General features: G+C 40.7%; 3 protein-coding genes and 1 long non-coding RNA gene across 7 annotated transcripts; 1 reads left to right on the top strand and 3 right to left on the bottom strand.

Annotated features, from left to right (window-relative positions):
* Positions 1–8,864: 8,864 nt before the first annotated feature.
* LOC141920315 (uncharacterized) lies at positions 8,865–9,993 on the bottom strand. The gene is made up of 2 exons (XR_012622289.1): positions 9,274–9,993; positions 8,865–9,161 (listed from the first exon to the last, which is right to left on the bottom strand). It is a non-coding gene; the product is annotated as an uncharacterized LOC141920315 (long non-coding RNA).
* Positions 9,994–12,008: 2,015 nt separating this feature from the next.
* NARS2 (asparaginyl-tRNA synthetase 2, mitochondrial) lies at positions 12,009–66,071 on the bottom strand. 4 transcript variants are annotated; one of them, XM_074816411.1, is made up of 14 exons: positions 65,889–66,071; positions 62,689–62,798; positions 61,693–61,813; positions 60,859–60,999; positions 57,231–57,311; positions 47,669–47,769; positions 33,888–34,020; positions 26,330–26,428; positions 25,847–25,884; positions 24,072–24,138; positions 22,465–22,602; positions 21,225–21,322; positions 18,959–18,985; positions 12,009–12,818 (listed from the first exon to the last, which is right to left on the bottom strand). In XM_074816411.1, exons 1-14 carry the CDS (start codon positions 66,018–66,020, stop codon positions 12,674–12,676), a joined length of 1,431 nt encoding a protein of 476 aa, XP_074672512.1. In that variant the 5' UTR covers positions 66,021–66,071; the 3' UTR covers positions 12,009–12,673. The 4 variants fall into 4 exon arrangements, with proteins under 4 accessions (XP_074672512.1, XP_074672511.1, XP_074672515.1 ...); XM_074816410.1 differs by having other exon boundaries at positions 25,847–25,891; positions 26,331–26,428; XM_074816414.1 differs by lacking the exons at positions 33,888–34,020; positions 47,669–47,769.
* A 5,588-nt stretch (positions 66,072–71,659) lies between these two features.
* LOC141920059 (HLA class II histocompatibility antigen, DQ beta 1 chain-like) lies at positions 71,660–74,024 on the top strand. The gene is given in 6 exon segments (XM_074816745.1): positions 71,660–71,705; positions 71,792–71,811; positions 71,813–72,056; positions 72,674–72,997; positions 73,101–73,211; positions 73,954–74,024. Coding segments are annotated over 6 exon segments (816 nt in total).
* Positions 74,025–136,761: 62,737 nt separating this feature from the next.
* Positions 136,762–645,636, bottom strand: TENM4 (teneurin transmembrane protein 4). Its single transcript, XM_074816409.1, has 31 exons — positions 645,577–645,636; positions 542,003–542,100; positions 489,240–489,528; positions 484,613–484,882; positions 402,193–402,402; positions 353,245–353,497; positions 345,596–345,831; positions 324,125–324,295; positions 318,966–319,180; positions 312,595–312,805; positions 294,812–294,913; positions 290,112–290,306; positions 285,690–285,890; positions 266,792–266,977; positions 252,731–252,877; positions 237,126–237,342; positions 223,370–223,489; positions 215,920–216,181; positions 209,963–210,230; positions 207,661–207,804; positions 206,392–206,641; positions 203,732–203,752; positions 196,371–196,603; positions 186,266–186,420; positions 181,697–182,574; positions 170,693–170,865; positions 166,404–166,639; positions 159,526–159,822; positions 156,707–158,321; positions 150,282–150,424; positions 136,762–138,226 (listed from the first exon to the last, which is right to left on the bottom strand). The coding sequence occupies exons 3-31, from the start codon at positions 489,460–489,462 to the stop codon at positions 137,468–137,470; spliced, it is 8,391 nt and encodes a 2,796-aa protein (XP_074672510.1). The 5' UTR covers positions 489,463–489,528; positions 542,003–542,100; positions 645,577–645,636; the 3' UTR covers positions 136,762–137,467.
* Positions 645,637–1,080,150: the final 434,514 nt, after the last annotated feature.

The following is a 1,080,150-nucleotide window of genomic DNA, read 5'->3' as shown; positions in this document are numbered from 1 at the left end:
GAGGGGCTGCCCGCCCCCCCGCAGCCTCCCCGCCGTCCGGGTGGGGCTCCTCTCATTCCTCCCCCCTCCCCAGCACTCATACAGGACCTATACAGAAACTTCATACAGAGCGCAGCAGGTGATCTGCAGCAAATCAAAGTACCCCCCCACCCCACTCCCACCCCATCCACTGTAAGGTTTAATCACCCAGGACCCTTCCCCTCTCTCGAAAAGGTCCTTCGCACCCCAGAAAGGACAGGCTGGCTTTGGCCCCTCTGCGCTCCGGGGCTTGTGTGTGAGATGAAGGTGCCATAGGAAGACAAAGAGGTTGAGCAAGAAACAGCCAAACACCAGCAATAGCAAAAACCCTCCTGGAGTGGGGGGGAAAAAAAAAAAAAAAGAAAAAAAAAATTGAGGAGAATCGATAAAAGCTTCATATTTTATTATTGATTTTTAAATAATGGAGCAGTGCCCACTGAAAGGGGATTTGACTGCCACTGGAGTCTCATGCAGACAAGCTGGGTTTCTATTACAGCGTATTATACCCCGGCTGAGATTAACTATCATCTTCCAGATCTAGAAACACTGTACATTTAAAAGTCTGATCCTCTCCACAGCTCAGGCAGCAATAAAATTTCCCTCCATAGCCCTAAGAGTGGGATTATGCTCTAACCCTCCTTTCACTGCACCCTTAAAAGCAAAAACCTGGGCATAGCACCCATAAAAGCTGAGTTCTCGTAGCCCACGACATGCTCACGTTGCCCACTTATTAGGAAAATACAATTCGGGTTTGTTTGATGGGGATGGATTTCCAAGACCTGTCTCTATATGGCAGCTCTGCCCCAAACCTGCTCGGGCACATTCAGTCATCCCTGCCTCAACTTCCCTGCCTGTCCAACCTCTGTGGGCAGGGACGGTCCCTCCTTAGGTGTTTGTGCTGTCGCTGGTGCAATAACAACTCCGTGCTGGCTGGATGCTCTACTGTATGTCAAACAACAACAATCTTTATATAATGCTGCTCGTGTGGGGATCTTGCATCACTTGAGAGTAGTAATTACAAGTCGCAGTGCCTCTGGGAGGTAGGCATGACACCTCTTTTCAAGATGGGGACAGCACGGTTCAGCCATATGTTGTTTATCATCTTTATGAATACATAAAGGAGGGGAATAACCCCTTAAAGAACAAGTATGTCATTTGTTGGGAATGTATTTTCTCAACAGCTTTTTCTTTTTCTGCCAGTGAAACGTAAAGGCTAAAAAAAGGTTTTTCTACCTTCTCACTGCCCAAAGGAAGGGCTTGATCCTATTTAAGCGCTGGGCAACCTCTGTGCAGACGCCGGCTATGGACAGATCAGCTCGCCCATCTCTGCCAGTGCGGCGTGTGTGAGGGAGCTGAGAGGAGGGGGGGACGGAGAGGCCAGTTCTGTGCTGGCACCAGCCAGCGTTGCCTTATTCAGTGCACTGGAGCTGTATCAATTTACACTGCATGAGAGCGAGAGCCTCGCCCGCAGACTCTCCTGGGTTAGAGGCACTTTGCGCATTGGCAGGGAAAACTGCGTCCTGGTGACCTGCACTTGAGAGATCTTCCCAAAACCCAGGGCAATTTCAGGGAGGCCGGTGACCTACTGGGGATTTATAATGACTCAATCGAGAGCAGACAATCATGATTAATACGCAGGTATCGTGCAAAGCCATTCCATGGTGTATGTTAATGATTCACAGGTTAGGAATTCGCTCATACTGACACCAATGCAAAGTGGTATCAGTTTGAAAACCAGTTGGAGAGAACCCCGTCCGCATTTTTATGTTAACAACTTTCACCAGGCGGAGTTGAAACGCTTCATTTGGGCGATGGATGTTTAAAGAAATGCTCCATAATTAACATTGTGTGAATTGGAATGAATTATTCTACATATTCTGTGACAGCCTGTGGTTCATTACCCTGCTCCCTTGCTGTACTGTCCTTTCTCTTCGCTTATTCCCTATTCTGGATCACATTTACTGACTTGGTTATATCACAAGATATATCTGAATGGTGTCCAAAACATGAAGTACCCCTGTGAATTCTTTTTTTCATGCATTTGGTGATGCCTGACACACGTACGTCAGATTGCTGGGACTTTCAGATGGGAAACGGGTTGCATTTTCTGTACACTTAAACATGCTGCCATCTCAAATGTGAAATATAACCTCTGCGCAGAAAAATGCTCAAAACAAAGATGCTCCACGTGAACGTGCCTCCCCAATTCCACTGTGGCTGTATGCAGAGTGGGAACAGTGAGTTAATTCTGGCATCGGGCTGCCAGATTACATATGATCCAATGCATGTAATGTTACAATGCCTTATAATGCTGGCTCTACTTAAAGCATTTGGCCACGAAGACAACTATTACCCCCAATGCCTCTAGGAGTTAAAGAAGATGTCATGAACGCAGCTCCGATTTGGCAGCGCTTGCACGTTCGTAACAGTTTTACCAACTTCAAGCTGTTCCTCCAACCGGTGGCGGAGACTGAACTCAGGCTGGCCCCAGCTGACTGCGTAAATCTCCGGAGTCTGAGCTAACAGCCAGCAGCCTTGGCGGAAAACTGTGAAAACCACATCCCTGTGTTGGAAAAACGCAGTGAGGGAGTTATACAAAGCCATCGAGAATCCATCTCTGCCAGCAAGAGCAACTGAAGAGGGAACAGCAGAATTAGTAGGCATGGCAAGGGAGAAATTAAGAGATGCCATGTAAGAAATCATATTCCTCACACAAGGGTAGAGCAGAAAGAAAAACATTTTTTCAAGAAAAAGCCCTTGTGCCACGTGTTTAATGTGACAGGGTGCACAGAACAGTTACACTTTCTCCTGCAGAAACCTCAGGGGTTTTTAATCATAACCTTTAGCGTGCTTTCTTGTTCTTGTCTGAAACTGAAAGCTATGAAAAATCAGAACTTCTAAGAAAGAAACCACAATGCCCACCGCTTCTCCTGCCTGCTCCAAATTTATTTAAATAAGCTGTGCCATCTACTGGCAGAAGGGAAAGGTGCAGGCAGAGCAATTCCCCCCTAGCTCCGGGTCGCTGCTGTAAGCAGTAGGGATGGATGGAGACACAGGGCATTTCCTGTGAATTAGGGACCAGCTGGCTGAAATGCTTTGGGCTACTTACCCCAGCCAGGCACTAATCCCCTGGAAATGCCCTATAACTGAGGTTAATATAAACTGAAACATGCTGGGAGGCGGGGGGGAAAGGCTTTAAAAATCTGCTGTGCTGCTTGGTGCTACATGTCTGCTTTACAATTCTGAGCGAACGCTCGGTCTCATGAGATCCAGCTCCACAACAATACAACCTGACTTTATCTTCACGCAACAGTTCCTGCAGCAGAGCTAGATGGAAGCAGCTTTTTTTATTTCATCAAGAATTTTCAAGGTTAAAAAAAATTAATCGCCTCTTTCAAGAATTCGAGTCTTTTCAAGCTTTCCACCCTCTGTAAAAGAACACAGCAAGCCCCCCAGAACTACCGCAATCGAAGCCAAACCACAAGACGGTCCTTTCCTTCGCGTGATAGACAGCAGCTCCAGCAGCACTGGCTGCTTTCCATGAGCTGGGGAGGAATAGTAGCACAGGATGCTTTGATCAGATAATGAGACAGTTTCAAGCATCATCACTACAGTGTTCTGGCAAAGGCAGGGGCATCAGAGCTCTGATGCCTTAATAAAGAGTCAAAAAAGAGAGAAGGGAAGCGTTCAGCAGTGCTCAAGGTGCACACACTCCCTTGGATTTGATAACCCAGTTGCTAGTGGTGGTGATGGGAAAACAACGGATTAAGCAGGCTTTGTCCTCTCTCTGTTGGAGATCCTGGCAAAAACCAGCACATCCCATCAAGAATGGATGCAGACTGCTGGGCAGTATGGGGAAGGGGCTGGTGTGCTGAGCTGGATGGTGTCTGTGGATGCAGCCAGAGGACACTTCCAGTCCTTGCACCTGAAGTAATTATATGGGTTTTCCTATTCAGGAACCACAGTCCAAGCTGAAGCCCAGTCCTGCTTCCCTCAGTAAACTGGACAGTTAGAAATAATTTTGCCTGGAGCTGAGCTGGGACAGAACACTACTGAAATCTTTCTCAGTTTTGGGCCCAGGTAGAGCTTCTTCATGCTTTCCTTCCTTCAAGGATGGAGGAGTTCCTCATGCAAACTCTCCTGCCTGGATCCAGATGCATTTTTGGCAGCTATGTTTACCCTTTTCTTTTTCCACTTATGCTGCTTCTCCCATGGAAGAGAAGGAAAATAGGAGTTTTCCCATGTTTTTCTCACCTTCCCAAGACAGAAAACCATCGTAGCACTGCTTGGTGGAAAGAGTACCAGGCAGTGCTCCAGACACGGACACTGTTCTGATTTAAGCATAAAGGCTACTTCATCCTTGTTTTTTCCTGATGAGACCAGAAGCTCTCTATGGAAAGGACTCCCTGTACGGCCACTATTTGGCACAATGGGGCTTTGACCGCAGCTGGGCCCAGGGCAAGCAACCATAAAACAAATGATAATAAAACAAGCAGGGAGAAATCTTCGCCGGGCTCCCCTGGCTGTTTACCCAACCCTGGTATACTCTCACATCCTTAGGCATTACTTCAAGAGCAGATGGTGCTCTGTGGTAGAGCAAACGAGCAATTATCCTCCTGACACCCCGCAAGGCCTCCCCACATGCGATCGCAAGAAGTTACTTCACCCCAAGCTAAGAGCTGTTGTCTGGCTTTTCAGCATAATTGGATGTAATCAAGTTTAATTTGGTTGGTGCAGTAACTCTGAAGACTTTTGTAACTGGATTACTGCTGGCTCAACGGTCATGTGCCATTATATTTGCTGGTCAAAACAGAAGCCAGAATAAAAACAGATGCTTTCCCCTACTCCTCCTTCCAATGACACCCCTTCAGGATATGGGCTTGCACTGTACGGTCAATATAATGAACTAAAAATTCTATTAGAAGAAGGAAGTCATTGCTGTCATATTACATTCAGGCCTCTCCTAGAAAGTGTAAATTATCTATAGTATGTATCTCTACATTTGTTTACAAGTGCAGACCACACACAGCTTAGAGCTAAAACTACTGGAGCATGGACCTATGATGCACATGAGCTTTGAGACATATAAATCTTATTATCCTTACTGTACAAACAGAGAAGCTGAGACCACAAGTGGGAGTGAATGGCTGATGAGGAAGGAGTTCTTCAGGTCCCATCTTCTGCTGTACATCACCAGCTGAGAACAAGGAATATACAAAATGTTGTGCTTATAGCAGACACAGCTCTATAGGTGAGAGAGTGGCACCTGGTAAACGTAACAAAGCATAAAGACCTTATTTTCAGCCCTGCCCCAGCTCCTACCAGTACTAAGGCACTGACGGAGCATGTAAAAGCTTGTTCCCATCATACTTTAGGGCAAGTTTTGAAAATTCAAGAACCTGTGGTCTTTTCTAATGACCCCGAAATGCTGAGAGTTAAGACACACTGAGATTCTCCTGCCAGATGCAAACGGAGACTGAAATATGGCACTTTTTAAACTGTGAAAATAATTACTGGAGTAACGCATGAAGGTGATATGCTCTTGTGGTTTCAAAGCAATTTAGGCCATTTGGAAGCATAGAAAGCATATTATATTCCTGGCTGAAATGTTGATTGCATTTTAGACAGACGCCTCCTAAAATTCAGCTCGATTTTGAATTGCAGATCAACCGTAAAAAGACCAAAGTGCGAAGAGACTTCCCTAAGAGCAGCAGCAAAGGATGCTCTCCGGCTCCCAGTCCCCAAAGCTACGGAGCAGCCACCCTCACAGCTGAATGCTGTTAAGCCATAGATGCAGGCATATGCATCTCTGGTTTTGGCCAGATGGCTATTTTGAGTTTCTAATGATCTGGGAAATGAACACTTCATAATGTTCTATCTCAGAGGGTTTAGCATAAACTTTCTTCCTTTTTTCCATACCAGCAAGCACTGTTACAGATGGTACTAGATCTCAATCAGGGACTGGAGTAACACGGTGCTAAAAACACCATGTTTTAGCACATACTCCGAGGAGACGGCAATGTAATCCTGCCTGGCAAGCCATCCATCAAGTTCGTTAACAAATAGGCTCAGGAAATTTGTTAAATACTTGAACCCTATACTTCCTAAATCACCATAAATGCTAATAATTTATTAATGCCATTAGTAATAATGAAATCTGAAAGACTGTTTGAAGCCACTGTATAAACCAGGCCCTTGGATTTGATTTCCATGGTTATTCGTGTTTTGCAGGTAGCAGAGTTCAGACGTGTAGGGGGATACGGAAAAGCACCACCCATGCTTGTTTACAGACAGGCACCCAAAGCACACCCTGCCCAGCACTTGAGCTGCTGAGCAGAGCCCCTTCTTGGTGGCGACGATGCTGTGTACCTGCTGTTGGGCAGGCCTGAACACACATGGCGATTTATTTATATTAAACAACTGCAGAGGTCATTTCAAGTGCTTCACGGAGATGCCATCGCGTGACTCCAACCTGCCAGAACAAGGACTCACCAGTTACAGCGAGGCCAGAATCTCTGCAGTAGGTAAGTTCTTGCAGCTGGATCTCCTGCAGCTGCAAACAGGCTACCAGCTGAGCACTGATTTTTCATAAAAATGTTCTCCGCTCAGGCAGGGGAGCCTGGAAACCTAACCCTGATCCTAACTCTTGCTTCCCTCCACAGCCTCTGGCAAGTCCCTTCATCTGTCCCTGGCTTTTCTGCACTCACCTGGAGCATCACAGCTGCGTGAACTGCCCTGGTAGCACCGACACAGATTGGTCAGTAAGCCCTGAAGTTGCCTAGGGCAGGTGTCTAGCTGTCTCCTGCATGGACAGGCAGCCCGTGGCCATGCAGAGCAGCAGCAAAGCTGAGGGACAAGCAAACAATGGCAGACCTGTGTCTCAGAAAAATATGGATCCCAAGCCTGCTTCACAAGGCTTCATCACAGTACTGAGTACTTAGAGTCCAGGATCTTCAAAGGGCAACAAAGACAGTGCTGAATCCATGCTCACTTTGGAGGTAAAGAGACCATAGAAGTATTATCACAAAGCCATTGTGTCCAGGAACTGTAATTATTGTCCCCTGTGGCTGGAAATCTAGCAACTTTTGGAAGGCGTGGCAGATAGTACAGAATAGTCCAACAGAGAAACTTATGTGTTCACATGATTTATCAAGGCCACCACCCAGAACACGCTATGATTTTTTTCTGAGCAGTTTGTACATTTTTTTGCCAGCAACCCATATGATCGGTGACTTCTGAAAATTTAGACCTCCATTTTTACCTCACATACAAGTATCAGTGCATTAACCTGCTGAAGGCAGTAGGATATACAGCTACTGGTGAAGAGCAAAAAGCAAGATCAAGCTTTGCAAAGAAAATTAAAAATGTACTCTCTGTTGGCTGCCTCAAATTATTCAGAAAAAATCAATTGTGAGAGTAATAAAAATAAACAGCAGGATTGCTATCTTTGAAAGGCCTTGGGACATACACAGATAGATAAAAATCACTGAAGCACAGTCTAGGATCTTAGAAATGCCAAAAATGCATTTGAAACCGGATCAGCTGCAAACATCCTGCCTTGCTTCTGGTGTGGCAGCACACCCAAAGGCAAACAGAAGGAAGTTTCGTGGGGAGCCGCTGAGCAAGGATTTGGTTGATTTGGGTCAGTTCCATGGTTCTGCCACACATCTTCCATAACCTTGGGCAAGCATCTTAATTGCTCCATGCCTCAATCTCCCGCAGTAAAATAGTGTCAACAATAAGAGCAACAAGGATTCTGAAGTAATTTCATCCACATTTCACCCATAATCGAGCCTCCAATTTCTGATGGAGCTAGTATATGACTTTTAAATGGCCACACAGTCTTGGCCCTCTCTTGCCCTTTATGTGAAATCTCTCCCTTTACAGCATCTTTGCTGAATACCTTGTGCAGCGGACACAGACACAGCTGTAGGACAGATAATAATACATTTCACAGCAGCAATAAAACAACGGGAGCCATAATTTCTTTGAACTGTGGGTCAACCTTGTTGTTAGCCAAGTCTGTAAGAACTCGTATAGTAAATTACATACGTCTCTTTACCAGCAGGATCATAAAATAAAACTTTACAATTCTTCCAAAGGTCACGGCTCTGCAACAAACAGTAAGACAAAACAATAAATTTACCCCCAAGACCACCATTTTTGTGGCTTCGGCTTGGTTAGATCTGAGGAAATTAGAACTTTGACAATCTTTATATAAAGTCTTTCTTATTTCTCCTTTGGACCCATCTCCCAATTCTCCCTAAGCATAAGGCAGAGGGTAAAACAACAGTAATAATGGCTGTTACTGGTTTCAGCAGCAGCAAAGCCACATTTATCTCTATACACACATTTAACGGAAACAATGAGCAAAGTGTTTCTTGGCAAATTAGTCCCCTTCTCCCCCCGAAGAAAAACACATCTATAAGTGATTTCCAAAACAATCAATATTAGTCCAGCAAGCGAAACTGTACGTTACATTTCCCATCAAAGTCTTGGCATTCCCTCAGACAAGTGATGCTTTATAAATTACGACTACTACCAAACAAACTGGAGAGAGGACTGCTGAGCTGGGCATGTTGCTGCTTTTCCCTCAGGTCTGGGGGCCTGAATGCAGGTAATTCAGCTCAAATCCCTGCACCGGTCTGCTGCTTTTTAAACATTTGGCCCAGCGATGTATCTTTTCGTCTATGCTTGTACAGAAGGTAGTACAACAGTCCAAGATCTAGACACTGCCACAGCATCACAACATAAATCATAAGGGAGAGAACAGCAATCTCTACTACTGGCTTCAGAGCATGCATTTGCTCTCCTGTGGATTTAAAAACGAGAAGACTGAGACATGGTGTTAGTTCTGCAGGTATTATTTTTTTTTAATTAAAATGGAGTACTTTGGGATACTTTGATCCCGCACATAAAAATCTTAAGTGAAGGGATTATCTGATATTCATGAAGTGAAAACAAAGGTTTTCCTCTAAACACTCTTCTGAGAGGCTGGCATTTGGTTATGCAAAGTTTATGGCATTGCTCTTTCATTCCCAGCGGTGTTGCTCTCCCATCACTCTGTCCTAATGTTGCAAAGCCACAGTTACAGTAATCAATGACCCTGATTCTTTCTTCCGAAGCTCAAAGCGAGGACAGACCTGAAAAGAGGCAGTGCTGGCTACTGAGGAACTGAAACTTCAAGAAATACTTACTGAAACGATGCTAGCAGAGACTGAGCTGGCCACCTGGGCTTGAGAGCTGACTGCTTACCACAGTGAAGACACTCCCATGTAAGCTACTGCACCCCATGTTCAGGCTAAGAGATGATTCCTGTGTGCAAAGAATAAGAGTTTTTCATTTGAAGAGCTGTCACAGGTTTTATCTGGCTTCAGCCATTGCCAGAATGCAGACTCTAAGCAAAGATGTAGCAAGGAAAACGGCTTAAATCTAAGAAATTCTCGGTGCGTTTCCCTGCCTACATGTCCAAGAGGAATGACCTCCCTGTCCTCCAGATTAACTTCCGTTTCATTCTGGGAGAGGAGATTCGAAGGAAATACATGACATTCCACATGGAAATCCCAAGGAAAACATGTTGCATTCCTTGGCAATACCAGCCCATGTTATATATACATAGCACGAGGTGAACAATGCCAGCCTGGAGGGAGAGAGCGGCTCCCACCCTTGCTGGGTACCCGTAAGTCAAGCTTCCCACAAGAACGCCAGTCTCAGTATTAACCCTAAGCAGTATCATCATGCACACGGGCCTCAGCCTCTACCTTCCCCTCTCTCCCACCGCTAGGAAAAACAGCACATGTTGAAGGCTGTTTCCAAGACTGGTCAACCCTTTCTTCTCCCTTCTGAGCCTGAATGTTCATCTGGTTAGTTCTGTTGGGAACAACCCTGCTCTCCTCCTGCTTCTTCTGCCAGATTATTGGAGGTAGCTTTTTGGATGAGCTTTTAGACCCAAGGGCAATGCCCTCTTGGCTCAACCCTGTGGATCTCCAACTCACAGAGTACCTTTAAATGAAACAGAAATACATGTAGAAGACGGGGAGACTGCTCCTCTTGGACACCTAGCTGGAAACACATGAAGAACCACTCATGGTACATCCTTATTACCTCCTTCTTACCATAAACCTTCATATACCTACCCATTTACAAATCAAAGGTTCAACCTTTCCCTTCTGTCCTGCAACAACCTCTTACCAAGGCAAACAATGAAGGGTGGATCACACCAGTTCTTGGTTCTTGCAAGCTGTCACCTCCTACAAGGCCCTAACAGCCACTCTGCAAGCCTGTTCGAAACAGTCCTGCTCTCCTTCCCTGTAACGTGTGACTTATGCCACATCATCCTACCACTTTTTGGCACTTTCCATTGTCTTCTTCTCTATACCTTGTTTTTCACCTGTCGCTTTTTAGCCCCATCAGATCTGGCATCTCACAGCACGATCAACCACCTCCCGCTGACAACAGCCCACTGATGCCAAAAACAACACAGCCAGCCCAGAGCTGCTGCAGGGACGAGAGCAGAGTGGACGGGAGATGGTTTTGCCATCCACCCACTCTGTTTTCAGCAGATGGGCTTCCAGTTCAAGCACTCTCATTTACAGCAACTGTGACAGAACCAGTGACTAAGGATCTCAATAAGGACACCTGCTCATCGCAAGTTATTTAGGAACATGGTATAGATGGAGCTGTTTGGCAGCTGTTCTCTTTCCACATCTTTCTGCTGAGAGAAGTAATTCCAAAACATAAAGGCCAGCAGTAACATTTAAGACAACGCATTAAAAGGAGAGACGGTCCAAATGCAGGAAGATACTCGGGCATCTGATGTAGGAACTTCTCAGTGGTATCAAAGTCAAGGCAGGTGCTTGAACCGATTTGTGGAACCAGACTTATCAACTCAAGGCTGGACTGGGAAATGCAAACCAGCAAACGCACAGTTAACACCTGCCTAATCAAGCAGACAAAAGAGATATGAAAAAAAAAAAATCTCGATATGCAGGGGATGTCTCAGTGCACGCAACAAACCCCCCAAAGTAATGACCTTGTGATGATGTTGTTTGCATGATCATAGCACGTAAAAGCCCCAGCCGTGGACCAAACTGAAACAAGGCAGGTGCCACATGACATAAATATGTATTTTTAGATGCTGCAGGTGCAGTATTATACAGCCCTACCCAAGAGAACTGTGACTGCAATATTACCAGTGCAATGCTAGTTGATAACTATTTTTCAATCTCTTTCATCTACTTGGAAAAGAAGTCTCAGGGCTGTTCTGCAGCCACTTCATGTTGTATGTGCCAATTTACACAGGGTTCATTAGCAATAAGGTTGTTACTTTGCTTTTTCTCTTTATATATGTTGTTTACACTGCAGCCGTCTTGGGCTCCAGAGTAGTAAGCACTATGCAAATAACCATTTGCTGGATTGTGATAATTTGGAAGGGAAGAAGGATGCTGGAAACCCTCAGTTCAGTCTCAAATAAACCACTGGTTTCCAATTGCCTTAGGCAAGTCACTTGATCTTCCCATAATCCTGCCTTCAAAACAGAAATGAGTATTTCTTTACCTGGCAGAGAAGCTGAGAGCATAAACCCATTGAAGACTGCAAGCAGTTCAGATCCTATAGTGATAAGCAATTACTTAATACATATGCAGTGCTTGGGAGATAGGTTTGTTGTTTCAAAATATGGACAAAACTGCTTGGTCTGATGAGCACATGAGAGATTTTCTCACTAACAACAACAAAAAAGCAAAGCAACAACAAAAAACCACCAACAAACTGCAAGTTGACTCTGGAGAGATGAATGAACTCTCATCTAACTGAACATTTCTTCCTGCTATGAACATGTGCTCTCTTGGAGACAGAAAACAGATATCTCCCACAGAAGTTGTGCAACTAATTTGGGCATACAGAAAAGGAAACATCTACCAAAGACACTGAAGGAAACACTATGATGCTGAGTGCTACAGTTTTATAACAGAAGAAGAAACCAAACAGAGTTACAAAACAACCCAGTGCACATCTTTATTGATGATTCACAAAATCAAACATCATTCACCTAATTCACTCCAGCAGTTCCAGTATGACATTTTTCCTTGGCTGATTTTTCCAAGGTAAACAGTATTTGCTTTTAACTTGAGGTGGGGAGAATCATGCTTTACAGTTGCTATTTTGTAAGAGCAAATGCATCACAGCCATGACAATACTTCGCAATTTTATAACACTCAATCTTCAAAGCACTGTTCAGGCATTTAATTAAAGTCTATTAAGCCTCACAGCAGTCCTGGCTCCCAGTCCATTTTAGGTCACACCTCCTTATTAATATCTCACATAAAACCCCCACTACCTCCCAGCAATGCTTATTCAGTACTTCTATGGCTTGCACTAGTCTCACCAGAATCTTAACCCTTTAGTTAAGTGGGATTTAATACTGCTGAAGCACACCGAAGACATGAACTCCTATCAAATTAACTGCCAGTATGCTTCCATAATCTTACCAGAACATATATTATTTTCGATAAACCGGTATTAAATTTACCAAAAGTTTCACTTTTCATATAAAAATTATCTTGATTTGCCACTAAGACACATTTAGTCATATCCTAGTATGTTATATACATACAGTCACACTCGCAGCTTTCTCCACATCGAGTCAGCTGCTGAGCTACAGTAGACAGGAGTGAGAAAACCTGGGGAAAGGAATAACATCTTTGATATTGTCAACTCCCAAGATGTACTGCAGGTAGCGTTCAAACCCCATTCCGAAGCCTCCATGAGGAACTGAGCCGAATTTTCGGAGGTCTAGATACCTGTAATTTAAACAGACAGTTACATTTGCAGCACGGTTATGCTGATGTAATTACAGAAAGCTTTTTATCTAGGGTTTTGCTTTCCATCTTAATTACTTCCCTTTGACCCTAACCACTGTGGATTTGTGCCAACACAGCCGGTGTTGGTCAGAGGTGTGAAGAGGCGCGGCTCCCTGACAGGCAGAATCGTATTAGCAGAAACCCCAAGTGCAAACGCATTTAAACCAGCGTGGCCATGCCTTGCCAATACGCTAGAGCCTGTTTTGTTTAGGAGCAAGAACTCATTTGGGTACAAAGAACAGCTTGAATATCACAGCTCTGCTCATATTGAGAGCATCTCTGTAAGTTCTAGTATCTAAAATTTTCCTACCAGAGGCACAAACCCAGGTTCCTACAGAATCACAAAGATTTCTGCTGTCAGAGGTGGAGTTGCCTGCTTGGGTTTGTTTAGCCCTTGCCATACTGGTGCTGAAATCTGCCCTATAATAAATTCTTTCATTTTCTGTCTTCTTTTCAATAGTCTAAGTCATGTCATTTCCAGTAATTTCTTCAGAAGCCTCAATAGGTCTTGCTGTCTGATGAATATTCCTTCACGTTATTTTTTTTTCTTTTAAGGTAATTACAATGGCTTTTTGTTACTTTTTCCCCAATCACTTTTACAGACTGATTCATTTATTTCCACAGTAAGTCAGCAAAAAATCTTGGACATACCTTCTCCAAAAATGAGATCTGGAACAAGACATTTCATTTTGGAGAAAAGCACTTGTTGTGCGCAGGAAACTCAGAAAACATTTGGAAGCAGATATTCCAAATTTACAGGTGTCAATGAGATTATGATGGTTCTTCTTTAGAATTCCCCATTTCCCATCTGGACTGTAGCTGACGTGATACACAGAATTATATTTGCAGCTATAAATTGTCACCAACAGTTTTATTTTAACAGGAATGAAAAACATCTCAGTGGTTCTATTGATTTATAGGGCCACTTCTGAGCTTGCCGAGGCCACAAAGTTATTCTTCTTTGTATGAATGCACTAGTAAGGGATTGAGTGATTCCAGATGTATTACATGCTTCTAATCTTTGTGTATGAATATTTTATCATCCCAGTTTAAATAAAAAAATCAAGTACACTTAAATATAAATGTGTATGTATGTTTTACTACTTAGGCAGTGGAGCAGAGGGGGAAAAACACTGTGGAAAAAAAAAAAATGAAGACTGGGTTGGTTGTAATAAATGACTTCCCAACTTTTAACTACTGTTAACAAACTGCAAGGAAAAAGTATATTTCTGTGTATATATATTTTTTCATATATAGTAATGTGTAAAATATACATTATAAATACATACATATTTAAGCAAGTACGCTTAAATATGTAAATGTATGTGTGCTTGCTTGGACTTCAGAATTTTGTTGGCTTGAAGACTACATTTTAACAGAGTGAAGCCAAAGCAATGCCCCTGATCACCTCTACTTGCAAAATAAAAATACTCTCCAACAAATTCTACAGCTGCAAGAGATCACCTGGCAGACTCAGTTTGACAGTATGCCTTTTATACCATGAAATACTATTTTTCCTTGCAGTTTGCTAATAGTAGTTAAAATTTGAGAGGCCATTTATTACACTCAATCCAATCTTCAGGTGTTTTCCCCCCAGTGTTTTTTCCCCTCCACTGCCCAAGTCGTAAAACCAGAAGCAGAACTTCACAGGATTACAGAACTTCTTGCCCCTTCCTACTAGCCTTGAGACACGAAGCACAGTTACGCCTATCCTGCAAGCTGAACAGCAGGCTCAGGAGTGGGACATACATTTTCTGATGCCTGGGACCCACATGCTTTCCATCTGTGCTGCTGGGTGTTAGCTTGGCTTGCTAAGGCTCAGTTGTAGCCACCCCACACCCTGTGATGAAGATTATGCTTAGGATATGACCACGTAGGCTGTGCAACAGCATGGTGGTCTTCATCTCTACCCACTTCATACAGATTAAGAAGAACTTGAGTTTCTGCTAATACATTGGGAACTGCCCCCGGGGAGCTCCACTTAGCAGCTTTTTAAGGCTTTGCAAAGGAAGATGATGGGCAGATCTGATGCTGAGAGTGGTGACTTGTGAAAAATAAGACAGACCTTGTAAATGTGAGGGATATGGGTGCTGGCCGTGGAAGATCGATCTGTACCAGCTCAGTAGTTCTGAGCAGAACTGGCAAACCAGCTGGTGACAACTCTAGCTGCAACTAGTAATATAAATAACAGAACAAACATTTCTGATGACGTCTATAAGCATATCTCAGCCTGTGCAAAGACAGTTGAGACTAAGCCTAGCATATTTTCTCCCCTTCTGCTGGCAACAGAGTTTATAAAATCATTGTAAGGAGATGAAATAACTCAGCTTCTTCCAGATGAACAATAATAATAAATTCTACCCTTGCTTATCCAGGACTTTCATCTGTAGATCTCAAAGCACTTTGAGAAGACATTTTGGCAAAAGGAGCGAAACAAAACCCATTAAAGTTAATGGAAAAAGTCCATTGAATTAAACATGCCGAGGATCAAGACTGTGAATCCTTTCTGATGACTGTGCTTAGAAGCAGCAAAGGAATTGAGAAATGTTCCATTCTTCCCAGATGAAAGAAAAAGTAACTGCCTGCAGATGAAGAGAAAATTCCCTTTAGGCCAGAAAATGCTCCCTGAGGTTTTCCTTCATTCAATAGTCTCCAGACATTGGATGTTTCTCACCTAAAAAACAGTCAGGAACTAGTCTAGCTATTTCTCCTAGTAGTTCATACTTAAGAGGAGAGCTGAGCTCTCCATTGACAGCTGGGGGACTGTGCAACATTATTCCATGGGGGAAATAAGTTTCTGCGACCCCAGCTAGTCCCAGCATTCATGTTCTGGACCTGGAGGACTGGTAGTCCTTCAGAGATTTGAATCTTACTAAAGTATGTACTGCAACAACGTCCCCCGGCAATGAATTCCAGGAGCTTGTTACGTGCCAAGTTAGAAGAGCATTTCCTTTCATCCTTTTAAAAATCTATATCCTTTTATCAACATCACGAGCCCCTGTGTTGCATGGCAAGGCACTATGGAGCTCAGTGCTCTCTTAGTGACCATTCATAAGCAGAATGTATTCTTTTCAGTTTCCTTTCAAAACAAATATAATCTTTATCTTTTATGTAACCCCCTTGTTATACTGAAGCCTCTGCAGCTAGCTTGAAAAACGTAAGGCTGAAAGCACAAAGATATTGCAGTCCATGAAGCTGAATATTCTACAAGAAAAAAAAAAGGAAAAAAATTAGGGAAATAAAAAACTACTAGTGAAATGACATTTGAAAGACCATTCTGTTGAATGTTTCAGGAAATAAACATGCAAAGCATCCCCAGGTTCTGATGCTGGGTAAAACTCTGTCTTTGGTTTCAGGCTGCTTCTGCTCTGCTACAACTTTTTGGGAATCCACAAGAAAAGCTTTCAGGGAGGTCAACCTAAAACACTGCCATTGCCACCAGTGGGGTTTGGGCACAGTTTGGCTGGCTTTAGCACTGACGTTCTGCCTGCTTCCATATGGCCCAGCACAGCGCTCGGGTTTCTCCCCAAAGCAGGAGTAATAGGACCAGGCGGCTACCAAGGAGAGCGATGGGCTACCTGTCACTGGGCTCTGAAGGAGGTTAAAGGATGATACGAATGCCATCATTGGCTATGGATTGCAAGTGGCTCACCAGTGCTGCTGTTCCTCAACTCCAACTCCTCCTTTCTACCTTGACACACAACAGAACACACTGGCATTCAAGCTTCCAAGGAAATTAGAAATTAAAGAGCCCAACACAGCTCAATCTTCATCTAGAACAGGAGCAAGGCCAAGACAACATAGTAATATCCATCCTAAGACAGCAGATAACACTGCTCTGCCACTGTTTACTTTCACCATCATTCCACCAGAAGATCAGAAAGGTACCTGGACTGTAGAGGTTTCAGTGTGAGGCCATCTTCTCCGCTGATGAGCACAATGATGATCAGAGTGAGGAAATGGGTGCCTTACATATAGAAAGACTGCCTGAAATGCTGCTCAAGCTGATGGTTGTGGGGACACGTCATTCATTACAAAGTACCTGTTTTGTTATTGCTCGCGCTAAGCTGGCACCTGGAGGCTGCAAACAGGGTCAGGTCCCCTGTTTACAAGGCAATATACTCAATACTCACTGGCCACAAAGAAAGCAAGTGACTTCCCAGAGTAAACTCTGATCGCTCGATTTTCCCACCTCACTTCCACAAAGCTCTCCAAGTCTAGCCAAGATCAGCATCTACAGCACTGAGCTCTTTTCTATCTACAGTTCAAAGGAAGGAGTGTGAAAATAAGATAAAATAACTCTGAAAAATCATGCCAAATACTTTTGCAACTCATATTCTTTATGGAAAGAAACCTGCACAACAGGAAAGATGTAGTGAACTGAAGAAGACTCAGAGAACTTTGACCACGTCCCTTTATCTACTTTTTTTGGAAAAGCTTTCTGAAAGGTAGGAATGGGCAGAAGCACAACAGTATTTCAGATCATCAGTTGCCTCTTCGCCCAACGATTCTCCCACAAACAAGGCACTCCTGAAGTTGTCCTGGAAGTAGTGACCCTCACAATATCCTCATGCTTAGTGGGAGAAGAAAACAGGTAGAAACAGAGATATGGCAATATATAAGGAATTTCAAAAGGGACCACATCTCACACAGCTGCCCATTCTAAAGTCAGCAAATATATTTAAAAAGGAATGACTCAACTGTTGTTCAAGGAGTTTATGAGCCAGCTTTGGAGACTAAATTCAATCACTAAATTGGAGAAGATTAATTACAGTCTCTCCTGCCACCTCCACTGAAAAGATGGATGCTGGCAAACCACATACCTGTTTTCTGGCAGATTCTGGACTGTAGTCCAGAAGCATCCAGGATTGCTCCTATCCTGCACCTTCCTAGGACACCAGACCCTGCTATGGTAGGGGGTAACAACAGTTTTAATCTTCTCTGGGAAGTTACATCATCTATGATGGGGCGGCGAGAACAGAGGAGGAAAGAGCCTCCAAAACGAGATCACAGGAGGAAAGAATTTCCAGAATGTGATTGCTACATATCACATGAAAATGCAAATGGCTGACAGGCAACGTCTTAATCTTCTCTTAAGGGAAGCATGAGGCAGGGCTGAAGGCTCTTAGTAGTGCTGAAAGGCTCTGTCACTGAACAGCAGACTTCCTCAGGCTATATCTCAGCATCTAACCACAAAACTGATCATCCTTGGTCAGGATAATCCTTCCCTCAGATGAAGTGATATGGTGTATTCTGGCCTATAAATGCAAACAATAAAGGAAGACATTTAATTCACCCAGTTTGCAAATGGATGACGCAAAGGTCTGCCATGCACTGGGCTGAGTTCCTGAGTGATTTCATATTGTGGGAAGAGGAAGGTGAACAATCCTACACTTACTCTGGTTTTTTTCAAGGCAGCCTCCCTAATGATCAACCCAAATACTGCAGGATATTTGAATATACTCTTCTAAATTTAAAATTCTCTGCACTATCACCCTCTCAGTAGTTGTGACAAAGTACATATCAAGAAACACTTGTCAAGAGGAACACTAAGATCCTTCTGTCGTTTTAATAGGTTAAACCATTAATTCAAAGGTTGATCTGTCTCCTCAGCAGGACAGTTTTAATTGCTTCAACCGCTTTGTTAGGGAAGATTTTTCGACCCAATTGCCCTGTCACTTGCAAAGGGAGTTATTCATAGAGCTGTTAAAGGTCACAAATTGCTTGTGGTTCTGTAACCTGTTTATCTCATGCAATGGCAGTCAGAATCTATTCAACTTTGAACACAGCCTAATGATTTAATATCAAAAATCATTATGGGTTGTAAATTAATCCACTTCATGCAATCCTGAAAGGAATGACCTGTGCTGTGAGTGGACAAATTGGGAAGGTAAACTAAGTAGCATTAGATTAAACTTTGTTTAAATGAACTGGCTGTTCCATCTAGACTGGCAGTGACTGCAGGGCAACTGGGCCAAGAAATGTCCCCTCAAGAACAGGATCAAAAAAAAAAAAAGAAATAATTGTTTAAAGAGTGCCAAAAGAAGAAATAGAGCTTGCAGACCAAGATAGTGTCTTACCATTGGTAGGCATCTGCGAGTCCTAATCTGTGGAACAAAAAGAAAACCCCTTGTAAGTAAAGGAACTGAGGAGATCCGCACAAGCAGCACTTGCCGCCTGAAGAGAATGCTACAAGAAAAGGGAGGGTCTGATGACTAAACTCGATCCAAAAAGGAAAGGCAGGAAATTAAGGGAAGACATGATCAGTGGTTGTCAGTTGTGGTAATTGGCAGACAATCTTGAACAGATTCCCAACATGCTTCTTAAAATGCAAAGTTTGTTTTGTCAACATGCAGGGTTTATCCCAGCTTCATGCAAAGACTTGTGCATATTCTTAACTTTAAGCATATCGGTAACCTCTACTTGTGAATGTTTGGAGAGTACAGGCCTGAATATTAAATTTACAATGACAGGCAGCCAACCTCGTTTATGAGTGAGTCAAACTCTCTTCACGTGTGTGGCTACATGGTTCCCCTTTCACAGCGCACAAAACCACGGAACACCCGTAGCTTTATCAATGTGTGTCAACTTCTGAAAAACTACTAAATAAAATACTTCTTTTTCTAATTGTCACCAGTGCACCCTCTCTTCTTTTCCTGTCCTGGCAGAACTAGAGCAAATTTATCGTTTTTTTTTTCCATTTCTCTGAACACAAACAGAAAGCTCTGTAGGCAATGAGAGACCACTTCTCTCATCTTCAGTGCACTGCAGCTAGCCCTGACTGGGACTTGGAAAGCTACGGTATGAAGTGTGTATGAAGAGACAATAATCCTGTTCTTTATCTCTCTTAGGTATGCTGGGTCGGCAGGAAGTAGAATTTAAAAGCCGTAACAAAGTATTTGGGCTCAGCAGATCAGATCCCAACTACTCAAAATTGAGAAAAACACATGAAAAGAGCTGTTATTTTTCCAGGCCATCTTCAATGCAGAGCTGTACTCGAAAGTCACTGAGGACACACCCCACTTGTAGCTTGAAATAATTCCTATGACTTTCCTGACAAACAAGAAAGTCTGGCTTCAACCTCCACATGGACCCCTCCTCCAACCCCACACCTTGAGGGCTGTGGACTCTAGATTTTACTGGCAAAAATTTCAAGTGAAAAAGTACAGCAGGCAACAACGTACTTTGCTTCAGCTGAAGAGAGTTCACAGGGAAAGCAGCAGGAAGCACAGGGAGTAATATCATCCTACACCACAAATTGAGAACCAATGTTCTGGTGATTTTAATTGCCCTATGCCTTTTGGATCCATTATGTTGAAATGGATTTTGCTCTTCTCCACTGACTAGATATATCTCTGTGAGCATGTGGCTGATTTAAGCAACAAATTTATTCCCAATGTGCAAATGGTGTTACTCTGGGATTAATGCTCATCCAGAATTGCTTTGCACAAGTGTATGACTGGCCCATATGGAAGGGTTCAAGACCAGGTTGAACGGGGCTTTGAGCCTGGTGGAAGGTGTCCCTGCCTGTGGCAGGGGGGCTGGACTAGATGAGCTTTAAAGGTCCCTTCCACCCAAAAGCATCCTGTGATTCTATGAAAGCTTCTTTTGAGCAATCAGACAGGATCCAGGGAGTAATTGTCTATGGAGAATTACCCCATCTATAACGTCAATTATTTTTAACTAAGCAGCAGCTTTGATATTCTGACACTGAATTTAGCCTGAAATTACTCAAAGTCACACGATCCAGAACAAAGCAGCAGAAAAAGAGTCCATATGACAGTTCAAATCCTGGGCACTTCCAGTGAAGCTTCCCACCAAACTGTTAACAAAGAACCATATTCTCTGAAATTATGCCACTGAGGCCAGCTGCATCACAGCTAGCAAAGCTTCTGCCCAAAACTGCAGTTCCTCAGTTACACAATGTGAGGAGAAATATCTTTAAGCTCTGTCTACGTGACAACTTCAATCTTTGCAATCCACTCTCAGCCACAAAAGCTGTGAAGAAAAGGCTCAAGGATGCAGTGCCTCACATCAGACCCTGTTCCAGACAGTCCCAGCAGAGCTGAGGCATTCTGCTGCCCTGGCCTCCTTGCATAAAACAAACTCTTCTTCTTTGATGAGCTAAAACAGAGAGGCAGTTTGTACACCTATTTATCTGAATAGGTGACTGCAAACTGGTAAAGAAGTTCTTGTGCTTCTGTTGTAGGTATCTCTAAGACAAAAATAGGCTTCTATTAAACACCATTAGTTGCCCTTCCACTCCTCTGTCTCGCCAACCACTGAGGATTGCTGAAACACTATCTCGGTCAGGTTAGTCTCCTGGCACCTGTGGGTCTTCCCTACCTCTGTAAGCGGGATTCAAGGAAGGGCAGTCGCTCCTCTCTCAAGCTGCCTCCACACAACTCCCCTATTCCTGGCACGAGGAGATCAACAGCTGCAACCTTAAGAGAAAGAAAGCTAATTAAAGTCATGCACATAGCATACAGAGTACAGCAGAAGATTGTATGGTTGTTTGTAAAAAGCTACTGTAATTCTTCCAGAGTCCAGGACACTTAGGTAAGTATTTGCACATGCTTGAAATGTCTCTGGTTGATAGGAGAAGGCTGGGAGGGAACTTTACATTGATAACCATCAGTTAAGTCTACAGAAAACTTGAAGAAGTGCAGTGATGTTCCAGTCTGAGGACATCTACAGCAGGTGGTGTGAACTGAATCCCACCAGGTTACTCTGGTGACAACCTGTGCCTGTAGGCAAGCCTGTGCAGGGTATAAAGAACCCAACAGCAGCTCACAAGGAAGCAAAGACACACAGGCAAGTTTTCTGAAGACCTGATTCCCTTAGAGTTTAAGCTGCTCTGATGCCGTAACTTGTGTTTGCCCCCTATCTGCCCCCACTCCTTGAGCCAGCTGTAGTGGTAATGACACCAGTGGATCAACAGCACTCATGCTGGATCCATGTCTTAGGATCCCAGTGTTACCACTTACGCTGTTAGGTTTGGCTGTCTCTTGGGTTTTGTTTTCTAGGGTTACTTTTCATATCCCACATCTGAACTGTTGCTAGAATTAAAGCCACTGAAGTGACAGTGGTACATGGTGGGGTAGCTGTTCTTTTTAGCAGAAGCAATGCTTTAGGTTCTCAGTTCAATTGTGAAATCACACCTTCAAAGCATGAGACTTGTGGAAAAAGAGCTTACTTCTTGTGCCCATCTGCTGTCTGGGGATTACATGGGTGCTACATTTGGATGACAACAGAATCATGGACTGCTGGGAGCCGTGCAATTCTAGGCATTTCATCTAGTAGTACAGAAGTTTACCAGGAAAACAAATAAACTATGGTAAACTTAAGGGACTTAAGCAAAAACTTAATGCTATCCAACTCCTTAATCATCCTCCTCCTGTTGTTCCTGCTCTGGGGATTTCTTCTCTATAACAGGAAAAAGGCTGGACAGGATCAGCTGATGGTCATGTCTTATCCCGGACTTCTTGAGTGGAGGCCTAGCAGAGGACTATGCTCATCTGTTTATCAGTAGGCTAAGACACATGCCTAGCCAAAAAAGCAGTGGAAGTGTGACCCATGGACTCACTGTGTGTTGAGGCCCATCTTCATTGTCCCGCATGTAGAAAGGTTTGAGGTCGTATGGGTAGTTAATCACAAACACGGGCACCTCACCACAGTGCTTCACCAGGTACTTTTCATGTTCTGTTTGGAGGTCACAGCCCCACTGTAAAGACAGCAAAAGGGACCTGGGATCCTGCTTTGGTGTATCTTGCCTGTGGCAAGAGACACAACAAAATCCCTGTGTAGGAGAGACGTGCAGCTTTGAATAACATGAAACCAAGCACAGCAACTTCTCACGCAGACCACCGGGAAAATCTGCTAAGCAGACAGAGTTTCACGAGTTTTAAGGCAGGGCAAAGCAGTGAAAATAGTATGGTTTAACTTTCACAAATCACGGTCAGATCATCCCTGCATCAAGTCCAAGCATCTGGTATCAAATCAGAAAAAACCCGAAACAAACCAAAACAAAACCCCAAAACCACACTCTGCATAGCTTAAGGGAAATAGGAACCTATCCAAAATCAGCTTACTCAGCCCAGCAAACCAGCCTTATTTCAGTATTACCTTCTGTATACAGGAATCAGCTTTGCTAGGCTGACCACTCTCTTCCCTGCTGTGTCCTGTAACATGCTACATTAATTCTCGCTTAAGCGTCCTATTAACCAATTCTTTGTTATCAGAAACCTTGGACTTCTGCAATGCCCTTCACTTCTCCTTTCTCCCAGTGCTGTTATAAATTCTGTGGCTTTTGACTAGAGACCTCCAGTCCATAATATGATGGGCAAAGAATACTGGGGCAGTGGAAAGGGAAGGGGGAAACAGATATTCTGCCGACTCTCCTCATCTGAAAATATTCTGAGTTTGCCATCTCAGATCAAGGTAGTACAGGCACAGGATTTGAGATTCTACACTCACTTGTACACAGAGACAAGACAATTACCCAACTAGCTACAAAGCTGGCTTCAAAGCATCAGAATGAAATAAAGATTAATCAGTATACACATGAGGAGAGCACCACCACAAATGCCCTCCCTATTAGTGTGTGTATGTTTGAAATTGGGAAAAATATGATTTTTAGAAAATCATAATCTAACAGTGTTAGGAGGACTGGCATGTGATTCTTTTTCCCCATCAACACCTATGCTTTGGAAAGACAAGGGATTCCCTTTACCTACATCTAGACTACACGATATTTTGACAAGGTTTTGGCTTATTAGTCCTTGTCAAACTTTTGGTGCTTTTCTAATATCATTCCTTTGTTTGAGGAGTATTGCAGCAACTCTCCTTAGATGACTGCTACTGAATCCACAACACACTCAGCACCACTCGCATAGAGGAAAGAGAAGTGCCTGTGCTAAATCCTTGGTCCTTTAACAGCAAACTCATCACTTCCTTCCCTGCAAACATTACAGTTCTTCTGCTACAGATCTCACTCCTTATATTGTTCCCATTTCAACCCGGAAGGGCAAAAGTTATACCTGAGTTACAACTGAGCAAACACCCCAGGAAGCAGATAACCTGTGCAAAGTAATGACTCTCCTGGTATCAGAAAAACAGAAAGGAGATCTACAAAGTTCAGGCTGGCTGTGCACATGAACAGGCACAGGGACAAGCCACCAGGCATCTACCTACCTCTGGCTTGAAAGTGAAAGTTTGAGAAGCTTGCCTCAAAATTTCCACTGCTTCACTGTAGGAAATTCTGCAAGAGGAAAAAAAAAAAGTCTCTAAGATAACTATGAAAGGAATAACAAAGTTTTCTGGCTAAGTGCCACACTGGAAAATTAAGGAGGCATTTCCCCACCACCATGCCAACTTGTGCTGTGATGTCAGACTTCCCAGCAATGCTTCTTTGGACAGAATCCAAAAACCATTTTATATGGCAAGAACCGTGTTTGCTTGTGCTTCAGCTACATGCAGAGCAGGAAGTGCTAAGCTCTCAAGATACTCTGCATTATTGCAATGTTGCATTTCAGTCAGAAGTGAGCTCTGCGGAGAGTTGCTTCATAGAAATTTGTGGATTTTTTTAAGAAAACAATGTGCCCTCATCGGCATAGCTCCAACAATATAGCTCTACCGTTCAGGATGGTGTTAGGCAAAAACAAGAGCCCAGAGTGCAAAGGGCTTGTAGCTCAAACATTTTAATTTTGCTTTGCAAAAACGGTGAGATTTATTTGTAACAATGGTTCTCTACTCCTCTGACAGATGTGAGAGCAGATTTTCCACCAACTTCCACCAGTAAAAAAGAACAGCATCATGGCAGAGAAAACATAAAAAATAGTGAAAGATGCTGCAGGTTTGATAATTGGAAATCAAGATTCAGTGGAAGATACTTCTGCTGACAAGTTTTCCACATACCAAGAAAATGTTGTGGACAGAGAGAAGAAAGAGTAACCTGATCACAATAATTTCATCTCTCTGTATCACTGGCTAAATCCAATTATAAACCAAATTCCCTAAAGAGCGTGAGCTCTTTACACACAGCTACAAGTTTTCACTAATACAGGAAGGCTTCTAGAGGAAATACCTCAAGGAAGAATACATTGCTCCATGTGTTTGGGTTATATGAGGCCACGGTCCAAATGAGGTATATCACTGGCACAGGTTCAATGTATGTAACTGATGTGTGTAAGCCAGGAATGACACAGATCTGCCAGCAGCTGATGAAGAGAGAGAGATGGGCTGACTCACTCTCTTTTTCCTTGGACCATGCAAGAAGCTGAATACAACTCTGTCTTCTCAGGAATATCAGTTAGGTTCAAGGAGAGAAGGGCTGAAATGGGGCGGCAGTGACTTCACTGAGGACTCCCATGGTGCTCATGCAGGCACGAGGCACAGGGAGGATCTATCATGATCCTGTTGCCCAAGCATGGCTGCACCTGATTAACAGGAAAAGCAGTGCTTTTTGAAGTGATTATTTGAAGAGACAGGCAAGAGGAGATATTCTTAGGGGCCAAGGAGGGAAATCAAAACCCTTCAGTTCTTTAGCACACAGAAAACCGGGAAAAGAAGTCGCACAAGCAGTTGGATACAGAAAAACAACTGGGATTTTAAAATATCAAAAAATAGTTTCGTAACAAGAGAGCCATTGAAGTGTGAAGGAAGGCAGAGCACCAAAGCCAAAACCAAGCAAGACAGTAAACAAACCAGTGCGCAGGTACGTGCTGGAAGGAGGATGCCTTTATAGAAAGAGGATCTTGTCTAGGGAAGCAAAAGCCAGCAGATTCAGATGCCTGTCTCGTGAAGAGATGAAAAGGCAACTGGTGAACAGTACAAAGGGAACTGCAGTTCACGCTCTTTTGGAGACATTATGCTAATGCAGGAGACATTGAGTTGGGAAAGAAAAAGAACATACACAAAATAGGAACTTTCCCAAAAGCCCTCTTCCAGATTGAAACGTAAGTACTTACGTCACAAATTTGTTCTTCAGCATCTGTTCCAACCTGCCCTTGGTCAAAACAAACAAACAAACAAAAAGTAAAAATGTAAAGCTACTCTTAAGGGTTCAGGGTCTCAGAGGAAACTCAGAAAAGCTACTTCCCTCTAAGTTTTAATTTGTAGGTCTGCATTATGATCTACATATGGGTCAAAATCTACTCCCGGCCATTCAGTGCTGAAAGGGTACCCGATTACTGGAGCTGATGATTCAGAGGCTGCTAGAAGATGTGACAGCTACAGTTCTACCACACTTGCCAGCAGCTACAGAAAGTTGTGTGTCCTCTCTCTGTTGGCCTGAACAATCACTTCAGCTCAGACTGACTTTTAGCTCTTCACAGTTTGTTAACACAGGGCAACATAGTAAAAAAGAATAATAAAAAAATTAAGCCTCTCTATAGCCAAGAGCTCCCAAAATGCATAACAGAATTGCAACTCTTTCCTGTCACATTTATTACCTTCTGGGCAGGAGCTATGTATTTATGAAAAAGCTCAACATCACAGGGACATTTGGAGAGCACAGTGCTTGTTGCTGTCTTGAAAAGATCTTCCATAACCTAACAGAGAAAACAGGAGTGCATGAAAAATTAACATTGCTTAAATGTCTCAAACTATAAATAAAACACGGTACACATCAGCCAAAGGGTACAGAAGGAGCTTCTGTCCTCCTGCATGGTCAGACTGCCTGAGAGGGTACCAGCTTGCTAATGCTCCTAATTAGCAGTCTTGCTCAGTAGCTGAAGAGGACTGGAACCTCTTTCTACTATGGGTTTAGGGCTTCAGTGTCTGCTGGTGGCCTCGGTATCTCAAGTCAGGTATCTCTAGTGAAAAAAGCACAGCTAAAATATTCAAGCAGCAGCCCTGGTCAGCCACAAACATACACATCACAACCATTTGTGGTGACTGGTCTCAGATTAATTAGTGAGGTGTCTGTCCTGTAATGAGCAATTCTGGTTTTCTGCTTTGTTGTTAGAAGAGGAAGAACCAAAGGAGAGGAAGATAAATGTGTACTGTGTAGAGCCAGCCCATCAAACAGATCCCAGATAGAAAGACTCTGCAGCAAGAGCAAAGCAAAGAGAACATGTAGAGAGATGAGTAGAGAGCTAAAGTGGAGGACACATCAATGCAGGGATGTTTGAGAAACTAAAAAAAGATGTGGTTTAATTTCCATAAACTAATGTGGATTAACTAAATGACATTATCATCCAATTTGGATATACTTATCCAGTAAAATGGGCTTCACCCATGAAGAAATTAAAATGCCATTTTGGTTCTAAACAAAAAAAGCCCCCACGTGGGATGCCACTGCATTTTGATCAACCCATTTTTAAGAGTAATTTTCTCTTTCAGTTAAGCAAAGCAGACCAAGACACTTGCTGTTGTGCAGATTAAGAGTTCCCATGACTCCTTGTAGTCTTACACCTGCACAAAGCAGGTAACCGATACCTGTGTAGTACTGATGATCCCAACTCTTCTTCAAAATCACCTTTCTTATTCTCATCTCCTTTGTAAGGAACAGAGCAATGCAGTTGGGCTGCACGTATCTCCCATCAGCCTGGGATGGGACCAGGTTTTTCCCAACAAAAAGGACCTCTGAAAGTCCTGGCACGTTCCTGTTTTTTTCTGTGAGCATAATAACTGCTTCACTAACTGCAGAGTGGAGAGAAGAAAAGTATCCACCAATGATATCTAGGTGAGTAGCAGTCCCTAGACACCGCAAAGCCCAGGGGAGACTAAGTGTGAAAAGGTGAACCTGAAGCTCAGTCAGCAGATCAGAGGAAGAAGCAGGTCTCTGCTTTGCGAGGAACCCAATCTTGCAGGATAAGAGGAAGAAAAGGCACAGAAAAGAAGCAGTTGGGCTACTGACATAGCCAAGACAAGATTTCAGGCACGTTGTTCAAACTCTCATGTTTAGAAGAACATTCTTCATCACTTGTCCCAAACTGCTGAAACACTGCTCTGTGCTGATGAACCACCTCTGCATCCCACCAGCCTAGAGAAGCTGGTAAATCAATCTATTTTGACTCCTCTGGAGCCAGCCTCCAGACTCCTGCATCAATCTGAGCCCTCTCTTTAAAAAAGGGAAGATCCAAATAAAGGAACGGCATTATCATATGCAGATGAACAGTTTTACCCCTACTGGTACTCACACACAGAGGAAATGAAAAGCTAGCATTCCTGCTGCTGAGTGGCAAATAAGCAAACAGTCAGCTTTGAACTTTCTTCAAAGTAGCTAGAAAAAGGCTTATGCAAATGAAATTAGAAAACTTCTTGGCAATTCATCTGGTTTCACCAAGCAGAGACGAAGGGATTTTACATTAAGCTTCCTCTTTCTAGAAAATGAAAGTATCATCTGGTTTCAGAAAAGCATGTTGTTTAATTAGCACATTTTTTCCTCACTGTGCGATAAAGTAACAATTAGGTTCCCACAGCATTCAACATAAGCAGCTTCCTCTTGTGGAAAAAAGATGTGGGTGGTATGGGAAAAACAATCTGAGAAATATTTCCAGGTTTGAGACTGAGGTTTTATCCTGGCAAGAAAGACAGACACGTGGGTCATGCATTGGCCTCCTCACTGCTCTTATTCTTATTTATGCCAAATGGGTACTAGGCATGAAGAGTGGAGGGAAAAAAGGGGAAAAAAAAGCTCTGAGAAGTTAGGCTTTAAGCAGATAATATAATGAAGGACTGGAAAGTAGGCTATATGAAAAATGAGTGGAGAATCATAACCACTGGCTTGCTGGTTTGAGGGAACACGTGAGCTGGAGATACAAGTGATTGGTTTGAACATATCTATCCTGAAAGAAACATGTTTGATAGGAGACTTACACACGGAAAAAGCCATTGGAATCACAGCAAGTAGCTCATCTTGGAAGTAGGACTCCTGATGTCCAAAAGCCCATTAATTTGGTTGCTTCATAATGGAAATGTAGAAATTGTGCTGGTAGGAGGGCAGGCAACGAGGACAGTGGTAAAAATTTTCCCTTTTCCCTCTTCCCTCCCAGTCTTTCTCTCGTTTTTCACCTTTCAAAGAAGTTCAGCAGTATCAATCTTTGCCTTCCCCAATGTTGCTTTGGAACTTAATGGTTAACTGTCCAATTTTGAGTAGGAACAGCTCCCAACTGTATTGTTTAATTTTAACTTGGATCTTTTGATACTGCAACTTATCCTCTTCCAAATAAAATTATGATCAGAGTTGAAACAGAGGAAATCATCAACAAAACAGCAGTAAATGTCAGCAGCAGCAACTGAAGGTGCTGTGCACTACAAGAAGGGTTCAAATCATCATCTTTATGACATAAGACACTTTCAGAAAAATCACAAGAACTGCCAGTAGGACCTTTGTTTATGCATTTACCTGTGGCATGCATGTGGATGCAGTGTAGATCACAGGGTATTTACATATGAAACATTCACCAAGTGGACCATTACTTCTTGCCTTCATGCTGGCTCTCACACACGGAACATGTGTGCACACACACCCAGAGGGGAGATTCACATCTGATCTTGGTCATAAAGTCTTCTCTCTCAGCTATATAACCGACAGCTCAGGACCCACTCTGGAGAGACACTGTTGTTATGAAAGGAAGGAGACTCTGTCAGACCACTGCCTCACTGGCCCTCGAAGCTGAACAATAAATGCTGAAGGAAGTTAGGAAACAGAGTCTCAGCTATGGCAGCTGGATGCCCCTTCAGAGAAGGAACCTATAGCCCTGCAGGTACCCCAATGTCCCTAAAGCAGGCTGCACAAGATACAGGGAACAAACCCTTCCCATGTGATTACCAGTGTTTGTTCCCTTGAGCCTGCAGTTAGATTTGCCCAACTGTCTTAGCCTTGACACTGAAGACAAAAAGTACTGTTGAGTGCAAACTATTCTGGAAATCAAACAACACCCATGTTTCAGATCTAAGGTCCCTGAAACTAACACCCCAAATCAGTGCTACTGTTGATTTCATTTCATGCCTGAATTCCCTTCTGTAAAATGGAGGTAATAATGCTCCATGTCACTGGGCTGCAATAACAGAAAATTAATTTTGATGAAGTACATAACCAGTGGAAGACAATACTTCTGCCCTCAGGACAGAGCTCAAATCCTATGTGTTAAATTGTATTCTTCATCTTAAAGAAGTGTATTCTTCATCTCTTAAAGAGACAGTGTTGCTAGCATGTCATCTTGTTAAAGGAAGACTAACACTATGCATAAACTCCCCAAAATGCCCTCAGGAAAACTTCCTTCTGGCATTTCCCAACTTTACAGCCTAAATAATGGGTTTTTTTAGCATGGTTTTGTATGCGTGCTTGATGAAATTCAGTGACGACTGTATCATATGGCCTCTTTGAGATCCCATTAGTGTCATGAGTGAAGTTGGATCCTTTAAATCCACTGCACTGCCACAACAGTGGAAGGCAAAATAGAAGATAATGACCTACAAATATGGCTACATGACATAGCACTGAAGAGAGAGGGAGAGGGTGGCAGCAGGCATCTCGGAGGACAGATGAGACTGGAAACCTTGGACCTCCAACTCAGGGACTGGATGGGCGATGGCCCTAGTGAGACGAGACACTTCCAACAAATTGGACTCCCTCCACTGTCTTACCTGACCTTCTTCTAACTCCATCTCTTTCTCATCCAATTTGGAGGAAGAGTGCCTTGGGGCAACTTGACTCAACTTCTTGATTAGACTGTTATGGAAAGAGACCACAGAGTCTCTCCTTAGATACACTTACATACACCCTGTACACTAGTGTGGTAATACTATCTATCACCCAGCCATGCAGCGTGGAGTATTGCACTGAGCACGTGGGACTTTCCACAGAAAGTATTGTGAAACCAGTATGGTGAGAGTTTAAGCTTCTTTGTAGCACTAAAACACGTTTTGGCACAGAACAGAAATTTAGATTGCATGATCAAGACACATGAGACTTCACAAGAACTAATGTGCTACTAATTTAGGAATAACTGAGAACTATCCTGTGCAATTACAGTGGGGAAAAAAGGCTGCTGCTCTAAGGTTTCAGGCCTTTGTTCCAAATACGTGTAACTTTGTTATTAAATCTTCTTTTGCCTTTTATTTTGTAAGGAAAGCTATGTTTCTTTTGGAGCTCTGGCTGAGAGAAAGATCTCAAGCCTCATCAGTGAATGGTAAACATGCACATCTTTGTAGCAAGGCTCTTCTTTAATGGTGTATAAGCAAATACTTCAAGATGTCCCTGAAGAAGCTGAGCGTTCCCAGCACACTAACTTGCTGAAGTTAGAGGTATTCAGACCAAATGTTGAATACCAATTTTAAAAATAAATTTTAAACAATCCAGCTCTTTATGTGAGGACAAAGTTCAGATGCTAAGCCTGGCCAAGAGCCCCCAAGGCATTCAACTGAGCATTTTGCACCAAACAAAGAACTTGCAGATGACGACAAACAGACAAACTGCCCAACGGGCAGATACATGAGAGAACACTGAATTTAGGTCAGTTATGTGGGGAAAAAGAAACTGAACTTCAGCTTTAGAGCAGCTGTCAGTTTTGGGTTGGTTTTTTTTTTTTTTTTAAAGAGAGATTGCCCAATGATTCAAAAATAAACAAAACGGGAACTCCACTTCTGCAAATGAGAACATCACAAAAGCAAGCATGTTGCAATGGAGACTTGCTATGAAGAATGCAAAACGATGGCTGCCAGCACACTTTCTGTTATAGGGAAAGATGCTTGTCAAAGAGTTTGGGACAGAGGGAAGAAGTGAAAGAGGAGAGCACAAGCTGAGACTTCACAAGATGTTTAGCAACAACAAAAGCCAAGCCAAGGGGGGGAAGTTCCTCCTTTCTGTACAAGTAAGAGCCCTACATGTTCCAGAACAGTTCTCAAATCTAATTCTCTGAATTGGCTGAACTGGCTGTCTATACTTCAAAAGCCAAGAAATTAGGGTTTTCAGTACAAGACTGCAGATATGTTCATGCTGTGTTCAAGGGCTCAAACACCACTTAACAGGAGATCCTGCTTACTATACTAGATAAAAGCAGTGAAAATTTCAATCAGCTCCTGATTACCCAGAGAAACAGGGGGCTCAGGAAGTAAGACGTAAACATATACATATGCTGTGCTCTAAGAATACACAAAGTTGTCCTGGAGAAAAGGAGAGAGAAATGAAAGAGCGGGATGCTGTTAAGGATGGAGCACAGAGACTCCCAATGGGTCAGTCCACACAGCCCAGTGCCATCCAGACATCCAAGATGCAGAAGCAGCACACACAAGAGACAGAGTAGGTCTGCTCTGCTGTCAGGCCATACTGACTCAGCAGACTGTATATGATCCAGGCTGAAGAAACCACCACCTGGATGTTATTTTATAAATCTGTAGCCAGTGCCTCAGGACTTTTTCTTTTTAAGGCTATTTCTTCAATAGCTTTCCAAGGAGCTTATCTGATATGTGACAGCGTGTGGATGTTTACTCACATGTCCTGCTGGGCATAAGCTGGCTTATGCTGAGACTAGTAAAATGCATAAGCATCCATCATGTGGTTAAACTGCAACCAAGAGGTCAATCCTGAAAAATCAAAAGCTAGCTGACTAAGGATTTCTTTCAGTCTTCTGCTAAAGCCACAGTAAAGAGTGTATGCCAGGAACTGTTGTTTCTACTTGAGATTTCAGTGCAGGATTCGAGCAGCTCTTTACAGAGCACACCAAGGAACATATTGCATAAATACTGCTCAGACTCACTAGAGAGATGCTGAAGATTTTGAAAGGGAGAGTGCCACTTTCATTACAGAATCACAGAATCGTCTAGGTTGGAAAAGACCTTGAAGATCACCTAGTCCAACCATCAACCCAACATTAACAGTTCCCAACTACACCATATCCCTCAGCGCTATGTCAACCCTACTCTTAAACCCCTCCAGGGATGGGGACTCCACCCCTGCCCTGGGCAGCCCATTCCAACGCCTAACAATCCATTCTGTAAAGAAATACTTCCTAATATCTAGTCTAAACCTTCCCTGGTGCAACTTGAGGCCATTACCTCTTGTCCTATCGCTTATTACTTGGTTAAAGAGGCTCATCCCCAGTTCTCTGCAACCTCCTTTCAGGTAGCTGTAGAGGGCGATGAGGTCTCCCCTCAGCCTCCTCTTCTCCAGACTAAACAGCCCCAGTTCCCTCAGCCACTCCTCGTAGGACATGTGCTCCAGACCCTGCACCAGCTCCGTTGCCCTTCTCTGGACACGCTCGAGTCATTCAATGTCCTTTTTGTAGTGAGGGGCCCAAAACTGAACACAGTAATCGAGGTGTGGCCTCACCAGTGCCGAGTAAGATCCCTTCCCTGTCCCTGCTGGCCACGCTATTGCTGATGCAAGCCAGGATGCCATTGGCCTTCTTGGCCACCTGGGCACACTGCTGGCTCCTGTTCAGCCGGCTGTCAATCAACACTCACTCCCATTGGTAGCTCCATCTCTCCCATTGGCAGCTTTCCAGTCACTCCTCCCCAAGCCTGTAGCACTGCTGGGGGTTGTGGCCCAAATGCAGCACCCGGCATTTGGCCTTAGTGAAACTCCTCCAGTTGGCCTCAGCCCATCACTCCAGCCTGTCCAGATCTCTCTGCAGAGCCTCCCTACCCTTGAGCAGATCAACTCTCCCACCCAACTTGGTGTCATCTGCAAACTTACTGAGGGTGCACTCGATCCCCTCATCTAGATCACCAATAAAGATCAGGAGTGGCCCCAAAACCGAGCCCTGGGGGACACCACACAAGCACCAGTCAAGCACATTTACACATTTCCTGGCAATACAGAAACTGTGCAGCCTCCCATTCAGATGAGGGCTGTGTTTGCACTTATATCTTCCCTTCCAATGCCCTCTGTGTCTTCACTTCTGCTGAGAAAACCCTGATCCTTGGGAAGACCCTGCGCAACCCCTATCCGGCTCTCACAGGGCAAGAGGAACTGCAATCTCAGTTGAGGGCAGGGAGCACAGCTCAGTGAGGAGGAAGAAGCTCTGGCACCAGTCACGCATGGACATTTGGAGCGCCCACCTGCATGATGTCTTGGAGGCTTTCAGTAAAGGACAGCTCAGCCTCCACCATGTAGAACTCCGCCAGGTGCCGGCGACTCTGTGAGTTTTCCGCTCGAAATGTTGGGCCGAAGGTGAACACATGGGTAAAAGCCCTGCAAGGTGACAAGAAACAGGTAGATCAGGCCTGGCACACAAGTGAGTCTCTTAAAGTGCCCACTATTCTCCCAGGATCTAGAAGTACTTCATTTCATCTTTGACCAGTTTAACAGCGCTGCTGGGTACTCTGCTGTTACATTCCTTCATCCAGGCCTGGAGAGAGGTTATTCACACCTCTCCATGACTCAGGGAGATTCCACAAACCCTATTCAGCTTTCACTCAACACCATTCATGCTCAAGATGCTTTTTGGAGCTGTGTGGGAATAAAAAATGACATTCTGCAGAAACAGATGACTGGAAAAGCACCTGGACATCGCACCAGTCAGGCTTCCCTCGTCCACGTCCCTTCGCGTTTGTTTGGCTGCAAGGTTTGACCTTTATGGGTGCTGTGACACCCCAGAGCTCAACAGAGCGGAGAGGGACCTGTTGCTAAAGTTGCTGGGCTGGTGTAAGCCCCGAGAGGTGGCTGGTGAAGCCTGGCAGGATGGATGTACAGTGTATGGCTTGCAGTCCCCCTCTAGTGGCAAGACCAAAGTTTATTGCCAAAAGAGCCTTCGACATAAAGAACTGGGATCCTTCCACACAGTTAAAAATGGTTCAGCTGAAAGGGGTCCCTACTGCAGAGAACACATCTGGGATATCATTTTATGCAACCAATACACTTCCTATTACGAAGCTATTCCTCCAGCAACCTCCTGGGGAGTCTATTTAAACACATCCTCTCTTGTTCTGCAGTCACGTCCTGCTGCATTACACGGGACACAAAAGCCTTCTTGATTCTCCACTTCCTTCACAAGAAGCCTTCCTATCAAACAGCAACACACCTGTAAAGTTTTATTTTTCTGTGGGGAAGCTGCAGTCCAAGCAATACCTTTTACGCTGTGGGCTATGAGCACTTGGGCTCCTGGACATCCTCAAGCCAGTGAGAACTTCCCGAACAGATGCCGTGACAGCTGTGTTTCCTCTAGTGCTGCATGGGAAGCAAACCATGATGGGGAGAGAGCGAGCTGCTTCAGAAAAAACATGGCCTGGGCAGCTGCTATCTTTGGTACATCTTTCATTTGACATTATTTTTAGCTGTAGACAGTGTGTAGGAGAGAAAGAACCTGATCAGTGGAAATTAAGCACAGTTTGACACTCATGCAGGGATGTGCGCTAATTGCTGCGGTTGGCATTTGACTTGCATTTTGCTCTGACAGCTTTCAACTTAAAGAGGATGTTCGCTGAAGTTTCTGTACAGGCTAATTTTGTTAAACTGAAGTTTAAATAAACAACACTACAAAACCCAGCATTTTTCCTTTGCCCCTTATGGAGGCATCTGCACTGCAAATGAAGGAACACACACGTTCTGCTTTACTCATCTGTTCCCTCATGTCACATGATGGTTAAAGGTTATGATCCAAAGAAACAGCACTTTCTTCTTCCTTGAGTTTCTAATAGTAAACACACCAGAAGAAAGTTTCAGGTCAAGACTCTGAATACGTAGCCCGCCTGTAGGTTTCTTTTCCCCACTGGCTCTGCTTTCCCTGCTCCAACAAACACGCTTTCTGTCCCTACTTTGCTCCCATACCTTCACTCCCATACATGACCACAGCATCTATGATGCTAACCAGATTTTGCAGCAAACATCTTTTCTCAAGCATCATTTTCACCATGCCTCTTTTCTCCTTGCTGCCTTTCTCGCTTGCTGCAATGTTACTGTAAACTTCTGCTGTCACTTGATCATCCTTCTTCAAACTGCCCTTTCCTAAAATGTCTATAAAACCTCAGCAGTATTTAGATAAGTGATGTACCAAGACTATTACTCACTGCACAGGTCAGTATTATCTCACCAGTTCCTGTGCTCCCCCATCTGTAGCCATCTGTTGTCTTGGGTTATACAGAAATGCATGTTCTTCCTCATAAGGCCTTTTTGTTTTGTGTTTTGTTTTTTTTTCCACAGCACCTGGCACAACAAGGTCTTGGATCCAAAGCTTAAGAGCCTCAACTGCTATAGCAATACAAACAACAAATATAAAACAGTGAGTCACTCAGCCAAAATTTTTCAATGTTTAAAGCAGAACTGGTCAAAAACTTTTGCTTGCCAGGCCATGGACTTGGGCCTGCAATGAGAAACAGAAGACCCAGGTTCTTGTGCTACCTATGCCCACGTTTCAGGCTTTTGCTAAACTATTTCAATTTGGGGCTCTTCAGTTAAAGAATTTTCCCTAAATGAGTTTAGTCACAAGTTGAGATTGTGACTGGGCCAGGACTGGACACAAGACAAAAATATTTTGAAAAGCTTGCAATTGCTGAGGTACCCACTCAGGTTTGCTCAGTTTGATGTGCAGGTCTCTAATTTCTCGCTGACATTAAGTCCTCAGAGTAACACTTAAAACTAAAGCGTGATACCAGCTGGCTAGCAGGAGATCCTGCCCCACAGGGCAACAGTCCAGCTTCAGTGAGAGCCACATTCCTCAGCGGCTGTCCAGGCACAGGCACCAACACTTCAGTTACTGTAGGTAGTGGTGGCAGATGACAGTCTCCAGCAATGCAGGCTACTATGAGCACTTTGAACTGTATTTATTTCCTACTGAATAGCAGCCCAAGTGTGACAACTAGTTACTTATCTTCCAAGGGGCTTACTGGCTGCAAGACACCTAGAAATAAAAAAACACCCAACCCTTATTGCTCTGAGATGTCAATCATGGCCAAACACTTCACAGTCACAGATCAATTTTGTGCTGCCATCTCTGTGCCCAAGACAGAGCTTTTGGGAAGAAGTGCAGAACAACTCCCACAGGAACAGATTTCAGTCTTTTCTCAGCTCTAGGCATCCTGCCGGGACGAATCTTACCTAACTTGTACACTGAGCACTATCTACGTTTACAAAATGAACCACTAGCACTACAGCTTCATGGACTACCCCAAGGTGCTCAACAACAGCAGGGTAAAGGCTTTGTGACAGCCTGTAGAGAGCCTAACATCACCAGTGTAGGGCTGAATTTGCCTGCCTGCCCCTTGGAAGAAGGAAAAAAAACCCAAAACCTAAACCCACATCTGCAGGGAGGGGAGGAATCATTCATTTCTCAGGCTAACTGTAAAGGGAAAGGATAGATACAAATAACTGTGAGAACTTCACCACAATCCTGGGACCCTGGCAAAGGGAAACTCGCCAGATGTCATGCTGGCAAAGTGATCAAAGGAGCACAGTAAATGCAAGTCATCTGGTAATGGCAACGCAGCACTGACCAGAGGCCTGGACTTAACAGAGAAACACATCTAAAAATACATATAGTCACTGTTGTCAACTCCAAGCATGAACAACTATTATCCAGACATTCATATACTGTTTACTGTGCTCTGCCATTAAAGACATTAAACAAATGCACACTACACAAATCTGACCTTTATTTGTACTTCATCTGCTATTAAAAAAACATATGTGTGATTTGGTACACTGCTGTATCACACTGAGCATATATAGATATATTAGAAAAGAGGGATGGGAGCTGACTCCGCTCCAATTTCATGGTACCAAGGGCAAAACTGGTCATTTTGTTCTGTGTGCATTCAGCACCTAGCACAATGGAGCCTCAGTCCAGGGCTGTGACTCCTATGCTCTACGATGCAAATAATCAATCATTTAACATTCCCAGACCTCTGCAAGACTTCCAGCATTTAAAAATAACTTGAAAATTCTGGCTAAGTATCCAAAAGCGCCTAGGTCACTTGGGGTTGTGGGCACTCAAGAGTCTTTCAAAAAAATCAGTAGTGCTAATTCCTCATCTCTAACAAAAGCACACACACAGGAGGTAAAAAAAAAAGCAAACCCAATAATCTGTCGAGCCCCTTTCCTTACCCATTACAGGCAGAGCAGTAATGTCTGTAACACTGTCCTTGTACGTGCTACTGAAGAACACAAGAGAGGCTTTGAAATGAGTCCCTTTACAGTCAGCTTCACCCAGATCAGAGCTCTGGACAGCAAGCCCAAGTGCATTTGTGCAGATCACAGGCACTGCCGGGGTCGACACCAGAAGAAGGCACAGAGCCGCTTAATTAATTGCTCCCTTTCTGGGACTGTATTTCACTCTGCCCAGTTCTCTGGGAAAATCTGAGAGCTTAATGTGGAGGCCAAGAAAATACCCACAGCACTCCCTCTGACACACTGAAACGCTGCAAAAGCCAGGGCCCTATCCTGCAAAGCGCCAAGCTTGCTTGTCCCAGCCCAGAGAAGGGCTTAGCCACCTTCTAGGTACAGGCTCACAAGAGTCCCTTTGGACACAGACAGCAGAGCTTGGATGTGTTGCTGGAGCACAGCCATCCTCCACACAGACCATCACTTGGTGGAGGCTCATTCCTGCACAGGCTGCATTTGTGATCTCCACCCTACAAACACCCAGGAAGGGCAAAACTTTCGCTTTTTCACCCTTATTTTACATGCTACTAAAATCCTCTTCAGAAGCAGCTACCTCTCCCCCTTCGAGAGCTTTATGCCACGCAGAATAAAAGCTCATTTCATTTGAACTCGACAATTCATTACTGAGGCAGTGATAGAAACCAATAGAGAAGTATAAAGTATCTGTGCCCAAAGCTGCTTAAAATCACCCTTTTAATTGAACTCACACAATGTTTGTAGGCCTGAGCATCTCTGCTTTACTGTCAATTTTTACACTGCAGTCCAAATAAAGTTAATTGTGCTGATGGTTCCCAAGCCAGGAATGGATTGTGCTCCTTTTCTGAGCCAGGACTCCAACGCTGCTACCGGGGTAATAAAGACTTATTTGTGCTGTCGAACCAAGGGGCTATAACTCTGAGCAAGGCTATAAATCAAGAAGATGCAATCCCTGTACAATCAGCTTACAGCCTATGCCAAGGTCACACCACACAGTAGTGACACAGCTGGAGGCAGAAGCTGGTTGCTGTGACTCAGGGCTAAGCACTAAACCACACCAGTACACACAGCTGTTCATTGTACAGTGTCCTTGTTCCCACCCCAAAATACTACAGGTGTCTGCACAAACACACACACAGTGACTACTCCGATAAGGTCTGCAGTGAAGAGTAAGCTGAAAGGTGATTTGTGCTAAATCTTACCTTTGGGCATGTTAAATGAACACAGCATGTGACTCTTCAACACAGTATGTTCCCCTGCACCATCATCCACCAGCCACCCCTAAAATCCAGATTGCAAGAAAAATCTTCTTCTAACTCAAGGACAAAACATCATGTGATGTCAGCAGAGGAAGAAAGGAGAGGAAGGTGACTGTAAAGCCCAGGAGCTTAGCTTTGTCAGCCAACCTGTCCTTTCCCTTAGGAAGGGAAGAAATTATCAAAGTAAGCCATCTGATTTAATTCCACTCTGTTCCGGCATGACCATATTCATTTTGAGCATGGAGAACCTGTCTGCTCCATCGAAACAAGCAGATGACTTTGCTCAGCTGCCAGGAGACACCAACTGGCTGCAGTGCTTGACCCAAGCACGACTGGGATTGTTCAGGTGTGCTGAAATTTGTACTTTGGAAGATGTTTTGGCCCAGCGCAAGAAACCACATGCATGCAGACACCCATTCAAACATACTGATCCAGTGCCTCCAGGGTCTAGTTTCTGGAGGAGCTGGAAACCCTGGGCTCCTTGTGATGCTAGTGAGGGTCGGATGTCCAGCAGTTTGGAGAAGAGGGAGAATATTTTACATCCTTGAGCTGGGTAGACTGCGTTAAAATAAAACCTCAGAGTTGGATGGACAGAAATGGTTGGGTTTTAACCTTAAAGTAAAGATAACACTCCCATTACTATTGTTTGGTGGTTTGGATTTTGCACAATGAAAATGCACATTTCTGCTGAAAAGGGGGCATGGGTAGGGCTGAATTTTACCCAGAAAAAAAGCAGAAAAAGGAGTTTTAAAAGATTCCTCCTAGAACATGCCACTTCTGTCTGCCCTCTGAGGAAGCTGCATCTTGACAAGGGCTTGTATAGCAGTACATGAGGCTTAAGCCTGGGCAGCAGAACCGGTGTGCTGAGTGCTAAGGTTTCAATTCATGCTGCAACGAGATGGGACTGTACTTCCTTTTGTAAGCAGCCAAAAATAAATACATAAATTAACAAAAAAAAAAAAAGCTGTCTAAGTTCCCAGACAGGGACTGGGAAGTGCCAAACTTCCCCCCCAGCCAGTCATACTGAAGCAGCGCAGCATTTTCCCTCACTGCAAAGGGCAGAGTCCCACCATGCCCGCAAGGTCACGTGCACAGCAGCACCCTCCTGTCACACTCCAGGATCAGCTCTCCCCCTGCCATGTCCTCTGCTCTGGTTTCAGTGGCAAGAAGATGGGACAAGGATCCTCCCAGGTCTTGCTGGGATCAACCTCTGCTTGAAAATGATCCAGGCACACTTGAGTAATTAACAACAATGTGACTCATATACCCTAATTATTTGGCAAAGCACCCTGCATTTTGTTTATTAAACTTCACAGCACACCTAGACACTGTATTGTTATTTTACAGATGGCAGGGGAATAGGGGAAAATCGAGACAAAGGAAACAAGAGTTACTCAGAGCCATACAATGTCTCCTGCTCCAGGCTCAAAGATCTCATCAGCCTGGGTCCTCCACCCTTTTATGTGACACTGCTCTACTTTATTCTCAGTGGAGTCTTGTTTTGTCCTAGTTTTGATATTATTACTTCTAATTAAAGTCAGTAAAACAACCGATTAGCAATGATAACTCAAGCTGGGCTGATGAAAGCCACGAGAGTAGTTAAGCATTTATTCAAATAACCATTTCCCATGCCCTCGCAAACATAGATCTTCTGCAAATGAGTGATATAAAACGTTTCAAAGATTTAAATAAAACAAGGAGCAAAGATGTTTTGAAAAACTTAATCATTCCAGTGACTCCTACTCTAAGCCACAAAAATACATTACCAGCATGGTGGGGGGGGAGCAACTGGGTTAAATCATTTTCCTTTCAGAGTGGAAAAAACACATGTTCTCCAGAAACTGCATTATAATAGCTATGAAGAGGATTTATTTTTTTTAAAATCAACTTTTTGTTTTCAGATGGACACTGGTTCCATGAACTCTGCAAATATGAATCTCAGCAAGAAACTGCATTGGTGGGTTCATTACTGCACAAAGAGTGTCATGGTTCAGGTCATATTTCAAAGTCTGGGTGTAGCTATTTAAAATCTCCAAGGCCTCAAATTCTACAGTAACTAAACAAAGTAAATAACTGTACTAAAAAAAATTACTAAAAGCTATATTAAATGCAACATGTTCCAGCTAACTATGACATGTATCTATATCCATATTCTACTTCAGTGCAATGACAGCAAACCCTTGGAGAAATTCAGGGCACACACGCTATTGGATTTGCACACCTATTTTAAGGAAAGTTGTGGAAGCAAGTAAGGATGAAGCTGCCTGCCTTAATATCTCATACTGGAGCCAATTCTTGGGGCACAGAGGCTCCCTGAGAGCTGCAGCCTGAGCACAAGGCACATTCATGCTCTTGTAAGCTCTCAAGTTTGCCACAGCGTCATAAGCCACTGATGGTCAGCTGAGCTGCAGGAACAGACCGCCCGCGGGCTGCTAGCTTGCCTCAGTCATAAAATAAAACAAGTTCGCAGAAGCCACCATGAAAGTGGCTACTATGGCACTGGGAACATGAGGGCAGAGGGTTATAACAGCCCTATTGTAACTCACAAAGCCACAGTTTCTTAACCCCTTGCAGCCCTCATGGTTTTGTCTGGGCACACGTGTGAAGCTGAGCTGCGGGGCCCTACACAAACCTGGATGCTGAGGTCTTCTGACACTGAGCCCACGGCACCTACAACTGCTTTGAATTGGGATGACACGACGTTCAGAGAACGAAAAGGGACCGTGCACTGGATTCAAGAGAGAAACATAATGGTTTATCTTAGCTTACTTGTAAAAGGAGGACCAAGAAATTCACCTAATGACACATTTCACCAGATGAGCGTAAAACCTGTTTTCTGTTGCTACCTGCACTTGATATTACGCTCAGGAGATAAAATAAAGAGCACATAGTCCAAGATGCTGTTTGGACTGCACTCAGTCCTCCATGCATGGATCCCAGAGACGTGGCTGAACTGTAGCTGCTCTCAGCACACTCACCATGCTTCTTACAAGGGAATTACCTGCTTCCCCTCCCAAAAAAGTGGAGAGGGAGAAAGGACCAACAGCATACCCATGCAGACTGTAAAGCTCCAACCAGCTAAGTGACCCCAGGTTCACTGTTGTACCTACGAAGTTCATGCAATTGGCCTCCCAGTAATACAAAGTCATTAACAATCCCCGCAGCAGTCATGAACCAGACTGAAGCATGTGGTAATTGATTAAAACCAGACATGTCATAGTTGCTTTTTATAGCTCCAATTAAGTGTCAGCCTAATTAATGGAAGTTAGTGTGCTAATTATAAGAGTCTGCGTTGTGAGTCAGACTCAAACAAACATTGTGCAAGAAATGTCAGAGATTTTTTTCAGGCATCCAAGATAAATAATTACACTTATTTTTGTTACTTCTTAGCAACAGGAATGTTATACAACTGGACATCATTCCTGCAGCTGCATTCAAAAGTATTTAAAAATTGTACAGCAAATATTTGCTTGAAGACAATGCAATCTGTTTCATCATTAAGCAAGTCATTTTGGATCAAATTTTAAGGCTGCATTTGCCAGACTGCTGAAAACGAAGCCTCTTTTATGGGAAGCAGCCTCAAACACTCCTCTCTTCAGCTCTACAGTGCTTTCTTGAACACCAACCCAAAGAGACAGCCATCTCTCTCCATCTCTTCCATGCTTGGAAAAGCAGTGAAGTACCAGCACTTTAAAAGTGAAATCAGTGTGATCTCAGTATCTTCTGAAATCAACAGGAAATCCACTGCATTCAGCTCTCTGCAAACTCAGGCAGACACAGCCAAAATCATCTGGATGTCTAAGATTTTTTTAGAGTCTCTCTGCAATGAGAAAAACCAGTTGCAGGACTGCAGAGAATATCTGGACTAGGCAGAACAGTAGCAAAATCCATGTTGGTTTAGAAATCAAGGGGTCGTGTTTGAGGAGAGAGGAGAGGGATTAATTATGTTTCAACTAAACTGAGTTTGATAGCTAGACATTAACAGGCAGATGTCAGTATAAAAGGCTGAGATTTTAAGTTAGGAAGAAAAACACAGGTCCTGGGAAGAGATGTTGAACTGAAAGTGAACTAGAGAGATAGTTCACTGAGATGGTCTTGTGGACAAGATTGGTAGAAACGAACATGAGAATGAAGCCAAGAATAAACTTAGAAGGACAGGATAATTCAGGCTGGAAGGGACCTCAGTAGGTCACTGGTCCAGTCTTCACTCAAAGCAGGGTCAGCGAGAAGGCCAGACCAGGCTGCTCAAGGCTTTATCTAGCTGGGTCTCAAAAACCTCTAAGGATGAAGAGTGCACAGTTTCTCTCAGCAATCTTTTCCAATGCTTGAGTGATCTCTTAATGATTTTATCCACTCAGAACTTCTCTTGTTTCAACTTATCCTGGTTGTCTCTTGTCCTCTTGTTGCTCACCATTGCAAAGAGTGGGTTTGTCTTCTGGATAACCTCCTTGCAGGTCCTAGAGGTTGCTATTAGGTTGCCCCTGATCCTTTTACTCATTTGCAAGGAACTTCAAGAGAACATGAGATGAATGAGAGGAGAAACCTACTGAAAGCCTGGTAAGTGAAAAGAAACCGAGCTAGGGAGAGCAAGGAACGAGGTGATACCTCATTCTGTGATTTGGGGAGGGGATAGCCCCCAGAGCTTTTAGGAAGAGGAGTTTTAGCCAAGCTCATAACGCAAAAGGCAGAACAAACAGTGCCTGGGATGAAACGTGGCACAAGGAAAATCAATGCAAAAGAATGATGGAGCAGGTAGAACTTGTGGGAAGTGCAGATGGGTGAGAAGAAAAAAAAAAAAAAAAAAAGAGTAAATACAGCCAGTGAGTTGTACTTCTTGGCTGTCTCCAGTATGCCTCTGAATCATCTTCAGCTGTCACAGACCCTCCGGCCTAGTTCAGGTCTCCAAAGGGGCCTTTATCCTCACCGGAGGATCATGGGGCAAGGAAATACCACAAGGACTTCACAGCAAACCAATGACCTTTAAAACCAGTTATCGGGGGACACACAGTCCTACAAATTTCTACCACATACATTGGTTACTGACTCATCTGAGATTGAGAAGACTAAAGAGGAGAGCTGTATTACTGAATGAAGACTTTTCTGGAGACCTTAAAGAGCCTATAGATTTACAGCAGCTGACAATGATTCAGACACCCTGAGCAGTCAACCTAAATGCTGTCACTGCAAAGATGAAGTACAATGAAATGAAAAGTTGTGCCAACTAGGCCGTCCGTGTCATATTGAGAGACAAGATGAACTTCTCTGACCTTGCCTTCAATAACAAGCATACACAGCACAGCAGACAATCGATAAATACAGGAACATGTCTCTCCCCACTTTTCCTCAAAGAAAAAGATTAAAAACCTCACAAATTATAAATGGCTCACTGCTCTCTTTTGTTATCGGGAATAGCACCAAGCAGCTGTGCCATAAAACGGAGCCCTGAGCCCCGGACAACATGCAGGCATGGGTACTCAGATGATACCCTCTGGGCTGCAGAGGAACTCTCAGCAAGGACAGCAGAAGACTTGGTTCCAGACACATCTGGTAAGTCTTTCCCATACCTCCCCTGCCCAGATTTTTCCAACCACAGTTTGGAGGTTGCTCATGAGCTCTGTAAAGCTAAAAGCTAACTCCAAACAGACATGACTGCCTAGCTGACTCCGTCCCCTACTACATAATCCCCATGGACAAATTCCTCCCTGCCTCTCATACCTATCCTGCTCCACCCCTGGTTTCTAATGTACTCTGCAGGATCTCTCTCTGTATTCCCACAGCAAGTCACAACAGGATGAGAGCCTGCATGGGGAAGGGTCACCCAAGCATTCCTACCTTTGTCTCCTCCCACAAATTCTCAGGGACCAGTTGTTCCTGAAAGCAGCAAGTCAACATTTTATTTAAGCTAAAGGGCATTTTTGAAGAATACTTCCTTTTCTGGGCATGAAAAATTTAGTCTGGCTAAAACAAAGGCTAAATTTCACAGGATCAAATCCAAAACACATAAATCTTTACTGTTTCGGCTGCTTTGTTTATTGGGAATATTGGAATATTTCCATTTTGGGGGAAGAAGGACTCCCACTTTTTACAACTCTGAAAGCATCATCACAACACATTCATTTGCCATGCAGCCCTGGTTACTATTATGCAAAGATCATGTAGGAGTCCCATTCACAGAGTAAGACCCGACTTGATAACCACAGATAAAACCTCCACAGTATCTAGAGGGTTAATACTGTGATGCATCACTATGGTGCTTCTGCATCTACAAGAGCTTGATCTATTTTTGAAGACTGAAGGGATTCAACACCACTTGAGCTGTAGGCCTCAAAAACTTGCTGTACTTCAATAAAAGGAGCAGGTTCACTGAACAGCTATGCCCCATTATGAATAAACACAGCTTATCTAAATTTAGATGGCACTGGATCCATTTAAAATGACTGTAAGAACAACATGCTACTGTAAAATAGGAACATGAAGCTGTAATGTACTGCACGCTGAAGAGCATTGATTTTTTTACCCATCCTCAGAGAGCAAGGTGCACTTGAGTGATATCAATGGAAAAAATGTTTAGCAGACAGGTCTTGCATCTGCCCAGTTCAGCTTTCTGCTCCATCCCAGAGCAGGCTGTGTACTATTTAAAGAGAACAGACCAATGGAAGAGAGTGAGATTGTATTTCAAGTTAATCATTACAATCCACACTTTTTCTTCGGACTTATCTGATTTGTGGAATTACATCTTTCAATAAAGGTCACTACGCATGACGGTCAATTAAGTCTAACACGTACTAATGCCTGTCATCCCATCTTATTTCAGGGATGCAAAAACTCCATCACCCCTACAGTTAAACAGACCTCTTCCTCATTAAATTTCCCCAGCTAATGTCTAAGATGACGCATCAGCCTTTGGCTGCCAAGTGACCTGCGCTTCAGTCGCAGCAGCCAGGGCACCACATGAGAAACATCCTGTCCATCGAGAACCTTTAGCTTGAGTACTGCAGCAGACCACCACCGTCTAGGTGGTGTGAGCAGAGACTGTCTCAGAGAGAACAAGCCAAGCAGAAAACAGCTTTCTGAAGAAAGTTATACCTTTATTATTTATACACAGAACTTGCTCTTTGAACAATTCCACTGCAGCTATTTACTAGCAGCCCATTAAATTGTGCAACAGCAATTAAATAAAAAACATTGGCTCTCAAGATTGGATACGAGGCATGGACAGCAAGTGCTAAGACTATTAGAAATACTCAGAACCTCCACATGAAAAGGCAGATCTTCCAAGTTCACATTTTCTAAAGCTAGGACTTTATCCCTCTCATCTTCAGGAGATTTCCAGTGAACAGTAACTAATCACTTTAAAAGCGATTTTAAAGTCACTATAAGTGCATGACAAATCCCCTTGGCAAGCGGCAAACAACTGCAGTGCTACCTGCCTGAGATCTGGTCTCTGAGAAGCTTTATCAGCCATTCAGCTGGCAAGCAGTGATTTGGCTGAAGTACCATGTCTGAGGAGAAACCACATTGCAAGCACTCAGAAAACCGTGCCTTCAAATAAGGGACTCTGCTGATTTGACTCCATCTGTTTAATGTACTAATTTAGTTAATTTATTGGGAAAATTCAGTGTAGATGAGGACCAAACCCCCTAATCAAAGGGAACTTTGACAGACTGACACTTTCACCCCTAAAAATCTCAGTGAAATATTAACATTAAAAGCTTAAGGATAATTTGTTTTTAATCAAAGTCAGTTTTAACTATTTGACTGGGATCACTTTATGGCTAGAATGAACAAAGACTAGATTTCAGGAAGAAGTTTTTTATGATGAGAGTGGTGAAACACTGGCACAGGTTGCCCAGAGAGGTGGTAGATGCCCCATCCCTGGAAACATTCAAGATAGGCTGGACGGGGCTCTGAGCAACCTCATCTAGTGGAAGATGTCCTGGCTTTTGCAGGGGGGCTGGATTAGATGACCTCGGAAAGGTCCCTTTCAACCCAAACCATTCTGATTCTATTCTATGATAAAGCATCAAGTGTGAAAGAAATGAAACAGGAGAAATGAGAATTGGCAGAAGGAAGAAACATAACAGGAAGAATGAAGGAGACAGAAAAAGGAAGCTTGAGAAAAAATGAGAAGAGAGGAAAGGAATGTGATATCTAAAATGAAAAAGATTTTCTTGCTGAGACATGCCAGCTGTGAACAACAAAAAGTCATTTAAGGTATTAATTATTAGCAACATCCTACAGTCATTCCCATAATGATTAGGTCTCCATCCAATATTCCCAATCCATGGCAAGCAGGAGACTCCTAGTATTTAAAACTAGTTCATAGACCAGAATTTAAAAGCAGTCTAATTTTCCCCTGCCTAGTCTGGTCTCTCGCATCATCATCCAGCCACTGCTGCTCAGTTAGTTTCTGGCACACACGTGGCAGATATCTAGTGGATACCAAGGGGGCAAAATTACTGACCAAGAAGATCCCACAGATCAAGACAAAAACTCCTCATTTTGCTCACCCTGACATCACTTCCAAATGGAGCTGGCCAGAAACTGTCAAGAAGGCAGGCACATTGAAGAAATGGGTCTTTTCTGCAGATTCCCTTGCCTCATTTGATGTCTGTAAGTCAAAAAATGAGCAAGAAGTCAGACTATCGGTGTTTGCATAAAAAGCACAGCTCCCAGCTTATTCTCCCTTTTTTCTCTTAAGAAATTCCAAGAGATTCAACCGAAACACTGCCAAGATGGACTCCAACAGTGTGGTAAGTCATAACACAATGCTCCCCATCTTTGCTCTGACTGCTAACGGGCTCCAAAACCTATTCAAGCAAAACACATTAAGAAAAAAACCCACAACATAAAGCATTCTTGGGGACTTCCCTTTCTAGAGGTCCAATGCAAATAATATGTCCGTGTAGTGAAAAGCCATACTTTAAGTGGAAAACACCGCAACTCCCCGCCTCCACTTTCAGTGACTTATGAGGATATGGGTTATAAGTATCACAACAACTTGCAGAAGAAGTTTGTGAACTGTGGCACATACCCCATGCCACCAGCAAAGCTTGGACACATCAGCACAGAGGAAGGATATGCAGTTCTTTTAACATTTCTCAAACTAACAGAAATTGTAAATTGGATCCCCAGCAATTAGTTATATATCAGCTCAGTGGAGTGGGAAGTAACTTAAGATGACACAGCTTCATGGAGTTTGTTTGCCCAAAATGTTGTGGGCAGCACAGAGTCCATACAAAGCTAAAAATAAGCAGCTCTTCACTACTCACCTCTTGCTTTTGTATGTGGCTATGTCAGGAGCTCTAAATTTTACTCAAAGAACTGTGTAACTTACATGTTTAAACACGGATCAGCTGAGTTAGGAATGACAGTGTAGAAAGGAAGGAAGTAACAACATGAAAATTAGAACATCAGGAAGGACATACTCACCATTTTACAAGCAAGTCTGAGAACAAGAGTAGTAGAAATACAGATTTTTCTAGAGTAGCCTCTGATTTTCGGATTCCCAGTAAAGTAACACGTATATAGCTAAGGGCTCTGTCTACCTAGGAGTTTGGGAACAGGTGGAGAAACCACATCCCATGTTTTTGGGAAATAGAGACATACAAGATGAAAATTCTTTTGGAACATCTGCTGAAGAACATTTTGCCCAGCAACATAAGAAAGAAAGATGCCAGCCTAATCAACCCAGACTCCAAATATAAGTATTGATTTTCACTCTTTCCTACCAAGATGAACAGTGAGGGGGAAGGGAAGAATCTCTATCATTTGGAAGTTTGAAACTTCACACAGCATTGCCTTCAAATTTCAATTTCAAGTCCGATGAGAAAATGGAGGATAATTTTCTGTGTCAGGTGCACTGACTTTTAGCAAAGACTTTTAAAAAATAGCATTATTTTCTTTTCATGGGCAAATGAATTTGTTTCCATTGCAAAAAGACAAACAGTAATCAAAAAAAAAAAAGGAATGCAATATCCTCTTAAAACTTGTTATTCAGTCTTCAAAAAAAGCAGAACTGAAACAATATGGAGTTGGAAACGTCACAGCTTACACATATATAGGCACTGAAAAACAAACTATGCCTTATTTCAGCTTTTGCATATTTTTTCAGGTCAATGGATATTTTAAGCATAAAAAACTACGAGTAATGGAAAATTTAGCAAGTTCAGTGTTTCATTATAAAAAACACTCTAAAAAAAGGCCCATTAGAGTGATGGTATCTTTTTGTTTTTTAATTTACAGGCACACAAGAAAAATTAAAAGACCTCTGTGTCAAGCACTTCAGAAGTCATTTGAGCTTATGTTGTTTTGAGCTGGGGTTGTTTTGTTTGGAGGAGGCTGAGGGGAGACCTCATCGCCCTCTACAACTCCCTGAAAGGAGGTTGCAGAGAGCTGGGGATGAGTCTCTTTAACCAAGTAATAAGCGATAGGACAAGAGGGAATGGCCTCAAGTTGCACCAGGGAAGGTTTAGACTAGATATTAGGAAGTATTTCTTTACAGAACGGGTTGTTAGGTGTTGGAATGGGCTGCCCAGGGAGGTGGTGGAGTCCCCATCCCTGGAGGGGTTTAAGAGTAGGATTGACATAGCGCTTAGGGATATGGTGTAGTTGGGATCTGTCAGTTCTAGGTTAACGGTTGGACTGGATGATCTTCAAGGTCCTTTCCAACTGAGATGATTCTGTGATAAGGACTGTGCTTCACCATTTCCCTGGCAGACACCAAGCTGACCCTAAGAGAGCAAGGAGCCCTCACGGCAAAGAAAGTCACCAGCCTGCTGGGCTGTGTCAGGCAGAGCATTGCTGGCAGGTCCAGGGAGGGGATCCCTTGACTGTGGGTGAAGCGCCCGCTTTCCCAGTACAAGAGAGACATGAACATACTGGAGTGAGCCCAGCAAAGGGCCACAAAGATGATTAATAGACTGCAGCATCTCTCATATGAGGAGAGGCTGAAAGACCTGGGACTGTCCAGAGTGGAGAAGGCTCAGGGGGGATCTTATCCTTGTGTATAAATACCTGATGGAAGGGAATGAAGAAGGAACCAGACTCATCTCAGCTGCACTCACGGAGAGTTCAAGAGGCAATGGGCACAGATTTTAAAAAAGACACTCAAAATTTCATCTGAAAACAAGAATAAACTTTTTATTTACTGTGAGTGGTCAAACACTAGAACACGTTGCCCAAAGAGGCTGTGAAGTTTCCATCTGGGGAGATATTCAAAACTCAGCAGAACAGTGACCTGGGCAACTTGCTCTAGCTGACGCCGTTTGAGCACGCCGAGATGGATTAGATGATCTCTAGAGGTCACAATTCTGTGACTTTTTTTAAAAAAAAAAACAACCCATGAAGATAAATGAGATTTTTGTTTTAGCATTTTCAATATTTCAATGTCATCCCTAAACTTTGGAAGAGTCAAAGGTTCAGGAAAAAGAAACTTTGAAGCTAATCTGAGGTTCGGCTGATCTACATTCACTTCCAAACAAATACTTTCTTCTGAGATAAGTTTGAAATAGCCACTTTTCAAAGCGTAGTTCCTAGAAGTTATGCTAAGTGTTGCTAGCTCAGCTAAGTATGTCACTGCCTTCAGCCACCCTACTCCCCAGCTTGCTTTGTCACAGGGAGGTTGCTAGGCTCAGGCTTATTTGCCAGCCTTTGATATTCCACAACCTGCCATTTTTCTCAGTGAGTTGGAAGATGTTGCTTTTGTTCGCAAAAAGCTCTGCTGCTCATCGCAAAGATAAAACAGAGACTGCCAAAGACCTCAGATCACAAGGCAGTTTTATCTCTTCACAGCATCACACTAAAGAGAAGAGCAAGCTTGCCTTGCACCATAGAGATCAATGAAAATATGACAATTTGTGGCTGTAACCCCAGGATGGCTTCCTTTGTTTCATAGGTTTTGCAGTTCTAAAAAAAACCAAACAACAAAACCCAAGGATGCAGAAGTAGGCCCCTATTGTTTTCTTCAAATAAACCCAGAGTATTTGCTCAAAAACAATAAGGATATTAATAAACATACAAACATCCACATACCACAGCCCCAGAGCCACGGCCAGAACACTACAGAGAAGAGCCACATACCACTCCAGTTTCTCCTACTGCAAGCTTAGTTCAGCTACATTCCTTGTTCCACCAGTGAAAAAAAATCCCACCTAATCCTGTAGGATGCAACTTCTAAACAACAGAAAGAGACAGACTGGAAGCAGGAAAAGAACAGAAGACATCAGCCATGAAATCTCAACACTTCCCTCCAAATCCACAAACAGGATACAGCTGTCTCAGGAGCTGGAGCTTGGTTTATTTATAACAACTTTGTGTCATTTTTCATTCTCCAGATCAGATGTAATCTCAGGGAGGCAAAGGGAAAATAGACACAACAGTAAGTGACTGGAGGAAGAGTGTGAGAAAGTCTACAGCTCAACTGGACTTATTAAAACCCGCAACCAGCTTGAGGGGCCACGGAGAGATCCCGAGACGTGTGTCTGCATTGTGAGCAGCTCCTGGACAGCTTCCAACAGAAGGTGAAGACTGAACATTGCAATATTTAGACAAAATTTTACTCCCCCATCACCATCCGATCACCTCGCCTCTCCACAGCTGCCCACTTCCTCTCCCTCATTTTGAGACACAAAGCTTGACGAATGCTTGTTGTGAGCTGCAAAAAAAAATAAAATCAATCCACTTGCTACGCAGGGAAAACTAAATGCCTCCCTCTTCCATCAGAAGGGACCCCTTTAGCAAGGAGGTATCCTGTAATTAGCAACTTTTCACATGTACAAACACTGACTAACCCGCTAGAGGTGGTTTCTCCACTTTACACATTCAGGCTAATGTTTTCAAGTGTCTGTGCCCCAGATTTATGCTCAGCCTTTTAGATCAAGCTTGCTTCCTTATAATAAACAACCACAGCCACTGGTAGAAGACAAATAATAAATAGTAGGTGATGCTATCCCTTCACTGCTGACGCTGAGAGATAGTTTTGCACATCCATGACCAGCAAAATGAAGCGAAAACATTCTTGTGCTTTTATTTCAATTAGATGAAGTTTTCTCCCACTTCCCAATCCCAATATACCCACTTGATAAAAGATTAGGGGGGGAAAATATTGTGTTTTCTTTCAAGTTCTCTCTAGTTGAAAAGTACCCAAATTACAATGGGGAAAGAGAGAGAGGGAATCTCCAAGAAACATCTTGGTGTCTCAGAGTAAACGTGCTATAAACATACTAGGATTCAACGTCAACATCAAAGGCTTTTTATTCTCATTCCAAATACGAGAACAACTGGATTTAGTACCTGTTTTGTTCTCCATCTCCTCAAATGTCTAATGATTTAATTTAAAATTATTCTCTTTGATGTCAGTCTTGTCTTAACTTTTACTTGAGGCAATTAGCTTCAGGAGTGTATAAACCGTTTGATTCTGTCTTTCACTCTATGCAAGCCAAAATGCATGAAGGGATCAGAGAAGACTTTAAAAGCTCATAGAAATCACTTCTCTAGCCCAGGCTCACAACACCATCCTGCTGAAGTTTCATAGCACCACATCTTTAATCTGGACCTGCCCTCTGTGATGTCCCATTATAAAGATGATTGGGTTTTCCTTTTTAGACAACCACTGCAAAATTCAGGACTTCCAAGAAGTCCTCCTCGTAATTCCAGTCCTAATTCTGATCAGCTGGACTTGCATTGGGCAATAGCAGCTGGTTCTGCTGAGACAAACAGCTCATAAACACGGACAGGAATTACAGGCAGAGATGAACCAGGTAGGAACAAGCAGAGACTGGGAGAGTTAGAAAATGCAAGAGCAAGCCCTCCCTCCACTCAGTTCCAGCTTACCCCAATCCCTGCTGAGCACCTCTCTGAAGTCCCAGTCTCCCAGGGACTGGCTGCCTCCCAGACTGTGACACATCTCTAAAGGGGAAAACACCTGACAGACACTAATTCTGTAGCATTTAACTGTGATTCTCCCCAGCAGATCCCAGCCTTCCTTGGTGCTGACAAGATCATTTTTCAGCAGTACCAAAGGAACAGTAGGAGTAAGCTTCTGGATTTTCAGCAGGAGGCACGTATTTCTGGAGCCACAGTAGGTACAGCCATGAACCTCCACCCTTCCAGGGTGGAACTTCTACATTTACTCCTGTGAATGGGTAGCAAGAAAAGCCAAACACCATACAATCTCTGGATACATTTTAGAGAAGAACAATTCCTGGATGGTTCTTCAGGTTTACAGTTAAGGGTCCTTTCAAATAATGAAACAGCCTGATCCAGATCCTGGGTTCAGTCAACCACCACTCAGATGCAATGAGGTATGTGTGTGGGAAGAGACAAGCCTGATACAGAGCACATATCACCTCTGCTGGAGCCAACAGGTAGACTGCAGCACTCTTTACACCTAGAGCAAGGTCCCCAGGAAGGAATAAGGCCACAGGCAATACAAACCACACAGAAGTTCTACTTTAAAGAGCTGTGAATGCCAATACAGCTGTTGTGCTTTGTTAACTCACTGCATGCTGAGTTCTTTTAAAAGGCTGCAGCTGGGCAGCAGGGAAAGTGGCTGTCCAGGGCCTCACCATACCAGCTGGAGTGTCCTGGGCTGGAAAGACTCTTCCAGAGCATAGAGGAGCCTCCACCTTCTCACAGCAGCTGAGGACAGTCAAACAAGGAAACTTTCCAGGGAGCAAAGTGGAAAAAAACAGAGCAAGAGACCCAGAAAGCAGGGAGCCTTCAACACTGCAGACAGAGTGGGAGGCTACTGAAAATAGCAGGGAACAGACATGCAGCCGGGTCACAAAGACAAAAGAAAGGCATATTTCCTAGGAAGCAGCCCCAGAAGGGGACTGGGTAAAGCGTCCTGCAACATACAAAGCTGCTAAAGAATTTTAGACTTCAGAAGAAAAAAAAAAAAAAAGAAAAAAACAGGAGAGGATCTGCCCTGAAGTGCTAAGACTGCTGGTACAGAGGAATTATTCTCAGATTAAATTAAAAAGGGCCATCTCACCCTGCTGATCTGTGTTCCCCCTATTTCAAGAATTACCTCGCTCTACTTTGCGTTCTACTAAAACGCAGCTTTCAATATTCAAAGCTCTTTTGGTGTTTTCAGTAAATTTACTTTAAAGGCGGCAGCACGAGCAAAACGCTTCCCCCCTTCAGGGTTCCACCAAAGGCAGACACTGTTAAAGGTGAAGAAATCCACAAGTTGGTGTGGCTGATGTTCTCCATGTGGGTTAGGGTCTGCCTGGCTGTTTTCACACTTCTGGCAGTTTCTCTTCAAATTTCTCCTCAAAACTACACTTTTCAGGTGTAGAAAGTCTCAATTGGAAAAGATTTCTCTGGAATTCTTACCATCTTGTAATTTATTTATTTTTTAAAATCTCCTCTGCTTACCACCCTCTTTTCACTGTTATGGTACTTCATTTTAAAAATTTTCAGCTGAACCAATTTGTCCTGCAGAGAGGGAAGGGATTCTCCCACATCCCAAGTCCTAGTATGAGAACATCCCAGGCAAAGCTATGTACAGGCTAATCAGTATGCCCAAAACCAAACAAAGATAATGAGGCAGCTGAACATATAAACAAACATGAATCCTACAGGATTAAGAGGTCTAGGAATCAAAGAACATATGCCTTCAAAAAGCCTTTTCCTGCTAACTCAAGATACATTTTTCCCCATCTCCTCAAGTCTCATGTAAAAACAGATTCCTACTCTCTTCACTTTCCACCATTTCCAAAGAATGCACATGCCTCAGCAGCCATCAGACATTAGTCAGAGGATTAAAATTGTGTCAGTCAGGAGAAGACAGCTATTAAAAGGCAATGGTTCACAGTGGGCTCAAAACCAGCCTCTGCTCAGGTCCTAAAGGCTACTCGACCAAAGTTTTCAACTTATTCCACCCACAGCAGGACAGCTAAACTGATGAGTTCCAAGAGAGCTAAAAATAAATAAGGCAGGGAAAAATAAAACCCTGTAAGCAGCAGGTGTATTGTATCTACTACAAATTCAGGGGTAATAGGACACCAATTTATGTTCTGGTCACAACTGGAAAATAGGTCTTAAAGTTTTAAGTACAGGATTTAAACATCTTTTAAATCGAAGAATCTAATTTGCAGGTTGCTTTCATTGATTCCCATCACCATAATTCTTGGCAACTGCTCAAATATAAGAGGAACAGGAATTTATTTTCTCCCTTGGCTTGTGCAAGCAGTGAATTAAGGGCTAGTTTAACAAGTGACTGAACACAGCAGTGTCTTGATGGTTGGTTTGATTAAAAGCACAGAGAAATTTTAAGCTTTGCTGCAAATACCACACCCTTATTTTTATGTCCAACATCCTTCTGTCACCCTTATTTTTATGTCTGACAGCCTTGCATGCATGGCCCAAGGCAGGCTTAACCTTCCCCAGATTTCCACTGTCAAGAAACAGTGTCACTGCTCCAGTGAAGTGGTCACAGCAGGATAGCAAGTGGTCTTGGATCTCTGCTAGCCAAGACCAACTCTGAACAGAGCTTTGCAGAAACAAAACCAAGTCCTAAATTAGGCCAGACAATGAGGCGGTACACAAAGAAGAAACAGGAAATCAGGGAGAACTTCCCACTTCCCAGCAGCAAGTGGGTTTCTGAAGCCCTTTCTCTATGGCACAGGCCATTTAATGGGATCTGACTCCACACTTACTCCACACCTTTCAAGCACCGCTGGCACAACATTTCTCCAAGACAGGTATTATTTACACCTAAGCAATCACACTGGCGAGAGAGAGCAAGAGGTTTGCCTTGAGCTATGCATTTAGTTAAGATCCAGTTTATACAAGTTTCAGACTCACAATTTAGCACCTCAGTCAACATTTGCATCAGTGCTTCTGTTACTACCAGCCACCTACGCTGTAGTCCTGCATCCTCTACAGCTTTCAAGTGGATACAATTTGTACCAAAGACGTAATACACTGTACAGCTGCAAACTGTATAATGCTCTCATCATTAAGTGTCACTTGTTTTCACATCTTAATTTGCATGCAACAGCCTGGAACGAACCTTTGGTAGCATTAAGGGATCTCAATTAAACAGGAACAATTTAGTCTAGCTAATCAGCTCTATTGTCCCAGCAAGTAAAAAGCTGAGCTGCATGTACTGGTCTGGAAGGGAATCACTAGTAGCACAGGTTAGACCCCGAGATCCTGAAGAACCAGCACACGGAGGCTTTTTATCATCAGGCTGGGCAGAGAGTGGAAGACACGATCCCACAGCAAGCAACTGCTACCTCAACAATTTTTCTTTTGCCTACAGATGATTCACCAGCAAGGCTAGAGTCAATAAGCATAAGTGGCAATAGATGTAATTGTTTGAGACAGAAGAGTGAATTTCAAGTACAGAAGTATAAAAGGCAGATGGAATTTCTTGTAATTCATGGATATGGGGGTTAGGAATCATGAGAAGATCTTAGGGGTTATAGCTGTATTTAAGTTTCGTAGGAGGTTTTGATCCAAGACGTGAAGTACTTCCTATAATGATAGATTGTGGCAGTAATTTGGTGGAGGGATGGGGAGACTTCGTAATATTGGGGGAGACTTCTGACATACAATAGGAGTAGCTTGTAGGAAGGAATATATACACGGGTGAAAAGCAGTTTTAGGTATTGGTGACTTTCTTTTAAGGAGTTCTCTCATAGTGAATTATATTTTTCATTTCAAAGCTAAGAAATATTTACATGTAGTAGGCTGTCCTGAATGTTGCATCCCATCTCTTGGGCTCTTATGACCACATCTTTCCATTTACTAAGATGTTCCACCTCCCTCTGTTTTTTTTTGTAAACTCTTCCACAGCATCAGGGATAGAAAAACCTCATCAGTACAAAAGGTGCTGATTAATGCACAAAACAGCAATAAAAAAAAAAGTAATGAATCTGTTTAACTCTGCCTAAATTATTAGTTGAAGCCAAGGACTGCTATATTAAAAAAAATTATCACAGAAGTACATAAAGGAAAGGTTTTGTAAAGCCAAACATTTCCTCTAACCTTCAATGACTCCAGAATTGCTCTGCAAGCAAAAAAAAAAAATCAAAACAAACTGTACGCAACCCAACTTACCTCAATTTGAAAGAGTTCCCCAGCACCTTCACAGTCATTTGATGTAATTATGGGGGTATGAATATGCACGTAGCCATTATCCTGGAACAGACAGAACACTAAAGTTAACTAGCTAAAGATATCAAATGTCAACTTCAAGGATGACATCACCCAGCATACATCATAACTCAGCTATTAGCCCCCAACCAGGACAGCATATGGACTCTTTTAGGCAACTTCTGCCTTACATGGACAAAGACAGAGGACTAACTAAATGCTAGCACGATCTACAAATCAGTGTTTACTACTTGTGGTTTTTTCTCCATGTTTCATAAGGAAATGAGATTTATGTCATTACTATGGGTTTTTGCAACTGCCCATTTCCACACCATTCCCTTTTTTTCCCCACCTCCTCCAGTATTTTTATATTTTGGGGCAGTTTCAGTCAAATTCAGCCCTACAGCCTCAACACTGCAGTTTCTTCCAGCTTTTGGAAAACGGTGTTAGGCAGAGGACACACTCAGTGTTCTCTACTAAGAGAAATGATCAAGTGTGTTAGACAACAGAAATCACACCCTGCATGGGAGACAAGCCTTAAAAATACCCAACCACCACAAAAATGTCAGTCACACCTTGCATCTTCCGAGATATTGAAGTCAAAATGACTTTAAGAGACAGGGTATACCCTGGCTTGGTCATGTTCTAGGGACCTGGAGCCATTCATGCACTAGCTCACAGATCCAGCAGAAGCCTCCAAAACCAGGAAGGCTGTATGAAGAAAGGGCCCCTATTCTCTGGGTTTCTCTGCAGTGCAGCCATAGGCTTTTAAACCAGCTGCAACCCGATTTTCAGTGGATGGGTATATCTCACAGAGCTCAGACAATCACATACAGCATGTTAGAGGCAAACAGAACTCTACTGACCATCACCTTCCTAACTTAAGTCTTGCTACAGAGATCACTGGTGCAGCACAGAGATCATACCTGCGCATGTCAAGGCAAACAAGAACCTGGAACCAGCTGATTTCAGCTGTGAACAAAAGATTTCTTTTCTCTTGCATCACTGTAATGTCTAGCATAAAGGGAACCCCTTTAAAATCAGGGTGTGCCAGCATTACCATGATACAGGCAGTGATGCAGCATAACCCGTTGTCTACTCACACAAAAGACTAATAAAAAAAGATAAAGTAAATGATTCTAAAAGCTTGGTTTCACAGCTTTTACCAGAATAATCCAATTCACATGACAAGTCCTGGTCCTTATCACCAGCTAGTTAAAAGGCTAGGAAGACAGGAGCAGGATTTACTGCCCATCCTGAGAATGGCAGAAAAATTAATTTGGACCAAAGAGTTTGTACAGACATGCAATGCATTTTGTGGAAGTACTTTAACAGGACCAAAAAGAAGCAAAGTCCCTGCAGTCAGGTCTAGGCTACCTTGGTTACAGGTGCAAAGACCTTGGCTTGCTGAGTGCCTGGCAGGAGCTCCTCACTGAGATCCAGTTACTACACAGAAAGAAGTTTTGGAGCCCAAATGACTTGCTTTGCCTGGCAAGGGTAGTTTCAGCCTACCAATATAAAATGCAGGTCTCTGCCACAGTCCCATGCATACTCCAGAGACCTGCTGGTCACGTGGCCTCCCAAACCTACACGAGATTTTGGAAAATTGCCTAAATTCCTCATATAGTGGTAGCAGTTGCTGTAAAGAAGCACATTTCACACAGAAGACCCCTTACATGCTTTGCAAAGGAATGTGAACTGCACAGGTCTGAAAGATGAGAATGCCATTAAAATCTCTTGGATAGTTCCCCTTATAAAAGCTCCTAAAATACTTCAAGTGACATTAGTGGCTCTGACAAACCTGGAAGTTAATGTGCAAAATGAAGGCTGTCATTCATATTATGACTATTTTACTGTGTCTCGAACAGTGTTCCTATCCCACATGGACCACAATACTCAGGAGAAGATTAAAGATGACATTTTAGCCTTCAACATCCAAACCAAGGGCATCTGCCATTAGTCATTCACTGCTGGAAATGAATAGGCTAAAAAAAAGTTTTTAAAATTACAGAGAGTTTAGATAATTTCGAGTGCGTGTTCAAAAAACCCCACATTTCCTTTCACTGTTAAGCTCTTTACAGCTTTGCACAGTGAAAACACTCTGGTTATACTTTCTAGTTATGGTATATTCTGACATTGTCAAGTCAGAAATTGCAACATCCTTGGGATGATGTAGGTGGCAATTTAAGAAGACTGCTTTCCTTCCATCAGACACGGAGCAAACCACAGACGTTCGTGGTGCCAGGAGAGGTGCGACTTAAGCATTTGCAAATATCAGGTCTGGGAGCAGATTTTCCTTATCCCTTCAAAAATCACTTCAGTGTAGCTGCTGCTGCTAAATTAATATTTTGTATTTTTTTAACACTGCTCAGCTCTTCAGCATTTTAAACTGGAAGCTGTGTCAGAGTCTGAGCTGGAGTTAATTTGGAGAAGTAAAGCCTTTGTTAAAATAAGATGCTTTTTTGTATCTCGGTTGGCTTCCTTGTCCACGTTTGCAATCACAAACTGCTGTCGGCAATGCCATCTAGTGGTTCCACACCAGAAAAAACTGATTCCCGACAGAGCTGGGTTCTGTCTTACCACCTGGGACAATGCTGACGCCACCAGCAGCTTTACCTGACACAGTATTTCTATTAGGCTCTTAAAAAATAAAAAAAGTCTTCTAAATACTGTGCAATTCCACACAGATAACTGCTAGAGCAAGCAAGCCTTCTTTGCCACTGCAGGTGACAAATAACCAGCGTGCTTGGGACCAGAAATTCAATCTCAACAATTCTGACCTGTTCTTTGGGCCATACTAAGTACTACATATGAATTTTGTAATCAGAATGCTCTGAATATGATCCTACTCAAACTAAAGCCCGTTTATCTAAACTAAAACGTGTTTATTTCAATGAACAGCTTTAAAACAAAAGGCTCAGGTGCACTAGAGGACTTACTTGCTACCTTTATCTACTCACACAAAGAATTGCACGGTCTCTGTATGGCACCTAGCATCAGAGTTAATTCACTGCCCCCACCACCTGCACAAAGCCTGGACCATGCCCACAGCTTAAGAGCGACACATTCATAAAACACAGGTGTCTCTCACCCATCAGTTTGAAATGCATCCAAACAGGAGTCTCCTAGTCTCAGCTAACAGCATCCACACAGACTCGTAAGGCAGTAATAGAAAGGTTAAGAACTGAGAAGAATAACATGAAGCTCTGCGTCAGTTTGTCGGTAGCCTTCCTGCACCACAGATTTCTCCGTGTGGGAGGAGGCTTCCATCCAAGGACCATAAGGTCACTGCTCCATATTACATTGTGTTCCACAGACCACACACACTCACAGGCAATAATATTGCAACAATTATATTGAAAGGGATAAAATAACTAACAGGAAATGGGTGGAGACACACTAACATGACCACCTGATCATAAGCAACAGTCTGGCCAAGGCCTCAGCCAGGCCCAGGCCTGGAAAGAGAACCACCGTGTCCAAAATCCACACCCTGCAGCCAAGACGTTCCACTCCCTCCCTCCCAGCATGCTCCCGTGAAGCCAAACTGGGGGAGTGTTTCACACATAAGGCTCGGTACAGAAGGGACTACCTGGAAGAATGAGTGGATGGCTGCAGTGGCTTCACTGCGGATTCGCAAGAGGGAGCCAAGTGTGTTGTTTCTGCATCGCAGGTGAGGGAACTGCCGGACATACTCCAGTGGGTGCCTCTCCTTCATTTTCAGGGGAAACGACTAAAAACAACAAGAAAAGTAAGAGGGTGAGAACTTGAAGTCAATATAGTTCTACGGCTATTCATGGAATACCGTCTCTGCCTACTAAAACTCCATCATCATTAGAGAGCAGAGGAGAATAACATGCTTTTGCCTATCTTTTCTAGTTAGTTTGTGGATTTTATAACACTTATGGCGGAGCAAGAGCCATGAACACAAGAGAAGGCAATAGCGCTCTGAAATGCTCCACTTTTTGGATGTTGAGTCCCCTTGAAAGCCAGCTGTTCATCTCACTGCTGCAACAGCGAGGCGGTTCCAAATGTGCCTGTGGCAGAAACGGTTCTTCCACCTGCACAATCTGAAGTGTTTTGCCAGTTCACTGATTCTCCAATTCATATCCCAGCCAGACTTACCAGGTAAGCCACCCGGCACAGGTAAGTGCTTCAGGGTGGGACAAATGCACACTCTTAGGTGCCAGTACGTTCACCAGTTTCCACACAGAAACAGCTCTGCCCCAGAAGAGAGAGCTTTCACAGTGATCCCATGTTTCCCCTTTGACATACCCCAAGGCACCGCTGACAAATCAAAGCCAGCAGGACCACTCAGACTTAAAGAAAATAAGAGTTTGAAGCATGCTTTGCTGGACACCTGGAATTTTTAAAATTAATTTCCAAAGCGGTCCTACCAGTTGGCATTCCTGCTGCAGTGACATACCCAAGTATCACAAGGTCCCACCACACGGATTGTTTCGGCTTTCAGCTCCATGTTTTGCATCTTATGAGGACTTTTAACCAGTTTCCCTTGTACTTCCACTGCGCTTCCAAAAGTCAGGTCTCTAAGAAACCAAGAAAAAACAACAGCTTAACTAGGCGCTGATATCAAGTCAACTACATTCAGAAGAGTGATTCCTGTTAATTTAGCTGGACCACTTGAGATCACAAGAGATACTGTAGCCATAGGGCTTAATTGATGAAATGAGGAATTATTAAATGTATAAGTGGGAACATGAATAGATCCACAAAGCTATAGAATAATTTAGGACAAGGTAGGAATGTTGGACAAGTGAGGGGAAAAGAGACAGCCTGTTATTAGAAGTGGCTCTTGGTGGGGACAAACCAGGCTTATAAAAAAAAATGTAAGAAAAAATGTAAAAATCAAGTTACACACAGAAGGTTCCTGGATCATCCCGAAAGTCCCAACCCTAGCCCAAACAACAAACAAAACTCCTGTTTGAGAGCAACAAACAAAATGAAGCTGTAAAACAGTATTATAATAGAATAGTCATGCTTATCCAGGGGGTATGCCCACCAAGCCAGCCTTGAAGTTATTACAGGAAAAGCAACAGCACTCTCCAAAACCTGGGGGACAGTTATCCCCAGCTACGTTGTGTGATTTCCAAGCAAGTCCAAGAGCAGCCCAGAATGCCCACACTGCTACAGCTATTAAGAAAATTAGCTTCAAATTGGTCTTACAGGACAAGCAACTGCACCACAAAGGCCTTAGCTAAGTGGAGACAGAGTAGTTGGACACTCTCCATCCTTAAAACTCCTCCAGAGACGCCAGCCTGCAGCAGTGCCTTTCCTGTGCTCAGGTGCCAGCTGCTGGTGAGCCACTGGCACAGGCCAGGAGGCCTGAGCAGACACCTCCCCCCCCCCCGCCCCCAGCACTGATCAGCACAGATGTTTCTCCAGGTATCTCAAACTGACCAACCTGTTTTCCAGGCTGGGATCAGCAACCACCTGGAGGTTTTCCAGAGAACTCCCATCGTTTATATGCAGGAACAAAACTTCCTTCTGGGATCGGACTGAGCGGACCCAGCCCTAGAGGTAAAGGAAAAAGAAATTTGTTATTTCTTGGCATGGACTTTGTGTAGTCATGCTCTTCTAGCTGAGCTGGACATGCTACTTCAAGCTTATTTCAACTTCTTACTGAAATCAAAGTAAGTATTTCTTTAGGGACAACAAAAATTAAAAAAAAAAAAAGTAGTCAGTGTCAGTTTTTCTACTGACTTCAAAGCAAAGAGTAACAAATCCTTAAGCAGAGACATCAACTCTCCTCCTGGGTACAGCAGGGTACTAAGATCTACCTGCATCTCTGGGAAGCTGAGAACACAGAAAGTGGCAAAGCACTGTGAAGATGAAAAGCATTTTAACAAAGCACATATTCTTATTAGTGATGCCCCTTCAAAACACTTCTTACTGAAACAGGAGACGTCAGTAATGCACAGTTCTTTATGATAACACACTCAAGACTGTTTTGATGATTTAGTACTAATTTTTGTGGCTGTATCACCTGTAGGAAGGTTCCAACCGAAATTTGTTCGCTGGCTGTTTACGTGCCCTAAGCCATTAGACTGCTAAAACGATGCTGCAGCCAATAAATTCAGGTGAAAAAAATACATATTCGTGCAAAAGAAAAATAAAAATTAATGCCTTGGATGTTCCTCCTTACACCTCAAAATCAAGACTGCTACAGTGTCCCCATGGGGAAAAGAAAAAAAAAGAAAAAAATCTAGAAGCATTCTTGTCCAGTTTGACTAAAAGAATTAAAATAGCACAGCAGTTCTTTGTAACAGCAAAACAGTAGAGCTGACCACATACATGTCAGGCTAGAGTTTTTCAATGAAGAGTAACGTTTCCCTTAAAAAGAAATTAAAATTTAAGTCAGTACCAAGGCACCAAGCAAAAGTAATAGCATCCAAAATACAACTCCCTTAGTTGCTCTCCAGCTCACAACAGTTGACACAAAGCTGCCCTTAAAAGAAAAACTATCTGCTGGGGAGCTTCCAGCTCATGCTATAATAATACCGTAGAGAACAACCAAGAGCAGTGCTGATTAAACAACCAAACTGACTCTTTTCCAATCAGTTTTGTCTTTTGCTTAACTGTAAGCGCCCAAGCAGTTCCAATGACTTCAAAACTGTGCCAAGTGCTTTAGGGATATCTACCAGACAAATTAAAGCAAATCCATCAAATTCTGTTGTTTAGACTGAACAAACTTTGAGAATTAAACATTACCAAAAGTAAAGCATCCTTAAAACTACAACATGAGTAACAGACAAGGCATTAGACAGGGTTGTATAACAGCGAGAGGACAACTGCATACAAGACTTATGGAAGATTTTAAAGCCATGAACCTAATGATTAACAAAACTTCAGCTTTTGCTCCAGCCTCACAATTTCACACAGGTGTTTACCTAAACGACCTCTGCAGGGTGTTCCACTTGAGACAAGAACTAATGCAAGAAATGAGTCTAAAACTAAAGTCTGATCATTTGAGCATCCTCATATTCTTATGGCTAAAGCAACAGGTGTTTAAAAGGTATTTCACATGCCTGAAGCTTTTGTGTTTATCCTTTGTATTCCAGCAAATCCCCAGAATACATCACATCTACTTGATGCATAATGTTTAACATGTAATGGCAGATGTTTTTCTTAGTTTCTTTCCTCCTAAGCTCTCCTTAACAAAACACACAAAATCCCTGAACAAAGAAACATTCTGAAGAGCTTTTTTGCAACCTCATCGGGCTGTTCTGGGATCTGTTAAACAAAAAGAGTCTTGCATCCTGCAATAGGAAATGAGAGCACATCCACAGGCTTGCACTGCAGCAGCAGAGGATGAGGCAGCACTTCACACCTTACCAGAAGCAATGTGTAGGGATGATCCCAACTCAGACCAGACTGCACATTACAATAACCTGGCCATAATAAGGTTGTTTTTCAGCCAGACCAGTTCCCCAACCCAGTTTAATATAAAAAAATATTTTTGCCAGCACAGCAGAAGAGCAACAAAGCAACAAGGACATGGGGTAAAAAAAAACATGATACCACCAATTTTAGCCTCAGTTTATTCCAGCTTGCATTATTCATAAAACAACAGCTGAAAAGCACCTATACTGGATGAGCTTCTTCCTGCCCTATTGGGCTTCATCTATGTGTGCAGGAATACCAGTGTGCTACAAAATGGTTTTTGGGTCAGTAGAATCACAGGATGGTTTGAGTTGGAAGGGACATTTAAAGTTCATCTAGTCCAACCCCCCTGCCACAGGCAGGGACACCTTCCACTAGCCCAGGTTGCCCAAAGCCCCGTCCAACCTGGCCTTGAACCCTTCCAGAGAGGGGGCAGCCACTACTCTGGACAACCTGTGCTAGGGCCTCACCACCCTCATTGTAAAGAATTTCTTCCTTATATCTAATCTAAGTCTACTGTCTTTCAGTTTAGTTTAAAACTGTTAGCAAGTATCCCAGCCATTTACAGATTCATCCAGAAATACTGACAACTGCACAGTTCTAGCCATGGGCCTTGCACTAAAACAGGGACCAGGTGTCTGCAACCACTGCTCTGTCAGTCAGGAACACCAGAATACAGGGGGGGACACAACCCTGTGCTGAGAAACAGGAAAGAGCTCCATTGCTAAAAAGTCCATTTATCTCTGCCTACCTTGGTTCACAAGAAGAGCTGGACACGAATATCAATGAAACTGTTAGTTGGCTCTACCTGACACTGCTATAAACCCAGACGTGGGACAAGACCTAAAGCAGATCTTTAACAACATCAGCACAGAGGCGATAGCTCACTCTCCCAAACCAAACAAGTGATAAAACCAAAACTGGACAGAGCATGTCTCAGTGTAACCCACCACGGTAACAGCCTTTCCCTGCACTGAGTAACTTCAAAGCTGTGACAACTGCTCTGACAACACCAAACTGAACAGACACAGCCAGAGCTGCCTCTAGAGACTGCAAAGGAGAGCTGTAAGTTTAGTAAAACGCGCTGCACAGGTTCTAGCTCTTCTCCCTGAAGCAGAGGCAGTGAAACCGGCGTGAGCCACGCCACTGCAGCTCCTCTCCTCCCGCTCAGGCTCCGGGTTGGGCCGTTACCCGGCACACCCCGACCTCCCGGCCACACACCTGCACTTGAACCGCGTCAGCCGGCTCCAGGGCCCCCAGCGCCTCGCGGACCCGTAGCCGCACCGCCCGCCGCGCCCGAGGCAGGGAGGCGCAGCGGCGGAGGGCCTGCCAGCCGCCCCGGGCCCGCAGCATGGCGGAGACCCAACGGGCCTACTCGGCCCGGCCCGCTCCCACACGGCTCCCGCCAGGCCACGCGCCTCCCGCCGCCTCATGTGACCGTCTTACCCAATGGCGGCTGGGGGCTGCCCCAGGGAGCCAATCGGAACGGGAGATCTCCCCGCCCCGGGGACGCCTCTTCCGCCGCCTGAGCACAAAGGCCTCTGGGAAATGTAGTTCATGGCGGATGGGCTGGAGGGATGCGGGTGGTGGGGTTGTGGGGTTGTGGCGGGGGTGAGGGGTCCTGCTGCTTTCTGGCACCTCGGCGGCGCTGTCGCTGCCTCCTCTGCCTCAGGAGCTGGGCTCCCATCGCCTCCATTGCGCGAGGGGATGGGGACGGGCCAGGCCGAAGCCTCTGGGGAAATAAACCGATGCCAGCTGGGCTCAGTCAGGCCAGGCTGCATCCCTGCTCCTCACCTGGCCTTGGGAGCGCTTGTGGGAGCAGGCTGAAGGGAGAGGCCCCCCCTTCTCAGCAGCAGCACGGTCTAGGGACAGTGTGCTGTGGATTTTGGGTCCATCTGCCCCTCTCCTGCCCTCCTGGGTCCCCCTCTGAGGGGATAAGCCCCATGTCAGCCTGTGCTTTTCCTAATCAGGGACGCAGGTTTTGGTTTTTCTCTGCAAGCCTTGCTGGGGGACAAGACCCTTCTCCTGTTCGTTTTTCAGCCTCTTCCAGCTCTGGCTGGCAGGTGAGAAGCAGCTGTCAAGGCGAGTGTCAACAGCCCTGGGGAGAAGGACTTGGGGGTACTGGTGGATGAAAAGCTGGATGTGAGTCAGCAGTGTGCACTCACAGCTCAGAAAGCCAACCATATCCTGGGCTGCATCAAGAAAAGTGTGGCCAGCAGGTCGAGGGAGGAGGTTCTGCCACTCTACTCTGCTCTTGTGAGACCCCACCTGCAGTGCTGGGTCCAGCTCTGGGCCCCCAACATAAGAAGAACATGGATCTGCTTGAGTGGGTCCAAAGGAGGCCATGAAGATGCTCGGGGGGCTGGAGCACCTCCCCTATGAGGACAGGCTGAGAGAGTTGGGGGTGTTCAGCTGGAGAAGAGAAGACTCTGGGGAGACCATAGAGCGGCCTCCCAGGACTGAAAGGGGGCCTATGGGAAAGACAGAGACTTTTTACTAAGACCTGTAGTGACAGGGTAGGGGACAACAGCTTTAAACTGACAGAGGGTAGATTTAGATTAGACACAAGGAAGAAATTCTTCCCTGTGAGGGTGGTGAGGCCCTGGCACAGGTTGCCCAGAGAAGCTGTGGCTGCCCCCTCCCTGGAAGGGTTCAAGGCCAGGTTGGACAGGGCTTTGGGCAACCTGGGCTAGTGGAAGGTGTCCCTGCCTGTGGCAGGGGGGTTGGAACTGGATGAGCTTTAAGGTCCCTTCCAACCCAAACCATTCTGTGATTCTATGAAAAAGAGGTAAAGTAGATGCTACTTCCCCATGTAGCTCGGGTTTTGCTGCTTTTCTGCAAAGTCATGCTGCAGGAAGGCAGCGACCAAACATACCTGCTGTGCTTGTGGTCAGGGATTGTCTCATTCTGTGCACTGATCTTTGGAGTGTGGTGGGTGAAACAAGAGACAGCAGCAGCGTGATGCCCCAGGGCCAGGAGGTGCTGAGAGGCAGCTTTGGTAGTGACACTGCTTGTAGGGAGACAAATCCCTGCCTCACTGAAAAGTCTCAGGTAAGAAAAGAATTGCTGGCCAGAGATGTCATTTAAAAGAAACAAGCTGGGCTCATGGGAGAGAGAAGAGGAGAGCTTTGCAGATGCCTGGTTTCAACTTTCCCCTGTGGTGCTTTTCATCTGTGCATGAAAAGCTTCTTGTCCTCACAGTCCCCATGCTGCTTGCCAGGGCCTTCCTCCACCTCTGCCTTTGCTCCCTGTAAAGTGATGTCCCCACCCATGGCTCTCAGTCTAGACTTGAGCTCCGAGCTGCCTTGAAAGGCTGTCCTGAGGAATTAGAGTTGTGGAGCAGGGGCAAAAACATAACTGGGTGGGTGAGAAAGACATTCAGAAGAAGGACAGGAGACCACAGGGAGGGGTGCAGGGAGGGTAGGTGAAAACTGGGCTAGAAGTGCATCCTCAGCCAACAAGGATAACTTGTCCAACATCCATCCTCTGTGCCACTGCAAAGAATCGGGCAGACTGCCCGGACACACGCAGGTTATTGCCTCAGTGCTGGATGGAAACACAGGGACACACTTGTCTTGGTGCTCCTGAATGAGCAAAATTCATTTAGTTCTAATGCCAGTCACCATCCTCTCCTGTAAGGGCCAGCATTGAGCTTTACTGTGTGTTGGTACAGTGTTGTGATGTGGTTTCTTAGAGAATCACAGCGCAGGAAGGAGCTGGTACTGCTGCAGTGTCAGGCAGAGATACAGGATGTAAATTGGTGGGAAATTAGGACTCTATCGTTCAGGGAACTCCTGGCTTAATGTGAGAATTAAACGAGTGTGTAATGACTGTTCAGCGTACGTTACGTGTTCTCTCTGCCCTGTTACAGATGGTGCATTTATTACTGCTCTCAGCTATAGGTTTTTCCTCTCTCATTTGGCCCATACTGCCCAGAATATTTTTTCCAGGGTTGTTTGACTCATAAAACCCTCTCCAGGCCTTTTAATAGACAATTAATTTAGGGAATACTTAGGGAGTAACACCAATGACAGTGTCTAAATACACCAGGAAAGGGGCTAAGGTCCTTCCCTCAGACCCATCTGCTCCAGGGTCAGCTGTGGGTCTTTGGAGGGAAGGGAGTAACACAGGGAAGTCTGACCTCAAATTTATAGGACTGGACTTGAACTTTTCCCATCCAGCTGCATATCCTTCCTTCTAAAGACCAAATGGTAATCACTGGAGAGGGCAGGAATTCAGTCCATCAGTCCCCAAAAGAAAATGACAAAGCAGTAGCAGCGCGCAAAGCTAATGGTCTCTCAGACGGCTTTTCTGCCCGTGGAGCTCAGCCCTACATCAGCTGCTGCTCCACACACCCTGATCTGCTCCATACTCCCTTCTGCTGAGTCCCTCACCTGGGGCTGATGGGGCCGAGATTTACTGACGTTGCTGTGAGCTGTTCTAGGCTCCTGGACTGCAGGCAGTGTTCATGTGCTGACAGGCACAGTCACCAGCAATATTTTTTAGGATGCCAGAGGGTTTACTGTGTTCCCAGAGTTCTCCAACAATGATTTGTTTCCAGCAGAGCTGACCATCTTCTTTCACTTCTGGTTGCTGTCCTCACTGGCCAGCAGTTTGGCAATGTCACTACCCTGAACCATAGCCCGTAGATGACCCCAGATCTCAGGTTGCTTCAGTAGGTCCATATGGGTCCATGCAGTGCCAGAGCTAACTCATAGCTCTGTTCCCTCTCTGGTACGTGAACTGGGTGTTTTGGATCCGTTTCAGGTGTCTGCAGAGACATGGCACTGTCTGACTGTATGTTCTGTTTCTTTCCCTGCAGAGCAGAGCTCTTCTAAAAGCTCTCCAGAGGGCACTGGTGCTGTTTGTGCATCAGATTAGTAATGTAAGTCTGGGCTGGGAGGCAGGAAGCTGGTTGTCAGGGTGTCTCAGGGAGGGAGGTTTAAAGGATGGTGAGAAATAATGATTCTCCGCTACTCCCAGCTGAGTGTAGGGGCTGCACTGGTGGGAAAGGGCTTCAAAACAGGCACTGTCAGTTTTTGGGTGGGAGTGGAGAAACAGCGTTATGCTTGTAGGGCATCATGTTCTTGGCAGCATCGATATAGCAATGCCCAGCCTTCACCTGGCAGGAGAAGTGAAATGCCTCCTCTGTGGATGTTTCAGCCTGGTGCTTTAGCTCCAGACTGTCACCATATGGAGCCTCCTTACCCATGCCCTCTACGTCTTTCTGTTCCTTCACTTCGTCCTTTCTGGCAGGTGGAGGAGGAAGAGCTCCACACAGTTCTGCTTTTGAAGTCAATCTGTACTTGTTCTCTTCTGATTCTGAGGCTTTAAGCCTCAGATCCCTCAGATCTGGCCGAGGAGTGGGGCTGCTAAGAAAGGCAAGGAACAGGGTGGGAGTGGTATGAAGCAAGAAATCAAACCTTGCCTCCTCCAAGATGACTCTTATCTGTCTGGTGTCTGATGACATGAGCCTGGTTTGTCCACATAGTTTGGAATTGGAGATGCAGTTACAGAAAAACTCTCCCCTTGGGTCTGGGCATGTGGAAATCTTTTCCATCTCTCCTTCTGAGAGCTCTGAATTTCCCAGCAGTGACATCTCATTCTGATTTTGAGGGGTCTTTCAGTGAGGGCTTTTATCAGCAGCAGTGCCTACTGTTCATGGACCTCTGATCTGGAGTCCTGAGCATCCCCAGAAAGTCCAGCATCCTTTTGAGTGCATTGCCAGGAGATCAACTTGTCTTCTACTTGAAGCTCGACATAGTGCTTTCTGGGCAGGTAAAGGACTATGCATGCAGGACGTGAGCACCTCCTCCCAAAAGAAGGAGAGTGAGGCAGATAAATCCTTGTTAACCTGTGGATAATATGCAGTTCTTCAATCTGACAGACTCCACACAATTTTGAAGTCTTCTCACTGTATCACTGGATACCCTTTGATATCCTTAAAGGTCCTAGTTTGAAACTTAGATGCACAAGATAGTCAACGTCTTGCTGTGCCTTAGATGTAGGAATGGGGACACTGAGATTAGAAAGTGCTGGCCTTTTTTTCAGTGATATCTTGGTAACCTGAGATGGAGAACATTTGTCTTTATTCTAAAGTAAAGAATTTATATTTCTGTGTTTCACACCAGTAACTTTCCAATGAAATGAGATACAGAATGTAACACATTCCTTCCAATAAAGTTGATTTTCCCTAAGCAAATCACTGGTTTAGATATTTCATTCTTTCTATCTCAACTTCCAGGTTTGTTTTCTAAACCCTTCACTGAAAACAAAACCAAAGCAGATGCAAAAACTGCTTCTTACCATGTCCTTCAAATGTTTCTTTGTTTCCCGGCAGACAAAGAAAAGGGGACACCCTGTCCTTCTGTCAGAGGGTAACACGTGACTTGGCCTGGCTGACTTGAGGTTTCACAACAAGGCCAGCTTCGTGGTGCCACCCTTTGCCCAGGTTGATGGGTGAGTAGACACAATGCCCAGAGTGCTCTAAGCTTGCTCTACCGGGACTAGGCTGTATTCACAGTCCTTTGAGAGCACCCCTGGGTGCCAGGAAGGAGCCAGCCTAGAGAGAACACCCCAAGGATGGAGCCCTGGGAGTTGCACAGCAGTGTCTGAGCTGCTCTGTTGGCTGTTCTGCTCTAACAGCACTCATTTGTGGTGTCTGCTGATGAAATCCTTATTCTGTCTTCCTCCAGAAAAGATTCTAGTGAGAGGCAGGAACTGAGCCCTTTCCTGCCTGGTTACCAGTGATGTTGCTCAGTTCTGGTATGGAGTGGATCTGTAGGGATGGGGCTGTCCAGTCCCCTCAGCATTCAGGAACGTCCTCAAGTTCCTCCACTCAGAGCTTTGCAGAGAAGTTCCTACTTTGACCTGAGATGTGGTTGTTAGTGGTCTATCTCTCTCTTCAAACTTTTTTTCCCCTCAACTGAGCAACAGTGGCCTTTCTGGTGATTCCTGGGTTCAAAACCTCCTGATTTGTGGCTCTGGCTGTGATGATCAGGATGAAGAGCAACATGGCTCTTCATACAGACCCTCCAGGTGAGAAGAGATCCTGAATATTCAGGGACAAGGGAAAGAAGCAGCAAGATGTCCATCCTGACCTTGTCCCACGTGTCTCCACCCAGAGCATTTCCTGCTGCATCGAAAAAAAGGAGTGTGACTACACAAATGGCACACAGCAGGTGAGGCACCTGGACAGGTTCATCTGGGACCGGCAGGAGATCTGTTCCTACGACAGTGAGGTGGGTTTCTACATGGCCCGCATAAAGCTGGGACAGGCAATTGCTGAGTATTGGAAAAGGCTGCAGTGGTTTAGCTACCTGTGAGCTTCAAGGGAGAAATACTGCTGCTGTAACTGGAGGAGGACTCAGAGTGTGATGGACAGGAGAAGTGCATCTTTGGAGGGGAGGAGAAGAGGGGAGTGGCATGGGGATACTTGGCTTCCCTAGCCTGGGACCACATTTACCCCCCTCTGTCACCTCCCTGTTTGGCAACACTGGATGTCATAGGGGCTTGGTGGATGGTGGGAGATAGTTCTGAGTTCAGAGGGGCAGGAGGAGAAGGAGTGCTGTGGACCGGAGGAGTTGGCATCTTTATTATGAGTCTAAGACTGAAGGAAGTGACTTGCTGGAACCCTCCAGAAAAGCAGGGGACAGGACTCCCAAGCCTAACAAATGCACCTTCGCTCCTGCCAATTCCTGGAGCAATGGACCCACCTGAGAGGTTGTAGAAGACATGAAATGCTCCTAGTAGGTATTTCTGGTAGAAGCAGAGTTCATATTCTGTGATGGTCCTTCAGTAAGGGAAGAAAGAAAGAGGATTAAAGGTGAATGTGGCTGGGAGACATGTAATGCAAGGTCATGTTGAAGGCAGTGGGTCTGGACCAAAGGATATGTTGACAAATGGGTTTGGAGGAGAAATCTGTATGATGTCCATAGGTCCTGTTGCTAGGAATGATTCCTGAGGAGAACTGGGCAGCAATCTTCATCACTCTTTCTCATTTTCAGTTAAATGCAGAGTGATTATTTCTCCCATGCAAACAGAGCCGTGGAGCTATCCTAACTAGCTGGTTTGTTCTGGAACAAGGTTTTATCCTTCTGAAATGCAGATCAAGTGGTTCAAAAATGGGCAGGAGGAGATGGACAAAGTTGTGTGCAAGGACCTCCTCCTAAACAGAGATTAGTTTGTCCAGATCCTGGTCATTTTGGAAATCACACCTAAGCAAGGGGATATCTATGCTTGCCAGGTGGAGCACGTCAGCCTGCCAGTGCCCATGACCATGGCTTGGGATAAGCAACTGGAAATGGGGAGATCAGAAAGCCTTGAGAAGAGTTGCTTCTAGCTCTATGAGGACAGCAGGAAAATAGAAAAGGTATTTTTGGGGAAAGCAATGTATAATCTGGGCCATTACTCTCTGAACTGCTCTTCCAACAGGAACATGCCCTGGATCTGCTGTGAGCAAGAAGGTGGCTGGAATACTGGGCTTTGTGGTGGTTTTAGGATTCATCATAGTGGGACTCATCATCTATCAGAAGACAAAGAAAGGTGAATTATTCAATAGCCAAGTAGAAACCCATTCTTAATGGGGCTGCAGAGAGATGTTTTAAAGCCTGTAAGGCTTCACTAGAATTTAGATTTACCATGATAATTTCCTTGGGTTCCCAGCATTCAAGTGGGTTTTATATGGTCTAATCCAATATCTGCAGAAGCCAGTGATAGCTTTTAATTTATTTTAACTGATGTTAGATTGGGCTTTCAGTGATGAGAAGCCATTTTAGAACTATCATCAGCTGCTGAAAGGTCAGTCCAGTCCTCTGAGATACAGTCCTAGGCTACGGTTATGGTTTCTTATGAGTATCAAATTAGCTACTTCATTCCCAAATGTCTCCACATTACTTTGTTGCAGATATATTTTGTAGACTCTAGAAACAAATACATTCATACTTATTTATAGAAGGATTAAATACCTTTCTTCTGAAACTGTACAGGGGAAAAAAAAATGAGAACATTATCTTCCAGAAAGATGCATTTTTGTTCTCAAAATCTTGGTTTGCTGAGTAACAGCATCTTATCCCAGCCTTTGCTTTCTCCTTTCTAGTAATTTAAGATTATTAGAATCACAAACAAGTACTGGGTAAGTCATTGTTTTGTGATATCTTTCATGGTGCAACAAGGAATATCCCTGAGCTTAATCCTGTACTGTTATTTTTTCCTAAGTGAACCCCCTTAAGCAAGCCACATCCAATGTAGCCCTTTGCTCCCATTAATTCTCAGCCTATGGGTTTAGGTCACCAGCATCAGGAGGAGCTGAAGTCCTTGCCTACCATCACAGCTAGGGAAGAGAAGGCTCGGTGCTGAAAATGCTCAAACCCCCTTCCTTAGACCCAAACATCAGTTTTCCAGTGAAGTACCATGAGAACGGCATGCAGATTTGACTCTGTGGGAACCAGTTTTCCAGCTTGCACCTGTGTTGTTCAGGGCCCTGTTGTTATCCAAGTTATAAATGCTTTGGGTAGGTCTCCAATGTCATCTCAGAAACTGGATTCCCCTGCCATAAATAAATCCCATTCCAGAACAGCCTCTGTGAGGGCTGCCATGGGCTCTCTGAGCTCAGCTGACTCCGTGGATCTTAACAGCTCTGTGTGGTGGGTTAGCACAAGACCACCATGCGCTTGGAGATGATGGGGGGAAGGAGCGGGCTGGCAGCTGCAGAGCAGAGAGTATCCATGGATCGTTAGGATGAACATGGAAACCACAAGCAAATCAGTCAGGGAAGCAAACACGGGTGTCTCTGCTAACAGGAGCCTGGAGGAGCTTTCCCTATCCCTCAGGCTAGCTGTCACGGTGACTGGCAATGCTCCAAAGCCTGTGTGAGAAGTTCCTCCACTCATTTCTGCTCTTTTTTCCTGCAGGGCTGCCATGCCTGTCTGCTGCAGCCACAGAGGAAGGTGACATGGAAAGGGACATGCTGCTGGGTGACTAAGTCCACAGCAAACCTCTGAATCCGTTTCTGTCCCTCAGAGTGAAGAGGAGCTGTTGCTCCCTGCTTTTTTCCAACACTATTCCCTTTCCTCCTACTGTTGCTCATGTTAGCAGGGTACTGCCTCTTCCCCTCTCAGAAGAACTGTGAATTTGCAAATTGGCAGGCTTGCAAATTCAAGGGTAATCTCAGGGACTGCTGCCGGGCCACTGAGGCTGGGATGGACTCTGCTCCTGCATGAAGCTGCAGGAGGAAAGCTGGAGCTTCCCAGCCCTGCACCCATCTGGAGAGAGAGAAGGGGAATAAATAATAGCATTTCTGGGGAATGTTTTGTACTTTGAGCGTTTTATCTAAGGGTCTGAAAGGATTTAATAACTGGGAGCTAATTAAATGTACTAATTAACCCAGTGTTTAATCTCGTCTCTTCGCTAGCTTTCTGTGCTGCTGAAGCAGAGATGTAGTCCCATATATCATGACACCCAGCCACTTTGCTTAATTGTGATTCCTCTGCACATGGTGCAGGCACTCAGCCGCTAAGGTGATGAGAGGAACACGAAAGCCCACGTACAGGAGAAAATTAGAGGGGTGAAGCCAGCCCTGTGTGACTAACAACCTGTGAGATTATTTCCATGAGGAGGATAGTGACAGTCTAATTTGTTTCCCCTCCCCATTATCACTGGTTTGTTCTCATTGACGCCACTCTTTTGCTAAGGGGGATGGGAACAATCTGCTTCTGGGCACATGATGACAAAATGGCCATGTTATTCCTTGGTCCCATCCTTGTCACCATGGCTCCAAACTCCATGGCTACAACCAGGAGGAGGAGGAGGTTACTCACTTTCTCTTCTCACCATACTTCCCCATGGACTTGCTTTTCTGTGAGGGTTTATATTGGTGCTTCTGGTACTATTTTAGTTTACAGCCCACAGAGACAACTCTCAGATCTCCATGAGCTGTTTCTGCAGTGCCACAGATGAAGGGACATCTGAAGTGACTGCTCAGAGACAGCTCGATCCAGCAGTAGATCAGCAGCAAAGTGACTTTCCTGCTTCCAGAGCTAAATAGTTCCTCCTGTCTCTGGAGCTGTGGGAGATCCTGAATCAGGTTGGTGGGTTCATGGATCATGATGGGCCCAGGAGAAGCTGTGCTCCACAGGAGAACCAGAGACAGAGGACTCACAAGATCGAAAATCCTGGCACATCATGAAGGCCATCATCCTGAGACTCACTCCTTGTGGATGCAGTATTTAGTAGGGAAGATCTGAAATCCTGTCATTGCTGCTTCTTACAGCTGGCATGGAAACCATGCCTGGGAAGCTACCAAGAACCACAGACTGTCCACCCTAGAGCAGAATAATTGTCCTCAACAGCACTATCTAAGCCAGCAGCTTCAGTTTGTTCCCAGCTGTAACTCCATCTATGTTTATTACTGCTAATATAAACATGGGATGGGATGAGCTTCTCTCAGGCTCATGACCTCAGCTTAGGGTCGTGACTCCTTCTTTAGGAGTTACTAATTTAAATGTGGTTGGAAATGAGTCTGTGAGAGCACAGGGTCATTAAATTAGCTGGGGAAACAGGCTGCAGTGGGGGGATGTGGCAGTCACCTTCATTGGAAATCATCAAGGGAAAGCCAGGCACAGATCTCTCTGGGATGTCTTAGGAGAAAAAATCAGACCTGCCAGGATGTGGGGAGAGGGAGGAGACGGCCCACCGGGGGCTTTTTTTCTGAACTGAACAAGCAAACCATTTTACGAAACCGGCAATCCCCCAGTGTCTCCTTGCGCAGGCCTATGCAGCCAGCAGAGGAAATTGGTAACTGTACCCAGCAAGCCTGTTTTTAATTAACAAATAATTATCTACAAATTGCTGTAATTATTGCCTTGGATTCCAGAGGATGGGGACGTTAGCGCGAGATGAGCACAGTTTCCTTGCGAGTGAAATATTTTCCCTGCCTTATCTCCAGCGCCCTGCTGCTGTGAGGTTTGGGGACTCGGCAGCACTTTCCTTTCAAGAAAGTGATAAAACAACTCGGGCTGCCTGGAAGGGGAAGCGTGGTGGAAAAGGCACCGAAGGGAGGGCAGGTTCTTGTGTTTATCAGGTTGTCTACCCTCATGCTGGAGTGGTTTGGGTGATGCCAATTAAGACATAAATCCCGGCACTGAATGCCAGGAGGAGGGTGCTGGCACGCCGGTGAGCTGGCAGAGCAAAACGAGTGTCCTGCTTTGCGATCTTTCAATGAGAAGGGGATAAAACCAAGTTTGGGAAAAGGGGGTTAGTGTTAGTTCAGATCAAATGGAGAGCATGGAGCTGCCCTGAGCCTTCAGCACTGAGGGATGCTGGTCTGGAGTGGGTGCAGCACCAGCCATGACCTTCTGGACCATGTTCCAGAGGGAGGGTGGTGTGTGCAGAGTCCTTCCACCACTTTTCCTTCATGCTCTGCTTCCAGATCTCCTGGTGGATATCCACAACTACCACCTTTTCTGGTTGCAAAGTGTCTCCCCCATGGTAGCCTAAGTACTAACACACAGGGGTATTTATTGTCCTGAGGGCTTATAACATTTCAATAGGTCTAACAGGGGAAAATCCACCCCAGTTTGCAGGGAAGGCACTGAAAGACTGCAACATGTCCCAGACTGGATGGGCAACCTGCTGAAGAGGTCCCAAGCCCAAACTTCAGCCTTGCTCAGCATGTTTAGTCTCTGAATCCTGCCACCTCCCAAGAAATGATGCCCTTTTTTCTGTCACTCCTAAGCGATTCCCCTAAATGATGCCACTTGCTGCCAGGGTTTCCATGACAGCCTCCACTTCAAGCAACCAGGGTGCTTTTTATTATTAATTTGTGGCATATTTACCTGAGGTGAGCTGCCTGTACCATGTGCTGCTGTGAAATGTTGCCTTTGTTTACCACGTACTACGTCTTTCCACTTCTCCATGCAGACATTAACCATTTTGGGTTGGGGGGCCCTGCAGCCCATTCCAAAGCGATGTGGGGTGCCTTGCTGACTCTCACAGCATCCCTTCAGCTGTAAGAAAACCCCTTCTCGGTGAGGTGTTGTGGCTTCTTGCTGCAGAGGAGCGTAAAGTACAGGACAAGCTGAGACCTTGGTCCTGCCCTCACCTTCAACTTGCCTTTACCGGCAGGATAGCATAATCCTGCTCAGAAATAACCCACTTATCCTGAAAATATAGGCATGGCAGCTGATTTTCTGCTACTTTCAGGGATAGCAGGAGGACTTTGTTTGGATGCATGAACCTGTGTCACTGCTGATGTCCAATGTGGTCCCCAGCATTGGCTGGTCTTGAGGAGCTTCATGCTCTTCAAGACCCCCTGAGGTTTAAGCTCCCGACATGAACTCATCCTTTCAGAGCTCACATCGGGACCTCAGCAGGCACAGAAAGGCATTTCTCAATAGTTTTAGGGCTTAATGTTGAGCTTAACTTGCCGATTGTGTGAGCGAAAAATTACCTGCTGTGAAAGTCGAGTCTTTGCCCTTAGCATGGTGCCCTAGATGCTGCTGGGACCTTGTTGAGCATCTGTAATGCTCCTGCCTTATTCAAGGTATGGATGTGCCTCAAATATGTGACTCTATCAGGAAAACAAAGAAAATTAGACCATGCTTCAGTGTTAGGATCAAAAAATGGCTTTTTTTCTTTTTTAATACCTACCTCTCTCCCACGCACTGTGGCCTTTAAATAGATGGTTTGTAATGAATGGAAATAGTTCATGGACAAAGAAGCTGTCAAGAGAAATGATTGATTGTGCTTAATATTTTATTTTCAAGACTTAAAAGGAAAACTCTGAAATATCCTTTGGCAGGTGTGTGAACCTAATGAAGTGATTCATTGAAATACAGAAGGAACCAAGGGCCTGTTACCAGCAGAGCAGGACAGTGCTGGTAGTGTTTCCTACCCTCTTTTGCAACACAGCTAAAGAATACTGTGGGGGAAAGGCAAACAAAGGCAAAATTCAGATTCAGTTGCTTCAGCCCTGCTGACAAGAGAACAACTAAGCCCTTCCAACCACTGTGCACCCATAGTATTTAAAAAATAAAGAGAGGAAACCAGCTCTGTCGGTGAAACCTGGATTTTCTTTGATATTGGAGTATCTTCAGGCTGCTGTGCCCAGCATCACTGTGGTGTTTTATGCCATCAAGCTTTAATGCCTTTGGAGAGTTCCCATGGGAAACCAGTATCCTGTTGTGCTACTGGGCTACACTGGTGAAACAACTTGTCCTAAATCACACAAAAGGTCAAGGTCACGCACGGGATTTGAACTCTGACCTTCTGATGTCTCGTCCTGTGCACGCACCATCAGCTCTTGTTTTTCTCATGCCTCATTTCACTCCGGATAGCTTCTGCTGCCTTCAACCTCTTCCAGATGCCAGTGATGCTCTTTGCTGCCTCCGGTGTGTCCCCACAGGGGACATGTCCCTGTACAAATCACGTTCCCAAAGGGCTGGAGTTGCTCCTTGCTCCGTGTGAAAGCAGAAGCAGCCTCGTTGTCAGCTGCTTTGTGGGATGGCCAGTTTGAGTTTTTCCCCTGCAAAATCAGCAGAAATGAGGATAGGGATAACAAGATTTCAAGGAGAAATTCTGACTTGTTCTCCAGGTAAGTGTCACTTTCCAGTTAAGGGACAGCAACCAGCTCACCTAACTCTAGATCACTGCCACGCAGGTGTCTACATCTGAGCTGTTGTTCACACTCCCTTTATAGATGACGGAGACAAATAAAAGCTCCTCCAGGGAGCAAGATGTCCCATCCTGGAGTAGACATCTAAAATAGCCGAGGTGCACGCTCACAGGAGTTCCTGTGATGGCAATTTCAGATGGCGAAGCCTCCATAGCGAGGAGAGAAATACTCATTTGAGATATGGTGGCTGTAGGCAGTGCTTGAGGAGTTAGAGCAATCCTGCAATGAGGCGGGGGGGGAAGAATGTCTTAAAAAAACATCTCAACTGGCTCTGCGTGTACAGGTGAGACCTCACTGCTGCTAGTGAGCTACAGGTGTTCAAAATACACTGTTTTCTGCTTCCCCCATCACAACCTGCACTGACATTTCTTTCATCCCAAGATTTTCCTTTTTTTCCTGGCTACTTCTTCCCTTTTGTCGCTAGATGACAGCAGAGGTCTCATAACATCACACCAAGGACTGCTCTGAACCCAGGGCAGCTACCACTTCTGTACCAGGCAGTTCATGGCTGGGACAGCCTGCTGGGTGCCTCAAATCATCCTGACACCTTTCAACGACTCTTTATCTGCTTATTTATCTGGTAGATTATGTACAAATGCAATATTTGTCAAGACTCCCGCTTTTTGTGTGGAGCTACTTGTGTGCATTTTCCTGCTTCATCACCTCCATCATCCCCATCCTATTTTTAAGAATTTCTCTCACACCTACTCGACGCCTTTTGTTTTAAACTAGGCTTGTGCTCTCCAAAGATGGACACTATCCACCTTATTTAATCCAACAGAAGCGCTCACAGATGCAGGCAGCTGGAACACCCTCCAGCCCAGTACAACCTGCTCCTATACAACACCTGCAGACACAGAGCTGAGCTCCCAAGGAATAGGTGGCTCCTGTGGGGAGGATTTCTCTGCTAATTGGGAATTGGCATCTAAACATGAGCATAAATACTTTAGACGAGATGGATGGATGGATCCATGGATGTGATCAGTAATTTCTTCTTCTCGGTGGAACATAGGCCAGATAATTGAAAGAATTAGATAAGGGGTGGAATGGGGGATTTTTTAAAAAATAATCATTTAATTGTAAATGATTCTGTTATCAGTAATACCTTTACCAGGTGCAGATAACAAGGAAGAAAAGGCTAGGGTTTTTGACACGAGTCAATCAAATGGGTGATTTCTGTACCTGGGATGCTATGAAGGGGGCTGATTCAGGCCGTGGTCTAGCAGAGAGTGCATGGACCTTGTCTAATGATTAACTGAACCAGGTGTCTGATCTGTACAAAGGTATTCTGTGGGGAGGGTATGATCTATGCTCTTAGGAGAGGCCAGGACACTTTAGGAGACATTCTGTGTGATTTATTTATAGATTCATAGGAGATTCTGGGACAATATTTCATAAGGAGGATTTTCATTACAAAATTCTCAAACCTAAATCCCCAACAGCAATCTTCAGTGCCTGCGGCTCTTGGGCATGGTCCAGGATTTTGTCCTTGTCAAAACCAGAGAAAAGGAGATACCGAGACTGCTTGAATCTTTCAGATATTGCAAAATTAGAAAATGTATTTCAAGCTTTTTGTCAGTGACTAGAAGAAGCTTCCATGTTGTTTCCTATAGGCTGTGGTTGTTTCCTTTGTTTTCCCTGCAGTATAATTTTTACTCTCAAAGGCAGAGATAACCTACAGATACTGGTAGCCCTTCACAATCAGTCCTTGGCCCTCTGCTCCTATAGACTTGAACCGTGCAGGATCACAGTCCTAAAGAGCTGTTGTAGTGCATCTTGATGGAAAACTAAAACAGCATTTTAATTTCTGATCACTCAGTCTCCAGTCCACATCTAGATGAAGGAGAGAAGATGATATTGTTTCTTTGGTGTCATGCTCTAGTTGTTCCTGGTGATGGAGATGGAGTTTTCTAGGGAATGAAGCTTCCCAGTTCATTGTAGCCATCTAAGTATCAGGCAGTCAGACTAAGCTGGCAGTATAGGATCCCCATATGACAAAACAGGGGGGTAGATAACTCCCCAAAATGGTTCTGCTCTTCCCAAGATGAATATTTAAAATAGGTGTTAGGGGACATCAAGAGAAGCTTGTGTCTCTCAGTTGGCCATGAAGGGAAAGCTTAGATGAGTCACTTAGACTAATTGCTGACACTCGGATGAGATGAATCCCATCCCTGGGAAGGAAGAGCTCAGTCACTGTTTGCTGTGTGTCCTGAGCAGCCCAGTGTGTTCACCTGAATCCTGTGGAATAGGTCAGGGTAGGGGAGGAGAGAAGAGCATGGCATAGACAGACTGAGAAAGATATTTAAGCTCCTGCAGCTATAGGTAGACGGAATATTCATAAACAACTGCGCAGATACCTCATTCTCACTGAAGTCACTGATTACGCTTCTTCCCCCGATGTCACATGTTTCATCCTCAAATTTGGAAGCTGCCCTGTCCCTAGGAGACATGGCTCAGGTGGTGGCTGATGGATCATGGGGAGAGCCTGGCTGTGTTTGGGAGCTGGACCAGAGGACCTTGAACGTTGCTTGACATGTCTCAGAGCATGAAGCTGTTCCTATGTGAGCCAGCTAGGATCTGTCCATCTGTTTCATGTCCTGTTTTAGAAACTGTGAATCAAGGTAAAATCCAGCCTGGAGGTGACAAGTATCTAGGTCACCCTGGCCATGTCCACAGCTGGCAGAGTGGTGAAGGGAGGGGAGAAGGGTGATGCTTGCTGATGAATCAAAGCTGAAAGCAGACCTTTAGAGACACTGGTACAGCCTGAATGTTATAGATCAGCTGCTGCTGACCTAAAACATTCACCTTGAGGTTCAAAGGATGACTTCTAAGCCTTGTTACTGCAGTTTTGGGACTAAAAGGGGTCCTGAGAAGCCCCCACAGGCTGAGTCCCAGGAGAAACAGCCTGCAGTGAGGCAGCTACGTGTCTGTGGTACCAATCGAGCTTTTAAATCTGGAAGCATCTGCCCCAGCAGTGATTTGATTTTATGCAATGTGTCTCATGCTACCGTATTGCTAAGCATGTCACTAAATCCTTGCACATCAGAGGAACAAAGTAAATCAAGCAAAACTGCATAAGCCACATTACAATTCAGTTTTGGCAAAAGGTGCTTAGACAACCCTGAAGGCTGCAGTCCCCTAGCTAGCAGCAAAACTCACATAAGCCCAGAAGCAGTGCAGTTTTTCCTGTGCCACCAGGCAAAAGGCTTGCAGCTGAGGTTGCATTAGGAACTGGCCTGGAGTCAAGTGGTCCAGATATCTAGTCTTGAGTCTGATCATCATTTTCAAGGTGGGTTGACGCATTATACTCAACCTTTTTGTGCTTCCATCTCCTGGTCCATAATCTTCCATGAGGGAGATGAGGATTAATTAGATAAGGCTGTTTAGTGGAGACCAAAAAGCTTTGCAATTGTTAAAGACTCAGGTTTACCCTTTGCTAGGCCAGCTCGCTTATGTTCCTGAGAGTCAGTATTGCCATGCAGAGTTTGACCACAATATTACTGTTCATATTCACTATTTGTACTCCTGATCATACGAGGACTGATGCCTTTTGCTGCTTTGCCGGCGCTGGTAGGAAAAGGAAATGGTACTTTAGAAGCCCAGCAGCTACCTCACTCCCTGGGGCCACGTTCCAACAGGAGAGCTGTCATTCTCTGTCACACACTGAGATAGAAGTCCCTGGGACAGGTTACTCATTTGGGTCTGATGGGGGACAAGTGTGGACCAACTGCCTGAAGCCTGGGTAGGGGCCACCATGGGCCATAGTGGAGAGGATGCTGTGTTGGCTGTGTTGGAGAAGATGCAGTGCAGAAGGTGGTGTGGCTGAGTGATGCGGTGATGGGGTGAACATCTCACCACTCCCGCCGCTGATGATGGAGGGGGTGGGCTTAGACTAGATGCCCACTTCATGATTTGCATTAAGTCAGTGGAGTTCTAAGGCTCATTGCATTGCCTAGGTGGAAGCTCTTAGTGCAATACAGAGGCCATGGGTACCTGGGACATCTGAAAGAGGGCTGATAGGTCTGACACAGAATCTATGAGACACTTGTGCGCTCCTGGATTAGCAACTGGAGACCAGGTAGACACCAGAGCATCTCAGATGCACTGAACATGTATGTGTGGGCAGCTAAACTGAGCTGCTAGTCAACATACTCCATAGAGACTGGGGAGCCATTCAGCCTGTATGGGAGCAGACACCTACATCTGCATGGCCCAGTTGCTCTCCCAACTCCACAAATGCCCTGACCAGCTCTTCACGTACTTCAGCAGGAACTCATACATGTGGCTAATGTAGACACCCGCTCATAGACACCTACATGCAGAGCTGAACGCAACCTCTGGGTTCCTTCTAATTCAGTTCCTCTCAATGCTGAGATCTTCCACAGAAGAAAAGACTGACCATATTTCCCACAGCAAAAGGAGGTAGGGGCAGGGTTCTCAGGGGTTTGTTCTTGCCCCCACATAGGTTCCCATTTGAGACTTTCCAGGTCAGGAGGGTTAGGGAATGCTCAATCCCTCCTGCCCAGAGTCCTTTGTACTGTAATTCCCTAGATCTCTTCCTATCTGAAGGCCTCTCCATCACAAATCTAACACAAAAAACTCAATGCCTCTGTTCCAGATATACCAAGACCTCTTGTCCCATACCAACTCTCTACTCTTCTTTTTGCCGTAACACACTGATAATCATGTCTGTCCCATGATAAATGGACTACAGTCACCAGTGTCATTTAACATGGGTAAGTCAAACCCGCTTACAATGACTTTTGGTCACTCCTGGACTAGAACATGTTGACGTTTATAAACCACCATCCCCATACAGAACATTACACAAGAAACAAATGCAATGTGTCTCCCAGGGATCTTTTTCTCTAGAGAATCCAGATGCTTTCCAGGCGCCTGGTAACAGTACAAAATAGTCTGCTATTAAAATTCAAAAGCAAATAAAATAGCCCTTCCCTGCAGGCTTTCTTTCTATGAGGCATTTCTGATGAGAATCCAGAGTCTCTGCAGAGGCCTGGCATACGAAATCCAAATTATATAGCTAGCATTCCCCTCTTTAGAAGTGGCTGTGTGAAGCACAAAATCCCTTCACAATTCCCTCTGGTGATGAGAGGCAGCTCCTTATGTTCAGACTGCTCCTCTCAGCATGACTCGGGCTGAAGGCCTGCAAGGCTTGTAGTCCAAGAGCTTCCTCCTCTTCCCGTGTTTGTCCCAGCTCAGGGGAGAGCCGATCTCCTACATCCTCAAAGTACAGTGCCGGGTCCACAGGCAGAACCACCCACTTGCTTTCTCCAGCCCCCTGGAAACACCCCAGGACTGCATCTGTCCTCCCATCCCCATCTCTGGAGTGTCCCGCTGACATCTGAAAGGGCACGTCTACAACTACACATTTTGGGCTATTGTGCTATGGGGATAGGTTAAAAATGAGTCATGGTCATTTTCATGAATTACTCGCACAGCGGAGTTTTTCCACACAGTGAGCCATTATGAACCCATAGGTGGAAAAGATAATTATGACTGGTGTAAAGCTGTGCCTAATTTCCCAGTCCATAAAGGGGAGACAATAACTCCCTTTCCTCATGGAGGTATGTGACGATTTAATCACAAGGGGAGCCCTGTATTTATAGATTTTAAAGACACCACTATGATTATATAGTCCCACCTTCTGCATAACAAAGCACAAAGAACATCAGCCATTAACATCTGTGTCAAATTCATAATTTTTGCTTGAGTTTGTAGCACATCTCTTGGAAAGATATTCATGTCACCCGTCTGAATATATGTGTGTCAAGTTATGAACCCCAGTTTCTATGTTGACTTACACACAGCATTGTAATTTCCATTTATAAATTCAGCTTGGGAGTAAAATATCCATTTTGTGTTATCTGTTGATTTTATATTTACACCCCGTTCACTGCAAGGTCGGAGTAATGTCAGCCAGTCAGTGCCTTGATCAAAGAGAGTCTGCCACATCCCTGAGAGATCATCACAGAGAAATTGTGAATATAGCCATGTATGGCCCTGGCACCAGCTGAATGATACCACAGAAAGCATTCTTCCTTGGGCTGTGAATGACATCAGGAACTATTACTCTTTGTAACTGGATGGGTTTATGGGTTTAGCCCATCTAATTCATCATTTGCTTTACGTTCATGTACCAGTTTACAAAGGACAAAGGTTTTACTTTGTATTGTTCCTAAAAAAGTGAAGATAATCTTTATGTGATGACCTCATGAATGAGCATAATACTGATTGAGATATCTTTGTAGGAATGTATATGGATGGGCCAAACCCAATTTTATAGGAAAGATACGCCCAAGCGGCTGTGAGTCCAGTTTAACAGACCGTAAGAATCCAGTTGGTGAAAGAGCTGTCTCTTGAATTAAAATGGTTTCCACATGGTGAAGAAACTCCTTATTTTGAGAAGTAAGTTTAATCTGCTCTGTTCCAAAGGAGGTTCAGTTTTGTTGCTTGACAACGTGACAGGCAGTACTGTGTTGTCCCCTATCACAGGATTTTGTTCTTGCAAAAGCTTTGACTAGCAAGAACTAACATAGCCTGAAGTTATTTTTCTTATTCTATGGGATGCGAGATCACCGTCATAAATTTGAGGACGTTTTACTTCCCTACTCTACATGAGAGGAAGGGATGTGCTTCCTCATGGGACACATGGAGAAAATGAACCTGTGACTAGCTGTGAGAGGATATAGGGCTCTGAAGATAAGTTTATCCTTCATCACATGCAAGAAAGCTAATCTGAAGACAGAGATGCTGTGATTGACCTCTAAAATGCCAAGAAGGTCTGGCCCAGGGGGACAACATCTTCTAAAGCCTTCAGTTATTTTGTGAAGATTGTAGATGTCTAGTGCTTTCTAAAAGTGACATGACAAAATCAAAAAACTTCACATGCCAAATGTTTTTTTTTCTTTCTCTTGCTGATCATTGTGTCCTCTAAGGAGTGAAACTAGGAGCAGATAGGCTCAGAGGGGTGGGAGTCAGGGGAAAGATGTGGAGACTGAATGCGGAGTCCTATGCTTGGAGGAAAGACGGAGATGAAAGGGCTGTGCTTGAGCATCTTGCCCCAGGGACCCAGAGCCAGGAGGACCAGCTCGAATCCAGAACAAAGGTGCCATGAGGGGACTTACGATCATTTTTTGCGGGATTTCATTTTTGTGTCTAATTTTGGTGACTTTCCTGAACTCACCAACACATACCAACTCATGATTTAAAGACTCCAAGTTTTGGAGAAGCTGTTGTATTCCTAGGTAGGTCATTTCCCAGGAAACCCCTAGGAAAATCACTCCATATTTCCATCTGAACTTTGTGGTTTGACTGCAGCGTCCAAGAACCAGATGTCGTTGCTCCTTTCCCCCAGGCGTGAAAGCTGAATTGAACATAATCAAACAGGGGCACTCTGTTAATGCTAATCACAAAATACACATTCAGTAGCTGTTTGTGGTCCCCAGCTATTTTCCACCGGTAGTCAATTAGAGGACAATATTACCTGCAGGACATCCCAGGACTGATAACAGCAAGGTCTATACCTGGAAGAAAAAGGATGTACTCCCTAGAAAACCAGTGCGCGGTAATAGGTGGAGTAATAAAACCAATAAGGTCACTGAAGCAAAGAGCAAAGAGAGGTTTATGAGACAGCTGAACATTTTTATGGAGAAAAATGGAATTAAGGGACACGGTGACAAATCAGAGAGGTGGGGCTGAGGCCCACAGAAACCAGAGAGGCAGAGGAGAGGGAAAATAGCTTTTTCTTGTTCAGTAGTTCCCTACCTCCCTCTTAATGCACAGGAGAAAATGTTCCTCATGGGAAAGTGTTTTACACAACTTCATGGAGGAGCCTGAGATAGCTGCAGCTTCGGCTTGTAGGTGTGGGCATGGCTGCTGCTTGAAATGCTTCGCTCTGCTGTCCCGTCTCTTGGCCAAGAGTATGACACCGTTGCTGTGCCTCTGGGCTGTGGGATGATCACTTGGCAATCGAAAAGTCCTCTTTCTGCTTTTCCCTTCACTCATCAGCATCCTTAAGCAACTCAGGCTTCCTCCCTCAGCTCCAGCCCCCTCCCATACCTTAATGTCTTCTTGAAAACACATGGCACCAATTTGAAAGAAATGTTGAAAATCAAGAGCAATGCTTTTAGCTTTTCATAAGGATCTAGAACGTTTGACCTATTTTCTTCCCACTTGGTTACTTCTCTCCTTTTAATAAATCAAATAAAACTGTAGGAGCACTGCATTTCATCTTGTCTGGACTGTTACATTTAATCTCCTGAGAGGGTGGAGGTAGGTGTGTGTGGAGGGGAATGGCTCAGAAGCCTGAAAACATGAGAGATGACTCTCTTAAGCTCTTCTGATTTCATGGAAAGTTGCCAGGTAGGACCTTAATTAGGGCCTATCAAAACCAATCAGGAAAAGAAAAAGGTTTGTCAAGTTGTTAGCTGCCTCTAAGCTTTTTAGAGTTTGTAGGGTTTTTTTTTTTTTGCGTTGTGCACAAATTTATTCATCCTAACGATTTTACAGCTGTGCTCCCTTGCTTACAGTGCATCTCTCTGCATGAGAAACCTCTTCTATCATCTTTGCTGCTTGCTCAATTGGTAATTTTCCTGCTGGGATGGGCAGGAGCACTCAGGCATTGCCAGGGCGGATTTTCACTTTGCACCTTTTTTCCAGTGCTAAGAACATTTTACTCATGTGCTGATAACGGCATTATTTCTATTTCATCTGCAAAGTAAGTTTGGAAGTCAACAGTCCTCAGTATTCACTTAGCAATGTAAAACACAAACATGATAAATAATCATATTATGTAGCCTGTCAGGGAAAAAAGGGGAAGCCAGCACAATTTAAGAAGGAAAATTAGAACGTTTTCTTTAGCAGATTTTAGTGGAAAAGTTTTTTCCCCCCATTTTTAATTCCACAGTGTGGTTCACATTACCTGTGGAATTCTCTGCTCTGTTTGTTGGGTTTTTAGAGATTTCAGTCAATAGGGAGCAATTCAAATATTGAAAGTTAGGATCATCTTGAAGTGTTTTGCCAGATCAGAGCTTTCATTATCAAGATACTGGCCACACCAGCTCTGACATCCAGGAATATTTCTTGTTCAAAAAGCATAATTTAAAATAAAATTGTTAACTTACGTGTCTAATAGAGCCACCGAAGGAAAATATATGACAACTGGAGGCTATAAAAACAGAGTGGGATCACTGCACACATCTGGAAATACTTTAATTACTGCATATTAAACTTTGAACTACTTGGTTCCTATGTAAACATAAGACTAGTAATTAAAGTACAAGATTTAGCTTGTGTGGATTGCCATCTTTTGACTACTGATTTGGAGAAGGGAGGGGAAAGAGAAGGGGTAATTTTACATTTGTAGATTTTAAGGCCAAAAGAACTGTTAGATGTGAATGGATGTATAACAGACTGGTGAATTCCACCCCATCACTCCTCTTTTGAGCCCAAAATCTGGTGTTGACTGAAGCATATTTTCCTGAAATACACTTAATCTTAGTAGGAGAACATCAGGTAATGACATTCCAGCTTGGAGAGTGGAGGGAATACTTATTTGATAATAAAAAGCCATTCAAGTCCTTTTTTGAAACAGTCTAAGGATGTACAACATTTTAATTTGATTTGCAATAAACCAGTTGCAAAGAGCCATGGTTTTATCTGTAATTAATTATATATTTAATTTAAGGTGTGCTAATAAAAAATAGTGGAGGTTTAAAGGATATACAGTCAAAAATCAGTTGACTTGGTAAATTATTCTGAGGAATTCAAATAAGTTTGAATTTGCTGACTTGCCATGAAACCTTGCACAGCTGGCTCAAAGAAGATCAATTAACAGCACTGTAAAACGGCTTTAAATTTCTTTTTGTTGCATTAAGGAAGATGCATGGAGAGATGAGTATTTTTTTGCACAATATTAGGGAGTGCCTCATCTGCTGGCCACCGTTTTGGGTCAGCAAGTCCTTTTTGTCTACTGGTGGCTAGGCGGTCTGTGTGAAGGCAGCCACAGACCTCTCCCCAGTGCATGCTTCAGCCCTCAGCAGACCACCGCTGGGCAGAGTGAAACCAGCGCCAAACTGCAGATGATGTTATTGCAGAGCACCGACTTGAAATGCTGCACACTTCGGCTCTTCTGGATTTGTTTCTGTGCTCAAAGGATATCTCTGTGCTGTGCTGGTGGAAGCTATATGAGATGCCTTCAACTGATTCACCAGGATACTCATGAAGTAGCTTGGCTGAAGAAAGCTCTGTGAGTGCTTACGATGGGACTGATCCCTCCTCTAAATGTTTCTTCTCTGCTCGCTGTGGAAGATGCCCAAGTAGCTAACTATGACCATCTGACTGAGTTTTTGATGGTTAAAATTACATGAGTGAAATCATATTGTTATGGCTGACATTACCTACATAGATATGGAGGCACCACAGCACAGCTAGTCCACCTATGGCTAAAACGAAGGCAAACTCAGGGTGGACAAAGCCAAACGGGCATTCTAGGCATAAAAGCAACAAGACTTTTATGAGTCAGATTGTTCTTGGAAAGCCAGGACTGAAGATGCCAAAGAACCTGGACTGATATCCCAGTGCTGCAGTATTGCCAGTAGAGATGGAAAAATCTGTAAAAAGCCTGACTTCTGCAGTTTCTCCTCCACCTGCCTTTTTTTACCTTCTGAAGTCTAATGTAGAAAACTTGAAAATTTGGGGAAATGCAGAAAAAACACTTTATGTGGAATATAAGTTTCAGAATAAAACCTGGAAATTTTTGGAGTAACTATTTTGATGTTATGGCTACTGCACTTCTACTTTTTACTAATAAATATTCCCAGTGATGTCAGTGTATATCAAATGGTATAATATTAATGATTTTTACAGATTTTAGACTTTACTACTGGTACTTCACAGTACTTTGTTATAGTGAATTATACTGAATATATATATATAACAGTGCCATTTTTCCCAAGCTTTCCTCTTGAACGATGAAGATTTTCTTCGCTATTTGCATGACAATATGAGAGGATGTAATCTTTCTTTTTTTTTGCAAGCCAACAATATTGATGCTTTTTATTTTCAAGTTTGTAATTTCCCTACCTATTTTATCAGTATTTATAAAGATAAAACATATACAAGCACTTTAGTATACAGCACTATTGTATGTGTGGGGTGCATTTGTCATTACTGGAAAGTAAAGAATTGAACTGAATAGCTCCATCAAAATGTTTATGTGGTATATAATGATAAAGGATATATTGTTTATTATAAGCAAAATTAATAAAGATTAGTTTCAGTAAAGTAAGTATCACTACATATTTATTTGTTTGAAATTTCAAGGAAATGTTTAAAAAATAAATGAATGGATATTTGGAATCTAAATTTTTGCTCAAATGTCCTGCTGCAATCATGAGCTAAAAAACTGAGCAGTCATTTGCCACAAGGTTATGGAACCCATCAAGATGGTTGTACACAACCTGAGTGTGGGTTACAGCAAGGAGCAAAAGGGACATTAGAGAAAGGACTAACTAAAGTACAAACAATAGTGAGCTGCAAAAGGAGCGAAGAGGGATGGTGAGAGGGTAGAAAGGGCTTGGTCCCCATTTCTACAGACACTTGGTGCAGGAGACACAAACAACAGGAGATGTTCCGTGATGTTCATGGGTAGATCTCCCTCTGCAGCTGGAAAGACTTTACCTTTCAGAGCGTAATCTTACCCTACAGGATTTCTCAAAGTAAAAATATGGGACTGCTCAGGAGTACCAGCCTCTCCCCGCAAGCTCCCAATGGTGGCAGATCCATCTGATCATCAGTGTTACCAGGAAAGGGTTTTCATATTGCGAACTGGAGAAGGGTCTGCAGCAAGGCCTCTCGCCAAAGTCCACCCATCAGCTGGAGAGCGGAGAAGTTTTTGCAGCTCCTCTTATATTGTGTCTCATGTCTGTCTTGAGAAGGTCTCTCCAGCTTGCATGGTACAATATTGTTGCAAAAATGTGAGATCATAAAATGATGAATGGAACAAAACCAGTCATAATTGTACATATACGGTGATAGGCTCTGGGCTGACTGTCACCTCTCAGGGCTGAAATGGTAATAAAAATTTCTAGAGAAAGCACCACCTCAGTGCACAAGAGCTGCCCAAAAAAAAAGCAAATTGAATCCTAGGAACTGTTAGGAAAACAATACAGATCAAACCAGAAGATATCATCGTGCTGTTGTGCAAAACCCTCTGAAATACCATGTGTGGTTCCGCTTCCCTTGTCTCAAAACCGATTTACTGGAAGTGGAAAAGGCAGAAAAGAGAACAGCGAGGATAATGAAAGATATGGCATGGTTTCTGTATGAACAACTGAGAAGGATACAGGAGTCTATAAAATTACGAGTGACAAGGAGAAGCTAAATAAGGAATAGCTAATTGTGGTTTCCAATGCAAGAATCGTTACATTGGCATAATGGGAGTATTTTGCTGTTTAACATGTAATGAAATAGAGCCAGGTTCCCAATGTACAAGACTTTATTTCTTCCCGCAGCAAGGAGGTGAAGTGCCAAAGTGCTTGCCGCTTTGCACTGTTGGTGCAAAAAGTTTGGAGTTCAAAAAGGTATTTCTTACATGACCTTTGGAATGCGGTGAAAAATTCGTATGTATTTGGACTTACTGGACTGGAATGTCGCTGTGCAAGCGTGTCTGGTACTGGGACTTCAGATGAGAAATTTTACGTATTGATTCACAGGTTGTGGCAAAAACCTGACTCTGGATACCTTATATCCACAGCACCAAAGGGACTGACTGGTATCTCTCCCATAATATAGAGATTGCAGTTCCAATGTCAGTTGTAGGATGTGAAGTAGAGAATAAACCAAGAAAACAACTATTGATAGTAGATATACTCCTGAGAGTATTTGATGAGGCTGTACTTGAAACTGATACAGGGAACAGTATAACACATGCATGTTTGATCAGAAAGAATTATCCAGTTTCATAACCAAGATGGAATAAATTTACAGAAGTTACAGCAGAGGGTGAGACATCACTGAAAGCCATCATGGTTGTGATTGTGCACTGACCAGGGAATCACACACCTAACCGATATTTTCAGTTCCAACTGAAGCTTTGTGGCAGTTCATGGCAAACTATCTGAAGATAACCACATTGGCTTCAGAGGTGCTGTGTTCTTTGAAATGCTTCAGAAAAATACAGGAAGGCTAAGTGGATGTACCTAGAGTAGCCTAAAGAAGAGCCTGAAATGAACTATTCAGGCCAAAAAATGTGACGTGAGCATAGAGGAAATCTTGAAATATGTGAAATTTGCTGAAAACTGCAGTGCAGACAAGAACTTGTGCTGATAAATTAGGAATTCTTGAAACCATGGTCCACACATGCATAATACAACAGTGACTATTTCTTAGTTTTGGCTTATTCACTCTCCCCTAGGTTTGCTTTAGTGGAAAATCTAATACCAAACCCATCATCGCTCATGTTAGTCTGATATTTGCCAGACATAGGACCCCAGCAATAATTACAACAGATAACAACCTTCTGGTTCAGTGGACAAGATTTCAAACAATTTGTAGTTGCACATGGATTTGAGTTCCTCTGTGTCCAAAACCATGCAGAAAACCTAGTGGAGAACATCTGCAAAGGTAGATGTCTGCACTGTGGACCCCAAAATCTGGTGAGAAGGACCCAGGGGTTCAAGACCCTGCAGTTGGTGGACATGTTGGTACTGCAGAGGCTCAGCTGATTGCAGAGGATTAGGGACATACAAACTCCTGAGTAAGATTTGTGGAAGAATCAGAGTGCACTCGCAAGCTATTCTGAGTAAGAGGAATAGGGTTATGAAACGTGCAGAAACAGCCCTAAAAGTAAAGAAAAAAATGAGAACTTTGCAGAGCTGTAAAGGAATGAGCAGAGGAACAGAGATGGATGGGCCTCTTAGAAGAGCAGCCAGCACACACAGTGCTTCTGGGAGCTCCTGAGAGACTTACTGAGTGCTGTTAAAACAGTTAAAGTGGAGCTGAATGTGTTTTTTTTTTCCTAAGTGCTGTAATACAAATTGCAATCTGAGCTAATTTGCCGCTGAAAAACAGACAGTTGTGTTATGAGGATATTGACTATTTCCAGAACAAGAAACAAGGTGATACTGTCCAGAGATGCCCAAAAAGCAGCTGGGAGGCTTCTGGAGTCAGGTAAATGTTTCAACTCTAACTTGACTTTTCCACTGCAAGTTTAGCACCAGGCTACCTTCCTGATGGGACCCTTAGTCAGTGCCTTGGTTCTTCCTCCATCACAACAGTGGCCCAAAACTTTCTCTTTGAGCATCCCAGGCTGGTGACAGATCAGGACATGGCCTTTGGCATCCTGTCTTCTGGCTGCAAGTCACGTAACCCAAATTTAGGTGTCTAGAGTGGAAGTGTTAACAGTTGCTTTAGCTTACCTTTATAATCAGAGAATAGAAATATGCTGCTCCGGTGGTGTCTCCTGGTACATCTTGCTGCCATGGCTTGATGCTGAGCTACAGGGTGACAAGAAGATTTCCCAAGGATTTGTGCTGGGGCTAGATGTAACATGGGGGAATGAACATGGGTATGGACAAGATGAGACCCACAAGACACAAATTATGAGTTCTTGAAATAGGATAATATCTTGTTAAGTAGGAGAAGTTGTCTTCAGCTCAGCTGGGTGAGCTCAGCCTGTCTGAGATCCACCATCTGTGGATCTTCACTTACCTACAGCCGTAGGTGGTAAGATGCTCAGATGTTATTCACCTCCTTGTTATTCACTTCTTGGCAATGTGTATGTGCTCTTCAACTGCAAAAACACACACCTCACTCAAGGAAGAAGCCCAGGTATCCTCATCTATGCACCTTCCAACCTCAGATTACTGTTGGGCAGTTTAGCACACTCCATGTGCCATTAGATGTGCATTGATTATCCAGCTTTAGCACCATCAATACTCAGTCCACCAATGTGCAAATGCTACTCTGGGAAATAAATATCCATAAATCATTTTGCTAAAACTCCCAACCAAAATAAGGGCAGATGGTGCTACTAACTGAACTGTACAACTGATTGGAAGTAAGAGCTTTTGAAATAGCTTCTTGATTGAGTATATATGTCTCATTAATCTTTTAAACAGAACAGCGTGAGCTGAGCACAAAAAGATAATGGAGCCCCTAGCAGCATCCTTGGCCTTGCCCTTAGGACAAGGGCTGCAGTGCTTAGGCCTGATTAAAGAAGTTACTTAGGTGAAGGTGTCATTTCTTGAAGGTGCTTAAAATGCCACAGGCTATGTTCACGGAAGGGCATTACTGCCCTGCAGGCAACCAGATGCAAAATGGACATCCTCCTCCTGTCCTGCTTGGTTGCTTCTCTTTCTCAGGTGGCTGTGTTCTTCACAAATTTTTTGCTACGTAACCTCCCCTAACATGCCAAACCTGTCCCTGGCCTAAAGATCTCCAGTATGAGGGGTAGTGAGTTTGAGCTGGGGTTGAGTGATGATGTGGACCTTGTGTATCTGGCTTGTGCTGTTTTACTCCACACTGAGCAGGGCTGGAGGACTAGAGGATCCCTACCTCCACCATGCGGTGGTTGGGGCACCTCTCCAGAAAGAGTGATACTCACATTTGATTCCTATTCCAGTGGGTTTTGTGTTTGCATTCATGTCTGTCATCATCCATTGTCCCAGGGTTAGTGGTGTCAGCAACTCTCACTGAAGTTGTCCCATGAGACATGGAGGCATCGTGTCATCTGGTCTGAGCAAAAATGTGGATCAGTCTGTAGCCCTGCACCAAGGGAGCTCCTGGCAAGAGGAGGAGCCCAGAGCCTGGACTCTGTTTCGGCAAACATTTCTCTTTTGCATTGTCTTTACAGCAGAGGCCACAACCCAGTCATCCCTCTTGAGGTGATTCTGGATTCTTGATAACTCCTGGCTTTCTGTGTTTCAGCTGATGCAGTTGTTCCTCACCAGGTAAAATTAGGAGAAGTGAGATTAGCTCCAGCTGCATAACATCCAAAAAACAAGCATCTAGAGAAGTCATCAAGGCACCCAGATTTTGACTGAGTCAGAGCAGAAGCTGCGTTACCCACAGCTTGGATGAATGCTACCACCATTTTGTCACTGCTATAAGATGGACATGGCATCCTCCCAGAGTGTAAATACAAGCAGGACTTGGCGACTGTCCTGGGAATGTTTAATTCCCTGGTGTAGGTAATGCTTTAGAGATGTTTGGTGTTTTTATGCTCCCTCCTTATCCGATTATAAGGCCAGAAGCCTTTCTGAACCTCTTGGTCATCTTGTGAATGTGTAGCACTCTCCTTTGGCTGTAACATCCAGTGGAGACACTGCCAATAGCTCACAGGAGTCTTGGCAAACCAGAAGACCTGCCTTTCATTCCCATTTACACCAGTGAGTCATGTTATCTTTGGCTGGTTGGATAACTTTGATGTTCCTCCATTTCCTCAGGTCCTTCAACTCTATAGCCCAAATGTGGTATATACATGAAATTATTAACTGCTGCGCTTGCTTGTCCTTAACATGAATTCAGACATGAACACTTTACAAATTAGTACAGAGCAAACAAAGCCAGATTAGAAGAATAGCTGAAGCTTTTCCTCTCTTATTTTTTTGAAGTGTGGTTTAGCAAAATCAATTCTAATCTCTTTTTAAAACATGATGCCAATAGCAAAGTCCTTCTGAACTTTAATGAGTATTTCCCAAATATGACTGGGAAACTCCTGCTATTTTCACTTGAATAGGGAGTTTGGCAGAAGGCTTTTGTGAAAATAGATGAAATATTCTGATCATAAACAGCAAGGGATAAAATAAGGATCTTCTAAAACATACTGAAAACTGACTGCTCTGCAGTGCAGCCAAGAGGCTAATGTTTGATGAAGGTTGCCTGCAGTGAAAGTCTGTCAGGCTATCATTTCTTAAATCATAGTGGTTTGCTCGATTTTCTTTTGAGGGAAGAGAAGGGAATGCGTAAAATTAATGTCAGCAGACCCCTAGTCTCTACAAGCAGAATGGGTTGTAAAGTGCATCTTTGCCATTCTCCATCTTCCCTCTGGAAATGGAGGATATTCTTCTCCCTTTATTGGGTTGCTGGAAAGCCAGTTTATTTTGCAATTCATCACCAGATCTTTTTTCTCCCTTTCCTTTTATTTTTATCGGCCTGTGATGTCACGTTGCAAAACCATAACATGGTCTCTTCAAGTCACTGTGGGGAAAATCTAAGCGACCCATGGGTATTTGTACATATAGACATGTTTGCTATTCTGCAGGGCTCTGCTCGTTACCACCATAAAACATTTGACCCAACACCATTTCTTTCTTAAAATGGCCTCTTACAGTATTTCAGTCCCAAATGTGGCTCTGAATTTGCTGATGCTATCAATTACAGTTATAGATTGGGCCACACTTCGAGTTCATTGCTCCTCTGTGAGCCCTTAAAGAGCCCAGGAGCGACTGGACAGCGCGATGTGCCCGGTAGATAAATTTAACTGTGATGGAGGACCTTTGTTCAGTCATACTGCGGCACAGGGTGATGAGCTTGAATGGAAAGGAAGAAAGCAGAGACCAGACAGAAACACTGGATCAAATCATGCAGGTGATGAAGATTTACATCCATTGTGTGCCCAGCTCAACCCAGGCAGAGGAGCGTGTGGTTCTGCATCAGAGTCAAGACGTCATCTGGGGTGCTCAGGGGTTTCTCCGCTAATTTCAGTGGATTTTAGATCATCATGGCATTAAAATTGCATCCTCTCCACTTCTGATGGAGCTCACCTGTAGCCTCCTAATGTGCTCCTTGGGGAAGATATCTTCCTTCCTCTTTCATTTTCACTCATGCCCTTCCCAGCTTTCTGCCCTACTCCTCTTCCCCAGGCTGGGGATGTCAATGTGCAGGGGAAGGCAAGCTCATGGCACTTCAGCCTGCTATAGAATTGGCTGAAACTTGCCAGATTCAGGAAGAACATTCATGGATGTTTCTCACTAAAGCCACAATCAGTGAAGCAATCAAAAAAGTCCCTGCAAATGTTTTACCATTTTTTCACCAGTTGTGAAGCCACTTACACTTTAGGAGTTCTCATCAGAAATTCCAAATGCTATGAAAAAAGGAAAAAAAAAAAAGGGCCTGTAACTTTTGGGGGTTGTTCTCCTGCCTCTGTACCTCCTGTTGTCTTGAGATCTTTGTTCCCCTCCCTGCTTTGAGGGGAGATCTCAGCCCCAGCTCAACGGCATCGGAAAGACTCTTACACTGGAGGAAAGCCACGCTCAGGAATGGGTCATAAAAGCAAGGAGAGGGACTGCAGGTTGGTCTTGTTACAGTTCATCCCCTCCCTTGTAAAAGCCTCATTTCTACTCCTTTCATTATTTTTAAATCTTGTGGTTTGCTGGATGTTCAGGTGTTGCAGGAGAGGATCTGATGAGGACCTGCAGACTCCATCTGACATTGTCCTTGACCTTCTGTGAGACCTCCTGCTGCACACCCCCTCCTCCTCCACCTTGCCCAAGCTAGTTAGACAAAATACCCAGCACAACAGGATTTGAAAGGCCACTGTAATAACAGCAACAACATAATTGCCTTTGTTTATCATAAATTTCCTTTTAGCTAGTTTTATTAAGGCTCTTGGGCTTAGGTGCTGATAAATTAACATAAATTGCCATCTTATTAATGGCTCCCACTTTAATCTTTCTTGTGATAAGAAAGATTGGGGTGAAAATTCTCAGCAGAACTTGCATTTTCTGGCAGGTTGTTTTATTATTATTATTATTGGGTGGTTGGGATTTTTTTTTTCTTCTGTCTAATTGTAATTAACTAACAGTTGAGAAAGTCAGCCTTGCTGTGTCACCTGCAATTGCTAGGGTCCAAGCTGCAGCTGTAATTTAGAGGGATGGAATAATCACATAATTACTCTGCAGTGATTACAGGAGACTTGCATGGTCAGTGGATAAGAGAGATTAAATGGCAGTGGGAAAAAAGATGCAGACATATGTTGCTAGTTAAGTTAACTGCTTTATATTAATCCTGGCCCACACAGGGAAAGTGCCATGCTTCTGCCAGAGAACTGGATGCACAAAATCCTTACCCAGGCTGCGGGGAGCATAAAGCCCTGGTGCCCTGGTTCCAGTGAGTGGGAAGATTAGTTTTAAAAGAGGAAAATATGAAGTAGGAAGATTAAGTCCTGGAGGTAATCTGCTTTTCTTTGCTCTGGCATTGCTAAGGCAGCTTTACACACATTTTCCTTGGGATGGCAACCCAGATCTCATGGGCTGCAGGAGGAATTGAGTCACACCTGCCTGAAGCAAGGTCTGGTGCAGCATTTGATGTCACTTGGACACTTTGAGGTGTCCCTAGGAGACAGTCTGATGACCAAATCATGTTGCTCTTCTTTGTTGTAACAAGATATTTTAAATCAGTTTTGAATGCTTGACAAGGCAGGTTGGAGGAGCTTGAGTCACGTGGGGTTTTCCCAGCTTGTTTCCCATGCAAAGGAAGAAACGTGATTTTATGACTGTTACTGATTAAAAGAAAGTCTGCAAATTGTGGTCATTTTAATGAAAGAGGGAAACTGGAGAGATTGTAAAGGGGTGCTGCAGCCCTCCCTTTTCATATAAAAAACTGTTAGAGGCATGTTTGTTCCCACCCCAGCTGGGCAAATGGGACCAGCAGAGCAAGGAGCGGTGTGGGCTCACCGTTTCCCTTTACTCATGGGTCTGATCCTGCACAGAAACATATGTCTGAGCTGAATGGGTGTGTGGCAAGTTTTAGATTCAAAGCAGCCTTGGGCTTCAAAAGACATTTATGGGCACAATTTTGGAGCTGTATTCTCCAGGCATCCTTGGGTGCTGCAGGATGACATAGAATAGAATAGACTATTTCAACTGGAAGGGACCTATAATGATCATCTAGTCCAACTGCCTGACCACTTCAGGGCTGGCCAAACGTTAAAGCATGTTACTAAGGGCAGTGTCCAAATGCCTCTTAAATACTGACAAGCTTCTGTAGGAAGCCTGAAAACCTGAAACATCCCCTCCCTGCTCCCAGCCCTGTCCTGACTCCTGTGCTTGTGAGATATTTTCAGGAGGGTAAATCCACTCATGGAATAGAACTCGCTGGAGCTGCCATGAGGGATGACCTGGGAAAGCTGATGAGGGTGACAGGGCTTAGCTGAGAATGGGATGTTCCAGCCACCACACAGAGGTGACCGCTGGAGACGTTGGCAAAGACCATGTTTCCTGGGGGTGGGGTGGTGACTTGCTTTATTTCCCTAAAAGTTTAGGGCAAAAAAACCTTCCAGTGAGATAGAAAACCTGCTTTAAAATGTTGTTGGATGGGCTCCCTTGGTGGGGAAGAGGGGACTGTCTGAAATCTGCTTCCCAAACACTGCTCTGTTATCAGTTCCACAGGTACAGTGTACACGAGGTTAATGAAGACAGGATAGGAGGGGATTAGTAGCACATTGCAAACAAGTTCGTGCTAAGTGGCTTAGAGTTCATCCTGTCCCGCTTCTAAATACTGATTTCTGCTGTTTTCACCTTCCAAAACACATAAACTGTTGATTTTGATTAGTAAATGAATTTATACAGATAAGCTTTAGCCATCTGCTAACAGCAAGACGTGCCCCACCACCTTGTCCTTTGACATTCAGAACTGAACTTGTGGGTTTTTGGTGCAGGGTGTCCATGCTGACGTGCATCTGAACGGCCATCACAGCCCCATTCCTGGGTATCCCATCCACGGTACGAGAGCGTATAGCACGTTCCCCTCTGCTTAAAATCTGTCCCAAGTCCTATAACTCATTCTTGTAAGCCTTGACAACCAACGTAGTACTACTGTGCAGAAAAGGATGGAGAGAACTGAAGAGCTCCTTAGTTCCCGCTGCCTTGTCTCTCTGCAGATCCTCTGCAACTGTTTAGGACTGGAGTAGCTAATAATAGAAGAATAACTATATATAACTATTCTAGAAGGATAGAAGAAGTAACTAATAACAGAAGTCAATTAATGTGCTGGCACAGTTTGTATGGAGGAAAACACTATTTCTTCAGGCTGAGTCTAGTTCTTGGCTTTGACTTTGAGTGAGTTTCTTACTACTGTTTTCAATGAGAAAGGGCAGTTGCATCACATCTAATATTCAAGGGGAAGCTTGGAAATATTCTTAATCTATATCACCCTTCTGCATGCCCTGGGCCCTGCTTGATTTGATTATCCAAATCTACCAAAACTCTCAGCCACACACTGGATTCAGAAGCAATTTAAGAGCTCATTACCTCTAATTTGTTTTTAATTCTTCTCTCTGAAACCCAGAGAGCTGCTGGCAGTTTCAGAGTGATTATGGGGGTCTGCTTCTGGTAAGTAAAACTCTTTGGAAGGAGGCAGAAGCTTATCTGCAGAGTGTGGGGGTCATTTCCTGCTACAGCTTCCAGGTTGACTCCTTGCAGCATCTCATTCAGGTTGTGCCTGTGCAAGACAGTCTGGAAGCAGTCAACAGCCTACAAGTGAGCAATTCAGGCATTTCCCAACTTTATTAGGCCATTTGGGGCCTATGAGCTTTTCTGTCCTTTGCAGCAAGGGATGTGGTTGCTTTTGACCTCTTAACACAGGTTTTCAGCACCTTCATCTACAATGTGTGGGAAGGAAATGTGCCTGTGACATACAGGAGAGGGGTCTACTTGACCAAAAGATCCTCTCTGGTCTTGAACTTGGGTATCCTCCACTCCCAAGGACTCTGCTCCTGCACTAAACCGATGCCTTTATGCTCCTAAACAGGTCAGCATCCAGGTTGCCCTCTTCCAAGGGTAATACCACCATCCCAGACACAGAGCTTGCCAGTTGCACAGGACCATGGCAAGAGGCCCCAGCCTGGTCTCATCCCTGTGAACAATGGCTGGAGCCAACCTCCTCCTTCAGCCCAGAGATGTTCTGACCCACGTAGGTGGAGTCAGGGTGTCCAGAGAACAACACAAGATACGTGGTCCTGGCAGGTAACAAGGCATCACCTCTCTTCCCTCCTACAGACCATTGCTCACCCAGCAAAACCTTGCTGTACCCTTGATATCCACCTTTGTGGTGCCAGCAGGAGGCTCTGGTGGAAGGCACAAGCAGATGTCACTGAAAACGCTCTGGTGGGGCCATGGAGGGGGGGGGCGTTGCAATAAAAGAGCAGCAGCTGCAATAAATGGGGAAACGTGTAACTTGCCTGATGAAATGCAGCATGCCCTGGTTCCCCACGTTGCTGCTTCTAGTGCTAACAGGCATGTCCACCCTCTCTGCTCCCCACCTGCGTGTTTAAACTCTGAACTCACCTCTTAGAACACCTCTCCACTCTCTGTAAAGGCTGGAGATGGAGGCATCCATTTTCCCTCCCCACCAGGTGATTATTTCTGGGGTTAAAATACCAAATCCAACCCAATCTCTGGTGGATGCCCTGGCACTGGGGCTGCCCACCCCAGGAGGTGGCAGCCTTGCACAACGCAGGGCTCTCGGGTGCTCGGCTGATCCCACCCAGCTATTCGGAAAGAGCATAAAATATTTATCTGCAGATATATTTGGATCTGATTTTTTTTTTCTTCCCCTCTTTGTATCTGAACGATCTCTTTCTAGCCTTGCCGGCACAGCGGTTTTCCAGAAAAATGAGACCTTGCAATCTTGTCTACTTTCTGACTTAAAGCCTTCAGGGTTGTGGGTTTTTTTGTTGTTTCACGGTGGAAAAAAAAAAAAAAAAGAAAGAAAATAAATTACTGCTAAATGCTTTAAAGCTAATCTGAGGTTCCTGGTAAATAGAAATCATTAAAATCCAGCATGTTTTACAACAGAAAAGGTGAAGTGAATTTGCAGAGTGCGTATTTTCCCTTCCCTGTGCTCATATTAAGGCTTGCTCATAATATTGAACGAGCCTCTTGGCCAGAGACATGCCGAGCCTTGCCCCTGTTGATCAACAGGGATTAAAAAAGACGCCTGGGACTGCTCACGCCGAGGTAATGAAACAGGAATCCGAGGGCTCTGGAGAGCAATTTGGAAGTTTCCTTTCTTATTGCTAAGGCTGGGGCAGGCTTTTCCCCAAATTTAGTATTCTGTCTGGGAGAATATAAAATAATGAGACTCCTGCTGCTTCCCAGGGGAGACTCTGGAATTGCCTTAGAGATATCACTGTCAGCCTGAGGTTTTTTCCTGTCTAAAGCTGACCTGAAAAAAGGGGTGAAAAAGAAAGCAGAGGGAACATGTGCCTGTTTCGATGCCTTCTGGTGGGCAAAAATAACTTTTATCGTTTATTTCGGAGGGGAGAGGAGTTGTTTGTTCATTCATTTTGTGTGAGAAACACCAGGATTATGGAGTTCACTACTGAAAGCCTTTCTCTTTAGAAAATGAGAGAAGAGAAACAGGGGATTGCTCACAGCCTCCTCTGAAGGCCTCTGAAATCGATGGGGAAGGGATGCTATGAGGCTGGAAAAGTGCAGGGTATTTCACAGTTGTGCATTGAAGGGAACAAAAGCTGGCATGATAAAAAAAAAAAAAAAAAGAGAGAGCAGCTGCTGGAGCAGTCAGGGGAGGAGAGGCTGGCTGCGAGATGCTGGGGTTTATGACGGGGTGGTGTTAGGGCATGAGGAATGCAAATGCCAAGGAGGTGCTAGGAAAAGCCACACCAACTCATTGCAAGTCAGGAGGAGGAAAACCGAAGTTCCCCATACAGAGAGCTGGCAAAAGCTGCTAAGGAGGCAAGCGGGTGCTGGCAGGCTCTGGATGGGGTTTTCCAGGATAAGTTATTGCTGCTAGCCAGGGAGAGGAGAGAACTGAGCATAAAGAGCAGAAGTCAATAAGGAGAGATCCAGCACTGTATTAGTTTGCTTGCCTCTAGAGCTGCCCCAGTGCTGAACACGGACCTCTTGTGTGTCCGACATTGCACCTTGGGCTTGCACCACTGGCTGCGATCACCGATGGTCCCCCAGGAAAGCCCTTATTTCACACATTTATGGCACATCAGAGGCCGCTCTGCAGAGCAGAGCTCTGCCTGGCTGCAGCTGGGCTTGCAGACAAGGTGGGAAGGACAGATGTGCCTTCGCGGTGGCCTTTTAATGGGGTCCTGTGTGCAAATTAACCCTGCCACACAGCCACCGGCCCCCCAGCCATGAAGAAGAAATGTGAGAGGTTTAGCAACCATGTCTGCTGACAAGTTAAGTGATATGGGCAAATCATAGAATGGTTTGGGTTGGAAGGGACTTTTAAAGGCTATCTAGTCCAATCCCCCTGCAATGAGCAGGGACATCTTCAACCAGACCAGGTTGCTCAGAGCCCCGTCCAACCTGGCCTTGAATGTTTCCAGGGATGGGCCATCTACCACCTCTCTGGGCAACCTGTGCCAGTGGTTCACCACCCTCATTGTAAAAAACTGCTTCCTTAAAATAATGGCCCAACTTGTTGCATAAATTGCTGCTGGTCATGTGGGTGGTGGTGCCTGGAGATTGCTCATCATTCACCTTGGATGGGCCTGGAGGTTCAGGCACTTGCAGCTGTAGCTGTAGGAAATGCCACCCAAACCTGGCTGCTTTTGGGAAGATGGTCCCTGAGATTTGGGGTGGGAGAAAGTATGCTGAAGGCACTGGTCAGCTGTGGGACACCAGAAATAAGTGGTGACTTCAATGTGGGTTTGGAAATTGGATCACAGCAGACACAGGGGTGAGCCAACAGAGGGTGGGAAAAGTTAAGAACAGAGTTTGCAAACAGTGCTGGGGATTCAGTGAAAGGTAATGTGAGGATAAATCCCCAGTGAGAGCTGCTTCCCACTGTCTCTATCCTTCTGGATACAGGTGAACCTAGCCTACTTTTATCCCATTGGGATGCTCTTAGGAGCAAAACCTGCTATGCAGCTTGTGGAGGATGTGCCAGCTTTCTGCTGGATATCCGTCTTTGTTAGGGTTGGCACAGAGCTGGCACGTCTCTCTCATCACCCTGGACCATTCATTTCTGAGCTGCTCTTTTGTTTGCTGGAGCAAAAAGCAGGTCTCATGTGAGGAGCAGGGCAGCTGGGGCCACCATCTGAAAATAAAAGGCCCAAGGGATAAAGGAGAGCTCGCGCAGCCCTGTTTCACACAAAAGGGAATAAACATATGGAATAGGTTAACAAGTGAGGTGGCTGAAGCCACGCTATAAATAAGACTATAAATAAGTTCAAGAAGCATGTCGACAGGCTGCTGGGGAGAAAAAAAAAAAGCCAGTGGGGAGGAAGGGATTGAGAATATTAGGATGGGGGTGGACGGACCCAAAAGACGAGGTTATGATAAAGGGAAAATAAGACAGAGAAGCAGTCTGGTCTCTTCTTGTTCCAGCTGTGCAGTGAGTTGGAGGAGAGAGCTGTTTCTGACCGACGTGTCTGAACCAGCAGTGATCTGTCTGTTCAGCATAAGGCAGGTTTTGCCCCTGAAACTGGGGGGTGTTGAAGAGAGTTGGCAGCATGGTGTATGAAATGTGGTGTTACATGCCTCTGGCTTTGGAGCTGCTCTAAAAGGGGTGGGTGTGGGGGTTTGGAGGCTTGTATGATTGGAAATACATCTGGAGGGTGGGGATCTCTCCTGCACAGCATCCTGCTGAGATGAGGGTGAGGGTACACGGGGAAGGACCTTGGCTCCTGGAGAGCACCTCAGTGAGGAGCAGTGGCAAAGTGTAGAGAGGCCTCCATAAAACCCTCCTCTGCAATGAAGCGTGAACAAATCATGTCGTGATGGAGTGAGGTCTCGTGTCAGGAGAGGAACTGCACCATGGTGGTGCCTGGGGGCTGGTGGAGCCACGGAGGTGCAACTCTGGTGTGAGAAAGATCAGAGCCAACTCCTGCCTCAGCCTCCCAAAACATTAATTTCTCTCTCTGTTTACAGGGATAAGCAATCAACAGGATTGACGAAAAGGGAGACATGCATTCAAGTAAACCACTTTGATGTAGCAGATGATTTTTGGGGCTGCTTTGGCCAACCAGCTGTTCAGGAATGAAAGTATGACTGAAGTCCACCAGTCTCCCAGATTTTAAGTAATCTTTTTTGCTGCATAACACACCTCTTTAATAACTCTGCACTGGAAAATCCCAGTGCTTAAGTCAAACAGAAGATGAGTCCTGAGCTTTGTAAAGGAGGATTTTTCTAAAATCCTCACATGGACAAGCATCCCTTGGCAAAGTGGAGAAAACATCCTACGCTGTGATACTTGCAGATCCAGCCAAACTGATTTTATCAGCTATAGCAGCCACTATTTTGGCTGCCATGGTGGGAAATGAGCTGGGAATCTCCAGAGTGAGAAGCCAAGGTTTGTTAAACTGGGATTTTAAGTCATGCTAGTGGTGGGTTGCACTTACAGGAAATGCAGCTGATGGGTTTTAGGGGATTTCTGATGCTTGTCCTGACAACAAACTCTTGATATCTGCTCTGACTGCCTGGAGCCTGGCTTCATTCACAACAAAAAGGAGACATTAGATCCCCCGAATTGCTTGCTTTGAAAACGAAGTGATCTCACTACCTGAATGAACACTATAGAGATCTGTCTGTCTTGGAAAGGTGATAGTTCATCTTTTCTTCAGCTAGGTTGGGACTTCTCTTCCTTCCTTGTCCATAACAGGCCTTTCTGAGCATTTAGGCAAAAGAAAGCCTGGTTTGAGGATGCTATTGCAAATACTAATAGCTACAAGGGGCAACATATCTCTGGTGAAACTTGCTGGTGAATATTTAGGCACTGAAGGAACATTTATGGCAATGACTCTGGTGCGTCTGAATGTTGAGATGCCTGGGCAGGTAGATGTGTTTTCTGTGAGTCGCTGTATTTTGTGACTTCCAAAATTCCAGCTCAGCTGAAATGCAGGCACATAAGTCCCTTTGCTGATTGGGGCCTTGGCGCAAATGTTTCAGTTTAAAGTTTTCTCTATACATGTCCAGAAAATAACCTATTGTGATGTTAGCCTGTAGATATCACAGCCCAGTGAAAGCATCATCAGATGGTTCCTCAGAGCTAATTCATCCATTCATTATTAATGCGTGCCTGGAATTTCAATTTACTCTCATTAAAATGTGATTGATGGTAAAGATACAGCACATTACAGTCACACCGCACCGGCTCTTTCCTTGCACTCAGCAGAACAAGCCAAGTGCTGCTTTATGGGCAAAATCAGGCCTTTTGCTTTGCTTTCTGTGCAAAAGTGGGACTTTGCTGGTCTCTCTGTAGTAACTGCTTTTCTGTTGCCTCTTCAAACTAAAAATTGCTACTACTTCATTGCCATGCTGCAAATTGACAAAAAATTGAAGGAAATGCAGAGAAAACATATGAAATGTCACCACTGGGCTTGCAGTTTTAATGCAGGCACAGTAAAGAGATGATGAAGGGGGTGACGCTGGTGCCCCAATGCCCAAAGCTGGCAATGAGGACTTCTCCACTGCTAAACGGAGCAGTCTGCCCGTGCCGCACGGTCACTACCACCCTCCTCCTCCTCCAAACGTGGGCGGTGATTTCCCGCGTAGCCTGGCCAGGCTCCAAGCTATGCTCTGAGCCAAACCCTGGCCTGTAGTTATACAGGAGTTAAGGCCTCATTAGTTTCTTATTCCCACATCAGCAGGCTGTTAGCAGGCTCTGAACTAGCCAACCGGTTTCTGGAGGTGAGCCAGCCAGCAGCAGTGTGGGGTTTGGTCCCCTGCAGTAGATGCTGGTGCTGTTGGAAAGATGCATTTCACATGCATCCCATGATACTGGTCCCAGCTCTTCTTCACCCAGGGGATCCTGCTTGAGTTAAGTTTCATAGTGGAGGGTCCCAGGAGCTCCATGCCAGAATCCACTGTTGATCCAGGCTCCTGGGGAGATATTTCTCCACCAGCTACTTTTCTCTTTGCCTGTCCTCTGTTCTCGAATTCCCAGGTGTCCTGATGCAGAATAAGCTCTTCTTGATTGCTTGGCTCCCCCGAGAGCTGTCTGTAGTCCTGCACACTGTGGTGGATGGTGCTCTCCTCTGTGAAGCAAACATCTAAAGAGTTGGCTACCCTTTCATCTCTCAAGCCAAATTTTCAATGCTAAGTCGGAGTCAGCAGGGTCTAACCTGGTCTTCAGATCTGCTTCTGGGCAGCTCCAGCCTCAGCCTGCAAAGAGCCACTCTTTTCATCTGGCACTAGATGCAAAATCCACTGGCAAGAGTTTTTCTTTCCTTACATGTGGATGGGGGAGGCACCGTTGCAAATCATGCTTAAAATTCAAGCTGGCAGGAAAGCTCTGAAATGCCTTTGAAAAGCTGAGCAAAACATTTATGTAAGGCTGTGAGGCCCATCCCTGGAGAAAGGAGAACTGCTGGTGTCCCAACATGATTGGGTTTTTTCACCTGTTCCGTCTTGATCTCATTCATGCCTTTCTTTTTTTTCTTTTTTCTGTCCTTAGATCTCCTCAGTAATATGGTCCATATGTTTATTATCCTTCTAGTGAAAGTGACACCATCATTCACATTGCACGCTTCTACCTTGCAATGTTTTCCCAGCATGCAGCAGTTTGCTAGGAAGAATTTCAAGCTTTTTCACAATTTCCAAAGGTGGCAATTAGATCACTGCCTCCCAGCTGCCTCTTGCAGTGAAAATAAACTCCCATTTCCTTTACTCTCCCTCATACCAATACCCAGGAATTTCCAAATGCTTTGTGTCATTCTCCAAAGCTCTGTCCTTCCAGGGTAGTTGCAGAGTATCTGAGTCAGGGTCACAGATCACATATACAGTTCTCTAGGTGAGATGTAACCATTCCTTTGCAAAACAAAACCTCTTGTTGGCCCTGATTTACACAATATTCCCCTTGCAGCTCAACACCATCTCAATTGCTTTCTTTTCTGCAGCGTTACAGATGGGGAAGGAGGTTTTCTGCCCTGGGAAATGAACTGCTTTAGATGCCACGTGAAGAACATGGATGTCTGGATCCTTTACTTCCCTCTTTCTCTTTCATCATTCTATTTCTCTGTGGTTAAGCAGGAGATATGATTGCTAAGCACCGTCTGGTCCTCTGTGTACATCTTGTGTGGCAAGGTGGTGGTGGGCTTGTTAAGGATGTGAAATCATGGAGTCAGAAATGGAGGGGCATTTTCCAGGCTGACTTTGGTGTCATCGAGGACCATTTACTGAACTGTACCAAGTCCCTCATTCAGGTAAAATTCTAGCTCAGGACAGCAAGTTTTTACAGACTCAAATTTTACCTTGTCCCACTTCTTTTTAAGGTATGGACTCTGCAATGGTGTGAGCTTACAAGAGTGTTTCTGAGTGTCTCAAGTCATTCAGTGCCACTTTCTGAAAAGCTACAAAAGCTCAGAAGAGATTACATCCAACTTACCTCCAGGAAAATAAAAAATACAAAGACTGTAGGAGCTAAGCAGTTAGACAGGAGGAGAGAATCCAAAGAGCCTGTTTATGAAGAAGCTTTGCAAATCCCTGTTAGAAAAGCCCAGTAATATTTTGGGGTAGGTGAAACAGAGACTTAAAAGGAAGAAAATATCCCACATACTGTAGAGGAACTATTCCTAGCCAGAAGTCTTCAGCAGAGGGGATCAAGTACAGCATTTCTTTCACAGAATTGCTGTTGAAAGCAAAGATATCAACAGTCTGTTTGAGTAGCCCTACAGATTGCTGTTCCTTCGTGCTAATAACTTCAAACAAAGAGAGTTCAACAGAAATTTCACCAGCAAGTGCCACTTCTTCCAGACCTGTGCTGTCTGGCAGGAAGCTCAATATAGATTTGAGATGTTTGGCATCTGAAACTTGAGTAATACAGAAGACCTAATGGCCTTCCCCATCAGATTCTCTAGATTACAAAATTCAAATATTCTCGCTACTGGCTGTGACCTCAGGTATGTCAAAATTTTATTAACTGTTTCTTCAGGCTTTTTATGTGAGTTATCACAGTCTGAGAAGGGAACATTATCTCAATTCCTTCATTTTGAAGAGCTGACATTTCTTTCTTTAACAAAAGAAGAGGATGCAAAGTTGGGAACATGATGAGCCCTGTGATTAGGGGCAATTTCTGTTGTGGTTCAGGAGGTGTTCGGTGGCTGTATTGTGCTCTCAAATTTTTTACAGGTGGATACTAAATGTACAGTTTTCTGCTTCCTTGTTGAATGTAGGAACTCTGAGATCAGCATAAATGGCTTTCAATTTCTTGATAAGATGCTTTCTTTTAGGTATGATAATGAACTTTCTCCTCATAAAAATGGAGGCCACATAACCAAAAATGTGTGATGGATTTCCTTCTCCTCAAGTGATGACAGTCAATGAACCAAACTTGTTTTGGGTATAGCACAGCACTGAAAAATACATGCAATGGCATTGACTAGTTTGCTATTTCAATAACAATTCTGGTTTAAGCCCTTAGAAGGTCTCCACCTTTCCTCCCATGTCCATACTGTCCAACAGTAACGTATCTGTACCATTTCCATGGTAAGGAAGGCTCTCCTAAGGTAGAACCAAACTCTTTGGGCAGTGAGATAGTGAGGAATCCTACTTAGCATTTATTTTATACTATATCACTCTTGAGCATTTGTTTAAATCATCACGCAAAAGGAGGCTTGTCTAACTTGAAGAAAATATCTAGAGAAAGGCGAGTTTTTGTGTTTCAGGTGGTTTCTGCAGTTGATTAAAAAATATTTGCTGACCTCAAGAAAAAGGAGCCCTTTTGCATTGCAGTGACTTTGCAAGCCAAGTGGCAGAGGAAGTGGGGAGATGTGGCGTGCGCTGTCAGGAGGGAACCACAGAGTAACCACCAGATTCAGTTTAAGTCTCCAGATGACCCATTTATTGGAACTGATTTCTCAAAGAGTGGGCTCTTCTCTGAATTACATAGATATCTCCTAAGCTTGCACCTTCACTTCCCAAAGGAGTCTGGAAAGATCCCATTTTCTAAAGGTACTGATGGAAGCACTGGATGCCTAGTCCTGTACCTGATTTTATGCTCAAGGAATATTTTATACTCCTCATGGACATTATATATTAATGGAGAGTTTTCTGCGATATAGGTCTAGGTGAATATTGATTTTGTAGTGCTTGCTGGAAAGTTTCATTTCTCCTGCACTTCGGAGAGGAAAAGTCTCAGATTAAAGTTGCTACAAGAAACTTCAGCTGTGCAACCCTGTGCATATGGACTTGTATAGATTATGACCATGCTTTATGTCCTGAATTAAAGCTTTCTTCCCTGGCATGAGAGATGGCTGCAAAGGAGACACACAGAAGCATATGTGAATGCACACTCACAGTCAACTTGTTTTGTTGCTGTCTCACCTTAGTTCATTCTGCCTTCAAATACAAGGCTGTGTCTGTGTGTAGAAAAATTCAGCTGGCAAGGGAGGAAAATCCAACCCGGCATAAAGACTTAAATGCTTCCTTGGAGCATGCCAGCTCCAAGCAAGCTGGCAAGGCTGCCCTCTAATTTTGGACTTTGGCGTGCAAAGAGACATCTCATTCCCAGCAAGTGAAGAAGCTCTCCTTAGGTCTAGGTGTTAGTGGCATGGGAATGGATACACTGGATTTCTGTTTCCATTCGCCTGGAGACGTGGATGAAAATCTGAAACAACACCTGCTGACTGTCAAATCTGAATGAACTTGCTGGGTGTGGAAAAAAAGTGGGGGAGAAGAAATCTACTGCTGCATTTGCCCATATTTTACCTTTGGCACTCATCTATTTGGTAAAATCATCAGCTGTCTGGGAGTCTGCCTGTTGCTTAGCAGCAGAACAGCTCTCCTGATGCTCTGGAGGACTCTATCTAGGGATGTCTCAGAGGAAAGGATTGGGCCATTATTGCTCTCAAACAGCAGATTTCTTTTTTTCTTTATCCATGAATTATAGCAGCAAGTAATTTACAGAGAAAATACCTTGTTCCTCAGTAATTCAGTTTAAGAATGTATAGAAAGAGTCTTGATGTCTTATTTAGAGCACTGTTATTCACAAAATTTATCTGGGTCTTCGTGCTGCCAATGCTATCATGGGCAAATGTTTGCACATTGAATAAGACATATGTATCATTCTGGTTTGTTGATAGCCTCATGGATCAATAGCTGTCAGTGGATTATAGATAATCTGTGCCTTGCATTATTGCTTCTGGGGTGTGTGTGTGTGTGTTCAGAAATTCAGATAACACAATAAATAAGTAGGCCTGTGGGTATTTGTTTTGTTCTGCGCTGACATCCAGCTAAGCCAGAGGTGCCACTTTATGGTTTTCTGTGCAGCACTGGATGGCTGGCTGTGAGGGTGGCACAGAAGAAACAGTACAGAGGTGCATGCTGGCTCAGCGCAGTGCTCCAAAGTCACTTACACTGTCGTCCTGTTCCTGAGCACCCCAGAACAGACACGTGTGCTTAACTAATCATAAATTCCTTTCTGTCTCTTCACAGTCCTGGTTGGCCAAGCCCCATTTTGGAAGGTATATAAGCTTTCACCCAGCACAGCTGGATCCAGCAGTGCAGCAGCTGAAGTAGCTGATGCTTGAGCAGATGATGAATGGGTGAATAGTTCCGAGAAGACACATGACAGCATGGGACTGGATTGGAACAGAAATTCAGCCTCTGCACAAGTGGCCAAATCCTTACAAACAGCGCTGAAATCACATCCTGTGTACTCTACTCTGCTCTACCACCTCCTTGGAAAACTTCATCCAAGTTGTCCAGTCCAGTGCAGCTGCTGCACCTTCTGCATGCACATTCCTGTTGGCTGATCTCAATGTAAGAGATGCTCTTCCATAAGGTCCTGTGCCACCACAGCTCTGAGCATACCACCCCTGACTCCTGTTGGGGCTGAGCACTGCACTGGCCCACGGTGTCTTCTTGCAGCTCAGCCTCCTCCTGCTGCAGTTCAGTGCCAGAAGAATTAGAAAATCCAGTGACTTCCCAACAGGCCTTCAACCCTGTCCCACAGCTTAGTTGGGAAGGTTGTCAACACATTTACCTCAGGGACCAAAGGCTGCAGAGAGTCCTGGTCTAGGCCCAGCTCCTCCTCTGCATTGCAGCCCCATTGCAAGCAGCCAAAATCTGCCTCTCAGGTTCCCTGCTGTCTCCCATGCCTGTTTCCTATCTCCTCTCTGCATGTGATGTTTCTCACTTGGAGCAGACCTTCATGGGCTCTCTCCCTGTGATCCCACCACTAATCCAGGATCCAGTGCCAGCCCTGTGCTCCAAGTCACATCAGTCCCAAAGTACCTTCTGTTGCCTTTCCTTGGAAGAAGAGCCCACAACCTTCTTTCTTCCACTTGGCTTTTTGAACGCATGCCCCAAACTCATAATTTTTTTTGGCTCTGATGGCCAGCACACACCATGTTGGCGCTAGTGCAGCAGAGCAGACAGGGGATGAATTTAGACCTGGCATGCAGCAAACAGGGTGGACAGACATCAGCTTTCTTACCCAGTTACTTTGGGGTGTTTTGGCATCTGTTCAAGCTATTTCTTGCTCAACCTGGAAATTCCTATCTGCTGCTGTAAAGGTAATGGGTAATGTTACACAGCACTGAGGATAAATTCAAGACCCAAATGATTCCCGTGTTGTAAAGAGGTATTTTGAACTTCTGGCGTTAGATTTGACTGATGGCGCCCGTTTGAATCGAGCATGTTGCTATATACCAAAGCTCACCTCTTCCAGCTGGCACAGGGAGATCTGGCTGTGTTTCGTCTGCTTTGCACCTCATCAGCAACGAGGATGATGCTGGAACCAATTTAGGTGGTGATGTGGTAGACAGCGCGTAAGGCAGAGCAGGATGTTGGGAGTGGCTCTGCATCTGTCTCCCATCACGGGGTCTGGCTGGGATTTTTCATCTGGCTGTGAGAAGAGCAAAGCTTAGTGAGCGAGGAGCACATGCGCCCGCAGTGCACAGTGACACCTGGGATTGCAACTGACGTTTAATGAGCGAGGTTATGTAATGAGGTTGGGTGTTGCAAGAGCTGAGCTCTTCTGCTGGGTCTGTGTCACTCATTTGTGAGATTTGGATTTGTCGCTTCAGCCCAGCAGAGCCTTAATCTCTTTCTGCAGTTGTTAAAATGCACAAAAGGGTCTTGATGGGCTGTGGTGCAGCTTAGTGTTGGGAAAGAAGTGTAAGACTAGTTTATTGGTGAAAGGAGCCTTAGAAAAGCCAAAGCATTATTATAACCTTAATTTGTAGAGTAATTGAGGTTGGAAGGGACTTCTGGAGGTCACCTGTCCACCCCCTCACAGTCAAATCAGGGTAATGCTTGCTTGTTGTACTGCTAGCTTGCAGCACTTTCTTTACCAGTTGTGCATAGCTAAGTGAATTTTGAATTTTTGAATATTGTTTCCTTCCAAAGTTCCTCCCATTGCTTGTCTGGTCTGCGTATCTTCTGAGTCTGAGAGTGCTGTTTGGGCTGAATTGTTCCAAACTGCAGAGTGGAGCCCTTCCTCTGCACATCCTCTGCTCCATGAACAAATACTTGGAAAACAGTCTGATTCAGAGTAGATTTCAAGCCTGTAGATCCTCAGAGGGACACGGTTTATATCTGGGGGCTCTGGTGCATAAGGGGAGATGGCACTGCATGCACAGATATGGCTGAGCCACACGAGGGCCAGCTCCTAAACCGGAGCAGATGCCACCCCTTTGGCTTTGCCATGAAACTGTGCTATCAGCAGCTCTTCATTGAGCACATGGGCCCCGAGCGGCTTTGCTGTCCCAGCAGGAAGACAGAGGCAAGTAGCTGGAGGAGGTAACACCAACAGCCATAACTCTGCCCACCACCACCAGGTCTCCAACGCGACTGCAAGCCTTAGCTCTTAATGAGACTGCTCAGGAGTGCCCTTGATTTGAGAGGGTCCTCTTGGACTGTCTAGGCCGAGAAGGTTGGGGCAAGTCTTTACCCTCTTCTTCAGATCTGCATTTCCTGGGCTTTGGAAATTTTTCCTCCAACCCACACCCCTCTTAGAAGCCTTCGGCCATTTCTTCACCCCTGATTTAAATAATAATGCAACCTTTTTGGTAGTTATCTGTCTCCTACCCAGCCCTCATCAACAGGGCATAGAGCTTATGTCTGCTTCACGTGGGCAGGCACCCTTTTTATTTTTCAATCTATGAAAGGCTAACAGAAGAAAGCTGGTTGCTATCTGTGCTGTTGCTTAATCCTCAGTCTCCAATTCCCACTATCAGCACTATCAGCGAGACTTTTCTCTCTGCCACCATGTTGCAGAACAGCAGATAACATAATCCTAAATCCCAGGTACAGTTTTGACCCTTCCGCCATACTGAGCTTATTTTTGAAAGCAAAGTCTCTTGCATCAGATGAATCACAGCTGGTAATATTCTCCTTCATCCTATATTTCCTTAGTATCAAACCAAGCCCCCTGTGCTTTCTGCTGTCTTATTTTCTGAAACTATTTTCAGTTTTCATTTGAAAATGTCTTTTAATGTGGCCATGTGTGTAAGACTTTCTGGTAAGAGGAATCAAAAAAATTCCATGATGCATCTTTCCCTCCTAAAGAGCTTTGATTTATGACTAAGAAGAATTATTCTTGCTGCCCATAAAGTAATTTTTCCAGCATGTTGGTTACACACAGGGTAAGATTAGTTCCAAATCCAGATAGCTGTGGATTTATCAAGCCATCTAAAATGCACATACACATACACACATATGCTTAAAAAAGATGCAGTGGGCCAATTTTTTCTGTTACATAGAGTAAATTCAATCAAATTCATTAAAATGCCTTGGCTTATTACCAACAGAGTTGAAACTGGGATATGGCCCAGGGGCTGCATCTGTGTAGGTATTACCATGATCACCTGTGCTCATCTTAGACCGGACTTTTTCTCTGTGTGCCAATTACCAAACAATAGTAATATTATATGGTTTATTTTATATCAACATATTTGGTTTATTTTATAGTAACATACTCTCACAAACATATTGTCTGCTTTACTTACAAACAATAGAGTCTTATAGGAACATACTTTCATCCTTAACTGCATTACAATAACATCACATGATTCATGATGGCATTTTTTGGAAAAGCCCGAGTGACCTTGGTTTAAGCTGTATGGCACTCTCATGAGTGCTCATGACATGTCTATTCAGGGAAAGACTGTGGCTGAACTTCGCGGGTTAATGCATTAAGTAGAAGGAATATGAGGAGGCTTTTTTCCAGGGAAGGAGCAGCTGCAGCACTGGATTTTCATGGAAGCAGTTGTGACCCTGCCATCTCCAGTCATGTAGCCTGGCTTGGAAATCACAAACGTTATTGGTTTGTATGCGCATGAAGGTGTAAAACCTTTCCCCCCACGTCCTTAGAGTGTGTTTAATTCTCTTCCAAGGTAGGAAAATATTTTTTTTTGTCCCAGCATCTCCAAGTTATGATGTCTTCTTGACAGTGTGATTCCAGAGGCAGGAGCTGGAGGAAGATCCACACACATCACAAGCTTGGGAGTAAGGATCCTGCAACCACGCTGTTCCCTCTGAACCTCCCTGGTCTGCTGCTGCTCCTTAAACAGTTTGTGCCACCTGTGCCTGTGCCACTGGCACACTGGGGGCTGCAAGGAGCTCAGCAGATCCTGGCTGCTATGGTTAATCTCGGAGAAGCATTAATGATGCTGAAGATTTGGTGTTACGCCAGTGGTACCCTCCAGTTCAATACCTGATCTGTGTGATAAGTGCTGTACAAAAAAAAAAAAAAAGTCAGGGCTGGCGGGAAACCTCCTAAGCAGCCCAGTCCTTTCCTAAATGATCTTGGATCTCTGTGCAGTAGAGTTTGCTTGTAATTTAGTAATTTAGAGAAAAAATTATCTCTTTATTCCTTAAAGCAGTCCCATGTTGCTAATGGGGTGTTGTGCCCTGTGCATGCCGCAGGGCCTGATGGCACTTCGTGCTCCTGCAGCTGCCCAGCACCAACGGCTGCTGGAAACCTTGTCTGAGCCTTGAGCCAGCTCCATAAAATGGGAGCAAAATTTGGCTACTTTAGAAAAGCCACTCAAAATGGCTTCTGCATCCCTAGTATCTCTCCTTTTTAATGGGAAATTATTATTTACATGGTTTGAAGGCATCGTTTGAGTCAAGACAAATAAAGCACCAGCAGTAACGATAGCCAGGATTTTCTGAAGTTTTTTGGGTATTGCTGGTTTTGGGTACCTGGCCTGCGATCTCCTCATGGACCAAAAGCCTATGCTCTGCTCCCTTGGGTGTGTGTCAGGTAGCTCACATGAAGACCCCTCAAACTTTCCAGTGACTATCAGATCTTACTGCCTGCTTCTCTTTGTAAAAATAGTTTGTCAGCAAATGCATAATACATGACTATAAAACCCCCACCTTCTGTTTCGGTTCTCTCAGGTTGGAATTAAAACAAACCACACACAACAGCGTCTCTTTGGGACTTCATACTTCAACATTATTATCTTCCCCTGTGGCAGCAGAAGAAGAGGCAGCAGTAACTGATGGCAGAGGAATTTGAGCAGCTGGAACATGGTAAAATCCAAGAAAACAGTGAAGCTCTGGTAGATTTTCTCCCCGCCCTGGAGTCTGAATGGTTTTTCCATCCCACAAAAACACTCATGGAAGGGAGGTGCATTTCTCTTCTCCCTGTTTAACTGTAACAAGGAGCATGCTGTGAATAAAAGGTGCTTCCAAAAGCATCTGGAAATATTTCCCACCCCGAGCAGAGACTGGTGACTCCTGCTGTGAACACTTTGCAGCATCCAAAAAAAGAGAAAAATGTAGGGGAAAAGAAACTCAGCTAGGACGTTTTCATGGGTGGGGTGGCAGCAGGTGGACAAAACAAGGTCTGGATGTTGGGGAGCCCCACGGTGACACTGGTGTATTCTGCTGTGAATGCTGATCCTGAGCAGCTGCTTGACCCTGTGATGGGTCACACAGGGTTTGTTTCCACCTGTCCTTGCGCCTTTTGCAATGGGAACAGCCTGGTTAAGAGTGAAGCTTGGTCTGTGGAACCTCTTGCAATGGGGGACAATTCCCACCTGGGTGGTGGGTGTCCTGGCTGGCAGTGGAGGGAACCCTCCAGGTTTTTATTTGCTAATTAATTTCATTTGCTGGGGTGACATTTCTGTGGTGCTCATTTGTTGGCAATACCTGACTGTGGCCAAATCACAAAATGGACAACACTGTTGAAATGATGGTGAGGATCACTGTGGTGTGTCTGATAGTTGGGCTCATGCCCTTCTCTATCCAAACCATCTCTGCCATGGGCAAGTGCCCCTTACAACTGGAGATGCAGTGAGATCGTGGGACTGTGCTGCTTCTCCCAGGGAGTTCAGGAGGGGCTCTATCTCTCACCTGACTCCCTCTTATTTTGAGGAGTGAAAGGTTTTGGAGACAATGTGTGAAACTACATGAACTTGGTGTTCAGTTGCCATGCTCTGACACAGATTTGCTGTATGACCTTGGTCCAGTTACTTGATCTCTCAGTGTTTCAGTTTCCTATGGGACTATTAAGGCTTCCTTTAATTTGAGGACATGCTCCTTATTGTCTGTGAGGGGCGAGGGGATCGTGGGAGATGGATGTTACATGACTTGGCACCTATGTGTGCTATAAACAGCTCTCAGCAAGATGCTTCTCCCTTTCATTTCTGCAAGCACGTACCTCACTAGTGAAGCTTGTTGTTCAGCCAGTCCTGCTTGCAATATTTTTTTAAGAGCTAGTAAATATGGCCATCTAATGATGCCACTTTTACAGAACAAGATTGCCTTCAGAAGATGCATAACCTGACCGCAGGCTCATCAGTGGGTCACAAATCTTGTCCGTGAGGGCACGGTTAATTTACCCCAGCTGCTAGAAGTGCTCCAATATCATCATGTGTTCCAATTCTTTCACTTGCTGCCCCTCTAACCAGGGCGTGTTGGGTATATTACTCTTTTCTGGACAATGTCAACTGAAGATCAGAGATTTTTTTTTATGACTTGCTTCATGAAAGCCTGAGATTTTCTGAGCCGAAGACAGAATAGCTTCTGTAACGTAACGGAGGCTGTTCAGCACAGGCTGTTCACTTTTGCTGGCTTCCCAGTGGCAAACTCCCAGCAAAAACCTCAGAGAGTGATATGTGGAGAATAGATAAAGACATAATATGGCAGAGAAGAAAATCTGAAAGTTTTCTCATGCGTGTGTCTGTCTGTTGAGATGTATTTATTATCAGTTTCATATAATTTTATATTTTCCAACGTATTTCAGATATATGGTATGATATAAAAATATGGACTCTCACGACAGTGTTATAAATGATTGGAAATTACCAGCTGGGAAGTTTGTCATCTGCAATATATAACACAATGGAAGCATGTTGTATTAAAAAAATCTATATTTCAAAAATAAAATAATAAAAAAGAAACCCTTGTCAGAAGCAATCTGTTTTCCAGGAATATTCTGGATGTAAAGTGGAGATTTATAAACCCTGCAGTGTATGCACAGAAAATGGATGAAAACATGAGCTGCTGGTTGGTGTTAAACTGCAGTGGCATTCCTGCAGCTCTCTGCATCCAAGCCATGTGTACAGCATGGACCGCTTCCAGCCACGGATCCAGCAGCACTGCCTTCCTCCTCTCCAAAACTTTAGAAGAATGAACTTCCCTGGTGGGGTTTGCACGAGTACAGGACAGATGTTTGCTAGTCAGCAATTGGCCCTGCTAAACTTTGGATGTGATTTTGGACCTTTTTTTTTCTCTTTTTTCCCCCAGAGATTAGGAAATGAATGGACTTCATTCAGATGAGGATGTGAAGAGCTGCGGTTCATCACGAAAGAAGTAGATGTTTGCATCTATATGAAGGTAACTAGATTTTTGACTAACACATATTTCAACACAATTGTGCATCCATGGGAATACAATTCACATTTTTATGCCAAATAACCATACATCTGTCAATTGAAATAAAACTGAGTGCATTTGACTTAATAAGTAGCAGGCTGTTGTTGCTAGGACTTGCCACCCAGAGAAGCTGTGGCAAATCCTATGCATTTGGCTATTGATAACTGTTGATTTATGTGCCAATAGCAATAATAAAGCTAACCAAACTGGCTCACGGAAAGATGAAAAACCCTCAGACTTTCATCCCAGGTTTGGAAACAGAGAGTATCTACCATTCTCACGTTAGCCAGCACACAGAGGGATGTGGAATGAGCGTATAAAGGGCCAGAAGTGATGAAAAACATATTTCACACTGCATTTCTATGAAAAATAACCTACGGGAGAGTGGTAGTGGGAGAAATCAGCTCACTGACCTGACCACTAAAGACTCACATGAATAGCAGCCAGGGACTTGGCTGGGGCAGGGATATAAACCTGCTTGTCTTGGCCTGAACGGATCAGTGCTGGTGAATCCCATTCACAGAAAAAGGGATACCTAATATTTTAATTCAATGGATAGTCTGATGTAGGAGTCCTTCGATTTTATGGCATCTTTGAAATGCCCATTTTCCCCAGTCTCTTAACCATCTGCTAGTCATTAATATCCCTTTGGAAAGCCAGGAATTTCTTTTCCCCCCAAAGACCCATAAGTTTCCATGCTTTCTTGACTCTTCACAGAGCCTCCAAGAAAATTTCTCCCAGCTACTTGCTAAAAACTATTTTTAGTGAATAGATTTACTGCTGAAGAATAATTCAAGTTTTTCCTTCCATGCAGACACCTTCCGTGAGGCCGTGGCACCAGTCTGTTCACTTGGGTGGGATAAGTGCACATGGCCAAGGTTCACCTCCAGGAGTTGTTGGTGAGGGTGAGACTTATGGCAGCCAATGACAACCACCATCTGAGCTCAGCTTCAGCTTCCTTTAGAGCCAGTGAAGAGAAATAGTCACTTCTGGACTGTGAGGCATCTGCCCTAATGTAGCCATCTGTCTTAGGATGAGATGGATCATGGGCCGGTTGTTCTTGATTGACTATAGCGGGAGAGCAGTGCAATTAGTTGAATGGATGGTGATACTTCAGGAGCCTAATGGTGGACAGGATGGACACCTCCTTTGATCACTTCTGCTGGAGAAGTTGCTATGTCTACTGTATGTGTCAGGTCTGAAAAGGATCAGTGAGAGCTTTGGGTTGAAGTGTGCATGAAACTTTATCTGTGCTTCTGGATGGCTGGTGGAACAGTGACCTCAAGGCTGGAACAAAATCCTGATGCAAAATAAATACCTGAAAATGGACAGAGAAGTGCTTATGGGGATGAGGGTGGATTCATTCAGTCCTTTTCAAGTATTCTAAAAATAAGCACAATCACTAATGGCCTCTTCAATGGTTGGAGAGATATTATCATTAATGGATGTCTATCCTTACTGTCCGCTCTCTGCCTAAAATTTGTTTGGTGTCATTGGCCAAAGTCAGACAATATTGCCTAGGCTAATTCTGTCTGAGGGAGTTAATGAACAACACGGGCACTCCTCTAGGGATTTCAGGTGGCAGAGCTGTAAAATATTTAGTGAGATAAGCACTGATGGTGTTTCAGAATAATCCAGAGCAACACATCAAAACCAATTTTTGAAATGCCAGAACAATGTTCCCTCACACCAGTGTATTTTCTGCCCCCTCTCCTTTTTTTTTTTTTTCTTTTTTTTTACAGAAATAGCCCGGGGGGGGGGGGGGGGGGGGGGAAGGGTAAAAACCTCACTAAAGACAAAAGGGGGAGTATTTGATAGCTCTATATGAACCCTGCATTTATTCTATTTCAGCTCCTCCTTTTTATGGAGGTGGAAAATTTTGTTCTTGAAATTTAAAATCTTGCAATATTACTTTTGCACAAAACTGGGGAAGGTGGAGGGAAGGTGGGGAACGCATTTCTGGTAATATCTAGCTGCGTTTATTAGATCATAGGCTAATTCCCAATCTTTGTATTACGCAACCTTATTTACATTACATTATCATTTCATTTATGGGCCCCTAGGAGCTCTCAATCACTTTGGGGACCTCTCTAAATTTGCCTTTCATCACATATTAATGAAGTGTTAATAGCTCACCCAAGCCATTTTTGAGCAAATACCACGTGATGTGTTTGTTTTGTGCAAACAGCCCATGTGCTTTGCTAATATATGACCGGTGGGGACAAGGCATACGCCACCTTACTGCTAATTTCTTCTTCCATTGTTTGCTTTGCTTGCATGTGATGTCCCAGCCTTTTGGAGGCCAGTGTGGGCCTCTCTGCAGCAAACTGAACTCCTGAAGCTCCATGCACCACGTCTGGTGGCCAGAGGGCAGGAGAATGGGGCAGAGTCATTGAAAATTGGGCAATTTCTGGAGGCTGGTCCAAGGCAGGAGATCTGCTAGATTTGCATACACCTGGCAGATGGCTTGCTGGGTGTCCAGAAATCAGGTAGACCATTGCCTGGAGGAGCAGGGGTGCTGAATTACCTCTTGCTGCCCAAATTACTAGGTCTGGAGGTCTGAGTCTGTGACACACTCTTCAGCGTGCTCAGGGATTTGGGGATTTTGACTTGCCTGTTACTGCCTGTCCTCTAGCAGTTAATTCTGTCAGTGTGTTTGCTTCTGGTTATTGATTTCTGGTGTGTTCTTCCACCCAGACCAAGAGCAAATTTATTTATTTATTTTTTTTTTTAAAAGACCCTGGTGAATGAATTGGGCTGGGTAAAAGAGGAAGATTTTGTATTCATGGGCAACTTCATTCTTCTTTGCTATTTTTTATTTTTCCCCCAAAATGAGCAAGTTCCAAATGCAGAGGGAGAAATCCAAATCTTTTATTTTTTGCCAGTTCCCACTATGAGGGAGTGTTTCATCACTTTTTTTACCCCGGTAGTCAGGAAACATATATTTTCTATATTCCCTTCCACATTGCCTGTTGTGCAGTTCCCAGTTCAGGTTGGTTTGCTGAAAATGAGCAAGAGGGTGAGAAAGGAATAAGAAACTATGTAAAATGTGTTACATTTGCCTACCTTCCCTTTTCTTTATATTCAGCTGCTGCCTGATGCCTTCCACCCTGACCTGGCAGTGCTTTGGATTAGTGCTTCTGCAACACAGAGAAGAATAAACTCTGGGGGATATTCTGGGCATCACGCTGACCAAATAAGCTGTTGCAGGATCAGGCTGTTGCGCTCATGCAAGTGATGGGAAAAGGCATGGTGATGTATCTTAAAAACACTTTCAGGAAGAGCTTATTGACAGGTCCTTAATAAATGCTCTGAGCACATTTCAGACATCAGTGCTGTGTGAGAGAGAGGGTGATAAGGCTTCTGCACAAGGTTTTACTGTCCCTAAAACAACCCTCCCTGAGCAATCCCCAGCATCCTCTGGCTGCCAAGGCAGTGGGACAGGGCAGCAGGGAAGCTGTGGTGGGAATAATGGACACTCTTGATCTGTAAAATGGGCACTGATCACTTTGAAGGACTTGGAGACACCACGTCTTCCTGAGGAGCAGACCTCGTTACTAATTCAGCGTTCCCGTTAGCGAGGAATGGCGTTTCCAGCACCCTGCAAAGGGCAGGGATGTGTTTCTCACAGCCTTTGCGGCCCCACCTGGACCAGACTGTGTTGCAAGATCCATTGCAGAGCTCAGTTGAAGGGATGTTGTAGCATTTAAACATACTCAAGAAGCATGGTGCCTCCTTTTTTTAATGCACCTCCCATGAATTCTCTAGGATATGTGACAGGATGCGACCCTCTTACAGCTGACCTTTTAATAACAATAAAATCACTCAGTGGTGCACTTTATTTTGATTTATCATTGCACAACATAAAGGGATTATATATCAAAGGAGGCAGTAAAATGATAAGACTAATAAGAAGAGACCAAAGGAAGATGGGGAATAACTGGAAGAAGTTTATTGGTATTTTCAGTCAAAAGAGATAGGAAACCATGGCTTATCTTGAATGGCCCTGGGAAGGATTTTTTTTTTCTCCTTCCCGACAGCTGAAAATGTGGAGATCATGTCAAAATAAACTCATATTCAAAAAAAATGTACAGGTTATGTAGAATTTATCTCCAATAATTGGAGTACTGGACATTTTCTGCAGGCTTCAGCTGTGTTATTTTTTGCATTTATATTATTTTCAAAAAGGAGATTTATCCAGAGCCTTCATATATTTTGATTTTATTTCTTTGCTATTATCAGGACACTTTGATCCATTGGCATAGCAAATACCAAAAGTTAGACCGACAAACAAAGATTTTCTTTTAAGAGAAGTTATGAAAGGGGCAATCATTGCTCAAGAGCTGGTATTTCATATCCCTTCCAAACGCTGGGGAGAAGTGTTGGGGGGAGAAGTGTATTTTCATGCCTCCACAAGTGATTTGTACAGAATTTACTTCTGGGGAGAAATTCCCAGCTGAGATGGAGCAATTGCCGTTGTCTTCAGTATTGCAGCAGTGCCTGAGGACCCCGATCGTGACTGGATGCTGCACAGTGGTACATGGCCTCTGCAGTGGATCTTGCCATGGAGCACAACCTGTCTGTTCTGGTGGGGTAGTTGTCCATCTCAGCACCAGCACATCCACCGTTGAGTCTTTGGGCATGTTATGGAGCAGCCACAGAGTGCCAAGGAGAGATACTAGAAGAAAACTGTTGACATAGTGCTTAGGGATATGGTGTAGTTGAGAACGGTCAGTGTGAGCTTAATGGTTGGACTAGATGATCTTCGAGGTCTTTTCCAACCTAGATGATTCTGGGATTCTGTGAAAACATCAAGGTAAACCCTGAGGTTTAGCCTGAAGGGAAGCTTGCTGGTGTCCAACATTTGTTCTGTGCTCTCAAAGTGTGTGGCATTGCATACAGAGAGCGCAGCCATTGAGCCAGACCTGGCAACCAGAGGTACCCCAGCAAGTCCCCCGGCTTCACTGCGTGTGGTGCTGAGCCAGGGCCAGGAGCAGAGCTGGTCCCAAAGGTGGACCTGCAAGAGCCATGCACTCTGCCAGCCTCCTTTTGCAGGTAAGAGACTGAAGCCAACAGGTAACAACCACGGTGTTTGGACCAAGAATACGCTTTACAAAGTGATGTGCATGTCAACCAAAATGATTTGTGAATTTGAGTTACGTTTGAATAGATTCAGTAAAAGATGCTGGAAAAACTTCGGAAATGTCAAAACATGACTTTTTTTTTTTCCTTTGCTGATTGATGAAAGTGAATATTTTGTATTTTTAAGTGATGTTTAAAGAAATCCTCATTCCATAACAGCATTTGGGTTACAAAGATTGACTGGTAGTGAAAGAAGAATAATTTTAAAAACATGACCCGATCATTCTGTATGAAACTAAAGGTTTGGAGTGGGCTTTTTGCCATTGTTCATCCAAGAAGCAGTACAAATTCTCCCTTTCAGTTTTACCTGACCTCCATTCTCCCCCATTTTTTTCAGCAGAGCAACCACTGCACCAGGAAAGGTCTGCTACCCCGAGACTAAAATTCAGCTCATCAACGTAGACGCAGGAGGTCAACTAGTCCAGCTTCTTTCTTCTACTATAAGTCTTAGAAATTACCAAACATTAACATTTCATCAGTTAAGGGATTTGGATGGCAGCTCGCAGAGTAGCCATCTAAAAGCAATACTGGCTGCGCTGCAAGTCAGACTTTCTGAGGGCATTTTGAGTGCAGCTGCTGTGGTTAATTCAGATGCTGGTTGTGACTCTATGACCATGTAGCCTGACCAGTCCACCAATGTCACAACTGGACTGCAGTCCACTGCTTGCCTAGAAAGGTGTAAATCCGCTGGAGACTGTGAAAAGGAGCAAAACAGACAAGAATGAGGTCTGAAAACACAAGGAAGAAGGTCTTGTAACGAAAGAGAATAAATATTTCTAAATAAGGGGATGGCATGTTATTTCATGGGCATGCTGTTTCATTAAATAAGGAGATGGCCTGTTATTTCATTTATTTGAGAAATTCACAGACAAGTGTGAAATGAGTGTTAATGGGGCACTGGGAGATCACAGACACTGGGATGAGGGGGAAGAGGTAAGACAGCAGCCAGAGCTGGAGAAATGACCCAGATATGAGCAAGTGAAACAAGTGTCTGAGCAAGTATTGGTGGGACTCTGATGCTTGTTGTAGTCCCAGCTGAAATGGATACTTCAGCAAATTCCTGAATGAGGACCTTCGTGAAAAGCATTTTTGGCTTTGCAATTTTATGCTGTTGTCTAGTTTAGTTTGTCTAGTCTGAGCTCCTCAGTGAGTCTTTCTCACTATGAGGCTGGGGAGCATTTAATTTCTTATTCCAGGACGGGAAAATAAAAGACGAAGAGGAAATGACTGAGTTTAAAAGGTTGTGTTGGGTTTTCCCCATCAAGTTCAGCTGACTTCATCTTACTGTAGAGCCAGTTCATCCACTTACCTGAGGTGCCTGCCTGAGGAGGACAGTCCCATGGACAGAGAGATGGCCAGAAGACTCAACCAGGCACTAGCCCACCTAAGACTTCAATCACTTGTTCTCTGTTGGCTGTAGAGGAGTGTGCAGCAGTGGACTCTTCCTCTATGTGTTTCAGCTAGAAATCTAAATTTAAGTGGAAGAATTTGGCCATCTCTAAGTAGTTTTATGTTGCAAAATGTAAAAACAGGACTGCTTTTATACCTTCCCAAGGGTTTTCATAGAGTCTGCTTTTCCCTGCTTGATCATAGAAAATATTAAAAACATCCTTGGACCTGGATCACTCTCTTGCACAGGTTCACGGCCAGAGACAGAGCTTGTGCCAGCACAGATGGCGTTGTTAGACATGTGAGGGGAATATAAAAAAAAAAAAAGACAAGAAGAAAAGTGCATTTCAAGAGTCGTCAGCCCTCCAACTTTGAAGTGCCAGGGCATGTTTGCTGCAGTCGTTTCTCAAGGTCCCCACAGAATTGCTGAGAGGAAGAAAGCCGTGTTTAGAAAAGCTGCCAGATGACAAGACCTGGGGATGTAGGGCACTGAGCAATCACACGGTGCTTTGCTTGCTCAAAGTGCACCTGCAGGGAGGAGAGCAGGGATGGGGGGGATATTTCTTTGTGAGTGTAGAGGGAGAGCAGGAAGGGGTGGAAGATTCTCCTGAATGCTTACAAATACCTGAAAATCCATCTTGTGGCTGCTCCTTTTAAATGTACACACATTTTTATATATACATATATTTCTATGTGAATATAAAGCTCCTTTTCAGCAGTGGGCCGTGAGCAGCCCACTGAGCTCATGCAGCTTGGTGTGCCTGTGTGCCGTGTAGGTGTGAAACCCTGAGTTTCCCAAAGCCGTGGGTTGCAGGTGACCTTCCTTGGTGCTGTCTCACCAAATGCTGGAGGTGTCTTTTCCTGGTGTGACTTCCAGAGGTATGCGAGCCTTTGGGGGGGCAGCCTGAAGGTGTGAAGGAGAGGCAGAGCGATGCCAGTGTGCAGTATCCTCTTGCCACGACCATTTGCCCTGAAGCAGAGCTGGCACAAGCAAGGACTTACGCTATGAACAGAAGAGGACCCCAGCGCAGAACATGTCCAGAAGGAGAGAAAATAAGCTCTCAAGGGGACTAACCACTTAGGGCTGCTTTTTTAGGCTCCTGGACCAAAACTCAGACATTACTGAGATCCACCAGTTAACAATAAAATGTAGGCGTTGTATTTACAGGTGAAAAAACCTCCTGTATCTTGATGCCACCCACCCGTTGGGCCCTGAAGGTCTCAGCAGCAAGTACCTCAAGGTAGTTGAACCTTTGGGCCACCCTTGGGACCTGCTCCTGAACTGTTGTCAAGGTTTAGTGTACTTTCTTCCTGCCCCGGGGATGATTATCTTGGGCAGTATAAATACAGAAGCTTTTTAGGTGTAGAAATAGGTAACTCCTGACTGACCCTTACTGATCTTTTTGCTCCAGTGTCTCCTGCCGTGAGCTTGTCTGTGGCTGGTTCATGTCCACATGCTGATGCGGACTGCCATGCACTGGATTTGGACATCTAAAATAATGTGCTAATCAAGCATCTTCTGAAGTTGTCTGAAAACCAGAAACTCCAGATTATTGCTGATTATGAATCTTTTGCTCCCGTTTATAAAGAAGCTCCATCCTACAGCAAAAATTACACGTAGGAAACCAAAATCAGCCAGTCCTTCCCCAAAAACTAGAGGCAATTCTGAAATGCAGAAAACCCTGGTTTTCAGTCCCACCCTGGTGTGAAGAAGACCCTGCTCACTTTCAGTGATGAGAGACCTGGCCAGCCCAACGGCAGGCAGCAGTACCATTCCCAAATGTTCTTTGATCCTCATAATCTGACATCAGACCCTTTTAAATACTACTTTATTACAGGGGTGTGGGAGCAGCTTTAATTAAAAATGCTATGACTCAGATAGCAAAGTAACGAGAGACAATGAGAAGAAAACTCATCCCAGAAGAAGTCACGCCAGTGAGTGAGTGGCACAGGGCCTTTGAGTCATGGCTTTTTCATTATTTATCCCCCAACCATGTGATTTCAGGCCAAACATTTAACCTCAGTGCCTTACTTGTCCTGCTTGTAAAACGGAGGTAATATTTTCTGTAGCTTGAAGGAGATTTCTAATGGGAAACACAGCACAGGTATGAAGCACAGCTATTGCAAAGTCCTTATTTCTTTACATGCTTCATTTGCAAATCATTTTTAGTCCACTTTTTCATTAAAATCTGGGACCACAGATTACATGGAGGAAGATTTGTAGAAGCGATTTCATGAATGCCTTTCTGGCTGCATCGTGGGGTGTATTGCACAATCTTTCACCAGCCCGTGACCTGCCGTGGCTTATTACCCCTCTGCCTTGATTATCTCTGTGCTGCTGATGAGCAGTCCTGCTTGTTAAGGATGCTTTTCTGCCAGGCTTGTCACACTACAGCTTCAAGTTTAGGCCTTGAGGGTTTTGAAGCTCAGATTGATGGTGGATGATGAGGTCTGGTTATGTAAAACTCCTGGAAGACACAAGTATCTCCCAGATGGAAAATAGCAGCATAATGATGAGCTAACGGAGCCCTCTCATCTCCTGCTTTTGGAGGCAGAAATCAAAGCCATTGCGCGGTCCCGCTGGCTTGCAGCATCTCACTTGCGGGACCGGCTTTGCTGAACAAGCTCACTCTAATGATCTGGCCGCCGACTTCCCCTGCTCAAGAAACCCCAGGGTAAGAAAACATTTTCTGAACTTGAGGTTAAAAAACTCTGCTCTGTGACTCAAGAGGTGGACTTGGAGCCGCCCAAGTGGCCTAAGCAACGTGACGGGTCAAAGTCCAAACTCAGAGCTGTGTTTTGGCTGTGCTTCTGTTTTCTTTAATTCCGGGAGTGGGAGATGAGCTGGTTTTAAGCCTGAGCATGCTGGGTCATTAACTGCAAGGACTCGGTGCTTACCCTGTTCCTATATTCTTCCCCAGCCTTTGCTGAGCAAATCCTGACAAGGATGTGCTGGCAGGGCTTTGGAAGGCTTGTGTTTTTACAAACAACACTCTGGAGGAGAATGAGGTGCTAGGGCTTGTGATTTATGTAGTGGGCTGGTGGTTGGAACAGTTTTGCAGGCAGAACCCAAGAAATGCTTTTAAAACATCCAACATCACAAGAACTCATGTGATTCCCTTGCCCAGACTGCCACTGTTTCAGCAGGCTGCATTCAAGGGAGCTCCTCTCACCCTGGAAATTTCTCTACAAATGATCACCATGTAAAAACAACTGGTCCAAAGGAGAACTGACATGTTTTGACAGTTGCTTCAAAGGGACACAGTAATGACCAGATAATTTTTTTAAGCAGGTCACTCTTTTCAAAGGAGTCTCTGTCCCTGCTCTCAGCAGCAGCTCAACTTTTATGTGTCTTGAACTTACATCTTTCTGGAGGAGAGCTGAAGGGAGCATTAGATTGCAACCCTGGGATTTCCCCAGCCCTCAGGTGCAGCATTGCCCCATCCACACTGTGCCGTGGAGGGATGGGAGAGTGCTGCACTTGATATTTACCTACCCCGGGCTGTTGCATCGCATTGCTGCATGGACACATACACCATCTCAAGACACACATCAACCAAACTAAAAAGTCCTCGAGGGACCAATATTTCAGGTGGGCTGTGTGATGAGCTGTGCCAGGCAGCGGCCCTGGTTTTGGCACTGGGAAGGGCCATCATGCTGGAGCACTTGCACCTATGGGGAGGACCCACCTGAAGGCGTATCACTGTGTTCTCCATGTGTCCATTTCTCCTGTCTGAATATAATCAACCATTCTTTGTTTAAGTACTTTCCAACTATATATGAGATGTGGTCTATGGTTGAGGCTTTAGTTGCTTTCTATGAGCAATGCCGAAGAGGACAAATTTTTCTTTGCTCCCAGCTTAAAAGCAAGGAGAGTCTCCTTGCAGTCTCCTGAAAGATAATCCAGAGGCCTCTGGCTATAGCCCCTATTAAAACCACAATGTGATAAGTCTACTCTGGCTTATTGAACTGGCATGGCAGGGCTGCTGTCCCGAAAGCACTTGATTTACTACCATAATATTTTGATTAAAATATTAGTTTTTATCTGGCATGACCACATGAGGCAGAGCCAAACCTGGTTCACCGACAACTTAAAATGTTGCTGTTTCCTTGACTACCCTCTGGGTTTAGTCCTTGGTCCAATGCATTTCAATATAGCTATCAATGATTTAAAGCAGGGTCTTTTCCGATGATATACCGCAGGTGGCATGACAAGTGATGGACGGTGGGTACCAGCGAGGGCAGGTCACTGTCACAGAGTGATCTGAACCCTCTGACTAAGCACAGCCCAAGAAAATGCACATGAATAACAGCCCGACACAAACTAATGCATCTGCTTCGGAGCAAAGGCTGAAAATCAGACACTCAGGAGGAGGGGACAGGGGGCTCAGGGGAGGACTTAAAGGTCACTGTTTTCTCAATAGGCACTTTCTAGGGCAAGAAAGAAGGGGCAAATGCATTCCTTGGAGATAGAAATCTCCCACGAGTGTGGGAGCAAGACCCTGCCTTTATGCACAAGTGAAACTCTCCTGCTGAAGAAAGGTGGCCAAACATGCCAGAGAATGGAAAAATTAAAAATATCCAGCAGCTGAAACTTTGTGTCATGAGGCTGAAGGAGTTTATCCTGCTTGGGGTAACAAAGGGACAGCAAAGAGGGGACTTGGCTGGTGGCAGGGGGGACATCTGCTTTGTGGGATGGCTGGAGAAGTTGCACCAGGTCTGGTGGCTGGAAGTTGAAGTTGAGAAACTTGGCCCTGAAATAAAAGTCGTATTGCTGGTGAAGAGAATTGCCCAAAATGGGTCAAAACCTTGTACATACTAATGTCCACCAGCAGTTGGACTCTTCTTACCTAACTTAAGACATGTGTACCGAGAGGTCTCAACTGGGCCCTCTGGCTCTGTTCAGTGCCAAAGGACAAAGAGAGATGCCATTTATTTGCCCTATCACAGACATCTACCTTCAGAAGAGGGCAATTACACCCAGCAATGCTTGACTCTACTTTTTGTCCTAAAAGATGCAATTTCACCTGGTTTTGGAGAGCAGAGCCGTGCCCAGGCAGTAAATCTGGATGGCCACAGAGGGGCTCCCCGCCCCTCCTCCAGTAACTGACACATGGTCCTATTCTTCATCTTCCCATTAGGTTGTCTCCAAGAGCCATGCAAGAATATTTTCCTCAATACACATCTACCCATGTTTTCTGGTTATTCTCAGTCTTTTCCTGAAACATCAGAACAAGCCACCAGTGGGGCTGGACCAGGCAGTATCAAGGATCACACAAGGGTTTCCCTGGATCACTGTGGCAAGTGCTGCAGTGGCTTTTCTTCTCTCTCTGGATGAACAAGGGTCAGATGCACATCTCCACTGGACATATCACAAAATCTAATGCTATCTTGATTTTTTTACTTTTTTTGGGGGTGATAACTTGATTTTTCTTGTGCACAATGTAATTTCCCCAGTTTGCTTACATTTCTGCTAGGATGGGGGCTTCCCCAGTACCTCAAGGATGTTCCGAATCCCTGTCATTACCTCCCAGATCAGCAAAGCCCTGGGGGCACCTGCCATCCTGCACCCCGTGTACAGGTGGGGAATGCTCCTGAAGATGCAAATTCGAGGAGTGGAGGGTTATTTTGGTCAACTCCTGAGCCACATCCATCTCCCATGTAAGGACCAAGCAGCTGAAGTGAAGTAATTCAAAATTTTCACAGAAAAAAAAGCACGATTTAAACACAAAATATTCTTTTATTTGTCACCGAAGGCTACACACGGTCACTTCTGTCTGTTTGCTTTTTTTTTTTTTTTCTAGAAGGTATCTACATCTGCACTTATTTACAGCCTGATTGTATTTACACGGTCAAGAATACAGTATTAGAAACACAAAGTGTTGAGAAAAAAAATTTCTCAAAAAATTAGTTCCAGACTTCAGGAAAATTATTACACAGGGTAATGACAAGAGTCTCAGTGCTGGGCTTACAGATGCAGCTTTGATACAAATCCTCTTCTCGACTGGAGCTGCATTAGAAGTCCTCACACAAAATAAACATTTTTTTTTAATAGAAAAGTGTGATTCATTGATTGGTTATTTGAACAACATCCACAAACTGTCCAAAAGCTTTAATTTTCTTTTTGGAAAGTTCTATTGTTTGCTTGAACAGTTTCCAGCTCTGAGGAAAAAAAAATATATATATATATGTATATATATTTTTAGTTAATTTTCACTTGTGGTTTTCTATGCTCCCCTGCCCAGAAAGCATTGACCTCTGGGAGGGGAGTTAACAGTTGAGCCATGTAATACTTTGTCAGGAACACGAAGTTTTATGGTAATTAAAGGAAAGCAGGCAAGAGACACAAAAGGTTTCCCTCGGGTGGGCCGGGTTGTTTTCGGTTTGGGTAGCAGAGGATGGAAAAGCGCCGTGGGAAATGGCCCCTGGGACATGCAATGGCCCTTCATCTGGGAGCAAGATGGGGGGTCCTGGACAGGGCCCTGCATGTCCCTGCGGTGTCTGTTTAAAGTTTGCTCTACAGTCGCAAGTAATTTTATTTAAATATACCCTAGAGATGAAAAAAAAGCCACAATAAAGCTTGGGTTTTTTTGTAATTTTTTTTTATAAAACTCATGAAAATTCTTCAGTATAATGGAGGGGGATTCAAATATCTAACTATTTAGTAACTGTAATAAAAAATGTGATTATAATAAAAAAAGATGCTGAAAAACTTGCTGTCCTGTGGAGGACTGTAACAACAGGAGTAAAAACGGGAGTAAAAATGGGATGGAGGATGCTGCCGGCCAAATGGGAGCCAGATTTTATCCCAGCAAAGCCCGACATGGAGGCACGGCATCCATATTTCCCAGTTTTGGCAGTGTCACCAGAGCGAGGAGATAAAGTGAATAAGGTTTAACAAGCAGAGCCATCTTTTTAGCTCCATTATTAACATGATAGGTGCTTATTTCTACTCCCCATTTAAAAAGCGGCCGTAGGACTAACTGAGATCCCTGGCCCTGGTTTCAATTACATGGAGATTGAATCAAAACAGACTGCTGTGCCGTAAATACGACGGGGGCCCTCTCTGTAAATTGTAAAATTGAATTCTAAAATTTCATGTTAAGAGCCTTGTCTTTGCATAATGGATTGCACTGCCATCTATCACGGTGACACTTATAAGTCACAGCTGAAAAAGTACTTTATTAGATTTTTTTTTTTAAAAACAATTTTGATTTATTCTGGTTATGCTGTCTGTATAATAGACTGAGCAGAATCTCACGCCAATCCCTACGCTCAATAAAGCAACTACAGATATATTACAGAAATCTCTCACTGTTTCTAAGTTACAGCCAAATGGCGTCTCAGGGACCGCTCCCAATCATCTGTGTCTTTTAAACCTGAATCAAGCGTCGGGGCTCTTAACGACCTTCGTCTCATCGGCTCTTGCCTGGTGTTGTTTAGAGTTGGTCCATTTTCATCGTGGCTCTGATCAATAGCTGTGATGACAAAGATATGATGAGCGGCGTGATTCCCTCTGGTCACCGCTGCTTAATGATTTTTCCAAGTTCCAAGCTTCAGTTGAAAGGGAAAAAAATAAAATAAAGAACTCAGAAGAAACAAACACTGTGCTGTTTCTCACGATGCCAAACTAGTCTTGTTCCTCTCCCCTCACGCTGAGCACACAAGACGTTTTTCAGCTGCAGAGCCCTCATGGCACTGGTTCGTGTCTGGACGTCACAGCAAGTTGGTCCCATCACTGTTGTTCCTTCAAATATTTTGGTACCAGCACCAGCTATTGAGGGCTTGAGCTGTTGGTCCTTACCCACCGCACACACCGGAGGCTGCAGCCCCTGCTCCAGACTGCTGGACCTTCTCCTCTGAGTTGCGAGCCTTGGCCATGATCCTTCCCACCACCCCTCAGACTGGAGACAAGCTCAGGAGTTCAAAGTAATTTATGCTACTCCTTTGCACTTTGAAGGGAAACTCCTTTTTGAAAGGAAACTCCTTTTGGTGGAGGAGTAAGCCCTCTTTTTGGGAGTTAAGAAAATAGTGATGTTATCGGTTGGAGGTGGTCTGGCATGCAACTGGCCTTTCAAAGAGCATCTGGAGCAATGGGATATGGGGGTTAGTGCTGTGGGATTTGCACCCAGGACCTCTAAATCTTACAGAGCAAGGATCTGCTACGCCCCTGCCCACAAACAAAGCAAGAAGGGTCAGGCAACCACGGCACAGCCCCATGGGGGGGCAGATGGGGCAACACAAAGGCCAGGAAGGGGCTATTGGGGCCATCAGTCGAGTGGAAATGCTTGTGGGTAGTGGAGTGCAGTCCCTCGAGGAGTTGCCTATTCCTGCACCTTCCATGGGAATGCACTTAGAGATCCTGTAGAAAAAGCATTTTTCACTAACAAAGGGAGAAATTTAGGGCTTCGGGATTGAAAATGCTTGTTTCTTGTTTTACCATCTAGATAAAGTGGAAAGCTTTCACAGAGGCTGAGGATTCAGGAATATAGTAGCTGTCTTTGGACAGGTTTGTCCCCAACACTAAACAGCCATCCCTTTTAATTTTTTTGGTTAAAGATTTTGATAAAGAGAAGAGCAACACATACATATATATACTTTTACATATATATTTTTTTTCCTTTTTTGACATAATGTCCATAGTTTCCACGCTGGGTGCAGGTCCAGGAGAAGACCCTCATGGACCCAGCAGGCAGACGGGCGCAGTCGCATCCCACCACTTCTTGAGGATGCTGAAATATACAACCCGAGCTGCCTTTGCCGTGGCGCAGAGCGGGATGGCTCCCGGGTCTAGGCATACCGTATGTGTGCGGCCGGACCATAAGACTCTTGAAAAATGGGTGAGCTCCTCAAAGTCATTAGCTCATGTAATAACCTGAAGAGTCTGTGTAAGGCTGTAGAGGTGCCATCTCAGGCTGGCAGGGTTCCAGTAGGAATATTTCACACTCGAATCCCTCTCCTTGGCTGCCTGGAAAGGTGGCCCATTTACTCTTGTGCTACTCCTCTTAGCATTGTTAACACATGGATGGGGATGGATATAGAAGCACCACTTCTCTTCGGAGCCGCTCGGAGGGGAGTAGTGTAAATGGGATGCACATCGAGCTCTCTGCACTGCAGGTCTTCAGCAGGGGTTTATGCCTTTCGACCCAGCTTCCTGCAGGTCTTTTTTGCTCCATGCATGCTGTTTTAAACACTCAAAGCCATCACAAGGTTGAGGTTCTGGGAGGGATTTGTCCCTGGTTTGACTCAGGTCAGGGAAAGCAGGGAGCTGGGTAGCCCTGGGAAGAAGGCGCTGACTCCTTCAAGTAGGTGGCAACTGCTGGTTTGGCTAACACTGCCCTTAATCCCCACCAGTGCATCCTCAGGCCAACCAAGGCTTGCCAAGAGTTTGATGCCAGCAAGGCAGGCGCTAATGCCATGGCCTTTTAACCATCCCTGGCAGGCAGCTGCCCAAAGCAACTGCACCCTTGCCAAAGCCTAGAGCTGGCCTGGCCAACGCATCTCCTCATCTCCTCCCAGCCGGCTCTGCTGGAGCTGGATACCCTTTCTAGCCCAGCTGCCTGCAATTCACTCCTGCCAAAGTAATAAAGGTTGAGTGCTGCATAGGGTGGTTCTGAGTACAGCACCGGGACACAGTACCAGCATCATCAGCCCTGCTGCAAGCAGGAGGAACCACCAGAAAATCAGGACCATACTGGTGAGTATGGCCACACAGCCAAAGGTAGGGACTGGGAACTGGAGGGGAAACAGTCTGTTGGGGGAATTTCCATCCCATCACCTTCCTCCTGGCAAGCACCCGGGAACCGACAGGCAAGGCAGACAGAGCTGGCAGCCGGCATCTATGGGGAAACTACGATAGCACTGGGGCTGCCAACGTTTCGCTGCTCGAGGAGTGCGCGCCCAACATACGTCCCTGCTTTATCTTGGGGGCTGGAGCCTGCGGAGGAGTATCAGGCTGTGTTGGAGGATGTCAGTGGTGGTGGCACAAGTGCAGAAGAGCTGGCTCTGGGGACACGGGTGCATTGTAGGGCTCCGATTAAGAAAACAGCCTTGGCATGGATTTGCACATCTCGCGTTATCTCTCTGCAGAACCAGGAAGCAAAAAACGAAGTGGATGGAATAAAAAAAAATAAATCAGGACTGAGATGTTCCCAGAGAGACACGGTGAGAGCTCTTAGAGTCAGGATACATGCAGGTGTCAGTGTGCTAGAGACGTCTATTTGGGACCAGGGTTGGCCATCTCCAGCCGGAGCTCCAGCGAGAGGTGGGCTAACACCTCTGCCTGCAGGAATGGCCCTTGCTAACACAGGACTGTTTCAGGCAGGGAAGAGGAGGCTAAGCTCATCTCCTTGTTCCCTTGAATTTCAAGGACTCTTGCAAATACCAGAGCACAGAGGTTATGTGAATACAAATTACATTAGCATGCCGAGTAACTTTGTCAGCAGTTTCTTATTAAAGCACTTGGTCTCCTCTGTAGTGGGCACTTCCATTCAACCTCTCCCTTCTTCACCGCTAACAGTCAACTGGGCTCTCCGTTTAATTTGAGCTCATGTAAGAAACAGTGAGAGGGTTGATTCCAATATTCTCCTCCTTGTCCCACAACACACAAGCTGTTGCTACTTATTAAACATTTTAAAATCCCTGCTGCCAAAGTCCCCAGGAGACACTTATCTCCCATAGTCATAAACGACTTGCCAGCATGCTACTCAAAACTGCATTTCCCAGCCAATAAATACAAGCTCCAGAATCAGGAAAAGCAGGGTTTGGCTTGCTCTAATTTTCAGTGGTATGTCACTGGGATACTATAACTACTTTTAAATTTAAATCAGCTTCCTAAAAATTAACTGGTTTTATCAGATACAGCACAGTGGACTGTTAAACACGTAGCCTCGTGTACTGAAACACTATACATTTAATGAAGTTATGCCATTAGCAAATGTACAACATGGGTGCATTAAATCCACCTATAGAACAGCTCTACGTATGAGAGAGAGGATTTATTTTAGCTTTTCTCAATAGAGCAGGAGTCCCTTTCTTGGCTTTTGCTAGGTTTTGTAACTAAAACCAGGATTTGCGCACACACAAAAAAACCCAATAAGTATCTACTCTCATAATGAAAAAAGACTGATTTTTTTTCTTTTTTTATTCCAGTTCAGGAAGGAAGAGAATCATCTTGCAAGTTAATATAATCAGCTCCTTTGCCTCTATAATCTACTTCTGCTCAGCAGGAGCCCCCAAAAAACCACTTTATGTCCCAAGTGAAACGTGAAAACTACTTGTAAGGTCTCTTTTGAGGCACATGATTCGGACGGTCACTTTCGGAGTATCGGAATCAGCGTTGTCTTCCATCTCCTTTCTTCCCGGGAAGAGCTCTCCAGCATGCCGCGGGCTTCCCGTGTTTCGGGTGGAAGGCTATCTGTCCCTGCCCCAAATCAGAAAGGGTTAGGATGACACAAGTTAGCACAGACACCCATTTCGCACTTCACACCTAAGGACGTACGTTGACGACTCCCCACTTCAAATTCCTCACAAAGGGGGGGAAAAAAAACCCAAAAATAAAAGGACAAGAGACAGTAAATTTCACTGTGATCACACTACGGCAAAATATACCTTCTGTTCATTGCAAAAAACGTGTGAAGGCCAAATTAAAGAGAAAAAAAAAAAAGTATGTTGCATGAGTTACAGTGCAACCGTATTATTCCTTCTCTTTCTATTTTCCTCCCCCCCCGCCTTGTTCAGTTTAGAAAAAGGATTGAGTACAACACAGTCAGGTAAGTGGCCACAAAAGAGTAGCTGTCTTTGGCAAGAAGTCACCGCATCGACCCTCTCTGTCACCTTCTGCCCATTTCGCTCTGTCTCATGAAGTGGATGTTGTTGGCGCTGTCTGAAAGTTCGGGGTACTGCTCCACTGAGATCACAAAATAGCCGTCGTAGCCCTGTACCCGGCCCGTGTTTAGCACTTGTTGCTTCTCCCCTTCTGTCCACGAGCGAATACCCTCCTCCCCATCCCGCAGTCTCTGCTGTTCCCGGGACCAAGCTTGAGTGACAGCGCGCTGTCGGGCCAGCTCCAGGACGCGGGCCTTCTCCTCGTCCAAGGTGGTCCCGTAGCGAGTGTTTAGACACAGCGCACCGTACTGGAGCTGGATGTCTGTGTAACGTCTAGTCCTTCCACTTAGCACTGTGTTGATCTGTGACACTGTCACGTTCACGCCGTTCTCCAGGGTCCTCCGTCCACCGCTGAGGCCCAAGATGGACAGGTCACCCTCCGATGGCCCTTGCTTAATGAAATAGTGCGTGTCCACCCCGTCGATGGTGAAGTGCAAGTTCTCCAGGTAATGGGCGTTGTTCAGGATGGCCGCAATCCTCCGCCCATCCTCGTTGGCCACACTGATAATGTCGGTGGCCACGCGCCCGTCTTTCATGGCGAACTTGACGCCTTTGCCGAAGATGGAGCCTCCAGAGGCAAAGTTCTTGTTCTTCTTGACCTGCCGGCACCCGGCGATGCTGGAGCTGTAGATCCGTTCAAAGCGCTCAAGAGTGACAAAGGCCTTCAGCTGCTTCTGCACTTCACATTGGACCCCCAAAATGGACTGAGCAGGGAGAGAAAGAAGAGAAAGACATATTAGAAAGAAGCCTGATGACCCAAAGGCATTATTAGCATGCTGGAGACCAGTAGAACATCCTGGAAACATGTAATGAGGAGGTCAATTTCTTTTTCCTTTATCACCTTTTTTCAGATTTTAAATTATTTTTAATGGAAGAGACAGGTTATCTGGTTATTACCCCTAATGCTCATTGTTACAATAAACTGAACTGTATTTAATTTCACACATTGAAGGATGTGGAGGTAGAAAAGGATTTTTTGCCTCAGTGGTGTGAGAATCTAGTTTGGACACACAATTATTTTATGTTTCAGTGTTCACCTACACATAAGAAGTCATTCCTCTTGTGGCCATGATGCTTTATAAAATGATTTCGTATTATCTGTGAAAAAAGCGTGGAAATATTTGTAAAAGTTCCCTCTATTTTAACTTCACTTTGTAACTCCTTGTGCTACTGTCAAAATCCCTGCATCACAGGTAGGACCCTCAAAGTGGCCATAACGCCTCTATATCCCATTTCAACCTGGCCAAAGAAGGTTGTTCAAAACTCAAGGAAAGCCCTAAATCTGACTCCTGTTTCCTGCAAACCCTCTACAATGTGCCAGGCTCTCTGAGCTAAGGCCAGCCACACCCGATGCTCAAGTTCTGTCTTATACTGAAGCAAAACTGCTGAGAGACAACAGCCTGGATCATTTGCAGTCAGATACAATACAAAGTCACTTTTGCTGTTAGCATATAATGGAACAAGCACACAGCAAGTCAGCAGCTCATCATTACTACAAAATGTCTTTGGAAATGCTCTCATCAATTCATGGCAGCGCAGGCTTCTTACAGACCCCTGTTCATGAACAATTATTTGCTCAAATTTCACAAAAGCAAGAGGATGCTATGACAAAACTCTCCTGGCACTGCCAATGGCTCAGTTCAATAATGTAATGACATCCAGGATTAAAAATAGGCTACAAAGAAAAGTTTGCTGCACTCCAATTATTCTGAGGAAATTTAACATCCGTGAAGGATATTGCCTTAAACCCTCCAGAAGCTAAAGGCTCACATCCTTCCCTGGGTGCGAGAAGACAATTCAGACAATGCAGGCATTTTGGTGTAGACATCTCAACCAAGACTTGTAACATGGTGAGGGAAGGGAAATAAACTCTCATTTCCATGGTGGCCATTTCCAGGGGAGGGTCTCAAAGCATTGAAGAAATAAAATAAAGGATTTAGCATTGCAACTTACTCAGAGGTTATGAGCAGTTTTGATCTATTAAGGAGAAAACTGTAAGGGAAGAGGTACACAAGTTCAAGAGCATGTTTTAGGTGGTAAAACATTAAAATACCCGGGACTGACTTTTATTCAAAGTGCCAAGCGGGGTGGTGTAGCTCCTCCTTTTACCCTTTTGATTAACAGCATAGCTGGAGCAGGAACCAGTCACCTATGAAAGAGGAGCTTGTTCTGGTTCTCCCCATACTGCCTGTGGGGGATCTCGCACACAGCCTCGAGAGCGATATAATTAACAGACTGCCAGGAAGCCCAGTCTACCTCCCCTGCCAACTGCACAAGTGCTCTAATTATGCAAAAAAATGGATGTAATTAATGTAGATGTCACCGATGAGGACATGGAGCAATTAGGTTTCTAGGCTCCATGAAACAATGACTGTTCTAAATAAGTGTATACTGCACAGCCTTGGTTAGCTATTTCCTCTTCAAAGAGGTTTAAATGGGGAGGTATTCTTCTCAGGTGCATCTTCTATGGATTGATTCTAGGGGGTCCCACTACCCAATTGACAAATTGCTCTTCCAACTCGCCTCAGTAACTTTCACAAGTGATGGGAAAAGGCATCTCTCATTACTCACGCTGAATCATCATTTGGTCTGAGCTCCTTCCCTCAAGGATGTAAATCAGGTCTTCTGTGCTATATTGCTATGTCCTGTGGTCAATTACATATCACCATCTATATCATCTATATATCACCTAAAGGGGGGCCTACAAGAAAGCTGGAGAGAGACACCCTTCTCTAACAAAGAGAGGGGTTAGTAAAACTGCCACCTTAGACTTCCAGAGGGCAAACTTTGACCTGTTCAAAAGACTGATTAACAAAATCCCTTCAGAGGCTGCCTTGAAGGATATGGGAGTCCAGGAAGGCTGGACATACTTCAAGAGAGAAGTCTTAAAGGCACAGGAGCAGGCTGTTCCCGTGTGCTGAAAAACAAGCAGGCAGGGAAGGAGACCGGCCTGGCTAAACAGGGACCTTTGGCTGGATCTCAAGAACAAAAGGAGAATCTATTGCCTTTGGAAGAGGGGCCAGGTCTCTCATGAAGACTATAAAGATGTAGTGAAGTTATGCAGGGAGAACATTAGGAGAGCCAAAGTGCAGCTAGAGCTCAACTTGGCTATAGCTGTTAAGGATAACAAAAAATGTTTCTATAAATTCGTTAACAGCAAAAGGAGGATTAGGGAAAATCTCCCTCCTTTACTGGATGCAGAGGGAAACATGGTAACTAAGGATGAGGAAAAGGCTGAGGTGCTCAACACCTACTTTGCCTCAGTCTTTAGCAGTGGAACTGGCTGTTTCCTGGACACCAGCCTCATGAGCTGGGAGATGGGGAGGGGAAGCAGACTGAAGTCAGCACAGTTGAAGAGGAGGTGGTCAGAGACCTGCTACACCACTTGGATGCACACAAGTCTGTGGGACCGGACGGGTTACACCCAAGGGTGCTGAAAGAGTTGGCAGATGTGCTCGCCAAGCCGCTGTCCATGATTTACCTGAAGTCACGGCTAAGGGGAGGTCCCATTGGACTGGAGGGTGGCAAATGTGACACCCATCTACAAGAAAGGCAGAAAGGACAATCCAGGAAACTATAGACCTGTCAGTCTGACCTTGGTGCCAGGGAAGGTCATGGAGCAGGTCATCTCAAGTGCCATTAAAAGTCATATAATGGACAACCAGGGGATCAGGCCCAGTCAGCATGGGTTTATGAAAGGCAGGTCCTGCCTGACAAACCTGAGCTCCTTCTATGACAAGATGATCCGACGATTGGACGAAGGAAAAGCTGTCAATATTATCTACCTGGATTTTCAAAAAGCATTCGACACAGTTCCCCATAGAATCCTCATAGAAAAACTGGCTGCCCACGGCCTGGACGAGCGAACGGTCTGCTGGGTCAAGCACTGGCTGATGGACGGTCCCAGAGAGTGGTGGTCAATGGAGCTAAATCCAGCTGGCGGCTGGTCACAAGTGGTGTTCCTCAGGGCTCGGGGTTGGGACCATTTCTGTTCAACATCTTTACTGATGATCTCGATAAGGACATAGAGTGTATCATCAGTAAGTTCGCAGATGACACCAAGTTAAGCAGGAGTGTCGATCTGCATGAGGATAGGGAGGCTCTACAGAGAGACTTGGATAGGTTGGATCAGTGGCCAATGTTAACGGGATGAGTTTCAACAAGGCCAAATGCCAGGTCCTGCACTTGGGCCACAACAACGCCCTGCATGGCTACAGGCTTGGGGAGGTGTGGCTGGAGCTGTCTGGAAGAAAACAATCTGGGGGTTCTAATTGACAAGCAGCTGAACATGAGCCGGCAGTGTGCCCAGGTGGCCAAGAAAGCCAATGGCATCCTGGCTTGGATTAGAAATAGTGTGACCAGCAGAAGTAGAGAGGTGATAGTCCCCCTGTGCTCTGCACTGGTGAGGCCACACCTGGAGTATTCTGTCCAGTTTTGGGCACCTCAATACGAGAGGGATCTCGAGGTGCTGGAGCGAGTGCAGAGGAGGGCAATGAAGCTAGTGAAGGGTCTGGAGAACAAATCCTATGAGGAGAGATTGAAGGAGCTGGGACTGTTCACTTTGAGGAAGAGGAGGCTGAGGGGAGACCTCATCACTCTCTACAGCTCCCTGAAAGGACATTGTAGAGAGGTTGGTGCTGGTCTCTTCTCACAGGGAATTAGTGACAGAACAAGAGGGAACGGCTTTAAACTGCAACAGGGGAGGTTCAGACTGGACATTAGGAAAAAATGTTTCCCAGAAAGAGTGGTCAGACAGTGGAATAGGCTGCCCAGGGAGGGGGTGGAGTCACCATCCCTGGATGTGTTTAAGGGTTGTTTAGATGAGATGCTGGGGGATATGGTGTAGGGGAGAACTTTGTAGAGTAGGGCTGATGGTTGGACTCGATGATCCCAAGGGTCTTTTCCAACCTGAATGATTCTATGATTCTATGACTTTTTACAATGTAGTGATAGGACAAGGGGTAATGGCTTTAAACTGAAAGAGGGCAGATTTAGATTAGATCTAAGGAAGAAATTCTTCCCTGTGAGGGTGGTGAGACACTGGCACAGGTTGCCCAGAGAAGCTGTGGCTGCCCCCTCCCTGGAAGGGTTCAAGGCCAGGTTGGATGGGGCTTTGGGCAACCTGGGCTAGTGGAAGATGTCCCTGTCCATGGCAGGGGGGTTGGAACTAGATGAGCTCTAAGGTCCCTTCCAACCCGAACCATTCTGTGATTCTGTGATCTCTATATACATGACCATGTTTAACAGCAGTTGAGTGATAAGGAGTCCCTGGAATTAATTGCATCATCTACTGATTATCACCTTGGAGAAGGGAGCTCTGGGAGGTCAGACAGCACTGGGCATGGGAGAACTATTTCTGTCAGAAATCTCCCCCATTCTCCTTCTATTTTGTCTTCATCACCGAGCTGCAGGAACTCTATTGCCTTTTCAGTTCTGAGCAAATTATTCCATATAGATCCCCTGTGAGTGCCTTCAACTTAAGTTACTCCAAAAATCCAGGGGGTCTAGACACCGCTCCCTTGAATGAAAATGTGAAAAGTGAGTTTGCAACAAGCTCTGAAAACCTGTTGACACTGCAAGATAGACACTGTGATATGGCAATCTACTGTGCTTTGGACAAGCGGGACACATGGTTCATAACCATATGTTCATACTGCTAAATATAAAATATTTTATAAATAATATAATTTTATAAAATTTTAAATGTAAATACTGCTAAAGAGAGTGAGACATTGTATTGCACTGTATTACACTAGATAATTTTAACTCCTGGTTTGGTTTTGGACCCCTCCAACTGCTTTCTCCAAGACATGTTTCCTAACTCTCTAGGTCACTTCTATCTAGCCTCAGGGCCAGTGATTGGTCTTAGACTTCTTTTACTTAATTGTAGAGACATACTGTAAAATGAGATTAGGGAGTCTTGTGAGGTCAACAGTTGTACAGCAAAGTTTAAGGGTGGATGGTGTCCTTGGGATTGCCATTAATTCAGGATGGATGGTAGCCTGGCTGGCACATGCTGTGATACAACAGGTATCACAGCCAACAGCTGTGCCATGATATACCTTCCTCAAGCTCCATAACCCATTACCTGGGACGTTCTGGCCTGAGGTAATGTTCAGTTTTCCATTTTACAGTCAAATTCTCCATAGCTTTGGTTTTCAGATTTTCATTATAAAGTTTGGTATTTTTTGAGTTTTTTTTTTTTTTACAATTTATGACCCAATAATAGGATACTGGATCTTTCCTTAATCCTGTTGCATACTGCCTTCGTGATATTCTACGAAATCATACAATTTCCACAGCTCCACTGTTCATCTAGATGCCATTTAGAAAGAAAATAAGCAGCACCCACCCTGTTACTGGCAGGACTCGGGGGTTTAAGCGATTACACATGATTAACAGCAGCGGCACTCTCATTTCCTGCCTAAGGACACCCACATAGGATACCAGGCCAACTGCCTGGTGGTGTCCTTTTGGTGTCCATCCAGGACATCTCCTCCTCTCTACTGTGAAAGCATTTCTCATGTTGCACATGCAACTGTAGGACTGTCACTGGGACTGTTCCTGGTGGCTAAAACAGAGATAAAATGGCTGACCAAAGCCACAGAATTAGGAATCTCTTGACCTCCAGTCGTGTGCCCAGTTAGAGACTGTAGGTGGGAAGTTTGTGAAGCTGGGGGCTTGAACCACCTTAATTGGCAAAGAAACTCAACAGTTTCCTGTCAATCTGTGGCTGTCCCAGCCTTGTAGGCACCTGTTTCTCATGTACATCACAGTCACTGTTGACTGTAGGACTGCCCATACACGGATGTCTAGCGAGATGCCCCAGAATGCCCTCAGCATCTGCACAGGGCAGTAAGAAACAGAAGAAGCTCTGGGGGATACCTGCCCTTCTGGAGTAGCACTTGGATGCCACTTTGCTTACTTGGCCCCTGCATGGGCAACTCAATCAAATTCCCACTTTGCACAGTCAATGGAGCCTACAGTGCGTTCAGCTTGGTCTAAAATTAATGCCTAGCAGGTGGACAGCCCTTTAGGTGAGCTCCACTGCCTGTATGAAGTAGATGTTGACAGACTACAGTGTGTGCACACATGGAGACACCTACATCTGCATGTCTTAGTCTTGAATTCAATCCTAGCTCCTAGCAGCTGATCATGTGAACTGTCCTCTGGGCTCCACTGACAAGTCACCCAAATGGGTGGTGTTGAACATCAGTTTTGATGCTGGGCCACCAGTTGTTGCTTTAGAAGGGTGCAGGTAAACCATGCTGTAGACATGGGGAAGTCCAGGAGACTCTAGGGTATCTCAAATGGCACTAGCAACCGAGTTAATTGTAGACATCTACTGTCTATAGTGGAAGCTTGGATACCAAGTTCACAGGTAGAGATCTACATTTCTGTGTCTTAATTAAGAACAAAATCACATCCAAAGGGTTTTCCACTGGGAACTGGTTACAGGCCTTCTGGGCTCTCTCCATCTTTTGTCATGTAGCGAAGTATGAGATCAGACACATGCAAAGCTGTAATGATGAACATCACCATCACTTAACTATTACAATAACTAAACACATCTTTGTTATTTTGAGAATGAGCTCAGGATGACTTTGAAATGACTTTCTGAGTGCATTTCTTTCATAGAAGAGTGTATTTGGGAACAGCACTTTTTTAAAGGAAAAGCAAACACATCCAACAGAAAAAAAACCCCAACAAATTCATGCAAACCAGAGTATAACTAGCTTGTATGCTGTGCTGTGAATATAAAGGGGGTGGAGGCAAACAGATTATATGTAGTTCAAAGAGGCAGTGTATTCCTGACTTTGAAATTACCATTTCTGTTTCATCTTAGAACTCATTTTAATGAACTGGCAAGGACGAGAAACAGAAAATTTCCATCCAAGGCTGCAGTGGCATGTGGTATTCTCTATGCTGCTGCTTTTAGCAACTGTAAACCAAAGTATCTATAAAACCAGTTTCACGGAATAAAGAAGGGAATTCATAGTTATTTTATTTCAATATTTGTTGCTAGATGTGAGTGACAAATATGCTGGGTTTGTTTTTGCTCACAGTCTTTTTTAATCAGATGTCCTTAGGTGACATTTCACTTTATCTAGTAACAACTGATTGGAGAGAAAAGAACGACCTTCATCATTTGTTCGCTGCTGCACAGAGCTCAAGAGAACAGCACATTACAGAGATCTCTGAATAGCCTCTTGCATTTTGCCAGCACCTCTTGAGGATTCGAAATATCATAGCCAGATACTATCATCTGTTGTTTTTAAATACCGCCTTCCAGTGTGAGACTGAAAGCTTTAATTTCCCATCAAGGATCCAAGATGTGAAATACGTGAACATGTTTCCAAGTTTCTCTATATCCTTGTGCCATTATACACAGATAGGTGTTTCTCTTACCACCATATGGCTTACAATGCAGAAAGTCACTCTTCTAAAAGGCTTGGAAGTTAGAACTTCTCTCAAATATTCTTCATCGTTAACTCCTTCCAATTTACCTCCTAGCTCTCTATTAACAAAACCATTCTTCAGAAATCAGCCTCTTCCCTTCATTCCACCTGGCCATCACCTGAAGACAAGTCTCCATTTGGATGTCCCCCACCAACTCCCAGCTGGTGGAGGTGCAGGAGGAGCCCATCAACCACAACAGCCTATTGGGCACCTACCCATCAGCACGGCTGCACTGCATGCTGCTTGGCTGAGCGGCAATGTGCCTGCTTAGCAGCCTGCCAACCCCAAATGCACGTGGGACAAGGGAGGTGAGCAATTGGCCAGCAAGCCCAGTGCTATAGATGGCAATTGGTTAGCAATACTCGAGTGAAACACAAGTGCTAACTCTTGGGTTTAGAGGACAGGTCTCCTCTCCACCCTGTCAGTGTACACAGCTGCAGAGGGATAACGAAGTTGAGCTCATCAAGCAGATTTCCATCTGTGGGGAAATAAGAAGATTTTCCTCCTTCTCTTGCTCATCTATTTTCATAAAGCTTCAAGAGATTAATATCTTTGAGCCCTCAACTCCTTTCCCCACATCAGATCCAGTGAAAACTGGCCGCTACTTTTGCAAAACATAACTAAGGGCTGATGGACAGACATGCAGTGAGTATGATGGCCCAAGCCCAGGACAAAGCGCCTGCCATTTGAGGATGCCCTCCCTGAATGATGAACACTGGCAGAGCCAGTCCCTCAAACAGATTGTCCTTGGGAGAAGCTGTGCCAGAAAGCACAGCCCTACAGCTCACTCTCTGGCTGAGCATCCCACAGCAGCCCTTGCCTCCAAAATGCTGCTTCATAAGGGATGCCAAAAGTTGCTCCCCCAGCACAGCCTGTAATGGGGCACTGCAGAAAACAGGACCTTTCCTGGAGGCACAGTGCTCATGGGTTGGAGAGAAGGGTAGTTAGTAATATGATGTAGTTAACAATATAAGCGCCGACTCCAAAACACCCCTCCCTGCAAATAGAGTTGTTCTGGCTCCAGCAATTACCTGACAGTTCAACAAGACAAAAGGGAAAAAAAAAAAAAAAAAAAAAAAGAAATTGGATTCAGGTGCAGCAGCTCCACAATATGCCAGAGGTCACCCAGAGTCCCCTGGTGGCCAATAACACTGAACTTGTTCAACAAACAATTTAGTGACAGCCTCACGATTGCAGGGAGGAGGGGGGGAAAGTGCTGCACAACGGAGTATTGGATTTTAAATGTCACTCCAGAGCTGCAGGGGGTTAGTGCGAGGTTTATGACATACTGGCTGTTTCTGAGCTGGTGGATGCTCGAAGTCAGAGTTATCTCTCCCATCTTCCAGCCCTGCAAGGCAAGTACCAACAATGTTTTGGAAGGAGATGCTAGGGCCCTCCGGTTATGCACTTCGAAGAGGCATGAAGCAACCATTTATGTGTAGTTGCTTTGCTGTTGTGTTCCTGTTATTCATTCCTCTCTGATAAAAGAACTGACTCAATCTGCTGGGCAACAGCTTTGATCATCGAAGCCAGTGGACTAACTCAAAATTACTTTGGTCTCTCGCAAGGAGGTATGTGACCCAGAGAAACCAGGGATCGGAAGACATGGAGATGAGACATCCGTGGGTACATCACTCAGGGAACATCCCTGGACTGCAAGCAGGATGGGCATCGCCCAGTGCCTTGCCCAGGCTACTTCTAAATGACAAAAGATGGTGTAGATGGGAACTGGCAGTGTTAGGTTAATGGTTGGACTAGATGATCTTCAAGGTCCTTTCCAACCTAGTTGATTCTGTGATTCTGTGAAGATCTGGAGCTTACTCCACATGCTAGGGAAGACCATTTCACAGTTTGATCAGTCTTCTTATCTGAAAATATTTCCTGTGCTTCCATTTAACTTTGTTTAATTCTGTCATTTGCTATGTGAAATTTTCAAAAGTTTATACTTTCTTCCACAGGCTTCATCAATAAATACGGAGACAACCAGTAGGAAGGAGGGCTGGATTGTGTCTGGGAGCGTGTATGTGTGGCTGGGAGGGTTGTGAGTAAACAGAACTACATGTGAAACATCAGTGTTGGATGCATGGATAGGCTTAGGAGAAAACGGATCATGTGTTCAGGTATCATATGTGAATGAATCTATTTTATGAAAATATATGCCTACAATATGCTGAGTGTGACAAAAAGGAAGGGAATCCTGCTCTATAGCATTTGAGAGCCACTCGCTATCACAGCATGATCCTGCAACTGTAGACTAAAATAAAAATGCTCATGTTTTGTTGCTGTCATAACACAGGGGAAGAATATGAAACAGCCTGCAGTGGTTAAATTCCACTTTCAACACTTGAGTGTAAAGTGACTCATCTGGAAGCACGACGGCTGCATAAAGCCGTCTTTTACCAAGCAGGTCCCTGCACAGTCCTCACGGCAGCTTCTTGCTTTAAAAACCTGAAGAGGACATGGAGATTTTCTTATATTCTTATTGCTCATTCAGGCACATTCACCTAAAATGGGTGGATGGAAGGGAGCGCTCCTTGGTTTTATTTCCAGCTCAGATGCCTATATGAGCAAATGTCAGTCTTCATCTCAAGCTGTCACTCAAGTTACTTGGCTATTCAATAAGTCTAATAATAATAATAATAATGAACTAACGATAAAATAATGATATAATAATAATACCACCAATAATAATACTTTCTACTGTGGTTCTGTGAGAGTTATCTACTGCACATAACACTTCAGAGACAATCTTTTGTGCAGTCTCTGAATAAGCCTTCCCTGTTTGCCTTCTGCTGTACAGCTTTGCCTAGGGAGACTGTGTCACATCAGAGAGGAGGAAAAATCCTGGGGCTATTTCTCATTACAGAAATCATCTCCATTAGCATTTTATTGTTTAATCCAAGGAAGTGAGAAACAAAAAAGGAGTCTCTGAGCTCCAAAACACAACTGAGTTACTGTGGCATAATGGTTTTCAAGCATCAACTCAGCCATGGTAGCAAAAAGCATAGCTCTTTTGGTCCCCCTCTATTATAAAGTGATACATCTTAATATAAATCTCTTATTGAAGTTGAAGCTGGTACATTTTAGCTTGTCTTCACCATGGCTATGAAGCTGAGTACCAAGGATGGGCTGACACATGACTATTTTATTAATGCACAGTACCTTGTTCATACTTCTGAGTGATACCTTTTGTGGTTCGGGAAATGTGACACTGTATTTTACCTCCTGGGTTAATATGTGTACAGCACCTCAAGAATCTGCTGCAGGACAGTGAGATTTCAGTGAACTCATAGATAAAGAGGCTAGGAGGGCAGCTGGAATCAATTCCACTTCCTCCTGTTATCATTTTATTAGCAGAAATGTTAAGAGCATATCCTAATCTCCCCAAGCACATTGGTGCCTCACTGCTCTTGCGATGTTTGACTACACAGCAATAGCAAGCAGGAATTCAAACTAAAGAGGATTCAGACTAAACAGATGAAAGCAACCCCAGAATAAAATCAGGCTAGGAGATGAAAGAGTATCCTGAGAGGTAAATGACTCTTCCAAGGTCATACAACCAAGAAGCAGTAGGGCTGGGAGTAACCCAGGGCTCTCGGATCCTGACCTAGTGTGCTAACCTTTAACAGTGCTGCCTCCATCTTTCAGCTGAATAATTCCCAACAGGATGAGAAGGGGAAATGATTGGGCTGTAAAAGCTTTTTTCTTGCCAATTTCATCATTGAATTTTGTGCCAGCATCTACCAAAATGGCTTGTGATGCAGGCCTGTTTTTAAAAGGACACCGTGACTTGGGATTAAACCCAGTCAGGTAGAACAAAAGTTAACTATCATCTAAAACTTCTTTCTCCTGAGACCCACTGCAATGCAGAACAGTTTCCTAGGGAAGTACTGGGACTTGTTTAAGACATTTTAAACTAGACTGGATAAGTTTGTAGAAAAAACTCTGTAGAAACTGGTTCTGTATCGAGATTTGCTTTTTTTCACTTCCAAGAATCCTTAGTGCAAAGACCTTGAACTTAGCCTGCAATAGGTGATAACACAGCATCTTGTGGGAGAAAGAAACAGTAACACATCGTTTCATTGAGCAACCACCAGAAAATATCACAGGAAAGAGCACTGTGGCAGTAAGGAACTTAAGATGTGATTATTCAGTCAGATTTCATTACTGTAATGGGGACTGACTCGCCCTTACTCCCCCCTAGTATCTGGGAGAACATGCTGACAGAGGGGTTTTTTTAATAAACTGGATAGTTTGCTGATAAGGGTGTGAGATACAGTATGGAGTTGCATGGATCACCTTGCTATTGTCCCATTCTTGGGTTTTCATCTGTGTGTGGATTAGCTCATAGGACGGCTCCATTGCATCCATGTCTGGCTTGGGGTAGCCGGGGATGACGTTGTGTAGCTGGAACCCAAAGGTGAGAAGCCAACTGTTGACATCTGGAAGGGAAGAGAAGCATAAATCAGATTATCTGATCTCTCAAGCAGGATTGCCCAGGAGAAGGCACACAGGAGGACTCTATGGTGCCTGGCACTGCAGCAGTCTGGCCAAAATGATGTGTCTATTTTATGTGAAAAGCACAAATCTTGATGGTCCTTGAAATGACCATGTGCCAAAGCTGGGCTTTGCACCTCTAACCATAGTCTAATTCTGCACTTTCCCAGCTCTGAAACAAAAGCGTTGGCAATGACCAAATGGTCCAAATCAAAGCCAACTCCATGCCTGCCCTTCATCAGCAGGAACCAGGCACTGCTTTAAGATATGCAGGAGAAGCACAGGAACAACAACACACTAATGGAGGCTGAGCTTCTCCAGCTGAATCAGAAGTGTTGCCAGTCCTACAGTCAGCTCTGAACATCTCAGCCACAATACTTCTCTTTCTGAGGATTCTCAAAGGGCCTGCAGGCTGAAGACTAAATTTAGAGCTATGTGAGCCAGAATACCAGGACATCCCAGGATGAACAGCACGGTCATTTAGCAGGTGCTCATGGAAGAGGCTCTAGATGTATCTTCTGCTTTTTCCATGGCATTTTGACCTCAGTCCCGAGTTCTTGGCATTTTTCATAAGAAGGTGTAGTTTGAATATTAAACCAGTGTAAAGTCACATCATCTTTTATAGTGACATTTAAAATCAGCCTCCACACTACCTGCAAGGTACATTATAGTGAAAATAAACGTACAGATACAAGACTACACCGCTTGGGTACTTTTCACAAACCTCTTAGAAGTCCATGAATCATGAGAAAACTGCTGGCTACAAGTGATAAACTATTGTCCTATGCAAAAGGAGGACCACTGGCAGTAAAGTGGATATGATGGAAAACCCAGGCATTTGGGACATCATAGAATCATAGAATGGTTTGGGTTGGAAGGGACCTTTAAAGGTCATCTAGTCCAAACATCATTCATGTATTCACTTGACAGTACAGACTACAAAGTCTTCCCTGATTTTTGATTGCACAGCTATTAGGAATAGCAGCTGAATGTTAATCTGCTGGAGGAAATAATGATGAGGCTGTCTAACTCCTAGATCTGCTTGGGATCAGCATCGCTTCCCCCCTTAACTTCAGAGCATTTGATGATCTCACCTTGTTTGCGTTTACTGAACTCTAGAGAAGGACACACCTGCTACAGTCCCCAAGCAATATGGTGTGCATTTGGCACGCAAATAGCAATTACAAGAAAAAGAAAGGTATGAAGGTAAAGTTTAACTAATATCAGCTCCCAGGGGTCTTAAGTGTTTTGGATATGACTGGGATTGTGTTGGTGATTGCTCTGCTTCAAGCTGGATGTGCAAGGGGCTTGATTTTCATTTTGCTAAACTCAATAAACGTTGTTGAAACAATCTGAAAAAGGGATCGATTTAAATAATCAAATACGCATCTTTGAATATTTTTTCTCTATTCCCCATGAGCCTAAATGAGTATTTTGAAGAGCTGGTCGGAAAAGAAATTATGGATGCAAGCGGCAAATAAGGCACTTCCAGATGACTGGAGAACCAGGAGCCAAACAAACACACTATCTGTTGCTTGTTTTCTTACAGGCCAAAATGTTGAGATTGGGCAGATGTCCAAAAAGCCCTTTCGACAATCCATGTGGAAGGGGGAGGATTTCTGTAATAAAAACACTTCTGTTCACTCAATGTACAGATTGTTTTTGGAGTGTCTTTGAAACAGAGAGATTGGAGGGAGGGAAAGAAATTAAAAGGCTCATTTGATTATTTTTTTTTGCTTAGCGCTAAGCCAGCCTGCTTCCAAATCCTTCTCATGTGAAATGAAGACCTTTGATGTACATATTGTGGACCAGGTGGTCAAGAGAACAAAGTAAAACAGTGAAGGTCGGCATTGGTGCAGGAACCATTTTCCAGCACTTCACAAATGTTAAAAAGGATACAGAGCAGGGATGCTGAACAGCAGAAAAATATGTAACATGTCTGGAAAGATTCAAGACAGGCTTTTTTTGCTACTTCTCAGAAAAGTGACTTTCAAAACATTTGCAAACAGGAGTTTGTTCTTTTTGGGAAGAGGTGTTGGAATACCCAGAACAAAAAAAGAAAACAAAAACCACCCAAAAAACATAGGAGGAAGGTGTGGAGCTGAGAAAACAGAGGGGAAAATATTAATTTGCCAAGAGGCAGTGACAACTTTTTTGACAGAAAAGTACATTTCACATCACAGAGTTTTTTTCAGCTACAGTAACCCTGCCAACACATTTCACAGTAAATTCATTTGAGGGCAAAGAAAAAGAGTGCTTAATGCAGACACATGTAATGGAAATGTCAGTTCAATCCATCAGGATTGCTGAAGCTGGCAGCAAAGCACTGCACCATGAAGTGTACAATCTCTAAAATATTCATGTTTAACAATGGGTCTCTCAAAACGTAAATACCTGTTTCTCTTGCTCTCCCCTCCACATGCCTCCAATTTGTACCCACGAGCTCAGAAACCTCATCATTAGAAGCCAAAGCACGTGTTGTTTGCCCATGTCCTGAGCTCCCCTCAGGACAGCCGGTCCCAGGCTGGGGATGAAGGGACAGAAAGTGGTTCCCTGTGCCCAAATCTGGGCAGATTTGTTTGTGATGACAAGGACACTCTCATCATGGGACCTATCCACGACATGTCTGAAAGCTTCAGCAGACAGAAATGCCAGAGCAGCAGCCTTGCATCACAGCACTCATCCCATTACATGACCTGTTTCTTCCATGCACTGGGAGGGGAGAAACTTAAAAAATGTATTTGGTCCTTCTTGAAGGACTAAAAATAGAACTTTTAAGACAGTGGAAAAAGTTATCTGGTGCATATAAAACATTAAAGTACCAGATTTGGACATCTTGATGTTATCATCAGAGCTGGGGGGGAAACTGGTTCGCCCGTTCCAAGACAGGATTGGAAATTTTGTCCTGTCTTAACTTGAGCAGGAAAACAAAAATCTGTTAATAAGTCACAAAGCAACTGTTCAAAAACTAGAGCAGTTCTAGACAACAATTTCAAATTAAGATCTTCCATTCCAGTTTTTACTTCATAATTTTTCTTTTCCGGTTTTCAATCATTAGTTTACACTTAACTTGAAAAGGCTGAAAACCAAAAAGGAATTTTTCTTTTTAGGCTAGTTTTGAATTTGTCATTTCGACAATTTTGAGAGCTGTTTACAACATTTCTGCTGAGAAATCTCTCAAGCTCTACCCTCTCCCATAAACAAATTCAGATTTGACAAATGAGCATTTTCTGATAGGAAAAGTTATCTCAAAGTATTCCCTGCCAGCCTTAATTATCAGAGTGAGGCCAACACACAGGATCTTAGTCTGCATCTTTTGGCATATTTTACTTCCCTCATGGCATCATCTTCTCAGCTCTGGAGAAAACAGCTTTTCATTAAAAGAAATACAATCTAATACTTATGATTATTGCAGAAGAACCTGAAAGCATGAATCCTAATGGCTAGAAAAACAAGTGGAATAGAACAACCCAGGATTTTTATTTTGTAACATTTTTTTGCTATTAAACCAACCTCATCACTTAGGGGAATGCAAATATTGTTCATATGGGAAAGTTATGATAGACGCAGCAGGAACATTTAAAAATTAATTATATCTCCTTAAGAAGGAGATTTCTGATTGTGTCACCTGGTTTTCCAATGGGAAGTATATAGAAGAGTCCTACTGAAACAGTCCTCTTGAACATTACTACCAGTGTTGAACAAAGTATGAATACAGGAAGGACATTTAACCTGCAGAATGATTTTCTGTGTAAAAAACATACATAGAGCTCATGTTACTGCCATTTTACAAAGCCTGGGGGAAGCAGTTCAGAGGTTATGTCAAGCTGTGGGGTAGGTATGCCCTAAAATCTGGCCTTTAAGTCTAATGCACCTGCTTTTATTGACTCTTAGTAGAAACTGTTAATTCTGTGGGGCAGATTAACTTTGAACTACATGGTTAGTGTAGAATCATAGAATCATTTAGGTTGGAAAAGACCTTTAAGATCATCAAGTCCAACCATTAACCTCACACTGCCACATCCACCACTAAACCATGTCCCTAAGCACCACATCTACACATCTTTTAAATACCTCCAAGGATGATGACTCAACCCCTTTTCTGGGCAGCCTGTTCCAGTGCTTGACAACCCTTTTGGGGAAGGAATTTTTCCTGATATCCAATCTAAACCTCCCCTGGCGCAATTTGAGGCCATTTCCTCTTGTCCTATCATTTGTTACCTGGGAGAAGAGACCAACCCCCACCTCGCTCCAACCTCCTTTCAGGTGGTTGTAGAGAGTGATAAGGTCTCCCCTCAGCCTCCTTTTCTCCAGGCTAAACAACCTCAGTTCTGGTCCTCGTAAGACTTGTGCTCCAGACCCTTCACCAGCCTCATTGCCCTTCTTTGGACATGCTCCAGCACTTCAATGTCTTTACTGGAGTGAGGGGCCCAAAACTGAACCCAGTATTGGAGGTGCGGCCTCTCCAGTGACAAGTACGGGGGGATGATCCCTTCCCTCATCCTGCTGGCCACACTATTTCCGACACAAGCCAGAATGCTGTTGGCCTTCTTGGCCACCTGGGCACACTGCTGGCTCATATTCACCTGGCTGTCGACCAACACCCCCAGGTCCTTTTCCTCCAGGCAGCTTTCCAGCCACTCTTCCCCAAGACTGTAGCATTGCAGGGGGTTGTTGTGACCCAAGTGCAGGACCTGGACTGAGACTTGTATAATTTGTCTCAGCCCATTGATCCAGCCTGTCCAGATCCCTCTGTAGAGCCTTTCTACCCCCAAGGAGATCAACACTCCCACCCCACGTGGTGTCATCAGCAAACTTGCTGACGGAGCACTTGATCCCCTCACCCAGGTCGTTGATGAAGATATTGAACAGAACTGGACCCAATACCGAGCCCTGGGGAACACCACTTGTGACTGGCTGCCAGCTGGATTTAACTCTATTTACCACAACTCTTTGGGCACAGCCATTCAGCTGGTTTTTAACTCAGACAAAGAGTACACCTGTCCAAGCCATGAGCAGCCAGTTTCTCCAGGAGAATGATGTGGGAAATGGTGTCAAAGACTTTACTAATGTCTAGGTAGACAACATCCACAGCCTTTCCCTCATCCACTAAGTGGGTCACCTTGTCATAGAAGGAGATCAGATTAGTCAAGAAGGACCTGACTTTCATAAACCGATGATGACTGGGCCTGATCACCTGGTTGTCCTGTATGTGCTGTGTGATGGCACTCAAGATGATCTGCTCCATAACCTCCCCTGGCATCGATGTCAGACTGACAGGCCTGTAGTTCCCCAGATCCTTCTTCTGTCCCTTCTTGTAGATGGGCGTCACATTTGCTAACCACCAGTCAACTTGGAGCTCCCTGGCTAGCCAGGACTGCTGATAAATGATTGAGAGTGGCTTGGTGAGCACTTCTGCCAGCTCCCTCAATATCCTTGGGTGGATCCCATCTGGCCCCATAGACTTGTGTGTGTCTAAGTGGTGTAGCAGGTCGCTAACCATTTCCCCTCGGATTATGGGGGCTTCATTCTGCTCCCTGTCCCTGTCTTCTAGCTCAGGGGGCTGGGTACCCAGAGAACAACTGGTCTTACTATTAAAGACCAAGGCAAAGAAGGCATAAAGTACCTCAGCCTTTTCCTCATCCTTTGTCACTATGTTTCCCCCTGAATCCAATAAAGGATAGAGATTCTCCTTAGCCCTCCTTTTGTTGCTAATGTATTTATGGAAACATTTTTTATTGTCTTTTATGGCAGTAGCTAGATTAAGTTCTAGTTGGGCTTTGGCCTGTGCTCTGAAATGGCTGACTGTAATAAAAGATTTAAGTTGCTGTTGCCATTCTGCTAAAACAAATCTGCATGCCATTTGTTGAGCTGCAAATAAATCTCTAGGCAAAACTGTGTAAACAGCTGCCCCTCTATGAAGAGAAAGGTTATCAGGACATTAATTGGTAGCTATATTTAGGATATCTGCGGGAATGAAAAACTGGAAGAAAAATAAAGAGAACAAACACCAAGGCAGAGAAAAGGAAACAGGTTTGGGAATTACAATCTCCATCTATGCTAATGAATTAAACATGCCCTGGACAGAGGGGTCAACTGGCAAAGAAAAGCTTGTGGCCATTATATTAAACCCTGGAAAACCTCATGGTGACCAGGATACTGAGAGAGAGGAAACCTATTCACTGATGGCAAGCGTGTGAATATGTTAATTAATTTAAATGTCTTACCTGTCATGTAACATTTGATATCCTGAGAGTTGCTAATGGGATTGTTGTTTTTGAACATATACAGGTTGAAAGGCATTATGTTATTGCTACTCAGGTGCTTCCACATATCATGGTCTGGACTTGTCCACCGACCCGCTAGCACATCATAGTCTCTCCGTCCCATATGGATAAGCTTTGTGAGGGGGTCATACAGTCCTCCGTGGTAGCCAATGATGATCTGGAAGTTGGGATTGGTGTCCATATAGATCTCCCCATATGCTGTGTACAGTATCTGCTTAATCATTAAGCCAGTCCCACTGAAGACAGCCAAAGGAGTGCCAATGTTATCGCAGGCTATGTAGAATTCATCACCGCTGCTGAGCTCCATTGCAAAGAGGTGGCCTTGGAGGTCATAGTAGAGGGAGGTGATCTCGGAGCTTGAGTGGTTGTATAAATGGGTGACCTTGGTTGGGTTGGTCAGGTCTGCGTAGAAGAACTGCAAGTGATGGCCATGGCTGGTTTTGCTAGAGACTCTCCTTCCTAGGCCATCATAGCGGTATTTCACGCTCCACCCACTAGCTTTATTGTAAGCTTTGATGAGCAGGCCAGCTGAATTGTACTCAAAAATATCATTGCCTCTTTGCTTCAGGAAGCCATCTTCATCCATTTTGTACTGCACATCCCCCAGTCTAGTAATCCTATCCCTGAGGTCGTACCTGAGCGGTGTAAGGCGGGCACTATTCCCCGGACTCAACAAATGGAGGTTCCCATTTAGGTCATAGCTGTAACGCCAGAGTGGTTTGTCATTGATAGACACTGTCTGCAACTGGCCGTCAGCATCATATTCATATGAGTACCTAGTTGTGTTTGCATAAGGGCCAACCTTCAGCTCTTTCTTAACTACTCTCCCCATGTTGTCATACTGCACAGTCATCCAGTACATGAGAGACCGGAATATCTCATACTGGACCTCCTTCATCCTGCCATAGGCATCAAAATGTTTAGTGTGAGTCATGACAGCAGTGGTGATAATCTGGTTGATATCGTAGTAAATGACTCCGAATTTACCAAATTGCTCAGTTTTGCCTGACACATCATCGTACCTGTAGAGATCAATGGGTAAAGGTGTCTCATTGATGACTGCTTGCATGCTAGTCACCCGAAAGCTGTTGTCATAATTATAGTCAAAGCGTGCATTCACCATGCCTTCTTCAGTGAAGCGGAAAATCTGTCGATCAATGAGGGGTCCTATCTGTCTGTATCTGATGGTACATGTGAACCCTTCATTCTGCAAGTTTATGGTCTTCAACATGCCAGCAGTTTCGTCATAAGTGAAACTGATCTTTGTGGTGTCGTAGAGCATCTCAGCTAACTTGGACAGTTTTCCATACTTGTAGATGACACGTCTCCCTGTGCCCAAGTACAAAGTGTTGAGGAGCTGCTCATCCTCTGTGAAATCCTGAATTACTGAGGCATTGCCTTCTGGTGGCCGGTAGATGTTTCTGTAGTAACCAATGGAACGAATTGTTTCTAAAGTCTGACGGGCAACGTTGGGCATGGTCACCGATGACAACCGGTCGTTCTTATCAAACTCAAAGATGTACTGTCTTTGGCTGTGAAGGAGCAGCACCATGGACTGGATGGGAAGGAGAAAAATGGAGATTATAGTCCTGGTTTTCAGGCAAAATTATATTCAACTCTCACAAAACCTGCAAGATTCTCCAGTCCAAAGAGCAGTGAGATAAACCTCTGCACCCATAGGATTAAATGGTGAGAGGTATGCAGCTGCATGGCACATCGAGTATCCCCAAGTAGGACTGGGTCAGAGGAAGAAGCGGTTAATGCAGTGAGGAAGGTCTAAGTTTAGAATGCTCAGTTGATTGAATCAATACCCTATAGCTAGCTCTCTTTACTCAAATTCCCCATGCCAACAGCTTTTACAGACTAAATAAATAAAATTGATAGAGCTACTTAAACCATGCTTGAAAAAGCATCCCCTGACACTGTCCAATGCCCAATTAATTAATTGTGTCTCTGTATCTTCTATTACTCTCTTACTGCAAACTTCTGCCTGCATGCTTACTTGTTCTGTGATATTTTTTTGCACGTAACAAACAATCCACACATATTGTATAATACAAGGAGCAAGTCATACTTTTTGCTTTTTGAAAGGTATGTTATTGTAGTTTCCTTAACCTGTTGTAGGGATAGGCTCTATACAAAACTCAGGAATAAAAAATTCCAGCCCCAGGTATGCAGCATATGGTTCTATAGGACACTGGGTAGTGTAATATGAATGGTAATATCCAGAAGAATTTAAGTCCCATGTCAGTCTGTGGAGTGCAGACTACAGAAAACACTGCGAAGTGTGCTACAACAGTCTGGCTGGATTCATGCCTCAAACTTTTTAATTACGTGGATTTTCTATGAAGCAGGAATGGGCCAATTGAAGAAGGCAGGATGTCAGACTGTATGGGTTGTTTTCACAAGGAAAATCCTACTGGGAATTCCTACTGTTCACTCCTCTGACTGAAGATATTTTATATTGCAGCTATCTCAGCAAAGGAGTGTTGTGCTTAAAAAATCAAATGCCAAAGCTTCATAGCATTAAGACATGCCCTCAGTGTGACTGGGAAGAAACTTCTTAGGCTATTTTCGACTGCTCTTTGGTGGCCTGGCATCAAAATTACTATGTGCACCTTAGTGTAGGCAGAATAGGAGTATTGAACCATAAGGAACATAAATCAGCTGACGTGGAGGACTGCAGCTGTACTGAAGTCAAAGGAGTAAAGCCCATTTGCACCAAATGCACCATCTCTGAGCGACAAGAGGATTCGTACCTTCTCCAAGTAAGTGTAGCTCCATGACTTGCCATCAGCAAAGATCCTGGATGTAATTCTGCCAGACTGATCATACTCCATCCTTTCTGACATTGTGCCCCTCTGAATCCCTGCAATGTGTCCTCCTGGGGAATAGGTGACATTGACCCCGTTCAGTCTGCTGCTGGGTGACCAGAGACTGGGCCTCCCTGCCTGGTCGTAGAGGATGCGGAGCGTGAACTTGCGGTGGTCATCATAGATTTTCTCTGTCCTTGTCACACGATCAAAGTCGAGGGACAGCAGGTTTCTGTTGTGAACCTACAGGAAAGAGATGGAGAATTAGGAAGCTGGAAACAGTGTAAGTTACAAAGACTAGCCTTGTTTCACCAAACACCTCTTTAGGTCGCACTGGAGAGCATCCAGCTGTTCATTGCCATGATAAGAGGCATTTTTCAAAACAAAGATTTGTCTTAACGTTGCTTCTGTTGACTTCAGTGAGGAGAGAGGCAGAAAACCAGGGTACTTTTGAAACATCACCACGGTAAAGGAATATTGCCCATACTCCAAACCTAGGCTTAGGACTGCTACAGCAGATATGATTATAGACCTACAGAAGATGTAATGACAACTTGTTGCAAGGAATATTTGCAAGGTACTCTGCTTATCAAACCTGGGATAGATAGACATTTGCTTTCACACACATCAAAAAATAATAGTTGTCAAAAGAAAGATGGATGTTGTGTCAACATAGTGGAAAAAAGAGTTTTTCTCTGAGTTTACTGAATATACTGCAGGCATTGGAGGTTAATCCTTTCCCCTGAGATATGGAGGCCCTGACCACTGTAGATGTTACACAGAGCAGGAACTTTTCTGTGGGAGCTGGAGTTTTAACTTCATTGTCCTGGGGTTATTCGGTGTTGCATAATTACACCCCTGTTACCTTCACTGCCTCTGTATTTCCAAAGATCAAAGGTATCTACTTCAAAGGTAGGAGCAGAAATACATTTTGATGCAAGGATTGTAGTGCACAGCAATACAAAAAGGAGCTGATAATACAACTCATGTTTAGTCACGTGTGCAAAGAGACTTACAGAGCCACATCATCACAGTAGCAAAGTACTCAGCAAGGACAAAACCCCCCACATTCCCAGTATGCCAGTGAAGTCAGCTCTTTCCCCATCCCACCAGTTCTGAACCTCTTTCGGCTGGTGAACCCCTCTTTCCTAGAAAGGTGCAGATTCTTCTCGGATGAATTTCAAACTCCAGACAGCTGAGTTGATTTTCAGTTCTCTTTGCATCTCTTCAGCTGCAGTCAATAAACCAGGGTTTGCAGGTTACTGCAAGGTCTTCAGACTGTAAGTTCCTTTTCCTTGCCCAGGTAAAGCCTTTTCTTTCTCTGAGTAAAGCTGACACTCCTGACCTGAGCAATGTTCTCAGCCCTGGTCCAGCTTTGATCTTGACCATTACTTTAGGGTGTGTGATTGAATTTCCACTATATTTTGAGGGATGTGGGAGTATCTGAGAGCTAAACAACAAGAGAAAGGATGTGATAGAGCCAATGGAAAAAGGGCTCCTCAGCCCTGGAGGCACAGGAGAGGGAAGGGCAGGACCACTGCAGTGTTTTTGTGCTGTGTGGGCAGGAGTCTGTGCTGAAACCTGGAGAATGGGGACACTGCAAAATCAGAATTCAGAAGAAGGCATCTTAGGAGCTGGGGTTGGAAGAGACAAAAGAACAGCTGAGAAAACCTGGAAGTGAGCTGAGGGTGTGCACAGCCAGCTGAGAGAGAAGGAATCGGTGCCTTGATGTAAGTGGGAAGATGATGTAAGAGGAGGCAAGTGCAAAAATTATTTTCAACTTATGAGTAATGATGATAAAAGGCAGGTACGACTTGAGGAAAGAAACAGCGTGGCAAGGTAGATAATGCTCCAATTAAATGTGTGTAAAATAGAATGTAAATGGGCAGTGGGAGAAAGAGGGAATCAGCCAACATCTCACTGTAACAGGCAAGCTGGGAAATAATTAAAAAGGTATCAAAACTCTAAGTACAGATGTACACATGTAACTAACAGAGCAATTTGATATCTCATAGGTGCTTGCTGCTATAAATAGAGAAACAGAAGTAGCAATTGCTTGCAAAAATAAAAAAAGCAAAGAAGGAAGGAATAGCATCTCTGCTTTCCATCTATCCACAGAGCCGCTCCAGCCTGGCAGCTGCAGCTTCTTCTGCTACTGGACTCTGCCAAGAGAGCTGGAAAGAGCTCTTCCAGGGCTGGGACAGTAATTCAGGCTGAAAGTGGCCTCCCTGATCCATACGCCAGCAGCAGTGCAGTTCACTGTGCTGGAAGGACCAAATAACAGGTCCCAAGATAGCTCTTAAGCTCTGTCCAAATCTCTGTATCCCATAACTGGTGCCCTAAGTAATTCCACTCTCCCCATGCGCTGACAAGCAATTTCTGTGGGACTAGTTGGAACCGGTCTCCCTTTTCATGATTTTTTTTTTTTTTTAATGATTTGTTTTCTCGTGCGCTCTCGGTGTAATGTCTCTTCTCTCTGAGAACTGTGGCAGTGCCAACAGCCACCCCTCAAGGTGACGGGCAAAGTGAACCCTATCCTTCCAGGTAGCCTCTGAACAGGGCCTAAATCTTTTTGATCCTTGTTCAAGGGCATGCCTTGAATAGAAGTGAATTTTCTGCAGAAGAACTGACAGGGCTGCAGGCTTCAGTCCAATAACCGTGTTTTATGGTGAGCAGCTAAATAAGGTGACATCCTACATCCTGGAGTCCTTATCCTGGAACAGGGTCTGAAAAGCTCCTGCAAAAAGCTTTTGCCCCTCAGAGCATTCGACAAGGCTTGTGATCAGCACAGGATTGAGACAGGGTAAGTTTAAATCCACAATTCACAGTGTATTTGACGTCCCCTCCATAATGTGTGAGAGACTAAATTTAACCCCGACCTCATGTTCCACATTACTTTATTCAATCCCTTAGCTTGCTCTGGAAAAGCATGAGAATAAACACGCCACCATCTCTGATTTCTCCAGTGCTTCCTATGGAGCTCCTTTACTTAAATTATAATTAAACAACATGCATTGATTTTCCCGGGAGCACAAGAGCACAAAAAGGGAAGATTTCTCATGAAAACACTCTGGCAACCTTCAGCAGAGCAGGGCAAACAATTCTTCTGCAATGAGAACTCCAGGAGCCAACAATATCCATGTGATAAATGGCTGCCTACAAAGCAATTTCCCCAGCGAATTGCTAAAACCATTGTGGTGGCCGTATCCAGACCTCGACACCTTGCAGAAATTGTGGAGATGATGTCGGACTGTCCTCATTAGTCAACACACCAGGAATGGTTAGCAGCATATCCCAAGAGACCTCTCCAGTCCCCTCGGTTCTGGCGACCGTCTGGGACACTAGGTCTTGATGCCACCATTAACCTGCTGCCAAGGTCTTGGGAAAAACAAAGTGAGTTACAATGGGAGTTTCCATGGTTAAATAAATAAAAGAGCTGAGCCAGCAGCTCTGTCTCTTTTGGCTGTTTCTATTTGCTCCGCTGTCAGAGATTATTTTACATCCTTTATTGAAAAACTCAAGTTTGGTTAAAAAAAAAAAAAAAAGGCAAACGCCAAGAAGGAGCTCTGTTCCTTGGAGCAGAGTTTACCTAACACTCTCACTGCAGATGGATTCCGTGTTGCTGTAGGCCAATGATGGGTTGAATTTGTAGCCAGCCAATTTGTGGAGCTATTTCACTGCTGGGTGGATGGATCAGAGCATCATAACTTTCCATGGGATGTGTGGAACAGGAGAAGGGAAAGGGGCTGCTTTAACAAAGTAATAAGTGATAGGACAAGAGGTAATGGACTCAAGTTGCACCAGGGAAGGTTTAGACTAGATATTAGGAAGTATTTCTTTACAGAACGGGTAGTCAGGCGTTGGAATGGGCTGCCCAGGGCAGTGGTGGAGTCCCCGTCCCTGGAGGTGTTTAAGAGTCGGGTTGACATAGCACTTAGGGATATGGTGTAGTTGGGAACTGTCAGTGCTAGGTTAACGGTTGGACTAGATGACCTTCAAGGTCTTTTCCAACCTAGACGATTCTGTGATTCTGTGATTTCTGTTGCTTTACTGCTGCCTGGCCAAGTGCAGAGCCAGGTCAGGGTTGGTGGGACTGGGAAAAAGGCATCAGGGCTGGCCCCTTTCCTTTCATCCACGCAGAAGTCCCTGCCCTGTGCCTTAGCCCTGCAATAAAGAAACATATGCATTTTATTATTTCCTAGGGAGGGTCAAGGAGACAGCTCTGAAACTGGCCTCGTTGTGCTGGGAGCTGGTTGAGCTCATGGCAACAGGTTGTCAGTCCCCAAGGACACCCTGGAACGATGGGACAAAGGGCCACAAGTCATAAAATGTGGATGCATGCAATGGCAGCAGAAAGGATGCTGGTTTCAGGGGAACTCCCTCTTTTAAAGTGGCCAGATCCTGTTCTCCTTGTCTCAAGGGCTTCATGGAGTGATGCTGCAGCCTCTCTGGGCATGATCTTTCCTCATGGAGCACCATGTCTTTGCTGCTGTCTCATGCAAGCAGTGGGGTGAGGGGAGAGTGAAAGTAGTGATTTATGCACATGTGGCAGAAAATTATAACATTTCCCAAAATGAACAAAACCATTTTGAACTTAACTTGACTCAGCTTCTCCCTTGCCAGGGAAAGCAGCAATTACTGGTATGAGGGAAGAGGAGAACATGACACAGAGAGTATGTTAAATGCCGGACAATCCCCAGGGAGGCAATTAGCACCTTGCAGGTTTATGTCTTAGGGGTGCAGATGCTGCCATGCAGGTACAGACAAACAGCTTAAAGCGTCTGGTACACCCACAGCTACTTTGAACCCCTGAACAGAGCCATAAATGAGTCCTTCCACCATGTAAGATTCTCTTCTGCTTCACTAGAAGGGCCCTGATAGGCTCAAAATGTGAGTAAATGCTGGCAGATTTATAGGGACACAAGTAACCAGCCTGAAAACTCATTTTGCAAGTGTTTTTCCAACTGCAGTACAATATAAAACAAAGACACATTCTGCGTTTGAATCTACTGTTAAAATTTTGGAAGATAAAACTGACACGAGCAGCTGAGCTGCGGCTAAATGATTGGAAACTGCTTTGAACACCAAATAGCTGTGACACAGCTGCAGATTTCAGAAGGCTCTCTCCTTTCAGAAAAAGACCTGTCTGATAATTTCATTGGTTATTAAAATAAAATAAAATAAAACCCCCAGGACAAACCAAACAAGAAGGGTGATGCCAACTTATCTGCAGACATACAGCAGTTTTCAGTGAAGGAGCAGCTTCAGCTTTCACTACTGTTTGCAGTTTTTCTCCTGATAACAAAATATGAGGCAATTGACACAAGGGGAAAAGAACAGAGGCTGGGTTGGGGAGGGTGAAGAACAATACTTGACAAGTGTGAGTGAGGAGAGACGGGAGGAATCACACCAAGGTGGCAGGGGTCACACAGCAGGGAACAGGGAGAGGTGAACAGCAAGGACTGGGAAACACATATCCTTAAACCAGAGCATTAATATTTACTGCAAAGCTTAAGTGCGAATAAATAGCTGCAGTCCTTTTGCTGTGGTGGCATTACACAACATTAAACGTTTTTCTCAGGGGGTCTGAATTTGCCAGGTGCTGAGCAGCTTCCCAAGAACCACTCATCAGCCCACGACTCTGAGACTAGCAAGGAACAGGGTGAGTGCACAGGACTTGCTATTACAAGTTACCAGCCTTGCCAGCGGTTAGCAGAGGAATTACAGGTTTATTGGGCATGATCTTTAAACAGCCCTGACAAGTCTGTGGTGTGTTGTGCAGAACAATGTTTTCAAAACACGTCAGTCTCAAGCACAGAAAGGACCGTGCGCTCCTGGAGGAGACAGTACCATCAGGCTGGAGCTGTTTATAACACTTCACTTCGGGGAACAATGGCAATTGTGACGCAATGCCCCGCGAGCCCAGCTCTTCAACAGCTTCAATGGACTAGCAAGTTTCAGGAATCTAGAGATTTTTCTGAGGCTGTCCAGTTAATAATCATAGAATCATAGAACAGTTTGGGTTGGAAGGGACCTTCAAACATCATCTAGTTCCAGCCCCCCTGCCACAGGCAGGGACACCTTCCAATAGCCCAGGTTGCCCAAAGCCCCGTCCAAGCTGGCCTTGAACCCTTCCAGGGAGGGGGCAGCCACAGCTTCTCTGGGCAACCTGTGCCAGGGCCTCACCACCCTCACAGGGAAGAATTTCTTCCTTATATCTAATCTAAATCTCCCCTCTTTCAGTTTAAAACCATTACTTCTCATCCTATCCCTACACACCTGATAAAGAGTCCCTCCCCCCTTTCCTGTAGCCCCTTTAAGTACTGAGAGGCCGCTCTAAGGTCTCCCCGGAACCTTCTTGTCTTCAGGCTGAACACCCCCAATTCTCTCAGCCTGTCCTCATATACTTGGAAAGCTTTCAGTGCTCAGGTCTATTACTGCCAGCAGCACAGGTAGAAAATACCTACACTAATTGGTGCAGTATTTTATAGTTATGATCATCCCTTGCTTGCTTAAACAGCCTGACATGATGGTTAAACCTGCGGTGTCTGATGGGAGGTCACGCATTCCCAGTGATGCAGAGGACTTGTAGGCAAATCAGCAATACTACCTGTGATGGCTAAGAGAATGTCAGCACATAAGGGGACATAAGGATATATTCAAGTCATAAAGGTTGTGTCACTGAGGGTGAACAGCTAGTTCCCTGTCCTGCAGCCTCATCCCTATTGCAGACAATACAAATCAGCCCTGTCCCTTTCTGTTGTGAGACCGGGCACTGATGAGATGGGAAGTGGAGTCCAAAACTCCTCATGCTTCTCACTCACTCTCAGCCGACGTCCAAAGACGGTGACCTGCCCTCTCGCTTGCTCCTTCCTCTGTCTCCACTCCACAAGATTGAGGCCGTTGTCGATGGGCAGGGTGACATTCCTCTTCCCCACCGTGGGGTTGACGGTGCCAGCCAGCAGATGTGGCTCGGTTTGCAGGGCCACCTCCATGCCGTTAGCGAGCATCAGTCTGAGAGAGCCATCAGCGCCGATGTAGTAGCTGTTTCGGACTTGGTCTGAAGACAGAAAAGAGATCTTTTCAAACCCAGTGATATAGCTCCAGCTTTTTGTTTGCTCCCTCACCCAGGCTTCATCAGTATTTCTGATGGTTGCACTCTGTCACTCACCTGTCCCACTCACAGGGAGCAAAACATTGGTTTCATCAGTGAAAGTAAAGACGGACAATCTCTTTTTCATTCTGATGAGGTTCTGCACCTCAAATTATTGCAGAAAAGTCTTACACAGGTTAAAAAAGGCACCAGCAGAAAAGCTGTGTAATAGCCTAGTAAAGGACATGGGTTCAAACCTCTTCCTCTAGGCTAAAACACTGGGTGGTGAGATATTCGTTTTAAATCGCAGTCTGGCTGAAACCTTGCCATGCTTTTATATCCTAAAGATCCCAATTTCACTACAATATATGAAAAAGTGGGGCCACCTACTTTCTCCAGCTTATTCACCGTCTCTCACAAGTGACAGGAAATTGCACAGCAAGTTAATGCTAACCAGTTCCCCAAACAACAGCCAAACCCCTTCACTTGGGAAGCTTTCAGGAGGCAACCGAAGTCCTCATGTCTGGAGAGAAAGAAGAGGCACTAAGCTCCCACACATCTCTGTACATCTGGCCTCTACTAGCTCCTGAAAGATCAGCAGATTTTGAGGTCAGGATTTGGGAGTTCGGGAGTAGAAGAGAAGAACAATATCCCTTCCACATCCTTCAGGAACTAGGCAGGCTGAAACCCTGTCCTTTGAGTCTCCAGCTGTCATTGCTCTCTGCAGAGAGGAGCTCATGAAGAGTAAGAAATTATGAGACTTGCTCAGTGCAGAATGGCTTTAAAAGCACATTATACAAAGACTGCCTTAACTGAAGCTCCTCAAAAGCTGGAAAATATTACAATTTCTGTCTCCCAGGCTGCCATAAATACCTAATTGTGAATAAAAACACCCATTAAAAATGCATGTCAATTGTTTTTCCATTCTGAGGCAAGTTGGGTTTTGTTCACTAGTTGCTCTGCCATAGCTCAGCAGGAAACAAGGTCACAGCGTAATTATCTTCTCTCGTCTGGATGAAATAGATCAGCAAAGAGCACAGTTTGGTATAATTAGGAAAGGAAACCTGACACCAGTTGGTCTTTTTTATTGTGAGTCTGATCCTGCTCCTGTAGTAGCCAGCTGGAGTCTTGCCATACTGATCTCAGCAGGACCACAACTCAACTTACTGTACGCAGTAGTGATGGTGTGAAACTGCTGTGGCACTGGATTTTGCCATTATAAATGTACAGCAGTGACCCACGGTGTAGATCCAAGTATTTTAGCTGTACCACTGCGTACTTAAGTTGATGGTCTTTTGACATAGACTCCAGCAGGATCAAACCCACTCCATGCTTGATTCTGCAAATGGAGAGAAGGGGGGCAGTTGGCTGTCACGCTTTTGTTCTTAGATGCTGGGTTTGGTGAGGAAGTGGCAGGAGACGTGCTTTAAATCAAACCAGTGAAATATCTCTGTAGAGCTAATATATTCCTCCTTCCTTTATCCTTCACCAGGAAGCAGGGGAAAGCTTGAAGCTCTCCATGAAGTTCACTGGACATTGTGATGTTCCCTTCATGTCACATAGCATCACGGAGGGGTTATGGTGGATTGTCACCAGCAGTGTGGTACAATGTGGGTAATGTAAATCCTCCACTTTCAACATTTTCCCAAAAGAATACTCTTCCCTGGCTTTGAAAGTAATTTCTCAAAGGCTGCATGAAATCCAGGGGCCATTGGATGCTGTATTTTATGCTGCTTTGGCTCTAGGGCACTAGTGCCCTATTTTGGCTTTGAACAAATGCTCACTTTGTCATTAATCCAGAGGACAAAATCCCACAGAGGTGCTGAGGTGCCTGTTAGCTGTAGAGGCTCCTAAATCCATCCTAGAATCTGTAACCTCCTGGAAATGTCTTCTCAGATTTCACCTGTTCACAGTGTGATCCAGGTTTCCTGAAAGGTTCACTAAGAATTTGTGAAAGCTGGCCAGAGCTGTGAGTCCAGAAGGAAAATGCATGAGCACCTATCATCATGCAAAGGGGATCTGCAATATGCATTTTCCCTGAAGAACAATGGAGCGGGCAAGACACTCACAGACCTTGAGAACGGCTCCAGCTCCGTATGCTGGAGAAGCACTTGGAATCATAGAATCATAGAATGGTTTGGGTTGGGAGAGACCTTAAAGATCATCTCGTTCCACCCTCCTGCCACGGGCAGGGACACCTTCCACTAGATGAGGTTGCTCAAAACCCCGTCCAACCTGGCCTTGAACCCTTCCAGGGAGGAGGCAGACACAGCTTCTCTGGGCAACCTGTGCCAGGGCCTCACCACCCTCACAGATGACTCACATTTCAGCTGTGCTCAATACATCCCTGGGCAACTCCCATGGTCCTTGTTTCAGTTTCTACAGCGCTCCAGGAACAAACAGCTATCCCAGTCTGGGAATTCACAGTCCCTAATGCCTGTGGGAAAGCCACCCTCAGCAGGTCTCAGGCCACCTCTGCCGCAACGTTATCCAGATCTTCATTTTAAGATAAGTGCATTTCTTCAGATCCAAACAGTTTTGTAATTTTATATGTCTGAAGATGGTTAAACTGTTTGTAATACTGCATGTCCTAATGGCAAGAGTGCCCCTGTGCTGGAGGGCAGTACAATGAGATAATTGACCATGGCACCATTATGTAACTGTGCCTTCAGCTCTGGGTGTATAAATCACATCATGGTCAATTATCTCACTAAAGGGCCCCCAACAGCGGGCTCTATTGCTTAATTAGGCTCTTGAGGTGAAGCCAACCTTGTGTCTGTGCAGTTGCCAGACGTCTTAATGCGAGTGGATGGGATGGGGCGGGGTAGGTTGGATCTGCTTTGCAGGCTGAAGTAAAGAGTAAGAAAGTCATTGTGTTCCCCTACATGAATAGTGAGGATGGCTTGAAGGGGCTGGCACCTTCTCAGTTGCCCTCTCCAAAGTCAGGAAAAGCAGTGTTCAGGCATAGCAGGCACTTTGCTTTAGGAAAGCTTGCTGTAATTATAGGGAGGGGCAGGGAAATGTGTGTCCCAGAGATGTGGGAACAAATGTGATCTGGAACATGTTGGTCTCACTTGGAGCACTTTGTTCCTCACAAGTGGAAATTATGTTTGACGCCCCATTCCCATCGGGCAGAGACTACGAGTGAATGAGAGCTGGGCAGTGAAAAAAGCAGAGTCTGATGGTCCTTTTCCTTCCTCCAAGCCCCAGGGAACAGGAGTGATGGGTCACCCTGACCCTAAGGAGGCTTCAGCTTTCAGAACTTGGAGATCCAGGTTGGCATGGTTTGTGCTCTACAACTTCTGCCCCTATCAGTATGTCAGCACAGTGCTCCCCTGATATTTATTCCTCTTTTCTTTCCCACTTCATCACCTTTTTCTCCACCTCATCAATCCTCTACTTCCCCACCTTACCACCTCCAGCAGAACTATGGTCATTTCCAACAGCCACAAACCAGTCCCACAGGTCCTACCCTCGCTGCCCACCTCTCTGTCCTCCTTTGAGCTGCTCCACACCAGCCCTTTAGCTCAAACACAGACCTTTTGGGGACAGGGATGGTCATTTTTCTGGATGCTGCCTTGTGAATGTATGAACAGCCAGTGAACAAAGAATCAGAGAAATCTCCAGCAACCAGGTGGAAGCCTGTTCCAGGAGAGTAACTGTTAAGTTAGAAGCCATTAAGAATGAAGCAAAGGGGTCAGCTGGAAGCATGGCTAGATTTATGCAACCCTTTTTGTTATAACAATAATGGTAATGATGATGGAGGAGTGTACCGCATGGGGACTGCACGGCGAGGGGACTGGATGAGAATGAAGCAGAAAACAGCTGCAGAGCAACCATGGTGCTGGGGAATGTGGTTAAGTAGGTGTGAGTGTGCGTCTGTACCAGCATGTGGGGAGCTCTGGGGCGCAGAGGATGCAGGTGATTTTTGGTGCTGGGATTATCAAGATGATGCCTGTTTCCTGATGGATAATCCATTGTGTGCAGCTTGGCTGGGAGAAGGACAGTGGCCCAACTCACCTTGGAGCAGAGTGTAGAAGGCTCCCGATGCCGACAAATTGGTTGTTATCGTAACATCATCCTTGCTGGAGGTTTCCACCTGGACATGCACGGAGCTGTCGGTATCACTGCGGAAACTGCTCACTTGGCCAGTAGGGAAGGTCACGTTGGTCAGGCGGCCAAAGCTGTCGTACCTGAAAGGGAGGATGGAGTGAAGTCAAAAGCATCAACAGAGGAGTGGGATACAGGAATCATCCTATAAAGCAGGGACCAAGTCGTTAAGTCTTTACCCAGATTCTTCACAGAGAAAAATGCATTGTCACTCTGTCAGACTGTCTTGACTTTTTTGGCTTCATGAGAAGAAAATCACAGCTTTTAGCTGAAGAAAATCAAGCAAAGAACAGAAAATTACTGAGTAAGTATTAGCCTGCATTTTAACAACATTTTTCCGATACTTATCATCTTCACTATGCTTCTTGTTTACAAGAGTAACTTTATTTCCCATCCACTGTGCTGTGACTTAATGGAAAAGCACTGGCCCGTGCATCCTGTCTAGTAGAACTAGGAGCTTCTGAAGGCCACCAACTATATTCTCTGGTTGTGTCCTAAGCTCTTCAGCACTTTTTTTCTTTTTTCGTATTTTTTTTTTTTTTCTATCTTATTTTAAAAGCTAGTGTTAAGGTAGCAGCAAGGACCTGTTAGATTGGCCACACTGGGTAGAGAACTGTCCTTTGTGAATATGGTGTAGAGCCCTGAGCACAGCTGAGACCCCTATGTCTATCTTTCACTGTTCCTAGGACCATCTGGAAGGACTGATTTAAAAGTATACAAAAACAGTTCAGTTTTCACCCCTAGTGAGTCCTTGGCTTTTCCACTGAAGGAGTCGACATAAGCACCATGGGGGAAGGTTTCTGTGATGTGGACACCTGTGTACCAGGACCCAGATGAAATAAGCTACATACATGCAGGTCCCACAGCAGTTTACAAGCTGGGGGGATATTTTTTCATGAAAAAGAAGCAGACACCTGTGCCTAGACACCTCCTGAGTTGATGGAGCAAACACACCATCCTGCCTTTCATCTGTGGCATTGCAAAACCCTTGGGTCACAGACTGAGCTAAGAGCAGAAGGTTGGCAAGGGACCTTTGCAGTGAGGCTACTGTAGACTGAAATGGAGAGCAGCCAAAAGCTCTACTGGCTTATCTCTGGCGAAGTGTTGGACCTTCTGATAAGACAGACCTTCAGGGAAGGGATATTTAACCAGTCAGGTAGAAACAGTAGAAAAATTCCAGCAAAAGCAATCAGTGACAACATTGGACTTTTTTCAAGTCCTGCCCATATATCATTTAAGAATGATTTATATGATATATAAGAAGATCATGTCAAGAAAACTTATCACTTGGGGATGGAAAGCAAATGGTAGGTGAGCAGAGAGGACTCATTCTCCTGCAATAGCCAGTGGTGAGCCTCTGATGGAGCATGGAATGATAAAGTAATGTAAACGATACATTAAGGATAACAAACTAAGAAAACATGACCTAAGAGGCAAAGCCAAAAGAAATGAGCTGATTTAGAAGAAAGGAAACAAGGAAGTGGGAAGATGCCACCATGACAATGGTTGTTGTGAAGAGAATTGTAATTAATTGTTCGTCATGTCTACTGAGGGTGTGACAAAAAATTAATCAGCTTGAATGGAAACACAGAAGATTCAGGTCAGAAGCTGGAGAACATTTTCCAGACCCATGGTTGCTCCAAGCAGAGGAACAGATGGAGCGCTGGAAATCCCATTGCCCAATGCTTTTAAGAATAGGTGAGAGAAATGTGTTAGAGAGGGTCTGGATGCAGTTGATCAGACCTTGGAGGGAGCAGATGGTTGAGGAGCTCTTGATCCTCCTCTTCAGGATTACTCAGCTGGGGAGTAAGACAACAGACCCCATCTAATAACAAAAAAAACCCCAAACAAACAAAAAAAGTAAAGAAAAAAAAGAAAAACTACTCTTTAACTGAAACCCATGAGAAACCCAGAAGCAGCCACTGGACTAGCTCTGCACTATACAGAAAAAGAAATTTGTCTCCTCTTCCATTCCCTTTTTTTCAGATTTGTACACAGTGCTGGTACGTCGCTTCTGACAGTATGCGGGCACTGACTTAGTGTGAGGAAGGGCTGGCTGAAAAGGTGATTTTTGCCCAAGTTTAATATTTAGTGTATAGTGGCTAAGCGGGTGAGCTCATTGCAAGTCTCTCCAGCCCTCGGGTTTGAAGACATCGTCACGTGAGCCTTTTCTTGCCCACTGGGCAGAGGGGCAGGTAGGAAGGCAGAAGAAAGCATCTGGCCCTCCACAGTGTCAGTCTATCAGTCATGAGATTATCCACGCATGGAGGACGGAGCAGCCTTGCCCTTTCCCTCCAAAATCTTGGCGATCGATCAGCCACTTGTGAAATGGAAAAGAAGAAAGGAAAAAAAAAAAAAAAGGAAGGGATGAATTCAGGACTGCATTGCAGGAGTTTGGCAGAGACCAGTTAAAGCTTTTCCAAGCAGCTAGCAGAGCACAGCTTGGATCTAAACTGAATCTCCACACAACAGCCAGAACTTAAGTGCTCTCAGTACCAAGCGCTTTGCTCCATGTTTGTGGCTGTCCTGTTTGCACTGAGACGGTATGCGTTTTGACTGTGCTTTCTGCACAATCATCTGCACTTCTTCTAAACCAGTATGTGAGTCTTAAACTGAAAACATTACAGGCTATATCTTTACCTCATCTGCTGAGACACGACACAAGGGACATTATTTAGTCTTTACCTTGAGCAGAGAAAACATTGTTATTGCTAAAGGTGTGTTGTGTAACACCCTAAATTCTTTCTACCTCGACATCAATAGCCCTGTATTATAAACCATAAGGGGAGACTCAGATCCCAAATGCTCCAAAATTTATGGAAGATGGATATGAATTTAACACCTCTGACTTGGTGGTATTAGCAACTGTGAGATTTATTTACATTGCTCTATTTACATTTTTAAAAATGAGTTGCTCCTAAAATTGAGCCTGATTCACCTAAAAATAATGGCACAAATCTAGACGTGCTACACTGAAGTCTAAGGGGTGAGTTTGGTGTAATATAGGTGTGAGTGTGAAGGGAAGGTCTGCAGATTAGGGAAAAAAGGAGAGCAAAAGCCAGGATGGGGGCAGGGAGCTTGTTCATGTGATAGCTGCTATTTCCTTTAAGTGCTGAGTCAATGTCCTGTGAGTCATGTGGTTTATCCTAATTGAATGACACTCAGCACCATGGTGAGAGTCAGCACAAAACATATATTTCATGCAGACCCTACTTATGTGCTCCAAAGAAAGCCTCAAAAACTTGTGGTTACTCAGTTTAACAACCCCAAGTAGCAGCAGACAACCAGTTCATTAAATTCTATTGCAGGACATCCAGCTGTCAGCACCCTCACAAATGGTCATCCAGCTCTCTACTGAGCAAATATGCAACCTCTGCCTGTGCAAAATGGGTTAGAACAGCGTGAAAAAAAGAGCATTAAAGTATATGATGGCATCTAGACATCTGTGCACACGTTTTTAAGTCAAAATGAGAAGTACAATATGCGTAATTTACACAGTTACATTTTTACGGCTGTAGAAAACTCACACTACAGAGGACAACTTCACCAAGAGCAAGGACTTCCATTTGGGAGTTTGGGTCCTGAGAAGCAAGGCTCGTTTTGGGCCAGAACAGTCTGGAATGGTGTGCTGGAGTTGGTTTAAGATGTCTGCACATGCAAATTAGGCTTTAGGCACCTCCTTAGTCACCCCATTAGCTTCTGTCAGAAGTAACCTGGATCATCTGTGTTTTCTGCATTTGCAGGAGCTGCTGCACCTCTGCCCAGGAGTGAGACAGGGACCTTCCCAGCTCTCACTTTGGGGGTGACAGCTCACCTATTTGCAGCTGCAAGGAGGTCATGCCTTACAAAGGAAGAAATGCGAGAAGGTAACACAATTAGATTGTTCCCATTGTTGTTATTATTTTTAATTGGTGGCAGATGAAGTGTAAGACACTCATGTCCAGACAAAAACTCCTTTTAGCACCGCGGTGGCAATGCAAAAGGAGGTGAGGGAAGCCAGTTAGCATGGACACACACAGCATTTTCCTCTTGGCAAACAGTTCCTTTTCTCTTTTCTGTTTTGCTCAGGACTGGAGCATTTTCCCCTTTTCCCTTGATTTAGATCACACTGCACCTACCCGATATCATATATCACATACCCACAGTCTCCCAGGTTGCATGAGCTTGAAGGCTTGCACATCCCAGATAATGTGCTTAATGAGTTAAACGAGTCAGTTCCTTCTACCTCTGCTTTCAGCCCTATAAAGGCATTTATAGGGCACGTCAACTTGGAGAGGAAGGCCAAGTGACTGGCTCTTATGTAGCTGCAGGTGTGCCCTGGTATTTGCAGTAAGATAAATCTCTCCTAGTCACCTCATTTTGCAGCTAAGCTGCCTAGGCCTGTTTCCACAGCCTTGGGATTTAGGGGTGGGCCAGTTTTCATCATAGCCTAAGACTTCTGTGTTCTCCAAATGCTCTGAAAGCACCAGAATTAAGGAAATACTGAAACATGGGAGCGCACACAGCAGCCACGCCGAGCAATGTATTCATCACCTGCTAACACAGCTGCTGCCTCCCATACAAACCTGCTGCAAAGACTCAGCACTTACAATTACAGTGACAATTATTAGGCCAGCAAAGGAAGCTGTTGCCATCCATTCCCAATTGGAAATGTATTTAGCTAAGGTTCAATGCACAGAATTAAAATGGTATTTGGTGCTTATGAGGCCTAATTGTTAGCTTGTAAACATTCAGAGCTTTCATTTATCACATTACCATTGTGTAGAGACCTGGGCCTTGGGAATTAAGGAGAGCATCCTAAGTACCGTCTATTCAGAAATCAATTCCTTGCCTGAGTCTCTGGGTTTCCTCATTTCAGCTTTTCCACATTTCATCAGCCTTTTAAAACTACAAGTCAAATAGATCGGAAAAAATTCACTATAATAATATTGCATTTAGTGCCAAAGTGTCCTAATGTACTTTGCAAACTATATTTTGTGTGCGATTATACAGACATGCACCCGCTGCCTCTGTACAAGCTCGCTTCTTCACAATTTTTTAAACAACATTAAACACAACATTAAAAATAAATCTATAACAGGCAAACCAATACTTCTCAAATATGTATGAAGGCAAGTCCTCTCCCTAATGACACAAGGCCAGGTTGCAGCCACTGTCTGCAGAATTTTCTGACTGCCCAAATGAGAAGAGGAAGATCTCTCTCTCTCTCTAGATTTTATACTTATAATTCCCTTGGGTCTCAACTAAACTCTGACATCAGGCATTCATTTCAGGCCAGGCCAATGGCTCAGAACATGACCTCACAACTTACTGAGAGTACTGGAGAAGTACTATTTTATCATGGCACTTACCAGAGTTTCACTGTAACTTCTTCAGAGGAACAATGATGAGAATCTTATTATTGTATCATGAAGAAATTGTGGAGCAAAGAAATCTCACTAAAAGCGGAGGGAGAGCAAAAGCTAAAGCTGTTTCTCATACCCCAGTCTGCTGCAGGAGCAGAAAGAAACCCTCACTTGAACTACTCTAAACCAAGGATGCCAGCAAATCCCATAAAACTCAATGTATGACCTGAGATATCATGTTATTAATGCAGTAAGCTAGCTTTTCTCTGAGTCAAGAGGTGGCTGCTCCTCTAAAGGTAATAAGTGTTATTTATCTCTGGTTTTGACTAAGAGAGAAAAAATTGCAAAGCCTTTATGCCAACTACAAGGCAGATTGTGTCTGGGGTAGATGCTGACCACGATGCCCAGTTCTGGTACCCCAGTTGCTCAGACCGGAGCATTGGCTGGGGCACCAAACACTGCTGGGGCAGGACCTCTGCGGAGTCCTGGGGGTCGCTGGGAAGCCATCCAAGGTCCCCCTGCCTGCTCAGTCCAGCTGGCTCCTACCTTCCGCCCATTACAGTGTGTGAGGTTTGGCAGAGTTTGGTTCTCTGTGAAACAGTATCCTATGCTATGGGTCAAAGCTCCCCTTACTGCCCATCTGAAGATCTGGCTCCACAAGACCCTTTGCCCTCCAGGAAGCTGTGAGCCACTTCTTGGGCAGTCCATGAAAAGGTTTGAATTTCTGAGCTTGGCTGCAGTGATGTGTAAGTATTTCTTTCTGTATGGGAGGAGGTGACCTTTGAAACTAATTGGGCACACAAAGGACCTAAGCGAAAGAGCGTCATCTGGGCTAAATAATGCATAGAAGGTTTGACATTGGCTCAGGGGGAAATTGAATTAATGTACAGTGATACCATCTCAATGAGCTAATCAAGATAATTGCTGTATTCTTGATTTAAACAAATACATTAATGAGAATTTCCGGATTCTGAAGCAGATAAACAGCAAGTGCTAAGAAACTTTGTAAAGGCTGGTAGCAATTTTTTCAGGTCAAGTGAAAAAGCAGCAACAACAAAGAAGCAAGTAGTTACACAGCATCCTTTGTCTTTGACTTAAGGAGTTGAACAACAAGAAGCCGTTCCCCTGGCAGAGTTTCCAGATCAACTTCCTTTACTGCTGATTATCACTGCCACAGGTTCAACGGAAAGGCAAGTAAGTCTTTAATCCAGTTACTGGACAAGCTGAGCTGCATTGCATTAATTGACAGTGAATGTCAAGCCCTCTGCAGAGGCAGAGAAAGTCTGCGTAATGCTAAAACCCTCAAAGAAGTCCTAGATAGGCCTTTGGGAACAGGCTAATTACTGCAGGGAGCTAAGTTTCACTCTCAAAGGAAAAGGAAACTGCACACCATTATATACTGAACCTTACTCAGCGCTAAACCCAATAAAGCAGGATTGTTACAGCAGGCTTTGGTGTAGGATGTGTGAAAGAAGGAGCTGTAAGTGCTGTGAGCAAGTCTGCCACCGCCTGAAGACAGCACCTGTCTCCTTCCCCTCAGAAATGGAGAGCCAACGTGCCAGCCCAGCCCGAAGCGTGGGAGGACCTGGATTCCCTGGTGTGCTCTGGAGACAGACCCCCAATACTGTGTCAACGTACCCCACCTCCCTCTCTCCAGAGTCACATCAACTCGCCCACGTGTCACAGCTCTTTGCAGCCTTTTGATAAAGACTGAGAAATGCCCTGGTAAGAGCAACAACTGAAGAAGAACCAGAGATGCTGGACATGCACACATGTAGTGTTGCCACCCTTGCAACACCAGTGTTTTTTTATGTTGGGTGTCTGGTTTATGGGCCTCTGCAGACAGTCAGGTAAAGGTAAATCTTCATGGGGCCACTGCTGCAGTGTAAACTTGCCAGCTGAATTTATGTTTAGTCTTAACTTTTTAAACAGTGGTGTCCAGCCTGGCCTAGCCCATAAACAACTATTATGTGCTGTGAGAAACATCAAGCTTTTCCTCAGAGTCAGATTTGATGTCTTTACTTCCTTGGCCATGAGCAAAACAGAAATAAGAGCTTTACCTTTCCCCTCAACCAGGACTGAAAACTACTCAGAGCACCTTCCAGCTGCTCACGATCACAGGGTTTATCTAAATCACTTAAACTTCCACAATGTAAATTTCCTGATGTTCTGATACAGAAACCAATAACCTGAAGGTATTGAATGCTGATTTGGTTTAAACCATCTTCTTTGGCTTCCTGGATATCAAAGAACTTAGATTTCATCCTGCCATGCCTGCACTCATCCCTGCAGTTTGTGTTTGACTCATGCAAATCTGTCTGGTGAGAATCTATCTTAAGAAAGGCAGCCAGAGTCATGATCTAAGATACCAAGAAATGGAGAATATACTGCTTCTCATGGTTGGTCACTCTACCGGTTAGATAATCTCAGCCTTAAAAAAATCATGCCTTCCTCTCAACCTGAATGTGTCTAGCTTTGCTTTCCAGCCCCTTACCCTTCTCAAGCCATTCTCTGCTAAATTAACAGTTCCTCTGTAGGTGATACTTTTGTGCTGACATGCTGTGATCTGGACACTTCCCAGTCTTCTTCATGTTAAGATAAATAGATCAAGTCTTCTTAGTTATCCGGCATAAAGCACCTTCTCCCCACAAATAAATTTTTCTAGTGTTTTTCTGCACAGCCTTCAATTTTCACTGTCCTTCATAAACTGCAAACATCAGAACTGACAGGATTAGTCTCATCAATGCTGTACTGGGATAAAACCAACTTCCTACTACCCACTACAAGTAGAGTGGGATGAGTAAGTATATTTATTTTGTTTGTCCATCCAGGCGACAAGTTAGACAGATTTGGCATAGAATTATGCTGAGGATCACACTTGATGCTTTTCTCACCACAGCCTCCGAGAGTCAATGCTCAGGCAAGTTCTTTAGACATTTGCATGTGTACCCTGGCGTTAGACTGTGTAAGAATGTATCTCATTTAAACAAAACCTACTTTATCAAGCAATCTAAGCATCATCTCACCTTTATTTTTGAACCTCACTTTATCAATTCTGATTTTATATTTTCTCCCAGATTATGCATGCCAAACCTAGGTAGAATCAATCTCTGCCAATTCACCCAAAACAACCCCATTGGGTGATTCCCTATTGCTGATTTTCCTTTGAGAGCTATCACAGAGCAAGTTCTTGAGCTGTTTGATATGTACTTTTCACAGCTTGGAAGAAGAGCAGATGATCTGCTTCCCAAGGCCCTGGTGGACAGGATAGGATAGGATAGGATAGGATAGGATAGGATAGGATAGGATAGGATAGGATAGGATAGGATAGGGATGAAGTGTGACAGTCTCCAAGCAAGGAAGATTTAGACTGAGCATATAAAAAAGCTTTCTAGCAATAAGAAGATAGGTAAATACATTGTTATCACTAGCAATATTTATGAATAACTTAGATGACTTTGATAGGATCCATTTGACCAAACTGTAGACATCTGCAGTGTAAATGTCTGTATCTGAGCTAATCATTCTGGACTACCTTTACAGAGAGAAACTTTCAGAATACGGCTCGTCTCATCTCATTCTAAAGCAGATACCTGACATAACTCATAAGAAACTCACCTTGAAAGTGCCTGTTTCTCTCCATTGCCTATAAAGGGAGGCTGAGGTAACTAATTCAGATATAGACTTTTACCCTGTAGTTCTATAAAGTTGCATCAGAATCTGTCAGGAACAGTTAAATAGAGATAGCTGATCACAGGTTTGGATGAGATATCTCTGAAGACACATTCCCAATTCTATTTTCAGTGATGCTGTGCTATCATATAGTGCTGACTTGCTCTAGTCAAGGTTTCCATAGTCTAACCACTGGAGAATACTGTCTTCCATTTAGCTCTAAAAAGCTTTCTTATGACTCTTCTGAAGTGCATAAAAGGACCAGAATTATGACTTTCACAAATGCTCTATTTTGTTGGATAGCAAGAAATAATGGATCACTGTTATAAATATATCCACAGAGTAAGTTGGATTTTAGTTTCTGTCTCATTTTATCTTCTTTATATTTTCAGTCACACTTTTAAATAAAAGATTATGTTCGAGGTATAAATCTGACCATTATTAGCTGTAATGTTTAGTTTGCTTCACTGTCCATGGCTACATCTGTTTTCAAGCACAGAAACTATTGGGTTCTTTGCAAAAAAGAAAATATCTCCTTGATTTAGCACAATGGTCCTGACAATATAGCGGGCTTCCACTCCTATAGAGAAAAGCACCCTATCTTTCCTCCCTAAAGCCTCCCTCAAGCAAATTCAATGTAAGAGATGGAAGGGCATTAACTTTGATTCACTGTGGAATATTGCTACAGTAATTGCAAGCAGAACATTGATGGAATGCAAATAACCTTTCAAAAGATTCATCACAGAGTTTCCATCAGTTCTTTTCAAGGCAGGAGCTGTAATAGCGAGTATTAAGCAAAGAAATTTGAAACTGGGCCTGGAACATTTTAAAGAAAGAACCAAAGCAACTGCATGTCTAACACATGAATATGTGGGTTTAGCCAGCTTTCCTTTCCTGAGTCTCTTTTTTTTTTTTTTACAGTTTTTTTCTTTGTAATCTTGGGAACTGTCTATTCTAGCCAAATTGGACTCTTACAATGGCTCTATTATTATGGTAGCTGAACAATTCCACGTAACCATTCAAACATATGGGAAATTATGCACTAAAAGGAGCATTTCAAAGAGGCTAGACTTGAAAAATAAAAATAAAACTAAGGAAGAGGGAGGGGAAAAGGCTCTCAACAGAGGGATGAATTTGTAGGCCATCCTTCTAGATGTCCTTCATTCAGTTATCTACCTTTTTCCTTTTTGATATCAGAAGCGTGTTGTCCTCATGGTATTTATAAGCAGGGAATTGCTAACAGTAATACAAAAAAGAAGTACAAATCTTCAAGTCACAGCCATCTCTGGAGTTTTCAATGCATCCTGTCTTCTCCTTGCTCAAAATCTTTTTGGGGCTTGCCTTGAACAGTCCTTAGACTATTTTTACTGCTTAGTGAGGCCAATTACAACAATAGAACCCAAGCAGTCTATTAATTACAGAATTGTTTTCTAAGCAAGCTGTCATTAGTCATTGTCAGTTGTCATTCTACATCAGCCATTTCAAACAAGCTCAAAAAAGACACTGCAGCATAGGAAGTAGGTGAAAAGCTGTGAAAAAGAGGATCTGATGGAACTTTCACACTTTCAAGGCTTTCAAAGCCAAGAAAAATTCTCTGACATGCAACCTAAATCCCCAGTCCCCACTACAGTTAAGGAGAACCAGGTGTCCAAATTACTTAGCTGATTTAGAAAAACTCAGCAGAAACTCAGTCTGACTCTTGACTTGGTAGAGGGAGCTTATTCAAACTCTAATGCACTTAATTCCAGTATTCGGTGTTTCTGTCAGATATAATATTCTCTGTTCTGGCCATTTTATTTGGACAATAGTTCTGTCCAGGGAATTAAATTCTGTCAACCTTGCATGGTTCAGAGAACACAGAATGAAGTCAGCAGCACAATATTCATAATATACTTACTCATAAAACGTTGTCCAACCATTTTCATTGCTTTTAGTGGCAAGGAGACCGGAGTTGCCGTGGTACGTCATCATGGCCACTTCATGCCCCTGTGTTGTTACACTCTTGAGTGCGCTGTTCGTACCAATTGTCACCCAGTAGACTTGGCCATCAGGCACCACCAGCCAGAGGGGCATCCCCGTGGAATCTCTTCGGATATTGACTAAGTTGCCATTATTGTCAGTGATCAGGGTTATATCTCCATCTCCGGAATAAGTAAAATTGTAAAGATAATCACCAGTGGTAAGGCTCTGAGTATAAAGGTGCTTACCACTGGTGTCAAACAAGTAGAGTTCCTGGTCTATGGGTGAGGATAATTCATATAGATTTTGAGTGTTGAGGAATGGTTTGTTTTTCCGAATAAAGCGGATTCGGATATTTCCAAGATCAGCAACATACAGCTCCCCATCTGCACACACCGCAAGGGAGGACGGCGCGTTGAGTTTGGCATCCTTGGCATAGCCATCATCCCCTGAGAAGCAGTCACAGTTAGCATCGTTCTTGCAGTCACAGCTGCTTGGTGCACCGGCAACGAGAGAAATCTCTCCATTGGTGGTGACCTGCCTGATGCGGTTGATCTTCTTCTCATCAGTCTCAGCAATATACAGGACCCCGTTATGTGAGACGGCCAGGGCGGTAGCAGACTCCAGCGTGGCATGGATTGCCACCTTGCTAAGGAGAAAGTGATCCATGCCTGGCACCTGGCAATGCATGGGCCTCCCCGCCACGATGCGCACTTGGTGGTTCTCAGATATCTGTAACACAACGTTATTGTCGAGGACGTAGAGCGAATTATCCATCGGATTGACTGCCAGATCTGTGGGCCATTCTAGACGAACCTTAATGGTAAAACAACACAAGGAAATTATTATAGCAAAACCTTTTTTTCATTGCATGATTGGTATAAATCAATCGCAGTGAGGATGTTTCAACATGGATTAAAGGGAGAAAGGGTAAAAGAAACACAAGTAAATATTACTGCTTGGTATGGTGGCCATAGAGGACACAACCCTGGTGTGAGTGAGGGGGCTTAGCTGCTGGTCACATGAAGTAGACACATGTGAAGACCCACGCTCTGCACAGCAGCAGTGGTGGGAGCAGGGTGATGGGCAGAGGCAGACCCTCTTCAGCTCTTGCTCTAGACCATGGCTTCTCTCTGCTTCTCTACTTTGGTGTGAGGTGTCAGGGGCTGTGGGAAAGGGCATCAGTGCCCAGGGAATGCAGGAGTAAACAGGAAGATCCAGAGATTCTGCTTGCCAAACAATCCTATACTTTTTGAATTGATGGAGCCCGGACCTGATAGCAGAGACCTGGGACTGGGAATTTTATTGTGTGAAGTGCTATGAAACCAGTCAAACAATGATCCTTTTAGTAAAGGATTTTCCAGACAAGTGGCTGAGCTCCTCTGGGTAAATGACAAGGAGGGATAGACACAAAACTGGCAGCTGTGTCAGCATGTGTGTATGTCTAAGCTATATCCACCAATTTTCTGCCTGATGCTGCAAAAATGCAAAATAGCAATTCACAAGAAATTCAGGCAATTTCAATCCGTGGAATAAAATACTTGGGTCTTTAGAGTGGTTTTCACTTTTTTTTTAGCATAACGGAAGAATGGGTTCAAGGAATAGTGACACATCACAGTTCTAGACTCATAATCCATATACACAAATAAACTGAAAAAGTGACTGGTAACACCACAAGTGAGCAAGCACTACAAGGTCTATATTTCTAGCTCTACTTCTGCAAGTCCTTTCAAGTGAGCTTACTCTTTTAGCTGCCAAATCTAAGAAACTTGCCAAATAATTTTTTTTTTTTATTAAGAGTTGTCAGGTGTGCATTTTTTAAAATTATTTTATTTCACTTCAGGTTTATATAGGAAAAAAAAAGTCAACATTGTGCTGATGGGAACCAATTAATGCTTAAATGTTTTCCAAATGGTGCATCTTCCCCATAGTAGTGGTGTAAAGGGTGATTGGAAACGAACAACTGTGAAAAATGCTCTTGGGCACCTCCAGCCAGGTTTTTAAATAGATTTTCAACTAGTTAGAAAGAATAGCTGTTCTGGTTGTATGATCCCTTTCAGTCAGCCAAGCAACTCTAAGTCAGAGCAGATGGACTTGATATCTAGCGGTTAACTGAGAAGCTGGTCACTTTGTGCCATCCTCCCTGCACCCGTGTGTTTTTTCTCTGTACCCAACAGCATGATGTGCTGCCATGCAGAGCTCTGGGATCTGGGCACACTCAAGGCTGTGCAGTTCCAGGATCTCCCCATTTCTTTGTTTCAAACCTTGCTCTCCCATCATCCATCTCAGTTGCTGCTTTTTCTCATTCATTTGAGGTGACCAAGTTTGGGGTGGTATTTTGCACCTGTAAGGTGGCAACCTTATTGGAAGGAAGAGGAGTACATGCCAGCTGGCTCAAGTCCAGCAAACAATCTCTCCCTGTGATTTTATTTAAAACCAAGAACAAGAAGAGACCAGGTAAGAACTAGAAGCACACAGGGGATTCCTATTTCTAAAGCCTGTAGTTGAACGTCTCTGCCACAGCCCTGCTTTACTTTTGGTGCTTCTATTCATGTTTAAATCCTTTTTCACATTTTTTTTTTTCTTTTAAAGAGAATCAGATGCAACATATTTAGTTCATTGTGCCTTCTAATGACTGGGCTTGTGAAGCTCATTTTCATGGCTAAGCAGTGTGCTGAGCTCTGTCTACTCTGGTTCTCTCTCTTTTTGTAAAATCTCCTTCCTTTTCTCAGCTCCTGGCCTATTTTAACCCTTCCTGTAGTAAAACATTATAGCCTGTGGTTTCCTCTTTAATAATGCATGCCTCCATCCCTTCCAGTGGTCTTTAAGCTCTGCAGCCTTGAGTTAGCATCAAGAGCGGAGTTTATTCTGAACTGACAAGGGAATTTTCAATTTCTTAAAAAGCATTCCTTGTCAACATTGGCAGCTAAATATTTCATGTCCTCATGTCCCAGGGAGCCTCAGGGACCTGACAGAAAAGACCCTTCTAGCCACTGTAAATGATGAAAAGCTACTTCCCAAGCTGGGTTTTCTTTGCTTGGTTTGGGTTTTTTTTGTTGTGGTTTTTTTGTTTTTGTTTTTGGGGTTTTTTTTTGTATTTTTAAATTAAAGCTGTCTTTGGTGTTTCTGTCCAAACCAGTACTGGTTAATCTGTCCATCACAGTACAGGTTAATCTAAAAATGGCTCCTGTCATTTTATGAAGGGAAAGAGTCTTCAATTGATACTTTTTAGCTCATTTCAGAAGTGTTTAAATATGACTTCGGTATACATACAAGCCACATAACCTGTGAGAAAATGATTTTTAAAGCCTGAATCCACAACGGTCTTGTGGTAACCGCCTCTGAAATTCAGATAAAGAAAAAACAGCCTGTAAGATGAGAAACATACTACAAGATGGCCTTTAACCAGCAAAATTTGCTTCTACAGAAGGCATGAGAGCTTTTAAACTCATAATTTCAGCTTGTTCATAAATTGAAGACAGTGGGAACCAGTTGCAAAGAAGCAAGAATAATCTTTTCAAATTAGAGTGAAAAACAAGAAGAACAGATTCCATATGGGAGCACGGAAATTATCTAGGTAGTTACAAAAAGGAAACCCCATTGACATCTATTGTGGCTGAATAACAGTACTTAGCCCTCCAGCTATGATCTATATTTTCATAGGAGAGGGCAACATTCCTGTAGCCAGGCAAACAACAAGTGGCACAAAGGTTTCAAAGGACACTATCTCTAAACTGGCACAATTTGACAGGTTGGCCAGTGCCCCACAAAATTGAGTGCTGAGCTGTAACAGATTTCTCTTCTGCACCATCCAGAAGTAAGGCAATCATCAAACTGAGATTTCTTTTTCTCCCCCACTTTTTTTTTTTGTCTCTCCACCTTTAGGCAGCAGGACTTAAAAGCCCAGCATGATGGTAGCTGCAACCAATTTGCAATCTGATGCAATTCAAGATTCTTGTTTTCCTGCTGTTGCTAATTTTGGCACCACAGCCTCCAATCAGTATTTCCTAGATGTTAATTTGATTCAGGTCTAAAACTGCGCTGGGCCAAATTAGGATGGGGGAAGCAAAGAGAAAAACCCATGGTTAGCTAAGTTCTTATAACAGAGCATGGCATATAGCCCTACTAAAATGAGTAAGGCTGACTGGTCTTTTTAGTTTAAAGCAACTAGTTTCTTGAGAAATGAGCCAAATGAAACCTGGCTTCCTAGGCATCTGTGTCTCCCAGCTGATTGAGAGTTCTGAAAGAAGTCTCTTCTGTGGCTGGGACATCTCTAAAATCTCTCTCCCCATAGATCTCCGAGTTAGGTCCATTACGTCTTTCCTTCAGTTTTTTTTCTTCTGGCTCTTTCTTTTTGACCCAGTCATTTTCATACCACAAAATACAGACATGTAATTTTCCTTAAGCCTTTACCTCTTCGTCAAACCCGGGGTGGCACACAGACATGCAGATAGGCTGAAGGCATAGGCTTCTATTCTGTAAAAGCCCAACCAAAACATTGTCTTACCTGAGAAATGTCCATGACAGAATCACAGCTGAGAGGGCGAGCAGATGTCAAGTCATTGGAACCCAACACTGTTGAGATGATTCCATTCTGATCAATCCGCCTGATCATAGTGCCATCTACAAAGTAAATCAGCCCAAACTTGTCCACGGTGATGCCTGAGGAGGAAAAAAGCAAGACAGTCAGAAAATAATGGCAAACTGACAATGATGAGATTAATAGAAGACAGTGTCTGGTTTGACACTCATGAAAGAGTAAGACTGCTGGTTTGGTTGGGAGCAATATATTTTACGGCATTCAATATGAGAGTTGGATATGTGGGAGTCCTGGTTATCAGGAGCTTTGACCTGGCACCATTCCACAGAAAGCACTTCTAACTGGCATATTTTATTGGGTTTGCGTGGCAAGGTTTTGGTAGCAGGGAGGCTACAGGGGTGGCTTCTGTGAGAAGCTGCTAGAGGCTTCCCCCGTGTCTGACAGAGCCAATGCCAGCCGGCTCCAAGATGGACCCACCGTTTGCCAAGACCAAGACCATCAGTGACGGTGGTAGCGCTTCTGGGATAACGTATTTAAGAAGGCGGAAAAAAACCACTCAGCAGCAGCCAGAAATGAGGAGTGAGAATGTGTGAGAGAAACAACTCTGCAGCCACCAAGGTCAGTGAAGAAGGAGGGGCAGGAGGTGCTCCAGGAGCCAGAGCAGAGGTTCCCCTGCAGCCCGTGGTGCAGCCCATGGTGAGGCAGCTGTGTCCTGCACCCATGGAGGTCCATGGGGGAGCAGAGACCCACCTGCAGCCTGGGGAGGACCCCACGCTGGAGCAGGTGGGTACCCGAAGGAGTCTGTGACCCTGTGGGAAGCCCAGGCTGGAGCAGGTTTGCTGGCAGGACTTGTGACCCCGTGCGGGACTCACACTGAAGCAGCCTGTTCCTGAAGGACTGCACCCCATGGGAGGGACCCACGCTGGAGCAGTTCATGAAGAGCTGCCTCCCGTGGGAAGGACTCACATTGGAGAAGTTCATGATGGACTGCCTCCCGTGGGAGGGACCCCACGCTGGAGCAGGGAAAGAGTGTGAGGAATCCTCCCCCTGAGGAGGAAGGAGCGACAGAGACGGTGTGTAATGAACTGACCACAACCCCCATTCCCACCCCCCTGCGCTGCTGGCAGGGAGAAGGTAGAGAAAATTGGGAGTAGAGTTAAGCCCAAGAAGAAGGGATGGGGGAAAGGTGGTTTTTAAGATTTGTTTTTATTTCTCATTATCGTACTCTGATTTGATTGATAATAAATTAAATTATTTTTTTCCCCAAGTCCAGCTTGTTTTGGCTGTGATGGTAATTGCTGTGTGATCTCTCCCTGTCCTTATCTCGACCCATGAGCCTTTCGTTATATATTCTCTCCCCTGCCCAGCTGAGGAGGGGAGTGATAGGCTGGCTTTGGTGGGCACCTGGCATCCAGCCAGGGTCAACCCACCACACACATGATGCAATTTAGAAACTCCCGTTTGCTTCTGGAAAAGGGCATGACATTCGGTGGACTGCTGAAAGGGAAAGGTTTTCTAATATCACGTTTTGCATGTTCAGAAACATGGTGTTATTGCTCATGGTATGAATATGAAGCCATGCACATGAAAATGTTACACTGATGAATCTTTCAGAAATGGTGGTGAAAAAGGCTGCAAAAGATCCACCAGATCAATCAAATTCCTGGTGGATAAATGTGGAAGGGCTTTTCCTAGGATTAATCCTACTAATCTAGAGTATTTCACCTGTTTCTGAACTCTGCTAGCTGATTTATTTCATCATGCAAACCTCCTTTGTAGACATACTCCTGTCAGTGAATTTGAGGTCTGCCGACAACAGTTACAGACTGCTGATTCTCGTTTCCTCACCTGCAGATGTGTGCCGTTTTACTTCCCCCTAAGCATCATTTCTCAAGTATTTGTTATGTTAGCACAACCTCCTTTAATCCTCTTTATCCCAAGTTAGCTATACTCTGCATCTTCCATCAGAGGATTTCATGGTACTTTACACTTACTAATTAGACCTCATAGCAGACTGTGAGTGTGATCATCCTAATTTTACATATCGGGAAAATAACAGATAAAGCAATTTTCACAAGGTCACAGAGAAAGTCCATGACTAAGGCAGGAATAAGAAGTTAAGGGCCCCATTCACCTCTCTTTTATGCTAGTATAAATTAAAAATAACTCCACAGATACTAATAGAGTCATCCATCTCATCTACCCTACGGTGGCAGAATGCCGCTCAGCATAATATTTGAGTGTCTTAAAGACACTAAAAGAATGTAAAGAAACAGTAAAAGAATGTAGAAGCCTGTAACACCTTTTTTTTTTATGCAAGCGAAAATTCTGCTTGGAATATATGAATATTAGGATCTTCCTGTTCGGTTTCTTTTGCTAGCAGGGTAGCAATCACTTGGCAAAAAGCAGAAATCTGCATTGTGCATCCAAGCAAGTATCTGGAGCTTTTCCAATCATTTGAGAGAAATACCTACTTCTAGAGTGTGATCATATCACCCTAAAGCAGCTATCTGTAAGAGATTATATGAATCCTTCTAGAAACACCTTTTCCTCCCCATTGACTATAGGAGACTACAGGAAATATCTCCAAAGGAAACATTTGTACTGCAGACAGATAAAGTCGGTGAGATGAATCCTCACTATCGTGTTTTTTTGGCTGTCATCATGGTGACAGAAATGATGGAAAATCTGTTTCAGATAGAAAGCTTTGAGAATGTTTCTGAGAAGAAATCAGATCTTGTGTTTCTCCAAAATGCTGTTTTACAGCCAGATCCCCTTGTTTGAAACATTTACCCTCAGTCTTCATCCACTGTGAGCTATGCTGTGAAGTACAGATGCAGCAGTTCTCAGATCAAAAATTTTAGACTTTCATGTGGCAGGGACTAATCCCCTGATTGCTCTGGCAATTAAAATCATGGCCTTCAGCCAGCACTGTAACTATTGCATAGGTTGGAAGCCACAAAGGTGGATGATACGTGGAAAAATCATATCATATGTGGTCATACAGAACTCCACAGAAGATAATCTAGCCTGGAAGGAATGGCAAGAAAGGGACAAGGACTAAGTCATTGTTGAACAGAAAGAACAAACTCCGTTCAGCTGAGGTAAAGGAAGGGATTCAGACACGGTTGCAACCTGTTGATTCAAAGTCAGTTATGAGTCAGGGAACTGATGTGTCAGATCACTGAGTTGAATGGGAGCTGTGTATTTTTTCGGGGAGGTGAAAACAGCATTTTCCTTAATTCTTCGCAGCATCTTCTTGTCTGAAGGGCATCATTTTGACCTGGATTGGGTATTTGACCATCAGAGCAGTGAGGTTTCAGAATAGCCTCTAGGGGAGTAAGGAAAAAAAATGACTTGCTGCTTTTAAGATGAAGTTCATTAATTTTGGAGGGGATTATATGACAGGATTGCTGAGATAACGGATGACAGGAATAAATGACCCAAAAGATTGCTTCTAGTCCTACATTCCAATCCCTGTGTTTAATTCATGCCAAGATAGGACTGATCTTTGCAGGATCATGAAACAAGAACCTCGAAGAGGAGCAGCAGGTACCTGTTGCACATCTTAACACTATGGGAGAAGCCACAGCAGTGGTGGCCATTCATTCTCGCTCTACAATATAAACACATCAGTTGTACCTTAGCACTTTGTCAAAAGCTTGCAGAGGGATCTGGCCGTATAAGCATCGATATCTCACTGGCATCCATGGCTTTTGGGAAGTTGTCTCTACCTGCTGTGAGATCTGTCAGCATTGTGCCCCATTTGGTGCCCTGTTCAATGAGTCCCCCAGGGTACTGGCACATGTCACCTGTCACCGGCATCTGCCGTTGAAAGTTACTGCTCCTCTAATTATTTTGCCCACCGAATGGCAAGTTCTTGAATATTTGTTGGTGTTTGCTTGACAATCAGGTTGTCTTTAAGCTCTTTAAGCAATACAGTAGATGTGCTTTTTTGGAAGAGGCACGTTAGAACGTTTAGTTGATCTTAATTGGCTTTTGTCAAACACAAGACGCTCTTATCCATTCCTAGGCTCACAATGAGTATTTTTCAGGGCACCTGTCCATTACTCTGTGTGACAGGCCAAAAGCCAGTGAAGGGTGGCAGGCTGGATAATGTGATTTTAAATGAGGCAGAATTTTCTCTCTTAGCTAGTTCCATATGTATTGGATTGGACTTATCAGCAGTGTATGCTGACAGTCGCTCACGGTGTTCAATGCTGAGGTCTGATGGCTGGTCTGATTAACCAGTTACAGTAATAATAACCTGTATGTACTTTGGCTCTCAAGCCAGCTCTGATCAGTTGATAGAGCACAACTTTATTTTGCATTCCAGCTTAGACAAAAAGCTTGCACACCCGAGTAAGTTAAAGTGGGATAGCAAAGTTACCACTTATCATGCTGCTCCAGGGCAATGGCATGTGCATGTGTTCTTATCACAGAGCACTTTTCTGCTTATCCCTCTTTCACGGAGGCTAAGCAATCTCAATTGCCTTGCATTTCCTATGATGTTCTGCAGGGTAACAGAGTTTTCAGTCTGTCAAAGCCCTAAATTCCCATTTGCACATGCTCCTTACACGGCAACTGCTCCAATCCCTTCCTGACTTTAGCTGATTTTCTTAGAATCAAATCTAATTATGGAGAGGAGCCCTGCTCTCCCACAGACAAGTCTCTTTGGATGGATGACTTCTGCAGAGAGGGAAAGAAGCATCTCACAGTTTCTTTGCAGCAGATTGTAGAGGTTAGATTGGACCTTTCTGTATTTCCTTTCCGATAATGGCACACTTCCAGTGCTGGGAGCTGGCTCCTGCAAATGGGCACAGAGATGGGTAATTCACATGTTACGCATGTAAAGCCAAAGGCCTTGGCTTGCTTTGGCAGAAGACTCCTCTCATGTTTCCATAGGAACATAAGGGAATTAAAGATTTTTCAGCATACAGCTTGAAGTTCAATCTCACAGTTAGTGAGAGAAAACATCTGCTGCCACTACCCAGGTAGCGTTGCAGATCCAAACTTTAAGCTCTGAGATATGAAATACATACGTTATGAAATCATGCTGGCTCCTCTTGGATAGTTGGAGATCCCATAAGAAACAAGGGCTTGTAGCACCACGTGCATCACACCAGTGAGTTGTGCTGATAGAAAAGTTGTGATGCGATGACATTTGCTTGAAATGTCAGGACCTTGTAGCGTGAGGAGGTGACACCACGTTACGCTGCAAATAGCTACTGGGACACGGTGGGTTTGTTCTAGAAGATGAACCGCTAAAAGTGATTGCATTGCACATGTAGGTCTACTTAGGAAAAAAAAAAAAAGGAGGGAAAAAACTCTTTTAAGTAAAAAAGTAGGTGCTAAAGGAATCCAAATTTGGAGCTTTTTTGTCTGGCTGGATGCTGAATGACTGAGTGATAAAATGGCAGATGAAAATCAATGTCAATAAGTACAGAGGAATTCACAGGGGAAGGAGTAAGCCTAACTACCCATATGCAATGACAAGCTGTAAAATAGCTCACAGGAAAAAGATTTCAGAATTCCTGTGAAAAGTTTTCTGCAGAGATCAGCTTTGTGCTCGGCAGTGGTCAAGGAGGAGGTTAGAAGACAGGAATGATTAGAAAAGGCACAGAGAGAACAGAAAACAATGATCTGGCCTCAAAAAGACCACACTTTTTCATGATATGGCTAAAAAAAATTGTGAAATTATTAGCACAGAATGTCTGGGAAAAAAAAACCCCAAGTGTTCAGGGAGGTTTCTTGACAAATTGATGGTGGCATGTAAGCACAGATCCAGGTGCAACCTCTTCAGAAAGTTCCCTGAATGTCTATGACTAGAATCTGGAGTGTTAGCAGGGAAAGGCCACTCTGTCATTGCCCTTCTCCCTATGTGTCTTTTCTGGCTACAGTAAGAGACAAGATATCTCGTTCAGTCAGCCTCTGGTCTTCCCTGGAACAGCCCCTACATTATTATTTGACAATAAAAATGTTAACAGATTGTGGAGGGTTGAGTTTCTTCTTTTAATTCTGTCGAACTCATGAACATTTAGTGAACAACTGAGATTTTGTTTACACATTCAGCAGGACACAGTGAAGGAAGCAATCTGTCCCCAAATTAATTACTTCATTTTGCATTGTTTTTGTGGTGCTAAATGAATGAGATGCCCCCCCGTCCCCTGTCCCCCCCATCCCTTCTGAAACCTTCTTCCTATTGTGTCAGACTTGTCACTGCAATCTCTCTTAATTGCAGGCTCCTTGGTAATTTCTCTGCCACAACATTTTCCCGAGGAGAACCACTGGTGAGTACTCAGATGAAAACAAATGCTCTGACAAGCTGGAGTTTTAATTTTTCTTTAGATTGCTTGTAGAAGAGGATCATTATTAGCAGATGATAATTAGAAAGTGGTAACACTTTAATTTGCAAGGATATATTGAAATTCATTAGCATCTGAAAGCTTTGCTGTGCTCTGTGGCAAATGAATTGGAAGCATCAGACTGGTTCCTAATAGCTATGATAAATACCCTGACCAAACAATTGCCACCAGTACTGCATCTGTTGATCTACCTGTCCTGTATTTGTACAGCCTACCTTTATCAGAGAAGCCAAAGACAGGGGAAGGGCGAAATTCCTGGGGTAGGTTTTATCCCTCCTGTCTTGTCTAAGCGGATCATCTAAAGGGAGTTCTCTCTCCTTCAATAGAGAGACAAGAACCTTTATCCAGAAGGTACTTCAGAGAAACAGGACAAGGTATAACAGTTTTGATCTGAAAGAGGGTAGGTTTAGATTGGATATAAGGAGGTATTTTTTTGTGACAGGAGTGGTGAGACACTGGCACAGGTTGCCCAGGGAAGCTGTGGCTGCCCCCTCCCTGGAAGGGTTCAAGGCCAGGTTGGACGGGGCTTTGGGCAACCTGGGCTAGTGGAAGGTGTCCCTGCCTGTGGCAGGGGGGTGGAACTAGATGGTCTTTGAAGGTCCCTTCCAACCCAAACCATTCTGTGATTCTATGATTTTATGAAATTATCCCCTCTGAACTCATGGGAGGTGAGGTGGGAACTGGAAGAAGTGATCAAAACTGTGGGGAAAAGGCTGCTGCTCAGGAAGTGGAGAACCACACTGACTGGTGTTATCTGGGGTGGGGACTTCATCCTTCAGGCTATCATCTCCAGGAGGAGATCAGCACTCCCAGAACATGTTTCATCCTACCTTGGACATGTGCACTGGCATAGAACAAACCACCTTCAGGGTACTAGTTTCTTTCCACTGAGAAGAGAGCCAAAAAATCTACTTAGAGCAGATGCTTGACTAGTCCAAGAGGCTAAAGGTAGATGCAAAAATATATGCTATCACCTCTGACTGACTCTCCATCTTTATGAACTGCTGTTTTTCATCTGGCAGGAGTGTATTCCCTTGTGTTTTCCAGTAAGTTGCAAATATCAACTAATTAAAACATCATGAAAGTGCAGACAAGGCCTTGTTTCCTTACAATTTTTGAACAGCAAATTGTTCCCTAAAATACACAAAGGATTTGCATGAAGGAATTACCTTCAGTCAAAAAAAAAAAAAGCTTTGGCCTTAAAAAGTAGAGCCCCACGAAGAATGGTGATTCTTGAAGAACTGACCTTTCTAAGCCCTTCCCTGGCTCTATAGCTACAGAATCGTTTTCTAATTTCCTCTGACCATACACTTATGAGTCTTTATTCCCCTGCCAAGACAGGGAAGCAGAGGGTAACCTGAAGACTACTGGTTACTTGTACAAGAAATCATCTTTATTTTGAACTATTATGAAATACAGTCACATGAAGGAAGAGCATTTGCTGGATTTTTCTGCTAGGATCAACCTCTGTGAAGGTATAAACAATGCTGACATTACATTGTCAGTGTGAGTTTTCCCTGTTAATCATTTATTGAGGTGAATGGGAAGTAAGTCACACCTGCCAAAGCTATTGCCTCAGCAGACTTTGCAAACTCGGGCTAGAACCAGATCAGGGAACACTGTTTACAAACTTTTCACTGGCAGTGTGGGCTTTTTGGATTATTATTTTCTTGTTGCCATTTTGCTTCGTGTCATTTCCTCTTTCACCCTCAATTTACTTCTATTTTGTGAAATTTCAGAGCTGTGAGGAATGAATGCATGCATTTTGTCGTTATATGATTGAGGTGGAAGAACAGCCTCCTGAGAGCTTGAATTGCCAACAAGAAGGATTTCAGTGCTGAAAGCTTTGAACTCCAGAGCTCTGTTTCCCATAGCAAAGCAGAAACATAAGTCATCTAAACCTTGCAACATCCACCCATGTAGGGAAATGAATAATATTCCTCTTATCTTGTACAAGGGAGAATGGATGTCCAACAAAAGTTGTGGAGGTTTTTTTGCACTGGTTGAACATCAAAGTGGTGCAGAAAATTGGATTACAGATTTCTGGATTCCCTGATCTCATGACTCATCTGTTGGACTGCCTGAATCTCTCTGCCCAAGTCACTTAATTTTCTTTTCATTCAGCCCTCTCATTTCAGTGAGACAATTTCTACGCTGCAACCAGACCACAGGTAGCTGTTCCCTTTCTCTACCTGTGCCTCTGGCAATACTTTATCCCAATATAATGGTCACCTCATGGGACTCTGGAGTGCTTGGAAACCATGCTGGGCCCTTTGAAAATTACGAGGGCGGCAGTTTGGCTTTCAGTGTTTTTTGGCAAAAAACAGGTCCCCCAAAGTATATTTTTCTGTGTCCTGCCAGGAAACAACTAGCCAGCATGTAACAAAAAAAAAATCACAAGAGCTGACACAAAAGGTCACTAAATCAGTTTGGGTTTCTTGGATTCAGTAACAATAATGTCATCTCTATGTCAAGAAAAATAACTTCCTGAGAAGTCTAGCCAAGAAGAGAAACAACAGCTCAGCTGTCTTCATCTTGCCTGCTCTTTGTGAAATAACTTGTTAAAGGAACCCCAGGTTTGGCTGAGGGGTTGCTTTGCAAAGATGTTGGGATAGGCTTGGAAATTGCCGTGGTGAGGAAGAAGGGAACTACCATTCCCAGATTGAAGGAAAAAGGGAACCTGCAGCACATTGATATTGAAGCCAAGAAGTTATAAATAACTCCTCGCAATCCTAACAACTGGGCAAGAATGATTAACAGTGAAAACTCACACTGACAATGTAATGTTAGCATTGTCACATTTCTAAAAGCATTCCTGCATGGGCTTCCTTCTTGCCCCTCTTCAAAAACACTGCAGAAGTTGTGTATACCAACAGTATCTTCCACCTCATCTCTATACCCTCCGTGTGTTTTTTTCTGAGGAGCTGTGGACAGCTGGGAGGAGCGACATCCTCCATATGCAGAGCTTGTTACCTTGAGACTGCCAGACTGAAGTCTTGGCTACACACGGGACTGCATATGTTTGGCTAAACCTGTTTTGAACAATTTAGTTCACAGTCATGAAGGCTGTGTGATGCTTTTATTCTGATTTGACTGCTTTCATCACATTTAAGTAAGCTAATCAGGAACCAGGTGAAGTCACACTGAATGAGACCATTCCCATATCAAAATTAGTATCCACCTCCCATAGGATTTAAGCTGGATGCCATGATATATAATCTATAAACCTCAGCTTATGTATCTCTGGGCTGTATGCTGGTTTTGTTGCTATTTTATATATATAGCAATACTTATAGAGCTTTTTATTTTTTTAATGCCAAGAAAGCCTCAGTAAAGTGAACATAAGTGAATCCAGTCCAGGCTGGAAAGGACCCAAGTTATTTGGTATGGAGGAGTAGTGGCTAAGTGGGTATAAAATTGATGGGTGGATTTATTCTATTACCCTTTGGACATGTACCCATCACTAGACCCCTCTGGTCTGGCACTCCTCCCAGTCTCCTCAACAAGAAGAACTGGCTGAGGGTGAGACACACCCCCTTATTTCCAGAAGCAAGCCTTTAGGATGTGTTTGTGGGTTGACTGGGGAAGGCTTGCAAAATCCAAGGGCATTTTCTGAATTGGAGAGGAGACCAATCTCCAGCGTGACTGAACAAGCCCCTTTCAAAAAGACCCCTTTAAAAAACCCTGTGGAGAAGAAGCAGTCTCACCCCTGGGATTTGTAAGGGTAGCATCAGTGCCTTTGCCTCCATCTCCGCAGCGGGTATCATCGAACGGGAGGCACTGATCCCCAGTTCCAGCCAAGACCTCTGAATTCTTCACGATGTCTTTCACTGATGTGGTTGACTTGATTTTATAGATACGTCGGCTGTTGGTGTCGGATAGGTAGATGGAGCCGGTGATTGGATCTGTGGTCAAGTAATACTTATGAGCTGGGCTGTGGCTGAAAAACAAGGGTATGACATTATTATTTTTTTGGATGATTTGTTTTCTTAAGTCAACAGGCAATGCAAGCACTGTAGAGAATAAAAATGCACAGGGCAGACAGACTGGGAAAGTGAAGCAGTGCTGTATTTGACAATGTTAGTACACGGTGTGTTACAGCACAGGATCCTGAGCTATATCTGTTACCAGTCGCTGTGCCTGGGTGCTCTCTTGCATGGAGAGCAGCTACCCAAGGAAAGGACTTGCTGGCCTGAGCCAAAATCATGCCAGGAACTACTACAGACTGAGTCCCAGGGCCTGAGTTTGCTTAATTTACTTGATATAGACATAGTCCTGAAACTGGTGTTAGTGCAGTGCCAGAAAGTGAAGGGAAAGCATAGTACGCTAGGGGCAGAAAACAAAGCACAAAAAAAAAAAAAAAATCTGCCCTCCCAAGAAAGACCTCAATACAAAACCCAAAAGCAGAGTCCCAAGTATAAATCACTTGAAGATACACTCTTCAAGATCACTGCATCAAGGCTTATCTGGTGCTATTGCTGACTCCACCAAAGACTCTTAGAATCCTGTTCTGTCCTTGTGGAGATTAGGGGAAGTCCTGCCACTGAATTCAGCTGGACCTCAATGAATAGAGAAACAAAATGATCCTTGGAGTGACATGTTTTGCCCTAAGTAAAACATGAACTAGGTGGAGGGCTGAGGAACCTGAACATCAGTCCCCTCTTAAAAACCCCATTCACTCACTGCTTCTTTAAAACAAGAAAAGGTGGCTGAGTGAGCAGACAGAAAGATAATGTTTTTAGCTCCATGACTGCACCACTAAATGAGCCCAAGACTGAAGAAATTAATAAATTAGCATCCACTTTATGGAAAGCATTCAAAGGGACTGGCCAGAAAAAACAACTGGATGAGTTTTAAAAAATTGTCTTTCAAGGATTCTATCTATAGTTTAAAATAGATACTAAACTTATTAACTTTTTTAAAAATTAAAATAAAGTGTTTACTACTAGTGTGTATTGAGCTGCATCTGTTCTAATCCTGAATCCAACAGATTAAACTGTAACACCTGTCGCCTGAATACAGGTCTTCTTCCTTCTAAGAAAGGCTAAGTAGTAATTAGAACAAGTATGAAAAAGTCTCTGCTTCTCTCCAGAACACCTTCAAGCTGTCCAAACTCATCAGGTCCAAGAATTCATAATAAACGTATAGGCCATAGTTCACAATTTTGCACTTAGTGGAACTGTTCCAGGAGAAGCTGGTTAGAAACCTGAGTGTCGATCACAGTTGACTCTATGCCTCATAATAAGAAATTTCCTCTCTCCTTCAACCTTTATGTTAGGGAAATCAACCCTTCTTCAGACACATAAAAACTACTGAATTACTCTCTGCTTTAAAAAGCTGTAAGTTGATTCTTCATTCAAATTACTTAATACTTTGGGAAAAAAAAAAAAAAAGCCCTTCTGATTTATTCTGGAATATCCCTTGTGATTTATCCTATTAAAGTCTGAACAGATTTCATCTCCACAAATGACACTGATTCTTGCTAAATAAAATGCTCTGACCTTCAAGACAGCTCCAGCCTGACAGTTCGGTCTACATCTGTATTCCTTTCCAATGACAGCAGGCTGGTAGGGTATTATTTCATTTACCTGCATGTCACTCACACTAAGCAAGTGGCTTCAACCCTGGTGGAAGAAGTTCCCTGTGGGAATCCATCATCCATTTTGATCAGGACCTTGCATTTTCTGCTGACTGTCCTAACAAAGCCCAGCTGAATGTCAGTCAGCTTTTGAGTGTTCATAATCTCTATTTTGCATGAGAGGTGGACAAGAGGAGGACATTTTTAGTGGCACTTTGCAATTCTTTAGCATCTTCGCCTGGAAAGCACAGATAGCTTTCACTGAGTCTTACAGCAGGCCATTTGCAGATGGGCAAAGGCAAATGTCTTTCCCAAAGGTGGAGAAAAACGGTAGCAGAACTGGAGGTTTCTGCTCCCCTCTCTCAGCACTATCACTGTAATTTATTTTTGGATTTCATACCCTCACTCTGGTGGATTTTATTATTGATTACAACCTTGTTTGGAAGACAGAGATCTTAAAACTATTTTCTAATTCCAGCTCCTGTGTAGAATGGACACTGAAATGCTGGTTACTTTTAACCATGGATCAGAGAACCAGGTAAAAGCAAAACATGCATCCAGCAGAAAAGCTGAATGGTACTTCCCCCCTAAATTTACTAAGTAAAAACCTGTCATATAATACTTTGAGTAGCTGCTGGTAGCCCAAGTTTAGTTTTATTAATGAGGTCCTGAATACAGACGCTGCAAAAAAGTAGGGGTGAGTCCAAAGTTCATAATCATTAAAAAATTAGCTCTGACTGGTTAAACTTTTAATCCTCTGCATAGCTGGATGCTGTAGAGGCATACACACCTTTACTAGGAAATGTGCTTTGGAAGAGGTAGAGGTAGAAACTTATGTTGGTTAAACTACCCAGGGGACGGTAATAATCTTGGGTCACTTAAAATCTTTTGTCACTTGGGTCTGGATTTCACCTGGTGAGATGATAGTGAAATTCCTAAGACATACAATTATCTTTCTAAATCTAATGCTATTAATGGTATGGGCACCCCAACACAAACTATCTTTCCTGCTGCATGGCTCTGTGTGAGTGATAGAAGTGCTATTTCATTTTTATTGGCTAGACTTATTTTTGCAAGCATGGCTTATCATGGTCTCCTACACCCCGCTCCATGCACAGGGCTTTTGTGGGTGGAAGGCCCCTGGGTTGGCTTGGGCAATGGAGTATTTAACCTGGGATGCCTTGGAACAGGGAAGGTAAAATACAAACTATTAAAAATGGTTAAACTGGATTTTACCCCTCTGGCCTCTGCCAACAACTTTCAACACGGTATTGGGAAGGTGTCATTCTCTGCCCTTGCATGAATTGCACAGCCTTATACACTGGAGCTTTTGTTTAACACTTTGAGAACCTTCAGGATGAGAGATGCTAAATAAGCACACGTTAGTAATATAAAAGTTCCCAAGCTGCTTCCCTTCATCTGTGATAATACATGAGCACTGGAGCTGGGAACACTGGGGCTTTGCTTTTTATTTAAAGCCACAATCAATAGACAAATCCAAGTGGTAAATTGGACTGAACCGAACAACAACTGAAATAAATCTGCTTGGGGTGAAGCAGAGATTTTTTTTTTCCTTTTATCCTCTCATTGCTGAGATAACAGACCAAAGCAAAAGTCAAGACTTTTTACTATGCAGAAGACTTAATCAGTTACAGTATTTGTAGTTTTAGAATATTTATCCCCCATACTGACATTGCCACCACTAGAAAAGGGCTGTGGGTTAAGAATTGATTTCCCATTCAGATCGTTCCTTTTGCTATTAAGGTTTTTTAGAAGAAACCCTGAGCACTGCATTGATATTTTAAGTCCCTAAAGCAAGAAGCCAAAGTTGCAGGGATGGGTGGGCTGGTCCCTAGCCAAGAACAGACACTTTAGTGGGTATTAGTGGGCATGACAGTGTAGTCACTGGAAATGAGGACAGTTTCATAAGCAGAAGTTCTGCAGGCCAAAGTGAAATGGAGGTGATACTGCTTCCTTGAACGCTTGTGATACAGTGATATGCTGGGAAAGCACAGGGAAATATTCCCAAGTTCAGAGTGATCCCAGTTGTTTGGGGTTGCATATAGGCTCTCCCATACATCTGCCTTGTCCCTTTCCTTTTTTCATTCTCATTATTTGAACAGGACAGTGCCAGCACCATTTGGGGAGCTCTGCAAGTATGTTAAGATATTCAACTTCATTTTAAAGTGCTTATGCTTTACATGACTCCTTACACACAGGCATGAGGAATGAAAGTGATAAAAAGTTGGGTGAATAGGCAGATAGTTGGGACTCATGTGAATTGCTTCTGTAGTACTGTAATAGATGCACAGACTTTAAGCAAAGGTTGGTATTATCCCCTTGGGTCCAGAGCCCATGTTTTGGAGGAGTCTGTCCTGCTCCAGAGTGGGAAGCCAGTTGCTAAGGAATAAAGATGAGAAAAGGCAGATGGTCCCTGATTTCAGCAGGTTACCTATAATGCAGCAGCACAGCAGACTGCACCTTGCCATCAGCTTCTGTTCAAAGCCAGGGGATTTATCTCACCAAGCTTTAGATGGTTACAAGGTGGATGCTTACAGCTCAACTGGCTGCCTTAACTCTCTTTACAGGCAGTGGGGAGAAATAGCATCTTTTGGGGTATGAATTGTCTGAGTTATTTTCAACATTTATTTTGCAAAATGAACTGCATCTTAGTTTCTCAAATGCAAGGGCATCTACGACTTTCTCTAAAGGGCAGCTTCTGTTAATGGTAACGGAATGGCTCTGGCTCCCAGTATGGTCAACAGACAGGAGCAGTCACACCACCAGAAAGTTAGCTGAATAAACCCCTGGGGCTTCTTTGGATCTGATGTCTCTGTTTAAGGACATGAAACGACCTCTGTAAAACTTTCTGTGCTAGCTGCCCTCTTCCCCTCTGAGCCTTTCTGGCCACATGCATTTGCTGGTGACTAAAGAACTACCAAATTCCTGCAGCCAAGCATTTTTTGTTCGACGGGGCTGTGTTTCCATGGCTCCATGCTAAGCACCCTGCAGCTCACAAACAGAGGATTTTATTATAGCTTGTGTGAGGTACTGGTCTTTTTTTTCCCTGGGTGACATTCAATAGATTAATACATAAGGAGGCCACACAGTGCAGTGAGCTGAATTTACACTTGGCCTTTTAGTGTTTCCAGTTTGTGTGCGATGCCCAAAGCTCTTCTAGTGTCACAGGCTGGATAATAAAACTTCACAGCAATGCCATAAGCCAACCCAGGGACTGCAAAGGACTTTTGATCCAATCCTAGGGCAGTTTTCTGAGATACCTCTCTTTGTCACTACTTGTAGATCTGTCTCTCTAAGAGACAAATGAAATGAATGGAAACAAGAAAGGAAGAATGTATTTAAGTGTGGCCACTTTTTGCGTATTTGTAAGACAGAAATGTCTCACCACCCTTCAGAGGTTTCTGCAGAGAAAAATTAATGATAATTAACTGCAAATTATTATTGCCATGCTTGGAAAAAGTCATTAGCTTCTATAAGGCCATCAAGACAGGTCCATACAGAGATATACTGGCATAAGTTCCTATTAATCTAGTACTGAATGACAGATGGGTGGAAACTTGGGAGGCATCACAATTTGGTGATGCTTTTTGGCTTAGCTAACATCCCTCAGGTAGACACACAGTCATTTTGGGTGTTGCAGAGTTAGACCTTGATTACCTATGCTGTGCTGCAGCCAAGCCTCTTAGCTGGTAACTCCAGAGCCTCTGAAGATCAAGTTCACCACAGGCTACATAGCGGGGAGGAATCCCTTTCCCTGAAGTGAAGAAGCTTTTGCATAGGGATTGCAGCTTTTCCAAACCACTAAGATTCAGTCCTGTGGATCTCACCCTTTGCCTGTCAGTTGTGTCAAGCTTAGGACCTTCTAGAGCTCAAAGCACTGGAGCTTTAGCTAAGACTACACCCACTCATTTCCCTGTGGCTCGGGAACAAAGAGGCTTCCTAACAAGAAGTATTATGGCAAATGACACAGAACAGATGCTAACTCACATGGATGACTCCCTTAATGTAGTCATAGATGGGAATATTTCATCTAGAGCTCCTCACCTCCTTCCTCCCTCACTGGTGCACTTTGGACTGCACTGAAGCAGGCACGTCTTGGTTTTCTTTCATTTCTCAGTTTTCAGGAATTGCCTAAAGGCTGAAGCCCTGCCAACTTTGTAAGGTTCTGGTAGCATCCACAGCATTTGTGGCCAGTCCGTATATCTTCACTCAGTTATTGCCTTCATATATAAAAACTCTTCTTGTAACAGGTATTCAGCTGCTGCCCTTCACTGTCAAAGCATGTGCACTTTAGTGGCTGTGTATTTCTAGGGCATTAAGGATACAACCTGGCTGTTCCAAAGAGAAATTAGTTTTTCTGTTGCCTTCAAATGATGTGAAAGAGGAGCTGTGGGGCTGGAACTCAGCCCGATGAAGACCGTCAGTGCAGAGGTCTTGTGTACCAACCTCCCAGCCCTGATAATAGACACTTCGGGCCAGCGCATTATATGGTGGAAGCTCACCCCTTCATTAATGTTCTGGCAATAAGACAAAAAAAGCGTTTCTGCTCCATTGCATTTCTAGGCATGCAGATAAAATGAACATTTCTGGTTTTGCACACCCTCTATGAAGTCAAAGAAACAGTAAATAAAAAGCATGTAGCAAGAAAAATCGCCAATCCCAAATGCAAAGGAAAACCAAACAACAACAACAAAAAAAACAACTCCACACTCCAAGCTTCTAATTTAGAAAGCAGCCAGGGAGAAGGATGGGAAACTTGTCAGAGCCAGAGAAGTCCTTGCAAACACAGACAGTGACAGGAGGTTGACATCTTCCTGAATGCAACTGATTGGATCAAACCCACTGAAACTCCAGTGAACCCAAGTGACAAATATTCTTAGTGACAAAGCTCCAATTTAGAAGTCTCTCTTTCATCTTGTTTTCTTGTCATTACTCTTTCTCTTTTTTATTGTATTTCCTGGCTAAGGTTCTGAGTTGTACTACCTCCTATCTGAGCCTCACATCCGAAGGTTCTCTATGAAGAACTCAGACTGACAGAGTTACAAAAACTTACTTCCCTAGGTGGCCCTTCATTATACCTGTTACACTCCCCAAAACTCAAAAAGAAGACATTTTACCATATGAGAATTATTTTTCCATCACAGCTATTCCAGTTACCCGTATCCTGATGTTGTCCCCATTTTACAGTTAATTCCCACCCAGTTTCCCTTCCACCCTCCTCCTCTTGTTACCCTGCCTCTCATGTCTGTACTTCCCCTGTCTACAGCTATAACAGCTCAGGCAGAAGTCTGCGTGACTCTGCTCTGTGATTAATGGCTCCCAGTTCTGATGACTGATTGCCTACGCCAGTTTTAATCACGCCAGCTTCATTTGCTATTGAATCATCTGGAAATGGCACTTGTGGCTCACTGTGTAACAACATGCAACAAGACAGGGAGCGGCATAAGAATTCTCCACTGGTTGGCTTACCTATGTCTGAAATCTTTATTTCTGACAGAAGACAGGAAAGCAGGGAATAGAAGAAAGAATGAGGTGTTAGCAGCTCAGTTCGATGCATTATTTGCAGATTGAAAACTTGACAGTAACTGTATCATACAATGCAATAATAAATAAAGACTTAGCTGGAATGACACTGATATATTTTATATTGGATATTACTTGGCAGTGAGCTCACTTATGTACCACTGCATATCACAGAGGAAGTGTGATCTCACCTGCTTGGAGTTATTCACTTATGTAAGAGATAGGACCAGGCAGACTTTATCACTCAGAGCAGTACTGAGCTAAATATTTGTAAATGCAGATATCTTTACAGTTTTTTCACTCTCAGTCAAATCAATACCTTGTGATTTACAAAGGTAACTTAACAGTTGCACAGTTATGGGTGGCAGTTCATTGCCATAACCTCGTGAACTCTAGCCCAGAGGACTGAAATTATGCTGAGCTGGACATTTTTCATGGGTCTAGTTACATACCCAGCTGCAGTTATCTGCAACCCACAATGCGTTTGCTTTCCTCTCCACAACAGAACACTACACTCAACAGACATCCCCTCAACCAAAACCCAAAAGCCATATAGTGAGGGTGTTAATCTCCAAGGAGATGCTGATTTGAGAAGACACAAGCAAACTTCATTTAGTCCAAAAGCAATGGCTTTCCTCCATAGCTTTTAGTCAGCCGGCATCTGAACCCACTTACTTTATAGCACACCAGAGTGAAGAAATGTTTATTAGATCCAGTAACCTAAGTGTTTGCACAGATGAAGCAGCAATCGTTCCAGCAGATTTAACTCTGGAGTAAATTTAACTCTGTGGCTCTACACAAAAGCCAGCAAGGCCACTCTGTCAAGGCTTCCAATTTTCTCTTTTCCAATCAGGAAATACTCTGCAAAACCTCCGCTGGGTCTGGTATTTCCACTGACAATGAAACAGGGATCGGGTTTTCAAAATTGTACTTCTGGGAATGAGATATTAATCCCACTCAGTTGCAATGGGATTTGGGCCCCAAATCACCTAGGCTCTTCTGGAAATCTCACCTTTGGTTGTTAAAATAACTTTCTGGCACTGGAAGAATATTACATTCTTTAACATGGACCGGGTCTGAAGATTTATCCTGGCTTCCCACCTTACAAACATGAGAGATATGTTCTTGTGTATCACGTAACAGAACAGCAAGAATCAGTTTTTTGCTTATTTACTCAAAAGATGCCCCAGCCCTCTGAGATGTGACTGTAAACATCCCATTGTGGGCTTCCTAATTCAGTGATTCCTCCTGATTTCCTTGTCACCCTGTGAGCATACCAAGACAGCTATCCTGTTAAGTGCCAGCCTTGTGATGGCTGTCCGGATTTTTTTTTTCTCATACACCACGAACTATGACAGTAGTTCTGCATGCCAAATCAGACCTTCAGTAAGGTCTGATGACTGTGTTGTGTTTGTAAATGAGGGACTAATGGGATCTTGCACCAGTTTTGCTGCAGATAAGCTCTTTCGTTTTTACCTGTGGCCTTGTGGAGCAAAGCAATGGTGTATGGGGCCCTGCTGCTCTAGGAAGCTGTCTAGTAAGCTTCCACATGGCAGCCCTTGTAGAAATGGAGCCTTATTTTTCTCCTCAGCAGCCAGGATGTTAAATCTGAGTAGAGCAGGGAAGTTCTTACTTTCTGGAAGATTCTCATTTCCAGGTCAGATCCTGTGAGAGGTAAATGGGAATGTGAACCTCCCTACCATGCTAACTTCACACTGACCTCTCAGGACCTTAGGTCAGGCCCTTCAAGCAGAGAAGGGCATTCAGAAACTTTCATTTAACTCTACTGACTCTCCTGGAGTGAGTCTTGTCGGGCCACACAGAGTCCAGAATCAGGCCCTGGTGCTTTGAAGTGGGTAATTATATTTGTTGTGGAAATTCTATATAGGAAAAGTATCTCCAGTGAGGTCAATTTGAACTTTTGATTCAGTCACAATCTATTTAATTTTCTCAGAACTTATGACAAATCTATACTTCTCCCTCTCCTTCCTTGTTTTTAAAGGATGTTCCTTCCCCATACTCCCTAATTTTTTAAATAATTTTTTTCCTTTGTTATTTGGGATTAAAAGGAAACAGTTCACTTACTTTCAGATGATCCATCTATATGTTCACCCTAACGCTGCTGTTCAATTGGGAACTGAAACATTTGTCTCCAATAAAACCAACTAGAAAAACCCAGTCTGTGACTACCTAGAGTGATCATCCTGTCTTAATTATGAATGATCATCTGTCCTGATTAACCTCTACATATCATCAGTGCTGTGTCCTTCCAAGTTTAGGTTATCTCAGAGGCTGATTGTTCATTTTAAGAATTCCCACTGGTCTCTAACTACATGAAAAGGCAGACATCAACACAATCTGATTTAGCAGCACAGAAATGTGTCAGTATTTTTGGTGTTGATTCAATCGTGGAAGAACTTGTTAGGCCTGTGTTTCTCTGGTGTAAATCAAAGTCAACAGAGTTGCCGAAGAGGCAAATCTGGACAGCTTTTTTTCTGTTTTGCTGTGGGATTTTTTAAGAGTTTTTCTCATTTTCCTTTTTGCTACATAAGATTTCTGCAGAACTTAAGGGCATAATTATAATGGCCACATTCAGCAGAGTGTACCTCAGCTCCAGAATGTTGGTGACATTGCCAGAGGGAAAGATCCTTCGGATGTAGTTGAAATCTCCAACATAAAGACTTCCATCAGACCCACATGTTAGGGCAACAGGAGCCAGGAGTTTGTTCCCATCTGCAAGACCATTGCAGCTTGGACAAGAAATGCTACGTCTGCGGCCGTTGCCCATAATGCTTCCAATTACAGGCGGCTGCTGGGAAATAAACTGGTTTTCCCCATTTCCTTTATGCAAGATGCCTAGAGAGAGAAAACAGTAATAAGTAAATTAAAGAGAGACAGGAAAACTGAGACCAAAGTGAACACCAACTGGCAGTGCTGGATGCCAGGTGGGGAAATTGTCAAGTAGCAAGGAGGTTTATCATCTTTCACACTATTGTTTTGTGATGGTTTCAAATGAGGAGCCCCTTATCCGAAGTAAGCATTTTTTATAGACCCATTACATTCTGCAGAAGAAAACTATGTAGGGAGAACAATACCGTCTACTTTTGAATGAAATACACTTTTCAGCATCTCATGAATTTTCACCTGCCCTTTCTGTTCCTCCTTGCCCTGTAATTTGCAGTCTACCAGGTAAAAAAAGGAATCACATAGCTCATGGAAAGATAAGGGGCAGGAAGACCACGGTGCATTCTCTAGAATAATGTTTCATCTGCAAAGCTTTAGAGGAGCTCTGCTTATGCTCCCTATAAGAGCATTGTTTTCAGCAGTGATGTGAGCTGAATTAGATGTTTGCTCCCATACCACTGCTATCATCCAGAGGGACACAGCGCTTCCACCTTTGGAACGTGTTCTGATCAGCTTTCAAGCCTCCCTGCTGCAGTCCTGAGTGGCCTTCAAGGACTCTGGCACTTTCAATTTTCCCTTATGACCCATGAAGCCTCTCGTTTCTGCAAATACACTTGCATATTGGAGGATGTGTCTGGGTGGATTTATGCTCAGTGGTGGGCCCAATCTGACCAGGCTCCCCTTTGTTATTTTAGGAGTATTTTCCTTGCTAATATCCTTCTTGTAAGACACTACAAAGTTAAGACATGATGACATTCAACTACTTCAGGATGGCCAGCTTCTTTAGCATTTACACACACCAAATTGCTTCTGAATCTAGGTTAGTAGAAATAATTTGTTAGTAAAATACGTGAGAGAGTACAAGTGTTAGTCAGGTTTGCTTCCTTCCCTTTACTGGAATTCTTAGCGATAAGAAGCAACTGAGCCTTGCAACACTGCATTATTCTTGTTATGTGTTACAGACAACCTACCACTTTGTATGTTGAGGGCATGGTGTTTGTCCAGAGACCATCCTCCAAGTTTGGAAGCATCAATTTCATAACCCTGAAGCACAGCTGTCCTCTTCTCCCACAGGATCAAGTCAGGACAGGATTCATACTCATAACCCACTGAAACTATGAACAAGAGAGAAACAAAAGACCCCCCAGATTAGTAACCCAGAAACACACAGTCAGCACACAGAGTTTCAGCTGAGCAGGGGTAAGAGCATTTCTACAGGCAACTGCCAATTTCATTTGAAATGTCATCATCATAATACAGAGTCCTAATATTTTTCTCTTTAAGGGCCATCCTGCATTTAAAAAGATCAACACAGTTGTAGATGTTGGGCAAATGTGCTAGATATTTAAAAGGCACTGTTTTAAAGACATATATTAAAACAGTGAGTATTTGAGAGGGTAAAACACTGCCAGACTCCTAAATAGGAGCATTTTAACTCCTATCTACTATCTTTGATCAAAGACTGCGTGTCAGGAACTTGCTAAAAATCAAGGCCTTTCTTGGAAAGTAAAGACTCACACAAATGAGGCATGGGGCAGCAAGTCCCTCTGAGACGGCAGTCTTAGATCAGGACTTGTGGTCATTGTTAAATTCAAAAGGGTTTGCTTGCCATATTGTCTAATCAGAGCCTTTCAGGAGTAACTCTGCTGAACACACTGGAGTTGCTTAAGAGTAAAATGATGTCAGTAGAAGGAAAATCATGGTTTTGACAGAATAATGACTCCTTTACAGTTCTCTCAGAAGCAGGACCTGTTTCACTGATCTGCTTTTCTTCTGCCCTACCTGATCTTTTCAGTGCTAGCAGCTGAAGCAAAGCAGAACTGTAAGTTCTACACAAATGAAAAGTAATTACATAGCTCGTTATTTTTTTACTAGATAAAAATAAAGGTCTGATCTTACAAGTCTCCCAGCCTCCTTGAAAAGTGCTGGGCACTGAGAGAACTCAGGATCCCCTGTCAAATATAGCCTTTTGCAGAATCACACAGTATGAGAGGAAGATGTAATTTAGGAAATGAAGGCTTGATATTTTCCACTGTTCTAGAGGTGGGAATCACTGAAAGCCTGAATGTTGATGTCCTCAAACCTGCTTGAGTACTCTGGGGCTGCAAAGCTACATCATGGAGCACTCCAAGACCCACTGCTGATCTAGCACCTTAAAGAGCATGTAAACATAGTCTTTTAGGATATGCTACCAGGACACGTTTCTAAGTGTGGACTCCAAACTGTGTAAGGCTCAAGCCTTATCACTCAGCCTGCTCAAGGCAGCTGAGCCTGAGTGAGAGGAAGGCACCCATTCTTCCTCCTAGCAAACAAGGCACCCTACAGCTTCTCTAAAGAGACTTCAGTTGGGCTACCAGGTGTCAGTGAACCACCCTTCTGTCAGCAAGAGCTCTATTTGCTATCTCTCCTGTTTGGCTGTTATAATTTCCTTGGCAACCTGAAAGGTCTAGTCTGGACTCTATCGAAGACCTGTAACTTACTGTCTTCTGGTTGTCGATCAGATGGGGAGCAATCACTGCAGAGCTGCATCACCTTTGCTCACTATACACCCAAAGTACCCCCTTCCTTCCAGCACCATTGCACAGGGCTCACTGGGTGAGGTCTGAGATGGCAGCAGGAGGAGGAATGAAGTGTGTCTCTGACTACATCCACAGCACAGCTTCCTGCCCCACTGTGGGCTTCAGCTTCTGCCCCTGCAGAATGGGTGGCATGGGCCACAATGCTTGGTGCTGGGGATGCGGCATGTTGAGTACACAAAGACTTAATATTCTCTGCCTTGCAGCTTCTGACAGTCTTTTGCAGATATAAATGAATGCACAGGGTAGAAGAGAGAACACCATCATGCCCCAGTTCGGGATGGTGTTCTTGAATGGGAAGCTAAGATTAGAGCAGTCCTGAAGATCAGGCACAAGGAGGAGTGGAGATCAGGGCTCAGTTCTAGGGATTTCTTTCAAAGCAGTGCTGACAGCTTTTGGCTATAGGTGAGAGGTAGCCAAACGCCTCTAGTCCCAGTTCATTCCTTCTGTACAAATATGATTGTAGCAGCTCAGGATGTATGTGCTGGGCCATGAGCCAGGGAACAGATAATTATTCATCTGTTGGGGAAATGTGCTCTGTCTGAACAGCTGGGCCCAATCCTCTCCAGGGAACCAGCAGTGAACCAGCAGGAACCATTTTATGTGTTAGCAGTCGGACCATACCCATCTAGGACAAGGTCTGTGCATTGCCACTTAGCTGCCTCTAAGAAGAGACACAAGCCCTGGGGCCACTTACCGAAGGCTTCTGAAAGCCCATACACTTTCTGGCTGTAGACATCTGTCTTATCCCAGATAAAATAATAGGACAGGTCTGGAGCAGCTGCAAACCACTTTCTGAAGAGGCGTCCCTCGACAGCCACCATGAGGTGGACTTTCATGAGGTTGAAGGGGATGGTGGGGTGGGTCATGCTGATCCTCAGGACTGATTTGTAGCCAGCTGTGCGACTGCTCAGGTAACTCACTTTTATTTTACTACCGGAAACGTTAATCTCCTCCTGTAGAGCCTGTGGAAAAGCAATCCAGGAGGTGTTAAATCAGCAGTGAGCAGACAGGAAAAGGCAGTGAAGCTGTAATTTATCAAACACACCTTTATAAAAGCTCTGGTAGACATGTCTAAAAAAGCACACCTAGTAGGCATCAAGTATGAAATCATATATGTAATTTATAGGGTTAGTTGTGGAAGCCATGGAATGTCCCCCTCTTTCTTCATCTCCGTTACATGGGAGGAGACCAAAGTATCACATTTAAGTCAGTATTTATAATGGGACTCACCAGGACCCATGGTGAAAGGAGCCTGGGCTCTGAGATTACTCCAGCTCATCAGTTAACTTCCATTTTGTGTCTTCTCTCTTGGTAGGTTTCTATGGCTGCTAATTTTTGTCTCCTAGCTTCTTTTTCCCAGTAAAATATCAAGTCCTAACTGGCCTGTGTCCTTACAGATGTTCTGCAGCCCCAATCATAACCTGCCATTCTCTCCATGTCATTAGGGAATCCTGCTTCCACCCTCCCTCCTCTGACTTACCCATCTCTCCTTCTTTGAAGCTGCTCCTCTCCTGCCTCATCTCTGACCCCCTTTGCAAGCCTTTTTTTTTTTTTTTTTTTTTCCCTGTGTCCTGGCCCTCATTTCTGACCTCATTTGTTCCTGGTCCTTGCTCAAAATTCTCCACCCCCCCCCCCCCCAGGTGTGTGATGAAGCTCTTGGCCTGACCTACCACCATCAACCCCTTTCCCTTTCCTTGCATTCTCCCTTCCCCTCCTTTTTGAAATTCCTCTGCATTCTAAGTGAGTTGCTTCTTTTTCTCCTCCAGCCATGAGTGTGGGTATTTCTGACTGACTGGGACAGTTATCTCACAGGTCTCCATTCCAGTACAAAATTTCATAAAAGACTGGAAAAATATCAAGGAAAGTTTTGTCTGCCCCTGTTCTGCTTTGAGAACAGAGAAGTTTCAGTAAATATAGGATTTTCAGCTAACTTACCTGCTAAAGTATAACCAGATATTAAGATTTCCTTTTTTTTTTTTTTTTAGTTGGAGAAATGCAGGGAAATTTTCCAGAAAGTGATACAATGTACATCCCCAATGCCATGCTGGTTCTCCCATGCAAAATACTGATAAAAAAGGGTATTTATTTCTTAAGTCTTAGGAGCAAAAAAATTAGTTGTCACTTTCCAGAAAATTTCACTCTTAGGTAAGCACCCAACATGGACGCGTTCAGCACAAGCTGGCAACCCGTGACAAAGTTTGAAAGATGAAGTTAGAAGCTTAGCAGTGAGCTGGAAAACTTGGTCTGATAATGGGACGTGTCAGAAGGTCACAGCAGGCACTGTTTTCTCCTGTGCCACTTCTGAAATACTTCGCTGTGCTGGACCTTAAATGAGCTGTGAAAATACTTCCCTAGCAATAATCAGCTTTCGTAATATTAAGGGCACGGAGGCTGGAAGGCAGGTGGGTCAAGAGAAGGCTTTTTACCCATCAGGAAGGGGTCACAGCCATCCTGGGGTCCTCCAAGCTACGTGGCTCCTAGAGTCAACTCCTGTGTGGGAGCAGCAAACTCCCCTGGCGTGACAAGTTGCTCATCTCTTACAGGTTTTCTGGTTAGTGTTATCTATAATGACAAATCTTATAATCTGCCCCCTGAAAAGACCTCTTCTAAGCTATTATCCAAGGCCCAACACTTTTTCAAGTAATAACTTACAGCCTCTGAGTGTTGCAGCACTTGACAAACGGACATATCCAGAAGTTAAAGCACCGTTCCACTGTGCTCATAAATATTTACTTTCTCTAATGCAGCCTTTTCAATTTACATATCTCAGTGCTTAGGAGGCTGAAAAATGACAGAACTGGGAAAACCCAGGAATTTAAAATATATTTTATGAGCTCAGCAACAAGCTGGGCTGGGAGCAGGCTTCAACCAGAGACCAGCTGAGCCAAGCTGCAGTAAAGGTGGTCCCTTGTATCAAATCTGTCTTCATATGTAACCCCTCTAGGAAAAAGCCAGGCAGAAATAATTGTCACGGAGGTACTATTTGCAATGTCTGGTTCAAATCCCTGTCAGAAATAATTATTTCTCTCTGTCATGATCTGTCTCTGCTGTCTACCATTCCAGAGAAAGGGTCAGCACAGCGGTATCAAGGCACTGAGCAGCACAGGGGGCTGTGTTTAAAGGCGCCTGCTTGAAGACAGGGTTCAAATGGTAATTCGGATTATCCGAAACACATTTGTAGTTTGTAAGTAGTGATAAACTAGCAACAAAGCAGGGCGTTAGTGGGGGGAGTATAACCCAGTAGGACACTGGTGAGAGAAGAGAGGAAAAATAAGTTTTAAAAGACTCTGAATGCACCAAAAGTAATGACAGGTGAATTGTGCCCTTATTTCTATTTGATAATTGCTGTTTGGCCCAGATAAATTCTGTGTCTGGGGTCCTTGTGAAAGACTAGGGCTCTTAATGTTTACCACAGCCTAACCAATATAACCTGCTCTTTAAAAGCAGTCCAGCCACCAGGCTGGTCAGGCAGAAGAGCTGGTTCTTCAGGCTTACTAGGGATTTTCACAATTTAACAATTTTCACTGCTGTGTTCCCTTTGCTCCTGGGTGTTAATCTATGCTTGTGTTAGTAGCAATTCTTCTACTCTTCGCATGAGACGATGTAGAAAATCTTGTTTCTGTGTGCTGGGTTACACATTTCTCTTACAGCTACTGTTCACTCTGCCAGCAGACAATCAATCTTCTTTTTTAATATGATGCTCAGAAGGAATTTTGAGAAAGAAAAGCGTTTAGGGTCTGATTCAGGGGCCTTAACACAGGCATTTAGTGCTTTTGAGTTGTTATGTGGTATCCAAAACCTCTGCAAGGGGATGACAGATCTGACATGGACCTTGAGATCTCTGCCTTTCTGAAGCTACAGCTGGAGGCCTGAAGGAACACTTCAGGGCCTCTTAAATGGCACCAAATGTCTGTCTTTAGGCACCTGAGTCACACACTTAAAATGTATTATTTGGTCTTTTGAATGCATCCAGGTAGAGGACTCTGCATTTATTTGTTGGAGCTCATGAGGTTCCTATCTGCCCACTTGTCAAAATCTCTTTCCCAGCCCTGCCATCCACTTGTCACCTCCTCCCAGCTATGTGCTCACACCTTTTATATTTAACATTTCTCTACTGAGAACTGCATATTATAAAATGCAGCTGCAGAAACTGACAGCTAGGGTATTTTTTATTGTATGTATATCCAGTATAGGAGTGAAAAGTACTTAATTTATGAACTGAGTGCAGTCAGGACTCTACTGTAAAACCAGATTCTTTTGTATACTCCTGCATTACAAACTCTGTTAACCCTCATTAGTCAATATTTGAGGAGGAATACAGTTTTACAGGTTTTAGTTCAATCATTTGGCACATGGGAAAAGAACTGCTCATCATGTATGGGATACATCTTATTTAAACTTAGGAACCTAAAAGCTAGGAGTTTCCTCTGAACTACTTTTCTAGGTCTCTTCATGGCCAATGGGCACAGACAGGCTCTTTAGAAGGTTGTTCTTGCCACAGTAAGCTTAAGAGTGGGATTCAATTTCAGTTTAAGGTATCTAAATCCAGATGTGGACATATAAGCGTGTGCATGTGAGGTAGGCATGTAAGCATCAATTATAGTCAGTGGTGATCTAACTGATACTGTCAGCGGGAACCAGATACCTTCAAGATGGTCAGCTTAATTGATCTGTAGGCTCCACTGATGGTACTGATTAGATTTCTGTCAGCTTTAATGGGAGCGCAGACATCCAGCACACATCCAGACAACTGTGTGTGAACACCTTCTTTAGGTGACATAATCTCAAAATGAATCCCACTTAGGATTTAACTAGATTCCATAACTACAGGTGTCTAGTGAGATTTGGGATGTCCAAGTTATCTGTGACATTCACAAGGGGTTGGCAGATATAGTGCAGGACACTGATAGGGGGATCATTTTGGATTGGCAGTTGGAGGCCAAGCAGGATATCTGCAGGACATTTCAAATGGCACTAAACATCTACAGTGAGGGTGGTGAAAAGCTGGCACAGGTTGCCCAGAGAGGTGGTAGATGCCCCATCCCTGGAAACATTCAAGGCCAGGTTGGACGGGGCTCTGAGCAACCTGATCTAGTTGGAAATGTCTCTGCCCATGGCAGGGGGGTGGGACTAGATGGCCTTTAATGGTCTCTTCCAACCAAACCGTTCTATGATTCTGTGATCTGTAGTCAACAAACTATCAAACCATTGCTTCTGATCTACATCCCTGGCTGCTTTCACAGACAATAGACAGGCACACACTCTTATTGAAGAGGAATTTTAGAATGTTTTAGTTCATAGATAACACAATCTAATGAGTATCCTATCAAATAATGAGTGAGGTTATGATTATAGTTGCACTGTATCAGGTATTTGCTTCCTTCCCAGCCAGTGCCGAACATTACCCTTCATGGTGTTTGTTGGTTTAGGAAAAAAGAGATGTGAAAACTGAATCAAGAATTTTCAATCTGATGGACTTTACAAGATATGGGACTTAATTAGTAATTATGCTGGGACAAACCCGGTGACTGTAATTGGAAATTAGTGTGAGAAAGGATCACAGGATTTGGTCCAGAGGGAAAGGTAGAGAGACCACAAGCTTTATTTGTTGCTGGGTTTAGTACCTGGTGTATTAAAATTAGAAGATATAAGTGACTTCTTTCCTCTTTAATGCTACCGCAACCCCAATGGAGTCAAGCAGGAAGCACACGATTTGTTGCCACACTTATTATTATTTCTACCTTGGCAGACTATTACTGTTCACTAAAAGCAATACCCAAGACATGCCAAATGCTGGCATTTAAAACCCAGGGAACAACATGCCCAGGAAAGGAAAGCTTGAATGTTGCTACATCCATGTATTTCAACATGGTGAGTATTTTTAAGGAAGATGGATAATTCAGTTATTTAGACAATTAATTTTAAAACCCATCTTTCCATTCGGCAAAATACTTTGAATCCACAGCAGGTTGTTGAACTACTTTATCTGACTCACACTTCCTTAGAAAACAGGGGTGAGAAATTAAAAGTAACCCTCTCACTTTGCTCACCTATCCCAAATGCCATGAAATGCAATAAAACCCAGGTGCTCTGCAGGCTGGCCATTTGCCAGCTGTCTGCTGGCTGACTGACATCTCAGCAGCTTTGTAGAGCGAGGGCTACACCTTCAAACACTGAGAAAGTTCACACTCAACACTCCTCCACTGAGGTCTGTAATGCCCAGTGGGTGAAACTTGCTCCTGAACAGAAGAAAGGCCTTGGAGCATAAGTTGTCTGTCAGCCTCGTGCTGGGCATATTGAATGCCAAAGGGCTACCCGAAGGTGCCCGAAGGCTTGTTGTGGGTCACATGAGGCTCCCAGCCCACCTCCTGCAGATAAGAGGTGAAAGCAAAGCAAAGCCAATGTAGGTTTTTGCTGTTGGCCACAAGTGCTTTGCCTCCATCTCTCAGGGATAAGGGAAAAGAAAACTTCTGGCAAAGTGCTTGCTAGTGAGAAAGAGATCCTGGCAAACGTCTGAAAAATGGTGCAACAAGCGGGGAACGCTTGTTTTTAGGAGAGCATGGGAATAGTTGCATTCATGTTGCTTAAAGCAGGCAAAAGCAGCATAGAAAGGAGATGAATTATTTTCTTCTCAGCTCAGATGGTTCATACCTGGATTTCAGGAACAATAGGACCCTTCTCCGAGCAGGAACTTGCAAAAGCTGTCAGTGGGGATGGGGAAACCACAGGGTTGGGCCGGGCAAAGTTACTGAGGTCACAACTTGGGATCTCATTCTCTTCGTGCCTCATGACTATGGTTTCCATCACGAAGAAGCGATCCCACGGCAACCACAGCGTGTGCTCTTGGGTGATGAAGGGAGCCCGCTCAAAGTGCAGGATAATGGAGATTCCACCAATGGTAACGAGATCAAAGCTGTTTTAAGAGATGGAATACAAAGTTAGTGCAAGCACCACCCTGCCTGTTTGTAACAATTCCCTAGCAAGGACTTCCAGAAAAATAATTGCAAGAAATACCATCAGCCACATTTTACAAGACTAAAACCTACAGCCCAAAGAGGCTTTAGCTAACTAAGAGCAAGTGGCAGAGGCAGGAGTACAAACTCAGCTTCTTTGCATGTTGTCCTCATGTATATTAAAACCATACCCATCCCTTTTTTTTGTGAAAAATGTTTATCTTTGTTACTGCTTTTCTAGTGTTATTCGATTATACATACTCATTTTCATTGCTTTTAAAAAAAAGTATTTATCATCCAAATGCAATCACAGATTGGATCAATTCACATGATGAAATAAACTATTTGGAAAGTGGTTTCTCTGACACACTACCATATAAACTGTCTTGGCATCACTGCTAACCTGACTAATACCTAATGCAACCCAGGGAACATGTGGAGCCCAGTCACGGACTGAGCCTAGTGTACTAGGCACAGGGAAGAAATGAATGCCATGCAGGCAGCCTCTCAGCACATAGTTTTTTTAACTCTTAATCATTTAGAGCAAGGCAGATAACTGGCTGCCTGTGGTCTGCAACGTCACCCTATGCTACCTCCAGACAAGCGGCTTTTCTGCCTGTGTTAGTGTTGGATAATATGAAGTCAGCTAACAGCCCTCCAGAGCTGTGTGAAAGGATGTTACCTCAATAAGAAAAATATTCGTCCCCTGGATGTAAAGATGTTGGGATAGGGTTTTGGGGTTTTTCTTAGATTTGTATCAAGTCTTGTCAGAGATGGAGATATTATGAAGTACCGTAGGATGTATCTACTATGTATAGACTCAAAACAGAGGTGTTAACTGAGAAAGGAAGGAATTTCAACACAATTTGAAGATCTCTCGTTTTTGCTTCTTTGTTTTTTTTCTCAGTATCTATTCAGCTGCAATGCCAAATGTGTGTTTCAGGCAAGGAAAGTTTTCTCATCCCTGTTTCTCACTTTCCATGTTTGGCGCTAGTGTAGGACAGTCTCACGCAGATTTTCAAGCATCTGAATAGGCTCACTGGCTTCAGCAGAGCTGCTCATGTGTTTAAGAGCCATGTGGTCAAGTCCTTCTCTGTGCATGAGAACTAAGATCTGAAAGCTCTCCGACAGCCCAAAGCCAGACTTGATGCACTTCGTAATTACAAGGTAAGAAAGAAGATGAAAAAAGTATTTTAAATTAATTTTTAAATGAATTATGAGGCTTCCAGATTGGCTACAAAAATCCCAGAGGAGCAACAACAAGTGTGAACTACTTCTAAAAAAAAAACCCACTTTGGCAAGCAATCATTCAGGAGAACCATTTTTATTTTAATAGCCGTTAAGACTGAGGTGCCATTTAGTAAATATAATTATGAAAAGAAAGTTATTCAGGAAAGAATGTTAAATTGAGTCCATGGGAGGGAGTGGAAAGCATTTAAGAAAGCTAAAGACATGTTTATTCTACCACTCAAGTGGGGCCATCAGTTTCCCAGACCTATGGAGCTTGGCTTGCAACAGCCTGACGAGTAACTTGCTGGCCCTTGCCAGCAAAGCTGCGCAGCATTTGTACTTTGATGAGAACATTTTTAACAGTCAATTAGCATTTGGCAAGCCCTTCAGCTAGGAGGGAGAAGCTTGCTCTGCATGAATTCGGGCACTGAAAGGGGCAACGGGACGAAAGAAACAAACATTACAAATGATGCTCAACAAGTTTTTAGGCAAGTGGGAAGAGTTTTTATTTGGAAGCACCTCCGTTTCACTCCTTGTGAGCGGTTCTTGGCTTCATTGAGCCTGGGTCAAGGATGGTAACCTGCTGGGGGGAAACACCCTTGTCTCTCCTGCATCCCCAAAACAGGATGCAGAAGGGAAAGCACCACCTCCATGTCAGGCTCCAGCAGCTGTAAAAACAGAGACAGGCAGTATTTTTTAGCAGGAGCCGTTGCTCATGAGCTGGTTTTCCCAGAGTCACAGGGTGCAGCTTTGAAGTTACCTTGATGAACTGAACAAAAGCTAAAACCAAAACCAAACAGAAAAACCCAAAATGAAAACACCTTCTTCCCAGCTTCCCTTAGTGAAATTAAATTTAACAAGAGCGAAACCATCTTGGGATTGAAGGAACAAGATAATTTTATTTCTGGTTTTTCTGCTGATCTCTGATGTCTTTTTTATCACTCTAAAAAAATCATACTTGTTGTACAGTCGTATTGCTCTGTTTTTCTTAAAAGACTCTGGAGAGACAGGCCAAAGGATTAAATTCTCTATTTATCCACAAAGCAAGCTTAAAAAAAAACCCACAGAAAAGTGTAACCCTTTCTCATCTCTTTGCTCTGAAAGTCCATGTATTTGGTCCTTCTGAGATAGCCATGCGAAAGTTGCTGAATGTGATGGCATGTACACAATACTGAAGAAATACTGCTGTTTTATTAACACTGTGTCTATAACCATGGGATACTGAGGACCTGCAGCCTTTATAAACTACTAGTGTAATCAAATTTAAAGCTTTATTTAAAAATGTGGTTTATAATCCAGTATCGATACTTTGACCTATCTATTAACTTTGCTTTACAGAGAAATGCATACAACAGTGGTTTGAGAGTTGTCATTTTATCTCCATGCCTTGTTATCTGAAAAAATCTGTGTCCCAATAATTAGGCTAAAAACACATGCAAGCCTTGAAGTTATCAAAGCTTTGCTCAGATTAAGTAATGTGACTTAAATAGGACCAGGATTTCACTTATTAGAGGCTTTATCTGAGTACTGTAATAGGAGGAAACCTGGAATACAGTCAACCCACTTACAGGGGTGAAAAATTCAGTTCACCAGAATTCTAAAACTGAAATTTTACTTATGATACTCATTTTGAAACTTGGCCATGCCAAAAAAAACCCAACCCGAAAACCCAAATCTGAAGCAACAAAATCCACTTAGGAACCAATCTAGCTAAATTGATGCAATTCTGTCTTTAAACTCCCTTACTTTAAAACCACAGCTATTGCCCTGCTATCAGTAAACTGATTTGCTAAATCAATTTAAGGCAACTCAATGCACATCTTCAAGAATAGATATTCCTGTGGTGAATATGCCAAATAATAAAGCCAGTGAGTTTTATGCAGTTATCTCATAACCCTTGGAACAAGGTAACTGCTTGCGTGTGTGCTCCCATTTTTCTCCGAAGCAGAATGACACTGAAGATGGTCCAGATGACCCCATACGACTGGGCACTGCTATGGACTCGGAATGCATGCAGTCTGCTACTGTAGTTCAGGAGAAACTACTTCTTGCTTAAGAGCATCAACTTCTTAAAGTGACTCAATCACACGAAAACAGCACTGTGAACAAGCTGATGAGAAGTCACGTCATGCTCTATTCAGAAAATTACTGAAAACCATCAAAACAGATAATAGAAACTGTAATAGCAATGATTTTTTACATGATTTTGGAAGTGCTTTACAAATAGTATTTAATAAATGCTATAACAGTCAGTAAAGAAGGCAAGGAAATGTTATCTCCCTTTCACAGGCTGGTTGGCTGGCCTAGGAAGGTTAAGAGATGCATCTAATGCTACCCACTAAATCAGTAATGAGACTAGGATTAGAAATAAGGGATGGCTGACATTGTTTTCTGCCCTGACAAGTTTAGTCTGAATGCTCTTAAATACTTCAAGGTAATTTTTAGAAGACCTCACCACTGAGGAAGCCACTGGATTTTGGTGTTCTTTAAGAGAAGGGCTTTCACTTGTCTATTTATTACCTCCCGAGTACACAGATGCACTGCTGTGCCCGTTCATTTGAGAAAATATCTGCATGTATGCCTCAGCCAATTTTGGAAGGTATTTTTATGATTCCAGAGACTTGGTACTGCCACTGAACAATTTGTTGAATGTTGGTTGTGCACCAGACGTGCACAAGGTTTCTGTAGAAGCAGACTGATTTGAGAGGAAGGTGAAGAAAGTGAAATCAGAAGACCTGACACCATGCAGTCTGGGGTTAGACTGATCACCAGCAGCTGCCAACAGAAATCCCAGCTTCAGGATGAATTTCACGTGGTCACAGATTCCCTGCTCTGAGACAGCTGATCTCTGTCATTTTTATCATTTGGAGCTGAGTATCTCTTGGGGGCTGAGTCAGCAAACTGTAGCACTGAGCTCCTTGAAACTAATTTAACTTCTGGAGGCTGGCAGCCAGCCCCGAGGAACCAGCAGTCCACTGAAGACTGGTGGAGCATACTGATGCTCCAGCTGCATTGCTTTCTGCTCTGGGTCCCCTGCTCAGCTGGAGGTTGGGAAGGACGTGTGAAAGGAACGTCCCTGGCTTGAACTGCTAGTGGAAGTAGGTTTATAGCAGAGGGGATCTGCCTTTCAATACCCAGGAATTGGAAAGAAAGAGTTACTCAAATATTACAAAAGTCTGGAGCTCGGGTAGCAGCGCTCACCTCTGTGCTCTGTCCCTGTTTAGCTTACTGGTATGTTTGCTGCCTAGAGGTGCAGTTTAAGATAAAGCTCCTCAGTGCTAGGTACAGCACAATTGCAAAGCAAAGAGATGGTCCCTTCCTCAGAGTAGTTGTAATCTAAATGAAAGATTACACATAGTAGCTTGGTATTGTATATAGGACATGAAAACAGATAAAAAAAAGATTATGGAAGGCAATATTTTCCAGGAATTTTGCAGGCATACAGAATCACAGAATCATCTCGGTTGGAAAGGACCTTGAAGATCATCTAGTCCAACCGTTAACCTAGCACTGACAGTTCCCAACTACACCATATCCCTAAGTGCTATGTCGACCCGACTCTTAAACACCTCCAGGGATGGGGACTCCACCACCTCCCTGGGCAGCCCATTCCAACACCTAACTACCCGTTCTGTAAAGAAATACTTCCTAATATCCAGTCTAAACCTTCTCTGGTGCAACTTGAGGCCATTCCCTCTTGTCTTATCGCTCATTACTTGGTTAAAGAGACTCATCCCCAGCTCTCTGCAACCTCCTTTCAGGTATCTGTAGAGGGCAATGAGGTCTCCCCTCAGCCTCCTCTTCTCCAGACTAAACCCCCCCAGTTCCCTCAGCCGTTCCTCATACGACATGTGCTCCAGACCCTTCACCAGCTTCGTTGCCCTTCTCTGGACACGCTCGAGTAAGTCAATGTCCTTTTTGTCTGCTCTATGTCCATATTTATCTGCTCTAATAGACACAGATTTTGTGCTGGTCTATACACGGCAATCTGATCTTGAAAGTGCAGTTTGGATCTCACTTTCACGCAAAGTAGGTTCAGTAAGGTTGGCAGAGATACTCAGAGCATAAATGTTCAAGACTTTCTCCTTTTTGCAGTTATGCCTAAGCTACAGGCAATACAAGGGCACCAACTCCAGAGGCACTTTTTTCCAAAGAAGACAACTAGTTTTCCTGGGATGCCTCTTTATTACCCGGATTTTATTGTCATGTCACCCAAGAGGTGGAGCATCACTTGGAAAGCCTCCTAGTCACCATCAGTGTTACAGTAGGTGCAAACTCCCCCGAGCATCCATAAGGCAGCATTAGGCACATGTTGCTAGCACATGTTCCTCTCTTTCATTCTAATTCTACCAGCTTCTCCGGCCAAGTTAAACCTTTAATGAAAGTCATGGATTGGAGAGGTGCTAAAATCTGTAAATCCTCTCCCAAGTGCTAGTGGTTAGTAGTCAATACATAGAGCATGTGCAGCTGGAACCCCTTATGTTTCATTTTTGTTCTTAAAAGAAAGGGAGCCAATTAGCACTGACAGACAAAAGATAAGATGAAAGACTTTCCCAATTTGCAATGCTTTTGTTTTGGTTGAGTGTGATTGCTCAGATTTTAAGCACTTGCCTCTAACACAACCGTAATCTTAATGACTTCTTCCTGATCATTTCAATGTGAATTAGATAGAATAGAGCTGTTGGGAGCAGGAGGCATCTTTTCTTTACATGCATGGACACTGCGTTGCCCAATTGTTGGCTAAAGATTCTAGGTGATATCTCAAATTTAATAATAATAAATAATAAGAATAGAATAGAATAGTTTCAGTTGAAAGAGACATACAACAATCTTCTAGTCCAATTGCCTGACCACTTCAGGGCTGACCAAGCAAAAGTGTGTTATTAAGGCAGTGTCCAAATGCCTCTTAATCACTGGCAGGCTCTCTAGGGAGCCCGTTCCAGTGTTTGAGCATCCTCTCAGTAAAGAAATGCTTCCTAATGTCCAGTCTAAACCTCTCCTGGCACGGCTCTGAACCATTCCCATGTGTCCTATCACTGGATACCAGGGAGAAGAGCTCAGAACTTCCCTCTCACCTTCCCCTCCTCAGGGAGCTGTATAGAGCAATGAGGTCACACCTCAGCCTCCTTTTCTCCAAACTAGACAAGCCCAAAGCCCTTAACTGCTCCTCATAGGACATTCCTTTCAGTCCTTTCACCAGATTTGTTGTCCTCCTCTGGATGCATTCAAGGACCTTTGCAACCTTCTTAAATTGTGGGGCCCAGAACTGCACACAGCACTCAGGGGAGGCTGCACCAGTGCTGAATACAGCAGGATAATCACCTCTTTTGACCAGCTTGTTACGCTGTGTTTGATGCACCCCAGGGTGCAGTTTGCCCTCTTGGGTGCCAGGGCACACTGTGGGCTCATATTGAGCCTGCTGCCAACCAGCACCCCCAGATCCCTTCCTGCAGGGATGCTCTCCAGCCACTCCTCTCCCAATTTATACTTGTGCCCAGTGTTACTCCATCCCGGTGCAGAATCCGGCATTTTGACTTGTTAAATTTCATCCCATTAATCATTGCCCAATGCTCCTATCTATCTAGATCCCTCTGCAAGGCCTCTTATCCCTCAAGAGAGTCAACAGCACCTCCCAGTTTGGTATCATCAGCAAACTTGCTATGGTGCATTCAACTCCTGCATCCAGATCATTGATAAATACTTTGAACAGGACTGGCCCTAGAATTGAACCCCGAGGACACCACTGGTGACCCGGTCACCAGCCAGATGCTGCCCCATAACAACTAAGAATAATACATCAACATCTTCAAAATGCATCAGCAATAAATGTGCTCTTGGAAGGAATTTCTCTTTAGTATTGATGGTAATAATGGTGTAACTGCTGCTTGAACACTGTAAATCCTATAAAGACATCCTACCTGCCATCTTGTCTGCTGATTGTGTATCCAAAAAGAGGATTGTTGACAAAGCTGATGTTCACTCCAACTAGAGGGGTCCCATCTGCCGTCATCACCTGGCCTCGAATCACACATGCGTGTCTGCAAGAAGGAGAACAATGATAAGAAATAGTAAGGCTTTTGACAAATTTAGGTTTTTCCTCTGCTTCCGTGGCTGGGAATTCCTATGGATTAGAAAGCCTAGGCCCTTAAAGCACATTTTAAAATCAAAGAGGACAGAAACCTACCAAGCACTGCACAGACATATTCAAGGCACAAAAGCCACAGGAGCACCCCGACCAAGGCTTGATGGCTCATTTCTTCCACAACAGATAATTTGCTAGGTTTAGCTAGCTTCCCTAAAAACTGCTTGGGGGACTGAGCATGCTAACAGGACGGGCTTTTTCTTCCCATCTTTTTCTTTGCAAGTTTGGTAGATTGCACTATTTTATAGGCTACATCTATTCCAATTACTCTATGCTCTGTAATGTGCTCTTTTATCTAAGGATTTCAAGGATCTTTACAAACATTGATTAATACTGCAAGATAGGTATTTTACAGAGAGAGGAAATAAAGCACAGAGTGATTTTCAGTTGTCCAAGGTCAGTCAGAAAATCTGCAGTAAAGCCAAAGACAGATTTTCTAAGTTCTTATTCCAAAGTCTGTTTCCAGACCTCTAAGTCATTACTACATTGCTACCTTCGGAGCTTCCTATAAAGACAAAGCATCACATGTCTGTGAGAGTGTCTGAACCCAATTTTTGGCTGAAGGTAACTATTTTTCTGAGCAGCAACAGCAAATTGTGGTGTCAGTGTGCTAACGTGACCCAGTGAGTGATTTTCCTAACTGCTGTCCTGCTGGAGAGCAGAGATTGAAAGCCAATGTTTCTACAGGTGCAGGACCAGATCTCAGTTAGAGTAAATCATCTCAGCTGCACTTGCTATCTACCCACTTCAACTGAGAAATGTCGCTTTGCTGGTTCACTGAGGCAAAGGATGATATCCGCAACGTTTTGTAAAAATGATTTTATAAACATGGATCATCAGGGAAAGATCAAGTTATCTTCTTACAGTCCACCTAAAAATCTGAAATTCTATAACACAAAGAGATAAAGTATAATTTCTATTTAAGAAGGGCTGCACTATTTGTATATTCCACAGTACAGACAACAGACCATTTGCCAGGGAGTCTTAAACAAAACTCCTACTGATCTAAATGAAGAGCTCCAACAAAAATTCTCAAAGTGTTACCAGAATGTGTTAGCAATCTAAAATGTGACCAGATTCATATACAATTTTGGAACAGGCCACAGGAAAATGAGATAATGGAAATGATTTTTCTGTCACTGAGTTTTCTCTGATATATCATCACTGACTAGTTAGAAGTCATGTAGGAAAAGACTTGGACCCAGCTTGGACCTAATATTCTTAATACTTCCATTGCTTCTCACACTGAAGTCTCTAACTCAGCTTCCCATATACAACAAATTTAAAACAATATTCCAGTACAGTATTATGCACATCACTCTCTAACACACAGAGTTAGATCACAATACCATGGAATATGCTTGGAAAAATGTCACTGCTCGGAATTGCTGAAGTCAACAGGTCACCACCAACTGTAGCGGAATTTTTGCACAAAGTGAATGTGTCTGATCACGTCTGAGCTAAGAGCAGAAGCTAGGCCTTCTCTTCCCACATTTTTCCTTGATCCCTTCCACTCTGCCCCATCTTCTTTTTCATCCTTTAGAGAGACCTGAGGAAGAGTTTGAAACTGTTTTCTCTCAGCTTCTCATCAAATGGCTGCACATTTTGTGAGAGGCAAGGAATTGCTACAGACTGTTGCTTGAAGACTAAGACCTGAGCATGAGGGACTTGGTATTCTGAATTACTGGCAGCATATTCAAGCCAACACTGGGACTACAGATATCTTAAAATACTTGAGAGACAAGATCATACATTTCTGTGAACCCAGAAAGAACACTTCCACCTGTTGTTTTTTCCTTCCAAGAGTTAAAAGCAAGCAAAGGAAAAAATACAACATGTTGCAGATGTCTCTCCTGCTGTCCTACACAAAACACATGTCCAAGCAGTTGCAAACTTCTAAGTAATATTGCAAGCTCATTGGCCTAGATCCTCAGCTCATGTTAATGGAGGGATGTGCTTATACCAGCAAGCATCTGGTCCATTACATATCACTGACAACTATTTCTACAACAACAAGCACCAGCACAACATGGACAAATAAAGATCTTCCTCTTGCCTTGGCAGCTGTAACAAATCATCTGAACTCCCACCTTCCAGGAAGAGACTCAGTTCCCATTCTAGACGATGCTTCGCAGCACTCCAACTCTGCTAGCACATCTACGTGCTGACTAACTCGGACGACGCTGGCATCTCTTCTCAGAGAAGCAGCTTGTCAGCAAGCCCAGCTGCATCCACCATTCTCCTGAGGACTATAACAATAGCTTTATTTACATGCCATAAGGAAAGATGTTCCCACAAAGGGGACATCTTTCCCAAACCACAGTGATAAATAGAATCTGGAGCAACATGTACAAATCTGAATTCAGTTAAAAGCAGGAGGGATGGAAACTGGAAGAAAACCAAAGCCCAGACTCTGCCTGATTAGAGTCTCAAATCTTCTCCTTCCCTGGGTGACAAAATTTGCCCCACTTGGGAAAAACAGTTAATACAGTGTGTTGGAAGCAGCTGGCTTTTCTAGTGTCAACATGTCCTTTCTGGAGGCAAGATCGACTACCCACAACGCACCGAGCCCCCCAGGAACCTGGTTAATGCTAATTTAGTCAGCCATTTCCTTCAGAAGACCTTGGTCTAAATGCAATTACACTACAAACAAGTTAAGTGGGACTGCTAAGACTCTCAGCTCTGCTAGAAGGTCTCCCAATATATTTACATAAAATTATCTCTCATGTTAATAGAAGAGATTTATTCCATCAGTCTGGGCCTGCCAGTTCAGTGTTTTCTGCAGTGGAACAAAACTGAATTTCTCATAGCTGGAGCCTCATCTTCCCCTTGAATTATTAACAAATTCCACCCATTGCCTCTGTTTTCTGGCTTTTGTGTTTTGTTTTGTTTCCTCCACTACTTTTACATGAGGCTGTATGGATTCTTGTTTTACGATGAAAAGCAGTTTGGTTTTTTCCTCTTCTTTAATTAGACTTTTCCTTCCTCTTTTTTTTTTTTTTTTTTTTTAATTTGTCCATAAAAGCTTCTCTAAAAGACCATCATTGTTGAAAGGCTATCTAGAACGCCAGATGGTGTATCAGACAATTTACATCATCACTTTGTGAAGTCATTCTTTATCCTTAGAAAATTAAATTAAGTCTTCCTGGTAAGATCTGGGCCACAGTGACAAAATAGACAGGGGTGCGCTCACGCCTTTACGTTCCCATTGCTCAGATAGGAAGAAAGTTTGACAGGCTCTCAACAGAATTCAAGCAGAGAAAACCAGCTTTGGAACAAGCCAGAAAAGTAAATTCCCAAAAAGCCATTTCACATTATGGGAGCACATTGAAGATTTGTCTTTAATACTGACTCTGATCCAGTGTCTCATAACTTAGACATTGGCCATTCCAATACTTCTTATTTGTAGATGTTTTCTGCTGGCACTGCACTTGGCACTGGGAAATAGACAAAAATACTCATTCTGCTAAACATTTTTCATTAGGAAAGGAAAATTCCATGTATCCTAAATCCCTCTTTCCTGCAAGAAATGAATGTTCTTTCCTTGACTGAAGATAAGCACCATGGGAAATCTCACCCCAATGAATTTCTGCAGCTCCTCAAAATACTTCCACTGTAACTCATTGTGCCTTCTCCTTTAAAGGTTTCAGATGTGTGGAGATGGTTATCATGACTGCTTAGCCATCCTCAGCCAAACTATTAATAATATTTTAATTTGCCACTATAAATCTCTTCATCTCTTTGAATGAACTTACCACTTCCACATTTTATTGGTGTGTATATATATATATATATATTTATGGGATTTATCCTTCTGCTCTGGATGAAACTTCAACAGAGCACCATAGAGTGAAAATCTAGAAAGTTATCACTCAGTGGGAGGACCGTTATTAATGAAATTAAGTGATCTCAGTTCTATTTCTTCCTCTGCTACAGACTTTCTGTGTGACACTGGTCATGTCAGCTAGTCTGTATGTGTCTTTGTACTCAACCTGCAAAATAACAATCGAGGCACATCCCCTCCTTACGCAGACATTAGAAGGATAATTGTAGCAATCAGCTAATCTCTTGCATAGGGATTTTTACATTCTCATGGCACTTCATCTGTGATATGCTTCTGAGCATACCTTGCTGATAAGTGCCTATAAATACAGTCATTTGTTACAAACACAATCTCATGGCTTTAGCCACCATGACATTTCTGCTTGATAATAACACAGGATGAAGCAAAATGTACCTCGTCCATTTTGGGTTGAATGCACCTGTCTCATGTTAAACAACCTCAGGGCAGTCTAGTCTAGGATAGATAGAAAAATTGGTAGAATGCCAGGTTAAAGCTAAGGGCATCATGCTCAAACACATGGACAGAAAGAAAATGCCTGAGCTGGCAGATGAAGGACGAAAGAAGAAGAGGAAACAGCAGAACATACAGACCTTCAAGTTCATTTCTTCTTGGCAGCATTTCCTTCAAAAGCTGTCTGTAAAAAAAAGCCCTGCCCACTTGCCTCTTAACTGTGCAGAAAAAACGTGTGATAGTCTTTTCTTGAACTGAGTCAATCTCTGTCTGGTTTCTTCAGTTCAGTTTAGCTGTAGGAAAAGCTTAAACTTGAAACCTACCTACTGATCTTAGCTGCCATCTGAATGAAGGTATTAAGGTTAGGAAATAGAATAGAAAAGATCCTGCTGAATGGTTCCTTTTTAAACAAGAAAGGCACACTTATATGAAAAAATGAAAATTAAAGAATAGACATCCAGAAAAATCCCACCACCACCACATATAGCACAAGTGAGTTTCTAAAAGGGTTTGGCACATGTCGGGCAGCTGGGATACAAATTGTTAATTAGGCTCAGCTGAGAAGGTTGCCAATACGGGAAGCACCAGAATGCTGGTGTCAATCTGACAAAGGACTAAATGCACTGACATTCGACCAACTCCCAAACAGGGACTTGCTAAAGTGGCACTGACAGACTTGGTTTGCAACAGATCCTGCCACTCAATTTTCTGAGCAGCTGATGGAGTGGGAAACCCAGAATAAAAAGAGTGGGTGATGAAGAATAAAGTTTATAAGAGCTCTGCCCAGGCTCAATAAAAGAAAGTCAATTCTAAGTTGTTTGCAGTGAGAAACAGTATCTGTTCTGTTTGTTTAATGTATTTAGAGAAGCTATTTATAAGGTCCCAGCACTGAAGGGTCAAGAGATGCTGATGATTCTTTATGAGGGTATGGTCCTCAGCTGTTAACCTTTTGCAAGAAGCCTTCTACAGTCTTTTAGATGTTCTATGAAACATACAGTAAAGCCAACTGAATGAAATGCTTCAATGAAAACCCATTTCTTAAATTGTCTGAAGAAGGACACGGGAAAAAGCAACATAATGCTTGGATACTTTTATGAATGTGGCTAATGAAGGTGGTATTTGAAGTCCAAGAGGAAAGTGCTTATTAATCAGGATTTACAATAACACCTCTAGATGCAGATTTTAGTCTTGTTGTCTCTTTAGATCTGGTCTAACCTGACAGTACCAAAACAGTGGGCCTTCTTCATCTGATATTTTTAATATCCACAAGAGGGCTTGGTTTTGTGACCAGCCATTGCCCAGCTTCTCAAGTTCCCCACTGCATGCATCTGACTCTGTTCTGCTCTGTGAAGACTTACAAACTGATAGTTCTCAAAAACCTCCTTTGGCATCATCTTTTTTAGCACTATTAGTGACTGCTAGCTGTAGCTCCTCCAAAAGGAAAAGAAGGTATTTTTATTTCATGACAGTTTAGTCACAAAATGTATTATCTTTTGAGGACCACCTACCACTTCCAAAAAACCCACGATCGAATGATCATTGGTCTCAAAACAATTCCCTGTTGGCTCCATTCCTGAAAGATTCAGGCCCCTATTGCTTTGAAAACTTCTCCTAAGATTTGGACCTTATTCACCTACTCAATGTGTGTCCTTTTTCTCTTTATGAAAGCACAATCTTCTTCTCTGATCTGCCAGGCAATCTGGCCACTGTTGGAAAGAGATGCCACTTCTGCCATCCAAAACATCTTGGGTCTCTATGCCTCATTGACTCACTATTTTTGCATCCCCGGATTTCTCAGTTGCGCTATAATGGGAAAATGGGAGGATAAGGGATTCAGGAAGGCTGCTCAACAAATAGGAAATAAAGAGGAAAAGACACTGATGTTGGTCTCTGAAATTATAAAACTGGCTCCAACCATACTATTTAAGTGAAAGTATTTTATAACAGTTTTATAGGAAATGCAATGCATAATAAAGTTGGGCTGTGCTTTACTGCAAAGTTTCAACGAAGAATCCTTTTGTTCACAATGTGGTTGACTAAGTAATGCTTTAAAAGTTGATGATTCTCTCCTTTACTCCAGTACAACCAAAGAAACACTCTTGCTTTGCACGAGATCTCAAAGAAACAGAATCCCACTCCTGTTTTTTTAGGTCTGTAAAATCTAAGTCAAGCGTTCAGTAGCTTGTGAGGCACAAGATAATTTTTCCACCTAATACTGAATTACGCTCATTTTGTAATTTTTCAGAAGTGATCCTGTAACCACTATTTCTATGAGAGGTAAAGACTTTATAGTGCAATAACTTTCAGAGATGAATAAAGTATTCATGCCAAGTCTTCACAAAAAATGCCTGCAGAACTTAGTTCTGTATTTTTATAGTATTTTACATCTGGTATTTATTTTGTAAGCTGTGGCCACATATTCAGCTCTGCAGAAGACCCAAAATAAAAGCAATTCCTTCCATTGAATTTGAGACACCATGAAAGCAAAATTGAGCAGAACGGCAGGAAAAATACATTATTTCGAGGTTAATTATAAAATGAGCTCTCTTTTTGATGATCATAGGGAAAGTTCTTTAACTACATATAAGCTGTCTGATAGCTTTGTAATGAGCCAAAGGAATTAGGAAAAAAAATGGTTCAATAAAATATATAAGATTTTATGATTAGGATTTTAAAACTGCTTTGTTATGTAGGAGGTTTTAACCAATTTAGCAAGTAAATGTCACACTCAAAGGACAGACTCTTCCTGATATATTGAAATGATTGAAAGCCATACTTGGACTCAGCTGTTAGCATCCAACAGCTAGAGGCGACTGCCCCAAAGCTGATCTTGCAAGGCAGAACTTTGCCGCATCAGTGCAAAGCCAACAGGATCAGCTCACATGAGTCTCCCCTGCAATTTAAAATGAGAAAGGAGGTTTTGCAGAGCTGGCTGAGGGATGCTGAAGCTCTCCAGTCTGGTCTGGGGTCAGCAAACCTCTGCAGAGGTGAGGCAGCAATGAGCTTGGGGCAGAAAGCTCCAGCTTTTCGCGGAATGAACATGCCAGTGACCCACATGAGAATCGTTACAACAGTGAGCTGGTATTTAATTTGAAGAAGCCTTATGCAGTAATGAAATAATCAAATCTTTCCATTGAACAGGATATGCAGTTTCTGGTGATGTTATTATATTGAATGCAGCAACTGACTCAGCTCACAGCTATCACGCCAGACATGTCCATCAACATGTAATGTAAAACAATGGGCATGTGGGCTGCTCTTTTTTCAGAGGAACGTACCTTGAATATTGAATATTAATCAAATATCTGCATGCCAGATCCAAGAGAATGCATCAGCATCTACACCACAGTTTAGACTCCTAAAACCAAATGTACACACCAGTACCTGTGTAATCCAGGAGGTACTTAACTCATTAGGAGTTCTGGTTTTCTGCTTGTGAGTTTGAAGGCTTGAGTTTTACTTTCTGCACGCTCCAAGAGCTCCTGGGTACACAGGTATCGCCTGAGACCTTTTAATCCCAGGTCCAGGATGGTGCAGCATTTCTATCAGATGCCTTGCCTGATTCTAGAATCATGCCCAAATCACACTAGGAAGATCCTACTCAAGAGTTTGTGCCTGGTAATAAACATCCAATTTTTTTTAATATTGGTTAAAAACTGCACCTCAGTTTCTCTAATGATTGTACGCAGGACTTCCTTCTACTTGTGAAAGGGGAATGCAATTACATTATGATTACATTATCTATGTTATGGAAAGAAACATAAAAATGGATAGGAACTTTGCTTTCATAGAGTGCTGTGGGTACAAATTCCACAAAGTGGAAGTAAGTAGCTGCATATATTGCATTAGTTTATTATATGAAAATAATGCCATGCTCAACTCAAAATCACTTTAAGCTGAAATAATGCCATACTATGTAATTTAAAGTCAAAAGAAAAAGGCAAGCATTGAAAAATAATATATATACACTCTGTACACCAAAAAGGTAAGTTTTAAAAGTATGCTTCCTTGTGCTTAAAAGGAATAATTACTACGTCACTGAAAATTCCTTGTTACTCTCCTATATTTCAAAAATCTATGATTTGTAGCTAAAAAGTAGTTCATTTAAGAAGAAAGCAACAAAAGCAGAATGATGTCTTTGGAAGACAGTAATGCTGGGAGGAAAGCGTTTAAGAGGTGCTGTGTTAGCTTGGTTTAAGATATGGAAAAATATGACCCCCTTCCCATTAATGTAGGTGCCATGAGGGCTCGCTCTCAGGAACGCTGGATAGTGTCTAATATCTATGACATAGTCTCAAACAGATGCAGCGTTTATCTTTCAAAGCTGTCCTAACCCGTGGAGCTGCTGTGCTCCCCAAGCTCCTGCATTGCCCCTGGGGTGCCTGCTGTTCCGTGGGTGCATCTCACCCCCCGCATTTTGGTGCCAGCCCAACAGAGCTGCATCCTGCTGGAGCTGGGCCAGAGCCACGGGCTGGCCCAGCCATCTTGGGAGAAATCATCTGCAGAAAGCCACACCTGAAGAGTTTGGGTTTTTTGACTTCAAACTTTGTCTTTGGCTAGAAAAGAAGTGTTTCTTACTTTGCTGTATCAAAATCACACTTTTCTCGAGGGAAGAGTACAGAACAGACAGAACACTTTGGCTTCCCTGTGAAGAAACCTCAGGAAGATCTGCTGTGGTGAACCCACAGCTCAGGTGTGGGAAGAAATGTGTGAAAGGAAAAGAGAAGGTGTTTTGAACATCTTCCTTCAAGGATACGGAGATATCATTGTAATATTCTTCAAAATCACTCAGAACTGAGCCAGATGGACGACCAAAACAGTTTGAAAGCCATTTTGATCCTCCCCTGTTCTCTTAGTTGTTTTTTGGCCATGATCAATACTCACAATTCTGGTTTTGATGGGGCTTGGGATCAATGCAGTTTAACTCTGACAATAAAAACCATCCATTTATTTATTTATAGAAAAATAGTGCACACATACATTTACAGCATACCTGTCTATCTTAGCATCTAGCGGTGCTTGCGTAACCCTCCCCAGCTGGATCAGTAAGGTACATTGTACAGCCTGGCAGACAGTGAGGGACCCAAGGAGGTGGAGTGACATGTTTATACACCTTGTGACTCAGTAGTGGAAAAAGAAATGTGCAAATTTAATTCTGATCAGAATTTTAAACCATGAAAACTAACAACTTTTTGTACTTAGACTACTGACCTGAGGGCAATAAGGGACTAACTAACTACCCTTGCAGCTGATACCAGATCCTGCTCTCTGATGCATCTTTATAACTCAGCTGGTTATTTCTAGCTGCCCATGTAATTGGGATGTGTTAATATTGCTGGCAGCAAGTAGATATATACGACCTGTCCCAAAAAAGGAGGGCTATAAAACACACCTATTTAAAAATCATCTGATTTATTTTCAAATATTCTTTACAAAAAATGCCAATTCTGCGCATGGTTTTCTGAGGTACTTTAATCCTATGACAACACTTAACATAAAAGACTCTGTGGATCAGGACTTTAGCCCGTTCTTGCAATTTTCTGACACTGTCCCTCAAGAGAGAACAAATATATCAGGTGTCCTACTTGAAAGTCAACAACTTGACACCACTGCATCTTGTGCTGCTCCTTATGGTGATGGACAACTAAGAACGGCTTAAAAATACAAAGCAAACAGCAAGAGTAAGTGGTTTCAAAATCAATACAAGAACGATCAAGTAGCAGAAGAGTACTTGTTATCTGTTCATCAAAATGATGTGAAAAGACATTCTGTGCATTCAGAATTTAATTTAGCTACTTGCTTTATCATCATAAACACTCATTTCAATATAGGCAATAATTATTTTTTCTTCCCAAACATGAATAATATATAATTGCTGGTATTTTGGAGGAGACAAGGTCTTTACCTTTATCCATCAGGGTAATTTATCATTGTCTTTCCTTTTTCTTTTGCAGTGGTGAGAGAGCTTGTCAGCTCAGCTTGTTCTTAAAAAGCTGGAGTGTAATTCAATAATAAATTCACTCAAAGGCTAGCTGTCACGAGGCATTCATTTATTTGTATCCATTAGGTGATCTGCACTGCTGTTCTCTCTAAAGGGTAGCTAAGCTGCGTTTCTGAAACCCAGGAAATATCTTGCATGGATATTCAGTCATCTCCTTCACACTGCTGCCACTTCTGCACAGGCCATAGAGGAATGCAAATGTGTTGTAGTTCCCCCAGGGGTGATAATCAGCCGGCCATGACCTGGTAAAGCCCTGAGGAGTAGCCTGTGGTTCCTGATCTGAATGATGAGAGTGCTCTGCAGGACATCAGACACGCAGGACACAGAGGTCCACATCACCTCTGTGTTGCCTGCTCATGGGGAGCTGCTCGCAGCACGTGGCATGGACCCACCTCCAATCCTATCCCATGATGATGATGGAGCCGGGACATAAGGATGTAGGATGTTCCATGCCCAGCAATCTACAGTCCTGATCTACACCAAGAAGGAGACAGCTTCATGAATCACAGCAGCAGCAATTGAAGGAGAGGGCTGTCCTGAGTCAGGATGCTGGAGCCCTCCATCAGAACAGAAAGGTTTCCCGCCCTCCCTCCTGTTGGACAAGCTATTAAGCCAGCGGCTGGAAGGAGAGATGAAAATGCTTCATCTTGCCCCCCAGCTGCTGCTGTGATCTTCACGGAGACACTGAGCAGTTCCATGGATAAGAGGGATATTATCACCTGTCTGTCGTAAAAGCAACTGGAGGAGATTCAACAGCGAGAAAGGGCACATCCACACAGTCAGTCTCATTTGCCCAGACTAATTGGGTCCCAGACAGTCCCAGCCCACACTCCTCCGCGGAGCGGTCGCTGTCTGACCACTGCTGAAGCACTGCCATTACCAGGGTGACAAGAGACAGCTATTTAAAGGTTCAGCTATCTAGGCGGTGAAAACAGACAATCGAAACTACGAAGAGAAGCCAAGTGAGCAGAAAACACTTGCAATGGTTGAGTTTATCCAGAACTATAGGATCTTTAAGAACTAACAGGAACGCATGATGTCTTTTAAGATCCCAAAAGAGTAATGGCATTTTTAGCAACCCAACAGACCGATAAGCCTGGACTGTGTGCTGTGGTGCTGTCTCAGGGGAAAATATGCCTTCTGTTGAGGTCCTTCACTGTTACTTGAAACCGCTCTTGTGATGAGTCAAGATATTTAACTTGAGAGATGCAATACAATCACAGCTTGAGGTGACATATCTGTAGACCATATTTAGTGATACACACCCTGTGCTGATATTTTAAGAATGGCAACCTCATAAATCATTGCTATCTCTGCATAATTCTTTGTGTTAACTTAAACGGAACAAGGAGCCCCATTTATTAGTTCCACTGCAGTTAATGAAAAGCAATCATTAAAACCCTCCCTATTGATTTGAATCTTTGCATTCCCTCACTCTAGTAATCTATACGCCAGATAAACATTTCTGTTAGCAGGTGCTCCTTTTGAATCCCAAATCTTTCTTTAGCAGGACGTCTACAGATGGTTAGTAATTCCTTCCTACATAGAGATCTGTCATCAGATCTGTGGAACGCGTGTAGCTCTTGTAGGAGTTTATGTGACCCCAAATGACACAGTCTTTCTGTTGGTCCTCTACTGGCACTCCCAGAAGCAAATGCACTGTATAAATGAGAAATTACCATTATTTTCCCCCACCTCTGTATGCTGCTGAATGCAAGCAGCCTTTAAAGAGAAGTTTCAATTTTTTTAACTCACACATGTATGAAGACTCCTGGAATTCTTCATTGTATGGAAAAGTTCGTTAAACATGGACACGTGTCTAACAAAACTCTCTGCCTATCAGAATGGATACACATGGACCTGATACCAGAGTCCTCTGTGGAAAGGCTTCTGACTGTGAGCTCAGTTGAGGAATTGCAACCCTAAATATATCAGAAGAATGAAATTGTGCATATAATCTATTTTATATTCCGAAGACTGATTTTACAGCAACAAATCACAACAACTGACAGCAGAGCATTCGCTGTGCTAACTGCTCTGTATCCAGAACCTGAAATCTTCAGAATGCTGATGAAGTATAACAGTTTGTGACATAATGAGTATTTGGCCTTAATCTGAATCACTCCTGTCAGCTTTCTGGGCAGCAAGGCAAATCAGGGAAACTATCACATCAGGCCAACTCCTTGACACTGGTGTGCTTCTAAGTGGTTCATGTCTGAGGTCAGCCTGTAGACCACCGGAGATGGCAATACATGGGAGGTGGTACCCAAGGAATGTTGGCAATGTCCATCCATGGAAAAGCATTAGGTCAGACCCAGAAGGGCCTGAGGGGCCTGCTGAGATGCAAGTGCTGAAATAAAATACTCGCACAAACACGAGAGTTTTAGTGCAAACCTATTCACTGCTGTGTGTGGGAAAGCTGAAAGTAAACAGTTAATGACTGGGTGGAATTCAACAGAGTCCAAACCTAAGTGCTGAGAACCACCTCCTGGCTCAGGGTCACCACCTCTGAAAGGCAACATTCAGGGCAGACACTGAATGATCTAAGAATCTGACATGCCAGGATATGTATTATGGTGTCCTGCTATAAGCACATGATTTTAAAGGGATGACCTCCCCTGACAGCCAGGAATGTACTTAAACAAATGGCTGAGATGCAGTCACAGAAGTGAACTGTATAATATTTCTTTGCCAGTTCCTGTTTCTTGATGATTGCAGTGATAAAGAATGTCTCAGTATTAAAACCAACCTATATTCAAGTGACCGTTCATATCGGAAATCACTCTAATAGCTCTCCCTAGGCTGTAAGATTTTCTTCAGTGCTTTTGAGGTCTCTGATAGTCACACTGTAGATTGCAAATACCATTCTAGCTTCCCTCTCTTTTGGCTCTGTCACTGGAAGAAAGTCTGCCATTGCTGTTTACAAGGTACTTCTGGAAAATGTCAGTCACTTGAACTAGAAGAGCCCTGCTGAATGGGTGGCTTTCATTCCTGGAAATAAGAGAAGGCAGGAAAGATGCAACAGCCCATGAGCATTGGGAGAGAAGCATCTTGTCTTACTGCTTGGCAGGACATTGCAAATGAGGAGACAGTCAGCAGAATTACATCAGTCACAAAATTCATTAGATATTTACTTCCCTTAGACAATTTCCATGTTCTGCATCTTGCTGTCATTCAATGTCTTAAGATGGGCAAGTGGCTTACGCTTTACCTCTTACGGAATCAAAATTCACTTACCCTCCTTCAAAAGGATTGTCTCCTGGGATGACATGAGTGCTGTCCTTGCCGATCAGGAACTTGATCCGATCGTAGAACGAATGCAAGCTCTGCTGGGAGACGGGGGCTTGCGTCTCCTGGATGATATCCAAGGGGTCCGGGGAGCCCAGGCACAGCGCATTGATGTGGCACAGGGGCTGCAAGCAGCAGTCTGGGTCCATGCAATCCACCAGGCCATCTGCAGAAGGGTAAGGAAGATTTTAGAGCAATGGTAATATGTAGGGTTGTAGACTTCAGAGTGCAAGAACTCTTTCCAGTGCACACAACAGAGAAATGTGAATTTACACCTGCACAGAATAAGGCATGTTCCCTTAAAGCCACAGTAAAGAACCACAAATATGCATTAGTAGTAACATTAATATGCATTAATATGTAATATATGAAACCACACACATACATGTGAGATTAGACCCTAAAAAAAAAGCATCTTTGAGGTTAATTCTGGGATATGCCATTTCACATCTCAGTCACTCAGATAACTCCAGAGCCCCAAAAGGTGTTTTTTTTCCTGTCAGTATACAAATGATTTCTGTACACTGGTCCTGTTCCCTGTATAAATCATGGGCACATTGCATCGTACCAAAGCTATCAGGGTTGCTTTCAGCAGGAGTAAACAGTGAATAAAGCCATGGTATCTACCATGGGTACAGAGAGATCTGTACATGCAACCCACTCAAGATTCTGGCTAGAGAGATGAGATAGTGAGGAAGATGTTGCTGGGAGGGTTCGGTCTCTTTTGGTCTTTGTCACTTTTATTCCATGCAGACACAGAGTAACAGATGACCTTAAACTCTCAGGATATAAATCTTGTACTTTCAGCACTGCTAAATTAGTAGTAACAACAATAAAAGCAGTGGACAGAGATGAGAAAAGCTTGCCAGGTGTGCTCTAGTAAAATGAGGGTTTGCATATCTGTCAAGTCATCAAACGCACAGACAATACTACTTCCCCTCCCACCGCCATAGCAGCATTACCCTAGTTCATTTTGAGATGCCACTGTTCATTGCAAACAGCTTAGTAAAAAGCGGTGACAGGAAAGGAAATACAAAAAAAGCTCAGAAGAGGTTTGATGAAGCATCACATTTAGAAATAAAAGTTGTTAGCATGTAGTAGAGATGGATCTTTAAATCAGATAAGGGAACTGGATGTTTTTGTTCTGGGGTAATGGGATACAGAGCCCTTCACTTCCAACTCATCAGTTCAAGCAAGACAGTTTGATAGCGAATGAAAATTGTTACCATGTGATGGCTGTTCAAAGACCTATGTGAAATGAGTGGTTGGTCTCAGTGTAGTTGCTGGGAGCTCTATATATCAGAGAAACACCTTTACAGCTAGCATCCTACTAACGATTTCAGGCAAGAAATGGATGTGCTTGGAGAGTAACACTGTCCTGAGAGGTAGGTCTCTCCTGAAGGGGGATGAGATTTGGAGTTGTCACGATAATGTATTTTTTATTTCAAAGAAACAGTAAATTAAAACAAGACAGTTTGTCATTATTACAGATTGTGAGCTTCAGTTTCATCCCAGTTATACCAGTATGAATTAGAAGTCCTTTCACTAATGTTATTGGCATAACTTTGAGTTTACTGTAATATAAATAGGATGAGAATCTGATCTGTTATTATTGCTCTAGTACTTACGATGGCTTACATGTCATGGACTTGGATTCTTTTGAGTTATACCTGTTCCATTCTCAGAAGACTCTAGTGCCATAAAACATCACTGTCAACATCATTTCATGTGGTTACCCATACACAGAAAACTGAACAAAAAGCCTGTTCAATGTTCCCAGAGCTTCCAGTCTATGTGTGGGTCAAAGTGCAATGAATATCTGCTCCATGTAGACGTGCACACACACACACAATGAGTCATTTTCACAAGTGCTCTGCACCTGCCATTAATGATAATGGGAGCAGTGTCAGATTAGCAAAAGTGCTTTTGAAAATCCCATCCATTATCCTTACCTCTGTCTGTTCTGATATCTCTACATCTTTATAACTCCTTGCAAAATTGCCACAAAAATTTATCAGCTCAGGCACAAAACCTACCCATCTGCCTTTTCTCTTGATGACTAGTGATAATGAAAAAGAACTAATTACGTTTTATTTGCCCATTAAAAAAATGACTTGCTGCAGACGATTAGGCCAGTAGGATTCTGGAAGGTCAAATCTCAGATGGAGTTTGAGAGACCGTTCACAGAGTGAAGACCTGCATAGATGCAATATGCTTATCCATAGCTACCTGAGAGAAAAAAAAAATGGAAAAGACAGACAAAAACCAACAAACCAGCATTGTTACTGTATCGACTACAGTTTCAAGCAAGATAAAATGTTGTCATTTTCTCCCACACATTAATAATGTTTTCTAAGGCTACAGACACTCTGCTGAGAGGACAGCAAACCAGCTGTACCATACCTCTTCATTACCCTGTCTTTATTCCAGGCATCAGAAATGTGTTTTGGGACCTGAAACTGCAAGATAGCAAGGAAATTTTTTTTTTTTTTTTTTTTTTGAAACCGTAGATAAATGTTTGATGAACAGATGCACAGGACAATGTTTTGTACAGGTGGGAATGCTGAGGCCTCATCTGCAGATATGACTTTCAACTAATGTGTTCCAGTCCTGTACAGAATAAGCTGGGGGTAATTACACCAGAGAGGTTGTCTTAAAGTCATTAAGGTCTTCAAGAGCTGAAATGGGGTTTAGCTACTCAAGTCCCTCCAGTATCAACAGCAGTCTCAGGGCAAAGCATTTCTTTCACTTAGAAAATGTAAAGGACATTTTTGTCTGAGCCATGGAGAACAGCAAGAGTTAAGGTACAAACCAGATCATAAACAGTGACACCTCCACATGAATATTGTTTTCTGGTTGTTTTTTATTGTACAGTCTACAAGTGATCCAAGTGGTGCCCTACAGTGAATTGTAAGAAGATATAATGAAACTGTACACAGCTATGACTTCTCATGCCCTGAGATCTCTCACTGGATCCATCAGAAGAGTGAGAATAAAGTGACATTTGCCAGAAGCCCCCTACCCATGAAGAGCAAGGCGTTCAGGGAGCTGCATGGATTAATAGAAAATAAAATCAGAGCAAAATAAAACTTATGCTTTAATGGTCCAAATAATCAAACAGAAAAATAATGTGGGAAGCCAGCACCAGCAGCAAAGGAAAATATAGCAAGGTGTGACCTCACAGAACAATACGAAGTCATAATACAAAACACCTTTGAAATTTATAAAGGTGAACCTTCCTTAGAACTTTCTGCAAAATTTTCAAAGAGAGGTAACAGAAGGAGATGATCATGGGACCAGTGGCTTCTGCACCCCAAGTTTTGCAGCAGCAAAGCCACAGAGACCCATGATCTGTGCATGGATTCTTAACTCTGGTAGCTCCCAGAGCACAGCAAGTTTGCAGCTATGGCCATGCTTATACAACTCTTGGTTTTAAAAAGTGGCGCCTCCCTTACTCTACATATAGCCATAACATGACCATGGCACTTCAGACCTGAGACCAAAGATGTTACTGAATTATCTCCATGCAAGGTTGAAAGAGGGATTACAATAATTCATGTGCTTTAAGGTCAAAGAAATTACTATGATCAGCTTGTCTGACCTCTTATATACACAGATTGTTCCCTTTTTTCCCCCCCAGAACTGGATTAAAGCCTGTCTTTTAGAAAGATATCTCATATATCAAAGACAGATGATTACAGTGAGTCCACCACTTCCTCCGGTAAGCCATACAAATGCTTAATTACTGCCAGGAAACTGCATCTTATTTCAAGGTTGAATTTGTCTAACTCTGATACCCCACCACTGGAACTTGTTTTGCCTTTGTCTGCAAGGTTACCAATATTTCCTTCTGCCCTGCATGCTCTGATGTCTTTTCCAAGCGCAAGTCCCTCCACACAGAGCAACAATCCATTCCAAACCTTTTCTCTGAACAGCTCAGGCATAAGGTTTATTTTCCAGCCACTGGATTTTTTTTTTTGTGTGTGTGGCATTCTTTGATCTCTTTCCAGTAATTTCACATCTTCTGTTATGTGTGGGCACCAACACTGGACACAGAACTGTGGCAGAAATATTGGCTACAGAAGAGAGACCACTTCCCAAGTTTTGAGTTTTCATACTTCTAAGGTTCACAGTAGCCTTTTAGCAACGGCCTTGTACTGAGAACTCATGTTGAGACAATTATCTCCAGTGACCTCTAAATCCTGTTCTGAGTCATTGCTTTTCAAGAGTCTCCCAACCTGTAAGTATAACATGCTTTCTTTGTTCCCAGGCATATTATCTTGCAATTTGCTGCCTTAAGACACATTTTGCTTGAGTGTGACATTGTAGCGATGCGAGTCAGATCACTCTGTATCAAAATGATCTGGGTATGCTATTTACCACCATATCAAGCTTTAGGTGACCGGAAGATTTTACCAGGAGAGATTTAAACTGCATTCTAAGACAATGATGAAAATGCTGAATAGGGTTGGATACAACATCCAGTTCCAAGGGATCCCTTCAGAAACAGCTTCAATCATAGATGCCTTTCGATTAACAAATTAATTCGGAGATCTGTCACTGAGCCGTATTTTAAGCCATCTCTTGTGTTACTTATTATTTCCATGTAATGAGAGTTTTTACATCTTTGAGACATTTTATGCCTCCTATATGGATGCACGTGTCCTTTTGGCAGTCCTTCCAAAAATAAAACTCTTTCGTCACACCTCCTTTGTATAAAGCCATGAAATAAATACCCTTTACAATCTTAGTGAATCAAATCACTGCCTTTGTGAAAAGGGAGCCATTGGCAAGACATTGCCACATGTGGTAAATAATGGGATCAGTGATTTGCATCTTCCACTAAGTCTCATGTAATCATAGAATAAGTAAGACTGGATAGGACCTCTGGAGGTCATCTGGTGAGCCCTGTCTCATTTCCTTCAGAGAGGGACAGACAGGAAGGAGAATGAACTGGGTTCAGCAGAAAACCTTCATTTTCTGCCACTGAGAATAAAGCAGCTGTGATTTATTCAGCTGGCATTACTGTCTAGGGGACCAAGTCCACTTTGATCAGACAATCTGCGCTCCGTATATCACTAGATTAGTTTTACTTTGGGATTACTGCATCTAGCTTGTATCTGGTGGGTAGAGTTGGAACACTGCTTTTAGAAAGATGCTCTGCCTTCATTATAAAGATTGCAAATCCACCAATCCCATTAGTGAGCTCTTCCAAACACTACCTTAGACTTTAAACTCTCTGGGAGCAGAGACTGTCTTTTTACTTTCTGTTCACAAAACATCTGTTCCAGTCCCAAAGGGCTCTGAAGTGCCAGCATAACTCAGTGAAACCACAATTCTCATTAAAGATTTGTATCTGCAATGTATTTTCAGCCTGTTCTCCATGCAAGCATTGCTTCATGGAAGGAACTAAATGCTAAAGCTATCTGTGTCTTCTTGGAGCAGAACCTTGGCCTAACAAGCATGACACTTGCTTAATACCATCTGGAAAACACCTGATATTAACTGACTTTAAACACTCTCACTGTAGCAACTGGGACAGCTACATTAGATAATGACAATAGACCTGAATGCTGACCTTACTCAGGAGTTTCACGAGACAGTCAGTATCGTAACTGCCTTCCACAAATAGCCACCTGGATGCCAAATTTAAGATGACCTAAAACTACTTGGCTTTCAAACAGTACTTGTGACCCATCACTTTCTGAAACTCATGCACTTTATGATGTTTAAATAGCATACAAAAAAATACAGCCACCCAAACCAAGCAGAAGTTTTGAAAATCTGGAGCTACTGGGGTCAGTGTGGAGGACAGGCTGACAGAGTCGGGATTGTTCAGCTGGAGAAGAGAAGGCTCCAGGGAGACCTTAGAGCAGCCTTCCAGTGCTTAAAGGGGGCTACAGGACAGGTGGGGAGGGACAGTTTCTCAGGGAGCGTAGTGACAGGACGAGGAGTAACGGTTTTAAACTGGAAGAGGGTAGATTTAGATTAGATATAAGGAAGAAATCCTTCACTGTGACGGTGGTGAGACACTGGCACAGGTTTCCCAGAGAAGATGTGGCTGCCCCCTCCCTGGAAGGGTTTAAGGCCAGGTTGGACGGGGCTTTGAGCAACCTGGGCTAGTGGAAGGTGTCCCTGCCCATGGCAGGGGGGTTGGAACTGGATGAGCTTTCAGGTCCCTTCCAACCCAAACCAGTCTGTGATTCTATGACTCAGGGCTGTGTCTTGTTTACTCTGCCCACCGGAGCTTTAGCTGGGCTGGAGGATCACCATTTCTCATCTCTCTGGTATTTATCACATAAGAAGCAGCAGGATCCAAGCCAGAAGTAATTTTCTTCTCAAGAAAACAGTAAATAAACTGAACCTGTTCCAGGTGCATTATGACAGAAACAAGGCTGATATGGCACCACATCTGCCAGGTGGTTGGTTAAATGGGACATGCTCCTTCCCACCCGAGTACGCAGGACGAGGCAGGCGCTGAGTAACTAAAAGGGTTTTGTGACTGTCTTCCTTGCCCATAAGCCTTCATGTTGAGACTCTCCAGCTCCTGAAAGCCTCCTTTGCTAGGAATGGATTAAGATCCTAAAGCACACAACCAGCTGCTAACTGATAGGAAAAGCTGTGTGCCTATTGAACACCACTGCTTATTAGGAGAGGCGGATCTTTTGGCTTACTTCTAAACTACGATGAGATGAGCATGACATATTCCCTCCCCAGAACAAAAACTAATTGTCACATTCAGAGCCACTACTATTCTGCAAAATAATTACTCTCCAGCAGCAATGGGGCTACTGTCCCTGAACTCTTTGGGTTGCTGCTGCACTTGCTGGCTGCAAAATGCTCACAAATCCCACAGCAGTCTCGTTCCTCTTTCAAGCCTCATGCAGTCTAGCTTCCAAGTCCCACATCCACCACCACACAGTGCCAACAAGGTGTCAAGGATTAGAGTTTTGTACAGAAGCAAAGGGCTGGTTTTGAGAGACTGCTTTTGCAGTAAACAAGATCAGCCGAGAGCTAATAAAATTTCAAATTAGCTGTGACTTTTCATGGCCCCACAATTGTGTTGGCTGATTTAATGGGCAGCATCTTAGCTCGCTGAGATTGAATAACTGAGCATTTCTACAGTTAGGGATGCTGCAACAAAAATCCGTCATGCTGACATCAACAACAGAATGCAAATAACCTTCAGCCAGAGGTGTTATTATCTGTTTAAGCAGATTCTGACAGGTGCTGCATGTCAAGTGTCAGGCTGGAACAGGCAGGCCACAGGTAGGGATGGACATGTTTGGACACAGAGAGCATCCTGTGGACTATGACACACAGACAGTCAGAAGGAGATGAGCCTAATGAGCGTTATTGGGGTAAATCTGGGAAAGCATACATGACAAACTCAAGGATTGCTCCTGCTAAAGATTATGAGACTTTGCTACTGACTGCAGTGGGAAGAGCCTCTGTGAGAAACTGTACCAGGAAAAGCAAAACCAGAAAGAAAAATTATAAAAAGTCATTGCCAATGAAAGCATAAAATGTACTGATTATACAAATAATTGTGTCTCTCACGTCATCCAGTTTTTATCTTTCACCTTCCTTTCTGTGCCATTCACCAGGCAACATTATCACTTTCTGTGGGACACTGTCATGTCCTGTGATGCTTTTGGATGTATTACTGAAAGAGTTTGGATGGGGAGGGTTTAAAATGCAGATGCTCAAAGGTGAAGCTAACAAAGTGTTAGTCTTGCCCTTGAGCAAATCAGGTTTTACCCGTCTAGATCTAGTCTGAACTCTGGTGAAACAGAGACTAAAGGAATGGCTCAGTACTTCTGCACAAAACACAAGTTATTGTTCACGTGAATGCTTGTGCTGATGAAGGTTTACAGGGGTAATAATGTTCTGCCCTGAGCTGAGGACTGACACTCAATTTAGTTCAGTTGGATTTAGGAGATAAGTAGGTTTTACTCCAGTGCTTTGCAGAGAACAATTTTACCTATTCAACAAAAGAGTTGTAGCTTTTGGCCCCACTGTAAGGAATCAAAAGGAAACAAAACAAAACCATAAGGAACAGCAGCAATGTGACTGTCAACCCCTGTGATCATGTTAGCTATTAATGTTCTCTTTGCTCTTTCTATCCCACCTACTCTGTTTTGATTTTGCCTGAATAAAGTTCTCACTGGTTGTATCCTGGCTGAATTAGAGTGCTGGCTGCCTGGGAAAGGAATTGCCCTCACATCTTTCTCTAAGTGCTCAGCACATGTTTGCAAGTTCAAAATAATATAGCCACGTGTAATAGTAATCATGTATTTGAATTACAGGACTCCTTGGGCTCTAGTGCAGACGCAGAGCTCTGCAATGCTAGTCACTACAGAAACACTCTGCAAAAACTTCATCCTAATCCAGAGCTACATTCTTCTTTAAAAAAAATCTGAAAAGAAAAAGAAGGGAAGTGGAAGGAGGAAATGACAGAAAAACACATGATAATCACCACTAGCTGGGCATAAACCAGAGCTATAATAATGTGTTTAGAGTCTACAAGTTCACAGCATCCCCCAGCTCATCATTGCTCTGGAGAATACAGTTGTTGCAGCTGGCTTCAAGGGTTTCTTCCTTTCTCCAGGCAGGCTTTTAACAAAGGCACTTACACATTGCACAACCAGCAAAGCAGCGCAGAAACCAGGCAATCTATATTTTGAGTGAAATTCATGAAGTTGAGCAAGGCTTGTGAGGGCCCTTCCCAGCAGAGGAGAGACTAGCGTTCAGAGAGGGCAGTGAGTGTAGGTTGCTTAACCTGATCCATGGTCATGCAGTACCGTACCTGAAACTGCTTCCTTCAGGAGCCAAAGGGACTTAGAGCTTAGAAATTTTTTGTGGGAGCCATGGGTTCACACCCTCAGGAGCTGAGATATCCTTGTCACCAAGGTCTCTCGCTTTCCTGGTAAGTGCTGCAAGTGTTCAGCTACTGCTGAAAAGTTCAACCTAACACATTTTGTTGACTGAATCCAAGGCAATTCAAGCAATCATCTGAGCACGGCTTGGAAAGTGGCCTCAGACAACTTAGATATAGGCATGTTTCTCAAATCCTGGTGAAGGGGAAAGTAGCCATGCGCTCTATGCACACTGAGCACACTCAGGACAAAATCTTAGGTTTTTAAGGGGACTTTCTGCCCCAGAGGAGGCAAGAGTTTGCTTCAGGTGCTAAAGCAGGTCTGCTAAAGCTTTCCTGAATTTCTCCTTTGAGCACTGGTGCCCAAACTCTGTTTAAGCATCTTTTCAGGTGCAGAAATGCTTTGTGAAATGTGTGTCCAAGCCTGTCTTTTCTGAAGATGGTTCATGTTGCATCTGATATACCATCAGTGCCTCCTTCCCATGAGTAACTTCCCTGATTTCAGCAGACAACGGTAGGTTTCTTTTGACACAGAGGACACCTTCCTGGTTTCTTTCTGAATCTATTAATCAAAGGCATTTCATTAAGGATGATCAAAAGTACCAGGAACTCTCCCAAGCTGTCAAGGCAACCCACAGCCACTCCTAGACCCTCAGTTCACAACACATCATCCTCTGTAATGGCACAACCAACACCTGCTTCTGGATGCTGTAACGCATGGGTTCACACCGCCCTCCTGACAGCACCAGTGCCAATAACCGTCAGCCCGTGATACCCAAGTGTCCAATACAGAATCAGCAAAGAGCTGAAACCTGAAAATGTGAACCGGTCATTTTGTTCTCTTACTTGAGGAAAGGTTGATTAACAGTCATCATAAAATAGAGGAAGAAAAGCTGGGTGATTTATAACAAATTATACCAGCTAGCCAATCTTTTCAGGTACAGCAGACTTTCTCATCTTTTTAGCAGTGCTTTGTGGTTCCTCCAAGATGACCCTGTTGTTGGACTGGATCTATATGTGACGGTAAATGCTAATTTATGGTGGCTGTTTTCCCAGGTGCGTTCAGTTCTCAACACTTCCCTTCGTAAATGTAGCTAGCATATTAATGCATCATTTTTTATGGTTTTGAGGAAGCAGACAGCTCCCACACCATGCCTAGGAGACAATCTTCTCATGCTATAAAAGCCTTGCAGGCATGAAGTAAAGGTTCACAATAGTGTGCAAAAAGAAAGAGAAAATATCAGAAAGTACCCCATCACCTTGTCTGCAGCTCAAGCATTTGCGAAGACAAAGGTTTATGTTCTGGGGTTCTCCTGGATTCTTTACAATTCCCTTTACAACCCTGCTGCTACCTTCAGGTGTATCCCTGTGTACTGGTAAAGAGCACTGCAGACTCCTGCCAGCTCTCTAACACATTATTTGGCATGTGGTGGACAGATGGTGGACACATGGGTGTTAAGAAGGCCAGTGTGCAGTGCCAAAATTTCTCTTGCCAAAGAATTTGAAATGCTGCTGTCCCAAAGCATTATGTGAGTCTCCACCTTACTACAAGCACTACCTGATCTTTGAATAGGGCAAGCAAGACACGAAGCATAACTCTGTGGAGTTGCACCAATGGGCTATGGTACAGTTAAACAAACAGCATTGATTTGTCTCAGAGAACACATTCCTGAATTACGTCGTCCCTGAAGTGAGAGTTGGTTTCTAGTGGCAGCAATAACTAATACTCAGGGCTGCAAGGAAAGGCGAAAATCCTGTGTGCAGTAGCCTGGTGGCTCTGACCTGCTCACTGCTCCAGGGTTGGAAGACTAAGGCAACTTTTAGTTGTTCTGGCCCAGGAGGATAGAGAGAAGGAAAGCATAAGGATTGCTCCACCTGCTAGCTCTGGGGTAGCATCTGGTGGAGCACAGACTGAACTTGCAAAGGCGAAATGGAGCCACATGTACATTGGAACCCTGTGTTCGTGCTAGGCTAAATGCATTGCATGTAGCTGTCACAAATGAGACATAAAGTGAGGGGCAGAAGGTTCGCTACTACAATTCTTGCAGAAAAATAGAACAGGATGGTTTATTTTCTTCACTCCCAAAGGAAGATCATTGACCAGGTGATGTAAGAAAAATGAAGTTGCTATACTTCCATGTAATGGTGTGCAATATACATCAGGATAGGCCAGCTTTATACGACCGGGAAGTTTATCTATCTATCTATCTATCTATCTATCTATCTATCTATCTATCTATCTATCTATCTATCTAATCTGTCTAGCTATCTGTTTAAATTATCCTGCAGTAATCACTAACACAAGCATTTGAATGTGTTTAGACTGGGAAGAGGCAGCAGATAACACAGACAACTGAACATCAACCTCTAATGAATATGAGTGGTTAGATAATATTAGGAACATTTATATTCCAGACATACTTTTCATCTGAGAAAGACTCTTGCCTTTCACAAGTAAAGTAGATTCACTTTGAGCACAGTTCAGCAGCTGTTTAGCAACTGGAATGTTCACAGCAGGAAATGAAGGATGTGGTCAATTCCACTTCCCGGAGAAACAGCAAGCTTTACCCTCTCTGGAAGACTTGGCTACTCTGGAAAAGCCCAAAACAATAACAAAGGCCCTCAAGTGAAGTTACTGTGTTGATTGGACAGAACTTTTAGACCAAAAGAGCAATTTAGTTTAATATCTGTAATTCTCTCATGGTTCCAGGACAGTGTGGTGTATCCAGACAGGTAAATGGAAAAATGGCCAACTCTCTGGTTCTCAATATGGAGGGAGTCATATATTTAGATGATTTCTCCAGAGCAAAGATCGTTAACACAGCTTTGCTGCCCAATAGCATATCTGTGAGACTGTGAAGAATATCCTCTCCTCTCCCCCTCCATTTTTCCTGTATATTCTGTTCCTAACAGAGGAGTCTACAAATGCAATGGAGCCCATATTTAGCCTATGGAATATCAGCCTCTTCTCAAGGCTTTGTCAAATGCCATTAAGTCCACTTCTAGGACTTGTCACAGAAGATAATTTTCTTGGTATTTTAAACTTTCAAACTTCTTATTCTTCAAGCACATGACAAAGCACTCAGTGTGGGGTTAGACAGGACTACTCTCAGGTATTGAGTGTTTGCAGCCATGAATTACAGAGGTTATTTTCTGCCAAAGAGAGGCAACAACCACTTTTCTCAGCTTGTTTTAAGGAAACACCTCCCATTTGTTGTGATACAGGTGGCCTCTTAGGTCAAATGTGCGAAATCCTAGCCTTTTACCCAGATTGTTAAAGCTCTCTCACTGCACTGTTTTCCCTTGACTGATACTGGATGATCACCTGCTCTCGGTTACTTACTACAGCTCCTTTCAAGTTGATAGGCTTTGTGTTTAAAAGTGTAAATAAAGTGGACTTGGGTGTGAAACCTAAGTGCTAGCTTTGACAGATGACACTTGGTGTGGACAGGGGACTGCTCTCCAAGACACCTTTTTTCTAGCCTGAATGGAGATTACATTTCACTGAGTCTTTCTCTGAGGGACTTCTGCTTAGCTTGTTATTGTTTATCTGAACAGCCTCCAGATTTAAGAGGCAAACACACCCTGTAATTTGGTACCCGTCTCCCTCAGGGTATGATTAGGCTGGGATATGATGAAAAAGATTCTGACTTCAGCTCCCATTATCCCAAGGAATTTCCGGCTGCAGGGATCTTGATTAGCAGACATCCGATACCACAGTGTGGGAACCAGCTTCCGCTGAGCTCAGGCAGAGTGAAACCCTCGCAGAGTGAACAGCCCTACCGTGGTGTCTCAGCTTCAAGAGATGCTGCTCTGAGCAGAAAGTGACTCGAAGGGCAGCAGTGACCAACCAAAAGTAGCCAAAAGTAGGTACCTATGAGGTGATATCTGAAATAGCTCAAGGAGATGATGCCCTAAATCTATTTCTCTCCGCTGATGGTACCCGCGGTGACTAGCTCATATGTTTGACTTCTAAAGCTTCATGAAAGGACTACCATCTCCATTACCTACATTCATGTCTACATGAAGATAGATTCAGCAATTGCCCTGAAATCCTTTATGGTGAACCAAAACAAACCCCGTTTCTCCAGCCCTGAGCATGTATCACTCCAGAGACTGTTATAGGATCCCAAAAGAGGGAGAAACCATAGTGCTCATACACATACTACACACTCTTTCAAGAGGCTGTTCAGGCCTACATCTCTTCAGTGCTCTTCAAAGCGCAGCAGTTTTCCAAGGTATAATGTTTGTGGTGACAAAGTGTCTGCGTCGAATATGGTCTCAATTGTGCTTCTAAACACAGGTGCTTAGTGTCATTTGAGTTGCCTTTGGATATATGAGAAATCCAAAGGCAGCTGTCACACATGAAGCATATACATTTGCTCTACTAGAGATCCAAGCTATTGTGAACGGGAAGCCAGAAGCCAGCTGGGGTACTCTAGGATGTCTCAGATGGTGCTGGACAAAAGGCAACAGACGTTAAGCTGGAACATGGAAAATTATGATTAGATATTAGGAGAAAAAAGTTTACTATAAAGATGGTGATATACTGGAGCAGGTTGCCCAGAGAGGTGGAATCTCCCTCCATCCTTGGAGGTGTTCGAGAGTTGAAAGGACACAGCCTTGAGCAACCTGATGTAATTAGAACTGCTTTGAGCAGGGAGTTGAACTAGAAATCTGCTGGAGGTCCCTTCCAACCTAAATTATTCCATAGAATTCTACAAATGTCTTCAGCTGTCTTGCTACAGAAATCATCATAAAAACTAGGAAATAGGTCCAGAATCATCCTTTCTTCATGAATCCATGTAACTATATTTGAATCCCTGTGCTAAACAAGGAACTCAGGCTTCAAAGCAGAAATGCTGCACCGCTGCTGATGCTCCTACATCTCAGGGGTTGAAATTCTAGATTTGAGCCTACAAATACAAATGATCCATAAAAATGTATAAAAATCAAGTCAAGAAGGTAAACGTATTCCACTGTTCCACTTCCCAGCTAAGAAGAGTCCTTAGCAGTAATGGAGCAAAATCACAGGAATAGCATAGTGTATGACACGGATTATCTGTAAACTGTAATGCACACCAGGTACATGTATTTTTTTTTAGTGTACCAAGAGTAAAGTCAACACTCATTTGTGGGCTCTGACACATGAGTAAGCTGTCACAAGGCAGTATGTTACAACCTATCAGTTGCTTTGCTCTACCTGTGTACACCACTGCTCCACACAAGTTCACCAAATGCATGTTAGCAGTTGATGTGCACTAACTTGTAAACATGTCGGTGCCTATTGTCTCTCCCGTCTACATCTGCTGTCCTGCAGGCTAGCAAGGCGACAAACGGCTCGTTTCAAGGTGAGGGTAACCCAGTTACAACATTAGCACCTTGAACCAGGAGATACGAGGAGACGGTGTTCCACCAACCTTCTCAGAGTCTGGTCATGCTCTTTTTGATGTAATACAGATGTGGTCTACATTGTATGTTAGGCTGAATTACTCCTTCTTCCCTCTCTCTCTTTCTAAAAACTTCACAGCGTTTTTGTTGGTTATTTTTTTCCATGGAAACTGGGATTATCCTTGGCTCTATTTACCATATTTTTACACATCTGATGTGATGAACTTTATTGCTGTTCTGTGTCAGCTGTAAATAGGAAAGACGAGTACAGTGATACTCAATTTCATGTGAGGCAAAAAGCAACCTTTGTTTTATAGTGTGTACTCTTTGTACGGTTCTCCAATTTTTTCCGTCTTTTCTAAAGGGATAATTTGGTCCATTTGCCATGCCAGATGTGCAGAAGTATTTTAAATATTCAATCAGAATCCCAGTTGCTCTGAAGCAGATAATCACAGTCTTGGCTTGGCTTTTTTTTTTTTTTTTTTTTTAACTGTACTGTTCTTGTGAATATGATAAAACAGAGGCTTGCAAAATGCAGTCTCCACTTCACGGTCTGGGTCCTGGCCCAGACTTGTGGTTTACAAAGCCTTTTGCTGAGTGACAACAAAACAAATTATGCAGTCTCCCTTATGCCTTAAATTTAATATCTCATCTCCTGCCCTCTAATTCAAACCTTCACACTGCACCAGGGTTTCCTTTGTAATGAGATAACTCTGAATATTAAGTTTGCATTACACAGAGCTATTATTCACATGCCTGACATCATTACATATGGAACTGTAATCAATAAAACACGGTTCAAGAGGGATTGGATGGCTTGTGGGCATGGGGATCAGTCACTGAAGCCTCTAAGTTTCTGCAAAACATCCACCCCAAGTCAGTAGTGACCTACCAGAGAGCCTTGATGAAAACCTCCGGCAGCGAGGCCAAAGTTCGAACAGTCGGGGCGTTTGCTGTCTGAGGTGGTCCCATCGTGTCACTGCTGAGCAGCCTGGCTGGGGTGGAGGGACAGGACGAGTGCATAGCCTCTGCCTGCTCTCTGGTATATGGACTTGATTTGAGGATAAACAAATGTCCCTCTTCAGCCCTGGCACCCCAAGCCCAAATCCATTTTATTTGAATTCAGATCCACTCTGGCTGAGTCAGCCTGGCAGACTTTGCTGTCTGTTCTCCACCAGCTGTCAAAAAACAATCTGCCCTGCAGAATCAAGCCCAGCTGACTGTTCACTGTGCAAGGTTTATAGGCTCTGCAAAGCCTGACATATCACATGTGCTCATGTCCTACCTCCGTCGTTGTCTTTCCCATCGCCGCATGCTGTCTCCATGGAAGTATCGCAGCCCGCTCCTCTCCAGCCCAGCTGGCAGACACAGTGCCAGCCGTTCATGTCCAGAGTGCATCTGCCGTTGCCGTTACACAAGCCAGGGCATCCCTCTGCAAGGCAAACAGCCACACATTCAAATGCACTGCAAAGACAAAGCAACGCAGCCTGGAAAGGGGCTAATTAAACAGCTTTTCCCCTTTGCCTTCAGTTTATTTCTCCACTCCCACTTGGTGTCTTCCCACCTGGAGTGAACTGTCCCAGTTTGGTATGAGGATGGTGGTGACCACTCAGTGGGCTGCTGTCTCCCAGGAGGTCCTCACAGCACAGCCTCACTAATTGGATCGAGGGAATGGTGAGCTTCAGGGAGGCAATGAGATTTTCCTGCTTCGCTGGTTGTAAAACCCACCCTGCCCTCTGAAGTCTCTCAAAGCCTTTGCTTTGTAAGACCAAGATTTGGGGTTATCTAAATAGCAGGTAGGGTTAAAGTTCCTAACACCCAGCGGGATAAAGCAGCTGGCTTTTAGCAATACCAAGACCTCAGACTGGTAATCAGTCAAAGCTGGCTGGAAAGGGAAGACATTTCCTATGTTAGAAAATATTTGGAGAACACCCAATTTCTCTACTGTAGTAATTTTGGGTGGGATTCATCTCATCCGGTTACAATTCATCTATAACGCAGATACCTTCAATTCTCTGTAGTCAGCAGAGACAGACTGTCCCATGGCATAAATCCCCTCGTGTGTGTTAGATGCCCATACTGATGAGCTCTGGGAACACCCGTTTCTCCCCAGTGACTAGAGAGAACTCGGCACAGAGGCAGGTATTTCTTTTATAGGCAATAAAACTTAGGGGGGACAAACACCAAGCTCCCCATCTGCTCACTAGGGTTGGATTTTCTCATCAGATGACCTCCTGCTGAGACTTCCGTCCCTTTCTTTCCCCCCAAGAAAATAACAGAGTAATTTCCACAGTAAGCAGTGGTGTGAGGGAGGCTGCTTAGCTTATACAATTCTGGGGGCTTTTTACCTGCAGAGCTCAAAAATCTTTACCAAGAAGCCATCAGGAATGTAAGACACATTTTACAGTTTAGGAAACTGAAGTACGAGGGACTGAAGTGACTGTCAAGGTCACTCAGCAGGACTGATGATACCAGGAACACAATTCAGTCTTCCTGAGCCCTGTTTTAAGGCCCTCTCTATTTATACGTGTGCTGTGCAATCCTGCCACATAGTTTGAGTTTCTTCAGGCCCTCAGCTTTGCCAGACAGGTTTGTGAAACTGTGCAAACAACACAGACTTATCCTGTCTTAAAGGGTCACAACATGATGGTGAAGAGTACTGAAAGGGACGTGTCGTTGCAACGTCTGGCTGACCACATGATGCATGGAGGGTCTGCCCCAGAAGTGCTGAGACAGCATGTAGAGCACACCACGTCATCGTGCATCCTGAGCTAGGGAAAGGTAGTTCAGAAATGCCTTTTAAATAAAGAATTGTTTCTGGTGGACTTAACATCTTTTCTAGGATTGTTTTTTTAATAAGTGACAGATTTACAGGGAGCAAATGGAGAAAGGAACAAAGATAGTAAGGAAAAAGTCCTTTAAAAGGATCTTAAATAATTTTTTCATTTACAAACATATTTGTTGCATTTCCGTGTTTTAAAATGTGTGTTCTGGGGGGGAATATAACATGTGTGTGTATGTGTGAACATTCTTGTGTGTGTGTATTTTGGTATTTATACACTATATTAGTATTTCTATACTACAGAAGAGCTATTTATAGGCGAGGCTTCTTAAAATTCTCCATTTTAATATCCTGCCTTCAGTTACTTACAACAGTGCCAAACTTTTAACCATTTAATCTGATTTTTTTTTCCCATGCTAGAGCTAATTTATGTATTTGTTCTTTTTACTTACTTTCAGTATAAGCTGAAAGCATTCAGCTGTTGTGGAGAATGAGAGAGGAAGAAGTGTATTACTTGTTAAAACAACCTGCTAAAATTACTTAGCTAGGTAGATAATCCCACTTTGGATGGATGGGACCATCCTGATGGTAGCGATAGGACTTTTTTCCTCTTTTTATAAATCTGCCTAAGTTTATCTAGATGAAAAACCTCAGAAGAAACCTTACTTTATGTGTATTCTGCATGGCTCCATTAGACCTTGACTGGTGCATCATCACTGAGCACACCTCATGCTTTTACTCCTTGAACTCTTATAACCCATCCTAAAAAGTTCTCTTCTATCCTGCAGTTGCAGAGGCTAAGCAGGAAACTCCTGGCAAAGGTGCTGTGGTGTTGACCTGGACAGGAGTGTGGTGAGAACCAAAAAGAGCTGGGTGATGAGAAGTTGAAGACACCACTGCAGAAGGATGAGAGAAGAGGGATTGGATACCACCAGGTTTTTAAGACAACAAGTAGTGTTTAAACCCTGGAGCAGACTCTTATTTTCTGCAGTGGGAAGAAGATAGGTTTTTACTGGGAGCTAAAGACAAAAAGTCTCCTGGGTTTGGTTCCAAGACATGTAGGAACAGATGCGAATCCTGGAAACGGTTTAAGTTAGGCCTATAAGGTTTCATATAATAAAAATTCAGAGGGAGAAGAGGGATTCCATTTTATTGCTTTTATTTCAATTATATTTTGCATTTCATAATCTTTGGAACAAAGATCACAAACGCAAAGATCTAACATTATTAAATGGAAAGGATACTGAAGTGATTGATCACTTGCTCTGAGGCTGACAAAAGCAAAAGATCTGCAAATGTCTCATGTGAAGTGTCCAGCAAGTATAAGTAAAAACTAATATAACTGTAAAAATTAGGAGCTCATATGGAACTGCATGTGCTCTACTCTCCCAGGCTTAGGAAAGGGGGAATTTGAAGTGGTAGAAAACAGCTGGTATAATTTGGATGAGGCACCTTCTGCATCTGAGGAAATGAGAAGAGCTTGGTTTGTCTACTCTAGCACAGCCAAGGCTGAAAAGACTATGATTGTTTTTCACAAATTCATGGAACAGATAAACAGTGAGAAGGGAAAACAGCTATTTAAGCTAAAGAGACTAATGCTGGCATAAGAACAAATGGACATAAACCAAGCATGAATAAATTCTGGCTGGAAATTAGAAAGAAAAAAAAAAATCATTTTCCACGATCAAAGGAATAAAGTTTTGGAGTAGCCTCCCAGTAGGAGTATTAAGGAGAAGAAGCCTCACATCTATCCATAGAACTTGGTAAATGCACAGAAGTTTCACACAATGTGGCTGCCCTTGACAGCAGAAGCCTGGACTCTAACAGAGGAGACCCCTTTCAGTCCTATGCCTTTGAATTCTGTGTGCAATTCACTGCCTATATGGAATGTGTTTGAGAGTATTTCAATGGACTTTCAGGATTTCCTCTGAGTCTTCTTGATCTGGACCCAGAGGAACTAAGTCAAGCATCTCAGAAAGCAGACAGAGGAAAACCATCAGTCAGGAGAGGAGAGAGTATCTCATGAGATTATGCCTTCCCAAAGTATCTGTTCCTCTTCTTGACTATTAAGGGAATCCAGGATGACTAGATGAGATATAAGCATCTGTGCTGTAGATATCTGAAGTAGGATAACTCCCACCTGTAATTTCATACTCCACTGTCTTGGCATCTTTCAAGTCTACAAAGTGAGTTTGCCCCTTCCCACCAAGGAGAGAGTCATCTCTGGTTCCTAGTGAGATAAATCTTTTCCAAGAAGTCAGAGGGAACTGTTTCCTCATGAGATAAACTCTTCTTCACAGTTTCATGAACATAAAAGTTTTCAGATATTAACCATTACATTACAAGGTACAGCAAAGTATCAGTGCTGTGAGGATTATATTGTATCTCTCCTGTGTCATGGGTTTGGTAGGAGGACAGACAGTTTTCAGAAGTAATGAGAAAGGCAACCATTAATAGAAAACAACACAACTAAACAGCAGCTGTCAGAGGACTCATACCTTCAGAAAGGTAGAAGAGAACATGAATGTGTAGGCCAATATATTTGGGAGAATGGACCTATAAGTACTACCATTTCTGAACTGGTTCACTGCATAAAGACTTGGCCATCACTGACACTACAGAGATAGGAACGTACAGTTTTCCCCATTCCACAAGCAGTGCATCTCAAAGCACTTGACTAAAAGATGATACAAATAAACTTTATCCTCTCCTTTCCCCCATGCTGGGGAATAAAGCAAGAAGATCATCTTGTCTCCGAAGTGCTTCTGAATATCAACACAGCGGGATGGCTTAATCCTCACAGATTTACACCACCATAACCTTGCAGTTCTGATTTCTCATAGCTAGAGTCACTAACGATCCATCATTCCTGTTTGTGTTTCTTAACTGTATTTGGGTGACTAAGAGAATTGAATACATGAGTAGGGCTTTCTGAGGCGATGACAGGGGGATGACCCTTTATGTGAGTTTCCAACTGACGCACATGAACGTGCTGCTGAAGGATGATGATACTGTGGGACATTGAACAAAGATGTCAGGTCTGCCATGCAAGAGACAGTACAGCCCAGGGAAGCAATATAAAAAGTGGACTAATTTTGAACTAGACAAGAGAGTATCAGAGTCAAAGAAGACTGTCACCAGGGTAAGAAATTATCCTGCCATTTTAAGACTGTTGGTAAAATAATCTGCTCTTAATGATCTGTACAGTTAAGGCCTTCTCTAATTAGTCCAATTATAAACAATGTACAATGGGATCTTTCTTCAAGCCAAGCCTCATTGCCACTTGAAATTGGACTTAAAAGATAAGGCTATTATCTTTCCTCCATTGTCAGTAAGAAAGCACTGATGGATGTTCTAGCAAGTCCTGATAGACAGTGGTTGGGCTCTTAAATATACAGGACATGGCTGAATGCAACATGTGAGGATGCAAACACCTGGATCTTGAGAGAACAACAACCAGTAAGTGACCTGCAGGAGTTCTGTAGGACCGAAGGGGAGGAGCAAAGCATCAGGTGATCCCTGCAAATTATGAGAAACCTGGTAAATTGTCCTGAAAAACACTCAACTCAAACTACCCCCATGATATTTTGCAATGGTGGGAATCCAGAAACACTTAATCAGATGCATCCTGTAAAATGAAGATTAAAAAGTTACTTGCCAGATCTCCTATTTCTTATAACTGTGCAAATGAGGGAATTGCCTGTGGTCAGGCCTTGGGTTCTCACTGCTTCTCAGACTTCAGGAGCAGCCCAAAGAAGTCACCTTGCAGCCATCCCTGAATTCAAATGTTGTTCAACATCTTTACATTTTAGAATAGCTGTTTATATGCCTCACTACAGTGTTACTGTGGTTATTTAAGAGCAAGAATTGATAACCAACAATAGAAATTAATTACACTGATGTACCATGAGCTCCAATGGTATTCTGGATGAACAAGCTCTCTCTAAAATCAGCATCTCTTTAATAGTAGGCACCTCTTTTCATTTTAAGTATTACCAGTGTTAATTAGGCCTTAGTTTAAAAGACTCCACTCTAATTCTAGCTGCTGCTTTAATCATGCTGATGTTTGCTATTGAAACTTGCCGTCCTATTTAGAAACAATTCTGCATCTTCTCTGACTTACTGATTTACTGTAAAGCTGTAGGAAAGATTCAGCAGTAAATCAGGCTCACCCTTGACAACACAGGATTACTGGGAAGGATTTCAACCAGAAAGAGGTTAATAATTAAGAAAGCCAAAAGGGCATGAGTAATTTAGTTTTGAAAAATGCACACCATGCAGTTAGCCAAGTAAGAAACATGTACTTTTAATGTTTCTGCTATTGCTAATCTTTCCAAAAGATGCCATGCGTGGTAAGAGAAAATCTTTTATTTTTAATATGTTGCTTAACCTGTTACCCACTGAAATACTCACTAAATATAATGTGTTCTTATTCTTGGGCATAATGGTGAGTCGAAAGGCTATCCAGAGGAAAAATGAAAGCTACAGAAGACTTATTAAAAAAACCCTGGGCCACTGAATGGGCAAATCAGTACTGAAGGTCCCTGGACCCAGGCTCTGCAGGTTGATTTCTCATCTTTTTTATTCCCTTGGTGCTTATCTGCTACCTTTTGATCCAACCTTCTCTAATACCTGTTGAGATGAAAAGGAGGAGTCCTGGGGTTTTGAAATGCAAGCCACTGTGATGTGGAACATTAACAGGAGCTTCTGATTGCACTCCCTAGTAACAGCCCATACCTTCCTCTGAGGATGCCACCACTATTTCTTCATAAGGGCACAACAAATGACCCTCTTTCCTTGACCTAAGAAGGAGAATATACTTTTTTCTCCTAATTTAAATAAAGTCAAGCATGTTTTACTGATGTTAACCAACGAGAAAAAACTACCACTGAACAATCCACTGATCTATAAACAGGGGTCCAAGGACAGCTACTAGTTGCTGCATTGCACTGAAGACAAGTCTTCTTATTTAAAGTCTGGACATTTCCTTATCATTAATATTTGTTTGTCTGTTCAAAGTTTTTCCCTATTTTCTTTCCCTGATTGTACCTGAACCTGCCTTTAAACCTCAATGGAAACAAGAAACATTAGATTGTAAATTCATGCAGAGAAGTGAAGTCAAGTAGGGCAACCGTGTTTCTTGTCACACCACAAGAGCCCTATATGGCAGAGACTTCATTTTCACTGTTCACCGGACAAATATTTTGTCATATCTGTCCTTCTTCATCAGCCTCTCGCAGCTGCTGTTTCTGATTGCTCACAACCTGAAAAGGAGGGTAATGCTATGGAAGAAACTGATTTGTTCAACCTGATTTTTTGGTTTGTTTAACCAGCAAACATATGATGCTGTGTGGTGTCAGCACTGTGTTGCTGTTAGTGTCAAATCAGCCATGTAGAAAGGTATTTGTGTCCAACTCAATCATATTTATTGTTAGATTGTTGTATTTAACTAGATGTGTGCTATTTCAATATTTTTAGAAAGCTAAGTGCATTGTGGAACTGTCTATTTCTATTTAAAAGTCCTAAATTAACTTAGCTCATTGTTCTGATTAATAAACAGCTAAGATTTTTTTTAAGATTACGCCTATTCTGTAACAGTTCAATTTCTTTTCTTCTTCACTGAAGAAACACCTGGGTCCTAGACTTGCTTTACATTTACAAATAGGAACATAGGGGCGGATTTTGTTGTAGTGTACATTAACACAACATCACTAATTTCAATAGATTTTTGCGGATTTATACAACCAGAGGCTTTCAGGTCATAACATATTTGCATTAAGAAAAAAAATATAATTTCATTACTCAAAGTTCCCATGTAAGACTCTGCAGTCATGGATCAAAAACATGAAGACTCCACACAGAAAGTGCACTCACCTGCTTGTTACAAAATGGATCATAGACACTTAAATAAAACACATCACTGTACAAGGGCTCCTGCTGTATTCACAGACAGTTTTGTTTCCTCCTGACTTGCCTTACCTGGGTAGGAGGGGTGAGGATGAGAGATGATTTGGAGAGGAGGGCAGGGACAAGGGGACAGGTAGGAACACTGATACGATGTTAACACAGGATCACAGCACTTACGGAGGTATTTCCTACCAAAATGACTGGAAAGTTCACCCTTCCAGACATTAGGGAGCACTTTGGTGACAATGAGGAAGGGATGCAACCTCAACACAGCATGTTCACGGTGCATTTTTTAAAAAGAAACACAAAGACAATAGGAAAAATAGGAAGGAAGAGCATACCTTTCACTACCTTATCCAGATAGTGAGCTTGGGAGATAAAAGACAGGACATTTAAGGTAGGATTGAATAAGTGCATTGCGGCTTACTACGAGACTGTGCAGGTGCTAGAAAGGCAAAGGAGAGTTTGCTGTGATATGAAAAGAAAAACCTTGATTATGAGGAGAGAAAAAAGGAAGAAGGGTGGAGCACAGCCCTCCTCAGTCAAAGAGCTCAAGAAGGCTGTGTTTAGGCATCCAGTCATCTTTGCTCATTAAGATCAGGAAGAGAAACAGGAAAGTTGTTTATATATATTTATGTGTTTTTATATATATATATATATATGTATAAATATATATATGGCAGAATATTGTAATGCTCTGCTAATTTGCAACAGTCTACCTCTGTTTTACTGACTGCTTTTCTTTTCATCAGGAAAACCAGAGTCATTTGAAAGTTCTCCTCCTCACCTGATTGCCTTATATTTTTCCGCACAAAGAGGCACAGTTCTGTGACCTTACCAGACTGGGAGAGGCTTTTCCCTGGATCTTCTTAATGGTAATATATTGCATTTACACAGTATCCTCTAGCCCCAGATCAAATTATTTTACAAATATTAAATTAACCTCATGGCAGCTCTACCAGATAGGTAAGTATTAATATACTCATTCCAAGGAGGGCTAAAGAAAAAGAAAGAAAGTTATAGATGTAGTGGGACCAGTCACGTGTCTAATTCCCATGTAACATTAATTTGGAAAACCACCTTCTAATTGATTTTCCGGGGTCAAACAGAAAGTTGGTGGCAAAGACACAAGCAGAAGCCAGGAGTCCTGCCTCGGAGAGCCCTTGCACATGCCAGCAGGCGGCACTCTCTGTCCTAACAGCAGCTGGTCTTTATTAATAAATAAGAGGCTCCGAGTCTTGCATTTCTCCCTTTCATTACCTGCTTAAACGTTATTTCCCTTGTTCTCATGTCAGCTGCCTGCAATCTCTCTCTCAGTTGTGTCCTGGTACCCTTTTGAAGAGGTTTTTGGTTCAGGTTCATTCACACGGACTGCCCGCCTGAGAGGTCGCAGCCCTTGTAGTAATTTTATTTCTGTCCTGTGAATCTAAAGGATCTGTTGAAGCACTATCGTAAGTAAGCGGAGAGGGCTGGGAGGATCAGAGCTAATCTAGTGTGGGGCAGTTTCAAGGCTTGGGAAGGAGATTAACTAATCACCCCAGTGTAGTGTGGTGGTAGCGATGCAGGAAGCATGGCATCGCCATCCGCTTGGACGGTGGCTGAAGCCTGGGAATGTGTCTCTTGGATTTTGACTTCCAGAGCAGCTCAACCTGCAAACTTGGGCAGCAGCCATTGTGCAGATGATGGCAGTGGAGGCAGTTGCCAACGCCAAGCATATATCAGTTATGTGCCAATATTATCTGGTAATTTGAAAAACAATGGGGGTTTTCTATGGGAATATTTCATGGTAGCATGAATCTTTCTTCTCTAAACCTGTATAGCCTCATTCCTATGCTATACTTCTGGCATTAAAATATCATCTTATCATCTGCAGATATTTCTTTGGAAACCCTGTGGGCATGTGGGATGTGCTGAGGAACTATGTAGGGGCTCAGAAGAAAAGATACTTTTCTAAGCTGTCCTCTGCACCCAAAGGCACCGCACTCAGCTCCATGTCACCACCCCCCTCCTGGAAGCCACCGGCCCTTCAGATCTGCTACGGGGGCAGCTCGTGTGAGCGTTTGTCAGTTTGAAAGTCCTCTCATTTCACCAGCCTGAGCTAACATAGTTTGATTTGTTTGAAACACACGGGGAAGGGTCATGAGAATTTCTCTTCATTCATAGAGAGAGAAGAGAGAAGTGAGAGATGCTGAGGGCAGGTCCTTGGGCAGGACGTCTTCCCCAGCACACTCTCCTCCTTCATTTTCTAAATATCCTTTTTCCTTTTATCTTCCCTGTGGGGTGAAGTAGGCAGAGCCTCAGTGAAATCACTGGAGTTAAACTGGGATCATACAAATTTGAAGGAGAGGAGAAAGTAGCTGTTCATTGCTGAACCAGTGATGGCACAAGTTTATGCCACGGGGGCAGGGAAAAAGACTGTCTTTGAAGTTCATCTGTGCTTAATATTTACTGTCAAATATGCTGCCAAACTACTTAAGGCTAGATTACCTTCAGCTTGATGCAAAATCATGTCAGAACAAAGCAGCAAGCACATATTTTCCACTGCCTGCTATAACCATGGCCTCCTCTTGCCCAAAGGGACCCATCCCAGCCAAGCAGGGTGGGTGCCAGAGGGTCAAACGCAGCTCAGGCCCTGCTGCAGATAAGCCCGAGCGCTGCAGAGAGCTGACTATCTGCTCTCTTGGGCTGAGGGTAGCAAGAACCTTCACCAGACACTGGTGGGCTTTTTTTATATTGGGCTGCGCATGGACTGAGCTGCTTTATGGATTATAAATGGCACAAGTGATGTGTTAGAAAGTTGTGGAAAAGAGACCAGGATCCACCTGTAACGTGCCTTGTCTGGATTCCAGCTGCTCCAGCAGAAACTGAGAGGCACTCATTACAACCCCGGCTATTCAGAACATGTGTGATTATTTATGCAAGAAAGCCGATGAAAGGCAAACTTAAAGGGGCAGATTTCTCAAAAATCAGAGTTTTGCTAAGTAAAACAAAAACCATCCTGATGGCGCCATAAGCAGAAGCCCGTGTGGGATGGCTGTCTGCCTGTCTGTCCAGGCACTTGTTATTACATACATCACCAGTGTGAGCCACGACCAGACTTTCAAAAGGAGTTAAGCACGTAGCTTTTGCAGAGATCAATGGGAATTAGGCACTGAGGTGATTTGAAAATCCTGCTAGGTAGGCTGCTGTGCGTTCAGAGAGCTAACTGCTGGTCCCTCAGCGCTCCAGAGACCCTGTAGTATTCAGGTGCAGCAACTGAACTTCAAGGGATGGCTCTGGCCTTGTGTCCACACTGTTCAAGGATGATGAATGTCCCAACTCCACCGCACAGGGAAGCCCTCTCTGATGTCATTTTTCTAAACAACCCTAATGAATCAAGTGATTAAGGCTTGTTGCTGGTAAAATATTATACAGAGAGATTCACGTATCAGATGCGATGTCAGTGCAAGGCCCAGGTAGGCAGAGGAAGTCTCCCTTTGCATCTCTGAGGTGGTTGCACAGCACCTGGGGCACTATCCAGGCCATAGCACCAACTGTATCAAATTTGAGGCCAGGCTGTTGTGGCCCTGGGAAATTTCTAGAGTTGTTTATTAAACCCAGGAAATTTTCTGTGGTGCCACCAGCGAATCAATCCCATAGAGTAGCCTACCATAGAGCTGACTTGTAATTTGGCCTTTCAGAACCTGCAGTAAAAGGGTTTATTTCATCTTTAAACTCAACGCTCCTAAAACCCACCACACTCCCTGTATGTGATTGAGCCAGAATAGAAGAAAGTTGAATTCCTGCAATGTTAGAGGGGAAATTTGGAATATTCTGAAGAGCCCATTATAGGAGTTTTGCACTGTAGCTGTTGTCATTTTTTTTTTCCTTTAAGAAATTAGACTAAATTGACTGAACCATTCTGCTGGGTTTCAGGATTCCTGCAGTTATATAATCAACTTTCTGTTCTACTCTTTTGCATGGATGTGCTAAATTTGCTGAATTACGATGATGAATGCAAGCTTCTGCATCAATTTCCTGGTTGGGAATTAACTGGGGTTCCTCTAATGAAATCTCTGAATGTGAGCAATCAAGCTAGTATATTTGGTAACACGACTCTTTGTATGAGCAAACAAAATTAATCCACTGGGATCAGAGTTCCCTTGAACACCGTAAGAAAGAGCCTCCTACGACCTACAAAACAAAAGGATTTCTTACTCTCAGACATGCTCAACAGGAAATGGAAGAAGTGTCCTTTACTTGTATCATCCATTTCTACCATGTCACCTGCACACATGGCAATATTGTTAAAGCATCACTTCAGCAATGGGGTTTTATGCTTGTCAGTGCTAAAGCAAACCGGGCCATGACACAGACATATAAGGAATTACTGTCAACAGAACAAGTTGCCATGCAGGGAAGTTACACAAGGACAAGGGGAATGCTTTCCACATACTTAATGTAATTCCAAGTCAATGTCCTTTCATCTGTGCCAATATAACTAGCTTATTACTCCTTCTAAAGCTATTCAATTTTCTTGGATATTTATGACTTTGCCAAATCTCCTTTACATTCTACACAATTATCAATGAAATATTCTGTGGGAAATACTGTTTACAGCTTCATAGGCATGAGACTATGTACGAATTTGTTGCTAAATCACCATGCAAAAAGATGAGGAGGGGGGGAAGTGAAAAGAAACAGAATTGCTCCAGCACTTTAAGTACTAAAGAATGATTCCTAAAGCAAGGCAGCACTGCAATAGGAAGGTAGCACCACACAAAATGATAGTGTGCACCAGTAAAATCTCAATGCTGACTGCATTGCGGTGCTGGCCTTTCCCATGATAACAAGGATTCTTTACACTTAGAGTGAGGAATACTACAAATAATGGGGTAAATTTAATTACCATGAAAGAGAAAAGCTCGTTGTTCGAAAACAGTCTGGGCATATCAGCTGTGTGGAGAAATATCATATACCGAACTAGTGGCATTTTGGTTTTGCAGCAGAACTAATAAAATGGCACCGAGGGTATGAATCAGGCTTTTTTTGTGCATAAATGACTTTCATATAAGATCATCCCTTGGATTTGGGGCCTTTTGCTGAACTATTTTTTTCTTTTTTGCATTTAAAACCCTTTCATGAATCTGTGTTGCTTTCCAAAACAAAGTACTTGAACACAAGGCTATAAAATAATATTATAGAAACACAGGATTCCAATTAACACAGGACTGCTCTCTTTTAATTTTAAAGTCACTGAAGAGAGGGGGTTTTTTAATCCCTTCCTCATGAAAAGAAATGAAAGCTTCTAGGGACATAGAAAAAAATGCAAAATGTAATGTCTAATGAGACAGAGGAAGTTTTAAGAGCTAGGTATTTTTCATTAGGGGATGCATGTGGAGACCATAACGTGGTAGGGTGACATTAGCATAAATAAATGATAAGTAGAATTGCACCACATATATGGTTTGTACCATTACCCTAATACTGAAATTAAAATATTGTGATCAGGCTTCATTTCCTGTTTGTCTTTGTGTGTGCAAACTTACCTGGTGTTCAAGCTCAGAAAGTGATGTCTACATACAACTAAGTTGATAATCCACACGGATAACTATGCTGACATTTTCACAGGTATTGCTAGTGGGTAATTTTGATGTAGTGTGATTTATATGTATCATGGCATAATGAAAGTAACATAGAGGTAAATTTTCTTGTCTTTAAAAGAAGCTGATTAAAACAAAATGACTGGAGGAGAATTCTAACTCTGGATTTTTTTCAGGTCCACACAGGCATTATTGAGAGCAGAACTGGATTCACTAATTTAGTTTTCCATTAATGTATAATAAATGGTACCTGGGGAGTTTTAATGCATGACTACGGAATGGGGAGTAAAGTGGTTGAATGCATGACAGTCAGAAAAAAGGAAGAATGGAAAATGCATCAAGGAGTTAAGTGAGATGAAGGAGGAAGGTAAAGCCAAGCCAGTTCATTAATGATGCTGCAAATTGCTTAATGTGAGAACTGCGCCTCTTTGCATGATTTCAGCATATTGGTGGCATCTTGTTAATAATAGCAATAGACATGACACTGAGAGCTCAAGGTAAGTGCCAGGTGCATGAGGCATACAGAACCAAAGAGAGAGGGAAACGAAATGGTTAGAAAGGTAGCAGAGCAGACAAGGGATAAGCAAGACAGAGTTAAATACCAGCCAGAAGTCATCTGACTGCAGTTTCCTTTTTATACTGGCAAGCAAAGTGGCAGTGCAAACAATGGAGCAAATAAAAGGGAAGAAAACTTTAAATCAGATGCATGTTTCTGAAAATGCTGTCGCCATAGTAGAGAGAAGTCTTGGAGGCCACAGAAAGACCTTTTGAGAGAGGCAAAGTGGGATGTTTTTAAAAGCATGTAGCTGACATTTGACGGCTTGTCTCTGAGATCAAACACCACATAGGTGTACTTCACATCTGATAATAAAAAATATATATAGCCATGTTATCAGCAAATGAAAGGACATTTTATCTTGTTTCACATGAAAATGTATGATGTCAGAACTTGAAATCCAAGAACAAAGGTGCTCATGCTACACTAAGTCACACATATTCAATTAAGCATGCGCCTTTTCTCCTCCCTGATCATCAATTATTCTTTTAAAAGTAGTCGTTTTTTCTTTCTCCCTACCAATAGTGCAGTGCTCTCCGTTCCAGCCCGGGCTGCATTCACACTTGCCATCCCGGCATGTCCCGTGCTCATTGCAGCGTGGGTGACACGCTCGCTGATCACAGGCTGTGCCCATCCATCCCTCCTCACAGCGGCAGGTGCCTCCGACACAAATGCCATGTCCTCCGCAGTCCGCTGCACAAATCTCTGTGGGAGAGGAGAGAAGAGAGAGGAGGGGATATAGGTGGAGAGAAGGGAGAGGGGGGGAAATCCAGAGTGTTATTGTTAAGAAAAGCAGCCACACTTCACTACCTCGCCTTACGGGGCAATGAAAGGAATTCCTGGAGCTCATAACACTAATCCTTCCTGACAATAAGAATCTAATAAGTATATTACAAAAAAGAGATGGACATGGATTGCAGAGGTCTGCTGTGATTGATCCTCCTATTTGCTTTCTAATTCTCTTGCACTCCTCAAGCTTTTGTGACCACCAGATCCGAAGGGGAAGGCTCTTCCAATAAGCAGAACAAAAGCCACATTTAATTATAATCTGGTTAAGTGTGGAAACAATGTGCTGATAAACTACTGATGCTACAGTTAAGTGCTGGCAAAGCCTGTCTATGGCTTGTTAAGTCACAGTTCTGGGGATGGGATTCATTAAAACTCTTATCTCTTTAAAACTAATATAGAGTATTTCTGTTTTGACTGAGTCTGCACATCTGCTATGTCCCTGTTCTCCCACCACCCCATTAAAAATCCCCTCTCAGGCATTTGGAGGTACCAACACGCTCTTTTTGTGAGCTACAAGCACTGGAGTTGAAAGGATGGTGCTTGTTCCCAAGTCTTAATAAAGTTAATGGAAGCATGGAGTCACGGCTGGATATTCCAGTACTTACCTCCAAAAAAGAGAACAGCTAAAGGACATTGGCTTTTCAGGGGTGCTGGCCTTCCCACCCTCCGTGAGCCCCAGTGGGCATGAGGACACAGATATGCCTAATATTTTTGCCCAGTACTAGGTTTTTGGCTAAAACCTGGCATGCCCTTGGCATGAATTTGGGAAACTTCATGTTTTCATATGCCCTGTATTTGTCTGGAAAAATTGGGACTTGGTGGAGAACAGGCACCCATGAGTCAGGTGTTAAAGTGCCTGTTACCACCATTACTATACAGGACTGGTTTCAACAAAAAAAATAAAACTGAATACTGATGTGGTGTCATACCGTAGATGAAATGAAATGAATCTATTTCTACTTCTTCAGGCTCATCACCTGACTGCTCACTTTCGATCTCTCATAAACCATGACTGCACTCTCCTCAATCAGATGAGAGGCAATTCAGACTGTATTTCAGACTGTCGGGTCTTTCCCCTTCTCTCTGACTCCTGCCTGGTGCTTCTAAATTGGATCGAACTTTTCCAAATGTTTCAGATTCAAGCCTTCTGCTTGACTGAGCCATTTTATGGATTTTACAAGGTAGGGACACAGTTCCCTCTGGGGAGAGTGGAGAGAAGAGGAGAACAGAAGAAATGCTGAGCAGGGCTGGGCTGGAAGCCCAGAAAGGGGTTCCAGGGTACTCTGCAGAGCACCTTCTTTCTCTGTTCTCCCAGATATGTACCCCAGAAAGAATACCTCAGCCACCAGCCCATCTCCAGTGCCTCTCTTTGTGCCTCTGAACATATTAAGTGCAGGATTCAGGCCTCGAGGCTTGTGGTGGAGGGGCGACTGGTATTATACAAGACATTTACTCTGGGTCACTGGCTGCACATAAAATATTCAGAACTACTCAGCCTGCATTAACATCACACCTGACTGAAATTCAGCCTTACTTAAGTTGCCTTTAGACTTTTGCTAATTAATACTGCCAGTAACAGGAAGCTTGGGCTGCTCAGGGACTTCTGACATGCTCCTGATATGTGGCTGGAACATCCACTTCAACTCCAGGAGGAAAGTTTTGCACCACAGGAGAGAGCTGCAATGTCCTCAGTCCCTTACGCTGAAATGGACTCTTGTCTCCAAGGATCAGAGAGTTCTTTAGACAGTGGTAACTATGATGGTAATAATAGCAATGCTTTGCACGTCTAGAAAACACCTCATTTTCCAAATGTGACATAACCACAACATCTAGTTCCTGCTTACTATACAGCTCAGGGTGGTGGGACAGTTTCCAGTTGAATTCCCTTTTGCTGCAGTGTCTTGGATGTCTCCAAATCCTCTCAAACATTTAGTCCTATATATCTAAATCTCTAATGAAAGAACTTTGGAGTGCAAGTGTGCTTAAGATACTCAGGAACTTGTCTGTCCTTTTTAGAGTCAAACTTGCAAAAGGATTTGGGCACCTTGGGTGTTAAAGCAAGGATGTGCACATACCACTTGCTGCCGAAATATAACAGAATCTAATGTAAGCTTTATTGGAAGTCAGTAGAAATTACACTATCACTTAAGACACGGCTGAGGAAGGACGTTTGAGTGGCTGTCAGAAGTTTTTACTTTGCATCTGGCATCGAGACACAGATTTTCACAGCTCCTAGATGCGAGGGAGGTAATATCATACTACAGTGCCCGTTATGAACATAAGGGATGGGCAATTATCGACTTGCTAAAGGGCTGGAGCCCAGCCGTGTGTGTTTTCTACTCCTTTCCCCAACTGTCAGACAGCACTGCAACGGAGCGTGGGCCGGTCAGGATGGTATGTGAACACACAGGACCTGCAAGTTAGCTATTGTAGCAATAAAGCTGCACTAAAAAAAAAAAAAAAAAAAAAAAAAAAATTGGCTCTCCTTGGCTGACCTGATGAACAAAGTCTGGGGGAGGATAAAGGAAACAGCAGATAAAAAATAAAAAGCTAGATTTATGGTACTAAAATTTCAGCAAGCTGAGAAAAAAATGCCTTGAGAAAGTGCAAAGTCTGAGACTGCTGGTATTTAAGCCCAAACTAGAAAAGTATTGTTGTAGCCTCTGGTGCTTACCAGCAGTCTTTCACCATAGGGCTACTCTAGTGTTGGACTGAAACCACTCCTCTGGTGACTGCTTTACATTCTTTATTCACACGTGTTGAACTCTACACCTCTGAATACTAAATAGCATATAATTTTCCTTGCTCCCACTTTACCAAGCAATCCAGAGAATGCCAGCTCGGTTACTTCACATCTTCATTATGTCCCATTCCCCAGCTTTGACCTTCAGGGTCCCACCTCTAAAATGGGGATACCACTGATAAGCTCAAGCCAGCGATGTGCACTGCAAATAACCTCCTCTGCTGCCACCTGTGAAGCTCTTAAATTTTCCAAAGAGACATGCATCTCCAGAGAAGGACAAGAAAATTGGCATCTTGGAGGACTCAGCCCCTTGTGACTCCAAAGTCCATGTGAACATTTTAAGGACTTTACTATTATTTACTTAATATTTTATCTTTGGTTTGAGAATGCTAATGAGTTTGACTGAGTACTAGTAGTTATTTTTTGACATTAAGATGTTATTTCTGTTTTCAGAGATCATAGAATCATAGAATAGTTTGGGTTGGAAAGGACCATTAAAGGTCATCTAGTTCAATCCCTCTGCCAAGGGCAGGGACATCTTCAACTAGATCAGGGTGCTCAAAACCCCATTCAACCTGGCCTTGAATATTTCCAGGGATGGGGCATCTACCACCTCTCTGGGCAACCTGTGCCAGTGTTTCACCACCCTCATTGTAAAAAAGTTCTTCCTTATATCTAGTTTGAATCTACCCTCTTTTAGTTTAAAACCATTATCCCTTGTCCTATCACTGCAGGCCCTACTAAAATGTTAGTCCCCATCTTTCCTGTAGTCCCCTTTAAGTACTATAAGGTCTCCCTGGAGCCTTCTCTTCTCCAGGCTGAACAACCCCAACTCTCTCAGCCTGTCCTCACAGGGGAGGTGCTTCCTTCTCTGGCCATTTTTGTGACCTCCTCTGGATCCGCTCCAACAGGTCCATGTCCTTCTTGTGCTGAGGGCCCCAGAGCTGGGCACAGCACTGCAGGGGGTTCTCAAAAGAGTGGAGTACAGGGGCAGAATCCCCTCCCTTGACCTGCTGGCCACACTTCTCTTGATGCAGCCCAGGATACAGTTGGTTTTCTGGGCTGTGAGGGCACATTGCTGGCTCATGTCCAGCTTTTCATCCACCAGCACCCCAAGTCCTTCTCTGCAGGGCTGCTCTCAATCCCTTCATCCTCCAATCTGTATTGATACCAGGGGTTGTCCTGACCCAGGTGCAGGACCTTGCAGATAAAGTAGACAAGGCATAAAGAAGTAAAATCTTTAGGTCTAGAAGTCTATGTGAACTTTGTGACAGGCAGAGGACCTCCTAGATGTCCTGATATCCAGTCTTGTGTCCTGTTGGTAAGACAGGGAAATGTAGCTCATAGTAGGTCAGATATATACAGGCTGGTGGTGGAGTTAAAAAAAAGCAGAGACAAAAGGAAGCTATTTGGAGTGACAGTCAGATGCCTTCTTGGAGTCATTTAAAGGTGTGAAACTAGGATAATGGAGTGACATTAAAAAATGGTGAAGAGAGGGAAAAAAAAGCACTTTCTGAAAGGCAGAGTCATTCCTATGAAAAGGGATGGAAAACCCACTGGGACATTTATATCTCAACTGAAATATTTCTCAGACAACATGCTGCCAAGGAACAATTTTGCACATGCGGGCCAGGGACACGCACTGCATGATCTAAACCAAACAGATCTTAGGCTAACTCAGAATGGGAACGCTAGGAACATTTGGGGGTTTCATCTCCCAGCCAGCTGAGACCCCAGCCATACCATCACCCACACATGCAAGAGAGTGCAAGCTCCAGGTTGTGAATGTAATTCATATATAATAGATATATAAGGTGGTTTGGATTCCCAGGCCCCAAGAGTTGTAATAAAGACCCTCAGCTGTGAAAAACACTAGTCAAGCAAACTACTTACGACAGTCTCCCTAAAATGTAGTTTAATTATTTCTGACAGGGAACCAGGAGCCAGGAACTCTCAAATCTAAATCTTCCATTTAGCTGCCAGTTTAAAGATAGATGGGAACCATACAATTTAAATAGCCTTACACACACATCCTGCTGTATGCCCTGGCCCTTCATAACATGGCACTCTTAAATGCTCACAGGTTTCTAATGGCTGATTAAATAGTCAGAGAAGCTTTTACTTTTCTGGTGGCACTCAAAAGAAATGATCAAAATGGATTTCAGATTAAGTTTCCACTTAAATACAGGTCTTTTCGGGCAGCTCAAGACGACTAAGGCTGATTTACAGAAAAGGGCAGGTGAATCATTTCTTCGTCATTCAGTCCCAGGGACAGAATTTGCCACCTCTGTTCTTAATACAAGCTGCATTTTTTTTGGTACATTTCCCAATTCTGTTGTTAAAATTAGAGGACATGATTAGCTACCATCTGAGCTGCGTGAGCAAATGAGAAGGAAAGCTTTTAATTCTATTACAGTATTCACAGACTGGCCAGCTGCACTACATTGTTCCTGCCTATTTAAGCTTAGTTAGAACACTGTGCTTGTGCATAAAAGACCTGCCTGTTAAATATTTTCACACCAGCTGTTCCCAAAAGGTGACTAAATATTTCCTTTCATCTTTAATCTCTTCCACTGTTTGTATGAACAGCTTAGCCATTCCTTATCCCTTCCTAGAGGTGCATTGTGTTTTACTTCATTTTGCCATGCAGCTCTCAAAGCTGCCTGTAGTTCCTTGAAGGAAGGGGATCTTCTGAGCAAATCTGGTGCCCAGTTCTAAGAGCAAATATGAGGTTTTTTGTCCTCAAAAGGTACAATCAGCCCATGCACCTCTGTGGGAAATACCTGGACTTCAGTAATACCCTGTATTTTGCTCCCTGACACTTGCACTTACCAGAGGGAACTGATGGATGTTAACTCATTCATGGATGCAGGGTTTCATCTAAGGAATCAAGCTCATTCCTACTCTACCATCTGGGTTTTTGCCATGTTACTGCCTAGGATTGGTGTCTTCCATTGCCTGGATTTCACCTCACTTTATGTCGCACTCTTACCTGAAGAACTAAATTGAGCCTAGCTGCCCTCTGTGGGTCAAAGAGGAAAGGCTGGTAACTCCAGAGGATGATTCACCTGAAACTTCTTTCATGGAGGACTTATGGAACAGACTGTGATCAAGGCACTATTGAGTTTTGGATGGTTCACCCAGGGGTTTCAGGTGCATCAGAAACATTATCGTTAGAAAATGATAATGCCATTCCAACAGGATTCTGGTTATTTTTCATGCAAATCGTCAAAAAAGAAATTATTCATCTTCAGTTTCAGGACCTGCTCTATTCCATCACTGCTTATCCCTGTGCAGAACCAGCCCATAAGGCCAGCCTCAACTGCCTGCTGGCTAGCTTTTGGACAAATGGCTTCTTTTTCTCATTATCCTCTCATGACTGGGGGAGAGATTTCCCTCTGGTCTGTAAAAGCTGCCTCAGAATTCCTCAAGGCTCTCTTAAAAATCATAATCCACCTTGAAACCTCCCCAAAATCTTGATAGTGGCTGCTGTTGTGCCTTAACTTCTCCATATTGCACTGACGAAAATTGTACTGTAATTTTATTCCACTTCCATCAGCATCTCTGTGTGTTGTTGTTCACTTAAGTTTAAGAATCTCAGCCATCTGAGGCCAAGATTATCCTTTTGTTCTGCATCTGCACTGTGCCAGGTGTAATGAGGTCACAGTGCATAAACAGCACTTCAGAAGTAAGAATACTAAAGCAATTACTCATACAAATAAAAGCCTTGTACCTGATTCTTTCTTTTTTTTTTCTGCATATCCCGCTAAACACTGACCCAAATCTGTCCCCTTAAGAATAAAAAGTCTGCTATGTTGTCTTTGATATTTCAAAAAAGAAGTGGGAAAAGAAACCTATCAAACACTAGCCACCAGTGTAATGCTTTGTTCATGGTCCTTTTTAATTGATATAACAGACACGGTAGCTTCCAACACAGGAAGTGGCATAATCCAGAATTTCATATTATTTTCACATTACGTTAAAGAATTGGGTTGGGAAAGGGATAATGATGTCAATTTGTGCTTCATTTATGGCAAATCCATTTTTACATGTTTACCCCTATCCCCCCAAAATCCTAAAATTGGCTTGACAACAGTTTAAAGCTTTCCAGCTTAGAGAAGATCAATGCAGATGAAAATTTTTCTTTAGCATTCATGTGATGCAGAATCAGAGATTTAGCTGCTTCTGACCTGCCTGCTAAATCCTTTAATAAATATGGATTTATTTAGTGCTAAAATATAAGATCAGGTGAAATTGCTTAGAGCTTCCTGAAAACTAGGGCAGTTCAACTGACCTTCAACATATTAATAGAAAGTTTAATAATTAAAAATCTGTCTTAACTGGGATTTTCCCGTTTCAAGTTGGCTCATCTGAGGCAATTTCCAGCCTCAAATTTTTCTAGAAAAGAAGCACAGAAGAGAGGCAATGCACAGAGCTAAGAGGCTGAGTTTGCTGAGGAGCTAAGCCTTGTTTTCACAACCTGCATTTGCTTTAGAAGGCAAGTTATGGGGAATATCTGGGAAAAGCATCTAATATAAAGATATGGATGGAAAAACCAGGAGGTTCATGACTGGCTTGATTTAGAGAGCTGTGAAGTGCTAAATACATTCTTCATAATGAAATGTGTTTTGCAGTGTTATAAAACTCTCATTTATGTGATTTGATAATTCTGTAGTGACATATGAAGTCCTCTGCTGGAACTGAAGAAGACATAAAGCTCATTAGCTTTTAAAACGATCCTTTTTACAAATGTTATAAGGAAAGGTTCAAACTATGGAGCAAGACAAAACCTGAAAGCAGAGGTCTGAATTTTCTGTCCTTGCCAGTAACAAACCTGTAGCACAAAACCTCTGAAAACCATCCTGTTTCAGCAGCGACTGGGGAACGGTTGTGAAACTTATGTCAATGTCACTAACTGAAGGTCGTGTGTTTTTTCCTTCAGAGATCATGTCCTAAAAGCAATGTCTGCATAATTTAATGTCTTTATGCAAATAATCTGCTTACCTATTTTTAAAACATACATCTATTATGTAAATATTACTAATGTAGAAATAATAATTACTTATGTCAATAAATATAAAACCTGTTTGCTTTTATGAGTGTAATTAAACTTCTGGTACTGAGACAACTGTCCACTCCACTGAAAGATCTCAATGCATTTTACACAGCTCAGCAAACTGAATATATCTGAAAGGTAACAATTATTTATTTTCTTTCCATGCATGAGGAAATCAAGATTAAAGGATGCTCTCCAGAGACTGAAAATTAATCCATCAGCTTCACTATCATCCCTCATCAGGAAGAACACTGACCTTCAGCAACGGTTTTGAAATGTGACTCAGGACACCTGAGTTTTCACCTACTGAACCTGAAGCCCTGAGGAGCATCCTGGAGTGCCTGCACTGGGGAAGGCATATCCTGCGTTACAGCGTGACCCTGAGCATGATACCTGAGTTGGCCTAAATGCTGATTCTTGCTAGACTCTGAAGAAGAAGGACTGAGTACAGGTCTTCAATACATATGCAGAAGGGACAACTCTGCACTTGCAGAAAAGACTGGGTATGCACAAAACATGTGCATGACAGAAGAGGAGAGTTTTTACTCTAAGCAGTTGAGCTGGCTTAGCTCTCTATCTCTAGAAGGGTTGGTGGAAATCCCTAATAAAAGAAAGCACCCATCTCTGGCCCTCAGCTAGACACAAAAGATTAACCTCACTTCAGCCCTTTCCCCCATTTTCTTCCTGGTATTTAATACTTTGCTTGCATAAGCAGCTTTGTGTTTAACTGCAAGCCTTCTGCAAATCCTCTTCCAGGTTTCGTCTCTCTCTGGAGACTCAGATCAGGAATCTAGGTGGCTCTGAGCTGCCTAACTTGGAGATGAAGAGTCCACAGAGTAGCTGCTCACATGGTGCTGAGCAGATCCAGGAGATCTGTCCCATAACTGTCCTGGAACCCACCTTCCACCTCTAAAATGAGTAATGAATGAGTTTGGTATAATAATATATTTCAACTGACGTATGTCTGTCCTCCAAGACTGAACCTCTTACTCTGTAAATATACAGCACCTAGCACAATGGGACTTTTAGGAGTTCTTGCAAGAAATAGTAACAGTAAGAACAGGAGCCGTCATTAGCAGTCCCTGTGCTAATGGGTCACAGCTCTTACCCAATCTGTGCAGCTGCACAATGTACAGGGGTACAGTTGGGATGCCTGTTAAAAAAAAATCTCACTTCTAAGTGCAATTTCAGCTTGCTTCATATTTGCATAAAGGTTTTCCAGCTCCTGTCTGAAAAGCTATAACTCTGTGAGATGAAATTCCATTAAACTGGTCTGCTGCCTTTTATCAGTCTCTAGTTTCTACAATATTTATACCCTATTTTCATCCTCGCCTTAAATGCTAGGGACTGACCATCACATTGTGTCTAAAGCATCTCCTCTATAGCTGTGATTTACTTTTGTACTCGTGTCAATCTTCCCTTTATTTATTATTCTGAACTTTATTTTAAACTGTCTCTTGCTGCTGAATAGCAGGACATGAAATGCCAGATATTGATGGACTTCAGTCTTGGAGCTGAGATTTGTTGAATACAAATAAATATCCCAAAGTGCAGGATTATGTTTTTCTCTTTGATGCTTAATTGGATCTCTATTCTTTCTGGGATGCAAGTTAAAACTTCCCAGAGAAGAAACAATTCCTAATGTATTAAATGAAGTTCTTAACAAGGATTCTTCTCTGGACTAATTTTAATTTCCTCTCTGTGTCCATAAGGAGATAATTTGAGTGTAGAAAAGCTTTTTGCTCATGCTTACAGTCATTAAAAAAACCTAATTTCTTTTCCAATTCTGTACAGTTTGGTTTTGTCTAAAATGAATTCAACAGAGCATTTACAAATGTGTTGAAGCAATCACAAGCTAGATTTGCTTGGGATTCCCTTATTCAGAGCTTGGCACTACTATATGGACAGTCCCAACATGGTTTACTTCTTCTTTAGACAACATTGCACTAAGGAACTTTTACTGTTATTAATCTTTTTCAAAAGGAGACACAGAACATGTATGAAACGTGCTGAGCTGACATATCCAGAGGTTAGATGTCTGTCTATCCACACCAACGGGTTGCAGCAGCAGCTGCTCCAAAAGCTTTGTGTCTGCTGTTCTGTCCATATGCCCCAACACCCGTCTGGCAGGATCACCTTTACAGAAAAGAAGCAAAACTCTCTCCAAAGCCTTTTCAACCTTTCATCTGTCAAGATCATTAGAAAGGTGCTCATTAGTGCAAACTGTGATCATAGCTTTTAGAGTATGAACACCTTGCAGCTTGGAAGGGGGCAGAGAGGTTACACTAAATCCAGCGCATCCACTTCAGACAACTTACTAGATTGTGGATTACTGTCCTTCAATAGACACCAATCCACCACATGACAATCACTGGTCTTATGTTATTTTTGCTTGGTCATTTTTTATGTTATTCTGTTTTCCTGACTCCTAGATTATTTTCCCTATTATTTAATCTCAGCCATTCTAAATTGGAATGAAACATGATTTGATGACGCTGAAAACATCCAATAAACCTTTGCAGAATCTCTGATCATGATGAGCTCCAGCTTGATTGAATGAAAGTGGAGAAGCCATGGCATGGAACGCACACCCACCATTGCTAAGCCAAATGGATGAGGTATGAGAGGACAGTCTTGATCCAGCCTAATCAAGGTAGATCACAGGCAGAGCCTGACTATACACAAGTAGCCACTCTGATGATGTTCCAGCAGTATTCTGGTTAAAAGAGGGAATAGTCAGAAGCAGAGGTCTAGACTCACAAAACTAAGAGGATGTCTACATGGTCTTCTCTGAATTGGTTACAGACTGATTGGCCAAACTTATTGAACCTCATGTATCTTCAGTTCAAAAGCTGCATAACTGCCATAGAGCAATTCTAAGCCTGCAGAAATATACACTGATTCTTATGGTTTTACGAGCATGACCTATTCCATGCAGTGACTATGACGTTTCAGATTCTCAGCTGGCTTGATCAGCTGGTTTTATCTCCAAGAGAACTTGAGGAACCACTTCACATCACTCTTGCAGGACAGTAGTTTTTTCCTCAGTGACAGCTGAATTACTCTGTCAAAGAAGTGACTTAATATTGTTTAAAAAAGCAGCAATGTCATGACACATGTTCTATTTCAGGGAAGAGGCTACATTATGACCAGCCCCCATGTTGGCATTATGTAAGTCCAGAAACTGTAAGGGCTCTAAGGCTCCTCCTTTCAAAAGCAAAGTCAAAGAATAAGCCAAAATTTGGCCACCTGAGACTTAGAATCTGTTTTCAGTGATAGAAGCAAACATGCTAATTGCTTAGTCATCCTCAAAACACGCTATTTCAACAGTAGCCTGTTTTAACCATGGAATTTAACAGCTTGTTGTGGTGCTGTGAAACATCCATTCTTCTAATTAGCCAAGTTAACATGAACCCCACAGAGTCCAGTACATCACTGCTGTTTTCAGTCACAAAAGTCCACAACACAAAGCACAATTGATCCAAACAAAAAGAACTTTTGAGCTCATGGTGTGACTGCTGAGGTCACATTTGGAGATAGGGAAGAATGCTGAACTAAAATTGGCATGCTGGGAATTAGCCCTGATTGTTGTAGAAAACAAATAGGGAATGGAATAGTCTACCCATTGCCCTTTGAGGGGGTCCATAAATTTGCACTGATGCTGGCACAGCTGATGTGAGAGAAAGAAGCTTTACTCATCACAGTATGCCTAAGGTCAGTGAAGACCAGGGGTTGCTTGTAACACCACTGGACACACACTATTCTCAGCCTGAGACATGACCTAATCAGACCAAATGTTTTGTGATCTAATGGTCAGAGCCAGACTGATGATATCACCATTTCCACTGGTTTTGGCCAAGTTTGAAATGACAGCTAGAACGCATGTCTTCAGTTCCTTCAATGTCTCCCTTGGACATTGTATCTGACCAAGACTGCATGGACTGCTGCATACAGGAAGTGGCGATAAGTCAGTTCCTAAACACATCCCGAAGCTGATAGAAGTTTTATGGATCTTTGGCTGGCCAGGGAAATGTGATAAGACAATTCCTCAACTATGAGACTGTAAGTAGGAATCCATATTTGAAGCATAAATTATATTTTCTGTCTTATGGGGAGTTTTTTCCCTCCCTTTAGTATGTCCTTTTCATCTGCTGACCATAAAGATATTTGGACTTTTGAAGAACTGGACTCTCTACAAAAATAACTACAGTCCATGTCAACTACTATCTTTTTTCCTACCACATCAGTGTCTTCTTATACACATTTTCAATAAACAAAGTGAAAGGGAGTAAAAGGGTATTAAAATGAAAGCCTTCCTGAATATTTTTATTTCAAATGTTTTGGCTGTTTTTAGTATTTTATTACATTTTTTAATAAAAATCTTAGAAGACTTTAAAGGATAAGTTCATCTTGGCAATGGGTAGGCTAAAATCTGTACTCATAATCCCAACTACATAAAAAACTTTATGTTTTGTACAGCCATAGTTCTTGTTAACACTGTTGATCCTCTGGATTCACTTATTCCCTCACAATTCACAAAGCAGATATCTGCCAGGCAGAGCCTGATAGCCTTGTGTAACAGCGCTGGGCTGCACATACTTTATTCCCTCAGAGAGAAAACTTACTTCTCTCCACACAAATAAAATGGGGAAGATCACAAGTTCACAAATCAGCATGTTATGATTCTTCAAGGCTGAGGATGAAATCCCTGCTGGTACAAACCATTTCCTGGCCTGGAATGACTGTAAAGGACGGAGTTAAGGCCTTCATGAGTAGGTTTGCAATTTTAGTATTAAGCCAGAACAGATTTTGATGTTATCTTCTGAAGCCAAGCTTTGAAGACCCTGTGCTCCCATAATTTCAATTGCCCCAGACTAACATTTCTCACTACACTGCAAGGCTAGTGAGACAAACAAGTTACAAGCTGAAGGAAGAACATTCAAAGTGGATTTTGATTACATAGCTGTGCCAGATAACTTTTTCTTAATTCGTTAAGATCTAAAATATATGGATGTTTAACAATTTCAGGTGTTGTAGCCTGAGGTTTAGTTCTCTGGTTCTTCCTGATGTGTTTTAAAGCTAAGAAAAAGACAAATCAGCGATTTCTTAGGCATTAAAGGAGGCCCTCGTCTGTAGTAAGGTACAAGCCTGTATCATGTGACAGCTGATATAATATCTATCTTTTACAGAGACATTTTTACCCCTTAATGAAGAAAATGATGGTTTAAAGGAAGAACTATATGAACATTTTCCAAGGATGGATTTTTATCTTGGTGGCCCTGGGCATGACAAGAATTTAACATGTTTTTTAAGGCTGACACCAATAAGCCCAAGGAAAGCAATTTTTATCACACATGTTGCGTTAACCCTGGTGCTGTGTGACCAATAGGATATGACGTCGCCTGGCAAGATATATGAGAACTGCGTTTCTGTGTGTCTGTATGCGTATGTGCATGTGTGCAATAATCTCCCGCACAATTCCCGATGAAAAAAGAAAATTGGAAAGTAAAGGTGCATTTGCTCTAGCTTTCCTCTTTAAAAGTTCATTCTTCTTGGTCTCCTTATCTACTAATTGGAATACAGAAAATATACCTATTTCAATGAACTGTACAACTTTGTGGTAAGGAACTCTGTTGGGTGCTATCTGTAAGACTTTCTCCATTGTTAATTTATACAACTAAATTGGTACTAAAAAATTCAGTCATTACCATTAGCTGATACAGAATCTTAAATCTAATCATTGTTTACGAACGGACTTGAATTGACCTATACTCCTGCAAAGTAAACAGAAGCTTTTCCATTGACTCCAATGTGCTGTGCAATAATTTATAAGAAAATGGCTACCCTGCAATCAGAGATGTGGATACACACACCACGCTAGTTTTATTTTAAATTCAGCTTCTCAGCCTATCAAAAGCAGTAAAGCCATGGAGGACTGTTTTACAAATGGTGAGTAAATACCTGGTCTTCTGCTAGCCCTATGGATACTCACGCTACTTCCCCACTGTGTGTGGAGGTCAGGTTTATCCAGGTATATCTGCAAGTACTGTGATTACTACATGGAAGTCTGAAGCCCCTCCTAAGCTGTTTTTAGCTGATCACACAGGCTAAGAGGGGGTTTCCTATTTTTTATGTTAAATGCCACAGTTCTGTAATTGCTTCTTTCCTGAGGAATATGCGATCATGGTGCCTGCTGAGCCTTCTACAGTTATTTGGCAGAACTGAGGATCTCTCAAAAGCTGAAACCCAGACTGTTCTAAAGTAACATGAAGTACCCAAATAAGAAGGCAGCTGAATCAATGAGGAATCAATTAAGCTCTCTTTCAAGGATTTCCACTTCACTAAAATCTGAACAGCCCTCTGCAGAGGTTTATCCTCTCTAGAACAACTATCCCACTAAATTGGTAATGTCATGGGAAGCCTAAAAGCAGGAGGGGATGGCATGGAACTGGGCATGAATCCAAAACTTTTTTTTTTTTTTCTTTTTGTCCCCTAAAGACATTTATAACATTTCTAGTCACAGTAAGTGTGGCCAGGAGGAGTGCTGCAGTGCTGGAAATCATGAGGAGATGGATGGTCTGCAACTCTGTTCCTGTCCCGGATGACAGGCACTCACTCTGCTTTAGAACAACACCCAGCTGACATTAAGGTTCAGGGCATAACCCCTGTCCTCAACTTTGGCATCCCTTTGGATCAGCCCAGCCAGTTCATTCTTTTCTTTGAGATGGTTCCTTGTAGCATCTGCATTGCCCTGGTAGGTGGGATACTGTCCCAAGAAGTGAGAGGGCACATAAAATGCTTTCTCAGACTGAGGAGACACTTCCTCCCTGTCACAGAGGGGAAAAAGAGCAGTCATAAAGTCAAATGACATATCCTCAGAAAACACTGTTAGCAGCAGAAGTGATGAGAGAAGCTATGAATAGGAACAAACTACCAGATTTCATGAGATATGGTCATGCAAGCTCAGCCTCCGTCTCTGGTCAGGCATGCTCTCTTAGCCTTTTCAAAATGTGAAGTAAAACATCATAACTTCTAACTTCTTTATTGAGTCCCAGCTTCCAGTTCTCAACTCTTGCCATTAAATGTACAGCCCATGATTTTATGTCTCCACTGCCAATTTAGGACCACCATATACAAAGTACTGTTCCTATTACTGCTCTTCTCCAGTGTACTTTTAAGGGTCGGAAGTACTGCACTGGATGTCAACCGTGCAGAAAGTGAGTCATTACGAATGAGTGATTGAGAAGGAATCCTTATCTGTATGCAGGTCAATGTACATCCACTGTCAACGGCCCAGAAAAAGTCAGTACACTTATTACACACAGAACATAATTTCTATTGCTGCTTTGTATAATCAACTTTCCGATGATTCTAGTGAATATCGTGCATGTCAAGATGTCAACTACCAAACAGAGAACAGTGTGAAAATCACTGATTTAAATTGGAGGAGAATGAAGAACACCACTAGATAACTTAATTACTTTAAGAATGATTTTGCATCCAGGCATAATACTGGTTTGATGGGCCTGGGATTATACTGATGTATCAGTGAGATCTCTGTGGGAAATTGTGTGTTCCCCAAATGCAGATAACCTGACTCACCTACTCATTTCACTGCACTCAGCAAATATGTCTTATGGTATGTGGTTTGTTGCCTCTTGATTAGGCAGAAATACTTGGTCCAGTTTAAATAGGTCAAGAGTGAGACTATACCACATGTTAAGTTCTGTTTCACGTTGCAGCACAGGTCTTCTTCCCACTGTACTCAGACAATAAGAGGTTAAGAGAGCTGCCTTATAATGGCTTCATTAGTGGCCAGAATTTGGGGAATGAAGTCCTTTGCTAGAGCTCATTAAGAGGTGAAGGGGAATAGCATGCCAAGGGCCTGGGATATAGAGGATCTGTGATGGCAGACTCTGGAGAAAATGGGTTAGGATGAGTGGTTCCTTAATTATCTTTCTTGTATTAAGCATTGCCTTGGACTTTTTAGCTGAACTAAGTTATAAAGGACCTTTTTGTATGTGCTTGTGCAACAGTACTAAGACGCAAAAGGGAAGGGATTTAGTTCTCCCATGGAGAAATCAAAATGCCACTTTTACTGCTCAGTACAGGTTACCTCTGGACTTATCTCTGCACCTTTCTCTAAAAGACTTTTTCAATATTTGGGAATCTACCAAAAAATAAGTGCATACTGAGGGAAAGGGGATCCTAAGAAACTCTCCCTTGCATGAAAGGGTGAAGCATGTTTAAGAAGCATTTTTCCAGAGTTAACAATCTGAGGTAGTGTGGCAACAGCCCTATCTCAAGGTATACTGGCAACAGGCACACATATAAAGCAAAAAAAACCCCCGTATCATTACTTCTTCTTACAATGCAATGCAGAGTAGAATTCACAAGAAATTGAATTGCACAGATTGCCTATGAAGACGCAGGCTAAGTGGAATGAAAAAAACATAATATAAACAGGAAACAGAAATCTCTGTAATATTATTTTGGGAAAAATTAAGGGTTTTATCTAGCAATCTGTACTCCTCTAAGACTCCTGCTAGTGATTCACCTGCAGGTGAAATCTACCTACTTAGCTGAAAGTCTGAGTCTAAGGTTCAAAGAGAGTCTAGTTTTACTTTCTACATATGACAGCCCACAGACTTCCACCTACCTGCTTCCTTATTGACTGATACCTTCTAAATGGATACAGCATGCAGCATTTCAGATAAATATTACTATTGACTTCAAGGTGTTAAGAGCTGGAAAACACACTGTGCTTCCAGATTTTTTGTTTGGTATTTCCAGATGATTGCCCTGTTCTCAGGGTCTGCTTCTCGATGTGGTTTACGAAAGGGGCTGTCCTTGGCCCTAGCCCACGTAGGCACAGTCCTATAGATTTCACTGGGATGAACACAGTCTGTAACTGTGTCTGTAACTGTAACTGCTTTGCTGAGCTGAGGTTGATTTATGCAAGTACTTGATTCTTTCACTTAATTCTTCTGCTCTGTTCGGTCCTGTTTTATAGGACAATAAAAACCTGTCCCCCTTAGTCCCTTCTACAGAACCTCCACCCCACTGGGTTGGGCAGTGTGTTGTTATGTGTACTAACATGCTTGCTCACTCTATTTTAATCATGCAAGAAGAGTACCATGAACCTGTGAGTAAATCTGTCTTTCAAATCAAGTCATCAATTCAGTGGAAAGGTCCGGGTTAGACATGGAAGTTTACAAATCACCTTAGCTGTGATTTTAGCCATGAGGCACAATAACCTGAATGTTACAAGCAGCTCGGTGAGGAAAAAGGTCTTGGAATGATGCTCAAGTTTGTCTCAAATAACCTCACACTGCCAAAGAAAGTTTGCACTAGATGCATTTATAAAAGCAGTATAAGGAAAGCTTATAAATCATCTGTACATGACCCTGCAGGTTAACAAAAGGAAAGTGAATTCTGTTTGCGGGTAGAAATGAACATTTTTCTAAATCCATCCCTGCAATCCCCAAACCTCCATATAAACTCAGAATAATGACTCAATCATGAACTATGCTACAAAATCACTAGAAATACACTACTACCTTTCCCCTTACGGTGGTCTTATAAATGAACTCATAGAGCATGGAATTGAAGATGTTAATATGGGAAAAGGAAAAGCCTGACACCAAATTTATCCTCCTATCAATGCAGGATAGCTTCCCTCCCTACACCTGGAAAAGTTTTGATCAACCTAGTTTTAGCCCCAGGCTAGTAGGCCTCCTCTTTCGCTTGTTCTTCAGCCCAATCAATTTTACTTTATGACAAGCTTCCTAACACCTAACCTAAATGATGATTGTCAAAAAGGTTTTCTTTTTATATCCCTTGTACCAGTTTATTCAGTTTGCCCCATCTTTGGAAGTTGGTCTCTTAAAATACTTACTGAAAATTCATTTCATTTCATTGCCTATACTGAGCTGCCCTGGATTTTTGGCCTAGTTCCACCTCAGCTGTGCAAGGTAAAGAAGCTGTTGTTGCTGTGGTCTCTTGTTTGTGAGCACAATATACAGCACAAAAGCCAAAAGACTAATGTTCCATAGGTTCTGACTATTTAATGTACTATAGCATTTCACAGTGTGGCATCTAAAAGCTAACTGCATTTGGAAGAAAAGGCTCCTGAATAGTTTATCTTTAGCCTTTATTTCAGATACCTGATGCAGATTTTGAGCAAGATGCCCATTCAGCTGAGGAATGAAGGAAGGTCACAGTCCCAGACCTTTACACAAAACTGCCCATAAAAATCTGTCTTCTTGGTAGGTGCCTGTACTATTAAATACTTCTACTCAGTTAACTTACTTTTTACTTGATAGAGGACAGTGTTTACAGTCTTTCAATATGAACCTCATGAGATACTCATCCTCCTTTAGCCGAGCCTACAAAAGCACAACCTTTAAATTCAGAAGGGAGAGGAGACCTGAAGGATTGCCACCTCTTCCTTCTTGTTTACAGCCACCTAAAGAATATTTAGTCATCTCCTAAAAATCAAAATAGACCCTTTGGTGGCTACTGGGATTCATCAAGAATGAACACCAGAACAAGCAGTTATATGTAGACCATCAATTACATTCATAGCAATATAATGAACAATAGCAAGCCTAGGTGGCTTTAATGGGGTTATTTATTATATTACTCTATGCTCAGCAATAGAAGCAGAATTATTTATGTAGTTGAGCTATGGCATTTCTGCTTCCAGTCATGCCCTACATGTGCTTTACTGGAACACATCTGTAGTACTCTTTCTGCAGATCTAAGTCTGAATATTTTACAAAGTTTAAATAAAATAAAAACCAACAGTAAGTCACCGCTGACGTTACCGATTGAGCAATCATGTCCAGTCCAGTTGGGATCGCAGCTGCAGAGTCCAGTATCTGGGAGGAAGGTCCCATGACCAGAACATTGGTCGAGACAAGTGGCTCTTGGGGTCTCACAGTTTGTTCCTCCCCAGCCAACCGAACAGTGACATTCTCCTCGCACACACACGCCTCGTCCCGAGCAGGTCGGATCCATGCAGTCCACTACATGTGAGAAGGAAGAGGAAACAGACAGGGAAAGCAAATGGGAATTTCAGAAAAAAAGCTATCAGACTGCCATCTACACAAACATATTTATATAGTATCTCAAGGTTCCAACCAGAAAGCAAAGTCCTGTTGTGCACAAAACAGATGCTTTACACAAGATACTGTCCCAAAGAGGCAGTGAGACCTAAAACACTTACATGAAAAACAGCAAAAAATTTAATGATGAAATCCATTCTTTTATCCAGGCCTACACTAACAAATGATCTTTCTAGTAAGAACAGTCTAATATCAATTAAGAATAGAACAAGAATAATATTCTCTTGCGCAGACACTGTGCTTCCATTTATTCTATTAGAATAACCTAAATTACTATTACTAATGAATTCAAAGCTGAGCTCTAGTTTTCTGAGAAAGAATTTTACATAAAGATTCAGCAGAAGTTGATGTCCTTATTCAGCAAAATACATGCTTAAATTGAAGAATGTGCTGAAATCTATACAGGTTTCACAGACACATAAATTTCACGTTAAACATAATATTAGACAGTTTTCTGGAGTGAGGATTAAAAGAGAATCATGTATTTTTTGATACTGGTGTTCTTCTGGTTTTATTTTTGATCAATTAATATTCTTTTTAAAATGTTATGGTTTTTTTTTTTTCCCCCCAAAGAGGCACTTTCTTAACAAGATTGGAAACCATTCAGTTAGGTGCATGGTATAGCAGTGTGCACCAAAAGACCAAATGTACTGCTGCCTGATTCCTGAGTTATGTGTTTTGTAGGCAACTGTCACCTCCTCTGCCCACGGGGAAATTTCACTCAGCAATCAAAAAATATGAAACGCACCAGACACCCTCCCAAAAAAGGACTGGAGGAGTCGATCATTTATTTATAAATAAACGCTTATAGGACAGCCTAGAGAAATTCTTCCCATCTCTTGAAACGGTGTGTGGCAGTGCCCTGGGGATCAGTGACAAGTGTCAGTCTGGCTAAGCAGTAAGGAGAAAGCTGCCCAGCTCCTGGCTCTAAAACAGAAGAGCAGAACACGGCCACTGCACACACAGCAGGTTTGCAGTTCGTTTCCTCCCCCCCTGTAAAAGCTAATAAGAATCCCAATGACCTGTTTAAGATCCAGAAACCTTAAAAAGAAACACAACAGCTGCTCTGATAATTCCCCGGATTCTCAAAACCCTCTCAGTCTGACAAGTAATGGCTCAGCAATTACTATCCCAAGGCATGTGAGAGCATTTTCTGTTTTGATTCCTGGAGCCCTGCTCGTAGCTGGAACAATCCTCAAAAATTGTAAGAGGCTGGAAAGGATGAGTCTATAAATCTCCTTCACTGTTAGCGAGCTGGGAGCTAGGGTGCCAATTTTAGCATGAGACCCTTGAAGACCTGGCCCTGTTCTTTCTCAGCAGTAATAAGTACGAAAAGGACTAAGAAACGGACTAGCAGCCTCGTACGTTCTCAGCAGATGGTTTGAACATAGAGAACAAAGATCACAGCCTAACTGACAAGAGGCTACCTCCAGGCAATTAATCATCCCCTCTGAAGGTCAATTGGGAAAAAGGTGAGTTTTACAGGGGGCTCCATCACAGGAGGCAGACAATCTGCTATCTCAGCTCCAACACAGACGATTATAGGAGGGGAATGTGCATGTCAGAACCCCCCATTTATCATAATCCCAAGGCCATTTTTCATGTTGAAATGAGCCCTTTCACAAAATGTCACACACAATGGCTACTTTAATCTCAGCCTCACTAGCTGTATCTCTTTAGGCTTTCTGCACCATCGGAAGAGCCCTGGGACAGGATTACGGGCTTCTGCTTTCTTCTTAATCAATTGCTTAGTGGATTTGGAGTACAATGGTATATTTTTAGGGAGTTCTGCTTGACAAATTTAGCTGCTCAGCTCTGGGAGAAGCAGAGATGGGGAGCAGGGCAGGCGGGAAGAGCTGACAAAATCTAGTATACTTGGAAAAAGGAAAAAAAAAAAAGAGAATTTTGCATATATCTGTGTTGCTGCTTGGAAAGTGTCCCAGATGGTCTAATTCCTGGTTGGAAAATGCCCCATTTATAGTTCAGCCTTGTGCAGAGCCTTTGCCAGGGAGATAAATCATGTAGCAAGCAAGGTTAGTGCCTCTTCTACACTTTTCCCCAATATGCTTCATGCTTCATTGGTCACACAAGTTATTAGGCTTATTCGGTACCCAAAGAGTAACTTCTCATTTTTCACTGCTTAAATTTGCTCCCCTCCCTTTAATGTCTCGCTGGCTTAGCCCATGCCTTATAAAATATGGGCCACTAAACTAAGGAAGGAGAAAAGAAAAACTCATGTAAGATTGTTGGCTGATGTTTTATAAACATTGCTGAACTTCTATGGGGGGAAAAAGAAAAGACAGAAGAAACCCTGGAATGAAAACCTATTATAAACACGGACTAAGCAGTGAAGCTACGAGAACTGAGAAATAATAAAAAATAATCAATACCAGATGGTCCTTCTTAGAAGAGAAATTAAAAAGTAAAAGCAATTTAAAAAATAGTATAAATCAACTTTTTTACTAGATCTAAATATATATATATGTCCTCAAGATTTCCCACATGGCATATTTCTGAGTTACTCCCCCCCCTCAAAACACAATGCAAATTATGCCTTGAATATGAAAACCAAATGCATACTTGGAAACATACTAAACGGCTCATAAGGAAAATCATGTTCTCTTTGTTCTTCATTCTTTTTCAAGTTTTTACCTAGTGGGACTGACACTGTCCCCTGCTACAGTGATAACATAAAATAACTGAGTAGTGTCTGGCTTTTCTGCTTTAAACGTGACCAGGGAAAAAAAGGTTCCTGTTAGAAGAAGGGCAAATCTTACTCTGATTTACACACATTAAACACGTCTGGCTAGAGGCAAAATCAGGATCTTTTCATTTCTGTTTATCCAGTAAAGTTATGAACTAGTAAATACGAGGTCTATGGAGACACTTTAAAGATACTTCAGTAGTCACCATCTTTGGGTTTTGCATGCCCTATGGCTTCATTGAATTGTGCTTTCTTAAGGCAAAATGAAGCTTTCTCAAGAGATGGATTTATTGTTATAGAGCTGATACTGTCTTGAACTCTAACATTTACTGACACTGAAGCCATGTTACGTCAGAGATGTCCCACTCCAATACGTTTAACGCATCAAAAGAATTGCTAGATGAGATGCCATTTGAACGTCTGAATCCAATTCAGCCTGTTTTCATTATCCGTAAAATAAAGCCATTCCAGATAAATCTTTATCCTGCACACATGAAGACAACCATAAATTAATTGAAGCCATTGTGATTCTTACACATGTATCAAATGGATGTCTTAAATCTATCAGGTGGTGCAGTATGTATTTGTAGAAGCGTAATTTAAACATAATTAATTATCAGGTCATCTGCATGGAATTTTGAGAATAGCTTTCAAAAGTGTTGAACATCATTCTTTAAACCAGGCACTTTTGGATGTATTTTTATAACTGTCCAAAAGATTTGTACACTTACAAAACTGTCCACTTTTTTATTTAGTAATAAGAAGCAGTCACAGACTTGGGAGGATAAAGGTTTATGGTGGCAGGTGAATTCCTACAGAAAAAGGTAAGATTAAAGGTAAGTGCTAAAAGGCACCATATTTCTGAGCCACAAATCTAAACGTAAATGAAAAATGTTTGGGTGCTAATGTGAGAAAAAGATATGGAAGAGGCATTAAAATAGTATCTGATTTGGAAACAGAATTTAATGAAAGGCCTGAGCATTTCGAAGCTTTTAAAGCTGACAAGAATCAGGGAATTTCTCTCACAGGCCACCATTTTGTGTATGCAAGCAACTGAAATCACTTGGCATAGCACAGCAGAGAACAAAGCACTGTAAAAGTAATTATACATCTAGATGTGTAAATGGAAATGATGCTTTAATAAGAACATTTGAACATATGATTAGATGTTCTGGTCTTTCAACTAGATTTGTCTATCTGAAGTATTTGATGGCTTTTCATCCAATTATTAAACAAATATGATAGCTAACGACAAGTTATTACAACATATCATTTTTATGTTGCATCCAACTATTGTATCTCTAAGGTGCCTATTACTGTTCTGTTTAAGTGCCAGTCCTATTCTGAATTGCCTCCATCCATGTAATTACATAACGACAAGCAAAGCAAAAGGGTAATTGAATGTATCTTGCAAATACCTTCTTCACAGCTCTCGCCTTTGTATCCTGGGTTGCAGATACAGGTCCCCATGATGCACGTGCCATGGTTGTTGCAGGAGACATCAATGCACTGGTTTGTCGGGACATCACATTCTGCTCCTTTCCAGCCACTATGGCACAAGCACCTCCCCTTCATGTACTGCCCATTTCCACTGCACAGCACTGGGCAGGACGCTGGGGACAGATAATGGAAATCACATTACAACACAACTGTACATGGCTCTCACTTCAAAAAAGAGCACAAGACTCCAGCATGGGATTTATATTCTTCATGCACAGTCTTCAGTGGGGTATGTTGTTCTTTTCTTTGCCAAAACGAATTCTTTTACGTGGATGACACCCAGCTGTTAACTACTTCTCCTATGACTGTTTAAAACAAACACACAGTGCTCCTGAGTTAGAATTATCTCCTTGCTTTGTGTCTCTGATACTTTTTTTCACTAACTAACTCAGAATTTTCTCGTATTCTGACTTTTCAATGTGCTGGTGTCTTCCTTCAGCAGCACTATTGACCTTAGATTGCTCACCACTATCCCTGACCTGCTGCCAGACTTCGTACTTTCCTTGACACTGCCTCTGCTGTGGACCTTAGCTGTACACAAATCACTCCCCTGTTTTCCTGCTGTAATTCTCATCTTTATGGGTTTCAGTCGCTTTGCTCAGAGTCCAGAATGCCACGTTGAGACTGTTTGCTTGATTTAGCTCATGTCATACCATCAACTGAATCTCCAGCCCCCTTTTTCGGTTATCACCTCTGCTGGACTCCATTTGTCATCAGACACAATGCAAAGCTGGCCTCTAGTCTTCCCAAGCTCCCAGTAAGAAAAGTTCTCCAAATCTATCCTCTGACCTTTGATCAGTTTATAAAGAATTCTTAAATTGTCCTTGTTTCTGGCAAAGTCGGATGATTCTCAAGGCCAACCAGATACAGGATTTCTTCCCTATGATAAAGGGGATAAGAGGAAGATGAAAAGCTCAAGCTGTGGCATGATGGATCCCATGATTAAGTGTTTTCTGAGCTAAATTTGGAAAATGGCAGGCAGAGTGGGATGGGATGAACTGAAGGATACAGAGCAGGCTCCCCAGGGAAGGAGAGGGCATCCAGGACCGGATCCCAGCCTCCATGACCAAAGCTTTGGTAATCGCTGCTCTCTAAGCTTCCTTCAGCTCCTCTCTGATGATACCTTCTTCCTTTTCCATTCTCCACACCTGCCCCCTTAGGCTCCTTTTGTCCCCTGTTCTGATTTTTCCAAGGAAGCTGCTGATTTCTGTCCCTCAGAATCAATAGCCTTCCCCTGTACATTATCCCTTGAAACTTCTTGCTTAAGCCCTGTCTCTTCCATTTCATTTTGCTGAAGCTCAGATGCAAGGACATATTTTCAACACAGACTTCTCTGGTTCACTGTTGCACATCATTCTTAGGTGAGAGCAGCTGGGCTTCTCATCTGCCCCTCAGAAAGGCAATTTATGAACATTTTTAAGCAGGACAAACGTGAAAGGAATATTCCAGTCTGCTGCTTCATTCAACTGCATTAGGAGTGTGATGAATACAACGTACCTCTTTTGCTTCATTCCTGACTCCGATTATACGCAGGAAGAGGTATTAACAGATAGTAATCGCACAACGTGCATCCTGTGTTGTTTCCACGTGTCCTTATAGTCAAGTTGGTTTGAGTGTTACAGAATTATAGCAATCTCAATAAAATACAAAGCATTGCCAGCTCTGACTGTTAAGCCAGTTTGATAAGCAGTGAACTATATTTGCCTGACCAAGATAAAAGAGGTTTAGGAAAGAAAGGAATTTGGCAACTGTTATTACTAAAGAGCCCTCTGTTCACTTTAAAGGAAGCACATTGCGGTGCTGCGTTTCAAGTGCATCATTTGCAAGGAGATATCTACCTATACAATAAAAGACATAAATTGTTTAAGATACACTGTGTTGTGTACATGGTTCACAGCAAACGCACTCTGTAATTTCACTTTTCAGCTAGGCTGATGAAATTTTCCGCCCCCCCATCTCAAATTTCAAATGCTCAGTAATGGAACCTGTTCTTTCAAGGCACTGGAAGAAGATAGTCTGCAGCTCTTTTCAACAAGAAGAAAGAATAATTGCCTTTAACCAGTGAGAGGTTGCTGAGAAAGACTTAAATGTTTTCTGACAAGACAGCTGATCACTCAGTACAAGATCAGATAAATTACTGGCCATCTGCAATAACACTGTTACTTTACAGAGCCCTCTATGGAGAACACCTTCAGCATAACCTGGAAAGTGCTGCTGCAAATAGTAATGGCAAGAACAAGACCTCCTTTGTAGCATACCATAATGCATAAAGACAAAAAAGGTTTCTGGATTTTTTCCATTGCTACTTGTGTAACTCTTTTCCATATATAAAGATACATAATTATTGTTTGATCATTTAGATTCCAACAAACAAGCTGAAATTATAGTAATTCTCTAGTTATGGTAGCAACAATCCAAATGCACACCACTTTTCTTGTAAAGTTTAGCATCAGAGAGTAAGATCATTCGTTTGTTTACTTTATACAGGACTTCAAACCACCATCTCCCATGTTCAAGCAGGCCTTCAAAAGGCCCAACAAATCACCCACTGGTGATTTGTTCTCATTTACTTGGTTTAAAATAATTGGTTAATAATACATTAATAATCAACCATTATTAAAACCAGAAGGGCTTTCTGCTCCACAGTTTCCCACTCATTTGGAGGTGAATTACAAGGCTGAATTGAAACAAAGGAACACCCAGGAAATCTATGACCTAGAAATCTTCACATGGGCAGAGACCTGCTTATTCAAGGATTACTGCTACAGGGACTGATACAGGGCTGCAGACGGATACTGTAGCAGCCTTACACATGCCACAGTTGCTGCCCGCTGAGGGATTTATAGGTCAAAAGCAGCATCTTAGATTACCCTGAAAACCAACAGGAAGCCAATGCTGGGGCCCTTGTATCTGACGCTCATGGCAAGATGATCCATTTAACAAGCCCACGAGGTGGAAATGCATACACAAATATCATTTTGACGCTCCAGGTATTAATCTGTCTTCCTAAAGGCAGAGACTAATCTGTGATCTGAACCCAGATGATTCTGAACCAAAAGACAGAGTCGAATAAAAGGTGTTCATATCAGCCAGAGTAAGCACTGTCCTGAAATGGAAGATACTCACGTGGCTCAACTGAAGTGTCTGAGAAAGCTCAGTGTATAACCCATGATGTGAGGTAAGCTCCTTTGAAAGGGGATTCAGAACAAAAGTTTAAATATTCTGACTCACAGTGAAGGAGCTTCTCCTTCACTGACTCTACAGGGAGCCTTCTGGGGAACAAACCCTGAACTTCTGCCCCTACCTAAAGTTAGGAGGTGTGAGCAGGAATATGCTATGGGAGATGGAAAAAAACCCTCCTTTTGTCTCCAGCTCTACAGATCTGAAAAGGAGCTTTGGAAATGCAAACCAAGTGTAAGGAAATGCAAACCAAGTGTAACCTGAGTCAGCAAGAAGTTTGACATAACAGCTCTCAGGGATGCAGATTGCCACATCCATCTTACTGGGCTGTGAACTCTGAAACACCTCTGGGGTTTTAGCCTGGACCACACTGCCTCAGCAGAGAGCTCCCCGCAGGTGGGGTGTGCGGCCCTCCTTATCTCTTGGCTGGGCCACAGTGATGTGACCCCAGCTCAGCTGGAGGGGGAGACAACATGGGGTTGGACAGAGTTTAGCTCTCTCTCCTGGGAAGGAGCCAGACTGCTTTCCAAAGAAGCAATGGGCTGGGGTGAAGGCCTGACCTGTTGCCTTAGCAAAGCTCCTTGTGTGGGCACTAACTTTTTACACTACCTCCCTCCCCAGATTTATAAATCTGCACTTAGTTTGTTGGACTGTGAGAGCCAAAAAAGGCCTTGAAAAGGTTGATGCACAGCATTCTGGCATTTCCCACATGCAACATTTTGATTTCTCGGTCTGAAACGTGTTCTCACTAAATGTACTTCAGTTTGTTTTTCAAATGTTTAAATAACCTACAAATTTCAGGTCAAATGAAAATCCTTCCAAAACCATTTATTAAAAATACTTATCACTTGAGCAGAAAAAATGTATTGCATTGTTTGCTGGGGTAAGCCTCCTTCTCAGTCATCCCAATGTTTTCACTTTTGGCCAGAACATCCAGTTCTTCCTGCCGTTACTCCACTCCTAGCCTTACTGTAACCCTGCCCCACTCCCCACAGCCAGGCTGTCAGCAATCATTCATGCTCAGGCAGACTTGCAAGGCCTGCAGCAATGAAAAAGGCACTTAATTTTTGTATAATCAGCATCTTAAAAGAAAGTATCATTATAGGGACGTGCCACACAATGATAGAGTGCTCTGCTAAACAAACAGTAATGCCACATTTATACATCATGTTTTCTAAAGTTGCTTCCAGAAAGAAAATTCCCCATGTGACATTTTGCCTGTCTGTATGCAGCTAGGGGGTTGTGTTGTTGCTAAGGTCACGGCAATCATGACTAGTAGCAAACAAATCCACAGATCCAACACTTTTCCATTCTACTGCAGTGTCCCCAAGCTGGGTGAGGTGTATTTTGCAAAAGGCACAGGCAGGAATATAACTTCCACAAGAAAAATGTTAACCGAAGGGGAGAGGGGAAGAGTTAATCAAGTATAAATTCCTACCTCTGCCACAGTCAGGGCCCAGAAAGCCAAGGAAGCAATGGCAAGTCCCAGACACGCAGTCTCCGTTCCCATAGCAATTACTGGGACAATTATCCACTGATTCTGGAAAACAAAAGAGAATTCAGATACTTTTTTAGGCAAGAAAACACCTCTGAGTTTGGGAGGTCTCCGGATGGCAAGACAGCTGAAACTTCAAAGCAATCACTGCACTTGGGGCTGAAAGCATTAGTCTGAGCTCCACTAAACGGTGCTCATGCACTTACACCAATGGATAGTTCAACTGTAACACATTAGTGCAGAGTGACTGCAAATCCTATGATTAAATCGCAGCTGCTCAGCACCCACCACACTTTGGCCTCACTCAGTACCTGAAAACTTCCAAATGTCTTTTCTTCCTGCTTATTTTTCCAACCATTTTTCCTCTTTGAATTTATTGGGGAGAAGCAACACACTGTTCTCACAGCAACACACTCACCTTTGGTCCAATTTTGTTGACTCGGGTAAGTGAACTTGGGGCATTTATTTGTGCCAAACAGTAGAAATGTTCCCCTACAAAGTTACTGAACACAGGCCCTCAGTTCATCCTGTCTGCCTGCTGAAGGATTATTTCTAACCAAATGCCTTCTGGTTTGTTCTGCAATATTATACAAACAGCCTCAAGTGCTGGGGCTAATATTGTATCTTGGTGGAACAGGGATGGGACTATTCCACACTTTGTTCTGTTTCTAGTTATCATCTTAAATTCCCTGACTTTGGCAAAAACACCGGCTATTCATTTTTCAAAGAAAGTTAACAGGTAAGCAAAATGTTATCTGGCACTTTTATTTTGAAGACAGTTCAGAATATTTGGGCTAAAAATTATCTTTCATAAAAGAACACAAGCTGGTAAACATTACATATCAAAAAGAGAATGAAAATAATTTTATTTTTTTGATTAAACTGTGAGTGAAGACTGAGTAAATGTGAGTGGGACTTGCAAAGATGATGGAATACCATGGTTCATTCCACACTATTATTTCACATTTTCTCTGAGGGAGATGTGTATCAGATTAAAACTGCATTCAGTTATACAGGAGGGGCACCGGTGGTACATCTGTCATGGAGTAGAGTGGAAATCTCAGCCATGTGAATAATGACTGCGCTTTCATAGATGTACTTCACGTACTTCACGAGGCCTTGTGGTAGCAAAGATATTTGTAAACTTCCTATCGGTGCAATTGAAGAGAAACAGCTGCAGCAGAGATGTGCAGATTAGTTTCTAATCACAAATGAAAGGAAGCCTGTTTCTGGATGGGTGTTCTCCAAACAACAGAGGTTTCTGAAGGACATTTTAAAGGACATGATGTAATTTAATCATTCATAAAGGGCAACAGCAGTTTTAAATAATAAAAACAGCTTCAAGCATTTATGTTCTAAATCTTGGCATCAGACATCTCATAATCAGACAGCTCCATGCAGCAAGGAAGGTACAAGGAAGTGCTGTCAGTTTTCTAACACTTAAGCTCTATAGTTAAGCAGATATTCACTTTACAGTGTATGGAAATACAATCACAGCATGTAGTCAACACTTCGGGCTTGATCTGCCATCTTTATTCCAATCAAATAGCAGACATGCTTCCTAGAATAAAGAAAGAGCAACTTTTACATTTATACTGATATTTAGGTATACTAACTCTCACTTAATAGCATGTATGAACACAAATCTATCCTGTAAATGAAAAGTTAATATTAGCCTGTATGTATATAATCTTCAGAACTTTGTGATGCTTTAATTTCACTGCTGAATACAAAAATAATTTTGCTTTATGCATTTTTTCTCTATGCTTTTTTTTACAGTGTTTATATCCTTCTTGTCTTCAAGAAACATATGCAGGAATTTAGAAAAGAAAAGCAATTTATTTATGCACATACACATACTTACACATATGAAGAACATAAAGAGTGTGAGTACTGTGAAACAAGATAATGAGACGGGCAAGGAGATTTAACAGCTCCTGTTGCTGAAAGGGTCAGTTCTTTCCTCCTAATCCTCTCATCCTAGGTACAAGTCTAAGGTCCCTCTTCTTGTGCTGGTTCTGGCACTTGTCAGACCCTTCAACAAGTTGGTTAAGCTCAAAAGGTGGCAAAAATACTTATGCAGCAGAGAAAAAAATAAGTGAATTGTTTTCTACTGCCCCAAAACTGGGAGTAGGAGTAGGGACATGTCTCATGAAAGCTCACCATCACAGTGTCGTTCTGGGTCGGGGTCTGCAAGCTGTAGCAACACTGCGTAGAGGTTACGTATGCCTGACCTTTGAAGTCAGGGGGAATACCTATGTCAGTGCTCAATGCAGGACAGACTCTCAGAGTTATGACAACATCTATGGTATATTAAAAGCTTTTTTAAAAGCTTTTTCCAAGGTTTTGCTTTAAAGGACTAAACTGAGTCCTCGAAAAGGAATAAAATATCCATACAACTTTCTTGTTATGTTTATGAATATAATAAATAATATTTATGCAAAATAATAAAAAATGAAAGTAACAACTAAAAAGCAACAAAGCATCAGGCATGGCAGCTGTTCGAAAGTGTGACAATGCACCGCACCAGCTAAAGGGTAATCTTTGTTACTGGAAGTACTATTTTGCATGTATAGTGTGGCTCAGCTGGTGTACCCGTGATGCCTAGGACAAGACAGGCAATACTCAGTACACCAATTAGATGTCGACTGTAGGTTAAAACTAATGACTTTCATCCACTATACTGACTATAATGAGATCTAGCAGTTCAGAGTGACCACAGATATGCAGCATACCTGTGTTTAGGTAACAAACTTTCCTGAATCTTAGGGTGAATCCATTTAATGAACTTTACTCCAGTAGTGCTTTCTTTCCTCCTCTGTCTAGTTCAAATGTAGATATCGTTATCAGACACCTATAATTGGCCAGATCCCATCCACAGTGACCAACATTAACGCATGTCAAAAAAATATTCATGTGTATTTTGTGGTTCATCTACAGATCTGGTATTTTACTTTGCAAAAATGCAGCAATATGCACACAGATCACTTCATATATCACCATCTCCTCAATCCTTGATTTCCCAGACTCTTCTTTGCAAGTGTGCCCTAACTGCATCATACCATATTGTGGCCAACACAAAAGCAATAAAAAAACAGGTGAATGAAACCCATTCTATCTTCTTCACTGAAGCACCTCAGTAACTCTTAATTGTGGCCTGAATAGCCTATGCTACTAATACTAGAGTAGGCCCTTAAAAATTCCTTCATCCTACTTCATTGTTTTCTCTGATGCTCCTTGTTTTTCTAATTTAGCCAAAAGCAACATTTGTAACGTTCTCCTTTTACACTAGCTCACTTTGCCCTGGAATAACCTGCCTGATAGAGATGAGACGAAGTGAAAATAAACTCTTCCCCCTCAGTGACTGGTGCCACTTGGCATTTTTTAGCAGTTAAGGAAACAAACTTGCCTGGTGTGACTTAGGGCAATTAAGGTCTCTGCACACTCCCAAAAGTTCTTCACTACTGAGAATCAACTCTGAAAAGCGATGAAGATTCGCGCAGTACACCTTTGTCTCAAAAGCTGCTCCCAAACACCTCAAAAAGTATTTCCATAAAGGAAGCATTGAATGAATCTGCTTTTTTCTCGTGAACTCCAGAGCTAATGAGAACAAACTAGGCTTGTGACTTAGGCTTGTGAGCAACAAGTCTGAGAGTTGTGTGTGCTATACTGAGCATGGTCCTATTCATATTCTTATATCACAAACTGGAAGTTCTTTTTACTTTGAAGATTGCAGGCATTAGCAAGTCGTACTCACTTAAGACTTCTGATAAAAACCTTTGTCTTCATCCCAGTACTGAATTTCATTTCAGCGGTTACAGACTGTGCCAGCTGGACAGCTGAGTTGATTTTCTGGCCCTTCTGAAATGTACACATGACGTGTACACACATCCATGCACACTGCTCTACCACCCAAATTTCAAACTAAACAGGAAGAGGCAGGTGACTTGGCATAAGAAATTAGGGAGTCATAATGGGGTAACTCTAGAAAGAATGAAGAGTCAAATGGACACATTTTCAGAAGCTAGAACTTAGCCATGTTATTATCTAACAGGGCGTAGATGATAGAAGAGAGTAAACTCTTTCATATTCAGGGAACCCTTAAGTTAGTGGCACAAAGCAACTGTCTTTTAAGTATGTCCACAGTGAACACTCCTACAGAGCTGACAAACTGTCAATCAATAAATAAAAACAGGTCACTGCAGTTATGGCTAGGTTCTAGTCTCCATTCTACAGCTTGTTCTGTAAGCTGTTTACATAATTATAAGGATATTTCCAATATATACAGAATTCCATATGGTGTTTTAAGAATAGTGCCATGGGAACTGCTTTAGAGAATCACAACAATGTTTTGTTTTGTTTTATTTAATTATTAAAGTTCACTGTGAGACCATGGACAATTCTTTTTTAGAAAGAGATATATGTTCTCTGTTTTCAGTCTGACTCCCACAGCTTTCTCTTGGCTTCCAAATCTCTGAAATGATCGGACTGACACCAGCTGGTAATTGCAAAAATTATTAATTGGGGGGTCAGCCAATGGATGATGCATGGTGCTTTCATATAGTTTTGCTATTGTGTCCAAAGAGAACATTGAAAATGCAGTTCCCGTGCCACCTTTCAACAACCAATGGCAGCAGGAACAAACCTCCTGAAAGCAAACAACTCACACTGGGGACAGACCAGCAAAGCTTAAGGTGGTGTGGCTTCTAATGGGGACTGCAGAAGCTTGCGTATGGAAGCAATTGTTCTGCCAGCTTCAAAATGTAATTAGCAACTGAAAAAAAAAAGTAATTTCCTGAATATTGTGAACATCCAGATCTCCTCTGAGAGAAGGAGTAAATGACATAAGGAGATGCACGGTCTGCAGATCGACACTGTCTCGTTTTGGAGAATGGTACAGAAACGCTTTGTCTGAGGCAGCAGGTATTCCCTAACCTAGTCCATCCTAGCTCAGTCGGGAGAAGAACGATGTACAAAAATGCTTCTAGATTCATAAAAATGAGAGGACGAAAACACTGATTAAATGTGAAAGCCTAGACTTCTCCAAGAGCCAAACTCTTCTTCTGAAGTACTCTTTAAGGTCCTTCCCGCTCAAGAGCTTTAATTATCAAAGCAGAGAAAGAAACAAACGAAAAATCATGGTCTGGAGCAAAACAGCTTTACTTCATGCACCACGTTGACTTACAGCTGCTGAGGATACTTTGGGACTTTTGCCATTTGCCTCACGGGACTTTTTTCAGTACGAGTAGTCTCACAGCTGGCAGATTTTGAGGGAAACTTGGCTGAAACCTTTATCCCATTGCTTGTTTTCCCACCGCAATCACTCCTTACCCTGAGAGAAGCTATAAACTGGCATGGTCGTGCCCATACACATAATCAGACTTCACACTACACTATCTTTCATTTAAGGGTATCAACGAGTTCAAAAGGAAATTGCTAATTGTTACCATTCCCATTTTTTTTAGGCTGGTAATCTGAGGCATAGACAAATACAACGTTTGCTTCATATCATAAACTGACTCATGTGACAGCAAAAAAGCTCCCAGGCTAATGGTCTGCTCAGGGGACCACTTTGCTGCTGACAAAAAGCCCCGTGAAAGCCAACTCTACTGTGGTGAGCTCTATAAAGATCTGTCAGCCTGGCTTACAATTACCTACATGAATTACCTTTATCCAGATGAAATACAATAAACATATTAAGGAGGCAGACAAATTGTTAGGCTCTTGATGGACTTCTTTTTTATATACTCACCATGTTTGTTGGTCAGTGGTATAGCTACTTTAATAGTATTTCCGCCTTATTTATTTACTATGCAACATTCAACTTAATAGCTTGTTTCTATATCTTTGGGCCAGAGGCCAAGGCAGATGTTTGCCTGACACCAAATCCTATTAGAGGCTGCAGTAACATAATTGTGTGTTAAAGATAAATATTTTATAGCCTACACTTGCCACCAAGCATCATCATTCCCTAGGCACTTAGAGGCAACTATCTATTGGCAAAGAAAAAATAGTTATCTAGCTGGCAACTGAAGGTAGTAGCTTTCCTGGGAGCTAATAAGCACCGGGGCTGCTTTCTAAGAACTGATTAAATGCCATTCAGTGCAGTGTGGCTGTATGAATTCAAATGTAACTATTTCATTCGATAACCTCAAAGAGTCATTCTGGAACTGGCAGTGTTTGGTGTCAGAAGCATGTAGGAATAGCACGGAGGTAGAATAATTATACTTTAATGAATCAATGCAAATCTCAGTTTCTGGAATGAAGGTTCGAAGAAAATGAAACTTGTTTTGCCAATGAGAATATTAAATATTAGAAGTGAGATGCAAAGAAAGAAACAGGGTTTTTTTTAGGTAACCTCACTGTCTGGCCTCTTCACCTAGTAGTCTACTCCACCTCTACACAAGAAATGGCCTCAAAATCTTTTGCTCTGTGCTGGTGAGAAGATATATGAAGATGCTGAGCCTGAAATAAAATGCCATATCTTCCAATCTAGCAACCCAGTAAGATACAGTATATATACTGATTGGTGTAATAAAAGGTTCTACCCTTTTCTTATAAATGTCAACCCTTTGTATACACTGATGCATTAATTTTTTTAAAAAAAGTAAGTAAATTAAAACAAATTTCTGGAATAAAACAAATATTTAGAGGAGAATTGTTTACTGTATCAAATAAATACATACATTTATTGTTGCACAGACAGAAATTGTTCCTGACTGCCCACTGACTTCTTTTCTGCCTAGTCATGTCCCTCTGACTAAAGAAGATATTTTGCTGGGAGGGAGGGAGCACACATGGAGCAGGGCAGCAGGTAGTTCCATTCCATGGTTCATATCTAACCTTGAAATCCTCTGTGTGAGCCACATCAATGCAAAAGGGCCATAAGGAGTGCACAGCAGCCCTCTCACGCTACAGTGAATTACATCCCATGGGAGAGTGAAGGGACACCACATTATTTCACCTTATTCTCTGCTGCTGCACCAGAGTAACCCTCGCAAGCCACATATTCTTTCTCCTAGACCTGATTGTCCAGGATAAAGCTGTCACCTACAAGCTCATTGCAATAACATCTCTCTTTCACAAAAATGCTCCCTGTCACTGCCCCGACTACGTTAGCAATAATTTTAATAGGAAGTCAGGCAGTATAACATGAAAGGCAAAGAAGATTCTGAAGCTCTGTGAACACATTTAATTTACCTCACAGTTGCAGAGCTTGCAGTCTTGTTTATTTTTCAAAGAAATGATGCTACTCGATTGAATTTCACTGCAGGGTAGGTAGGATTCTAAGCCTAGAGAACTGTCACCTGCCCTTGTAATTGTGATAACAATGCCAAGGGAGACGTGGAGGTGAGAGGGGATAAACCAGGTTTCAGATACCTCAAAACATCGGACCTGACATTAGGGGCCAAAAAAAAAAAAAAAAAAGGGAAAAACCCCACCCTGGGAACAAAGGAAATGTGGAAATGTTTGGTCTGGTATTCTCTTGCTCCTCTTCTTCCTTCCTCAGCTGAAGTTTGAAAAGACCGGTTCCTTCTTACGGTACATCCTCACCTGCTGAGATTTCGATTTTTCTGCTTCATTTGTATTTTATAAGGCTTTTACATTTCTAGCTCAAGTAATCCACACCTGGCAGCCAGGGATGTGAAAGTCTTGACAGCATCATGGAAACTCAGTCATTATTTCCGAGTGCTCTTTCACAGTTTCCTCTTCTGTAGGGCACCTAGTGTGATGCTGATACTGCTAATGCCACTTGATGTTGTGCCAGATTTTGATTTTTTTTCTTTTTCTGAAGGCTGGGAGTTCTGTTTTAATTAAAGATCTATGCATATAACCCTGTTTTGCTCTCATATCCCAGTGGAACTGTAACCTTCACATGCAGGTATAAGGATGCTAAATTAGGAAAAGGGCAACAGGCCTGCAGTCCTTTAAACAACTCCTTAAATCACTCCTGATTCTGGAAAGTCAGAGTGAAGTACAGTAACCACAGTATCCAATTGCATGTCATTCTTCCTCCACTCTTTTGTTGTAAGAACTTTTTAAAAAAAGCAATTTGCAATGGCAGATACCCCACATCTCCATCAGTGTACTGACAGCAAATACCCGCTCCAGTCAGCAGTGACTCTAGAGGCTGGGCGATTTTAAAAGGTGATGGTAAAGCATAAAAGGTTTGGTGTTCAGGATCAGTTTGGGTTGCTTACTGAAACCATCAAAGGCTGCTGAGTTTGCCAAATTTGACCGTACATCATGTGAACACATTTTCCCTTGAGATGTCTGTACTTTTGCTTCTAGGCCTGGCTTGAGATATCTGTCCAGGTACTCGAATGTCTCTCACCACAATAATGTCAGTCTTTCTCATAATATTTCAAGCACATTCGACTCTGGGCCCAGCTGGAAATACTACAAAACCAGCTTTTTTTGTGCACTGTTTTTGAACTTCTGTTCTACAGAAACAGGGACCAAGTGGGAATAGTTTGGGGAGTAAATAAAGACGAGAACAAGCCCAACTGTTTCAGAAGCCTGTGCCACATTTGGTCTGAATTTGGTTTGCCCTTTGAGAGAGAGCTTTATCTCACTGATTCATTCCTTTCTCTTACTGCTTTCTTTTTAAGAAGAAATCTTTCCAGTGCAGAATGCCTCATAATCGAAAGCTATCAGATGGTTGAAAGCATAAGGTGTAATGGGATTTCAAAAGCACTTGGGCACTTGTCTATGTATACTACCATTTAAGTTAATGGTAAAATGTCCTTTGGCTTCACCAACTTTTAGAAAATCCTGCTAATGTATTTCTGCTGTTCATAGGGATATACAGGGAACACTGTTTTCTTCTGTGAGAATGTAAGCAATGCTAAAAGCATGAAAGGGTCTGTGAAATGCAGCTCCTAAGGAATTGTACATTGACCATATGAAAAAACCCTCTGTTCTAAAACACTTGAAATGTGATCACAGTTTAGAAGTTAGCTGGAAAAAAAAAAATCAGTGAATGATTTTAAACAAAAGTAGCTGTTAGGCTGAAGCCTTCTTCTTCCTTCTACAATGCAGCTTCTATGCACAATAACATTTTAGTCCCATACTTGTAACATACATATGACAAGGCTGTGGAGATCTAGAAAGACACCTTGCAAACATTTCTTTTCTTCCTAGTTTTCCTTTTTTGCAGCTGGAATATTTTTAAACCTGAATTTCGCTCCAGTAAATGAAACTCTATTATTCCCAATTTGCCCAAGGGATTACAAAGAATTTTTTTTTTCTTCCTTCCCACTCTCATAAATTGTTACAAACTAATACAGGAAACAACAATTATTCTGCCTTCAGGGTTCAACTTCTGGAGCTGCACTAGCAAGCGGGAAGTTACTTCATGTTCAGTACATTACAATTTCTGCTCCTGTAGCTCAGGGCAAGGCTAAAGCCGGCTTTGAGTTTCCTTTTAAATGATGTTGTAAGTTCATGTATTCCAGGGGAAAAAAGGTAAACCATTCTTGCATACACACAGAGAGGACCTCAAAAGTGATCTCATTTGGTCAAACAAATGCCATGAAAGCTTGGCAATGATATAATTTTGGGTGCATTAAAGATTAAGTTGCATTTTACATAAAGTCTTTAGCAAATACATCCAGCCTGAAAAATAAGGATGTTCTGGCTGGAATGATTGATGTCTGAGGTTCAATTAAGTAGGCGCCTGGTGCTAGGAACATGCTCTCAATTATGATGCCTGGTCTCCAGACACTGCTACAGAAGGGCCTGAGTCTCCTCTAGCTGTTACGTCAGACCTGCCCCCCTGCAGAGATGCCCTCCATTCCCTGGGGCATCTCAGGTGCCGCTAGATGCCTGTGCTCAGGCAACTGCATTGAGCTCTCAGTGGTCTTTGCCCAGGGCGAGAGAAAAAGCAGAATTCATGGCTCTGTTTCTGCCTCTAGCAGACTCACTGCACAATCTTGGCCAAATCATGTTCCTTCTCAGAGCCTCCAGCAAGCCCTCTAGAAATCAGTTTAACATAATTTATGTAACTTTTTCTGAGACTGTTGTAGCACTTAGATAAAGAAAGCAGTCACACATCTAATACACAGACCAGGTGTTATCATTTAAAAAGTCAACATATGACAGAAGTTACTGTACAGACTACGTCCTTATCCCACTCAGCCCCCGTGCAAAAGGAGAGATTGGTCTGGTAACTCCTGAGGTGCCGACGTCGTTGGCTTCTGTGGTCAATTAAATGCATGCAAGTACATACACTTTAATGTAGCCTTTGGAAAATTAAGTCTTTAAAAAGTCTGTTGTTCTAGTACAGAAAGGGTTCTCCTTTTGTTTGCCTAAGTGGACGAGTAACTCCCACAACCTTATTTCCATGCTTTAGCAGGGGAGCATTCATGGAAAGAAAAGTCTGCACAGAGCTGTTCTAGCAGCTCGGTAATACGACACAGGAATAAAACAAGCTGTGCTTACATTAGCCTGCAGTCTGGGGTGCATGGAAAGAGCTATATACAAAAGTGTAAAAACGAAAACCATATGCACTGTTTTACACATTTTTCCAGAAACCCTCAGATAGCACTATATGCCATGTTATTAAGGCAGAATTCTGCTGTTCTGAAAAAAAATTGAATTGAAAAAAAGGGACAGAAATAACAGAAAGAAAGAAAAGGCTTTAACTTCGGTATTAAATAAACCTTTTCTTGACCCTAAAACTAAAGTAATTACCCCAATCAATAAACCTTTTGTACAAGCTCTGTCAGATCAAGAGAACTTGCCTGCCTGCAAACAGTGCACTGACAAGCAAGTTCAAGGCTACCAGCCCATGTAGTACAGATGTAGGCAAAGGTTTTCAAAACGACAAATCTACCTTCGCTTTTCTACCACTTTAAAGCATGATCAAAAGCAGACAAAATCTGGATCATTGAAGACATTCAGACGTCTACCTTCTACTGAGATGAATACTTATTAGCATCCAAGCAATCTTTACAAACATGGCTTAGTTTCTTTTGTGCAATATAAATGAAAATATGTGTCTGCTTGTCTGTTTTTCCCACCCAAATTATCACTTGTAATCATAAGATCTATTGAAAGAGGAGTGTACGTATACAAAATAAACAAAAAACCAAGAAAAAGCTCAAGTGTAACATTAAATAAATTATTGCATCTCTGCTTTAAAGTTAAGCTAGCTTTACATGCTGCAATTTTCTACTGCTAGCTTTTACTCATAGAGCATCAATGAAGAGATACACTCTGTATGGAAAGAGCAGCTGTGGAAGTTTTTACAGCCAAGTATCTGACCTTTACAGGCTTCTTATTATTTAATTATCTTTGAGATGTGTCCCTAATTTCCCCTTTATTAGAGATGCCTTGCGTCTTCAAAAGAAAAATCCTGAAATAATAATTTTGCCTGCCATTATGGCTTGGGAAGCAGGGTTATTATGTAAAAATTGTTTCAGACACTTGCAGAGAGAAAAAAGGTCATCACAAATAACATCTAGATTTGAAACAACTGGTCTGACTTCAGGTTTCTTGGAAGTGCTGCAGCTCCAGCAGAAGCAGGCAGAAAGCTGGAGGTAGCATTTAGGGAACGGTGTGCCATAGGATCACGTACAAACGTTTCTGAGGCTGAAGGGGGTTTAAGAACTGGGAGCAATGCTTGATCTGTTAGGAGTCACCTGAAAAGGCAGAGAGATAAACTCCCAACACTGGGACATGCTCATCCCCTTTGCTCACTTCGCTCGGAAATGAGACTGTTCATCAACTTTGGGAGAAAGGTCAGAAGATTAACGGGGGTACTGATAAACCTACCGTTGACTTCTTGCTGCTGATGTTTTAAGGGCCGTATCATTAGCCATCTAAAAACATCAACACTGCTTTACTGAGAACAGTAAACGAAAATCCTCTGGGCACGGGGAGTGCAAACTAATGTGAAAAGTTTCACCTCCACACAGCCCTCCTTCCATTTCCAGATCCAGGCTCAGGCTATGTTTGCTTTTTATTAAGCTCTATAAAGCAAACAGATTAGATTTACACATAGGCTGGATGAAAAAGTGAAATCTCACCAAGCACACTACTACACCTGCTTGGAGAGGGGAATTCTTGCAGCTCATAGAAAGCTCAGACAGAGGGAGGTCACCCCCCATTTCTGGCTCTCCAGGTGATACCCCACCTATCAGACTGGGCTGGATTTGACTAGGATAGAGATGACAATCTCCTGTCTTCTCGCCATCCTTCTGCATGGACTAATCAGTTCTCACCAAAGGACCTTAAGTCCTGTGGCCAGCTGGATGTTTAGTGGACGACACCTTGCAGTGCTGCAGCATAACCTTAGGATAAGCCTAAGTTTTCAATCAAGCAGACCTGTCAACCTAACATCACTCATGAGACCAAATTCACAAGGGAAAAAAAAAAAAAACAACACAGCCTGACAGGAACTCATAAATGCTCTTTTTGCCTCCTACCTGAATTGAGTGGCTGTGTCTTTTCTAAATACTACCTGACTGAGACCTACAAGCTCTACCACACTCAGAGAAGCTAGGTAAGAGCTGAAAGTAGGAAACAAAACACCAAAAAAGGGGTGGCAGCAACAAGAGGGTAATCAAAAAAGGCACTGACAATCTGATAGAGTGTCTGTCAAGCAAAGGCTTGTAATGGGACGCACAAAGCTGAAGGCAAAAAACTATTTGCAGAGCATGCAAAGCTCTGCTGTTATTTTGCAGGAGGGAGATCAATAACATCAAAAATGAAGTTGTGACTTTCCTCCCTGCCATAGTTCTCATATGCCACTATATTTCTTTTTCTCTGCAGAGCAAGAAAAGAGTTTTGAATCTGGGAAGGAACAGGCTACTAATTATTTATCTGTAGAGGGTTACCACAGGGTGGAAGTGATCAAAAGTCCCTCCGTGAAACAGGGGAAGGGCTAAGATGACCACACTCACGCGATAGGGAAGAACACCACTTGTAGTAACTGAGCACTTCCATGGAACAGCTGGAGTCTCAACAGTTAAAGGGTCCTGATTCAGCAAAGTACTTGCTAAACTTTCAGCCTTTTTTTTCTGTATGTAGCCTAAGAAGAAGTTCAGAAGAGGGTAGCTGGGACAATAAACCCACTTCTCCTCATTCAGAGTCCTAAAGATCTAATTGTACATGGAGGAGTTTTAAGTCAAGTAACTCAGGCATTAAGGAACTAAAAGGAAGTGTAAGCCAGAACAGCTCACAGCCCATGTTAGTCTGCAGAGGCTCCGAACTCCTCAATATTTACATGAAACCATTTTAGACTTTTCCAGACATTAGCAAAGCAAGTGCAAGTAACATGAATGGCTTTGAGACTGTAAGTGCATCACACTTCTGCATCCCCTCTGAATTGGAAACTAGTAGAGTTTAAGTTAGGCTACACAAGGGCAGCAAAAATAAGGGAAGAAAATCTGAGTTACTCAGGCTCTTTCTTTTCCCTTTGCTAAGAACAAGCTAAACACAAAGGCATTTTCACTCAGAGCTAAGGAAGAGTCATTCTTGTCACCTCTCACACAAGGAGGGTTCCCAGACCCATGCTCGTCTCTGTGCCCTATAATTTCTTCTCTCTGAGCTCAGTCCTACTGTGAAGTGCTCCTCTCAGTATCCTTCTCGTGTGTGAACTGCTGTCCTAGGGACTGTATGGGGGTGGGTGGGTTATATTTTAGGCTATTGCAGGAAGGGAGTTTGCCTTTTGATGTATATTGCAAAGTGCTGTATGTGCTGGCAGCCCCTTATAAATAACACTGCCGACTCGCTTTGCACTTTGATGAAGAAAGTACTTACAGTAGTTTTCTTTACGGATAGCAGGGGGGGCAGGAGGAACAACGGTCCTTTTCTTAAACTTAAGTGTTGTCTCTTGTGCAAGATAAAAGTGAGATAAAACCTATCGCAGGTGTTCTACATGTGTTTCCTGTTGCTTGTTGGGTGACATGCTGGTAAACAGAGATGCTCTCCTCTCACAGACAGCTGATTTTGCTTTTCCTTTTGATTTCTCTGTGGCCCTGCACAGTTGAGCTTGCCCGAGCTCAGCAGTAACAGCTGCTGGAAGACACTTTCTCTCTGACTCCGTAGGTGCTGTTTTTAGGCTCTCAGATGTTTCTTGCTTCTACTGAGCAGATTTTTGGCCAACATCTCTGTCTCAGATGTGTTGATTCCAGCTGATTCCTCAGCCTACTATTTTGCTCTACTTATACAAGATTGCTCTGAATAAATCACCACTATCAGGCAGGGGTGAATCCACAAGGCGCTTTTCAGAGAAGTGTTTCTATTAGAAATTTCAGAAAGTGCCACCAATGTCATTTACAAAAAGGTTAATGTATTATTGAGAGACCTTGATTGTCCATTCCTTTATAATGTCTTGCATTGTAATTCAGAGGAATGGGATATAAAGAAGCTATTAAAAGCTGAAAACTTCCCCAGCATAATCTTTTTTTCCCTCCACCTGAATTGCCTGTATTATGCAGAAGTAGAAGCTCTGACAGGCATTATGATGCTGTATTCTCCCCAGGCTTACATGCGGTGGCATGTAACAGGCACACATTTTGACACCACCTAACTCTTTAGTGATGATGACTCCACATCCTTTTAGAAAACAGGCTAAACTGCCATCTCCTGCCCTCAAAATCAGTGCTAATGCTCCTGAGTGGATTTAGTTATATCTGATTCCAAAACTGTATGATGGACAGCCTCACAATTTATGAAATTAACTCTGTGTTATCAAACTGGGAATACAGATGCTTTTTTCCAGTTTTCTCCAGTTTTCTCTAGAATAATGGAGGCCAAATCATTCCAGACAAGCACTGCACAGTAATTGCAGTTGGTATTGTCATACAGAGCCTGCAATGATTTTACTGGCTCAGAAAAGTTCAGTCTGTTGGAACATAGCAGGTATACTTGGAAAATCAGCACCCTTTCCATTCAACATTTTTATTGCTGAAGTAAAAGCTATGGTCCTTTACTCAGGTGAGTCCTCACTCGCAGGGGAGGTTTGCCTGAAGGAATGACTGCACTGTTTGGCTTTATGAACTTACCATTATGATCACCATTACCAATTTTGTGCGTTCTACGATTATCCATGATTATTAATTAATGCTCAGTGCATTTCCTAGCAGCTCTATCACCCTCTCAGCATCTCTGGGGAAACTCTCCTCAGTTTTACATGGCGAGCAGATGATGTGTGAGCCTAGGCTGGGTCAGAATTAGCACATCAATCAGAATTCAGGAGTTCCAGGCTGCTGGTCCTCTTGCCAGATCACTGGATCCTACTTCTTCCTCCATCACAGCTGTACTTTTCAAACACACTCTCACTGTAAGCCCTATGTCAGTGCAATAATAAAGGGAGATTTTTTTGTGTGCTCCTGCCACAGAAATCAAATTAAAAGGCAGCTTGCCTCTGACAGTCAGCACAACTCCTCTGCAGGTTCCTCACCCCACACAGATAGATCTAAGGCTCCCATTACGTGTGACTTCGTTTATTTGTTTGGCATTGCAATTTTACACCCTGGTTCATAAACACTGTGTCAGGTTGCTGTATCCTCTTTACTCTGGCACTGACAAAAATTATAACACTACGGTTCTATAGTATTTATAGACTTAAAATCTGCAACCATCTCTTGCCAGACCTCATGAATACACTAGAAAGGTTCTGAAGCATTACAGTACATTTACACAAAACACCTGCCTTGATTTCTTTTTAAAACAAGCTGTTGAAATCTAGACTAAGAAGAAAGGTACCACCTTGTTAAAGCTATTACATTTTTTTATGGTACTTATAAAAATGCTGCACTTCTCTGGCCAAATTCTAGCCAAGAAGCCACATCTTCCTATCTAAAATTTTTACTTATCTCAAGCGAGTTTCAGAGTGCATAGCTTGTATCTAAACAATTTTTCTTGTACACTATAGTTTCGTGCTGATATACAGCTGCCAGTGGGCAAAGTGATTCCCATGTATAGGGGAAAGCTCTCTCTTGTATAGCAACAGAAAACTTCTTTGTACTGAGACACAGAATGATACAAGGTCAACAGGGGATATATAGAATATATCATGGACTATAGGTCATGGCCTGTTCTGATTATCATGTGGTCATGAAGGTACAGCAGCGTATAAACAAAAAAAATAAGATTGCCTTAAAGACAGTCTGACATGCTTCTCACCCATACCGTTCCCCTACTGTTCAAAGGCAAATTAACAGTGTTTTATTGTTTTGGGGCTTTTTGTTTTTTTTTTTTTTTTTCTTCCCCCCTATGTTATTGTAATGACACCAAGAGAAAAGTCTGGCTAGAACACTTAGCATCACTTTGAAAACAACAACAACTAGTGACTGTGCTTTAAAAGTGTTTTCTGCTGTGAGAGCCTTACCAATTTTCCTGTGATGAGAAATTTGAAATTGAAGAAATTCTTAGACAAGGAAAAAAAAAGTTGCTTTCAGAAGAATACCTGGAGGTTCTTCTGGGCAGAAGGTGGTCAGAGTAAGTAAAAACTCAGATTGTTAAAGTAAACTAAATGAAAGTAAATCTGCATTCTATAGAGCAAGACTTCGATTTCATAATCTAATATGCAACTATTTCTGGTGTTGCTTAACTGTGAACACGATTGAACATGTGCATTTCCAGGTTTTAAATTTAACAGAGTATTATAGCAGTGTTTCCACTTCTGCATTAGATAAACTTTAGTGCTAAAATGGAATATTGGGATCTTAATGACTTTTCTTTAACAAGACCTAAACTTTTAATTAACCTGCCAAGACAAATTACAGCCCATACCTCTTAGGTAACTATTGCAGACAGCTGAGACTCAACACCAATGCCTCTTCTGGGAGAGGGATTAATGGCAGCTTTGGAATGAGTCTGTTTTTTCAGCAAAGAAAAAAAGTCCATTAAACAATCACTGTGGCTAGACGAAAGCTGAGTGCTAGTTTTATGGAGCAATCTTTAAATTACAACCAAATGAATTTGGGTATATGAACAGTTTCAGCAGGTCAGTCAAATTGAAAATTAAATATTATTGAATCAGAAACAGATTCTGATATTTACAGGGTGGAGGAAGAATAGCCAGTGTGCTAAGCTGTCAGGCAGCCCACAGGCAGCATCCTTTCCTCCTTAGACAGCAACAAATCAGTGTCTGTGTCCTGAACTGGCAGGGCACTTTACTGCCAGAGAAACTGAGAGACCTTATTTAGTTAATTTGTTCTTCTTAAGAAATCTCAGCTTCTTTCTGTTAGCAAGGAGAAACAAAGAATCCTGTTATTGTGACTCCTACAACCAAGCCTTGCAGTGATCTTTATTGGAGTTTTAACCCCAGTACTGTGCCTGAACTCCAGCTTGAGTAATTTTGACAGTGCTCAAAGGCAGGACTGTCTGTCACACAAAACTGTTGCATAGTGCTGCTGTGTGCTCTTCAATCATGCCTATATCTCTGCTCCACAAAGACAAAAAAAACAAACAACCAACCAAAAAAAACCCTAAATAAAAAGATCAAAGGAAGAAAATGAAGCAGGGAATTTCAAGCTTGTAATCCATCTTTGGCACTGGGTAGAATCTCGTTACGGATATAATTACTAAAAAGGCCTACAAAATACTTACGAGATATTTAGGGCCTAACAGTATTCAGCCTGATGCTAAATACATCCCCTACAAGCATTCTCACTGAACCACACAAAGCTACCATGCAATTTGAGTATGTGCATTAATACCTGGCCTCCAGACATATTTAGGAGTTTAGGAATAATACAGGAAATCCTTACCTATAGCAGTAGTAAGAAAAGAAACCACTTCCGATTCCTTGCCATCATTGTAGAAGGCTAAATGCCATATTCCTGAATCTAAATACTGGATAAACCCTGTCTCATGGCTGGACAAGGGCACAAAAGCTCTGTGTTGTCGCTGAGGTCCTTCTAAGCTTCTCGCCTCCTGTGTCAGTAGACGTCTTCCATCAAGGAGCTCGACAAAGTCAAACTGAAACATAAAAAAAGAGTGATGTTTGTGTGTATTTCGGGCTTCCTTAAGCTTAGTCTCTTGTGCTGGGTCTGTCTTATGAGGGACACAGATATACTTCACATTGAGTATTAGAAAAGTACATCTACAGAAGCATCATAAAAAAGGATTTTCTCTGGTAACTCAGGTATGTTCTTGGACTACCTGCAAGTAACCATTTTGGAAATAGCTAGTATACGAATGTATTTTTCTGTAATTACGTGAATCAAGAAATCATCTTCATTTGGAATGTGACTCGGGGCATATTGGCCCAACCGATGAGTTATCATTCTGTAGAAACATAGGCAGGGAAACATGAGGTCCAGGGACCATGTCTAAATTGCACTGTAAGTATGATGATAAGAAGCTTATTTGTTAGCTTGCTTGTGCCTTGGCTAATACGGAAAATAGACAGAAAAATGTATCTAGCCTAACCGGGTTGTTTGCCAGAATTGCTATGGGTCACCAAGGAAAAGTTAAAAAGTATTTGTACATAAATTCTAGTAGAGGTTTTACAGAATTATTTTGCTTAACCAGCAAGGGTTTTATCTTAAAGCAATAGCAAAAGTGGTTAAATGATTGCAGAAGGTGAAGATGCAAAAGAGATAAAATAATATATAAAAGTCCCATTTAGGGGGTGGCTTTTGGAAGTTTTCTCAAAAGGATGTATTTAATTTTTGCCATGGTAACTTCAGCTGAACAACCGCTTTGATTTTGCTACTAGTATTACAACTACCTTTAGTTCCCTATTTGAATAACTTTCCACTGACTTTCTGCAATACTTGTATTTTGTCTGGTAATATATTAATGGGAAGAGTCAGATACAAGCCTAGCAGACATAACAAGTGTTAAGTGAACCTTATCTAATCTGACTTTTATCATATGCTTAGGTGAACAGGACATCTTGCAAGCAGAATCCAGCAGCTGAGGCACAGCTTAGCTTTTCTATTCCCTGACTTTACTTGGTTTTCCCTCTCTCATCCAGCTGGTCAAATAAACTTGTAGTTTTTGGCAGAAAAGCAGAAAAAAGGCAGAAAGAAACACCACCACTTATTTTTGTACTAGTAAATGTTGCTGCACTGAACGGTTGCTGAGTGTTGGCTGAGTGTGGAAGCAATATTTAGGCTTCTTATCCCTTTTGACTTTACTGTAGCAAAATCTGGGTGCTTTTGTTATATTATTAAGTTGTCTGGTATGGCCTCCAAAGTCAACCAAGATAAGGACTTGATGACATGTTCTTTCCTCTGCAGTCATTGTTAAGTTAAAAAAAAAAAAAGTTGATTTCCAACAACATTTTGAGAAATAAGCTATATATGACGTAGCTTGCACATGAAATGACAAAATCTGTCCCTAGAGTAATTTAAGTACTGTGTTTTTAATTATTTATTTACATGAAATAAGTTTTGAGCCTTGCTTTAGTTTTTTTGCTATATTTCAGTATATAGATCTCTTAAATTTGGTGCTGAAGTGTCTTGAGAATGTAAAAGCTGGCACAGCTGCAAAGGGCATTCCTTTTGGGTGTCTATCCAAGTTAGCTTTGTCAGAGATAGAGTTTCTGTTTCAAAAAATAATATAACGTAAATACAAATTATAAAAATATACAATATAAAAATATAAATGTAAAAATATAATGTAAATATAAAATCTAAAAATATATAATAAAAAATGTAAGTTTCTATTTTGAAAAAAATATATTCACAGAATCACAGAATCATCTAGGTTGAAAAAGACCTTGAAGATCATCCAGTCCAACCATTGACCTAACACTGACAGATCCCAACTACACCATATCCCTAAGCACTAAGTCAACTTTACTCTTAAACCCCTCCAGGGATGGGGACTCCACCACTTCCCTGGGCAGCCCATTCCAACGCCTAACTACCCGTTCTGTAAAGAAATGCTTCCTAATATCCAGTCTAAACCTTCCCTGGCACAATTTGAGGCCATTCCCTCTTGTCCTATCGCTTGTTACTTGGTTAAAGAGGCTCATCCCCAGCTCTCTGCAACCTCCTTTCAGGTAGTTGTAGAGGGCAATGAGGTCTCCCCTCAGCCTCCTCTTCTCCAGACTAAACAACCCCAGTTCCCTCAGCCACTCCTCGTACGACATGTGCTCTAGACCCTGCACCAGCTTCACTGCCCTTCTCTGGACACGCTCGAGTCATTCAATGTCCTTTTTGTAGTGAGGGGCCCAAAACTGAACCCAAGAATCGAGGTGTGGCCTCACCAGTGCCGAGTACAGGGGCAAGATCACTTCCCTGTCCCTGCTGGCCACGCTATTTCTGATACAGGCCAGGATGCCATTGGCCTTTTTGGCCACCTGATTTAGTGGTTTTAAGTTTAAGAGGACACGAGTGAGATGTTGGCTTGAATGACACTTTGTGAGCCAGGTATTTGTAGCCACTCTGAGGACAAGCTATTGCCGAGGCCGATTCCTCACCAGGTCTGAGTGTGGCTGTGACTGACAGCTGAGAAGGGCAGTGACAGAGGACATCACGGTGCTGTCTGGTTGCTGGGAATGTCTCAGTGGAGTTGAGCTTGACTGAGGAACACATTGGCCAGGTGTACTGAAGAAGTTAAGACCAGTAACAGAAAAACCTACATATTTCCATTTCCATTTTAGAGCATGATGGAACAGATTGCTTAGATTTTTAAAAGGTAACTGCAGACACAGTAGGAAAAGTTCATCTCACCAAGTGCTGACATCTCCGTGGCAGCTTGAATTAGTTTTCTAGAACCACTGGATTGCAGTCAGAGACACTTCTAGAATGCAATCTGCCTCATACTAAAGTTGACATCTCAGAAATGTTTCATGGATTGTGCCTTAGATCATCCATTTCTTGCTACATACTAGATGTAGATGTTTAAAGCTTAGTGAGAAGAAAACAATTTCAAGGCACCCAGCTCCAGTGAACTGCTGTTGTTAGAGCTCAGTCTGGGTTACGCTTACCTGGGGCTTCCTGCCAAAAGTAAAAGTTTATTTATATAAATATTTGCAAGATGCTGCTTGCGGATGTTGATGACTTTGCAAAGTTACTAGTTACAAGTTGTAAATATTAACTGAACCACAAATGGGTTGTGCTTTATTGCATTTTAATACATTCAGAGATTTTTAATATGCAATTAAAGTTATTGCAAGCAAGGAAATTGTAGATAAAATACCATGTTAATCAATTCAAATTGTACAAATGAAAAAATGCCTCCCACAAGCTGTGATGGCCAATCCCTAAAATTTATGATTTAACAAAATTTGGCCTAGGTTAAAAAGAGTTTAACAAATGATTTGATCTAGGAAGATTAAATCTAATAGACCATAATAAAATTGTGTGACTTTTATTACGATTTGTTGAGAAGAATGAGAAGAAATGCCTTTAGTTAACAGTAAACTATTTCGGGCTTCTGCAGGCTCTATTTCTAAGACTACAGAAATTTGGAGCTTGCATTTTCTTCTTACTTATTAGTGTCCTTGGTTGTTGGCAACCTTGACCAGAAGACAGATCACCACAGGCACAGAAAGTTTCCCAAGGAGAATCTGGAATAGTTTGTTGGTTTAGCATGGATAAATATGACTTTTAACATTTTACCAAATTCAGGAATATATTCTAAAGGGTCTACAGTCTTGGGATCAATTCAAAGATACTGAAAGAGTATAGACTATGTTAAGGCTCCCACTACAGAATAAGGATTATCTAAACAGGAGAAATATGTAATTATCTAACACAGAAGAAAACCTGATTATAAGCTAGAATTTTACTACTCCCATCAACTAGATAAACTGGGGAAAACATAGTTGATCTTTTATTAAATTTGTCCAGGGGAGACTGTATCACTGCTCTAAGCATACACTTTGCCAAAGTCTTGTTTATGAAATTCCTTACAAAATTTGGAAATATAAAATTCATTGGGTAGATTTATGGGGTGCAGCAGATGCTCTGGATTATGCAAAAGAAAAGCTGAGATTTGTGTAATATGTATTAACTATGAGAGACAGGTTTACAATTTCAGCACAGAAAACAGGTTACCTATTTAATGACTCCTAAGACTCCTAAAACTGATGAACTATAGTGAGATTAAACATCATATAAAAATATACTGGAGAACAATGTTTTAATTGACAGTAGGTTTATGAAATAATAAAGCTAGGAAAAGGGATAATTTAAAAACTAAATTAAATATTAACAAATAATAAATCAATATTGATTCAATATCTACAGCTTCATTAAGTTACTTCTTCAGAACAGGGTGGGGTTTCTCTTAGTGTACCATGATTATTATTGCTTGGATAAAAATGTCCTTCTGGTCATTCTTTGTGATGTTTTGGTCCAGACGATGATGATTTTTTTATATACTTGGCAGCTCTCAATTAGTGGCTACACAAAAAGCAGCACTTACAAGGATTCTGAGCAAGTGCATTGGCTCCTCAAGCACGTAATATTGACAAACATGTGCCACATCCAACATTCAACATCTCATTCTCAGCTGAGGCTTCAACTGATACACAAAAATGCTGTTTTAAATGGAAAGGGGTCCTGACACTGACAAATAACTGAGAATATGCCAGCAAAAAGGAGGTTAAAGAAAAAATAATCAGTGGTGAAGTTGGTGTGGACTTCTTAATTGCTTAAAACATTACTATGGTTGAGTATAGTGCCCTGCTACACTTCAAGATTTTGCTTGAAGTTCACTAGACTTGAGGTTTAGGTGTAAAATTTTACATTTGTTCTTTAAGCAATTGAAACTATTCATGCAATAACTCCTGTTCCATAACAGAAATTAATAATGACAATAAACAAGTAAAATCAATACAGGCTTCTGATCTACAGTTAGCTTTATGTGACCATGACTTGAGTTGCCATTTAAATAATACAGGAGTTTTAAGTTTTAAATGTTTGAATCTCCCTGTAAAAAGAGACTGATTAAAAATGGGCAATAACAGCACTACTGTGTCACTGAATTTATGACCTGCTGATCCTACTGAAATATTTTAATTCTGCAGAAAAGTACGCAGAGAAAGTGTAGATTTATGACACCTCTTTGACATAAATAAGTTGCAGGTGTGTTAATATGTAGAAAATACCCTATTAGCCAGAAAGATTGTAATAAACATATTTGTTTGCTCAAAAAGAAAATAAGGGCAGGGTATTTCTATAAATCTCAAATAGCTGTGTTGGATGCTAGGCTTTTCAGTTAACAGTGGAGGGCAAGGCTAAGTTACAACATTAACAGAAACCTGGTAATACTTTGATAACTTGCTGATGCAAGTGGGAGTAAGATGCTTTGCATTGCCAATGAGAGTTATGCCCTAATGTTTTAATCAATCTGGTTAAGAGCAGCTTAGAAACTGAAATGGAAAGTAGAGAAAATGACGTACAAAATCCTTATTTAAGGGGATGGTTCTTCAGAGCTTTTCCCAGAAAGTGATTTCTTGTCATGGCTTTTGCCAAGGTGTGTCAAGTAAAGCAACTGCTTTCATTTTAGTCCTACAAAATAATAACTATAGCTTGATTCCTGCCTAAGTAAGCTCGTACCTTTCTGTAAAAGCTTGATTTTATTATACACCAGTTACTGGGCCCTGACCAATCTCAGTCTAATCTGACAGTCAACATGCATAATGTGAAGAGGTGGCTCAAGGCATTTCAGCACAGAAGACAAAAGTGAATTCTGCTCCCTTGAGGGTGAGCGACTGGAGGCTTGCTGCTCTTACCCTGAGAGGGGAAAGGCAGAGGCTGAAAGACAGAGACAGACCTGAGATACACGAGACTGCTTAAGAGATTATTCTTTTCGATGTAGTTTGATGTGGCGGCCGCTGCTGCGAGGCACACTGGATGGAGAAGGTGGTTATCTAATGCTGCTAGGAGCAACCAGCTGATACCCTCAGTGACCACCAGCCCACTAAACCCTTTTCCTCCTCTGGCAGCTTGCTGCCTTAGGCAACTGCCTGATTTGCCTGTGCCTCCAGCCCAGACCAGGTTAACGTGTGGAAATTTTGTAAGCGTCACTTGATTATATTTCTCTGGATAGATGACTTTTAATAACTTGCAAGCATGCAACAAATTCTTGAAAGAAATAGCTGAAATAAAACAATAAGCCACAAGAACATACAATTTAAGACAACTATTATTGAATTGAAATGAGGTCTCATTACCTGTGTATGTGAAGGTGGGAGGCCTTTTCTGCCATAGATGCCAACCAGAGCAGCCTTTCCTAAAGACACATTGAATTTCAGATGCACTGGGTGGTCGATGAACACCTGAGATCTCCAAAAGATACCAGGAGGGATCTTCTGTGTGGCTCGTCTGCCAACATCAATTTCTCCAGAGTCTATAAAACTGTCGTCTGGAAAGAAACTACTGGGCTTTCCTGCCAAAACACAGGAACAAAAAGCTTGGATTAGTCTTAGATCCTAAAAGTAATCCAATCATACTGGTATCTCTGACACTGATCTTGAGAAACAGTCTATTAGTGTCCTGAGGTCTTCAGAGTACTTTGTCTAGCCAATCCATACGATTATGGGAGGAAAACTGGCAGGGTTATTCCTGGCTTCAGTAACTGTTTTGTTTGAAAACATGAACATGGGAAGAGCAACCTGGAGAAAAATGGCCTTTTGTTTAAATGGTAACATCAGAGAGTATGTAATTACATTCTGAAGATAAGAATAAATCACCTGACATTGTATCTTAAACGAGCATAAGTTCACGGATGGAGAAGTCATCATTAAATTAGAAAGAGAAGTGTAGTGAGAGTGAGGCAGATGTGTCACAGAAAAGAATGGTAGTGTGGAGAACAGCAGCATGAACGATGCCTAAGTGGGGAAAGGAAAATGTTTCTCTATTAAATTAATTCTTGACAGTGCTAACAGTCTTTGAATTTTGTTCAACAGTCCAAAAAAAGCTAAAGAAAAAAAAAAGGACTGAGAAAAATGAAGGAAATCATACCCTGCACTTGAGCAATATCTACTAAGAAACACGAGAGGTTTTAACTGGGTTTCAATACAATCTGTAAAGTGTGTTACGATTATCCATCTTCTTTCAGAAGACAAGCAAATGGAGGCATCTGTTTCTTAAAGCGACCACCAGGTTGAAGAGCCAGATGCCAATCAGTACATGCCACAACGTCCAAGGGAGTCAGCAGGGAGCTGGGCATCCCTGGAAAACACATCTGAGAAATTGCAGGTTAGAAATTCATACACTCACAGTTCTCAAAACTGGTGGCTGCTTCAAAAAATCTGGACCCAAAGGAAGCCCAGAGAATGAGGGGCAGAATGAAAAATAAAATGCCAGAATGTTGCCTTTTCAGCCTTTGCTACAACCAGTGGCCACAGCATTAACTGCACTGCAGAAAGACAATGAAGAAGGCAACTGTTTAGCAAAGAGCCTTTATTTAAGGACACTTCTAGTTGAAAAGTATGCAGTAGTGTCACCTGAATGACTTTGGCTTTAGTAAGGAGAGCATCATGTCACCAACAGGGTCTAATTCTTAATTTTAGAAATTCAAATAAATCTGTTATCTCTGTGCCATTACAGCACGCTGCTCTGTTTCACAGATCAAGCAATTCTAAGAAAATGAGAAGGAATCTTTCAGGTACATACAACCTTTTGTAGGAAAATCACATTGTGAGATTTTGGGTTTTTTCTTCCAGAACGTACATCTGGGAAATGGGAAACAAAAACATCTTTTCCTGCCCATCATGAATTCAAGTCACATAGTCTTAGAATTTACTTGTCGTGTTGAAAAGATGTTTGGTAGAACAACTTTTAATTTTATTGTTTCAAATTATAATATTTCTTATAATATTATACAATATTATTTATAATATTTCCTTTAACTGCTTCATACACCATCCCAAGATAAACTCTTCAGGAGAAACAGATGTAAATTGTTAGTTGTGTCTGAAAATCCATATAGAAATTACATGCACATTAACTGTTAACAAAAGAAGTCTCTGAAGGTGTTTCTTGTAGGATGGAGAATTTTTCTCTTTTTTTTTTTTTTTTTTTTTAAATTATGTAAAAGTTTTTAGCAGAACTATTGATTCCAATAAGTCTAACCCCTGATTTAAAGTTAGCAACCGCTTAAGTACACTGTTGGAGCAGGACTTGATGGCATGCTATCTTGTGGCAGAAGTTTTATGCATACCAGCACAGTCTAGAAAGCAAAGGGTGTACGCACATTCATAGAAAAAAAGCTCCTGGTAATTTTATAAGATCCTAGTTTATCTCTGTTCATTGCATTCAATTAAATACAGGGGGGAAATCTGCTAATGTTTTATCCCTTTTTAGTCAAAATGTATATTAATAGAGATAATCGGAAGCAGCTTAGGTAAATGGACATTCTTTCCAAATCATTTTGTGATGATAAGAGTACAATTGTATAATGAAAATCAACTAGCTTGATTCCGAAGGGCATTACTTTATCAACTGGATTGTTAATATTTATTTGGAATACTAAAAATTCCTTTTCACACTGTCAGGATTAAGGGAAACAGTTCCCATGTTTTCATGCAAAGTTTCATATTCCATTATTGTAAGATGAAAAGATTCAATTAAAAAAGAGCAAAAGACATCACATGTTTTTGTTCAAATGAAGGATATATTTTTCTGATCACTACTGACATGTTTTACAGATTCTTAGAAACTCATATGAAAACCTGAAGTATTTGATATGCACCCTGATTGTTCATTAATAAAGACTGTACATCAGAGTGAATCAGGGAAGGTGAGAATTTAATAGGACAGATGTTGCTGTGCAAGAGATAGCCTGGAGAAGATGAGCACGGTATGTATTCCGCCTGTACAAGGAGCAGCAGTTGCTCGTGCGAGCAAAAATGCTTCTGTGATTGCAAAAGACAATTTCACAGAAATAACTGTTTGTACACGCAGTTACAAAGTTTATGTCTCCTCTTTGTGGACAGTTGTATGTCTAGGAAGCTGATACCCTACGAGCTGTTATATCGTGTTGCCAGCAGTTGACATTTATCCTGATATGGAAGTCCAAAGAAAAGCTCTCTTCACCAGGCTGAACTCAGTCCCTGAAATCCATCTGTGTTTCATCAGTTTTAGCCTACACTAAGATCAGGCCCTATGGACTGCATACTTCATAAAGAAAGTACAATGAAAGAAAGCCATTTCAGCTTCTAATCAGAAATTAGGTTTTAATCAGAGTATCTGACTCCTTAAAATTAACTTCAGGTCCGAATTCTTAATTGGGCTGTCAATTACTTCGCTCTTTCCACACAATACCTTGAACTTTTTAGTTGCCGTAGCAACTATTGCTAATTTATTTGGATATCAAAATGAACTATTTCATTTCAGGCCTTGCTGAATCTGCTTGTATTTTTGACAGCAAGGTACCCTGACTCATCAAAACACTTAAGAACACAAATTTCTCTGACTTCAATCGCGGTTAATTACATGCTTAAATGTAAGCATGTGATTAAGTGCTTTGCTAAACAGGGATGGGCTTAAACACAGGTAAATGCTGTGTTGGAGCACGGCCACAGATGAGAAGGAATTACTGAGAACTGGCAAGACATCGGTAATGATTCATTCAGATCAGCTGTAAGGATATTCTAAAAGATTCCAGCCTATTTTATTGTCATCAAGAAGACTTTCAAATATATTTCAATCCATTTTTTAATAAAAGTCAATCACATACTTTCTGGTTTAGAATAGCAGCCATTCAATGCTGCTAGGCCAGAACTAGTTGCGTAGTCACCTGATGGGGAGAGAGATGCACTTTAATGCTGGGCAGTGTTACTCCTGCAATAAAGATGTCCTGAAGTGGTTTTTCGTCAGGACAAGATATTCTCCTTTAAAGCCTACAGACTTCCTAAGATCTACACGAAGCACTAACTTGAGGGGTCTTCTAATGGCATAACTAGGGTATTACCCAGATTTTCTCTTTTAGCAGAGCTTTTTGGCAGCAATTAAAACTTCTGCTGATGTCACTGTAAGCATGGCTGGAAAAAAAATGAAGTGGAGGTCTTTGATTTGGACGGCAACTTTGGATACATCCATTTATTTTCATTTTGTCTTTCAAAAGGAAACGGACCGATCAAAACTAGATATTTCAAAAAGAAAACATATGGCAAGTTAGAGGGAAAAAAAAAGGATCTGTCATGAAGTATTTTTGAATACAACAGCAGGGACATTTGCAGCTTGCTGTACTGTCTAGTAAGGTTTGCCGAGAATAACTCGCTTAGCTGATTTTTCCTTGTAGCAACTTGATGTCAGCCATCAGTTGCTAGTAAATACACTGTTTTAAGGAACACACATAATTATGGCCTTTATTTGGACTAATAAAGACAGATAAGCTCTTAAAGGAAAAAAAAGCTACAATTAATTTAAATTAAAGATGTAAACATAGGCTCTCAGCCAAAGTCTAGGGAACTCTGTGGAAACTTTTGAGTTCAATCAGTTGCCAGAACAGTAGCACACTTCTTATCTCTTACCCACAAAACTTCCTTCCCCAAAATAACTACCAAAAATAGCCAATGGCTTCAATTTTACTGGAATCTGTTAACGTCCTATGAAGAAGCTTGACATATAAACAAAACAGCTTTCTGAAAATTTGAATTTCTCATTTCTCCAGCTAAGTCTTGGGAGGGATAAAACACCTCACCTTTGCACAGATTACAGGTCCTTTTGGCAGTGCTGCCTCTATACAAAGCACGGTAAGATGTAAAGCTGCCGGATAATGCACTGCTGAACTGACAAGCCATCAGTTGCTTCTATTTTCAGTTAAAATTGCAAGCTGTTGACATTGTGATACTTTGTGGAGCCTAGGCCTTTTATCTGGCTACTTTGGCAAAGAGATGTCCAACTGTGGAGTGCCAAAACTCACACTATAATAGTAAATATTTTGGTCCTCAACGCATTGGGTATAGGTGCCAATGAGTAGGCAAACCCAAACATTTTTGTACTCTTGTCGAGAAAGATTGATCCAATGCTGCTGAAATCATTTAATTTTCAAGACACCTTTATTTTCCATGAAAACAGCCACTCGAGACAGGGTTTTCATGATGGTCTTCCGTAGCCTGTCAGAGATGGCACAGAGGCTTCCACTTTGAGAATGCCTTAGATGTGTGGTGAGGGTTGCACACAGTTTTAGCACATTAGTGGACATCAGAAGGGTGTGAAACTTAGAAACATATGGAAACAAGACCGATGACTACTAGTGCTAGATGTGAAAGACCGGAAAAAGCACCTGATGATGGCAGCATTGAGGGTAATGGAACATGAGATTGGATGGCTGGAGTTCAGAGGCAGACAGAAGACTCACAACATGGACACACACCAACCGTACCTTCACTGGTTCCTTTGCCTTTCCTGTCAGGTAACTCTAACCCTGTGCCCCCCGAAGGATATAAGGAGACGTCCGTTGGCACTGGCCAACTGCTGGCTGTGTCTTCCGTGATTTCATACATCTGCCCTTCCATCGGCTGCAGGTGCCAGTTTAGGCCAAACAGGTGCATGGCTGTGGTGAGCAATGAGAAAAGTCATCTTTTTCTGTTTGGGAGAGTTTCAGAACTACAGGGGCACTTTCTAGATCCTCACTTCACTGCCTTATTAGTGGTCATTGCTTTAGGACAAGAACGGGATTAATGTAATTAGACAGCCCCTGTTGCTTCTACCATACCAACTCCCTAGGTCTTTCCACATACTTAAACTTGTTTTGGATCACCTGTACCAATCTACTCTGCTTCTTCCAGCAGAACCACTCCTGATTCGTGGTCTGTGTGAGAGAATAACCAGGCACAGTTTTTCAGAAAGCTCCCAAGGCTGGAGTGGCAATGTGGTGAACACAGAAATACAAGGAGTATTATTCATCAACATACCAGTAAAACCCAGGAAACTGAACTCCGGTTTGTTTTGCTGTATTCATAGTGTATTATATAAATTCTTTCTTTTTGTTTTTGTTGGTTTTTTTTTACCCACCAATTACACACAGAAGTTCTTATAGACATCTCTGACAGTTTTTCCTGAATAAGACCAAGTGAAAACTAAGGCAATTTAAGATCCATTTGGCAGACATGCCTTTGTGCTCAGCACCAGGAATGCGAGCAACTATGACTGAGCACTCCTTAGCACAACTCAGCTTCTCCTATTCAGATCAAAGACACATCCTCAAGATTTGAAAACAAGCAGCACCATTTAGATTTGTGTGATATCAGTGCATAGCTCTCTGTGGGTTTCTGTGCTGTGCAGTCATCCAGTGCACACATGAATCTATTTCAAGGCATTACATAAAGACAAGTGAACTTAAGGAACAAGACAGAATACTTAAAAAGCAAACACATGTATGAGGAGTATGGAAAATCATATGCTTATACAACTAATACTTGCCCCTTGAAAAGATAAAGCAAAAGAACGTGACTTCCCATATCGGTTCTTCCATCCCCAACACAAACATTCATACTCAATCAGTCCCACTTTAGCTTCAGGCTCTACACAGTTAAATGATCTGGTATTTGCTACACTTGACATTTCTTTTTTAAGGGAATGCCTTGATATTTTACACTATAATTTCTCCAAGAAACTGTACAATGGCACTAGCATCACAGCCATTTAACATAAAAAAAAAAAGAGAAAGTAAACAAATAGAGCATTTTCATTGCCTATAGTTCTCATTTTATACACAAAGATACATCTGAGCCTGGCAAACAATGTCAGGGACAAGTGTTTAGTTTATTTAAACCTGTGCATCAGGAACAATCTTTTCAAGAGGATTGGAAAGTAATCTGAGTAGTTCTCCAAAACCAGCATGTTTAGGCAATTTAGCAAAATCAGTGATTTTTTTCCACTTCAGTCTCAATTAGGTCATCTACCATTTACTAACATGAATAAGCTTGTCTTTGCACTACCACAACATCGCAAAACATAATGAAAGCAAAACTCTCCTTTTACCATGTAAGCAGGGACTGGGTTTGTTTACAAAGTCTTAACCATTAATTAAAAAATACTCTCCTAAAAATCCCAAACACCAAGGAAGCACAGCAAGGACGTCTCCCGAGGACCTGTTCAAAACTCAAACATTTTTATACAGGTACACGTACCAAGAAGGAATGTTACCAATACAAGTGGTAATTCAACCAGGATACTTTAGGCAGAGGGTCCTGTATTTTCATGTGAAAGGAGTGTATTTACTTGGCAGAGAAACTGTTCGAGGGAAGAGAGGAAATCAGATTGGGAGCAAGGAATTTGCATCAAGCATTTGGCATTGCTATGCTTGCATAATATCTTTGTGTTTATACAGCCCTCATCATCAGAGTGCCTGGGCACTTCATAGCTATTAACCTCATAAAACCTCATCAGGTAGGAATCTATTATTTCTACTTCACAGAAAGGAAAAAGAGAACTACAGCAGATTAAAGGACTGACTCAATTCACTTGTTTGGGCATTAAAATGCAATTGGGTGTTAATTCACTTAATCTACCCTATGCTCACAGGTTCACAAGCCCTAACAGGCATTTCATGCACCCCTCTGCCAGCAGATTTTGTGCTAAACTTAGTACTGGATGCTGCCTGAGAATGCCATCCAGGCTGGACCTCTCCATGTTACAGAGCTCAGGGGCTTAGGTGCTCTGAGCATGTGCAAGTTCCCATGTTTAACCACACGGAAACTTGTAGTTCCAAACCAAATGAAGACTGTACTCATCTACATAGGTCCAGATTCCTCTGCTGACCCTAAATGCTTAATCCCAACTCCACCTACCAGATGACTCCATATTACAATGACTTGCATGAGCTTTTACTGGGCATCACTGGCTCAGGCAGGAAACAAGCCTGCGGAATTTTTTTTCACTACACCATTTGACTTGCCCTGTCTTTTGAGTATCACAGTCTAAGTGCCACACAAACACTCAGGAACACATTGAAAGGCTATTGTTTCCCCCAAAGGACACTGTTTCCCCTTCTCTCCTTAGGACATATTTGTTGCCTGTAGGTCAGTATTTACTGCAAGAAAATGAAGGGAAAGAACTCAGCATTGTTTTGGGTGTAGTGGGAAAGCTATGAGAATTTCTTCCAGGCATGTAAAATGCATTTAAAAACACCTGAGAGGAAACGTCTTATGAAGGGAAGTTCTTGCTTCAGTGTAACAAAAGAATGGGTATCCTGGAAGTGCAATGGTTTTTTTGCACGTTATCCATCCCCTTGAGCAAGTGAATCAACCATTCCACGTCACGATTCATTCCTAAACATTTGCAAAATGTCTTACCATGTCCCAACACAGAAAATATGATAGAATTATCTGTAACATAGATACGGTGTTATCACACAGATATAAAATGCTTGCATTAATATGTTAATTTTTGTCTTTGGTAAATAGATTTTGTCTAAAGCAAAAAGCTTCTTGTGTGCATTGATCCCATCATCACATAGATCATAGAATCAAAGAATCACAGAATGGTTTGGGTTGGAAAGGACCTTAAAGATCATCTAGTTCCAACCCCCCTGCCATGGAGAGGGACATCTTGCACTAGACCAGGTTGCTCAAAGCCCCGTCCAACCTGGTCTTGAACACCTTCAGGGCATCCACAACTTCTACGGGCAACCTGTTCCAGTGTTTCACCACCATCATAGTAAAGAGTTCCTTATATCAAATCTAAATCTACCCTCTTTTCATTTAAAACCACTACCCCTTGTCCTGTCACTACAGGCCCTGGTAAAAAGTCTCTCTTCATCTTCCTTATAAGCCCCCTTTAAGTACTGAAAGGCTTGTAAGAAGGTCTCCAATGATGACCCATAAGAATGAGATCTATGCACACCAGGCATACAAAAGCACAAAAATCTGAGAAACAGAGAATTATTTGAAAATCATTTCTCTTACAAAGCGGCTTAAAAAGAATACAGAAAATGGAGTGCAAACTTTGGAGCTAGTGCTCTATTCAGGGTTTCTGATTTAATGTTTCTAAGCACAAAATAAAAACCTACAAATATTCCCACCTATCATGAAATTTCTGCTGCAGGTAGGTAACCACAAAAAGGTAACCACAAAAGCCTTTCTGAAACCAGAACAAAGAGTCTGATTTACTTTGGAAACACAGTCTGGTAGCAGGTATGCTATTAGGAAATCACCTGATTGTTTATCATTACTATCTTCCAAATACCAATAATGTTTGATTGGCAAGCTGGTGGAAGATTCCTTCTTCTGTTTGCTCCCCCTAACTGCCATACTCATGTTAAAAAGTCAAGTAGTAACAGCAGTGGATGTTTTGGGTCTCTACATGTCAGTGGGATGTTGATGCACACGGTTGTTTAAAGGTTTTAGGAGAGGCACAAATAAACCTTGTTCTGTGCTAAACTGATGCAAAGTTCCTTCTTGTGGAAAAAAAAAAGAAAACCATAATCAGGGAAAAACCCTGGAACCATGGATGAGAGGCAAAGTCATATACTTTGAAGTGTTAATGTTCCTAAAAGCAAAGTGAAGCTGTAAAAATAGTTTGAGATTCCTGATGTTCTCAGTCTCCAGGTCAATGGAACCCACTGTTGACATTTTCTCTGGCTTTTTTTTTCCCCCTCTGCTCAGCTAGATGTAAGATGTGTCTCACAAAGAGCAAATGTTCTCCTAAAAGGCCCCATGTCCTTCTCCCTCTCCCTCCCCAACATGATGCTTAGTAGATATTCAGATATTGAAGGCTCCCCATGTATTAAAAGAGCACACTGCAATTAACAATCATTAAAGTGTACCCTTTTGTAAAATACCATGTAGCTTTCACTGCCTAGGAAGCCTCATGACATGCTCTTTGCAGAAGCTTTGGTTTTATTTCCCATGGCTAATAAAACTCTTTTGTCTGCCTTCTCTTGGAATGGAAACAACACTTAGTGGAAACCCTGCATGTGTCCTCTCTGGGCTGTTTCAGCACCAACAACTTAGATGATACAAAGGCATCTGGGGCCTCTGGCCCATTATGCTCATGTTTTGACATCAAATCTTTGACTTGCACAACTTTTTAACTGTAGCTAAGTGCTTAGCAAAAAGTGCCCTGAAACTTGCTGAGTGGGTAACAATATTTTCTGTGACAGAATAAACCACCTTATCCTCAGCCCCAAGTCACCTCTGGCCTTCCTCTTGGTGGGAAAAAGAAGGAAGCTGAACTCCAGTCCTTTCAGGGTTTAATTACTTTGCTGAGTTCAGCATTTCAGCCGTGGCAGTGTGATGTGGCTATTCATTTGCTGGACTCAGACTCACTTTAGCAAAGCAAATTTACAAACAGTTTAGCATCAGCTAAGTTATTTAACCATCCAAATAAATCAAAGTTCATATTGGTGGAACCAAGTATTCAGGATCATGATTCTTTAGATTTTAACACATTATCTCTTCCTGTATTGCATTATTCCTATTCCATAGCTGTTTGTGGAGGCCATAAGCAACATTAGCTGATATTATTAAGCCAAATAAAGAGAAACATTGTTTCCAAGTTTGTTTTGAAGAGACCCAGGCTTTTGGGTATCTTTGTGTTACTGCCACTTGCTTATGACACAGCAAAACACTAAAGTCAAAACAACTTACTCAGCAGAGCAGAGAACAGAGAAACTGGTACAGCATTCAGGATGAAAAAGGACAAACAAAGATAATAATTCACATGGTCAACAAAATGGACATCTCTTGGGACAGGTTGATGGAGCGAAGGAGTTAGCAGAGAGAGGCAGATGATTGTGATAGATCACAGGGAGAAGAAAAGACAAGACATGCTTACTGGAGCATATGAGACCCCCAGAAACCACACCAGTCAGCAAAAAATTGAAAAACACAGTGCTGGCCCTTTATTAGCTTGTTGCTTTTCCCAAAGCAGCAAGCTAAGTCTAATAAATAACCAAACCAATCAATTGTGATGCTTGAAACGAAGGCTATGGCTGAAGCCACCAGCTGCTTCAACAGTGTTTGTTAAATGCATTGTCACAGAGGCTCACGGGCTCTGCTGCTGCCCAGAGCCAAGTCCTGCAGGTTCTGCTGCCGGCCTGGGGATTCCTCACCCAGGCAAAGCTCCTGGAGAAGCTAAGGAATGAATAAAATAACAACTGCTTTACAGTTAATAACTGATCTTGCCCTGAACAATGAATAAAGAGTTTCTCAGAATGGAAGCTCAACAAAACAACGAGTTAATCATCACCACCATGAGCGTGGTGCACAGTCTGGATTTACAGCAAGCGCAGAGCATAAACAGCACGCAGGCACAACAGAAAGCCTGCTGGGCTTCTCATCTGAAAAACCTACCCGGTCTCTTCACGCTAAGAATGCTCCATGTTTTGACTCCATATTTATCTAAGGATGTCAGTATATTTTGCATAAATAACACAGGGGAGTGCATAAGCTTTGGAAAAGCCAGGCTTCTCTGCACAGCCACTCCCCCCTCCGCAGCTCAGCTGTACTAACACTGGGCTTGATCTGGAGAAGAGTTTGGCTCCACTACTCCACTTCTACAAGCACCTCACTGCACTGGTGACAGCAAAGCCAAAGCCAACACAAGCCAAAGGGCCACTCCTGGTACAGAGAATGGTTTTCCAGTAGAATGGTTTTCCAAAGCTCCTCAGTGTGGCATGGGGCAAAGGAGAAAGTGGGAAAAGACAGCGTGAGAAGGAACAGCTAGGAGGCACTGATGCCATAACAAACAGGAATAAAAACGAGAAAGAAAGGGGAGGAAGGTGAGAAAAATACAGAATGGGAGGAACTGAGAAAAAGAAGAAGGTTAAGAGCGAGCTAAGGAAAGCTAAGAAAAGAAGTAAAAGGGACTTGGAATAGGAAAAACAGCTGGAGCTCAGTCAGTGGTTGAGAAGACATTTATATAGCTTGTTTCTTTGAGCTCCCCTCTTTTTGTGGAATCAAGCATAAGATATGTAGTGGTTACATATTCCTCTTTAATCTTCAGGTTTGACAGTCAGACTTATAGCAACACACTCTCTAAAATGAGACCTGAGGTTTGCTTTTTCTCCTAATTGAAAAAAAGCTGAATTCCACCACTGAATTACTCAGGGCTAATTTTGACTCAAGTAAATGTATTGCTTTCACTCCTGTCTCCAGAATAAACTTGACTGTAATTATCTGGATAACTGTCTCTCTCTACACTGAAATTACATGATTTCTGTAGAAGTGGAAGAATTGACTGTTGCAGAATTAATCATATTTTTGTGACATTCAATGTTATGAAAAGGAGCCTTTCAGCATGAAATAATCACTGGTTTGTCAATCTTCAATAAATCAAGGAAGAGGCATACAAGATTAAGGAGAATAGAAAGAGTAAAACAAACATTAAAAAAATAAATCAACCAGTTTGTTTTACTCTTACACTGCTGTACCATTTCAGAGCTGGACAAGGCTTCTGTGTCCCAGCATGGCAGAACATACCAACACAGGGAGAGTCGAGGATTGAAGTGGTTCTATGGCCCTACTGGTGTTGGAAGAGGGTAAAAGCAGCAAACCTGGATTTGTACCCACTCTCCTTGTTTGTAAGGTCAAGTCCTGGATCAGACAGATCCAAGTTGTTGTTCATCTAAGGGCATGGGACACTTTGAGGGTTGCAGTTATTTAATACCCAAATACCTAACAGGTTCTAAGGGCTGGAGTTGAAATCCAGGATCCTGATTAAAGATCCCCATGGTTCATAGTATCATGAATTCAAATAATTTACACATACATACCAGGGTCACTGAGCCAGTCATTGCGGGGCAAGGAGACAGGGATTCCTGCAAGGCCAGTTCTTGCATGGACTTTGGCAGTTGCCTTGCAACCAAAAACTCTGCACAGCGCTCTGTGATGTTTCTAGCATCTGAAATTATTTTCCCATTCCCTCAGTGGCTTAAAGCTTTTACTCAAGGAATGGAAAACCTGACTTCAGAAATCATCCTCTGCCTGAATGAATGGGAGCTTGCACACCAGGACAGGACTGCAGCCATGTGGGAACAGAGAATCCTGCACACAGTGCCCTCCAAAACCTAGCTGGATTGGGGCTGCTGTGCAGTTAGAAATGTTAAATTAATAGGTCACAAAGGAACGGAGACCAAAAGGCAGCTTGATTACATGTTGTTTAAGTGAAGACTTTCAGGTTGTGGCTGGGAGGTCCCATGGCTCTGCTTCCTGGCCTGTTGATTTATTTGACACAAGACAATAGTTAAGAAAAATAGAAAAGGCAGAAGGAGGGACATTGAGGGTATTGCTCACTATTGTAAATTCCCCATCTGCCCTCCTTCCTGACTGCTCAGTGATCCACCTTCAATGAGAAAAAAAGGGTTTACAAGCCTCCTTCACAGACTGGGGATGAAGACACTCTGACAGGCTGGGCTGCTAGTACTTTGTACTGAGAACTGGAGAACCTGTGTTCACCCATCCCTGGGTGAAGGGATTAGGATGAAGGATTTAGATGATAAAAGTGAGAGAGAGTTGTGTTGTGTTTGTTTGCAGGTTTTTTTTTCAGACCTCAAATGTCCTAGAGTAAGAGGTAGGTGCTTTCACAGACAGCTCAGTATAGACACGTGCTATGGGATACAGCCAGTGCTACCTGGGACCCTGCCTGCTGCCTGACCATTCCTCCACGTTCAGAGCTCAAACTATGCAAGTACCAGGAGCAGTTCTTTCAGAGATAATTCAGGTTTCCTCCTTCCCTCAATCAGAATCACCATGTGCAAAGGAGGAATTCAAATGATGGAGAGCTTCCTACCTTTTAAAATTTTGCCACCAGAGTGGGAACTGCCTCTCGGGGAAACAAAGCATTGTGGTAATCACCTAAAGTCCTGGGTGCAAGTGCATTTACTTGCTTTGATTTGACATAAACCAATTATTCTTTGACCCCTCCTGACTGAAGAGCTGTATCAAAGATTTCCAAGATAGAAGCAGATAGTCTACCAAATAGTATTAGTTCCTTCTTAGGAGAACACTTCATATTTTAATTTAGTTCCCAATTGCTCTTAATAGGGAAGAGAAAAAGCTTCCAGCTGAAGCAACACATTTCTTTGAAACCTTCAAGGAAGTGACTAGAAAGACATGTTATAAAATGAAGCAGTTAAACTCAATGTTGTTCAATGCAAAGAGTCAGCACTTCCTATTCAATGTCTTCCTAATTACCCCTGGGGATCAAAGACTTTCAAGTGATTGCCTGTCCATTCAAACCACTAATAGATGATCACTGGCCCCTCCACAGCTTGCTGGATGCTTGTAATTTCCTTCAGGAAAGGGAAAATGCAGTTTTAAATAGGTGTATTTAAATATTTTTATGGGTATTTTAAGGAGGGTTTTTTAAAGTGTCAACCTATCGAAAAAAATAGACATAAAAATGGTGTGGCTTATCCAAGGAGCTGTCTGCTTAAATACAACCTGTAATTTCCTTCACCATCTACACCACTGTGAAAGTAGAATAGGAAGTTGAAAGATGGACCTCAGCAACACTTTGCTGCTATTAGGCGGCTTACTGCACCGAAGAAAATTATTTCAGCCCCCACAGCTCTAGTAAATTTGGTGTTACACATGCTCAGTCCTTTCTCAGTAAAATAACATTTTCCTGTCTAGATACCCTTTCTGGCAGAGACCATATTACTATAAATATTACTAGAGATATTTCTTCAAGATCAAAGTCAATTATAAGATGGTCCCACTGTACCTCTAAATGGAGTTTTAATTTGTGTATATAATATTAGAAATAATGGTTTTCCCATTGGGGTACTCACTTCAATTAGAGAAATGAGGACAGGCAGCCCTACCAGAGGGCCTCCTACCTTGCTTTGCAATTACTGAAATTCTGAGCTAGCCTGTTGTGGACAGTATAATTTTACAAATGCCGTTTCATTACACACATATAAACTGTGAGATCCTTATTAAAAGGGTGTAATTTACATAGGTAAATCAGCAACCTCTCACGTTTCCTTCCTTATTATCTCTACCATATATTGTCAGAAAACCCTGCTTTCCCAAATTAATATAATAGGTTGCTTAAAGTCTAAAAAACACAGTTTGCTGTGTAAAAGCCACAGACAATACCTGTCGTCTATCAGCCCAGCACAACAGAGGTGCGATCAGAGTTTAAATCTAGTATCCCAGTTTAAGGGTTAAGATCTAAATATTGCTGGAAAATTTGATGCGTGAGCTGATCTCTCAGATGGCTGTCTGCTCATCTATCCTTCTGAACACGAACATGATTTTATTATAAAGACAAGTAAATGATTTGAGAGCACTGCTTGTGGTTTAATCCTAAAATCAGCTGAAAACTGCATTAGTGTTATTAGTCACCATGCACATTCTAATAGCACTGGAGTCCCAATTGGGCTGTGCTAGTTGATGTAAGAAAAAATAACAAAATTACAAGCTCAGAATCCCTTAATGTCCAAAGCAGAGGTTTAACTTGAGCTTTACTTAGCTGGAGTAAATCTAGTGACTTTAAGAGCATGATGGAAGTGCTTCAAACTCAGAACAAATTTCCACATTTTGTAGATCAGGGCCAGAGCGCTCATCAGCATCATCAAAACTGAGCTCCAATGCAGAATCCTATTGGCTTGGTGACTTTTTGAAGAGTCTGAGAAAATTTAATCTCCACATGTATTCAGGAGCATCTCACTGTTTTAACTTCTTCAGGTGACAAATGGATAGGAATGTTTAAAGCAGGCTAAGAAGGTTTTAATTTATTTTCTAACTTTTCTTTACATAAACTTGAAAAACAAGCAGATTGTTCCAACAGTTCATTTGGAGAGGGGAAAATTCTTTTTTTTAATCCTGTACAAAAGCTCAGCAAATGGATACAAATGTACAGTCTGGGAAAGCTGATAAAGTGGGTGACACAGCACAATTAATGACACTAGAATTTTTTTCCGTCCCCAGACCATGAGCAAAATCCAGCACAGTACTTTCAGGTACTATAAATCTAAGTGAATGGTTCAGATCAGTGTGAAAAGCTCTTGCAATAACGAAACTTAACACAACCTGATGATTTGTTCCCTTGGACTCAGAACTAAATCCAGCACATAGATTAAGGCAAGTGCTGGCAAGTGCAACCCACAGTGTTCTCTTAAAAGACCCACAGCCATCTCTATATTTAATTACACCTAAAAAAAGCATTTGCTAAAGAAACTCAAAGTTCGCCAAGTCAAGCACTCAAAAGTGAGCAAAGAACAGAATTAAGATTGCTTGTGTGATTTTAGATCAGTCCCTGTATGCATATGTACTCTGTAATAGTCTTTAATTCCCTCATCACAGGCTATTTTTTTTTCCACTGGCCCAATGCTGAGCAGAACAATTGCACCGAAATTGCCACTCAACCCTGGCAACTCCAGCATTGTAGCATGTTCAATTGCTTTCTAGGGATGCCATATGTGCAGCCTGGTTGGTAGCAGTAGGAGGGGGTTGGAAAGGGAAGGCATACACTCAGTGCAGACAATTTTGCTACTGCATTCTAAATAGGTCCCTACTGAGCATGTGTGAACTCAGATTTTCTAGTTTTGTGGCAGCCAACTCTGGGTGGATCAGGGATATGATAAAGCACACACTATTGTTTGTTCTTCCTAATAGAAGTGTCACGATTCTCCATTATCTCCTTGCTTCCGAAATATGAATATAAAGTAATAGTAGATCCAACAGCAAAGTTTTGCATATCTAAATGACTACATTGGCAGTAGGAATTCAGACCCTTACTCTCACGAGTCTATTTAGGGTATGTTCACCTGTGATTACTTAGGCCATGATGATTTTCTTTCATCATTAAATATGAATGTATCAAAGCGCTTGCTCAGGGACATAGTACACTGCCTCGTCCCTTCATCCCCAAAGACTATGTTGCTAGTAGTGAATTAAACAGTACTAAGCAGTGTAACTTTAGATAGTCTATACCATTTATTTGTTGGAAGGGACTCTGCCACATGATTTTGGCTCTGGTCAGCCAATATCTTCTGAATTCCTGTGCACAGTTCAGCTAGCAAGGACCAGAGATCATTCTCAACAAAGAGTTTGGGTATGACCATCCATAAGAGTTTAACAGTATAGAAATGCACCCATTCTAGACCAGCTGGATGCCCAGAATGGTCCCACATGCATGTTTCACAACCTGGAGTAGCCCATGATCCAGTTTGACTGAAGAAGGTATACTAATATAAATAAATTGTTACTGACCACTTGGATTAATACTGTTTGGAATATCATTATGTTTAGACTGTGGGATTTTTTTCACCGAAAGCCTCAGGAAGCCCTTTTGATACTTGATTTCATTATCATTTCTGCCATAATTAAATGAGATTCTGCTCCACTGATAGTCCAATTAGAGTATCTTTTGAAATACTTAGTGTAAGCATAGCCATCATCTCTGCTAACTGCCTCATTCTGCTTTGCTTTTTAAAGAGTCTCTTTGCATAATGAAGTGATGCTACAGTTGTACTAGGCAAGCAAGGTGCGATGCTGCTGCTGTGTTATGTGCTACCATATTTGAAAACAGCTAACATATGCTGTTCTCATCATCACTCTAGGCAAAAGCTTTTGACTGCAATAAGGAGAGGCTTGGAAGTTAAGGTATGATAAAATCAAATAAAGAAGAAGATTGGAAAAGCTGGTGATGGTGGGAGAGTTTATTAGTTTTTCATTTAAACACAGAGATTCAACAACCTCTAACTACCTATCTATTGAGCATCAGATTCTGATATCTCAAAGTGAACTGTATAAGTGGTCCTTTTGGAGCTTTTACGTTTCAGCATAAACAGTGGTGTTGAAGTCTTGTCACAGAGGGAAAGAGTGGATTAGACTTTTTGTTCTTTATCTTACAGGTCATCTAGTATGTTACCTAGGCAGTATACTTAACAACACCACTTCACTTAACACTATAAAGATGTATATCTACTATATAGCTCAACTTTAACTACAGGTAAAAAACCTTAGAGAATGCATCGTTGCACATATCCAATAGAAATGTGTGACCTGGCTGCAAATCAGGCTTTGAAGCCATCTTCTAATTTATGCTACAAAAGGACAGGAGAGAAACACTAAACTATAACTGATGAATATTTTTCACTGTCAGTGACATCCCTAACTGAGCTTACTCTTACGACTAGTTACCCACGAAAATGTATGACAAACACTGAAAGCAAGCCCATTATGGGAAACATTTATTTCTGTCTCCACTTAACTGCAATTAAATTATGTTATTTCACACTAATTTGTATGAAACAAAAACATGGACTCGAGAAGAACTCCTTCCAGTAGATATTAAGATCTGTAAAATTGATTCCTTTTCAGCGTCTGCGTGCAAAGGTCAATCTAAGCCGTGAAATGAAGATTATAGCAGCACATCTGTGCCACTGTCATAAAGGCAAGGCCAGCACTCTTGGTGTCAGCACGCTGTTATTTTCTTTTCTGGGGCCTTATAGCAACTATAAAAACTCACTAAAAGCAACTGATAAAAGCTTATAAAAGCTGAGAGCCCATATCTTACCATTTAGCAAAAGCAGATGGAATTAAACTCATCCCTCCTTGTATTAAAGATTCTTAAATTTAAGAAAGGATCAGGCATCCAAAGGGCTAACTGGGATGTTATGTGACTGATGGCTGGTTTCATGGCGTACTGATGCAAACTCCAAGATCAGATGGAGCCCTCTGGATATACAGCCCCAACCTCCTTTCGACCAGTTAAAGAATCGGTCATATTGGTGGTCTGCTTCTAAATGGAAGTCATTCTTCCAGTGATCCCACAGTGATGAAAGGGGATCAGACTTTGACAAAAGGACCTCTTCATTCAGTGTCAAAATAAAACAATAAGCAGAAATAAAAAAAGTAATATATAAAACCCCAGAACAATAGGGAAACAGAGAGTAATCCATATAAATCTAAGACCATGCAGAGAGTTCATAAAGGAAGATGAGGACATAAAGAAAAAAATGCATGGCTTGAAAACACCAAAGAACAATAGAACATTTTTTAAGTGTATTGAAACCTAGTAAACTGAGCAACAATATAGCTATTTACTTGATGGAAAGGGGGAAATTGATAATAGTGTTATAGTAAAGGCTAAAGTGTTCAGTAAGAATTTTTGTTCTGGTTTTTGAAAATAAATACGATAATGCAATTACTTCACAGGAAATAAGTTTTTTTCCAGTCCATTAATAACCAAGAATTATATTAAACTACATCTATACAAGGACAAACATTTTTAAATCTGCAGGCTCATTTAACTTGTACCCAGTAAATGAGATAGCAGAAGAGGAATCTGACTCACTGATTAATACTGAACCAGCTACCAAGAGATTAGAACAGGGTTAATGCTGTACAAATATTTGAGAAGGGAAAAGATGAGGATGCAAGTCACTTCGATCAGGTAACCTGACATGTACTACAGACAAAATAAGGGAAAACACAGAATTCAACTGATGAAGAATAAAGAAAGTGAGTGTATGGTAACTCAGGCCAACCATATTGCTTTTCTGAAAAACAGATCTTAAGAAACAAACAGTTACTAATTTTTTGACAAGATTACAGTTTGGTAAGACATTTGATTTAATTTGGTATGACTTTCGATTACAGAAACAAGCACTTTCCAGTGGTAAAAAGCAACGTATACATGCGCTTAAAAATTAAATGAAAGACCTTAAAATCATCACTGCTGGTGAATAACCATCAAATGTGAAAATTTCCTGTGAAATTCCACAACTGATAGCTGGCCTGAAATTATCCAACATTTACTTCAATGTTACACAAGTAAATATTACATCATGCATGACTAAACATGCAGATGACTCAAAGACTATTCAAGTGAAAAATACAATAACGAGGACAGAACAGATAAATAGAAGAGCTGGACAGCTACTAAATTTGAATGATTCAAACCAAATGTGCTTAAGGTTCAAACAAAATGTGTCAAAGGCCAGCTTATACACTTAGGATCATGGATCGCAAGTTGTGTCCATGAAATGGGACACTGGCAACTGGAAAGCAGAGAGTGAAAATTACTTGAGGAGTAAGCACAAGAAGATGCTGTGTAACAATATCCTGATGTAATTTTTATAGCCAAAAAGAACTAATGAGATCCTTACGTGTATAAGTTGGGAAAAAGTGAGCTGAAGTAGGTATGTGACTTAACTGTGTAAAAATAGTAGAGTAAGTAGCTGGAGTTTACTAGCCTTCAGTGTCCTAAGAGGTCAGCCTACATGATCTAATAGTGTTTGTGGCTTTTAAGATTGAATATTAAGAAAAGAGTTTTAAATGAAAATGATAGGAATCTTCCTACTTCTTCCTGCTTTCAACAAACACTGAATTAGTTCCTAAAAGGTGCAGTACTTGACCATGCTCTTTACCAGACTTTGAAGAAGTGTTAACTGCTTTGCAAAGCAGAAATTTTGCCGCTGAGTTCAGGACACGTTGCCATCAAATGGAATACTTACATTTTAATACATCCCAGTTTGCCCAGATTGGGCAACTCTAACGAAATTAGCAGGTTTATATTATCTTCTACTATCCTTTTCCAGTAATATTTTCTGGCAGTGTCTGTCTTTCAATAGCACATACATCATCATCTATTTCTCCTAACCCTGTCAGGTTACAGATCTTATTTAGGTTGAAACAGTGAATGTTCTTTAATGGAGTTTCTATGATGAGTTTTTTAACACCCACCCGAATGAATTGATCTTCACAAGAATAGCTTTAAAGTGGGATCTTGTACCTTTAGCACCTTTATTTTAAAGCTGCGGTTAAATCACTTGCACTTCCTTTGCTCTAAACCATGAAGCTAATTGTAGCTGCTATCCAAACATACAGCGCAAAATCCAAACCAAAAAAAAAAAGATGCACACAATTCTTTAATAATACAAACAGCTCTTTCTGACTTTGCAGGTGATGGAAAATAAGATCTGAGTTATAATTCATACAACCATGCACCTAAACCTGCAACGAAAGACAACAAAACTGGGAAATATAAGACTAAATAGAGCCCGTCTTGGTTTAATTTTGTGTCTTTCACTTCTCTGATGATTACTATCTTGTGTACAGGTACCACGCTAACAACCAAACACTTTTTCTTGGTCATTTTGGTCAAAATGTATACTTAACATTCCTTAATGTAGCTATACTGAGCTGTACTTTGAGGATCTATCTGTGCTTGGAACAACACTGTGCGTGCATGTGGAGAGGAGTATACAGGAATGTCAGTAAAGTGGCTGGGGCTGAAGCATTTGAGTGATTTACTATTTCATTGTGGATCTGACCAGGGAAAGTTTCTTTTGCCTGATTCCCGCAGGCAGCTTTCCTGAGCTTGGTGCTACTCAACCAGCCTCTTGTAAACTTTACACACAGCAGCTGCCCTCAGTTGTTCCTTAACAAGAGTGAAGGGTGATTGAAGCTAACACAAAGTCCTGCGACCTTCCCATCTCTCTGCTACGGAACAAACAATGCAAAAAGATTCCTGCAACACCATGCACTTTTGAATGATCAGATGGAAGCTCATGTTGATGGCATCTCTTCATGGGGCTGAGACTATTTGCACGTCTTAGCTTTCCCGAGATAATTTACAGGGGCAAAATTTGGAGCTCAACAACAAAGATGACAAGAAGATCACTCAAAATTGGATTGAAGGGTCAACATCTGTCTTGATGTATATTCTGCCTTTAGTCAGGTCAATCTCCAGAATCAGAAATATATAAAAACTTCTCCAGGGCTGGTCCAGCTCCCGTTGCAGACACTGGGACCAATGCCACTGACTCTGACTACATTTGAATCAATGCTAAAGTAAATGGAGTTGCTGCAGTTTAACAGGAGCAGGTGCACGAGAAGAATAAGGCCTGTATTTCCCAAATGACACTGGGAATGAAAGAAACAGCTAGATGCCATTTAAACTGTACGACTTAGTAAGGGAGTGGCACTAACCATGCTTGTAAGCATTTGGTACAATAAGAGCCAGCTTTAACAGAAAAATCCCACATGTTCAAGTTCTACTATAAAAGATAAAAATGGTAGCGCTGGGTCGTGATGATGGTCCCTCTCAACCAGTATCCTGAAATGTTACGTTTCACAAACATCTATAGTACATAAAATAAATTACTGGTAATACTATAGCACCTTTCAGACTGGATCCAACAGTTTTATAGATTAAGGGCAAAACGAAGTAAATGAGACCCAAAGTTACTGAGTGAACTGTGTGCAGTAATTTTGTGAAGATGTGAAAGAACCAAGAAAGGACCTCACAACTCCTCTTTAGGTAACAGATTGACTTCATAACGTAAAGGCTTTGCTAGAACAGATTGTTTAGCTACCATTTCTGCATTTTATCTAAAATAAGATGGAAATAGAAAACATTGAAAGATCCTTTTAAATCAAAAGAACAAATGGCAACAGTAGCAAAATAGAACTTAATCTGGGATCAGAAAAGAAATATTAAAGCAGAAAATGAAAGAAATTTGTTGACAGGGTAATAAATTGGTTTATATCTTAACTTGAATAAAAAACTTAATATCAAAGTATAAATGCAGAATTAATAGATATAGCTCAAGTTTAATAATTAGGCATTAGCGACTTTTCTTATTGATCTCAAGTGGCACGTAAACACCATGGTAATCGGTATACTATACATCCATAGCTAACTAGTTAGAGAGCTAAGAACTTTGGAGAGCTGCTTTAAATTGGGTTTATTACATAGCATCAAAGAATCATGGACCAACTGAGCTAAAGTTAGCTTTCAGGGTGATTTTTAGACAATAAAAAGAAAGACACTTTATAAACACATCATAGTCCTAGCACAGTTTTACTGTCAAAGCATTTTTGCCTGTAGCAAGCAACACTGCTCTTTAAGTGAAGCTGCATCTGTACAGAGTTCAAACGAACACAGAGCTGAAAAGTAGAGAGCGCTCTGACTCCAATCAAATGAATGACTGTTTTGGCTTCATAATATGTTTTCCAGCCTTAACTTTAATCTAAATCAAATGCCCATCTTTCTTGCTGTTCATGCAATGCGACCGCAGCACATGCTTAAGTATAGGAAAATTGCAAGTGCCTAACTACATCAAATTGTACTTCCATCTAGTCTGGAATCTACATCAGGCAGAGGATAATACCTTCTGTTTCAGAAGAAAGAAACTATTCTCCATCACTAATTCACTTAGAAACTGTTCCACAGATCTAGCCAAACAGCTGCTGGGCATGAGATCTGGACAATCAAACAGGTCTTTTCTGTTTCTAAACTCAGAAATCTTCCTTCCAAGCAGTACAGCAATGTCAGAGATTCTTTACAGGGCTATGCTAGCAGGTCTGGCATCTACCAGGTACAGAAACTCTTCTGACAAAGTACTTGGATAACAACATACCTCATGGTATTATCTCTGCCATAACAATCTCGCTATAAATTAGCCCTCCAAGGCAGAGCTCCCTGGCATACAGACCCCATCACATCCCAGCAAAAGCCGTGAAAATTTTCCTTGTTTAGCTGTCAATTGAATGGACAGTCCTAAAATGGGGAATTTAATTTTAAAGTGGTGTCTCTTCACAACCTCCTGGAACAGCAAATTTGCAGGTCAGTTACAAGCTGCTTAAAAGAGGCCTTTCATTTCAGTGGTTCCAGCAGTGCCGTTCCTGCCATTTTAATGTTACAGCCCCGATCTGCCACTGCTTTTCTCTTTGGTGTTCTCACCCCATGCGACAAGCTTCTGTGGAGCTCATGAGATTTGCATAAGCTCTGTGTGTGCAAAACTTTGATGTGCATTGTTGCCACTGCCTTAGTGTGTGTCTCTGAATATTTGAAAAGGTGGCAACAAGTCAATCAAAAGCTGGTTAATTCAAATGAAAACCAGCTTCTCGTGTTTAATACACTCTGTTATATTTTGTTTGTCATTATCTCTCCAGACCAGTGACTCAGCCCTGTAAAACCTTCAACTAGATCACAGTGTTGACACATGATACCAGTCGTTCAGCTTCCATGGACTTCTATTTATGCCTCCTCTCTTCTTTGAAAAAACCCAGCAAGATAAATGAACCTCAGACTATTAAAAACCATAAAGACTTTCATAAAATAGTGGAAACTCTGCCTTTTAGCTTTAAACAAATGATTTAGCAAGTGCTTCAGATGAATTTAAAAAATAAACTGGCTTCAGCAAAGAACTTCAGAAATGACCCAATGCCTCATTGTTTCCATGCAGCTCTGCCTGCCTCAGATGGTTGCCCATCGCAGTTGTGTCTGAGCATCTGTCACACAAAAAGTATTGCCAGTAGCAGAGTCCTTCATGTATCTCCTGATGTCTCTAGCTCCACACACTTGTACAGGTAGGTAAGGCCTGCCTGTAGTTTTTAATATTATTTAAAGAAAGGACTGTGATGTGCCTGATACTGTGAAGAGCATCCTGAACCCCTGGATATTACTCTGAAGTATTTCCATTAACTGATCAGTGTACAAAAAAATAGAGTAAATGCCAAACCACTGCCATGGGACTCAATCCAAAGCCCATTCACTTAACTGGGAGTCTTTCCAATGACCTCAGTTTGCTTCGGAGGATGAAAATGGTCATTAAAAAGATAATTTCTATGGTTGTTTTAACTAACAAGAGCAGCTGGAAAGTAGCCAAATTCCCAACACTCATGAACTGTTATATAGATTAGACCTTCTTACTCATGATTAAGTTATACCTTACCACTCAAATAGTCCCCATGGCACTGAAAAGAGCAAGATACTGCTTAAATGAGGAAAGGTATCTGTAAGAAAATCCAACTACGCAAATATAGGGGGAAAAACCCCCAAACTGGAGGAAAAACAGTAATTTGTTTTGCAAACAGACCAGGTTATTTAAAAGATTGAACCAGTTCCTGTTAAGAACTGCACAGTTTTTATCAGAATGCAAAATATCTCACCTTAACTTAGTGAAAGTACCAACATTTTGACTCCCTGATTCATTTTTTTCTTTTGGGTTAGGTGATACAATTCTCGTCTGCAACTTGACAGGATGTAGAAAATAATTACAAATGAAAAGGTTATTCATAATTTTTAAATGAGTTAATTAGTAAACCCCGCCAGAGTCACTCATTACTGTAATTAATAATTGATTATACTTGAAATTAAACACAATTTTTCATCAAAATCTAATTAAATATCTGCCTTTTTGCTTGTTGATTAGAACACTGGGTCTGGTAGTGACAATCTTTGCTAAATATGTTTATGCTGAACTGAACCATCGAATTTGATTTTTAATAATTGATAGTTCCTTTAGAAATTAGTAATTATGACCCATAATTACAGCAGTTCAACCTGATCAGCATTTCTGGCACCTTGCCAGCCATCCGTGGAGCCTGGCAAATGCCAGAGATTTCATCTGAATGGAGAAAAAAGGATGGGAGAGCACTCAATGGACCTACCTTTTAACCACATTAACTGTGACTTTAAACAGGATCCTGATCTTTTCAGAACTCTGAAAAAGGGGTTTGAGTTGGAGAATACCGAGTGGTAAACCGAACTCTTCTCAATCTATCAAACGGCACACACCTCCTCTGTCAGAATTAACAGGCACTGCTATTCTGAGTTATAACGATACTCCTCTGACACACTGAGATAATGTCCAAAGGAACCATGTTCAGGGCATAAGGAGAATACCAGACAAATGAGAAAGTCGAGTCCAAATGTACATAGCAAATGATGAAAATTGACTGCATATTTCATCAAACTGCTGCTGATTTAATGCTGGTTAATTAATCATTCCTGCTCTTCTTACAGGAGACATAAAAGTGACCAGAGTATGATGCAAGGCAGAAGTGGAAAAGTATCAGTCATTAAAGCAGTGTACATAAAAGGAACACAGTAAAAGCAATCCTTTGTGGTAGTGCTAATTATACTCATGTGAAATGAAAGCAAAAATCTTTCGATCCAGGCTAAGATTTGTAATTCTAACCACAACCTTTTATAGATCATTAGTGTACAGGAAGTCACAGCGAAATCAAAAAGACTCATTTGTGCCATGAGAAATGGGCTTTTTTACCCATGATCACATCTGTAAGTCTCTGACAACTAGAGTTTGCACCACTGAGAGTTTAAAATAGAAGTCTAGGAACGGACCTATGTAAGACATTTATAACACAAATATCAAATCTAACTGAAGAAAAAGTAATGGTAACACCCCAGCTTTACAGGCTGAAAAATACAATTTTCACTTCTAACAGTTCAATTACTTTTGCAACAAACACTAAGAATGTTTTTTTTGCAATGAACACTGACAACCCTTATAAACCAAAGAAATTCAGATCGTGCACTGCTCAAGAAAAATCCACTGCTTTGGCACCCAAGTAGCAAATTTCCCCGACTCCCTCTACTCAAAAAAGGCCCTGCTGGACCACAACCAGTCCTCCATCCTCCCGGTCACCCTGTCAACTTCAATATAGTTAGTTAAATAGCTAGGATGTGCCACCAAAAGATAGAATAAAACCTCATTTTTGCGTATCAGGATCTTGGTTCTGACCCTGTCCCATCAAAGTCAACGGCAGAGCACTCCCACAGACCTGGATGTGACTGTGATTGGTACATGGGCCTCGCTGTCTGTTTTAATGGGCTGCTTTGAGAAAACTTGGTGGGTTTGTCTCACTCCAGGTACACCTTCCTCTGCAGAATGTAAACACTCTGTGCAACATATGGAAGGGAGCACAACATATGACTCATGTTTTACTAAGCTCTCCTGGCTCTATGTCATGTGTTAGGCTCCCTACCACAGCACTGCAACCACAATTAAGTCAATAGAGGCCTTATTTCCCCATCACTTGGTACCACGATCTTGACCCGCTGCTTCCCAAACATTAGCATTATGGGTGGGTTTGTAGAGAAATGAAAGAAAAGCAGAAAAAAACCCCAGAAATAAGCTTACCTATGAAATACGCCAGCAGGATCACCAGCGTGACTGAGATGACAATGGCACTCAGAGCAGCACATTTCCAGTTACAGTACTTATAGGGTTTCTTCAGGTTAAAGGCAGGCCTAGAGAAGGTACTTCTGGGAAGGGGCCTAGGGGGAGGTGAGTACACAGTGCTGGACGTCAAGGGATATCCTGGCGATGTTGTACAAAAAAGGGGAGAAGTGCCTCCAGGTTTGAACAGGAAGTGCCTGAGGGAAGAAAGACCAACAGCAAGTGACTCCTCACACAAATCGAAGCCGAGGGAGACGTGGGGTGGGAGGATGGTGACTGCTGCTGGGACGAGGAAAGCAGCTCCACACAACGCTGGCTACGGACATGGATGGCATGCACGAAAGAGAAGAATAAAAATCAAAGGCAAGTCACACAGAGTAAAGGAAAACAGAACAAAACAAAACCACAAAGCCAACAATGCCACAGAGAACTCTTGAAGGGCAGGAGTCCCCTCTGTGGAAGAGCTGGCACCAGAGTGAGATGAATACCCCAAGCACAGCTACGACAGACTGGTGGCACGGGCAGCACCGGGGGCCTGCTCACGCTCCCACAGAAATGCCCTACGGAGACTGAAGAGGAGCGTAGGTCGGATTAAAGAGGGGAGGGCGTTTACCAATTCATTGATCACTGCATGAGAGCGTTTTTTGTATGGCATCGGTGAATGGAGATGGGGAAAGAGAGCTTAAGCCATTCCATAGCACCCAAATTGTCACAGAGGGGAATATTCACACTGTCCCCACATGGCAAATTTAAGCGTCAGACAACGGCATGGCCAAAAGCATCAAAGCCCAGAATTCAAGTCCTGTGTATCGCCAGTGGGGAGAGGCACCTGCTTCCAGAAAGCAGTCAAGAGCACCTTAGTTTGATGCCTACCTTTAAAAAGTGTGAATTACTGTCAAAGGCAACAGCTTTTCCTGTCCAGTGACACATTGGGAAGCACCGTATTTTGCCCATTACTACAAACGCAGCCTGAGCGCCAGCCTATGAGGACCTTGTGTGAGACTCAGGAAAGTCAGCACAAAAAGGACCCACTGCAGTCCATGAGTTCCTGAAATGAAATGTCCCAATGGGAGTTCTCTCCATGGGAATCTTAAATGAAAAACAATTTCAGTGGGACATCATGAAGTACAAGCCATTCAAATTCCGGGAATGAAACTTGGGAAACAGATCTGACTCGTCTGTCACCGTGCTGATGTAAAACAAAAATCCAGCTTGTGAGGACTGAGAAACAGCCCCAGTGCAGTTTGCACCTTCTGCCATGGTTTATGGGCCTGGATTTGCAGCCAGTATAAATGCAATCAGCATGGATCCATGGGAGTCAGTCAAGCCAGTGGATTATACCTGATGAAGACGTGACTCTATTTTCCCCTTGAATTCACTTGTGCAGTCACAGGGGGAAATGTCACATGCAGAAACATCACCATGCAGAAAAGTCACTGATTTGTGCAGTGTAAAGTAACACATAATTCTCCAAAATAGGTGTTTGTAGTGTTACAGCCATGGTTCTACTGGTACTGTAAGCATGACTGCTGAGCATTAGAGAAAGGGTCATTATTTCTACTAATGCTCTACATCAAAACATTAATTTTAACAAAGAGTCAGATACTATCCTGTGTTTTGGAAAGTATTTATTTAGACACAGATGCATCTGTTCTGAGCAAAGAGGTACCTGCAGTGTTCAAGTACACCAATTAGATCTTCAGTTAATGATGGCTACCAAATTAGAAACGGCCACACAAGGTCAATAGTTTTGGCACTAAGTGTCAAGTTAAAAGCTGTTTAGAACTTGAAAGTTAAGTGATCAAAAGTTAGGTAAAGATGCCAAAATAGTGGTTAAGTCAAAATCAAAGGCTTGGCTTACATACACCACTAGCAGACACTTGTAAGATAAGGTATGTGGAAAGTATCAGCTTAACAAGAAAGTATCAGGCTGCCAGCACAATAATGGTTTAAGATTTTTATGAAAATTAAATTAATCTTAGTTTACATGGGACTCAAAATTGCTGTAGGTACTTCTTACTAATGAAATTACTTTCAAAACAACAAGGGGAAAAAAGCAAACAGCATGCTGTGGCTCACTAGCATATTAATGAGTCTGTCATTAATATGTACAGGACGCAGTGCTCCAAGCCCCAGAACCTCATTTTTTTAAAGCCATCTTGGAAGAGGCCAGCAATGGTGTTGCCCTTAAACATCATTGATATGACCAAATGCTTTCATGCAAGGATCATAATGACTGTACAGTAAACAGGAAGACCACGGAAGTGTCACATACCCATCATTGTAAGCACCGTCATGTCGGGAGGAGGTGAGAATGTCCATCTCAATGAGGTTGTCCTGCAATGTCTCTAGGAATGTCTGCTTTGCTATGTTTCTACATACATATGGAAACATGAATGAAGCCAGTGAGTCATGCATATATGAAGTGTGATCTTATAAACCACAATGGTTATAGTGCAGTTGTGCATGGAATTAGAATGATGGACCATATATTTATATGTATAAGATGCTACACATATACATATATAGCTTTTAAGAATGTTCACTTCTCTATATATACACTATATATATGCATTTACACACATATAAGCACACACGCCCATGTGCATGTATAAAAAAAAGTTGATGTCTTTGTTCATTTCACATTATTTATTGCCAGTGACACATGAAACCTTCTGAACTGCTGGATCCAAGAGACTGGATTTCAGTCCAGCACAGCTGTAACCCTGTAATACTCCTGCATCTGTGTTATTGTTACTCTGACAAGGCACAGCACAGTATCTATATCCCACTGTGGCCAACACCTTGGTAGCACACTTCCACCTAACGTCCTCATGGATTTCCAGCGGAAATCTGCCACTCCTTTGCTTACATTTCAGTTTTGCATTTGAGAACTTTTTAATTACTAATTTGATTAATTTGCTTTCCTTTGTGGAGCAATAAATTGCTATTTAGAAGTTTCAAAATGCAAGTTTGGCTCAATATGAGTATTCCAAATAAAAGCCTCTCAGTGATAAGCAGATAGAGGCTGGAAAAAGGTTATGCTGTAACCCAAATTCCAATACCAGAGCACCAGCTGTAATCTGGATAATACAGGCAATAGGCAATATACTTAGGGCCTGCACGTGAAAAAGCCTGGTTTAGGCTTTGCAATAGTGGCATTTTGCAATATCTGGCCTCCCTGGCATGTACTTTGATGAGTCACATTTTGACCTACGTATGCTAACCTGCTTTGTATTTTTTGAGGAGAATAGCAGGAACGTAAAGAATTAAGTCAGAGGCACAGCTGGGAACAGACTGTGTCTTTCTCACCTTCAGGCTTGTTTCTCAAGCCTTGGCAAAAGAACATTCTTCCCATCTTTTTTAAAACAAAAACCAGTCCTGATTTTGCCCATGTCTGTTTTCAGCATCAAAACTGAATCTAAGCCTGAATGTGAATAAATTCCCTGGCCACAACTAGCAAAAGGAACATAAAAGCATTGTGACACTTTATCACTTATGCAGGATTAAGCGCTTAGAGGATATAAGTGACATGATGTGAACTCAGACGAGAACTCCTCTGTCAAAGAAACGGGATTCAGGTAACATGCTATACCAAGAGAAACCAGCCCTGTCATATTATACAAACCTTGATACTGTCTCTTCTAAAATGTCCTCAACCTTAATTTTCATTTCTACTTCCTCCTCTTCCTGCTGCTAATGCCAGCACTTGTTTCACTCAACTCACTGCTTTTGGGGGCCTCTGGGCTGTTTTGACAGAACAGATCTACTCCTTGATCTGAATGAAAGTAAAGCGACTCCTATTCATAGCTTTGGAGTAAAGTGGATCGACATGCATGAGCTGTGTGCCATTGCACTTGAGACATCAATCCATCCCAAAGTGTTAGCGGCTTCCTCACATTCCCTGGGAATGCAGGAAAGGTTGGATGTTGAATTCAATGCAAAAAGAAGCAACATATGGGCATGCACTGAGCATTTAATGGGTAAGAGGCAAGGCATCTAGCAACACACCAATCAATAAAAGTTCATCAGTAGTTAAAATCCATGTCAAATTGGTTCCATGAATTTCAGTTGTGGATTGTCAATAAAACAGAAGAGGGGAGGGTTATATAATCTTGTAATGTATGTATTTGTAACAGAGAGGTCGCTGGGTCACCGAGGTGACTAATGCACGACTGTCCTCACTGAAGGCTGGACAGAGTCTGCTCCCTTGGAGATTACCTGTGAATAGCTGGCTAGTTACAAAACACTCTCCCTTCTCATTATGAGTTGTGGTGGCAGAATCTGACCTTACATGATTACCACATGAAATTTCCTGGGAATGGAAGTCTCCTGAAAACTGTTGGTTTGTCAAGTGAGCGTCCATCTAGTCGGCATTTATTTGCTCCCACAGGTCAAATGTAAAGGAACAGAAAGGAGGCCACAGAAGAAGGAAGAGTGAGGAATAAATATGGGGGGAACTGACTTACCTGTCGGGAGTGACTGCTGAGCAAAGATCTTCTCATCACAACCTTGATAATATATTGCTTTTAAAGCAACAAAAAAGGGAGCAGACAGGAAAAGAGAGAGGAAAAAGGAGAAACAGAGAAAAGGGAGTAAAGGGAAACTAATGAAAAGGAGGGCGAGAAGAGGAGGGGCTCTTCCTCTTGCAACATATAAAGTTCTCAGATGCAGAATCTGCTTGTCGTGTCAGTGCTACACATCTCTGCTTGCCTTTGCATTACAGTATGGAAAATTCCAGGCAGTGACAAACCATCCTAAATTCCCAGTTCTGAATACTGCCTGGAGTCCCCAGCAGTCAAAATCAAGCCTCTTCAAACTCTGGGGTGCTCAAAATCTACAACTGTAGGCACGTTTCACAGCCTGTGACAATCCCTGTTTAAAAGACGTAGCTTTTCCTTCATGTTTTCTCTCTCTGTTGACTAATATGGGATTTAAAAAAAAAACGGATATTCAACAGAAATACAATTCCATTTTTGACATGAGATTACTATAATCTCCTATTGCTATACTTCAAAGGCCTTAATTCTTGGATTAATGTCTCTTGTCTAGGATTTTTTTTTTTTACATATTGGACATTTTATTCTCTTATGTGGTGGTCTTTTTTTGGTTCTGAAAATCTTTGTAGTGCAGAAGACTGACTTCATGGAAGAGGTGGAATTGGGCATCCAAGTTTGCTCAACAGCTCTGAAGCCTGGTCTTTTATGTCTACAGAATTTTCACTGAAGGGAATGGAAGATCTCTGCATGTTGGAAAAGCAGACTATTAGAGTGGAGATTTGGCACAGATTTACTGATCATCTATGCAGCACAGCCTCTTTGCATTATGACACCATTATAACACATTTTGTTTTCTTAATGTTGTTTGGTGAAGGAAAAAAAGCCTGTCAGTTGTGCTTTGTGTATGTGCTCATTTGCTGTTTGACATAAAATTATCAATTCTTTTCCAACATGTTTGTTGTCTGAAGAGACACGGGGCAAAATTATGTCATTCCAACCAGCGTGTCGAAAGCCACATCATCAGTCTTGAAATGACCTGGTTTTTACCTAATTAATAAAAAGGTTAAATTGAGGATCAATTAGAAATGTGACTGTTTTGTGAAGCAAGTGAAATCATCAAATGATGCAGAAAGACCTCTTCATGCAGGTAGACCTCCAATTTCCAGTCTGGTTGACAGCAACTATATGACCAACTCAACTTGCAGAAAGAAAAGTCTGCTTCAGATCTTGAAAAATTTTCATCCACAATGATTTCATGCAGAAGAAATGAGAGCAGTCTTCAAGGATGTACGCATTTACAATTTAACAGGAACAGTCCAGGACTAGCCAGATAATTGTTCTATGAACTCCTGCATTTATTAAGATGTGGTAGGGTTGTCCCTCCATCTCCCCCGCTCATTGCCACCCGAATTGGACAAATGGGGGCAGGATGCTTTCAGCAAAAAGCTTTTATCTCTGATATTCCTCCACTGATCCAGCAGCAAGGACATTCCTTCTCAGTTGTAAGGCGGTGGGTTCTGAGAGACTCCAGTCAGATGTGAGGATGTGAGGATTTCTTGGTACTATTAAAACAGTATATTATCTCTTCGCTAAAGAATTCACAACTTGATTTAGAAAAAGGCACGGGGCTTCCTCCAGAATTACAGAGGATTATTCGCAAAAGGACTGCAGGAGTGGGGCCTAAGTATTTTTTAATGTTGTTTTTTTTTTTTTTCCCCAAAGAAATAATACATAAAAGTCAATGCTTGGGTATATATGCTCAAGAATTAGTAACACTATATAATTACTGCAACTGTTGCCAAATCACACTTGCAGTACTTGCGTATAATTTTGTTTTAATCTTTTGGATCCAGCTTCTTAGTTGGGTCTTTTTAATCAAGCAGTCGCGGAGAAATTAATTATCCTTAAATGCCATAAAATGTGATATTGAGGTCTGTTTTGGAAGTTTCAGAGGGCCGGCAGACATAACTCATTCTCAAAAAGATCGACAGACACACTCAATTTTAAAAAACATTTTCTTAGCAGAAGCTGGCAAAACTGGGTACATTTTGTTCCAGGATACAGACACAGCTACCACTGAACTCAGTGAGATTCCCACAGGCAGTGATGTGACAAGTTTGGCCCCTGGCTCAGTTTTCAGTTAGTTTGTTTTTTGCTGTCTAAAATCTTTCTTGATGGTTTGAGAAGGTAAGACAAATGAGGGAAAAAAGGCATCTAAGTAAATGCACCACATTAGGCCTGGAAGACTTCTCTCCAGACTGAACAAGATACCATGTGTGGGGGCTAATGACTCCAGCATCTCCAGTGGCTTCCCAGTCGCAAAGGAAATGGCGAAGCAAAACCTCTGGAGAATGCAATAACTGAGTTTCAGGTGGACAGCAAGAAGTAGATGCACTCACCATCAGATGGGAGGACTGAGGCTGAGGGAGTATGACAACTCCCTTTTCCAGAACCCACAGAGAACCTCAACAAAGCTAGAAACTAGAACAACTCGGTGCACCCTTGTCACACCCTTTGTGTGTTGCATAGGTGGAAAAGAATTTAAATGCTAAATGGAAACATCATTAATTGACTGATGCCCTGCTATTCAGTGTTTCATGCTTGCTGGAGCAGTGTTGTAGGACAGTAAAATGCTGCAGCCGACCTCTCCTCATCAGGTAAATCAAGATCAACCTTTCCTGAATGATGTACTACAAAGTATCTGCTTTACGAGGCACAGATAGAAGGCTAAATCTTTTCAATATATTGACTGATTTCAGTTTCTTAAATAGGATATTGATTTATCCTACCACATATGAAGAAAAAAACATTAAAGGAAAATAAAAGAAAGAAGATGAAGAACATTTTAATCTGTCATCCTGATTCCAATTTTAAATGAGGAAAATAACCTTATGAGCAGCTGTTAAAGACAGTATTTTTAGTTTATGAAAGAAGAGCAATTTCCTGTTCTCCTAGTCCAAATAAAAAGACACAAGGAATAATGAATACAACTCAAAATACTTAAGCCAAACACCAGCTCACAAACTGAACGGCTAGCTATACAGATGTGTGTATTTTCCATAACAGCACAGAGAGTCAGAACATAGTAAAGTACTAAAGAAAACGACCTACCTAGTCTCCAGTGGGATGTTACTGTTAAGTAACCAGTTGTCCTGAGCATGGGCTGGCTCTTGAGCACTGGCTGGTTGTTCTCCAGAAAGAGAGTGGTCTGTAGGAGCTGGGCTGGGGTTGCTGCGTGGAGTGAAGTTCCCTCTGTTTAGGGAATTGATGGAGGCCGCGTGGTGTTGATTTGGGGTGTGAGCGTGTGATATTGGAGGTGGTGGAGTTCTAAGTCTTGAATGATTTTGAAGATTTGGAGGATGATCTATAACAGAAGTAAAGTATTTTTAAGGTTCATGATTTGAGTTGTTTCATACTGCGCTCATTTCTGTGCAGGCACTCCTAAGAAGTATGAAGGCCGGAATGCCACATATCCTAAATCAAACTCAAAAGGGTAACATAGCCTCGTTCCATATGCTCTAATGACACATGCATTGATCCCCCAGCCAGCTAGAAAAATAGTTCAGTTTCATGCACAAAAGTTATGAAAGCTTAAAGCACTGCAAAAAGGCTGTCCTGACAGCCAAGTTAACTCCAATGAACAACTGCAGGTTGCAAACTGCAATCTGTCTGTGACACTGATTTGTGATAGAGCATGAAAAATACAACCAGCCTGGATAGATAACACTTTAGAGCAATTTTATGATGGATATACAGCTCCCAGTGAAGTTTGTTCTGCCTGTTTTGCCAGAGAACTTTCAATAGCTAAGTCAACAAGAAAACTGAGAATACATTTAATCATAGACTGAGTTTAGGGAAAGCCATAAAACTGTGTCAGATTTATACAATTTAACAAAATCCAATAGTTTGTATTGTTAGAGACGTACTCAAAGCGAGTGAAAAAACGCATGTGCATCAAAACTGAGGTGTCAGGAAAATGAAACAACATACGGTGAAGAAAGATGTAAATATCAGTGATATGTCTACTTTGAGTAAAACTCAAAGTATTTGTTAGCCAACAGTCTGAGGGAGGTAAACTGAGGAAGGCAAACATTTAGGAAAGACTAACCTAGTGCTGACTTTTAGTTTTTTGATTAAGTATCAAGGATTTTTTTCACATGTCTTCTGGAAATGAAGAAAAACTAAAATATTTGATGGAACAGGAGGAAGACTGACAGTTCAGCATGCTGATGTGGGATACAGGAAACTTATTACTTTCTGATTTTAGTAGATTTATGCTTGTAAGTCATTAATGCACAACACTTATCTGATGCCTTATCTGAAAAAAAATGTATATGGTATCAATCTAATACTTACCAGACAGACTTCTGTATCATGAAAAACTAACACTTAACATACTCTCTAATTAGAGAGCTCAGAACTGAATGAACTGTACACAGTGCTGAATTACAATGAATGGTATCAAAAATCACCATGACATTTAATGACACTTTTGAAATCTGGATTAGGACTTGGTTTCAGGAGAGGAACAGGGAAAGCATTTACAATATCTCTGTAGATTCCTGAATATCTAGACACATAAGATAAAATATAAAGATGTGTGAGATAACACATCCCTTCCCTCCTCACCCTGTACGGACTCACACTACCTTACCATTAGCTATGGCTGATCATACCAAAGCCCTAGGTGGTTGAGGTGGTCTAGCAAAAAAATAGGAGGTGTTAATTACAAAGGTGCCATTATGCTGTTCTGGCTTTGTTAGGTCAGACATGGGACTAGGGGTATATATTCCATGGGGAGAACTGAGCGCTTTTAGGTCCCCAATCCGTTTCACACTATACTTTGAGAAAGGTCAGAGGAACACCTTAAAAGTGCTGTTCTCTCTATTGTATATCAGTACAATAGAGAATAACAAGCTCAAAAAAAGAGATCCGTGCTGGTCATCTACACTTGGACAAATAGATTATTCCCAGGAACCTAATGGAGTGTTCAGAAGTCTCACTTAGCAATGCTCATCCAAAATTAATAATGCCATACTGGACTCTGATCTAACACTTGTTAGTCCTTAAAAGTTCTGTACATCAGCCAGCAAACTAAAGGGAAGGACAGAGCAATGACCATGGACTGTACGGATGAGGAATATCAGAACTAAATCAGGTCTGACCTCAGCTCTGCAGCATCCAACTATCCTCAGACTGGATATTATCGGGAACTGTCGCTTAACTGAAGCCCTGACCATGGAGGTAATAAAAACAACAGTGGAAGAATCCTACTGCTGGCTTAGTTAAACTGGTGACTCATTTTCCCACTCAACGGACAGCAGCCATGACTGCTTGGCTTAGGCCCCCTTTGCTGAGAGGCAGAAGGGAGAGGCAGAAGATAGGCACAGTACGCACCAAAACCTGCTGCCTTGGGCACATGTCTGCTTGCAGACAAAGACAGGAACAGTGCATTAATGCCAGGCTGAGGGAGATGAATGTAAATAGAGGATTTCCAGTTTTTAGGGCTGTCAATCTATCACCGTGCACAAGAACTTAATTCATCCCAGAGAAAATTACTTGCATAATCAGGAGCGACATACCAAAGGTCTCCAAGACCAGTTATTTGAGTTTTTATTACAACAGATGCCTGAGACGAATACTCTGCACAAACAGGAAAGGGGGGCAAATGGGTGAATCCTGGAATATTCAATAGGTGTTTTGTGAAGTTCTCCTGCTATTGGTTGACTTTCCCTATTGGAGACACCATTTTCAGGCTGTGAGTCAGAGCCTGTTTCCAGTGATCTGTTATGTAAATTCCAATTTACACCCTATTATTGCAGACACATTGCAGATGCTATTATGGATAATGCTTTCGAATCAAGTAAAAATGTGTCATTTTCATTCTCTATTTGCATACCCTCTGTGATTTCTTTGCTAAGTAAAGACAGCACATCTATCTTACTCTGGTCTATGTGATTTTTCACAGGATTTTATAGCTTGTATTTCTTTTTTCTGACATTTAGGTAGCTTCTCCTCCCAGAATATTTTTAATTTCATTCATATACAAATTCTGAACACTTATGTCACGTCTGAGCATTACCAAATTTAATATACCTTGACTAGGATTAGCAACTATTTCCCTTGCCTTACGACCCCTTTTTTTCCCTTATTCTCAAGTTAAGAAACATTAGAAAAAAGGTGTAGATGAAAGCACAAGCTATGAAATCTTCCTACTGAAAATTACTGCAGCTGTGCAGGATTTTCTTGATGCGACAAAACTGTTGAGATTCTTACCCTCTGTGGTCACCAAAGATCCTACAGGATTTGCAAAGGATAAGGGAAGCCCACAAAGTGAATTTCTTCTTGATATCCTAAAATTTCAACTGTCCCCTTATTTGAACATGCTCTTTTTAACTAGTTCTACAATGTCTCTGAGCGATATAAAGTGTGTGGTTATACTTCCTCACAGGAAGGAGAACCTTAGTGCTGGCCGCAGTGACTCTCTTACATCACGTATGTGTGTGAATCTTATACAGTGGGAAGATGCTGATTATCCTGCTATATATTATACATAAATGCTGTATATTTATAGATGCTTAGGCAGCACTGAATTCTAACCCACATAGGTGGGATAGAGGGGAGGTCAGATACAGCTTTCTACATCAAACAGCAAGCCTTTATTAGGACAACAACACCACAGGAATTCAGAAGATTTATAGAGGAGCAGGACATCGTGGCCTCTGCAATAATTGTACTAGGTTCCCCAAGACCTTTCTTAAGCAACTATAAGATGGCTAACTGTGACTATTGGTAAGTTATCTTGGCTTACTCAAAAAGAGATAATTTTCAACATTTTCCTGCTCGCGGTTTTCCTCTTTGGTTTCCAAACAGACATGGAGTTTATCATTCCCCCTCTACTTGCTGAAATGAAAAACCTGACATCTGGTATTCAGAAGGACCAGCTAAGCTAACAAAGTACAAAGGAATAAAACAAACAGCTTGTAAAACACCTTCCCCCCACCCCTCTAAATTTCTAATAGTCTCCAGAGTCAAGTAACACAGTTTATGGGATGATTTTTACCTTGAAGGGACAGCAAAAGAGATCTGTTGATAGCAAAGGAACCCTCCCAGTCTTAAATGCCAGATGCCAATGAAACAAGAGTCTCAGAGATAAAGTTCAACATTTCTAGAAGATAGGCTGGCACTGCGGAAGTCTAAATAGCTCAGAACTTAATGAATATCCCTGTGAGCCTCATTTTCTCTAAGGGGTCTCCAAAATGTGTCAAACATGAAATATGTCTGTATTCCAATGTAATGAAACATTGGAAATCTGATTGCGAAAAACAGCAATAGAAATCAAGTTGCCTTTGTGTTGCCTTTTTTTTTAACATTAAAATGTCATTGACTGACACTGGCTAGATAACCACAGATAAAGCAGAGTTGGAATATAACTCAGTTAATGAAGCCTGTACTTGGCACATATTAGAGAGCCTTGATAGAATCCTGTGAATGAAGAATTGAATATATGTGAACCACAAAAAATTACAAATGAGGAGCTAATATGACAAAATTTGAATAAAAGGTCTGAACCCCATGTTCCTTTTCTTTCCCTTAACCTTTAATGAGTAGTACTGTTTTGAAATTACTCTATGTAACAATTACACTTTCTGATTCATTAGGTTTTGGGATTGTGTTCAGGGCAAATGTGCTAACCTCAGAGTGAAAAATACGTTCTCATCTTTTTTTCCCAGCTTCTCCTGTTCCTCCACACATTTGTCATTTGTGTGTCTGCTCATATTCAGACAGCCTGATGCCTGACTGGTGTCTGGGTTAGGTACAGGAAATATTTCTCTTTACTCACTGTATATAGTGCCAGGTGGAATGAATCACTCATTGCTCCCTTGAACTTAAACTCCACAGTAGCTGTGATGACTAACTTGGTAGTGTGACTTTGGGCAGTCATGCCTATACCCATACACAGAAAAATTCCCCCCCGTTGCAGAGGAAACAATCTTTTTTTAAAAATAATGAACTCTGCATTCAACTGAAAGAGCGAAGAGCCTTGTTTCAGCTCCAGGACCACGTTTCAATCTGCTGCAGATGTACACTTGCAGCACTCACACCACCCTGCAGCTGAAATTACCTTCATAGGCTCCCTGTCCCTTTGGGTGCCACGGGGTATGGAAGCTGGGGTGCCTGCACTCATTAATCTAATGAGCCACCTAAGGCCAGGTGGACTATGAAAGACTGAACTGGGTCTTCCCCATCACCCTTGTAGAAGGCACAGAGAGTTTGCTGTTAAAAGTGAGACAGCTTGCCAGAAACAGGTTCCCTATCAGACACATGGCAAAGCCAATGATGGCATCTGCAAAATGAAAAGCAAGCAGAATATTTAACCCCCAAGTTGGCAGATAATGGAAAAATATGAGGAGAAAAATCAGAATGGGAGACACTGCTCAGATGGTGCCTTGGTGGCTTCTGGTGACAGCCAGGATCAACTACAGACCAAGTTTTTGTCCCATTTGCATAGAATTCAGCTGAATGTGCAACATCTGGACTGAGCTGAAGCAACGTGCAAAGATGGCACCTCTGCTGTACCAAGCACGTCCATCTCTGGGCTGTTATTGATATTCTGCAATCTAGAGGACAATTTCCTCCTTCAAGGAATGTCTTACAACAGGCTCTGTCTACATGGGACAGCTGGGTAGCATAATGAGGAAGCCAGTCCACAGGATGGTGATAGAAATGGAGTGAAACAGGTCACTTGGTATTCAGATCATTAATCTGCTCAGAGATGTCTGTTCTCCCTTGCTAACACTGAAAAACTGGAATTAGTGATACAATTTGAGTGACTGAAGCTCTCCTTAAGAAGCATATTGGCTGAATTTGACTTAAGACTAGCTGCTTCTACCGTCAAGAGGAGTGTTTGCACCATGCTGTGAAATACATATTTTTTCTGTAGTAACGTCTTGTGCTGCTGGTTTTCAAAATGCTAAGCCACAAAATGACACTGAATCATAAAAGAAAACAGAGAACTAATGTATAATCTCCATTAAGTAACAAAACAATACGAAAGCTACCTTGATGTTTTTTTCTCTATTATATTTTAAGTAATAGCATAATAGGGAGCTGCCGTCCCATCCAGGACTCTCACTAGAGAAGAGCGTAGTCCTCACCATGCAGTTAAAATCAGCAGTGTGAGTGTCCTGGTTCTAGAGAGTATTCTGGTTCAGAGTCTTCTTGAAGTTGAGCCTTGTATCTCACTGATACTTTGTAAATGCTATATGCAGAGACATCCAACCAACTATGTTTTATGGATGGTTAAAGCCTAATAAAAACCTTCCTGTGCACACCTGTATTGTAAATTTGGTGCAGTTTTTCGTTCAGAAAAATCCTACAAGCATTGGAAACTATTTAATAGAAGAAAATGGTTATACAGATGTAAATAGTTTTGACTGTTCCTCTAAACGCGCAACTTGGACACTGAATTTGCAATAACCAGTGCTACAATAAGTGGATACCAAAAGAGTTGCAGAACATAAAAAGTGTAGTGAATTTTCATGATAACACTACTTACAGTGTCCCTGTGAATGTCTCCAGCCACTATCCAGAGATATTTTAGACATTGTTGGTAAAGCTATATACCAGGACTAGTGAAAAAAGACTGTAACTATCAAAATCTAAACTTGACCTCAGCAGTGTACAATGTGTACAAAAAGCAATCATTCTTCATCTTGAACAGACTGTAACCAGTAGCAAGTGGAAATGGAGAACCTAGAAACCAGACAGCAGATAAAATGGCACCTTGTTACTAATTGACAAGTCTCGGCTTTATAAACTATGAGGACTTCATTCTGAAACATTTCCAGGTTATACCTATACCTAAGCAACTTCATTTGTTTACATGAGTTCATCAAAAATCAGGCCCGCCTGGATGGTGCATGTGCACATGTAAAAGTAGTTGAAGCTCCTTTCTGGCTTCGCAGATTAACACTTCATTGGTTTTACTGTTTAGAGGAAACAACAGGTGGACCAAATCAAGTCCAAACAAGCCATCTCCTCTGTATTTTCCTCGTCAAATGTGTACATTACATGCAAACTTTCATCTCAAGTGCCAAAGTGCCTTTGCAAAAGCAAAATATTGACTTTTGGGTTTGAAATCAATTTTTTTCTTGATGCTAGGCTGTCAAGCTTTGGCTGTACACAGTCAACGAGAGCTCTGGGTGGTTGTTTTTTCATCAGTATGCATCTGATTGAATTGAACGTCCTACAAGTAATGCTTTTAAAAAGGTCTGGGTCACTGTCAAAGGATGATATGCAGACTTTTAACCCGTGGTGTTCATTATTTAACTTAATAAAAGGGAATCACAGACTAATAAAATCAAGGCAGAGTATTGCTATTTAGACTCTGACAGTTTATGAAGAATCATTGCCTTAAACACAGAGGAAAGTGGAAAAAAACCCAGAATACTGGCAGAGTGTAAATGAGTTACTTAAATTTAAATAACATATTTAAGTTCTTAAATAAATTACTGGAAACATGGGAAAGTAGCCTCTACAGTGCCCAACTAAGCAAATTTTCTTGCAGCCCTGGAGACTGGATTTTCTGCAGGACTTACTGAAAAGGAACATCTTTAACTACCCTGATACCATACACGGGAGGCAATGGGAGCTTTGAAGGCTCAAGCTGTTGAACTGCTGGCTTTTCTGGCCTAGGCATATAAAGAAACAAATAAACATATATTTCTATATATAACAATGCATTGTTATAGCTCCTTCCCTCTCAGAAATGCCACAAACATAAATACTGACTGTAAGCCTCGCCACTGGTGAGATACTGCAGTCATCCTCATTGTGCCTTCAGCCCCTCAGATCTGGGTTCTCATGTCTGGAAACCCGTAATTACAACTCTTTTAATTTTCAGGAGGATGCTCAGAGCACTTTACTGTGCCATTTTGACAGCACTGATGGCTTCCACATGCTCCCTTCCAGCTAAGTGACTGAGGATAACCCATCTCCACTGCATCTTCATGGGGGACAGCACCCTAACGTGAGGCAAGAAAATCCACTGGCTTGAGTGAAGGATGGCTCATCCGTGCTCTGATTTTGAGTTGCTACAAATCACATTCATCGAGTGTTTCTAAACACGTGTGCCTAAAACTGCAACCTACCTCGAGAAGAACTGGGAGCCTGCAGCGCTCTCTCTTCTAAGAGATGCAGGAAGTCAGTACTTCTGAAAAGTGTCAAAAGGTGTGTTCAGTTCCCCATGTTTTATATTTTGCAATGTATGCTATATAAACCCTAAAACTCATCTGCAGTCAGCAGGGATAACCCAGTGGCTGAGGATTAGGCAATGTCTATGCCACTTGGATGATTACCCTTCACAAGCCTCCTTTCAGTGGTGTCCATCTTGAACAGGCTCAGCACAAGCAGCTGGATGCCATCCCTCAAAAGGCCTGAAAAATGGAAATATCTCTCAGATTTCCTGCTCCCTGCCCCGCACATTTAAGAAACACTTTTATTACACCTACGATTACTCCTTGACAGAAATGTGGTGCATTTCTCTGATGTCTGCAGTTTATTGACTTGAGGCACTGATGAACTCTTTTGTACAGAGAGAGTTTAACTGGTTTTCCTACATACGCTGTCTCCTGTGTCTGTTGTGTGGTTCTTTCATACAGTAATATACAGAGACAAATATATAAACAAACAGAAAACCACTCAGTTCAGCCTCCTCCAAACCAGACATGATTAGCTCGTATGGTTACACTGGCAAATTTCTGAACTGTTTGTGTAAAGCAGTTCCCCAAACTAAAGTACATCTGCAAAAGGTGCCTTTGGCTGCTGTAATAGCAAATAAACTCAGGATTTTGCCAGCACAGTCCTGTCAAATATTGTTCGTGCTTTTTTTCATATACCTATATTGGAAAAGCTTTGAAATATAGATCTGATCTTTGCCTGTTTCTCCCTAAAAATAAAATGAACAAACAGTCTCTATTTTGCTTACGCCCTTCAAAAATCTTATCTAAACTGCAGCGCTGCTGTGACTTAGCTGTACACAAACAGGACTGACAGATCCCCAGCTCAATCAGCAAAGTTGACTATTTATAGTAGCTGAGGAAATAGTCTGTTTTATATAATTTTTACAATGTTGTTTGCAGTGACGATCCAGAGACCGTCCTTTTGCAAACATGAAGCAATACAACTTCCACGCAGTTCGACTGCATGACAGGACCAGGTATGCATTCTTAGTGGTCAGGGTGAAAGATTAATATGCTGCAAAAACATTTTAAAGATTTACTGTATTCAGTGTTAACTTGCAAGCTTTGGGGTCTGGATTCCGACCTCTGAGGAGCATGTAATTCCCAGAGCCACCAGGGAGTTGCACAGCACAGACATGTGAAGGAGGATTTTGTCCCTTTCTCTTTTGTTTGTACATGTTCCAGGCTTGCGAGTGAATCAGTCTCTGAAAACGCACAATTCCATTATTTCACAGCAAAGTGCTTATGGAATGTGACATGATGTGGTGTAGCACAATGCCAACAAGCACTAATGATTTTAATTATTTACTCTAGAGAAAGAAATAGGGAAATTTCATGTTGGCAGCAACTGAAATAAACTATTTTGAGTCTCTGCTGGCAAATGCAGATAATTTCATGACTTTGGATCAACTTCTGTACGTGCTGCCACCCAGGTGCCACCAAACAGAGGCACTGCACAGTACAGAACTAGTTTGTCAGTTTTTCCTTTGTTACCTCCTCCTCACCCCCATCCTCCTTTTAATTTATTTTTTTTTTTGCTGCCTTTAAAGTTTTAACAAAGCCATTTCTGTTAAATACCTCCAAAGCCCAACATAAGCTGGTGACAATTCCATCCGACAGCTGTGACTGACATGACGTCTGTCACAGTGATTAATACCTACATCCCCCGCCCCATCCACTGCGCCTACAAAAGCTGACTGATTTCCTTTGGTGAAAACCATGGGTGCAGTTAAGTGTAAAATCTCTCTGCACAGGTGGAAAACCTTATTCCCTTTGGCACAGGAATCTGATTTGTGAGAGCTGGTCTCCATGACCTTTCCCTTCAGGTTCTATTTGACATTCTCGGAAGCACAATGGCAGAAGGCTGCACTCCAAGTAATTCTGAAACAGACATAAAACTTTAATATTTTTATTAACACTTGAAGAGGCCACTAAAAGAAAATCAAAACTATGAATCTGTCAAGATACCCCTCAGCAATGCTGCACTTTTTGTTCACAAAAGTACCATGACTGAAGAGCAGTGTAGTTTATTCGGTGTGTATGTTTGTCTGTCTGTTCATAACACCTCCACCCTTAAATATCTCAGTACTAATTAATACAGTCCCTCTGGCAACAGACTTCTGAGAGGAAATATTCATGATGAGCCTCATTTATGGTTAGCCTCATTTATCACATTCTTTTTTTTTCTTTTACATTTTATGATACAAATCTCTAGCATGTAACAAACACCAACAAAACTATAAATACACACAGTCCTAAATATTAATAGATCATAAAGACATTTCTACATGTTCTGATGTTAATTTTTACTCTATTATTCTGAATGTACCTTCGTATATCTCTCTGCCTTGTTACAGATAGACAGGTGTGTACAAATGTATACAGTCCTATAGAGACAGAAAAACCATATTATAGTTAAAAGATTTTGATCTTTTCTTAACTCCTGCTCTTCACTTTTTTGTCCCCTACCTGGATGGGAACAGGTATTGCCTTTACTGGCATCATACATTAAAGTGATGCTTGCTGCCCATCAACTTTCATCTTGGAAAATGGGTTAATTTAAAAGGAATAAATAAATGAATGAATGAATAAAAATTTTCCGGTAGAACAAAAAGACTGCCGTAGCTTTTCTGCCAAAAAAAAAATGCAAAAAAGTTGTATCAACAGAATTATTCTTTATTATCCTAGTGCTTATTGGGATTTTCTTCTGAAACTGAGAAAAACCACTGCAGCGGGCTATACAGCAATTATTGTCAATTGTCAAGACAGAAAAAGTTTGAAAGAGGCACATCTATTTCTGCAAGTCATACTTGATAGACACAAGCCTACAAACTGCCCATGTGTGAAACTGCCACTGGGTTACTGACAGCTCTAAGTATGCCAACAGGGAGATTTTCAGAGGCACAAACAGAAGTGAGGTACCATTTCCCGTTTACGCCCGTGGCACTGTGCCACTCAGTGACATCTGTGACCTTGAAAAAATCACCACGAAAAATTTGAAATCAAGCCTGAATCAACGATATTCGTGCAGACCGCTGAAGCCAGGTGCTTAGCTTGTTTAATAATGCACTTTGGAAATATATAGTCCTAGCACTAACTGAAGCCAATATTAGCTGATGATTCCCTTAGCATGGGGCTGTTCAAGAGAGTGACAATGCACTCAGATAACACTTTGGCATGAAGCGTGTGACTTTAAAGCTCAGTCAGATTATCACAAAAGATGAATTTTCTAAGGTTCTTTTCATTACTTTCTGTAAGTGCTCTTGACATTCTCCGGAGCAGTTTAGGAGAGCTTCCTAGGAAAAATGTCAAAATAAAGTAATAATTTTCTTATAAAATTGTTCAACAATATGTGAGTACGGCATGATTTAGAAATTAAGATCAACAACTTATGAAGATGGTGCACGTATGCACACACCTATATACTATCAAGGGCTTCAGTGTGATCAAAACAATAAACAATAATTTCATACGTGCATTGTCAAAGAGGTAGAACAACTGGTTGGTGTAGAAAGGGGATTTTATATGACCTTCAGGTATCCTGACAATATAAATTTCAACTATATATGAAACTTCTGTTACAAACATTCGTAATTATTCACTGAGCAAAACAATTTACACTGGCTTCATACTGGAAGCATTTCAATAAAATTTATACCGCTTCTAACTCTTTTTAAACAGAACAAATCAAGTTCAGTATGGAGTCATATTAAAATACTGCCTTGTTTTTTAGGGACAATCTTGTTAAAATTAGTTTACTATCTGCCACAGGCACCAACTGGCACAACTCTGTGCAGGTGACAAAATTTTTTGGTTTAATTAAAGACATAATCATAAAGATATATTTTATTATCTGTAACTCAAGAACTACGTGTGATAAAGGTTTGGTTTTTTTTTTTTTTTCCCTTCATAGTCCCAGAGCCTCCCCTACACCCTAGCTGAATGATGTATGGTCTGGAACAGACCCATCATAAACCACAGGCTGTAAATTAAACAGTGGGATGAATAACTGGCTGGAGGGTTTTAGGAATGCTAACGTAACACAGGTCATTCAGTCTACTGTGAGGGGACTTCTTTCAAAAAATACATTTCTGAAGTAGAAGTACAACTACTTAATAATGTGATTTAAATGAATAGTGACTGGATATTTTTCACTATAAGGCTTAAATTTCACAGAATATGTTTATGCATAGAACTTTGGATTACTTACTTTTATCCTAAAGGTTGTTAAAGCAGTTCACATATTTACCCAATTGATACCCAAATTATAGGAAAGAATCATTTAACTCATCACTGGAAGGCCATCACGCCTGCCAAAGAACAATACAGTTGCTGCACGAAGGATGAAGGCCTGACTCCGCTGAAGACAACTGCAAAACTCTGAAAGACTTTAGTAAGGTTGGAATTTTACAACTCATCTGAAAAAAAAAAACCAGCTTAACACTTGAGGGGAACTTTACTAGTGGAAACCAGGCAGGACTTTCTTTATTCTTCAGTTCCAGTGATCAAACCATGACAGGGACAGATCTGTGTTTGCTGTTATGAATCTAGTAGCCTACCTCCCTGTCAGTGTAACCGTTTGGAAAGAAATGAGCAGAAACTCCCACAGAGATATACCGCCCTTGATCTGCAGCAAAACTCCTATATTGTCAATACTCGCCTTGATCTGCAAGGTAACTCTTGATGTCAGCGGCAGTTTTGTGCACAGTGTGGGCAGTATGTGGCTCCTAAGGAAAGTTTTAGAAGCTGGGGATGCATTGAGATTAGTCAGCATTTGATGCCTTACTGGAGAAAAACAAATAAGTCAGGTTTGTGGATACAGTCAGTGAGGAACATGCAACTGCAGCCAGAAAAACCCATCACACTGAAAAATTATAAATGAAGCCAGAGAAAGAGTGAGGCAGGGGGAGGTTAGCCTTGAAGAAAGGATCGACAGAAGGACCAGGTTGTCTTCATCTCTTTTACAGTTTTTCTTCTGAACTATCAATTTTTTCCGGTCCATCCCTGATCTTCCCCCATCAGTCAAATCTGAACTCCCCAAGTCTTGACAAACAGTCCTTAAATCCAGATATCCTAAGCCATATATACCAGGGGGGTTGGAAGTAGATTCTCAAATTCCTCTGCACCTCTCTTCTACCCAATCCAGTCTGTTATCTACTGGAAGATTCATAGGCAAACCACCAGACTGCTCCCTGAAGTGAACCCATAGACCCAACTCTGACAGGATCTTCTGGGCCAAGAGATGGCCTGACCTCATAAAAAAACTCTGGGCACAGGGAATTTACACTCTTCATTTCTTGAAATTCATGGTAGTAAAGCTGTCAGTTACAAACCCCAAAAGCTTCTGTGTAATTGCAGTGTCTAGTGGAGGAGTAAACTGATATTCTCCCTATATGGGACATGATGCTTTTCAAATAATCTATCTGGCATACACTGAGAGCCAGAATCATCAATAATATTTTTTATTGCATAGCAACTTTCACCCTAGATTCTCCAAGTAATTTACAGCATTAATTAGTTAAGAGCATCTGATAACAGGACTCCATATTAAGATGATTACAACTATAATTAAAGATAATGAAATGATGAAAGGGCCTGTGCTCGATTTGTACATTAAAATAGTGAACTCTGAAATAACAAAAACAAAGTTGAGCACAAAGATTTGTGACTAAGTACACATGAACTTATGTATTTCATTTCTCTAGGCCAATCCTGCCTCTAGCTAGGAATATGTGTGTGTGAGATCTGAAAGATTTGGTAAAAGCTTTGCTGTCCTACAGAGATTAACACCAGAAGAGCAGCAAAAAAACCAGACTAGTAAGACATGCAGGGTTCTGTGGTGGCAATTAAAATTGGATGACTGAGCTCAAATGTTTCAGGCTTTCAAAAGGAAACAGTTTGGATGGCAGTAATGGGAATTCTTCAAGGTCTGTTGTCCATTTTGATTCCATTCTTGATGGACACATATTGCATGCATTCAGGATCATTATCTTTTGGACAGATATATTTCCTGAGACCAAGGATGCACCTTGAATAAGCTTTTATTTCTATATGTAAGGCACAACGGGCAGTGGGGACCAGCAGTTGTGTAGTCCCTCTGTAACTGCAGAACCCAAATACAACATGGTGCTGCTGTGGCAGGGCAGAAAGGCTGGCCAAGAGACAGCTTTCTACAAAGGTCAAGAGTCCTTCAAATGGAATAAGGAGAGAAAGCACAGTACTACAGAGAATATCTGACCAAGATTATGGCACACATATTTTGGCTGACCTGCAGGCTGCTGACAAAAAGAATGACAAAAATTCTCCTTGTTCTTTCTTCCACCAAGGCACCAATTTCTACAAAACTTGTATGTATTTGGTATATTTGAGACTTCTGCTCCCCCATCAAACAGGCGAAACTGGCCAACAGTTTAAAAAAATATGTGCAGGGTGTCAAGCAGACAGGCAATACAGTCATTTAGGCCTTATTTTTTTGGGAAACACAGTTAAAAAAGAAGGTGATTGCATCGGGAGGACAAATATAGATTGCTATATGAATTATGAAACATTCTTTAACAAACATGCCAAAATTACTGCTTTACTTTAAGTCACTACATGTGCGGACAGTACATGTACCTTCTTTAGGTAAAACGCTGCCTTCATCTTGAAGAATTCAAGATTTTATGGGGAGAAAAAAAAGTGGTGACGATCATCTTTCTGTCTTAATGGAGGAAGCTCCATTATTTTTAGAAATCAGTATAAAAGCTCTAGTGAAGTGACTCATCACCTAAATTGTCTTTCAGACACTTAGAAGAACCTTCTTTTTCTTCTTCCTTCTAAAAGACAGGATCCACATGAGATCATCCACAGAAGACAGCATACAGCTTATGATGAGGGACTTTTCTAGTCAAATGGCCTTCTCGTAATGATGAAAGATGTCAAAATTGTGGATGAAACACTGGGAGTCATCCAAATTGCATGGAGGGGATGCATTCTCTATATGCATCCTAGTCACCAAAGTTTGTCGTCACTCTAAACTTCCCTCTGCAGTCCAGTGGGAATCAACGGATTCTGAGAATTTATGTTAATTAAAAGTTTGCATCACACCACTGATGTCTGATAATTAGCCATTTAGAATTGAAGACTGGCAGATTAATAACACTTGTATCCAAATAAATCAAGAAACTTTGATTCATCCTCTGCAGAAGCTGTCTCTGGCTGTCGCTGCTGGCATCCTTCATTAGAGACCACCATCTCTAGCACATCAGGCAAGGATCCACGCACCAGTTTCAACAGTATTTCCATCTCTTAGGTGACTTGGAATTACTGATAAATATTCTGCTGACTCCAAAAGGGGTTCTACCTACAAAGAGTGTCAAATGAACAGGTATGGAAGCAGAAATAAAGCTCTGGTTCATGTCGAACAGTGTTGTGGCTTGAACAGTTTATCTGCAGATGAAGGCAACTTGGCCGTTAGAGCTGTATGAGCTATGGAAGGCTGTCCTGAAACTCAGCGACCAGCACAAGAAAGAGACCAGAGTGGTTTTCTAGGGAAAATTAGCAAAGAATCCAGCTCACTAGTAATCTGAACAGCCTTTCATAACCTTTGATATGCTGTAACTTTCTGATACAGGAACACACCGTGCCCTAAGCTGTGGTGTGCAAGTGTACAGCCTGCCCGATCTGTCTGATCTGCATACGCTCACCTGGGCAAAAGAGATTGCTACCGAAGGGGTCAGTGCTGGGGCAGCTGCCATAGCAGTGTTTGATGATGTGGTATGATACCAGGCTAGTATCTACCACTCAGATCTCAGTACCAGAAGCAACTGGGTTTTAATTTTGAGCCAGGGTCAGAGTTATGCCAATGGGATTCCTCACAGCTCTGGTAAAACACAGCTTGAGCCACAGGGACCTTTGATGAGCAGCAAGAAGAAGAATTCTGACTCTTTAGATAGAAAAATCCCAGGGGGGGGCACTTTTTTTTTTTTCCCCTTGTAGCTGTGAAGGCCACTCTATGCATGTACATACCATGTTCTTATGCTTTTCCCTAATCATTTGATCCCAAGCATTTCTGAAGACCTGCCCAGATACTGCTCTGATACAACTTATAGAGGCAATACTCAAGGCTGGACAAGTTAAGACTGGAAAGAGGACTCCAGCAAGATGTAAAGGGGGAGGAAAAGAAAGTGGGTGGAGTACTCCAAAACTGCCAGGCATCCAGAGCAATGTATTCTGCACTAGTACGAGTACGTAAAATCATCAGGCAAAATCTGCGAAATTGTGTTAAGATATTACTGGTCAAACATTTGCTTCTATATCAACATCCAGAAAAGATGCAGCTGAGGAGCAGTCCAAACAGAATTGTGGGGTTTGGTGGTTTTTTTTCATTTCAGATGCTGATTTATGCTATGCCTACTCCCACTAGCTCAAGTTTACGAAACAAAAAGCCTGACTGGTGGAGAAACTTAAACACGTTGAGTAGTCATGTTCTCATCTTTTGGCTACTATTATTTCCTTTTTCTAATTTATGTTACTAAGTTGTCAAGAAGAGAGTGCTCTCTTGGCAAATCAGAATGAATGCAAAGGAGCAGTCAACAACATATATAGCACACAAATCTTTGTACCTAGCCTCCCAGGGACTGGAAGCAAGTTCAGATTTAGATAGAATATCCCCAAGGATTTACACTTATAAATATATGTAATAAACTCAGTAAAAACATGAAGTGTGAAGTAAGCACTTCATCACAGGCTTATTTTGGTTTTCAACAAATAAGAAAATTAAAACTCCTGCTGCCCACATGAGTCTGTGTGTCTGGATCTTTCCTGATAGATAAAATTATTCATGGCATATTAAAGCCTGTCAGTATGTTCAAGCAGGAAAAAAAAAGACATATCATTCCTAGAGGAGATCTAAACAACTTCATTATAAAAGCTGTGAGGGAGTCACAATACATTAGGAAGAACAAATGTAGTCTGCAGTGGTTTTTCTGTTCTTTCTACACCATTGACTTACGAGAGGAAAGTACTACTAATTACACCTACTTGCATTGATTATTTTTTTTCTTTGGGATGGATTACCTTGTCTTCCCCTGAATCTAATGTTTTAAATTAGAATGAAACCACAATCTGATGGAGGTTGGAAGTTACCCTTGAAAGAAAGACATCAAACATGACATTAAAAAAAATTCTCTTTCCCTATTAACTGCCCTTCTAAAACAGGCTGACTAAGTTTCAAGTGATGTAATAAGTGATGCAAATACTATGGTGACATAATATACCACACATTACAGGAAATGCCAGATATATTTCTTGTGGCCGAATAAGGTTCAGTGATCCAGATCTGGATCAGATATGATCCTGTTTACACCAATGTAAATCCAAACTAAATTCCATTGAAGCCAAGGTATCAGTTAGATCAGGATCTAGTTCACTAAATTGTAAATTATTACATTCTTAGGCATTCTCTTCTTATCTGTCTCCTCCTTTTCCCCCAGTTTTGCTGCCAGGACCATGAGGATGATCTAAATGAAACTCATATGGTCTGGGTCATAGAATGTCTCCCAATCATTTCTACATCAAACCCAGTCATTTGCAGTTGTGGTAGAAAAGATCAAACATGTCTGCCGATTTTTTGTTTGTTTTTCATTTGTACTATTCCTGTGAGAACTCAGTAATTAAGAGACAATGGCCAAGGTAACATATTATGCCCAAACCTGATCATAAGTAAATCAGTGGCAAAATTTCTATCAGATTGTAATTAGCAGTCAACCTCTCCCTCTACTCATACAAGATTGTATCTTACCCGCCAGTCTGGGACTTTTGTCTGACCTGCTTGTTGTGAGGTCAAGCTGAGAGATGGATCTAAAAGAAAATTTCCTGACTATTAGTCAGATTATGTGCTTCATCATTTATAGGCTATTACAGCAATTACGACTCTCCTTTTTGTTTTCCATCCCCCTCCTCTTCATACCCTCTCTCTAAGTAATCACAGATAATTCTGTGCCACCCTTGCCATTTTATAATCAACAACAAAATACTTCTTAATTCCTGGCTCTGTATTCTCTGCACAGACAGTTACAGTGCATACTTTCCCATGCAGCAGCTACTATTAATCCATTAAAATCTGAAAACTTTACAACTTCTCATTCAGTTACAGTGCAGGTGCACACACAATCAAAAATCCCATGAAAAACAAGGACACTACAACGAATAGTCCAATGTGGATTTAAAGCAACTGATTCAGTGGGTTCTCATATTGTAACCTGACACAAAACAGGCAGCGTCAGAGGTCTTGGCAGCATATTGAAGAATTTAGGGGGAGGAGGGGGAAAACACTATGAAAGCTTATCTGGATATTGCATAGAACATATATAAAATGACAAGAAAGAGATCTGATAGTCAATACACAGCACAGGAATCGATATACGCCAAGGAAACAAATGACTGTAACTCCGAGATGCCCAAGTGTGCTGAATCCTACGTACAGTTCGGCAAGCACATACATTAACCTCAGGTTGGCGTGGAGCTAATGTCACTGCCTGCATAAACACACATTCAAGCACCTTTTTCTTTGGTGTTATCATAGAATCATAAAATGTGGTTTTAGATTTGTTTTTATTTCTCTTTATCATACTCTGCTAAATTGGCAATAAAGTAAATTAATTGCCCCAAGTCGAGTCCGTTTTGCTGTGATGGTAATTGCTGAGTGATATCCCTGTCCTTATCTCAACCCATGAGCTTTTAATTGTATTTTCCCCCTGCTGTCCTGTTGAGGAGGGGAGTATAGAGCAGCTTGGTAGGCACCTGATGGCCAGCCAAGGTCAGCCCACCACACCATCAAACCCGCATCTTTTCAATTTAGTGACAAGGATGTTTTGTGGGACCATGTCAAAGGAATTACAGAAGTCAAGATAGATGACATCAGTTGCTCTCCATTACCCACCAACACCGTCACTCCACCACAGAAGGCCACCAGATCAGTCAGGCAGGATTTGCCCTTTGTGAAGCCATGTTGGCTGTCTCTAATCACTTCCCTTTCATCCCTATGCCTTGACATAGCTTCCAGGAGGATTGGTTCCATGATCTTACCAGGCACAGAACTATCTGACTGGTCAATAGTTCCCAGGATCCTCCTTTTGACCCTGTTTAAAAATGGGTGTGATATTTCCCTTTTTCTAGTCACTGGGGACTTCGCCTGACAGTCATGAGTTTTTTAAATATGACAAAGAGCGGCTTAGCAACTACATCTGCCAGTTCCCTGTTATGTGTAAGTCATTATCATATGAATAATAATGCTCAATATTATCCTATGGGATGAAGGAAAACATGAGAAGGTCCAGGCACTGAAGACCAGAGGCAGCCTTGACCTTACAAGTGCTATTTGCCTTGACTGACTTCATATATATTTTTTGCTTTCTTTTTCCTATATTTCTGTTTGGTTTTTTTTTTGGGTTTTTTTTTTTTTTTTTCGTAGCCCACACTAGCTTAGGCATTATATAACTGCTGCTTTGAAAGCTAGGAGAAATACAGGCTCCTGAAATTTCTTTCCCTGTAGATTATTTTCTTCATCTGCATGATCTTAGTGACATGTGTAAAACTCATGCCCTAGATTTTAATGATGGTGACCTTTGAGAGTTACAGTTGAGTCAATGCCATTTTAAACATGAGCCTGTTACTGTATTATATCTCTGCAGCTGTAGCCAAGTGAGAGGGTGACAAGTGTAATTACCAGTTCTTTCTGTGAAGACTCCTGGTCAGAGAAAATGCAAGAATTTTTACAAAATGAGTGCATGGATGTGCCATGACTTTGTGTCACTAGCACAAGTGGAAGTATTTTATTTCTCGCCAGTTTCAGTCAGATGCATTTGGTGTAGAAAAAAGAAGTATACAATACATAGCTAAGAAAATGAAAATGTATTGCATTATACACTATTCCATATGTTTGTGTTCTCTTGAAATTGGAAATGCTTTCATAGATTTGCTTTAAATTGCTATTTTGGAATACTTGCAACAGTGTTCAGGCAGAAAGTAATACTGTGCTTATAGTTTCACATCAAACATGCCCAGTTTACAAGATTAACTTTACAAACCAGTTGATATAACCTGGACAGTGAGAGCTAAACTGGCTTGTTTGAACCTCAGATATTATTGACAGTAAAACATCTGAAGCCAAATTGACCATTTATTGATTTTACTGGGTCTACCTAAGTGTATGTGATTGGAATTTGGTAAATTATTCTACCGAGGCACCCCAAGACAGTCTGCAGAAGCCTTGAGATACTATTCCTTCCCTCTTGATCTTCTTCACCTTTTCTTCCACCAGCTGGTGGTGGCCCTGAGGCACCTAAATTATAGCATTGAAGTTGCTCTCAGAATCTCAAAATCCTACTCCTGTGTCTGTGGGAGGTACTGGTTTGCACAGGAATAACTGAGAAGAAAATTTAAGATTTCCATCTAAACTTAAACAAAGTGTTTGAGAACATATCAAGGTTTGAAAAGTTTCAATAATGAGGACTGCTATGTATATCAGCAATATTAGAACATAAAAAATTATCTCTATGGCTCTAAATATTTTAATCAACTTTTGATCCAGCACTCCAAGTCTCTAACGACAATGACAGGATTATTTTTAGCATTCACTGAAAGACATGTTAAAAGGTAGGCCCTTGAGCAACAGTGTTTCTTAAAAAAACTAGTATAGCAGGCACGCACAGGGGAAACTACAGCTGAAAAGGAATCTGACAAGTGCTGCTGCAAGGTATTTCTCAGAGATGTTAAATGTCTCCGTTCCTGCAGTGTTTGGATTTTGTTTCAACATCCTTTTGCTATTCAGTGTCAATGCACAGACTAATTGTATGTTACTGCAGCAATTTTCACTGTGGAGCTATTTCACATACTGCACCATATTTTACAGTACTTGCATAGTTATTACTGGGTCTGACCAGAGGAGAACTTGATGGAATAATGAATTCTGTATGAGAGAGAATCTGATCTGTGGTACACTTAATGTTAGTCTAGAATAAATCAGTTAACTCCAGCAGACTCGCACTGGTATAATTCAGATGTGAGTTAGATTCACACTGTGTATTCATAAAACCACTCGCTGCTGGAGAGAATCAGACCCGCTCATTACGTGTCGCAGAGCCTACCCCGGTAGCAGTCCTGTTGCCAGCACTGTCCTGTCTCTGCCAGCTAGTGGGAAGATAAAACATACTCATGTGAGGTGCTCAGAGACTACTTCGCTGATAGGGACCACAAAACTACCCAGGTAGCAAGCAAGAGGCTCGGCCATCCTGGTGACACTGGGCTATACTCGCTCGTATCTCAAGTGCACAGTGGTTACAGTTAATCGCGGTTCCTCAGGCCGCAAAGACTAAGTTGATGCGATGCTCTTGAGTGAGCTCCAGGTTCCCTTTGCTTGCAAAGCAATGAGAAGGTACACAGGGTGCACTTCCTCGAGGGCTGCTGCAAGTCACAATAAATTCAAAGCTGAGGGCCTACAGAACTTTTAGTTAAATTTTAAGTAAAAGGATTACTAATCGAAAAGCCAAGGAACAGCCACGGTGACATTAATATAGTCAAATGACTATGTCAGTGCTAGCCGCTTACAGACCTGCCCTCTAGTCTCAGGCAGTTCTCTAGGCTCCTGCTACAGACGGTGGAGAGACCCAAACATTATTAGATGCTTTATAAAATGACATGAACTACCTTGCGCTTTTTGACTACATAAATGGCTTCCAACCCATAAACTCGGTGTTTATGAGGTTTTTACTTGGACAAGGGGATAAACTACCTACTTGGGGACAGATGGCTGAAATTGTTTTTTCAGCAAGGATGTGAAGGAGGTGGGTTAGTTACCTGGGCTGGTAGCCTGAAGCCATCCAAGGACAGGAGAAGGTGCACTGCAGCTGGCACTACTGCCAGACAGGAAGGCTTACAGGGAACAAGGTAAAGGACTAGGCTCTGGGCGATACTTTGGGGCTTGAAAAGCAAGCAAATGAAAGCCAGTGGAAGGAGTTAATGAAGAGATGGTGATAAACAGTATCAGCCACAAAGCTCTCAGAAGGCAAAAGGGAATTCTCTGTGAGTTGAGGAGCCCAAACAAAAGAAGGCTAGAAGAAAACAGAAAAGGAAAAAAAGGAATGTGAGTAAAGCAAAGCAGCATAGACTGGAAAACCCAGATGGTGCATTTGGTCACAGGCACTGAAGAGTTCATGAAAGCTGTGCACATGTAACCGCAGGCAACCATCAGCCCTGACATCTGCATTGCCAGATTCCCACACTTTTGGAAGATAAATAACTTATTTTGAAGGGAACACTTCAAATAATAGTATAGACATTGCTGTAAATCATGATCTTATTCCTCAGCTGTATTTCATCAACTTTACGTTATGTACCATCTTTCTATCATATGCCAGACACAATGTTCCTCTATCCTATTACCTGCTAACAGCCACTCCTAAATTCAGTATTTCACAGTCCTCTAATTCTGCTGTCTTTTAACCCATCTGTAAATGTCCAGTTCTACAGGCTAGTGGTAATATTTCTAGAATTGTCCCCAGCAGGTCTCAATGCCAATGGAAGGATGAATAGAGTGAAAAAGCCTCGCTGTATCTTGAACAGGCTTTCAATTCTTTGTAGCCATCAAACTAAATCACCATTCTTATTTCATATTTTTGATGTAGGTAACTCTCTTAATGCTTCAATAGCTAGAAGAGTGTCATCAAAACATTTTTTGTGACTGCCTGCCCAGTTTGCTCTTGAGTGAAGGAAATATTTACTATATTTATTAAAGCTCAGTGGCACAAGATCACAAACTGACGTACAACCCCAGTTTAATTACATGACTGAGCCTCTCCCACGCTGGGTCTCTTATACTGAAACACAGGAGAAGACAGCTTCTGTTGAAATTTCTGAGAAACAGGGGTGTTGATCAGCTCTGAAAATCAGGCTTTTCTGTGTCAGAAAACCTTGATGGGAGAGGACTTGGGCTCAAGTACAAAACAGAAAGAAAGATACAAAGTGTATTTATGAGGCATTTCTAATTGGCATTTTAATAGGCATTTCCTGACCTGAAATGTCATTTTCATACTTATTCACTTCTTACTCCATATCTACATAGTAAATACAGATAAGCATTCTGAAATGTGTTCTAGCTGGTCATAAATGCAGCATTCCTTTTTCCAGACTTATTTCAAAACTGCAAGACTTGCATGAGCTCTGCTTGAATTTTAGAAAACTTTGGTCCTTCAGCAATCCACCTTCTTACCATGTAAATCCATTATAGTATTTGGACTAATCCTTTTGTCAAACGAATTCCTAGGAATACCAAGAGGCAACTATTTTTATTATGTTCTTATTCTAGGCAGTGCCTGAAAACTGGATGTGTGGCTATTAAGAAAGTAAAATTCACTCCAAGAGAGCTCCAAATAAAGAATAATCTCCCACATAATCATTTCTGCAAGTCTGCAGGAGTAGGTCTAAGGTTCAGTAGGTGTCCTAGAGCTTACAACCATGCCTCTTTGTTTCCCTTGCTTGAATAAACATTTGATAAAAGAAAGATGAAGAGACATGTTAATCCTGAATTTGTATCTCAAGACATGCAGGGGTGAAAGAGTGAGAGAGAGACAGAGATCTGGCTAGATTTTCTTACAAGGTTATAAGAAAAATAAATCCAAAGATACTAATCAGGGGAATTATCTCTCCTCTTATCTAAACAGCTACTTTAATGCAAAGTCAAGAAATAATTGGTCTTCCAGGAAGACTTATGTTTGCATAAAAAGGAAGATACACAGGCCTACACAGCTGAAAAAACCCCCAACAACAGTGAAGAATAGGGACAGCTTCAGAAATGTATGGAGTTTGGGGACAAATCATGGAAGGGGTTGAACGGCTCCAGAGATTTCTCCAGCAAATTTCCCAGTCAAAAAAGGTCTAAACATAAAACAGGACAGCATGAGTCCTCATCTCACTCTGACTATCCTTGTAGTCTAAGGCAAGCTATTTAACCCATATAAATCTTCCCATCTGTGCAATAGGTTAATAATATTTAACTATGCACGTCTTTGGGATTAAAACATTATTTTCAAAGTACTTTGAAGATGAATCATGCTATGTGATTGTTAAATATTATTATTACTAAAAATGTGACATATTGTTTGAGTTAAAGAAAATAGTATATCTTTATCTTAAGAAGCTTGTCGGTGCATAATGAACTGAAATTGTGATTGCTTAATATAGTTACCGCAATTTCTAGTCTGAATGTTCTGTATTTCTTGTTTGCATTGCACTGACGTATATTAAATTAACAAGATTATACCGTATGATTGCTCTCCCCTTGAGACCCTTAGGAAATGAGGCTGTCCTAGGGAGCACAGTGTTTAAATAAATATTATTTTATGTATTAGTTTATAAGCATGGCCTATCGTTTTTCTACATCTTCAGATGTGTTTTTAATGTTATCTAATTCCACATTATGTTTAAAGGAAACTTCATTGCTTTGAACATTAAAAACAAGAGTACAAAGTATATAAAAATGGACTGCAGGAAGCAATCCTGTAATGGGAGCTGAAGGGACCGATCGTTCTATGTCATATTTTCTTTTGTGAATGTCTGTTCTCTGCTGTACCTTTCCTACCTTATACGCAAATAATACAGAGCAGGGAAGACAACGTTCTCACTCACTTGTGCATTCACAAAAGCATTTCCTATTCTTTCGATATCACTGAAAGAAGTACATGTTAGAAATCCATCTCCCAGTCCAGCTTTAACCAATACGATGTCTGATTCTGCACAGTCGCTGGCACACCGCTCCTGTTAGTGGGTTCGATGACAGCACCAGCATTTTCTGCCATCGTTTTGGCCACACATGACTCAAGAGCTATCAGAGCCCAGGAGCAATGCCCAATGGCCTGTGCACACGCAGCCACCCTGTTTTCAAGGCTAACTGATTTACTTGCATGGATGCAAGTTGTTCTCAACACCCAGCCTCATTTCCCAGGAAAGTTTCAGTTCCAAGTACAGACATAACCAGACTGGAACCACTGGAGAGTGCTGCATGAACATACTGATGGCAGCTGTGGCTCTCTGAATACAGACAACACCATTTAGTCACAGCCAGCACTGAGTTAAATACAGTTGGAGTCAAATACTCTTATTTCCTGGCAATAACAACGCTGTTACCATATCCCTGAATTTGTCAGAGAGTGTGGAATCATTATTCAAAGTGTCAGTGGCTTCCATACACCTTCTGGGGCATATTCCACAGCTTTTTATTCGTGTTGAATAGAATTTGCTTACCCATATACTCCCAAATGAGTACCACATATGCTCTACTCAAAGCAAAGGTTAGAGGAGCTGGTCCTCAGTATATAAATACAGAAGCCTCACACCTCCACTCTTCTGTGAACTTCAAACTATGTTTTGCTCTTGTTTTAGAAGCTTCTAAGGCTGCAAATAAATCTAGACCACCCCGACACGGCTCCCACTGCACAAGCCATTCATCTAGAATAAATCCAGCTGTCATTTAAAGTTGAACTAGATTGGACAAAGAAGCAGCAATCAAGCCATTTCCATGTGAGGAAGGTAATTACAGAATCCGTTAAATTATAGTGATTAGACGCTCCTAAGAAGAAGCCCCAAGAAATCTCAAGCAACTTTTCAAAGGGGGAAAAAGTTTAATTAAACAGCTGCAGGCCTCTTGCAATTGATTTGATTTTTCCTTCCCCCCCCCTCCCCTCCCCTTATAAAAAGCAAGCAGGTTAACAAGAGACAAAAGGCAGATAAGGGAGTGTAAGTGGATCACCGGGAGCCTTGGGAAATCCTCAAACAATACGTCTGAATGTGGCATTAAATGGTTCATTTGGTGGTAAGTGATTAAATGGGAGAGGACTTTCTTTATCATGGAAATTGGTCCTCTGTACTATTGGACCTATGCTAATGATCTGAAACTCAGAGAAAAGGATGACTGTGTTATAATGGTTTATAATACACTATTTCATGTTGGACTATGAGGAACATTTGCATGAATACAGTCATGCAAGGAATCCGAACAGCAATAGATTTCTGTTTGGCAGGAATTACTCTCACTGGTGTCAAAAGTTCACAACCTAGAAAACGCTGGCTGGCTATACATCACCTTAGAGCAAAATGTGCCATTTTTAGTCACAACAATCAGAAAACAAAGGCCCTTCATGGGATCTTATTTTACTGAGAACTCTCCATTTCCAAGTCTAATTAAAATTAGCCTGGCAATGGGAAAAACTATACTGCAATCATTGGGGGAACTGCAAACCTGTATTTAAAGCATTTAAATCCTTTAGAGTCCTAATTTATATTTTACAATATAAGCTATGTCAACAGTGATATTCCTTCAAAGAAGGAAGGCCGACTTGCTCAGCACATCAGCTAAGAGTTTCAGAGTGATCAGAGGTCCTGTTTCCAAATTCATTTACTAATTCCCTTGCCACTATAAGTGACTTTAAATTAAGCTCTCACTGTATTACCTCAAATGACTTGATATATTCATGCAAAATCTGTGAAGGAGGGCTGAAATGCCTTTAAAATCTCATTGATGCAATAACAAAAATACTTCAAACTTTCAAGTGAAAAAAAGGCAGTTTCATACAGTAGTATGACCAGAACCTTGTATGGAACCAAAAATAGCAACACATTCAAACCCTTAAAAAGCCGGAAAGCATCATTAAAAGGTCATCTCTTTCTGCCTTGGCTTCCTAGACGCCAGTGGAAGAATAACAAATGGTTATGGTTTCATTTTACAGTGTAGCAAGGAGGATTCGAGAATCCGCAGGGCCTCATCTGCTGTTTCTTAAGCAAACATCTAATGTAATTTTAAATTTCACTTCATCATTGCGATAGCTTCAAGCAAGCCTCTCCTGTGTGCCAACCTTGTCTTTCAATGGCATACAGTCAGTGTTACAGAACTGACAGAAACAGCTCCCTGTAAATTATCAGCTCCCCTATGGCTGTGATTTGTGACACAAGGTACACTCGTAGGGACATAGCTCCTCATTCTTTTTCATTTGCTTTTAAGCAGCGCTTTGTAGTTTGCGTGTACAAAGTGCTGAAGCTCGTTATTGTCACAGTGGTAAATTATAAGGTTTAATGGGGTGCAGGGCTGAGTTTACAAAGATATTTAGGTGTGTGAAAGTGCAAGAGATAAATGATGAGGTCAATACTTTTGAAAGCGTTGGAGATGTATTTTCCAGAAAGCCTTAGGCCCCAGTTAGGCTTCATTTTCAAAAGTGGTCCACGCATTTCAGCATCTAAGTGTTCCCAAAAGTTGCCATGCCTTAGGCTCATACATCACTTGGGCACTTCTGAAAAGCACCTTTAGTAAAATGTGTAAAAGTGTCTGTACCAGTGAGGTACCTCTCTTCAAGTGGCAGGAGAGTGAGGCTGCTGGCCTGTTAGGTACTTTTTATAAATCCCCTGGGAATCCTTCTGCATTTTTATGCGTGTAAAGAAATCTCACCTTGTCCTCTAGTGTCCTTTAAAAGCAACAGGACAACTCACACAAGGCCACTGTGTGAGTATTGATAAATCACTGATAATCAAATCTCCCAGCAATTACTGATAGGGACCTGCTGCTAAGGCTGGAGCAATGCCAGCTCAAACACAGCCTACCAGCCCCAACAGCTCAATTTGACCTACAGGTGTTAAAGCACGGGCACGGACATCTAGAAGATGATCTGCAAAGATGAGAAGAGCTCTGCTAACAGAGACACACCTGGCCAGCCTGATGGCTCTTGCCATTGCAATGACCATATTCCTCTTGATGTTCAATGAATGCACAGTGAATAAGGCCGTAAGCACTAACTGTCGCTCTTGGTGCCCAAGAAGGTCTTAAGATGTACTTTTCTGGTCACTGAGCTGGAGAAGTAAAGGCACCATGAGGACATAATTTCTCTGGTACTGGCATCCCCACCACAAAAAAAAAAACCCAGCCCTGTGCCTTCAGTCTTCCTGAGATTTCCATTCCTCTACAGCCACAATGAACTGGCCAGAAACTCCCTCCCCCCTTAACTCTGACTGTAACTGATGGCAGTTTTTGGAACACAGGATTGTTGCCTCTACACTAAATCTTACTAAAGAGAAAGGAATAAAGTTCTGAACGCTGAAAAGAAAATGTTAAGTTTCAACAACCCAGGAAAATTCTTTGCTTGTCACTTGCCAACTACATATCAGCAAGCCATGCTTGCTATTTCTTCAGCAAATGAGGGTTTACAGTCTCTGCATAGTCTAGAGAAGATGGAGTAGATAAAGGAGGGGGGAAAAACCTCACACATGCCCCATCAGTTCTCCCTTAACAGAAAAAGTACCCAGCTAAGGCCTAGTTGGCCCCGGGGGTCTTTTTCTGGGTTATCTGACACCTAAGTATGTGGCTCCAAGCAGCAAATGTGGAGGTCGAGAAAACTCCTGAGATGACTTGCAGCCTAAAATTCCAGTATGATGTTTGCTCAAAACTGACAAGCAAAGTCCCAGCCTCCTCTCCGTTTCCCTGGTATTCACTTAAACAAACAGATAACGCAAGTCAATGTGCTGGGCAAAGCCAGGGTTGGCTGTGCCCAGGAAGCGCCATTCAGTTATCAGAGGTTTATTGAAAATAATCATCACCTTTTTTTTATGGAATAGCTGGTGCTGGCTCCAGTTCTGGGGGTGGAGGGGGAAGGATCTCTAGATTAAATTCACATGATGCACTCTTGTTTATTCACATGGTTATATAAACTGCCCACTGGCAGAAAGGAGGGCATTTGTAAATAAAAAGGAGAAAATCATGCCATCTTAGTACAAATATGTTTTGCTGATGAAGACTATTTATGGTAAAGATAAATAAATAATAAAGTCGATAACATGATGGGGCAGGGCTTCAACTAAACCCTTGTGGAATTTCATCTCTGGTTTCATCGGAGTATCCAGTGCTTTAACAACATAGCTGGGGCATATTGTCCTGCATAAAGGAGTATGAAAACAGAATGTAATGAGTAACTTCTTAATTACATGGTCTATCAGATGCAATGTTTTCCCCAGCAGCAAAATGTCCATTGACTTTTACAAGTAATGGCTGGACAGAGACAAAATTATAGCAATAAATCTGCCCTAACTCACTGAGGGAAACGTCTTTGTTCTCTGATTACCCAAACTTTGGGCCTTGTCCATTCTTAATGAAGACAATAGGAATTTTGCTTTTGGCCTAAACATGACCCTCCACAACAGCAAGCACTGGACACATTTTGATGTAGTCATATACAGGTCTCGGACAACAGCAGGTCTCATGGGTGGGTGTCCTGGGCTGAGCTCAGCCTTAGGAGTACTACCCAAATCCTCACCATTTCCTAGCAACAAGGTTCAAACCCTTCATGACTCAAAAGCTATGAAATAAAGCAAAAAAAAAAAATCACAGAATAGAAGCTAAGTCTAAATGCTGCATGCTATTTTCCACATAATGTTGGCAGGCTATAGGTTACCCCTTTAACTGTGAGAGGAAGCATTTGGGGCGTAGCACGTATGAACACAAATACCCCAAACACAGGCAGTGGGATGATAAGTAGGAGCCTATTATGGAGAATTTGCGATTCACCAACTCAGGCTCCATATGACCGCTGCAGGATATGCACTACAATCTGATCTCAGTGTTTGTCACTTGTCAAAAAATTGAGAACAAAGAGCCAATTAGCTGTGGTTTGTTTTCTTTTATTTTGCTGGAAATAAAAGCTGAGCTATGATACAAAAAGAATTCCTGGTGTGTGTACGAGGCAGGGAGAGGGAAAAAAAACAATAAACAAACATTTCCACAAAAACTCAAATCATTGGACTTGCAAAACAAGGACAGCTGGGATGCATAATCAAGAGCATTAGAAAGATTTTATTTTATGCAACAGAAACTTTCCTATTCTGGCATTTGCTCTCTCAATATACAATACAACCACTAACTTCTACTGAAAATCTGCAAGGATTTTAAAGACAGCCTAGCTGCAGTAAGTGAGAAAGGTTCTGGAGGCTATGTGAAAAGCAGTGACAGGCATATAGTGACCAGGTGCTTTTCAACCATTAAGATAACACTGCTTTGCATTTGGTTAGAAATGATGATCTTAGTCTGTTCTGTGACAATTTAGTTCACTGCCTCTCCCCACCCTGTTCTGCAGCAGGTGAAGAGACACTGGAGACACGTCACTAGCACTGGAGTGCCTCTGCAGTGAAACACATCACAGCTACCTAAGACCATGAAACAGCACCACATGGATTTGTAGGTTTTAAGATTAAAAAGGACCACCTGATTTTCTGACCTCATCTCCTGGGTAACCCAGTCCACTATGTTTCACTCCACTGAACAGTAAACCAAAAGTTTTGAATACAAATGGGGGGAAAAAAATCAACAAACTACTTCAGCCAATTGCAAAGACAGGGAAAATCTGGAGGGGTGGAATAGAATTACTGAGATTAGAATGTAACTAAACAGAGGAGTCAATACCTAAGTATTACAAAGATGACAAGAGATCTTTAAGGAACCAGAGAGAAGTGGTTGAGATTTTGGTTTCGTGTCTCAATTAAAGAGAACTCCTGATACTGTCCCAGAGTATTGGCTCAGCACTGACTGGTAACGAAAACTGATAGTTCGGGAAGTACCAGGAACAATTCAAGCAAGATCAGCAAGCGTTCCTGTGAGGTTTCCCATTCAAGGATGGATCCAGTCCAACATGTGATAGTATCAAAGAAGATAATCCACAACTAGTCTATTAGGACAACCTGGTGTAACTCAAAAAATATATCAACAGTGCTGCTTGTGGTGAAGGAGGTAGCATGCAATTTGCTAAACACTCTACACAAAAAAGCAAATAGTAAATTAATTTTCATCCCTATCTGGCATCTAGCAATAATAAGAAATATATTTTTGTCTTGCTTTGTTTTGTGTAAGGAATTGGCCAGTAAATCCTTCCATAACAATACGACTTTCCCCATTCTTACTGATAGTGATGGGACTACTTTATAACTGACAAGCGCAGTGAGTCTTCTCATTCTTTTTTTAGGCTCTATATTGAATGAGGATAACCTCCTGCTTTTTCTACCATCACAGCTTACTGTCTTTCAGTGTGCTGTTCATGAACTACTGAAGCTTATTATGTTTAAATAATAAAATAACGCAAACCAAGAGAGTGATTCTGTACAAACACAGATTAAAGTTCTTTACCTAAAGCTGTGCTTAGGTCACTCCTAAGGGAGGCTGAAGGGAACAGCCCGTGTGCATAGGGGAAAACTCACTTCATGGTTAAGGACAACTGCCTTTCACACCGCTGCTGCCTTTTAAGCAGCAATGGGAATCAAGCAATGCTGGTTTCTAAGAAAAAAAAAAATCCAAATTTGCTTTCGAGCACAAACAGAGATAATTAAAGTACTTGCTCTAACAGGAAGCTGCATTAGAAAACAACTTTGCACTTTTGAGGACGCACACTGTGTTTCTTGTTATGCCAATTTATTTTAATTAATCGGAAAAACATTTGTTTGAGGTATTAGCAATGCTAGTGCTTAGGCTGTCATTTTGCCTCCCCTCTAAATACCCAGAATGGCAATTCTGAAGCAGAGCACATCTGGCACAAGGAGGAATCTCTCCTTCTGGCACATCGCTAAAAAGGAGCAGTATAAATTCAATGGGCCAAATCTTTGTCCTTCCACTCCCCTGGAGTAGAGCTAAGCTACGCTTCATAACGTGATGGGGTTCAGCACTGCGCAGGAATATGATTTAACCCTTAATGGAGTGTGAAGTGGTGCTCACGGCATTGCAGGAGCAAGTTCATGATTTCTAGGGAGGAAGACTGTGCAGCTGACAAACCACACCACCTCCCGAGAGGCAACCTGTGCCTCGGATTTAACCCTGGAGTGTCACATATGCTGGCAGTTGGCCCAAAGTCCCCCTCAGAGACAGAAGGGAAGCTGACAGTATGGCGGGGCTGGAAGGACTAAATAAGTTAGACTGCACCCAGGTGATACTCCTGGAATACAGAGGGAAGATTAAAATCTTCCAAGGCATTTAAAGACAAAATGGAACCAGATGACTTATTCTCCTTTCTTGCTTCCCTACTCCATCTCCCATTTCTGAAATCACCACTAAGTTTTATAATATCTGCATAAGCAGCTGCTCCTCTCCAACAGTATGTGGAAGATGGAAATGAAAAATGCCATCTTTCATGTTCCTCTTTGCATGTTTCATTCAAATAATGAGACTAATTGACTTGCCCTCACCAGCTGTTGTCCCTCACCTTGTCTACCCAACCCAAAAGAGTTGGGTAAACCTCCTCCAGAAAGAGGTGGGCCCCCAAAAAACATGTGATTGACATGACTTCTTAAAAATTTCTATTTCTGAAGTTTTAAGTATGTAATTAAATTTGTTAGTCTCTCAATATTTTTCATTATTAAAATTATTATTAAAATGTATTTTAATAACATATTTTGTATTTTATTCCTCTTCAGTTTGAATGTCTGTAGCTGTCCCATGTTTAAACCTGTTTAAATAAAATAAAGACCACTAGAAAATTTATTTTACTCTTCTTTTAGTTGGACTGAAGTTACTGGATAATTGGAAAATTCCAGGGGATGGCATACCAAAAAAAAGCACCAAACATCTCTAGAGATAGCAAAATCAAATGCAAGATTTGCCCTGACACATGCAAGGAAAAAATGCTGCTAGTATCACCATAATATTGCCTAACTGGAACTACTTGTCTTACCAGAAACACTAACAAGCTGGGGAAAAAAAGCAGTTTTGACAGTTGCATAGCAACCAGAAAAAGGCAAGGTGGACATTCCCTGAGGATGAGTGTGGCACAAACGGGGGGCAGACAGTAACTTGGCTCCAGCTGAGGTTGCTGGGTGGTGCCAGCCTGACCTTAGACCAGCTACAATCCAGCAGGCACCGATTCCTCCAGCATGACTCTGCCAGCTCTCTGCCAGTGCCTCTTGCATGCGATCAGGCCAGCTATTAGCATCCGAATGGTATGAAAGCTCTCAGAATAAATAAGCAAGAAGACCAAGTCAAACAGCATGTGTGAAATGGCATTGTGAAGCAAGAAGTTCTCCAGCCGAGGCAGTTCTGGCACTCAAATGGTTCTGCAGTACAGCATGTAAGGAGCTGCTGTGTGCTACAGAGTCAGAGCAAGAAGTCATCCATCCCGAACTCACAATGTGACAGCCCACAAAATCATCAGGGGGAAAGCCAGCCTTTCCATGAGTCACTTAAAAAAGGACCTGAAAATACCTGAGCTTGCACATTTTGCTCCCCTTAAACTCCTGCTAAAGTCATTGAGATCAAGCCCTACGTCACATTCAATTGCTGATTTACTCAGTGAAGTATCCTCCTGTTAGCACATGAAAAACTGTGACTTGTAACCTCCACAACTATCCCATGCTGCTGTGACAGTGCCTACACTGCCTCGTAGGTTTGATATACTATAATCATTATCAATAAGGATAATTTATCATTTTAACAGAAGAAAGAAAAAAAGCCTGTTAAAACTAATGAAGAACAAGCTTGTATTTTAATTACAAACCAATGAATACCAAGTGACCAGAGAAGTTCAACCAAGGAGAAAAATTTGCCCCTAATCTTTCATCCTCTTGCACAATAATCTTAATTTTTTCCCTTCGATTTTTAACCTTCTCTGTCACCACCAGCACTAAAAGCTGCTTTTTTCCCCCCTTTCGCTGGAAGAACAAACAAACAGTTGCCATTTCAGTCAAAGCAATGTTATTCTTTGGCTGGCTGGCACTGGTTTCAGCTCACAGGGCGGTCAGTTCCTTTGGCTCCCATCCAGCACTCTGAATAAACCATTCTGGCAGTAAGTGCAACTCTGTTTGGGCTCAGAAATCAGTGCTTCAGACCTGTTTCCAACCTGAGCGCTCCCAATTTACAGCACTCCAACGCCACAGGAAGTACACCAGGCCAATATGAAACTCAAATATATTTGAAACAAAGCTTTCTTCCATGCTCTTAGGTCTTTTTCTACCCTCTTCTTCCTCCTCTCTTTAATGTTTGCAGGTTGGAATTTAATGCTCTTTTTTTCTGCCAGAAGTTTGGCTTTTGCAACAAGTACTTCATCCAAGTGAGCCATTTCCTCCAAAATGCACAGCAGTGGCAGAAATCACAGACAGATCCTTATAATCTTTCCTCTTTTTCTCACTTCCCACCTTTTGTATGGAGCACTCTGAGACTCAAGAAGAATTTTCCTGAAATTACAAAACTCATGTTTTTATAGACATGCAGTCACCCAGCGCAAGACCTTGGACTCTCACAGTGCAAAATGGAAAACACAAGAAAACTTGTAATACAAGAGAAACTATGGTTCAGTAAGTGCAAAGGCTAGCTGGAAGGATTAAAACTGCAGGACTAGGCACTTAAGACTTCACTTATGCTCCGTTTTCTGACAGAGTAACACTAACAGCAGAATTCCACTTTACTGGGATAAGGGACGGGGCGAGGAGATGCTTGTGAAAAGGGCAGCAGATGTGAGTGCAAAGTTTGAGAAATTGTATTGAGTGCTGTGTTTCAGTGCTCAGGTTATTATTTTCGCCTTCCTCCCCTCATTTTTCACACCATTAAAATTCCACCTCAGACCCCAGACTCAAAATGAACAAACAAACATGCATTGTTCAGTATCAAAATCCACTGGCGCTCATGCGGCTGCTACTGAAGCTGCAGCGACACTTGAGCTGGGCCAGCAGAAACCACTCAGGCGGTTCACGGAGGGAATGCCAGAGTGACAGATGAAGTACAAAAGTAATCCACACATTGTGTTTCTAGTGCACAGGTGTGTTCAGAGATTATCTTTCTGCCACGCAAGTCACTTATGCCAATCTCTAAAGACCCCTTCTCTTTCCTTCAGTACCTCAGTCTATCTGAAAAAAGCTTTCCATGGCTGCTGTGCTGAAAAACTTCTAAGGAAATTAATTCTGTAAAACTTCAAACGTTATCATTACCTCTCGTACACAATAATTTATCAGTCATTGTAGCATGCAAACATCCTACTCTCTTAGCATCTGAGCAGATGAAAGTTATCCACGTTCTTTGAAGGGACCTTAAATATTAGCCCCTTCCAGTGCCCTGCAAAGAACAATTTGGGAAAAAAAGTAAAAATGAAAGCTTTAAGACCACCTCTAAATCCTGCACATAAATATTACGCTAAGCCAAGATGGAGACAAATAGTAAAAAAGATGCAAGAGCCCTGAGACGTGTTTGAAGTTGTCAGATAAAAGTTAGCACATGCAAACTCCCATTTAGAAGCAGAAGTAATTTGAACAGGTTCTACTTAATGGATAGCACAGCAAATATGGGTTCTGGTTTCCAACAAAAAGTGACATGCAGTAAAATATTTAGGCGATCTTTTGAGAACTCTGTAGCATTCCATAAATTAAAGGGCTTTAGTCAGCTTTCCATATGACAGCAACCAACCCACAGGTCAGTCAGAGGAAAACTGTTTGTGTTTTATCCCAAGATGGATTGGAAGAACTTCTGGCATGGACTGACACTGACAGAAACTGCTCAAGAGTTTTGATGGAGAAGAAATCAAAGACAACGCAAACTGTTTTAAATAGAAGCTACCACAGTATTCAGCACAAGACTAAATTCCCTGTTCAGAAATTCACGTGACTCAATTTTCAAACAGGTAGTTAAGGTGCCTTTGCAAATTTCACATCAATATTTGAAAATAATTTATTTCTCATTCTATTTGCAAACAGGATATTTTATGCAGATCTAGATAGATGTAGTACTTGGGACGTCTGTCCATATTTGTGTATTTTATATGAATTCCATGCATGAACAATGTGGTTGTCTGTAAACCGGGGAAGACTCCTGATCATACCAAGCCATTTTCAGCAGGAGATATCAGGTCTAGGAAGTGACTCGCAGACTGTTAGAAATCAATTGCACCGAAGCGCTCAATTGTGTTAAGTGTCTCTGTGTAGCTTTTGGGAGAGAACACAGTGTAGTGGTTGTTACAGAAACGGGAGAATAAGGGGAGATGAATCCTGCCGTGATGGTATCGCAGAATGCCTGGGTGACCTTGGGCTAGTCACTTGTGACCTCTGTAAAATGGAGATAATCACACTTATCTGATTCGAGGAGGTACCAGGAGACCTACTGTTTCCTAATTGCTTAGAGATATACACAGGAAAGACACAATATAACTACTTCTGCTATTAAAAACAGTTACATGGGTTAGGTTTCTGGAAATATCTAGTGGTGACACAATAGATTTTACCCATCTGTGTAAAAGTGTCAAGTACTGCTATTATTTTGACCTCATTGATAAAGAAAGGATGGGTGGTCTGGTAGACTGAAGCACATTTTGGCTGGAAGCTATTACCCTTTGAGATGACCTCTTGTTTCAAGTTTCATTGGAGTATCAGAAAAGTTACAGGCAGCAACAGTAGGGATTTCTGTAACTCATTCTACAAAACCACTAAAATCTGCTTTATCTCTTCTGACTTGCTACTCCTCTATACTAGTCCTAATGATATTTTTCTTAATCAAGCATACATTAATGGCTGCAAGCAATGTCACTCCCTTCTGTTTTCACCTGACCTGTCTTTCTCTGGGTACTAATTGCATACGTGAAGCTATACCAACCTCAGCTGGCCCACACGATTAGAGAGGTGTAGAAAAACTGACTGCAGTACAAAGAAGGGCAGCAAAAATGATGGCAATTTAAGAGGAAGAATGAATTTTAAAATAAGATGCCTGAATGAGGAACTATATGGTTTGAGGTAGAACAGAGATCCATGTGATAGTCTCTTGTAGCCAATCGGTTTTAGGGAGAGAAGTTGTTTAAGGTGATTTGGGCAGGATTTATGTAAACTGAGTAGCAAGGAAAAGAGCTGATTTACATTAAAACATAGCACGAGCAACCATCAAGTGGTAGTAGTTTTACTGTTGAAATGTGACTCTGGAGAATTTTTACTAAATCTCCACATTTGGCCAGGCAGGGTAAGGCAAGGAAGAGGTCAGTGTGTAAGTATTAGTTTTAACTTGGAGTAATCCATGCTGATTTTCATTTCACTAGAACAATTTTATACCAGAAATACCTATACAGAATCCAAATATCGGCACATCTGTCTAAAGTGCTCATTTACTACAAAGTATCCTTGTTTTACTCAGTGTGTTTGCCAGGATGAAGCACTCTGTCATTTATATCAGTAATGCAATCCCCACCCACACGTCCTTCCACACAAGACTCGACTAATGCATGAATCTTTATGCCGCGCTCCTTATGAAGTGCTGTGTCCTATCACGTTGCCACGATACTGCCGCTAGATTTATAGCTATAACTAAATCATCCGATCATACCACTTCTGTGCTGTGCTTCTTCCATTACCACCTAATGTATCAAAAGCATCGATTTTACACTTGCGAGCCTACTGAAGCACAAGGTCTTGCAGCGCTTTTGATAGCCCAAGCCCACTCCCATAGCTGTCATGCTAATGAGGCATGTGTCGCTACTTTAATTTTTCCGAAGCAGGTCACAAAGCTCAACTCTCCCTTCATGTGGGAGAACCTGGAGTCCAATTCCTGAGCTGTCATGGCTGGCTGATTCTGAATAGTCCATATGATGACACAGACTCTCACCTTACTGGCCTGGCCACCACAACACCACTTCCCCCCAAACGCTGGAAAGAAATATGGCCACTTATGGTTTCAGAACGCTTTTCCCTATTTTCAGCATGTTGTACTTATCGAACGTCTAATATCCGAGGTGTCCAAAATGCTGAAATTATAACCTGCTTAACCTCAATAATTCTGAGACGCAGGTTTTTGTCTCTACAATACAGGTCTTATTTAGACAGAAAGAAAGTGAAGCACATCAAGATTAAGAGACTAAATTGGCAGGACATCTGGAAATACCCTGAAAACCTACAGAAATTTAACATAACAGAAAAAAACTCTGATCATCCAGAAAGGAGCAATATGTTTTAAGACAAGGGGTAAAAATTGCCAGTAATTTACTGCCCGGCCAGAGCATCTTGAGTTAGGACAGGTAAGAAAGACAAGAAGTGACAACAGTCATTTTTAGGCTACTTTGAAAGGCATCCCAAACACCGCGGCTGTATTTTGTGGAGTTAATTTCTGAGTAATACTGATGTCCTACGAACTGAAAGGTTAGGAACAATTAAGAGGCAATTAATGAGTGCCAGTCCAGCCTTCTTATTTTGACCACTCTTACCAATAAGACTACTTGCTGTTTGAGACAGTTGATGAGTAAAGGGGGCAGATTCGGGCTTCAGTAGTTCAGGTCACATGGAGTCACTGGTCTTCCGCCCCATCATCACTGCCTTTAGTGAAGGGCTGTATATTTTCATGCTACTTTGACATGTCAACATCAGCTGACCTCTTGGAAGCAGAAATGTGATAGACTCTATGTCTGAATTTTATCAGCTTCCATCATACAATCTTATGATTTGAACCATTTTGTCTTTTTACTACACTTTATCTGCTTTATATGGCAAAGGCTTTCATTGAGTAGGCTTCCATTAATAGGCCTAATTATTACACGGAAAGAGAAAAAAGATCTAGTAAATCTTCTGTGTTAAAAGTCAGGGCAGACTTTAAAGACATGTTACAAAGAGTGCCTAAACTTTGCGGCATCACCATCCCTTACCTACAAAGATGTGAGCACATGTTAAAAGCCAGCAGTAAAGCCCCACGATGCTGTGGAGTTATCAGCAGAATGGAGTGGGAGCACAGCAACAGATTTTCTCATTTCACTCAAGAATCTCAAAATCTCCAAAGCTTGCAAGAATCGAACAATGATCATTATCCTCCATTTTATTTACGGAAGAGACAGGCACCAGCATTCAGGTCACTTGGGCAAAGTCACAAACTGTCACCAGTCACCAGTCTTCTGACTCTTGTTTCCAGGCATTACTACCAAATACTGACCTGGTAGTCGCAGACTTTGAGCTAATGCAAATCATGCATTTAAAACACTGTACAAGCTATTCCATCTGTATTTGGGGTTTTTGTCTCAACTCACATGGTAGGAATTAAAAATCAACAAAACTTTTAACCCTTCAAATTCTGGTGTTTTACAAACTGCCAGCAAAATTCATTCTTATGTGGGATGCGTATACTGGGGCTTGTAGTCCTCAAAGGCTTAACCCAATTGACTCTTAAGGAACTGTGACAGTCTTTCATATAAATCCTTCCAAGATCAAAGGCTTCTTCTGTGCCATAACTGTCTATCACATCAGCTTTACTACCAAGCATGGGCACTAAGGGCTTGGTCCTGCTGCTAAGACACACGGTTAAGGATTGCCTTCTCTTGAACAAAACAACCCTACTGCTTTGCACCCAAGTACACATGGGAAGTAACTTCAAAGGATACACCGTGGTTCATACACACACAGCAAGAAGCTGCGCTATCCCCTCATGTCGTGTTCCAAATATCATTTTTCAGAAAACTTGCGCTGTATCCACAGAAGGCACTTTCTCCTCTGAGTTACTGCCTCAGATGTTTTAACCCGATCCTTTCCCTTCTACTCAGAGCCTCAAAGCTTCCACCCAGAATACCTAAAGCTATCACCGCTTTAGTTGAAGAATTTGTTGGGGTCACATGATGGTTTGAAAGCTGTGGTTGAGGTTAATAGTGTGTTACAATAAACACAGTGAATAATGCAAAGCACAGAAACGATGGAGGAGGAAGTGGGGGGAGACATCTTCTGAGGCTATGCAGTTACTGGATGTTTAGTTTGAAAGAACACATAGGTCAGAGCGAGACTTCTGGCATCTTCTCCCTTACAAGTTAATCACTGGTTCACAGTGGCCAGCAAATTTCAGCTTATAAATAAAGTTCAAAGCCCCCAGGTCCTCATTTTGAAATGGAGACATATGATTTGAAAACAGCTAATACAACAAGCCTTCCCAAAGTTTGAGCTCATTCCCAACTGAGAGATCCATTTTCACAGTAATAACACAACACAGCCATGAGTACATGAGCATCAGACTTCCTTCCTATATTTTATAATACTTTGCACTTCCACGCCAGCTTTTATCTGGTGAATGGAAAAAGTTCTGATGAACATCAGCTATGACTTTTCAAAGTGTAGAGGACACACAACCCTGCAGGAATTGAGAGCACACACAGATCCTCAGCCATACGGACATCAGGTCAGAGATGATACATACCCAGAAATTACAGGTTCAATGCTGTGCACCCAGACATCTGAAAAGATTTAGAGAAATGGTTACCCTACTCTCTGAAACCTGATGTCTGCAAGTATGGAGCCATGGATCCCTTCTTGTCTACTCGTTATACCCATAGTGTAAACCATGGCTAGCTCCAGTAATATCATACAGATGAGGAAATAGTTGGGAAGGATACTGAAGCCAACAGCTTGCTATATCCTCCATTTACAATGGAGAAAACTGAGGTTAAGTTTTTCAGCTGAGAAGCCTGTGGCAGAAACCAGAGGGCTGAATTCCTAGTACTTGCTCCAGTTTCTGGACAACTCTGCCTTCAGTGTTTTGTTCTTCTAAATCTGCCCAGAAGCATTTTTTTCACACAGAATCTGCTCCTCTGGGGGCTTTGTTTCATGTTAGTCACAAATCTTTCAGTATAACCTGAGGTAGACCAAAACACTGGCAGTCCTGCAGTGAAAAAGCATCTAATGGGCCATAAATTAATGTTTCATTTCCTTTAATAGTGTAATGATGAGTTCCTTCTTCAGAGCAAGATTTTGTTGCACATTTGATAGTTGCACTATAAAGAAAGAAACGGGGTTTTTTAACATCGAAAAGTATCAAAGCCAGAATGCTATTTTTGTTTGTGCTCTTGCAGCTTGACTCTTCAAACAGATTTTTCTCCCCAATTTTCTAAAGAAAAAGGTAAAAAAAAAAATCCATCTCAGATGAGACCTTGCACAGCTTGTCAAGTTTCAACCCACAGTGAATTTTTACTGCAAATATAAACCTCTGAAAAGTAGGGGTTTCTAATGGAAATGCTGACATAACCTTAACTATACCAATGCTGCTGTAATGCTCAGGTTACCAGGAATATTTCTGCTGCCAATTCAGTTTAACAAGTCTGAATGCATATAATTTGTTCCAGTTGTCTTTCCTGAGAGTGAGGCTCCTTTGTGCACACTTTCCAATGTGGCTTGCATTAAAAGAAAGAAAAAAACCTTACTCCTATGTAAATTCATATACACACTGATACGGTTTTATCACAGCTAAAAAGCTATAAATCTGCTTTAACTGATTCAGTGTGTTCCCTGCTGGCCTGGAAAGGTGACTCATTTCATTGCTGCCCTTCACTGAACGTGACAATCATAACTTTGCTTTGTTCTCTTTGGGATATTTATTCTTTGCAAAAAAACCCCTGACTCTTTGTGTATTCATATTATCCACTCCTGACCAAACCTCCCCCCATTTGAGCCAAAAGGATTTCAGTTGGGTCAGGATTTGACCCTCGTTATGCTAGGAATCTAATCCAAATGCCTCCCGCTGATATCAGCGATAAGAATCTAGTCCTACGGCAAATGATTTGCTTCTCACCTTTGGCTCATCCCGAAGCCAAACAACTGCCAGGTTAAACAAATACTTTCAGGATGCAAAGTGAATCCATAGGACAAGAACTGAAGTGACAGCAAGGTAAGTGGGCACTTCTAGAGCTTCACATCCTCTGAAAGATCTGCTGCTTGCACATTGAAATCTTTCTGATCCTTCCTCCTGGTAGGAAGAGTGAAACAGGAGGAACAAAAACTCAACAGGATGGCTCCACCACTCAGTGAACAGGAGCAGGAATAATTCATGACCTGATCCTCCTCACATCTGCCAGTTTACAACTTTTTACTTGATCTTCCAGGCTCTAAGAGGCAATGGCTGACGCTTGAGAATTCAAAACCTGAACCTTGTTGTCATCTTTACAACAGAGATAAATTTGGAGGCATGATGTAAGGACAAATTTTCAAATATGCCAGTGAATTTTGGGATGGTTTCAGTGAGTTCAAATAGATGACAACTGTGAAAATCAAGCCAAAATGACCAGACTGAGGCTCCAAACAAACTTCTCAGGCTCCTACGGACTCACAGTCAGACACAGCTCTTTCCACAATGAGAGGAAAAAGAGGAAACTCCTCAGGATGATTCAGACCCTGATGGCCTATAATGTCTCTAACTAAATTGAAAGCTTATGATTAATATGTCTCTTGTTTAGTTTTCTGACTAAAATGAAAAGGGAGGAATTTAGGTCATGGTTTCTCAGGCTGAACTCTGAACGTGTTCCCAAATAAGAGTATAAATTTGGTGAAAAATTATGTAAAACTGGTTTTCAAAATACTTTTTTCCAAGCACCTCTCCTACCACCTTTTGTTTTTTTCAATCATCACCACTGTTCTAAAAAAATGTTCTTTTATTAAAGAATTTTTTAAAACTATTGCTAAACTAAACTTCTTTTTAAACCTTTCCTCTCCTTAAGATGTTTTTTCATGAACTTCTGAAATGTTGTGGGGGAGGGTGGTGGTATTAAAAAAGTTTTAATAGGGAACACAATAATTCAAAGACTATTTTTAAGTTTTTTAAAATACACTGGGAAAACAATTGGCTGTATCTTCCTATTCCTCAGTTTCCCTTCTGTAATTATAAATTATCATTATAAGTAACACTGACTGCTAATGGACTGCACAAATCTCTGATAAAGGATGCAGAGATTAATTATTATTATTCTTACTTAACACGCTTACTTGAGTAGTGAAGAAGCAACAGAAGGCACTGTGCAACGACAAAATACAGCAAGAGACCCTCCGTACACAAGCCTTTTTGAAATGAAAAGAAAAAATAGCCTTACATAAAAGAAAATTGAATTTAATTGGGATTTATTATTATTAGATGAGAAAAATATCAATTATTAAGATTACATTATCAAAGTTTCTTTTGCTCTCCTCTGTCAGATCCCTGAAAACTCTCCACTTCTAAGAAGCCTTACATGATTCTTTCTTTGAAATGCTTTAATATTCTGTCTTCTGGGCTCCCTGCTGCAGTTTGATTTCTCTGTGACCGTCTCTTCCATCCCAGTGTTGTAAACACCTAACCCTGTGCTTGAGCAGGACTCCTACAGGACAGACAACTCATGTGTCTGAAGTCGGACCTGAAGATCAGAGGAGTGATGCCTGATGCAAAGCAGGCTGATGCTCAGTTCAGACTTTCAGCTGGTCACACTGGGCTGCAGAATGAGTCTGAAAACAGCAGTCTCTGTAGCAGACTATGCAGCCCCAAACACATCAAGAATATTAGAGAAATAAACACTGAACACATACATGGATAGATTAAAAACTTTCAGCAGAAAGTGCCCTGTATTTCTGGAAGATGATTTCCTTTTAGATCCTGAAGAAATCCAGCCACAGCAGCAGTAGAGGCAGATGATCTGGTCAGTTACTCTACAGTGCCAGAAATGCACAATTTATATCAAATTAAACTATTTGACAAAACACAGCTAAGGCTATAGTAGTCCTCATCAGCCTTTTTGTGAAGGATTTATTTTTATAAATCTGGGCCAAATAATTTAATAAAAAGGTAGAAAGTTCTTTCTGAAGGATAGGAAAGGGAGGTAAATTACAAATGGTGATTGTCTTCAACAGCTTAAGGCTGATCATTAAAGGTAAAAAAAATCCTAAACAGAAAATAGGACACATCCTTTAGGTTACAAATTAGGAGGTCTAGACTGGTCCAATTTAGTTAGAAATGAGAAGGAAGATCTTAGGGGAATTTACTGCTTCAAATTGTCCAGCACTCTAAACAAAGAAAAAATGGCAAAGGCAGTACACAAAACTGCATTAACTCCAACCATGGATTTTGTTGGCCAAGTAGCTTGTTCATGCAGATCCCACTAAGTAGAAGCAGCATGTTGTGTTTTTTTTTCAGCTTCTGGGGTCAAACTGATCCTGATTTGGCCTTTTTTTTCACTGAAATCAGAGATCCTATGTAAGTTGCACTCATCTCCTAGGATCTAACCCTGGAATATTTATGTACGTACTCAACACGTTTTTCCCTCCTCCCGACCACTGACAACGCAATCTGTGCCTGAGGTGAGGGCTGCATTGTCCATGCTTCGCACAACGCTGAACACTCCTCTTGAAATTCAAAGTCTAATAACACCGTGAATCATGCCTACCTCCTGCCTCTCTCTCTCCAGAAGCCGCGTCACTTTGAGTGACTGGCAGTGTGACCCTCCACTGCTGATTTTTTCGTGAATAAAAGCCCTTAGTGGCAGAAAAGGAACAGGACTGATTAATCAGTGGGGAGTAACAGGAGTTGTTGGAATAGGGATGTATTTGAGGGAGAAGCCAAAGAAATTGGGGTACATATATTCAGAAGTGGGTGATAAGACTCCACACTGTACTAGTTCCTTCCTACAGAGACTTTAGTAGATGTTACACTGTAACTCCTAGGACTGGAGAGTCAGTTTTAGATATTCTTACAACTTCCTGGTATTGCCTTACTTCTGCTAGAATTAAATAAAATCCATGCCTTGGTCTCTGAAATTGTGTTTGAGAATATTAAAATGCCCAAAACAAGAGGTGATTTTGGATTTTGTGGCTCCCATCTGCAGAGATTGTTTCAAATGTCTGCATCCAGCCTTCCTGTTTGCCTGATACGAGCAACTTAGAGAAATAACCCGACCCCACAAAATGACAGAAGCACAGTTCACATTGAATGCTTGCTCACTGATGAAAGAGCTGGAAGAAGTCATGCACTTCGGCTTTGACTACAAGGCAACATGGTCAGCATTCTCAAAGGAATTTAGAGGCCAGCTTTCCACAGATTTCATATATTTTTCAAAATCTGTTCTTTGTCACTCTGCACATCAGCTCCCCATGGGGATGACAGTCATTTCCCTACCTCACAGCTGTCCTAAGCAGAGATATACCTGCTAACATCCCCAAGTGTCACAGCTGTGGATACTGAGGGAAGTGCACAGCAATGGTCAGGCTGATGTGCTCTTCCTAAACACCATTCCCTAAAGACACTCAATTTTTTTTTTTTTTTTATTTTTCATGTTATTTACTGGTTAAAATGGAAGAGAGCTGCTGCTGCCGAGCCAAACACCAACATCTACATCCCTCTCCTTGGCTGATGCTCAACCTTTTCCAGCCAGTCAGCATCATCCCTACAACCCCACTGGCTCGTGCTTCTCCTCCCATACCACTGTCACAGACAACAGGGACCGATGTTCTGATCCGACAGAGCATTTGTTAGTTTCTTAAAACAATCAGATTAAAGATTGGATGTCTTCAGATAGTTCTGGCCTCTCATCAGTCATATACATCTATACCTACACACCAGTACATACATATACTGACTGATGAGAAACCTGAAGAACTAATTAGTGTTTCTGAATGTCTACTAAGATACCCCAAGGCAGCCTGCTTTTTAAATAGTGCTGAAATCCTCAAATCAGGAAATTTTAAGGTTTCTGAAAGAAAACATCCTGAGATGTTTGAGAGAGTTGGGGCTGTTTAGCCTGGCAAAGGGAAGGCTCTGTGTGGCTGTTCAATACTTAAAGGAGGCTCATAAGGAAATGGAGAGAGACTTTTTACGAGGTCCTGTAGTGATAAGACAAGGGGTAACGGTTTTAAACTAAAAGAGGATCAATTTAGATTTGGTATAAGGAAGAAATTATTTACTGCGAGAGTGGTGAGACACTGGCACAGGTTGCCCAGAGATGCTGTGGCTGCCCCCTCCCTGGGAGGGTTCAAGGCCAGGTTGGACAGGGCTTTGGGCAACCTGGGCTAGTGGAAGGTGTCCCTGCCTGTGGCAGGGGGTTGGAACTAGATGGTCTTTAAAGGTCCCTTCCAACCCAAACCAGTCTGTGATTCTATGAAATGCAGATATTCACATCCTAGTTATTTTGAGTAATTTTAGGTAAAAGAAAAAGTCTTCTGGAGTTGACATACATAAAACCAAAACTGAAAATATCCAAGTCTGAAAAATCTTTTTTTCCTTAAAATTAAGTACCTGCTGGCAGTATAAGTACAATAAAAATTGGGGATTTTTAATGTTTTAAATTTTACCTTACAAGTAAAAAGAATCAAACAATGGCTCTTAATACATCCAATACAAAATTAAAAGCCGTATAAGATCCCTGCATGTTTATATACTTCTTAGTTTGTTCCAGCCTTCATCTGAAAGTTTAGTTGGACATTTTCCTGGAAGTGTAGAAATAATATTATGGGCATTATTACCTTTCTGGAATGAAAGGAACTTAGATAAAGAATAGCCTACTGTATCTTCAAAAAGTAGCATGTTTCTTAAGTTCCATGTGCATTATATTTGCAATTTACATGGGGATTTGTAACAGCAGTGCTGTTCCCTGGGTGTTAGTTACTTTGGATGGACTTCTCTGAGGCTGAGTTTACACAGCTGTGGTAAGAAAACCTAGCCACAATCAATTAAAAAGTGCAACACAAATCCTTTGGACAGCATTCTCAGGCTGTCCTGCTGTTGAGACAGCTACTATTCTCCAAGAATGAGTGCTCTAACTGTATTAAACTTAGTCCTAACCAAAATAAGCTTTTACTAATTTTCACCATTTAAGGAACATAAAGACCTGCCTTTGTCATTCAAAGTTTAAGCTGACTAAGCCTCATAGAAACAGAACGTTAAGGAACTAAAGCAATTAAATCCATTTACAGAGGTCAGAAGAGTCTCTGGGTTTTAGACATGATGGGCTTGTATGGTCTGTGCTTCTTATTCATGTGAACTCTCAGATTATGGGTTGATAGGTGGCATAATAAGTCTCCTTTGTTTTTCTCCTGGTAGCAGAGTGACGCTGAGCTGATCCTAACAGGTCACCAGTGTGCTGGCACTACCTGCACTTGTGATTACCGAACAACTAGAATAAGCACGCAAATGAGACCCCAGACGCCCTGTCTTTGTGTGCGATATATTTATTACCAACCTGCTGAATCCTACACACAAAGAAGGCCTCAGGGAATGTAGTATGTCTACAAGCCGATGCAAAAAGCACTGAGAAAAAAAAAGAGGATAAATAAGCAGGAAGCTGAAAAGCCTAAAGTCTAACTAACTCACCAGCACATCAATAATACAATAATGTCGTCAACCCACCATGGACTCTGAACAATGCTTTTTCTGTTGTTCAGCTAATTAGTAAAAGAAGAGATTAAGGTCTTTAATCTCGCTTTCTCTTTCTTCCCTTTTTTTTTTTACCTGGAGGGTGTGTGTGTATGTGTACATATATATTCCCTCAATGAACAAAGAGAAAGTACATACATAATGATGTTGAAAACATGAGGTGAAGTGTGAGTTTGGCTTTATTTCCAACAAGAGGGTCATCTACATGATTTCAGATTTCAATGTACTGCAACTGCAAGGAGTCAGATGTGTATGTGTGTGTGTGTGTTACAGGGTGGGAGGGGAGGGGGGAAGCTGAACAGAGGATATGAATTTTAAGCAGTTTCCTGAATGAATACGACACTGTATTTCCCCCTACTCTCCTTAGGATGACAATTCAGACGAGATAACCTTCTCCTTTGAAAAACCCTGAAAGGAAAGTTTGTTTTTACCATAACAAATGCAACAAAAGAAAAGAAGAGGGAAGCTGGGGAAGAGGGGCGGGGGAAGGCACACACAAATTAAATGTCAAACTTTCTCTCCTTACTTGGAGATAACAGCATACTAGGAAACCTTCTTAGAAGCTTAACATAAATGCAGTTAAGCTGTTGCCAGCTGCAGTAAACCTCTCTCTCACCTTTCTTTCTCTCTTTCAAGATATCTTTGAATGCCTTCTCCTTCATCATAAATCAGACCTGTGAGCAATTATCACTCAAGCCGGATGGCAGCGGCCTGAGTGGCCACTGCTATTCCACTGCTGTAATCTGCACTTCGTCAGGTTACACTACCCTTGATGAAATTTCACATTTCTTTGCCAACGAGCGTTACCTCTCCGTTTATGACTCATTGTCTTTGCAGCATAGCGCTGTGAATCTCATTCCTCTTCTTGAAGTTTAAGCAGCACGGTTCATCCGGCTGTGCTGAGCACCCTCAGCTCCCATCGGGAGTCTCGGAGCATCCCAGAAGCAGGAGGTTGTGCTGCCGCCTCAAATACTTACCCTGAGGGCATCTCCCAGCGCCTCCGAGGGAGATGTGGATGCAGACACCCTCCTCTGGCCTCTGAGGCTGAGCACACAGTGCAGATGCCACTGTCACAACTCACGAGGAAACTGAGTTTTTTTGGCATTCCCTTTTCCACCCATGCAGCCTTTTGGTGACAGGTTTCTGACAGCGGCGGGAGCCTCCGGGCTGCTCTCAGCTGCTCAGGGCCGGCAGTGGCGGGAGCCCACCTGGGCACCCTCCCCTCAGCCCTGCCAGCCCCCAGCCTGCACCTTGCTGCCCTCACAGAGATGAGGGTTTCTTTGGTGAGTTTTTCTAATTAAAAAAAAAAAAAAAAAAAGGCCAAACAAACCCAAAATCCACCCCAAAAAGGAGAGGGCTCCAACCTTCAACTCATGTGAAGTTTCTGAGCTCTGCCCAGGTACCACAGTGGGTGGCTCATCCCTCACCACAGCCACCCAGCCACACGCACAGCAGCCAGCACGAACCTTTCCAATGCTGCATGCTTCAACCTTTACGAAGTGATGTGATTCCCCCCCCCCCGCCCTTTTATCCCCCTCCTCAACTCATTTATTTATTTAATTTTAAAAACAACATCCCCCCCCCCCCCCCCCCAACCAACCCAAAGGGCACAGCCGCGTCCCCAGCCAACCTCCATCCCCGCGCACGGCTGTCAGACGAGCAAGGAAAGTAGGTAGAGTCACTCACCGTTGGCGGCGACACAGAGGTTTCCAGAGCCACTTTTAACTAAGAATGAATTAGGGACAAACTCTTCCTCAGAGTCAGAGTCCGCGGCCGGCTGGGCCGCGCCGTTGCCCAGCAACCGCCCCGGGCCCTCATTGGCCGGCGGCGAGGGGGGAGGGGAGGGGGACTGCTCGGGGGGGGTGGAGGAGGCGGACGAACAACGCAGGGGAGGACCTGCGGGCCACAAACACACACACACACAGAGAAAAGGGGGGAGAAAAAAAAAAAAAAAAAACAAACACAAAAATAAAATAAACGAAAAAACGACAAAACACAGACAGAGAGACAAAAAAGTTGAGCTGGGGCACGAGGGAAGGCCGCCCCTCCACACCGCCCCCCGCCCCCCGACGCCTGCCCCGCCGGGGCAGCAGTCCCTGAGGGGCGGCCGACTGCACATAGCTGCCCGCTGGCTCTGAGGGGACCGCCGCTGTCCCTGGGGTGGTAACCGTCCCTTAAAACTCGTATCCATCGGGGTTTTTAAGATGTTGGCATTGGAGGGAGCCGCCGGTGCGAGATACGCTTTGTGCCACGAAGCAGGCACATGCTGCCGACGAGGCCAAGTGTCAACACCGGGCTGCGTTGTACTAAAGGAGTTTTGCCCAACGTATTGTGAGGTAAATTATTTCAGATTTCATGTTGAAAGAATAAAGTCCTTTTGAGGATTGGGTTTAACCATTCCCTCATCGAGTTTATAAGGCAAGCAGGCTGAAATCTCCCTCACAGGGGCAGAAAGTGGAGGGCAGAGCCAGGCATTGCTATGGGGTGCTAAAGCATGTCAGCAAACCAACACACTGAGACAGCACAGAAGCAAAGCTCAGTACAGTGTCATTTCATTGATTAAATCATGAGAAATGCAGCAAATTAGGTTCTTGGATAATATTTTACATAAAGCTGCCCCTCATGAAGGACGAGCTTCACCTGACTGCAAGGAAATTGGATCAGGTACATGGAGGTTAAGTAGATCCAATTTGAAAAGCATACTGTAAATAATTAATGGTTATCAGGGTCTTAGTCCAATCAGATTTTTAAACAACTGGGAAATCAGAACCCCCAAATTGGTGAAAAAACTACCAGGCAAACGTGGAGGTCAGATATGTGCAGTACATCAATAAAAACATGGGGAATATGAACACAGACATATAATAGGTTAAAATACAGGACAATGCATTTAAACATGAGCTTTTCCCCTTGGTACATTTGATCTGAAAGTCATAATGATTAATCTCCCACATTTTCCCAAATACTGAAACATTATCATGCAAAATCCATCAAAATAAAAGAATAACAGCACAAGAAAACCAGCAAACTTAAAGAATGATCTGTTTCTTAAAAAAACACATTTTGAACATAACATAGCACACAACACAGGTGTACAATATTCCTTCCTAAACACAACATGAACACTTTAGAAAAGGACACAAACCCAAAACAATAAAGTGGGTTTAACATTTAAATCCCCCAAAGCTGGTTCTGCTGAGTTTCTTTCTGCCTTGGTCATCAGTTTTTCTCAAGGTAAGCCCTTGGATGTCACCTCCCTGGCATATGCAGGTCTTATAAATTGCTTATAAATTGTGTTAACTACTGGTAGGAGCTGGAGAGAGACAGCTAAAAAGGGAGCACGTGCAAGTGGATAAGCATTGCTTTCCCAGTCACAGACCCTGACACGCAAATGGCGGTTCAGCTCTAACTCTGATGTGCTCTTGAAGGAGCAAAGTCTACTCTGCGTCATCCTCTTCGTTGCAATGGAGATCTGATGAGCCCTGACATGTATTAAAGTTTAAATCATGACTTTGATTTGCTATGCATTTGTTACAAAACAGGATGATACGTATTTCTGATACTGTGTAGTCGGAGCCTGAATTCTAGTGTGATAATGAGTGAAATGGAAAGAAAGTGTTAAACCTATGTCTTCCTATAGACCCATACAGTTTTTCAGTGTACCTTGTAACTGGAGGACACATCTTTCCAGCCATTGAGAGAGAGACAAGCTAGATGAAAAAAATTATTTCAAGCCTCTGACTCATTTACCCAAAGACCAGTAAAAGCGCATAAAAAGGAGGCTAATGGTATGGCTACCGCTGGCAAAAAAATGTGTGTGGTAGATGACAGTAGACCCCCAGTGCTCTCCCTGTGTTTTGGTCAGACAGCACGCTTGGCTTATTGGCATATGAACTCAGTAGTCTGGACCTAAAGAGCAGGAGCAGAATGAGCTGAATTTGGAATCGTAACCCTAAAAGCAAAATGTCAGTGCTTTTGTCAGCCCACATCAGAAACCTTCTGCCATTTCCACATGGTTGCAGGTTGGGTTTTTCGGTACAGGCTTTTCCCATATCCCAGTATTGCTGTTTTGGCAAGGATAAAAGAAAAATTATGAAAAAAAAAAAGAAACAACAAGACTAAAACCTCTTTAATTAAAACTTTGGATTTTTCATCAACTGCACCATTTCAGAGTGCCCATGAGAAGTTCCCGTGGGCTTTCACAGTCGTTACACGCACCTCCAGCAGCGCATGAGCTGACCTTTACAGGGGAAGGGTGCTTCGGAACCGTGCATGCTAACCACGATTCTGCGGGCTGCGCTGCTGGAAAGAGCGCTGGCACGTACCACCCTGTTCCCTGGAAAATTCCCTTTTGGGCATGCAATATTGGGGTGGACACAACAGGAGACTTTACAGGCTGCTGGCTGGAAGGTGTGTGCTGCTCAGCTGTGCTGACAACATGCAGTTAAAATGCATGGGGAGCAAAGCGGTACCTTCCTTTTTAACCTGTCAGCAACTCTGTAAGGCAAGGGTGTGTTAAGTTGTGGATCCTTTAAGAGAATTGCCTCCTTTTCTCTGCTTGGACAGAAAACCAAAAATTAAATCTGACCTTTTCACAAAAAATAAACCGAGAGATGAAAGATACAAGTTCTTATCCTTCTCAGACAAGTATCTCACTGAATTTACTGCGACTGCAGGTCCAAGTAAAACAAGCAGGATTCGGCCCATAAACTTTCATTCCAGCTGCCAGAGCAAAATTTCTAATTGATTAGTACAAAATGAATTCGCAGCAATACTGGGTTGCTATGGAACCTGAGCAAGTAGGCCAAGTCACTTTGCGGTATGTGCTGTTTCTCCTTCAAAAATACAAAACAGAAGGACTAGATAACACATTCATTATGCACACTCTTGCAATTTGGAAGCTAACTCAAAGAAAAACAAAACGGATTCCAAGTATGGGCCCCTTGGCATCAATTTGTAACAATCTTATATATCCGCTTGCAGTGAACAGTCAAAATTATGTTCTTTGGACTTGGGGCAGGAATAATAGAAGTTGAATGTCTCTATATGAATGATATGTTACTTGCACATATTCAGAGGAAAACAGAACATAAACTTCTATTTTAGCTATGTGCCAGCTTTTCAGATTGAGATTAAAAAAAACCTGGGAAGATATGTTACAGTCTGCGGTAGATTTATGAAAGTACTTAAGAAACACAAACTTTGGAAATAGGTTAACGCAAAGAATCTGTTTCCCAACTTAACTAAGGAACTCTGCAAAATTCAGGCAACCGCTTTAAATTTAGGGAAGAGACAACCGGAGCAGACTCTAAACAGTTAGGGGAAAGTAAGACAAACAATAAACATGCCTTCAGTTTATGCTACACATTTGGCTGTAATATTTCAGAATACTGTGTGTCTCTAGAATTACTCTGTCTCGCAGGATTTGGCCTTCAGAGATCAAGAGCTGATTTAAAACGGGTGTGTTCATGGTAGTGTGAATAGAAGGGCTGCCGGGAATACAGAACACTCAAGGAGATACTTTTAAATGAAGGACAGTAAATTGTTTCATAGACTACATTCAGTGGATTATACCCATATGTTTACAATTTGTCCCAAAAGAGGTGAAAAAGTGTGGATGTACAAATGCTGACTTTTCACAGAACTGATACCACAAGGCAACAGGATTTAATAGTGTTCAGTATACTGAGAATGGTATTATCTGCAATCAACAAATCATTAATATCAGCTTTTTTCCCCATGGTACTTTCTTCTATGAAGCTTCAACAAAGAATCTTCCAGAACTTTACAAGCACTGAGTATGTAAGCTTTGAAATACCGTTATCAGATCTGTTGGGATCTGTTATCAGATTGGCAGCAAAAATCAGATTGTCTGGGGAGCACACTTATACTTCTGACAGAGAAGGAAACTGAGACAGAGAGAACTGAAGTAATTTGGGTCAAAATGCCATTGTTTCCTGTATCTGGATACTGTATCTCTAGCCACTGAAATATTCTAAAAGGCTGTTTGTCACACTCAAAATATTTTAAATTCGCAGAATTCCCACCATGCAGGAAGGACAGGGGAAGGAGGGGCAGAAGTTCTGTCATCGTGACTACCTCAGTACAGCAACTACAGTAGTTCTCACGTAAGAACTTTTGCATTAAGTTATACTGCTGAAAATGCTTAGCCTCTATACAAATGTAAAATATGAAAGTTTCTAGCAATGGTACTGGTGCACCAGTCCCAGTAAGCACCATTACAAACAAGACATCACAACACAGCTCTGGCCTTTAAGCTGTAAGGCACTGGTATGTGCCGTGTGTTTGTAGGAGGGCTGTGTAAATGACAGCAGTGTTTTCTGTAGTGTGCTGGCTGGCTGTATTGTCCTGTCAAAAGAAAGAGAGTGTAAGCAGATGCACTTCTTTTTTTTGTCTTCCTCTCACTTTGCGCAGTGGTTTTGCGTGATTTTTATTGACATTGAAACTAAGTCTGACTGATCTGTATTAAAACTGTAGCTAGTCTTGTGCTGGAGAAAACCATGACCTGCACACACAACAGAAACACTTAGGTACCTCTGCCTGACAAAATTAATTAATAAATAAATCTAAAACTCAGGCAATTTCATCCCACACCATATCTGACTGATTAAAACCCCACAAGCATGAAGCAGCGCTGCAGGGCTGAGATCTTCTTACGAGAAAGAGCCACATTTGAAAGGTGCCAGGCAGTGGGCACCAGGACATCCCAGGCAGCACCTCTGAGATGGATTGCTGACAGCACACGGGACAAGGTGGGGAGGGTAGTGCTCTGCCTGCGTGGTGGTGTTCACTTCCCTGCAGAATATAGAAGGCAGCGATTCGCTCGACTGGTATTTCAGGGCACCAGAGATCCTGCTGCGATGGGGAGGGGAGTGGGAGAATATCTGGCGTTTTGCTTTTCAAGGTGAAGGGGAACATATTATTTGAAGACGAGTCCTGATTGTCACATGGTAAAAGACTGTTTTAGTATCCAGGAGCCTCGCTCCCTCAGAGATGGAGAAAAAGGGATTTTCCTAAGGGACAAAGAGCATTCACGCCTTTCTCAAGGCAGCGTATCATGCCTTTCCCGCGGACAGCATTAAACACCTCTGGAAAAAGAGCAAGCTGAACTAGCTGTCTGGCAAAACATGTCAGTGAATCATAGGAGTAAGGAATTGTTGCGCAGATTTATTGCTGTTCTTTAACAATAGGTGGTCACAACATTCTTAGTTCAACAGGGAATATATATCTTGTGTTTAGAATTGATTAAAAAAGCAGCCTTGGAAAAATACTCAGTTATTTATATTTCCTGAACTTATATCACCTGCACTTATGTTGATTTTATTTAATTTAATTTGGTGTATTTGATTTATAACTACGGAGCCAGAGGGGAAAATAAATGAAATAAAGGGGACAAATGAATATTATCTTAACAAGAAAAACCTGGGCAGCTGCCATGTCACCAAAATTAAGAAATGAGTAGTTGGGCCTCGAAAATGAGAAATAATCAGATGCCCTGTATGAAGACTGGCATATTGGAAAAAAGGGCCATGCGAGGTTAAGAAGGAATGAATAAATTCACTTGGACTGAAGTGGAGTATGAAGAACATATGTTACATGGACTTCACCTGCTTTGTGGGTGATTTGTGTGATTTGTGTTACTCTTCCAAATTGTGTTTTTTTCCTCCCCTATGCTGTGAAGACAGGCAACGATTTTCTTTATCCATTTGCCAGGATGGTGCATTCTCTATCAAGGAAGTCACAAAGTCATTGTCAGCAGGAACTCAGGAACATTGTTGTTCCTACAGGTCAGACCGTGGGTCAGCCTTCCTTTGGGTGGAAAATGTTTAGAATGGCGGCAGCTCTGTGAGGGACGATGTGACGCTGAGATATATAAAAGCACAACTCTATGCCTGTTATCTGCCGCTGTCCCAGCACAGGTCATGGACTGAGCCTTTGGGCCTTATCCAATTATTCCTCAAATGAAGCAGAAGGTAGAAAGGGACAAGAAATTACCCAGACCTCAGATCTCCTTTCCTCCCGCTCCTGAGGTTACTAACCTGACCCAAAACAGCAGAAAACAATTATCCATTGAGCAAGATGGAGAGGAGCAGGGAGGAAATTGTTCCCTTCTGAAATGCAGTTCCTCCAGGGCTTGGGGTGCTCTGGAGCAGCACAGCCACACTTATAATTTTTTGCCAACACAAGAAAATAATACGGCGGATTTTCGAAAATTACACGGGCAATTGCCTGAGCCGGATACTCAGCTTGCTCATTTGTAGGCACAACAGTAGAAACAGATTGTGTAAGTTAGCTACACCATTTTCTGAAACATCAGTCTCCAAGGCTGAGATTGTGCTGTTATTCAAAAGCACAAACAGGTAATGTAATTTCCAAATATATGGGAGATTGCTTGTATCTCTTTCAAAATCAAAGAAATAAGGATCAAGAAAGAAAGAATGTCTTCTGATAGAGACAGTATAAACAATCCTAATTATGGATCAGCATTACAAAAGCTTGTGCAGCTTTCCTCGAACCCAACTTGTAAAAGAATAATGTAATCAGTAGGAAGGCTGATGAGCTGCCCGTGAAATGGCCTCTCTCAATCTGACACTAATGCTCTATCTGATCCAGAACACCCAATATAAAGGATGAAGTTCTCTGCAAATGATTACATGCAAATCTCCCAAAAGGTCCATTTTCCTTTATTTGAACACCAAACTGTAGGCTTTGTAGTAATTGCTTCCTCTAAGCTTCATGCTAACAAAAAGGTTTACACTAGTCTTGCAAAACTTTTCCTGATATGCTCGGTCAGGGCAAAGCACCCTTTCACATTCCTGTTACCCTAGCAGCGAAGAGTTATTATACGTGGACCATTGCAAGACATTTTCACCTGCTCCAGCAAATAGCATTTACACAAATATCTTGCAGGGTCGTTGGCACTAATTTTCTAAAATTAACTTCTGAAGTAATGCCAGAGGAGTCAAAACTGTGAAACACTGGAAACCAAGCAAAATTGCATGACATTACAGCCCACCCACCAGGGAGCAAAACTAATTCATCTTATAGCCAAAGCTCAAAAAAATCTGTAAGTACAGCTCATGATCAGTGATGCACTTTGGGACCTTCCTGGCCGGTGAGGATGGGTTTTGCATCGTACATAAAACCATACATGGTGAGGCAAACTATGATGTTAAGGTATAAAATGTGTATTCCCCCTGTCAACTAGGCAATCACAACTGAGCATCTCTTGAAAGGAATGAAGGTTGCAGTTGTCAAGAGAAATCCGTGAGTTGTTTGGGGAAATGGAAGGACAGTGTGACGTTGTGCAGCATCGTCACTATAGGGTCTCCCTGCAGTCTGGGGAAGCACAGCCTTATCTTCCAGAGGCCACTTATCCTGTGGCCAGTTTGAGTTGGAGTGTCTTATTTCTCTTCATTGATTATACAGGAAGCCTGGGGTGATCCTAACTCAGGTGTGTACGTGAAAGTGGCACGAACCCTGGGCTTAATGTCTAGAATTTGCCTGAAGACCCAGCAATCTCACCAAGCCGTTTTTGGCAGTGGCATTTCAGTTGGCTCCGTAATACCTAAGGCCCTGTCATATGTGCAGACTTAAAACTTCCCTTCCACGCTCATAGACAGAGGGGCTGTATAGTAACGATGGAAGTGGAGACTAAACACACAGGCAGCTGGAGATAAAAGTTGCAGTGAAGGAGAACTTTGAAGCAATGATATTTTATGCTTCTCTTGGGAAGAAACATGGTCTGCCTGAGTAAGTACAGTCCAAGGAAAACATACGGCTGCGGACTTCTGGAGCGTGACAGAGGGGTATCAAAGTTATACTGCAGTGAGAATCCAGCCCGTCTATCTGTAAGCTCTCTGGGGAGGGAATTTGGGGTGAGAGGAATGTTGTCTGCGTAAAGAGATTATATCCGTTCCTATTTTCATTAAAATTACTGTTGGCTTTGGATTTCTGCACTGCATAAAGCTAATGAACTTATTTGTTTAGCTTCTTACACTTACTGGGACAATTTCCTCCTGATCCCCCTCTTTACCCCCATTAGGGTTGGATGCTTGCATCCCTAAAATTGTATGGAAGTCATTTGCCAGTGACTGTTATTTCTTACATTCTAGGCAATCTCCCTTAATTTTGGGAAGACTTTTTTCCAGTGCACAATTTCAAACAAAGCAAACAGCCTCCCTTCAACAGCTAAGAGTCATGGTTCAGCAGATCATTCTCTTTCTTCAGCTGAGAAAAGAGATCAAGACAATCTAGTGCTACAAGACTCTTCTTAAATGGGCTTCTAAAGGGATCTGATTAAGAAGAAAGGCTGTTTTCCATAGCAAGTTCTCTCTGTGAGCTGGCCCTGGGGCTCTGGACTTGAAAACAGTAGAAGGTGTGAGGCTCCTGCAGAAGGGGAAGCAGGATGGCTGCACCAGCGTGATGCTGAGCCCCAGTCAGTGTGCTGTGGACACAAGCAGCAGGGCATGGTGCCGTGCTAGAGGGGTGCCCCACCAAGCTAGCACCTCTGCACAGCGCTGTGCTGCGGGTCTGCCGGCCCGCAGGGCCCCCGGGGCTGTCTCTCTGCGGCCGGGTTGATGGTGGGTGCAATTCCTTTCCCTTTGACTCTGAGACCTGCTGCGTGACCTAGGGAAGAACTCTTCAGACCTGTCTGGTCCGATCCTTCTACACTGGACTCTTGTTTGGCAGTCACCTCATGCTGCCCCAGGAATGCATCTGAATCTTGCACACACCCTGTGCCTGGCACACCTCATTAAAAAATCTGACCTGTCCTGTGTATTCTAGTAATTTCGATCTTCTTTTTCTATTTATTCCTCAGGCTGTTTGAGACACGGGCTGCTTCTCCTCGTGTGCATGTGAAGCTAGCAAAACAGCAGGACCTTGATCTTGTGTTTGGCCATTAGGTGTTCTTGCAGTGCAAGCTGTAAGAGTAGGAAGTTGTTTGTGCTCGAGTAGCTGTAATTATTGTGGAGGAGAGCTGTTCACAATGTTCTGCAGGCAGTGAGAGGCTGAGAGTGTCCCTCTGCTACAGTCTAAAGGCAGGACAAGTGCTGCATTTCCAGGGAGGTCAAAGTGAAGACCACATACTTAGTGAAAAAGCTGCAAAGAAGATGTGCAGCCCTCATTGCTCTAATCCAAAGTTTCCTCTTATAACCCTGCACTTCAGTTTCGTTTTCCCAGAAAACTTCCAGAATTCTTGCTAAGGCAAAGAGCCAAAGTATAGCTATGCTTCTGTAGGTGATGCTTTGCTCTCCTGGGAAAGATTGCCAGGGAATGGTATTGCCCAAGAAGGTAATGCAGGAATATGACAATATTTTGCCAGAAAAAAATGGTGTTCGAACAAAAATTCTGATTTGCTTTATGTTTATTTCACGCCTAGAATAACATTAGCAAGTAAAGAGCAACAGTCACCTGCAAGATAAAAGGAAATCAGTAGAGACAGTTTCAGGTTACTGAATGGCACTTCCAGTCCTAAAATGGAAACAATTATTTGTCCTTCAGAATGACTGTATGTCTTTCAGCAGACAACAAACCAACTTGCAAATGCAGTAGCAAGACTTCAGAAAATTTCAGACATCATTGATGTTATTGGTTTTTTTCTCCAAAGCCTTGATTGAGATCTTTAAAGCTGCAATTTGAATACCTTAAACATTGCTCTACTGAATTCTGCCCTATAAGAAAAATAATCTTTACCTTCACTTTTGTTCAGTTCCCTGCTCAATGAAAAACCTGAAATTCTTCAAGGCACTATACAAAGAAAGGTCCCAAATAAGAGAGATTTTCTGGAAAGAGGGAAGGTAGTGATAATTCAAAACATATAAAAGGCACATGAGCATTATTTGTAAAAAAAATAATATCCTCATAGTTTGGATATGGATTCAGAGGAGTGTGGGCTGTAAGCAATAGAGCTAAATATGGAAAAGCGTACGCACGGTCTCGTTCACTTAACAGTCTCTGTGTCTCTCATTCCCCCAGCCTCTGTCTGTTTTTCTGAGGGATAGTTAAAGGAATTGGTTATCTTCAAGAAAAAGCAATTTTAGAAAGATGACAGCAGTATTAGAAAAGAATTCAGCGCTTAGAAATACAGCACCTGAACCTGTGTGAAAACGTGCTGCAGGTTTTGCCAGAACAGAACAAACTACTGGTCCACCTGATTTACTCTCCTTTCCCCATCACTGGCTAATTCCATCAGTGCAGTGCTCCCATAAGGCAGTTAATAATCCCTAGGGTAGAGGGAGAAATCCCTTTCTGATACTACATGGTAATCAAAGTTATGCAATAAAGCAAGATGACTAATACCCTTTATTTTTTTTCCTGACTGTTGAAAGAGTATGAGCTATGTGTACAACTGATAGGTAATTATTTTTCTCGGTCTAAGGTGTTTGCCCCAAAATTAACACCTAACACATAGTTTCACATACTAGCCATTAAATATTCCCTGCTTTCCTTTTTTAAAGGTAATGGTTTTGATCATGATAAAATGCTAACAGGAGCAGAGAATCCTTATGTTTTGAGTTACAAACAGCCCTTGTTGGTTATCTTGTCTATCTCTGAGGTAGTTATTCACTGTGGCATAGGAGTCCCTTCTGTAACAAGTCTAATTTTAAATTCCTGATCAGTTAGGCTGGGCAGCCTGTTCCAGTCTTAGAGGTCTAACAACACCCACTCTCAGATGTGTTTATGTTATGCTGTGCTGAACACTCTTCACTAGGCTGGTGAACAGACTAAGTAACATAGTGGTCTCTTTTATCTCTAATTTTGATGATTACCTGCCTGACCTCTTTCACAGGCTTGACCTTCTGTACACTAGTCAATATTTTATACAGCTATTTTCTTTCTTACAATTCTTTTCAAACTAAAGGCCCTGATCTGCAAGCACCATGCAGACACAGCTGCCTTTCATCAGGTTGCTACACAGTCCACATGTGTGTCGGCCAAATGACTATAGAGTGGAGAAGCTCTTGCTAAACAGCCCTCAAGGCACTTCTGCAGACGTTGCAGCGGTTCCACCATGCTTTAATGAGCAACTCTGGCTTCAGTTTTTCCCTAATTTTTACCTTTTGGCTATCTGCACACATTCGTATGAGCTATGTTTTCCCCATACTCTTTTAAATTTTGATGGCGCAGCACCCACATGCACAGAGGAGGCTCTTTTTCTCTCCTGGACAATTTTTCAAGTGATGCTTTTCATTTAAGAAAAAAACCAAAAAACAACCAAAAACCAGGTTAATCTAAAACCCAGTTTTCCACAAAGCTGTATTATAATTCTCAGGAGAATTACATGCAAACAATCTTGTACATATGAAACTTCCCAGCAGTATTACTGTGTTTTCTTGTCCTATGTACAGAAAAATACAGTAGCCATGTTATTTCTCTGGGCTGTTTCTTCAGCTTACAGTGTACTTCCTTCCTGATGTCACATCCTGTATAGTGATCCTATTAGTGAAGAGTATAAACTTAGCTCCTACTTGAACTCCTAAAGTGTCCCTTTATCACAGCCTTATGAAAATGCTTAGAAAATTCATTTACCAACCAGTTCTGAAACATTTTGATGAATTACCTAGAAAAATTCAAAGCCTGACTGGAAGGAAGTGCTAAAAATTATTTGGAAAAATTTAAACAAGCATAACAGCTACTGCTTATCAGCGAGAAGAAAGATGAAATAAGCAAGGATTTTTGTGTTAGGATAATTACTCAGACCTTCAATTTCCTCACTTAGTATATTTATTTAGGCACTGTAATTAAGCCATTTAATTGCTCAATATCCTCTAAGAACTGACCTTGATGTGTAAAGTAAAATGGTATTAGAACAAGATACAAAAGAATAACTAAAATGAACCTGAAAAGTCTAGAAGCGGCAAAAGCTTTTCAAAATGTATGACTTTTTGGTTCTATATACGATCAGTTGTCTTTTGCTCATAAAGTATTAAAAATCACAGGAGACAGCAAAATGAATGTATATGATGCTGGGGAGATCCCTGAAATCCTGGGCCATCAGCAAACTTCATGACACCTAGGGGCTACCCAGGTGTGTAGGTTTTTGTGCTCCTTAAGTGTCTTCCTACTTCACCTGCTGGTTCCCTGATTTTTTTACCATTAACAAAAAGTATTATCAGAGAGAGATACCTGTCTCTTGTCCAACCTTGCTGGAACGTACACTGAGATGAAAAGCCCTCTTAAATCCTCAAAAGGCCTAAAAGTAACTACTCCCACCCAAACTGAGTGGGGCCTAGAATCAAGGTTTCCCACTTCTCAGGGAAAGGCTCCAATTGCTTTATTATTTCAGAAGAGGTGGGTGTTGTCATCACACACCCATCCTCAGAAGATGGCTGGAAAGACTGGCCCCCAAAGGCTTCCTATTAGTTTCACTGGAAGACTCATGTAGGAAAACACATAAGAGACACCCAAGCTTCCTGTGCTGTCAAGGTGGCAAGGGATTCTGTGATAGGTTTGACTAGAACTTTCTCTGCTTATCTTCAGGGAAAAAGATAATATTATCTTTCATGGAAGTATGAAAAGCAATATTGAGATGTCTTTTCCATATAGACTGGATTGGTCCCCAATCTCTTTGGGACCAAATGTCCCAAATCTCACCAGGTTTCTTAGACTCCTAAATTATGTGTGATGGAGTATAGGTAAAAGTCACAATTTGCAGACTTCAATCCTTTGGGCAAAGAACCAAAATTCACCTTTCTTTACTTAAACTGAAATGCTGAAGTCATCAGCTGTTGAGGCCCAGACAGCAAGCAGATCAGGATTTTTTGGTTATGTTGGAGTTTCATTTTCTCATAGATGCAGAGAACCCAGGGCTCATGGTGAAGAGAGCAAGTGGATTTTGGTATGCGTCTGTTTATATAATCAATCAAACAAACACACAGAGTTAAGCTTAAGAGCCAATGCTTGAAATTGCTAACTCACATAATTGTAAACATGGGTTATTTCCAAATATATCTTAAATGGTCAAGAGTTGCCTGCCCACAGACTTTGTACAGAAAGAATGAGCTGTATTTTTAGTCTTATTGCTGAAAAAAGCTGCTGTCTATCCCTGTGCCTTTGGGTATAAACTGACCCACCACATGCCCACGGGAGAACAACACACATTTGGAGATGCTGCCGTAAAACTCATTTATGTTTGGGATTATGTCAATGGACAGGTAAAGGTGCTGTTGACAAACTGGTTTGTGTCTGAAGGTTCCTGGAGGCTTCCTTATCTAAGGCTTTTTCAAAGGCAGTTCTGGTTGGATCTGTCTGCTGTTCCACAATAACTGTGCTGTCCTCTGTTTTTTCTTTTTTTTTTTTTCCTTTTCTTTTTCCTTTTTCTTTTCATTTTCTTTTATGCTGAAGCTGATGCAAAGATAGATGTGAAAAGGCATGACATTTCCTTTTTGTAACATGCTTGTGATTTTTATTATGCATGTCCCTGAGGTAGCTAAACCAGCACCTGGCACTATTTGAGTATTCTGGCCTTCCAGTCAATGAAAGCAGAGGCTCTGGAGTCTGGGAGCAATAGAGCTACTTCATAATCAAAGTGGTCATTCTGGTGTGAACATTAAAAGTCCTGACACACACACAAAAAAGGGTTCTGGTAGCCATTATTCCATGCCATTTACCCTGCAAAAATATATACACTCGTACAAGCTGTGTTATAAACTCTAAGCAATTTCTCTAAACTTGCACTTAGCTGTGAAGTCTGCTGCTTCTATTTCAGATCTGAAGAAAGCTTGTCTACTTTTTCCGAGTATATCACTTCTAATAAAAGATACTACCTGTGCCTATAAGTGTTTTCTTGACTAACTCCTCAGATTATCACACCTACAAAAATATGCCAGTAGGCTGATATTTCAGGTTCTCAAATAGCATACAGATGCTTGCTGGCTCATTTTGAGAAATAGTTTTCTACTACAATACAGGTTTTATAACTGTATTGGTAACAGTTATAATCATTTAAAGCTCTTCAGGTAGCAAAGCAGCAAACAGATTTCTCTACATCCTCCCTGTTCTGGTGGGGGGAACACTCACATCCAGGAATAAGAAGATGTGAAAACCTGATGTGAATGACATGAAATAACCCTATTATTTAAAATATAAGAAAATCTACCCCAGGTCTTAAACAGCACAGATAAAAAAGAGAAGGTCAGCAACCTGAACGTGTCCATGGAACAATCTATACTTTGTACACAGATTTAATTTTCGACCTTTGTTGTACTGTATCACTGGTGCCATCCATGTGAGCGTGTAAACAGGCAACAGAAGCAGAGGCCATTTGGACTACTTCGAACAAATGGGGAACTGAAGGCTGAAAACACGAAGAGCACAGTGGCACTAGAAGTTAAATCTGCTGTGAACAGAGAGGGGAAAACCACCAGGAGCTGCTCGGGAAAGCTTGCAAGATATGGGGAAGACACAAAAAGATGGGAGAGTTTTCTATGGCATGGAAAAATATGATGTACAGAAAAGGGATTGATGAAATAATGATGATGAACTTGGCCGTTGGACTCACAGGATAGGAAAGTATAGCATGTGCAAATGATTTTCCATCTGGTTTACTCAGTAAAACATATGTATGTTCAGAAAATGTATCACGGGGAAAAAAACCTTCAGCTGCTGTAACTTGTGAGGATAAGTCAGGTAGAAGAATAGAGATTGGTCTGTGACTCAAAATCTCCACAGCAACAGGCATATCTGCTGCTTTTGTTAATGCTAGTTGGAAAATGGAAGGGGCAACATTTTATTTAGAGAAAGCAGTTGTGTCTGATTATACAGTAATACTAGTTTAAAGCTCAAACAGGCAGGGATTTTCCCTAACTGTGGAAACAACTCTTTAAGTCATTAACTTCTGCGGTTCCTCAAGAAACAGGTGTATTTAAAATAATTTCAAACCTGCATGGCCAGCCATTGTAAAAATTATTGCTGATTTTTGTAAAATAAAAATAATTCAGGGTCTGCTTTTGCTGTGGGCAAAGGCCAGTTGGAGAAACGGGGAAGGTTTTACGGTGTATTCCATTCTTATTTCTTACTTGCTGTTGCTGTAATGCTATGGAATCAGCCAAGAGGTGGATCAATGAATATCTTCTCTACACTTCCCATTTTATCCTTCTCAATGATACGAAGTGGCTGTTAAACCATGTAGTGGAAAACTGGACTGAAAGAGTGATTTCTGTACCTATCACTGACGGAACTGGGATTATAGTTCTTGGAGCAGTACTTCTCAAACCATTACATTTTCCTAATCTCATTTGTTCATTAATTCAGTAGTCTCTTTCACCGCGGCCAGAACTGAAATCCATACAGAAATGATCCATCTAGCAAATCGCACATTGCTGTTCAGGCAGGAATTACTCCCTTCTGATCTCTGGCAGGTGATAAGCACATGCCCTTGAGCATGAGTTTTTTCACAAATCCCTGTTGCATTATGCAAATCCCTAGAACCGATGAGAACATTTTCTGAATAACAGCATCTTCTTCTGCCACCTGTTCACCAAGGCCTTAGGAGGCACTGGAAGAAACTCAAATTCCAACCTCAATTTCCAAAGCTGTCCCAGCAGAACGGTGCTTAATGTTTTACAGATTACGTTTTATCTGACAAACTGTTTGGCAGAAGCAAGTTTGCTTCATAGAGAGAAAATGGATGGGCAGTAAAGCTACCAGGCCAACATGCTTCAGTGGATCAGATAAGAGCACAACACATCCCTCGATTGCCACCACAGGGCACTTGATCATCCCATTTGCCTAAGAAACTTTAGTGTTATTAGAAAGAGTGGGATTGAGACTGAAAAGAAAGCAAATGAAACCAATCTGCCCCTCACCCCTTGGTGTTTAATGGGAATCTGTAATGAATAGGTGTGTTTTGTGAAAGGTCTGTTCTAAGAAAACCTGCCTTCATCTCAAAAGAAACTAGAACTAGAGTGAAATGAACACTAATAATACCAGCTTATCGGCCATTCTGTAAAATCCTATTTATAAGCCTATGGATGCTAATTAACTGTCGCAACGTCAAGCAGAATTGTACATTACTCCCCAATGAAAGAGCATGGAAAGTGTTAAAGAAGACACTACATTGATTAATGTCTAAGCCAGGTGTTTTGTATACCCAGACTCTTCCTGTCTGACGACTTTTTCCCATTATTTTGCTTTTATATATAAGGCTCCTGTGAACTCTCTCAACAGCCATTTTTGTCCTTTCTTAGACTGCAACCTGGCAGTAGCATAGCGAGCCTCTAAGGTTGTCCCAGCATCTGAACTTGCCAGAAATCAAGCAAAAGCCGTTATGAATAATAAAGTAGAATGAGTAACTTTATAATTGACTTTTGAAAAAAGATACTATCTGCTAACAGCAGTAAAAAAAAATCTGGCCTTTATGAAAAGACTTGTACGTAGAAAAGTTCGCTATAAGAAATACATATCTCTATAAGTAGCGTGACACAAATGTGTAGCTACAATGTAAGATTGATGGAGTATGCTTAGAAATGGTCTGTGAGACACTCAGAAGGAGATGGAGACACACACAGCTGGCTTCAGACAGGTCAGCTCTGGAAATGATACGGGATACTAATGAGATGCTGCCTCGTAGCCACCTTCCCATGGCATGTCCCCGAGCTAAAAAGCAATTCTTGGCTCTTTAGGATTGCCAAGGACTAAAGAGATGCACCAGCGCAGACTACTGCCATCGCAAAACCCTGATGCACCCTCGCATGACGCATACAAGCCCTGAGGCTTTTCATGTCTCTAGAGAAGTACAGACCAGGCTGAGATTCAGATCCTTCCAAGTGTGCCAATGTACTTTGCTGGAGAAAGGCTTGGGAGGGAGGTGGATTTCTGAAATTCTCAGTTCGAGGTCCACCACTGACAAATGCGAGCATCTGAGCTTTGCCTACCATGTCCAAAATCTGGATCGTGTCTCGACAGATCTGACTACGTAGGGTCATTTTCCACATTGACCAATCTTACTGATTTTAATTGGATTAATAATAGCATAAGGCACTGTTTAATGAGACCCAGGGAAAGAAGGGGTTGGAAATCACTGTATCCCTGATCCTGTTGGTTGTGTTGATGCAGAGGTACATTTATTCAGTGAACAACCCCACTGAAATCAATGTGCATCCCTGTAGAATAACTTTTTGCCCAGTCTGATTAAGAAGAAAAAAAACCTGGCGTCTTTGGATGAGAAAAGGCATTATTTTTATACCCTTTCTTATTAATATATTAAACCCCACATCATTCTTCAGGGGAGATGAAGCACACCAGTGCTCAACACGACTGCAGGTTACAATCACCCATGTCATTCTCTCAGATAGATGGCTTTTACATGGTGTATCCTAGATGGCCAAAATGTCAAGAGGGTAATTTGTCTCTAAATTATGGCTGCTAGTAATTAATCATCTTTTGCTCTGGACTTGAGTGACCTTTATAAAGAAGCAGTCTAAACTAAAAAAGAAAAAAAAAAAAAAAGAAAAGAAAACTAAAAAAAAAGAAAAAAGAAGGGAAAGAAATGAACCATCCCTCCACAAACAAATATGCTTTTGTCTTAAACTTGCAGTAAGAACTGCAAAAAGACTCAAAAAAACTACAGCACACTCAAAATATAACCCAGAAGATGTATACCAACCAACTTCTACTATATTTGAGGATAAAAAACTTTCCTGTAGTGGCAGCAGGAAGCCTGTGACCTATCTAAGGCTTGCCAAAGCCAGGTCATCTCAGTGATAAACTGCTCAGTCCTGCATTTCCATCTTGAAAAGTTTCCTGATGAAGTGAGAAGGAAAATGTCCGGCCTCTGTAGATATGGTGTTTCTTAAAACCTTGATCAAAATCAAATGTCTCCCTCCCTTTATTAGGAACGTTAAACAGAAGCAGCTGTGCTAGGGACATGTACGCTGTCAGCGTGACCTTCAGAACTGGTACCTGCTCGCTGGTAATTACACAGCTATAACTGTTGATCATATAGAAAGTGAATCCAACACCTTGTAGGAAATACCTTTGAGGAAACAGAGTCATGATGAAATGCTGCCCTGCTTTATTTTTGTGAGTGAATGCTAGCATTCATAAAAATAAACGACTACCATGACAGATAAGAAACAGACATTGTTTTTGTACAGACTTTGTGCAGACTGTTTCGGGTGAGACATCTCTGCCTGTTTGTGTGATTGTCTTACTTGCACATTTTTGGCTTGGACCCTTCCTTTTGTTAAAAAAGAGAGGAGACACCTTTCTGAAACTGTCCCAAATGTGTGGAGAAGGGCAACCTGTTAATTTAGTTTGTAAAAAAAAGACATAGGAGAATAAGCAGAATGATTCCTGGTGAAACCATCTCTGTGCCTGAGCTACCTAATTTTTTTTTAGTGGTAGGCAGTTTGGGTAAGTAAACAAGGCAAAGATCAGGGGTCTCGTGAATCTGGCTGGGAAGGTTAAGTAGGGAAAACCCTTTTTTGCAATATTTATTTTTTCTCATCTGAAAATCTGGGAGCTTATCTAAAGAACAGTGGCGACTTCTCTTTCAGATACAGCAATCTCTTCCGTCTCAGATTCGTTATATGGGATTTTAAGCTCTGTCTAATTGAGACTGCCTTATCTATGTTATTCTTAGAAACTAGAAGTTAATTTACAAGAGCTACAAATTTATCTTTCTCCTTTCTAGCTACATCTCAACTCAAAAAAGCCCATGCCATCATCCTGTGTTGCCTCATTTATCTAAATAATATGGCAGCTAATCCTTCCGGAAGAACATAATGTGAGATATGCAGGGCAGGACTCCCACATCCCAGGGCTCTTTCTGAGAGTGGGGGGCTGGGTGCCCTCACTATGTCCCTGTGGTGCCTAGGAGGGTTTGGTTGGGTGGTTTGGGACAACGGAATGTTAATGCAATATGATGGGAGAGGTAACAGCCTGGTAGGACCTGAACCCCCTCCAGATCCCCTTCTGAAGGCCTGGGTCTAGGGAGGATGACCAGAAATGATCGCCTCTCTATGGGGACTCAAAAGACTCAGATCCATCACTATCTCATCATACTCTATCCCGTTTTGTGAATTAATGCAAATCATCAGAGTCATCAGCTCAGCACCAGTTCCCAGGCCTGCATTACTGCACAGAAAAGCCCTTCCTGCTTCTCTCCCAACACCCAGCATATTCAAACCTGAGTCAAACATCCACGCGGTAAATGATTATATTAGGTTCCCTTGGAGAACTGAGACCTGTGTATATTTGCAGAACAGGTGAGGTCTGCTGTTAGGGTTAAATGAGGGAATGGGTTGTTTGCAGGAAAATGTTTAAATAGTTCTGGTTCAATGAGTGCAGATTCCTACTAAGGACTGTAACAGAGATGGATAAAGGGTGCTGGAAAGTTAACTGCCTGGCCAGGTTTAGGCACAACTTTAACCCTCTTTAATGATTGCTTTCTTAAGCAATTGTTTGGCTTTCTGAGTATAAATATGGAGTGAAGCAAGTTTCCCACTTGCTTGAAGAGAATGGTCACTTCTGAATTTTCTCATACAGACTTTTGGGGGTTTTTTTGGTCATGATGAAGCAACAAAACCAAACAGCTCACAGGGGTGTGAATAGATACACCTAATGCATCCAAAGCTTAGATCAAGTCTCCAAATATGAAAGGACTAATTCAAATATCTCAAACCAATTTATTCCCAGCACTCAGGGTTTTGCAATTCGATTATGTCACAGAACATGATGTTTTAGTCTTCAGCCAAACCTATCAAAATAGTGGTGGCCCATTGAAGGAGTGGAGACATCTAGAGAAATGGTTAAAAAGCATGCGTCAGAGAAACCGCTCTATTGGCATGGTGGGGAATATGTGAACTTCAGTGTAAGCCAAGTCCTGAAGCACAAAAACTGCTTTGAGATCAGTGAGCCGGACAATGTTGTTGATCCCTGGAGCAAAGAGGAAAGATTCGAAAGAGCAACAATTATATGAACGGCCCAAACATGAATACTTAGTTGATGGTTCACAGAATCAGAGACATTAGGAATGGAAAAGACCTACAGGGTGAACCATGTTTATTCTGCTTCAGTGCTCTGTGTTTCAAACTGGACACAGACTTCTCTGACCCAAATGTAGATTTTGATATGTGCCTTGTATAATGAGTTTGATTTAGGGTCCTGAGTCAATCTCTTGTAGAGGGAATATTGAACTGCAAAGCATGAACAGGGATTTAAATATCAAGAAGAGTTTTTTGGTTTGTTTTTTATTTGCTTGTTGCCCCTTCCCTTCCCTCTTTTATTTTTTCTTTTTAATAAGTTTTAAACACCAGCATGCATTAAACTATCTGCAAGGCCAAACAAATATCGTTTTTCGGAAGGGAAACATTTTCTTTCCACAGTGTTTGGAACAAGTACGTACAATGCAGCGATTCACAGCAAACAAAAATCTGCTAAACAAAACTAGCTGTTTCACCAGCTGAATGCAGAGTGCAGATCCTTTCCCCCAGGACATGGTTTTTAGTGGTAGAAATAGCAAGGTATGTAGAAAAAAGGTGAGATCTTACAAGAACAGGAAATTGCTCCAAGTCATCCTTATGGAATCAGGGATGGAGAGGAGGAAGGAAGTGCAGGAGCATGTGAAGACAATTTCAGAGAAATTTCAGGTTGTGGCCACGTGTGGCACTCATAAGCTCAATATGTGGCTATATTATATGTACTGATTTACACAACCTGCAGGAGAACTTATGTATGAAACAGGGCAGGAGAGCAATGCCCATCCCAACATTTTCTTTATGGCATTTCAAGACAACCAATTTGCACAATTAGAGAAAAATTTCAAGATAAGTCATAAGAGCCATGGCTATACATGAAACAGCGCTAGCAATTTAGTCACAAGGTCCAGTGTTGTTTCTGTTGCCTTTCAGAAATCCCATGAATCCCCTGTCATTTTGATTCTGGAGACTGACCTCTGATCAAAGTTTCCCTCAGCTTTGCTCCTTTTTGACAAGAGCCCAATGTCTGCATGCTGGGCTTCAACCTTTCTTCCAACTCTATTACTTCATGTAAAAGTTTGCAGACAGCAGGAAGAAGGCAAGCTGCAGTTTTCTTGACTGGCAGCAGTTCAACCGTCTCAGAAGTGAAGGTGCAAGACAGGAGCATAAGTACAATGCTAGAGAGTCAGCCTAAATGAAGAACCATCCTAGCTGCAAACTTGAAGCAGAAAGAAATGAAATAGAATCCAGTAACGGAACACACAAAGTTTTTACAATGAGGGTGGTGAAATACTGGCACAGGTTGCCCAGAGAGGTGGTAGATGCCCCATCCCTGGAAACATTCAAGGCCAGGTTGGACGGGGCTCTGAGCAACCTGATCTGGTTGAAGATGTCCCTGCCCATGACAGAGGGGTTGGACTAGATGACCTTTAATGGTCTCTTCCAATGCAAACGATTCTATTATTCTATGATTTCCACATTTCTTAAGATCCTGACTGTGTTATGGTAGTGGCATTCTTCCTGCCAGCTGTGCTTTCTTTCCTTCTTAGCCTGGCTTAAACCCGCATTGCTTCCTAAACAGGCTGATTTTGCTAGTGGATCCTAAGGCTCAGTACTTTTCATGTTCTCAGAGTCTCGGGCTAAATATGTCAATAAATATATTGACGTAGTCTTTACATTAAGACCTGGACTTGGTGTGCCCATGCACCAAACCCGTCAGAAGCAGTTTAATAATGGACTTCTCTTTTACTGTGGTTTAACTGGTTTGCCTCAGCACTGCAGTACATGGCTGCATGACTTTAAGGTTTACAACAGACGTGCATGGGGCTGGCAAAGAACGGGGGTTGCATGAGTTTATGCAACACCCAGTGGAATGTATTTACTATCTCTGAACCTGTTTAGATTTTCTTTGGATGGGAGCCCTTTGAGTGGGAGAGAGACTTGGAAAAGATACTAATTAGAAACTTACTAAACAACCTACAGATGACAAATATCTCCAGCACTGAAACTGGAGGTGAAAAAGACCATTTGCATCTTGTTTACCTCTTCATACCTAAGATCCCCTGTGACTCTATCCTCATATATTTTCACGTACTTTACTCTAATAGGCTTTAAATTACTCAAGTGATAAGGTCTATACACCATGCAAGATGCTGTACAGTAATTGCAGTATTTTTTGAATGAACATTTATATTCTAGATAGACTGACAATAAGACTATTAGTGATGAGGGGGTGGAAGGGTGATGAGGGCTGAGGGGGTGGAACACCACTCACTTTTTATCAGGCTGGCCTTTAGTCGGATGGAACTGTAATTCTCATTAACAAAAGCAACAGAATGCTGTACACAAGGTACTTAAATAGTACTGTAAAAGAAAGCATCTATCCAAATGCTCCTGAATTGTATACCAAAAGATGTTTCTGTCACCGTGGTTAATTTCTAACAAAGGCTGGACTGATTGCTGAAGAAGTTCACCTCGCCTTGAAAATCACTTGCATAAAAAGTCAAGCTTCAGGGGAGCAGCAGAAGAGATTGCATCGGAAGTATTAAAAAATAGGAATGAGGTCTATCCAAGTATTTTCTTCTGTGTGCTAAAGATATTTCAGCAGTATTCACATTGCAGCCATCCTGGCCATCCAGTAGAGCTTTTTGCAGAAAGTTGATGTTCTTTGATACTGTGATGAGAATCATAAAAATGACTTTAACATAATTCAGGCTTCAAAACTTTTCTGAGAACTTGCTCTAATTCTGGTGACCAAGTGCTGCAGGCTACTGCCATCCATAAAGTAGGCAGTTATATCTGAGGGGGAATCAACCCAAAAAAACCAAATCCAGGTTACCCTGTGTCTTCAGGCAAGCTGCATAATATTCAATCCATACCACTGAAAGTGCTCTTCCAACTTTCTAATTTCAGGTATTTGACACTCAGCCTGAACTCATGCCAGTGATTATTTGCATCACTTTCCAACCTGCAGCACTCTGTGTCTGTTATCTGAGTTACTGTCACTACCTCTGTGAACAGCACCGAGACCCATATGGCTGGATTTACTGCTTGATGAAATTAAATAAGCAGCACAACATCCACAAAATCGCTCTTTTTCAGAAAGATCTTAATGATTCTCATGCACTTCATATCCAGTCCAACTGATCCAGACTTCCCTCCCTGTTAAGCAGTTTTCCCATTACTGAATATATTCTGCACGTACAGAGCCTTTTTCCTTAGCAGATCTCTGAGCTGATCCCCGTGCAGCCTAACCCCTAGAATATGTCCTGTGTGCTTACTGAATTTTTCATGAATCCCACATTAAATCTGCAGGCTTTGAGGTGCACTGGGGAGCTGACATATTTACCCTTCCAGATCAGCACCACCGTTATCTTTCCTAAGGAAGCACAGGAGCACCTTTGTTTTCCAAAATACGTGTGGGCAAAGGAAAGACCACGGTCCTCACCAGTCACTCAGCTGCCACATCATCATTCTCCCCAAGTGCATTCCTTATGCCATTTATTAGCATTGCTAATACCAAGCACCTCATTTTTATGCTGCTAGCAGCGATTGTGAAAGCCATACTGAACTTTCTAATCCATTTATCTATTAATTTATTATCTCATTAAGGCTCACAATGACAGTGCTATTTGTTTAAAAATGCCCTCAAACTAAACCAATACAAAACACACATGCATTCAAATCAATTAAAATGGTACTTGCTAATGTTTTCCTTAATCAGTTGGTAACTGTTCCACTACCATTTAAAGGAAGGCAAAATTCATTTTAACTTCATCATAATCGTGTGACCTACTTGCACAGTGCCAAACTGATACAAATGGATGTTACTGTCATGTCATAAGGGCATGGAATAGTACCAGCCATGAATTTTGCAAGAGCCATCCTAGGAATAAGGCTCTTTTGCATAAAAGGGCCCTAGAACATTAGTTTAAATGCAATCACTGAAAGGCAAACAAGCAAAATGGAGATTTCTGAAGAGTTTATTAAAGTTTACAGCATACTTCGTGCTGCATCTTTGTGATTTTTTCTCCCAAGAGTTGTGTCTTCTGCACAACAGCAGCAGAGTCTAGTGCCACATGCCTAATGCTTCTTGATCATTGCAGGAAAAAAATACACCGGTCTTCCTACGCTGCTTAAACAAAGCCTGACCTCATTCTTTAGCTACTGAGCTGTGTCAGAGAGCCTTTGCACCGCGGCATCCACACACAGAGAAGTCCTGCATAATACCTTAATGCCATTTGTTTTGGCCACTGACTTCAAAAGCTGTTGTCCATCTTCTTTGGATGCAAAATGTGCAGGCACTGCACATCCAAACCAGGTGCAGATGTTACACCGTGATCTACCTTCCCGATACTGTGAAAGATCAAACCTGATGTTAATTGCTTGCTGTTGCAGAGGGTTTCTGGGGCACAGATGGAAGAGAGTTCTGCTCCCTTACCTCCTTCCCTGCCCCCAAAGCTTGCGGTAGTAAGAGCACAGATTATCACGCTGGAGAGAGTTGCTCTGTTTGGTTATTTAGAAACATTTTAAGAGCATCTTTCAAAGCCCACAGTAATGCACACTGACACCAAGGTCTGAAACGCAAATCCCTGTGGACTCAGTCTATCCTGTTCAGCCTGGAAATGCATGAAGGGACATTCATTCATTCTCCAGATTTGTGTTTGAACATGATTAAGGACAACCACTGCTGTTTTCCCCCTCCTGCATGAAGCATCACTTTCCCTTCTGCTCATTATTTATAGTACCGCATAAGATATTTTTAAGATAAGGAAAGGCAGAAAAAGCCAGATTGAAGATACATATAGCTGTAGTTTCTTTAACTAAGAATGACTAAATAACATTTCTCAAGCAATTTACTTCTTGAAAGATTTTTTTCTCTTTTCTTTTTAATGCTAAACAAGTAGCCAAAAGAAAATGAAATGCAATAAACAGGATATTTGTACACACTACAAGTCAACACTCGTATTAGCGGAGTTTTAAAACTCCAGCTCTGCAGTAACTGAAATGACACAGGGATGGAAATCACTCACTTTGCCTGAATTTTACGCAACCCTTTTAAAAAGTGAAGAAATAAACCTGAAGAGACTACTTTTCCTTTGCAAGGGAAAACAAGGTAGCAGGAGAGAGCTCTCAGGATCTGACCTTGCTCCTTCTGAAGTCCAGAGGAGACTGTATCTGTGAGCTTCAAACCCTCGCTGCCTTCCAGCACAAGTGTCAGCCCACAGGCTTGCAAGCTGGTTTTCAAGCGACAGCTAAGCCACCTGAAGAGTTGCTCTGCTTTATCAGTTCAGTGGGGATTTGTTTGATCAGGTTTACCGGATGATGTCTTCCTGAGTGACAGCCGTGGGTCTGAGTAGCAGATGTGTGTTCAATAAAGCACGTTCCACTCCCAGAGCTTATTTCTTTCCTTTTGTGCTTTATTTACATTGGCTGACATTATGACACTCAATTAGTCTTAATATTGGAAATGTTTTCTGGATTAGAGATTTCTGTTTAATAAAGCCTGGGAGGAAGTGCTAGGTCTGATTAGTGATGCCTGACTCAAAGGAAAATAAACTGCCACAACAGCCTACTGACAGCTAACTCCCGATCCTGAATAAGGCTGGAGAGGAAACCAGAACTGCAAAGGACTGGGACCTATCCCCGTCGAATACCCTTGGTGACCAGAATGAGCAGTGACCACGTGAGAAACCTCTTACTCACGTGGTGAGTGATGGCTCACACGAGCAGCCTGAAGGTGAAGCTGCACCGTATGGTTTCGGCAGCAGCAGACGCTGTGCCAAGACATGGCCGAGCTCTCCCTGGGTCCTGTTTATGCATCATGGTTCAGCCTCTGTTGGTTGCAGCAAGGATTCTCTCTGTGGGATGGTGCTGCTCAATGCATTACTGAAATAGGTCAGCTCAAAATCAGGCAAAAAATAATCATTTAACTATTATCCTGTCCCTTAGGATCTTTTCTACCAAAGGGAACTTAGCAGCAGCATTGCTGCCCTCAGCAGAGAGAAGATGTCTGCTAAAGGAAGAGGAGGAATTACTGCTGGTCTGGAAGGCAGGGGCTGGCAACACCACTGTGAGCAGAGAGGGCAGGACAAAGTGCTAGGAGAGCAGCTCACGATGAGGACAGTGGCTGGAACCTTGACTGAAGGGATGGCTGGAGAAAAGCCTGGGGTAAATGATGATGGAGAGCTCATGCTAGAAAGGGAAGGGTCTCCCCATGAAAGGAAGGGTCTTCAGGAGGTCAGACACCAGGACCTGACCTTTTTTGGGAACTCAGAAGTGGACCTTGTGGGTGCTGTTACAACTCAGTCATGCCACGGTACAGTCAACAGCACTGGCCTGTCTGGCTACCAATCACAGCTAAAATCCAGAAGGCAAGTGGGGGCAGAGAGCAGAGTCCTCTCCACCACATAGCCACATTCCCTTGGCTCGTGCTGCTCTGATCCCGTGATAACACTCTATGGGGAGGTTCCTCACAGGTACCAAACACAAATGCATGTGTCTATACTGCAATTAAGCGCTGGCGAGCAGAGGGCAGAGAGCATGCCAGCATCCTGTAAACCCAAAAGGGAGACTTGTGCCAGGCCCGCGGCTGTGCTTGCAGGTTTGCTGTCAGTACAGCGTGCAGGTTTACTCTTGAGGGCAGCCTCAGGGATTAGAGGTATTTCATGTCCAGCTCTGAATATATTTTTGCAGAAACTTAGCAGTAGCAGAGTGAAAACATACTTGGGGAAGAGGAATATGGAGAGTCACATTCTGCTCTCCAATGTACTACGGTCAAACAAGTTTACACCAATGTTTAAATGTAAAAATAATATATTAATACTTCAATAATATGCTGGGAAAAGGATTGGTTGAAGATTTGCAAGTAAATAATTGCAGCAGCACATCCCGCCTATATTATGATCATTCTGAAAATCTATCATTACAAATACCACATGTATCGATACACAGTTACCACAGCTAGATCAATATCTTCCTGTATCAATATATGGGGTGAGGCAAGTGTGAGAGAATCCCTTTCTAATATTGCTGTGGGGTAAATGGTGACAAAGAAATCACTGACATTTAAATGGAGTTTCTACACTGCAGATAATTCCAGGAATGAGCTATAAGAAAAGTAAAGATCTCCTGTTGTTCAGTTTTCGATTTTCAATTAATTTTATAGTACAAGTGATGCTGTGCTCTAGAGAAGCTGACATAAAAACAGGTTATTATGGAAAGTTCCTACAAAATGTTCAGCTAGTATTGTTAATTCTGTTTTAAAACACCTATCTCCCTATGCAATTATATTTCAATAAGCAAAAGGTTATCTCTGTTGTAAAGACGCATAATGGAGAAAACACTCAAACTGTTGCAATATTATCACTGAAATTTATCCTCCAGCGTGACTATGTTCTCAATTACAGCAGAACAAGTGTATTAAATATCAGTCAGATAGGAGCATCATCCAGTAGCTGTATATTTCTGAAAAGTTTTTAGATCCCAAGGAAAGAAGACTTTTTTCACCTACATTATGCTCAGTTTAGGAAAAAAAAATTGAAACCAAATAGAAACAGATGAGAAAGAATAGGAAAAATCTCCTGCTGTGACCCAGGAGGGCAACCCAGGATTTCTATTTACTAGAATTATTATTGGTATTGTTACAGTATCATCCACGGCACACCAAAACCCTTACAGCGTGAACTTGTGCAAGTCACCAGTCACCCATGATTCATTTGCCTCATCTATAAAGTGGAAATAAATGTCCTTCCCACAGCTGGGTCTTATAAAGACACATTTGCAGGATTGGAACGCCAGTATAAACTGGTTTCTTATTCAGGGCTTTATAAACTGTAATGAAAAAAGGCTGAGTAATCACCAACAATGTTGATGTCTTATCTGAGATTCCCCCTGAGATCCTTCTATTCACGGGAAAGCGACAAATTATTTTTCTTGTGTTTCTAATAGAGTCAAAATGAGCGTGGCTCTTTGTAATAGTCAGTTCCTTAACAAGCTCTTAAACTTTCATTATGTCTTGATCTGCTGAAATATTTTTGCTGCAGAACCAGACATCAAAGATATAATGTAGCTCTGGACACTGAGGCTACTTCACCAACTGCTGCTCTTAGGTTATCTATAAGAGAGCAACATATTGTTTGGTTTTTATGAGATCCTGTAAAAGGAAAGCTGGTACTTAGAAAAAATTAAATGCTGCAAGCAATATATTGGCTGGATTAAGTTCACCTCCAATACTTATAATTTCAAGGAATCTCTACCAAGTTGCAGTATAAACACATTGTGGCTGTGCTCACATGGAAAGTAGAAGAGGGTGCAAGCTCCAGTTCACATGGATTTCCTGCTTAATGTTGCTGTGGCTTGGGCTCACAGTGGTCGTGGTTTGACCCCACTGGGTCAGCCCAGCTCCCAGGGCTGTGTCCGGGGCCAAATCCATCCTCCTTCATCCATGCAGCTTTCCAGGAGAAGTTTCCTTACTTATTTACCGATGCTCAGAGTGTGCCCGCTTGTTTACAATGAAGTAAAAATATTTGTTGGTTCTGAACCATCTGAAAAAATACCTGCTGATAGGCAACGTTTTTCTGAAAGTTGGTAGCACTGCCTTGTTAACAAAAGGCAAGCACGCACCATCCCTAAAGCAATTTTCACCAAACAACTGCTTGATTGCTCTTGTGCAGGGAACAGAGTACAGTACTCAGTTTTGCTTAGTTTAGAATCAGAGGAAAAATTAAAACCTGCCGGCTATTGCCTTTTGTGAGGATGCATTCAGAAACACTGTTCTGTCAAACAAGTGTCTCCATGAAATGGAAGGAAAATGGATTGATAAGTATCTCATCTCACACCCCACTAACACTGCAGATGGTCACTGAGCAGCAGTGCAAGAGGGGGACTGGGAAGTGACAGCGACATGCATTTCCTTGGAGCAGAGAATCAATAACAGGTAGGAAAAAAAGCAGCAAAGAAGGAGAGAAAGAAAAGAAAGAAAAGGAAAGAAAACCACAGTTGATGTAATTCGACTTCTGGGAGGATAGCCTGATTTGAAAAGTTATGTGAGATTAATAGGAAGCAGGTTTGTACTTTGATAATAAATCTCAGTTATTAAGTTTTGGTCCATGCACCCACTATTTATTTTTTGTTTTGGTACATTTGGAGAGGGTGGAGGGAAGGAGAAGATTATGGGATCTTCAACACAGAACGAGACAAAGCGTTAATGGGAAAGATTACTGCCGTATAATCCTTAGCAAATGGCATAAAAGCATTAGATACTTGCACTGCTACTACGCCTGCCTGCAGAGATATGTCACTGCCAGAAATTTAGTCGCTCTTTCTATGGCCTCTGTAGTGGCAAGAAAAATTCAAACTGAAGCTGTTATTCTGTAAGGTCTCCTTGCAAATCCATTGGATTTTGCTCACAGGACCATAAAAATTGGCATGCTGGGTCAGATCAATGGTCCATATAATCCAGTATTCTTTCTCTGACAGTGACTAATACTATATGTTTTGGTACATCACAGGAAAATGTAAGAAACCTTTCATGACCAATTATGGAACAGCCTTCCCATAGAGGAAGGCTCATCCTAACCTCTGGCAGAAAATAGAGCTTTTTTGCTTAAAGTCTGAAGGATTTCTATTAGCTCCTGTCTAACCTGACCTGGGTTATATTCACTATTCATATAAATACCTGCTCCTTTTTCAAATCTGATTAAGTTTTCGCTTAGCAATATCATGCTGCCGTGAATTTTACAGGTTAAATTGTCTTTAGAAGTATGTCTTTTATCACTTCTAATCTTACTGCCCTTCAGTTGCACTGGATGGTTCTTGTTTTGATTTTATGAGTGGGAGTAAATAAGGCTGCCAATTTACCTTCTCTGTAGTACTCAGGATGTAATATACTTCCATGAAATACCTTTTTTATTCACCTTTTCTTTAAACTAACTGTTCCTTGCTCTTTTCTGTCTCTCTCTCGCCTTTGCATTCTTCCTAACATTTTCTGTGCTGTGGGAGACTTCTTCCACCCTGAAATCCTTCTATTTCTTCAAATATAAAATGGGTTATTTATTTAGATCTGGTTTATTCTGCTCTTTTTAATTTAAAAACTATAATGACTTCGGCACTGAAATCTGATTTCTGAAGGTCTGATTCAAAATGCCCTGAACCAGTTGCCGTATTCCTACCAACTGCCTGCCACTATGGCCAGGTGTGCTATCAGGCCATTTGTGGTATTATTCTTAAAATCCAGTTTTAATATTCTAGCAATTATTTATTTTCATAAATGCAGTTCTGCACTGAGTGCAGGATTTCCCTGAACTGTTGTTCACAGTGACCAACCAATTCTCCCCTAAAATCCTCCAGAATCTAGGAATGCGCTTGACCCTCCAGCCTGTGTATTTTCACCTCTGATTTTCCCATCTGCATTTCCCTGAACGATGGTTCAGTTATTCCCTTGCGTCGGGAGATGGCTCTGGATTTCCTCCTTAGCCTGCTCTAGCCCTGTCACTGCTTTTGTGCCATCTGCCAGTGTTGCTCCTTCCCTCTTCACTGCTTTTCCAAGTCAGTAAGGGGCATATTAAGTAGAGTCCATCCATACTCCTTTTCCTGAATAGTCTGAAAAGGCTAGCAGACTTGAAAAGCATGTTTACATCTGTTCCATCATATACATATGGCTTATTTATAATCTTTTATAACACTATTATAACACTATTTCCCATTCTAGCAAACAGAATCAGGTTCATTGGTCCATCATTCAGAGATCCCAGTTTCTTTGTTAAAGAAACAAACAGAAGATGTTCAGCTCTGCAGTCCCCTAAGCCCAAGTAAGTATCTTCCCTTTCTGTGACCGACATCAGCTCCATTTCCAATAGCAGTCAGAGAATGAGCACCTCTGTTATGAGAGACATCCAGTGCACTTGACTTTAGCTGTCTAGTCTCAGCAGCAAGGCACTGTCTGTAATAATAAGAATAGAAATCCTGTAGCACCTTTGGAGTGTGAGTTGTTCCCTGAGGCACTTGTTTTGGTGGCATCAATCACCCTCTAGAAATACTGATCTCTTTCTGCTGAATACCAGAACTGCCTAGAGGATCAGCTTGGATCTGATGTCTCAGTTCTGCCTAAGTCAAGCTGCCTGAGATAGATCCTACTCTAAGTGACTTAAGAATCGTTAACGTAATGCCTTTTTTATGGTCTTCTCTGGAATTCAAATTCAACTCTGATGCTATTTTTACATGTGTGAAGAACTCCAGGGCTCAGAAGACTGACAATAGGCTATGAAAGCTGTTAAGAAAGGAAACACTTTTTTTACTGGGAGACTGACCAAGTGCTGGAACAGGTTGTCCAGAGAGTTTGTGGAGTCTCCATCCTTGAGATATTCAAAATCCATCTGGATATGGTCGTGGGCAACTGGCTCTAGGTGGCCCTGCTTGAGCAGGGTCCTTGGACCAGATAATCTGCAGAGGTCTCTTCCAACCTCAGCCATTCTGTGATTCTATGATTTTGAATTAAACTCTGTTTGGGATTGCCTGAGCACATTACATCGGTTTGTGGACTAGTTTGTCAATCCCACAGTAGAAAGAAATGAGTTAAGAACCTGTCAGCTTAACTCCAGATCTCAGAGCCTTGTTGGCAAAGGTTTTTCAAGTCCTGAGGTCTGTTCTCATCCTCCCAAAAATGCTGTCCAGCTTGCTATGGAAGGGCAAAGGTTTTAAAAGTACCATGCCCTACTTTACACGATACATAGTCAATCAGAGAACTTCCCTCCAGGAGTCTCTGCTGGATGCTTTTCAGAACATTTAGGACACATTTTCTTTAAAGAACAGTAATTGAATAATGGTGTTTTCTATATAGATGTGTGTGTGTGTCTCTATGATGGCTATACATCACCACATCAGCTGTATATATGCCTGTATGAATACTTCGAAGGCATTTGCTTTCCTTTCTCTGTAAAAAAAAAAAAAAAAAACAAAAAACTTAGGAAGGTGTTTCATTGACTGTGAATATTAAGTCCCAGTAGTTAGAAACATAGCAAGGAAAATGTGTTATGTGATGGGATGAGAAAAAACCCTAAGCTGTAAGTCTCAGGAGAAATCAATGCACTGTGTCTTTTAATGTCATAAAAAATACCTCCCAACAAGATGTATTCAGAGTAGTATTAGCAGAAAAGTGAGCTTCTAATGGCCTTTATTGATTAAGGTAGAAACAGCAGACAATTCTGAGGATACTGCTGTTGTACGAAACAATTGGAAGTACCATTGCCTTACTGTACTCTAAGCAGATTTAGTGAGGATGCCCCAAACTCAATATCCGCAGAGCTGCCATCAGAGTAACCACAGCCTTTTGCTTCAGTGAGAAAGTGATTTGCGGAGCTTGAAAGAAGCTTCCCCATCACCTTCTCTGAGATACTCCTTCATTTCTTCCAAATTTTGCTTTTTTCTTGAGTGCAAACCCTCCTTTGTCCTTCTCAAAGACTTCCTTAACCATCCTGTTCCCCTTCTTAGCATCCTTCAGAAGTTTGCACAGGGGAATGAGGACAAGAGTCCCCTTGAGGGACAGCAGCCCTAATGACTTATGCCATTCATAAAGAAAAAATGACTGCTTTGGGGAACGAAACCACAGTGACTGTAGGACTGTCTCTAGGAAAGGACACACAGTCAAATGCAGCTGAGTTATGGAGGCCTAATAGCATGCCATCAGCTGAGGCGTTGTAGCTCAGAAGGGTAGGTGCAGGTCCTGTGTGTCTGGAGGGGACAGTGTCATATGATGCAAAGTGCACTGCATGTTGGCTGATGCTGAGAGGGACAGAAATGCACTCGTGATATCTGCCTCTCTGGTAAATCTGCTCCTGTCTAGAGGCACGCTCCTAATTGTGAGATGGAAAATGTTGCTTTGCAATTCTTTCCTTATGCTAAATTCCTCTACTTTACAGGGAGTGAGCTAATATAACGGTGCCTCAGCTGCACGGTGGTAACTCGTCAAACTGTAGCGATTCAGTGAGGTTTGACTGTGTGCCCATGTCCTCCAAAAAACCTCAGGATCTTCACAGACCGTGTCGGCGGCCTCTTGACTCGCCGCTCTGCTGCATTATTGAGATGAGAGCTGCTGAGAGCCATGGCCAACAGCATTAAGGGCCCTGCAGCGCGTCTGAACGCCGGCCACACAATGCTGTAAACGGGCCAGGACGGACATTTTGGATAGGGGCCAGATCACCGTAAACTCCAGCCAAGGAAACCGGTTTGCAACTAGCCCCTTGGTGAATGCACATTTATTCAGTGCAAGATTAATATACCTAAAGTAAACAGAGAGAAAAACAGAGAGACTCTGGAGCGGTGTGAAGAGGTGACAATAAATAGGGATGATAAAGAGCATAAAAAAGAAATCTGCAGCCAGCCATAAAAATTCCCACTCCCCAATGGCTATTTTACAGAGAGCTGGTTTTCTCTTGCAAACAGTAAATAACGAAGGCAGGTTTTGTAGCAGGGTGAAGGGCACTGAAGCAGTGTTGGGGGCTGATCAGAAAGAGTAAGGTGCTAAGCATCGCACGGGGTATGCAGACTGGAAGCAGAGAGCATCGCTGCTCTTCTGCTGTTAAAAACACTGGAAGCACCCCAAGCGATTGAGCCCTTGCCAAGTAATTCACCGCTCTGTGGACAGACTCTGCTTCTTGTTCGTGTTTGCTGATCTGATGCAATTCCTAGTGCTTAGTGGTTTAACAGAACTCTTCGGGAGACACTCGATTTATCACTGATAAATCACTGATGAAATCTAAAGTTCAGTTATAAAGTGAGGGCTCAGCCACAGCTGTATAAAAGGCTTTCCCCTGGCTTAGAAATACACCAGTGAAGATACTTAATATGATAACCCTGCACAGCGCCTGCGCCGTTCAAGTCTTTGTTTCAGGCTTGTGGTTTTAAGGCATAATTATTGTTTCTATCTAGTGAGTGAAAAGATCTGTACATTCATACCATGCACGACCAGCCTCATCCTGTCCTCCACCAACTCTCTGCTCCTTTATACACACAGCAAAGCAACTAAACTCAGCAAAGAGCTTCTTTGTTTTAATGGGAGCATTCTGTGTTTTCAACACTGCTGGTGCCATGGCTGGGTGCTGGATAGGTGACTGTCTTGGGATGTTTCAGGAGTCCCTTCTATTTGTTGTTCAAGCAGTGCCCCAAAAGCAGTGAATTTTCTGTTCAAAACCTTGTCAAGCCCCCTCATCTCCCTGTACAGTATGCTTCAGGTACAGAGATGGTGATGACTTCCTTTCCTTGCACGTGGGGGCTGAGGATAAAGCCCACAGAAAATTGTGAAGCATTCAGAAGTATTCCGGATCTGCCTTTGAACCAGGATCTCCACCTATTTGCTTTTAAGATGGTCAAATAACAGGTGACACAAACAACAGCTCTGCAAGCTCTTTTTTGAGCTGCACTAGATATGCAACTAGAACATGGAAACATCGCAGAATAGAGAAGAGGACCACACTGCAAATCTTTCTTTTCCCCCACACCTGCAGTGTTCATCATACAGCCTTTTGAAATCTGCCTTAGACATCTCCCTGCACATCAGACTCAAATCTCTCACCCAACACATTTACCTGGACACCACTTGAAGAGCAGGTTTTGCCCTTTGATCCGAATATGAGCTGAAACCAGTAAGAGATCTGCAGGGCAAAGCACTGCCTGATTATGCCTTTGTATGTATCTGTTATTTCCCAATAATAGATACGGTGCTGCTGCTCTGGATCCTGACCTCCATTATACTGATACAATGCAGCAGCCCCACCGACTTTCTTATTTGTGTCGTCCAGAAAGGTGCTGCAGTATGAAACGCAGCCCCGCTATACATTCCTCTTTCATTTCCATGCATTCCTTGCCTGATACTGGAGTGGAAATAACACCAGCACAGTTCAGCCTTCACCTCTTCTTGGCATGATTTATGTGCCTCATACAGCAGTTCTAGGAGAGATTATTCTTATTTATACTATGCTCCAGCATATTTTGTCCTCAAACTAAACTAGCTCGATACCTCTAAATAGAAGCAACATCTGAGCAGAGAAATGAAATGAGAGTTGAAGCAGTGGGAAACAAAGTGCCTGGGCACCACTGCATTAAAAGAAAATCCCACACTAAGCCCATTTCCACTGTGATCTCTGTAAAGGGTACAGACACTCCGTCTGTGGGATCTCATTGCACTGACATCAGTATACATGGTTTCTGATTAAAAAAAATGGAAGTGTATGGATGTTGTTTATGGCTTGTATAGTGGTGCTGGGAATCGGGTTGGATTGAAGGTTGGTTTGAAATGGGACATAACCATGAACCTAACCTTCTTTAGTCACCTATGTGCGAAAACTTGAAGAGACGTGCTGGTTTGTCTTCCTCCCACGCTCTTTGTTTTAACACTTAATAGGCTGTCTGTTGTTATAGGAAAGGGGTATTTTAATTGCAATTAGTATGTTAGGGGTATTTTAATTGTATTTTAATTGCAATGTAGTGGGGAGTACTACCTCTAGAATACAGTTTCATCAGTGTGGTGTTACTTGAATGACAAATGGGTCGCTTATTCTGATTTAGGTAAATTTGCTCCTAAACAAAGAAAAGTAAATGACAATAAAGCACTCCTAAACAAACAAACAAACAAACAAGCAAACAAAAACCCAAGGAAGAGAACTACCTGTTAAGCTAACTATCTTTCCCTAATATAGGAAAATGAAGGCAGACAGGGAATATGCAATATTTCAAGCAGGTAAACACTGGCAAGAGAGAAAAACAGACGAGCTAAAAGAGATTTTTGGCACTGGAGTAAATTAGAATGAAATGGTATGAATAATTTGAGGCTGCAAATGAGAAGAACGTTTCTAAGCATCTGAAGAATGAAGCAACTGTTTCCAGTAAAAGCGATGGGAGTGAGGCACTGATTTGGCTTCAAGACAAAGAGTTTATTCCTGTCTATAGTGTGAGTCTGGATTTGGTGAGCCAGTAGGTATCTTTGGGTCTCAGGAATGACAGGGCATGGTTCTCGAAGATTTGGCTAATTTCCTTTCTGTAGTGTTATCATCAAGATAATTTTCAAAGAGGAAAAATTTAAAAAGGGAAGAAGAAGGGGAGGAAAGAGAAAGAGAGAGGAAAAGAGAGAGAAGGGAAGGAAGGAAGGAAGGAAGGAAGGAAGGAAGGAAGGAAGGAAGGAAGGAAGGAAGGAAGGAAGGAAGGAAGGAAGGAAGGAAGGAAGGAAGGAGAAAGAAAGAAAGAAAGAAAGAAAGAAAGAAAGAAAGAAAGAAAGAAAGAAAGAAAGAAAGAAAGAAAGAAAGAAAGAAAGAAAGAAAGAAAGAAAGAAAGAGAAAAAATAAAGAAAAAGAAGTTAAAAGAAAGTGAAAGAAAAACTTAAAGAGAAAAGAGAGAAGGAGAGAAAGAGGAAGAAGAAGAAAAAGAAAAAAATTAGAAAATGAAAGAAAAAGAAAGAGGGAAAGAGCAAGAAAAGGAAGGAAGGAAGGAAGGAAGGAAGGAAGGAAGGAAGGAAGGAAGGAAGAAAGAAAGAAAGAAAGAAAGAAAGAAAGAAAGAAAGAAAGAAAGAAAGAAAGAAAGAAAGAAAGAAAGAAAGAAAGAAGGAAAAAGTGTAATAACCTTTTAAACCAAAACCAGCTACACCTAAAGCCCAGATGACTTCAGAGAAGCTGATTTACTAAAGCTTTCTAACGTTTCACATAATCAATTGCATCTCACCATTGCTTGACTATTGTTTAACATACAAGAGCAATATAGTTCCAGACCTTGCTTGGGGCAGGTAATGATGGTGTGTTTGTGTGGGATGGAGTAGTAATTCATTTCAGACACGGAGGTAATTCATTGCAGACACTCTTTAAGAGACTTGAGGGAGAAAATAAAATGACAGATGATTTTACAATAGTTCAGGATATTTTTTTTTTTTTTTAACTGCTGACCCTGGAACTGGTAATAGCAGGAAATGGAAAGATTAGCATAAAGAATGGTCATTGATACTTGGGGTCTGATAGCCATTTTTGCTGAGCCTCTGTACTTATTTTGAAAGGAATGAAGCATTAAAAACAGCCAGGGTTTTCTTTCTTGCACATATACAGTATTACAGCTCTTATGGAAAGCGTAAAATGGGTGAACAGGAATTATGCCAAAGGGTTTCACAGGAATAAATCTGAACTCACATAAAACACGACAGAGAATTAGATCTCTTTTTGTTCTAAATTGAGTAAGACTTCTCATAAACCTATAGAGAAGCCATCATTTTCCATTAAATTCTTATTTTTCCATATGAGAAGAAAGGATGGATTTTGTTTACTTTTTGCTTAGTAGCAGAAAGTGGTTCTGTGCAGTAAATGAGAAGAGTGGATATTCATATCCAGACAAATAGTCTAAATATTAGGAATATAGAAAAGAGGTTATCCTAGGGAAGTCATAAATGGAGGTTATGGGGGGGTACAGGGAATCCACTTTAAACATGGTAAGAATCAAGATGACCCTTTACGATGTGTCCTCAGAACTTCTTTACTTTATGAACAAGTGATCGTTAAAGGATATTGTAGGGATCATGATTTATTAAGTCAGGTTCAGCTTTGCAGTGCAAAAGTGTCTGTCCAGGCAGCAGTTCCACCAGAATTACTCTGTATTAAAGATGAACAGAAGTGGATTAGACTCATTCACACCTCATCTGCTCAGCTGAGCCAGCAGATTTGCCTCCCCCCTCAACAGACACTCCTGCAGCTTAACCTGGAGTCTGAAAACATAGCTGTGCCTTTTCCCCATCACCGTTCTGAACTTACTGGGCATTGTTAGTGACTCAACAGTTAATCCACTGTTTACATACCTTTGCATGTTAAATATACAAAATGGGTGATGTGACTTGAAAGATGTCTTAAGTAACCTAATTTCCCCTTTTCTAACCACAGGAGCCTGGTGTGAAAAATACTCAAGGAAAGATGGATGTGCCTTAATTTGGGGGGAATATCATCAGTGGATGACACAAGCTAGATAAGTGTTAACAGTTGCATTGAACCAAGCAGTTAAGAAAACTGATGTGATTAATAATAATAATAGACAACTACTTGTGTGACTTGGGATCTTTAGTGCTCTGAGTTCCTAGAAGAGCCCAGGTGAGGAGATACTAGAGAAGGAAATGGGAACTGCTGAAAATGGCCATTTTTCTTTTCCTAATATCAAGTCTAGGAAAACCCTGCAGCATTCTCATCATAATGTGAAAAATAAAGAGGTCAGATGTCATACTGCCGTCTTAATTGTGGTAATCATGCATTTTTCCCAGACACAAAGAAGAAGGATGCTGCTGCTTCTACGTTAAAAGGAGAGTGAGTTTTATGAGTCATAAAAGAGGAGGAAATACAGTAACGTTAGTTCACCAGTCATAAAAAAAAAAAAAAAAAAAAAAAAAGAGAAAAAGATGTGAAGACTTTTAGGGCTTATCCTGAATTACATGGAAGCTAAAAGTGTTCAGCAGTCTCTGGATCAGGATTTTTGTCAGAGAGTAGCAGTGATGAGAAAACACTTTGAGATGAAGATTCATCCCAGCATCCCTAGATATGAGGAACAGAGGCGTTCCTGCACCAGGGCTAACTAGGACACCACTGTACCTCTGCAGCAGCCAAGGCATAACACATCTCCCAAGAAATGTACAAAAACATGTGTGCACAGGAAATTTCTTCCTTTTCTCATATGCTGTTCACTTTAAAGCCTGTTTCTACAAACACTTGCTACTTGACTTGCTTCCTGACACCACGAGGAGTCCCATTTAATTAACCTGGCAGCCTACAGTGGTGAAAATAGATTGGGGCTTGTAAGTGTGGAGATTGACAGTCTCTGCAAGCTGCCTTGGTTTGCTTAGCTACAGAAGTTATTGTTTCTCAATTATTTTGATCTTATGATTCCAGGCTGTACATCCAGTGGCTGGCTGCAGCTGCAACAGTAGTTGAGGATGGGGAGGGAGAGGGAATGGGATTGTTTGCCATGGAGCATCAGCAGTTCATTCCCCCACGACTGTATTATATTGGGCATTGAATTGCCTCTGGCTAATCACAAGCCTTCTTAACATTTTCCACTGAGAAAACAGATGATCAAATGCAAGAAAGCCTACTCATTAAAACAAGTACTGCGAAGGTTTTGTTCTTTTCAGACCCATCCCTGTGTTTGAGTACCTAGAGAACCAAGTACTATTAGCTGAATAGCATCTGTTTACCATCAGCTTTGTCTGAAACTTTTCCTTTTTTTCAAGTTAATAAAAATGGAGTTTGAAAACTGGTTCTGATTAGGCAGGTCAAATAGTGAAAATATTCTCTAAGGCCAGAGTATTCCTGAGGATCCCATCACAGAGCTAAACAGCACATAGAAATCACCAGAAGAGTAGCAGATCAAGGCAGACAGTAGTAGCCTACTGGGTGCTACTGGATTTGGAGAAGCTGCCATGGTGCTGCAAATGGAGGTGCAAAAACTGTGGGTGAGATTCAGCCACCTGCATTTCCACATTAGGTACCAAGGCAGTAGTAGCATTACAGAATCACAGAATCACAGAACCATCTAGGTTGGAAAGGACCTTGAAGATCATCTAGTCCAACCTTTAACCTAGCATTGGCAGTTTCCAACTACACCATATCCCTAAGTGCTATGTTGACCCGACTCTTAAACGCCTCCAGGGATGGGGACTCCACCACCTCCCTGGGCAGCCCATTCCAACACCTAACTACCCGTTCTGTAAAGAAATGCTTCCTAATATCCAGTCTAAACCTTCCCTGGCGCAACTTGAGGCCATTCCCTCTTGTCCTATCGCTTATTACTTGGTTAAAGAGGCTCATCCCCAGCTCTCTGCAACTTCCTTTCAGGTAGTTGTAGAGGGCAATGAGGTCTCCCCTCAGCCTCCTCTTCTCCAGACTAAACAACCCCAGTTCCCTCAGCCGCTCCCCATCAGACCTGTGCTCCAGACCCTTCACCAGCTTCGTTGCCCTTCTCTGGACACGCTTGAGTAATTCAATGTCCTTTTCGTAGTGAGGGGCCCAAAACTGAACACAGTAATCAAGGTGCGGCCTTACCAGTGCCGAGTACAGGGGCAAGATCACTTCCCTGTCCCTGCTGGCCACGCTAGTGCTGATACAGGCCAGGATGCCGTTGGCCTTCTTGGCCACCTGGCACACTGCTGGCTCATGTTAGGGCCTGGGGAGGGCAAACGTAAAGGAAGAATAAAAAAGGCCCTCCCTTTTTCTTTAAGGAAATATTGTATGGTGCACAAGAGTCATGGTGACCCCAGCAAAACTTTATTTTCTGCATTGCTTTCTGCCTGCTTCTCTTGTTGGGGCTGCATCGTGCTCCTGTCTCCTCAAATGAATGCGACGCTGCTGTTTTAAATGATACTTACAGCAATCAAATCCTCTTGCTAACCTTATCAGCAGCTGAGACAGAGTGATGGGGACACAGGCAATTGCTATACACCACTTCCACTAGAGTATTTTCTTTCACACTATTATTAAGAGAAATTGCCTATTACCAAAGTAGCTCTAAGGAAGAAAAAAAAAAGTTTATTTTCCATCACAATGCAGTTAGGTTGCGTTGTAATTGGCAGCACGGTGGGTATGTCACTCCCACCAAGTCCCTTGCCCAGCTGATTGAGTCTGTTCTTTGTGTGAGATGCTGCTATTTGTGTTGGTTCGTGTGACTTTCTCTTTTAGCGGGGCTGTCTTTCCTTTCATTGTAGGAGATGGACAGCCAGGGGGAGGAAAGGCAGTTGTCTCCATTTACTGAAGTTAGTACTGCTGCAGTAAATGTGATTCCTTCTTATATGGTTGTGCACTTTTGTGGGTGCTGCAGGGTGAAACTGTAAATTCTAGTTATAAAAATAAAACATGATGCACAGGCAAAGCAGGTGAGACAGAACGAGCTGTTAAATGCTAGTATTTGGATGGTTGGGTGGGTGCCCATGTTACACAAGCTTGTCAGAGATGTGGACAGCTTGCAGCTCCTACTTTGGGGGACAGGGGAAGCATGCAGCATTTCTGATGTCTGGAGTCCTGAGCAAAATTATATCTATTTCAGTTGACACCAGATTGCAACTGGCTTGTCTTTCTGTTACACTCCAGGGAGGGGTGCCTGTATCCTGGTGCCAGCTGATATGGACTGGCCCATATCTTGGCTTCTCATGATCATCTGGGACAGGCAGCTTGGCCACCCCAGAGAAGACCTGCATGGCTCACCATGAGCATACCCACACCTTTGCACCTCCTTGCCACATTGCCAGCCAAGTCTTGTCATGATTGTATCTCATTCTTACTGCTCTTAACATCTTAAAAAGTACGGGCAGCAATGCTAGGGATTGTGTTTGAATCCCTCATGTAGGTGGCCAGGAGTGTGAATTCCTCCCCTCTCTGTACATCTGGGATAGCTCAAGGTACACTGCTACAAGGGTCCACACTTCCTCTTAGCTCCTTGTGGTCTTTCCTTGGGCCTTGGACAGTTAAACAATTTTTATCAAGTTTTTAAAGAATTTATATCTCTTTAGAGCATGCCCAAGAGGGCTGCCCCATAGCCAGCATATCAGTGATGATGGACTGACTGTCTTATCCATATTCCCACTGCAGCTGTCCTTGAAACAGTCTAGTCACTGAAAGTCTTTGGATGCTCTACTCCAAATGGTCTCCTGTGTGCAGTCGGTGCAGACCCTGCGGTGAAACAGACCTCAGACCAACACCATAGACCCACCCTGTGAGCCATTTTCAGAGACAATGAGTGTGTGGCTCTCCTGGCTCCCAGATTCACATCAAAACCACAGGCTGCCCCTTTTACATTAAGTAGCCTGGAAGAGCTGCTCTCTCCAGCATGCTGAAAGTTGCTTTCAAAGAAATACTTGAAATAAAAGCTTCTTTCTCAGTATATAATATAGTGCAGATTTCTTCACCGAGTTTGTCTGCGAGGAGCCTGGGGTCCCAGAATCTTTCATCCACATCCAACCAGAGCCAGAATTTGGAAATGCCGTGACAAGACTAAAACATGGCTTTGAGAAATCATAAGATGTCTGTGCCAAGTTTTACGGAGAAATCTAATTCTCAGATTTAAGTATAAAAACTGGGTTTAATCCATTACTGGCATAGACTTAAAACCAGTATAACACTTTCTATATTGCTGTACCTCCAGCACACGCACATAGATTATGCCACTTTATAAGTGCAGTATATTTGAGATTGGAAGCTACAGAAAAATGCAGAGGTTTATCTACCATAAAAATGCGATCAGCATTTCCATGCATCTTTTGGGATTTAAAAGGAATTTCTGCTTAAAATTAGTGTTGCTACTTAGGAACTAGTTTTCGTTGCATCCATAGAGAGATTTAGAGTCACCAGGAAGAATTAGTTTATTGTGACACGCAAGGCAAGATGTACAGTGGCTGTGAGGTTAGATTACATAATTTATATTTGGTAGTGTAAGTGCTAGCGTAAGATGGGGATACGTATGGGCAAATCAAATTCAATATAAAGTGTCTAACAGTACCAGAGAAGAGAGCTGCATGACTCATGCAATGCAAGGACTTTCTTTAACAATAATAATGTTAACCAGTTCATTAAGTAAACAGAAGTGAATGGAGTATTTGAGGTAATATATTAAATATGATTGGAAAAAAATCTCATAAAGTGGATTAAAATAAGCACAAACTAAGAGCAAGGATAGTTCAGTATACTGCATGCACAGATTTCTGTTTAGTGATCTCTTGATTGTGTCCAACACAAAGTAGGTTAACAAGAATTAACCCTTATTGCAAAGAGTTATTTCTACATGCAGAGGCATAGAAGCTGGTGGCATTGCTTTGATCCGTGTCTATATTTGTGTCTAGGTGATCAGGTGTATGTATGTCCTTCACTGTAACTCAGAAATATGATTTTTTTTTTTTTTAAATTAAACCTGCCACTCACCAGAGTAAAGACCCAAAATCCCAAGGGAAAAAGAGCAATCTTTGTAACATGTCACAATATAGGAAAATACACTCATTTTCATTCCAGAGAGATGTCATGAGCCCACAGAAAAATAAGAAGGGCTAAATTCAAGATCTATAGAAGTCCATGGAAAAAAATGAAACTTCGCTGCAAAGGGTATGAAATCTTATAGGGCCACAAACAATACAAACTCCTCTTTTTCCCTTCTCCAACCGCTTAAAATCTCTTTAATGTATTTTTCTAGCGTACTAACAAACCTAATAAGCTTATCTCACATGGGGAAAAAAAAAAAAAAGACATAAACACTGCTATACCCATGGGTAAAAGTGCTCTCTCAATCTGCTGTGGTCAATTGCCAGCCTCTGCACCCCATGCTGGCAAGAAAACAGCTATGGGAAAGAAACCCCTTATGCACTAAGGGAGAGTGTGCTGAAGGGTCTGCATCTCCCTCTCTGCAAAGTGAAAATCATCGTAGGAGGCTCTCATTATCCTGCAGCAAATTAAATGGCAAAAGCAGCGTGAGCCTCTAAGACTCTCTGTCGTAGAGTGGAGTTTCTGGTGGGGTTTTTGTTGTTTTGTTTTTATGTTCCGGCTTAATGCACAGCTCATCATTACCAGACACTTGGGTTTAGCCTGTGCATTGCTGTCCGGGTCAGGATCACATGGATGGGATCGATATATTTCACGTTGAAAGCATGGGAGAAGCAGTGTTTTTTCCTAGGCAAAACAAACAAGTGATGGAAAGAAAAGTTCCATAAAACTGTAAGAATTAAGCTGAATTATCCTCTCTCGGCACCTTGGTTTGAGATTGGCCAAGGAGTAAAATGTCATGCAGCAAACTGATGGACTGCAATGATGAAGCTGGGAGTTTACCAAACCATCTAGCACACGCTTGCAATTTGCTTCTCTTCATTGTTCGCAAAATCCACAGAAAGTCAGAATCAAATATAGCAGTGAGTTATCTGATCAGGAGACACAAAACATCAGCAGTTTGGCTCTGTGCTTGGCAGTTGGGTTGTCTTCTCTTCAAGGCTTCGCAATCCCTTCAGTATACGAGCTACCTGCGTTGCCTGAACTGTTAATGCAAACTGTCAAGGATTGAATAAATACCTTGTCTACAAGACTTAACTTTTTATAATAATAAAACATGATCCAAACAATGAGCTTCAGAACTAACAGAAACAGAAAGGTTTTCATGTGTATGTCAAGGTACAATTTCATATCTATCTTTAGCTGTAAATGTAAATACAGTGTGATACCCTGGCAGCTTGAGCTGCACAGAAGCACAGCAGCTTCGTGCAGGGTCCTGCTCTGAGCCTCCTGGCATCAGTGGGTTTCACCTCATAGGAAGCAGGATTGGGCCCTGGTATGTAAGAACAAGATAATGATACTGGCCAGTTTGGCTTCTGTAATGCTGAGAAACTGGTAATTCCAAATATGAAACACCATCGAAAAGAGCAATTGGCATTCAGGGAGTCTGACCTGGAGGGGAGATGGGCATGTGTAACCTTAGCTACTGAGCCAAACCTCCACTTGATGTAAATCAATATATACAGTCAGACACTTAAAATAAAAAGCGTGTGCTTGCATGTATACACCCAAACACACATACATGTGTTTTTTCCTACTAAGGGAATTTGAGCCTTTTAACCTTATTTGGTATTTTATATCCAACATTGGCTTTAGCTCATGCTTTTAGGGTAGGCAGACAAAATTTCTCCCTTCCTCTCCCATCAGTTTCCTAATGGTCCACTATTAAAAGGATTCATTTCTCCACGTTTGCTGGGCACCTTATAACTAGCACCATGTCGGTATTTGCCAGCTGTAACACAGAAGAGTCATTTCTGGCAGCTAATTCATCTCTGCTACGTGCCCCAGTCACTCTCCTCATGCTCCAGGACAGCTCCTTATGCACAAGATAAGACAGCGCTGTAAACTTCACAGCTGTGCTAAAAATCTTGGTCTAGGCAATGATTTCTTAGAACTTTGGCACTTCCCTCAGTTGCCTGACTTTGTAAGGGTTTTTTGCTGGTTTACAGGAGAAAGCCAGAAAATGCATGCTTGGGAAGCTCAAAAATCACAAGGTAAAGGGAAAGAGGCAATCTGTATTCTCATTATGTGAAAGTCTCATGATTATAAAGTGACTTTCATGACTTTTTAAAGGAAATTTCAGGTCTTTGAGTGCTCGTCTTTGGCAATGAAGAAAACAGTCATTTTAACCACTTGTTTGTGAAATAAAAGCAACTTTCCCACCAGAATTTTCAACCTGTGGGTGGCAAAATTTCTTCTGTTTGAGGAGTTATGAGCTTCTAAGTTACTTCCAATCTATACAATAGACAATAAAGTAAATCCAATAACGCCTACCACTGTCTTCACTGCTCTGATCCTCTTCCCTTGCAGCGCATAATTTAACATAAAGCTCCATCTCCTATACGATGTAATCTGGCATGCCAGGAAAGTGCAATGTAGGATGGCAGTTATATCAAATAGTGAAGGCTGAGAGAAGTATTTTTTTTCCCCCACAGGGTTCATGACACTGTTTTTATTTATTTTTCTGCAATGCTTCAAGAAGTTTTCTTCTGTGGAATGAGAGGCTGCAATTTGTCTTCCCTAAAGCCAAGGGCTGCACTTCCCAAGATGCCATACAAGCTGTCTGGAGTGGAGGGAGAAAAATGACCCCAGTAGTTCTCCTCACCTACCTCTGGTCAGCTGGCAATGACTCTTGGAAACAAAACACTGATCAGAAATGATGCAGTGTGCCTTTTCCTTACAATGGCCAAATTGTTTTGCAAAGTCATGCTTTTCCAATGGCACAAACTGTTCTCGTCTCACTAGAAGTGTAGCCACAGGACCCAGCATCAGATGAGGATGTGGCCACTTGTCCTACCAGCCTTGGTATTGGTTAGGTCTCACCTTTCTCCCCTTTCTATCCTTAAATGTGAATTTCACCAAAATTTCTTTATCTTGAGTTAAAATTCACGGCTACATAGTGACCGCTCAGAGTAATTGCTCATGAGATTTGGGAAGTGTCACCTCTAACAGGAGGTTCAGGTGCAGAAGGTTTGGTGGGTCAGGACAGAGCTATCAAATACCCAGTGACTAAAAGTGGTGATTTCTGGCTTTTCACCCACTTTTCTCTTGTGGTGTTGCAACAATCAAGACTGAACCACAAACATCCATTTAAAGCCTGATTTTGATGTTGACAGAGCAGATTTCCATTTCAAAGCAAAACAGAATGGAAACATCCTCTTGATCTGAAATCTGTAGAAACAAAGAAAAAGCCATGGGCTAACAATGCATCTGTGTGCTCCTGAGTGCTTGATTCCTTGTTAAGTGCACAGGTAGAGGCAGGTAATGATGAATTCTGAATTTTGGCTGCTGAGGATGCAAAAGCAACTAGGATGGGAGGGAGGAGGAGAGAAGAAGCAATGAGAAACCCTCCACAAGAAGCAGGCTCAAAATCCCAGGACAGAATGGAAATTGGTGGGAAGATGTCCTTGTTGTGATTTTTCTGGTCTAAAGAGGAGGTGGATGTATTTTATGCCACTATGTGTGTGCTTCCTCCCCTCTCCAACTTGCTGCAACCTTTTAACAGTGAGATATTCTCAACAGTGTGTATATATATATATGTATACATATATATATCTTAGCATTGATCTACAGATTCTGAGGTAATTTGGGAAGTGCAATAAATATTCTTATGTGGAATATAAATTAATTCTTCTGACTCAGAAAAGTTAGTAACATATGGTTTGAAAAAGACTGCACACCGTTAAGAAAAGTAAGTTCTCTGCGCCAAACCTCCCACATATCTTGCATGTAGAAATAGGGAAGAAGATGTAGTGACCCAAAGACCCTAAACTGGTCCTCTGAGGTCAGTGACAAAAGTTCTCTTAATGTTCATACAGAACTCAAATATAATATAGTTTAACATATATTTAAATCACTCAAATATAATATAGTTTAACATATATTTAAATCAAGACCTATATTTTATTTGTTTCTGCGCTTGTTGGCATCACCAGGATGCCTGGGCTCAGCTCGTCTGATGTTGGCACCTATTAAAAACCACACTTTAAAGAAAGGTGGTTGAATAGCTTTATAAATAAAATGCTGGGCTGGCATCATTGACATATGATATGTGAACAAGAAAAGTACACAAAGCCCCAGAGTAGGTAGGATCAAATCACAGACAGCATATTGTCTCTGTTTTCAAGTGTTTTGAAAGGGGCAAACCAACCAGGATGCTGGGATAAGACTTTGATCCTCTCTTTGTAACAGTGCTATGCTTTTAAGTCTTTTTTTGAGTGGCAAACCACTCATGAGTTAAGAAAACACCATGGCACAGTCCAGCTTGAAAAAAAACCCACACACCCCACAACAAGATATAAATAATTCACTGCTGCAGAGAAAGGCTGCAGCGTTACAGGGTAAAGTTGATTAGAGAATTCAGTGATAGCCTTTATAAATGTGGGCATGAAGGTTTTATTCGATAGTAACAGTGGTGCTAACAAGAGGGAGTGCCTCTGTGTGTGTTTCATGAGGCTAGAAAAGACTGTAAAAGGCTCTACAGAGACCCGCATGTTTTCTTTAGAAATCCCAGAATACAGCCCAGGAAATCTGGCCTCTTGGAATAAAGACATGTTAGATGAGAAGAGCTCCTGAGCCACACACGAGACAAAGGGGAACACATTCCAGCGGCATTTTTTTCAAGGTATAACGAGGACCTTGAAAAGTTGATGAGTAGACAAAGAAAATATGGTGAAGGCCAGTGGTAGCTCTTTAACCTTCATGTTAGACTTGACTGTAAGAGAAGAAAAGCTCTAACGCAGAAGGATCTCTAAGAACTCATCCTCACAGTATCTGATGAGTTTTGTCTGGATGACTGTGCTTGCATCTCCTTGCAAACCAGATAGGAAACCAAGGCACAGTGCCACCAAAAGGCCTCATAGAGGGACAACTGTGAAGTTAATGGCAGAACCCGGAACAAATTTCACTTGTCCTGGGTTTTCGTCACAAGACCTTATTTTCTTTCCTCTTTCATGGACAAAAGTAGATGTACATTTTTCCAAGGCACTTAGTCACATCAATGGCTAAAGACCAAAAAAACCCAAACCCATCCCAGAACCAACAGTGAGGCTAAGGTGAGCCTCATGGATTGTCAACACTGTATGGCCCAGATATCTTCCCTGTTCCCAGAAATGCTGGGAGCTGGAGCATCAGAAAAGTGTAGCGTCCTTATTTGCCACAACATATTTAATGATATGGGCATTTTTGGAAGTTTTCTTCTGTGGCACAAGCCATTGAGCACGTCTCCATCAGCCCAGCAATGTACAGAATGCAACTCTTTTAATCAAACTAAGATCATGGCTAATTGACTTGATGAACGGGAATAAAAGAATCTCGCTATTTTTTTGTTTGTTTAATGATACTTTCTCTGAAGGCTGGATTTTGCAACTAGAGAACATACTCTCCGGGTTATGGATTGCCCTTTCTAACCAAGTGTATCACACTCTGCACAGTGGGATCCTGATAATTGCTTGAGGGCTTGAGGTGTTACTGAAGTAAAAGCCATCACTGAAGTGCCAAGCACAACAATTAACATTTGAATTATTTACAGACTACAGGTGGGCTATCCATATGCATCCATCTATACACTTATAATCTGCTTGGTATGAAATTCTTAAAGGTAGCTTTTTGGAAGTGGAAACACTGCATCCATGGAATAGGTTCCCATGTGAGCCAAAATGGAGTTTTAAATTTGAAATGGAATTAACACTCAAGGAAATTAGGGACTGGCATTTAGGGTCACATCACCACTGTTAAGGCAGGAAATGATACACCCTCTCCCTGCAATGAGAGCAAAGAGAATCCCTCTATCCCACAGGCTGAAAGCCTTGATCCAGCATCTCTGTATCCAGCCTCTCACTTCTGAGCAAGAAGACAAAACTGCAAGCAAAAGAGCAAAGGTGGGAACAGAAGGAAGGACCAACAAATTTGTAATCAAAGCGGTGTGTTGCCATTTTTAAAACCCTAACAAACAAAATGTAGTACAGCAAAAAAAAAAGTAATTGTGGTTCAGGGTAATTGTGCAGTGAAAAGCATTCAGCTGTTTACATTTCAAGGGCTGTTAATCTGGGGGAGCAGCACAAGTGGTATTTTCACCCTAATTGATAGTCTAGCGATATTGCAATCTTTTGAGTATTAGAAGTGTAGAGAGAAGCAAGGTCTATATGTCTGTGTTTGCAACACACGTCCATCATCCATCTGTGGTTTTATCAGGCATCAATCACCATAGTAACCCCACAAATCCCCTAACACTCCCTTGAAACCATCCAGATCTGCAAAAAAACAAAGGGCACAACCATCGCTTCCCAGCTCAGCTCATAGAGCCCTGCATCATTAACTGTCAGGTAATGACCAAGGCGTAACTGCTTCCCCCCCTTAAGTATATGAAGGTTGTTTCAAACAGCTAAATACAGTGCTTGGAAACAACCACCCCACTGAAATGGCCTGTTAATGAATGATTTATTAGAGTGGCGGCAGCAGCTTTCGCTGGGATCATTTCTTAATTAACAACCACTGACTAGTTGATGTCTGTGTAAAAAAGAAAAAGAAAAAAAGATCTAAATATGTTGCTTTTCTGTGTTTTGCTTTTTCTGCCCCCCCAAGATTTTAGAAGTCTGTTGATGTTCCTTCCCCCTTCTGCTTCCATACTGGAGCCATCCCAACCCCAATCTGCCTGGAGAACATGAGAAATGACCTGTGTTGCTTTCTCTATCCATATTTTGTTCATTGCCATCCCCGTCCAGCCACAGGGCAGGAAATCACATCTAGATTTCTGGCAAAGAGGCAGGATCCAGACTTCAACTGGCAGGTTTTGCCCATGTAAGCAGCACCGGCACTTAAATTGCCACTGAATAAGGAGGAGGAAAGAGAAGAGTAGCAGGAAAGATGCTCCACTGCCTCAGGTTCAAGGCCTGAATCCTGCAGCGAGAACTGGAAATGTAAACAAGGTTATGGAGGGGGTTAAATAGTCCCTGCAGAGATGAACCCAGCTTCAAACCAGAATATCTTGTTAAGGATGGGGCTTTGTATTAAGGTATCTGATTCAGCACTTAGATACCTTATGGGATAACTGGCATGACGGGCTTGGATGCTTAATATAAAGTTCCAAATATGCAGCAATAATAATCCCTGTCTGGAGCAGCTGAGAAAGGCTTTGAAGCACATAAAAGTTAGTCCTAGGTGAGGAGTTACTATGTGTCAGCTGCTCCCCAGGGATCCTCTGAAATATATGCAGCCCATTTTAAAATTGGGATATCATCAGAAACCTTATGTAGCCAGTTGTGAAACAAGAATAAACTACCTTGCATTTACCCGGAGATGGGAAGGGATGCATGAATCAAATGGCTGCTTTGCCAGACTTCCATGAAAACGTTGGCACAAGAAAGCTGTTCCACCAAGCATTTCCCACCAGCTTGCCATCTGGCCATGTTATCATTGTCAGAAATACAATTCTTATACAATGCAATTCTTATACAATACAATGATACTTGTTTATTTGTTTCTGATGGTGCCTTCAGCGTGCCAGACCCACCAAGCTGAGAGGGGAAAGAGGTGAGGTCTTCACATGGCCAGGGTAGAACCTCCATTTTCACAGCTCCCCTTCTTCCAGAGGTCCTTGTTCTGACACAGAATATGTTGGACCTACCAACCTCATTCCTAGAGGAAATTATGGGCTGATCCATCATGCCATAAGGCACAAACCTTTGCTGAGGCCAAGTGGGAGCTCTGGGAAGCATCTTTCTAGGCTTGCCTCTCATCGATATGATTGGAGCCCCAGAAAAAAATGCAGCCTAATTTGAAGGGATGGGGGTCCTGCCCTCTGGACAGTGCTGTAAGAGGGACCAGAGCTTCCCCGTCCACCTGCAGAAAGTGGGGTGCCCTGTTTGATAGACCAGCAGACTTCATTATGAGCATAAAAATCCCAGAAGTTTGCATGATGTCTGTTTACTCGTGTATCTGCTTATCTATCCCTACCAACACTGACTTTCTCTCTTCACCCACTCCTCCTCCCCACCACAAATCCCATTTAGGAAAACTGAAGAGAGGGCATGGATATTGTGTAGGCACAGATTTAAGGCTGGAAAAGTCTGTCATGAATAAATGGGTGGAAATATAAAGCAAGCCTGCAGAAGACAACGGTTTGTCCACAGTGCTTTTATGAGAACTGTGTGTGTGTAAGCAGGTCCAGACACAATATTCCATATTTGCCACACATTAAAAATTAGTTTATGGGAATAACACAATCAGTGCATTGATTTTTCTAATGTTTCCTTGCCTTTTAGTCAACTCCCCGGTCAAGAGCAATAGGCATTCCCCTGTTGCCAACCAGTGGCTGGAAACTACCAAATTACCTCAAAAGCTCTGGAGCATTAGCATTCCAAGTGAAGCTGGTTTGCTGCTGGTATGCAAGCGGGGTCTCACATGATGCTCCCATCTGCTGCTGTCTTTGAGCTGACCTGGACAGCCTTTCTCTGCCCAAGTTACCTTCTCCTGCCCTAACCAAACCAACCCTGCTGAAAAACCTCAACTAGTGGTTTGTAATAAAACAACAAAAAATATAGCTGGGGTTGGGGGAGAGAGGATGAACCCTTGCGAGTTTGGAAGAGAAGAGTGGCAACTGAAATTTCAACCCAATCTGCTCTCAGTGGCCCAGGGAGAAAACCTGATTAGACAATGAACTCTTAGTAGGATGAAATGGGAAAGCAAAATTATAGGAAAAGGAGCCCTTGTGTAGTTGCCAGGAGAGCCACGAGTTTGCCACTAAGGCATGGTAATTGCCACTAACTGTGCCTTGGGCTGTGTTGTCAGAGGCAGACAAAATGCCAAAGCCCTTGTTCAGTCACTCAGTTGTCCCCTGATGATCCCTCCACCATGGTTTGCTAAGAGGACATCCCTCACACACCCATCACACCACCCCCTGCCTCAGCCTGTGTGGGCACAAGGAGAAGCTGTTTATTTATCTTCCCTCCTGTGAATTGCATTTTGGCCTTTTCTCCTTTTTTTTCCTCTGAAAGTTATTGATAAAAGGAGCCAGAGCAGAGGAATATTCCTATGCAGGGGCCACTACCAACCACATCAATTTGCATGACTGAGCATATTTCAAAGCACTTTGCTGTTGTTCGTACGTGGCGTCTTGCACCAACCCTGAAGAGATGCACATGGAGAGACCGGCTGCAGAAGAAGAAATTTAAGAGTTGCTTTTACTCTGCTTCTCTCCTTTTCCTATTGCCACACGGGTCATGTCAGGTAGGAGCAGCTCTGCAGCCCCTCATCCACACTGTATGCAGCTTTAGTGCATTTCAATGTGGATGCAAAGGATTTTTCCAGGGTCATGCTGTGACTCGGGGGCAAAGCAAGGAAATAACCAAGAATTCCTGATACGTCTTTCATGACCTAGCTAGAAGTAAATCCCCTCACAGCCTGGGAAAGGGCAAAAGGGGAGCTAAATTCCTCTTTATACCTAGGGAGAAGGAAAGATATTGCACAACAAGACAGGGTTGTTGAATGATGGGCTAATGAGGAATAAGGGGACTAAAACTAGAAACATGGTGCAGACCTCTGTATGCAGTAAGGAGGGGGAAAGGGTGTTGGAGCTGGGACAGCAGTGTAGGATTTCCCTACCTGAAGGACAGAAAGGTTTAGTGTAGGCTGGGAAACCTGGACGCTGGAGGTGAAGCAAAATGAGTCTTGTAGCAGTCAGGGAGGTTTGTATGTGTGTGAGCATGGGTTTTCAGAGGTGACTCAGCACTGCAGCATCAGCAGAGGGCTGGGAACGGCGTGTTTCTCTGCTCTCCTTCAGACACAGCCTAAATCTGCTCAGCAGAAAACATTGATCTTGCCATAACTGCGAGATTTTTTTACTTAAAAGAATGCCTTTTTTTTTTTTTTTTTTTTTTTTTTTGTCTTGGGATGTGAAACCAACTTCATTTCTTGCCTGGACCTAGCTCCAGCACAACTGAAAAATGCCTTGCAAACTTATCAGTTTACATATGCTAATAAGATGAATTCTCAATATGCTCTAGATGAGGCGAGTTTTGTAATACAAAAAAAAAATCCATTTTCGACAACATAGTAAAATCACTTTCCCTGTAATAATGAAAAAAGGCCATAAATAAACTCTACTTCACTATTCTTATCTGTCATGTTGCATAGAGTTATGCAAATGCCCAGACATTTGAAGCACAGCATTTACTAACCTGAAAACCAGTACAGACCTAGAGCTAATTTTCTCTCTGTATTTCTCCATCATCCTCACAGTGACATTTGGATGTGGGATTCTCTTGGCCATGTCAAATAACTTAGAAAATGTAATTCTTAATAGTTTTGGAAGTCACTTCAACTTTTCAAAGCCTCGGATGTTAGACAACTTCATAGTGAATGCTTTCAACAAGACTCAACTTACTCTGGCAGGGATGAGATAATGAACAATTTAAACAAAATGAATGAGAAAATTAAAATTAACAGTCCAGAAAATGCTAAATGATGAGGGAAGAGCCTCTGATGAGTTAGAGATATTCAAGCTTTTTAAAGGATTTTGAGTATTTGCCTGTGAGTATGTGTGTGTGTATAAAAATTCATAACCTTGTTCATAATAACCATTATTACTTGATAATCTTAGGAGTATACAGACTCTATGCCACATATGGGCAATAATCTCTCTTCTGTTTATGGTTGTACACTGGAATTACATTCAGGCAGACACAGGAAAATTATTTACATTAACTGAATGGATCCAACAGTCTTTTACATCTTTTGCAGAAGTAAAATTTTTCATTCCTTGTCATATCCTGACTCATATGGAGCCTGAGCAGGTTGAAGACAGGGTCATTAAATCCCTTCACATATGACTGAATGCTCTGAAAGAACCTCTTTAAGGTGACATCAGAGTGTCTAAGAGACAAATCATTATCTATTAAAATGCAGCTACTTCTGGAGTTGGACACAGTGTCTAGAACAAAGAGTACTCAAGATTAGGATAAAAAGTCAAGAACAATATATGCTTGGTGGGAAAGAAATGAAGAAACACTGAAACAATATAAGGAAATGTCATCTACGGTCTCACTTAACTTATTTCGTCTATTGTCATCTGGACTTTACTGGAGAACATGAGAAATATCCAGCATTTTTCCTCCTGAGTTGTATCCAGGAATGTCAGATGCAGAGGATCACAGAATGTGGTTATAATAAGCCTAGTTTACAGCTCCCTTATCAACTTAATAACAGTATGAACCAGGATGATGTCCAAGACTCAAACGCTTCTTGCAATTAAGCAATGAGAGGTACCAACTCCTATAGATGATGCCATGGTTTGAATGCTATTGTTCTGAAGCTTTTAAAATAGATTTCTGACTCTAAAAACCTCACAAACACACCAAAAAAAAAAAAAAAAAAAAAAAAGGTGATTATCAGAAAGCCCTAGCAGATGTTTGTGAAGACGTTTAGCTGCAATCCCAGCACTCAGATGGGGCTTGCCAACAATTGCTCAAAGGTTTAAGAATGCAGACTGAATCTGGACTAAGTCACAGTATCTGTGACTATGGAGGCAAATAATTCAAACGTGGTGTTGTTTCAACAAAAGGTAGTTTAACTTCATGGAAGCTGAATGACTGCAAATCTGCTACATGCTTTTTCCTTCCTCACCACCCCGGGTCTGCAAAACAAGTCTGAATTTATGAATTCTTCCTTTTCTCCCCTGTAATCTGCACTCCTCAAGCCAGATCCTCAGCTAATTTGGCAGAGCACACGGCATCCCAAGAGCCATGGACTTAAAAATAAAAGAGGTGCAGACTTGGTTCTCTGATTCTTTGCAACATGAGAAATCATTTATATTGGTGCAGCGTGAGTTAAAATTGTACTAAAATGCTCCTATATCAAACTGAACTTTTTATACCCACTCTGAACCTGATTTTTACTAATATACAGCTAGTTAAAGTACAAGGCAATGAAAAGTCTGCTCCTATATGGGTTTTTTAGGTTCCAGCTGGTAGCATCAGAAGAATCCTTCAGAAGCTAGGCTGCTTCCTATTCAATATTAACTTTACACATGGGAAGCCTGATCATGTGCTATTAAAGTCAATAGGATTTTTGTCATTGTAACGAGCAAACCATCAAACTATGTGCATTCTTCTCTCCCCTCCACTCTGCTTCTAAGTTTCCCATAATCTTTCCTCAAATGACTATTCCCTGATTTTCCGTCCTTCCTTTCCCTTCAAGTTTTCTGACATCAATGCCCCACATGCAAAACCAGTGGTTGAATAGGAACCATTGCGATTCTGTGCTTTAAAACTGCAGCTAAAATATTTTTCCACATTTCCAGGCAGAACTGGGTAGATTGTGGAGCTCTCAGCAGAGCGCCTTTGGAGGCTTGGTTTTTGTTCAAATCAAATTGAAACGGGGCATGAACATGAGTGAACTAAGAGCAATCAAAACCAATATAACACAGCTGGAGAGGCCAGCTTGGCAAAATGCTGAATATCCTACGCTCTTGATGATTAAATGAACCATAAAGGTTTTTGGCATCTTGTAGCATTATGCTCTGAGGTCCTGATCTTGCAGAGGACTTCAGCTATGCCTAATTTTAAGCTCTTGCTTATATCCCAATGAGATCAACAGGCTTTTGCTCCAGATTCATGCCATCTAACTACAGGCACTTAGCTGAGGCAGAAAGGAGAGGAGCAGTGGTCCTCGGCTTCACTGGAGAAGGACAGACAGCTCCAGGATGGTTTCTGTGTTTTGCATTAAAACTGTTGAAGTGCTTTATGTGGTGTGAGTACTTATGAAGAATGATGACACTGAAAGGACAAGCCCAGATGGTCTCAAACAACATCTCAGGGGCCTTGAACAGAACTTTCCTCCCTCTACCATTCTACAACCATTGGATCCCAACGCGTATACAGACACTGTTATGTCAAGTACTCAGAAAGCTGCATCAGCATTACAGAATAAAGCACTGCAATATCAGGTAGCTACATACGAAGAGATGGTCTAATTCTGGCATAAATGTGGTCAAAATTCTTTATAATTAAGGAAAAGGAATGTTTTGGCACAGAAGTAGAAAAACTAGAAAACCAAGCAGGCATGCAATCTAATTTTCTTGCAGGTTGTTCATATCTGTGGAAGGAAATGATCGAATTAGTTTATGGACAGTGTTTGTCCCTGAAGAACACAGCCTGGACTTGGGGGGAAAAAAAGTCCATCTGAAGCAGCTCATGTTTTTCATATGCTAAGTGAGTTCTGGTATCTGTGAAATGAGTTATGCACAGTAAAAATAATACTTATAAAGTCTGATATCCACCCAAAATCTGGCTACAGCAGAGGAAATGAGGACAATCAGTTCCAAAGACTCTAAAAATAGTTTTGTTTCCAGGTTTGCATAGGGACTTGTATGGATGAGAAAGTAACTGGTCCCCTAAAGCCCTTTATTTTGTATCCAGCAAATGATAAGACATACCTCTTTTTGGATGTGTATTCTTGGGGGGACCCAGCAACTCAGTTCTGCACTTTTAAATCTCCTCCATGTGCTCAGAAAGGGCAGCCAGAGGCCACATTTTTCTAGTTGTGTTGGAAAAAGCAGACTTGAAGTTTTACAAGAACATGAGAACCCAACATAAGGGGTGGAGTTGTCTCTGGCTGCTTCCACCTCTTACTCTCTTTTGTATTTCTCAATAGATTTATCTTTATCACTCAATTAATGTGTTTAAATCCTCATTTCCTTATTTGTGCTCATCAGCGCTTCCAAACAGTTCTAGGAATGGAGATGACTAATGGAGTAACAACCACTGTGTCACATCCTCTCTTAGCCTTGAAGGATAAGGTAACAGAATAATTTTCAAAGGAATGTAAAAATATCTTTTTTTTTTTTTTTTCTTACTTGAGGTTTTCTTTCTGATTGTTCTAACTGGAACTTGAAAATCGTTGTGGTGCAATTCCTGGGCCATCATGAATCATGGGTGGTTCTCGTTCTGGTTTTGGCTTTCTAAGATGCTTTGTAAGGATGCTGTGTCTTAGGAGCTTGTACATATCCCTCTTTTTGCTTTCTGCTCTCTTGTTCTGTCTGCACCCTGATAGATCATGTTAGCAAAGACCTTGGTATTTGTAGGGTGTGGAGGGCATGTGATTGCACTGAACAGATTCAGGTTGTAGGGCCAAAGATGGCATTATGGAAATCACTGGAAGTGAGATGAGGCTTCACTAAATTCTCTAAGAACTGAAACTGAAGATGTTTGTGCTTTCCCTGATAAAAATAAGCAGCTGATCTCTGACTGGTAGATGACAGGAACTTGCCTAGTCCACTATCCCTTGTGCTAGCGTTTTACATAGTCAGACTTCAACAAAATAACTTCCATGTTTTTCAGCCACTCATACTTTGTATTTATAATGACTTCTTTCATCCTTACTTTCGAAGCCTTGACAAACACTTGCATATTTAGTTTCACCTCAATTCTTTGGGTATTATTAGACCCAATTTAACACTGAATAAAATGAAATGTTGAACTCCAGAACATCTAGGAAGTCAGCTTCACAGCTTGGATGAGACGGCAGGAGTCCTGACTATGAGGCTGTTATTCTAACCACTAAACCACATTCCCTTCTTTTGCCTTATGTCTTCTGGGAATCATCCATCAAAGAACTTTCCTGCATTTCCTTTTATTGCTTCCCAGGTAATGTTTATTGCTTTGAAAGTAACTAATCGTTGGTTGGGCTGTGCTCAGATGCAATTAAAAGAATATTCCACCCCCCCTCTTAAAATGCAGAGCATCTCTGAGATTCCTAATCATCTGAGTTTTATAACTCTGTTTTATTACTTTCCAAATATACAATGCTCATAAAAAAGGTAATTGGGTCTTTACAATAATGCCATTTCCTAATGTTCACCAATGAGGGAAAATTATCATCATGTAGGAGAATATTATGTTTTAATTGTTTTGCTCTCTTATCCCATGTCAAAAGTTTTGAGGGCAAATGCTAGGTATAAATACTAAGCCATCAATGCTGAACAAAATGGTCGTCGGAGGTGATGATAATTCTGTTAAGCAGAGAGCATCAGTGATGAAGGGAGTACGATAAAACCATACAGACTGGATAGCTTGAAATAGTAGAGAAAAAATAAGAAATAGTAAGTGTTCAGATTAAAGTCTTATTAGATAGGAAAAATGAGAACCACATTTTTGCTTCAGTTCTTAAACTACATAGTGCATGGCCAGGCAGCTCTGCCTATTGGAGGCACATTAAAATCCTTCACTTTGCTTAGTCCTGGAGTAGGTCAAAAGTGGCTTTGACAGTCACCAAACACAAGCAGAAACATGGTGGTAGGTTGGGTCCAGGAGTCAAAAGGTGTAAGAAGCAGAACAGCAATGTGTTTGCTGAAAAAAAACATTACCATTTTGGTGTCAGACTTCATACTTAATTGCTCTTTTTTTCAGAGAAACTGAAAGTAAGATCGAGTCTGTAAGGACCCAAGCTGGGGCCATTTTTAGCAATATAAAGCCCTAACGAAGCCCCTGTTGCAGTTCCCCATGTGTGAGGTGGGGACAATAACCTCTCTCTCCGGCAAGCTTTGTAATTCCTTTAGGACGAGGATTGTTCCTTAATGTGAAATGAGCAGCGCTTTGCCCAGCAGGGCTCTGACTTTTCATTGAAAGGCTCGAATTTGCAGCGAGGCAAAAATACATAAACTGAAAGGATAACAGTACTTGGGTAGATGAATTTCAAGCTACTTCCGAATTCACTTGTTCCTGTATTCCCATGCTGAATGCAGAGACATTCTTTCTGTCTGGGGTAGTTTGCAATTAAAAAAGCTCTCTGCTCTCCCGCACAGGAAGAAAGACTTCAAATATGGCTCCTCTTTGATCCGTTCCCACCGCTGCGGCTCTCAGCCCTGTGAACTGGCAGTGTATTAAAACAGGGGCTGCCAGTATGACGAAGTGACCTGTCTGACACAGCTCTCCCTGGCACGTTATACAGGACACTGCAGGTGTTGGATGACACAGAAATGAAAGAGGAATGTGGGATTAAGAGGGATGTTCAAGGTCACCAACTCTATCCCTCAAATATAAGACGTATTGTCCCATACAAGCCTGCTTACAACTGTCTTAAAACTAGTTATTTTCTTGTCTAATCTGACCGGGAAGGAATTCCAGAACTCATTCTCTAAACAGTTTGAAAATTTCTGGTTTCCTGTCTAAATTTATTTTTGGCCTATTTGTAGTCATCTGTTCTTGTGCCAACATCATCTTTTAGCTTAAAGACCTCTGCTCCCTCCCCGGTGTTTACCTGGCTGATATATTTAGAGTCTGCAATCAGATCCTTTCCCTGCCTTCCTCCTCCAGTCCTCGCTATGATAGATGAAACCCAGATAGACTTTGCAGGAACCCTGGGCTCCCCTGTGCCATAGCCATCCAAAATTGCCATTTTTGCAGTTGTTTCAGTTTAAATTCTTCTTTCTTGAACATATTCATCAGAAGGGGGGGGAAGGGGGGGGGGGAAGAAAAAAGGGTTAGAGTCAATATTGCCATGAAGAAAATGAAAGTCCAGAGAGAAGGAGATCTGTGCAAGTTGGCACAAGAAGTGGCTGAAGCAAGAGGAGAATTTGAGACCCCTGACACCAAGCCCACTACCTTTAAACACTTTTATTCATGGCATACCTCCACCATAGCAAAGGGTTATTAAGGTGTGAGACACTTGGAGCTCAAAAGCAGCATTTCACCCTGTGATCTTCTAAGTCTCATCCAATTTGCTCATGAAATGAAAATCTAGCAGGAAGTGTTTGATGGCTGTGCATATTAATATGCGCTAAAACAAGAGCTTTCATTATCATCTTCAAGGCTTGCTTTTCCCTTTTGCCACTGAGGTAGTGTGAAGGTTACAGTTAAGGGCAACCGCAGTCCATGTTTATTGGTTTATTCCCAGATTTTGAGTTATTGATATTGAGCTTGTCCAGGAAATCAGTGCAGTGCAACGTAAGGCTAATCGATAGCCTGCTGCTCTTTTTGCATATTAAAAAGATAACCTTATAGAGTAAAATAAATTTTTAAAAGAGAGCTTCAATGTCTTTCCACTACCAAGTCAAAGCTTTACAAACTCTTGGGCAGCTGTTTTCATTTATTTCTACACTGTCTTTTCCCTAAAGCTGCCTTTAATGGTCAAAGCAGGTTTCATTCTTTCCTCTTTTTTATTTTTTTTTTTTTAATTTCTCCTGAATATGAAACAAATGCCCACCACACAGATATTCAGATAGCTCTCCCACTTGGATTTGTTTCATGCATATTGCTAGACTGTCTTCCAGCTCACAGGGTGCCAAGTATGGAAATAGCATTGTGGGCTCATGGTATCAGCAGGGCTGTGACCTCTGGCTGAATGCTGCTTCCCCCGGCCACCTCGCTGGTGGTCTCTGTTACTTGCCTTTTGCTTAAGATTCACCTCAGCCCGGTATATCACTGTCCCTGATTTGCAGAATACCCAGAATTCACCAAGAGTTTTTGTGCTCCTACCTGCCCATATTGCCTCCTGTGAGTGTGTTTGGTTGCTGTGCAGCTCCCCTCCTTTTCCTGTCCTAATGTTGTTATAGGGTATTGCTGTTTGCTAAGAAATGAAAGATGATATTTAAAAGGATGCTAGTACTAGGTTGACTGCTGTTGAATTTCAGAGTCGCTGGTACAAATACTGAATTGTATTACTTTCATGGTAACGGTCTCCCCAAAGGATTCTCCTCTTGCCTCAGATGCTCAGTCCCCGGTCAGTTCAGATCTGATTGCTCATCTGTTAGATGTAATCATAGCATCGTGCTGTAGCTCTGCGGTGCCTTTCATCTGATGTGTTTTACAGAGCCTGGGCAGCTGTCGTAGAGAAGCAGGTGGGAAGCCTAGTGCTGAGGCTCTTTCTAAAGTAATTTCAGTTGACATATATTTAGTGAACCCATCCTGGTGATAAAGAGGTACAGTGTGTATTATATATGTGTATATACACACACAGCTAATTAAAATGACAGCGCTGGCACCAGTGGCCAGCTGGGACAGATCTCTCTCCACGGCATCTTTCTCCATCAGCCCCCCTCCAGCTGGTCACCAGACCCTGAGGTGCACCCACCATCGCTGCTGTTTCAGGACGTGATTTTTGTAGTCGTGTGATGACTGAGGGCATCTGTCTAGACACAACTTGGGAATCTGGCTGCGTTTTATGAAGTTGCCATTTCTCTGTCTGCTTTGATGTACTGTCAGTGAACCAAGACCAAGCCATGAGAAGGATTCTGTTTGCCCAGAAATAAGTCATAAATGTGACGACTGTGATAGCCATGTTACTGGAAATGTAAAAGAAGATGGTAACTAGAGCAAACAGGGGTGATCACATTTATCTAGGAAAGAGCTGTGTTTTTGGAGGGTAGAAAGTTATCTCAGGGAAGCATCTAGAGACTCTTTGAATGTATCTGCTTTGCTTAGCACAGCTGAACTTGGGACACCTCTGAGTAATGGACCAACACACATATACACAGTGTAGCACAGTGTCCTCCCAGGATGTTATCTGAGATCTTCAAAACAAAACTAACTGGTCTGAGCAATAATTGTGACAGTTATTCTGCTGAACTGCTCTGGTTGCATCAGAGTCATCTCATGGGCACTGGGTGCCACAGATCTCACTAACCCAAGCAGATCTTTGGTTTTCTCAAATCAAAAAGAAAGTTGTTATGCTCGGAGACAAATCCTGAAGCCTAATGAGCGAGAAGAGGAATTCAGGTGAAACTGTGACAACTGTGACTAACTACGCTAGGAAGAAGGTTGGCTTTTTTCAGTGATGAAGTTGTACCAGCACAGCCCTTGGTATAGATGCAGTCTCCATGGACTCTGATTTCCCCTTCCTGTACAAGAGTAGGCTATATTTGACTGGTTTATGATCCATTAGTAGGAACTGATTTTTGGAGAGCCATTTCTGGTTACAATTTCGCAGTAATGCAGGTGTGAGTGGCTGAGATGGGCAGGCCAGAGGGAAAGAGCAAGAGAAAGTGAGAACAGTGGTGACCTTGTCACACACTGAATGGCAAATTCGTGTTTTCTAAAAATAGTATCTTGCCTTCCCCACAACACTAACCTGTGCTGCAGCTTCAGATTTGCTTGTAAATCTCCTCTCAGTCACACACAGAACCACTTGATTCAAACATGGCAATGCATTAAATTTGAAGTGTCCTGCTCAGAATTATTTACAGGATGAAACTCAGAGCAGTGTTACACACCAACTGCTAACATTGACCATTGTCTAGTGCGCTTGTCCTCCAACACCTTCCCACAATTCCCTCTGTATTGCCAGAAAGCACAGACAATTTCTTTTACCCTTTCTTTAAGAATTTAGGGTGAAGCTCAGTTTTACAGCAGTGCTAAAAACCAAAAGACTTGCCCCCAGTAATCCTAAAGCCACACACACACGATGACCATGGCAAGACGGACACCAGGATTCAAGAGCTAATTTACAGTACTGCTGCTCTTACTCCAGCTTGACTACTCCCAGTTGAAATACAGTTCTTCAGTGAAGACAGATGCTAAGAGCGAAAGACCCTTCTGTTGTGTGTGGGGGGGCGACCAGCGTGACTATACATTCATGGAAACAGATGGAACAGTTTATACTACAGTACTCATGCATATTTGGTTTGTATTTGAATGAAGACTAACAGATGCAATGTGCTATTTTATTTTTTAGGAAATATATGATTAGATATGGTTAATTTGCAGAGGGTAATGAGCTACATGCCCTTATTAAAAAGTCGTATATTTATGTACATTTCCAGCAGAAACATCCTTCTCTTGAAAAAGGAAACTCTCTGTTAAAAAGAGAAAAGTTGACCTTTTTGGATTTGTATGTTGTATACCTGCTCCTTTTTTTCCAGCCATTGCACTCTGATGTTTATTAAGAAATCCAGACAAGGGGATACTGAAGACTGAATTGTGATCCTCCAGAAATTTGCTTTCTGCAGCTGGTTAGATTTTTTTTTCGCATGTATATACCTAAATCATTTTATTGGTTTATGAGAACATCTCCAGGAAACCTGCATTTCATTCTCACCATGTCGACAAGGTCTTCAGCATCTTAAATTTAACTGACCTTGATATTTCGATCATCATATAATGAGACCTTAGGTGAAATATTACTAGGTGGATACCTTCTTTAAGGTTGTCACTTGGGCCTTAAGCAACTAACACGGTGCTTTTATTTTCATTAGCAGCTACTTTGGAGTACTTTTTCTTTTTGCATCTGTGAAAAAGACAGCTCATATATGGATACATTTCCCCCAAATTCAATAAATTAGATTCACCATCTACCAAAACCAGAAACCTTTTTTTTCAGGTTCATAAACTCAGTAGACTAACCATGTTAGAGGTGTACGCCATTATTTCTTGAGTGTTTCACAGGGCTGGAGTCAGTAGCGCCGGATCAATTCCTATTCACTGAGGATCTCAGTAGCATTTTGGGTAGACTCAGGGGGCTGGGCGTCAGAGCCCTGGGCTCTAGTCCCAGTCTTGCCAATGACAGAACATGCAACATCAAGCAGATATAATTAACAGGGCTGGAAATGCATCCCAGCAAACCACCTCAGCTTGCAGCTGCCCATGCATACACACACTTTGGAGGCTCGCACATCATCACTTTGCAGACTTGCACATTGCCACTTTGCAGCACTTTCATGAGGTTCCCTTCTCTTAACTTTTAGCAACAGGTAATTACTACTCTAGGATGTAGATGCTTGTAACATCGAGGATGGTAGCCAGTTGCTTCAGTGCTAACTATACGTTGCTGATGAGAAAGACACCTTAGCACAAAACACCCGGGTCAGCCTTCCCATTAAAGCACCGTGAGATTTTTAACATCCATGCAGAGCAGATGAAATAAAAGTCTCTTTCAAAGCAGCCACTGACAGTGCCACGTAACTGTGTTTTCCTGTCCTGGTGGGATGAAAAGCTGAGCGTACTCCTCTGATGAGTTCAGTCCAGTGGAAATGTGAGTCCCCCCCGGTATCTGGCCAAGGCTTCACCGATTCTACTCTGTGTGGGAACAGCCCTCATGCCAATTCATCGAGCAGAACTGGCCGGCCTATTTTTTTGGTGTGTATTATCAGATAGAGTCTATCTCAAATAAATCATGCTGTTGTCTCCTTCAACCCACTTTTTGGGTAAAACTTCCATCAGCCAAGCTTACATGCACTGAATTTGTGCAATAGGTAGTTTGCCAGGAAAAAAAAAAAAAAGCACAAACTTGGCCTTTATATGAGAGATATCTTCCTTTGTAGGACTGGGAAAGGAGGAATGATTGTGATAAACATCATTACTAGCAAGTAATTTTTCCCTTTCTGATGCAGCTCTGCAGTGAGTTTGTTATCTGCCTGCATGAAAGATCTTTTCAAGATGTTTCTAGTCCCTGGGGAAGTGAGAGACTAACACAGTCTTCCCAATAATAATAAAGGGGGGATGTCAGGGGGGAGAAGATGTCTCTCTTGTTCCTCTAACACTTGACAAAGCACTTTCCTCTCCCTTCCCAGCACTACTCTCCTAAGCAGTTCAGAAGGGAAATGAGCTTCCTTGCAGATATTTTTGTTCTTTAGCTAGAGAAACAAATGCGTTCACTGAATATAGCTCTGCCAAGAAAATAAGAACATGGGCAGGACTTTGAATGGAGTCACTGATAGGAATGAAGGAGAGGAACAGTTTGCTGTCTGAATTGCTCATCAGGAAGAAATAAAGGTGAAGAAAGGGAGGGAGGAAATAGACTTATTTGAGTAAGGATACTGAATGCAAAATCTGAGTGGAAGAAACAATAAATGCTGAGAAGAAGCTGGATGAATCTGAGTCATGCAACAGATTTTTTTTTTTTTCCCCTGAAGCTGTGTAAAACAGGCACTGCACCAATCCACCTCAGAAACCTTTCATGCAATTGTTATAGGAAAAATGACCCTGGGGCAAGGTCCCACCTGTTTTTGCAGGGCCTGGCACGAGGGCTAGTGTGGAAGAATATGTAATGCCATTTTCATGGGGGCAACAGGTATCCAGCCACTAACAGCTACCCTTCAGTACAGATGGACAGGCTCTTCTGTTCTCCTCTCTCTTGCCCAAGTGGGTCGGGATCAGAATGGTTTCAAGTGGCATCTCAGAGGTTTTATGGCATGTCATGATGAAGAGAATTACAGACTGCTTCCTAACTCTCTGCAGGGCTGCACAGGACCTCAACAAATCCTAACTCCTGGTCTTCCCATACCAGCTTTCCTAACAGTGATATTTTCAAAACACTCCTTGCTAGTGACCTTCTGAATTCCCTGTAATTCCTAACACTCTTACTTAAAAATATTAGAAAACAGCCACTAATCAGTTTTCAGACAGTATTATTGCAAGTCGAAGGTATGTCTGCATACTTCAAAAATCATGCAAATAAAGAATCTGTTAATTTTTTTTTGTTTGTTTGTTTTTTTTCTCATCCTATTCTGGAATCCTGTTCATAGGCTTATCTAGATTTGGAAATGTACCAATATAATTATTCCTGGAAAACTAATTGGAAATACTAATTTCAAAGTAACTCTCTGCATGGAATCAGAATGATCAGACAGATACTTATGCCAAAAGGAATGATGCTGAAATAATTATTTCATAACAGCCATATCAGTAAATTTCCAATTGGAGAGAAGCTCATACACACAGGAAGGAAGCAAACCCTATTGTCTCCCTCCTTCCTTACAGCCCTTGTTTTACAGCCGAATAAGCAATAATGAGACTGTAGATCTATGTCTTCTTAGAATCCAAAAGGCTTTACAGAGTCTGTTGGATGAATTTCAACACCCTGTTCAAGTCCAAGGAGGAAATAAGCTCTTCCAGAAATTCACCAATCTTCCTTTTTCTTCTTTGAGTCTGGCTGTAGCTCAAAGGAACCTTATGGACCATCTGTCCCTCCTATCCTCTCAACCCCCACATGCCACCATCGATAAGACATCAATCTGTGAAGCAGCTCTGGGAGAGATTTTTTTAGTAGTTTCTCCAGGAAAGCATCCGAGCAATTCCTCTGCAGAATCTATCTGCTCTCTGTGTCTGCTGGGGAAGAGGGGTATTGACCTCTTCCCATCTCTACCATGGTGTGGACATTCTTCTCTTGAAGGACGCAAATGTATTTGTAAGAACTTCAGACAAAGCCAAGAATGAATTAACCAAGTCCAATTCAGGGAGGACAGTGATAAACAGGGCATGGCTCATGAGAGCATTAAAGGTTTGGAAAACATTACTTACAGTGAGACACTCAGCAAAAAAGAACTAAAAGAAGGTTAAGGACTCAGTTCATCACTGTCTATGGGGACATGAATCTACTGGGGTACTGCTCAGGGGCAATAATAGATGCAAGGGTCTAGGGTGTCTTTGGGAACATTTCCTGAATATCTTCTCTTACCTTTTGTGCTCATGTGGGACCAACCATAATCTGATGCTGAGAATGAAAACCCCTGGTGCCACTGACTGAGATAAAAACGATTGGGGCCTGCATTTGCTTCAGAGTCCAGACCACGACTCTTCCTAAAGGTTTCTAAAACAAGCTTCTGTTCTGAGATGGTAAAATATCTCCCTAGGAAAAAGCACTAATCCCTTCTCGAATATACCTTTGGAAACTGATCTTTTACATAATCATGCAGTTTACAGAGAGAAGTTAGTTTGAACTCTTCTCTATTACAGCTGCTTTCACCCAGTTGTCCTGTTCATTTTGTTTGCCTTCCAGCAAAACATCCAGGCCTGAGCTGAAAGACATCAAGTGCATTGCACAGAGATGCTGCTGGGAGGCTGCTTACCCTGACCCCATGACTCTTTACAGAGCCAAGACCTGCGGGCTGTCACCCTGCTGCATTCAATAGCTTTACACTCCTGTATAGCTGTAGATCATTGCATCTGCCTGCATTGTGCTGTGCCTGTTTAGGTCCTGTCCTTACAGTTTTTTATTTGTATTGTTTTACTGCTCTATCTAGTTTTAATGTCCACACACATTACCAGCCATGAATTTAAGTTTTCCACTAGATAACCACTAAAATGTTGAAAAGCATCATAATGAGTTCCAATACCTATGGCCCCAATACCTGCCCTTTCACCCCAGAAACTCTCTATCCAACAACTAATGTAGAAATATCTTTTTTCTTCCTTTTTTTTTTTTTTTCTCTTTTGTTAAAACACTGCTAGTTTTTTACCAAATAAGGACTTGGTTCATCCGTTTACACTAAAGGGGTAGGACTGTTGGAGAGAAGCTTTTTACAAGGGCAGGTAGTGATAGGACGAAGGTAGTACTTTTAAACTGAAAGAAGGCAGATTTAGATTAGATGTAAGGAAGAAATTCTTCACTATGAGGGTGGTGAGGCCCTGGCACGGTTTGTCCAGAGAAGCTGTGGCTGCCCCCTCCCTGGAAGGGTTCAAGGCCAGGTTGGACGGGGCTTTGGGCAACCTGGGCTAGTGGAAGGTGTCCCTGCCCATGGCAGGGGTGTTGGAACTGGATGATCTTTAAGGTCCCTTCCACCCCAAACCATTCTATGATTCCGTGTTTCACCAGGGCTCTGCTTCAATTCACACAAATCGCAAGATCTAACAAGAGTATAAAGAGGGTTAGTAATCCAAAATTCATATGGGAACCAGTGTATTTACTACCAGCTCACATGAAAGAAGATAGCCCTCCACAAACATGCATGACCCCCATGAAAGGGAGTTATGAAAATATCCCATCCAGCTTTAATAGGAGCCATGGAGTTTTTGTGAGCTGATCTCTGCTTTCTGTTTTCTCCATTCACAGCTCCAACAGAAAGAAAATGACCGAAGAAAGCAAATTTGTCATGATTTGAGAGCAGACAGCATACCAGTGGAAAGGGTCCTGTGGAGACGGAATGTCAAGGACTCTCCTCAGAGGGAACCACACTCGTTGGACAGTCAACAGCCAAAAATATTCAGGTGGGGCTGAGGGGCACTGTGACTTCAGAGGGGACAAAGGAGAGCACGTTTCCCCCGCTGCTGTGTATCACAAGTCTGGTTTAGGCATATAATTTACAAATATATACATCTATATTGTGTTTGCATAAATGTCTATGTCAGCCTTTATCTAGACGCTTGAACCAATGCCATGCAGAAGTCAGCATTTTGCAAACATGTAAGTAACCCTCTCTTTAACAACCAAACTTCTAACACGCTTAAAGACTGAAGCCAGATTTGCACAAAAAGACTTGTTTTCTCTGTAGTTCCATCAGGTGGCATTCCTCTAAGTCCTTTCCATATTCTTCTTTGTTAACTGATCCCATGCCAAGTTTTCTACTCTCCTGATGCCAGGGTAAGTGTCTGCAATGCCCAAGGTCACCACCTTTATATTCCTGAGAAGTGGCCCAAGAGTAACACTCCTTCAGACTTCTACAAACACAGCACTCAATTCATAGCAGCCCCCTCAATGTATGATGGGTCGAATCAGTCTGGGAAACAGACTTCTTAAGGGAAAGCTGCAGAATACATCCAGCAAACCGCACGTGTGCTGCATTTAGCTGCCATGTCTCCCAGAGGGAACTTGTTGTATTAAAAGCCGAGGAGGAATATGACCAGCTACAGGAAAAGTTTGCTTTGTTGAGCCTTAATAAAACTAATGGGGTATGTTTATGTAGCACCTTTCATTCCGAATGATCAAGTGCCTTGCTAGCCTTAATCATTTCACCCATCACTGAACTGCAGACACCTCTGGGGTGGAACATTAACAGCTGCTCGGTAGAGCACAGCAGCATTTTAATGGAGGAGAAACACCCCGTCCAACTGCAGGTGCAAAGGGAATTTTGTTAAGTGGAATATAATTATCCAAAGCAGTGGTACCTAGGAGAGAGGGAGACATTTCCCTTAATACTCTAATATGGGGCTACAGCTGGTTTTCCAGCCCCCATGTTACTGGGGAATCAGCATCGCAGCCTGGGGTTGCACTTGAATCTCAATTTAATTGCCTATTTAATAAGGCTCCCAAAAGAAAAAACATCTTGGAGACTTTTTGTGGGTTTCCAGGTTCCCACTCTTTCAACTGAGGATTGCCATTTGCCTATTTCAAACACCTACAACAAACTAGAACCAAATGAAAAACATGGCTGGAGATGGAGGCTCAGTACCTCTATGTTCCTTACAAGCAGCACGAGGCTCTGTTGGCTATAAAATCTGCACGTTATATAAGAGGGACAAATCATTGTCCCTAAACTAGTCGTGGCAGGGTGGCCTGATTTAAATTGTAATCATGGTTTAAACCAGCAAACAGAGAATCTTGATTTAAATAATCAGTTTTAATCTTGTTTTGCATGTGTGCTTTTCAGTTATTTTCTTTTAAAACTGGTTGATTCTCGCTGATTGGTATAATTTGCTGCTTCTTTATGCTAAATCAAAGAATATCCTATATCTATACATATTTATTTCAGCAATTATATAGTTTAGCATGCATTTATTCAGATTCCTACTTTTTACATTTTTTAGGAAGACAAAATGGTGAACAACAGATTTCTTATTCAGTAGATGATTGCTGGATTTTTTTGGGTTTTTTGTTTTTCATTTATTTGGAATTCACGTCAAGCTGCATTTAAATGGAAACTGGAATTCAGTCATAATTTCACTCCCCTCCTCCCCAACCAAGTGTAATAAAAGTACTTGAACCTGCTGGAGATATGAGAAGAAAATAAGTCTTGCACAGAAAATGAGTTGGCATTGACAAAGACAGCGCTAGCTGTCGCTGGGGAACTGGAACAGAGGTGCTTAGAGAGCTCTGCAATGCTTCTTCCTCACTGAAAATGATGTCTTAAATAGCTCCCAGGTGGTTTTGTTACCCTACCCTCAGCCACTGGCCCTTATTTGACCCAAATCAGGAAGATTTTCTGTTGGGTGGGATTTCTGCTGCTCTACCCTGGATCGAACTGATCTCTCTATGTGGAACGGGAGCGATCCCATGGGGGCTGTGAAATCACAGCTCAGTGCCCTGACACCCTGTCCTTCAGGAAAGGCTTTACATCACACACTTTTTGGGGGTAAATCAGAGTTGGACTTCATGAGCAGTTACACTGTCATGAGTGTGGGGATGGAGAACCCTTGCAAGGGCATGGGAATGGGTAACCAGGGTGGCAACCTCTTAAACCAGTTGCATCCTGGAAGTCACTATAATACATCTCGTCTCTGTTTTCATTCATGCAGATTTTCCCCTTCCCTCCTTTTCAACTGCTGGTGGATTTCTGACTTCTGTACACACTCATTGAGCTGAAGTACTCGAATGACTTGATGTGAAAAAAATCTCTTTCCACCTGCAGAACAAGCAGCTGCTCTCAGGAACTGATCTGGCACCACCGCAGACCGGCTCTAGGTGCTTGCCCAGAAACTTTGACTTTTCTTAAGACTTTGGCAGTTAAGACATAGTTGCTTGGAAATGATCTAAGAGTCATTTACAAATCTTTAACATATTATTCTGAATTAAACCTTAGTTGAGCTTGCCATAATTTCCCATTTTGTTTAAACAGTTTATCTATTAAAAGAAGAAATGTGTATTTAACTTAAGTTTAAAAAAAAAAAAAAGTTTCTATCTCCCCCACTATAAAGCGACCAAACCAGGGCAGAAATCAAAACACATGTTTCTGAGTGCAGAAGAAATCTGTCATTTTGATGTAGTTTGTTTCAGTTTGCCACCACTGAAGATGGTTGTGGAAGCCCTGTAGCACTTTGGGGGGTCATTAAATACGTCAACGAGAAGAGGGCTGAGCTGGCTGCCAATTCACGCTGCTTGGCATGAAAAGGTCTCACCTACGGAGAGAGTCTCAGGGGGAGAAAAAAAACATCACCTGGGCACATTTTGGAGCCTCTCACACTGTTTTCAGCGAGTGCCCTGAGTGCCTGTGACCATTAGAGGACCCAGGAAGCTCTTGTGATCTCCAGGAGAGTGTTTGGTATAATGATTTGTGCTGCACGCTTTGTTTGATGCTCTCCATCTCATAGTCCCTCAGCCCTATTCCACGGCTTGTAAATAGATGCAGCAATAACAAAAATCAGCTCTTTTTCAGCCCCCAAGATATTCAGTGTGTATTTGAGGGGCTGTGTAATATTTTAAACACTTCAGCGCTGAGAATTCACTTAACACATTACCAGGTAGAACCAGAGTACAGTTGCTTTATTTGCTGCTATCCATGTGTTTGATTAGAAAATATTTGGGTTCACAACTTAAAAGGGGGTAGAGGAAAAAAAAGAAAGAACAACCTTATTTTCTATGAGGGAACTGAGATAAAGAAAGAAAGAGAAATGAAGTGATACAGCCAAGGTTAAGCACTGTCTGTAGCAGAGCCATGGATTAAATTTCTTGAACTGCAGTCCAGTGCCCACCAAAAGCAGCCCGTCTCTGAGTCTCGTAACATGCTCCCCAAATGTCTTTGTATAATTTAGTCACATGTGGCAAAGACTTATTTTTGATCAGGCCATAACAAAGTTAAGTTTGTAAAGTGTTTAATCTACATGAACACCATATACGAATTATTATTTTCTCTTTATATACATGTTTCAAAATGATCTGTGCTGGGATGGACAAAACAAAACAGCAACCTGCCTTAGAGTGTATAATTATTTTTTAGGGACAGTTCAAAGAAACACTGAGACCTTTGCAGAATTAGGGCAGCGCTGCATTTTCAATCACTGCCCTGGATTGTATAAAATGGCATTTTTGCTAAAAGTTAATCAAAGGCCTCTGAGAAATAAAGCAATGAGATTTTAATGAACAAAATCTCATGGCAGAAGCTGTGCTTTCCTTTATTTGGAAAGTGTGCACCTCTGGGCATGGGTAAAACAAAAATAACATGCTCTTTTCTCCCACTTTGTTCTGCTTATGGGTGGAGATGCATCTTCACTGAAAAAAGCAAAGCCAGATACCTCAAGGGGCATTGGAGGAGACTGGTCCAGATATGGACTAACTCTCTGTGTGCTGGACCTAGAAGCAGATGCAGTGGTCCAAATGGGAATTCAGAAACACAGACATGAGCATCTGGAAATGTCAGACTGGGGATGAAGCCTGATACACCTTTCACCTCTGCAGGAAATAGTGCTGTACCTCTTTGAAAGGCTGGGATGGCATATTGACATGTCGTGCCCGTTGCAGCTTGGTGTGACCCCTACACATCCAGGATGAAGCAGAAAAAGGGGAAGAGGCAAAGGGAAAATAAGCTTTGGCTTCCTGGTCTGCGCTTAATCAGCAGGCTTAACTCTGCAGGGCAGGGGTCCTTTGGCCACAGAGATAGATATCAGACCATTTTGAGCCCTCAACCATCGCTTCTTGTGTGGTGTCCTCTCTAATCCTTTGTTTTTCTCCATGCTACTTCTCTTTCATCTGTTCCAGGAGGGCTCAATCATTTGCTTAGGACAGAGCTTGTGTCTGGCCCTAAAAGCAAAATCTCCCTCCAAATGACCATCGAGCTGCAGGTCCATCCTGTCCCAAGCACTGATGTCTACACCATCCCAGATGGCCCTCGGTGTCCTGACCGTAACCCTCACCCCATGGCATTAACCATTCCCCACTGGCATTGCATATAAATCCCACCCCAAAACCAGGCTGGAAGCAAAGTATTGCTATCAAAAGAGCAATAGGTCTTATGCTGCTGAACCTAGCTTTATTCCCCCTAGGGTGTTTCACACCAAAACAAATTATTTACGGCACTCGGAAATAGTGTAAAAAATGGGCAGATTTACTTCCCGAATACTTGGCAGCTTGCCAGCAATATTAATAAATGCAATTATTTTCCTTTAAAAAAATCTCCATGACACGGCAGTTTAAAGTGGCAAAGGAAAGGACGAAAATTAACAGCGTAATTGAAAAGAACAGTAAATTCTTACCTGTTAATGTTTTTTCTACATGCCGTCTCCCCCAGTATCAAGGCTATTAATGAGTTTCTAGAGTTTGGGCCTTTTTTTCCTGCTTAATGGCTTCACCATCATTACAATAATAATAACATGAAACCTACACACTAACCTATATTGAACTGCAGTTCATTACAGCAGAAGGGTTGTGAAGGGTTTTAATGTCAGCATCCTTTCAGACACGGATTACAGTAATACAGAAAATACATTCTCTATGGGACATACCATATGGGAATAAAAATAATAAAAAAAGAAAATGGAAAGACTTCTTTTCCTCTAGAGGCAAAGAGGCCAGTGATGAGATAGATTAGCCCTAGAAATCAGTGGAAATTCCTTCACTGTGGAACAAAATCAAGATACTGATCACTAACACAGCAATTGAAGTATTAAGCTCAGATTAATCCTGTGTACCTAAATTGGGAGCACAGGTGCTGCTGCCTCCCTTTGTGGTCCCTGGGGTGAACTAGGTGCTACCAAAGGGACAATCAGTTCTCGAGTGGGTTGAATCCTGCCAGAGAGACAGTGGCATCCTCATTTGAAAGGCTGTTTTACACCCAGTGGACAGGGGGTTGGTTGAATGTGGAGGGAGATTAAGGGTCTGTTGCCCTAAACCCCATCAATTTACTGTCCCATCAAGGCAAAAGTTTCTCTGAGACTCTTGTGAAGAAGTGAGGTGGTGCCTCACCTTTTCACTTTCAAGAAGTGTCTCAGGGCTAGTATCGAAAGAGTACAAAAAAGATAAGAGGACAGAAAATATGAAGAATCCATCATCAAGAATGTCACTGAGTAGAAAGCTGGATCACAAGTAAGGAAGATGTAACAGCCTTCAAGGGAGCCATTTTTCAGTGGAGAATGTAGCATTTGGGATAGTCATGTGGCTAAAGTCTCCTTTTTAGGACCAATATTCTTCATAGGAATATTAGTATCTTTATGGTTGGAGAGCCTGAAGGCACATTCCATCCCCTGACCTTCACATTTCGAGTGATCACCAAGTCTCTGAATATCTCTGTAAGGTGGCTTCAGTCAGTTGCAATATTCAAGCAATCCCCGTGTGCTGTTAAAATGGGGAATTGCAAATCCTACCTGGAGAGGAGCAGTGTAAGAGTTTTGAGGAGCTGAAACAGGGAAGGGGATTAGTGAAAATTCCCTTCTGGATCTGCTACTCGTTTCTGTAGTTCTTCACTAACTTCTGCAACTGATGATGGATCTTTAGCGGTAAGGGTTCTGGCTAATTTTTATTTCAAGCTGAAACATCTTGTTAATATTAAGGTTACAACTGATAGGAGACAAGTGAAAGATGACAGCCAGCAGATGCCTGATCTTGACTAGGTGATTCTAATTTATTCTTGTCTTCCCCTCCTCAAAAGGCATAAAGGAAGCTTAATAAAGTATAGCTCATAGCACATTCCTTTTTTTTTATTTATTGTGAAGAATGGGTGTTTTTTTTTAAAAAAAAATCTCCTTTCTGAATTCTCCACAGTCTGAGTATCACATTTTTGCCTACACGGTTTTCAGAAGAAGCATGTCTGAAGCACACACTCATTTACTGGAAATATTTTATAATGCATTATTTAATTCAAAGGAGGGAAAAAAAAGGATGATGTTGCTGCAACCACGGTAACAATATTAACAATAGAGTGTATGAAGCCTGAAAGGAAATTACTCAGCAAAACATGGTAATAAAAAGAAAAGTCACCACGGATTATCAACTGGGGTATTAACAAATAATTTGTAATGCTAAGATTACTCAGTAATTCTGGCACTACTAATTGTACTGATATACTGAATTGTATTTTGGGCCAGTGATTTGGGTCAACATGATTTGGGAAACAGGAAGGTGAATGTAAAGAAGACTGGGTAAAAATCCTTCCTCTGCAGAAGTTCAGAGCTATTTAGGAGAACCTTGCAAGGCCTCTGGTAGCAAGTATAGACAACATTAGTAGATGAACTCTGGACAGCCAACGGGAAGAAGAAAAACATACAAACATAATTACATTTTACTAGATCTCCCCTAGCTATTATAAAACAGCTCTGAAGAGAAAATATTTGGAAAAAGCTGATGAAATCTGGCGCATGTGGCTTCATCATCAGGACAGCATTCTGATTTAATAAGAAACTAAAATGTATACAGGAAACCTAGCGGCAAGCAGCATGATACCTACAGTGGCCTTCCAGTACTTCAAGGGGGCTGCAGGAAAGATGGGGAGGGATTCATTATGAGGGGGGCAGGGATAGGACGAGGGGTAATGGTTTTAAACTGAAAGAGGGGACATTTAGATTAGATCTAAGGAAGAAATTCTTCCCTGTGAGGGTGGTGAGACACTGGCACAGGTTGCCCAGAGAAGCTGTGGCTGCCCCCTCCCTGGAAGGGTTCAAGGCCAGGTTGTACGGGGCTTTGGGCAACCTGGGCTAGTGGAAGGTGTCCCTGCCTGTGGCAGGGGGGTTGGAACTGGATGATCTTTAAGATCCCTTCCACCCCAAACTGTTCCGTGATTCTGTGCTGTGGTGTATTTAACCAAGAGTACTGGGATTTATACCACTCTGACATGCTGACTATTTTGCAAAAACAGGTAGTTGCCACCATGCACCTAGGACCTGATCTAACACTGCTAATGGCAGTGGGAGTATTCAAAGGCTTCAGTCAGGTCTGTATCAGACACCACTGAATAAGTGAAAGCATTAGTTAGATTTCTTAACTACCCAGGAGAAATAAAATTATATCATTTCTTTGGTGTTCCTTGTTTGAAAAGACTTGTCTTTAATTATTTCCTGCTGTAATGTATCCCTGTTCTTCTAAATATCTTCTATAAGTATTCAATTCTATTGAGTCCTAATTTCCTATGCAGTTTCTTAAGCACTCTTTCCAGCAGCAGTAATGGCTTAAGCAGTGTGGAAGCAGAAAGTGTGGCGGTTACTGCAAGAAATGCTCTTTAAATCATGTATTATGTCAATTAAAATGGCTAAGAGTTGGGTCTGTGATGGTAGAGTAGGCAGAGCTATCATGTGAGCTTTCCAGCTCCTGATTGCCAGGACGCTTCAGTTTTACAAAAGCCTATGAGAATTTTCCAGAAAGGCAATTTATTTCATGGGAAAGTAAAAGTTAACTGCAACATATCCACTACCTTTCTGGTCAAGTTGGTAAGGCTTGGAGAGCAGGTTTGGATATTGGGCTGGTTGTTTGTGTGACAGTTTTAAAGCTCATTTAAATGCATCCCAGAACAGTAGTGACTAAAAGAAAAATTATTCCTCTCTGTAGGATGTGGGTCCAGCAAAGTAAAATGAATTGGTGCTTTTAATCTTGTCACCAGTAAGTGTCTGTATTTCTATAGTCACCATACCACTTTTGGCACTGACTGGTGATTTCAGAGGTGAAGTCAAAGACAAATGGACCTGGAGATTAACCTGGAGATTCTTCCTAAACAGAGGTGACCAACAGATGTGTGGTGGAAGTGTTGGGGCTGATCATACCTGCATCTAGTTCATTGTTAAATGGGAAATTTGAGCCCAGCAATGACATTTTCACCCCTTTTGTGCACATAAATTGCCCGCAGAATTGTTTGCAGGATGATGTTTGCTACATATTTTTGAATTGTGAAGATGGAAAGAAGCAGCACAGCATAATTTGACAGCAATGGTCCTGCAGTTTGGCTTCCAGGGTGGTTAGATCTGGAATTTTAGTTCATGTCTACTAATCTCTCAGTCTGCTAGATAAGAAAATGCCATACTTCAGCAACACTTCTACTGCAAGAATTTCTTTACACAATATATCACAAATGAGCATCTCCAACTCAGTTGAACTGTCTTGAGCCATCTGATGTTACTCATCCTGCCTGTGAGATCCTTCTGGCCACTTGATACTGCCCACATTCTTCCCAAGAGGAGATGATGACAGAGAGAAACATCAGCTCCACTCTGCACATGTACACAGCATTAATCACTGCTGACTTGTCCTGCTAATGAAGGAAACCACTCCCCCTCTCTCCTGCTCCTTGTCATATTTAAGCAACTACATGCCTTGATGGATATTAACACTAAACCCAGATTAAAACTGAAGTGAATCCTTAGGTTGTCACAGCTTCTTTGGAATAGCTGAAAGTTAAGCTGTACTTGTTTTGTTTGTGTTTGGGGTTTTTTTTTTTTTTTAGAAAAGGGCTGCAACTGCGCTTTCACAAAGACAAATTTTAAAAATGCAGTTGGCCCCTGTCTAAAGTAATACTGCAGCAACTGCACTGAATAAACCAGTAAGCTCATTATCATATTGAAGGCAGAGAAAAAAGTGGTTTGTTTGTGGGGGTTTTTTGTGGGAAGGGTTTATGTATGGGAATATCTACATTTTCTACCCATCTCTCATGTTTGGATCTATCTGGGGACTACCAGCATGATTCAGTTTGAGCGGATCTGGGGTAAAATCTCCCTTATAGACCCAAAGGAAATATTCAGAGCCTGTTTCAAGGGTGCTTACACACAAACACTGTCCATCTCTACATCTGTTAGGAGTGCCCGAGGCAGTACAAAAGCTTGAGGTGCTCTAAGCCCAGCCTGAACAGTCCTGCATGGCCCCGAAGTCAAAGAAAGCACAGCAATGCTACAAACTATTAAAACTGGAGAACAAGGGACGCTCAAGAGGCCGGCATGTACAGCCACTCTGACTGAGGCAGCATCCAATCATCCTCAGCAGCTATTTGTCTAATTTACAGTTAAAAACTTTCAGCATTGGAGTTCCTCAGATTCCTCTGACTATCTCCTCCAGCGCCTAACTGCCTACAAACCGTTCACAAGGCAAGGAGGATCTAGGTGGCTTTGTTCAGTTAGTAGAAGAGACGGCTAAAGGGAGATCTAGCTGCAGCCTTTTAACTATTTTAGGTATGTGGGATATACAGAAGATGGAGTCAGTTTGTTCTTGGAGATGCTCAGTGAGTGGATGACAGGCAATGGACATGAGTTGTGGCAGTGGACATTCTGTCTACTCTTAGGAGAAGAGTTGTTCAAAACAAGCATGGTCAGCACCAGAACCAGGACACAGAGGGTGTGGCCTCTCCATCCTGGGAGATACTCAAAGTGTAACTGAACATGGCCCTGAGCAACCTGATCTGACCTCAACATTAGCCCCGCTTTAAGCAGGAGACTGGACCAGAGACCTTCAGCGATGCCTTCCAAAATAAATTATTCTGTGGTACTGTATTTTTATGATGACATCTTTATGATTAGAAGTATTTTGCTTTTAGTATGTGACTGAATTGCTGCAAAATAAGTCAATTTCTGGAAGACTATTACCTTGTTCTCCTTCATTGTGCTTTTCTCTATATTAAACAATTGCTGGCTCAGTACAAAACCTGCTCAGGGTTCCCTAAGGTAATGCCAGTTAACTCCAGGCTCAGCTCCAAATGACTACTTCAGGAACTTCTTTTTCTTGAGTTAGTCTTGCTGAGAAACAGTGAGAACTAGTGTAGGAAAGAGGTTCTTCTAATTTCATTGCTAGATTTCCAGGAACCAAACTCCTCCCTGTGCATGGGTCTGAACTGTTCATGGGCATTCAGAATTTCAGTTTAGCCTAGATGGACATGCTGCAGAATAAACCTTGAGCTATATGAAATGCCTGCTGCATGAGCAGCACAGAGTGATTGCATTATCCCCAGACAAGGTGCAGTAACTTCAGCTGTCGCCTCTGTCCCCTTACTCTACAAAGTGACAGTCCAGGTTGAGTGAAAAGCACTGCCCAGTGGAGGGGAAGCCACTGGGACTGTTTGGGTGTGCAGGATCTGAGCTCAGGGCAATACCAGAGTTATAACTCAAGCTAATTCTTCAGTGAAAAAAACCTCTTAACCTAGTTAAAGTATTCAACCTCCTAGAAAGCCTGGGAACAGTTCAGATAAAGCAATGTATGGCTTTCCATGCCAGCTGCCTGTGCAAGTGATTTATGGACTGTAATATGGTATGGAACCAGATCACTTTGTTGGTTTCCTTAAAGACAGAAGGGTGGATTGTGGCTGCACTTACTGAGCAGCGTATCTGTTCCTTCAGGGCATCACCACTCCTTAAATAAAAGCAAACCTGCTTTTTGAGGGAGCCAGACCTCTCATTTTCGAAGAACACAATAAATGTCTCGGTAGAAACATGCTTTGACAGCTTTGGATTTACAAACATCAGAAGTAAATTCTGATTATTTATTTTGGATAAATAATGAACAGCATAAAAATCGCTGACGTTAACCTTCATTGGAAAAGTTGGTTTAATGGGCCCCATAAAATCTTCTATTGATGGCAGGTTCATAAAGCTCCATATTGACTTCAGCTAAAGGCTATAACTTCTATCAATACTGTCAACAATTAATATTGACTACTAAAGGTATCCTGTAAACTGAGTCATAGCATTATGTTACTTTATGCTGCCATTAGCAAAATTTCAGGTCTTCTTGAAAACATTTCTCCTATAAATCTGGGATTTCTCAAAATAGCCTGTGTGGTAGCTAGCAGCGGATGGCCCAGAGTAACACTTATCTTATGTGCAGAGGGCGGAAACACAGAGTATCCTTTGGTTTTGCTAGACAAAGCTTCTGAGAAGATCTCAGGCTTCATTTGCTCCAACAGCAGGTTTCAGGCTGTGAGGGGTTTGTGTGCAAAAGTTTCTCACACCTTTATCTGTGCCAAGCAATTACAAAAAGAAAATGTCCAAATTTTGTGTACATTTAAGATTCTTCCTTAGTCCTTCTTTTCCTCCCTTGCAGCTTTTGTTTGGATATGTTTATACTGCCTATCTTGAAATAATATGTCTTTCTCTCAGCTCTGGACCACTTTTTGTGACCTGAACCTGGCTGCTGTCTCTTCCCAGGGAACTCTAAGCATCAGCTGCAGCTCCCCAACAGCACAGTTTGGAGCGTAATATTTTCCCTCAGGTTCCACCACCTCTTTTTTGTCAATATTAATAATACAATCACATACTGGACACCACCACTGTAGATTTTATTTATGCTACACAGACTTTGTACATATTATGATACAGCCTTTCTCATTCAAAACACTCAACATCTAGGACTGCAAATGCCTAGGGCCCAAAGAAACTCCTACATTTGTACAGCACTTCAAAAACCTGCAGGTATGTTCTCCACTTTTCTGTCTTCCCTTTTTAATTGCTATGAAATGATGGTTAGTGTGTCATTAAATTTAAGGGAAGAAGAATTGGAGGTTGTCTCAGTCCTGATATAAGCCAAAATGTCTTGCTAACATTTTTTTTTCATCTCTGTCTTGCTTTTTGTCTTTCTAAAACTCCAAAACGAGACTTAGAGAGTTCCTCTGCCGGCTTTTACGGTAATGCTGACATGAGTACTACCGCCTCATTACTTTCAGTAAAGCCTTTCAAGGCATGATGATCAGAGAGCTGGAGCACCTCCCCTGTGAGGACAGGCTGAGAGAGTTGGGGGGGTTCAGGTGGAGAAGAGAAGGCTCCAGGGAGACCTGAGAGCAGCCTCCCAGGACTAAAAGGGGGTTACAGGAAAGATGGGGAGGGACTCATTATCAGGGGTGTAGGGATAGGACAAGGGGTAATGGCTTTAAACTGAAAGAAAGTAGACTTAGATGAGATCTAAGGAAGAAATTCTTCCCTGTGAGGGTGGTGAGACACTGGCACAGGTTGCCCAGGGAAGCTGTGGCTGCCCCCTCCCTGGAAGGGTTCAAGGCCAGGTTGGACGGGGCTTTGGGCAACCTGGGCTAGTGGAAGGTGTCCCTGCCTGTGGCAGGGGGGTTGGAACTAGATGATCTTTAAGGTCCCTTCCAACCCAAACCATTCTAAGATTCTATGATGTGCTGTTGCTAATGTGTTGTTGCTAATATAATTTCATTTGTAAGTGATCTGTAGGTACAAAGTTGCATTTGCACATGTAGAGATAGCATTATGGAAACCAGTGAAAAAAATTCCAGCACATAATGTAATTCTTCTTTTTTAAGACAGAGAAACAAAAAAAGGACAAATTCTGTACTTTGCTTTTCTTAGTAGGCGTGGAAAGAAAAATGTATGGGATAGGATCATAGCTGCTCATACACCACCATGGAAAGTACGAGAGAGAGCTCTGGATACAGGAGAATGGGATGGAAGTGCAAGGTGTTTGGTTTTGGTTGTTTTCTAGTGATTTCTCGGGAGTGTGTAAAACTCTAATGGACCCTGATGATCTCTCTAGGCTTTCATCAAAACACAAGGCTTAGAAGGAAAACCATATAATCTGGCACTGCATGTCTGTCTGTCCCTAACGAGTGCAACCCTGTAAGATATTACACTAAGAAACTTAAATAAATATTTTAAAGATAATTTTAAAAGATTCTTCTGTACATCCTTTAAAGAGAAGGCCGTTTATCTTTGAACTTTGCCTAATATATCATTATCTTTGAGCAGAAACTTAATAAGCTTCTACTGTAATTTTGTTGGAGTTAAACATAAAATCATGTGGGTGGTATATGTCTCACCATGTCATGGCTTCCCAAGGAAAAGTTATCATCATTTGTCACTATAATGCTGTGGCAAAAAGCATAAAGAGAACAAGCAATACAGTCATTTCACATCAGCTTTCTGCACTGAGCTCAAGCTCCCAATGACTTGTACGCAGTAGCTATATTAAGAAGCAGGCTGTGCCATAATTGAATTAAAGGTGCAAAGGCATATAGGGCTGTGTGAACTCCTGGGTCAAGCTGCAATTGAATCAAAATCCTCTCTCCTTCCTACACTGCTTGGCAGAACTGCTGACCAAAAGGTTCGCAGACTTACAAAACACATGCAGGAGTCCCCACAGCTGGGAACACAAAGTTACAGAGATAAAAAATCTGTGACCTTCAGCTTTTATTTCGCATGAAGAAAAAGGCTTCTAAAAATATTTCACCATCGTTTTCCTTCAGAGAGCAGTCAGCTGATTTACATAAATGAAACGGCTCCTGTCAAGGAACCAGTGAGGAAAAGAAGGAAATTATCTGCCCCGAAAATCTGTAGCAAAGATAAGAGCGGCATCGGCCAGGGGAGGGGAGATTTAAATGCTTTTTGTCTGAAAGGTCGCTACAAAAAGCAGAGAGAGTATTACAGCCACTTAATGATCTCTGTCGCTGTGATAAATAAGTAGGACCTTCTCCAGCAGTTTATTAACAAACACTCTGTAGGACAGTACAAAAGGCCACGACATGGGGCTATTAGAAGAGTGTTTTCACTGAGTCTGATAAAAAAAAAACCAACACACAACCTAAGGAAGATTGAGGTGGAGTGGTAAGAAGAGGTATAGCTCAAGGCTGACACCGCATGTGCTGTCATCACTTACCGGTTTCAGTATTCTCATGCTCTGTGTCGGTGAGGGTGAGGTTAGAGTTGGCCCGGCTTGACAAGCAGGAGCTGCGTCCGGACTTGGTGTTGCGTCCCCAGAGCCTCACGGGGTGCTCAGGTGACATGACCACGTCTGCCTCTGTGTCAGCATCCGAGCCAGCGCTGATGGAGTAGCCGCAGTGAGGCAGCCCGATATCAGTCCGGTACAAAGTCCCGTGTGTGGGTGTCACGTCTTCAAGACCCAGCTCTCGCAAAGAGAAGTTGGCTCCTGGAACAAAACACAGCAACTCTTACTGGTTACTCTTTAATAGGGGATGGTTTCATCTAGAACAAGTCAATGGAAGAACTGTTCATCCTCTGTCTTCAAGTGGGATACAGCAGCTCCCGAGTCCTAACATCATACCAAAGATTCCCCTGTTTTGTGGTCTTGCTTAGTGTCAGATGAAATGACCATGTCAAGACCAAAAAGCAGCTGGATTCCTGCTTCTGGAACCTGACAAAATCTCAGGGTGTGTTCAATGAAATCATCAAATTTGAAAGCAACGATGGATAGAGAAATGGTGGGAGTCTTGGAGAGGCAAAAAGAGAGGCAAACCTTCTTGGGAGAGAAGCAAAATGAGGCATGCAATGATCAAAAGTCGTACCATACACCCAGTAACCCTACTTCAACAGGAAATTTGAGTGAGTTCTGCTCACTGAAATCCCTGAAATTACATACTGGGGGCTTAGATTTCCTTTGCTGATCTCACTTTACCCTTGCTGACCAGTCACACCTCGACTCAGTTTAGCTATTCGTTCTGATACAGTCACAGCAGAGGTTATTTGGCTGCAAACAGATGCAGTTGTTTAGCTGACTAAAAATGCAACCTGAAAAATGACTCTTGAGTTCATGCCTAGTTACCCGCAGAGCTTCAAAATCAGACTGAATCAATGGGAATGAGGCTTCAAATATTAGTACACTTTGTTTGGAAAGTTGCACTAGGAGGCTGGGGAGGGCAATTAGTGGCTCCATTTTAATCCACCTTCATTTATTAATGCATGCTTTTATTTTTCAACCCTGAATGTCTTGAAAAGATTTTGGCCACCCGTGAATGCCGTTAGCTGCACTGCATTTATACAGCACAACATACCCTCACTCCTGTTACACTATGCCTTGATCGGATGGATTAAGGAACTTTATCTATAACTGGTAGGAGGCATCAGAACCTGGATCATGGCCAAATACCAACACCAGTGATCAGACTCAGTCTAGCTGGCTTCTTCCCATTATTTCAATACATAAATCCCCTGCAATAAAGAGAGGTAGAACCTGCCAAATCTATGCACAGTCCAGAGACTCAGTTTTAGAGCAGTGTCTGCAGCTCAGACGTGTTTCAAGAAGATAAATCTGAATGCATGATCTCCAGGAAAGTTCAGGCCCAAACCTACCTTTGAACAGTGAAGTTCATATCTACTCATTATTGAAATGTGTTCATCAGATCTGGACCTCAAAGTTGTATCCAAAACTGAGTTATGATTCTCTCTCTGCTCAAAACCACAGAAGCACGTGGCTCTCCTCACATTTCCATTTATTGACGTTAAATATCACATTGTGGAAAATTTGTATCCGGCAGAAAAAGACAGTTTTCTGCTTTTCCAGAGTCTGATTTCACACTTGTGGAAACACCCTGGCTTGCCCCTGAGCCCTGCTGCATGGGGAAGGTCTTGTATCATAGCACACATGCATTGAATGATCAGCTGGCCCCAAGGAGATGCTATTTTACTACAGTTCTTCATTCAGTTGACTTTGCAGCTCATAGTGAACAGTGAGAAGATGTTTGAATGCAAGATGAATAATGGGACTGGACAACACTTCCATGTAAAGTTTGGAGAAGGAGCTGTTTGACGTCAGGAGGAAATAATTATGGTTCAGCTTGTTACACTTCTACAGCTGATAGCACTCAAACTATATAAAGCATTCATGAACTTCACACCTTTTTAATTGACCGAACAAGAGTAAAGCTTTCAGGCAGAGTGGACAGATAAGGTTAGTTGGGGCTCACACCTCCGTCAAACCCTTGGGCCTTGCTTAGGAAGCACAATGCAAGCTTGTGGCAAATTAATCCATTTAACTTGATTGCAAAGCAGTCTGAGAGAGCATCCTCTACCACTCCACGGCATGAGGCAGCAAATGAACTTGACCTAAGTTATAAACACAAAGAAGCACTATTTTCCCAGAGACCTTGCTCTTCTCTTCTAGTCTTGACTTTCATGCAAAGCCAGGGTAGTTTTTAAACCATCCTCCGTGGAGTACTGGAAAACGTCATCTTTTGGTTTTCCTTGTGCTTTTGAGTCACTGATGGTGAGTACCACGTTCCCCTAAAACAAGTCACACTCAACATCATCAGACACATCAATGTGCAGCATGACTGATGCTCTCCAGTAACAGCAGCTCATAAATTATGAAAAATGACTGCTACAATTAACTGAAAATCAAATTTATTTGCAATAAACAGCAGGAGATGCATCGATTTTCATATTCTATGCTCACTGTTGCCTTTTAAGCTGGAAGAACTCAAGTCAATAAAAGGAAGATAATAAATATCTCAGACTTTTTAATTCAGATCTGGTCTATTTTTTCCTGTGCTGACTTGCATGTTTGCTGGCACTCTCACTCTAGCTAAAGCCATTTAAATGCTGACTTGTTTATTTACTGAATTTATTTGGTCAATTTGAAATGTTTCCCTCCTCTGCCTTCCAAACCAATGCAGGAGAGAAATTCACTTTGCCTTGTTGATGTCATGCAGGCTAATAAGGCTTGGTTTCAGCTGGTATCAGGCCAAGCAGCACCACAAAGTGAGGTCCATTCATGGCTTTCTGCCAGTGAAAAATGTGGCACAGAAGTCTGGGGTTATTGTTAACACTCTTCAGGCCAGTTTCGGGACTCTCAGGATAAACTGGGAGAGAATTATAAATTGAAAAATCTGTAGGTGATGTATCAGAAGTAGAACTAGTGTCCTGACATGGTTAATTGTAGCTTCTCAATTAGTTTCAGCCATTTAGATCAGTGGTTTTTACTATTTCTCAGTACTCTACAAAATTTTCCTAGGGAAGTATGAACTTGTATACAGCAAATTTACACTCCCTGTCAATAGACTGGCTTTTCTTATTTATCTTTTGTGGGCTTCTTAGGAGAAGTCCGTGGACCTTCATGGCCTTATAGACCCTGAGGCTGAAAACCACTGACCTGTACTAATTCACATCTATCCTGCATGGTGAATATATTGTATGAAGTGAGCAAACTCAATGACCTAAAAGGTTTCCTTTTCTTTATAACTTCGTAGATTCCTTAGAGAGGATGAAGTACTTCAGAGTTGCTAAGAGGCAAACTCCTTTTATGATTGCAAAGTATTGCTTACAACACCCATTGGCCCTTTTGTTAATTATTGGCTGTTGCATTTATCCTCAAATACAAACACCAAAGCCATGTGCACAAAGATACTTCTGCAAGTCATTTTCCTTGTGCATGCCTTAAAGATGAGTCTTGCACCAAAATCACAAGTGTGTGGTTTTTGAAGAGTGAAATTAAGCAGCCCCCAAGCTAAACATGTGCAATTATATGCATTCCCTTTGGGGAATCAGCTTCTCCAAACTGCAGAGGGTGTGCTCGGAGCAGCCTGGGTCAGCTATTTTCTGTTCATTGTCTGGAATGCTGCCTACTCTATTTGACTCACTTTGTCATTTTATGCTTTTCTTGATGGACTTCTAAAAATAATTTATGTGAAACCCTGCTTGGTTTCTGAACCACTCTTGTCTCTATGGAAAAATGAAGATGAGACTATAGCAGGGGCCAGAAATCTACCTCATGTAGGCAACAGCAACAGTGAAAATGTAACTGCACTGACTTCAGGCTAGCTATAAAAAGGAGGATGTCTGGAATCTCTACTAGAACTGTGGAGCCCATGCTGACCCTTGAACCTCTACATCTTCACAGCTACTGTCACCCACATTCACTAAATGGACTCCTGTAAGTCTTAAAAGTGGTTCTTTACCACTGCTCTAATATTGGAGCATGTCCCCATCTCAAATCTATAGCCTGCAGGCCACGTACAATGCCAAGGGTGGCTCATCCCATCTGCAGCTCAGTTTCCTGCCTTCTTCCAGGCTTCTTGGGTTCTTCTGTAGCCCAGATGGTCAGTGTGGACAGTGTCGCTCTCCCCTCATTGTCTTCTGCTTCAGCATCCTTGTTGACTTTGTCCATGACAGAGCAGGTACATGACACAGTGAAAGGTTCTCTTGAGCAGACAGGGACTTTCCACACCATGTCAGTACTGTGCAGTGTGTGCACAGGGGCTCTGGTCTCATGGTGGGAAGTGGCAAAGGGCTGTTGGAGGCAGAAAGACTAAGACACAGAAAATGTGTCTTAGGAGACGGTAATGAACACAGGCTAGTCATATCCCACTTAAGGACATCGGTTTGCATGCATCCCACATCTGTGCAATACAATGAAGATGTTCCTTGATGCTCTCTTCCCTTGTATCTTGCTTTTGGACTCAGAGTCTTTCAAAGGCATCCTTCCACCCAGTCCCAGCTCTCAGCTGATTAACTCACGCTGCTTGCGGCAGCATCTGCTGAAATGTACTCACCTGCTCGGCAGAATTCATCGGCCTCCTGGTGCACCATGTCTTTGACCCGATTGCTGTAGGTCAATCTGGAGTCTTGATCATAAGCCTTCAGCGTCTCGCTGGAGCTGTAGGACTTCTGGGGTACCTTGCTGTCCTCACTCTCGGCGGAAGAGCTGGTGTAGCGGCGCTCAGTGTCGCGGCGCCGAGTCAGAGATCGATACGGTTTCCTTTCTTTTACATCCATGGCACCTTTGTCTGAGTATTCAACATTAAAATAATGACGTTCGTCTGGTGGTCAGATTGGAATAACCTGAAAGAGAGAATAAAAGAAATAGGATCTAGGTTCATGCCTTTGGGCACCTGAAGGCTAATTTGCCTTCTTTGTACATTCTTGCACTGAACAAAAGAGAGGTTATTTAATGGACTGCAGGAAAACCCTCTTAGAACAATTACCAATGGAAAGAAAGTGTCAATTATGTGTGACTCATTTAATAACTGCCACAGCTAGCAGGATACATACACGCAGCAACCTGCATCTGTCTGAACTGGGCACACACTTGGGGATTTGAAACTGATTGTGATTTTCTGTGTCTTCTTTCCAGGGGAAGTGATTCAGACACCTCCAGGAGGCACGTATTCAGTACATCTGTCACTTAATCTCTGGGAAATCAGGCCATGCTGAAATGTCTCTATTTGGGTAGCCAGAGGACTTTGGAAAAATGCTGTCCTATAGTTTTAAAAGTGTTTTGATAGATTGTGAGGTTAGAAGGAAAGTACAAAAGAATGAGACGGTGTAAGAATGCAAGTGGGAAGGGAGAGGGAGAAAAGAAGAATGAAGGGGTGAGATACAGATGGAAATCAGATGAAAGTGTCTTCCTATTCAAAGAAATATATTAGAACTTAAGCAGAATTGAGAAAGTGTAAATAAATGATAGTGCTCTGCTTCATGTAACCAGCATGGCCTGGGATTTATGCCTGTGAGAAAACCAATGTATATATGCATGAGTATGCAAGCATATATATCTGCACACAGAGGAAATTGGTATCAGAAATAAAACATGTAATGAAAGTATTTTGTCAAAATAATTCATAAATTGTCTTTTCACTTTAAGTTTATTAAATGCAACATAAGCCACAGGAAAAAAAAGTCAATGACTTGTAGCAAGATGTTAAAATATGTTTTTGAATACCTAAACTGGTTTATGAGGAAAAATACTGATAAAACCCACAAACCAAACATTGAAATCTGTAATTATAGGCTGAGTTTCTCAGGAACTGAGTCCTCCTGACCACTAAAGAACAGAAGCTGAGTCTCTAAATGCCGCACCAGGATATTGTTGTTTACTAGCAGTACTTAAAGACAGAAAGGAAGAGGATCAAAGAACATTTATCAGTTTTCAGTCTTTTTCATAGCAAATAGGTATGGAAATGCATTGGCAAGGACTGAATCACATTCTACTGGTATTTCTCTCTTGAAAGGCTAAATCCGGAACATACTAATAAATCTTACTCCTCCATAAGTCTTAGACCCCATCCTTACTTCAAATGCTGTGCCCTGGATTTCTGTTGCAGCACAACACAGCTATGGTGCAATAGTCGAGGATGAGGATGGATGCCCTGTGAGCTCGGTTTAAAGGGATGTGGTGTAATGTAGCCTTTGTGGCTCTCAAAGCTATGAGCCTGAGCAGGATGGAAGACTCAGCACAGGTTCTGATAACCTACAAATCATAATAGTAATGGAGACGCTTAAAGACAACATTTTATTATGAATTCCTCACTTGCCAATCGGTCTGGCACAAGCATAACCAAGGAAATTCTCGAGTTGAAGAGAGACTGCCGGAGGGAGCAAGAGCTGTAGGACGGCTGAGATACACCTGCAGCTGGGCAAAGAAAAAGAGGGTCCCACTCCTATTTCTGCAATTCTGTCTTTGCTAAGACTGCTCACCTGGTTTTGTCCCTATAACCTCCAAAATGAGCTTTGCAATGACAGAACCCAATTCTGATGGCTTGTACGGTTTCTGTGGCACTCTTCCCGGAAATTAAGACACTACTTTAAAAAAAAAAAAAAAAAAAAAAATCCACTTAATTCTCTCTCAATCTATTCCAGTGATGGCAGCAGACCAAGTTCACACTTTCTATTTGTCAGCAAAACACATAGAAACTATTGAACACAAATGGGAGGATGAGGGGGAAGGAGAGAGTGTCTTATAATTGGGCTTTACTTAAGTCATCCACAGAGATTTGAGCACCACTTTGATTTTAAACATGTGTTTAAATCCACCAAACTCACTGACTTAAATTCATTCATGAACTGTGTAAATTCAATATAGTGAATGCAAATGGGATTACACACCAGCCAAAATTTACACACGTTAAATGTTTTGCAGAGTAAGGGCCAGAGAGGTGCAAAAACTAAGGCCTGAATATAGGAGCAATAGTGAAGGAAATGGTGTTGTGCTAAGGGCCAGTTTAACATAGTAATAGCATGTAAGAGATCTACAGCATATTGGTAGATACTTTGCTGTATTGAATCAAATAAATTGGCACTTTCACACTCGAGAGAAGTAAAGGGAACAGAGCATCTGATTGCTTTTCAGTGTACTGTCTTCCTCCCTTAAAAAAAACCCAAAGCTTTTCTTGGCTTGAAAAATTGTGACTTTTTTTCAATTGTTATTGAATTGGTTTTTCTCCTTTATGCCATCTCCATGTGAAATCCTCAAAAGGTGCAGGTTTGTTACGCCTTTTAAAAAAACCACCTTAAAACAGGCTCTTTCACAATGGTGCTGTAGTAAGACCTGTTAATAATGAACACTTAAACTGTGGTTTATTGTCATGGGGGACAGAGACAGAAAAATGTGAGCAAGAAGCGGTTACTATACTCTAAAGAAAGAAATAAGGAAAGGTGGCTTCTCTCTGCTCATGAGTATTGCAGCAATTCCTACCAAGGGCCAGTCATTAAAAAAACCCTCTAGAGGGAGAGACACACGTGCCAAGAAAACCTTTCTGCACAGTTAGAGCCACAAGGTACAAACAGGGTCTGTAATTACCATTAGTAACCTTGCAACTTTGGAAATGGTCAAAAAAACATCAGGAAATTGACTGAATTCCCACCAGATGAAGGTTTTTCTTTTCTTAAAGAAAGGTGCTGAAAAACTGAAATTCCTCCTACAGTTCATCAAAAATAGCCCTGTAAATTTGCACCATTCACATACACATTCCTCTAGAACAGTGCTTCAATTCCCAATTCATTCATGTCTATAAATTTAACTCCCCTCAGCCCTTTCTTTCTCTCTCTCTCGCTGCTTGTAAGGAGACACTTTTTAACTAGAAAGGTCACCCCCAAAACACATAATGAAGATTTTTTTTATTTTTACTTTTTTTAAAAGAAGGAACTGTTGCATTTAACTGACTTAAGTAAGTTCCCAGCACCTCTCCGTGGACATGCAGTTCTTGTCATCTCATTTTTATGGCCCAATAACCAGATGGCTTAGATACCTCCCCTTCAATGGAGTTGTGTTGTCAGGGAATTTGCCTCATAGTGTTTCTAGTGATAGATTATTATTTTTTATCTGCTACTCCTTGTGTCTTGATTTCACTTCTACAATTTCACCCGTGCCATCAACACCTCACCTTTTTCCTGACTTCTCTGGCACATGATGAATACAAAGAATCACACTCGTCTCAGTTACATACTCAACCACCAGTTTCTTTCCACCTTTAGCTCATGATTGCTCCTCATAATTTTAAAAGCTTCCATAAGCTTGCTGGACCTGATATAAAAAAACAAGGCTTCTCATATTGTCATTTCCACCCCTTCACTCCTTATCCCTCCATAAAAGCCTTCTGCTCTGAACCGTCTCTATTTGGAAAGGACTTTCTTGTCCTATAATGTGGTGTTTCTCGCTCAGTTTGAATCTTTCATCTTACTGCTGTCTGCATAACATATCAAATTTCACCTTTTTTTTTTTTTTTTTTTTTTTTTGTCTCCAGGCCAATTAATGGAAATAGCCATTCTTATTTTTGTCAGCTCTCTGAGTGTACAATCCCAGCTGGACCACAAGCTGGTCTGGAGTACAATTCACAACAGAAGCGTCCTTCAGGCTTTACTTATTCAAATAACTCAGAAAAATCCCCCTGACCCCAAAAAGGGTTACTCACATGCTAAAGCCTATAAAATCAGACTCCTTGACATAGTTACATATTTCAGAGGTGTGGGACTCTTCTTGCATCCTTGCATATATGTGAAGAAGCGGAACAAAAAAATCAGCTTTCTAGTTCTGGTGCAGTAGTGCAGTAAACACAGTGCTTATTTGCAGCTCTTTTTATTTTGCTTTTGCTTTGGTTGGCTTCCAAATAATCCTTTTTATTATGTTTTATCCTTTATATCTATCCTCCTCATTCTCAGTTCTGTTACTTTTTGTTGCTCTTTGGAGCTTTGATTAACCACACCGGCTTTGTGCTGCAGAATCGCACTCAATGAATGGCAAGGGGAATGATTTATTTTCTGAGTCACCGCTCAAAAGACAAACTTCCATCAATCAAAAACCAGACAAGAGAGTGTGACACCACAAAGCGATATGCTAGGAGGCGCTTACAGCAAAAGGGACAGGTGGTCTTTGATAGCTGACTTACATTGCAGGTCACTAATCACAGAGATTAGCAGCAAGGTGATAGACAGCGCCTGTTCTGGAAGGCAGCATGTCATATCATCCAATTTTCTGTCAAAATGTGAGGGTTTAAATGGTAGAGATAGCTTTATGTGTTTCCTATATAGTTATGGCAACCAGGTGATGAGAAAGCTGGAAGAGTGAAATATCTCGTCTCCATGAAAACGTGAGCATGAGTCCCGGTAGGCTGATTCGGCCCACCTTTGTGCTGGGGGAAGCAAAGCAACTTCCCATAGTCATTTGGTTTCCTCTGCAAAACTGCCTGCGCAAAAATGGCATCTTCTTACTCGACAGGGCCTGCTTTATATCTTCTTAAAGTAGATCTCATTCCACTGCTTAGGGCAATTTTTTTCCCTATTTTTTTATTGCTGCTGCCCTTTGTAGAATGAGCACAGCCACAGAATACTGAACAGCAAGCTGGATTTTATTTTCAGTCCTTTGGGCTCCACAAATCGAATCATTAACTAAGACCTAATGCTGGTAAGTAGTGAGCAAGTATCCTTTTCTTCCTTTATAGAGGAAGAGATGAGGCATGGGAAGTCAGAGTGACTTGCTTAAGGTGGTACAAGAAGAAAGCAACAGGACTGAGAGCAGACTCATGATCTCCCAGGCAGAGTCTTACACTGAGCCATGGATTTTTTGAGAATCAAGTCACATAAGCACAGTGGAATATTTAATTTAAAATATCTTGGCCAATGCACGTCTGAAATCTTTGTGTGAGAAGAGTGGTATGAACCTCAGGTATTATTAACAAGATGCCTTTTCATGTTTGGATAGTGCCTTTCAGTCAGAAAGACTGTGGAGCATGTACAATTGCAGTTGTGTCCTAGTGAAATCCCATGGTGGGTGATGAAAACCCTACTCAGAGTCAGAAGAGAGAGTTTTTCACCACGTAACACATTAATCTCCTCCAAAACAACAGATATTGGGGTCAGACCAGCAATGTTATTTGGGAAGTTAGCTCCAACTTAGGATCCTAAGCTGCAACCAAAGACGTTGTGAGTTCAGATGCTTGAATTACTTTGTGGCTGTGGTTATTAATATCCTACACCAAGTTAAGTCGTCACCTGACATTTAACATCTTATCTGATACAACTCAATCCACTGTGACAGTCTCACCACACTTCCATGAGGATGCAAATGCCTGGTTTGGGGCTCTGTATTCTGGTCTCCCAACACAAAATGTTGAACCTGGAAAATCTTATTTGGTCATTTCTGTTTGTCCAGGAAAATCTGTGATATTGCCTGCCATTCCACACCTGGTCTAAAGCACAAAGCCAGCAGAAATGTAGTGTTGAATGTTCTGATGTATTCAGCAGATATTTAGGCATGTACTTAGAAGTGGTTCAAATCAAATTTATATTGCCAGGTGATCAGAGGCTACAATGATCTGATCTTAGCAAATACACAACCATGGCTTAAACAGTGTGATGCTATTTACCAGATCTCTGGGAGATTCTTCTATAACATAAAAGACTCCTGTGTTTTTTATTAAACTTTAAGCTTCAGATTTATAACAGAGGTTCGAATCCCAGGAGGTATTTGTAGGAAATAAATTAAGCTGTAGGTATAACATCCTCTCACATTTTTGGCAAAGGCTTTGGAAAGAAGCAGGCACAAGAGAGAAGAATGAAGAGTCAAGTTAACACTACTTGGCTTCAACCCAGTACCCGAAGAAAGTAACAAAAACTCCCTTTTGTGGTCTCAACCACTAAGCTTTTCTTCTACTGGTAAGAGACTTGCTAGGCAATTGGTAATGTCCTGTCTAAAAGATGTGGTTTGTGACCTTCTCGTCACAAATAAAACTGCAGTGAGCTGGAGGCCCAGAAAAGCTTGAAACAGTAGTTGAGATTTGAAGTATGGTGGGAAAGCATGAAGGGGGCTGGAAGGCAATTATCTCAATTATTTCTGGTTTGCAAACCCTTAAGTTTTTCCTCATGGGCTGCAGCCCTTAGCCTGTGCTAGGGGAAGATTTTAGGGCCAAAAGTTAAAAAAGCTTTCAAATAGTTTTTGACTAATATAAGCAGTTTGCAGCTGCAGTCATCAGAACCCTACTCTGGCTTCCCCTAAAATGGAAATTACTTTGGAAACATTCTTATTTTTCTATTCAAATACTCTTTATTAGTCTATTTAGCCATTCTTGGAAAAAGTAGGCTTTCTTCAGAACCTCAGTTTAATAGATAATGCATAAAGGTATTTAAATAATAAATGCCAGAGAGCCAGCCTGACAACGTAGACTAATTTAGGTTCAGCCTGCAAATTTTCCCTGGCTCACTATGTAAGACTCAAGGTTTGGGTGTGTGATGTGCCAGTGAAACCAGCCTGTGTATCAGTGAATCCCAGAGTGCGAGAGTGAGTCCCAGTGGTGGCATCAAATGCAGAAGTGTCAACTCCATTCCATGGAGTCACTGAATGAATTCCACCAAAGAATTCCCACTCTTCCTCCATCATCCACCATCTGATTCTTCCTCCATCACCCACCATCTGCCGATTTGGGCTTTTACCTGGGATACAGAAGACCAAGATTTAAGACGTTAATCTGCATCAGACAAAGTCTTGAATGTGTCTCAGACATCCCAGGTGAAAGTCCTAGGCACAGGCTTCCTCAATGTGCTTGGAGGAGTCTTTTTCCTCCAGAAAAGAAAATCAGAATCTGTTCTGTCTTCTGAAAAACAACAAAACATATTTGATAAATCTCTAGTCTTCTAGACAATAAGAAAACACTGGTACAAGGCTCACTGTGGTGGGCTGACCTTGGCTGGACACCAGGTGCCCACTGAGCTGCTCTATCACTCCTCTCCTCAGCAGGACAGGGGTAGAAAATAAGATGGGAAAAACTCATGGGTCAAGATGAAGGCAGTTTAATAAAGCAAAAGCAAAGGCCGCACGTGGAAGCAAAGGAAAACAAAAGATTTCTTCTCTGCTTCCCATCAGCAGGAGTTGTCCAGCCACTTCCCGGGAAGTGCACGTAGCAGTTGCTCCAGAAGACAAACATCATAATAACAAATACCCTCCCTCCTCCTTCTTTCTCTTGGCTGTTATTGCTGAGCAGACATCATATGGTCTGGAATATCCCTTTGGTCAGTCTGGGTCAGCTGTCCTGGCTGTGTCTCCTCCCAAGATCTTGCCCACCCCCCGCCCATTGGTGAGGGGGGATGTTGGAGAGACAGCCTTGATGCTGTGCGAGCACTGCTCAGCAGTAGCCAAAACACTGGTGTGTTACCAACACCCTTCCAGGTACCAATACACAGCACAGCACAATGAGGGCTGCTATGGGGAAAATTTACTCCACCTCAGCCAGACCCAATACACTCACTCAGAGTGGTAAGGTTTGTACCCACTCTTGGATAAGCTCTGTATCTAATTCTTAGTGGTCTGCTGTGGCCTACAGGCAACTTTTAGTATAAAATGGTGGCCCATATGAAAATGTAGCAAGAATCTCAAGAAAGATCCCATGCACACCTTGTGTCTTTATCCCACCATTTGGTAAGGGAATACCCACACAGATGCACTCCCTCTGTATCGCCACTTCTCTGCCAAGTAAACTGAACAAGGAAACTATACATCCTTATTACCCCTCTGTGGACTCGATGCAGTCATAGGCAATATTTGCATTTCTGTGAGCTTCTAGGAAAAACAGGAAGAAAGAAAGGCTCATATCTGCATATAAATATACAAAGCATAACTTGGTGAGGCATCAGAGGCCAGATGAACTCTCTTTTACACAGGAGAACTTTTTACAAGGCTGTACATTAACTGCTCAAATAGCTGACTATAGTCAACAACTTCATGCCTGTTGTGTGTCATGCAGTTGTGTCTTAAGAGCTGACCATCCTGTGAAGAGCTCCTGAAATCATGCACAGGAGAATGATTGTACTGGGTCAGACTAAAGGACCATCAAGCCCTGTATCCTGTCTCCCAGAAGTGGGAGTTTTGGAAGAGCAGAAGGGGAAAGTGGTTGGGAACAGTGATTTAAGGAGTAAGGTTGGTCCTTACCCTTGATACATTTTCAGAAGACTGGGGTTCAGCAAATTTTTTAGCTGGACCACTGGGTTTGACAGTCCTTCATGGACCTGTCCTTTGAAAGTTTGTTTAATCCCATTTAACATTTAAATACTTTTGCCCTTTGCAACATCTTGTGGGTAGACCCACAATGTGATTATGTGTTGTGTGATAAAGCACTTCTCTTTTTTAAACTCACTGCCTGGTGTGTACAGGTCTTGTCTCTTCCATGCGGATATTGATGAGCTCACAGCCCTTCCCATAAGAACAAGGCTTTGAACTCATACCTACTCGCAGATGTACCTTGTTTATCACTTGTATGCATTATTTCTGCTCCCACAGAAGAGAAGTGAATGAAGGCTGGGACTCATTTATGAAAGAAGGCATGTCTGCCTTTCCTCCCTGCTGTCATCACTGCAGGCTCTAATCCTGCCTCTAAAAACATTGACACTATCAGGAGTGGCTGTGTTTGCTGCAGGAAAACTAAGAAAAAGAAAACTGTTGGTAGGTAAAGTTTAAAGCATAAAGCTTGTCATGTATCTGTATCACTCAGTAAAAGTACCGTGTTGGTGTACACCTCATATGTGAAACTCAGTTCAGAGCACATCTGTTTTACACCCTTTGGATGCAGCCCAGTATCTGAGCTGCTCACAGGGTGGCAGCTTGAACTGAAGGAGAGGTGTAATGTAAAACTTGCAATATCTGAGGGTTGGTTTTGGTTTTTTGTTTTTTTTTGGGTTTTTTTTGGCTTGGCTGTGAAAATGATAGAATAATAGTTTATGCCTGCACTGGCATTTGCTACTGCAATTGGGAGGCCAGGGGATACCATAGTTTCAACTGAATTTGGAGTATTCAAAGATGTGCTCAAAAATCATTGCTAGGAACTGATGCTTTTTGTATCTGCCTATTTATTAACACTATTTATGTAGACACTCTGCAGAACAGTATGATGGAAAACTTCCTGCAGCAGAGGGAAGCTCTCACCTAATCAGGCAGGACAAACAGCCCAGGGAAAAGTATTACCTTCCCTCTTCTGCAGGCAAAGGCAAGTATCTTGTCCAGGTTAATTCCAGTAATTAACACCCAACCTGTCCTTGTCTTACTACGGTGTCATGTGTAAAATTGTCCCTGCTCTTGTCTCAGATGCTGAGGTACTGGGTCCTTGCTTTCCTTCAGTGGTGAAAGAAACAAGTCTGTTTTCTTGTGTTGATAAAATCCCCCAAAGAGTCTGACTTCAAACTAAATTTATTAAAATATGAATTATCTGTAAAAAGACTGCAAAGGCCCATGAATTGATTTCTGCTTTTCTATGGACTTATTTTAGGACTTCTCTGTGAGATAATCAGAGTGCATTGAAAGATGCTAGGGATTGATTAATCAGTATAACCCTTACTGTGTCCAAAGCTTAACTTTCAATTACACATCAAGCTTATGCAGTAGGCAGTATATTTTTCTTAGGTAAAATGCCTATGAGGGAAAAATAGAGAGATAAAAATAGTAAATTAGAAATAGAAAATAATCGGGTTTTGGTTTTTTTCTTAAACAAAGGGTTACCTCATTGGAATAACAATAAAGAGATTTTAAGCAGATGCTATCCCTCTTACAAAGAGAACTTCATTCGACATACCCACAAATCACTGTCTGCGTGACACAGACTGCACTCTGGGAAGAGAACTTACACCTGATTGCTGGGTTGCAGCTCAGCGCTGACGTACAGGGGATGAACCTCCAAAACAGACGTGGAGGCACTCCTCCAGATGTACAAATGCTGCAGGACTGCAAGATATGTTAAGGAGGGGGCTTAATAAGATAATGGTAAGTGATGCTGTAGCTCAGGTGAAAAGAGAAAACATTGCATTTATATTATCCTTGCAAAATTCTGCTTCTCTACTTGCCCAGAGATAACAAAATAACAGCAGGGTTTATTTTTATTTACTTTGGGTTTTTTTTACCACCATGGTAAAATCTCAGAAGGTGAAATTTAGATTCTGATTTTATGCTTCAATTGTAAATCTACATGGTGGGGTGAACAGGCTGCCCACATAAGTAGAATTTGTCTCACCTAAATTTTAATATCAATCCTGCAAACACCTGCAGCCAAACTAGTCACACTTGATTCCTTCTGCTATCAGTGTAGAAAAAAAGTAATTTCTAGGACAAGATTCATTAAAAAAAATATTTTAGACCTCTACTACAGACACATTATCACCTAGAAATTACTGTCTTTATTGACTCCAACGGGACCTTAGATTGACTCATTGAAGAGTAGGAGTCTAAATTCAGTTGGATTAACCAAGCTGTAAAGATCTTCATTCATGTTGTTGCATGATTGTGATTTCTGAATGATATAGCTGTTCAAGGAGGTACATTTGCATCTTTCCCATGTAACAGGCGGAACAGACAGGCAGAAGGGAGGTGACCTGAACAAGGTCATGCAAGAAGTCAGTGGCAGAGACTGCACAAACCCCAGCTCCTCCTTGCACTTCAGAAGCCTGTTTGCTGAAGTTCTTAGATTCTGTGCCAGTATTCATGAAAGCCAAATATTTTTCACATTTTTCAGTAGATAAAATGCTAGTTAAGAGATTAGGTGGTTTATCCAAACCCAAACTAGAAACTAAATTCTGTATTATTGGTACTAAGATCACTAATTTAGTGACTAAGTCATAAATTGTTTGGTTTGCCATAGAAAAACTTCTTGTATATGATTTTCTGTGGCAAAACACAATGACTTATTCAGTCATTCTTATAATGAAGAGAAAGGTTGTGTATCATTTAACAAAATGAGTGGAAACGCTCACTGGTCTGCTGAAGGAAAGCTTTGCTACCATGGTCAGGAATTCAGCCTGAGGAATATTCAGCAAAAAGACATTGTGGGAAGAAAAGGGAAAAGCAAATGAAGGAGTTGGGGAGGGGAGAAGGCAATCGAAGATATAAATGGCTCTTCTTAGCCATACCTTTAATGACTAGTTAGACCAAAGATCAGAAGTAATTGAACCAGCTCTCAGTCAACAAAAGATGCAAATAGATTGTAAAGCAGACTAGGATTACATTAATTTACACTAAACCAAGAGTAATTAGTTAGTGTTTGCGCAGTGCTTAGAAAGCAGAAAGTGCTATATAAATGTTAATTATTGCTATTTGTTTCAAATAGATGCAACAAACAAATCCTTTATAAGTCTTACGATGTAAAAGACAAAAACCAAAACTCAGTAACAGGCTCCACTATTTAACGGTAAAAGGCAAAAAGGCAAAATTCAGTAACAGGCTCCACCATTTAGCTGAGACATAGCAGAGCACATTCAAGAAAACACACAGTGTCTTATTCAGTGGCTACCTCTGAATCATGAACGTTTCATTTGAAGTCGTAAGGTGACTTTCTATCTCTGGAAAGTCTGTCTTCTGGAAAATGAAAAAATAACCCCACCCAAACAACCAAGGCTAGATGCTTATCACGAGGCCACTATCTCTGCAGTGTACTGTGTGCATTTCTGACCTTGCACAAGGTCAAAAGATAAGAGAATTTAAGAGATCGAGGCCATGGGTTTAAGCAGCGAGTAAACCATCTTCATTTTGGACCATGCAATCCTTCCTGAGATGAAGAGATAGTTCTGTCTACTGCTGAGAAGCAAGAGTCTGGGAAACAGTGCTAGTTTCTCTTATGCCTAGCTGTACCGCTAATTTATTGTGTGATCCTGGACAAGGCATTTAACCTTTTAGGCTCAGTTTATGAAAAACAGATATAACCATTCTTAGCTGTTTCACAGCCAAGTAAAGGGTCTTGTTTGATGCTTTTAAGCATGTCATTTCAATAAATAATCTATGAGACATACATCACTATTAAGAAGATGACCAAGAGAGTCTAGGAGTTTCACACAAAACTTATTAGGTGAGATCATACAGTTTCAGTATGGATTCTGGTCCATGACATGCTAATGATTTGCAAAGATTATTAGGCTCGGAATCATGGACATAAAAGAACCCTAAAGTAAAATGCTTATCTGCTTTTTTGCAATAAATTCTTGACCCAATTTCCTTCCTACCTTGGCAAACTTTTGCAGAGAAGAATGATAAATAACAGAGGTCCAACCATTTTGTATGTTTTAAAAATTGCAATTAAAACAGTAATTTATATGAAATAAATACTTTGCCAGGATATGAGCTAATAAAAACCTATATTTAGTGCTCATGATTTTTAAAGCAGTATACAAATGTTAATTTATTAGCTAACTATTATATCTGTAAAGAAGGAAGTGGTACAGATGGAGACAGAGGAGACAGCAACATCCTTGGTCATAAGCTCCTGAAGCCAAATGTCTCATTGTACATATCATTGCCCAAGTGAAGCTGGATCAATGCTTACATCTGTTGGATGCAGAAATCTGCAGGAAATCCAACTGCCAAGAAGCCTTTAAACATAAGTTTGTTTTTACCAAAGTTCTGGCTCCTGGGTTTGAAAATGTCGACTTCGGTGGAGGAATGGTTCCAGGTTTCAACGTGTCTGATGACAAACCCGGCTTCAGATGTTCCCTCCTGCTAGGGCTCAGCCACCCTGCTGCGTGCTGCCTCCCTGGGGATACTGATGCAGCTGTTTGTAAAACCACACCATAAGCAAATCAGGGAAATGGTCTGGAAGTAAAAAGAAAAAGATCCCTTATCTGCCAAATCCTTAGCTTTTTAATTTTTTAACCTACCCCAGCTTTAACTGGGCTAGATTAAAACCAATCTGGTTTTATAGCGGGGTTTCACAAGTCATTGCACTGGCTCAGGCAAGAGGGAAATACACTGGGGTGGGAAGGAAAACAGATTGGGAAACTCTTTTCTACCATCTAAACTGGAAGATGGAACCATATCCATTTTAGGTCATGGCATGCAATATCTGGCCTGATCTAAAAATCTGTGTTTCTAACTACTTTTCAAGTAGTAGAACAGGGGGTTTCCCATAACCCTTCTAATACATCTTTTCCAGCTCTATCCCCTACCACCCATGATCAGACGTACATTTTGTAGCACTGAGAGATAATATCACTTCATTTCTGCCAAGAGAGCTGCTGCTGCTTCATGGAAGCTGCGTTGCTGAAACCCCTCTGCTTCATGTCCACAGCTCATCCATTTCTCCTTGCTTACAGACTGAAGTTTCTCTGTCTTTAATTGGAATTTCTGTTAATACTTTATTCTCTCTGCAATGTCTTTACCACACTGTTTTCAAAAAAAGTTGAAAACTGTTGAAAGCAAACTAGTCAAATACAGTCAGCATTTTCTTCCTCTTTTTCTTCCCTTTTATTTCAGTAGCAATTATTGGTATCCCATATAGGAGAAATGAATGTAAAAAAAAAATAATTAGATCTTCCCTATTGCCTTGGAGCTTTTTGTTTTGTAAATCATGCTGTGTGTAAGCTCTATTTTAAGATATTCCCCAAAACTCTTTTTTCTTTTTTCTCCCTGTATTCCTGACCGGTGAGAAATGAATTTGTTGTGTCATCTCCTGACTGGCATTGGGTTTTATACCAGCAATGGCTTCTGTGAACTGTGCATGTGATCCAAAGCCCATTAAATTACATGGAAGTATTTTCCATTCATTTCACTTGGGGAGTAAAATGGGGCTTTATAAGCTCAGCTCCCTGTACAAAACCTTTTAACGTTCACATTTATGGTATGGGCTGCACTGCATCATATTTCAGCCTTCAAAAGTGTCAGTGAGGATGAAAAGGAATAAAATTAAGAAATTGGAGTCTTTTGGAAATCTCCTTCGCAGAGTGAGCCAAAATGAACCGATGAAGAAACATATAAGAAAACACATTGGCAATTTTTTCAGATGTAGCCTGTGACCTTGGGAGCCTCTGATTTGCAAGGATCCCCCCAAGGACCTTCAAGGGGGCCTGGGTTTGATGGAGCAGGTATTTCTCCAAAATTAGGCTCCTTTCTGGCATTATAAGCATAGTGCCTACTATAATTAAGGCTTTTTTGAAATTTTCATCCATAATTATATGAAGCTGGGGTCTGGGGCAGGCTACCATTCAAGCTGTCACTAAGCACATTCAGTGCCACGTTGGGTCATTAGGCTTATAAACAGGTTGAACCTAAACACAGGGGCCTGTGCATTTAAGCTGATTTCTTGGGTAGGTAAAGAGATATTTATATTTTCATTTAGCTTGAGTGATACCAGCACCTGCCACTCGCTCTAAACAGAGCAGTTAACCCATAACTCCCTCTGTCAACTCCCGTTGACAGAAAGCAAAGCAGATAAATTAATGGCTCCCCTGAGAGGAGGGAACGGAGAAGACTCATGTAAACAAACACCTCACAAAATACAACTGTGTTAATGGGAATGGAAATGAAAGAGAAGACGACTCTCCCCATCCTTGATAGGCACAGCAGGCTGGAGGCAAACACCCACAATGGTGCTAAAGGTGGGGAACACACACCAGACGCTTCACAGCTCGTGCAATGGCAATTACTGCATCCCCAAAGCAGATGAAAATATTTCAGTCCTGCCGACGCCAAGGGCTGGCATGTCTTTGCAGCTTTCTTGAAACATGCAGATGTGTAAATATGACCCTTGACCCTCTATGCGGGCTTGCACACAAAGTCCTGCTGCTGGCAGATGCACTCCATGAACAGTAATTAAAAGTGAAAGGAGGTGGAATATGTAATTCTTTTAAAAATCTGGTTTGCTCTTAGGGAAACGCAGGGGCTGATCCGTGCTCCTTGGCTTCTTCCCTCATCTGAGAGTGGGTTCAGTATCTTCAGCTGCTCAGTCCCAGATATACTGGGGATGTGGTGCTGTGACATAAACTGAAGAGCATTCAATTATTTGCTCTGTGAAGGGATAATATCGAGACACTTAGATATCCTGGTGGCGGCAATCTTATAACAAGCCAAATCTGTAGGTCAGTCGATTGGGCTCTAGTCTGGGGATGAATCTGATTAAGTAAAAGATTTTTTTTTTTCCCCCAATTCTGTGATCTTCGTCTCTCAAATCTGTTTCTCTGCTCTTCCCTGGGATGGGAAACTGAATTTTACTGGCTTTTCCTGTGACCACTTTTGAGTGGTACTGGACATCACAGCGTTAGTGCACCTCATAGTCTTCTGAGGCAGAGAAACATTTGCATAGACGAAAGATTAAAGCAAAGACCCTTCCCTATCTCACCCCGGCTGGTCATTTTTACCTATGCATATCTCCTTCCTTGAGATAACACAAACATCTGTGTGACTCTCATCTGGTACAAAATGATTGCAGAAATGAAAATAAATTGAATGCATTTTTGCTGACCAGGCGTCCAATCTGGTTCACTGCTCCATGGTGGGATGGGATAGGGCAGCCAGGATCTGCTGTTGGCCAAAGCTATGGGCTGAGGGAGGATTTATGAGAGAAAATAATGCTGTATTTAGGGTAAAGGCAGGTCCCATGTCCCTGTCACCCTGCTGTCCTGGTCAGGATTGCACCAAAACTCCCATCTGCTATGCATCCCCAGATGTTGCAACATCTGGATGGAGAGGGTGTGAAGATTTTAGCCAGACTGGAGGATCTCAAGCATCTTTTTGCCTCCCTCACACCTCAGCTCATCCAGGAATGTGGAGGAGAAGCCCATAGCTGAGCTTTCTCAGCTGAGCTGATCTTGTGTTAGGCTACAAATTGTAATTCAGGGAAGGATGTGTGTAAGGGGGGACGAGTAAAGCAGCAAAGCAAGGAGCTGTAAATGGAAAGCTTATTCACATGTGTTTTAACTCCTACCCTGGCATTGTTTAGTCCATTGGCTTGGACCGAAGCCAATGAGTCAAACAACATTCTCTGTGTAATTATATGCTTAATGGAAACAAGCAGAGGTCTCCATGGCCTAGATTTGGAGAGGATTGTTTCTTAAGTAGTTGCCTCTGAGGAAGAGGGGGGAGGAATATGCAGAAGCCAAGGGGATGAAGTGATGTTGGAAAGGTACCAGTCGTGGTGGGAGAACATGGTCTAGGGGCTCTGCTCTGCTCCCCAGCCCCCTCTAACAGCAGTCAGTGGCTGCTTTGGCACATCCCTGGCTGGTAAATAAAGAGCAAGAAGTTGCACCAAGTGGTCATCTTGCCCTGCTGAGGGCCTGCCAGCTGCAGCTCTGAAAGCACACAGTGGCATCGATGTCAAAAGCAGAGACCAGGGGTGTGACAGAGGTGACCTGGCTGGACTTGTGGTGACACTGAGTATTCCCCTTCCAGTCTGGTTTTTCACATCACCCTTTCTTCTAGAAGTTAATGGTCCTATAAGGTCAGCAGCAATAAATAAATGTGCCTGCCCTGGAGCCTCATTAGTGTAAATCCCAGCATTATAATTCAATTTATTAACCCTGCATAAACTGGGTTGGCACAAGGATGACAAGCATGAGCCTTCTTCCACACCTTCTCTTCCACCATCTCTGCTGCAGCAATGGCAGGAAAGCAGGCAGAGAGCTGGGCTTGGTACTACTTTAAGCCCCTGATTTTATGCTACTGTGCAAAGCTGCTCTCAATGGGAGGGGTCTGCATAAATGTACGGGAAGGGGCGTTAGGATCACAGGCAGACACCATCGAGATCCTGGCCTAAGGCGAACATGCCTGTGGCTCTCTTGCTTCATGCTTTTCAGCTCAAATTAGCTGATCTGTATCAGAGTGGGAAGCTGTTTCATGGGGGAAGGAAGAAAGAAGGTAGACCACATATCTGACTCCAGGATTTTGGAAACAAGGTAAATGTGATGAGGAAGGGCAAGAGGCAACTGTTGGGATCCCAGTGTTGGGCTCTGGGTGAGGGCAATGCTTTCTCCTGTAGGACTGCAGAGGGAGAAACACTTCAGGAGAGTGCTTAAAGCAGCATATTAATTACGTCAGTATTAGTAGCTGGCCTCTCTTGTCTTCTTTAGCTGACACCGCCCACCCCTTTTCTGGCCTGTGTTTGCATTTTATAAACTGGTATGAGAACTATAGAAGCTTTCCAACTGGCCCAGGGTTTTATATAGGCTAAGGCTGAAATTAAAGCATTTCACTAAGATATAAGAATAATCAGTAATTTGTAAGTTTGGAAACAAATGTATTTAAACTTTTTTTTTTTTTTTTTTTTTTTTTTTTAAAAGCAAACAGCAACAACAGCTGTAAATGGCTTTGATGGTTACATTTATTGCTGAACAGGAATACTAATAATGCATTAGTCCTCAACCCGAATTTTCACCAATCTAATCTGGGAACAGCTCAACTGAAATTGGAGACACAAAGGAGATATCTACACTAGTAAATTAAATATTTTATTACAGTAAATAACAGTCTGGGACTGTTCGCTGGTACTGAGGCCAACTGGCATGGAGAAGCCTTCATCTATATAATAAACTCTCCTAGTATCCAAAACAGGGTGGCTGTAGTCTTCTGCATTTTGGGACTGGTCCCTAGGCTATGCTGATGCCTGAGCTGTGTCCAGAAATTGTTTGGCCCAGGTCAAAACATTGCTGGGAACCTCTATTAATTGTTGTTTAGCTGTTATTCAAAAATATAAACAATAACTCGCTGGTATTATTTCATTTACTAGCATAAACAGAGCCAAAACTGCAGCTGGCCAAACTGTAAGGAAATACGTACCTCCACCACATTTACAGTAGTTTTCAGAATCTTTTGTAAAGAAAACGTGCTTCTTGTTTTGATTGCAAGTTAATTACACAAGCCATGAAATCAGTGTGATATCCTGCTCTTTAACCCACACTAGCATTGCCTTATGTGCATTTCAGAGACCTTGGAGGAGCTAGGTGCTGGTAGTCTCACAGCTGGCAGGATTGAATGTAACAATAATTTGGACCTTGGATTTGTTTTTTAAGGAAATCCCTGCTCCTTCCCTTTCCTCCCAAGACTGTTGAGCAGTGCAGTTTTTCTCTGCATTCAATTTAATTTTCTTTCTTCCTCTTTTTTTTTTTTTTTTTTTTTTAAGAGCAAAAAGAGCAAATGAAATGGAACTGATCTTTCATCAGAAGTCCATCGATGGAGCAGATATCATCTAGAGCAGGTTGTCCAGGAGTGAAGGCAACACCAGCCACAGAGGAAATGTTGCCGAGTTGCCCTCTGGACCCTAATCTCTGATTTCAAGCTATTACATGAAGTCCTGCAAATAAACAAACAATGCACAGAATAATGAAGGTGTGTTTAAGAAAGAAAGGTGCCATTTTGGGGGGATTACTGGATGTGAATGCTATCTCTCCCAGCTCTTCGCAAAGAGCGAATTGGAATCATGCTGTTGTCAAATCAAATATTCTTAAAGCACCTCTAGGGATTGTTTTGCAATTTTGTTAATATTTTAAAAGCATCCCTTGATCTCACCCATGCCTGCCTGCAGCTATGATTTCATTACGCACTGAAACAGATGTTTTCTCTCTCTCTCCCCCCTTTTCCTCTCTCTACCTTCAACTTCAAATTTTCACTTTAATAAGGTGCATTATGAACAATTGATTTTGAAGCCCACGAGCATGTGGAATCCACCAGGAGACAGAGCACTTTAATCCTTCCATCTTTGCAGAATTGGACTTTTTGCCAACACTGGCCAGCCATGAGTATAAGAAACTTCTCAGAGGAAAGCCAAGAAAAAAAAACGAACAAAAACTTTCCCTGCGAGCCATAGAATGGAAATGCAGAGCCATGATTGTGCAGAGCAGCTCGGTAGCCTGATTCGAAATGCCTGTCTCCAAGCCAAATTCCCAAAGTTATCTTAAATTATCTATACGTTACCCATAACTCTTTTTTTTTGTATGAAAGCTGAATAAGCAAATATTAGAGGGGCATACAAATGCATGAATGAAAGCCTGGGTTCTTTGTGCATTTTTCTATGAAAAACCATTTAGCAGAGACCTAACAGGATCAAGGCTATCTACCTCAGCAGTATTTATGCTGCTGTTTATCTTCAGGATGCTTGACATAGAGGTGGGCTCTTCCTGAAGGCCAGGGCTGTGACTTTGCTTGACATCTGTGAAGTGCCATCCATCAAGTGAATTAATCATGAATCACAAGGTAATAGAACATGTGGGCAAGACAGGTCAAGTGCTGCCACCCTGGCCAAAGAGCGGGCAGCTAAGCAGTGCTCTTCCTAGCAATGACCCATGCTCCTGCTTATCCATCAACATAAAAAGGACTAGCTTGTTTTCTGGTTAAGCCCTTTCTGCTTAGGAGGTTCTGTTTGTTTTTATCAATTTTGTGGTTCTTGGATATGGATATCACACCAAGGTAAACAGAAAGGTAGAATAATTAAAGGACTGTGCACTCGTTAGTAATAGAAGTTGCCTTGTCAAGCTGTCTGTATTATAAATAAAAATGTCTTCTCAGTAAAGAAGTCCATGAAATGACCACAGATGGTGTGTTGGAAAGCAGAGCTCCAGTTACAGCTGGGGAAGCAGAGGCAAAGAGGAAGAAAATTGAGTGACAAACCCATGTGGTGCATCACTCAATGCCTCAGCTGGCAGCAGAACCAGGAACTGTACTGGGATTCTCTGTTTCCTGATCCAGATCTAGTCTAAGTCTTGCAGCTATGCTAGTCTCAACTTTGAGATGTTAATGCTTTTCTGTCACTGCAGGGGAAGCATTATCTACTGGAGAGCACATATTCATCCCAAGCTTGTAGACTTAACAGCTAAAATCCCTTCCTCCCTCCCTTTGCCTGTTGGCTTTTTTTCTTCTAGTTAAGTGTATTCAAATATGCAGATGATTCAATGAACTCAAGAGGGGATATTTCAGTGGTGACTTCACATGGTCCTTCTAATTTTGACTATTAAGTCATTTTATTTCTTTAACTGTCTTTTAGATAAAACAGAGCTGGATTCTTGGACATTTCTTTTTATCTGTGTTGCTTTTAAGGCCTCATTTAATATGTAGACTCTAGACAACAATTGTCAGACACATGTTTTACCTCTCTAGAAAGACACCAGTTTGACAGCAGAGGACGGGGCAACATTCTAAGTCGGAAGCAGCCTGATCCACAGAGTGAAATAACTGCTGCTATTTCAGATCAGATTAGCTCTAAAGACCAACCAAAGACAAACCTCTTCTGTGGGAGGCACCTGCACATGGTGACTTGGTTGTGGTGGTCCTCCAGGTGTGGTCATGTGCTACAGTTCTCCTGGGGAGAAGATCAAACATTGTGATCCCAGGACAATGTCTGAAGGTCCTGCCTGCAGGGTCCAAAACCCGCTGGAAATATTATTTTCACATCATCTAAGGAGAGAAGTATACACAGAAGCTGAAGGAGCCTTCTCATTTGGCAGGCACAGAGAGATAGTAAGACGCATGACAACCAAGGGAAGCTAAGGAGAAACCTTCAATGGGTGTGGACTTTTTATAGCGACTATAGAGTTTACCTTCCCAAATCAAGAAAATCAGCCTCCAGAACAATGAAAGAAGCAAACAGGACTTGAAGTACATAGGAGCTTAAAAAAATTGGGTGTGCTCCAGAATCTGAAATGTAAACAGGAGGAAAAATTGTTGTTGGAGCTCTAAGAGGGAGCAAAGGTGGCTGAAATGAAGGAAGAGACTGGCATGGTGGAAGAAATACATAGCAGAATTGTGAGATGTGTATCAGGAGCATTTGTTTCTTTAAGACTCAAGCAGCTTGAGGCTGGCAAGCCGTGATAACCACTTGCGAGCTGGCTGATAAATGGGTCAGATGCGTTCTGTCACGCTTGGCTGGGGATGCTGGCCATGAAACAGAGAGGGGGATTTGTGTGGAGTAGAAGGTCCATGTAGCCCATGCTGTTTGTGTCACTGCTTTGTGAGTCATAGCTGGAGATAAGAAATAGGACCTTGAAGAAGAGCCTGGAAAAGGCTGTGCAGTGGAGATAATCCATCTATGCCTGCTGCAATGTGATGTTCTTCAAAATTCCCTTACGTTATGACCTGAGCCACTGAAATGTATGTCAAAGAGTGATAGCAGGGTACTACTTTAATGATCATATCTTCTTAATTATAGCAGAAATATTACAGATGCTTTCTTATTGCCTTAAAACAACAACAGCAGCAACAAAATCTAGTTTTTATCTGTTAGCTTAAGGTGGGGAGTAGGGTGCACATATTCTAGAATTTGTTTTAGGAATAGAGAAACAGGTGAAGGAGACTGTCTGAGCTTATCATGGCATATTAGAAGCTCTGAGGTAAGGGGAAGTTGGCCATATCCATCCAGGAAGGTCTGCTGCCCTGTCCCAGATCAGTAAACATTGACCTAGTCCAGCTCAATTGTGTCCCAGTGATCCCAGTGCAGGGTATGTAAATCCAGACCCTGTTACTAATACAATTAAAATGGTTTCATTATGTCTCCATAGCTCAATACCTGCAAAGGGCTGCCTGAAATTCTGCTTTCACCTTTCCATACCTGTAAAACAGGAGATAATCTTAAAAGCAGACCAGAACCAAGGACTGCTCATGCCTGTATATGTGCTCCATAGTGCAGAGCACAGGCCATGGTTATTCTTTTTCTCCATGAATTGTTCCCCCTATTTCTCTCTCCCAAAGACAATCACACCTCCTGCACTATTGCTTGTTGATGGGTATGATTTCTGTTATGAGAAATGTGAGTTTTAGTCCCTTCAGGCTGAAGGGGAAAGTAAAGTATACCAAGGTCTCTTGGTTCTCAGCAGATGTTCCAGCTGCTCTGCTACTTCCCAGCATTTTAAAAATAAACTCTGATGGAGTTTATTCCCTTCATTACAGTCAAGCTACATCACTAATTCTTTACAGTTTCACTAGTACCTCCTACAGCAGGGAAGTGTGTGTCTCTCTCTATATGACTCTGCTACAAGCAAGCTTAGAGTGTGTCATATATCCCTAGGTCATTACCAAAAGTATATCAATATGCTGAAGAGAGTGTGTGTGGAAGAAAGCTTAAAAGGAATAGGTAAGAAGAACTGATCTATTAAACATCACCTGCAATGAATGCATGCAGATTGGCAAGCAGTAGAGACAATGGGGTTATAAAAATCCACAGAAATCTGAAGGATTCAAGCATCAAGACAAAAAAGGAATGGATATCAGTGTTACTATTTAATTCAGAAGAAGATTTGTTTAAGAAGGAAATTTCTGATTAATATAATGAAATATTTTCCTAATGATCAGATCCCTTAGGGAAGTAGAATAAAATAAATAATATTTTTAAAAAAGTGAAATATCTGAAACTGGACTTCCCAAAGCACTATAGAAACACAGTGTTGTATATAAATGAGAAGCCTTCTGTTGGATTGGGAATGGAATAGCCTGGTAGATTCTCTTTCACTTCTTAGGTTTACTATACTAGATAATTCACAGTGGAGGTAGATATATCTGTACCAATGATTGCAAAAGTCTGTCTCTGTTTCTCAGTACCCCAAACCAGGCAGATGTGATCCAAGCTCCTGTCCACTTTGCCACCTCCCAGTATTGTAAGGGAAAAAAAAAAAAGCAAGCTGTTTCCATTTAATGGAGATCCATACCCATATCACAATGCTGTGGTACCCTCCATACAACCAGAATGCAATTCACGGACACAACGAAAGTCTGAATTCATAGTCTTGGCATTAGAAGATCGATTCTCTGTAAGGAAAACTTCTGGAGATGCAGAGCTGCTATACAAGCCTCCTCCCTCCTCAAACATCTGCTTGTTATTTGTATGGAGCGTGGGCTAGATTCCTTACTCAATGGCAATCCCCAGAAGTTTGTAATGGGTCCTAAATAATCCTTAACTTATCGCAACAGCTGTTGGAAGGCGGCCCAGGAGGGCGGTTGGGATGATAGCTTGATTGAAGGCAGGAGATGCTTCTCATAGCAGCTTTGACGGAGAGCAGAATCAGAGACACCAAGTAACATCACTAAGCTTCAGAATATCCTAGCGTTCTTGCTTTTGTGAGACATATTCATTGGAGATCTGGAAACCGTCAGCTTGTTCCAGCTTTGTAGTACCCTCAGGGAGGAAGCAAATACTCTGCTGACTATGAAGATGTGCAGCTATAACTGCAGTAATTCAATAGTAACAGTGAGTCTGGGTGAACAGACCTACCACTACAGAGAGGACACCAGAATGGAGAGACTTCTAATTGGCAGCTGTGCACTGCTTAGCATCAGTGAAGACAATGAAATTTCACATTTGTGAACATTAATGCAGACTTTATCTGATCCACAGTATGTCTGTGTCTTAAATTTCCTCTAGAGCACAGCTGGGTGTTAATCCCCTTTTCATGTTATACCCCTCTCTGGCAATGAATACACTTGTCAATTAAAATATGTTCTTTGAAGTTATTTCACGATTTCCAGAGTAAAGAACTGTGAAGTCTCAGTATGACCCAGGATTAATTAAGAAGGGCCAAATTTGATCTCATTTATGGGAGCGTAAATGTGTTGTAACTCTATTCCCAGCCTAGCAATAGAAGACATTTACTCTTGGCTGTTAATTTTTTAAAATAATCTTTGGCCAGGAAAAGAGGAGGCAGTTTTATCCTTCAGCTGGTACTCTGTGGACTCCATCTTCCCGTGGATTTCAGTGTTGCACAGCTATAAATACTTTCTTTTAAATAAACTCATCTCTGAGACAAGTTATCCAGATGACCACAACATGTAATCTGCTGAAATATTTGCAACAAAATGAAAATTTATCTTGTTCACCCTCTATCTTTTGAAGTGTTTCATCTCTAGGTATCATTGGACTGCATCTGCACTAAAAATCTTTCCACTGATTGCTGTGAGATGGAGACAGAGTTAAAAATCGCATGTTCTCATATTCTGATTTGTGCTTTTTTTACATATGCCATGCCAAAATGGGATCCAATCAATTGTTCATGTCTGGTAACTATTTGCTGTATGATGAGATATCACTTCAAATTATCATGACTATATGTTGTGTCTCATGGAGAGCAATGCAAAAATCCAATATTCAAAGTGGTTCTGCAACTGCATGAAAGCTCTCACAGCAGACTGGAGATGGTCATAGACAAGCCCAGTTCAGTATCAGATGTATCAGCCTCTGCCACGTGAACTGAAGACACAATTCCTCAGAGGCAAGCCAGGCACTGAAGAGATTCACAATCATTTCCAGTTAGGTAGTGATGGCAACCAGATCCTCCACACTTGGCTATGGATGGAGTTTGCATGTGGGAAGCATGTTGCATAAACAAAATCTAAATGTGGTGTGGAAATTTTGCATGAGCAGATTTGTGGGAGCAATTAAAGACACCCTCAACAAGCTTGCTAGTGTGCTACTGAGAAGACCTGGAGAGCATTTGAAGAAAAGAAGGATATAAGAGAGATTGCCCTCTAAAGTGGTAAAAAGAGAGAGCAACAAAGGTCAGTCTGATGATCAAACTAGTTTCATTACGTATTTGAGATGTCTCCAGTCATCAGGAAGGGCTGGGAAGGAGCTGTTGGAAACACAGAGATCAGGGGGGAGAGCAAAGTCATGCAGCTGGTGAGAGAAAATGCAAATGGAAAGCCGTTGCCTACCATTCCCATCTGATAGATTTTTATATCATTTTACAAGAGTAAATGAGCACAGGAGAGGGAATTGGTAAAAAAGGGTCGATAGTATTTTACAGTAGAAGTTCAATAGTACAGCACTGCTTTTTCAACAATATAGAAAGAAAAACACTGAAAAAAGAAATCACCAGCTGAGTGTTTGGACATATTCCTTGACTATTTCATTAATCCAGCTTCATTTATTTTTAGCTTGATAGTGTGATCCATAGCAGTTGATTAAACTGTAGAGAGTGGTAATTTGTTCAGCTAATGTGAAGTAAATGAAAGATAAGCAGACATGTTACATGAGTCTTGCAAAATTTGATATAATAATCCCTAACTCTGTGTGCCTTCTTCAAAACATTAACAAAGTATCATCACACTTCCGTATTGAACTACCACCAGGTATTACTGCCCAGACATGGAAATGAAGAGAAGGATTAGAGGATTGGTGATCTCCACAGGAATATGTTCGAAAAACAAAGTACATCAAGCACTCTCATTCACCTTTGTATTAGTCCTATATTTACGCAATTAAATTTTGCAGCTTTAGGAAGGTTGTGAACATAAATAATTTCATTTGGTATTCATGTTGCTTTCATCATTGCATTTAACTGCAAAGAAACAGTAAGTTAAAAAATCCAAACATGTACGAGAAAAAATAAAACCAATAAACTTCTTTGCTATCTAGTTCTACGAGTGGCACTTTTGAAAATTCTAATGCTATTTACTGACAGAATCATATGGCATTCATTCCACCAATGTAAATGGAAACAGAATCTAGCCCCTTGTTATACGATGTTTGTGTATATTATTTTTTAAATGGAAGCTGGTGGAAGAAAAATCAGTCCACTGGGTTACTTCAGATTCATTTCCAATGTGTTTCATCACTTTAAAGTGCTTCTAAAATTATATTAACTGAAACTCAAGTAGAACCCTGTTGAGTACACTCATGGTGCAGCAGCTACAATTGTGAGGCTTAGAGCACTGTGTTTCACAGACATACACAGCCTTGATGTCTCTAGTGCCCATGTAATGTTCTCCCTCTTTCTCTCCCCACATGGTTTCTTCTCTTCACTCATTTTTCTTACTGTATTTTGTTTGATTACAAGGGAGAGGGGAGGGGAAGCACAGCAGTTGACTCTCACAGAGTTGCAACGTGGCAAGACAAATCTCAGAGGTGGTCAAGGCTCAAAGGCTTGCTGCGAAGCCTGTGTTTTGGTTTCTGCTCTCTATTATTTCTTGATGAACACTCATCAGCATTGCCTTTGGGAAAAGAAAAGAAGAAGGAAGGAGAAACAAGGGTTCGATCTTCTTGTTGTTCATGGGGCTGGCTCACAGTACAGCATCTTAAATAGCAAGTCCCATAGTAGTGGAAATGCAATAAGTTCTTTGTGCTATTTCTTTAAGTAAAGAAGCAATTCACTATCAACACCAGTCTTTTATAAAGTAACAACCTTCTTCTGAAACTCAAGATTGGCTTCTTGGTCCTTCTTAAGGCCTGTCTCTATTCTTTCCCTGCACCAGGTATCTGTCATCAGTTCATCATAAAGAAGGTCCTATTTAAATCCTTTCCCTGACCCTATGCTCACTATATGCTTTTATATATTCTTTTGTTACCTGACTTAGCTTGTCAGCCAGAGCTTTGAGAAAGGGTTCCAAAGACAGGGGCACCCAGGTAAGTGACCTATCGCACTCTACCACTGCCCTAATGTTTGACCTTGGGCAAATCAATAGGAAATGGGTTCCGTTAAAAAGCTGTATTTGCCAATATTTAATAGTGTATGTTGTATAAATGTCACTATAACTGCTGCTCACTGACATGGGAATAGTCTCCTTAAACTATAGCCACGCAGCAATAATGACAAGAACTTTCCCAAGTTTGAAGAATAGCAAAGAAAGAGAGGGGAAAAAAAAAAAAAAAAAAAGGTAAGGAAACACTCCAGAGAGGTTGGGGTCAGGAATTAGTCTCAAAAAGTTGCAACAGAGGTTAAATGGTTCCATTTTCAGGAAGGGCAACCTCCAAAAGTTTGGGAAACGGTAAGTCAGGCCATAAGTTTTTATTTGGAAATATGATATCTGAGAGACTTCAAACGTCAAACTACCATGCAGAGTACTAAAACACAGCCAACAAAGTGAAGAGCTAGAACGCGCTGTGCTCAGGAAACATGTGCCTTTTTTTTAGTGTAGCAAACTCCCAGGCTGTGAGACTGCAAAATACCTTCTTAGCAGCTGGATCTCCACTGAGCGTTCTCTAAAAATTGGCCATCAGGCATCAAGCTTTGTGAGACACTGAGACTCTCTCCAGTTCTCATCTGCCTGAGATATGTTTCCCTGGCCACAGAATGTGATCTGAGTACTGGCCTCACTGGAACCCAGATTCCCAAAGCAAAAAGCAGAGGAACTGGTGAAATACAAAGGATTTGAAAACCAAATTCACTTACAAACCCCAGGCACAGATCTGATCACTCACAGAAGCAGGTAGGGCTCCTTTGGAGAAAAAGGATGGCATCCTGGCAAAACAAACTGCAGGGTTTGCAAAGCTTTTGTTCTGTTACATACAACTTAATTGTTGTGTTCTTCTCTAACTTGCATTTCTGAGTCACTTGTTTTTAATTAAGCCTCTAATTGCCACATTTTCTTGGATCTCGCTATTGTGTCCCTGAAAGCACCATCTATGTTCAGAGTTTACTTCCTACTGTTCTTATCCTGAAGAAAAAGCTGTGTTGTGGATGTATCCAACTCCACCTCTTTCTGCCTTGATTAGGGGATCTGACTGTTGAGCGTGAACTGAGCACAACCCATTTTGTCTCCTTTTGTCATTATATATCACCCTTTCTAAAGGTATCTCTTGGCCAGATCCCAGCCTCCTAGGGTCCTATATACCATCAGTGCAGACATTTGTAGCAATCTTGAATCACAGAAAGATATGGAAAAGCAGAGGTTTTATTTGACAAAGGAGCCAGGTGCACTGGAGATAATTCCCTACTAGTACACTACTATATTTCATGGTTTCTGCCAGGGATAGGCAGTTTTCATTCCCCTTGGGAGCTAAGTGGAAGCGTTACCATCAAATGCTGGAAAAACAATGTACTGAGCCTTCCAAAGATGTGCACTTTGGAGCAATCCTGCCTCCTTTCCTATTATCCTGCAGCAGTTCAGAGCTGCACATCCTCCCCTGAAGTATGACTGTCCATTGCCAGCACCCTGTGCAATCTTATCAGAACATCCCAGCCCTTAACACTGCTGACCATTCTGGTCCAAACACAGCCTTGGGTTGCTGTTTAACAGGACAAAGAGCAGCTCTGAAAGGGGGAACAAAAAAACAAAACAAACATTAAAAAAAAATGCTGGAAAAAACCAGAATTTATGATTTGGTTTCTTCTGTGTATAGTTGTAGGCTGATTTGGATTTACACACTGGCAAAACCAGGAGCAACACATAGGTCAGGGAAGTGAACGTGCTGTAAGGGAACACAGAGGTATATTCATTGTTTTCCTCTGGCAGCACTTTGCAGCCACATCACCGTAGAGTACGTGATCCTGTGGCATACAGAGCAGTAGAGATTTGGGTCCCTGGAGCCCAGGTCTGGCAAAGGGCCTTTATCTGGTCTATAGATAGATGGATGAAACACAGCATGAAAGAATATAAAATGCAGAAAAGCACAAGAACAAACTTAGCTGTGCTTAGACAAAGGACTTGAGGTTGCTTCCTTCTCACCTTCTCTTTCAAGACTGCATGGAAAATAAAAACAGTCGTGGCTATAAATAGAGCCACCAAGGAAGGAGGACAAATCCTGCATCATTCATGAACACGAGTCTCAGAGATTCTTCTGCCAGAGCATAACTTAAACATTTGCTTACATCAAAGCAGAGTATGATCAAAAACTGTGGGCTTCCCTCAAGGCTTTCATTCAAAAGAGAAATAGAAGAAGAAATGCACTCTACCTCTGTTACTAGATGCATTTTATAAATGAAAATTAGTGTAAACAGTCTGGACATAACTAAATATTAAATGCACACAATTTATATAGCTTGAAGGAAAACAGTAATTGGTTAATCTCACAAGAGAGCTGATACTCCACACTCTATTGTTTTATTCTTTAGCAAATGCAGGAAAAAAATGGTTAAAAAAAAAGCGTTACACCACCGTTCATAGGTCACCATTATCACCCTGAGTACCAGAAAGGACTGCCTTCATGTCTAGGCCCCTGCAGTCACGGGCAATTACATCAAATGCTAAAACCCACCTAAATTAAGGCACTCAGTTGATGTATCCGTCTTTCCCCCGGGGAGCAGCGTAGCCCACATCAGACGCAGCAACCCCACCCCAAAGACGCCTGATTTGGCAGGAAGGCTCCTAATGCAAACACTGACTTATTCAGCAACAAAGCCAAGCCCTTGCCCACACAACATCCACTTGCACACACCAAGCACAAGTCGTAAATCACTCCTCTAGACAGGACAACAATGCTAAGACCTTCAGTACCTATAACCACAAGAGGTAAAATCTACACTGGGCCACAGATAAAAACCAGGGCAGACTAAGGGCATGGCCAGTGCTGTAAATCCCCTGTAAGGGCAGGAAGTAGCTTGTGAAAATGTCTCAGCAGACCACCCACCATCTTTTTAAGGAAAGCTTTGTCATCCCTGCTAATATCACCCAGGGAAAATTCTTTTCCAACCCTGAATCTGGGAGACTCTCTGTGTCCCTGGCACATCAGCCTGCTCTGCCAAAGATGCAATCTCCAGTCAGTCAGTTAATCAAGTTAATGAACAAACTTAAGGTTAGGATGTTACCAGAGAGCCCAGAGGACTTGCTTTTCTCCTTGGGGTTCTATTGTCTACAGTCTTGCACAGCCTTCGTGTCTGAATCCAAACCTCTTCCTATTTATCTTACATATTTTTCAAGGCCAGATATGTATCTTACTGAAGGTTTGTACAGTGGTGAGCATGACCAGGCTTTGGTGCAACTGTAAAGCATATCTGCTAAGTTTTCAGTAAAAATTCCCATTGACTTCAGCATGTAAGTCTGCAGCACAATTGCTTCTTAAGACTGCCTAGCTCCCACTAAAATCTGAGGGAAGAAAGGAGGTCAGGGAATACCTCAGATCCTACAGCAGGTCACCAGACACTGACATAAGAGTATTTCTAAAGTGTAATTCCCATCATGGATAAGTCAGAAAATTACTTAAAATTTCTGACTGTACCTCATCTCCAGGATAGTTGTGTGGGACTCAGATCCTCCAATTTACACATCAAGAAGTTGTGTGTTTATATTTGAGGTATGCTCAGACTTGAGACTCTATTTAGAGCAGAATAGGAACTTTCAGCAGATGAATAACTTTATCATTAAATAGGCAACTAAAGTCAGACTTAGAGAGATTTTAAATGTTTATAATTAGAGGAGCTGAACTTTGGGGTATAATGGGTGAAGATACCGGCAGATCTCTGTTTCCTGAGTCAGCTCTTCATCTTTCTGATACAAACTCAGTTTTATGCAGCTCCTTGGATGTGTGTTTTTGTTCTTTTCCAGATGAGGATTAAAATGTCATTAAATTTGTCCGGTTTTTGTAAACTTTAAAGAATCATAAGCATTCTTCTGTAAAAAATATTTGTTCCTATGTTTGGTAAAAATTCCTGTCTCTACCATTTCTTTTTTACTTGTAAACCTGCTCACCCTCAAACGATGGCATGTCAACAACATCTGAGCAGCTCATATGAAAAATCTCTAAGGACCTTTTTAAATAAAAGTCAGTATAATAAATATAGGATAACAGTCCTTATGACTGTCGGTCTAGCCAACAATATCAGCTTCTTCAAAGGGACAGGATTCAGCCTTATTGTAAATCATTCTTGCTGATGATCAGTCTATTGATGTTTGCATTGTGCTATCAGGTCACTGTGCAATCAGACGCTCCTCATGTATTTGCAAATCCCTGATGGACTTTGCCACTGTTCCCCATTTAAATGGCTCAGTCTAGCAGGTTATAACCACCAAAATTTGCTGTGATGGCAGAGATGGAAAGCAGTGCAATTTATAAGCTAGCATCGTATGTTTTCTCCCACCATAGGCCAGAAGATAACAAGTACTGTAATGATCTCTGCATCATGTATGAGGCCCAGAGAAATGAATTAGGTTGTCTGTCAAGTAAGGAGTAATGTTTATTACTTTCAATATGTTTCTCTACTGGATTTCCCTCCGTTTAATCTGTAAATTTTGTACCTACCTATAGATAGATAAACATTATTTTTTATATTAAAACAACTAGCCAGTAGCCTCCAGCTAGTCCTACTCAACAATTTAAAACAGAATATAAACTCCTTGCATCTGTTAAATTGAAATATATCTGATTTATATTCTGGTGTTAAAGCAGCTCTCACAGGATTTCTAAGCTCCAGCATTGTTGTTACCTGGGAAAATGTATGATAATCTTGTTCTCCAGTTTAAGAATATTGAGGGTTTTCTTGCTTTTAGAGATCTATTATTAATGTCCCCTCATGAACCTATAACTCCATATAAACACATGTAAGTACCAGGGAAGAAAAGGTGTCTGCCCAATGGAAATGGAGATCTAAATTTAGAGTAAGTCAGTACTGGAAATGAAGGTTAGGCAATAGGAAGAAAGACGGGAACTGTGCAGGGAAAGAGAAATGAAAGGAATTAATTTTGAAGGACAAGGAAGCTGCAAAGTTATGCAGAGCTTTGAAGGTGAGACAACAGGGCTGAATTTAAATCACAAGAAGGACTTCTCTATCTACTGATGAGAAGCAATTAGAAAAACCCAACCAGTATTTATGTGAAACCCATTCTGCAAAGGCAGAAGAGTTGAGATAACTCTTTGTCACAGGAGTGACAAAGAAATCCAGGACTGAACCTAGTCAAGGGTCCAAGGATTATCTAAGTAAAATCTATTTATTACTGAATGATGAAGTGGCAGTTGAAAGTGATTATGGTGATACTGGTTTCTTCCCTTCCCTGTCTCCCACCCTGCTGACAGTTATACATAGATCTAGTCCAGACAGTGCAATTCATACTATAATCAATGAGATTTGGCGCTGTGTGGAATTTTCTAGCTCCTGCTCATTTGAGAAGTACTCTGTTGTGAGTGGGAATAGCATCTTTGCACCTCTGGGGTAGAACAGATTAAACAATGCCGGTCCCAGGATGGTGCTAACCATGGTTGATGAGCATGCAAGGAAGCTACATCAGAAGTTACTACTCAGCTTTAAGAAATTCTTTCTCTTATCCAAAAAAAAGGAGTCACAAATAAACTACCACAATGCAAATTTCAGAGTTCTTTAAATTACAAGTAGGCAACTGCATATGGACTCGGTCTTTCTTCCTTATTGAAATTCCACTGAGAGAGGGATTCCCCAAGACACCTGCTTGTGATGCCAACTCTTCATGCGGACTGTGCAATATTCAAGGCAGTTCTGTATCTCTCTTTGGATGAAGTCCTGTGAGACCTATTCTTCAGCTGCAATAACTGCCAGTTTCCCGCTCCATGCCCTGGCTGAGCACTGAGGATGAAGAGAGAGCTCCCATCGGTTCCCAAACTGACAAACAGAGGAAATCAGATTCAGGAGCCCTGACCTATATGATTACCATTTGAGGTTGATTTCTTGGCCAGTGTAGTAAAGATTCAGAACACAAGAGCAAACAGAGAGTGTGACCTCAGAAAAGTCCCGCAGTATGATTACTTTTCATTTTTCATTAGCCTAGTTCAGAAGTGAAAGAGCATAAGGCAAGAAAGATGTGCATTTAAAGCACACTGGAAGTCATTATATGTCATTTCACAGAGGAGGAGGAAGATTGCATCAAAGTCAACCTCACTAACCAAACAACTTCCTATGTTTGAAGAATTTTCCTCTTGGTCCTATCTTCTCTAATGAATCTCTGCCTGAAGTTTAATCATGCCCTATCACGATTACTCATTCTGTATCAATAACACTCACAGAGTTAGACCATGTTTGTTCAAACCTATAACTTTATTTATTTTTTCTTATCTCATCTGGCTCAAAAAAAATTGAACTCAACACAAGTGAGACAATTTCATATTTTCTGTGCCATATAATTATTATTCCACATTCAATTTTCATTTCTTATTACAGATGTATTTTACAATGTGTATCATTATATACAAATACAAATCCAATTGGATCAATACCAAAAATGTATTTTCCAGTTAACCATACCAATAATTCTCCTTTGCTTTCTCTACATATATCAGTAGATACCTGAAAAAAACCAATCAATAAAATGTTGCTGTGAAACTAAAGAAGTAAACTCACGTCCAAAGCTGGGGAATTTTTGGTGAAAATGTGATTTTAGGAACTATTGAATAAACAAGCCATTGTTATTTAAAAATTAAGCTTACTCATATATACGAAGCTTGACAAAGCCCTGTCAATAACCTTTCCTAATAACTACCTATTTCTACGAGCGTACAATGATCATAGAAAGGTGGTGATAAATAACAGCCTGTTTTCTTTTCCACCGCAATGCCGTTACTCACCCATATTTATAACATGCCATTTACTGAAGTGTGCATTGTTTATAGGCTCTCTGGAAAAGTCTGATAAGGGCAGTGATTGGTGGTGGGTTACGATCCAGACGGCTGCTGCTCAAACTTCCTTTCCCCATTGATGCCGGCTTTCAGCAAAGCTGGAGCAGAGCGCTCTGCATCCTTCAGCAGTTCATTTTCTGTGCTATCCTTCAGCGACGTGGCAGCGGGCGCGAAAGGAATGCACAGTCACGCTCTTGTGCGCTGCCCTTCGGCTTCATTATTTACTTTATACTCTTCTACCTGAATGCATCAGAAAAGGCTCTTTTTAAGACTTTTCCCTCCCTGCCTGCTTTTAACAGGACCCTGCTGCGTGGCAGTGTTACTCTAATTTAAGCTGGTGGGAGGGCAAACTCGACGGTTTCACCAGGTGCTGGGCTGGAGGGGTCTCCTCATTGCCATGTTCTGAAAAGCTTCATTATTTTTTCCCCTTTTTCCAATGCCCACCCCACCTGCCTTTGGTACGGTGATTCTTTAATCACAGCCCAGGCTTAACTCAAATTCTTCCTGAAAGCATTTTTAGCCAGTTCCAGAGTTGCTTTTTCAGTTACGAGAGCTGAATAAGAGCTTCAACTGCATATGTATACCCAGCGTAGGAAAACGGGTGCATAAAGGAGGTAAGAAAGGGCTTTGTTGTGCTTTCAAAGTTTTGCTATAAAACTTCAGCTTCTGCCAGTGCCACAGGAATTTTTCCAGAGCAAGAAATAGGCTAAATAGCTATTCCACTGATGGCTAATATGAAGAACAAGAAATAATTATAATCAGGAATTAACTCATTATAACTTCAGCATGAGGATATTGTGGAGGGTCTACTGAAAGTGAACAGCAGAAAACTAGCTCCAAACTTATGTCAGAGCTGCCAAACTTTGGAAAGCTGGACGGAGAGCTGAAACAAAAGCCATGCTGGTATTACGCTCTGCTGATAATGTCCTTCCATCAGTTGTGTGGCCCTGAAACAACCTCATCAGACGGTCGTTTGTCAAAAACAAATTTAGAGCAATCTACCATATGTAATTTACAGCTGTGGCTTGACAACATACTGCAGCTATCCCCAGCAGACACAACTGTTTACATTTTATATGCATAATTGGGTCTGGTTCAGTAACATTTTTCATTCGCGTGTCTGCCAAAATTATTAAACTATTAGTACACACTGAATCAGTGCCAAGCAAAATATTTGCCAATAAAAATGTCCTTATCTGTATAAATGCCAAAAAGGTTTGTGTTTTTTGGTGTGTGTGTGTATTTTTAAGACTCTACTCCATATAGATATACGTATATGTAAATGTTTAACAAAGCTATGACTTGACATTGATGTAGGATATTACATCAAGCTAGCCCAGCATTTGAATGTGGCCCATGGGATTATGCCTCGTCTGTCACATTTTCTCCTGTGGCCACAGAGGAGACATACAGTGTCCAGTAGTAAAGCCCATGGAGGAATCTTCTTCCTAAACCACTTCCTAGCAAGGTGTGGAGGAGTAGCCATCATATTCATACTAAACTTGTTGGGGAGAAGCATCCTCAAGCTGGGATTCAGCCCCCAGCATGGAATGCTCAGCCCACTCTTTAAACATGAACCCTCAACATTACACAGTTCAGATCATCACATCCACTCTGTCATCTATCCTTCTAACTCCCCAAAATGAGTATTTAAATTCATATCCAACCTTCACTACCTACAAGGAATTACAAAAGCTCAGCTAGCTGCATATTTTTTTTTTTTAACATGCAGTTTTGGAAATCTTAATGTGCATTGGTTTTGTGATTGGTCACAGGGATCAACAGAAAAAGAGCGATTTTATTACTGGGAGTTAAGACTTCCTTTCAGTACTATCTGCAGCTTCAACAGCGATTCAGGAAAATGCTTTCTCAAAACCACTTACCCACACTGCGTCTCAGCTTCCCAACTGAAGAGGAGGTGTACTATGTTATTTAAAAATGCCTCTTTTTAAATCTTGTGGAGAGGAAAATAGTTTGTAAGTGGCAGCTCTTCAGGAAAATTTTCTCCCACCTCCTCAGGAAATAGATTGTTTGCCGTAATATTCTCAGCTCTTCTTATTCAAACCAGCAAAATGTGAGTCCCTCAAACTCCTCAGCATCTCAAGCTTTCTCCTTTCCCATAGCCCATCCACAGGAAACAAAGAATGACCTGAACTCCCACAAACTTAAATAGGAGTCAATGTGGCTTAAAGTTATTGGGAACTGGGCTGGTTATTAGTATTGAGCCTCCTGTGAGGTTAAAGAGCAATGCTGAGATAAAGAACAAAGGCACAAGCTTTACTCTTCAATGTAATTGGACATCAAATATGGACACTGTTATTTATTTTGGTTAGAAGATACGTAATCAACATAAGAAAGGTAGACTACAGAGCCCACAAATCTGTGTGACACAATGATAACATCAGACCTCAGGTCAGATAATGAAAGGGGTGCAAATTTTCCACATGCATTAAAATGTCTGCAGTATAGCTATCTACATGGGTTTTACAGGTGCAATTCATCTTATCTTAATGTACACATATAAAATACATCAGCTAAAGAGCTGCACGAAAGTCTCTTTCCTGTCACTGACTGTAGATGAAGTCCAAGGTGACCAGCCAAAATACGGATGTCTGCACTTTGCAAAGAGCTAAAACCTAAGGCAAGGCAAATTCTATCTCTATGAATCGCCAAGTGCTTTTAGAAATCTGCTGAATTTCTCAGGTCCCAAAACTTTGGTGGGTCTTGTAAGCAGTCAACAAGCCCATGGGAGTTACTCAAAGTCTGGAAAGACCAACACGCCAGTGTTTTATTATTTGATTAAACTGAAAAAGCATATTCAGTTTAACACCTCCAGATCATGTGTTTCCCTGGAATGAACACAGAAATGTATGAACTACAAGACTTCAAAACCAAGTTTAATTCCTCTGTGCTTTTAAAGAACACACTGAGAAAAAGACAGGTTTTCATATTCTCACATTCTGGTATTTTTACTGCTTTTTGTTTGCTTTTAGTCTCCTTTTTAAGATAATCTATGCTGAGTTGCACCGATTCTCCATTCTTTGGATGACATCCCCTTAAAGCCATTTAGCATGAAAGGACAACAAGTCAGCTTTGATCTCACCTTCTCTGTATTTGAAATAGGGCCTTTATCTTAATGTTCTCAAGTTGTGTGTCCTGCTATGATTAATACACCCATTAGCAATCGCTTACTTACAGCTTTTTCAATCAATCAATGTGCAACACTCATCAAGAAGCCATGAGGTTAATTTTATATTATTTTTCCATATGGTAACCAAGAGACAACATTACTACAGGGCTGGCTGTGTGACTGCACAGTGTAAGGTGTTGGACTTTGTCTTGGGGAAGGCAAAGAATGGTTGGACTCGATGATCTTAAAGATCTTTTCCAACCTAAATGATTCTATGAAGATGCCAAGGCAGTGTTCACACCTGCATTATCTCTGGGCAACACAGGGTTCAGCTTCATCCCACCCAACCTGGCTGATGTGTCTAGGTAAGAAGATAGTTTGACCTGGATTTTCCATTAATTGGTGCAGACAGAATGGAAGCTCCTGAGGGTGGTTTCCTCATTTAAGACCCATGAATCTCCTCTGGAGGTGTCTATATCTGGAGGAAGCCCAGGGGACATAGGAAATGGGATTAATCTCAGAATCACAGAATTGTCTAGGTTGGAAAAGACCTTGAAGATCATCCAGTCCAACCATTGACCTAACATTGACAGTTCCCAACTACACCATATCCACCATATCTCATGAGACAGCTGCCCCTTGCTAGTTTTCTAGACTCCCTTATGTATAGAAAATAGACAGAAAGTTACACTTTTGTGCTCAATTTTGCCACCCTGTTTTATATGTTCACTGATGGTGAGAGGACCTGGCCATTCAAAATGCCTTTTTCTTTCTGAAGTTTATAAGATACACTTTAGGTTTTTTAGGTGAGATGAATACTGCCTCCAATAGGATTAAGCGCGGTGATTCCAGGCAGTAATTCTTCTATTCATTATTTTATTGTATTTTGAAAATGGAAATTCATTGCTTCTTCTCATCAGAAAAGGGTTATTAAAATCTTATGAAAAAAATGGTTTTAAAAATTCTAGTTTTGCTGGAAGGGACTGCTCTGGCATTGCTCACCTATGCATTACATCCCTACTCCTGAATACATCCCTCCCCTCTTGCTCAGTTCCCAAGGGCTATGCAGCTGCTCTGAGAAAGAAGACACCACCCTCCGTGCAAGGGATCACAATCCCTTATCACTTCCACCTTTCCACCCTGACAACTGCTGACCATGAAGGGAGCAACACTCAGAAAGGAACTGACGTTATTTCTTTTTTTTTTTTTTTTTTTTTTTAACATCAGTAAAGAATAAAGCCCTCCACCTGCTATTGTGCAGCTGAGTTTCTAATCTCTGGTGCCAGCGCGACTGCTGGGAGCCGACCCTCAAGCAAGAGAAAGCAGGGTCAGGCATGCACGGGGCAGGAGGGCTATGCTGATGTGATGTGACACCCACTCATGCTTCTGCAGCACCAGTAGAGATACCCCCAGCTGTTAATTGCTGTACAAAATTCACTACTTCACCCATGGGCAACATCTCTGGACTGCGTTTAGCATGCTGGTATAGAAACTGGAGTCCAGTTAACTGGAATCAGTTATTCCACCTGATTTTTCTATGGAAATACATGATCAGGGATTTCTTGTTTTTATTTTTAATGATCAGCCATAAAAAGGTGGCAACTAATCCCGAGGGATAACTCCACATGTCAGTGTTGGCTCCAGCTATTGGTGGGACTGATAAAGGAAACAGAATATGACTCTGCCCACAGGCTCTGGAGCCCGTGATAATCTGATAATGAGTGCTGCTTATTAGGTGCTTTTCCATGTGTTTTCTCTGATTTAGAGTCCAGACCCTAAATACCAATTTGTTCACTTTATCAGCAAAACAGTTTGCAAGGCCTTTTGGAGACCAAGCAAGCAAATGCTTCCAGACCACTCTACAGTTATTTTTTTGTTGGCCAGAGCTCATTTATCTGCAGCGCATCTGGGTGACAAGCCTGAGAAAAGTCACCTTCAGCTTACGTGCAAAGCCAGGTATTAAATGGACTCAGAAGGTGCTGCACATCCACCGTGTTTTGATGTACCAGGGGCCTCTGCTCTCCTGACAATTAAGCCTGAAATATTGTGACAGCCGCAACTGGGGACTGAGCGAGGGATGGCGGGAGCTGAACGTTTGAGTATCAAAAGTGAAGGTAAAGAGCCAAGCACTGTGGGTCCATCAGTGGTTAGATCATTTTACAGTTGAAAGCGGTGAGATAGGTGCTTAACTTCAGACATCAGCTGGAAAATGACCTCAGTTTTCTTATCTGTGAAATAGGTCTAATTCTATTTGCCCTCCTCCAGGGAAGCATGATGCATTTGGTTTACTAATGGGTTTGGGTGCTTCAGGCTCCTTAGGAAATATGAAATACTCAAGCAGTGATGGAAGGGCTGGGAGGACAGGTGAACCCTGCAGTATCCAATATGCATCCGATCCATATAGGATGCTAATGCCAGTTTAGAGAGGAAAAGCAAATCCTGAGCAGATATTTTTCTGAATTACAAAAGACTATAAGGGTATAGTGGAGTTTGAAAGAATTTCAAATGAGGCATCAAACCAAACTTTATTTGGTTTGGTTATAAAAACCCCAAGGAATCTTTAATGGAAATTAAAGTGTAGAGGCTTTCTCTTGACTTAATTATAAATTTGTTCATTATTTTTGTAATATTCTGACCTACCTAAAACTTGCATTTGTGCATGTGGTTCTTCACTTAAAAGGGTGATTTTCTTCAGCGTGTGTTGTACAGCACTTCCAGCACAGGTTTATTTTAATAATGGGTGCAACCATAAAAGTTGAAATATTGGGATGGACTCAGAGGATCACCTGACATGTCTATTTGTAAAGCACTCTCAGGTGGGTTAAATGGTTATGAATGAGGGTAGTTGTTTCAGATACTAGGGTATGCTCAGTGAAGCCAAGTCTAGCTCGGAAAAAAAAATAACCAGTGATGGGTGTACTGGTTTTGGCTGGGATAGGGTTAAATTTCTTCATAGTAGTTGGTATGGTGCTATGCTTGTCTTTGAAAGTAACTGTTATGTGGGGACAGCTAAACATCTGCATGCTGACAGGAAGTAGTGAAGTAATTTCTCATTTTGCTTTGCTTGTGCATGTGGCTTTTGCTTTGCCTGTTAAACTGTCTTTATCTCAAGACACAAACTTTTGCATCTTTATCCTTCCAGTTCTCTCCTCCATCCCACCTGGGGGGAGTAAGTGAGCGGTTGTGTAAATGTTTGTTGCCTACCAGGGCTAAACCACAACAGTGGGTTAACCTCAAAAATACCATGCTGCAAAATAACAATGATTTAAATCTTGAAAAACCATAAGGACACAAAACTTTGTCTTATGGTCAGGCATATAGTCACTGGGAAAGTGAAGGGATTTTAGTCCTTTCCCCCATTTAGCATAACCCACGATACTTGTCATGTGATGTCCTTACCAGCATCTACCTGCAAACCTGTCCTCATTATTACTTACTAAGATATGCCTTCCTTTGGGTTCTTACTATATGTATATGAACATACATATCTGCTGAGAGGAAGGTGAACTTCCAAAGTTCAGGGTATCATAGAGTAATTTAGGTTGGAGGGAACCTGTGGAGGCCATCTAGTCACCTGCTGCTCACAGCAGGGCCAAATTTGAAGTTGAATCTAATTGTGGAATTAGATAAGTGGCTCAGGGCCTCACCCAAACCAGTTTTTAGTATCTCCAAGGATGGAGTTTCCTCCTGTGTTTCACTAAACTCATTGTGAAAATCATTTTCCTAATCTCTAAACAAAATTTCCCTGTTGCAACATGGACCAGAACGAACCTTGGGATGCTTCAGTTTGTTTCCTTAGAAGGTTTCCTCTATGACACTGTGAGGGTACAAATCACCCTCAGGCCACATTCATGACTTGCAATATAAAAATAATGTTTTCTTAACAGACACACTTTTCTGTCCATTTCCTCTATAGACAACAAAAGTATTTGGAGATGGGAAGTCCAGCGTTTAGTGCAAATCATCTCTGATATAACTCACACTACCAGATAATTCCATACTAAAAATGCTAAATGATCATGGTGATAAGAAATAGATGACAAGATGTTTCCAAGAAATTTGGCTACTGGAAACCTTCAGAAATGTAAAAGTACATTCAAACCCACAAGGACCATATTCAGTTTGAGTTTTGAGAGGTTTTAGGTATATTTTTAGTAAAGTCTAGTCTCCATGTCAGATACAAGCCTCTTGGAAATCACTCATGTTTCCATGCTGATATAACTTCAAAATGCCACACACGAAGTACTCCAACATCATTAACTGGTGTGCAGTGTTGATTTTCACACTGCAAATTTGATTGAAAACAGGAGTTTATCAGTGAAATGTTGAAATAGCCCTGAATATGGGGAAGTGAATGAGTATAATTGCTGATGGGTTCTTTTTATTATCAAGGAGTCTTGATTATAGCTTCATAGACTTAAATTATGGCAAATCTAGGACAAGATCAATTTAGTATCTAAGCAAATATTTATATGAAGCTAGAGATTGGCATATATTGATCCATTTATAAGGAACATAATTCTGTCTGCAAAATGCAGTAGCATTGAACAGTGCTCTTTCCACTATGCACTTTCTCAACAGCAAGGAGCTGCAAGTCATGAAGAAAAAAAGAAAACACAATTTGAGAAGTCAGAGGCCTCATCCCAACCAAATGGAGCTGTGAACCCAAGCCAGTGGTTAAGGACCACCCTTTAGATGGAGAGCAATTAATGCCAGGGTATGTATTGTAGATAAATTGATAACCAGCTCATGTAGTAATTTAGAAATCCTGCTCGAAGGAAAAGAGAGCATTCAGAGTATCTATCAGAGCCTAATTTGTCAAGCTGGCAATTGTCCATGGGTAACATACCCAGGGCAGAGCATCAGCTGCAACATCCCGAGTCTCCCAGCATTCATGAGAGGTCGCCTTGATATAAAGTAGAACGTTTCTAACTTGTGGGACGAAGAAGGATTCTTGTGAAATGATGACCCTCCCCAACAAAGGCTGCTTTTGTTGGAGGAAAAAGCGGGTGTGGGGGCAGGGAAGAGAAGAGGCCGGATTACCTTTTGTTGCATTTGACAGTTGAAAAGGCTCTGGTGAATAATTACCCTTAAAACTAACAAACAAGGAGAAAGAAAAAAAAAACGCAGAAAAAGAGAAGAAAAAAACCCCCTTGACCCTCCCCGTACACAATAGCTCTCTTTGAAATAAAAACAAAATAAAAATAACTTGTAGGGTTAAAAAATAACTTAATTTGACTTTTCTTTGTGCTTTTGGAAAGTGTACACGCACACACACATATATATACAATTGGAAGGTTCCCACTGTCACATTCATTTTAAACTTTTCTAGGATCAATCCATTCGGCAGCAAATCTTATGCAAAATGCAATAAATAATCAAGGGAAACTACAGCAGCAAAAAGCGCACCCTTGGTTGAAGGCCCCATTGTTTTAGTCACAAAAGAATGATTCCTGGTGAGCAGCACTTGTCATCTGTTTTGCATACTCTTTATTTTGCTCTTAATTGGCATTATGTGGAAACTTATCTAGAAGGCCATGGGAACCAAAAGGCATCCCTTGCCCACTCGTTCATTGAAGAAGCAGAACCCAATTAAAGCACAATTATCTCTCTTTCGCTATTAGCATCCTCATCTAACAGATAGACACAGAGATGAGAAACGTAATTAGTCCAAGAGCAGCTACCTTTTCTTATGAAAATTCTTGTAAAGATCATAAAGAAAATAAAGGAGGCACAAGTGGTCCAGGCTTTGGTGAGCTGAAGTGCAGTGATTTTTAAAAGTATTTGATCTGAGTCTCTGGATGATTTTCTAAATACACTTCTTTTCACCAGGGAGTAACTGACATAAGATTCAAAATACACTCGTGGAGTTTGGATGCAAGCCTGGAAAAATAAAGGAGATGGACAAAGAAGAGGAAAAGAAGCCACAGGTGTTTTCCCAGAAAGCCCAAGCTGTCTCAGAAAGCCAAGAACTTGACAATTCCACTAGGGTTCCTCTGGCATGACTATGGAAAAACATCTCAGGGGAAACAAAAAGACCCTTTTTCAAATTGGGGCCCAGAGTCAACTCCCAAATCCATATCCTGCTGCTGAATATTGCAAAGCTACAGCCAACACATGAGTTCCTGCAACCCATCCGCATAGACCTTCAGCATTCCAAGACAGCCATGACTTGGAGAGGGTTCCAACAACATCCCCCTTAGGGTCATATTCCTGTTTTTTTTAGATGCAATCTTTGAGGTGTCCTGGGAGAATGAACACCCACTGCTGATCCCTGTTACATATGTGCCTGGCTATTACAGACTTCAAAGATAGCTCTGCATACCTTCCATATCAGAAGCCATCCCCAAGTTAGCAAACATTTGCACTACCACTCATCCTGTCTCATCAGCAGCTACTAAGAATACGCATGTGTCAGGAAACGTCATGCATTTTATCACTTCAGCAAGTCATGCCATCATGAAGCAGTATGTGTCCCAGTTGTATCCCTCAGTTTTCCCCCTGGATGTAACTACAGGCTTTAAAAAACTGAGCAAGGAAACAAACAAGCTGCCTTTTTTTTTTTTTTCCCCTTTGGGATATTCCACTGCTTCATTTTCAACATGTGGCAGGTCCAGCTAACGTATTTTGGTGAAGAAGAATCCAGTGTGCCAATGTGGAAAGCAGAATACTCCTCTTAAAGGTGCCCCAGAGGTGCCTGTCTGCTGCCCCAAGGTATTGTCAACAAATCTCAATGTTAACATTTTTAAGATGTTCAGTTTTACACTCATTGCATGGGCTTGCTAACTGAGTTCATTTCCAAAACAGGTTAACAGAATAATGCCTGATAGGATGGTTTTTCAGATGCCATCATCTCTTTGACCTCCCACAGTAGATCCCCTGCCTGCATTCTTCCCTGGAGAGCTCAGTGCTGCAGCTACACAATTCTCCTGCCCAAACAGAAAACAATGCCACTGCATATATGCTTTTTGGTTTTGTCATTGCACACATGCTTTTTGCTTTTACCATGGTTGGCCAGTGTAATGGGAAGGAGAAAGACAACGTCCTCTCCCCAAGAGCCACCTGGAACAGGGGTGGCTGCTGCAGACTCTCTAAATAAGCACGGAAATTGCCAACAGGGAAAACAGTCCCACTTTTGAATTTATTCCAAGATTTTTTTGAGCTTCTGGTAGCAGGGCAAGTGTACTAACAGATCACCAAGGAAATGGGAAGGAATTGGTTAAAGAGATCAGAAGAGGTTCAAAAAAGGGGGAACAATGTGAAAATTATGCCACTGCATTTAACTACAAAAATACAGAATTTCCTCTGTGCCCTCCCATCACGTAACACCCAGAGGCTGCTCTGAGAGCAATGGAGTAGGATGAGCAAATCCCTGTCTCCCAGCACAAAGATGAAACCTGCAGGGAGACAGCTGCAGTGGAAAGCATCAAAATTAATGTCAAGCAATAGATGAGATTTTGGTTGAGTTTTTGATGAGATTTATCGCTGCAAATGTTTTCCCTGGCAAATGTCACACCATTAAAATGCAAAAAAACCCTCAATAGAAAATAAAGCAAACTCAGAAACATCATCCAGACAAATGACAGCTTGAAACTCAGTCCTCAGACTCTCAGGGTCATGGATGGCCTCCTTTGTAAGCAAGTGTGTAGGAGAAGTGCTAAAAAGTCCCTTCACCTCATCAAGGCCACCACCTATGACTGCAGAGCACACGTTTTACGGAGAGTAAGGACATTTCACCAGCATCCTTCTCAGTGTGGCTGACTAACTGGGAACATCACTTGGAGCAAATTCTGCAGCTGAGCACTGCCCCAGCACAGCTGCAGCTTTTTACACATGGTGAATTAAGATCCTGTAAAACAAGCATAATATTCTTCATTTGCCTGTTGAAGAAGCTTCTTAGGGAGGCTCTCCTGTTCTGTCCTTGATGGGGCTTCTGGAAGAATGACTCCTTAGTGCCCACTAATTACACTTAAAAGTGCCAGTTCCCTAGCACAAATAGCGAAAATTGAGGCTAGCATGTGAATTGTGTGTTTGCCCTCAACAGGGCAGCAACTCTGCATGAGGCTGGCCATGCTAATTTTTATTTTCCCAAAAGAACTGAATGCTCTGTAGATCTGAGTGCATGCCTTAGGCAGGCACCCGCTTTCTCCTCCCCACAAGCACCTTATATTTAGCAATCCTCAGAGAAAACAAATTGTTTCCATCATGCAGGAATGAGCAAACCTCCCTGAGTCAAATGTCCAGCTCAGAAGAACATTTCTCCAGACTTTGGATTCTCTATACTTGGGCTGCTGTTCTCACAGGCACTTGTATTTCTAGTTTCAGCTAGATTTGGAAGATCCTTGCGAAGGCTACCACATACTCTTACTTGTCTTTTCTGAGCTGAGCTGTAATTCAGAGGTGCTGATCTCCGTATTAAAATCTAATGTACTTATCTTTCTCAACAAGGCCACATTAGGTTAATATACTGCTAATAGTAAGTGTTCAGGACAGTATTTTCAGCTGAGTCAGACTGTCCATTCCTGCGAACAGGTTAAATGTGATAAAATAAAGAACTTGCTTCTTTGCCTAGACCAGATAAGGGTCATGTCCGCTTGGCATCCAGCGCAAAAAAATAAACTGGACTTAATTTAGCAATACAGTGAAAAAGGTGACTGCTCCACTTCAGAGGCATATAAACCTTACCAAATTTATGATTGTCCATTATTATCACTGGTAATACTATGCTGTTATTACAAAATGGAGTCAGGGGAAGGATCTCACCTGTTGAAGTATATTTTAAATTATCTTCCTTATTTAAGCCTGTCCTTCATGTTAGGACTTAATAGGACTCCTCACAGGAGCTAAACACATGCTGAACAGTTTTGCAGCAGCAGTACTCAAGGGTGCTTTCTCGTACCAGGTGAAGACAGCTCCTATAACTCACTTTCATTTATTTTTCCATACTTCTGTGTTTTGGGATATCCTGTTGCATGAGAGATGAATGCCCCTACTTGCCTTCCTGTTTGTTTTGCCTTATGATGCGCAGTGGCTTCTTATCCACAATGAGAAAGCACGCAAAAAATCAAGCTTCCCCAGCAGCAGAGTTGAGGATAGAGTCATACACAGTGGAAAAATTAGCATTAAAATTAGATGAAGAAGCTCTGCTTTTTCATACAGTAACATTTTGTGCTCTCCTGAAGAATGGAAACTGATGCTTATGCGCCCCAAAGCAAATTTTGCTCCCTCTTCCCACTGTCCTCCCCACCCTATCAGTCAATGTCTAATTAGAATCTGTAGATTAAATCAAGTCTAGCCTGGGACAGCCAGAGTGTTTGAAAGCTTTACCATGAATAAAATGCATTTACCTCGGCCAACACGAACGAGCAAAAGCAAGGTTGGATGAAAATCTCTGGATGCATAGTTTCCACTGGAGCTCACAGTGAAGTCAGCTCTCGGTACCGTGGCTGTGGGTGACAAACCAGGACTTGCAGAGTCTCCAAGGGTGGCACATGGCACCACGGGCCATCCTGCTCCATCGGAGCTGCAAAGTAAGGGGTGCCGAGGAGCTCTGGCTGTGTTACAGTGGGGTTCAGGCTTGCTCTGGGACAACGCTACAGTGCTAATTGGAGCTACACATCTGCTGCAAGGGGGGAAAAGTTACCAGTGTCACAGGCTGTGACTGCAGCAGTTTTGATGTACCGGCCTCATGCGTGGCACTGTTAGATCTGTCTATAATGTACATTGTGAGATCATGCAGAGATACATAAGGAAACCCTGAAAGATGTTTCATAAAATCCTGAAAGCAGCAAAACCATGCTAGAGAATCTGGACAAAACAGCCTGTTCATGGAGGTGGGTGGTATGTGTAAATGGTGTTGCATTGTGCAGGCTGTGGGAAAAGCCTGTGTCACAGAATCACAGAATCACAGAGTTGTCTGGGTTGGAAAAGACCTTGAAGATCATCCAGTCCAACCATCAACCCAACATTAACAGGTCCCAACTACACCATATCCCTCAGCACTAAGTCGACCCTACTCTTAAACACCTCCAGGGATGGCCATTAATGCTCTCCAAATAATGTCATTAAGGGTCTCCAAATAGCACATGGTTTTCAGAAGGAAGGTGCTATGGTATTTTGGTGTATTATTAAACTACAAGGAGACGAGCAATAAGCATCTGCAGGGAAGGATTTCTCCAGATACTCCATATCCACAGCTAAAGACGGTTCCACTACTATGAAGTTACGTCTTTTTCCAAACACTGTCATCTTTGTTATGGTGTTGCTGTTGTGTATCAGTTCTTTGGAGGGTGTGAGATCACATCTCCTGCATGTCACAACAGGAGGAGCAAAACCTAGGCTGAAAATAGCTTTCTGCAGCAAAGCAAAAGAAAACCAAAATCTGATGTGTCCAAGAAATACGCCTGCAATTCACTCACAAATCTAAACAGGGAGAAAACGATTGACTGACAACATACAAACAGTTCTCATATTAAACTTCTGATTTCATACTGGCTTCTACACCCACTCTTCCACACACCCCACAGCCAAATTGCTAATTACATCCTTCCTATTGTTTTGCCAGTTCCTCCTCTGGCAAATGATGGGAAGGGAGAGGATTATGGAGACTGATGCACTTGACAGCAAAAATAAATAAGCAAATGAATACATAAATAAATAAATAATGCCTCTAGTAGTCACAAGCCTGTTTCATCCTTCCTCCAGTATCTTGAGCCAAACTTCAAGGGTTATTCAAGAAAAATGATGGTCTGGTGCCTCAGAGAAATAAGTATCAATTAATGCTTAATTAACATTGCATGACAGATTGATTTGAATAAATAGAACCTTTTAAATTAATGTCTCTCTATATTGTGGGTTGAAACAAGATGCCTTGTGGGAGAATGAGCAGTTCCCTATTATTATATACCATGTCTACAGCTGTAGCACCTGGAGGCTTTAAGTGCATCACTAGCCCAACGTGTTAGATGCTGTATAAATATATAGTTGGTAAAGATGCTTATCTTGGATTTGTAGTGTAAACAAGGAGATATGCCGTGTAGATCCTGTGACAGGTAGATCAAGGCTAAGAAAACAGGGGGCTTAAGTCCTTCGAAAAGATATACACTTTATCTAGCAGTTTTTAATTAGCTGGATAAATGGGATTTTTCGCAAAAACTTGTTCCCAAAAACTTATTCGTATAAAGTGTTTGTAAACATCCCAAAATACATAAGAGTTGCCTTATGGGGTTTAACAGGAAAATAGATGGGAAAAGAGTGCACAGGTTGCAGCAGAATGGCATGAAAACCAACAACAGCCAGCAGTTTCAAGCTGGGGAACCTCATGCCAGCCAGCTAACGCTATCTTTCCTCACCTGAGTAGAAATAGTCTGATCAGCAATGAACCACAGTTTCCATCGAGAGATGCAAGTGAGCAGCAACTCTGAAAATCAGCCTGTTTCCAGATCAGTGTTGGCTGCTCCAAAGCAAAGATGTTGGCTGAAAAGCACCCTGAGAAATATGCAACCTACCCCGAGGCATTTTATTCCTTTTAACAAGACAGTAAAATAACAGCCGCTATTATTTGTACTGTTCATACTCAGCAGCAGATAGCACTGGACCAGCCAGCATGGCATAGCTGGGAGGCAGCTATGGACCAGCGCCTCGAGATGGAGACGTGATTGCTGCACAGCTGGCATGGCTGACTCCACTGCCCAGCTGGACATAACTGGGGAAAAATTCTGTGATTCCACAGAAAATAATTGATTTGGGGTCTATTATTGACCCTCTGACCTTTTGTCACTGATAATCAGATCAGCTGGCAGCAGGTTATTAAATGCATCAACGTTAAGAAAAACTGAGTAGCAATTTTTTTTAAAAAAAAAAACCCTTCAGATTATGTTGACAAGTAAGAATTCACCTTCAGTAAAAAGGCATCTAGATAAGTCCTGTGAACTTACCCATCTCTTAGTAAAGAGCGCTTGTCATGTCCAGTGACTCCCAGCAATTTGGGGAGTTTTATTTCAGAGATTTTCTCTCCTTTTCCTCACTCCACTCAGTTTGCTGTAGGCTGTCACCTCATTATGCTGTTACCACTTACTATGAAACCCTGACTTTGAAAATACTTATTTTTCTGGCATTTTTTCACCTTTCTCTTTTTTTTTTTTTTTTTTTTTTTCTTTTTTCTTTGATGCACAGTCTTTATCTTGCAGTTAGATCTTTCTCAGGGCTCAACTTTTTGAATCCTGGCTACAGACAAACCATTTCAGCTCACACCAGCCCTAATACTTCCAAGCAACCCGAACCCCAACACACTGTCTATTTCATTTTACTAGGCTAGATATGCATATATATATATATATATATATATATATATGAGACAGGCTCTGCGTTCCCAACGAATTCATAGTGATCATTGCTATCATGGAAAGAAGCAAATTAATTCCTTATAGCAGCAAGCGGTTTCTCCCCAAAGACTAAAGAACAAACTTTTGGACATAACCTGCAGGCAGAGTTATCATGCTTTGGGAACTGCCTCTTATTATTTATGTCCGTCTGTACAGCGCTGGTGATTAAAGCATTGGTCTTCAACAACCACCTCCATTCTATCTTCCAAGTCAACATAATTCTACATCCATTTCATTTAAATATCACGTTATATTCAGTGCTATAAATTTTAGAACTCCCCCTACCATACTTGTAGTTTTATCATTAACAGGCATTTAATTCTGTCCATTCATTGTTCATGTCAAGACTTTCCAGGTTGAGGTGAACATTTCCTGCTTCTTTATACAGCAGGAGCCTGTAGGTGCCCCAGCCCTCATCTGCAGTGCTAGTTGCTGTATGCACACCTTCCAGGTGAAAAGCTCTTAAAAGCTGAATAGAGGAGATAAATATCAAAGGGGAACTTTGATCCCATGTCACAGATGAGAAATAAGGGCTTAAGGACATTAATTACTGCAGTCATACATCTAGCTTTGGACAACGGCCATGCATAATTCAGGCGTCTAGTTGCCCTAGTCTACAAGGAAAGAGAGACCAAGAGACAGACTTCTCTACTTTCTCTTGCATCTCACTGAAGCCACCTGTGTCAACGTCTCTCATAAGTCAGTCTCCTTTGCCAGATTTTAAGAACTTGCTTTTCATACATTTCCCCCCTATTTTATCAGCTGCCTGAAACAGCCAACTATTCAGTCTCTCATTTTTGAAGTTCTGCCCTCCTTTGTTTGTCTTCTTCTCCTTTGATAAATCTGCATTATTCTTCCTTCCAACTCTGAATGCTTTGGTTACTTTCTCTTCTGTCACTACTCTCAATCTCTAATCTAACCCGCAAACATAATTTCAATATTAACATTAAGCAGATGATGATACTAGGCATAATGCTGTCCCTCTGCTGAATGGGGAAGGGGACCTGGTGACAAAGGACATGGAAAAGGTACTCAGTGTCTTGTTCACCTTGATCTTTACTAGTAAGACTTGTCCTTAGAAATCCCAGGTGTCTGAGACTGGTGGAAAAGTCTGGAGCAAGGAAGATATATTCTTGGTGGAGGGGGTCCAGTTTAGGGAACAAACTGGATATGCATGAGTCCATGGGACCTGATAGGACATACCCACAAGTGCTGAGAGACTTGATTAATGTTCTTGTGAGGCCACTCTCAATTATCTTTGAAAGCTTGTAGCAATTGAGGAAGGTTCCTGAGGACTGGAAGAACGCAAATGTCACTCCTATCATCAGGCAGTGCAAAAAGGAGGATTCAAGGGAACTATAGACCCTGGGAAGGTGATAGAGCAAATAATCCTGGAAATAATTTCTAAGCATATGAAGGACAAGAAAGTGATTGGGAGTAGTCAGTATGGATTTAGGAAGGAGAAATCATGCTTAACCATCCTGATCAGCATCTGCAGGGAGATGAGTAGCTCAGTGGATGAGGGGAGAGCAGTGGATGTTGCCTATCTTGACTTTAGTAATGCGTTGACAGTCTCCCATAACATCCTTATTGATAAACTGATGCAGCATGGCCTAAATAAATGCACACTGAGGTGGACTGAAAACTGCCTGAACTGCCAGGCTCAAAGTATCAGCAGCACAAGGTCCAGCCAGAGGCTAGTCACTGGTGATGTATCCCAGGGGTTGATACTGGGTCCAAAGAGGCAGAGTGCACCTTCAGCAAGTTTTAGATTATACAAAACTGGAAGGAGTGGCTGACACACCAGAGGGTTGCACTGTATTCAGTAAGACCTAGACAGACTGGAGAAACAAGCCCACAGAAACCTCCTGAAGTTCAACAAAGGAAAATGCCAAATCCTGCCCCTGTGAAGGAATAACCCCAGGCTGCACCACAGGCTGGGGACAACTGTCTGGAAAGCAGCTTGGCAGAAAAGGACCTGGTAGGGGTCCTGGTAGACACCTAGTTGACCATGAGACAGCAATGTGCTCTTGAGGCAAAGAAGGTCAACAGCCTCATGGGCTACATTAGGAAAAGCATTTCCAGCAGCTTGAGGGACAGGCTTCTTACCTTCTGCTCAGCCCTGGTGGGACGTATCCAGGTGCTGGGTCCCCTTCTGGGGTCCCCAGTACAAGAGAGATGTGGACATACTGGAGCAAGTTGCATGAAGGGCTTTGATGATGCTTAAGAGACTGGTGCATCTCTATGACAAGAGGATGAGAGAGCTGGGAGTTTTATTAATGTGCATAAAACCTGATGGGTAGGGTAAAGAAGATGGAGCCAGATGTTTCTCAGTGGTGCATAGTGACAGGACAAGAGGCAACGGACACAAACCAAGATATGGGAAATTCCACCTGAACATTAGTAAAACCTTATTTGCACGGCAGGTGGTCAAACACTGGAACAAGTTCCCCAGAGAGGCTGTGGAGTCCTCACTCATTTAGTTAATAAAAACACAGCCCTGAGCAACCTTCTCTAGCAAAGCCTCTTTTGAGGAGATGGTTGGACTAGACAATCTTCAGTTGTCACTGCCAACCTCAAATATACTGTGATTCTTTGATTTATGGTTCTACTTCTCCACCCTTTCCTTGTCTTTTGCTGTGTATTCAACAGACTCAACTTTGCTTTCTTAGCATTTGAGGAGTCCCAGCCATGATCTCCAAGCAACCTTCCTTCTCTATCACTGTGGACAATGCCACCATCCTGTCACATGCCCATAACCTTGATATCAGCTTTGACTCATACTCCTCTCCCAGATGCCACTTCCTAGCAACATTGAAGTCTTGCAGATTTGTTCTATGTAACACACTTAAGATAATGCCTTTCCTCTCTATCTATCCATCTAGGTAAATCTCTTATCTCAGTCTTTACCATTGAACATCTTAATTACTGCAGAATCCCTTTCTCTCATTTTTCACAGATGTAAATTTGCCCTGATGATATTCCCTGGATGCAAAGGCCATTTTTCCAGACATAGCACTGATTTCCCTTCCTCATTTATATCAAAACCTAGGCTGTCAGCATCCAATCAATGCACACAACCATTTTCCACAGTCCATGTGCTGGATTTTCAAATGAATGCTTTTGTATTTTCTTTCATGCTGCTCCCCATAAATATCTATAGAATAACCTTGTTATTCTCTTCTTTTCTCTGCAGTAATATCTAGAAATCACTGGCAAGGGTTAGGCTGCAGATGCTCTGTGAGCATTGCCTGTCGTACTGACCAGCACTTTCTTATTACATCCATGGGTCTCCATCTGTCTGTCGCTATCCATGGCTTCTTGATTTGTACTTAGATGTAAGTCATTTCATGCAGAGAATGTCTATGTTTCTAGAGTGCCTGGCACAGTAAAAATGAGTCCTTGACTAGGACTGTAATGTAAATTATTATTGTCAGATAATAAAAATAAACACAGATCAATAATAGACATGTTCTAAACGAATTAGTGAAATTCCTCATGACTCTACTGCACAAGAAACATTACAACCATCATAATTTGATTTTAAGAAACAAAACATAAACATCCCAGGTACTGGAATTCATACTCACTTTTTGTATTCACCTTCTTAGAAATATCTAGGAATAATCCATCAAATACTTCTTATAGGATACAGTTTTAACCTGGACATGTGTTATTCTCAGTCTACCTGTAAAAAGACACAGACAAAAAAAAATTAGTGTTTTGTTTAGTGATTTTTAACTTATTTGTTACCCTAAATGAATTAAAAACAACTGCTAACAGTTAGACAGGGCACATAAAACAGTCATCTATACATAAGTGGTTTCTAGTGTAATACCACATCAGCACCGTACTAGCGTATGCTTAGTCATCCCATGGAAATAAATGTATTTGTTAAATACAAACTAAGGCTTTCTCTACAGCACTTAGAATTAAATGCCTGTCCTTGGCTAACTGTGCAAACATCCATCCCTTTGCCAAGAGAGTAATTTGCCAATTCCTCTACTGTCGTTTCAAGGGGTTTCCATTCAGTTCTTCCTTTCCTATTGTGTGATTTTACAGGCCTCAGAAGGTGAAAGAATTTTTTTATTTATGTGGTTATCCCAAATATTTCCTTCCTTAGATCTTTTACCTTTGTTAGAGTGAAACGACTAAGATCTTACGCGGATGCTTCTTGTTGTTTCCGCTCACATAAATAAATTTTGTCTTATCTGAGTTGCTTGTGGTATCGAAGAGTCCCAGTTTAAAACTATTATGCATGTGTGACAAGCCTGTTACGCCACAAGTAGGAGGTTCAAAGACAGTGTATCACAGCACTGGGGCTCCTCTTCTCTTATGCTTCTCATTAGCTGATTAGCCTCAAGCCCCTTCTTTCAGCTCCTTTCCTTGTCTCAGGGGGACAAAGTCCATAGGGACTGGGCGAGTGGAGAAGAGACTGCAGCAACTGGGTGTCTTTAGTTTCATTGAAAAACACATTTACCAGGGCCAGCAGTTCTCCCAGGCTATTTTGCCTGATATGCATCTATGTTACAGGCACTGTGGTGCACAAGGTCTTGCAGAATTGGAAAAAAACTAGAATTAAGACGTCTGAATGATGCAGTAGTATGCTATTATAGAGGTGGGCTTCCACCTGGCAACCTGTTTCTGCCTATATGGTCCAAAACTATACTGACCTTTTAATCTTGCCAATTGTAAATTAATTTTGAATCCAAGCTGTCCACTGAAAAGGTACAAAGGTCACTTTTAAATAGCTGCTCTGCTACATTGCCCTTTACTCCATGGTCCACATCCTTTGGCTTCCTCCCATTAATTCTGCTTCCTGAACAACCCTCCTTTCTGCTGATTGTGTCCTCGTACAGATTATTTCTCCCCAACATGCATTTTTCGAAGCTGCATCTCATTTTGTCATTTCCTGCCTAAGGTTTCTAACCTCTTTATCTTCGCTGATTTATGCAGTGCCTCCCAATTTGGATCATCTGTGATTTTAATTAACATGTACTCTTTTCCTGTCTTTTGGCTAATGAATGAAGATGTTTAAAGAAGACTGGACTCAAGACTGCTCCCTGATGTTCCCCCACTAGAAAACTCATGCTATTCAATGCATTTTCATTTATTATCTCACTTTGCTAATGGCCCTGTGGATGGTTTTTAATCAGCATCACAGGGTCCTTATATAAGCCAATCTGAATTAATTTTGTGAGTCTCATCTCTTGCTGGTGTTCACTTCAACGAGAGGGAAAACAAAAGCAGAAGAGGCCATCACTCACCAGATTGCTTTTCTGGGAGATCTGGAAATGAGGAGGAGGTGAGAATGAATTGTTCATTCTCCTCTCTCAGCACTCTGGTACATTTATGGTCCCCCACTACCATAATATCTATACTTCTCCTAATTTTTAATATATGTATTTTTAAACTACCTGTCAAGGTAGGGAAGTGCTATTATTCCCACTTTTGTGAATAAGTTTCAGCACAATGGGGAGGTTGTCAGCTCTGCTCCTTTAGCAGTCATGGTTACAAATTGAGAGGTTACGGTTGCTTTTGCATTTACACCTCTCTTCTGGAAGTTATAGTGCCATGCCTGCCTGTGTATCTCTGGGATGACCCATGAAAGTGATTTCATCTCTTTTTTTTTTTTTTAAAAAAAACAAATCTATGTTTATATGTCTGTATGTACATATCCATATCATGACCTGAATACCATTTTGAAAGACCAAGCCCAACTAGATGTAAAGTGATGCCAGAAAAAGTGAGGAACAGGTACCCAGAGCATGTAACTGCTTAATCCAGACCACAGGATATAGAATAAGACATACAGTGTTATCTGCTGCATCTGGTCCTGAAAGTTATTTGGGCAACTCCTTCTCACTTAGCTGGGTGTTGAAATATTTCTGAAGACATGGACCAAATTGCTTTCCTTGCTGTTATACAGGAAGTTTGTACTGGATTTGAACCCAGATCTGCAAAGTTTAAAATGTGTTCCCTGCCTAAGGCCTTCTTTCCTATCAAGAGGATAATAACGTCATGTGATGGACATTTAAGCTTCATTCACTGCTCTATGACTGCACTCTTTTGTTCTCCAAAAAGTAGGGTCTCACCCTGACCATGTGCACAACTTCCTCCACTGCCACCTCCTGATAAACAGTTTTCATGTGGTAGTTACATTCCTTTTGGATGAAAATAAAAAACACCTTTCTGCTACAAAGGATTAGGAGAGGCATTTGTAATATAGACTTACTTTACGTGGGTTATTTTCTGAAATATTAATCATATTTCTGAATCAGCTCTGAAATATCAGAATCTTCAAGTTTATATGTTTTTTAATAAAAGCCAGTAGGATATTTTTAAAAATTACAATTACCACTCTTCCCTCCCACCACTCTCACCAATCAAAACTCATGGAAAAAAACAAACAAACAAACAAAAAAGAAGTAAAGAAAAAGAAGGGAGAAAGAAAAGGACCAAATATTTCCAAGAGCATCAACAGTCATAAAGAAACTAATCATGAGCTAAGAAATGATCTAAGGGAGCGAAGAGGGAGGTAAAAACAGGAAGAAGACAATTTAGAAAATATTTGCAGGAGAAAAATTTATAAATACTCATTTTTTTAAACACATATCAAAATTAATGTGTTCTTGCTTCTGCCTTTCTCATTAATATATTTAGCGCAAAAAGACATGTAGGACGTAATGTTTGTCACCAATATTCTCCTTATAGTAGGAAGTAATTACACAGTCTTTTCACTCTAAACTTTTAAACACGACCTAGTTGGAAATGAATTGCCTTTGACTTGCTAAAAATAAGCGTAAGAAACTTAATCTAAGTCCATCGCCAGTGCAATTTATACTATACACAACGTCAGGGCGGTGTAATTAGCAGTGCATTGCAATAATTTATTATTGGTTTAAAAAGCCTGAACAATCAGGACCTTATAGCAAAATGGGAAAATGGGAAGCTATGTGCCAGACATTATTCTGGTTTATATTAATTCAGTTATTTTACCTTTAGTGCACATTCATCTATCCATACAGTGTGAATGCTCCATTGAGAAGGATGCTGAATATTGAACCTTTTGCTCAATATGAAATATGAACTCTGAGGCATAGCTGCAATAATACTTCCATTTGCATTATTATGATTAACATTCCTCTGAATAGGAAGCATCCAGTAATATTAATTGCAGAAATAGTGAGATTCCAATTGTCATAAATCACTGTGTACTGTAAAGCAAGCTCTCCAAAAACCTTACAGAAAAACTATTTTTTCGTGTGTTTTTTGGAGTTAATTTCAACCTCATTTTCACCAGGCTTTCCCATTTGTGTCTGTTGACAAGACAGTAATTATGCTTTTCTCTTGATTAACACATTCTTTTCAGTAAGGTCCCAAACAGCTTTCACATGAAAGGCTGAATTCAACAGAGCATGGTTTTTCTCATTAAAGACTTAGCATTCACCCATAGTTAATTTATCACACAGATACTTCCTGTCTCATAGGAAGAAGGGTGGCCTTGAAGCTAACGCTCTTGATTTGATCAGAAGTTTTCTCCACAACAGTTGAAATTAATCCTTTTCAAATATGATGATTATTGAATTAATTTAGTAAGTGAAAACAGGGGGGGAAAAGGTATACAGTTTCTCTACTAAAGCACAGATCCAAGGGAGATTTTGCCTTATTTGAAACAATATAATCTCTAAATTTATACGAATTTATTGAATCTTTATCTACATATTTATATCTTTGTAATCAAGTCAACGTTTCCCCCTTCACTACCATTTCTTTCCTCAAAACTGTTAGCAAAATTGGCAATATTCATTGATTAATCAAAGCGAGCAACCTTGACATTTGGTGCATCAGCTTTCATTTGTAACAGGCATACGATGTGATGATTTATTCTGATGTATTACACTGTACCCTAAAGAGCATCCAAAAATAAAAATGCTTTCATTATCAGTGTTGTGAAAACAAGGCATCTGTATCAGGGACCACACACAAGGAGAGAACAATATCTTGCCACCTGTGCTCTTCAATCCAGACTTTTGATGGTTGGATTGTTTTGGGGTTTGCTTGCTTAGGGGCTTTTCGGATATCTTATTTCCAAATGTATCATATGTGCAAAAAGCAACTGAGGGGTCTAAGCAGTGTTCAGCCCTGATATAGCAGAGCTTTTCCTGGTGAGCGTGCTGCTTTGGTCCAGCCTCGATTAACTCACAGTAGGTGAGATGCCCCTGAATTACTGTGGCACCAACTGAATTCCTAATGACAGTGTCCACTTTGAAAGAAAACACCCCCCTGAGATGGCAGTAATTAGTGCCATCCTCAACAGCACACGAAGATGGCCTGGTTGCCGCTGGGAGGCTGAAGGAAGGAGGTAGATCATGGACGTTCCCTCACCAAGGATGTTCAGACCAACTGTGCATTTTGGGCCAGGAGTACTTTACTGCCCACCTCTGGGCCTGATCTAATGATTTTGCAAAGCAGTTAGACATGTTCAGTATTCCACTCCATCCCCAAATAATGCTTTTAGCAGATGTTTATCAGACCTGCACATCCTCTCTTTTCACACCAAATCGACACCCCATGTAGAAATATTTATTGGCTTCGGCCTAATGTTTCATTGTCATACCTGCTGACAGCTTGTCATCAAAAAAAAAAAAATCATTATCATTATCATAATCATCATCCACCCAATCAGCCCTTGGCAGGAAATACATGGGGAAGGCAGAGCTTGGAAATTTAGGAGGATGTCCTTCATAACCAACCCATAACTGGCGACAAGATTTGCCTGGAGGGACCATCATCCTGACACTGATTCAGCTGGGAAAGAGTTAAAGCTTGATATCCATCCCTCTTTTGGATAAAAAGGAAACAAGGGAGGACCATTAAGAGGGAGGATGGAGAGCACAGGCTGAGCCACTCTGGGGGAGGATCTACAGAAGCAGTTAAGCCTGGAGAGCTGCTCTTTCCCTAAGCATCTCTTCTTTTTAGCCCACACATCAAGCCAATTTTGAACCTCATCAGCCAGGATGGCTCCCAGTAGAGTGAGTGTTTTGCACATCCCAATCTGTTCCAATTGTGTCGTAGGGGTCATTTCACAGTATTTTATCTCTGCTGTTTTGGGGGGGTTTTTGCAGAAGGATGAGGCTGGTTTTTAAGCAGTTTATAGAGCAGGTTGGAAAAGGCTACACAGTGGAGGCTTTTCAGAATTAAGATAATTTTCTCAGTGTGTAATAATTTCAGATGAAAAATTGGATTTCTGGGAAGTGGTAGGACAAGTAAAGGATGTGGAACGTGTCCTGTTGAGCTTCAGCAGAATTGCATTTTAATGTTCATCAAAGAATTACTGTCCTGTCCCCTTTGTGTACCAAGCTCTTCTTCCTCATTTGTTGCAAGATCACCAGATATGCTTTGTGCAAAAAATTTGCTTTCATGTTCTACTTTCCATCGTGCCGTATCTAAGTCTTATTTGCTTGTATATGCTTTGGTCATCACAGATTTATCTCGGCTAACTTTAGACACCTACATAGCAGTTGTTAAAGAGCTATCAACCTAGACTCACTTAGATGTCTGGTTTTTAATTGCATATATTAACAGTCAATAGGTCTCACACCAAGCTATGTTATCTCAGTGCAAATGAGTACCTACCCCTCCAGCCAATAATTGTAATGTTGCCTTGACAAAGGCTAAACAGCATTTTGGTAGTGACACTGTTCAAAACATAACAGCTGACCATCATAATAAACCCAGTAAATAACTTCTTTTATTAAGGCAGGAAAACCCAAGGACAGAATATCCAGTTTGGGCCAACTGGACAAAGAAACTGGGCATTTTCGTCAGCCTGAAGTGTAGTGACCTTAACTGAGGTGCTTCTGCTGTGGGAATTCGATTAATTGAGCTTAGATTTCAGGTGGGCTAAGCAATTGCACCAAAATGCAACAGCTTCTCCCTCATAGTGAAGTTGGTCCTATACTTGCAGAGTTTAAAATTAACATACCCATCTGATCAAGGCTTGCAAAGCACTTTAGAAAGCCAGCTCTCCTGCACATGTAAAGCCCTTCTTTGGATCCCACCACAAAATTTGCTTTGAAATGCTCATAATCCATATCACTAAATTCAAAGCAATAAAATACGTCTTTTGTGCAATAGCATCTCCAAAATAAATATTTTCTTGGTCTACTGTGAAAAAAAAAAAAAAAAAAGTCATCTTTGGCTTCTGGATAATTTTTTCAGCTACTCCTTTTTATGTGGGAAAAAATATTTTTTCTGTTGAGTTCATTTCATAAGTAAAAACATTTCTCCTGGCCTATTTGAACTGTATAGTAAAAATGTCCTTGTAGAGGAAAGAATTTCTGTATCGCCTAGAAAAGTATCACAGTATGTTTCCCAGTTCATAACAGATGTTTCTATAATTGTTGCTCAATTGTTGTCCTGTAAGGGCTTCAGGTCTTTCAGCACAGACTTGACCAACAATAAAACATAATCTCACCATCAATACACTTTTCATTAAATCTGTTAAATGGAAGCAATAATCTTTCCCTTTATCCAGTGCTGATCTATAATCCAAAACCCTTCAAACATTTTGCAACTAAGGGTAATTGCTGCCTCTATTTTTTTTGCCACTGGGTAGGTAAGCTGACATTGAGAAGTTTACAGGAGCACAGATACTGAGCTCAAGGATGGAAAACTTGACCCTAATAAAGGCTGGCAATTGTGGACTAAGGTATGTGGAGCTCATGTTTCTCGGTAGACTATAAACACTCCTGCATATCTGTGATATCACCTTATACATGCTATCTGGTCATTTTGTGGGGCATTTGTACATCTGAACTTTGACACACTCTGCCTTGAAAATGTTGAGAAAAATTGCAACTTCCTTGCAATGTTTTTATCCCATTTGCCACAGATAACACATTCTCCACAAAAACGCCACTGAAACAGTTGTGTTTGCAAATTTCTTAAGAGTAGAATAAGCATAAAAAAATGCCAGACACCAATGATTAACAAGATGTACAAAGCAAAAGCTCCCAATATAACCGTTGTAACAAATTAATGGTACATGAAATGGATATTAAATAATGTTTTAACATATTTTTAAAAGCTGTTTTCTCAGAAATTAAAACATTATGTAGCTGCTGGAGTGGACCAACAGGTAGATTGTGTTAGTTCTATACTGCTTGGGGGCACATTGTGCCTGAAATGTGCTGCTGAACCCATTCCTTAATTTGTAATTGATTTACTGGTGTAAATCAACTGGTTGTTACCTTAGTGAGTCCAGTACCATGTGAACAGAGGGCAAGGACACCGTTGTGTCCTTGGATGTGCTCCTCACCATTGTCTCCTTGCTTCCTGGGGGGTATAACACTGCTGGGAAGGGTGTCAAGAAAGGGGTGCACTGAAGGTGGACCACATAGGGACTTCTTCACATACCAGCCCCTGTGCCTCTGCCACAGCTTTCGCGTCCAGCTCAATGTGATCACACCCCAACACGTGACAGGTCCAAAGAGGAATGGGCAGTGATTCTCCTGGGACTAATCAAGGGTGCTTCTGACCTTGAGAGATGCCATCACCTATCTGAGGCATTTTCTGGGCTGGCAGGTCTGACACAATACTTAAGAAAGACCTGCACCTTTCCAAACCAGCAAAAAGAGGCCAGGTCGGATGTCCTAGGACATTCCTAATGAATCAAACCTTTAATGCATCAGAGAATACATTAATAACTGTATTCTTTCTCTACATCTACCCCATTGCTGCATGCTTAGTAGCCTGTCCTGCTGACCATCATGCTGAGGCAAATGTAGGCATGCTGTGATGCCCTCTCTGGAAACCATGGAAGAATTTACCTCCTGCATTTAGGTGGCGTATTGACATTTGAATGGCTTTAACGAGGGTCCCCACTGCAAGGGAGCAATCAAGGATAGAGCTATGAAAAGGTTTTTATTTGTGGTGACAGGAGAGGTCTGTGGCCTCTGAATGCCCTTCTCTCCCTCCATTGCCTATTCTGGAAGCCCAGGGTGAATAATTTAGATACTTCTGGAAAGTCTCAAGAATGAGGTGGTACTAAAAAAAGGTCAAAGCATACACTTTACTTATGTAGCTGGACATGCACACACAAATGTAACTACATATATATACATACATACATATATACACACTTAGAGAAATTTGCTGTTATCAAAAGAACTATAAATACCAAATGAGGGCTGAACAGCTGGAGTTAGATTGGCATACTGTACTGTACTGTAATGACTCAGCACAGGAGTGTTTAATTTCCACCCAGAGGCAAAATGTCTCTCCTTCTCAACTGGAAAGACTGGGGTGGCTGAGCTGCCGCCTTTGCTTTTTACTGAGTACATACAATGATACTAAGGGCTATACTTTTATGAGGAAGATGCTGGGGATCAGAATTCCAGCAGTTTTCCTGTTTTCCCTCAGAAAAAGAAAAAAATGGGCATTCATGTATTAGCTACACAGAATAACTCAAAACTCCCAATATTCAGATCCAAATGTAAAAATCCCATTCCCACCTCTTCCAGAAACAACTTCTGTGTCATGGGAAAAGCCCCACCACTAACCCTTGCTTCAGACCTTCACCCTCTGTTGAGTGCTGGGAGTGCAAGAAGGAACCTGTTTAATGAGATGCCATAACAGCCTCCCCACCAGACATGTCATTAAGTATCTTTACAGCTGTGATTGTACCAGGAATAGTTCACTGGATTATTTTTTATAACCAGCCTCATTATTCTCCACCCCCTGCCCAGTTAATAATTTATACAAAAATAACATTTGTTTTTTATAGAAAATTTGGAATTCTTTGATGGCACTAGCTCCCCTCTCCACACTACCCCCCAGGACAATATGATGTACAAATAGCAATAAGTTTTGACTTTGAGCTACTCCTCCTCATTTCATTATTTAATACATCTCAAGGAGGGCTTGAAGCTGATGCTATCATCTTGAGCAAATTGATGGGATCTTTCTCTGCACAATAGAAGTTGAATAAAAGCCGAGGATCATCATGTGTCCCCCTTGCCCACGCTGCAGCTCTGCTCCCAGTGGCTCCGTTCCTCCTGACAATGCTGCATACATACTGTAGATCGACATTCTGCTTATCAATAGATCTCCATCATTCTGTGAACGAGAATGACGTTCCTTCGGACCTGTTTTTATAAAGCAAACCTATATCCATAGGAGCAATTAGTCCCCTGCTGTGAGTTTAGACAGGCCAGCTATACTGCAGCTGCTCTCTGTTGCCAGCACTAAATTTTCCTCAGTAGTGGATCAACGTGTTTAAACACTTTGATCTTCTTTATCTCAGCGACAAGATTTGAAAGCCTCCTGGATGAACAAGTTTTCTTTCGGGTGCAACTCCATCTCATCCACCATTTCAGTGCTGACCTGAAACTTTTATGCTTTATTTACTGGAGAGGCGTCATCTTTTGAAATGGTTTCTCACATCCTCTCAGAAAGACTTCTTTCCCCCCCACCCCCTAACACTGAGCTTAAGTAACGGTACTTCAAACAGCAGATAAGAGGCACAAAGGGGACTCAGTCTTATACACAGCAATTCAGAATCATCTTAATCTCCGTCACGCACTTTCTGATTTTCTTTTTAATCTCTCACAGCACAGTGTGCACCAAACACAGCTGAGAACTTGCTATTTAAACTGCTTTATTACTGTTACGCTATGAAAGCTTAACTAATGTTTTGAATGTATGAGCACAAGTAAACTGAAGCGAGGGAACACGCACCTCGGATGTGGGTACAGTTAGGTAGATGATAGGAGATAAGAATTAGTGTCACCATCCTCTTTCTGAAGGGTTGAGGCTTACTCCGTTTTCTCACTTCTCAAGGAGCCACAAGTGAACTATTAGTGATGTGAAACTGCTGAGCAGGAAGAAGCACGGGGTGACTGTCAGCTTATTCTTCTGACCACTGCAGAATTCCTGATTTTCCTACCCAAACTAACTCTCTGCCCCTTTGCACACCATGGCGTTGGTACAGCTGTGAATGGGGAATCCAACTCGTATCTTATTAATGAAATTACTCATCTGAGCTTTGGGCTGTAGATTGGTTTAAACCCAAACTGACCTAATTTACTCACTCGTGTAAAATGCTACCTCCTGTGATAAAGGCAAGAGAGTTCCACTGCTCATAAAGCAGATGGGAGGAGATGAAGGAGAAACCTGACTGAGGCCTTTCAGTACCTAAAGGGGGCTTATAAGAAAGATGGGGATAGACTTTTTAGTAGGGTCTGTAGTGATAGGACAAGGGGCAATGATTTTAAACTAAAAGGGGGTAGATTCAGACTAGATATAAGGAAGAAATTTTTCACAATGAGGGTGGTGAAACACTGACATCCAGAGAGGTGGTAGATGCCCCATCCCTGGAAATCTTCAAAGTCAGGTTGGACGGGGCTCTGAGCAACCTGATCTGGTTGAAGATGTCCCTGCTCACTGCAGGGGGATTGGACTAGATGACCTTTAAAGGTCCCTTCCAACCCAAACCAGTCTATGATTCTGTGATTCTATAAGGAGCCCAGGGAGTTTAATTGATATTACAACGTAGAACCAAATTAACAGGGCTGTGCTCTTATCAAAATACTTGTTCAGAAATGCAGAGGAGGCACTTTCCCTCACACCAGTATTTGGTGCTGGCAGTGACACAGAGCTCTGGCATAAACAGCATAATTAGAGACTTTTTTTCCCAAAGATTTGCTCCCTAGGCATGATTTTAATACTGCAGACAATCAGAAGAGTTGATGGAGAGACAGATAACTGAGTTCAAACTTAAGTGAAGATTATTTCTGCTGTGGTTTGAGTGCTCCCACCCTGCACCGTCTGGTTTTATTACGCAGGTGGATGGAATGTGCTCTGCTCCATTTCCAAGGGAGCCACACAAGTCCGGCGTAAATCAGTCAGCAAGTACCTTGAACCGCACATATTAGGAATGCAAGCGAGAGGAATTCCAAAATGAAGCATGTTTAGACAAAGAGGCAATTATGGCATGGAGAGAAAGGGAGTGCAAAAATTTCAGCTGGAACCAGGGACGGAGCACAGTAGCTCAAGGAGGTGGAAAGTCTGATTCTGTGTTTATATAGACTCATAAATGGGGTGATTTTAATCCCCTGAATATGATATAGTAATATCTATTGGAAGTGAATATCACGGAATGGTTCCCAAAGAGGCTTTTGGAGACTGGTCTTCTAAAATCCATACAGTTCAGAGAGCCAGATTCTGGTCTCATTTACAAAGGGTCTGGCCAGGTGTGCTTTTATGCACGTCAATGGAGCTACACAGTGCAATGCAGAAGGGAGTCAAATGATAAGTGTCTTGTGTTTGCACTGCAGAAAAAGGAGGAGAAAACAGAGTGGTTGTGTCACTGCATGCTGCAAGCTTGACCATAAAAATGCATTCCCAGTGGGTCAGCACCTGTTTAGATAAATGGTTTACTTGAAATACACAATGCAGTAGAGCTCACACATTTATCCATATGGCACTAACACGAACTGCCAGCTGTGGCCAGTCGTCCAATATGTTCTCTCTCCATCTATGACATATGAAACCATATGGAATCATCTATCCATTAGGAAGAGATCATTTTCAGACAGGAAGGTTTTCTGACACAATTATTAGCTGTGGCGTTCTTGACCAGGAACAGGCTGAAATAGGCAGGAAACAAAAAGGGGTTTATGTTGTCTTAAAGGGTCATGTGAAGAATTTTCTGGTTTTAGATCATCTTTCAAGCTGGTCCTTTTTTTTAAAAGAGTACCTTTTATCTCTCAGCTTAATGTCATTCTGCTGCATGGGTTGCTTTTCTCTCCACCCATTTCTGTGATGAGTGATCATGGCGCAAGAGGGCTACTGGCTTCCCCTGAGCTCAGGTTTGATTAGGGCCAGCAGACAGGTACGTGACTTGCTGGAAACAATCTGTTTTAGGAGCAACTGCTGCAAACCCTATTCACAAACAAGTGCTCCCAGAACTGGGACTGAACTGTATTTCCTTCCCAAGTGACCTTCTCTTTGCACACACTGTGGGCTTCACTCTGAACCAAAACTAAACACTGTATATCAGCATAAAATCAAAGGAAAACAGTGAAAAAACAGAATCACTGGCTGAATTCAATTTTATCTTTATTGAGACAGAAAATCCTATTAGGGCAGTTTGTCTGCTCTCAATCTGGAATAACTCAATTACTCTTGATTTGCACCAATGCAAATGAGATGAGAATCTGCCCCCAGAACACTTGCTAGTTATGCTCATCGGCATGATCAGAAGTACAGTGTTCGCTATAATCAGCCCTGGTTTACCTCTAATGGATATAAGCAGAGACAAGAGCCTCAGGCATTTCAGGCTCTGTAGTGAATAGCTGATCCCTGTCTGACTGTAGAGTATGCAGATTATGTACGGCCAATCTCAGAAGCTTACTTTGAAAATAAAGTGGCCCCCAAATGAGTCTGGAATCCAGAAATATTTCTTAACAGTAGCATTCTGAGATACTGGACCTGTCCCCCCACATGTACTGTACTTCATCTAATCCAACAGAAAACTTCTGAGTTAAATCAGCATGAGATGAAAATCAGCTCTGACCTGTGGTACACGGACTATCCAAGGAAGAGAAAGAAAGCATAATTACTGCTAATATTAGAAATAAATTTGAAGTAGGAAGTTCTCTGATCTAACACCCTGGTACTTAATTTGGGCTCTTACACACTCCAGTGATTCTAGATAGACCAGTCAGTAGACATCAGTTGAAAACTCAGTTGTGCAAAGTGCAGACTCAATAGATGACATCAAACACAGGTGAAATTTTGTAAAGTTATCAGTTACTGTCTTCTCTTTAACACAGAAATGGCCCATCTCCAGTCCTTCTCTTCCCCTTCCCTTTTTATAGGAGGTCACCACTGAAAGGATCTGGATCTGTGTAACAAGTTTTGTGCTGTTCTGCTGACACTGTCATATCATGTATTCTGGAAAAGAAAGATCAGCAACTGCTTGTAGTCCCACTACAGCCCATGGTTAGGGCAGTAAATGTGAAGCCAGAAGAAAGCCAAGATTTATTTTTTTTTTAAAGTAATCTTCACAACAGCAGGTGGGTCTCTGCAAAGGTCTAGCTATTTGGGTGTTTTCCAGACCCAAATAATAGTATTCACACAGTATTTCCTTTCTTGTCAGCTGTGCTGCTTTCTGTAGTCATAGACCTGAAAGTGTCAGTGTCCTCAGAAATGCTTATCAGAACATTAGTGAGAAAACACCAATCAAGGACCTTTACAAGCAGACTAGAAGTTACTCGCACCATAAAGGGGCAATTTAAGGTGTAGTAACTGGAGATTTCACCCAACCTTTTCTGGCTAAATGGCCATATGCAGAAGGTGACCATGACAGACAGAATAAGCAAGAATTCATATAATACACTGCATAATATTTTAGACACCTAATTACATGCAACACAAAACACCTGAAGAGGGGAACCTAAATCCTCTGCCTAGTTAATGCAGACATTTAAAGATAAACTCACAGTTAAAACTAACATTAACTAACATTTAAAATCAGATGGCGTGAACGCACCAGTAATTGTCCACTTTGCTAACAAAATGAACAAGGAGGAAATAAGAGTCAGTCTTGCCTAGCGACAGAGCACTAACTGGGAAGCAGGATACATGGATTTGTTTCCCTATCTACATTGAATGGCCTCCATATGTTAATCTTTCCAGGGACTTTAGCCCACAGTTTTCCAGTCCTACTTTGCCAGCGCTCCAGTTCCACTAATAAAGGATGCTGTTGCCCATCTACTAGTTGTTCCAGAAGCAGTTGTTCCAGCACTTCTCTCTTTTTCCCATGACCAGGGACACTTTTATGATGAACCCTACGCTCAGATGTTTCTAAGTAAGTTTTACTTTCCTGAACTACAATACTGAGCAGCACCGGCATATTGGCATCTCCGGTGGTTTCTAGTACTCCAGCAGTTCAGCCTGAAGATTATGATCCCGGTTCCTTTTGCAGACATTTGTTTATTTTTATGACATTGGGACAATTGTTCTCCCACTGATGATTTGCCTTTCTTTGGTCCTGCAACTGCTTATACTTCAGCAGCATGTATTTATCTTGCATACCTGACGTATTTTGAAACACCACATGCAAGCATCTCTCCACATGAGCAGTTTAGCACAATGCCATGCCATACCATGCATTGATAGTTCAACCCATTGCTTTCCCAGTTTTAAATCCACAGCAGAGATTTCCTCACTTATATTGTCACCCACTGCCAGCTACCAAGTCAACATATCACTTTAGCTCTGACATGTGTATCTCTGCTTTAGACTACAATCTGGATCAGATAGCTTCCTAAATCTACAGAGTTTATTGATTAGGACTAGAGAGATCATAATCAATCAGGAAGTGATAAAATAAGCTAATCCATACGCTTCGATACATCTAAATATTTCACATAGCCACCAAAATTTTTTAAGTCAACATTTGCTGCTTTCATAGCTGTATTTGAAAACAACATTCCAGAAATTCAGCAAAACTTAGAGGTCACTGTTCCAACCTAGCATTTTTGCTGGGAATTGATAGGATTATTTGCTTTGTTCAGTCTTTCCCTATGCTTCTACACCTATTGCAAACAAGTGCTATGCCATCGGTGCCAACCTAGAAGAGAGTATCCTGAGAACAGGGTTGACAGTAGCAGAATTTATCCCAAGCACAAAGCATTGTGGATATATGAAGCAGTAAGAAAGCCCACATGCTGCACAGATCAGGCTACCAGTGTTGAGTAAGTAATCTGTTCTACAAAAAAGTTGCCAGCCCAGTTGCAGCAAATTCTGCAGGAGTGTTTATTCTCACACCTTCTCAAGCACCTCTTATCACAAGTTGAAGCCAACTTGCCTTTGGCAGAATGTGGCAGAAACTCTATCAAACTCACAGGAGCTGAATTCCTTCTTATTTCTGTTTTAGTTAGTGATTGGGAAGAAGATGCCCAAGACACCCTTCAAGGAAGATCAGGCTGTAAGTGCTTTTTCAGGTTGCAAAATTAAGGTGCCAGCCAGCTACTTTTTGAGAAACTCCTGACACATTAACTCATGAGAACTGAAGATAACAAACCAGACCTTTAGACAGGTGGGGCCTAATTAGAATTACCCTGGCTTTTCATTAACTTCAGTACAGCTGCATTGATACTGATGTGGAATTAGAGTGAAGACTAGTTTGTCTCCTCCTGGAGCAGGTAAATGCTGGCCTAGATCCAGGGATGAGACATGCACCTTGTCCACTGCTACCATTCAACAGATTTATGACCCATTTATGCCTCTGATTCCTTTCCCACTTGTTGCCTACTGAGATGTGATGCCTTCTGGGGCAGGGTCTGTCTTACATGCATTTACTAGTGGACTGATGTTGCCTGAAACTACAGAAGCATTAAACTGCTGCAGCTGCATTCAAATATAAATACTCAAAACGACAGAAAAATGTTTACACCTGCATCATATCTTTCCTGTGTGGGAAGGGGAATAAGCTGCAAAAGTAGAAGGCAGGTCTGCTGTGAAGCAATACTATGGCTTGTAACAATACAGTAGTTATTTTAGTAGGACATTTATATTCTTAGCTGCCATAGTTACACTGTTAAAAACTTCCAGGGCTGACCCAGTCTGTGCTGGAGTAGAATCTCTCACAATGCTGCTGCAATCCTGACTGGTACCTGTGGATGTTACCATAATGCAAATAATGAATAATAAAAAGTAATAATTAGACATGAACTGCATGCACTGTGCTGTCATGGGTAGGCAATATGAACTACTTGCAGAAATTCTTCCTACTCCCCTGTATTCTCCTCTAGGTGACAAGCTCTTTGTTAACTTTTTCTTCACTGTTAGCAATGAAAATGTGCATATGTGGCAGCTAGTAACTCAAGCTTCCCACGGGGACAGTTAATCCTCTGCTCCTTGGTCCTGCGCTTAGTTCCCTCAGTCACTTTCCCCCTACGGATCCAGTAACAGAGCAGGAGAAGACATGCCGGAAAGAGAATGAGAGCAATAATTAACCACAAGGAATGGAGAAACAGGACTGGTTAGAAAGAGCAGGAAACAATGGCATGTCAAACAGCAAAACATCCGCGCTTAATGGTTTAAACAAATAACATGAAAGCCTTGTTCTTTCTTGTCCAGTGACACAGGAGTCTCCCTATCCACAGAAATATCTCTCCCTTAAAGGAAAACATTAAACAATCCAATCTTTAATAAGCCACTGGAAACCCAGAGGCACAATACAGACCCCCTTTGTTTATCACAGACCTTACAGGCTCAGAGGTCTTCATATGAATGAGGTGCCAGACAGCGGTCTGGGAAGGCTGGGGGGTGTTAACTCAACACCCTCCAGCAGCTTCACAAAACCATCACTGCACGCACTCCACTCTATCCTTCCCACAGTGGCTGAGGATAATGAGGAAATTATTCCAAAACTATAAAAAGTCTAAAATAATTCTGCTTCTATCTGAAAGTCAGGTTTTATGCCATATGTCTACTATGGGATTAACATGCAGAGAAAAAGAAATCTTAGCTTTGATGAGTTCAACAGTGAAAGTCCAAAAGAGTCACTCACTTGCCTAAGCAGGGGTATCTAATCCAGTTGAGGTCTCCTGGGGTATCCCACAGCTTCTTGCCCATCTCACACACATCATTTGGAATACCTTGTGGCATCTCATATAGCGGTGAATGACTATGTCTAGGTACCTGAACTACTCTTCAGTCTATACCTGGCTACAATTTCACCCTAAGGCTAGTTTGTGATGAGATAGCAGAGTTTGCAGAAAACCTCCCTTTCTTGTTTGGATCACCAGAACAGTCCTTGGAGAACAAAACACTGCACAGGCAGGATGAAAGTGTGTGACCAGCGAAGTTACCTTCTCTGGTTTGCAGCATGGGGAGCAGATCATGCATTCAACCCACAGCAAGCATTAGAAGGAAAAAACTTAGGTCTGGACATCAAGTCTTCAAGATTTTTGTTATTTGCAGGCTGAAGATTCAAAACTGTAACCTCTTAAATAAGGATTTGCCTAATGCCTCATACAAAGCACACTGAGTTCTGCTCTAATACCAGTTCTACACCTGCATGACAGTGTTATCTTCCACATTTGCACCACTGGGGCACCGACTCTACATTAATTTAATTGCAAGCATTAGATCTAGCTGGCAGGGAGGCAGTTTCAAGACATGGGACTTTTGAAGATCCATCCAAATCCTTGATTAAGACAGGGAAACCCCAAGCTACCCGTTTAATGTTTCCTCTTTCAACAGCAAACTAACACAAGGGAAAAAATGAGGCTTCTGTGCTTTGCATGAGGGCTGGGCTGGCAGGTTTTGTTTAGGGCTTTCTTCACATCGAGCTCCAAGCACAGCCACCTGGGAGTCACTTGACTTTCAGACTTGGTCGGACTCATGGCAACTTCCCAAGCACTCATACTCTTGTTCTAAGAAAAGAGATCCAGCACTATCTTTAAAACTGAAGCAACCCAGAGCTCTGTCCCATTAGCTCCGCAGGACAGATAAGTTCAAAAGCACTTTGGCAGGGAACGTGTATCTGACACCCTTCCCTTCCGTGCTGCCTCTCCAAGCAGACTCCTAAACTAAACCGCAGTTTTTGATAGGACACTTGGTAGAACAAAAGTGGATTTGGGAATGTATCTGGCAAAAGTAGCCTGGTTGATAATGCACATTATACCCAGAAAACTCCTTTGAGCTTACACTTCATCAGGCTAGATGATTCCCTATGTGAAGGGTAATCAAAAAAGGTGGTAAAGCACATGCAAATAGGTAAGTGAATCCCTGCACGAAGCGCAAGCCCTCTCTGAAAGGTGTTATGAAGAATTAAATGCATGTGGGCTGGGTGAAAATTCCTCATTTGCACCAGGACAAGAGTGTATAACAGCCTCCTTTGCTTTTCCTCACTCCTCACACTTGTAGAATAAAGACTCCCAAACCCTTTAAAGCTGCCAGCACGGTGTTTACACCTTGCTACAAAGAGCAGCAAGCACCAGGGTTTTGATCATGAAAACCCTTCTTCAGGGTGAAATAATCACATGAAGGGAGAGAGAGAAAACAGGTTGACTGTAAATGTGATAGAAAAAGATACTATGATTTTTCTTGAACTTACGGAGTTAATTTCTGAGCATTTACAAAACTCCAAGCCTCTAGGGAAATCCCTGGTATAGGATGAGTTGACACACCATCACTTTGCCCTTCTTTGTTTTTTTCCCCTTCTGACAGACCCCTTAGATGGATTTGCCAGGCAGATGGAGCTGGGTATTTTCTGGAAGGAGGCATCATGGGCAGGGAAGGGTTACAACCACAGATGCCCCACATTTGCAGTGCTTCTCTAAGCCTCCATATGCACACAAACAAGAGAGGCTGCTGCGCCTCTCTCTTCACGTTAAGAAAGATAAAATCAGGTCACTTCAGACAGGGAGAAGAAAGAATGCAACAAAACCAGAGCTCAGAAATCACCACTAAGAGAACATCCCGTACATGTAAGGCTAACACAAAGGGAGACGTGAAATTCCTGCAGTCAGACTCCAGTTCTTGCACCCGTTACCTCTGTTGCCATGAAAATGTGGGGTTTTTTTTCCTGCCTTTGTTTCCCCACCTACAAAACAGGGACAGTACTTACATAATCACTTTGCAAAGTGCATAGGAGGATCAGTTGGCTATTATTTGTCGTACAAACCAAGCTGTGAAAGTGCGAAGGAGTATTTTTAATAAATAGCTCATTACTTCATTATATTTTTGACTTCAGTTCCTCCTAGAAAGGTTAATCAAATTCTATTTTTCTGCCATCCCCCCCCTAAAAGTGCAGACCTCTTAACCATCTCATCCCTGATGGTCTGTCTTTACCTAAAATGACTTATACACAACACTTGCTTTTATACGATGTGCTTCCCTTGGTAACTCATGTATGCTAGTCACAGTGAGCAGCACATTAAACAATAACAGATTGATTTGTATTTTAATAATCTGACCTTGTTTTAGCTGGACAGGCAATAGTGTTTTACATCCCGTCATGCTGCAGACACGACAGGTTATAGATCCCTGTTACGCTGCTGTGAATATTGAGTGACTCCAGTGAAGGCTTCAGACTTCTACCACAGAAACAGAGATCAAAATAACTTTAAATACATTGGGGTATTTAAGTAACTTGGAAGTGGCTGCAGCCTTGCTCTTCAGGCTTTAACCTGCAGAAGCTTGAGACATTTTTTTTTGTGCCCTTTGCAACTAAGGGCTGGGGCAAATTTCTTTTCCAGCATACCCAAAGCCTATTTTATTTGTTCTAATCAGATTGACCTGGATTCAGTTGGCTTCCTCCAAGCAAAATTGACTGCACTGCTCAAGAAAGAAAAGCCCTCACAATATCTGCCAGATGTAGTGACCCTCAGCTAAAAAAAAAAAACAAAACATTTTCATCAGCATATTATTTTATTTCTTCAGTGGATTTGCTTTTGTCTCCTAAAAACCTGTGGGACACAAAGACAGCACTAACTTTCCTCCGCATCACAATGTTCAGCAATAGCATTATCTGACCCACTTCAGTGCTGCAATGAGTTATGCTATTAAATGACTGAAGGCAAATTGACTTTCCTGTCCTTTCACAATACAAGTCTCAATGCATATGAAAAAATGTACTTTTTTTTTTTTTTTTCATCATTATGAGAGCTTACCACTTACCAAAGAATGCTTTCTAGGGAGAAGGAAGCTGACATATGACCAAGATAAAGATGGTAAATAGTAATTTAGACTGATTATTTTGCACAATACACAAAAGAATGACTATAAAAGGTCTGGATTAACATTGGAGGGTTACTCAACACTGTTTTCCTGCCTTTGGCCAACTCTTGGTGCAGAAGGAGAGGTGTGATGGATGTAGCTCTTGGGCTGTGCTGCAGAAGTATGAAATGAGGATTAAGTCTAACCCTGATCAGGTCTTTCCACAGGATTTTCCTAGATGTGGCCCAACTGCTCACACACAAGCAGATTATAGTACAACTTCAGTTCCTATTTTCGGATGCCATCTCCATGTCGCAACAGGGTGCAGCCTGTGGCAGACTTCCCTCACACCAGAATAGAGTTCTCTGCCCTCTTTGCTTCCTTAGATGTTTTAAGTCACTGCACTAGGTGACTGGATTCACTCCTATTCCTGAAGTGACTGAAAGCCCTCTGCACCTTTCTATCATCCCGAGTTGAAGCCTCACTCATCTTCCTTCATCAGGATGTGGCAGATGATCTTTCTCTTTTGTGTATGAAGGATACAGAAACAGAAATAACTGTTTGCTTTTGAACCCTTGTGAGCACATGCAGATCTCGGTGGCTGCTCATGGCTGCGTGTAGCCTTGACTCCCTCTCCACTTTTCTCTGACACTGCTCAGGTAGGAAGTTTCCTTCTCTTGTCCTACTAGGAGGGAAGCATCAGCCTAAGATACACTTGTCATCAAATCTCACTGGGCTTGGAAGTAAATGGTTGCAAATATGCTGCTTTGAGAAAATAAAGATGCAGTTGGATAGACCCTTCTGCTTCCCCTTCAAGTCTAGAGAGATACTTTTCTGATATGAGATGAAGAGAAAAGCTGGGATGAAAGGCAACTGGCTTTGGGCTCATTTTAAAGAGGCTTCCTCATTCGGTCATAAAATATTCTGATTATTCACTGCAGGGTTGGTTCAGAGCTGGATGTGTCTTCCAGGGCTAAGGAAGGGATGGTCTCCATCCACGTCTTACTTGTAACCAGATGGTCTATTGCATGCTGGCATTTAGTTAGGCAAAATGGAAAGAAGGGAAGGGAAGGCCATCAGCTTGGTTAAATCCATTATCAATTCATTGTTAATATGTTTAATTGATAATGACGACTTTTTTTCCGCATCAAAAGGCAGTTCATGCCAACAGAGCGTTATAATGAGGAGAGCAACATTTCCCAGATCAAAGTAGATGCGCACATATTTTGAATACCAAGCTGGGGGAAGGGGAAGATACCTTCATGGCTGGGAACTCTAACAAGCAGGATGGGATTGCACTATAAACTACGTGCTGGGCATGTATTACAGTAATCTCGATCACTAGGGACTCACTAATTGGACATTTAAGAGCAGGCACATAAATAAAATACCTCCAGATTGTAGACAGATTACATGCACGCATTCAATTCTGTTATGGCTACACTTTCTTCGTGATTCCTGTTACATGGCCCATTGATAGGATTTTAAAATTTAATCCCCCAGGCCAGTGAGTCCAGAAAGTACTTCCTAAATAACATATTGCCAATACTGATCTGAATTAAGACCAACCTGTAAATGCTGTACCATGCAATTGATTTGGTTTTGCTCAGTTTGTTGTTTTGTTTTTTTTTTTTTCTTTTCTCTCAGTTCTTGCCAGATGATATAAAACAATAACTGCATTTCAGAAAAAAAAAACAAACAAGACAAGATCATTCTTATTTTGGTACTCAATCGAGGAACAAGAGTAATACCTCCGAGCGATTAAAAGAACACTGTTAAGCAGTTTAAGAACACAATTTTAGTTTTGTGAAAGCAATGTTAGTAACAGTTTACATAGCTGGAGTGCCTTTCATTTCAGAAGATCCTGAAGATCTTTACAAATTGAAATTTGTGGAGAAGTGTCATACAGCAATCTGACTAACTTTGGCAACTCTGTACGAACACTTAGCAACAAGATAGTGAATTCTGTGAAAAAGGCCTTGTTAATGTGCACTGTAAGGTGAATGAAATGTACCCACTATCTCAAAATTAATTCAATATTTTTCATGCACATGATGGATGAAATATTCAGTTTGTCCAATCAAGCAATTTTCAGTTCTTCATCAGATCAAAAATTATTGCGCTTCATAAATTTTTGTAGATTTGCCAAATCTTGAAGATTTGGTCATTTTTCTTCAGAAGTCCAGTTTCAGCTGTGATCCATAATCTTATAACTGACAATCAAATTAAAAAACAGCAACCAAAGCTGGTGCTGTATGGTCACCTGGTCTATGAGTTGGTTATTCTTATTCCTAAACAAAAAGATTTCAAGCTTTCCTTGCAAATAAAGACTTAGGTTATAAATTTGCTCTAGGTTACTCATAGTAATAATTTTCAAAATGTTTAATATCTCTAAAAGAATGGAGGCATTTTAATCAACCTCAAATATATGCATTTGTTTTTTTCCCTAAGCAGTCTTTTATATGTCTGCTTTAAGTCCGCTTGACACAATATTTCTGCCCTCTATTTTTGGAACATTAGATGAATCCCAAACTTATTACACAGCTGCACTGCTTTATTCCTTCTTGCTTCAGGCTGGGGAGAGCATGCCTGAACAGAGACTTCAACACTTCTTGGTACGTACAGGTGGCACACGAAATGTTGATTATTTATTTCTTTAGCTGTAGAAGAAAACCAGGCGTGAAGGAAGTTGTGACTCAGAGAAAGTGTGACTCAGAGATGAACACTTTGTAGTACTTGGCTTCTTCAGGGCTGCTGTAACTGACTCATGATGTGCAGCCCTTGCTGAGGGCTGTACACTAAATTGGATGATGCTTTCACACTTGGTGGATGTCAGTACAAAACCATGGAGTCAGTGAGTCAATAGGGTGATGCTGACTTGCACCAAGACAGACGTGGCCCACGATCTAACCCTGATCTTCCAGATGAATGCAAGTCTTGTCCCAGGTATCACAGGGCACATCTACACTCTTACACTGAGAGGGGTCAGGGACTGAGCTCCAGCACTGGCTCCCCAATCCTGGCACTGTTTGGCTGCTGGTACTCCATAGCTGTGTTTCGGACCATTCCTGCTGGATCTCAGCAAAACAAATCAGCTCCAGAGGGGGTAGCAATGAGGATGTGAGCTTCTTGCCACTTGTCCTTTAGGCTACTGATAAGTCCCTAGTACTTTTTTTTTTTTTTTTTTTTTTTTTAAACAGCATAGCAACTGTTGTAGACATCACAAACAAGCTATCTTCCAGGGGAGGTTTCCCCGAGCATGCATTTCTCAGTGTCTTCCTTTTTTGTGATCATATTTATTTTTTTCTTTAGCTTTTTTAAATGCATATCCTACAGAAGCAGCACCACTGACCTATTTTTTAAAATGCATCATAGAAACCCCTGGTTCTTTGAATGTTTTAATACAGAATTTATGCTGCAAAGGTTAGCCCAAGCAGGTAACGGACCAAAGCAAACATTTACTATAGTGTGTGTAAAATGAAAAAAATAAAAATAAAACATAGATTTTGTCAGGCCCATGAATAATGCAAACAGTGAGCTGAATTGTGTCAAAACATAAACCAAGCAATTCTTTTTAGCCATGCAAATCTTCTGTAGCCAGTCTGAAGTCTCAATCGCAAAGCGTTTTCTGCAATATTAAAGAGAAGATCTTCCCTTCACTGCAGAGTGATAAAGAGGCACTAAGCCCTGCTCTGTCGTTAGTCACAAGTCATTTTAATGTGGGTCTGTAACACTGTGAAAGATGACCTGCAAAAGGCAAGTGGCAGGCTATAATTCTGTGCCTTGGAAGGTAACACCGGGATCTACTAGCTGATAATTGACTTTCCTGTTATACACTTATCATCTGTAACACTTTTAGACCCTCAGTGGGTCCTTGCTGGCAGTGTGTGCGTTAATTCCTGTGATAGGGACAGAGAACCAAGCAGTCCACAGCATGGAAATGACTGTCCCGTCCTGTCTGAAGGCAGCAGGAACAAACACGTAGCTGTGAGCCCAGTTCCAGATGCCAGTCACAGGCCACTAATTATAAATCTTTTATATGACATGAGCACTACCTGGCCTCAAAACTGACTGGGATCCTGTTGTAGAAGCACAGTGTAGGATAGTGTCTCTGCCCTGAAAAATTCTTAATCTGACCAGGCAAAGGGCTGGAGAGTATTTGGGAAATACCATGACATTTGTGCCCTGTTTTCAAACGCCTCCCTAAGGGCTGACTAGTGGCTACTGCCAGAGGTAGATACAAAGCTAGATGGACCTTTGCTTTGCTTGGCCTGAGCATTAAGAGCAGCCAGACAAAAACCATGCACTAGGAAGGGCTCAAGTGGTTTGACCAGAGCCAGGTCAACAGCCAAAGAGGGCAGAGGACCCAGGGGCTGCAACCTGGAGCCCAGCCTGGGAACTGCTGCAGTGCATCCAGACAGGTCTTCTCCTCTTTCTCCTCCTCCTCCCTGGGCTCTGCAGTCAGCTTAATAAGACTTGTCTCTGCTTTCTTTAAGAAGGGATTTCCAGACTGCAGCAGGAGCACTGACACAGACATTTCCTGAGCTGCTTGCATTGCTGCTTCTACACATTTGACACTGCAGAGTGGCAGGACTAGCTGCAAGAGCCAGCCTGGTTAACACGGATAATGAACTGATCTGCGTGTACCTGCTCAGAGCAAGCAGTGATACATTCACATATGTATTCCACTTACGTCCCACTTGAGGAGTTTGATACTCACCTCGGTGTGATGAGACAACCTTTAAAGCAGCGCTGCTGAAATCGGCACAGACTGCTTCTCTACAGATCCAGATTTAAGCGGGGAAGGAGAACCACCAGAGTGGGCTGAGAAGATAAAACACAGCTGGGTATTTCTGTACTGCTCCCTGCTAGCCTGGAAGAAGGTATAACTGGTGTAGGAACATGAGCCAGTGGCATTACTCAGTTTCAGAAATGCAAGATTAGATAAAGACTTGGCTTTATTCTCCTTCGCTGCCTTGATGAAGGGTGTCTCTCACCTGTGATTCCTAGTTTGCACTGTAATCCTCACCTGCCTTAGTGTGTATATTTTGGATACAGACTTGAAAGTTGTGATGGTATCTGGTTTTCAATAGAGTTTCCCCAGCCATACCTAGCAGGTAATTTGGCTCTGGTTTATTTTGTAAATTTGATACATCATCTCTTCCTAAGGCAACTAGATGTGTTTTCTTTTGGAGGGCAGAGAGGGAAGGAGCAGAGAAAAGGGATGGGAAGATTAGCAAAATCTACATTAAAAAAATGCTAATATCCACTGGATATATGGACCCATTTTTTTCACATTCTTCTTTGTTTTTTTATTTTTTAACTGAATAATGTACTAACACTGATTTTATCTGGTAACTCATTTGGGAAGTTGAATATGTGATGAATCCCAGAGCAATAAGTTTTGTTATTCTAATTTGCTATTGATAAACGAGTTTCACCAAAGCAAGCTGGTGGATGTAGAAAAATGTCTCCAGCCAGTTTCACTTCTGAACTAGACCATGAAATTATAAATAATCGTCATGTCTTCCATAAGCCAGTGAAAATATGTCTGTAAAATAGCTCACTTCTGGGACACATCTAAACTTGAGCATCTGAATGTAGTTTAGAAGGACTGCATGTGAAGGAGACAAAAAACTGAAAAGTATCTAGAAGTAGGTTATGATCCTTTATTTAACTCCATCACATCTGTCTTCTTGGAATTAGGTACCCCTAAATGTTTGTGAAGAACTGCAGCTATTTGAAATCATGATACCAAACCGAAAAACATCATTTGACCTTGAATGCAACAACAAATATTGATCCTCTTTACCGTGTGGGAGCAGATTTCAAGGTCAGTCTCCCACTGGCAATGTGGAGTCAGGATACATGCTGCAGTGCAAGTCTTTTATTTCCATTTTTCCTCATTTTTCTGGAGCAAAATATGTATGAGCTGCATGTTGGCAATTCCCTTTTTTCCAATCAACTCAGATATCACAGTCCTGAAACTCAATCACTTTCTCCTATGATCTCTTCCTCCTTGAAAATGTCCTGTCTTCTTTCATCTGTTTCTCTTCCCAGTTCTTTCTCTTTTAAACTCAGAAATTTCCTCACTCAAAACATGGCCCTTAGTAACATTTCTGCCACAACTATTCATGGTTTTGGAATTCAGGTTCAATCCACTGGTGGGAAAGATTATTTCTCACTGCTGCAGTCCAAAATTAGGAAAATATACTTTTACCTGAAGAATCCAGAGCAGAGCCATATTTGTATTAGCTACTGTATTTACCTATCTTGATCTTCTCAGCCATTGATGTGCTTTAGTATTGACAAATGGTAAACTAAGTCAGGGTTTCTGAAGAGAGGTTCCTCAAGAGCTCATTAAGAAGAGGAGTCACAATACCTAATTTGGGCTGCCTTATGAGAAGTTTCATGGACTTCCAGATTTTTTTTTGTCCTGTTCACTTGTACTTCAAAAAAAATTTTGCAGGAAGCTTAAGTAACATATTACATCTATGCAATTCTTTAAAACAATATCTATTTAATTTAAATGTATTACTTGTTTTTCTGTAATGATTTTTTCATTTACTTAGGAAAAAATATTTCTTTAGACAGGATGTCATTTGTTGCAGGGAAACAGTTACAACTTGTCTGTTTTCCTTTGTCTTCTAGAGCTACATGGTGTGAAAAGGTCTTTTTTGTTTAGGGGAACCAAACTGTGACAATCATTTTGTTCTGGGACATAGTGCTACTGCCTGGTGCTTTTGAAGATCTGGTGGCCTAAATTCAAGCATGTCTGAAGGACATTTCTGGGTGCATGAGTGAGAAAGTCACTTTCTTTCTAACCGGACTTTTTTATAAAACATGGATATTGAGCAGGGAGTTCCAATGGCAAGGGTATGTCATTCTCTAATTCATGTTGACATAGATTTATATAAATATGTATTCACACATGTAGAATTATATATATATATATATAAATAAGCTTTTATATGTGCAGCAGTTGTCTATGTACATAAATATGCACAAATAGAAATATGTATCTATATATATATATAAATAGGGCACGATTTGACGTTATTAATCTATACCACCAAGACTTCTTGCCATGATGTAGTTACAACAGCTCAAATCACTTTTGTCACTAGCATTAAAAGAAGCATTCAGAGAGCTAGTGCTAAACTGAATGGTCAAAATCACTTGCCAGTATACACATATGTCTTCATAAAACAGGTTTGTAGGTACAGCTTCACTAGCAAATCTGTCCTTATGTAGACCATGCTTATACCCTCAAAGCAAAAATAAGTCCCATGGATGTCTCTATATTTGTGTTATGTACAAGCGTATTTTCTTTCCCTACTGGATGAGGAGCCACATGGAAAAAACTCAGTCACGGCTTTTCAGAGCTACTTAAGAGGTTGTATGTACCGAATTCCCTCTCACTTTAGTGGCCATTCAGATTTCAGCTCTAGAATTCTATCCTGCATTCCCAAAGCACCATGGGTTTGTGATAAAGTAAATCAGTCTTATCCCTTAGGATAAATGATAAACCCAAGGAGTGGCATATCAAGACTTTGGAAACATAACAAAACAATCTGCAGGTAAGAAGTACTAGACCTTAGGGGGAACACTTCTTTCTCTTGACCAGGATGGCTTTGTCTATCAAGAGGCGATGATCACGAGAAGAATTCTGTAAGCTTTTGAGCAACTCTCTCCAGCTAGCCCAGGAGAGGGCACTTAACATGTTCTTCATGGTTCTCAACGTCATGTATTGCCCTTGACTACAATTCTTGGTACTCAGAGGCAGGAGGTTTCTGCAATCTGCACAGAAGAGCAAGCAAGAGTAGAGAGACAAGCTACTTTGCCCAAGGTCACTCTGCAGATTGAGACTCAAAATTAGAGTGTTAAACTACATGTCCTGTACCCTGGAGAAGAACAGCATTCAAATTCCACTGAAGCCTCTGTCTAAGCAAGAGAACACAAGAACGGCCTGTTTCCCAGTTAAAATCTCAACTTGGCCAAAGTGCAGCAGTTGAGTTCAAAGACTCAGCCAAGCTCTGAGCCTTCCCCACTGATTAATACATGATTAACAGGTTACTAGTGAATGCTTCATCAAACTTTTCATTAAACCTGAGATTAATTTCCACTTTGATTTCATCTTCTCTTTCCTGAGAACATCCCCATTCTTGAGACATCTAAACATATCCTTATTTCCAATGAAGCCACTAAGAGAAAAGCTTATTAACTAGTTTTTAATTTGGAGCAATGAACCTCTTAAAGTTCTCAACAAAGTTTAGCATTTCCTGATGGTTTGTTGCTTTAAGCAGAGCTCATCACTCACAAAAAACACAAAGGGGTAACAAAACAATAAGGAAGTAATGGATTTGTCTATGATCTCCTATTTTACAACAGTAGAGACAGAGAGACCACATAAATATACTGATTTTTACATCACTGAGATCTCTAATAACCCACATACCCTGCTTCCTCTTGTGATGAGGACCATGCAGGACAGGTCCCCAGATGAACAGGGAACAAGGAGCTCTGGGTTCCCAAAAGGCCTCCTGCCACGCTTAGGCAGCCTCAACATTTCTAAGCCAACCTCTGAGGTCCCTCGCTAGGCTCTTCAATCCCACTCGGGCTCCCCAGCCAACTCACCCTCTACCACAAAGCCCTTTCTGTCTTCCTCCCATCCTTTATACAACAGAATTCATTTTCCCATTTGGTATTTTATTTTGATGTTCCAGGCATAAAAAAGCAAATGGTTCCCTCAAGCCATTTCCTCTCTATGAAACTGTGAAATAGCTTTGCAATTTTGGAGCAGTTTAAAATGCATTGTTATATTGAGAAAGAAAAGGGGGGGAAGGGGAAGCTTCTTTTCTAACTTTGAGTACTGAATGCTATAGGAAAACCAGATTGAAATTCTTCAAATAAGGATTTCATAGCTTCTGCAGTTATCAAGGCGGATGGCTCCCTATTTGCATACTGCCATCTATATAAAAGAAATGAGACTCAACGGTTTTATTATAATTATATAGCTCGGTTTTTAGTATTAATAAGCCTATTGTTATCACCATTGCCTTTTGAAAAAACCTCCACGTTTCTGTCATACAAACTGAAATATTGGAATTTATTTTTAAGGCACATACTAAAAAAGTAAATCCTTTCCAAAGACTCTCCTTGGTTTGTTGCTCAGCACTGAACTAGTTTGCCTGAGATATCACCAAGGACGGTGTTTGATCATTGGGTTTTTCAATATTCCCTTGCTTGCTGAGTGCTGCTCAGGATGCACAGTGTTTTATTTAAAATTCACAGTGGAAGGGAGATGCATATTTTAAAGATGGTATCAGTGCCATTTTCTGTGGGACTTCAGGCAGTTCCTATGTGCCTGGGTTGATGTTCTATTAAAATGGAGCATCCTTCATTGAACCACAAAAGAAGGTGACTGATAATTAAGGTGAAAATGCTGCTCTCCTGTCTAAGCTGCAGAACTCTTATCAGACGTGTGAACTCTTATCAGGCGCCCTCTTATCTCTCCTCCTGTGCATCCTGTGCTGGAATCCCACACCAAACTCCCATCAAGATCAATGGGAGCTCCACTCGGGATGTGAAAGCACAATAGCTGGTAGAGTCTCCGGAGCGTGGCTCCGCAAGCACAATGTGGTCTTAGGGATATGGGACACAGAGAGGAAATGTGAAAGGAAAAATCAATGGCTTTTGAGGCTGCCACAATATATATGTTTTTCATATATAGCAAAGTTGTTCATTTGGTGTCACAACCACAAGGAGAAGCTAAGGCTCAAAGCTGAAACGCTTCAGCTTTGGATATTCACAGGGACACATTCTGATGGGGTGAAAAAAGGTTTTTCTCCCAGGGTAGAAAAAGATAAAGAAACCTGTGGCTCAGTTTGAGAGACTTTTTGCATAGGAAAAACAGAAGCATAACTTTTTCAAGCAGATAATACAAGGGAGCTTTGTGGAGAAGGTCACAGCCATAAAAGCAGGGGTTTATCTAAGCTAAATCTCTGCATGTCAGTCACTTCAACTTCAGAAATATCAGCAGGTCCTATTTGCCATCTCTGTGGCTGATCTCAATCCATTTCTTATGGGCACAGTGATAGAAGTGGATCTTCAGGGAGAGGTTGGAGAAGGACAGATATTTAAGGTATTGGGGGAGGCAGGCGGAGGCTTTGAACACCACAAGAGGTTTGAACATCAGGTGGTGTCAAAGGGAGCTGTCAAAAGAGATAAAAGGTGGATGAAGGAGAATGGGAGAGAGATGTTTTACAGCCAAACAACAGTAAAGAGAAATTTCTAGAGCGGGCAGAAAACACAGGTATATGACATGGCAGGGAAGAGGTTACTGTCATCAAGAGAGGAAATACTTAAGTGTTATGACAACTTTCTTAAAAGTATCAACCCCACAAGAATCTAATTGTAAGCATATGGTTGAATGAAACTTTGATAATACCCTTTTGTCAGGATTTTACCCTAAGACCTCACCTGCATGCTTCTGGATGCTCTGAATTCCTCTTAAGCCCTGGAATTAGGCACACGTATAGGAAATGCAGGCCCTAACACTTCTCAGGTAATATAAACCCGTATCTTTAAACCACTGAACCACAGGTACATTTTTGAAGAGCTATAGTGTAGGAGTTATTAGACACGTGACTCTCTTATACTGTTTTTCATGGCAACCACATGACTGCAACACTGCCTGATGCTTGAAAAAATTACCACTGAGATTTACTTCTCTCCACGAAAACAGTTCTAGCTCATTCTTCACCTACCATGAAAAAGACCTCAAGTCTAGATTTATCATCTCCCTGCGTACTTGTCAGCTTGCATTATCCTGACAGAATACAAAAAACTTCAACACGTACCCTCTAGTAAAGAATTCATAGACTCCCAATGTGGGAAGGATTAAGCATCATAATAGCCAAAGCAAAGAGTTTCTTAGGGGGTTCATATAAAGTCCGTCAAACATGTTCCATAGCTCTGAGAAGAAAAAGAAATGCAAATGTAAATCACCTCCAGGAAAGGCGACTCCTTCTAAGTGTCCAAATGCACTAAATCAATCTATTTTCATTTTAGCAGAGTCCACAAGTTTTCATCATCTACAGAACCACGAGATGAGGGACAGTACTGTGTTTGGCATATCTGTATTGAAAGTTCCCAAGGCAGTTTACTAAACTGAAGGTACTTTAATAAAAATCAACTCAGCTGAAAGAACTTGAGCAGGGAAGGAAAAAATAGGATTAAGGTTTTGACGACTGCTGAAGAAACTCCATCTTCACATAACTCCATAATCACATTTAGAGAATTACGTCTTTGACTTAACATGTGAACACTTGGACCCAAACTGGCATCAAACATAATGTACACTTATTAGCTACATGCTCTGGAAGGCTTAGCCAAAATGAACACCAGACACGGAAATTTAATTACAAGTTAGTTTGCAAGAATCTAGACCTACAAAATTGTTGACTCTCTCGGGAAGCAGCAGGTATGGCAATCCGATTTACTGAAGAAACAGCACACAACAGGCTAAAGAAGACCTTCTTCTTTCTCATATTTCTCAGACACACATAAATCAACAAATTCTTTCCAGTATCAAAGAAAAGAGCTGAACACTGGAAGAGTTCTTGATAAGCAGTTCCTATTTCCATGTCAACTTCAAAGGTCTGTTCCTTCATTACAGGGTAACTTGTATCACAAAGAAATATCCATGGTGTGGAATGAAACACATCTCTGTTGAAGAAACAACAAAACTTACTGTCTGAAAGCAGAAGCTAGATAAATTCAGACTAAAATTATTTAAACTCATAGAATGGTAAGAACAGTTAAGAACTTGACAAAAATTCCAGTGGAGTAACTGATAATGCCAGTTTTTGGCATTGGATGAGAAATTCCTCCCCACACAAATACGTAAAATGTTGTAGTTCAGAAAGGAAGCTGCTCAGGCAAATGCTGTAGTCCTTGCGACAAAATAGATGTCAATGGTGTGCTCTCTTGGCTTTCTTGACTCTGAGTTCTTCAGCTTGAGCAAGTCTACAAGACAGAGGGCTCCAGTTCACACTCACTATTTGCTAGACCTTGAGACAACCTTTATGTGTCTGCTACCTTCCATCTCGTAACCTGTCTTAGGCTGAGGACTCTTCTGGAGACACTGTGTCTGTATATATGTCTACACCTCACAGATGTGCTCCTGTGTGGGGTGGTATATCTAAGCGTTGCTGTAATTTCAGTGCAATTCATTTGTAACGCTTCTTTTTTTTTTTTTTTTCTGTTCCTCTTCTTAGTGGTATCTCTCAGCAACTTTCCCTATGTTAGTTAATGCAGCAAATAAGATTATACTATCTGCTACAGTTGATATGCTCAGACAGCATGCTGCCCATGTTATCAATGTCACTCTCCACCATCCTCCCTCAGTCTTGCTAACTTAAACCTTTCAAAACCACTAGCCAACATGGACTGATCTATTACTAATCTCTGACAAATCCTTTGTTAATCCTTCCTCACTCGTGTCCTGATCAGTTCCTACTGAAGCCAATGGGAATTTGACTCAAAAAAGGGCATGAATTTATGGCCATGATGCACAGTCATTGTCTGAATATGGAGTGAAAATAGATCTGATTCCTGCCAAACAGAATTTCAGAGAAACGGACAGACCGGGTGGCTTGTTATCTTCTAGAGGATTAATGAAACAATTGTGCATAGTGGGTGTGTGCTTCAAAATAAACTGTTGTATGGAACAGTGCTCTTCTGGAGTAGGTGGATACTTTCTTTAAAAATTTCTCTTGTACTATCAAGTTGGTATAGCTGGTACATGAGATGTGCCAGTATAGTAGAAGATTCATACTTTTTGTTATAAGAATGATAAAGCTGGCCCTTGAATACACCATTTCTTTTGTTAGAGAGCAATAGGAGTTCTATGACAACTCATAATTTATTAAGTTTAATTTCCTTTTCCAACCTGTCTTTCTCCCTGGGCTGTTAGCAAATATTTTCTGATATGAAATTTTAAAAGTCATCCTCTCACATTTTTTCAAATTCTAAGATTTATTTATTGTTATTTTTTATTCTTCATCTTCTAGGAGCTACCAGGAAGAACAATGAGGAATCAAGATTTTCCTACTCTATATGCTGGACAGACAAATATTTCAAAAAAATATTCTGCAAACAGTATGTACTGTCTGGATCAGAGAAGAGATTAAATAAACACAGGAAGAAGATGGGTGAAAATGAGGGAGTGAGATCACAAAATGAGAAAATTATCTGGCACAATGAACTTCAATTTACTTTTCTGTGCATTAATGTGAAAAGATGTTATTAACAATCACAAAAATCTCTGTGCTCTGATAGTTATCACACTGCTTCATTCAAGAGTGCAGCTGGTACCTTAAATCTGAAAAGCCAGAAGTCTGAGTGAAAATCTAAGTGTAAGGTAAAGGACAGCCCTGGTTTCTTTTGCTTTAGAGTTAATATTTTTGTAACATGTAAATTGTATCAGTGTGCCTAAAGACTACAATCTTTTTTTTTTTTTTTTTAATATAGGAAGAAAATGCAAAGATTAAGTGGTTTAGCCAGGATCATACAAGAAACCTGGTGGCGAAAGTAGAAGTGCCTTACCCTCAAGCTTGTTCTTTATATTATGACATACTCTTTCTTTAAAAAATACCAGAGAAAATATACAAACAGCCAGTGGGAAATTACCCTAAACAATTAAAAGTCAGTCATGCTTGCCAAAACAATTGACACTCTACATTTTGCATAGCAGAGGGACTCTTTTAGGCATATCTGCTCACTTCCTAACTTGCAGAATTTGTAAGACACAAAGGTTCACTCTAATGTGCTGTGGTATTCCTCACAGGTTTTTGCTTCAGCAAAACAAAATTTCATATGAATCACTGCAGAAGTAATTAAACGTGACTGAGAACACATCCTTGTGGTGTGGTTAAGTGTTATCTTCATTTTACAGATGGGGAAACTGAGGAATAGAAAAATTACATATTAACCCCTATTTAAGAAAAAAATGGCAATATTCAAATTTAGAAATGAAGCTTACTTAACTCTTTTCCTTCAGTTTTGTGCCCCAGACCATTTTTAAGTAGGATGTGTGACTGTATGTAGTATGTCTGACAAAAGACTCCTAAATAAAAGGACCAGTGATAGTACTTTTGTCTTGATTAAAAGTCTAATGTTCCCATGTTAAAATCTACTGAAGTGTAATTTGGTTTCTATAGAAATTATGCTAACCACTATTTTAATGAAGAAATCCTTACTATAGGACTTTTTAAAGCATCCTATAAGATTCCATACAAGAGTTATGATTCTCTATATACTCCATAAAATCATTTATTAAAAACTACAAAAGTAAAAGCACAGAAAGCAAGTAACATCCTATTAAATACATCTGAAATTTCCTACATGTGCTGGATTGCCAAAAATCCAGAAAACCTCTTTCCTTAACTCTCCCATGAGAAGGGATCTGGACATGAAGCATCTCTTCCCCATTACATATGTTCCCAGTGAATTAACATTAAGTTACCAAAGCCCTTTTCTGTCCTTCCCCACACCGCTGGGTTTGTTTCATGGAAATGGCTCCTTGTTCTTGCCTCCTCATGTTGTAATGATCGGTCTTGACAAGGGTTTTCAAGGCGGGGGGAGCAGTCATGGCTACGGGCAAAATCACAGCTTCTGAACTTCATGCTTGTCAATAGCTGTTTTAGTTTGCATTGCCATACTAATGTGCCTTATAAATATTCCCCAGGGCTCTACACACCACCACGTTGCTGTTGCCTTATTCATCAATACAGTCAAAACAGAAGCAGATGCTGTCAGTTAAGGTCAAGACGTGCTTCTTCGAGATCTCCCGAGTGAAAAGGGCTCCGTCCCATCTTTTAAAAGAAGAAAATATTCTGTATTTATTTAATAAGTAACTCCCAGGGTGCAGAGATCTGCCGGGATGACCCCAATAATTAACCTTAACTGTTGTACGGAGATTTACCCTTCACATCGTCCTCCCTACTCTCCCCATTTCACTTGATCTTTTATCCCAGAGTGGTTTGAGTGCTTGGCACCCACGCTGCCACATTGTCTGCAGGCCCTGCTGATGAGGATGGAGGCGCTGCTGGCTGGAGCTTTCCCAGCATTTCCTGCATTTAAATCTCCAGCACTGGAGACATTTCTGAAGGTGCTTACACAATTCAGAAGATCAGTTCTTACTTTTTTTTTTTCCCTTTTTAAAATTTTCTTTTATAATATTCGAAAATTTCATCCTAAAGCAGCACACCCACTTGGGACTGGATTTTAAAACAAACTTGATTTCCATGAAGCTTGAAACTACATGCTACTATATACCAACAAATGCAGGCCAGAAATTCCCACCGCTCTTTAACTCCTTTGAAAATCTTGCTATGATCTTCACATTGGAAATCAGTGACTTTGAACATTATGGTCAGTGTGTTTCTATTTAGGCACTGATGTGGGATTGATTCGGAAACCAAGGGGAGCCGAACACTTCAAAATATAGCTCCAGGGAAGAGTCATTTTTCACAAAGTCCTTGGCTTTTCTGCTAAGACTAGTGACAAAGCAGACATCTGGCATGTGCATGGGTTTCTCTGTTACGTGAACTTGTGTTTGTGCAGACCTGATGGCAGTGCCCGGAGATGTTGTCTTCTCAGAGCTTGCCCTTGCGCACCTTCATAAGGAAGCTTGCTTTATGAGTAATCCCTCCTTGCTCTCCCTGCCTCAGCTGTCACAACCAAACTTATTCCTGGGCAAATCATGTTTAATGGAAAAATTCTACTGCAGTGGATTATTACCTGTCTTTAAATATACTACAGCAGTTGTAAATAAGCAGTTTACCAACCATTTCACATAGTATCAGTAACTCATGCAGCATTGTGGGATGACCTCTGTCTCAAAGCACAGTGAACCCATTTATGGTCCCCTAATTGCTATGTGCACATACCTAATGGAGAGGTTTGCTCCTATTTTAATACTAGTCCTCTTCTGCAAAAGACACGGCATGTCAGAGAAGTAAGACAGCTGCCTACGCAGCCAGAGACAGTGTGATTGTCTGAAGACTTTAATAAAAGTGGCAGCAATAAGAGAGAAGTAAAATACAGTCCCCGTTTCTCATGCAAACCTTGTTTGATAAAATCTGTTGTCATTCAGTAAGCATACAAGTTACAAAGAAGACATGCTAAGCATGCAGAGTCGGTAGACTTATCTGGGGAGCGATAGGCTGCAGACCTCCAATAGCATTGCCTGGTTCTCTTTTTATAAGGGAAGATGTGTCCTGCCCCTCTCTTTCCTCTGATGCTCTCTAATCGTGTAACTCTGATTTGATAAACTGTCTTCAAGATACCCATTTCTGGAGGGAAATGCTTACTCAAAATTTTCCACGAGAACTCTGATCTCCTTTGGGCTGTTTGTCTGTCACAACCTCACCTTGGTGGGGATTGTTGGGCCATACAAGTAAGTCTGGTATTCATCTGGTTGAAAGTTTTCTCATTGTGCAAAGATAAGACACTGATTGTTCTTATTTGAGAACAAACTCTTGCTGAGCATTGATGCATGAAAAATATTGAAGTAATGTCCACCTCCCTTTACGTCACGTACTTAGATACATCAGCTTTATAAACCAACCTCAGCTTCCTAAAACTCTCTGGATGGCTGGCTCTCAGCCTGCTGGCCTATGGTTAACAAGAAGTGTTAAGAAAAAAGCGCCTGCAAAGCCACATCTTACATGGAGCGTGCACACCACACTGTGAGCAGGGGGAATGGCAACATCTGGAACTGTGTTACGACAAAGGACCATCTTCAGGCCAACTCATGCAGATGTGTTTGGCTCCAAGGAGGCTTACAATGCTCATCCTGAACCTAAAGAAATGCAATGTGCTCCAGAAAGCAAAATGGAGTCAAAATATGTATTTGATTTACTAATACGGGAGAGTAGGAAGAAGAATGTGAAACTTTCCATTGGCTTATTAAACTCTCCTTTTTAACGTTGTTTCTGTTCAAATGAGACTTGCCAGTTTAGCTAAGCTGATAACTTCAGAGCCAAATGTGTTCAGTTCCAGTGCCATCAAGAAGGTTAGATTATAGAGCTGCTGTTCATTTATATGTTTGTTCTGATGAAATACAGACATCTATCTTTGTGGAACTAGTAAAACAATTGCATCATTTTCCACTGCAAATTGAATCAATGCACCCAGCGGCTGCTGAGCTACGAGCAGAGCTGAAAACTGTATCTTCTGCTATGTAGCTGCTCTGATGGTAGGATCCACTTTGCATTCCTCTGTGGTGCCTTCATCTTCCCTGTCCATTCTCAAGCCTCTTTTAGAAAACTGACACATAAAACAAAAAAATTGATCTTGGGGTTTTTTTTTCCTCCACAAACCCTCCATTTGTCAGCCTGAAGGCCTTAATACTGGTGGTCCTTTGTCCAAGTACGAATTGCTGGGGAAACTACCATGACCCCATACAAAATACAGATCCCACCTGGAATTCCTCCCAGGGATCAGAGAGATTTGCCTCTGGGATTTTCACTCGGGTCATCTCTCCTTACAGAGCATCAAACAGTGCTCCATTCTCTTGTCAGACCCCACACAGAGCAAGCCATTTGGTAAAAAATCATAGGCGTTTATTCAAACAAAGAAGACAAGGACACTTCCTTTGAGATCTCATGCCCTGTGGGCAAGTCTAAATGTCTGGAATAGCCTATCAGACTATAATCACTACCATAAACAAAAAAGACTGCTCCAGATTGTACAACTTTCTGTGGGGAAGGAAGCAAGTGCTATTATACATATGGTGGAACTGCCAAAAAGCTGTGTAGAAATACAACAAATGCTAATTATAAATAGGTCCTTACCAATATTTCCATTATATGATTATTAACTATTACTTATATCACTAATGTTCTTGGGGTCCCCAGTTAAGACCATCCAGGTGGATTCTAATCACCTGCTTGGTTTCCATCTGCCACCCCAGAGGGTAGTGGATGTCTTACAAATCCTATATCATAGCTATCATTCCAGGTGGAAAGCTCAGATACTGCTGGACTTCTACAAAGGTAGGGGATACCCATGTTTATGCACCTGAATCCCACCTAGTACATCTGCAAAAAGAAGAGGTCCCTTCCAGTGAAGAACCCTACCACTGACAAAATTATTAGTCAAGAGCTAAGAGATGAACACAGGCAGGCACAAGAAAACGATGAAACTCTAGCACAGTGCTGCTATCACAGCTGGCCCACAGCTGGTTGATAGTTGGGACTTCTCTAGCATCCACTGAAGGACAGCTTCAAAAGATATCTCAGGTAGGACTGTGATGCATCTGTACTTCTATTAAGGGGTCAAGTCTCCCCTAAGCACAACTGTCAGCAGTGGAAGAAAGCATGGAGGTGCCTGCACTGCTGTGAAGACATTCACAAATTAGGCAGAACACATTGCCAATGTTTGAGGGGTTTTTTATGCAGGTCTTTTAACTTCTATTTCTATAACTCTGTTGGGAGAAGAAATAGTCCTGTAAAGAAACAACAATGAAGTGTCTAACTACAAAAGTAAATGGTGTTGAAGAAGACGTTGGAAATGCACTTATTTATGCTATAACAGATGATTTTAAAAAAACTCCAGCTGGATTAGGTAGCTGTCTTCCTTCTACAACTTGTCTTATTCCTGAAATGATTTTGTTTTGTGAAGCCGTAGTTCCGATTCCTCCTGATTTTATTTATGCACATTCTGGTGGTGTTTAAAGACTCTAAACAGCATTATTGGTGCCTACCATACAAACCTAGATAAAAGACAGTCTTTTCCCTGAAGGCAAATAGAAGCAGGGAGAAGATGCATCTGTGGTATAGAATACAGCAGAAAGGAAAAGCTGTCATGAAGAAGGATCTAAAGGAAAGCCAAGATTTGCAAAAGTGTTTAGTTGTTTATAGGGCCTCAGGGTTTAGCTGCTCCAGCTGAGATGCTTCCAAAGGGGGTTGATAATGTGAAGCATTCATTGCCATAAAACAGGATTCGAGCCTGCCTCAAGTTAGTCACTTATAACACCAGGAACCAAAGATCTTTCTTACACTTCCAAACTATCCTCAGTTTAGACTTCCAATTAATCTTCATCTAGTGCTAATGGTGCTCAGTACTGGCTCTTAAAATTCCACACATGAATAGTTCACAGTCATGTTGCCTTCAGGTTTTTCTAGTTATTATGAGAAAAACAACAAACACTCTAGTAAAGTGAAAATATGCTTTGAAAGAGGCAACATTTGTGGGGAGAGATTTTATCTTTTATTAGTCCAACAGATAAATTTGGAGAAAACGAATGAGCTTTTAGGCACATGCTCAGGCTTGAAGCAGAAGCAGGAAAATTCAAGCTAAATCAAAACTGAGAATAATTGCTCCAAAGTTGTCATTCTACAATGCTTTGTCTTTGGCAGAAAAGTTGGTGTAAGGCTTTGTACTCCCAGGCACTCAGTCCTGCTGGATTCCCACTACTCTCTGCTGAGTTGGGCCAACACCACCATCTGCATGACTGTGATTTAAAGAAGTGTATTAAATGATGTTGATTTAAAAGTGTTGTTTCCTTTTCTTTTCATTTGAATTATTTGAGTGACTGTATACACAACATGGCCTATAAACAATAGAACAAAACGGGGCAGCAGGCTCTGCAGAACAAGCAAGAAGATGAGAATAAGAATTTCTTAAGTGGCTTTAGTGCCAAAGGCAACATACTGGGTTATTACACACTTAAGTTTAATTAATCTGTGTTACTCAAGTAGAAAATTCAAGAGAAAAAAGACTGTTAGTGCCTTTGGAGCAGAGGGAGCTGCTGGCCAAAAGAAAGATGATTTGCCTCGATAGAAGAGAAACAGGAATTCATTTAGTTAAACAAGGCACTAGTTTGAGGATTGTATTGCACTTCATTGAAAACATTCATACAGTTCACCTGTGTCCTGAATTGAAATATCCTTCACAAGATAGTTCCAGGTCATTCACCAGTGCCTCAACAGGGCTCCGCTGTGCACTTCTACATATGGGTAACAGCACGAAACCCACACTGTCTGCCAAACAGCCCATATATCAGAATTTACCTGGCTCTGCTGCTGCTGCTTTTTCTCCCCCTGTAGAATGCCACAGGCTACAGACAGATGAAATGGGAAATATTATAGCCCTTCAAAAGACCAGTGTAACTCTTAAGGGGAAATTATCCTTTGATTGTACAACAGAGATTCCTGAACACAGCTGATATCAGGAAACACCCATGTAACACTACCTTCAATAAAGAGGCACAACAAAACACAAGTTTCTCAAGTCAAAAGAATGAAACCTGGCAGCTTTGCACGGCTGCTTGGCAAGGAATATGAGTGCTCTAAAGTGGCTGGTTAAACGCTAGAATTATAATGGGAACTGGAAATGGAAAAGTCTGGAAACCTTCTAACTTTGGAGGTTGAGAGATATTTTCTGTTTCTCCTGGCCAGTGTATAATGAGACACTACGGCTGCTCTCTGTTGCTGTTCTTTTGCATAAATCCATGCCAGAAATAGGAGCAGACAGCTGCAGAAAAATCCATCAAGGGCTATTAAACACAAAGATACCACCTCTGGCTCAAGCAGCCCCAGAATAGCAGATTGCTGGGAGGTGGTCCAGGGGAACTGCACCACGTGTCCGTCCTGCACCCGCATCTCCCTATGACTGAGATCAGGTACCGCGCCAGCAGCTCCTGCCCTTACCCTGTACAGCTCTTTGTATGCTCTGGTGTTAAATGAGCACTTTGTAATAATGCATTCACTAGGCACATTTTGAAACAGATGCTTCACAAAGATGCTTTCATGAATGATTTGTGCCAGTTAAAGTGGCTTTCAGAAAAAGACACCTCCACATTCGGTGAAATCTACCCTTTGCAAGGGCTTACAGGCTGTTGTCTCCTGTACCATACTAAATCCCCTTCAAACATGGTTATACAGCCAGAGGCTGGATTCCACTGAAAAATACAGATCCTAAAATAAAGTCTTTTAAAGTGCAAAGGTATCTGGATGTCAGGAAGAGAAAGCTCTTTCAGGTCAGCCTCTACTTACAAGTTACCCATCTTTCTTCCTGTAAGGATTCAGGGCTCAGTTCTCATTGCAAGCTCCACACTTAACCAAGCATTTAGCCAAGTACCTGTAGTCTGTTCAGAAAACAAAAGAAAATAAAGCAGATGTAGCTTATTTAGACAACAGAATACTATTTTCTTTCCTTGTTCTTCCATGTGAGAAAAAGCCTGAAAAGAATTTGCTCTTCAACCTGGGAGTGAAAAAATCTGCCTTTGAGCAGAAGCCAACCTCGGAAAGTTTCATTTGATACAATGATCTTTTCAGAAACCTTATCAACAGGAAAAATTAGAGAATTATAAAGAAGAATCATCTGTAATCTGAAATGTAACAGTGGACCCTGACACAAAAATGTGGCTTATATATTTACACATGCACATACACACATGCATGTAATAATGTGCCAAAGTTATTCAGAAAATAAAAAGATCAACACAAAAAGTTGAAAAGGATGAACTTTAGGATAAAGTAGTGGGGGAAAAAAACCAGAAATATTTATCAATCCATCATCTAACCATCATCTTTTTAAACTTTCATCATGTACTAATCACAGTTGGTGGACCCGGTCCAGTCAGCTGTCCCAAAATACAGAGTTTTGGGAAGTTAATAACCTGACAGGAGGCCTATTAATGTTAGGCACCCCAACCCTGTTGAGTTTAGGCTGGATTTGGGACACTCAAGAGCTATAAACTCCTTTAATGTCCAACTGCAGGTGTCAATGCCTAAATGCTCTAGACATTTATTGCTCTCTTAGAAACTTGTGTTACCCTTTTCTCAAACTCAGTGACATTTTTGAAGTTGAACAGTCAGAACAACAGACTTTTGGAGTCCATAAAGCAGCTGTCATATGGGAGAAGTCAAAAAAGAAATAGGCGCACATGTAAGACAGCATGAGAAATGATGGCTTTGCTTGGCCTGGGCAGTGCTTGTCCTCTCCTCAAAGGATTTTCAGCTTCCTGAGCAATCAATCCAAGCACTAAATTTGCCGCTTCTTCTCTTTGTTAAAGAAAATCTACCAATATATCCCCATAAGAGTTTGTGTAACCCAGATCAGTCAGTTATTTCTCTCTCCCTCAGCATTCACAGCTTAACCAGCTGGCTCTCGTGCTGCCCAGGCACGGACCTTGTTAGGCACTTACGGCCAATGGAGACAGCCTGCAAGTTGCTTTCATGTTGCATTTCTAGGAGGCAGACGCACTGTAAAAGCTCCCAGAATATACTTTTTTGTGTAAGAACAAATAAGCAGAAAAAGCCCCAAAGTAATTTGTTTTCTTTTATGCTAAACAGGAAGATGTATGGGAAGAGGAACACTGCTTATTAATCCCAACCAAACAGTCAACTCCAGCTGAGCAAACTCTGCCATTTGGTGGACTGAATTTCTTAATCAGGAAAACATATGGGGAGGCAGTTTTCAGCAACTGAGACAGGAGCATTTGCAAATGCTTTCCAATTGGTGCAGACCAGAAAGACAGCACAGTTTGCATAAAAAAACAGGAAATCTTTTAGCTTTTTTTTCCTTGCACAAGCAAATTAATGTTAAGGGAATTCAACAGCTTCCCTGTAGTGTCGTGAAAGCAGCAGAACCGGTAAAGATAGCTCAATTACAAAAATAAGAAAGTTGTATACAAGCCGAAAACCAAATGAAGCAAGACTAGCCCATGCTTCTGTTCTGCTCATCCACCCACCCCAGGAATGTATGTCAAGAAAAGAGCTCAAAATCTGGAATCTATCACCAGGGAAAAGAGGCATAAAACCACTCAAAGTAGCCCAATAAATGGCAAAAGCAAAGCCTTGAGGAAACCTGCTGCATTTCATAGACTCATAGAATCACAGAATGGTTTGGGTTGGAAGGAACCTTTAAAAGTCATCTAGTCCAACCCTCCTGCAATGAGCAGGGACATCTTCAACTAGATCAGGTTGCTCAGAGCGCCGTGTAACCTGGCCTTGAATGTTTCCAGGGATGGGGCATCTGCAGCTTCTCTGGGCAACCTCTGCTTAACCATGTTCATCGTAAAAAATTTCTTCCTTATATTTAGTCTGAATCTCCCCTCTTTTAGTTTGAAACCATTAGCCCTTGTCCTGTTGTTACAGACCCTACTAAAAAGTCTGTCTCCAGGTTTTTGCTAGCAGATTTATCTAAACAGTAGCATCTTTCCTCCCTAGTGAAGCAGAAGCAAATGTCCAAGCTCTGTGTTGTTGCCACTGTGCTGATGAAGACACATCTCTCAGAAGACTTCAGAAACCAATCTCTTAAATATTTCTGATCATGTATGGGACCAGCAGTAAGGTCATTATCTCCTGCCCGTGATCAAAGAGGTTATGAGTGGATGGAGCAGATCCTACATTGCCAGTGCATTTTGGTACAATGACTCCTCCGTGATCTGTGCAGCTTAAAACGCATCATAAGTGTCCCAGAACTTGAAGTCAGAGAAACAGGTAAAGTCTGCAGATCAATAAATATATGCAGTAACAACCTCCCTAAGTTGGGTAGCAAGGATGAATCAACATAGTCCTGTAGTACATTAGACTGGTTGAATATATATAAATACATGACATTGCTGGGATGCAAAGTAGGCATAGGGTGAGGAATTAACTTTGAAATTTCAGCATGATCTGGTCAACAGCTTTTGTTGTTGCTGCCTATCAACATTCAGCATTTCACCAAATTGTGTGTATTAAAAGAAAATCATGTGCAAAGCCTTTATTAAAAGAGGCACAGATGTAAGGCAGCTTGTAAAGATATATATGGAAACTGAGGGTTAGCAGCTCAAGAGATTTCTGTGGCGAAGGGACATGTGTCATTAATCTGTTCACAATCAGAAAACACTGGAGGTGAAACTGAGTGACTAACTAGAAATGCCCTTGAACAGGCAAGGGTAGCAGGTAGGTACCTAGAAACTGCAGAGGGGACCTGACTCTTGGATTTATACATAATAAAACTCTATATGCAGCATTAGTTACAATCCACGGTGTGAATTGTTATTAATTCATAAGCTGCTCTGAAAAGCAGCTGAATTTATCTTTTTTTACCCCATCAAAGAAATTGTGTGATCCAACCTTCCCACAACGATCTCATTCTCTTTAGATGCTTGCTTACTGGTAGAAAAACATGTGCTGTAAGCTAGCCCCATCCTGCTTTCACAACAGTGTAGGATCAAGAGTAACCCCCTGCTGAGAAGGAATGGGCTGACCCCACTGTGAAAGAGAGATGAGTGAGGCCAGATGGATACTCAACACCACATTGAGCACCAAGGGCTGGAGGGAGCAGGATGACACCAGAAGAAAGAGAGCTTTGCTGATCTCACTATGAAGTAACTGTAGGGATTCTTTTCACCTTCTCAAGGCACTGCACCAACATCTGTTTTTCACTGATATTAATACAGCTGCTTTGTGGTCATGACTGAATTAGATAGTCCCATCAGGAGTCAGTGTGAAAGCAGCCAAAAGCTGGCACTTCAAGGTGATGAGGAGGAGGACAGGGAGGTAAGAAATGTCCCCAACCATTGACAAGACAAATGATCTTGAACAAAGTGGGAGCTGTCTTCAGACAAGGGTCACAAAAATGGAATCAGAGACCCTGAAAAGAGCCCTCCTGGCAAGTTCAGAAGTTTAGGGGGGAAAAAAGCACAATGACGAACATGCTACCTGCTAACATGTCACTCCAGCTTGTAAAATCACAGCCCAGGTGAGTGTCATCCAGCAGCAAAGCTCTGTTTTGCTTTCATTTGCTACAGGAACTCACACCACCCTCCTTAGAGAGGGTTTCTGACCATTTTAAAGCGTAGGTTTTAAAGGACATTATCCATCTCAGTTCAGTTGTAATGTTCAGAAGACTACAAGTTTTGTGGGTTTTGACAAGATTCATCTCTCCTATCTTTAGACATCTACAAAGTACATCTCCACGTCTGAGCTGGTCCTTTGATATTCACTTTAGAGCAAAGGAAGGTGCTTCTGGGGCATGATTCATCACATCCCAAGGTAGACATCTAAAACAGGTCAGAGAAATCATACCTGAAAGTTGTCTATTTTGCCCCTCCACTGACTGCAGGAGTTTAGTTGAGGAGCTCACATGCAGAAAACTACACTGAAACATCTGAAAGTGGAGGCGGCAAATCCCACCCTAGAATTAATCTCTCTCAAGCGCTGCCAAAGCTCTTCACTGAAACTCTTTGAGGCAAGGAATTATTTAGACTGCAAAGCTTTAGGGGGTCTCTTACTGCGGGCTTGAAAAGTTATTGACATATTGGAAACTCAGTTTCGATTAAAGTCTTTGCACGCTGTAGTGATACTACCTGGTGGGAGTTTCACATGATTCCAGTTTAAAAGGAAAAGGAACATGATCTGTTGCTTGTTGCTAAACATGGTCTCACTCTCCAATATGCAAAATCCCATAGCTAATGAGGCTGATCCTCATCTAAATTACCCTAATGCAATGAGAAGTGGTACCACCAAAATCTATACAATTATACTCGTCTAAACCTGAGCGAAAGCTAACCCAGAATCAGGACTATTTTATTCCACATTGATTTCTAAGTTTTTCCTCTGTTCAGCTCTCAAAGGGCTCAAATATTGATGACATGCAGGAGCAAAGTCCTATAAAATGTCATCTTTGATGTTCATTTAATTCTGCTAATTGTGACTTGGTACCCTCTGCCTCTCATTTGTACATTTAAAACATATTCAGTTCCCCTCTAGTGAAATTCTCTTGCTAGAGGAGATTCAATCATTGTTGTTAGTTTGGGCTCACAACCTCATCTCAGGAAAAGATAAATAAAATTGTTGAGATAAATGCAGAGAGAGAATTTAGTAAAACCTAAAGTGAATACAAATGTTTTAAAAATTAAAATACTTTTAATAAAAATTATTTGTTTTGCTTGTTTGAGGGGTTTTTGTCCTTTTAGTGGAGTTGAACTTTTTGACCTAAGAATAAGTCTATTAAGCATTTCAAAAGGTAAAAAATCTAAACCTGTTTATAAGAATTCTTAACAGTAATTTCTCAGAATAGTATTACTAGTTGTTTTTTACACCTAACAGCTGCATTGCCTGCAGTTTGTAATTCACAACAGTGTCATCACCATTTCCTTGATCCTCCATGATGCAAGTCAGTAAGAGCATTTCCAAGCTTTCTGGTTCTGCATTTCAGTCCTTACATCAGGGTTTCTTTGTCTACGATGGGCAATCAGCAGAGCAACCCTGAGCACAGCCTGTTTCTCAGGCCACCCCCATTACCGCTGTGGGGCTGCATCATGACAGTGAGTGGTCGTCTGGTGGGAAGCTCAAAGACCAGCTGCCCTCACATGTTGGGTGGTATGTGGGGACACGGCATCTCAACTGCTGCGGTGGGAACCCAGCGGCAGGGCTGGGGCCATGCCTGCGGTGCTGCATCTCCCACAGGCAGAGAGTCTGACCTCTTGGGTGGCTTCGGAGCAATCCGCAAAGAACAGGGACCTTTTGGGGAGAGACGGCCACTGGAGTGTGGTGATGTAGCACCCCTCCGTGATGGTCCAACATGGGAGCTGGTTTACCTGCTCTTTGTGGGATGATAAGTCTTCCACACATCAATGAAGACTAAACCCAGGTGTGATAGCAGCTTCACAATAGCTGTCACAGCAAGGTAAAAACTTGAGTTCTGCTGTGCCCTAATATTAATATATGATCCTTTCCATCCAGATGGCATATTACCACAGTGTTACAAAAGGGGGGATGTTCACATGCCCTGAGGATGTCAGGGGAACAAGAATCTAAGGCAGAAAATGAAGCAAACTTCTACATTTCAGAGTCCCAAGCTCAACAAAGTGTGCCTGTGCATGTGTGTGCGTGTACATACACACAAATACCCAAAGAGGGTGGGTGGGGGAAATGATATTTTCAAGAATATTAAACATTACCAGCTTCTAACTCTCCAGAGCACTAAATATAGCACAGAGAAGCCACATATTAAACAACTCTGACTCAAAACTGACAGAGCTCTGGGAAAGACACCTGTTGATTTCACACTGGTTATAGATCAAGCTCTCCACACAAGAATGCAGTTTCTGTCATTAGAGGATGTTTACATTTAATTAGGTGACTGTATTTTTTATTCTGTGTTAATTCTCCCTGTTCTTATCATTAGGGTTTTTGTTTACAGTAGGGGTGAACACTTCAATAATAAAAAAAATGTTGAATACAAGTTTATTAGAATCCTCTTCCTTAAGCAAAACTAAACCAAAACCAACAAAGTAATTCCAAACCCATTAATTACTCATGCTGTTCTTTGTGAGAGGTGTTTCCAAATGCAATGTCTCTAACAACTTTGTTCTACTGTTGTGACTTATGTTCACAGATTCTGTGGGGTATAAATGAAGCAGGAGGATTAATTGCATACAGATGCTTTCCTATTTTTGCTTGCCACCACTTTTTATTTTTCTTTTGTGTTTTTTTAAAAAAACAAAGCCAATAAAAGGAATTTACATTATACTAAGAAAGTTAAACGCAACCTGTAAGAAGTAATTACAGGCACAAAACATATGGAAATGCCATCTCTTGTTTTGGTTATATTTGCACATAATGTATGCAGAGCAAGTCATGATTAGCAGACAGGAAGCACAGTCTGTGATTATGCAGGATTTGGTAATTGAATCCACCAAGGATAATGATGCTGACCTTCCCATTTGAAAATAAACTAGGCATTCAAGTTTTAAGTGGTTTGCGTTAATTCTAATTGCATAGACATGTCTACCCAGAGCTGCTGCTGGGAGGACATGGGACAGGTAAATAATGATTACATTAGAGTGTTTTATTAACAACAACTAAAGTAATATTGTTTACAGCAATGGTGTTTGGACCATATAAAACTGAAATTTGAATATCTAGGAGCCATCATTTTCACTGAGGTACACACGCTTATGCTGTATCAACCACAACGAGAAGTTACCCAACGGAGTCTATGATTACAGAGTCTACCACCTGCAACCCACACAGAAGAAACTAGTAACTATTTAATTCATGAGAGATCTGGTTTCTTTCCTCATTTGTTATCCTTCCATCTTTCAAGGAAGAAAGGGTTCCAAAAGGTTGGAAATGAAATGGAATTTGGATAAATAAATGCAATATTTATCTTGGAGACGTGGCATGGTTTGAACTATTTATCAAACCATAGGTTGTTGGGGATATTTTTATTTTCTTTTGAGGTGGTTCTCTTTTGCAGAGTTATTAATTTGGTTCTACTACTGTAGTTCAAGAACAGAGGCTATTTGTCATGCAGAAACAGACCACTGGTGTGTTAAATCTGATATCTTGCCTCCACTGCAAGGTGACCCAGTTCTCAGTTAGTCCAGTGAACCCACTCCCAAGTCCATCTGTGATGCTCCTTCCTAAACCTTGAAGGCAAAGTTGCCTCAATCCAAAGCCTGCGGCTTAATTTTACTTACTGTACCACCAAGGATATGCTTCCCAGTCTGCAGTGTGACAAATTTGTCAGGGAACAGAGGAGAATAGCAAGCACCAGTGGCTTAGAGAAAGCTGTATGCCCTCCTATTCCCAGGGTCACAGCAAAAACATGTTGCTGATTGGGACAGAAGTAATGGCTAGAGCTTCCTAGCTATTGTCTCTGCTATGGCTGGAGTAATTTGTTTTTTCTTCTGGAAAAAAAAAAGTTAAGGATTTTTACATTTCTCCCAGATTTCTGATGTGTGTCAGCCCTGCTCACCTGCCTCAGGTCTGGAAATTGCAGGCGTTCCCACGTTGCTTGAACAAATCAGCTCTGTGGCGCTGGCATGGAAAACAAACATTTCCCCCTGGAAATACCAGACTTACACATGCTCCATAGTCTCAGGCCACAAAAACAGTACACGCAATTCTTGCAGAAAATACCAGACACATGCAGGACTCACCGGGGAAGGAGTCCAGCCATGAGCATTGCAAGTCTAACATGTTCTGTAAGCGTTAGGCTTATTACATGTGTGCTTTACAGCTATGCACAGACATTTATGCTCGGACAGCGACAGGAAGAAACACTGCAGCTTAATTTCTGCTTTCCTTTACCCCCTGATCCAAATAAAACTAAGCCATTGATTGTTTTCCACCTGGCCCTTAAAGCTGATGACTGATGTCTGTAGGAACAGCTCAGGGACTCAAGCACTGCAAATTCTGGGAGTCTGGCCTCAGTCAGGGTATGTGTGATCCAGATCTGCAGGAACATCGCTGGAGTGTCCAACCACCAGGGCAGACTGACTGCACCTTCTCTGCTAGAACATACAGGTGGGAATGACCATTCATTGGTGATTATGGGGCAAGAATCTCCCAGCAGTAGTAAGAAACATGGATGGCTGTTCTATCGCAGACCACTGAGCTGAAAGGGGAGTGCTTAGAATCTAAATTACTGATAAAGAGATTAGAGGAATCACACCGAAGCTCTATAACTGCACTGGAATTAAGTTATATACTTAAATTTTGCATGTGTAATAAATTGCCAATATGGAATGCACAGGCTTTCACCTCTGGGTCACTGGCTTACTGCTCCATTATTTTTTATGCACAAACAGGAAAACATTATGTAGTCCTCACTTAGAGTGTATTTATGACTCAACAGCACTCTGAAAGTATGTCCAAAACCATTTTTTCAGCTCATTAGAATAACTGCAGGATGGAACCATGATAGTCTGGGGTTTATAAGGTGATGCAGAGGTCAAATCCATCCCAGGATCACGGTAACCATAAGTTTTTATTAGTTACTTCCCACTCTTTGTTGTCTACAATATGGATTGATGGTCTCAGTCCAAGTCCAAGTGGTTAGATACGTCCATCATATGTCCCTCACATAGGTAGTAGGTAAAGAAAGCATAAAGATCACTTGCTTGTCCAGAAAAAAACCAACATCCTGTATCTTTGAGCTCAAAAGTCAAGCCTTCAGTCTAGATAATAAGCCTTTTGGCCTTCCAGACAATGGAAGAGACCTTTATCGACTGCTTCTTTCACTCTTACCCTATCTCCAAGCTCCTGGATACAAGCAGATTTAAGAACAACAACTCAACTCAAAGGCCAAAAAGAGCTTGTGAAACTGCATGGACACACAATGAGCTTTTTTTCACTGGCTCTTCTCCCTTGCCCCTACACACCAGGCTCTGCTTCCAAGGAAATTTAACAGCAATGTGGGAGGGACAGGAGCTTGAACCCTGAGGATAAAAGCAGTGATGACAGCAGACAAGAGCTCAGCACTAAGGTATTGAAGTGCCTCATTTTGTGCAGTGTTGGTAAAGATAAAGAGATGTGGCAGAGGCAGTAGGACAGCTCTTTACATCCACCATTGCAGGAAACAAGCAAGCAGGCTCCATCAGCACACATCGCTTGCTATCAGCCTCAGCTTCTCTTTCATGAAAAAGGTCATTGAATCTGCTGTATCATCTCTAGCAACAGGAAAGAGACACAAGGACCAGAATGACAAATGTTCCTCTCCCTTCCTCAGACTTCCCCCTCTACAGAAAGATAGGCTAAAAGGAAATTTGAGTCATGACCTTCTTGCTTAGTGAAAGACCCCTGGGATCAGCTGATAGAGGCAGCTTTGCTCTTTTCAAGGGTGACTAGCACCCAAAACGAGTGCTTGCGATAGTCAAAACAGAAATGAAGAGAAATATCCACATGGAATCCCTTCCTGTCGCCGATGGGCAGCATGGCGCACACAGCAGCCCTGGATCGAGCTGATAATAGCCTGCTCCTGTTCACAGACGAAGGAAAATGAGTCTCAAATTACCAGACCTGTCCCTGGGTTTTGATACTATCATGCACACTGCTGCTATCCAGCCTCAAAGTCATAACAGGGGCAAGCAGTGTGGCACCAAGGAGGGACAACGTGGTTCTTAAGAGCACACGCAGACAAAAAAAAGGAAGAAAAGCACACCCTTTCTTATATCTACCACTGAGCTTATTTAGTTATCATGATCCTTGTTTTCTTATGCTATCAAATCACACGGGGCCCAAAATATTCCTCAAGTTAATGAATGGTGAAGTCAGACACAAAAGCTACAACTTGCCTACTTTTTTTAATTTCAGCACTCTCTCTGGTTTGGGTTGCGTCCATAATAACAAGCAATCTCCTAGACAAAGCCCAGACATATGTTGGGGAATATGTGAACCAGGCAAATAAAGCCAGTGATAACGTGAGGAGATGACAAAATGTGTATCAGACCTATGGAGAGCTTGACTTCACTTTCTCATCATCAGCTAAACACCTTGATACTTGTTCCTTGCAAACCTCATTTTATAAATAACACTATTGAGACATTAAAGGATCAGAGCAAAGAACAGTGAACTGAAACCCACAATACTAATTATAGCTCTGACACTGGTTCTGACAGAAAGGAGACCCTTGGCAAATCACAACCTTTCTGTGTCTGCTAAGTGAGAAGATGACTATCGCAAATCCTTACCACATGTCAGGAAGGAGAGACTTAATTAATTAATGCTCAGAAAGTGCTTTGGAGATTAAGTGTGCAACTCTTGATGTCATGAGAGCTAAATATTACTACTGAACTCAGATGCATACATAAGGGCAGAGGTTCCCCGAAAGAGAATCATCAAGGGTGGGAAGCAAAGAATGCTCTTATAGAAAAATACTTAATGTAACTCGTTCCGAAGCTCCTTCCCAACAGCCATGTGATTATTTTCCTCTAGGTACAAGGTTAAAAGCCTTTCTGCTAAAGCCCAGGAATGTATCAGGGTTTAGGGATACGATATGAGCCACAAACTTCTGCAAAACAGCTCTCATTATTAGTAGGAGCGTATGTATAGTTAACTGATTCATTAGGTGTAGGCATCCCTACGCTGAGTTAGGGTTTTCTCTGTATCCTCTGAAGAGCAGTCTTTGGTAGACAGCTGAAGAAACACTGTTAAATATAGGCAATAGACATCAGCTCTGATCAATTCTTATTCTCTTGCTTTTCTACACGGTACAGTCCAAAGACTGGGAGTTCAGCATCCAGCCCAATGGAAGCTGGGCCATAAAGGAGGGAATAAGGGCAGGTCCAAAGGGAGAGCTACCAGAGGCTAAAATGAAGCTTCAGCATTCAAATGCAAGGCCCAGAGCAAAAAGCATCCAACAGTGCTTTTATTTAGTGCTTTATATTTCCCAGTCTTTCTGGAAAATAAACTATTTCAAGGGTCTACCTTCTAGAACAGGTCAATTTTTCCCCCAGTAGAAAAGGAGATAGTGATGTGTTACTGCATTAGGTGGCCATGGTAGAGATCTCATTGTAAGAGGTGGGATGAGCTAAAATAATGACATATATGGGAGGGAGTGGATCTTTCATCAGTGAAGGTAATCTGAATTTTGCCACAGACTCTGACAAGAATACACAGAATTGCTATACACTGATACTCAGAGATTCATGGATTTTAAAGGACCTTCACAATCACCACTCTACATTCCTGCATAACAACTCTGAACTAGATATTATCTTTTAAGAAGATATCCTATCTTGATTTTTAAATCCCCAGTTATTTGCAGGATTCAATGCAACCCTTGAAAAATCGGTGCCTAATTTCAAGGATAAGGCTGTCTAGGTTGAGGCTGCATCAAGATTTTCGAAGCACTTTTCAACAGATTGAAGAGCCATTTGCAATGTTTATTTTCTGCAAAATTATCTAAGGACCTAATCAAGTCTTTTTTCTTCTTTAACTCAAGCCGTATTTATGGTATTCTGAAATCTTCCATTATGTGCATGTTTCTTAATTGCTTAATCATTCTTGGGAATTTTGCCTGAACTATCCCCAGTTTTTTAACATCCCTGTCGATATCACACGCAATATTCTGATAGCAGTCTCATCAGCACAAAACACAAAGGTGATACAGTTATATTTACTCAAGATCCTCAAAAGCTACATTACTTATTTTTGGCACTAATGTTCAGTGAGTGATAAACCAGGACCCCTCAAACATATCTCTGAATCACTGCCTCTGAAAATAGAATCAATCTGTGGCCTTTGTTCCTACACATTTGACTTTACTTTTGTCTCATACCCTGCTATCAAGCAGTCCAGATTGTTCTGTATCAGTGATCAGTCCTATTCATAATTTATCACTCCCTCGAACTGTGAAATCTGAAAACTTTATCAGTAATGAGCACGTCTTCTTCCATGTTGTTCCTAGAAATATCAAACAGCAGAGGGTCAGCAAATCATATGTGCTTGGCCCACTAGAAACACCCCTGCTTGATGATCCCATTCACAAACACATTTTAAGACCTAACATTCAGGCAGGTTTTATCCTTTTAATAAGTTCTGGTTTGAACTTGTATCATTCTGGTTTCTTAATCAACATGTCATGCAGCACAAAGTCAAGCCTTATAGAAGTCTAAGTCTATTACATCAAAACTATTACCTTTCTCTACCAAACTTGTAATCTCATAAAAAAGACATCAGGATGATTTGACAAGATATATAGTTTTTTTCAGAAAACTACATTGATTGGCATTAATTACATTACCCTCCTGTATGTCTTTACTATTTGAGAGCCGCATCAGCCATTCCATTATTTTGCCTGGGATCAATGTCAATCTGACAAGACTATAATTACCTGGGTTGTTCCGTTTACCCTTTTAAAACATTGCTACAATGTTAGTTTTCTTTAAGCTTTGTTAAGGATGGAGGGTTTCAGGGGAGTTTTCACATCATCCCTGCCCATTTTGACATCTCGAGGCCGTGACAGAAACTGATGACTCTATGGGTGAAGGTCCCATTACAATAATTATTACTTCAGATGTTCCGTGCTTACAAAGATTAAAAGGTCAGCATTACTCTCCAGAACCCCAGCCTAAGAAAGTCTGTATGAGGAGAAGCACAGGAGCATGTGAAATCTCATGCACTGAGAATGATGGTGATCTGATGCCATCTCACATCCTTCCATCACTGTATGTCCCAACACTTTTACTACAGGCATCCATGGATTACGGTGCGGTCCTCTGTCACACTCCCTGGCCCCACACGTTTCTGGCTGGGCCATGAGCCATGAGCTAGTTGCATCTGAAGTCACCAGTAAAGACGCTTCCAACCCTGCACTGCTGGGGATGTCTTGCCTCCGAAGAAGGCCAGTCAAGCCATAACTGGTCAAGCCAAGCTCCAGCATGGGAGAGGTTACTTGGAGAGAAGCCAGGGATGAGATAGCACAGAGAAGGGTTAATTCATCATATTTCCCAAACCACTCTGCTGGAAGGGCTTCTAAGAAGCCCTCTGAGAAGCATTAAAAGTTATATTTGCAGTGGAGAATGGAGTTTTTTTGTTTATCTTTTCTGTCACTCCAAAGGGTCTAAGACGCTGCTACAAACACAAGGCTGAGGTGTAGACTACTACTATATCCCCACTGGGAGGAACCAACCTTGGCAGCAAAGGAAAGGTTTCCCTGTAGTATGAAGAGAAAACCTGGCCAAAACCAGTGTTATCAAATCCAGCTGTATCAGGCTCAATTCTAAGACTGTGGCCAAGTTCAAGCTTGACAGAAACAGGCACTACTGCAACACCCAAAGAGTTTACCCACAGTTCCCATCAGCATTTCTCCCGTTCAGTGCACTGACCTGAAGGAGGGTGGCTGCACTGCGTCTCTCTGGCACACAGCAGCTCACTCAGAGTGATTCACAGTCACATAAAGCTGTGTTCCCAAGACACAAAGGTCAAGATGCTTCCTTAAAACCTGCAGAAACAGGTCCTTTTTCACAGTTCTTGTAGTTGGAGGTTTTGCAGCACATCAGCTGTGCTCCCTAGGAGAGCAGAGATTATGTCTGGCCATGACATCTGCTCTGGGCTGTAACCAAGGTCTCAGCCTTCAATATCAGTTCTTTTTATTCTGCTCTATTATTAGGACAAACTGGGAAATATCTGCTTTATTAATATATGTTTTATCCACAGTGTTTATTTCAGTGGTCTATTCCAGCACCTATAATTGAAAAAAAATGTGTGCTTAAACTATTAGAAACCTATCTGACCATATAAAGCTACAAAAGAACTGGTCATCAGCCACAAATTCATAGGCATTCCATACCTCCATGTATAAAATTATTTCCTAGACCAAGATGACAATGCAGAGAGCTGTATTTGGTGCATGATATGCAGTTTAAATTTCAAGAGAGTATGGTCTGAAAGGAGGATTCATACATGCTGCTCACTGTGATGAGCAGCATACCTTATATCAGTATGCTCATTCTGCAGCAGGCTTAGAGAAAAAAACAAAGCACCATATTAAATTTTATCCATCCCCCAAAAATGTGGGAAAAAACTATTTGCTTGTGAATAAAATGTACCTCAAAAGTACTACATCTACTTGATGATGTAGAAAACAAAGACATGTACGAATAAAAACAAGGAGAAAGCATGTCCTGTGTATAATTAAATATGGCCACACTGCATATAATTTAATTAAGACACTTTAATGTGCTCCTGTGTTCTTGTTGCCTAGTACCTGCACTTAGGCAGTGGTTAATTAAACATGCAGCTTAGCAATGGTGACTGCCTCACACATTTCACAATGCCTTGTATTAAAATTTTATTTGTGACTCAAAGCAAAAAAAATTATTTGTTCAGTTTTCTTATCTCGTGTAAGTGTGAAGAACTATAATCAATCCAAGAAGGTGTAATGTGTGTGATTTTTAATACTGGCTAAGACCAAGAAGAAATAAGCATATGCAGAAAATACAAGACAGCTCTTTGGGGATCAACCATGTAGGGAGAGAACAGACTCTGGTGCTGTATCTCATGTTTGTATTTAATGTAATATTAAAAAAGAAAAAAAAAGTTGATGTATGCCCAGGTTAGAAATGAAACATCACTGTCATAATTCATAAATGAACATAATACTTATTTTCTTCGTCTACCGAGGATATTTTAAATACTGTTTGGATTATCTGCTGTGTTTGGTGAGGTTTTTTTTCATATGGGGATGGCACATGACACCTAGAATGATTGAATACATGTAGCTGAGTTCACAATGTAAATAAGACCCATCACTTCTGACAGATCCAGAGGCTCCCAATTTTCCTCTTTTTCCCCATGAACAAAGACAGACTCAGGCCTGCTGTGTGTGAATAAGTAAGTGGACTATTAGCTACTCTACAGCTAGCTTACTTGGGGTTGAGCTTGTCATCACACTGTGCACAGCTACACTAGCAGTATCTTCACAAGCTTTCCTATACAGCCTTCTAGGACACTTATTGACACAATATCATCAAGAAGACTCTTTGGAATGCATCTCATTATAATGTATAGAAAGATTATTGTGAAATGATTCACTTTGTCAGTACATTAAGTGGCCACATATTCAATCCCAGGCAATTAACTGCCCAACACAGTCAATTATCTAATAATAAAACTGGACCCTTCAAGACTTCCAACTAAATTAAAGGGTCTCCTGCAGAAGAAACGGAGTGGCCATAAAACTCTCTGCGACTTAACACTGTTAGAGGAGTCTAAACATTTCCTGAGTCCATTTGGAATATAGATTTTTTATTTTCTTCCCAAATGACCACAGGAAACAGGTTATATCATTTTAATTATTGCTGATGCTGCTCAGAGGTTCTGAGGGCAAGCCAATAACTTCAAAAACAGGTCTCTTCTAATATACAGTTCCTCTTCACAAGACCTTCTACTCTCACACTTAAAATGTCCATCCACCTTATATGCTTCTTTTTTTTAAGAAGCCTTGAATACTGTGCCTAAAACACTTTAATGCTCCCCCTTCTCTCCTCTGAGTTAGTCCTCCCCCCATCATTAACTACAAAGTCCAGATTGTGAGACTTGCAGGCTAATGGAATGTCTAATGCAGAGCAGCTGTACATTTTTAATGCAAAAGGGGAAAAATAAAGGCAGCATATGGTTTTATGTAATCTTCCTATGAATTTTTAACTGAGCGTCCTAATTCATGTCGGACAGAAAGAGCTTTTTTACTGGTCCTTTGTGGTTACAGCCTGCTAGCATGAAGCATGCAGTACTTTAAAGCCACAGTGAGTGCAGGTGAGATTGCTCTGTAGTAGATGTTGGTGTGGGTGGCACTTGGTTTGTATTGATGACTCTAAACATCACAGTTCAGTGGCTCAAAAAACAAAGGGATGGATGAGAAGGATGGATGAATCGGTCTCCTCTGGACATGACTGTTCTTGAGGGCTCTGTGCAATCCTGCATAAGCATCATAAAAGCAGAAAGTACCACAACAGCTTCCTGCACTGTTTCTTTTGTAAAGTGCTCACAAAGTCCAGAAAGAGAGAAAGAGAGAAAGAGAGAGAGAGAGAGAGAGAGAAAGAAAGAAAGAAAGAAAGAAAGAAAGAAAGAAAGAAAGAAAGAAAGAAAGAAAGAAAGAAAGAAAGGAAGGAAAGGAAGAAAGAAAGAAAGGAAAGAAAGGAAGGAAAGAAAGGAAAGAAAGAAAGGAAAGAAAGGAAGAAAGAAAGGAAGAAAGAAAGAAAGGAAAGAAAGGAAGGAAAGAAAGAAAGGAAGGAAAGAAAGGAAAGAAAGAAAGGAAAGAAAGGAAGAAAGAAAGAAAGGAAAGAAAGGAAGGAAAGAAAGGAAAGAAAGAAAGGAAAGAAAGGAAGAAAGGAAGAAAGGAAGAAAGGAAGAAAGGAAGAAAGAAAGGAAAGAAAGGAAAGAAAGAAAGAAAGAGAAAGAAAGAAAGAAAGAAAGAAAGAAAGAAAGAAAGAAAGAAAGAAAGAAAGAAAGAAAGAAAGGTTGGTTTTTTTAACTCAAAGCCCATCTTTAAGGATGATATATGTTGACTCTGTTCCCTGACCTATCATATGTCAGTATTCAGGGCACCAGGAGGTTTAAATTCCTTCAGCCCTAAGTGACATTCATTTTCTGCCTACATGGCTAGTTCCAGTAGCCTAGATATACATTATACATTGCACTGTGAGTAACCAGTGCTTGCATTGGAGAAGATCATCCTGGGACCTTGATGGTAGATTGACCTCTGTAGATCTTGTCTCTATCCAAACAACAGTAGGTATGGGAACCTGCATCCAGCTAATGAAGATGTTAACATATTCAAGATGTCTGCCTAAAGACCTGACCCTAAAATACCATTTGAGCATCTTCTGTTATATAAGTAAACCAGATGGTTGACAAATCTCAACATGGGAGCAGGCTTGGAAAAAACCTTGCTCTGCTTTGATCCCTCTACTTCAAAGAAGGTGTGGATCACTTGGAAAGATTCCAGAAGACAGCATTTTGAGGAAAGACCCAGAAAACTGCCAGAAGAAGTGAATGCACTGTAACTGTGGTGAAATGCATACCGAGCTGCCACAGAGGGGAAAAGAATAATTTCTCCTTCATATCCACTGAGGCCAGAAGAATAAGTAACTACTTTAAAATAAAGCAAGGAAGATTCAGATGTGACATTAACAGGAACTTTCTGAGGGTAAGAAAAACACTGAGATAGATAGTCTAGGGTGACTGTGGAGGTTCCATCAAACAAAGTCTTCAAAACAAATTATGGAAACATGTGCCAGAAATGACAGAGATACAGTTGATCCTGCCTTGGGGGTCTTTTGAGGCCCTTCCAGAGTTATGATCCTATGATTCCTTTATTATTAACTGCCAGTGTGGATGTACCCTCTGTAGCCTCAGAGCTGATCAATACAGATTCCTCTGTTACTTAGCTACCACCCTCTAAATGTCCCCACATTTAATTCTCTCACATTCATCCATTTTCTTTGCTTTCAACTTCTTTCCTTCCCTAGCTTGTTGCTCACTCAATTTTTCTAATGTTACATTTAAGAGCTCCCTCCCTTTTTTATTTGGCAAAGTGGCTGTCCTCCCTCTCTAACATGTCAACTCCACTCTTCATATTCAGCTTTTTCAGCAATCAGTGGAACTCAAAAGCATTTTAGAAAGGAGTCCATTTTACAGATGAAGAAACTGAATCAGAGAGAGGGAAGTAACTTGCTAAATAGCCAGCAAAGAAGCTAGGCTGCCATGTCAGTTTGAAATTCAGCAAGCAAAACTTCTTCGTTGTTATTCATTAAGGATAACTTGCTGTAATTTTCTTCTCAGACAAATTGACTGGAGAGCAGAGAAGACAGGGTGAGAAAACCTAAGGAGGAGGTGAAGAGACCATTTGTGGTGGTGTTGCCATCCAATAGGGTTGACACATTCTATAATTGCAATTATGGGCCAAACAAATGCCATCTTTTCTTACATAACACAGTCTTCTGAAGTCCATACATCTTCATGTGTCATTAGGAGTTTCATTAAAAAGGAAAAAAAAAAAAAATCCCCGAATAAAAAGCGTTAAAGTTTTTTCCCCTGGACTTGACAATTTGTTCCAGAATTAGGACATGTTTTCAAGCTAGTTCTCTGTGACTACAAAATTTGAGAGCCTCTGCCTTTTTAAACAAAGGGTGAGATCTTTGTTTAATTATCTGACTCCAAGACTTGAAGAATCCCAAATATGTTTAGACTTGCAATAAGATTGCTAGCATTTTCAACAATTAAACCATTCCTCTGAAAAGAGCATGATGGCATGATGTCACATTTCCACCCTCAAATGCTCCTACTTCTTAATTAGTCTTTGTCTTATATTACACTTACTATGTAAATGCCTACGGAAAAAACAATAACATTAGAGAGATTTGGTCCTAATTTTTATCCAAAGATGGGTTATCTGGAGCGCTGTTTTCTAGTGCTACCTGGAATTACATATGGAGATGTCTCCTTTGAGATATCCAGCATTGTGCTATACACCCCAAGCACCTTGATTTTCTCCCTCATGGGGCTTTATTTGCTTTTACCATTAGAATGAATCAAGATCAATATAAGGATGCTTAAATTATAAATGCATATGAGGATGCAGTCCCATGCAATTGTGCCTGAAGAGAAAGATAGCTATTACTGACTTAGATCTAAGAGCTGGATTGCATTGCAAAGACGTTGCTGCTCTTATCAATATCTTGTCACGGGGCTTACTATGGACTCAGTTCTTCTTTGCTACAGTGGTGTAAGTCTGGAACTAATGCGGTAAAGCCAAATAATTCTGAAGTTATTCTGCACTTACAGGAGAATGACATTTGCCATATAGTCATGGGCCTCATTCAGCCAGAGGGTGTCAAGAATTTACAGAGATAATAAGCAAAAGGAAGCAATTAACAGGCAGTGCTTGGAAGTAATCAGCATGGTTGTTCAGAGAAAGAAATGTCTAACAATCCAGAATGACTGATCCACAGACTTATCAAAAGGCAGATAAAAACAACGAGAACACATCCTTTCTTGCCTTACACATTTAGCAATGTTTTCTTTATCTCTGACTTTAAGGCCCTATGGACAACCCATAATGAAACTCACATTTTTTAGGGCTTTTATTTTAAAGAGAGTAAAGAGTCGTATAGATTCTGTCCTCCCTTTATGAGGAAAATGAAGACTTCTCTTTCCTGGCTGGTGTAGTCACTAAGAGAAAATAATACTATCTCAAATATCACGCAAACTCATGAGAGTATTCACCATTACAAAGTCAACCTTTTGTGTACCATAAATGCACCCCACCCTAGATTTTTTATGAAAAGGGACAGAGCTTTATTTCTCCTCCCAAACCACTTTTACATGATCCAAAAATACATTTCAAGTATTGGAGGACAAGGTTGCATGCTGAGCTCAGTTGTGCATTCTCTGCCACTCACCTACTTTTCTAGTTATTTTTACTTTACCGTCACTTCCTTCCCCTCATATGAAATGGACTGCTATTCCTTATTTCTATATAAAGCACTTTGAGACCCCTTACTTAGATACAGTCCCCGTGTAAGAGATGTATGTAGCAGCATTAACAATTGAATCACAGCAGTAGGTAAATAAAGCTCTTTATATTATTTTTAGGTTTGATGTAATATTATTTCACGTGAAATGTGTTTTCATTGCACACCTCTCCCCGCCCTTTTCTGCAGCATGCCTTTCTGTGGCAAATATTCTGTTTCACTCACAGCTTTTCTGGTGCTGGTCATGCAAGCAGACGACTGTGTGACACTGAGATCTGAGAACTGCAGGATGCAGGGCAGATCACAATGGAAAACTTTGCCTATTAGGCGCTAACAAAAAAGCTTTAGAAAAAACAACAATAATAAAAAAGGATTATTTGGAAAAACCTAATCATGATGAAAATGGCCATTATTTTTTAATTGGAATGATAAACATGTTGGGATTACCCTGAAAATGGTCCTTGTCTAAGATTAAAGTGCAATCATTTTACATGCTATGAGTATGATAGTTTACTGATTGCGCATCTTTATCTTCTGGATCAGTGAATAATTGGTTCAAGCTATGGCAGGAATCCATTCATCCTTGACATCTGAATGCGTAAAAGATGAAAAACTCCGAAGATTTCCTGCAAGAAGGGAGTCTCTTCTCCCAAGACTATATTTGTCAAAGTTTCATTGTCTGTTTTCAGTCCTGCTCTGATGATCCACAGAAGATCATGAGGAGCACAGCTTTCTGGGACTATTGCTGCATTCATAACCACAAGTCTCATGAAGCCTAAGATATGTCAAAACAGCAGGGGTTCATTAAATGTGGTCACTGTCATAGCACTTTACTCACCGGAATGTATAAGGATTCACTAATGAGGAATGACTTCCGAAGGTAAATACACAGAATATGGTTATATGATGACAAAGAAGGCTTCTAAAGAGCACACAGACTTTGGGAGATGTCAGCATCTTCGAGATGAGGGAGCTATTTAAAATGGTACAAAGCATTTGGAGAATGGGGATGTATTTAAGAAATGGAAATATTAGGGTTGTTAGGGGAGGAAGTCATCAAAATACTGATAATAAAATGTTTTATCCAAATAGGTGCCTTGTCAGTAGGTTCAACTGCTCAGGGTACATTGACAGAGAATAGAAAGTTGCTGTCTTCGTTAGAGAAGCCTGCCTTTCTGTCTTTAAATCACAGAGAATGTCATTTAGCTATGGCATCCAAGTGACTTTACAAATATGTCCTTTTCTTCCCCCCCCGCCTTTGTTTCTATTTGCTGTCTGTGCTTGCAGCAGCAGTGCAGAGAGTTGGATGCACACCCACATGGCAGTAGTTAAAAACTCCCTTGCTAGTGCTAAATATATGTCACAGACTCCATAAACAACATTTGTACTCTTCCCATCCTGTTAGCTTTAATGGTCAGTAGGGATTTTAGAGAGATATGACCTAGCAGCCAAGCAAAGAGCATCAGACTAATTTCCAGTACTCATCTCAAATGTCATTTGAACCCAGATCCTTGAATCCCTGGTGGAACTCACTGCTGCAGGAATCCAGAGGATTTGAAGCAGAGTATTTTGAAACTTGGCAACTTTTGTAGACTCTACATGCAAATGATTGTCAACAAAAACACTACCATCTTCCTAAATCCAAGCATCTAAAAAGCATGAACTAGGTCCTCAAATATCATGAGTGGCTTAAAAATCTTTGTTGTCAATCTAGATTTTTAATCATTTCATCTGAACTCAGGCCATGTTTTCATGGCCCCGTAGCATAATCTGTCTCTATTAGAACTGATAGTGACAATGAATTTGTAGCTGTGCTTCCCTTGAAGCATCCTGGGCTTTTCAATTTTAAAGTCAGGATAGATAGTTAAAAGGATTAACTTTGGAAATTCCTCCTTGATATTCTCCTGTAGCATGGTTTTTTTTTTTTCAATTTTTGCACATATGTATATATTGGGAAAAGAGAGGATGCAGGTAAAAGGGGATCCTTTTTCACCTTTCAGTCACTAACTTCTATAGTGTTTATCAGTCTGGGCAGTATCTTGTGAGCAGATACGATACTGCTGTGTCTATAGGACTCAGCTCAGCTCCAGGTCAAAAACTGTGACTGTGTTGGCAAGGTTACAACTCTGAGCTAAGATAGCCCATTAATACCGAGCCTATTAGTATGGGTTTGGCCGCATGCTACATGGTGACACAGCTTCTGCTTGGCTTGGAAATGCAGACCCACAACATACCATAATGCAGAGGGAATTACAGCCTTCTCCACCTGTTAGTGGAATGGGCACCAGAGTATATAGAAGCTTTATGCTTCCCAAATGGCAATAAAGGAGAGTCATCTCTACTACAAACAGAGAACATCAGGAGGCACACAATAACACACAATGACGGGTACTCATCCCTTTGGAAAAGAAAATAAGAATTGTTTTCAAAATCAAGAGATACCCAAGAAAAACCATTAAGAGAAGAGCAAAAGAAAAGAGGATCTTGTAGATTCACAGACCAGGTGAATAAGTTTGTGTTTATCCCCTCGCTGTGGGGTTTAAATGACCTGATACACTGCAGCATGTCCAACTGGAACGTCTCTGAACACTGTGCACATATGTTGGCTGCAGAATGCACAGATTTTATTGCAAGATTTTTATCCTTGCAGTTGGAAGGCTGTTCATGTTCATATTTCAAGTAACCCAAACTTTTTCAAACATCAGATAGTAAATAATACAGATAACCATTTCAAGCCTGAGGAAAAGGTTAGGGGTCATTTTTGGCTTTTTTGGGCTGCCAGGAGAGAACAAATATGACTTTCTCTGAACTGACATACATCCCCATAACAAGTCATGGTGCTTTTTCTTGACTAACTGGACTGTGACCCTTGGAGCCAGTCCTTTGTGCTTAGAAACACACAGAAAATGGTCTGCATATTGCTGCAAAGAGTTGGAAAATTACAGATTGTTATCAAAAATTAGTATGATTTTTTGCCATTTACTTAACAAAAAGAGTCTGGGTCAGTGGCAGTGGTTCAGGCTTGTCACTTTTCATCAGCTTAAGTGCTAAGAGCAGATGTGAATCAGGTTACAGCTAAAAGCTTTATACACCAGTATTCACAGCCAAGAGTGCATCAGCCATGAGCATTTGGTTAACTTTTATATGTTTTGATTCCTAGAAGAGAAAGGTTCTTGATGACTAAGAATCCATTTGAGGTAATGAGACCTCACTTGGAGCTAACAGGCTCAACTTCGTTAAGTAGTGCATGTAAATAACCTGGATCCTGCTGCAAGCTATGCTGACAACTCAACAGCACCCAATACAGACATCCACAGACTACAGCAAACTTCAACCCACAGCATCATGCAGCTCATATGAGCATTTCCATCCCCTTTTTAAGGAGATAAGTCACATGTGTTGATATTAATATCCAATAGATGACTATCTAATATACATAACACTCAGGAAAAGCTGTATTTACTTGGGGAAGGGGGCCTACTCTATGGAATAGCTCTTAAAATAGACTCTTCACTTCTCTTTCCAAGCTAGCTCTTACAAAGTTCCTGTCTCCATCTAACTGTTCAGTTAGCTGAAAACAAGCAATCATGTTAAGAAGATAAAGCCTTTTTCTGGCTTCTGGGATGCAGGCTCCCATTTTGCATTTGTAAGTATTCGGAGGCTGGCTACATGAACATCCATCTGCTTGCTTGCCAGAGCAAAGGGAGCTCAATATCTGTTATTAAAAGTCTTCTGTGCCATTCCCCTACATTTGTTGCATTGTATTGGGGTGACAGAGAGGCACTAGTCAAAACTTCCAAGTTTTATTTAATTAGATGACCTAATTTTTAACCATGTTGTGGCACAGGGACCTGTGGATACCTAAATCATGAATATATGGCAATAAACTTTTTATCAACTAGTCAAAATACCCATCTGAAAAGCTTCATCATGTTTTAAGGTGGTTCAAGACAAGTGAGGTGAATGTGGGCCTTGATCTGGATGTTATTGGAATGAGCCTAGGTCAGGCCAGTAGATATTTTTTTGTTGGCTGGCATATCCTTCCCACCATAACATAAGAAATCATCTGATCCATGCAGAGACTTGCAGAAGGGTACAGAACAAATAAGATTTTTTTCTTTGTAAAACAATACGCAGTCTGTATTAGCAGCCACATTTTAGAAAGTTCCTGACTGCAGCTGTCAAGTAAGAAATGCAAATAACAACTCTACACTAGTTTAAAAGTAACAGCTTTCTAAAATTCTGTTGTCTGTACAGTTTCCATGTTTCTTGTCTTTTAGTAACTCTATCCTACCATAACAAAAATGTCAATTGTCTTCCTGTGCAAATCTAGGATTAATGATGTAATGAATAGACGCACTGCAGAAGCAACAGACAGTAACATTTTTTGCTTAACATAAGTTGTAGGTAGGGTTTGAGACCTCAAGTAAAAAGTATAGGAGAAAGAGATAAGGTTTTAAGAAACAGGCTAACGATTCTAAGTATGATTCACAATCTATTCTCCTCACCATGTAAAAACCTGGATAATGATGAAGACATATGTATGTGCACAAATGCACACACACAAACATTAAAAAGATGAAGCAAAATAGTTGAGTCTATTGTAAAACTGCCACTGGAAGAGCTAACAGTGGCAATCACCATCAACAATCAAAGTGTGCTCATATATTTTAGCTGCTAATTGCCAGACCAGTCCCAGCTGGTCCCAGCTAACCCTAATGCCAAATCTGCCAATGCTGTGGGGAAGCCTGGTACATCTCAGGTAATCTGGATGTGAGCAAAGGCACTAAGGAAATGTTAACAGCATCAAAGGCTAATTTTCAGATAAACCAGCAAGTAGAATAGCGCTAAAAATTACTGATCTTCATGATTTGGGTAGTACACCGACCACCAGGTGGAGTCAGGAAAAACTAGTGGGGCCACCATGAAGTATAAATAATTTCTTCTGAAGTGTGTAGCTTTTGTTGTTTCAGCTCTGGTAGAGCAAAGGCGGGTTAAGGTCCAGATTCAGACACCTGAAATGAGACCTGTACACAAGAGGCAGGTGTCTGTCTACACTTCAATTACAGTCAGAAGAGACCTAATCAGCACAGTCAGTGGAGTCTAGAAAGCCATTTGGCTGGTCAAATTCAGGTGTCTACCTCAGGGTCAAATAAATAGCTCTCTAAACTCCATTGCCTATATTGAATAGATCAAGCTTAAAGGGAGCTTTGCCATCACAATTTGACTCACAAGATGCTAAAATTCATGTGGTTGAACATGCAGATGAATCCTGCCCAATGCTTATTTTTTTATATCTTTATTTATTTTGATGTGGCAATTCCCAGGTCATCTGCGTGCATCTGTGTATTAAGGTGAAGCAATGAAACAGCCCAGGCACAGCATGCCTGAGACATTTACCTAAAGCAGCGTTCTCACTGTTATATGACAGGTGCCTCCGTCGATATTACAAGATGGTCAAAAACTGCACACTGCCTTGATTGCTGTGCAACTGCAGGTTTTCAGGAAGATAATAAGCAATGCATTTTTCCCAAACTGAAAAACATTTCCCCCATTTCTACATTCCCTTCATTTTGATAATGCTTGCGCTCTCCTTCAAACTCATCTTCCAGCTTATCACACTTTAATGAGATTCCTCCCATGCATACTTACAAATATATAGATCTGAGATAGCAAACCAAGGCCAGTGCAATGAAAGTGCAGTACTGAAATACAAGTACCTCTCCAAAACTTGTAGCAAACATCTAACACAATCAATAAAACCCACCTTACAACAATCTAAACACTTTTTATTGTACATTAAGGGTTATTTTATTCGGTTGCCTTTTTTTTTTTTTCCCAGAGAAATCTCTTTGTAAAGAACAAAAACCAGCAACTACTGCCAAACAAACGTTATTCAAAATAACCTGCACTCACAGCTTTTCATCTTTCCTCACCTTGAAAAAGAAAAATCTCAAGTGAGAGCATATGATGTCCAAACAGATTGCTTGACCTCCTCTAGAACAGTAGACCAGGAGGAAATTAATGGAAATTGTCTTTAGTTTTCATAAAAGCTTATGCTCTCCTTGAACAAAGTGCTAGCAAGGAATCATTATGCTCAATAAAACTGTTTATTTCTGTAAAGTCTCCAGGCCAATGCATTTTGTACTGATTACATGGAATCAAAGGCAGTATTTTACTGAAAACAAAAAGGGCCAAAACTTGGGGCAAAACTGTTCATTGTATTGACATTTAAAAACATGAAGTGTGCCAAACTCTTCCATCTATCAAAACTAAATAATGAATCACCACACTGTTCTGGTAGAAGTAGCTCTTATGAGCCCCATCCTATTGTTACGTAGACTGGTAACAAATATAGTAACTGAGAGAGCGAGATGAAATCTCAGGAGCCCCTGCATCCAAACCTTCACTCAAATCACTTTAAAAAAAAGCGCTCCTGAGCTGATCATTTTTGTGTCCTATTTCTTCCAAGGTACTTTCATAAAGGAGGTCAACTTATACCCCTTTTGGTATGAGACGGAGCCCATTAAACCTGGTGAGTTGTAAAACAATGGCAATGACATTGTTAGCTCTAGCAATCAACTTGCAAAAACTCAACTTTCCTCATGGCATCAGTTCCAATGGTTTTAACAACCTTGTTGTTTTTCTACTGACATCACTGTATGCTGGGGGAGGAAAAAAAGCACAAGTGGGTGAAGTTAGGCCTGTTTTGCAGAACAGCACCACAGAGTATAAGATACTGCACACATCTGTATGACTAAGTAATTTCCCACCTGTCACAGGAGAGAGTCAAATCCAATGCTTGTATCTTTGATATACCCTGAGGTTCCATCATTTCATCTCTCCTGAAACACCAAATTGTTCATTTCTCATTAATTGTCCTTTATGTAGAGAGTTTTCAATTAAAATGGGAGTAGTGTTACACTCCTTACTTTGTGATATTAGCCCCCAAAGATTAATAGATTGCTTGTAATTTCTGAATTGCCATCTGTGTTCTATTACACTCTCGTCATTTGTTCTGGTTATGAAACCAAACCAGAAAGTGTTTCATGGAGAGTGGCAGTAGCCGTCTGGATCCCTAGGGGAGCTGTTTTGGTAGGAAGAATGGCCAACTCAGTTTGAATGCAATGACAAAACTAGGTGCTTGCATGGAAACCTACAGCTCCGTGGAGGATGCCATCCAAATTTCGGTTCAGTTTACTAACTCTTGAACAATGCAATCCAGGTATCTTTCTGCACTATCAACTTTGTGTGGTGTTAAAGAGACTGGAAAGAAAAAAAAAAAAACACCTTAGAATTTTAGGAAAACCTGATTTTCAAAGCTAAATCTTCTGGAGAGACAATAGCAAATGAATTAATTGGAAGGTATTTTCTTAAGGAAAGCATATTGTGTCATTAACCTGTGATACTTGCTACCCTGCTTTTATCATTCTTATTTCATATTTGCACTTGAAAACCACCATGCAGATGTCCTGACAACTATGTTAAGTATCTGTTCTCAAATTCTACAAGTTTCAGAAAAAAAAAATTATTTAATATTCACAATCATGTCACCAGAAAAAGCTTTGCTTGGGTTGTTAGTGAAGATAATCCATCCTTTAACAGCCTCAGGTTTGAAAATAACTCCCCCTATATGGAGGCTAATCTATAATCATCTACAATAATAATGTTGAAATTTCCAAAGAAGCATTTGGTAATGGTGTGTATCCCAAGACGTGCAACAAGGTGGGTTGAGCCTGACCTAACAATTCCTGTCACTTGAAAGGGGACTGAACACTGTGAGCATGGAAGTGGTAAACAGCCAAACACCTGGAAGCTTGCCAAAATGAAATGGATCCAGCTCTTCACATGTCAGTACAGAAAGTACAAGGAGTCATAAATTGCCTGAAGAGAACATTTAACATCCAACCTTTAGCTATAGCTTTAGCTTCAGCTCAGACTAGTGATAGCTCAAGCTAGATGGACAGTTACTGTCAGGTAGCACTCCTGTTAGGATCACATCAGCTGTTGTAGCCCCAACAACATCCAGCACGGCCAGTGGTCACCTCCAAGGCTCTGCAAGATCACATTTATCTGTCATAGTTCATGATCAATGATGTTCTTCATAGAATCTCTGTAATTTTTTTCTAACAAGACAAGGGTTTGTTTTGGGGAAGTTGGCTACTTTTTGACTGTTTGTCCTCTAAGCTCTGGGACCCCCAGTACAAGACATGGACCTGTAAGAGGAGGGCCACAGAAATCATCAGAGAGATTCAACAACTCTCTTATGAAGAAAGTCTGAGAGAGTTGGGGTGTTCAGCCTGGAGAAGAGAAGGTTTTAGGGAGACACTTAAAGGGAGATTATAATAAAGACAGGGGGAGACTTTTTACCAGGGTCTGTAGTGACAGTACAAGAGGCAACCATTTTAAACTGAAAGAGGGTAGGTTTAGATTGGGAGAAATTTTTGACAATGAGGGTGGTGAGACACTGGCACAGGTTACCCAGAAAAGTTGTGGATACCCCATTCCTGGATGTGTTCAAGCTTGGGTTGGATGGGGCTTCAAGCAACCTGATCTAATGGAAGGTGACCCTGCCCATGTAAGGGGTGTTGGACTAGATGATCTTTGAAGGTCCCTTCCAACCCAAACCTTTCTATGATTCTATGATTCTATATAATTGAGGGACTGATTTATTTTGTAGCTTGAATATCTGGTTGGTGAGGGAGGAAAAGACAATGTAAACTATGTATGTTATGTGACCTTAAAATTTTTGGGTAGTCAGGTATTTCAAGATCTCCTTTTTGGGATGTGACACTTCCAAACAAGCAGATAAAAATAGATAAGGAAACAGTGCAGAATTCAGACAAGAAGAAAAAGACATCTTGATATAATGCTATATATATAATGTGGCCAGAATGTTTCAGAACTTCAGCACAGTCTGAGGATGTCTGAAGTACTACTTCATAACAAACTGCATGTCGTCTGTATATCTGGAAGAAACAGGCATACAGTAAATGCTACAAAGAAATTCATACATCAACTAGGTGAATAAGCATCAGTGGTGGGCTGACCCTGGTTGGATGCCAGGTGCCCACCAAGCCACTCTATCACTCCCTCAGCAGGACAGGGCGTGGAGAAAGTAAGATGGAAGAAAACTTGTGAGTCAAGATAAAGCTTAATAAAGCAAAAGCAAAGGCTGCAAAGGAAAACAAAAGATTTATTCTCTACTTCCCATCAGCAGGAGATGTCCAGCCACTTCCCGGGCAGTGGGGCTTCAGTGCACGTAGCAGTTGCTCCAGATACAAACATCATAATAACAAATACCCTCCCTCCTTCTTCTTTCTCTTGGCTGTTATTGCTGAGCAGACATCATATGGGATGGAATATCTCTTTGGTCAGTTGGGGTCAGCTGTCCTGGCTGTGTCCCCTCCCAAGATCTTGCCCACCCCCCGCCCACTGGTGAGGGGGGATGTTGGAGAGACAGCCTTGATGCTGTGTGAGCACTGCTCAGCAGTAGCCAAAACACTGGTGTGTTACCAACACCCTTCCAGGTACCAATACACAGCACAGCACGATGAGGGCTGCTATGGGGAAAATTAACTCCACCTCAGCCAGACCCAATACAGCATCCAGACTTTTTATTTCTGATATTTTAAGTTTTAGCCCATCTCAATTAAAATCAGTTAGAAGTCAATTTCACAGCTGTTGGTTTTTAAGATCTCACAAAAATGATAATTCACTGCTAGGCAATAATTTACTTCAGTGCAGCCATTCCCAGGATAAAGCTGACACTTTTTAAGCCTCTCTCTCTCTCTCTCCCTCATATCCATCCTTCTGTAAACCAGGGCTGTGGAAAAGACAATGATCTTTCTTCTTGAAAAGTATGGGGAGGAATAAGGAGATTACAGCTCTGTTTCACTCACCCACAGCCACATCTTGCTGGCATCATTTCCTAGATATAAGGTGAACAGGAGCTGTCCATGCCTTGTTCGCTGAGATCTGAACTCCTTGTGCTTCACTTTGCCTACACTCAATATCGTCAGTAATGGTATCCCATGGGAAAACCAGCCTGAATGCAAGTCATTCCAAGACAGGAGTATGAGAGGTTTTTTTATATGAAATCTCCTTTTTCTTGGTTAAAATATTTGGACTATATTTACATTTTGAAACCTATCCTAAGCACCCTCCTGAGGGATCAGAACAAGATCAGTCCTTCGGTGGAATTTGTTTTTCAAGTAAAGGTTGAAAAAATTGTGCTAGAAACCTTAGACATGTTTTCAAGCACATAATTAAACCAGACTGTCCCCAAGGGGGGTGGCCTTTAGTGCAAGTTAGTTGCCATTACATGTCTGTTTAATAGAATGTATGTTATTTCTTTCAGGTTGATTTGGCTTGTATTTGAGTGCATGGAATTGAAAGCAAATTGGGTAATAGGCATTACCTAAAGTTATATGGACTTGGATTGCTCACGTGGGTGAGAATGATGGGGCAGAGGAGTATACAGTCCTGGACCCAAAATCCAGCCAGGGGCTGCACCTGGACATTAGGTTCAGTAGTGTGATGCAGAGCAATTCTGAAATGCAGCCACAGGGCTTGGTTCTCCTCTGTGAAGAAGGTAGGAAGTTATGCCCAGATCTAGTGGGATTCATACATCATTTCAGAGCAAATCTAAGTCCAGCATTGCAAAACTTGAGCACTGATCACTTAGCTCAGCTGGTATATTACTGACTTCTGGTAAATCTTAAGCCTATCTTTCCTTTGGGACAAAATTCAGTTTATTTGTATAGCAAGTAGCAAAATGATGTCCTGATCTCAATTAGTTCCTAATGTTATATGAATGCTCATCTTTAATAACCATAATCTACAGAGGCCTGACAAAGGGTCAGGTAAAAGGGAATCTGGATTTAGTTCAATCCTGATAAAACCGTGTTTCCAATACCAGGTCTAAACATTATCTGAGTTTACTTTTCCTCTCCTAAAGACCATGCTTTCAACAGTAATGAATTAACACAGCTCCCACAAAGCCAGTGGGATTATGCATGTACAGAACTAACTGATAATATTTGAAGCACATCCATTCTTTTCAATATTATTTCCACGTATTTTCCCCAATGAACAGCTTCCACTAATTTTTACGTAAGTTATTATAGTAGATCATATGCCATCTGCCTTCAACCTTACCCTACATTTAACGTGGTTAGGTTTGAAGAGGTCTACAACTGTAATTAATGTATTTCCAGTAATCTACCCAACATGGAGACAGCCTTTGTTTTATTATGTACAGCATCCTGTGCATCAAAGCATGTTTTGATGCAAATTATCAATTACTGTATCCCAGTGTATCACTTGCAGAGTACTTTTAGATGGTGAGACATGAATGCCACTACAGAAACAGTTCTCATTTATTCCTGATGTGGATGAACATGCCTTAACTGTAGACCACTGCTAAATTAAAAAAAAAAAAAAAAAAGAAAAAAAAAGAAAAAAAAAAGAAAAAAAAAAGAAAAAAAAAAGAAAGCCATTTCAAAGAGTCAAACATCTGCCCAATTCCAAAGGGCAGCATCAGAGCACTTAAACAAAAACACAGCGGGGAATTTAATCATGAGAAAACTGAAGCGAAAGAAGATTTTGTATGGGCACGGCTAGTTTTAGTTCTTTCATGGCAAAAATAAAGGGGTCAGAGAGATCAAGAGGTCACCCATTCATGGGTTAAAAAAAAGAACAAAAAGGACTTTTCTATAGTCTACTATGCAGTGTTAGGAAATGTCCAGATCAGGGTTTCCCCACCCTGTATTCTACCCACCTTGAAGAATAAAGAAAACAAAATCCTTGGGCTTCAACCTCCCAGCCAGCTTTTATCATAATCCATATTATTCGCAAAATAGACTGGAGGTGACTTATGTGGTGACCTCTCGCCACAATTCAAAACAAGTCTTAATGAACTAGGGTAATTCATTCCTTCGGCAGAGCTTATGAGATAAGGCAAGACCGCACTGGTGGGCTCAGCAGACTGAAATGTTAATCTTTTGTAGTCTCTGCTCCAGAGGACCCCCAGGTCAAATTCTGGTGCTGCCAAGAAGTAGCAGTGCCTTTGTTTGGAGTTGGAGAAGCATGGTTCTTGATTTCAGTGTTGCCATTCACCTTGCAGAATGTAGTGTGTGTGTGTAAGTAAAAACAGCCTGTAAAGTTATTTATAACCGTACAACAGAACTATCTGTTGAAAGGCAGAGAACAACGGCTGAAAAAAAAGGGGGAGTTTAAGGAGGCTGAAATAATAAAAAAAAAAAAAATAAAGACAATAAGGCTGTGCTCCCAACTCGCATTTTTGTGGTCATTGTCCTCCTCTCTGGGTCATTAAAAATCCACTGTGCCATTGCTTCAAGAGTTAGCGGGAAAGAAACACCAAGTGAACTGTCTTTGATTATTCATTACAATACAGGAATGCATTTCTTTTCATCCTCCAGTAGCAGCAGAAAAGTATGATTTACCTTATCAAATGTGATAGCATGTAAACATCTCTCATTTTCTCCCTTCCCTGCTACTAGACAAGCTATCTGCCTCTCAGCTCCAGTGTCTAGAGAAATCACTGGTACTCCTTGCTTCGAATCAGGAAAAAAAAGGTGCTGAGAAAGAAAAGGATGCGTTTAAAGTTGCAGTGGAAAAGTACGGAGAGGGGAATTGAACTAAAGTTCCCAGATCCCAAGTTCCTGCTTTAATCTTCCTGCTTGTGACTTACTTTCTCTTGGCTCTGGCAGCTCTTGCCAGGCAGCAAAACCAGTGAGGAGGTCCTTGGACATCTGATCAAAAAACAATAGTGAAAAGGGGAAAGTTAGAAACTCTGGGCCTGGCTGTAAGTAAACTAATGGAGAAGAGTTAGCAATGAAAAGTTTAGGAAACTTAGTGGGAAAAGGAGAGTGGACGTAGAGTTAAAAAAAAAAAGTTTTAAATCTGATTAAAGGGCTTGCCATTCTCTCTCTCTTTTCAAGAAGATAGCAAGGTGGATGTACACAGGAAAAACAGCTTCCCTAATACGGTAACAGCAGACTCCTGACTGCTGGAAAATTATAGCTGGGAACTGCTCATAGTCATCCTGACCTCAGCAAGCTCATCCTGAACGTGGCACATTGGTGGCCAGCAGAGCTCAACCTCCTGGATATACCCAGGGCTGGAGTCAGAAGATCAGAGAAAAATCCTAGTTTCTCTTAAGTTACAGAAAAAAACTCTACTTGAGTTCAGTGGGGTTGGGATGTTGGGCTATAGATTGTCCCCAGTGAGATGGGTCTGTGTGGCAGGAGATACTTCAAACTACTGACGCTTATTCTGAATTTACTGGAAAATGATGCTGGTATTGACAACTACATCTGGACTTCTGCTTTTGTGGTCAGGGTTGATGCAGAAGGACCACTTCTGAGGTCCTCTCAGTTTGCACTGTCTTAAAGCCTTCCTTATTTTTCTGGTTCTTCCTCTTCCTATGTTAAATTTGAGACTCTTTTCATGATGAGCCCCATTACACACCATTAACTGCCATGGAAATACCCAGATTTCAACCGAATGTGATCAACTCACCTGCACATTATTATTGTTGTTGTTATTATTTTTAGAAGTAGACTCTGACTAATGCACCTGTGTGTGTGTGTGTTATACAGAATGCAAAGACCAATTTTCCCTTTGACTTCAGTTATAATGTGACCTTTTCCCCCTCAATTTAATTTCTGCAAAGGGAAAAGGAGAGAAAAGTTGTCATTTCCAGCCAGGAGAGGATTCTGAGATGCGCTTTGGGCAGGGTTAAGTGCCACATCACATCAGAGTCCCCAGGGCCCTTCCCCTCAATGGAAACCTCAGTGAACAACCATGATCTCTCACACATATTCTTGGACTGGGTAACTAGAGCAGCAGGTATAACAACCATGACAGAGGCCAAAGGGCACTGGCCTGCAGAAAAAAAGTGCCTCCAAATTTAATGTCAATCATCTAAAGTCATCATCCTGTACACACTGTTCCCTTGCACACATCTGTGAGAGCTGTGTGCCAGTGGCAAATAAGACCAAGACTCTTTTTTATCGTCTTAGGTTTTTTTCCCCCTCTTATTATTATTTCTGTTTGTACTCAGCTGTACAGCTTACAGACTTCTTGTCAAGCCTGATCCTATAACCAATTCATGACTGGAAACCCAAGCAGAACTGGAAATTGCATTTGACTGCCTGTATTAAGAAGGCTCCTCCCTTCTGGGTAATTAAAGCTAGTCATGGTTAGATTTTGTGCAGCAACAAGGAGGCATAGTTTCAACAAGTTGATGAATATTTTCTTTTGCAGCCAAGCATTTGAAGAATATTTCCACTGTGAAAGCAACTCGTGTCAATGCAAGCTAGTCATCTGAGTTTGAAGAAAACTGCTGCTCCAGAGGCTGCATTCCTATAAAATTATAAGGAAAGAATTTTCTTCTTCGTTTTTATTACCTTCCTTAAATTGGATCTGTAATGACTTTTACCAAAAAAAAAAAAAAAAAAAAGAGAGGAAGAAAGAAGAATTTGTACTGTGGAGAAATATACTTGGAGAGCTCAAATAAAATATACAGCTATGTTATCTCAGAGTAATGCCCTGTAATTATATCCATTCCTTTATTTCGTACAAGTTTGTATATTACAATCCACTAAACCAAAAGGCCAGATCACTCAGCTACCTAGATCCCTTGCAGTCTACTTAGCCAAGGGTGAAATTAATTGAAATTCAATGGTGATATGCTGATTTACAAGCAGAGGATCTTTCTCAGAGTACCATAAAAGTCTCCTTTGCTTTTGAATGGATGAGTGGTTAGATTTAGATTAGAGAACTTATATAAACACAAAAAGATAAACAGTTCCCATAGCCTTTTCTCAGATCATAAAAAATAATCGGATGCAGGGTTAGCTTTCTAAAAAGAACAATCTACAGAAGGAAAAATAAAGGAGCATCTTAAGCCGCTGTCACCACGCTCTAAAGTGCCCACACAATAGGTTCACTTCAGAGTGAAACCAGTTCTCCTTTTGGTTCATTTGCTGACATTGTCTGATGGGCAGCTTTGCTCTTTGCAAATAACGGTTCAGAAATCCTGAGTGAAAGGTTCAGAGCTGGACGTAGAAGACAATCATTCATCCATTCCGCGATCACAAAATTCAGGCTCCTGTGTGGCTTGTGAGCAAACTACACTGAAAGCCAGGATGTGAGAAGGGCTGCTTGCTACCAGAACAAGTATCTGAACTTGGGCCCCCAGAAGTATTTAACAAAAAATTTGCCTAGAGGGTCTTGTTGCCATTTGTCGTTTCTGCTTCCCTCTGTCTCTGAAAGGGATTTTTTCTGATGAATGATTGCTATCTGCCACCATTCCCCTTAAGGTGAACCTTTATGCCCTTTAAACAGCATTGACTAAAGACCAGAGAGTAAAATAAAGGAAAGTAGAGTGAAAACACCTCTGGCAGGAAGTGTTGGATGTCCAGGAGAGCAAACCTGAGTCTCATTCATTGCTCAGCTATTGAAAACACAAGACCATGCCCTTAAACAGCCCTGAAGCATCACAGTTAACCTCTGCCTGACTCACACGCAGAGGAAGATGCCAGAGTAGTTGCTGCCTTGGCAGGCATGCTTTCGTGACCTGAGAAGCAGCTATCTCCAGACACCAGGTCTTTGTGTGAAGACACCTCACACCACATCCAAGTATCCTGGTTGCTGACCCAAAAAGTCAGATGCTATATGTAACCCTGTGCCCACCTGGCTACTCTCCCTTGCTCAAGCACCTTGATCAGAAACCCCACCCCTGGCAGAAGGTAGCGTGGATGTGGGGGGCTCAGACCATGGGGATCTTGAAATGAGGTGAGGTCAAAGTGTTGTTGCCAAAGACATGAGCTTTGAGCATTAAACCTCCTTTGCTATCTATACCTAAGGTCCTCTCTCAGTCAAAAAAAAAAAAAATCAATTAGGTTTCCCTTGACTGAAGGCTAATAAGGAGACAAGAAAAGTGGGCAGGACTTGGCCTTAACGTGTCCAACAGACTGACTTCACTAGTAAAATCAAGTTTTGTCCACTATCAACATAGCAGGTATCAGCTAAGAATGATGATCTAGGAGCTATACGTTTCATGAAGAGCCAGTATTACGTAAAACATATTTTTACTACAGAACCTCTGTAAGAGTTGGACCTTTCTGCTTGATATTCCGATCCCAGATAGACTTCTTAGCATTAGCATTTTTAATTCACAGTCCCAGCCAAAGCATGAGATGGAGTAACTGAAAAGATATTGTATCACTGCACTCCTTAGAGACAAGATAACTGGCACAAAACGTTCCCTTCCTCCCCCAGGTCTCCCCCACCGGATTGAGGAGCCATTCCAGTGTGTTCCCCTACTCACTAAATTGCCACTTAAGAGGAAGACACTGTTAAACATGGTCACCTCTGGTGATCCGCCTTCTGCACAGTGATGAAGTCATCAGGGGGCCACTAGATAAGCCAGCTAAAGAGGGTCAAGAAAGCTGTCCTCTACTTGATAGCAGCATCCTAATAGCTTTCTAAAAACAGTGGGCCATCAAGTACCCAGACAATTTAATTTCACTTCTCAGCTGGAAAATAAGTACAGTAGTTGCTTTCATTCAGAAAAGACAGGAAAAAGAAGAACTCATCTGCCCATTGATTCATTTGTTCACTCATTTCCTGTGTTTACTTTGACAAACTGCAAGCTGCAAACTTTCAGAAAACTTTCTAAGCTGATACATGATGACACTTTCCTCTACCATCAGTACTTTCCTTGACACTTTTGTAAGCTCTTAGGGTGCTCGGTTATCTTGCGATGCTATAGGAAATGTCTAGATAATATTCAGAGATGATAGTCATTGCATGACTGTATTTCTGCTACTCCACCTAGTAGTGATACAGTTAATAACACTGATGTATGGAGTTGGGCACCTGTGTTTCCTCGAGCTTCTGAAAAAAGTCCTGTGCTGAATTAGTTTTCAAATTTGGCATATATGGCAATAAAGGGAGAGCAGTGCATAGTCTGACAGAGTTTCTTGCAGACTTGGGCAGACACTGACAGACTCACTGTTAAAACATATTCTACAGTGAACAGTTAAAGAAGAATCTGGCAATGGTCCAGCTTTTCCCAGCTTCTTCATAAATGGTTCAGGCCAGACATTCTTTCATTTTGTCGTTAACTGGATTGAAATTATATTTCATTATGCAAACGGCAGTGTTGGGAGTTTTGTATAAGGGGTTTTTTTTTTGTGTAGATTTTACAAAGTTCCCAATGACTTAGATGAAGCAGAGATCAGCTTTCTGCTTTGCCCGGTGTTCGTCACAGTGGGTCTCCAGTCCCGGACTACAACCACACTAAAGATCCCAGCCACAGGGCTCCCCACACCAAAGCCACTGAGATTAATGTGGATTGGCACCACAGCAACAGACAGTCTGGAGTGGCAAGAACAAACCTGTGATTTATCTGCTGAATATGGGATATGTTGTATACAGTGACTTACAGTAGTATTTGAAACATCTTTTCCCCCAGTCATGCACTTTAGCCAGTGCTTTGGTATACTGACAGCTCTTCAGCCCTGCATGCTAGACTTGGTAAGCTGAAGACATGCCTATAAGTCTGCAGCTTCATGAAGAGGACTCCATTACTGCTGGGATGTGTGGCATTTAACCACAAGAAATAATGCTTCTTACTTGCCTTGATGGAACTGTTCTGACTAGTCAACAAATGTCTGTGAAGTAATCAAAAAACTTAAATAATATTATTAATTATTTGGGTAATGAGAATCATCCCTTCCAGTTTTCTAATCTGCAATGCATGCTTTTTTAAATAACTGCATGTGAATGCTTTCAAATAAGTGAAGAGGTCTGGAAACCTCTTAAAGTTCTCCCACCAATGTCGTACTGGCAGAGTCTTTTATATTCTGTGCAACTTTGCAGGCAGAAATCTCATCAAGGTACCAAATTAAACTGTCATGCTGCTCTGTGACTCCTGAACTACTGGCACGCCCCAGCTGTAGTGCATGTTATTAATAACACCAAGTTGTCAGGAAAACAGTTTCCAGGTCATATTGTAAAGACATCTAATTGGTAACAATGAATGACAGATTCCCTTTAAAGTTCAGGAAATAACTGGATGTGCCACACAATGATGCAAAATGTAGAGACAGCCAAGATGAAGACCTAGTTTTGGCACAGCTGTACCTCACTAAGACCCTTCTCAAAAGCCAAAACAAAGTATTTGCAGAGAATCTTAAGCATCCAAATGCTTCATTCTCCAGGCAGGAATTAGTTGCAGGCAGCATAGCAGAAGAATGAATAAATAATGTGGGTCACAGTTGATTATTATCGTTAATCTATAATAACTAGCTAACCAAACATAAAGTAAAGGTTATATTTCCAGAGGTGTTGAGATATTATTGAAAGGTTCACATGGCCAAATTAAGACCACCAAGCTTCTACCTTAGATTCCCTCTTTAATCTTTGGTGAAACAGAGGTGCTGCTAGGGCATGATTCATCACATCTTAAAGGCAACATCTGCAATAGCTGTGACCAATCACTCCTTTTATAGTGCCTCTTCCTTAGCACCAAGAATAAATAGAGCCCAAGGTGCCCAGCTTAGGTGGAGACATCTATCCCTAAGCAAGATGAATCCCAGCCTTTGAGAATGAAGGCCACGTAAGATGTGGTCCACCCAGAAGGGTGGGTGGAAGGATGCACTACCTATTCACCAGGTGGATAAGTTTGATATCCAAACTGTCCCAGACTATGACCTCTTCCTCAGTGGTCACAGCTTCATGTGCAGGGATGACAAAAAACCACATAAAACACTGCTTGAATTGCTTCTGTTTATTGCTCAGCTTACTGAACAACCTTCTACCAATTTTACATACTAAGGCATAGCCTATAACCATTTGGGACCTGCCTTTCAAGGAGTCTCCAGGGACAGGGCAGACAGTTGGGACTGGAACAACATCTCCTGGGATAAGAACCGAGCAGGGTGCCTACATCCTGGGAGTGCAATATCATTTCTAGTTTGAGGACAGAAAGGGATTTAAGCAGTACATGAATATAGCTGTATCACTCTGCAGTAGGGTGAATTTCACCCTCAGTGCCTCAGCTCATCATCTACAAAATGATTCCAAGATGCACAGGCTCTAAGGCCAGAGGGATCTCTCACCAGCCCTTAACACACAGACAAAACAGCTATTCCCAGGAGGTGGATTAAGTCTTTTTGAAAGATAGCTAATCTTGTTTTAAGGAACCAGAATGATGAGTATGCCACCTCTCCTGGTAAGGTGTTGCAATGCTTAATTACCCTCACTGCTAGAAAATTGCACATTCCTTCAAGGTTGAATTTGTTTAACTTCATCTTCCAGCCAATGAATCTTGTTGTGCCTTTGTTTGCAAGACTAAGAAGACCTCCCTGTCTAAAAGTTTATCTAGGCATTGGTGCCTGCATACTGAAGTCAAGTCCCTGTCAATCTGCACTTTGATAAACAGCAGATGGTGAACTCCTTAACCTCCTCATCGCATAGGCTGTCTCCCTGGATCTTATTTTTGAGCTTCCTCTCAGTTCTCTGAAGCTCTCCTCCATTGCTCTCCAACTTGATGGAGAAGAGACAGGACAGGATGACTGCAGAGCACTCTGGGCTTGGGATACATGTGGGGGATCATCTGCATCTGGTAGCATTTGATCTTCAACACACAGAATGGGAACTAAACTTGGCCATTGGGTTTCACTTGCTGTATCAACAACTCTCCTCTGTCTCCATCCAAGCCTCATCAGAGCCTGCCCTTCTCTAGTAGAATCACACAATTCTGCCTATTCCAGGGTAAACAATATGCTCTCCATGTAAATCTCTGATTTTTCACTGCCTCTTTCTCAGACTTTAACGGTACTTAGTTTCACCACCCCGAGATCCAGAGGTTAATTGTTATATTGTATGGTTTAAAAAAAATCTATTTATCAGGCTTGAATTTACTGCCACACACTTTCATTGGATAACTTATTTGTCTTGCTTTGTTAATATGGTTCCTGACAGGTTAAATGGAAAAACCTCATTCATTTTCTCAGTACAAAACTTCTTCTATAGAATTTTAACTAATCATACACCTTTTCTTTCTGAATTACTGTTTCAACCTTCTTCCTCTTATGTAGAAAGTCTCTCTTCAGCTACAGCCAATTTAATAATTTCTCTGTTACTTCTGTTGCATCTGTCTGAAGTTAATACAGAACACATAAAAAATTATACCATTATTTCACAATATTTTAAATAGTATTTTTATAGCTGGGAAATATACAATGTAATATTTTGCTTGCCTTTTTGACTGCCATTAATCTATTATGTACAGAAATTATCACTCAACTTTGTGCAACCAGAATCCACTTTTTTTTTTTTTTTTTACTGGGGTGTAGGTTTGCAGACACTCAGCAATAAGGTAATATATCAGGAAAATTCAGAAAAAAACTACAATCAGCTTTCTCAAATTCACATTGTTTAAGAGGTTTTGATTTTACCTTTGGTTGCAACTAAAATTATAAAACCCAGTGGCAGCAGAGCTGCAGAAATTATACATCCCAGCATGAATATTGATACGTCCTGCCCCTCTGCTCTGGTCAGACCCACCTGGAGTAGTAGGGCCTGTTGTGATAGGACAAGGGGTAATGGTTTTAAACTAAAAGAGAGTAGATTAGACTAGATATGAGGAAAAAATGTTTTACGATGAGGGTGGTAAAACACTGGAACACACTGCCCTTGAGAGGTGGTAGATGCCCCATCCCTGGAAACATTCAAGGTCAGGTTGGACGGGGCTCTGAGCAACCTGATCTGGTTGAAGATGTCCCTGCCCATGGCAGGAGGGTTGGACTAGATGACCCTGAAAGGTCCCTTCCAACCCAAACTATTCTATGATTCTGTGATTCTATAAGGTGGGAAGAAGCCGGGTTTTTGCATAAGAAGGGGTGCCCGTTCTAGTATTATTGTCACTCACCTGAGCAACGGGGAAGAAAAAAAAGCAAAAGCAAAAAAAAATTCCTAAAGAATTATTCATCAGCTCAGGTGAGATTGTATCTGCAAAATCTGCACAGTAGCAATTCCCAGGAAGCGCTGGCAGCAACACGAATCTGACTGGGGCCCTGCAACTCTAATCAGCTTCATGATGCTGTGGGCAGCGCTGCAAAAGCCGTGCCTTGTCGGAGCAAAGCCGCGATCACAGTGATGGATGATTCCTCAACTTCTGCTACAGGCACTGCAAGAAGGGTTTTGGAAAGGCAGGAAACAGGTTCTGGGGAGGGGAGAGATGTAAAAGGAGACAGTGGATAAATATATAAACAAAACCTGAGGAAGACAGGCTGAGGGACCAATAACCAAGTGCGGTTACAGGTTGTAACTGGCAAAAGAATGCTTCCACGTCATGACATGAATAGACACCTATGTGCAAAAGAGGAAGGGGAGCGGGACGGAAGAGGGAAAAGATTAAGATGGAAGTGGAAATGGAAAAAAAAAAAGAAGAAGAAATAAATACCAGGACAGCAGAAAGAGTGGTGTTTGTGAAAAAAAGATACCACTGCACAAAGGCCATGGGTAAAGAGTAGAAGTGGTAAATGCAAATTCTGAATACCTATATTTGGCAAGAATAGTCTCATTCCCATCAGACAATGAGAAACTAAGGGGTGGTAGGGAAGGGATACTTCAGAAAAAGATCTAAGTTCCCTCTTTATTCTGACAATGCCTCTGCCAATATGTAAGCTGTGGGCAAGCTATTTTAATATCACGAATCTCATCTCTGGTTTGCATAAAAGATAACTGTGTCAGGCACACAAAGCAGTTTCTAGACATTACTTATGTCCACATAGTATCATTTTGAAAGTACCTTACAGTTATGGGATAATTAAGCATCACCACAGCATTGTGAATAAATTGTATTGTTGGTTTTAGAAATGGGGAAAGTAAGGTACAAGAAATATAAGATCAGAAATTTGGCATCCATGCACATGCTAAAATCAATAGTTCAAGGCTCCTTATTTAGACTGGGTGCTTGATTGCTCAGCAGTTCATTGCAATAGCGTGGAAACAGGATTTCCCTAAAGTGGGATTCCTGCTCTACTTTAAAAAATGCCAAGAATGTAAAATAGGAATTTCTGTAGTTCTAAAGCAAGTGATCCTAGTCTGACACTGCATCTTTCTTAGCACTGTCAATACCCACCGCCTCCTGCAGAAGCTAAACCAGCTTGGATTTCAGCTGCAAGCCTCTCTCCAGTACTCCCAAAGCTCGCTGGCCTCAGTGACCCCAAAAGCCAGCACTTCATGTCCACATTTCCCAGTCAGACAGCATGAACCCAGCTGCAACCAGCATCCTGGCCCTCCTATGAGCACTTCTGGGCTCTTTCATCTGCTTGGAGTCTTTTTGCAGATCTTTCCTGCTGGGGTGGACTGAATACCACAGGCAGAATAGCAAAATGTAGCTAAGGCAGGAGGTAAGTGACCCCTTTGCATGTGCTTCAAAGCAAGAACACTCCTGTGGTTTTCTGCCTCCCACCACCCCCTGCAGCTCTAGAGCTGGTTCAGGGCCAAACATGGCCTAAAACCCCTGTCCTCAACCTCTTTCTTGCTCATGAGAGAAAAAAAGTGCCCACGAGGACTAACACAGGTGAATGCAGGTCGTCTAACACAGGTCAAGCATGTTTATGGCATCATCCTCTCCCTGGTAATTTCCTGACCCAGACTTCGAAACTCCTAAAATATGGTGTGTGACTGAGCTCACTCTACACACAAATGCACGACAGGAAAACACTGAGCAGGCTGTTAAACAAAGGTCCCAATTATGAGCACCAGGATATATCTTCTCTTCTAAGGCGGGAAGCAAATGCCCCCCTTTACCTTGCCACTCACTGCAAAGTACCCGCCTTTGTGTACACACACACTGGGCACCACTTGTCTTAATGACACAGATGATGAAAACTTACACTGCACTCAGGTAATGTGCATTAAAGAGGTTTTATCTGCTGCAAATAAATGGCTTTTTACCATCTTTTTCATATTTTAAAAAGTTCTTCCATAAAAAACATGGGCTTGATTTACTGGCATTAAATAAAGAAAAGATCTGGAGAGGCATCTATCTATCCTTCCATCCATCCATCATTAGATGTAATTTAATACTTAATGACATTTGTGATCATCATGCCATGCTTGTAATTGAAAATGAATAATTGAAATTCCAATTACCACAGGGGTCAACGTAAGGGGAATTCGTATAGTAACTTTCTAGGCAATAGCCCAAATTTGCAGTCATGTTAGGACTGCAAACAATGTGTCTCATTCTTTAATTATTTATTGGGAAATGTCGTCTTAATTTCTTTTACCTATTTTTGTGAACAGTCAGGGCATCGTCCTGAAAGACAGAAAACCTAGACTTCCTCATGCTCATTCAGCATCTATCTCGAGAATCCTGGATCAGCACTCAGGTGGGGCTCCCCATTGACATCTATCCTTACCAGAGCAACTGAAGATACCACCAGCAGACCAAATGCATTTCAGCACCAACCATACATCATTCCACATGGGGGAAATGGCAAGAAAGCATAGAGCCACACAAGACCAAGAATAGATACCAGTGGAGCTAGCCCTAAATAATCGATCCAGGGCTTCAAACAACATCCAGTGGCAAATTATCAACATAACAAAAGAGACTCATTTTCAGGCCATTAGCTGCTTGCAGTACAAGGAACTTTTCTGGCTTTCTCAGAAATTTGATCCCCTAATGACTGCAGAAAGGGCATCAGGACAGAAAATAATTACAGTCTGTCAGACAGTCTGGCATTCAACCTTCCACATGGTCCAGCAGACGGTGTCAAAGATTTGACCTCAAGGGGTTTTAAAGCACATTGCCAGAAAATACTCATCTAAATGGTCTACAGAGCATCCTACAGCTGATCAATGTCTTAAGTGAGCAATACTTAGCAGCTGGAATGTGTTTGATTAGTACATCTAACCCCTGATTGATTGGTATTCTAAATAATTAATTGCCTTGTTCGTGGGGGAACAAAATAAAACTTTAATAAGTGACAAGGATCTCAGTGTCTCTGTACCAGGCTACAAGAATGTTAGCTCTGCTTTTCACTGGACGGCTTAAAATTAATATATGAAACCACCTGTATTTCCATCCAGAGTTGCAGAATTTCACTGCTTTCCTAATACCCAAGAATTTGTCTCAGTGGCCATTTCCCTTAAATTTGCTTCACTTCCAGGAATTTTACGTATTATTTTCATTTATCTTTTAATCCAGCTGATCTTTTTAGAAAGGTGCAATGGCTTGAGGCATTAAACCCTGAACCCACCCTGAACCCATGCCTTTAAAAAAAAACTATGAATACAACCTATATTCATGTTCGGTTTTTGAATAGGCTGCTGATCATTCCACATTAGACATCTGAGTATAAACTGGTCTCCCTTGGCTTTTCTTCGCAACCAGTGGAAATAGGCACCTCCAAAAGGCAACTGATCTGATCTGTTTTAAGGTGTATCTCTTTGAAGTGCCTGGGTTTGCTCAGTGACTCCTACCCAACGTGTTAGGGTCTATGTGCTCAAACAAATCACGGGGTACCCTCGATCAAGAAACTGTTGAGTGACTCTGACAACCTGCTGCAGATTCAGGCTCACAGGTAGAAAGGGACATGCAGTCTGTTAACCCGGTCCAGCAAGAAGTTGATATACCGTCCTTCATTAATAGAATCTGGAGGGACTGATTATTTCTGCAAGCACTGAAAGGTGTGCACAGCCTGGCCTGAAATGCAAACGAGGTGGCCTGGAACAATTTACACCCCTTCTACAGAGATACCAGGATGAAGGGCAAAAGACGATCGGGTCATGGTCTAGTCCTCACCCATCCTGTAATTCCCTTCTGGCCTTGTCCAATAAAAGCAAGTGCCACCTTTTTATAGAAGGAAAAGGGAACTGAACTCATTTGAAAAAGTCACGGTGCTGTGCTCCTTTCTCTCCCCATTCCTGAGAGAGCTGCTGGTGATCATTTGCAATCTCCTATCATTTTTTTCCAGCCTTGGAAAACAGCAACTTCTATTCTTAGGGATGATTAGAAATATCAGACTCTTTTCCTTCTATGCTCTTTAGAGAAAAGAGTTATCTTCCACAAGGCTCACGCAGATGGATTTTTTTAACTGAAGAGGAACAGGTCTCTCAAAGTTCAACAAACATCCTTCGATCTTTGGCACACCAGTGCCACTGCAGAAGACACAACACAAGCTAAGTGCTGTTCTTCCATACTGAGCCAGCCCCTTCCACTGCAGGTCCATGGCATGGAAGAAGTTAGTCTATATTGCAATCTCAACTTTAAAATCCCTTGGTGTGTAAATGGTAATGTGTTAAAACTATCTTCGTGTTGTTTGAGCCTGTGCTTTCTTGGTCATCATTACCACATTGCCGGGCAGGTCACAATGTTGTTGTTAGCGTCAGATTTATAAGGACCATCAGAGGGTGAACTGTCCTTGGAGAGGCTTTTTAAACAAAACTGATTTCAGCTTATGGAACCAGACCATCATTATGTCTCTCGCCAACCAAAGAATGTGTGTTTACACAAGACAAGGCCATGGGTCAGACGCAGAGAGCAGAAGCACAGACAGTGCAAATCAATATTTTTAGATAGTTTACTGTTAAATAAACTGTAAGACCAGGTCCAGCTGGTTTGAATCAGCTTCACCACTCTTGATATCAATGGTAGAAGGACCGTTTACTTGTATCCCAGTTATGAATCTCAGTGTAGTCATCTCGATAAACTTCTGGCTGGAAAACCTCGCAGCTTCTTTAATTAGTTACTCATTGAGAATATGGAAGAGGTATTCAGCTTCTTGGCTTACAAATAAAGCAATTAAATAGTAATTTAGAAATCAGGGTAAGATTAAATATTTAAGTTCTCAGAGCCTTTGAGTAATCAGGGACTGCTGGGTGTCAAACAGGTCACAGGATTGGAAAGACCTGTATTATGACCAAGAAAAGCAGTTCCTCCATCTCCTAATGCTCAACCCAGGCTCCTACCTGCTGGATGCAGAGTCCCACCCATTGCACAGAAAGGGCCAAAAGGCAAAAAGCTTGATGGCAGAGAAACAGAAACGGATGCCATTCCATTAGCTGACAAATGTAGGCAACCTTTTCCTACACTGGTGCAAGGTTGGCTGTAATGGCGTGGCAGGGTGGAAGAGCTGCCTGTGCTCTGCTGCAGAGGGCAAAAGGAGTTTTGAGTCCAGCCACAAGAAATGTCATACAGAATAAAGTTCCTGCCAGGCTTGGCAGTGATAGTATGAGGGTTGTTCACCTGTTTCCTTGAGAGTTGTGTCCAACTTTTGGACATGGATTTCCACATGTATCCAACACAGCCTGAGGTGGGAACTAATGAGAGGCCTGTTTCTGACATGTGTTGGTATACACAGCGCAGTTGCCTAGCACAGATGCTGCTTGGAACATATTTCTGCACACTGGATTTGTAAGTCAACAGGCGCTCTGTCTCAACCATGCTCACTTGGGAACTCCCCACTCCAGGCTCTGAATTCTGCCAATACCCTGCACAACTTTCATGAATACATTAAATACCTATAGATCATCTACCTTCTGGGAGGATTACTATAATCCTTGTCTGATAACATAGCCGAAGAATTACAAAAATTCAATTTTTTTAACCACTGAAGCTTACAATGAGGCTTTTTTTAACCTCCAAGCTATCATGTCTTCTTCCTCCCTTCTTAGCTTTCACACAACTCTTCGCAAGGTTTAACCTTTCATTTACCTTCTTCCTCATTGAAATGGTCAAAATTGATTTTTTTTTTACTAATTAAGACACAGAAACTGAAAGAAAAAATCAAGTTACCTGAAGGCTAAATATTATAAATAGTTCTACTTTCCTTTCCCTTGAAAGCCAAAACATTTTTTAATTGTCTTTTAAATCATAATTGTAAATGTTGATTCAAAAGCTCAACTACACAACGCTCCAATGGGAATTTGATTAAATCACCTAATTTCACAAAAATCTAGCCGGGATATGTGTCTGATGGCTGCATTTTAAATTATTATTATTATTAGGAGGAAATACTTATGCCATACAAGAATACAAAATTCCTGATGGGAATTACTATTATTACTACAGCTCTCCTGCAGCAAGCATTCTCCATATCCATGTGTAATAAGATATAGTCTTACACCACTTAGCTGAATTTAATAATCAAACTTTATTCCACAGCGGACACCTTATTGACTTCTGTTCTGCTGGCTTTTTGTCATTGCATTCTTCACTGTCTTTTGATTTCCCAGTTTTCCCTAAATATTTTCAGGGCAGCAGTCCCATACAGAGAACCTCATTTATTCAGTCACTTCAACCAGCGTAAGTTCGTGCATGAGGATACACTTCGGCTCAAGTTTAAAATAAAGTAGTAACGTATTTCACTGCAAAATTGAAACAAATACCAAACACTATCAGTAGTGTTTGATCTTACCTCAGTAATGCATGTTATAGCCATTGGTTTATGCTACTAAAGGCGTTTTGCAAGACTCTGGCTTTGTTTCCCCTTTTGATTCACAAGCTGAATCCCAAAAAATCAAAAAGGAGCAACTATATCTCGGGCTGACTTGAATGAGCTTTCTTACTGTTTTTCTTTCCACTAACAAAGCAGCTGCAAAATGGAACAGAAAAAAAAAAAAAAAAAAGGGGGGGGGGGGGGTGTGGAATCAACTGAAACATTTTACTTGGACTGAAATATCATGTTTTCCTTTGTGGAGGTTGGAGTTTTCCTTCTTTCTTTTACATTTTTATTTCCTTAGGCCAACAGGCTTAAACCAACAGTTTCTACCAAGCCACTGAGATCTTTCATGTCAATGTTTTTCCTGTTTTCATTTTTTCCTCTCTGGGGGAGAGAGCTGCTAAAATATGTGGATGTCACACCACACTATACAGCAAACAAACTACTCAATTATACTCAATTCTATTTATATGGCCATTTAACCATAAGATCAGGACATAGCATCAGCAGCAACAAGAAATTAAGACTCACACAGACTCAGTACAAATTCATCCTATGTTTTGGCAGAGAAAGGATGAATTTACAGTAAGACAGTCATCTCCTTACACCTCCTCTGCAACAGCCATTTTCAACCTCTGCTCTTCTGCAACCTCCTGATTTTCCACTGCAGCAAGGACCTCTGTGTCATGTCTAAAAGTCCACTAATAATATATTTATATTTCTTCTTTGTTACCTCGAGTTCATGCACAGAATTTACAGTCACAGTTGTCCCCAGAGAGTGGAGGATGTCACTAAAGAGAGTATGTCACTTGGGCTCTGCCCACAGTCCTGGCTTAAGAACTGAAATTATTTGGTTCATCTCAACTTGAGGTTCATAGGTTGGCCAGCCCTCCTCATCCTGAGTATCTATAACCTTTCAGTAACCCTCTCTCTCTTCTTCCAAGACATGGACAACGGTGCATCGCCCTGTTCCCTACTCTTTTATGCAGTAACAGATTGACTTGAACTTTCACAAAAGAAATAGAAGACCTAGGTTTAAAACTTGCTTCTGCAAGCAGAGGCAAGAAGGGGTTTCTGCTAACACAGGACCTAACCTCTTCCCTATTGAGTGATCTCAGAACCAGTTTACAGGTTGTGTAGAAGGGGATGCTCTTTTTCCTCCTTGTTGAAGCTTTTTACCTTTGCAGGCAATAATGCAAGGCAGCCAAGATACCTACAAGAATGGGATCATCACTTTGTAGCCTAGTAGTTAGAAGACTAATCTGTAGCCCTAATTTCTCACCCAAGGAATGGTGTCTTTTGTGCACAGTGGAGCAATCCCAGCAAGAGTGTCAGAGAGACATCCCATACAGATAGGAAGGAAACTCATGTAACTTTAATCATCTCCGGTATCCATCCAAACTTGTCACCCTGGGCTCCTTTAAACCCCAGAGTGAAGCAGACATTTTTAGGGCATGTATTATGTGTTTTTATTTTAGGTGCGTCTTTTAAAATTAAAAGATTGCACCCCGGATGTGCTTGTTTCTCTCCACTGACTAAAAAACCAGTCTGTGGTGGTTGTCTCAGCTGTGAATATTTACATTTGATCAGATGCACCTAATCCAGGCTGGTTTTCTGTATTCTTTACCGTCTTCTTTTCCAAACAAAACTTGCATCTCATTAATAAACCCCCTTCATACCATCTCAGGAAAAAACCTTCTATAAAATCCAGGATGAAAAAAAAAAAATCAAATTAAAACCTCCTGGTTTTAGACATTCATGTCCCAGAACAGACCCTGAAATCTAACCACTGCTATTTGGGCAGCCAGAGGGAGAAACAGACTATAAACAAAACTGAAACAGATTTTATTGATCTTTCCCCATGCAGGCTAAGCCACATGCAAAATCAAAATCAAACACAGAATATCAATAACTAACAAGTCAAGTGCATTTTCAAATGAATTCCCTCTCCATGGTCTAAGGCATTCCTGCAATAAGTCAGATTAAGAAAGATACTTGCAAGTTATGATTTGAAGTTGATTATGTCCATTTAAGGATTCATCTCAATATGTTTTCATGCTGATGACCTCGACAGAATAAAAGAAGTTATATTACCCAAAAGCTGTTAACCAGGTACAGTTCTCTATTGCCTGTGGATCATAACGGTAAAATGTTTTCTCTCACACAAAAAGAGCTACGTCATTCTTACTCTGACACCTAACCTCTTTTCCCTGAGCTTCTTAGACACATTTCCAGTTTACTGAGCTGTGGTGCCCATTACATCAGGGCTCTGACTCCAAGAGTTAACTCACAATTAGGGTTTAACCTAGCAAGTTTTGACAAAAACTGAGGGCAGGCCAGGGATATACAAGGAGACACTATGAACTACCCAACACGTGGGGCAGGATTCATAGTTCATTAAACTTTGAATGTTGAGGACATCTTCACATGAGCTAGCCACCCTCAGCTTCTTTTATTGTTGATTGAAGGAAACTACTACTACTAGATCCCTCCAACTGGGATGAACCCCAGCCTAGGAGTGCATCTTAGGATAGAGCCAAGCTATTATGGCTTGAGTTGCTGCAACATGAGTGTCTTGTGCTCCTAATATATCCTCTCTGTGCAAGAAGATGGGGTGACAGCTTTCTCATGCGTTGGCTTGCTGAAGAACAGCTAACGCTGAATAACTCAAGTTGCCATAAAGACACAGTCTATATCTGTGAATCACAGATTCCTCCAAAACTGCTTGGATGGAAAACTTCTGAAGTATTCCTTTACAGTCCCAAACTCTATATCCAGACTGGACTGCTTATGTATCTTGCATTTTAAATTCCCTGGAATTTTTCATATAAATAAAAATCATAAAGAAAGGACAATTCAATTTACATTTGGTGGGGCTCAAAAGTCACTGTAATTGAATGATAATTAGCCATGAAGCATGGATGTAAGTCCTCATGTTTGCCTCTTGACCTGAAAGGATATGGCTAGTGAAAACGTCTAGCAGCTAATTACTGCTAGGCTAACCCTGAGGCTTGGCTATTATTCACAGGTCAATCTCCCTAAGATAATTCCCAGGATAGTATTACTGAGGAACACACTGTCCCTGCATAATGCAACACCTGCCTCTGTCAAGAGAGCCCAGGGATGGGGAGTTGAGCTTTACCTCTTCTTTGGTCTCTTCATTAAGCTTTCTTGTAGGGCAGACAATGGAAGCAGCAAAGGGGGAGAATAAGGGAAAAGTCACCTTGCAATAGAGAATAGTGATTTTATTTTCATTAGTTATCAGGGCTATGACTTCTCACAGAATGTGTAAAGATGAGGAACACACAAATTCTCATGTCATGTAACAGGATCAGGTGTTGCTTTTGGAGAAAAGAAGGGGAATGGTTTGAATACACAAAATATTTGCTAGCCCAAAGGCACTAACAAATGGGCCTCATTATAGCACCCTTTTCTGTGCATAGGATTGCGAACACCTTTCACCATGAAAAGGAATGCATCTTTTAGAGTATTTACAACTTTGGGAGGAGATTGGTGTGTTTCTATTTGTAGCCCACCAGTTTGAATGCCAGCAAACCATTTCTCTTTATAAATTCAACCGAAGATGACCAAGAGGAAAAATAAACCTGTCAAAACGTCTCAGAAGATCACTTAAAATCATTGTTTGGTCCTCTTTTTGTCAAGACAAATATACTTCCATGACCCAGTCAGATATATGCTGTATTTTAGGCAGGATCAGGATGCTCCCTGGACTTCTACAGCAGTGCAAGGCACATGAGCATGTGCACAGGACAGACCAGGTCATAACCATGCATGGGGGTGCGCCCAGCCCGCTTTACTTCCCTCACAGAACCTTAGGGCCATAAAACTCAGAGGTCATCTAGTCCATCCCCTTGCCCCGAGACAGGCTTAACTACAGGGAGGTCATGCCTGACAGATGTTTGTTTAACTTGCTCTCACAATGATGGAAACTCCACAACCATTGCAGATAATCTGTGCCTGGTCTTTAGTGTCCTCGTCACTAGAAACCTTTCCTTCCCAGGGTTATAAATCCACCCTTGCTGTTGTAAGACAAGAATCAGGAAAGATCAACATCAGGAAAATATAGAAGGGGGCAAAAATTTAATACTCAAGGGAGAAAAAGGGGAATAAAAGAAAAAACTTACAATGGTCCATAGGTTGATCTGCAATATTTCAAAATTTTGCAACTCTGAAAGCAGTGCTGAAAGGGAAAGTTTAATGCTCCCAGTGTCAGCAGTAAGAATAATAATTAATAATAATTACGCATCTGGTCAAAGGTGAATGGTATAGTAAGGTTACATGATTAGTCTGGACAGCAACACAGAGAGAGGATGGGAAGAGGTATGTAAGGGTTTTAATTAATGCTACTTATAATGCTATTAATAATGTATTATTATCTATTTAAATATTAATATCTTTTATTACTTTCTCTTATTTTGCCATATTGCATAGAAGGAAAAAGGATCATCTCTGCCTAGAATAGCTTATATATAAATGTTACTGGTAGATTTTCAACTCTGTATTGGAAGATACATAGGTCTTGATGTTCTGATTCAAATTTTTATAAATCTGTTTAATTCCACTTGTGTTAATTATATCTTTCAGCTCTTTAGCTAAAAGAGCTGGAAGAATCATACCTACTTACTACAGTAATAAGTGGGTTTTGTGTATCGTTTCTTGTTTTGCTTCCAATTTTTTTAGAAAATACAGTTGAATTAACTGGTTTGTTCTAGAGTAACAACACAGTGTGGAACAACTCCAAAAGATACCGGTTTAAATTAGAAACAGTTGGGAAAGGGGAAATCAGCTAATAGTCTCGAGTTACTACTACTGTAACTGGAAACAACTTTACAAGTACATTTGGATAATTCATATTATTTTGCCAACACTTTGAAGTTACACTTTCCTCCCTTATTTCTTAAGTCAGCAAGAAACAGTTATTAAAGGCATCTTTTTAAAAAAATGAAACTGTCAAGATGTGGCTTTGAAATCTTTGAGAAGATGCCTGTAACGTATAATGTGCTATAAGCATGTCTATTAAATCATGGTTTTTGTGGTTCTAACACAGAAATACCAGAAAAGAATTCTTTTCACATAGGATCAGTAGCTAGACAATAATGAAAAACACTTGGGCTGAAGGTAAAAGTTGGCCAAAGTAAGCTCCTTCCCATCTGCTTGTTATCAGCAGTTGTAGGAGCAAAGCAGGTGACCCAGAGATATAATTTTTTTTAAATGACAGGCTTTTGTTTGTGACTGTGTCACGATGATAGGTCTCATTTTAACTTTATAGAGATATTGTCCAGGAGTTCAAAATTAAATAGCAGCTGTTGGTAAAAAAGAAAGTGGTGCTGGGAGAAAGTGAAAAAATTTTCTCATGTTAGAAAAAAGAAAAATGCTTAAAAAATGAAGTCCTCAGAATTTGCCAGACATTCTTGTGATAGGAAATAAGAAGCAGACTGAAATCAATAGAGGAATTGATCAATTAACTTCCCCTGTCCCAGGTAAATGAAATGCAAAGAAAAGTAAAACAGCTGGGAAAGACAATGAAGACAAAAATTTATTTGGGTGCACAAATAAATCCAAGAGGAGGAGACAGACACCAGATCACGCTCTATTTAGTATTGAAAGGCACAAACCAAGGATTGAAAGGTAAAGCTAAACAAATTCACAAAAGGTATAGATGCTTAACAGTGAAGGCACTTAACCACTTAAGCACAGTTGCGATAGGCATGGTGGGATCTCTATCTCCGAATGTGCTCAGTGCGTCTCTGGAAGATAAGAGTTGTCCGCGCAGAAGTTGCTAGGCTCCAACCGGGAATGAATGAAATTCCATCACCCCCATTAAATGGGAGGTCAAGGTGGAAGAGCTAATGGTTTCTCTGACCTCAAAAATCTTTGAAATTATGAAACCATTAGATTAGGTTGCTGATCTAATTGTCTGGGTCACTTGGAGTTGTGGGTTTTTTTATAGAGGCTTTTTAATTTAATATATTGCTTATGACTTACTATAGTTGGGATAGACACAGTAATTAACCTTTACTTATTTTTCAAGGCATAACTTCTCTAAAAACAAGGGGGTTTTGTAGATGGTAAGTTCTGGTTGGCATTCAGCAACTACAATGTAAACAAAACCCCTTCAAAATCCCTTAAAGCCATTCTCTGCACTGCATCTTCTTTTAAATATTTTGTCATCAAGAATATTAATGAATTGCTAAATCAATTAAATATTTGTTAATTATCAGCAATAAAGAAAAATCAACTTATGTAATTATAAGTGAATTAAAAACAATGGAATTATTATTAATACTAAAGATTGGCATTCTTCCCAGAGTTGTAAGTTTAATTTTACTTGCTTTTTTAAAGCTAAATTCATTCTCTGCAATCCATCCAGCACAATTCTTGATGCTTGTTTTGCCACCAAGGGTTTTGCAGATGCAGGAAAAGTGGAGCACTCTTGCAGAGATATGCCTTGTAGCCTAGTCAAGTGAATGCAATGATTCAAAATTCTTTAACATTCAGGTTCTAGGACAGATGCTTCATAACAACAAAAGAAAAACTAAACCAAAGCAACTTTTTAAGGAATCTTGGACAGACTCCACATGAGATTATATTCATAGATGATCTACTGAACCTTTAGGGCAAATCTGGTTGTACATAAGCTTTTCTACTGAAATAAAAATAAGACCAATCTATGAAATGAAGACTTAGATCTTGAGTTCAAGGTTGCTCAGTTACAGGGTTTTAGTCTGTCCCATCAAACAACTCTTTAAGTCAATCAAATCACTCTCATTTTCATGATTGCCCAGGCACGTTCACCTTTGAGAATTGATTTGTCAGTGCGAAAGGAAGGTGTGATTGGAATAATGAGATCCAAAATAGTCCACTTGCTTCTGGTCTGTGATGGAGCAGCATCTGATTTGTCAATATTCTCTTCTTTTACTGGCCTTTTCTTCATTTTAGTACATATGTAAAACAGAAAGTTAGAAAAGACCAACAAAATTGCTCTTACTTGAGAATGAAGAGGCAGTAATATAAACTAAGAGCACCCAGGCTGCATGCATATGCCTCTGCCTGAACATCCCTCCCACAGCATTAATAATATTTCCTCAGGGATCAGTTTCTATCACCAGTGCTTCTGTACTGGTTCCACACCTTTCTGAAGGACGGGTTGTGGGCAACTGAAGGAGCAAGACGTTGGCTCCAAAGAGCAGTGATTAGACAGTGGCTAGGAGAAAAGTTCAAGAATGTGAACTGCCAGGCTTAACACAGGTTTAACCAATGAGATCCTGTTACACAGAAGGTGAAAGTAGGTGTTCCATTGCTTTATTTTGGCATAATCTGCGTATTTATTAATTAAAAAGCAGCTGCAGAATGTGGGAAGAAATTTAGCTGCTGTTTTCCTTTGGCCCCCACAACCAGGTTCTCACAGCACTACCATCTCCTTACAACCTCTCTCACTTCAGCGGTGGTCTTGCTCTCCTTGCTGTTTCCTTCTCTTTTTTTCCTCACTGCCTTCTCTCTTACCCTTCTTTTCTATGCTGTTCCTGCTGATCAAATGTATTTTTTTATCTTTTATTTTATAAATTCGACTCTCTCAGGTCTTACTTCTTCATTTTCTGGTGGCCAGCAGTGCTAGGGATCTGGTGCCTTTCACTTTGTTCCCTGTCTGTCAGCAGTACTAATGTATGAAGCTTGATGAAATAAAACCAAACCTGCTGATAGTCCTGGCCAGCCAGAGGTTTGATGCAATTAAATGTTAATTCAGATTCAGATTTGTGATGGTTTGCAACCAATCAAATCCCAAGGTCACTTTGTCCTTTAGACATAGTTGTGTAGTACTCTGCTTAAAAACAGCAGAAAAGGCACGTAGCTGTATGTATTTCCATGATGAAAGATATGTTGTCTTGCTAAAAGAATCTTAGTCTCTCGAGGGGTCTGCTAGGAGACCTCCAGAGACACTGGTGTTCCACTGCAGCCCAAATATTCATCCTGAATCCTGAAAGACTTATCACTTTTTTTTTTTTTTTTTTTTTTGCTAAAACAATTAAACAGCTGTGGTTTAAAATTATTATAAAATGGATGTGGAGCTGAAGCTCCCTGGTGAGATGACAGGGTTGTGTATTCCATCATTGCTTTCCTGCATTGTGCAGAACCATTGTTTCAGGCTTTTACAATCCAAGACCACACTTCTTTACCTACATACTTTGGTCAATTTTGAGAGCAGATAGTTACCTGTATGGCTATAATTACACAGAACTCAGTTTTCAATTAAACCCATTTCAAAGTGTTACAGCTCTCTGCACCTTATTCCTTTTACAACAGGGGAATAACAGCAGCAGCAGCATAAGCCGTATTTATGCTGGTAGCCAATTATTTCCCCTAGGAAGAGATGAATGTCTTCACCTACAGTGGTACAATGGAAGCACCACACCTTTGAAATGCAGAGAAACCCTCAGTCAAGATGCACTAACCTTGGTCTCACCTAGATGTTTTCCTGCTCAAACCACTAAGGAATAGTCCATTTATTTTACAACAAAACCTAAAAATCAGCAGAAATTTGTTAGGGCCACTGTGAACACACTAGTCTCAATTCCATCTTGGCATCGAATAGTTGAACATGTGAGCAACTGCTAGAAAAAAAGGTGTTCTAGTTTTCACTCTGAAGCCAAATATTTATTTTTTTTAAATATTTTGTCACAAACTTTGACTCAAGCCAGATTTTTCCCCACGGAATTTTCTACCTTCTTGACCCTCTTAAGCAAAACAGAGACTGATGATGCCTAGTTAACCATCCCTGCTCATGCTTAAACCTGGTGAAATTTTAAGCTTTTCTGTGTTCTTGATTTCTGTCCGTTTATGTGTATTTGTGAGTGTGTTTTTAAAGACCTTCTGAAGACTTCACATTCATTCACAACTCCACTCACGAAAAAGGAGATGAGAAAACATGGATCTCAGAACTTAAGAACCTACCAGCAAAATATCTGTCTGTGCTCTGAAAGCCAACTTAACATTGCAGGAGAAACACGCAGGCTTTATGTGCGCCGACCCCATCCTTCAGTACGTCTCCTTGTACATCAATAGCACAGCAAGCAGCATGCCATATATCACTACTCAGGTCCTGAAGAAAGACACCTGTTCAATATCAGTGTTCAATCTCCTGAGTTAAAAAACACATTCAGGGAGTTATTATTATTTCATAAATATGGTTTATTAATCTAGCAGGCTGTAATGCTTGAATTTACAATTAATCCTTCTATCTCACCTGACTATTGATAGCAAATGCCATCATAAAAGATACTGTTGCACAGGCTGGTAAGAAAATTGTTTTCTTGTGCATAATAATTATGCTGCTAGAGAAGATGCTCAGCAATCCTTTGGACATACACATACTTTCACCTATTGTTACAACAGCCTGCTTGATGTTCTTAAGCTGAATCTTTATGAAGTCCTATTTAAGTTGTGTACTGATTGTTTTAAGTAACAGCTAAAGCCAGGTATGTAGTAGCAGGAGGTTAACCGAGTATGATGAAGTATAAGAAGTCCCAGATAATTAAACCATAAATGCAGTATACTGGTTTAGAGGAACACCAGCAAATGTAAAATAGCATAGTATTTCACAGTACAGTGAAATGGAAATGAATGGCAAAGTCGGTAGAAAATACTGCTACAGACATTTGTACGTATTCTAAGTCTGATTTCTGAAAAGTAATAAGCATATAACTAGAACATTTCTACTAAATCATTGGAAACTGCTAGTAATACCATAGCAATTTAACAGAAAGGGAACATCAAATGTCCAAAGGTTAAATATCTGCTTATTTGGAGTTTGATTCATTCCAGAGAAAACAAATTGTCTGACGATTTTAGAGTTTGCAGAATCTTGCATACATTGTGACAACTTATTAGTAATAGGGTAAATATGATTTCAAAAAGCATCCTCTCAATATACTCAAGGATTTTTTTTGCATCTGCTTTTTGAAGCTTTTCTCCTGCTTTTGCCCCTTGCACCAATTAATATAGACTTTGCAATTTATTTATCTTTATCAGCAGAGATATTCATGGATTGAAAGAGAACAGTTCTACAACATCCTAGTTAAAATACCGGCTTGGGATTTGTTTGCGTCCTTCCAGACAGATGCCAATTTAAAAAAAGGGGAAAAAAAACGGAAAAAAAGGAAGAAAAAGTAACAATGGCAAAGGATTGATTGACAAGTGCTATCGAACAAGACTTCCTTCAAATATTTTATGAAAAGGATGCTGGATTTCATTAAATTCTGTTTTCAAAAGCCATCTCTATTGAAAAGAATGCATTCAGAGGCATTAACTGTTTCTGTCCTGCAGATCACAAACCAAATTCAGAGTTCATCTTCTCATGGCAGCAGGCCTCTTTCCCTCTTGCCCTATCTGCAACAGGAAGATAAGAGGCAGGTGGAAAGGTCTTGCATCTTTATTATATGCAAAGGGTAAAAGGTATTTGTACAAGGTTGGGTGCATTTTTAAGGACCAGCTTAAGATACATAATTGCTTTATCTGCTGATACACTGAGGATTGTGCTATCTAGGCCACACAGGTGAGGAAAAAGAGTGCTCAGAAAACTGCTTAAAAAATCTATTTTGCAAGCTCCACAGTGAGCCTTCTTACTGTAGAAACTTCCCTAACTATTTCTAATGGCATGGAACTTCAAATCACTCCTATCAGCTGAAGGCCACCAAAGTGCAATGGAAGTTGACACAGTAGAAGATTGTGGCTCGGACAGTCCTTTGACACAAACACCCTTCACCCCAAGTTTGTGAACATTTTACTAAAATATGGTGACCTGGGACTCCTTCAGCAGGCATGGATCTGGAGGGGCAGATGAACATTTTTCACGGAGCCATAGTAGTTGGAGCCACTAAAAATGGCACAGACCTAATACAGAGAGGACAACACAGTGTGAAGTTCTCTTCAGAGCAGTGCCCAAGAGAAGACCAGTCTGTCTACCTAGATCCAACTTCAGTAAAACCTGAAGAGAAAATTCAACATAGGAAACATACTGTTGTGAGGCTTAAAGAGCCTGAAATTGCTATTTTGGCTCAATGCAGAGTTACTTGTGAGGAGAGGGTAGATATAATGGATATTATGGAGCCTTATTCTCAAACCTTAGCTGTGATACACACACTGTTGATTTCCTACTTACAATCCTGCCTTCTTGAAGTACAGAAACAAGGAGAAAAGCAGAAAAATTTGCTTTCCCCACTCATGCCACAGGTAGGAAAATCAAGCAAGGATAAAGGAATGGGACAGTAGAAATGAGAAAGGTGGGAGCAGATGGTAGGAGAATCCCAATGAGTGTGTCAGTGTTGTCCGTATGGCCTCTGGCTTCGGGTTGAAGCAAATCACAGTGCACTTTGAGTAGGAAAATTCAAGAATGGGAGAAGCCACGTGGCCCATACCTTGACCCCTCAAGCAGTTTGGATTTGGCTATGGTGTCCGTCACACTGCTGTTATGAGAAACCTGAGTCGAGGACCCAGAAGGATTAACCTTCTCCTTAGCAGGGATATTCTGAAGTGGCTGATAACAGTTCACTCCATTGCTCACGTACAGCGACTGCAATGGCATTACATGCGAAGGGAATTTACAAGGATAGAAAAGCCTCCAGCCAGGAACCTCATCCCACTTCTTTACGTGAGAGTATCTAGTGCAGAATAGGCAGTGCTAAATCCCCACTATAAAAGTGATGACGTGGAGAAAGGAAACTTCAGCTAACGTTTAGCTGAAGTTAATGTGGGTGTTAGCAAATTCAGGCGACCTCCTCACACTGTTTCCAAGAGCTGTCAGAGAAGGTGGACTTGCTCTTCCCTCTGAGATGTATATAAACAGAAAAACTCCGTGTCCCAATAAGACATCTGCAGCTATAGAGATACCTTTGGATAATGACAACGATGCTCTTTCCAGACTTTTCTTTGAACTTTCTTCTTTGATGGTCTCCCTTCCTAGAATCACAAAGTAACAATAGGGATGAACCCTGACACAGAGCAAGCAATAAGTGGCTTTATTCTGTGCTGTGTTAATTTTGCAGTCTGCATACCTTGAAGCACTGCCAGCAGAAGAAGAAAATGTAAATTTTTTAGTAGGAACCAATAAAAAATGTGCTAATTAGTGCTCATTTGACCACTCCTTAACAGGAGGAACCACAATACTTCCCATGAACAGTGCTTGTACTGGCTCAGGGAAAATATTCCCACCTAGACGTATTGTCTCATTGAAATTCAGCTATGTCAAGAGCTCCAAAAGCTTGAGAAGCACTGTTAATAAAAATGATCAATTACTGCCTCTGTTTCTTGTCTCCATCAACCCCCTACTCATAGTAAGCAAAACAGATTTCACTTTCATTGAAGGTCTTTCAACCTTGGGGTCTTTGAGCACATGCCACCAGGAAAACAATAGTCTTGATTCAGCAGATGCTTTACAGGTGTTCCCTGTATGTTTATTATGGAAGCTCAATGCACCCAGTGTGCAACCAAAGATTATTTTTCTTCCAAAGACCAGGCTTGCGTGGAATTCTGTTAATTAAATGCACTGTAGAAATGTCAGCCTTTACCCTCTATATATATAGCATCCTTTGTCCTTCACATAATGATTTTAAAGTGTTCTGCAGACATCATTTGATAGAATAATATGATATTATTATTGAATCTTTATGTCTCCTATTGTCCCAGGAGCACTGACCTTGCTTTCCCAATACAGAGGTCTGTCTACCAGGCTAAGCACACTGATATCTGAGTACCTCAGAGGAGATCCTTACGTGGCAATGTTTCTGCAGGAACTCAAAACTGGCCAGACATGCTGATAAGATCCATTTATTACTCTTCTGCATTTCTGCACGGTTATAAACCAATTCCTATTTCAAATATAAATCCCCATCCTGGTGACATGGGGGGCCACTCATGGTTCAGATAATTCAAATTCCCCCCGGTTGTCAGGGTTCCCCACACAGCTAGCAGTGGATGCGATTTACTATCAGACAGTAACCAGGGGGAACCAAGATGAATGGATCCCCCATTCACTCTTTTCCCACAGATATGTAGTACTGATTAATGTCTTTGAACTACTAAATCACTATGGGAATAACCCTTCATTTATGTCCTTCACTTTCATTTGTTAGGACAATGTATTAATGCTGTATGTTCTAGCCATGGACAACAAGATATTAGACACACCTTCCCATAATTATTCTTTTTTCCTTGACTGGATATGTTTTATAGACATATCTATAAATATCCATGTACACAGCAGGGTATATGCAATACACCTGGCAGGGGTTACCCCCAGCACAACACCAATTTTTAATATAATTTTGGCTTGTTTCCATAGCTATCAAAAAGTCTAGGTTAGGTTGATAGGTCTCTTAAAAAGCACAGTTTGTGGCAATCAAGTTTTTATTCCTCTGTTTAAGAAAGTTCTGATAGATATGCAGGCTTTTTCTTCCAGGAATGTGATATTTTAATAGCGGTTGAATGAATTATGATACAAAAGCTCCTGTCTGGAGATATGCAGATATTTCATGGCATCATCAACATCCTTTGCATATCTGCATGTCTGAGAAAAAATCCAACTCTTTCACTTTACCACTCAGAGGCTTTTAATTTCTTTTCTTTTCTGAAAGGAATTCTGTGTACTCTACTATTACCTCACCACACTTTTAATTTGTCCTGAAAAACCTTGTTTTCTCCCTCTAACATAGTGGAGATGCCTAGGCTATAGTTTCTTTTATTGAAATATCTCTAGGAATCCCCAAAAGAAAAATAAAAGAGGCTTGATACAATGACATTATTGCTATACCAATCTCTACCAAATCAGTCAACTACAGTCAGAAAATTTAGGCTAGTCTCATCACAACAATCTGAAATACGTAATTATAACCTGGACCAAGGGAAGAATACAAGCATATGCTTATTGTTTAAAACAAAATGAGAATCAGTACATCCTTGAAACATAAAACTATACTTTGAGTGCTATCTGAGTAAAGACATTCTCCTGTGCTGGATTTCAATACTAGAAATGTCATAGGACTCTTAGCCTTGTCATTACAAGTCAGGCCATTACAGCTCTAGCTGATCTGCTTCTGTACTTTGAAGTACAGAGTTCCTGACCTGAAGTTGTAGAAATAAACTTAACTGTGTTTCTAAACCTTTATCTATGGCTAGTTAAAGCCTTGGTATATGTAACACTTTACAAACATTTCAAATTTCTATTGATTTTCTTTTGTTCTCTCTGAAATACTTTGGTATGTGCGCTCATTTGTAAAACTGAGGTACAGTATTCTATGGCTGTCAAGTTCTATTTATTTTTTGTTAAGGACAAATAATGTTTTATGGGGGATAATACAGTTCAAAAAGGCATCTTATGCAGCATCATTAGATGAGTCAGAAGTAGTAGACGCACATGATATTGTAAAATCAGTGGTGGTTACGCTCATTCATCAAAAGCGTTGGTGGAAGTCAAGATAAAGTTGTCAATTTGGAAGTCAACATACAGTTTGTATTTGTTGGGGAAAAAAAGTGTTATCTTTGCTTGTACTGGGAGTGTGGAAGAGTAAAATGGTGAGTGTTGGTAGGCATTTGGTGAGTTGGAAATGCTGGTGAAACTCTGAGAATGGAGGCTCTGTAGTAAAGAATAAATTATGCTAAGTAGTATATGAGCTGCCATGAAATTATATATAGGTTATTTCTTATACTTCAAATGAACTTCCAGAACAGCACATTAACATTGACAATGTCATTTATTCAAGCTTCAGGAGCATGGGATGATTTCTCCTCTTGATTCAATCACTTTGGTTAAATCTCTTGTTAACAGTACAGAAAAAAATGGATTTTCCAAGTGATCACTATTTATTAGACAATAAATTTAAAATGACACTGCAAATATAATTTAATGTTTTTTGCTCTTTTCATTTCTTTAAAGAAAAACAAGGATGGAATCAAGAGACAAATAATGATGCTTTAAAATATCATGAGGAATAGCTTGATTTATCAACTCCACTTAAGTATAAACACACATCAAAAGAAAATGATAAATCTATAAATCCCACACCATGATAGATTAAGAGTTTTATTTCTTCCTCTCATTTTTACAAATAAATCTAAAAAACAATGATAGTGTACTTACATATTTCAGATCCTCATCTAAGAATAGAAAGCACTCAAGTCATGTGTCAGAATAACTCGGGTGGTCTCTTCTCAATCCCCTTTTTGTGTTCACCATCCACAAAAATCAGTGCGCCACTGCAATGGTCCAGCCATTCTCACTACAGAAAAGGAGCCAGGTGTTGGGTGTCAGAAAAGACTGGCATGGATTTGTAAAGGTTGTTTGCATGGCAGCTGTCAGGATTGACAATGTAGGATCCTTCATAAGTGCAAAGACCCAGATTCCCCCTAACTGTGAGCACTTAAAGTAGAAACATAAAATACTTTGGGTTGGAACGGACCTTTAAAGGACATCTAGTCCAACTTCCCTGCCATAGGCAGGAATATCTTCAACTAGATCAGGTTGCTCAGAGCCCCATCCAACCTGACCTTGAAAGTACCTACATCAGAAGCATGTTCTCCCCAGGCTACAATCTCATTAGACAGCAGCTGATATATGTCTTTATGTCTGTACTGATAGGGAGAAAGGGATATCTTCCTTCATATCTACAGGACAACCATGCCCAAGCTGCCCTCCCATGCTTTGATTTCCTGAGGAACCTGGGCAACCAGCACAGAGTTATGTCATGTTCCAGGTTTGTTCCTGCCCAAGATATATAGGGCATGCCACCATCCATGATTGGCTTCACAGTTTAGATGTGGTCTCAAAAGCTGGATAACAGGCAACTACACACCAAATGTGAGGTGCTTCATGCTGCATGGAATGAGATTGGAGCTAAGTTAGTATGCATGCATACTTAAATCTGGAGAAAAAGAAAATACACTTTCCATGGGACAGACCTTCTAACAATGACTGGTTTTCTTTTTTTCTAGATTTCATGCTTAATGCTGGTAATAAAACATATTTTTTTATTTTAAGAGATCACTAAAATACTGTAGCTTTACAGGTTTTTTTAAGAAATTAGAGGAGAGAGACCCCTGTGTCTGACACCTGGATAAGTCCAATTACTTCAACATACATCAACATACATCAAAAAATGACTGCCTCAGTCCCATGATCCATATTGTTCAGACAATTTTCAGTGTAGTTTGGTAATATCTTGAACATTGTTTTAGCAGCTCATTATTTAATGGGGACTTGAACACAACTCTCAATTTTGTAGACACTTAAGTTTACTGTGAGGCATGTTTGGGGAATGTCACTCACTGACCACACTCATAGGTGTAATATGGGGCACAGCAGTGAAAAGGAGCCAGTATATGATCTTGCTAAAGGCCTATAGCTTCTGATAGGTCACAATTAGCATGCCCATCAGTGTTATCAAAAACTAAGTTGAAAATCTGTGACTGCAGATGTAAGACACAGCCCAGCTCAGCCATCCACATAAAACTGTCCAGTGCCACTACAGATGCCCTAGTTATCCTGACTGTCCTTCAGCTGCAATCCAGTCAGATATGGGTTTTCTACATATCCCGCACCTTCTCTGCCAGTATCTTAGATAAGTCTAGGCATCTCAAATGCCTCTGGGCATCTCAAATGTCTCTGAGTTTATTATAAAGCTAAATCACAAATTATGCATTGACAACAGGGCTCTGAGATCCCCCTCTCACCACTGCTACTTCCCATATGTAATGCCAGCACGCCACCCAAAAGTACTGCTTCAGGGAATGGGTTGCATACCTGGATGCCAACATTTTCATGTTGTATGCTGCTTATGCACATGCATGCCTGTTATATCAGGGCTCTTTTTTAATTTTTTTAATTAATATTCTTGCTTTTTTGTAAAAATTAAATAATGGTAATTCCAAAAAGCCATTATGTTTTGATTGTTAGGAGCTGACATAAATGGATTCCAGTAGAGATAATGTTATAAATGTTGATCATGTTACAAGTTGGCCCACCTACTGTCACTTCAGGAAGCAGAGGTTTAAATATAAATCTCCTATTTTTAACTGAGTTAATATTAGAACTGAAGGAGGAGATGTTCAGCTGGGGTAAATAGTAGCTTCGCTGATGTAAGTGGCACTATGCTGATTTACAGCAGCGAAGGATCTGTCAGAAACAGCTTATTTTCTCTTCACCAACAGCTCCATTAATGTATTTATAATATTAATTCAACAAGGAAAAGAAAAATTATAACTCAAAGAAAAGTTGAGATTATTCAAAGGTATCTGGCAAGTCCTGACAAACTTCTACGAGTAAATGAATGGAAATATAGAGTATGTGTCTTAGCCCACTAGACTGTTTCAAATCCCTGAGCTAAAATCTGCATGTTAAATAACTGTGTTTTGTTTACAATGAACAGTATATTCCAGACATAATTAAAATAAAGAAAATTGGCATCGGATACCTTAGAAAATTGGTATTGGATACCTCTGGATGATAAAAACAAAACAAAACAACCCCAAAACCCAAGGTATTAAATGAAAGTAATTTTATATACTCCAAGCATTCATTTATGTTTTCTTCTTGAAGCTGCAGTTCCTGGAGTACTGTGAGTAAGACTATTATAAAAATAAGAACAGAACTGTCAGATTTTGTTACTAAATTGGAAATAGGAGTTCCGTATTTGGAAGAAAAATAAAAAGGAAAAAATGCCCTAATGTTTAAAACTCACAATTTTAAATACCTTAATTTATCTTGAGTTATTAAATATTCTAGAGCTGGGTATTAATTTTGGGTGTCTACTCCACAGCGCTTGGACTTTGTAATACTATATAAACAACCTTACAAAAATCTAATAAATTTAACCCAAGAGGAACCTTACTTCTCTGAAATTCCAACTAAGGAGCCAAAGTTGTGTTTTCTTTTTAAATTACTTTCTCTATCTTTAACTTAGGTGTTTAAAGACTCCATAATGAAGCATAGCACAGAGTAAAGCATAGAAGGGCTGAGACTATGAGCTTTTGGGAGATTAAGGGCTGCAGAGCTGCTCACTTTTTGTTACATTAACCTGCCCAGGAAAGCAATTCCCTCCATAGCCCCCATGCTCAATCCCTGTAAGTGGAGACATATGGTAGTTCTGTGATACAGAGAACACACTGTAGTAGTTTTATTGATACTGGGACTGCTTCTTAGCCAGCATAAGTCTTCTCCACTCAGCTACGAATTGATCCCATTGACTCCTGGCAAAGGGAGAATTGTCATAAAGGTTAATGCTGCTCTTGCAGTCAGATTCCTGCTCTGAATTGCCCTCCGGAGGTGCTTCTCTCCACTGACTCCAAAGAGATTTGCTGATTAAACTTAGGCTAGAGCTAACTTTTGTGCCTCTGCCGATTTGGTGGGCTTGATTTGTAATGGTGTGCTTTGGTCCTTGTGAACAGCTGGTTCATAATTCTCACATGTGAGTGCATTGATAGAAAACCATCAGAAGTAGCAATGAGAGTGCTGCAAGCTATGAGAGTGCTGCAAGCTGTGCATGGCCATCACTGTCTTCTCATCTGGTAGAATGTCAAGATGAGCAGAACCCCTCCCTACCTCCCTCTTCTGCCTGTCCATTATCTAACTGAGGATAGCAACCATTAAAACATTTCAAAGCCCAGATCCCAATGTTTTCACTTTGAATTAACGTGAGATTGTTAGTTAAAATGAACTACTCTGAATGGGAAAGCTGCTCTGTTTTCTTGCAAGGACCTTGCGAAAGGGGTTTTCCGCTCAGATTCCTGTCTAAAGGACAAAATGTGTTGGCTATGTGGCACAACACTGCACACACACATACACACAGAGATCGTTTCATATTTTCTGCTTCCCTCCTCAGATTTCTCTCCTGCATCCACCAGCTTCTCTGCTAACCTTGAAACTGCAGGGAATTTCATTCTGTGGCTTGTGTTCCCTCCAAAGCAGAACTGCAGGACCTCAGTTCCTCCGTAGAAATTATGTCTCCTTGAGTCATTATTCCCTTTCGGCCTCAGACCACTTCCTGCAATTTCACTGAAAACATCAGTTTCATATGAGCTATTAATCCATGAAGGCTAAACTAGCCTGGATCCACCAGTGTTCTTTAGATGCATTTTCCTTTTCTCCTATCCCTGAACTTTGTCTGAAATAGAACCAAAAAGGTTCAGACAGGTTTTGGCCCATTCTACAGCGCTTATCATCACCTAAATACTGTTTTCTTTTCACCTCCAGTTTTCTGCTGCAGACTACTATTTACCAAATCCATTGTTCTTGAAGAAATCTGATGAACTGTAAAAGCTGAAATGTTAACTATTGAAACCCTTGGGTATATCCACAAATGATTATGTAAGGCTCGAGGCACAATGCCAGATGAGTAGATGACATTCCCATTTATCATTAGTAGGAACGGGCACAATAATTGGCTATGATACCAGTACCGTCCTCCAGCATTAACGAAACTCTTCTTGACCCTGAATGTACCACCAGAACATCCTTTATTAAATAAGATGAATAATACTGAGGCCAAGGGTCACCCTGCTTCAGCAGAGAAAGCTCAATTATTTATGGATACTTCACTCACTAAGGCACCAACAGGTTACTAAGCCTTGTAAAGAGAGCTTTTTGGTCATTATTCTACACATATGTATCTCCTGTATCAGGGAATCAACAGCAGAGAAATAAGAACATTTGAGGCCTGTAAAGCTTCTGGACTGGGGGAGGGTGGTTGAACATTGGAACAGGCTGCCCAGAGAGGCTGTGGAGTCTCCATCTTTGGCAATATTCAAAACCTGACTGGACACAACCCCGAGCTGTTGTAGCTGACCCTGCTTTGAGCAGTGTGGGTTGGACTAGATGATCTCCAAGGTCCCTTGCAGCCTCTGTGATATTCTGTGGTTCTACGTCCCTAGGATGAAGTCATGCAAGTGGATTTCCAGGTTTCTGTCCCCAGCTCTTCCACGTACTCACACAAAAGCCAAAATACTCATAATTGGCCATGGTTGCCAGCTGCCTCACAAAGGCAAGAAGAATCTCATCTTGAGAGACTTTGATACCAATTTTTTTGCATACTCACCAACTGGGCATGTGAAAAACGAACCAGTGGCCATTGCTTAATATTGTCCCTGCAGAATTCCCTGCAGTTAAGCGATCTTGTCTGCAAAACGGGACGTACTTGACCCTATAGGGCACAGCTGCTATGCCAACATCATGTATTATTACAGGCACACCGGAGTAATGGCTTTGTGTGTCGTCTTTGTCACCTTGGCTAGTCTAGATGCAGCGATACAATCCAATAGCTCTGCATCAGGATGGAGAAAGTAAAACACTGATAATTTTACTGGAGTGTTGACCACACATTGCAAGTAGGGGAAACAAAATGTTTCTTTCAAGTGTGGCTTTCACCTACTTTTACTTCAGTTGGTGAGAAATGATTGTGACCCATTTCACTGGAGGAAGAGCTTGAAAGTAATACTCTAATATTTCCTGGGACTCTGAAAGGACCAGCTGGGTCAGGTCCATTTTGCCAATGCCAATGAAGTTTTGCACTGGCACACAATTTCTACTTGCTGGCCACACGTTTCTACTGTGGCTGTGCTTGATACACATAGACTTTGATGTTATCAACCCACCTTTCTACAGCTTGTTGACTAATTATGTGTGGATCCTATCACAAACGACATTTTCCCCCTCCCTTTATCACCTGATCTTTTGATATTGGGAAAAAAGAGAATGATTGTTTTTTTCTCTCTCTCCAGGGGGCTTGGATACTTTTTTCTCAGTATGTTAGAAAATTTCCTCCATACTTGGAATGAAGCATTTTGTTTGCACACAACACACACTACTGGGGAATTTTCCATGCTGACACGATGTCAGGCTGGCACGTATGCTTTATACCTGCGCAGCCAAAGGAACTGGCAGATGGTTGGTGACAAAAGGAGCATCCCATGGAGCTGCAGGAGAACCGTCTCAACAGATCCAAGATTTCAGAGCCTGAAAGACACTGTGCAAAAGCCCAACCATAGCACTGCTCAGCATTCAGCCAGAAGCAAGGCAGGTGCTTGAAACATTTGCCAGGATTCCCTGACTCAAAAGGGTTTAGTCTCCAAGCCAAAAATAAATCCAGCAAATGGGTGAGGGATCCTCTTACAAAGAGATCTAAGGGCAACTGCCTGGTGTAGGACAGCATCTACATCCTTGGCCCTGTGACATTTTGATAGCAAGAGGACAGACCTCTCCAAAATTGTCCTTTCCAGGAGCCAAAGCAGGACAGCCTGTGAGAACAAGGGAGAGCAATAAGAATGCAAAAAATCAAATGAAGTGTAGCTCAAAGAGAAGGAGATGTGCTATCCAGCAGGTCTCCTTTGAGCATGGGTCTCCAGGACCACAGCATCCACCACCCAACAGCATTTGGTGTCAGGGACCATTTTATAGGAGAAATGAGGCTATTTATGGTTCAGTGCTGCATAAACACATGAGATGTAACCCTTGCTGATGGGGTTCAGGAGGAGGCAGTGAAGATTGTTGAGCTCAGTATGTTAGACTTGTCAGATCTGGATCAGTCCTGCTCCCTGCTTGACAGCTTCATATTTCATGTCATCCTCCTCTAGTAGGCAAGTGACATACTTGGAGTTCTGTCTCCCATCTAAACTTGATAAAGAAAAATGTTTTCTGTATCTTTCCTTCTTCGAGTTGGTGGAAGACAAAGGAGGAAAGATACAGGTTTTTGCACCACACTGTTAATTTATTTCCTTAAATCCTCTTCCCTGTGAACTTTTCCAGTACCTGCCCCTGCTCCTGCTCAAAATTTCCCATGCCGCAACTGCAACGTATTGACATGATTCACAGTTTTTGTTAAGCAATGGTGAACCCATCCAGAATATGTTGAGCCTCCTCCTTCTAAAAAAGAAATGAACTGTAGCAAATATCATTGCAGCTAATCTGTCTTCAGACTCAGGAAGATTCTTCTGCACCTCTGCATTTCAGAAGATGACCTTTATCAGATGTAAAGCCTACAAATATCTTTTGACTGTGTAGGGCAAACTACAGATATGGGATTTGATGTACAAATGTAACAGCTCTTCTCCTATCATACATCATCCAATACAGCACAGATGCAATGTCACAGAAAGAAAAGCATAAAGTAGAGGGAACAAACATAAAAACTAGCTTATAACTTGACAATGGAGAAGAGCAGCCCAAGTAAAACAATTTATACTGAAGGGCCAATGGAGTACTGTGGAGTTAGTCTCCCTAGAGGAGGCAAGAGAAGCCAGGTACAATATTATCTCTCTAAATGCAAACATTGTTTGAGAGAGACGGTGCTTCTGTGATCAGGCCAGCAAGAACAAGAGAGCTCTTTCCTGAGTAAGAGACTGGGCTTGCTGGTGTAGGAAGCATTGTGCACACTGATGACCTAGGGCATCGATTTCATGATCAGGAGACCCCGAGACCTGCTTCAGCTTTCCCATAATAAGTGGATTGAGTGCATTCATCAAACCTGAGATTTCAGGGCTCAAAGTTCAAAAAGCTACCAGAGGCAAAACCATTTCCCTCCTTCCTCCTTCTCTTGTCCCTTCCAAAAACAACCCCGCTATATTTTTTTTCCTTTCCATTTGACTGAAATCACCTGGGAGTCAATTATCTTTCTGGGATGGAAACCATATGCCATTTCATGTTCTTGCATAAGGTTAAGCTGCATATGATGAAACCGATCAATTAAATCCTGTGGGAAGAGAAGGGAGGGTGAAACCTGGTCAGGAGTTAGCGTTCTCATTTACTGACAACCTAATCCAAGGTATCAAACACATACAGAAATTTGCTTGCCCACAAGGAACACGGGAGAGAAAGTGCTGCCTGTGTTGTCATAAAATTAAGCTGGGGAACATTAAAGTGGGGAACATTAATGTAAAAAAGATGGGGACATGCACTGCTGAAGACTGGTAAGAACTGGACTAAGGAAAGGTTGAATTATTTAAAAACCAAGTTTTCTGTGTGTGGTTGGGGGTTTTTTTGTTGTTTGTTTAGTTGCAGACTGCTTTGAACAGAGCAGATACTCTGCTGGCCTGTGTTCATAGAATCCAGACTTCTGTGTGGGTCTATGCTTGTCACTTCCCTTTAGTCCAGGAACAGTACCCTAAAATGCTGGTCTGAGTTTCCAATCTATCTGGCATGTGATGTTGGTTCTTATCATTGTGGATGGTTTTCCTTCAAGCTAGAATATGGATTTTTTGTGCTGGTCTGGCAGGGATAAAAGAGAAGGGAAAACAGATGTCGAGGCACTCCATTAGGCCTCACACTGGTCAAATTCCATGCACACCAAATTGCAAGTGAAAATAAGATCTACAGCGACATGCAAGCAACTATAAGGAAACAGTGCAACTCAAGCTAAGACCCATTTTCAAATAATTCTTGATAACCCCTAAACCAATAACCTGTAACACTTAATTTCCCTGTCAAAGAGCAACTTTCTCTTTGCCAGTGAAAAAGAGTAACTCTGAGAACCACTCAGTCCACAGCTCTGAAGAGTTTAGGTTGTACCTAGGGTAACATTTCAGTGCAGTTACACTTCCCCAGCATCTAGCATTTGGAAAGTGTGTTACTGAAAAGAAAGAGGCACAAACACACACAGATGTCTACTGTTCTGGCTTCAAATAACTCTTGTGAAGACAGAGGGGTGTATATATATCGGTGTGCACGTGTGTGGGCATGCATGGGAAAGCAAAGTGAGCTTTATTTTTACTCTGAATCCCACCTAAACAAAGATCCTAATGTTATCCCCTGGAATGAGGTAAGAAACATGATCATTTGGTTCCAAGACCTGCCTGAAACTACAGTTTTTGTAGCCCTGAATGAACAGCAGCCAGAGAGATCAGATGAACTGCATTTAGAAGTGAGGCAGTGAACTGGTACAAGGCGAAAGTGCTTTTAGTGATCAATATGAAAACAGGGGGCTTTCACCTAACCACAGTGAGGATGGCAAAGAGGAATTTGGGCAATATAATATGGGATAAAAGGGTAGATAGCCTCTTATTTCAATCTAAAGACTTAATGATGCTTATTAAAAGGCTGTTACTTGGTTTCATGGAAGAATTATGGCCCTCTACTTCTTTCCTTAGAACGAATGACCTGACAGGGAAAGGCGAGTTTTTTTAAGTCCGTGGTCCTTGTTAAGGAGGTGCTCTTCTCATTTCTCTGTAATTTTGCCAAAAGATCAGCTCATGCAAACAAGCAATTCACGTGCATTGTTTTTATTTGAAGTCCACTGCCTCTCGCCATACACAATGCAATTCATCAGGCAGCACATTCACACAACAGCACTGGGTAATAAGTTATTATGATTTCATTCATGTAACAATTGTTAAGATTTGGGTCAACTTTACTGGTGAGTGAGAGCTCTGAAATAGCAACTGGCCTTATGCTTAAGAAAATGCATTAGGCCAAAGTCAGGTCTAGAGGAGACACATTGAAGTCAATGAACTTCCAGCAGGTGAGCTGGGCTGCACGTTTCTGACGGAGAAATCTTTCCACCACTGCAGCACTTCCTTATAGCTGTCATTTCCTCTATGAATTACTGCTTTCTCGTCAGATTTACCTCCCCTTCCACTTGAAAACAGTCATCTGGGGAATAGGCTGGGAACAAACAAAACCTCCTAGAGGTTAATGTAGCAACAACAACAAAAAAAAGGAGCTGGTCTACCTCTTAAACATGAGGGCTGAACCACATGGTACTTGTTCAGCTACAAGAATCCAATCTGTCTGTGTCTGAATGTAACAGGCAGCACTGCTTTTCTGGCACTGGATATCAACAAAGTGTTTTGAGCTCACTGTTACTAGATTTTTTTAGACTACTTAGTGTGCTTCAAAGCCTCATAGTTCTTCAGCAGTGACTAGCAAAGACAATTCGGATGAATTAGTGTCTCATAAAAAGATCTATTAATTAGCTCTTCAATTAATGTTAAGAAACCCCATATGGCATTTGAATATAAGTAGACAAAGCGCTGGCATTCCTATAGTTCTACAGTAAAGGGACATGGGGCAGAGATATGTCCTGGGAGACAGGAGTCCAGAGCACCAAACTGCCCTTCTTCTTGTTAGATGAATTAATCTCATCAGCATAAACTGGCCTTTTGGAGGTTAAAGAACTATCCTCCCACTTATTGTAGAACAAACCATGGGAGATTAGTTTAGATATAGTTATCTAAAATTAGATAAACTGGGCCAAACCTATGAAAAGCCGTGTTGCTCTTGTATTCCACCTGAATGCGTTTGTCTTACATGCGAAATGCAACTTCTGAGCTAAACTGAACTAGTACCCAGAGGGCACCTAGCAATCCAAGATGTAGATTCAAATACCTTTCAAATTGTAAAATGTGAGAAATTTTTTAAAGTTAAATATTTTCAGACATGTAGAACATGTAAGAACATTCCTTTAGAAATTAACATAGCGTGGAATCAAGTGATGATCAAATGAATGAAATTAAAGAGACTTTCCTCTGTTGCCTTCCTTGAATAGTAATTTATGAACCAGAAAGTAAATGCACAAAGAATCTTAAATCACAACCAATCACCCCAGCAAAACTTTTACACCCACTTCACACTACGAAATGGTTTAAAAGCCAGAACAACTGCAACAGGAGATCAAGCCCAACTTTACTGGAACAAATTGTGCTTTGAATTATGTTGGTGCAGTGCCACAGAAGTCAATGGCATATGACCCTCGCAACTAATGAAAGAGGTCCACTACATTTGTCCTAGTCAGCTTGGCTGCAGAGCCACTTTGCACATTCTGTGCACAGCCTCTTGTTCCCTCTCTTAGGATAAGTAAAAAATTTGTAGTTAAAATATAAGCTATTGAATGTGAGAGACACTCTTTTACAGCAAATCCTCCTGGTAAGAAGGACAATACACTGGAAACTGTAGACCAGATTTACATGAAAACTGATATAACTTGATGAGCTTGACTCAAAGTCCTTTCACTGTGAGATCTCTTTGTAAAGGAGTGGATTTGCTATGAGGTGTAGGAAGTTGGCAAGCATTTTAGAGCGTTGCCCAGTGCAGCTCAAGTTATTGCTTGTGTGACTGCAAATCAATCATGAAGCAGATCCTCATCCTTTGCCTCCTTCCCACCCAGATCACATCTGATCCCAGCCCTGCATATGACAGTGGGGTAAAGAAATTCCTGAGATGCTCACACATAAAATTTATGGTGTGGCAGACATTCCCCTGACAATTCTGCTAAACATGCGTTTGGGAAATGCCAACAGAAATGAGTTTGTTTATTCTTTAAGAAACAGATTCAGTTAACAAGGGGAAGGTGGGGGAAAGAGGGAGGCAGTGAAAATAATGAGAAATTAATATAAATATCATTACCCATAAATATTAAAGTAGATTAACAGATTATGAGATAAAAAAGCAAATGGAGCTTCCATAGTTTAAGGTTCTAACATCATTAAGGTTCTATTTCCTGTCAACTTGTTATAAATTAATTGCCATTAATTTTTCATAGCTAAATAGCGGAAGAAATGAGATTCCTGTATTATTGGTCATACACTCTAGCTGTGAAGGGAGTCCAATGTGAACAGAATGTGATGAAAAAGTCTCATCACAAGACAATTGAAATTATAGCTGGAAAAGGCTTACTAATCCATACCCTTGCCACTGCAAATTCTTCTCTACTATGGAGCATCCGATGAAGTACCCACTCAAACAAGGTTTAGAAGTGACTCAGTGATTTAGGATTTTTAGCTGTTAATTGACTAAATTATTTTTTTTAGTGAAACCTCTCAGCAAGTAGTCTTTATGCTATACAGCCATACACAATTAGAAATATATTATGTATTAGAAAAGCATTTGAGCTAATTGCAGGTGACAGAGCTTATCCTTTCTTTTCAATGCAAACAGCTCACTGTTTCCTTCCCATTTTTTATAATGATGCTGTTTTGATGAGTAAATACTGAGGAGCTTGTTCAAACTACCTTCTTTAGATATCTGACTTAGGCATCTTGAATACTTTTCTCATTGACTATTTATGGCATTTTGGGATCTGATAGACCCATATGGGAAAGTAGTCTAAATCAGTCATTTCTACCCTGATCTTGATGTCACAAGAAATACATGACGAGTTCCGGTATTCACAAAGTGTTTTGCATATCCAAAGCTTTTTTTTGGAAGACTGTATCAACACTACATCATCAACAAAATAACAAGAATGCTGGGCTTCCAACAGTGTGGGCACCAGCGAAAAAATCTATGCAGTGGCAGGAAAAATATTAACCTATTCTGCTGAATAGAAAAGCGTATACGTGTAGTGCATCAGCTAAAAGGCTGCAGCCAATTCATAAACCTCTGTGTTGACCCACTACTAGAAGGTGGCAGAAGATCACAAGGAGTTAATTTTTATTCCCCAGAGTAGTTCAGAAAAATAAGTTCATGCAAGGTCATCATGAGACGTGTAACACAACTAGCAAGAAGCCAGTGACACTTGCAGGATACCCCATGTCATCAAATGGACAAAATGCACCATCTGAAAACATAGGTTACCAAATTTCACTTAATTTACTATTAATAAAAAAGTTACTTGTAACAAATGCCAGAACAAATTAAGTTCTGATTAAATTTTTCATGCTTACATCCCCTTTTAATTACGTAAATGTCTTCCACCATATACTTCAGAAAATTCTTTAAGTCACACTGCAGCAGGAATTTCTTCCTGCTTTATAACTCAAATTTTCTTTTGTTTAACAAAATCCCATCATGCCTGTCTTTGTCACCTTGGGATAGCAGAAACAATCTTTTCACTTTATCCTCTGAGTGCATGACTTTCTTTTTCCTACCATGTCAGGTTGTTCAGCCCCTTAATGATTTTTGCTGCTGTTCTCGGAATTCCCTTCAATTTGTCAACATCCATCACTAGATTCAAGGTGCAATCTCATCACTGCCATAGAGCAAGAAAATCACCTCCCTGTGGACAAAGGAATGAAGACTCTGCACGTACAGACGCAAATCACACCACCCCTTTTTGTCATCCTCCAGCATTCCAGCATGCATATACATTATTTGCTGTCTGCTGAAACCCCAAGGTCTCCGTTGACATTTCTGCTTTCCAGGTATCTTTGTCTGACTTAATAACTGTGCTTTAGATTATTTCCCTCTCAGATTTATTAGCCTACATTTTTCTAGGTCAAATTTCATTTTGTTACTTGAAGCACATATTTCTGACAACTCCCATTCTCCTTGCGCTATTTCCTGGTAATTAAACATAGCTTATTATTTTGAGGCAGAAGTTGGAAAGCCCTTATTAAGATTTGGATAGGGATTGATCGGAGTAGTTCAGTCCTTTTATCCCTTTATGCCTTGTTCTGATCCTACTGAGTGCTACACTCTTGTTCACTGGTAAGAAACTCATCTTTTTATCATCAGTGTGACTGACTGTACAGGTGCCAAAAGGCAGTCCTGGAACTCTCTTATTACCCTTGCATGGTGGCCAGAAAGAAAAATGCAATCATCCTACGTAACTTTTGGTATCTATAGTGTAGACAATCCAGACCTGAACCAGTCTAAGCAATCCTATAGTCAATGGAATTAAAAAATTGTCATGTTCAGGTTACAATTAGTACCACCCTGAAATGAGCATCAAAACCAGTTCAACAAACTACACCCTGGAAGTGTTTCTTTTCAATGGCCGATGGAGAGAGCCCAGTAGACCTAGCTGTAGTTATATAAACAGCTGTAGATAGCTATAGACCATTGTAAAAATCTTCTTTGACTAGCTTCATGATTTACACTTTCAATTTTTTTCTAACTACTAAAATGTAAAACCATAACAGCTTCTTTAGATTCAGTTCTCTTTTTTTCACATTATAAAGTTTTTCCTCTGTGTAACTTAGGAGCATTTTTGATGATCCATGTTTAACAGTGGGTTTTACCCAGCAGATGTCTAGGCAGTTAAAGTACTATATGAATACTATATCCTGCATCCACCTTTTGAATAACTGGTCTAAGGAATTTATATTTTCTTTCATTTCAAGGCCTGCAACAGATGCCTACTGATGTCTTTTATCCTTTGCAATTTAATCCAAAGTAGTTCACTATTCTGCTATTCATTATCAAATTGTATCTCTGTGGCATTGCAAACACATAAAACTATTCACAATTTCAGTGAATAGTGGTAATGAAAAAAAATAGAAGCAACACAAATAAATAAACCATCCCTCTCATATATTTACTGCCTTAAAAACTCTTGTTATGTAGGACATATTTCTCTCAGTGGTATACACAATGGTGTCCAAGTCTTCCATGCATTACTTCACTAAAAGTTCAAACAGGTTACCACAACTATAACTGCAGCAGTCAACAGTTCCACAAATTTTCAACTTCATTAATCGATTACAAACTTAAGAGTTGAAGGTGAAATTCTGATTACAACCTGGCTTGAACGCTGCCATGGCATAATCCTTGAATCCCATTAAACCTGCCAAATATGATGATACTTGCCCACCATATGATACTGTACATTAAGTTTATTTCAACAAGAGAAATCTCTTTAAGTTTTATTATAGGAATAACTATGAATTTTATTGTTTGTTTAACAACATGGAACATTCCATAAAGATCAGAAACCTTAATTACACTTCTCTACCTAATCCTCCATGGAATTCATTGGAATGGCATTTTAAACCCTTTTTTTTTCTGTTTCTAGATATGGCTCTTCTGTTATCCATTGCCATTTTCCAACCATACTTTTTAGAAGGACTCAAATCCAATGTATTAAGTAGCTCTACAAGCCAGTGAGATTCTGTTTCCTCACTAGTCTCAAAAATTTATGTTTACAAGGTAAGCTGCATATTTTTTTAACCTCTGAAATGTTTTTGTAGAAGTTGCAGTGATGGCAAAAAATAACTTATTAATATGCGGTGCTAAAATGAACAATGACTATGCAGAAGCAATGCCTTATTCAGCAGGTTTGTTCCCTCCTCTTCCGCTGTGTTCCTATTGATTTCATTGATAATCTGTACTGTCTTTGCCGCTCCAACATGGATGCAAGCGAGACTCCATTCCTGTGCATGTCTCTTCAAAGTAACTGTTAATTATGCTCCAAATAATCGTACTGATATAAACCAGTCTGCAGTGCATGGGGTTGAATATCTATCAATGAGTACACCATTTCAAGAGGAAGTATTTACCCAGGGATAATCAGGGGAAAATTATCCTTTTGAAGCATCTCTCATTCAGAAAGCCTGGAAGAATCCTGTTTGACTGTGAGACACCCTGGCATGTTTGAAAAAAATTCCTGATATAGACCAGTATATGAGTCTGTACTAGACTGACCTTCAAAATGAAAGGTATAGAACCAAGCAAAAGCAGTGATGTTCATTTTGTGTATTTAACTGTAACTGTAAAGCAATATTAAGGACAGTGCAAGGCATCCAAAGGCAGGTCAGACCATCTCCTTGAATTAATTAGCAAACAGTAGAATTACTGATCGTATCTTAGAAACAATGATTTTATTACTGGAAGTGACCACTCTGTAGGAAACTAATAGTTCAAAATTTTCTGTGTGAGAGCAAATTCCAGAACCTCTCCATTAATAGTGTATTTTGGGTGGTGTGGGCAGTCAGTTAGCCTTGTGAGAATTTTATTAAAAGGACATGTTTTTCCAGACTTTTTCTCAAGGAGTGAACATCACTGGAGACCAGAAGAAAGGCTGTCATGTCCCCCAGGACTAAGACAGAGGTGGGACCCATAGAAAGGATACATATGGGGGAGCACATTTATATCCTAGCCTTGTGCGACTGGGACACCCAACATCAGTCTGAAATGTGAGATATCATCCCATAGAAAAAGGCAATTTGGTTTAAATTTCTGATACAAGAAGCCAACAGTTTCCAAGCAAGTGTTTCAGAAGAAAGCATAAAAACCAGGGTTCTTTCAGTGCTTTTAAAATTAGAATATTTAAACCAACTAATGTACTTTCATTTTTTTATAGGACAGCAGGATGTGCTCATTATTTATAGATTCTGGTAAAAAAGCATATATCTGTAGACAATATTTTTCTCTCAGGTACAAAATCTAAATACAGTTGATCTTGAATATTCAAGATTAGAGAAAATGCTTGAATACTGAAGACTAGAAACCTTCAGTAATCTACATTAATTGTTCTAGGAAGCTCTGAAGCCATGACTGTACAGTCCTTAATTTGGATTAATTTGGATTTTAACTAGCATTGTTTCATCATGTACTAACAAGAAACTTCCTCTTCCAAGAAATGGTTTCTCACCTTCTACATGATGAGTTGACAAAAGTTATTTATTTTCCCCAAAGAAAATGGCAAAGTGGCAAATCATGGGTGGTTCTGAGTGGAGCACTGCATCTGGTGAGGAGTACATAATAGTATGGGACAATAAATAAAGAATACTATACCCAGTTGAAAGAGAGCATGAAAGCATAAGGATAGTTTTTGCTTGTATTTCAATGTTTCCACCTTGCAGGTTAAAAATAGAATTGGATTAAACCTCCTTTCTGTTTTCCAAATATATTTTGTAAAACTGAGTAATTTTTCAATATCTATTGCAATTTTTCTATGCCTTTTTTTTCAGGCAAACCAGAAAGGAAAGAAAGAAAAAAAAAGAAATAACTAACCCAGCAACACAGATTTTTGGACCTCCTGCAGCTAACTGAAAAAAAAATTAAATAAATTGTGATGCCAAACAATAAAGCCAATAATGTCAGTAATTATTTTAACAGACATGATGAAGCAGACTTGCAAGTGGGTGTCTGTTGCCATTTCAAAACCACAAAAAAGTAGTCTGCCAATACTGCTAACTGAGAGGAAACAAATACACACGCAACTTCTCGGCACTGAAAAGCAACCGGTATTTATTGCATTTAAGCTCATTTTATCTGACTTTTCATTTAATTTTACTTTGCTCCTCATAGAGTGCATTATATTAAATATTTATTATCATGGTTAGGATGTCAAGGCACACTTTACTGTCTTACCAGATTACTGAACAGTAGTTCATGTAGGAATTATTTAGGGTTGCTCAAGGGTGGAGAATTAAATGTGATGGGGTGAAATTAGAAAAGGAAGAAGTATAGACAGTTAATCCAGTCATAACCAGAAAACTGTAAACCATTGCCCAGGGAAGAACTAGATCTTTCCTTCCTTCAGATATTTTCAAATAGACTGGGCAGACTGACAACAGCTGTTCAATTATAAATATTCCTGCACAGAAAGAATTAATCACAGTCTTTGCTGATTTGGTAGCACAATGGTCTTCTGCCATGAGCAGTGGCCTGGGAGTCAGAAGACATTTTGCTGGCTCTGCCACTGACTTCCTTTGTAACCTTGGTTGGCTCACGTCAGCAATTTCCCTTCCTCTTGAGTGTCTTGCAGAGTATTAAGTCTCTCAAAGTGAGGTTTAATTCTAGCTAGGGCTTGCCATTGCTTCTGCAATGCAAATAACAAATACATGGTGTATTTTCTAGCAATGATCACACTTGTCATCTTGTACCACCTTCTTTTAATTTTTTTTCTTTTTTTTTTCCCCCATTGAATTGTGGCAGGATCTAAAACAACACAATCACTTACCCAAGTTTTATACTCATGGAAATCTACAATCTACAAGTGAAAGAATCACAACTGTCAGAAGCTCATCCCTCATCTCTTTTGCCCTAGCCCTCCACAGCTACCAACATCCAACATCTGAAGAGCTCCACCACTTAACAGCTCTTTTTCAAGACACATGGCCAGTAATAGACATAACTTTCTCAGAGATAGGTGTTCCTGCTCTGTTCGTCACTGGGCTTCTTCTATAATCTTCTATAATCGAGAACCACCTCCAGAAAATTACATTCTTTCTCTCTATTAATGATACAGGAGGCCCAAGTGATTCCCCTATGAACGACAGTACTGGGTTGGACCAGTGACTCATCAAGTCAAGTGACCATCATGGACTTCTAGAAAAGCAGTACAAGAACAGTCAAGCATATAGAGAGTTAACTCTGATGAATATTCTCCCAGACCCCAATAAATTGTGACTCACAGACCTCTTCAGTCAAGGGGAGAGATGCTGTGATTAGTAGCTTTCAAAGAATGTTTTCACCTTCTAAAATCTGCCCAGTTGTCATATAACTACTATTTTCTCCCACACCTGCTTACAATAGGCCTGTTTTATGCTTGTTTATTTTGCTGCTGTGGATTTATTTTGATCCCAATGGATCACTGTCATGGCATGAATAATATCTTCAAAACAGCAACCACAATCCCATCTATCATCACAAAAACTCTTGGAAAACAGCAGTACAGTTCTCCTGTTCTTCTGTGAACTACTGGACCAATTCTCATTGTATTTTCTCCAAAATCCAGCATCATCTTCCCTGTGATCATAGAAAAACAATAGGAAAGCCCTGCTGGAGAATGAGAGAAGGTTGGATTTTTAATGCCAATTAAAGCAATCAAAATTTCATTATGAAGATCACAACTTTGTAGCTGCCCCATGCACTTCCTACAGTTATTCTGGGGGAGAGAGATGGAATGGGTTTTTCTTTAAGAAACGTTTTTTTCCCTTTACTATTTCACATCAAATTCAATATAGATCAGTAGAAAATATGTCCTTGTGCTTGTAACAGGAGATGAGATCTCCACCGTAGACTCTTCACCAAGATGCTTGATCAGCTCTCAGTTTCCTCATTTATAAATATGTACAAGGCGATAGTCAACGTCATGCTCTCGGGTGGACCAACCCCTGCAGCCCTTGCACAAAAGCCCTCTAGAAGACCTTGTGATGAAACACCAGTTGATGTTGGTCTTGTGATCTTGTTGCACGTTTTATGATCCCTTTGGCCAAAATACCTGCTTGATGGGAGGAATTCTGAGCAGGGTATGGCAAGGGTCTTAGTGCTGAAGACCAAGAATATCTCTTACCGAGTACTTCTGGGGGAAGCTGGTGACAGGGTCAAGGATAAGGCATACTGTGGGGACTAAAAACAATAGATGGGAATAGTGAGGGTAAAAAAGTGAGATGCCAAAGGCAAGAAAAACAAAGAAAAGCAGTAGTTTTAAACTGCCAAAATGCCCAATCAGCTGTAGTTTGCAGCTCTGTCAGATACTTTAAATCCACTTCCTAGCGTCAAAGCTGAAGTGGAATCTGCTCAGTGCTCAGCATTACTTTTCATTAAAGAAAGTGGCTGCTGGGAGTACAAGTTACAAGCAGGCTTTGGAGGAGAAGATGAGCAGGGAGAGGATCAAGGAAATCTCAGAAAGAGAGAGAGAGGACTAGAAAAAAACAGCCTTGATTTTCTTCTCACTTAAAGCAGTTTTACTTGTTAAAACTCAGCTGATTTCAGAAGAGCTGCTCCTTGTTTACAGTAGCATAGGACCATGAGACCAGGTGTGTTCCAGGGGAATATATTTTATAATATGTACCATCCTTGCATACTTTTTTCTGGCTTTTCTGTTGCCATTTTCATAGTTGACAGAAAAAATACAATGAGTAAAGTAAATACATTGCTTTATAAAAAAGATTTTAAAACCCCCCACATTTCCCCAGAGTTTGCATTCACAGATCACTTATGATGGTGTAATACAGGCTTCTAAATCTGGACCAGCATTATATAGAGGTGATGACATACAGCAACAAGTGTGTCTATTAACAGGTTCCCCCCCTCAAACACTAATTCTCATCACAATGTACAGAGGGTCTCTGTCAAATTTCTCATTTTGCCTTATCTAACAAGAAATCTCTATTTGCAGTAGAGAGGCCCAGGGAGTATCACAAATTTTGAGGTAAATGTTATAAGGTCAGATAACCCAGCTGAACCAGTTTTAAGGGCAAATGTTTTGTATGACGTTCGCTTATTGAGTAGCCAAGTACTCTGCAGTCTTAAAGGAGGTTCTGTTTACATGTGAAAGCATGAAAATGACTATCAGGAAAAAATATATATAAACACTGTGTTGCCTGGCCCTTGACAGTTGAGGCTATGGACAATATATTACACACAGATGTACATTTTGTAATGCTTTCATTTAAAAGGTTTAAGCTGTTTCCAAGGGGACTGCTCCAGCTCCCAGACAAACGGCCGCTTGACAGCTCTCCTAGTGCTCAAAGCTCTCATGCAATTTTGTTCAATACACAAAGTGCCAGACTGAAGGAAATTGCTGTTCCTCATCTGATGTTAAGTGATTGGCTTTCTATCTTCATTAAATGTGTGCTACTCGATGCCTCAAAGACATTTTACCTTGTCCTAGAACGTGAACTTTAGCAGCTTTGTGAAATACCCAGAAGGACTCTGTGGAAATAAGAAGAAAAATCCTAAATCCTGCCTGCCTATGCCCTTGCCCCTATTAAATCGATTAGAGATTGGACAGATCAGATGTTGTCTCACTAGTTGTACTGAGTTACTGTTAAAAGTTGGTTTCTGAATTCAAATGATATTTTATTCCCAAAGACCCCGATCTCATCTGCAAAGGTGAATTAGTAATGGAGGAAAAGGAAAGGGTGTAAAGAAAGATCTGGGGTGGGATAGGATTTATATACAATTAATTACAAAATTAAGGTAGTACCAGGGAAGCATTGGTGTTTGTGACTGTAGCCTTCTCTGTGCTAGCTAAAGTGCCAGGTGCCCTTCCTCTTCATTAATTCCGATTAGAATTCTGGTACTTAGTTTCATGAAAAGTGCGGTTCAGACAGAATATCTGAAACCACCCACTGATCTCCCAGAGCATGGTGGGATATGAGGAATCTTTCTGGATCAGTCTTTGACCAGGCATGACAAAGAAAGGGAGATTTGTCTCTCAACAGCCATTAAAGAAATGAGCATCCCTTTTTTTTTTTTTTTTTTTTTTTCCCATTTTGGTAATAATGAAGAGCTGCTGCCCCTCTTGAAGCTTGAAAACACAACTGTGTTGTTGAAAGCCACTAAAATGAGATCTCTGTTTGAGAGTCAGGTCTGATCAAATAATAGACCTTCCCTGTTTGTGTTTAAGGGTGGGTAAACAACCTCAAAGTGAATCCTAACCAGAAGAAATTGCATGAGCTTCTCACATTTGTGCAGCTGGTTTGTTCCAGTGCTATTCAAAGCTTTACCCGTCTGTGGCTGGACTTAGGTCTGATACAAAGCCACTACTTATTTACGAAGAAAGGTGAATATTTACCCTGCTGACAATTCAGCGCACTAGAGAAAAACTGAAAAAGGCAAGAGCATTATGCCTTGTGGAGAATAAAATCACCTTTGAAAGACTGGATGGATGGCAGCATTATGAGTTTTCATCCACTCCTTCCCATACTCCCCAAATAGCAAATGCCTGTGTGTAAAAGGGATGTAACAGTGGAAGCACCATTACTGGGAAAACTGGCACTTTTGGCAGAATGAGGAAGAGTCTATTCTACTCAAGTATGAGGGGACAAATTTGAATTGAAAAATCCCAGGAACAGAGAGGTGACAGCATCCTGGTGGAAACAACAGAGTAGCTTCCAGGTGGAAATAGTCCCCATAGTGTGTTATAATCCACTAGAGAAAGGAAGATTCACATATATGTTGGTACACAAACATCCTCTTCCATCCCCTGAAAATGCTCCAGTCTGCACAGTCTACACCAGCTAAGCAGGAAAATCATAATAAACTCAAAAGCTGTGGAGCTCTTTCAGCCAAGGGATAAGGTTAACATTCTCCAGAGGCCTTCTGCACATTGGGAGACCTTTCCAGGTGGTTCCACATGATTTACCAAAATGAATAGTTCAGCATCCAGCTAAAGCTTGGCATTTGAGGATTTTGGGGGACAGATTTCTCTCACCCTGACCTTAAACACTTAACTGAGCTGCTAAATTAAAAGCATAATCCTTTCAGAGAATGAAAATGACCCACTGCCAAATGAGGGTGCTTCTGTCCACTGACTAAAAAGGCAGTCTAGAACAACTGAACTTTTAACATAATTGCCACAGTTAGAAGCCAAAAATTAGACAAAATGAATCCCAACTCTTCCCCTTGAGAGACAGGCTTTCGTCTAAGATATCAACCACTGTACTTCTGAAACCTTCTCCTATAAATGTTTAGTACCCTCACTTGGTCAACCTCCTGTCATAATCATGAAATCAGAAAAACAGACACAAAATATCCTCCTTTTTAAAAAATGAAAATTCTTAGGAGTAAAAATGAACTGAGTGTTCAGATTAATCATTTCCCAGTTCAGCAAAAGCCATATGATCTAGGGAAGCAGATAACAGTGCCAATGAAATTTTCTCAACAGGGGCCCAAGAATTATTTGGAAAGGGGACAACTGACTTTTCTCTCTTCCTTTTTTATTAAGAAATGATAAATCAAATGAAGAGTTGACAGTTTTTTATTTAAATTTCAGATCTCTAGTAAAATAAATATGAAAAATGAGATTTAGCAATTTAAGAGTTTTTTGTGGTAGGTGCTGCATAAGGATGGTCTACAGGAGAACCTACAGGAAAAAAGAATGATGCTTTCCCAATACAAGTTGAACAGGAATGGGGATAAACAACCAATCTGCTTGGAAACACAATTCCAGCAGCAGTTGTTTGCAGTTATGAATGTACAATCCTATCTTTATATTCCACATGTGGATATAAATTGCCAGCCTTGCTCTGCACTTACCAATATGTCATACCTGTGAAATATTTTATTATATAAACAAAACAATGTTTCACTTTATATGGGCCAGTATTTCTATGTAGATCTGACATCAAAAGGGGTACTGTGCTACACTGTTATTATATCGTCTATCAAGAAGCTGAACCAGTGTCTTTCAGCATGCAGAACTGGGAGACAGCCCCTTCCACTCTAATCTTGAGACAAAGAGCAAGGTATATATTCTTTCTCCCCGTTTCCCTGCTATTAAATGAGGAAAACAACTGTTCTTTCCACAGGGTGGTGAATGTTTGTAAAGTTTTCAAAAGAGTAAATGAAATTATTCATGAAGAACATAAATATTAACGGCTTGATTCTACATAGCAATAATCTGTCTTTCTTTAAGACATTATACTATTCTCCATCATCACAGCATCTGAAAAAAAAAAGTCCCACATAATATTTCATGAGCAACCAAGACTGATAGAAAAGTTCTGTGACTTCCAGGTGTTGCTATGGCTTCTCTCTTTAGCAATAATTCTTAGGTTTTAGAAGGAAGAATTTTCCAATTTTGCTCTTTCTTTGATTTGTGGTTTTGATGGTTGATTGATTTTACTGTGTAACTGATTTTATTTCACTGTTATTTGATTTACTGAAGTCACAGTTATGAGGGGTAGAGGGCATGTCCATTTTCTGAACAAACTTCATGTTATGTTGGAAGGACTGTTTTCCCAGAGTGAGCGCTCGACATTTATAACACCCACGTAACTGTAGTTTTCCATCAGTCAAGACTTTGCATTGGAATGATGGGGAAATTCTTACAGTTATCATTAGCAGTGCAAACCCCAAAGATGGAGATATAATTTATCAAATAAATTAGGTGGAACAGATTACAAAGAATTCAATCAGAAACAATGCTGTAAACCAGGTGTAAAATAGTGCTGAATCCAACCTCTCTTTGTTCACTTGCTCAGTACTAATCTATGCAATGAGGTTGGGAAGACATGCCCAAGGTTTTGTCCTGTCTATGCTGATGGAGAAGGGTGACATCTGAACTCTGCTTTGTTGTTGTCAGTTGTGAGGACTGGCCCCAAGGATGCTGTTCTCACAGGGGCTGTGATAAATTAGGCTACACCTACAGAGGTAATTTAAATGCACATAAGCTGTTCACGAGCACTGAGGCCAACTGGCATGGAGCAGTAAATGTCTAAGCCAGCAATCTCTCCTAGCCTTCAAAACAACACAGATGTATAAAAAGAGCCTGGTGGGAATGATCTCTGTTTTTTTCTAGTTCCAGACTTGGGAATAATTTGGGAGAGCACTATTTGACGCAGGCAAACGCCATGCCACAGATGCTTCTAACAGTGCAGCAGAAGAGATGATTGTATTCTAGTGCCCGGGACTGTTCCCAGACACTGTTTAATTTACTTGCTGGAGATAGTCTTAATGTTCCCATCAGTGAGATGGCTTTAACATCCACTGTAGAGCAAAATATTATTCAATACATGCCCTGACTATGCCAGTGCAGGATGGCCTGGGAATATTAAATTAAAGTAGTTGCCAACCAGTAATGCACCATTTTTTAATTATTCAGAACAACTCTGCCATTGTCACAGATAAAAGACAAGGGCTTGGCAGAGAAAACTGAGATTAAAAACCCACCACACCACCACCGTCAACAAAACCAACAGAGAATTTAGAATCACCACGTGTTTCTTTCCAGATGTTGTCTCTGACGATGCTGTCGAGTAGATTTAACTCTTGAGCCAGAGGATAAATGTGAAAGCTACTGTCCTGCACCCATGCTTATCTGCACCTTTTTAGTACAAACAGCACAATTCAAGTAGAGGAGGTTAATGATTTCCCGCACAATGTAATCTAGTTTATAGATCTGTATAAAGGTTTTATGGCAGCACTTGATTATGTGATGTCCCAAATGATTTATCAAAGAAGCCGGTGTAAAAGACCAGCAAGAAATGCTGGGGAATTAACTATCTAATTCTTTCTGGGAAATAAACAAACACTCAGAGCCCTCAGGAAACTTGAAACCCGTCTGGTGCAGAGAACAACTTGTAATTTGTTTGCCTTTGATGACTCTCCTTAGTCGCAGGTAATAGTGGTAAATTCACAACTTGTGACAAGTAAAAAGAGGAGTGGGAAAGGCGCTGAGCACATTAAAGTTGTTTAATCACCTACAGAATTTGGTGTCTACAAAGCAGGTTTCCCTCACAGTGCTTTACTGCTCAAACCGGGGGAGAAGAAAAGAAAAAGCAGTTTGCACAATGGACTTTGAAATGCTGAAATAGCAAAATACCAGGAACAGAATGGCAAATAAAAAAATTAAGATTAGCGGAGAGAATTGTATCATTCAATTTCCTTTTTCTTATGTCATCACAAATGGCTGTTAAACAGGACTATCCCCACTACACAGGTTACCAAAACACAAACCATCTGTAGTGCTTTCTCGCTGTGTGACCAACACATAAACATGAGAGCAAGAGTTTCAGCCATCGCAGATCAGCACGAGCTGTGGCTGTGAGTGAGGAGCTCTTCCCCATACTAATGAACTACTAAGGATGAAGCCACACAGCAAAGATAGTCCAGGGTTCAGGATACCTTTGGTATCCATTAACCTAGTTTTTAATGTCTTATTCTCTGTAAAAACAGATGTGATCATACTTTTCTTTAAAAAAATGAGCTTACAATTGTTCCTTAGGAAATTTTCTACCCTGAAAGTGCATGTGCTGGCCACATCCTTTTACTAGTCTAAGAGAGCCACTATTAAAGGGATGATGGTATATTCTTCCCTGGTCAATTCCATACTTCCTATGTATATTTCTGGGAATATCTACCATTGAAGAAACAAATAAATGAGCACAAAAGCAACAGAGTAAGGCAGAGTAAGGTCTAGGCTCTGACCTTTAATGTTGAACATTTTTATAAGTGACCATTTGGAAAGTGATGCAATATTCCTACAAGAATCAGAAATGCTTTTTGGCAAAGGATTTTCAAACAAGGCTGAAAGCCTGACTGTTGGGTGATGTAACTGAGCTAGAAGACCCATCAGTTTATTGCTCGGAGCCGTTGCAAGATGAAGATCTGTATCTGACTTAAAAGGCCAAAGGTGGCATACATATTGGCATGCAGTCACTGAACACAATTCTAGCACAGAGGGTACTCACTGAAGCCAGAAGATTTTATCTAAGTCAGCAAAACTCTACTGAGATAGTAGCTTCACAGATTTGGTCATCAGAAGCTACAGCTACTCTGGATAAATTAAAGAGTGCCAAAAGTATGAGCATTAACCTGTGATTGTCCCCACTGTAAAATTATTGATATGGCCCCTGGCAGTTTTGATCCACACTTACAACTCATTTTGGGAAATATTTCAGGGTTATATGGGCAAGAGAGCATTCCTAAGAGGGTGTGTGCAAATGTTCAACTCTGAAGGAGAAGAGAGTTTAGAAATAAATTCCTAAATACTACAAACTATCTGAAGTAATACTTTTGAGTAGATCTTCTGATTTAATCAACATGAGAGAAAAATAAAAAAATAAATCAGACTCCAAGAGGAAGTGCAGTGCCTTGGTCATTATTAATGCCTGAAAGATGAAGAAAGGGACATTCACTGGAATGTGGCCAACTTCGTAAATTGTAGGACAAGAACAGAACAAGAGTAGAAGATGACATAATCAACAATAACTTGCAAAGCTAAACTTTTAAATGCCAAACATTAGAGGAAAGGAAACCTATCTGAACTTTTACTTGTATGAAGAACGGAGCCAATGTTTGACATCAGCCTTTACTGCCTCTTCACTTTCAGCAAGCAGTTCATATGGACAAATAAACAAAAAGTCCCAGAGACTGAGGTCTGTAGGACTTCAGAGTAAAAGATCTTCCTAGCAAACTGCAAAAAGGTCATCTAAGGCTATTCAGCCCACCCTGGTAGGACAACATGTGCATGTCAGCAGCATCACATTGCTTATTAGAAGCCTGGTAGCAAGAAGGGAAAGACACTTTGCTTCTGCCCTCACATGAAAGCAATTCATTCCTGTGCCATAGCAAGGGCTACTGTAAAAACTGTGCACAATTGTGACAAAGCTCCCATAATCATAGAATCATAGAACAGTTTGGGTTGGAAGGGACATTAAAGATCATCTAGTTCCAACCCCCCTGCCATGGGCAGGGACACCTTCCACTAGCCCAGGTTGCCCAAAGCCCCGTCCAACCTGGCCTTGAACCCTTCCAGGGAGGGGGCAGCCACAGCTTCTCTGGGCAACATGTGCCAGGGCCTCACCACCCTCACAGTAAAGAATTTCTTTCTTATATCTAATCTAAATCTACCCTCTTTCAGTTTAAAACCGTTACCCCTCCTCCTATCCCTACACTCCCTGATAAAGAGTCCCTGCCCATCTTTCCTGTACCCCCTTTACGTACTGGGAGGCTGCCCTAAGGTCTCCCTGGAGCCTTCTCTTCTCCAGGCTGAACACACCCAACCTCTCAGCCTGTCTTCACGGGGGACGTGTTAGATGCCTCTGATCATTTCTGTGGCATTCCCCTGGACCCGCTCCAACAGGTCCATGTCTTTCTTAAATGAATACCATTTCTGTATTATGCCTACAGCTGATGCAAGATTATATTTTTGTCTGTGAACCGTGATCTCAGAGCTCAAGTTCTAGAAAAGGTATGAGGTGCTGTGGATCTGTAACAGGACTGAAAAAAAGTGAGAGAGGTGACAAAATACATTTTGTATCAATCCGTAATGAGAAAATATTTGATCAGGAGCTGCTCAAAGAAATATACTTAAAAAACTCTTAAACAGTTTGTTGGAGATCTCAGTCTAAATTCTGTATCGTCAAACCAGAATTCCAAAAACCACTTTGAATTTATCTGCTTATGTATGTGTTTATGTACACATACACATATATGTACACTTATATGTATAGATATCAATAGATAGTATGAAAAGGCTGCTTCACTTAATATGATAAATGATAATTAATGATTGCAAAAGACAAGAATTTGTGGCTCAAACTTGGAATAAAGCCATACTGGTTCAGTGTAAATTAGTAGTTGCATGCCAAGAGATAGCTGGTCTGCTAAGATGTTTGCAGTGTTTTATTGCCTGGATTAATTAATGATAATGGTTAAGAGAATCATAATCTATTGGCTTCCAAGAGGGAATCGGGCAGTCTTCCCTGCTCAATGGAGTGTTGGAAGATTTGAAATATTTGAGGCACCAGAGGCTACTAGGAAGATTTATACAAGTCAATGCTCAAGCTGCCTAGTCCTGGAAATTTGTTATTAGAAGATTTCCTGGAGCTTAAGCGGATATTATTGCTTCATGATGGACTTTTATTCTTCTGTAATTTCTGGAAGTTTAAGGTTCTTTGAAAAAACTATGCAATTGATTTTTTTTTTTTAATCTTTCACTTTTTAATGCATTATATATATGTTTGAGGTTTAGTTTTCATTTTCTGTTTGGATCAGTTATATACAGAACCAGTTATTTCAAGTGCTTGTCTAAACTATCACTATGTAACAACCATTTGCATTCTCCTAATATATTTAAATTTTTTATCAAGCTGATAATCTTTAATTTCAAAACAGTGCTGGATATATTCTATGAAAGAGGAAACAATCTTTTTTTCTTTTTGTATGACAGCTAACCCTTCACTTAGATTTCTGCTGCTTGGAAACATACCTGCACATCATACATGGTCTGAGGAAAGCAACCATTCATGAACTCAAGTATATAAAGTCAGATAAAAACAAGAATATTATGAAAGAGTACTCAGAAAGTTTGGAATGGAATAGAAAAGACTCTTACCATTCTGTTCTTATGGCTTCTGTGTATCAACTGATAATTTTTCTACAGAATATAATTTTCACAATTATTTATGTACATCAATATTGGAGGGAATGTTTCTAATCCACTTTTAAAAAGAGGACTAAAGGCCCCCTAATAATAAAGAACTTGTCGCTTTAAAGCTTGGAAAATTGGTGACTAACTGAAGTAGAGACTGAAGAAACACATGACACCGGTATATAAATGCTCCTCAAGAATTTTTTTTTTTACTGAAAAGCTACAGAAAAATGTTCTTTGTTAAGTAGATGTGATCATTAAAGCTGTACACATGCATACATCTGATACGAAAAAAGGAAGTATTTGCATTTCTCATATTTTCCAAACAGTACTGCTGTTTCTACTGAGTATCAATGTTAATTTAGCAGGAAAATAACGTTCCTTCTACTACTTCTCAGAGGGGAAGTTTTCTGCTCTTGAGGTTTGATCCCCTTCATGACAACAACTCAACATAGCTCTGCATCTTTAATCTAGGAAGTATGAGACAGGTGTGGAGAGTATTTCTTGGCATGGACTTTTATGTTGATAAGCTACCTCTATTTTTAATTTATTTCCTCCTAGCAGCTGGAGCAGTAGATTTGTAAACCATTTCTGTAACTTTCTTGAATGAAGATTTTATATCCCTTCAAGGACACCCAGAAGTCATGTATTGACCTGGCAGGGGAGGCTGTCAGCTTCTTGATAGTATTTTCAGTCCCTTTAGTTTCATCTTCTGAGAAACAGTATTTGTCATCCAAGAGTGGCTGTTCAGTATATGTTTTGACTGGCACTGGTCGTCTTTTCACTGACGCTAGCTGGTTTAGATATCTGCCTACCCTTTAAAAAGCAGGGTCTGAAAACACAGTCTAAATATTACTGTGGTAATCACATATAAACATAAATTAAAGCCAGAAGAGATTGCTAGATGATTTTGTCTGACTGCGTGTATGTCACAAGCATTACACCATTTAATTTAAGAATTTAAGCATTACAACATATTAATTTCAAAAATTCAGTTTGGCTAAACTGTGCAGATCTGGATTCATCCTATCTAACACAAGGCACTCGATGAAATGTCCACCTTTGATCCTTTGTGGACTAGAGTCTATGGAAAGAAATAACCCCTCAAGAGGGCAAATCGGGCCAGGATATGAGCTGTCCTGTGAAGAACGCCTCTTCGTATACACAAAGATGGCCTTAACCTTGTAAAAAATGCCTGGGAGTTTTAACGACTACTTCTATGACCCTGTGCCTACTCACATGGCAAAAACAAAAGAACAACAGAGAAATTTAAAAATAAATACAGGACAAAAAGGAAAGTATTATTATGTCATTGGATAAAGTCACCCTGTGTCCAATACTTACATATAAAATGCAGATTGACAAACAGCAGAACTTTCTATGCCAAAAAGATGTGAGAACCAGAAATTCTAAGGGAAATGCTGGTGATGAAAGGCATAGGTAAGGTTGCACAGTAGGAAAAACTAATTATACTGAGGTTTTTCAGCTTGCCAGAGACAACTGAGAGAGACTATGATTTGAGACACTTTCTGTATGCTTTCACGGTCCCTTTCAATACTAGAGTTAGCAAACAGCAAATGAAGCCAGGTGGCAGGTTGAAACCCAAAGGGAGGGTATTTGTGTGCACATAGCTATGCTGCACAGCCTGTAGTTTTGCCATGAAACCCAGGAGTCTATTAAAATGAAATAAAGAGCATTTATTATCTAAGACTTCAGTCCTCCAGAAGTTTTTAAACAAATCTCAACATTTAACTACTGTGCTTCCTAAATAGGAAACCATTTGGTTATTTGAATTGTTCAGGAAGTATAAATGACAAAAAGTGAAAGAAAAAAATCCTTGACTTGCAGGTTTTGCAGCTCCAGGAACAGACGCTGTGTACACACAAAATAGCAGCTCAGGAGCGACGATGCCTGGTGTTGGGCAAAGCAACATCTGTCTGAGAAAAAACATCTGGACTGCTGCAACATTCAGTAAGAAGCAAAATTTATCTTGAAAATTTTCCCCAGGGACTGGCAAAAATGTGCTTTTTACATAGAGTTGTTTTTTTATCAGTCTAATATAACTGTACCAGAAATTTTAAGGGTGCTCTGAAGTGGCTATAATAGATACCCTTTTAGGGAGTTCTGCCATTAACATCACATCAACGATACTCAAAACACTTCCAAAAGCCATTTGAGAGCTAGACCACACCTCATGTTGGAGATCAATAGAGAGAGACCCTCACACTTTCTCAGTATCCAACGGTTTGGATTCAGGTTCAGATATTCTCTGCTGCACTTGGGGCACATTAAAATACTACACGAAGATGTGAGCGCACCCTCTCAGGTATTCATCAGCAGCCTGGTTAAGCCAGCTCATAAATTCAGAGTGGGGGGTGGCTGGAAAATGCTGTCTTCACCTGGCAGATCTGAAAGTCACGATGAGTAGACATATGTTAAAGAAGATCACAGACTGTCTAACCTGTACTTGCAACTGGATCCAGGAGAAAATATGCCTCTCTGCTTTTAGAGAATTATTTGTGTGCCAAAAGGCATATCCCAGGAATATAACAGTTGTAACTGATTTCATATAAGCAAATTCTGCCTGATTTAGAAGAATACTGTTGCTCCACGGTTGTCAAACACAACCTTTGTAAATTCAATCAACATGTGTTTAAACATTTAGTGACAATAAAAAGAAAGTGACTGGCTTTAGGGTAGATGAAGCCTTGCAACCCCATAAGTTTCAGCATAGGCAAGGAAGAATAGCAGCTAAGGCGAACTGATCCACAGCTGGCTTATTTGTGTTCATCAGCTAGTGGTGATGGGCATGATCCTTCCCTGCATGCTTGCAGATGGAAGAAGAGATATGGCCTATAACATAAAGGATGCTGGAACCACAAAATGATCATAACTGGTATCCTGGTATGTGCTGCAATGCTTTCATCATGGTGTTGCATCAGTAAAGAAAGATGCTGGATTGCAGCGAGACTTCTCTCCGTAATAATTCTGTAGCTCTCTGCAGCTTCACTTGGTGATTGAGCAGCTCTCCTGCTTTTGATCATCAAATGATGAGTGCTGCCTGCCTAAGCAGGGACACCATGACTTTCAGATCAACCATGTATCTGCTGAGATCAAACAACAGAGTCACCTTTCAGATGTAACATCATGTATCCAGGATCACTCCTGGTATGACAAGAATGACTTGTGTCTCTAGTGAAAAGGGATGTAAACTCATCCAGCAGGAGGTGAGAGAAGACACCTTCACTCTATGTACCAAAATGTCTGTGATACAGCCCATGGCAAACCCAGTCCTAGTCCACACTCCACAAATGCCCACCAAGACACAAGCTGTACGTTGATGAGCCTACATCATCCAGCAGAGAGAAAGGAAGTTTCATGTCCTTTTTGATGTGTAAAAATTAAGGCCAAATCCATACACACAGCAACGACTCTAAATCCCTCTCTTCCATGCTGCAACTACTATGATGCCTCAGTAGTAGGCAATTCAGATGATCACTACTCAAGGCATCTGGATCCTAACCCATCCTATCCACTGAAAGAAGAAACCATGATACACAAATTAAACATGGGTATTAACCTGACTGATCTCACAAATGAGTAAGGTTTACATGATTTAAAATGGCTTCCTGATTTGTGAGCAATAATTAGCATATTCTTGTTTAAGCTATAAAAGAAAAAAAAAAACAACAAACTAACCACATAGCTCTGTTAGGAGTTGTTTCACATGGATCACCTTTAACTCTAGAAATTGAGCCCATTTGGAAATATATATTAGACTCAATATATATTAGATTCAAATATATAATAGACTCAAGTGGTTAACCTAGAGACACACATGAAATCAGTTGCAAAGCAGTGTCTCAGACACAGGGACAATCTTCCCACCTACCTACAAACAGTAATTAAGATGCCCAGACACGTGAAGAAATGTTTTTTCTCAATCCTATTAAAATTCACCCATTACTAGGAACGCACTCTGTTAAATGCATGGTTTGCTCTAAGTGTTATGCTATTGCATTTTACCTAGAATACTTAATTGTTTCTGAAGAATAGCAAATGGTTAACAGCTCTCCAAACAGGGGCTGCCGAGCTAGCTCCTGTAAATCACTGCAGTTCCACCGACTGCATTTATACCGACTGAAGATCTGGCTTTTCAAAAAAAAAAAAAAAAAAACCAACCAGGAAAATAAAAAAATACATGCACGGCAGAAGCAGATAAGCTTTCCACATCCTAAAAGGCAAACGTGGAACCAGTGCGTGGAGTGGCTACTAAGCTGCAAAGAGGAAGCTGTCTGCTGCAAGAGAGAGTGCAAAGTAACTCAGAGGTGTCAAAATAACGCAGGTATAGAGATACAGCTTACTCAGGTTAATGGTCTGATAATATCACTGCTGAGGCCTGGAAAGCCATTGCCTCGACATCCTTTGCTGGCAATGTTAATACAAACTCCACAGGGCTGGGGTTAGGGGCAAATTCTGGGGCTTCGCATGTCAGGCTGATGAAAGAAGGGAAATCTATTTCAGTGCTTAAAGGACTGAGTGGCTTTTGGTGCAGAAGGTCAGACAGATACATGAGTAAGTTGCTGTATAGGAGTAGACTCAAAAAGGACTACTGAAATGAAAACCAGATAAGGCCCTGGAACAAGATCCTACAGTCTATCAATGCCCTGGGATAGTGTAAGAGAGACACATGGGAACTCAGACATAAGGAAAGCAGGGGTTTTTTGCACTGTTGACAATAAATATGTTTGTTCTACGGTGGAAGAAAAAAACCCTTGGAACAAAAAGCCCTTGCAGGCTGATATGGGAAGAAAAGCCTGTTTGTGGTGAATACAATGGAGAATTTGTTCACGCCGATGAAGACAAATCCATCACTTGAAAGCTGAAGACATTTTTTTGACCCTGTTCGCTCTACGTTATCGAGTCAACCCAACTGGGCATTTAATGCCCCCAGAGCTGGGGAAATCCATCTCTCTCCCCTCTTGTGAAGAAAGGGAAACTGACTGCTGTGGTTGTATTTTCCGAAGATTTAGGCCTGGCAGGTCCTGGATCTGTGCAGCATCCCACCAATGGCCAGCTGCATCTTGCAAGCCTTGCTGTCACCCTGCATGAGAAAGCTGGTCCATACATGGTCCTCCACCACTGTTTTCTTCATTTCAGACTAAATTCCTAGCTAGAAATGGAATTTATAAGTTCCTCTCTAACATATTTTAGGATGCAGTCATTTCTACAGAGATTTCTAGTTAAAAAGCCTTTCATGACATAGGGCACAATGAAGCACCAAGACATAGAGGCAAAATTCATGAAAAACTACAATCTGGAGAAGGCAGAAAAATGACTGGCCTGTTCTGAGTTTCAGTAAATACTCTGCTTCCATGCAAATTTCAGGTGAAGATTCAGGGAAGAGGAAAAGGATGTGCTTTTATTCTGGTCAGACCCCAAACCAGCACAGGGATCATCAGCAAAACCATGAGAAAAATCTGGCTGAAATCACTGCTTGGTCTGACAATTACATGCAGGCTGTAGTTTGCTGCTGGAGTTGGGCTTTTCTGGGTTGCAAGGACAGGAAAGATAGTCTTTAGATTGAGATGGTATTCTCAGACAAGTATTCAAGATCCTATTCCCAATTTACTACCAGCTTAATACCTGCTCCCTTTGCTATCATTTGAGCACCCTCAGTTCTCCATCTCTGAAGGGGTTGTTGCCTACTTTTCAGGAAATGAGTTGGGGCTTAAATAATTCTCTGGGTTAAATAATTTAGGTTTCTAGAAGGAAGGCTCAGCTTCCAAGTGTTATTTTAAAATTAATAAAACAGCGTGGGTATTGAAAGAGCAGCAGAAGCAATAATCCTGTTCAGATGCCGTATGTTTTTGAACCGCTGTAGCAAAGGAATTCATAGATTTCAAGGCTGGAAAGGACTTGATCTCCCAGAAAACGAACTGGAGATACTACCGCGGTATCCTGCAGACCTAGCTCCAAATCTGACAGCACTCTATGCCCAAGATCTTTACACATTGCACCCAGTCCACAGGGGTGCTGTATGGCACTGTTTCTCAATGGGCAGCCCAGAGGCCACATCCAGCCCCGATGAGACAGTGTAGTGGCCAAACCGTCCTCCCAGTCTGGTCTGTATAAAGCCTCCACTTTAAAACTAAGGAGATGAGCCTTAATTCTGCAGAGCTGGAGGAGACCTCTACCTTGAATGATGTTAGGAAGACACTGTAATGAGTCAGTCAGGGATAACTCCACTAAACATTTATTATCTTATGGTCATCTTCCCTAATGAGCCATCCAGAAGAAGATGGGTGTCAGAGACAATATGAGAGGTAAGTGATAGTGGTTGCAGGGCAGCAGGGATCAGAAACCCAGGCAAACAGGAGGTCAGGACATGGGTGCATGGCTTTATGGGTGCATGGGTGATGGGCTCAGAATGGAGAATTAAGGATGTAATGTGGTTGTGGAAGATAGAGACCTGGAAGAGAAAACTTTCACAGAATCACCTAGGTTGGAAGGGACCTTGAAGATCATCTAGTCCAGTTAACCTAGCACTGGCAGTTCCCAACTACACCATATCCCTCAGCGCTATGTCAACCCGCCTCTTGAACCCCTCCAGGGATGGGGACTCCACCACCTCCCTGGGCAGCCCATTCCAATGCCTAACAACCCGTTCTGTAAAGAGATGCTTCCTAACATCTAGTCTTCCTCTTCAGAGGAAGCAGTCTTCAGAGGAAGACTGCTGCTGAATGAAGTGATCTCAGAGGATGGACTAATAGAAGCATTTGGGGGATAAAAAGTGGTGGTAGATCCTTCTGAACTGACATGGTGGGAAAACAAGAGATAGATGTAGGGGTAGAATAGGAGTGAGGATAGAGGAAGAAAACAGAAGCCTTGAAGAAGGAAAGGCGTGGGAATAAATTTTAAGCCAATGTGCAAATAGTAACGGATAATAATAGTACTAAGATCTTATGTGAGAGCTTGTGTTTTTGCTGAGGAAACGAGAAACTTTAGGCTCAGTAGAAGAAGAGGGACTGGTTTATGACAGGAAAATCCTTGTGTAAAGTAACAGCAGGCTCTTTCAGCACAGGTTGGATTTACATCCTATACAAAGATATATCTCAAAATAATACCTATTTAAGAATAACAAACCATCATGCACTTTAGGTTGTTATAAACTCTGTAAGAAGCCCAGGGGCAAGGGCAGCTCCTGCTTACATCAGCGCTGCCACTCTTCTCATGGGTCCTGAGGAAGGACCAGAGCTTTGAATAAGCTGCCTGAGGTGGAGTACATCAAGGACACACCATTATCCATTCTTGTCTGTTTGCCCAGAATCACACTCATCTTTCATAATCAGCAAGACAGCAGCAAAACTGTCTGGCATAGCACCACATTTTCATTTTTCTTCATTTAATTGTGCTCCATCCCACAGCACGGATCAAGAAGCAAACAACAACATGCAGAAAAGAAACCAAGAGCTAGTCAGCAGGCCTGGCTGGGGAGATTTACTTCTTGAGAGTTGGGACCAGAGCCAGATCCACCTGGTGGTGGGACTTGCTAAGGACTCTCCAAGAGAAGAGGCCAGAAAACTGAAATCAGAAAGAAATAATCTTTTAATTTCACATAGTGGGACATAAAAGTCCACGTGGAGAAAATGATTCAACTCTGAGCCGGCACTGCACAACACTTCATCCTCCATCACGGCCTCCACAGCCAGAGATTTACAAGAGCTGAGAAAGGGCAGGTTTCATATTTTTCCATCCTGGCACAGAATTCGGTGGTTTAACTGGAATGGCTTTTCTGACATGTCATTTCTTAATTCTTGCTTCCTGCCCTCCATCCCTCCCATAATCTCTTCTCCCAGCCCTCCAAACCAGACTGTTTCAATGAACAGCTTGCACATTTCAATGCAATCTTAATTTGATTTCCCAAAAGGTATGGAGTCTCTTTTTCCTCTCTCTCCCTGGCATATGCATGCTCTACAGCAGCGATGACACTGAACCTGTTTTCCTGTGTGCGGGCTGTTGATGCCTGCTCAGCCGTTTTCTAACAAGGCACTGACTTCTCACACATCAGCAAGATGCAAGGAAGAAAACATTGTGCCCTGTGGTTAAACTCATGCAATGGGCAAGACAGCAGGAAGGAGAGAAAAAGATGCGTCTTTGTCACAGATTTCTCCAAAAGCTCCAGTAACCCTCCAGCAAAACCCTGTGACAACAGAGACAACTCTGCCATCCCCAGGAAGATGCCAGAGGCCAAACCACAGTGCCAGTCTCGTTTACAACAGGGAATGGAGGCAAACAGGAGCTGTAGCATGCTTCATCCATACAGTGTCCCAAGATAAGCAACCACAAGACCATAGCTGAGTAATATCCAGCTTGCCTACTGCACTTGTCCTCATGAATATCAGGAAACTTAAAAAGGCTTTTAAGTATGGTTATCCTCATATTACACATTGACCAGCTGATGCATGCTGAAGTGAAACGAGTTCACCAATGTCATGAAGTGATGGCAAACCTGCGAATAGCCAACACCTTGAAGAAAAACCTCCCACTCAGCAACCATCATGTAGCCTGTTGACATCAACAACCAGATATTTTTGCAATGCTGTTGTTCACAACATACCTGTGAGAGACACGGAATACTTCAAGGTCCCCTTGCTCTTCCCAGTGTGCATAGAGAGTTATATAAAGATATGGGATGTGATGCAACGAGATACCGTTGCTTATTTCACTAGACCTGGATAGGGCAATCACTCCTCAGGCTGAGAATGGAAAATGGGGAGAGGGGAAGAGATGCCCATCTAGCTGAAGAAGCTCAACACAAGTAAGAAGCAAACTGAAAGATCTGCAAAAGCAAAGACATGTTGATTTTATCTAATATAGCAAAGCCCATCTACTGTTCTCCAGTTTTATCAGACTGCCAATTGACTCTACTACATGGGCGTTGGTGGCGTTATTCCTTCTGTGAAGATTTTTGTCCTATCTGGCCTTCAGACTAGACTCTTGCATTGCACTCCATTTAGGCCTAAACCCAAAGTTTAACCAGAAACTTCATCTGAAGTCTAATGATCACCTTCCTCAGCAATATTTTATGTAACTATCAGGATAAACCACTTCTTCATAGACAGGTTTTGATGCATTTTTTTCATGCTGCTTAGAATTATGGTTTGTGCTCTGGTGACAGACAGGATCACTTGACTACTTTTATTATTGCTCAAAAGTTATGATCTGCTGATAACTTCTAGATTTATGTATTATAAGGCAGGGCACTCTCAGTTGAGCAAGTTTCAACTATAGCAAAAAAATTATCTTTTCCATGCAACAAGTCCTTATTATCCATCAGGGTGTACTTCATGATCTGTCAGTGTATTTAGACATACTCTGTTGTTTGGCACGGTAGGGGATGAAAACACTATTTCAGGATTGTTGACACTTTGTCAATGTAACTGATTTCAGTAGGTGGCTTTGTTCTATATTTTTGGATAGACTCAAGATACAATTTTTTAAAAAATGAACAGCAAGAGACATTTGGCAAACGGGGAGTTGATACTGCAAAAAGAGCAGGATCTGGAAGGAAATGGGTCCCCAGCTTTCTAGGGACTCTGTGTGTTCTGCTATGAAATCTGGCTTCTTGCCTCTTTCCTTTAACTTTTTCATCTAGCTAGTGATAAGCTTGTGCTACTACCTCCTGATGCAAGGAGAAAGATAGCAGCTCTGTCCAGACAAGATGGCAGTGCTGCCGTAAATGACTCTCTGATGCAGGTGCCCAGGAGTAGCCTAGCAGAAAGCTTTCATCTGATTTTCCCTGCTAGAAAAACACAGCAAATGATAACTCCATCCATTTTGCACCTTTATCATTGCAAGCCATGATTCTGTGAAATTCCCCAAGAAAACAATGGTTGGTTTAACAAAGGATTTGTTAAAGAAGAAGAACAGGGATACTGCAGGGGATACACAAGAGTCAATCCCTTGGTTCACACTGGGTGAGCAAGGAACAGAAGGTGAATAGGAAACAGAAGAACTGTCCTCTGTCATTTCTGGTTCCCTCTGATGGAGATGATTTCATACTGTAAACAAGCTCCATTTGAAAGAAAAGAGAGTGGGAAACTAAAGAGTTGGCTCCTTCATTCTCTCACTGTGTGTAATGATATTCATTTAGTTGTCCCAGTCCCACGTTACATTTGGTGATTACAGCTGACCTAGGTAAGTTCTCCCTGTATTGTCACTTGGCAGGAGAATTTCTCATTCTGTGTCCAAATTTCTCATGTAATGAGGCAGGATGCTGTCAAGTCAGTTGCTGAGTTTCACCCATAAGGTGACTGTACTACAGAGCATGGCACATTATACATTCATAGCTGGCGACGTCTGTAAAACATGACAGGTTCCAGACGGGGTTGTGCAGATGCAAGATCACAGTCATCATAACCAGGGTACGATCATTCAGTTCCCCATCCCACTTAGCATTTGCCAACTGATGGATCCACGGGTTGTCACTTTAAAAACAAGCGAAGGACCCTCATCAAACCATTCCTCTGTTCCTTTCTATCCAAAGGCACAAATATGGCTAGAAAAATCCACTGACCTGCAGAGAGCAATTTAGGCCTGATGCTCTGATACTAAACTAGCAGGTCTGTATTACAAGCAGTCATTTAGTCTGAGGAGGTGAATTTGTGGTCAAGTAAGGTTGAATAATGACTGCTTGATTTATGTCAAAAAGTTATTCTGTTAATTTCTCTGACTTTCCCTACAAATGACAACATTATTATTAATGCTAATTATTCTAGGCTAAGTAATATGATCATCATGGAAGGAGCAGCTTTGATGTATGCAAGTGACATCTAATACGTGGTGCAAAATTGCTCTGTTAATACTCAATAAAATTATTTTTCTGATGATTAAATACAGGAACTGGAGCCTCAGTCCCATTAAGTTAATGGCAAAACTCCCAGTAACTAGAACGGGATGAATATTGTTCACTTTTATAAAAATCCTCTAATTTCACCATTTTTTACATTTGAGTAAGCAAAAGGAAATGAGGTTGTGCCACTGCCAAAGAGTTTATTTCCCCTTTTCCACAATTCCTGCCTTCTCTGGCCTCAATTTTAAAAATCAGATCTCTTGTCTTTTTCACCCCATCTTACCATCATTGAGCCACAGTGATGCCCACAACATGCGTGCACCATATTACTTATGTGACACAAACTCTGCATCAGGTTCTTACACTGAGTCAGAAATTGCTCCTGCTTCTTTAACTTTATACTGTTGACACTAACCCAGAATAGCAGCATGCACATATTCTTTTACATCAGTTTAAATAAATCTGTTTATCTTAACCTCAAAGATTTAGAGGTGCACACCTTCTTTTTCTTACCAACTTTTTTTTTTTTTAGCAGATATAATTCAAAGATGTGTTTATTTGAGGTTCAAAGTATCCACTATTGTGACTGGAAGAACAGGTTGATCTAGAAAAAATGGTTGGATAAAATCACCTCCATAGGTCCCTTTCAATTCAAGCCATTCAATGACTATATAATATCTGGAAATCCCAGCGGAATGTCTTCTGCACAAGTGCAGGTCAACTCTTTGGTGGATGCACAAGGAATGTAACTCGGCTGGGATGCCCCTATCATTCTCTATGTACCTTGGATAACCCACTCATGTGTTAACAGTAAGGCTAATGCATACAGTAGGTATCAGGCTTACCGGACATATCTACACATCAGCAGTACAGCGCAGATGTGGTAGATCTCAAGGTTCCTAAATACTTCAGTCCTATGACGCTTGGACTTCCCATATCCCCCAGGTATGACCAGTGAGTATGAAATGAGCGGGATGGGTTGAGTTTCCACATCGTGTGTAGGCCATCTGTGCAGACTAAAAATACCCCAGAGAGGAAGTTTAGCCTTGAGCTAAGTTTTGCATTAACCAGCACAGCTCTAAACACAGCCACATCTTTGCTCTGTCTGTAAAGCCTGCCTGACACTTTCTGTTGCATAGTGTATAAATAATGTTGTACTTCTACTCCCTGTCCGCATTGATCCACACTGGCCTTTACAACTTCATCTTGGATGACCCTGCAGTCGAAGGTAATACCTGTCTGCGGAAGAGCTGGGGACCCAGAGCATAAAGCAATGTTTACTGTGTAGTGACTGTCATCGTAACCTACCTGGGCACTCTCAGTGAGTTATTCACAGCTCAGGTAGGGCTTTCTTACTTGAGAGGTCACAACAGAACTGGAATCACTTCATGGAGAGTTCTCTTAATCTTCCTTCCTACATCAATTCCTCCAAATCCGTTATCTTCTCCGAAAGGAGATTATTGTCTTGCAAAAAAATAGGGCACTCCATCTAGTATATCTTAATTACCAACATTTAAAGAAGATACATGATTCCCTTAATCCAAAAAGCTAATGAATCATTTTTAATCATATGAAAATGCCATGTCCTAAAGCGGTAAGCAACCTAAAGAAAACAGTAGGAGCTGGTATACATATGCTGGCTTGCTCTTTCCATAGCATGAAAAATACACATCAGCCCACTGCTGGCTCCTGACTGCACATGACTTTTTTAACTTCGGAGAAGTAATCACTTTCTCCCCGACTCGTTCTTTTCTCTTTGTCCTTTGATTGCAGATTCCAGATGGGTTCAGTAGCCAGTAATTACTTTTACAACTAGAACTCACTTGCAATGCATCAGGTTAATGTTAATGGTGTTCTGTAAAGACACTCATAATCTTCTCTCTGTTTTCTAACTTCTCTCCCATCCCAATGTAATTGTATTTCCTTGATACTAACTAAACAGTGATCTCTCACCTTCTTTTCATTTTTTGACAGTGGGTATGTGGGGAGGAACAATTTACATTTTTCCAGGCTCTCTCCCCCTCCTTTGCCATGTTTATAAAATCTGTATCTGTTATTTTTATGTCTTAATGCCAATGGATTTTCCTTTTAATTACAGCAATCTGATTTCAGTTTATTTAAATGCTGATTTATGTTTATGCTATCCCCTGGTATCAATTTCATTCCAACTAGATCCCAGTGTAACTTAATTACTTGTAGTCTTGTCATTCCAAGCTAATGCTAATTAAAACAGTTTTATTACTGCAAGGTATTAAAGATTAACCCCTCCACTGGTCCACAGGAAATAAAGTAGTAAAGTCAAGGTGAGGAAACAGGCTTACAAAACTGGATAAAAGAGCACACAGGAATGACCACTACATCTGTTTCTTTCCATCATGCAATGTGCTTTAACTGCCCAGCGTTCACAGTCTGGTTGTATTGCTTGGTCTGGGGATGTTCACCTGGGCTCACCCCACACTGTACCCACTTCCTCTTTTTTAACCCTGTCTGTGGGCAAGAGTTGCAAAAGCTGGAGATGCACACCTACCAGTGGGCAGCCTCCCCTTTCTTCATATCCCCGTGTCCCTCTTCCTCCCCCTCCGCCCACACCTCTCTATACCTGCTCTCAGTTGTATCTCACCTGCTCTCCATCCTCCTCTTCATCACACATCCCACTCTGCCATTCCCTCAAACCACACACTTATCCACATTCAAGAAACGCGGTGTTTTAATCCAATCCTCTTCCTTCTACACTTACAATGGATGGAGATCTTTGTCCATATCTTGCCCACTCCTGTTCTCTTGTTTCCAGGAGCAAATGGAGCTGAAGGACTGACCAGCCTAAGCTTTTCACATAGCAAGTGCTTTGCAACCACAGAGAGATCAATCCGAGACCATATGCACCGAGCAATAACAGAATATATTGCTACAAGTCTTCAAGCAAACTAGAGAAGTTAGTAGGACTGTAAAGCACCAGCTGAGTGCAATTATCTCCTGCACAATGCTTATAAACTTTACCTGTCACTTCAATACTCCCTGTAAATCCCTCTGACTGCAGTACACCACTGCGGCTGCTATGCACACCCTGTGGCTTCCCAAAATCCCTCCCCATCTCATACACAGATTTATTTTCCCCCACCTTACTAAGTTCACATTTGCAGAAATGGTAATAAACTAACCCAGTTATTTTAAGAAATTCCCCAAGTCCTTATTCTTTAATACTAAAATAACTCCACATATATCTCTTCAGGCATATATATGCACATATATGCAAATGGGTACAGTATTGTACTCAGGTGTTTGGCTTTCCAGCATAGTTTTTCGGTTGGTTGCCAGGTAACTAGAACACTTTTGATACACATGTGCAGAAGACATACTTAATTGTTTTTTCACGTGCACCCAAATTAGGAGACAGCAAAGGCTAGTGTTTTTTCTGCTGATGAGTAAGTGACATCTGTGGGAACAGAGAAAGCTACAGAGTGTGTCTGTCTGGGGCTAATTGATTTATAAAACTTGCCGACAGACAGATGTGAACAAACACTCCCGACAAACATGATTATAAATTAGCTTCTTCTTTTTATAGGAGGTAGGCTAAAAACACACAGCAAGGATAAGTAATGGGGGCAGGAGACAAGTTATTTGTTTTCTGCATCCAGTGAAGCACAGCAATTGTACTCTTGTTCTGTGGGCTGGTTTTCTGTCAGAGTCTGGGAGTAAGGGAAAAGAGGCTGAAGAATGAGGATGATTTCTACAAAGTGGGACACATATCGCAGTATCCCAAGAAAAGCAAGCTGCTAGGCAAGATGTAAATATGACCTCTGTGAGCTCTCTGTCTGAATCAGGGGTTTTTAGCTGAAGGAAGTGGATAGGTCCCTCTGTTATTGAGGAATTTCTGTGCTGTCTTGCTTAATGAAATTCACTCCTACACAGCCTGAGCAACTCAATTTCAGAATTTGTGCTTTAGAGGAGAAGGGAGTGTGAACTTCATCGCATCTCTTGATAAGTGAATAAAGTTGTGCAATTCCTTTGAACTGTCTTCTAAGTCAATGGATACTACTAGTTTCCCCAGGCGAAGAAGGGAGGGTGCGAGGGGGAGTGAGCCCATGAGACAACTGAAGTCCTCCTCTATGTGGTTATGTGGATGGTGAGATCACTCTCCATATGAACTAAGTGCTTCCCTCAGTGTCCCAGAAAAAGTCAACAGAAACAAAAATAAAACAGCCAAAAAAACCCCTCTCCAGAGGGGTTATTTCTGAAAATTAGTTCCACATATACTCTTGTCTAGATTACAATTTCACTTCATTTTCCCAGATAAAAGCAGGAGGCAATAAGAAATAGAGTTGGAATTAACTGGGCTCAAAGCTATGGTTAAAACTGGATGAAATGAAAAAAAAAAAAAATTAAACATGACAACAGATCACAGAAATTCTAAACTTATCTTGTGTTATCTAAAGTCATTGGTAAAGCAAGTGGAGAGATTTAAAATAAAGGTAAATAAGAATCTTCTTATAATCCCTCAAACTCCCAACATCCCTATCTGCACCCCATCTGGGTTCTGCTGGTCCCATTACCGAGCACGTGGCAGCAACAATGGGGAATAGCAGAGAGGAGGATGCTGTGCATGCACGTATTTTACACAGAGGGAGGCTCACTGCCCATCATCACAGCTCCAGAGGGAGAGGCAATCCTAAATCTTTCCTCTGTGATGCTTTCCACCACAATGTAAAGAAATCTCAGAGAGAGAGAGAACAAGTGTTAAGTGCACCAGCACAAGCATAGAAATGGAAAAAAAAAAAATCATTACTCATCAGTCCTTATGATTTACAGCCTTCAAGGTCTGCCGTGAGGGTGGGAGCTGAGCGCAGGCAGTAGCAGACACTGATGCTCCTCAGCTAAGGCATGACCTTCCCTGGCTGCCTGGCCCTGGGCAGGCGGATGATGGGGAGAAGGGCAGGGAAAGCTCCTGCTACTCATTTATTGGGGTGCTGGCCTTGCGCATACCTGTGTGCAAGGAAGTTAGAGCAGGAGTGCTCAGTCCTGGAGCTGGATAGGGCAGTGAGCAGCGATTCTGGTGGTCCGTGAGGGATTTTCAGGGCAAGAGAGGTGAGTGCAATCAAGAAGAGGTAGCTGACGCATTCCCAGAACCCACAACGCATGTGGTTTCTGGGAGGAGAAGGAGATGGATATGGAGGCAGACCCTTGCAGCAGGGGGTTGCTGGATAGTGGTTCACCCTGCTGAGGGTCAGTGATGCAATGAAGTTCAGCATGGGGGTCCTGTTACCCTGGGTGGTATCCAGCAGAAGCTGGTATCAGGAGGAGCAAGTGCAAGCAAACTCCTCCTTGAGGTCCCAAAGGTCATGCAGATGCTTGAATCTAGGCTGAAATCCTGGCAGAAATGACATGCCAGTGGGATGCAGGACACCAAGTAGTCCTGGGAAGATGATGTTAATTAGTCTTGGCATTAAGAGCAGCAGGAAATGTCTTTGAGAGCATCTTGTCTCACACACACACATACATGCATGCACTCACGCACAAGCCAAGGCAGGCTTTTAGGAGACAAGGCTGTTGCTTGGTGTAAAGCAAACTAAGTCAATATTATCTTTTAATAACAAATCCAAAAGGAGGCAAGCTGTCCCAAAGAATGAGCCAACAGAAAACATGATTCACAGGAATATGACAGATCAAGGGACCTCAGCTGAACAAATTAGCATGTGCAAATATTTGGGCTGATAAGCTTGATGGAGATTTAAATTGTAGAGACCATATTAGCAAGTGACATCCCAAACTTGAGTTCCATAAAAAAGGACCTCCCCCGACCCAGGAATTGTTTTCTTTCACTTAGTAGAAAACATTTTTCCTTCAAGCTGTGAGAAACAACCTTTTTTTTTTCATCCACATGCTTGCTCTCACTTTTCTGATGACTGCTTCGAGTTTAATAAGCTGCTGTCAGACCTGCAGTTAAAGCTCGGGGTTGTGTTTTTGTTTTCCCTTGTACTTGCACAGCACAATTCCAGCGGTGTCACTTTTACAAGGCATGATGCAACCCCTCACAGGAACAATGCAAGACAAAAGCAAGGTGTTTACGGAGCACTGAAGCATCCCTCCCCTGCTGTGGGACATATGTGCAAGGAGAAAGGAGAAAAAAGATCTCTTGTAGTCCCTCTTCATCTTAAACTCATCTGGGTTTTTCCAAAGTGCTCCCTAAATAAACAGAATAGGAAGGACTATGCTTTACAGGCATGGAAAATGCAGAATTTACCTTTTTTTAAAAAAAAAAAAACCTTCATATGTTTTAATTTTCCATGCTTCTGGGTGTATAATGAAATAAATGCTAGGATCATCTAAATGGAAGCCAAATTTTGCACCTGAGGAGGAAATGTGAGACAGTGAGAGAAATTAATTGTCTGTTTCTGTTCCACTTTGATTTGGTTCTTGATCCCAAGGAGGAAGAAGATGAAACACAAACCAACTTCTTATATGGTCACCTTGTTTTTTTTATTTTTCCCTTTACTGTCACCAAAGAAAAAATGGAAAAAAAAGTGATGCTGGTAATTCCTGTGCTTCAGCGTAGGGTTAACACATAACTTTCTGAACTGAAAATCATGTCATTAGCCTGCTACACATGAATTAGAGAAAGGCACTTGCTTTTGTATTTATTATGCTTATCTCAATTGCTATTCACAATCTTAAGCCTTACTCTGGCTGCCATTTTGTGCTGATCAGGGTGCTAGACGGAATAAAAGCTTATGAGCATATGGTAGCATTTGGCTTCTCACCCATTCTCAGGATTTCACCCAGTTCTCATTGACTTTCAATGGCATCTGGACAACTAATTGCCACAGGCATCTTTCAAAGCCTCAGCTACAGTATCCCAAAGTATGCAGGCTACTTTACAGTCTAACCACACAAAACAACAGGTTCCCTGCCTCCAGGCACTTGCACCTCTTCTTAGATGCATATCCTGAAGTGTGGCAAAGATAAGTCAAGCAAGGCAGAGTGGTTAAAGCAAGTCTCAGTCCAGGTGTGGCCACAATGCTTTGGGAAGAGCTGGGCTAGTCCCATGAGCTCCATCATCCTCCTTGCAGTGACCATTGCCAGGTGTAGCAGGAAAGGTGCTGAGCAGCTCGTGCTTTGAGAGGCAGGATTTATTTCATGGTCTCTCACTGAGCTCACCAGTAGAGCCTCTGTCATGTCACTTAATATCTGTGCCACTTTTTCCTCTTAGCTCACAAAATGTTGGGGACAGCAAACTGCTCCCATTACCCATGTGCAGAGGAGCTCATCTTGGAGGTTCTGGCATTGGCTGGAATCTGAACTGGAATAAGTCTATGAGAAATAACGGCAGTAAAGTATTTGTGTGTCCTCGGAAGGAGTGTGTGGACACATCTGCGCTCTGTGATCTGATGGTACCCACTTAACTGACCTGTGACAGCGGCTGGCCTTGATTTTGGCAAGGTTGTTTCCTTCGCAACCCCACGGTTTCTGCAGGGCAGAGGAAATGCTTTTGAACAAGATGATCCAGAGCAGAGGAAAAAAGCATGTCGCATAAACAACTTTCTGAAACAGAAAAAAAAGAAACCTCCTCTATCCTAAACAGCAAGACCACTGCAGAGGTCAGAATAGCCAGGGCTGTAAAAAGCTTCTAAAAATGTATGTGCCGCTGTTGAATTACTTTGCCCTTGTCTCCTGAGCTTCCCAGGGAATTGTATTCAATCTTGAGTTTTATGAAGATGAGCCCAATGAAGCTTTGGTCTGTAGCATTTCTGGCTGTAGTCTGAAACGCTACTCAGGATGTCTTTAAAGATTTAAAAGGAATTTAGCTTTACCCTTGTTTGTGTGTGATTTTTTTTTTTTTCCAAACCACAGAATTGCTGAGAGGTTTTATACCTTTTCTATTTTCTCCCTTTGAAGATTACAGATAGACTCATCACCTAATTATTTTGTTTCCATCTTGTAAACAAGATCTGGAGAATAAGATAGCAAAGAACATATCTCTGCTTGCATCTTACAACATGCCTACTCTGAAAAAAACTATACATAACAAAATTTCATTTCAATTTCCTGTAACAGGGCACCCTGTGAAAGGGGAAAGAGAAAAGAGGAGACACTGTTAGACACAGTCGGTACTGTATAGTTGTACACTGCTGTGCGGGTCTGCTAAATGGAAACTTTCAGTTTTAATAAACCTTTGCTGACATTTTTTTAATCATTTTAATAACTTTTTTCAAATATAAAAAGAACAAAAGTTCCCATTAAAATATCCACAGAAGTTATTTAAGCAGTCTTTCCCTGTAATATCGGAAAGCCAGACTTCTCAACTCTAAAAAATAAGTTGACTACGAAGCACAAAGGAAGGGTTCTTTGGTTGCTTTTGTTTATTTACTACATCTTTCTTTTCCAAGTTCAGTCAAAATCAAAGAAAGTAAACACACAAAGTGGCATTTTTAAGTTTTAATAACCATCATGGTTACTTTTAAAGAAAGTTAAGAAAAATACTTGCTTACAAGTATAATTTTAGTGGCTGTGCTTCTTCAAAAGCAGCTGGAATAATGGCCTATCTGCACTCGTGTTCAGAAAGTAACCCTCTGCAAACTAACTGGAATATTTTTTTTCCATTATTTCATGGGCTGGAAGCTATCTCATCAGCTTGTGAGCACCTCTGTGGTGCTCATGGGTTTAAGGTAGACATTTATTTTGAAATAAATATTGCACTCCTTCGGTACGCGGTTCCTGGACTGTCTAAGGAGATCGGTGATAGCAACCTGGCGGCAGCAAGATGGAAATATTCTAAACGGAACAAAATGCTTCCCCATATTCAAATGTTAAATAAGGCAGTTACCATATCCAAAGTTATATTTTCTGCCATGGCAGGTTGTATACATAAAGAAAAGTGGGAGAAAAAATAAAATCACCCTCATTAGATCTGCAGCCTGACATCTGCAAAACCAGAAAATGCATGAGGGACCCAAATCACAGAGTCTTCTTAATATTTTGGTTTTCATTAGTAAATAGTCTCCCTTAAATGTTTGGCTTCTAATAGGAAAGTGCAAATAGCTGCATTTGACCTTGCAGCTTTAGGCTTGCATTAAGAAAGCATCTGAGTCCTGATTCAGGAAGATGTAAGCAGTCATACCGATTTCAAAGGAAATCTCTCTATGTTAGGGCATCTTTAAGGCCTTAAAGATATCCATGGGATTTTAGCACACATTTAAAGTTAATCATGTGCTTACGCATCTTTTCTGAAGTGGGCCCAACAGCCCAATTGAGTATTTCAGAAAGCTTTCAATTCTCACAGACCTCAGGATGTGCTTTCCCATTTCATTCTGTCTTCACCATGTTTCCTTGAGATTCAGGCAGCGACGTGTGTGTTACTACTGAATTAGAGTAGGATGAGAGATCACCTACTTTGGAAACCCCATGAGTTCATGGTGCACAGATGAGTTAGGAGCTGGGGCTTTCTGCTCTCCCAGTTAACCCTGTATACAGAGGATGTGGAGGCACTGGGGGTCATGGGTAGCCACCCCTCTGAAGCCCTCCATGGGCATCTCCACCTGCATGGACCTCAAATGCATGCAGCAGCTAATCACCTTTGCTTTTTCTTTATATGAGATCTATACAACAAGGATTTCTGAATCAGAGGTGCTCCTGTAGCTTTTTATATCATAGAATCACAAAATGGTTTGGGGACTTAAAGATCATCCAGTCCCAGACCCCTGCCACAGGCAGGGCCACCTTCCACTAGCCCAGGTTGCCCAAAGCCCCGTCCAACCTGGCCTTGAACCCTTCCAGGGAGGGGGCAGCCACAGCTTCTCTGGGCAACCTGTGCCAGTGTCTCACCACCCTCACAGGGAAGAATTTCTTCCTTAGATCTAACCTAAATCTACTCTCTTTCAGTTTAAACCTGTTACCCCCCATCCTATCCCTACACCCCCTGATGACAAGTCCCTCCCCACCTTTCCTGTACCCCCTTTAAGTCCTGGGAGGCCGCTCTAAGGTCTCCCCGGAGCCTTCTCTTCTCCAGATGAACTCCCCAACTCTCTCAGCCTGTCCTCACAGGGGAGGTGCTCCAGCCCCCTGATCATCTTCGTGGCCTCCTCTGGACCCACTCGAGCAGGTCCTCTCCTTCTGATGTTGGGCACTGCAGAGCTGGACACAGCACTGCAGGGGGGGACTCACAAGAGTGGAGTTGAGGGAGAGAATGACCTCCCTCGACCTGCTGGCCACACTGCTCTTGATGCGGCTCAGGAGATATGTTTTCCTCCAACTATTTTATTGCTCATCAATTTTAAGTTGAAATTCAATTTAATTAAATTCACAGGTGAGCTGCTGGACTCTAATGAGGGCTGAGCATGGAAATATCTTTCCATGCTTTTAGTGGCCATTTCACCTGAAGGTGATGTCTCTAAAGGTTGAAAGAAATTCATCAAAGGAAAAGGTGATGGGGGAAGTCAGACTCTTCCCACTGCTTGCTGCCAGCCCAGCAAGAATTGAAATGAGCTGGCAGAGCTCAAAGGGAGTGCAAGAGAAGAGACGCACAACTCCATGTCTATAGTTCCCAGTGCACATTCTCCCTTGTGCCTCAGGAGGGCATTTTGATGGTGCAATATGTGGCACTAATCAAAAAGATGAACTCTGGTGCTCTGAACACGCTGCCAAAAGGCAAAGCCTTCCCTTTACTGCCAAAAATGTACATGAGTCACATTCATGCAATGACAAAGCTTACAAAATCTCATCTGTGCACAAGGGAAAACCCCCCCCCAGATCTTTCTTAATAGTGCTGGGTAATCTGTCCCATGGTGGGATCTGAGTGCAGTAGAGCACCTTCATGGACAATACCACCAGCTGCAGGTTTAATTAATAATGAAGTACTTGCCACAAAGGCCACCAACCTATGCCCACCCAGATCCCAAGTCTGCAATTAATATTGTTCTTGCTGCTCTGGGGACTCCCTCCTCGGCTTAGAATACAGATCCCCTGCTCCTCAAGGCAAGCTTCCTTGCTTGCTTAACATCCCTTGTTCACCAGCAAAGGGCTTCAGTGCTAAAATAAAATTAATAATGGAAGCATTAACGGTAACTCTGATCATCCGTAAATGCACTAAAGGAGTGTTTCAGGGTAAGGTGTACTTCACTCCCAAAGAAGCAAGGCAGCATGTATTTATGCTTTAAAATCAAGAGAAACAAGGATAGAAGGTTAAAATAAGGTAGTAAGGCTAAAAGGAATGATTTATTTTTTTTCCCCAGGAAATCACTACTTGAAAATTTCACGGTCAACACAGCCACTTGAATAATGAATAAAGTGGACTGGTTTAAATGCAGTGAAATTGCCCTCTCGTCAGCTTTCTTTTAATCTTTTGTGGCCCTACAAGGGGCCTTAGAAGAGGAGGCCCTGTGACATGCTAATCCAGCAGTCCTCCAGCAGCAAAGCTTAATCAGTCAGTAAGAGCTGAAGCCACTACGCAGATTTTCAAGCAGGAACCTCAGATTCCCTTTTTGATGGCTAAACACTTGTTTCTGCATCTGCTGAATTAACTATAGAAAAAAACCCAACAATAACCACAAACAACTTAAATGACTCAGTCCACATTGCTAATAATTCCCTAATTGCTAACCTGAAAGTCCTGATTGCTGACTGTCACTCAGGTTATTTTATAAACACATGTTGATTTTGAAATTGTAGCAATGCTGAATTAGTAAATGGATGGGGCAGAATCGTTTTCTGAGTCAGGGGCCCTACATTATGAATGAAAAGGTTTCCCATCTGTGTAGCTCCTGGGATCACAAAACATTTAAACAAAAATTAATTCATCATCACTCAGAACACCCTGGGAAGTAATCAGACGTTTGTGTTTCGCAGAAGTTAAAACCACAGCGTTAACACAAACCTGATGGCTTGTATCCTGCCACCAGGTCCACTGCAACACGAGGCAGGACTGAGGCCAGAAAAGCTGATTTCAATAGAAACTGATAGAAACTCATTTTTCTATGGAGCTGAGTCTTGCAATTAATTACCAGTGTGTCTAGAAAGGTGCAGACTCCAGCTGCAGTCACAGTTTCAGTTCTCTCTTGAGATTACACTCTGCTGCCTTGCAAGTGGTGACTCTTCCTAAACCCCCCTGGCTTAGGTTGTCCAGAGGGTCACCTTCACTGCAGGACCTGAGCAACCTTTGGGACTGTCACTGGACCGAGAAGTGGTAGCAGGGGCACAAACAAAAAGAGAAACAGAACCGATAGGAGAAAGCAGTGGGATCACATAAACTTTATTTCTTAAAAAATGAAGCGAAAAATATAATTTTTGCTTTCTGTTTGTGCATTTCAGAAATCCTGGCATTGTTTATTTTTCTATTTTCTCCTGGTACAACCAGATAGTCTGCAAAACTAGAGTGTGGCCCTTGCCAATGGTCTCTTGTGATTGGGAAGGTCTGTAGCTGGTTAGACTTCACTGCAGCAGCAAGTATTTAATGGATTTCTCCCTTGCTGATAAGAGCTTTGAAAATAACTAAAAAAAACCCCTTTAAATACTTTCTTTTTTTTTTTTTTTTAATCAAATGGTACTAAAGAAATCAGGACAAAGTGTGCACAGTCTGAAATTGATTTTCCTTTAATGAATAAAAATATAAACAAGTTGAGAGTGCACCTTCAAGGAACCAGCTTGACATTACCTAAAACAATATTGCAGAGAGTAGAACCAAATTCTGGCTTTAGTTTGCTTATCTACACATTGACCATTTGATCATCTTCTTGTTCACGTCTCACAGAGGTGAAGGAACTCCAGTGGGACAAAACCAACTATATTAACTAGAAATCCATCCAGTCATGTTATTATTTAACCATCCGTTTTTAGAGAACATTGTGTCACTGTCCAGCTGTGCTTTTGGCCAAGCTGTTAGAGATGGAAATATAGATTTCCATGTGTGAAGGGTTGACCTGGAGCTCCTTAGATGATACTATGGGGTTAAAAGTCTCCTACTCGGGAGAAGCTAACAGCTGATGAATATATTACCTCAACTCAACTCCATTTCCCTCCTGACTATGCAAAGAGGAGCCACATCAACGTGCCCAAGACGGGAATCAATTACCCCTCGTTCCTCTGCTGCTAAATATTCAGATCCCATTGGTGCATCTCCTACTGTTTGGCTCCAGTTCTCTTGCAGGTTAGCAAGGAAATCAGATGCAAATCACATAGGTGATTCCTCTGCGGGGAGGACAGAGCTGTGGCTGCCAAGGAGGAGGCAGGCTGCCTTTGTGTCTTTCAGAGTCACATAGCACTTAGCCACACGGTTCCCATTGACTTTCAAATGGAAAATATGTAGATGCGAGTCAGAGTTATGGAAATGTAGCCTTTCACTGTATCATTAGTTTTTTGTTTCCACATGACAGAAACTCATGATTTATTTTGAATATTTAAACTGTGTCAGTGCAGCTTTCTTTTGGGGGGGGGAGGTGTGTGTTTTGGTGACTGTGAAATAACCAATCCCTGCAGTACTAGCAGTGCAGCATTAAGAAGCTAACATAGCTGAAGAACATTGTAAAGAGGCCTATTTTGCATATCATCTACTCTAATTGCAACACATGTAGTGTCCTTATAATTATAGGCCAGGAATATGGAGGTGGTCACTGGGGTTGTCTTCCTCCCTGCTGGACAAATCAATTAGTTTATATGCTACATCTGTAAAGTAGAAATTGTACCTTAATCACACGGAAGTTTTAAGCCTTTGTCAAGGCTTGAGTAGTACTCTGATATTTTTGGATTCAGTACAACATACTATCTAGGCCTATAGAGATATCAGCAAGCTTGAGACGATTATAGTTCCTTTGCTCACACCATCTCACTAAGCATCTTTTATTGGTATCTTGGCTGCCACTTATGTCTGTGGTTTAAGACTGGGCTACATGGGACATAGTCAGCAGGATTTTCTGTCCTCTTGTTAACACTAAAGAAAACTAGAAATTAACTCCAGTGAAAGCAAGGCTATGCCAGTTTCAAACTGAGCTGCAGAGACAAGACGTTGATGCAGTATCTTTTTTTTTTTTTTTTATCTCCTCAATGTCTTATGCAATCCTGAACATTTAGATTTAGCAGAATCCCTCACCTGATGGTTGATTTATCTTGCTCGAGCCTGCAAAGCAGTTGAGCTACTTAGCAATTCAGCTAAGATTACTGCTGAAAAGCACATGCTGGTATGTCTCGTGGAATCATGTCCTTACTACATGAACTTCAGGGGCCACCAGATGATCTGGCCAATGAGCTAAGATGGATCGTTACTCTTAACTAAGTTTTTCTCAGAGGGAAATGGATATTTGCATATTTTACCAGTAGTATTAGATTAGTTATAAGGAAGGCATAATGGTGTCTGCCTATAAATTATCTACCCACAAGTACCTATCTGTAAGTTATTTTACTATTCAGGACACTTCATTGGAGCCTCTGCCTTTGTACAGAACTAGAAATTACTGGCCTCATCCTTCTCTCAATTAAGTAACATAAATCACAAACAGTTGCACTGAAACCAGTGACATTTCAGTGATGTAAAACTGATGGGGAAAGTACAAGAGAGCCCTTGAATTCCACAGCTCTGTCTTTAATATGCTCAGTCCAGGGGCCTTCAGCACACAGCCCCTCTCTACTACAGACTGCATTCCAACAGGAGTCTGACGCAGAGTATTTACAAAGAATGAGACTAAACTGGATTTTTTTCATGGAGCAGAGCTAAATACTAATAAATGCAGCACCTAGCATGCTCTTCCCAATATGCATTTATTAAAGAGACCAAAGGATGATCAGCTGCTTTATGACCAGGACAGCTTGAAAACAAAGTGTGACCAATAATTTACTACATATACTGTCCAAGTATACAGAAGAACTTGAGCTGGGATTGATTTTTTTGGCAATAACTCAGCAGTGATAAAACTCTGGAAAAACAGCTGGGTGAAACAGTTTGAAAAGAAAACAGACAATTTTTTAACAATCTGAACTATTATCTAATCTGTTCAAAAGGCTTGGGACAGACCATAGAAAGGAGTGAGATTACAGAAGAGGGATGAAATTAATACAGTTTGCTTGTCATGAGGATCCCTCTTCCTTCCTGAAGCCTTTGCAAAAGCAACAATTTGTGATGACATTGAGCTGCCTTTTGGAGGGATCTTGTCTTTCTTAGTTTCACAGGTTCCCAGATGCTTTTGTGTGGCATTAATATCTGTAATGACTGAGTCTCTTTCCCTAACAAGATATAATGGAGGTGGGAAAGAATTTCTATTGCTACTGCAAGAAACAAGCACTATATTCAGATCCTGGAAATTCAGCTCTCGCTTATCCTCCTGCAGCAATAGGGGAAAATTGAGTATGTGTATGTGGGAGGCTGAACAGGGGGAGAGCAAGAGGGACTGGAAGAAATGAACAGGGACCCTGTTCCCACATGTGCCTGAGTCTCAGGTTAGTTTACTGCCCTTACTATCACCAAAAAGCTTTTCAAAACTTTTTTCCAGAACATGTCTTCACCAAATTTTTTCACTTCTCGCTCTTCATTTTTTGTAATCTCTGCCAAGCTCCTCTCCTAAGGATACAACAGGGAAGTTCCTCACAGGCAATTTTTTTAAAAAAAGAAACACAGGCATGTTGGCAGCAATTCTGGTCACCGAGAACCTAAGGTGCTGAAACAGCAGGAGGGAAAGGGAAGAACCAGTTTTCAGGCTAGGAAATGCTACAAACTTAATCAAAGGGTTTGCAGGCACATAACCTTACTCCATCTCTGTGTATGTGTTTTGTTATCCCAAAGTGGAGAGGAAGATGAAACCAGTGTTTACAATCTGGTCTTGCAGGTGCAGTCTGAAAGTTTCATCCCTGTGATCACCAATTGCTTTTCATCCTTTCTTTCAGTCTTTATCCTCCCTTTCCCTGGTGATGACAAATGGGGGGCACAAAGAAATAGGGAAGAACAGAGTGAAGTGCAGCAGCCACTCAAACTTCGAGCAGAATACTGAAAGAACTGGTACGAAAGAACAGAGGTGCTTTTTTTCCCCACTTGCTCCTTGTTAAGCTTCACAGCTCAACAAGTGTCCTACTTTGAAAGAGAAAAAGGAACAAAAATATCCACTCACTTCTCCAACTCCCTAATTAACCTTTTTTTTTCTTTCCCTGTCTACATTTGCCTTTAGTGCTCTCCTTCCCATTTCTGTCTTTTGTGAGATAAAATGGTGGAAGATGAGACGAAATGGCAGAGGGATAAGCTACCAGTAATTGGGAATCTTTCCAAGAAAAGCATGCTCAGAGCATATGCAAAGGTGCTGCCTCTCTACTTAGATCATTGCCTTGGCAGCAGGAACAGGATAGGCAAAATCAAACCAATATTCATATGAGATCTTCAGCTGCAGATCTCAAGTTTTGGCAAGCCTCTTTATCGTTGTTTTCCAATGGGAGAGCAAAGAGTCAGAGAATTTGAAAACATATGGTGATAGAATAATAAACTGGTAAACAGATTCCTTCCAGGCTGTGTCCTTCACTAAACCCAAAAGCAATTAACAATAATAGGTTCAATATGATAATAATAGATACAGGACATGATTTCAGAGAGCCAGAAGATAGCCACTGACAGTGTGTTCAGCCTCCTTCTGTCAGAGCTGAACAGATGCACAACAGGAAAGTTCACTTCAAAAACATAAATCAAAACTCAGCATTGAGTTTTGCCATTTTGCTGCCCGGTGTGTTTCCACTGACTCCTGTTGAGCTAAGCTTCTGGAGATCAAACAAATCATGGAAAAGACAGGTCAAAACTCAGTTTTACCACCAAAATACAGCTCTTATCTGCAGATGTTTCTTTCACTAAGATGCTGCAATTTTAAAAATGTATCTGTAAAGATGATAACAAATACAAGAATCGCCTTGTTTACTGAGATAGTCTTCTGACCCTGAGGCCATTAGCAGCATCATGTTAATCTAAACGTTGGAAATATATTATCTGTTTAATTTAGCTAAGAACAAAATAATGAACACTATCCCAGCAAGTATTTGGTTACCTCCTCATCTGTATACCATGAGGGGACACATGGAAGAAGATCTGTTGCTGAACAAGTTACTTTCTTTTATTACGCTGGTTGCCAGCACCCCTGAAGTTCAGAAAAATTAAAAAATGGAAAAAGTAATTAAAGCATGCTAGGCCTAATTACTTTCCTGACTGCTTCGGCAGTGTTTTGGGGGAGAGAAATCATAGTACTTCAAACCCCCATGTCTGCTTAGGAACTGCAATCCCCAAGCCTTCTGCTGAGTAGAAAGCTGGAATTCTCTCTTCTCAACTGGACAGCTTCCTGCTTTCATCAAGAAACTTGACATTTTCCATAGCCAGCTCCACATGGAACTCCTTCCACAAGATACCAGGGAGACCCAGGGATTTGAACAGGAAAATACAAATGAGTATTTATATTCTCGACATATTGAGAATGTTGTGAATTGGATGCTGGTTGTTGAAGGATGCTGAGAATATTTAAACTTAGAAGGTAAATACTCAGAAATAAACAAGATTGTTAGAAGGCAGAGGACGGTTCATGCTTTAACAGTTCCTGTAACTACTCTGAAGCTGGCTGTTTCAGGGGTACAGAGGTTGATACAGAAAGGCCCTGGAAACATAATTAAAGAAAAAAAAAAATCTGACAAACAGTGGAAGAAAAGTGAAAATCCATACAGGAAGAAAAATAATGGCAAGAGAAATCAGAGAAAACGAATGCAATATATGAATAAGGTAAATAACAGCAGACATGCAGAGTCGGAGAAATGCCTACAAGATTGTTATCTTTTTTCTAAAAAAAAAAAGATTTGAAGCCAGAAAAAAGGTGATTGGAATAAGGGAAAATGAGTATTTCAGGATAAGTACTTTTTTCCCATTACTCGGCACACATCTGGCATACTGCATCCAGCTGGGCCCCCAACAAAAGAAGGCTGTTGACAAACTTCAGGGAGTCCAGCATAGGCCACCAAGGTGGTCAGGAGGTTGGAGCACATGATGTACAGGGAAAGGCTGAGAGAGCTGGGTTTGTTCCGCTCCGATACTCAGCAGGGACTTCATAGCAACCTTACAGCACCTCTGAGCAAGTTATTAAGAAGATGGAGCCAAGCTGAGGTGTGTGACAGGGAAGGATCTATCTGAAGAAAAGGAAAAAAAATCCAATATGAGATATTCAAGCCTGGATAAATTGTGGGACGTCCATCCTTTTAGATTTTGAAGGCCCAACTGGAGAAAGCCCTGAGCAATCTAGTCTGAATTCAGTGCTGACCCAGCTGTGAGCAGGAGGTTTGGCTAGAGATCTCCTGAGATCTCTTCCAACCTGAATGACCCTCTGATTCTATGATAACTTTCAGCAGAGACATTTTAGATGGAGTAGTTTGGGAGATGGAAGGGCTAAAAGGCAGAGAGAAAGCTGTAGTTACTGAAATATAGGACAATCTGAGTACAGGCTGAAATATTTCAGCAGTTAAGATGGATTTTTGGAAAAGAAACAAAAATATTTTGAAGACTCTGAAGGATGGAGAAGGATGTCAGACTAGTCAGAATTATAATTTGTGAATCTATTCTTTCTAGAGCAAAGACTAAAATGTTAGATGAAAAGTGGGCAAGGTCATGCCCACGTTTTCCCTTTGATTCTACTTTTGAATAACCATGGAGGGATAGATTCTGGTTTTTTGGGCTTCCACTTCTACCCTACATAAATAATTTGGGTTTATATTTGGTTTTGAAACAAGCTAGCATACTTTGCACATAGATTTTAATGGGACTCACTTATGCAGATGGGACGTTTTTCATTGTCATCCTTCTTATAGTCAAGAGGACATACACTACATTGATGCATGGTGGGCTCTTGTGTCTTCAGACCTGCCATTAAGTCTTCGTTCTGTTTGAAATGGGTAATAAGAGAAGCTGCAAGATGTAGAAGAATATGAAGTTGAAATGTTTGGATGGGTTGTAAACAAAGTTTGGACAATACTTCCTTAGCACAGGCCAGAGTTGCTAGAGGTGTTGCCACAGCACTGTAAACACTTCTTTGGTAACAGGCAACAGTTATTGTCCATTTTGCACTGGGGCCACATTCTGATGTCTTTATTGATGCCTGCACTTGACTCCTCATCAAGTCTTGCTGCTCCACAGGGAACATTTGTAGATCAAGGTTCTGGATAAGTAAAATCCTGGCATTCCTGAGGGCAAAGGGAGCTTTGACCTTTGACTTTGTCTCTCCTCTGAGGCCAGGATTTTAACAAATGGTAGCATATTCAACATTTAGGGAGAAAGTATGGCTCACACATATCACCAAATGGTAGCAGCTCTACAAATAAAATTGCTATGATACTTTGTTTTACATTGCCTACTGTGTATGTTCAGTGAGTTAGTGATGTCCTGGAGTTTCATTCCTTGGAGTGGAAACTCAGCCATTAAACTTGATGCCAAGGCTGTTTTGCAAGACTTTTCATTACAGTTGCTTTGCTACACAACTAAGAAGTGCGATCAGGAACAAAAGATGGTACTTCCCACACTTTGCTGCCTCCTCCTCAGACTACACCATGCATCCTGCTTCATCTTAGCCCTTCTTTCATTTGCCATTGATTTATTACAATGAACGTATTAAAAGGATTGTGCTCACACAGAGAGCTTTTGAAACTTTAAGGGGACTCATTGACTGGCCTGAATAAAACATCCATAAGTTCGGATGTCTGAGTTCTATGCAGTTGATTTGATCCTTCCAAGATCCACAATGCCCTGACAATGATTTTGAGACATATTCTTGGATGAAAAATCACAGTGTCATACTTCTCAGCATAATATGCAATGACAAACTGTAATTCTAATGATAAAGAACTTAATCACCTTCCCCAATACGTATAAATTTTGTGTAGTCTTACATGAGCTCAAACATTCTTTCCAAAAAAATAAGGGCCCCTCCTATACATGCTAAAATAATTCCCGCACAGTCCCTGCCAAGCTCCCAATAATGTATTAAAGATGAGCAAATGGGACCACAGGGAACTATGGAGGGGCATCCACATACCTACCACTGGTCTGTAAGGCTTCATCTAATTTGCTTTGGAGGATGGTGAGATGAAGAGTCTAGTCTAAGCGATGTGCTTTCCTACCAAATTTACCTCCATACTCCCAAGTGATGGTAGAAGTAGTTGCCACTCAGGGATGAGTGATCAGAGACTGAAGATTCCAGGGAATATTTCTACAACAATTAAGTAGCTCTCTTGCTACTTAAGACAGGAGGTGCCCTAAGAAGAACTTGCCACAGTAAGACATAGATCCACCATATTTCTGATACCTTTTAATTCAAGACCTCTCCACAAGGTAGGACCTAGAGGCCATCTGCATTTTTGAAGACTCTCCCATGTCAGTCATTTCTAGGGATGCAAGTAACCTGGAAACAAACATAGAACTTTCAATGCAGTGGAGAAAACCTTTTCCTGGGGTCACCTCCACTTAAACTTTATAGTAGCTGGTTATTATAGAGTGTTAGTTATTCTAGAGTGTTAGTTATTCTATAGACTCCAAATTTTACCCAAATGTGGATGGTGCTGACAGTTTGCCAGACGCCAGATAGTGACAGAAAAAGCAGGACAGAGTCTTCTGTGCTTCTAAAACATGAAGGGGTGATTTGCTGGAGACACTGGATTTCAGTACCTCATCTGACAGCCACCTTCATCTTTAACTTGTGAAGTTGAATAAAGTGGAAATGTTGCCTCCTAGGATACATAGTCTACATGATTTGCTCAAACACCACAGAAAGCTCCAGGGCCCAAAATTTCTCGTGATGGGCTGGACAGTGCACGTAGCCACAACTGCCATTCCGATCTACACCTTACATCAGGAGACATTTGGTGTTACAGAATCAAAACCAGCCACAGTTAAAATTTCTGAGAAGACCAAAAGAAAAATCTCACAAGAAAAGGACACAGGGAATGAACATTAACTCAGCTGCTTCATTTGGCACGTGATATTCCAAGGGATCAAGAGGAATTATAGGAGAAAAATGCACAGAAGGCATACTGTGGATTGCTGTTCATTATCAAATTAGCACCTTTTATATCATGTTTCAATCTCCTCTCAGGCTTTGCCTTGTAATACATGTGATTAGAAGTGAATTAATAATAGCAATAATGTGCTAGAGAGTCCATTTTTTAGTGACTACTTTAAAACAAAAATGAAAAAAAGGCATTTTTACAATCTTTTTAAAGAATACTTCATTAAGTGGAGGGAGGTATACTAGAGACACAAAACTCCATGCCCATGAAAACACAGTACAAGCACACAATTTCCAGCCCTCTGCCTTTAATTGCATCTGAAAGTCATTGTTCCCCAAACAAAGGAAGCCATGGGGCGAGTGTTTTTTGTTTCATTGTGTCTTTATCAACTTCCATCACTCAATATGAAAGAGGCAAGTCAGTGGTGCAAAAGATCTGCTAGTTTCTTACTGGTCTAGCTGCTAAGGTATTCTTTTTCCCAACTAATTTTATCCATTCAGAAATATTCCCCTGCCTCACAATATGATGCATTCACGTGGTGCTTTTTCTCTAGTGATCTCAAATTCTTTAAGCAAACATCACCGTGTATTTTACATCACCGTACTGCAGAGAAGATGCTCTGCAGAAGGCACAGAGTCAGGCTAGTGGGTTGCTCAAAGTCTGAAGTCAATAGTAGAGCCAGTAACTTTTTTTTTTAAAGTGGAGGGCATAACTCTCTGCATTTTATTTCTATCCTATGTTGTGCAGAAACACAAGATAAGTGCATGGTAAAACAATTGAAAAAATCATCCTCATCCCTAAAAAAGGGAATTCCGGGTTGTTTTTTTGTTTTACCAAAATCAGTCAGACAAAAAGCCTTACAGAAGATAGGCTAGCAAACCATGGGATGCAGTACTTATTGTCTTAGTGCTGTTGTTTGTACAGTATTGGAGACTATGGGGAATAGAGCTTCGTCCTATAAATGAGAAAACAGAAGGTATCAGACAGAACAAATTTATATATGAATGAATTTAAGCATTGTATGCGTGATTTGATTTCCACCATGGCTTCAATTGAAGGAATATATTAATTTTCCTCTTCTTTTCAAGTTCTTTCCTCAGCCCTCATTTTCTAATACACAAAGAGAGCGAAAGAAGAGAAATAAGTTTATGGTGTCTTCCCCATGAAAGTGTGGATACAGAGCTTGGAAAGGAAGGTGAGAAAAAGAGCTACGGCAATACCCTTAAACACAGGTAAGCATTTGAGGGAAAGGTTAGTACATCTCTGGGTTTAGCAGAGCTCAATGACAAAGGGAAGCATTAGGACTTAGGATAAACATGAAGTGCACACAAACCAATCACAGTTAAATCCCATCTGTCCCCTACAGACATCCAGATGATACATTTTACTTTTTAGTAGGCTTGGTGAGACTGCCCAGTATTGCCCCCTTGCCCCAGTACCTCCCCCTTGGCTTTCAGCATCATTCCCCATGGGAAATCTGTGAAGAGAGCTGGTCAGGAGCAACAGACAGGGACTTCAGATATTCTCTGGGCAGCATGCACCAATAAGGATTACCTTCCTTCCTTCGTTTCACAGAAGTAAAACATTATAACTGTAACGAGTAAGCTAACTGATAGACCCATCATTTTTGCTTTGGGTTCCCCTATTTACTTTCTAGTTAAAAAACACCTCGCACTTCTAGGATATCGCTGTGGAGCATAAATACATGACGCTGCTAGTATTATCCCTTGACTTTCTAGGAAAGTTCAATCAGAAAAAGAGGTGCCTGGACAGGCAAATTGGACCTTCAAAACATCTAATTGAGGCTACGTTTGCATACTGATTTCAAGGTTGACTACCTTTGCTCATTCGCACAATATGGACCATATGTAAGCAACAGCAGGATATTAATCACAATGAAAGAGCACGTTGTCCCCCTCCTTATATTTGCTGTACTTGTTCTTTTTCCTAAATGTTTTATATTCAGAGGGTTGAGGTATTGCTATCAGAAACTATTAAAACAGAAACAATACCTTTCGATTGTTCTTTTGCAGTGATCTCCATGATCCCCAGAAATAAACTGAAGGTGCTTTTAATTTGGTCCTTCTGAGTTTCCCGGCTTCTCATTGCTTGAACTAACATTCTCCTCCTCAGTCCTCATGTTTTAAAGAGCTGCCATCTCATGGAAAAACTCTGAGAAAAATTCTGGTTTGAAAAATATCCCCCTCTCTCTATTGCTGTGGACATTCACGGACAAAAAAAAAAAAAAATCTTTCTTCTTTGTTTTTCTTTTCGTTCTCCAGGCTTCACTGCTTATTCTTTAATCACTCATACAGTGAACATGATTGTCAATTCCAGACTATGGGATGTCAGACTACAGAGAACAGCTCAAAGCAGAATTTTTCTACATGATAGTGTTTTCATTTCCTGAAGTCTCCTAAGTGCAAATCTATTGAATTTACAATTTTAAACACTATTCTTCATACGTGCAAATAGAAAGAGAAAGTACATACAGATCTATCCATACTAAAAGTGCAAATGCAAACCAGATGATTGTTACCATAAGCATAGCATATATATAACTCAAATAAAACTGCATCTTAAAAAACATTTAAAAATAAAACAACAAAAAAATGCATTTCAATTTGAAAGGGAACAGAGGCAAACATAAGGGAACAAAGATATTGCAACCGAAACCTGCTCTCATACTGCTCAGAATCCAAAATACTTTACGATGTTTTATGGAATCACCCCCACGTACAGCAATGAAAGAGAAAAAATTCTCTTCACTTGCTCATTCTCCTTCCTAAGCCTGTTCCCCAGAGCTGTGAAAAAGAGAGGCAATATGTAAAAAAACTACCATTCTGCTTTCCACATGCACGTGTGTGAGAGCGCAGCGCTGGGTCCATAAACAATTCTGTATTTAAGGACTTAACTAAGAAAACTCCAGCAATGGGTGGGCATGGCTCCTGGTGCTGCAGGCTTTCACGGGCTGGGAGTGGAGGAGGAGGCTGTCACAGGGCCACAGCCACAGTACTGCCACACCACTGGCACCCAACCTGGCGTCATTGCCACTGAAAAATTGCTTTGCCTTCTAGGGAAAGAAAGGCCAAAGATTTTGGCTCCTTCCCAGTAGAACATCATCTCCAAGATGAGCCCTGGCGTTTCTTCATTCTTGTTTAGGTCTCCAGACCTGAGGAGCACATGAAAGTTTGCCAAAGGGCGACCAAGGAGCAGACCAAGAGGAAGCAAAACTTCAATGTCTCCCAAAACACTCTGTTTTTTAATTTCCTCTATACAGACAAGAAGCACAAAAAACCCCATGAAGATCTTATTTTTCTGTCATTACAGACACAGATGGTGGCTCATACCTACCAGTCCATTTCTCATTGCCTATGCACCTCAGCAGCTCTGGCCTGCGCATGTAGGGTCTGATGATTCTTCCTTGTCTTTTATGTACAAATTCTATTTTACAGAGGCAATGAGAGTCCCCAGGCAGCTCATTTCAGGGAATTACTGCATTTTTTCAAGCAGTTAGTCACCTGGCCTTCATGGTCTAACATGTGACACACCATGTAAAGGCTTTCAATAAAAGCTCGAACTAGCATCACATCCTAGCACTTGCATGATGGAGAATGAAAACTTTGAGGCTCCTCTGCCCACCAGCTTTCTTAGAAGTGCAATCTTCAGTCCCTCCCCACTGGTTTTGGATCCCTATCATTCCTCTCAGCTGTTTGTCACTTTCCCTACATGCTGAGCATTTTCCTCACTGCCTCCAGGAACCTTCCTCTTCTACTCCTCTTTCACTCACCATCTTCTTACCTCTTCTCCCCCAGCTTCTGCTGTTAATTAAGGAAATATTCTTCCCATCCTTGAGATCTCCTAATTGGTTCCCCACTTGTTACAGACGCATCTCTCCTACTCTATTTTCTTTGGTCCTATTGCCTACTTCTCTATATATCTGCTCTCTTTCTTTTTGCCAGTAATCCTGTATTAATTACCCCCTCTCCTCTTCTTCCCACTTATATCCCACTTTCAAAATCCTTCCAGAATTCATGCTGGGAATCTGATACATAATTATGCATTGCCAAGCCTGCAGACAAAGTGGAAGTGGCATGAATGAGCAGACATTGGGGAAGTCCTGATGGCAAACCATTGGACAACAGCACAACTCATTTAGGAAAATCACAAGAGATGCTTTCTAACAAGACAAGAAGATCCTCAGCTGGTATAAAAAAGTATAATTTCTTTCAGAAGATGGTCTAGTCAAGGATCTGCCACTCCAGGATCTGTCCCTGAGATTGAAATGCTGAATATAACTGAAAAAGTCAACATCATCCCACGTATTTTCAAAATGCCCTGGTTTGCATTTAACATGTTTAATTTAGATGCAAAGAGGACTAAATTCTGGATATTAGTACCAGGGAATTAAACACTCAGTTTGAAGTTTTATCTTTTTTTTTTTTTTTCCCCAAAGATTATACACAGCACTTAAACCGTCTTGCGAGATAATCTGACTTTTTGGTATTATTATTATTTATGTTTAACTCTTATCTGAAATTACGAAACAGGAGCTGCTCTGCTGGCTCAGCAAGCTGAGGGGCTGCTGTATAGATTGTTCTGCACTCAAGGGACTGGAGTCTGATCTCCTTCCCACACAACCTATTTGGGTAGAAAAATCACAACCACTATAATGAGTAGTATCTTTATCTCTGTGTGTCGGCTCAGAGGGTGCTCTTCTGGGAGAAAATTAAATGTGACCTTTTACTGTTGATGTGACACAAACACACATATATTGCACAAGCTTCTGGATCAACGGCTGTTGCTTACAGCTCTCTGATGTGCAACACTCCTTACTAAGGATATGAGCCCCAGCACTTTACTTTGCTGTTCCAACATTGTATTTGAGAGATTTTGGGAGTGATTTGAACATGACAAACATTTTTGGATATATTCTGCTCAACACAAACTGGGTGAAACAGTGCTAACTTCAGTATCACCTCTGGGCTTAAGACATGATAGCAGAATTCAGTTCCCACTTTCTAAGGTAATAAAGTGGTCTGGTAAATTTACAACATCATGTGCAGCAGGACCGTGCTGCTCTATTCCTCAAACTACCATATAATGGAAGTTCACTGATATCCCAACAACCCCACTATTCAAGGTAACAACAGTATTCATTTCTGGCCAAATTTTAGCTGGACATAAATCAGAAAACTCTTCTGAAGTCAATGAATGTTTGTAGAAACATGTACGAGGTCATGGTCCAAACAACTTGAGATTCAGGTTTTAGTATAGCCCCCACGTCTGCCTCCATTCCCTTCTCTCATTTAATCTCTGGGTTTGTGTACTGGTTTTGGCTGGGACAGAGTTAATTTTTCTTCATAGTAGCTTGTATGGTGCTAAGTTTCGTATTTCTGACCAAAACAGTGTTGACTGATAACACAGGGATGTTTTCATTACTGCTGAGCAGTGCTCACACAGAGTCAAGGACTTTTCTCCTCCTCACCCCACCCCACCAGTCAGGAGGCTGGGCAGGGCACAAGGAGTTGGGAGGGGACACAGCCGGGACAGCTGACCCCAACTGACCACAGGGATATCCCAGATCATATGACATTATGCTTACCAATAAAAGCTGGGGGCAGAAGGAGGAAGGGAGGGACGTTTGGAGTGATGGTGTTTGTCTACCCAAGTAACCATTACACATGATGGAGCCCTGTTTTCGTGGGGATGGATGAGCACCTGACTGCCAATGGGAAGTGGTGAATGAATTTCTTGTTTTGCTTTGCTTGCATGCATGGCTTTTGCTTTACCTGTTAAACTGTCCTTATCTCAACTGACAAATTTTTGTGCTTTTCTGATTTTCTCCCCCATCCCACTGGGGGGGAGTGAGTGAGTGGGGGTTAGCTGCCTACTGGGGTTAGCTCATAACAGTTTCATAGATAAAATTATTTTTCCTGTGTAAGAAGGTCCTACAGACCTATCACACATTACAGAGCCATTCTTGTTAACCTTAACTCTTATGGTCATTTTAGTACAAACATCGAGCTAATCTAAGGACTCCCTTTCACCAAATGTCAATACTGGTTCCACCAAATGGTCTACTGTCTTTGTGAAGCAGAGTCACTCTGCAAAGAAATTATGACACATTTTTATTTCTCACAAATCTGCCCACCAACAGGGGACAGAGACTGCAGAGAACAATGATGGTCAGTGATTTGATAACATGCTCAGTGAAACTTGCTTTTCAATCATCTTTGAGAGATGAAAAGAACACCTGTGAATCTGGAGGCTGTTTCTCATTTGTTATAGCAGACTCATAAGTAACTGCATGAGAGACTATATTGCATTGTTTAACATGGATGGGTCTGTATGGATCAAAACTAAATTTCCAGGGTATAGGAATTCGCCACTTGATAATATCACTGAAAGTGAGCATATAATTCCAGTGATGTCAGTGGAGTCACACTAGCCCATAACTGGGCTAATGGGAATGAAAACCCATCCCATGGGTAAAGATAAAAAGATATATAGTATTAAATAAAAATAGACAGAATAACTACCTCAGCCTTGGGTAATATGTTGGGTAATAGCCTTTACTATTAGTTTTACTCATGGGAAATTTTACACAGGGAGGAGAGGCTAAATTTCATGTGGAAGAATCAATTCTTGGGACAAAGGAAAATGACAAAGATAAAAGCAATGACAAATATGGCTGAAAGTATCAGAGAGAAACAATTGCTTTTCAGATTAACCATCCCCATTTTAAATTGCCAGTGGCACTCTGTTATAAAAAATAGGGTGTTTCTAAAATCAATATATTAGACATTTTGGGTCCCAATTTGTGAGAGTCCCTTAGAAAGGGAGGAAACTTTTGTGTTATTCTTCATTAATTCTCCACTTCCTTAAGTGCTTTGGGAATTATCTGTTAAAGCAGGAATGCAGTGAAGAAAAACTAAAAGAATGTGTGTAAGTACATAAAGTTGGCCCCATGTCAGCAAAGCCTGGAGTGTGATAAGGGAAGCATTGTGCAAGGAGTAGGTATTTTACGACGCCACAATCATTGGTTCAATAATCAATTGTCAGGGGTTTCAAGCTGCAATGAAAGCTATCGCTTGCCAAACCAAACACTAAAAAAAGAAAAAGGAATAAGGCCTTGAACACTGCTGCACTTGTAAGTTACCATTACCTGTAGTCATGCTCATGAACCAATGTTCTGCTAAATTTTGCAGAGCCCAACAATTTTCCAGAAGTGAAATAACATGGTCTCATAACACTAAGTTTGCCCTGCCACCTCAGTTCCCAAATAGTCCACCCATTTCCATAAAGCCCTTCTCCCACTCTCTCCCAGCTTCAGACAGAAGACAAAACGTTGATCTCTGCCCTAATTGGGAGGACTGAGATGAGAACAGCTGGAAATACAAAATGGGCAGGAATATTTCTTTCTCTGTGCTCCAGCCTATTCGGTTTTGCTCTTCTTGTTTGACCATGGGCCAAAATCATCAAGGGGCAAACGGATGCCACAATCCAAAAACTATCTTCTCATTTGGCTTGCTCTTCATAAAGCTATTAAACCTGATGTACAAAAAGAGGGTGGACTCCATACAGTCCAGAGCCTTATGAAGTGGCTTTGACCAAGCATTCTCTCTTAAGATTTATTCTGGTGTAACTGGCTGCAAAACACAAGACCAATGAAGAACAAGGGTCTCCTCCATCCAGAGGCCACATTAATCAGGTTTGCATCTGTTTTAAACAATCTCAGTTAGTGAAACCCTTTGGTGGATCAAATAATTTCAGTTTGATGTTGTCTTAGTTTGGTTGCAGTTTGAGGGAATGAATAAATGAGCAACTCCAATCAAGGCACAGTAGTTTTAAGAAGCCAGCACCCATCTCTGCCTCCAGACATGTCCACATGGTTTCTCACAACCATTCCCAAGTGCTTATGTCTCAGTGATCCTTGTTTTAACTTCGATGTAATCATGAAGACTTACGCTAAGAGACATATAGGTAATATGGAGTGATGCTAGAAGCAGATCAGAGGCTCAGCTTCCATTACAGTAATATTAAAGAAAGAAGAGTTTTCCTTTTTCCTTCCTTCTTCCTTTGCCTGGTAACAAAATGAATGGATCTGTTATCTTGTTCCTAAAGCAAAACACATCTCTGTATGATGTGAAGGCAGTGTTACAGGCTGGGCCAAGTCAGAAAACTAAAGGGGCACTTGAGGCTGCAAAAAAGAAATCTGGTGGATAATGGGACCCAATTGTTTGTACTGAGATTTCTCTGGATTAGCAACAGGTAACATAATGTTATGTGTTCACATCCGTGCTTTCTTCACTCCAAAACCCTCAAAACCAGAAAAGAACCACTTTTTTTATTTCCAGAGTTGACCATTTTTAGATTTATTGCACTTTTGCATCTATTAATAAAATCCAGTTCAACCTAGATGCAGTAGCAGACACTTGAATCTCTGCTGCTTCGCATTCTCTATCTCTTGTCAAATATGGGGTGTACAGGGATGTAAACTGCATCAAATTATAAGTGATTTGCATTCATTTTGTACAGATGCAGATTAGTACAAAATGTGAAGAATGGCGAACAATCCAGATGATTATAAGAAAACCTGCTTTCTTACATGTTCAGTTTTATTGTATTCAGATATAGGACGTGTGAGAACCTCTGATCAAGCTCTTGATAAGCAAAAAAGAAAAAAACAAACCCTGAATGGTTTTGGAAATCAAAGCTCTGCTCAGGGAATGCAGTTGTCACTATTTCTAAAACAGGGCAAAGAAGACCACCGCTATCCACATGGGAGATTGTGAGAATGAGGTGCTGAATATCAAAATAAATGTATATTGTGTATTCAGAATGTATACAGATAAGAGGAACCACTAGTCAGACCCTTCGTGTATCACAGAGTGGAGGATGTCGCTGAGTTAATCCCAGCTTGAACAAAACTAGATACTAAAAACACAACAAAGCAAAATATATTCCATGTCTAGAGAATCATTATATTCCTCCTCAAGTTGTTCCCTTCTAGTAAATAATACATAGCTTGCTTCAGGTCTCTTTGCCTAGCTTCAGCTTCCTGACATTTCTTACTGATGCATCTTTGTCACATATATTCAGAAGAGCCCTCTGCCAGTGAATTTCTGTTGCCTCCGTAAGTAGTCAAAATGATCGCATTGGTCCTTAACTTGCACTTTGAGGAGATAAACAATTGGAGTTTTTCATGTTGTCCATTGTGTGATCTGTTACCAAGCATGTAATCATTCTTCTATCTTTTTTCTAAATTTTCTCTAGTTTAACAGCATTCTTTCTCTATCACTGAGACCAGACCAAAGAAGTATTTCAACACCAGTAACCCATGACAACTACTGAGGTGATTTCACCATGCCTACATGAGCCTTCCCAGTTCATCTACAAGAGTAAAGGTTCACATCAAACTGAAAGCTCCTTTTTTACCTAATTTTCCATCGTGCCATATAAGTGTTTTGCAGTCTTGGAGTGCCTGGATAGAGTATCCCCCATGACAGTTATGCCTCGCTTTTTCTTTTCTTTGATATGTGAGTTTATGTTTCACTACATTTGAGACTGCTTGTCTGTACCTAGCTTACCAAGATACTTAGATCTCTGTCAGTATCTCCTACTCTTTCACTACTAACTCCCCCAACTTGTAGATCACCTGCAAACTATTGGCAATAGCCATATTTTTTATCCCAGGTCACTGATAAACATGGGCAGCAATGTAAATCTAGGCAATGGTGTCTCATAATCTTGTAAAAAGTGAGTTGGAAAGACATGTAAGAAAGTATATATATATCAGTAATAACTTACAGAGAGAGACTTACACACCGTACCAGAACAATTCCCTTTATGAATAAAACTTTAGCCAGAAATAGCCCTTCTTATATAGATAGGGATTAGTTAATCTATGTTGCTGTAGCCAATATACTTTATGAAGGATAAAAACCATTCTGAATTAATGTGTTGGGGTCAGCTGACACCTGCAGATAACTAAAGACAAGTAACAGGAATACTGAAATCATTATACACTTACTCATCTCACAGAGGGGTCTTTAACCTCCTAGTTTTCTTCTTACACAGTTTGATTACTAAAGCAGTTTTCCTGTCATCATAAGTCCTTGGCAGTACTGGATACTGTGGCAACTCTAAAAACTACACCCTTAACTGTAAAACATTTTTGTGGACTTTTATTTCCGAGATGAAATATACTCAATGTCCTCCTGCAAAATATTATTTGGCAGTGCCTCTGCCTTTATCTCTGACTTTCAGTCACTGTTCCTCAAGTGGGAAATAATATGCCTTGGAGTTTTTAATAATCATATGGAACTTTTTCAAAGAGTAGTTCGGGTGTGAAAAATATATACCAAGAACATCTATGTCATTCTGGTACCTTCCTACCTAGATCAGTCATAAAGTATTTCTAATTAGGACCATCAAGACACAGAGTCAATAACAAGAAAACACAGGGAACTACTGGTATTCCAGTTTTGCCCCAAAGAGACTTTGAAAACCTAGAATTTAACGTGAGTTTCCTTACAAACTATGACTGCCTTATTTTGCAAATAAGAAAAAACTACAACACATGGTCCCACCTGCCTGTCCTACATTATCGTCAAGAATATAAACTGACCCAAATTGCTGGTAAGAACCTAATTAGCATGGCTACAGGGTGAGCAGTCTCTCCAACATAATAATTTATTAGCTAGAAATCTCTGGGCCTTGGCCAACACAAGCTTCCTGTCACGGAGATCTGAAGAAGAAAGGAACCTAACCCACAGGATTTTCTGACTCTTGGCACAATGAGTTTTGACAACAAACCTTCCCTCACCACATTCACCCTAAGTTAAATAGGAAGAGGAGAAAAGGGAATTGATACCCATCCGGCTGCAGTGGTTACTTTCATTTCTATTAGTAAGCAGCTGCCTGGTGATCACAAGGTAATAGTCCCCATCGAGAGCTCCTGCACTGTCCCTTTATCAAAGAGAAAAGTGGCATCTGCTCTGGATAGACTTACTAAATAGATGCTTTAACTGGACAGATACTGAAAAAAATTTTGGCATGTTTGCCTCAGGGGGTTTTTGTCATCTGTCTTTGTATCTCCCAGTGCAACTTGTAAGAAAAGATGGAGGTTTCTTTTCTTTCCTTTTTTAAAAATACTTTCCTACTCTTTTCCTCTTCTCTGGATGACTCCCCAAAAGGATGTCTAAACTAACAGTAATTGGTATGAGCAAGGTTTGAAAATATTTAGGCTTTATCACTTTATTTCAGGATCCTCTCTTCCCTATGCTTCCCTCTGTTTTGGTTTGAAGAGCTGATCTTCTTTTCATATGTATGAATCTGAGTCATCCTGCATAGCCCTTTTATACGTTATCCGATTTCTGTGGCTTTAGTACAGCGGTTGCTCCAACCAATCTGAAGTTAAAGAAAACTTTTAGACTTGGAGAGTCCTTCTCCACCTCCCAGTCCCATACTTCTCCCAACACCTTCATTCAGAAAGGCAGAAAGCAGCCTGGGCATGAGTGGTATTTGAACAAACAGTTAAGGTAACTATGTTTTGATTTTGTCCTTCACATGGTCCTTTTGTAAAACCAATGAGGATAAATGAAGGCAACAAGGGACTTGCTTTCATCTAGAACTGCAGATCTTTTCTCTATTTGCACTCCAACTAGTCTGCTTCATTTGGCATTTTCTGTCTCCACCCCAGTTTTCATGTTTAGAAAACACTGAGTCATTGCTGATAAAACATGCTGGAAAGTTAACTATATTTTTACCACCTATCAACATCATATATAAGGAGACTATATCTAAACTGATTTAATTGGGTAGATAGCTAACACTCTGCCAATGTTGGATCTGACATAATTTTGAAATATTATTTTTCTTTTAAGACTGTACTTGGGATGAGAATGTGGAAAATTCAATAGCCAAGGGCAGTAACATAAGGTAGTTTTATACCGGGGTCTGTTTTGCTTTTTTTTCCCTCTTAATGTTCTTTTTTTCCTTTCCTAGAAGACAGAATGATAAAATCATAAAATAGTTTGGGTTGGAAGGGACCTTTAAAGGCCATCTAGTCCTTTTCCCCCGCAATGAGCAGGGACATCTTCAATTAGATCAGGTTGCTCAGAGCCCCGTCCAACCTGGCCTTGAATGTTTCCAAGAATGGGGCAACTACCACCTCTCTGGGCAACCTGTGCCAGTGTCTCACCACCCTCACAGTAAAGAATTTCTTCCTCACATCTAGTCTAAATCTCTCCTCTTTTAGTTTAAAACCATTACCCCTTGTCCTGTTGCTACAGATCCTACTAAAAAGTCTGTCCCCCTCGCTCAGCCTGTCCTCATAAGGGAGGTGCTCCAGCCCCCTGGTCATCTTCATGGCCTCCTCTGGATCCGCTTGAGCAGGTCCATGTCCTTCTTATGCTGGGGGCCCCAGAGCTGGACACAGCACTGCAGGGGAGGTAAGGACATGACACTCAGCCAGAAAAAAGCCTACCCACAATATATTGGAGCATAGGCCAAGTGCATGCTCTGAAACTACCAATCTCTGATGAATATGGGATCTGCAGAAAGGGAATACATGTATTGTCAGAATGTCCCAGGATTCAGCTCGTTTGGTATAATACAGAATTCAGCTTGTTTCTAATTCTGACATTTGGGACAATGTAGATTTGGGAATGCATCTATGCTGAACACAGCACGTTATAGACAGTGCTGGATCCTGTGAGCTCCTGACAGTTAAATGGCTAATCTTTTCCAAGTCGAAGTAACAATTCGCTGTCTCATACAGAACAATGGATTTGTAATTGAGAAGATCTGACAAATTTAGAAAGGATTTTGTGCATGTGTTTGAAGAAACTGACAATTTTACAATCTGGCCTGGAATCGTCTTCTAGGATAGCATTGAAGGGATCAAAGTAAACACATGTAGGAACCTAATAAAACCATATGCCCCAAAAGACAGGTCAACTAGCTTTCTGCTTCCCAGCTTGACTGCAAATGTGATTCCCATTCAATAATTTTGTATGAAGAATGATGGACTGAATTTCTGTAGCCTAAAACAAGTGTTGCCAGAACACTACAGTGATATATTAAAGGAAGGGAGAATGGGAGACAGAGATGCCAGGACACCAAAATGATTTGGCAAAGAGGAAATAACTAGGAAGTTATTAGAAAACTTTTTCTATGGATGCATAAATTAAGAGACAAAAATGCAAGTGACTTCTCTTGGATCACAGAACAGCTGCAAACAGATCCGAAGCCCCCATGTTCCCTTCTTTAGCACACTTATTAAGGTAAACTGTCTCCTTTATGAGTACTTAGTGTAACCACAACTCTACGTAGTCTAATCAGGACATTCAGGCATGCATTATATTTATGTTTCAAATTTAAGGTCCACCCAGTGCTAATGCAGAAGGAACTGATAAAGGAGGGCTTGGGAGCATGTCCTTTAATGAAGCAGTGGGGAAGAGATGTCTCTGCAACGACCAGGAAACAGTGACAGAAAAGGGATCAGCTAACTTGTCCTGTGGGACACAATCTGCAGGCTGGGGGTTGTTCAGCTCCTGCCCAAGCTGTCTAGCACATATGCTGTAAAAACAAGTGTCAGCTAATGGAGCGTGCCCTCATGCTCAAGGAGAGAGCAAAGTGCATTGTGCTGCGTGTCCCCATGGAATGGGGCTCTGGACAGTCCGAGAGCGACCGCCACGGACAGGCCGTGCTGAGACTGTCCATCAGGTGTTAACTTCCAATATCAATCTGCCATTCCCCCTTGTTTTCCCTTAAAGGTGACCCCTCTGGTTGAATGTTGCCATTCCAGAATGATGCTTTCTTGGGTATTCTCACTTACTAGAGGAAAGGATAATGTCTGCTCTCCTGTTGAGTGAGACCACAGCTGCATCAAAGTTGTTCATGATCAGATTTTTTGCCTATATTGTAGACAGAAGAATGGTAACTTTAGATGGAATGGATCAGCTTGACAAAAGGTGTTTTAAAAAGCCTTCCTCCAAGAAATTAGCCTAAATTCTACACCAGAGGCATAGAGTTAAAATGGGAGATGGATGACATTAAACTTCCCTTGTTTGTGTCCCAGCTGCAAGAATCTTGCAGTGAGTTACCTAGTGAGACAGGAATTACTGGAGTTGGTCCAACTCCACCATGCAAATAAGTCTAACAAGCAAAAGCATCATTTGTGGCACTTTTCCTGAAGTTCCAGGATGACTCCCATGAAACCTCAAAGGTGAAATGATCTAACAGAAATGGGGAACTGTTTTGAAAATGAAAAATCCCACGTCACACGATGTGTGGCTGGAAAATAGGACACAAAAAGCCTCGTCTCCTCCTGCTCTGACAGAGAAGTGGTTAATTGCCATATTTGGTGAAAAATTTATTTAAGACCATAAAATTGGAGGTTTAATTATATTTGGTATGTGTTACTGGCAGAGCTTTGTGAAATGATCAACAATTATCTTTCTCATCCATCAAGTGCGCAGGGATCACACAGGGACAGGGAGTAGGAATATGAAATACACTATGCCAAAAACATAAAACGCATTGTTTCTCTTGTAGCTTTCTTCATTTTTCCCTACATTTTCCATGAATTGTTCAAATTAAAGGTTTTTTTCAGCATAGCTACTTTCCCACTTATCTGGAAGCAATCAACCCCACAAAACCTTTTCAACGTCAAACTCACTACACAAAGGCACAAGTTTTTCAGGACACGGTGGAGTTTCATTTTAAACCAAGAACAAATGAATGCATTCCGATTTATCTTCAGCACTTGATTAACCCAAAATGAATCAAAAAATGCTGCTCATTGACATGCAAAACCATCTTTATTATATTGCTACTCATAAAACTTCATATGCAATGGCACAACTGTGCCAAAACATTCAGACAACAAAAACCAGCTTAATTTCAGAGATTTACACATGTTCCTGAAAGACTGAGATATTTCATGCCTACAACCAAACTTTAATTAGAGCTAAAATTACAATACAATGCATCCCATCAAAGTAAGCGTGCTATTTATAGCTGCATATTTAACTCTTCGGTCGTCAGGTGCTCTGTACATCGGGATCACTAACATCCTATTTAGCTAGGAAATTCATCGCTCAGTGCTTAAAACACAGCTGGAGGGAGATGCACAATATGCCATGCTGTAAATGCCACTGAAAAGATGTGTAGCTCATGAACGGTGGTTTCATGAATACAACTTGCACGCTTATCTATTTACTTTCTGATTATTTCTCTTTGAGATACTCAGCCTATTTGTGAAGGACAAACAGTAGAAAGCCTGATGCTGCAAACAGATGTGGATGCACTTAATGGGGAAATCCATTACTTCAAGCAAGGGCCAAGATTTCTATGGGACTACACAAGACTAAGCATTTGGCACTTACATAAAAGGCTCAGCAGAGCAGTTATTTGCTGTTTATTATGGGGGGATATTTGGAGTATTAGCTTGAGGTCCAAGAGTGCTCTAAATTCATCACATAACATGCACAATTTTAGTTAACAACAGGGGATCACAGCTTGAACACTAGTATTTGGTGTTACAGCCTGACCATCATAACTGAAGCACAACTCTCCCTGCTATCACCATCCAAAACTGGACTTTTGAGAAGAGGGGCAACGTAATGGAAATGATCCCTACCACTACGCAGTGGGTAGTCTCAGCAAGCACAGAGAGAAGTTCAGTGCTTGCCAGCCACTCAGCAATTCAGCTTTGTCCAGATTTTATTGAAGACTTCTCAGATAGAGGGAGCAGGTGACATGTGTGAAGGAATAAGGAGCTCCTTTAACTTCTGTGCTTGAAGCCTGGAGGTACAACTATTTGCCACCAATTACCCTCTTTCAAAGCAATTACTCAGGGGCTTACCTTTAGCTGGGATGAATCAGGACTTGGGGATGCAAAGACATGGCAAAGTATGTTGCCCTCAGTGTAGAGGTGACACAGAGGACTTTCACCACCCTATAATGAGGGATATACAGCAGGTATTTTGACCTAAGGGTTTTGTGTAGCCAACTTCCACTAGCCATGTCAGGTATGCTATTTAGGTTTAAGAATCTCAAGATTATGCCAGTTAGTACTGGTCAGATAATAATGATGGAATGCTTTGAAAAAAAACCCTTTATCTTCTATTTTTAAGGACCAAATAATCCAATGGCAACTCCACAAAGTAAAAATTAGATGCTCTGACTGCCCAAAAGAGCTATTTTCAAAGGTCACATACACTGATAATGGAAATATGGAATAACAGCAAGGAGAAAACTGAAATATCCAGTACCTCAGACAGAAAAAACAAATACCAGGTCATAGACAACAGAGGCATGAGGCATGATCCCAATCTATAGAAGGTTTCCTTTCAAAGCTGGATGTCTACTTGCAGATATCCACTAAAAGCCCACACATTAATTACAAAGGGAAAAAGATAAGAGTTCAATTCATTTACTTCTTTTGTTCCAGGCATTTCATGGCTGTCAGTCTGAAATTTTGAAAGAGGCCCACATTGAAGATAACCCTATAAACAGGATAACTTGGGACTTTAAAAAAAAAAAAAAAAAGGGGGGAAAAAAAGAAAAGGTATGCTTCCCCCACATATGGTTCTAACAGATGTGGTTTTAAATTACCGTTGGGACATAATAATGTTTTTTGAATGGACTGAATGTTAAATAGTTGGCTCCTCCTATGTGACAGACATTAGCGCTCAGTGGTTTAAGTACAAAACTCCCCATTTGTGTCTTTAGCTGGCATGTACTTCATTTTCAGCCCACGCTGGTCAGTATGATTTAATACCTTGGCCTGATGTCCCTCTCACCAGCAAGAGAAAGGATAAAATAGGATTAAAGAAATGAAACAAACCAAAACCAGGCAACATATCCCCCCCCAGCAGACAATGCCAGGCAGCCTGCATTGTTCCTTACACAACAACTCTTGCAGGGCTGCGGTGGAAACTCACTGGAGAGGACAGCTGAGGAAGAAAAATGTTAAATAATTCAAAGCCACTAACATCAAGTCTGATGTAGGTATAAAAATAGTTACAAAACACCACTCTACATGTTTTCATTATAGGAACTTTGACTTACTTGGAAACATCAAGAAAACCCCAAATCTATCACCCTCCCAGCCTCGTACGCTCAATTAGTCCGGCAGTTGAAATGACATCCATTTCCAAACCAGCCTTCAATTTTCATGGCCATTTCGTGTTTCTGCACTGGGGGAGCCAGCACAGTTCCACAGCAGGAGTGAAAAAGTCTGATCCAGAGCCTATTAAAACCAACGGGAGCCTTTGAATTAACAGTAATGATCCTTGGATCTGGCCCTGGTTTAGGTTAAAGTGCTGCAGTGCTTTGGGGATTCAAGCAAGATTGGATGTGACCGGCTTTTGTTATCTCCAAAAATCTTTGTCACTGGGAATGTCCACTTCCAAACACTCAGTCTGCGAGAGCAGTGCACTTTTTAAAAAAAGGCCCTCATGAAATATTCAAGGAAACGTGATGCAAGGTGAGCTACCATATAGTCTGTGTAAAGTTAGCTCAAGGTATTTTCATTTGAACAGAGGGAAGAAGAGAGAAACAAACAGGAGCATTCACAGATGAAGAATATGTGCCCACACACACACATTTGATCAGCAGCTTTGCTCGGGCTGGGTGTGGGGAAATGAAATAGTAACTGACAAGTAAAAAGTATCCTGATTTTTTTTTTTTTAATTTATTTCATGCACAGCAGAGATGTTACAGAATTTTTAGCCTTCCATGCTCTGAAAGGGGGGGAAAAACAACAAAGGGAAAAAAAAAACAATCAAACCATCTTCACTGCACAGAGCACAACAGAGCACTGGCTGCAGCGATCCAGCTCGAGCATTGAAAGAGCTGGCACAGGTCCCTCCATTCCTGATGTTCTCCCATTTTCTCACCCCCAGTGCTGCCTCCCAAAAAGACCCACTCTTCTTCCCTAGCATCAGCTTCTGATACTCCCTTTTTTCCTGTTACCATCTTCTCTACTAGACACTTGCTGTCTGTTAATCTCAGGAGAAGGCATAAAAAGCCAAAATAAATAAATACATAAAATGCAACAAAACATTAATTATGCAGAAGGTATAAAATAATACAAAACTAAGTGATGCAGGTGTACAATAACATTTCTCCCCGGAGCCCGTGATCAGCAGTGTTTGGCACAAAGAGCCACAAACAGATGACATTTTAAAGCATAGGGGGGGATATGCAGGGATGTAAGCAATGGTTTGTAGCTTCTATATGAGTCATTTGTGCATCCTTCCAATCCCAAGTAATATTGTGAACAGCACCAGCAATAATAAGCTATAAAACCCAAGCCCTAAAGCAAGCACTGTTCAGGTAGACCCAAATGCCCATCAACAAACAGGGCTTTAAGTGACAGACAGGTGGCTTTGTCTGCTCACACTTTCTTGTGAGATAAAAGCAACAACAGGAGAGTATTGAAAGTTTCCAAATCCTAGGCATCTTTGCAGGGCATCATGAACACAATGTGGATTTTAGGATAGGAAGGAGTGAAATTTAGGAGATGGAGATGCAGAGAAACATGTCAGGCTGTGAGAAGACGGTCATTAAGTTGTCCCTTGGTTCAGGACTCAGGTGCTCCAGTGTGGATGAAGTGAGTGGCACAATTTGCTGTTTGAGGGAAGAGCAAATGCTCTCTAGAAAGAAGCCTAAGAAAAAATACTCAGATGCTGTCGATGAGAAGCAAAAACATTAGAGCCACAGACAACTTCACAGTCAGATGTCACAAGACAGGCAGGCTGGTTGTTCTTACTTGATATTAAGTGCATTTTGTTGGTTATATTTTTGTTCAGATTATCCCCAGGACAAGAATAAAAGTCAAAATGAGAGCCTTTTTCATTGCTCGACTTCCTGATTCTCTCCCAAAGCCTCCAATCATTACACCACAACCTACTCTCACAATACTGAATAACTAGCTGGGTGATAAAAACATCAGATGAAATTCAGTGTCAATAAAAGCAAAGTAATGCATAAAGGGAAAACCAATTCTAACAATGCATACACAATGTGGGCTCTAAATTAACTGCTACCACATAGGAAGGTGGCTGGGGAATCACCATGGGATGTCCTCTACAAATACTGGCTCTTTGCTTGTGCCAGTCAAATGTGCAGGGGAAATCCTGGGATATGTTAGAGGGAAAATCGACAACAAAAGGAGAATAATATATTGGGATGGTGCTGTATAAGCTAATGATGCCTTCCTGTCTTAATGCCACATGCGTTTTTGGTCAACCCACCTCTAAAATATTTAGCAGAATTAACAAAGACAGAGAAAAGGACTGCAAAGATTATTGGGAATATAAAAACACTTTTGCAGGAGAGATGGGGTAGGGATTTTCAGCTTGGAAAAGAACACAGAGTGGGAAGAACAGACTTCTACTAAATCATGATGCCTATAACCCACAAAGTACGAGTCACCTAATGAAATTACCAAATTGTGATTTAAAGCAGAACAAAAGGAAGACTTTTTCACTCACTGCATGATTCCAAATTTTGAAACTTTTTTTTGCAGGATATTGTGGCCATCACAACTATACACTGGGTTTAAAAAGAATCCAGCAAATTGAGAGAGGACAACTGCTTCAAGTGCCTACGGAGCAGGACAGTCCAAGAGACTGTCCTGAAGATAGACAAGTGTAATGACAAAATGCACTCTGTATTTTAATATTAATAAAATTAGGCTTCATATCAGCATGATACAACTGCTGAAAACAGCTGGCAACCCAGGAAAAATCTCCTGGGTCAGGAGACTAGCCTAAAAATTCATCACTTCCAAAAAGCTGTTTGTACCCCCTTCTTTCTCCTTTCCCCTCACATGTGCTGCCACCACATTGACTGAATGTAAGTCACTAAATCAGCAGAAAAATAAATAAATTTTTTAAAAATAGCAAAAGGCAGAGCTAGTTTTCTCCTGGATTGATTAATTAAATCGGAAGATCAGATATGCTCTGAAGGACTGGAAGGAGAGGATCTGGGGAAAGATCTGAGAGGGAAGGAGAGGGAGAGAGCAGAAGCCCTGTCCTTCCATGACAGTGGGTCCTGAGGTTGGCTCTGATGTGAAACTACAGCCTCAGTCACCTGGAGTGATGATAAAAGGAAAAAGCTGATCACACAAAAATTACAATTACCTGCTCTTTCAGTTTTGGGTTGTTTTGTTGTTTTTTTTTTACCCCCCCCCCCCCCTTGTTTTTTGACTGTGATTTGCAATAACAGTTGCTGTTACAAGAGAATGTTGTTGTACTAAATCAGAATTCTTCTGTCAGAAGAACCATGAACCCAAAGGTGGGATACAGGGGAATTTGTGTGATTGCTCTGTCAATGCAACATCTCCTGAGATTTCTTTGGTTTTAATCCCATTCTACAAATCCTGCAATGTCTTATTGCTTTGATGCAGCTTTGTGGGATTCTCATTAACTGTATTCACTTTTGTTTCCAGGAAGCTTGAGATTTCATCATCTGCTAACATATGCTGAAATGCATGTGTCAGTTTTATAATAAATTTCCAATATATATAAAGATATCTATAAAACACACAAACACAAAATTAGTTTGTAACAAAATCTCAAGTTACCTGTTTATTAGGTAAAGGCAAAGTTGGTAGTGCTGTCAATTATGGGAAGAGCGAGGCAGCTTTAATAATAAAACAGCATTCGTGGTTTCTCATAACTATACTAAGCAAATTGTTTGGGCTGAAAATTTCCATGCCAGCTGTCTGCCTCAGGCTGAAGTTTTTTGGAAAATTTCAGTCAAAACAGTTCAGCAGATTCTGAGAACAAGGCTAGGGAAAAATATGTTGTTTTACCCATGTTAAAAAAATGCCTTTAGCCTTCTCTCTAAAACCTCCTCTGGGATCTCTAGGACTTTAGAGGAAGGACTTGAAATTTGCCTGGGAGAGGACTGGTTTTCTTTTAATGAATTTTGTGTGAATCTGTGTGAATTTGGCCAAGTTTAGACATCTTTGATAAAAACACTGTTGCTACATGCTCCTGGGTGCATTTGTACACATTTGCCAGCTTCCATCACTTAAATTTCCACCTGTGTGGGACAAAACAAGATGCTTTGTGCTGTGGGATGTGCCAGGTCTGCATCCAAGTATCAGAACTGAAATCAGAGACGCTCTCCGGTGCTCAGCATGGTCCCCAGCCGGATGGAGCTGAATGAGGTTGGGGTGAGAGACCTGCAGAGCAGGGATTAGAGGGGTGAAAATGGGATTACAGAATAGTGCTGGAAGAGGTGGGAGATGAGAAGATCAGACTGAGAGGGATGGACTGGGAGGGATCTGTTTAGGGGAGTAGAGGACTCTGTTAAACCAAGCAATGATGATCTGTTAATTTAAGCCATTGACACATACAAATACCGAAATGATGTAATGTGACAAAAGCTACTAGCTTTTGCAAGACTTAAAAAAAACCCAACAAAGACTAGACAAAGACCAATAATAAGATTTAAAAGTATATATTGGAGGCCCGGAAGTTAAGAAGAAAACACAATGAAAGTTGCCTTAATCAAACGCCACCATGAAGCAGTTATTATTCACAAAAAAAGGTGTTTTATCCAAGCCAGCCTGGAGACGAAGCAGTGAGAATGAGGAGTAGAAGATGAGGTTTCTCATCCCTGCCTCACCCACTGCAGAGCTGGAAGGTTTGTATTGACTCAGCAGAGGACCAAGGAATGAGGACAAATGTGTTTCAGATTAAGGCAGCCGAACGATGCTCAAGACTGTGGGCAATGTTGGGCAAGTCACTTCAACCCAACATTTCCTAACTGTGTCAAAGCTAAGTGTGTTGCAACCTCTGGATCATCATCTCAATAGCTCAGAGTCTGATCTGGTTACGTGTCAAACGCCCACAACAGCAATTAAAGGCCGTGTGAACTTTGTGTTAGCACCGTAAGTAACCCCCGATCACAGCTCGGTCTGCAGTAATGCATCCTGAGATCAGTTCTTGAGATTGTTCTCTGCTTTCTAGCACAAAAATCTGTGCCAATGCCAAAAAGCTGATCACACCTTAAACCCAGCCGCACAAAGGGCAATCTTCTAGAAATAGCAGCATTTGCTTGTTCCCGGCTGACAGGATCTGTGCTGCACCAAGCCCAACCACCCAATACCCTGTGTATCAACAAGCGAGAAGCAAATTCCAGCACCTCTCACGCTCCATCAGTTTTTCTAAACACTTCTGGCAGTTACTTCCAAAGGCGTTTTGACTAACCAAACTCTCCCTTCCTAATCTTCATTACATTACGTAGGCAAGGATGAAGAGGCAGTTCAAAAGGAATTGGCAGAATACGGAAACATTTCCATTATCAAATTTAGGAGTTCAATTAATTTATAAGATGGGGCGATTTAAGTCCTGGGGATACAGTGGACAAGATTGTTTACAACTTGGTGGCCTCCAGGACTTTGCTTTCATGAGGACAGACTGTACTTGAAGACACTCCTGCTCAGGAAACAAATCCTGGCTTCTCTTTCCCTCCATACAGCATGGTATAGAATACAGACCCAATATTCCCCACAAGGCACAGCCCTAGACTAAAAGTTTTAAGCAATTTTAAGGTTTTCAGAGCATGCACTTATTGGAGTTTGTGGGGGAAAAGACAAAGCCTGTGAGCCCTTATTTCATACATAACACGGGGCTGAAATAAAACGGTAAAATAAGATTTAATCCTTCTGTTTTCTAACTTTTCATTGTTTGATCAACCTCTGGAATACTTTGAAGACTCAGTGTGTGCAAACAAATCAGGAGGCAAGTGATACAGCTTCTACTCAGTGTTTAAAGAGAAAAAAGCACTGAATAATCACCTAAAACCTAAGTCAATGGGCAGCGAGACATGTCCTGCTTTCACGTTTGCTCTTGCTGCCTGGGTAGCCTATCTGCCACTAGTGCCTTAGCCGTAGTTACGGAGGCGAAGCAGCATTCTGGACTGCAGTGGTTTTCCTACTTCACTAAAGCCTGAGGAAATAGCAGTGAAATCTATTTGAATCATCCCCATTTAAATGGACTGATAAATGCAGTTCAGCAAGCTCCTCCACCTAAATTGACCACCAGCATCTCCTCTCTTCTTCCCTCTTCACCCCACTTTTTAAAGGGGGACATCCTAGAAAGCAAGTTGTATTTGGAATAGGAAACTTAGCTGTCAGCCCTATTACGTTTCATAGTGCATCTTCCTCCTTCCAGCTGCCAACACACTGGAAGAACATAGATTTTCATGTCTGCTGCTTTCACGGACATCTTTACATTCAAAAAAGAGATCACCTCTGCTGATACCCAGCAGGACAATGTGCGATGAAGTCTGAATCCCCCTAGAGCACAAACAGCTTCGTTCACAGCAGTTTGGTATAAAGGCATAAGGTTTTCAGTGAGCAAGCCTCAAACTTCCCAAGAAATTTGAACTTTCTGTAAGAAGTGTTGGTCACTCCACAAAGCCAAGGAAACATGCCCTCCTATTCAGATTTCAACTCTGCCTTTAAAGATGTTCCAGGAAGAGTGATTCAGGACAGCTGGCAAAAAAAAAATGTGTATTTCTATGAAAAGTATTGGACTATCAGCGCAGCGATGGTGAAATGGCACAGAGGAATGAAAATCATACATTTATTCCTGAGTAAAAATAGAAGTCCTAGAGCCACACTACAGCACCACTCCTCAAGCTATGCTGATATAGTTAAGATATAAAATTTCTCCACGATTCTTTTTCCTTTTAATCTACAGCAAAGAGGACATACATGTATATTTATATTTTTAAAAATATTTCATTACAAGACTTTTTCTCTGAAACATATTTGTCAAGCATCCATGAATACCCAATTCACTGGCAAGTGGTGCACGTTACTCTGTCAAAGTGCCCAGCAATGCCAATCTGTCAGTTCAAAGCAGAAACAGAATATTTTAGCTTTTAGTTACAATAAGCTACGTTGATAGACGTTGTAACAGGGCAGGTAAGAGCGAGTCTTTAAATCTGAATCGACATTGATTTACAGAGTTTCATTTCTTTGAATCAAATCTGAGAGAGAGTTTCAAGCTGCTTCCCTTTTTGATATTACAATTACACATTTCTTAAACACAGAAGAGTTTGCTTTAAAAAAGAAAAAATAAAAAGTCTCAAGTGCCTACAGAGATAAGATAAAAAGAGAAAGTGATGTTAAAGAATATATCAAACGAGCAAGTTTCTGTTTATTCATCTTTTTTAATTCTTCTTTTTTCCCCCATAAATTTTTAAAACCACCTTGATTTCAAATCCTAATAAGAAATCACCTATGTCATGCAACACTCCTCCTGCCAAATCTCTCTCATTGTGGTATTACTGCAATATTTGTAACTTTTGATCTGGAAACATCAAGTTACGTAAGATCACAGTTCTGCTCCTTGCAAGGATTTGATTCTGTCAGAAAATGAACCAGTGAAGCGGGAGCTCGAACAGAACTGGAAATGACTTTCCCAGGGAAAAGGGAGTTTTGCTTAAGCATCTCAACTACTTTAAAGTGCAAGAACTCAATGTTTTATTTTCCTGAGCAGAGAAATGGTGAACTACCAGGTTAAAAATAATCAGAGCGGGCTCTTAATTGGAATAGTGTACATGTTGTAGAGGGAATGAAATAACATTTTAGTTATTATGCACTCCAGGAAACCAATCAAATAAAATAAAAGCAAAAAAATTCCTCACTTTGTAAAACAAAAGAGAACAACATTTTCTCTTGCCAGTGTACTATCCCCTCACCAAAACAAAAGGAAAGCATCTCATTTAAATGAGTCAAGGAAAATAATTAAGCAACAAGGACTTCAAAAACCCACAGTCTTCTCAGTGCAAATCTCATTCCTTCCCCCAGATCCACTGAAACCAGAGCAATGTCTCCCTTTTTCCAACCATGTAGTAAAATAAATCATCGAGGGGATATCTCCCCCTCCCTCCCCAACCAAAACCAGACGAGCAGTTTTAGTCTCTTCCCTCAATGATTCTTCCCTATCCTTTAAAATCAGAGAAGGTAAATTCTCCCCAGAAAAGCCTTTCTAAACCAGGACCTCTTGCTAATAAAAAAGGAAACTACGAAGTTAACTTGTGTACCTCTCTTTGCCTTTTCCCCCTTCCCCTGCCAAAGACCAGCCTGAGAACCTCTTTCCACACTAAAGACCCTCTTTCTCCACCAAAACATGACATCTTTTTTCCAGATCACACAAATAAATGACAAGATAAATTGAAAATCTCCCCTTGTAAAGATGTGCACACATGCACGCACGCATGTACGGGAAGGGAGGGTGAGGCACAGAGGCAGGAGTCCCTGCAGAGATATAGTACATCTCAGTGCAGCAATTCCCAATTCTGGTGATTTTTCAGTGGTAAAAGGGGGAAAAACTGAAACAGATTGTCTGCAAAAGTGCAGACCCCCTTCCCAGAGTGGTCCAGTGCAGAGCAATGGTCCCACTCTCTGGGGGAAGCACAACCCAGGTAACATTTCCACGTGCCTGGGAAATGCCTGGCCACACACCGCGACCTCACGCTCCCCTCCCCGTCCCCAAACCTGCTGGAAACCACCACAGACCCTCATTTTCCTTGCCCATGTGCTGGCTTGGGAGTCACATCCTTAAGGGATCATGGCAGCGGGGAATCCTCATGGCCACAAAACAGCCCGCACCAGCAAGGACTGATCCAGCAGCGTGGCACAGGCTGGGAGCTGGGAATTTAGCAGGGAAGGGCAGCTCGCAATGGCCACAAAACAGCAAATTCCTACAGCCTTGTCACACAGGCAAAGCCAAGCGAGCTGCTTTGAAGGCTTGTCTCGCTGCAAAATAGTGCAACAGAGACGCGTCTTCCTAGCTTTATGCCTCCCCACACACACACCCCATACTAAAAAAAAATAAATATATACACACACACACACACACTCCTTGTTTTTTCCACCCAAGCCTATAAAGTGCTACAGGCTGAGACACTAAGTGGGAGGCGCCTGGCTCTGAAGGGGCCAATGAAATAAATTAAATACAAATCACTGGCTCAGCCCCAGCCTCCCCCAGCAAACTGGGGAGATGTTGGGGTTTCTGATGGGCGATACCCTGCCCTTGCCGGACCCAGCGTGCGGCTGGCATATGCGGGCTGCTGGCATGGTATAGGCGTACACGGTAAATCTTGGGTTTTGCAGGCACATATGGCGCACATGTTGGGAGCAGAGCACTTTCCATAGGAGGGGAGGGGCCACCCTACTAGTAAGCAATTTTATTAGGGTCAGTGAAGCAGAAAGAAATTGGGTTGGGATAGACTGGGATCTGCCAAGTTCCCCTGCCCAGCTCCTGAGCCCCAGAGCAAGGAGCAGCACACTAACAACTTGCCAGGCTACAGCAGAAGTTTACCTATAAAAAGCACACAGACAACTTCCAACTTCAGAGCTTTGCTCTCATTTTCTCATTTTCTGTCCCTTCCTTCACACGGGACTTTTCTCAGGAAAAAAAAAAAAAAAAAAATGCAGCTGTAAATTCAGACTGCACTGCAAAAAGTTAAGAAGGAAGATGGGGTGGAGGTGTAGAGATTATTTTATGGTTTGATTCAGGGTTTTGCTGTTTGTTTGGGGTTTTTTTATCATAAAGAATTGAACTTTCCTGGAAGAGCCATGAGCAAATGCATTCAAGACGCAGAAAGGTCTTGTCTATCTAGTCAATAAGTATTTAGCTAGCTCTGTTTTGGCTGTATGAAAAACGTATTTCAGACTCTATATCCCATAAGACAAGGCATAAACATGTTTGGTGGGTTTTTTTTTTTTTCAAATCATGTGCTTAGATGGTTGTAACCACTGAATTTCTAAGCATGGTCATGGTAAGAACGAGTAAATACATACTGCTTCATGAATACATTAAGCTTTTATTTTTAATTATTTTTTAAAGATTTGACATGCCTTAACTACCACTTATTTCAAAGTAAAATATCCCAGATATTTTAGAGCAAGACAAAAAAAATATTTTTAATCCAAACATCTACCAAGAAATAAATGTCCTTTGGCAGCAGCCAATTTTATGTTCAACAGCCCAAATTTGTATTTCAAAAAGCAAATTGCTGTGAATGTGAGCACGAGTCTGAACCACTGCATTTCTCCCAGGCACTCTAGCATCTTTTCTCAAACGCCACACTATTTGGGAGAGCTTTTAAGACTGGCAGGGCATGGCTGGAAGCAGGGCTTTTAACATTTAATGCCTAAGAAACAGAATTGTCCCTCAAGTTGCAGTCAAGCGCATTTTTCTTATTTTTGTTGGAGGCAAACCCACCCTCCCGTGGAAAATGGGAGACCCCTTCCCCATCCCTGAGTCTCTCACAGATCCGAATGTAAACAGACCCCCACACACACTCCCACCCTGCAGCAGGACATGGGAACGGGGCGGAGGGTTCAGACAGAGCAAAAGGAGCTTTGTGCAGCTGAGAAATATCGAGGCACTTTTTTTTCTTCTTCTTCTTTTCTCTACCCCCCCCCCCCCCCCCAGCTTTTACTATTACATAAATAACACCGATTGATCTTAAAGCTGCATCCTTGCTCCAGTGCCTCCAAATCTGCACTGCTGCCTTCCCCCCCCCGCCAGTACAGCCGCACCGCTCGGGGTGCAGAGGGAAGGGTTGGGGGGGAGGGTTGGATGGGAAAAGCCACCCCAAACATACCCTGGAGCAAGGTCTTGCCCGGCTGAGGGTGCCTGGTCCCCACCGCCCCAGCCAGGAGCTTCCAGCAGCATCTTTGCCTCCTGCTGAATTGCTGCAAACTGTGCGCGGAGGGAGCAGCAGGGCTGGGATGCGAGGGGAGAAAAGCAAGCTGGGCAGAGGGAGGGATGTTGGGGAGGAAAAACCAGGGATTCAGGGAGCTTCTCCCCAGCCCCAGCCCGTGTGCCTGTCTGCTTGGTGGGAAGAGGAAAGGGGGAAGGGAAAACTGGAGGGAGGCGATCGCACAAATGCACTTTTCAGAGCAAAAAGCAAAGCTTACCATGTCTGCAGGCTTCCCCCCACCGAAATGCCACTTATGTGTCCAGCGATCCCAAAGTGGGCAACTACAGCCAGGCACCGGAGCTCATCTCAGCAGGCAGCTCGGCAATACACCACCGCCACCCCCAAAAATAAAAATGAAAATAAATTAAAAAAAAAAAAAAATAGAAGGACCGGTCCAGCTTCTTTCCTGGCAGGAATCGTCCCTGGTAGGACTGCCCAAAATAAGCAGCTGCAATCCAAAGGCTTTATTTAAAGCTTCCCCCCTCCTCCTCCTCCTCTCCTTGCCTCGCTCTCTCTCTCCCTCTCTCTGTTACACACAGAGAGAAAGAGAGACACACACAGGTTACATGAATGGGAGGCAGGAGCCGGCGCTCCCGGGCTGGGAATGACAGACACACATGGGCCGGCTGCTGCGCACCGCCGGCGGCTCGGCCAGGCTCGGCTCGGCTCGGCCAGGCTCGTCCCGGCTCGGCTAGGCTCGTCCCGGCTCGGCTAGGCTCGGCTCGGCTCGGCTCCGGGCATGGGGATGGCGTGCGGAGGGGATGGTCATGGCATGGATGTGGGCTTTGGGTGGGAATGGTCATAGGGTGGAATGGGTATGGGGAGGAGATGGGCACGGGGAGGAGATGGGCATGGGCATGGATGTGGGCACGGCACCATCATGGCATAGGCATGGGGTAGGGAGGATGGGAGACATGGGCATGGGCATGCCATAGGCATGGGGCGGGAGGGCTCATAAGCATGGGCATGGTATGGCCATGGGCATGGGGAGGAGCTGGACATGGGCATCAGCATGGCATGGCATAGGCATGGGGGGACATAGGCATGGGCATGGCACAGTATGGGCATGGGGCAAGCTGGGAATGGGCATGGGCATGTGGTGGCATGGGCATGTGGAGGAGATAGGCATGGGCATGCCATAGGCATAGGGTAGGGGTGGACCTAGACGTGGGCATGGTAAGGACATGGGGAGGAGCAGGGTATGGGCATGGCATAGACGTGGGGCAGGGGGGACGTGGGCATGGTCACGACATGGTCATGGTGTAGTCATGTGGCAAGGGTGGACGTAGACGTGGGCATGTCATGGACATAGGGAGGAACTGGGCATGGGCATGGGCATCACATAGGCATGAGACAGGAGGATACAGGCATTGGCATGGTCATGACATGGTATGGCATAGTCATGGGACAGGGGTGGACGTAGGCATGGGCATGGCATGGCATGGGCATGGGGAGGAGTTGAACATGGACATGTGGAAGGGATGGATGGTCATAAGGAAGGCATGGGTATAACATGGGCATGAGGAAGGGACGGGCATGAGGTAGGCATGGGGAGGGGATGGACATAGTCATGGCATGGGTATAACATGGGCATGAGGAAAGGACGGGCATGAGGTAGGCATGGGGAGGGGATGGACATAGGCATGGCATGGGGAGGGGGTGTAGGGAGGGGATGGGCATGGCACGTAGAGGGGATGGATAGGGGCATGGAAAGGGGATGGTCGTGGGCATGACATGGGCATGGACATAGGTATGGGCATGGTGATGAGATGGGCTGGGTGTGGACATAAGCACTAGAAGGTATATGGGGAGGGAAGAGGATGTGCTTGGGAATGTGATAGACATGGGATGGGCTTGGGCATGGGTTGAGCATAGGCATGGAACAGGCAGGGAGATGAGATGGGATGGGCATTGGCTTCAGCATGTGAATGAGGAAGGGATCAGGATGGGGACAAGGATGGGATGGAGAGCTGCCTCAGATGGTGCCTTCATCTCCTGGATCTGGTGAGCCTCTCTCTCTCCTTTCAGGGTCAGGTGGGCTCCAGCTTCAGCATGTGTGATGAGGAGGGGGAAACCTCTGTTCCTCTCTTGCCCCTAGTTGTATAATGTCTTGCTTTTGGGGTCAGGGAGCATCATCCACAGTGGTGTCAGGAGATTCCATCATCATCATCATTATTATTATTTACATAATTGTGGTGTTTGATAATTAAAATCAAATTCAGGAAGAAGGCCTGCAAGATTTCAGTTGCATCATTTCAGGTTACTTATTTGGGAGGAAGATCAATGCTACCAGCTTCTGCCTTTTAAATGTTTGTGGAGGTTTTGTTTTGTTTTGTTTTTAAACTGAGTGACAGGAAATTAAGGCTATTTAATGCTGCTATTCAACATGGTCTGAAGGGAGAAAGGGTTGTGGTGTTGTTAAGTGTCAGGCTCTGCTACTGCTTCGCTGTCTGACCTAGGGCAAGTAAGTCCTCGATAGCTTAGCCCTGCCAGAATTCATCCACTGTTGCCATTTACACTCAGCCTATCATTTGGTCATTCACCAGACAATCACACTTCTCTCTTTCAAGTCCCTCCTCAAAATTTACTCTTACAAAACTTTTCAGCAACAGTTTCTACATGGCTTATGTTGGCATCACAAATCTGGGAGTGATACAGGATTAGGCCCTAAAACTGCATTGTAAGAAGAGTGCTGAACATAATGGACTGCAGTACTTCATGCAGTGCTTTGAGCTACGTGGGAATTGTCCTCTTCATGGCATACCTTTAAATCAGCCAGGTGCAAGCCTGCTATGCTCTGCCTTATTTTTTTTCTTGTCCTAAAATTTCCAGCCTTTGTGGAAAGCAAGAGGTAAGATTGTGTTTTATTCTAAACCCAGAGATCAGGGTAAAAAGACACACAGCAAATCAGAACATAATCTTAAACAGCAGAGTTCTTGACATAAAGGTCTGCTTTGCAAAATAGCTGCTGCTGTTCACTGTATTTTTCAGTCATATATATTAAAAATGAAATACATTTGCATTGGCCTTATTGCCTCTGGAATATATTCCACATCAGGAATCTAGACTCTAGACAAAGGTAATTTAGGTCCCTGGAAGGGCAAAGTTTAATTGAGAAATATATATATTGTTAGGAATAGACCTCATCCAAATTCAATGGTAATTGTATAAGCCTTTCAAAAATCATACAGTATGCAAGCTTCCAAAATTTCTGAACAAGAAACATTTCCATTTAAATGCCAAGAAGCAATTTTCCCTCTCTTGTTCAATACTAAATCAGTCACATGAGCAGTTTGCATTTGATTTTAGAAAGGAAATGGAACATCTTCACTTCCAATTGCATATAACTTTTGCTTTTTCTTGTTCTTAGTGCTCGTTACTTGTTTGCAGTACTTTCCTGCAGGTTTGAAATTCTTACATTCGAGCCGCCTGTTCGCTCCAGACATTTATTTATTTATCTTTTAAACTCCAGCAACATTATTAAAAGAAAACTAGTAAACCCAAGTGTGGAGTAGAATGCTGTTTGTTTGAATTCTGGTTGGTAAATCCAAGCCTAACAGATCACCACCATTTGGGTAACTGGCCTTTCCCTGTTAACTGAATTAGACAATGATGCTCTTGGAATAAGAAAAAAAAAACACAAAACAGTAGTAATTTAATGGGAAAAAATTACTTTGCTTAGGAAAATCCCCCTGCTTCAACTCACAGTGAATTACTGTGGTTGCAGAAGTGTGCTGCATACCAATTTGGAGCATATTTTATGAAGATACATGTTTCAAAATGTCAATGTTCACCAGCCTGCCATATTGTGCCTGTGTCCTGCACCACTGGAGCTTTGCACAACTGAAATGCTCCTTGTGAACAGAGACTATTAAGTCAAACTCTCTTCCAAATAGTGTTTTTGCAGAATTTGTAAAGAAGCTACATCTGTGGAACAAGAAGGTGATTGAAAAGACTAATGCATGAGCCTATTAGACCTTGTGCGCTCCGAGAGCAAGGAGAGCAAGTCCTGGAGCTGCCGCTCAAATTAGCACTTAATAGTCCTGATGTCAGGTTGTGTTTCCATGTTGACATTTGCTCCAACAAAACAATGAAAACACCTATCTTAAAGTCCCCATTCATCAAGGAAGAAAAGTAGCAGCATCTGCTGTGGTCAAAGGTTTCTTGCTGAAGAAGTTCAGCAGCAGAAGTGTCTTTGGTTGGTTAGGTAAGCACTTTGCCAAGAGGTGCTGCACTAGTTGACAGCCACTGCTAAAGATATTTTTTTTTTTTTTTCTGCTTCCAGGAGAGTAATCCAGAGGGAAAAACTCATATATTTTAATCAATGGAAGTGAAACCATTTGCCTTTCAGAGACTATAAAATAATACACACCCCAGGGTTCAATGCTCTTTTCTACTCCTCCAGAACATTCTTAAGGGGAAATCACTCTTTTCTTGATGAATGTGCAATTCAAATGTGGAAATATGCCATTCTTCATGCATTCTCCATAGGGAGCAAAACGATTTCTGTAATTAAACCCTTTTTGCCAACATTTCCTGATGAGAATAGCTTTTTTTTTTTTTTTTTTTTTTGACAAGGGGAAAAGCCATGTACAAAAGGGTTTGCAAAAACCAGGTCTGGAGGGTTTGACCTTTAAGCCTCAATTTTAATTAGTCATTTTGGTTTAAAGGCACATGAGGATGAGGATGAGGCACATGAGTAAGGGCTGTAGCTTAACTTTCCAATCAGGCACTGCTGAAAGGCTTCAGGACAAAGGAAGATATGTGTACCACTGTTAATGTTAGTCAAGCTATTAGGGATGACATTAACACTGAAAACACACGGCCCAGTCTTCAGCTCACTTTAGCAGCCCCAAGGGTGTAGCCTGGGTCCCTGTTGGGCTTGTGCTGAAGTCTGTACTACAGCATCATTGCTGCACTGGTTCCCATGGTAGCTAGATTGAAGAAATACAGTTTCTCTGATACATATCAGACTGTCATGGGCAGTGTAGACAAAACTGGAGTTAAAGAAGAAGTTAAGCATATGTGTGAGCTTTTGTAGGACTCAGACCTGAAGGACATGTTCCTTGTCAGCGCAGAATGGACACAGAGTTCAAGATATGGGACAGAGCTTTTAGCCAGCTGCACAGTTGAGGGTTGAAACCTCATTTCTGTATTATGGTTGGCAGGGTTGAACCAGAGCTAGATGCAGAGCTGAATCCTGAAGTTCCCACCCTGAGTTATGTCTCTCTGCCAAAGCTCTTGAGCAGGGTGGTAGAGCAGAAATCACAAGGGCTCTTTATAAAGAGCAGGATTTCCCTCCTCTTCCTCCTCACTCCAAGGATGTTTGCAGCTTAACTCAGTCTGCATTGTCTCAGAAAGATGTCTCCATTGTTGGTATCATGAGGTGGACTCCAGAGTGGGGTTGCAGAAGTGTTATCACTTATAAGGGTCTTTCCTTTTATTAGCTGATTTATAACAGGATGCTAAAGTCTGGAGGGGTTCATTCTATCTTGGCTGTGCCTTTTGTAGCATCTCAGCAGATCTCAGGTCTTAAGGAGGACAGAACTGAGCATCTACCCACAGTACTGGGTCTTATACCCTTCTTTTCCTTGTTTGCAAAGTACCAGTGTCTGTTGTCATACCTGAGAAATCAGCGGAGGCATACGAGGTTGTTGAGAGTCTGCTCCTACTGCTTACTCAGGAAAAGTTCCCATCAAGTGAATTGGACATTTGCCTGAGTGAGTGTTGCAGGATTCGGCCCATATGCTTCTCAGCTCTTATATTTGCATAGTGCAGAATATGCTTACAGTACAGTGCCAGTAAAACAAAACTATATACAGTAAGCACAGAAAAATCAAGAGCACAGTTAAGACCATTTACAAACAGCAGCTGAGCTCTGCAGCTGACATCCAGGCTTATAACGCCATCAGAGACCGTGTTCTGTTGTGGGTAATATGTACAAGACAATTATTTATAGGCAATTAGGTGGAAGGTCCTGTAAGTGTATAGGTCTCTATTCTCCTTTCCCTAAGCCTATTATTTTCTTTTTCCCTATGAATTATTTATAGTTTAACTCTGTAAATGTGCCCTTTTTTTTTTTTTTTTTTTTTTTTTTTTTTTTTTTTAAACTAAGGAAAGCATTTCAGGAGGCCCCTTTCATGGAAGACACTTGTTCTTCAAGTAAGTGTCCTGGTATTGTGTAAACATGCTTCATATACCATATGTGGCCAACTTCAAGTGAGATACTAGTTCGTTCATTCTAATGAAGTAGAACGAGGATGCTTTTGTCTCTGGAAATTCCACCAATGTCTTATGAAGGAAGAAGAGGATCTTCATCAAGAAGGTACAGATCATGTCAAGAGTATAAATTGCCCAGAGGATCAAATTACGCCTTTTCATAGACATATTTTTCTCTCAAAAATGTATAGTATTTTTTTTAATCCATGGGATAGGATAGAATAATTCTTAATCCACAGTGCATGATAAAACGGCCATGAACAACTGTAATATAATACATCTTTGATACAACTGGCCATAAGTATATTAGAAGAACCTCCAAACAATAATTACCCTATTACTGCACTGTGACTTCACATCCAATTTTGCTCACCTTACCGTACAAAATGGATGGAATAGATGACTTTTATATTTTTAATAATAATGAAATGTTCAGGATTTGATATAGAAACCTGGCTACCAAGGTAATAGGTACATATAAGAACCTATTTAGAATAGCTGTGTGAATGGGAATTGCTGTTAAATTGCAGTGAAATACTGTAGCATATCAAACAATATTTGAAATCAAATAAAACTTGGAAGGCCAATCTGCACTTATATTCAAGCCATAATCTCATTGTGAAGGAGAATTTTTCTGATGTAATCTTCTCTCTTGGACAACTGTGTAATATTTCCTTATTCTCCAATAAGACCACCTATCTCGACTAACTTTAAATGACTCACTCTAGATTTATGCTTGTGCAATAGCAAAATTCATACAAATAGTCCTATTCACATGCTAGATGCTTTTGGGAAATGAAAAGCCAGTTATTTCACTCCTAGACAGCTCTGGTCTTACTAAAAGAACAGGTCTGAACTGGAGACATCTCCTTTCTCCTTTAAAGAAAGACCTCTGAGACAGTAGAATAAAGCCCCCACTTCCCCAACACCTTCACTTCAGGCATCTCTTTTCCATGTGTTGAACCAATCGTTGACCTCTAAGGTGGCAAAGTAAGCATGCTATTGTATCGTTACAGAGGGAAAAGGTGAGCTTGTGGTAATGGCACAGCAGATCTGAGTACAGTTACTGGCTCTGATACACATTTTCATCTCTTGTTAATCTCTTAGAGCTCAATCAAGAGGCTGTCTCAATGAATCCTCACCAGACAAGTAAATAGCATCAACATTTCCTCTGTCCTCTGCCTGGACTGCCTCCATCAGCAGACATGCCACCACACACAAACAAGGAGCAATTGGGCTCTGCTCCTGCTTTCTGCTCTGTCCTCCAGATAAATTGTGTTAGTTTACTGGCAAAATCTAGTTTGCATTATTGTTTACACTTCAGAGTCAATATGGATATGGAAGAATAAGCTGAAATATATACCTTGTGCATCATTAATAATAGCGTGGCCTCTCCGTAGCTACGTGACAATTCCCAAACACTTTATTTAACAGTAAGCAATTTATCATGTCTGCTGTATCACGACCAAGTAGTTCAGTATCCCCAATTTAAAAGAAGCGCTATTCTCTGTGCCTATTTGTACTGTTTATATCAAGACAGACCAACAGCCTGAGTGCTAGCTTTCAACTCGGAAAATCCAGGTTCAGTTCCCTGGTATAGCAAAAAATGATCTAGGCTTCAGTTTCCACTATATAATATACAGATAAAAATACTTCCTCACGTTATCAGATGTTGTGAGGATAAATGCATTAAAGACTGTAAGTCCCACCAGTACTACAATACCCATAATTATCTCAAGTAGATACATGTAGTGCAAGTACAGCGATATTTAATACACACCCTACGTATATAAACCATGAGTCAGGGCTGATACAAACACAAACTATGCTAAGGAGTTAAAAAGGTGCTTACTTGCATGCTCTTCCCTGGCTTACACTCCATTAAAGTTTGTATATCACAGACCAGCTTTGGCTCTCAGTCACAGTGGAGCACGTCTGCTAAAGTCAGGGGTTTTATCCCAGTCGTACACTCATGTAGGCAGGAGCCCATTGTCTGGGCTGAGACACTCAATCTGGAAGAGAAAGAATAAAAGGGCTCCAGTGTGTAAAGTCATTCATTATAATTTGGAATGGACAAGGAAATCAGTGGGGTTGCTGGAGGTTAAGCAAGGGCAGAAATTGGTCTTTTATCATTAAAATGCCATAGGAAAAAAAAATGTAAAAAGCAACGGATCTAATCCTGCACATCTTTACTCATATCTCCTGCCTTTATTCATTGCAAGGGGTCACAAAGAAACAATCATGTACATTTGCAGGACCAGATGCAAAATTCATTTATAACAGAATTTCATAAGCAAGGAACTTCTTTTTCCTAGGATGGAGCTCCAATGAAATTTTGATATGACCTTTATATACTTTCAGATAAAATAAGATTACTTGGATTGCCATCCTATATAAGTAAATTTTCTACAGTAACTTCGAAGTTAGAGACATGAGAACATCCCTCAGAAGTCAGTGAGTATTTTTGAAGATTGGACCTGATGTTTTTTTAAGAGGAACTTTGCAGTGAAAGAAAAGAAAGAGGGATGATTACAAAGCTTTTGATACTGAAGGCGGATCGGATTACTGGAAAATGTGGAGTGAAAGTTGTTCTGAAATGCTCCAGCAGCATCTGTGCTTATTTTATTGTACTGAATACCCTTAGCTGTGATGACTTCATGCATAGCATCAAGAGCATGAAATGTTTTTGTAGCTAACTTACAAACTTAAATAAAATTGTGAGTAACACCATTTCTTTAAAAAATTCAGCGAGTAACATTACTTTCTGAAACTTTTTACTTTCTCCATTTCAGGACTGCCCCACACTGTAGTCAGCATCTGCAAACTAGCATCCAGGCTTCAGATAAACACAGCAATGAGGACAATTCAAAGTATCCTTGCTGATCAACAGTTCTTCACGCAGGAAATTGGGCTCAACCAAGGGTTTCCCCCCCACCTTCCTGGGGGGAATCTGATAACCACTGGAGACAGATTTTGCTCTCATATCGACTGCACAAGATAATCCTCCCAACCACAGCGTTTCACCTTTCTCTACCTTTATACTCCCCACCTCACATGCCAGCTCACAAGAGGCCAGAGGATGCTACAAAGGAGGGATGCTGCAAAAATTACCATCAGTATCTAAGAGCCTAAATAAAATAAGTGGTTGATCCTATAGACTGTTACTCAATCATGAGTCTAACAGGGACCAAACAGTTCAAAAACTGAACTACTACCGCACACTATTACTAAACCCCAGAGGAGGGTTGCAGAGGTTGAATTTTTGCTGTGGCATTTTCATGTTTAGTGACTACAGCTTCAGAAAGTGATGTTTAAATAGTGGGTTTGAGATTCAGTAGACAGTAGGTTTAAAAGCAGTCTTTTTTTTTCTTGTTTGAAATCCCCAGATATAAACTACGTTGCCTGTTAGGCTTGATCATGCCCGATCCAGCCATTTTCAGAGTGCAACTGGGTCAGAGGATGGGTTCGGTCATTTGCAGAGTGAGAGACTGCAGTCTTAATATGCTATTTAATTTATCCTATTGGGCTGGGTAAAGAAAACCATCAGAAAAGGTTTCATGAGCCTATTGGGTCGGATTAAGAAAAGCCACATGAATGCCTTTAAATGACAATACACAAGGGAGTAATGGAGCTAGTGACAAATCTGCCTTCCTTTCCCTTTCCCTTTTGAATGAGTAGCTACCCCAGTTTGCTGTGAATCTACCAAAGACAGAACAGTACTTAAACTGGTATCTTCAAAACAAAATAAGGTACTTCACTTTTCCTCTACATCTCTCTGCAGAAGTGCATGACACCTGACATCTGTTAATGAGGGTCATAATCCCCCCGTCCTATAACCCCATACTAGTAGTGCTTAGACCCAACGGCCTCTTTTCCTAAGGAAATAAGGCTTTTATAGGAGTGCTGTCTGTCCATCTGGCTTCCCATCTGTCAATCCTGCACCCAGCAATATATTCTGAACCTGGTGGCTAATTTCACCCCGTTCTCTAGAGGGACGAAAGCTTAAAAGATATAAATATCCCACGTTTTATGAAAGTCAGTGGTGTGGGAAATAACGACAAAGCACAGCTCATTTGAGTGAAAGGCGGCAGTATAAGCTCGTTAGCTAATTGCTTGGCTCGGGCTGCCAGCTGGCCAGTCGGCATGTGCAAACTGGCCAGCTCAGCTACCTGTTAGTGACTTCTTGGATCTTCGCTTCATGCGTCTGGCCAGCCAGCAGAGGAGGAGAGGAGACCTTTGTAGAGGGAATGTGTGTGTAAGAGAGTAAGCAAAAAATGAAAATGAAGACATGCTGAGGGCTGAGGTCAAAGAGAAAATAGTGTTACTGAAGTGGAAAAGCAAAGGAAGGACGGAGGGTATGATGTTGTGAGGGAGGGATCTGTGATTTAAATTGCTAATGGAGCAACTTGGTTGTTCCTCCTGTGCAGGAGGACAGGGTTGGATTTAGCTTCTCCAGTGAGGCCTTCTCTTTTCTCTTCAGAGCCTAAGAACAACCACTCTGGTTAAGAGTAAAGGTCCTCATAATCCTATACCTTGTTTCAGATGCTTGTCAATAGGGAGAGGTTAAGGAAAGAGCAGAAAACCAGGACATGAGCAGAGAACAACCTGCAGAAGAAGCCTTATTATTCCCTCTCCACAGCTGATAAACAGAGGCGCCAGAAGACAAACTGGATTACATTTCAAAAGTTCAATTTAAAACGCTCTTTGTAAAGGCATGCAGTAAATTTGCCACAGTGTCAAAGTCAGAGCATCCAGTCTCCAAATCTCTGGTGCGGGAATTTCCCTGGTGTAAGTGGCAGCAGAGCTGCTCTGCTCACCTCTGCGGTCAGCTGGCAGGCGCGGCGGTCGGGAGTGAATTACTACCCGTGGTCCGACAGTGGAGAATGAAAACCTACTTCTGGCTCAGTCCTACCATCAGTTAAGCAGATGCCACTGCCACTCCTCTTTCAAATACATTTCGGTGTTATTTAGTAGCATTTCAATCCCAGAACACTTGTTTTTCCCGATTCCCTCCCATCCCTTACCCCTTACATTCCCTTCTGTGTTTAATGCATAACATAACCCATAATATAAATCACCCAAAACATAAAACATAAATCAAAGACATTCAGGACAGACAGACAGCTAAAAAAATCAGCTGAATTCAGGATTTCCATTGTCAGATGATAAGGCACCCAAGCTAACCTACTGATAAAATATGTGGTAAGCAAACCCTGTGATCTACACAGATAGCTTAAGCTTCTGCAGTGCTAATTGCTATTACAACCTTAAGCTAATATTTGAGCCTTTCTTTTGAGCAAGGATGTGTAACAATTAGATTACAGGATTTGGGGCATTACAAAGAGAGATAAAAGCAGCAGTTTCGTCATGGTATGTGGTATTTTGTTTACACAGAGATAATAGCAGTGATGGTAATAATAATATTAATAATAACTTTTCTATTTAGGTCCAAATTCTGACTTCAGGTGCATCAGAGCAAATCTAGAATAAACTTCTTGCCTGCAACAGAACTATCCCGAATTTATTTGTGATGAAGCATGAAGATCTCTAGTCAGGGACCATTTTGCAGTCGTTGAAGAGCCCAGCGTGGTGTGTGAAGACCTCTAGCTACTCACAGCAGTAAATAGTGAGCCAGCTGTTCTGAAGCAGGGCCTCAGCTTGGATATTTCTCTGTACTTCTGTCCCGAGCATCGCTGGGAGCTCTGATGGCATCTATCGCACTCTAGCCCTGATGAATGCATGACAACTCCAGCAATGAAAGGGACCTCTATATTCTTGCTCTCTACGATCCTTATGCTTTCCTCTCTCCCCCCTCCAAATGTATATGCGTGTGTAAAAACACAGGATGCTTGAATGCAGTGATAATGCATAGCATGGAGAAGAAAACAAACACCACTGAAATACAGAGAAAAAACTGTTCACTATAGAGGCTTGCCAGATTTAATCCATGTTGTTTTAGTGTGCCTGGGTCAATATCTTTAAAACTTTCTACAGTGTATTAAAAAGAAAACGTATCTTCTTGCACATATTTTCAAGGCATGTTTTTTCTATTTCACACTGGGTTTTTAAATTTCTTCTCCTAGTCACCCAAGGGAAAAAAAAATCACCCCATGTCCATAAAAACAGCCAGCTCTTCTAATGAACCACAGAATTCCTTGTCTCAGAGATAAGTCAGCTTACACAAATGAGCATTTAGCCCCTGAAATTTTGCTGCTGCTGAGATCCTGAAAAATAAATGACAAACACCCACCCTTGCCAAAAACAGAAATTGAGATTTTTCTCTGCTTTAGATACTAAAATCAAACTTTGTAACTGTTAGAGTTTTTCAAGTATTTACCACCAATGTCCAGGAAGACAGAATCAGTCACACAAAGCAAAACAAGTGTGTGTACCCGCTCAAGAATATTAGAAGTAGTATTACAGCATTAAAAAATAAACATATCTGCTAGCAATGGATTTAAAGTAACTCCCAGCAGCTGAAAAATCCGCTGCCATAGTCACACACAGCAAACAAGCAAAGCAACTTAACAGAAAAAGACAAGTTCCCTTGTTTTAGTAAGCCCTCATTCCACTTTCAGTCTATGATAAATATATAGGAAACCCAAAAGCAGGCAAGGTAGCCAGATAGGATGGTATTTTTTCTTACCCACAGGCACCAAGGTCCTTTTAGAGAACTGCATCCTGCAGGCTGTCGATACTTGGTTGAAAACTTGAAAAACAGGTTTTAAGCAAAAACTCTTTTGAGAATTAGATCCAGACTCAAGAGGCTAAAAGCATCACTTGAAACAGCCGGTTTAATTTATTCAAATAAAAACCACATAGCTCAAGGACAGGTAAGTAGGTAAATAAGCCATCACCAGCCCCTTCTTGGCAAAGAAAGGCACAGTGGAAAGCCTGCATTAAAGTAGATCTCTGCGTAGGAAATGAAGGAGCCTCAGGTATAGACATTTGATTTATTTTTTCTGAGTGTGGCACAGGGGAGTGTGCACTGGCTCAACCTGTTGTAATCAAACATGTGGGTTGCTAGTTGTTGCGATGATATTGCAGCAGCCTCTTCATTAGAGAGGCTGTGTCTTTAGCAGCAACGATTAATTTCCTGCATATAAAATCAAGACGTTGCCAGCGCTGCTATTGCTCTCTGTTGTTCTTTTCTCTCCCTTCACCACTTTGTTTTTTTTTTCTTTCTTTCTTGTAGCAGGAAGGAATGTGGCAAAGGAAGCATAGGTACTATATGTTTCTGATTTGCTGAGCTGACAATCCTTTTGCTACTTGATTTCACTTTAATAGGATCTTCTTGTTACCCACCTACTGTAGCTCAGCGTGGAAAATCCGTGCATCAAAAGGTTGAAAGCTTGAGGCAAAACTTGCCTCCCTGAGGCTCTAGATGGGGTGAGGGAGAGACAAAGTCATCTGGTTGCTTTGCAAACAGTATTAAGGCAGTTCAGGGAAGTGTAGGTTAAAGACATTATCTTCCCCATAAATTAATCTCCAGCAGGCTTATACTCTTTCTAAAGTCAGAGAAGCTAAAAGGAAAGAGTCAAATATCTTTTAAAAGTGTATAACTGTCAAGGAGAAGTGGTCAAAGGATTTCTTCCATGTGAGATGTGAGTGCATTTTTGTTCAGGTTGTGTCAGCGTGTGTGTGTGTATGTGTTTGTGTACACCCAAAAGGAACACTGTGACAGAAAGATGTGAGCGTGACAAGCAAAAAGAGAGGAAAAAAAACCCACAACTATGTGTTGGGGCAGCCTTCAAGCTGTGTGTTGGTGTGCAGGAATTAGAGTGTGCATCTACACATGGATTCACGTGTAGCAGCACTGGGACCACCTGTACAAGCCCAAGACCTTTCAAGGGTGTCCCTCTGTCATCCTGCTGACAAGTTTCAGAGGAAAGGCATTCCTGTTTAAAGCAGCCTCTGGAATATAATATTAAAACCTTATGCTTAAAATCAAAACTACGTTTGGAGCCCTGGCTGCACCTGTGTTTCCCAGCACTTTGAGATTTAAAATCCAACGTCTACCCAAGTCCTATTGCTGGGGGGGTATGTGTACATGAGAGTTAGCTTGGAGACACTTCATTTCTTGATCTGGGGAACATGGAGCGTAAGACCATTGCGGCGAGGAACCAAAGGGGATTAAGTCAGGCGTTTGTGTTGGCAGGAGGAAATTTCAGCTCTGCAAACACAAGACCTGACATTTTTCCCGGCTGCTCTGCACAGCAGCAGGACTGAACACGCTGGGAAGTGCGTGTGTTCCACTTCCCTCTGCTGGAGGCAGCCCAGACTGTTACCTTCCTCCCTCCATCCGAGGATATTTCTATAGGTACCAAAAATGCTCCAACCCCTATTGCCAAGCACAGCAGCAATAATGAAGTGGTCGCAGTAACTTTCATTTATATAAAAATCTCAGTGCTGACCGTAGGGTGGAGCAGAACAGCTCTTACGGCACGCAAAATAATAGGACTAGAGGAAAGGGATGTGTGCTAGATTGTTTAAGCTGACACCTTTCGAAAAGAGCCAGAATACCACAGCCTGGACATGTAACACTTCTTAAAAGAAGAATGAACTGCCTGATTGCTCACAGCTTTGCACAGCCATGCACAGCCCCCCCACCAACTACACTCTGCAGCACCAGTCAGGGAGTTCTTTGGGGTTTTTTAATATTCTGATGTCCATATAACCACGCGCTGATCAGGCTTGTTTTGGGGCTTGTGCAGGATCACAGGTCAAGGGAATGTGGGCGACTGAGTGAATTAGTGGAGAGAGGAAGAATCTGTCTGCAAGACATCTGCTTTCCTCTTGCATCATCTTCAGGCATTAAAATACCCAGTGTGGCACTGTATAACTGATAGCTTTCCCCACCTATCCCTTACTAATAGATTGTAAACATCAGTGGGTTTATGACTAAAGTCAGCTACAGTCTGTAGAAGTGTGTAGCCCAGCTGGCAATTTATTTTTTTTTCCCTCAAGTATGCAGAATATTTCCTAATGTTTAAGGTGTTATATTTCCCCTTAGATAAATACTCATGACTTTCTCCATTAGCCTTGTGGGACCAGCCCCAAATAGACCACCACCCTTGTAAGCCCACTGACTGCCACAGGTTTCAAGAGTACAAGTAGTGGGAAAGTCTTTGTGAGCCAAGGCTGGCCAGCAGCCTCTGCATCTCCCATGGGTGGCCTCCTGATACTCTGCTATTTTGCTGATACCATCCTTGTCATCACCTTCTCATGAGTGTTCCCATAAGAGGAGTTGTAAACTGGTAGCACGTTACCATCAATACACTAAACCCTATAAAGTTTTTTTTTAAGAGCCATTGCAGGGAGACACGAGCATATTTCACAAGATGATGCACAGCTGGAGAGGAAAGCTTTACATTTATTACAAAGATATTATCCATTAGAAAATGCAAAAAAAAAAAAAAAAAGAGTCAAGATTATGTTTTGTGCACAAACCTTTCCTGTTTACCTACCAGTTTCCTCAAATAACCTGATTTTGTAAAGGATGTGTATTCTCCCTAGCTTTCCTGCAGTCTCAGTGGCTGAGGACTAGCCGACCATGCTGCCTTCTCTGTCATATTTTCCCACATGTCTGTGAAGCAAGACTTGTTCTGTGCTTCAATTGCAAGTCCAGCTACAGTAAAACATCACCAAATACCCCTTTTGTATGAAAAATGGAGAGAGAGGAAATATGGAGAGATTCCATCATGTCACTACTTATTTATTTATTCTTAAGGGGAGAGTGGTGGCATTTGCCTCACAAACTGAATTATGACAGTGCTCTAAACTAGCAGAGACACTTGTTGCAAATGAGAGGAACAAAGCTGGCCAGATTCTTTGCTAAATAAGCAGCCCAGTAAAGCTGGAAATGAAAAGGAAACAACTTTTTTGTGCCTCACTTGTATGCACCTACATTTTATTTTGCATCAGGACAGTGTTACTGAGGCAAATCTGTTGATGGTCCCCACTCACTGTTACTTGGTTTGCATCTCAGAGTTGCCTTGGAGCGGACTGGATCCCTTTCAGGTAGAAGTGAAAGGCAAGATGGGCTTCAGAAGTCCACTTAACGTGTTCCAGCCACTAACAAGCATTTACTCTATGGGACTAGAGTAGAGGTAGCTCAAAGCAGCGTAATGAAAACATAATGAGGATGTCAGGTCTTCAGAATTAGAGAATCACAGAATGGTTTGAGTTGGAAGGGACATTAAAGATCATCCAGTTCCAACCTCCCTGCCATGGGCAGGGAGACCTTCCACTAGACCAGGTTGCCCAAAGCCCCGTCCAACCTGACCTTGAACCCTTCCAGGGAGGGGGCAGCCACAGCTTCTCTGGGCAACCTGTGCCAGTGTCTCACCACCCTCACAGGGAAGAATTTTTTCCTTATATCCAATCTAAATCTACCCTCTTTCAGTTTAAAACTGCTACCCCTCATCTTATCACTACATTCTGTGATAAAGAGTATCTCCCCACCTTTCCTGTAGCCCCTTTCAGTCCTGAGAGGCCGCTCTAAGGCCCAGAGCCTTCTCTTCTCCAGCTGAACCCCCCAACTCTCTCAGCCTGTCCTCACAGGGGAGGTGCTTCAGCCCCCTGATCATCTTCGTGGCCTCCTCTGGACCCGCTCAAGCAGGTCCGTGTCCTTCTGATGTTGGTGGCCCCATAGCTGGAGGCAGCACTGCAGGTGGGGTCTTGCAAGAGCAAAGTTAAGGGCGAGAATCCCCTCCCTCAACCCACTGGCCACACTTCTCTTGATGCAGCCCAGGACACAGTTGGCTTTCTGGGCTGCGAGCACACATTGCTGGCTCATATTCAGTAAACTCCTTCAGTATATGCATCTGCTCCTGCTACGCTCTACTATGTTGCTGTAGCTCAGAAAAACAGAAGTCAAAGTGCTCTTCTTCACCCAAGTACAAGTATCAGGAAAGCCGTGTGATATAAAACAGAATGACAGCCTGAGACATATGAAAGGCGATCCGGCCAAGGTCAGCCCAAGGCATCCTGGGCTATGTCCGCACTAACATTTCTACAAAGATTAGGGAACTAAACTAGTAGGATAGATCTTGTTATGATGATGGAAGAAGACAGCTGAAAGAGACTAAAACCAAAATATATAAAGATATTTCTAGATATTAAAGCAGAATTCCTCCTGATGACCTATGACACAGACAGGAGTTGTCATGGAAAAGCTATTGAGTGGAGGTGGAAAAATTAGGGAAAGAAGATGATGATCTATCTAAGCACTGTCCCTTCACTTAAATGCTTTGCACCTGAATTTCAAGAAATTGCACAACGGCAGTGTGCAAAACAGAAAATATGGGTTATAAGCTCACATTTGAAAATAATGACTAAATTTATACCATGTACAACTGCACTGAAGACAAACAAAAGACAGAAATGTAGTTAGTCTGCAGTGACCATTCATGCCTTTGGGATAGAATTAAATCCCTTTGGAAGTGTGGAAAATTAGGCTTCCACTTATTGTGTCAAATTGATAACAACCTCCATAGGCATTTCTTTATTCATATTAAAAAATAAAAGTAATAAAGAATAAGAAGAAGGCAAAAAACTAAAAGAGGAAGAAAAATAAGGAAAAGGAAAAAGAAAAGGAAAATTAAAATGAAAAGGAAAAGGAAAAAAAAGATAAAAAGGTGGCCAGAATGTTTTAAGGTGTATATTAAAAGGATTGCTCTCTGAATGAATAGGAAACAACAGATTTTCTTTCTTTCTCCTTCCTGATAAAGAAATTCTGATTTTCTTACTTCAAGGAAGGAAAGGTAACTAAACGATAGAGCGTAGTGATCACAGTACAAATGTTTTACTTGCAATAACATTTGGTCCATGTCTGATATCCCTGATTATTTCCCACTGTATGCATTAATCTGGTAATGAATGTCGCTGCAGTTAGGATATGGTACTGGAAATGATACTAACATTTAAATCTCTCTAACTTTTAAAATGGTTTCTATCCTATTTTCCAATCATTCCCTGTCATTACTACTCTGCCTCGACCAGGAAAAATAACAGGCATGTAAATAAAATCAGAAAGGGGATACAGTTCAATGACAACTTCCCTTGCAGAAGGAATGAAAAATTAATTATTATTCATCTCATTAGAGTGACTGCCTGCAACAGGGTGAGCCTGAGCAGGGACAGTGATGGAGGGAGAGACCTAAAGCAAAGCAAGAACTGGACCAGGAGCTTCCCAGGGTTTGTCACATTTGGCTGAGGGCAGAGAGGTTTGGCAGGGCTACAACCAGTCCATCATCCTGCTGGAGAAAGAACAAGGCCATGAGGCTGATTAGGGAGGAAACATTAGCCTTAATTTTGTTTCCAAACATGCTATTCCTTCCTTAAATTGATCAGAAAATAAAATTTTAAAAACCTAAAAAGACGCAATGTTTTCTGTAGAAATGAAATACAAAATAATATAGCATATGTTTACCGAAAAGTGGAAATCGTTCTGGTCTGTATATGTTAATGCACAGTCAGAGCGGTACTGTAGTCTCCATGGCCTCTTTCTCCCCCATAACGAGTCAGAGTGTTCACAGGAGTCTGAACAGAGGATGTCACAGTGAAGTTTCAGTCCTTAGACAAAGCACTTCGGAGCTTCAGTTTCCCTCATCCAGAAAAGTTAAATAATACATACTTTCTGAACCTTTCACAGTTCTTTGATATTCTCTGCTAGAAAGAAAGCTAAAATATTGAATACCAAATGCTTTCCCATCCACAGGAGAAGAGTGTTTTTGGAAGAGAAGCTGCATTTGACCATCAGCTTTGTAAAGCTCTATCAGACCTGCAAGCTGCAACAAGTATTATGAACCTAAATATGACTTCACCATTCTTGTGGATTTTGGCTTTACATAATAAGAGTGTCAGGGACGCTACAGAGATGTCCCTGCTCAGGACTGAGCTTTTCCTGAAGCTTTTTTCTATTCATCTGTGTCTTGTGCTTTGCTCTGTACAAATGTTTGCAATGATTTGTAAGCAATCTATGCAGAGGTAGGCCCAGCTGAGAATTATTATTACACTCAGACAGCTTTATGCATTGACAGAAGATAAAACACACTCATCTCCTTAATACTATATATACACTTTCTATATATATAGTATTAAAGTATCCTTACTGACGTTCTAACCATAGGATCAGTAGCTTACATTTATATTTATACCTTTCTTTCTTTCTTTAGACCTACTACAGCAGTGTTCAGACGGAGTCAAGGTAGCTGTTTAGTTTTGTTCCAGACTATAGTTTCCAACATTGCAGGGACACTGCAGTTCAGAGTGTAACTCTTCAGACCAGGAGTCTGGACAACTGCTACTGAGCAACTGTGCACTCAAGTCTTCTTAACTTCCTTGTAAACTGAGGAGAGCAGTAATTTGTAAAACTGCCTTGAGATCTGTGTCAGGTAGATGCCAAGTGTGACTATAAATATAATTTGGGCAGCTAAAGGAGCTGGAGCCAAGCTCTTTCAGAAGCACATTTTTAAACTAAAGATGATGAAAATCTCAGGCTGCCTATCTAACCTAGAATGCTTGCCAGATCATCTGCATTGAATTTGGTGAGACAATTCAAGAAGGAAGGGAGGACTGTCAAGAAAGCAGGTGGCCTTGGCCAAGATCTCCTTGACCACTAAAATCAGCAGGATCAATATTAGTATTACATCAAAGTTAAGATTGTTAGAAGACTGCATTCTTCATCTAGCAGAGATCTAGAACTTCAACAAGGATTTTGGACCACAAATAAAATTTAGAATAAATATGTGTTCCTACACTGAAAAACAGTCTAGTAATTTTTCTTTCTCTCCATCACCACTGATTTCTGATTGAAAAGTCCATAATGCATGGTAGCTGCTGTAGCTCTGCTAAGATTTCTAAAGCAAAGTCACTGTGGCCCATTGTGAAATCTATTCCCCATTCTTAAGGTTCAATGGTGAGTGGGTCAGTGCTGTTAACATGAATTTCTATGCTGCTGCAGCCATAGTGTTAAATGACGAGGATGACAATATTGCTAATTTATGCAGGCACTGAAAAGAGAGCTAGCCCATAACTTTGTTATGTTTTCAGGGCTTGACTTTTGTTCTAAATGTCAACAGGTTGTGCAAATGCCATGCAAGTCTCCCTTAGGACTTGGCTCAAGTTCATATGCAGATACTTCTGAGAATGCCTTGGATTCATGAACTTAAGAAACTCAGCTTAAATATAGGAAGGGAAAATCAGCCTTGAAAGATAATGTAAAAATACTGTATAAAATCCTGAGGACTTCTATGTATTTGTACATATATATGCATGCATATGTACACAAACACACACAAATATACACACACGCATACTATACACACAAGATTTCAAGTTAAACTCATTGGCCTATTTTAGACAGTCCTAAAGTATAAAGTATAATTTTCTAGTTTGCCTCCTTAGATTATATTTCTGTCTGATTTACCTGTTTTCCCCACTTCCTTTTTAATTAAAATTTAAAATAAAAGTAGATGTTGAAAACTTCTTAGAATGATAGTCCTGGAAGATGTCTCTTCAAAAGAAATAGTATATAAGCACTGGGAAACTCCTCCAGACTACTCCAACAGTGTACCTCAGCCTTCTTCTGCATGGAAATGCTTATAGATGTGAGACTCAATGTCACAAAAATTCCTATGTAGATCTCTCTGGGGCATGGCAGTGCTGAATTGCTTGGCAGGGCTGAATGGAAAAAGCTGCAAAAAGCTGCCCTTGCACTTACTCATGCAAATAGAGGCCTTGTGTAGATCTTCACCGTGTGAAGATCTGGAAGACAGAGCCTGTTCTTGACCAAGATATAGGGTATTTTAGAAGTTAATATTTTCCTGAATGTGTGAAGGATGTGGAAAGGTTTGAAGAGAGATTCCTGAAAGAGGACGTCTCTGAAAGTCTCTGTTCTTTTGATAGCATTCTCAGATAAATTTCCTTTGGGAGGGAGAGCCTGGGAAAATTCGAGTGAAAAGGTAAAGGAAGTGGAGAAATAGTAGAAATAAATAGTCTAAGAATCAGGCAAACTTAAGGACGAAGAACATTAAAGAGATGGGAAGGTCTGTGAACTTTATAGGAAGAGGCATCTGGAGCACTAGAACCAAGGCGTCTGTCTCTTATGGATTCACAGGGTCTTTGTTAGGCTACAAAAAAACCCCCAAAAGGTTTAGGGAAGGATAAAGGGGACAATGCTTTGTACCTCATGAGACCCCAGCTGGAGTACTGTGTCCAGCTCTGGGGTCCCCACTACAAGACAGACATGGACCTGTTAGAGCAGGTCCAGAGGAGGGCCATGGAAATGGCCAGAGGACCTGAACACCTCTCTTATGAAGAAAATCTGAGACAGTTGGGGTTGTTCAGACTGAAGAAGAGAAGGCTCTAGGGAGACTTTATAGCGGCCTTTCAGGACTTAGAGAGTGCTTATAAGAAGACTGAAGAGAGACTTTTTACCAGTGTCTGTAGTGATAGGATAAGGGGTAACAGTTTTAAGCTATTTAGATTAGACATTAGGAAGAAATTTTTTACAATGAGGGCTGTGAGATACTGGAACAGGTTGCCCAGAGAATCTGTGGCTGCCCCCTCCCTGAAGGTGTTCAAGGCCGGGTTGGACGGGGCTCTGAGAAACCTGATCTAGTGGAAGGTGTCCCTGCCCATGGCAGGGGGGTTGGAACTAGATGAACTTTTAAGGTTCCTTCCACTCAAACTATTCTAGGATACTGTAAAAGATTTAGGAGACAAACTGGGCAGTAGCAACTCTTCTCAAACCAGAACACAGTACTTCTCTTCCAGGCTAAATTCCAGTTTCCCTTCATTTTCATTATACTGAAACTTTGCAAGTTGCCCAAGTCTCCAGTGTATTGGAACATTGAAGACATAAAAACGTTCCACCTATTCCTGTTGAATTTGAATCATAAACCTTTCCTTTTTCCCCATGCATAAGTCGTAGAGTCATCGTTTCTCTGTCACTTCTCTCCTATTAGTTGAATCCTGTCATTGGAAATGATATGGATAAGGTACCTTGCTTCATAAAAAACAAGCGGGATACCAGCTTTTAGGAATCTGCTAGTCTGCCCATTTAACAGTGTAAAATAAGTTACACCTACACCCACCTCTTCAAATGGGCATTATGTTGGTTGATTTACTTCATGAAGAAATAATAATAAAAAAAGAAAATGTGTTTTGGCCAAACCCCAATTCTTAATATTAGGAGTGGCCTTTGTCCCAGAAATAAACATTTATGCACTGCATGAGTAGCAGTCAATGACATGACACTAGGCTAAACAAGCATGAAGTGCGTATTCTGAAGGACAGTTTCCTTACATCGTCAAAGTGAAACCAAGGATGGACAGATAGTGTTTGTACTACTGTCTTTCTCCCTCCCCTTTCTCTTTACTTAGAGGTGTACAAAAGATAAAGTTATCTTGGATTTACACCTGCATCTGAACATAGAAAAGAGATGTGTTTGAACAAAGCATAGGAGACACAGTTTTTAATAGACAAGATTATTCAAATTCAATTTAATCTGTGATATCTGACCCTCATAGCAAACTTCCTAGTAGCTCAGTTGGTTTGACAGTTCTGACTTGTCATCTATCTGCCAGATTGGGTATGTGACTATTATACACGTTAAGAAATCAGTTACACATTCTCGTAATAATAATTGAAAAAAAAAATTAATGAGACCACACACACACACAAAATATCCTTTTCCATTTGTGATCTTGGACATAAAATGTCATTTATCTTTATGAAAACTAAACCTTACCATCCAACCACCACCACCATCTAGCTTCATCTCTTCTACTGTTCAGGTTTAATGCCAAACACTCGTATCATAAATTAGTGAACATGTAGACTTATTTGAAGCCAACATCAGTGCTGGTCTTTTTTGGCACCATGACAAGGGAGGTACAAAGTTATAAAGCAGCTGGCAATTACCTTTCCTTACTGACTGAACATCTCTTGAACATGCGATGTGTTGCAGCATGCAGAATATTTGACATCCCAAATCTTTCCTTGTCAAAGCAGGAACAGTACCTGATTCCATGGCTACAATGGCTTCATTCCTTTAAAAACTGCTAGCAGCTATTGTGTTTTTCAGATTTATGCTATAACAGAGCTTCAAGGTTGTCCGTTGAATGTCAGTATCAAAGATGAAGCTGATTTTATTCATAGATTTTGGGCTTTCAAGCTAAATATACATTTTTGAAATGTCTTTCTGAGGCTTCCCTTCCTAATGAGTGTTTTCAGAAATAAATGTTGGGTGTCACAAAAAAAAATTGTTTCGCATTTCTGTTTCGTTTCCTGTCATTTTTTAAACTATTCTGAAATCAGCCATTCAAAATAGATGTTATAATAATAATTAACAAGTATTTCTGCAAGTAGGGGAACTAACAAAGCCTGCAAACCTACGGGTTTCTGTTCTGCTCTATCTATAGCCCCCCCTCCACCACAACAGCCCCATTTTTTTTCCTTCCTTCCTGATTTCCCTATGATCCTAGGTCTCACTTCCAGAGCCTGCAGATATCCTGTAGATAATAATTTCCCCTCGGTACCTTCTATGCCTCCAGGCTCTCTTCTAAGTCTAGCAATTATCAGCTGGCTAAAGGCACCGCATGCTGTGGCTGTTTCCAAAATATATGTGTGATAACTGGTTGGTCACTACACACAGGCTGATTGTGCAGTGTCAGACCAAGCAGAAAAAAAGTCCTGTCACAGCCTTTCTAAGCTGAGGGTTGCTCCCAGATTTGCAGGGTATTAATTTCAGTCTTTTCCTCCTACTCTCCCATTAATTTTCACAAAACTTATCAGTACCTCATTATATTTTCTTGGAGACTTCTAGCCCTTGTCCAACATGATTAATTCAACAATGATTTCAGTTTTTAGTAAAGGGACTGATAAACAGATGGACAGACAGAACAACTGCATAAAGCTTCAGAAACCCAGAGTGGAAATTAGACTGTCACAAAGCTTGTACTCTAAGGAGCTCAGGAGACTTGATATCTATTCATGAATTCTACTTCGTGACATCACCTCACCAGAGAGATAAATATTATTGTCCTTAATTTATAAATGGGTCAACAGAGGCATGAAGAGGTTAGGAGACTTCTCAAGGTCCTAGATCAAGTCTATGGCAGGGCCAGGGATATATTTTGACTGGTCTGTACCGTAACCTCAAAGCCACTGTACTTAGTTGGGTCTTTAGTAAAGGTGTGGCTTTGCCATGAAGTAGGACTAGGAATAAAGGTGCAAACCATGGAGAACTTTTTGGGATAGCTGGCATGTCCTGACTTATTGGATCTTTAACCCATCACTCTTACAGGCAGTAGATATTGTCACCTGAGCCAGTCTCTGCATGGGGAGAGAGGCAGAAAGGGATGAGGGACACAGATGACACTTGCAAACTCACTAGATTTCTGCAGGTTAAATTTTCTACCTCTGATGCCCATCTTGTGAGTTCTTGGCTCCTCACATTTGTCTTGTGTGTTCTCAGCAGCCCATCCTCAGATCCTGACACAGGCCTATGGCTCAGTTTCTTTATTTCCTCGGGGCTCCTCCTGCACTGATACTGGCTGTGCCCAACTTTCTTCTACGACTAGGTTTGCTACTGAGACTGCTTTTGCACCAACTCCTTTCAAGTTCAGATCCTCTCAATCAATCCTTCTCTGTTAGCCCTTTCCTCTCCTTGAAACAGATGACAGCTCCCTGCTGCAGGACACCCCAAGGGACGTGAGACTTGTTTGCAAAGGGAATAAACCTCTAACATGAAATTGTACCTCTCAGTGAAGTCAACAGCAAAAATTTTATTCCTTGGCTCTTTCCATAATCCCATGATGCTCATTGCCTGGAGTTGCACCACTTGTTCTGAAAGGCCTAGGTCTCAGCTGAGTTTCCGTGGATTTATTGCATATTTTCTTCACAACAGATATCTTAAAATTCTTTAAACTCCTTGGGTATGACCCTATCCCCTGGTCTGTATCACCTGATTTGGTTTAGTGACCTCCTCACACACCTCATAAAGAGAGGTTAGAGATGTTTACCAGGGAAATCTCTGTCCTTCAGAGTCAGCTTTGTTTTCCCAGACTGAATGGCTCTCTAACCCCTGGAAGTTTGTATGATTAAGGACTCAATGAACCCCATGAAAGACTGTGATTTGCACAGCTATTGGTATTTTAAACCACATTACTTAGATCTTTCTACACCTCACAATATGAAACATGTTTACACTTATGATTCTAATTATTTTTAATCAAATTAAGTGGCTGCTAGGTTTCCCTATTATCATGTCCTGAGAAAAGATAGCCTTGGGACAATCTCAGGGCATTTTAATAAGCCACAAATATTTTGAATGTGCCTTTTCTTCATTTCTCAAATGTAGGTTTGCCTACTGGAAAAAAAAAAAGGCAAAAAATATCTGACATTGTTTTTAAAGACAGGGAAGGGAAGGGAAGGGAAGGGAAGGGAAGGGAAGGGAAGGGAAGGGAAGGGAAGGGAAGGGAAGGGAAGGGAAGGGAAGGGAAGGGAAGGGAAGGGAAGGGAAGGGAAGGGAAGGGAAGGGAAGGGAAGGGAAGGGAAGGGAAGGGAAGGGAAGGGAAGGGAAGGGAAGGGAAGGGAAGGGAAGGGAAGGGAAGGGAAGGGAAGGGAAGGGAAGGGAAGGGAAGGGAAGGGAAGGGAGAGTTATTTCATCTCTGCTGTTCCATCTAACTGCTTCGCTGTTCATCGATTAATCAGAGATGAAAAAAATAATAATCTCATAAATTAGCTACAGGAAACTGGATTCAGTTTCTGTCTGTCATGGTTACTTTCTGTGTAACCTTGGGCTAGCTGTTTTCTCATCTTAAAAAGTCATATCAAAACACGTTCTTGCATTTTTGGCTGAAATAAATCATTAGCTCATCAGACAAGCCTTGCCTGTCACTATAGCCATGTATGCACATACGGTCCTGATCTCAACTGACGTCTCTAGGTGCTAATGCAATGCAAAGACTCTGCAATCAAAACTTTGCAGTCAACTGTGCTAAGTCAATCATTCTGTGCAAAAATAAAAGCGTTGAGAATCCCATAACAAGTAAATAAATAGATAAATAATGATCAACCCCACTGCATTTCAGATCATGTTGTTTTGGACAGGAACAAGAATTTAACAGTGGTGTGAATAGCAGCCCTGGGTTATCCTTTCTAAAAGCTCCCCTTGAAATTAGTGCCTTCCTGCACTTTGCATTTTATTACTGGAGCACAGCAACAATGTACTAAAAATAAAATGTATTTTCACCCGACCATCTTGCCACTTGAGGATTCTAGCCGTTTATGAGATGTGATAATCTCTTAACTACTTTTCACAATTAAAGACCAAGTGCTCTACTCCTCTGTAAAGAGGATTTAGCTTACAGAGCTGGCTAAGACTGAACCAGTAGCGCGCCACATCCAATCCACCTCAGGTTTTTCTAGACCAGCAGTTCTCAAGGGCCTCAGGGCAGCTAGATTTGGCTATCAGGAACTTTGTGTATGTTCACTGTACTTCCAGATAATCCATATTATAATACTTTGACAATCAAAAACATCCTCACCATGGATTTGCATAGAACCTGCTGCTTAACACAACTGCTGGCCTGCAACTTTTGATGAAATCTCCTTTTCTGTCCTTCATGTGAAAATGTTAATTTGTCAGAACTGGCACCAGTCACAAAACCCACACCAGCTTCAGCCTAAACTTTTATCAAAAAAAAAAGCTTTCTGGCTGCAGCTATGTGGCTGTGAAGCAGAAAGTCACTCACCCCAGAAGACCTGACTGCTTGATGAGTACCGAGTCCTCTTGCAATTGTATAAATAATGAAATATTCATTCAGCCAGAAAAAAAGACAAGCTCTTTAGTCCTGTCATTAAAAACTAATTTGGGACATGAGAAATCTGCACACTGAAGTCCTTGCTGCAATAAACATATATTTATTCACATAAAGAGATTGGACACCAGAGGGTGAGGGAGAGACTCGCCTCAGGGAGACCCAGAGGATCTTGATGTCCTAAGTCGCTTTTCTGAAAATCAAATCTTTGTTAATGGCACAACACGTACATGCTCTTTTCCCCTTCTTCGTAAGAGAGCTTGGCTTGACTTCATTATGAAATTTTTTTAAAATCCTGAAGAGCTTTGTGGAGACAGAAAAACCATTTCCAAACCCACCCAACTCTACATGGCATCCATCACCACAGAAGCAGACATTCAAACACTAATGGTGCCTGTAAAGCATAAATTGAACTTTGCTAAGCAAAATTAAACCAATTAATCATAGGCCAAAACTTCAGAAAAAAACCCAGAAGTCTTACAGTGTGCTGTGAAAGCTGCCAACTTCTGGGTTTTGCAGCAGTCTCACAGGACCAGTGTGTTACTCTGCTTCTGCAACAGCTATGTCGAAAACAGAGCTTTAAACAAGACCGATTGTGTTATGGTTTAGAGGGTCATACTTGTCTCAGACTCAAGATTTTTTTTCTTTGTGGAAGCCTTTTGGTAAAGCAGGGCTAGAAGTTCCCTGAGGATGGATTGTTTTGCAGTTTGACAGTCTTTCTGTCCCCAGTCTTCTACTGAAGAAAGGTATCTTCATAACATCTCCCACTTGCTTCTCCTTTCCTCATGATGAGAGCTATCACACATGCACACACAAATATACAAAGATATGGCAGGTATACACATGAGGAAATATTCAGATCTTCACAGCTGTAATTGCCTTTTGAGTGTCTCCTGACTTTCAACAGTTCACCCTTTTCCATTGATCGTAGCAAGAGGTTACTCTTGTAGGTATAAATATTGTCCTTGAAAAAGTCTTGGCTTTTTTAGACTGGACAGGTGGATTGTGTATGGACCCAGGGAGGCAAAGTCCTTTCAGCAACTCCATTTGCATAGGTGGTGGCAAGCCAGGTTGGCTCGAGGAAGGTGGAATTCACACCATTGCTCTTGTAATAGGTAGCACTGTGGATGCCTGCCTGTTAACACGCTGTGAATGGTTGCATATGTGCTTTCTAACAAAAAGGATTCCGTAATGCATTTGCCAGAAGACTCTCTTACTGCCTAGCTGAAATGATTCTGGATTTCAACCCAGTTTTGTTGTTGTGCAATGCATAGGTATTCACCTTTACAATTCCTCCCTCTCCTCCTCAAAAAACACCCACCCTGTCCTGCTACTTAGAGAGATAGTCAAACTTTATCATCAAAAAACAGATCAAGTGATTTGGCTCAAATCAGCAGAGTATACCATGTTGTTAAATAAAAAAAAATAGGGAAAAAAATCTTAATTTATGAGATTTTTTGGCTTCCTGTCAGGCTTAGGACCATGACTGCCAAGTGTTTCATGAAGGATGGTTTGGACATTATTCAGGGATCCTCCTGAACGCAGCATGTACCAAAAAACACATTCCACATCCTAGTCAGTTTTGCAGACTCAGGATGTATTAGACAAGCCTTTCCTCTCTGAGATAAATCCAACAAGCAGTTATTCTGAGATATACTTTATCCTGGCAGAAGCAGTGGTGGCTTCAAGTATCTGAGGATTTAAGGGACTTGCATTTTGGTCCAGCCTTTAATCCAGTTTTACTTGTTTGAGGGGATACTGCTTCTCTGTTTTGTCTAAATAATACTTGTCTCTTTTGTAAAGGGCTTAGAGATGAACAAGTGAAAAATACAATGTAATACAGAATGTTTGTTTCCAGGGATGGAACATCTACCACCTCTTGGGGTAACCTCTGACAGTGTTTCACCACCCTCATGAAAATTTTTTTCCTTATATCTACTCTAAATCTACCCTCTTTTAGTTTAAAACCATTACCCCCTGTTCTATGGCAACAGGCCCTACTAAAAAATCTGTCCCCAATTTTCTTATAAGCCTTTAAGTATTGAAAGGCCACAAAAAGGTCTTTCCAGAGCTTACTCTTCTCCAGGCTGACCAACTTCAACTCTCTCAGTCTTTCTTCATAGGGGAGGTGTTCCATCCTTCTGATCATTTTTGTGACCTCCTGTGGACCGCTCCGACAGGTTCATGTCTGTCCTGTGCTGAGGACCACAGAGCTGAACACAGTTCTCCAGGTGAGGTCTCATGAGGGGCAGAATCACCTCCCTCGACCTGTTGGCCTTGCTTCTTTTGATGTAGCCCAAGATACAGTTGGCTTGCTGGGCTGTGAGTGCACATTGCCAGTTCATGTCCAGCTTTTCATCCACCAGTACCCCAAAGTCCTTCTCCATAGGGCTGCTCTCATTCCCTTCATCCCCCAGCCTGTACTGATAATGGGGATTGCCCAAACTATGTACAGAACCTTGTACTTGGCCTTGTTGAACCTCATGAGGTTCATGTGGGCCCACTTGTCGAGTTTGTCCAGGTCCCTCTGGATGGCATCCTGTCCCTCAGGCATGTCAACAGCCCCACTCAGCTTGGTGTTATCTGCAAACTTGCTGAGGGTGAACTAGATCGCACTGTCTGGTGGGATGTAACCTTTCATCATTCTTTTGAAATCCAGGTATTGGGTTGAAGACTTGTTCTAAACTCAGACAATACAAATTATGGTGTGATAGACCATTGAAGTGTAAGGGGACATCAGATGCCATCTAATCCATCCCCTGTCTGAACCATGCCTATGCCATTCCACACAGATGCTTTCTTAGCCTATTGTTAGAAGCATACTTTACTTCTTTAGGAACATTTCCCATTGTTTATCTACACTTAGTTTTAGAAAGTTTTATTAATCTAGATCTTTCCATCTGGATATTTGTTTTTTTGTGTTGTCTGTGGTGATCATGTATGGTACATACTCACATCCTCTTTGCAGCAATATTTTCATAAATAAATTTTAAGACTGTGTCTCAGCCCTCACTTCTCTTGGCTGAACAAATCCCCCTTCTTCAACCTTCCTTCTGTGGACACATTTCTGTGATATCTGATCATTTTCATTTCCTTTCACTGGACTTTTTTGCTTCTCATAGAAATGTGTGGTGTGCCAAACTGGCCATGTTATTTCTGCTAAGGTATTAATCAGGAGTAATTCATGCACCTGACATGTACATCTGTCTGGTTACACATACCAATATGATATTTTTTCACTGTAATATACTGTTGCAAGTTTAGGCCCAAACTTGCTATGATCTTCAGACACAGATAGGCAGAACTGTTCCCTGTAATCGTGTAAGTGGTTGCTCCCCAGCGGGCTCTTCACATTTGCCTTTCTTACTTCAGAGTATCTAAGAAGATCAGTTTGAATTCTAAAAATCTATCACTTTTTCTGCATGTTTGCAAGTTGTCTTTGCTTGGTGTGATCTGCAGTACTAGGAAATGGGGTTTATTCCATCCTCCCTGTCATCGGTGAAATATTGAACAGAATCAGACCAAGACATGGCCACTGACAATCCCCACGTGGAACTTCTTTTCATTGAGAAAAAAAAAATCTTCTAGCACATCTATTTCTATTGTAGTTTTATCTAAGATTAGCTTTGTTAAAAGGTTGATGTCTCATAACCTTTCAAAAACCTTACTGAAGTCAACAAAGAGGGTTTACACTGGGAATTTATCATGGTCCCAGAATTATCAAAGATAACTATTAACAAAGCATTTCTGTTGATTTCTTAAATATTCTATGAGGACCTGTATCAGACTCTGCTGATTTGAAAACTTCTGACTGGTGCAAAAAAATTTTTACCATACCTTCCTTATTTCATTGTTGGTTCTCACTCTCTCAGCCCTGGTATTAATTTTGTTAGTCATCCAATCACAGTTAATCTTTCTAGGGAAGACTAAAGCACAAAGGCATTAAATGTTTCAGCCCCATCATCAGTTATTTTCTTTCTTTGCCCACTGAGTGATGGTCCTGCACTTACATTTCTTTTAGTGACAGAACTGCTTTAGGCAGCTCCCAGCCCCTCCTCCTCCTTTCCCTTTGCCATCCCGCTTTCCCTTGTATTACCACTCATTTGTGCCAGTACGACAGTTTGCAGGACCGCATGGTGAAAAAATTAACTGATTCAAGTTAAAAATAAACATGTTTTGCTGGGTTATTTCTTCATGCTCTTTCCTTCCTCTTCTTATTATTACTAATGCACCTACCCAATGTACTTTTATATTGCTGTAAATACTTTGCATAACATTTTGTCCTCTTTCATTTTGTCCCTGTGTGCTTGTGCTTATATTTTTTCCCACTCATTTGACCTACCTTCCACTTTGTCAGTCATTTTTTCCTAAATTTCATAGAATGGAGATGATAATGCATCACAAGCTCTTATTAAGCTTCCTACACCTTCCACATGATAATTTAAGCCCCAGAGTTGTCTCAGTCAGATTTTTGGAATTCTTTCCCCTTAGATCTGCTTCCCATGAGATCTTCTCTACCAATTAGCTGAATTTATTGACTCCTCCTTTCTTAAAACCTCTTTGCTTTTTCCTTTCTGGTTCTCTCTCATCTATCCAGGAGTCAGGGTATTCACACTCTTCTCAGTGTCTTCCTATTTTATTTTCTGAACCAATTCCTATCTGTTGGTCAGAAGAGAACCTACAAGAGCTTTTTCTCATGTCAACCATCCCATTTTTTTGGGATAAAAGACAGGTCCCAGAACAACCCAGGAATTTGCTATTCCTGTTGTGCTCTTGTCCTGGTTGATGTTTGGTGTCCACATCCCCCACTGACAACAGCCCCTGGCATCTGAAATAGTGCAGCATCTGTTCAAGACGTTTGTCTCACTTGCCTGCTGTGATGGTCACCAGCAGCCCATCCCACCACTCAGATGGCTTCCTTCATATTTCAGCAAGATGGCTTCAGCAGGTTCATCTCACACTGAATTCTGGCTCTCAGACCCAATGGTATGTGCCTGATATATAAACCACATCTTCTCTCTTTTCTGCTGTCCTCTCTGAACAAGCCATATCTTCTTACATCAATATTCCAGTCATGTGAATTAGCCTAGCAAACCTCTGCTAAGCCAATTAAGACATAATTCTAATTATGTATTAAGATTCCCAGTTCCTCTGGCTTATTCCCCACACATCTTACATTAGTGGACAACCACTTAAAATGTTGAGAAGATTGACCCAAAGGTTTTCTTTTCATCTGCCCTTTGTCCCTTTATGTTTATACTCTCCTGTTTCTGACAAATTTAAGTTCATCCTTATCACTCACATTTATAACTAGTAAGCAAAGTACTGGGGTCATACGTATTGGTATTGAGGTAGATAATAGTACTCAAATATTGCACTATTAAAATATTAAAACATTCTTAAGCACTTGAATTTTTCAAAGGTATTTTCTGTGAAACAGCAGCAGAGCTACTGGGTGTGTTAATAATGCTAAAACAAGAATGAGTGAGATGGATAGGTATTAGTCAGTGGAAAAAAAAATAATCCACAAATAAAAATGAGACAGACTAGGAATGAGTCATATAGATGATTTCTCATTAATAGAGAATTTTTCCAAATCACGTTAGACCATCCCCACACCTTGTCCCCACCTCAAGCTATCACAACACTAAGTATTACTTTATTTGAGAATAGGGGGTTTTTTGGGTCTCAGAGAATATGTTTATAAATGGTCCTGAAAAGTCAAATTCCAAAGGACTTCAGACTGCTGACAAAGCAGCCTCTCCCTATATTTCCTACATTAAATATAAAAGACTTCCATTGCTTTCTTTTATGCAAATCAGTACCTGTACTTACACATGTACATACTCAGGCACACACATACACAGCCAACAGATCACCTATAGCTTTCTGAAAGTTGCAATGAGACAAAAGAAGAAAAAAGATGACATGTTCAGCTATAAGAAAACGGTCACATTACACTGCAGCTGTAATAACAAAAGATAATATTTTACTCAGCATTTCCATAGCACTTTCCATCCATCATGGACTTGTATTTTGGCAGCAGCTTTCTGTGCATCAATGTTTTTTCTTGCTGGTAGTCTTCAATGCAGGAAATCACTATGCCTTTAATCCTAATCACCCTAAGTGTCCTTTGGTCTCCTGGAGCATGTGGCATCAGTCATTATTAAATAAGATATTACTGGGCCCACTGTTATCCTACAGAAATGCTGTTAATATGAATCGGGCTATAAAATCTGGGTTAGAAAAAATATATCAGGAAAGCAGGCTTCAGTCCCTCTGTGCTGCAGGTCTCCACTGAATTACACAGAATGTCATTACACCCATTTTACATAAGCAAAACACAGAAGAAATCCCAAAGAAATAAAGTCCCAGTGACCTCAGTTTGTGACTATTCAGTTTGTGAAACTTTGAGGCTGATGATCCTTACATTTAATGAAAGAGACCTGGTAATCTTACCCTATGCAGTCAAAGAATAAAGCATTGAAGTCTGAAATTGCACAAAATCAATTAGTTGTAAGGAACAGACTAACTACTCAGTGAAACACCTGAAGTTGAGCAGGGTGGATCCAGCCTTACATGACTCATGCAGACATGATAGCAAAGCCAGGACTAGAAACAGCCTCTCGGCTCCCTGCCCACTGTTGTAATGATCAGGCCGTGTTTCCTGCAGAGCAAAGCCTGCATGAGGGACCAGCGTGCCAGGTACTTGCAACACCTCCCAAACCACTGCCAAGCCCGGACACCCGATTTACTATGCGCCATCCCTACCGATAAGCATCCTCCTTAGAGGCTTAATTGCAAATGGCATTTAAAAATGGTTTCAAATATGCAATAGACAAATAAGCAGCCTCAGGGGATGGGAGCCCTTAAATCATGGACACCATCATGTGAAAGTGGATGGCTCATCTCCCATGCAAATAGTGAAGTACCACAGTACCAATAAAATAAGGCCTGCTCACAGCAGACGCAGGCATATCTTTCAGCCCACTCTCTGTGATAATAGATGTAGTAACGTTTTGACTACCGCCTCGTGTTTACTGTGGGTGTTAGCCGAGACATTTCCATGTAAATAAAACATTTATCAAGCTCACAAAAACGTCTGCAGAGCAATTATTGCACAAGAATGGTGAGCACTGGAGAAGCATGCTCATTCATTCATTCCATATACCTGCTTAGGCTTGTTGCAAAGGAAGATGTCGCTTTCACAGATGTTGGAATTAGGTCAGGTCTCCTGTGTAGAAGCTGTGTGGGCCAAGGAATAAGGCTTGGCATCAGGAGACCTGGTTTCTATTTGCATAGCTTCTGCTGAGTTACTGTATGGCCTTGAGCAACTCACTTTGCTGCTCCATGATGCTGTTTCCCACCCATCTGTAAAATGGGGTTAATGGTACTTATCAGCCTTTGTAAAGTACTTTTGTGATGTAGGGATGAAAATTATGGTGACTGCTAATTGTTTTCACTCTCTCCATGGAGAGAAGCTCCTTTCCTTTTAGGACTGTAAACCCAAGCACATTTTCTGCTAGTTGTAGAGTTTAGGTTCTCATTTGCATTGATGGTAGCACCCTTTGCTATAATTTTTCATAAATATGATGTGCAATATCTGAGATTGAGACTCTCTGGGGCTCGGTACTACACAGCCTCATAGCAATGATAGACAGCACAACAGAGCTTACAATACAGAGATGTCAAAACAGGGTAGAGGAAAACAAGTGCTATTCACAGGAACTGAGGGCAATAAGAGGTTGAGTTGACTCACCAAGGTCAGAAGGATACGTTTAATAAACTGTGATAAAGCCCACATCTCCTGGTCTCCAGGTTAGTGAATTAGCCACAAGAATTTCCTTCCTGCCTGCCATAATGTCCTTCTGGATTAATAATAGAAATTGCAAGGAAACTTTTCTTTGTGGTTTAGTTTTCATCTCCAGAGTATTCATGCTCCCCAAATAACTGTTTTTCCTGCAGAATGATCTCTGACAACATGCAGCAATGGGGTAAGTATCTGAAATTTCTTAGTTGCTGGAAAAGAAGGGCTTCAGAAACCTTACCTTATTAGCACATTAATTGCAGCTGTCACAGACAGCAATTATTTGCTCAATTTTCCTCAAATTCATCATTTTCTTAAAAAACAAAACCAAACTCAAAACCACAGTAATGAATATTCAGAATATCCTGGCACTTGAAATCCTGTTCTCATTTCGTAGCTGGCTGTGGCTTCCTCCTATCTGAATACCCTGCACACCTTTCAGGCATGTATGATTGACAGCTGTCCTGCATGCATTGCAAAATGAAGTTTAATCCCCCATAACACAGACAAATATACTTTGACAGCTTCAGTGCTGAGCACTGAGAGGGTACCCAGAATAGGTACCCTCTAGAGTAAACACCAACTTGTCTCAACTCCAGTGGACATTTCAGGTTCATCTGCAGCCACCTGGGCAATGAAAGCCATCTATAGCTAGTGGTCTTGTGGCAGTGGGAGTGGGAAATATTGCAAGCAATTCCTTTGATTATGCTTCTTCTTTAGCTATAACAACTAAAATAGCTCAGGAAACCACGTTCCTCACCTTTAGTGTTTCACTGACTCCAGCTCTTTAAGGTGTTTGCCCTCATACGCTCCCTCAAGAGTGGAGAGTGCAGTCCAGGAGAATTACAGCATCTCCAGGAAACAGGCAATTCCTCCAGACCAGAGACCTCAGTACTGAAAACCATTCTCAGGAGCCTAAATGTGGTTCTTAAACTCCATAAGGCACCCTTGAAGTATGTATGTGTGGGTATACGTGTATATATATATATGAATGAGCAATATTAGAGCCTTTACACTGAGAAATGGTGCGTTCAGGAGATGATGGATTAGGCTGTAAACCATCTGTAGGGAGGGACGAAAATATCCCTTTGGTTGGGGTGATGAGGAAGCTGTGTACTTTGTCCACTTGCATCAGGCCCTAAAAGTGCAGGCACTTTTAACTGAGTAACACTGAGCTGTATATGCAAAATCAATTTGTTATGATGGAATATTTAATATAATTATTTAGAGTAGTGCATTTTATCACTAGACGGTGCTTTTATGACTATCTAATGTAACCTTCTACATATCACCTAGCAATTTCTGTAGCTTCATAACTAATGGCTAAGCTACAGCATATCTTTTAGAAAGACATCGCATCTTGATTTAGAGCCTTTAAGTCATGGAAAATCTAACACTTCCATTGTAAATTGTTCCCAAGGTTCATTACTCTTGCTGCTAAAATTTGCACCTTATCTTTAGTTTGAATCTGTCTGTCTTCGACTTCCAGTCACTGGATCTTGTTATACCTTTGTCTGAGAGATGAAAGAGCCCTATCCTATTGAAAACTGTCTTCCTGTGTAGGTACTTACACAGTGTCAGCAAGTCTCCTCTTAACCTTCTTTCCAACAAGCTAAATACATCCAGTATCAAAATTATTTCTTGAGGTGGGAGGATTGATGGTACCAAACTCAGGCAACCACCTGTACCTACTTGCCTGAGCATCCCTCTGTAATCAGTGGAGGCTCCTCCAGAAGGCAGTTTAACTAACCTCAGATGTGAACATCCCCTGAAGGTGTCTGTCTCTCTCTGGTAACTATTTAAGTATGCTAGGGCAACTATGACCTTCACTTGGATGCCTCATTTAAGTGACTAAAGTTTGGTGAGATTTCCAGCCTTTAAATCACCTTTTATCTCTTTCTGAAATCTTTTCTATTTTCTCAACAACTTTTTGGAAGAGTAGACATGAGAAATGGAGACGCACATCAGCCCCAACTTCCCTCAGTATCCTAAGACATGGTTAGTGATGCCTCCATTGTCCTGTTCAACTTGCCTGCATTTGACCAAGAGCAAAATTAGCCTTGTGCCTTAGCCATTAGCTCCACGTTCACAGTTCATATTCAGTACATTGTCTGCAATGACCTTTCAGTATTTTTTCAGAGCTTCTGCTTTCCCGAATACAGTCCCACATCCCCTCAGGCTCAGAGATACAGAATTTTCAATTTGGGGTTATATTAAAATAGATTTGTAGTGTACTCAGAGCTGCCAATCAGGATCAGGGCCTCACCACGCAAACACACAGTGAGAGACAGTCCCTGCCCTGAAGAATTTACACTCTAAATTAGACAAGACAGACAGTAGTAGTGTGTGGGGGCGGTTAAATGGAGACACTGAAAAGTGAAGGCCACAAAGAGATTTGAGGTTTCCCAGACCTTCCCACCCCCACTAGCTTATCAAAGTGATGTATGAGACTTGTTTTGCTGATACTCACTGAACGACTCCATCTCAGCATCACTCTTGCTGCAACCCCACATGGCTGCAAGTGCAGGGCTGCTATCACTTGATCAGCTCTGTCTGACCCCATATCCAACCAGAGATTAAACATATTTGAGCAGAAGCAAGCGTTGGATGGGCTCTGTTCTGCAGGAGGCCCCGGGGGGGGGAGCATGGCTGAGATGGAGCTTCCTGCCAAAGCTGCTCCCAGGCACAGACATAGTTCATGTTGTGGCCAAGACCAAACAATGATTCAGCAATCCCCAGTAACAATGTCTGGCTCTCCAGTGGCTGCGTTTCTTTGCTGTTCAACAGGACCAGAAACCAGGCAAGAGTAAATTTAGCTCTGAGGAGCAAAGCAAAAGTACAATAAGATGTTCTACATGTTTCCTTGCCAGCGCTAGAGCTGGTCCACCTTTCTTCTCACACTCTCCACGGTGGCCATGAAGGTTTTCTTAAGACTCTTTCACTCCAACTCTTTCTAACAGGAGGAAGGATTTGAAATGTATTTTAGAGATCTAATTGAACTTTAAAGGTTTTTGAGTAAATTTAAGCTATCTCTGTCAGCACCAACTTTCTAGCTCAGTAGTTTGCAGCCCCACAGCAAGAGGTGCAGACACAGGACAACTGCTGGGAATGGGAGGGCAGGGTGTGGAGCACTTGCTTTTATGAGTTTTTGAGCTGTCTTCTTGCTTTGAGCAGCTGTGCAGCTTGTGGATATATGAACAATCTCGAGGTAGGATTTGTGTGGTACACTTTTCCATAGATCTATTCTGCCTCAGTTAAAATCCATGTAACTTTTTTTGCCCTTAATAGGGAAAGGAAGATTTGGCCCTTGTTTTAATGTTAATTTTTCTATCAATTCCCAGTTTTTATTCCTCTGTAGGTTAAGCTACTAAGAAAACAAAATGAAATAAACCAAAACTGGTTTGACAATCAATTCCAGCCACTGAATGAGCAGTAAATACTTTCTTGTGAAGAAAATAATTTAATAGAGGTGTTTAAACACGTTGTAAAATCATTTCTAGAAAATAACATACAGCATTTGGAAATGGATTCTCTGTGATGAGATCCTGCGAGATGTTGAGCAAATTCACTTCTCAAGCATGTGCATGGGAGCTGAAGACAGAGTTTAATCCTGCATTAACTGAAGTCAAGAGCAGTAACCAAAGGTGTTCAGCACCTTCTAGCAGAGATTCAGCTCCAGTGCTACTGGTCTCTGCATATTGCTCCAGTTTATAACAAAGCATGTCCTGCTCAAAAAAATCCATCTCTGCCAAACGAGCCCTTTTCTTTCACAGTTCCTAGCACTGACTGGATTTGCAACACAACATTGGGGCAAACTGGCTAAGTATTTCAAAACAGGTCTACAGGGTTCCTGTTGTAATGATTATTCTCCGTTGTTCCAAGTTGGGGTCAGGAACTATGTGGATCTTTACCCCATGCCACCATTGAAGATGTATGGCTGATACATAGAATGGGAAAAAGCCAAACCAAAAAGAAGTAAAGCAGAAAACTGTGAAAAGGATCTGATGGGTCTGTGATCAGTGTTTGGAAGAGCAAACAAGGACTGGAAAAGGTAGAATCTGGGCCATATTTTATGGCATTATGCTTTGAGACACCAGGCACTGGAAGGGAAAATGGGAGCTAACACCTCTCCCTTGCCTTACAGAAAGATATAAATATCAGTTAATTAACTTTCCTCAAGGACAAGGGGACAAAACTGCTGAACACCTCAGAAAGGAACATAGGCAAATTAATTTCTTTGCTTCTAGTCAATAAGCCACAAAAAGGTGAAAATTATAGATATGTGTTTAATATGTTTATTATAGTTATTTATACATTAAAAAAATAAATTCATAAAGATAAAAACATCTAAGCACCCTCCACCTATGGTACTGCACGAAATAAGGAGTCAAAAAAATAAATCCCCTACCACCAAAACCTCTGTATTTAATGAATACTAAGTAAAAGAGACAATAAACATCTCACAGGCAACCTTCATTCTGGATTTTCTATGTTTTTTAGTATTTGACTTTGAAGCATTAGTAACATTCTGCTAGGCTGGCTTGGGATGTATTCTGGTTTTTGGTAGCAATGTCATCTTTCTGAGTAAAGTGCCTCTTTGCCCTGTGCTACTCTTGGGGAGAAAAAAAGAGAAGAGAGATAAAACCAGATGTGCTGGGTACTAATCTGATTGCTTAGTGTGTTTTTTGGAAGATGCTCTGATACTGTGATGATTCAAGCTAAATGAGAACTTGCAGATAAGTGGAACTGAGCCCCAGGTTGTCAGTAATGAACTTCAACTAACTCACACTGGGCCTAAGCCCAATAGCACTGGGCACTTTTACCTACCACAGAAGGCAATGATAAGACACGAGTATGCTCATCTCCCTGCGGATCCAAGATATGATACCACTTGCAGGCAAAATTACATTAGCTGCTTACTGTGCTGCAAATTTTAATGGTTTATAAGCAACTAGAAATTGCCACATTGTAAATTTGGGATAGATGACAGAAATCAGACAGACTTACAAGGGATGTTCCCTTCACTCTCAGCTGAGTTATACTTTATTAATATCCTGCTTTCTCTTTGTTTACAGTACCGATTGGTTTTATGAGTGTGTAAAGTGCATTTGCTCATTTGTTTTATTTTAGCATAGGGAAACAAGGAAAAAAAAAAAAAAAAGAAGGAAAAAAGAAAATCACTCCTTGCTCTTTTCCACTTCTTCCTTCCCAGACCTCATACCCGCACCAGGGGAAGAGTTATATTAGTGACAGTATAAGTGTCACTAAACATAGCTGTTGCTAGAAAGGTCCTAACATTGTTTCCTTGACGACGTGCTTAGGTACCATGGTGATGAGTGTGGTAGTGTCCTGAATGGGGACATCTACCCTTTGCTTTTTGCTTTGGATTTCCTCCTGCTGCTGCCACCAGTTCTCCTATAGAGGAGTCATAGACCAGAGTCCACACAGGACCACAGGCCATGTGGCTGGTAGCACAGACACATATCTGTCCTCACCATACACGCATGCTCTTAGGCAAAAAATTCCCCCTTAGCAGGCCACTGCACATCCTGCCCTCGCTCCCTTACCTCTTTGCCATGAGTCTACCAGTTAAGCAGTGTAAGAGTGAAGCTGTGCACACTACAATAGTGTGTGGATCCTTCCCTGGTGCCCTGCAGACGATGAAAAGACACCAAAAACTCCATGACATGAGCATCCCTTTATCATGCCCTGTCCACTAGAGAGGTAATTTGCGTGTATAAAGTCTTGGGGAAATTACTCCAACTATTAGAGTGAGCAATCAGTAAGTCTGATGCATATGGTTAAGCCCTGTGGTGCACATTTACCACTCAGCCTTTAGAATCATAGAATCATAGACTAGTTTGTGTTGGAAGGAACCCTTAAGGGTCATCTAGTCCAATACCCTGCAGTGAGCAGGGACATCTTCAACCAGATCAGGTTGCTCAGAGCCCCATCCAACCTGGCCTTGAATATTTCCAGGGATGGGGCATCTACTACCTCTTGGGGTAACCTCTGACAGTGTTTTACCACCCTCATTGTGAAAAATTTCTTCCTTATATCTAGTCTAAATCTCTCCTCTTTTAGTTTAAAACCATTGCCCCTTGTCCTATCACTACAGGCCCTACTAAAAAGTCTGTCCCTATCTTTCATATAAGACTCCTTTAACTACTGGAAGGCACTACAAGCTCTTCTCCAGGCTGAACAACTCCAACTCTTTCAGCCTTTCTTCATAGGAGAGGTGTTCCATCCCTCTTATCATTTTTGTGACCTCAGCACCTGCTCCAACAGGTCTTTCCTGTGGTGAGGACTCCAGAGCTGGATGCAGTACTGCAGGTGGGGTCTCATGAGAGCAGAGTAGAGGGGCAGAATCACTTCCCTCAACCTGCTGGCCGTGCTTCTTTTGATGCAGTGCAGGATAGAGTTGGCTTTCTGGGCTGTAAGTGCATATTGCCAGTTCATGTCCAGATTTTCATCCACTAATACTCCCAAGCCCTTCTCCGCAGGGCTGCTCTCAATCCATTCATCCCCTGGCCTGTACTGATACTGGGGGTTGCCCGGACCCATGTGCAGGATCTTGCACTTGGCCTTGTTGAACCTCATGAGGTTCACGTGGGCCTACTTCTCGAGCTTGTCCAGGTCCCTCTGGACAGCATCCTGTCCCTCAGGCACATCAACTGCCTCACTCAGCGTGATGTCATCTTCAAACTTGCTGAGGGTGCACTTGATCCCCCTGGTTATGTCACCGATGAAGCTATTAAAGAGTACTGGTCCCAATATGGACTCCTGAGGGACACCACTTGTCACTGATTTCCATCTGGACATTGAGCCATTGACCACTACTCTCTGGATGTGACCATTCAACCAATTCCTTATCCACCAAATAGTCCACCCATCAAATCCATATCTCACTAATTTAGAGAAGGATATTGTGGGGACCCTGTCAAGTACCTTACAGAAGTCCAGATGGATGATATCAGTAGCTCTTCCCTTGTCCACTGATGTAGTCACTCCATCACAGAAGGTCAGGCAGGACTTGTCCTTGGTGAAGCCATGCTGGTTGTCTCGAATCACCTCCCTGTCCTCTGTGTGCCCTAGCATAGCTTCTAGGAGGATCTGTTCCATGATCTTCCTAGGCACAAAAGTGAGGCTGACAGTTCCCAGGGTCCTCCTTTCTATCCTTTTTAAAAATGGGTGCAATATTTCCCTTTTTTCAGTCATTGGGGACTTCACCTGACTGCCATGACTTTTTTCTTTAATGCTGTAAAAGAGGATTTGACATTTTCCCCTGAGTCCTGGGAACTCACATTCCCATCACCCACACTAGTAGCCAGAAGTGCGGGCAGAAAGTGAGGATGCTTATGCACAAGACTGTTTCTCAAGTACATGCACCTCTAAATGAACGGGGTGAAAGTGTGATGAATTACAACCAGAGCAATACGTTTCCCTCTGTCCTACTGCTGAGCTCCATGCTCAGAGACATAGTAATATTATATGCACAGCTTACGAGATGCGCACACTAATATTACAGCTGCCACTTAGAAGGGTAGTGAGGAGGGAGTAACAAATGCTGCATTGTCAGTCTGCAACAATAAAGAATCATTTTCATTCCTTGTGCACAAGAGCTCCAATTATAATCTAATTCAATTCAGATTAACTATGCTTTGATGGCATTTCCATTACATAAAAAATAAATTTATTAGCCAAGTATAATGTGTTTTGACTATAGTTCTAATGCTAATAAGGAGGATGTTTAACTGCTTTAATGCTGCATTTTAACCACAGTTATAAGCTATTTCTTCAAAATTTATAATCAGGGTGTGCAAATATTACACTGGAAACTCACAGAAAGGAAAGTTATCAGGATTTACAGGTGAGCTGTTAATAAAGGCTTATAATCCATTGGGTTTAAATCCCACCCATTAAGAATTTTCATAACACGCTTTCATCAAAGTCTCTTTCCAGGTGCTTTGTCCCAGGCTAATCGCACAGTCTGGTGAAAGGTGGCAGACGTGATGGGATCAAATTAATGTTGCTTTATCTAAGGATTGTTAATGACTCATAGCAGGTGTATCTAAACCACAGACACCTAATCTAATTACGGTACTAGAGCTGTATCTTTGTGCTCTGTGAATGATCTAGATACCTTTCGTACCACCAGCCTCTCCAGCAATCCTCATCCTCTCACTGAGTTCCTGATGGGTTTGTCTTCTGCTCCTTGTTCATATTTTAATTTCTGTTCTGGGCTCTTAAAGACAGGGTGCTCACCACTGCCCTCTTTGTCCTGTGCAAAATGGAAGGAGGCTTGTAACTAATTAGCCATTCTCATTAGTGGAGCATATATTTATGTTGCCACCTAGGGCTTTAGGGCATGTGTTTCAGTCATTGCAAATGAGAACCCAAAGCAATCTTCCCTCCTGCCCAAAGGAATCACGAAGTTGGATCAGCTCTGCATCACTTTGCTGGTCTTCAAGCCATCATTTGCCTTTTGGCAGACTGTGCACAGGATACTGGCATGGGAGGTTGAAGGCTGACAGCTCTGCTGTTTGCCAAAATACAAGGGGGTCTCTAGAGCCAGAACAAACTATGAAACTGTATACCATGAGGAAACGCACTGAGCACACACTCACCCCATTTATTGCAGAAAAGACCTACCCTGACAATCCATCTCAAGGTAAATGGTAATATTTTTTGCTTGCACTTGAATTGAAATGACCACTGCTTGGGCAGCTTGCTTTAGTCAAGAAACAGTTGTCTTGGAATAAGCTAGATCCCCCAGCTCTGGAACCACTCAGAAATGGATGCAGTAACAGATGGAAAATTCTGATTACTCCAAATTTATATCTATGAAAGCTCCATTTTAATTACATTCCACAGTGACAGAAAACCAGACCCCTGCTGTACTTATGATTTACTTTCTATTCAAATTCACTTCTCATTGATGCCATTAGCTTATGTGAACAGAAATTAACATTCGATTTCTTTTTCTCTTTTGCAGTTTCTTTTCGGAACAAAACCAATTTCATTGGGAAGTCATCACTGAATCAAATTATATCTTGGGCAAAATAAAAAAACCTACCGAACAACAGCCCCCCCAAGTTTTGAAGTAATATCTTCCAAGAGGAGGGGGAAAACAGAGACGCCAAAGGAAATTTGGGCCATTAGTCAGCCTTCTCCAATTATTTATGATGAGCAATTTATCCACTCTTTTTAATACTCTTATGGGGAAAATGCATTTTCCACAAACAGATCAACAATTTAATATTTATTTTTTCCTCTGTTTAAATCTTCTTTTTATTGCTTAACACACATCTGTAGACAATATATCTAAGCCCCTGAGTTTGTAATTTTCTTTGCAAGTGCAGTTGCTTACATGGGTAAAAGATTTATTATAGCAATCTCAAAGATCAAGAAACAACAAGATCTAATGACTGGACTCTAAAGCTGGATTAATTGACTCTGGATATGCTGCATAATTTTTTCTTTTTTTTTTTTTTTTTTTTTGGTACAGTTAGGGCAATTAGTCATTGGGAGATAAGGCAGACTGCCTATCATTGCAAATCTCTGAGACAAGACTGTCTAGAATACATATTTCAGCTAAACCAGAAGATGGGAGACACCTGTCAAACTCCATGGCCTTTTGCTTGTAGAATGTCAGATTAGATGAGCATAATGTTCCCTTCTGGCCTTAAAATTTACGAAGCATTTATTTCAGAGTTGATCTGTACTAGTCACCTAGGTCAAATAATAGGTCAAGTATTTGTGAAAAACCAGACAAGCAGATACAAGCATCACCATGGGGCAGAAAACGACAATCTTCACCCTGTTAAGTGCTTCAGCCAGATCCTCAAAATGATGACCAGAAAGCTGAGGGCAACCTGCAGTTCTAAAACAGCAGCTCAAGTGACAATTTGAAGGGAAACAACCAACACTGGAATGAAATATCACCACCTCAGATGGCAGGTTGCAGCTGCTGAAAATGTTCTCAAGTCATTTGCTCATTACTAACCTGTAAATTAGACATAAATTTGCAATTGATACATAACAGGAAAAAAGAAACCCAAACAAAACCCAACCCCAAAAAACCCTATTTAAACTTTATTCCAGAGTGCATGAACAGAATCACCACCATGCTTCTGCATAAGGTGGTAATAACTTCTCCTTTGTGCCTAATGCCAGTGACACAACATCTGGAAAGGTGTTCAGTTGAAACACCTCATTATCAGAAAGAGCTGGAGGCACTTCAGAGGCATCGGCTCAAACAATTAAAGAGGTAGGAGGACTGATCTGGGAGGAAACAACCTCTGAATAACTTGGGAAAGTGATGACTAAGGCACTGTGTTGGCTCATTGTGACTTTTATGGGAGGTTTTGCAGAGGTTTCAATAGGATCTTGATGAGGGACAAAGATATGCTAATCAATGGCAAATGTTCAAAATGTGTGAAAAAGAGGAGGAAAAGGAATATTTAGCCACTGCACAGAGTAGAAATGAAGTGGAATTAGAAGGGAAAAAAATAGAAGTGATCTTTCCTAAAATGTCAGAATTTCTAACAGGTAAATGATGAAGAGAAAATGAGTGGATCCCATGGAATAGAATATACTTTTTGAGCATTTTAAGCTAACTTCACTCATGGAAAAAGAATTAGGAGTTGGGATTTGACATGACATAGCCTGGAAATTGAGATTTGCTATTCCTGGGAGATGAGCCTGGACAGGGCTCTGAGAAATTTTCAGTTAATTGTGGGAGTTCAAGTCCAAATTCCAGTTTATTATCTCTATTGTAAGTCAAAGCCCTCTAACCTGAGTATATCCAAAACAAAAGATCTTCAAAACTACAAGGTCCTCTTTCCCTATCAAAGCTTCAGAACAAATACTGAAAGGTGAAAATGCTTTCACCTCAAAAACATGTAACTAGGTCCTGCCATGGAGTACATTCTGCTACTAGATTCAGCAGAAAAGGGGATGACTTTTTGATAAGATCCCTGAATACAAATATATATATATAGTTGTAGATCAGGTTTTAGAGGCTTGTGTCTTAGTGCCCATTATGGGAAGTCTGTCTTCTATGTATTGAGATGAATTCAGCATCTGATGAACAGTGAGCTGCACAGTACCTGAACTTCTGACCTGCTCAGTGAAAAAGTGCCATGCCAGTTCTCATCTTTTTCCTCCTTATTATCCATTGTTTATGTACTCCTATCCAAAGCACTCCAAATATTTAAATTATGAATAATGAGGTGTCACAGGAAGGAAATCTAGTCCAATATTTTTTTCCATTGAGATGAATCATCCTTATTTTTCTCTGGTTTTGTTTTTTTTTTTTTTTTTTTGGCTGGTTTTTGGGGTTGGGTTTTTTTTTGTTGTTGTTGTTGTGTTTGTTTTGTTTCTTTTTGTCTGGAGGGTCAGCACTACAAGAAAAATGACCAACTCTAAGAAGAGGCAGTTGTTATCAGCTTAATGATCAGTGAGTAACTGGATCCTGCAAGGACTCAAGGGCTCTTAGTTCAACAAGAGTCAATGACTACTGAAGATGCACAACACCTTTCTCAACATTGATACTTATTTATACAATTCAGGAAAACCCTGAGAGCAGGAAAAACCATGTCGATGGAAATAAGGCATTTATGATCTTGAGAATCTGCTGTTCTCTGGAAGCCTGTAAGTAAACCCTCAAGTATTCTTCTGACTCTGCAGCTGCTGCAAATAACACAGAATGTCAGTGTTGGATACAGAAATATTTTAATAGCTTTAATTTGAATATAGAAATATGTTGAGCTCCTTTTGTATGCATTCTCCCTCTTTAAGCACTTAGCCTTCCTTTTGTTCTTTGTGAAGGTGCTGGATAATGCATGTAATGTATTAAAACAGTACTTTCCAAAGAAAGACATGAAGCAAAATGCATGAAGAAGGAAACAGAAAAATGGTGAGTCATGGAAAAGTAGTGATAACTGAAAAATAAATTGCAGGAGTCTTCTACAAATATTTTATATGAGAAAAAAAAAGTAGTCATCTCCACACTAATATCAAAGCATTCCAGCTGTTTGGGTTGCATGGAAGCAGCTTCTAAGCAAGGAGTAATGATTAAGCAATTGGAGGCTGGTAAGGTAACAGCCCCCATGCCAAGTTAGCAGAGCTGCTGTAGACCTCTCTCTGTTTCATATCAGCCAGACAGTAGAGACTTGTTGACACGTTTCCACCAGTGACACACAAGCCTTGCTACTCCAGACTTGTGGTGATCTTCTCTATGTGTGATGCTCTAAAACCAGCAAGCCCTTAACCCCTGTCTATACTTCCGCTATGTCCTACCAGATCCATCACAGCATCTACACTTCTCTTCAAGCACCCCTCAGAGAAAATCCTGAATGTGCTGGTGAAACCTTCTGCTACACAGTAAGTAAGGGAAGACTCTGTAAGTGATGACCAGTCATGGTGTCTATCCTGGTCTTCTGGAAACTGCTGTATCATCCCAAGCACTTTCCTCTGTGCCTTACAGCAAGGACTGACTGCAGAGTGAGCAAAGATGGGATTTTATTCTGAAAACACTAGCTGTGCAGAAACCGGATGCACTGAAGAGGAAAAAGAAAGAGTTACATTCCTCTAGACTCAGGTTCCAGCATGGTAGGTCACTTTATAGAGCAGGAAAGTACTGAGCACATGGCCTGTGACAGGCTTTATATTGCCTGAAATGGGAGCTCACGCAGCAGACCAACAGCATGGGAAATGGGCTGCGGAGAAGCCAGAAGGAAGAATTGACTGGAGTCTGCTGAACAAAGAGGAAATCATATAATCAGGGAGAAAAGGTATGGCCCTTGGCAAGACCTCTGGTAGTAAAAACTATGTTAACAGTATCACCTTGTAAATTTGTCGAATGCATGTAACTCTGCTTCCTCTGGATAATATTTTTATTACGAAAAAAGCCTTCCTCAAAAGACAAATATGTTTCAAAGTAAGTTTGAGTGGAGTTCTAACAGATCACAGACTTTTATAAAAAGAAAAGAAATGCAACATTCAAACATTGCTTGGGGTACAAATGAGAAATTAGTGGCCAGCTGCAAGTCTTTTTGTTTTCTTTTCCAAATTAACAATGAGGAGGCCAGCTCAGTTTGCTTTCCCGACATCACAGCCGGGGAACATTTCTTTTCATGCAGGTTGGCTGTGGCTCGGGGGGATATTAAACCGTTTGCACTAATAATAATCAAGAACTATCTACCATCAAAACAAGTCATAGACTTGACAGTCTGATTACATCATTTTAGGGAGAGGAAATGAAGTTTAGCGCTTGTTTAAACATAGTGAAATGAATTTAAGAAGTTACTAAAAAAACATTAAAACTCATCTCCCACTCATTCAGTTTCATTATGGATAAAAATCAGCAGACTGGGAGAGAGGGAGGGTCTTAGATACCCTGACCCTTAGGAGTATTTTGTTAAGAGTGACTCATTTAATAAAAAGTGCGTTTCAATTCAGGCAAATGGTCCTCCATCTAGGAATCAGGGATACAGACCATAGTTAAAAGGCAGGGATATGCTATGCTGAGACAAGATCTAAGGCTTCTTCCAGGAAAACCAACTGAAAAAAAAAGTAAAAAACGTATGAGGCTGTAACAAAGAATGCAAATAACTTATCTGGGAGCTTAAGCATCAAATTAGAGTATAGAAATGCTATTACAGATAGGACTTCTGAGGTTTTTTCTGGACTGTTTGCAGCAATCACACTTCAAAAAAATATATTCATTAAGAAAGATTTTGAAAATTATCTTAAAAGGATAATCTAAGATAGGGAAACATGCCTTTAAGGGGAAATCATAGTTTCCCAATCTATTTAGTATACTTGTAGATGACCGAGAGTTGACCTGGTCATGGGTTATATGCACTTAAGAGAAGGAAGAGCTTTCTGACTGTAAACTGATCTTTAATTTAGAAGAAGTAAAAACAAACAAAGTGTACCAGCCAGTGTTTGGAAGAGGAAACTAGACAAATTCAGGCTAAACCATTAGTGCGATGAGCTCCTCAAAGAGTATTATCTAGATTTCATGTTAGTTCTTCACCACTTAGATTGTTTAATTTAAGACTGAGCTACAGCATATCCATTAGAAAAACAAAAGACACACAGGAATTGACACAGAAACTGCTAAGTGCTATGCTAAGGGATAGCACAAAACTGGAGGAGATCTACCAGAGAGTCAGGTCCCCTGTGGACAACTGTATCACTAAAGGATGTAGCAGGGAGGGACTGAGAGTGTCCTTATTGTTGCTGAGGCTCTGGCAGTCCATCCATTCCCCAACACAAGACAAAATTCCCTCCAAGTCCTTGACCCAGAGGTCCAGACATAGATAATCATTCAAGAAAATAGCTGCCCCAACATGTGAGTCCCTGCAGGAGGTGAAAGTCTTCTGCACTGTGCAAAGGCCAAGGGACTTGTGCCTCTTTCCACCCCCACCTTTATTGCTCCCTGAGTGTGTGCAGTGGCTGTTGCCTGTCCCGGTGCCTTGCCTGGAGTCCTCCCCTGTCACACAAGGCTTAGGGAGGAGGTGCTCAGGACATCTCACGTGGTGGATGACTGACCCTTGTCTTCACATTCCATTGTTGGAAAGTCAAAGCAGATGATCATACTGATTCTCATTCACAACCATTTTGCATCTTTAAAAATTACAATTCCCCTCCTTTTTCTTTTACTGAGATACGGAGTGGTTTATACTTAATGATTCAGCCCAGACTAGAAAAACACATCTATTCAGAAAACTACCTGATGTGTTGATGCTCACTTTTATTCATCATCATCCATTTAGCATTGACAGGGATTAGTACACCCTGAAAATGTATTGTTTAACCATAGCAGATAACACATTTTCAAATAATATAATTTTCACCTTTAGTCTGTAAACAGTGGTGATTAGAAATATGTTAATTATCTGCTACACTCAGCTTGTTTTTGTAGTCTAAAAGAAAGGCCATCTCAAGCTACATTTACAGAATGAACTTTAGAGAAGCACAGAGATTGTCAGATTTTACATCACCATTGTTATTACAGGCTGAGGTATCCAAAACAAGTCCAGTTGTAGATAAAATTTTCTTTGAAGAACATAACTACTTTCAACAATTTTGGATGTTTTTAGGTACGGAGTTTTCAGTATTATCAGAAATATTTCCCAGGTAAACATTTTTTTCCTTCACTATTTGTTTGGAAGACAAAAAGGAAAATAAAGATTTATCTTATGTACGTATACGTGTGTGCGCACATGTGTATGAATATGTGTGTATACATATATAATTTCATTTTTTACTTATATGTCCTAAAATTATCTCTCTCCTACACAGATCTTTTTTTCAGGTCTGTAACTGACTATGAGTAATGTTAAAATAATCCATTACTCTATTCATTCATCCGTTGTGACAAAAAACAAGTTTTACTGAATAGTAATGTGTGATCCTTTTTTCTTGTTGGATAGAAGAAAAATGCTCAAACAAAAGCTTATACAACTCTCTAAGTGTGAATAAATTATTTTGGTGTGGCATAATAGGTATATTATGCAACTAGAAGTGATTATGAGCCTGCAAAAAGTCCTTATCCACTTTAGTTAATCCTTCGTAATTCATTTGATTAGATTTGGCTTTCCTTGTTTTGATTTGTTAAAACCAGATTCAACCATGATGGGTATGTTTTAAAAACAGAATAGCAAAAAAGAACTGACATTGTATGTATATAATCTTCTATAGTAGTTCCAAATACTGCAAACAGACTTTGAGTAGATCCATTGGAAACACTTTTAAGAATGAACAAATATGTTAACGCTATTTGTTTCAGACATAACCCACCACATTAAAATGAAATGCTGTATTATTTTACAAGATGAAAATAGCACAAAAGATTTTGACCTTCTAGGCGACATACAGAATCACCCCGGGATTTCCAGGTCAGCTGCAACCGGATTCCCTCTCAGAGAGTCAAGATGATACAGTCTTTATCTTTATAACTTTTACCTACATCTGCACTTCAAAAAAATGATGCTCTATCAGCTTTCTGCTCAGTCGCATAAGCTGAATGGATTTGCATTCTTTCACGGTTGGCTCTAAATGGAAAAGGTGGTCTCTTTCTAAACCTGCTATGTATTTTTCAAGTAATTACTATCTTTTTTCTTTTTTTGTAGAGCATGTATGTACAGACATGTTATGGGACTGTGAGTAGACATATACATATGTACACCATCATGTTAATATATTTTGTAGGTATCCAAACGATTCTTCTGCCACTTCCCTGAGAGGTTCCTGTGTAGTTCAAAGAAATCTGGACAGTCACTGAAGGAGGATGGTGAAGGATCCCAGGCTGTAAACCACCCAGTGTCCCTCACCAAGGACATAAAACTTGGTAGAGTCAAGTGGAAAACTACACTCTAACAAACATCATGCATAAAGGAAGGATTGTATGAACAGACAGGACTCTAAGATGAAAGCCTCTGGGCAGACTGGCCAATCTCAGGCCAGCTGATGTCTCAGCTTTACTGAGTAAGTACTGCTGCTGTGTCAGAGCTGAAGGGCGGAGCCTGATGGGATTGCAAATGATAAAAATTGGGGTCTTTGCTGCTACTTGGTTCTCTTGTTGATTCCATTCACCACTTGTTCCTTAATTTCATACACTGACACCACTGCTTCCATAAATTATCACATTTTATGGTTTCATTACTAGCATAATAAACTTTGATGACATATTTAAAAGATGTCAAGGCTATGAAAATGAATTTGTATTTGCAGAATATTTTTAAATTGTAGTATTTTCAACATATTACAGCCAAAGGTGGGAAAAAAAAAAGTGTTTAAATAGAAGTGACACAGTGAAGGTTATTCTGGCCACATATACCCACAGACACATGCAAAAATGACCTTGAAAGATGTCCCATCTGCCAGGTCTCTCCATCTGACTGAAGCAGGGAGTTGCTTTGCAGCCAATCCATGCTAAATAGAATGAATTCAACAAAAAATGTGGCAGGCAGCTTCTTGTCAGTCTAACTAATTAAAAAAAAGCAAACAGATGGACAAGCAATGACTCTTATTCAACAGGAATTTGGGCGCTCTAAGTGAGAAGGCACTGTCATAATTTTCTTAGGTTGTAAAAAGAAGTGTCTTTATATATCAGTTTCCAGGTTCTAGGTCTTAGGGTTTGATGCTGTGTTTCTGATTGCCCCCCTGCAACACACACACATACATGCACACCTTTATTGCACTTATACTGAATTCTACCTTGCAATGCAAGAGTAGGGGCTGAGTGGTTCCTGGAGAAATGGGAGAGGAAAAGGTAAGAGAAACAAGAGGTCACAGGTTTGATTTAATTATGCCGCTGTTCTTAATCTTTTTTTAATCCTCAATTTATATATTCAGCTTTTGCACTAGTGAATTATTACCACATCAACAGTGACTGAGGGAGGATTGCTAAGAGGGAGGGTGATCGCTTCTCAGGAGCAGCGAGCCTGAAAGCAGGCAAATGAAAGAGGAGAGGGAGATGCAATGCTTGAAGCTTGCTTTGAGATGAGAGTGAAACTAGGTGCAAGAGGCAGCACACATGAAATAAGATGAGCTGAAATGAGATGCTGCCAGGGAGGGCTACGTGGGCTCCTGAACAATGTGCTTCAAATTGGTGCAAAGCAACCAGATCCTGTAGCTGATTTTAAGAATGAAAAGAGAAGAAAGGGCATAGTCTATATAAGAAAGCAATGATGATTTTTTTATTTACAGCAGCTTGGACAGAGTTAAAGGGGGCTAAAACTGAAGTGGAAGTTACAGGAGCTGAACTGGAAAGGTGACAGTTAAGTGTTAACCACACAATGAAACTTGGTTACTGCTTTTTTAAAGGATGAGCCCTTATTCAAACACATTGATGTGACAAGAATCAGACACAACCATGGATAGAAAAATTCTACATAAAAAATTATAACTGAAATAATGGAATAATATATTTTACAATACATTTTTTCAGTATTCTGTCCATATAAACATATAAATACATGATCTCATATGAACTTTTGGCACCTCTGTTAAAGACTTTATAGTGCAAGACATCAGTTCTGCAAAGATGCACAGACATGTTTAAGTCTATACATGGCATATTGTCTGTAGGGCTTTATTCAATGCATAGCAGTAAACATGTGTTTAAGCCTTTCCAGGGCAGGAAGACTAGCAATTCCACGAACTCCAGAACTGATGAACTGAACTGCCAAAGTCATGAGATTTGGCCTGAAAGTTAATAAAATTTCCTGTGTGAGCCTCCAAAATTTTGCTTTTTGAACAGCCTCTTCTGACTTTGAGCATACGAGCCAACTCACAACAGTTTCTAGTGAACAAGGCCAGCTTTCTAGTCTCTTTGGGAGCCCTCACTAGAAGAACCAGCTGGGACTAAATCACAAAAAGCTGCCAGATGGTGTAGCCACCTTTTCCCCTCCAACCAAAATGCCCAATGAGAAATAATTATGTGCTTCTCTAACCTACTATCTGCCAACCCACTGATACTGTAGCAGCTCACTATATATCTCTCTTCCTTCCACCATTTCAGTTTGAGTCTTCATCATTCACTATGTCAATTAATTTTCCATTCTTCACCTTAACACATTCTCAGTTTCAAGCCTGATATCAGTAATAATGAGGAGTTAAGTCACATACCCTGGAAGGATCTGGGGGACCAGAACCATAGGATATACCCTGGGCTCCTGGATGCCCCCAGTTTACGTCTCTTTTTCTGTGCCAATACCATCACTTACTCTTTCTGCCTTACTCAGCCCAAACCTTCCTGGTAGTCCTGGGAGGGGAGAGGGGAAGCTGTATCATTCTCCTAGTAACTGCTCTGAATACCTGCAGTATGGTTAACCCTGAATATTTTAAAATCATTAATTACTCTCCTGAAAATATGAAGAAGTTATTAAAAGGCTGTACTGGGGTCAAGTTTTCAAATTTTCCTTTCATACATAACTGAAAGCTCAGGTCTTCACATGAAATAATAATTTCTGAAGGTTCAAATTACAAAATAAGCAGATCAAATAAAACAAAATTTTCAATAGAATCACTACAGTGACAATGAATCTCTTGCCTGTGAAATCTTTATACAGGTCTTAATTTAAACAGATCAATGATTTTCAGCACCAGTCCACAGACTACAATGGGATCTGAAGACAAGTTCTAACAGATTTGCAAAAGAAAATTAAGAGAAAGCAAGTGAAATGCAAATAGGTGATATCTCTTAGAGAGGAATATCTCCAGATGAAGATATTAATGATTTTTAAATAAAAAAAGTTTAAAAATCGCTGGAATTGATTATTTTCTCTTTTACATTCTGGTTGAATATATTTTGTTCTTTTTAAACACCAACAACAGAAATCCCAGCAACCACATTTCAGGGAAAATCTGAAACCCAGATGTCCTGGTCCTGCTCCCAGTTATCTGAGTGTTAAAATGAGAAATAACTTCATGAATGCCAATGCAGTTCAAATCAGCAGCGGCACTGTCATCTGTGGAGAACAGAGTATAACAGAATCAATATCTACAAACCTTGGAGTTTTATCAGTGTTATCATTAGCAAGGCCAAATTGTGAATTCCTCAGTCTGTTCCTTCTGCAGTAAAACTCTTCCTGACTTGTATGGGACTTAAGTGCTGAGTTGGAACCTCAAGGTTTGACCCATCCTTGGAGTCTCCCCAGAGTCCTTGCACAGCCCCACTGATGGGATTTTCAGGTTTGTAACACTTCTGTGATTCAATCTGTGGATAACAGCCTCCCATAGAGTCCTGGATCTGACTGAAAATCTGCCATTTTCTCTAAAAGTCCACAGAGAAACCTTCTACCTTTAGGAACTCTAGAGTATGTGAGAGGTTAAGAAACCTCTTCAGGAGTACTGAGGGCCTTATCATCTCTGTTTCAAATGTGACTCCACTGCACTCTCCACTAAACAGCTGTCTGCACGTTAAAAAAAACAACGAAGGCAGCACACAAAACCCCCTCCCAAAACCTACCAAAATGAAACTGTCTGCTGCACATCAAATGCTCCCACTTTTCAAGGAGAGTGGTGGTGATGGAAAAAGTGACAGGGAGAACAGATCTTGATGTGACAGATGTTAGTCATACTGCTTAATGCGCTACTGGAAAGCACTCAGATCGTGCAGTGATAAAGGCTGGGTAAGAAGCAGAGCAGAACATAATTCTTTCTTTTTCCATAATGTTTTGGAGTCTACATCCTTTGCTCCCTCTCGAGCATGATGATCATCTTTCTCTCTCATTAGGTCTAAATGTAATTTGACAAATATTCACACTTATTGATTTCATTAATTTGCTCAGCTGAATACACAGGACTAGGGAAATCACCCTTGGTGGCCCAGATCAAACATCTGCACTTTAGTTTGCATATATGAAAACCCTAAAAGCTCAGAATTCCCATAAGACTATAAATGTAACTGAATAACAAAACAATCTCACCTTCACTTTCCACACTCTTTCTGCTCTCCTTCGTGTTTTAGATGCTTGCTGTTGTTAATTATTTTATTATTTGTTCAGCACAGTCAAGGTACTCAGTTTAACAAGACACAAATATAATAACAATACCTAATCCCTAAAGAGCTTATGTTGGTAAAAACAAGGATTACACATTGCTCCAGCTCTCCTTCTGACTTATGACAGTTCACTGTTTTTCTGTCTCTTGCCATGTCCTGAATGATTAGTGGAGTCAAGGTGTCACTTGCAACATTAATTGCGTCATTATATGGCTTAGCAAAGACTTTTTGACCAATGCTGCACATTTTACAGGGCTGACCATTCTATCGTTTTGAGAAAAAACCCCAATACTCTCCGTCAGACATAACCATTTTTGATAAGGTTGAATTTTCAACTCAATGATTTAAATTTTTTTCACACTGCATTTACTTCCTGAAGGATTTGTTGTAAGGCAATTAACGGCAATATTTTTTGTTCTCTGAATTTCTTCCAATTTAAGTCCTATGCTCTGTTCCTGTTATGCCTTTTTTATCAGTGCTTCTCATCACTAAATCTCCAAGCACTTCACAAAAAAAATGTAAGAGTCATTAGAGATGTTTTATGGATGGGGAAGCTGAGGCAAAGGGTGTGAACCAAGTAAAACCAAGGATCATTACACTACATCCTCTTTCAGAAAAACTATCTATGGAAATATCTCAGGTAATAATAAATACTATTATGCTATGGTTAGTTTTGAATAAACTAATGCATCAGCTTATTTTCAACTTACTTTTCTATTGCCTGACAATGAAGGTAATGATAATATTCAGCATTAACATCACTAAATGGAAGAAAATCTTTAGTTATTTTAGGCTTTATGTATACATTTATGTTTAGGCTTTATGTATAAATTCATGTTGTGTGGGTAAAATAAAAAGACATTCATTTCAGTATCACTGATGGGACAGGCTAATTTGAGATGGAAGAGAAGGGTGGTAACTCCTGCTCCAAGTGTTGTGTAGCAATAATAGGCTGTTCTGGATTTTTATTTTATTTTATTTTATTTTATTTTATTTTATTTTATTTTATTTTATTTTATTTTATTTTATTTTATTTTATTTTATTTTATTTTTACTTTTTTATTTTTTAAATTTTAATCTGGTTTGGGGTTTTTGCTTTGTTTTGTTCTTTTTTTAAAAAATTTTTTTAATTGTTATTATATTTAAACCACTTCAGATGCATAGGCTTTTGTTTAGGAAATGTAACACTGACATAGCCATCTTGAAGCCAAAACTGAATAATAACTGAAGTCCAGTTCTCTTATTCCATTAACCATCATGAAATTGTGTCTTAAAATAACTATGAGGATTTCAGCCTTCCCTCCAAACCCTGAATCAGCTGAGAACACATGATAGAATATACCCACAAACAAACAAAAGAAAGTCAGATTCAACAAAGACTGAGCAAAAGTGAGAGGTACCAGCATTGTAAATCTAACATGACATTTGAAAACATTCCTTTTTCTGCTCATTTCTGCAGGAGTTCCTCCTGCCTCTTTTTCCTTTTATTTATTCAGCCTGCAAATATCTTTTTTTTAAGGTCAAGGGTTGTGTTTTATTCTTTTTGCCTAACACAAGAGGGACCCAATTCAGGGCATTTTTCTAATGTAAAGGAAATGATAAACACTGCTGATATGAAGAGAAGCTTATTTTCAGGAGGAAGTGCTGACAGTTAACAGACCTGTTCCATTATCTGTACTTTTGATTAAACTCTCAGCAACTCTTTCTGCAGACACATGTGTGTGCAAACATGCTACCTGAGAAACAACATAGGAGGAAAATTAGGAGGCCCAAGAAGCAGTTCCTGGGAAGGGGTGACTATATTTCATCCCAAGAGACAAATCTCTAAAAACCCAACCAAATTCCCAAAGTCTGCATCTCCTGTCAGCCAGTATGGACCAGCAGAAGACGAGCCAGCGCCAGCCCAGGGACACTGAACGCCATTATCTCACTGCTGCATCGCAGTTGACAAACCTCCCAGTGTCACATAACCGCATTGGCTCGTCTGGATCTGCCTTGGGAGCAGTTACATTAAGACACATCCTGCAGCCTTATCACCTCACAGTTAAATGAAGAGAACAAAGCCCAAGATGGAGAACAGAAAATGAGACAACCCAGACTGTTCAGCAGCAAAAAAGGCTGATGCAGACATCACCTGCGGCATGTGTTGCTGAAAGAGAGAGCTACGGCACAAGGTTAAACTGCATGAGGAAACAAGGACAAGTGGCGTTTGGGATTGCTCCAGAAATTCTGATTAAAACCTGCACAACACAGTGTGAGGGAAACCAGAAAGAAGGAGGCAAGTCAGTCTCCTGTCATGGGTTAAAAAAAGCTGCAAAGGAAAGGAGAAGTAGTTTGGGAACAGAGGGAAAAGTTACGTGAGCAAATAGCAGATAAGATAACTTTATGTATAGCAAGGGTTAAACTAAACTCTTTTTTGCTTTATTGACTGAGTTTAGTGGGGGGGAGGAATTCCTAAGCCTTTGTTTTGTTGTTCTTTCCACAGTGAAAAAAAAAAAAAAAGAAAAATAAGAGAGAAAGTGAGAGAGACTTCTTGCTCAGGATTAATTATTGAGTGTTCCAGAGCTTTATAATATATTTATATACTCCCTAGAGTTTAGCACGCTCTCTCTCTCCCTCTTTCTCCTTTACTGTGTCATCTCCATCCCAGCACTTTCCACTCAAATACCTTATGTGGTACCAAAAGAGATGGAGGTACCAGGGGAAATGCTGGCACGCTGTCCAGCTCCCGCTAGTGTTGGTCTGGCGAAGGGCTTCCCGAGCACCTCCTTCAGACAGCTTTGTTCTCAGGAGTTCAGGAACATGGCTGCAGAGATGTATACTCATGCCAAAGCCTAATGTTTGAACTTGAAGTTCATCTAGAAATACGTTTTACTACCATAATTATTACCTGCTGTCACAGAACTTGATTTGCTCCTGCCCCTTTTTCACAGTTTGTTTTTTTTCTTTAATCTTATCCCTCTCTTCCCCTACAGTATAAGTAAAAACAGATTAAAATGTATTTGAAGTTTGAAATGAGAATGGCAGGGGGATTTTGATTAATATGTACCACAGGAGAATTAATTTTATTAGATGGAAGTGCCGCTGCTGGACAGCTCAGATGACCTGGAGGATGGTGCAGAGATTAGTTGACAGACAAAAAGTGAGAGTAGCTGTGGTTCTGGTGGTGAGGAGTAGAGACACAAGCTCTGAAGTTTGCCACTGTTAACGAGCACTTTGGTGGTACACTACTTCTCCAAAGCCCTGAGCAAACATTAATTAACACAGTCATTAAGGGTCCTCCACTTGCAGAGATAGGGAAAGAGATGGAGAAGGTGAAGTCTTGGTCCCGTTGACCTCAGTAACAGATCATTTTTGTGAGGGCCAGAACTTCACCCCAAAGTGATTTTCTATAGACTACACTGAAAACAGCTCATCTAAAAAGCATCCTTATGGTTTTCCACCATTGTTATGCTGGCGATAGTGAGTGCCCTGCTTTACATGGACACTTTGTCAAGCAGAACAACTAGAGATATTTTTATATAAATGTTATGGATATTTGATTTACCGCTGGAGCTTGGGACAGCAGTAGGAAAAATTCAGAAAAACAATTTTGAATGAAGATGCTGTCAACAGTTTTCTTGTTCTATACTTGGTGCTGTGTACAAGAAATACCATAACTCTACTTCTTTATTCAAATTGACATGAAAACAATGAAGAAATATCTACAGGTGTTGGTTTGGAATATTTCTCATCAGGACAAAAAAATGCGTTGGTTAAATCATGTTTTACAAAATTGTGATATGCAGAACTCTGTATGTTAAACCAGAGCCGGGCCTGTGTGTTGGGTATTGTATACTTACATATACTTCAATATAGACACAGGTTGTAATGACAGTACAAGAATATGTTACAATCTACTGAACAAATGGCATGAATTTAAAAATTACATGATAAAGCATTTACACAAGGGATAACAGCTTTATTGATCTACCAAAACAAACACAGTTTACAAGTTATTTAACTTTTGTATTTAAAGGTAGGGAAGCTATTGCAGTCTGTTATCTAAAGAATATAGATATGCTTACAGAGGAGGAGTATTTGCCCAAACACAGACTTCTTCAATGCGTAGATGTCTTCATCTGAGTTAGCCAACCTGGGCTTCCTTTATACTTCTCTGACTTCATGCAGAGCAAATACACCTCCAGAAGCAGTCACTTAATCTTAAAACAGACTTCTGAAATAAGATAGGTGAATCTTATCTTGTTTTTCTTGACTTACTCAGGAGGGAGTCCAGTCAAACAACTTACATACAGTCACCTACACTGTAGATATCTAAAGTTAGGGGAGGCGAAACTTATGCGTGGTACCTTATGATACTTCCCCAGCAGCATCTCAAGGCAACAGACCCAAAGTCTTTGGAAATACTTATTAGAAAAATAATCTAATCCAAACTGGCCAATGGAGAGATATAGCTACATACAGACAACCACTCAGTCCAACCTGAGATACCATCCTATGGAGTTACATTTCTCTCTCTATCTCCTCTGACTAGATAAGATACTTAAGCTCATGTGACTACAGACAGGGGAAAAAAAAAGTCCCCCAGGGCTGAATGTCTTCCTACGGTTCAGTGAACCAACAGCTGATTTCAGTTTAATTCTGTCTCACAATATTTCGAGGACTGTGGAACAGTTTAGTTATGTCCTTGTAACACCTTGCCTTTCTTATGATCCATCTCATTGAGTTATAAAAAGTAGGACTTTAAAACTAGGACTTGCATTACTTGAGGTTACACTTTCGAAACACTGATGAACTAGGATGTCTCACTTTTCAGGAGTCAGACTCGGATACTGGAAGAGTCTGATTTTCAGAACTCCTATTTGGCCCTGATAAAACATAGTGGCATTTATGAAGTATTTTGATCTGAACACTCAAAATAACTAGTTGTTTTGGAAATGTAGTCCCTAGTATCAGTAGTGCTTACAGATACCTGGAACAACATTAAAACCCACAGCCCCATGTAAGCATATTAACACTACAGTTATATCTGCTGCATGTCAATATTTGAAAACCATTCAATTTTCAGACTCATGGCTGTATCCTGACTTAATTAAAGACACACTTCTTTCTAAGTGTGTTTAACTTCTATAAAAATATTCTCAGAACAGGCAGGAGAGGGAAATATTTTCAGTTATCATAAAATCAGCATAAGAAGTCCATGTGAATGTGTGAAGGCAAATGGGGTAAAATAAGACCACGCTCCCAAAAATATTTCTGAGAGGCCATCACTAGCTGTCATAAGAAGCATTAATTGTTACATTAATTTTGAAGAGTGTTTCAAAATATTCCCTACTGCTGTAGAACTTCCTTCTCAGCTTGCTTTCACCTTCTGCCAGCTGGATCTTGATGCAAGAAAGAATTTAGACCTTTGATCTATTAGTTTTGTCAGCCTCAGATACTTCTCTTGTCATCATAAATCCCTCACAAATCAAGCAAAGGAAGCTGCATTTGTCTTGCTACAGGTAAGCAATGAAAAGCATTTTACAATGAACCAACAGGGGTTGGTCCCCACTCCAATTTTATTGTGTCTATTAACCAGCTGAGGTCAGGTTTGGACTCCACAGAGTCATGCAACAGAGTTGATCACTGACTGTCCCTAACTCAGGTGTTGTAACACAACAGATAAGTGCCTCACACTCCAATCTGGCTCAGAGCAAATCTTTAACATGTGTTCCTTTATATACCATGCTCTTTTAAGGGCGGTATCATGAAGACTCTTTACTCATTCAAATAATAACAAGCCTACTGCTGTTTCAGTTAACTTCCAGGAGTCTGCACATTTCTGTTAGAGGACAAGACTGTATTCAGCTACAGGTCACAGTGGTAATCCCTTTTAATACTTTTGATATATGAGGAACACATCTCCTATCTCCTTTTCTGGTCCAGCTTTCAAGAGCAATGTAAAGTCAGTATTTAATTCCTGGTAATAATTTTCTTATCACTGGATTTTTCTAAGATGACCTCCCAGAGCTTTGCTTTGTTTTTATGTTTACTCAGTCTCCCTACAACACAGCTTGCTGCATAACCGTATTTAGTCAGGCACTTCTCTAGCTCCATTGTCTGTAGGTTTAATGGAAGTGACCCATTCTCCTTCCAGTGATAATTCTGGAGTGCATCCAACACATGGAAGGATCAACTTCTGACTTCCTTTTTTTCCCTGTTGAATATACTCTTTTTTTCCATCAGGATTCCTCTGGTTTTGTGTTTCATTCAGTACTTCAGCTCAGTGACTACCAGGACTGAAGTAAAAAAATAATCAGCATAAGAAGAAGCATTAAAACCCAAGTACCACTAATAATGTAAGTTTTCTAAGAAGAATTAACTACTAACTGTGCTATTTTTTAACTATTCACTTTCAAAGATTCTATCCATCTTAAAAGTCTTACAGAAAAAAATCTCAAATGCCAGGCAGAGTTCAGCCCATAATAACACAATTCATAGCTTTGAACCAGAAGAGGCTTGCATAAGCCAAAAAGAAAGCCTGATGGAAGATTTCTAATCCTGGCTCTTGGGCATGTCACTGACGGCCTGAGACAATATGAGACTTGAGATTTGGTGTCAAAACTGTCTCCAACACTTGAACACCTCAGTTATTTCTTTGGCTTTAGACAAGTGGGTGAGCAAGGGTTATGTCTAACTTCAGCCTGGTTGAGCAGGTGGGAAAGTTGAGTTAAATGACCTTCTCAGCCTGTGGGAAACACAATTCATAGACCTGAGTACAGACAAGGCTGTTGAAGGTGTGCTGCATCTCCTTGTTGAAGGTAGACCAACAGGTAGGAAGAAAGCAAGTTTTGGATCGCCAGAGGTAAAGCATGTCACTCAGTGACATGAACACCTTGTGGGAGAGAGAAGCCCTCAGTTCCAGTTTCTGTTCTGGTTTTATGAGTCATATCAATGCATTTCTGGCTGCATTATACGTGTAAAATAGACTAATTACTGTGGGTGTGGCATGGTGCTGAAACAGCTAGAGAAATCTCAGGTTTGGTGCAGTTTCCCAAGTCAGTTTTCCCTGTGCCACTTCCCTTTGTGCAGTGTAGACAGCTTGTCATTTGATTTGATTTCTGGATGGCTCAAAGGAATGTCAGCATTAAAATGCAGTGTAAGGTATGTATTAGGTGCCTGAATCTTTTCTGGATGTAATCCTCTAGGCTTCACCTCTGATCATCCAATGTATTATAACATACTGAAAGAGAGATTGAGTGAATTTCCCAGTGTCTAACAAGGAGGCTGCTGGAGGAAGAGATTTAGTCGTTACTGTTTGTCATTTCCATGAAGAGACTACCGAGCTCTACCCCTTCATGAAGTTGAAAACAACATGATAGCCACCTAGGTGACATGCAAAAAGGACAAATGGAAAATTCAGAAAGAAAAAAAAGCTAATTTTTGTTTCAAAACAAAAATGATAATAGAAGTATGACTATTATGCTACAAAATACAAATTATTTGATTTGTACATATTGCATATATAAATATGGAGAAAAGATTAACAAGTTATTGTAAATATAAGGAATAGATTAATATATTAAGATGCATTGTCCTCATTTGTAGGTACTTCAGATCTCAACCTAGGCTGATGGCTTTTTTATCATTCCAAGATGTTCACAGCTGAGATTTCCCAGTCATAGCATTCAAAATATTATTTCAATCAGGAATGCTTGACTCAATCTTTCTAACGCAGAAACAGTGGTGGAATTCAACATATTTCCTTGTCTCATGGAACTTACTATTCTTTGTCAGCAATTTTAAACTGATTGCTAGGGAAGGCTGAATAATACTTCTGTACTGGGGTTCTGTGAACTAGGGTGACATAGCATTACACTAACCATGCTGACACTGAGGGTCAGTCATCCCCTGGTGCCAATGAAAGGCTTATGTAAAGACCAAGAATAAAGCATTATCCAAATAAATAACAAAGCTATCTTATCAATTAGCCCAATTTTGAAAGCATTTTCACCTTCACAATTGCAGCTTTTATATTCATCATCTTTATTTTTATGCCTTTCTTCTCCTTTTCTTTATTCATCTCTCTTGCTTTTTTTGTTCTTTTGCTTTTCTTTATTATAGCAACTCCTAGTTTCCCATCTGGGGCTTTACCTTTATCTCATAAAAGATCAATACTTTCATAGTGAATGATTACGTGAGAAAGTCTTAGACTGTAGCACAGCATCCCCCAAAAAACAGAGGTGAGAAATATGCATATCCTAAAAACATGGTTTTAGCCTGTTGATTCAGCAAAATTAGCACTGAGTCAGTGTTTCTGTACATTGGGGAACTTTTTCTTCCCAAGTAAAGAATATACTTCAGATATTTACACCCCCACCCCCACCCCCCACCCCCCCCGCCATCCCTTAGATTCTGTCAAATGTGAATGTGCCATAAACATACAAAGCAGAATGGAATCAGCCCTCAGGAAGGATGTTTAACACCTCTGTTCTTCATATCATCTTGTCTCTCCTCGATACAGGCAAACTGCAAAAAGCTCACTGCCAACCTTACAGGACTCTTATGCATCTGCGTTTATGCAAGCATTTTGCAGAAATGATCTTCAGAACAGCTGGGTGCTGTAGGCACACAACTACTCCGTGTTTTACAACTGGGAAACTGAGTCATGGTGAAACTAAATGGCTTGGCCAGAAGTCACTCAGAGAAAACAGTGGCAGAGCCAAGTGTAAACCTGATGGTCTCAACTCTGTCTCTATCATGAATCAATTGATTATATTTTTTCTCTCTCTGTCATTCTACAAGGACACTCTAAACATGTTGAATTATGTTTTGACACTTTTAAAACATGACTTTTTTTACTAAGTTCTTATATATTCCATTTGTACCATCTGCAGAAATTCTCAAAGCTGCAGTTTAATTTGGCTTTTGTTGTATTGCACTGAAATAGAGAAGATTTAATGAAACTCATATTCTATCCCATTCACAGTGAAGAATGAATCTTACTTTATAGTACAACAATTAATATCGATTATATTACTGGAAAATGTAAGAGACTGCACATATATATATTTTCCCTGAATCAGTGTTCTGCAAGGACCTCCATTTATTATAGCTGCTGAATATGATCAAAGAAGTGGATCTTTAAAGTAAATAGTTCAAAGTATGAAATTAAATATCAAGATTCATTCTTCCTAGAGGAATGGCACTTCTATCTATACAGCAAAGAGTGGAGAGAAAATCTTTGGTAAGAATAGCTCACAATTAAGGGGATAGTTTGTAATATGGCATAGAGGATTTAATTCTTTGCTAATTGTGTGAGTCTGGGCACATTACAGAACCCCTCTGCTTTTCAGTTAGCCAAATGCAACTAATGTCTCACAGTACATCTTCAGAGGCAGGCAGTGATGATTTACTCAATAAATTTTTACTAAAGGTATAGACATGTAGCATGCCCATTCTCACACTGGGGATGTTGCCTCTGGTGGAAGAGGGGACAAAGCTGACGTTCAGAAAGATGGCAGAGAGTGCAAGCAGGAGTGAAGGGTCCTATGGGCGTCAGAAGCTGATGAGCTGAGTCAGTCTCAGACCATCTCAGCATCTATGTCAAAAGGCACCAGTTCAGTCCATTTGGTGCTGTCACAGACTTTCTGTTACTACTTTTCCACTCCTTCAAGTTTCTGTGCTCCATTTTCTCCCCTTCCTATTGCTCCATATCCTTGACCCCATCGTCCTGCCATATGTATTGTGAACTGCACATTTCAAAAAAGCAGAATCAGCCACGGGGGACTAAAATCAGGTGCATGAACCCTTGAAAGAAATTCTGAGTCATCAGAAGTCAGTGAAGATCTACCTGCAGGGATTTTGTGGCATAGGTGCACATATGATGAGCTCGGTTGTTTTCTTTTTTTTTTTTTTTTTTTTTCCCCCTACTAGCTACCCAATTGAACTGTATTTTGGGTCTGTCAATAATCCAATCCTAATTTATAACAGCATAATTACTGTATTTCAGAGTGACAGAGGTGTTTGAGATCCTGTGTTTTAATTTCACAGCATTTTCATATCACACATTTACAAAATACAGACCAGCAAAAAATTTTAATTGTGCTCCAAGGAAACCATGCTAGATGGTGTACTAATCCACAAAAGATTAAATAGCAAAATCTCATAGTCAATCACCATTTTTTTTGTTCCTTTTTTTTTTTTTTTTCTGCTTAGTAAAAGAACCAGCTTGATGAATTTAATAAGGTACTCATGCAACATGGTCCTTCTAAACATCTCTGTGCCCTCTAACGCCAATGAAGTCACTGCATCAAAACATATTGGTATTGGTGTAACCCAGGACAGGACTTCCATCGTCTTTTGGGAAGACCATGCTTTTGGCAGTGCCAAGTTGATGGAGGTGACCCTACCAAACAAAGCAGTTCAGATATTGTCCAGCAGAGATCAGTAGTGAATAGACACCTGTCAATCAATAGAATCACCTTTCTGCTGATAGTGGCAGACAGCATTTACCAAGGGTCTTGCACCAAATCCAGACCGCTGAAACTCCAGCAGAATGATTTAACCATGAAACCATCCCATTTCTCTGTTAATCGAGTAGGAGAGTGTTAGGAGACAGGTTTAAAGGAAGCGGGGAGGGCATTCCTCCCAAAAACTCAGATTTCATAGATCAGAGCCAAAAGATGCAGGAGGTTTCTGGCTACACTGCATTTAGATCAAAGGCTCTGTTATAGCTTATATGAGTAATGAAAGATGAACAGCATTCCAGAGATTAACAAATTTAATTCCTGAGAGTGTAGCAGTTATCTGTGTGGGCAGACTGACCCCTAATCTCTGACTTGGTGCTGGACCGTGCCACTCTCATGTTTCCTCTCTCCCCTCCCTCCACCGCCACCTTCACGCTGGCACTGAAAGATGACATTGAGTAGATGGGTTCAGCACAGGAAGATAAAAACAATGTGAAGGGATGGAGATTGGGAGCTTATCAGCCAAACAGGACACAGGATATAAAAAGTAATCAACTTAAAGCTCTTATCAAAATGTCTCCTGGGAACAGTTTTTATTTAAAAAAAAAAAAATATCTGTCATTGCTCAGGAAAAATTATAGGATTATTTTAAAGCAATTTTGTCTGATATACTCTGCGTGTGGGGGTGTATGTGTTTCCTGGACAATGCACATGCTTTTTAATTTGAGGTGTTTTAAGCCAAGGGAATCAAGTTATCATGTACCAAAGGAGTATACTTAAAAGAGGAACCCAGATATGACTTTTTCTGTCTTATTTAAAAAGTGAATGGGAAAGCACTGAAGAGGAATGCACACACTGCAATATGTTAAGAACTTAAACAATTAACAAAATATTTAGACAAATTACATATAATTATGTGCTAAAACAAAATAGCTGCCTGTAAGATACTCCCTACAAGGATTCTATAGAGCTTCATTTGCAGAAGTGCTTCTTTGAAAAGGTTTTGAAATTTTATAGAGAATCCTGTAATCTGGTTACAGCAAACAACTCTTAAAGTGGAATATTTCTGGATTTCTGTTGTTGCAGGATTCAGCTTTCAGGATTAATCATTTTCAGTTTAGATGCCCACTCTAGGATGTACCAAACCTCTTTTCCACTGTTAAGAATTTATGTTTCCTAATCTATAGAATATAATCCCACTCATTTAAACAATCTCCTGCTCATCAGGGGAAAAAAAAATAATGTTAGGTAAAATTATTTCATGTATTTTTTCCAACTATCCAAGGGAAATAAGCCTTTTGCACTAGCTTTATTTTTTATTTTTAATAAAAAATCTATTGGGCATGTGAGTACTGGTTTTATGATGAAGGCAAAATAGTTCTTAAGCAGATAGATAATATGAGAGCACTAAAAGAATAATAATAAGAAAACATAGTAGATAAATACTATTGCATGGAAAATATTGCAGTAAAGCCAGAGAGATACTTTCAACAGTGAGACCTCGATTCCATCCTGATTTCATCACAGCATTTGGCATAGCTTGCCTGGGGATGAGTTGAAGGCAAATTAGGCTTTATGCCACGTTTGTACTCCAGCAATTCGTTTGGTTGACAGCATAAATTAGAGTGGCCTTAGGGCTGCTCCAGTTTATACTCAGCTTCCTATGCCCAGATTCCACTCTATGTTGTGGTTTAGGTTCTGTGCTGGTCAAAAGACCCCTGTGCATTGGAAATCCAACAACATAACAAAGTATGTTACGGTTTCAGCAGTATTTAAACAAACTCCTTAGGTCAGAGAGGTGCATTAGCTGGATATCACAAGACAATCTCACTAAAGAAGGACAGAACTCCAGCTGCTCCTTCAGCTCTTCCAGAAGAGAAGTAGTCCATTTCTATTAGTCACAAAAGGGATTTGCACAAGACATACCACAGCTCTGCCTGGTGCTCATGCCTTGGCTTTCACATGCACACAATGAGATGTTCGGTCAGGATTGAATTCTGCAGTAGGTGTGTTCTTAATATTCAATTTCTTATGAATATTTAAAGGTAATAAATGTCAAATTAAGTGTTTAACGATCTTGTTTACACTTAAAAGACCTTGAGAAGCATCAGGAAGAAGCCAAGCTATCTAAATTAGCCGGTTACTGAGCTCAGAGGAACATCTCCCACAGCTTATGTTGCTCTGGAGCAGGTACAGTGTGATAGCAATGGTGGGTGAATAAAAAGATACAGGCACACTGATGTAGGGTGTGCCTACACTTACAGGCAACAAAAATATCTGTGTTTTGAGCTATCCCAACAGGCCTAGTCTAGGTGGACCCTGAAATAATGATGTGACAACTGGCTAACACCTCTATGGTTCCTTTTCTTACTTACTTTTTCGTAGTAGCTCTGGGATTTCCTTATGACACACTGAAGTGTTTGCAGTAGATTTTAAGTAAATTCACCTGCTTGAACTACCATTTCTATGATGCTTCATTGTGATCAACTTGGGTCTAGGCTGCAGAGCACAGATGTGGAGAAGAAACCCTCCCACTTCCACTGCAAGGTGGAATTTTCTGCAGAGACACAGTCGTCTAGAAGAAGGTATTTTTTTTACAAAACATCTAGCAGCTGCCTTATTATACCCTATTTTTTTTTAAGAGAGTTCAGGCCTCATTACTGCAAACTGTGGAAACAATATCCATAATCTCAACTATTAAGGAACAGGAAAAAAAAGTTAATTATGTACAATTACAGTTACCTTCACCTTGGTGTGTTTTAATGAACTACAAGAGTTTAATTCTGTACACATGACTTTTAGAGGTGAACAGACTGAAGACAAACTTAAGAGTGACCTGTGAGTCTCCAGAGTGAGAGGTGGTGCAGGGGAGAGCAAAGGTGGTGGCTGAAATCATGATGATGGAGCACATTGTTTCTCAGCCTCTTCACATTTGGTCCCTTCTCCACTCAGCTCTGTATTGGCTTAAATTATTGTTTTCTTGCATTCACTTGAAAACAGGCCAGTTTTTTAATTTGTGCCAGAGAAATATTCTTTTCAATTTTTTCTCTTTCTTATGGCTTTGAATTTTTAGGTTTAAATGAAGCCAAGAAAACATGAACAAGCATTCAACTCAAAGCCACTCATCCTATTCACACACCCCAGTGTGGCATTTGCCTCTGGACTAATTGACTGATTTAGTCCTTCTTTGCCAATAGAAGCTGAAAGCAAACAAAAGTCTCTCTTCATTTAACTCAATCCTACTTATGCTGTCGAACAAGAATGCAGATACTTGATTTATTATCATATTTTTCCTGTATTGCAACTACCTTAAAGTTCATATGTGGGTTGGGGATCCAGAATCCTAGGTGTTTCTCAAACACAATAAAAAGATAGGTTCAAACTTCAAGAGCTTATTTTACAAGTGAGATCTGTGGAGGATAACAATGCTGATCTTTCTGGACTTCTCTCTGTTGAGACTTTGCTGGTGGAACAGTCTGCAAATACTTTATTTTTGCTTGTTTTTCTTTATCTAAAGTAAGTGCAAGTTTTGCTTTCTGCCTGTAGGAAACCTTTCATTGACTCATTTCCTGAACCAAGCAAACAGTCATCAGCTTATAATTGGGTGAATTAACCACAGGAGAGAAAGCAAACTTTAAAATAATTGCTCTTTTTCCTCCTTTATATCAACATCTTTTTCTGCAACAAGCCACCTGGCTCTGAATATTTGTTTTCAAATCACCCAAATACAAAACTCACCAGACAACAGACCTTGAAAGGTCCTATAGCAAAAATCTGCTCAAATCACATCATCAGTTTTCAAAACCCATTCAAAAGGGAAAGATCGGCAAAGCATACCCCCATACTGTGCATCCTTTGGCTGGGAAAGTGAGCCCCCCTGCAGCTGAGAGCTAAGGAAGCAGGAATTTTACTCTTTAAATCATATAAAGTATACAGAGAGAAGGAGGGAGGGAGTGCAGGGGAACTAGTGCTGATCAGAGGAACTACTAATGGAACAGAAGAGTTTGAAGATGTCTGATCTCTCCTCTGCCTTGACTGCAGACAAACTCTCAGATGAATTATAAAACACACAGCCCTGTCGTGCCTCCCTGAAAGTTCAAGGAATAGCACAGTTGTGTACTCTTCATGGGGTACTCTACCAATCCCCTACTTATTCTCCACCTACTTCACAGAAAGAGATATTTTATGTATTTTCCTTAGACAATACATACCTACTTTTACCAGTTTTCCTCAATGTGCTCAGGTCAAGGATGGCTATAATATATTCCTTGATTTTCTGCATCTGTACAGGGAGGCCATCAGCAATTGCTATACTGCAATCTCTTCTGAGATTTAAGCATTTTAGGTCCCAAGAAGTTTTACCTTCACTCTGCTGACTGCACACCTACAGCTGTAGGAGTCACCTTACCTCACTTCACTCATCTGCAGGGTAGATATCTGCATGTGAGCTAGTTTTCACCTTCTCCTCCTTACAGTTGCAGGAAACAAGTAAGTCCTCCTAGGGAATGATTCATTTGACTGATTTCAAATAGCTACCTTATGGTGAGATAATTAGGCCTTAGAAAAGAGTCATTATTTCTGTTGACTATAAAGGGAACCTTGAAGATTGCTAGATGTACAAAAACTGCCTCTGGCTCAGGTATTTCCTGAGCTGCAGATCATCTGTAGCTGGAGGAAAGACAGCTCCATGCTTGCCTTGTCCTTTTGCTTTTCCCTCAGCACCCAGCATCTACCTCTGGTTATAGGCCAAATGGTCTTTCAGTGCAATTCAAGTTACACCAAATTGCGCAACCCTTCTGGAGCACTCTCAGCCTTGCCATGACACCTGCTGCAGGGCAGGAACTGCAAAAAAAGTCTTCAAACATACCCAAACTATTCCTCTTTGAGGAACCACAGAAATCCAGGGAAGGCAGGAAGAAATAACCCTTCCAAGGGCAAAAGGGAGGGTTGCAAGTCTGCTCTTAGGACTTAGTCCTGATGTGTAGCTGTGCAGACATTCTCTGTGATCACTTGGTGTACGTGGGAAGCAGGGTCTGAATGAGTGGACAGGCCTGTCTTCATGAAGGCTTTCTTCAGAGGGGCAGGAAGGTTGGGGCTTCCTACCTGCCTGGCTTTTCCAATGGACTAACTCAAATAGACCATTTGTCCTTCAGATTATTTCTTCTCTGGCCACCAAGATCAGGTCTCTGGGAAGAAAATGACAAGATTTTTACTGACTTCATGTGGTGAATTGACCTTGGTTTACCACCATGTGCCCACTAAGCTGCCGTCTCTCTCCTCCTCCTCAGCAAGACAGGGGGAGAAAATACAGTGAAAAGCTCATGGGTTGAGATATAGACAGTGAGATGACTCACCATGTACCTTCACAGGAAAACAGAGTCTACTTGGGGAAACTAATTTAATTTATTGTTAATTAATAACAGAGTAGGATAGTGAGAAATAAAAACAAATCTAAAACCACTTTCCACCCACTGCTCCCTTCTTCCCAGGCTCAATTTCCCTTTTGACTTTTCCACCTCCTCCCCCTTGAGAAGTGCAGGGGATGGGAGTTGCAGTCAGCCCATAACACTTAATCTCTGCTGCTCCTTCTTCCTCATGCTGTTCCCCTGCTCCAGCGTGGGGTCCCTCCCATGGGATATAGTCCTTCATGAACTTCTCCAATGTGGGTCCTTCCCATAGACTGCAGTTCAAGGACGGCTCCAGCATGGGTCCCTTCCACAGGGTGCAGTTTTTCAGGAACAGACAGTTCCTGCATGGGTTGGTCCCTCATGGGCCACAGATCCTGCCAGAAAACCTGCTTCTGCTGGGCTTCTCTCCATGAGCCACAGTTTCTGCCAGAAGCCTGCTCCAAGCATGAGCTCTCCACAGGCTGCAGTGTGGTCCTCTATGGGCTGCAGGGTGGACAAGCTGCTTCACCATGGTATTCTCCATGGGATGCAAGGGAAACTCTTCTCTGGCATCTGAAGCACCTCCTCCCCCACCTTCTTCACTGACCTTGGTGTCTTCAGAGTTGTTTCACATGTTTCTCACTTCCCTCTCTCACAGCTACTGGATAGCATTTTTACCCTTTCTTCCGTATGTTATCACAGAGGCACCACTAACATTGCTCATTTGTTCAGCTTTGGAGCGTGATGAGCCTGTCTTGGAGCCAGTTGAAACTGTCTCCATCCAACAGGGTGGCAGCTCCTGGTGTTTTCCTACAGAAGCCACCCCTGCAGCCCCCACTGCTAGCAAAACCTTGACGTTTAAACCCCACAGATTTCAAAAGGGCCAGGATTTCCATCCATGTCTTCCCTTGGACTTCACATTCGGTCGGTCGGTCGGTCGGTCGGTCTATCTATCTATCTATCTATCTATCTATCTATCTATCTATCTATCTATCTATCTATCATCTATCTATTCTCTCCTTTCTGCAGTCCAGACTCTCCTCTTGGGCATATTTTTCCTTATGCCTTGTAACCTCATTTAGGGCTATAGTAATTAGCCACAGGTGCAAAGAGAGCAACTTCACACTTCCTACTGCAAAGAAGAAAGTGATAAATTCAGTTTCCAGGTCTCTCTGCAACATGCATTTTAGGCTCCTTATCAGGGCAATACTTCATCAGTGCTGGTCCCTTTGCTCCTGTCAGTTATTTCAAGAATGTTATGAAATTAATGAGGCTAATATTTTTTGTTTCTTTGAGTGTTTTTCTGTGTTTTTTAAAAAATTCTAATTTGTTTAGACGTGCTTTATAGCTCTCACAACTCCCATTACACAACTCCCATTATATACTCTGACTGCCCATGGCCTTCTTATGAAAAAAAATAATTTGGGAAGCAGACATATGCCATCAACCTCCCCTCTGAGGAAGCTAAATGAAAAACCTAAATGATGCTGTTTTGGAAGCACTTCCATACAGAAATCTTAAAATATGAATTAACAGAGTAGGTTAACATGCATTTCAGGGTAGCTACAGGAGTCACAGATGTAACTTAGTGTCTTTAACTCTATTCCTGTCATTCTTGATGGGTCATGAAATAACTTTGCAGCTTTAACTGGACTGTGGAATTGGATCTTTCATGCCTCCTTCTTATATATATATACAAAAAAATTATTTACATATACATATAAATTCATATATGTATATATAAAAATCATAGAACTTTGAAAATGTGAATGACACTAACCAACATAATCCTAAGAAGAAATAACTCACAAACTTACTGCTGACTTCTTCACTTTCCTTATATGTCCTATGCTGTTAGAACTTCCATCCATATGATAATTTCAGTGTATGGTGAATTTTCAGCAGACAAGACTGTATGGACTCTGGAGAGCATGGATTACCTGTTCTGTTGTGGATTAGTGATGCTAAGGGAGTAGTGTGAGGAAGTCAGGATTTTCCTTGTCCATACACCTATCCTTAGGATTAATGACATGTTTTATTTTGAAAGGCTGTTATCTTGACATCCTTTTATAGTGTTGCAGTTGTTATCTGTGTAATAGAATCTCCAGGAAAAAACTTACCTAGAAGCCACTAAAACTATTTTTTCAAGCAGAAGGAAGGAAGTTTTATTTGGAGCTCAAAGAAGAAAAGTATTCAGAGCTTGCATTAAGGTCCTTGCTCTCCACCCAGGAGTATATGGGATGCACTGAAGTCTGTATGAGGTACAGACTCCACTAAAACATCTATTAATATAAGCACTGACTGATGTGATCATGAAGCTTCTCCCACTGGTAGGAAAGCTGCTGTGAAAGCTATCTTCATTCTCTAAGGAGGCCATGAGCGAGGAAACTGGAAACTGCACCAGCATAGTCTCAGTTATTGCTACAGCCGATTCCAAGATAACAGGAAAGAGATAAAACTTCCTGGATAGCCAATGGGATTCCAGTCCCACTGGAGAACTCAGAAATGGGTAATTACAGAACAACACATCCCCTGTTTGTCATTCAGGCAGTATGCCAATGGAACCAAGTACCTGGAGACAATGACGATTTTTCATTTTTGCTTGTTCTTTAACACGAAAGCAAAGCAGAACATATTCTAGGAGACTTACACTAAAGGATCCATGACCACTCCTCTGTACAATTATGCACATGCACATGCACATACAACTGCTAAATTTTCCAGAAAAGTGAGCTAATCCTTTATATCAGATCTCTAGTCTGGCTTTCTCATCCTGCATTTTCTTTTTCTTTGTATCAAAAAGTGTCTATTGTTCTTGTAGAAGGTAACACTCTGCTATAGAGGCCCATTACATGATTAAAAATGCAGTAATACAAAATGAAGAACTCTTCCTTCCACTTCAATATAGTTAAATACCTCCTAGTACACACACACACAAATAAACCTATAGTACCTCATAAAATAAAATACAGACTTAAAGGAAATAATGAAGGAGTTGGGGTACATTCCCACCAGCCGTGGGCAGTGAGGGACAGACTCCTGCATCATCACGTAGGGGCTGTGTAGCTACAGACCCATCTGATTTAGTTTTGAGCTGCATTTATGGCTGGAGAAGATGAACAAGCCACATTCCAAAGTCAGTGCCTGCTCTTCTAGCATGAGACCTTCCATGAGAAGGTCCTTCTGCTTATAGACAGGGAAACCCTCCGGGAGATGTACTTTGGCTGGTGTGCCAGTAAACTCATCTGACTAAGCACTTAGACTCCATAGAGCTCAGCTGATCTTTTCCAAGCTACCATTTTATTCGAGCTTCCTGTTGTAACCTTCCTAAATGCAAGAGACAATTACAGTTGAAAAAGTAAGATTATTGTGCAGAGAGATCAACGTCTTAACTCTTGGACTATCTAGATCTGCTCTGAGCAAATGAGATACCAACTCTTCCACCAAAACAGGCTTACCACAGTGGCTAAGGACAGAGCTGCAACAAAGAAAGTCTAAAGGAAAATGATGCTAGTCCAGGCATGTAGGTCCATGTAAATGCACTTGTAGTGTAGCAAAAGAAATTTCCTAGTTTGTTGTTGTGGATTTTATATAAGGGATAACAGAAGATAAAGATGAACAGAAAAAAAAACCAAACAGGACATTGAAAGATCTTGACAAAGACAGTTGTGAGATTGTGAAATATTCAGAGGAATGCAAAAATACTGTGAGAGGCTACTTTTTGCAAGTCTTCCAGACCAAGATATTTTTATTTTTTCTTCACCAATTTGAGCTGACTGCTAATCTGGGATGCAGCCAGAATTTTATTTTCCTTCTCTTGTGCCTAGTAAACACTTGCTTATTTAGTTAAAATGCAAATATTGTTAAGAACATTTTACCAGATGCTTCCCTGGGTTCAAAACACAATTGCCGTTGGAGCTTGCATTTGGGCTTTTTATTCTGCTTATGATAATTTTAGACAACCTAGGTGATAGTAGTTAAATGCTCAAAACTTCACTTCTAAGTGATATGCTCTAGGTCAACTGTAACCTAAGAGATCATGCCCAGGAAATCAAGACTATAAATATAAATACTGTAATGTAAAATAATATGAAGAGAACCTTAATGAGAACACAGTGTAAATGCCAGTCTGAAACAATATACGAAATTCATTCTTGTGTTATTTGTGCTTTTACATCCATAAAAACAAATGAAAGTAGATGTCTGCACAGACTCTTGGGTATGAAGGTCCGATCTAAAAAATATTGTTAATTTTCTAACAGATTTAAGGAACTCTGACTAAAATGGGTGTTTCTGTGCTGCTCCTATCAGCCTGTTCCACTACAACAATCCCTGAACAGAAAGCATTGCTCTGGAGAATATTTATGCCAAAGGGTGACTACTTGCAATTCTAATGAAATGTCTTCATACTTCATCAAGGGAGAAGGGAACCACAGAAATGTCACTGTCAAGAATTATCTTTCTCTTTACATGATATCTTTATGCTGAATTTTTAAGGGTCAGGGGGAGGACTGCCAGTTCAATTGCTGAATTACTGAGATCTGATGCGTCTATCAATGTGCATTCATACCAGCTGTGGACTAACTAACAAGACAATGAGATGGCCTATCTTTTACAAGAGAGTAAACAACTTCACAAGTGAAACAGGTTGAGACAATATCTCCTCTTGAACTTCAGAGCCCTAATCTGTGCTGCTGCTGTCAGTTTTACAGGGGAAGTGAATTTTGAGGTGAAAAGTGCTTACATGACCAGTCTGAATCACCTTATGCATTATCAAGATACATGAGATATCAAGATACTTGAGAAATTTTCCTTGACTTGTTGAAAACCTATGAACTAACCTCCAAGGTAAGGAAGGAGTGTTATTTCCCTTCCACAAATAAGAGGGCTATATGACAGAGAAATTCAGTGATCAGCTAAAAACGACACAAGTATTAGTAGGAAGAGGAGAACTGGACCTTGTTTCCTATGTCACTAGACTGATGGTTTTCTCAATCTTTGCATGTGCAAATTAGTTATTTTAAGGGAATCCAGACAGAGTTTAATTGTTCTAATTCCTGTTAGACTTGTAGTCCGCTACCAGATAAGAAGCAGACCAGATCCCCATCCCTTGAAATTTAGGTAAGTGATGGTAGTTTCTAGTCCTTGTTTTCAGAAATGTATCTAATGGAAATATGTAGAACAGTTATGTCTGTCCCCTCCACCTCCTTCTGTCACATGCATATTTCATAACTTTCTGTCTCAAACTGGAAGGTTATCGTATGTATTTCTCTAATGCCCAGAAGCTCCAGCCTGCTTGTAAGATCTACACAATTTAAGTATTAAAGTTTTGTGACTAGTGACTTGTGGCCAGATAACATTTTATACCGTTTAACAAAATATCCCTGAGTTGGCATTACATGACCTATAATGATGTCTTAAAGATGAAGACTCTGTACCCTGCACTTTGAATTTAACATAGCCTTTTCCTTTACTTAAAGTAACGAGACCAAAGCAAAAGCAATATACAGTTCCTATTATTGGTTTTATCCAGGAATCAAGGGATTAAAAAAACCCCACCGTATTTCTTAGAAGCAAAGCAGCAACAACGCTGATCATGACCCCCTAAAGCTGGAGGCCTTGTTATTATTAATCTACAGCTGTGCTCCCAGTGGACACTTCCACCCTGGCCCAGCCAGATCCCAAAGGGCATGTCTACACTTCAGCTGCTGAGGGACCCTTAGATTTATTGTCATAACCAGAAGCAGGTGCTCTGCAATGAATAAACATTGCTGTGGCTCTGTCACTTTCTGATTGCACCAGTTAACAGATGGACATACAAATTTGGGTTGGCACCCGCTACTGCACCATTTCCCCCCTTGTTTTCCCGAAGAGAAGAGAGTTTTGCTTGATCTACACCAGTGGGTTTGTAAGAGCAGAGTCAGACCCCCAAAACTCTTAAGTAAGGAAACACAAGTGCATGCAAAGATAATGTTTTGCACAGCTCTGGAAAATATCAACTTAGATTGTTTTAAATACAAATAAACTCAAGCAAGCTCAAGCAATTAGCTTGGCACAACTCTGAAATGTGTTTAATGGCTGAGTGATCAAAAGGTTTTCCATCAACTTTAGCTGAATCAAACTGGCAAGTAAATCTTTCCTTACACATAATTTTCCAAAGTTTGAAGTGACAAATTGGACTGAACTCAATTAAAGCAGCAGGTTCTATGCATTTAATTGCAAGCAGTGTCTATGATTGTGAAGGAATCCAATTCAAAATGAAAACACAGATGTGGCTGCGGTGTAGCTCTGTAAAACACAAAGAGGCAAAACCAAGTTCAATCAGGAAAAAGTTACAGGCAATGTGAAATTATGTATTCTGCCATACTTCTGGAGCACTAGCTGTAGGCAAGTATTAAAATATAAAATTGGGAAATGTTCACCTAGCTACACCACTGCAGTCCAGAAAATGCTATGAGAAAAAATAAGTAAATATTTGTAAAGCAGTTTGAAAGTGCATGAAAATACTGATGGTATTTCCAATTACTATGCAATGACACTTACTTCAGAGAATTAATTGTATCATCAGTTAGAATATATTAAAAGAAAAAGTTTGTGCTAAAAATGGTAATTAAAGAATGACTTTGTAATAGGACACTCAGTCATTATGGGGGAAGTGCTTAGGGGGGTAAATTTAGTATTTAGTCCTTCAGTGCACACACATGGCTCCCATTGATATTAATGGGAGCCATATACACTTTCAAGGGCAGGTTTCAACCTACACCAGGAAAGCTAAACTGAAAAGGAAGCAAATATAGCATATCAAGTTATTCTTAAAATTGACCTAGGCGAACACGACATGTGCTAGCGTTTTAAGCCCTGCACTCAGTGAAAATTAAAGTTGTTAAATAAGCAATGGAATCAATTTTAAGCAATTGCGGTGTGTATTTATAGAAACAGCACCTCCATCAAATATCTAAACAACTAAAAAGGGAACCTATTACTGTTTAATTTTGGTCCTTGGAAGACGATGATTTCCATAGTAAGGCAAGTGTGAGAATCATTTTAAAAGCTCAGCAGGGAATTTCTGTACAGCCTATGAGTTCTGTTTGAAATTGGGAGCTTTTTATATGTATCTGTGTCAAACTGCAGACACTATTTTGGACGTGGGATTTTTTTGTCCTTTCACATCGTGGTTGGGAGTGAATTGTAGAGACTGTTGTGAAAGGGCTAACCCATCAAAAAGACTAGAAAGATTAAAAAATGAAAAGAAAAAAAGACCAAAACCCCAAAGATTATATGGTTAAAGAAGCAAGCTAAAAAACCCTATTTGAACTGAAAAGGTATCCGTCAGAAAGCTGAATGGAACCTTCCAAAAAAGGGAACCAGAAGAGAACTAGTTAAATATGAAAGCGTAACAGAGCAGGACAAAAGGAAAGAAATAATTTTGAAGAACATATTGCTAAAAACATAAAAATGAAAACTTTGTTCCCCAGCAGCAGAATATGGAAATCTGCCAGAGAGTTTGTAGGATTGAGAGATGATCAAGAAGTAGAAAAATCATATAGAGGAGATAGGGCTATAGAAAAAAAGAAATCTTCTCCATGATCAGTGTCGATACATTTATGGAGATTCTCACACTGGAAATTTTCCTTAAAAAGAGGTGAATTCAAAGATCTGTTTCAAATTAGAGTATCAGTAGAAAAGTTTTAAGAGTGCATCAATAAAATTAACAATATCACATCACCAGAACCAGATGGTATTCACCCAAGAGTTCCAGAAGAACTCAAGTATGAAATTGCTGAAGTATTAATTATGCTGAGTAATCTTTTGCCCAGAGTGTGCATTACAAGAATGGGATGCCAATGTGGAAAAAAAATAGGGTAGGAAGAAGCAGGCAGTGACAGAGTGAGGTTTTGTTATTGCCCACTCTTGTAGGTACCTGTGTGGCTCAGCTGCTTGAGAGGTGCAAGTGTAGTGAACTTCATGAGGTATCTAGACAGGTTATGTGTTGGTACAGGTGAGGACCCAGCAATCTTCTCCTGTACAAGTTTGTACTCTATAGGCATATAATTACCGCTTTTAATACTCTGATGACTTAATTTTTTAAAATGTCTTTGATGAGGAAACTTGATGAATGACAGGTAATGCTGAATAGAGAGAGCACACAAACTTGGCCACTCACGGCATTTCATTTCTCCTGTGCTTACCAGGCAGCTGCAATTGCTGTACTAGGGAAGCTGGATGGTATATCTACGCTTATTCCCCTTAATATCTGTTCATGGACTTCTTGTCAATTTGTCCAGTCCCTTTTTGATCCTGCTGCTGCTATCTGCCCCCACAACCACCCATGAAGAAAGTTGCAGTAATTTGCTGCCCAGGGGCTCAAGAAGGGCTTTTATCTGTTCAAAACCCATCTTCTACATGCCCTGGTTAAGTGTCCCTTGGCTCCTGTATTGATAGATTGCAGCACTTCTAAATTCACTTTACCCACTGTCTTCATACTTCAAGCAGTCACTTGATCCCCATGATCATTTTAGTTGTCCTTTCTGTTTCTAGTCCACATTCACTACCCTTCTTGACCTGGGGAAAGAAGACTTGCACATAGTATTCACAATGTGGGCACACACTGGCTTTATAAGCAGCAAAATGATTCCCCCTGTCTTCTCTTTGGTCCCCTTCCTGATGACACAGAAAATTTTATTGACTTTTTTGGGTGTCACTACATATTGAAATGATTATTTCAGGGAAACATCAATAGCGACTCCAAGATCTCCTTCTTGCAACTGCCTTTTCTGAGTTCAGCATCATGTTTCTTTGCTTCAGACTATTTTCTCTAGATTCATTCAATACCTTGTATTTTTTTTACATAGGAGCTCATCTGTCAAGTTTCAGCCTCTTTGCTCAGTTTTGTTAGGTTCTAAAGCTGCAGTATTTGACTACCTGATAGAGCTTAATATTATTTGTAAGCATAAAAATGTCACTGTTCTTTGTTTTCTCAAGGGCATTGATGGCAATGGCAAATAAAACTGATGTTTACACCAGTCCTGGGGATGTCCCAGTGCTGACTCTTCTGCATCCTGAAAAGCCACTAATAACCCTTTACTTCCTATCTTTTACTTAGCTTTCAGAAATTCTTTCCTCCATTCCCATAGCAACTTACTTTCTTTAATAATATTTTGCATAAAGACTTACCAAAGGTGTGGGGTTGTTTTTTTTTTTTTCAAAATCTGAATACATTATGACCACTCTATCCTTTTTATTGAGATGTTTACAAATTCATGGTAAAACTCCAGCATGTATTAAGATGGAATTTCCCTTTACAAAAGCCATACTAATTCTTTCCCAAGAGGTGATGCTTATCTGTATGCTCACTGATTTTATTCTTTATTACAAATTAGGGACAGCGGTCAGATTTATCAGCCTGTAGTTTCCAGGATCTCCTCTAGACCTGCTTGTATATATGGGTGCTACGTTTTCAACTCTGCAATCAGCTCTCACGGTAGTTACTTGTAAAGAGACGTGGTGTGCTTTGCACATCAACTGGAAGAAGGGTGCTAGAAGAGAGGCCACTGAGATGAAAGAATGGTATAGAATTCTGTAAAATACGGAGTGTCATGGAGAAGGTATGAATACCTATAATGTTTAATAATTCAAGATATAAGGGACATCACACAAAATGTAGTGTTAAACTGCATTCTCTCCCCAGCCAGACAGCCCCAGGAGTGCACTCAAGAGATCTGCTACTCCAGGAAGAGCTACTGGTCTAAAATGCCTCCCTTTTCCTCATTGAGTCAATGTATGCATTTGTTTCTTTATGTGGGTGACAGGAGGATCACTTTCAGTTGGACAGAGATACATGCAATAGGGGAAAGAGAAAAAAAAAAAGTAGAGTAAGGGTAAAAAGCATCAGTTTCCCTCCCTTTTCCCAGACAGTCATTGAGAGTTGCTGTACTAGAGAGGAAATCTGCACTATAAAAGCATCCCTGGGACTTCAGCCAAGGGACAACCCTGAGACTACAGGCTAAAAGTTTACAGTTACCACCAAATGTGTGATCTAGAGAGCGTTCAAAACTAAATACACAAAAAGATCCACCTCAGGTGTTTATGACATGAGGAAAAAAACAGAATTGGTGATAAACTAGTCGGCCTACTAAACCATGATATGAAACAAAGAGCAGTTCCACTGAAAGAAAGGTGGGATTATTATTTGCTTATTATAGTTTTGGATCTTTTAGTAATTTAGATAGAAAAACTCCAAACTTGCTACTGAAAATCAATTGATTTCAGATTTACTAGACACAAAACATAGCTCTGCTATTTCAAAGCATTTCAGATTAAAAGTATGACCATTAATGAGTCATAAAACATGACCTTTATTTTATCACCCTTGGAGTAGCTGAAAACTCCTTGATTGGATAAAGACTGAGATGTTTTTTACTACTTTATGACAACCAAACCAGTCCTAAATCTGAAGTAGTTTGTTTATCATTTATTTGGTGCACCTGTGAAATTTCCTTGTCAACAGTTTCTGCTTTAAAAGATGATATTAGATCTTAGTTGTGAATTTAGATATAGCTCATCTTGGAGGAAGATTATATTCAGAACTGAGGACACTTTACATCTGAATAAGAGTTTCCACATGGGGTTTTAAGATACTTGAACTGCGATGCTCTAAGTTCACACCTCCAATTAATTTGAATTAATTTTCCTAAGTGTATAGATGTCAGCTGGCTCCAGAACTCTAGATATAAACAACTTCACACTCTGGCAAAGCCTAGATGTAAACTTGACAGCTTGGATGCATTTCTATTGACTTGAAGCCAGGACTTGAAGCAGACAGAACAAATTAATGTGTGAAATACCCTTAACCAGTATTTCAAAATTCTGAGAAACAAGTTTTACCAAAAACTGCTTGAGAAAGTCTGAACCCTATTTCAACAGTTATCATGTTTTAATAAGGTTTATCTAAGCTCAGCCTCTGGAAACTTTGAAGTTTGCTGTCTCTTGATAAAACTTGTTTCATTCCGTATCTACACATCCTGTGCTTAAATGGGCTTGGCACACTTCACATCAGCTAATGCTGCATTAAAGAGCTGTATATGGCACAAAAATGTCAAAGGCAGCTTTAAAATGTAATGAAAATGCTCTGAATGGAGACTTGGAAAAAGATTCTTTTGCTGTTACATATTGGTACATGTATTACTGCACCAAGAGATATCAGAGCTTTGATCTCACACGCACCTAAAAATATCCGACTTCAATAGGGCACTCAAACAATTCTTTTCCCTCACAATGAACCCATATGTTCTTTCAGCACAAAAGAAAATTAGCTTTTACTGCTCAAAATTAAATGCTGGAGAACAAGCCAAATATAGGTCATTCCTAGCAGGGTTGTGATCCTGTTAGATAACATACAGCTAAGAAGGCTCAGGTCCGGGCAGCATATGCATGGAAGACAGCCAGAGCGTTGAAGAAAGCTGTAATTTAGTAAATAAATTGGAAATGAACCAAGCAATGTAACCCAGTATTGAACTGGGCCCTTCCAGTGGTGAAAGGCATCTTCTGAGTACAGAGGCGGGAGAGAATGTCATGACAACTCGTGGTCATTAATGATGCCACAGCACTTGTCCAAGAAGAGTTTTATTAGCCTTGGTGTCCCAGATAAATTCCAATTTCAGTAATGATATTCCACTGACCTACATTTCGCTTGCAGTTTGAGCTGAATGAGGCTTTTCTTCTGTTTGTGTCTCTGTGACATTTCATTATTGCTGTGTGTTGACAAACAGATGTTATGCTCTACCCAGGAGATGCATGTGCACCACATATACCGTACAATACCTGTGATAGCTGTACAATAAACCCCAGAACAATGGGGGTAGAACGCGTGACTCTGCAGCTTTCTCAGCCACAATGTCTTTTGTTACATCTGTACAGCATGACGTGGCCAAAATCCATGCAAGGATCTCTGTGTCCTGCGTTATGGGGGCAATCCTATTACTGATACATTTAAAATGACAGTAGAAAGACCCTGTATTGTTTGCTATAATTTATTTTCTATAAGGGTTCCTGCACATATCTTAAAAAGAATGCAGGGCAACCATTTTGTTTGTAAAAACGGTACTTTCACCTGTATTTTCTACACAGGTAAACAAAGGCACAAACATCTTCCAGCATCAGCTTACTGTTATACTCTGCTACCTTTCAAGCCAGTCCAGCAGTTAGGGTTTGACATGACAGACCATAACCTCCAGTAGTCATTGCCCGTGAAAGTGGTTTGAAATGGGCAACAAACTGATTGCCAAGACAGAAGTGAAGCAAGGTACTTGCAGTGTCTTGAGAGCAATGAAGCATTACCAGGTAGGAATAAGTGAGAATGTAAAAGAGAATGGGAAAAGCAGGAGACAAGAAAGATGGAAAAGAGGGCAAGGGGGTCTAATGAAAACTTAATGGGCTTGTACTGGTGAGTGGTGTTTCTCTCTCACAGCAATCCTTGGTGTGAAGCAGCAAGACTTTTCTCTCTGTATGTAATCGCGCCAGGGAGAGTGTACAATAAATAGGAAGAGACAAGGCTGTATGAGTTTACAATAAAGTCTCATTATTTAATTCCCCCTTTGTGGAAAATATCAGCTCAGAAGCTAACCCAAACTTTTGGTAAGGATGAGTTCAAATGCCAGGCATACTCCCTGGCAACGTGGAGCACAGAGCCACAGGGCCTTGGATGGCTCAGCAACATGATTCAGAAATTTTTACTTTTCTGTCAAGAGTTAAATGTCTCTTCTATGCTAGTTGAGGTGGTCCCAGGTGATTTCTGTTAACGGACTGTTTGGAGGCTGACATGAAATTAATTTGTCATCCTAAACCAACAGCAGGTCAATCGAATATCTCCCTCCCATGGTGAATGATGCAAGACATTAGAGAAAGAAAAAATAAAAGGAATATGGAGCACCTGTCTCCACTGCAGAAACGATGTCTCTTGTGGGACGTTTTCAGTGCCAAACGACTACATTTTCCATACACACATACTTGGAAAGAGGCCTCAGTTTACAGTGCTGCCACAGCCAAATAACTTCTAAAAGTATGAGGAAAGAAGGGAGGAAGAAGTAACATAGGATAAAAAAGAAATGTGGAGGTAACTTGGGAATATGCAGCAAACAGCCTAGTTTTCTATCACCAGTCTCTCGGTTTAGTTGAGGTATGTTTTCACTTGGGCTGCACTCCGGAGTATGACCTGCCTGCTCCTATTACATCGGTTTCTTCTAGGAAAATGAAATATTAGCCTATTTTCTTAACTTCTGTATTAAGAAGACAAGTTAATTTTTCACCCCTCTGGTGAATTATTGTATGATCGGTTTATATGAGAGATGTCCCAGGAGTGAGAAAATGAGTCATAACTCATGGGAGGTGAAGCTACAAGTGAGTAATGAAGAATATGAAGATCATTCTTTCCCTTCAGTGCCTGCACAGGCTTGTTCTGCAATTAGAAGGGCAGGGGAATAGGTAAATACACAGCTGAGCCACGAGTCATGTCTGTATGCTGTGATCTTCGGGAAAAAGTCTTACAAAGTTTATTTTTGTTGGAAATGAGCATGTGCAGCTATAAAATATATTAAAAGCCCTTCACTTCATATCTAAGAGCTTCATTAAAGTGCCAGGCTATGGAGCAGCTCTTAGAGGAGTTTCCTGAGGATGTGACAGTGACTCAGTCCAGAGCTCTGTTCCTCCCCGTTGCTGCATGCCCACTGCCTCTTCCTTGCAAGGTTCAGAAAAAGTTTACTCTGCAAAACCAGCTTATAGCCCTTGCTATTATGGGTATGATCTGTGTGAAACATGGGGAAACTGCAGACTGAATGGAAATATGTTTTTAACTGCCCTGACCTTCCTTAAACCCACAGGCTGCCTATTTCTCCTGCCTTAAATACCTTCCTTACCCATCTAGTTCCTTGCAGCATATAGCAGTCAGAATCTGACTAGTTCTTGCTGAAGGTTTAATTCCACAGATACAAAGAGCCATTTTCAAGATCCCTACACTTTCGATGCCTACCCCAGCACAGCTGTTAGTTACAATGCTGTAAAGAGGAGCCTTCATCATCTTCTCAGCGTGTAATTCTTTTAGCATGGATAGAGGTATGCCAGCTTATGCACCAAACCTGATGTCTCGTAGAAAGAGAGTGAAAGTCTCATGAATCTGCTTTTAGTGGAAAATGCATCTGAAGTGAATTTTGGCACCTAAGGATGAAGTGGGAAGTCCCTGTGCGGACAGTAGCTCATGCTGCTGAGCGGAAAGTAGTGGAAACCCTCAAGCCTTCAGGAACTGGAGCTATAAGGTGTACTCCCCTAGGTCACCAGGCATCCTCCAGACTTGTTTTTTGATGTAACAAAATTGATGGATTTTACAGTTATGTTGTCTTCTGGTGAAATTATCTTCTGACCAGGCCAAGGTCACTTCAAAGGCATCTAGTTTTCTTGCTGTTACAGTGTTTGGGACAAAAAATCTGTGCTCTCTGAAATTCAAATATCCCTGAACCCTTGCAGAAATGTGCCTCCGGTTATTGTTAAATTCCACTTTGTTGAAGCAGTGTTTTCTTAATAGACTTCTTGCTACTTGCATTGCTGAACTGGGTATAAAGTTTACCATATATATCAAGGAAAGATACAGATGCAAATGGGCACTGAGACCATCTTCAAAACTGAACCTGGTTCACTCAAAATTTGGTATAAGCCCATTTGCTCAGCCCATTTCATGACATTTTATGTACCATGCCACACTATGACTATTAGGACAGGAGCAGGAAAAGAAGACCTTCTGAAAGACAAGACCCAGATTGGCAACAAATCTCAAGAAAGCTAGAAACCTCACATCTGCTAACATTACCATCTAAATACGTGGTTTTGTCCTTCGTGCTGTGAAAGCCAGCAGCAGCTGCCCCCCCATTGTGAATACGGAATGAAACAATTTCTTACAAAAGGGACCTCTCTAAATCAATCTAAAAATCACTACCAGAGGCCTAGAAGCAGACGTGACATGCAAAACTCAACATCCTCAAATGTAGGTTTGTTCATTCTGACAATGCCTGGTGGATTCTTCCTCAGCATTTGAAAAGGTGCCCGAACACACATTAAATGGCAACATTTCAAAATAACCAATTACACACGGTGGTTTCCTTCCCCTCCTTTAATAGATCAGACACTTGATTAATTTTGGAGACACAAGCAAGTAATGCATGAAAGTTGTTTTTTCCCTTGATCTACAGTCTTGAACTAAATCTGTGCTAATACATCTATGTGTGCACTAGGATGTTTTATCTTCTACCCACTCACACAGAGGAAGCTTGAAGGTCATGTGTGGACCCTCTGATTTCTCAGATACATACTGTTTGCTAAACATATTTTTCCTATTATATGCTACTGATTTCAGTTGTATTCCACAACAATTGCCCCCTGAGGTTAACACATACAATAAGAATCACCTACTTAAAGTAACTTGAATTTTGAAGGCTCCTAGCAGCAGTTTCCACCTGACCTTATGCTCCTATCTGCACATTAAGTTCTTCTCAAAGTCATGCTTTTCCTTTCCAAATAGCCATATTTTAACCCTGCACCTGAAAATAATGCAAACAAAAAGGTAAGGACCAAGCAACCCCTCAGTTCTTTAGTAGGGTCATCATACGCATCTCAAAGGTCACATGCAGTGAGTGACATTTGTAGTTCTAGTTCATGCTGGGTGGAAGGCTGATTAAAATATTAAACAACACAAATAAGAATGTTCTAATCATCCAAAATAAAAGATGGGGTACAGAATTCCAAGGTATCAGTCTTTTGAAACTAATAAATTCATTGGGAAACAAATATGTATTTAATTGAGAGAAAAATTAAAGTTCCTCTAAGAACATTACATATACAGATTTTTTTTTAGGCTACAATCCAGCCAAAATCTGTAATGCCTACTCATGTTTCATGGAGTACCCTGTAATTGTGGAGGCTGGTTGTTTTATTGGGGGATGCCTCCAGCATCTGCAGTGAATGACAAATTCATCACCAGGCAGCACCCTGGAAATGGAGCCTTGCAAAGTCAAAGAAAAACAGAGCACTCTGAGGAACAACTCATCCAGCTTTAGCAGCCAGGCACAGGCATGACTATGATGTAGCAGGCCTGTAGCTCAGGTTAGACAGCATTACTGGTAACAAAAATTTTTCCAGAAAACCTGGAAATTCTATTTGACCTCATGCATCAAGACTATGCTCCTAGCGATGCAGGCATTTTGAACTTTTTACGTAGTCATGCACAATATGGTCAGTGTGTTGCTTGCACACTCCCTGCTGTTGATGCTACTGTGGCATCTAAGTCAGGTCAGGGAGAGCTAGCAAGCCATACCAAGCCACAACGTGATACCTGCCATCATGTTAGTTATTAAACAATCTAAATTGGAGAAAGATATTGTAAAGGTCTGACTACTACTAAAGTTTCACTCATATTTTTGTGCTATCTCAAGCATGAGATAAGATTTCATATATTCACTAAGAAGTAGTAAGATGCAAATTCTGCTGAGTCTTTCCTTATCAGATCATTTGTAACATATTCTCCCAAGTGGATTTTCTAGTTTCTAACATGGGGTTGACCTAAAAGCACAGCCTTCCTCTCAGCAGGGGGATTTTTAGGGCATCACTCCATTACATCTGTTTATTTGCATTAATGTTTTAAAAAAAAATAAGGCTTATCCTTTATCTCTGTGTCAAACTTGTCTCAGTTAAGCCAGTCTGTTCAGAAGCTACTAGAAAGCAGACTGAAGGAAGGAGAGGCTGACATACTCTCTCCTAACTTGCAGACACTGGTTTACACCACAGTGCTCTGAATTAGCTCATTAACATGTGGGATGCAGTGACACTGAGCTCAGCACTGCAGCTGAAATGGTGCTTCCTGCCTCAGAGAGATTACTGGGGGCCCAATACAGAGGAACTAGTTGAAATTTTATGGCTGATATTATAAAGGAAGCAAGGCTTATGGCTTCAGCACATGAAGGAGTTATGGGAGTCTAATAGGTTACTGTCTTAGATGACATGTATTTTTGGATGGTAACTGCCCATGTGCATGTTCCTAATCTGTCCCAACTGCAAGGTAATGTGACTTAAACTAAGTTTAAGCTTCAATGCATTACATCACTTTTAGGGTGGGCCAAGAGCATGCCCCACAACCGTTCCTGTGTCTTAGAATTGGGGATAATTTGTTAAACCGTGATAATGCAGCTGAAGAGCTGTGAGTCCGTAGCCTGTGATCTAACAGTTCCTTCCAGCAGCAAAGCCCATGAATCAAGTCTCTGAACAGACAATGCAAAGGGAAAGGGATAATAGAACAGGGCGAACAGTAATGATTTGCCAGTGTCACAGCTCTACCCTTTTATTTTTACTTTTTATGCATGATTTAGGTAATTTTTTTTTTGCAGCAGGAGTCAGTTTTTAAATGCTCCTAATGGAGATGCACTTCAACTGATTTAACAACCATTAGCATCTGTTTTGCTGAGTTGAGGTTTTTGCTCTACCTTTGCCAAAGCAATTCAAGCAAGGGTTAAAATGTACCTAAATGCATCTTGTCTGCACTATCAGGCTAGCTCAGTTTCAAATTGATTTAGTTAAACTGAAGCAAGTTTTCTGATCTTCACAAGCTCTTAGCTAATTAAATATACATGTTACTTAGACTACATAGTCTTGCTTCTACCTAAACTTTTTGTAGATTAGAGCCACCCTTTCTATAGCCAAAGGACTCTATATAGTGTAGCATGATATTTAACACTATATTTTTTTCTATTTTTCTAAATGGAAGGTCACCTTGGGACATGAAGGAGGTGAATATACTCTGAACACTAAAAGACCCTAATTCTGTCCCTTCCCCATTCATTTTTTTAACCACTCAAAGCATGTATACTAGATTCAGAGTGTTGAAGACAGCTAAAATCTTCATGGGAGGATAGGTATTGTCTAGGTGGACTGTCAAGAGATTCAGTTTCAACATGGGAATAGTTTAGATTTGCTCAGATGAATCATTCTTAGAGTTAATCTTTCCCTACACCTTTCCCCCCCCTTTCAGACACTCCTTTTTTTTAAAGGAGTAGTTTATTTTGTAACAACTGTTGATGATTTCAGTGATGCTTTACTGGCTAAAAAGAGGTGTGCCTAATCTATATAGACCAGATACAGTCAAAAGTTTTAAAATTTACAGTGTTTTATTAAAAAAAAAAAATACAGATGTGTGCAAGAATTTACTGAGGACACTGCAAAGATATTTCACTGTAAAACATAATGAACATAAGATGATCATCCCCTGTGTTTTATTTAGAACTTAGCATCTACAAATGCTCATCAAAGGACTAGGTAACTGTCTTCTACCCAATCATAATAACCATATATAGAGAAAAAAAAAGAAAGAAAGAAACCCCATTGCTAGACATTTCCAAATCAATGAAGACAAAGTTAATCAGGATTCATTAATCCTGCAGTTCTGTGCCACATTCCTGTGACGGATAAGAAAAAGACACTGTAGCTGTCTGATGATGCAAATTCGGATGTGATCAACCATGCAGAGAGGAGAAGAATGGGAAGTGTTTGGTGAACCTTACTAATGTGGGGCTTTTTGGGGAGCAATGTGAAATTAAAAAAACAGATAGAATCCGGAAAGTGGTATCCTACTGAGCAACATTTCAGGAGAAGAAAATTTGCACAATGAGCAACTGACTGTCTATACAGCTCATTCTGCCATGAAAAAAGAGTCCCATAAAATTTAATAGGGCTACAACGAATAGAAATCTCTAGAAGAGATTCAGACAAAATTAAGACAGAAGACTTTAAGACAAAAAGATAGAATAATCCCCTTTACACAAAATACTTAATGACTGAGATTATTTCTGTGCAATTTTAAGTTGGTCAAAAGAATTTAATAAAGATTACACACTGCAAAAAAGATTTCTGTAAGGAAGCTTAACTTTCTGTAAGAAAGTTAACATTCTCTTGTTACAGTCTATACTGCATTTCCAGAGGTGTTAACAGAACACGATTGTTAAAATAACTGCAAATGTAATTGTCTGGTTTTGCCAAGTGATTAGATGTAGCTCACATATACAATGTGTAAGCAAAGCCTTGCATATATAGCATTTACAGAACACACAGAGTGAAACCAGAATTATGTTCTATGCCTTTAACACCCCACCAGGCAAACGTAGATAACTACAGTAAACAGGACAAAGTCAAAGGTTTGGCTGGTGAGGAAATTAGACAGGGAAGGTTGAAAGCTTTAATGGGATGAATACTGCTGCAGTCACCTATTTCATTAAGCAGGATAAATCAACTCCCCTGCATCTCTCCTGGAGCCCATTTGCTGTCTCTTTGTTTTTTTTGGTTTTTTTTTTTTTTTTTGGCATCATGTGTGTTGACTTCCTAAACTTTTTGCCTAACTGCAGGAAGGATGTAGAAAAAAACCCACCACTTTTATGATAACAAAAAAATATTCTTAGGGAAACTGTTCTTATTTTCTGTTTTGTTCCATTCATACTTAGAGTGTAGAATTATTGAATTAGGAAATCAAAATAACTGAAGAGGTATCAAGTCTCTTACACTGTATCTAGTATCTTTACTTCCCTTGGTGTAATATGAGTAACCTCTCTGTTTCAGTTGATATCACATTCATTATTTTCAGGCTCATCTATTTTCTACAAGTTGAATAACCCACAATTAACACGTATTAAATGTCTTCTGCTTGAAATTTTCTGAATCTGGAAGGAAATTTGGTTCACTGTAGAAGTACTGCTTATTGTTATACTAGAGTCACCCATAAGAAGAAAAAACAGAAAAACAAAACAAATTGATACCAATAATCTACAGACTTTGTGGTTCTAATTCCTACCAAAGACAGTAGGATTTTGAAAACACTGATAAGAAAAAGAAATACCAGGAAAAGTAGCAGTTACTGATGCAATGTGGCTTTTATTCTGAATGGACTTCCTACGAACTCATGGCAATTGGATTTATCAGCTGTGTAAGTCAAAATATCTACAATATTAGTCTCCAGCTGAGAAGACAGAAGAGACAGGTGCAAAATTAATAAGGCCTGATAATATGAGTAGTGCCAGAAATGAATGACAGTCTGCACACTTTGTGTGATTTGCCCGGCTAATTATATTGGCATTCAATAGCGCTACCTAGTTAAGGACCTGTCAACATTTCTTCCAGAAAAAACTTATTTGTAGGATTTTATAATGTAGCTGTAAGGAAATCAATTCTAGGGTGAATCTTGACTAACATGGCTAAGTACTTAAGAATATTAGTTTCTATCAAATAACAGGCAAATTGCACTCAGCATTTAAAGAGTCAACACTGGCCAACACAGCAAGATTAGAATAACGGAGCATTTCTTTCTATTTACAGCATTTACTGCATTAACTCAGCTATCCTATTGTGATTTTTAATGGAGGAAAGCAGCAAGTAAATAAAATAGTTTTTATAAGCCATTTTTCATTTATATGATAAGTAAATATCCTTTCTATCTTTTTTTTTTTTTTTTCCTTTTTTCCTGGATACAGGTAAATGAATTAATCTAGATCATTCTTCATTCTTCTGTCCTTTCCCTTCTCCCCATCTCCTCCTTTATCACGGCTTTAATTTTTCAAATCTAATAACAAAACACGTTATATAAGGTGCTGGTTAGTGAGCTGGCAAAATGAAACCGAAGTTAGGCTCACAAAGTTAAATTTCAGAATTCGTGTCTGCTGATAAAAAAACCTTAGCCTGGAAGAAAACACCAAGTGCAGACCGTATCATCCTCTTGTTGCTACCAATCTGTTCAAATCTACATCTATAAGCACTTAAGGCAAATGCCAAGCATAGGAAAAAGCAAGTGAAAACAGCAATGTTTCAAACACGTGATAATGAAGAGCTATGAAAGAAAATGTTAGCTAGTTTAGTAACAGGTGCTGTCCCTGTGCTGCTTTACATTTCAGAGGCTTAACTCTTAATTTCTCTCTCACTGGTACTTATGTTATTTATTGAACAAATTCATATTTCTGTATGCTTAGGAAATATATTAGTTGCATTATTCATGGCAAGCAAAGCAAGAGAGCCTTGTTACTCTCGTGTTCAGTATCAATCACCAGAAGAAAAAAGATAACATTTTCTACATGATTTTGAAGTGACAGTCAGTGATGTCTGCTTATCTATATTCATGCTTGTTTCTAACAATGTATTTTTCAGTGATTTCTATTATTTACTTTCATGATTTTTTTGAGTTTAAGTGCATTCCTTTTTAATTTTCTATGGCAGTAATTCCCAGTGCCGTGAATTTATTCACTTCACTAGAAAATGAATTTAGGATATCGTGCTTTGAACTCTTGCTTTGGAGAGACAGCAAGACCCCTTTCCATCTGGACTTCTCCTTGCAGTATGTGGAACATATTCTTACTGTGGCAGAAAAAATCAGTATTAATTTTTGCATACAGCTTCATGCAATGGCAGAAAAGGAAAGACAACCCAGGTATTAATTCTCAGAACAGCATTTATAAGTTACCTTTTTCAGTAGATGGTAATTGCTAGAGTTGAATGAAAGTATTATATGTTTTTGATGAATCACGTTTGAAATATTTATTTTTCATGGGCTCGCTGACTTTTCAATGACAGGAAATCCAAAATAGACTTCCCTTTTCAAAGCTGAAAAAGTATTTCCTTATTTATCTTTTTTTCTTCCCCTTGCTTGTTGTCTTATAAAGGACATATGTGGATTCACAGACACAACCAAGGAGTCAAAACTTTGACCTTGAGTAGTGTCACCTTTAAGAAAGCAATGCTACCAGCTTAAATTAATAAAATGTTCATTCTGGGATCTGAATGTAACCTTTTCTCTCAGTTTCTAAAAATGGAACCAACAACATAAATGTCTCATTCTTGAAATTTCCTTGAGGTTTTTGAAGGATTTCATCTCTTCAGGAAGCATTTCTCAGACATTCTATCAGTTTTACCCCCTGGCTCCCTGGAGATTGAAGAGCTAATTGTTATTTGCACTTTCAGCAAGGCTTGTACTGTTCTTCTGGCATCATAGTCATGAAGTCTTATTACAATTCTTGTTCTTCTTTTCTCTGAGACTTTCTCAATGGTCCCAAATGGGCGGGTAATGAATGATAAATACACTGGGGTTGCAGCCAGCCTGTGCACGTATATATACATACTTAGAAGACTGCTTGCAGTACAGAAGATTTAATAACATTCATATTGCTCTGGCTTCTTCTTTGACCCATGACCTTGAGAAGAAGTGACCTTCAAAACTGTATTCCTAACTCTTCCCATCTCTGTTCTTCTGCAACTTCTGCTCTAACGTGCAGAAATATGAGGTGTTCAAAGTCAAGGCTGTGATGAAAAAGATTTTCATCGGTTAAAGATTTTCAATCAAAGTGGCTGTAATGTCTCAAAGAATAATACAATTTCCTCCCATAAAAGTCTTTAACACTTTTTCAAGGAGTGAAGCACATTTGCATAAAAAATTGAAGGAATTTTGGCTAGAGTTTCTGCAGAATAGGTATGATTTAGTGTCTAGGCTGTAGTCCAGCTGAATAGGTCATGTGGATGTCCTTAATTTTCATAATCCCTAATATTTATAAACAAAATATTTTTACAAGTAAGAAAATAATCTGGAATAAATACTAGCAAGTCTAGACAATTTACACAACTGTTTTCTTTGAATTAGGTATGTCCAAAATTGCCAAATAGTTAAAGCTGTGATACAGAGATTGATGTTTTTGTCCCCCTCTTTCTGCGTGTTCCTATTTCCACCTATAAACTGTGTTTTATCATTCCCACAGCTGTGCTTAAAGGAATGTCAGGGGAAATGAACACTATTTTGTTTGAGCAGGAGGTTCCTAAGCTGTTGCCTACTGTCTCTTGCTAGAGACAGGATACAGGGCTAAAGGGACAGGTGGTTTGATCCCATATGGTCATTCCTATAATGACATAACTTGGATGGAAACATATTCAGTAAACCGTTCGGGTAAAGGAGGCTTACTTTTAACCTGGGTCATGAGAAGGATGTGGTTTATAGTGCTCCCCTGATGCAGCTGTATCAGCAGAAGCAGCAGGGTGGGGGCTGGATAAGCAGTGATGAAGGGAAGAGGAGGAAGCTCTGGAGGTGTGAGGGTATACAAATGTCTTAACCTATTTGTGGTCCTGATGACAATATTTCACGTACCTTCAACATGAAGTCATAGCTTCATCATATAAAATGCTTCATGGCCAAAAAATTATAGCCTTGCTCCATCCAAGCTCTGCCATACTTTTAGAAAACAAACCAATGAAAAGCATTTTTGATGGGCCTTTTTTTTTTCTTTTTTTTCTTTTTTTCCTCACTAAATGGGAAACCTGGTTGGGTTCAGACTTAGAGCAGCCCCACAGTGGTTTTAGTACAGTTGAAGGGTGACATGCCTCACCGAGTACATGGTGAATATTTTAAGCTCATACTGAGACAAAACCGTTTGCAAGGTGAAACCATGACTCCTGCCATGTAAATCTACCCTTGAACAACCCCATTTACTTCTGTAACCAAAACCACATTCAGCAGCTGCTTTAGAAGTTGCTAGAAGATTTCCAGTTCGTGGAAGAAGCCCAAGAATTTCTGTTTTAATTGGGTAGGATTTGTGTCTATCTCTGTGAAAGATAATGAAAAATCATATGCTTCTGATTACTAAGAAGGTTAGATAAGATTTACTTGATAACTGCCCTGTCCCTCCAATTTATGACGCCATAGTGACTGGCTTTTTACATGCAGGCATCGGCCTGTGATCACCACAGTTAACTGAAGAGGAAACAGTAAAGTAGCATCTGGCAACTTTCAGTTATTCTGTAACGGTGTCCTGATAATGTCTCTTAGTCAGAGCTAAATGTTTTGGCTTGTATGTGCTCTGTTTGAATTCAGACCTGACCTACAAGCAGAAATTTGGAGACAAAGCAGGGAATTCACCTCATCCGACTTTAGGACTAAAATTCAGTAGCAGAGTAGGACACTTGACTTGTAAGTTTCTATTGCTGTACTGGGTGTTTAAACTCAGTGTATTCAGTGAAGGCATAGAGCTGAATTAGATCGCTCAAGGTTCCTTGTGCCATTTGACATGTCCTAGGGCATCCAAAGTGTATAGCAAGAATTGGTGGACATGACAGAGACCTTGTGGAAGAGTTGTGTTTGCTGGAAGAGTAGCTGGAAGCCCAACGAGACTCTTAAGGATATCACAGACAGTGTAAGATCACCACATGGGGAGTTGAATGAAGCCTCTAATGTATTCATAGATACTTACAAGAAGCAACGCAAGTATATTTGTTTTAATCTGGAGCTGAGTCACAACCTAGATGTCTGCAAGGGAAGTATCTATGTCTGAAATATGAGAACACACTGAGACTTGCCTAGGTCCTAACTTTGAAACACAAGGACAACATGCCAGTAGACTTCATCAATGTAAATTTCCAGGCTGAAATCTAGGTCATACTCAAAGTACAGAAGTACAGATACAATCTATTTCATTTGTGATATTAAATTTGTCTCAGAAGTTTTCTCAGTTGGGTAAATTTGTGACTCTATATTTTTTTGGTGTAAGAAGCAAATCAAAATCCTTCCTCTGCGAGAAGAATGAAAGATATTTCCTGTTCACAAAGCCAGAAAAAGACCTTTGCGCTACTATCTCATCCCACTAAAAACTTTGAGTCAGGGATTTCAAATGTGACTTAATATTGCCTGGGTCTTGCTCTGGCTCTTGTATGGAGTTAAGCAGTCAAACAGGAAGGAGGAAAGCTCAGTCAGTGAAGAGCTCCTTCTTATGCACTAAGATTCTTGACTATTCCTAGACAATAAAAACTGACTTAAAATCCTTGTAATGGATGTCTTTTTTGTTCACTGCTTCTGTAAAACAATACCTCCTTAAAAGCAGTTCTCAGACATTTTCTTTCACACAGTCATATTCCATTCCACTTAGATCAATGACAAAATTTCTGCAGATTTTAAAAGTGGAATTAACACAATCTAAAGATATCTCCTCTCATTTCTGTCTGTTCAGCAACACAAATCTATTATGAAGCTTTCTCAAAATATTTCTGATTCTGGTCTAAATACTTTAGCCATGATATCACAGCTCTTAAAACAGAACAGGCTCAACCTGTCTCCCTCCTCGCACATAAAAGCTCTAGTATATTCATCATTGCACTTCAGTCATTTCTTGGTACCCATTATTTAAACATTCTGTTCTTTGGCCACTCTGTTCTTCATGTAATCAAGAAACCCTTTGCTAGCACAATATCTATGGCTTTATATAACCAAACCCTATTCAGACAAGCCAACATATTAGACCTCTTTTACTGCAGCTGCAGTAAACTGGATACAGAATATAAAACACTAGCCAAGACATTTAAAAAAAACACCCTATTTTGAGTGTCCAACTTGACATACTTACAAGGATCCAAAATTGAGAGGATGGGTGGATGCTCTATTGTTTTTTGAAAGATGGACACTCTTTAAGATATCCCAGGCTGAATGTCAGATGTGATTTGTCAGATTCTTTCTGTATTTCATGGTAGTTATAATGCTATGTGAAGTCTAGAACATTTGGATAATGTCTGAACATTTCATATATTCAAGTGCATTTCAATTCATAAAGCATTTTGCAAAAACACACTAGACATTGCCTTATTAAAGCTGAGTCTAGTTTCAGACATTGCACAAAATGAAGGGCTTATACAGAAGTTGGGGCTGAGCAGTGGTAGGAGAAAGAAGAGAGTGGGTTATATACAAAGGATCCAGTAGTAATAATCTTCTTTCTGGTTGTGTAAGAGTTAATCATCTGCTTGTTTTCTCTGAATTATGTTTTGGGGGAACTGACCCAATTACCCTCCCTAACCACAGACCTCTTGTTGCGCATGTGAAAATGGGGACAGGAACTGATTCAGTCACGGTGGGAGATATCTAGATTTCTGATAGCAAAAGTCTGAGTTTGTTTTCTTTTTTTTTTTTTTTCTTTTTTATTTATACATTTAGTATGTTATTCTTCCTTTTCCTACATGGGTGAGGAGGACTTGTAATGGATGAACAAACCCCTAACATGAGCACTTGAAAGATTACATATGGTGACATTGAGAAATGTAGTTTATAATTTCCCTACTATCTCTGTAATCTTTTCAGCAAAATCCCAGGAAAATAGTTGCTCCAGGGGCAATAGGGAAGCATGAATCCTCAAATTACTCTTTTGGATCAAGGGGATATATCAGATTGCTTGTGGTCTGTGGGTTTGATTTACTGTCTTGACGACTGTGGTCTATAGACTTTTTTATACCTTACTTGTTCAAACAGTATTTTTTCCTAGTCACACAATCCTTAAAAAGTTAGATATCTAGTTCATTCCTAAGATAAATGTGGTAGGTGAATAAGCTTAGTTTTCCATTGGGTCTAAAATATGTCTCATCTGGTTATGGCAGTGAATGGAGCTAATGAAAACAGCAATGGAACATGTGTGACCAAGAACTAAAAGCCAAGATATTAGGCTGGAAAATGAATCAGACAATTATGGAAAGACAAACTCTATGACCTAGGAAGGAAAGATGACCTTGTTTTGTGCAGTGCAAGCTATGTGTGGCCACGAGTTGTAGTGTACCTGACTGTGCCTACCTTGATGCAATGTTGGAAGATCTGCTGTGTGGGAATCACTGTTGTAAATAGCTGTGTCTCAGCACTGCCTTAATGGATGAGATGCCTTAAAATGTAGTTAAAGAGACAATGAAAAAGGGGTACAAGAGGTGACCACCACAGGCTGATTTTGCTGCCCTATTCCCTGATCCTTTTTTCTTCCCTGCTCGTGTTAGAATCCCATCATCATCTGTTCGTATAGTTATTGCACTAATAGCTGTCTTTACACATCACATGAGAAATGGGAGGCATCAGGTCATGGATTTCCCTGGGTTGTCTGCCCTAGAGTTCAAAGTCCATGTGTGAAGAGAATGTGAGAGTCCACCATGCTTTCTCACAGACAATCGAGCTGCCAGGAGGTGGTACTTTGTTCTTGGCCACAATGTGCCCATCCAGCTGCTCCCCTCCAGCAGAAAGCTGACTTCATGAGACAGAGAAAGTGGGAGCTGTATTCAGGAACTACTCTTAGTCAAGCTCTGAGAGCCTCAGTTGGCCTAATGCTTTTGGAGTTGGCCTAATTCTTTTGGTGTTTTAGTTAGAAAGCAACAAAATGTAGTTTCATCCATTCTCTCTCCTCCAACTTCTCACCAAATAGCTAAGTCAATTCAAAACAGAGTTTCTAAATCTTAAATGTTTCTATCTTGATGCACAGTGAATGGCACTAGTACAGATCTCCAGCAGCTTCTAGCCCGCTGCAGTACTGACATGCTGAGAGGAAGAAGCCATGCAGTGACACAACTGTTGCAACGTAGAGTGATCTACAGCTCACACTGCACTGCTAACTTCTCTTACTGGTAGGTGTTACTTTGTGAAGTACATCACATCTAGCAGAACTAGACTTCACCCTTGTGCTTTGCTGTGGGATCTTCTGGGTTCAACTGTCTTGGGACAGTTAGTACACAATATTTTTTTTCTTTCACTATACATAAGCAAATTTAGGACAATTTTTCTCCTGATTACCACTTTCTCCTGCTCTGTTTACCATAACACAGTCTGTATTTCCTGCCTATTCAGCAAGCCTCGAGAGCATCTTTATTCCCATAAATCAAGGCCAAAGACTCCTTTTTTATTTTTTTGGTATTGACACACAGGGGTTTTTGACTCTGTATTGAAGAAAACATGCTAATGACTGCATCTTGAGAAGATTATCTTTCAAAGTATTAATAGGCAGCTTAGTTTGGTATCATGTCAGTACCTCATGGCTGGTGTATCTTTAATTTTGGGCTTTTGTCAAAATCTAAGATGCAATGAATAGTTATACACATCAGTCTGTTGACCCAAAGTTTTCAGATTAGCTGTGAATGTCTATTATAATGTCCACTGCTTCAAAGAATAGGTGTGTTCCCTCTGTCTATAGGGCTGACATAGAAGTGGTGGCTGTAAATATACAAAGATATATTCCTTATGCTTGCTGTTCATGTGTCTGACTCATGCCAAAGCACCTTGGAGCCCTTGGTGATAAAGTACAATCTTTCAGAAGATCAAATTTCGTAAAGAAAAATGCCTTGAGTACCTCAGAAAACCCAAATGGCATTTTGGGGAAAGCATGTGTCCCATAGAGAGTGTTGAGTTTACACAGACATTAAGTCTTTTTTACTTAGAGCACCTGCCAAGACTCCTCTTAAACATAACATGTCAAACACAGAAGTAATATTTTTAATATTAATTTAATTCTTTTAGTGAGGCACAGGTTTTCCTCCCGCTACAGTAACAGGTGCACCTTTCCTTTTCAGTTTTGCCCTGCCATTCTTAGTACAAACAAGCCTATGTGTCTCCTCTTTCAACTCTCACTTTTTATATAAGGACAGCTTTCCACACAGCATGAAGATTAGGCTCTTTTAGGTACATTTATCATGCTAACAGCCTATCTATTCCCAGGAATACACCTTTTAAAACTCTTCTCAATTCTCATCTTCAACAAAGATAGTTTTATTGAGAACATCAGTAAGATGCACTTTCAACCCAAAATGATTTTCCTCTACGCTAGTACTATTACAGATTGCATCTTTTCTATTTTTATTTACACGTACAGCTAAGACACATATGCCTTTAAGGAATATAAGCTTTCACTCACATTGAACTTGCTTGCCCTTCTAATATCTGTAGTTCTTCTATTAATGTTTGTTGAATGCTCCTATCAACAGAATGGCTTCTACATTACCATCCATCTTAAAAGTTTTAAATGTCCCATTTAATTTCTGGTAGTTGATTCAACTTGTGTCACAGCTCTGTCTACCTCCTTACAGGGAGGTAGACACAGCTTAACACCGTGTTACGTCTTAACATTGTGCTATCCACAGCCAAACATAATGATGGCGCTTAAAACTTTTGAAAGGTAGCACAATCTATTGCAGCTTACTCCATTTTCTCAATACACCCGACATTGTCTTAGCCTGTGCTGGTCCTCAGCATTTGCTCCATGTGCTGTTCTTGTTTGTCTCTCCATTTCCCAAGATCTTTCAGCTCTCAGCAATACGGATTCTCATCCACATTTATGCTGCTATCATCAATAACCTCCATATGTTTTCTTCTGAACTGAGTCACTTCTTTTTCTTGGAAAATTAACTCAGCCTCTTGTAGCAGTTTCTAAGTGTTTTTGTTGCATCCATAATCCAATCTCTTGTCAGAGACCTATCAAGAAACTGCAATACAGGCTCTTCAGCTTCATCTTTAACAGGTTTATTTAAGTAAGCTCACATTCCTTTTTTAAATCCTTTGAAGATATTTCATGTTTACATAGAGTATGATGCATCCTTTTCACTTCTGAAGCACATTTTCATAGTTAATAGTTGAACCAGAAAGATGCCAGCAAACTCAATTTGGAAAAACAAAACCTTTTCAATTGCTTTTACTTCAGCCAGAGAATGCTTGCAGCCAATGTTTGCAGACTGAAAATTTCATGTATTTCTGTCAGTTTCCATATTTCTAGACAGATTCAGTTCAGGTTCATGCAATTATAGAAGATTTTGAAGTTAGGTCAAGTTGCTCAGATCTTACTGAGCTTTAGATATCTCAAAGGTTGGTGATTCCATAACAGTTCTGAGACTTTTTCCAATATTTCATTATCTATCTTCATGGTTCAAAACTTTTTCTAATCTAATCATAATTTCCCATGTTGCAACTTGCTTCCATAGGCTCTGGTCCTATTGCTGTGCATCTGCAAGTCTCTGTCTCTCTCTGTCTGCTATACACCTTCCTACTAAGTTGTCCTGTTTACCTTCTTTTTTTAAAGCTGAACAAACTCAGTTCTCTCAAGATCTTCTTGTATCTCATGTTCTGCAGCCCTCTAAACATCTATGTGGCCTCCACTGGAATCACTCCAGCATGTCCATATCTTTCCTGTACTGCAGATCCCCAAACCGGACACACAACTCCAAAAGGAATCCTGCGAGTGTTGAATAGAGGGAACTTCCCTCAACCTGATGACAACATTATTGTTAATACATCTCATTATGCTATTGATTTTTTTCACCACAAGAACACATCATTGACTCACACTCAATGTATTGTCCACCAGGATCCCCAGGTCTGTTTCTGCAAAATTGCTTTCTATGCAGTCAGCCCCCAGTGTGTGTTGTTGTCCTGGTCCCCTCTGAAATTCAGGGCAGTCTCATGGGATCTTGCTATCTAGTTGCTCAGACAAACCCAGACCTGATCTTCTCAAATCTAGAACTTTGATTCTGAGATTTGTCTTGTTCACTTATCTTGATGTGGTTGTTTCAGCCAAAGCTGATATCAACTTTCATGTCTTGCACGAATTCTTTCTTTTTGGTGAAAAGCACAGCTAGCAGAGTGCCTCCCTTAGTTAAGTCCCTGATCTCCCATCTCAAAAAATTGTCCTTGATGTTCTCTGAAAACTTACTACATTGTAAATGACCTCAGGTTACCCTGTTAGGTAATGTCAGAGTGGTTGACTAGGACCAGTGATGCTTCTTGTATCTGTCTAAAGAAAGCTTTATCTACTATCTTTTTTTGATCAGGTGGTCTGGAGTGGATTTCCTCCACAACATTAACCTTGTTGGTCTCTCCTCTGATCCTTACTCATAAGCTCCTAATCATCTTGTCATAAATTCGAAGGCAGAACTCCATGCATTCAAGCTGCTTTTCACTTTTTTCTTGCCTTTCCTCCTGTTTAGGAAGGCATTACCCACCCATTTCAGTTCTCCAGCCATAAGACCTATCCACCCATATTTGTGAGATCATAGCCCTGTACAGCCATTTGAGACAGATCCATCATCGATTTTTTTCAAGTGAAATGTGAGAACCATGACCCTTGTCATCAGGCTGTCCCTTTGAACTTCCCTATACCTCTAGTTCTCATCAGTCTGTGGTCATCATCCCCTGATACATTTCTCTTGAAGCCCTCCTCATGGGGTCAGCAAGCTGTCTTGAAAAGATGCTTTTGCCTGACTTTGTCAGATGGATTCCATCTCTCTCCAGAAGTCCTTTTTCCTCTGGGAGAATCTTATGGTAATTAGAGCTAAGGTCCTGCCTGAAACACTAGCTGTACAACCAGGTGTTGTTCTGGAAGATAACAATGACTCCTACTTAACTCATTCCTCTGGACTTACATGACTAAAGAGAACAGCCCTGGGACCCCATGCTCTCTCCTGGAGGCGCGTAGTCACTCTATACATTCAAGGTCACTTGATACAGTAGTATCAGCCCAAGCGGATGAGAAGCAATGGACAATCATCTTAAGCCCGGGTGGATTTCAGCAGTCTGTGCAACATCCCAAATTCAAGCCTCAACAAGTGATGAACATCCTGAGACCAGTCTGGTTGCCAGATGAGTGTCTCTGTCTTCTGCAGAAGTCTGTAGCAACGACAATCCACTCTTTCCTCTGAATGCCAACAAGTGGATCAGTGTCTGCTGGCCCAGATGTCTCCCCTGAGGGAGTTTGTTCCTTCTCACTTGTTACAGGCACATTTGTAAGTGCACATCTGACATTTGCAGGCAGAGAAAAAGCCTTCTTTCCACTACTACAATGTGCAAATTTCCATCCTTCAACCCGTCAGTCTCAATCTTCCTCTCATTTCGACATAGCCTCTAACTGTCCCTCTTTCCAAGCAATATGGGATTTGGATTCTGCCTCTCCAAGGTCTTTACAAACAATCTGTTATTCTTTTTTTGTTCCCCTTGATTCTGCAGTCAGCTCTGCTCACCTCCTCCAACAGCCCTTTTACCTGGTAGCAAAGTGTCTCAACCAGAGCTCACCTCCCACCCACAAGACTGAGAACATGGGAAGTGCCGTGGCAGTTGGACCATTCCCTGTGACATCTCATCACCTCTGACAGTTCAGCACACTTCTGATCAGTACCTCTGGGCCCTCTTTCATGGATTTCTCTACCTTTCTCTACTGGGTCATTTCCATACCTAAATCTACATGTATTTGCCAGTTTAAAAGATTATGGTACAGCAGACACCTACTCGGCAGCTATATTAGGTTCTCTTATAGAAAGGAGTTTATTTTGGTTTTTCTTACTTAGTGATATCCAGGAAACCACAACACCTCTACTGGGATATGGATATTTTTCACATTTTATAACTTGTTAGCAGTAGTCCAGAAGCAAGTGATATGATCTGTCTGGGGGTTACTCTCAGAAACTTCAAAAGAGTGCAGAATACATTGGATAGCCTCTTGAAATTACTTAGTAACATGTGCCATGCTCTGTTCTGATGATAAAACCAAGTGATAGTTACAGTCCTTTAAACATAAAAAGGTCTGGATTCCAACAAGCATAGGTTCTTCCTACTCACACTGTGTCTTGGGAGAACATTTAAGATCTCTTTTGCTTTTCCTTTGATGACTAAAATTTCACTCAACAATAGGAGTAGATGAAAATTCACACAGCCCACAATTGTCCATATTTGCAAGGGTTTAAGCACAATGCAGAGCATACATGATGAATTGCCTGATACTGACAGTGTTAGATAGCATTTTATGTTTGGGATTATGAGCTGATGAGCTATGACTCATCAGTTTATCTCTCTGATTATAACTTTGCTACTACCTTCTGCTTCCCCAGCTGTTGTATTCACTGCTAGCTGCTTACCTTGGACTGTAAGCTCTTTGGGGCATGAAGAACCTTTCAGGTACTGCTGTATAATGTGGAACCAATCTGTGTTACAAGTTATTCTCTCTGTCAATGTAGCAGAAGATAAGTGATCATATTACCACCTAATGTTGCATGTTACTTGTCCTTAAAATCTAAATTTACTTTTTTTATTTACTGAAGGAAGTTTCTCCTGAAAGCATGTTTTAAAATCACCATAAATCTTGCAGAGAGTAAGGCCCTGGTCTTACGAAGACCCTCAGAAGTTCCAGACCGCAACTGTAACAGGGTGAAGTGGAATCGTCCAAGAGCCCAACACAGCTCCCAACATTTTTAAAGAAGTGAGGAGCTCAAGGAATTCCAAGAATCCCAAACCGATTCTTTCTAATGAGGTGCAACACCGCATAACACACAAAAATCTCAAGCGCCTTTATGTATAGACTGGTGTCAAAAGTCAGGATTTCAAAACACCAGAAGAATTTCTATAACACATCCCTAAATGCACCTTTCTAAATAGTCAGTTTACATTTCCATTTTCCTTTCATCCTTCTAGGACTATGAACTTCTTTCCCTCTCCTTTCCTTTTCCCTTACCCACACATGCTTAAAGTTCTTTAAAGTTTTCTGGGCATTATTTTGGATCCTTACTGCAGAAACTTCTCATGTCATTTTTCTAAAATCATCTTTTTCTCTGTCTGATTTAAAGCTCCATTGCTAACCTCATCTCTTGTAAGAATCCATAATGCACAATAACTTTCTATGCCTCAAGGCTTTTAAGACTCCTATTTAAGTAACTTTCTGGTGATGGACTTGGTTACTGGAAGTTCTGGAATTAAAGAGATGTACTTCTCTGTCAGAGCAGCAAGGTTGGGTATGACTAGCTGAAGCTTTTAGTTCTCTAAAACTGGTCACACTAATTGATGACCTAATATGCCATCAGATTTTCCAGAGTATGTTTCCATTTGAATTTCAGACACAGTCAAAGTTCATTTTAGGCTTATCAAGCTGAACCATGTCCTGCTAGGATCAAATTCTACAGGCAAGGAAATTGCTTACTGAAGTTCTCATCAGCCCATGTTGCACATATCTACAGGATCATCAGTAATATAAATAAAGATTATATGGAATATGCTCAATGGCCACAAACATTCATATTATAATGATATTATACTGTTTATGAAAATATTCACAGTTACATTAGAGAGATTTAACATAGAAAAGGGATATACACTAAATGTAAGTCAACAGCTAACTTGTGGGAATTAAGATTAAAGCTGTTTAATAGTTTATTCCATGACTGCAGATTATACATATTAATGTATTTAAACTTATATCTCTATATACCATAAATTGTGGCACTCTTCTGAGTTGTGTTAAAAAGGGACAGGATTGCCTAGTCTTATGATGGTAGACTTGTAGTGATGTATTTTGTAAGGGACAAAATATTGTTGTTATCTAGCATTTTACAGAACATCATGAAACAGTAAAAGTATTGCAGGAATTACTGGGGTTTTTTGGTTAAAATTGTAACATTGGCTTGGAATGACAATCTGCCTTCCTAAATTCCATCTGGAGTTTCCCCTGAATAAATATCCCTTTCTTCTCAAATTTGTGAACTAAATTATTCAATGATATTGTTTTGTGATGTTAAACAGCTGTTGTGTTTCACCCCTAAAAGCTCATTTCATTGATGGGTGAAGCAATTCTTTCATTTAAGTTTTATTTAAAAAATGTTTTAGGTACCTTGAATTAAATGAAATATATGCATACAAGAAAATACTATATATTTTATCACCTGTAATGAAACTAAAGGTCTTTGTAGATGACAGATATTATTAATCCCATAGATGCCACTGAAAAGGTTTTAATATAACAGTGTTCGGAAAAGATTAAACCAAAAATGGCTATGCTAGGATCCCAGAGATATAAATAAAGTTGTTTTTCTGGGAAAGCACCTGCTTTATATATTGATGAGAAATTTCACAGGGGCATATTTTGCCCTCAGACACTCATGCATAAATCAAATTGATTTCAATAGAAATTGTGAGTGCATATTTGATTGCTTTTACTGGAGCAGCAGTGTTGGAGAGGCTTCTATAGAGATGCCACAACTAGATTTGCCTTTAACTTTAAAATCCCCATTTTACACTTGAATTGACAATTTTAGCTTCCAGATCTGACAAAGTCATCCAGAGAGAAATAAAATCTCCCAGGAAGACCTGGAGCCTGTCAGTGTCCAAGAAAGAGTATCAGCTTGCTCTGTTCCTATACCTGCTCCTGGCCACTTTCAGAGCCAGGTTGCTGAGACAGAGGGACCTTCATTCTTACCTGACACAACCATTTTTATTTCAGCATGCAATGAGCATATTCTTTTAAATGTTTATGGATAAAACATATCACCCTCCTTCCTTTTGTTAACTTTGATTTGTCAATCTCAATTTCTTGTTTTCTGAACTGTGAGCTACCACAATCTATAGGTACCTCCTTTCACAGCTAAAACACAGATCTTGATACCATTGCCAGAACTTGGCAACTGCTGTTTTTCTACTGTCCTTTCCCTAACTTGCCTTTTTCTGCATATAGACCACCCCCACTCCACATTGACAGAGTACGCATTATCAAATTAGAGAGTGTGGCTGTAACTTTTCATCTCAGCACGCTCTTCAGCTTGCCCTCTCCAAGCTTACAACTGGGGACATCAGAGTGAAGTAATCTACAGGACAGCAGTCTTAATTACAGCAGTTGTACAAAAAAGAGAAAATAGCCTGAAAACAAACCAAAACCTAACTCACATATCTCAATTTAAACTCCTCTTAAAGCAATTTTCTCTTAGTACAGAGATGAAAAGGAAAAATGAAAGAAATACTTCTCTGTTCTTGCTGTTTGATGGTCTCTTAGCTATATATTTTCTTTGAATAAGATCAGTTAAAACCACCTAGTCTGACTTCACACGCTCTGGCATTGGATACTATCCTGAGACCCTGCTCCACTCCCAGTGCATTTTTTAGAATTGTGTCTGCTTTTAACGTATTCAAAATCTTGTCTGAAAGCTGAACACATGGTTCATTTAGCGAGACCACACCACCTGAATATTTCTTTGACAGCACTCTTCTCGACATAATCAAACAATCCACTGTGACCCCCATCCCCCTACAAGTGCACCTCAAACTGCAGAATACAACAGGTCATTTGAGACGGAATATTCACAGCCCATGGCCTAATGATTTCCTTTGTCTCTGCAAAACTAAAGACAGAGACTAGAATATTAACACTGTTTCCACGAGCTCAATATATTAGACAACTGAGAATGCTTTGAGAATGGTGCTTGTCCCCCACTTTATGCCTCTTGATAGTGCAACTACCATGATTTTTACCATTTTAATTTTTATCAGTGACCATCCTTCACTAAGCCAAGAACTGACCCCCAGAAAACCCTTATCTTTCTGAAATATTCCACTGAAGGCTACCATCATATTAAAATAAAATATTTCAAATCTATTAATTAACTAGATTTAAATTCAATTTTATGCATTGTATTGTTCAATATGGAAGTACTTCGTCCTTTATAGAAATCTGAGTAAATTCACCAATTCAAATTAACCAATTTGTGTACATTTTATAGTGGTGACTGACCTCTCACGTATCATTTTAGGTAATAAAAAGTGTTTAAAAAATATAATCACCCATTCATAGTGTGCATCTAGATCTTTTGCTTCAAATCCTGTCCTTACAAGCACATTTTCTCTATCAGCCACTGAAGACCCATATCTCAGCTAACTATTCATTCACTTTCTTAATTTTAAGCAATTTTTGATTGATATTCAAACTAGGTTACATTTTAAGCTCTACCATGCTTTGTACATTCTTTTTTAGTAATGATGGTAGATGAAATCTGACAGTCAGTTGACGGGGCACTTGAGCTCAGCTCTTAATAATCATAAGCACCTGTGCTATTGCAACTGTTTCTACATGGAGCACTCCACCTTCTTCACTTCTATAACAGTGTCATCAGACATGCTGGAACTTTATTGCCAAAGGTCAAATGTCTTGTTACAGTCAACTGTTGTATCTTGGCTCTCATGGGCTACTTTGATGGAATTTGAACAGAAAAAGATCTAGCCTGAAATATGTCCATGGTCAGAGTAAATTACTGAGATTTACTATAATTGATCTTACCTTCAGGGTCAGTGTGGGTCAGAGAGCAATGAAGGGAACCATCACAGTTTTCTGATTTTGTTTATATTTATTATTCCTCATAAGATACTGACACTGTAAAATCCTAGTATTAGATCTGGCTCCTAAATACAGTAACTTTGGTCATGAGAAGGACAAGGACTTTTAGTCAATGATCATACCAAATGATTTGGCTTCCAAGTGATCCACTAATTAGATACTTGATGGCTTCTGGTTAGGAAAAATAAACTAGATGTGAGGCATGACTACTGTATTCTCCTAATCACCATGAGCTATTGTTTTGCTTGAATTGTTTCTGCTTTAAGAAAGGAGATTAACCTGTGCTCTTTCTTGGATTTTTCTTCAGTATTCTGGCACTGTTTCAGTGGCAGTAATTACCTTTTAGCTAAAACTATATATTCTTGGACTCACAATATCCTTTCCTACTTCTCCCTAACTGTTACGGCAGAATTGTTGGATGCCTGTACCTAGCTGCCACTTTTGGAGACGAGCACCACCAATGTGAGCCGGACCCCAAAATTATTCAAGACAGGAAATGAGACTCCCTGTTAGATCAAAATGGAAAGGGAAGGAAATTAAATGGTCTACAGTTTTGCATCCAGACACCATTACATTACATTCAAGAAGTTTCACATAGTGAATATATTGTACTATCTAGCAGGTGAGTAAAAGGAATGGAAATCAGAGTTAGTGTGTTCTCTGCTATTTCCAATAGCATTGATGTTGAAGATGGGAAGTTTGTTAAGACTCTCTGTGCCCTGGTCTATCCATTTGTATAATAACACTACTGTTTGCAAATATCTCTGAAAACTTCATATTCAAGCCCCAGGATTGTAACCTGGGGACTATTATTAACAGTGACTGTTACTTAGACACATCACTGTGGTCCCCAAGCAGCTCCAAACTGAATTCCCTTTCACATCCTAGTGAGTCTTTCTTTTCAACTTCTAATGACTCTGAAAGAGTCATGCATAATAAATACATGATTCACAGACAGCTACTTAGCCTGCTGTCTAACAAATCTCTAATTTGTTATCTAGTAAATATAGTAACACTTAAAATACAGAGACTCAATCAATGAATCTCTCTCCCTTTCGCACGTATCTGGAATACACAAAATGTAATATACTGTTGCTATCCATGGGCCAGCCACCTCTGTTTACAGTATATATACACAAACCAACATTAAAAAAATGTACAGAGAGCACTAAAATGCTGAAGCAAACACCCATTTAAACATATCATTAGCTTTCCTCTTCCTCCATCCTCTCCTGTGATGTCCTCCTATGACTGCCCCACAAAAGGGAAAAAGGGAGTCAATTATCTGCCTGGATCCAGATCAGATTTCAGTGTGTGATCCTTTCTTTTATTACAAAAGGAATCAGTAACCCTACTTCAGACCGACAGGACAGAGTGCCATGCAGCATGTATAAATATTGTAATTCTTTGTGACAGACATTGTGGGTTACAAGCTAAAGGTGGGAAGCTACAAAAGCTAAGAATCCCAAATGGGGATATTTAAACATTATCCAGTCTGTGTATGGAATTCAACAGAAATATTCTTCAATATTCCTGAAAGAATCATGGGGACTGGACAAAACAAACTCTAGTGGTCCCTTTCAACCTTAATCATTCTGTGATCTGTGGTAACGTCTTCCCTGAGTGTCCAGTGATAGGCTGAGGCTCTGTGAGTCTACACTAAATTTTTATATAATTGGGACACCAAAATGAAGAAATCTGAATCCTGCAGGGGCTGACTATCTCCACCAATGAGTTTCTTCAGTAGAAATTGTGCTGTTCTCTGCTTGCGGTAAAGAGGACACCGTATGGTACCTGATAAAACACATTAAAGTTAGAACATGCTGTCTTAAGTGTATAGAAGAGATGTTCTCAGGGTTGATAGTTTTATCTCAATATTTGGTTTCATCACATTGAATCAATCATCTCCAGGGGGTTGGTTTTAGACAGCTCAGAAATGTCTAGTTTCAGGAGTACATGTGAATATTTTGCAGGGTTTTAATCTACATCGGTCCGTGATCCTTTCCCTCTGTTAGAGTTTTGGAACTGAAAATAAGAAAGTTTTTCAAAACCTTTGTTTTGCCTGACTTATGTCAAACCCGTGTAGAATTCTTCATTCAACATATATTTTCATAAGATGACCTGGGTTTCATGAAATTAAAAAGATTTGTCAGCTTTCAGAAGATGTGCAGCTATCAGTTTGTAATTATATCTGAAATGTGGTAGTCAGCTGAGCTTACGTTTCATGGAAAACACATTCTCAGCATTGTGTCTTTAAAACAGTATGTTTTACCAACGAATGCTGCAAATGGTCTGTTTGAGATTAAAAAGCAAACTGAAATAAATTAAATGAAAAATCCAACACAACTACCTAGCCTAATCAAAGTCTTTTCTCAGTGCTGCTTTTGCCATGACTCAAAATATTCACCAGCTTTCTGCAATGACACCAGTCACCTCTTCAGCAGTCAGTTCTTCACCATTGTCTTTCAAATCACTGGAAAAAGCTATTAGGAGGAAAAATGCAACTGAGAATAAGAGTTAAAAAAAGCAAGCCAGGCATGCCTTTCCGGTGCTTGGTTGTTGGGTATTAGGATAAAGAATAATTTTTGACTGGGTAGACAGCTGGGAAACACTGGTCACTTGCTCTGAACCCTCAGAGAGGAGATTTCTTTTTTCAAAAGGACAACAATACTGATAATGAATCAAGTTCAGTTCCAAAATACTTTAGGTGTTTTGTTTTGTTTTGTTTTCTTCTATTTTGGGTTTTTTTAAGCTCTTCAGAGAAGCTAGAGAGAGAAATCTTCTCTGATGATTTTGGTATAAAGAAATCATTAAATGATAAAAGCAGGGTTTCATAGAAATATTTAAGATATCAATGAGATACAGAGAGTGGATGGTGGTTAGAATATTTCTGAAGTTCTGAAGTGAGACCACAGTTTTGAGGCGGTAAGGGGAAGGTTTGTATTTATTGTATGCTACCAAAGAGAAAAGGGCTGTTTGCTTGGCTGCAACAATTTTTCCAGGGTTTAAGTGTCTTTGTGTCAAATCCAGGTCCACCTATAATTGATATAACCCAGAATTTCCACAGTTAGAGAAGTTCATTAGTTATATTTAACAGGAAGCGAAGTTTAATGGGATTGCTCTTTACCTGGACACTAAGGATTTTTCCCAAAGCAGAGCACAGCTGTAAACAATGAAGTGTTTTAATGTTGATGTGGTGAGATTAGAGAGCTGTTAGTGAAATCCCCATTCTAGAGTACTTTGTGCATGAATTCTGTGTGGTGGGAATCTCTATACCCCAGAGAAAATTAGTTAGCATAGAGTTAAATACACACACGTATATTTATAGTAGAAGCACACACACACACACATATATATGTATCAGTTTTATGATAGACAAAAGGAAGCCAAACTAGAATGCAAATGTAACTTTTGGCACAGAGACCATGTCAACCCAAACAGACTAAAATTAGTTGATGATTTTCCAAGTACAAATTTGCATATAAAAAGAACAAAGCAGTTCAATTCTACATTTGCTGACTGGAGACCAATTTACCCCAGAGGGAAGAGAAATTCTTGAGTATGGCTGTTGTCCAAATTATTATGATTAAGAGAAACTAAATGAAATTTTACTTTGGTCATGCAAAAAGAACTATTTTTCTTTTCAGCTTTTACCTGATGAGTAGGTTGCAAATTCTGTATCCAGTCAACTTAAAATAGTAAGGGTCCATTAACAAGATTTAAAGTGACTTGGCGATGCTGTTTCTTATCAGGAAACTTGTTCGGGGTTGATTTAAATTCTGTTTTAGCCATTAAGTTTATGCTGGCTAGCAACTCTGGTAGTGAGCTATGTTTGCTATCCTATTGTACAGTTCTGTATTGCCACTAAAGAGACCTTTCTTCATCAATGGATGTGTGATATAACCCTGGATGTTGTATGCTTTGGTCAGTTATATAGCAAGGTATAGTGTTTTCAGTGTTCAGCCTTTTTTTCTTTTTGCGAAAAACAGTTTACAGAAAAAAAAAACCAAAACCACACCAAAAATTACTTCCCTTGGCTTAGACAAAAGCAAAATAAAGAATGAAAGAAAGGGTTATATTAATTTTTCTTTTAAATGATTTCATGTGGTTTCAGATGATTCCTTCCCACTGTTAGAAATGGATCATGAAATTTTAAGTTAGGAAGGACTTTTGAGGATCAGTCTGCTTTCTTCAGCACCCTTGAATCAAAAGATGAAAACAAGAAATGACTTGTAATGAGAAAGACTGATTGTGGATGTGGATGTTCCGCTTTATTTGACATTAATTGTAAATCCTCTCTTTCACAGAATCACAGAATCATCTCGGTTGGAAAGGACCTTGAAGATCATCCAGTCCAACCGTTAACCTAGCCATGACAGTTCCCAACTACACCATATCCCTAAGCGCTATGTCGTATCCCTAAGCACTGTGTCTTTGATAACAAATGTCTGATCTAACATTGACTAAAGTCTATGGAAGAGCTGTCATTGAGTCCAGAAGTTATTAAACCGACATATAGTTGCACCACATGGCAAGGAAAGAGTATACTTCAGATACCAGTTTTTTATTAACCTTAGATAATTAGATCTCTCACTCCCATGTCTACAATGACAAAAAAACAAAGGATTTGAATCTTCCCGTGTTAGAAATGACATTTCTTCTATTCCTAATTACAGTTGGGAGAGGAAACATGCTCTTCTATTCCCAGCTTCTGTCTCTGATTTACTACATTTTCTTGCAAAAGTACTTGAGTTTGTTTCACCTCGGTTTATTTAAGAAATGAAGCACCATACTCTTACACACCTTATGCGTAAAGTGTCATGAAATCTTTCACTGAAAATCCTACTTAAATGTAAAACAAGAAAACAAGCCTCCTTGGAACTGTCCCAGCAATATGTCAAAAGCAGAGGACAGCTGAGGAGAAGGGTGTTGTGTATGTGAAGGAGAAACTACAGTTTTGGCTTTTTTTCTCTGTGTTACTTATGCGCACAAAAACACACATGCACAAGCACAGACTTGGGAGGGCATCACAGAGGAAGTGGGAGAACTTATGTTTGATATGAGTATCTCAGCAAAATCTAACTAACGCTGATTGGCCAATTCGAAATAATTTAAAATGGAAAAAAAAAAGAGAAAAATTCACGACATAGTCAATAACCCCTTTGGTAGGTGCATTCTAGAACATAGGTGAAATCAAGTCAAGGGTAAAACTGTTAGGCAGTAAACCCTTGAATGCCAATTGGCTGATACTGAGTTGCGTGCATAGGGCTTTTAAAGTATTTTCTTTTTCTCTTTAATACAATTTTCACTCAGAAGCACTGTACATATAGAGAATTCTTCCTGATCTCAGTGTTAGGAATAAACCAAATTATTTTACTGCAGACAGTAATTAGACACAGAATCATTAGAAAAATCCTGCTATAAACTCTATGTTTGCTGGAGGAACACTCAAAGAGTCTCTACAGTGCTTTGCAGAACTGCTATTTCCTGTCCCTTTTGAATACGCATTACCCATTTTCTTCATCCATCTATCAAAAAGATTCCCATGCACATACTGAGTGGATGTTTACTATAGTCTGTCAAACCTCAGAGCTCAGCTCATGGGAAGTGCACATCTGTTTGCTGAATATGAGGATGCCTAAGCAATGATGGGGTTCTTGACATAGGGAAAGAAAATAGTGATCTGCTTTGTCAAAGCATCCCATAAATATCATGCTACAAGCAAGTGAGCACTGCCTTAATAAGAAAATTAAGAAATGACCCTACACAAATTTTCCTTGACTCCAGACTTTGAGTGCAAGTATGTAATTCTGGCTGTATCACACAATAAAAATACATTGATTTATGCAAACTTTTACTTTCCAAACCCCAAAGCACTTTATGAGCTGTGCAACATATACAGGAGCAGTTTCACTTATGACTAAATGCAGCAATCTCTGCAGTGGAGCTCTGCCTCTGTTAATTAAGGTACATGTGTAGCCCAAATTTCTTTTTACAATACCCTTGTGTGCCATCGCCATATCTCAGGCTGGGAACTAAGGCAGTGAGATTGCCATTAATCTCCACAGGCTCAGGATTTCTCCCAGAGAGATTATGAAACTAGATTAAATCTGTATAGAGATCTGTCAGTGCAAATAGTAGACACAGGTCTAAGTCCTGTATTGAGAAGACTCCTCCTTCTTATCAGGACACCAAAAAAGGTGCTGGTGAGTGGTATTAAACTTCCAACCTGCAACAACGATTTTCTTTATTCTGCTAGGAATAAAGTGACATTTGGCCTCTGAAAATGTTCATTGAGTAGTAGGGAGGTAGGGCTTTTCAAGCATCATAATTGATAGATTTGTAATTAACAAGCTATGCAGCAGGAAGAAAATCATTGCATGATGACTAGATTACAAACCCAGTCCTTTCATCCTGCTGCTTGTGATTTTGCAATGGCTCTGATTGTAGCTTCTCTGCCATTTGCATATCTTCCTAAGCATTTGAGGTGCACGCTGATTTCATGTTTTATCTCATTTTGATGTGTTGCAGGTGCTTGTCACTGACTACCAGAATTTCTATTACAGTTAGCTTTTATTTTATTGAAATATTTGTGCAGCATAATACAACACCGAAGCACGACGTGATTCCATCGCAATCCTACTATGTGGAAAGACTTACAGAAGGCATTGAATGCACTATACAAGAGAGGTCTGATGGTTACAGGTAGATGGGTGGGGAATTTTTTTACTGCAGACAGCATATGGGAGAGAATTTAAGAGTGGTTTTGCATCCATTTGTATTCAGCAGGCTATCTGTGCATACGATTAACGTTGCTTCCTCTTCTCCTTTGGTTGCTGCCTTTGCCTCATGATTAACACCAATCTAATATCTTGTCACTACTGAGGCATCAGTGGGACTTCAATATGACAGATGCCCTCATGGCAAACACAATCAAGACTGACTGGAGCTAAAAGCCCAGTCTGCAAACTTGGGAAGTGTTGACAGTTGTGGAAAGCTATCAGAGGGTACTGTGTGCTATTAGGTTATTTGATCTCATGCTTTGAGGTAAGATTTTGGGCTGATGAATTAGGACTATTACTCCAACTCATTATTTGTCAGGTTTCTTCACTTTCTGGAACCTGGGATTCTTCACCAACACTGATGATAAGATCAAAGTATCCAACCATTTGATGTATGAAGATTTATTAATTCAGGTGTTTGCAGAAATTTAAGATCTTTCCATGATGATGCTTGCAGAAAATGACTAACAGGTGTGTAACTATTTTCACGTAACTGTAAGTACAGCAAATATCACATACTATTTTTTTATGGTCCTTTCAGCTTGTATTCCATTCACTCATTTCTACTTGTTATTTTAGGGTTCAGTTCTGCAGTGACAACTAGATAGGCAAATCACTCAGATGAAAATCATACAGAATGACTTATTTAGATCTTCTTTTGGGACACAAGAACTTGGTACAGAGTGATGATAACTGGGCATTGATGTAGTATTAAAAATCTCTATAAAAGAAATGCTACATGAAGACTGAAAAACAGATTAAGAAAAGTGTGCTCAAAAATTTGACTGCCCAGCTTATAGCATGTTAATAAAAAACGTTACTAGCATAATCTTCAGTTTAGAGGAGTTATGAAAGCACTCAAATTCACTTTTTTTCTACCCTTTTGACTAATAACATGGAAAAAAAAGTGAATTATCTACCATCAGCACTCTATTTTGTACTTTTCTTCAGTCCTAGAAGGGTCTTTGGATAACAACAGGGCTGCGACTTCAAGGAGGAATGAGATTAAAGTCACCTTCAGCTGTCTCAAACTCTACTATGTGGTTGGTGCATATGGGGAGACCACAGTAATTAATTATGCATGGATTATGCTACTGTATGCAGTAGCCAATGATATACATTATCACTATTTTTTAATTTTTTCACTATTGTTTGAGGCTGGGAGATGGTTGTACTTAGTTTTCCAGATGTGATGGTTAGCTACAAAGCCACTGGTTTTACACGCATGTATAGTTGGAAATTTGATGGGCTTTTTTTAAAAAAAAATAAATTCAGTTTGGTTACCTGAATGAGGTCACTTTCTTTACAAAGACTGGCATTATCTAATTTTTTTTTCTTTAGATAAAAAAGGTATTATTTCAGGATGTTTAAAGATTTTTCTTGTGCATTAATAACAAGTTACTTTCAAATCAGCAGTTCAAATCAGCAATCACTTTTAGGAATATTAGACTTCTATTTTTTTTTTTCTTGTTTATTGTGTTTCCTGGCCACGAGGAAGAATGAATTTAGTTATAATTATGCCATTTTTATTATTAACCAAGTAGAAGACACTGAATATTCATATTTCAAATGAAAACCAACCTCCGGAAATTATAACTAATACTTAAATCTTTTTTATTTCAATAATGATAACAAATATATTAGAAAGGTGGCTTCTTTATAAGAAATGGCCTAATTTGAAAGAACAGGATTATGTTTTTCCTGAAGAAGCTCTCTGTGATATAAAAATAAACCCTTGCTTTTTTATGCTCTGCATTAATAACTGCACCTAGAAATAGTACAGACAGTTGTGGTAGAATATACATCATACAAACTCATTTATAAACAAATCTAACTTTATATATGGGAATTATGACAAAAGGGAGGTCTTTCGCAAGATAACTCATTTTTATAGAGGAAATGGCTCAGATGCACTTGACAGTTTTATGAAAACAGCAGAATCAGACTTTGTCCACCAGCTCAACAGGGATTTTTGGCAAGCCTGGTTTTATAATTTGCCAGGGTCAGCTACTCCCTCTGCCACATGTACTGCACAAGTAACAGTAAATGAGTTGGGGAGGGCTTTTATTTTCAGGAAGCAATGACAGTGCCAGGGCCACTGAATTTTTTAATAGAAGAAGAAAAGTGTGCTTTCTTTGCCCCTGTTTTAACGTGCTGACGTGCCAGAGTTGCTTTAACAGATTAACAAAATAATGTTCACAGATATTGAACCTGTCTTTTTCATGCTCAGAGATACATTTTCAACCACCCACTCCTAGCATTCCCCTTCATTTGCCTGCAGAATTTAATCTCACACACATACAGTAAATTTGATGGACAACTTATGCTGGATTCTGTCCCTAACAGGGTATTGCATCAGCCACCAAGATTAAGAATATTACGATTTGTTGCCCTGCATCTCACAAGGAATCACTATACCCACAGAGATATTTTCACAGACTATGCTACCCATAACATCTTGGAGCAACCTTTCTGTTCTTCCTCCTCATTTGACTGACCCATACTCATAACTTCCTTGCCATTTTCCTTCTGAAATTTTCCATTCCCCTTTTTTTTTCTCTGTAGGTACTTTCCTCTGGAGTTAATGTCCCTTTGAAAATATTACTGTCTTTATATTTTGAGTCTAAAATGGTGTGCATGAGAGGTTTCACTGCTATCTTCAAGTGTGCATTCATAGACTGCCTCATTGTTGACAACCACAACACATCATTTCTCCCCTTCCTATTGTTCTCACTGTCTGCATTTTGCAGGAGGCTTATCCTTATTGGGTACTCCAAATAGTTTCTATTACTAATAAGGTTTAACTTAGAGATATTGCCACTCATCTCAGTGCTTTAGGCTCAGTCCTCTGAGGCAGAAAAACATCATAGCACCATTGAATGATGAACTTTGGGCATGGAGTTTGAGTGTCTTGTTGAATGCCACAGAAATGATCCTTGCAAGAACATGGTTAATATTCAGAGGTGTGTGACCTCTGGTTTTGCAGTCAGAAAAAGCTTGACTTTTTTTTTTTTTTTTTTTTCCTGTCTAAGATTACAAAGGTAAGGAAATAAGAAGATGAGGTAAATTGCATATTTATGCTGATTTCCATCTCCCACAAGGAATCTGAGAGGTACTTAAAATGCAATTATTTGGTTCAGATATTCTGTCCAGGAAAATGTTTCCACAAGCGTTTTACAGACTTACTGTAAATAATACAATCACACGCTTCAATCATAAATAAGTGAGGAGGAGCAGGAGAGAGAGAACTGAGGCATAAGCAGAGATTTGAAGCTTGCTGCTGAATCTGTGAGACAGCAGAATGCAGAGTGGCTACTCCAGGTGACAAAGGAGAAACCAAGTCTACCAGGGGTGACAAGACTGGGTGAAAGAAGGAGTAGATCAGCTGGAAGTGTGAGACAAAGCCTGTGTAGGAGCCTCTGACAGCTCTAAGTGTTTTGTTTCATTTTGAATTATTTTTGGGGTTTTTTTTTGGTGGTGGCGGTGGTAATTCTGCAGGTTGTATCCTACTTTTTAGCAATGTCTTAAAGGAATATGCAAGACAACAATGTCTTATTTTGTCATGGATTTCATGGTGAAGTGAAGGTGGGTCATTTCATATCCACAAAAAGAAATGCATTTTGAGTACAGTCTAGTGCCATAAACATGTTTATGTTTCTTGTTATATGGGAAGAAAACAAGGATCAGCAAAATACATTTGGAGAAATACGAACAATTGGGTATGTTCATGAGTTTGTTAGAGTCAGAGGATCCTGAATGGTGGTCTCGAGGGAGTTGCCTCTTATTGTGTTTCTAGTGACAGGGATGGGTGAAGAATCTCTGGAGAAAAAGATGGAGAAAATGGGTGGCCGTGCTAGGGTGAGATCTAAGGAAAGAACCAAGACTTATTTAGGGAAAGCATGGGGATGCATAAATACACAACAGTAACTCCTGATGAAACTATATACTTTAAAGATGAGATAAAAGCTGTTCCATTATTATTCTCCTTGCACTAACTAAAGCCTGGTTGTTATTGTCCCTTCCCAAAAAGCTATGGAGATCCATGTATTGCCACAGTTAGACATAAGACTCATCTAGATCTGAGTGATGCTTGGTTCAGAGGCAACTGTATCATAGGTGCCCATGTTTGTGTTATTAGGTTTTCTCAGCCTCCAGAAGAGAATAGCTGTATGCAAACTGCATGTGGTCCCAGATGAATAATAAATCCTGAACCATGCCCAGAAACAGTTTCAGGGAACAACAGTGTGCTTAGATCCCAATCTAACTGTTGCATAATAGGACAGCTGAAGTCCAGTGCCCAGAAATGTTTCTCCTTTACAGTTTTTTGGCATACAAAGCCTTCATAAAAATGTGAAATAATAAGATGTAAGTTTGGTATGTGATTGAACTATTGAAAAGGCTCCAGATTATATATCCTCAAAATTCCATTAAAGTATCTTACAGGCATCTGGCCACAGATGGCTTATATAGGCCATCACTTTTCCTCAGATGACACTCATTTCTATATCTTCCTTGACTTACTCTTCTATCCTTCAGTTTCCCATTTATTTGTCTGTCTTGGCTGTGTCATCTCTTGGCTACACCATAACTTTTTCCTGCTGAATCCTTCAAAGCCTGAAGGCATAATATGGATAGAGTTATTGCTGTCCGATGTCTCTAGTTCTGTGATTGTCATTCTTCTCTTTGCTTTTAGGGATGGAAATTCCAAGATTTGCCCTTGACTCTGAGGTTATTTTTTCCTCTCACAGCTTTTCAGCCTGTTTCTATGCATAGAGCTTTCTCTGGAGTACTGCCAGAAGTTATCTTTATCCCATCACCCTCCTGCTGTTGCCAAAACCCTTACTCATATGCCAATTGCAATTCAATCATTTATAATCTCTCTTAATTTCTTGTACATGCATTTTACAGCGTGATGCCAAGCTACTGTCAAAGAACATCCATTTCTAATCCATAAGCGCCATCAATGCTATCCCCATGATCTTATAGCCACCCTCTTGCTGTCATATAATAACCAGACTGTCCACTGACTGGAATGCAGGAACCAGACACAAGTGTTAAACAGAGGAAATTAAAGGAACTTTTTGATCAAATACTGAAGTAGTGGACTTTCAGACTTCAGACTCCATAACTATAAGTTTCAACCTTCTCCACAAGACAATTGTCTTGGAGATCACCATGTCTTAAGCAGTTTGGGTCCCTACCTCCTTCTAAAAGCCATTTTCAGTCCAAATGTATATATCTCAGTTTAAAACCACAACAGAAGTCTTGCACAAGTTGAAAACGTGAGAATTAAAAATAATGCCTGATGCTGAAGTCATCCCAGTGTTTGATACTTCCTGCCACCTGGTGGAAAGGTTTCTTAGCTGCACTTTTTCTCCTGGTTGAGTTCATTAAAGTGAGGATTTCTGGGAGAATTCCTGGGTTTATAACGTGCAGTGCAGCCCAGAAAGGCTAGATATACCCAACGAACTAGCTGAGTTATGTTCCAGACCAGAGCAGTGGGACCCCAGGACAGCACAGGCTGGTAATCTGCCCAAGGTCCAGGGACTCATGGTTACTCACAGTAGGCTTCATGGTGCCATTGTTATCCTGAAGCCTGGATTGTCTTAAAGCTGGCTTGAATATGTTTCTTTGAGTCAATCACTGCATTTTAGACTTACTATAAGATCTGTCATGTGCTAATTTAAAACAGATTGTCCTGTGGCTGTTTAAATTGTGACAACAGTGGGTGTTATGATTTTAACACTGTTGTTCACCCGGCTTGTTCTCTAGTCCGTAAAATGGGCAGGATGGCAATGCGAGTGAAGGTCCTTTCCAATGTACACTGTATATTCTCTTCTGTGTTTGCTCCACAGTGAATATCATGGTGAACAAATGCCACTGCTATGTAAAGATGCTATGTAAAGATGAAGGTCTATTGAGAATGAAGGTCACGCTCCATCTTGAAAAGTTGACTTCGGGCCTTCAGGCAGATGAGGGGCTTAGAGATTTCAGGCTCTAGTTACTATGTTCCATTATGTCTAAAAAAAGATTTTACAGCTGATTGTGAGCCATACAGATATGAGAGAGATACAGCTTGAGGCAAGGGCATTTTTAGTTTCTGGATTGTGGTAAGGACATTTTTAGAAACACGCTAAATATACAAATTCTGCATTTCATCCAGTGACTCCTGAAGGTAAAACATAGAAGCTATTCTGAGAGCAGATACCAAAACTCAAGACTGACATTTCCCAAGCAAGTATTTCCTATCTTTGGGATGCCAAGCTCTGCTTCATCTTGTCTTCTCTTATTTGACCTATTGCATTCCTGATTGCACTGTGGTACAGATTAAACAGCAGAGATACATAGAAGATGTTTCTCTTTTCCCACCTCAGTCCCAATCTCAGTTTTATCTCTAACTTAAAACTGATGTTCACTTTTGGACTGTAAGGATATAAGGTTTATTTTGGAAAAGAACCAACTCAGCCATGATGAAAAATATGAGAAACACCTCATCTTCTTGATCTCACCCTACTACTACTACCAACACCAATATCATTACACTATAACTATTATTACTAAAAGTTTCTTGTTTGTGTGTCTAAATTAGTAGAAAACTTGGTGCTTTCCATTTGCAGTGGCTGAAGAAAGCCATGGTACTGCCTAAACTTTAGGTATTTAGACAAATCGGTAGACATAGGACTCCTTACAGAGTAACTCTGGGTGTCTACCAAGCTTCATCAAATTCCAGAATTTCACTTCAGATGACATCATGGGCACTCCAAATCAACTTGCCGGAGCCAGTAGCTAAGTTTGTAGGCATTAAAAACATTGACAGACCTAGGAATCGTCAAAAAATCTGTTTCCACTAAGACCTATGAATCCAAATGAAAATGATGCACTAAATCCCATAGAAGATCTGAGTTGAAAGTGGTGGGAATGCTGAGCTAAAGACTAGAATTGAATCTTGGCTCCAGTTTCAGGCCAGAGACATAGCAAGATACCTCTTTCCCCAGATACTTTCTGAGGTGAAGACATCCAAAGTCTGTCACAACACTGCAACCCATAAGTTAAAAGCAAGGCTTTTTTTATGTTGCACCCACTCAAACGTCAGTCAGGAAGCCTCTTGTGAAAAAGCTCTAGCATCCTACACTGAAAAGAGGTGTCATGCAGCAGTACCTTGCTATGAAGGGTTGTTCATTTTTTCAGCAAGTTTCCTTGATTGTGAACAAACAAAGAACATTTTTTAACCTCCTGATTTGTTGCAACTCTACTACAACTAAAATAAAAATTTTCCTCTTCAGCCAGTGAATATTGAAATATTTGTGAGATTATTCATGTTACAAAGTGAAGTTATCCAGCCTTGAATGTTCCTCAGCTGAGATATATGCCATCTATTTTTCCTTTGTATTTTAATACTGGGGAAAAAAAAAAAGAAGGGAAACTGTATTTAAAAAAAAAAAAAAAAAGAATCCTCAGCTCATTTGCAATGTTACCTAGTACTGCCTCATCCTGGCTAACATTATAAATTAATATCTATCAGCTAAACAGAATTATTTTTATCAGCACAAAGAGATAAATGTCTATATGAGTAATCAGTCTAACCACGAAAAGTAAAATTTGCGTCCCATGTCAGCTGAGCTCACTTAGTCTAAACTGTACCTATAATTTAAATCATAATTCTTATTTATGTTTAAGATACTTATCAGAAAAAAAATTGAAAGGAAAGCAGGAACACTTAAAGAAATTAATCCTGATAAAAGTTCCATGAAACCTTATTTATTGGTGAATCTGACACTGTCTGTTTGCGTCTTTACTTAGCCTTACTTAGGAAATGACCTAAATTAATCCTTGGAAATGACCTAAATTATTCCTTTTACTTAGAAGATGTTTTAAATTTATCAGTTACATACCACATTTATTTGTTTTGTTTTGTTTTGTTTCAATAGACTGAGAAGTTTTAGGGAAAGGGAAATAGGAAACTCTGCATACGTGAAAATGTTTTGTGAATGGCAAGATCTATAGATCAATAACTCAAATTCTGTTCAACTGGACCTCTCAGTCACTGACATCAGAAAAGTGCCTTGCTTCCTTGTGTTCAGTCACAATAATTTTATTCAAAGGCTGGGATAATTTAGTGTTATTTTTCCATGTTAATTATATGTTGAGGAGAGAACCTGATAGTGCAGCATGGGCATTTCTCTGTCATGGATGCAAGCCGAGGTCTTGGGAGTGCAAGTTTTCATCTTTGTTCTTTCTGAATGGACAGTTTCCCCATAGAAAGAGCTGTGTCACTGGAAAAATCAAAAGCTTCAGATAAACACAGATTTCCCCTTGTCTTTATCATGCCTGTGCAGGTACAAATTTACAGCAAGATTTTCACAGCGGTGTACCTTGAGTACAAAAATGGAAAACTCTCCAGAAAATGAAAGGAGGAAGATGCCTAGTGCAAATGGAACTTTTCAGAGGTATGTATTATTTTCCATTGACTTTGCAAAGTAGTTAACCTCTGCAGGAAGACTGGGTTGCTACTTCATTTGCATAAGTTATCTAAAGTTAAGCTGAACCTCTGACTCCTTACATGATAAAGGAAAGAAGAAAAGAGGAGAGATGCAAGAAGCAGGAATATAGAGAATGTGTCTTGCAACTACCTTAAACAGGAAAGAGCAGTAAATAAATTTTAAGATTCCTTGGCAGGTGGCTGCTCTACTTATCCAGGAAGCCAATAGCTGTAGAAACAGGTTTATTAAGCTGTATCTAAAAATGTTCAGCTGAAGTCAAAGCAAAGCTCAGTGTGACTTAGATCTTTGTGTATGGGATGACAGAAATCAAGAAGCAAAAGATCACAGAAGAAAGAAGTGCTTGATCTTCAGGAATGATGAATAATAACAAAACAGACACATGGACTTACACACTGAAGTCAACGGGACTACCTGCACCTTGAAAGCTTAAGTCAAGTAAGAGAGTAGCTCTGGGGGAAATCTGCAGATGTTGACCTCCTAAAGAATGAGAAAACAGAAGGGATGAAGAACAGAAGACATGAAAACAGAGGAGAATGCAGAACTGAAGACAAGATCCAAGTTAATTTTATTAGAACTGCCTTGGCATTCAATTTTCATCTCAGTCACTTATTAGGCAGTAGGGTCAAGGAAAGTGTTTTTAACTTTTTAAAACTTAACCAAGGCTTTTATGAAACCCTACCCTTGGTTAAATCTGAAGTTGTGCAATAAATATATTCGTTTAAAAGTAATTTTTTAAATCTACTCTCCCTTTTCTCCTCTCTACAGTATCTTGGATGAGAACTGCCTACACTAATTTCTGTGCCATCTATCAATCACATAGACAACTCTGTCAGCTCAGACCGGGGACACAAAATGTACCTTGATGTAATTTTGACAAAGCCTAACAACCATCCTACCTCTTGCCTGATGTCCTTCAAGAAAAACCTCTGCCAGTATGCATCCATTATGGCCAAATCTCCCACTGTCCACCATCAGTCAAACAAATGTCCGAAACTGGGAGCGTTTTCAATTACAATTCAGAGACATAACAATAGGGTGAAGTAGAAACAGACTTGAATTTTCTTCTTAGTGTATTTATGAGCACTATTTCTATAAATGAAATTGCTCTGAATTGGTAAAACTTTTGATATACATTTGCTGGAAAATACATTATCTGTCTTTCAGTGATGAACAACTTTTTTCACATCTGGGTCTTATGGAAGTCCAAATTTGTGTCTTTGGCTGATGTGACTGATGTGTTTTTGCATGCTGTGTACTGAATTGCACACCTGTTAGAGTCAGCAGAATGATGTCCTCTGACCTTGAGCTGATTGACTTAAATCGTCTTTGTTTATATACCCATGGAAATATAGAAAAGGCGGACAGAGAACTTATTTGTGTTATGTGAAAACAGGCAAAGTGAGTCCTGCCTGAACACTCCCCAAACAATGTTTATTCAGGAAGAGCGGTATTATTCTTAAGACATGAGTATTTTGAACAAGCATTTTTTCTTGTAACTACTGAGCGCAAAGACCAACAACACTGCACAACCCATAATACTGATGTTTGTGTGACTCTGCTCTTCCTGCCCTGGTCTTACACAGACAATCTGAAGCGGTAGTGAAATACAGTCCAATCATCGTTGTAAAAAGTCAATTCCATTTTGTATTGTTTCCAGCCACTAAACAACATGCAGTTCAAGCAATGAAGAATCACATCCCTTTTCTTTGTGGAAACCCTAACAACTTAAAGCCCAGGAGTAACCTTAACAAATGTTGACCACGTTTGCTAGTGCTGAGTTTCACCTACTGCCTTGAAGCCACTCCTCTCTTGGGAGACAACTACTTGCAGAAAACACTGTATTTACATTACATTGCATTTCATAGGGTCTAACTCAGCAAGGTAACAACAGTGAAGGCTACTAGAGACTACTGCAGTATAGATGATGAGTGTTAATGCATTTATATTTTTTAAGGGCACCATATGACCCTCTTCATCCATGGGTACTTTATATTAATCAGGACAGCCTAGTGTCATAGGCTAATATTTTGCTCTCAGTCTTGTTCCATCCCTCACATCACCTGAACCTATGAAAGTGGTCCAGGGTGACAGAAACACAAGAATCCTTCTCCTCACAACCATTCATTATGTTTTATTTCACTTAAGTGATTTTTAATCCACTGCAAGACTATGCTCCCTACCTTGTGGAGATTTATTCTCTCTGAGAGTTCCTTATAAAGAAATATCAAAGTAAGTTATGTCCATTGAGTCACCTTTATGTACTCTTTTATTAACTTTTTCAAGGAATCTGAACAGGTCAGAGGTGCACTATTTTTCTTTGAAGAACTTATGACCCTATTCTCCAACTACTGTACTACTGTCCTTAATTAAGACTCTACCACTTCCTTGTCCTTTTTATTTCCAATTTGTACCTTAGTTGAGGTAGTTTATGTTCCAATATATTCACAGGTAGGATTTCCAAATCTTTAAAACAAGCTTTGTGGTTTGCTTTCTTTTCTTCACCCAAAGATATCACATAATTTATATGCATTAACACTGGAAAGGATCTAATTTCACAGCAGGAAAATTCCAGCTTGAAAGGAATTATTGGCTTGGTTAATTTTTTCTACTGAGATTCACTGTATTCACTGGAGAAACATGATTTCAATAGAAATGGTGTCTGAAGGAGACTTCTGGAGTTCTCTGGTTCACATTCCTGCTTGAAGAAGTGCCAGTATCCCCATCACTAGGTGTGGCCCACCCTGGGACTTCACCTAAGAGAGTCTTGAAGTTCTCCAGGGATGGAGATTCCACAGCCTCTGTGGGTAACCTGCTCCAGTGCTGTACTATTTTCCCAGTGAATTTGTTATTTATTTAAACTAATGTCTGATCTGAACCTCTTAAGCCACAGCGTGTGGCCACTGCTCCTTGTTTTGCCATCTTTCACTTTCAAGAAGAGTTTGGCTTGATCTTGTCTGAAACTCCCCTTCATGTAGCTCCTGGCTGCTATCTGTTCACCTGGTTGCCTCTACTTTCTAGATTAAACCAACTCAGATATTGCTACCTGTGGACCGACCATGTGCCATTGGCTTCTGTTGAACTTCATAGCCACTCTCCACATTATTTTTGAGCTGGACTGAGTACTAATCAATGTGGAATCTCATCAGTGCTGGGAAGAGAAAGATAGCTTCAATTTGCTTTTCAGTAGCCCAATAAGCAATCTACCCTGCTCCTGGTCAGAGCACATTCAGTGGCTCATATTCCACTGTAATCACTAAACCCTTTTCAGTAGGGCTATTACTCTGCTAGATTCTTCCCATCCTGTGTTGATGCTTAGGATTATTCTGCCATAGGTGTAGAACTTTCCACTTTTCCTTGCTGAATCTAACAATGATTTTGTTATATCATTCCTCAAGTTTGTCTAGGCCACTCTGGATGGAAGTTCTGCCATTTGTTGTAAGCCACTCTCCAAATGTAGTCACCTGCAAATTTGTTGGAAGTGTGCTCGATAATTGTCTAGGTCTTTGATGAAGATGTTGAACAGTATGGGTCCCAGCACTGAACTGTGTGATAATCTACTCATTACTGTCAGCCAGCTGGATGGTGAGCCATTGATGTCCACTCTTTGAGTCTGGTGATCCAACCAATTTTTTTTCCACCTTACAGTCTGTTCATTTACCCTATATTTCCTTAGCTTCCAAATGAAAATGCAGTGGGAAACAACATCAGAGAAAGCTTTTGATTTGCATACCTAAAATAAAATTGAGTTCAGAATGAGATAGTTCCCTTACGTTACTTCCTACAGACCTCAATACCTGACATTTTTTTGTTATGCTTTCACAGAAGACTATTAACTATATTCCCCAGTTTAATAGTTTTAAGATTACCAAGATAGGTCTGTATCTATTTTTACTGAGAATCGGATCCTAGCCACTAGAGTTCTTGGGCTTTTCTTATGCGTTAACTCCTGTGTGATGATTTACATATTCATCAGTGAACAATGGGACTAATGAAGCTTGTATTCCTACAAATGTGTCCCCAGCAACTCTCAGTATTCCAGCCACTCAGCTGCCTTCCCTATACTTTCAGAGAAGTATTGCAGGAGATAGATTTTCAGTTCCCCACAGAGTTCTTGGTGTGTTCTCACCATGACCAAAACTCCCTTCCCCTTCCATGCTGATGGGGCAGGAAGCAGGTGCTATGACTAGTTCAGATACGTGTTTGTGGATGGGTCTCCACACTGGACATGTAACAGACATTCACTGAAGTCATCCCAGAGCTTTTCTTTGGTAAGGACCTTTTTAAAGTTTCCTTTCTATCCTTTCTACCTTTCTACCGAACCACCAGTTTTCACTGAAGCTTAGGACTTGGTATCTATTTCTCCCTCTCTGTAGCTCCTGTTTAGATTGATCACTGTGTTTGGAATTAACTTGGGGAGGTTGGGGACTATGAGAGACACAAGTGAGGAGATAGGTACAATAAAACATTCCTCTAAGTAACCACACTAAAATGGTTTTAAGCTGCATCTCCCCTAGAAAAATAAAATCAACAATTGACTAAATTGTCTCTATTTTGGATTTGTTTTGCTTTGTTGTTTTTTGTTTTTTGTTTTTTTTTCTTTTCTTCTAATACAAACCATTTAAACTTCTACTTAAACATAGGAGTCAAATCCAGTAAACTAGACAAAACCTGTTTGCATCATGCTTTGCTTGCTCTCTCTGTCATATCCCTGACCTTGAAACTGTAAGCTCTTCATGGGAGACAGGCAGACACTGTTCCTGATTTTCTGCAATACTAGACAAAGTACTACTTATGCTGAACACTGAATCTTTCCTTCAAATGTTAGGTCACATTGCTCCTAAACAGTATCAGAATTCCTGCAAAGGATGTCTCAGTCACGGTCATTGTGTTATCCCTATTTCAGGAGACTGTGCAGTTTTCTCAGGGTGAATGAGATTTTACAGGAAACAGATACTAAGACCAAATATCTGAGACCAAACCAGATTTCTCCAGGAACGTTTATCCAAGTGCTAATGTTGGTAGATCTCACGCCCATTTCAATAAGTTGCTTAGACTGTAACAACTGACAAACTAAAGCCTTTGCTCATTCTCCACCAAACTGCAAACATGATAATATGGCCCCTGTACAATGTAATCTCTTCATCTTTTTCTGACTGTGTAGGTAAAGGAAGTAAAGGCATGTAAAGGACAAAAGACTCTTGCTTCCCTACTAACTTGAAGAAAAGATTTTAGGGGAAGATAATCTTGCTCCTGATATATATGCTCCTCAAAACTTAGTGTTCAAAGCTTGTTTCAGTTCCTAAACATACATTTTGCTTACATAACATCACTATTTCTGCACACAGATCCACAGAAACCCCATCCAAGCCAGTGGTAGCGTTATCTCTGAGAGCTGGAGAACAGCTTAGTATTCCAGCATTTGCAAGTGAAAAGTAGTGAGCGTAATTAGTAGGAACAATACTTCACAAATGCCCCGTACATTCATAATCCTATGCAAACACTGAGATGACTGCATACCACAGTATCTCTGATGACTTTAGTATACTTAGAATGGATTTAGCTCATCACGAGAAATGCTAGACATGTCTCACTCTTTAAATATATTCATTTCCCTTTGAAACTGATTTAATGAGGAGGCTGATTTGGCCTATACAATCAACAGAATCAGACTTTAAAAATGCATATTATATTACATTATATATATGTATTTATATGCATGCACAAGCACATACACAGCTATATTTGTGTATAAATGTATATATAGACAAGCAGTCTGGTTCTGCTCTTTTGGCTCTTCTGATCATCTTTCTACAGAAGACAGTTAAGAAAACAAGTCAAGAACCCTTCATTCCCTAAAAAAAGACTCGATTATGGCATCCTTATTTATGGTTTATAGCACCTGAGGCCCTGAATGTTAGCAGGGATTTCTGTAGAAGAAAAGAAACTACAGAATTTTATAAGAGGGTAGCTGTAAAAAGCAGCAGTAGGTGTTGTCTGCTTATCAGATACTATATTATATTATAAATTCCCTCTCAACAAACAACCAAAAGAAATATTCTTTCATTGATTTCACCCGTTGATACATCCCATTCTGTATTTGAAAGAAAAGAACATTAGGATCTAATGCAATGTGTCTGCAGAATATTTAGAAATTGCCTACATGTTAGGGAAAGTTGTAGCAGTTTGTTTTCTCTACTTGCTCACTTTTGAATTTTACTCACTAAGACTGAATGATTTTAATTTCTTTCCAGGGGAATAAGAAATTTGTGACAGCAGTAGTTTTTGAAGCAAAGCAATTTAAATGCTATAATTACCAGGTAGTAAGAGGAGGGGTAAAAGTTCAGGAAGTCTTCATTTGAGGGAATGTGTGCCGATTAAGTCAGGACACAATTCCTGAGAGACAGTAGCTGTTTCTATCGGATGTGCAATTTTCATGCAGAACATGTGCAAAATGCAATTTTTCATATTGTTTCCATATAAATCCCCTTTGTAAGCAATTAATTATCTCTGTTCTCACATTTTGCATAAGTGATCTCTTGTTTGCAATGTTAGTTTACATGTGGTAACTTAAAAAAATAATCTAATACCCAGTATCTATAGTCACCAAATAACTGCTTTCCATTCCTGTTCTATTCACTGTTTTTTAAGAATAGCAACATGCCTAGAGATGTGGAGAGGAAAATGATAACTGCCTACAGCTATTTGAAAGGTTTTAGTTTAAAAAAAGGGTAAGAATTAATTTAGTGTAATAATGGGTATGGGTATGAGTTATGGGATAAATTTGAGAAATGGAAAATAATGGCTGAGTGTTGAGAGGAGAAGTGGGAAAAGGAGACGAAGAAAGAGAGTGAGACCTATTAATCTTCAGAGTAATCTCCAAAGGGGAATAATATAAGCCCCATTTCTTGACATTTAAAAGTAGACTGAACAAAAGGTGAATAAATGTACATCAGGGAACAATATTGCATTATCAAAGAGATTAACGAAGTGATCTAATAGAGCTTTGCTGCCTGAGTGACTGTCCACTGATATATGCCAATAAACTCTTATATAAAGATCTCTTCCAGTGCAAATATAGGAGAGTTAGGACTTTTCTTAGCTCTGATCAGAAGTATAGACCTGTCATTTTAATGAAAAATATTCTAACCTTCCCCCAGTTCCCTTCTCCAACCCCTCCTTTTCCTCTACCACATCAATGTCTGTTGTGTGATGAGCTGCATTGCAATGCATCAGGAGTAGAAAAAAGGAGCCCACAACCCTGGGGAGTCAACAGCATCAACCATCCCTCTGCTGGATCTCAAAATCATACCCAGAGCTCAGGACTATAAGAGACCCTGCAGATGGTAAAGCAGCATTGATGACTAATACTGAAATCTTTCTGAATACATTTATGTCACAAGAATTATCATATGAATTTAGCGAATAGTCCATTCATGCTATATTCCTTACATCAACTGAGAGGATATCTTACAAGATGGATGCCAAACTCTTCAGTAAACTGTTAAGAGTAATAGTATCTTCAGTCAAGTATTTCCCTCAAAAGTGTAAGAAATGAGGCAGGATCATCAAATTAATTTTTTTCTGCTCTGTCAGGTTGCTGTACAATTACTTTAGCAGTCCACTCCAACTTCTCAGATAAAACAGTCCATAGAATCATAGAATAATCGTATGGGTTGGAAGGGACCTTTAAAGGTCCTCTAGTCCAGCCCCCCTGCACTGAGCAGGGATATCTGCAGCTAGATCAGGTTGCTCAGAGCCCCGCCCAATCTGACTTTGAAGATTTCCAGGGGTGGGGTATCCACCACCTCTCTGGGCAACCTGCGTCAGTGTTTCACCACCCTTATTGTGAAAAATTTCTTCCATATATCTAGTCTGGATCTACCCTCTTTTAGTTTAAAACCATTACCCCTTGTCCTATCACCAGAGACCCTACTAAAAAGTCTGTCCCCATCGTTCTTATAAGGCCCTTTAAATATTTCAAGGCCACAATAAGATCTCCCCAGAGCCTGCTATTCTCCAGGCTGAACAACCCCAACTCTTTCAGCCTGTCCTCATAGGAGAGATCCTCCAGCCCCCCTCATCATTTGTGTGGCTCTCCTCTGAACCTGCTCCAACAGGTCCAAGTTTTTCTTGTGTTGGGGACTCCAGAAATGGATACAGTACTGCATGTGGGGTCTCATTAGAGTGGAGTAGAAGGGCAGAATCACCTCCTTTGACCTGTTGACCACAATTCTCTTGATGCAGACCAGGACAGTGTTGGTTTGCTGGGCTGTTAGTGCACATTGCCAGCTCATATCCAGCTTTTCATCCACTAATACCCCCAGGTCCTTCTCCGCAGGGCTGCTCTCAATCCATTCATCCCCCAGCCTGTACTGATACTGGGGGTTGCCCTGACCCATGTGCAGGATCTTGCATTTGGCCTTGTTGAACCTCATGAGATTCACGTGGGCCTACTTCTCAAGCTTGTCCAGGTCCCTCTGGACGGCATCCTGTCCCTCAGATGTGTCAACCACCCCACTCAGCTTGGTGTCATCTTCAAACTTGCTGAGGGTGCACTTGATCCCCCTGATTATGTCACCGATTAAGCTATTAAAGAGTACTGGTCCCAATATGGACTCCTGAGGGACACCACTTGTCACTGATCTCCATCTGGACATTGAGCCATTGAGCCACTACTATCTGGATGTGACCATCCAACTAATTCCTTATCCACTGAACAGTCCACTATCAAATCCATATCTCTACCATTTAGAGAGAAGGATGTTGTGGGAACCCTGTCAAGCGCCTTACAGAAGTCCAGATGGATGATATCAGTAGCTCTTCCCTTGTCCACTGATGTAGTCACTCTATCATAGAAGGTCACTAGGTTGGTCAGGCAGGACTTGCCTTTAGTGAAGCCATGCTGGTTGTCTCGAATCCCCTCCCTGTCCTCCATATGCCTTATCATCGCTTCCAGGAGGATCTGTTCCATGATCTTCCCAGGCACAGAGGTGAGGCTGACAGTTCGATAGTTCCTAGGGTCCTCCTTTTTATCCTTTTTAAAAATGGGTGCAATATTTCCCTTTTTTCAGTCATCGGGGATTTCACCCGACTGCCACGACATTTCAAATATCATGGAGAGTGGCTTGGCAACTATATCAGCCAATTCCCGCAGGACTCTGGGATGCATCTTGTCAGGTCCCATAGACTTATGTGTGTTCAGGTTCCTCAGGCGGTCACGAACCTGAACTTCTTTTACAGTGGGAGGGACTTTGCTCCCCCAGTCCCTGTCTTACAGTCCAAACACTCAAGAGGTGTGGGAAGAGAGGTTATCAGTGAAGACTGATTTAAGTATTTTGGTTTTACTACTCTGTCTGGAAGCTCTTCTAAGACCTATTTTTTTCCTAGAGTTTAGTCAAAGTTATTTCATAAGCAGAATATATTTATCTTCTCTTATCTTCCCCTGGTACTTTTGACATATTTGTAGATAGAAACCATGCCCTCTCTCAGCTTTCATTTTGGCAGACCAAATGAATCTAATGTTTTCTCTGTTCCTCATATTGTTTGCATAGCTGTTTCTCCATCAATTCCAATTTGCATTGGAAATTATTAAATATGAATATCCTAAGTGCACTATGCACAATATTCTAGGAGAGGAATACCTGTTGCAAATATGTTCATATTTTCAAATGGTAGTAGTGTAAATACTTTGCTTTGTGTGATCATAAAGTCACATTTGGTATTTTTCATGGTCGTATTACACATCTTACTGACTGTGACTGACTGGCAGAAACAAAACTCTTCTTATCACTTCCAGATAAAAGCGTCCAGTTTAAATTGGGACTTCATGTTCTAAATTCCTAGAGACCTGAATCTCAATTTTTACTATTAAATGTCCTGCCACTTCCATTTTACCATCCTCAAAATAGTCCAATTTGCCCTGAACAATATTCTGTCCATCGCCTGACTGGTCTTGTGATCAATTTATTCATTAAAACAATCCCCTAACTACCTACTCCAAGAATAGCTTATTTCTAGGTCTATAGTCCCTCTTCCAACACACCTTTTATAACTATCCCAGCAGCCAGTTTGTTACCCACATTAGTACTGACACTAACCTCATCTTCACTGATTTACCATGTGGTATTACATCTAATCCTTCACAAAAATCCTGATAAATTAGATCCTCCCATGATGACTAAGTTTTTTAAACTCAATCCAAATTAGCTAAATACCTTTTTTTTTTTTACAAGGGAAAGTAAGAATCCTTTGATTTACATTCTGAATCATTCATCTGATGTACCCCAACTGAAGTTATCTCAGCTCCAAACTGGGAAACATAACTTGTTTCATTATCTCCACTTGTCTGTGATCATGCTAATTGCCAGTTTTTTAATTCTTTTTATAGATTCTGCATTCTCTTGGATGCTGAATGCACTGCCCTCAAAGCAAGACACTTGCGTTTAAGCATGTGTAACGGCTTTCAGGATTTTGAACACCAAATCCTGTATAGATAGCTTAGGTCATAGAATTTAAACTGATGGCTTCCAGTGATGTGGCACTGTCGTTACATAAGACATCACTTCTGTATGGGTTAGTAGGGAGCAATATCTGAGATGATTGGCTTCCATTTCCAGGATAAGAAGGAGATCAGGGGTAGTCTACACCAATTTATGAAAGGGAAATCCTGCTTAACCAGATTAATAGTCATTCACAAGGACATAGCTGGGTCACTGGATGAGGGGAGAGCAGTAGTTGTTGCTTCTTTTGACTTAAGTAAGGTTTTTGGCACTATATCCTGTAAAAACCTTATGGAAAAACTAATGAAGTATAGCCTAGATAAGCGGACATTGAGATGGATCAAAAAACTGAATGAATGGCCAGACTCAGAGGGTTGTGGTCAGTGGCACAAAGTCTAGTTGGAGGCCAGTGGTGTATCCCAGGGGTAGATACTGGGACCGACACTGTACAACATTTTCATTAACTACCTGGATGAGGCAGTGTGTGCCCTTAGCAAGATTAGAGGTGGTATAAAACTAGAAAGAGTTGCTGATATATCAGAGTGTGGTTTTGCCATCCAGAGGGACCCAGACAGGCTGGAGAATTGGGCTGACAAGAACCTCATGAAGTTCATCAGTGGGAAATGTCTAATCAGGCCCCTGAAGATGACTAACCCTATGCACCAGGACAGTCTTGGGCCAACCATCTGTAAAGCAGGTCTGCAGAAAAGAACCTGGGTAGTCACAGCGGACACTAAGCTGACCATGAGCTAGCAGTGTGCCCTTCCACACTCCTGACTACATTAGAAGTGTTACCAGCAAGTTGAGAGCGGTGATCCTTCCCCTCTGCTCAGCACTAGTAAAGCCACATATTGAGTGCCCATCCAGGCCTGGACCTCCCAGTAGAAGAGAGACAAGGACATACTGGAGTGAGTCCAGCAAAGGACAGTGAAGTTAGTTAAGGTATTGGACAATTTGACATACAAGGAGAGGCTGGAAGAACTGGGACTGTTCAGCCTGGAGAAGAGATGGCTCAGGGGAATCTTAGCAATGTGTATAAATACCTGACTGGGGTGAGGAGGGGAGTAAAGAAGATGGAGCCAGGCTCTTCTCATTAGCTCCCAGTGACAGGAGGGGAGGCAAAAACTGAAATAAACATAATTACATTGAAACACAAGAAAATGCTATTTTTATTGTGACAGTGGTTGAACACTGGAACAGGTTGCACAGAGAAGTTGTGGAGTGTCCAACCTCAGAAATGTTCAAACGTGGACTGGACACAGCCCCTGAGCAACCTGCTCTATCTGTCTCTACTTTGAGCAGGAGCGTTGCATTATATCATCTCCAGAGATTCCTCCCAACCTCAGCAATTCTGTGATTTGTGATTTTGTGGTTCAAATAATTCACATTTGAGTTGTTGAGAAAGGAATCTTCCTGGCAGAGTGTTATTCACCAGGGGAACTGTGAAGTTCTCCCTTTCACTTTGTGCTACAAGTGGCTTTAACTTACTAGCTATCAGACATTTATAGAGTGTTGTCATTTTGAGCAACTATTTGTGGAGGTTTGAAATTTGTATGAGATTGATATGTAAAATATGATTTCCCTCTGCAGTCCTCTCTCTCGGAGAAATGCAGATCGATAAATTCAGTATTCTAGACACGTTTTCTTCTACGGAAAGAGTGAAACAGCCTTTCTGCCTTTCTGCCCTACTTTTGGATGATATTGTTGGTAGAATCTAAGTTTGAAAAACAACAAAGGTAATAAAATACAGATTTCTTGTTAACAGCCTTTGTTTAAATAAGTATGATTCTGTGCAGCTTTTGCAGACACTGACCTGGAGCTAAGGTTTGGCCCTTACCCCTTCCTAAGGCAGCATCCATAGACATATTTCTTATCAAAGGGTTGCAGGACTGTGGAGGTGCTAACACAGGGGCTGACTTAGGGAATTGGTACTGTTCCCACGGTTCAAGGCTGTTATTGTAGAGAATTCAACACAGTTGATTTAATTTTAACCACGTGGGCTTATTTTCATATCCTTTTCATCAGTTCAAGGAAATGCCTAGCCTGAATAGTCTTTCCACATTCTTTTTAAAATTATTACTATTATTTAAGAAATATTTTCTTAAGTTGTTGATGTTTTTTTAAAAATATTTTCCTTATTGAATCCATCATCTGGAATAACCAGAACGTGTAACCAGTTGCCATATAATTCTGATTCAGTGGAAAGTTTTTGGTAGAAATTGTTTCATGTCTAGGACTGGCTTGGTTGGTTTAGAGACATGCATTCCCAACTACATTTTGAGGAAGGAAAGAAAAGTGGATACAGAGACAGAAAGATGGGTGTTCAGGCATGTGCACGTGTGTGTGTACTCACACACACAAATCAGAGTCAGAAGAGAAAACAACCCCCTTTTTTTTCAATAATAATAACTGTGTATATTTTGGTAAGGAGATAGGTCTCTTAAACAGAGGTCTGCAACAGGATAATGACTTTACAAAATGTGACTGACAGTTACTACACTACCTCTTTAATCATGCTTTTATTTCTATCAAGAATGCCTTATACTTTCATCATGTTTCAAACACATGTTAGAGCTGAATGTGCTACTGAAGCTTCAAAGGAATGAATAAACAGACACTGTGTATAGCTAAATGGGCTGATATGTTTAGTGAACACATGAAGGACCATGCTATATCATACAGTCACACCACTAGAAAAGGCTGCCTTGTCTTCTGTAGCTGATCTTCCCAGAAACAGCCTGCATTATAAGTGATATTTTATGTTCAATTTATTACTTACGGGTTTCTGTGCTGAGTATCTGCTGTAATTATTTACCCAGCTGATATATTTGACCATGTTCTTGCCATAACTGTGTGGTATGTTTTCCTTTGGACAACAGCAGTCTCAGACATCAGGGGATCTTTCTATCATGCTCAAGGAAATAAAAAATGAATAAATTATGACTAAGACTGATGGGAACATATTACTGTGCAGGAGAGTAGCATGTGGATGTCACAGGCTTGGTAACAAACTCTGAATGTCTCCAGGCATTAGGGTCATTTAGCTCAAGTCCTCAGAAGATTACCATCCCATCATATTTCTATTTCTTTGCTAGTGGTTGTAGCAATATGAAGCAGAGGTACATCAGGTGCACGTGCATTAGTTGTTCCCTAAGTGTCCAGCCCAACTTCTATAGTGCATAGAGGAGCCTTGAGCCTTATTATCTCTATTTTCCTACAATGGAATTGCTTTCAGGCCACCAGTTATGTCACTTGTGTATGATCTACTACCTTTTTTTTTTTTTTTTTTTTTTCCTTGCATTGAAGGAACTATAGAGCCCTCCTCTGGAACTAGAATTTCAAGTCCTTCAGTTGGAACTGGGAACCTAAATATCTTTGCAAGCTTGGTTAATAAAAGTTCTGCATTTTGGCATCCAGAATTAAAGCAGAGCTAAATACAATTATTTTAAGAACATGGAAATGTACATATAAATCATCTAAATGACTGCTTGCTCCTGCTTTAGGGTATGTGTGTGTGAATACTTAAACTGATATTAGAAGTGATGTTTCTTCCCAACAATACAGTAATCATTAGCATTTAAGGTGTTAATGATTCCCCAATGACAGATTTAACTGAACATGCAGCAAGACTTTGCAAGAGATTAGAACTTGTCAAAATTAGCTTTGATGAAATAAGTGAAATAAGAACAGTCCAAGTTGGAAGATTGCATTGAATTTTAGGGCTTTCACATTTTTAAAAATCATTTTAATTGGGCAGTGGTCATCTTGAAGGTGGGCTCTTGTGTTCAGTTACATTGGCTTTGTCTACAATATAATTTGCAGTCCTGGTCCCCATGCCCTCCACATTATAGATCACACTTAAATTTATTCCCTAGCTGTACACTCACATTTTTTTTCAAAGGAAGGTAGGAATATGGAATGAAGTTTGTATATCCAGATCCCATCCCTACAGGGAGTTAGGCTATGAACAGTGATGCAGCCATTAAAGATAAGAAACAATAACAGAAATTCTGAAGAGGTTGTTCATCATGAAATTCTCTTTAAGAATGCTATTCATCATCCTCTGTCAAAGGACCTAGAGTAATGGCAAAAAAATACCATCAACCTTAAAACAATTTATTCAAATGCAATCACTGCACAAAGTAGTGTATTTTAGCTATATGGGAAATTGAAAAGGCACACATTATTACAATGATAGAAGACAAAATATAAAACATGTCTGTGCTTTGTAAAGATTAGCTTGCAGATCTTCAGAAGGTTTATTGTGTATATGAATGTTGTGGTTTAACTCCAACCAGAAACTAAGCACCACACATCCACTTGCTTCTGCCCTGCCCCGTGAGAATTGGAAGTGTAAAAGTGAGAAAACTCATGGGTTGAGAATAAGAACAGTTTAATAACTGAAATATAATAATAATGATAATAATAATAATAATAATTTGTAATGAAAAGGAAAATAACAAAGAGAGAAATAATATCCAAGAAACATAGGTGATGCAAATTAAAACAATTGCTCACCACCAACCGACTGATGCCCAGCCTGTTCCCAAGCAGTAGCCCCTGGCCAACCTCCCCCCTACTTTATGGTCTGTGATATCCCTTTGAGCAGTTGGGGTCAGCTGTCCCAGCAGTGTCTCCTCCAAAATTTTTGTGCACCCCCAGCCTCCTCGCCAGCGGCGTGGAGTGAAGAGCAGAAAAGGCCTTGACTCTGTGTAAACTCTGCTCAGCTATAATGAAAACATCCCTGAATTATCAACACTGTTTCCAGTACAAAACCGAAACACAGCCCCATACAAGGTACTCTGAAGAAAATTAACTCTACTCCAGTCAAAACCAGCACAGTGAAATAAGATTTGTAATTTTGGGAAGATACACTACATTTTTCATATCTAACAGTGGTTTGAATTTCAAAGCACTAAATTCAAATCAAGCATAGTTATGGAATTCTGACCTGTGCTTATAGTAGAAAATAATTCTCCCTCTGAAATTTATTTATAAATAGAAAACTTTAGAGAATGTAATCTTTGCCAAGTTGTTCTAATGCAACAAGAAATGAAGAAAATGCTGAATGCTTCAAAGGAAAGGCAGTCTTAATTTCTACAATGGAGAATAAGTGCCCATCGTACCATACTTATAGTGGAGGTATAAAAATAGATAGAGCATATCCATCATGATATTTTGAACTCATCCCCCAATAAACTCCTAATCTCTTGCAATTTGCATTTCAGGCACTTCTGAAACCTTTCTGCCCCTGCAACATGACCAAGGATTTCTCAGAAAAATTAAGACAATTAGGTAGTGTCTTTGGAGGTTATCAAAAGACAAATGTAATTTTCTCCCTGTGCTCCAAATTTTGAAAGAGAAAAACTTGTGTTAGCAAGTTCATCTTCTAGTCATTTTTTAAAATCTTCATTTTTATAATTCATCCCATAAAACATAACAAAAAGACTAGTTTCCAAGCATTGGTACATCTTCAATACTTTTCATACTAAAGAAGACTGGTTCTCATATGGTCTTGAAGGTATCATTTTCTCTCAGAATTCATTCCTTATTTAGCATGCTTATGAATGTAGATAGACTAGCTGACCAAATATAATAGTAAATACGCTCTTCCTAACAATTTCTTTCTTCTTTCTATGTTTGCCTGCCAGTAGCTTATGGATTTCTTAAATAATTTTCAGCTAATAATATTCACAAAAATTTTGAGTACGTAAAAACTTGTATTACTATGTTGGTTATAGTATTCATTTAGTCAGCAACCAGAGCAAACAGCATGCAACTGTTCACCAGTAGGATGTACATTTCTTATCTGTTTTCCAGATTAATATAATATTTCCCACTGCATATGAAAATACTGTAATATATTTTCTGAAACATTCACTTTAAATTGGCACATTATGTACAACTCAACAGCTTTGATTTGGTTTGTTTTGTTGTGTGGTTTTTTTTTTTAATGAAGGTCAGGTAAGTTTGATGAGTGGATCAGAGACACAATGTAGAAGATAGTAGGCACAATTTTTGAAAGTCTCATGTAAATTTTGTTGTTTTAGCATATGCCAAAATCCCCCCCTTCCTCTCCCATCCTGATTGTCCTGACACAAACATAATTTCTGAGCAAAGTTTTTTTAGTCATGCTTAAAGGCCTGCAAAATTATGGGTAAAATAATGATTATTTTGTACACCATTCCTACCATCTAACTACACAACCGTAGTTCAATGTGAACCAGATTGGTCTTTTTCTATCTGATTAGATTCCTTTTTCAGGCCTTGAGTGTTGGCTGTAATTTGTGGACATGTAAATGTGTAGAATTGCATCATATATAAATTAGCCAGATATTAACTGTATATAAAAAAGCCAGAAAGTAACAGGCCCATTTGGAATTCTTTTGCTCTTACAAATCAGCAACCTAAAATCTCCAGTCTAGGAGACATACAGGAGTTCAAGCAGCATATTACTCTGTATAAACACCTTTTTACTATATTCTGACAGCTTTTGACAAATGTAACACCGAGGAAAATAATTTGCAATGGCTGCATCTGCCTTTTTAGAATCCATGATGAGAACTGCAAAGACTGGTTATTTATTTAAAAGTCAAGTCTACGTTCAGCAGATTTTGTGAAGTGTGAACAGTGAAATCACTTCAGTGCCATCTCTTTCTGTGTCTAAGTGTAATGCAAGCAGTTTCTAATTTCCTAACGTGTACCTTTGGTATTTTAGCTTATTCCCGAAGAACATTTGGCAAGTAAATTCTCGTAACAAACCCTTGTGAATTAATTCACAGCATCACCTCTGAAATGAGAAATGTTCTGTCGTGTTTCGCCTGGGTAACGTTACACCCTGACTGTATAAAAGTGCTCAGGATCACTTGGATGGTGAATGCTTCTATCGATGCAAGTATTTCAATATTTATGCTAAACTCACAATTTCAGTTGAACATTTATTACCATGATACCTCAACAAAAAACTTCTTAGGTTCTTCTGGTGCTGAAAAATTGTAAAAAACATTTGCACTTTTGGCCAGCTCTAGCATTCAGTGTGGGTTATTATGGTGAAATTAGTGAGAGTCAGTTACAGGGAGAAAAACCCTGGATTCACACTTCCAGGCCTTGACATAAAGCTAAGCATAGAGATGTGTCTAGCAAGAACAATGAATCAAGTTTTCATGAACCACCTGCTTTTCTCTGTGTGAGGTCTGAACTGAGTTCTCTCTTGTCAATAATCATTATCAGCATCTGACAAGCAACCAATTCTAGAAATAAAACCTTCAGATTCTTTGAAATTATGTTACTGAGAGACGGAAGCAATACAGCTTTTATCCAGACTATTAGTGTTAACCTAGTTCTTTTGCTTATTTCTCTTCCTACCATTTTCAAAATGTACCTTAAACTACAAGAAATAAATCATATTATCTGATCCAATATCCTCAGTCAAGTTGCTATTAGAGACACAACAGCAGAATTATCTCCATTATCTGCTAATTTAATCATATTGACCTCTTTCCCCCCTGTTTCTTGCCAAGGACTGTAGAATTTAAGAGTCTGCATGAGTAGATAGATGCCTGTGTCTCTTGTACGACACTTCCCAGCTTCAGGGTCTACACTCTGGGTGAGAGGATTCCCTATTATCTTTTCCCAGGAGACTATCTCCTTCGCAGACTTAAGATTTTTTTGTGAGGCTGAATTCCTGAACACACTGCAGGCATCATTCCTTGCATTTTATCCTATCTGCAAAAAAATCCCCCAAAACTATTCTTCCTGATAGGCAGAAACACAAACCCTTATTCATTATCTCCAAAGTCAGCATGTTTACCTCTGGAGTCTTTTCTTCCATGTCTTTCACAGGTCCCCCTGCTGTAAATAAGAAGTTTCTCCTCTACCTGAGAGCTGAAAGTGGTCTTTTACTGATTTGGTTCAATTTTTTTTTTTTTTTTTTTTTTTTTTTTTTTTGCTTTCTGGAAAGGATGAAAGTCTTTCTAATTGCCTGGGTTTTGATCCTGTAATAAAAATCACACGTGTTACAGGACAGATAAGAAAATGCCTTCGGTTTAATGTACATGAAAGAAACTTGGCTAGTGAATAGAACATGGGACTGGAAGGCAGGAGGTTTGGGATTTATTCCTATTGTTACTATTTGCTTTTACACGATCATTGTCAAGTCATTTAACCTCTGTGTCTCAAGTTCCTCTATATACAGAAGAAAAAACCCCATTTCTCTATTCCAGGTGGATATTGCATGGAGTGAAGACTAATTAAAACCAGTAAAGTGTTTTGAAATCCTTGGATAAAAGGTGCTATAAAAAGTTCCAACTATTAATTGCTTCGTACTCCCTAGTAGATTTTAAGTCACATATCTCTTTGAATCATGGATCTCTATTAAGCGAAGATTGCTAACAGTGTGCAATCCTGCAGTTGTTGGCTTTTTAGTTTCAGAAACAGATGTCTTGTGAGATTGAGCCATCCTTGCTTATGAACTAACTTAAAATCTTAGCTAATACCTTCAGACTTCTGAAACAACACAGGAAAACAACATACTGGCAACCCACTTTACTTGCTTTCATAATATTCTGCACGTTCTTCTGGCTTTCTATATTAAGTCCACCACCTTAGAACATGTACTTTTCCCAGGTGTATTAGATCTAATCTAAAGTAGGGTTTGTTTTGTTTTGTTTTTTTTCCCTCATTCTGGTTAGAGAATCTTCAGGAGGAGATGGAGAAGGAGTGTGAATTGCATAAAATATTCTACTTCTCGGATTACCAAACTGTGGAATATGCTCCACAGAGCTGTGGTAGTTCAATCAGCACAGTGTTGCATTAATCCTGAGCAGTCAGGTAGTTTCTTCTGAACATATTCATGGATGTGAACCACTGTGTAACACAATCACTTCTCGTTTGGTTACCTTTTCTTCCTACAGGGTTGCAATGGGCAAAACACTCAACAGACAATGATCCAAAAACTGGGTTACTTCACTTCTCCTTAAAGGAATGCTCCAATTTCTTGCAACTCTGGCAAACCTGACCTATTTTATTTTTAAAAGAGCCAGGAAATCTAGACTATCACCTTACCTATAACTTCCTAGACTCTGTTGGAAGGTATTTGGTTAATCAATCTATTGCTTTGAAATGAATGAACTACTGCTTTTCAAGAAGACCCAAACAAATCCAAACACACCTTTGAAAAAACAGAGCATTCTGGCTTTGTACCATACACTCATCATCTTAAACTTACAACAGGCTGTTTTTGGGTTTTTTTTGGTTTTTTTTTTTTTTTTTTTAAAAATGCATAACACATTTCCAAGAACAGTTAGCTTCACTATCACTTAGCAAAAAATTTTCACAGAAATATACAAAAGTCCAGTTTTCTTCGAGTTGAATTAAAACTCTTTGATGAGCTGGATTTGTGTGATTAAACATGAAGCTGGTAAAAGGCAGAAGGTACAAGAAACATTTCTTTGAAAAATAAACGAAACCATATTGCTGCTCAGTTTTGAATCCAGCATTGATACTGTCAGCTATCTTTGTCTACCTGAACAAAATTTATATTCACCTTTGCTGAAATATTTCACAGGGCCTTGCAGTGTTACTTTAACTGGTATCTCTTATCTTCCTCCCTAATTCCAACTAAAGACACACAACTTGAACTTAGTGTAGATGTATAGCAAGCAGAACACTTCACCAGTTGGTAATATGAGGATATGCAATACCAAAACCAGAAAGAGCTTCTCAGATTGATCTAAACAACTGCAATGTTACTGCAACAGAGCTGCGAAAAGTCAAATTTCAAGCAAATTTTAATTTACAATGGACTGCTGCAAGTGATTCTAGACTAGAGAAAGAGGCCGTTCATCACCAGGGAGCAAATGTCCATACAGTCATGTCAGAAAAACAGCAATGATGATGAATGTAACTTTTCTAAAGTAAAAGTGCATTTTTAAACATTTCCAGGGGTAAACTATACCTTTTGCTCCAGCAAAAGCAGAATTAATCACTTCTCCTTGACCTGAGGTCTGCTATAAAATAGCAACCAGCTTGTAGTATTCCAGCATTGGTGAGAGCTCCCAGCTTCTGCCCTGGGTTGTATTTAACTCTTCATTTATTGAAAATTCTCCAGCTGCAGCTGGAGTCTCTCTGTTCAATATTTATTATTGTTTAACCCATAAGGAAATGGGAATGCTAAAAGCATTTTTGATCAATGGATTCAGTCCTGAAAGGCTTTCAACATGTGGCTGACTGTGTTTTCTGCAGAGTGAATCTTTACTTTTAACTCCACTCTCCAATCATTTGCAACTCAAGAAAATGTTTTCTGAAAGGCTATTTGAATTTCTGTTTTCTTTGTCAGTACTACTGCTACAGTTTCAGTCATCAGACTGTGAAAGACCAGAACATGATACATATGCAATCTTGCAACTGCCGTTACCTAAGGTAATGGTAATATTTTCAAGGTTACTAGTCCTATTTCAGTGTTTTATTTCAAGCTGTTTCCAGTAATTACATAGTAGAGCACCTGTGCTGGATGAGCATCAAGGGTACTAAGGCCAGAAATTTTGCAGACAAAAAGAACATTCATTTTTATCTTAAATTGATTTTTTTTTTTTTTATTCAAACAATCCAACAGAATAGTCAACACTCAAATTTGTGAGCATGTTAAGGCATGAGAAACAGAAAATTAAAAGGTGACTGTACAGTACCAGCTCTAATTGGCATTATTCAAGCTGGTGAAGTACAGATAAAGAACACAAAAATGAAAAGCTGTAGCTCAGTTCTCAAGAACCCTTTTCAAAGAGGTTTCAGATTCTACTAGTTACACAGAAAAGGACTACTATAACTACCTATATTTCTATACAATTGAGATACACAGAGAAGTGTGTCATCGGTCAATTCATACATCTAAGAGTAAGGCATATAAACAACATGGTTATTTGCTAAAGAGGTTATGATTCCTAGTGTTTGGAAACAGAGCTGCTACTTCTTGTAATTGATCTATTGAGTTCATCATAATTTTGTTTCCAGCAACGGTACTAATTTCTTGTATATCTCAAACAATATTATGCCCACACCTGTAATAGAGTTGCTGTGTATGTTCATCACAGTTATTTTATGGTATGTTCAGCAGCCTTCAGATCCCCAATATGGCAGTGGTTTGCTGCTAAAAGCACCAATCTACAACCTAAATCAGTAGATATGTTGAATCTGATAAAGTATGGAATATAGGGGCTGTTGATTTCAGATGGGGTATCTAAGCCACACCATTTTAATGTAAATAGGGTAACCAGATATTGTCTTTATATTTTCAACACACTGAGAGTGCAGTTTGAAAAAGATTTATGATTGTAAATGAGCCCTCTGTCAGGGAATCAGCTTCCACTGAACATAAATTGATACAGTTTACTCCTAATTTAGACAATACAGATTCTAACTGGTGCAAATTACATTGATTGCCCACTATAACGTACATTATAGAGGCAAGTTTATCCACAACGTCCCTTTCCCCCACCCCCTTTTCCACACAATTCTTTCCTTTAAGAACAGCAATTTTGCATCTGATAATTTGTGTTCCAGATCCAGGGGCAGCCAATTAGAGGCAAACAGGGCTGGGAGAGACCCCAGGAGATAACTTAATCCCCACCTTTATCACAACAAGGGTGAGTTATACCAGACAGAACTTTCTTCAACCTATTCTGAAAGCCCTGCAGTGACCATCTCCACAACACATCCAAGTAGTTTATTCCAGCACTGATTTCCCAACCTGTCTAAGCTTTCTGCTGCTGCCCACCTTGAATTAATTTCAGTTTAAATTCCCTACCTTTTGCTCTCTCCAGTATGAATACAGTGGAGAGAAGGAAGTATTTGTTTTTCTAACAGCCTATCATGTATTCTGAGGCTCATCAAGCCCCTTTCACCATAAGGTATCTCAAGCACTTCCACCTTTCTCTTAGGTCTCACTCATGAACCTCTCATAGCTCATCCTTGTTTCTCCTCTGAGGTCTATGTCCAGCTGGTCCATAGCTTTCCTGAAATGTCTGAGGATGGACATTCCCTGAGGTTGCACCAATACAAATCAGAGGAGAGCAGAAGGGTTATTTCACATTTTGCAGGCTGTACTTTTATCCACACTGTAAAATGACATTTGTCTTTTTTACAGAAACATAGTATTCCTCACTCATATTCACCCATGGTGTTTTATAACCTCCTGCTAGGGAGACTGGACACAAAGTTCGCTCTGTAAAATCAGTCATGATTCCCCAAGTGAGCTTAAGTTTTGCCCAGCATGTAAAAATCCGTGCACTCCAGTGATCAAAGCAGTCAGTGATCACACAGACTTCTGAGAGCAAGTCATACTCTAAAACAAAAGCATTTAAAAGACAATCTGAAAACCACAGGACAAATTATATGCACACCTATGGTATTAGGTACCTAATTATCTCCCACAGTTGGATCCTAACCTTACTAAAGAAATCCCTCTTCCTTTTTTCTGGCTCCCCCTCTTCCCTCAGCATCTTTAGAGTTCAGTTGGCCTCATCCATTGGATATTGAGTCACGTAATTTCTCTTGAAGATTAAGTAAAGTACCTTGATGTGTGTACATCATGTAACAGTTTTCTGATCATCATACGTATCACCCAACTACACAGACTCACGGACCCTTAGAATAAGTTAAGTTAGAAAGGACCTCTGGATGTCTAGTCCAACTCTTGCTCAGAAGCAAACCTAACTGGATGAGGTTGCTGTGAGACTTGTCCTGTTGAGTTTGGAACTCTATCTGTGGAAATAAATGCCCTTCTGCCAAGTAAAGCTTTTGATCCCTTCCTCGTGGTACATATCCAGGTCATATGTGAAAATACAGAGCAAATACATTTCCCAGACATTTTCTATCTTTCTCGTAAAGACTTAACAGAGAAAACCCACTTGTTTTCAACTAGTGACATTTCAAAGTGGCAAGTACTTCAGCCACTGTGGCTAACATCAGATAAAATGTCCTTTGTGTTTCATCAATCACTAGAACCTGTACCTCCTTATACAAGAATCTGGTAAGTCAAATCTGGTCATTTCACCTTGGTTTTCTTTTCTTTAAATCCATAAATCTTTGCCTCATCGTCAGATACAAAATCCCTAACATTTCAAGTACAAGTTTTACACCCAGTTGATGGAAGTAGCAGTCAGCAGTGAGGACAGTATTAGAAATGCAAGTGTTAAAGCAATTCCAACAGCAACTAAAGTTGTATTTTATATAATTTCATTTTTGTTAAGGTTTTTGGAAGAAATAAGTCTTATGAGGCTTAATGGGTTTTAGTCATTCTTAACAGCTACCTAATGAGCTCTCCAATTATATAAAGAAGAATAATTCAATTCATACATTACTGTATCCCCTCACAGAAACACAGTTCCCCCTCTTCAGAAATGACTCACTCAAGGTCATACAATAAACCAGAGGTAGTAATAGGACTAGAGCTCAGGTGTTCCTGGACAGTGACCTTATAACTAATCCTCTAAATGATCTGTGATTTTCTTGATAATCTCTATTTAAATACTTTTAATATCTGACATACATTAATCAGCTATGAATAAAAACTACACTGATGTTTATAGCCCCACAAACACTCTTTAGCATCATCGACAAACCCAAACCACAACACTTACAGTGAATACAACCAGACCACTCAAAAAAACCCAAAATCCACCAACAGAAAAAAGGGTGAAAAAAAAAAAAATCAAGAAGTTTTCTGACTCTTGCACAAGCCTATGAAACTGAGCTTTGGACATTTCTTAGGAGGGAGCACCTGTAGATAAAACAGCCTACAAAGCCTCATGATACACAATGGCACAACATATAAAATGAAAATGTTTCTCTTAAGGGAGGGTGGAAACACAATCTAGTAATACTGAAGTTATTTGGTAATGGGAAAGGGAACTGTAAATATTTAAAATACCCTTGATTTTTAGTAAACATCTAATTGAACATGATATAAGCTTCCTTTGCATAGCTCTACGTGAAATATTGCAAAAGAGAAGAAAGAATATCCTAATGGCTTACCAGCAAGGCTGTTTGCTAGGTAGATATTTCATCCAATACTTGTGTGATACTCTATCTCCAACAGAATCCATATACCAGGGCCCTGTAAAATGATATAGACAAAACAAATTGTAATTCTTTGAGGAGTATTGTAAGTAAGAAATACAAGTACAGTATTAGTAAGAAATACTGTATGTCACCAAAATTTCATATCATATCTACTAGAAGATTGCAGGTATTATTACAAGGCATTTTAACTAAGATAACTATTGGGGGAAATGACATTTGAAAATAACACAGCAAATTACTGACAGGTGGGTAGGTTTTGATTCATCAAAAAAGGCTGTTTAATCTATATTATAAAAAAAGCATATTCATTATACAAAATGGATAAAAACTACACTGTGTCCATCTACTTGAATGCAGAGATTTTTCTGGTGTTGCTTGAAAATCCAATGGCAATCTCACTAGAAAACTCCAAAAGATTTGAAAAAAAATGTATAATTTGTATGGCTCTGCTTTACCTCCTTAAAACTTAGTTTAAGCTAGTTGTTAGACTCTTCTCTGAAGCTGGCAGAGAAAGAAAAGCACCTGAGACCAAATCAGGTCACCTGTGGGGATGTTCCTCTCTTCACACAGGTGGTTTAGATGGTCAGTTCACACTGCACTGCCAGCTAGTTAACTCAGACAACATGAATCCCACCCAGAAAGTGTAGGGGAAAGAAGAACAAACAAACACAAATTAAATTGACCATTTTTATTTCAGCTATGTTTAGCTGTCTCCCATTCCTGCAATCTGTGATGTGGCAGTGGTTCAGGAGGTAGACTTCTGCATGGCTGTGAAGTTCTGCTCTCAGATGAGAGTTCGGGCTTTAATGCAATTAACTACCCCTGAACAAAACCATGGCTTTAGGATCAGGAAAGTACTGCATATTACACTTCAGACACCTTTCTCAAGGTCTCCACTGAGATGATGAAAGAAGTAAATGGACCAGCCTTAAGACTGATGTTTCAGAGTGAAGGATCAGAGTGCACAAACCCCTATTCAAGACCCCTATTTGAATGCACTTTTCATATCTTAAGTATTAGTAGGACACGTAAAGCTCAATGTTTACAAAGAAATTCAGTACATGGAGGTTACAACATAAATATTTTGCAAGTGTGCAGAACCTGCTTAAAAATATCTTCTTGTACTTTTACTAATGCATCTTTCATACCAATAACAACTTTAGCACATGTAAAAGAAATACTCTTGCCAAATATGAGATAGTTGCTGAGATACAGTCTGATCTGCCCAACAAAGAACAAATATTACATTTCAATCTGCTTTCAGTGAGTCCAGGAGCATCCTCAGTCTGAACGCTCTTTAAGAATATTCTCCCTCTTAACATGCACCAATTAGAAGTAGGAAAAGCAGATGGCCAAAATAAATTAGAGACAGCATACCAGCCATGCCTCAGATCATCACCATTGGCAGATCTAAGCAGCAGCACCATCCAGTCAGTAGTTAGGAAGAGAAGTATAGATTTTTTTTTCCTCCATCTCTTTCCGGGACAAAATTGAAGAGGCATTGCAGCTGCCAGAGTATCAGTTTGCAGAGCCAAAGAAAGCAGAAATCTAGCCAGGGATACATAAAGTCCAAAAAACTTATAGGTAGTATTTTGATTTCTTGATATAGCAAACACTTCAAACTTCCAGTGAAGTATTTTCATTCCCTGCACTAATTATGGTTGCGTGGTATGGAGGCCTTACACATATGTTTTCCCCATATACATTGCTGAAAAGATCCAGCCATCACCAGGCCCTAGGAGATCTAAACCTGACAGGTTTCTTATGAGGAGCAGCTGAGGGAACTGGGGTTGTTTAGTCTGGAGAAGAGGAGTTGAGGGGAGACCTCATCGCCCTCTACAACTACCTGAAAGGAGGTTGCAGAGAGATGAGGATGAGTCTTCTTGAATCAAGTAACAAGTGATAGGACATGAGGGAATGGCCTCAAGCTGCACCAGGGCAGGGTTAGACTGGTTCTTAGGAATTATTTCTTTGCAGAAGGGGTTGTTGGGCATTGGAATGGGCTGCCCAGGGCAGTGGTGGAGTCCCCATCCCTGGAGGGGTTTAAGAGTCGGGCTGACACAGAGCTGAGGGATCTGGTGGAGTTGAGAATGGTCAGTGTTAGGTTAATGGTTGGACTGGATGATCTTCAAGGACTTTTCCAACCGAGATGATTCTGTGATTCTGTGATTCTTAGGTTCGATAAAGGTAAGCAGAACTGCTCATACAGTTTCTAGGAAATAATTGGTACAATGTCTTGCGGGAAAACAGAAACAGGTGCACAGCAAGAGCATCTGCTACACCACACCTTATTGCCACAACAGTATCAGGATAGTTATACCTTGTAGTTGTCCATCTCTGAACACCCTGTGCCAGGTAGACTGGCAACCTAGCTTTCAGCATGTGCATTGATGTCTAACATGACATCTGTGCTAGACATCAAAATGAGTCCTAATGATAGTAATTTTTAAGCTTGGTTTATTTGTTTGGTTTGCTTTTTGTTTTGTTTTGTTTTTTATGGTGATGACTCCAACTCCTCCACGGTGTTATCATTAATGGACAGTAATCCTAGAACTTTAACAGCATCATGGAATGCACACCTGGTGACACTGGGGCACAGGAGATGGGTAAGTAACTGGAGAGGGGCAAAATTTCTTGTACAACAGGAATAAAAGGCTCAAACACTAAAATGACACCCAATTCCAATAAATCCTTTACAGAATTATCTCACCAAAATGAGAGGACCTGCTTGGAGGAACCTGGAACAAGCAGAGCAAACCAGCATTTGAAGTCACATCCAAGAAAACTAGTTCAGGACCTTTGAACCAAGAAATAGGGTAGTATTCAGGCCTTGCCCACGACTGAACTCACATGAATGTGTAGATGGATGTCATCTTTCAAAATACATATTGATCCGGCTTCCTGAACTGAGTAAAGAGTTCAATTCTGTCTTCCCTGAGATACTGCCTCAATTACACCTTAGACATGACCTTTATTCCCTTATCTAAGAAAACTTGAGAGATTATATAGAATAAATTATGAGTACTAAGAAATTTGAGGAATTTCTTCCAGATGAAAATAAACTTCCCTCCTATGCTGACTGGAAAGTGCAAAAAATCTCACAGTCCTTGCATAAAACAGGTGATGCTCACTTTGGCCATAAGAGGCTGATGAAGCATATACATAGATAAGAATGTGGAAGATAAAAAAAGAAAGGAGGGAAAGAGTTACAACTGTGAATGGTGGAGCAGACTCACTGCAGTGCTGCAGGCTGAATTGTTCGACTATGCTCAAGCCAAAAAGGACTTCATAAGGCAAGGAGTAGTGGCAGTCAGCTTTAGATGGAGAAGAAGAAAGGAAGATAAAAAGAAAACAAAATAAGACAGATTTCAAATGAATGAGGATAGCTTGTTCCTCTCTCCTCCCTGAGACTGTAGGGTAAGGCGTGCATCAAGCACAAACCCAAAGGAATAAGACACACTAAAGCCTTTTTTGGATGTGCTTTTATCAGGCAATCTGTGACAGGCATTATAGAATAAAATAGAACATTAAGGATATACCTCATCCTGTACATTAGAACATCTGAAGCTTTGCTGAGGCAGCTGAGCTAACTGACCTGCCTCTGCATTTCCAGAAATTAGTCACAACAAGCCCAGATTTCAGCAACCCAAAATTACTTACTGAAAGTCTTTTGTCTTTCTGGTGAGAAAGTGAGAGTTTGACCAAAGATCTAAGTGCACAGTTTCATTACTGGACCAAAATAACATATCCACATCTACCAACCTCCAAATGTTATGGTTTTCTTTATATGTTTAAAAATGAGCTACACAACCTGTGAAGAGCATTAAGTCACCTGAACGCTGAGTGAAACAAGAGAGTCACCTCTGCCATTGCAGAGCTGTTAAACATGCAAGTATGCCTGTAAGGGGTTTTTGTGTTTTCTTTTTCTCTTTTTTTATTCTACCTTTTAAATTGAAGACAAATTGCAGACCACAAATGTACACAAGTTTTCTATCAACTGGTTTACATTTTCATACAGACAATCTTTTTATTACAGTTGGATTTTTTCCCCAGTTGTACTACTAAAAGGTGTAATTACTATATGCTGCATCTAATTGACACAGCTGCATTTCAAATTTATAAAGTCATGCATTTTGCAGTTCAGAATTAAGTATCTAACATGCCATGAGCATTTTAAGATACCATTTTTTTTCAACCTGAATTGCATAATTGTGTAACCCAGTCCCTGCACAACTAGTGGCTATTGTACTCTGACACATCATCTTGAATGTCTTCATTTATGATAAATAATTCTTGTTAGTGTTTCCACTGTTGCTGAAGGGTTTCTTACCTCTTTGCATTCTACTTTTCTTGCCAGTCTAACAGCTTTATTCAAGAGAATTAACTTCTGAATACATTATTTTTGTCCCTTATACCTTGCATTGGTGACTGTATTTTATATTTGGGCCAGTCTTAAAGTAGAGGGGTTTTTACTTGGGATAAAGATGCATCAGAAATATGTTTGCCAGAGCTTTGGGAAAGCTTTGTATGTGGGAACCTGTGCCACATATAACAAAAGAATAGATCCATGCAGTTCAAGCATTCCCAGATATCCACTTTGGTTAGATATAACTTTTTATAGCATTTGAGCTTTTTCAGTCTTGCTCAAATCTGGGAATTACAGAACTGTGGAAATATCATATCATTGCATATAACACCATTTGAATTAGAGTCCTGCTGTGTTAGACACTGCACACAAATTACATCCAGATTGCCCTTTAGCCCTAATTGCTCTCAGTTTTTATTTATAGGCTTAAAAGAAGAGACAATCAACCATACCAAGTTCTAGTCTTCCTTAATAATTACTTACAGATACATCCCACTGAGAACAAAACCAGCTGCCATTTTCCATTATCTATGACAATCATTCACGAAAGAATAGAAAGCCACCCTCCTAAAATAGTGCCTCTGACCTTCAGAGAAAGTGGAGATTTGTACTAACAGCTTAAAGTAAAAACCAGTGTAGCCAACTGGTGTCCAAGAAGGTGTGAAAGTGAGTTTTGAGTTATAACTAAGCAATGAAATCATAACTTTTGTCATGAATTTTAATAGTTGCAGCAACAGAACTAGAAACCTTAAGATTGGTTGTATGGAACATGTTTATTTATTATTTTGTACTGAATTCTCAGGATTTACAGACAGTGGTCTACTGAAGATGTCTTGTTTTGCCATATCGACAAGAACAAAAGCTAAAGCAGGGTTGGGAAGATGGATAGATAAGTCTGCATCATGATATCACTGCTAAAAGAAACATTTTCCATGAGAAGTGGCTGCTTGGAAATGTGATTTCGACTGGAACTTGGTTTAGAGTTAGGTTATGTAAATTCTATAGAGACTCCCTGGGCAGCCCATTCCAACGCCTAACAACCCGTTCTGTAAATACTTCCTAATATCCAGTCTAAACCTTCCTTGGCACAACTTGAGGTCATTACCTCTTGTCATATCGCTCATTACTTGGTTAAAGAGGCTCATCCCCAGCTCTCTGCACCCTCCTTTCAGGGAATTGTAGAGGGCGATGAAGTCTCCCCTCAGCCTCTTCTTCTCCAGACTAAACAACCCCCGTTCCCTCAGCCGCTCCTCGTACGACATGTGCTCCAGACCCTGCACCAGCTTCGTTGCCCTTCTCTAGACACGCTCGAGTAATTCAATGTCCTTTTTGTGGTGAGGGGCCCAAAACTGAACACAGTAATCGAGGTGCGGCTTCACCAGTGCCGAGTACAGGGGCAAGATCACTTCCCTGTCCCTGCTGGCCACACCATTTCTGATACAAGCCAGGATGCCATTGGCCTTCTTGGCCACCTGGGCACACTGCTGGTTCATGTTCAGTCGGCTGTCAATCAACACCCCCAGGTCCCTCTCTGACTGGCAGCTCTCCAGACACTCCTCCCCAAGCCTGTAGCGCTGCTGGGGGTTGTTGTGGCCCAAGTGCAGCACCCGGCATTTGGCCTTATTGAAACTCATGCAGTTGACCTTAACCCATCGCTCCAGCCTGTCCAGATCTCTCTGCAGAGCCTCCCTACCCTCGAGCGGATCAACATTCCCACCCAACTTGGTGTCATCTGCAAACTTACTGAGGGTGCACTTGATCCCCTCGTCGAGATCATCAATAAAGATGTTAAACAGGAGTGGCCCCAAAACCGAGCCCTGGGGGACACCACTCGTGACCGGCCACCAACTGGATTTAACTCCATTCACCACCACTCTTTGGGCCTGGTCATCCAGACAGTTTTTTACCCAGCAAAGTGTGTGCCCATCCAAGCCTCGAGCAGCCAGTTTCACCAGGAGAATGCTGTGGGAAACGGTGTCAAAGGCCTTACTGAATTCAAGGTAAACAACATCCACAGCCTTTCCCTCATCCAATAAGCAGGTCGCCCTGTCGTCGAAGGAGATCAGGTTTGTCAAGCAGGATCTGCCTTTCATAAACCCATGCTGACTGGGCCTGATCATCTGGTTGTCCTGAACATGTTGTGTGATGGTACTCAGGATGAGCTGCTCCATCAGCTTTCCAGGCACCAACATCAAGCTGACAGGCCTGTAATTTCCTGGATCATCCTTCCGACCCTTCTTATAGATGGGCGTCACATTGGCCAGTTTCCAATCTGTCTGGACCTCCCTGGTCAGCCAGGACTGCTGGTAAATGATGGAAAGCACTTGGTGAGCACTCCAGCCACGTCCTTCAGCACCCTCAGGTGTATCCCATCCGGTCCCATAGACTTGTGTATGTCTATGTGATGCAGCAGGTCACTGACAGTCTCCTTCTGGATTGCGGGGCGGGGGTTGTTCTTCCAGTTTCTGTCTTCTGGCTGAGGAGGCTGGATTCCCTCAATACAACTAGTCTTATTATTAAAGACTGAGGCAAAGAAGGCATTAAGGACCTCAGAGGGTCTAAAAGGCAGTTCAATTGACTGGTCAAGACTCAGTCCATTTGCCTTAGCATACTGGTCCTTTGCCATTAAAAACATAATAGGGCCTTCAGCTGCTCTTCCTAAGGAGCATGTCTCTCAGAGATCCTGCATCATATCTCCCAACATCATGTAAATGGTCCGGATATGCCTGCAGTACCTCTGAAATGGCAGTACACTCCCTTGCTCAGGCCTCAATATCATGCCCTAAATATCTATTTTAGGGAGAGCTGAATAGTTGTTTAAAATCACATGACTGCATTGATTAGAGGCGGGATCCAGATGCCCAGCCATAGGTAGATATGAGATGTCTAATCATATTCTGCTTGGCTACCAGAACACAGGAAGGCTGTAGGTCTTCTGAGAAAGTCCTGGATACAGTTAAGTGAGTTAAATGGTACTAGAAAACTGGATTTAGGCAACTGAACCGAACCATTGATATCCTCTGTGTTGGGAGCTTAGTTTTATAGCTCACAAGTAGATACTCACAAGTGGGCACATGCATCTGATATATTCCATTTGGAGAGCTTGACTCAAGTTTGCCCTAATAAAAACACCGAGAATCAACCGAGATATTTTAGAGGATCCAGTAAACCTACAGATATGGCACATATAACATGGGACCTCTAGAAAAACATCCTTTTGGCAAGGCAGCTGAGCGCAAAGGCATCTCATATGGTCAGGGCATCCTTAGACAACTACATCAAACTTTCACATCTACATCAAAGATATATCTTAAACCAAAAGAAATTATTTTCACACTTTGAAAAGTCTTTATTGAAAAAAAAAGCTGAGCTGAAAATGCAAAGCGAAGCAACATATTTACTTTCCCACAAGGAATCAGTGATGATGCTTGCTAAAAAGGTACCTTTTTTTTTTTTTTTTTTTAGATTTTAAGCATTTGTTGAACAGAGATTGGCCTGCCTTTCATGGTGACGGACAGACTGTATTTCTCCTTCTTGAACCAAGAAAGAAACACAAAAATCCAAACAACTTGCTGGAAGAAACTGAGTAGGGTGTTTGAAAATGGTGCATTTCAAAGAAATAAGATGATGCTGATCAGAAATCTATTGCCTCAATGTATGGTGAAACTCCTCGTTACTCTGAGTTTGTAACTTGGTGAAAGGCTTTCCCAGAGAGTTTTAAATTAGAGGAGCATGCTGGATTTGCTGCCTGTCCTGTCTTTGACACCTGCACTGTAGTTTATTATTAGTTTTAAAGACATATCAGACCTTTATAGTTTTTATCCAGGATGGTGTCAAAAATCTCAGGCATCAAGATGACTCAGGATTTATAGGTGTTGCTGCAATGTATAACACTTTTAAATACACTGATTAATCAGAGAAGTACAATAGGAAATCAGAAAAATATTGTAAGCAGAACAGTGCAAGGTAAACTGTTTGGTCACTGCCCCTCAGTAAGTTGGAAAGATCTCTTCTATGACAAAAGTTAATGTAGCTTTGAGCAACATTGGAGATACAACTGATACTTGATAAATCAGGCCTGCTTACAAAAGATGTCAGTTCTCATTTTCCTTCCTGTAACCTTTGCATAAAAATAAGTGACATTCTGGCTTGTACCAGAATCTCTAATGAAACTGAAAGGCTGTTGAAATAATTACCTGGCAAATCAACATGCGTATATATATATAGATCATTCTCCTGCACCTTCTCACTTAGGCACCTAATTTGTCCTATCCATTTTGTTATTAAATCACAGACACGGAAGAGGGAAAAAACAAATATAGACTAGGAGCACAGCAAGAAAGGGATTAGAGCTTTAAAGTAGATATAATGAAATTAAAATCTGGCCTTGAATTCCCTTGTTCCACAGAACTATCTATTGTCATTCAGGTTGCTCTAGGGACTCAGGTCACCTGCACTTTGATTCCTTTTTAAATTTTTTAGCTGACGAACAAAATATTAGTACTCTACGTACTACAAAATGATTTTATATTTACATCCATTTTGCTTATGTATTACATTAAGTGTAATATCAAGGAGCAGCCACTGTTTAAAGGTCCTAACAATTGGTATTTACACATATTATGTTGATGTATCTCACAGAGGGATATTCACAAAGGCTAACTTAAGACTTGGACAACTAATTTCCCCAGGCTTCCATTACAGTCAGTTCAGGGAAGGGATCCTCCAGAGAGTGATTCGAATTAGGAGACTAACTTTTGTTAGCTTTTCTAACTGTCCCCCAAAGAGTATCATTTTATGACTAATTGACATCCTCAGTCAATTCTCTTGCAAACAAACACCTACCTCAAACACATGGACCGCATAAAATTGGTCTCTTGCTGGCATTCTCAGTGCTCTTTCACAGTAGCATCCATTCCTTTCAAGTTATTACAATTATATTGCAAAATACCACTTTAGCAGCAGGGTTGCTGTATTAAGCAGCACTCAGCACTTGAATCATCACTGCATCACTTTTTTCAGCATCACTACATTGAAACGTCAAACCATGCCTCACATACTTGTCTAGGTGGCCCACATTTAGAGATATCTATGTCTGATCAAAGGCCGGGTTAAGGATGATGCTTCTTGAGCTAGCATTATATGGAAGATAAGATTTTTAAAAAGCTGTAGAAAAAAGGGGACTGGAGAACTCTAAAAAATAAGCACTTGCTTTCACACATCCACATGGAGATCCAAAGAAATGTGGTCCTTGGGAGGGTGAAGAATGCACCTGTACTCTGTGAAACTCCTTCACTGTGTTGTTGTTGTTTCTTCATGTGAAAAATAAGTTTTCTCCCTGGAGTTTCATATAACATGGTAAAACACTCATGAAGCCACCTCTGCTAAGTCAGCTCAAAGCCTATTATGTAGTAACGTGAAAAATCATGTATTAATTCCCAGGATTCATCTGTGCTTTAAACAGAAAGTCTTGAGCTCCTTGTCAGCAGCTCAGAACTTCTTGTGAAAGCAGTATAGATTTTATGGGAAGAGAGGGACTGACAAACTGCACGTGGTGATGAACCTGATCATTGTAATGATTCAGTTATGTATTACTAACTAGCAGTGCTAGTGTCAGTTAACACCAATCCATTCATTAAAAGTATTTACTGGCAGTTAGTTTCTGGTTTATAATAGTTAGAAACCTGTCTCATGCTGCATGGAGAAGGAAACCAAGCTTCTTATCTTATGTGCTACATATTTACAAAATTAAATCCAAAGTCCTACATTGTTAAGTTCATAACCATATTTTTTTATTGTTGTTTTCTGTATTATGTTCCCGTAAATAGACTAAAGCTCTATGGTTTATGTTTGCAACAAAATTAGTCAGAGAGGCCAAGTTTTAACTTGGAAGAAATGGCAATATAAACACCTTAATTTTAAGTATTTGAAAATATTATTAGAAGGAGAAAGATGCCTGTGAATACAGTGGAAACTGAACTGAAGCTTTTTGTGATTTTAGAAAATCTCAGCAATTTTACATCTGTCTCTGGGCATCTTTGTATTTTTTAGCATCCCAAGCATTGAAAGTGGGAAAAGAACAAAAGTGTTATTACAAAATGAGATTATATCCAACTCATGAAAAACAGTTTAGGATTCCTGAGTAGGGCAACAGTACTAAAGGCTACAGCAGTGTGGTTTCCAGTTCAAAAGTTCTTTCACAAATGCTTGAAATGGCAGAAGTTTTATAATAGTTTAAAGCCATAAAGATATTGGCTTATTTCCAAAAGTTTTCAATCTGAAGAAGGCTTATTTCTACAATTAATAAGGAGGGACAGCAGAGACCCTAGAGAGAGATTCATCACACCTAGGTTAGACATCTTCATCTGAGCTAGTCACCCTAGGCTCCCTTTCCAGTCAACAAGAGTGAATAGCACTGTTACAGTATGAGACATCTGTCTCTTTTAGACCTCTTCTTTAAGATGACATGTTTTTCACCCTAAAATCCACTGCTTCTCTTCTTTGATTATATCTGGAGTCTGTTTAACTAGTTCATATAGTAGATGTTTAAAATCAGATACGAAAATCCTACCTCTGCTACATCAAAACCCTTCCAGAGTGGACATGGTGTACATGTGCACATGGGCTACACTCCTCGGTATCAGCTGCCATGCTGAGCACACAATAATGTATCACTGGAATTGAACTTTCTCACAATATTTAAGAAAAACAAGGAGGTTGAGTTCAATGCAACTGAGGGCTTAATTATAATATTTAGCTAAATAAATGAAATTAATTTTTCTTGTCATATTTACTAATAGTTCTGATAAATAGACACTGAGGGGACTTGTTCTGTTACGTTTTTTTGGGGAGCTCCCAAAACGGACCAGGAAAGTAACTACTGTTAAGTAGGACACATATGTCAAGACTTCTAGTGTTTATTCCCCAGTAACTACTTTCACATCTATAAGTCACTATGGGGAGATTTTCCCTCTCCCTGTTTTACGTGGCCTTGGTAGTTCAACCCTTTTGAACACATGAGAGTTCTTAAAATATGTCTTCTTATTACCTCTTTTGCTTACTGTTATTCTCCATCTAGACTGCTAGCAATTATATTTAAGAAATGCCATTTTACATCCAAACCTACATAAGACAAAAAAAAGATTATGTCTTCTGTACATACCTTCAAGAAATAAGAAAAATGCTCCTTGAAGAAGCATTTGGAAAAAGTACCTTTTGTGATTTACTATATAGTAACTAAACTAAACAGATTCAGGACATCCCATCAGCTGAAGATGGTTAGAAAATGAGAAAGTATTAGGTGGAAACATCAAATATGCATGTCAGTTCATCCCTTCTCCTGCAGTCTGCTTGCAGTCACAGATGGAGAAGGGGCACTGTGGTTGATGGGACCAGGTTCTCCATCTCAGCCCTTCTTAACATAAATTGAACTGCTGAGGATGCACTATGTGAAACGGTGACCAAATGACACAGAACACACTTGTCAGCTCTAACCCAACTCATTTCCGTAGTTGCAAAACATTGGTGTTATTCATTGCTCTATAATATTGCATCAGGTGTTCTTCAGGTCCATACTTAAACAACAATGAAATAAAAATATTGGAAGATCTATGCATTGTTACATAACCCAGTTCAGGTGTTACCTGTTTTAAAATGTTTGTGACTCATTAAGTGGAGTCAATAACCTTAATTAGCCTTTCAATTATTAAGAAAGGCTAAGTCCTTGAACATTTTATATAGCATCTCTGAAGATGCATCAATTCCTGTATCTACAAAATGGACCTAAAGAAGATTGGTGAGTATTGAAACTCTCTATCCTTTTGGAGAGAAATCAGGAGCAAGTAAATTAAGTTGGCAGAATGTTTGTGTGTCAATTGAGCTATACTAAAAAATGTACTGTTTTCTTAAGCCAAAAGGTTAGGATGGATTCTGATGGATATACTTGTAGGAAGAAAAGACCTACCATGTCTTTTTCACCCAGACAGTGTAAATAAAAAACGAGGAAAGCTTCTGATTTCTAATTCTATTGATTTAGTCTTCACTCTGTGTATTCATCCAGCATTTCCATCACTAACCTCATGAATCTTTTAATTTTTTTTTTAAAAGATTAGATAGATTAGAAAATAAAGGAAGAAGAAAAAATACAGACTTACTGATCCTGGCCTTCTAATAAAAACCTCAATCACTACTTTCTGTGTCAAATCTACAGTTTCCAATAGCAACATTTTTTCCCCTCAATTGGAAAAAGGAAAACATGGCAGGGATTACAGTCTAAGATATGGCAACAGTGTCCAGATTCAGCAATTAATGAAGTGGCAGTGGGAGATGAGTGTTGATGGTTTCCTCCATTCATCCTCTGTGTTGTGAAGACTCATACATCTCTCTTACACTCTGGAGAGTCATTAAAAAAACAGACTTAATTCTAGTTTTCCACATAACTGTCTTGAAACCTGTGCTGTAAAGCAAGCTCAGGAGGGTAGAAATATGTCACCTCTTTTGTCTGGTACACTTTGTCTTACACTGGTGAACTTACACAAAACTATTGCTGCAATCTCATTATGTGCAAAAATCTGTGGAGTTTCTGAATAATGTAAAGAAATGCATTCAACACTTGTCTAGTCTTCTTAGATTTAAAGTTAGAACAGACCATTAAAATACCTGTCTGATCTCTGGGCAAGCACAAGACAAAGAACTTCACTCACTAATTCCTATATCAAATTTATGTCTTCTGTTTGAACAATCACAAACTTAACTGAAGGGTACCCAGTCTCCATTTTTAGACTTCAGGTGGTGAGGAATCCATCATACACCTAGGAAAGATTTTCCAATGCATAATTAACTTTATTTAGTAGATGTACCTTGTTTCTAATCTGGGTTTATCTAACATCAGCTTCTACCCACTGAAACTCATTATGACTTCCCAGTAAATTAAAAAACCATTACCATCTGATGGCTTTCCTCACTTAAGTGCTTGTAGATCATGATGAAATCACCTCTTAAACTTCATTATAAAATAAATTGATTAAGAATTTTTACTATATCTACTTAAAATACATTAACTGCTTGTTGAAGTTATTAAGTAGCAAATATACCACTGTGTTCTCTAAAGATTTTCATAACCTCTCTAGCGCATCATAAACCAAATATTCACGAATGGTAGTTCGTTCTTGAAACACACGATAACACAGAGTGAAAGCAGAAATGTTCACTGAAATACATTTTCACACACCTTGTCAGTGTATAGAGGGATTTTCTCAGCCTGCGGTACATTTCAGAAATAGAGGCATGGTTTTACATTCTCCAGCTGTAAAACTCTTCCTCTCTTTCTGCCTCCTGAGCCTAATGGTTTGTTCTCCAAAATACACCAGTTCTTGTCTTCTGAGAATGGAAGTAGTTAGGCTCTCTCAAAGAGTTTTTAAAATCCTGCTCAGAAAATTAATTCTGTGGCTCCCTTCCAGTTAGTAATGTTCAATCTTCTGTTAAGAAGGGAATTTCCCCTTCTACTTTTATAGATAGGAAACATATCATCTAAATATTACAGGTTTGACACATCTATATATGAAAAGAATCCAGCTCCCTCACTCTGCAAATTGTTGTCCTCTCTTGTTATTCAAAGCAAGTCAGATATATAAACCTTCGTTGTTCTTTTCGTTTACAAATTTAGGCAGAACCTCAATGTTAAACAATTAGCTAAGAGCTACAGTTAGCTTCAACAAGCCCTACAGGCTCCTTCAGCTCTCTCTCAATCCATAAATTGTTGTAAAACTTGTTATTCTGGAATGTCTCCTCCAGCAAGAACATGCTTTAAGAATGAAAAATAGTTGTCACTAGTTTTGAGATCAAATCATGGCAGCAGCGACATATTCCAGCTTTGAATGGTGTTCAGCTAAGGCTACCCCTTGCTTCCAATGCCTGCTACTAAAAGGGTTTGCTATACACCTGATTTAGATCGATCTGGCTTGGACTGCAACATTCTTTTATATATATCTATAGCAGTATTTTGTGCCACTTTTGTAAGAAATGAGGGGATCAATATATCTTTCTCCTTTGTGGTGGTATAGTACAATGACAGCTAACTTACAACAGTCATGGTTTGACTGCTGTTAGCTATTGCTGAAGATTATAAACCTATAACTGTGGTTAATGTTGTACATCTGGGCAAGAAACTTAATTGTGGGCAATCCTGGCTAACTTCTATGGGTGGGGTTGAGAATGTCAAGTCTGAAGAAAAGTAAAAGTTTAATAATCTGGAAGGTATTTTCATTTTAACGCTTTATTATCCTTCAATATATTTTAAGATGGCTCTGAAATATGAAGATGGAATAGCACCAGCCCCTACCTTGGTTCCAGAATGGAGGTGGCACAGTGTAATATTCAGACTGCTGCACTCATATCAGGGTATGAAGTTTCTAGGTCCACAAGTAGAAAATAACTTGCCTTTCAATGCATTGTGCTGTCTCGGCATTTTGATATATATGTAGTTCCTATCCCATAGGTTTGGATAAGTAACAGCTTCAATTCCTCCTTCAAACTTGATGGAAATTTCAAAGCTGTGTTATGATGTCACAGGTTGACAACATCTCACAGATAAATGGAATGAATTGTATTTGTATAGGGGTATCCAAATATTCAGTATGTTCACCTTGTTCCTCATCTTTGCTTTAGATTTGTTTGCTACGTTATTATGTGAGTAATATATCTATTCATGCAGACATGAGAATGGTAACACAAATAGTTACTTGTGCTGATTTGACTTGACAATCTCTCTTGCTTCCTTTTTTCTAGTATTTTTTTTTTTTTAACTATTTCTCTTGACACAGCTCCAGCTAATTCTCTCAGCTTCTAAGTCCCAGAGCTACCATCTGGCCTGTATCTTGGAAAAGCTGTTCTCAATGTAGAATCTCCCTTATCTGACACTCTAGCTAAGACTTCTTATACTCTCTACTCCCACTATCCTAAGCATGCTAATAAAAAACAACAACAAATATTACTAAATGAAATCGAAGTGAAAATTTTATGGCAGGAAAATAATTCATCCCAATGATGCTGAACAAATTTGAATTCACTTCAAATGTTAACAATCTGCTTTCTTGGGATAAAAAACCCAAAAACCCCAAAATAAACCCCAAACTCCAAACACCAAAAATCCCACCTCACATGGTTCTTCAGCAGATACTATGGGAAGAAATACCCACTCCACCATGACACTAGAATACTTGAGCTGATATCCTACTTCCTGCTGTTATAGTACCAGAGAATGACAAAATGACCAAATAAAGCAGTCTTTTCATTTCTTACATGAAACAATAAAGCTCATGAATATTTCTTTAGAATGCTTGTATTTTTATTGTAACATATCAAAATATCACCCTTAGCATCATTTTTTATTATTATTTTAAGAACAGTGAATGAATCATTACTTGGAGTGTAATATACTATACTAACTGTACAAATTTCCCTGAAGTAAACACTTTCCAAATCTGATTTGCAATACTCATACTCTGATCTTTGATTTGTCAAGAACTAGCTGCACAGCAGTGCAATAACAAGCAGAGGCAGAGCAGCAAATCACACTAATTCAATTGTGACAGAGACTAGTTGTAGTATTTTGAAAAAGAAGACTCTCACAAATTGAAACTTCATGGAGAAAATAAGTTTCACAGAATTCTGCGAGAGGAAACCAAATCTAAACGCTAACTGTAGCTTGAGAAAACAAATGAGACCTGAGTGCTTTTTACTCTAACATTTTACTCTAGTTTTTATAATAGTTCTGCATGTTCTATTGATTAGAAAACATGTAGTTCCAGAGGTTAAAGTCTATTGAATAGTCTGCTAAATCATATGACACACAGAGAAGAATTTCCTAGAAGATCATACTGGATCACTGGTTAATGCTCTTGTGTTCAGAAACTTCTGTAGAACTGGACAGCACCAGATGCAACAGAAGAATATGTAAACCTCATAATAATGGATATTGCAGGGTCAAAGGGTTGTAATCAACAGCATGAAGTGCAACAAACTGCTGATTGCTAGTGACATTCCTCAGGGATCAGTCCTGAAGCCAATTCTGCTTAAAGTCATTGTTAATGCTCTGCACCTCAGTGCACCTCAGCAATGTTTTGGATGAAAACAAATTGATGGGGGATGTACTAAATAAGCTCGAGGTCAGGACTGCCATTCAGAGGGAACTCAAAGGGATGGAGATATGGATTTGAAGGCATTTCATGATGTTCACCAAAAAGTAAACGCTCAGTCCTGGAGCTGAGATGGAATAATCCCATGCAATAACACAGGCTGAGATCTGGTTGTGTAGGGAAAAACTTTTCAGAAAAGAACCTAGGAATTCTGGTGGACAAAAATTTAAATGTTTTCATTTTGGTTTTTTTTTTTTTTTCACAATTGCATTGTACCCTTGTGTTGAAGAAGGCCAAACACATACCAGACTGTATTAACAAGACTGCAGACAGAAGGCCAAGGGAAGTGAATCTTCTGCTTTACTGAGCACATGTGGGACTAGATCTGGAGAACCTTGTCCAGTCTGGGGCTTTCCCATGCAAGAAAGACATTTACAGTATCTAGGCCAATGAAGAGCAATCAGGATGGCAAGGGGGCTGGCCCACATGGTATATGAGGAGAAGCTGAGAGAACTGGATTTTCTCAATCTGGAGAACAGAAATCTAAAGGGAGATCTTACTGTTGTTTATAACTATCTAATCAGAGAGTAAAAAGTGGATGAAACCAGACACTTCTTAGAAATACAGAGCAGAACAACAAATGGCAAAAGACAAGATGCAGCATCAGGAATTCTGATTATATATTATGAGAAACATTCATAAGAAAGGTAATAAAACATAAGAGAGGGTGGCATGAAGAGGTTGTGCAATCTCCATCCTTGATACATTAAAAATCCAACTGGAAAAGACTTCAAGAAACTTGATTTAAGATGGCCCTACTTTGTGGTGCCCACTAGACAAAATGGTCTCCAGAGATCCCTTCCAGTTTAATTACTCTATGACATCATGTGTAAATGATTTAAAGCCTAAAAAAATGCTGTCATTTGGTTTTCTTAAAAATTCTTCTTCTGCTTTAGCTATCGTTTCTGTGTATTCTTGTTGGCAATAAATGCAACTCAATTTTTCTTGTCTCCAGTCATTTGAAAACAGAATTCTACTTCTGTCAAGAACAACTTTTCACTTGGATTAAGTCTGATTAATCTGATATCCAATTAAAAATTCAAATGGCTATTTTTTTGTTTGATTTCACTGCTCAGTGTTATTTTTTTTTACGGCAGAAATTCTACTTCTTTATTTGAGTTTTTCCATGTTGCTCAACTCTTCTAAATCTCTGCTTCTGCAATATTCAGTGTGAGACTAGTGGTCTACTCTACATTTAAGATGGAACAGCACTGGTAGAATAGCATAATCTATGCCATGCTGTTGTCCATTCCTTTCCTTATTTATTCAAAAATCTTTTGCTTTCTAACAGCAGTTGCATTTTAAGCAAAAGGTGCTATATGTAAATATGCTATACATAAATTAAATATCAAGGCTGGATTTCTAAGAGTAGAGACTTTCATTAGGGATAACAAGCAATAAGGGAAAAAGCAAAAAAATAATCTCAATTGTCCATCTGTTAACTACAGAAAAAATAACATCGCTTTCCTGTGGAAATAATTCCTGGCTGAGAAAGAGTGTGCAAAACCACAACATAGTCTCTGCTAACTGAAGGTTCATTCTGTTTAGTATGAAGATATATGAATATAAATCTGACTTTGAATGTTTGGGTTTTAGTGGTGATGCTGTTTCCAGACCGGATGGGAAGTGTCACTCTGTGGCTATTCTGTTCTTTCCTCCAGTATGTTAATTTCTTGTAAACTGTAAACTACAATCCTTATCTTTCTATTAATTCTATTAGGAATCCATTTCATGAAGAAAGGTATAATTCTTAGTATCTTACACATTGCTTTGGATTTCCAAGAGACTTTGAGTCCTGATCAACATCAGCTAAAATGCATTTGCTTTTTGTGAGCTTCTTAGGGCGGGTCACAATTCCAGCTAGAACATGGTTGTTATGTGATATCACATAGACTTTGTCTCCCCAACAACTCCATTAATTCGGTCAAATTGCATTTGTCTTAATGGTTTGAGCTCTGCAGTTCCTCAATTTGTATGAAAGAGTTTTTGAGAGACTGTCAAGTAAAATAATCACATTTGCTTGACCATGGTGACTACAGCTACCTTTGCTGGGTTAATACCCAGAGGTCCAGTATTCTTGTTGGACTACCTCTATGAGCTCCACAACATGTGAGGCTTACCAAATTAAGGAATACAATGAAGATATCCAGAAACTAGAGCCACCTGAAAAGCTGTGCCCAAGTGTCGTGATGGAATGTGAAGAGGGTTTAGCCTGAGTTTTGAAAGTGGGATTGTCATACTCAACCCACTGCTATATCAGAGAAAAAAAAATTAATCTATTTAGAACAGAAGGCATGAAGCCCTGTTATCTTGCTCCCCTCTGAAACAGTTGATAGGTTAGAAAAATAAGGCTAAAATTGTTCAGCAGATCTTTTTTGAAGGCAGATTGGAGGCTGTTACTGTGAATTTTATACATTTGTATGTGTATGTACATATGTAAAATATAAATTTATGTTTCTTAAATTCATTTTTTCTACATATTACACAAAATAGTACACAATTGTTTTGCATGAGGGCACAACATTTCGTAGGCTGCAATTTAACAGAAAGAGACTATTAGTACGATGTCATATTTCTTTGACAAGCACATACTTTTGCAATGTATTAAAGCAAGGTCAACTCAAACTTTACATTGCTTTTCCTGGAAAATGCCAACAGGCAAGAATGTGTGACATAACATCTCTGTTGATTTTATACCCAGCTTCTCATAGAAGGAAAGGGAATTAAGCACTCATTGCAAAATTTTACCATAAATATATATGTAGAGTTTCTATTCATTTAGAACTATCTAAGGAAGACTTGATTCCCAAGTTGTAAACTTCCACTTGCCTTTATAATTAGGTGATCATGTCCACATAGTAATAAATTAGCACACAGTATTTTAACATAAACACACCTGAAATTATGTAAGGAAGAAAATATTGCCTTCTTTTATTGAAACTCACATCAATTAAAACATTCAAAGCTATAAAAAAATAGAACTGTCCTTTGCCCTTCCACCTCTTCTTTTCTGTAAAGTTATTTTATCATTTGGGTCAAACTGTGGTTATCTACTCCAGACCTACATCTTTATTTGTTTCAGAAGTCTACTGTGAATATTCTGGTGTGCTAAATTATGGAGTTGGCATATTCTGAGAAGTGTAGTCACTTTGGCTGGGGTGCTGTTAATGACCATACATCATGTAGTTGATGATAAAAACTACACAAATTTACTTTAAATATTCTCCAGCAATCAAGAAAGGAGGTATCAAGACAGCCTTCAAGGAAACATGGAGGACCCCACGCTAGTCATGTTGATCTTGGCTATAAGATGTGTAGTACTACATTAGTCATGTAATAGTGGCCATTACAGACACAACCACAGGAAAAGCTGGAGAGACAGGGTGGGATTTTATCTGGACAAACAGGCATAAGTCTGAGTCTGTAATTTCTCAGCACAGTGGGAGGCAAATTTATATTTAATGATATTTCCCAGAAGAAAATGTAGAAGAAAATAAGAGATGAAAAATAAAGCCTTACAGATTACTAGAAAGGAACAAAAAAAAGTTTGGAAGAATAAAGAAAGGGCCCAGAAATGTGGTGAAAATATTAGCTAATGACCAATCAAGTGAATGAATACTTCAGTGTGGGGGGAATTAAAACTGAACATCAAAAGAAATAAAAGAAACAAGTAAGTGATGGTGGATCATAGGATCATAGAATCATTTAGGTTGGAAAAGACCCTTAAGATCTTTGAGTCCAACTGATAAGCAAGAACTGCCAAGTCCACCACTAAACCATGTTTCTAAGCAACATGTCTACACCTCTTTAAAATACCTCCAGGGATGGTGACTGAACTGTCACAAACTGTTCATAAATAAGAAACTGTTCATAAAGAGGATGTCTCAAACAACTTGAGTGGGATGCCCTATGCAGGAAAAGCGGAGTGAGCTCTGCAGAGGTGGGATGGTGGGCCATTTCTCTCCCCCTCTTTGTTGTTGCCCAGAGATGGAACTTGTCTAACTGCGCAGGTACAAGCCAGAGAATAAGAGAACCTTCTGGAACAACCTACTACGCATGCACAAGAAAGACTATATAAAGGCATGTGTGTCTTTGTTGACCCACCACCTATGGACCAAGCTGGCTACTCTGCAACAATGCGGGATCCAAGAGTGGTGATTTCCCCTTTTCCTATCCCCTCCTCCTCTCTTCTCTCCTTTCTCTTTCTGCTCTCTCTCTCTCACATATATTCATGTGTATAAGTTTTGTAAGAGCTGAATTGTGATTGGATGATCATTGATGGGTTATTAGGAATATAGTCTCATCGCCAGAGTGCCTTTATTTGTTCCCCAGATGGTTATCAGTTGATTGTTGCCAAATTGTCTCCATTCATTCACTAAAGTTGTCAGTTAATAAAGTCACCAGTACAATTGTTCCTCTGAGTTATTGTGGCGACTTGGCCCACCCTGTGGCTCTGCCGAGCAGAGACTGGCTCTTCCACCGGCACGCAGGCTCTCAGAGCATTCAAAAGATTCACCCCCCTTGTAACCCACTGCATGGAACGAGACACTGAACCACTTTCCTGGGCAGTCAATGCTTGACAACCCTTTCAGGGAAGAAATTTTTCCTAATATCCAATCTAAACCTCCCCTGGCACAATTTGAGGACATTTCCTCCTGTCCTTCAGCTTGTTACTTAGGAGAAGAGACCAACACCCACTTTGCTACAACCTCCTTCCAGGTAGCTGTAGAGAGCGATAGGGTCTTCCTTCAGCCTCCTCTTCAGGCTAAACAACCCCAGTTCCCTCAGCTGTTCCTCATAAGACTTGTGCTCCAGACCCTTCACCAGTCTCATTGCCCTTCTCTGGACACGCTCCAGCAACTCAATGTCTTTATTGGAGTGAGGGGCCCAAAACTGAACCCAGTATTTGAGGTGCAGCCTCACCAATGCTGAGTACAGGGGGACTATCACTGCTCTAGTCCTGCTGGCCACACTGTTTCTGACACAAGCCAGGATGTTGTTTGCCTTCTTGGCCACCTGGGCACTCTGCCAGCTCATATTCAGCTGGCTGTCGACAAACACCTCCAGGTCCTTTTCCGTCAGGCAGCTTTCCAGTCACTCTTCCCCAAGCCTGTAGTGCTGCGTGGGGTTATTGTGACCCAAGGATCATGGTAAGGAAGCTGAACACATTGCAGTTAAACACTGAGTATAAAAAGTGGGATTCAGAGGAGAAGCTTTTGCCCCTAAATAGTAGTCCATATGTGCATTCATAGAGGAAACAGTTTTTAATGAGAAATTCCTTCAACTCTTTTCATTAGGAAATGACAAGTTTCATTAGAGGAATATTTGGTGGTATGTTTTCTTCTCTCATTCCCTTTGGTAATTCAGCCCCACTCATGCAATTTTCCATTTTTGTTTTTTGTGAATTTTCCTATTTATCATAAAAGGAGCAAGACGTCAGATCTTGCTAACAGAAGGAAGTTGATAGGGTAGAATTGGAGAAAGAGAACTATGCTAATATTGAGGGAAACAGCAAGAAATTGTTAATGAAATAGTTAACAAAGAGTTTCACTCAAAAAATGAGAAAGCCCAGAGGAGGGTAAACAGCTAGGATTAGAAACCTAGCATGTTTATGGGCTAATAAACAAGAATTCTACTCAGTTTTGGGGGCTTTTGTTTTGGTTTAGGGTTTTTTCTTTTTTTTTGCAAAGGTTTCTCTTTGCAGAAGACATAGATACTAAAATAATTTTTAAAAGGTCGTTTTTTGATATTTATACAGACAAAATGTAAAAGAAGTGAAAGAATAATTTTTGAGCTAGAAAGGGCCACTGGGGTCAGTGATCAGAGAGCGAACATATGATAATATAGCAAATAAGCTAAGAAGTCAGAGCTAGACTACAATTATTTCTACATTAAAGACTCAGATTTCTGGCAAGCAACATTTATATCAAAACACTATATTGAAATGCAATACAGCCTGCTGTGCATGATGAAATCCTGGGGAGTTTTGGGGGGTTTTTTGGTTTGTTTTTTTTTAATCTCTTCTCTCCACAGGCTTTATCTTACATATTTCCAGGTACAAGAGAGAAAGGTAACCCACAGAGGACCCCATGAGAAAGCCAGCTGATGCTGACATGGGCACAGTGACTGATCACATTGAAGACTGGAACTCAGCAGCTAATGCAAAGGTTAGGAGAGTAAGGTAATAGAGCTATTCAAAGGAGTGGTAGGTCTTGAATAAAATTAAAATAAGTTTATATACAGTATTTTGAATTAATCTTTATAAACTGAATACAGAATGATAAATCCAGGCTGAAGTAGAAACTCTAGAAGCATTAGAAGAAAAAGACACTGAGTGATTTGCAGTTATGTTAATGTTTATTATTTTTAATTGAAATATTATTTATAAGGCAATAGTAGCTAATGACCAAATTTTTCCTGTGGAATGCGTTGAACTACACAAAACAAAAAGAATTCCTGCCTTGTCAGCCAGATGCAAATTCAGATGGTATCTCTGTTCCTGATCTAATCCTGGTCAATAATAGCTCACTGAATTCCTACATCTGCATAGGAAAAAAGTGAAAATATCAGGAGTACCACTGTGTCTTATGAGGAAAAAAACCCTCAATGAGCAGTCATTGCAACTGATAGTTTTACATTGTTTAGTCACTTATAAATCCCATGTCTTATATTTTACAGCAAGTTGGGTTTAAAAAAAAAAAAAAAAAAGAAATAAAATAACAATACTTAAGTGAATATCCCAGAATAATTTAAAAAAGCTTTATCAGAGCTACCTTTCGAACTCCAAAGTCCCAACTCTTCATCTACCCACTGGAATTGCAGCAGCCCTAACTGCTAAGTGGCATAGCTTTCACTAAAATAGCAGCATTTGAACACTATTTCACAAGAGGCTACACAGCTTTTTTGGGGAAACAAATGAATTATGCATCTTAAATATCAACAAATATTTATACAGCTAACAATCTGCAGCTTAAGTGGTCTCTAGAAATTTAAAGAAAGGGCATATTGTAGTACTCCATGATAAACTCAATAATAATTAGAATTCCTACCAGGCTGTTAACTAATGCAGACATATTAAAGCATATTTTTAGCTGAGCTTATTATGTTCTAATAAAATTTAAAGAAGCATAGCTGAAGGGTAAGAAGTAGCAGCATCTGGTCTATTACCAGCTCTGCATTGTGGTGTGCCATTTAGACACTGCCAGTGTGTATGTTTTTGAAATGCTGAAATCAAGTCCTAGATTGATCTGCTATTACTGCTTTACAAATAGTCTGTAAAAGCCTCTGTTTTTAAATTCTGTGATACAGCTTTTCTGGTGGGATGCAATCCCAAAAGTAGCAGCCTAAATTATGGACCCAGCTCAACATAAGTAGTGGCACTTGATCCTTATGGCAGCCTGCTCGGAAACCAGCTTTCACCAGGCGTATCTGTGACCATAGCTGTGGCCCTCTCTTTGATGTCCAGGCTTATTAAAGCAGATTTTTTTTTTTTTTTACAATTGTTTTTTTAGTCTAAACTCTAACCGCTGCATAACTGATGTTCATTTCATGGCTGTGAATCTTCACTGCTAAATGGAGGTGGCAGAAATGTTAAATGGAAGACGACTAGTTTTACAGTTATTGATGTTTCTTAGGTGATACAAATTGCTCTGAAGGACAACAAATTTAAAGGCAAAGCAGAATCTGTGCCTTTACATATCATTTTGGGGAACTATTGTTGCATGGAAAAAAAGTTCTTGAACGCTTTGGAAACATATAAGTCAATTACATGCTTTCGCCCCTCCTTTTACACCTGGTTGCAGGCTGATAGAGTCAGGGAGTCTTGTCAATAGCACACCCAGGTTATGACAGGCTTATTCTCATCTCTCTGGGCATCATCGGTGCTTGACAAGGTGCAAGATCCAAGGGCACATTGTCAGTGTGGAGCATGTTGAGCGCCTCGGACAGTGTCGTTCAGACACTTCGAGAAATGTCTCCCCTGAGTTATTTCACAGAAATGATGTTATAATCTGAGTTGTTCCACCAGATTTGATTTCCTTTAGGAATCAGGAAGAAACAGAATTTAGTTGACTTCAGGCAACAGCACAAATATGTTCAAAGAGTTATGTCAGGAAGTCAGAAAAAACCAGCAGTCCTAGTCCTATTTACTGAATATTGCTTGATTTATGGAGCAAGATAACCTGAGAAGGAGTCTAGTCACTTTTGGGAAGTTACATGCACAAGAATCTGTTTAAAGATTTGTGAAGTATTAAAAATAAACAATTTCCTTTCTTTTTTTTCTTTTATAATGTCAATTATATTTCATCTATGATGTAGCTGTGTTCATGCAGCCCTTTTTCCTGAAATATGTTCTCTAGGGATTTCAGTACATGAGCATCCTTTATTACTATGCCATTTGCATGCAAGAGCAAAAGGGATGGGATGAAAAGGGAAGGGAAGGACAGATGAACCAGTGCAACAATCATCAAACAAGTTGCAACCAGGGATTGAACAGGGCACCTCCAAAACAAAGCTGGGAATCCCATTAGTTATGAGAATGACTGCCCATTACAGACTGCTCAGGGGGACATAAAATACACACAAAAACATGTATTAGTAGGGAAGCTGCCTGTCGGTGCAGCATTGGGATAAAACTTGTTAAGCTCTCTTTGTAAAACTGTTTTGAAAACCTGACCAAGCAGAGCATCCTAAGCCATCATTAATACAAATAAATAAGAGCGTAGCAGGAATATGATACATGTCATAATGCAACTAAAGGGTGCCTAGAGACAAGAGAGTGTTTAAGGCAGAAAATAAATGAGGTTATTGATGACTCCCTTCTCTCCAGAGAAGTGATCTTCAGCATCTTTCAGTTTTCAGCACCTTGATCATTTTTCCAGCAGGAATATGGGTCGCCTCATAGTAAAGTTAAGTCTAGTGCCAATAGGCTTGCTTTTTAATTTCCTTTCACAGGGGCTTTAATAGGAGTGCAGAGATCCCAGGAGACCCCTAAGAGCACAGGATGAACAACACTGAGGTAGTGCTGTCTGCCCACAGATGACACTAAGAGAGCAAATATCCCATATGAGAGATCCAAGAAAGATTACACCATGCTTACAGTTTCTTAATATCATTACACTGCTACTCAATGCAAGAAAGCAATTCCTTAAGTGTTAGCTCTTAAGTGAGAGTAGCTCTCCCAAGGAGCTCTAGCTTCCCTTCACTCTTCCTCCTTCTGTGCTGATTTCTCCTCATGCCCACCACCCACTTTCTCAGCAGGCACAGCTACTAACTGTATAAAACAAGAAACAAGGTGTTTTTTTTTTATTTTATTTTTAATATTTATATACTAATGCAGAAAATTAATATAGTTGTCTTTTTTTTTTTTTTTTCTTTAAGTTTAGTGGAAAAGTTGAACTCCTTAGTTTCTGTGCAGCTACACAAAGTGACAAGTAATATATAGCTGTAACAAATTATTTTGCATTTCTCAAACAAATGTTTATGTAGAGTATTTAGAGATTGCAGTGTACTTTATAAGCAAATTTACTCTTTACGCTCATATTTTTTATCTATTCTAGGTATCTACATAATTTCTATAATACTTCAGGGCCTCATAACCCTTTGAAATGCTTACCTGGGTAAGACTGGAGAAGAAAACAACAGTTCTATTCTATTTAGCTATCAAAAGAGGATCAGAAGCCCGAGATCCTCTATCATAGATGTCTACATCTCAGTTGCAATACTGTGCATCAGCACCTGAAAGGATGTGGAAGAGCAAGCGGAGGCTGATGTTTTCAGGGTATCTGAACAGCAGACTATGCATCTCTGACCTTGAAGAAATTTTCAGAAATCACTGCACTGGTTTAAATCAGTAATGACCATCAATTTCAGAGACCAGAGCTGCTTAGAAAATGCCCACCAGAGCTGCTTAGAAAATGCCCACCAAGGCTCTGTAGCTCTAATTTCCTAATAACTTTAGAAACATTGAGCCCTTTTTGGCTCTTTTAAAGACTGTTGCAGAAATCTCAGGTCAAGCAGTTAACTCCGGGTTTCTGCTTTCTAGATTTTTGGACTGTACCTCCTAGTATACTAGTATTCACTATTGTTTGAATGTGCTTATTTTTCTTTGTCTGAGAGAATTTTAACCAGTCTCAGAACTTCAGAGATTCAAAGAACATAATTTTCCCCTGAATACTAATTAGCTTGATAACTTTGTTAATTTAAAGCTTATTAAGGAACCTGGTAAATTAATACATAGCATCATAATATATCTTTCAGGTTTCCTGCAGCTGATTACTTGGAAGGTTGTTTAACAGGGCAGCCGTGGCTGACAGAATGATAGTCTTGTGGGATTTGCAAATTACTGAAGGAGCAGGTTTTTTTGCACAAGTTGTATCTGTGGCTCACTGAATTGTGTTAGAAGTTAGGTGTTAATTGTGTCAATAAACATAACCATAGTGCCTTTCACAGGCCCCACGATAGCCACTTTTGCCTCAGCTGGGGTTCTTAAAATGTTCTTAGACTGTATTTTTCTACAGTTGACTTGTACCACACAGCTAGTATTTCTCCCTGAGTCAAGCACCAAGAAAATGGGAACTGCTGGTAAAACATCTACAAGGCCCGCCTTGCACCAGGCATACAAGGATTTTCAAAAGAAAACCAATAAATTATTCCCACAGACCACCAATCAGTAATAAAATGGCATTTTCATCAGTAATAACATGCCACTTTTGCATTCATGCATTCATTGCAAATTCATTTGCCTCTGCTATTCCTTGTTAAAATATTTTTAAAATTATAAAACTGGTTTCAAATTTGCACAGTCTCAGATTTATGATTGGAGGGAAAAGGCAAGGGTATACAGGCAGTTCTCCATATATACAAGGTTTTATGAGGAGTTCCTCTTGAAATGAACTCTGAAATAGTCTGTGTTTTGCTTTATACTCCTTAGCACTCCATTACTGTTTCAACCACTTCCAAGATCTCCCATAATTAGCTATATTGAATCAAGGATATATTTCAGAAGAGCTTAACTTTATATCTTAGATTTTAGGAAAAGCACTGTAATAAGTGGAATGTGAATGGAAATACTGTTGGTTATTGTAGAGAACACTCTAAATACTTTAAAAAGTAATTTTTCAGTTTCTTATTACACAGTAATTAGCACAAAATTGGAATAGATTCTGTGCAGTACACCTCATCATTTTATAGCTGGTTAGATGACACTGACTTAAAATACCTACATAGCAACAAAGTTTATAAACCATTATGCAGAAAAAAATATAATCATTACTAATGGAGTGCTGAATAAGAGCTAAATACTTCTCAGTCACCAGCATAATGCAGAGATTAATAAACCAGATGAATCGCATATCAGATGGAGCAGCTACTATAATCCTTTCTTTTACCTAGAAATTCAGTAGTTTCGCCTTTTTTTTGTCTTTTTTTCTTTTTTTTCCCTCTACTTAAAAAAAGTGTATTCATACTCAGCACAACCTGGTAAATGTCTCTCATAAGGGCTTTTACATTTTATATTTTTTATAATTGATGTTTAATCGGCCAGAGTAAAAAAGGCCATGTGGCCATCCTGGAGCCCAAAATATTTGCCCATGTCTGAACCTGGGCTGAACTAAGATGGTTAAGCAAAGCCCTGGCTGCCCCAGTCTAGTGCTGGCTATGGTCCTCTCTGAGCTTGGAGATGGCTTCCACAGGTCCCTTCCAATTGTCCCTCCTATGATCCTGTGATGCTGTGACAGGAGTGGGAATGACTCACATTAAAAATATTGGGGTTTTATGCAACTGTTTTTTCATTGATTTATCTTTTTTATTTATTTTGTAATCCCCCTTTAGTCTCTCTGCTGATATTACCCATCAGTTATCACCTACCAGAGAACCCTGTGTCTGTTCTCCCAGAGTGCAAATGCAATAGCTTTTCTGCATGGCTTCTCCCATGTCAGAACAAAAAGCAATTAATCTGTTAAAAATACAATCTATTGAAAAACAGGTTGGCTATTTTGTGTTCAGGTGTTCTTTTCTTCCTTATGCTACACAAGTCAGGATAGGAGTCATGGTTTATTTTTTTCTGGATTACAGTCCGGTCAGGACTTGTTTAAATTTCTTCCATGTGGAATAATAATCCATAAACAAAGAAAAAGAGGAGTTGGGCTTGTGTTTCAAGGACAGCTCCCACTACTTTGAAAACCAAGGTAAAAAATAATCTGTTTTTCTTTTCATCAGTAGGAAAGCTTGCAACATACGTAAGCAATGCACAACTTGGAGAAAGTCTGTTCAAATGGCATTATGAATACTACACTGAACGAAAAAGAGAATTGTTGTGGGTTTTTTTCTCCCCCCCTCCCCCTTTCCCCGTAAGGAAGGCTTGCAATATATGGTATAATGATGAACTTAGAAAAAGTCTGTTCAAATGGTATTATGAATGCTGCACTAATAGAGAATCCACTTTCCATGCCTACACGGAAATAAACCAGCTGCCTTCAGTAGAAACGGATGGAGCTTATTGTTATTCTATCTCGATTCAGAAAATCCTGACATTTCCCTTATGGTAGAATTTCAAATATATATGTACTGGAGAAAAAAAAAAAAAAAAAACAAAGAAAAAGAAGACAAAAACTTTTTATTTTTTCAAAAAAACTCACATAAAGAAAGTAGAAATTCCTTTGTTTTTCTTCCAAAACCTGTTCCTCACAGACAGTTATAAAACTGACTATTCGGTTTAGCCCTGGACACCTGATGATATTTAATATAACAGAAAACATTTGTGTTCTGCTCAAAAAGAGAAGCCATCTCCATGTGGGCTTGAAGACAAATACCAATCAACATGACAGGCAGAAACAAACACATGCTATGCTGTATGCTAATGTGTCCTAATTCCCTCTTCATCTAAAATGATGGATATGCAAAAAATCACAGAAATCTATACTGTTTTTTAATTATGAACATAGGTCTTAGGTTATTCCAGAAGTGTGCATTTCAGCAACTGGTACATCCAGTAAATGGCCAGAAAATTAAAGGATGAATTTTAATTTGCTCAGATTATATGCAGTCTGTTCCATTTTATATAATGCTGTAACTTTACTGGATGCAATAAACAGTGTATACTGCTCAGTAGTTCCTATTTTTCGCTTCCACTGAGTTTCTGTGATATTAGCAGTTTCTACATATTCACATTCTAGTACCTTTTCCAGGTATCAGCATACAAAATTAGCTCAAAAATATAAAATAAATCCATCTATAAACCATATACACCCTGGAAAAAAATCACAGACTGAGAAATCAGATACTATGAGACATTTAGGTACAGCATAATAGAGACTAACCCTGCAATTCTGCTCCTAATGAACACCATAGGCGTTCTGTCAATGTAAGAATAGGACTTTGCATAAGACACCATTGTATGGTCACACACTATAATCAGCATAAACACGCCATAAAAATCAATCTAGTAATATCTTCATTCAGTCACTTCTCATTATACTGGAATATAAACTTTAAATCCAATTTGGTCATAGCATTGTTAGAATTGTAGATTCAATTCCATGTTAAATATATTTTATTTGTTTCTACTTTGAATTGTGTACTTTCAACTTCCACCCACTTGATCCACCTGTAATACTTTTCTGCTGTGAGAAACCTTCCAGTCTTACACTACTTCACTATCTTTTAATATTCTCTAGCATATACTTGCTAAAGGGAGATGGCTTGGTGTAAATCATCTTCTTTTCTACCTTAAGGCTCTGTCTTAATTACAATATAAGTCTGTGCTGATTTTGCCGTGGTAGAGTTAATTTTCTTCACAGTAGCTTGTATGGGGCTGTGGTTTCATTTTGTACTGAAAACAGTGTAAATAACACAGGGATGTTTTTGTCACTGCTGAGCAGTGCTCACACAGAATCAAGGCCTTTTCTGCTCCTCACCCCACCTCACCAGTGAGGAGGCTGGGCGCACACAAGGAGTTGGGAGGGGACACTGCTGGGATAGCTGACCCCAACTGACCCAAGGGATATCCCAGATGATATGGTGTCATGCTCAACATATAAATCTGGGGGAAGAGGAAGGAAGTGGGAGACATTCAGAGTGATGGTGTCTGTCTTCCCAAGTCACCGTTATGCGTGATGGAGCCCTGCTTTCCTGGAGACGGCTGAGCACCTGCCTGCCGATGGGAAGTGGTGAACGAATTCCTTGTTTTGCTTTACCTATTAAGCTCTCTTTATCTCAACCCATGAGTTTTACTCTTCCTATTCTGTCCCCCATCTCACTGGGGAGAAGTGAGCGAGCGGCTAGGTGAAGCTTAGTTTCTGGTTGGGGTTAAACCATGACAATCTCCCTTTTAACAGATGGGCAACACAAAGGGATTTTAAGGATCATGAGTACCCTTATGGTCTCCACCACCCAAATAATATGTTTATTATCTAGGTAAACTTAGGGAAAATTAACAAGAAATTATTTTTTTCCATGTTAATTAAACTATTAGTGGATTTCAGTAGGTAAGCTTGCCCTTCCTTCTCCTATACACCAGAAAGACTTTCCCAAGATAAGCAGATCCAAAGAAATAGCACTACAGGTAGCCATAGGTCTTGGTATAAACCATTCTGCAAAACACCTTACCCAATGTGAGATATGTCCAGTGGGTATAGCTGCATTTGAGCCAGTAACCCCAGACTGCCTTTCCCATCAGTGATAAAACCAGACCCCACTAAAGTGTCATTCATCCTCCTAAAATAGACATCTGAACTCAGCCAGATGAATTGTGCCCTAGAAGTACCTCCACTGACTATAAATGGAAGCCAGGGCAATAATCTCAGATGGAGACATCTGTAGAGGGGATGTATAAAGTTATGTCAAATTAATTCCACCCTCACTGTACTACATTTGAAGAGAAAGATTGGTTTAGAAAAACATACCAAAACCCTGAATGTATTTTTTGTGTGGAGAATAGGGATGTTTAATGAAGAGTCCCAGCTACTTGAGGAAACAAATGAAACTCCTGGTTTCTCCACAGATCTTGTTGGAAGGAATCGGGCATTACAGTGTTTGGACAGGGAATTCATAATGACATAAATGTCAAGATGTTCTAAAAAAAGCTTTTTCTAGGTGAAATATAGAATTATCAGATCAGAGAATGTGATCAACTTAGTAATAAGTATTTTTTTCTTTATTTTGGGATTCCTTTAGAATTAGCAATAATTAGATTCGGTTAATGGGGTATGAATATGGATGAAAATAAGTATTTAGGATTCTGAAAGTAATTTGTTTTAATCACTGTTTTCTTGAGAAATTCTGTTCTTATAGGTACAAACATTTTCCTAGATACAAATATCTCATATCAAAATCTTACAGTATATTTTGTTCGGTTTGTTTTGTAGTTCTTTCATTATTTCATTTTAATTTTAAGAGTAATTTTTCAGAGTTAATTTATGCAACTAGTTTTTAAGGTATTTTTTCCAAGACGAAATGATGAACAAACAAAAGAAAATGCTTTTTCTCACAGAACCAGTAGAGTACCTGGGTTAGGTATATTTAGAGTTATTTTAAGATTTATCTTAAAACAGTAGCAATTTTATATAATCAAAACATTAGCTTAGAAGTCAAGTAAAAAAGAAACAAAATATCTCTTGGAATGGAACAGATCTACTAATTATACGTCTTTTTAACAGGGAAAGATGTAAATCCAAATCAGAAAAAAATAGTGTATTGCGGTGAACCTATACAAAGTAATCGAATGACATATACAGAATTGAACTAATAAATAAATTATAAAAAAACCCCACAACCCCAAACAAACAACTAATTGGCATATGTTGTAGGAAATTGATTTTGGCATTATACTTAGATGCTGTTTCTGATGAGTTTGATTGATAGAGGAATATTTTTAATGTAATATATTGGGCTTCTACAAGACATTTAACCTGGTATCATGAGAGATCCTGTTTCATAAATTCAAATGACAAAAACTCTGAAAACAATAAAAACCCCATGACCTATAATATGCACATTATATTAAAAACTGCTGAAACGGTAAGTCTGAAAACACCATTACTAATATGGAATTGTACCTGAGTACCTGTGTTTCCCCTGGGTTCTTCCGAGGACTGTGTAGTTCTGTGTTATTTGGAAATTTTAAGAATGACTGGGAAAATTATATTATCACTGAGAAAAAACTGTTGGTGACATGAGGGGAGGGAGAGTGGTTAATGAGAAACAATATAGAGAGTTTGGTTTCAGTCAAACAATAACTATTTCAATATGGCCAAGGGCCATGTATATAGGAATAGAGAAGGTAAGCTACAATAATGGTATGGGTCTGCTAACCTGGGAAACAGTGATTCTAAAAAGTACTTAGGGACATGGTGGATAATCAACTAATAATGAGATCCCAGGTGACACTGCAGTCAAAAGGAATAATGGATAGAAATATGGAATAGTGAGTAGGAGTTATGAGATTATAATACATCTGCCTTTGACAATAATGAAACCATTCCTGGAATAATTTGTCCATTTCTGGTATCAGTGCATTAAGGGAGATGCTAAAAACCTGGAAAGGATTGAGAGGGGAGCAGGAGGAATGACTAAAACCTGGAGAGCAGTGTGGTGTCCTGGGGGACAGGAGGTACTCCATCTTTTCCAGAAGAAAACTGCAGGGTCACTTGATGATGTATCTAAGTATCCATGTGGACCAGTGAACCATAGGAATTCAATAGAAGTCTTTTCAATCAAGAATACTAAGGCAAAACAAAACCAATAGTGAAGAGCCCAGATAAATTCATCAGGAAAAAAAAGAAAAAATAATGAAGAGGATTAATCGGTGGAATCACTTTCTAACTTTTGTGGTGAAGTTTCCATCATCAGAAACTGTAAAGCTAGGACTGCATTTTTTTTTCATAAGACATCACACAGTTTACTTCAGCTCTGGCTATTGCACTTTAGGCATGATTTATTGCATGCTTCTCTTCTCCTACGGTTTGAACTTGTCATAAAATCAGAGTGTTCCCTTAAGCCCACCAAAATCTATGAATGGTGTTTATTGATACAGAGAAAATTAGCTGGCACTTCCAGATTTAATTTGGAAGATTGCCTCTCATTGTGAACAAAAAAATCCTTTGAACTTTTATTAAAGACTCCAGTTTACAGCTTATATGTGCTTAACTTAAGATATTATGAGTACTTGGAGGTCGAGGTCTCTCGGCTGCAGGCAGTAGATCCCAGGCATGACTTGATTTTACAGATGCTGCACACGTGGAAGCACACATCAAACTGAGAGCATGGTAGATCCGCACATGTTCTCAGCTTGGAAGGTGCAAAATGTGAGCAGCTCTGGTCCTGATGCCGTATACCCACACTGGGAGAAAACTCTCCCCAGGCCTAGGACTTTTTTTAACAAGAATATTAATGTGGAAACTGCTGTGTGGTATAGCTGATGGGTAGTTTTGGGCATAGACCTTCACAGTCTGGGAAGACTCTGAGGTTGGTGACTTTACTCAGAAAGCTGTCACCTGGTTCCCTTACTCTACAGAGGTACTAAGTACCAGTACTTTGAACTTGGACAAACTCGAATGTCTTCTACTCTCACCAACTGGGATGCAGAATCTGGCCCCTTTGTAGGAGTCTACAGTCCACAATAAAGAAAATGATAGCAAATGCAGCTGTGAGGGAGAATACAGCTACCTTAAGCCATGGCCATTTAGAAAGACAAGTCTGATTTCATGAGAGATTTTTCCACTTCTTGCTTGCCACGCCAGTGGTTTGTTTCGAAAGCCTTTTCCCAGGAGGCTGAGCCTGAATTGTATTCCAGGGGCAATTCAGAAACTAGAAGGCAAACTAGGTCTTATTTTTGAAAATTAACATTTAACTTTAATTGTTCCTTCCCACACTACTTTGGAAATTATTCCTCTGTGCAAACTGAACAAGAATGGAAAAGGTCATGTTCAATTGTAGATTTTAAAAAACCACCGAACTTTAGCTCTAGTTTACCACCTTGTCTTCATCTTAAAAATAGCAATAAAAACAAAACAAACCTTGTCTGCATGCCTGCTTTACATTAGAAGCTTACAAGGAAAGTTATAATGTTGTCTGTTGCTCTGCTGAAAAGAAAAATAACCAATTTACTCTTGTGTGGTTCAGGGGAAAATAGCCTTGAGAAAATGTTATTGATGTAGTGTATTTATGTAGGGTTGCAAGACAAATTATGCCATCAGCAAATAAGGTCAGAGTAGCAGAGTGAATTACTGGTAAAAATAGGTTGCTTGCAAAGGACAAAGGTTGTTTTAACTGCATATAAACCTTGAAGCCAGATGAGAAGAAATAATAACAGACTCAGTGTGGAATATAGTATTTTAAAGCTCCCCAAAACTCCAAATGATTTTTTATGGATGACTCTTGCTATTTTAGGAAGTATGAAGAGGGCTGCATGACAGAACATCTACCTGTGATTATCAAGAGCCAGCTGAAGGGGTTCCTATGAAGTACGGTGTAGTTGTTTCAGTCAGCAGACTTTGGACCCTGCCTTCAGAGAGGAAAATGCTGCACTTAGAGATCTGCTCTAGTGCTTTCTCATGCAGTCCTAAAGAAGTTAATGTAGTTTTCTACAGGAGGGAGTTAAGGGTGCCCAACATGACCTGGCAGCCCAGAAAGCCAACTGTACCCTGGGCTGCATCAAGATAAGTGTGGCCAGCAGGTCAAGGGAGGGGATTCTCCCCCTCTACTCTGCTCTTGTGAGACCCCACCTGCAGCGCTGTGTCAAGCTCTGGGGCCCCCAACATCAGAAGAACATGGACCTGCTCAAGCGGGTCCAGGGGAAGCCACGAAGATGATCAGAGAGCTGGAGCACCTCCCCTGTGAGGACAGGCTGAGAGAGTTGGCAGTGTTCAGCCTGGAGAAGAGAAGGCTCCAGGGCGACCTTAGAGTGGCCTCCCAGGACTTAAAGGGGGTACAGGAAAGATGAGGAGGGATTCTTGATCAGGGACTGTAGGGATAGGATGAGAAGTAATGGTTTTAAACTGAAAGAGGGTAGATTTAAGTTAGATATAAGAAAGAAATGCTTTTCTGTGAGTTTGGTTAGACACTGGAACAGATTGCCCTGAGAGGTTGTGGCTGCCCCCTCCCTGGAAGAGTTCAAGGCCAGGTTGGACAGGGCTTTGGGCAACCTGGGCTAGTGGAAGGTGTCCCTGTCTGTGGCAGGGGGGTTGGAAATGGATGATCTTTAAGGCCCTTTCTATCTCAAACTATTCTCTGATTCTATGATTCTATGAATAGATCCCAAACAACCTGCTTAACCACAAGTACAGGAGTACACTGCATAGACGAGCACACTATTTAGTTTTTAATGAAGCAGAATACTGTTTTACAGTTCTGGATACTTTATGTAATTCCTCATCTGTCTGAAACATGTATAACACAGGTTCTGCTTTATCCAGAGATGACAATGACTGCCAGAAACTGCTAATTTATTCCTAGTAGACTTCAGGTTTTTTAGTTGTTCATAAAAATGAGTTCTGAAGGTTTATTTCTGGACCTGTTCTGTGCTAGACAAATTATAGCATCAGTTCTGTAAGAAAAAAAAAGTTCATACTCATACCAGTTTGATAAATAATCTTTAAATAAAGCAACATTAAGCATGTCAATATTGCTTTGCAGTTGTAATTGGCATTACTTGCATTTTTCAAAAGAGCAAGCACATGGCTAGATACACCCTGGGCTGCTCTCATGCTATGCATTGCACGATTATTGTTGGTGACAATGCAACTTTTTGGAGAAGAGATCAGAGTGGTGATCTGCCCTTTTTTAAGGGCTCCCTAACTGCTGGGATACAGCAATACACAGGTTGAGCGTGCAGGTACAACCAAAACCAGGGTTGTATTTACACCACAGATGTTGTCTCAAGACCATCTGCCCACAGCATGCAGAGGACTTACCCTGAAGAGGGTGAATTGGAATGGCCCAGAGCTGAGCCTGGGTATGAGTTACTATCATGTATGCAGGTGGTAAAGGTCCCCTGGTCCGGCTTAACCCTAAGCCCATCCCTCACTGGCAGCAAACTCTGTAGCTGCATGGATACAGTTGTTCCACCACACCCAGGCTTGAACCCTGACATGCAACAATCTCTTCTGTTCTCATCATAGTCTTCACGCAATCTTCCTGGGCAACTGCTAGGCATTGTGTATGGTGAAGTACAGTCCCAGGACTGATCCTGATGGGCAGTTTAGGTATCAAGAGCTTATTTTCAGGGCTTAGCAGACTTGCCTGGATGTCACTGGGCTGTGTTTGGGCCTGGCTGGGGGTGATGGGATGAGCCCTGGCTGGTGAGACCCTGCTCCACTGTCCCTGAGTGTATCCCTGTATGTGCTGGCACCCCAGCAGCCACCTACCCTCTTGCTCTCAACTCCTACTGTGGATGGCCATTGTCTCAGAGGGAAGTTTGGAAATATAAACAATTAACAACTATTATTTCCAAAGAAGAATTTTCCCCTTTGAAACCTTTAAATATCACTGCTGAACTAATCTATGATGATAGTAAAACCTACAATATGGCCATTGATGTTAAACAGCTGCCTCCTCATGCTTTACACTGTTATTTTTAGCTTTCCAAAACTTTACTTTGTAATATCACCTCTTACTTCCAGGGCACATACAAGACATTGTCATTGTGCTTCTGCTTTCCCAAATGTCACTTGCGAATAACACAAAAGAACATTTGTGTCCTTCGGTTGGTGGATTAAGAAAAAATCTGTGAAGCAGGTTTCTACAATAAGAAAGTAGAAGAGAACTTTAAACAGTGTGATTGAGAAGGAATTATCTTATTTACACAGGAGCTAGATGCTTAGATATATGTACTTCATAACTATAATAAAGGAAATAGACCCGGAGAGGTCTGTTGTGGATCAGTGGTTAAAGTAATAGCTTGCTAAACTGGGTTCCTCGATTGCAATCCTGATCTATCAACACCTTCTAGGTTAGCAGCAAGTAAGCTCCTTTTGGGCCCAATTCCAACATCTTTTAAAGGTGCTTTACGCTGATGTAACTCAATTGATTCTAATGGAGTCACTTTCACTTTACGTCAATGAAAGTGAAATTGGGATATGATTACAGTCTCAGTTAACTCACCTACCAAGATTCAGTCTATTGATTAGGGCTAGGGGAGAGTTTACAGCTGGAATTCTGTTTTTCTTTTTATAAAAATACAGCTTTTTGTAATTAAAAAATCAGTAGGACACGTAACATTGTTGTTATTTGAAAGGACTTGACTTAAAGAGGAATGTGTTCGTCTCTTGTACTGGCAAAATGCACCATTTTGAGTTCACGGGTCTTTGAACTGCATACCATGTAATTGCCTATGACCAACTTAATTTGGGTCTACCTGTGGTATTGTGGGCCTGGTAGGTTGGATGGGTTACACCTCAAAGGCAGAGCTAGATGGTGTCAGGCCACGGGGCACTGTTCTCCATCGCACTGAGGACAAGTAGCACTGCAGTACGTTGGGTAGATGTTATGTTAATCTTGCGTGGAAGACAAAGCCAACGGGTAACCCACATTAAAATGCAAATGCAGCTGAAACGAAACATTTTGGATCAGTTAAAGAGACATGTACTGTTTTAATTCAGTAATGCCAAGCAATTCTGTAGATTGCAAAAGACAATAGAAAACAAACTGCTTATGGGACACAGAACGAAAAAAGCACCACTTTCTAGATATTAATTTCTTAAATTCAGACCTTAAAAAACCCCTTAATACCTTCCTTACTCCATAATTTCCTCACATATACACACTCTCACCTTCCAACTGTGATTATTAATTATGTCTATGTTGTAAAATGTACGTGCCAACATTGTTTTTGAAACAGGCACATGTTGCCTAGATAGTGAGGACCAGTGTCCAATTAACAAGGGGATGCCAAAGAAACAGATGAGTGCTGAGTTCATGGTGCAGTTCATGTCCTCACTACGACATTTATTTAAATTCTTTCTGTAAATCTGAATTAAATCTATAGGAAGTTAAATTCTCTGAAACCTTTGGCTGTATTAGCCAAATGATTCAAAACTGCTTTGGGAAGGAGGAATGAAAGGTGGATGGTGGAGCAGAGAGATTTTCTCACTTCACAAGACTTTTTTTCTGAAAACAGGCAAGAAAATGTAGCCGGAAATCACACATTTACAAATTGTGGTGGGTTTTTTTTGAACTTTCTCTTCTTTGAGAACTTTTTTTTTTTTTGTTTCAGCTCAAATTTTGAGATGAGAACAAATACTGAAATATCAACATTTTCTCGAAGGCAAATTTTTTAATTTTATTTCCATCTCTAGTGCTTATTTACTTTACAGAGGTCTTCAGAGGCTCAATTCAGATCTAAAAAAATTAAGAAATTTTTGGCTCTTCAAAAGAGTTAGGCCTGTATTTTATTACAACCTCCACTAAATATCAGTTGCCCATGTTCACCCTTCTAGCTTTCTTGACTGCCCATGGAACCTATTTCTATCCCCTTTAGGCTGCATGCTTGCTTCAAAAGTGTTATATATTGTGGCTGGGAATCTGGCTTTTCTGGAGAAAAAGGCAGTGGAGGTAGGAGGATGACTTGAGGCTTTCAGCGTGTCTGGGGCTGTGCTTCCCTCCTGCAAGATGTTATTAGGGCTTTGTGTCTGCCTCAGCCTCTGGCATGCTGCAGGGCTGCAGCCTGGCCACACCAGGAAGAGCCCGTCATCGCTGCATAGCGGAGAAACGCGCTGCTGTCAAAGGATATGTCTGCGGGGAATGCAACTTGATGGAGCAGGAAAATGCTGCTCTATCCAAACGCAACATGTGCTGCATTTGGCTTGTTTGCACATATCTAAAATAGAAATCTGCAGTTTTCTGCCTGGAATGATCTTTGTTGGGTTTTGTTAACTTCCCTAAGCAAGGCGTAAATTTTTACATCTTCACCCCAGCTGCAGGAAAAGTCAGAAGCAGTTCAGGTTTCTCTCTTAATGTAAAAGGAGAAAGGACTAGGCTACATATCTTGAAGTGAAAAGGGCTCTCTCATTTGCATTCTTAGTTATAAGAACTTGTCATTGTGGTATATAAAAGCACTATTTAATATATTTACTCTCCAGGGAAGTAGATAAGTGCTTTATCCCTGTTTTACATATGACAAAGGAAAAACAGACAGACTGTAAGCTAGATATTTAGCATTTTGAATGACTAATTTTCAGAAAGCTGAGCTCAGGTGTCTGCTAAAATTGGCCTTGCTTAGGTTTATTATTATTATCATTATTATGATGATAATGACTGGACACCTGCTCAAGCAGCAGGTTAAATTGTATTAGTCAGTGTCTAAATATACACAGAAAAGTAAATCAGCTTCTGACTGTAGTGCTTATCATATCAGGATGAAACAAGAAACCAAACTGAGATATGGACGGACTGATGAGCTATGGAGGAGTGAGATCCAGAACTACACAATGTTTCCAATCCAACATCCTCAACAGGCATCACAGAAATTTTATGAGCTGTTTGTGTGATCGATGTGAGATTCCTATTATATTAAATACATTTATATCTTTATGATGGGTGCATATGCGCATAGAAATATGTATTATACAATTTACAGAGGTTTGCAAGAAACTCTTTCCACTCATGAAAAGCACCCCATGAAAAGCACAAAGGTGTCTTTTTGAAAGTATGGCACTTAACAGCTGAGAGTGGACATTTCTACCTGGTAAATAAGAGACAGTGCATAGGTGATAGGTCATGAAGATCCTTGAATCTGAAGACTGATGTCTTTTTGTTTAATGCTATGCAGGAGCAAATGAAGGTCTGTCTATAAGGGAACTGAGACTATCAGAAAAAAACCCCACATTTCAGGAAAAGGCTAAGGGAAGCAACATTCTTGATAAAAGCAAAAATTATCAGATTGTACTTCACAAGACCAAAAAGGTGGCTATTAAATAACTGAGCTGTGACATGACCACAGTAGGCAGAATTCAACTGATGTGAATAGAAGATGCTGAAAAAGCCCTAGGGGTTGTTGTGGACACTAGGCTGAGCATGAATCAGTGTATTTGCATCAGGAATACAGCAAAACTGCATAATGGTCTCCATTAGGGCAGCAAATTAAAGGAAATTAATATCTTCCTTTACTTAGCCCCAGTGAAACCACACCTGGAATAATAAGACCAGTTTTGGACCTCCCTAATTGAAGGGGAGAAATTGGAGGGGATGCTGCAGAGAGCTGCTAAGATTATTACTGGCCAGGGAAAGTGACTCATGAGGAGACTTTGAGAGAACTGGGCTTCGTTAGTCTGACAAAGAGGAGACAAAAGAGAGATTCAATAAGAGCCTACAGCTTTTTGAAAGGGATGGGGGAAAAAAAGTAGTTACCCAGGGTGAATATGGAATACCAACCCTTGGAGATATTTCTAGACTTGCCTAAAGTCATGGCTGACTTAATCTGGTGTTGGTGATAGTCCCAGTCTGGGTGGGAAGTTCAACCAATGACCTCCAGAGGTCTCATTCAACCATCATTTCTAGGAAGACAGAGCAGTAGTTATTTTGCTGCCAGTGGTTCATCTTTTCCAGGGAGCCGGAGAAAGCTGTCTGACATCTACATGTAAGAATAGTTCTGAATAAGGGCTAAAAGTTATGAAAACCATAGGAATGGTATTTATCAAAAGATTCTGAAACATCACTTTGTCACATAGCAGTCATGTGTTGAAAGGGTACGTTACTGTTGTGCCACAAAGTCCCACAGTAACATTAATATTGAATTGTCTGTCAGGTATGGGTCAAGTTAACAGAGAAAGTGCATGCATTTTTAAGAACAATGGTACTCACTTAATTACTAAAAATTCCTGACCAGTTCTGTTAGGAGCACCATCTACTGATAGAATGTAAAGAGAAGACCATATGTGTTCCCGCACAAGTTCAAAATACTGGAGAACTGCAAAACATCAGTACAGAGAATTTAGATCTGCATTGACTCAAAGTGGAAGTTTGGGAGATTGAGTAATCACAAGAGCAAGCAATGAAGAAGTTGATTCTTTATGTCTGGGAGTTTTAAAACATGATTGAACATCTTTGTGGAAGATACTAATGAAACACTCTGTTAGTGACATATTTACAAGGGAAAATGGACAGGAGGTATATACAGGAGGACATTTTACAGGGTATGATGATTCCTTCAGGGATTACGTGTTTGCAAAACTATTAGGGACATGTCTAATAAAATGTACAGCATCGGTTAGCCATGCAGCCCAATTCAAGATCTGGCTGCTAGCTTAAAAATCAGTCCCACTCAGTGGGGACTTTTCACTTTCACAAAGAAAGTGAAAAAGTGGAGCACGGAGCTTGAAAATGAAACCTCAAAATGTGAGAACAATCCTCTAACATAAAGATGAGGTTTGGCTTCCTGCATTACACAAGGAGCACGATGGCCTCTCAGAGATCTCCTTCCCCAGAGGCACAGGTTTCAATTTGCACCAAGCTTCCAGAAACAATTCAGTAAAATATCATAAAGCTACTAAATCCTCTGGGACTGAACCAGGCCTCAGTTTAACTTCCATTGGGTACAGGGAGAAAGAAAGTGATAATTAAAAGAGAATGTGGGAAAGCAAGCAATGGACATCTGTTTGAAATGTTGCCTGGTTTTAGGAAAAGAGGTGTGTTTATGGCCAAAAAAATATATGAAATAATAGCAGTGGTAATAATGGTCTTCACCAGAAGGTACTCTTAAAGGACAGCTCTCATCCAGAATTAAATGGAATTATTTACTTCTAATGCCAATTGCCAATGTTAATTAGCACAGTCCTTAAAAATCTGTTCCTTGAAGAGGCCCTTTAGATGATGTAACATGCCAATGCGATTCAAAGCCCTTACTTTTTCATGCTGCAGATTTTTAAAACATCCGCCCTCTGTTCAGTGCTGGCATTGCCAGAAAGAGTTGGAGCACCAGCTCATGGAGGTGCAGTCTCTCTGTAGCAATTAATCAAAGGTTGGTAAGAGGTAAGCAACAACATTTTGAAATAATAGTAATAAGCACAGTAGTGATGATGATGGTGGTGATGAGAGATGTACAAACTACAGAAAAAAAATCAAGTAATGAAATTTGCCAAAGGAATAATAAAGAAACTGAAGAAAACTATAGGAACTAGTTGAGGAAGCAAAGACATCTAGGCAACAAACTACTTTGCCAGATTTAGGCTTCAGGAATGGCTTCTCAGTCTTGAACCATTTCTTCATTCAGACAACTGCTGGCTTCAGCGGAAAGTTTATGTATCCATGTGGGCATGTTGCTTGCAGGTGTCTATAGATGCTGTATTTGTGTTCAGAGAAGTGATGGTAATGTTTGGTGAATTTTATGCTTTAGGGATGAGTCAGTTTTACAGTACTTGCAGTACTGAACTGTGCATACAGGCAAAAATTTCTCCTACGCTTCTTGGATGTGGCAAACTAACTTTGCTAAAACCTGCACAGTAAGTGGGATGCCTCCAGGAAGCACCACACTTGTTGTGTGCACACAAACTGTATGGTTGATCTCTACATAGTCAGAGCAGATAAACTTTTAGCTGTCTGTCAGCTTAGCCAGAACTTCAGTGGATTGCCAGACAGCTGCAAAGCCCCAACACTTGTAAAAAAATGTGATATTCCTTCTGGTTTGAAATTTGTCTCAGTGATACAAGAGGACTTGTCCATCGACACGTGAATGATTGCAGGCTATATTTGTGTTTTTGAGCCCTTGACTTCTGCAAATTTATTTTCTAAAATTAAACCCAGGAATATTACGTAACAGCAACATGGCTACAAGTGCTCAGATAGTAGTAACCTATTGGTACCTGCAGAGGTAGATAATAGTAGGTTTAGTTGCTGAAACCTTATCTTTCCCTAAAGATAGAGACAGCTGTAAAGAAAAGACAGTCAAAGAACAGAAAACCTATTTTATGAGAAGGAACTAAAACAGTTTATCTGCTTAAAAGATGAGGGTTGATATGGGATATGATTGCTACATATACAAAATATCAATTCCCCTTCTTGCTCTTTATAATTATTCGAGAAAATAAAATCCTAACACAAATAAATTTGTCATCAACATCTTTGGAGTGGATACTAGTCAGATGTTTATTGGTTTGGGAGCAAGGTGACATAATAGCTCTCCAATAAAAAGACTTAGGAAAGGAACAAGGACTATCAAGAACTAAGATCTCTAGGAGTGAGCATACTGCAAAATCCAAGGATGAAACTTGATCACTCTGACAGAACATTTCTGCATTCTGCCAGAATATTAAATCCTGAGATCTCCAAGGAACTGGCTTTTCTGGCTTGACATGTTCTAGTTCGAGGTTGAGCTAGAGCAGAGAGAGGATCTAGTTTTAAACATTAAATCAGAGAGCAACAAATAGACTATGGGGACCTGCAGAACCTGGGTAGGCTTAGCTTTGCTATCATGTTTTCTTCTGTCCCTGTTGGATGACCTTACTGGTCTTCTTTCCAAGCCAGTGTCATTCCAAAGTGACTTCATAGTTCTTCACAAGCTCCTAGTTCATTCAGGAAATATTTTTTCCAAGTGTCAATGTTTATTATTACTGAACTTTCCAAGTGCTTCCCCTTTGCTCTCTTTTGCTTCTGCTGTCTTTTTCTCATTTTTAACATGATACCCAGAACCTCACACTTTCAGGACTTGTTTTTCAGATAAACTTCATATAGCAGTGCCTAAAGCCTGGAAGCTCTTCAGATCTCACCAGCTGAGATTTCTCTTGGCATTATAACATCCCTTGCTGGCACGCAGTCAATGAACCCTGCTAATATACCATCAATCCTGTCTGGCCCTGGAGAAAGGAGAGTGCCGGGACTTGGCCAGAATACTACTGTGTTTGGCTTATTCCCAACTGGAGTTGTTTAAAACAGTCCCCAGGCTGCTTTAACGCATGCCAAAGACAGCTTGAAAATCAGTGAGCTGACTCCCTGAGCCACTCCATTTCCTGCACCTTCTGTGCCCGATGGTCTCTGGGCACATCAGGCAACAGGGTCCAGGCAGCGCCTCTGATCCACTGCCACTGACAAACTTCAGTATCATCAAAGTTTCCAGCATACCTATCGCTCTGTCAAGTAGCTGAGCATTACTGCACACACAAGCAGACTGAATTCTACAGAAACTGTGAGAGAACCTGAGCTGAACTTCCAGATATGAAAACCACTGTCTTTGTACCATTATGCTTTAGAGCACTGTGAAATAAAATCATATCTTGAGCTCCACACTCTTCTGGTGCATGTGTGTATGAGCCACAAACTCCTCTTTCTTCAGATGCATTAATTGCCACTCAGTAATTTCTCTCTTCCTGCGATAAAACTGAGGTGTGTGCATTTGCAGAAACATCATCTATTACACTCTGGAAGCGCCCTGGCTATTTTTTCAAACATGAGTTACCATGAAATCAGTGAAATTCAGCCCCTGGAGTTTGAACCTTGTTCCTTGTTACCTTGGCTTTGTAGAGATATTTTAAAAAGGTGCAAAACAAGTGTAAAAAGCTGTTGTTACTCTCTGTGAGCGCTTTACACTCCCTGTGCACTCGCCACATGGATGTAAGCGACAGCATACGGCAACAAGGTGTCTTGGCTGAGACTTAGCAACAGAATATATTCAAAAGTCATTCATTCCCCTCCACTAAACTCATCTGATTTATTCCTTAGATCTGCTGAAATCAATATGAAAAGGCTAACTTTTAAATGGAAAAAGTTCTTTTTTCAGACACCGAGCCATCACCATGACAGTGTCCATTCTCCATGCTCAGCTGAATCCGTACATGCCTGCCTGGCAGCTTCACCAACTTAGCATGGGCAGGGAACGTGCACTTCACATTGCTGGGAATGTTTATTCTGAACATCGTTGCAGGTTTTTTTTTGCCAAAGAACACAGGAGGGCTTGTTTTTCCTGAAATTCAACCTGCCACTCTGAACTCAGGGATTAACCTTATTTTGCCAGTGGATTTTGGCAGCTGTAGCTGGTAATTCTGTAGCTTTTGTGGTTTGGGGTTTGTTGTTTTTTTCTTTTAAAATAAAACCACAACAGTGTCTGTCTTGGTTCTCTAATTCAGGCCTTATCTTATGAAAAAATCTATTTAAAGATAACACCATGGTGTGCTAGATCATAGTGCTGGAGATGTTGACAGCTGTCTAGGTCTGTGATGTGCTCTCTGTACTCTGCAGACCCAGAGACCATAAACTCTTCAGGGCATGGGCCTTCTCTTTTCCTATTTGATTTTTTAAATTCTGTACACACCTATAATGTTAGGAATAGACAATGGCTTTGACCAAATGCCAGTCATTATTCAACTAAGAGTTAAGCTCAAATATCCAGGAATATATCCAAATCTGCTTCTACCAGTCTAATTATCATTAAAATATCAAATCCCTTGAATAAGCTGTATTATTCATTGTATTATTCATTGAAACTGCAGTAGTCTTTTTAAAAACTATTTTAAAAAATGGTTTATCAAATTCTCTTTCATTACCTATCTGTGTCTTTATTACAGTTATATCTTTTTTCTATCATCCTTCCATTGTTTTCCTCATTTCGTTCCTCCACCTGCAAGAAACACTCGAGCTCTGACCACAGTTTACTTTTGAGTTCTTGGTAAAACATTTGCCCTGCACACACCTTCAACACAATTATACACTGAATGCTCTGACATAATAGCACTTTCCAGAAGGGCAAATAAGCTAACAAACAAAAAATTTAAAGAGGGTTAACCAAACACATGGGTATTTGCCTCTTAATGACCCAAGGAACAATTCAGTGTTGGCACAGCATTGTATATTTATATACCATAATCTCCACAGAAAGATTCAAAAGAATTTTACAATAAACTGTTGCCTAAAATGCAAGAATGTCAACAGTTGGGTGTGAGTGAAATACTTTAGAGCTAATTACTAAATAAAATAATGAAAAGAAATGTTGACAGAAGACTCTTCCTCTTGTTTGCAGTGAGTGAGCAGCACAGAATAAACTTTTAAGCCAAAACATAGGCAGTCTGCTGAGACTTGACAAGCCTCCCCAGAGGTTTGAGCCTGTGGTCCTGAAAAGTTTAAAGCAGGCAGTAGAGGACTTGTCAGGTGCCATCTACTTTTTGTGACAGACAGAAGCCTAACTTAGATTGCAAAAGACACAAATAAAGATTGGAGATTAGTCTGAGAGGAGTCTTGAACTGGCTATACATCTGCATATATATTACTGTTCTTTTGTTATCTGTGCAGTCCTGAAGCTCCTCATGTTGTTATCTGGTGAGAGGAGCCACAAGTCAGGATAAGCCTGGCTGTATTCATACCTTAACAGACACAGTCAAAACAAAGGCAGGATCTGCAGGGGAAGCAAGAGGAATAATTATGAAATCATACATAAATACATCGCTTTTGGTACAAAGGAGTTTCTGCTCTGGGTCAGACCAGTGACTCATTATATCCAGAATGCAGTCTCTGGCAATAGCAGACACACACTGTTTTTGAGGAAAATGTAAGAAGTCTCTGACAGTATGACTCCTTTATTCTAGCAGCTAATGCATAAGCTTATGCCCTAAAGCAGAAATTTTGTATCCAAAAAGAAGGGAGGTGTGCTCACAGCTCAGTCTTGTCTCAGTACACACTCAGAAGGTGGCTGAAGCATGCACCCAGCCTGGGAGCCAGGCTTTATATCCAGTCCCAAAGGTGTTTTTTTCTGGCAATGTGTTTCACAAGCTACATATGCTCCTTATACCACACGCTCTCTGCCTTCTTTTCATTTCATAGTTTGCTTCCTAATTTCTTTTTTATGTGATAAGATATTCTGAAATGTGTTTTACCTTCCCTGTGCTATTCACTGTTTTATGCTTGCAGCCTATATTGCACATCTCTGGAAACATATCCTACCAAGCCTTGCCATTTCATGAGTCTTACAGTTTTCACATCCATGTCAAAAAGTTAAAAATTGCTTATATTGTGCTTTTAAAGCACAAGCCAGGTGAGGTGGGTTAAAGCTTCCATGCAGCAAAGGAAATAATAAGAAATCACTTCTTGCAAATAATTAAACATAATCATGCAGTGTGCCTGTGCTTCTTTTCAAAGAAAAAGGCCGTAGAGAAATGTGAGTTTGTGGGAGTCAGAGTCACACAATCTATGTCTGACATTTGATGGATTATCTAGTATCCTTATTTGAGTAAAAAAGATAAATTGTGTTTAAGAAATCCTTCCAAAACTACTTCTACTTGAACTAGAGAATGGGAAGAGATAGCAACTGAAAGCTGAAACTACTCTGTATTGGCAGCCTTGAAGCCAGAAGACTTGTGAGCAGAAGGCAACGGACAAGGAACATAAAATATGGAAAAACAGAGATCGTCTTACAAAACCGCCATTGTGCGTGGAAATACCTTGCATGGTCAACCCCAGACTGCACAAGCAGCAGTACCTTGAGTGCCACAGGCAGGCGTATGGGCAAGACGTGGGCAGCACCGTGGAATACCACACTGGGAAAAGTAAATGCAGGCTCCAAAGTAAGTCTTGCAAGGAAGACAGAAAGAATGATTCAGCAGAAAACCCAAATTCATACCTTCTTATTCAACAGGGTCTTTTCAAATAAATAAAAAAATACATATATAAATAGAATGTATAGAAGGAAGCTGGACAAGATAAAACAGGCTTTCTGCTTTAACTCTCTGTTTTATCACACACGACCTGCATGTGAGTCAGCAGCTGAAAGCTTGGACAAAGATATGGTTTGTATTATAAGAAGCAAAGCACTTCCATTTCAAAAATCTTGCAAAAACAGTCTACAAGGAAATAATCCTTGGGGGTAATATAGGCTAACGCTGACTTGCTTTCAAATACTGTGCTTTTGGTTTTGCTTATGACTCCTAAGGTTACTGCTTTGGGCAACTGAGACCCTCCAAAGCCTTTTGGCACTGATTTATAGCCTGTCAGAGCAGTATCCCTCCCTCCTTTCTGAGCTCCCTGCTGGGGACATTGGTTGTCACCCTCCATGTTCTCTAACAAAGCTTTGGAGTGGTGGTCTCTGGGATCCTCCCTGACTCGAGCTATCATCTTCATGATCAAAACTGTTGGTGCTCACTAATGATATAAAACCAGGCTGCAAAGAGGATCTCAATTGCTTGCGTTTTGAGGAGAGACAAGTGTAAAATATATTCTAAAAAATTAAGCCTTATCAGAACACAGTGATTGCTTTCTGAATAACTACAATGTAGCTTAAGGATCATAACAATGAAAATATCATCAAGTGCCTCAGAGCCAGGGTGTGTTTGCTAACTACAAAGAGTTTGGACATAAAGAAGTGAATACAAATGCCTTTTAGACCAGAAATATCAGTTCTGTCTACTGCCAGCTAGCCTATCACCCATTGAGACTGGGCAGTTATAATACTAGTAACACATGCTTTAGATGAGATACAACACAATTAAGACCTAAGAATAACACCAGTGTACTCTCTAGATCAGATATTCTTTCACATAAAAATAATAGTAGCCAGCGTTTCATGTGACACTCATTGCAATTTCTCTTTTACTGAATTTTAATGTCCCTCCTGCATTTCACTTTTCTTATGACTAAGTTCTAAATTCCTGCCTGAATCTGTATGGTTTGGTACTTCACTTCTATAGATTTTCTGCCAGCTTTCTTCTTTCATTTTACGTGATATTCATTTGATGAGTTTTCCCATGTTTTAGCCATTATCTGCAAGCCAGGGACATCAAAAACCACCTCAGTTCTTTGCAATATAACAGAACCTTGAACAGATAATGATGAGTTATCTCCAAGTAAAAGAGAGAGAGAAAGTAAAAATTCCCTTATTTATTCAGAAGCCACTCTGGGCCACACTATCCAAACAGAATTGCTGGCCAAAGCTCACAAGAAGAGGAAAGAGAGCTAAGAAATCTCTCAAGGGTTTTCCAAGGTGGACAGGATCAGGCAGTTTCCTTGAGGCCCTGGGGTTAGTATGTTTTTCTAAAGGGTTGATCAAGGCCTCTGCATGAATTGTCCCTGCTTGTTGCTGATTATGTCCCTAGATGATTAAATCACATCTCTGCTTCAGTTGCCCAGGCACTTTTATAGATGCAGCTGTCAACCCCAATACAGGAAAGGTACCAGCACTCTCTCTCTCTCTCCAAATATTAAGTATATGCTACAGGCCCCGAGGTGCTGAAATGCACACTCAAACACTATCCTGCAGATGCTCAGCAGATGGTTGAAGAGCTCATTCCCGCGGCCAGAGTGCTTGGCTGAGGCTTTACGAACAAGCAGTAGGCAGGGTGAGGGGTATCATCGGTGGAAGGCTCACCTCATCTTTCTCCTGTGACGGTGTGTTCATTTTTCTTCAAAAAGAAAAGCAAGATCAAGTTGCAGAGAGTCCTTACACCACACTGCTTTTTGGACTAGCCTTCACTGTGGTACACAAATGGGCTCTGTTTGTGTTGTTCCTGTTCAGACTGCAGGCAAAGACACCCAAGCCTGTGTCTTTTTCATACCAGTACATCTTCATGCAGAGCACTGTAGCTAAAGATTTTTCTGTGCCAAATTGACATGGAAGAGTGTATTAGCAGTTAGGGGCAGCAGACAGCTTCCAGATAGTTATTGTCACTTGTTTCTCTCTGTTCAGTGACATTCTCATACAATGGTCTGTCTGCAGCCTCAGATGTTGCCCAGTTTTCCAGGAATAAGGCATTTTTCATCCTGAATTTCCCTTATCGCTGCTGCTCATTCAGCTGCATAATCCTCTCTTGTTTTGCCTTGTACTCAGAACCAACAAATGACAATCTGCAGCTGGTCCCAAACTAAGCCTTTCTCAAGTATTATCAGGATATTTCTTCTGGCAGCTTGCAGACGTGGGGAAGGGAGAACACGTAGCTTTGCAAATGCTGTGTAACATGGCACCTCAGGTCCAAACCCAGTGCCAGTGCTGCAGCAGTGCTCCCTGCCGCTGCTCGCTGGTGGCAGGAGGAGTCAGGGAAGTTTCATGTGGTCACAGGGAATCAAATACATTTGAAAAAGAATAAATATATTTAAAATGTTATGTTGACAGGTGTGTAGCAAGCTGGGGAAATTTAGGGTGAAATAACTCCCTGATAACGGGAGAAAATCCAAGAAAGACTGTGCTCTGAGCACTGTGGTGGGAGTGAGTCATATAAAGTGAAGCTGGAGCCTTCTGTGATTGAAACAAGATGCCCATAGTGCATCCAACACCGGTCTTAATGAAATGTCTCAAAAGACACTGGCATAACAAGCCCTTTTTTTTTTTCTCATCTTCCTTTTACCTGTTGAAATAACTTGCAAGAAATACTGGCGTGTTGTTACACTGATGACAACTAAGCAGTGGTCAGCTGCTTCACCTGTGGCTGCCACACTGCAATTTGGTACCACAGGAGTATTTGTGCCTGTTTTTACGATGTTTTAGTAGTATATTATCAATAAAATAGGTTATGCCTATTCCACAGGAGAGAGTTAATAAACAGACAACAGTAACTCTGGAGTAACAGATTGCTTGTAATCATATCTCTAAAAGGAGACATTAAAGTTAGGGCAATTCAAAAAAGGTTCTCCACTGCTCAGACCTTCCCTGAGGTAAGTGCTGCCTCGATTTACCTTCACATGCAGCCATTTAAAACTTTGTCCTGTAAGGACATGAGAAACCTATACTGGGCATAACTGCCCATTTGCCAGAAACCAGATGGTGCTTTTGCACCCTGCTACATGTAGCCTTAACCCTTTGCAACACATCCTCTCTCTCATGGAGAGGTCAAAGGATGCACACAACCGTTGTGTCTCCATCTTCCCCTGTGAATGTTGGCCAGAGAGCAATCTTGGAGCCAATAAAAATGACAGTGGAAATGTTAAATATTTTGGAAGTTGTTCATAACACAAAGACCTTTTCTTGCAGTGACGTGTCAAAAGCTTGGGCTCTCAGTTTTAAATCTTATCCAAAAGATAAGGGAAGATCTTCCTAGAGCAGAGTAGTATGGGTCAGAGATCCAGGAATGAGGGGAAAGCTGCAAAAGCTGAGACATGATTCTGATTTTTGGTATCACTTGGATTTCAGTTTCTTACCATTTCTATCCCCCTCCTAACTGTTTTTCACAAGTTTGTGCACTAATTTTATGTTCTTTTCCATTCTACACATCTCCCCTCCCATTCAACAAGTAGAGTTAATCACTAAGATTTACAGTTTTATGAGTTTATGACTTCCTGGTGGAAGGGAAGCCATGCAGCAATAAATTCCACAAAAAGGCCCGAACATGGCTAGTCTTGGTTTTCAATTGGAAACTGGTCACCACTTTATGAAACATCTCCTTAGACATCCCATGTCAATCACTCCTTTTCCTACTTTCCCTGTACCCACTTAACACAGCTTGACCTGCATACAGAGCTTCTTCACAACATCTGTTCCCCTCTGTATATGTTTAATCTTTGCCTTTCCTGATTGCCCATTATTTCTAAACAAACATATATTTTCCTATATAAATACCTCCCTGGTAAATCCTTCCTCTCTTAACACAGAAAAAGGAGAGGGCATTTTTCTCTCGGCTCCTTACACAGCCACACATGATGTCTCTTACCCTTGGGAAAGTGCAAGAGCCAAGGTTTGGGGGAGCACATTGAAGAAGGTCGTTTGAGCACATCTCAGGGGAGGTAACACATAAGAAAGCTCTTCCAAGTGCTTCTGGCTATGTGCTAGCCATCGAGGCACAGCAAGGATGTCCATTGAGGGGTTTAATGCAGAAAAAACCTCCAGTCTGGTAACAGTAGAAGTGCTTTGCATTGTTAACCACTGTGTTGCACAAAAATGCCCCCACAAAACAGTGAAGGAGACATTTTATCTCCTTGCGCTGAATAAATGCAAAGAAAAAATATAGGAAAAAAAGGGATTTTTTTTTTTTTTATGTAAATGCCAATAACAGGACTAGCAATGACATCTGCATTTAGGATCATCCACTAGGTTACACAGAGAATTTTGGAATGTGGAAACAAACATTTCCTTGTAAATTAGCCAGCAGTTGGTGCCCACACAGCCTCATGAATTTAATGGTAACGTATTACGGATGTAGCAAAAGAGGTTAATTAAGCATTTTATTCAGGCATTATAGAGTTCAAACAAAACACATACCAAGCTTTAAATGTACACAGAACTTCATGGAAATCGGACTTAATTTAATATAGGTTTTGTTTCTTTGCCAGACAAAAAAAAAAAAAAAAGCTGAAATGTTCAAGTCAGATACAGCCTGTTTATAGGCAATAAAGATAATTACGTGGTGCAAATGTAGCCATCCATATTACAGTGAGAGGGAAACAGACACACAGAATGTTTAATAAAGAAAACCCTTTAACGTTTCAACTCACGGCCTCCTAAACCTAAGGCAGACAATTTATCTCCCAGGATACACATTCTGCTTAAATTCTATGGCAATCTGAAACTAAGTACTGCAAGTGTTAAATTAGCGAAAAACAGGAGAGGGAAAAATTTTCTCCACGTAGAAAGACATATGAAGTACCAGAACATACTAAGAAACATAAAAAGGAGTCACATATGAAGGGACTTGAGTGACTCAAACTAATAATTTCACAGTTTGTATCAAAAACTCTATGGCAATGTAAGCTACAATCACTTATTTTAATCCTTCAATATTAATTATAAAAGCTGTTCACAAAATAAAGTGGTAATGTATTCTGTATTTCTTCATGTTGAGATTAAATGTTCAAATAATTAACCATGCAATGTTATGGTCAATTATATACACGTGGGCGAGAGTGGGGGGAAGTCTTAGCACTTGTTCTTGTCGTGAGTAAAACTCATTAAGCCAGAGGTTTGGTACTGTTCCTTTTCACTAATTTGGCTTGATCTGCTGCAGTGACACTATTCTGTTATGTAAATTCTGCATGGGATAATTAACTGTGTACATTTTTAATAAGGTAGGATACACTTTTCTAAATCAGACTTTGAATCACTAGAAGGTTTAGAAGGTCATTTGTTTTTAAATAATGGTGGGGCAAGGAAATGCCATAAGTTCTGGGACTTATAGGCTGTTTGCATAGTGTTATTATTGTACTGTATACATTATGGCTTCTATAACATTGTCTATATGTGAGAGTATAAAAGAGGAAAACTATGCCAGCTATTACACACATACCCTGAAAACATTCTGTTCAAAACCACCTTGTTAACTCACTAAATAAAAACAAATTAAACCTATTATGGAAACTTCTAAGAAGATTTGCTTCTTTCTGGATTCTTTCAATAATAAACAGAAGAAATAAAAATTCATGAAAATCCATGAAAAAACCCAAGCATATTTCCTGAAAGTTTCCAGATAGATGTTTCAGATTTAAAAGGTTTTTGAGAACTAAAAATAACCTATTCTGATTGTTACATGCTTTCTGGCATCAAACACTCTAGTGCATTTGCTCGTTTGCTGGTTTATAGAGGGTGTACATAATAGTTTTGTTGGATTCAGTTTATCTCAGCTGAAGGAAAACAATTAGGAAACATTATTACTCAGGAACATCCCTGAGAAGGAGTTGTCTAAAATGGTATTTTTGATGTGTATAAATTCAATTTTTATATTTTTATCTATTGTTTGCCCAAGGATTTCAAGACGACTTTACACACATCTCTTAATTAAACCTCACGGTGAGTGCTCTTGGGTGTGCAGGCAGGTACTATCAGAGGAGTTTTTTGTCTGAGGGACCCATATCAGAAGGAGGATAAATCAGATGAGTTCTTCATGGCACAGGCAAGATGACAATCAGGCCAACTGACCACTTATCCTGTGGCTTGAAGACACAGCAATCTTTTCTAAGTATTACTTTTAGGGAGAGTTGTTTTCCTGACATAACAAAGCTAGAGAAACCACTGGAGTTCCCAGGCCACTTCTTGCAAAGCCTGTGTTTTAATTAACATTTAGCTAAGGGAACTCGTGCAAGTATTTTTATGGGCATAGCTAAAATCCTCCTGCCTGATGACTGATGATATTACATCCCTCTTCAGCAGATGGATTAAATGGGAGGTATATTGGGATTCAAATGACGATCTTGGCTTCAGAGTGTTAACTATTTCATACCTAATGCAAAGATTATACCACTTCATTTCCACTGTCTCTATTACTGAAAACAATAGGGTTTTTCTGGGGGGAGAAGAGCTCTGAATAGTGAGAAAAGGTAAAATCAAAAACATTGATCCTGGAGCTTTGAATGAATAGATAGTGAGAAGACGTACGACCGAAAACATTGATCCTGTTGGATCTGTCTCCTACAGCTTTTATTTCTGAATATAAGATTGATAGCGCTACAGGACTGGCTTATATTCAAAATTTAATACCAACTCCTCCAAGATTATAATGCTGTTAAGGGATTAGACCCTTAAAGCTACCTACAAAAGTGGCAGGCAATATTTTTGTCTGAAGTGGACAGATTCAGGTTGGCCAGAATATTTCGAAACTTTCTTACACACTTCTGCTAAAATCTAACCTCATCCAATCTAAAAAGTTCTAAAAAAATAATAAAAATCTTTTTTTGCATGCTCTTCTTCAACATTAAAACAATATGTTTTGACTTTCCAGTTCCAAAATTTGTTCCTTGTCAAACTTCATTTCATAATTTTAAGAGTTTAAAAAGGGGTTAAGAGAGCTTGAAGTGAAAGGTGTTGCGACAGGTCAAACAAAAATAATTTTTTCTGCCTGAAATGTTTTTTCTCAAGTTGTTGGAATCAACAATGAAATAAAACAACATTTGTTATACCCAGATCTACTCTACAAAATACATAGTCTGTAAATATCAAAGGGCTGATTCTGGCAAGTTACAAAAGGCATGTAATAGCCCATTGACTTCAGTGGGATTTGGCAGCATTCAGTGTCCCACTGGAGGACAGAAAGAGTGAGAAAAAGTGTTTGGGGAGGAGGTCAGACACAAAGAAGGTTGGTTTTTTTTTTAAACTGACCTGAGGGAAAACTTCATATTCTGAGAAATCTCTCAGACTGTGACCTTTCACCATGGCATTTAAAACTAAAATGTACAAAGGACTGGAAAAATATAATCTAGGAAACAATCCTGCAGTAGGAGGTCATGAGGATGAAATAAAAGACTTTTCTAGCTTTGCTTTCTAAACCACTGTATACCATACACAAATCAAATACAGCATTCATTTACATCTTATTTCTGTAGTTGTTTCTATCACCATAAAATTGATCACCATCCAGGAATACAAGAATAATAAGAATGGCTTCTTAATTTTGTCATGGCATTAAATACAAATTCTGGGATTCATGATGTCTGTGTAAGATATCTGTCTCTAAGCCAGTGACCCTAAAGTCAACCTTTGTAAAAGGAATCAGCACCTTCCTGAGACAATTCTTCCAATCAAATGTAGAAATCCTATGAAATGCACCTTTTTTGCTGTTAACTGTGTCAATGGAATTTACTCAGCTGAAGTATTACTTTGTCTTATTGATATATGTCAACCATAGGAATGCTTTGCCAAGTCAGTAAAATTGTTATATTGACCATTAAAGCATTCTAGCTATGTTTAATCAGCAGTGTTGTACTCTGTGATGATAAAATAAAATTGTCTTCCTTTGGATAAAACAAAGTACACCAGGGGAAGGATATTTTTACCAGCAAAACCTGTGGCTGTTGGTGGTGCTTCTGGAGTTGCAGCTGTGTCAATCAGGGATTGAACACCTGTACATCCTTGTCTGACACAACTATGCTGATAGAAATCTGCAGCTCACAACGGACTTGCAATGTAGAAACAACTGCACTAGATGCATGGTTGCCCCAAGCAGAAGCTGTTTCTATGTTGGATAATTCCCAATGCTGTCTAACTTGGCCTACTGACCTCAAGCACTTGGGATTCTGGAGAATTGACCTGGTTTCTCTGCACTAAACCCAGCTCCACAACATGGTGATGTCTGCTAGCTGATGCCTGCAAGCACTTGGTGCCTGCAAGTTGAGGCCTGTAACAATTAGTGATAAGAGAAACATGCTATTGTACTTTATATGGTCAAGTTGTACCCAATTGTGTATACCTGGAAGTCAACAATATTATCAGAATTATGCAATCTAGGTGAGACTCCCAAAGAGATCTTACTTTGGAAGTCTCAAAGGGGGGAAATGTTGAGAAATTCTTTTACCAAACAAAATACTTTGAATTTAACAAGGCCTGAGTGTACGAAGAAGATATCCTAAACTTGAGAAGAGATACATCCTGGCAGAATTGCTCAAACAAGGTGGATAAGAAAGAACAACTTGACTGGACCACAAAGCTGGGAAACATCCAAGGAGAAGAAATTGTCTTCAAAAGACTCGTGACCAGAAAAGGGAAAGAGGAGTAGGGGGCTAACTCCCCAAACAACCACTGATGGCCACCCGAGGCCCCCAACGCATGCACAGTGTAGTTTTGCAACGCCAGCATTATGTAAATGTATTACATAGGTGGAAAGGTGGAGACATCTTGGAAAATGTATGAATATTTATGTCTTTAAGGGATATAAAGGATGAACCTTTGTTTTAGGGCATGCATGTTAGGAGGAATGATCCCCCATGCACCTGGAGCTGAATAAAGAAATGCCTCCTTCTTAACGCTACACTGGTTTATTCCCGATTTTGGTGACAATGGAATTAGTAAATAAAGACCATTCCTCTACAAAGATGGTCACAGTAGTTCCTTTAAATCTACTCAGCTATAAACTTCTTGTACCTGTGCCAAACCCTGCTGTTTAAGGAGATGTAAAAAGGAACAATTAAAACAATGTAATTTAATTAAATATAGAAAAGAATTAGGTTGAATACACAAGAAAGCTTCCTAGTGACAAGAAGCTGACTTCAGAGGGGTTGCACATGGGTGTAGAGTTTGTGGCACCAGAGAACTGAGTCCTCAGGTAGAGGAAAATGAAAGAGGGCAAAATAAAGTCAAGTCTAATTAGCTTACAGAGTCACATGGGAAGCAGCCATATGGGTCTGTGCAGCTACAGCTCTTTGAAGTGAATTAATTGCTTTGACCTGGTGCTGATTACAGCTTGTAGAGAAGGCAGGGTAAGTCTGGCTTTTGGGGGAGCAACTTAATGGAGGAAAATGCCAAACCCTGAAAAATGGAGTGACCACAGGAGTCCTGGGGCAGAAAGTCACTTGAAAAGCAACGCATCTTTAAATCCTCAGTACGAAACACGTTTAATAATTCAGTAATGAGGCTAAATGGTGACATATCATAATCCATTCTCCTACCTCAGTTATCTAACCTACCTTCAGCCACAGCATCCCAGTTCAGAATGATGCTATGACTGCTATGACATCGAGGACATAGCTATACACTAGTCTTTACAAACTTCTCACTAAAATAAACCTTCACACACCTTTCTAATTCTGCTTAAAATAAGTAGACACTGCCTCAGTAACGAAGACTGCCTCTATTTTACATAGTGAGGTTTAGCTTATGGTATTATTATTACTCCCAGCTCTGCCCAAGATCAATTTGACCAAACTGCTGTCTCTAGGATGTTCTCCTAAATGAGATGCATATCTCATTTTCCCCAGTGGCAAAATAAATAAGCTTCTCTCAAGTGAAGTTTGGAACAAAGCATCTTGATTGTTTTTGTGAAGTGGGGGAAACCCTGGTGAGCTGGGACTATCGTACATGCTCTGCTTTGCAACAAAGTGTATTAGCTTCACAACATGAAACCTAATGCTCCCCAGAGGTAGCTGGCTCGGTCACCTGGGGAAATGTAAACACCATTTTATCCCTGTCATTATATCTCTCTTGTTCTTTAAGCAAAATGGAAATGTCCACTGATACTACTACATTACATTGCCACTGGTTCTTCCTCCACCTTCCCTGGCCAAACAGACTTACATAAGTTGGGGCGGGGGGGGGGGGGGGAAATCAGAAAAAAAGTCCCACCCAACAATCCAGAAACAAATTCCTCACTAAATTTACTCATTCTCAGTTGCTGGTGTCGTTCTACTGTCGTATCTAGCAAAATCAGGAGTGGATCATACATTGATTGGAACAAGAAGTGTTTAAAATTAGAATCAAAACACTGGGAAATTCACTATTGCATCAGGGTATCTGAAACTAGCTTAGTGATTTCCTTTAGAAACTATAAGGAATGCAGTGATCCCTAGTAGCAGCTGATCAAGGTGAAAAAGCAATTATGAAGAGCTTTCATGGATGTTTTTGCCAGATGCTTTTTTTTTTTTTTTTTCCCCAGAGAATGAACCCACTATAAAAGGGTAGATTCGTATCATCTTTTGTGAAAGCATGTCTGAGGAAGGAAAAAATCTACAATTAAAGAGCTTAAGTTAACACTTGCATATGCTTTCAGACTTAAATTAATCTCGGGCACAGACTAATTCTTTGACTAGTTTGGTGTATTATAACACAATTTCTTGAAGGGGTTGGTTTTGTACCCCAAGTGATAACACTGAGCCTTTCTGTTGTGTTAGAAGACTGCCAAAAGATGTTTCTCAGACCCAATTCCTCCCTGATTTCAGCTTGGTTTGGGATCATCCAGTTCAGGAGAGATTTCTCAATCCAGCTGTGTGCCTCTGATAATTCAGTTTCATAGAAGTACTTTATTAATAGGTGATTCTTTAAGGATACTGCTGCAAATAAAGTGGACTTCTCTGTTTAAAATTTCTAGGAAATCATTTACTCTACACAACATACAAGTTAATAAAAATATCACCTCAAATAAGATTAAGTTAAGCTTCCTTCTCATCCATACATTTTTTCTCTTATCTATTTCTACTGTCATCTCCATGGCACAGCAGGGCTATCTTCCCCTTCTAAGCTTCCCAGCGAACTGAGGTCCCAAATTCAGTGGGGTCCCTGATATTGCTAGAGTAAAAATCAGTGTGTAATTAGTAAAATACAAGCTCAGAGAGGTGAGGAGGCCACTTTCTGCCACGATGGGGAAGTCAGATTCATTCCACAGTGAAAGCTGAGTGGGCTCACAGGACATGATTCTTGTAGCTGCAGTTCATTAATTCATGTACCCAAATTCTTTACATCATATTTGTTTCTCTGTTATAGGCAGGATAGTAAAATCTCAAATCGGGATGTTAATGTTTAATAACTCTTGTTGTTTCTTTTATTACTATATGTTTTGTTGGGGTTTTTTTGTTTTTTTTTTTTTTTTTTTTTTCCCAGCAATGTTCTATTAAGAACTTCACTTCTGTAAAAATAATTAGAAAAAGTCAAAACTAGACATGTACTTGCTTTGGATAAAGGGTTTTTTTTCACACTTTCAAAGAGAATATTTATCTAAGTCTTCTATCTGGAGTTAGGTAAAGCAAAAGACCAGGCAGCAGTTCATGAGTTACAAGCAAGGCAGAGACTTGACATATACCAGGGCACATGTACCTTCAAAACCTACCACAAATTTCATGTACCTATTGTGCGAAAGGTATATAAACACTGCATCTTTTTTTTTGCCGCTAATCTACCTGTTCCTTGTCCTGTTGAGACTATACTACACTGTGACATTTTTGAGCTAATTCCCACAGTTCTATCACATGCTCTACAATAAAAAGTCATGCCTGCTTTTTCCCTTGTTGCTTACTTTTCCAGCAAGCAGTAGATTTCTAAAGTTTGGGTTCCAATCCTATAATTCCCATAACTGCTCTTATTTCATCACCACCTGGTTTTGGCAGATCATTCAGAGCTGTTTACACAGACCTGTTAAGATATATGGAATAAATATTTGAAAGTGTTGCAAGCCTTACAGTGAGAATATAAAGCATATTGAAGATCATGCAATTATAACAAATAAAAGCAACCAGCATCTAAACCAAGCAGGGACTTGGGTCTGTGGAGATGCTCTTCTGGGTTCAGCTGGATACAGACTTCAGCAGGACAAGATCTGATGCAATCAAGAATGATGCTGGGAGAAAAAGGGTTGCACAGGATAGGAACTTCATGGCACATCTGGGCGAAGGATGTGGCATCTCTTATCCAGATACTTGTCCTTGTTCTTTCTTAGTGGCCAGTTTGGTTTGTCAAATCACTGCAGTCATTGCAGCTACTGTAATAAAGTGGGATCTGCTAGAAAGCAGGAGCTGACTTCTTCAGTTTGCAAGCCTACATTTGCATGGTTGTCATAACCAAATTGTAAAAGGGCCATTAACACAACTCCATAATGTACCTATTAACAGAGGACTAGGGTTTACAGCTTGTGCTGGTAAACCATCATTGTTACTGACCTAGTTAGACTAACATATATTCATGTTATCATTCTGCTATTTAATTATATGATCTCTGTTGAAATAACACATGTGAACTAGGAAGACATTTCAATGGTATATATAACAGGACCGTAGAGGGCAAAGATAACTGCAAAATGAAAAGTAACCTCAGTGAACATTTGCAAGTGGACAGTAAAAGCAGGGCCTCTTCTCATAAATTGCTAAGTAAGAGTTAGAGATAGCTATTTGTCCAAGCTAAGCACTATAAAAAAAAAAAAAAAAAAAAAAAAAAAAAGAGCTTGATTAAACATAGCATAAATGGGAGAAAAAAAAAGACCAACTGAGATACACCACCCAAGAGTTGAATATATCAGTCTTCTCCCTAGGGAAGAAAGCCAATATTTAAACTTAACATTCTGCTAGTAATTTAATGGAAAGTCATAAAAAGGAAAAAAAAAATCCTTTGTGTTATTTAGGGCAAAGAGCCAAGTCTTTATTTAAAAGGAAATATATAACAATTGTAATTCACAAGAGCCTGTTTTTACATACTTGTTCAACACAATGCCTAAAGCAGCCCTTCAGAAAAAAGAATTAAGAGCATCCTTAACTGTTTTTAGAGCTTGTTTTCTTCTTTCTTCTCTTTTCTGAGAAACTACTTCTAATTTTGCAGGAGGAACCTAATCGAGAAACCTCTGATAGAGTGGGGGTCTTTCCATTGACTCCCACTAGGCATTGGGAGGTGGATCTGGTCCTCAGGTCAGTGAAACCAAGAGCATCATCTCACCATAGCAGCCACCACACAATAAATCCCATCGTGTCAGGCTAGTACCTATATTTGCTCTTTAAAGCAAATGCATCATTATTAATAAGAAATTCCTCACTAAACACTGAGGCATACATCAAACCCTCTCTTGGGCCAAAAACTGATTGCTGCTGGAATGAATATTTTATGTGAAAGAGGCAACCACCAGTCTGGGTTTAGTGTTGTACAACCTGCTTGATTTGGAAGGCATAATCCAAGCCCTCCATGAGAAAATACTACATAGGTTGAAATCATTAATCTCTCTTTCACTATTTCTGTATGATATAAGCAAGGTGATTCATGACCCCAAATTCCAACCTTGCAAGTTCATAGAATCATAGAATGTTTGGGTTGGAAGGGACCTTAAAGATCATCCATTTCCAACCCCCCTGCCACAGGCAGGGACACCTTCCACTAGCCCAGGTTGCCCAAAGCCACGTCCAACCTGGCCTTGAACCCTCCCAGGGAGAGGGCAGCCACAACCTCCCTGGGCAACCTGTTCCAGTGTCTCATCAAACTCACAGCAAAGCATTTCTTCCTTATATCTAACCTAAATCTGCCTTCTTTCAGTTTAAGTCCATTGCCCCTCGTCCTATCACGACACTCCCTGATAACGAGTCCCTCCCCATCTTTCCTTTAGCCCCCTTTAAGTACTGGAAGGCCTCTCTAAGGTCTCCCCGGAACTTTCTCTTCTCTAGGCTCAACAACCCCAACTCCCTCAACCTGTCTTCATAGGAGAGGTGTCCAGCTCCCTGATTGTCTTTGTTACCCTGAAAAAAGGAACCTGTGAACTCATTTCAAAGGCTGCTAAAACCAGTAAACACTGTGCAGCTTTTAAAGACCATCTCTCTCAATACCCCATTCTTTAACTGTGTAATTTAAACACAGCTGTAAGGTGCAACTGGCTAGCAAGTATAGGCAGATACCTTGTGCAGCACTCTCTTACCTCCCCAGTGAATTCCCACCTGCAATGCTGAGGCCTGGCCTTATTAAACTGGAGTGCTAAAACAAAAAGGACAAAATTAATGTAATTTAAAAACCCTGCACTTCCTTCAGTGAGTGATTTGAACTATCCTTGTTCTCATTGACACAAATGGAAGAAGAAAATCTCAGATTCAGCGAGAATAAACAAAACAGCTTTTGTGAAATCTCTGCATCATCAGTCAGCTGCCATAGTCCATCTCTCTGTCGGATTTACTTCTGCCATCCACCCTGTGTTCAGAAGTGTTATCTCCTTCCCTTTTGGCAAATTTCCAGTGCACAGCAAAGAAAATGCCTCAACAGACGGAGAAAAAAGATATCTCCTCATCTATAGGAAACATTTTTGCTCACTGATAGGAAAGAGCTGAAAAAGGGAAACTTTTGTAGAATAAAGCACAAGACTTAGTGGTGAAGGATGAGGAAGAATAAAACCTACAGAGAGGACCCATTTTTTAGTAAGATTTTGTTGGGATTTTGCTGTTTATTATTGGTACACATGACTTCTTGCTTTACAATAGATATGTTCTACAGGTACAAATGTTTTATGTTGTATACTTAGTGGATAACTTCTTATTTATGGACTTTACAGTAATTATTAAACCATCCGTTAGTTAATAAGTTTTAGTAGCTACAGACATTTAACACTGCATGCCCAACATTGTTAAATTTGGTACTATAGGTTAAGCCTTGATTTTTGCAGTGAAACATAGAAGTGGCCTGAGTTACTACAGTGAGGTCACTTCAGCTGTTACAGGGGCTCTAAGATTTTGGGTACTTCAAAAAGGCTTATTTCTCACTCAGTTTATGAAGCCTGAAGAACAATTATATATTTTCAAGTTTCAGAGTTATGGTTTTGGGTAACCACAACAAACACTAATTCCAGCGTGGTAGAAGTAGGCATATCAACCCTCACACCTCTGCCAGGAGTGAGTACAGGTTCATGGCACTTGTTTTCCTGCTCAGAAGCAGCTACTTCACACCACACCCAGAGGAACTGTGGAGTGGAGACCCTCTTGCTTGCTCCCTTTCCTATCTGTTCTTCTAATTACCTAAGCCTCACCAGTGGAGAATGAGTCTTTAACCCGTCTTCTCCAATCAAAGCCAAAAAAAAAGTGTATTTGCTCTTATCTAGACACATAGATAAATATAATTTGCCATAAATAGAAAATGCATGGTCAAAGGATCTTTTCACTTTCTACAACAGTGATGGAGATCTGGTTCAACACCGACCAGAGGAGACTTGCAGAGTTCAGTTTTTTCATCAGGTTGGTGTTTCCTTCAAGTTCTCTGAGATCTACCCTGAGGTCTTTGTCCTTCGCACCTTTCCCAGGTATCACTCCAGTAATAGACTCAGGAGAGACCCAAGCTCTAGTCTCTCTTTTATCAGAGTAAAAGAGAAAATTTGCACCAAAATATTCAGCATTAACTTTTGTGCATCTGGGCAATCAGATGAACCAAGAAGCAGGCTAATTTTTATTGTTTTTTATTTTGTCTCCAGATTAATGTCAGGTTAAAGAACTGTGCCAGGACAGAAAGGGAGAAGACACAGGGCATGGAAAGAACAAGACTGCTTTTTGCAATAGCAGTGCTGGTTTCTCCATGTTAACATGATTACGAATCTATAACACACCACTGGAATCACCTAGTTGAGTGACTACAGGACAAAATCACACATGTAGGCCATTCAGCAAAATATGTTACTTTTGCAAAAAAAGCAGTTACTTTAAAATGGACATTTCTTCAGAGGGCTGAAGATGACACCAAGCAGTACTTGCTGGTGTTGTAAAATCTGATCAGAATCTCCTTTTCCTTGTCCCTTTTTCATGCTAGCCTTTTGTATCTTGATCCTGGGTATTTGTCTTGATTATTCATTTTCATCATTTTGTATCATCTGACTGGTTCTTTTATTTACTCTTTCATTATTTACATGAGTAAGTCTGTCAGTTGCCATGGGTGTCACATAGTATATATTGCAGCCTATTGCAAGGACAAAAAACAATCCTGAGATTTGAGCAGATGTCTGAGAGACTCAGTGTTTTTATTGGTAGCTTGAAATAATGCTACTGGCCTCAGTTTTTCTTCTTTCTTATATATATGAATCTACTAAAATAAGCGATGCAACATGCAGGTTGCATGGAAGACAAACTGAGCCCTCCAAGTAAAAACACTGCATGCGCTCAGCCATTTTTAAAGTTTCTTGGAGTTCTGTTGTGCTGTTTGAAAGCTGCTTTTCAGTTCAGTCCAGACACCACACAGGACCTGGTTATACACTGCATTGCATCCTCCATAGGTTGCAGGAAACGTTAAACCTCAGCTGGTCCACATAAGTCTTCGACTCTGCATTTTATGGATTTAATGGTTGTTACTGTTGCACCCCCTAGAGTTGCAGCAATAACTCTACTCTGTTGGACTAGACATCCTCTCAAACCCATGGCTATGCTTTAAATTTAGAGCGCTGGGCTGTTGGATGTTGAACGTAGGTTTAGTTCTGAAGGATTGTTCCTGTTGCTTTTCACCAAGGCACTCTGCTGTTATTCTTTAGTATTAAAAATGGTCAAACACTTTTTCTTTCATGTTTTTGGCCCATGAATCACCAGAATCTAGGACTTAAAGAGTTAAGCAGCATTTATGAAGATATTTTCTGAGTGTACTAATTTGAGCTGCAAATCACACAAAACTATTCCTCTGTATTTAACATATTCGCCTGCATTTAAAAACAGTAAATTTGTAGGAAAATAAACTAGATTTTCTTTACTGACTGTGTAGGTAAGTAATTATGAGATAGAAAATATTTTATAAAGTGAATGGAAGATGCATCATTTGACTTATTTAAGCCTATTTCAGAGAAAAAGCTAAATAGATACTGTTGGAAAAAAGACTTTAATCGGTAGTAGAGTCTGTATAACAAAGCATGCTGTTAACTTTTAAGCCTTTATACATAGGTACAATGTGATTCTGATTTATTTATTTATTTAGAGCTTCTAGATGCCTTTGTAACAAATAATGATAATAATAGTCTTGGTCATGCACTATTGAAGCTAATGGTACAAATCCCATTACTGTTAATAGCAAAAAATCAGGCTCTCTACTATTTCCATTGCAAAAGTGTAAAGAAATGCATAACTACACAACAGAGTACATATATATAAAATTACTTTTAGGAAAAAGTTGGCATATGATATTTCAAAATCAGTATTTGCCATTTCATAATTTCTATATTACTCAAGTTTATCTAATTTCAAATGAGTTCATGCTTTATATGTACTTCTCTCCCTAAATAGAAATACTTGTATTTTCTTCTTTGATGATGGATCCAATATAAACATGTTTGTTCCAAACAAAAGAACAAAATTTCTATACAGTCTTAGAAGTCAGTTTTTTCTTCTAGTCTCAAAAAATGGCATCATCAACATTCATTTTATTTGCTCTGAATAAATTATTCAGATCTTATTTACCATATTATTAAATTTTAATTGTTCCATTGCATTTTCTCAAATGTAAACAAACCTGTGCGAGAACAAAACACGGCTTAATTATGGCAGCTTCAATTGCTCAACAAAAGAGACATTTCAGAGAGGAATTTTCAGATTGTGTATTTCTTCCCTAAAGGCAAACTCATCTTTCTCAAAGATATTGCCTACCCATTTTATTACCTATCCACAAAGGTAAATTTTCTAAAGATCTTACAAAAGAGAGCATTTAAACTCTTGAATATTTTTTTCAGTGAAGATAATTACATATTAGAATTTTCTTTTGTTTAGCACTGCCCAGAAACCTGTATTAAAAAAGATGAGACATCCATGTGAGTCTGTATCAAAAAGAAAGAACACAAAAAAACCCCAAAATGCTGGGACAGGCTGGCTTGCATTGGCTGATGGGGATTTTGACTGGTGTCTCCAGTTGTGTGTCTCCAGTCACTCCACTACCTGGGGATAGACAACTATGGCTTGCAAATCTCCCTACTTCTTTACAGTGACTGCTGTGGGATACCCCAGCAATGTGGGAATACAAATGATCGCCAGGGCAGCAGAGGAATGGAAAATAGCTGTGTTTTGGCTCTGACAACCACTGAATGTGTGCATACCTCATACGCTTTTTGATATGAAAATTGAAGTCACGGCACAGTAAGGACTAGTTATAAGACTGACATCGTATCCAACGTACTAAATCCATTCCCATTGTGGATCCTGTTCTGCCTCACTGAAGTTACACTCACAGGGCTTATCGGAAGGCAATGTCTTGCACAGGTAGCCCACACCCATCAAACCAAGCCCTCATTTCACCTTAACTCACATAATACATGGTTGTGTGCTTTGCCAGGAGCTGCAGACAAACAACGTGGTGCATGCAAGTGGTCTTGCAGCCCTGTAAGATGAAGCAATGACCGTTTCTTGATTTTTGCATTGCTTCCAGTCACAAAACTAATGACTGAGGAATGAAAGCTGGTCCCAGTTATATGTCTGTGAAGGAAATCTCTGCCTACCCCAGTGGGCTCAATCACGTTAGCAAGGCACTCTCTGATGGTGGAATGTGAGCCAGCAGAAGTCTGGGTTTGGCTTAGGTGTGTAATTACAGAATGTGCTTTGACGGGTGAGTCCTCTGAAAGCATTAAAAACAACAGTGAGACCACAGTGGGACTCATTAGTGAGTCACAGACCTAAGTCAATGTGTTTGAGCAGTTCCTGGGCTGGCTTGGACCACAGGACGAACGGTCATGCAGTTGTCAGTCCTCAGCTCTTGCTGACATGCCTGTAGAAGTCCTACTTGCATGGACTACCAATGACTTAGGGCCCTGGGGTGTTGACAGGTCAGTTGGAATTTTTTGGTATAAATGTTGAGAAACATGAGGAAAATAGATGAATACTTCAGAGACAGAGCAGGAGGGTTGTTATATGTGGAGAAAATGAACAGCATGCTACCGGAACAGAGACTCCAACTCCTGTAGCATTGTTTTTCACTTAGCGTGTTATACTCCCATTTCATATGCCTCAAATTCTGGACAGTGGAGTAAATTTTTGTTCATATTTAGCAATGATTGTAGAAGGAAGAAAAGAGCTAAAGATGTTGTCAGCAAAATCCAGCTGTAATCTTGCAATCACAGCTTCTCAGAAATAGTCTTTTGCACTATCAGAAAATACATGTGTGGTCTGATCATAGCCAGAATGTTTGTCTGGACTTTCTCTGCTGTTCTCATCTATGGCTAATGTTTATGACTGCTTTTGCACAGCCTTGAGGGACCCTGTCTTACCAAGTATGCCTTTTTCATGATGGCAAGCTAAACCAAGAGGTCTGGTATTCCACTTTACTATTGGTGTGCAATATAGTTCTGATACAGAAAATAGACCTGATGTTCAGTAAAAATTTATATTCCCTATTTTTTTTTAAGAAATATCAGAAGATTAACAGAGCTGCAGATAGCTGCCTGCTCAACATTCAAATCACAGTGAATAGGTGCCTGTAATTTTATGTCATTCTGATCTCCTGCCTTTCTAACTCACCTGTTTGTGCCAGCATCAAACAATAGGTTTTGGGAAAAATAATGTACTTCAGATCTGAATCCTCAGGTGCAAGCTAAGAGACAAGTAGTTCAAAGCTCTTAGTGAGAGCTAAATGCTTCAAAGTATTTAGCAGAAATAATCTAATAAGAGTCACTGAGAGTATCCAGGAGGTGAAACCCTTCAGAGCTGCCAGAGCCCTTGGGTGAGTCCAGAAAGCAGATTACTGCCTCTTTGTGTTGCACTCCAGTCTGTACATGTGCAAATTTTAGTAAAAATGTCAATAAAAAGAAATTTCTACCCCTGCTGCTTGGGATCAGCACCTCACCACAAAGTCATGCTTGTTATTCTTTTCTGGATTACCAAGAAAACACAAGAAATGAGAGCAAACACTAGAATTAAACTTTCCTACAACAATTTTGAGGGGCTCAGTCTAGTTTGTAATTTTTGCTTGGCCATCTGAGGCCCAGGGGAAGTAAGGTGAGGAACGTATAAAGCAGAGTGACCTATGACCATCAGTGCTGTCACTCCTAAAGAAAGGATTCAGGAATGTCCCTGCTGCCCTATGACCACTTTGTGCTGCTCTGCTGATGTACTTAAGTCCCCAGTCCCTAATGTCTGAATAGAACTGTGCAAAAGGCTAGTTCAAACACTGGAAAAAAAAATCTCCTTTTGCTAGTCAGTGTACCAGGGCTAAACAAGAGGTCTGTACTGTCATTTGAACTTTGAAGTTTCCATATGGTCTTGGGCAATGCAAATTTTTAATGGTAACTTCACAGCTAATAAACGGCTAACAAGCAGAGCTGCCATGTCAGTTAGAGGAGATGAAGACCTCTACTTTTTTTTTTACAGCTCTAATTATAACATGTGCAGTCCTTTCAAACCTAGATGAGAAATATTCATTTCAGCCCCACTATCGGCCTGAAGTAATCTATATAGCTGCTCTCTGTCTGTTGTATTTGTGAATCTAAATATACTGCACAAGTCCATGGGGTTTGAATTGCATCTGAAGAGCAAGCCAAGCCCAGCCTCAGACCTTGACCCCTTCTGCAATATTATTTTGGAATTGGGAATTTTTGTCTGCACAATTCCAAATACAAATGATCTTTCCCTGAAATTTCTTTCCCAGCCATTTTAATAAGAATGACCCTAAAACTCAAGTAATAAACAGAGCTGCATGACTGCTGCATTTCTGAGGCTTGGTCATTGAAAGAAATTGAAAGCTAAGATGAGAGTAGAACTTAAAGAATATTATTTTCCATGTATATTTTTCCCCAAAATATTTTGCTTTGTTTTGGGTGAATTTCATATATTTATTTTTAATTCAGGTGGAATGCTCTATTTTATTGGCATAATATTGATTAATTAACATTTTAATGTATCTTCCTTTCTTCAGCATAGATTTTTTTAAAGAAATGTGGGAATATCTAGAAAATATATTCCTAAAAACTTACTTAATCAAACTTGAATGAAATTTGTAAATACTTCTCCCTTCCAAACTTCTATTTTCAAAGAAATCTCTTATTTGTCAAAAATATTCCCCAGAGCCAGCGGCGTGCACCTGCCAGACTGACGTTTTTATTTTAAAGCACGCAATTTTAGTCTCATGTGCTCAGTAACACTGACCTCAGACCATAATTTATGTTGCTAATAATGTGCTCCTGTAAAAAAAATACAAGGTGAGGCTGAAGGAAAGGTTTGCTTGTCAGATGCCACAGCAGCGAGCAGAGTTTGACAGCAGGGAGCACAGGGTGAAGAGAAAAGAGCCGGCTGTTATTATGTGTTATGTTCCTCTGTGAAAGGGGGAAGATGGACCAACTCCTGCAGTTTCAGCTATTTCTCCTCCAGCCAGGGTGCTTCTCCTTGAACTGTGACACTGAGCCGAGAAGTAATGACATTATTTTGCAGACTGGAAGCTCAACAAGGCAGGGACTGTCTCTTTATTTGTACTCATCTGGCACTCAGCTCAATGGAGGCTTGATAGAGACTGTGGCCTCAGGACAGTGCAAACAATATATAAATAACTCCGCATACACAGGAAAGCCTAGCTGGAAAGTTTAATTGCTGTGACAGTACCAACATCTGCTCTGGTAAAAGCCTACTTAAATTCCAACACCGCATTACCAATTTGGGACGATTCTCCTTGTACGTTGACATCTAAAGTATATTTTATGTGGCCTAAAAAAAGAAAAAAACCTGCTGTCAAGTATTTCAGCTTTGCTACTATCCAACATTTTTATTCTAAACACACATTTTTAAGTGCAGCTGGGGCTAAGTGACCAGCAAATCTGATTACTGCGAGCGTACAATGCCTGACATCCTTTATGCACTTGATTCTTGACTCAACGCAGTGGGGGCTAATGGGAGTTGTGAGGCTAATGCCCTGTGTAGCAGGTCGTCATGGTTTAACCCGGCAGGCAGCTAAACACCACCATAGCCGTACGCTCACTTCCCCTCCCTCAGTGGGATGGGGGAGAGAATCAGAAAAAAAAGTGAAATTTGTGGATTGAGTTAAAGACAGTTTAATAGGACAGAAAAAGAAGGGAAAATAATAATAAAGATAATAATGATGATGATGATAATAATAATATTAATAATAATAGAATTAGAATATACAAAACATAATGGAATTGCTCACCACTCACCAACCGATGCCCAGCCAGTTCCTGAGCAGCAGCCGCTGGCCAGCTTTCCCCCCAGTTTATATACTGAGCATGACACCATATGGTCTGACCCTTTGGTCAGCTGGGATCAGCTGTCCTGGCTGTGTCCCCTCCCAGCTTCTTGTGCACCCCCAGCCCCCTCGCTGGCAGGGCAGCATGGGAAGCTGAAAAGTCCTTGACTTAGTGTAAGCACTGCTCAGCAACAGCTACATCAGTGTGTTAGCAACATTATTCTCATCCTAAATCTAAACCAGACCACTGTATCAGCTACTAGGAAGAAAATTAACTCTATCCCAGCTGAAACCAAGCTGTTGAGAGCACGGCTCTGAAAGTTAACATGGGAGGCTTTTCATCTTCGTAAGGCTGCTTTGCTGGCAATGACAGTGATGGGTGGTGTGCCATTTTGGGAAAGATCAGACCATGTCATAGACAGAAATCCTGTGACACCAATGCAGAGGTTCTTAAGCACTTCAGCTGTTGGGAAGAGGACTTGAAGTCTGACTACTTTCTTGGGAAATAAATTGAATATTATCTTAAAAAATTACACTGATTAAAAAAAGAGGTGACAGAGAATTACCATAACAAAAGAAGTTTTTCTTTTATTCATTACACAAAGGATGGCTGTGGGGGTAAAACAATACACTGGGAACTAGAAGATTTATTCCCTGGGCTTTCCACAGATTCCCTTAATAATCTTAAGGACAGCCACTTTTCTTCCCTTTCACTCTACTGCAGGATCCAGTTAAATTATAAATTCTTCAGGAAAAGGATGATCCCTTGTTATGTGTCTGGTACAGTGGCATCCTGGCCCATGAGCATATGCTGATATTTTTAATAGCTCCACTGTGAGATTTGTTGTAAGAATGGCTCGGTGAGAATATAATGCTTGCACTGTGTGGGAGGTCAGACTAGATAATTTTAATAGGCCCTCCTGAACATGAAATATATTATCAAACAAAAACACAGTGATACAGGCAGCAATTATTTTCATAATGAGAATTGGTGATTGTGTGGACAGCGTTGAGCCAAAATAAATGAGAGCTGGAGACTAATAGCAGGCTTCTGTAACACTAAGAGGAACAAATATTCCTGTAAACAGAATTAGTATTGCTAATACTTTATATTCACGCAGCATTTCGCAGAGCTGTCACCTCCGTTTTGCAGAAGGAGCAAGCAGGGAACAGAGGTGAAGTGGTTGCCCAAGACCACGCAGCGATGCTCTGGGTAAAGGCTGCTGGACCACCTCTGCCAGCCTGTCTTCCCCCCTGAGACCTCTTGAACATCTGGAAGTGCCAACGTAGGCAGCACCAATGAGGTGCCCCTCTCCTGACCCACACTGCTCCCACTCTCTCGATCCTGGGTGACACCCTGGATACCTCTGACAGTCACTTCCCCTCCCAGCAGTGAAGACTGTCAGCAAGTCCCTCCAGTGCCTGCTGGCTCCATTTCAGATCAGAGGGAGCTTTAAATCAGGCATGTGATGACCTTTACCTGCAGCTCCATCTTGTCTCTGAATGCAGCCCTTTGACAAACTCTGTCTCAGAAATTGCCAACACTGGCACACGCTTGAGGGTGTGGGGGTGTGGTTGTGTATGTCTGCCTGTGAAGAGAGAGAATGGATCAAAATACATTTTTATTGCCTTAATTGTTTTCTTGCTCTCTCTTCCCTGACCTTAATTGAGTTTGCACTGACTTCTTTTGCTTGGAAACCTTGTTGCTTCTGTGATTTTGGAGTATTATATTTTGCCTTTCATTGGTAGACACACATGTCCTCACTGGGTAGTTTTTTACTTACCCTTACCAGCTACTTGAGTCTAATTTGCAGACACTACATACAGTGACTATAAGCCCAGGAGCCAAGTTCTCAGCAGATGTAAATAAGGAGCTATACCAATTTACATCAGCAGATTATTTGCTATGACACTGAATTTCTCCTTCTTCCTGTCCCTGATACAGGATGCTCTGTCTACCACATGCAATAACAGTAAAATGCTGGTAACATTAAAGGCCCATTCTAGTAACCTTTTACAATCTGATTTACTAATTGGGCCATGGGACTCACAAAGCAGTGTGATTCTACCTCAACTACTAATTATCTGGCACTCAAATCCCAAATTAAAGACCTTATGCAGTCTTAGGGGGATGTGATTCTCTCCTGTCATTTTAAGGAGACAGACTCTTTCATATACTGTATGTACAAAAATGGGAAGAAGATGACAGGAACAATTTTGCTTCCTTGCTATTAACATTCATGACACCCATGCTATCTGGGAAAAAAAAAAAAAAAAAGAAAAAAGAATTATACTACAATAGCGATGTTTTGGCAGCCTGTGAACAACTGCACTTATAAAGGGCTATTAATAGATTAAGATCATGTCTACTGTACTCCCAACAGTTACCTAAGGATCTTGAAGTGTACTCGTAATAATAGCAATGCTCAGTACTTAAAGAGTTTTACATCTACAAAGTACTGTACAAACATTAACTAATTGATCATCAGCACCACAGTGATCTGTCAACATTAATCAGAAATATCTTTTGAAAAAAGACCAACCTTGTATTTCATCTGTTCAGGTGGCAGATCTATTCTGTAGAGGGCCTTACACTCTAGAGGCTGAGTGCCTTCACGCTGTAAAATTAAGCGTTACAAGAAACACCTGTCATGGATGCTCTATTTTCTCGTTTTGACCTCATGGGAAGAAATACTAGAAAGTGGAACATTTCCTTGGTAGAGGTACTGCGTATGGAGGTATTATTTGTGCTTTTTAAATACGTACATTTATATAAATCTATAGCAAAGGCAACACTGACAAAAATTTATACAGTGTGTTTTTTGGTAATTCTTGTTTTGTAGATAAATATCCTTTAGCTGTATCCCTAGATGATTGCATTGTACAGAGAACAAATTTCTTCACCTATTTGGTGCCTTTACACACTGTTGCATCTGTCTCCCCGTACCAAAGCTGATGTAAAGGACTGCCACAGGAACCATTTGCAGTTGTTGAAGTAGGTTATATATCCTAAATAACACTGGAAAAAGCTACAAAGTTTTAAGCACTATTAATGCTGAATTTAGTAGCTACTTGTAATATATATATACACATGATCACATGCAGAGACAGTTATCCCTCCTTTGCATCCAAGCTCCACTGAAAGAGAAATGTTAACAAAGAGAACGTCAAGCTCTCTAGATAATTTTAGTTGTTTGTGTCCCATTAAATAAACATATATATACAGGTCTTTAATTATGTGATCATATAGTATTTTTCTCAATGACCTGGTCTCACCTGGTCCAGAATTGCTATGATACAGTATGTTGTTTCCTCTTTCTTATGCAGTCTGGCACTTTTGGGGTTTTTTTTGGTCTTGTTTTGTTTTGTTTGTTTATTTGTTTTCCTGAACACTATCTAGCCAAACTTTTCTGTTCATTTCCATATGGGATTTTCTGTCATTCTAAGCGCTTCAAAAATATTAATGAACTCCAGCTGTATTCCAGTGCAGGGTGGAGTGCGAGAAAAGAATAAGATGATTTAAGGTTTCTTGTGCATTTAACTATTGCTTGTCTGATTTTTGTAATCTTATTATAATTAAGTTTTTAGGGAGGATTCTCACATGTAGTTACTAGATTTTCAAGAATGAAATTAATAAAAACCAAAATCTCATTCCTTGACATGATATTAAAACCTACACGTTTCACTGGTAGGATTGGAAGCTTTAGTTGCGTTTCACAGACTCCTGTCACTAAAATAAAGGATAACCACAACAGCAGAGGATCTCCTCTTGAGGGGTGGTTGGCACACATTGTGCAAGCCCCATGAGTCTCTATGCTGCAAATGTGGCTTGCAGAGTTCCCACTGGTGGAGTCTGCAGGATGTGAAAAGGAAAGAGCAACTCGCTAGTAAACCAACTGCTGATGGGTGTGGAGACCATCAGCGTGGGCTGATAGCACCAAGCACTGACTGATTCCCCATTCAGACAACACCACTAGGATGAGTGGGTTGGCTGAATGATTGAAAATATCAGACTTTTTGAACTGCTGTTCATTCCTCCCTATCTATTATGACTTTGCCAATGCAAGGATCTTGTTCCCGCCTTTCCCATGTGCTACCCCCAGACTTCTAGCCCAGAGATGCTCTTTTCTCCCTCATATTCTCAGCCTTCTACTTTCCTTCCTTCTTATTCAACTTCAGTATCTCCTCTTGAATCCTTTTTTCCTCTCAATAACTCTAGATTTGCTTTCACACACTTCTCATTAGTCTTAATGTCATCCAACTAATTTTGTTCTCCCAGTCCATCTTATTTCCTCTTCCTTGTTATCTGACCTCAGTTTTCTCACCAACCCCTGGTCTCACAGTGTTGTTGTACCCTTCTCCTGGGTCCCACACCTCTGCAATGCACACAGAATACCGGGATCCCTTACCTCCCTGTACCCACTCTCAATCTATGCTCTCAGTCTCTCATTTGCAGGGCTACTGCTTTTAATTTGTTCTTTAATTACCTAAACTGTCCTCTTTCCAATCTGTTTTTGAATCAGATAGATACCTCTTCCTTCCAGTTTGGCTGTCAGTAGAGAGAGAGAAAAAGAAGTTTTTCCACATGATTGCAGAGCCTGGATCATACCAGGCTAGGAAAAGATGGATGTCCTTAAAGGACTATCTAGTTTACAGCTCAAGGACTGTGGAAATTCAGACTACACTTGTTCTGTGTTATGAGCATGATGAAGAACTCCTCAGGCTGCTTCTAGAACTGAAAGCAGCATGACAACATCAGCAAGGTGCTGATATGGAGGGTTAGCACCTTGACGTCCTGCATTGTCTCTATATAACTACTTTTTCCAACACTAACTTTCTCCCCACCTAACTCAGAACTTGCTTAGGTTTCCCCAACACATCTCTGAATTATCATGTTCAGATTTTTGCTCATCATTCAGTGGCGATAAGGTACATCACATCAGCCAACAGAATCGTGAGACATCCGAGGAAGGTGCTTGGCTCTTCAAAGAATGATGTAACTTTTAATTTACTTTTTTAAAGTTACATGTAACTTTCAAGGGTGTGTTTTGATCACATATGTACTTGCATACTGATGCTACAAAGAAAGAAAGGGTGCCCAAAGGCTTGGAGTCAGTAAGAATGATTAGATATCTCATAAAGGCCTCTATTGCTTACTATGTAGCAAATAATAAGTGATATTCAGATAGTCTTCCAAGAGCTGAGTCTCTTCTGTGGAGCACATCCAAACCTCCCAAGTCTGCAGAAATCTCAAGAGAAAGTGAAATTCCTGACAGTTGTGTGAATCCCAACTTCAAGTAACACAGGATGTATTTTTTTTTCCTGATCCCAGATGGAGTCTCAGAGTGAAAATTAAATTAAAAACTTTCTATTGGAGACTAGGGGTGGCTGTAAGCCTTAAACACCCTTGGAGAGGCTATTTTTTATTTAAATATGTATTATGGCAGTCTGTTGGGAACCATCTATGTATCACTTGCCAGTTCTGGTTTGATTTTATGAACTCTCTGTATATTTCCACCTTTGTGATATCTTGGTGTATTTCTTAGATGAAATCACACCAAGTCTGTAGCTGAAGGGGAAAATGAATACAGATCTTCTGAAGCCCAGGTCAGACCTCTTTCCATTAAGCAGCCTCTCTACACACTGCCAGTAAAAGTGGATTTTTTTGCTTGATGTGATGTCAAAATACAGGTCACTTCAATGAAGTAACCCAAAACTTTATGGGTTTAGATTTGAAATTTCTCAACATTCATAAATGAAATGGACACTATGAAACTATCTTGGTTACGATCCTGTACTGTGGGATAAAAAGTAACTTAGTGAATTTTCACAAAGAAAATGCAGCCTTTCTTCTTTGCTTTGACTGAGAGCAAAATGCAACAGAAGCACCTTTTTATTTAATGTAGTCTAATGATTGGCTGACCTCAGATTCTGGGATAAAAAGAGCACCCACCCAAAAATCTGCAGAGAAACAAGTATTTTCCTAGAAAATAGGCTTCCTGCCAGACAGATCTTTCTGTGTGGATAATGCCAGGTTTTCAGGGAAAGAAAGTCTAGGACATAAAAAAAAGACACTGTAAGCTTGTTTTTTTTCCTCTGGTAAACATCGTTTCTTCTCTGAGGACTTAGGGTACTCATTTAGTATACTGAGTTTTCCAAATTCCTTCCTTCCTTCCTTCCTTCCTTCCTTCCTTCCTTCCTTCCTTCCTTCCTTCCTTCCTTCCTTCCTTCCTTCCTTCCTTCCTTCCTTCCTTCCTTCCTTCCTTCCTTCCTTCCTTCCTTCCTTCCCTCCCTCCCTCCCTCCCTCCCTTCCTCCCTTCCATTTGAAACACATTTCCAGTCAACAGATGACTGTAAAGAGCAAATTAGACACAAGTTTGCAGTGGCAGCACAAAATACCTGGGTAATTTCAGAAAAGTTTACCTTCAACCTCTAAAGGAGCAGCATTGTGATGCAGAAAATTGCCACACATAAATTCCTATTTCATCTCGATAGCCAGTGCAGACACAGAAGCAAATGTATTTTAAATGGGGTTACTTCCAAGCTGCTATAATGGATATTTTATTGTGGTTTCCATTATAGAAAACACTAAGAATAGAGCATGAGGATGGGACTGACAGTGCAGAAGGACTGTGTTGTTTGTTCTCTGTTAAGGAGGGGTGTGAGGTGACCTGGTATAAGACTGGGAGTAAAGAACTGTAAGTCATCTTTTGTGCTGATTTCCTTGAGGCTATAGGCAGGAAACAGATCTCATTTTCTGCCATGAAAATGTTTTCAGCATGAAAATGTTTTTCTGCTTTAGAGGACAGGTATGAGGGTTAAGACCGAAGACTAAAGACTGAAAAGAGACTGAAGATATGGAAACAAGAAATATCACTATCCTCTCTCAAGTATTCTATTCCACTCTTTATATGTTTGCAAATTACCTTTGATCATTTCAAAGTACGTATCTCAACACAGGCTGCACTTCACATGATGCAATCTTAAGAGATGCTGAGATTTGAAGGCACAGTTCATGGCTGGAGTCCCAATGACCAGGAGAAGAAACTCACAGACCTCAGGATTCCACCAGGATCTTTTCCAGTGAATCCAGGCATGTGGTCAGTTTCTGGCATGTTTGAAGTACACAGGTCTGGTGAACACCAGTTCTGCTAATCTTCTATTAGGGACTCTGCTGACTTCAACACAAAAACACTGTTGCTCCTTGTTAAAATGTTTGCTGTGTTTTAGCTATAATAATAACTAAGTAAATGAAATCTCTGTTCTTGGATGCTTTCCCTCTCTCTATCCCAAACTACTCTTTCAACTCACTGTCCCTCAAGGATCCTATTTCAGTGTTAATATTTTATGCATTTCACTATGATAAATAAAGAATATAAACATGGTACACGAATGCATTCCTGAAGGATAAAATAGCACTATGAAACCCCAATTTTGCTTTGATTTTGACAAACTATTTCTTAAGAGGATAAAAGGTGTACCTTAGGAAATGTCTGCCAGTCAAAAGTTTAAATGAAAAACAGAGCAAGGAAACACGCAAAGCTTTAAAACTCTAACTAACTTTGTACAAAAGATACCTTGGGGAAGTGAAAGTAAGACTGGTATGTGTCCATGAAAAGATGCACATGTAACCTTTGATTTCTTTTTTGCAGAGGACTTTGAGAGGATAGGAATAAGACATTAGGAAAATGGGATTACATCAGCCATACAGGGACTGGGGAGAAGTCAGTCACTGGAAACACTTGTCTCATTTTTTGTGCAAGATGCTTCAACTGGTCTGAATCTAGTAAATCTGATGCATTAGAAAAGCCTCAAAATAGTAACCACTGATATATCTGAAGATTTTATTCTGGATGCAAGAGGATATCCTGGCAGTGTCACATTTTTTGGCAGAGAGATTCTGCAAATAGAAAAAAAAATACAAAATTGAGGAAAATAGAAGCTGCATAAAATATCCAGAACAGTTTATATACTGGGTAGAAGGGAGGGAACAGAGAAACGGTGCAGAAAGGTCTCTGTAGCTGGTCTCTTCGTTCCCTGTGATCTAACAAAAGCTCCTGGCCATCTGGTGGAAAACTTCCAATTCTTCGGAGGCATGATAGAGGCAGACTTTTAGTCCAGGACTAGTGCCAGTGTGAGATATTCAGGCCACCTGATGATTCACTCAGTCTATTGCATGTCTTCCCTCCATCATTTCACAGATGTTGAGGTCTGCCACTTGTCCTCCTCAAGAAAGTCAGTGGCAACAACCAAGCCTATATTCCAGAGTATAGCATCATTTCTAACTTGGCATGGACTTGTTTTAGCAAGAGAAGAAAAAAAACCTGATCCTGATATATTATGAATTTTGAATAACAAAGTCCCACCTAGGACTCTGTAACTAATACTAAAGCTGGATGGAGACCTTGCATTTTACATTATAAATTGGCACAAATGATGCCACTTATAGCGCTATGGCAGGCTTCAGCAGGAGGCTTACAAATGCCACTTGTAATTAATAAAAACTCCAATCTCAAATACATTTTGCAGTTTGTTCCTGGGGAGAAGTACTTCGCACTTTTTGAACTTTCAGGCTGATGGGCTGAGCGCACAATTGGTGCAGTTTCTTTTCAAGTGGATAATCCAGTACATGGCTGAGCAAATGACAAACCAGATGCAGAATGAAAGGTACCCCTCAGGGCTTGGAGAACTGGAGAAACAATGGAATCTGCAGGACATTTCTAGTGAATCAGACCCTTGTTCTCCACAAAGGAGGAGGAAAAAAAAAACACGGTGACACATAAAACATGTGGCAACAAATTGATGGCAACTTCTACAAAATAGGAACATGAACTACATGGCATGTGGATAAAAGAGAATGCATCTGCAAAACATGTGAGGAAAATTGTGAATATAATTCTAGCAATTATGATTATAGTGTTGTATACGCTACTGCACTTAATTACAATTCTCTGTTCTTTTCATGCTATGGAAATGGACTAAATGGACTACAAAATATATCTCAAAAGACGAGCAATCTGTGGCATGAATAGGAACCTCCTTTATCTTAATACAATGAGGCTTACATTTCACAAACATGGCAGCATCTCTGTGATAATTCTTCAGAGCAGAATTTTGATTACAAAATGAACATTGTGAAAAAAATTAGCAGCCTTTATTATTTCATCTGAGAACATGAATAGGTTTATTAGGAGTATTAAAAAGAGTGTGGGTTTTTTTTTAAAGTAGTTTACTTTAAGAGTTACATTAAAATGATAATCTTTCCTTTTCTTAAAAAATCCAATGTTATTTTATTGAAAGGGAAAGAGGGGTGATTTTAAAGAAAAATCTTAATTTGCATGCCTAGCACTTTCCTCCTTTTTCTTTATTGAAATGAGAAGGTGTGCAAGTTCTGTAGTACACACATACTCAGTTAAAAGTTAAAACAACAGTCATAATCATTAATCTTAAACTGTGAACCAGAACAGTTAGTCTGTGTAGATCTGTGAAATATTTTGCAAATAATGAATTCTGTTTAGGAACATTGGTCTAGAAGGGACCCCTTAGGGAACTGAATTAATTTGCAGGGTTTTTTTGTATGCATTTTAAAATGTACGCTCATGTTTTAAGTGTCGGTTTCAGGCAGTTCAGATGCTCCACTGAATTAAATGAGCCAGTGCAGATTTACAGGACCTGCAGAAGTAAGCCATTATACCTATTGATAGAGGGAGTTATATGAAAGCATGGTGTTGTACAGCATAAGGTTTTCAGTGGCATGGATTCAGGACAACGGCATACTTGGGAATAGTAAAGCTGCGAGTTACATGATTCTCTGTAAAGACGCACTGATAAATCTTGACAGTTCATTGCCCCATCATGTATACTGCAAGCCTCATTCATTTTATAGATCTTTTTTGAGTGTTTAAGAGTCCAATGAGTTGGATAACTCGTCTCTAAATAACTTAGGAATTCTGCTTGCGTGTTTGGAGATAAAGACTTTGCTGTGTGGGAAAGCAGCTAGAGGCTGTCAGGGCTGTGCCATGTGTCTCCAGGGTCAGGAAAAATGTTGGTGAACTTGAATGAGTTTCATTTGGGTGGGAGTAGACTGAGCAGTGACATGGGTGAGGGCCGCAGGAGAAGGATTCTGAGTCTGAACACTGAAATTCCAGTAATGGCAGAAGAAACAGCAACATTGGTACAATTCTTGGCAAATACAAAGACTGAAAGTATGTGTGTGTTTGGGGAGTGGGGGAACCAGAAGATGCAAGACTATAAGGTGAGAAGGAAGAAGGCAGCAGGAAGTGTCAAAGTCTGGACAGTTTGGTTTATCTAAGGGGGAAATCCAGGAAGGGAGTGGCTATGAAGAAGGGAGAGTGAGGTATGAGCAAAGCAGAAAGAACTCACAGCTTGGAGAAGAAGATGGACATAATTGCAGTGGCATACCAGCCTACTGGGCCATCCTGGTTATACTGGCCATTCTCAGACCTATTGCCCAGGAACACTCAAGAGAGTAAAGAAACTGAGCCAGAGATATGAATATATATGTTCTTATTATGCCATCTAATAATGGATTTTACTTTTTCTGCTCAGAAAGGTTTATGAAGGCTGGAGGGAGAGTTATTTACTATCAAGTGAGCATGTCTTCGGGATTCATTGTGAAGTCACACACTTGCCTCCTATAAAAAACATTTTAAACTAATGGGATTTCACTGAGCTCTGTAGAAGTCTTAAGGGACACAGACAACTGGGATTGTGCTCTTTGAAGTACAGCATGTAAGGGTACAAAAACCATCAAGTGTCCTAATTCTGCTGGAGTGTGCTAGGCTTGTGAGCACCCATGTCTAGTGATCTACCATTCAAACACATCTGGACAGCTATTCAGTGTCCACCCAGGAAAAGCTATATGTAGGCTGTGTTTGAATTGGTAAAACTTAGGTTGAATTTATTTCTTAAACACTTTTCATTAAAAATTCTAATTTCAGTTTGTCTGTAGAGTTCAGCTGGACTTCTCTTTATTTACACTTACTACTATAATTCGTTGGTAAAGCTGGTACTCCTGTATATGACATATGGTAGGAGAAAATTAACCCTTTTTCTTCTCCTGGTTGAATTCGAGCTAATTTAGATCGTTACAAATGTCCAATATTTACATGGAAGAAATAATTAATAATCAGGCTTCCCTCATGCCACTTCTTGTTTATTTATCAGCACTTTCTTCTTTACTTTTTCTTCTCTGACCGTCTCACATATGAGTGAACAGGTCCCTATTGCTACAGTTTGTACAAAAGCTAACATCCTTGCTTGAGGTCATCTAGCTGAGCATTTCTTTTACTCTCTACTGTCTTCCACAGAGGTTTTGTCTAGACTTAGAAAGACAAGCCAACTGAGATTGATTTATCCCAGTCTGGACAAGCTGTACAGCTCTCAATCTCAAATTTGATCTCTTCCTGCCTGTATTTTCTTGGACTCATTATAACCCTCGCTCTGTAATCAAGATACCCATGTTTCAGTACTGAATAGCAGGACTCCAGAACCTACCACACCTTTTTCACTGTTTGATTAAACTTGTGTTTCACCAACAGTCTGGGAAAGACTTCTCTCCAGAGGCTTTTTCTTTTTGTGCATTTTGTTAATGTTTTTTTCAGGAAGAGAAAATTCTTCCTCTGCAGTACTTAGTCCTTGATAATAAACAAAGGATGGTGCTTTTTTTTTTTTTTGCCATGGACAGCCGCATCTAGGGAAAAGCTGACTCTTAAAAAGTTACTTTGAACATATATAATCAGATTACAATAATTTAATTAAAGCCCATTTAAAAATCTAATATTTATTATTAGCTTGTGTACTTCCTAATTATTTTATAGGCTTTTATTTTTTATGGCAAGAATCCAGTCATTACAAATCTGTGGAACTTGATACATATACAAGCAAAGAAAAGCATTTGCAAACTTTATTTAAAGGGACAATTGTCAGAAATGTCAGAGCACAACATTTTGCAAAAGAGAAAGAATAACTTTGCTTTTAATGATGTAGTGCTCCTCTCCCTTGTTAATATATTAAAGACTACATTAACAATTTTGGAGGGCAAAAGGGGAAAGGGGACTGCACTTAGAAAGTGTAGGGCTGTGTAATGTCATCAACGCCAAGAGATTAAGAAGTAAAATCAATATGTCAGTGTTCACCCAATGTGTTGTCTTTTTCAATTTTTCTGTGGACACCAGAAATAGATTCTGATCTCAACTGAATCCTGATCCAGGAAACACTATATATACCCACAAAGAAAAATAATTTAACTGATTTTGAAAGAATAAGAGTTTATAAAATCTAACTTTTGAATGCAAACATTTTTCTGAATACTTTCTGGGACTACTCTGTGTACTTAATTAAGTAGCATCCTTATGTCTGAATTAATGAGTTAATTAGGTAGAACCCTTGCAGATACAGTAATGTCAACTAAAAAAGAATCAGCCCTGACAATACACAATGTTAATTCCATTACTTCTGATTTCCGAAGAGCTCCTGATATATTGTTATTGTCCTTGTTCCTTCAGAAAGCAATGGAATTCTTGCAATGATTTTAAAAGGCATGGAATGTCAGAAATAAACATTTTCCTCTGTATTCTAACACATATATAGCTTATACAGCTTTAAATCAGGATTTCTAGTCTGAAAGTCAAACACAAGTGCTGTAAAAATAATGATACTATAGTTACCTGGGGAATTCAACCCAAGGGGAATCAATTTTATTGTAAAGATCATGTTTTTAATCCACCTCTACCTGAGTGCCAGATGGTCAAACCAAAGAATCAACATATTAAGCAGATGGACTTGGTGTCTGATTCCCAATTACTAGAGTTGCTTCAGGTGGAAGGTTACTTCTACTGATCAGAGAAAACTATTTGTCCCCAGATGGTGGCAAAAAATTGCACACTCTGCTCTTTTAATATTAAAGGTTCCCACTTATCTTTCAAAGTTAGGCGTAGCATTAAAGATTTGATCCAAGGCTCACAGAAGGTAGCTACGGAGGTTGCTAAATTTTGGATTAAGTCTTAAAGGTGGGTGATAAAAACTTAGGGGCAAGAAATTGTTAAGGTATGCAAGCCAGGTAAGTAGGCTCTGCCCTAAGGTTGATCAAGAAAAGACACCGGACATGCCAAAAGAAACCACAGGACATAAGAAACTACAGTGTGAGAAGTTGGTCAAAGCTTTCAGGAATGGATGAGTTTCATAGGTGGTTAAAGAGGAGTTAGGTGACAGGCAGCCAAACCCCACAAATACATGGACAAGGGTACTGAGGATCTTTTGGGGAGAAGAGTCTTGCGAGCGCTACACATAGCACCAACATAGCAGCAGCAGTAAGAGCAGATAGGGCTGAGATTACATGAGTAGCCAGAAATATCATATTTGGCTTCAGATTTAGCAAAACTGGGGCCAAAAGGGAGAAATAATTAGGTGCGGATTGTTTATTTATGAAGAGACAAAGGCAAAGAAAAGGTGGATAAAGAAGAACCAGCATGGAGAAAAGGAGTAACAATGGGATATGAAATGGTGATAAACTTGAAGCCTGATCAGCTAGAGAGGAAAGCATGGGATGGGGCCATCAATGTTATTGAAATCTATGTGACATTTTGCTGCTCCTATTTCTGCAGATATTGGTAAAGGTGTGGTTCCCTGTTTGTGTTGATTTGAACGACCAGCTGTGAGCGCTGGCGTTAGGCATTCAACCCTGCTCATGGTTGGACCCCAAAATGGGGAAGAGCAGCAGCCTCACATCCAGCATTCCAGGAGAGGAGGAATCCTCAGGTCTCAAAGACCAGCAGATGTGTCTTTCCCTTAACAAAAGTGTCAAAAGTATTTAAAATAATCTTAGTAGATAATATAGGACAATAGAGCTGAAAAGAATAGAGCTCTGTGAAAAGCAATAAAACTCCATTAAACGTTGTTCAGGCTTCTACAGACAACCATGCATTAGTTACCAGCTGTACATAACTATTTAGTCAAAGCATATATTTCAGCAACAATTTGCCATCAAAGGGATAAATAGAAGTATTGTTGTGATGGATTCAACAAGTTGGCCCTGTAGATTTCTGTGCATACAGAGGTTAGAACTGAATATTGTTATGAGTGTAGCTCATGCCTTCCCAAAACTGACACAATCGAGATGGATTCCCAAGTCTCTTCCCCCATCTTATGAGTTCACGACATTTGCATTAACTCACAACTTAGAAATTAGACATTGTTTGTCTTGATACCCACATAAAAATAAATAAATATTATAATTTTTATATATTTAAAAATGTGTGTATATATATAGAAACCACTGTACATTCTTTTTAGGTCAAACCAAAATGCACACTTTCTTGTCAAGTAATACGTTTTTCCTTTGAAAATAACATTCAGGCAAAAAAACCCATTTAATTTAACTGAAAATTATACTGTTTGTTTTAACGTGCCTCCATTTCAAATACCATCACTATTTTGAAATCATTAATTTATGAAACAGAATTCTAATTGCAAAACAAAGAATTAAAAGACTTGTAGTGAACATCAGTCTTTGGAGCTTTTATAGGTTTTCTTTTCCCTGTTTTTGACTGTGGTTATTTCCTCAAATTGTGAATCTTGTGAATATAGTCTCAGTCCCTTGCAAATTATCTCTCTCCACTCCCAAGTCTCTCTTTAACCTCAAAAAACCACCCTCTATACCACCTGTTCATCTGCAATTATCTGCAGGGGAACAAAGATGAAAACTTCCACAACTGTTGGAGAGTGCAGATCATTTGACATCAAGTGGATGCATGGTACCTTGCGCATCATGCTTTGGGGTTTTTTATAAATAGCAATGAAATTTTACTCCCTAGCCCAACTGCTAAACCTGGTCTAGTTGTAATTAAATCCAACCTTTTGTTGTTAAAACAGATCAGGTTTCTAAACTACATCAGCTTCATTGACTGATATTTCTGTTCAATGACCAGCTTTAGACAGGCAGGAACTGCTTCTTCTCTTTGTCCTAAGGGACTACTTTAGTTTCGTACAAATACGGCCTGTGAAAATAAAGGATGAAATAACCTTTTTGCCAGAAAAGGCTGGAGGAAGTCAATTCCCCTTTGCAAATAAAGGGTAAAGACGAGGTTATTTAGTTCTTTTGAGGAACAGTTTGCATCTGTTTCAAGTGCATCTGCCAGCAGAGATAATTTTAAATGCAAGTACTTTACAACATCGACAGTGATATTAGTTATATAATGCTAGAACAGAAACAGAAAAATAGATTGGAAAATCTGAAAGGAAATTGCAGTGATCAAGAATGGAGGAAAAATATTTCTTTATTGTAGATATTTGTATTTTCCTTGGTTAAATATCCTATTGAAATTGTCTTAGCTCAGTAGCCAGTGCCTGTTTGTTTGTATTAAAAGGGAGGCAATAAAGAATTTAAATAGTAAAGATAGCATAATTCACTAAATGTAAACTATTTCAGGGTAGAAATAATGAAGACTTGCACAGAATGGTTGTCTGGGGAGACAGTGAGGGTACAGGGCAATACTCCAGCTGCGTGATGGAGATGGCATCACCTTGCAGATTTACTACACCACCTCATAAGCAGATAGAGGAGAAATGCAAATGGCTTTTTAGGTGAGCAGGTGAAACATGACATTGACCAGACACTTTAAAGATAGTTTACAAAAAGAGAGAGGATTGGTATGACCTTCTCCTGACTCTAATGTTATTTATTCTATAACGACAGGTTAGTGATTCGCTATGGCAACCACCCCAGATTGGTTCAGGAGTATCTGTGGCTCCCGAGAGACTCACTTGAAACAACCCCTCTTTCTATGTAATCATTCACTGCATCTCAGAGTGGTGTAAGACTATGAGTTAGGCTGTAGAATAAATATGATAGAAATTTCATTGCTTATCTTCATTCCCAGGCAGACCTGACTTCTTGGGATACAGGAGAAGCAGCCATGGGAAGGCGAAGAAGATCAGAACTGACAGGCAAAGGAAGGGGAGTCAGGGAGCAGAAATGGTGGAGTGGCAAATGGAGATATTTATAGTGGCTCTATGACCTCCTGCTTCAGGGGGTAATTTTCTCTGTGGGTCTGGAAAGTGTCTTTGATGAGTCCCAGTGTCAGCCAGGGCTTGGAGCTTGATCTGTCTGCACCTCCTGTTTAAGGAAAGAGAGGGCCCCAAAAAACACCAAAAGGGCTTGACAAATCTAGAGATAAGTTTTATAAGGATATGAAGGAGATCCTCAAACTTTGTAAAACAGAGAAGCCACAGAACTTGTTTAGGAAAAGAGTAAGAGGTTTTGTAACAAAACCTCTCCTTAACCAGTCTCTCTCACAAAAGAAGCTCCTTTCTTCCCACCTTCCCTCTCCAGGCTCAGGGTCAAGACACTTCTCGTTCTTTCCATCACTCTGACCCTTGGTTGTGTGTTTGCCCCACTGGCTTCCAGTGATTGCCCATCTCACCCCATTTGCCTCAACCTACTATGTTACCCCCACAGAAGAAACATCCTCGCCCCAGTCTGGAATGCAGCATCCTCCTGTCCTGCTTCTCAGCCACATTCAGTGAAAGGACATAACAGACATTAGACACTGACCCCCACATACTCTGCATCCTCTGCCTGGACTGCAGGGATTCCCAGCAGGGGATGCCTCCCTGTATAGTTACATGACACAGGAAAACCTATAGAGAAGGGTCTGGAGTTCAGCTGGGATACATTGCACAGCTAACGTATCACCAGACACCTATGTCCAGGTAAATAAATCCAGCCCTTATCTCTGTGATTAAGTAATATGAGTACAGCATTTTCTTTACCTGCATTTGCTCTACCCAGTTGATTACAGTTGGATAAAAAGAGTTTCAAGCTGTAGATTTTTTCTTGGTCCTTTGCATATGTTTTCCTGCAGTGTTAATGCATTTTGAGAAACTGCTGTTGCAGAACATTCCCAGAAGTGTAACCATCTCTATGTATTTTAATTTAACATTTTGTAAGGTAGAAAGGACTTCTCTAGTTGTATACTCTACCTTCATACAGTGATTTGTAGAGAATAAACTGTATATATAAACCCCAATGGCTTATTTTAGGAGATATTCATTAAAAATGAAAGTACTATGGAAATATTAAGTGCAAATAATTTAAAAGAGCACATGCACATAAAATAAAATAAGGATTACAAATCTTTCTTATCATGTCCTGCACAATCTCATGCAGTGGAACAAAAGGAAAAGTTTGAAATTTTCACTTTCTGGCAGAAGATATTTGGCAGAGCTGACTTTTCACCAAGAAGTCTCTTACCACAGAAGCAAAGCTTGTCAGCACTGAATCATGAAAGACAGTTGGTTGGATGTCCAAATTTGGATACAAATTAAGATCATCATAAAAGATTTTCATCCCTTTCCATCCATGGAAAAAACATCCATGGACATATTCAAACCATTCGCTGCTTTGAATATGCCCCAGCCAGAAGGAATTTTTAAATTCATTGTCACTAGGCTCGACTTCCTTTCTATCACAGGCCAAGAAAAGTTAGCTAATATACTTCTAAATTGAGGTTATGGTCAGTCATCAAGTAATCAATATGTTGGTTAGGACAAACATGTTCCAAATACAACCCATTGCATATGGGGATGGAAGGACAATATTATCTTCCTGATCTCTAGCTGAGGTCCAAAGCATGTGATAATATAATACTCTTGCAATACTGCATTATACAACTTATAAGGACAGAATTTCCTCGTTTAATCCCCAGTCTTAAAGAAAGGTAATCACTAGGGACGCTCTGAAAGCCTATATTTCTCTGCACACGAAAAACCTCAAATGCCTCTCAGAAACTTTGTACTTGAACAACCATAAGACAGGGACAAAAAAGAGAGTGAACTTTATATGACAGGTAAAGCATGACTGCAAGTTGCTTGTATGGTGGTATAAAATCCTTATCAGACATTTTTTTCTAATTTCAAGCCTCTCCTCAAAATAAAAGACACCTCAACAACACCCAGTTTCATGCCACATGGATGAACTGTGTAAAAACAATTTGAAAGACATCAGTTCATTTCATATTCATGGGGTGTGCTCCAAGCTCGGAAACAGCTTGGAGGTAGACAGAGGGGCTGTAGCTGCCCGGGATTTAGGGCTTGTATATAAATATTGAGATTAACGTATCTTAGAGTTTCTTCTTCCCATCCTCTGTAAATATGTGCTTCTCATCATTCAGTTCATAATTTGTCATTTTGATAAGGATGCTGTTACAGTGCTGGATTGGAAAGAGGGGAAAGGATTCAATTGCCTAAAAACTGAAGGGGCATTTTAGACATGCCAGGGTATCCAAAACATCCCCATGGAGCTGTTAGATATGACTGGGCATCTTCTGAAACCGCAACCTGAGTGAATGGGGTATTCCAGGGAATTTTCAATCATACTAGACAACTAAGTTTAAGCAACTGAATCCCAGCCTGTGGGACATGGGTGAAAAAGGTGCAAAATGTTTATCAGACATGCCTCAGATGCTGCACCAGCTTTGGCTAGCTGCAAAACTCTCTTTAGCACAAGCAGTAACAACACATTTTTTGGAAGATATTTGATACTGAAAAGAGATAAGATTTTTTTTCTTTATTGTCAAAATTCATGTCTGGAAAACGTAGGTTGAAATATATTCTTTGTGGAAGGAGACACTCTCCTGAAGAAAGTGAGTCAGTACCTTTAAGATTTAATTTGTCCTCTGAAGGGAGTCAAGGGTGACAATATTACCAAATGAAATGCAGCAGGCAATGCCAACAGTGAATTTGTGTGAATTAAAGACTTAATGATTCACCAAAGTTCACTTAAAAAAATAGGATTGAATTTATCAGGCTAAAGCACACTTTTCTTCTTCTCAGAGTGAAGACTCTTTGAGATAGAGAGGATAATATTAGTGCAGGGCTGGAGCACCTCATTCATTGCTGCTTTTGTGCATTTCAGACAAAGTTGCCATCTTTCTTTTCTTTCAATTGAAGGAATTAATTTTGGACACTCCCTCTTCCCTCCGTTCTTTAAATGTGCCCCAGGAATGTATCAGTAATTCCCATGTCTCTCAAGCAGATATTTTTTTCTGAAACACAATAGAGAATAAAGTAGGGAGGCAGGAGTGGTTCACTGATATTAAAAATCAAATCTATGAAAATTGATTAAATGGCTAATTAGAACTTTTCTGAAATTGGTGGTAACTATGCAGTTTGCCTGGTAAATGGTAAGACACATACACCACCTGAGTGCAATGTTCCCACGTAGGCACAACAACAAGTCATTAATTGATAGATTCCTGGTAGTTGTATTAAAGATTTTGTTGATGTTGTTAGAGAGTCCTTATAAAATTGTGCTCTGTGAATATATAAATCCAGGTAAAATTAAATGTTTCAGACAGAAAACTCATCTTTAATTCACAACTCAATTAATTATATTTTGGTAAAGAACTAACAGAATTAGAAAAGCATCTTTTTACCCTTCTCCTCTCTACTTGTCTTTGACTACCAACCAAAGGTACTGACAGGGCAGGAAGTTCAGTTTATTTTTCTTTCCCCTTCGAATTCTTTTTCTCAGTGGTAAATCTAACAAAGATATGAGCTTAAAAGAAACTACTAAATGTCTGATAATGAAGTATCATATAGGGCATACAAAAGCTTCTCAGAACTGGCATATATTTGAAACTGTTACTGAGGTTTTGGTTTTTTTTTTTTTTTAATGTTATTTAGCAACTAAGGAAGACCAAATAACTTCTTACATAGTTTGAATCAACTTGACAACAGGAATTAAGCCTGTATATGAGTCTACAAGGCTATTTGTTCAGATTTCCCAAACAGTCCTTTTTTGAATAACTCCAGTCTGGCCACTCCATGAAAAGGTCATTATGCATCAATTTATCAGCTTTTTTTTTTTTTCAATACACAGAATGGCCAAAGTATCAATGTTACAGCAGATTTACTGCATACGTACTGTGCAGTTGACCTGTATATGCACAGCAAATCCATTGTTATCTTGCTATGGCAGTGATGGGATTTTCCGAGTTTTCGCACCTCGATTACTGTTCAGTTTTGGCAAAAAGGACATTGAATTACTCCAGCATGTCCAGAGAAGGGCAACGAAGCTGGTGCAGGGTCTGGAGCACATGTTGTACAAGGAGTGGCTGAGGGACCTGGGGTTTAGTCTGGAGAAGAGGAGGCTGAGGGGAGACCTCATTGCCCTCTACATCTACCTGAAAGGAGGTTGCAGAGAGCTGGGGATGAGCCTCTTTAACCAAGTTATAAGTGATAGGACAAGAGGAAATGGCCTCAAATTGTGCCAGGGAAGGTTTAGACTAGATATTAGGAAGTATGTCTTTACAGAACGAGTTGTTAGGCGTTGGAATGGGCTGCCCAGGGAGGTGGTGGAGTCCCCATCCCTGGAGGGGTTCAAGAGGCGGGTTGACATAGCACTTAGGGATATGGTGTAGTTGGGAACTGTCAGTGCTAGGTTAACGGTTGGACTGGATGATCTTCAAGGTCCCTTCCAACCAAGATGATTCTGTGATTCTGTGGTTCCCAGTTGAAAAATATGATCCTTTGCAAGAGTGTACAGATTTAACATGTACTGTTTCTTAGAGACTTATCTTCTGTAGCCCACATGGAATAAAGCAAGGTGCAACCACAAAGCTATTGCATGATCTTTTAATTTATGGGCAGAATAAAACGGTGGCATGTTAAGGTTAGCAAGTAATGTCATCAGCAGTGTGGTGGTAGTTTTGAGACAGGGCCATTAAGAACTGAATAATAATGTGAAATGATTTCATTTTAGTCAGTACTTAGTAACAGCTCACCTGTGCTAAGCAAAGTTTGAATAGATGACCCTTCAGCATGAGACTTTTTTTGTCTTTCTTAAAGTCCATCCTGATCTGAAACTGGAAATATTTGCTTGTTCATATATTTGTTCTCATTGCAGAAATACTAAATATCCATCTGTAACTCTTCCACAGTATAAACTCACTTAATTACTTCTGAATAAGAAATCACTATCCTTGTTGCTTAATGAGATGTTTTACAGACCACAATTGCAGGGTGTTCATTTCTAAAAGGAAGACAGAAAGCACTGTAAAAAAAATATAAAAGTAGACTTCAGACATACTGAACAGTTCAGTTTGGGTGATTGAAGATGGAAGGCTGAGACTGTTGTTCTCTGTCTGTATCTATCTGGGGTGTGTCTGCAACTTAGCTGGTCACTGAAGCTCCCTTTTTTGTCACTGGAGACACCTATTTCTACGCTGTGATTCATGTGACCTTTTTTGGATGTCTGTGATGAGATGAACCGAACACTTGGAGTGTCCATATGCTATGAAATGAGCCTAACGTGACCAGTGTAGGTGCAGACACCCACACTCTGAGCGTCTGCATTAGTCACGTGAATTTCTCCCTTTGCAATAACTTAATTTGCTGGTGCCCTGTTCCTAAATCCGTTGGGGTCTCTAGTGTCCCAGCTGACCAGAGACTACCATAACAGCTAGATTTGACTGGTGATAAACAGGACCAGGTCTTCTCCTATTTCCTCTTCCTGATCATTTCGTGGCAGATTTGCACTCTGTTTTCCCTCTTTGGTGTCGTAAGAGGCAGGGGCTGTCCCACCTATTGTTGTCACCTAACAATAAAATTTGAGTTGAAGATTTTAAAAATACATTGAGTAAATGAATCCCCAGATTTTTTGAAATTTCACTTTCCTAACAATAAAACTCTGGACTCACAGACAGGAAATGTGGATGTGAATCCTCAGGATATCTTTTGACTAATGAGTATTTCAGCACAATAGAAGGACATGTGCCCATTTCACTTGATTCTGCAATAAACACATGAGAAACAACATTAAATCCAGAAGCGTGGAGGCAGTGCTACTTGAATACTGCAATTTGTCTACGTACAGATCTTAGAATGGATGCTCAGATCCCTTCTAAATGGTCAGAGCCATTGACATAAGTCATGCTAAGAATGTTAGTGATGGTAGAATGAGTTTTTTAATTAATTTTATTTTGATTTATAAACTATGTGTCTTAAAAATTCACGTATTTATTTTAAGTAAAATTTCTCTTGTTATATAAATTTCTGGCAAGTAAAAATCAGAAAAAAAAAAAAAGAGACAGAAGACACTTTCTTTTAAGGGGTTACACAGCAAAAATAAGTTCCTAAACATTCTCAAATTGGAATTTTTTATTGAAAGCTGGAAATTTTCTGTTTAGATTTTTCATCCCAAAATAGCTTGTGGGGATTTTGTTCTTCACACACAGACTAGTATTTTCAATGGAAACATCTCTGACTACATGGATTCTTAAGATTTTGGGGCATGGCTTTTCATGGTACCAAAGAGAACTGACAATTCTGGAAGGCTCAGGGCTCATCTCTATAGCAAAAAATCAGAAAAACTTACCCAAATTACATAACTATATGGATGTAAAGTGATTTAAAGTAAGCTAAATTATATCCACATTGATTTCCTAATAATATGTATTTACATTGCTTCGTTAAACCATTAAAAATTAATTTGGAATTAATTTCCTGCTATCTCCTCTGCAAACAAATTCTTACAGAAAGAGGTGATTGCTCCTCTTTGGGTTGGCATGTATCGAATCTATCTGTCTAGATATTTAGCATGCACTCATTCATGACAGATTAAAAACTTTAAAAAGATACATGGACAAAAACGGTGAAGATAAGAGTTTTATCTGCCTGTGCTCTGCATGAAAGTAATATCCCAGTGCTTGCCACAGTACAATAAGTACTTGCTAAGTCCTACGGAGAGGTAGCATGGTCATGGGTCACCTCTGCCCATGCTCTAAGCTGCAAAGCTTGTAAAGGTCATTTAGAAGAACTGGCCCAGGGTCTGTCCTACAGCGATTTTGCTCAGATTTTTTACTACTCTTAGTAAGGTCAAAACAGATTCTAGCCTTGAAACTGTTCACTTTGCTATAGACAGTGGGTGAAGGCAGTTTATTCCTGTCTGAACCTAGCAACAGATGCACTATATTAATTTAAATTTGGAGTCATATCCACCTGGTCGTGCAGTTTTTGGTCTGCCTGTAAATAAGCAATGGGTGTCTGCCTCTGCACTCGGTGTGCTGTAAAACACACAAAAGCAAGGGATTTAAGCAAAGGAGAACTGCAGCTAAATGGCAAATAGCCAACAGGTCACAGGCAAAGCAGAGTTGCTCAGAGACTTGAAAGGAGGACAAGGCACCTGAACTGGTGTGAATGACAGTCATAGGCATGGTGCAAGAGAAGGCTGAAGGCCAGTGAAGTGGGAAGTGCAAGAGCTGAAGTGAGAGATGACGGAAATCTGTGCAAACACACTGGAGTTTTGAAGCAGGGAAAGACAGGTTTGAACAATGCTTTGGGCTAGCACATTTGATAGGAAAGTTAATGCTAAAAGAAATCAAATGAAAGGCATTTTTTTCCAAATAAAACCCTCCCTCCCTCCCTCCCTTCCTTCCTTCCTTCCTTCCTTCCTTCCTTCCTTCCTTCCTTCCTTCCTTCCTTCCTTCCTTCCTTCCTTCCTTCCTTCCTTCCTTCCTTCCTTCCTTCCTTCCTTCCTTCCTTCCTTCCTTCCTTCCTTCCTTCCTTCCTTCCTTCCTTCCTTCCTTCCCATCTAGGACTCGACTTCTTTTAAAGGGGAAAAACTGAATATAAGCAGTGGAGAACACCTGGTTCTGCTGATGTACCTTTTTTCCACTCATTTGTCTAAGAATAATTAAATACTGGAGGTGGCACTAGAAAAAGCACTGCTTCCTGTTGTATCTGGAAAGTATAATAATATCTTGCATTCCTTTTTGCTTCCCAGAAGAGACATCTGCCTGCAGAAGGCAGGGCACCATTGCCCAGTTCATCTGGACAGCCATGCCTTGAGCGCTGTGAGAGCAACTCAGCATTTTGTGGAGAGTGGTGCAAGCAGTATTTTAACTACTCATCTGTGTTCTCTGAATGGAGGATGATTGCATCAGTAAACTGCCTTCTGTGCTATCTTTTGTTCTTCTTGCTGAAGGGAGAGGCAGTCTTGGCATTTCTGGGGCAAGAACCAGTTTCTTTCTCCCATGTCATTGTTTCTCAGGTGAAATGTGCAATATAACTTTTTTTTTTTTTTTTTTTTTTTTTGGTCATAATAGGTTATATACTCTCCTTACTGCCAGTAAGAATGAAATCATCAACGGATTGCTTTTCTAGGATTGCCTCTGCAAAAATGTATATAAGTATTGATTTGGAGCATCCCAGAGCAGAACAAGGTATAGCATCATCAGGAGCATCTCTTAATTTTGGAGGTCCTGGTGTCTATGGTACCAGCAACTGGAGCAAGTGCAAGTGCACATGACAGTGTGTCATCACCAGCAAATATCAAGCCAGACTAGCTGGTGAGTAGGGTGAAGTGGTCAGAAACTAGTGTGATGTGTGTGTAACTGGGAGAGAGACAGCCAGAGCACTTGGGTACTGGAGGGACTGGGGGTCCAGGCCAACTGCAGGAGAGACTGCAGGGACTGTAGGGTTTGGGAGTTAACTGAGAAAACAACATGTGTGTGCATGCACACACACGTGTGTGTATATGCGTGTGTAAAGGGGGCAACTGGGAGGCTGGTGATCCAGTGGCAGCTACCAGGCAGACTGAGTCCACATTCTGAACAGATCCACACTGTGCATATATATACATAAAGATTTTTTCCAATTAATGGACTTTCCTCCTGCTAGAGAACAGCATGAGGCTGTTGGTGCTGTTTGTGTTTATGTGGATGCGGAGTCTGCCCCACTGTGTTGTTTCATATGGCCAGGCATCTGCCTATTGGGAACACGTGCCCAGCCTTGTTCCTGGCTGGACTTGGGGACATGGAGCTGCAGCCACCTCACCTTCATCGGGCTATCTATTTCAGCAACGACTGACAGTATGCACGTAAAGTTGGGTGAAACAGGCCATCCAGAGTGTATTTTTCAGGTGATTCTCCCTTGTGATGGACAGGCACTTCTCAGAGGCAGAGTCTACTATATTTTCTATGACTTTGACTGAAGCAGGGATGGTTTCCTAAGATGCTTCTCCCCCCTTACAGTCATGCCCTTGAAGGCAGCAGAGCAGAGAGGCAATGCTAAACATTTTTCAAGCTGTCTGAAACTGGTTTGGGCACCACATTGCTGTTGTCCTTGGCCTGCTGGCCATTTGCAGCACCTCTGAAGATTTTCATATGCTTCATTGGCTTTGATGATTCCCGGTTCCCTTTGTTCTCTTCTTTCCATGCATCCTCCAAAGGACCTTCCTCATTCTGGATCAGCTCAGATCTACTGCTTAGTGCACAGTCTTCATTATCCCCCTTCCAGACATGCAAAAGACATTTTTGAACCCCCTACCACAAAGCTTCTCTGGCTGATAGGAGCCCTCCAAAATCTCCCACAAAGCTTTACTTTCTTGTAAATCCCTTATGAAGGTCTTTACCATTGAGACTGCTGAGAAAAAAAAAAAAAAACTAAAGAAATTGGCCATTGTTTATCAGACTGACCAATAAAGAAAATGTTTCCTTGTGTTGTTCTGTCTCTTTGCATGAGGTTGTTTTCTCCTGCCTTATACTTTACATACAAGCTCTCAGAGACAGAGACTGTCATTTTAATCTGTATTTTTCAGTGCTTAGCACAATAGTTCATGACGAGGCCTCTAGGCATTACAGTAATATAAACAGCAATAAAAAAAATAAATACAATGGCTATTTCTAAGGTGTGGCTTGAAAAAATACTACCTGATCACTTAACTTGTCTGGACCTTTGTTCATTCAAGGTCAAAGAGGTGAAAGAGCAGAGCTTTCTCAGTAAAATCTCTCAACCTTCCCTAACCTAAGTAATTTCTGCAAGTTCTTTTTATTGTTACTTGTCACATTACAGTTCTGCACAGTTAAAAAATATCGTAGAAGCTACAGTTATTATAGTTATTAACATTTTATGGCCTTGTTATTCATACCTTAAGCTCCTTAAAATGAAGTGGTGCATTTTAAGAGAGCAGCATGTATTTAATTGATTCCACTGTAAAAAGGTTGCCCTACTTCAATGGTTTCCAATCTTTTTCCCTGAGTTTTGCTTCTATTAATGATGACAATATCAATTTTATCTCTTTAAGAGAAGTGATACAAGCAGTTCAAATTTTTTTACTGTTCTGTATATCTGTGCTTGGTTTAAACATTTTTCCCTCTTTCATAATCAAACACCACAGAAAGATTTGCAGTATTTTGAGCTACATGTTCATGCACATATCTACCTCCACTTCAGAGTACAATGTCATGGATTCATTTGCATTGTGATTAATCTTGAATTGTATACATTTACTATGATGTAAGTGCATATCCTCAGAGAGCTACCAGCAAGTTGCTGAAGTCCATGGGAGAAGCTTATCTCACCTAACTTTAGATGCCTGTAGAGAAGATACTTGTATCTACAGTGACTTCTTTAGAATACACTTCCAATCACTGTAGAGAAAAAAGACCGCTCCCTTAGACAACCTTAGGAATATAGTGCAACATAAGGTTAGTTTTTCTCTAGACATACCCCTTTTTCTCTCTTGATTGTATGGGAATCCTAGAGTAAAAGAGTTGAGGAGATAAGCCATGATCCCTGTTAGCTCTTGTGTGGTGGCAGTTTCTCTGTATGCCAAGGTTTCTCCATGTCAAGCCCCAGACTAAATATTTAGCACACATTTCCCTTCTGTTTTGTATACATTGTCTACCAAGAGACAGGGGCAACCTTACTCTAAGTGCTTATATAGATGCCAGCACAGGGGTCTTTATTCACCACAGGGGATTGTAATCATTGGAACATGAAGCTAAACAATTCTGGTTACTCAGGAGTACTGAAAAACAGCTTCCTTATCTTTTCTGACTGAAAGAACTTCAGACACTTGCATTTGGACAATGTAAGCTTATATTTCTATGAGATCAGGAAGGTCAAAAACAAAGAGAATGAAAAAAAACATAAGCAATTGAATTACAGAGCAGTGATAAAGTCAAAGTAGTGTATGTTCATATTATCTTTCCCAGACTGCATGAGTCATTACAATTTTGATACTTCAGTGTCCTGGCAAAGACTGATGGAATAGGAAATGGCCACTCATAAATTCATTGTCATAAAAGAGGATAATGAGAAAGGAAAGCAGTACAAATGTAAACTATTCTTCTCTACATCACATAACCATACACCTGGCACATTTCTGCTCAGTTGGCAGCTCCTGCTCTGGAGAGAGCCAGGAGCTGAATGTGGTATGGCTCTTGCCAAACATGCTGAACAGGACAGAGGTGTATTGTCACTTACACAGCCCAGGCAGCATGCCAGGACAGTGTCTGGAAGGTCACGTACCATCTGCCTGTAAGTTTCAGTTAATCTGAAACACCAACATATATTCAAAGTGTATATTTTTAAATTTTTCTATTTTTAAGACTTAAAAAAGGAAAAGTGGAAACAGCTCAAAAGTCAATATTTAATTGTGATGGCAAAATAGTATACAAAGCTTGCTGGACCATGAATCTGAAAATCTTAAGGTACTTTCAAGAACAGATGAATTCTCTTTGCAAGTAGGTGGATTTTTTTCTACTTACTTTATATACACACACAAAACAAAATAGATCAAAAAATAAACTGGGCTACCTGAGTTTTGTTGCATTTCTAGGCCTGAGCTAGGTAATCTGTTGACCTCACTTCCTCAGCCCAACTCACAGAAAGATCCTTTTATTCAATGAGAAGAAAATTCACCTAAGTAGTTTTCTCCTGAGTTTCCTAATATTTCCTAATGAGTAAAGAAAAGGATAGAAAAAACACAAGGGAAGTTCTGAAGAACCTACAGTATTTTGATCACAAGATCATGGAATCATAGAATCACAGAATGGTTTGGGTTGGAAGGGACCTTTAAAGGTCATCTAGTCCAACCCCGTTGCCATGGGCAGCGACATCTTCAACTAGATCGGGTTGCTCAAAGCTCCATCCAACCTGGCCTTGAATGTTTCCAGGGATGGGAAACATCCAAGATCTTATAGCTGTTCTTCTTTGATTATCTCTGTTTCTTAAATTAAGCATTTCTATTCTGATTATGGCCTTAGTATTGCTGCCTACATAAGATGACAGTGAGAGACTCACATCTAAAGACATTGAGAGGTGGGAGAGAGACACATGCTGACTGCTACTTTTGGCCTCTCTTTCCACCACCTGCTTGGCTATTGCCTCATACCTGCAATCCTCTCAGGTGTGGGGCTCAGTCCTTGGCCAGCAAGCGCTGTCAATGCTACTGATCCATCAGTAACTCACCTACTCATGTTCCCAAAGAAGCCAAGAGGCTCATGCAGCTAGAACAGAACCAGATGTCAAGCATCCTAAGCGAATCAGTTGGTAGCTAGAAGTCAGTAATGGAAGAAGGCCTTCTGAGTGTTTGGTCCTCCTTGTCACCTGTCCATTACTGCAAAACTAGTTCATTTTGCTGCAACCTTCCTAAATTCACCATTAGTGTGCAGCATAGATTGCAGTACAGCAAAATTGGTGGTGACTTTTGTGATGGGAATTAATTGCACCCAATTTTATCCAACCAAAAGTCATCAAACCTTGTCATCTGGGTCCTTTGCTGAAGGTAATACTTCCCTCTGCATGATTACTGGCATTAATTCTGGAGGTAATCCCTTCCTAATAACAAAATATCACCGCAGCAGTTCTTTCTGCCCGTTCTGGGCAACCACGAACATCCCTGGCTTCTTGCACAGATTATTGAAAGAAGATAGAGGACTAGCTAAGGACTGGCTTGGATTATCAAAGGTAATTAAACTGTAGTAACCTCTGAGAGGTATCAGTGTTCAGGAGTATCTCTGTCCCTCAGTTTAAATGAGAATGTAACCTCAGTAATTTTTCCCCATAAACTGCTTCCCTGGCCCTCACATTTCTTCATCTGTTCTTTGCTGCTCTTGATTTGCTCTTACTCTATGTGAAAAAGTGAATACAGAAGGCCACATTTTTTACTAATATTTTCAAGAAAACTATATTAATATCTTTTTTTTTTTTTTTCTTGCAAAGGCTGTAGTATAGAGTACCATGAGACTGAAAACGGATAATTTCTCTGTACTTTAATATTTCCTCTTACTCCATTCTTTCACTGGACTATTTCCCGTACGTAAATCACTTCTCCTCCCAAAATGTGAATCTCATCGTTTGCTGGTTTCTGCCTATGCTTCTAACCCCCGTTGGTCCTTTTTTCTTTCTATTATTTTGTCTTTTCACTACTTTCTCCAATATCTGTGAATTTAATCCCTGTTCATCATCGTTAATGAATATATTAGTTAAAATACTGACACACTTTTTGAGAAGCTTGTTTGACACCTCTGCTCTATCTAGTATGTACTGTTGCTGACTTTGATGTTGATAAATGCAACATTTTTACAATAGCTAATATATTGTATTATTCATACAGTTGTAGTTTTTACAGGAAAAGTTAAATAATTTAACATTATTTTACCACTTGAGCTCTCTCCCTCAAAATAAACAAAATGAAATTATTAATTCACACTGAAGTATTATTATATATTCCTGATTCTTCTGCAAGGGTATTGTATAAGCATGTGGGGGTCAAAGAAGAAGGCTGCTAGGAAGAAAAGAAAAGTGTCTGCCAAATATTATTGAGCAATGTATTAACATTATTTAAATTCTTTTTAAAGAGCAGTCCTTCCCCCCACAGTTTCTTCTTGACAGGTGTCAGTTGATGAAGAGATGAGTGCGGGGGTGGGTGTTCTTATCTAAAAGGATTTTAAATAATGTTACTGACATTATTTGAATCAAAATTACTGCCTAAGTAATGTTATAAGGAGTTTTGTCTTTTAAAGGGTATTCAATTATGTTACATTTCTCAGTAGCCTTACTTTTCAAACTCCTTTCCTCCCTGTGTGGGACTTACATAGGTGTTTGCATTTTCCTGGAGTATAAGATGCCATAATGACACATGATCGGTCACAGTTATTAATTGAAAATTTCACAAATATTGGTCTAAGGAGACATAAGTGAGCTTCAAGGGTTTGAAGTCCTGACTCGGTTTGCTGTGAACCTGTGGCAGTTCAGCAATTCTACAGCTGTGGAGTGATAGGGGTCCTGAGCTGTTGGGTACGAGTGATTTGGTATGCACTGTGCTTTAAGAATGTCTGAAAAACAGCAGAGGATTTCTGGCAGAGAATTTTAAGAGCACTATGGTTCTGCTCTGTGCCCATTCTCCCTGTGTTTTTCTTTCTGATCTGTTAAAAAAGAAAGTTTTTCAGCCTCTTTGGGTGAGTGACCCCCTTTGAAGTAAAACTAATAGCATGGTAAGAATAATAAATGCATGATGCATTCATTGAACTTATTTGAGCGTATCTTTTGAGATGTCAGCAAAGAGGCTGGCATAGCTTTAAAGAGTGGCAGATGAAGTGTTTGGGGGAAAGTTTACATTTTAATAACTGTCCAAAACTAGCTGCTGATATTGATAAATATTGATAAAGAATAGTGTTTCTCTCAATGCATTACATGAAATATTTAACAGGTGAAATGGGGAAACTAAGAACAAGATTTCTTTTAATTCTATGTCTGATTCTGCTCATAACTCATTATAGAGTAGCTCATCATAGAATAGATTAGGCCTTGTTGCCATAACCTCTGTGAACTGATCTAGCAGTGGTAGAAGTTTAAAATATCTTTCCTAATAAGGGTTTCCAAAATTTGAAATGCTGAGGAATTTTGGGTCTTTTTCAGAAATCCTGTATATATAGGGGAAAACAAGCATTAAATAGTCTTAAACTGAAAGAGTATCAATAAAGTATGGGATTATCAGATAATGCCTATCAACTAATACGCAAATCATATAGTCACATAACTATAATGGTTCATGGTTCATGGCTGAAAACAGCTCTTAGCTGAACATTTAAGAAATATTGGTACAAGTAGATGTAACTCACCAAACCAAAAGTTAAATAAAATTCTTCCCCAATGATAAAAATTAAAAGAACCACTGAAATCCTAAAATGTTAAAAGAAAAAAGATTTCCCTATTAAAGTCTCATCTTCATGTAAGTTGGTTCCCTATGGTAAATTTCCTAGATATGTAGAAGAATCCTTCAACACCTCAAAAAGAAATTCTATTAATTATGTATTTCTTTGTCCTATATTGAATGAATGTGGGAAGAAAAACAATTTATTAATACACTTTCCCTCCCATAAGTTGAATTTCGGGGAGGTTTAGAGTTGATCTTCAGCCTGATTGTGTTATTTGCAGTATCATGGCCAACTGTGTAAACAGATCACAAATTATTTCTATATGTTTTGCATGATTTAGAGATTTCATTTCTAATACATATGTAAATGTTTATCATATAAATGTGGGGGGAAATTTCCTAGAGCTGCTGTGATTTTCTATTAGACAAATAACTACCTAGGCAAATACATATGCTATGAGGTGGCCAAGTAAGTAATGCAGTAAACAAAGCAATAAGCACAATCTGGAACTTGGCATTTGAAAGGAGCAGACCTAATGCCGTTTTTTCTTCTGTTTCTCCAGAAGGGTCCATAGGGGACAAGTTTTTCTAGATGACTGAAAAAGCTGATCACAGCATGCTCTAAAATGTAGAATTATTTTGGAGAATTTTGCTTCATCTCTTCATCTTCACTAATAGCTATATAGATAGTGTCCCATGTTTGTGAGATTCTCTTCAGAAATGATGAAAAAGACATGATCTCTGGCTCAAAGTAGAGAAACAAGAATCAAAACAAGAAATGAAGGGAAGTGGGTGGGAGGAAGAAGGTTTATAACAAGTAAAGGTAATTGGGTAGTAATTGCATACAGATTTCAGCATTTAAACTTAGAATCAGGACAGAGAGAAAAGGAGGAGCAGCTTGAGTAGAGTGCTAAAAATTAGAGCTCTGCAGAAGGCATTTGAAAATGGGGGGAATAACCCCCAGCTCAATAGAAAAGAGTGAAATACAAAAATGTATATGGAAAACAGTGGGATACTTGGGATTGTGAGTTTCTAAACATCCGTACATCTCAGTAGTCCAGAAAATTGTCAAAAAGCTGAGGTAAAAGATAGATTTAAGATCTTTAAGTCCTCCCTTGTATTTCCTCCACTCTACTGCTTATATTTACATGTCTTGCTTGGTATCTAGTGCCTGGAAATGCAAAATATTGACAGCAAGACAGACAGTGTCTAAGCTGTGGGGCGGTGATAATTTATACATTTTCAACCACAGCAGATCCCAAAGAATACAAACGAAGTCAAATGCTCTTCTCTGAAATCTGTCACCCACGTAAGAGATGCAACCTGTCCTCCACACAGTCTTCCTGCAGAGAAAGTTGCTAGCAAGAGATCAGCTGAAATGTTAGGCTTTCCTTCAGTGTAAATTTGGAAGAAATGTTTAGGAATAGATAGTGGGGAGGAATCTCTTTTGCCAGTGCATTCAGTCCTCTGCACACTATTGCACAGGATCCCTTTTGTGAATATAAGCTACATCTTGAAATTAACTCAGAGGTTATTTCTCCCCTGCAGTTCTGGCTCTAGTTTTGCTCTAGTGTTTAGCTTTTCTTCACAGTTCCTAATTAAAACACATTTGTGACCAGTTTATGACCCATTGGACCTTGTGGCTCTACTTCTTTTTCTTCATTTCTGATACTTTACCATCCAGTGTATTTATAAAGAACAATCATAAAGTGGTCTCTTGCCTTACTAAAAACTTCTCATTTTCTAGAATTTCAAAGTAGACCTCTTGTGCACCAGACCATGCACAGGCTCCTGCTCAAGTTCATAACTGCAGGTAAGGTCTTTTAAAGAATTTTTCTGTATCACAAACACTTTCTTACTATTGCAAAACATACCTTTTTTTAAGTGTCATATTATTCATCCTATCTTCTTGCACTTCCAGCACCTGAGAATCTTTTCCTCACTCTCCCACAGAAGAATGTAGTTATGGTGACATGTGCATTTTTCACCTCTACACTGCACTGCTGTTTTTCATTGCATATATTGCTGAATGGAAGAAAATAATGTACAGTCTCAGCTGGTTACTGACCTCCCCCATGTATCAAGATGAGCCATAAACATATCTGTTGCTCCCTTGGCTGTCGCTGAACTCTGCTCATCAAAGCAATTCATAAATAAGGCTGCAAATACCTTAGAGATTCTCCTTCTAGGTGCCTCAGCAACTGCTGGAATAATTTTTAACTATTTAAGCATAAGTCATACAACAGGCAGAAAAAAACCCAACATTTCATTGGAGATGGACAGGTTGACTAAGCTTCCAGAAAACATCATCACTGGATCAAACCACTTGCTGACCACATCAAGAGATTTCCCTGTTTGATCCATAATAAATAGAATGGAATTTGTGAGAACTATCCCCTTATAAAAATTATCTTATCTGGAACAGAACTTTGCCCATCTATCTGCCAAATACTCACATATTCTAATGATGGTAGCCAAAACAAAGACCACAGAAGTATAATATAGACTTTACTCACTAAAGTACTAGTCACAGTATTTCTGCTTTTCATATCAGTACATTTTATTTCACAAGCAGAGAGAATGTGAAAATTATTATAGTCCATGACATTTTCAGGGGTGTCCAAAATGGGTATTTATTAAAATCAAAATAAAGCTGCTCTGGAGTACAGTTGGTGTTTATTAAGCTCTTCCTTTAAAAAAATTCCTTGGCCCTTTTCTTGTGCTTGTAAGATGAAAAAGAATTAAGATACATAGCCAAGCAGGAAGCGAAGAGAAAAGCAATTCAGAAATTCTTGTATTTAAAAAAATATTGGTTTTGAGATATTTTTTCCCTTTTTGTTAAACAAGAAATTTTCTGTAAACTGAGGTCTCACAGGGTGATATTTGGAGTGAATTTCAGGGAATTTTTAAGAAAGTGCTCTGTATCTTTCCGTGATTATACTTAACAGAAGATGAAAAAGTAAATAACCAATCAGTAATGATCACGTGGAGATCACTGCCACAAAGTAGCCCAGCCAAGCACTTAGCAGGATTCCCAAGGACACGCATTGTGCTGCAACATACAGTGGTGGAAGAGTTAACTAGTGAGCACATATGTTTGCAAGAATGGGTGGTAACAGTGGATCATGCTGCCTACAACCTAACAAAAGAATTGAAAGATAAAGGAATACAGTTCCCTTCCTACCTCGCAGCGCAGGGGCAACAAGGAGAGGACCACACGTGGTGTGTGCAGGTGTCAATGCACACGGGTGGGGATTAGGGAGCTGTAGGTACGGGTGTGGTGTGGGTGTGGGCATCGCATCTCCAACAGGAGGGCTGTGAAAATGGGGGAAACAACTCTGAGAAGAGGGTTGTCTGCTCGTAACCCCCATGTCCAGGGGGAAGTTGTGTGCACTCAACTCTGTGTCTGCATGGGTGTATGTGGGCACGATTGCAACTTTGGGGGATTAATTACTGGAGGATGTCTCAAAATGCATAGGCATTGGTTAGCATTTTACAAGTGTCTAGTGTTGTGGTTTATTTGTTTTATTGCTGAATCGATCCTGACTTTATAGCTCACTGATTGCAAGATAATGATGTGTCATTAATGAATCGACATACCTTCCTGATACTGATTTGATTTAAATCACATCTATTGAGCAGGGTTTTTTTTCCTTGCAACACCTAGGAATGGAGGTACTGGTTTTAAGGCACAGTAATGAGCCAGTCTTGGGCCAAAAATTAAATCTAAAGGGAACTTCAGGGAGGGTATTTGTAAAAATAGAAGACTTTTTTTAAAAAATTATGATTTATAGTCATTACACTCTTTTTTAAAGTAATACCGTGTGACAGGATGCTTCCAGACCTTTTCAGCTGAACTAAACCAGGCCTATAAGAAGTGGCTTTCCCAGGACATTTCTATCTCAATATCATAGAGAAAACTCTGAATTTCAAAGGGCTCAGGTAAGCTTCTCCTCTTCCTATTTGGTAAATCACCCTGGCCTCCTAGCTGGAGAAATTCAGACCAGGTTCTGGATCAGTACTCCATTTCATGATTTTATCTCCAGTTGAACTTCAAAAGCATATATTGCACAAGGAATAATTAGAAGAGATAACAAATAGATAGACTCTGATAAGCTTAAATATGAACAAAAGCTTCTGTGATGATGCTTTTCTGCACATAAACAAAGTAAATGAAGGTGGCAGGCTGTGAGATACCCACAGAATGGACTACCCAGTAAGTACCAGAAGGACAGCCAGAATTGGTGGTGCTGTCAGAGAAGAGCTGTGGGAAAGAAATAAGCAGAAGTATAAAAATATGTATATTGGAGAGAGAGAGAGTAAAAGAAGCTGGGAATTCGGAAGTACACCAGAACACCCACTGAGTTTGTTTTGAACTAATCCAATCCATTTATTTTATTTTATTTTTTATTCTTCTGGTCTGAAAACTATAACCACTGATTCTTTCCTGCTGGTCTCTATGCATCTTTTAGCTACCTTAAAAAATAATCAAAGAATTACAGCACAGCACCATCTATGGTTGCTAAAACTCCTCAGAACCACAGCATTAGAAGCACTGGGCTGTGCTCAGCAGAAAATGGGCTTTTATTTAAAAATATATCAAAGAAGAGCTGAAACAGCAGTAATGGGGGGAAGGAGGGTCCCATGTGTAAAACTTGTGTTACAAAATTATTCGCTTATGTGGTTGGGGACACGTTCCAGGAAGGTGAGATAGAACTTCACAAGAAGTGTAACCAAGCTCAGTTTATTTAAAGAAAAGGAGGAGAAAAATATTTCACTGACACAGGGAAGGAGTGAACGCAGTAGTAGTATGAGCTGTCTGGTAGCTACAACAGATGATCAGCAGTCAAGATACCATTTTACTGCATCACCTTAAAAAAGATCATGTTCAGCAAGCCTTGCAACCTCTAGCTATAAGCAGAGATCCTCCGTATTTTTGGAGATTTCAGTGAGACCATTAACTTTTTAGAATAAAGGCTATTAATATGTTGTAAGCTCAAAAATGGTAAGACCAAAGCATTCATTTACCTAACTACAAAACAAAATTAAAAAACAACAGTTACTGAAACATGCAGATAATAATCTTGGCCAACCCTTTCTTATGTGGCAGATCTTTTTCCTTTTCTCCTGAACCTTTTCATTCATGTCTTGAAGAGGATGTATACATGACATGCCAGATATACCTGTTGTAGTAGTAGTTGTTTGCTTTAAAAAACCCAATTCTGCTCTTGCACAAAGAGTTATTTCTTGGTTCACTGAATTACACCTGCTTTGCTACAGTGTGAATGAAAGGAGTTTTAAACTGCTTCTCAGGATACTACAGAGGCAATAACAAACTCCTGCAATGGGGTCTACGTCAGACAGACAGACAAGATGTCAATCCACAGATTCTGGCAGAGGAGGTTGCCATGGAAGCACAGATGCTTCCTAGATGTGAAAAATGTTATTTTGATGTCTCTTGAATTGGATAAGGAAATATTTGTCAGTAAGGCTGGGATTTACCTCAACAAGGTTTAGCTCTCTAAAGTTAGGCATTATTCAGGTCCTGCCTATGGTCAGTAGGAAAAGAGAGGCATGCTCAGAATCTATGGTCACATTCATTATTGTGAATACTCAGGTTAGGATGGTTTTCAAAGTAGTATCTCTCTCTACTGAGTACAGAAGGAACCCCAGCTTAGCCTACATACCTAATTTTTCACAGCCTAAATTTCAGTGAAACGGATTTCATATTTCATCTTATTTTAAGAGGGAATTAAATAGCATTGTAAGTACTTAACTTCTGAAGGCTAGAATACAGCAAAAGGGACTTCCTTGGGTCTCAGATAATCTGTTTGAGGACAGAACCCACTCATTAGTGACTAGTTGGGAACTCCAGGCTTAAACAACCTGTGTAAGTGAAAAGTAACAGCACTTCAAGATTCTAAAAAACTGAACCTCCCCTCCCCAAGATGTGACAGGATTTGGGTGAAATGTTCTCTTAAGTTATTTTGAAAATTTTCCTTAAAGTGAACTCACAAACACCCTCAAAAATTAATCACAATCAGATACCAAACAGTGGACTGGCAAACTAATATCCCTTTCAATATTAGGCTATATTAATAATATACTTCAGGACCAAATCTGTTTTCAGCCATTTGCTTTAAATATAGCTTATCTGAGAGGCAACTAAACTTTGTTGTAGAAGTATTGGTTCAGTTTCAGGAGTGTGTAACCTCTGAGCATGACTGCTGTAGTTCAGCTGTGAGGAAAAATATTTGACTACTTTTGATCAGACTAAAAATACAGATAAATCCAGGGAAGGTGACAGCCTTGTTCATCAAATGAAGACACAGAGTCTTCATTTCAGTTAACGATGCCAAGTAATGGCATACAGAAGATAATTTCAGTCACACAGAAAGAAGAGAGAGAATACTTCTATTGTTAATTACAACAATTAATTTCTGATGGATAGAACATTTAATGGAACAAAATAATTACAGGAGGATTGCCTAAGTTAGTTATTTGATTATTCACAATTTTGAGAGAGAAGCTCTTCTACTCTATATGGTGCACAGTCCTGCTCCCATGGATTTTCACAGAATCACAGAATCGTCTCGGTTGGAAAGGACCTTGAAGATCATCCAGTCCAACCACTAACCTGGCACTGACAGTTCCCAACTACACCATATCCCTAAGCACTATGTCGACCCAGCTCTTAAACACCTGCAGGGATGGGGACTCCACCACCTCCCTGGGCAGCCCATTCGAACACCTAACAACCCATTCTGTAAAGAAATACTTCCTAATATCTAGTCTAAACCTTCCCTGGTGCAACTTGAGGCCATTCCCTCTTGTTCTATCGCTCATTACTTGGTTAAAGAGGCTCATCCCAAGCTCTCTGCAAACTCCTTTCAGGTAGTTGTAGAGGGCAATGAGGTCTCCCCTCAGCCTCCTCTTCTCCAGACTAAACAACCCCAGTTCCCTCAGCCGCTCCTCATACGACATGTGCTCCAGACCCTGCAGGAGCTTCGTTGCCCTTCTCTGGACATGCTGGAGTAATTCAATGTCCTTTTTGTAGTGAGGGGCCCAAAACTGAACAGTAATCGAGGTGTGGCCTCACCAGTGCCGAGTACAGGGGCAAGATCACTTCCCTGTTCCTGCTAGCCACACTATTTCTGATAGCCAGGATGCCATTGGCCTTCTTGGCCACCTGGGCACACTGCTGGCTCATGTTTCAAGCTCTGCTAGTGAAGCTGAACAAACTGGAGGTTTGGTTCTCCTAAGGTACTTGAAGAACAGGAAAATTTTCCTGAATCAGGACGTCATGACTAGCTAAAAAAAAAATGTGGGAGGTACTTTTTGAGCTTCTCAACCCCTACAAGATGAGAAGTGCCTAATTCCCAAAAAACCAGCATGTGGTAGTGGGATGACCCTTTGATATCGAACAGAAAGAAAGGCTCTAGGAAATGGCTGTCAAGTTATAGCTCCAGTCTGAAAGAAGTAATTTAATGGGATTTTTCTGTAGGCAATCTTCTCATAAGATGAGAAATTGGAGAAAAAAGTAAATAGCTTCTCAACGATGAGCATATTCACCACAACTAAACAGAAACAACATCTAGAAAGTGTACTCTGCAAAAGTGATAATCATATTGTGTTTCTTTATCTAACTCTGAAGCTTTTGGGAGGCTAAGCTTGACATTATTAAAAAAAAAGAAAAAAAGAAAAAAAAGGGAAACCGAGTACCCAAAGTTTACATCAGGGAACAAAATGAAATCTTTCCTGAACAAGAGATTATCAAATTACAGACCTGTCACTACAGTTTCCTGCAAAGGGTCAGCACCTTCTTTTGTCCCTGACAGACACAGAAAGTGTGACAGGCTTGATCAATATTTCAGTTAACTAAACAGCTGGCTAATAACAGGATTTATGACAGACAAAGATTTGTTTCAAGACAATAAAATAAATGTCTTCTCAAAGATGTGTTTTAATTTCTGTTTTGTCTTGTTTTTCTTTTCTTGCTTGTTAAATAGCTTGCGTTAATCTGAATTTTCCCTCTTCAAGCTTGAGATTTGTGTGTTCAAAAAGAAATTTGCAAAGAATCTTAAATATGAAAAAAATATCAGAAGGCTGCGTAAATTAAAAAAAGAACATTTTTGGTTATCTGTCAGTTGTAAAAGGACAACTATGTTGAAAGGGGATGTTAGCACATTAAATGCATTTTCATGTCACTCTCATGTGATGAGCTCTCTCCCCTTTTCCCATCTGACTCATACCAAAGAAAGCCTGGGGGTTACAGGGCCAAGCAGGCAGATCTGTCTGGCAGAAGAGAAGAAAATATCTATCATTAAAGTGTTTTCCTTGCATTAGTGCTGTCTGAATTGCAGCTGATGAAACGCCACAGAAACTTGAGCAATTTTACAATAATTTTAAGTCTTGCAGTGACTTTTTTTAACCTAGCAGCACCCAACTTTAGAAACCCAAGCCCTTTCCTTTGGATTTCCAGGAACCTCTGATAGGAGTGAAATTCAGACAAAGGCAAATGTGATGGAGTCTGACCATGCAACTTTCTCCCTTTTGAAGCAAAATATATTCATTGCAAGAGGGTAGGAGCTCTCAAAATGGAAACGTATGAGTGCATCAACGTTACATCACAATAAGAGGAGAGCTGAGAACAAAAGTGGTGCAGGCCTCAATGATATCCTAAGCTCTGCCTTTGCGAACTGTTTCCCTTAACTGTTGCTCTTACTAGCATTTGTTCTTTGGTTGGTCACAGCCAGATTTAGAGGACAGCATCAGAGCTCCCGCCTATTCTGCTGTGCACAAAGAATTCTGAAAAGGATTATATTGCAGATTTCTCCTTCTGTATAGTAATAACATTTAAAATACCATTAAACCTTTGCTTTTGCTGCTCTGTGGGTTCCTGTACCCTACAGCTTACCACATTTCAGAGTCTGCAGGGGTTCATATTGTACTCCAAGCTCTGTGTAATGTTGTTATGTTTCTACAAAGCCATTATGTGGAAGAATGTTGCAAGCTTTGTTTCTTATTTTTCTACGGCAGTTTTGTGTGACACTTATTTATATACATTATTATGTATTGTAGTCCCTAGTGATCATTTTTCAGAGTGATCTAACTTGTCTGGTATTCTTTCCCTAAAGGCCCTAAAGGCAGTGGCTCTATGTAATCTGAAGGCTTTAAAACGAAGCTGTTCTGACACTGCATTCAGCAGCTAAAGCTTTCCACTTGAGCTATCATCTTTGTGTGCAGAGTGTCAGTTGCATCTGATACTACTCAACATTTCATGTGACAAAAGCTGCACTTCTGGAAAGAAGAACCACCCCAAAAGACACCTTTTGGCAATGTCATGCATTGATCTGGCCGAACTCACCAGGTCTGTGCAGAGGGATGGATGGACTTCCCTCCACCTCAGCTTCAGCTTTCCAGAGATGAGCTACAGCCTTTGTTTCATCAGAGACTGCTGAACCTGAGTTACGTTGATGTGGCCAAGCCCATGGTGTTCAAATAGGAGATTGGTCCCATTTTAAAATATTTTTGTCCCAGCTTCCTACAAGTGAATGGGGTATTACCTTAACAAGTGCTCCATCATAGAAACTTTCTTTCCAAGATGTCCAGTATATATTTCTTTTTTTTTTTTTTTTTTTTTTTTTTTTTAACCATATATTATGATGCTAAGCACCCCATGACAAACTGGTCCTGGGGAGAAGGAAGAGAGCTGAGAGGGAAGGGAAAACTGGAGTTTACATTTCAGTATCTTCTGTTTGTGTTTATGTTTCCACCCCCCATGGACTTTACTTAATGCCTTGAGAAGCCTTTTATCAAGCCAGAAGAATGCCAGCCGCAGCGGGTTATGGTAGGGCTTACACTGCTTGATTCAGACTCTCATGCTGATTCAAATTACTTTCTATCACACATCAAAGAAACCTCCAAAATTTGGCATGTTCAAATTACTGCACTATTTCTGGGTGTTGTTTATTACCATTAAACACTCAAAGCCTTCAGGCTCAATTAGTTGTTCCATTTTCTAACAGCTTTTAGCATCCATGTATTCATGCATGAATCCATCCCTCCCTCCTCGTAGATTCTGAAGGCTATTTCCACCAAGGCTCCCTCTGAAGCTTATAGCCTTCAACAGCCCAAATAGATGGAATTTTTATGAGGCAAATCCCTGAGTGGATGCTAAGGTCTTCTGTTAATCACTAGGTCTCACATAGGTGAGGTGGAATCTCAGTCTCTCCTTGAAAGCAAATCTGCTTCAACTTCTATTTATTCTGCTTAACTTTGTTCATAAAAAATTTTGGCAGCTAATATAGCCAAATTGCTTAAATTCCCAGTGAATGCAATGAAGAGATACAGGCATCAATACTGAGCAATTCGTTCCTTTTTGAGGGTAGATGTCTGTGATATGTAGGATGGATTGCCCATGGAGGTGCTACATTCTCTGCGTTGGTTGTAGATAATTACCTTTGATGACTAACTTTTGTATGGATAAAATTAGATGATGTGTTGATAGAATGACCTTGCACATGAATGGCTCCCAGTACAGGCAATTTTTAAAGCCTAGGAACATTTTGTTATACAAATGCTGAGATATAAACACGAGACGTTAGTAATAACAGTGGTATTTACATACTTCACATTTTTCATACCACTTGAAAACACCTAACAGTTGTTGAGGTTTTTGTTCGGATTTGGTTTTTTTTGTTTGGTTGTTTTTTTGGGTTTTTTGTTTGTTTTTTGTTTTTTTTTTTTTTTGTTTGTTTGTTTGTTTGGGTTTTTTTTAATGTTGAGGCTGATTTAAAGCTCACCAGAAGAAACAGACTGAATTCAACAGCTACATCTCCAGTTCGACGTTACCCATATACGTGCAGATTTTCATAAATTATATCTGAGACAAAGGAGTGTTAAAGCACAGGATGGCAAGACCTTGAGTCAGGTAGAGCTCTCAGAAGGATCTGCTCCATGTTTTCCTTAAAATGAACATTCAGAAAGCACCACAGAGACATTGGTACTCTAAGCATTTTTTTTAAATTTGAAAAACCTAGTAGAACAGTGAGGTTCAGAAACAGGGAAATTCAGACAGTGCATAAAAAAGGTGCATAAAAAAATGGTTTAATACAAGTCTCTTCCCTGCTCATTGTGCCCTTTGCTCCCTTGCTTATTATCAAATGATATCTGGCTTTGTGACATGTAATAACATCCAATAAACTCCACACAACCCCCTCAAGGCCAGAGGTCCATCAATGCTCCCTTCTCTTTGTGGGAGAGAAGAAGATGGGAAGCCCATCTCAGGTGAAGTTTACGGAGCACTTGCTACTCCCCAGCTGGTTCCTGAAGTCTGACCCTTCCCAGCACTCTCAGTGTTTCATCTCTTGTAGAGCACACAACTAGCACTAAGGGAAAAAGACATCCAGTAAAACCCCTTTAAATGAATATTATTGACCTTTGGAATATTTTTGTCCTAATCTCACCTGGTAATAGTTCAGAATTTGTTGAGAGTTTGTTAGATTTTTGAAGAAAACATATGCCAATTTCTTATCTTCTGCTGCCAATGACTATCTAATTCAAAGAAAGCTAATAGTATTATAAAATACATGTATAATGGTTAAAAAAATGTTCATAGTGTGAGTACATGGAAACGCTGCCTTGCCTGTCTGAAATGCAGATTCAGAGACTCCAGGGAATCCCAATGTGGAATTCCAGCAGAACTTAGGAGGAAAGTTAGTGTTTCTCCCAGAGCTAATTGAGCTATAAGCAAACTATAAGGAAAGAATAAGTGAATGAAAAGGGGAAAGAATTCTTAGGTGACCACAGGTACCAGGATTTTTCTGTTCTTTAAGTAGTTGGGCTAGTTTTCCTTTGAATGATTTCCATGCCAAGAAACTTGTGAAGCCCCTGCCTACTCCTGAGTCACAAACAGACAGCAGTGTCAAAGACTTCACTATATTTTGTTGAGTTTGTTAGCCTGTATTTCCTGGCTCCAATGCAGAGACACATTTTTGGCTTTGTGATGAATTGGGACGATGTGAACTGCCTGGCATTTGATCTAAGACACAGTATGTGATGAATGCACGGGTATCAAATAGTCTATGACAGATGTGAGGCATCTGACAGGGAGAAAAAGATGTTCCATATCACAAGAGAAAGGAAGTTTCTGCATTATTTCTCTTTTTATGTTTTCATATCCCGTCTTCAGAATATCATGTTTCTCATTGGATGTTTGATGCCATATTCAGGTACTAGAAAATGGCAAGAAGAAAGAATCTCATTGGTGAAGGGAATCTGATCTGAATACAGAACCAGTGTTAGCAGGCAGCAGTGAGGGGTGTGTTTGCTCTATATCAAAGTGGAAGGGCGGGTTTTATGAATGACTGCAGAAAGCCAAGTAACCTCTCAGGGAGAAAGAATAATCTGAAAAATTTCTAAGAGAAAATTACAAGAGAAACTTTCAGCTCGTGTGCAATGGCAGAGAAATATTAACACTGTTGCTAATATTTAGCAGCTTAAGTATTGCTCAAAGCATTTAAAGACTGCACACATTTGTGAGGTTTATTCTCCAAGGTTAAACTTCAGGTTTTCCTAGGAGTTCATAAAATATGCACCTATTTACTCTCAGAAATAATACAGTGGAACGAATATTAAGAATATTAATAAAATCGTTCTCATTTAAGATGAAAAAGTGCTTTACCTTTTTTTTTTTTTTTTTAAAGATAATGTTTTTCGGTATTTACTTCAAGTACGATGTAATCACATAACTTCAGCACCTGCTTTCCAGAGCCCCTGGTGTTAGGTGAGACACAGACAAAAGGCTTGGTAAATACCTCAGCTTTTCTGTGTTTCTATTTTTTCCCAACAGATAAAATGGAACAACAGCAATTTCTTATCTTCCTAGTAGGATGCTGTGAGTAATAACTAACAAATGCCTGCAAGGTTCTAAGAACTTTAATCCTATTTACCAGAGAGGTCAAACTCTTGTGCTTCCAAGAGGAAACAAAGATTTTATAATGTGAAAAAAAAGGTTTGTTCCAGTGCATGCATTAGTCCTGAGGAGAGCTAGATATCATTCCAAGCTCATGACAAAGAGTTGTAATGTGTGGTAGATAACCTGATGTATCTTTATGTGTATTAAGATCATAAAGTTTTTGTTTCCAAACCATTTGTAATTCAAACCCATGCTTTATTGCAAGGCTATATGTCTTTACACCAATATAATTTGATAGAGTAAACTCAGATCTAAAGGTGCTTTGGCTCTCTATGAGGTCTGCTTTATTCCATGGAGAAAGACAACCTGGTCTGTCAAACCACTTTAGAGAACAAGTGGAATGAACACAGAAGTGTATATATATGTAAAAAAAAACCACCATGCAGACATGTTTAAGTGCTGTTATTTAGACTGTAGGAATGTCTGGATGCATCTTGGATGTTTCTAAGACCTCTGTTTGAAGTTTAATATGGTGATGTTATTCACGTGCAGTCCTCATTCAGGCACAAGGTAACTTTAGTCTTTGTGTTAGACGGTTCTAACTTTTTTAGAGGGGCAATAAAAAAAAGGTTCCACAGGGTCATGTAAGAGTGTACTGCTTATTAGCTCTGGGACAGAGACCAATCCTCTTGCATAAACCCTTTGAATGACAAAATAACAAAAGGGAGGTTTGTGATGGAGGTAGGAAGTACAAATGACTGACTACCTGACAGTAACATGCTTAGTAGTGATGGTGGCTCTCAGTCAAGAGACTCTGAATGAAGTGTCCCAAGTCCTGTAACCTTTGCCCGTATGCTCAAACTCAATAAAATCCCTCCAAGTTAAAGACCATAATGAGCTCAATGCACTCAAGCTACATAGGAGTTACATGCAACTTAATGCAATAATTAGCTCTTACTTACAAAAGTAATATTTAATCTGAGCTGCCTGAAAACACATTGGTAAGATGGTAGACTGTATTATTTCTTAGGTATTTAGAACAGTTGCTATATATGGTCATCTCTTCACTTTGGGTTATTTTAGGTTGCATACAGCCTATTGAAAGGTAAAAACCCAGTCTGAAAGTAGTGTATTTTTTTACATTGTTGTCATATTACATTGTGTCATTTCATTTGATGTTAAGAGTTGTCACATCATACTATGCTGTAGGTCAAGTAAATGGTATTGTGATGGGACACATCAGATACAGATAGAAGGAGCCCAACCAGAATTTATTTGGGAATCCTTATCGACTTCATTAGCTGGTTGGTTTCTTAACATGATCACAGTAATTTTCAGAAAAATAGAAGTATTTTGTCTAAGCACATGTAGTCCAAGTAGGAGTACTGAGAAGTTCATAAGCAAGGGGAGATTCAGGCTACATATTGCAAAAGATGTTAGTTTTAGATAAGTATATATAAATATATTACATGCACACAGACTTACACATAAAATGCTGAATCTTATGCTGTGAGAGAAATTTTCTAAATAATACTGGCCCTAAGATAGCTTTTCATGTTCAATAACTCCAAGGGCTTTTATCTTAGAAAACAGTTTTCCAGCAAAGACTCATCAGTGGAATCCTATCAAACTAGATGGAAAAGACACTTATGAAAAGAGTAATTGTAAATACATTGAGATTTTCAAAGTCATCTGACATTTTAAATTCCATTGACAAGCTGGATATCACATCTGGGTTTTTTTTGTTGTTGGGTGGGTTTTTTTTTTAAATTTTTGGGGGATGGTGCTCTTAATAAAGTCTTTATGTGTCCATCCCAGGACCAGTATTTCTGATATACCAAAATTTCCTAAATATGTCAGTTCCCTTCTATGGCTTAAATGCTGAAGATAATGTTATGTCCAGAGAGTTTAAATCTCAATTCTGAGTTGACAATCAAGATCAAGAAGATTCTTGAAACACTTAAGCATGTGTTTAACTTCTAAAAAAATAAGAGGCACAAGCTATTTTTTAAAAACAAAACTTCAAATAACTTGTAGCTTTAGATATGAGTCATCAGTAGAAACAATATAAATTTTAAAAAAGGCCTAATACATCTGGCTAATATTAAAAAAACGCCCAACATATAATACTCTTTCTGACTCCTAGCCTCAGAAAGAAAAGCATTAAAGGATCCTGCATATCTGCTTACATTTCTGATTTCCAAAAGGATATGAATTTAGTGAGTCTAGGACTTTTCACCCTTACCATGCACTTTGAGCCATGTTGAATTGTGCATTTTAGAGAGTGACTCTTCAATGTCTGTCTAGTGAATACAATATTTTCAGGACCAGCTAGGCCACTGTACACATGACATAATGTCACTATTTCCCTTAAGTGATTTCTGAAGCAAACAATAGCCAGCAGCAAAGAATAATTGCCAATCAGATCTTCTGACAAAATTGATGGAAAGTCAGAGAAGACATTAAGAATACAGAAAGGGGTTATAGATGATTCACACAAATGGAAAACATTTTAGAGACAAGCCTATTCATACAAGGTTTTTAGCTATTGCTGACATCCTAGGATGGGGTTACACAGTCAGACTTAGGTTTCTTTAAGCACTGAGCCTGTAGATCTCTTCCTACCAAAATAAAACGTTTGATGTTTAGCCAAATTACAGTTTCCAATTTTATGTTGGATGATAGAGCAATGTATACAACCTTATACACAGAAAGCATCTGGCACAGTAGAGCCGTAATCTTGGTTAAGTTCTGTAATTTGCCATTAAATAAACAATAAGAGTAATAGGAGAATAGTGTAGTAGTTATCAAAACACTGTGTTTCTCTAATTTTTAATGTAATTTTAAGGTTAATTTAAGTATGGGTCTCTTGGAAGGTCACTTCAGATGTGTAAGATCTTTGGCTGTCAAATTCAGCAGTTAATCATTCCCATATTTATTTTTTTTTTTCAAATCAGTCCTGCCATAACATAGATAAAGCAATTTTTTTGTTATATAAAAATAGAGAACCTCTGAAAACCAGCTTCTGTTTGAAACTTTGTTTAGCTACTGCATAACTTGATATTATGACTTAAACTTGACTCATTGTTGGAAATCTAAGCATGTCATGAGCTTTATTTATTCTGGCTACCACCTCTGTAACCTAGAGAATATTAATAATATTAGGCCTTCAGTGGAGCTCTTTTCAATACCTGTTAGTCCTGAGCAGCTTCTTTACTCTCATGTACAATGGCATTGATAAAGTACACCAGCATGATAAAATTGTGGCTCCTTAACTCCTTCTCAGTCAGATTGGGATTCTGGCTCTAGGGCTTTGTATTCATGATTGGCTGAAGTCCAGCTTGAGCAGGAATGAAGCAGACATCCCACCCAACCTCACATGCCTACAACAGGTACCTGAAGTTGAAGCTTTTGGCATGAATTCCCTTCCATTTCAGAAAAGTAACAAATGCAAGTCGCCAATCTTCTGGATGACCATTTTCCCCTCTAGATCATTGCTCAAAAAAATCCCTAATATTTCTGAATAAAAGCAACTGTTGCTTGTTCTGGACTTAATACTATTTCCATTTGGTTTAGCCACTTCTTCAGCGAGTTCTGCTGCCTCTCTGCCCCAGCTCTGCATTGCAATTCTACAGCGTAAGAGAAAAGGTGATCAACATAGGAGTGAGCTGTGCTGTGCCTGTGTGCCATATAGTGGTTCCTTACAGAGTTTGGTACCTGATGTAGGGCAGGCTTTCCTTACTTTCTTTTTTTTTTTTTTTTTTTTTTTAATTTCTTTTATTCTTTTAATGTGTGTAAATGTGTCCTCAGGCCCCATTTTGGTGGCAAGTTTTGGTTTCCATAGGGTTCCAACAGAAATTAAAAGGTTTTCCTACCCTGTTGGAAGCCCTAGTTTTGCAAAACACCCAGATGATAAAATTTCAGCACAAGATTGGTTCTACTGACGTGGGTGCTTACGCACATTTCTGCATCAGGTCTGAGGTGGATCAGGTACTACAGCAAAACAAAAACACCCACTCCACCCTCAAAGCTGTACTGAGGTGCCCAAAGCAGGATTGTTTTCCTTGTTGCTTCAATTGTCGGCAAAATGATTGACAAGAGGGTTTGTCATCTTTCTTAAGCAAGTTGATCAGTGACTAAGGGTCCTCTTGATAATCACTGAAATACTGCACCAAAACAATTTAACTGTTACTTTGTCAGATCTGAGTATTCTTCTGAGTCATAAGGCAAATTAATTTTATTTGAGCTCTAATTAACAAAACAAGGAGGGAAAAGAGATTTAAGCTTGATAAAATACCTCATTAGTCTATTTGTATAATGGTAAATAGACATTTTTCTCCTTCTCTTGTTTAAATTTCTTTCTTATATTATGAGGCTTCTTTAATAAGGGAGTTTATATTAAAAGAAACCACCAAACAACAACTCCTGTTGTGGAAAAGTTTTCCTTCCTTCCTTCCTTCCTTCCTTCCTTCCTTCCTTCCTTCCTTCCTTCCTTCCTTCCTTCCTTCCTTCCTTCCTTCCTTCCTTCCTTCCTTCCTTCCTTCCTTCCTTCCTTCCTTCCTTCCTTCCTTCCTTCCTTCCTTCCTTCCTTCCTTCCTTCCTTCCTTCTCCATAAACTATTCTGTGGAGTGTATGAGTCTTGAGCACCATATCTAGCTGCCTCACTGAGGGGCTACTGATGGAGATCTCTGCTTAGGAAAACTATCAGGAGTTGAAGACACCCTACACTCTGCAGACGACGTTAACAGTCAGCTTATGAATGCTTCAATAAGCAGATGTGTTGTTTAGCACACTCAGTGTGGATATATACAGTCAGCCCTCAAAACTGACCTCACCACATTGAGCTCCGCTATTCCTCAGCAGCAGCACCTGTACCCCACGTCCCCCTATTTCTCTCTCATCATGTATTCCAAGTGCACATCTACGTGTGATGTTTGTAAATAAAAATGACCCAAGAGGCTCCTAACTTGCCCTGTAGGTATGGCACATCCAATCTGAGCATGTAAGTCCTGGTTCTTCAGCTCTAGTAATGGGGTTGCCTTAAAGGACCAGAGGAGAAGTGGATCCTGCAATAACAGAGGGAGCTGTTGTCTGTGCTACATATCTTAGACCCAATTAACTGCATGGCAAACGCACCTTGGTCTGTCAGACAGGTCTGTTCCTACTGTCCAAGAGCTCTCAGAGATAATTGATTCTGGCACTTCTATTACTACCCAGAAACACAAGGGCATATTTTTTATAGTAGCTCAGACAATAGTTTGAGAAGAATCGTTTTCTTACAGGATATCGCTTACACTACCTATTTGTGCCTTCACTGAGACTGTGTGCAGACTTGGCACTCCCATACCATGATGATGAGCGCAACATAAAAGTGATAGATTCACAATGTTTTTTGTTGTAACTTTTTTATTTTTTATATGTCCTTCTGTGCTTTGTGTTTGGTCAATGAGACAGCTTTTAAATTAAAGAAATTCCTAATACTCTAACATCTAGAAAAAGGGATCTGTTATTTATCTGATATCTTCTTCCTTATTTTTTTTTTCTGCATGTTTTTTATTTTTGCTTGTAACTGAACATGGAATAGAACTAGCTCTCCAGGTAGATACAAAATGTCGTAGATTTCAAAAAGAAATAAATACAATTATGTATGTGCATTCATGAGTGGTTTCATCACAGAACACTTGTGGCATGCAGAGATAAAAAATGTGCACACAAAAACTATACGTTTGATATTAACATTCTTGGTTGCTGTGTCCAACTGTGTGCTTGTACACAGAGAAATGACCGTGCTGTGAGAATTCAAGAAAAGGGGAAGAATTGGAAGAAATGTACCTTCAGTGATTATGTATAGGTAAGTGTCCCAGCATGCACTTAATTTTCCTTCCAGTTCCTTAAGACATAGAACTTATGAATATAAATTTTATCAGTGGATTTTCCATGAAGTAGTAGAAAGAAGAAATAGCAGAATTATATCTGAACAATGAAAACCTAAATCAAAAATTAGTTTTCAGAGCTGATAGGCCAAATATTCATTTGAATTATTAAATCTATGCACAGACAATGAACTGCATATGTGTCCACAAAAACTCACTTATGCTCAGTTTCTTCTATTAACTGTAGGCATGAGTCTGTTTGCTCATAAATAATTGAATCTGGGTCAAATTTACTGCAGGAGGAATGTGACCATGCTGATAGATTTAGTCCTTGCTGAGAGCTGCTGCGTTGTGCCTCTGTCTGAGCTTATCACAGAGTAATCATTCGATACTTCAACTTGGGTGGGTGAATTCAAACCCTTGTAACTCAGATTTATGTGGAGGCAGAGGACTGGGAAGAGTTTGGCTAGTGGAAATGGCCACTGACTCCCCCTTTTTAGCTTCCCATACAGGCTGCAGTGATAACTAGTTTTTGAAAACACATCCGGATGAAGTAAGCCCTTTTGGTGCTTAAGGAGCATAAAAATCACAAACTACTTGAAAATATTTGTCCATCTCAGAAAGATGGGCTAAAGTATACTTTCTTGTGTTGTCAGAGGTCTTTCAGTGGAGTTGTTTGAAATGTGGGATGAGTAAGATCAGAGGCACATGGAAGAAACTATGAACCATTTGAGTAGGTGCTTTGCTATGACTTGGGCTAACTGTATGACCCTTGCCGTTCCCCTGCTATCTTAGCCTCAGAGACTGTTTTGTCTCTACCTGTTGTCCCTCAGAGGGTTTGGCAGAAGAAGATGCTACAGTAGTATCAGCATTGCCAGGGGATGGGACCATAAAGGGAGGTGGGCATGGGGAGCATGGGCAGCAATACAAAGCTGTAAATCTCGTTTTTTCCTCCCTCCCACTGTCCCTGAACTCTGACACCCACACACAAGCCTCCTGTGCAGGGATCAAAGGAAGAAAATCTCTGCTAACAGTGAGACATGACAAAATTATCCATGCATAGCCACGTACTCATTTTGTTGTTTTTATTTTTTTAACATTGAGGGCATTTATGTCTGTTGATAATTAGAGATGTTTATGACATGCATTAACAGTAACTCTCCACACTGCCTTTTTGGAAACATGTGACTTCTTGTTAATGGCTTGAGTTTGCTAACAATTTACAGGCAGACACTTACCACCCTAATACACCACTTACTCATTTGTTCTTCATATTTTTAATTTTATGTATATCCCTGCCTGAGCTCCAGAAATGACTTACTCCATCACCCACGCTGCTTCTCCTACTTAAAGATGTAAATGGGTCCCAATTGTACAAGATATTTAGCATATGCTTAAATTTAAGCATATGAATACTCCCACTGAGGCAAATGGGACTGCACACTTAGAGTTAGGTTCACACTTAAATTGCTCATTCAGAGCTAAAAAAAAAATCACATACTTGGCTTCCTGATTCCTGCACAGTCTAACGTTACCCCAGGACTTTGTCGTGTTTTGTGACTTACTGGCACTTTTTTGTAAATCCTCCATTGAACAGTCATCCTACTAGGTTCTCTCTCTTCTCTCTTTCTTTGCTGAGGTGTCAAACATTTGCCTGCTTACAAGTGTTTTTTCTAACGCAGCTCTGAGTGAAGAATCATTCCTGGAGAGCACAGACTGGCGCCCAGCTGCAGGAGCACAGCATTAGCTGTTGTTACAGGTGTTATCCTCAAGGTGTAATGCACATTGCAGTGTGTTTTTTGCACACTGAAGTGTAATCTATCAAAATGGCTCTTTTCTCTGCTTTTCACATTTTTTCCAACCAGTGGATGCTTTGGATGATGGTTTTAAGAACAGTGAGGTCAGCAATGCTGTCTGTGTATAACTTAAGTGTTATGCACACAAACACACCTGAGGCCTTGAAAAATGCAGTCAGACAACACAATCCTTATTTCAGGAAACTTGACCCCAAACTGCTTTCTAATTCCCCAGAGACTTACCCTTCAGGAAACCTGACTCTGCTCAGAGACCCAGAGAGAAAGAGCTCTCCTATTACCCTTAATATTTTTTCTCTGAGGATGAAAGGTCTTATACACCATCTTGTACACCCTCATAACACTGAAAGATTTCTAAAAAAAACTGGGCATTTATTCACAGATTAAAAACCAAAATATAAACCGAACATTTGAAAGACTATTTGTCTAACCCCTCAATATTTTCTGTTCTATTCTCTTAATACTTTTGGAGTAGGGAATTCTCTTTTACGGTGGTTTTATATAAGACAGATACTAGGAGCTGTCTTTTAAACAGGAGATCTCTTTTCCATATACTATCATAACACGTGGGTCTTCTTAACAGAAACTGAAAACAATTACAGTTGCACATGCTTTTTATTTTTTTACAGCTTTTCACATGTGCTTCTAGACTGCTATGCAGAAAGAATTTTTACTATAATATTCACAAAATGATGTTTCTTAATGTACCTGTCTGTTAAAAAAGTCTTTAATAAAAGCAAAAGATTCAACATCTATAAGGAAAAAAAAATGAATTTCATGATGTCCTGATCTATTAAAAATAAATTTTCATTTGAAAAAAGAAGACAGCTTGGAGGTAATGTTAGCAGATAAGGAGAAAGGATTATCAGGTAATATATTCATGTCTGAAAGCATCAGTTCTTGTTTTACTTCTGCAGATAATCTTTTATAAGAAATAATATTTTAGTAGTTTTACATCTTCTTTTGAATTCTTTTCCAAAGACTATTAACAAAGTAAAGAAAACAGCATTTTTCATGTGTTCAGTAGGGATGGAAACCAAACAGAAAAGAGACCACTCTTTGCTCAATAGGAAACTACGGTTAAGGCAGTTTTTTAGAAGGACAATCTTGCTTGGAATTCCTCCAAACTCTACACTGAGATCCCACAACTAAAAGACATCCAGACAGGCAGAGAAACAGGATAAACAGAGGAAACAATACATGTCTGGAGAAAATCTCATCTTTATGACTGGTAGTCCTCGAATGGTTTAACCTTAAAACCTGTACGGATTTCTTGAAGCTCTGTGGAAGTTGGGGATGTCAAGCATATTTGAAGTTGAAATTTTTGAAAGTCAGATCCCTTATTGTCATCACACTTTAGTCTAAAAATCAATCTGTCCTTCACTTAATCAATTGACCAAGTTTCATTTTAAATATGTGCACATGGACATAATTCAAAGTCACAGTAAGACAAATTGTGTAATAACAACATGTTCAATATCTGAATAAATGCCTATTTCGTGTATGAAAACATCACCTGGTGTGTTGTCTCCAGATTCAAATTTCAGCAGAAAGGCCTAAATGTAAGTGTCAATAATATTGCTTTTTTACTTACATATATACAAAATGATCATTCATTACAACAGAGTATATGTGTTATTCCTTTACCACATATCTTCTCTGGAAACACTGCCTAGCTGGTGAAGAATTCAGGGTCTGTATTTATTGTTCAAGATAGCCATTTCTTTACAGCAAGTGGATTCTGGGAAAATGCCTCCTTAGGATTTAACTGCTGGCTATGGGTTACTCTGAGAAATAAGATGATATATGTTTTCGAGTACTTCACCTCCCATAAACAACCTTCAATTCTGTAGATAAAAACTATTATCTTAGTGCATTTGATTTACAGAGCTATTAGAAGTGGTTCTGTATTTAGCAGGAGACTCTCTTGCAGCACAAGAACCTGTTTCACCTGCCTGACATCTATCAGAGGGAGGTAATAATGATCGTAATGCTGGTGTAGTGACTTGGAGGATGGTGGTGTGGTCAAACCCTGGGAAGACGATGGGTTCATGATCTCCACTTTTTCATGGTCACAATCCTGTCAATTAAACTCATATTTTAGTGAAGTATATTCCCTTTTTACATAATAGGTGCTAAAAGTGGAGGTGAACTACGGTAGAATGATGATTAGCAGCTTGCAGCTCATTCACACAGCACACAATTCCTATTCTTCCTGCTTAGAAAAGGAATTTATGGTGTCTGATTTATCCCCAGGTTGAGGCTTGCAGCTGCGACAGGCACAGCCCACCCACTGAAATGGGTATGAACGTAACATATCAGGTTTACAAGAACAAGACCGATAAATTGTTTTTTATGGGTGTTTCTTACTTGATTGTGTTCTCCTCTTACACAACGGGCCACAGTTTTAAAATAAATAAACGGACAGATAAAGGCAAACATCCCCCCTTGCAGCTATTAAGTAAATTGTTTAACTATGCTTCCTCACTGACAAAAACTCTAATCAATTAAGGGATTATTATTCCAATTCTGTGTGTCACTGTATCCCTTGGCAGTAGATCATTAGCCCAGCCAAAAGCCACATTGAGCAACTCTATCGTGATCAGAAGCAACTGAACTCTAGAACTCATGGGATATGCAATCAAATAAATTTCACAAGAGAGAGATCTGTACCCAAGATATTTGTCTACTCAACTCCAGGGATGGCTGAACATAGACTAAAATTTTGGAGAGTGGTGTATATCAAAAAACAGAGACTAAAAGCTATCAGAAAATGTCAGAATAATTTGTGCGAGAGAAGAAAAGATTTTGGGTGTGAAAAATGTGGCTTTACAATGCATCAATCCTGAGTTTTTTTCTGTCTGCACATTTCTGTTTGCACTGCATGTAGAATAAGCGGTCAAATATTTACCAAAAATGAATGCTAAAATTGTACGTGGAACCATAGTGATAAGTACTCATGCAAATGTATTTGAGGCTGAATGGATTGTGCCTTTTTGCTGTCAACCACGAAAGCAAAACCCTGTAACTGATTTAATAAATCTCTGGTAGGCATCTAGCTGGAGTTTAACACAGTGAACACAGGATATTTGAGGCTTGCCTTTGTATATAAACAGGAAAAAAACCCCAGCTATATGTGAAAAAATATGTGACTAAACTCATCTATTGGAGGATACTATTACATGAATGGAAAGAGAAGATAAATTTGTCAGATAAAACATTTATTAAGACTTTTTAAAAAATGCTATTTTCAGCCTGACCAAAGATCATAACTGAACTGTGTATAGATGAGACATAATGAAATGGTTTTCATTAGATATCTAAAACTTATACAAACTTATTTAATATTTTATAGTCCCACTATGACATTTCATGAGATCAGACTGACTGTCCTTGACAGTATTGAGCATCCTGCAAGAACAAACATAGAGCAAACAAAAAATGCACTAAAGAAACCAGAAAAAAGTTCCAGAAATAAAAATAGTGTATCTTCCCTATTAATTGATTTTGTTTGAACACATAGAAAAGAAGACAAATATTTAAATGAAGATGCTTACCAAAGTTAATAATGTTTCAAAGGAGGATGGTACCTGACCTTAGAAAAACTTGAAGTAAGTTCGCATATCATCTAAATCAGTTCATTCCTTGATAATGGAGTAAACCACAATAAAAATAATAGAAATAATTTCTTACTCTATTCTAACAGAACTTCATAATGTGTCTTTTAAAATTAAATAGCCGATTTTTCGGTAATATGAAACTATATCGCTCTAGGACAAGTTTCTTGTATTATCCTACTGGATAGACATGATGAAGAATTTCTCAGTGTACACTGATGAACTTTGATTCAGGTGTGATCAAAACTCAGCTGCTTCTGTGGAATTATGGATTCTTAAGAAGGTTTAAAAAAATAATCTTTTTAATGCATATATATAAAAGAGATTCTGATGAGAAAATAACAGAAACCACGATGTGTGGCTTCTTCTGCTTTAAGAAAGAAGAACATTAGTATTCTACTAATAGATAAAATGTCACTGGAAAGTTCACCTTTCTTCATAATACTGTAATTAGTATTTCATATACTATAATTTTACTCTTGATGAGATAAGCACTTTCTGAGGAAATTTCAATATCTATATTGCTAGTGCTGGCAAAAAAGCAATTTAAAATGACAAATTTTAATACCTAATGGAGGTCTGAACCTTTTGATATAGTGGCATGAATATCAAATATTTTAGGTACCTTCAAGGTTTTAGTGACTTTATAGCACTGCAAACAGGCCATGCTCAGCCCTTCCTAATTTTCCTCTATTTTCCCTATTTCTTTTTGTTGAAGTCATCCTTTTGTGTGGCTCAGCTTTGCAGAAAAACTATTTTCTCTGCCCTAGACTGAAAGACTGTCAGTTTTGTTCTGATCTAAAGAAATCTGAGTACGTCGCTCAGAGATCCCTTTCATCAGCAGGTGTCAATTGAGCAGAAAGGAAATACTGCAGAAAACTGTCAAAAATCCAGGGTGCATATTTGTGCAAGAAGTTGCAAAGACAATATGACATATTTCCTCTTATCTTGTTGATGTGCAGGGACTTGTGTCTATAATTCCCAGACATGCTAATCCTGTTCCTAAATAACAGCTCATAATGACTGAACCATACCCCAAAGAATTTTTAAAGGACTTGGTTTACTTTGGTACTTTGCAAGGCCTAATTAAGTTGCCATAAATTTTTGAAAAAAAGGAAAAAAAAATAGACAAACAACAGTTAAAATATATTTTTAAAAAAACATACTGGAGATCAGAAAAGTATTATTATTTCATCTTTGAAAAATTCCCTCAAGGCAGCCAGAAGCCATGTAAGCTTCATGGGTTTGGGTTCTGTTATGGATCAACCCAAACTCACCAGAAGGGAAACAAAACCTCTGCAAATATTTCAATTAAATCTGTTTTAGTTTAACTGAGACAAGCTTCTGGGTTTTATGTCCAAACCAGGTGGAGCTGGATGCTTTTTGATTGAGGGTATTATGAGGTTCATCATTGGTTCAAAGCCAAAACCCAAAGTTAACAGGTGTTCACCTACATGGCTCAAAGGCAAAATGCATTCTTGCTTTGTCACAATGAAGATAAATTCCCAAATTTTACAGCACTGAAGTGGTAAATGTCAGATCTTTGCTCTTGAGAAACACAAAACAGAGACAGAAACAGAACTGGCACTTTCCTGCTGACTAGGCTTATCAGCTGTATTTGTCAATGGAAAATGTGATCTTTGACTCTTAATTCACTCCAGCAATAGCTTCCACCCTGGGTGGTGGGTGACAATGGGTTTCTCCAAGGGGGTGAAATGGGAACAACTGTCCCATGCCTTGCTCTGAAAATAGGGCTCTGTTCCCACCAGTGCAGAACAAGCACATTTATTTTCCATACGAGCTTTTGCAGGGATACAGGTGGCCAGCAATGAGGAGCAAGGGGGAAATGCCTTAGGGACAGGGAGAAATAATCCACCAAACTGGGCATATCTGGGTTGTACAACATGAATAAGAGCGGTGTTACAGTGCTGACAGATTCAAAAAACTTTGTGTCAAAAATCTTGGTGATAGTGTAGCCAAGAGGAAGATCTTCAGTTGGCTTCATTGAAACCAACATGTGCTATTTTGCTCCATTCACCAAAATACAGTAAAGATAATGTGGAGATGTAAAGCTTCCTGCCACAACTTGTAAAACTCAGATAATAATGTTATATGAAACTTGACCGAGTTTAGTGACAATTTAAGCTGACCTAAACTTCCTAAAGTGTTCTTTTTTCTTTTTTTCATTAGGATAAATTACATATGACAAGTTAATAAAACTGATATCAAGGACTATCAAAAACACCCCTCTACAGATACAACTAAATTTGAAAGCCAGCAGTGTAACTGGCAGAAAACAAAATGGAGACACATTTTCTTTTTATGTATCAAACATCCCTGGAACTGTGTGTCCTTGCAACTCCTTAGGAAACAGCTTCAAGCTTAGAGCAGGAAATTAGTCATCATACTTGGCTAAAACTGACCCACATGTTTTGCCAAAATTATTATTGAAAAAATTAGTTTTAGGACTATTTAAATTATTTGTGAATTCATGAAATAAATTATGAATTGATGCAATTGATAGAAAGGTAGCCATTTCAGAAACATTTATTTTATTTTGGAATTATAAAAAAGAGACAAGTTATGTTTATTTTAAAAGAAAGAATATAAACTTTTAAGAAGCATTCAAAATATCCTCAAAACCCAAAATGCATATGGTCAATCAGATATGAAATTCCTGAGGTTTTCTTCATTCATCAAAACAAAGAATCACTATCCAAACATCAGCGATGAACATTGTAACAACATTCCCCAAAACAATTTCTTAACAAATTGGGGAAAAAAAAAAAAGTTACTGACATGTCTTTACGCAACGCTCTTATTTGACCAACTGTGTCATGGACATCCACAGAGAAAAGTTCTGCTATTAAGACATGTTAACTTGTGTCTATTAAAACTCGAATGTAGACAAAGCAATTATATTCCCCTTAGGAGAATCAGAATTTTTCTAGAGGTCAGAAAATGTTAATCTGTCCAAATAAAAATGTTCTGTAAGAATGTGTCTATGTCTGCATGAGTAGATTCACTCTGAGTTTAATTCCCCTAACTGCCTGAATGCTCCAGTAATCACCTGTGAAAATCTATTGCAGGGTAAACTCAAGTTACGTTGGTTCACTCCTTGTTTGAACTGTACCAGCAGGATCCTACACTGGCAGGAAATGCTATTTGAGACCACTTTTCCTGGGCTGCCAATTGGAGACATGCTTGGAAAGGTGGGAGCACGGGGAGGAATTGCTATTTAACAACCATTTCTCTGTGTTCACTTGTCAGTAGTAGGTCGGTAGAGTCCAACATCAGAGGGGAGTCAGAGGGTGCTATTTAGAAGCGTTTTTACTCCCTGCCTGGGGAAACAGAAATAGCCAGTGCTGATCCACCTCTAAAAGGTGGGTGGGGTGAAAGTGCTTTTAAATAGGGTAATTTCACAGCAACTAAATCTGTGCTTTTCACCAATACTTCAGACTTACATTTTTGTAAGAAAGTGCTAGCATAAAATACTTTCTATATTTTTTATCTCTTCTGTATTTTAAAATCATTAGGTAGAATCAGTGTTTGGAACTTACTGAGCTATATAGGTATATATAGCTGTACAGATGTATACTGGCATACACAATTGTAGATGTGGAAGGATCAGTTAAGTCTAGCATATTAACTGTTGCCTACACAGCTCAATGCATGCTAAAAAGCCAGGATTAGGCATAGATTTGGAGTTTTTCATCATGCATTGATTTTGATCATGCAGAGGCATGTGTGTGTTTAAGTCCTTTCACTGACGGCTTGCTGGCCTGTCCTGGTAAGGCAGGACATGGTCCAGGAGTTGGGGCTCTAGGAATCATTGTTGTAAGAAAAATAAAATGACTTATTTATGGGAATGCTTCAGCATTTTGGAAGCCTTGACATTGTCTAGGCAGGTCTAGTTTTAAATTATCAGTGGATTCAGCCATTCACTGCTTGCTGGTTGCCTACTTGAAAAACTTTTCTTCCTTAATTATACAGCTCCATGGATGTACCATATTGTTCTGGCTGTATTTTGTAGAGTTCTGTGAAGCAAAACAGTCCCCTCAGTGTGCACATAGTTGTCTGGGACTATATATCATTCCTTTTTCATGTTAACAGTAAAGGTGGTGTAAAACAGCAGTGTAACTAGACAGAAAAAGATTGTAACTTTTCACAGCCGTGCAAAGACTCTGTAAGAAAGATCTTATTAAACACTTTTTAAATAGTAAAAGCATCCTGGGCTGTGATCTAAGACAGTGTAAAGCAGGAAGGCTGATGGGCTGGATTAGCTAGAGTGTTCCTGGATGACTCTTCTGGGAGATTTCTGCGGATTGGAGGCCAGTGTGGCAGGAAGAGTGGGAAATTGTGCCTTCAGCACTGTGAGGAGTTCCAGAGAGAGAAGAGGTGGAGTGAAGGATGAACACCAAATCCCAGTCCAACCCAGCCTCTACACCTCTCACCACAGCTATGGAAATAGGGATATATGTATACAATGTTCCTAACTGTAGTCCTATCTGAAGCAAGCTCTTATCTTTACTTGTCTTTATCATATTAAACCTTAATGTAAGAAGTAATTGCAAGGACTGAGTACCCTCATCAAGCTTAGGAGAAGCTACAAACACATAGCCCAGCCTTCAGATGCTAGGAGCTACTCTCAGCCTGAAGTAACAAAAAAAGAATTCCAGGAAGGGTAAAACTTCAGTTTCACAATAAGAAGTGTTTTTTAACTGTTTTTTTGCATTGATAGAAAACCACCTATAATTGTTACCATGCTATAGATACCTACATGTAAGTACATGCCATATAGAAACATGTGGCATGCCAACTACACAAAAATAGCATCCTATTACCACTGGAGAACTGCACATCCCCTGCTTTGTGTGAATATTGTCTGTGTACAAGACATGCATAAACTTGCACTGTTACTTTTGCAGTAAAAAAAAGCAAACATAATAAGATGACAAAAAGAAAAATAAATTACAAAGACATAATTTTAGCAACTTCTTGACAAGCACTTAATGTCTTCCAGTCAAGCAAGAACAGAAAATATGTTAGTTGCTTTTTAAACTATTATTCCAATAAAAAGTAATTATAGTGATTAATTGCATAATGATTACTGTAATCACAGCCTATTCTTAGTTGATTAAGAAAGACAGAAGCAGCTCACAGAGAGCTTTCCACTAAAACTATCTCTGTTTATTTTATTTGCCCTTTGTTAATTTTCTTATTAGAATCCATGAATGGTGATATTTCAAAGACAACCTTGCCGGTTGCTTTGAGACTAGTCCACTGTCCATTGATAAAAACTCCCTTTAACACAAGTGTGTTAAGTGCTATTATGGAGTCAAGAAATTCTTTGACCTTAACCACTGATGGTTTTTTTGGTTGCTATTATATTTTTTCCTGTTTTTTAATTGAGTACTTCTGCCTCACTAGAAGATTTTGAAAGAATTTGCATGTATTTTTAAATACATATAATTTTTAGCATAATACATACATCTAGAAGGTGTATGAACTCTCTGAAGAGATGATAGTGGGGTTACAGATGTGGAATTTTATTTTGGGAGAGTATCAATCTTGAATACTGGGGAAAACCTTCACATTTCTATCAGCTTTGATGGAGTTGTCGTAAGTGATAACATTCAAGACTTTGTTCTGTCATGTTGTTCTTCCTCACATTCCACTGGGACATTGGCTTGTGTTAATTTATTGTGTAATGAGATCAAATACTACGATGACATTCAGCATGACAAAACCCTAAATAGAGAGGCTGAGTGATGGAGAGAGATCTCAAAATATAATCCACTTTTGACTTTTATTGGGGAAATGGAACAGGAAAGCAGCTAATAGGCAAGGCAGTGACTTTAGTTAAAACTTGTCAACTGCAAGTAGACTTAATAATAAGGAAGTCCCATCCATAAGCCTACATGTTTCTATACTCCTATGTTGCTTGTACGTGAGATTTTTTGGGCCTGGAAGTAAAAAATGGGGTTATGTTCCAAGGATTAATGGATGTGGTTTCTGGAAAACTTTGTGACAAGTATCTTAAGAAGGCTGGAGATGCAAAACACAGAAGGACCTATGATAAAAGAGGACTATACTGCCAAGATGAGAATCAGCACGTTTCTGGGTGTGGTTTAGCAATGTGAACTTGACTCTGTGAAAGCCCTGCTGAACTGAGGGTGCTGATCAGATCATCAGCAACAAGTAAGATCTTCTGTGAGTCAGTCCGAAGATCCCCTAAGATCATACAAGTCTGTAACAACCACAAAGTGAACTCAACTCTCCTAAGTCTCATCCGAACCCTTCAACCAACAGTGTCAGATATCCTCTCCATGATGATGTAGTTCAAGATAAGCTATCAGACTTTCACCAACTTTTGATATGCGCACTACAGACAAGAACGCTAAAGTCTGTTCAGATAAACGCCAATGCTCATGATAGCTATTACAAAGGGAAAACACTTTCTTTTGTATAATTCCTCCACCTGGTGGCCAGGTCAGGGATTTGGCTGGTTCAGGTACTGGACACCGGGCAGGCCGGTTTCCAGCTCAGTCATACTTGCCCTTGGTGCTTAAGGTGCTATTTACAGTTAGGCTAGGAAACCAGATAAAGCTCAAAAGTTGCTGCTCATCTGGGAGTCACACCTTTTGGTTTCTGGAACTGGACACGAAGCCCCCATTTGGCTAGGCATGTGATTTACTGATACAGAATATTTTCCAGAGATGCTTTATCTTTTGCTTTCTCTACCCACCCCTGAAAATAATGATTTTCTTCAAAAGTGAAACCATTTGCAAAAAGGGACCGGTTGTGAAAAATACCACATTTCAATTCTAAAGAAAATATATCATGGTTTGCAATTGTCAAAATGTCCTCTTTTGACATTTTAAAATGAAAATAAAAGAAACTTTGAAAGGTCACTATCAGAACAAAATGTTTACAAATTTTTAAGTGAATTCTTAACTTGATTTCTTCCAAAGAGTTTTGGTTTTGGTTTTGTTTTTTTGTTGTTTTTTTTTTTTTTTCTTCTTGTTTTTTCTCTCCTTTTTTCCCCAGATATTCATTACTGGAACATCTATAAGCAGAGACATATTTAGACATCCTGTAGACTTTTCAAATGTACCAGGATGCATAACTGCTTTCGTAACTAATGAGAGCAAGGAGCTCCTTTACATACTACATCTCTAAATCCTGAAAGTACTTGTAAAACGGAAGACCTGCTTCCCACCTGGCACTCGTGCGTATATTCCATCACGCTATTTTATGGCCCTCTTGAGTTAAAAGACATGCAATTATCACAACTGCTTGTTATTATAAATTCATACACGCATTAGAGGTGCATTTCTCTCTGTCTCACTCTTCTTCCTTCAGCTGTAGCTTTTCAGTTTGTTCTCTATTACTTACGATTCCTCTAAATATATCCTTTGCAGCGAGGATATATTGAACCTGTCAAGTTTATTTAAAGAAAAGTTAAACTGGGGAAAAATCAGGAGTATGTTGCCTGGACAGGGATGGTAAGGTATTCAAGACAAGGCCTTGCTCCACTTAGCAGACTACAAATCCTCCAGATGTCGAGGGAAGCACAGAAAAGCAGATGATAAATGGCAAGTGAGAAACTGTACATTGATAAATGAGACTGTGAAGGAAGAATACATCTCCAGCAAATCCTTCATTGTTGCCTGAAACTCTGTTGAATTGCAGAGTGCTATTTATATAATCAAACCTGCCAGTAATCAGTCAATGGGAGGCATGGTCTTACATTGGTATGACTCCAGAAAGTGAAAGGAAATTGTAACAGAGAGCGGGAAAAATAATCAGGTTGTTTCCATCCCCCAGCAGATGCACATGTTCCTTGTCAACTATGGACTGAGTGTCCTTTAGGGAGGGACAGGATTAATAAACCCTGAGATGAGAACAATCAAGAGGAAGGTGTTTTGAGGACTCTAGTACCAGCCACCTGTTGTTATATAAAATGTTATCAAAGAAATGAGTCAAAGACCATCCTTCCTCCATAGTTATATGATACTTATTGCTCGGTGTGTGGTCTATTGAAGGAGATGTTCATGTTATAGACAGGCTAAAGACATGTTGCAAGAATTGGGCTGCCTTTCAGCATCCTTCAGTGAGCTTTCTCTATTAATTTGGTCCCCAGACACAATGACACTTGAGTGTTTAAGGGGAAGAGGCAGTAAGAAGAGAGGTGTACTGTGACTTAAAGAAAATTAATATCTTGCATACAATTTGCGTGGATTTTTTTGAGAACTTCCATTCTTTGGAGCCAAAATCTGAGAAGAACTAGAGATTCAAACTTTCAACTGCACAAACACTTTAAATGGCCCAAAAGTCCAATCTGAACACAAATTAGTAACTTCAGTTTCTTACCCAGAGACAGAAGTCTGATCTTAGTTCCTCCACTTAAACATAGTTAGTTTCATTGTCACTGCCATTGCCGAGTGTGATTTTTGACAGATAGATTGATGCAATCCCTGCAATAGACAAGTTATGGAGCTACAAAAGTACTCTGTAGTGTTGTATCTTACATTCTTTATAAGGGAAGGTGTCATTTTTGGTACAGGCACATTTATACCGATATAAGTATATCTTTACTTGCTTGACTGAAGAGCTCCAACTATATGGGATAGTTAAAGCAGTTCAATCAGGATATATAGAAAGATTTATTCTATTGTTTATAGATATCTCTGCCCACAGTCACTCCATACTAAATGCATCCAACATAGAGGCTCCTGGACCCTGCTGATAACTGTATGGGAACTGCATGAGAATTGCAGGTACTATAGGACCAAGCCAAAAATATTAGTGAACATGAAACCACAAAACCCAAGTGAATGGAAAGATTTCAATGAGCTCTGTTGCCACTGCTGAACAGCTGGATAGGAATTAAAAAGGAACAAAAAATAGACATCTCTTTCCATCTGCTCATATTCCAAGTCATACCAACATTTGTATAGATGTATGAGACATGCTTCATAGTATGATACCTTGAGGTCTTAAAAATTGAACGATATGGTTCCTTGTTTGTAATCCAGCTGCTGAAGGAACCTCAACTTTCCATACAGAATGTGCTTTCCTTCTTTTATAATTCAATTTTAAATACTTTCAGGAATTTAAACTCACACATAATATGCAAATTATAGATACTCTGAAACATCACATTGATTTACATTGTAATTGTTCTCTTACTGATGATAATGGAAGTTGCATGTCCAGGACTACTTATTCTTATTAGGTAGGAACTCTGCAAAATAAGCTGACATTGCCTTGTTTTTGCAGCAGTTATTACAATGTGAATAGAAGAATCATTACACCCCAGACATATTGTAAGATATTGAAAAGTATCCTGAAGATAGTGTTATTACTCATAGGTTTATTGTTAGGAAAAAATCCCATCAAAATAACAAAAAACCCCACCTCATCTATTCATGACTTCATGACTGCAACTACAAATAAAATTGGAAATATTAAAATACTAGTGATATCATTGATGTCATGAAAATTCATACTTAATAACAGCAAAGCTATGGAAAATACTAATGGGGAAAAAATTGCATCTAATTGAGGTCTAAATAGTTCTAACAGTGCTGCCTACATTAATTTATGAGAAAATGATTCATAGAATGGAATTTTTTTGTTTTCTCTTTCTTCCACCATTTTGCTACCCTTCCTTCCCCTCAGTGAATGTAGAACTATTTGATAAAGCTACAGATGGACCAAAAATAGGCAATATATTTGGCACCCATTCAGGGTTTAGAATCTCCAGTCAAGAAATAAGTGGAAAATGAGATCAGAAGAAACATCAAAGATACACATTATATCTATGAAATTGTTAACACAGATCAAGGGAAGAAATTTTTACTTTAGTATCAACAGTATGCATACTCAAGAGAAAGTAAAAGCAAAGATATAATAGTTCTGAATTTCTTGGTTTAATTTGATAAGTTTGAAGCTACCTTTTATTTTTAAGGTATGTGAAACTCAATAAAAGCCTTATATTGTGTTCACCTGATATTTGTATTCACAACATTCTATTTGAGGGTCAGGTGGAAATGGATAAAGACTTGATATCTTGGTTTCTGTATTCAGGTACGAAGTGATGATGAGTTTGACCTTTGGAGGATGACCTCTGAAACACTCTGAATGATGACTCAGAGACTGTGTCCATTGCAGTCTCAACCAATTCCTTTGATTTCTGTGTGTTTCGAAGATTCATAGTTAATATTTGTATGTAAGACGAAGATGTTATTTTCACAGAATCATAGAATAGAATAATTTACATTGGAAAAGACCTTTAAGATCATCGAGTCCAACCATTAACCTAACACCGCCAAGTCTACCACTAAACCATGTCCCTAAGTACCACATCTATACATCTTTTAAATACCTCCAGGGATGGTGACTCAACCACTGCCCTGGAAAGCCTGTTCCAACACTTGGCAATGCTTTTAGGCAAGAATTTTTTCCTAATATCCAATCCAAACCTCCCCTGGTGCAACTTGAGGCCAGTTCCTCTTGTCCTATCGCTTGTTACTTGGGAGAAGAGACTGACACCCACCTACATCCTTTCAGGTAGTTGTAGAGAGCGAAGGGCTCCCCTCAGCCTCCTTTTCTCAAGGCTAAACAATCCCCATTGCCTCAACCTATCCTCATAAGACTTGTGTTCTACACCCTTCACCAGCTTTGTTGCCCTTCCTTGGACATGCTCCAGCACCTCAATGTCTTTATTGTAGTGAGGGGCCCAAAACTGAACACAGTGTTTGAGGTGTGGCCTCACCAGTGCTGAGTATGTGGGGACAATCCCTTCCCTAGTTCTGCTGGCCACACTATTTCTGATACAAGCCAGGATACTGTTGGCCTTCTTGGCCACCTGGGCACACTGCTGGCTCATATTCACCTGGCTGTCAACCAGCACCCCCAGGTCCTTTTCCGCCAAGCAGCTTTCCAGCCACTCTTCCCCAAGACAGTAGCGTTGTGTGGGGTTGTTGTGACCCAAGTGCAGGACCCAGCACTGAGCCTTGTTGAACCTCATACAACTAGCCTTGGCCTATCAATCCAGCCTGGCCAGATCCCTCTGTAGAGCCTTCCTACCCTCAACAGATCAACTCTCCCGCCCAACTTGGTGTCATCTGCAAACTTACTGAGGGTTCACTCGATCCCCTTGTCCAGATGACTGATAAAGATATTAAACAGAACTGGACCCAGTACTGAGTCCTGGGAAACACCACTTGTGACCGGCTGCCAGCTGGATTTAACTCCATTCACGACAACTCTCTGGGCCCAGCCATCCAGGCAGTTTTTTACCCAGAGTACACCCATCCAAGACATGAACATGCAGACAGGACAATGCTGTGGGAAATGGTGTCAAAGGTTTTCCTAAAGTCTAGGTAAACGACATCCACAGCCTTTCCATAATCCACTAATTGGGTCATCTTGTCATAGCAGGAGATCAGATGAGTCAAGCAAAACAATTTATTTTAGAAATTAATTTTAAATCAGACAGCTCCAACATTTTTTGCATTGGTGTTTTTTGGAAGTTTTAGAGCACCTCCACAAGCAAAATGACTTATGATTGTCATCCCCTCCTACATACGACATGAACACAATTAGCTATTTCAGATCCAAAGAGAAGCCACGTGTGTGAAAAGTCATCTCTTCCTCTCTGTGCCTCCACCCCCAAGATACTATAATTTAGTCTAATAAAAGATACTATTTCTTGCTTGAAGCCATGTCTCGCAATCTTAGAACATCATAAACACAACAACACTGTTAATAAATTTGTTTATATTCAATATTGGTAACTCATACTGCTGATAGGTTATGTGCATTGCTGATAGGTTACACACATGGCTAATGCAAATACATCTGCACTTGTGCCTTTCTGTGACATATGCTGCTTCAGGGATTCTGGTTATTAAAGTGTGATGAAGCTGCTATGGAAGTTGAATTCCTCTTGCTTTATTTCAGGTGTCTAAAAGTTAGGCATGTTGTCTACACCATCTAAAGAGATTCTCTCTCTGTTCAATGAAGGAGGTTACTCATTCCATCCAAACCCAGGTAACTAAGGGTGGTTCAATGAATCTTGCTGAGAAGCTCAGACTAAATGCCTGGTTTCTGACAGCTACTGTTGGGTTCAATGAATTCCCTCTTCTAGTTAGTGACTGCTTTGTACTTCCAATACAGATACATACAAGGGATCTTGACCCACTATGAATGGCTTAGAAAGAATTTAACCATGGAGGAGGCTTACAGAAAGCCTGAATCTGTCCAAACCTTCTAATTTTTCAAGCACTATCCTGACAGCCACAGAAACACAGAGGTGATGTTATCCAGGTTGAAAATATAAAATAAATATATCTGTGTGTATGTGCATGTTTCTATGTAAATAAATTTGTGTTTTGACTCTCTCATTAGGTGATCTTTTGATTAAAAAAATGTCTATAATTAGAAAGTATAAATCCTGAGCCAGGTAAAAGCTATAATCACACAGCAGCAACTCCTGTCAGACTTCTATAACTCAGCTAATAACTCTTAGATGTTAAATACATTTTTGCTGTATTCACTTTCGACCAGGATCATAGCTGTAAAGAAAACCCTGACTTCCCTCATGGCTTTAATAAAGCTTCTGCTCACAGAAGAGAAAGGAACTTCCCCAGTTTATGATGTAGAACAGGGTTTCCCTGGGAAGTTTGTGCTCTGAATACTTAACCCTAGTCCATGTATTTTCGTTTCTTTAGGAATTAGCAAAGGACTTTGCTGGGGGTTTTCTGCTGTAGTGTAACATGAGACATTTTTTCTGTCACTTTTTTTTTTCTTTCTTTTGGAGAGTGGGGTCCCCATAGGATATGATCCTCAACAGCTAATCTGTATAATTGAGAAAATAAAGGAAGAGGCAATTTCCCACAGAACTTACAAGTATGCAGGATTTTTTTTTTTAAATGTCTATGTGCTTCCCAAAATCTGCTATTTATTTTTGCCTTAAATAGTGGTAATTCGTTACAAATATATGTGATGATAAGAGAAATTAGTTTGAATAGAAGAGGCCTCTCAGAGTCACTCCTGCTTCTTGCTGCATTTGTTTGTGTTTATGTAAGCAAAAAAATGGCATGCATTATCTTTTTATGAGCCTTGCGATTTATTCTGTTTTGTTGTCAGACCTTTGGGAATGCATTCTATAAACTTTATTGAGACAAGATATCTAGAGGCGTTTGCATATTTGTGAGCTCAGCACAATATTACTTTTTAATGCACTTTTGACTTTGCATGGAGAAAATGGAGTAAGAAAATGTAAAACAGCAATATTTCAGGTGGCTTTATTTTTATTACCTGCTTTTTGTTTCCCTAGGTTAAAAACAAATAAAGACTCAATCATTTAAATGTAATAAACACTGAGATCTAGTAGTTTAACTTCTGACTATTTCTGTAGCTAAAAATTCAAATTACTAATCAAGGCCTCCATTCAAAAAGCTACTAAGGATTCTTCTAGTGCAAGTATGTATTTAAGTTTGAAGTTACACTGGCATGTTTCTTGAATTGGACTTTATGACACACATCTGTTTTCAATAAAAAATTTGGACAGCTTTTGTTGCGGTTTTATTTCTTTATGTTCTACCTGATGTTTACCAAAATTGCCATGAGCACATCTGCAGTACTGTGCTCGGTTGTGCACAGATATTGACATACTGAAGCAAGTCCAGTGGTAGATTATGAAAATGGTCCAGGAATGGAGCATGTGTGATGTATAAGCAAGTGGAGGATGAAAAAATTGGTTTTGGACAGCCTTAAAACAGAAAGTGAAGGGAGACTTTATTGTGGTCTTCAGCTTCCTAATGGGAGGGTTTAGAGAGGATGTAGCCAGGAACTTCTCAGAAGCATGCAGAAGGAAAAAGGGAAGATGCAGCAAGAGAAAATCTGATCAGCTATAAGGCAAAACCTTTCCACTGGAATGGTAGACAAACACTGGAACAGGTGCTCAAAGAAGCTGTGGGATCTCAAACCCTGGGAATAAGGCTATTAACAACCTTACCTTGTTGACCCTGATCTGATCAGAAGGTTGGACTGCATGACCTCCAAAGGTCCTTTGTAACCTGAATTACTCTAAGAGACTGTGACTACATGTATTACTATTGACTTTCAGTAGCATATAACTTACCCCTGTGCTTTTGACAGTTTCAGCCTTAAATACTGCTTAAATGCTGTTTGAGTGGGTCCAGAGGAGGCCACAAAGATGATCAGGGGGCTGGAGCACATTCCCTATGAGGACAGGCTGAGAGAGTTGGGGTTGTTCAGCCTGGAGAAGAGAAGGCTCCAGGGAGACCTTACAGTGTCCTCCCAGGACTGAAAGGGGCTACAGGAAAGATGGGGAAGGACCCTTTATCAGGGAGGGTAGTGACAGGTTGCGGTGTAATGGCTTTAAACTGAAAGAGGGAAGATTTAGATTAGATATAAGGAAGAAATTCTTCCCTGTGAGGGTGGTGAGACACTGGCACAGGTTGCCCAGAGAAGCTGTTGCTGCCCCCTCCCTAGAATTGTTCAAGGCCAGGTTGGACGGGGCTTTGGGCAACCTGGGCTAGTGGAAGGTGTCCTTGCCCATGGCAGGAGCTTGGAACTAGGTGATCTCTAAGGTCCCTTCCAATCCAAACCATTCTAATGTTTCTATACTGTCTAGAAATTTTATAAATCAGTGTAAATTCATGTATTGATTACAGCAAGGTTGAGGTAATCTATCATACCCCTTCAATAGATGGAATATTAAAACTCTTTTTTAAAGTAGATTTTAAATAATCTGTAGTCATTTTATTTTAGAGACTTTATTTACATGAGTGGTTTATCACTGTCAGAAGAACAAGCCTGGACTGTCAGGTCTAGATACTAAGCATTATTAAACGTGTTTGTTTTATTTCCATTCTTTGTGCTTCAGTCTGTGCTAATGTCTCAGAACCCTCCATGGATGTCAACGGTTTAAGCAATGGAGGAATTTGTCCTTTCTGGTTTCTTTCAAAGGACAACATTGGGAAATGATAGTAGAGTCAAAGTCCCACTGACTTCCATCTTTCTCTTTCCTTTTACCTCATTTGACTGTTATGATTTGTGACTTTTTTTACCTGAACTGTCCCTTAGTAAATTAGAATTTATGAGCACTCTTAAAAAGAAAAAAAAAAAAAGAAAAAAATATTAGAGAGTATTTACTGAAATCATCCTTCTATCATACAGAAACACTTGTGATAGAATCTGGAAAATTAAGTTACAGCTATCATTTCCACTCCTTCTGGAAAGATTTCTGACTTGTTAATTTTCCTTCCCTGATGAATCACTTGATGTTGAAATACCATCTTCGCTGACAGCTTGGGTAAGTGACACAAAGTATTCTCTGTTCCTCATGGTGTTGAGGTTCCTCTGGACATTTTCTAAAGAAATAAAGCTTTTTCTTTGTTTTCTGTTCTAAAAGAGCATAATGTCTTTCCTGTTCTCTCCCTAGCAAAGAAGGGATGTATCTGGCTTCACTGACACCCTTCTCTTTCCTCAATTTGCCAACAAGGTTGACTTAACATGTGGGCATTCCTGTAGTTGTGATATTAGACACAATAAGCAACACAAGCTGTGCACCTATTGTAAACTCATTTCATTATGCACAATGAGGAACTTAAAAAAAAAAAAAAAGTAAATGAGCAGTTTCTCCATTTAGGCCCTAATTCAGCAGTGCACTAAATGCATACATCATCATCCAAAAACCATGCAAAGAGCATGCTGATGAATGTGCTTAGGTGTTATGTTGGATTAGGGACTTAATGACTGAAGACAAATAGTAGAGCTGAACAGCTCATATTTGGAGAACCATGTGCCATGGACCTCAAATGTTAATGAGAAGTATATACTGACATCATAGGGGGAAAAACAAAAAAGAAAAAATAAATACATTTTGAGGAAACTGCAATATATGCTGTAACTGTGCAAATGATCATAATCCCTAGAAGGGTTCAGATTTTGTTATGAATATTAAAATCTCTGGATTTTGTTGAGGGTAGAAACACATATGAGGAAAACAATAACATGCTGGATCTTGTTGCCAGAGGAGATTGTGGAGATGCAGAGTATCAGGAGGTTCAAAAAGGATTAGAGAAATTAGGCAGACAAATTAGACGAGACAAATTAGATATTAAATGAGCAAAGTCAATACTACAGTATTGAGTGACTGACAAAACAAATAAAAAAGCCTCAGTCTAGAGGGATTTTGATGAACTGTAGGGTTGAGTGAGCAGAAACTTCATGGAGTTTGAAAAGGAGAAGAGCAAAGTCCTGCACATGAACAGAATAAAGCTGTTTATCATTACAGCAGGTATCCAACAGGTTGAATAGGAGTTCTGCTGAAAAGGACCTGGGCACAGTGGGTGGACATTGAGTTTAGCAGGACCCAGGAGCACTCTCACTGTGAATAAGGCATGCTCCATATTTGTGTACAGGAGCACAGTTAGAAGACTGAGAGTTGGTATTATTCTCCTCACCAGTGCAGGTGAAGTTATACCTGGAACAGTGTTCGGTCTTGGACTCCTCAATTCAAGAAGCATATGGAGAAACCAGAAGCAGCTAGAGTGACCGATATGATTAAGGGCCTGGAATACACAAAGTAGAGAGTTCAAGGGAGATGGGGGTGTTTAGCATGACTAAGATGAGTGAAAGAAGGAGTCCAATGAAACCCTGCAATTACTTCAAGAGGAGTTACAAAGATGATGGAGTCCAATACTTCTTAGTAGTGGCAGATGGTAAAACAAAGTGGGAGGGACACAAGCTGTGGCTTCAGAGGTTCAGACTAGATATTAGAAAGATCTTTTTCACTGAGAGGGTTGCATAACACTGAGAGGGAACATGAGGAAAGGAGGCTGTGGAATCTCCATCCTTGGAGATTTTCCAGATGTTGTTAAACAGTCACTGCTAACCTGATCTACCTTTAGCAACATTCCTGGTCTGAGCAGAAGGTTAGCTAGATGACCTCCAGAGGTCCCTTCCATCCAGAGTTTCTATTTTTCTGTGAAATGGACAACAGGATGTTTTAAACAGATATAAAAGGGAATATGGAGGTATGCATCTTCTAATATTCCTAATGCAATAACTGTTGAAGAAGTCATCTGCATACAAAGATTAGACCTGTGTACTCCCTAAACAGCCTTTTCTACTGCTACTCTCAGAGAAAGAATAAGTGTTGGAAGTATTGGTAGGGTATATCTTGTGTTTTAAGAAACCCATTAAAAGACAGTGCCTCCCTCTCCCTATACCTCCTCTCTTCCAAGCATAACGCATACTTCTGGCCAACTATGTATATGTTGCTTGGTATTCCATGAAGAAGGCCATTTTCAACATATGTATATATCACTTCTATGATGTGGAATCTTATTGATTCCATTTGTTATATGCCTGTGTAAAATCATACTTATGCTAAGGGAAGGATTTTTCTTTCATACTCATACTACATATATTTCTTTTTCATTCTGTTTTCCCTGAGCACTGTTAGGAATAAACAAATAGGAAATGGAAATGGTTCAAGGTGCATCAGTGTTACTGCTTTTCTTCTACATCTGATGAGAGCCCGACACATCTGGAAGAAACTATTGCTGCCTTAAAACTTATCCTGCTAAGGTTCACTTTGGACTCATAACATGCAAAATAAAGCAAAATCCATGGTATTTGGTCAAAGCAACATTTAGCTCAGGTCTAATGACATCACATAGTAAAAGACATCACCATACCATGGGCCTATTCCTTGACTGCCGATGTCTTCCTTTACAGTGTACTGACATATTATATGTAGCAAAAAACCAGCTTGTTAGTAGAAAATAATAGCCTCCCAAACAAAGCATGAAGAAAATGCATTTGCAAAGGACCTTGAGGAAGTCAGGATATGGAGGCCTAATGGAATTATCTATAATGCATACATACATACAACACCACATACAACCATCTATACTATTTCAATCATCAGAAGCAAAAATCTCTATAATGAATTTTTTGCCTTCTCTCTACAGAGGGTCCAGAATAGTTATGAGCAAGACAAAGCTCATGGTTAGAAGTAATCTTTTGGTTTGTTTTTAGATAAAGTAACATAACTGGAAAAATCAACAGTGTTCAGGCTTACAAATTTATTTGTCCACACAGTCAGACATGTGTCCTTAGCTTATCCCAGATGCAACCTACCAGAGTAACTATAAAAGGACCTAAAGATTTTCGCTTTGACTTTAGAGATGGTAGCAGAAGTCTTGGAAAACTTAGAAGTCTTTGCAAATGATGGGTTTGCTGTATATCTTTGATTTTTAGTAGACATATCCTTTCTATCCATTAATAGCTTTCCCTCTCCTCTTGAAGCATCTTCATGGCCCTTTCTTGCTGATCTGGCACTCCATGCAAAAGCAATGCATCAGTACAAAATGGGATGAAGATTTATCTACTATTTACACAATAAAAATAATTCTATTCCACAAGTAAATCACCATTACAATGGAGGTTCAATACACTTATCAAGCAACGCTAGCCCAGTGCTGTGAGTGCACAGGTATAATACTATCAATGTGATTGCCTAGGGAGTATAAAGGCATTAACAACTAATAGGATTATTGACCTCATGTCACAGAAATGAAATAATTTCAATTTTGTAATTCTGCTTCTAATTGCCATAATTAAGAACTCTTTCCCTTCTTCCTTGACTTTCACAGGGAGTAGATGTATGTACGGAAGAGACAGACATACATAATTTCTTCATAAGGCTGGATGGGTACCAATAAGAATATAGCAAGTTGGCAACTTGTATGTACGCTGTATTTTTGACAGTATTTTATGTGTAGTGAATAGTTCACCAGTATAAATTTTCATATAAGAAAGTAAGTTTAAAAAGTTCCCTGCCTTCTTTGTCTGTGCAATATATCTCACGCCAGTGCTCACTACCCTCTATTGCACCGACAAAAATACCTGCGGATCCCACAAGATAATTTGGGCCAGAGAAAAAGTTAGTGTCATGAAAAACATTATTTTTATACTTTTGTTTTTCTTTCGATTTCACTCAGTTTCACTTGCTAGACCTCTTTTAGAAGACTTAAAAACATTATTAGAAAGAAAAAAATAATACAAAATATAAAAATAATACTAAGGATCTGACATACTAGTTATAAACTATGAATACTGTTCTTTGCCATGTTGGCTTGAATCAAGATGAATTTTTCTGACATGCTTGAGTTTTAGGGTTAGAATAAATGTATGGAGGTCTTTATATGCATTTTATATATAAAAGAAAACATACTTATTTGTTTCTTTATTGGTTGCTGAACAGAAGTTCCTTACTATTTAACTTCATATACTAATACAGACCCATTTGTTAGTAACGGTTCTAGCTTGGCAATTAACACCTGGGTCCTTTCAAGGAAGATGTTCATCATGGGTCATCTTCCAATGTGCTTATTAAGATTTTTTTACAGCCACCTTCACAGCTGACTTCAGAATTTACTCCTGTGTTATACCACAGGCTGGTTTGGGCCTGGAGCTGCCTGGTAGAACCTGTGAAAAAGATTTTTTATGGGTAGGCTTTTTAACCGCAGAGATGCTGTTTCATGTAATAGACTGGAAAGAGCTGATACAATTGTCGCCTTGTTTTTCCATGCAACTAATGGATTTCTATGGTCATAAAAATCCTGAACAAATCAGAAACTTCACAACCATGGATGGAAGGCAGGTTTATATGGGGGCTCCATCCTTCACATTTCTTTCAGAAAATGGGCAAGGGAAGGGAGAATTTGCCCATGTGAAAGAAAAGGGCAAGGGAGAGAGAATGGGGTAGAAAGAATTTTCTTTACCCCATTTGGAAATCACAGAATCATAGAATGGTAGCCTAGCATAGTCCTAGAGTCAGCACTTTATTTTGGATCTCCTTCAACCTCTATCGGGAGATAAGTCTCATTTTATGATTACTGTGACCCACTGCCTGTTTCCAGTGTCCAAAAGACTTTTGAATCCAAAAGTGGGTTATTCAGATGCAGAAGGGTATCACTGAAGAAACCTGGACACCTACTATGGGGATGATATGGACGTAAAATCCTGTCGAATTATAAATAACCAGATCATTTCTCATATTTTAAGAAGGCAGAAGCAGATATACTTGAATCAGGTGAATAGCTGTGAGAGAACAAGAAAGATGCTTTTCCTTCTTTTCTGATTGTCCCTCCCTCCTTTATTTAATGGTCTTGTTCATGTGTGCCAGGTAACATACAACCTGCTGGAGGCAGCACCTCTGCGCAGGACCCCAGTAATGTAGGTGAAGCCAATTCTGTAACACCGTTTACCAGATTTCAAAGGTGATGAATGGAGGATGATTTATTAAGTCACCCAGTCTGTTCCCCGTTACTCCAGAGTTAGTTCCAACAATGTTTCTGTGTGCTTAATGGATTAATACAGTTCACTGAAGTTTATTCACAAAAGAGAAAGTGGGGTCAGCATTTTTTCCAAGAAAAGTGTTTAAAAAACCCCGCATAACAGAATTCAGATTTTATTTGGCAGGAATGGGACCCAAGAGGGCTAATTCACTAACTGTTACAGCACACCTTTCCTTTAGCACAAGTGACAGAAATGAGATACTTATTGCAACTCTTGCTTTACGTTGGAAAATAGCAAAATTTTTAACAATGCAAAAGGGCCAATTTTAACCACAACTGCATGTCCCAGACTAGCACATATGATACAATAAATATTGATTTAAAAGGTTTTAGAATGTACACTTCATTTTTGGAGCAGGAAAGTGGAAAAAACAAACAAAACCTGGAACTAAAAATAGGTATATTTTCTGGGTATGTGCTGACATAACAGAATTTTGCAGTAAAAGTTTATAGGTTGCTGTGTTTTACTTCCTTCAGTGTAAAAGGTGTCAAACAAAAAGCATAGACCCGAATGTTTATCCTCAAAATGGAGAATCTTGATGGAATGCAACTGATGATTGAAAACATCTTTTTAAAATGTTAAATATAATGGAGTTTTCTAAGAGTAGAGGAATGGAATAACTAAAAATTTAAAATCTGTCTCAGTTTGTAGTGTAAGTTTTGAATCATGTAAACATTGCAGGGATTGCTATACTGAAAATTAAGCTGTCAAAGGACAAACACTGGATTACTATATAAAATGAATTGATCAGAAATATCAGATAAGAACAAGTGGGAAACACATTAAAAGTATAAAAGAGAAATCCCCTTTTTATTGCATTTCTTTGCTTCTGGTACTTAATGAAAGAAAGAATTTTTCCTTCAGATTTGCAAACCAAAGGGATTTCAATAAATTCTGGATCAGTACTGTTTCAGGTGTGTGGTGTGAATAAATCCGGAGGTTAGATTTAGGATACCTTTAAGTGCTGGTTTGTATTTCTAATTCTGGTTTTCATTGATCAGTAATCATGAAACAATCAAAATAATGATAACTAGTAATTTCTTAAGTGTGGTTTTGCTTTACAAATTATTTTAAGGTCATAAAAGGATGAAGAAAAAATTAATTTCTAATCTTCTTGAACTCTCAAATTTTAAATTTATGGGTGTTTGGAGAAATGATACATCTGATTGTCAGCCCTCATTGTTCATCAAGCAGAAGCAGTATTTTTATTGTCTCCAGAGATTTCCTCTACACGTTCCTACACAATGAAGAGACAAATATTTTTTCATGCTCTATGACACGTAGCACTCTTTACAGAACAGCCATGCCATCTAACTTTGGTGTGCATCTAACTTTGCAGAGAATGGTACGACCAAATCACAGAACAGAGTATGTCTTCAGGAAGTATACTTTAAATTTGTCTTGAGAAGCAGACACTTGACACCAAAGTAAGGTCATTCGCTGCAGAAAACAAGACTTTTCTACACATTAGTAGTGTTACTCATTCTAAATATTGTATTGTTTATAATACCATTATTCCCACTGATAATAATATTATTAGCCACTGAGTATGTGCTCTGAGCTGCTGTTAGGGACCAATCAAGAATGCTTAACACAGCACATAACTTAAGTCAGGCAGACACTGACTCCTTTTCAACAAGATGTAAATTAGAAAATAATTCTGGAAATCCAGAGATGGAACCCACCCATTGACATCACAGCTGCTGAGTTTAATCCAGCTCAGTTTTTTCATTCTTGCTGGTAAGAATGTCACCTAATTTCCCCTGAAGAACAGAGAAGTTTGTGGGGAAGGGAAGTTAGAAGTGAATACTTGTCTTTCTTGCAAATGAATGAACACGGGAGCTGACAAGTGTCAAAAGTTCAGTAAGTTGCCCCGAAGACATTACTTCATCATCTTGCATGTTGTAGACCTTAGTTCAGTGCACAGCCAGAATGTTGTGCTGGGGCATGTCCTGGGACACTTGAGCTAAGACAACAGAGGTTGTCTAACTTATTTTGTCCCATTGCCTTTTTTCCTGTTTTTATTATTCTGCCTTCCACCTCCAATAGGTTGGAAAGGACTTTGAGAAAGTAAGGGGAACACCCAGAAGAAAAAGAGATGTCTTGATTTTCTCAGGGTTGCACATAGGAAAGTAAATTTCAGAAGTCTTTCATCCATCCTTCAGGCCAGCTGGCCTTGTGGCACTCAATCACATGGAATATCCAGTGCATAGACAGTCCATAGTATTCCTTAGTGATTTTTAGTGTAACGTGACAATTACCTCCTTTCTGGACAAAGACTTTGGAAATCTTTAAGAAAATCTAAAAATAAAAGGGGATTTTTCTAAAAAAAAAAATAAACAGAGCTTTGTTTCTGTTCTGCTAGAAAAAAGATTAGAGGAGAAACACCACAGTATGCAGTGAAGGGAGAAATCATAAAAATGTGTGGATTTCTTGTTTTGCAAGGTGATGTGTCTGGGCCATCTCAGCCATTTCAAGGGATGTTGTCTACAGTTTGGAATGCTAAATAAGAGGAAAACTAAATAACATATTCAGTTTCAGTCACCCATTTGTAGTGTAGCATGGAATAATATTTTTTGTTCCATGTGTTGACATCTATTTGACATATAAAGATTTGTTATGTATATATACATTTGTTATTCATCACTGCAAAAGATAGTTGAATAAATATGAATAGAAGAAATATACATACCAATTTCCTCTTAAAATAGTTCTGTCTAGATGGGATTTTGCATCTTCAATACATTTTTTTGGATTAATAACCCAGTGGTAGGAGTAGTAAATCTACAACTTTAAACAATGGATTTTTTTTTTCTTTTCTGTACTGAAAGAAACACAATGGAGGAAATAATGTAGGAAACAATTTTTGTTTCAGTCATAGAGTTACAGTGAGAAAATACAAGAAGTTTGATGGTTATAAGTATTAGCATTTCTTGTTTGGGCATTAAGTATTCTTACCTTGTCAATCTTATGGAAATGAAAAAGGTGTGGAATAGGTTTTAGAAATTAAAGCCATTTCATATAATTATTAAATGTGCCACTCCATTCTGAAAAGGGTGTAGCATTAAATAGGCTTTGTTTGATATTAATCAAACTTTCCTACCTGAAATACCTTCTAAATTTAATGACTCTGGTTTGTAGTCAAGATCAGCTGTCATTCAAATTCAGTCTAATGGTGGGTATGTCTTTTTTTTTTTTTTTTACCATAAGATTACTGTACACAGAGCCAAAGAAAGTTTCACAGAAATAAAATGTAATTATTTGAGATGAAAGATAGAATAAAACTGCTGGAAAGAATAAAGGTATATCATTCAATATCTCATATGTTCTCTGTCATGGAAGTGTTTTCTGCATTTGAAAGAATTATGATTTACTAGGAGTTACGTTCTTTATTTGCTAAAGTAGTGTCATACTCTTACTGTGCATGTCATGTAGTTGAAGCTCAGAAAAACAAGAAAACAAAAAGAAACAAAAGTATGAGTGGCAGAATCTCTTCTATGCTGTTTTAATAGGATGTTGCATAAAAGTCTACATTGCAAAAGATCAACGTCCTTTACAAAAATCAAGCATCTGAAATGTGAAGAAGTTATAAATCATCAGGTTTTCATTGAAGTTAAGTTTTCACAGGAAGGAAAATGCTAAATAATGCAAGTGAAGTGAATTTTGCTGATTTACATCCTCTGAGAATCACAGAGAAACAAATTATGGCAATGGTTTAGCTATACATACCACAGGGAATTTTTCCTTCTCTTTCTGATTTTTTCCCATCCCAGTGCAACTGAGCAAAAATCTGCCAATTTTCTTCACTTTCCCTGACCAAAAGTAAATGTAAGGGGCAAGATCAAACAGAAACATAGATTTGAGTTGCCTTTTCCTGCAGAAGGAGAGAGAAAGTATTTTTCTATCTACTGATCTAAAATCAACCTGACACTCCTGGGGTGGGGTGTGGGAGTGAGTCATATCATGCCCATAGAAATGGAGCACATACAAATGAAACAAATCTTCAGTTAAAAGAGCAAGTGTGGGCTTTGTCCTTCAATTGCAGGGGTAAAACTGATGGATTGCATGTTATTTCTTTGTGGTTCTCCTCCATTTCAGAGTCTGTATCCTTTTACGCAGCTCTGTGCTCTCTAAAATTATTTTCATGCATCGAATTCTTGTCCTTGGTCAGTAAGTTGCTCAGGGACAACTGGGGCCATAACATCTACATTAGTGCCACTCCCTACAGTGTACAAGTTCCAGCTCGCAGGATGCAGAAGTGACCAGTCCCCTTCCTGCCATATTCACAGCATGGCTTGAATTTTTATATTAAAGTTCCATTTATAAAATTAATTAAAGTTATAACTCTAGCATAGGAAATTGAGGATGTTAATAAAAGAACTGGCTGGAAAAATTCCATGCAAATAGTTTTCTCTCTTTCAGTGCTATTCAGAGAAAACCAGCTCAATATTTTTTAATGTGAAATAATATCAACTTGGACAAAATTGTATTGTATGGTATTGTGCAGAAAATAGAACACTTTAAAAATGTTATAACATGACTTTTGATTTCTTGAATAAAACATCATAATTTTGAAACATTTTTGTTTCAAGATATTATATAACAAATGAAGAAATAATAAAATGATAAAATATCTAAATAAAATTATTAAACCAGTCTAATAAATATATAAAGGGAATTTTACTCTAATTTCAGCTGAAAGTACTGTGACATCCTAACATTTTCTAGTGAACACTAATCTGTTCTTTCGCCATGTCTGGTTGTCTCTCACCAAGCTATTAAAACTAAACTCTCCGTTTTAACTTGACTTTATGGACATATGGGAAATGTAGTATATATACCCTGATTATATTAGACCTGTTAGTAGGATTCCCTGTCCTGGAAGTTTACCCTCCTACTGACCTTTTCTTCATAGTCTCCACAAGTTTTTGGTCAGCTTCTCACTGGCTCCCCTTATCTTTCTATCCCTCCTTTTCTGCCCTGTTTCCTGGCTCTGTCTTTTTAACACCATAATTCCTTTGTGTTTCATTTTGTGGATGTCTTTCCCAAATAAGTGTAGAATTAATGCAGTAGTTTCCAAACCATTTTTCCATATGTATGCTATGTAATATTCCATATTTTCCATTATTCCTCTGCTTGCTCTTCTGTTTAAATTGTAAGCAATTTAGGGCATGACTGTAAATCATTCTGTCTTCCCAGTGCCCAGGACAGTAGAAGTATATATATGTCTGGTTGCTCCAGAAGTTGATCTGTAGCAAACATTATAATAAATAACAGCAATGCTCTACACCATTTTATCATTGCCTAGAGAAGGTTAATTAGCAGTAATTTTGTGTAGATCTTTTAAAACAAAGTTTCTATGTATGGAAAATCCTTTCTTTCTTTTAGAATTATATTTCCCAATCCAAAAAATAAGTATAACTTTTTTTAGTAAGGGAAGTGCTCTGGAAAAATATAGATTAATGATAAGCAGTAGGGCAACTGCAAAAGAATAAATGCTCTGATGAACTCACAGCTGAAGTTTTCATGTTTGCATTTACTTTTTTTTTTCTTTTTCATTGCATTGATCTTTTATGTCTCTTCCAGTTTTCCATCCTAACATTCCTTCAAATTCTGCAGCAACTTTGCAGACCAACTATCCCAAGAGATGCACTGTCATAATGAGATTAACAGCCTTTCCCCTCTGTTACACCAGATCAGATGCAGTTAAGGTCAATAATGACAGAATGTGGTCATCATTTTCTAATGGCTTTGGACTAAATGAAATGAGCCAGTAATCCCAAGGCAGTTCCTATCAGTTGAGTGGGCATAAAAAATACAGTGAACATCTCTGCTGTCAGTCTCAGGAGACAGAATTATGAGTGGACTAACAGGAGGAATGAATTATTCCTTCACTTTCTTGAGCAAGCTCTCCAGGTGTGGGGCAAGGTATGGAGAAAGGGGAGAGCAATGCCTCTTGTCCATCTGTGCTAGAACTCCTCCTTGGAGGAGCTCAGATTTCATCCTACAGCTGTTACAACTTTAACATTTTACAAGGAAAAGAGATCAGAAGGAAAACAACAGGTAAACCAATCCATGTTTAAAAAAGTCATATCTCTGTAGATTGTTTAATTGTGTCTTTGTACAGGGAGATCCAAGACAAGTCCTAGCCAAGAAGTTCAGCTGTGGGATTGAAATTCCAAAACCCTAATAAGTGTTTGGATCTCTGATGACAGGTTTATTCCTAGCGGAATTTAAATATGCTTTTAAAAAACCTTGACCCAACAACTTTAACATGACAGCTTGACTTTGTGGAGATCAGAACACATTATAAATACTTTTCTGGGAGATTTTCTCAAACTATCATCAGAAGATCATTGCAAAACAACAACCTAGAAAAAAAATATTTCCCTTTGGACAACAATCTTGCTTTTTCATTCTCCTTCGATCACAGTCCACTTTACAGGTACAGAATATACACCTAGACTGGGGACAAGAATATTTTCATCAGTCATAATTCTCTCACTAGTTTAAGGGATGGGAAACTGAAGGTTACAACTGCTATGAAGGTACTATCACCATAAAAATATTTGTCTCATTTAGCTATGTTATGTAGTTTGGTTGGCTTAGTCGGTCTTACCCAGAGAGAATTAATAGATAGGATGATAAAACACAGAATGTCTAGTCTAGTCTGTCCTTTGAAAGATACCTGCTTTTCTTAAGAAACTAAGTGCAATAGATCTAATTGAGGCTTCAGGGATGTACCTCATAAACTGTCATATGTGTAATTAATATAGAAATTGGAAAAAAATAAGACTGGAAAAAAATTGTAAAGGTAAGCAAAGGACTTGATAAAGAGAATATGGTACAGAAAACAGGAAAGAGACTTATTAGATTAAAGGAAGGAAAGAACAGAAATGGAAAGAAATTTAGGAGGTCAAATAGTCAGGAATAAGTAATTAAAATTTCTCCAGTGAGGTAGAAGCCTTTTTCTCAGAATGGCGCGGGAAGAAGACCTTCGTTCATCATAGGATGTCTAAAAGACATCACTATAAGGCCATCAAAAAAAAGGCAAATGTGGAACTGAAGTACATTAAGCAACACATTTTCAATAGAAATCAGAAAGTAAATTCAGGGAAAATAGAATGGTTTAAGAAAAAGAACAGATTATTTTACCACAGGAGACTAAAATGCTTGCCTGTCTCATTTCGTCAGGCTAAGTAAAGCCTGAACAGGGAATATGATTTCTCTTTGTAAGGGCATCATGAATGAAGATAATTACCTCAACTGAAGAGTGATGCTGGGTAAAGAATAAAAATTTAAATTTCCCATAAAGTTGTGTGAGTTCAGGACTGGGTTTTGGTTTGGTTTGATTTTTATTTTAATCCACTGAAGTTTCTATACTGATATGGTAATACAGAAAGGACATTACTAAGTGCAAGTTTTAAGACTAACACTGCAGTAGACATAAATTTTGTTGCCATTTCTGCCTCTGAACTGCATATTCGTCATGTTTTAAGACTCTACATTTCCCACCATCTAGATGCAATTTAATTAACCTAATTTAAAGAGACTCCTAGTTTACAAATATTTTATATATATTAATATTGAATCCTAAATTTGCAAAAAAACTAAAAAGCTCAGAGAAATTTGGGATGCCATGATTTCACAAGGTATTAACCTCTTAAGATGATCCTATTTCCAGCTGCAAAATACTGGACATATTAAAAAACTTGCATTTAAGAAACACTGAGCATACTATATTCTGACTTGGTCTTTTCAGATGTAACCTGGACTAATTTAAAAATTAGTATATTTTCTGAAAATCTCTTCAAACATTACTCTTATGGTGTTCTTATCATTTCTATAGTTAAAAGAAAGGGGAGTTGAGGTATAGAGATTTCCCTGCAAGTTAATCCATTCCTGTTTATCATAATCTTTCCAAAAGCCAGGGGAGGACATTTTTTATTTTTTTTTTCCTCTGTGAAACATTAGTAGTAGCTCCTAAAATAACCTATCAGGACATTTTTTTCTATTTTAATGAATCCTCAGATTTATTTAGAAATGTGAATTAAACAGACATGGATAATATAATTATCCATGTTGTTTTCCAAATGGTTCAATGGCAGGTAGAACTCTCATGGGAGACAACATTTACATTTGGTGATGACTCTGGTAAATATTTTCTTATTTTGGTCGAATAACATAATAATTTCTGTATTTCGTAGGGACACCTGAAAGAAGAAAATAATTGGTATAGCACTATTGTCTTGCCCTTTATATCCTTGATCTTAAAGAATAAATGTCCCTTAAAATGTGATTGAATGAAGAATCATTAATGGAAGTTATGAGAGCTAATCAGACTGTCAGTCTGCATTTTTTGGTGTCCAGAAAATGAAAAGCAAGCAAGACACTTACTAGAACAAGTGAGACATGCTTTTTACTGTGATAAAGATGCAATCCAATACAAATCTACTGAATGTCATCTTCTCTTGGAGTCAGAATGACATCTCTATTCTCCACACTTTTAATCCTGAGGCACCTCACAGCAGCAACTGTCAAACCAGTGCTAATTCAAAAAAAGCCCTGGAGGTGAAAACGTTTGACAGCCTCTCTCAGTTATCCAAATGAAAAATCAGGTTCTTTTCCTTCACCATCTTTTTTGTCCACTTCTGTACACACTTTCTTCAATTTGACTTTCATTTTTTTGTCATTGTCCCCCAAATATTTTCAATCTTAACATTCCTTTTCCTCTGTTGTTAATGATTCAACTGTTGTTTCCAGTGCAACACCAAGAAAAAGTGTGAATCACCTTGTACAAAAGGTGAAGGTACCTTGTTTTTAAGCTGTAGACCTCATCTGAAAAGAAGAAAGCAGCCTCAATCTAATTTCTGTTTTGCAGGAGGTCTCTCTGTTTCTCAATATGTTAATTTACATTATTAACATACAGTAAAAGTTAAGTAAATATTAAATAGAAAGAGTTAGTAGTGCCAGAGGAACTTGGAAATAATCTTAAAGCACTTTGGTTGATCTTGGGTTCTAATTCATTCTGCATTGGCTCTCAATTAACTGTTATAAAGATGTGAAATCTGGACTAGTTCTTTAAATATCATAGAATCATCATAGAATGCTTTGGATTGGAAGGGACCTTAAAGATCATCCAGTTCCAAACCCCCTGCCATGGGCAGGGACACCTTCCACTAGCCCAGGTTGCTCAAAGCCCCGTCCAACCTGGCCTTGAACCCTCCCAGGGAGGGGGCAGCCACAGCTTCTCTGGGCAGCCAGTGTCAGTGCCTCACCACCATCACAATAAAGAATTTTTTCCTTACATCTAATCTAAATCTACCCTCTTTCAGTTTAAAGCCATTACCCCTCATCGTATCCCTGCACTCTCTGATCAAGAGTCCCTCCCCATCTTTCCTGTAGCCCCATTAAGTACTGGAAGGCTGCTCTAAGGTCTCCCTGGAGCCTTGTCTTCTCCAGGCTGAACAACCTCAACTCTCCCAAACTGTCCTTACAGGAGATGTGCTCCAGCCCCCTGATCATCTTCGTGGTCTCCTCTGGACCTGCTTGAGCAGATCCATGTCCTTCTTCTGTTGGGGGCCCCAGAGCTGGACACAGCACTGCAGATGGGGTCTCATGAGAGAGGAGTAGACGGTGAGAATTACCTCCCTCGACCTGCTGGCCACACTTCTCTTGATGCAGCCCAGGATACGGTTGGCTTTCTCGGCTGTGAGCACACATTGCTGGCTCACAGTCAGTTTTTCATCCACTAACACCCCCAAGTCCTTCTCCACAGGGCTGCTCTCAGTCCACTCATCGCCCAGCCTGGATTTGTGTTTGGGATTGTCTAGACCCAGGTGAATGACCTTGCACTTGTCCTTGTTGAACTTCATGAGGTTTGCACTGTCCCACCTCTCCAGCCTGTCCAGATCCCTCTGGATGACACATCCCTTCCCTCCACTGTGTCAACTGCACCACACAGCTTGGTGTCATTGGCAAACTTCCTGCACTCAATCCCACTGTCCATGTCACCAACAAAGATGTTAAACAGTGCTGGTCCCAACACCAACCCCTGAGGAACAGCATTCATCACTGCTCTCCACTTGAACATCAAGCTGTTGGCCACAACCCTTTGAGTGTAACCATCCAGCCAATTCCTTATCCACGAGTGGTCCAGCCATCAGATTTATGTCTCTCCAATTTAGAGACAAGGATATTGTGCGGGACAGTGTCAGATGCTTTGCAGCGTCCAGGTAGATGACATCAGGTGCTCTTCCCTTATCCACCAATGCTGTAACATTGATGAATTTATGATAATTTTGCATTTCTGTTGCTACGAACACCATTAATTTTATAGTATGCAGAATATGCAGAAATTAATTATGCAGAATAATTGCTTAATCATTCCACAGAATTTAAGGTCATTAGGTCACAAGGTCACTCCTTTGTTAAATTACAAGTCATTGATTCTCAAAGACCCAGAGACTGTCATTATGGAGAATTATGTCAATGTCATGAAATGTGGGATGGCATGGAGAGTCCCAAGCAAATTTTAACCAAATTAACATGGCTGAGACATGCGGTGCACCACAATGCAGATATTGTAAGGTGAGTCCCAAAACCAGTGCAAGGTGAACCCAAAGTGAAAAGTAAGCGAGCAAAAAATTTGGCATATAGCTGCAGTCCTATTTCAGGAGATGGCTCAGGCCTCCAATCAGTGTGGCATGTGTGCAGCCTGGAGTTCTTGTTCTCCTGGACTAGGTGTGAGTAGGCACACAGCAAGAGAGACCAAAGTGCCATCTAAGCTTAAGGTCTTTGTCATGGCTAGGATCTGATTTTAATGTGTGCCTAGGTGACAGTCATATCCCAATATACCAGAATCTAAAAATTAAATTATTTTATATCAAAATCATTCAATATATCAGTAAAAATAATTGCTTTCCGAAGCCTGCAAACATCATAAGACCTGGAAAACAAACAAATTTCTGGATTTCTCTTGCATCTTAACCAAAAATCAAGGTTTAATGGGACAAATTTTGGTCAAATTTCCCAGCTCCTGGGCAAACTCTGACAACTACAAAAGATATAATTATATTTGTGTGTACTCCCTGAAGACTTATGAAGAATTTCATGTCCAGGAAGTCCCTTGCTGGGGATGATAAGAAAGAAGCAAACTGCAGTTTTCCCCCCCAAAAATACTGATTTCTTGTTCTTTTGTGAATATTTTGTACTCATAACCTGATCAGATTGACTATGCAAGAATTAATTTTAAATTACTAACACAACACTCCATATTACTATTTTCAGAAGATCTCTTAAAGATCTTTCATCCAAATATCACTGACATCAATGGGAGTGAGATTCTCCATTAAACTCAATGAGCTCTGGATCATATTTCATGTGTACAAGTCGTTTCCGTGTTATTTTTTAAATTGTCGAAGCTTGTTTGTAAGGTTGACATTAAGCTGTGAAGAACAGGACTAAATTCACTATCTTAGAGCCAGTAGGTTATCTCCAAAAGGATGTCATGGCTCTGATTCATTCATGAAACAAGGTTCACTCAATCTGTTATGTATTACAGCTTGCCTGGCTAGATTTTCTTATTTGTATCATGGCCAAGACATTTCAGTGTTCCTGTTCCTTTGAGACCCTCTGGTTAACATGTGAGTGATTTCCAATGCAGAAAATTATTACTGTAATTAATTAATTGCCAACCAACACTTTGATAATAAACCCACCACTGAAATTCTAGGTTTTGCTCTGGGGGCTTTCACTTAAGTTTTATTTTCGAAAGTATTTTTTTAATTGTATATGGAAAAAACCAAAATGTCAGGGTTAATTTTGCTTCTTGCATGTTGCTCCTCTAAACCTACCATAGGAAATGAATAGGGATAAAACCAGCAGGATAGGGGTTTTCTGTAGCCATCTCACTCTAGACAACCTTCACATCAAGGAAATTATATATTTTATAGATCAGCAGTGAAAGTCTTGGTTTCATATCCTTACAGTAGTGCATGAGGGAACGTCTCCACTGGGCAAACTGGTTCTGCTTCGCTGACATGGTTATTTACCTTCCATTTGTTGTTTTCAAAAGAAGGATGAATTAATCTTTTCATCCTTTAAAACAAGCTTCCAGGAAGATGCATCATTCTGCATAGAGGATTCCTGCCTTTGTAAATCAAATGGTTTAAGGAGTTCTAAAAAAATCTGCCTTCTTGTGCATAAGGCTGTATGTGCAATGCATTCATAGCATGTATGAGCAGTGTACTAACATTTATGTGGAGTTTAACTTTCTTTTTAACTGCCAGAATCATAAAGTTCTTTGATTCAGTGACATTCTTGAATTTCAAGGGGTGGTAGAGTCCCTGAGGAGACCATTCAGGCTGAGCCCTTGTGCAGAGGAGCAGTATTATTGCACATCATCATGTACCTGCAATCGTAATCCCCTCCTCTTGATGTCAGGGCACTTACCAGTTCTGCGTAAATGAAAATCCATAAGGATTTATCATTTGCCTGGAAATGTATGTTTTTCCTCAGATGACTAAGCACAGAATCTTGATTTTTTTTCCAGAATAACATGATTTGAAGAACAATCAGGATAAATAGTGCTGATTTTCTCATTTTATTTTATAAATACCTCAGAAATGTCACACTCCTGATCTGCATGTATTATCAGTTTTGAAATTCAAATGTTAAAACTCAAGAATAAAAAAATTCTAATTCTACTCAATACACAAGCCTAACATCACCTCATCTACCAAAGGATGATATAATTTAAATATTTTCTGAATAATTCTGTTATTTCATTCTTTGGACAAGTTTCACAGAGAGAGTAGAAGCAAAGCTGTGAAACTCCTTCAGCACTGGCACCCAGATTGGGACTGGAGCCCAAATAATGTCATGGCACTTACAACTGGGTCCATAAATCCAGGATTATTGCGATTGTAGAAGTGAAGTTAACCACTGGAAGTGCAACTGTAACTTGAGATTAAAATTGAAGAATCACCATACTTTAGGAAAGGATGTTTTAAATTTTCTGCCTTAGAGGTGTCATGTGGATATACCAACAGATAACCTGGACCTGTGATAAGGAGTAGTTATTTGACCATTTAGGAGTTTTCCCCTGGTTAGAAGTCACTAACGTCCTCGCTTCAGACATTGCTGTTGCTTACACATTGCTGTAGATGTATTCTTCTCCATTCATGGATGAAGAACACTTCATATCTTGGTTTTGGTAATTAAAATCTCAAATAATGGAAAAGACTTGACAGTTTTCTAAGGATCTCTCTCAATATCAGAGTGTCTGACCTGCAGTCTTAGAAGGATAATACTCTGGATTTTTTGTGAATTTCGAATCTTGCACTAGTTATTTGTCTCAACAACATCTAACTCTTATCAGTTAAATCAGTCTTTTAAGAATAACTTAACTGAGACAGAATTTAAATGATGATTGGTAGATTCAGAAAATGGCTTCAAACATAATGAGCAAAACGTAGCAGCACTAAAGATAAGAGGGAAGGTTGTCTTTGTCTTGCTTCTGGTACGACAGAGCTAGCAGGTGTGGCCTGAAAAAGTCCAGACCAGAAACATCAGAACAACTCAAATTATTTTACTATAAGCATTTCCATCAACAGCGCTTACTCAGTTTATTAATACATATGAAACTGGGTCCTGACTCATGATATTGCCTACATTGCAATGACAGTGCAAAATGATTTATTTTGCCTAAAACCTTCTTCTCCACTCTTCTTAGATACATCTTCCAGTTATCTACTCCTATAATTATGGGGTATAATGTGTTTAAAATAAAGATCATCCATTTTAGTGAAGTCTAATCTCAAACTACTCTGTCAAGCACCCTCCATCCTAAAGCTTATTTGCTGATCAACTATAAAATAATTACTGCTTTAGTAGCGTGTTTTAGTTTTCTTTCAGGCAGTTCAGATATTCATTGCCAGTGAAGCTGCTTAAAACTATAGAATCCTTGTGGGGTTTATTCATCACTGAAGTCTTATTTTCTGAAGTAAATTAATGATTTGCTATTCCTGGAGACTTTACTGTGCTTATCACTGTATTAACTTGCATCAAAAAATCACACTAAGCCATTTTTCAAACCTTGACAAAAATAGCCTAGAGACATTCTGGTGAATGAAGGTCTTGAGGGTGAAAAAAGCAGGTATATTTTGAATAATGGAAATGTACTCAGTTAACATCAGGTATAGCTGTCAGAGGTTATTGCTAGAATTCAGAAGCAGCCTTCTTTTCTATGAACAATGTCAGAGCATAGTGAGAGATGACGTCGGGAGGATCTGCATGAAGAAAAGCCGTGTTTAGCTGTTAAGATTTTGGCTTGGCTGTGAAAATTGCCTGGGTGCCAATTTGCATTGGCATTGTGTGGCTGACACTTGGAGATCGATTTAAGAAATCCAGCAAATGCTTGCAACAAGCAAGACAGTAACATCTCAGAGTTATATCTCTGAAAGAGGAAGGAGTGTAAATGGGAGAAAAGTTTTTGAAATGGACAGGATTTTAGTTAATGAAAACAGAACCTAGAAGAAAGTTAAAATATAGGACAGTGCTGAATAATTATCTTCCCAAAAAAGAAAGAAAAAAGTATATTCTTTCACAGAAGAGGAATATTGTATCCTCTTTGTCTTCCATGAGGTAGTAGTTAAAAGCCACATTAAAGCAAATCTCTGACAAACTAATACCCTTGAGGGTGTTTTTCCAATGGGAACCACCACTGTGATGGACATTAACAAGAGATTCAAAGAACTGAACTGGGAAGAATGGGTGGTTTGAAGATCATTTCTTTAATTTGAAGATTCCTGGGAAAAAAGTCTTTGATCAATTGATTTTGATTTCATACAGTCCCCATTTGTCAATATTCTCCTTCTTACTTGGTCATTCAAATAAATTTCCATTTTGCATAACAGATTAAATGGGCATGTTCACTTTAGACACCACAAAATCCTTTCCTTGGGGACTGAAGCACTGCAGTTATTTGTTTTTGGGACAGCACAAAGACTCCGACCATACAGACATGGACAGACACTGAGCAAAACAGCAATAACCTGCTGCCAGGAACTTACAGTCTGAATAAAAAAATGGGCAGCTACAAAAAAGCAACCACAGGACTTCGAGTCTTGAGAGATTTGGAAAGAAACAAACTGGCTAAAGACTTCTATGATTTTTAGATAACTTATTTCCTCTCCACAGTCTTCTACCTCCCCTCTTGCATTTCATCTAACAGGACTACGTATACTGAAAGCTTTTTGAAACAAAAAATCTCACTACCTGTGTGTTTGGTGAGTAGTACAAAAAAATCCTGGCATCTCTGAGCTGTACTGCAATGGAAAGATTAGTCACTGAGCTACCACATGTCAGAGAGAATGAAATAAGCAGCAGCTCATAAAGACTAGCAATGACATGCAAATTTCAAGAGATATGGACAGTTACGAAGTTGTAAGTTTGGCATAAAATAGATAAAGAGGTGAATGCATACTTGGACTTCACCTATCACACTTATGCAGAGATTGTGATGCACCCTCCAAGAACTAGCTGAAAAACATAAAAGAAAAAGTCAAAGAACTACTTGAAAATAAGTAGGAAAAAAACCAGTGCTTTGGACACCTCTGAAACCTTTTCCTAAGAAGTTTAAATAATCATCAGAAATGAGGAGCTAAATATTATGACATAATACAACAGACAGTAGGACAAACACATCCTCTCTCAGACATTCTTGTAACTGTACTATAGGGATAGTGCCTAATTTGTTACTTAGTTATTCCCAAAGATCCAGTTAAAGTGAGATGTATTTGTTTTTTCACAATTTACTTGAATCATATGCTGGGAAGAAGAGTTGGGTCTAAGGAATTTGTCAAATTTGGAAATGGTGGTGTCCTGTGTAAGGAGAAATAACTAGATTGTTTAGTAATGATTCTTATGGTTTTTATCATTATGTTTTCTTTCTGTTGGCTATTATGGTCAATGAACTAAGGCTATTATCAAAATCCACTGAAATGAAAATAAATTATTCAAATGACTGAACAAATACAGTAATTCAGATTTATTTTAGTGCATGATCTGGTAGGTTTGGGGTTTTTTTAATGAGATTTACAATAAATTTTCAGGTGGCTGTGGTATCAACAATGCAGTTTGGATTTACTGCAAGAACGATTGAGGATACTAAATATATTCTGCCCCTCAAACCAAGTTAAATATATTCAGAAATTAAGACTGAAAAAATAATAATAATGTGTTCTGAAAGTCCAACTGGAACACTGAAAAATGAAATGTTCTAATTCATGTGTCTCTTAAGGTTTATAGCATTTAATGTTTCCCTTCTAAGTTAATTAGTGATATTTGGAATAGAATACAATTAGAAATACAACCTAAAATGCAAAGAAAGGACCATATGATTGCTTTACAATTCAGAGACTCAGTCCTATAATCCCTTGTCTACAATTTTCACCCTTGTGGCTTGATAAATAATTTCTTTGTCATTTCATATACCTGCCCTGATTAACAAAGGAATGATCATTTCCTAAAACAGTTTTGTAATTAATAACAAAGTCACACTCTATCCCCCTTGTTGATCCTTGCCTCTACTTGTTTCTGATAAAATATAATTGTCTTAATTCTCTCTGGATTGATCAGATATAATGTTCAAAGGGAAATGTACTTTATTACCGACCTAACATACCTTTGCTAATAAGAATTTTTTTAAACTGCACTTCAAAGATGAAAGTTTCTTAATTAACAGCAGAAGCTTTACTGAACCAAGTCTATTAGTCACATCACCATTTCCTGGGGCTCTATTATTTTCTTTATTAACAAAATCCATTGGAGATAAAGTTTTGAAAATAATATTTAGACACAATGAAAAACGTACCGCCCTGAACACCGCTAATACTTTTTAAAATCAAAGTTTAAGAACTAGAGGTTTTAAGTAATGAAGAACATTTAAAATCTGTACTTGGAGTGGAGTTCACCACTTAACTTCCATTTGGAGGATCTAAATGGGACTTGAGTGCTGCACATGCCTTCAGATCTGCAGGGGGCAAATTTCACCCTTAATCAAGGCAGCTTTTACTATGTTGTTTGAAAAGTGTTATTTGCTAGCTCTGAAATTCCTCTCAGTATTTTTATTCAGTCAATAATGTGTTATTTTTAAGGTTACATTTATGGTAGTCATGGTCAAGAAAAATATTTGCCAGGAAGAAAACTATGCTGTAACCATTCCAGCCATTATAGTTTAACAGTCAAATAAAACATTCCATACAGTATGCCACAACACTATGCATAATTCACCTACGTGGAAAGGCTAGCCAGAGGCCTTTCAAATAACTTTTATTTATCCATATTGAGATTTACTTGGCCATTTGTGGTATCTGAAGAGTACATAAGCATTAATGGCTCATCTTTAACTACTGCTCCTTTAGTATTGTTAATGACCACTGCTAAATAAGAAAAGAAATAGAAAAGAAATTGCATTCTCTGTGTTTATCTGTTGACATAGTTTTTTTTCATAATTTTTTTCATAGCAACCTTAAGGTTCAAAAATCTAGTAATTTAAAGATAGAAAGGAATTTTGACAAATTTAACTCTTTAGTCCTCAGCTTCTCATAAAGAAGATCAAATGTTGTGAGACAAATGAAAAATATAGCTGAGATGACAATGCTGGTTCTTCCAATTCAAAAAAAAAGAAAGTAAAAAAAAAAGGAATTGTTAAAGACATGTGAAACACAGATTCACTCTGAAATAAACTACTCAAAAATTGAAGTCTGGAGACTAGAGACATGAAGTAAAGTCCCAGACTGTAATACCTGTTTTTCAGTAAGCCATACTGGCAGCTCTATACATGCATGATAATATTAATTAGACCTAGAAAAAAATTGCAAGTATTATCATTAGCATGTTGTGACATTTAAGCCATCTCAAATTTGAAGACTGACATTGACCTCTAAAGCTCATAGAATTTATTCGAATCATGATATCCCAGTTCTATATGCAAACATGAGGGAGAGAAAACTGAAAATTTCAGGACTGAAGTAGTTAAGGGTTTAGTAATTTTATTCTGATATTGTTGAAAGAGACGTCAACAGTTTTTTAAAAGTTCTTCTTCCAGGAACATAAAGAAGAGACAGCTGCTTTAAAATGGATTTTTATTAGTTTAAAGGACTGATGAGCTTGCCTGAGAGAACCTAAGAGATTCTTTATTGTTCATTTCTATGAAATCTTACCTTTTTATACATCTTTTTGCTTGGAGAGCATTAAAAAGCAAGGAAGAAAGAAAGCAAATATTCACTGAAAGGAGCCTTAATCTACTGGTTATCACATTGAGTGTATACATTCTAACTAGGAATGTGTGTTGGATATTTACAAAAATTAAAAGAAATCTTACAAGAATAGAATACATTTGGAATGTCAGTGAAATCAATCAGATAAATAAGAAAAAAAAAAAAAAAGGTATAAAAATTCCTGGTTTTGGAAAAGAAAAATCTTTTGAGTATTAAAGATACAGATGTATACATTATTCATATGTAGCTTTGTCACAGTATTTGCCTTCTTTTATCTCTCAGAATACATGTTAGCATGGAAAATCACTTTGTTTTGGCTTGTATTCTTCTTCCAGGGTTTTGAGTTTCAACTACTTATATATCACTAACACATTTTAATTCAGACACTACATGACCAAATACAAAGTGGAAAAAGTTTGGGTAGACATCAAGTCACCAAAGAATGAACTGGAGATTAAGAAAGATGTGTGTCATACACACATATACACATACACACACACACACACATAAAAAGTAGCCTCAGACCAAATTCATAAACAGGAGTGTTCTAGTTAAACAACATGAAACAACTGTCAGTTCTAGTGAATTCTCTGAAGTTACACTGGTCTGGCATACCCAGTTGTGAGAGCTGTGTTCCAAGAAAACTCTAAAACATTTAGATAGGATCCAGGAAAGAAAAACAAATTAAAGCAATAAAATGCCTGACTTATAAGGAAAGTCTCCAAAAGTCAACATGGTTGAATATATGTAAGGAAACCCAGCATGGAGACATCATAATGAACTTTGAATATTTTAAAGGCTCCAGAGTTAAAGAGATAATAATATATTCCACATACTTATTGGAGAGAGAAAAGTTGTAATGGGGTTAAACTGTGACAGAGAAGATCCAGGTCAGATAGTAGGAAGAAATCTTTTTAATGAGAAGAATAATTAAGCACTGGAATATTCAAGAATGGCAGTGGAATTCCTATCACTTGAGTTTTCAAAAGAAGGATACAAAGGGATCAGATGATAACAGGTCAGTATGACTGGGGCCATGGAGAGATAAAATCATTATTTGAGTTCCCTTCTACATGTATCTGAACTCTACTAATCTACGATAATGCCTCTGTGACTTTATAGGTATCAGTTTTTGGGAAGATGTTCATTAAAAAATCAAAACACAGGATGTGAAAATATTTCCATTGCTGATGTGGTTTTGAGAGTCAGCTAGACAATAGTGTCTCTTTGTATGAATATCTTCAGGCAGTGACAGAAAGGTAAAGACACTGTAGATGGTAGCAGTATCACAATTTTCTCAGGTTTCTAAAAAGAGAGAAAGTCAGGATGTATGTTTTTCTTGTCTTGAAACCATTCATCAGCCAGTGGTTGTAAAGAAGATGATCTACTCTTAGATGTGATAAGACATTGGATTGAAAATAATCTTACCATTGCTTTTTCTCTATAGAAACATCTGAATAATTCGTTGGCAAGTGCAGCAAAGCAGCAGATTTGTGCAATACATTTGATGACCTCATTAGAAAAGGGAAGGTCACCAAGAAGAGAAACTCTTAAGACATGTTGAAGTCAGGATCATCAGCATTACTCCTTACTAGGTTTATAATTTCAGCTGTTGCTCAGAAAAGTTGGTATTCAGGATTTTGACTAGGGACCCTACCATAAATTAATAAAGATATGTGTTGCTGGAATTTAATTTTAAAAGATATTAACTATTAAATGTTGCAGCTGACCACTCAACAACTGTTGGAGAAGAAGAATGTCATTCACTTGCTGTGAGTAATTCACCACAGGAACAATATTACAATTATCTTTAAAAGGTGAAATAAGTTTTCAGGTACAAAACACAAAATTTTGAAATCTAAAACTCAGGGTCAACCATGGCAGAAAAAATCTCTTTCCATATTGAGAATGGCATGACCACTATTGCTTCCAGTCCCTTCAGGTCAAGTCCAAATGCGAGTGCATTTGTTTTAAATGTTGAGGTGGGACTCATCTCTCTTAAGCTTATGTGTCTATAAAGCAATTCCTAAACCTGTAATTCCTAGTTCCCCATTTTAGTCAGCGGTGAGATAATCAATACAGTAAATGGAGTCCAGAGAGGGATTCAGCTGACCTACTAGCAGGGGCTTGATTTGGTAGCCTTATCACAGACAATGGTACCATTCGAGATGCCTTGGTGTGTCCCCTCTGACCTCCAGCTCCAGAAAGGCAGAGTCTCCTCTAGGTTCTGCATCATGGCTGCCACCTCTCTAGATGCCTTGAATAGCCTAGTGTATCTTCAAGGGCCTATATTTAAGCAACAGAACTGAGAATTCGGTGGTTAGTTTATGAAGAGATAAACTGCTCTCTGAAGTCAACAAACTAGGTCTCCACTGACTATAATGGGAGTTTAGGCACCTATCTTCTATGCAGGTACCTCTACTGTTAGAACCCAAAGATAGGTGAAATTATTTTCACATTTCGTATATTAATTCTAATCTCACAATGGTTAAGAACAATTTTCCTGGAAGTTGTATTTTTTATTTTATTTTCATCATAAATGTCAGTATAAGCTAAACCTGTTGACCCTCTGGGCACACTGAAAACCCCTTGATTGAGGCTTTTGCCTTAGGGGAGAAGTAGGGCATTGTGCAGCTGAGTCTCTTTCAATTTAGTTTTACATCAGTCAAACGTTACTCATTGCTCTTAATAATTTACATGTGCACCCAGAGAGATTATGATAAGCATAATTTTTTTTTAAAAAATGAATAATTAAGAGAAATAAAGAAAGAAGTAAATGAATTAGGATGTCATAATGAAAATGATCTATTGAGGATGATGTATATCATAATGGGAAAATCAGATACTGTGTTCTTATATTGTTAAAACAAAATGATGCTTCCCTAGCGATGTAAAGTAATCTGAGGCTTTAGAAGTCTGAACTTAACATGCAAGGTTTTTCTTTATTCATGTTTAGGTTGAATAAGAGAAAATATTTCCACTGATGAGTCAGTAGCATCCTCTCTGTCAATAGATATAATAGGAGTCCTGTCATGAGGATTATCACAGGGATTGTGACAAAGATTATTTAAAATTGTGCTGGTCAAAGCATTGTTGAATGTACTACATGGAAAAAATGTGTTCCAGTGAATCATGATAAATGATTCCTTTTTCAGGTAAATATCATTCACTCATGACTCAATAGTATCGCAAACACCTGAACATGCTTAACATTCTGTGCCCTCAGTAGCCTGGCTGAGATTCATATATACATATATATACATATATAACTGTTTTCAAGATCAGTTAATAATTGTTTTAAGTTGATAAACTGAGAACAAGACAATGATAAAACAAAAACAAGAACTGGGGAGAACCAAAGGAAGGAAATAGTACAAAACAAGGATGTTATGTGTTCTGCATCAGTTCATACATGTTTTCATGATTCATTAATTTTATAAGCATTTTCATCTTCATATGAACATAGTTTTTCTTTAAGCAGAATATATTCTAATTGCTTTTGGTGTGTGTCAATTAACATTAGTAAAGCATGATTGTTGCAGGTTCAAACTATTTCATTGCAACTCTTGACTGACATTATTGTCATAGTTTTGCTCACCCTGTGGGCTTCATTATTTATCATCTAGTTTTTCACTCTTTATTGTTTTATAGCTTCACTTTTGTACAATTCTTATATGTTCCTCTTTCTGTCTTGCTCCTATTGTTTCTTCCCATTCGTGGTTGTGCAAGATGAGTAACTGAGCAAGACAGAAAAAAACAGTGTAGAAAACTTACTATGTCCTAAGAGGAGAACCAAAGAATATGGATATACAGGTAGACATAAAGATTTATAGGTAGATATGCACATATTTATATGTATGATTATTGTATGGAAATACAAGTACTTATATAAAGAGGATTATTCCTTAAATTATTCTCAACATCATATTGTAAATATGTTTATGTACATACAATGTAAATATCGTAAAATATCACATTGGTGATATGGGAAAATTCCACCTCAACAGTGGAGTTTCAACATGAACTGACCTCTTCTAATTCCTAGTCTGTCTTCTGGAAACAATTATTTCCAGCATGCACAGGCAATAGGGGAACACAAGCACTGAGTGGTATGCCATGTTGCACAAGACAGGAGGATAATGTACATCACCCTGTGCATTCTCTTCTTAATTATTATATTGCACATAAGAATCAATTCATAAAATTTTGTAATGATGGTACAGTCAGGAAGAGAAGAGAGCAAACATAAAAAGTCTCACTATTCTGTAGATTTCTCATACAACAACATATATATATATAAAATCATGATTTAAAAATTTATTTCAAGTTGTATCTTTGGGGATTAGTGGTGTTCAAATCTTTTATAGATTTATGATTCACACATATTAAAATAGTCAGAAGAGGCAATAAAACCCTGAGGGAATCACCCGTGCAGTAACTATTCCCCCAATTTGACACAGTCCTTTTTACAAAAACCCTTATGTACGTCAAGCATCCGCTGTTTTATCCCATCTTCAATCCCAGCTGCTTTGTGTTAAGTAAAATTCTAGAAGTGAATCTACACCTGCAGTTCCTTGAAAATTAAAATGCTATGCCCCGTATGCTACGGGTATCAACTGCATCCTTCTGAGAGGTTAACAGGGCTACTAAACTGTGACTCTGCGTAACTGCAAATTCATTAAAGAGGGGGAATATTTTGTACCGCAGTGCAACAGAAGTGCATGCATGCTTTATATCACATTTTGGCTTCAAATGACCAGAAAAGGATCAAATGTAATAGGGTTCCAAATACAGTAGTGATTTGCCCAGTTGTTTGTTTTCTAAAGGATCATATAGCACAGGATAACTGGGGTGAAGAAAGGCTGGAATGCCTGCACTGTTTACACTGGACAGCAGACCAATGTCTTGGAAACACCCTTAAACTGTTGCCTAGGGCAGTTTTCTGTGATACATGTGGGGTATGAGGTAGTCACATCAGGTGAGGTAATGTCTAGAATAGCATTCTGCCATTTCTGGGCTGAGCACCTGACTCACTCAACTGCTATATGATAAAATACATAGACATCACATAATAAACCTTTTAAACTTCCTCGGGGGCCTGGGGGTTAGAAAAATACTTACTCACCCTATATGGAGTTGCAACAGCCCTGCAGACAGAAAGCAGGTATTTTGGAGCACTCAAGATAAATTCCCAATAAACTAGAATGTTGAAAGAGGATTTGGGCATCAAATTTAGGCACTTTTGCAATTAGGTAGTCTCAGAAGGTGAGTGAACTGGATTGTTTGCTGACTGTTGTTACCCTTAGGTGTTTAAATCTTATTTTAGGTGTAAACAAAGTGTGCTGCATCCCAGTCCATAAAAATTTAGGTGAAAATAGGTACATTACAGGCAGTAAGTAGTCTCACATTTGAAACAAAACCTCCTATTCTAGCTGTCCCCCTTCCCAATTACCTGTTCATACCCCATGAGGTGTTCTGTATTTGGGAAGAAACAATTTTCTATGCGATGAAAGGATGCCAGATGAAAAGTAGACCTTATCTAGGGAATAAGCATCAAGTGTAGTAGACAAATGCTCTACTCTAACATTATCAGCTCATTAAAGTTTGATGTGAAAGTTCACGGAACCTACAGATTATACTAAGAAATAACCAAATTAACATTAAGGCAGAGATAAACCATTTAAACTTGTTCGTATGCATGTGATATATAAGCAGACATAAGTTCTTATTGTTTTATAAAAAAAAAAAAAAGTGAATAGATGAGAACTGCTTCTTTGTGGCACAAATAAATGACTTGCTGTGGGCTGTTGTGCTCTAGGCTGTGCATGTACATAGCCTGTTATGAAATCCTTACAGGGGTTTTTGGCTCATTTCCTGTACAAAGTTTTCAAAATTTCTCCACTATATTGTTTTTTTTTTTTTCTGGAACTTTCTTGTTCATTTTTCATTTCAGCTTGGATCCGGTTATTTATTTTTTTCCTTTAGTATTTTTATTTTCCTTTGTTGTTCTCATTATTAATCTTTTAAGGTTTATTTAAATTATAGATGCTTTCCTTTTGTGAGGGGCTGTGCAAAGAACCTTATAGGAACAGTGCATGAAGGGGAAATCCTGCCTGGCCAAGCTGATAGCCTCCCCTGATGGGATGGCTGGCTCAGAGGATGAGAGGAAAGCAATGGATATTGTCTCTCTTCACTTTAACAAGGTGTCTCCCACAACATCTTAATGGACAAACTGAGGATGTATAGCCTGGAAAAATGGACAGTCACTGAAAACTGGATGAATTACCAGGCTCAGAAGGAAGTGATTAGTGGTCAAAGTTCACAGGAGCCCAGTCATCAGTAGTGAAACCCAGAGGTGAATACCAGGATCAGTATTATTTAATATTTTCATTAATGACCTAGACTGTGGGACAGACTGCACCCTCAGCATGTTTGCAGATAGATCAAAGCTGGGAGGATAAGTTATACCCCAAATGGGAATGTCACCATTAAGAGGGACCTTGACGGGCTGAAGAAATAGGCAGAAAAGAATCTCATGAAGGTCAACAAAAGCAAATGCCAAGTCCTACCCCTGGGGAGGAATAACACTAGGTACCAGGACAGGCTGGGAGCCAAGGCTGGAGAGCAGCTCTGAAGAAGTAGACCTGATGGTACTAGATAGATACCAAGTGAAGCATGAACCAGCTCTGAACCTGTGTGGGAAAGAAAGACAAGAGCCTTCTGGGCTGTACGAGAAGGAACATTACCAGCAGGTAAAGGGAGATGACCTTTCCCCTCTGTGCAGCCCTAGTGTGAGACATCTGGAGGGCTAGGTCCAGTTCTGGACTTTTTTACTATGACAGTGGTCAACCACAGTCACAGAAAGTTTATGGATTCTCTATTCTTTGAGACATCCAAAAGACAACTAGACACAGCCTTGGGTATCTGTCCTGGTTTAACCAGGATAGGGTTAAGTTTCCCCAGCAGTGGGGGGGAGCTCTAGCCGGGTTATTCAGATACCATGCGGATGTCACATCCTGGCAGGTCACATTTTCCTGGCGCGGAGCGCGGTGCACTCGTGGTTTTGTACATCGTGCTTCAAACTGCTGTATTTGGTAGCTATTTTGCTCTGTTCATTGCTATCACTATTACTGTTATTGTTATTGTTGTTGTTGGTTGTGTTGCTATTGCACTGTTGTATTAAACCTTTCCTTATTTCAGTCTTGGGGCTTTGTATTTCACTCCCTTTGTGGGGGAGGGGTAGCGGCCGCGTGGTCTCAGACCCCGGCAGGGGCTAAACCACCACAGTATCCTGCTCTGCGTGACTTTCTTTAGTAGGGAATTGGACCACGGACTTCCTGAGGTATTTTCCAATAAGTCTGTCATCCTATGCTCAGTTCTTTCCTTGTGCTGGCCCAAATTCATTTCTAGAATAGGTTCAAATGAGTGAGAAGGTTTTATCTTAACATTCCAGATGCAGAGCATCTAAGGCTCCACAGACTGAGAAATGCAATACAAGGTGAAATGTACTCTTGAATCCAGTATATGTAAAGGCTTTTATGCCAGGGCTGAAAGAGCACTAAGAAGTATTGATGGGACTTTGTTTTCCAGGAGCAAATCATGCTGACACACCTTCCCATTTAATTCTTTCTTAAAATCTTGTTTTATCATTCAGGATCTGCTGCAAGTCTGTTAATAGTTTTCAGGAAATATCCTGTATTTTATATATTCTGCATTAGGTCAAATGGATGAGCAGTTTCATATATGTTTACTAATAGCTTGGACACTGAATAAATACAAATCTAGAAATAAATTATTGTTATCAGAGTCCTTGATATATTGCTTCAGGAAACAATCATTTGTTCTGTCAGTCATTGCACGTGCCATCAGCCAATATCTCAAAGGTTTCTCCATAATTATTAGGGAGGCTAAAATCACCCCTAATTACAATCTTACCTGTCTCCTTTATCTGATCATATAGTATTTCATTCCCCTGGCTTTCCTGTCATGTTGGTCTCTTGCAGACCCCTGCTATTAGGCCTTAAAACACTATCTATGAGCTCAATCCAATTGATTCTCTGGAGTTACAGTTCTTTTATGTGTCTTCTATTCCTCGACAGATAAGGGCAAATCTTCCATTGCAGATCTTTTCTTTGAGACATCCTATAATCATGTATTCAACATTAAACCTTGTTTTCAGGAAAGAAAAGAAAAGAAAAGAAAAGAAAAGAAAAGAAAAGAAAAGAAAAGAAAAGAAAAGAAAAGAAAAGAAAAGAAAAGAAAAGAAAAGAAAAGAAAAGAAAAGAAAAGAAAAGAAGAAAAGAAAAAAGAAAAGAAAAGAAAAGAAAAGAAAAGAAAAGAAAAGAAAAGAAAAGAAAAGAAAAGAAAAGAAAAGAAAAGAAAAGAAAAGAAAAGAAAAGAAAAGAAAAGAAAAAGGAAGGGAAGGGAAGGGAAGGGAAGGGAAGGGAAGGGAAGGGAAGGAAAGGAAAGGAAAGGGAAAAAATCAAGACTCTTGCTGTACTGTCATCTCCATGCATTTTCGTACACATTTCTGCAATTTTTTAATAAACCGTTCTTCATCAGAACATGTTTACATCAGCAGTTTATTTTTACATTTTAACAGGTTCCACATTTTTAGCCTGGTTCCATAAACTTATGTAGTCCTAATGGGATAGGTACATGTCTATGTATTCTTGTCTGTCTGTCTGCATGTTTGCATGACTGTCTGTCAATTCTTCTCTAAGTTTTGAGTTATCTTGCTGATTTCAAAGTGAGTTCAACAATTATGAAGAGATCTGGAAAATATTAATTTTCTTTAAATTCCATGAAACTATGAAGTGGTAGAGAGATACCCTTTCTAATGCTTCTGCTCAAAGTTGAATAAGCTTAACTTGCTAAACAGCAAAGAATCTACAAGGGGGAGATACCATGGAAACCTGCACTAAGGTGGTGTCTAGTAATTCTGTGTTGATTATCATATTTTGCTTTCTTTTTGTTACTAGATTTCACTCTTCTTCCTCTTTCCCTTCATTTCTTTGCTTTCATTTATTTGCTAGAAATAGATTGAGAACAAATGTAAAAAACATTGGACAGAAATGTTAAATACGATTTTCCCAGGACTTTTTAAGGGAAAAAACCAAACCAAACCAGGTTCTTTTTTATTCCCCCTTATTCCACCACCACCGTCTTGCAGTTTTTTTCTAACGAGGACACAGACAGTCCTTTCTGATGCTGGCAGCTTTTAAACTGCATGCAAGCAGTGTAATGTGTTTGCTGAGGGAGGACACAGCAAAACGCTGCCAATCACTTTAAACTTAGATCAGTTATATGCTTTAGATACTGACGGAAAGCAAAAATCAAACACAGAAGTGATGTGTAAGATAATGTCATTTTAGCTGTATTTGGATTGTAGTACTTTATCTCTTCGTAACGGATGGAATCTATGGAGAGAAAAGACATTATACATCCCATGTATTATCCCCTGTACCCTTTTGAGAGATCCCATATTTCCTACCATCCTGCTATATGCCAAGCTAACACACTTAGCACAACACACAGACGTGGTTTCTCCCTTGAAGGTGCCTTTTAGTGCTTCACTGGCTCCTCAGACCTTCTCTGAGGTCCTTCAAAGACATGTGAAATGTCAAATGTGTGTATGGAGAGCTGACATAGTGCTGGGTGAGTCAGTTTGGTTCTGTCAGCAATATAGCAAGAGTTTCAAAATGCTGTCTGTGCTCAGATACCCTGTTCTTCAGTTATTTCACCCACCTCTTGCAACAATGCACAGCGTGGGCCAAGTGCCTTGGGTCAGCTTTACATCTGAGGCTTCTATCTACCACACATGGTCTATACGCTCTTGGAACCCTTCCCAGGAATTCATTCACATAGTGTACAAATGTCAGCCAAAGTCAGTCTAAGGCTACTATATGGAATTTAAATCTACAGATAAAGATAGAGACACAGGCAGGGGAGGGTGCCTAGTTTAGGTTTTCTATAGATTTGTGTTAATCTCTGAGTTCGGCCATAAAACACTGCATCTCAAAAATTCAGTTGAGCTTTTACATTGCCACATGCCCTCCTTTCCTCTGACTGTTAGTTTATCACACCAGCTATCTGAACAAGGCACATGACTTAATCTGTTCAGTAGCTAAGCTTTTCGGCTGACCTTATCATCCTCATATCCAACACCTTAAAGAGAAACTGCTTACCTTTGGTTAAGTAAAAATGAAACCTTTTGTCTCTTGAAAGGTATTAAATGTTAAATTATAAAATATCACTAGAAAACTGAGATTGTCTGTCTCCTATGGATCTTTTTTCTATAGCTATGAGAAAAATAATCAATGAACAGCTTGAACCTGATATTGCTCTGCCAGTCTTGGGTAAATCCAGAAAGCCCAGAACTACATAAAAATTAATTATTGAAAGTAATACTATAGAGTACTGTCATTATATTTCACGTTGTAGAATATTTTTCAGACAAACTATGTCTTGAAAGGCTTTTTGAAGTTGTAATATACACCTTAGAGATCCAAATAATAGCAATAGAAAAGAGAGAGCAAAAGGGCAAGAGATAACCAGTGAAGAAGAAATATTTTCAGATGTGGTTTGCAAATGGATGGAAAAGCAGAATGCGAGGCAAAGAGCATTTAAAACAACAGGAGCAACCAAATGTAGTGACAAAATTGTAGAAAGACACCAGAGGCAGGCACTGCATCAGTGAAAAAAGGACACTGGGGAGATTATAAAGTACTGTGATATTAATAAAAAGTTAGACTGGTCCCTACTGGGCTTTCTCTTTCAACAGTACTGGAAATGTGCAAGTAATTTTGTTGGAAACATATCTGTCACCTAAATGCTGAATATTTTTAATATTTCCCCAAACTGTAACAGTTTTTCATAGTTTGCTTATAGCTCATCCTTCAGAACCACCCAAGGAGTGGAAGAAGAAGAGGGCCAAGAAACGGGGGCAATTCCTGCGGTTCCAGCAGCTGTTGCACCTGGGTAGGTGGAAATTAGTTGGTATTATCCTGGACAATGTGGAATCCCTACAGTGTGGTATCCCACCTGGTGAGGTGCACAAGGTGCTCAAGTCAAGATGGGAGACACTGGGAACATTCAAAGGCCTAGGTGCTTTCAAGACTGTTGGACAGGCGGACAACTCAGCATTTGAAGCCATGATCATGGTGAAAGAGATCTCAAAGAATATCAGAGAGATGAGTAGGAGTGCAGTGCCAGAACCCAACAGACTTAGCTTGGGGGATCTTATCAGGATGGATCCCCATTATACTCAGATAATGGAATTATTCAATCTGTGGTTGGTTTCTGGTACTATACCAGACATAGTGAAAGAATGTTGAACTGTTTTAATATCAAAATCAGCCCTACCGGGACGCCAGAATGATATCAATGATTGGCATCCAATTATGATTGGGTCAATTGCCCTGAGACTTGTCACAAGGATTATAACATTGAGGGTGACTAAGGCATGTCCCATTAATCTAAGACAAAGGGGCTTTATAAGATCATCAGGATGTGCACAAAATCTGAAATTATTACAGCTTTTAATAAGAAATGTGAAAAGAGAATGGCAGCCTCTGGGAGTAGTCTTTGTTGACGTAGCCAAAGCGTTCGACACAGTGAGTCATTTGCACATCATCGAGGCTCTAAAACAAAAGGGTATAGATGATCATATTATAACCCTGATTATTAAATATAACACCAAAATGTATACTGATGAATAATGAACAGTCAGATCCCACTAGGATTTGTATAGGAGTGAAACAGGGTAAACCAATGTCTCTGATTTTATTTAACTTGTCTGTAGACCCCTACTGTGTAAGTTAGAAGAGGAAGGAATTAGTTATCAACATTATTCTACACATATAACAACCAAGGCTTTTGCAGATGACTTGGGATTGCAGAGCAGCTCTTGGGAAGGAATGTAAAAGAATATTGAAATTGTCGAGGTCTTTTACGATCTAACAGGCCTCAAAACATATAAGGAACATATAAGATTTATAAGAATAGCTTTCCTTATAAAAAGAAAAAAACAAGAAATCTATTGAAATCCAGATTTTTACTAAGCATTGTTTTTATGTATGTAATTATAATGCAATAAAAACTAGCTCCACATGTTTTGAAATTTATGAAGACCAGGATAAGAGTCATCTCACCTAACTCAGGCATTTACAGTGGAGACTGACATATGAGCTAGCCACCATGGGTCCTTTTATAGTCACTGAAGAGAAATGGACAATTTTGGGTCATGGTTCATCTCTCTCTGGACATACAAAATAGGTCAGACAAATGGTGCCCTGCAGTGATTATTTTTCCCTTACAGAGGGCTGAGGACAGTTCATTCGGACTTCAGCACCTATGCTGAAAACCTCTGTAGGTAGATGAGATGAAACTTCTCCTAGGCACCACAGGCTCCACAAACCATGGGATTGCTTGTTTCCCTCGTTATACATTGCCTGAGATGATAGACAAATTTCTAGCAGGGTTGTCTCATGGTTGGGCAGGATTCAGGTCTTAATGCATTACAGGGGCTGACAAAGAAAAACGTCTCGGACAAGTTTTAGTACCATGTTTTTGACATGGTTTTCAAGGAAAAATAAAGGTTGCCTGACTTTCACACATAGGTTCAACTGTTTACAGACCTGAAGTTTTAATTTGAACCCAAACTGCTTTCCTACCACAATAAAATATCTGATCATTGCTGAGTTTAATTTGACATTTGTCTAACTCTGCTGACAGTTACAGCTCTCGATTTAACAGCAGAGTGTATGAGAAAAGACCCATTAGCAGAATCTGTGGTTAGGATAAAATATTTACAGGTGACAGAAATTTTCATTTTAGCCTGTGGCCTATTGCCTTGTTATGGACTTTGTCAGGTTCAGTAAAAGATGTTTTGAATGGTTTAAATTACATTCATTTTCTTAGGTTTCCAGAGTGACTACAAGGGGAATATTCTTGATACAGTCCTTTTTTTTAAGGATTTGACACATTTAGTCCTGAGACTACTTGCATATACTTTGTTATAATTCTCTTATATTCATTTGGTATCTGTGTAAATGGAGTACCGACATCCAGAAGCTCCATCTGAAATGTCAATGATTTCTGACAAAAAAGATTTGTGTTTTCAGTTTTGGACTGTTATGCTCTGCATACAGAAATGTGCTTTGGGATGTTGGTAAAGTTACATATAAATATTTAGTAATTAGTGGTAAAGCTTAAAAATGTAGTATCCATGAATCCAAGACAGTCTCCACATCTTCCTATCATTACACTATTAAGCTTTGTACAATATGTTACAAGAATATTTTACAGCTGAAAACCTACAGACATTTTTTTAAAATGGTTTCCATCATCACCCCCACTCCACACACAGACCTGTACTCTCTTTAGTTTTATGATGATTATCTCCAGGATTTTCCTTGAGACAAAAAGAAAGATAAAATCTGCCTAGCTTGAGGGTGACAGACCTTTTCGTTTGGAACAAGCTAGTTTTATTTAAATTGAAAGAAAGTAGATTTAGATTAGGCATAAGGAAGGAATTCTTTACTGTGAGGGTGGTGAGGCCCTGGCACAGGTTGCCCAGAGAAGCTGTGGCTGCCCCCTCCCTGGAAGGGTTCAAGGCCAGGTTGGACGGGGCTTTGGGCAGCCTGGGCTAGTGGAAGGTGTCCCTGTCCATGGCAGGGGGTTTGGAACTGGATGATCTTTAAGGTCCCTTCCAACCCAAACCATTCTGTGATTCTATGATTACTATGCTGTCAGAAAATGGAAAAGAAAAAAATGTACTTAGTGATGGTTTGGAATAAAATTTAAGATATACATACAAATTTGTTTTGTTTCATACACCAGCATCTGATTCTTCTTCATAACACTATTGAACTTTTATTTGTGTGGAGGTTCCTTAACAAAATGCAGAAAGGCTGCATAATTCAAAATGATCATCCAAACTGCTGCTGTGCATATTAAGAGCATTTATTGATCATTAGATGCATATGTTGACCCAGGTAAGAGTCCTGTTCAGCTGCATTTGATAATCTAGTCAGGGTGACTTGGGGTGATCTGTGCCTGTCTTTGCATGACACACCAAGGGAAGTAATTTGTGGGTTTGACTGGATTTCAGTGCTCTTTTTCCTTCAAATTAACCATTCAGATGGGAGTATTCACTCAGACGATTCCTATATTGAGTAAATATTCTTGAAGATCAAATGATAAGCTCCTGCTTGACATGTGAAGAGCAAACCCTGAATGTCATCAGTGAGGACATGAGATAGACATCATCCTGGTTCCTCTTGAGTGTATTTTGCCTGCAATTTCCCTCATCACCAGTAAACATCAAATTATGGTCATATATATGGAGAGAGGATTTAGATAGAACCTGATATTTATCAGTTGTTAATTCAGCACCTATTGCAGACAAACTAATGCTGCATGTAGGCACAACCACCACTAGACTCTCAGTTTGACTTTTCAAAGAGAACTTTATACATTTTATGATTCAAATTTCCTTTGTCATTTTTTATTACATGGTTTTGAAAAAATGCCAAAAAGCAAGAAGAGAACAATGAGTAGTATCAGAAAAATGGAGGATGTCATGAAAGAGACAGCCTTTGGAGTTTAAAGGGGGAAAAAAATCTGTACCATTTTTATATAAACAGTTAATAGGTATTAGAATCATGTGTATTAAATGTTACTTAAGAGGAAAATAAACAAGGTTACAAAAATGTTATTAAGGCTGCAAAACTGAAAAACTGTCAATGATTGTCCTTGCAAACTTAATTGTCTCAGTTCACTAAATGAGGCAGGGACTCCCTGTGATCATGTAAAAAAGTGTCTATGTGACAGTTAATTGACAGTGGTCTTACTGGTTCTCAGGGGAGAAAAGTTACAGAATACCTCATAATAAAATGTGTTAGGCAGCGTAAATGTACTGATTGCTACCAGCTTCCCCTACAACTGATTATATTTGTGGGATTGTTAGAATATGGCTTATAATGAGAAACCAACTCAACCTTGACAACAGAAGGATTTTAGTTTCTCTTTAGTTAAACTCTGAATGTTATGAATTATTATATAGATATTCAATTGTAATGCATGCAGATCAAATCCTTGCTCTATTATTTTGTCAGTCGTTTACAGTACATCAATTTTATACCTATCAGGGGCTTTTAAACTATTGTTAGAATAATTATATCATACTGTCTCCCCTGTATATCCATGCAGGACTGATTAACAACAGTGTGGTTCCCCGACATTTGCTGTATAATCCATATTATTTTCAAAGATTCTTTAAGAAATGTAGTTCTGTTCAGAGAGTTTCTTACAAGTTCTTTTTTCAAGCTCTTCCTATTTTCCATGGCAAGGCAATGCATTTTATAATGTACAACAATGCGTAGTTGGTATTTTAATATACAAACAGCAGCTTTGCTGCAGATGTTACTTCAGTACCCAGGTTTTGAAAGGCAGTTATTTCATAATTTGAAGTTTTATGCATTTCATAGGCTAGAAGTGTGAAACTATTGAAAAATGAGATGTGCTTCATGTGTAGATTTTTGCCTAGAGTGACTGATTTTTCACCCAACAGGGACTTTTTTCTCAAGACTAAGAAAATCTTTCAAAAAATAGTTTTTAACCAAACTTATGAAGAACACCTTATTAACAGCAAAACTACCTTTATTTACTGTGCAACATAGGTTGTACAGCTTACGCACCATCATTTCTAAGTCATGCTGTAGGGTCATTTCAACTGTCAGATAATATCAAAATCTGAAAGATGCTCTTGTAGTATACTGGCCTCAACACTACAGCATTGTGGGACGCTATCACTTCAGTCAGTGGTAAACACTTCAAGAGGATAGTTGAAGCAATGAGATTTACAGCCCTTACCTAGAAATCTGCTGTTGATGTTATACCTCCACTGACTTGTTGATTTTGTTCTAATTTAATTGCATCAGTGTAGGAATTTTAAGGCTGAGGATATTACAGTGGTTTAACTGAGAGAATATACGTTAGGCCCACCTCTCAAAACTAAACAATAAAAAGTGAGAAAGAGAAGAAAAATTGAAAAGGATGTTCAAATGTCATTTTTTTTCAAATGCCTTAACAAATTCAATGTTATTTTTCCATTGTCCTCATGCCATTCACTGAAAGTTAATATCAGTTTTAAAAGAGCAAGCTGAAGCTATAATGTTGTGTGTTCGTATGTTCTGGAGATTTTTCTCATCTGGGTGGGAGTAGAAAGACAAATTAATGACTGAGTTGTGGTGGTCTCCTTCATCCAGGAGTTACAGTGGTAGTTAAATAAAACATGTACCAATGAGAAAAAGTCTTTTCGGTACTGAACATCACACTTTCTTGTCCTTGTTTTTATTACTGCTAAAGTAGTTTAGTATTTCGTTGAAAAGACATGCAAATATGTTGAAGAAATGATAATCAGTCAATCTTCGAGTCAATTTAAAGTATTAGGATGATAAACTTTCATATTGGGCTAAAAATCATCCCCCCGCAAAAAGAAGAAAACCCAAACCTAACTTTATTTAAACAAACCTGTAAAGAGCTCCCTCTCATAGAAATGCTAGTGGGTGCAATTGTAATATTAATGAGCTTTGGGAATTGATGATTTTAGAATTCCTAGCCTCTCAGCTTTGATCCATTAGTGGGTATAGATTCAGTGGGAGTTAGCACAATTGGGCAAAGGCTGCCTAAGTGGAAAATTGATCCTGGTAAGTGCTAGCTTACTTGCTTGACACATTAATGTTTTACGTTTTAGTGCTTTGAACTTTTGCTCTGTGATAATGTGAGTTCAAGTCCCACTTGGGATGTTGAACTTTCAGTAAAGACTTAGAGTGAGCATGGGGGATCTGTCATTCCTTTACATTTTAATTAAAAGGATAAGTTGAAACTAATGGAGAAAATATAATGAAATTACCATCATCATCATCTAGCTCTGGAACTGGGAAATAGACCTTTTCTGTCACTTAATCAAGGGAATGGTTGACTGGGGAGTTAAAGCAGGCACTGACATGTATTGAAAGGTGCTACATCCAAAGTCTGAGCTCTTTAGTCACTGTCTCCCTTTTTGCCCAACATACTGGAAGAAGAAAAAAGTAATAAAGAAAAAAAAAAGATAAATCCAATGACTTTGAACAGAGTTTACACCTCGAGCACTTATTAATCAGCCATAATATAAATAAAATGAAATAAATGGGTAGTTTCAAGAGCACCTTACAGACTAATTAAATGGTTCTGTGAGAACTCTTGGGAGATGGGCAATTAAGTAATTTCCCAAACAGATAATTTGGAAAAGTCGGGTAGAGAGATGAACTAGGGAAAGGCACCCAGGGAGTCAAAGTTAATGATAATGTGGAACTTCCCCGGGTCCCATCCTGAGCTTTGATTAGTTGAGTGTGACTGAACCTACAGAGAAAAAATGCATTTACCGAAGTTATTAAACAAGACTTTTACAAGGAGGAAAACAGTATCATATTTAACAAGATCTAGACATTCCTCCCCTCCATTCCCCCAATCCATTCTAACCTCAGTAATAACACAAAATATAGTCCTTTAATGGCAGAAAGCTTTGAACACTCTCTGATGTTTGTACTGATCACTGTACAGGTACAGTTTGAGCAGTTTAGAGTATAAGCACAAGATACACTTATATCTCTGCATAACCTTTCAAATTTGGGCTGACATAAAAATTTATGTATATGAAAACCTTCTCCTTGAAAACCTTACCCAAATTTCAGGACAAAGGTACTATTTTTCAGAATTATTTTGTAAGATCAGTTTGAACTTTGGTTCTTCAGTTATTAAGGAAGGCACCAGAAATCTCCAATCAAGAGAGTTCTGGCTTGTTCTGAAGACTCCCTAGGTCTGGATAAGCCTCTGAACTTCTGGATGTTTATCCAAGCTGACCTTGAAATTTATCCATACCTCATAGATGTGTTATTGCATAAAAAAGGACATAAGTTTTGAATCTACTAGCCACTGGTAGCTAGTATTTCTATTTGTGAAATGGTCAGTGTTGAATGATTACAATTTAGTTACCTAAGCACTGGTACTTACACTGGTCACCTTTCTGGAAAGATGACTAGGGCAAATGAAAAAATTATACGAGATTACCTCTGGCATTTAGATGTCAATGATATATAGACACCACAAAATAAAACCCTCCATTGCACAACAGGTGCATCAGTAATTGGTGTATCAGTAATTCCAGAAAGACAAATAACACCCTCTATGGTTAGAAGGTTTATCAACATTTTTAATGTCATTTTTTTCTTCTCAAATAATGTCTTTCAACAGATAGACATAACTGTTTATGTGCTGTTCTCCTCACAACTGCTTTTTCTACACTGAGTCCAAGAGCTCAGAAACAGGCTCTAATTAGATTTCTCTCATATTTTTAACCACCTTCCAGAGCTGTCTCATCTGTAATCTGTTGCCAAGCTCATAAAATTCATTTCACACCTGTTGCTCTGGAAATTGGTGGATGTCGTAAGCAAAAATGACAAAATAGTTGGATCCCAGGAAAAGCGTCTGCGGAAAATGATTATGGGAGGAAAACAAATTATTAAAAAAAAAAAAAAATCCCTTCCTTTCTTTATTTTAATGATAGATCCCAGGACAGTATGATTTCAGTCATGTTATCAGCAGTGTGGAAGGGCTGGAAGAGGTGCCATGTACTGTGGGGCTAATCTGTAGTTCTTGGCTCCTTGGTCCTAGTATCTTGGCATTGTTATATATTGCCCCTGTGACATACATAAATACAAGGATTATCACCCAGTTTGGCCAGTTCAACTGTTTGTCTAGTATTTACTATCAAGGAAGTTTCTGGGGTCATGGGGAAGAGATCAGTCCAATCATTTCAGAGATTATGTTAAGGACACGATACTAAATGTTTAATCCATAACTGCTCAGCAAAAAAATTCGTACCTTTAATCAAAGCTAAGCTAGTATTTATAATTTTTGCTAAATTGTGCTAAGATTGGATATATAACTAATGTTAAATGTCCAGGCAAATACTTTCCCAGCCAAAACTCTCTGGTGCTGTTTACAGTGATGCTTAGGCAAAGTCAGACATCTACTTTGCATCAGGTGGTGCACATCTGAAAAGTAAACTGGGCTCCCAAATAGTGGATTTAGAACATCCCAAAGGAGGACTGAGCCCACAGCATTATGAATCATGATCAGACACATCCTTTCATTCTTTCTTTTCATCCCAGAACTTAACACAGGTCCTTGTTATTGTCTGCCCATTTAAGTGGGGGGGGGAGGGGGGGAAAGAAAACAATCTGGATGCCCTCGGTCCTCCACTCCCAACCAATATTTGCTCACATTATCTGACAGAAAGGCCAAATACAGAGAAAATGAATTCCTGGTATCTGATAAGTAAGTGGGATTTATTTACACAAATTTGTTTAATTCCGATCTGCTTGTCTGCTAGTTCATCTGCTCTATTTCACTCATTTCATGCAGCAGAGGGTTTTTCAATTATAAACCCAGGCAGCACAGTATATTTGAGCATTCTGTCAGCTTGATTTGTTTTTATGCCCGTAATGAATTTTAAACTCTCTCCGCCAAAGTCATCACATAGGATTTGGAAATAGAACTTCTCTGGTTTTTGGTGGGATTACAAATAAATGGATAAATGGGGAAATTCTGAAGATAACTAAATCAACTCTCCAGGAGCCAGTGATGAATCCGAATAGACTGAGTACAGAGCTCCTACTCATGCTCTTTATTTTACTCTCTATTCTCCTTAGTCTCCTTCTCTTTCTTATTGAATCCATTTTATTTATTGATCAGTCTTTGATCACTGCTTATATGCTACACTGAATATGGTACTTCATGCTTCTAGTACTCTGTGAGAAGATAAGTAACAATTGGCTTAAGTAATTACAAATTCTGGTCTTGATTATTTCAGTCATTGAAAACCAGGCTACAGGGTTCCCCTTCAGCAGCAAAATCACCTATGGGAAAGAGCGGGACAAAGCGTCTACAATTTTGACTGGGCAAAGGGGCCTCGTGTAGGACAAAGCAAACCCAGACTGAGAAGGTGATAGCATCAGGGCTGAGCAGTTTCTCCTGGAGGAGACCAGGATTAGGCTCTCCAAAGGAAATTGAGCATTTTCCCCTGGTCATTTCTCTCACCTCAAGCTGCAGGAGGAATGGAAGGTGCATGTATGCAACAGCATGTGTGTGCACGTATATATGTTTATAATACCATTCCCTGAACTTGTAAGGATTACTCAAGAGCTAGAGCTGTATTTACAATATATGTTGAAAAGCTGTCAAAGAACTGAAACAAAAAGCTTCATCAAACACAGATAATTAAAGCGCAGTATCTAAACAATCTTTATGCTGCCTCTGAAGTCTTTTAGCTTTCTGAGTAAATCTTGCTGGTATCCTATAAGAATGTAGTCTCTTCAAACACTGAAAATCCCTTGAGGTATGTGCAGCTTTTCACTAATGAGCTTTCTATAAGGTGATGGCTAGAGGTATGAAATACTGGTGAATATTCAGGGCAATCTGACCTGTTAAATCCCATGCTGGCAATCTGATGACGTCCTTGTGATCCCTGTGCCTGAAAAACAAGGATGTGTTTTTCTTGCTAGACCTGTTAAATTTATTGACAGCCTTAAGCAGTAGAAAACACACTGATGTTTTGAAAGTTGGGACATACCCAGGAAAATCATCAGTAAGTGGTTAGCAACTTGAATGGCAGGACAGGTCTGTAAGAAATCAGAGATCATGAAACGTTCAATACTTACTGGCTGGAGAGTGGATAGCTAAGAGCTTTGAGAAATCAGGTAATTAACCCGAAATTCTCTCTTGTCAATAAAAAGTACTTATGATGACAAGATACTTTTCTATATGCTAATGCTGTCATATCTTTAACTTTGGTTTGTGTGGCCAGGTTTTGGGAGCAGGGGGGCTACAGGGGTGGCTTCTGTGGGAAGCTGATAGAAGCTTCTCCTATGTCTGAGAGAGTCAATGTCAGCTGGCTGCCAGCTGGACCCACCACTGGCCAAGACTGAGCCCATCAATGATCGTGGCAGCATCTCTGGGATAGAAAATTTAAGAAGGGGGAAAAAAACTGCTGCACAACAGCAGCAGGAGAGAGGAGTGAGAATACGTGAGAGAAACAACCCTGCAGCCACCATGGGCAGTGAAGAAGGAGGGGGAGGAGGGATTGCCTGGCAGCCCATGGTGCAGACCATGGTGAGGCAGCTGTGCCCTGCACCCATGGAGGTCCACGGGGGAGCAGAGACCCACCTGCAGCCTGGGGAGGACCCCACACTGGAGCAGTGGGATGCCTGAAGGAGGCTGTGACCCCATGGGAAGCCCACACTGGAGCAGGCTCCTAGCAGGACCTGTGGCCCCGTGGAGAGAGGAGCTCACGCTGGAGCAGGTTTGCTGGCAGGACTTGTGACCCAGTGGAAGGGACCCATGATGGAGCAGTTCATGAAGAGCTACAGCCCATGGGAAGGACTCATGTTGGAGAAGTTCATGGAGGACTGTCTGTTGTGGGAGGGACTCCACTCTGGGGGAAGGACATAAGGAGGAAGGAGCAGCAGAGACAACCTGTGATGAACCGACCGCAAACCCCGTTCCCCATCCCCCTGCACTGCTTGAGGGGAGGAGGTAGAGAAAATCGGGAGTAAAAAGTTAAGCCCAGGAAGAAGGGAGGACTGGGGAGAACGTGTTTTTAAGATGTGGTTTTATTTCTCATTATCCTACTTAGGTTTGATTGAATAAATTAAACTAATTTCCCAAAGTTGAGTCTGGTTTGTTTGTGATGGTAATTGCTGAGTGATCTCTGCCCATCCTTATTTCAACACAAAAGCCTTTTGTTATATTTTCTCTTCCCTGTCCAGTTGAGGAGGGAAGTGATAGAGCACCTTTGGTGGGCACCTGGCATCCAGTCAGGGTCAACCCCCCACAGCTGGTCAAAAAAAAGTAGCTTCTTTCTTCTTTGTGACAGAGATAACTAGTCTACTTAAATCCACAATTTTTCAGGTGGTTTACTGCACACATATTAAAAATACTGACATCTTTGCAATCTCTGCTTTTCCACATAACTTTCAGTTTCTGAATGTGCATATGAGTGATTGAAAGCAAGCTTTTCAGTTTATTGAGCTCTGAAGGCTTTATGCTATTTTCCTGAGTTGAGCCATTACTTTAGCCTTTATAGGAGTCCTCAATATAATTCTTACTGTAACCATGCAAAGAGTTTGCTGGCTCTCTGATGAACCTTGATTGAGTTTTACTCATGCTATTATCTTTCCTGCCACCTGTCACCAACCCATCATGTTTCTTGCTTGCTGCTCCAATTAAAGCAATGGTCACAGGGAAATTATGAGGGAAAACAATGTTCTTCAGAGTGTTGGAGGAAGTGAGAAAGGCAGGAATTTGGGAATGGCAAGCTCTGTGATGCCCAGACTCCTCCATGAGGGGCAGCAAGGAGCTTGCCGCCTTCTCCTAGGTCAAGACTGGCTGGGACTTTGGTTGTTTGGTTCTGGGAGAGAATGTACAGCAGAGTGAGTTAACACCATTGATGTCCTCCAACTAAGTCAGGAAAGAAAATATTGCAGAGACATATCCACATTTGGTATGTGCCACTTTTCACAAAGAAGAAGGGAAGACACCTTTCACAGTCTGAAAATCCACGGATTGCTAAAAGAGCATAGGTGGCTTAACTGATAGCATTAGACGATTAATTTTTAGTCACAGTTACATTATTAGAATCTTACTGCTTCCGAATGAGCAAACTCAGGTCAGGAGAACACAGTGTGAGTGAAGGCCTGTTTCAACAGACCCTTGTTTGCATATAGGACACTCATTTACCTTGAGAACAGATGAAAGGAGTAAGTTTTAAGCCTACCAGAGGAAGAAAGAGCCTGTCAGCAAATGTGCAAATAAAAGCGTAGATGCATCCTGACAGCAAGAGATAAGTGACCTTGTCACTCTTTGATTTTTTCACTAATAAAAGTTCTTTTCAAATATATTCAGAATAGAAGTACTTATTCTGTAGGACAAGATAGCACTCTAACTGCAAAAACAAATGTAGGACATGTATGATGCTACTGAAGTATGCTCTGTAGATGTGCGAACACATGAATGAAAGGCAGATGAATCAGCCAACCCCACTCCCCCAAATGAATTGGCACAAGGTAATCGGGACGCTCACAAAATAAAATACAACTGATCCAACACAACATGGGGCAAGGTACTCGGATGAGAGATGAGACACAGCTCAGGACAGGGACAAGTTTTGCAAAACATCCAAGGAGGCAGTGAGACAAACAGAAGCAGGCAATTCACTTCATATGGAAGAAGCAGCCATCCCCTCTCATTCTTCAAGGTTTTGAACTCCAAGTTGGATTCCAAAATTTTGCTCTCTGTGAGTATTTCTCAAATGAGAAATTCCTTCATTTGGTCCTTCTGCATATTTCTTCAACTGCCCAGTTGTATGTGTGCTTTGGCAGCTGCTGGAGCTCTGCTCTCAACATGTGTCCAAAGTGCTAATATAATTTTCTCTGGATGACTTGTGGGAATAGGGGTCAATGAACGATCTGATAAAACCTGGCATGTAGTATACATTCAATCCATTTAGTGCCTCATTTTACTGAGGAACTAGCTTTCAAATTCATTTAGGCACCAGTCTGGACTTTGGGTAAGTTTCCAGCTTTAATATTCCTATATTAAGATGGTAATAACTTTTATATTGAAATGTTAGTTATTCTGATGACAAAATCTTACCTATGTTGGTGAATAGAGCTACTGTGTCACCATATCATGGCATTATTTTCTTCCAAAGCTCTTGTGGTATTATACACCATTATTAAAATATGTGAACTCGTCACTCATGCCTTGTTGCTCAGTTACGAGGTGGGATTTGCTGGGTTTCTTATTAGATTTATCTCCTATTTAGCCATTTAACTGAAGTTTCACTGTGACATGGGACTGTGGTTCATGCCAAAACTCATTTGGTAAACAGGAGAGGTCTCTGTTAGATTTCTGCACTGGAGTTAATCATGCTCAACACCTTTTATGATTAAGAGAGAGAAAGAGGTGCTTGAAATGCATGAATCATCACATCTAGAACAGGTGAGCTGACCTGGCCCATACGAGACCATATTTCTGTTCATGACCCTGAAAAGAACCTAGCTCTGTGGAATGCAGACATCTACATTGTTGACATCTATGAGTAACCGTGAGTAATCCCACAACTGCTCTTTAGCAACCACACTGTGGCCTACAGAAATGACTTCAAAATATTTCTAATTTTCCCAAATGATGAAATTAAGAACTGATTTATAGGGTCAAATCAAAGGTTCAGTTGTCTCCATATTTTTCTTTGTGACCAGGATATTTTTATTGCTTTCTATGCATACTTGTTAGTTCTGAAGTTAAAGAGTTCCTAAAGGTATAAAGCTCTTGGAACTTTGACAGCTGAAATGTCTTCAATGAAGAGGATAGATTGTTTTAGTCTTAGATGAAGAGTATGGATTTGTTTTTCTTATCTCTATTACTGAAAGTGCTATGAGTGGATTTTCCAGAATGGTGCTATAAAAACAGAAGTTGATTGATTAATTCAAAACCTACAAGTAGGAAATGTTTTCCAGGAATACTTAGAGGAAGTGCACAATGGTCTATGAATAGAAGCAGTTTACTACGTACACACTGATGGTCAAATTTACACGGATCTGATACATTTGGTTATGGGAGTGAGAGATATGATAAAATGGTGACATTTTTTTATACTCATTCCTTCCTGTTATGCTGAATCAGAAGATGAAGATATCAAAACTGCAGACTGTCTTAGTGAGATTCCCTAATTATACCTTTCAAATGTTTAAGTCTATAGGAAACGTGCGAGTGAACATGTAAAAATACATATAAAGGCTGACTTCAGATTGCAGCAAGCTCATTAAAAACTAGCCCTGCTAAAATGAAAATATCTATCAGTCCACTATTCATCTTATTCTGCAAGAACAGTAACCACAGGGAGGGCTTTTTTGCCCAAGCTTAATGAAAGCAATGAAAGTTTGTCCTTTGGTTTCAAAGGTCTTTGAATCAGGCTGTACCCATTTCGAAAACAATCTGTGCGCAATCAAAACAAGAAAGGAGCGTTAATGGTTTTGTATTATATACTTAAGAGTTAAGTTAGACATGAAATGCTAACAGAACAAGAAACTTCAGGGAATTTATCTGGGAAAAAAATGTTAAAGATGAAACAAAAACCTCCCTGAATTATTTTCCTGGAGTGGTCATGTTAGTCAGGATATTGTTCCTGCATCTGCATTTTTAACTCTTCCACCAATCTATTTACATCATTTGGCAGGTTTAAATGTGTCCAGCATGTTTATCATAAATCATTTTTAGTAACTTTTTTTTTTGTAATCAGAGTTAGACCATTAGTTATTTTCCTGAATCACAGTAACTTGCTTCTAATGCAAAAGGTTGTCCCTTTTGACCTCATTGAGATACAGAAGAGGACAACTCCTGGCTCACTGACTTCACCCTCCCACTATCAAAAGCAGAACCTATTTTTGATGTCTTTTAGAAATATATTGGACTCAATTTAATTTCACCCAGTGATGACACTACAACTGTGAAAACTCACCCTTCTAAAGGCTAGACATCATCTTTTAATTACCAGCTTAAAGTTATTAATGATCAATTTAAACCCAGATAGTTTTTGTGTCAGTTAAATACCCCCTTTTCCTTCCTAACATAAACACAGTTTTGATGTATTTAAAAGGCTATAACAGTTTAGTTATCTGAATTCAAACTTAGTGTGTGCTGTAATGAATATAATTATTCCAAATGTTTGTAATGCATGAGGGAATATTCATTGGCATTTCCAGTGAACAGAGAAATAAAAATATTTTTAGTCAGATCCCATGTGCTTACCATAGAAGAAAAAGTTACATCTATTAAATCGAAACTCCAAAGGAAAGAAAAAATTAACACATGAAGCCATTTATTCTTTAGTGTACTTCTCTCTACAGGAAAACTCTTTCTCAGGCTTGTTGATATGGGTGAATAGAGGTTTAAGAACAGGCATTCACTTCTTGTATGACATTATTTCATGGTTAGTTAACAATGTGATAGGCATTGAGAAAACAGTAGCATATACAGTCATCTAAAAAAAATGTAATGAATCTGCTCCTCTAATGCAAATACATAATATAGTTCTCTTCTCCATCTTCATAAAATTATTTCTTTCTCATTTGTGCCATAGTTTCTTTGTTTGCTGTCTTGGTAGCACTGTAGATGTATGGATGTGGAACACACATATCAGGATTTTTTTATTTCCCTTTTTATGATAAAATGTGCTAACTTTTAATTGAAGTTTGTTATAATGAGGAATAAGAAATCACCTGTCCCTGCTGCTGGTATTACTGTGTCTGCAATTCTTTGAATTACTGTCCATTCCTGAGGCAAAATGTCTTAATCTGATTATTTAAAATTACATCATTGATTAGGTGTGAACGAAAAGGCTCATGAAATGAAAGGATGTCATGACTAGAGTTTCAGATGCTCCTGGCAACGTGCAGGTTTGAAACCTCATGCCCCTTTTTTTCTCCCCTTTAGAGATACAGTGTAGATCTGCTGGAGTCCAACATAACAGATGCTTAACAAATATGTCTTAGGCTATTTTTATAAAAAGAAAATCCATGACAATAAAGCACAAATCAGGAATTTAAAATATCTACTGAAAGTCTGATTTTGATGATAACAAATATGAGAGATGACGCTCTTTCTGAAAATACTGCTTAACATGTTAATCAGGATTACTTCACTTCGTCCTACTTCTCTCCCATGCATGTATTCCATTTGATGCACATTTAGGCTATAAACACTTTCTAGACAAGGCTTGTACTTTGTTTTATGTACAGCACTTAGCATTTTTGGGGAATAATAACAGGAAACATAAAGATGAACCTTTGTGAAAATAGGACACTGGACTTCACCTTTCTGTGTGCCTATACATCTGAAAACAAAGAATGCTTCAGAACAAGTTTAAATATGTCCTTTTGAATAAAGGGTAATGTTTCATATCACTGGCAAAGTAATAAATATTCAAATTCTATTATTACATCATCAGTATAAAATCCTAAAATATAGACAATATGCACTGAGAATACAAAAAACCTGCATTTCACAACCCTTGTACATAGAGATTTCTTGTGCAGGCATGTTAGACTGCTTTGATCATGGGTCAGGTGCCAGTGGCTATGAGAAAGAAGAGCACAGAGGCTGATGCAGAGGCTTTTGGCACCCACCAGCTCTGGAAGTCAGCAGGCACTGGGAAAACCACAACTGCAAGGTATGAGTTAGTTTAAGCTTGGCAAGTTGTTCCCTCTACAGAAAATCAAGCAAGGAAATGCAATTCACCGCATCTTAGGTATCTAAAGTTAAGAAAGAGGAAAACAAACCTTAGTTTTCAACTCAGAAAGGAGAGAAAGTTGTGAATACTGCACCAGAAATCTTCTTAATCCCAGATCAAAATGATATCTTACTATTTTATGGCCAAACTTGAATTATATAAATAAATATACATATATTATACATTTATTTATTTCCAGTTATGTATTGTTTACAAATAATTAACATATTATTTAAAAATAGAGCTATTGTCTTTAAAGAATTTTCAATCTAAATTAGCAGGTGAAACGATACTATGTCAGTATTTTGTGTAAGATTTTTATATGAAGTAAATGTAAGAGCAGAAAAATTGCACTTATCCAGGTCATGTGCTTTATTGTTATGCAAGGTAAAACTTAGAAGCTGCAAGGTTAATTACTATAATTTGGAAAAAGACGGTATAAGTAAAATGCAGATGCTGTAATATCTATGTAATTAACTTGTAATTGCAGCATAATTGCACGGTGGTTTTGCTTTGCAGTAGATTGCTAAACTGGATTTATACAGTTACTTATGAATGGGTTAATTATATAATTTTTGGCATCATATTAAATTTATTTCTGTGACAAAGTTCCTTCAAATTATCAAATAAGGAGTGTACATTTTTTCAGTTTCCTCCTCAGAAGAACATTTAACTGTATTTGCATGTTATATGTAGAGAGCATGCAAAAGTTGTAGCAAGTTAAACATGAATCCTAAAAGGCTTTACTTTATACATTATGCATTATTTCTCATAACACATAGCTCATAAAAAATACATATCACTTGGGCTGATAAAGCTGTAAGCAGAAGAAGGAAGACTGAAACCTAAAGGCAAAAATATTCTAATGAAATGTAATTAAATACACAATAGAAATAATAATCAAGTAATTTTAGAGAAATAATGGAAGTGACACAGTCATCCACTGTCTCATGTGATCTCCTGATACTCAGTTGTGGAGAATGATGGACAGCTGCATCACTACGTGGAAGTATCCTGTGCTACGGAGGAAACAAACTCTTCTAAGCAATTTTTCTTGATAGATGTAATAGTCATCTCAGGGAAAAGGGAAAGGAAAGAACAACTCTTCAGAGCATGCTATGCCTTGAGCAAATAACAAAACCTACAAGGTGGCTTCAGAAGCTTAGAGAAATGTTGGAGCTAAGCTAAGGAGAAGTTTTAACGTTAGTTCATATTTTATTCATGTAACTAGTTTTTCATTCAACGTTTTGGGCTAAATATTCTTTTTGCTTTTGTGGAGCAATAAAGCTGATTGTGATCATATCAAGGAAGTCTTTTGCCATGGCTGTGATGAGTCTTAAAACTGGGCTCCTCCCAAAATAGCTGACAAAGCAGTTCTCTGGGCTGTTCAGAAGGTAACAGTGTTGTACCTTTAATTTTAGGACACATGTTACTTAGAGAAATTTTAACATAAACATCTGAGGGCATGTGCTGGTTGGCCCCAAAGGTCTTTGGTATGTGTCAATGCAGCAACGAGCAAGCATGAGTACCAGTGCCATGAATATATATACTGGTATATATTATATATTCAGGTTATACTGGTAACCTGAATACATCCAGCACTATCCTCTGGTAGAGGCCAGCTAGAATGAAACAACCTGCTGCATTGCCATTAAACCCAGTCAGCCTCCTGCATCCAGGCTACATGCTGGGAATCATCCTTAGCTGTGCTAATTTCCCAACACTGCCTGAAAGTTGTTTGACAGAGTGTGATTTGACCAGCCCAAAACCAACCAAACTGTCTTAATTCTTCCCTGGCAAGCATTGCTATTATATATATTATGTATAGCATATATTACAATAAAATATTTACACAGTAAATGTTTCTTTTACTATAAAGAAATTCCAAGTTCTGGGACACAAAACAAACAATGTAAGTGTGATGTATAATCTTAGTTAATAATAATTAAGGAAACAATTCTTTGACACTTTCTTTGATAGAAACAAGATGCCAAAAATAAGAGTGAGTGGTTCAAGCTTGTATTTGTATAGGAGATTCATACATCGATTAATATAATTGTAATATCCTGAAAACGCTTTTTACTGGAAGAATTAAAAAAAAAAAAATCCTCTCAAATTAAGCACCAGTTTACTCAAATGGATTAAGTTATCTGTGTAAATCATTTACGCTGGCATTTAATAGAAGCTCAGATTTGCAAATTGTGGGATCTTTGCTTGAACACTAAGTGCATCTGCAGCAGCAAAGAGAATATAGTGGATGCCAGCAAATGGCACATCAGGCACCAGTGCACAGGGGAACTCACGACACAGTCTGAGCCAGCAGTTTTGGCAAGGTATTGACATCATGAGGTTTTAATAGCAATACTCCACAAAAATTAAAAGGAAAAAAAGTGAGGGAGAAAGCTCAGTGGAGAATCTCATACATTTTAAATTATTGTACCCAGGGTTTCCATCTAAAATTTTCATAGGAATTCAGTGCAAAACAAGCATTATTTAAAATGCTTGAGCTCACTATCAAACTGAGCTTGTACTTTTAGCTATCTTGAAGATACCATTGGTACATCTTGCTTTAGAGTAAGCAAGGCCCCCTGAAACACTCCATCTGTCAGAGCAAATTTATAGGTCCTCTTTGCCATCATGTAAGTATTTTAAAGAATAAAGAAATGTGAAAATCAGAAACTCATGAATAAGCTTCCCTTTGAAGAAAGGAAAAAGCAGACTGATAAGACATTATTGACGAAAAAACTATATTTATGAACAGCACTGTAACTGATGTCTCCCTTTAACTGCAGTCATCACCTTCTCCTGTCACATCACACAGACACAAGAAAATAAACGGGCCTTAGAAACCTGATTTTCTATCAGGCAGTAATAGCATTAACCACCTTTAAGCATTTTCTCTTTCCGGGCAGAAGATTCATTTAATTCTTATAACTTTTAACTTTTTGAAATTGTATCAAACAGGGCTTTATTTGCCAAGAAGACGTAACAATATCTGTTAAATATCTGTTAGACTAGTATGCTGCTGGAATTCAGAAACAAGAACTGATATTATTTGCCCCACAGCTCAATAATGTCCTAGCTGTGAGACACTCAGTTATCCTGGTTAACTCTATCATAGCAATAATTTACCAACCACGCCATGAAAATACCATTATTTCTTGACAATCATACAATGAAACCACATCATGAAAATACCCAAATTCTTGTCAGGAAAATAGGATGTATGAGTGCTAGAAAAAGCTGATTCGGGACCTGACCCAGAATACTTTATTTCATGAACTTTACAGACTTGAGAAAGTACAAATGTGGCAAAAGAGCTGTTATCTTCAGCTCTCTCTCTCTTTTTTTTTTTTTTTTTGTTGTGGGCACACACATAATGAATTTGGTTCCAGATATTGATCTGATACTGCCATCCTCCATATCTACTTGAGCATAGAAAATTATGACCAAAGCTATCATTAGAATTCAACAGGGTATGAACAAAGATTATGAAAAGAAAGCACAACAAAAATTCCCTTGGAAAGTACACTAAGAAGGCTTTTGAATTGCATATACAACAGTGGAAGAAATGAGAAAATAGCACATCTTGGTATAATATAATCATATGTTCCTTATCTATACAAAATTTCATATAAAATACAAGGGAGATACTGACATTGGATGTATCCTGTGATTTGATATATTAGCTGAGATGTATCTAACACAAAATACCAATTAACATAATTAAGTGTTTTATAGATATTATTTATAATGTTACTGCTGTATAATGAATGTAGGAAGCTATAGAGGACTAAGTGTGTCACAAAGACCAATTCTAGATACTGTCAGAAAATCATGATGTGGATATTTAGAAGTGGAATAAATAATGATAGACCTGCTACAGTGAGGCTGATAAACAAACCAGTCGGGTGGATTGGTGATCTGCCAGTTGCTATGACATGCTCTCTGATTTTATCACACCACCAATAAACAATGTTGTTTTTCTGGGGCAATGTCTTGTTTTAGTTCTGTTTTAAAAACCCTGTAGCTAGTTCATTGTCCTGCCGTAGCTGAAATCATAATTTCTGATAATAGCTGCCAAACTGAATAACAAAGAATAAGAAAAAAACCTCACAAAACAAACCAAAAAACCCATCATAAACCCCCAAACCCTTTACTTATCCTATTCGGAAGTTGGCTGCCATCCTCCAAGCTGCAGCTCACTAGTCCCTCCTTATTCAGGAAGAAACATAAAGATAAATTTGACTCCCTTACAACGTGCTTGAAGGATTGCTGAACAAGGGATTGACTTGATTTTTCGCCTCAAGATTTTTCTGAAATGACTGTCCTACATAGATTTGGATATTTTAGCACACTGAAGGCCTGAACTCTCTCCCTGGTCACTTCAGAAAGAGTCCAAGGAAGCCAGCTTCTTCATAAAAGACTATAAAATGTTTGAGTTAAGTCTGGCTTCCAGTCATGTAAAAACCAGTTCTCCAAAACTGCTCATCTTCTAGGGCATCCTGATGCCTCTTTAAGTGGCAAGAGAATCACTTGCAACCAACACAGAAAAAGGAAATCTGAACTTTCAGCTCTATTGGTAAAATCGTTGTTGAACAGAGTTGAATGCAGAACAAATTCTGTTGAAAGATATTTGTTAGATTTTTCTTAATTTTGACTAGAAATAAAGAAAATAATAATGGTGAAATTGTTACAGAAAGAATGCTGAGAGAACCTCAGCTTCAGTCAAAATGTCTTCTTTTGCCAAAATTACTTGTTTCATTTCTGTTTTGTTCAGTACTCTATATATTTTAATTCCCAGAAAATTATATTACTCCTCTTAATATCTAAAATTATTTTGCCAAAATAAATATGATTTTTCTAAGCTTCTGGGTTTCAAATAAAGTGTACTTTCTCATGGAAAACAATTCCATCTACATTTTCTTTGCCAAGTCATCATGATGTTATCAGTATGCACAGACACCACTGTAGCTTGGTGTGGGAAGGACCGTGACTCCATACCCTGGTCATTCCCTTTGGGTCATGGTTAGACTTTGGAAAAGCTTTGAAAAAGCAGCTGCTTAATTTCACAGGGAACAGTGACCACAAATATTGGCCCTAACATAGGGAGTACATTCAGGGGACACTCCTTGCATTTGGAAAGTGAAATCCATAACATGACCCTAAATAATATGAACGTGAGAACAACTTTTTCTTGATTAACAGATGATTACAGAGGGATAGCTTATTGTACAGCAAACAAAGCTGTGTTGGATAGTTACATATACATTGAGGCAAGTTCTTTTCTTGGTTTATAGTTTAGATAATACATAGCCAAAGTCAGAAGACACTGTAAAGACACAGCTTTTGTTGTTACCGGGCTCCAAATATCAAACAGGCTGTGGTTTAGGGTAAGTTAACTCACGGAACTAAAGGAGATCACCTTTGGAGAAAGGTATCCATGAATAATCTTTGCATCCAATAGGCTTCTTTCCTCCTTCCTACTGTCCCAGCCTGTCAGTGGCTTACATTCTTAGGAAGAACTACGAACAGATATCTCTGAAGTGCAACATGGTTTCTTTTGTAATGGACCAGATGGCATCCAGTGACAGATATATTCAAACAATACATTCCCAGAAGAGGACACTTCTGTTCCTCTGACAGTACCTGAATGACATATACTATCTATAGCTTCATTAAAATATCCAGAGATTCTCTAACAGTTACATGCAAAACTGTTTACTTCTGTTCAACAAGAAAGCACGTGGTTTGGTCCTGTTATTTTTAATTCTTTTTTGTTGTTGTTGTTGTTCTTTTTGTTGTTGTCTCAAAAGGGAAGAGGATAAACAGATTCTTGTTCCTTTCACTGGCAGAAGCACCAATAAAGTCGCTTACATCTTCCATCAAACACTCTCAAACAGCCTGGATGTGTAATACTACAATTAGGCTTCATTTGATGATTCAAGATTTAAAAAAAAAATAATCAGGTGATATGTTTACATGTATGCTATATTCAGTGACATCAGAGTGGGGTCTGTGTGACAAAGGCTTTCTCTTGCCTTGCCTTGCCTCTAACAAAAATCAAAGTGCCATCATTCACAGTTGCAGCTGGGATTCAGGGTCTCTAGAAGCCAGTCAATAAAACATATTGAGGCTTGAATACATGCCTTCCATTTGTGACTGAATGCCCTCTCACCACTCAAAACCCTCTAAATAGTCTGTACCAGAATGAAATAAGGTTCTGTTTAAAGTCTGAAATGGTTTTTATTTTGAGAATCATGTGTTATTTTAGTTCCATAGTTCTGATTCTGTTCCATATTCAGCAGCAATTTGCTTCTTAAGGAAGGTCTAACTTAAGCTCTGGGTTTAGGAAAATAATCAGCTGCATTTTGTGTGATTCTGCTGTATGCTGTTTCAGGTGGGCAGGCAGGGACTATGCTCAAACCCCAGAGTTTACATCTATTTTACAGAGATTACTTTCTAACCACTCTTTGAAAGCAGCATCGTATAAATCTCTGATGTTTCACTAGCTCACCCAGCTAACAAGGAGGATTTCGGTTTTGCAAAAATGAAATTTTTCCAATTCTTATCCTACAATTAAACCCACATTTTGTTCTTGTACTTCCAGAAGGTCTCATTCCACGTCCTGCTAAATATAGCCTTCTCTCTCATAATAATAACAGTTTGCTACTCAAA

This window comes from Strix aluco, chromosome 2, assembly GCF_031877795.1.
Source record: "Strix aluco isolate bStrAlu1 chromosome 2, bStrAlu1.hap1, whole genome shotgun sequence".
In the NCBI taxonomy this organism is placed as follows: Eukaryota; Metazoa; Chordata; class Aves; order Strigiformes; family Strigidae; genus Strix; species Strix aluco.
Note: the sequence above shows the minus strand (reverse complement) of the source record. Positions and strands in the feature narration are given on the sequence as shown.

Excerpts from the sequence above, each read along its gene's own strand:
- TENM4 (XM_074816409.1), bottom strand. The coding sequence starts at position 489,462 with ATGGATGTAAAAGAAAGGAAACCGTATCGATCTCTGACTCGGCGCCGC. Across the intron at positions 484,883-489,239 it reads CGATGAATTCTGCCGAGCAG|GAGCCAACTTCTCTTTGCGA; the intron begins GTGAGTACATTT and ends GTTTTGTTCCAG. Across the intron at positions 166,640-170,692 it reads CTTCTACACTCTGCTCCAAG|ACCAAGTCCGAAACAGCTAC; the intron begins GTGAGTTGGGCC and ends TTCTGTCTTCAG.
- NARS2 (XM_074816410.1), bottom strand. The coding sequence starts at position 66,020 with ATGCTGCGGGCCCGGGGCGGCTGGCAGGCCCTCCGCCGCTGCGCCTCC. Across the intron at positions 57,312-60,858 it reads CCATCCACTCATTCTTCCAG|GATAATGGCTACGTGCATAT; the intron begins GTAGTCCCTTCT and ends TGTCTGTTCCAG. Across the intron at positions 12,819-18,958 it reads CTCGCAGATGCCTACCAATG|GTATCTAGACCTCCGAAAAT; the intron begins GTAAGACACTAT and ends TTTAAATTACAG.